The sequence below is a fragment of the Muntiacus reevesi genome, chromosome 2 (genome assembly GCF_963930625.1).
Source record: "Muntiacus reevesi chromosome 2, mMunRee1.1, whole genome shotgun sequence".
In the NCBI taxonomy this organism is placed as follows: Eukaryota; Metazoa; Chordata; class Mammalia; order Artiodactyla; family Cervidae; genus Muntiacus; species Muntiacus reevesi.
Genome location: NC_089250.1, coordinates 108,941,866 through 109,939,403, shown reverse-complemented (window position 1 = coordinate 109,939,403; position 997,538 = coordinate 108,941,866). Strand labels below are relative to the sequence as shown.

Sequence of the window (997,538 nt, the reverse complement as noted above, 5' to 3'; positions counted from 1 at the left end):
CACAGGTGAAGTGGCGCCCAGGTGGCAAAGAACTGTGTTTCTACCCAGTGGTAGTGTTTCAGTAACTGCCCATCAGTGAAGCTGGAGCTCGTGGTGAGATAGGAGATGGATACAGAAAGGGAGAGACACTGGATTTGATTCCAAGTGCAAAGAATAACCACAATAAGTTTCAAGCAGGGGAATGGTTTCATCTATGTTTTAAGAAGATCACTCTAGAAAGAAAAAAATCACCCTGGCTGAAGTATAGAGGATCGATTGTAGGGGGGTGAGGCAAACAGTAAGAGGGTGTTGAACTGTTGACGGGAAAGAGGAAGATGGTCTGGACTAAGATAGCACCAGGCGACTAGTATTCAGGATTATTTTAGAATTATCCTGGAGAACAGACAAAGCCTGCTGTGAGGGCCAGGACTGGAAGGCAGTGATTTGGTTTCTTGCTGCCGCTAAGGCACTTCAGTTGTGTCCGACTCTGTGCGACCTCATGAATCGCAGCACGCCAGGCCTCTGTCCATCACCAACTCCCGGAGTTTACTCAGTCATGTCCATCGAGCTGGTGATGCCATCCAGCCATCTCATCCTCTGTCGTCCCCTTCTCCTCCTGCTTCCAATCCCTCCCAGCATCAGGGTCTTTTCCAGTGAGTCAACTCTTTGCATGAGGTGGCCAAAGTATTCGGTTTCTTGGTGGTGCCTTAATACTGAGATGGGGTTGACCAGGGCAGAAATGGGGCAAGAGGGGACTAGAGATCACCAGTTAGATCATGTCTAAGACCTGCAAAAGATGACCCATGATTTCACCTTCAATCTACAGAGAGAGCTCAGAGAAGACCCACTGTTAGCAATATAATCCTGGGTGCTATCTGCATAGAGGTGGTGTTTGAAGTCATTGTACTGGGTGAGATAATGAGAGAAAAGAGAGGAAGCCCTAGTGCCTGAGTGCTTGGGTGTTGGAGGAGGGAGAGCAGGGAAGATGGAGAAGGGAGGAGAACCAGCAGTGCAGCTGCAAAGAAATTGAAGCTCCTGCTTCATAATGTAACTACTTGTACTGTAAACCAGTATTGCTTGTAACAATAAAGTAACCTATATTTGTATAGCACCTAACAGTTTTAAAAGCATTATGTATTAGTTAGCTAAGCCTTTAAATCAGAGAGTTGACAAGTTATGGACTTCTTTCAGAGTAAAATGTTCTAGAAAAAAAGACTGTGATTTGGAGATAATCAAATTTGTTTCTGCTCACAGATTTCAGTTCAGTCTGTTTGGAAATTAAGTTAGCTTGTTTGAGCCTCAGTCCCTTCATGTGTAAATTGGAGAAACTGCCCCATTTCCTGCAAAGGGTGGATATTTGTGACTTATGTTTTTCTTGTGATATTGTGAGACTTTTTTTCTAAAATGGAATGTTGGCAAGGAAAGCCGATGCCTTCACACCTGGGTAGGCACCACCTGTGCCGGTAAAAAGGCCAGGCTGGCAATTGACAATCACTTGTTAACAAATTCTTATAAATGAAAGAACACATTACTGTGTTTAGAAGGTGTGGCCTGCTGATGGGTCTCAACCTAATAGTGACTCTCCTTCTCCTGATGAATCCAAGTTCCTATTTTCTGGGCTCCCTGGTGTTGCATTTAAGGCTGAGCTGATTTCTCTAAGTGAGAGTAGGCAAGTGCAGAGCAGGCTCAGATCAGCAGCTTCTCTCCCACCAACCCTTTCCATCTGTGATGAATGTTAGGACTTGGGGCCCTGAGCCTGTAGGACACCAGGAGTCCCCAGTAATGTTCTTAAATTCTGGTGTGGCAGGTCTGAGGCAGTGACTGGGACTTGTCCTCAAGCTCCCTGGAGGACTGTGAGGCAGGCGGAGTGTGGTAAACCCAGGCGCCACACAAACCATAGGGTGCGGTTATAAGCCATGGCAATACATGGAACAGAGGACAGTCTCAGTCCCCAAAGAACCTTATTTAACACAAGAGAAGAGACTAAACATGAGAAGGTTTCCAGGTGGGGCCTGTGGAAGGTTCTGCATAGTTCCCCACCAGCTGGTTAGCAAATCCCCCCAAGCCCCCTACCCCTCCTACGGGCAGACTCTTGCCTGAGGTGTGGATCCACCGGGTTGCTAAGATCCTCGGCAGCTCTAGAACCGATGCCAGCAGCTGATTCCAACAACAGCACACCATCACTTCCTGCTCTCAAGGAGGAGGAGAAGTTTCCTTTCCTAACAGAAAAGCCCTTTAAACGTTCTCTTCTTCCCTTGGTGACAACAGTCTTTGCAGAAGTGTCTTCTTGGAAGCCCTCCCTCCAGCTACTACAGATGTTCCCCCATTTGCTATACAGTTTTGGGGAGGAGGAACCAAAAGATAAAATCCTGACACTAAGCCCAGACTGCTTCATAACTGTGGGAGAAAATAATAAGGATGAGTGAGTGCACGAGGCAAAGCCCTCCACTGGGACCAGTGACCCCGGGCTGTGTGCACTGTCCTCCTTTCCACACGGGTACCGAGTCAAGCATTCATTTCTAGGCTTGTCACTTAATAATCAAATGTTTTAACAGTCAGACAGGGCTTTCTCTGAATGCCATAATGTTTGTGAACAATGAATTTTTCCCCCCTAAACTTTAGACTCTAAAAATAACATCCAATCACTCATTCATGACAGAGCAAAACTTGCATGCTTATTCAAGAAAATGATATTTCAAACATTCAAGTCCAAATTGGGTGCTTTTTTTTTGTTTGTTTGGTATTACTGTTTATAAAAATGAAGTTTGCTACCAATGGATTAGGCCCTGAGGGGATTTTATACAGACTGTACAAACGAGGCAGCTGAATATTTGGGCAGGATCCCTTTGCAAATGAAGATCAAAGTCAAAAAGAAAAAAACAAATTCACTTTATTTTAAAGACAATGATTGGCATACAGAAGGTATGCACTAGCATAAAATAAACTTTCATGAAAAGCATTAAAATCCATTATAAATTAATTTATTAAATAGGTATTTGGTATATGTGATGGTTTTATTAGATATTACTCTTATTTATTGCCAACCCCTCCCACAAAGTCAAAACAAATCAGAAAATCTCTTAACTCCGATTTACACTAAATAATTTATTTTCCCAAAATGTGAATGTGATCTGAGATGTGACACATGATATACAGTTCAATTGGTCATTCTCTATCAATCATAATATGACAGGACACAAGAGGCTAAAAATGGCTCATCATAATTTATTTTATGTTAAAATGTACAGCTTTTTTTGTTTGTTTTTTGTTTTGTTTTTTTTTTTTTTTGAAGTGACTGACTAAAAAGAGGACAGATAAATACAAGAGTGTCGCTGGCTCCTATTTTATACAAGGATTACGCCTCTCCTGCTTGGCCCTTACAGTCACCCTGTACAGGTACAAAGGCTACAAAAAAGGAAGCAATATAAACAGACACAAATAACTTTTTTTTTTTGCTTTTTTTACATGCGATTTGTAAGCTTAGTTTGAGCTATTCACAAGCTACTTCTCTATTTTTCCTTAAAAAATAACTCCAATATTTTATAAAGATAGAAAAATCTACAGATGGAATGAAAATGTAAAGTTAGAGGCATTTCCATAAAATAGCAACTTTACACCAAATTCACTATTTTTTTAAATTCTGCCAAGTATTTGGACATATATGAAATGTTTCAAAACCTGACAGATAAACACTGAGATATGCTTCATTCAATAAACAGAAGTCTGCATTTATAAAACAGAAAGCTGCCTTTTTTTCCCCAAAGAAATCTGTCACCAAAATGGAAAAGGGTCTCAACTTTACACCAAACATTTAGCAATAAAACCCTTTTGACTAACCAAATGGGAATAGCTTTTATAGCTCTTTACAGTTTTATAATTAACAAAAATATAGTTTTTTTTTAAACCCTCAAATTAGGGCACCCTAATCAAGGCAAAAAACTTAAGAAATGGCTTACTGTTAGCACAACACTTGTACAGTACTACAAAATGCACTGTCACTAACAAAGACATTAGCGGCATGCTGAAGTGTCACCTCAAACAAAATATACAATAACTGAAAATGGTAAAGGCATTTACATGGAGTGGACAGGGAAGAAAAAAAAAAGCTCTAGGTTCAGTATTAAAACAGATAATTTGGGGTGGGGCGGGGCTTGATATCCACATTGTTTAATGGAAGCAGTCACAGTGAGTGGCTGCCTCCATATGTAGTCCAAAGAGAGGCCTTCCTTTGCAGAGAACTTCATATAAAAGTAACAGAAACAAAGGTACCAAAAAAGAAAAAGAAAAAAAAAAAGATAAAAAGAAAAACAACTTTATAAGGCTTTCTGCTGCATACAGCTTTTTTTTTTTTTTTAATAATAAATGGTGCCAACAAATGTTTTTGCATTCACACCAATTGCTGGTTTTGAAATCGTACTCTTAGAAGATATTTGTGCAGATCAATCCGAGAGAGATGCCCAGGGGTTTTGTGACTGCCCGTGTTGCCTACCGTCTCATATAGGACCCATTGAGAGACTGTTTGGACATGCCTGTGTTCATGTAGCCATGGTGTCCGGGGGCTGTGTACATCATGTTACTGTGGGGCGGGGTCTGCATTGGCTGCTGGGCATATGGCTGGGTCCCCATCATGCCCATCTGCATCTGCATAGGGTACTGGGGCGTCTGATTCATGTAGCCATGATTGCTGTGGTAGCCACTATTCATCATCGGCTGGGACATGCTGTACCCGTTCATGGCATTGAGAGTGTTCATGTTCATGTTCACAGAGTTGACATTGTAGGCTGGGGATGGCATCAGGTTCACACTCATGTTCATGCCCCTCTGCATCGTTAAAGTCCGTGCAGGACCCTGCATGGCTACAGTCTGGGAGCGCCCATAGATTTGCGACTGATGGGTGGCAGCGGCTGGTGACAGAGATGCCGATTTGGTTCTCATGGAGACGTGGCCCTTGCTGGCAATCTGGGTTTGCAGTCTTTGGCTGTGGGAGATGCCAATATTTGATGCAGCCATGTTCCGTTGCAACAGAGGTGGTGGCAGATTCATTGGAGGAGGAGTCAGGTTGGGGGGTGGGGTCATGGTAGCTTGTGCTTGGGGTCCCCCAGGGACGGAGTGTGGAGACTGAGAAAGCTGAACAAGCCCTGTGTTACTTAATGGTGTGGACAAAGAGGCACTGTTTGCATAGGAAGTTACAGCAGCGGAATGGCTGTAAGGCAATGAATGATCAATAAGTGTATTAGTTAACTGCTGTAGTTTGGCAAGGCTGAAGGTGGCTGACGGCTGTGGGTAATGCCCAGCCCCAAAATCACTCTGACCCATCCGTTCATATAAGCCAAGGTTGGCATTGCCAGTCTCGGGGATCTCGGCCAGCTGCATGGGCGGCGTGAAGTTAGCAGCCATGCTGCACTGCGCCAGCTGCTGGCTGCTGCTCGGGGGCCTCTCCACCACACAGCCTTGAGGAGACTTGACGCCGCAGGTCGGGGGGGAGCTGATGCTGGTCTGCTGCAGCATGCTGCAGCTCCCACTAATGTTGGACATCTGCTGGGTGACAGCGCAGCTGCTCTGCGTCAGATTGCTGGAGGTGAGGCTGCTGTAGGAGCAGCTGTTCTGTGAAGAGCCGTTTCCACAGATGCTGCCGCCCATAGTAGAGTCATAGCTGCTTGGGTTTTCGTAGTTCTCGGTTGTGCTCTCGATACTGCCCAGGTCACTAAACCCGCTGTCCACGACTTGCTGCGAATGATCTGAAACGGACGGGACATCCATCATTGGACTGGTTTCCATGTTCTGCAGAGATGGCACTGAGATGGCACTTTGATCTGGGCTGATTTGGGCATAGCTGTTTTCCAGGGCAGGGACGCTTGGGCTATTGACAGAACGTACTGACTGGCCAGGGTGGGAATGGACAGATGAGACTGGGCTGCTGTGGTCTGACTGCTGGCAGTCGTCTAGAGTGGCAGAGATCTGTGGGCTTTGGTCTGCATGGGTGTAGTTCTGTAGGCTTCTACAGGCCTCTTGAGTCTCAGCACAGTCCTGAAAGGTGTCGTCCTGTTCGCTGTTCTCCTGGGTCAAGGACTGAACTGCTTGGACGGTCTCAGAGTCTATTTCCAAGGTGGCTGTGTTTCCCTCTTTGAACTCAGAATCTACTTCTTCACTGTTCTTTTGGTCCTGCTTCTGTGCCTGCTCTCCTGGGGGTTCCTCATCAGATTCAGGGGCAGTTTCAGTGGCTCCAGCAAGCTCCTTAGGTTCACTATTACACGAAGCTGGGAGGTCAACACCACAGTCCATTAGGACCTCTGAGTTTGAATGACTAGGCTGGACACTAAGGTCTAAAAAAGCCTCCTGGTTTTCCAGTACTTCTTTGAAGGCTTCCCTTGGGTGTTCCTTCTCTGCTTCAGCAGACTCCATGTGACTGTCATCCTCATCATCGGCATCATGCCCCTCGTTGTGAGATGGCTCTTCATCCTCTTCCTCCTCCTCTTCATGATCATCCAAATGCACAGCGTCGTCTTTGTCCATGCAGACTTCTGGCTCCTCCTTTTCCTGACTCTTGGCACCACTAGGGTCTTTTTCTACATTTCCTTCTTCTTCCTCTTCTTCTTCTTCCTCCCCCTCCTCTTCCTCCTCAGGTTTGATTGAATCGTCTTCAGGTTTTCCACCCGGTGATTTATTTGGACTTACAGGTGCACACGTCTCCTCCCTTCCATTTTCGTCCTGAGGCAGCAGGGGTTCCACAGCTTCCTTGACCCCCTCCTCAATTCTGGTGGAAGTGGGGCTGGTTCTGTCTCCTGGAGTCTCCTTCTGGCCTTCCACTGTCACCTGGTCATCAGGCTCCATGGGTGTTTCTGGTGGGGTGTACAAGTTCAGTTTAAATCCAGTCTTCCTCTCTTTGTTTGGCCTCCACTTAGACAGACCACGCTTTGTTCCTTTTGGCCATTGTTTGCACTTTAGAGGTTCGGGATTGTCTCTACTGGCTTCTTTCAAGTTATTTGCACCATCATCCATATTGTCTTAGCGAGGAGACAGACAGAAAGGGGGAGGAAGGAAAATAAAATCTTAGAAAGCATCACCATAAACAATTTGAATTCATTCTTCTAAATAATTTATCAAATACTGCTTTTCAATTTAGCACTTTAAGTGTTGATGCTAAAGATATAATCAAACCTAATACAGAATAATATTGTGGTTTTAAAAAAACTGAGGAAATAACCTAGGTCTGGAAAATAATACATGCTGCACACACCATATACCTACCCCCGCCATAACTCACTCTTTACAGAAAGTTGTGCTTTTTTATAGGAAGCACATGAATAATAATGTGCTTATACTATAATATAAGCAACTATAATAAGTTTATTTCAGTTTAACAAACAAAATATTCTCTAACACAAAAGCCTGGAATTCCACAATGTGAAAAGAATCATTTTGAATATTTGCAAATTAGGAAATGCAGGGGAAAGGGGTTAAAGTTAGCTCATATCCCAATCACCACTAAACTGGAGAAATGAATAGAAGCCTAACTTGCACATTTATCCTGAGAAAGTGAACTTCTGCTTGTGGACATTTACTTGTTTGAAATCTCAGATGACATTATTTTCTTTGATTTGAATATTGTCTCTGGCATAAAAATAAACTATGTACCTCTGAAACAAATGAATAACTAACTAAATAACCAAAACATAAATACATTTCTAATCTACTCCAGGATCATTTCTGCCTGACACACACTATAATGTAATTACCTTGAAATTATTGAACATTTAAAATACAGGTATTCATTTTATCACTAATTCTATCCACACTGCATTTTGGATCCATGTGCAAATGTGTGGTTTGAATATTAAATAAGAAACAAACCATAACTGTCAGGTTCATTTTAGCTCAGCTAATCTTATTTTTACTGTTAGTTGTATGTATGTATGTATATAAATATATTTCTATAAAATAAATATATTTATTTATATAAACAGATCCCTTTCGCCAGAATGGAGTGGTTTCTAATCCAGTCAGTGCAGAGCAGGGTACACACTGAACTCACTGATGTAATAAAGGATTACACATAAACTTACTGTCTGTACTACATTCAGACTGGCTAGCTGCAAAGATAGGTACTGTAGACCAATTCCTTCAGAAGTGCCAAGTACAATACCCAGCTAATAGATATCTCATGATGTTCCAATGGTTTCATTTCTATTCGCACAAACAGGGAACAGGCATGCCAGTGACTCTGGACTCCACATTCTCATTCCACATGCTACTAGATCTACTAGCATTTTTAGGAAAACTCTGCTAAGTCAGAAGATGAAATTTCTAATAACTATTTTTTAAGAAAGAAGATCCTGAAAGGAATCAGGTATAATACAGACACTTGGAATTTGTTAAGGCAAGTGGCACAAAGTAGAGAATGAAGGCAGTGTTGATTCATGTATAGGCTCCTGAGAACACAGCTAGAAAGTGGAATAAGGCTCAAATTCCATGCCAAAAAATGACTAATGAACAGGCTTGGTTCCTCTATACCCAGGGTGAAATGTCATTGCCTCCACAAAACAGGTATGTAGCAATAGCATTGCTGTTAATTCAGAAAGTCAAGGAGCTGCCTGCTCATGTTCTTAAAATTGTGGCTTTTCAAAGGCAAGAGTGATTATCGGTGGTTTCCAGGAAAGTGAGATGGCCTGTTCTTGAGACTAAAATAAAGTAAGGTTTTGAATAGAGTCATTTCAACTGGAGAGTGGAGAGACTGTCCCACAAATCCTCATCATTCAGCTGGGAGCTCAAGTTCCCAGCCCAACAGGCAAGGGATGGTTTCTTTTAAATAGGGCATCAAAGAGGAGTCAATAGTGTTTCTTTTTTTTTAGAAGGTGGGGTGGGATGTCTCTGCAACAGCAACTGTTAAACAGTAATTTGAAAGGAAAGATAATTTCCTGATTTACACATTATCCTATGTTATCAAAGCTAATAGTGATGGTGTGGGTAGGTTTAGATGATTCTTGATAAGAACATCTCCAAAGACACTATTGATTATATGATTCACCATCAATTTACTAATATTTGTTTTTCAGGGAAAAGCATTCAGTGCTCACATCAATAATAATAATATATACTCTGATTTCAGAAGTATTAAATGTCAAAAAAAGTACATATTAGAATCAAGGAAGTGCAATGTGTTTCTTATTGACAGACTTCAAGGTTTTTGAGGATAACCCAATTTCTGGAAAGTAAGATGAACCCACCTAGAGGGATGTTCTGGCCTTAGAAGTTGTTTAACATAAAATCCAATTCCAGGAAGAAGGGATAGAACCTTTTATGAATGAGAAAGGACAGATGAGCACTTATTTCTGGTGGGTCGGTATCAGCTCAGAGATGCCTTTGGGTAGAATTCAGGTGCCTGGTTTTTGGCAATAACAGACAGAAATTCACAAGGGTAAGGTTTTTATAATTCCTCCACTTACTTCTACAAGGGTCAGTATTCTTAAAGCAATGATTGTCTTTTTCTTCCTCTTCCTCTGTCTGTCTTTTCTTCCCAGGCTGAGGTTGGAACGCTTTTCTCAGCACTGGCTTCCTGCCATCCTCTTCCACTTCAATCTCACAGGTAGGCTCCAGCTGTGGCATTGGCCTCTCTTCGTCTGAGTTGTCAAAGGGCTCATTCAGTACTTCTGTCGTCTCAGAAATGGTCTCAGTTGTTACACTGCTGTTGATCCTCCTGCGTTTACGACCCCTTTTCTTCTTTAGTACAAAAGGCCTCTGAAATTAATTCCAAACATAATACATCAGAGCTCATGAGAAATTACATTGCTGAGTCGACATGCGGCAAACATGTACTGAACGCGTGTCTGAGACTTACACGTAAAGGCTTCTGTAATGCCTTTGTACTTAACCTTCCATTTGATGTTTAACATCCCTCTCGGGCGCCCACTACACAGACAAGTGTTTTCCAAATAAAACAGTTGTTTACTCAGGCAGATGCTTTGAGAGGGAACATCCTAGCAGCTGCACTGTAGATTTTTAAAAGCTGAGGTTTGCTTTCCTAGCATATTATTTTTGAGTAGTACCTGCTGGCTTCAAAATCCTATACATTATAGTGATTAAATCGTCATGGACATCAGCGTTTCTATAAATGTTTCAACAATCAACTAGTCACTGGGTCACTCATTTTAATATTTGGTAACTGTTCAAGGAGCACCTACTGCGTGCACAGCACTGTAAGATACATGACGGTACACAGACTAGCCTACTCATTCCCCATCTCACAGAAATTCAGGAATGATGAAAAGGAAAGAAGAAAGAGTACTTGAAGAAAGAATTACTCTGCAGACAACGTTAGAGTCATGTACTGATGGCTGCAAGGATGCCGGCAGCTGATAATTTTACAAAATATTTTAACATGGACAGCATCTAAAGAAAATGTAAAGACATGTGGAATGTGTCTTACTTATGTAAGATATGACAATGCTTTCTAATTGCATTAGAGGTTGGCAAAATGACGTTCCATAACTGAAAACATAAAATATTTTTTCCAAGCAAGATGTACTCAATGATACAAAATCCAAGTATAAGAATAACAGGTAGATTTGCTGCTAAGATGTAATCTGTCAATAATGGGTCTGAAAAATTACTGAAAGTACAGTGCAAAGAAGAGAACAAAATGCTTGATTAAAACTCAAATTCTAGGTAAACCATATCTAAGAATTACTGCGTCTCCTCACATTTTTAACTGTCTGGATGTTCACTGAAGTGCACGTATAAATTTTGATAGTCATGTTCTGTATTTTAGTATTTATGATTATTAATCCCTTCAGTCAGCCTGCTCTCCCTAATCCATTAGAATTTTCCCAAACATGAATTTAGCCAATATGCAGAACTGGTTTTCTTTAGGTTGAGTCCTTTTGTGTGATGGTAGGCACATAACATGCCTTGGATAATTCTGGGTTTTGTTATTTTTGGAGCAAATTTCTTTTGTTACATACATAATACATGGATACATGTTCCTTGTAAGAAATCAAAATATGATTCACAAGCCTAAAGTCCACTCAGTGGGATGCTCTTCTGGTACCCCCCCAGCTGCCCTTCCACTCAAACACGGCCAGGCTCAGGTGATGGGGCACCAACCACCCTGGGGGTCAGAACAGCAGGTTCTCTGACAGAAACCACGCAGGGGGGTCTTGGGGCAGAGCCTTAACTTGCATTCTCACCATTAGTCTCGGCTATCCTACACTATCTGGCCCCTCTGCATGTCACAGATAGACACTGAAGACAAAGACAGCAGATCTGGGTTGAACATTTACCTAAAGACAAAATCAATTTTCTAACTTCTGCACCTGGTATGTGTACCCAGAGAAACCATGAGGCTACTACGATAGGAGACATTTCAAGAATATGTACTTGCATAAATGGAAAATATCAGCATTAAACTTAAGGGCTTAAAATACCTTCTAACAATTCTATGCCAAGGACAAGAGAAGGAAATAGCATCAGGAGCACTGGGCTTGGAGTCTGAGCATTTGTCTGGTTCTGGCTCCATCTCTAATGAGTTGTGTGACCTTGGACAAGTCTCCTATCCTCTCTAGGCCTTGACGTTTTTTCATCAAAATTGACTGAAGGGTGGTTAAGCGCTGCCCTGGGCTCTTTTCTGTTCCCATGGCCTGATTTACTCCAGTCCCACGGGCCAGCAGGTGGCAGTAACTACCAGACGAGTAAGCCGCCTGTCCCCGGTTTCCTGTCACAGCACCAACAAACCTCAAAGAGTAAACACAATCATGACTGTAAGATAAATGATGAGGATATATGATCGGTAGGACTAGATACAAATAAACTACATCTAAAGAATGGAGAGTGAAACAAATACTAATAGAATGTTTGCAATGACAAATAGGATTTGATTGAAACTAACTCACAAGACAGAAAATCTAAACAGACACATACCTTTCTCTTTATGGCAACTGACTGTGGTTTAGTCAATCTTGGAGGAGAGCTTTGGATATTGTCTTCCTCTTCCTCTTCTTCCTCTTCCTCCTCCTCCTCTTCCTCCTCCTCCTCTTCCTCCTCTTCTTCCTCCTCCTCTTCTTCACTGCTCTCTTTAGACAGCTCCATCAGCTGCCCTCGCTCCCCTGCCACTGGCCGGCTCTCCGGGGAATGCAAATATTTATTTTTCGATTGTACTTTTGCAGGTGATTGCCTACTGTTAGCTCTAGATGACAGGATTTCTTGCTCCTCCTTTTCCCAGCAGCTGGCTTGTTCCATTAGCCGCTCGGCCTAAAGGGAAGGTAAAAATGGCGGGCCAGGGTGAGGGCAGTTACACAGTCAGAGCCTCTAAGGATCAAAGGCAAAGGATCTCTACGTTGTTTCTGATCAGGATAATCAGCCAGTCAAGCAGTATTCCAGCTGCATCATCTCAGAACTCTTTTGCATCAGTTAGGATAACAAATCAAAGAAGATTGGGTTTCATGGGATATTTAGCAGTATTAATGATGCAGCGAATTGATTTGAGTCCTTATCACTACATTACATGCTCGCTGGCATGGAGCACTTTAAGCAAGTTCATAAACACAATGAATCGATTGACACTGCAGTCTTGGAGCTCAGCACCAAATTTGATCTGATTACATGCTGTCAGTAGTGAAAAATGCTGCTTTGTGATCAATGATAAACGTTTCATTTTTCATACTCAATTCAATAAAATTATCATGTCTTACCATGCAACCTCACTTAGGATAAATTAGTGCCATATCATTTCACAAGCTCTCTCTACATAACCAAGCTTTTGACAATGATGTTAATGACCTTAGCTTAAAAATGCTACAAGATTGAAATTACACAACTTAGGTTGATGAACCCAAACTACCTCTTTTTCGGCTTCTCGTTCTTCTTCAGAAACTGCAGCATTAGAAATTAAGATTGGGGTCCACCTCAGACTCTCTGGATCAAGTTCATTGGTCCGGGAACAGGTTTTCAACTTTTCCATGTGGCCCAATATCAGCTTTTCCCGTCTAATGATGACAAATCTGTAATGTGAGGAGGCAGAAAAAAGTGCAATCAAAAGCTGAAATTTCATTTCACCTTCAGATATTGATCTCTGCTAGCATTAACATGACCAGGGTTAGAAAAAAACCAGAAAGCTCATCAATGAAAACGTGGAGCAAACTGAAATTTGACCAGCAAAGAAGTATCACTGCCTGTTTTCTTTTTAGGAGAAAAGTTTTTATAATATTGTTGGGGAACCTCTAATATTTAGATAGAATGAATCTGCCTAACTCCAGGGACCCTTTCTGGGGTAAGATGGTCACGAGGCAGCTGGGTCGCCCAGGGCACCGGTGCTCACCGGCCGTCTCTCTTGTCAATCATGTGGAGGTGCTGCAGAGTGGTGGCGATGTCATGGGGGCACATGCCCGTGGCTCTGCTGATGGCCTTGATGCTGATGTGCCGCTCGTGGTGGTGGTAGAGATATTCTAAGATGACACTCTTCCAGTAGGCCAGGTAGGAGAGACGGCCCAGGTCGGAGAGTGGCTTTTCAGGAGACCCTGCTTGGCCTTCTCTTCGAGAAAGCAAATAGCCTAGGGCAGAAAAAGCAAAAGTCGACCTCACTGTGGTGTTCTCAGACATTGGAACAGGGGCCACTCAAAATAATATAAGACTTACACTGTAAGTAGCAACAAGGTACATCACATCACAACATATCACACACGTGACATCACATCGGAGAAGTGCATTATGTATATTCTCTTCCCAGTTACAGTGATCTGACATCCACGACGTTTATGCCCCCGAATCCTTTACAGTAGCCCTGTAAGTCAGTTCATTCAGCTGATGGTAGCATTTCAGACATACGCTGTGGCATACTTAACGAAGCTAAAGTTGAACACATTACTTCTGATAAGTCTCAACGTCCAAGTCCCCCGGCTACAACTTCTTTCAAAAACTAAATGTCAGACACTTACTCAGAAATCCTGTCAAGGGACCACCCTGAACATTAATGGGGGGGTTGTTTTCCACAGGAAGAACCAAATGACCCTTTAACAGCTGGGTCTTAATAAAAGACAAGGGCCTCTGTTGACTGAGATTCTGTATTGCTTGTTACATTTAACTAGCGGCGGATCTGAAGCTTTGCTTCAGGACCAATAAAAGAATGTCTTTTAAGTCAACGGCTGCAACTCCTGTCAGCTCCCCAGCTCTGTTTTCACCCCTTTCATGGAAATTAATTTATAATCCAACCGTTGCTCCTACAAATTAAAACAAAACAACTTCCTTAAAACAAACTGTTTCATGTAAACACAGAAAAGCCCTGAGCATGGTAGGCTTTTGAACACGTACCCGACAGCATTACTGAAGGTTCCTTGGCAAAGGAACTTTAAAATGAGAAAAACTTTAAACCCACTTGAAGGTAATGAATGAAAGCTGGCGGCTGTCTCGGTAATTAAGAGCCACTTACTGAGTAGAGAAGAAATGTTATAAACTAATGATGTCTACCTTGCTCTAATTATCTATTTCAACAGCCTCACCTTCATGAACTTCCTAAATTTGTTAAACAAACATCAACTACATACAGTAGGTGGCAGCAATTACAAAATCATGCTGCTTTGTAAACCACCCAAATCTTCAGCATTTTTCTTCTTTATCTACATTTCCAAAATGGCTGCATTTTCAAGAATTTTCTCAATTTTGGATTTTTTGTTAAAAGGAGAAAGCAATGTCTCTGGTGCATTTTCCTGCCTCTCAGAATCACAGTAAATAATGCAGAAATATACAACAAGAGATCCAGCCTTACCCTAGAAGGGTATAACCACAGCATTTTGCATTTTGATGGTTTTAATCTGAACGCCATTATGAAGATCAGGCACATATTTAACTTTAGGTTTTGCTGAAGTCTTTTGACTTGTCTCTTTAACTCATGTTTAAGTGCAAAGTATCTGACTGAATGCAAACAAGCACCACAAAATCTGACAGTCAAACCACTGTCGACACGTCATCTGGCTGCACGCAGAGGCTTTCTACAGCAGTGTTTCAGGAATGCTAACAGTGATGGCCACTGTGCTGAATCCAGCCCAGATTATGCCCTGTCAGTGTGCAGAAGAGCTCTCTGTCACCAGAATACAAAGGGTACCCAAACCTCAGGACACAGATAATTGGCACATCTGTCACCTGCCTCCTAAGTGCTTGGTACATGCTGAGAAATTACTCGGTCAGCTGGAGGTTCCAGCTCTGTACCTCCGGGGTGCATGGGAGTCGGGGAGGGTGGGGGAAAAGAACCATAGTATCGTGGACATGGAATGATCCATTTTTGTCCACAGGATCCCACAATTAAGTCTGATGCAGTGACTGTGAAATTCCCTAGCCCCTCACTGGTTCTCATCTGAACCCCACAGTTGGGAACATTAAGCACCCCCACCTCGAAGCCGAGCAGACAGATTTCTATACAACCAAAGTTGCACCCTCCCAACCTTATGTCCCCTCTGTGATGAGCAGCCTTATCCAGGAAGCACATGTATTTCTTTGTTCTGTCTTCTCTTCCATGAGTGCTATGTTGGGCTAAAGGGAAGCAGCCAGAATCCCCCCGAAAGACAGCTGACACAATTGTTCGTGCTTTCACACCCTGAGAGAGTAGCATGCACCTTCTCAGGGCCTCAGACTAGACGGGTTAGGCAACCTGGGGTCTGTGGGGAACATCCAGGCACAGACCTTTCGGCACCTGCTGCTCCCACCGTGTTAAGTGGCTGTCTCCCTGGGACGCTCCCTTGGACACAGTCTGTGATCTGTGACTGAGCCCCGCCGAGCACGTGTACACCAAGCCCAACGGACGTTCACAGAGAACACCTCTGCGCTGTGCTGGCAAAGGCTGCAAAGGCTACCCATACCTGCCGGGAAGCGATGCTTTCCTCGGTGGGGGAGAGAAAAAACTGCAAACCCAAACTCCAGCCAGAAAACACCAAGCAGGTTTCCAAGGATGATGGCCCCACCACACTACAGACCACACAATGCCACTGTCCAAAGACATCATGGCGGTTAGTGTTCCCTTCTCCTCTCTGACTCATGAGCCCCTCAAAGAGCTTATACCAGTAGAAGAAACTTATACTTGCGCTAAGAGCCATTTGTAAATTCACAGTCTTTTCTCCTGAAGGAGAAATTTTTGGTTTATATGGAATCCATTTCAACAAACAAAATGACCAAGGTCCAATTTCTGATTCCTTAGTAGTAAAGTCACTGGTAATATGTTAAAATATATACAATAGTTTAGCAGGAAAAGTTGTGCCATGTCTTTTCCACTCTATTTGTGCATAAGGTTGAAGTAATACATAATTTAAATTTTACCTGCAGCAGGCACTTTTCCTCAAAAAAGCTGTAGCTGGTGGCACTTTATGACTCTGACCTTCATAACATGGAGCGATCTAAATAATGAATTTCTTGCCATCTTGTGTTTCCTCCTACTTTTTCTAGGCTCCTCAAATTATCATCACTATAGAGCCCAATGACAATAATTTTTAGTAAGAACAGTTACTTATTGAGTGATTATAGTGATGTGGTGGCTTAAGTTACAGCTTTTAAATTTAACTTATCAAAAAAATTCCAAATAATTGATCTAAGATGCAGGGAAATAAAAAGCACTTATCTTGGAAGTCGGTATATTATCCTGAAGCATCTGAAACAAGTACAATACACCCCTGGTGAACAGATTCCTGTGGTGCTCTAAAGCCTTTCCTCAGCTCGGGATACTTTGAATCAGAAAACCTGAACTATCCCTGGAGAAACCTGGCTGTTCAGACTGGAAACAAAGTGATATTTGGAGGACAAATCCCAGTAGCTGCAGTATAATTAATCGCTGGTGAAATTATTCCCTGTAAATTGTGAGCCAGAGGTGCTGGGGAACAGCTCTTAACTCTGTGAGCAGAAGACTTGTACTTTAAAGCTGACTGGCCCAACACCCCTCACCCACATCAACTATCTTGAGGAAGCTAGCTTCCTATTTTGCTTCACTGGAACTACTTACCCAAGAGAAAGTGAGGTCTAAGTTTTAGTGTATGAACCACACACTAAATTCAAAAGATTATCAAGGTATTTGCTTAAAGGGGAAGGAAAAATAAGGCAAGGTCTGCAAAGAAGTAAGTGTTTCTAAGCTGTATTGCATGGGACCCAAATTTACCTCACCTCGGTTGAGACTGACCTACCTGTAGTAAGATAAGCAATCCTCATGTTAACTAGCTCTGATCCCCAGAGTTTGAAGAGGTTAATTCTCTCCTAAGGGCAGGGGGAAAAAAGTGGTAGAGAGTTGCCTTCCTGCAGGCATTAGGATAAGGAGGGAACAATGTAGACAAGGTCAAGAATTGTTTTTGCAGCCTAAATTCCCAAATTAACTGAACTCCCAGCATATTAAATGCAAGGTTAACCCTTGATTAATATGACACACTCCTTTTCTTTTAAATCAGTAATGTAGTAAATAATAATGTAGACTAAACCAGAGTGGACTAATGTTTTCCAGTTAGGAGGTGGGCACGGGTAAGGATTTTCCTCTCCAAGGCAGCCACGCTCACCCTTGCACATCTTTATGTTCTACCACCTGGAGCCAAACCATATGAACTTCCTCAAAGACAAAAGGGCAGACTTTGGCAAAGTATTTCCAACTCCCATCTATCTGGATTATATGAGTCTGGAGTAACCAGTTGCTTTTAGGGGAAAATAATCTTTAAGGATTACACAGTTTTCACCAGACACCTGTTTAGCTCAGCAAACCCCACTAAAGGGTTCCTATCAATAGACAGCACTGGGTCTGCAAGCTTGGGAACTGACACCAGGCCAGGGATTTATGGCAGCTCTGGGTCAGAGGAAATCCAGTGGCTCTAACCATGTATCTCATGATTGCGGACGGAAACTCACTGGTTCACACTCATCTATTACTGGTTTCTAGGGTTAAGGAGCTCTGTGACCAAGTGGACAAATGGCATGTTATCAGTTTAAACAGTGGAGATAAATCAGTTTGACAGACTATTATGTCTCCTCAGTGAAATTTTGTGGTGATTTTGCAATTAGTAAAGAAGGAAGCTGAACCTCAGCCTTCTCACTGTTTGAAGAGAATAGGAGTATTCTACATAACTTGTGATCTGCCTGAATTCTTAACTGCTCAGATATGTCCTCAGCGAAATTGGAAATTTTTAATTTTAAAGATATTCTGTATTTTAAGAGATAGGTTTTGAAGACATGTAAGCTTAAGGCAGTATTCCCATAATTTTATGGGCTTGAAGTAATTATATAACAACTTGAATAAACACTGCTTGACCTCTCAGTCTACAGCCTAAAGACCAGTGGTTTTCAGAGTGTGGTCCCCCAGACCAACAGTATCAGCAATCACCTGGGAACTTGTTAGGGCTGTAAATTCTCAGGCCTATTCATCAGAACTTTTGGAGGCAGGACCCAGCATCTGTGCTTTAACAAGCCCTCCAGGTGATTCTGATGCACAGAAGTTTGAGGAGCACTGGAATAAACTCTGCTATAAGGCTGCTGGCTTTGATGGGGATGTTACAATGGCCCTGCGCAGTAGGAGAGCCAATGATAAGACAGTGTCTGAAGAATATCGGTGAGAAGACCTCACCCACCCAGATCCTTGGTGGTAGAGAATCTCGAAAGCCCCACCAGACTGAAGTTTAGCCAGGATCACCGAGTTGGAGAGTGGCTTTGTCTGTAGCTTCTATGCCGGTGCTTCCCAACCTTCACTGTGCAAACAATCCCCTTCTTGTTACAACTGGATTCTGATTCAGAACATCTGGGGTGGGGCCTGAGAGTCTGCATTTATAACAAGTTCCTATACCATGAACCATGCTTGAATAGCAAGGTTTATACATGAAGCCAGTGATTCTCAAATGTTTGGGTCTCAGGACCTCTTTACATTAAAAAATTGTTTAAGAGCTTCTGGCTTCTGTTTATAAGGGCTACATGTATTAATTTTAGAAAAAAAATTGACAAATACTTCTTTAAACCCCCATAAACCCATTATGTGTTGACATCATTTTCTAAAATACAAGATAAATAAATAAAATAAAACGTGAGAAGAGTAGCATTGTTTAACATTTTTGCAAAACTCTTCTACAACTCGCTTAAGAAAAAACAGCTAGATTCTCCTATCTGTTTTGGTATTCAATCTGTTGTGATATCACAGGTCATGAAATTCTTGACAACTCCACTGTACACTCATGGGAGAATGAGAGAAGGACAAACAGTATCTTAGTATAACTTTGAAAATAGTTATGACCTTGCAGACTACCTAAAAGGGCTTCTGAGATCCCCAGCGGTCTCTGGACCATACTTTGAAACCATCTGCGTTAAATAAAAATGAGAAGAATTTGTCAAGATGGGCAAAAAGGCCACAGGTATGATAAAACAACATGGCACTTACTGAACACCGTATGACAGATCATAAAAGGCACTACAGGTTGGTTAAGGGCAAGGGTTCTAGAGCAAGACTGCCTGTGATGGAATCCAGGGTCCGCATGTAACAGCTGTGTGGCTTTGGGCAAGTTATTTAATCCCTCTGTGCTTCAGATCCCTCATCCATAAAGTGTGGAGGGTAATCAATCGTACCTGTCACCTGGGGTTGTCATAATAATTAAATGAATGAATACAAAGCACGTAGAACAGTGCTTGGCAGATTACAGAAACCCTGTGTGAGTGTTAGGTATTATCATTATTATTCAACATAGTGAATGAAAGAAATCTCAAGCTGGTCATTTGATGACTGCTTATCCTTACTGTAGGGGAAAGAAAGAAAACTGGGACAGAAGGAGACAGACAGAGAACAGCTCCCTTCCCTTTTTCCTACTTTTGCTTGAGGCACCTGAAAACCATTCCATTCACTCCACTGCCTCAGACAGTTTTCTTCCTGCCCCCGTGCCCATCTAACCACCCAAACATAAATTAAATTAAAGGAAGAAGCTATGATTAAAAAAAAAAAAAGGCAAACATATTCTGCCTCAGGAACAATCTCAAGAAACTGGCGACTAAAAGCTCCCAGCAAGCACATTTCTGTGCCCCCAAATTCCCTTTGGTTCTCAAGTCTTTAACTTCAAGGACTACCCTCAGGAAACAACAAGCGCATCAAACCACAGTAACAATGATGGCTGGAGGGCTTCAGCAAGAACCCAGGGATGGTCCCAAGACAGATGAAACAAAGACCCAAATGTTATAGAAGACTCAAGTGTGTCCCTGGGAACATGGCTTGAGCCAGTGAAACCCAGAGAATGGGAACAGCAAGTCTCTGGAGAGGGAAGGCTGGCTGCCCTGGGTCACACGCCAGTCTGTTTCTCCAAGGCGCCCCTTAAGATCTCCCTTTTCAAAGATCCCACAAGCTCCTCCGCAGACTGTGCTGATGCTGGGCTCTTCCTCAGCCATGTGGTGGGGCCATTGGTCTTTTTTACTGAACACCCCCGCTTCGCTCTCAAGACTACATGGAAGAGGAATGGTATTCCTTCAAGCCAGGCCCCCACCCCACCCCCACCGCCACCCTGGGGAATGTGTACGTGGGGCATGACGCCCCTGCTGCGGTGGGGGTGTGCCTGTGTATAAGGCACACAGACCATGCTGGAATTTACCAGATGAGTTCCCTGAGTCTGTGAGTGGGTGTGGCCTCTCAAAGTGGGTGGTCATTCTCTGCATATACAAACTCATTGTGTATACAACTCACAAACAGGACATCAGGTGGCAGGAACTCTCCTCCCTCTGTGGCACCCTTGTATTGGAGAGGGTGAACATCTCTGAATGAGTTACCAAGTGGGGATGACCAGGGCCAGACCCTTGTGAGATAGCCACAGGGTAAAAATGAGTCAATGGTTTTTTAATAACTGATTAATTTAATTGAGTGACACTGTCTCTTTATTTCTCCTTTTTCTATCTTGTGGTCTTGCCCAAAGTTTCTCAACTCTGGCTACACACTAGAATCACTCAACCGTTTAAAAATTCCAGATGTCCATATTTCATCCAATCACAACTCTTGCCTCTCAAGCCAGTCTGGTCTCAAAGTGTTAGGGTTTATATTAGGCAAAGGATCTTGGAGACTACTCCTTGGCCAGAATGTTAAATAGAGGTGGTATACCAATCCCACTTCTCTATTTCTGTCCTTGCCCCACAAAGGGCTGTGGTGGCAGCAGTGGTGCCTAATGAGAGATCCAAGTAGAAGGTGAATCTTGAAACAGACATGTCTGAGAGTTAGCGGCAGAGAGGAGAAGAGGGTCACTTGGCAGAGAACTCTGTGACAGACTTCACAGAAGTTTCACTGATTTAAACATTTAACTGAGAAATGTTTGTTTACATATGGCATGTTACCACACCATCAAGGTCCTGGTCTGGTCTATTAGAAAAATATAATTTTCCTAAGAAGGTAATCATGTATGAAATAGATTCAGTCTCCCAAATTTCTTGTTAGGAAGATGACCTCTGCAAAGAACAAAATGATCAATTTGTCACTATCATTTATTCCCAAATTAAAATAATTTGGGGAAGGCAAGAATTAAAAAAAAAAAATCTTTCCTTAAATATATCTGGGAAGTAACTAGTTTTTTTTAATGAGGCCCTCGCCTATTGCAAATTAAGTTAAGCTCTGACTCATCACTCAGAGGCACCCTTGGTTAGGTAATAGTAATACAGTACCGGTACCATGACATCTGAGGTGACAGAAATTAGAAAAACATGTCAGAAGAATGCCCTCCTTTTGGACCTTTTGTGAGTTTCCACAGTTCAAACCACTTTTAAATTCTGGAAAGTTTTGGGAAAAACAAATTTACCAAAAACAAATTTTTAAGATGAAGTAATCTGGCATTTAAAAACTATGCCCTTTCTTGTAAATAGGCAAAAGTCCACACTGGAGAGATTCAATCTGAAAAACTCTTCAAAAACTAAATTTCTTCCAAGTTGAAACCTGGATACAATTTTTATATCTAAGTTGCAAAATCCTGGTAACAAGAATTTATCTTTGAACAGTTACAACATTTTAATCACTGCATTAAACCCATACACACTTCAAATAAAGCATCTGCTCAGAGCATGCATGTGACAGTATATATTTACAATGCTGTACCTGTGAGACCTTTCTCTGCAAAACATTACAACTGAACTCTTCTTTAAATACTGCAAAAAACAAAAATGGGGGTTTCTTTTGACCACTGAGCTTCTGTGGAGGGTGGCTGAAAAGTTATGAGGGTGGTTGAAAAAGTTATTCTAGTAGCTAGTTGTCTGGTCTAATCCTACCCGGCCAACCAAGGGGGAGCATATAAGCCAATGGCCACTGGCCACTGATCTCAGACCATGTTTGGGAGACAAGACAGAGAGAAAAGCAACTTGCCTTTCCATGTGTTTCCTCTCCCACAACTGCCCCGCAATACTTTGTGTGTGTGTGTGTTTCCCAGTTATAATTTTCAAAGACTGGACAAAGTATGTTGTGATTGCAATCATGAGTGATGAACTTTCCACACAGCAAATATAAGAATATAGCAAGACTGAAGAAAGGAAAAAGTGGGAAGCAAAATCTAAAATTTTTCTTTGTTTGCAAAGTACATTTCAAAAAGGGTCTTTGAGACAACTTTCGAAAACCAAAGCATGGCCTATCACCCAAGCTGACGTAGACACACACTGCTATTTCACTGGTCTACAGAAGTCAGAATCTTCTCTTTTCACTTTTTATTTCTCTCCTCTAAGCTTTCAAACAGGATTGGAAGTAGAAAGCTTCTGGCAATAAAAGGTGGTCTCCGCAGACGGTTACTGATGAGCCCATTTTGACAGAAAGGCAGCACACCTGCACCTGCAGGCTGGATGGGGTAGGACGCGAGGCTGGGACGAGCTGCTCAGTCAAGTCACTGGCTGGTGTGCCAGGGGACTTGGTGTCATGTAAGCTGTCTAGCCTTTAATCCTATAGGGATCTTAAAGTCCAGTTGGCTACAGTTAGCTGTTAGCTGTTGGAAAAACAAAAACTATGAAGCATCACCACTAGTGGTATGAAAAGACATCAGTGACTAACCCTTCAGTTAGTAGGTGATTATTTCTCAAAGTCCACTTTTTAGATTGGCTCCGTAGTTAGAGAAGTACTTAATAGCTGAGACTTCAGTAACAATATATTAATATTGGTGGTTTAGTCACTAAGTCGTGTCTGACTCTAGTGACCCCGTGGACTGTAGCCTGCCAGGCTCCTCTGTCCATGGGATTCTCCAGGCAGGAATATTGGAGTGGGTTGCCATTTCCTTCTCCAGGGGATCTTCCAACCCAGGAACTGAACCCAGGTCTCATGCATTGCAGCCAGATTCTTTACTGACTGAGCTATGAGGGAACTGTACTAATATTAATATATTGTATATATTGTATATATATTAACAATATATTAACATTAGCACAGTTTTCGTCACAGTATTCCTAGTATTAAACCCGTAAGCCTTTATACTCCGTGGTCACTGGTAATCAAAGAATGTCCATCCAACTTTCAAAAGGTTGGGACTGTTTAGCAGTGCGTTCAGCAGTGGAATGCCCACTGTGTTCTAGGCACTCTTCTAGTTAGGTTGTGGACAGACACTACATTTTCCAAATTTAATAAGGAAAAAAGCTCTGGGAGTTTAATTTGTTAACCAGTATGCAACTGTTGAACACAAGAACCACAAACTACGTAAATAACAGGAATTCAAATAGATATGTTAACAGCTAAAGTTCATTTTTAAGAATCAATTCAATATGCTACATGCAAGCAATCAATTACACTGCAATCATCATTTACAAATCAAAGTATAATGCGGATACTCATGGGGGTATACACAACTAGGTGGAAGTGTGTGATTACGGACGAACAGACTGAAAGTGTAAATTATGTGACTGTCTGTTGTAATTACCCTGTTTGAGAACCAAAAGAAACTTCCTGTATAATTTTGTTGGAGAATGGGGATCAAGATACAGAATTGCTTTTTAGCTGGTTTTAACCCTTCAACAGCTATTTAATTATGTGTGATGAGGTCAAAGAAAGTTTATGCTTAATTTATGAAAAGTCGGCAGGGAGGTATTTCAAAGTAATCCTCTGAAAAGCTCCAGATTATTCACGAAAACTCATGATTTCTCTTCCTCTTCAAGAAAGATTTATCTAAATTATCTGGTAAAATAAACAACATTTAAAACAAATTCACAGGCGTCATTCAATTTATTTCCTCTCTAAAAACATTCATTATGGTCTGTAAGTTCTTAACTGGATGCAACTAAAACTTGCAGGGGTAGAAGGCTGTCAGAGTCCTCAGATGGCTCTTCTGCTTTGGTAGGGGAAAAAAAATCTCATTAGCTTCCTTAAATTCATGGGGAAAAGCTCCAATACTGGGCAAACCACAGGGAAGGACTTCTAATCTACAGAGAATCATCTGCTTCTTTAGAAGGAGGAAGCCTGCTTTTGCAACAAATAATCAGCAGAATCGACTCTCATTTTAAGACATTCTAGCCTTTTTCCTTACCTGTCTTAAAAATCTAACTTTTAAACATCTTTTTTCTTCTGTAAGCACTGTTTCTAGTGCCTAAAAATCTGCCCCAGATATCAGAATGCTGAACACTCAGCATTCTTGGTGGAAGGAAGGGCAATTTCCTACACTTACATGTCTGCCAGTATTGCTTTCCCTCATCTTGGATCAAAAAAAGAAAAAAAGTGTGGGGGGCTTCCCCCCACACACAAAAAAAGAAAAAAAGTGTGGCTCAGTGGTAAGGAATCTGCCTGCCAATCAGTGCAGGAGACACAAGTCTGTTCCCTGATCCTGGAAGACCCCACGTGCCCTGGTCACTAAGCCCATGTGGCGTAACGACTAAGCCTGTGCTCTACAAGAGAGGCCACTGCAATGAGCAGCCAATGTACCCCAGCTAGAGGAAGCCTGCGTGCAGCAACAAAGACCCAGTGCAGCCAAAAATTAAAAACAAAAAAGTAAATAAAATAAACAAATTAAGTTATTAAAAAAAAAAAAAAAAGAACAAGGAAAGAAGAGAGGGAAGGTGGGGGGTGGAGGAAAGAAAGCAGCAAGGAAGGGAGGGAGGGAAGAGAAAAGGAAGAAAAATCCCGATGCTGCAGTGTCTCTTCTTTACCTCTTTGGTCTTTCCATTCCATATTCTCTCCTCAGTTCACCCCTATTCTGCACAGCCATTCCTTGCCCAAATCCGCTATTTTATCACCTGTGTTAACATACAGCCCTTCATTTATGTTTCTCTAGGTTTAAGAGTAGAAGCATAGTTTACAGGAGTGCTGTTTTTCTAACGGACTGAACATTTGAGAGGCTATGATTCTAGTAAATTTCAGGATATTTCCTTCACGTAAAAATGATTCCACATAGCACTGAAATATACACATCACAATGTGTAAGATAGTTGGCTAGTGGGAAGCTGCTGGATAGCACAGCGAGCTCAGGCTGGTGCTCTGTGACAACCTGTGAGGTGGGATGGGAGGCAGACACAGCAGGGAGGGGATGCGTGTAGACTTAGGGCTGGTTCACGTTGCTGTACATGGAAACCATCACAGCACTGCAAAGCAATTATCCTCCAATTAAAAATAAAAAGTAAATGATCCTGCAAAATCTGACATAAAGGTGATGCCAAGATACCAAATACACTTGTGTGTGCTAAGTCGCTTCAGTCGTGTCCAACTTTTTGTAACCCCACAGACTGCAGCCCGTCAGGCTCCACTGCCATGGAGATTCTCCAGGCAAGAATACTGAAGTGGGTCGCCATTCCCTTATCCAGGGGATCTTCCTGACCCAGGGATTGAACCCACGTCTCTTATGTCTCTCGCACTGGCAGGTTCTTAACCAGGAGCGTCACCTGGGAATCCCCTTATACTCATGTAAAAGTCTAAGCTCTAAAACAGATACCATAGGGCATGATTTTCTATTTCAAGAACATCACTTTCTTTAAAAAACAAACAACAAAAAAAGCAAAAATAAAACACAGAGACATAGTAAACAAACATATACAGCTTAATAAGATTATCATAAGGCAACCACCCTTGTAACCATCTCCCAGGATCAAGAAGTAGAAGTTTCCCAGCTTGCGCCCTGCAAACCTCCCATCTGTCCCATCCTGTTTACCCTTCTCCTTTCTTCCTCATAAGCAACCACAATCATGACTAATAGTAATCTCTTGTGTTTCTTTATACTTTTATTACCAAAATATCGCCCCCCAAGGACATATGCAAATATATTGTGTATAGTGAGGTCAACTTGCATTATATTTTCCCTCAAGATTTCAGCAACTTTTTTCAATACCTTCTACTATATAATCACTCTGCATGTTTTTTTCAATGTGGAAAAATGCATAACTGAATTATTCTTAATCCACCAAACTATTTTAAAGCACTTTATAAACATTAATTTAAAACAATTTTGTTGAAAAACAGGAGCTCCTCTATGGTGTTAGCTCAAAGCAGGACTCATTGTGAGTAAGTATAAAACAAGGTTCTTATATTGGTAAACATGAAAATGCAGCACCAATATTAGAGTAGAAACACATTGAACACAAATCCATGGGGGAGAAAAAAAAAAATCAGGTTTCTAACTAGTATTTTCCTAACAGAATTCTAAACAATGTAAGAGAACTGCTTTACCCAAAACAAATTGATATAAAAAAAACTTCTAGGGGTACTCTTCCTACCCCCTTCTGATGTCTATGTCAGAAGCTTTCTCTATCTCCTTTATACTTGAATAAAACTAAAAAAAAAAAAAAATTCTGCTTTACAATCAACTGAAATTTTAAACATATTATTTAGAAATTCCCTAGAGAGACAATGTTATCAAACTATTACCTTAGAATATTCTACTTCAAACATACTACTACAAGCTGCAGAACATGTTTATGAAGAATAGTTCCCTTGAAACCAAAACCAGGTATAGCACTAATTTCAACCAATTGGAACAAAATCTTTCTTGCTCTTGGTTAAATAATGAAAAAATGCTTCCTTTGCATATATCTTAGCTGGGAAAATGGAAACGGAAGTTGGAAGCATTTCCTCCTCTGCAATGATGCAGCCCAAGTGTGCCTCGCACGCACGGCATACACTGGGTGGGTGGGGAGCATCCTCAGTGTGCTCATTTCCTGTGAGCAAGAACTAGATCATTTATCCTGATGTTTTCATCACCAAGGCTAACCCCAGCAGAGTGCAAAGCATGCTGGCTGAAGGAAAGGATGAAGGGATCAATGAAGGGAAAAAAAAAAAAGCAAAAAACCAAAGATGGAGAGGAGATCTGAGATCTGGCTGGGTCAGTCGGACAGGGGCTGTCACTGATACAGAGAGGAGGACAGACTACATTTGGGCGTTCTTTATTTCACTCCCTCAGCAAACTTTTTGTGGGCTCCCCTGTGAGTATGACACTGCTCGTGGCTTGGGGTAAAGCAGTAAACAAGTCCTGGCCCCCATGACGGTGTTGCCAGTGAAGTGAAAGTCGCTCAGTCGTGTCCGATTCTTTGCAACCCCATGGACTATACAGTCAATTGAATTCTCCAGACCAGGATACTGGAGTGGGTTCCCTTCTCCAGGGGATCTTCCCAACCCAGGGATCGAACCCAGGTCTCCTGCATTGCAGGCGGATTCTTTACCAGCTGAGTCACAAGGGAAGCCCAAGAATGCTGGAGTGGGTAGCCTATCCCTTCTCCAGTAGATCTTCCAGACCCAGGAATTGAACTAGGGTCTCCTGCATTGCAGGCGGATTTTTTTACCAACTAAGCTATCAGGGAAGCCTTGACGGTGTTGCCAAGTTCTCTTTATTCTTGAAGGCTACGTTTTCTCATACTAACTCCTGGAATGGAGCTTGCCCAGTAGTGGGATTCAAAACTACTCACTGCAAATGCTGGTCAATGTAAACAATTCAACCAGGCAAAAGACTTGTTAAAAAAAAATCCACCTGCATGCCAAAACTTGAAACATTCTCAGCGATGTAAGGCAAAATGGTAGTTGCAGATCATATGTTTCATATTTACAATGTTTTCATTGATGCATGAATACAAACTATTCTTTAAGAGCTATTTATTTGCTCTTATTTATGACAAGCTTAGTTAAAAAAAAATACATAAATAAATCGTCAGCTGCACTGCCTCATGCAAGTCATTTCAATGCATTCAGTAACAGTCACCCTCTGAATAAATCACTGAAGAGCTCAATTTTCAACCTTGATGTTATCTTTAGCATATTAAAATATACTGTACTTCAGCCCAGCGTAATAAAGCAGTCATGACAAAGGCTCCTAGTACAACATATTATAATGAGAAAATAAGGAAAAATAGTCATTTCCCTTATTATATTATAAACTAGAATCCTATTAAAAGATATGTCATCATTATATTTGATTACACAGGTCAAAACATGTCTTCCAAAACCCAGCCAAAGTCTGAGGATACAGCTGCTGGTTCTATCTTCCAACAAGTGTCATGGTGGAGGTGGGGGGAGCAGCTCCTATCTTAGAAAAGGCCGTAAAGGACTTGAGCACCATTTCAAAAGCATAATTTATTATTCCTTAATGGTTGCTCTGCCTATGCTCACCACGGGAGGAGAGCTGCTGGGAAAGCTCTGCAAAGAAAGAAACTTTCGTGACAGTTTCTTAGGACTAAAGTTGGAATTTTCCTTCCAAAATAAATGCATGAAGAAACAAATTATCTGATGAAAGTAGGAAAAGATAAATATCTCTTTGACCAACTGTGTGTAAATGTGCATTTTGTCACAGCTCTCAATTCTCTGCTCAAGGTTTATAGTAGATAACTGACAGCTTCCTTTCTGATGCAACTTATATGATTCGAAGACAGAGGCTGCCCTTGAACAAAAATACCAGACCTCAACAGAAGGCAGGGTGTACACAACATCATTTGGAAGAGAGCAAACCACCTAATTAATTATATTCTAATAAGATAAAATTCTTCCTAAGAATCACATGTGAGAAGAGAAAGTATATTAAGAAAGTTCTTTCTGAGGTAATTCATTTAACATTTATTCAATAAATAATAAAGACCTATTCAGTGCCAGGGGCTTCTCTGATGGGTCAGCAATAAAGAACACACCTCCCGATACCGGAGATGTGAGTTTGATCCCTGAGTTGGGAAGAGTCCCTGGAGAAGGGCATGGCAACCCACTCCAGTATTCTTTCCTGGAAAGTTCCATAGACAGAGGAGCCTGGTGGGCTATAGTCCATGGGGTTGCAAAAGACTTGGACATGACAGAGCATCTAAACAACAACAATTCAGTGCCAGGCTCTTATGGGGGTGAGATTACAGAAGAGAACAAAGACTCTACCTCCATGATGGACAATAAGCCATGAATATATAAAAGACATATGCAACTTTCTAAATGACTTTGCACTTACTCAGCCTAGAGCACTTTTTTTTTTAATAGTACCATTGAAAAAAAAAAAGAAAAACTATTAAATAAAAATCACAAAAGTAGGTAAATAGCACATGTTCAAACATACAGCTCCTTTATTCAATTTGCTTAACTCCTCACTGGCGGTCAGAGTGTTTCAGTCAGATCATGTACCTAAGACACACTGCCATGGTCTCTTAAAACATCTTTGATGCTTGGCTTGTGGGACTCATAAATAGGGGAAAGTGAAAATATTTACCCTATAACCTACCCAACAGAGCTTATGCCCCAGGGAGTGCTGCATGGCCTCCACCCTAACAGGGAGAAGATAATATTCACATGCCCGCCAGGGTAAAAGGATGAGGCTAATGTGACTAGAGCTACGAAGACTGCAACATCCCTGGCTACCTGGAACAGTTCCTGGGTCACTTGTTGGAAAGTGTAGCCCTAAGTTGACCATAATAGTGCAGAGACACCAAGAGACCCTCACTAGAGCAGTGGGGTGTCTCACCAAGGCCTGTCACGCTAAGGATCCAGCTCTTGGGGAGAATCTGTTTGTCCTGAAATTGTACTCAACTTGGCCTCAGAGAGAAGCTAATGACTCCCGTCCAGTCCTGGTTCTTTAGAATTTACTAACAGGTAAAATGTGGCACACTGGTACCCAACCAACTGGATTCCTACATTAAAACTCCTATTTTCTACAGGAGACAGGCCAGTCAGTATCCGAAATTTTGTTCTAAAAAAAGCATGCAATTTTCAGGTAGGATGAAGTTAATCTAAATTTTTGTTTAATAGTTTTCTTAAGTTTTACTTAAACTGTATTCTGAAAAGTTTGTAAGTGGTAGCTCTTTTAAAGTAATCTATTGAAGGCTGACTGTTAAAACTGAAAGTTGCTAGCTGGTAACCAGAAATACTATGAGATGTATCCTGGTATTTAGATATATAACATTTAAGCTAGGGGCTAGCATCTAAGATATAGGAGAAGACATTTTCTCTTTGAGAGAGGTAACATGGTTAATATCACCAACATCATATTAACTTTCAACATCACAATATTCTAGGTAGAGATGCAGCATGTGACTTTCTAATTCTGCCTGATGGACCTAGAAAGGCAGAGGAGTAGGGAGAGAAGGTGCTTTCTTGTTTAAGTGGTGTTTCCTCAAGAAATCAGCCAAGAGGTATAAAGAGCCTAAAGGAAAGGCAAGACTGGGACTGGACTCTCTAAACTACCTAAGAGATCTCTTGTCACTAGAACCAGATCAGGGAAAGAATGAGGGCATGGAAAGTTAATCTGTTAATTCTCAGTGAGAATGAAACTAGCTATTAAATGGTACCCAGAAGCATCCTTTCTTAAAAGTTTATTGTATTTCTTATTTTCTTTAAATCCAGGTGTGTGGACTCCTTAAGAATGAGACTTAAATTAAGTCTCATTCTTAAGAAAAGTGAACAAGGACACTGCTAACCACACTGGGGACATGACCAAGTTCATAACTAGGCACAAAACTGGGTCATTTGCACACATCTTCTAGCAGCACACACTAATGACAGACTGAGTTTGTAAACAGTATACATTCCTCAGGAAAAATGAGGGGAAACCTCTCGACATACAAAATCATAGAAAAGATCAGCAAAGGTAATTTCTGGAAATAAGTACCTATCTCATTCCATCATATTTCCTCTAGAGCAAGTTCTGTTCCATGAAGGACAACCCTGATACATCGTACAGTATTTTAATACTGAGTAGAGAAAGCCAAGAATTGAAGCTGCTTACAAACTTTTATGATTAGCCTACAAACAAACAGTTGTTTTTATTTTTATTTTTATTTTTTTTTTTTATCACAAAGTGCAAAATTCTGTATTTCAAAATACCCTGGGGGTGAGCAAGCTGCAGAGCTCCTGGTTGTAAAAGGTGACTGCACCACGGTGGGTGGGGCCGGGAGAGCTCACGCACTGCTCCTACCTTCTTGGGTCTGTGTTCTCAGGCATGTCACTCCCTGCGATGGGGATGACGGAGTGGGGAGGCCCTCTTGGCCAGCCAGATTCTGGACCGCCCCCACCACCCAGACAGGGACCCTGATTGTAAGCTGCAGCTGTCTTGCTCTCAGATCCTGCCCAGCACTGATTTTCCACGTTACTGGCTGTAGACTGTGCAAAAAATGACTGACTGAAGGTAACGTTAACTGATAATTTATGTAACTGAAAAGCTTGTCACCAGTCTCAAGGAAACTGTAGATTTAAAGTTTGTAGACTCCTGGACCCAACTGTCATCTACTCTTTATAGCTCCTTCCCCTAAGAGTAAGTCAAGTCTGAAACAAAGAAGAAAAAGTTAATGTAAGATTTAGAATTCTTATGATTCAAATTAGTATGTTTATTTTAAATTAGGAAAGAATACTGAATTTCATCAAATGCCTTTTCTCATTTGTACTAAACAACCCCTCTGGTTATCCTTTGTTTTCCCATTGATTTTTCTCCATCAGTGCTCCAGTCTCTCTAGCTTAAAAACAAAAAAACCTACCGCCCTTGATAATTAAGCTTTTTGAATCTACTTCTTTAAATTTCACTTATACCCAATCCTTGAACGATACTTTTTACACCTTATCTTAACCTTCTTCTATGGGGTACTGAACAGTGGCTCAAGAGTGATCTTAGGCAAGTTCCCCAGTGTCTCTGTGCCATCCAAAGAGAGGTAACTGTAACCCACTGAGGGTATCTGCAAGGATTAAGCGAGTCTGTGTAATTTGGGTTACAGTACCTCATATATGGCTTTCCAGGTGGTGCTAGTGGTTAAGAACCCACCTGCCAATTCAGGAGACTTAAGAGATGCAGGTTCAGTCCTGGTCGGGAAGAGCCCCTGAAGGAGGGCATGGCAACCCACTTCAGTACTCTTGCCTGGAGAATGCCATGGACAGAGGAGCCTGGCGGGCTACAGTCCATAGGGTCACAAAGAGTCGGACACGACTGAGGCGACTCAGCATGTACCTGACACATGGGAAGCGCTTTAGAAATGTCAGCTATGATTATGGATACTGTTGTTGTTGAAATGTTGACCTCTTTTGGCTTACTTTTCCTACTTCTGGACCCTTTACAATGAGGTTAAAAACACACATCTCAACACGTGATGTGAGGACAGACTCCTATGACAGTGACTGACACATATTAGACACTTAATAAATGTCAGCACTGTTGCTGCCATCAATGATTTTCCTTTTCTGCACATTTTGTGTTCATGACTTCTGCTCATTTTCCCATTAGGGTTTATGTTTTAACACTATCAAAACCTTTACTTTTGTATTTGTTTAAATACTACAGATAAACTTCGCCTGGTACATTTGTTGCAAACATCTTTCCTGTTTGCTTTTAAATATTAATATTTTCCCACATAGGAGTTTTACATTATTATACAGTGAAGTTTGTCTATTTTTTTGTGTGTGATTTCTTTCATTCTCTTAATGCTTAGGATGTCCACGACCATCTAAAGACCAGATATATAATTAGATATTCTTTCTTTTACTTTCTAAATGTTCTTTTTGTTGTTAATCTCTAAGTCTTTAATCTACCTAGAGTTTCTTTTGTTGTTACCTAAATATCTAACACGCTTCTGTACATGCTCACACTTTTGAATATACTGTTTCCTCAGCCTGGAATGTTTTCACTTTAACTTCTCAAGCCACAAGCTCTCAATATCTATTGTAGAAACATACTGTCCAACAATTGATGTCTCCTCAGTGAACTTAATTAACCACCCAGCAAGAGCTGTGTCTTCATTTCTCTTGCTTGTGTTTAGCTGAATGTAGACTAGGGTGTCCCAATCAACAAGGCTGAGTGAAGAGGTAAGAAATGAATCTTTTCTCATCCTTCTTCATTATCCAGTTCAGATAATGGATATTCTTCATTATCCAGTTCAGAATCAGATAAATGAGCTTACACAAACACACAAGTACGTGCTTTTGCCAGCCTGTTTCACCACTACCTGGTACAATGTTCTGCAACCTACTGCTGAATCAGCTGTTTTCCCTGGGTCTCTCCTGGGTCAGCACAGGAGCCTGGGTTTTGCATCCTGCTCCCCATGCAGGGTTTCGGCTCTGCAGGCCTAAGTAAAAGACGGTTCGTCACTGCCCATCCATTGCCCCACCAAGCACAGTCCTACACAACTGAAGGTATATACAACAGATTATCACTGCTCCATAAGTATTTGTACCAAAGGAAACAATGAAAGGATAAACAGAAACTAATAAGACTGGTGACCTGCAGAAAAGGCTCAGGAATGGGACTGAGGAAGGAGTAACACTTCTTTGAGTATACGCTTTAATACAGTTTCAACTCTGAAAATCATGTTGTGCTATATTCTTAACATTTGAAAACAGTTGTACTCAGGGTAAAGTCATGAAGAACTATATTCAAATACTGACCTCTCATTAGGAGGTCTGTTTTATACAGTGATGTGATTAGCAATCCTAAAATGATTTAATGTGTATTCTAGGACTAAGCACATTAATAAATACACTGTAGGTAATGGAAATCAGGTTTCTCACTACCAGAGAAGAGAGTTGCAAATACAATAATATGGAAAGATAGACTAAAACTCTGCAGAGGTGTTGCTCTGGAATGCAAAGCTCAGTGAACTCATAACAGGGATGTGTGTGTGTGTGTGTATACACATACACACATAAACATATATCTCTTCTTTCCTAGCTCTTCCCCTTGAGAGGCCCTAGAAGCAGGGACACCCCAGTAGCAGTACGGACACCTAGGTGGCTCAGATCTTGGCCTTTACATTGTTTTCCACCATAAAGCATTAAAGACTTTTTAAATAGAAATGTGTGATTCCAGGGCTAGGTCAGAGAGAGAATAAGATGAATCTGGCACATCATGTTTGTTGTACCAGAAGGTAAGGAAGGATCAGACATGTTAGAGGGACACAGGTGCTAGTCTGAAGCAGTTCACACAGAATAAATCTGGGGCAATTTGAATATCAAATAAATAATGGCAGCTACAGGTTATAATCCATAGAATAAAATAAAAATTCATTAAGTAGTCTGTAATTATATAAATTATAAAGAATAATGAGATAAATGAAGTGATTATTTAACTAAAAAATTAATAAAGGAAGCTCTGGGCTTCCCCGGTGGCTCAGCTGGTAAAGAATCTGCTTGCAATGCAGAAGACCTGGGTTTGATCCCTGGGTTGGGAAGAAGGGAACAGCTACTGACTCCAGTAGTCTGGCCTGGAGAATTACACGGACGTTATAGTCCATGGAAGAGTCACAAAGAGTCAGACACGACCGAGCGACTTTCACTTTCTTTCACTTTCCTTACAGCATATATCAACAAGTAGATCATACATTGGGACTTTAAAAATCATTATCTGGTAACTACCAAAGTAATAAGAGTTTTAGATAAGAATCATAAATAAACACTAAAAGTAGTAGGTGAAAATTGGATGAGAAACAGGATATTTACATAATTCCAAAGTGTCTTCTTACTAGGATATTACTCATTACAAAGGGAAAAATGTTATTCTATAGTGAAGAAATCCGAAAGGCACCATCTTACACTGTAATGGGTCAAAGAAATGATCATGTGATTCTGCTAGGAGGTGCTCGGGAGGACCCAGCATCACTTCTGTATCTTCCTGCCAAAACATCGAGAACTCCAATCTACTCATGAGGAAACATCAAACAAGCTCAAACTGAGGGACAATGTTAAAAAAAAAATGCTCTGTATACTTCAAAAATGTCAAAGTAACAACAAAACAAAACAAAAAATGACTAAGGTGTTATTCCAAATAACTCAAGAGATATAATAACTCAATACGCTATCCTGAACTGGGAAAAAAAAATTTTTTCCCCCTGGAAAGGACATAAGTGAAAACTGGCAACATTTGAAATTTGAACAAAATAGATAGATTAGATAACAGATAATGCTGAATCAACGTTAATTTCTTGGTTTTGATAATTCATGGTTTTGTATGACAGCATCTTTTTTATTTTTATTTTAAAGAAAAACACACTGAAACGGTATAAGGGTAAAGGTGCAACAGGTCTGTAATTTACTCTCAAATGATTCTGGAAAAGAAATACAGAATGACAGAGGGGGACGGGAGGGAGCGAGAGGAAGACTGAGAATGATACAGCAAAAAGCAAATGTGACAAAATGTGACAAAATCTGGGGAACTGGGGTGGAGTAGATGGGAACTTTGCTCTAAGTCTGAGAGTACTTCAAAATCGAAGGGAAAGCAGTGAGCTGGAAAGGCACCGCTGGGTGGCTCTGGCAGCAGGGACATGCTACTGCCTCTCCCTGGGAGGCTTGGAAGCAGGAATCACAGAAGTTTTGAGGGAAGGGGGCTTCTCTGGAGTTCTGAGATGTCTGGTGTGGACGGAGAGTGGTATGTGTGTGTGTGGTGGACACAGAGAAGGGGAGGACTTTAAAATTTTCTAACTGAGGGAGAGAGGGAAATCTTAGAAAGCAGGAGAGAAAGAGAAATACAGTATCAGCTTCAACCCACGATAAGCCTCTCCTTCCGCTATCCACTTCCGACTGAAGTTTTGGGCAGAGTTACAAAACCTGTTGAGTTGGTTTATGAGCAGACTGGGAGTAGGTGCCCTTAGTCACTTGGGCCAATCTGCAGAAGACCTCTCAGGAAGCCCTGCTCTGACACATCCCAGACAAGCTGTCCTAGGAAGACACACACAATAACATTATTGCAAGGACAGCATTTGGTCCCGGGATGACCATTCCATCTCTTGAGAACAGTGTACAGAGTTTTAGATTCACAGTTCTTTAAATTCACTCATCATTTTGTGCCCATATCTATAATCCTGTGTGCCAGTGGGCAGCTGGGCAGTGAACAGCTTTCCTTCTATTCGTGTCTTGTTTTAGCTTCCTGAACCAGTAGTTATTGTAGACCAAACAAAGATTTCCTGCCTTACAACCTTCTTTAAATTACTGAAAATACCTGCCCGGACCAAAAGACCCTCAGGCTTACGTACAAGTAGAAATAAAATAAATTTAACCCTTAAAAGGTTCCTTTAAAAAAACAGAGCAGATTTTAGAAAACTTGTAACTCCGGTTATCAGTTCTGCCCTGAGTTCTGAATTGTAAGGTCAATAAGGATTATGCGAGGTCATGGGGTTTATCTCCTCCTTCTGCAAAAGACTGGATCTAATCATTATAGAAAGATATTTATCTACTATTATTTTAAGTAACTCCAAATGAGGAGAGGCTATCAATTTTGACAGCAGCCTACTCTATCTTCTTTGAAACGTGTGTAGCCAAGGAATTATTTTTTGGTTTTAAATTGAATTTGTTTGGTTTATACTAGTCCCCATTTTCTTTGAGCGCTATAAAATTCTTCCCCTGATCTCCTCTTCTCCGAAGAAACAGCACCAGTCCCCTTTCAGCTTTATTCAAATCATTCACCATACTTCTTAACCCACTCCAGTGCAGGATGATGCCAAGGGTACATGAATGAGAAAATCTAAAATGACACATTTCAGCATTGCATTGCCTGGTTGCACCCTAATGGATGGCATTCATCATGATGGCTTTGAGCCATCCAGATAGATTCCACTGTGTTCCCTAGTTGTTTTAAGAAACAGAGTAGACTCTAATACAGTTTTCACTAAAATGGTTAACATAAAGACTTGGCATTTGTTCCTGGGTTGTTATTTTATGCAGAAGGCCTCAGTACCAGATCATGCTGAACAAATAAGTGGCTACTACATTTAGAGACCTGCATTTTTACCTGGTAAGTACCAGTCTCATTTAAACCTTAGGTAGAAAATCATCATGGGCAGTGACCATATCACTTTGGAGATTCCATTCAAATGAGCAAAAATACATCTAACGCAGATTACTGAGTGCTCTGCCCTACTGAATAAAAAAAAGGTGTCCAAGGAGCTTAGAGCAAGCTGGAAGCATGACACTTGTATCAAATAATTACTACTAAAGAATGAATTGGATCTAAGTGCTACACTGTGGAGATAAAGAGCCAAGAAAAAAACGATGTAACTCTGGGAGATGGGATCAAAAAGAAGAGGCGGAGGCTCAAAAGGGAGGGCATATATGTATACTTACAGCTGATTTATGTGGTTGTGCAGCAGAAACTAACACAACATTGTAAAGCAATTATCCTCCATTAAGAAAAAAATAAAAAGGAGGTTCTTGAGCCAGTTCTTAACAATGGGTAGGATTTTGAATAGACTGAGGCTAGAAAAGGAGGAAGTGGCCATTTAAGGAAGGCTCTAAACAGACAATGGAAATATGGGAACCTGCTCAGAGTATTTGAGGAAATGGAGGTTAATATACAACATAATACATGAAAAAGCCACAAAGAGAGGCTTGAACTAACTGTTGGAAGATCAGGAATACTGAACTAAACAGTGTGCCTTACTCTGTAAGCATGCAAATACTATCCAAAATTTAAGGCTCAAGTGGCTGCGAGGCATACCAAAAATTATTAGGAACAACTTGTGAACAGTGGTCACAAAAAATTCCAAAATAAAACAATTGGATTTGCCTGTAGAACACATTACAACTGGGATGGAAAAATAAAATGGTGAACTTCTGGTAAGATGACCTTTCATGGGATAACTAGATCAAGAAAGAAGAGTAAGACTAAGGTAATTAATTAATGACTAGAAATATCATCTGAAAATTTAAATCAATTAAAATACTTCAAAGAAGAATACTATCTTTCGATGTTAATAAATTATACAAATCAGTCCAACACTGCTATATAGTTATATTTTACACCCAAACTTTCATATTTCAACATCTAATAATATAGATTTACACTCAACACATTGCTTCATGATTTTCCTTGAGTATATTTACATTTTGGTTTTGCATCTGATGTACCTTATGAAGATTACATGATTTGCTGTGTTTTCCTTCTTTCAGTTTAAACTCTGGTAATGAAGAAGCACACAGTTCCTAGTGACAGATTTTCACATGGTCAGAAGTGATTACTATCATGAGATACCTGGTCTTCCTGTTATCTGGATATTTTGAATCAAATTTCCAAATACAGCTTTAATACTGTATTTACACATCCAATCTAATATAAACAAAGGAGGAAAAAACGACCAATTTTCTTTAAACATTATTTTATGCATACTTTAAAGTAGCAATCAGATTTTCATCGAGGACACTCAGCAGATACAAATGTGTATAAAAAGTATTACTTGGGCAATCTTTAAATACAAACATTTCCATAGTAATTTCCATAATAGACAAGGGAAATTGACAAAACAAGATATTTATTTCTACTAGAGAGGCTCCAAGGATAGGCTACCTAAAGAATTGTTTTTCTAAATAGAAACCCCCCTCCGTTTCTGCTCTGTACTGCACAAGATTATAGGCAGAATTTCAGAAAGCTGAAAATCCTTTTAAATAACACTTCCTCTGGCTTTAATCACAAATAATTGCCTCTTTTGGTGCTAATGAGCATGAGCCTCACAGAATGGAATGTAATTCTGCCGGTTCATTCAGGGTAATGGTTTTGTGAGCTGGTGACACTGCGAGAGATGGGGTCTCAATTTCCTAGAGTACAATAGTGAGCAGCAATACATTTTTCTCTTGAGGAAGGTTTTCTAACCTATGTAAATATAAGTAGAAAACCCATTATCTATTGATAAAAACAACAAAGTAGGTTAAATAAAGTTTTATGTACTACTCTCCTTTAATAGCCATCAGCTCCCTGGATCATGAAAATAAGTAAAGTATTTCACTTACTGAAATCAATGAGAAACCGTCCAAATCCTTGCCTTTGGTGCTGGGGCATGATCATTATGCAGGAGACATTATACTTCTGCTGGCAAAGTTTTTCCTGAGGGAAGGAGAAACAGATCAAGTATGTCAGAGCACTGCTAAAGTGGGCAATTCCCTGCACCTGCCTCTGTCCATATACCACGGTCCACTAAGGTGAGCCGACGTGTTAGGTCAGGATCAAGCAGAATAACTCGGCCATCTTAATCAATCAAACTATCAGCTAACAACAAACTACGCACTCCAGGCATGCCTCTCAATTATATCTTTATTCTTGAAAGTCAGCACCATGAAATATGAATAAAGAATCCAAGGAAATGTGAGTCAAATGAAACAGCACAGTATGGAAGAAAGGTTTTCTATGCTCAAACAACCTGGGAGATGGGCAGGGGGAGTGGGGGCAGATTCAGAGAGTCACGCAGCAGGATCAGTTAAGATTGCCTTGTTAAAGGCCACAGTGAAACTAAAACAGTGCCTGTGTGGGTAGACTTGCACAAATACATTTCTCTTATGAATAAACAGTCAAAGTAAAATGCTGGAGAAATAATCTATATTTCAAAGAAGGACAACAAACAAAAAGACAACAGCAACAAGAAATCCCCAAGCCTCCAAACCAAACTGAGGCCAACATATTACCAACAGTCTGAAACCAGGAAGAAGACTGAAGAGAATATAGTGGAAATGGTTCTTGTAGTTCAGGGAAAATTTGCAATTTTCATGGGCTATGGCATCAGAGCAGCAACATTTTCTTCACGGTACATAGAAGCCGCCAAAACCTACACAGAGAAGATCTGGAAAAGGCTTTTGAGGTTGTGAATGCTCTGGCCAACTATAAACCACAAATTAGATTAACCACAAATGGTACTAACCACATCAAAGAATTACTTTGGAACACCCAGATCTTTAATGAACCTATTTGAAAGATCACAGGAAATGGTGGAGGAAAAAGCACTACATGGCAGAATTAAAGATTTCTTTGTGAAAAAGATGTGCTCCCGACTTTAGCACATTTGAAGCTGTCTGTGGAGTCTCCAAGAAATGAGGAGTAAGAAATAATGTGTGTCAATTTTCCTAAGAAACTGGATGGCCCCATCACTGGATGTGTATATCCATGGCAAAGATTCAAATAATTAGTCTGTCTTGCAAAGTCAGACAAACGGGTCACTGTCTCTAAAAAGAGGTGTACTCTGAGTTAAAGGATTCATCCTTGACACAAGTCTTTTCTTTATTTCAAACTATTTTTTCCTGTATGATATTTTTGGAAATCTAACCCATAAGTGGTCCTTTCCCCCCATCCTCGCCCCCTGCCTTTAAACACATGTTACCACAGCTAAATTCTAAACAACTGCTCCCTCTTTCCTTCCTGCTTTGAGTCATCTATTACATGCTTAGAAAGATATATGCATGTAATGATTTACACTAAATTTTTCTATTTTCTAGGTCATCTTGGCCATTCTTTGGCTATAACATCTAGAATTTGGTTTAATCCCAAAGGGCCACAGTCCTTCAAACTCCAACTGACATGTTAGAATATGGCTTAAGTCTTTTAACATAGCTGCTTTTTAGATTAATTTTTGTTTTACTGCACTTGCAAAGGATATTTTAATATTCCGAGTATGGTAAGACATGACGGTAGTTGCTGCCATACTATAAAAGAAATAGGGACAAAATGAAAAAAGTTTAGCTTGTTCTAAGTAAAATGTTAGGAGAAGAAAATGGCAACCCACTCCAGTACTGTTGCCTGGAAAATTCCATGGATAGCAGAGCCTGGCACCCTATAGTTCATGGGGTCGAAAAGAGTCGGACAGGACTGAGCATTCACGCAAATAAAAATGTTGGGCGCCCTGTGACAAAGAGAAGACTCAAACCCCCAGAGTTACTGTGAACCGAAGACCCAGAGGTCAGCTCAACATAAGGCAGGACAATGTCAATAAGCATCACTATCTGTTTTAAAATGCACATAGATTTAGAGAAACGCCATTTTCAAACAGAAAGGACAGTCATGACCATTATTCTTTTTAATTCTTTGGAGAAAAAATTAAAAATTCTTTTAAATTCCTTGGACACATCTATACAGAAGGTAAAGTGTTCTATAAATTATATAAATTTCCTAGTTATTGCTTTCCCTTGTATTAATTCTCTATCATCTGTAACCTATAAAAGTTAACAGTTTTCTTTTTCATTTTAGAGCTTTATCAAATACATGGATTAAAATGTTGAGGCTGTTTCCCATGACTGCTGTCACTTATTCCTATTTTTGTTTATGGTCTCTGGGTTGTTTTTTAAATTTAGAAAAACTTCTGTATGCCAAGCTTTGACCTTCCATGAAAACGGCAATTCCATTAGGCATTCCATTATGCAACAGTAGATTAATTGGAATTCACTTATCACCTAATATGTAAACATATATCATAAAATAAATAAGCTATAGGATTTGGAGCATTTATATTCTGCCCGAGAAATCTTATAATTACCATTCTGGCATATTAAACTATTTCCTAGCTACCTAAGAAAATTTAAGGTTAGCCTGATAAATATCTCCAAACTCAGATTCCTTTTATTGCATATGAGTTAATGTATCTCAGAAGCCTTTGAACAGAAGAATGTGAGAGAACTGCTCTGAACCACATGAAAAAGACAAACTATAGGCACTCAATATGTCAAGGGCTTCCCTATGTTAACAGCCGGAGATACCTGGACTTTCTAAGACTGAGGCTACTTTAGATCTTAAAACAATAGAGCAGAGAGTAAGAGACGAAAGAGTAAAACCAGCCATTATATCAACTTAACTGTCCAAATGCCAATGTTCCAACTCACTGAGATTACTGATGACCACAGAGGGAATGCAACAAGGAGAAAACAGAATTATCTTTTAAATGCTACATTATACTGAAACCTTCATGTTGATACCACTTAGGGGGAAAGGGGAACTAAGCTTAACATTTAGAAAATGAAAGATGCTAGGTGGTCTGCAAGGCAGCAATTATAACATTACATGAATGCTGACGGTCAACACAGCAAACAGTGCTGAGGTCTTTTACACACTTCCTAGGCACAATGCTTATGGTTTTTGTGTGTGTGTTTTCTTAATGAGCTCTGAATAAGAATCTGAGCTTTTCAGAAACATGTCATTTATTCAAATTAGAGTCATAAAAAGGCCCTGTTTGAAGAATTGGACTCTACCAAAAACATCCTGAAAAAGAAAATGAAGGTCATACTGGCTCTTGTTTTACCTTAGAGAAGTATCCAACCAGATGACAGCCCTTTTCATCATTTTTTGTAAGGACATAAAAAAGGAATGGCTCGACATCATAATACAATGTTTTGTGGTCCAGGAAGAGCTTGGCTAACAAGCAAAGGTTTTGGCAATAAATTTTGCTCATATTCCCATCAACCTAGCAAAGAGAAACAGACAACATTATTTAACATAAAAATACCACTCAATATAAAACTGTTTCTTTTATATGGTATTTTGGAAAGCATATAATTTTTTTTCAAATCCCAAACTAAACAATTAACACACTCCATTAACCAAGAAAGTTTACCAGAAAATAGCTGTCATTTGGCAAATCAGAATTCCACCTTTTCTCCTTAAATTGGGATAAATTTAAGGTAGCTTAAATTTCTCTTTACACTTCCTGAAGAAAGGCCACACATTGGTAACAAAGGAGTAATTTTTATTTACTATTTATTATAACTAAAAAATGATTAGGCATGCCTTCTCTGTTTGAACCAAGTAAACTTGAATTAAAGAAATGTAAACCAATCAAAATGCTGCTTGAGTTAAGTGAAACTTTATGTTGTTTCCAAAGGGCTTCACATAAAATAAACTGTATTATTCTGACTCCTCAGAAATGTGAATTCGCAAAAGAGGCTTCCATTTTGGTTTTATCCCAAGCATTATTTAATTGGAAAAGATAAAATTCCTATGTTGGGAACACTTAGAGAAAGTGAGATGAATTTTAACCCACAGTAACTACCATGACGACAGTCTACTTCTCAAAGTAAAAGAGTCAAGCTGTGACACTGATGGTTACAGACAGGAGGCGAGGCACAGATGCCAATTTCGTTGATCAAATGTAGTTACTTGTTGAAAACAGAAAGCACAGCAGATTCAAGAAGAATTTCCCTAGCACTTTTCTTATGGGAAATGGATATTTGCTAACCAGAGCTCTTTGACAATGAACTTGATCGTTCTTGAGTCTCCTGTGGACCATACCGGTTCTCATAATGCACAGATTATTTTTAGACTTCATATAATCATTTCCCTTGGATGATACCTAGGTCCCACACATGGCAACATGATCAAATATGGGCAACGGGCACAGAGGATACAATTCTCTCTTTAATTAAAGGAAGTTTTGGGGAGTATGGTCCTTTTGAAAACGGTAGTATATTACAAAAAGGAAAGACAGAGATGTATGTATCCCTGAACCAGAAAAACAGAGAGATGACAATGCTGAAAAGTCTTACCAGTTGTGAAAGATCTAATATGACATGCTTTCAAGAGGGATATAGAAAAGATAGCAAAGTAGTAACGTGTGATTATTATTTACTTATGTTATGTTACTAAGGACACTGCAAACACAAAAGTTTCCCACATACTGTGTGGGAATAATACTCTTAGTATTAACTCAGATTCTAAAATAGGTACCTTGGCACTTATCCAATCCAATTCCTTCAGTTATTTTTATGAGTAAAAAATTTACAGATCTCCTTCTGATTTTTCCTTTCTTATCTATGTATGGTCCCAAAGTACCTACCCTGAAATAGAGCATTCTCATTAGCCTAACAAGATTGATTCTCTTACCCCAAGACGACTTTTCCTGGATTTATGAGAGGTTCACCCCCTCTGGCAGAGTTATGCTGATTTATTTAACAATTACTTAAAGCCAACAATGTGTTCTGTCCTTTGAGAAACAATGAGACACTGATTTTCATTTTATTTTGGTTAGAAGAAAGCTTCCAAGGCATCAAGGAAGGAGCCAACAGTTAAGTTAAACTTGTGACATTCATGAATTAAGCTTCAGCTGAGAACAGCTCTGTTGTCTCCACTGGTTGGGGCTGGCCCGTGAGCATCCCAAGACGAACACCAGGATAGCAACCGGCTTTTGCCTTTCCCTTTAGCACAGTGGTTCTCACTGTGGGTGATCTTTGTCCTCTAAGGGCACTGGCTACGTCTGGATATTCTGACTGGAGGGGGTTTGAGCTACTGGCATTTAGCGGGTACGGGCCAGGGAGGCTGCTGAACACCCTACAAGGCCTCCTACACCAAAGAACCATCCAGCCCGAGACATAAGCAGGCCCCAGGGTGACAGAGCTTGTGCCCCCCGTTTAGTAAGAACACACATATCAAATCTTCCCGGCAACAACACCCTTCTCCCTTCAAGCGTGCCGAAAGAGCCCGATTTAACCAGGAAGAGGGGCTTCAAAAAATTCTAAGACACAATACATGTGTTTTCTGGTGAGTCTTGGGAAAAAACAGTAGGCCCAACACTGTCTGAGAGAGGGAGCCTGATCCATGTGAGAAACCTAGGCATGACCCTCCCCTACATTAAATTTAATACAAGACATTACAGACCAGAATTATAGAGAAATGTGGGTAGAATAATAAATTTCTAATCTGAACAACTCTGAAAAAGACAACCCTACAGTAAAACTATTTTGGAGAAAGAGATTATATCTGTTGTGCAGGGAAGGCTTGTTCTGAGCACTCAGGAATGAACACAATGACTGAGATGAGTAACAGAAATGATAATAAGGCAGGGTGATGGAAGCGCTCAACCAGAGTGAGAGAATTGAGAAGGCCTGTGAATAGGCAATAACAGGAAAGAAAGGCATGGCCTCCTCAAGGAACAAGTGACTCAGCTAAAGTGGATCCCTGCAACTGACAGCAGAACATGATCAAACAATGAAACGATATACCGGTAAAGATCTTCTGCTACTAAATCAATTCTGAAAACACAAAATGTCTTCAAGAACACGCAATTACAGACACATGGCCACAAGGGGCTCCTGTGAACAGCAGGGTTCTCCAGGGGTGGCCACCGACCCAGACTGGGAAGGGAGGGAGTCCCAACATCTGCTGAGGTCTCACCAAAAGGATTATCTACCCTGCCAAGAAGTGGATGGAAACACAGGTGGTTGTGTATTGAGGAGATATGTACAGCTGCTCAATTCCCTGGAAGAGTGAGCACCTGCCAGACATTGGCTGGAGCTGCTGAACAAAGCTAATTTCTCCTGCCAAAGAGAGTAGAATTCACAAAGAGCTAAGGAGATCATAAATTCACTGGTGAATATATCTGGTGCAGACAGGGATTTGGGAGAAGACAAAAAAGTTAATGTGATGAAGTAGGAATTCATCATCAATCTCAAAGGTTGCTTAACATGGTTAGCACAACACTTCAAAATATGGAGATATTTGAAAAAGCACTCTGAATTTCAGTGCCAAAACTGAATAAACTTTGTACCTTCTATGAACAAATCAGTACACAGTCAACAATTAGAAGCGCTAGGTTTCCAATGCGGAGTTTTTTATTTACACATGCTTACCTCAAATACTGAAAGGTCTTTCCTTCGGTAAATTTCATTTGCTGGAGGATGAAACCATCCACATTTCTTTGAGTGTCTTAATAAAATATTTTTACTTTTCATATATTTAAGACAGAATTCACACAGGTAAAGCTTTGGTAATCTGTTGAAAGTTTAAAACCAAAGAATATAATCTGATTGGTTATTCCTTTCAGGGGGAAATATTAAACATTGTTCAATTCTCTCTAAGCCATAAAAAGGTGGTATAATAGTATTTGAAAGAAGTAGTTTAAAAAAGGAAAAAGCCAGTAGTAGACATAATGTACAAACTTTACTTTACTTTTCAATCTAATAATATTTGCTGTCTTTACTGTGTGAACAAATCATCTCTTTCTTTAGAAATGTCCTATAGAAAAAAGGTTGTCAGACTTGGAACTATGACTCTAAAAACAATGGCATCCTGTCATCCATGCATATTTTTCAAATTTCACACTTAATGTCATGATTTCAATATTACATATAATCAGTGGTGTGACGATAACAATCTTTTCAGAGAGAAGTGAACTCATTATTTTTAAAATGATCTGTGTACTTATAAGACAGGGAAGTCCTAGAATTTAGCTGTCTCCATTTCTCATGGATGAGGTAACTTTAAGGTTACTATCAGTTATACACAATCTAAAGCACTAAATGCAGTCAAGTCAAATGACCTTATCTGTTCCTACCAATTCCACTGACTCTGAGTAACATTAGACAGACACTTTCTCACTTCTGCTGGCTTTTTCTCCACCTCAGAAATGACACCATTTTGTTAACCAGCGCCCTGTCATGCTTAGGTGTACACTGCTTGTATTTACAAGAGAATGCCTGGAAGCATTCTCAAGGGCTTTGGGATATAAACATGGGGAGAAGGGTTTTGGGGAGAACTAGACAGGCTCACCATAGAAATCTCAAATCTTGGATTCATGTACAAAATTTATCCAAAGTTCTCAGAACAACATGACTTGTGATTACCCATACACATAAAAGCTCATTGGTGTTTGGTGTTTTTCAAAAACTATTTAGGAACATGGAGCTGAGCGATGTGAACTGGGAAGAGAAATCAAAACCCCTGACTCTTAGTTTGCCACTTAACTTCTAGAAATCCTCCCCATTTTCTCCAGTTAGATGACTGGGCAGATGCTCATGAGAAAGAGAAAAGGGTGAAATCTATTCTAGAAGAAAAGTAAATTTGTGATTACCGAACTTTGCAGGCTAAAGCATTTGAGAAGATACTAATGAAGTATGCCCTGACATACCTGAAGGAAAAAAAATCTGTTCACAAAACGCCCATTTTTAGATACATTAGTTCAAGACAATTTCACAGCTAATCTTAGTTCAGGACAAAAGAAAATCCTAGTACCATTATTTTCTCTTCATTTTTAACAAGTCAGTCACAGATGGCTCTAAAAGTCAAGGCTTAGGGAAGAATCTCTTAAGGCTACCCACTCCCACCTATTTTCTTCTGTATTTCCTTTTTTTTTTTTGCTATGTGTGCTAAGTGCTAAGCTGCTTTAGTTGTGTCTGACTCTTGCGACCCTATGGACTGTAGCCCTCCAAGCCCCTCTGTACATGGGATTCTCCAGACAAGAATACTGGAGTGGGTTGCCAATTCCTCCTCCAGGTCTTTTGCTCTAATTTATGTAAAAAAAAAAAAAAAAAGAATACTTGACAATAAAATGCCAGAAATCAGAGATAAAACTAGCAGGCCTAATTAGGAAAATGAAAAAGGCAACCAAGAAGAAACTACCAAATACTTTACAAATGGCTAAATTTTTTTTTCTTGATTTGGTTTCTTACATAAACAATATTTCCCCAATAATCAAGAGAGGAAAAAATGGACTGAAAGTTAAAAGACAAAATTTACAACACTGGTGTAACTAGCGAGTATAAGGTGTTTGTATAGAACAATGAGTACTGTAAGAAGGTGCTGATGAAAGTAATAGTTTTGGAAACACCTGAAACTGACACTCAAAATTTATGTCTTACAAATCACCTAATTTCAGTTTTAGAAGGCTCTTTCCTACATATGAGACATTAAGGCTGTATACCTATTCCATTATAGGTAGAGGTAAAGGCCTATTCCATTACCTTGCATATTCCTGTGGGTAAGGCGAGGAGTACCAGGTTTGGATTTCATATTTCCCAAATTCTATTACAGAAGGGTACCGGCCACAGTCTTCTACTCCACTTTCACACTCTATTTTCTGTCAGAAAGAAAACAAAATAGAAGTCTCAGAAGAGGATTTCTTCACTTACACTTTGGTTCTCTCACCAGTGGCTATGAAAATCTACCAATGCTAATCATAATTGTGAATTTTCATATTGTTGAAAAAAAATTATAGGCCCTTGTGAAACAATAGTCAACTTTGCATCATATTCATATATAAACAAATACTCTTTAAGAAATAGTATTACCAATATAGGAAAAAATGGGTACCTGTTAAAACATACAAAGGTCTATGAACAGTCAATGATCTGCTACAATGTATTAAAACTGAGGAAATTCTAAGATGATGTGGCTATTACACACTGTCACACTGTTAACAGTTCCTGTTTCTCCACCAAGTAATATTTACCTCAACTGTAATTAAATAATCAATTTGAAGTCTGCAGTTTGACACCCATCTCCTTTTACTCTCATGCAGGAGGTTAGAACTTTGCCTGCCTCATTCATCGGGACATTCCCAGGGTCTAGCCCAGTGCCTGACATGGCCAAGAAATGTTATTGAATGGAAAAGCCAGGGTTACTGGGTTGGATAGAAAGGGCTTTAGGTTTAGCAGTAACTTTCAGGTAATCACTTGCTGTTCATCATGCTTAAATATGAATGTCAGATACAATCTCCCAAAGTGGTAATATTTAAGGACTTCAAAGCCAAAGGGAAAAACACTACAAAGAATGTAGAATGAGGAATGGAAATATCCAATGGCCCCTTCAAGGAGAAATAAGCACAAGTATTTAGTCCAAGTGGTTTCTACTAAAACTAAAGCTCAAGAGCCTTCAGACAGACCCCTACTCCCCACAAAAGGAAGTGAGGTAGAGCAGGTAATCTATCCATAAATATCATGCTCTGAGAATGTGGTCTTGTTCAGCTGCTAAATCATGTCTGACTCTTTGTGACCCAATAGACTGCAGCATGCCAGGCTTCCCTGTCTTTCACTATCTCCCAGAGTTGGCTCAAATTTATGTCCACTGAGTCAGTGATGCTATCTAACCATCTCATCCTAGGACACCCTCATCTACTTTTACCTTCAATTTTTCTCAGCATCACAGTCTTTTCCAATGAGTCGGCTATTAAATGTGATCTACTAACAGAAAAACTCACAATCCATTAATAAATTTGTTTCTGAGAAGTCCAACAGCCCTTCCTTTCAATGTTTTGGTGAAAATAAGCTAAGTAGAGTTACTCTCTTAGGGAAATCATTTAAAAGAAATTACTGGACATTGAAAATAAAAGTAATTACAACTGATCATGCAACACAATATTGTCTTCACCAATGCCCAGGAGTTAAAATCAGGAGACGTTTTTCGTATTGCTGGCCATCTGTGCTGGAAGAAGCACTGGTCAATTTAAAAGTGATTTCTTCTTTCAGTGAACTATTTAAAAGGGCTATTTTCTTAATTTGAGCAAGAATAATCAGAAATCTATTCCTTTACCCCTAGAAGCATTTTTCAAAATCTGCCTCAACAACTGCTACTCTGGCCTATTTTGTGAGACCAGCTGAGCCATTACCAACTTGTCAGAGTGAAGACAACTAAAAGTCAGTACTTTTGAGTACAGTCAACAGAAATGATGGTAGCAGTTAAAGAACGACAAAGGGTTTTGAAGGGGATTCTTTATAAAATCGAGGCAGTTAATTTCACACACAAAAGTCATATATTATCTTTGTTTCTGGAATGCAGTATTCTGGCCTTACCTCCCAAGACAGTTCCTGGGCCTGCTTGAAAACATCCAAATCCTCTTCAGTAACGGTATCCTTGTTTCCAATCACATTTATATCTGTACTTTCCTGTTTGATGCTTATTTTGATTTCCGTATCTGTCATTTAAAACCAGCAGAAAGTGTATTTACTGACTTGCATCATGAATAACCACCATATAATTACCAAAATGGCACCAAATTAGCACAGTGGGCAAATAAGGGAATTTTATTTTTTTTTAAAGCTTTTACATCTAAGCACTACTCATAGATCCAGCAGTACCTTTTCCCTGCCGTACCCAAATTATTTGAACTATCACTGTCATCTTCTTATAGCTTCAGTAAACAAACACGGGAAAGTAAGAGCAATACAAAGCAAAATCAAAGTTTTCAACCAAGATTAGAAGGCGTATCAATGTCTAGGTATAGAATTCCCATGATCATGTTGGAGACAATAAAATCTATCATTCTGTCCCAATGACACGTATCTTGGCTTTTGTTTTATATAAAGGATAGCAAATGTAACGGGCCAATTTGTTAAATGAAATCATGAAATCAGTTTTCTCCCTGAGGTGAATACACACACAGACACACTCACATCCAAAAAGCACACTTCACAGAATCACAGATCAGGCTTTGCTGAGAAGGAAGCAGGATGAACTTTGTCATGAGAAAGCAATGGACAGAGGGAAACGAGAGCCGACGCCCCCCTGCTGGAAGCGCGGACAGCACGCGGCCACAGCGCTGCGGCTGGAGAGGCGGCGCGGGGAGCAGTGTGGCGGAAGCGTGACAGTGGCTGTTCATGCGGGACTACAGAGCCATAAGCAACGCTATGACGGCATCTGGGGGGGTCCTAGTGTCACTACAAATGGAAGTAAATCATAAAAGTGGGAGAGTATTAGTTGAAAAAATAATGTTTTGGAGGTTTAGTCAGCATTAGGAAAAGGTCAAAGTTTCACTGCTTCTGTATGAAAGTGAAGTTGAGAACAAGAGAAATAGCTAAGACCTATGTGACAAATAGTAATTGATTGATTCTTTTTTTTTCCGGGGGTTGGGGAGAAAGGGACGGGACGCAGGTTTGGTTGGAGCTTTGACCTTTTGCTTACCATCATCCTGATCAGGTTTAATCCTTCCGTCTGTCAAGCTCCCCTTCCCTGGTGAGGGGGTCCCCATCTGAGGGGTCACTTTATATTTTAACCTGCCTAGCATCCTGTGCTTTTTAAGGAAAGTTGTTCGCTTGAAGTGAGCAATTGCTTTAAAAATACGTCCTCTAGCCATCCCCCAGCTAGAGGAGGAGGAGTGAGAAATAAACCTACTTCTAATATCTCTTTTTCCAAAGAAATGGGCTTTAGATTTTGCTGTGAGAGGGAATTCGGTTTTACGACGCATACGTTTAGGTGGTGCATAACTTGGGTGTCCCTTTTGGCGAGACTGTCCCTGAGTGGTATAGATATGAGAGAGTCCGTCAAAGAGTGCCTTCAGCTGGCTGTTATTAGTAAGACTGCTAAAGGAGGGCACGCTGGACTGGCTGGAAGAACTCTGGGGAGAGGTAGAAGAAACAGAAGTGCTGGACTTTTGTGAGCTGGGGCTCTGACCAGAGATGGGGGTTGGAGGTGGGAGTGAAGAAAGTGGAGGTTTTAGCTTTTGTGTGGTACCTGGAGCCAACACATGAGAAGTGCATGACTGTTTCTGAGAGACCTTTTTCCTTGGACGATAGTGCTTTGAAAAGTCTATTATTTCACCTCGTGATCTGCGACCATCAGGTGATGGTGTAAAAAACTTAGTAAGGCCATCAATGAGCCCTTTGGTTTTCTTGTTAACTTTAAGTGTAGAGGCAGAAATGTAGGTGGAGGTGGTGGTGATTTTGGTGGTGGCACCAGGCCGAGTGGGGTCTGTAACAGCCAATCTGCTGCTTGAGTCCTTCCCAGATGCAGCATGACCGGATGAAGGTGTGGTACAGACTTTAGTCTTTTGACCCCTACCAGGTGACCCCCTTCCTGTGAATGCATTCATGGATCCTTCATCACTGGTTACAGACCTAGGCAAAAATTTAGAGAATAGTATCAGCATTTAATAATAGAATTAAAGGTATCTAACACAAGTTTATAGCAACTAGATGCAGTCAATGGGCTTAAACTTAAAAAACTGAATTGCAACCCTAACGCCCTGCTTGTGTGTGTGTGCCTTCACTGAGGTGCTTTTCTCTGCTGGAACAGGTTATAGCCACTAAGGTGGCAAGTCATGATTCTCCCAGGGCCTGTCCAACAGGGACTGGAAGAATCATGTGGACCCAAGGGCATTATGAGTAAGAAAATTTTTGTTAAAACATCACCCAATGGTTTCATTATAATTAAAAAAAAATGTTACCCCTTGTGTCATTTACACATAATTATGATTTTCTGAAATGCCTTTTAAAAGAAGTATTAAAGGAAGTAAGTCATAAGTATTATCTCAAAGTGAAAGAAGAAACTTATGTAATCTCTAGTTAGAAGCAATTTTAACTCAAATGGAAAATCTATAGAAACAGAATTTAGTTATTATCTATAAATTAGTTTTTTTTTTTAAAGAAAACATTAAAAAAATACCCTCTTCCTCTTAGCATTTTATGCTTAGGATGATAAGATAACCAATAATACTCTCTAAGTAGAGGAGACAATTAATTGCAGCATAAAATATTGCTGAAAAAAGGACAACAATAGCAAAAAACTGAAGAAATGGTTAAAGAAAAGCTACAGCAGGTCAGACATGACATGGAGAGTCTGGTGGAGAAGCAGCACATTTACCATGGTCATCATCAGACACCTGGCATCAGAGTCCTTGCACACTGGTTCTGACTGCGATTTCAGTTCATGTGAGGCTGGTTCTGCTCATGCAGCTGTGAGCTCAATGGAGACCGGAGGTCACTGCTAGCACAGCTGCCTACAGGAACGGCAGCTGCCTGCCTCCGCCTCAGGCTAGGGCTTGGAAAGCCACCCGTTTTGCAGCAGAATTTTGTACAACAGAAACATGTGCATGTGAATTATGGCAGTGCTGGGGCCCGAGAACGGACCTTAAAAATTATCAGTTGAGCTGACGGCTAGTAATGAAGAAATGGAAGCCTGAAAATGATATGATCTTAAATTATAAAAATATCTTAAGTAATTACAAAAAGAAGAGCATAGTTTAGTGGTTATCCTGTACATAGAGATTTGATGAACAATTTCAGCAGTTGCCCTAAAGGGGAGGCTGGCGTAGGTCAACAGAGCAAGCTACTAAGGCTCATCTGGAGCAGCTCAACCGCCAGGAGCTTCGCCCAACGCCACCGAGTCAGCCAAATCAGGTTAGAGCTGGAGATCTCGAGTGTCACAGTGAGAGTCACCAATAAACAACTCATCCAGGCTAAAATGTTTTGCATCAGAATGTTACATTTGGACTGTATCTGGAATCGATTGCCCAGAAAGGATAATACGCTTATAAAGCATGTAAAAAGGAAAACTCCCCAGACTGTCTTAAAAATTCCTAAGCTCAAAGGACAATTTTGGACAAACAAAAAGTTAGGATTGGTGCCAGATGTAATTTTCAGCTGTGTCCTTTGTTTAGAAAGTTTATATCCTAATTCGGTTTTTTAAATTGGGCCCTGAGGATACAGTCCCATTTCAAGAACAATGCTTAACATTGGATGAATGCAAAAACACATAATTCCTACTTCAAGTGATGCTAATATAAAAGATTTTATTCATGAATATGTTTCATGTTTGCCTCTACAAATTAACACAAATTCCATATTAGAATGTCCACCAGTTAGAAGATTGTCATAAAGTTTCACAAAACACTCTAGAAAGGAGCATGCATTTTCTATTTCTCCTTTGGGAGATAAAAGTGCAGGAGGATACTGTTTTCCTGAGAGCAGGTAATAAAGTGAATTGCTTCAGATAAAACTAAGGGAGAGGGGAGAGTAAGCAAGTAAGACACCTGGTGTTTGTTCACTGTGTGTAGAGTTCCTGTTCATTTCTACATCACAATGACCCTTTCACTAAGCCCAAAGAGAAAGGCAATGGTCTTACTGACAGAGCTGCTTCAGATATGCAAGTCTACAGATTTCATTTCTAAAACACCTTACCTAATGCTGATATTCAGTTCTATATTCTATACGGGTTAAAAAAACAAACAGGCACACTCATTACACCTCTTTTCTCTACTTCTCCGGTAATTCCAGCTAAATGTTCTATTTGGCTTTAATGGCAACCACATGGCAACTAGGCTAGAGGAAATGGGGCTAACATAGCATTGGGTTGGCCAAAAAGTATATCATCTGGATTTTCCCTAAGATGTTATGCAATAACCCAAATGGATTTTTTGACCAATCCAATAGAACTGCGTGCTACTGCAAATATATTATTTTGTTTATATGTTTGTATACATGTACACATACCAAATGGTCCTGTCTAACTCTCTGGAGGCAAACATTAGGACAGTCATTTGCAGATTTCTCAGAACCTTCTATTTCATAAAAGGGATCTTAACAATTTATAATACTACATTAGCACCAGAAATAAGGAGTATTTTTCTAAAATGTTATCTGGGGTAACAAAAGAGAGTCATTATAGATATGAACAAATCCCTTTCTTGTTTTAAAAATTCCTATAAAAATATTTATATAATTAAGCTCTTTTAATGCTCAGCCAGTAATAAAGTAGGCACAATGAGTGTTTCCAATTCTTACATTCTGCTTCTATCCTGCTGCTTGAAAAATGTCACTAAGCATCACAGATACTGGCAACAGAAGACCTCAAAATGCCAATTGTAATTTTAAATGTTATTTTCAAAAAGATTTCCACAGCTTATGCAAAAGAAGAAATATTCCTCATCCCTTGAGTTTGTAAAAATGATGCTAAAAAGTTAATGGGATCTAAGGGGGTTACAATCAACTGTATTTTAAAGCACAACATAAAAGATTTTTTTTTATAAGATCTCAACCTACAACAATCGTTGCTTTAATTTATTTTTCGGTCGTCCAATGGGTTTTGCATATCGTCGTTTTATTTGTGCAGCTTTCTCATGAAGTAGTTTTCTTCCCTTTTTCTTTGGTCTGCAGACTTGGCAAATCCACATCCCTGAATTAATATATATATGAGAAAAATATTTTAATGTTTCATTTTAGGAGAGAGATTAAATATAAACTGCAGCTGTAATAAGCTGCCCAAGGATGCCTGTATGCAGAACTTTACCCTAGAAGGTGGATCGTTCCCTTTTGTCATTCTCCTCAGGAAGCTGTCACTAAAGGTCAGTTTTCCCAGGGTCAAGGTGATGAGAGCAGAGGGCTGACCCATCTGAGAATTCTTCCAATAAGGTTTTGCCCAACATGTCACCAAGCCTCCCTCCACCACGTAAACACATGTGAAAACCCAGTCTTGTCAAATATTATATATTTTTGGATTTGAGGGAGACATTTTTAAGTCAATCGGAACATTTTTAATCAACTGGAACTTCTAGGAAAAAAATACTTGTTTTATCATCTCTTTTTGGGAATTTTCTATATTAAATAAGTTATAATTCTAACATATAGTTTTTTAAATTAAAACTTAAAACATTTAAGTACTGTGGAGTTACAATAATTTGAAGTGTGGCATATGGAAGCAGGTCAATGGATAAGAACTAAAAGGCCAGAACAACGGTTTAGCATATCGTAACGATCATATTTCAAATCAGTGGGGAAAGGATGAAATGATTCAGAAAGGGGTGCTAGAACAAATAGATGTCTATCTGGAAGGAAAGTAATTACTTCCTATCTTTTATAAACAAATTCTAGGCAGATGAATATTATGTGACAAAATTAAATGTTATAAGCAGGAAAAATACATGGCTATTTACATAACTTAAGCATGACTGACACTTAAGACTGAAGCCATAAAGAAAAAGATTCATGGATTTGACTACATGAAAATATAAAGAGATTCTGCAAATCAGTAAGAAAAGGGTGAAAACCCCTAATAGAAAAACGATCAACGGATAAAAACAGGTGCTTTACAAGATGATCTACAGCCAATAACCAAACACAAAAAAATGTTCAAATTCACTAAAGAAAATAATTATCAGACATGTTTTTCTATTATCTAACTGGTAAAAAACTTAAATATTAACACTGTATTGCATTGAATCTAAGCTATTTACGACTACAAGATGCATCTGATTTCAAAGATGTTAAAATGTTTTTAAAAAATATGTGTCTTAGATTCAATGAAATATAGTAATGGTGAGTGTTGGTCATCATACAGGGAAACAGGTATTCTCATACACTGCTGGCTGGCCTGAAAACTGACATGACCTTTCATGGACATAGCTTTCAATCCAGAAATTCCTCCCTGAGGAATTTATCTTAAGGCAATAATTATTGATGAAAAAATTGGAATTATTTGTAAGATTCACTAGACAAAGTTGGTTAAATTTTTTTTTTTTTTTTAAAAAACATGGGGTTGCAAAATCAGTTATGTTCAGGAACCACCCAGGTATAATACATGTGACTGAAGCAAGCTGGAATGTAAAGCAACAGGCAGCAGTAAGACTGAGGCAGAATGGAGCACTGGCAAATTCAAATTAAAAAATCTTTAAATATAGTACCAGATCTTCTGTAACACAGTTAAGAGAAGTCTCAATAAAACATTTCTGTGGCCCACAGTCATCATGCTTATAATCTCGGCTCTATATACCACGGAGTTCTACACACTCATTAAAAACTATCTTTGGGAGAATATTTAATGATGCGGGAATATGACAATCTATTGTTAAGAGGGAAAAACCATAAACATGTACAGAATTTTCCATTTCTTTTTAAAAGGGTGCGTGGGGCAGGGAAAGAATTTCTAATTGATTATTCTTTCCGTTCCTTTTTGCTAATTGGTATTTTCTAAATTTTTCACAATGAAAATGTATAAACTTTGTAATAAGAAGGCAAAGTTATTTACAATGTTCAATATATTATCATGTGAGAAAAAGAAGGCTGAACTTGGCTGACTATCCAATAAACAGAGAAGAAAATCCATATTCTATATGGATATACCCATGTAAGATAGTTCAGATCTTCATGTTCAAGATTATCAATCAACAGCCAAGAAAATGGTGATGGCTCCTGTCAAAGGACTTTTTTGGAGGCATCATTATCACCATCATCGAGAACAGGTAATGTTTTACCTCTGAACGCTATACTGAACAGCATGGAAAATACTCTAAACTTTTGAGCTACCTAATCTAAATTTATTCTAATGAGGAGTGGTTTTAGGAGAGGAATGATCTTTTTAGTCCTGTGTCTGAAGTACAGTATTTATAGTATACATTACCCCCAAACTATAAGCTTTTACACTTCTCTGCTCACAACCTGTACTAAACCCACAAGTATAAGGAAGGTAGGAGGGATGAAAAAATGCTTAAAGAACCTATACACTCCTGAGCTGTCAGACATTAGGACTAGGCTAAGTGTACCTAATAAAGCACATTTTTAATAGGTTTAAAGGTTCACCTTTTGGCATTCTGGAAAGTGGGGGATCACAGCACTCCATATGGAATCCTCTATCACAGGAGTCACAGAAAAGCATATTATCCTGTAACGTAGCATATTAGAGACTAATTGAGACTGAAATCAACTGTAAAAGGCCACAAATTCTTATGTTATTTGGTTAACAATAATAAAATATGATAAAGCGGCACCACGATCCCTGCTGACATTTGGTATCACATGTACCTAAACATTTAAAAAGAAAATAGCAGCAATCTACAAAAATGAAAAACCTTAACACTGAAAGCTAACAATTTACCTGGAGATGGATATCGAGAGCCATACTTACTGCATTTTTGCCTTGGATTCTACATGCACTGCATGTCTTGCATTCGATGCACTGCCACCGTAAGGCCTTTACATTTGTTGTTAATTCAGGACAAAATTTCAAACAGGATGGGTGTCCTATAAGAATAAAAAAACAAACTGCTTTATGGGAATGGTGCCTTCAATTTTTTAAACTCCCTAATATTTAATAGATAGTGATGATGTCAGCCAAAGAACCTCAGGAACATGAAAATACAAAAGAATTGAAGATTCCAAATTATATTTTCCCTTCTGCCCTTCCCCCTAGCATCGATATGTGACAGAGTGACTGTACAAGTGTTTTCCTTAAGAGAAACTTGGAAAATGTATAGCAGTTCTAATCACAAGTCCTGGAGAACTTGAAGATAATGTATGCTCAGATCACGTTCTCATACCTGTGCCTCCTGTTAAATCTCTTGCCCTTGCCCTCTTCATCAACCACCATCTACCCCAAAACTTTCTGGCCTGCTGGCCTGTGAGGAGAGTGCTGAAGTTCAAATGATTTCTACTTTCTGCGTGTAATGAAATCATAAAACATAAAACAACAGTTAACTAAATAAAAATCTGACGCTGTTTAACATAATACAATGAACAAATGCAAAAAAAGAAAAAAACTCAGTAGTATACAAAGAATATCCCATTGCTGGGATATACAAAGAAGACACTATTGCCATCTTGCCCCTGGGTTCCTGAACTTAAAACCTGTAAGTGGGAGTTGTTTAAGTCGTTAAGTCACATCTGACTCTTTGTGACCCTACTGACTGTAGCTCACCAGTCTCCTCTATCCATGGGATTTTCCAGGCAAGAATACTGGAGTGGGTTGCCATTTCCTTCTCCAGCGGATTTTTCCAACCCAGGAATCGAACCCAGGTCTCCTGCTTTGCAGGCAGATTCTTTACCACTGAGTCACCTGGAAAGCTCTGTAAGCGGGAATGGAAACAGTGAATTGGGGAGTTAAGAAGTTGCAAAGTCCAGGCTACATAGAACATGCCAAGAAGCATACCCTTAACAAGCGTCCCACATTTTTCTGAGAGTTCAGCTTTTCCACCCTGTTTTGGACATACTTTTCATCCAGCAGCTCTCACCTCACACAGGAAAACTGGAGACCCCAAGGGATAGCACCACTTAAGAAAGTCAGCCAGGCTACACTGAGTAATAGATCTTTCTGAAAGGTTTGGGGAGTGAGAGTCCAGACACTGGAAGTTTAAAATCTGATGGTCTTTTATCACATAAACCTGAGACCTCCAATTTTGATTTTAGTTTTCTAAATCTGGTCTTAAAATAGTACGGATGTTAGTAAATCCCATGTGAAAGAACTTATAACCAAGCTGCAAAAGAAACCTGAGGGGTAATAAAAAAAAAAAAAGCAGATTCTGCAATTTCAAAACTGTTTTATAATTTCCTGACTTTGGCAGGCTCATTGTTTAAATATGTATTTTGGGTTGCTGCCAAAAAGGTCCTCCTCCCTAAAGCTTAACAGGTGCTTCATAAAATTCCACCCACCAGGAGATTTGGCTTTTTGAAGTAAAAACATTCAAAATCAATCATCAATACTGTTAATAAAAGCACACTATTCCTGAATTAAAAAAAAACAAAACAAAACCAAAAACCTAAACATCTGTATTTAAGATGTTGAGCAAATAAAATGTTGTCATAGGATTATGACCTCAGGCAGTAGACACCCAGGCAGATGCATTTAACCTATGACACTTTTCTTTTACAAGGGCTTCTCTCATTCAAATGAATGCTGGGGTGGGGGGCAGGTTTATATATATAAAAATGGTATCAATCACCTCTTTCTGCTCAGGAACGGCAAACAAAGACAGCTTGCTTTTTGACTTTAAGAAGTATACTCTGAAGAGGGAGGGGAAGGTCTACTAAGATCAGGGTTTTCCCGCCCCCACTTACATAGTGAGGGGGGTAAAAATTCAAGTTTTAAAGAACAGCAATTTAAATTCCACCCTTAAAATGGGTCCCATCAGCTTAAAAGTATACCATTTACTTCTCTTTTTTCTTCCTTTTTATTACTTCCTGTAAGTCATACATCACTAGCACATATGACCTCAATTTCATGCACTAAATTTTTCTCTACATTAAAATCTGCTTTTGTACTTTGTAGCTTAATATCCAGCAACTAAGGTAATTCACATCATATTATAGCTCACTACTTTTTTCACAGACATCCTATAAAAAATAATTTTTAATAATTAATTATACTTTTGAAAGTTAATGGATTTCAGCCACTTTCAATCAAGAGTAAGGAATATTCTTCTTATTGCTTCCTCTCACTTTTAAGTAATATTATATTGCAACTACTACCATTTAAGCTACCCTGTCAAATTCTAAAATCTTCAGTCTATCTTTCCTTTAGGCAACAATCTTACCTTTATTTAGCTCAAGAGAATTGGCCATAGATCCCTTCCAGCTCTCAATTTCTATGATTCTGTAAAGGATGCTGAGGGATGAAGAAACGTTTCCATTTTTATTTTCTCACGGCCAACTTTACACAAAAGACTGTGACTGAGTCTTGATATACTAGTACACAATCTACAGTAATTAGAGAAAGGACAGCAATGCTATTGATAATTCAATTCCTTACCTCCCATGTTAGCCATTCTGTAAACTCAAGAATCCCCTCTAAAATTTGGTTTCTCTCCGCTGACACAATTCATGGTGTCTACATACACACACACACACACACACACACACACACACTCTCTCTCTCTCTCTCTCTCTCTCTCTCTCTCTCTCTCTCTCTCATTCATTCTTATACCAGCACATTTTAAGCACATTTGATAACTTATAACAGTTTTATCCAGCGAAACAAAAGGAGTACTGTTTAAAATTAAACAAGTACCAATGAGACCACAAGTCAGTAGAAGTGATTTTTGATTAAAGTATTATGGAAGGAAAATACCACGAGCTCTGTAGTAGACTGAACAGTGCCCTCCAAATATGTCTATTTGTAATCCCTAAAACATACAAATATATTACCTGACATGGCAAAAGGCACTTTGCAGATGTGACCAAGGCCTTGAGATGGGAGATTATCCTGAATTATCTGTGTAATTATTCCAATCTAATCCCAAGTACTTAAAAGCAGAGAATCCTCCAGCTTGGTCAGTAACATGAGACAAAGGAGGAGGAGAGGTTCAGAACAGGAGAAGGACTGCACCCAGTGCGGGGTGGGGAGGCACATAAGCCAAGGGATACAGGCGTCCATTAGGAGCAGGGAATGCTGCGTATGTGACAGTATGAAATGGGGAAATCGGTCCTGCATATGCAAGGCACTGAATTCTGTTTACAGTTTTGTGGTAATTTGTTACAGCTGCAATGGAAAAACTATGAAAGACTCAAGACACTGGGTCCCTCAGATCAGTTATCTGACCAACTACCTGTCCATTGAAGACACGATGAGGAAAAGGACAGACATTATAGATCACATGGTCCAACAGGAAAGACAACCATTAGACAAGAATTAGGGTAGGCTGGCTTGGAGATGTGGGCAAGTCTAGCAGGAGGTTAGAGGAAGGCCTTCCTAAAAAGACATCCAAAGGATGAGTGAGATCAGAGGGGAGCAGAGGCGGGCAGGGTGGGAGAGAGCAGCATGTGCAGAGTGACAGGAGAACACGGGGATGAACATGGGGACATTTAAGAAGAGGAAAGAAGTTTGATATAACCTCTTTATAACCTCATATAGTGTGACAGGGATGGTGATGTGCAAAGGGGTCAACAGAAGCCCAATCCAGAAGAGTGTTTTGGGCTTGGATTTTTCCTAAGGTTAACTGGTGGACACTAAAAATTCTGTGATTAGATTTATGGCTTTAAAAAGTGATTTATGCTGAAGTATGCAAAATGGATGAGGAGAAAGTATGAAGATTAAAACTAGCTTATTATCATAGCAGCTCTGAGCAGGTCTGGTGAAGGCTGTGGATATATTGAGGGTGTACAATACATATTAGGATGTACAATCAATGCATTTTTGGGAATTTCTTGCTATGAGAGAGTAGGGCAGAGGAGGGCTTGTAGAACTGAATGAGTAGCTGGTGGTGTGCCATTTGCTGAAATGGGAAATCCCTGAAGAGAAGCAGGATGTTGTCTGTTTGCTAAGATTTCTGTCTTTGCTACAGTGGTGGTGGTTGTTTCGGAAGGAGGGAGCAGTTTAAGGTTCATAAGTTGTTTTGGATATTATCTCTGAGGAGCCTATGAAGTGTCAAGTAGAGGAGTCCTGGAGGTGCTTATATCTAAGGGTTTGGAACCCAGGAGAAGCTATGAACCAAAGTGAGGAAACACAGGGCCAAGGACAAAAGCCTGAAGAAACTCTGAGGTAATGAAGAGAGGCCAAGGAGCGCACAAAAGATCTGGAAGAACTGAACTGATAGAAAACACAGAGAATATGAAATCACAGAAGTCAAAAGATAAGAACATTTCAAGGAAAAAGATTCTCAGCAACTCAAATATGACTGAGAGGAGTTATTTGGTGTAGATTGAAAGACGTCCACTAGGCTTTTTTTTTTTTTCCCACACCACTGGACAGCACACAGGATATCTTAGTTCCTCCAAAAGAGATGAACTTGTGCCCCTGCAGTGGAAACTCAGAGACTTAACCACTTGTCTGCCAGGGAAGTCCCTAGAGTTTTACAAAAACATGGAAGGCACCTTTATAGACTTTGCTACATGGAGGTCACTGTTAATCATACCAGCAGAATTTTAGTGAAATAACAGGTCAGAAGCAAGGCTTCTGCTTCCTGTTACTCTGCTTGGACTGTCAATCCAGCTCTGGGCTTGTGGAGAGGGGGGCTCACCAATCCTTCCTCCTCCATCCCTGTCTAGTCCTCTTTAGAGTCCATCTTGGGGTTTCTTTCTAGTTAAGGGGCTTCCTCCCAACCTAGTTTTCAATCTGTGTATAGTCAGTGTGAAACTGGACAACTAGCCAACCAATCCCTGAGGTATTTTCTCACAGTAACCTCAAGAAGCTAGTGATTACATATATATGTATATTGCACCAACCAGTTCACTGGGAGCAGAAGGCAGGCAAGTTTTATTCAGGGTTAACACTAATAAAGACAAACCCAGGGGAGACTCCAGGTCTCCTGAGGACAGACTGGAACACAACTCACGCGACTCCACGTCTCTGGCTCCCTTCACTGTACAAAGGTAATCTTCCTGCTCTCCAGCTGCATCTCAGCAGCCATGCTGTCTCCAGTGTCAATGAGCTTCCACTTAGAATGATGCTGTAATTTTGAACTGTGCACTTATCTTAGATTTGCTAATTTGAAAACACACATGCACATAACTCATCTGTAAGTAAGATTTAACCACCCAGCAATCTGAGCAGCAGACACAAAATTTCATTTGGTATAATATCTAATACTTATGTGAAGCTAATTAAAGATAATTTGGTCTTAATGAGGCAAAGAGAATATAACAGTGTTAATTTCAAAGTAGGCTGATCCATGAAAGTCAAGTAAAATCACTTCCTAGTCCCAACATTTCCAGAGACCTGAAGTCTATGTGATGAGCCCCACATTCCTATTAGTGCTTCAAATAGCCCTTCGGTGTTTGTGTGATGATTTATAGAACTGATGATCTTCATAGCATTATCTCCCTGGATCCTCACAACAGCCCTGTGGAGGCAGGATACAGACACCACCCTCCCAATCTCACACATGTGCGCAGCCACGGCTCCACGGCCAGCAGGTAAAGAGGACTGCAGCACTGCGATCTGGGGCTCCTTGTACTACGTCCCTCCCTTCACAGTTTTACTACCTGCAAACTTGAACAATTTCTTTTCAAAAGGAGTTTTAGAAGAAAAAACACAGTTAAAGTAAATACTGCCCATTTGCAGCACTGAGCCATCTTAAAAACACAGAAATTTCTAATTGACTTTACTTTATGACATAAGCAGAAGGAAACACTTATTACCCAGGTCTAGTAAGTCTAAGCGTGACATCATATAAATGATACTTCAGGTAGAAAGAGGTGACTAAAAACCAACAGGCACATGTGGGAAACACATTTAAAAGCAATCCTTCTGGGCTGTTATCTATATTCCCTTTTTTTGGCTGTTGTTTTACAAGGCTATGGGGTTTTTTTGTTGTTTTTTTTTCACAGAAATATCTTACATTAGGGATTCCTTTGATCATTACAAGCAGTCTCAATCCAATCCCAGAACCAATAGACTCTATAGAGTATGAGATAGCGGTCATTTCTGTAAGGCCAACCAGGGCTACCAGCCACTCTGTAATCTCCACTTCTGAAGCTGAACTGGACCCTGACACCAGGGTTCCCACCATTATTGGGGGACACTGCTGAGCCAGGCCAACTTATTTGATTCTTTTTTCCCTATAATCACCAACATGTCACAACAGAGCACTGTAACTACAAAATCTCCCCAAGCTTTACATAGTTTTCCTTTAGTCCTTCTATTTAAAGACAAAGTCCACTCATCCAATCTACCAGATGAAGTAAATGCTTACAGTGCATCTCCCCAAGATAGGAACAATTTTTTTTTTAAACTAAAGTAGGTCAATCCAGGCTGGCACAGTACACTCAAGGGAAGATTCAGTTCAGTTCAATTCAGTCTCTCAGTCGTGTCCGAGTCTTTGCGACCCCACGGACTGCAGCACATCAGGACTCCTGTCCATCACCAACTCCTGGAGCTCACTCAAACTCATGTCCATCAAGTCGGTGATGCCATCCAACCATCTCATCCTCTGTCGTCCCCTTCTCCTCCCGCCTTCAATCTTTCCCAGCATCAGGGTCTTTTCAAATGAGTCAGTTTCTTCGCATCAGGGGGCCAAAGTAATGAAGTTTCAGCTTTAGCATCAGTCCTTCCAATGAATATTCAGGACTGATTTCCTTTAGGATTGACTGGTTGGATCTCCCCGCAGTCCAAGGGACCCTCAAGAGTCTTCTCCAACACCACAGTTCAGAAGCATCAATTCTTCAGTGCTCAGCTTTCTTTATAGTCCAACTCTCACATCCATACATGACTACTGGAAAAACCACAGCTTTGACTAGATGGACCTTTGCTGGAAAAGTAATGTCTCTGCTTTTAACATGCTGTCTAGGTTAGTTATAACTTTTCTTCCAAGGAGTAAGCATCTTTTAATTTCATGGCTGCAGTCACCATCTGCAGTAATTTTGGAGTCCAAGAAAATAAAATCTGTCACTGTTTCCATTGTTTCCCCATCTATTTCCCATGAAGTGATGGGCCCAGAAGCCATGATCGTAGTTTTCTAAATGTTGAGTTTTAAGTCAACTTTTTCACTGTCCTCTTTCACTTTCATCATGAGACTCTTTAATTCTTCTTCACTTTCTACCATAAGGGTGGTGTCATCTGCATATCAGAGGTTATTGATATTTCTCCTGACAATCTTGATTCTAGATCGTGCTTCATCCAGCCTGGCATTTCGCATGATGTACTCTGCATATAAGTTAAATAAGCAGGGTGACAACATAAAGCCTTGTTGTACTCCTTTCCTGATTTGGAACCAGTCTGTTGGTCCACATCCAGTTTTAACTGTTACTTCTTGACCTGCCTAGAGATTTCTCAGGAGGCAGGTCAGGTGATCTGGTATTCCCATCTCTTGAAGAATTTTCCAGTCTGTTTGGATCCACACAGTCAAAGGCTTTGGTGTAGTCAATAAAGCAGAAGTAGATGTTTTTCTGGAACTCTTGCTTTTTTGATGATCCAACGGATGTTGGCAATTTGATCTCTGGTTCCTCTGCCTTTTCTAAATCCAGCTTGAACATCTGAAGTTCACGGTTCACGTACTGTTGAACCTGGCTTGGAGAATTTTGAGCATTACAAGGGAAGATTAAGTGAACCTTAACACTAGAGCCAGATCACATAGGGGAGTTCGGAGAACCACACTGAGCCAACCATCCTCTATCCTAAACAAAGGAACCTGACGACCGCAGGTCTTGAATTTCTACCATGACCCACACCTCAACTCCAAAGTCTCTAGCTCATTCTATGTGAAGGAAGGGGCTCACAAAATGACTCTGGATATAAGACTCAATCCATTCTTCCCCATGTGTTAAAAGAGAAAACAAGAGATCATTTTTGAAAAAAGAAAACACAACACTACATCTACATACCCTGCAAAAGTGAGAAACTTCAGGAATAAAAATATTTCAGTCACCTCTAACTATAAAGGAACTCAAACCTCTTTTTTGGCAGGCTTCAATCTGGGAAAGACGAAGGGAGATTGGTTACATCAGAAAATCTAAGATCTACCTGTTTAGAATTACGCTTTTATACCCTCTGAAAGAAGCCTTGAAGTTATGATGTGGAAGATAATGATCTCTTATCAACTTAAGTAAGTGTATCACCAGAGGTAAGGAAATATATGAAGGGAACTTTTCTTTTCAGATTTAAGTATGTCTTTAATCTTTCTAGGTGCCCAGACAAATAGACACTCAAGAAGTAAAACAGTTAAGGGTGTTTTTAAAGTACCACCTTAAAAATCACAAAGGGTAAACCTTAGACAAGAGAACGCTACTAAATTGATCAGGCAGTTACACAAAACAATAATTCATTCAGAATGAGCCTCGTGAGAAAACCCAAAAGATAACTACAGAGTCAGAACTGATGAGTGAGGCACTAGCTCACCAGGATAAAACAAGGAGAGTGAAGGATTGAGATTTATTAATCCGAACACACAGATAATGTTTCCATGCCCTTTTGTCACTAGCCACGATATCATGGCAGGTGAAAGAGTTTTAACGAATCTGTAAAGCCCATCAAAAAGACTGTCAGAAAGCATTTCTCAAGCACAGTTTGAAATGTCTTATTTCCAAGGCTCTCTCCTCCTAGTCAAGTCCTGAGAGCTGCAGAACCATTTAGGATCTATCAAGTTAAACCTTCATAGGAGGAGGAAGAATCATTACACAATAGTGTCATTCTTCAGTGTGAAACATTTCCTCTATCCAACCATCAAGCAGCTGTCATAAACAATAAGATTTTAAATTTCTTGCAGCAATCAAGGAAAACAATATGATACGCCAAAAATAAAAAAAGACCAACAACTGCTGACGTGTATAGTACACTTACCAGAATGTAGACCGTGTGTCAGGCTATTTACTTGAGTTCTCTTCTTTAGTTTCCATACAACCCAAGATATAAGATGCTACCATCATCTCTACATTTCTAATAAGGGAACTGAGGCTGAGAATGGTTAACCCATTCAAAGTAAAGGGTCTATGGCTGGCATTCTAGTTTGGTCTTAACCACTATACTATATCACTGACTTGCTAAACGAGAGAATGCTATTGTGTTTTGCAGATTTGTTGATGTTTTTAAAGAATTAACTATAACTAGAGCAACACTTGATGTTAATTTTAAAATAACATTTTTTCAGGGGAAAGTTTCAGTAGGCTAGGAGAAGAAAATTTAAAGATTAATACAGAGGTTGATTTTTAAAAGCCCAGTAACTGCCACTCACTCTGTTGAGTTGTGTATGTGTGTGTATACACACATACATATAACCATGTATATCTCTAGGCAACTTAAGAAGGAAGGCTGGCTGGTAAGACACATTCTTTTTAATTATCCTTTTTGCCAAGCCTTGCAGCATGTGGGATCTTGAGTCTGAACCTGCACCTGCCTCAGCGGTGAAGTGCAGAGTCTTAACCACGGCACCACCAAGTGAGTTCCAAAACAAATTCTTTTAGTATAAGCATAATGTGACTTAATTTCCATTACAAAAGTGGAAATGTGCTCTTAAAGTCCTACGCTGAGAAAAAGAGGTGACAGCAATCTTGAAAGCATTTTGGATATTGCAATTTACCAATGACCTAGTCCTCCCCAGTATTCTTGCCTGGAGAATTCCATGGACAGACTAGCCTGGAGGGCGGGGTTGCAAAGAGTCCGACACAACTGAGCAACTAACAGTATCCCTACCCAGCAGTTCCTTGATTTCAGTATCACTTTCTGAACAGACCACTCTTTTCCTATCTTTCACTGGGCAAGTTGTGTTTCTTTCAGGCCTGATGATTTCTGGATTATATCAGTGCAGCTGCCAGAACCCTGTCCATCCCCTTCAGTCTGTCTCACAGAGCTGGGCTGTGATATTATATTTCACCAGTAGGTGTCAGGACCTGAAACACTATATATTCCAACTCAAATGTATTAAATTGAGACTTCAGGTTATAAAAAACAAGTGATTCTAGCTGCAATCAGCTTGAAAGTGTAGAATTTTCTACCCTGAATTTACCTTCAAAGTAGAATATCCCACGCTGAATTACCAATGCTGGTATGAAATCTAAGGTTAATTTAAAATATGAATACATAATATTTTATAAACATATATAACACTGTTTATATCAGTGCGAATATACTCACTTCCCAACTCGTATTTACTTTTTAAATTTAAAGCTTACACTATGATCAAATAATTGCTTTAAATAACAAGTATTTTTTGATAGAGAAATTGCACGTAGCTATAATGGGGAGTCATTGTACACACATACAAAAAATAACAACTTACCACTACTGCCACAATCTGCACAAGAGAGAAGTTCTTCTGGTTTCTTTTCACGATTTGATTCCTTTGTCCCCAGACAGAAGCTACATATTGGAATGGGATCGGCACGGGGCTATGAAAAAATTAAAATGAAAAAACACTGTTAGCTTTCCACTTCAAAATTAAATACAAAGTATTAAAATCAAAAGCGTCTTACATATTTCTTTACCAAAGAAAAAATAGGGTATTCATATCAATGTTTTCTGCTAATTAAAAAACCCCTCAAATTATTTGATAGTGAAGTACTGTCTGAATAATACATTTAAGTGTAATGCATAAGACTCAGAAATAATTTTTATTAAGCCAATGAAATTTAAAACCTTTATATATATTATGTATTACCTTCCTGAAATGAACATTAAGAATTCATTTGAAGTCTCAAATCGTTTCCTTAATCTATATGCCTACAATAAATTGATTCATCTATTCAGTATTACAGTCTATGAATATCATCTAGTCAGACCAGATTGCTTAAATTTTATCAAATGTTTTAGTACAGGTTACTATTATCCATCAATTAAATATATGACATAGAATACTGGCATGTTAAAAGGTGACATAATAACAGCCTTAGAACTAAAGAAGGGGTTTTCCATTGTGGTTCACTGGTTAGGACTCTGCATTTCCACTGCAGGGGGCGTGGGCTGGATCCCTGGTCTGGGAACTAATATTTCGCATGCTGTGTGGCATGGCCAAAAAAATGTTAAGAACTTTAAAATTCTGTAGGATCATTTAAGATGATCAAAAGACCATTAACAAGCCCTTTCTGACCCCAGTGTCTTCAAAAATAAACTATACCATGCCACACAAAAGGGATAAACTCTCAATCTCTGACAGTCCCCTTCAATAAAAGAAACAACAAAACATTTGTCTAATCCCTAGCACCCCTTTAACTCTCACTAAGGAAACTGCTTTTAACAATGTATAAATCTGCATACATTTTAGTGCCTTCACTGTTATTTATGACTACCAGCAACACTAGTATTCCCATCCATATGAAGAGCTGACTGTGCCTACAGGTCTGGTCACATTATTTTGCACAGCCAAACGGTATGAGAACTAAAATTTTACTGCATATTCCAAGCATCACACATTGTCTGCTAGCCATCAGAATGTAACTCTAACGCATTTATATTTGAATCTTGTGAATCAAAAATTTAGGGCAAGAAAGCTTAGTATAATCACAAAATTTTTTTTATTTAAATGTAAATTAAAAACAAGATTTTGCTAGGCCTAACTTTCCAAATATACATCAGTGTAGAATAAACCTCATTTGTTCAGCCACTCTATTCCAAAAGCCTGATGCACATAGGCACTCAAAATGTTTTTTGCTAACTATATAAAAATATATGTGAATAAATGAAAGAAATGTATGCTAGTTTAAAAAACCTTATTCTAAAATAATATTTCAAATAGTAACAGTGATTCCAACAAACGTCTTGGTTCAATGTGGCATGTCATCAAAAACCAGAACTCATCTCATGACCAAGCATTTGCAAACTGTTCAATATGACTGCTAATTTCATCTTACAATACAAGCTTTCATTATCTTGCCCTTATTTTCAGTTTAATTTGTTCTTTTAATATGCACAGGCTTTACTTTCTGAGGTAACTATGCAAATATAGTTTTGTAGCCCCAGTTAAAAAGCAGAGAATAAAACTCTGTTCTAGAAAAACCAAAAAAGACAAGCTACAACAAATTGGTCACTGACTCCTGCCACCATTTTTTAAATGCCAGATAATCAGCACTGCATAATTATGGATCCATAGTTATTACTCGCAACTGCTCAACTGCAGTACCTTGGGAACACTTTTGTTCCTTTAAATAGCAATTAAAAGAACAATCTGGTTTTCAAGTGACAACATTCCCCTGATAGATTCCAGCTAAAACCCAGTCCTTGTACTAATGGGATTCCTACTTTCATTTGATATAACAATGCTTGAGCCATTGCTGCCATCCTTGCAGTGATAAATAATTTACAAAATGTCACATATCATTCATGCAATGAAACAAATCCAAATCCGCAATCCTATTTTTCTTCCCTAGATGAATGTTTCACTGTAAGAAAGACATGGCCATCAGCCAGCATTCATGCTCATTTTTCGTTTTTAACTAAAGGTAACACAAAGGACAAAGGTTGCCAGTAGTTCATGGCCAGAAAGACCGATGGCTCACACTCTGGTCAATAATAGAGAGCACAGACGATGTCGCTTCACGCTACATTCAAGCAAGCCCACCATGCTGATGTACGCTCACAGCCATTCATTTTAGGGATAACTATCTCACAATACTCTATAAAACCACGGCATTATACAGAAATGTCTGCCCTGCTGAATTATTGATAATTCAAAGCACTTTTTGCTAACCTCAGTATAGCTGAGTCTAATTAACTTTAAAAAATTGTCACTTGTATGAAATGAAACTTTTACACTAAGGCATGTAAATGGGCCATAGGATTATTATGACTCACTAGTCTCAATCCGACTACATATAAACTGTTTCAAAAAATAATCCCTGGTAATAGATTAAAATGGATTGCAGTCAGAAACAGGTCTGAATAAACGGCAGCTCAATTCAACTATAGACAAATCATGTTTAAGAGGTCTGAAAATGGAACCAAACATCTTCCAGTTCTGAATTCCTTTCTCTGAAATTTCAAAAAGGCACCTTACCTGTTGATCATATTTTCTTACCAACATGAATGAATATTTCAATGTCATCTCAAGACCAAACACTCATTGAGAAGTATAAACTCTGCAAACTGCTGGGGAAGCATTTCTTCCTCACTTCCCAAGTGATAGTCCTGGGGCAACTGCTAGACTAGAGGCCACTCATACACTAGCTCATTTAATCATTTTAACAATCCTGCCAGGAATGATTATTATTATGCCCATCGTAGGAAAGAATTTGAGGCTCTAAGGAGTGAAGTAACTTTCCTAAAGTCACACAGGTTCAAGTGTGGAGCTGGGATTCAAACACAAGTCTGTCTTTGCTAAAGCCCATTTTCTCACCTTTATTACCTCCCCTCCTTGTCTCTCCTCGCTCAAGAAAAACAAATGTTTAAAAATTATTTTTTCCATTGGCTGTAATAATTCTAATGTGCTCACAGTCTCTGCCATCCGATTTCTCCCATGACCAAATAGCATGCTTTTTAAATAATTTTAAAAGCAACCTTTAATATGCTACAGATTAATTATTATGGGGAAACAGAAAAACTGGGAAAATGGTACATTTACAATAGAAAAATATGGTAGACACCTCCTTAATCAAGCAATCAAACCTAGCAGCCATTATGGAACAAACCAACATCAGGTGCCTTCCAAGTGGGGCGCTGAAGGACTCAGCACTGCCTATGCAATATTCTTTCTGGGAACATTGACTCTGACTCCAATCATAAGGAGATAATCAGGCAAATCCAAATACAGGGACATGATGTAAAACAACTAGCCTGGACACTTCAAAAAATGTCAATGTCAGGTAAGACCCCAACCCCCAAAAAGGGCAGAACCAATTTAGGCAACTAAAGTGTCAGGAAAATGAAATATAACTTGTGATCTTCACTTGGTTTTCAAAATTCTCAAAAATACCCATGACCATAAAGAACATTATTTGGATCAGTAGGGTAATATGCACTAAATAGACAATACACAAACCAGACTGTGACTGATTATACAGGAGCTGTGCTTAGGAGTTATGTGCTGAAATATTTTGGAGTAAAGTGTCATGATGTCTACCACTTGAGCTCAAAAGATGCAGGGGAAAAATCCCTATGTGTATTAGTGTGTTTGTGTGCAGAGAGGGAGAGAGCAAATGCGGCAAATGTTAATGGTTGGTGAATCTACATAAAGGTAGGAGGGTGTCCATGACATGATTCTTTCAGTTTTTTCAATTATCCATTCAATGTTTACAGTTTTCCAAGCAAAAGGCTAGGAAGGCACTTACAAAAATAAAAAAGGACCTAAAATGAGTTTATTACATAGTTGGATTACAGCATTTATAAAACAAAATAACTCAATCCAATTACTGCTTCACAGGAAATGCAGAGGACAGAGGAAGGTATCAGTCTGCAAAGCAGAGGGATGCAAGTACCAAAACTCTTGAGGACAAATGACCCAGTTTCTTCAACAAATAAATTAAAGGGAGACAGAATGAATGAGAGAGGAAGAGACAGCGAAACAGATATGAAAGAAGAAACAATAGATTAAGAGAGATTTAAAAGAGATTTATCAGCCAATTATAATGTACAGTCCTTATCTTAATCATGATTCAAATATACTGTAAAACAAAATGAAATGCCCTATTGAAGGAACTGGGGCTAGTTCGCTGGGAAGAGACTGTTGGGAGGGGACAAGTGGGTGTACTCTTTTAGGGGGAGGGGTTAGGTTTGTTCTCCATGCGTTCCATGCCCCAACCCTCCAGCAACAAAATGATTTTTTTTCTTGCCTCTTTATTTTTCACATTGTGGTAAAAAAAAAAAAAAAAAAAAAAAAAAAAAATATATATATATATATATATATATAGAGAGAGAGAGAGAGAGAGAGAGAAATACATATAACATAAAATTTATCATCTTAACCATTTTAAAGTATACAGTTCCGTGGCATTAAGTATGTTGTATCACCAACACTGATCTCTAGGACCTTTTCATTTTCCCAAGCTGACACTCTGTTCCTATTAAACAGTAACTCCCTACTCTCCTCTAGCCCCAGGCAAATGCCCTTCTGCTTTCTGTCTCCATGAGTATGAGTAATCTAAGGACCTCATATAAATGGACTCATACAGTCTTCAAAATCAGAAGAGGCCATGAGAGGCTGGGTGGACTCTATCAGGATGTCAAGGACACCAGGGTAGACAAACGAGTCTCCCAGAGTTGGGATGTGGGACCTTTTCAAAGGTCCTTTCCAGATCAAATAGCTAAATGGTTCCGTAGTTAGATAATTTCAAAGGCCCTTCCCAGCTGAGCTCTAATTTTTTATTGCTTCTATTATACTTTAAGAGACATTTTAAGAGTCTCCAGGAACCCTCAATATCAAAATAAAATAATCTTTTCTGAGGAAACATTTTAAAATTCAAGACAACTCATTTTACGTAAGTTTTATATTTGTTTACGGTTGCTTTTATTTCTGCCCTGAAAGGGGGGAAAAAAAAAGATGTTTGCCAGTCTTGTTAGTCTAAGTAACTGTCAAAAAAAAAAAAAAAAAAGAAAGAAAGAAAGAAAGCTCACGCACAGATGAAGGCAAGAGCACCCAGGCTCACATCCTCGTTCTGACAATGACACCAAAAGGGGTTTTGTCTCCACAGTCACCACTCACAGTGATCAGGGACATAGTCCTCTCTTTCCATATTCCTTTATGGATTCTTCTCCTGGAGTCATCTACAAAATTCCTTGAATCTACTTACAAAACAGGGCTTCCCTGGTAGCTCAGCTGGTAAAGAATCCTCCTGGTAGCTCAGCTGGTAAAGAGTCCTCCTGCAATGCACGAGACCTGGGTTCGATCCCTGGGTTGGGAGGATCCCGTGGAGAAGGGAACAGCAACCGACTCCAGTATTCTGGCCTGGAGAATTCCATGGACGATTCCACAGGGTTGCAAAGAGTAGGACAGGGCTGAGCAACTTTCACTTTCACTTAAAAAACATATCATTTTAGTAATTCCAAGTGCTGGAAACAATTCTGCATTTCTCAATCATATATTTACACTTGTATCATGGAAAGACCTGAATTTATTTTCTGTTCTCTGAGTCTCAGGTTCCCCCTCCTTTAAAAGAGCACAATAGAGTCCATGTTGTCTTGATCCAGGATTGCTCAAGTTCCCAAGTGAGTGTGTGTGTGTGTGTGAGGTACTTTGTAGGCTACAAAGTTCTGTTCAAACATTGTTACAATTATTGCAAAATTCACTCAGGCTATAAAAACAAACAGGGTAAACAAACAGCTTCAAGTCCTTAATAAACATCAGTACAAATAATTCGATCTGGAGTCTAGAATTACTCTATAAAAGGTGGATATTGTGAGGCTCTGAGCCCCCTGATAAGAATTCATTTTAAAGGGCTCTCTGGTTTTTGTTTTTAATGAGTTACTCAGAGACCACAGGAACAGGGTAGAAGACGCCTCAACCGAGAGCGAAGAGGCCTGGAACTGATCTAATAAAAGGAAAGCTCAAAGGAAAAGGAAAGAAAAAGATGTCAAAGGAAGAAAAGCACAAACAAACACAAAATCTTAAACAAATAATACCATGAAGGCAAACAAAGATGGATATAAATCTTGTACACCCTGGTATCAAATGGTTCATCTTTGGAGAATGCTCTCCACACTTCAGCTCAGACAACTCAATTCAAAATTTCACAACAAGCTGCATGAAAGGGCTGTTTTAAGGCTGTTGTATTTATCTCTTTAATTTGTACCCTCTTATCGCTTCACGCTGAAATCTGAAGTCAAGGTACTGCTTTCCCGTTCCCTGGTTTTCTCAAGTGTCTCACTTGAGTCGAACACGAACCCTGTGAAACAGGCCTGGTGACTCGTGTCCGACTCGGGGTCACAGGTAAGCTAAATGCTCCCTCTGGTCACAAAGCTATTAAGACATGGCGTCTTGCTGACTCTAAGCTTTTCGCTCTTTCTGCCTCCCATGGCTGGTCCCTCATTTCCTCTGGAGGTGGCTTTAGTACCACCTTATCCGGAGGGCTGTCCCTGCAACTCTCTCCAAACGGCGCGCCACCAGCACCTCTGGATCCTCTGTGCTTTGCTTCATTTTTCTGCACGGTGTGCATCACTATCTGACATACGCTGTATGTTTGTCTGTTTCTTTTTACTTAGTGAACACTAAGAGAGCAGAGGTTTGTTGCTGTTCCTCCAGCTTCAAAGTACATTTATGGAATAAATGAAAGAACAAATGAAAAGACTGCTTTTGGGTTCGGACTGATTTCTCTGATTTAACAGGTCCCCAAATACTGACTACTGTTCTTTATTTTTTTTTTTTTATTTATTTTAATGTATATTTTTAATGACTACAATATGAAGCAATGGTTGGTGGCAAGGTGAGTGACCTAAAGGTCTAATCTGACTGCTTTTTTCCTATTCTGATCATTTACAGTGACTGATACTTATGTTTGGATACTTCCATGGGTCTAATCTGACAAGACAGAACATTTTAAAAATCAGCTGGGATGAAAACTGCCTCGTCACTCCCACAGATACTAACTATTGGGGCTCACTCACTCATAGGCACTATAGATTGTATGCAAGGTAGATTTGGGGCCACGCTCAGAACCAGCACCCAACACACAAAAAAGAAGTCAAGAAAGATGAATCCACTGTGGTCTGAGTAACAGAATTATAAAAAAGCATTAATCTGTTCAATCTATTTAAAAAAGTATTTTACAAACTTTGGTGTTTTATTATTGGTAATGCATTACTTTCCACAAAAGGTACAAGTGACAGCGCTGGGACAATGGAGGATGACACTGTTCCTGTTGTTTTGGGAACACACTTCCTCTTTTTTTATTTTCTGGCTGCTTCGGCACTCTACCTGCCACTTAACTAATAAAGAGCTAGACTTCATCTCTCACCACTTAACCCACTTACTCAACTGATATCTGTCTGAACAGATCAAGCCCACTCCTAACTAGGATACAGATCAAGCACATTGAGGATTTTCCTTTATAGCTATCTGCCGAAGCCGCGGTCCTGGGAAGTAGTATATTTCAGAGTATAACAGAGTTTTTCTGTGATCATTGAAACCATCTTACTTTTTAAGAGTGTTATTTTGTCCCCCTCGGTGGTCAGTGGACATCCCTCTGCAAGAAGAAGGCTTGGTGACCACACACCCTCACAGAAGCACCGGGGCCACTGCAGACCCTGGGGGCACAAAGAGCTCTGTTCACAACACGTCCACCGCCACCTTCTCTACGCTCACGTACCCTTTTGCTTTATTCTAAGGCCATTCTTGCATTTCCCTCATGAATCTTAACCTGACCAGATGCCTAAATAATTTCTTTCGGAAGATAATTGGAGATATACTTATTACAAGACTTTTCATAGGCAACAGTTTTTACCATAATTTTCCTCTGGCCATAGAGGTTTTATTATATCACCTCCCTTGCTCATTATGCTTCTCGGTGGGTGATTGGTTCTGTGAGGGAACACTACATCATCCTCACTGGCTCAGGATTGAGTTTCTGCATTACTCAGGGCAAGAGGATTTATTATGGCTAATGTATGGAGATCTTGAATGTGACTGTTGTATTTCACCTTCTTGTCACAGTCAAGGGAGTTCTCTGTATTTTAAGAGTGACAACAAGCAAATTAAATCCAATAAAATAAAAATATTTAAAAGCATCCCTACACATATCCATAAATACATCACTTCTTTTTTCATTTAAGGAATAACATAGAAACAGAAACAACATCAATGAACACATACCATGAAATTTCCACAATCAAAGGCAGAGTCATAAGTATAAAATAATAAAAAGCTTAGCCACAGAGGAATAAAAAGAGAGAGCGGAAAACTTTCTAAGAACATCAGTCATAATAGCTATCAATTGTGTGGCAGTAACTGAAATGCTCATACTATATCCTGCAGTCTAGAACTTGTTCTAATTAGGCAGGTGTGCCATTTATAAGAGTGCTGATTAAGGAAAGTGATTCTATTAGAAGGAAACAAATCTGATCCTGAACACAGCATTTAACAATAACATCTCATTTGCTCTTTTTCTCCCCCTAGGCAGGGGTGGGAGTGGGTGGGTGGGGGTGGGGGGTGTAATAATGAGACCTACAAACGGGGGAGGGGTAGGACAAAGAAACAACTGCCTTTCCCAGGGATTTAAATTTCTTATCTGGACAGGGACTTGGTTTTTAAGATTTCATCTCAAAGTCTCTCCTACACCCCTACCATTAAAAACTGCAGATACTGCATTTATCTTCTCAAGAGGGATCAAAGTCTGACTCAACACAGCTGGAAATTCAACACATGGTTACAGGAAGTCAGCTTAGGACTTACAAACTACCATTTTCAGTGAGTATGTCACAATATTAGCAATATAATATAAACCCTACTCTCGATTTTGAAGAATGGAATTTTAAAATCAATTCATATTCAAGTGTCACAAATCTTTCAGTTTTCTTTTCTTTTTTTTTTTTTCCGGAGCAGTTTTAAGTTCACAGCAAAATTCAGAGGAAGGTACAGAAATTTCCCATATATCCCCTTGCCCCCACATAAACACAGCATCCCCCATTATCAACTTCCCCCACCAGGCTCATATATTTGTTACAACTGACGACCCTACATTCACACATTGTTATCACTCAAAGCCCACAGTTTACATTAGGGTTCTCTCTTGGTGTTGTACATTCTATGGATTTGGACAAATTTATGATGACATCTACCCTTATATTAATAGTATCATACAGAGTATTTTTCACTGCCTAAAAAAAATCCTCCTGTTCTGCCTATTCATCTTTCCCTCCCCGCTCTAATCCTGTTAACCTCTAATCTTTTCTTTACTGTATCCATAGTTTTGCCTTTTCCAGAACATCACATAGCTGGAATCACTGATTTCCTCAGTTGCCCCAAGGAAACCATTTTAATCTAGATGTGGTGCCTGCATACAAGGTCACCTAGGCCTGATGTGAACGTAAACATTCTCATTACCAACTTCACCAACAGAAACCTGCATCATCTGCTCAGAAACACAGGCAACTGAATTGATTGTAGCTGGGCACAAACAGGGAAGCAGGCGAAAGGATGAGGCATCGCTGGACAGACACTAACATGGCAATTGGTCACATCACCACCACCTGACTCCAACAATGCCTGCCTTCACAGAGGTTCATGTGGCAGCGGAAATGCTATGCGCTGTTCAACCTGTTTTCATTTCTCTTTGGGGTTACATGTTTTCACTTCTTTTTAGGAGTTAAACTGCTGGGTCAAATGGTAAGTATGTGTTTACCTTTATAAGAAGGTAAAGGGTGGTTTCTAAAGTGAACTGCCCCACTTTACACTCCTGGTTGCACTTGGGTTTGCCAGTCTTTTTAATTTTAACCATTTCAGAGAGTGTGTAAGAGGATATCACTGCGGTTTTAATTTGCATAAACTTGATGGCTCGTGCTCAATGGCCATTCATACATCTTCCTTTGTACAATTTCTATCAGACTCTTCTACCTGTCATCATGGTCTACTGCAATATATTGCCAAACCTTCTTCCAATTAAAAACCTGTTGTCCCAGCTACTGAAAATGCTACCAGCAGGCAGTTTTCAGCTGTCACTCCTTTCAGGGACTGCTTCAGCTGCAGTCATGTCATCAAAGGATACTCTCGTTCCTGCAGTGGCCCACATCCGAGAACTACATATAAAGTCAGCCATGGCTGTTATTGAGCTGCATTGCTGCTCAACCCTCTCTGCCACCCACTGCTGCTTTACTGCAATTCCTCCCACAAGAGTCAGATTACTAAAGCCTTCCCTTAATAAATATCCTACCACAAAACTTTATCTCAGTGCCTGATTCCTAAGGAACGCACCCTATAACATCTGTTTTTAAAATGGGTTGTTTGTCTCATTATTGAGTTGCAGGATATATGTTCTAGATACAACTCCTTTATATATATGTAAAGGACTTCCCTAGTGGCTCAGATGGTAATGAATCTGCCAGCAATGCAGGAGACCCGGTTGGATCCCTGAGTGGGGAAGATACCCCGGAGAAGGGAAGAGCAACCCACTCCAGTATTCTTGCTGGAGAATTCCATGGACAGAAGAGCTGGAGTCTAGCGGGCTACAGTCCATGGGGTCGCAAAGAGCTGGACACAACTGAAGGGGCTAACACTTACTTATATATAAAAAATATATGCACTTTGAATATTTTCTCTAATTCTGTGGCTTATCTTTTCATTTTCCTAACAATCCCTTTCAAGAAACAGCAGTTTTTTCATTTTTATGAGGTCCCATTTACCAAATTTTCTACTTTTCATATCCACTCTCAACAATCTTTGCCTAATCCAAAGTTACAAAGGCTTTATCATATATTTTCATCTAGTTTCATGGCATTAGTTTATAAGTTAAGTCTATGATACATTTTTACTTAATCTTTGTGTGTGGAGTGAGGTAAGGGTCAAGATTCACTTTTTTCCATATGTATATCCAGCGATTCCAGGACAATTTGTAGAGATTTTCTTCTTCCCATTGAATTAGTCCTTCAACTTTGGTCTTCTTTTTCAAAATTTGTTTTGGTTATTCTAAGTTCTTTGTATCACCATTTCAATTTTTCAATCAACTTGTCAAATTCTAGAACAAAGCTTGCTTTATCGTGATTGTGTTGACTATGTATACTTGTTTGGGGAGTGCTGACTCTGTAACATTACTGAGTCTTCCAATTCATGAGCAGGTATATTTCTCCACTTATTTAGGTCTTCTTTTCTTTCTTTCAATAATGGTTATACTTTACAGGGTACATATTTTGCTAAATTCATCCTTATATACTTTCATATTGTTTGATGCTATTATAAATGGTACTTCAATTTCTGAATGTTCACTGCTACCAAAGAGAAATAAAATTGTGTTACCTCCTACTTTCTGAAAGAATTAATCTAACATTTGTATTGTTCAATATTTTATAGACTTCACCATTAAAGTTGTCTGTTGTCTGACCTTTACAGAGTTTCCTTTGTACCACAGTTTTAATGTTTTGATCTCAATTTCTTCAACAGATACAGAGCTATTCAGAGTTGCCATTTTGTCTGTATGTATCAGCTGTGGTGATTTGGGCATTTAAGGAATTTTCTCATTTAATCTAAGTTGCCCAATTTATTGGCATAAAATTGCTCATAATGTTCTGCTATTATTCTTTTCATGTCTTCAAGTGTCTTCCATTCCTGCTATCAATAATTTGTTTTCCTTTTATTTTTTGATTGTTCTACCTAGAGGTTTTTGAATTTTATTGATGTTTTCAAAGAATCAGCTCTTGATCTCCCCTATTTACTTTCAATGTTCTTTATATGCAGAAAAATGTTGATTCTTATGCAGAAACCTGACTTGTTATTATCACTACCATCATTTTTATTCTAATGCAACAGATAGAGTCATGTGGTTATTTAGAGTGCCAGTCCCTTTTCCTTGGGATGTAGAGCAGAGAGTCCAAACATTCTACTCTGGGAGGCAGGGGGCAGGGAGGAGGTAATAGCTAGTGCTTTAGCAGAAGAGGAATCCTACCAATAAGTGCTCTCTAGACAGGGGTTCTTTTAAACAGGTGTGAACAGTGGGATCACCTACGTAGTTTTAAAAAAATGTACATGCCTAAGCCACACACATGGATTTTTATTAAATAGGCAACTCAGACAGTTTGATTTTTTAAAAGCTTCAAAGAGATTCTGGTGGTACCCCAGGTTGAGAATCATAGCTCTGAATGATTAGGACATCAGGCAGTTTATGCTAGAAAGAGTCTGAGAAGTGCAAGAGTATACATAGTACTGAGAGGTTACTAAGAATTCACTGGCTACTCTTAATTACTGTGTGTCTGAGGGAAGATGAATGAGTTTATGGACATGAATATACTTTAAAAGTAAAGTAAAAAAAAATTGTTTAAGTGTTGAATGGCTTCAGTTTCTTCAATACAAGGGCCATATTGTCAATTTTAAGTTTCGTGTGTGTGTGTGTGTGTGTGTGTGTGTATTTTTAAAATTTAAACAGTATAAAGACCCATGGAATGGAAAATAAGTTTCCATCCTACATTTAATCTCTGGACACTCAAATCCCCTTTCACAAGGTAAACTGAGGTACCTTCATCTTATAAAATTAGAAGTTGAGGTACATGAAACCCGTTTCATTCCAATAGATATTGGGGTTATTATTCTTTTGCTTCCACAAAAATGTACATATGTACATTTGCATGTGCAAATATACCTGTGGACTAAATGCCTAGATGTGAGACTGCTGGGCCACAGAACACAGGCATTTTTAACAGCATAAAGTTGTGCCACTGTATCACTCCTACCTAACACTTTATTTATTTATTTTTCTACCTAACACTTTAGCAAAATTTTTCCTTGACAACTTAATATTTGAAAACCGTACCATATTTTAACTTAAATTTGTTCTTCAAATTAACTTTAAATAATAGATTCAAAGGTCACATTTTAAGTAAAAAAACTAGCAATTTCTTTTATCCCCTAGTATGTGATAATACTGTTCCTCCACAACCATCCATGATTCATAGTTAATTAAAGACCAATGTTCTTATATATCTTCACAATGTTTATACAGAGGAAACAAACCAAAGGGAGAAGTACTGGCCCAAGGACAGTAAGGACAATACATGGAACTCTACTCTCCTATCCACTGGTCTTTTAGAAACGGCACAGTAAGAACACCATCTTCACATTAAAAAGCTAAATGAAGCAGGATTATAAGATGACTGCACTGTGTATGTATATATTTAAGAAAATAAGGGATGCATACTAATTTTTGAGACCATGAGTTAAAAGGAAACTTTGCAAAGTAAGTTTGACAGATCACTGGAACTTACAGAGCCAAAGAAATTTGCTACCAGCTCATAAAATTTCAGTACTTCTTTCCATGATCCATGTCACAACAAAAAACAATCTAAAATCAGTGACCACGGACTCAACTACAGAATTACAGTATTAGTATTGTCAGGCATGATTTTTCTTCCTCCCTTCTTCCTTCCATCTTCCCTTCTTTCTAATTAACAGCCTGTTTTGAGGGCCTGGCTCATCTGATACTGCTTGGTGGTCCACTGCTGGTAGTCATCTCTAAGTCATTCAGATGATTTTGAGGATGGTGGGGAAAGGCTGGGAAATGATGGCGATAAATACTTTTAAATCTTTAATAGACTGTCTTCCTAGGTAGTGCAGTAGTAAAGAATCTGCCTGCCAATGCTGGAGACTCAAGAGATGAAGATTCGATCTCAGGGTCGGGAAGATCCCCTGGAGTAGGAAATGGCAACCCACTCCAGTATTCTTGCCTGGAAAATTCCATGGACAGAGGAGCCTGGCAGGCTACAGTTCATGGGGTGGCAAAGAGTCAGATACAACTGACTCTTTGCATAAAACACCTGGAGATCTTGTTAAAATGCAGGTTCTGATTCATTAATTCTGGAATGGGGTCAGAGTCTAAATTTCTAAGAAGGTCTCCTGCGACACTAATGCTGCTGATCTGTGGTCCACACCTTTGAGCAATAAGAATATAGATACTTTTAAAGAGTAACCCCCAAGTTACTCATATTCAACTTTGGGCTATGTTTTACTATTTCAATATGAGGATTCACTGAAGACCAGATCCCTGGAGTTAATGCCCTGCCAGAGGAACTATTTATCAGGCACAGTAACACAGTCTTTGGGGTGGTGGCAGTTGTAGCAGCAGGAGCAGAAATAACAGTAATTAGCAGCAGCAAGCATTTGAAAAGCACTAATAACAGATACTCAGGTAAGCACTTAATCAATCATTAAAACGCCAGAAGGTAGGTACTATTATCTCCACACTACAGAACAGAAAACAGAAGTTAACTTTCCCTAAACAGTTGGGCTCCAAGATCACTGAATTCTCAGTTATCAAGTTCACCATCATTGTGTTCTTAGTAATGAATGTCATCATTTCTCAAGCTGACACATGGGAAAGGGCAATTGTTTAAAGGCCTTATTTTCTAGCTCCTGTAAAGTCCAGCTTAGATAAACAAACAGATCATTGTAACTGATCAGCCTGGGTCAAGGTCAGGAAGAATTTAAAACTATGATTTGACACTACAGACAATCTACCCTTAGATAATCAAGACTGGCTGTGAGTTCAGAGGCCACGGAGACGATAATGTTGTTGTTTTAAATCTTCTGGCTTCATTTGCTAACTAAGGTGTGACAGAGTGGAACAGCTTGCTTTTGAAGCTATCCAAAGACTAACACTGGTTACAATATGAATTCCAGCATATTTGGCTTCGGAGCTACATTTTACGCTTTTTAAAAAGAGATCAAGCTAAATACACAGTTCTCAGTCAAAAAAGCTCTGTAGAGTAACCTGATCTGAGCAGGGGCACTTTAACTCACTGCCAAATAAAAAAGCATGATCGCCTTATTCCACACACAAATACCATTCTAGGATAGGCCAATTAATCATGAATATAACTTTTCAGACATTACATAATTTCACATAGACTTGCTCCTAATGCCTGCCAAGGAAAACAGCAATTTGTATCACCAGGAATAAATCTACATTTGAAAAGAAATGAAAGTTACAAATATTAAACTGTGTAACTCTGGTCGCCTCTTTCATGCCACCCTTCCTCATAAGTTCTCAATTATTTTATTTTATAAAACTGGCATTAATAAGACAACCTAAAATGATGTAAGCTTTAAAATTACATAAATGAAAATAGGGAAATTCAAATAATTTTTACATTTACAAGAGTAGCAACCTCGAAGATATGATAAATATTAATAGCACTAAGTCAAGTCATGTGCACACTGCACACTTCTGGGTCCTCCAATATTATACAAGAAAACACTGGTATATTAAATCACTTATTATTATTTTTTAAGAAACTTAATTTCCCTATCTATAATTATTTCTATTTTCTAAACAAATGTTTCACTGATACATCTCTGTTAAATAAGGAATAAACGACTAATCTGACAGCAATCCAACAATATCTACATTCAACATTTTCAAATATAAACAATCAACACAAGCCTGGTAATTATTCTATTTGGAAAATATACCCATCAGCCCAGGATTATTTTCAGTATGTTTATAAAATTCATTAACAGACTATTACAAGTAGGAAAACTAGGAAAACAAAAGCAATTAATTATCCTCATGCTAAATAATTGCTGTACTGAAGATGCATCAAAGTTTAAAGGGATATGTGTAAACTCATGACAGACTTATCTTTTCCTTCTTTTATCATTTCCTTCTACAGTCATTTTTAAAAAGAATGCTGTCCTTCACACTATTCTTTTTTAAAAAACTAATTTCTCTTTCATTTACTTAAGGTTGGGGTGGACTAGCTTTTGAAACTTTCCTAAGAAAAATCAGTTGCCTTAATCATTATTACTCAAAAGCAAACAAGTGCCCACACATGCATATGAAACTCTGGTGTTTTTAAACAAAGATCAAACCACTAATGCCAGATCTTCAGTGGGTGTGCAGGAACAAATGCTGCAGTGCACTTCCCCAGCTCTACTGACACCCCTGCCTCACCAGCCGAGATTTTGTTCAACTTTATGTGTTTTGTATTTTATAACATGTAATTTTTCATTTTATAAAAGAGAAATGATATTCTGAATGTTTTTCTAAACAATGTAACTATGTAAGTGAATGCAGATGTGTGCACACACACGCATATATGTATATACACACACATATATATATGTACTGTGTAGATATACAGATATATTAATAGGGTGTGTTCTTCATTCCTCTTCCTCTGTTAAAAAAAATAACAGTTAATATTTATTGCATGCTAACCATGTGCCAGATACTGTGTGAGGTATTTACATTATTTCAACAAACTCAGTGAGGTGTTCTTATGGTTCCAAACTTATTAAGGAGGAAACTGCGGCCCAGAAAGGTTAAATAATGGACCCCAAGGAGTCCACAGCTGCAAGCGGCAGAGCTCAGATTCCATGTCAGGAGGCCGACCTCAGAGCCTGCCTTCTTCACCCCTGTGTGAGTCTCTAAATTAGGAACAGTAACTAGAGTAGGATGGGATACACACATAAGTCAAGGGCAAGGGCATTCTGGAAGTGGGAAGCAAGAAGCAAGTTTGTAACAGGGATGGATATTAGAGGAAGAAGCCATGCGAGGTCTCTGATTGTCAGAGGAGATGAAGAGACCACCACTGGCAATTCTCTACTTAATTCAAAATGACTTTTACAGAAGATTGGCTTTTAGGAGTTATTTAGAACTGAAGGAAAAAGGACAGTTTGTTGAGAAGAGAATCTAGGAAAATGATAGTGCTTGGGAGACTGTTCAGAAGACTAACGTAATGAGTTCACAGAGAAGGTGCTACCTAGAGGAACTGAAACGAATGGAAGGAGAAGGCTAGGGACCTGAGCAGCAGATGAGGGAAATGAGATAATCCAGAGCCTGCTAGAGACTGGCTTTGATGCATGGGGCAAACAGCCAGAGGAGATGCAAAAGGAAATGAGAAGCCCCTGTAAAGATTTAAGGAAGGGGCTGGCGTGGTCAGGAAATTTACCCGGCATGAGGTAACAGTCCATTCTAGGAACTTGGAGGAGAAGGCCAAGAGAGGAGAAGGACAGGCCTAGAAGCTATTCAGTGGCTTTCACGATGATTTCATAAAGATGGGTGTTATTCTGGACAAGTCTGTATGTTGAGGAAGGAAAGTCAGCCAGAAACTGCTCTCTAAATTTAATAAAGTTTTCAGAAAAAAATTGCCAAGGCAGAAAACTTCCCAGTGATTCTGCCAGTACAGCTAATTGCTTAGCAATTACTGGCTATGAGCATCACAGAAACTGTAGACATTTTCAAACCCTTACGCTATGAGGAACTATGTCTCAAAGCCCTTGAAATTTTCATTAGTATCTGGGTGTCCTCTGAGCAAATTCTCTACCCATGTCACCAGGAAAAAAAAAAAAAAAAAAGATGACTTCCCAGAGAAAACTGTTACGCTGTCTCCTCCATTAAGCCAGAGTTATCCTCAGCTAAGATGTACATATGAATAATTTATACTCACCTGGAATGGCTAACATATGAGCATACTGTTCCAAAGATACAGCTGGTTTCTTTAACAGTCTAGATCACAGACATTCCTCACAGTCCTTCTCATTTAGTTAAAAGGATAAAATACAAACATTTATGGGAGAAAAACAACTTTAGTAGCTTATTGATTTAGCTCTAGGAGTATTTTCACAACTGAGTCCTTTTTAACAGCATACAACCAGGGGCATATGTCTAATCAATACTGAACATCTACCTTGCAGTTGGGGCTCATGAATTAATCAGAATCTACTCCAACTCAAACCGTCAGACAAAAACAGCAGTGACCTCCATCTCTCTGAACACTGTAGAACCACCGAAACAATGTTATCATTTACTATCATGACAACAAACCTGAACCCTAACCACAAGCACCAAAACTAGTGTCTCTACTCACAAGTTATTTATTTGTAGGATATCTCTTTTTCCAGGGAGTTAATATCAGGAATTCAAGTTGTCGCATGCAACACTTCCTATACGCATTTGCCGCCACATCATGTAATACTACAAACCAAAAGCTGAGAAAGCACCTGATGAGCCCCAGACCACACAGCAAAATTAGGGAGTGTGGGGAATCTGCATCTCTCAGTTAGCTTAATGATCTATTGTTAGGCCAAGAAACCTGTTTCCCTGATCAGCATGTGAAATAATAGAGGATAAAATGGTGTGTAAGCAGAAAGTCTTCCCTTGTAAGCTGCAAATTACCTAAAGGTTTTATTTCTAATTATGGTCATGTAATTACAGACACTTTAAGGAGAAGAGCCTGTTTGTTCTCCCCGGTGTGAGCAGCTCACTGATTTAGGCTCTCTTGAAGCCGGCAGCCAAGTGGCAGTGGCACAGGTCCAGGAGCTCCTGGAGAACAGATGGACAGCTATCCTAAAAAAGAGCCTCCTGATGTCGCCCAGCAATGAGATGTGAGCGCCTGACAGCTCTACCATCCTCACTCAGGTGTTGCGCGTATAAAACGAAAGGGTTCACAGCATTAAGTAGATATCTGCCTCATTGGGTAGTGGACAGCACCATGCTTGCTCTCCCATTCTCTCATTTTCTGACCAGGCCTTCCCAAGGCCTTCCTACTTAGCATACATTGGCTTCACCTAAGAATCCGTTTTTAGTTTTCCATTTGGTTTGGTTAAGAAAATAATCATATTTCATTAAATTTTCAAAACTTGTTACAGAAGGTCTCTGAAAGCCTGTTGACAGACATTGTAGTAAAGAAATTGAAGGCCTAGAATCTGGAATCAGACTCCCTGGGTTTGCGTTCCAGCTCTACCATTTTCTGGTTGTGTGAACGTAGCCAAGAATTTGACTCCTCCTTTAGGTTCCACCTCTGTAAAATGGGAATTACAAAAGTTGCATGCGTTAGTGAGACCACATGTGTAAAGTGCTAAGTGCTACAGCACGCAGTGACTGCTTGGAAGACACTGAGTTGCTGCTGTGTTTGGTGTAGGCATTTCGGCCACTCAACATTCCTTCAGCACCTGCTTCTCACTTCTACCGTACAAGAGCACAGATTCTCTATCCACTGTGCCACAGAAAACTCAAAGAAGGAGAACATATGACCTGTGCCTTTGGAGAGTTTACAAATTACAGGGAAAAAAGCATACATGCACACTTCAAGAACATGTTTCAGACAACATAATCCCACAGACACGTGAGTTTCTTGCTTTCTTCAACAGTATGTTCTGTGGAAGGTTGGCAAGTCACATTATAAAAGGCCATTTCCTCCACCTCCTTTTAAGGAAAGGTATGGTGAATACTTGAAAATTAAACATCTCAACAACTGCCACATCAATTATTTCTCAATAAAACTGCAGAGAGGATGTTCAGGGGAAGAACAATCCTATTTTATTGGTTCATGTGGCTAAAGAAATATTTGAGCACTTAATATATATATATATATATATATATATATATATATATAATACTGTATCTGATACTAAAATTCAAGTGTTCAAAGTTTTATTTCACTAAAGCTATAAAGATAATATACAAATTATCAACAAAAGCATAAAAGTTGGGTAGAATCAATCCACAGGGCTTCTACAAGGGGCTGAATTTTGATGCAAAATTTCAAATGGAGGGTGGCAGGTAGACACAAAGAGTACAGGCTGACAGCAGCAGACTTGGGCGGAAAGGAGAGAGGCGGAGGCTGTGATGATGGAAACACACAAGGATTCATGCGGAAAAAAGGTCCTTTAGATGGAGATCCAATCTGGCAAGAGCCTCAAATTAAAAAGAAACAAAGCTCTTCCTCACTGACCAACCACATCACAGCCTCCCCAGTCCAGAGCTCTTGATTTCCCCACACAATGCTCAAGACCAGTGGCTAATAAGCTATTTTCTAGGACACCCATGCACTTCTGTTTCCACCTGTTGAGGTCTGTGCTTAATCGTGTTTGTTTTCAAATTTGTTTATGTCAGTTATGCCTGTTACTATAATTAAGCACCTTAATTAAACACTGTTATCCAATACCCAATAAACAATGTATACAAAGAGAGTTGTAGTCTCTATGGACACTTTGTTGAATGTTTTTAGACAGATCTGACTAATAGTGAAAAAAAATTATTACAAGACTTAGAGGAAATTACAACAAGAAGAATGCTGCATTCTAATTACTTCACAAGTGCATCTAAGGAAACTAAGACTGAAAGTTGTGGAGAAAAAAGATGGGAAACTCCAACGTGTCCTCAAAGACAAGACTGGAACCTCCACAAAACAAATGGCAAGTAGATACATGATACATACTTTATTATAAGTTAAAATATTAATAACATGTTGCCACATATATACTGATACAGTTTTTTGTATCCTACTTTTAACTACCTTTTTGGGTTACCCAGTCAATTCTTATCACATCAAATAAGAAAGCTTCTATTACAATGAAGTCAAGTGGACCACACAATCACACCTGAATTAAAGTTATCAAAAAACTGCACCTGCAAATAGATGGGAAAAATCCTATTCAAATGCATAAGTTTTTATATCTATACTCACTATATTGCATCTGTGTGAGTCAAAAGAACAGGTAAATAAAGTACAAACATCGTTAAATATTTTGCCTACAAAACTCCAATCTGAATATTGAATTTAAATATATATTTGCATTTGTAGACTTGACCTTGATACATTTCATTTTATTTAATGTAAAATACTTTATTTCTAATATAACAGAAGTCTAAATAGATGTTAAGTATTCTCAAAGTACCTTAAAATAATCAAGAAAGGATAAATACTGCAAGGATCATCAGTCTCTGAAAAGCAATCATTTTTCAAATAATATAATTTGCTATTGACTGATTTTAAGATCTAAATAATATTATAAAGAATGGTAGATACCTCCTACTTGTGCTCATTTTCTTCTTCAGTGGGTTAAAATACAGGTAAGAACCAGTCCAGGATTATTAAAAAGAATTATTTAATTTACTATGAATTATTTTGAATACACAACTACCACCAATCGATCTGAAACTAGCAGGCCAGTAGGAGCCACATATACTTTCCCATTAATTACTCAGAGCAGGTTATTAATCATAATTGCAAAGAATTTGCCCAACTGATAGCTCCTTGGTGTTTTCTGACATGACCATTTCACAGATAATTAGACCATAAAACCACTAAATAGGGATTGTGTCTTGGACTACGTCCTGTACACGATGATGAATACACTGGTGGCGCTCAGTCAATGTATGACTAATGATAACACTGCCATTCGTTTATTTTTCAAATACTTTATGTTCACTGAAAAATATTTATCACAGGATTTCACTGTATGCAAGAGCATCTGTAACACAGGGTAGAAACGGAATGTTTTCAAAACAGAGCGCCTGGAAACATTAGCCAGAACTCAGGCGGCCAGTATTTTGGGATTTTTTTTGGCAGGCGCATAAAACAGATCAGACATTCTGGTTGAAAACTAAATCCCCCAGCAATAGACAGAAGAAACCAATTTCATTCAAGATAAATGATCTTTTTTCAAATTCCATTAAGAGGAAAGAATCTCTGTTTGGTAGAGATAGGCATAAAATCACGAAAGACAAACATCCAGATATATTAGATGAGGCCCAAACCACCACCACACCTCATACGGCACAGCATTTTCCCATTGCAGAGCCTCACAAGCTTTGCAAATTTTTATTTCATCAATTATAAATCACTAAACAAACCCTGACAATAGTGAGAATGTGGCTTGGACAGAAACAGTCTGAACATTTCTAACTCAAGTTCTACCACACAAGAAAAGAGAAATATATTCACAAGGGAAAACAAAGGTTCTTGGCTAAAAGCTCAACTCACCATCTTGTACTTATCAAAGTCATCTTGAGAGGCATTATTCCAGGGTTACTCTACCGTTGTTTAAAAACTAAAAAATGTACATGCATTGGCCCAAGGTCAGTGTTCAACAAATACTTGTTGACTTGATGTCTTAATTTTTCAAGAAAAGATTATGAAAATTTTAACAATTATGTATAAAAACTAAAGATTCCTTCCTCCAAAGACATGTTCATATGTCAAATGACATAAATGAGCTAAAAACTCAAGGTTCAGAATAAAACCTAGGTTCTCTAAATCAGTGATTCAAAATGTTCTTCCTGACAGAAGAATTAAAAATATTACTAATATTTATTTCTTCTAAAGTAGTGAAGTTTACTAAATAATATCTATCTTTCATCTCTTCCTGCACACACTGCACTTAAAGCTGAAATCAACCATACACTATTACACTTGACCACTACTCAAAATATAAGTATTCTGCTTCACATGCATAATCTTATCCATTTAATCATACCACTAGTTTCTTGGGAGAGGGTCTTATAGTTTTAAATCCTTTTGGGGGCCTAATGCACCATCAGGATATAAGACTTTTAAAAAATTACTTATCTATCAAGTAAGTGACAATCTAATCAGGGAAAGAGAAAGCTAACTCTTGCTTCTGGCATAAACAATGGATATTTGCTTTACTCAAATATCCTGGTTCATAAAGTAGGATTAACAATTTCACAAATTTTGAGCAGAGTAAAAAATTTGATATTACAGCCACACAACTACCTTTCTTTGAGTTTTGCCTTGCATACTCTTGCATTATTATTACCCTTGATGAAACAGAACTGCCAGCTAAAAGAAACACACAAATAATAAAATGCCAGGTAGACCAACTGTTTTTCCTAGAGCATTCTCTGCTGATGAGTTCAGATGCCTGACTCATGATCTGGGTTAGCCTGCATAAGCCACAGGCGTCCTCCTGAGTTAAGGGTGGCTCGGAGGGTCTCTCCACCTGCCAGCACTGGAAAGCAGCGCCTGACAACTTGGTCTGCATACTTCCTGGCTGGATAGCATAGGGTCCAAGGGCAAAGATGGCTGTGGAAGCCACCTAAGAGTCTCCTGGCAGCACTGCTGTAAACAGCAAAGGACACCAACAAAGGTGACTGGGTAGGAAAAACAACATCCATTCCATGCCAGCAGGAGAAAGACACCTTCTGAGTAAGGGTTAGGGGTGAGGAGCTGGGGAACTGGGCTTTGAGAGAACCCAGAGCTCTCTGTGGCTTCCCCCTCCTCCTAACCCCACCAGTTAGTAATCCAGCCTATCACCACTTGCTGACATTTGGAATCAGAAAGGATCTTAAATTATCTGTTTCTGAAAAAGGAGATTTTCAATTTCCCTAGCGAGTCTGTCAGAGCCAAAAAGAAAAAAAAGGTTTCTTATGGCAGACTTTAGTCAGGCAAGGAGAGGTGCCTCCTGCTGAGCTGCTGGCTCCCCAGTTCAGATTTCCTGAATCATTCGGGCTCTCCTGAGAGGCTTCTTTATACCCACGGAAACAGCGAGGTCTCACTCCACGGGGATCTGCTTTAGGCAGCCCCTTGCCGGTTGACAGATATGACTCCTGATTCATTAGCAGTCAGTACTACTGGAATGGGAGTGGGGGTGGGGGTGGGGGTTGAAGCGATGTACAGAAGCCTGAAAGGGGCCTTGTCAAGGACCTCTGCTCGGCCAACACACTAATTGGTGGAGAATAGTTTATTACATTAACATCTAGGTCAAACCTAGAACACTGGCGTCCTCAGTAAGATTTTGCAATTACATTTCTGGAATGCGTATTCTAAGGAACAACAGCAGTGTAGTGGTAATTACTGCTGATTATGATGATTCCACTGCCTTACATTTATTCAACATGCTTGACTCCTACCTCATTACACATTTAATCCTCACAACCTCGTGTGAGAAGAGCAAGAACAAACACCCCAAAATGAAGGAGTGCGGCACGGCGCTGACCGGACTAGAGCTCACTCCTTCCTGGGAACCAAAACAAGGTCTTCGGTGCACAGCGAGGAAGGTGTGGAAACAGAGTCATTAGTTCAACAAACCCCTGCCCAACGCCTCCATGGGAAGCAGTGGGCCAAGCTCTAGGATTTCAGATAAATAGTGCACGGTCTTAAAGGAGCTCTGAGATGACAGGGAAGGAACAAGGTGGCGTTTAGGCTGGGTCTGGAAGGGTAAGTGCTGCCATTGTTGAAGACGACTAGAACATATATGTGAAGATGTTCAGAGGCATGGACCCAAGAAAGAGCTTGGGTCAAGTGAACCTTTTTTAAAAAAAAAAAAGAAAGAAAAAAAGGGACTTTCTTGGTGGCCCAGCGGCTTGCAATGCAGGGCACCTGGGTTTGATCCCTGGTCGGGGAACTAGATCCCATATGCTGCAACTGAGACTCAGTGCAGCCAAGTAAATATAAAAAAAAAAAAAGCCATCATAAAATAAATAGGTAGTTTACATTTTCTCTTATAGGCAATATAAATACAATGGTGTTTCCCCCCACTGTTTTTTTTTAAATAACACATTTTACTTCAACTAGTCTAAAACCTCAAGTACAGTAAGTCCCTTACATACAAACCTTCAAGTTGCAAACTTTCAAAGATGCAAACATGTGCTCACATGTCCGGTCATGTGAGCCAGTTCACATGTCTGACACACACTGCCACAGGCGCGCATCCTCCGTAAGTGGCTGAGCTTCTGTGTCCTTTACCCTACAGTACCGTAGAGCGTGTAGTAGTACCGCAGCCTCATGTCGAGCCCAGGATGTCTGGAAGCAAGCATGAAGAGCAGCACTGATGGAGCCGGTACTGCTGCCAGCCCCTGGATGCCAGCTGTTGCCCTGTACTATTATACTTTTCAGGGTACTGCACTGTAAGATTAAAGATGTTTTGTTGTTTGTGTATGAATTATATGAAAAATATTATAAACCTATGACACTACAGTACCATCAATACATAACCAACTGTGCTAGTTGGGTACCTGGGCTAACTCTGTTGGATTTATGAACATGATCCCAGAATGGAACTTGTTTATATGTAGGAGACTTACTGGTATTCACTCCATTTCAAAACCAAACTCAACATTTATTTATTGAGTCTTCACAATATACATACTAGGTGCCCATTTACACACTCACTGCGCCTTGTACTTGCTATTATAACTGCATGATTACCTGTAATTACTGGCTTACTGTCTTCCATCCCTGGACCCCACCATGGGCTGTGAGCCCCATATGGCACAAACTGCATCTGTTCTGCTAACTACTGTGCCTCCAGCACACACACCATACACACGTCTGGCACATAGTGAGCACTCAGAACATCCAATGAATGAATGATGTATATTGGGCATTGTGTTATATAAGAATTCCCACTCCACAGAATACAGACACCTAAAAATTAATGACAACACTATGCAGTGAGTGTTGTAAGAGGTATTATTAAAGAGCTTTGAAAACACAGACAAAGGAGCAAATAATCTAGTTCATATATCCTCCTACACATCACCCTGTATAAACAGCTTCTACCCTTAATAATTTGCTTTTATAACAAATACTCATCCAACAGAAACTATGCTATTCTGTGAAGGAAATTTAAGCAATAAAAGTGACTCAATTTCCAGGTATAGGTTTCACAAAATGCTTTATTCTCTGCCAACCACTGTGGTTACCAGTGCCTTGTAAAGATTATGAAAATGAAATGTTATTATATAGAAAGACTGGAACAAAACTAACCTCTAGACCTACCGAGGAAATCCTCTTCATTGAAAATTTTCAGTGGGAGAGAGGGGGTGATTTGGGGAGAGAGTAGGTATAGAATGATTATCCCACAATATTAGGCCTTTAGCTTTCAGATGTTAAAACATAGTTTATGCCCCAAAGGCTCAATTAAAACAAAGTTGGAAAAAAAATTCAATAGAGCAAACTGACAGATTTCATCATCTGATTTCATCACAGAGCAGTGAGAAGCATTTAACCGGCCTATAGAGAGAGAGAAGAGCAGTTCTCTTGGCTGGAAGGCATTAAATCCAACACTGTTTTTCTTTTTCTTTTTTTTTTTTTTGGCAAAAGGAGAAATGTCCAATCATCATAGTAGAGAGCAAGTCATAGAATTTCTAATTTTAAAAAGGCAATTTCATGGTTAAGAAATGATGGTTTGATGGTATGAATACCTTTTTATTGTTAAAACCTGACCATGAGAACATCCAACTAAGACACTTATTTCCAAGGATAACGTCTCTTCCTTTCAAAGTTAAAACTCTTAATATTTACTAGGCTTGGAACATCTTTTTTAGTCATTCCCATTCTTTGAATCTTTGCCTAAAACAAGCTTACGTTTGGAGACACCACTCCCATTGATGTTTATAAGAATGTCTTGCTATTAACCTCTGACCCAATTAGTCACCAAATTGGCAGAATACACTGCTATTTGGAAGCCAATAGCTTATGAAGGAAGTTTAAAAAAATCTGCAAAATGAGCTATATTATGACTACTTTATTTATAGTTTTTAAGAAGTATTCCAGGAAATCTACAGTAACAAATCCGGAATAAAGGCAAGCACAGGTCCTTTGTGTGCAACAGGGCAGGGAGTTGTGGCTATTTTAAACAAAAATAAATTTAAAATGTAAAAGTACAGTGCACTCTGTACTTGCGTCGTTTTTCCCCTTTCCTCTCCTGCCACTGTCTCTCTGCATCTTAGTAAAAGAAAACTTTATGTTTCTAGTTACTCAGGCCAATAACTTTGAGGTCTCCTTTTTTTCTAACACTGTATATCGAAGTCCATCTACAAATTCTGTTGGCTCTACTTCAATATATACCCAGCCCCTTATCACTACTCTCCACGATCACTCGAGTCGAAGCCATTGCAGCTCCTGCTTGGTTTACAGCCCCGACTTCCTAGCTGGCCTCCTGAGCGCCGTCCTACAGTTTCTTCTCAGCACAGCTGCCAGAACATCTGGTTAAAACTAAGTCGCTCAGATCATGGCCTTCTTTGCTTAAAACCTTGCAAGGACTCCCCTCTCACTCACAGAAAAGCCAGAGGCTTACATTGGTTCCTGAGGCCTGGCATAAGCTGAGGTCTTTCTTCCCCTCTGTCATCTCTAACTACTCTCCTCCTCCACTCCAGCCAGTGACACTGGCCTCCCTTCTGTTTCCCAAATAGGTCAGAATACACTCCCATCAGCAGGGTCTTTGTACTTGCTATTGCCTTTGTCTAGAACACTCCATCTCCATGCACGGCATGCTCTGCACATCCTTCAGAATCAAATGTCACTTTCTCAGGGAGGTCTTTCCTAATCAAACTAATTAAAATAGCAATCTTGCCTCCCATTCCTGTCACTCACTAACTCTGCTTTATTTATCTCCACAGTACTCATCACCAGGTGACATGCTATATATCTACTTGTTTATTATCTGTCTCTCCCCATTAGAATGTAAAATGAATTTCATGAGGGCAGAGGACTGTCTGTTTTGTTCCTTGCTGTATCCTCAATGCCTACAACAGAGCCTGACCTACAGCAGGTGCTCAGGAAATACTGGTTGATTTAATGAATAAATTAAAATGCCTGACTTCTCCTCCTTCCACCTTCTCCATGCTACTTCTAGTAACACAATTATTTGCCCATGATTTAGCATTAAAATTGTTCTGAGTTCATTTCTCAAAGATCCGTTTTAAATACAACTCTTATTAACCTACCTGAGATATACCCAATAAATAAACAGGAACTTAAGAAACCAACTTATTCACCTTCTAGCTAAACATTAGAGACTCCAATCTTTCCAATAACCTCTGCCTGCTTCTAAAAGCCTACATTTCTTCTGTGGCAGAGTACAATTTAGATGTGTTTTCCAATCCTTAGTCATTCCCAGACCATCCTCAGCAATTCTGCTTCATCTACACATCAACGGTGCTATTATTTTCTTAACAATGTTTTTAACTTGGCTCACTTTTGTTCTTTAAAAAAATGAATGTAAGAAGAAACTCATCTTAAGCAGTAACAACTATGAAAAGAGAAGTCTGAAGCAGGTTCTGTCCCACTAATATGTATAAAAATAACAGCAATGACTATAGGAATGAGGGGTTTGTCCACATTTCACCACCAGTGGTACAAACCATACTCCAGGATTCACTGATACAAGCCAAAAACTTTATATTGAGGCAATATCTTTAGGAAGAAACACACACATACATACACACACACACACACACACACACACGTGCTCCCCTTTGCTTTACACCATGTAAGTTAAGAATTCAAGTCCCAAAAGAATCAGATTATCTATAGATTCCAAATATATCATGAAGAAATGTCTAAATTCCTAGTCAGATTGATTCAGATCATTAAAGCTAAGCTCCTAAAGGGAAATCTATTCAACTATCTGTTGGGTGCTTTTCTAAGATGATATCTGCTAAAAATGTTCCAGTAAAGAGCAAACTTGTATGCTTTTCTAGATAATTTTTTTTTTGAGTACCCAGTCTGCCTGCCTGCCTGCCTGTCTTTTTCCTTCCTACTTCCTTCCTTGCTTTCTTTTAAAAGGAGACCTGGGAGACATTTCCTAAACTTGATGATTTCTTCCTAACAGCAATTTCACAGTTTACTTCTAGTGCTTTATCAAATTTGACTTCTAAAGATTATTTTTCTACTTTACAGATTATAGTAAGAAATTTCTAATTGAGAACAATGATCTTTAACAAACTGAAAGGCCATTCTTACATTCAAACACATTTTAAAATGTCAGTAGTATTCTAAACTTGCTTCAGACAGCCCATACAATCACAAGGGTTATTTTAAGAAAAAGACTTAGATGGACATATCCACGGAAGCCAATATGAATGTGCTGTTCTTCCAACAAAAAGGTTACTGACCCATCAGTAGGAGTTGTCTTTTCTGGCAGAGATGACAGATTTGCCTTGTCTTATCTACACCCCCTGCCCTGTACCCATAATGAGCCACGGCACACATGTGCAAGACAGCTGGCAAGGGGAGTCGGGGTCTGTGGCCATGGGCCAGAGCAAAGCTTACCAACCCACTCAGAGCCCGGACCTATGACCCGGGTCTCATTAGCACCTTGCTCCAAGCAACTGAGCTGCCACAAAAATCAACAGTGGCTTAAGCCATTTTGTTTACAAGTGAAACAAATCAGGTCAGTCTGACAACCAGTAGTTCAAGCAGCCACTAGAGAATTGCCAAAAGTACAGAAGAACCAATGGTGTGGGGGAATTAAAAGGGTCTTGCTGTCTTGCTTTTGCCCACCACCTTCCAAAGTAAGGATAAATTTGGAAGGGAAGTGAGAATATAATAGGCAAGTCCATTTGTAATGCACTAGGTATTCAGTGCATGTTAATAAAAGATAATAAAGAAGAAAAGCACATCTACAACTTCCTAGGTTATACCCCTTCTTACTCAGTGGTTAGGACATACTTGAAAGATGCACAAAAAAGAGCAAAAGGCAGTTTGTACTTGAGAACTGCAAAGCTAAAAAATCTACACTCAAAAAATACTTAGATTACAGTAATCCATTTACATCAGGAAACCATTTGATCTTAAGGAAAAAAGAAAGAAACAAAAATCCACAGCAAATCAAGCTCAAAAGAAATCATTACATAAATATTTTCATTACCAAAATTTTGGATTTCTAAAACATCTAAACAATCTTTCCTTTGATAATACATACAAATTAAAACTAAGAAATGCTCCCTGGGTACCAGTTTGTGCCAGGGTTTTATCAGTTGGTTTAATTGGGGCTATCCCACCTTGGGATGGAAAAGCAGGGAAGAGGAAAAAAATTGAAGCTATTTTTAAATTATAACAAATCTCTCTTTGAGGAACAAAACCAGCCTTATGAACAAAAAGGAGAACACAGTGGATTTTGGAAAACTGTCCTTTAATCAGCCAATCAACGAAGTTGTAAAGAACTATCTACTTACCATTATACTAAATGCTATGTAAGATAGATAAGAAATATTAGGCAAAGTCTTATCCACAAAGCTTCTGATCTGGTTAAAAATCCAGGATAAACAAATATTAAAAAAACAAACAATCCAGCTAAAATACTGAGCTGCAGAGTTGAGGCAGTAAATGCTGGAGGCACTCTTCCAGTGATGGGAGAATAGGCAGTTCATACCCAACTTTCTGGTAAAGACAATGTAAAAAGCTGGATAACATAAATACATCTTCATAGAAGCACCAAAGAGCTAACTAGACAGGGTTAGATTATCTGTCCAAGATTGGTGAGAACTGGATGCCAGACAGATAAACCCAACACCCAAGAGCTGTATTTGTCCTGCATTATTTTTTTTTTAACCTATTCAGGAAGAAAGGCTGAGGTGAAACTGTGGTGGCCTCTGGGGCCAAGAAGTTGGGGTCTTTAGTAGTCTGACCCTTACTGTAAATTGGGCCACACATAAGCAGGGAAGGGAAATATAAGTAACCAGCCTACATATGGATCTGCAGTCCAATTTACGGTGGCTCAGTGGTAAAAAATACACCTGCTAATGCAGGAAATTCAGGATCGATCCCTGGGTTGGGAAGATTCCCTTAAAGAATGAACAGCAACCCATTCCAGTATTCTTGCCTAAAGAATTCCATGGACAGAGGAGCCTGGCAGGCTATACTCCATGGGGTCACAAAGAATTGGATACAAGTGAAGAACTGAACACACACATTACAACATCTGAATTGTGGGCCTGGGTTGAGGAGGCCTCAGCCTAAGGCATTAAGGCAGAGCACATGAAAATTCTAGGCCTCAAATTATTTCTATAAAAATGTTTTTTCAAAAAACAGTGTCCAACATATAATCAAGCACATGGAGAGAAAAGACACCATTAAGTCATAACTACCTGAAACATTAAAGGACAGGATCAGACCCACAGAAATATCAGATATAGGCATACTTTGCTTTATTTTACTTCACAGATACTGCCTTTTCTACAAATTGAAGATTTGGGACAAACTTGCACTAAGCAAGTCTATCAGAACCAATTTTCCAATAGCATTTCCCCACTTTGTATTTCTATGTCACATTTTGATAATTCTTGTAATATTTCTAACTTTTTCATTACTATTATTATATTTGTTAAGGTGACTGGTGATCTTTGAGGTTACTACTATGCTTGCTGAAGGTTCAGATGAATGGTTAGCATTTTTCAGCAATAAAATATTTTTATTCAAGATACGTACATCATCAAAAAAAAAAAGATACGTATATCAGGTTTTTTTATACATAATGCTATGGTACACCTAATAGACTACTGTATAGTGTAAACCTAACTTTTACATGCACTAGGAAACTGAATAATTTGTGTGACTCCTTTACTTCAATATTCATTTTACTGTGGTGTTACAGAACCAAACCTGCAATATCTCTGAGGTCTGCCGATGTTGAAAATACAGGCTAAGATTAAAAAACAATTACATCTATTATAGTCAGAGATAAAAACCAAGCTTAAAGATTTGGCAGGGGACTGTCAACTAAAAAATGTGACAAATGTGAAAAATAACTAATAAATTCTATAACTGAAAGACAATAACTGAAATTAGGAATTCAGTGAGTAAGTTTATTGGCAGATTAGATACAGTTGAAGAGAGAACTAGTAAACTGCAATTGAGAAGAAAAGTCAAGTATGGCTCAGAAAAAAAGATGAAAAATACAGAAGAGAAATAAAAGAGAAAAATCTTTTTCAAAAGATAAAAAATACAGAAAAATACTGTATGGCCTGTATGCATAGGGCCTAAGTAAGAAATTATAACATGTATTTTATTAGAAACCTGAAAAGAGGGAGGAAGGTTCTAGAGGGAGGGGACACACGTATAGCTATGGTTGATTCACGTTGATGTATGGCAGAAACCATCACAATATTGCAATTATCCCCCAGTCAAAAATAAATGTTTTTTAAAAAGAGAAAGATCTTATAAACAGAATGTTCAAGGACTAAAGAAAAAAAGAAAGAAACCTGACAAGAGAGAATAAAGAGGAGGAAGCAGGAACAGTATGTAAAAAAATAATGGCTGAGAATTTATATGAACTAAGATACCTAGCAGACCACATAAAAAGATATGAATATCTAGACATGTCACAGCAAAATTTCACAGATAAAATTTGAAGAAAATAGATTAAAATGCAGGTTCCTTAGTTTAACAAATGAAGTCATAAGACAAGGGACTATCTTCCACATGTTCAAAGAAAACCATTGTTGTTACTCAGTTGCTAAGTTGCGTCTGATTCTTTGCAACTCCAGGGATTGCAGCACCCCAGGCTTCCCTGTCCTTCATCATCTCAAAGAAAACAACAACCCAGAATTCTATACGTAGCAAAAATAATCAAGAAAGAATGTAAAATAAAGACAAAATTATTTGTGCCAGCAAACTTGAACTCAACAAAATTCTTCTTCTCTTGCATGACCCAGTCATACAGTTATTCATTGTTCTAATCCTCTGCATTACATACGGTAGGCAGGAAACAAATGCTTGACGAATGCACTGCCATGTCAGTTCAAATATATTACAATAAAGACCACTAAGATGTATTGAAACAAGGACGGAAATTTTCCTGTTTTCTTTGCTGCTATATCCCTTACCTAAAAGAATGTCTGTTACATAATAGGTGCTCAAAGACATTATAAAATGAATTCATAATATTAATAGAATTTTAGAAGATTTTAGATTCCATTTTAAGAGTTGAAAAGGTTTCCTTTGTTCAGACAATAAAATCTTAATGCTATACATTCTAAAATTAGAAACACTGATTACAAATTAAATGCTTATAAGTATGGTTAACTTGAAACTTCTTTAAAAAGACAAACTTACCTCATAAATGAGACTATATCTACATAATTAAAAAGCAATGAAAAAAGATAGTTCTTAACTGTTACTAGTTTCATCTCTCACTATGTTCTCTACATACCCTATGCTCCATATTTCAATTAAGTGATGTGCCAGTCTATGCAGTCACCATGTTGTCTGTTATGCATTCATGCCAATAATGTTGTCTCTGTCCATAATGTCCTTTCTCTTCCATGCCAGTTCTCCAAAAAGAAAAATTTTCTCACTCTTTAACAACCAGATCAAATGTCATGTCTTCAGAAAAGGCCGCCTCAACACTGTCACCCAATGAAGGGAAGGGAAGGGAAGTTGCTCAGTCGTGTCCGACTCTTTGCAACCCCATGGGCCTATGACGCTCCTCCGTCCATGGAATTTTCCAGGCAAGAGGACTGGAGTGGGTTGCCATTTCCTTCTCCAGAGGATCTTCCTGATCCAGGGATCGAATCTGGGTCTCCCGCATTGCAGGCAGACGCTTTACCGTCTGAGCCACCAGGGAAATCCTAACGAGCTAGTGTTAACTCTCTCCCCTCTGTTCAGATGGAACACAGGCTTTTTACAGAAGGTGTTATATATACATTGTGCTCATCGCTTGTATATATGCTGTCTACCTTGAGAGCTAGAAAGTAAGGGCCGTGTCTTTTCCATTCTTTTATCTTTCTAGCCCCAAGCACCAACCTTAGTGTCTGGGACATGGTGAGTATCCGAAACTATTTGCTAAGGAGACTGAAAGAAAGAACAGGGAAGCATAACAGACTTGAGGAGACAAAGGAGAAACAACAACTGAAGGCAATGTGGGATCCTGGATCGGATCTGGGACAGGGAAATACAGTAGGTGGAAAACTGGTAAAATTCAAGTAAGGTCTATAGTTTAGTTTTATTGTAGTAATACATTTCTGGCTTTGATAATCATACTATGGCAATGTAATTGGTAAACATTAGGGGATCAGGTAAACATTGGGGGGGTGCCTAAAGAGTACATATAAACTACACTATTTTCACAATTTTTCTGTATTATTTTTTCAAAATAATTTTTTAAAGTCCTTGCCGGATTGAGTTATTTTCCCAAATGATAGAAATGTCACAAAGAAATGTTCAGTTTTATACAAAATGTCCAGACATACAATGTAAATAAAAATAATGAAATAGGTCAAAGGAACCATTACCAGATAGACACTACCTGAATTTTTACCAAAAATAAATTCATATACAATGTGTCAAGTATAACTAAAAAAAAAAAAAAAAAAAAAAACCCAAGCAAATAAAATATATGAGAACTACAAAGCAAATTTAATAGACCTGAAATTTATCTATGGCCAGCACAGTCAACAAAGATGCAGACTCTATAAGGACTCTCTGGGTAAGATATAACATAGTGATATACAGAACATGGAAATCATTATACATGAAATCCAGTACTACTGTGCAGATATTTTTTTTTAGTATCATTTTATCTACACAGTACTTTACTGTTTAACAGAATACTGAAAATATAGTCCAACATCCCAGTTTTAAGTGCAATAATCAGAACCTCCATTGTATTTAGGAAGTGAGAGTGAAAGTGAAAAGTCGCTCAGTCGTGTCTGACTCTGATCCCATGGACTATAGCCCACCAGGCTCCTCCATCCATGGAATTTTCTAGGCAAGAGTACTGGAGTCGGTTGCCATTTCCTTCTCCACAGATATTTCATTCTTGATTCATCACTGCACAAGAAACGAAGCTCTGTATAAAGCACTGTGCCATGCTATAGAATACAACAGAAGAATATGTCCTGAATAAAAACTGCTGAGATGGTAAAAATACGAATCTGAGAGGTCAGTTTAACACAGAGAAAAATGCGAATTATCAAAGAAAGCACCAATTCAATAAAACACGTAGAACTATAGATGTAAGTGAAAATGCAAACAGGTCTACAAGACAGATTACCATCAAGGCATTATGGTACCTCTCAGGGTCACAACGGTAACACCACTATAAAAAGTACAGATTTTTAAAAACCACCATTGCAAGCAATGTAAGTGAATTTTAAATCATCTTCAGAATATTGATAACAGTGGCAACAAGCAGCAGTATTGAAGTGGTGGATTTGAATTGATCTATCAGAACTTGTAACCTTTAAATTGTTTCAATTTAAGACAAAGGTAACCAGTTAATTCTTTATCTGAAAAACTAGTGATAAAGAACAGAAACAGTCTTTCATTCTATAGACATTTCACTGCAACTTAGTATGTGTCAGGACTGGGGTAGTATTGGAGACACAGAAAGATCCAGTCCCTGCCCTACTGGGGTTTACAATGAGATCACTAATAAACGTGACGATGTTATGTTAGTGAGAACAGGGAAGCACTGGAAGCTCAGAGCCTAGTCAAGGAAGGCCTCCCAGATTCCAGTTACACTGACACTGAAATCTAAAGGATGAGTGAGAGTCAGCTAGACAAAGGAAGTGAAGGCAGGAAGTGAGGTTCTTGGTGTGTGAGGCACCTTATGGGAAGAAAAGTCTAGAAAACACATGGAGCACGGCAGATTAAGGAAGTGAGGAAAATGGAGAATGCTAGAGTACACAGTAGGATGGGGTAGTATACGCATTTATCAGCCTATATAGCATGAGTCTCAAGAACACAGAGAAACTTATAAGGATGCTTTTCAAAGCTACATATAGTAATGGTTTATCAGTATTAAATTATCACTACTTTTGCCAAAGAACAGGTTTTAATAAAAAGCTGTATCTCAAAACATACATTCTTTGCTTCTAAGGGAACTATATAAACTTGAAAACAAAGCAGACTATGTCAACAGGGGGAAAAAAAATCCATTTGCACTGAGGGTACACTGGAATCATAACCTAACTATGCAGGCCTTTTAAACTGCTGAATTCAAAACAAAAATGGCTCATCATTAAAGAAATTCCTAATTTCTTGAGCCAGTTACTTTGAAAAAGTTACCAAGTTTGGCTGAAGTTCCTTATTCAGAAGATCCTAAAATTTTCCAGAAGAAATAAATTGCTTTAACCTTGGCAGTAAATAATAACTAAATGTGATAAATATGAAATTAACCAAATCCAAATTAGTTCTACACATCTAATACCAAGAAAATTATGTTGAAAGCTACTCACATAAAAATTCTTCAATTTGAGAAAAACTCATTTAATAAACCTGATTGAATTTTATTTCTCAATTTTTGGTGAGAACAGCATCTGTTTTCTGTCACAGGTCTTTTAATTTCTGGATTAACTAATTATATGTTGAGAAAGCACAGTGACATACTACATGAAGAAAATGCTACAGACTTGCTAAATAAAATAACACTTAAAGCTCACGTTAGGCCTGAGGGCAGGTCTACTGTACTGTCAGTAGCAGGTGACTCAGGCACTGGGTGTGGGTCTCTGCTGGGGAAGGCCTGGGTGACCCCCACAGGTCAGCTTGCTTTCTGTCTCCAAATGTAGATCTATTCCCTGGCCTCAAGCATACACGTTTCCTTCCTTTCTCAAAGGAGCAAATTTCTAAAATACAAGTTTTTGCTTGACTAATGTCAAATAATGTGCTTCTGTAGCAAGATCCAAGTCTAATCCAATCCTTGTGAAATTCCAGAAGCAATTAACATTATGAGAATATTTTGAAATCTAGTTTGAAGTTTATGTATGGGGTGCTTGATTTCAGATTTCCCTAACAAAAGTGATCTGCAGAGTTCCCACTGAATAGCTTGTGACACCAAACTTATCCCACCGATTACTTGCCTACCTCTTCCCTCTCTTCACATCCCCAAATGCAAGTAACACTTCACATGACACTTACTCATCTCTAGGATTATCATATAACTACCATTTATGGTTAGACTCTTTTTTTGCACTTGACTGAACAACCCAATCAATAGCAACAAGGACACTCGGTTGTCAAAAGCAGATGCTGCTCCAGCTGCTGGCTGCCCTGGGGCTGATGCTGGGGTACCATGTTTGGAAAGCCCTGCCAGACTGGCCTCATGTGCCATGATCACTCTGCTCCATCACACAGACACAGACATCAGGGAGAGCACTAACTTACACAGGTCATTCAGGAATTTGACTGCAATTAGGCAATGCTATGAACCAATATATTATAGCCTCTTTTGTAATTCTGAAAGCCTAAAAACTGGACATGGCTGCCCATATTATAAACTACATTCATAGTGGTTATAACTGAAATTAAAGAGGGAAAAATAAGAGAAAGCAAATGCTCATATAATATATAACCTTTCTATAATACAGGCAGAGCTAAATACAAGATACATGACTGAGCAAAGTTAACAGACTTACAATATAGGAAATTATACATCTGAATGACTACTTAATAGAAAATCTACTGAAAGTTAGGATTCATCTTCCAATCCTATCCCCTTCAACCTTTAACTATCACATAAATATATGCAAGACAGTTGAGTAACTTGCCCAAACAGCCTAGAAAGAAGGATATTTGAAGGCTGAACTCATTAGCTACTGAAGACACAATTAGAAGGACGCCAGTTTAGAAATCCTTTGTAATACAAAAGGGAATAGAATTTTAGAAAATGGAATCTGCTTCTTAAAAAGTAATCACAAACACTTACTGTTTTTTCCCCCAGATTATAGACATACATAGTCATTCAAGAAAATGTATCAAAATATTTTTAAAGGAAAGGTAACTTGAAATGGATATAAGAATCACAAATACTACAAAATAATAATTTAAAAATCGTGATGAGAAGAAAGACAGGGAAGGCATCAAGGGAAAAATGACATGGTTCTATAAAAATGGCACAGAACAGCAGGGGGACTAAATTCTAAAGTGAGTGAAGACAGTTAAAAATTATGTTCAATCAACTTTAAAAAATATGTTCATACATACACACAAGTCACACACACACATATAGGCTACCATGTAAGAGCATGGAGCCCGGAGGAATGCAAACAGTGTTTATCAAATATCTTCACACATTATACTCTGCTAGGCTATTCAGAGTAATCAAAGAAAAATAAAGTTGCTTTGAAGATTTTAGAGGAAATGTGTTTTACATAATAAAGTGCCTATTCTCAAAATATTTTTTAAAAAAATATTCTTTCAGGAATGAAGATAAATACCCAAGATTTGCTAGCAAGAATCAAAGAAGAGGAACTTGAAAATGGCAAAGGATACACTAGACAAGATTGTTGGCTCAGGCCCAAGATTAGGGAAGAAATGCTAAGAGAGGACCTAGCTTCTGTATGTATGTGTATTTACTCCCTGCCTTCATCCATAAAAGGTAAGTGTTGATATCTGTTTTACACAAGTTCAAGTTTCCAACCCTCAGTAAACTTCCTCTTAAAGCTGAGATGACTTACCAGTGAGGCAGCAGACCTACAGTCCATTACGTTTTTAAAGTCAGGGAGAACGGCTGAGATGCCAGAAGTCTGAATATGAGCAAATGCCAACAACAACAATAAAACTGAGGAAGAATATTCAGAAAATAACAGGCAAGCAGATACGCCACTCCCCCTGAGCAAAAACTTTAGAAAAAATTAAACAGCTTATTTCTGAGTACCCAGAAGTGAAGTATTTTTAGACCCCAAGGTGGAGTCACTTAGGCACTAAACCTCAAAAACTAAGTTCATTCCTCCTCTTTTTAAAATATTTATTTATTTATTTTGTTCTTGGCTGTGCTGGATCTTCACTGCTGCAAGAGCCTTTCTCTAGGTGCAGAGAGGGGACTAGTCTCTAGTTGCAGTATGCAGGCTTCTCACTGTTGACAGCTCCTCTTGTTGCTGAGCTCAGGGCACGCGGGCATCAGCAGTTGCAGCACACGGACTCGGTAACTGGTTCCCAGGCTCTAAAGCACAGGCTCAATAGTGACGCATGGGCTTACCTGCTTAGAGGCATGTGGGATCTTCCTTTACCAGGACTGAGCCAGTGTCTCCTGCACTGGCAGGCAGATTCTTTACCACTGAGCCACCAGGGAAGCCCCCAATTCATCCGTTAATAAGGCTGTTGGACACTTAGTCAGAGGAAAATGCCACAGACCCAAAAACAAAACAAAACAAAAAGGCAGGTAATAAATTCTTTTCATGTTATAACTACGGACAGAGAGAAAAACAAGGTAAGGCAGTTAGGCGAATTCACTAATTTACTGGCAAACTAGAGTCTAACCAAAGTAGACAGATTACTAAAGCGACAACAATGGGATGTATCCCTTAACCTCATCTTACTCAATAAATATATGACCTCAAGAAAGCAGTTTTTTGAATGCTGAGTTTTAAGCCAGCTTTTTCACTCTCTTCAGACTCCTAAATCACTGTGGACAGTGCCTGCAGCCATGAAATTAAAAGACATTTGCTCCTTGGAAGAAAAGCTATAACAAACTTAAACAATGTATTAAAAAGCAGAGACATCACTTTGCTGACAAAGGTCTGTACAGTCAAGGCTATGGTTTTTCTAATAGTCATGTATGAATGTGAGAGCTGGACCATAAAGAAAGCTGAGTGCTGAAGAATGGATGCTTTCGAACTGTGGTGCTAGAGAAGACTTGAGAGTCCCTTGGATAGCAAGATCAAACCAGTTCATCCAAAGCAAATCAATGCTGAGTATTCATTGGAAGGACTGATGCTGAAGGTGAAGCTCCAATACTTTGGCCACCTAACGTGGGGAGCCGACTCACTGAAAAAGACCCCGATATGAGAAAGGCTGAGGGCAGGAGGAGAAGGGGGAGACAGAGGATGAGATGGATGGATGGCATCACCGACTTAATGGACATGAGCAAACTCGAGAAGATAGACAAGGGCAGGGAAGCCTGGTGAGCTGCAGTCCATGGAGCAAAGAGTCGGACACGACTGAGGGACTGAACAAGAAAGCAAGCAAGAGTAAAATAGAACGTTAGGGGAAAGAAGACACAGCTGAACACAATAGCACAATAACCTCCTCCCTTCAAGCAGTGTGGGATCTAAGTGCTTCAGGGTGGGGCTTGGAAGCCAGGCAATCTGCTCATCTTGTAAGTATGACAACTGCTCTACTCCTTTGAAACAACAACAGGTAAAGAACAATAAGCATTCACAAAATGTGTACCAAAAACTTGGGGAAAGAAATTTAAATCTGCTGGAGAACTCAAGTTAGTCCAAGCAAATCAGAAAGCATCTTTGGCCACAGAACCCTGTCCTCAGAAGGCCAGTATCCACACAGAGCCCTAGAGAACTAAGGGGAAAGATGTGCGGTGAGCCACAGCCTTATGCACAACGTGAGGAGATCATCCAGGAAGGATGTGGGAGTCCAGTTTCAGCGTAACGCTAACCCAAATCTGGGAAGTGCAGCCTGGTGTCTAGCCAATAAAGAATTAAACAGGGAATAATTCTTCTGCACAATCAAGAGGATAAACTCCAAAACTGATTTGAGGGAACAGGCCTGGCTTTGTTTACATACTAACAAGGCCAAGATGGCCACCTCTTATTTTACTTTTCAGATTTCTTGTGCCCCCACTACTGACTACTGGGCTTCCCAGGTAGCACTAGTGGTAAAGAATCTGCCTGCCAGTGTGGGAGATGCAAGAGACTCGGGTTCATTCCCTGGGTGGAGAAGATCCCCCAGAGAAGGAAATGACAACCGGCTCCAGTATTCTTGCCTGAAAATTCCAGGGACAGAGGAGCCTGGTGGCCTACAGTCCATTAGGTCACAGAGTCAAACATGACTGAGTGATTGAGCCCAGCACAAATGACTACCACCCTCTAACCTCATCGTATATATACTGCGGACACTGTGATTAAAAAACCTTGGTTCAGAGTCCAAAAAGGAGAGCAGTTGGGAGAGAACTTGCAGTTGAATTTGAATTGCTGTGGGTCAAAACCCTGCGGTCTACCAGAGTAAGGATATACATAAATCATAAAAAATATGTAAAAAGGAACTATGAACTTATATTAAGGATTTAAGTGACAGAAAGTTATTTAAACTAGAAGAATATATAAACAAACAAAACAAAACAAAACAAAAAAAGCCCCAGAGAATCAGGAGGAAAATATTGGGGTGACCCACATAAAATCACCATTTTCACAGAACCAAAAAAGTGCTGTGTCAGCAATTTTATAAGGCCAAATGTACTTTGCATTGAAAAATTCACTGAAACTGCACTGGACGGCACCAGAATGAAGAGGAATTTCAGACTCAATGTTAAGGATGCACCTGTGACAAACAGCAAACAGAGTGTGCAAACAGAACAGGCTAATCCCCTCTTAAGAGATTTCTATATTAAGTTACTTCTAAGATCCCTTCTGAATATTCTGAAAGTTCTTGCCCACTTAGTCTAAGCAATTTCTGGTGGATTCGTTTCCATCTGTAGTAAGAGTAGAGAAGACAGGTGACTGTGAAACAAATGTATCCTGAAAAGAAAATGGGACAAGAGAAGTTCAGGAAGGCAACAGTGACCATTTCCAACCTGTTCAGCCGCCTCCCTGCAGAACCCAGGGATCATCCTGCTTTGACCACAGTGAGATCTCAGCTAACATCTGCAGGCAGGGGAAAAAATGAATCCTATAAACAAATGCTATAAATTTAAAAGAAGGATTTAGCACCAGGGAAAAGCAGTAAAGAGATCTGGAAAGGAAGTCTTCATTGATGCAGAGACTTAACCTGCAGAACTGTGACTTAGGTAGTTTGGGACACAGTGCAGGGAGCACGCCAGGGGCTGAAGCCCAAGAAGCAGTCCAGCAGAGCTGGACACGACGTGTGTAAGTGAACGGAGAGTCTGGGGTGATGAGTTAGAGAAAGGGGGTTGAGGCCAAGACTAGGGACAGGGACCATCTTGACTGCCAAGCTCAGGTTGACACTGTAAGTCTAAGTATGGTTTACAGACAAAATGGAAGACTGAAGTAATAAGTGAAGGGACAGTTCATGTCTTCCTGCACATGCTCAAAGTATTACAATGTTAGGGACTCAGACAAAGAAAAAAGCAAAGCTCTGTTTTGATTTCAGTACTGCCTCATTTTTCCGTTATTCAGGTCAGATTCTGCTACATTTTGTTCTTAATGGTTTATAAACTGTATTCAAAATGCCTTATTTTTATTACAACAATTTTTCTACACTCTACGATCACAAACGTTATTAGTCCATGTTCACCCAGCAATTCCTCTCTAATGAAAACACCTACTTTGGCTCAAATGTGAGAAAAGCAGTAAACATTTTGGGGGCATTAACTGGCTAGGCAGTGGTGGCATTTCAAGGGGCTGGATGGAAGGAGTGGTCTACCCAGGGTGCAGGCAATAACGGGGTACCTTGTCTGCAGAGAATTTAAAAACAGTAATAAACTGACTAAAGCCAGTCTGCTTTTTATTATCACTCTGCACTGGCAATTCTAAACAATTCTAACCCTCCCTGCTGGGACTGATGGCTCCCATCTCAGCCATCTCTCCTGGGTCCACCACCAGTACTAGCGCTCAGCACCATAGGAAGTGTTTTACATGAACTCTCTTTTACCCCTCATTTTACAGACAGGGAAAGAGAGGCTCGGGAGACAGAGGTAAATGGAGAATGAGGGTTTACCCCAGGCAGCCTGATTCCCAGGGCTGCACGTTTAACCTACAAACTACTCCACTCAGGGAAAATGAGCAAAACAGCAGAAATCCCCAGTTCAGCTCAGCTAAGAGTCAATAGCCGAGTCTGAATGTCGTGTTTCATTAGCCTACCTCCTACCTTTTCATCGGTGAATCAACAACTGACTGCCTATAGCTGAGGGAACACTTCTTACTTACTAATTCACTGCCCATTTCTGGACTTTTCCCCAGAGAGCAAGGCAAGTTAACTGCCATATTCCTGGCCACTGTGGCCTGAGGCAAAGATCTCTCAGAACAGACGGGCAGTGGTAAAAACCTGCCTCATGAAAACACATTCTGGACTCCTTAGCATTCATTTTAATGAACAAGGACATCTATGTTCAGGTACTATCAAAGTCCTCATAATAGAATTTTATCTTAATTGCTTTAAATTTAGACTGCCTTTTACCAGGAGTCTTCACAGTGAGAGAATGTAGAATATAAATAAGAAACAATACACTGGCATTTCTTCAATGGTTAATAATTTAATTGTGCAAACAACTCATTTCCTCTCCCCAGTTTCTCAATCTATTAAGTAGAATGTTAAGTTATAGTCCTCAAAAGTTTGATGAGAGGACTTCCTTGGTGGTCCAGTGTTAGGACTTGGTGTTTTTCACTGCCGTGGCTTGGGTTCAAACCCTGGTTGGAGAATTAAGATCCCAAGAATGTGGCCACGAAACGAAACTGATAAGGGCAGAATTTCCCTAATAATATAAAATCTTCAGGCCATAAAACTACAAAAAGAGGTCACTGTTGTCAGAATCTTGGCAATTATAGTGAAGACATTTCCCTTCATTCCATTCCTCAATTACTGAAAGGAAAAGATTAATTAATCTGCTTTATAAATTTAAACTTAAAAATCAATACATACTGAATATGAGTAGAACTATGTAGCAGCTTTATGCAAAACAGTTTCCAAGTCCAGACTTGCAATGTCCAGACTTGGATGTATTAACAGAGCTAAAGAAGGAACCAGAGATCAAACTGTCAACATCTGCTAGATCACCAAAAAAGCAAGAGAGTTCCAGAAAAACATCTATTTCTGTTTTATTGACTACGCCAAAGCCTTTGACTGTGTGGATCACAATAAACTGGAAAATTCTTCAAGAGATGGGAATACCAGACCACCTGACATGCCTCCTTAGAAATCTGTATGCAGGTCAGGAAGCAACAGTTAGAACTGGACATGGAACAACAGACTGGTTTCAAATTGGAAAAGGAGTACATCAAGGCTGTATACTGAAGTGAAGTGAAGTCGCTCAGTCATGTCCGACTCTTTGTGACTCCATGGACTGTAGCCTACCAGGATCCTCAGTCCATGGGATTTTCCAGGCAAGAATACTGGAGTGCCATTTCCTTTGTCACCTGCTTATTTAACCTGCAGAGTACATCATGAGAAACACTGAGCTGGATGAAGCACAAGTTGGAATCAAGATTGCTGGGAGAAATATCAATAACTTCAGATATGTAGATGACACCACCCTTACGGCAGAAAGTGAAGAAGAACTAAAAAGTCTCTTGATGAAAGTCAAAGAGGAGAGCAAAAAAGTTGGCTTAAAGCTCAACATTCCAAAAACAAAGATCATGGCATCTGGTCCCACCACTTCATGGCAAATAGATGGAGAAACAGTAGAAACAGTGGCAGACTTTATTTTGGGGGGCTCCAAAATCACTGCAGATGGTGACTGCGGCCATGAAATTAAAAGACGCTTGCTCCTTGGAATAAAAGCTATGACCAACCTAGATGGCATATTAAAAAGCTGAGATATGAGTCTGCCAACAAAGGCCCATCTAGTTAAGGCTATGGTTTTTCCAGCAGTCATGTATGGATGTGAGAGCTGGACTATAAAGAAAGCTAAGCGCCAAAGAATTGATGCTTTTGAACTGTGGTGTTGGAGAAGACTCTTGAGCATCCCTTGGACTACAAGGAGATCCAACCAGTCAATCCTAAAGGAAATCAGTCTTGAATATTCACTGGAAGGACTGATGCTGAAGCTGAAACTCCAATACTTTGGCCACCTGATGCAAAGAGCTGACTCATTTGAAAAGACCCTGATGCTGGGAAGGATTGAAGGCAGAAGGAAAAGGGAACGACAGAGGGATGAGACGGTTGGATGGCATCACTGACTCAATGGGCATGAGTTTGAGTAAACTCCAGGAGTTGGTGATGGACAGGGGGGCCTGGCGTGCCGCAGTCCATGGGGTTGCAAAGGAGTTGGACACGACTGAGCAACTGAACTGAAAGAAGGTGGCAGACACAAGAAGCCAGTCAGCAGCGGACACTGAGACTAAAGCAGTGGTAGGCAGAATTCTAGGATGGCCTCTGGGTGTATACAACCTCTAGAATTCCCTCCCCTTGGCAAGACCATGGATATTACGGGTTCTCCCCAGTCCCCCACAATTAGGTTAAGTTATGTGACCAAGGTAAGGAAATTCTGCAAATAAAATTAAGGTCCCAAATCCACTGACCCTCAAGTCCATCAAGATAGAGATCATCTAAGGTGAGCCTGACTTAATCAGATGGAGCTTTTTCAAAGGATCAGAGATTGGAAGTCTATAAGAGATTCTCAAAGGATCTTGAAAAAGCAAAAAACTATGTTGTGGAGAAGGGTCATATGGAAGAGCAGCTTCTAGAAGCGAAGAGCCTCAACCCTATGACCATAAAGAACTGAACTCCATCCACATCCAATGAGCTTAGATGAGGAACTCAACTTTCAGAAGAGATCATGGCCCCAGCCAGCATCTTTATTGCAGCCTGGTGAGACCCTGAGCCAAGGATCCAACTAATCCATGCCGACCCATAGAAACTGTGAGATAACAAATGTTGTTTTAAGCTGTTAAATTACAGTGATTTGTTAACAGAGCAATTGAAAACTAATAGAGTGAGTCTCCAGATAAGCTGGCAGCATTCATTTAAACACTGTCCAGGACACAGGAATCCCTGCTGTGAGACAGAAAAACTAAAATCATCGAACTCTTCGGGCTAGATGCCATGCTCACTGATACAAGCTTGGCTTCCTACACAGGTCTGCCTTCAGGGAGATAACAGAAATCAACTACTCCCGGGATAATTACTTCTTAGACAAATAAACAAATATACTGGCCCCCAAACTTTATACATCAGTTCTTCAGCTAGGTTAATGTGAGTCTGTGTGACAGAGAACTCTGCCCTTGATATTCAGAGAAAATAAAGATAAAATCTGACTAAGCTAAGAATTAGCAAGACTCTGGGTTATATTAGTTCTCTATTGCTACAAATAGTGGAGTAAGCAACACCCATTTTTTAGTTCACAGTGCTGCAGGTCAGAAGTTCAAGCAGGCTGACTGGACTGGGTTCTCTGTTTAAGGTGTCACAGAGTCAAAACGAAGGCGTTGATCAGGCTCTTATCTTGAGCCTCTGGGGAATAACCCACTTTCATGCTAATTTAGGTTGCTGGTGGAATTCAGTTCCTATTGGTTGTAGAATTGAGGTCCTTGTTTCTTTGCTGGCTGTCAGCTGGGAGCCACACTCAGTTTCTAGAAGCAATGCACATTTCGAGGCACATATTCCCTTCCATCTCCAAAGCCAGCAAAACACAATCAAATCCTACTCAAGCCTCAAATCTCTCTCTTCTCACTATCCAGAGAGCAAGCTCTGCTACTAACAGGCTCCTTTGATTACATTAGCCCACCTGGACACTGCCCACTTTCATAGTCCAAGGTAATATAATTGTGGGTGTGCCAGCTCAACACATTCACAGGCTGCACCCATGCTCAAGGCAGAGGGGCTTGTTCAAAGGTCAAAGGTCATCAGGGGGCATTCTTAGCACTCTGCTTACCATACTGGACCACAGCAAACCCAACAAGACAATGAGTGCCACCCTGGAAGGCCTCCTGAAAAAGAAGAACCAGCTAGCTTTCTACAGAAGACACATATACTACAAGGACTGTCAAAATTTCTACTAGTTTTAAAGCAATTAGTATTTCCTTGTTCCTTTTCCATATCCTCAGCATATTAGCATATATACACATACATATGTTTTATTCCTCTGAGCTGGAGCCTTATCAATGTATTTAGAGTATATACAGAAATTATTTTGTAAAAACAAAGCAAAAGACACCAAATATTGGACATTTATTTCATATGAGTCACTATGTTAAACACAGTGAAAGCTGGCAATACATACAAGTTAACTCCTCTCAAAGGGACTGATAAATAATGCAAGTCAATGAAAAGATAATATAAAATGATTAAGGATGCCACACTTAATATTAGTCAGAAGTCCAAGAATAAAATACTCACACCAAACTGCATAGCTTTTAATACAAGTCTCACAGCCTGAGTATACCTACAAATGTCACTGGTGACAGCAGTACATATGAAGGCTTTTAAAGTATTATCAAAAAAAAAAAAAAGTATTACCAATATGGTTCCAAATTTGGTGAGGGTGTTTAATGTGTATATAACTTTTATACACAAATAAGAAAACATATGAGAGGAAATATAACAAAGTATTAGCTATTTGAATAGTGGGAATCACAGGAGATTTTAATTGCATTTTGATTAATTTTTAATTTTTCTCATTTTTTTCCAATAAGCATGTAAGAACACTCTCATAACCAGAATATATATATATATATGTGCATCTTTATATTGGGCAACTCACGGTATCTGGTCCAAACTTTCTTTCAAGACAAAACCAATTCCTGTACATGTTCCAGATAATACAGTAGCTTTGACATAGCATCCCACTATCTGGAATCTGAATAAGGAAACAAACTTATTAATGACAGAAACCACATCAGAAAGGATACAAAAAGGTGAAACTACTAAGGCCTACTACAAACTGGTGGCTTGAGAGAAAAGAAACGCTGAGTAAACAGAAGCTATGAGGCAGAGGAAAAGGTGGAAGGACAGCGAGGAAACCAGCAGAGGAGAGAGGAGAGAGGAGCCAGAGACTTGCCGTGGAAGCAGAGACAGAGACCAGAGGGAAAAGGGAACGAATGGATGAATGGGTGGGCAGGGGAGACAGGAGGTGGAAGGACAAACAGACAAAGAACCAGAGCTGGCATCTGCTTCTCCTAGGGCTCCTCTGATTCCTGAGAATTTTCCAGCCCCCTTGGTTGGAATCATTTTTAACAAATGATTTTTCATTGTTTTCAACCAAAATGAGCCCAACTAAAATTACATTAAAAACATTACTTCTGTAAGGCTAAAAATTAAAACAAAAGACAAGGTCTTAAAGGTCTTCTAAAAGACAATTTCTTAATTTAGACATTTTGCTTCTTCAAATCTAGCTCCTCCCTAAAGCTGGTGAGAACCTGGGAATCTCTGACCCTCGCCACCCTCAGCACTCACAAACAGAACAATCCCAGCCAGAAAAGGATTTGCCTATTAGCCACGCTATCTCCACCAAGACAGCAGCCTTATTAAATTACAACTGTTTGAACAAGGTCAAGCACTCAGAGTTTAATTCAAAGTGTTTCCAGGTATAATGCTGTCAGGTCAACTTAAACAAGCCAACAGAGGCTTGGAGCCTGATTAAATATTAAAACAGAATCTTTCACATCTGTTTTTACCCAAGGATGAAATTACTGTACATCACTTCCACCAGCTCATTAATACACTATACACACATCTTGCCTCAAAGGTTACAGGAATATCAATGCTTCAGAGGCCTGCTAGTGAAGTCTGCCCACACAGTCAGAAGTGAGGTCACTGTATACTTTACAGGACGTCAATATTTCTTTATAAAATGTGAGAGATAATCAGTTAGACACAGACACATTTTAAATTAAAGGATGAAAATCTCCATGAAGTTAAGCCAGTTGCTTTTGATCTGAACCTTTTAGTCATTCATTCAGTTGGCTTTGATAGGTAACCTAATAGCACACGTTGAACAAAAATTCTGATTCAATAGTAATTATTTTATAAAATGGAGGGCTGTCACATCCAAATAGATGGCCATGGTGATTACCTTTTTCAACTTATAAAAGCACAAATATAAAAGGCACATATAGATATTTCAAAGCACAAACACTTGGGACACTCAGAATATATATTTTCATGGGGTATTAGGTAAAAGAGTAGCTGACGATTTGAAAGCTTTAAAAACCACTATTAATAGGGAATGACACCTGGACCATCTAGAATTACTCAGAGTACTCCTCTGCGTTTAACACCCCTGACCTAAACCCAGAGGACAATTTAAGAACTGTTTTGCGGTCCTACGCCGCAGACTATGAGAGTTATTATTGATATTTGTGCTGCTGTGCACATATTTCCCACTCTCTCCTCTTCCTCTGGCACATCACCCCCCCTTTCTTTTGGCAAACCCACTTCCACTTCTGGTCCTGGAGAACTGTCAATCATCATGTCCTCATCCCCAACTCACAGGGATGATCCTCTAAACCATAGACCCCAGGCATCTGGTGACAACAGCTGGTCTAAGGGGTGGACGCATGCCTCAGGAAGGCTGTTTCTATATATGTGTTGGGAGAGAGTTTCTGGAGTTTCTGGAGGCTGGAACCACTCACCTGGCAGGATGTCCGGGCAGCCATCGTCCCAGTCACCCAGGAGAGAGCCTATAGGCACAGTGATCCCATACACAGAGGGAGCCGAGCTACAGACGCAGACAAACAGCCCTGACCACATCCTCTGAGCAAGGGCAGTCAACTGAGGCTAATCCACCTCCACTTTCTGTTTTGAACATTAGATGTCTCTAGATAACATTGACATTAGGTTAATGCCAGATTTATCTGTGTTTAGATATTAGCAACAAGATAACAGAAAAAAATGTTACTCTGACCAAAATGCAGTTAAGCTCACATTTCCGCTAGGACATCCTACTGATTCTTCTCTTTTCTGAAGTTCTATAGAACTTCAATTTCTACAACATTACCTCGAGATTTTTATCTTGCATTGTTTTCTTACTGTCCCATCTGTGTAATTAATTTAAAGTTTTAAATCTCTCGTTGCTACATATTGAAAAGAATACAGAGGCTGCTTAGGTCTAAGATATTTGAAGTCAGACTAGGATAAGGATGATAAATTTAAGCTATGTGATACGCATTTGACCAAAAATAACGACGCTGGTATTGATGTGTGACTTGGTGAGTCTGTTTCATTGCAACACTGTCACACCTCATATACTTAGGGGGTTTTTTGTGTTTTTTTTTTCCAAGAGAACAGATGATCACTCATTTACACAGCAGTGGAGGTCAACTTCACACCTAAAGAAGAGTGGTGACAATGCACAAACCCTGAGTGATAAAATCTTCACAATCCACCTTACATGCTTCAGGCTAAGAAGCATTCAAGAACCATTCACTGGATTACAGAGTTTTAAAAAATCCATTTAGAATGGTGATATATTATCTAATCTTTCATAGAAATAGTGGCTGCTTCCATAAATATATGAAAAAATTCTTTCTTTGGACTAACTGACTATAAATAAAGGAATTATTGGGAGATGAAAAATCAAAGGTTCATTTTTTTTTCCCCAAAGATATAATTACAATGGAAAAATAAAGTGACTATCAGCAGAGAGCTGCTTTATGCTTCTTTTTCTCCTGCCATTTCACAATATTAAATAGCATTTCTGTGGGAAAATCATGGGACAGGGGCCAGGAGATACAAGCTGGAGTTCTTGCTGTCACTGACTGGCCATGTAAAGATAAAATAGATAGAACTTCCCTGGTGGTCCAGTGGTTGAGACTCCACCTGCCAATGCAGGAGACCCAGGCTCAATCCCTGGGGTCCAGGAAGATTCCACATGCCACGGGGCAACTAAGTCCGTGTGCCACAGCTACTGAAGCCTGCGCGATCTAGAGCCCCTGCTCCCCAACAAGAGAAGACACCACAGTGATAAGTCCACGCACCACAACTGGGAGGGCAGACCCCACTCGCTCCAACTACAGAAAGCCCACACGCAGCAACGAAGATCCAGCACAGCCATAAATACATACAATTTTTTAAAAAGATAAGACAGATAAAGCATAAAACTTCTCTTGAACCTGTTTTCTTAGCTGCACAAGGAGAATTATATCTGCCTTACCCACCATCTAAACGGGCAGTAAAAATCCAATGAGATGAAGTTTAAAAAATAAATAAAACAGCATCGCCTGAAAGCAATTCACAAATATAAGGTGCTGTCTAGAGAAAATAAATTACTTAGCATCATGTGCTATGTGCAAACAGGATGCTAATCCTCTTCCAACTTATAAATGAGAAAACAAAGCTCAAAGAGGTTAATCCTAACTTGCAAAAAGTTATAGAGCGGGTAGAAGCAGCAGGTCTGTCCACAACCCAGTCCCCATTGTTTCCATCACAACCCTGCCTCCAGTTACTAAGAACCGGAAAGCTATATAACTTGACTGTAAAGGACCCAAATTTTAGGTGACTTTGCCTAGCTTACAAATGCATTTCACATGTTTTGAGAGGATGAACATTCTATAAGAAGCACTTTGTTCTTTTTTACTAAACAAACATACAGTTTATTGGTGACAAAGAAAAGGTCTAATGAATACACATACGCATCCATCGGGTTTTGTTGAACAAAGTAACTTAAAAGTGTCTTCTATGCTTGGTAGAGTTAAAATTCTAATTTAACATGGCAAAAATATCTACAACTGAATTATACTTAATTTCCTATGGAGTTTTCAAGTTCTAAAACATAATAGCTCCCAAACTTTCAATTTTCAAAGCCAAAAAACCAACACAGATCCCTGCTTATAGTGCTTATTTATTAAATGTAAGCCATGAGGAATACATCTAAATTTTTAATAGAATGTTTTATAGAAAAGCTGAAATTTTTTGACTAGTAATTTAAATCATGATGCAAGCTAAAATCATTTAAAAATCAAGACCGTCTTGGATGAAGTTCACTGCGAAGACACAAAAATAGATGCTGGTCTCATCTCTTACATTCTGGAGGATGCAAGCAGCATGCCTTGTGAAAAAGTAACAGAAAAAAGAAAGTCTCCAAGTAGTGATGACCTAATGGATTTTCACTGCCCATGAGCTTAATGGAAGTAAAAGGAACTAACCAGCTTATTGCAGCTGAAGATAAGAGATCTCTGTCCATGGGCCACCACAGTGGGGAGGGGAGTTGCAACACCATGGCCACTGGAATTGGGCCACTGCTTTCAGTTCTGTCAGGTGGGGGTGAGGGGCAGGGGAGGCGGACGGGCTCATAGGGGTGCATGCCAGAGTGTGTGTCTGTGCCTGGGCTTGTTTCAAGGGTGGGGAAGGATGCAGTGAAACCAGAAGGTTAGGTTGCAGGATTATAATAAAAGCACTCGAGGACTTACGAAGAAAAGGCTTTTTGAAATCTTAAACCATTAAACACCAGTCGTGAATAAAACACAAAGCAATTTAAGAGAAAATAGAATTCCAATATACACAATCTTTTACCACACACAAACTTATATTTGAACAATATAATTGAGCAGAGTAAACCACACTAAATGTAAAATCAATAAAGTCTTTTTCGATTGTTGAGCCCCTACCCCCACCACTACCACCAAAGAAAAGACGCTAAGGAATTTAATGGAAGGAAATTAATCATAATACTCTGGAATCTACAGTGAAATAATTTGGGCATTAGTTCAGTTTACTTGAAATAAGATTTAAAGCAGCACATTTGAAAGAAGCAGAATTCATTAAGCAACCTCTCAAAAGGATCATTTCCTCTAATTATTGCTTTTATAACAGAAGACAAAAGCAACCCAATGTAAGTTCATAAAAATCTACAATTAGCTGCCAAAATTTTACCAGATAAAATTAGAAGAGAAAGGATACTTAGACACAAAATTGGCAAAAAGTTCTGCTACTTCTAAAAAGGCATTTGTTCTTTCTATCCGTAATCATTAAAGAAGCCAAACACTATGGGCTAGGTATTGTGGCAGGTCCACGGGAATGAGGACTAAAGAGATAAGAACAAGCTGGGTGCTTTAGAAGTTTACACTGCTCGACTGGAGTGGGCTAAGTATAAAAATCCTCAAAATACCTCCAGACGACCTAGACTGTATAAGAGACTTGGGTTTGATCCCTGGGTTGGGAAGATCGCTGGAGGAGGGCTTGGCAACCCACACCAGTACTCTTGCCATGGGGAGAATCCCCATGGACAGAGGAACCTGGCAGGCTACAGTCCACAGGGTCACAGAGTCGGACAGGACTGAAGCAACTTATCACATGGAAGAAATTACTGATTGACTGGTTGAGTCTTAAAGGAGCATGAGCATGAAAAGGTAAAACATGAGGTAAAATAAGGTTCGCCTTATATCATACAAAAGAAACAAGTGTGTGTGAAAGGGTACAGACAAAAGGATGAAACAGTATTTTTAAGGAGTCTTTGGACAGAAGAGGAGTGGGAGAGAATAAGGAGGAATGATGATGGGAGAAGAGCATTTTAGTCAAATGATGGAATTAATTCAAGTTTCGTGCGCTACTCGTCTACTGGGAAAATGTTGAAGATCTGATCAAAGTCTGTCATTATTTCCTAAACTTTTCAGTATTTCAAAATGTTTAATCATTATAATTAATGTTTTAACTACAAAAAAATACAATTAAAGGACAGAGTGAAAAGGCAACCTATGGAATAGGAGAAAACATTTTCAAATCCTATATCTGATAAGAGGTCCACATCCACAATATATTAAGAACTGCTACAACTCAATGATCAAAAGCAAATATTCAAATTCAAAAATGGGCAAAAAACTTGAACAAACATTTCTTCAAAGAAGATATACAAACGGCCTACAAGTGCAAGAAAAGACACTCAGCATCACTAATCATAAAAGAAATGCCACATCACCTCATATCCATCAGGATGGGCACTATCAAAAGAACAGAAAATAACCAGTATTGATGAAGACGTGGATAAATCGGAACTCCAGTGACCTGCTGGTAGGAATCTAAAATGGTGCAGCCACTAGGAAAAATGGTATAAAGGTTCCTCAAAAAATTAAAAATAGAACTTCCATGTGACCTAGCTTCCACTCCTGGGCACATATTCAAAAGAATTCAAAACAGGATCTCAAAGAGACACTTGCACACCCATGTTCACCACGGCATTATTCACAAGTCAAGAGGTGGAACCAACCCAAATGACCATCAGTGGATGAATGAGTGAAGAAAGGATGGTGTATACATCAAATGGAATATTATTGTCTTTAAAAAGGAAATCTTGTCATATGCATCAATACAGATGAACCTTGAAGATATTATGCTAAGTGAAAAAAGTCAGTCACAAAAAGATAAATATTACATGACTATTCCACTTATATGAGGTATCTAAAATAAACTCTTAGAAACAGAAAGCACAAAGGTGGCTGCCATGGGTTTTGAGGAAGGGGGAAAAGGGGCAGGGGAATAGTGTTTAATGTGTATAGATTTGCAGTTTTACAAGATGAAAAAGTTCTAGAGATCTGTTACATGACAATGTGGACATATTAACACTACTGAACTATGCACTTAAAAAATATACTGTACTATGCACTTTACACTTAAAAATGGTTGAGATGGTAAATTTTAATGTTTTTCACACACTTTAAAAATAAATAACAGCAAAACACACCAAAAAAGCAATGAAAAGCTGCAAAGTTTCAGACTACTTCATAAGGGGTCCCAAATGCCAATACAGGGACATGACTGGTACTAGCTATAAAATTAGTTAGCAAGTTTACAATGTTCAGTTTATAGTGAAATTTCAACTTTCTCAGTTGACAAAGTAACTGTTGGCAAGCTATACACCTGAAATCTGCAAGACACAAAATAAGTGAAACTGCCCAGCTCTAATCTACTGGTGCTGAGATGCTGACTATGTCATTGTGAAAGGATTTTTTCCAAGCTCAGTAACTTAGAACTACATATTTGTAGTTACGAGTTTAAAAAAGAAATTGCATTAAATATAGTCAAACTTTCGGGTACTAAAAAGTCCAGTCTAATCCATATCAAACCTAATTTCATCTAATGTGAAGCTTTTCCCCTAAGACCAGCAGAGAGGAAAGTGTGGGGAGCCAGAGAATGAAAAGAGGCAAATGGCAGAAAAAGGAAAAGGAAATGTCCATCTATTCGTCTGTGGTCCTCTGGCCTGTAAAACACCTGCCAATTGCTAGAGCCCAAATGCCAGATCTCTCCAGTGAGACCCTGTCTCTGGATCCTCCGCGCTGCTGAGGCAGGCAAGGGGCCCTCTGGCTCATCTCTCTCAGTTCCTGCCCGCGGTTCGTCCACAGCCTCTTTCTGCTGGGGTCCCACGCCTGGCAGGCAGTCTGCACATGCAGGGAAGCTCTTTCAAGAAGACTCAGTGGTTGCCTCCAAGCAGACCTCCTGGCCGGCAGGAAGTGTCTGGCATTTGCTGCCCCCGCTCCACACACTGCTCCCCCCAGTCACCACCCCAGGTAGCTCCAGCCACACAGCTAGTTCCAGGTGAGAGGAAGACACCAGCCTCTGTTCACAGACACCTCCAAACTCCAGGAGAGGCACGCCACACTCCCTCCGGAGTTCTTCCTCAGGACTTCATCCTAAATCCAGAGCAGCTCCTGGCTGGTGACTGCGATTCAATAAAACTCCAGTCTCCTTTCACCGTCATCCCAACCTTTCCGTTATTCTCTTGAGAGAACGACACACAGAGCGAAATCTTCCTTTCCCTCAAGAAAAAACATTCTCTCCTCCTGGGAGTTCTGTGCATGCAACTCATTCCCAGTCTTCCTGACAGAGGCTGGTTACAGGATGGAGGGTGTAACACTTGCTAGACCCATTTAGCCACCCCTTTACAAGTCCCATGATAGATGCTTCTAGAATCTCTCTTGAGACTATATGGGTGCCTACCACCTACTGGCTACAGCTCTGGATCTTGGCCAGAATTTTAGGCAAAAGAAAAACTCCCATTTAATACACTACCATACATACTTCCTTACTAATAGGATAGAAAAATGAGAAGGGCTATATCAAATTGAGGTACTCGGTCATCAGGTATCCAAGGTACTTCCATGAAGTTGAAAATTCCTCCAAGAAGAGTTTAAAATTCAACTCTATTAAATATTAAAATAACTGCACAAATAAGCACTGCTGCATAGAAAAAGAAATCAACCCTGCTGAACCCAAGCTGTTGGCAGGCAGGCAGTGTCACCACACAATAGCTTGAAGTGTCTGTCACCCAATGCTCAAGGTTTTGACTGTGTGCACAAAAGCAGGTTGGAGGCATCAGTGCGAAACATACAAAAGTAAAAGCTAAGCCCACCTGTATCAACACTGATGTGTACTATGAGGACTATCCGGGGAAGATGAAATCCTGGCCATTTTAGCAGCTGTACTGCCATTACTGTCCCTGCATTTTACACCATTCTCTCCAGTTTCAAACTCCAGGGTCAAAGCAGTCAGCAGGCTGAGCCTAAGGAGTAAGCCCACTCCTGTAACTCCTAAGAGGCAAGACCAGGAAACGCGAATTTGACCTGCATCAGCTTCCACAGCCGAAGGCAGGCCCTCCCCATGGCACACCAGTGGGCAAACCATAGTGGACACCAAATGTCTGTTAGAGACACTGCTTATCTTCTTCCTTGAAGAACTCAAAATATAAGTCAAAACAACACTGACAATGATAAACAATTTTATTTCTGCAAGTCCACATTACATGCTAATAGCATTCCAACTAAAAAAATAATTTATAAAAGCAGATCACTACCACAGTCTGCCATCATCAGTCAGAGTCAACAAAAAAATGAAAGCTCCCAGAAGGGCTAAAATCATTAATGCAACGCTGATGACAAAGATGCCAGGAGATTATTTAATTTTTTATGTCAGATTATGCTAATTGTCATGTTTAACTTTGTAAATTGCTGCTTGTTAAACTATCCATTTACTAAAGTAATAAATAATGCATGTTGTGACATATTAGTGAAATTATTATTTTTAAAAACATCACAGACACAGATGAATAACCATTTCAGTGCAACCCCTTGTACCATTAAGGAGAAAACAAGAGGATTTGATAAGTTACGCTGCTGCTGCTGCTGCTGCTGCTAAGTCGCTTCAGTCGAGTCCAACTCTGTGCGACCCCATAGACGGCAGCCCACCAGGCTCCCCCGTCCCTGGGATTCTCCAGGCAAGAACACTGGAGTGGGTTGCCATTTCCTTCTCCAGTGCATGAAAGTGAAAAGTGAAAGTGAAGTCGCTCAGTCATGTCCAACTCTATGCGACCCCATGGACTGCAGCCTACCAGGCTCCTCCGTCCTTGGGACTTTCCAGGCGAGAGTACTGAAGTGGGGTGCCATTGCCTTCTCCATTGATAAGTTATACTGTAGCAGAAAAAGCAATAATTATTACTATATTTTCCTACTCCAAACTGACCCTCCACATTTCAGACTAGGTCCTCCACATTTCAGATACAGCCAATTCAGCTCAGCAAGGTACTTGGGGAGCCAAAACCAGAATCCAGAAAAATGCCTGGAGGCTTCCTGCCAAAGACAGCCCTCGAAGCAGCAGTACCAGCTAACGTCGAGGTTAAACTGGCAACGGAAGCGGGGCTGAGTTCAAAAGAAAGGCTGTAAAGAATTGCCAGGACAGGAAGAGCTGTTCCAAATCATGTCACAGCAAAGGTACAGGGATCACAGCTTTCCCTAAACAATGTTCTCAGTAAACCTTTCATGTTCAATTTCACCTCTTCATACAGGGCTCGGTTCTTCACTTTCACTGAATGGAGATAAATGCTAGGATCTTTTATGATCTCCTGTGAAAGAGACGTGGTTATTTGCAAATGCTGGAAGGCAGAGAGTAAAAACAAAGTTTATAGAACACATGTAATTTTAAAATTCAACCATTTGCATGAGGAAAAAAAAAAATCCTGGGCTCTACACACAAGATCTGAATATTTATATTGCAAAAAAAACCCCAAAAAACTCTCAGAAACTAAATCGGAAAATTTACAAAAATTTTTAAAGTTTTTTTAAAAAAAAAAATTTTACAAAAATTAACCAATGTTGATACAAAAATATTTAATACTTGGTAACCAAAGGATTCAACGTATACTATATGCCCACTAAATCAAAGTTAAACTTCCAAACTTGGCCTTCTTAGCTCTTCATGGCCCAGCTATAACTTACCTTTTAAAATCTTACTTCCTACTGCTTCCCTTTTATCTACCTTTTCCATCTACCTATTTACATGTCTGTACCAGCAAGCGGCACCGCTCCCAGTTCCTCATATTCTTCTCTGTGCCCTTGTTCACAGCAATAAGCCCTTCTTCCCTTCCTCCCGCATCGCTCCTTAAAAGTCAACGGGTTCAAATTCCACTCTTCATCCAATGACTACCCCAATGACATCTTGGCCAGGAAATCTTCCAGGGTTTCCCAGGGAGTGCTCTTCCCTTCCTCTGGCTCCCAGAGCCCTGGCTGACCTCTTACAAGAAACTACACTCTGTACCTTTTCAACAGTCACTTAGTTTACAGGGGGCTTCTCTTGTGGCTCAGCTGGTAAAAAAAATCCGTCTGCAATGTGGAAGACCTGGGTTTGATCCTTGGGTTGGGAAAGATCCCCTGGAGAAGGGAAAGGCTACCCACCCCAGTGTCCTGACCTGGAGAATTTCAGGGACCATACAGTCCTTTGGGTCGCAAAGAGTCAGACATGACTGAGCGACTTTCACTGGGTTTACAGCATTAGCACTAAACTCTGTGTTTACCTTCACAATGTAGCTCTAACTTTCCGCAGAGACACCCACACTATGCTCTGTGTACAAAGATCTCCTGCTCGGGCCTCCAGAACAGGGCAGACCCTCCCTCCAACCTACGGTTTCTACCTGCCTTGTTACACCCCTCAGGTATAAAAGTTCATTTACTCCTCTGGCTCTTCATCACCAGGACTTAGTTCTCCACCCAGACAATGCACTTTCTTTCAGTAGCATTGAGTAACACTTTGTGGTTTGACCTGTTTTCTGCTTCACTGTACCATTACCTTAACCAAACAGTGGATGGGACACCACTGACCAGGCTTGTCCCAGGGAACTCCTAGTTAGTAGATGAATAACCCCACAGTACTTAGCCCTGGCTAACCTGGTGCCACCTTGTAGACTGAGCCCTTCAGCCTTTCACACTGACAGTAAAGGTGACCATGCCGACTGGCCCTGGGCTCGAGTGTCCTGCTCCACGCTTCTTTTGGGCCTCAGTACTCAAGTCTCTCCCCATGCATCTTCACAGCTCCTTAACTTCTTAATGAGGCTGAACAATCTCTCAGCCATGCAAGCCTTACAGTCTCAGATGAGCTGAGTATCAAACATAAGATAGGGAAAAATGACTCAGATGACACAGATAACTAGGCAGCTCTATCTCCCCATATATATAGACACACTGATTTAAAAAATGTTAAAATGTGAAAAACATGTTTTGGAATCCATGAAATACATTTAGAACAGAAATGAATTTATTTTATATATAGATTTCATGTGCATAATACATAAGAATCTATGAAATGCAATACATACAGAAATAGATCTAGTTCTGAGGGTTTTTCTTTTAACATAAATGTGATAATTTTGTAATTTAGTTTTCTCACCAAGAAGGTATTTGGGAGAGTTTACCATACAAGCTGCATACAGATCCACTACCACACTGTTATTAGGTGTGGCATAATATTCTATATGCTGGCTATACCACTGTGCATTTAGCTTTTCCAGTATTTCACCACTGCTAACACAGAGAGAATAAATGTGTGCCCATGTATATTGTACTAGACACAAAATTACTGAATCAAAGGTATGTGACTTTATTTTCATAGACACTGTCAAACTGCCTTCCAAAAACACCTGAACAATTTATATGCTCACTATATATAAAGTACATCCATTTTTTTCTCACTGTCACCGAAAGGGAATATTATTAATCTTTGTAACTTCTGTCAATGTAACAGAAAAAAAAAATATCTGATTGTTCTGGTTCCTCATATTCTCTACATTTATCCTTTGTCTATTACACATGGTCTATTTTCTCCTAGTTTCCTACTTGTCCTTTAATTACACTTGCGATTTTGTCTTTGGTGACACAGAGGTTTCAAATCTTTGCAAGTCCAATTTACTCATCATTTCCCATCTGTATCTGAGTTTACTTACATATAGGAAATATCTTCTTCTAATAGTAACTCATTCTTTTCAATTCCGCTGGGTCCTGGCCTGGCAGTGCTTACGCGGAGAAGGCATACACTCCCACGACCCAAACACTGGAAAATTTCCACAGCTACCCTGAGCCCACCTCTGAAAGGGGCAGGTGCCAGCCCGTGGGCACCAGGAAGGCCTAGCCAGTTCCCTTCCTTAATGCCTGAAGCAGAAGCCTAACCTATTCCAGGCTTGTGTGCCAAACCGGTCAGCCCGACTCCTGGCCCAAGGTACACAGAGGCGAGCATCCCACTCTCCGTGGCTGGGTTCCCGAACCACGAGTGCCTGGGCACCTTGTGTGAAGACTGCCAACCCAAGGCCACACACACACCCCCACCACCACCTCAGCCTCAGAGGTAACAGACTGTAACAGGGATGTGGTGCTGCATCCCTGACCTGGCAAAAACAAGCCCAGAGTGAGAGTGCGTACCCACAGCAGGTAAGTCTGGTGACTGGATCCTGACAGGCCCAGCTGCCAAGACAGGCTGTGTGACAGGGACTCCTGTCCCCAGGGGGAAAACCTGGCCCTTCTCCCTCCACATCTGCACCATGAGATCAGATCACTGACTCCAGCTCCCCACTGTTTACACGGCCTCCCTCTCTCAGCCTATGACCTACTGCTCCCCGCCTGCCTGAGCTTTACCCCTCAGGCCCTCATGACTCACCCAACTGCCAGAAAGAGGGCCCAGGACAGTTAGGTTCCGGGTTCCCTGCCTCCCAAGCAGTGCCTAGTGGCTCACTGGGAAGACCTAGGGCTGTGGAGGGTCACAGATTGGTGGGAACACACCCCCCTCTGCTCTAAATTCATGGTTAATTTAGCTAAAATCACAGAACTTCATGGGCAAGTGAGGTGGCGACAAAGAGCAGGCGCAGGTGCCGCCTGTTCTCCTGTGGCTTTCCTTTGTCCCTGGGTTTCCAACTAAGAGCAGAGCCAACTGAACCCAGGATCTTGTCAGTTTAAAGGGAAAAAAGCTGAGTTCCTGCAAGTTTTTTAAAAATCTGGCTTACTTAACACTCTCTATACTTCTGTTTAAGGGAATATTTATATACATTAGAAAATCCTGGCTGTTGGGCCAGACTTAGCATTTATTAAGAATCCCTCCTCATGGAGGTGAGGAGAAATGTGTGTGCAGAGGTGGCGTGGGGGTGTGGGGGGACTCATGCCCAGTATCTCTGCCTCCAGCTTTCCAGAGTCTTGGGAAAGGCCATCTTTCAGAAATGCTGAAGACCTGAGGGGCCTGCTCAAACACATCTGGAACTCAGCAGAGCTTCTCACAGTGCACACCTGGAGAAATCCCAGTCCCACCTCAACCCTCTCTCACTCCAGATTAATCTTGTATGTCGGGATCTTAATGTTCCCAGATGTAAACAGTTCCTTCTTGGGCTGTTACAGCCCCAGCCAGGCTGCAAAGCCCTGAAACCGAATCCTGACTTCAACAGTCTGATGATAATATCCTACTTGGCCTGGCATTCTGAGCTCTACAAGGAACCCCTTTGGACAGAGCTCACCCCCTCAGCTTACCAAAACCTCCCCATTAAGACTCAAATAGAAAATAAAAAAAGACTCAAATAGAAAGCTCCTTGAGGGGACCACCTAAGTTCCGTTCACTCCTAAGGCCTCCACATTTAGTATAGTTCTTTACACACAGGAAATATTTTCTAAATATTTGTTCAATTAATTATACTGGAGTTATTTTTGGACTCAGTTGTTTTCTCAAAGAAGTTCATTTCTAATATATTTAAGTCTGATAAACTTACTCCTTTGTTAAATAAGGCTTTCCCTATGGCTAACAGCAACGCTGTTTACTAACTTCAAATTTAACCAGTTGAGGCTGGTTCCACCCAAAATGAGAAACCTTGACACCCCAAGATGTTGTTATACTAAAGGGTGATTTTCTACATTATCTAAATCTCTGTTGTCTAATATGATAACCACTAACCAACCACCTGTGACTATTTAAATTTTAATTTTAAAGAAAACTTCAAATTTAACTCTTGGGTCTCACTAGCCACATTTAAGTGCTCAACAGCCACAAGTGGTTAATACTGGACAAGGCAGACACAGAACATATTTCCTTCATTCTTTTGATCAGCATCACTCTAGATGCAATATAAATCTTGAAAAACTGAACAATTCTTAGCTTGCATCCAATAAGTATCAGATCATCAAAGTGCCATGATTAAATTAAAAATATACTGCTCCTTTAATTAAATCAACAGAAGGAAACACTCACTGATCAGCAAAGCTTTTATAATAGTACATTTTTCTCATGACAATGAAAAATTTAAACACAGCATAGTTCTCATCTATCTCTGGTTGCCAAAAGTAATATGCTAGGCAGAGGGCAATGCATACTTTAAGTTACATGTCTCCTCTGTATGGCCAGATAAAATTTCTGGTTAATGGTCATTTAAGGAACTAAATTTTATATAACCCTTAATGCCTTGGGCCAAGTGTGGAAACACTTAGAACTTTTTACAACCCAGGAATTTCACCATGTGTGCATACAAAACCAAAGTATCTAAATCCTCTAAGAGTTCAGAATCTGAAAATAGGAGAAAGGCTGCCATGAATATGTTAAGTATGTAAATTATAACAAAGGAAGCCTCTACTATGTGGGTCAATCTCACACCCCTTCCCACTAAATGCCATTTTCCTTAACAGATAAAATAGACACACGGGGAGTGAGAGAAAAGTGATCTTCTGCAGACTTCTAGGAACAGAGACTTCAAGGTAAAATGTCCAGAAAGCAAAGTTACATCACTTTGACAGAAAAGTTTTTTCCCACGGTGAAATCAGTAAGAGGGACAATAAATCCACAATGAAAAGAAAAACCAAAACCACGGTGGACAATGACAGAGGCCTGAAGGTAAAGACAAGATAAAAAAAAGACAAGATAAAAAAAAAAGAGTCAGGGTATAAAATGGTACGTTAGAGTCTGAATTTTACACATTTTTACTATATATTTGTGACATTCTTACTGGGCTGTCCATCACCCTGTCTAAGAAATTGAGCTTTACCTACTACCCAAGGTCATTCATTTACCACTTCTTACTCTACTTTAAGGACCACTGAAGTGGGTCACAAACAATTTGATTGTCTTCAGGTCAGTTTTCTGCTCTATCCTAAGACCAATGATTTACACTTAACAGAAATATATCCCTAAATTTCTGCCAGGAGGGCAGCGGGAGGTATCATGGGCAGGCAATGGACTGGGAACTTTTAACTTTCATCTCCCTTTTCCTGCCAGGAGCACCTCACAGTCCTAAAAATGCATCTTTTTATGCCTGACTCTGCCCTTAAAGAGCTGTTTATCATCATGAAAAAAAACTGTATTTTTTCCTTTGGAAATATACATGTTCTGTGACAGGACAGGAAATCCTTAGACCATGATGGGTAGAATCATACTAGGCTCACAGTACTGACCTTGACTTCACTGGAAATTTTTAAGAGGTTAAAATTTCATCCAGGTAAGAGAGAAACAGATGAGAAACAACTTAATCTCCCATTTTATACATCCATTATTTCAATTTCATTGCTGACTGTCTGTAACCTTTTTACAAACTCTCAGAAACTCAAGCAAAAACAATGCATGAGTCACTCTCTCAATAGTGTATAAATGATGAGGAATATGTTCCTATATGCACACTATCATTCACTGAAATTTTTACTTAGCTGTTTTTAATAAATAAAATACACATGATCATCAAAAGTATATGTATTATAAGCATGTTACAGATTCTGGCACTGATTTCTTAAAATTCAGAAGGAGGTAAATCAATAAAAGCACTAACGTATCAACCCTCAGAAACCACGTTTAAAAGGTTTAAAACATTAAAAAAAAAATGTTTTAACCTCGATTTACCAGATATTAGGGAAGAAATTAACTTTTTTAAACAAAGATAATTTTTAAAAGTAAGCCATCTTGTAAAATGTTTATCTAACCAAATCCTGGCATGCTGGCTACAGCATCTCTATTGACATACCTAAAAAACCACAAATTACTATGAAATTGGTCTGGAAACATGTGGCCCACGGAGAAAAAGTGTTTAACAAAGAAAGGTTTCTCTCTAAATGACATTAGTATTCACAGAGCGGAACAGCTTGTTACAGATGCATGGCATTAGCCTCACGTTCAGTAATACCTTAACTAATAAGAGAATATATCCAAATATCACACTTCTTTTTTATAAAATATAATTATCAGAGGCTAGAATTGAGAGGCCCAGGGATGAGTTCCAGGATGTCAGATAAGAAGATGGCTGCAGAATGAAATTATCATTAAATATTAACTAAAAGTCAAACATGCAAGAAAATATAAAATATGCATCAGACAGTTTGAGGAAGAGGTTGAGGAAAAAAGAGAGTAAGCCAGATTACTTTAACAGCGAGAGGAGAAATAAGAGGAATTTCTATTTGAACAGGAAAGGGAGGACAGCAGAGGAAATCTTGAAGGAGGGGCAGGGCTCCAGGCTCTGAGTGAGATGAAGGGGAGGATTCTGCCAGCCACAGTAGACACATCCAGTCTGGGCCTCAGCAGCAGGGAAAGCCGTGGGGAGGGTCTTTCCAATCATACCCTTCCCCCGGCAGATCACCCACCAAGGGCCTGTCTATATTAAGACTGCATTCAGGGTCAACCTCAGCAGGACGCCTCAGAGGGCTTCTGGTGTCTAAAGCTCCACCCCTACACAGTGCACTAACCTGCAGCATGGAGTTTAACATGCAAATGATGCCTGAGATAACACAGACTTGTTTTCAGTACAATCAATCAATCAAAAGTATCAGTGAAAGATTTCAAACTATTATGTTTTGATAGAAGGACAGAAGTTGGAGTCTGGGATGTCTGAAGCTGGCCAGAAAGGAAGGCAGGGAGCTAAGGGCAGTGGAAATGTCAGAAATGAGGGATGTGCAGCTAGAGGCCAGCACTTCACTTTACACAGGTTGATCTCAGGAAAGTCTCACAAGAAGCCTACAGATGAAGTGGAGAGAGCCAATGAAGGTAATTCTGATGTAAATCTACCCCCAATCTTGGAAAAACGAAAGCTATCTAATGAGAGTCAAACAATAAGTTATACACAGTATCCTTAAAGAATCAGAGTAAGATGTGCCTGAAGACCCAACAATTCTACTCCTAGGTTTATTCTAGGAGAATATAGGTGTGTTTCGGGCTTCCCTGATGGCTCAGCAGTAAAGAATCTGCCTGCCAATGTAGGAGACATAAGAGATGCAGGCTCAATCCCTGGATAGGGAAGATCTCCTAAAGGAGGGCGTGGCAACCCACTCCAGTATTCTTGCCTGGAGAATTCTGTGGACAGAGAACCCTGGAGGGCTATAGTTAATAGGGTCTCAAAGAGTAGGACATAACTGAAGCGACTTAGCACACATGCACATAGGTGTATTTCGAAAGATCTGAAAACATGTGTCCACCCAAAAACTTGTACACAAATGTTCGTAGCAGTATTCAAAATAGCCAGAAAGTAGAAACAGCCTAAATGTCTACCAACTTATAAATGGATAAACAAAATATGACATATCCATACAGTGGAATATTATTCAGCAATTAAAAGGAAAGAACCACTACTCCATGCTACAACTTGAATGAACTTGAAAACATTATGCTAAGTGAAACAGGCCAGACATAAAAGAGACCACAAACTGTATGATTCCATTCAAATGCAATGTCCAGAACAGACAAATTCCCAACAGCCAGTACACAGACTAAAAGTTGCCAGGGGCTGAGATGACTGCAAGTGGGTACAGGGTTTCATTTTGTAACGAAAATGTTCTGAAACTAGGTAGTGCTCAAGGTTGCATGGCTTTGTGAATATACTAATAAAACCACCGAACCATATACTTTTAAAAGGGTGAATTTTAGGATATATGAATTATATCTCAATTTTTCAAAAAAAATATTTGCTTGAAGACAATAAAATATCCAAAGACTGTCTATCAGAAGGGGAGACTTGTCAGCAACAGCAGTTCAGAAAGGGTGAAGAAACAAAATGGCAGTGTTCAGAGAAGAAGCTTCACCTGCAGAGAAACCAGGAACTTGGTCTGGTCCTGTAAAAAAGGCATTTTTTTTTTTTTTCTTGCCACGTGTGGCTTGTGGGATCTTAATTCCCTGGCCAGGGATCTAACCTGAGCCCTCAGCAGTGAAAGTGCACAGTCCTAACCACGAGACCACAGGGAATTCCTTCAGTTCAGTTCAGTCGCTCAGTCGTGTCCAACTCTTTGTGACCCCATGGACTAGAGCATGCCAGGCTTCCCTGTCCATCACCAACTCCCAGAGCTTGCTCAAATTCATGTCCATAGAGTTGGTGATGCCATCCAACCATCTCATCCTCTGTCGATCCCTTCTCCTCCAGCCTTCAATCTTTCCCAGCATCAGGGTCTTTTCAAATAAGTTAGTTCCTCACATCAGGTGGCCAAAGTATTGGAGTTTCAGCTTCAGTATCAGTCCTTCCAATGAATATTTAGGACTGATTTCCATTAGGATTGACTGGGTGGATCTCCCTGCAGTCGTCTTCTCCAACACCACAGTTCAAAGGCATCAATTCTTCGGCACTCAGCTTTCTTTATAGCCCAACTCTCATAGCCATACATGACTACTGGAAAAACCATAGCTTTGACTAGATGGACCTTTATTGGCAAAGTAATGTCTCTGCTTTTTAATATGCTGTCTAGATTGGTTACAGTTTTTCTTCCAAGGAGCAAGTGTCTTTTAATTCCATGGTTGCAGTCACCATGTACAGTGATTTTGGAGTCCAAGAAAATAAAGTCTGTCACTGTTTCCATTGTTTCCCCATCTATTTGCCATGAAGTGATGGGACCGGATGCCATGATCTTATTTGTCTGAATGCTGAGTTTTAAGCCAAGTTTTTCACTGTCCTCTTTCACTTTCATCATGTAATTCCTTAGGCTTTTCTGAACACCATTAGCATTATGGAATTCACCCCAGGCTAGAGTGAACAGAGCCCCCTGGAGTTGAGTAACACTGCAACCCAAAGACCCTTTGTCAAAAGCTCAGATGTACTAAGCAGCTTCTGCTTCCAGGATGCTCCACCGATCCAATATCATTTATTTCTTGTTGTACATTATTAAATTATTTAATAGTCTGATAATTATTTTGTATAATTTACAATTAAATATTTGATATTATTAAATATTATTAAAATTAAATTATTAAGTCTCCTTTCAATCTTTGTAAGCCCAGCCAAGGCTGTTTTATCCTCAAGAGATAACTCACTTCTGTATTTTTAGACCCAAGAGAATATGGTAAGACTAAGGTGACAACCACCCTGGTTTTCCTAGGACTGTCCAGGCTATATAGTACCGAAAGCTCTGTATCCCAGGAAATTTCTCAGTCCCAGGCAAACCAGGATAGTTGGTCACCCTAAATAAGACCCTGAAGTTAGTAACTACACCAAGACAATGTCACCCTATCAAGGGCAGAGACTGTACAGAATGACTGGCAGAAACTCCTTCTCACCATCTTTTCCTTTGCCTTCTAACCAGAGAGACTGCAAAGTTAAACTTGCGACCTCCCAGAGTACTTGCAGCTAGTGACGACTGTGTGACTCAGCCTAAGGCAATGAAATATAAGCACAGGCCCCTGGCAGAGGACAAGGTGCCTCATTTCCTGAACAGAAAGGAGAAGCCTCCCCAGGAGAAAGCTTGTGCTGCCACCCCTGGCCCTCCCCCTCTTTTCCCTGGTGGAACACAGCAGTGGCGACTACACATGAAGAAGCTACATTGTGAGAATGGGAGGAGTGTGAGGAAGGCCTCAGTGCTAAGGACGGCGAAGCAGAAAGATGCAAAGGTGGAATCGTGGCATCTTGGCAGCCTTGGGGCGCCTACCTTGGCTGCTGCAAGAGACAAAAACCCCTGCTTGTTCAACCTCCACTGAAGCTCTTGACTATCTACTCTCCAATGTCCCTTACCTACAGTATCGGTGAAACTTCTCGAGAAAGAGTCATCAGGCTACTCCAGGTTTAAAGGGAATCATGAGAAACAGTATTAAAAAGTCATTCTCATTTTTATACCAGGTATGCATATTTTATTTAAAAAAAAAAGCTCAGGGATGGAGTACAGCATGGATCAGACCTGGGATGGGGGTATTTGCTGGTTTTCTGGGTATACAAGGTAAATGTTTTAAAGCTGGGAGGTTAATAGTCTGTTTCATAGTCAGGAAACAGGCATGAAGGTCAAATCTACAACATCAAAATGGCCTCTTCAAAATGTCATATAGTTTTCTTGGAAATATTCCATTTTGAATCAACAAATGTTTTTTAACTTTTAAAGCTTCAATAGATACTTAATCTTTCCGCTTCATGGATGAGCAGACTAAGGCTCAGAGATAAAAGTGAAAGGCCCAGAGTCACACAGTTAGGAGGCAGAGGAGCCAGGACTGAGACTCAGCCCTAGTCCTAAGACTCCCTGCCTCTGACCCAGGGCTGTCAGGGCTGGAGAGGGTGCTTTGAAAGATGTACCAGTTTGCCTAAATGAGGATAGGACAAGATGAGGCTCCACTTGGTGGCACGTATAACTTCACCATGGTTTTAAAAAAAAAAAAACAAGCGTAAACAAATCCAAGTTTATTATAAAGAGGCTTTACTCTATTTATAAAGATTTATATATTAATATATATGTATGGGTATTAGATAATAAAGTATCTTGTGGATCAAAATAGTCTGTTGAGATATCTATAATACAATTATTAAAAATAAATAAAATGAAAAAAAATCGCTGAGCAGGGAGAAAATGAAAAGTAAAATTGCTCAAAATACCTAATGAAATGAAGACCAGGCCACCTTCCTGGGCTAATTTTTGAATGTCAGTATTCCCGGAGACCCGCCCTCTCCTCAGCAACCGCTGTTCCCCAGACTCTTCTCACCCATCCCACACAACAGACTAAAAATGTCTCAATACTTCGGTGTGTCCTCTCGGACACTGCTCCACACCCAAGATCTTGCTTCTCCTTTCTCTCAGTTGCACATTATTCCCTGCCTCCAATCTCTCTGCCCCACAATCAACGTGTCACACTTCACCGGTTATGTATCTGAAATATAAATCTCTCCTCCGCTTAAAGGCCTCCTGACAGAATAAAATCCAAGTTTCTTCACTGGACACAGCCCTACCATCCTCTCAGCCTCATCTTCCCTCACACTCCCCCTCCTCCGAGCCATACACTCTGTTCAGCCATCTGCTATTTATCTGTTGCCCAAATGTGCATTCTGGATTGCACCGCCAAAGTTCTGGGTTCACTCTACCCTCTGCCTAGAATGCCATCCCCACTTCTGGGCCGTCTGGTGCACTCTGACACTAGACCTCAACCTAAAATTTCCTTCCTCTGCAAACCCTTGCCCAGCAAAACAAGTTTCTCTCCTTCTTTGTTCTCTCAAGCTAACTTCTTCATGCCGAGCCCAGTTACTTAGAACACAGCATGAGCGTTAGTTGCACAGTTAGTAACCGAAGTACCCAAACTAGGGTCTCCCTGGCTGGCGGGTACATACCAGACCATAATAGGTAGCCAGTAAACAGATACGAAATATTTCATGGGTCACTGACAAAGAGTGAAGCCCATTTGTCCTTGAGTTTCTTAAGGAAAAGAGTGGTGTCTTAATCATTTCTGTATCCCTAATAGCAGCAAACCTGAGAGGCCCAATAACTATGTGCTGAACTCGCCATCACGGCTCCTTACAAATACCGCCACTGAGCTGGGATTTAAGGCCACCCCTTTCTGTGAACTGAGAAATGTCTACTCAGACAGAGGTGTCATTCAGAGAAAGTTCATTTTGACAGATATTATTTTTTATTTGTTTTAAACTTTTTGTACAACCAGCATGCATTATTTTTTATAATTGGGTATTTCCCTTTGAGGAAAGAGTGGGAAGAGAGACTGTTGATGTTATTACTCATTGTTGATTATATAGGATTAGAATCCAAAACAAATTATCCTTAAATTCAGAAAAGGCTGGAGAAATATTCTCTCTTCAAACCTCTATGCTTTTGACAATGAGAATCTTAAAAACCATGTTTCTCTTTCCCCTTAGTGTTCAGAATGTTTAGAACTAACTTATTCAGTATAGACATAGGATTTATCTAGTCCTTCATCTTAATTATTTCTGTTACTTAAGAAAAGAAGATTAGTATATTAAATATATTTTAATCACTTAAGTCACCTAAAATCATTTTTTGGATCCAGGCACAGTATAACCACCATATATAAAGGTGAAATTTGGCAAAGCCATTTTCAGCAGCATCAAAACCATAGTAAAGCCTTGGAAAAAAATTCATATCTCTCAAATCTTGGCAAAATCATTCCCCCCTTTCTAAATTATTTCAACGAATTTTAAAGAGCTTCTTCACTTCAAATGGGATCTTAAAACCACCACATATTTAAGCATCATTAAAAATCTGGTGTAAAGTATTAGACTGCCCACAATGACACATAAAACCTTAGCACTACATTATTCTGCTCCCAGAAACCCCTGCAGCTGGCTTACTTTTGCCATGGAATATAAGGCCTCCTTAAATTGAGAAATAATTCTGTACAATAATTAACAAACCAATAACTCCTCAAAATAAAACTCTGCCTTAGTATTTGGAGATGCCTAAAAAATAGTACTATGAAAAGCACACACACAAAAGCAAAGATCAGCTTTTGATAAACAGGTCTTTGCATGAGAAACAGTAACATCAGTCACAAAAAAAGAACACTTCTATGTATCTCCCACATTCCATACATAACAGAGGAGACATGATCCTAAGAAGTCACTCTATTTTTTTTACTGCCACAGTGAAAAAATGGGAGATACATTTACATTTTCAGAGCTCTTCAAATAGTGCGCAAAGTTGACATGAAGTTGCAACTGCAAATATTTGTTCTTTTCTTGGTTTAAAACTTTCATGATGATAAAAATTCTGTATAAAGAGCCACTAATTAAAAAGGAATCTATTTGTCTTATAGGATGCTTGAATTTGTATGTTTATTTGAGATGAATAAAATGGTACACACTAGAAAGCAATGGGAATTAGAATTTTTAATTTTATTGGTTTAACGAGTTCCTCCTGAGATTTCATTTGTCAAATCTAAGAAGCTCCTTTACACAATAATTTGTTTGACAAGGTAGCAGTATGGTATAAATTAATATCTCCCCTGACCTTGAAAGTACAGAAGGACAGAGACTTCCCTGGCAGTTCAGTGGTTAAGACTGTGCTTCCAAGGCAGGGAGCACAGGTTTGATTCCTGGTCAGGGAACTAAATAAGATCCCACTAAGATCCTGCCTGGCACAGCCAAAAAAAAAAAAAAGTGGAAGGATGATGTGTGGTGAAGAAACAGCAAATTAAATGTCTGAGAAAAAGACAATTTTCTATTACTTTGATTTTAGGGTCACTTGATATTCCCATTTAATGGTAACCGAGTAAGAAGGTCCCCTCATTGTGCAAGACTCCTTAAACATCTCAGAAAACTAGCTAAACCAAATTGATTATCCCACAGCACACACAGACAGCCATTTCTGCTACTACTTAACCTCTATACTAACCTGGAATACAGACCTTAAGCCTGAATGGATTTCTCATAGTAAGCACCACCGCAACAAAAATCTAGGGCGTTACTGAGTTCTTATTATGTGTCAGGGACTGTTTGAAATACTCTGTGTGTATTACCTACTTTAATTTACCAAACATTTCTGTGAAAGGAGTACTATTCTCCCTAATTTATCAAATAAGAAATTTAAAAACACCTATCTCACACAAAGAAGTAACTTCTCAGAATAAATAAATTCACTTACTGATAGTAAATCCAGGGCTCAAAAGCAAGGAATCAGCTGCTACATAAATCGATATTGGGCCCTCCCCACTTCCTCCAGAAAACATCTTCTCCAGGTGCTCACAGAGCTTTTCTCCACCTTTCTCTTAATTGCCCTTGGGCTCTGTCCCCAGGCCTCTGCTCTTCTGATGCACACTCCCAGCTCACCCACTCCAGATCCATCCAACCCCCCAGCCTCACCCCGGGAAGCTCATCGAATCTCAGTCCTTTTAATATCAGCTATATACTAATGCTCTCAAATTCTCCAGTTCAGACTCTGACCTAAGACTTTGACCATCCAACTGACCATCCTTGGTCTCCACTTCTATGTCCAACAGGCCTCTGAAACTCATAGCCAGGAACAGAACTACTGAATTACTTTTCTCTACATCTCTACATATTTCTACATCAGCCTCTAGTCTTCCTCACCAGCAAATGGCTCCATTGTCCACCTACATTTATCCCTGTATCCCTTCCCTCTACATCCTATATCCAAGTCATTATTTGGTCCTGTTAGCTTTTTTTTTTTTAATTTTATTGAAGTATAGCTGATTTACAATATTGTATTAATTTCCGTTGGACCACAAAGTGATTCAATTATACATATACATGTGTGTGTGTATATATATATATATATATATATACACCCATATATATATGTGCTAAGTCACTTCAATCATATCCGACTCTTTGCAATCCTATGAACCACAGTGCGCCAGTCTCCTCTGTCCGTGGGATTCTCCAAGCAAATATACTGGAGTGAACTGCTATGCTCTACATACACACACACACACACACACACACACACACACACTGGAGTGAACTGCTATGCCCTACACATACACACACACCCACCCCTAAAAGGAGTACCTCAACTTAAAACCCCTGACTTGGTGACCTCAGAGGCCACCTGCCACTTTAAAATGTTACTCTCTAGTTGAAGAACTACACAATGGTCTTACTACACTAGGGCTTCCCCGGTGGCTCAGACAGTAAAGAATCTGCTTGCAATGCAAGAGACCCTGGTTCAATCATCCCTGGGTTGGGAAGATCCCCTGGAGAAGAAAATGGCAAACTACTCCAGAAATCTTGCCTGGGAAGTCCCATGGACAGAAGAACCTGGCGGGCTACAGTCTATGGGGCCGAAAGAGCTGGACATAACTTAGCAAGTAAACCACCACCACCACTATATGTGTTATATATTTCCTTTCCATTATGGTTTATCACAGAATATAGAATACAGATTCCTGCGCTATACAGCGAATAAGTCCTGTTAGCTTCGTCTCCAAAAAAAATATCCTAAATCTCACTTCCTCTCTTTCCACTCTCCCTTGATCCCCTCGCCACAGTTCTGTCCCACCAAAACCCTTGGCTTGTTTCCAACTCAGGACCTTTGCCTGGGCTATTGCTTCTGCTTGGGTCATTCTCCCCTGAAGCAAAGCTGCACCTTCGGTTTCACTTGGGTTTCAATGCAAATGTCACCTTCTCAGAGAGGCCTTCCTGAATCAGTCCTCCTAAACCTTTAGAGCACCTATCACTCAAAAAACTGAAGGAATCTTAAAGTTTCACTTGGTAACGTGTTTAAAGGTAAGCTCCTTGAGGGCCAGAGCTGTTTCGCTCATTGGGGTTGCCTAGAACCACAGCCTGGCACACGGCAGGCACTCAATATTTGTTGAAGTCTACAAAAAACACACTGACCTAAAGCCCATCAATCATTAAGAAAATAAACAACACAGGACAGCCAACAGTAGCCACCCAAGCAAGTTTATCTTCTGCATTCTTATTCCCATGGGGACTGTAAGACCTGTTTGCAACAATCCTGTGCGTGGTGCTTCAATTTTCAATGGTAACTCAAAGTAAATAACACATTTTATACCATGATGAGAATATACATATATACATATTTAATTAAAGCTGAAGTTTCATGAAACATTACTTATCCTTTCCACACAGGACACGCTACAATGTTGTTTGTTTTTTGGTTTTTTTTTTTTTTACTGTTTTTTAAAGCTGCTAACAACTACTAGATCAATTTCACAATCAACTAATGGGACAGGATTCAGTTTGAAGAACACTTTTAACTCATGCCTATATTTTGTTTCTTCTGGGTAAAGAGAGTAGAATTTCTGTCTACATCTGGCAACTTCAAATGAGCCACTTTATAGCCCTGAGCCTCACCTCACCTGTAAAATAAATCACTATGTCAACTATTCATAAAGTGGCTGCCTTGAGTAGAATGGACTGGGGATGAGAGTACCTTGGGAAGAAGATTCTTTTGGAACTCAATCTGTTACCCAAAGGAGGCAATTTCTACCTCCTACTCTTCCCCAGGCCACCACATCCACTCCATAAGCAAGTTCCATTAGTTCTACCTCCAATTCACATTTCAAATCTGTCCTCTTCTCTTCATCCCACTGTGACACCGCAGTCCACGTCTCCATCATCCCAACAGCCTCCTTCCAGACTTGCCGACCCCTACTCTGGTCCCCTGTAATTCCTCTCACACACAGCAGCTTTAGAGACCTTTAAAGTTTTGTTTCGGGAAAAAAAAAATTCAAACCTTCAGAAAAGTTGCAAGGATATTACAATAAACAGTCATATGTCCTCAACATATTTGTCACCTTCTATTCCTCCTTTTTTCCCCTGAACTATTTGAGAATAAGCTGCAAAGATGACTCTTCATCACTCTTAAGAACAAGGACACTCTTTTCATAACCACAAGGAGTTATCAAATTTAGGAAACTTAATATTGATACAATACTAGTATCTAATATGCAGTTTGTATTCAAATTCTGCCATTCATCCCAACACTGTCCTTTAGAGTTAACATTTCCTACCTCCCCCACCCCAATCCAGGATTGCACATTTCATTTAAGTGTCATGTCTCTTGAAAATTTTAAAAACATAAATCAGATTCTGTTGTTCCCTAACTTTAAGCTCTCTGCTGTTATGGTTCTCTCTGTTACAGCCACACAAGCCGCCCTTTTCTTTCTCAAACACAAGGGAGGACCCTCCCCTTCTGGAGCCCCTCAGCTCTTTCCACAGCTGACCCCTCCTCATCTTTTCATCTCTCCTCAGGAACTTTCCAGGGCACAGTGTCTACAGACACGTCCTTGGTTTTCCTGTCTCACTTCATTCTTGATTACCTTCCTGTCACTGAACAGTCTGTATACACCTTGTTGGCTTATTTGCTTATCAGCACCTAATTCTGTGAAAGGAGAACAGTGTTTGGCTATTTTTGAGTGAATAAATGAGAGAATAAACAAACGGCTTTTTTAGAAAAGTGGCCTTGTCAAGACCTCACTGTGTGAGATTGCACACTGGAAGGGACAAGTCAGTGAGACCCCTTCTCCTCTGAAGGGACAGCACAGCTGGGGTGCAGTCAACGTGAACGCGCACCCTCGGGTAAGCACCGCGAAGGTTTCTAAGATCAAGGATGACAAGAGGGGTGAGCGGGACAGCACAAGGTGGTTTCGAGTGTTACAAAGACCCACGTCTTCAGCGTGAAAGGGGAAGACCACAATATTTTAGAGAAAGGGCTGGCTCTGGAGTCAGAAGACGGGGTTGGCTTCCCATCTGTGTGGCCGTAACTCTCTCTGGGCCTCAATTTCCTCAAATGTTCAGTAAGGATAATGCCCATCTGGGAGCAGAGGGTCCTGCAGGTCCTTTGAAACAAAGGAAACAGGCTCCTGAACAGAAGTGAGGAGGCAGTGAACTGGGGCACACAGCTGAGCAACAGTGAATGCTCACTTCTGAACAACAGTCTAAGTGAAATGCCCGGCACCGTATCTGGCAGAGAGTAGGCTCTCAATACGTCCCTTCTCACTCTTGTTCAGCCCATTTGGACCCAGAGCAGAGAGCAGCTCAAAATATGCAAGCATTCAGATACCAACAGCACCTAGAACAAAAAGCTGCTTCTGGGCACGGGGGCTCCCCTCCTCCCTGTGGCAGGAGCAGAGGCTGCACGACCACTTGGGAGGATTCTACAGAAGAGATGCAAGTGCGGGCTCAGCCCCACGACCCACAGGTCTCTTTCAACCTCGAGAGTCTGTGATTTCTTAATTGAATTAAGTATGCCCCTGTGGTAGGCAGCATAGATGTTATCAATTTAAGCTTTAGTCTCTCTAAGGAGCTGACAACCAGCCTAGAACGTCAGCGCCCACAGAACTGACGAGTTACAGACAGTGCCAAGGAGCAGGATGGACAACAAAGACCACAGTGCTTCAGCGGCTCAGAGGAGACAGCAGACTGTCCATGAAGAGGTGAAAAGTCTGCTAGGACGCGAAGGCGGGTGCATAACGTAAGGCTACTTAAGGAGTGTATTCTCTGTTAATGAATTCACTGGTAGTTTTCCTCTTGTGGTGCTGGCTCTGGCCTCAGCTTGACATGTGTAGCTGTGTACTGACACGTCCAGGACAGAAGTATGTACGTCTGATTGTTGGTTTAACATCCAGAACAGGTACCAGAGCATGTGGCTATTTGGCAAAGATCCTGCTATGTGGGGTGAGGTGGCATGGGGTGGTGAGAAGAAGACAGGAAGGGCTGAAGCATCCTCTACGGGACCTGGGAGAGCGGGCTGAGCCTGCAGGAGGAACAAGAGGGCCCCCAGAACTAGGGAGGGTGGAGGCTGGGAGATGGATTTCAGTCTGCCTGTTGTCCAGACACTCTAAAGGGCAACCTTCTACCCTAAATTCAAAACTGGTTTTTAAAATGTCAGAGATTGAAAATGAGCTCTGTTTTTATTTGACTCTTTCAACTTTTTTCCAGTTGCAGGAGTCTATAGATTACCTTGCCAAGATTTTTAAATTACCAGGCAGTTGGCTTGCTTACACATTTTGAGTACCTGATTTATTTTCGACCATCCTAATAATCACTATATATTCCAGAGAGTTATGTACAACATACAGAGTCTCTTCTTTTTTAAAAAAATTATTTTATTGAAGTATAGTTGGCTTACAATGTTGTGTTAACTTCTACTGTACAGCAAACTGATTCATTACACACATATATTCTTTTCATATCCTTTTCCATCATGGTTCATCACAGGATACTGAATATAGTTCCCTGTGCTATACAGTAGCAGAGTCTCTTCTAACAAAATTCTAGCCTCAGACATCGATAGATCATGTCTTTTGTACTATAAACACCTGCACTGTTTAATTTGTTCCATTAGCTCACAAATGTTTCACAGAAATGGCAATTAAAATCATTGCTTTCAAAAGACAATTCATGTTTAAAGAAGCAAAGCGAAAATGAAAAGATCAAATGGATCTATTTGAAATGAGCTGATATGTAACTGAGATTCAGTGGTCATCAATAAATAAAGAGACTGCTGCTTGCCCCTCATTCTAGATTAAGATATGGAATAGCCCAAGTGAGAAGCTACTCAACTCTAAAATGTAAACCATAGGCTGCAATTCCAATAACCCACCCTGAGGACTTTTGCTTTTAGGTCTCATTTCTTAAATCTCTGTACGTTATCTCAGACACAGACAGGATCAGAAAACATATGACACATCTCCTGATCATCCTAAACACACTCTCCCACAACTCTCCAAGTCTGGTGAAAATCTGTCCAACTGTTTTTGGACAGACTCTGTGTTTCTGCAATGGAGTAAAAGACAAACAAAAATTTAATATTAGCTAATAAATAATGTAACTCCTTGTGCTCACTCAACAGAGGTGAGCAAAGAAAAAAGGTCTGCATCTTCATGGAGCTCTTCCACCTAGAGGGGACAACTGAAGCTAAATAATAACCAGACAAATAAATAAATACACCATTGTAGGCTGTAATAAGTGCTGATAAGATAAAGTATCGGGTACTTCACTAGAATTACTTAAGAGACTTCAATTGGATGGGAGGTTCAAAGAGATCAGGAAAAATCTTTTTAAAGAATCACATTTAAAATGGAAACTATTTATGAATTAATAGTATTTTTTTTTAAAAAAAGCAGAATATACAGCTATGAATACGATTTGATTATAGTTATATAGAAAGACAAATCTGGAAGAGAAATACAAAATAAAATGGTTGTGTGAGGGTGGCAATGTTATGGACAGTGTTCACATATCAAAATTTTTCTTTAAAGTTGCTATATTATTGTTATCATAATTAAGATAAGCACAGACAGAATCTAAAGCCCTAAGGAAGTTTTTGTTTACTCTAAGGCTTGACCAAAAATCTGTGGCTTAGACCTTCATTAAAATAGCAGCATGGCAGAAGAGAGGACAAACTTTGGAGGCTGAGAGCCCTGGACACAATTAAGGCCCAGGCACTAATGAGCTGTGTGACACTGGACGAGCTACCCTTCCTGGGAGGCTGTTTTATCATCTCTTGAGATGGAACTAATGAGATCTACCTCATAAAGCTGTTGAGCAGATAAAAGAAAAGAGCATATGTAAAGGACCGAGTCCAAAGCCTAGCACACAGTATGTGTTTAATAAATGTTGATAGACATCATGATCATTACTAGCATATAAATCCAAATGAAAAAATGGGCTTTGAATCAAAATTCTCCCAGGCCTAACAGATGACCAAACTAGAGAAATCAGATGACTCATCAATCATTATTAAATGACTTCTCTCTGACAACAAGGAAATCAACTAGTGGCCAGTCACTTTCTCTGAGGCCCCCTACGCTGTACTCTGAGTAAAGCCAAAAAGATGAGTCCAGGAAAAATTTTCCTAAAGAAGAAATGAGCCACACAATTTTGGCAATTTACTAAAAACAATTTAGTACCCCTTTATTAAAAATAAAGCCTCCTGAAACAGTTTCCAGAAACTGAGACTAGAATTCATACAAAAATACAGCAGATTCAAAACAAAATAGCCCTACAAAAATTATACAGCTGGAATTTGCCAAAAGATGATATCACTAAGGCATGCTTTTGGTTTCCAGGATATCTGTGAAAATAAACTAAAAAGACAACAACTCCATTAGTCTACCAAGCATCTTCAAACACAGATTCTGCCCTAAATCTAAAATGCTTCTAACATCAAATATTATGATAGGATAATTTTTACAACTTAAAACATTAGGTTACAAAAATGCACTCATCCAAACACTCAATAAACCACTGCTTTAAATCATTTAGTTAACTGAGCAAGAAGCAATAACATTTTTGTTCATTTGCTTCCGTCAGAATAGAAAACAGTGTCAAAGGAGGAAGAAGGCTTTCACTCTTGCTTTGCTGAATACCTGGATTAGACTGACCACCCTTTAAGATAGTTCTTTGTGTGCTTCCAAACCCAAACCAAGCCATACAGAGCAGCTGCTCACTGACCAACTGGTCTGCAGAATTCAATGAATGACAAAAGGTTACCTTAATTCAATAAGATAATCGGCACACATTTACCCACCACCCAGAGTCTAACCATCTGCAAGGCGGCAGAGCCAAATGCCTATAAAACAACTGGCAGTATGCAGACATGTTCTCATGTCCCTCATGTCAACGACGTTTCTCTCTTAGCAACAGCTACAAAGAAGCTGAACTTTCAGAAAAATTTCAAGATTTCATGATCCAACAACTTGTTAGTAAGTTATTTTGAGTGCCACTGAGATTTCCAGGCCAGATGGGTAATATGTTTTATTCAATTGAGTCGTGTAGTGGGATAACAAAATGTGAGACAGACACGATCTGGGTCCTTTCATTGTTCAAGAGGCAAAGCGACCTAGTGGCTTCCAAGTAACAGCAGGGACAATGTAGCAGGAAAGAAAAAAATAAAGAGAGAAAGGAAAACAAAAAGACAAAAATCCAGGAAAACCCCAACTACAAGAGCAACTTCAGAGCAAGAAACCACTAGCTATTTAGACTGCAAAATCTGACATCTGTCTTTTAGGCCAAGATGCCATTCAGCTAAACATGCATCTGTAGTGATCAAAACTACCAAATAATAATGATGTTGATGATGATTCAACACAGGTTTAAAAACAAAAACATAATAGAAACTATACACAGTATACAAGTTTATTTTCTTTCTAACACACTAAACTAAAATCAATGGATGCAGCATTTCTCAAAGTGTAGGATTCAAGATGCTTTGAGGTGAGATTCAAGATAATTTGAAGCAATCTAAATCACACAGAACAAGAAAACCGTTGTTCCCTTTTCAATTTTCTCTCATACCTTCCTATTAAGTCAAGAAGAAAGTCTCAGTTTGGTGCTAATATATATTTAACACCTCGCTAACGTTTGCTAAATCTTTGTTTCAAAGGCCAGCCTGGGATCCCAGAAGATAACAGTATACAAATATATTTTTAATTAGAAATTTTTTAATAATAACTTTTACAACTATCTTCTGTTTATGATATGGAATACATATTTTCCACTTATAGTAATGAAAAGTTTCCTTTTTCAGTAGGTCAAAGTAAAGAAAATAAGGCAATTTAATTTTTAACAAGTACTGTTCAGTTCAGTCACTTAGTCTTGTCTGACTCTGCAACCCCACAGACAGTGAGTACTGTAATTATATTTTTCAAAATTTAAATGTTAAAAAAATTTCAAGCCTACAGAAGAGTGTAAGTACAATGGATGCTTGTATGCCCTTCACCTAAACTCACCAATTGTTAAGATTTTGCCTCATAGCTCTATCTACATCTTCTATTTATCTAAACATACATATATGTGTGAAAATGTCGGGCACTCAGTCGTGTCAGACTCTTTGCCACCCATGGACTGCAGGCCACCAGGCTCCTCTGCCCATGGAATTCTCTAGGCAAGAATACCGAAGTGGGTAGCCATGCCCTTTCCAAGGGGATCTTTACCACCCAGGGATCAAACCCGGGTCTCCTGCATTGCAGGCAGATTCTTTACTGTCTGAGCCACCTGGAAATCACACATACTTTTTTTAGGGTTGTTGATGAACCACTTGAAAGTAAGCTGCACCAGCATGACACTTTATCATTAACTACTTCAGAAGGTACTACCTAACTCAAAAGGAGATAATCTTAGATGATCAAAATACCATTATCACATGAAGAACATTAACAGTAATGCCTTAATTTCCCCTAAGTGTATGTGTCAGATGCTCAGTCGTGTCCAACTCTTTGCTACCCCATTGACTGTAGCCCGCCAGGCTCCTTTAGTCCATGGGATTCTCCAGGTAAGAACACTGGAGTGGATTGCTATTTCCTTCTTCAGGAAATTTCCCCTAAAATCTGGCCCAAATTCAAATGTACCTAATTATCCCCCAATTTCTGGTACAGAATTTATGCATGGCATTTGGCTGTTATCCCTTTAGTAGGGCAATAAGAAAGAAAATATTAAGAAAATAATTAATAGATGGTATATGAAACTGGCAAAAATTGTAATGGAGACACACTTGTATTTGTAAAACACTGAATTAACCAAAAACCTGAGGAGAATAGGGGATAAGTAAGCTAAATAATTAATAAAGAAAAAAAACCTCTGCTATTAAACTAAACTTACAGAATGCAAAGCTATAAGGAAAACATTTAATACCTACTCTTTTTTGATTAGGCCTTGAAAAAGGACAGTCAAAAGATCACTGTCAGAAGAGAGAGGTATATGCCAAAATGTGCTTCATTAAAAATTTCAAAGCTACAAATAAAATAATTAATTTAAAAAATTTTTTCAGACTTTATACATGTCCAAAATAACTAGCTCATCTCTTTTATTGAATACGCACCAAGTCAAGTGCACCAATGCATTATCTCATTAAATCATAACTGACATTTCTACAAAAAAATAGACATGGTGATTTCAGTTTAATGGTAAAAATATTTAAATTGTTTTAGAAAAAATTATTACATTATGGTTTGTTACAACTAAGATGTGGATATATCATGCATTACAATTTATTATATCATAGCTTCTAAAACCCAATATTGTGTTATAACTCTCTTCTTCAAGCACCCATGTGTATGCATGCCCTCTCTCTCTCACAAACTACACATACACACACACAATATTGAATACTGTCCTCTAACACGAACTTAACAAAAAGGCACCAGGAAATAATTTACTAATGAGAATGCTTCTTTACGGAATAGTGAAGTGAAGTAGCTCAGTCGTGTCCAACTCTTTGTGACCCTGTGAACTGTAGCCTACCAGGCTCCTTCCTCCATGGGATTTTCCAGGCAAGAATACTGGAGTGGGTTGCCATTTCCTTCTCCAGGGGATCTTCCCGACCCAGGGAAAGAACCCGAGTCTCCCGCATTGCAGGCAGACGCTTTAACCTCTGAGCCACCAGGGAAGCCATGTTTCTAAAATGTGTGAGTGAATTTACTAAGACTGAAAATTTTAAATATGCCAGGAAAATGTGCTATTAAAATGAATGTCATACTTTAAACAAATAACATACTATGAACATCTGCAATTCATACTCAGAAAGCAAGAATGGTCAATATTAGAAAATCAGTTACTATAATTTATCATATTAAAGGTCAAAGAAAAATCAGTATCTCCATAAATGCTGAAAAGATACTGAATAAAATAAAAAAATCTATACTTGATAAATTTATCAACACAATAAATACATAAGACAGTACTATAGTTGAGAGATAATGAAGTATTCCCCCAAAACATATCCACTGTCACCAGTATTTTTTAACATCATTAAGGAAGTACTAAAATTGATAAAAACATACCATAGAAAAATTTCAGATATAGAAATTAGCAAGGAGGGAACAGAATTTAAATGATCATTATTTGCCAATACAGCATTACTTGACCAGAAAACCCAAGATAATAACTAAAAACTATTATGAACAAAATGAGAACTCATAAGGTGTCTAGGTACAAAATTAATACATAAAAGTCAATAGCTATCTTGTATTTAAAAAATCAAAAGCTATCTTGTATTTTAAAAACAGTCAATTAGAAAGGGTAACAAGTTTCTATTTACAATAGCACCCTAAAAATAGCATATCCAGGAATTAATTTAACAGAAAGTTAAAATCCTTCAGTACACATTGCTCATACTCTATAGTCTACACACTTACATTCACATACAAGACTTTAAATGGATGATAATGGTTATATTACAAAAATATTTATAAACAAAATGTGCTTGGATTTGCTTCAAAATAATTCAGCCGTGGCGGGGCTAGGGACAATGTGCAGGGATATAAATGAAACCTGAGTAGTCATGAGGAATTATTTTCATGGCAATGGGTGAGCATTGCTCTTGATTTTTCATATGATTTAAATTTTTCACAATAAAGAAAACTTGAAGTAATAAAACATATTAAAAAATGGAAGATACATCTGTTTTTTTGGTATAAGATTCAGTTTATTATAAGAATGCCATTCTATACCTAAAAGCTCCAATAAAATTACAAGATCTTTTGAGAACTAAACAGCTCATTCTAAAGTATATGTAGAGAACTTCCCTGGCAGTCCTGTGGTTAAGAATCTACATTTCCAATGCAGGGGGTGCAGGTTCGATCCCTGGTTGGGGAACTAAAGGCCCACAAGCTGTGTGGCACAACCAGAAAGAAAACAAAATAATAATAATAAATAAAGTCTATGTGGAAAAATAAGCACAACTAACTGAAAATTCTGAAAAGGAAAATAAGAGAGCACTAGTTAAGAAAGCGAGAAAGAATAAGTGTTAGTCAGAATGTGGAGAAACTGGAACTCTCAAAACATTGCTGGTAAGAATGTAAAATGATGCAGCCACTTTTGAAAGCAACTAGGGAGTTCCTCAAAAAATTAAACACAGTATTATTGTATGACTCAACAATTCCACTCCTGGGTATATATCCAAAAGAAGAGAGAACACAGATTCAAATACCTTTATTCAAGTCTTCATGGCAGGACTGTTTATACTGTATACAAGAGGTACACCTTAGATTCAAAGATATAAATAAATAGAAAGTAAAATAAAGGAAGACGATAAACCATGAAAATAATAACCGAACAAAAGTGAAGTGGTTATATTATATTACTATCACAAAAAAAGGTTTTAACATAAACATTGTTACTGAAACAAAATAAGGATACTGTATAATGATGAAAGGGTCAATGTATCATGAAAATATAACAATTTTAAACATGTATATACACACACCTGACAACAGAGCCTGAAAACACACTAAGTAGTAAGTAATATTTCTTGGTAATAACGGAAAGCAGCAGACAATTCAACAGTAACAGCTGGAGTCCTCAATATTACACTTTCAATAATAAAATAATCAAGCAGAAGATCAACAAGGAAACAGAAGCCTTGAATAGCACTACAAACCAAGCAGACCTAACAGATATCTACAGATGTCGTCACACAACAATAGTGGAATACACATTCCTCTCAAGAGCATACAGAACATTTTTCAGGACAGATCATATGTTAGGCATAAATATAAAAGGACTGAAATCATATAAACTGTATTTTCTGATCACAATGGAACAAAACAGAAATCTTAATAACAGCGGTGAATTTAGGAAATTCACAGCCCAGTATACGCTTTTGGGCAATACTGAATGACAGTGGGATAACTGGAAAGATCCGATGGCAGGGTAGGAGACAGTCTGATGGGCAACAGCTCAGGCATGCCCAAGAGAAAACCCACTCTCTTCCAACTGGGACAGGTTTAACACAGCAAGGATCTCTGACAAATGCACTTCATGTCATTAAAAACAATAGCTAATTGGATAAAATACATTCTTTTCTGAACCCTCAGTTCCACAAAATAATCATAAGGAATTAGTGAAATACAGGCTGACATAATAGGGCTAGTTAAGACTCTCTAAGATGCACAGAATTTAGAGAGCAAATGATTTCAAGTGATATGTATTCCATAAGTTTTTGAAAATGGGAATACTGTACCGTAGAGGCCACTTGCCTTTTGCCTCCTCTGTCCTCTCCTACATTCCAAAGCAAAATTGGAAGACAGTTCCACAGGCTAAATGAGCTTAAGTGAAATAAATGTTACAACGTTAACCAAATTAAGATTGTCAAAGGGAAAAATGAAGCTGAGTATTAAGAGAGATCTAGCTTTCTGACAGATAAAAAGTTATGATGTGATCTTTTTTAAGGTATCATAAATCAGTGGGGAAAGTAAGAATTTCATTATCTGATCCTGGAACAGTGTCAGCTATTAAAAACAACACAACAAGAAGAGACCCTTACACCACTTACCAAAATTAAAACTACAGATGATTTTAAGGATTTAAGTATAAAGACAGACAAAAAACTAGAAGGGAAAAACAGTAAAACGTCTCACTGAACTCAGGATGGAGAATTTTCTAAACAAACAAACAAAAAAACAAAATAGGGCTTCCCTAGTGACTCAGTGGTAAAGAATCACCTGCCAGTGCAGGGGACGTGGGTTCGGTATCTGATCCTGAAGATCCCACATGCTGAGAAGCAACTAAGTGCGTGCGCTGCAGCTACGGAGCCTGCGCCCTAGAGCTGCAGCTACGGAGCCTGCGCCCTAGAGCCGGGGAGCTGCAGCTACGGAGCCTGCGCCCTAGAGCCCGGGGGGCTGCAGCTACGGAGCCTGCGCCCTAGAGCCCGGGGGGCTGCAGCTACGGAGCCTGCGCCCTAGAGCCCGGGAGCTGCAGCTACGGAGCCTGCGCCCTAGAGCCCGGGGGCTGCAGTTACAGAAGCCCGCCTATCCCAGAGCCTGTGCTCTGCATCAAGAGCAGCCCCTGCAGTGAGAAGCCCGCGCACCACACACAGACAGTGGCCCCACTCACTGCAACTAGAGAAAAGCCCACAGAGCAACCAAGACCCAGTACAGTCATAAATAAAGAAATCTTTACTTATTTAAAAAAAAAAAACAACAAAACTCATGAACATTGATAACAATATACCTGAGGCACAACTAAACAATATTTGCACACTGAATACCAATAAGCAAAAACGATGACTTAATTACACTGAGATGAGAGGGGCAATGGGAGAGGGAAGGGTGTATGAGAACTTTACCCTTATTTCCCCTGGCAAGAAGAAAATGTCTAAAACTGACATTCAAGACAACAGCATTATAAGAGTGCTGTTTAAAAACAAAGAAGTCTAACTTCCAGAAGAAATGACTAAATATGGTTGAACGGCTGAAGATGGTTGCCTCCAGGGCACAGGAATGAAGGATGGATAACCACAACACTACAGCTATTGAGCAATGACCACTAAACAAAAACGTGCAAGTCATTCGTAATCACAGAAATACAAAATAAAGTAAGAGGGATCCACTCTTCTGTCTACTACACTAGCAAGATAAAAGGTAAGGATGAGGCCGTGACTTCCCTGGTGGTCCAGTGGCTGGGATTCTGCACTCCCAATGCAGGGGGGGCTGGAGCTTGATCCCTGGTCGGGTAACTAAATCCCACAAGCCACAAGTAAGACTCGGTGCAGCCAAATAAATAAATAAATAAGGGTGAAAAAGCAAGTTTGAGCAAGCTCTGGGAGTTGGTGATGGACAGGGAAGCCTGGCGTGCTGCAGTCCCTGGGGTCGCAAAGAGTCAGACACGACTGAGCCACTGAACTGAACTAAAGAAGCAAGTGGATGCTCAAGGACTCTCATAACTCTGCCCAAGAGTACAAACTGGTACTACCTTTTGAAACATTTTTTACCATGTATTTCACAAGTCACAGAAGAAGAATTAATGTTTATGCCCCAGTATACTCCTCTAATAATTACCCATGTGTACACAAATTTTTAAGTAGCAGGATTACTTGTAATAGCAAAAAAGTTAGGAACATCTTAAATGTTAAGCAACAAAGACATATGAAATTCCACCAGTCTTTTAAGGTCACATTTCAAAGAATTATTATGGGGAAAGGTTCACAACATATTTTAAATGTAGAAAGCAAGATACAAAATTATACAGCTAACATCTTTTTATTTAAGTGGAACAAATACACATGTGGGGGAAAAAAGAGTGGAAAGAAATACAAACTTTTAATGCTAGTTATCTTTGGAGTGAAATTTACACAGTATATCATGCCTGAACTTTTCTGTATTCTTCAAAACCTGTACAATAAACATGTGTTACTCTAGAAAACACACTCTTTTTCTTATTATTTAAATAACAAGAAATGAGGGAAAAAACAACAAAGAAACATAAAATTGTAGCCATTGGTGGCCTGTGTGACTACAGCAAATCTCCAGTAGGAAAGGAGGCCTTCCTCATTAGGTGATGAGGGTATCACTTTTCCTTCAAAAGCAGCAAGGCCAATGGCAACTGTGCCTCCCATAGCGCTAGACTCTGTTCAGCTGCCCTTTCTAGTGCAGCAAAACTACCCCTGTGCAGTCTGCTTTTATCGTCTCCATTTGTCAGTTGAGAAAACCAAGACAAAGACTACTTGCCCAGTGGAAAAGTCGGGATTTGAACCAAAGCATTCTGCCCCCAGAGCTTCTTTTTCCTAAGACTTCTTTCTTGCATGATCCCTAAGATCTCTTTTAGCAACAGTGGGGGCCCTGTCCAATTAACATATTTAGATTGTTTCCTCAACCACAAAGTAGCCCCTGTTTGCTCATCTATAAAAGAAGAAAGTTAGCCTCAGGCAGTGATTCCTAAACTTTTCCTGCACACTGGCATCCCTCCAGAGATTGTTAAAAAGTTTTCATGCCTGCCTCCCACCCAGACACTGTGTGTTAACAGGTGGGATGTGGTCTGGGCATGGAATTTTTAAAAGCTCTTCCAATGATTCCAACACGCAGCAAAGTTGGGAAACCACTGGTCTAAAGTCAAGTGACCTGCTGAAGGAGGGGAGAGATGAGAGGCTTCAGATGAATACTCATAAAACATGTAAGCCTAACATTCTGTATACAATTTCAAAGTTCACAACCCCCTAAAAGGAATACCGGGGCCTCAACTTAAAACCCCGGACGTTGGTGACCTCAAAGGCCACCTGCCACTCTGAAATGTTATTCTCTAGTTGAAGAACTACACAATGGTTTTACTACACTAGGGCTTCCCCGGTGGCTCAGACAGTAAAGAATCTGCTTGCAATGTAGGAGACTCAGGTTTGATTCCTGGGTCAGGAAGATTCCCTGGAGAACTGAATGGCCAGGCACTCCTGTAATCTTGCCTGGAGAATCCCATGGACAAAGGAGCCTGATAGGCTCCAGTCCATGGAGTCACAAAGAGTGAGACATGACTAAGTGACTAACATTTTACTAATTCATAACACAGACAAGGAATTAAAATGATGATCTGAGGTTTTCTGTTCTGAAGAACAAACCCAAAGTCAATTAGTTAATGACTTCCCTTGGGATGAGTATTTGGGAGAAATGAGGAAAGGACTCAGCAGTATAACCTGACATTAGCACTATCCAAACTGTGTTTAACCAAATGTAAAGATTTCTAGTAAAGTATAATAAATAAATAATTTTAAGAAAAAAAGATTTCTAGACAAGTGAACAGCTACTGTGAGGAGTGAGGAGAAACAGGAGGGCCCATTATCAAACCATCTTGGGAAACTGTAGGTTAAGCAAGTCAGAATCTCTCAGGAACTTTAAAACTCAGAACGTTATTAGCATCCTTATCATCTTAAAGAGTACCATTTCCTTCTACCTCAGGATGTTTGGGAAAATTAGATGAGGTCACACTACAAAATTTAAGTCTTTTCAGTGACTCCTATTATAAACACTTAAAAGGCATTTAGAGGTCCAGGTTTATAAGAACTTAATGTGTACTCTTTTCAATACCCTTTCTTTAAAAGAAGTTTTCTTCTTGAGGAAGATATAAGGGAGTATAGCATAAGGCTTAAGCGTACAGACTGTGGAACCAAGACGCCTGGACCTGAATCCTGGCTCCACTTGCCCACGCAACAGCCATGTGACTTTGGGCAAGTCCTTTAAGCTCATGTGCTTCAGTCCCCTCCCTCGTAAGAAGGCAAAGAAGTATCACATCACAGGCAAGTACGGAAGCACTTTAAGTAGTGTCTGACTCACAGTAAGCAGTATATAAACGTTGGCTGTTATTACTCATTCCTGAAGAAAATAAATTTTCAATCACTGTGAAAATGAAGATCACCACACTGGTCTTGTGAAAAGGTACCGCACAGCTGTATGTTTAGGGATGTTTCAGCTGGTAATTCTAACTACAATTTGAATACAGCTTATACTGTGTAAGTTTTATAGCACTTAGTACAGAGCTTTATATGTTATAAGAATTCAACAGGTATGCGCTGGTTCCATCCAAATAAGTGAGAAGAGCGGAAGGTGTGAAGTGGCTGTGCTCCAAGCTGTATGCCAGGCTGAAACACTAGCCCTGACACTTCCTGCATCCTCTTGGGCAAGGTAACATCTCTGTTTCTTCATCTCTAAAATTCCATCAGTAACAGTACTTATCTCTCAGGGTTCATGTAAAGTTACTTTGTATATATTAACTACTTAGGAATTTACCTGGTCCATAGTAAGTACTGAATATCAATATTTCATACTAATATCTTCTTGCATGTTTTCTGTACAGCCTTCAAATCTGAGATGTTTATTATGCTATTTTACAAGGCACAAGTACCAAGTTTTAACCACATTCTTTTGCTTTGGTTGTGTATCACAGACATAACTTGGAACTGAAATAGACACTGGCACAAACAACCTATTTTAGGAGAGTCAAGGCACTTAACTACAAGATACATGGTGATGTTCTACTATGTCAGATTGTAAAACAACCTAGAAAGTGGTGGTCTTGATGATAACTATTTATTTCATGTTGCTCTGAAATTTTTAGAAGCTGGAAAAATACATATAATTTGCCCCTGATCAATGTTCTGTAACAAGATTTATTGCTAACCACATGCTATGCTAAATTGAAATCAAGACATTACACAATTTTCCAATAAAGAGATGATTTTATATAAGTTGGTATAAATGCTCTGTGAGAATGTACTTGTTGACATCTTGTTGTATTTCAGTAGCTGGTGGAAAATAAGTTGGAAGGGAGGTTTACAGAGGGTCAGAACTCATCAGATGAGAAGATTATCTTTTTTTATCAGTTCTAGAAAGCACATTTATAGGCGGATAACAAACAGTTATTCTTTAACAACTGAAAAGGTCAGTATTACCAGGGCACGCCAGCTAATTGCAGCTACTGCAGAAGATTCTACTAAAACACTATGGAATGAAAGGAAATGAAGGTTCAATGCCTTTGTGAATCTTGATGTGATTTTTTTTCCTCCTCAGTTTTGATTAAGAATTGAAAGAACATAACAGACATTCACCTGCATATTTTTCTTTTTTTCTCCCAACTTTATTGAGGTATAATTGACATATAACATTGTGACCAAGATATTATTCTTTTTTAAATAAGTCAGTTTCTTTATTGGCCTATTTAAGAGTTCTCTAACTGAGGATTCAGATTTTAAATAACAGACATAAAGCTCTTCAGACATTATTTAAGTCTTCAAAATATCACCAAAGAGTCTCCCATATTAAGCTGTCGTATATTTTCCTGCACCCTGTGAGTATTTAAATGAAGGAGCCTTATCTACAACTTTAAATGTACTCTGTTAGAAAACATTTTGGATACTCAGACTCCTATTGTTAAAACTCTCAAGCTATTACTGCCAAACCCATTCTTTAGTTCTTCGACTGGGAAGTAAAGAAACACTAAGTGGAAGTGGGGGGCAGCCCCTGTTCCTGCCCTCATGGAAATGATTCAGGAGGTACCATCAGACCTAGAACTCAAGCCGTCTGCTCCTAGCCTTCACTCCTTTCTAAGCAGACTTCAACCATGTGATTACACGACAGCAACAAAATCTTCAAAGATTTGCAACCTCTAATGTAAAAGTTGATTTAAGTGAGGATACTGAAACCACTATGTGGCAGGCAGAATAATGCCACCCCCTCTCCCAAGATCCATTTCCTAACGCCAAGAATTTGTCAATCTGTCACCCTTACATGGCAAAATGACCTTTATGGCTGTGATTAAGTTAAAGACTTTGAGATGGGGAGATTATCCTGGATTATCTAAGTGGCCCCAATCTAACCACATGAATCCTTGAAAAGCTGCCCAGGCTGCTGGTCGAGGAAAGATGTGACTATGGTAAAATGGTCAGAGCGATGAGATGTTGCTGACTCTGAAGGTGAAGGGAGGGGCCGTCAGTCAGGAAATGCAAGCAGTCTGTAGAAGTGGGAAACGGTGAAGGAACGGATTCTCCCCCAGAGTCCCAAGAAAGGAACACAGAGCTCCTGACACTTTGACCTCAATCCTATGGGACCCACGTTGGGCTTCCAACCAAAAGAACTGTAAGACAACAAATTTGCAGTGTTTCAAGCTACTAAATTTGTGGTAATCTGTCACAGCAAATAATGGAAAACTAATATACACTGGATGAAAACTTATTCACATGGTCTCAGAGGATCATGAGATACTGCGCAAATTACTTATTCACTACAAAAGGAAAAAGGTGTCTCGATAAAGAGACGTCTGGCAGACATCACCTTAAGCAACTAATCAAATAAGCACTGCCAGTAATAAGACCACCTTAAAGGATGTGACCAGAAAAAGGAAATATACAACACGACCCACGTAGTATTCTTATAAAAAATATTGACTCTGAACTTAATCATAAGGATATAATCAGACTAGTTAATGTAGGATGTGTGGGACATCCTACAAAAATAACTGGGCAAAACTGTTGAAAAATGTCACTGACAGGAGAAGTAAAAAAAGATGGAAAATGGGTCCCTATTAAAGGAGACATGATAACCAAGTGTGATGCAAGATGCTTAACTGGTTTCCAACTCAAAAACAAAAGCTATAAACGACATTTTGGGGCCATCTGAAGCAATACAGACTGTCTATTAGATGTAATACTCTTGTTTCACTGTTGAATTTCTACACGAGATAATACCATTGTGGTTACACTAGAGAATGTTCCTTGATATATAATTGTTATTATAATTTAACATGTTTGCTATTATTTTCAAATAGTTCAACCGTAAGTGTGAATGTGTGTGTATACACACACACACACACAAATAGGGGAAAGAGAGAAAGAGCAAATGTGGGAAAATGTTAACAAGTGATGAGTCTAGTAACAAGTGATGAGTCTAGATGAAAGAAATACAGCACTTACTGTATTACTCTTTCAACTTATCTGCAGTATTGCAATTTCATAAATTACAAAGTTAAGAGGGAAACGTCTTCCTGGCTCCCACTGAGTCTGAATGCATGTATGCTCAGGTGTGTCCTTACTCTTTGTGACCCCATGGACTGCAGCCTGCCAGACTCCTCTCCCCATGGGATTTTCCGGGCAAGAATACTGGAGTGGGTTGCCATTTCCTCCTCCAGGGGATCTTCCTGACCCAGGGAATGAACTGGGTCTCTTGCTTCTCCCACCTTGGCAGGCAGGTTCTTTATCACTGTGCCACCTGAGAAGCAGCAGGCTCCCTACACTGCCTACCTTTCCCAGCCTCCTCACGCCTGGCCAGCACTGTAGCTGGAATAGCTCATATTCTTCAAACTGCCAACTCTTCCACTAGCAGACTTTGTATTCTGCTGCTTCACTCACATCCCAAGGCTCAACAGCTGCAGGTAGATTTCAATATAAGGTAGAAGCTCCTACATGGCATTAAAATACCAGTTTGGGAAACAAGTTGATCAAATATCAAACTGGAATCATCATCATTCCATGTCTTTAAAACTGGATTTTAATTTGCGAACTCTTTGCTTCTCTTACTACCATTTCTCTTACCCAGTATAACCCTTACTCTCCGTTTCTTGAAGTTCATCATTCTCATTTATGATCCAAGACGGTCACAAGCATGGCAGTCAACCATGGACAAAACTCAGGACATCAGAAAGTACTATAGACGCGTTCAAGTGTCGCCTCTGGCTTGCAGCCCACATCACTGTATCACAGACAGCCCAGACTAAGGCTCACCTCCTTCCTGCAGGCCTCATTGCTTTCCATGTGGCAGCTTACCAACATCAAAGAAGATGGAAGACATTATCTAAATTTACCAGGCTAGTCCCATTCCATCCCTTGAACTGTGGAAGAGTCACTGATATCTCAATTACCAATTCTGCAATACCTTTTTCTGCATGCTAAGATTTTGTAATGCTAAAAAAGAAGAGCGGGGGAGGGTGTACTGGACTAACAGATGGAGGATTAAGAACAAAAGACCTCCCTGACAGGAGGAACAAGAGCTAAAATGTTTGTACACCTACTATAATAGCACAGAGGAACAAAAATTGAACTTGTAAATAAAATTAAGTTGCTCTTCTGAAACGCCTGTCTAACTACAGACAGGAAAAGGCCCAGCGTGGTTTCTATGTATGCTTATGCTGTTTTTAATAGAAAGGACACAATCAAGCCAAAACAAACATCTGTTAACCAGTTAAGTTTGTTAATGAAACAAAATTGCAGCTGGTTTTATCAAAGATCAAAAGTGAAGCAAATTACAGAAAGGATGTATGAACAAAGCTGGTTTCTAAAAAATAATGGCTAAAGAATTCTAAACCCACTTGTCAAATTAACACAAATCCTTCCTGGATTTTGCTTAGACCACTGATTAGTATTTATTTTTTATCTTTGAAGAAATCAGCCTCACAGTTTAATATCATTCACTCTAAAATTCTGCCTGTATAGTCCATTTTGCAGAGTTTTCAGTATATTATATTTCACCAAACAAAACAAAGTTACACTCTAATTAATAATATGCTAATTAAAAGGTTCACTTACAAAAGGAAAAACAACAGTATACTGTCTGCAACTCCTAGAGACTTCTCTGGGAAAGCAGTCTAGTCCAAAGTATAAGCCTGGTAACAGTGACTAGCATTTCACAAGGCTGACTGCCAGGCCTCCTCCTCTTACTTGTATAAACTCCCCATCACTACCTGAAGACAGTGAGATAAGGGAACCCACACACAAACAAAAACACACTTTCCTCATGGCCTGCTAACTCAAAATGTCACAAATTACATGGATGACTCATTTGCAAACTTTAATTTAGTGAGCTAACTGATGTTTATGTACTTAGAAACATTAATAGATTGGGAAATCAAGGTACTTAAGTATGCTGATTCACATTTGAAATGCTGGTGTAACCAGAGAAGACCCATTAAACTGTAGTTTAATGTATAGGCCAGAAAAATTAAGTTTATAAACAATACTCAAAGTCATGAATTTTCTAATCAAAATTTGCTATTGCAGTGATAAAACAATCACATGTATTCTTTTTATATTACCATGTACAAAGATAAAATACATAAAAAGAATGTAAACTTTTGTTCTGAGATACATTAAAATGTACTATTTATTAAATAAAGTTTGAAAGGAAAGGATGAATAAAAATCTCTGCCATCCAAGATACAGTCAGAATAAATCAGCAAACAGCACTTAACTGTTAAACAACGTCAAAGCTATAAAAATCTAAATTTTTCTTAGCAGTGAAAGAAATATAGCTGTTATAATCCAAATAGGTATAAGGAATACAATAGTAAATTCCTGAAAGCTGCTCAAAACATCCAAAATTAGTCAAGAAACCATAAAACTGCACCCTTAGCATCCTCAATGCTTGAAAGAAAACACCATTAGGACATCAGAGAACACTTTTACGTATCATGTCAAGGTCAGGAAAAGGCAGCTACAATATCAAACTTATCTAAGATCCAAAGAGTTAAAAGGAGTATTTCACACTCATTTTAAGAGTCCAAAATCTTCTAATGTTTATATTTTACCTGAAATGTATTTCACTAGAAGTGTACACAAGTCCCACCTAAATATAAACTCAAAAGTGGAACATACTCACTCCTGCGAGTGCAAGAAAGACGAAGGTGTTCTTCATTCTGTCCTTCCCTTGACCTAACTAACTTGTCTCAGACAATTCCTGGGCTCTCAACATCACCTCAGTAACTAGTACTATCTGCTCACAAAAGCAGCTCATGGTTTGTTTGTTTTTTTTTCATTTATTTTTATTAGTTGGAGGCTAATTACTTTACAATATTATGGTGGTTTTTGTCATACATTGACATGAATTAGCCATGGATTTACATGTATTCCCCATCCCGATCCCCCCTCCCACCTCCCTCTCTACCCAATCCTTCTGGGTCTTCCTAGTGCACCAGGCCCGAGCACTTGTCTCATGCATAAAACCTGGGCTCAGCTCATGTTATTTTAAAGAACTTCTGAAGCTTAAACACAGGAACAACATAAGAATCCTTTTCCCTCCCTGACCCTGTAAAGGCACATATGGGTTCACCTAGTCATTCACATTACAGAACAGGTTTCTGTCTGACTTCAGTCATTCTAAAGCCGACTTTGATCCATACCAATTCCAAAATTCAGGTTACATGTAAGAGTATATTTTGGTGTATTTAGGGCTTTTTCCAACTTTCAGTTGAGTGCACACAGCTAAGCAGTCTGAGAAATGTGACATCTGCAATACAAAGGAGACCAATTCAAAGGAGGACGGAGAAGGACAACAGAGAGGACATTTGGACTCTATAATTAGCAGATAAAAGATACACACATTTCTGTCAAAAAGATCCAGAGTTGTCTGCAACCATGGACAATTCTACAGCTGAGAAACTTCTGGAAGCCTGCCACATCAAAGAACAATATGGACTAGTGAATGGTCCTTCACAAAGTACAGGCGATTGAAAAAATCCCAGAGAGGGTTGAGGAGGGCAGGGAGAAAACTGAAGAAAAGAAAAAATTAAGCTGTTTAAATTATGGCACTTACACGACACAGGAAATTGATATAGGATATATATTAACCTTCTATTTATGAAAACTCAAAAAAAAAGGAAACAGATCTAATAAGGAGTCAAATTTGTTCTTTCCTATTACACTTCCTTTAAAAAAAAATTCTTCTATTTAAGGAACTATTTCATAGTAATAACCAATAACCATAAATAAAATATCTCCCTAAAAGGAGTGAGGGGCAAATAGAATAAACAACTGAACAGGCCAAGAGCACAAAAAGTGATTTTTTAATAAAGTTTTATCTCTCAGCCCCATTTCTGATCATCTATGCTCCTTTTGAAACTCATTTTTATTTTTTTCTTTTTGACAGTATCACTGGTGTGGTAATTATGTTTGAAGCTTTTTCAGAGGATTATAATACAGTTATTTCATTTCTTCAAGAAAAAACATCAAAAGCCCTACCTGATATTAGAAGTGTCTCCCTTTCCAGCTACAGCTGCCAAAAATGAGAGCTCCCATTATAATAATACGTACTGCACTAGAAACATACCAAGACTTGACACCTAATAAATTTTAGGAAGATATTACCAATAAAGTGAAATACCAAGGAATCTGTTTAAAACTGAACCAAACTGATTTTATAAAAATGCTAAAGCCCAAATGTTCAAATAGAACCTTAATGCTACAAAATGCATACTTTTTATCTCTTAGAATATTTGACTTTTCCAAAGTCCTCATAATCTGACCTAATTGAGCTTTCCCATTTTTAATGAGAAACTCTAACGCTATCCTTTAGGAGTTCCCTCACCAAGTCAAAGATAAACTTTTATCTTCGGTGGTTTAATTCATTTCCATATCACCTCACCAAAGAGAGCCTTCTTAAATAAATACAAAGAAGTTATGCCAAGGAGCCGGTGTGGCAACATCCAATTTGAATTCTAGACTATCAGAAGATGGGCAATTACATTTTAGAAAGGAAGGAGCCCTTCTACTTTAACTTGCATTGTATTCCTCCTAGCAGTCATGCATAGGAATGATGATGATGCTAAACCTAATTAGATACAGATTTACTATTTTCCCTACTGCTTTCCCATATTGCTAATATTATAAATAGTACCTGGTTTACAAACTGTAATAAGCTCATTGCAGCTACCAAATTTAAAATACCATAAATCTATTAGTCGGGGAACTGCTTCAAAATTGAGGAACTGAAAGAGATACTTTTATTGTTAATGAAAAGCCACACCTGTTGACCAGTATACAGCCCAGTGGTAAAGAGGTCTAGAGTCAGATTGTCTCAAAATCTTGGTTTCACTGTTCACCAGCTCTGTAAGTGACCTTGGATAAACTGCTTAGGTTTTGAGCCTCAGTTTTTCATCTATAAAAGGACAATAATCTATGGCCCTCACAGTTATTGTGATAATGAGACAATAAATGTAAAGCACTTGGAATAGTGCCAGGATTTAACACATAAGAAATGCTATTACTTTCACTATTTTTATTTTCTTTTTTACAATTAAATGAAATAGATCAACAAAAGTAACTAGAGTAACAGCTTCTTAAAAGATACTGGTTGGCTAAATTGTAATTGAATGACTTCATCTCTGTATAGTGGCCCTTTATATCATAAATGTCCTCCCACAATGTGAATTCTTCAGATGTCTAGCACAAGAACGATGATAATCTGCCTTTCAAATATATTAGAGCAAGTCCTATATACATGAAGCTATAGTAGAACTAGTCTACATACAGATCCAAGTTCAACAGCTGAAGCAAAAACAATGGAAAAGAAACTATATATATATATATACACACACACACACACACATACATATATATAGGTTTTTGTATAACAAACTCAAAAATATTTTCTACAGTATAAAAATGTTTACATTGGCTCTCTGACACTTTAGATGTCTTTGAGAATCTGATAAAAATTACAGACCCTGACCCTAGGAAAACATGTGGATACAAATGACTGTTCTATTTAACGGGATTTGTTAGCCTACCTACCCCAAACTCATTCAGGGACCCAGGATAAGAATTTCTATTACACTGACTTGGAAAGTTCACAGGGTTTTAAACTATTTACCCCTTGTAATCTCAAAGGGCAATATAGTCTAATGTAGTTCTTATTACATTTTTCAAGGAAAAATGCCATTGTAATATACAATGGAAACAATACAGTACATTCTGGTCAAAGTGACTCGATCTGATTTTCATTTATGTTTATTTGTCCTCTTTTAAGAATTAGATTATGATTACTCAACACAATTCCCAAATTTCATCAAATAAAAATTATAGGACACATTTTCTCAGCATTCCTTGTTATCGGATGATGCTAACTGGACAATTTAAAGAATAGCATCACAGAAAGAGCAAGAACAATTTGCATGGTAAGCAATAAATCACTCTGTTCTCAATTCTAGACACCTCCAGACAGGAGTCTTCCCTTAGACTAAAAATACTTTTGTATAGATGCTGTATGAAAAAAATATGATAAGAATGGCAAAAATAACGATGAGCAAGGTTAAAGAGAAGGATAAGAAAGGGACTGTGGAAAATCTGTAATGATTCCTTTACCACAAGTTAAGATATTCCCCTGGATCACAAAATTATTAAAACATGCTATTAAATTGCCTAAAGCTGCCTGAATTAGTCCACGTACCTGATAATTATAAAGCTTTAATATATTAATGCCTTAGAGTAATGTATATATTTTTAAAACAAAGACATCCAAAACCATCAAGAAATGGCTCTATATTCCCTTAAGGAATTTCCTTATGGAGTAAGCTTTTATAAAAATATTTAATGAGGAACAGAACTACTCAATGTGGCTGTGTCAGAAACAGAAATTAGGATTTAAGTCACCTGCTGTATTTTCTTGAAACAAATGTTATTAAAAAGAAAATTTCATAGGTTTACTTACTTTGTTCTTTATGCCCACATTCTCTCACAAAGAACTGGGGGTTGGCTACACACAAATGCAAATACCACCCAAGGATAAAATAAATGTTGAGGAAAATTAATAAAATAGAAATACAGTTAAAAAATAAATGCTAGGGTTTAGATTAGTCCATGGAAAAGCAAATCACCTGGTCCCACTTAGTTTGCAAGATCTGAGCCTCTATCAGCTTAACACAATGAGGGAAGCAGGGGCTAGCAAGGGCAATAATATCCAAAGAGGAAAAACAAGTCCTCAGGAGCACAGCTTTTCCTGACACTGCTTCTATCACTTCTGAAAATGCAGTTCGCTCATACAACCACCACCCTGTCTATCAACAATGGCTAACAGTTTACAAAATGTAAAGTTATTAATAACTGACATCAATACATCCACCCCCTCAAGGGACAGACAGATAAACGGGAGGGCTGAAACCATTATAAACAATTTGTTGCTGCTCTATTTTGGGTTTAGTTTGGGTGGTAACTTCAACAGCTTTGAAATAAAACAAAGGATAACCCTATATAACCAGAGATTTTAAATTGCAGCAGTAAGTTTAGGAGAAATCTGCCATAAATGTATAACTATCCTGGAAATAACAGAAAGCCCACAGAAACCAACGATTAAAAGATAGATACAGGCAAGACAAAATAAATATTCACTTTCACCAGATGAGAAAAGTGAACAAGTAATAAATGACTTTAAATTGAAACAGGCAGGATTTAGGTCACATACTGAAACAGTTCCAGTAATGCACAAGCTATCAGTATTAAAATAATTAGTCTTAAGATTCTTCTCGGAAACAACTATAAAGAGGAAAATAAATCAATTATACCTCATAAAGCTAAAAAAAAAAGTAATAATTTAAAAAGAAAAAAGCATGCAATGGCCTTTCTTGGATTTTTGAAATAAATATATGATCTTGCCTTGAGGAAAGAGTGAAGTTATCTATCCTGGGCCCTTCAAGCACCCACACATTAGCAATTAAGAGTTCAAAAAACAAATCACATAATCATCACATTAAATTCTTAGTCAACCAATGAGGAAGCCCTCAATACGTTGTAGAACAATATAGAGCAATTTATATTGTAAAATAATATATATATCTTAAAATATAAAAGACTGCTCAGAGCAAAACATTTGATTTTATCACACTTAACCCAGAACTTGCGTCTGTGTAAAACTTAACTGAAACCGTGCAAGTCAAATGGACGACATTTAGAAAGTACTGACATTTCTGTCTGCACTCACCTGATCTTTCTCATGGGGTAGAAGGCTGACAGGTGGCAGCGAAGATGGGAAAGCACTGGGGTACTTGGGAGCCCCTTTGCCATCTAAGCCTCCGTAATTGACCCTGTACTGCGGTCCGTCTTTCAGTAACCTCCCATTGTTCACTGCGCGTTTGGCCCCCAGTCGCAGCCGCTGCTGAAAGGCTGGGTTGGTGGTGGTGCTTGTGAGATCACTTTGACTTCTGAGATACTTCTCAATGTTCTTCAGGGAGGAGCCATTTGGCTCCTCCAGTCCTTCAATTGCTCTCCTTAGAAGTTTATTCCAATCCACGTTGCGCAGATCATTGCATGATCCTCTAGACCCCTTGGTTGACTTAGGAAAAGTGCCTGGTTTAACTGATGAAAAGCGCCCAGGATTGTCTGGGTCCTTATAGGAGGCAAGGCCTTTGTTGGTGACTTTGAGAACTGAGCCATCCTGAACGCTGAGTTCCAGCTGTTCAGAGACTGTCTTCTTATCCAACCCATGGGAAGTGCTGACGGCATGGCAGATTCTCTCTTCAGAGGGCCTTTGCTTTTGCTTTTTTATTTTCTGTATAGCTTCAAGAATCCACTCTGTATAAAGTGGGTTTGCAAGTTTTACCATGGTTGACAAATGACTTCTTCAATACAAAAGTTACCCATAGAGGTTCTCCTTGTATTTAACAGAACTTGCACATTAAGTCACTTACAATTCAACAAATGGGCAGACTATCCCAGACCATATTAAGCAACATCTCACAAATATCCATCCTTTAGAGATTAAAAAGAGGATGAACAGGCAAAGTTGATAGTTGTCTTATTTGACCAACAGGAAAAACTGCATTCGAGTGAAGAACATCTTTAACCAGGAAATCAAGACCTTAAAAGATAAAAAAAAGAGGGAAATCTCTTAATAATCAAACTTCTAAAAATAGAGTAAAAGACTCTTTTTCAAATGCAAAATGACCACAGAAATAATGACAAGCAGGTATTATATAACAAAGCCACAATGATTATATTTTCCAGCCAGAAACTGGGTCACAGTCTGAAAAGGAATTTCTCTTAGGATTTTTCATTTGTTATTTATATGAGTAGTTTATGGGGCATTTAAGAGATCATATCTAAGTTATCAATATTTATTTAATGGATAACCTTCATTGAAATTAATAAAATTATATGTTAGTGGTTCAAGATATGTATCTATCATAAACATAAAGTCAACACCAAAATAAATCTATGGTGCAAAAAATTTGATGGAGGGGATCTCCCTGGTGGTCCAGTGGCTAAGACTCCATGCTCCCAATGCAGGAGTCCTGGGTTTGATGCCTGGTCAGCGAACTAGATACCACATGCTGCAACTAAAGATCCCAAAGGCCACAGCTAAGACCCAGCACAGCCAAATAAATAAATTTTTTTTTTTAAAAAGGAAAAAACTCTGACGAGAGTACATTAAACATAAAAAGAATCTTAAACTTAAAAAAAGAAGAGCAATAGTCCTGACTTTTCTATTTCAGCTAAACATTCTAGGTATTTCTCAAGTCTCACACATAAGAAAATTTCCCACTGAGCCTCTGCTACAGAACCATGTTTCCAGGCCCTTTGAAGAGGTTCTGTAAAGCTCTCACCCACAGGTTGGAAGGAAACTGAAACTAATGTGGTAACATAACCCATCACCTTTTGAATAATGGAGCCCTCTAGGTGTCTCTACCCGCTTAGCTCATGAAACAGCTCAATTTGAGCAAGATTTGTACACATCCTATTCCAGGTAGACACTGATACTGCTTTCTGAGAACCTCCTGATATACACAAAAATCCCCTAGATCTCCCATCTAGTATTGAGAACACCTGCCAAGAGCACCGGCCAAAGCACCCTGGCCTGGGAGTTGAGTCAGATCTGGGCTCTACTCTTGCTCTTCACAGATAAAATCCACATCTTAAAACTCTTTTTCACTTTGAAGTTTTCAGAGTGTGCTCACATATAACTTGTAATCTGCAGGATGACTCTATGGGTAAACTGAGGCTTGGGGAAAGGTGGAACACAGGGTAATAGTCAGTGGAAGACTCCAAGCTCACAAGCCTTTCTTCTACACCTAAGTCAGTTCTGCCTTCACCTGAGCCTCAACTGCTTGTTCCAGCTAGTTCTTCCTCTGCAATTAAGACTAGTAGTCCACATGCTGGCCCTACCCACGTCAAGCAGAGAAACCCTGGGAAAATGACTTAAGTTTCTGTCACTTTACCTGTAGAGCAATAATAGTATATCCTTCCAGGACTGTTGAGAGAATTAAGTGAACACATTATCTAATACGCAGCACAGAACAGCTATCATCATTTCCACTTAATACAATGCCTACATTCTCTCAAAAACGGCTCGTAAAATTATAAAGTTATCTCTGATTGTTTATTTACATTTAATGTACCTCAAAGGGTAAAATGAGCTTCCCTTGTGGCTCAGCTGGTAAAGACTCCACCTGTAATGTGGACGACCTGGGTTTGATCCCTAGGTTACGAAGATCCCCTGGAGAAGGGAAAGGTTACCCACTCCAGTGGCCTGGAGAATTCCATGGACTGTATAGTCCATGGGGTTGCAAAGAGTTGGTAAAACAATTAAAATAAAATAAAAATGAAATAAATAAAATAAACATTTAAAAAACAGTAAAATAATGTTTTTCCCAAAAATTTAAGCCGATACACTGAAGAATTTAACATTTGCTTTCAAAGATTCTGTTACTAAAAAACAACTGGACCACTGAACTATACCAGCTCAGTCAGCTTGAAAAGTGATAGTTTCAAAAAGGATTTGTCCTTTTTGCAATTAGTATACTATAGTTTCACTCTATTTTTCTCCATTCAGATTTAGAAACTTGGGACTAAAGAGATCTTTGAGGTCATCCAATCCAACTTCTAGTTAAAACAGTAAAAGACCCCTTGTTCAATTCGTCAAAAGATGGGCCATAAAGTCTCAAAATACTTTCAGTGATTGAGAGTTTGTCACTTCTTAAAACAGCTCATGCCACTGTTGGACAGCTCTAACTGTAATATATTTCTTGCTCACAGGAGCCAAAATCTTTCTTCCCATAACTTCCACCCACTAGTTCTAGTTCCCCTGGAACAAACTCAAGAAATTCTTTAATACTACAGCTCCTTCTTATATTTGAAAACACAATGAGCCTTCATATATTTGAAAACAAGTATCTTTTGAAAACCACTACAATCAAACCCCATTCTACCTCCAGTCCCACCTTGGACCACTCATATCCCAATTCCTTAACATGCCCACACATTACAGGTTTCCAAGCACCTCCTTCTCATGCTCACTCATTAGTCTGGCTAATGCTCATCTTAAAATCTGGCAGGCCAGGCATTATCCAATTATAAATGCAACCCAGGGTTACATAAACTTTCTTACCAGCCCTGCCACACAACTGGCTCATGCCAAGCATATAGTCCAACTAAAAATGTCAGATATTCTTTCAAAAAAACTGTTAAGCTAAGGATTTTCATTCTCTACCCTGTACAAATTTAATAAATGCCCAGATTTTTAAACCTATCACAGTTCATCTTATTGGTTTGAGTCTATCTTCCAACTTGTTAAAAATTGTTTTGAATCTTGATTCTGTCATCTATGTCATCTGCAAATCTAATAAGCACTCCCCTTTGTGGCATTACATAAATCATTGACAAAAATGTTAGACTTGGAACACAGTGTGTTTAAGAATGAAATCATTGGCTTTCATCGTGCAACCACTTTCAGGACAGAACACAGGAATCATTCTGCTTTAGTAAGTTTAGAACAGGAAGCTGATCTTTCCAAAATAAAATGGTTCGGGGCAAAATTTCATTAGAAGACATTTTACCGTGTCCAAGTAATTATTTCATCTTTCATCATTTATTCAGGATGAATCAACTAATTTAATTTGATTGCACAAAATACAACTGCAGGAAGCAGGAAAAGAGGTCACAGAAAAGTACCTAATATTGCAAAGTTGCTTTCGGGCATTTTGGTTACACAGGCCAATGAACATACATTAAAACAAAATACATTTCATAACTAATACTCAAAATACACCTTCATGACAAGCTATTACCATAATCCTAACCCACAATCAAAAGAACTGTTCATCTCCATGACCAACACATTTCAACGAGACTGACATTTTTACATCTGAAAAATACAATTTCAAAAAAGGGAAAATACCAGAATTGGAACTCCAAGTGTTTTAACAGTCCGTGACAAAAAAGAAGATTGTCCAGATCGTCAGGCAAATCTGCCAAAGGAAAAAAATGTAAATGTTAGTTCGGGCATTAGGACACCCCTTAAATTTAGCAACCATCTCTGGATCTCCACGCTACTCAACCCAAACAGACACGGTGAGTTTATTGGTACACTCTATTTAGTGGTAAGTTAGCTCTCTTTGACAAGAAGCCCCACAACAGGTACCTCAGGAAGTAAACTTCCAGGCTTCCTCAAGGCTAGACCTGTCCTCCAAATTTTAAAAAATGAGGTTTGCGATAGAGACAAAGAAAGAATTTCATCTTTTAAAAAAAACCAAACAACTCGCTATTACTCAAGTAGTCAGGCAGGTATAACATTCTGTCTGGATGGGGGAAAAAAAAAGGTCAAACATTGTTTGAAGGTCAATATTAACTTTCCCAGGCAACATTCGCTATTTATCCCAAGGGTCATCTGGTATCTAAGTACTGACTGAACTATCAAGATATGGCCAATAGCTGCAACTAAGAGAAAGATGCACCAGTTTCCACAATATGCCAGCACAGGACACATTTCAGGGTGGTGGTGGTTAGTTATTAAGCTGTGTCTGACTCTTGCAGACCCATGGACCGCAGCCCGCCAGGCTTCTCTGTCCACGGAATTCTCTAGGCAGGAATACTGGAGTGGACTGCCACTTCCTTCTCCAGGGGATCCTCCCAACCCAGGGATCAAAACCGAGCCTTCCGCGCTGCAGGCGGTCTCTTGCATCGCAGGCAGATCCTTTGCCCATTGAGCCACCAGGGAGGCAGAAAATAAACGTGAGACAACACTGGGGATGGCCACACTTTGACGCTGCGCAAAACGACCAAGCAACCTGAGCGCCTCCTCCTCCCCTCCCCTAGCCACAGACACACACCTCACTCCTCAATTCAATCTCACAGTCAGCTCTCATCTGACACCAACCAACCGAGTTAATTAGGCAGAAGCAGATGTAACTCAGCAGCTCTTTGCTACAAGCTGAATCAGTGTTAAAAACACACACACACACAGCTAAGAAAGGAACAAAATCATAAGTCTCTTATCTGTAGCCAATTCTCAACTAAACACATGTATATTATCCACTTTGTATATTATCCACTGCACATTTTTTTAATCTTAGGCTGGTTTGTTTCTGACATTCCACTAGCCCCACTGTAAATTGGTATGTGTTAAGAGAATAGATTGAAAACCAATTTAATTTTAGTCTAAGCAATACTTAACTAGAAAGACAAATCTAAGGCAAAAAAAATGCATAATTCATTAAAAAGCCAGTTAGAAATGCTCTCCGCCCCCTGCCTCCCGATTCAGAAGTATCCAACACCGCTTCTCTTTTCCAAAGCCCTGAGATTGGTTTCACAGGTAGACAGCACACACGATTGTAAGTACCTAAAAACCGTTATGCTGTTTTCATTTTCTTTCTACAAAAGCCTGAATGTTGGACTAAAAGGCTATCAAAAATAAGAATGAGTCATTCCAAATTAATTCTGGGGACTCATGCTACATCAAAATTAAATTACTCTATTTTCTAAGGTTTTGAATCACTATTTTTAACTACAAAGTAACATGAGTAAATTACATGGTTGTATCATATAGTTTTTAATAAAACACTATTTACATCATTCATTACAAACTATTCTAAACAAATCTAGAGAAATGCTTCGTCCGACACTGAGCTTTTGGCTTCATTAGTATTATAAAAATATCAACACTATTCAGAAATACTCATGTCAGCATAAGAAGAGTCAAAATACCCTGGATCATAAATTATATGTGAAGCCTCCTCTAAGCTTTTACTAAGGCTGTGTGTTGTTTCAAAATCAATGTCATAACACTCGAGTCATGAGATTGCGGGTGAGCCAAAAGCAGTGGTAGAAAAAAATAAAGATTAATAGTAGAGTTTACTCTTCTGTCCTACTGACAAAACAGATATTTTTAGCTCTCCCACTTTTATAGGCTCCTGGATTTTTTCATAGCCTATTATGTAATTGAGTATGGACCCACAAATCTTAACAATATCGTCTGAAAAAGAATATAGACTGTTTAAGGGAAGAGGACTTAACTTCTTTCCTTCTATAACCACCCAGCCCAGACGACTAGCACAGTTGCCTCAAACAGCATTCTCAGTGAACAAATTTCTGGGACATCAGACATCATCCACACAGCAATACTGGTTAACTTTCAAATCCTGCATGCAATTACTTCTCAAAATTAATGCTCAAGGCCCAAAGCATGTGAACTAGGAGGTGAGGTTATAAACACTATCAAAGAAAAACCAGCAAATTTAGTGAGATATTGTTCTGCGTGTGCAGTCCTATGGTAGATACTGTGGGGATAAGAAGCAATTCAGCACAATTTGGTAGTTCTTCAAAAAAAATTAAACAAAATTACTGTATGATCTCACAATTTCACTTCCAGATACACACCCCAAGGAACTGAAAACAGGGACTTAGATAAGTACATGTACACTCATGTTCATGACAGCACTATTTCCAACAGCCAAAAAGGTAGAAACAGGTCAATGTCCATCAACAGATAAATGGGTGAATAAAATATGGCATATCCATACACTAGAATATTATTCAATCATAATAAGAAGTGAAGCAGTGGGGGCTTCCCTGGTGATCCAGTGGTTGACAGTCTGCCTTCCAGTGCAGGGGACATAGGTTCAATCCCTTGTCTAGGATGATCCTACAGGCTGAGGGGCAACTACTGAACCTGCACTGGTGAGCCCATGAGCCACAACTACTGAAGCCCACACACCTTGAGCCCCTGCTCTGCAATAAGAGGAGCCACGGCAATGAGAAGCCTGAGCACTGCAACCAAGAGTAGCCCCGACTCACTGCAACAAGAGAAAGCCTGTGTGAAACAACGGAGAAAAATAGCACAGCCAAAAATAAAATTAAACAAATCTTTAAAAAAAGAAAAAGTGGTGAAGTAGTGATACATGCTACAACACAGATGAACCTCAAAAATATGTTGTGAAGGGAGCCAGACACAAAAGGTTACATATCATATAATCCCATTAATAAGAAACTCCTAGAATAGATAAAGCTAGAAACAGAACATAGATTGGTGGGACCTGGGCAGGGATGGGGGAGATGGTGAGGAGAAACTGCTTAATGGGTAAAAGTGAAAAGTGGTGAAGGTCACTCAGTTGTGTCAGATTCTTTGTGACTCCCATAGACTATAGCCTGCCAGGCTCCTCTGTCCATGGAATTCTCCAGGCAAGAATACTGATTTGGGTAGCCACTCCCTTCTTCAGGGGATCTTCCCAGTCAGGTGTCAAACCCAGGTCTCCCACACTGCAGGCAAATTCTTTATCATCTGAGCCACCACGGAAGCCTGGCGTAAGTGGTAAGGGACTTTATTTTGTAGTGATGACAGTATTTTGAAAACTACATAGAGGTCATGGTCACATAACACTGTGACTATACTAAATGTCATTGAATTGTTCACTTTAAAATGGTTTTATGTTATATGAATTTCAACCCCAATTTTTTTTTTTTTAAAGAAATAGAGCAATAAACTATAATAATAGCAACCACTGTCTGACACCTACTGTGGGCCAGGCACTTTACAAAGATTATCATGTGCGGATGCATGTCAGGTCGCTTCAGTTGTGTCCGACTCTGAGACCTCATGGACTATAGTCCGCCAGGCTCCTCTGCCCATGCGGGTTCTCCTGGCAAGAATACTGGAGTGGGTTGCCATGCCCTCCTCCGAAGGATCTTCCCAACCCAGGGGCTGAACCCGTGTCTCCTGCGGCTCATACACGGCAGGTGGATTCTTTACCGCTGAGCCACCGGGCAAGCCATAAATTACATAGATTATCAAGTAAACCTCAAAACCACCCTGTAAGGTAGCATTGTTGCCCACATTTTGCAAAAGAAAAACAGATTTCTGACTGTCAAGACCTCAGACCAGTAAGTCATGAAAGATTTTAATTCAGATGCTAAACGCTTTCCTGTCTCTCTATTGGTTTTCAAACTAGGCTCCTTGGAGCTCTTGTGAGAAAGTGCCTGGGCTTTCAGAACCACTGGCAGGTGCCCTTGTGGGTTACACACTAGGGCCACCACAATCCCTGCACCGAACAAAGCATCTCTGCCTTAACTATTCTATATTTAAAGGGCTTCTCTATAATATTCACTTCAAAGAAAGGGCTCCTCTAAATACAGAAGGAACAAAGTCTGAAAACAACCGAGACTATTCCTTGGTAGTGCGGATGGGGAGAACATCCCTTGGAGAGATGGGACTTAAACTGGACCCTGAAAGGCAGAACTTAGATTAACTGCCTAGTCTCTCCACAGACACCTCCCCAGAAGCCCTACATCACTTTGTCTAACAGGAAACTTTTAGCTTTCTTATCATTTGGCATTTCTAATCTGTATTTTGCTTACCTCATCTCCACTACTAGACTGCAAAATTCTTAAGAACAGGACTTATGTTTGATTCATCTTGGCACACCCCAAGATTTCCAAGGACCACAACTTGAACGTAAGAGGGGTTTTATGCCTATTTGTTTAATGAATGCACCAGTGAATGAATGAAGGGAAATCTAGGAGAAGGCACAAAACAAGAATGAGCTGTCAGAATGGAGGGATACTGAGTCCATGTGCATGCCTGGAGAGGGGATGTGTTGAATAGGAGTAAGAAATAAAGCTGGACGTGACAAAAACAAGGCTGAGGCATGTGAACACGACAGATGAAGTAACAGAAAGCCAGTGCAGGAGTAGCAACACAACAAGGTGGAGTGGAATGCAAGCACGTGCACGTACACGCACGCACACACACACACATGTGTTGAACGTTTGAATAATTCTGGCTATGGTATCCATCCAGTATACGTTGAAGGGAAAGATGACTGAAGGAACAAACAAAAGCAATCAGTATTTCTTTTTTTTTTAGCAATCAGTATTTCATCTCCCCACATATCAATCTTGTTCAACTTATATTTATGAGCTTAACTCAGCAGCAAGCCCAGAGTAGGCATTCCATAAATGTTAGCTGAATTGAATAATTAATTCCCATCTTTTTAGAATAATATTAAGTTCTTTCTCACTACTCATTAACATAAAGTTTTCAATTCAAAAGCTAATAATGTTTTCCAAGGATTTCTAAGAGGCTAAATCACCATGAAAATTATAATTTCAACTAATACATATTATATTAATTGGAAGTTTAATTTTTCATGTCATGCTCTCCTAGTTGACAGTATCCTTGTTATGTCATTAAACTATAATTGTGTAAATCTGCTTCAACAAACAATAACTGAACCATCAATAAACTATTATGGCTTCCATAATCCCTAGCAAAGATTAGTTTCAACATCATCATCATAAATTAGTAGCGACTCGTCCCAAATCTCCTGGTGAAGCCTATGAATTCCGTTTGCATAGTCATCCCTACATTTAAGTGCTCAACAGTTTCAGTCTCTAAACTTTAATCACACTGTTAGGAACCTCACAGGAAATTTGATCTCTTGTAAAACAGGATTTTAGAGACAAGATGAAAAGTCATTCAAAGTCATCAGGCCTTTGGAGCCAGGGTACACTGATTAGTAATAATGATATTATAACTAAGCACTTTCACTTAAGAAATAATCAGCTGAATTTAGAGTGACTTTTTTTTCTGACATTTAAAAATTCCTATTCAATTCTAACCTCAAGTTAGCTTTAGTTGGGTTTTAATGACAAAGACAAAAACAATGTATTTGGGGGAAAAAATCTGACATCTTAATTTTTAAAAGATTATTTTGGAAATACACATCATTTCAGAATTCTGCATTAACTTTATCACAGACAGTTTCAAAGAGGATATCCTTAAAACAAATTAAAGCTGCTCTCTGAGAATCTCAAGGAAATTACAGATCTATTTTTAAATAGGAACACAAGTACATACATACATTTGCATACAATTTCAAGGGCTTACATATTTCTCTACTGCCCACCCAAGGACCTCTAAAGGTTCACTCACTAACTTTACTTACTGTAACACACACAGAGAGGTTGATAGTTTTACCCAGTTTCACAATAATTATCTCTATATGTGCTTAAAGTAAAACATGTTATATTGAAAAAAAGAAAGTTATTATCATCGGTTTTGGATACTGTCAAACAGGCTCATGAAATCTTATTCAACAAGGCAACGTGCTATGAAGGGACGGATCTAGAGAGCTCAGGAATCAAGTCCCCACTTTGTCAGCTACCTAAGCTGTGGGACATAGGGCACATTACTGAGTCAATCTACATCTCAGTTTTCTCACCTGTAAAAATGAGAAAAATGTAGTTTTGCAGATCTGTAAAGAGGAATAAGTGAGATAACAAATATGAAAGTAGCAAGGCGGAGACACATAGCAGGAACACAATAAAATGCTAGCTCATAAAAGGAAAAAGGGCAATGCAGTCAGCTAGAGACCTGTAAAATCTAATCTAGCTGAACTTCTGTCTATATGACCATTTTCTCCTATGAGACAGGGAAAGTCAGCACCTGGCTTAGTTACAGTTGCAGACAAGAAAAATTCAAGACAGAGAACAGAAAAAAGTGAAGAAGAGCAAAAAGAGGTTTGAAATGGTGAGGATGGGGTCAAGAAGAGTGTATTTTCCTTTACACCTTTTAAGGTCAGTAAAGATTAGAAGATAAAACTGATAGGAGAATATCTACTTAACCTGAGGGCAAGAAAAGTCTTAAAACAAGACACAAAAAGCACTAACCATAAAGAAAATACCATTAAATTTGACTCCATTAAAATTAAGAAGTTTAAAAAAAAAAAAATTAAGAAGTTCTGTTCATTAAAAGACACCACAAAGAGTGAAAAGGCAAGCCAGAGAATGAAGGAAGGCATTTGCAACACACACAAAGGACAGAGTCTCATACTTAGAGTAAGAACTACTAAATAGCTATAAAAAGACACAAGGACCAATTTACAAAAGAGGGGAGAGGCGCAGGGACAGACTTGACCAGGAACTTTACAAATGAGGAAATCCAAGTAGCCAATAAACAAACGAAAAACTCCTCCTTACTAATAAGGTAAAGTCAAAGTGTACCAGATTGGCTGAGCTGAAAAACTAACAAGACTAAGTCAAGTTGGTGAGAATAAGCAGCCGGGGAACTCAGATATAGATACACAGATATACCGGGGGGAGTATAACCTGGTACAACTCTGGAAAACAGTCGAACTGGTACCTAGAGAAGTTGCAGACAAGTATACCCCATGACTAGGGCAACCATACAGATCATCATCCAAATTCAGACACTTCTGAGAATTAAAGGTGTTATTCCTGGAGGAGGAAATGGCAACCCACTCCAGTATTCTTAGAGGAGCCTGGGGTCACAGAGTAGGACACGACTGAGCACTGTACAGCTAACACCGGGACAACAGGTATAAGCAGCATTAACAATCATGCTGCCTACGAAGCAGCAGCTCCATCCCCAGGTGGACACCTCAGTCGGAGACCGTGCACCTGCCTACCAGGTGATGAGTACGGGAACATTGGCAGCTTGGTTCACAACTTCCCCACCCTAGAAACAACTCAAATATCCAGCAAGAGTGGAACTGATGAGGCTTCCCTGGTGGCTCCTAGTAGTGGTAGAGAACCTGCCTGCCAATGCAGGAAATACAGGTTCGGTCCCTGGTCCTGGCAGATCCCACATGCTGGGGAGCAACTACGCTCACATGCCGCAACTATTGAACTCTGTGCTCTGGAGCCCGGGAGCCACAACCACTGAGTCCCTGCAGCCTACAGTCTGTGCTCTGCAACAAGAGAAGTTACCTGTAATGAGAAGCCCATGTACAAAAGCCACCATTAACCACAAGCTAGAGAAAACCCACGAGCAGCCAAAAATAAAAATAAATAGAATTATTTTAAAAATGGCTACTTGGACATTTCAAAAAAAAAAAAAGAGTGAAACTAATGATAGAAAAATTGTGGAAGATTATGGGAGTCCCATGAAAAGCTGCTTAACAGCATTCTGGAAAAGCAAATTAAAGCGCTACAAGGAAGAAATCTCCGTTGCTCACACTTCTCCCATTCACTAGTCATTTACTATTCTACATGCGAAGACTGATCACTGTAGCTCACACATACCTGCTTTCATAAAACAATTCCTTTTCTCTCACTTGATACAAATACAGGGATCTGTATACAAGAACACTGAAACTATTGTACAGAGAACTAAGAGATGAAAAGTCACTTGTTAGGAACTCTGGCATTTAAAAAACCGTTATCGTTGGCTAAGTCTTCTTCTGACTGGTATTCAACAGTCCATGAAAGTTTCTGAAGTGCTTTATTTATCCAACTTCCTCAACTACCTTCCAATATTCACCTTATTTTACTTTCCCCTCCCCTGATGCCTTATATCTGACAGTTCCCACCTTATCTGCACAAGTAGTGTGAGAGATAAACATCTGGTGTAACAGCTAAGACATAACATTCACTCTACTCAAGAGGCCTGGGCTTGACTAGTAGGCAAAATTTCAACTGACCATGTCATCACCACCAGCCAGTCAGTCTCCTAAGTTCCTCCTTTAATGGTAAACCCTCCTTGTGTCTTTATCTTCTCTTTTTAACCATCACCATCTCAATCTTTGACCCTAAGTTCAAGTTCTCAGGTAAGAATCTTATCCTTTATTGAAAAATGCACTATCCTTTTCTTTTGAAAAAAAAAAAAAAAAATCCTGCCCAAATTCATTTTGATAAATGTGTGAAGAATTTATGAATAAAAGAATGGAGTGTTTTACTTCAAGATTACCCCAGAAAATCAATGTACTTTACTCACAGTCATACAAAACACACACACACACACACACACCTTTTTTGGAGTACCACAGAACTGGAACACTATCTCGGTGTAAGTTATTCCCATTAGCTACTCCCACCTCCTGTCCATATATCGACAGGTCTTCATATGCTCTTTACTTTGAATTTCCAGGTACCTCCACCCAAATCTTGGTTCACGGGTTCTCTTTTCCTATTTTCTGCATTTGTAATCTAGCCCCTCCTCTGCCTTTGCCCTTTGTCTCCTACCACTCCCTGCACTCAATTCAGACCAAAGTACTTACAAATTCAAAAATATGCAAACACAAGGAGTCTCTTTCTGAGACAGACATCCAGTTCCCCCTTTGCTGACTCCGGCACAAATTACACCCAAGAAATCCAAAGTGTGTGCCAAGTTGCGTACCCATGGGTTGTAGGCCACCAGCTCCTCTGTTCATGGAATTTCCCTTCCAGGCAAGAATACCGGAGTGGGATGCCATTTCCTACTCCAAGGGATCTTTTGGACCCAGGGATTAAACCTGTCCCCTACCCTCCTGCATTGACAGGTGAATTCTTTACCACTGAGCCACTTGGGAAGCCTCTAACAACCCTGTCTCCCACACTAACATCTTTCTTTGCCCATCTACCCTCCCGATTCAATCCAAATCACATTCGCCCAATCCCACGTACCTTTCTTCACACCTGTCACCTTTTCCCACCTCCTGAACCTCCTGACTCCTAACAGACTTTCTGTTAGATATATTTTGCGCAAGGGTCACCTCGGGGCAAAATATACGTAATAATTTAGAATATATCTAAATTCTAAGTAGGCTCCCTTGGCATTTAAGTTTGCTCTTCTGTCTTCCAGAAACTCTCCAAAGAATATCCGTTTCCCATCCCTCCATGTTTTTTCCAAGCTTCTATACCCCAAAGCTAACAAATCTTTCTATTCTAGCATGCCGATTCACCCATATACCTCCTTCCCCCCATTGTAAATGCACCTGACCCCCGTTTCCTCAAATACTTCCTCCAAACCAGCATCTACTCTGCACCGCTTTCTCAGCATTACTCCATATCCACCACACCCAAATCCATTCTTACTCTGCCCCCCTCCCCCGATATCTACAAGTTCAGCCTTCTGCACCGTTTCACTTGCCCCTCGGTCCTCCCTCTACATCTCCCCATCCTGCCCTCTCCTCACCCTCCCTGCTGCACCTGCTTGCACACCTCGTTTCCCCTCACACCCACCCCCTCCTTGGGAGTGTTCTTCCCAGACACTCACTGGCCCCCTACCGTTCCTAGTAGGTCCCTCCCACTCAGAAAACCCCTACGAGCCCTAGCCTTCCGACCACCCGAACCCCGCCCCCATCTCGATATCGCTCCGCCCCTCTACCCTCGAGCCCCGCCCCCTGCCCTGGAGGTCCCGCTGAGGGGCGGGGCCTGTCCCTCCTCCCCTTTCCCCCGCCCCCTACCGTCACGCTCAGGGGCAGCCTGACCCCGAGCGGCCCCGCGGTGACCCTCGCGCAGAGGCCTGTGGGAGGGGCGTCACAAGCCCCCTATTTCCCCCTCCCGCCCCCCTCCCGCCTAGTCTCCTCCCCCTGGGAACGCGCGGGGTGGGTGACAGACCTGGCCGCGCGCCACCGCCACAGCGCCTGCCGGGGGCGCTGCCGCTGCCTGAGAAAAAAGCCGCGGCTGCCGCCTGGAGGAGGTGCCGCCGCCTCCGCCACCGCTGCCGCCGCCGCCAGGGGTAGGAGCTAAGCCGCCGCCATTTTGTGTCCCCCTGTTGTTGTCGTTGACATGAATCCGACATGACACTGATTACAGCCCAATGGAGTCTCATTAAACCCGAGCCACGGTCCCGCCCCAGCGCTGCTCCATTGGACTAGACCGCAGACACTTAGGGCCACCCGTTGGCCTAGGAGTCTGTCCGTCACCCACACACTAACCACTCTGCAGCCCATTGGGGCAGGATCCTGCCGGTCATCTCGCCTCCGCATAGGCACACCCCTCGACCCATCAGCCCCCCCTCCGGTACCACCCCGGGGGAGGGCCCACTGCCAGTACCAATCAACAGACCGCCTGGCCCGCCTCTTCTGGGCACCTATTGGTCCAGCCTTTTTTCTCTCGCCCAGACACCGCGCCACCTCTACTTCCACCTACCCGCCCCCTCTACCTCTAGAAAAGGATTGGGTCTACTCGTAGGAGAGGTACTTGGCCTTATTGGCTGCAGACGACGTCAATCAGAGGGCCTTTTCCCTTCCCCCTCCCCCACTCAACCCCAAACCCCCTAGCCCGCAGCTAAAGTTTGTGTGAGAGCTGATCGCTGGCGGCGGCCGCAGGATTTAGGGGTGGGCGCGGGCGGGCGCGCGCGGGCGGGCACGCGAAGTTAAAATTCGAGGTTCTCAGTCGCCAGCTCCTGCGGTGGAGCGCGCGGACGGGCGCGCCGCCTGGAGCGTTCCATCCCGCCCCCTCCTCCACCTTCTCCCGTCCTGTCCCGGGCGACTACTCGCCCGCCCCCTGGCTCGCATCCTTACCCCCCACGCACCCCTACCCTGCAAGCCGAGGCCGGGTGCAAGCAGTATGATGTCGCTGCAGCCTCCTCGCCATCCCGTGCCGAGGGGGAGCAAGCCCTTACCCGCCGGGCGTGCACCCCCCGGCTCCACACTCGCCCGTGTCTGCAAGCACGTGCACCGTTCGCCGCTGCCTCCAGCCACCCCGGTCCCGGGCTAACCTCGCCTGCAGCCCGGCCAATCGCTTGCTGCCCTTTGTTGCTGCAGCCCGGGTCTCCCCGCTGCCTTCCTCAGCCTCCGCCTCGTCCTTTGCCAGCCGCCCGGGTCCGCAGCGCCGCGCTCCCCCCGCCCGGGACCCACCGCCGCCGCCTCCTTCTCCTCCTCCGCCTCCTCCTCCTCCTCGGCTCCGGGCTGCAGCGCACAGAGCCCGAGGCAGCGCCGCCCAGCCCCGCTCCCCCCGCGCCGCCAGCTAGCCCGCCCGGCCCGGCCGGGGGCGCAGCCTGGACCCCGCCCGCCCCAGTCCCCGCCCCGGGGGTACCTGCCTCCGCCCTGGGGGGGCTCCGCTTGCCGCCCTCGGGGGAGGGCGGGGATGCCGGTGTCCGCGGGAGGATGGGGACGCCTGGGCCGTTTGGGGCGGGGAGTGTGCCCGCCAGGGCTGGGACTTGAGAGGTGCGGTCCTCGCCAAAGCGCCCCCCCACCCCCCGCCGCCGTGGGCCCCAAACTTCGTCCTCCGCGGGGCCTTGTACCCTGGGCGGTCGCGGCAGTTTTGGGGTGGGGGATGCTTCGGGAGCTGTGTCTACCCTGATCAGGAGGAAGAGGGAGCAGTGACATTCAGCGACTGCGGACAGGGCACGGCGGCGGCATCCTTGGGTGGGAGTGGGGATGTCAGACGCCGCTGGAGGGGGAAGCTGCCCCTCAAGATGCCCTCTCCCGGTCTGCGAGGAGCTGGAGAGCTCTGAGCTGCGTTCTCAGTGCTTTCTTGGGCGATGCAGCCGGGTGGCAGAGGGGCTAGGGGCGGGGGTGGGGAGGCGGCTGGGGGGGCCCTTCCCCCTCTCTTCTAGCCAGCGCTCGAAGGAAGGCTGATGGCGAAGTTCGGTTTTCCAGGCTTCCCCTGGGCCCCCCGAGTTCCTGAGGCCCACAAGAGGGAGGCTGGGGGCTCATCTGGCCGCCCAGGCGAGGCCACTTTGACGCTGCCCACATGCCTCCCAGCGCCGTCCAGACTCTGAAGAGAGACCCTCGTTCTTCCCGGAGACCGGTGGGATGCTGACAGGGGAGACTTCAGAAAATAGTAAAAGTAGCCTTGAGAAATGGCTCCTAGAGAGTTTGAGTACGAAGTTTCCCTTCCGAGGCGCCATTTCTTCGTGAGGGGGAGGAGAACTATGACTTTGTAAAAGAACCAAGTTTCAGGCATGGTGGCCTAGGTGGAAAGCCACCTGTTGAGTCAAGTCTGCCCCAGGGCGGTCTTGGGCCCTGGCAGGGTGACACAAGGTACCAGGGAGAGGAGTCCCCGGCTTCCTGCCCTCGTTGACTCTAGCATCCTCATGGCAGTGACCCTGCAGCAGCAGCATCTTCAGCTCCGCATTAGCAACCACTGTGCAAGCTAGGTAGGTACTTTGTTAGAGCAACTTCTCTCAAACAAACAAAAGCAGCAGCACAGCGCAGTCATCGATTGCAGAGCTAAAACACACTTCACTTTTTTAAGATGGTTTGCTTCTCTAGGGTGTGAGCTGCCCCTACTTACATGCTTCTTGGCAGCAAGGTGAGAAAGAGCCAAGACAAAGGGTGCAGAGTTGGATGAAAGGACAGAAGAGGGGAGAGGGGGAGCAGAAGAGTTGTAATACTACACTCAAAACTGTCACCGGTTCCATTATAAATCCCTTTTATAGGTGTTTTATTACTTGGTTGTTAGTTTTTAAAACACAAACCTCTTTAGATTAAATCTTGGCATTCACAGGCTCAGCTTGGGGAAACAAAACACAGGGAAAGCTCTCGGCTTGGCTACTTTTGAGTTACATTACTGATAAAACAAACAAACAGCAGGTTGGGTTTCCTCATAGCCTCTCTCTACCTCTTTTATTTAGTATCTTCAGTAGCCGGCTCAAGGTGAATTTTTACAAGCCATTAGTTTATAATTCAGTCTACTTCATTTAGGTATTTCAAAGAGAAGGACATTTATAAGGTATGCTTTTTTTTATAATGCAGGTGCTGGGATTTTTATTCTCCAAGAAATTACTAAGTAAATCTAAGAATCCTGGCACACACTTAAGCCTTTATGTTCTGTTTTTGTTTTTTCCCCGTGGTCTGCCCAGATGTACTTTTATTTTGTAACTTAGATTTGAGCCTCCCAGCCTGCATTTTATCTCAAGCAATAAAAATAAACCATGTCTTAATTAAAAACAAGTTTCAAAACCCCAAATCAGTACAAACTAAAGTATGCTAAAGAAGCAACCAAAGACAATTAAAGCCAAAAGTCCACATTTAAGATGTCTTCAGCCAATGAATCGTGGGAGATTTATGAGCATCTAACACTTGTTATCACTAATGAGTTAGCCAGATGGATTTCTAGTGCATCAAGACCTGAACAGACACCTTAGACAGAAAAGGGTCTCATTTGCCTAAACTTGTGCTCCTGTAACTCCAGGAGCTGGCAAACACAGAAGATGGAAGTATCTTTACCCAACAAATTGATGTGTTTTTTTTTTTTTGTTTGTTTGTTTTTTTAGGTTCTTTTCTTAATATAGTTCTCTAGCCGGGCATGGCAAGGAAAGGGACTGTGTTGCTTTCCCAATGATACTCCCCTCTAAGGTTACTTGTCCTTTGAGAAATTCTGGCTCTTCAGATAAGTGGGACTGGAAAGGATAACAGAGTCACAGCCAGAGATACATACTTCATGCTTCCTCTAAACCTCTCTTTATCTATAGTATCTCAAAGCCTCAGCTGAGCTGAACAGCTCAATTAAGATGTTAACCTAGAAATAACTTGAAAACCAAGCACGGTGCAAAATTTGCAAGCTGACTGGACTGAAGGATTATGAATCCAGGGGCCCATCTGATGAGTCCTCCTCCCTTCCCCAAAAGAGCTGCCAGTGGGCGCCACTGACCAGACCTGCTCAGTGTGGCCCACAGATCAGCAACATCAGAATGATCTGGGAATGAGTGCTTAAAACACAGATTCTTTGGCCCAACCCCAGATTCTGATTCAGTAGGTCTACAGTGAGTCTCCCAAATCTACATTTTTAGCCCATGACTTGGCTTGAAGCTTATGATCCCTGATTTGACAACTACTGGCCTAGGCTGAATCCTCATCTTTCCCAACTGGAAAGTAATGTTTCTTTTGTGAGCTTCTTAGCCAGAAGTTTATAGTCCCTAGTATACTGAGATGATTCCATGGTCTGACCTATTTGTCCTTGAATCCTGAGTAAGAGTAAAAAAGAATGCAGAATAGCTTCAGGAGCTGAAGGGAACTGGAGGGCTTGATCTTTTGGGTTTGTTTACTTGCTCTGAAGCAAGTCACACAAACACTCTGATAAGAGGGATCATATCCACAGATGCACTAACAAAACCTTATGAAAGAAACTGAGTAAGGGAGGCAGCAGGCAGAGACCCTGAGCTGATCTGTCCAGGCCAAAGCTCAGGATGAAGTCTATTTACATTCAATTAGTCACTTAGAAAAACAATGGTCTCCACTATCCTTTCCACCTGCCACTGGGACTGGAAACTGTATCCCCTCAAGGTCACAGTGTCTGGTTATGTCAGTCAAGGGCAAAGGGGGTGAGGGATGATCAGTCAAACCATTAGTTTTAAATAGGCTAGCAAATTCAAGCTATAGGTGTGGATGAAAAGTCTGCATTGTTTTAAATACAAATATTTTGTACTCTTACCCCATTAGTTCCAGCTTAAAAACTTTTAGGGTCATTTAAAAGCATTCTGAACCAATTCTACACTCCTTAGTCTATCTCTAAGGCTACATCTGCACCCAACCATTATCTCATCTCCAGCTTCTCCCAGCCCCACACACTCCTCTGTGCCCAGCACACACTGTTCCCTCTGCAGTCATGCCTGCCCTCTCTACCTTACTTGATGAAGACCTTGGAAAAAAGATAGCTCCAAATCCCTGCTTGGCTGCGGCCTCTTCTGTGAAGTTTCCCTGGTCTTTGCAGGTAGCCCACAGGACGTGAAGCAAACCTGGAGCAATCCAGCTCTGGCACTTGTTAAGTGCTCTGTTATTGTTTGTCAAATTACAGAATAAAAGCACTTACACTCTGTTGTCACATTTTGCCAGTTTGTTGCCCTAATTAGCTTTTCTACTGCATGGTCCAGTGTTTTCATCTGTATAACTGCCCTAGAGCCTGACCCATAGAAGCTACTTAACAACCACCACATACACCTGTGGTTCCCATCCCTGGCTGCACATTAGAATCAGCTGAAGGAACTTTTGAATCCCCCTAGCACCAAGTCCCACTTGAGGACAGCTAAGACTGTGGTGAAGCTTGTTTATTAGTATTCGTATTTAAGCACCCTGTGCAGTCAACAGTTCAGAACCATTGTTTTATATTTACCAGGAAGATGCCTCAGCATCAAGTGAGATATTCTGAAGACAAGAAGGTGGTAAAAGATTATAAAATTAGCTAAACGTTGCTGGGAGGACAGAGGACTCAGGATCTTTTCGGTTTTGTTTTGAGACTTAAAAGAGTCTTAATAAAGACTCAATTTGTAGCACCAGGCTATAAAAAAGAAAAATGAAACAATACCATATTTAATTTAATGGTTCCTAGTCCTTTGATGGAGAAGGCAATGGCACCCCACTCCAGTACTCTTGCCTGGAAAATCCCATGAATGGAGGAGCCTGGTAGACTACAGTCCATGGGGTCGCTATGAGTCAGACACGACTAAGCGACTTCACTTTCACTTTTCAGTTTCACGCATTGGAGAAGGAAATGGCAACCCACTCCAGTGTTCTTGCCTGGAGAATCCCAGGGACGGGGGAGCCTGGTGGGCTGCCGTCTATGGGGTCGCACAGAGTCGCACATGACTGAAGCGACTTAGCAGCAGCAAGAGCAGTCCTTTGAATTTTAAAATCGGGGAAAATGACAAAGCTGCCAACTTATAATTTTGATAATAAGGACATTTTTTAAAAGACCTAATGGCCATCCACTGTCTGCATTATTGGGGCTGCCCAGACAGTACTAGTGGTAACGAACCCGTGGGCCAATGCAGGAGACATAAGGAGACTGGGTCGGGAAGATCCCCTGGAGAAGAAAATGGCAACCCACTCCAGTATTTTTGCCTGGACAATCCCTTGGACAGAGGAGCCTGGTGGGCTACAGTCCATAAGGTCGCAAAGAGTTGGACACAACTGAATTGACTTAGCATGCATGCACGCATCTGCATCACAACAAACTGTGGAAAATTCTTCAAGAGATGGGAATACCAGACCACCTTACCTGCCTCCTGAGAAATCTGTATGCAGGTCAAAAAGCAACAGTTAGAACTGGACATGGAACAACAGACTGGTTCCAAATCAGGAAAGGAGTATGTTAAGGCTGTATATCGTCACCCTGCTTATTTAACTTATATACAGAGTACATCATTAGAAATGCTGGACTGAATGAAGCACAAGCTGGAATCAAGATTGCTGAGAGAAATATCAATAACCTCAGATATGCAGATGACACCACACTTATGGCAGAAAGTGAAGAAGAACTAAAGAGCCTGCTGAAAGTGAAAGAGGAGAGTGAAAAAGTTGGCTTAAAACTCAGCATTCAGAAACCTAAGATCATGGCATCTGGTCCCATCACTTCATGGCAAATAGATGGGGAAACAGTGGAAACAATGACAGACTTTATTTTGGGGGGCTCCAAAATCACTGCAGATGGTGATTGCAGCCATGAAATTAAAAGACACTTGCTCTTGGAAGAAAAGACAATCTAGACAGCATATTAAAAAGCAGAGACATTACTTTGCCAACAAAGGTCTGTCTAGTCAAAGCTATGGTTTTTCCAGTAGTCATGTATGGATGTGAGAGAAAGCTGAGCACCAAAGAATCGATGCTTTTGAACTGTGGTGTTGCAAAAGACTTTTGAGAGTCCCTTGGACAGCAAGGAGATCCAACCAGTCCATCCTAAAGGAAATCAATCCTGAATACTCGTTGGAAGGACTGAAGCTGAAGCTGAAACTTCAATATTTTGACCACTTGATGCGAAGAACTGACTCATTTGAAAAGACCTTGATGCTAGGAGACATTGAAGACAAGAGAAGGGGATGACAGAGGATGAGATGGTTGAATGACATCACCAGTGGACATGAATTTGAGTAAACTCTGGGAGTTGGTGATGGACAAGGAGATCTGGCGTGCTGCAGTCCATGAAGTTGCAAAGAGTCGGACACGACTGAGCGATTAAAGTGATGCATCTGCATTATTACAAAAAAGAAAGAACTTTCTGAATAAAGGATAGTCCTGCCCATGAAATGAAAGTGGATGACTATATCAACATGTACATTTTCTTTCTTCCTCTTTTTCCCCCCCATTTCAATGCAGACATTGAAACTTTACTTCTGAGTCTGGCTACCTGACCACAGTGCATTCAGGAATCACTGGACTATTTTACACTTTTCCAGGGGCAAAAAGTATAGATCATGTTCGATCGAATCATTAACAGTTTTCTCCAACATGCTCAACTCAATGTGCTCAACTAACTGGAGATGGTTTTCTCTTATTCTACCTTTAATACATAAAGAAAATATACAGCTCAGAGAAACAGTGGCAAAGGAATATGGAAGACAGCACCAGAATAAAAGTAGGCACCAGATTTTTATCCATCTCTGCCACCAACTAATGTGTGTCCTTGGACAAATCCAGAGTGGCAACATCCTGAAGCTCATCTCTGCTCTTAGTAATTTATTATTGGCTTATCAGTGATTCCCAAAAGGTCATTGTTCTTGTATATAAAGTTTCTAAAGAACTGATGCTAGAGTGAAACTTCTAAATATGTTTTTTCTTATCGCATCATTTAATTATAACATATTTATACATATTTGTCATAGAGAGTGTGGATAATAAAGAAAAAGGGGAGTAAGGTAAACAAATTAGTTGTAAGTCCTGACACTGAAAGATAATATGTTGGCATGTATTCTAACTTTTTACCTCAATCAATATTCCTATTGTGACTGAGGTTTGGAATAAATTTTTCCGCTAAGGAAACTGAAGTAGTAAAAAAAAAAAAAAATAAAAAAAAAAGTAACTTACTAGGACTTACTAGAATATTGCAACTTCTCAGATAGTTTGCATGTATGATAATTATTGCATATCTGTATGATAACCACTCCAATTTTTTGATGGAATTGCAGACAGAGGGCCTGATTTAGCCTTTCCAGCTATAAGGTTCTCAGTGCAGTCCACATCCCGTCATTCAAGTTAGCAAGTCAAAAACATCTTAAAGGCAGTCGAGAAGATCAACCTGGTGAACAGTTTAACCTGCTTTATACCTTTCCCAGTATTAGTAACAAAACTGCTTGTGGGAGACCATGGTTGAGAGCTTGCTTGATCATAACAACCTTGGCCAGAAACTTCAGGGTTTGGATTGGGTTCATTTGTATAGTTCCCAAATTGCCCTGTACATGGTATTCATAAATGATGTTGAGTAAAATAAAAAGTTAAGGATCTGTTACCTATTTGCTTATAACATTCATTTGCTTATCTTATAAAATTCATAAAGCAGACTGTAAACTTCATAAGCTTGAATATTTCCTGTATACTGTCATATACATCATGTGTGCATGCTGTCATTTCAGTCGCATCCGGCTCTTTGCAACCCTATGGACTGTAGCCCGCCAGGCTCCTCAGTCCATGGGATTCTCTAGGCAAGAATACTGGAGTAGGCTACCATGCCCTCCTCCGGAGGATCTTCCCAACCCAGGAATTAAACATGCATCTCCTGCAATGCAGGCAGATTCTTTACCCACTGAACCACCTGGGAAGTCCCATAAACTTCACAGGCATTCATTAAATATATGAAGGTTGGATGAATACATTCCCTAACCACTGTAAAACTGTACTTTCTGCTGCTTAATCTAAAACCATTTTTTCTAAGTTATGTATGTTTGTTGGAGAATTTTTAAACATTAACATTTTTTAAACATTAACATTAATGTTTTCAAACATTTAACATTTCAAACATTTCAAAACATTTAACATTTCAGCATTTGATCAATGGGTATGTTTTATTTATTATATACTACATTTGGTTTTTCTCTGCTATGTATATATGTGTGTACATGTATACACACACACACACACACATGGGCTTCCCAGGTGGCTCAGTGATAAAGAATCTGCCTGCCAATGCAGGAGGCTCAAGAGATGTGGGTTCAATCCCTGTGCTGGGAAGATCCCCTGGAGTAGGAAATGGCAACCCGCTCCAGTATTCTTACCTGGAAAAATCCATAGACAGAGGAGCCTGGTGAGTTACATACAGTCCATAAAGTTGCAGAGAGTCAGACATGACTTAGTGACATATACACACACACACACGCACACACACATATACATACACACACTCAGGTATATATATATACACACACATACATATACACACAGACTTGAAACCACACCTATCTCAACTTTCTAAGATCAAGAATACCATACTTTGAGGAAATCCTCCTACTCCCACAACTATTTTAGCTATGCACTTCTGCAGTTTGTGACCTATTGGTCACCTATTGTGACCAGTTTGTGACCATGTGGCTCACTTCAGTAGCCAATGTGACTTGGCATATCTACCAGCTGGGACTGATATCTTCCTTTTTTTTCCGTTGCAATGCCACACATCTAATGATAACCTTTAGTAAAGAGTCTATAATGGCTCCTGACCCTGCTAGGAAGCAGGGAAAGCTTTAGGAAGCTTCCTAAAGATCATCAATTATGATGATCTAAAATAACAACTCCAAGTTCAGTTTATTTGTAGTTTGTAGTATCTCAATCTATGCAAGGCAAAGAGATTACTGTTCACCAAGTATTCCCTATGTTCCCCTATATTTCATAGCCTTCCTTTCAGTTTGGTTAGATCATGTAGCTAGTTTCAACCAATGGACTCTGAGCAGAAGTGGTATGTATTACTTCTGGGTCAAGGAAGTTAAGAACCAAGGTAGTGGTTCTCCATGCCTCTCTTTCCTTGCTGAAGCATCTCAGAAGCCATGTGTTACAGACGAGAAGCTACAAGTCGGCAGAGTCACTATCAGCCTGGACCCCTGAGTAACTAAATGGAGAAGACTCCCCAATTCCCACAATTGGTTTTAATGTGTAACAGGAGAAATAAATTTTGTTGTGTTAGGCCAAAGAGATATGTGTTGAAGTGTGTCTATTACAGCAAGCACTAGAGTTGCAGAACCTAAATGAATGTATTTCCTAAGTGCAGAACTTTACAAATACCTTTTTAAAAATGTCAGTATCTATGTCATTGAGGTAAAAACATTTCCCTCCTCACAATTATCCTTTTTCTCCAAGCACCCCAGCCCTTTGACCACAGTTGTGATGGATATATCAGATATATCATATTATGTTGGATTTCCCTCAGAATGCTTTAGTAAAACTGTTGATGAGATGAAGGGAATTAAACAGTGGATCCAGGACTTCCCTGGTGGTCCAGTGGCTAAGACTTTGGGCTCTCAATGCAAGAGCCCCAAGTACCTTCCCTGATTAGGAAACTAGATGCTGCATGCTGCAACTAAGACCCAGTGCAGCCAAATAAATCAATATAAGTAAATGGATATATTTATTTAAATTTTAAAGATATAATGCTTTAAAAAAAAAAAAAGAAAAGAAAAGGATCTGTTTCTTCATGTAAATACAAACTGAAAAGTCTGGGGCGGTAGTGTCATTCTCAAGCTAGAATCTACTGTATTTCTGAACACAGTAGAAAAACTAAGTTGGAATCACTTTACTACTTTAGCATGGCTTTGTTGGTTTCCAAATAATTAATTTTGTCACCACTGTAAGTTGAATTTTTTGAAATATGGGTGTTTCTTGGAAAAACTGCTGCTTCTTAAGAGAAAGAAATTCTGCCCCAGTCCATTCAGTGTCCTTTTTTGCAGTTTCTCAGCCTTTCTAGTCTTGGAGCTCTAAGAAATGACAAATGACATAGGAGCTGATTTGCAAGGTGGCTAAGAGAAGTGCATTTTGTTCCTGTCAATTAAAGAAGGGGGACTCATGTTGGGCATGGTGTTGTGTAATTCTGTGGCTCCACTCAAAACCTCTTAGGATAAACAGCGTGGGAACATGGGATGCTGAAGTGGACTGCGGGAACATGTTGGCTGAGCATGGCTTTTAAGTGCTTGGCCTAACAATATTATTAATAACAGCTACCACTTACAGAGTACTTACAGGGCTAAGTGATTTCCCTGAATTGGCTCATTTGATCCTCACAAAAATCCTCTTTAAATACTGCTATTATCCCCCATTTTACAGACTAGGAAACTGTGGCCCTGAGGTGCTGAGTGGCTGGCTGGAGGTCAGAATTCCCTTTACCTGTCCCTTGATGAAGTATGAGCTCAAAGCCAGGCCTCCAGTCACGGCCCCACGGGAGTGGCCCTGCGGGGCTGTACTGAGCAACCTGCCGTCCTGGCACGGCCCACTCAGCGCCTGTGGACCAGAGGCAACCCCTGAGGTGCACACGACCTCAGCCAGGCGCCAAGGTCCAATGCTCTTGGCCAGAGAGGGAGTTGGCTCCACCAAGACAGGGAAGGCACGGGAAGGCTGCAGGCCAGGAAGGCGAAGCGGCCTCTGGGGCAGAAAGAAGGAGTCCTGGCACTCGATGGAAAGGAGAGAGTGACAGAGAAGAACCTCCAGGTCAGGCCTCCAGGGGTCCAGAAGCCGAACCACTTCCAGGCTGTGAGAACACAGAAATAACTACTTTCTGGCATGCCAAAACCTCTCACTTAATTTCGATAAGAATACTTTTTAGAGAGAGAGAAATGAGTGAGGATACTAAGCTCCCAGTAGGTGGATGCTGCAGCAGAGACTCCAGGGCGCAAACCCGTGTCCGTGGCACTGTCCCCCGCCAGCCACCGGGAGGTAATTTGCACCTCTATGTTTCCACATCCCACGGTGCCATCTAAGTCACTCCGCTGTCACTGCGAAGCCCGGGGCCGCTGGATACAAAATAATTCCAGAGAGACCTCCCTGAGTGGGGGCTGGGCTCAAAGGCTCCTTTTTGGCGCAATGGAGCATCAGCTGCTAAACTAACTAAAGTTGCTAAACTAGCCCAGCTGCTGTTTTGTCTTTTAGTGTGAATTCACGAACAGGTTGCGGATGTCTCTGCAGTATGTGAGTGAGTCTCTTTCTGAAAGAATTCACCTTGCTGAAGGGCTGATGTCTGGCACAGAAAACTCGCAGGGCTCAGCTGGCTTTGACAGGAGCCTTCCCTTCCCTGCTCGGCCGCCTCCCGGAACCCCACGCCACATGCCCCCAACTACCCCAGAAGGGCCAGCCAGGCAGGGCCTGGAGCTGGCATGGCCTCTGCAATCCTGGATCCTAAGCCCAGCCTTCCCTCCTGACCCTCCTTGGTGGACATGACCCCAGTGGCCTGCACAGATGGAAGCAGGGAAATCAGTCAGAAGGTTCTGGAAACTGGCAGGCTCCCTCCCAGACAACCTCTGCTCCATTCTGAAAATGTACCTGCCCCTGGGGGAGGTCCAGTGTGAGCATCATCACCAGCCTGGCATCAGTCATGATGCAGAAAGGGTCATTTCAGGGAGGATGATCCCAGATAACTGTTACTCTAGCAGAAAGCAATTAACATGTGGATGGGACATTATCCTGCGTCCTATGGGTTTGTTTAAGCATCACATCCAACTCCTTGCCGCCACCTTTCTCACTAGTTACTGAAGATGTGTGAGATCCTATTTTTCCCCTTCCAAATAAACAAAATGAAAACATGGGTCCCCCCACACTGGCCTGGGTGTGGTAAGTGTGACACTCTCTCTGGGAGCGTAAACTGATGTGAAGTTTCTGGAAAATATTTGACAGCGTTTATCAAGAGCCTTAAAAATGCTCCACACAGATGAGTGGACTCTAAAACAGGGGCATGGGGGCCACGCACGTGTGAGTCCTGATCTCACCATTCCAGCTGTGTGCCCACAGACAAGTCACTTTGCCTCCTTTAAGCTTGTTTTTTCAAGTATGAGAACAATGGGGTGCTTCTCCCTACCTCACAGGGCTGTTGTGAGGCTGAAGGGAAAAAATAGAGTGCTTAACACACAGGGGTGGTAGTTGTAGTGGTTGTTATTCTAAATTTTCTTTGAGTCAGTAATCTAGACTGTCCCAAAGAAATAATCTGACATGTAGGCAAAGAAACATGTCTATCCAGTATTACTTTTTTTTGCCCTCCCTTGCACCCCCAGCATGTGGGGTTCCCCGACCAGGATCAAATCCATGCCCCATGCAGGGGAAGTGCACAGTCTTAACCACTGGATTATCAGGGAAGTCCCTCCAGTATTACTTATGATCATAAAAACAGGGAAACAATGCATCCAGCATTAGGAGAAAAGTTAAGAAAGTTATGGTACAGCCATGTGGTTTCAGATATAAACTCAGCTAACAGCATATGATATGCACAGCTCTGTACCTTGCTTTTTTTTCACTTAACAGTGTAACATTTTGCAAATTCCATGTGTCTGTAGGTTAAATGCCTAGCATTGGAATTATTGAATCAAAAGATGTGTATTTAAAAATTTACAGTTATGGCCAACTTGCCCCACAGAGGTTCCAATGCACACTTGGACAAAGATATCAGAAGGCCTGTTTCTGAAGCTCTCCACATTAGTGTTATCAACCTTTGTTCTTGGCCAAGGTGAAAGTGGTATTCTATTGAAATTTCAATTTGCATTTCTTTTATTGTGAGTGAGGTTGAGCACCTTTTCATATGTTTAACAGCCATTTGTGTTTCCTTTTCATTGAATTGTCTGCTTTTGGCCTCACTTTCTATTGAGTAGTAGGTCTCTTTTTTTCCTTCATTCATTTAGCTCTTCAGTTGAAACATATGCAAATTCTTTCCTCTGGTTTATCACTTATCTTTTGATTTTTTGTGTGGTTTTTGCCATTCAGCTTTAAAATAAAAAACACAATGTCAAGGTTCTAGGAAATTGCTCATTCTGTGCTGTGACATAACTGTATTGTCCTAATCCATTGACTCTTCTTGCTCTTTTTGAGCTCCTTGAGGGCTGGGACTGTGACTGTCCACTTCATAACTTGAACCCCTGATAAGCACCCAAAAGATACCTGTTCAGTGATTGTGGTTCCACTTAGTGAGTAAGTGCCAAACAGCTGTGTCTCCTAGGTAAATCTGCATAGTGCACAAGGGAAAAATATTCTCCTGCCCTATCCACTTCTGCCACAAGACAGTCACGGTCAACTTGTAACAAAATGTGTGAATTTTCAAGGTATTACCCCAGTCTCTCTGGTGGCTCAGACGGTCAAGAGGCTGCCTGCAATGCAGGAGACCAGGGTTCGATCCCTGTGTTGGGACGATCCCCCGGAGAAGGAAATTGCAAGCCACTCCAGTATTCTTGCCTGGAGAATCCCATGGACAGAAGAGCCTGACAAGCCCCAGTCCAAGGGGTCCCAAAGAGTCGGACACACCTGAGGAAGTAACACTTCACTTCACCCCAAGACTCAGATGTTAGCAGCCTCAATATTCAAGGTGACACTGAGAGTTGACAGGTCCACCCCAGCCTCCTACCTGGCCCAGCCCCAGCCCACCATCCAAGTTGGACACACAGCCCCTCAGGGACTCTGCTGTGGCTCCCTGCTGATTGGGCTTGGGGTGGGGGGCAAGTCCTCCCCTACAGGGCCTGGGGCAGCTTCAGAAGACTACTCTTCTCAGGGACCTAGGAGGAAAAGCAGAGTTCCTTTCCAACAGCAAAGAACAGGATGGCCCAGATTGTGCTATGCATATGATTAACTCCAATCCACAGAAAATTCAGAGCATTCCTGGATTCACAAGGAAGAATCAAGAAAATTCAACATAAAGAAAAAAAAAAGGAAAAACAAGTGTAAGAACAACTGTCCACCTTTGGCAGAGGTGAGTCAGGTTGCTGTCAGGGTCTCACATACTGCTTGCTGTTCAGGGGCAATATTGGGCAGAGGCAGACAGTTACACCTTGACCCCAAAGCTGATTTTATTCAGCAGCTCAGCCATTGGTATTGTTTTTTTCTAACAGCTGTTCTCCATAAGCAAGGGGCATTGAAAGGCTGTGTTCAGGCGTCCCATTCTGCTTTACTCAAATGGTTAGCCTCTTCTTCCCAGAAAGCATGATGGAGCCACTCTAAACAATGATCTCTACCATACCAGAAATATTGGAAATATCTTTCTATCTTTACATACCCTAAAGGCTTTTTTGGGCAGGCGCCATGGCGGGTGCAAAGGTGGCAAGAAGAAGCCCCTGAAGCAGCCCAAGAAGCAAGCCAAGGAAATGGACGAGATGAAGCACGCAAGCAGAAACAGAAGCAGCAGCAGAAGAAACTAAAGGAGCTAAAAGCCAAGGCTGCAGAGAAAGGCCCCCTGGCCACAGGTGGAATTAAGAAATCTGGCAAAAAGGAAGCTATTCCTTTTGCCTGAGGCAATGATGATTCTTAGTTCCATTCCTGTTTAAACATCTGGATTGCCTGCCATAACATCTGTTGCCATCTATAGCTAGAATGAAATGTTGTCTTGGAATCTATTGCATATTTAAGAGTAAACTTGTGTAACAACAACAAAAAAAAGACTTTGTATTTTTTTGGCCATGTGGCACAGCTTACGGGATCTTGGTTCCCCAATCAGGGATTGAACCCAGACCCTGAACAGTAAGAGCAAAGAGCACTAACCACTGGACAGTCAGGGAATTCCCAAGACTTTTTAATTTTTAACTTCTTATTTTGAAAAAACAGTAAAATTTACAGAAATGTTGCAAAAACAATTCAGTGAACTCCCAAACCCTCCTCATCTATTTTCACCAATTGTTCTTATTTTTGCTACATTTGCTTTACCATTCTTGATAGGGTTTTTTTCCATGTGGCTCAGCTGGTAAAGAATATGTGTGCAATGTGGGAGACCTGGGTTCAATCCCTAGAGAAGGGAAAGGCTACCCACTCTAGTATTCTGGTCTGGAGAATTCAGTTCATGGGGCTGCAAAGAGTCAGACACAACTGAGCAACTTTCACTATACTATACACTACATACCATTATTATCTTTTTTTTTTAATTATCTTTTAAATGAGCTATTTGAAAGCAAATTATAGACTTTTACCCCTAAACACTTTCATCTTTGCTGTTAACAGTGAAGACATCCTCTTATAATCACAATACAGTTGTTAAATTCAGAAAACTTAACATTATTAAATTACTGATATCTAATCTGCAGTGAAACTCCAATACTTTGGCCACCTGATGCAAAGAACTGACTCATTGGAAAAGACCCTGATGCTGGGAAAGATTGAAGGAGGAAGAAGAAGGGGACGACAGAGGATGAGATGGTTGGATGGCATCACCGACTCAATGGACATAAATTTGAGTAAGTTCCATTAGTTGGTGATGGACAGGGAAGCCTGGTGTGCTGCAGTCCATGGGGTCACAAGGAGTCGGACGCGACAGAGCGAATGAACTGAACTGACCTGAATCTGTAGCTCACACTCAGATTTCACTGTGTGTGTGCTCAGTAACGTCTGACCCTTTGTGATCTCATGGACTGTAGCCCACCAGGCTCTCTGTCCATGGAATTTTCCAGGCAAAAATACTGGAGTGGGTTGCTACTGCCTCCTCCAGGGCATGTTCCCAACCCAGGAATTGAACCCGTGTCTCCTGAATCTCCTGTACTGCAGAATTCTTTACCACTGAACCACCAAAGAAGTCCTTCAAATTTTGCTAATTGTCCCAATAAAGCCTCCAAAAGCTCCTTCTTTACCAGACCAGGATCCAATCTTGGTTGCAATTTAGTTGTTCTCTCCTAATTTCTTTTAATCTGGATGAGTTCCTCCACCTAGTTTTTATGATCTTGATGTTTTCAAAGATTGCTGGTCAGTTGCTTTGTAGAATTTCCTTTAGTTTGGGTTTTCTGATATTTCTCTATGGTTAATTTCAGTTTATAAATTTTTGAGAAAAATATTTTTAATTGTTCATGATTCTTGTATATTATAACCAGATTATCAAATGAGTCATATTTTGAAACAAGTTTTTTCATTATAGTTCATATTCACTTGTGGCTGACTTCTTAAAACATTATTTCTTATATTTTTGAACTATCTCCTTTTGGTAGTTTTAAACATGGTAATTTTTTTTGTTTGCATTTAGTATTTGTTCTTCTGAACACAGATGAGGGAGTCTCTCTTGCTGGTTCACTCTCTGTCAGTTTTGTTTTTGTATCTGTTTATAATAGGGATATTGACATCTTATTTTGAAATAGAAGTCATTTCTCCCATACCATACCATGCATGCATGCACGCGTGTGTGCTAAGTCGCTTCAGTCGTGTCTGACTCTTTGCGAGCCTACGGACCACAGCCCACCAGGCTCCTCTGTCCTGGGATTCTCCAGGCAAGAATACTGGAGTAGGTTACCATGCCCTCCTCCAGGGTATCTCCCCGACCCAGGGATCAAACCAGCATCTCTTCTGTCTCCTGCATTGGGAGGTGGGTTCTTTACCACTAGCGCCATCTGGGAAGCCCATACCATACCATAAGCTTCTCTAATTCTCCTTTGTATCCCTTTACCTAGCAATAATACCTGTACCACTCTGGGAAACACTGGTTGACTCAATCAATAAATTTAGTGACTACGTACTAAATTTTCTGAATCCAGGTTCTATATAAAAGATAATTTTGGTTGCTATTAATTACTGTACGCATTGAGAAGTACAGGAATTCAAGTATTACAGTTTTACAAAAATGTCTTCTGCTAATGATTTAAGTGTCTCAATCTTAGTATGAGCCCAAAGTCCACCACTTTGGCTGAAATCCTGCTTGAGTCCTGGTACATTTGAGGAGGAAGGGTGGGACGAGAGTGCTCGTGGTCTGAAGGCAGGCTTCTCTGGGGAAAAGCCTCCTTCATAGACATGAAGGCAGAGGCAGGCTGGGGGCTTTGAGGCTTGCCTCAAAGACACCAAGTCTTGAATGTAGAGAATTCAACTTAGTTACTCCTTGGTCTGAACCTTGTAATTTGTAGTATGGTCCAGCTACATTAACCTGAAGTTCACCACACCTGCCACTGAGAATCTGCCCGCTTCTCCAGGCTCAGGCTCTCCCCCTGCCTTGTTCCTCTGTCAGTAACACGCTGTCTCCACCGCCTCCCTGGAGTTTTGATACTTGGTTAATAGAAGGAAAGAGGCTCAACTTAGAATCTCACAAATTAATATCATAATGAAATAGTTTAAATTTATCAATTTGGCAAAGACAAGACAGATTAATTATATGTAAGAAAATGACAAAATAAGTACTTTTATATACTTTTCATATTTTACAGCATGTGTTTAAACTTAAGCAACTCCACTTTTGGGATTCTTTCCTATAGACATACTTGTACAAGTGCAGAAAGAAATATGTAAAAGCATGATTACTGTAACCTTTTTTGTAACAATGAAAAGATGGAAACTGCTCTCTCAACTGTCCACCCGTAGGGGCTAGTTAAATAGATTACAGCAAAGCATATATAAAATATAATCTGATTGTTAGAAAGAACAAGGTGGATCTACATGATCTAATATGGAACCTGTCAAAAATATACTGATGAATGGAAAAACAATTTATAAAGCAGATTAAATATGGTTATTTATATTGTATAATATATTCACAGCAAAAAAAGAAAAAATCTTAAAACCTATACCAAACTGTGAACAATGATTATTATCTGAGGAATGTGGGATTATGGAAGGCTGTCACATTCTTTGTTTTGTACATTTGTGATGTTTGAAATTTTTATAAGAAATGTTATTTGAAAATCAGGAAAGAAAATAAACAATTGAAAAGCTCACGAACCAAAAAAAAAGGTAGTGTGTGGGGAGCTGGTGGGGGTCCAGATGCAACAAAACTGATCATTTGCTGACAACTGGGACAGGTCTATAGGGATTCCTTGTATTCTCTACTTTTACATGTGTTAGAATATTCCATAATAAAACGAAAAATGGAAAATAAACACCCCAAATCCTAGGACCGGCAGTGAAGAGGAAGCACAGCCTGTGTCAGTTGGAAAAGGATAGAGTTCCACAGAGTTTATTAAACATCTAAGTTTACATTTCAGTAGGTAGAGAACAAGATATTGTTAACTTTTCAAAGTATGAAAAATGATTTTAGAAAGATTACTTTGTATAATTTGGGTTGGAGGAGAGAAGCATTACAGGTAAGGAGACAGACTATTCACAGAAATCACTTTGCTACAGTTCGCTTTGCTACAGCAATAAGGTAGAAAGAAAGGGTATGTTAGAGGTGGGATGGAGGCTGCATGGAAAAGTCATGGTGATTGCTGAGGAGTGGGGAGGTGAGAAAGGAGTGCCAGGTAACATCTCAGTCCTTCTTCAGAGTCCCTGGGATGCTGCTGGGGCCAACAGACCCAGACAGAGATCAATTTCCTAAGCGCCAGCTTTCATCCACTTCCCCATCAGGGAAATCTCCCAACCTCTGCAGGGGCCTTTTAGCCAGCTCTTGCCTGGCTAAAGCATGACTGGAACAACTGGCCTCGAACTTGATTCCACTTTTTCCTCTCCATTTCTCACATCACCTTCCACTTCTTATAGGGCTCCCTAATGGGCTATGCATGCGTGTGCAGGCTAAGTCGCTTCAGTTGTGTCAGATTGTTTATGACCCTATGGACTGTGGTCCTCCAGGCTCCTCTGTCCATGGGATTCTCCAGTCAAGAACACTGGTTGCCAATTCTGGTTGCCATGCCCTCCTCCAGGAGATCTTTCTGACCCATGGATCGAACCCGCATCTCTTAAGTCTCCTGCGTTGGCAGGCAGGTTCTTTACCACCAGCGCCATCTGAGAGGCCCCTAATGGGCTATAGGAGTTATCAGAAGGATTTGTTTTCTAATGTTCACTTATTCATCCACTATCTTTAAGTAGGGGGCCTCCCAGGGGGCACTAGTGGTAAAGAAACTGCCTGCCAATGCAGGAGACTTAGAGATGCAGGTTTGGTCCCTGGGTCGGGACGATCCCCTGGAGGAGGAAATGGCAACCCACTCCAGTATTCTTGCCTGGAGAATCCCATGGACAGAGGAGCCTGGCAGGCTACAGTCCACAGGGTCACACACAGTCAGACACGACTGAAGTGACTTAGCACACACATATATCTTTAAGTAGCAACAAGACCAAGCACTGAGTACACACAATAATGAACAGAGCAGACAAGTCATTGGTCTCCTGGTGTCTACAATTCATTCTTCCGCCATCACATAAGTGGTTTGTTTGCTCTCTCCTTTAACTATTTATTATTATTATTCTGGTAAAATACATATAACATAAAATTTAATATCCTAACCACTTTTGAGTATACAGCTGTGTGGCATTAATTACATTCATGTCTTTCAAGACTGATATTCTATACCTATTAAATAGTAAGTTTCTATTCTACCCCTCCCCTAGGCCTCCAGCAACCACTATTCTACTTTCTGAATCAAAAAATTTGATTACGGGAGGTACCTCATATAAGTGGAATTATACAATATTTGTCTTTTTATGTCTGACTTATTTCACTTAGCATACTATCCTCAAGTTTCAACCACACTACAGCATGCATCAGAAATTCTCTCCTTCTAAAGTCTGAATTAACATTCCATTGTACGTATATACCACAATTTCTTGAATTGCTTCCACCTTTTGTCTACAGAGATAATGCCGCTATGAACATGGGTATACAAACATTTCCTTAAATCCCTGCTTTCAAGTTTTTGGATATATACCCAGAAGAGGAATTGCTGGATCATATGGCAATTCTATTTTTTTAATTTTTGGAGGAACTGCCGTATCGTTTTCCATAGCAATTACATCATTCTCACCAACAAGGCACCACAGGAGTTCCAGTTTCTCACATTTTTACCCACACTTGTCATGCTGTTTGCTTGTTTTGAGTAGCCATCCTAACAGGTAAGAAGTGGTAGATCGGGTTTTAAAATATAAAAATTTTTTAAAAACTAATATTGCTCAAGCATATTATTTTCAATTCAAAGGTTATTTTCCTCGCCTATTAAGCCACCTTAATCAGAGATAGAAAACTCTGAGAAGGACCAGCAGTCGTAGCACTTTTTTTCTGGGGGTCTAATTCCGCTATTCCGAAACCAACACAGCTGAAAGGTTCGATTTACTCAGTACAGGGCTGTCCTTGAGCTTAGTTTCCTCATCTATATAACAGGAATAATAAAAGTATCTACCTCATGGAGTTATTATGAAGAGGCAATGAGTTAATTAATATAAAGCATTTAAAACAGGACCTGATATACTGTGAGCTCTGTACAAACACCTATTAAATAAAATAATAAAAAGTTTTCCGGTTTTGTGGATCCTTTGGAGGTGCTGTCTATTACACTGGAAAGAAACATGAGCTGATCAAGCCTTTACCAAAAGCCTACGTGTCTAGGATTGTTCTGGCCGCTGGGAAGGGACCTGGGAGATGCCCCAGGACTCTCTAGGTCTGTGGCTGCTCAGTAAGAACAGTTTCTGAACTTTAAGTTTCAGCTTCTCCAGAATTAAACACACCACATTCTGGGCGCTGTCCTGGGCATTTTATATGCCATTTCTAATTTTTCCAACAACTTCATAAAGTAGGGATTATTAATACCAGTTTACATATAATGAAATTAAGGCTCTGAGAGGTTAAGTGACTTGCCACCATGATGGGGAGCATGGTGGGAGCTGAGTCTAGGAGGGAGGCAGGACCAGTTCACCCCAGAGCTTGAGACCTTCAGTGCTAATGAAGATTCATCTTTTACCTAACCCTGCCACATGCCAGATCCAGGCCAAGTCTTCATACATGAGACGCACCATTCATGGAAGAATTCTTCTAGGGAGATATTTTTACAAAGAGGAATCTGAGGCAGAGAGAGGCTAAGTCATTGGCTAGCAAAAACTGGGTTCACCGCAAAGTTTTCAGATACCTGGAAGGGTGGCTAAGTGCTGCCAGAGGTGTTCAAAAGGAGACTTTCTGCATCAAAATCACCTGGACTGCATATCAAAAATGCATATTCCTGGGCCCCACTCCAGGCCAGTCAAATTAAACTCTGCCTAGGATTTGGAAGTTTCAGTAAAGCTTTCCCTGGAGCCTGGAAATAAGAAGAATACAATTGCCCCAGAGAGTTAAACCATGAAATCAGCATTAAAGAATCCAGGCAAGATATGCCAAGTCACCTCTGAGGGGACATATCAGTCTTCCCTTTCCCTCTTAACACCAACCAGACTGACTGTATTAACAAATATAAAGGAATAATGAACAGGAGAAAATATCATGACCTCGGCATAGAGAAGCACTTCTTAAACAAGATGCAAAAAGCATGAGCCTTGAAAGAACAGAACTCAAATATTCAATTGTCTAAAAATTAAAAACTTCTGTACAACAAAAGATGTCATATAAAAAGTAAAGACAAGTCAGAGTAGGGGAGAAGATATTTGCATTACATATAATCAACAACAGATTCGGTATAATCAACAAAAGATTAGTATCTAGAACATATTAAAAAAACTTTAAAAAACAATTTTAAAAGAGGGAGAAATATCTCTGTAGAATAATGATCAAAGGACATGAACAGGCAATTAGAAGAAAAGCCTAAACCACAAATAAACATGTGAAAAGGTGTTCAATTTTACCAGGGATAGGGAAATGCAAATTAAAACCACAAAGAGATATTTCAAGGGCTGGTTAGACTGTGCAGCAACTGAAATTTCTACATACACTGGGAGCCAGTGTAAAATGGGACGTGCTCTTTGCAGAGCAAGCTGGCAATAGCTAATAATATTTAAGAAGAAAATACCCCCACAATCCAGTAATTCCCTTCCTAGAAAAATTCTCCCACATGTGCTCTAAGGGAGAGATTTTTAAATTTCCACTCTGGCATTTTGTATAATAAAAAAGGAGGTAGAGAATTCCCTGGCGGTACAGTAGTTAGGACTCCATGCTCTCACTGCTGAGGCCCTGGGTTCAATTCCTGGTTGGGAAGCTAAAATCCCCACAAGCCATGCAGTGCAGTCAAAAAAAAAGGGGGGGGGGCGGGGAGAGAGAAAAACAGAGACAATTTAAATGCTCATTGGTAACCTAAAACAAAAAAATAGCCAATTATTTTTTTACCAGCAAAATGGGTTTATTCAGGAGCAGCTAAGAACTGCAATTCAGGACAAGTAACTGTGGGGAATTACATGCAAGTCCAGTAAGGCAAAGGAGAGGAAACGCTTTTACAGAGAAGGAAAAGTTGGGAGGGGCTGTTAAAAACAACAGGTTAATTGGAGGAAACAAGTTTGAGGGAGCGTGGCTTTTCATTGGCTGAGTTATGACAGTCTCTCATTGGCTGAGCTGTTGCCAGGCAAGGAGAAAATCTTCATTCCTCCTGCTGTCACTAGTAAAGTCATGCTACTTTCTGCTGGAGACACAAGGTGTTTCTCTTACTGATGGGATTTGTGTTGACTTTAGTGATATGTGTGTGAGATGTCCTCTTCCTGACCTCCTGACCTGATAAATACCCAAGTGGGTAATATGGTATTTCTATTTTTTATTTTTTGAGGAACCTCCATACTGTTTTCTATTGTGACTGCATCAACTTACATTCACATCAATAGTGCACAAGAATGTCCTTTTCTCTACATCCTTGCCAACACTTTTTCTTATCGTTTTCGCAAAAGCCATTCTAACAGGTGTGAGATGATATTGTACTGTGGCTTTGATTTGCATTTCCCTGATGATGAGGGATATTGAACACTTATTCCTGTATTTTTGGCCATCTGTTTATCTTCTTTGTAAAAATGCCCTTTCAGAGCCTCTGCCCATTTTAAAAATTAGATTGTTTGTTTTTCTTGCTATTGAGTTGTATGAGTTCTCTATATATTTTGGATATTAGCTGCTTACTAGAGACATGATTTGCAAATATTTTCTTCCACTCAATAGGTTACCTTTTCGTTTTGCTGGTTTCCTTCACTGCTCAGCAGCTTTTTATTTTGATGTGGTCTCACTTTTTGATTTTTGCTTTTGTTGGTTTTTGCTTTTAGCATCAAATCAAAAAATAAATCATGAAGACAATCTCAAAGAGCCTGTTTTCTTTTAGTAGTTTTATGCTTTCAGGTCTATATTCAAGCCTTTAATCCATTTTGAGTTAATTCTTGTGGGTGGTGTAAGATAGTGGTCTAGTCTCATTCTTTTCATGTGGCTGTCTGGTTTTCAGTTCTTAAAAGAGATTGTCCTTTCCCCATTATATATTCCTGGCTCCTTTCTTGTAATTAACTGACTATAATATGTATGGACTTATTTCTAGGTATTATGTTACATTGACCTATGTGTTGTTGTTTTTAATGCCAATACTATACTGTTTTGATTGCTATAGCTTTGTAAATACAGTTTGAAATTAGGGAATGTGATACTTTCAGCTTCGTTCTTCTTTCTCAAGGTTGTTTTGGCTATTTGGGGTCTTATATGTTTCTATACAAATTTTAGAATTGTTCTGGCTCCATTAAAAATGCCACTGAAATTTTGATAGGGATTGTACTGAATCTGTAGATTGCTTTGGTAATAAGGATAATTTAACAATATTAATTCAATCCATGACCATGGAACGTCTTTCCATTTATTTGTGTCTTCAATTTCTTTTCTCAGTGTCTCATAGTTTATAGTTTACAAGACTTTTACCTCCTTATATTTATTGCTAAGTATTTTATTCTTTTTTGAAGCAATTGTAAGTGGGATTATTTTCCTAATTTCTCTAATTGCTTATTATCATTATTGTTTTTGACTGCCCCATGCAGCATATGGGATCTTAGTTCCCTTGCCAGGGATTGAACCTACACCCCCTTGCATTGGAAGCATGGAGTCTCAACCACTGGGGCTGCAAGGGAAGTCCCCTGATTACTTGTTATCAGTGTATAGAAATGCAACCTATTTCTGTTTTTTGGGTTTCTTTGGCCACACCACACAGCTTTTGGGATGTTACTTCCCTAACCAGGGATGGAACCTGGGCCCTTGATGGTGGAAGTGCAGACTCTCAACCCCTGGACCACGAGGGAACTCCTGATTTCTGTAATTGATTTTGTATCTTGCAACTTTACTTTACTGAATTCATTTATTAGTTTTAACTTTATTTTTTGGTGGAGTCCTTGGGATTTTCTGTTTATAGAATTATGTCATCTGCAAATAGTGATAGTTTTACTTCTTCTTTTCCAATTTGGAAGACTTTTATTTCTTTTTCTTGCCTGATTTCTGTGGCTAGGACTTCCAATGCCATGTTGAATAAAAGTAGTGAGAGTGGGCATCCTTGTTCTTGATATTAGAGAAAAAGCATTCAGCTTTTTACCACTGAGTATAATGTAAGATATGGGTTTGTCATATATGGCCTTGCCTGTGTTGAGGTATGCTCCCTCTATATGCACTGTGTTGAGAGTTTTTATCATGAATGGATGTTGAATTTTGTTAAATGCTTTTTGTTCATCTATTGATATGATCATATGATTTTTATATTTCATTTTGTTAATGTGGTGTGCCATATTGATTGATTTATGGATGTCAAACCATCCTTGAACCCTTGGAATAAATGGCATTTATCATGGTATATGATCTTCTTTAAATTTCTTTTTTTTTTAAATTAAAAACAATTTCTTTGGCTGTGCTGGGTGGCATGTGGGATCTTAGTTCCTAGACAAAAGAACAAACTCGTGCCCCCTGAAGTGGAAGTATGGAGTCCCAACCACTGGACCACCAGGGAATTCTCTTTTTAAAAAGTCTTCATTTATTTTCAAATTAATTTGATCCTTTTAATTATTGTTGAATTTGGCTTGTTGACATTCTGTTGAAAATTTTTCCATTCTATATTCACCAGAGATAGTGGTCTGTAATTTCCCTTTCTTGTGTCTTTGGATTAGATATTTTTCTCATTTCTTAAGGTGAAAGGTTAGGTTATTAATTTGAGATCTTTCTTCTTTTTAATATAGGAACTTAAAGCCATACATTTCCTCCAAAGCACTGCTTTCATTGCATTCCATAAGTTTTGGTATGTTGGGCTTTCATTTTTATTCATCTCAAAGTATTTTGTAATTTCCCCTGTGACTTCCTTGACCTACTTGTTGTTCAAGAGTATATTTATATTTTTCACATATTTGTGAATTTCCTAAATTTCCTTCCGCTATGGATTTGTACTTTCATTTCATTGTGATCAGAAGCATATTTGTATGATTTCAAGCCTTTCAAATTTATTGAAAAAAATTTTATGGCCTAACATATGATCTAATACTGGAAAATATTCCATGAGCACTTGAGAAGAAAGTGTATTCTGCTATTGTTAGAGTATTTTATAGATGTGTGCAAGTTGATTTGTAGTGTTGTTCAGTTCTTCATTTTACTTGTTGATCTTCTACCTACTCTTTTCATTATGGAAAATAGGATATTAAATTCATCAACTGTAATGACTGAATTGTCTATTTCTCTTTTCAATTATGACTATTTTGCTTCATGAGTTTTGGGGCTCTGATAGGTGTATATTTATAATTATGATGTCTCTTATATATTGGTCATTTTTTAATTATGTAATCTGCTTTGTCTTTAGTAACAATTTTTATTATAAAGTCCACTTTGTCTGACATTTATATGGACATTTCAGCTCTCTTTTTGTTACTGTTTGCATGGTATGTCTTTTTCCATCTTTTTTCTTTTAACTAATCTGCACTTTTGAATCTAAAGTGTATCTCTGGTAGACAGTATATAGTTAGTTCTTTACTCTTTTTGAAAATCTTGGCCTATTGAGTGGAGTGTCTAGTCCATCTACATTCAATTACCTATGAGGTAAGGTTTGGGCTTCTCAGGTGGCTCAGTGGTAAAGAATCCATCTGCCAATGTAGGAGACTCAGGAGATGCAGGTTCGATCCCTGGGTTGGGAAGATCCCCTAGAGGAGGAACTGGCAACCCGCTCCAGTATTCTTGTCTGGAAAATTCCATGGACAGAGGAGCCTGGCAGTCCATGGATTTGCAAAGAGTTTGACATGACTGAACAACCGCGCACAATCCCACACAGGTAAGATTTACACCAATCATTGCTATTTGTTGATTATATGCCTTATATATATATATTTTATTTCTCTATTTCTCCATTACTGTCTTCTTTTCTGTTCAGTAGATATTTTCTAATGTGCCATTTTAATTTCATTTCTTCTACTATTTTTTTTCTTGAATTATTTTCTTAGTGGTTTCCTGAAGACTATAATTCACATCTTGAAACAATCCAGTTTGGAGCTGTTCCAAGTTAATTTCAAAATTATACAAAACTTTGTTTCTACATAGCTCCATTTCCTTCCCTTCCTTTGTGCTATCATTGTCAAGCAAATACATTTTTATATTACATATGACTGTCAACATATATTTTGAATCTTTCACAATTAGTTTATAATTAGTGCTTTATGCAGTTGTCTTTTAAATCAGAGTGGAGAGAAAAATGGTTACAAACAAACTATACATATATACTGTCTTTCATACATACTTATTTAGTTACCTCTTCCAAAGCTCTTTATTTCTTCATGTGGATTCAAGTTATCCTCTGGTGTTCTTTCATTTCAGCCTGAAGAACTCCTATTAGTATTTTCCTTTAGATAGGTGTGCTACTGACAAATTCTCTCAGTTTTTGTTTATCTGAGAATGTCATAATTTCATCTTAATTTTTCTTGCTATTTTAATCTAACATTGCATTTTTTTCTTACTGTGGCAAAATATACAGAACATAAAATTTATTATTTTAACCATTTTAAAATGTACATTCTGTGGCATTAAGTATCTCTGCATCATTGTGCAACTATAACCACCATCCATCTCCAGAACTTTTTCATCTTCCCCAGTTGAAACTCTGTGTCCTTTAAACACTAACTCCTCAATCCCTCTTACTCAGCCCCTAGATAGCACCACCATTCAACTCTATCTATGAATTTGCCTACTCATATAAATTTACTCATATAAGTAAAATCATACAGTGTTTTTTTGTGTCCAGTTTGTCTCAGCATAATGCCTTCAAGGTTCTTCTACGTAGTGTGTGTCAGAATTTCATTCATTTGTCTGTATACTACATTTTGTTGTCCATTTATCTGTTGATAGGAGCTTCCCTTGTGGTTCAGGTGGTAAAGAATCCGCCTGCAATGCGGGAGACCTGGATTCAATTCCTAGGTTGGGAAGATCCCCTGGAGAAAGGATAGGCTATCCACTCCAGTATTTTGACCTAGAGAAGTTCATGGGGTTGCAAAGAGTCAGACACGACTGAGCGACTTTCACATCTGTTGACAGACATCTGGTTTGTTTCCACCTTTGGGCTCTTATGACTAATACTGCTTGAACATTGGTATACAAATATCTTTTGAGTTCTCTCTAATGTTTGAACGATAATTTTGCTGGCTATACAATTTTTGACTGACAGCTTTTTCTTTTAGCACATTGAAAATGTGTTCCCACTAACCTTTGACCTCCATGGTTTCTGAAGAGATGTTAACTGTTAATTTTATTGAGGGCCTTTTGTATGTGACTGTTTTTTCTATCATGCTATTTTCCAGGTTTGCTCTTTATTTTTTGTTTTCAACTGTTTTATTATGCATCTTGATTTGAACCTCCTTGAATTTATCCTATTTTGATTTTGTAGAGCTCTTGGTTATGTAGATTATTGAATTTTTCCTCAAATTTTGGAACTTTTGAGCCATTATTTCTTCAAATATTCTTTCTGCCCATTTCTCTCTCTCTTTGCCTTCTTGGAATATTCTTATGCATATGTTGATATAATTGAAGGTTTCCTACAGGTCTCTGAGATTCTGTTCTTTTTCTCCAAACAATTTTCTTTCTGTTCCTTAGGTTGGATAATTTCAATTGACCTATCTTCAAGTTCTCTGATTCTTTTTTTTTTAATAACAACTTTATTGAGATATAATTTACATATCACAGTTAACCCAAAGTATACAGGTTCAATGGTTTTTAGTATATTCACAGAGTTCTACAACAATTACCATAATTAATTTTAGAATCTTTTTTATCACTGAAAAATAAATCCTGTACACATTAGCAGTCACCCCTCATTTACTCCAAAACCTCCAGCCATGGGCAACCACAAATCTATTGTCTTTCTCTGTATATTTTCGTACTGTGAACATTTCATGTCTTCAATTTAAAGGATTTTGAACAATGGATTTGGCATTGTCACCATACCCGGCCCATCACCTGCCTGAGTTGATTTAAGTTTTCCTTAATTCCCCCATCACAGGGATACAGGTTTCCTGCCCCCTCCTTTTCCTCTTCCTTCATCTGCTTTCCTATTCTTCTCATCCATTCCTTGACTTCTTTTTCCTCTTTGCTTCTCCTGCCTTATTCCTCCTCTTTGCTCCACACTTTTCTTCCACTTCCCTACTCTCTCCCTTGGTCCTCCCACATCTGCTCTAGTGAGGCAACATGACTCAGTAATGTGCTCAGGTTCTGGCGGCAAGAAGATCTGAGTTTGAATCCCAGCACTGCTGTGTGAGTTTGAGGATGACTATTTGCTCACCTGTAAGATAAATTTAATAACAAGGAAATAGCAGTGTTGTGGTAAGGAATAAATGAAATAATATATGCAAAGGGTAGGCTCTACATTGAAACATTATATTTGTTCATTAATAAAGATAGTATTATACACCATTATTTTTGCTATGAATATATTATCATTCTTTTTTCTCACTGTTAAATATTTGTATAATTTACTATCAATTGTTTTAAAGCATCTGATTCTTTTATTACTTAACCTTGATCCTTTTTTCTCACTTACCATGGCATATGGTCCCTGTCTCTTTATTTTTATTTTTAAAAATATTTATATTCATTTGGCTGCACAAGGTATTCATTGAGGCATATGGGATCTTTCAGTTGTGGCATGTGGGATCTAGTTCCCTGACTAGGCACTGAACCAGAGCCCCTTATGTTGGGAGCACGGAGTCTTAGCCATTGGACCATGAAGGAAGCCCCCGACTGTCTCTTTAATTGTTTGTATTCCCTCTAATGTGGAGCTCCTCAAGGGCAGACCATTTGTTGTTCACCATGAGATGCCAGTGAACAGTGTCCGGACATGAGAAGCACTAAAAAACACTTGCTAAAAGCCAAATGAATGAATGAAAGAAACTCTTCCCAATCTGGGACAAAAGGACATATCCAGAAGGTCCAGGATTTCTGTTATTGTTCTTGTTTCCCAGACTTCACAGTAGGGCATCAGTGTCTCTGTTTTACCATTAGCTAAGGGCTGATCATGCTATTATTTACTAGAAGTTTTATTTAAATAAACTTGCTCCTTTACTGAAATGTAGCCAAAAGGAAAATTTTATGTCAATATCATAAGCTGAAAAGCCAGTACCACTTGTCTTTGTTCATTAACATACACATTTGAATTTTTTAATTTGTTCCAAATTAAAAAAAAAAAGGATTCTTAAAGAACTATTTCAAAAAAATAAAGTGAACACCCTAAAAATAGATTCCTTTGTGTATCCCCTAAAGTGATCTTGGGTACTAAATTTTGGGAAATATTACTTTTCATGCAGCATTCTTCCACATCCAACACACTGGTCATTTACATGACCTATGAGAATTTCTGATTTTTCCTGTCCTCCTTCCCCAGGATTGAAATGCTATGTCCTATGAAAAACAACATTTTTTTTTTTTGTTTCACCTAATTTGAATTTATTGGGGTCAACTCAGGATGGTACAGTAGAGCCCACCAGGCTTTGGTGCCCAGATACGCATTCTGCTGCCCTTGGGGGCTTGGCCCTTGATTGTTCTTATTTCATTGCACTCCTTTGGTGCTCACCCTTGGGTGAAGTTGCCATGACCTGCCTCTAAGCACATGAGATTTTTAAGATTTCTAAATCTGATAACCCAGAAAGATCAAGATAAGGACTCAGATGAATACTTGGACTCACTGGGGGGAACATTCATTATTACGTACCATGTCATTGTTTCCAATCAGCCCTGGATTTGTGTTTTATGTTATGGAACATAAAGTATCTCTAAACATGCTAAGAGGATATTTTCTTATAAAATATCCTTCATAATTATATCATTGCTGCTGATTTATAATTTCCATTACACACAAGTTTGCTGAGAGGTTCATAACTCTGCTTTAGTTTCCATAAAGTGCCTTTTTGGCAGGTGGATTGTTGAACTGGATGCAAATCCTATCTCTATATTAAGTGAAAACTTGTTAAGTCACTTTATTTAGATCAAGGAGAGATTTTGATCTGTTTTTGGAGAGGGTACAGACACTTTTTGATCTCTCCAGTTCCGACAGTTATAGAAGGCTGTTTTACAAAGAGAAACTCAGGAGGTTTGCGTTCGTTCACGGGGATAAGTAATGCCGAAGACTGGAAGGCCCTCCTCCTTCTGGCAAGCTGAGGAGCAGAACTGCTGGGTCACAGGGAGCCTAGCACCTGTTCTGTGCTCTGCCAGGGAAGAGCTGAAGCCTGGCTTAACTGTGTCCTCCACCTGGGGTCCTGCCCTTTGTTCTGCCCCTACTCCCTGGCCCTGGTCACCATAGTTCAGTTCTGGCACAGTTCAGTTCTGGCATAGTTCAGTTCAGTATGTCTCCACAGCATCATTAGTCCTTGCCTCTTGCATAATTTGTTCGGAAAATCTCTGAGGTCTTTGTGAGAGAGACAGAGCCTCTGGCCAATCAAAGTGTCTGGTTACTCTGCCAGTGACCCAAACTGACAAGTGACTGTGGCAAATAAAACACAGTCACTAATCGTGAAATATAAAATCTTAAAATTCCATCGAGGGAATTCCCCAGAAGTCAAGTGGTTAGGAATTCATGCTCTCACTGCTGAGGGTCCAGGTTCAATCCCTGGTTGGGGAACTAAGGTCCCATAAGCCATGAGGCATGATAAAAAAAAAACCCAAATAAATAAAAAAATAAAAATTCCATCCAGACTTTGAAAGACTACAAACCAGAAGGGTTTTTTTTTTTTTTTTTTTTTTTTAGGGGGCCAGTGATGTCAATGATAAAGTGGTTTTCTGCTTTCCTCATGTAGGTCTTAAGTGGGTGAGAAGGGGAAGGTGCCTCTTGACACCTTCTGTTTGCATCTGTCCTTTTGTGCACTTCTGTTCCTGGGTGACAGCAGCTCAGTGACCACACAAAAGAGCAGAGATACTGCCTGCGATCTGAGTCGTACCTCTGTGCTCACATTTTGGTGTTCCCACAGAGTAATTTTTATGAAGAAGAATTTGCACTTTCCTCATTAACACACTAGTGATTCCTTCTCCCAACTCTAGACACCAATGACCCAAGTGTCGGGAGGCCATGTTTACCTGGGCTGGTGCCTTTCGTCATTCTGTTTCATCTTCCTGGAAAATCCACTCCCTGTTTTCAACTGCACATCTCATATGCCATCATTTTCAAGTTGGTTTTCCATCTCTCCCTACTTTAAACACCCATAGCACTCTGTGAGTTTCTTCTAGTGCTTCCCTGACTCTGATACTGGAGTTCTGTGTGGCCTGCGGTCTCTCCCCACTGGGCTGTGTGCACCCTGAAAACAGGGCCCGTGTTCTCTCACATCCAGTATCGAAACCCCCATCTCCGACCCCAGAGAGCTGAGTACATTATTTGTTGAGTTAAGCCAAATTGCATCTATCTTTGTTTTTCTGTTTTCTATTTTTCCCTCCTATTGAAACCTTAGCTTCAGTCATCACTAGTTCCTGGATATACCTTTTCTTTCTCCTCATCTACCTCTTTATTTGTTGAGCATTTATCTTGTGCCTTCTAAGCATCAGGCACTGGCCAGGTACTGGGCGGTGGGGAGAGGAAGTGTCACAGTGAACAAAACAGTTTCAGGTGCCAAGGAGCCCTGGTCCAAGGAGAGGGATGGAGGTGGGTAGGGGAGGTAGACTTCAAGAGGGCTACAGATACAACTGAGGGAAGCCAGAGAGGGTTTCTTGGGTGCCATGTCTAAGCTAAGATCCCCTGGCATGCTCATGTATTCCCTCTGCCTGGACAACCCTTCAACCCCTGGGACCAAATCCACACAGCTGCCTTCTTCTCCATACCCTTGTCCTGGTCCTCTGACATTTTGATCTCTCTTTTCAGTGTCTGAGGCCATTGGCATTTGTCCTTGACATTTTTCCCTCATTTTTCCTGGCTTAGTTCTCAGCTCAATGAAGATGAACGTATGTCTCTAAGCCCATTTTTCTTGCCTGAACTACATCACTATCTGCCTGCTGGATCCAGCCCTCTGGAAGTTCTGCTTTCTCAAACTTTGGCACACTTAGAACATGGTATTTTCCTTTTGAATCCCAGTTCCTGAGACAATCAGAGGTCTTGGGCAGGAGCTGGGGAGAATGCAGGCCTTTTTGTTTGTTTGTTTTTTTACATAACCTGATATAAAGTTTGCCCTCGTCATGTTCTCCCTCTTAAGATGTTCTTAGTGGTAGTGGAAGTACAATGGCTGAGCTCAACCACTGAATTATGAGTATGAGACCCTTCCAAGATCTCTTTCTCTTTGTTATGTGACTGGTAATGTTTCTGACAACAGCTGTTTCCCTAGCCTGGGCCCTAGGATGAGGACACGTGGGGCAGTAGCCTCAGCCAGCTCATGACAGACATGTAGATGGAGTGGAAATAATCTTGTTGTTATAAACTACTGCGATTTGGGTTGTTGGCAACATACCTTATCCTGACTAGCACCCTGCTGTGTGGAGTGAAGCCTTATTTAGCACCTTTTCTATTTCAAGCACGCATTTGGGTTTTATAATAGCTCCCATATCCATGTCCATGAACTTTGTAGATGAAATTCCCTAAAGCAATAGGTTTCTCTTTAAACAATGGTTGAAAATATATACTCATTGATGTCACTTGTTTTACACAAACTCAATCTAGCTCAGCTGGTAAAGAATCCACCTGTAATGCAGGAGATCCCAGTTCAATTCCTGGGTCGGGAAGATCCCCTGGAGAAGGGATAGGCTACCCATTCCAGTGTTCTTGGACTTCCCTTGTGGCTCAGCTGGTAAAGAATTCACCTGCAATGCAGGAGACCTGGGTTCAATTCCTGGGTTGAGAAAATCCCCTGGAGAAGGGAAAGGCTACCCACTCCAGTATTCTGGCCTGGAGAATTCCATGGACAGTCCATGGAGTGACAAAGAGTCGGACATGACTGAGTGACTTTCACTTTCACTAACCTTTGTGAAGGGCTTCCCAGGTGGTGCTAGTGGTAAAGAACCCGCCTGCCAATGCAGGAGACAAAAGAGACATAGGTACGATCCCTGGGTTGGGAAGATCCCCTGGAGGAGGGCATGGCAACCCACTCCAGTATTCTGGCCTGGAGAACCCCATGGACAGGGGAGCCTGGAGGGCTACAGTCCATGGGGTGTAAAAGAGTCAGACATGACTGCAGCAATTTAGCACAAAAGCACGCAACCTATGTGAAATCAGAGTAGGTTCCACACTTAATGAGTAAATGTATTAGGCAGGAGCTACACTTACTGTCGAGTTTGCCTTAAACTGCAGCTGTCTCTGCTGTCACACCACACACTCTATCCTATGCTCTGTTCCGAGTTTGCATCCACAGCACACAGAACCGGGTGGCAGCCTCGGGCTTTTTCGTGTCTGCTGTCATTCACTTTGACAAGTCAGAAGTGGCATTTCGATTGGTGTCAGCCCCTCCAATCTCTCTCATTCCTGTTCCAACCTGCCACCAGTTCCAACCTGCCACCAGTTGAGTTCCAAGCTAGAAGAGCTCCTAATGGTCACACTCACACCTCTCAAACTGCAAAGCAGAGAAAGGAAAACCAGGTGGACCACCTTCTAAGTGGCAGAGGACAGACACCTCGATTCCAGACAAGGTCAGTCCTTGCAGATCCTACTTCCTCAGCCCTGGAGACTGCTTCCTTTGCCTAAGGCTGGGTGGCTGACTCCCCCATCTTCAGGGCTAGTCCTCCTAGTATGTAACCCAGTCCCTGAGATTTAAAATTGCAACCAGTTCCTCACTGCATCTTCCTTGCCTTACATCTTTCCTCCATAGCCTTTAGTTCCTTATAACATCCATCAGTCAGTTCAGTCACTCAGTCATGTCGGATCCAGTCACCATTTACTAATTATTGTGTTTATTCTTTATTTTCCTCCACAAAAGCACTGAAATTTTTGTCTTTTGCGGGGAGGGTTGGTCTTTATTCTGAGTAAACAGAACAGTGGCAGGCACACACAAAAAGATGCTTAATGAATATTTGTTGACTGAATGAACAGAGTAGGGCCGGGTACCTGTGATTTTGACAGGATCCCTGAGTGAAGCAGAGTAGGGTAGAGAACTACCGTCCCATAGTCCCTAGTTCACTGGTGATGTGTAGTAGTTCTTGCTCTTTTCTTGACAAGGGTCTAAGTGGCCAAGCATGTTCTGGCTTATTCCTGCTTGTCAAGGACAGCATTCCTCCCACAGCTTTGGCAGAGCAAGGAAAGATAGTTGGTTCTATGGGAGCCCGTGATGACTGCTTCTCTCAGTGCTTGTATTCTAAATGGACACATACCAAAAAAGAACACAGATCATGGTGATAGAGAATAACTCTTAGTGACTAGTAAGTTTGGAATGAAAGTAGAGAATGCATTTTTTTCTCCTAGTTAAATTTTTGGAGCAGAGGTCTCCCTGGCTTCCTGAGGCTGTCAGGAGAGCTTCTGATGCCTATTGTAGTATTGCTCTCGTTCCAAACATTTGAGTAGCAACAAGGAGACACAGTGCCATGACATCATCTGTCCTTTGCAAGAGAAGACACATCATAGTTGGCAAGCACATAGACTCTATTTATAAAAACACTTTACTTAGATATGACTGACATGTAAAAGAAGCTGTACCTACTGATGTATACAACTCGTTGAGTTTGGGGATAAATATACACCCCTAAAACTGTCACAACAATCTAAGCCATAGGCATATCCATCGCTTCCCAAAGTTTCCTCTCACCCCCCTTACTTTATTATTATTATTATTTTTGTGGTAAGAACACTTAATATAAGATCTATCCTCTCAGCAATTTTTGAGTGTAGAATATTGTTAGCAGTAGGCACTATGTTGTGTGAATTTCCAGAACTTATCTTCATAACTGAAACTTTGTACCCTTTGACCATCGCCTCCCTATTTACCTCTCTTTCCAGCCCCTGGCAGACACCATTTGACTCTGTGCTGGCTTAGATGGTAAAGAACCCACCTGCAATGCAGGAGACTCAGGTTCAATCCCTAGGTCAGGAAAATCCCCTGGAGAAGGGAATGGCTATCCACTCCAGTATTCTTGCCTGGAGAATTCCATGGACAGAAAAGCCTGGCGGGCTACAGTGCAGGGGTCTCAAAGAGTTGGATACAACAGTGCAGGGGTCACAAAGAGTTGGATACAACAGTGCAGGGGTCACAAAGAGTTGGATACAACTGAGTGACTAACACTTTCACTTCTACAAGTTTGGCTCTCTTAGATTTCAGATATAAGTGATACTATATGGTATTTGTCTTCCTCTGTTGGGCTTATTTCACTTACCATAATGTTGTCATAAATGGCTCCCTTGGGTGAACAATATTCCTTTAGATGTATATACCACATTTAATAATCTATTCATCCATTGATGGACATTTAGATTGGTTTCACATCTTAGCTATTGTGAATAAAGTTGTAATGAACGTGAAAGCGCATGTATCTCTTTGAGATGCACATAGACTCTGAAAAAAACTTTAAATTCTTCTTAATGTTTTTAAAGAGTACCATTTGTTCATATTTTTTGGTCTGATTTATACTAGTCTTGTGTATTTTTAATCTGTTTTCTGTTTTCCATATTCATTTCTTGTGTGTGTATGTCCTTAGTCACTCAGTTGTGCCCGACTCTTTGCAATCCCATGGACTGTAGCCTGCCAGGCTCCTCTGTCCATGGGGATTCTCCAGGCAAGAATACTGGAGTGGGTTGCCATGCCCTCCTCCAAGGGATCTTCCCAACCCATATATAGGCGGATTCTTCTCTACCATCTGAGCCACCAGTGAAGCCCAAGAATACTGGAGTGGGTAGCCTATCCCTTCTCCAGAGGATCTTCCTGACCCAGGAATCAAACTGGTGTCTCCGGTATTGCAGGTGGATTCTTTACCAGCTGAGCAACCCGGGAAGCCCATATTCATTCCTTAATTTTTCTTTAATCAATAGATAATTTCTTAGAGCAGTTTTAAATTTATACTAAATTCAGCAGATAGTAGGGAATGTTCCCATATATGCTCTTCCAGCACACACAGCTTCCCTTACAATTAGCCTCTTACATTAATGTGATATACTTGCTAAAACTGATAAATAAGTATTGATACATTATTATAAACTGAAGTACATAAATTACATTAAGATTCACTCTTTATGTTGTATATTTTCTATGGGTTTTGACAAACGCATAATATCATGCATCTACTATTATGCCATCACAGAGGATAATTTTACTGCCTTAAGAGTCTCCTGTGCCCCACTCATTTCTTCTCTCCCTTCCACCCCCAAACTCCTGGCCACCACTGATCTTTTTACTGTTTCTATGTGTGGCAATGAAGTTGCACAGTCGTTTCAACTTTTTGTGACCCCAGAACTGTAGCCTGCCAGGCTCCTCTGTCCATGGGCTTTTCCAGGCAAGAATACTGGAGGGATTTGCCATTTCCTTCTCCAGGGGATCTTCCCAACCTAGGGATCGAACCCGGGTCTCCCACACTGCGGGCAGACTACCATCTGAGCCACCAGGGAAGTCCCTACTGTCTCTAGAGTTTTGCCTTTTTTGTAATGTCAAATAATTGGAATCATATACTATGGTGCCTTCTCCAATTGGCCTCCCATACTTAGCACCATGTATTTCAGGCTGTTTCATGTTCCTTTTTTTGAGGCTTGATCAGTCATTTCTTTTTATCATTGAATACAATTCCATTTTAAAGATTATCGTAATTTATCTGCTCACCTTTAGAAGGATACCTTGGTTGCTTTTAGCTTGTAGCAATTATGAGTAAAGTTGCTATAAACATTCAAGTGCAGATTTCTGTGCAGACATTAGTTTCTTTTTTTTTTTTTTTTTTTCAGACATTAGTTTTTAACTCATGAGGTTAAATACCTTGGAGTTTGATTGCTGGATAGTATGGTAAGACTATGTTTAGCTTTGTAAGAAAATGTCAAACTTTATTCCCAAGTGGCTATCCCATTTTGCATTCCCACTAACAATGAATCACAGTTCTTATTTCCCCACATCCTTGCTAGCATAGCATTTAACACTGTCTGTTCTTTGGATTTTGGTCATTTTTAAAGGTGTAGAGTTGTTTAATTTGCACTCTCTAGTGACATATGATACTGAGCATCTTTTTACATGCTTATTTTCCATTTGCATAACTTATTTGGTGAGGATCTGTTCAGATCCTTCGATTATTTTTAAACTCAGTTGTTTGTTTTCTTATTGTTGAGTTTTAAGAGCTCTTTGCATATTCTGGATATAATTCCATTCTAGGTTTGTGTTTTAAACCTGTTAAAATATAACAACTTTATTGAGAGATAATTTGCAGACTTTATAATTCAACCTTTTAAAGTGTGTAATTTAATTGTTTAGTATATCTAGAATTGTGCAGACATAACCACAACCAATTTTAGAACATCATCACCTCAAGAAAAAACCCATGACTATTAGCAGTCACTCCCCATTTCCCCCCAACACCTCTGCCCTTAGGCAACCACTACTTTACTTTCTGTTTCTGTAGAGTTGCCTATTCTGGACATTGCATATAAATAAAATCATATAATAGGTGATGTTTTGTCAATGGCCTCTCTCATTTAGCATAATTTCTAAGGTTCATCTGTGTTATAACTTTTATCAATACTTTACTTCTTTATATGACTGAATAATATTCAATTGTATGGGTGTATCATATTTTGTTTATCATTCATCAGTTGATGGATATTTAGGTTTTTTCCACTTTTTGACTATTATGAATAAAGTTGCTATGGACATTTGTGTACAACCTTTTGTGTGGATATATGTTTTCGTCTCTCTTGAATATATACCTAAGAGTGTAACTTCTGGGGCATATATGGTAACATTATGTTTAACTTTCTGAGGAACTGCCAAACTGTTTTCCAAAATGGCAGCACAATTTAATGTACCACTATCAACATGTGAAGATTTCAATTTCTCCATAGTCTTGTCAACACTTATTACTGTCCATCTTTTTATTAAGGTCATCTTAGTGTGAAGTGGTATCTCATTGTGATTTTGATTTGCATTTCCTAATGACTAATGATGTTGAGTATCTTTCCATGTATTTATTCACCATTTGTATGTCTTTTCTGGAGAATTATTCTCTTTCCATTTTTAAGCTGAGTTGTTTTCTTTTTGTTATTTAGCTGTAAGAGTTATTTATATATTCTGGAGACTAGACCATTATCAGATCTACAACTTGGAAACATTTTTTCTCATTTGCTGCACTGTCTTTTTACTTTCTCTTTGAAGCACAAAAATTTTTAATTTTGAAGAAGTCTAATTTGTCAATTTTCCTTTTGTTGCTTGTGCCTAACCCAAAGTCTTAAAGATTAACACCTATGTTTTATTATAAGAGTTTTATAGTTTTAAACTTTACATTTAGGTCAGTGATCGATTTTGAGTTTTTACATGTGGTACATGAGAGGAAGGGGTTCAATTTCATTCTTTTGGATGTGAATATCCAGTAACCCCAGGATCATCTGTTGAAATGACAGCATGTAGACTCTTAATGAAAAAGTGAATGTTACATTTGAAAGAGGAAGAAGAAAACTTAGCCAGCTCTTCTGACTTCATGTTCTCCTTTGGGGCCACCTGAGGAATAGTCAAGTGCTGTGGTGGCCATGACCAACTCACCCCATCTTTCAAGGCTCATCTCCTCTATTTCACACCAATTTCCTTCATTTTCTAGTGTACTTAGAACAGAACAGAATCTCCATGAAAGATCCTTATAGGTCTAGCCTGACCCAGTCTTTGAGTATTTCTCGTGGAATCCTGGATAAACTGCTGTCCTCCCTCTGTTTAGATACCTCCTAGTAAGAGGAAACTCACTAGTTTCTAAGTTATAAAGTTCAACTGGTGGATGGCTGGATAATGATAATAAAAGCAACAACAACACCTACAACTATTTTTTAAGCCCTTTCATTTTGATGATACATCATATTTTAATTCTTATAACAACCACTCTCTTGTTTTCCTGTTGCAGCAATCCTGAAAGCAATGGTTGGAAATGGTGGAGCTATAAGGTGAAAGGTGTCTAGATGCCTAAATTCACTGTAGGGCAAAGAGCTACTCTGGCCTGCATTTAACCTGCGTGAGCAAGATACAAATTTCATGTTAGGCCTCTGAGACTTCAAGGTTGGTTTTTTCTTGTAGTGTAGACTAATCCCATCCTGAGTGTTAAAGCTGAGTACTGTAACTGCTTCCATTTATTTTCCTCTTGATAAGAGTTCTGCCTTCTAGGGTTATACAGGTGTACACAAGCATATGCCACTTAATCTCAGTTTCTGATACTTGCCATATTGTTTTATTTGTTATTGTCTCCTGTGTGCTGATCTCATGGCACTGATTAGTTATAATCTCCTTAGCAGGTCAGAGATTATGTTTTATATTTCTTCTTTATCCTGGCTGCTCTAGGCACAAAATTAGTGCTAAAGCAGTGCTAGTTAACTGTTGAATCGACACTACCCATGAAAAACTATTTGTATTTACTCTGGCTTTAAAAGGTTAATATTAATTAAACTTTTAAATTCAGTTGAAGGCTTTATTCTATTTATAAGTCTAGCACATTTTAGTGATTACTTTAAAAATAATAATTTGGTCCCATTTATAGATTCCATTAAATACTTTCAACTATTTAAAACAGCATTTATAAATGTTATATACTCTATTTCCTTTTAAAAGTACTTCAATTATTTAACTGATAAACAGTTCCAAGTACCTAAGTAACTTTTTATAAATCTAATAAATTAAACAAATAGATATGGTGAACTTAATTCTTCTGAAATGTTTCACTATTATATATAAACTTGGTAAGATTTCTACTTAAAAATTATAAATCTAATCAATTAACCTGATTACACATTTTTAATACAAACACAAACCTACAGAAAGGCTGAAAGTACAATTTAAAGAACTTTTTTCCAAACCATTTGAGAGTAAGCTGCCAATCTGATATTCCATCACTTCTGAATATTTAGTGTGTTTTTTTCTACAAACAAGGACATTCTCCTGTGTAACCACAACAGAGCCGTTAAAATCAGGAAGTGAATACTAATATATTCACCATTAACTCCTCAAACTTTGAAAGAATTTTGTCCATACTCTTAATGATGTCCTTTATAGCATGCAAATCAAACTCAGAATCATGTGTTCATTCCTAGCCCTAGAATCATTTCTTCCTCCAAGAAGCCATGGAAAAAGTAATGTTTAAAAGCCAAGATCTGGGCCTTAGGTGAGCTCTGTGACACTGGGGTGATGCTGCTCCTGGGTCCTTTCAGTAGATAGAAATAGAGTGAAATCTAGCTTCCATTACCTTTAATATGTTTCTTTTCTTTTTTTTTTTACAGCTCAGTTTTATTTGGCAAGCAAAGGAAAATACATCTTCCAGGTGTGAGGACTGGCCTACCCAAAAGAGGCAAAGAGAAGAGAGACCCCAGGGTCAATTTTGGTTCCTCTTTTTATGTTTTTTTTTCTCCTCCCCCTGAGCCCGCCCTATGTAAATTGACTAGCCAAGAGGGCTGTTTGTTTTAACTGAGGTTCTCACTCTGGTCCTTGGACCTTCCTTTGTTCTCTTTTCGCAGACTTTTTCCTTTCTTTGTCTTTTAGCCACCACTATTAAGGACTCCTTTTTCCTATTTTATTTATTTATTAAAAAAAAATTTTTTTTATTAGTTGGAGGCTAATTACTTCACAACATTTCAGTGGGTTTTGTCATACATTGACATGAATCAGCCATAGAGTTACACGTATTCCCCATCCTGATCCCCCCTCCCACCTCCCTCTCCACCTGATTCCTCTGGGTCCTCCCAGTGCACCAGGCCCGAGCACTTGTCTCATGCATCCAACCTGGGCTAGGGATCTGTTTCACCATAGATAATATACATGCTGTTCTTTCGAAACATCCCACCCTCACCTTCTCCCACAGAGTTCAAAAGTCTGTTCTGTACTTCTGTGTCTCTTTTTCTTTTTTGCATATAGGGTTATCGTTACCAATATGTTTCTTTATTTGACTCATACCTAGGTTCACAATTAATCTTTCCCACCTGGGCCACCTCTTCTGTTCTCTGCTGAGATTCTGACTCTACCCTGAGCTTCCCCCTGCAGGGCTCCCCGCTCAGCCTGCTGGGGCTCTGATGCTTTGCCTTGGACCACTGCAGCCCCTCATTCTTTCTGAAAGCAAGACCAATTCTCATTAGAGGAAGTTGTGCCCTATAAAGTTGGCATAAACACTGAATTAGTGAACTACTCTTAAGGGAAATACAGAATTAGGTTCCCGAGAGCCTCTGGTCATAATGGTTTGTCACCTGATCAATACATACCTAGTTTTATGTGTATTTCTGTTTAAAGTACTTTATTTAATAGATACTGTTGATTCACTAACATTGAACTCACAACCAATGGCACTATAAGTCATTCTTGCATGAAGTTTCTCTGTGAGGCACATCAGAGCCTTCTTGCTCTCAGGAAGAGTGGACAGCACTTCAGGACTTCACTCGAGGAAACGACCATTTTAAAGAGAGAAAACAGCAACCAAAGGGGTAAAAATGTAAAAAGTTGGCACTTAATACAGCCAGAAAGGACACTTATTTAGAGTTGAAAGCTGAAACAAGGAGGCATCGCACCAACTTGCTTAGCCTCAGCTGAGAAGGTGAGCTTGTGGTGACTCAGACTTTTCACCTCTGTAACCACTCGCCCAGGCTCACAAAAGCCAGCTGCAAAGCACTTCCCAACCCCACGTTCTGAGCCTCCACCAAGTAGTTTGAAATTGACCATGGTGGGTATATTTACACCACAGAAATCTTAAAATGCTACAAGCCAGGGCTTTTTTTGGAGAATTGGTTGTTAAGCTTTAAGCATCACACCACGGCTGGAACCCCATTTATAGCTGCCATACTGATAATTTCAATACCCCAAAAGGGACAGCTCACGTAGCCAGAGACCCTTCCAGCCCCTACTCACAAAAGTCTCCAACCCTTCTATCACTTGTGCGGATACTGCATTTCTTTGTCTCAAAACAGTGGTCCCCAACGTTTTTGGCACCAGGGACAGACTTTGTGGAAGACAATCTTTCCAGGGACTGGGGTTTGGGGGGATCGTTTCAGGATACTTCAAGTGCATTATGCTTATAGTGCACTTTATTCTAATCTAATGCTGTTGCTGATCTGACCAGAGGTACTGGTCCACAGTCCAGAGGTTGGGGACCCTGTCTTAAAATATGTAATCTTTGGAACTCCCTGGTGGCCTAGTGGTTAGGGGCCTTCCCTGGTGGCTCAGCTGGTAAAGAATCCGCCTGCAATGCGGGAGACCTGGGTTCATCACTGGGTTGGGAAGATCCCCAGTATTCTTGCCTGGAGAATTCCCATGGATTCTCCTCCCCCAGAGGGGCCTGGTGGGCTACACTCCATGGGGTTGCAAAGCGTCAGACATGATTGAGTGACTAGGCACAGCACAGCCCAGCCAGTGGTTAGGACTTCACGCTTCCCACTGCAGGGGGCACGGGTTTGACCCCTGTCGGGGAACTAAGATCCTATATACTGCATGGTTTGGCCAAAAAAAAGTAACCTGAACTCTTAAGATTTAATTTGATGGATTCCCATCTTCTTTCAACTTCCTAGGACTGCATAACTCTTACAATTTATCTGATTGAGTAAATAAATAAAATCTGATTGAGTTTAGGCCATTTTTCTCAGCTTTGTCCCATTCAGTCATGACGTTAAGGTCGTTCTACTTCCCCACCCCCCTTCCCCCAGCATCCAGCCCGGAATCCTCATGTTATAAACTTTCCTCATTTCTTTTTTCCTGTTTAGGATCCAGATGAAGGCTCCTTTTGCAGACAAGCCCCCTGGCTTGACAGCTTGGAGCACAGGCAGCCCCTCCCCCACCCGCAGGTCTCCTTAAGCAGAGTGAGCCAGTTCCCTTAACACCTGGCACCAGCATGTGGACAAAGAACTCATGCTGTTGTGCTGAGCGTGGTGACTTAGGCTGTAAAACTGTAGTCCAAGTTGTTAAACCCAGATTCAGGTAGACAGCCAAACAGGGCCAAGGCTGCCCTGAATCTGGATTTTGGCAGAGAGTTTCCCCATCTGTGGTGCCTTAGTGTGGCCTTTCTCTCTAGGAGGCAATGCCAGTATAATTTATTGGGCCATAATTGTTGAAAGGAACAGTCCTTCAGGCCATTCAGTCAGGCCAAAAATGTTTCTTTATTGAGCATTCTCAATGTTCTCAGCCTTGTGCTGTGTGTGTGTGTGTGTGTGTGTGTGTGTGTGTGTGTGTGTGTGTGTGTGTGTGTTGAGGGGAGATTCACAAAAAAAGGCCAAGATCCAGTCCCTCTTGTGTGTGTGTGTGTGTGTGTGTGTGTTGAGGGGAGACTCACAAAAAAAGGCCAAGATCCAGTCCCTCTTCTATAGCTTACCAGTCAAGCAACAACAGAAAGCAGAACATGCTAAGGTCAGGTAAGTGGTAGAAACAGTAAATGCTAAAGAATTTAAAAGAAGAACTTCTCACAGTAGACTTGAATTTCACAGGCTTTGAAGGATGAATGGGATCTAGTCAGTGAATGGCAAGGTGAGGGCTTCTTACCTGGGAGATGAGCTCACAGAGTGTATACAAAAGGTCCTGGGACACATCCAGGGAGTGGCAAGTTGTAGGCAGAGAGTTCCTAAGGTGGAGGAGGCCCCTGGGGAAGTTCTCCCGATGGAAGAGCTGAAGCTGTGGGCAGATAGGAGGTGGGAGAGAACCTTAAATCACAGGCAAAGGAGTGTGAACTCCATTCTTCAAGAAAGAGGAAACGCTTAAAGTTTTCAAGGAGAGGAACAGCATGATTTGGTGTGTGTCATATGAAGGCAAAATTGAGATTGCAACTCTCACCATTGGAAGTATTTTCTCTAAGAGGAGCTTTAGCAATATGCCAAGGTTTCCAGGCTGAGGGGGTCACAAGTGAAGGACAAAGGCTGGAGATGTTTCCAACTTCCAACTGTGCTCACTTGGTTGTTCTTATTGTCCAATCACTATCTATAGTAGACATCAGATATAATAATGTGATTCATATTAATAACAAAGTACAAAGTATATAACCATAAAAGTAATAAGTGTAGGTAAAATTTATTGAACAATTCCTATGTGCTAGACCCTGAGCTAAGCATCCTACAGGTATGATTTTGTAAAATATTTATGTTAACTCTCTGAAGTGGACACTATCATTACTCTCATTTTACTGAGAGAAAACGAAAGCACAGAGAAGTGAAGGAATTTGCCCAAAGTCACACAGTCAGTAAGTAGCAGGGGAAAGATGAGACCCCAGCAATGCCTGAACTCTTCCTACATTAAATGTATTCCCTTCTGAAGTGAAACACTTCCTCTATGGAGCAGTCCCCAGTGTATCTGGGCAAGATGGCAAATGAGGGCTGGATACCAATCCAGGTAGAAAAGACTTAATAAGTGGTTGAAGGACCATGTTCAGAAGGGGCTGGGGAATGAATTCAGAATGCCTCAGAGGGTAGTTTCTAGTGATGTCACAGGCTCTCACAGTTCGATTACTTTAGTGTGGAATGAATTAATTGATTGCCAACTGATGGCCCACAGGACACCTGTTCTATAGATACCTTTATCCCATATGCTGGTAAAAAATAGAGTCTGTGTTTTGAAATCAGTAGACTAAAAAAAAAAAAAAAAAAAAAAATCCAGAATTCCAGATTCTAAACGGAGCTGGTGACCAGCTCATAGTGTGTTTGCATTCCTCTAGAGCAACAGCCAGCTGAAGTAAGTAGGAGCTGCTTCTCTGTCAAGGGACTCCTGTTCCCCTGCTCACAGAGCCCATGTCACTCACAGAGGGTACAGTTAAAACCACCCCCATTGATCCACGCCTGGGCCTCTACAGGTGTATGACTTTTGAAGTCCTGATGACAGATGCTTTCCCAAATTATCACAGATGAAGTGAAGGTGAGAGGGATAGCAAGAAAATGGATAAAAACATCAAGATCCAGAAAGATCTAGTTAACAGATGTGCATCTTTAATAGAGATAAACGTCTTGTAATTTTCTATTACAAGATAAACCTTTAATAGAGATAAATGTCTTATAACTTTCTATTAAACTGACTGTATTAGTGGGGACACAGACATATGACTTGACAGTAGTAAGCTTAAAAAAAAAGCCCCACAAGTTTTAGCGAATGAAAGCCTCAATGTGAATCAGTAGTATAATGTGAGTACCAAAAAAGGCTGTGATTTTAGGCTACATTAATAAAAGTACAGGACAAATATTTGGTTTCCCTGTAACAGGGATTAGATGTACTGCATAGCCTCCCAGGAAGAGTATGAATTAATTTCACAGAGTAGCGCCTAAGTGAGGAGAGACATTGGCCCAGTTTTAGAAAGTGCTCAAAGTCACTCAGAAACAGAAGAGCTGTTCCGGGGGTAGTGTGTTCCCTGGAAACTGGCGTGTTCAACATGAACAGAATGACCACTGGGAAAAAATGGGGCAGCAAGAGAACCATCAGAGGATGGTGGGTCTTAAAAAAAAAATCTCAGGTCCATTTTGATGCTCAACATTCCATGATTCCAGGTACTAGATGTCTCTTTAATGAAAGGAAAACGAGTATTAACCTATTTGTGCCATTTCATATGTGGGTGTGTGCTAGTTTAGAAGAAAGCACTGGTTAACTGTGAGAGCATATGGCAATATCTCTGAGAGGAAAGCAGGCGCTGCCCTAATCTCATCATCTGAGGTCTTCAGATGTACGTTGGGCTGAAGGTAGCATTTTGTTCCATCACCTAGGTTTGTGGGATGGCTGAACTTGCAATGGAGACATGACATACACTGAGGAGAAACACAGGTTTTGAAGAATTGACAGCTGCCAGGTACAAACAGTTTGTCAGTCATTGCTGGGTGGGGCTGTGGGTGGGGGAGCTGCACAGTCTCAAACCAAATCTGGAAGTCTGCTCTCTGACAACACTTTGTAACCAGTGGGCTAGCAATGAGTCTGTAGTATCCAATGCACATAATCAGCACACAGGAGGTGATGCTCTACAGTGGAAAAGAACACAGGCTCTGGAGTCAGACAGCCTGGGTTCAAAGCAGGATCCAGGTTACTCATGTGTAAAATGAGGATAACAACACACACACACACACAAACACATACACACACACACACACACACATAATGTGTCTGTATTTAGTAGATGATCAACAGAAAATAACCAAAGACTTATTTTTCTTTACAAATATTTTTAAGACCAGACTTATTTTTCTTTCTTCATCCTATTGTGGGTTTTTTGCCTGTGAAGCAGCTTAGATTTTAGCAACTTTGGCACTTTGAAAAAACACATGTTGAGGAGACTAGATTGAGGGATTAGAAGATGTGAGTGCACATTATGGGTAGGATCAACCCACCACCCACATTCAGAGAGCACTAGCAATCTCAATAAGAAACCCCTTATTCGCACATAACTCAATTATCTCTTGTAAGAGTCACCCCAGGAGGAATTTCTGTCACCGGCTCCACAGAGTGTCACCCTTGGGTCCTCAAACAGCCAAGCACATCTCTAGCCAGGACTTTTTTCTTGCTGTTTCTTGTGCCTGAAACTCTTGCCTCAGATATGTGTATGACTCAATCTTCATTCAAATACTGCCTTGTCAGAGGAAACTTGTCTAAGAATCTATCTAGGATAGCATCTTTCCCCTTGCCCTGATTTATCTTTCTTACCCTGAACACCACACGATACATGATGTAATTACTTATTACTGTTCCTGTCTCACTAAGTGTGTGCTCCATGAGAGCAGGGAGCCCATCCCCAGGACCTGGAACTTGTTGGTATATATTAGGTCTCAAGGAACATTTTTTGGGTTGTGTGGTTTACAATGGCTTCCTGGATAGCTTTATTGCTTCCCAGAAAAGTTCTACCCTAAACCACCCCTGCGTTCACTCTGAGTAATGGGTCTGTAGCCAAACAGCAATTCCTAGACAGAGAACATCACCCACTCGGCACTGGGACGGGCCTGTTTTGTGCTTGGCTCTTCTACCTTTTGCTTCTCTGCTGCTGCTGAGGCTAAACAGTAGAGACAGAGACTGAGAACAGGAGCAGGGGTGCCTAAAAGGAGACGCTGACTCACACAGTGGGGGGTAGGGCCAAGGGCCCTGCTTTTATAGAGCCACACAGAATAATCCTTCGTAACAGGCAGAATTTACCATCCTCTCTTCCAATCGTCCAACTGTCTAGTTGGTAACTGTCTAGTACCACAGAGCTGGTAAAGCTGTTTATAAATAGGCTTTCATACCCAATCGAGGAAAGAGTCTACTTTTGACTGCACCACTGAAGGTAAGACTTGAGTGTGTCTCATCAATATGCAGCCATTGCAGTTCATTCACGTGGAAGATCACGTTTACTCCTTTGGCCCTTTACAGGGCTGATTCCATTGAAGCAATTCTTCATCAGCAGTTCACATTCTATCTAAACTTGTATTTCAAAGCTGTGTTTGGCACAGAGATAAACTTAACTGGTTTGAAAGGTTGTTTTGTGTGTTGGCATTTGGCCTTGCCGGGCAGTGGGAGCTTTTGAACTGACAATTCAAACAGCTATCTTCTGATGGCAAGTGGTCACATGGATAGGGCTGTGGGTCAAATGAAGAAACATTTTTGGATTAATATGAATGGAATTTTTTTTTTGCATGACATTGATTTAAAAAACCTGATAAAAGTAAGCAGCTCACAGGCTGGGGGAGTGAGGGCTGAAAAATAACATTTGGACTTTAGTAAGATAATTAACTCAGCACTCAGCTATATTATGTATCCTCCATTTGTCCTTCACAACTTGCAGCTTGTGCCACATGTGCAAGCATTTCTCCTTGTCACTAGGGCTTGCCGGCTCTGGGCACAGCGAACGGACAGTGAGTACCCCCTGGACACTCCTTTTCTTCAGGATGCAGCGTGGTGGAAATGTGGTGAAAATATGTGTTTGGTGATTCAGTGCATTTAATGCCCATTTATTGAACTATAAAAATGGCTGAGGCCCAGAGAGGAGACCGGCGGAGATCATGGCCTTTTATTAAAGACCTTCCGGCAGGTCATAAACCAACTCTGGAGCAAGCGTACACACCTGTTTCCGTCTCTGTGCCGCCTACCCTGACTCACTCAGTAAGATGGGAGGTCCAAGATTCATTCTCCTGGCCCTAGAAAGTGCCTGGCACAGGATACTCAATAATGATTGCTTAAAAGAATTAAATGGTCACAAAACAGAATTTCAGAAATGGAGGGACTTCAGAGATCGAGTCCAAGAACCTGATTTCATAGAGAAGTGTGTGAAGAGCTGAAATAATCTGCCGAAGATCCCATAAGGCTGACAGCCACCAACAATCAGGGCTTTTGGTTCCTTGCCAGACCTTTTTCCACTAGAAAAACAAACATTTCAGAGCTGGAAGTGGTCTTGGCACTCGTGAAATCGCTTTATGTTTTGTGTGTCTGTGTGTAAATGTGAGTAAGTTCTGGGTCACAACTGATTTCTTTCAGCTTGTGGTATAAAAAAGAAATAAAAAAAAAAAGGAAGTTGTCTTTCGAATGCTCTTATTTTATAGATGGGAAGACTGAGGTCCAGAGTTAGAACTCATTCTCTAGGAACTAAACCTGGGGTTTTCCTGAGTCAAAGTGCCAGGCTCTCCAGAGCTTAGCCAAAGTGCCTGTTGGGCGGTGAGACTATGTCACCCCATCACAGTAAAACACCCCACGAGGACCCTGAGCTGTGGCAGTGCTTAGCATAGTCAGTACTGAGAAAGTGTGTGTTGAATGAACATAGTACTAAGGGTATTTTGAGGTGGGCCAAGTAAAGAACAGCGAAACATTACAATGTCAAAATACACTTTTAACAGAACACTTACATCTAAATGTGTTTCCAGCTATCCAGGCTATGTACATTTATTTCAATATGCTGCTGCTGTTCAAAATCCTTCTGAAAGCTTTCCTTTGGCATTTCTTCCTGAGTTCTTGAAGTCCTTTAAAACCAAGGTCTCATTACTTGAGAGCCACATCTTCTTTCTGACCTAAACACAACTTTTTAAAGTAAAATTTCCTGTCATGTTCACATATTTTATTTATTCAGCGATGCTTATTAAATGTCTTTTGTAGGCCAGTATTACTGACTTCAACTCTGTGTATAAGCAGAGCATATTCACTGAAAGCCAGGCATTGTCTTTATAAGTACTTCTTATAAATGATTTATTTCATCTCCCTCAACAACTTTAAAGGGTCAGTATAGAAACTGAGGCTTAGAGAGATAAAACTGATTGTCCCCTGACACAAGGCTGGGAAGAGATGGATTTAAATCCAGGTCTGACTCTATAGAGTTCAATGGCTTCAACATTCTGATATTTACCAAGTTAGAACATATCCTTCAACATAATTTTTAAGGGCTCTGTGGCATTCCATTGTACACATGGACTGATGTACCAAAACAGCCTTCTTCTGTAGAACATTTCTATTATTTCCACTAATAATATTTTAAAAATTCTGTGATGGATATCCTTGGAGATAGATCTTTACATGCGTCCCTTGATCTTTTCTTCAGAAGAAAATTCTAGATACATGTTTTTAAGGCTTTTTAACTGCCTTCTGCAGTATATGAGGTCATTGCTTTCCAGTAGTTATATTATTTTAATTACTGTCAATTTGGGATATATAAAAAGATAACTTCAAATGTTTATTAGTGAGGAAAACATTTCTTTTTTCATTTGTATTCTAGTTTTGTGAACTGCCTTTTGTTGCATTTTTTTGTTGTTGTTGTTGCATTTTTTAAAAATTGAGATATATGTCTTTTGCCTTCTGCTTTGCAAGTTTTTTTCTTTTTTTAATAATTTTATTTGTTTATTTTTGGTTGCACTAAGTCTTTGTTGTTACACCCAGCCTTTCCACAGTTGTGGAGCACAGGCTTGTGATTGTGGTAACTTCTCTTGTAGAGCACGGGCTTCAATAGTTGTGGCACATGGGCTTGGTGGCCTCACAGCCTGTGGGATCTTCCTCGACCAGGGACCAAACCTCTGTCTCCTGCATTGGTAGGTGGATTCTACACCACTGAGCCACCAGCCCTGCAAGAGTTTTTAAAATTAAGGACCTGTCGCACAGAGTCGGACACGACTGAAGTGACTTAGCAACAGCAGCAGCAGCAGCAGCATTTGTCTACGTTTCATACTGCCAACATTTTATCCTTGTTTGTGGTTTAGCTTTTCAATCTTTTAAATTAAATCTGTTTCAAAGTTTTAGGCAGGCAAATCTATGTATCTTTTATGATTTTTTCTTTGAAAAACATTTATGACTCAAAATTATATAGGCACTTTCTATATTTTCTAGTGATTTTCTTTAAGGTATTCTAAAAAATAACCCATATTTGAAAATTTATATTGATGATCGGTATGCAGTGGAAACTCTAGCTTAATTTTTCCAAATAGAAACCAACTATCCCAGAACTCTTTGCTTGAATAATATTTTCCCCCTCTGATTTTTAAATTGATATATCTCATTGTATTAAAGTATACAGCATAATGATTCAGATATGTAAATACTGCAAAATAATCACCACAATGAGTCTAGTTAACATTCATCACCATAGGTACAGATTTTTTTTCTTCTGAAGAGAACTTTTTTTTTTTTTTTTTTAATTTTTTTTTTTATTTTTCAGTGGGTTTTGTCATACATTGATGTGGATCAGCCATAGAGTTACACGAATTCCCCATCTCGGTCTCCCATCCCACCTGAACAGAACTTTTAATATTTACTCTCTTAGCAGCTTTCAAGTATGTAATACAGAATTATCAACTATAGTCAACATGCTGTACATTACATCCCCATGACTTACTTATTTTATAACTTGAAGTTTATAAAGGTCTGTCTAGTCAAAGCTATGGTTTTTCCAGTAGTCATGGATGGATGGGAGAGCTGGACTATAAAGAAAGCTGAGTGTCAAAGAATTGATGCTTTTGAACTGTGGTGTTGGAGAAGACTCTTGAGAGTCCCTTGGACTGCAAGGAGATCCAACCAGCCCATCCTAAAGGAAATCAGTCCTAAATGTTCATTGGAAGGACTGATGCTAAAGCAGAAACTCCAATACTTTGGCTACCTGATGCAAAGAACTGACTTATTAGAAAAGACCCTGATGCTGGGAAAGATTGAAGGCAGGAGGAGAAGGAGACGACAGAGGATGAGACGGTTGGATGGCATCACTGACTCAATGGACATGAGCTTGAGTAAGCTCCGGGAGTTGGTGATGGACAGGGAAGCCTGGCATGTTGCAGTCCATGGGGTCGCAAACAGTTGGACATGACTGAGCGACTGAACTGATGATTGATGATACTTTTTAACCTTCTTAACCAATTTTACCCACTGCCACTCTACCTCTGATTTAAATGCTATTTTTATCATATACTAAACACATGTATATACTAATACTTAGGTCTGTTTCCTGGCTTTAAATTTTATTTTACTAATCTGTCTATTCTATGCCAAATCTTGTTTCATAACAAATTTAAGAATTAAAAAAGTAAAATAGTTTAAGGTGTACAACTTGTTGATATGATATTCATATATGGTGGAAAATTATCGCAATCAAGGTAACTGACATAGTCATCACTTCACATAGTTACTTTTTTCTTTTCTCTTCTCTTTCTTTTCATTTTTGTGGTAAGAAAACCTAAGATCTACCCTCTTAGCAATTTCAAGTGTAAAATACAGTAAACTACAGCCACATTGTTATTCATGTATTTATCTTTTTTAATGTACCTTGGTATATTACCTTCAGGTAGATCTTCATACATTTTAAGTTTCTTTTAAAGTTTATTCCCGGTGATATATATACATACATGTACATACATGCAAATATATATGCACACATATATACAGGGATACCGTGGAGATACTATGCATCCAGTTCCAGACCACTGTAATAAAGTGAAAGTTACAATAAGTGAGCCATACAAATTTTTTTGGTTTTCTGGTACATATAAAAGTTACATTTACATACTATAGCCTATTAAATATACACTAGTATCATGTATAAAAATGCACATATCTTTATTAAAAATATTATTAAAAAGTGATATCATCTGATCCTTGAGTGAGTAGTAATCTTTTTGCTGGTGGAGGTCTTGCCTTGATGCTCATGGCTGCTGACTGATCAGGATGGTGGTTACTAAAAGCTGGTGTGACTGTGGTAATTTCTTAAAATAAGGCAACAACAAATTTTGTCACATCAATGGACTCTTCCCTTCACAAATAATTTTCTATAGCATCTGATGCTATTTGGTAGCATTTTACCCACAGTAGAACTTCTTTCAAAATTGAAGTCAATCTTCTCAAGCCCTGCTGTTATTTTATCAAGTGTATGTAATAGTCTAAATCCTTTGTTATCATTTCAAGTTTTATCCATTAAGGTTTTATCATGAGGTTGCAGCAACTCAGTCACATCTTTAGCCTCTACTTCTGATTCTAGTTCTCTTGCTATTTTCATCTGCAGTCACTTCCTTTATTGAAGTCTTGAACCCCTCAAAGTCATTCATGAGGGTACAAACCAAATCCTCTGAAACTCCTGTTAACGTTGATATTTTGACTTCTTCCCATGAATCACAATGCTTTTAATGGAATCTGAAATGGCGAATCCTTTCCAGAAGGTTTTCAGTTGACTTTGCCCACATCCATCAGAGGAATCATTATCTATTGCAGCTATAGCCTTACAAAATGTATTTCTTAAATAATAAGATTTGAAAGTCAATTACTCGTTGATCCAAGGACTGCAGAATGGATGTTGTGTTAGCAGTCATGAAGAAAACACCAATCTCTTTGTAAATCTCCATAAGAGGTCTTGGGTGACCAGGTGCATTGTCAGTGAGCAACAGTATTTTGAAAGGAATCATTTTTTTCTGAGTAGTAGGTCTCAAGAGTAGACTTAAAATATTCAGTAAACCATGTTGTAAACAGATGTGCTATCATCCACGCTTTGTTTTCCACTTAGAGAGCACAGGTAGGGTAGACTGAGCATCATTCCTCAAGGGCCCTAGGACTTTCAGAATGGTAAATGAGCACTGGCTTCAGCTAAATGACACCAGCTTCATTAGCTCCTAACAAGAGTCTGTCCTTTGAAGATTTGAAGCCAAGCATTGATTTCTCCTCTCTAGCTATGAAAGTCCTAGGTAGCATCTTCTTCCTATAGAAGGCTGTTTCATCTATATTGAAAATCTGTTGTTTAGCCACCTTCATGAATTATCTTAGCTACATCTGCTGGCTAAGTTGCTGCAGCTTCTACATCAGGACTTTCTGCTTCACTTTTAATTAATGCTTTTATGTTATGGAGATGGCCTCTTTCCTCAAACCTCAAGAACCAACCTCTCCTAGTTTCAAACTTCTCTTCTGCGGCTTCCTCATCTCTCTCAGCCTGCACAGAATTGAAGAGAGTTAGAGTCTTGCTCTGGATTAGGCTTCGGTTTAAGAGAATGTTGTGGCTGGTTTGATTTTCTATCCATTCTCTGTATCAGCAATAGGCTGTTTTTCTTTCTTATCATTTGTTTTCTCTGGAGTAGCACTTTTAATTTCCTTCAGGAATTTTTCCTTTGCATTCACAACTTGGCTCACTGTTTGGCTCAAGAGGCTTAGCTTTCAAGCTGTCTCAGCTTGTGACATGCCATCCTTACTAAGCTTAATCCTTTGACTTAAAGTGAGAGACATGACTCTTCCCTTCATTTGAACAGTCAAGAGGCAATTTTAGGGTTAGTAACTGGCCAAATTTCAATACTGTTGTGTCTCAGAGAAGTCCAAGAGGAGGGAGAGAGATGGGGGAATGGTCAATTGGTGGAGCAGTCAGAACACACGTAACATTTATCAATGAAGTTCAGCATCTTTCATGGGTGTGTTTGTAGCATCCCCCAACAACACAGTAACATTCAACATCCCTGATCACAGAACACTGCAACAAACATAATAACAATGAAAAAGTTTGAGATATTGCAAGAATTACCAAAATGTGATGGAATAAAGTAAATTGCAATAAAACAAGGAATATGTTTTTATGTACTTATGTAAATTATATTTATGTATTTATGTAAGTTTTAATATTTATATGTATAGTTTTATGTATTTATATAAAATTTCTATAATTGCTACTTGAATGGCATATTTATCTTCTCATTTTATTTTCAAATGGATTGACAGTGAATATTAATTTAGTCTTTCAGCAAATACTGTGTGCTAGGCACAGTGCTAATCACCAAAACTATACTAGCACAAGACAGACATGGTCTGTGTACAGTATTTATAAATTGTAAAGTATTGATCACCCTTGCATTTCAGGGTGATGATGGTACGTTGGAATGGAATGTTATGGAATGCTTAGTGATGGAATGTTATTTTAATATATTGTACTAACGGATTAGATTTGGCAGTATTCCATTTTGAGTGTATGTTTATAAATTCCATATAAGTAGCTTAAGTCAGACTAGTCTGATCTGGACTCTGTGTGTGTGTGTGTGTGTGTGTGTGTGTGTGTATTTTAGCTTTGTAAAATAAATTGAGAACCTTGCTTTATTTCTGTAGTTTATATAGCACTGGAATCAAGTGTTTCATTCTTATTCCTTGACAATCACATTTAATTCATAAAGTTCAAAGTAGAAGATTAGAACTGAGGTAAGGCACTTGGTTTCTTGAGTCTCTGATATTTGAAAGAATTTATAAAATTGGGTGAGAACAGGGAGTTATACAACAATAATCCAGAAATCAAGAAATGTATCTCTTGCTTTGTTATCCCAAATGGGATAACAGTGGTCTTATATGTTTACTTCCTGAAAGAGCTAATTTTTTTTCCATCCAGGGAAGACACCAAATATGCCCTCATCCTCGAGTTGTTCATACTCTCTGCCAGTAAAGACTTGTCTGATGCTTTGGGGCATGAGTGATCGATTTGCTATGTATGAGGTGAAAAGAAAATTCCAGTAATGACAACCTAGGGTCAAAAAGCAGCATGATCATCATTCCTTTCTCAAAGAATCTCTCAACATCATACACAAATTAGAGTCATACTTCTTGTCTTCATTCTCCGAGTCCTTCTGAATTTGTACAACTATAGCTAAATCTATCAGGCCAGTTCTACGCCTCCTGCAGAGTCCAATACACAACCAGGCACTGAGCCCCAAACCCTGATTCTGAGATATCATATCAGTTCAGTTTAGTCACAGAGTCATATCCCACTCTTTGCGACACCATGGACTGCAGCACACCAGGCTTCCCTGTCCATCACCAACACCCAGAGCTTACTCAAACTCATGTCCATCGAGTCAGTGATGCCATCCAACAATCTCATCCTCTGTCATCCCCTTTTCCTCCCACCTTCAATCTTTCCCAGCATCAGGGTCTTTTCAAATGAGTCAGCTCTTCGCATGAGGTGGCCAAAGTATTGGAGTTTCAGCTTTAGCATCAGTCCTTCCAATGAATATTCAGGACTGATTTCCTTTAGGATGGACTGGTTGCATCTCCTTGCAGTCCAAGGGACTCTCAAGAATTTTCTCCAACACCACAGTTCAAAAGCATCAATTCTTCGGCATTCAACTTTCTCATATCCATACAAGACTACTGGAAAAAATCATAGCTTTGACCAGACGGACCTTTGTTGACAAAGTAATGACTCTACTTTTTAATGTGCTGTCTACGTTGGTCATAAATTTTCTTCCAAGGAGCAAGTGTTTTGTAATATCACAGCTGCAGCCATCATCTGCAGTGATTTTGGAGCCTCCAAAAATAAAGTCTCTCATTGTTTCCCCATCAATTTGTTATGAAGTGATGGGAACGGATGCCATGATCTTAGTTTTCTGAATGTTGAGTTTTAAGCCAACTTTTTCACTTTCCTCTTTCACTTTCATCAAGAGGCTCTTCAGTTCTTTGCTTTCTGCCATAAGGGTGGTGTCATCTGCATATCTAAGGTTATTGATATTTCTCCCAGCAATCTTGATTCCAGCTTGTGCTTCATCCAGCCCAGCATTTCTCATGATGTACTCTGCATGTAAGTTAAATAAACAGGGTGACAACATACAGCCTTGACGTACTCCTTTCCCGATTTGGAACCACTCTGTTGTTCCATGTCCAGTGTTAACTGTTGCTTCTTGACCTGCATACAGATTTCTCAGGAGGTATGTCAGGTGGTCTGGTATTTCCATCTCTTGAAGAATTTTCCAGTTTGTTGTGATCCACACAGTCAAAGGCTTTGGCACAGTCAGTAAAGTAGAAGTAGATGTTTTTCTGGAATTCTCATGCTTTTTTGATGATCCATCGGATGTTGGCAATTTGATATCTGGTTCCTCTCCCTTTTCTAAATCCAGCTTTATAATATAATCCCGCTCATAATGTTTTTCTTTATATCCCTGAATATATTTTCCAGTTTTTAAGTTTAAGCACCTTCTTAACTTCCCAAGAACCTTTTCAGCACATGGGGTTCCGAAATCCCTTTCTAATAGCTATTGTGTTCATTTTCTGTTGTCATGTAACAAACTGCCACAAGCTTAAAACGACCTCCATTTATTATCTTACTGTTCTGTAGTCAGAAGTCTGGTGGGCTTGGCAAGGTACTTGCCTCCAGATCTCAAAATGTCAAAATCAAGGTGTTAATAGGGCTTTGTTTCTTTCTGGAGACTCTGGGTAAGAATCCACTAGCACGTTCACTTTGGTTGCTAGTGAAATATGGTTCCGTGTGGTCGTAGGGCTGAGGTCTAGTTTACTGTCTGGCTGATAGCCTGGGGCCCCTCTCAGCTCCTTATGTTTTTTGGTATTTCTTGTCACATTGCTTCTACATCTTCAAAGCCAGCAATGATGCACTGAGTCTCCACGCTTCAAGTCTGTCTGACTTCTCTTTCTGTTCTCTGCTTGTAAAGGCTCATGTGATTAGACTGGGCTCACCCAGATCAAAGAGAATAATCTCTTTATTTTAAAGTTGGTAACCTTAGTCACATCTGCAATGCCCTTTTACCATTTTATATAATATACTCATATGTTCTAGGGGTTAGGGCGTAGGCATCTTTGTGGGATTATTATGTTTATCAAAGTTTTCATCTCTTTATTTTCTACACAGGATATTTTGGAATCATCATGTCCCTTGAAGAAGAAGTAGAAGACAATTCCACCCATTTGGAAAAAATAAAACTACCACCGACATCATGCCCCAAACTCACATAGACATCAAGCTTTCAGCTTATGACCATAAAGCTGCTTGATTCTGGCATCAGGCTCATTTGGTGGATTTAATATTTGAGATCACCAAATTTTGACACACCATTAGGTGGCACTTGATTAGAAAGTTCGCTGTTGTCTAAATTTTTCCAAGGCAGCAATCTGCAAGATGCAGAGGAAACTCTGATGTAGATAGTGGGCAGAGTTGGGGATGGCATTCTTAGTGACTACAGGAAAATCCTTAAGGGCACAAACTATCCAAGACGTGAATATAATTTGTATATGCAAGCTGATTTTAGATAATTTAATTATTGCTTAGCAAATGTAAATGAAGCATTTAAAATCTTTCACGCATGATATTTAAAAAAAAATCCTGCAGTCAAAAAATTCCCTCTAATATATTTTTATTACCTATAGCATTTGTTCTATGTTAACAATTGAGTAAATACTCATGGAAAACTTAATATGCAAGGTAGTCATATAATGAGCACCACTATGCTCTCCTATCTACCTCTGGCCCATATTTTGCACCAAGCTGTGCTTCTCTGAAATAGCACTGTCCAACAGAAATAGAATGCCAGCCATATATGTAATTTTTCACAGCTTTTTTGAGACATAATTTACATACCATAAAGTTCACATGTTAAAGCATATGATTCAATGTTTTTCAGTATATTTATAGAGTTGTGCAATCGTCACATAATCTAATTTTAGAACTTTTTCATCATCCCCAACAGAAAAGTTGTACCCATAAGCAGTTATTTCCCATTCTCCCCTACACAGAGGCCTAGTCCACTGTTAATCTACTTTCAGTCTCCAGAGAATTTCCTATTCTTGACTTTCCATACAGATGGGATCATATAATATGTGGTGTTCTGTGATGGCTCTTGCACTTAGTATAATATTTTTAAGGTTCATTAATATTGTAGCATCCATAAGTACTTGATCCCTTTTTATGGCTGAATAATATTCCAGTGTGTGGTTATAGCATATTTGTTTATCTATTGATCAGCAGATGAACATCTGAGTTGCTTCTGATTTGGGGTTATTTTGAATATGCTGCTATGGAGCATTCTTTATGTAGAATGTGGATATGTAGAAGTGAAACTGCTGACTAGAGATAACTCCATGTTTAGTTTTTTGAGGAACTACCCAGCTGTGTCAAAAATGGCTGTACCATTTTATAGTATCAACACATATGCAATTTATAAAAGTTTTATTGAGGTATAATTGATACACAATGAAATGTACTAATATGAAGTATATAATTTGGTAAGTTTTGACATGTATATATCTGTAAAGTCATAACCACAATCAAGATAATGATCATAAGCATCACTCCAAAATTTGCCTCATGCCTCTTTGAAATGCATTTTCCCCATCCTTCCATACTCCATAACCCTGTTGTTCCCAAGCAAACACTGATCTGCTTTCTGTCACTATGGTTTAGCTTGTACCTTCTAGAATTTCACATAAATGGAATCACCTTTTGACAGGCTTTTTGCAGCATAAGTATTTCAAGCTTCATGTGTTGAACAGATCAATGATTCATTCTTTTTTATTGGTGAATAATATATATATTTATATATATTAATTTGTCCATTCACTCATTACTGATGGTTATTTGGGTTATTTCTAGTTTTTGTTGTTGCTTAGTTGCTAAATCATGTCCAACTCTTTGTGACCCTATGGACTGCAGCGTGCTAGGCTTTGCTATTCTTCGCTATTTCCCAGACTTTGCTCAAACTTATGTCCATGGAGTTAATGATGCTATTTAACCATCTCATCCTTTGTCACACCCTTCTCCTCCTGAGGGGTATTACAAATAAAGCTGTTATGAACATTCATGTATAAGACTTTGTATGGGCATATGTTGTATTTTAGGGGGGAATATACCTAAATGTAATATTTGGATTATGTGGTAGGTACATATCTAACATTTTAAGAAACTTTCAAACTTCTTTCCAAAATGGTTTGATTTTATATGATTCAATGTGACTTTCTCTGAGCTTACCCTACTTAAGATGGCTGATTTAAAATCCTTGTCAAGTTTAATGTCTGGGCTTCTTCAGGGACAGTTTTATATTGATTGCTTTTTCTTCCATGTATGGGCCATACTTCCTTGTTTCTTGCAGCCCTTGGGGTACAAGAAATGGGACTCAGGCAAGTTAAAATGCCACAAAGCTCACTGGTCTTATCAAGATGCTACTGTTTTTCTTGAAAAAAAAAAAAAAATGCTTCCCAAGCTGCTTCAAGCTTTTGATTACTGTCCAGAGTTCCGAAAAAGTTGATTCTGACAGATTTTGCCAGTTTTTAGTTGTACTTTTAGAGGGGAAAGCTTTAGGTGTTTCTTACTCTGTTATTTTCACTGATGTCACACCTCTAAATTTTAAAAATCTGATTTACTTTATACTTGCAACCCTACTCTTCCAATCAGCCACATTTCAAGTACTCAGTAGCTACATATGGCTAATAGCCACCATGTTGGACAGTGTAGGTTTATAAGAAAATTTCTAAGCAGAGTTATTTAAAGGAATATAAATGAAAAGTAAGGTCTTTAATTGTTTTTTATACTTTGCCATGAAACAGTTTTCATGGCAAGTTAGGGACTCTACGAACCACAGGTTGCAAATAATAACAGCTACCACTACTTAAGCACTTTACTTAGTGCCAGGTAACACTTTAAGCTGTACATGTATCAACACTTCTATTCTTTATAACAACCTAACAGAGTAGATATTATTGTGCTTTAAGAATGCAGAAAGCAAAACATTAAGAAGTTGAACAACTTACCCAAAGTCTCACAGTTAAAAGGTGGTAGAGCCCAGGTGCAAACCTTGAAAGTCTGGTTTAAAGTTCATGCTGTTAGCCACCACTCCATGCTACTTAGCAGACCTTAAAGGAGGAATCCAGAGAAAAATTATTTTGGCCAAAAGAGGATGGGGTGGGGAGGAAATAGTACTATATAGAATATTTAAAAATTAAGGAAGTCTAATAGACACTTATAAGAAAATGTATTCATTGAGGGCTAGAATATACCTGTACATAACTTATTACTTGATATTTAGTAGGTACTCAGATACTAGATACTTTTTACATCAATTTAAAAAAGTATGAATACTCAGTGAATATTTGTTGTAGAAATGAGTCATCGTATGTACTAGGTTTTCACAAATGGCTCACTCCATGTCATTTTTAAAGGAGACACTGAAGATCAGAGTCGTGGAATTATTCCTCCCCTCACTAGCTAGTTAGTGCAGGGATAAGACTAGAGATCAGTCCTCAAATTCCAGATCTTTTACCCTCTAGCTTTTTCTGAGTTCAAAAAGGATCAGAGTTACAAAGGATAAAAGCTTATTCCATATCACATGATCAGGTTTCATTTATGTGCATGCAGATTTTGTGACTGGGGAGGGGGATAGAAGGTGTTTCAACTGTGGCAATCTGGGTACTTTATTCACTTGCCTCCTTAGTAGACAGTCTTCGAAGAATGGAACTAAAAAGAGAGGCAGGGAGAGTTACATTATGGAAAATGTGAGCAGAAGTATAAACACATAGTAACAATTATTTTAATAGTTGTTCTAGTAGCTGATATCCTTGGTGACCCTGCCATCTCTAAGCTCTAACTCACTGCAGAGATCTGGAGAACTGAGAAAGGCCTTCCTTGAGCAAACATTTACTGAGCATATACTATGTGGCAGTGGATAGTTCTGCCTTAGAAGACATATACATCAATAAAAATTGTATGATACATTGTGATTGTATAAACTACAATAAGGAAATATGCAATGTACTTTGAGAGAAAAAAGGGATGGAGCAGGAACTAATTGCCTGGGAGGTTTACAGAGAACTTTTTAAAGGACACACCTATTTCAGGAGTAGAATGGCTGAATTGAAGAATAGGTGTGTTTAACTTTGTAAGAAACTTCCATGCCTTTTCCCAAAGCAGTTGCTCCATATTGCACTCTTAACTGGCAGTCCTGCTTCACATCCTCTCCAACATTTGGTGTTGTCATTTAAACTTTTGACTTCTGAGCTGGATTCTCACACATGAGTAGTTGTAATGGGAAAACAGCAATCTACGTAGAGGTAAGAGTGTAGTTATAAGGTATATTTGGGCTCAGGTGAAGGGTTATAAAGAGGAATGGCAGTAGGAACGCTGTTAAAGTGATGAAGGGGCGGATGGTCAATGACCAGACCACGGAGTGTGACTGTTTCTTCTTAGGAAGGCATCTCCCGTGGTGAGGGAAGACTGACTAATGACCAATAAAGGGGAAGAACTAGAGTTGGGCAAATTTGTTAGATATGATGAAAGTCTAAACTACACCTGAGAGCGGAGGAGGTGAGGAAGAGATTTAGGAGAGGTAGAATTGACAGAACTTGGTGATCAATTAGATAAACGGACAAGGAAGGAAAAAGTGGGGAATACCTTCTATTAATGGAGATAGAAAAAGTAGAAATAGACTGGGCTGGGGAGTTCAAGAGAAGATGAGTTCTGTTTTGATAATCAACTTGCGTGCAGAATATCCCAAAGAGCTGAGCTATATAGGTTTTGAGCCTAAAGCTGGGAAGGTGATCAGGGTTAGAAACAGAGTTTTGAGAGTAATTAGATGATAGGCGAATTCATGGCAGTCAAATTGAACACCTAGGAGGAGCTTAGAATGACAAAAGGCTTGTTGGGGTGGAGGCACCTTGACACAAGAAAAGGACAGAGGTGTTCTGAAAGCACGCTAAGAAGAGAAGGTAAAGGAGGCAAGATAATGAGGAAAAAGTGGCTGGGTGAAAGTTGAGGGAATAAGAAGTCAAGAGAGCATGGTCCTCCAAGTCAGATGCTAAGATGAGGCAGGATAAGGACGGAAATCTGGGTATTAGGTCTGCCTACTAGGAATTTCCTGGTTATCAGGAGAAGGGATGCTACAGAGAAGGTAGGGGCAGATTGCAGTGGGTTTAGGAGTCTGGGTGGGAAGAGGTCTGGTTGATGTTTACAGAGGTGCTTTGTGAATATTCCAATTGCTATGTGGGTTAGGGAAGGAGGAGAGGGTGTTCCTTACTCAGAAGAGGAGCTTGGAGTTTGCAGATAGCGCCAAGAAATCTTGCAGCAGCCCAAGGGTTGGCTAATTTTGTCAGAGAATTCATGTGAAAGTTACATTTTGAAGTAAATAATATGTGGTTTTGCATCATGTGCTGTTTTACCTTCTTCATGAAATGCTGCTATCAATCATATTTAATAGCCAAGGTAGAAACAATCCAAGTGCCCATCAACAGATGACTGTCATCTGTGTACTCCATACATAATGGAATATTATTACTCATCCATAAAAGAATGAAATATTGCCATTGTATCAACATGGATGGACCTAAAGAATATTATACTTAGTGAAATAAGTGACACAGAAAAAAATGAATATTACATATCACTTATATGTGAATCCAAAAAATAATAACTCACAGTTATAGAAAGCTAATTTATGGTTACCAAAGATGAAAGGTAAGGGGAGAGAAAATTAAGAATATGGGATTAATGGATACAAACTGCATAAGATAGATAGGCAGCAAACATTTACTGTATAGCACCAGGAGTTATATTTGTATTTGATGTCTTGTAATAATCTATAATGGAAAATCATCTGAAAAAACATACAACTGACTCACTTTGCTGTATACATGAAACTAATACAATATTGTAAATCAGCTATACTATATTTAATTGATTTTCCTATTTAAGTACTTTATATTTTTTTGAACATTAGGACAAATTTCGACCATAAGGAACTATTGAAAAGTATTATACAGCATACATCCATTTCCTTCTATATTCTACAACTAATATTTTGCTACATTTGACTTATCACTTATTTACCCATTTAACCATCCCTCTTTCTGTTCATCTTATTTATTACTTGATGCACTTCACTGTAAGTCAAAGACATTAATACACTTCATATCTATTAGTATGCACATCATTAACTAGAGTTCAACATATAGCTTAGTTCATGTGTATGTGAGAGTTTCAAAAACCACACAGCTTAAGCGGGACATTCCCCGAGTTTTGACAAATGAATATACCTGTGTAACCCCTATTATGACATCACTGTCAGCTTAGAAATTCCCCTCATTTCCCTTCCCAGTCAGTTTCCACTTCTCTCCTCTCCCACAAAGCAGCTCTTGTTCTGAACTTTCTCACTGTAGGTTAGTTTTACCTGTTCTAGAACTTCATATGGAGGGAATCTTACACTATGCACTCTTTTTTTTTGTATCTGGTTTCTTTCATCCAGTAGTGTTTTTGAGATTGATTCATATTGTTTTATCAGTAACTTCCTTCTTTTGCTGAGTATTATTCCACTGTTTGACTACACCACCATTTTTATCTCTTCTCTTGCTGTTGGACAACTAACCCAGTTTCCAGCTTTTGGCAACAATGAATAAAAATGCTATAAATATTCTAATACAGGTCTTTATGTAGACTTATGCTTTCACTTCTCTTACATAAATACCAGGAGTAGAATGGCTGCATCAAAGAATAGGTGCATTTAACTTTTAAGTTTCTTAAAACTTACACATGTTTTCCCAAAGTGGCTGTTTCATTTTACACTCTCACTGGCAATGTTGCTTCATATCCTCTCCAACATTTCATGCTGTCATTTAAATTTTAGTCATTTTAATGCAGTGTTTATCTTATTGAGGTTTTTATGTTAATTTGCCTCATGATGGAGAAGGAAATGATAACCCACTCCAGTATTCTTGCCTGGAAAATCTGACGGACAGAGGAGCGTGGTGGGCTACAGTCCATGGGGTTGCAAAAGAGTCGAACACAGCTTGGTAACTGAGCACACACGCGTGGGTGTGTACAAGCTTTGAAGAAATCTGTGGTTATTTAACAGTGTCGCATGCTCATTAAAATAATTAAATATAGGGACACCTCATCAGTGATATATTTTCCCAAGGTGTAAATGTCCTCTGTTAACCTGTTTCTGCCTACAGAGTCAACTAATTTCACTAAGGCGAAGCTCCTTGGAAAAACTTAATTTATAGTCCCTGTTTGGTTCTGTGAACAGCTTTGACTAGCAAATAAATCCTTTGCGTGCTTTTTGAATGTGAAAAAAAAAAAACAAAACCAAAAAAACTTGTCTCATGACTAATGATGTTGAATACTTTTATATACTTAATGACTATTCACATATTTTCTTTCATGTTTGTCTTTTAATTATTGAATTAGTTTTTTAATATATTCTGGATATAAGTTTTGTTAGATATATGTGATGTATTTTATGCTAGCCTAGAGTTTGATTATTCATATTCTTAATGGTATATTGATGAGTGACAGGATTAAATTTTTTTGAATGTATCAGTATCTTTTCTTTCATGGTTAGTGCTTTCACAGTCCTCAACAAGAAACTTTTGCCTATCCCCAAGCTGTGAAAATATCATTTCCTTATAGAAGTGTAACAGTTTCAGCTTTTATAACAGCTGTGATTCATTTTTAATTTTTATGTATGGTGTAAGGTAAAGGGTCAAAGGTTCATTTTTCCCCCATAAAAGTATCAAGTTGTAATAGCATTGTATACTGAAAAGATTTTCCTTCTCTCATCTGGTTGCTTTGGTGCTTTTGTAAAATATCAAACCACATATTCAAATTTATTTTACTATTGATCTTATGGTCTTATTCTCCTATTCTCTTCACACCCTCTCACTCACTATTCTACTCATTTTGAATTGAGAAAACCAAGGCTTAGGGCAGTTCAAGAACTTGACCAAGGGGACACAATGCGAAGGACTTTTGGAACTACTATTGAATCATAAAGAAACTGTTCACATTTTAAACCTACTATAGCCAGTGAAAATATTATTAAATGGACACTTTTCCTGAGGGTAATGGAGTAACAAAAATGAACAAGTGCATGTTTTTATATTTAATACAGGTGGTATTTTCAGACTGCCAGTCAAACACATGCTTCTTTTGTACGCTTGTGTATATCTAAAGCAACCTAGGACTACCCTGGTGGTCCAGTGGTTAAGACTCTGTGCTTCCACTGCAGGGGGCTCAGATTTGATCCCTGGTTGTAGAAGTCCCTCGTGCTGCGTGGTGTGGGGGAAAAAAAAACAAAAAATACCACCCCCAAGCCCCCAAATAATTATCCCTCTAAAAACCCAGACAAAATTTAAAAAAATCCCCCCCAAACTCAAAAAAACCCAATCTATAATATGCATCCTTTTTTTGAAAAGATACAGAATTATAACAGTTACTTTACATAACTGAGTAAGAACAACAGCTTTTAGCAAAAGTTTCCTTGACTTTAAGATAAAGAATGCATTTCTTTCACCCTGATCTAAAATGAAAATTACTCTTCCGTGATTTAGAGAAAGAAAACAATACTTAAAGGTATATGCCATGAAGATAGATACAAAAATGAGTTGTTGTTCAGTTGCTAAGTCTTGTCTGACCCTGTGGCCACATGGACTGTAGCACACCAGGCTCCTTGGTCCTCCACTATCTCCTGGAGTTTGTTCAAATTCATATCCATTGAGTCAGTGATGTTATCTAACCACCTCATCCTTTGTCACCCCTTTTTGCCTTCAATAAAAACTAGAAGAAAATTCAATAGCCATTCTTGTTACTTTCTCTTTCACTCCTATTTGGCTATACTAATACTTGGGCACCCAGCCTGTTTCCAAATATTTGGTATCATTTTCTTTTCCACATCATGGCAGCAGTTTTCGGGCAAACTTGATCACCTACTGAGACTAGACTAGCCTCAATAATCTAATTCACTTACTCAAAGAAATGCATTTGAGTCAGTTCTAATGAAGTGGATGGACCTACAGCCTATTATATAGTGTGAAGTAAGTCAGAAAGAGAAAGAAAAATACCAGAGATGGTACTGACGATCCTACACACGACAGCAAAGGAGACTCAGACATAAAGAACAGACTTTAGGACTCAGTGGGAGAAGAGGATGGGATGATTTGAGAGAAAAGCATTGAAACATATACATTAGCATATGTAAAACAGATAACCAGTGTGAGTCTGATGTATGAAGTAGGGCACCCAGAGCCGGTGGGTGGTCTGCAACAACCTGGAGGGATAAAGTGAGGAAGGAGTTGGGAGGGGGGTTTAGGATGCAGGGTACACATGTAGACCTATGGCCAATTCATATTGATGTATAGCAAAAATCATCACAATATTGTAAAGTAATTATCCCTAATTAAAATAATTTTTTAAATCTAATTTTCCAGATCACCTAGGTTCACCCCTGAGGCATGGGTTTCCTATGCCCACCCAACTCACCCAACTGTAACACGCAAATGAATGGCTTGTAAGGACCATCTTTTCCCAGATACAGAAAGGCAGCCTTGTTAAAAACCACTCATACATAATATCCTTTAGGAATGTCACAACCAAAGCATTTATATTTTCTGAATTATTGGTTTGACCAAAAAGTTTGTTTGGGATTTCTCTGTAACATCGTACAGAAATCCCAAATGAACATTCTAGCCAACCCAATACATAAAATAAGTCATTCAACTATTCGAAGCCAACCTGAGACCAGGACCCATGTTTTCTTGACAACTTCACTATCCCCTCCCCCATTCCCAGTCCTGTATGTCTTCCCTCAACGATCTGTTAAACCAAGATGCTATAAAGTGGAACTAGGTTAGCTATTCATCATTCCAAGATGGAAAAATTTAGCCCAGACAAGAGGATGCCCGACAACCAGTTAAGAGGCAGTTTCCCTGAGACCTGGTCAGCAAGGCTAGCCATTATTTTTCCCTTGTCCTTTAATAAAACAGAGAACTAAAAAAAGTATGCCATAAGTCCAAGAACACACATCCCAATGACTATGTTGCTAATACAAGAAAGCTATGTGATCTGTGTGCATGTTAATTACTACCAGAAAACATGCTTCTGGAACCTCTTAAAAATAGTGACTGTCATAAAAGTATAGCCGGTGAGTGGTACTTATCAATAACCTTGGGGTAAAGAACTTTCTTATCAAAAAAAGAATAGGAAAGGTTTATCAGTGTCAAAACTACTGATCTAAGAGGAAGACATTCTGCAGTAGTTTTAATATGATAGATACTCTAACACTCAAAAACTAATTGTCCTTGAGAGACAAAGTTAGAAGACTTTGATTTCAAAACTTACTCAAAGCTCCAGTAATCAAGACAGTCCTGATTGGCATAAGGATAATATACAGACATACAGATTAATGGAACTGAGAGTCCAGAAATAAAACCTTATATTTATGGTCAATAATTTTTGACAAGGGTGCCAAGACAATACAATTGAAGTGAAAGTAAAAGTGTTAGTTGCTCAGCTGTGTCTGACTCTGTGACCCCATGGACTGTAGCCCATCAGGCTCCTCTGTCCATGGAATTCTCCAGGCAAGAATACTGGAGTGCTCCCTTCTCCAGAGGATCTTCCCGACCCAGGGATCAAACCCAGGTCTCCTGCATTGCAGGCGGATACTTTACCATCAGGGAAGCCCCAAGACAATACAATAGTGGAGAAACTAGTCTCTTCTAACAAGGTACAGGGACAACTGCATATCCAGAAGCAAGATAATTAGACCTCCCAACTCAAATATATGCAAAAACTATCAAACTCTTAGAGGAGAATATAGATGTTAATTGTTCACGACCTTGGATTAGGCAATGGTTTCTCAAACATGAAACCAAAGGCACAATTGACAAAAAAAAAAAAGAGAGAGAGAAAAATTGGTTTTTATACAAATTAAAAACATCTGGGGAATTCCCTAGTGGTCCAGTGATTAGGACTCCATGCTTTCACTGCCAAAGGCACGGGTTCAATCCCTAGTCAGGGAATTAAGATCCCTCAAGCCACATGTGTGTATTATTGTCGTGTCTGACTCTTTGTGACCCCATGGACTGTAGCCGAGGAGGATCTTCTGTCCAAGGGATTTGCCAGGGAAGAATAGTGGAGTGGGTTACCATTTCCTCCTCAAGGGAATCTTCCTGACCCAGGGATCGAACCCACATTTCTTGTGTCTCCTGCATTGGCAAGCGGATTCTTTACCAATAGTACCACCTGGGAAGCCCAATCACAAGTTGCAAAGCACAGCCAAAAGGTAAAAAAAAAAAAAAAAATCTATGATTCACAACCCACGCAGTGGAAGATAGTATTTGTAAATCATATGACTGACAAGAATATATAGAACATACAAAGAATGCTTACAACTCAACAATAAAAGGACAAACCACTCAATTAAAAAATGGGCAATAACTTTGAATAGACATTTCTCCAAAGAAAGAAATCCAAATGGTCAGTAAATATAATATCATTAATAAATAGGAAAATGAAAATTAAAAGCACAATGAGATATCACTTCATACCCTCCAAGATGGCTATAATCAAACAGAGTAGCAAGTGTTGGCAAGGGTGTGAAAAAATTGAAACTCACAAACCTTTTTAGTGAGAATGTAAGATGATGCAGTTCTTTTGGAAAAGGTCTGGCAATTTCCCAAAAAGTTAATCACAGGGTTACCATGTGATCCATCAATTCTACTTCTGGTATATACCGCAAAGAATTGAAAACATGCATCCATATAAAAAACTTGAACATGAATGTTAATAGCAGCATGATTCATAATAGCCCAAAAGGGTTAATTGGGTCATTACCAACTGAAGTGTCCATCAACATGAATGGATAAACAAAATATGGCATATGTATACAAAGAAATATTATTTGGCAATAAAAAGAAGTACTGAAAATATCATAGGATAAGTAAACTTTGAAAACATGCTAAGTGAAAGAAGCCAGACACAAAAGAAAACATTATTATATGACTCCATTTTTATGAACATTAAGAATAGGCACATCTATAGAGACAGGAAATAGATTAGTGGTTATCAGAGGATGAGGAGTGAATTGGGAAGAAAAGGGCTTTCTTTTGGGGTGATGAAAGTATTCTTGATTTAGATATTGGTGATAGCTACACAACTTTGTGAATATACTAAGACCTACTGAATTGTATACTTTAAAATAAAAAATTTTATGGTATATGAATTGTATCTCAACAGTGTTAAAAAGGATTAGTGTAGGAGACCTAAAAGTCTTCTTAAACATAAAACAAAAACCTGAATGCTTTTCTATGAATTCAGTTTTATAACTACGATTTTCTTCTTCTTTAGTAACAATAATCATAACAATAGTAGGTTCTTATTAGACTTGTAACAAGCATTTTGTACCTAGTATCCCCTCTTGAATCATTTCAATGACCTTGTACATAGGGGCTATGATTCCATTTTATAGAGAGGAAATTGACGTTCAAGAGGCTAAGTAATTTGCATAAGCTCTTATCAAGGTAATTAGTCTGACTCCAGAGGTTCCATTTTTTTTAGATTTTTTTTGGGGGGTGGGGGGCATGCTACACAGCATGTAGGATCTTAATTCCCTGACCAGGGACCGAACCTGTGCCTCCTGGAGCAGAAGTATGAAGTCCTAACCACTGGTCTGCCAGGGCATTCCCCAGAAGTTATATCATACCATTATGTCTTCCTGAAAACCGTGGCTTTCTGGTCTCCAATACTAAGTTATTTTTTGATGTGTTATGTTGTTTTTTCTATCTCCATAAACAGATCAGATATTTCAGGACCCAGGATTAGACAGTTATCTTTCTTCCTTAGTTTGCTGAGCACAGGACAAAGACAGAAAAAAAGCCCTTTATGACAAGTTTTTATTTGTATCAAATACAGAGTACCATAGGTAAATATAAGATTATGACTTGAATATTGTAATATAGCTTATAATTTGGCAAATTAATTATCCAAAGTTCACTACATGTTTAAGTACACACTGAGGAAATTACTTGGTATAACTTGGGAAGATAAATATTTCTGTACCTTATTTAACCATTTGTCATGTATATATGTGGTACATATATGAACACAGGTGTGTGTATATGTGTATAAACACACTTCTGAATTAAATATACTTGTATAAAAGCTAAAGATTTATGTATTATCTTTAATTCCCTTTAAAAAATCTATTATATTAAATTGCATCTGCATTCAAAGCAGAATGTAAAAAAATGATCACTTTGCTTAGTATACTTGAATTTACAATTCAATGGAAAATCAAACAAAAATTTCAATTGAAATACTATATTCCTGTTTAATTGACATTTACCTGGCACTATCAAACTATGGAAATAAACCTCCTACTTTAGGTTGTTGAGAGAATAAAGATTCTATTGTGCATTACTGTACCCTCTAAATTAAGAATGAACATTATTATAGCAGGAAAGGTGGCATTTAATTTTCTTCTTTATTAATACGGGAATTCTCAGGAAACAACCAGGGCAGTGTCTGTACCCCTGGGGTGCAGTTTCATGCTTTTCCATCAGTGGAAGTCTGGCTTCTCAGGAAAGGTGCAACCCGTCCTCCTGATTATGACACTTGCAGCATAGTGGCCGGCACGGATGCATTCAGTTAGGGGCTTGTCGGAGACCAGCTGAGACAGAAAACCTGGAACACAGGCAGAAGGGGAAAACATGAGCATTGTGTAACAGCATCAGAAATGTCATATGGGTCAGAACAAAATATGGTCTACATACCTATGCCTCTCTTTAGTCTTGATAGTGAAGTGTCAAACCTCCAGGGTTAGAGGGTTCTTCCCTAATAATTCTCTTAAAGAGCTCAAGTTGGGACATGACAACTCATCATCAAGTCAATCTAGTCTTTTTAGGCATAAACGATCATGCTTTGCTTTAACTTTGAGAGTAAAAGGTTGTAAGAAAGAATTACTGGCCAAATAGTATTATCTTTAGTCTTTATAGCTAAGAAATTATGAGCTATACCTCTGCCTATCACTCTGAATTCCTTCTGTATTGCTGTTATTCCTAGAGAGTTGTTATTTGGGAAAAACTCTATCATCTGGCTATCTCTCCAAGAACAAATCTGAGAGTTGAAGAGTTATGAAGGACCTTACATACCTTTTTCACTCCCCAGAAGTATCAGTGAAATAAAATCAAGAGTCAAGCACCATGGATCAGTTTGACATTAAAATAAATATGATAAGATAGATAACAATGCTGAGGCCTTTTGCTTCCGATCAAGATGAAATAAAATGATCAGATTTACCCTTTCTTCAGAAACAACTTTAAAATAAAAACAAAGTATATGAAACGAAGTCTTTCAAATATTGTACATCAGTCACAAAAGATACATGAAGGAAGGGAAATAAATGAGGTAAACTACCAGGCCACAATTCATGGAAGGAAAACCTAGGTAGAGCCTGACAGTTACTGAGTTGAGAAGATGGAAGTAGGAATCAAATTACAATAAACACTTACATAGACTGAGAAGGAAAAAAAGAGAGGAGAGACATAAATTGTCACTATTGATAATAAGAGATATCATATCACTATAACGTCTACACACGCTAAAAGGATAAGGAAATGTCATTAATAACTTAATGCCAATAAAGTTTTACAGAACTATAAAGTGTACAGATTTAACAAGTTAGACAAACTTCTGGAGATACACATTCTATCAAAGCTCACTCAGGAAGAAATAGATAACCTGAATAGCCTTGTGTTTATTAAATATTTGATTTTAAAATTAAAAAGCTTCACATAAAGAAAATTCCAGTTCAGATGGTGTCACTACTGAATTCTACCAAACATTTAAAGAAGAAAAATAATGTCAATGCTATACAAACTCTAGAAAACTAAAAAGGAGAGAATACTTTTTGACTCACTCTTTGAGGCCAGTTTTACTCTGATACTATAATTAGAAAAGATGCAAATATTTTAGCAAATCCAATCCAATAGTATATTTAAAAAGATAATAATTCATGATAAGGTAGTATTTATCCTAGAAATGCAAGGTTGGTTTAACTTTCAAAAATAAATCAATTTAATCTACCATATTAACCAGGAAAATCATAAGGTCATCTTCATAGATGCTGAGAAATCATTTGATGAAACCCAAGAGGATTTCTAAAACAAACTTTCAACAAACTAGTAACAGAAGGGAACTTCTATGAAAACCTTGCAGTTAATATCACTCTTAACGGAGGACGATGAAATGTTTTTCCCCTTAGAATTGAGAACAAGGAAAGAATGTTTGTTCTTAAACATTGGACTGTAGACTATAGCTTATGCACTAAGGCAAACAAAAGAAAGAAAAGGCATCAAAATAGAAAATGAAGTAGAACTGTCTTCATTTGCAGATGGCATGACCACCTATATCCATGGTTCTCAACAGTGGCAATTCTGCCTCCTGGAGAACATGTGGCAATGTCATATTCGCATCAGAGGGTGCTAATGGCAACTAGAGGGTAGAGCCCAGGGATGCTGCTAAATATCCTATGATGTCAATAATACCCAAACTGAGAAATCCTGGTCTATGTAAAAATTCCTATGGAATCTAGAAAAAAGTTAACTTGAACTACTAAGTTAGTTTAGTGAAGTTGCAGGATATAAGAGTCCTCTACAAAAATCAACTGAATTTTTGTACTAGTAATGTGTGTATATATAGCAATTATATTTGCTAGCAATGAACAGTTAGAAATTGATATTAAAAATACTCTTCACCATACTACCAAACATGTGAAATACCTAAACCTGACAAAAGTTGTGTAAGACCTCAAGCACTGAAAATGACAAAACAATGCTGAGAAAAAAACCCCAAACAAGCAAAAAACAATGCTGAGAGATAAAAAACAAGCTAAGTAAGATGAAGAGCTATAAACTATTCAGAGAACAGAGACTCAATATTGTTATCAGCTCTACTGATTCAATGTAATATCAACCAAAATTCCAGCAAGCTTTTCTAATAGAAACTGACAAGCTGATTCTAAAATTTATGTGGAAATGCAAAGAATTTAGACTAATCAAAACAGAACTCTGAAAACAAGAATACTTGATTTAAAAATTTACTACAGAACTAAAATAACTGAAACACTGTGGTACAGGCTTTAAGATGGACAAATAAATCAGTGAAACTGAACAATCTAGAAATAAACTTACTTCTATATCATCAACTGATTTTTATAAAGGTATTAAGCAATTCAATGGGGAAAGGATAATCTTTCTTTTTTTCCATGTTATTATAATAGACTTCTTTTACAAATGTTCTTAGAAGAGCTGGATGGGCCATATGTGAAAACAAAAAAAAACACACACACTTCTACCCTTCCTCACACCAACCACAAAATTAACTTGAAATGGATTACAGGTCTAAATGCAAGAGCTAAAACTATAAAACTGAGAAGAAAACTTATGAGAAAATCTTTGTGATTTTGAACTTGCCAAAGATCTTAGGACATAAAAAGTGTAAACTTTTATGAAAGAAAAAATAATTTTGACTTTGCTAAATTAAACACTTTTACTCAAACACTTTAGTGAAGAAGATAAACATGCCAAACAAGCACAGGAAAAATGTTCAACATTATTATCTGTTAGAAAAATGCTAATTAAAACCACCATGAAATACCACTGCCCACCCACTAGAACGGCTAAAATGAAAGAAGACTGACAAAGCAAGTGTTGGCAAGAGTACAGATTAAATGAAACTCTCAAATACTGATTGCCTGTGTGTGTGCTCAGTCGTTCAGTTGTGTCCAACTCCTTGTGACCCCATGGATTGTAGCCCGCCAAGCTCCTCTGTCCATGGGATTCTCCAGGCAAGAATACTGGAGTGGATTGCTATTTCCTCCTCCAGGGGATCTTCCCAACCCAGGGATCGAACCTGAGTTTCCTGCGTCTCCTGCACTGGCAGGTGAATTCTTTACCTCAGAGACACCGGAAAGCCCAAAATACTGATTATGAGACTATACAATAAGATTCTTTTTGAAACACAATTATCAGTCTCTTAAAAAGTTAAACATACACCTATCAAAAGACTCAGTCTTTCTATTTCTAGGTATTTAACCATGGTTTGTAAATGAATGTTCAGACCAGTTTTATTTGGCATAGCCCCAAATTGGAAACAATCCAAATAGTATGGACGCAGTAAATGTGTCCATAGTGATGGTCCATGGGTGTATAAATATGTCAACATTTGTAAAACTGTACACTTTAAACATGTGCAGTTTATTGTATGTCAATTATACTTCAATGAAACTACATAAAAAATTGTTGTAGCTACAAATAAGACAGTCAAGAATAGAAAAATCTGGGGCTACTTCCCCTCTAAGGAAAACCGGAGATGCTATAGCAGTACTCAAAAACGTAGAAGAACAGATGATAATGAGAAACTGTTCTGTAGCCAGACTTTTAGGCCTCATAGGCCCTGGGCAGCTGGGGGGTTAAGGTTAATTTAAAAGCTGTGGTATAGTGACCTGTAGAGAACATTATAAGAGATTTATGTTCTTTCTCTTCTACCATTCTGACCACACAGGCTTCTCCCTTGTCAGATTTGGGGAATGCTGTATCCAATAAAATAAATAAGTACGCCCAACCAAAGAGTAATTAATTTGGTTAATGGAGTGATGTATTTTGAAGACATTTGCTTAGAATGTGAAATCACTCTCTCAAGAGGTTTAGTAAGAGTATTTTATCATTGAGTTTTCAGGTAACAGTCAAAGGTCAATATTAACTTTCAGCCAAACTGTGAGACTCAACTGTTCAGCCCACACAGTGAATGGAGCAGATGCCAAATTCAGTCAGATCAGCTTACAATGGAAACACGTCTATTAGAAGACTTATAAGGAACATCTGTTTTCCTCATTCCTCCTGGTATGTTCTTTCTGAGAAAAAGAAAGCTTATGTTTATGAAATATTTTTGAGAAGCGTAAGTACCAGCATCCTCTTTATAATAGAAGAGCTAGTTGATGATTGAAGTGAAGTCCCCTAAGGAGACATTTGCTTTGACAAGTGGAAAACCTGGATGGAGAAAAAAAGCTTAGACCTTTGCCCTGGGTGAATATCAGTTTTTTAACAATCTATTTTTAAATTCTAACTGAGATGAACTACAGATGTTATATAATCAGTTATAAGTTGAACCTTCATAAAGTAGCTGATATGAGTCTTCACAAGATGTATAAAATAGTTTTAAAAAAAAAAGGAGCTTATATTTAAAGAATCACAGGAAATTCTTTCATAATAAGAATTAAACATTCCCAAGATAGCTTTTTTATTGCATAAAATATACATAACCTCCAAGTTACCATTTCAACCATTTTAAAGTGTACAATTAAAGGCATTAAGTCTATTTGCAATGTAGTGTAAGTATCACCTCTATCAATTTCCAGAATATTTTCATTACTCCAACAGAAACTATACTTATTAAACTCTCCATTCCCTCCCACCCCTGGCCTTTTGTGTCTGCCTTACTTCACTTAGCATAATGTTTTTCTGTACAATTTTTTAAGTTTAGGTTTTTATTATTAGTTGGTCTAAAATGTATGTTTTAAAAACTACATTTGGAAATAATTTCTAATTCAGAAAATGTGCCAAAAAAGAAATGAAAACTTGCAAACAATGCAAATAGTATCCATACATCCTTTACCTGGGATGTACTTACTGTCAACATTTTGCTCCTTTTGGGCCCATCTTCTCTTTTTTATACAATTTTCTCCACTGAACTAATTGAGAAGAAGTGGCATTTGTCATGCCCTTTACCTTTAAATCTATCTATGCATCTTTCCCAAGAATAAGGCTAGTCTCATGGATAACCATAGTCATCGACTTCAGTAATAGTGTTAGAATACAGTTATGTGATTGTTCATATTCCAGTTTTGTCAATGACCCACTAATGTCCTTCATAGCATTTTTCTTCCATCTAGGATATAATTTAGTCTAGGATTTGCCATATTTTTAGTTTCGTTTATCTCGAACATTTTCCTTCGACTTAATGTGACAAGGACTTTTTTGAAGAATACAGTCTTCCCCTACTCCGTACTTAATAGAGTGATGTTCATTTTGGTTTCTCTGATATTTCTTCATGATTAAATTCAGATTATGCATTCCTGGCCAGAATACTAGAAAAATTATGTTGTGTCCTTCTCAAGGGTATCACATTTAGGAACACATTATGTCTGGCTGCTATTCACTGGTGATAATTTTGATCACCTGATCAAGATGTTGTCCTACTTCTCCACTGTATAGTTATATTTTCCCTTGCATGTAACAAGGAGTCTGCTGGTAGATATTCTGCTCCCCATCAGGAATTCCAATCCCTTCTCCCAAATTTAGTATTCACTCATGATTCCTAACTGAAGCAACTTAAACCATGATGATTTTCTAACTCGAGCACTCCCTTCACATTTACATTTTGACATTCTATATGCAAGAGCTTATCTCTAATCTCATTTACTATTTTTCATCTATTTATGTATCAATAAGGAGGCACAGACTCTTGTTTTTTAATCAATGGTTTATCATTCAATATAGCTCTATATGGTGCTCAAAATGCCCCAGTTTTTACCAGTGGGACCACCTTCAAGCTGGCTCATGTGTCCTTGGATGTGCCCTCATACTGTTTTTGAGTACTTCCTTACTTTTTGGAATTATATTCTTGGCTCATCTTAAACCCACCCTATCTCAGCCTTAGAACCTGCCATTTTCCCAAGGATACCTATTTCCTATTAGGGTGAAATGGTATTAGAGACCAAAGTATGGGAGGTAGGTGCATTCTTTGCTTCTAGACTCTGTCAGCAAATGGAGCTAGGAAATATGTACTTCTACACATGTATGGATACAGATACACACACATATGTACACATTTATATGTGTACATTTATATGTGTATTTATACACACATATGTACACATATATGCACGTGTACACAGACCTATTTTAGAAATTGAATTGACACCAATACTTCCAGTTCCAATCCATCCCCATAGCACTCTTTCTTACCTTTCTCCAGTCCATTATTATGATTCTGTACTTTTTTCCACAGTGAAAACCTTAGCTTCCAACAATATAAAAATATTTATTGGCTTAATTTTATACTATCTCCAAAACAGCTTCAAAATTGCTTCACTACTAATTTTACAAAACCCCAAATCTATTAAAAACAGTTTAGAATTGGTTTGCTGTTCTCCAATGTGCTCAAATACTGTGTTCAGTACGCTCTTTAGATTGGTTTTCTTTTTTACCCCACTTCGGAATTGACAGGTTGTTGCTGAACCATTAAAGACGCCAGGATTCTTGGCCTCCAGAGAAGAAGAATTCAATCCACGGCCAGAGTCGAGGCTTGATCCCTCAGAGCTTTTGTGTATAAAGTTTTATTAAAGTATAAAAGAGAGAAAGCTTCTGACATAGACATCAGAAGGGGACAGAAAGAGTACCCTTTCACTGGTGTTAGCAATGGAGTTATATACTTTTAATTAGTTATTACAGTGAATCAAAAGAATGTCTGGAGGTTGTAAAGACCTTACTAGACCCCCTCCCATAAGTTACATTGTAAGATAACAGGATTAGCCAGAGGGTTTTTTCCAGAAACTGTCCTCAAGCAGGATACATCATTGTTATATAATCCTAAGGAATGTAGAGGGAAAAAAGTTTGTCCTTTCCTCCTCCTTGAGAATTCCAGATCTCTCTCTCCTTGGGGACCCTAAAACTTCTTATCAACCTGCCTAGGAATTGACTCTCTCAGAATGGTTCACTTACTTAAGAATGAAAAGAATGCTGAGGTCATGATTTCAATTTTCATCCCTTACTTTCATCCTTATTAATTTTTCTTTAAAAATATATAGAATATTAAAAATTCTAAAAAAGGTATGCTCAGAGAAGTGTCACTTTCTCTTACCCTATGCCCTCCCCATTGGAGGTACCTAATTTCACTGTTTTTTGGTTTGTCTTCATGAGAAATGCTGGACTGGATGAAGCACAAGCTGGAATCAAGATTGCCAGGAGAAATATCAATTATCTCAGATATGCAGATGACACCACACTTACTGCAGAAAGTGAAGAGGAACTAAAGAGCTTCTTGATGAAAGTGAAAGAGGAGAGTGAAATAGTTGGCTTAAAACTCAACATTCAGAAAACGAAGATCATGGCATCCAGTCCCATTACTTCATGGCAAACAGATGGGGAAGCAATGGAAACAGTGACAGACTATTTTGGGGGGCTCCAAAATCACTGCAGAGTGACTGTAATCATGAAATTAAAAGACGCTTACTCTTTGGAAGAAAAGTTATGACCAACCCAGACAGCATATTAAAAAGCAGAGATATTACTTTGTAGACAAAGGTCCATCTAGTCAAAGCTATGGTTTTTCCAGTAGTCATGTATGGATGTGAGAGTTGGACAATAAAGAAAGCTGAGCACTGGAGAATTGATGCTTCTGAACTGTGGTGTTGGAGAAGACTCTTGAGTCCCTTGGACAGCAAGGAGACCCAACTAGTCCATCCTAAAGGAAACCAATCCTGAATATGCATTGGAAGGCCTGATGCTGAAGTGAAACTTCAATATTTTGGCCACCTGATGAGAAGAACTGACTCATTTGAAAAGGTCCTGATGCTAGAAAAGATGGAAGGCTGCTCCCGCAAAGGGGATGACAAAGGATGAGATGGTTGGATGGCATCACCAACTCAATGGACATGAGTTTGAGTAAACTCTGGGAGTTGGTGATGGACAGGGAGGCCTGTTGTGCTGCAATCCATGGGGTTGCAAAGAGTTGGACACGACTGAGTGACTGAACTGAACTCCTGTGTTTATTTTGTAAAAGTAAGCAGATATCTGTGTATTTTCTTATTTCCTCTTTTTTTATACAAAAGGAGTGGCAAAGAATATATGCCCTTTTGCACTTTGCTTTTTTGTTCACTTAAAATATCTCCTGGCATCACTGCATACTAATACATAAGAGATTTTCCCTGTTCTTTTTTTATAGCCGCATAGCAGCTTCTTGTATGGATACACCAGAGTTCATTCATTCCATCTCCTACGTGTGGATGTTCACCAGTTTTTAATGCTTTGAAATTACAAATAATTCTGTAATGAATTAACACTTTGCATGTGTGCTTTTGTGCTGTTGGCTGTGTGTATGTACCTTTCAGGTACATTTCTAGAAGTGGCATTTTTGGGGTTGAAGGATAAATACATAATTAATTTTGTTAGATACTGCCAAATTCCCCTCCTTGGGGTTAAACCTTCTGCATTTCCACTAGTAATGTTTATGAGCGCATGTTTCCCCACAACCTCAATAACAGAGTACACTGTCAAGCTTTTGATTTTTTGCCAAACTGATGGGTTAGAAACATATCTTAAAGTAACTTTAATTTGCATCTCTCTTACTATGGGTGAAACTGAAGACCTTGTTCTATGTTTAAAAAACTAATCTCTTTCTGTGAATTGCTTTTTCTGATATTTTGCTTATTTTTCTGTAGAATTTTTGGTTCTCCCACCCCGATTTTTTAAAGTTCTCTGTATTTTTAAGATATTATTTTAATAAAGTATTTTTAGGTAGGAAAAATGCAATATTCTGTTGTATACACAAATACTGTGCCAGCAAGTAAACAAAGTGCTTATTCATATTTCATTCACTGAATGTGATGAATTAAAAGAATGCAGCTAGCAGACACTATAGCAGATAAATATGGCTTGTAGATAAATTAAAAAAGAATTTTGTACTCTTTCAGTAAAGACTCTGGTCCAAACAAGAAGTCAAGAAGTAAAATTTTAAACAACTGACTTGGCATGGGTGTTCAATATGAAAAAATACCTTAGAAACTCTTTGTGGGGAGGCCATTAGTACATCATGTTAAAAATGAATGGTAAGGCTCTGTGTATATGCCTTTCAAGACAGCCATGAGAACAGGAACAAGAGACATACACCGGCGAACAAGAAACAGCAGTACAGGTTTCCAAATCAAGAACTCACATGCTGAGGCCGTGGTTGTACCTTTTAACTTGAGTCCTTCTCTCTGTGACTTTTAACTCCTCTTTGATCCTTTCACGGATAGGCTTATTCCAGGGCCTCTCCCACTTTTGGTTATGTCATGGACCTTAGGTCTCGGGGTGCTGAGGCACAGTGTACCTGAAGGCTTCTCACTGACACTGAATTTGGTTCCTAGGGCTCTGAATCTTGGAGCAATTACAGATCCAGAGTTCTCAGAATAAACCTCTGTCCATTAACAACCAATATGGTTTATTATATTCTGGTTAATTTCATTTGGACTTTTCTTTTACTGCTGTTAAAATGAGTGGTCAGTTTTAGCATACCAGAATCCACTGTCTGAAGTGAGCCCTGACACGTAATTTAAACTGTGCTGAGAGGAGCACTAAGTTCATTTTTTTTCTCAAGGCACATTAGAGGTGTGACGGCTAGTGTGGACAAAAGGCAATGAGATTTCCTAGCGCAAGTTGTCCATTCCATGTGGTTTGTAGAAAACATACAACATGTAGAATTTCCTTAGTGTCATCCATAGAAACAGAAATATTGTCAGTAATTATGAAAGTCTTAAAAAAGACACTTAGGGGCCAGAATATTTTAGAAGGAAATGAATGAAGTCTACAAGTCAGTATTTTCTTTTTCATATATAGTTCCTTCACTAATACTTTTCATGGTGGTGGAAATAAAAACACAGTAGACTCCATTACTGGTCATTCAACACCACAGTAAAAAACATGAGTTAGCTTTTCTGATTATCATCACATATGGCTACATGGTTTATGTTAAAAAAAAAATTACAACAATTTGAAGAGGTGACCAGTTAAATCCATGCAAGGGAATTACAGAAAGCAGTTAACTAGAATGAGTTAGATCTTCATTAAGCTGCTATGAAACAATTTCCAAGATAAAAGTAAATGAAAACTCAAGTAAGCCCAGTACACTCTCATTTGATGAATACTAGGATGTGTACACATATATAAAGTTGCACAAACACAGAATATTTATGGATGGATTCAATAAATACCAGCAACCAAAGCTACCTCACAGAGGGGAATTAGAGGACTGGGGTGGAAGCAATGTTTACCTTTCATTATATATAAATATACTACTTCTATGATACATGTGTATTTCCTTTTTGTGCTATTGTGTTTTCTACTGCTTACAGGTATTATTTCTGTAATAAAAACTTTATCAGAAACATTTTCCCATATCTTTAAATATTCTTAGAGACCAAGCATTTTAAATGTAGATGCAGTATAATTTACTTAATCCTATTACTGGATATTTAGGTGTATTTCTAATTTTTTTTTTACTGCTATAAATAACACTGTAGTGACTATCTTTACAACATTTTAATAACATTTATTGTGCACAATTAAAAATTTTAATTTCCTTAGGATATATTTCTTGAAGGGTAATTCATTTTTAAAATTTATTTATTTATTTAGATGCACCAGATCTTGGTAAATGTGGGATCCAATTTCCTGACCAGGGATAGAACCCAGGCCCTCTGCAATGGGAGCTCGGAGTCTTAGTTACTGGACCACCAGGGAAGCCCCAAAAGTAATTAATTTTAAGGTTTTTTATTCATATTGCCAAACTCCATTTCAAAATGATGTTATTAATGTATATACTCAATAGCATTCTTGCTATAAAAAATCTGTTTGATAATTTAAAAAGTGAAAGGCAGAATTTTAACTTACAGTTATTTGTTTATTAGGGAGGTTGAAAACTTTTTTTGTTCATTTGTATTGCTTCTTTTTATGAGCTGTCTGATGACAGCTTTAACCTGTTCTCCTACTAGAGTATTTCTCTCCTATTATTGATTTCGAAAAGACATTCTTTCAGTTTGTCTCCTATTTATGTTGAGAGTACTTCCTGTTATTTTGTCACTCGCCTTTTATTTCTATTGCTACACGGATATATTTATCTTTTAATAGCTTTTTCCACTGAATTTGAGTTGAGACAGGTCTTCCATACCATGAGTTCAGATCAGTTCGTATTTTCTTTTAGTTCACTTATGGTCATTTAATTATTTATTCCATCTAGAAATTGAGTGTCATGATTGGTAGTAATCAACTTTCATTTTTCCCAGAGTTACATTTTTGTTCCACCACCATATCTTAAGTAACCCATCCTGTTCGGAGCATTTTTAAACATTTTATTTTGAATTAATTTTAGATTTACATAAGAGTTGCAAAGACAGTACAGAGTACGCCTGTACTCATTCTGATTTTATGAAATTCCTACATGTGTTTCCCTCCATTTTTACTCTTTGGTTAGATCTTTAAAATGTATTTTAGAAACATGTTTATTCAAAATAGTAAAAAAGCAAAATTCTTATAGTCTGAAGAATTATGATCATTTCCAGATTTCGGAGATGATTTTTACTTCCTGTTTCCTTTTATTTACTAAATATTCTATAGTAAGTAATATTACTTTTATAATCAGAAAAAAATCAATAAACATTAAAAGATAACATGGAACATTTAGTTATTCAGAAAATGTTTAAGAACAACTCATTCAAAAACTTCAGCTAAGTGATGTTTTATTCTGATAGTTCTCCATTCATGCTTTTAGAATTTATTAATAATTGTAGTCACTTGGGAACAGCTTTCTGCAAAGAAAATCAGTATGAGTGTTAAGTACAATGAAATTGGTCATTATTCTCAGAAAGATTTCCCAAGAACTAAAGATCTTCACTACCTTCTATATTCTCAGGTTTAGGGAAACACAGGCAGTGTTAGAGGAGGCACCTTAGAGAGGTTTTGAGGCAACTTTAGTACAGTATTTCTTCCCCACATTGAAGACTTCATTTGTAGATGGCATATGCCAAATACATCAGTCTGCATCTTTTGAAATGGAAATTCAGGGACCAATGCTTCCTTAGCAGGGATTCTGGGAGAATTCCTGCCAGGATTAAGCAGAAAGGTTCACTGTACTTGGATAGAGTGGTCATTATGTGATATCAATAGAACAAGCTTTTTTAGAAAAAAGGGTGAGATCACTGGCCATAGGATACTGGCCTTAGAATCTTAGAACACTGTAATTGATGAAGTTGGGAAACTTAAGGCACACACACAAACTGAAGATACTAGTAAAATGAGGTGGGTGGAAGAAAGGTTTTTCCATTTTGGCCTTTTTTGTTTTTTAAATTTATAGACTATTTGGAGCAGTTTTAGGTTTACAGAAAAACTAAACAGAAAGTACAAGGTTCCTATATGCCCTCTCATTGCTGCAACCCTTATTTCCCCTATCATTAACATCTTGCATTAGTGTGGTATGCTGTTAACAATTAATGAGCCGATAATGACTCACTAAAGTCCATGGTTTATATTAGGGTTCACTTTATGTTGTTCATTCTATAGGATTCAAAGACACATAAAAAAGAAAATGTCCAATGATTTGTTACACATCATTACAATACTACAAAGGATAGTTTCACTGCTCAAAAAACCCCTGTACTTTATCTATTCATACCTCTCATTCCCCCCTCACCCCTTGACAATCACTGATATCTTTACTCTCTTCATAGTTTTATCCTTTCAGTAAAGGATTCATACAATTTGTAGCCTTTTCAAATTGGCTTCTTCCATTTAGCATGGTATGTCTGAGTTTCTTTTGTGTCCTTTTCATGGCTTGATAGCCTGTTTCTTTTTATGACTGAATAATATTCTGTGGAATGGATACACTACAGTTTACTTATCCAGTCATCTTTTGAAGGACATCTTGACTGTAAGTTTTGTCAACTATGAATAAGTGCTATAAACATTTGTGTGCAGGTTTTTAAGTAGGTATAAGTTTTCCATTCATTTGGGCAACCAAGGAGGACAATTGCTAGATCTTATAGTAAGAGTGTGTTTTTTAAGAAACTGCCAAACCGTTTTCCAAAGTGGCTGTACCATTTTGCATTCCTATTAGCAATGAATGAATGAAGAGTTTCTGGTGCTGTACATCCTCACCACATAGTCTGCACATACAAACTCAAGATGCTTGCTTAATGATATGGGTGAAAGTACGTCTTTTTTCATTAAAAAACAAATCTTAATACTTACTTAAAACTAAAAACCTCTCAAAACATGAAAGTATATGCCTTATGTCCTATAATCACTTATCTATTTCATTGCTCACAGTAAACTTATTGACTATGCCAAAGCCTTTGACTGTGTGGATCACAATAAACTGTGGAAAATCCTAAAAGAGATGGGAATACCAGACTATCTGACCTGTCTCTTGAGAAACCTGTATGCAGGTCAGGAAGCAACAGTTAGAACTACACATGGAACAACAGACTGTTTCCAAATAGGAAAAGGAGTACGTCAAGGCTGTATGTTGTCACCCTGCTTATTTAACTTATATGCAGAGTACATCATGAGAAACGTTGGGCTGGAAGAAGCACAAGCTGGAATCAAGACTGCAGGGAGAAATATCAATAACCTCAGATATGCAGACGACGCCACCCTTATGGCAGAAAGTGAAGAGGAACTAAAAAGCCTCTTGATGAAAGTGAAGGAGGAGAGTGAAAAAGTTGGCTTAAAGCTCAACATTCAGAAAACTAAGATCATGGCATCTGGTCCCATCACTTCATGGGAAACAGATGGGGAAACAGTAGAAACAGTGTCAGACTTTATTTTTGGAGGCTCCAAAATCACTGCAGATGGTGATTGCAGCCATGAAATTAAAAGACGCTTACTCCTTGAAGGAAAGTTATGACCAACCTAGATAGCATATTTAAAAGCAGAGACATTACTTCACCAACAAAGGTCCGTCTAGTCAAGGCTTTGGTTTTTCCAGTAGTCATGTATGGATGTGAGAGTTGGATGGTGAAGAAAGCTGAACACCGAAGAATTGATGCTTTTGAACTGTGGTGTTGGAGAAGACTCTTTAGAGTCCCTTGGACTGCAAGGAGAGCCAACCAGTCCATCCTAAAGGAGATCAGTCCTGGGTGTTCACTGGAAGGACTGATGTTGAAGCTGAAACTCCAGTACTTTGGCCACCTCACGTGAAGAGTTGACTCACTGGAAAAGACCCTGATGCTGGGAGGGATTAGGGGCGGGAGGAGAAGGGGATGACAGAGGATGAGATGGCTGGATGGCATCACCAAGTTGATGGACATGGGTTTGGGTAGACTCTGGGAGTTGGTGATGGACAGGGAGGCCTGGCATGCTCTGATTCATGGGGTTGCAAAGAGTCAGACATGACTGAGCGACTGAACTGAACTGAACTGTCTTGGAAGCCACATGATTCATTTTAGACACTGATGGTATTCTCCACAGCTTTGGTTCAGATCCTTGAGGACTAGGTCAATGATCTAATGAATCATTTGCATTCTAGATATTTATAATACTATGCTTTCTATACTATCCTCATCCCTCATCCCACCCCAACTCATCCATTTAAGTTATCAATGTTCTTTATACATGAGTAACATCGAACTACACACTATATAATAGTGACAAGTTAATCACATAGTTATTAAGAGATAATATGGGAATAGCAACATAAGTTATCATGTAATTACCTTTGTTCTCAGAGGCATTATCATGTAATTAAAGCAAACCTAATATTTTACAGCAACTGAGAGTGCTGAATTCTATATTTTCCCTGTCCTTTTCCTTGTAAAAATTTTGCTGTCATTTCTAGGTCAATTTGATTTTCAGTATTTGGTTATTTTCCATCTTTCTTAGATATCTACATGTCAGTGATGATTTTATGTGCTTAGACTGGTCTGTTATACCTTCTAAACCAATGGTTATCAGATATATGCTGCCACACAGCAAATGAGACACTCAACTTAAAAGCTGTACTTTTATTTTTATTACCCATGCCTGCTTTAAGAAAGAGATAATCTATAAATTAAAATCTGACTAATCTGAATCCTCAATTTGTTAGACTCATGCCACTACAACGCTAACACTCATATACTTATACAAACTCGTATAAGAAGCAAATGAAAATAAAAACCTAGAATGCTATCAAAAGTATTTTGATTGATTCAATCAACCAACAGCTATTGAATACCTGCCATTACTAGGTAAGGTGCTAGACATCAAAGGATTCAAAGATGGATAAAACAGTGTTAATCCTTGAGGATTTTAGAGTTTTTAGGAAAGCCATATAAATACTTTAAAAATAATCCTGGCAGAAGTGTGTAACATGAATTCACTAGGAAAGAGAGTGTTGGCAGAGAGATCACATAGGCATCTACTTCAATATTCTGGGAGTGTTTCTCTAAGTGCGGTTCCTGCACCAGCAGCTTTAGCGTGACCCAACTCCCACCCCAGACGTCATCAAATCAGAAACTCTGAGGATAGGACCCAGCAACTTATCTTTTAACAAGTCTTCCAGGTGACTGAATTCTGATGCACGCTCAAGCTTGAGAACCATGAGTCTCACGTGACAGGTCATAAGGGTAGGAAGGAGAATAAACAGTGATCTGATGTGGGTGCTGATGCAAGTTAAAAAGCTAAGAATAATTCTGTAGCTTAAAGCTTAGGTAACTGTGTAGAAAATGAAGCAAGAGGTATGCCCCAGGCCTATGTATGTATGCTCAGTGTATGTCAAGCACTCTTCATCGGAGTCTCATTGTTACTCCTGTGGAGAAGCCACATTTTACAACACTTTCAGTAAGAAACAGCAGGAAAGATCCTAAGTAGGACATGACAAAGGCACTGTTACTGGATGCACTGGACATTCCACTAGGCATTTTGGCAAATCAAATTTAGACATCTACTGGGTAACTTCAGTACATTCTGTGAAATCTTCCTGGGAAGCTCTGACTTGTACGCTATTGCCTATTAACATCAGGAACTGATGTTCAGGATTATGATACTGAAAATTAGTTTTTATATTCTGGCACTAGGGGTAAAGAACCCGCCTGCCAATGCAGGAGATGTAAGAGACGGAGGGTTCAATCCCTGGGTTGGGAAGGAAGATCCCCTGGAGGACAAAGGGCAACCCATTCCAGTATTCTTACCTGGATATTCCCATGGACAGAGGAGCCTGGTGGGCTACAGTCCCTGGGGTTGCAAAGCGTAGTATACAACTGAGCAACTGAGCATCCACGCACATAACAGCAAAGTTCAACCTTTTTTTTTTTTTTCACTTTTATTTATTTTTTAAAAACTTTAACTTTTGTATTGTGGTATGGCCAGTTAACAATGTGATAGTTAAAGGTGCACAGTGAAGGTACTCAGCCATACATACACATGTATCCATCCTCTCTCAAATTTCTCTCCCATCCAGGCTGCGAAAAAACATTGAGTACCTAGTTCCATGTGCTACACAGGAGGTCCCTGAAGGTTACCCATTCTAAATATAGCAGTGTGTACATGTCCATCCCAAACTCCCTAACTATCCCTTCCCCCTGGCAACCATAAGTTCATTCTCTAAGTCTGTGAGTCTGTTTCTGTTTTGTAAGTTAAGTTCATTTCTATCATTTCTTTTTCGACTCCACTTATAAGGGATGCCATATAATATTTCTCCTTCTCTGATGGACTTATTTCACTCAGTATGACAATCTCTAGGTCTACCCATGTTGCTGCAAATGGCATTATTTTATTCTTTTTACTGGCTGAGTAATATTCCACTGTATATATGTACATCTTCTTTATTCAACCTTCTGTCAATGGTCATTTAAGTAGCACAGTTTAATCTCAGGCGAAGGTGAAGGTGACCTGATACTAAAGTATGGTCTAACCTGTTATTTCCTGACTCATTCCCTTTCTGACAAAATCCCTCAATAACCAAGTTCTTAGATATACTAAGTTTATTTGACGTAGGAGGTAAGTTGGTTGTAACTATGCATGTGACTGACTTTGTATCATACAATGAATATTTACTGTCTATATTCTGCCAGGTACTGTGGTGGATCCAGAGGATACACTGGTGAATAAGACACATAGAGACCCTATTCTCTTAAAGCTTGTATTTTAATGGGGGAGATTTTTTAAGAAGCAATAAATCAGTGAGCAAGATAATAAATAAGTAAGATAATTCCAGAGAATGTTAAGTGCTATTAAGGAAAATGACTATGTGCAGCAGTACAGAAGAGTGAATGGAGCCACGTTAGACAGAATGATTAGAGAAAACTTTTAAGCTGGGACTGAGGATGGCAAAGACACTGCCCTGCAAAGTGGGGAAGAGCACTGCAGGCAAAGGGAATTTCATGTGCAAAGTGTCTTAGGCCTAAGGAAGGCTTGCCTAGCTAGAGCATGCAAGCAAAGGTGAACTTTATGCAGATTTTCTTCAGAATGTTGTTTAAAAGTGCAAAACTCTTTAAAATGTTTACTAGTTGTATTAGTTTCCTTTGGCTGCTGTACTAAATTACCACAAACTAGGTGACCTAACATGTCAGAAATTTACTCTCTCATGGCTGTTGTGGCCAGATGTCCAAAACCAAGGGCCCATGATCCGTCTAAAGGCTCTAGAGGAAAATCTTCCCTTGCCTCTCCCAGCTCTGGGTGGATACTGGCATTCCTTAGGTTATGGCCACATCTCTGTCTGCTCTGTCTTCACATTAACTTCTGCTCTGTGTATTTAATTTCCCTATGCCTCTCTCTTATAAGGACACTTTTGTTGTAATTTCAAGCCCAATGAGATGATCCAGGATAATTTCATATGAAGAGCCTAAACTTAATTACATCTGTAAGACCCTTTTGCCAACTAAGGTAACATTCAAAGGTTCTGAGGATTAAGATATGGACATATCTTTATGGAGGTGAACTTTAGTCCACTACAGTCTGCCTTCTGGACCCCCAAATTTATGTCTGTCCCCTGTGAAAAATATATTGACCCTACCCTAATATTCCCCAAAGTCTCAAACCTAAAGTTTAAACTCTCATCCAAACATCATCAGTTCAAAAGTCCCAAATCTCATCTAGACCATCTAAATCAGCAACAGGTCAAAACCCTGGGGTAAAATTCCTTTGCATCTGTGAATCAGAGAAACAAGACATCAACAGGGCTCCTGCTTTCCAAATGCAGTGGTGGGATAGGCATATGGTAATAGTTATAGACATTCCTTTTCCAGAAGGAAGAAAATGGAACAGACATAGAAAGGAGTTCCTTGTCTTGATGATTTTCAGAATTTGGTCAGGCAGAATCCCCTTCCCTGGTGGCTCAGATGGTAAATGCTGAAGACCTGGGTTTGATCCCTGGGTTGGGAAGATCTAGAGGAGGGCATGGCAACCCACTCCAGTATTCTTCCCTGGAGAATCCCATGGACAGAGGAGCCTGGAGGGCTACAGTGCATGGGGTCACAAAGAGTTGGACACGACTGAGAGACTAACCACATAGGAAGCTACTGTAGAAAGTAAAAAACAGGCCTGAATTAAAGTGGTAGATCTGATAAAGCAGAAAAATGGATGGATTTGAGATAAGTTGATATGAGATATATCCTTAAAATTGAGTCAAAAGAACTCACTGAAGGTTGGAACACAGGGAAAGTAAAGTATTGAGTATGATCCCTAGATTTCTAGCTTAAGATACAAGGTGTTTGATGTTCCATGTGTTGTGTGATAGATGGATCATGTTGTAGGAAACATTTTCAGAACTCTAAGTATGAGAGAAAGGGTAAAGACAAGGCATGCAAACATCCATGTACATAGGGCCCTTTAAAGGCTCCATCCATTACCCTTTTAAGAAAAGCTGCTGCACCTTCAGCATTGTTGAGGGGGTCAGTTGATGTATTTTGAGCATACAAATCAACCCCTGGACCAAGGCCAAGACATCTGACCCAAGATGTTCTTCCAGTGTCCTATTTATAAATGGCACAAAAAATGAATCGAGCTAACCTAGTGTTCTCTTTTAGGAGCCAGAATGGAAAAAAAGAAAGACCAAGAGGGAAGAAGCAGACATACAGTGAAGCTGAGTAACATTAGTGTATAAGCACTGGAGTAAATATCCATGGATTTCCGCTGCTGAGGTCTCTAGAACTGATGGATTCTAGAATCATCATCTGGCTCCACTCTCAGCAAAAATTTGTCCAGTCATGGTTCTTGCCTGAGATTCCTTTTATGACAGGTAACACTTAACGAGTCCTTACTAAGTAGTACGCATTGTGCTTTGTAAACATTGTTACATTCAACCTTTACAATAACCCAAATGAGATAGGTACTTTGTCTTCTGTTCATAGATGAGAAAACTGAGGCTCAGAGGTGTCAAGTAACTAGTCCCACAACTAGTTAATGGCAGAACCAGGACTCAAATCCACGTCTTTGACCCACTGTCTTAACCACTATGTTATAATGTCTCCTTTACTGCTAATGTGCTTCCTTAAAAAACAATCCTTATTCTGAGCTAGATGAAATGGGTTTCATTGACAACAAGCTTCCTCACATAGCTATCATTCTCTAGAAAACTGAATAGAACAAAGTTAATTACTGTATTGTAGGGATTTTGAAATATAAAAAGCAGAATGATATATTATAATCATAAATCTATAACCTTTCCTTTCCCCCTGTATTTGAATACTTCAACAAAGAATAAAGATGGAAATACCACTGTGAAAAACCAACTTCTTCCTCTACCTTCTGAAAAATTAAAAGAAGCAGCTCTAGTGGTGCCCACTTATGTAACAAAATTTTACAACCTTTTACTCAAAGTTTAAAAGTTTAACTCAGGGTAGAATTTGGCTTATAACTACATAGCATTTCAACGGCAAAGAAAACCCTTCAATATCTTTCACTGTTTTTTTGACAGAGTCTGTTACTCCTAGGCTTTAGAAATGGTCATTCCTCAGATATCATCATTTTAATGAGTCATTTAGCTAAGCTGGGCAGTAGAGCAAGAAAGCATGAGTTTATTACAAGGCAGCAAATAAATGACTGTAGATAATGGGAAAAAGACTAATTAAAAATATATAATGGTGAAACTTATTTTTGATAAATTTTCAATTTTGTGTTCATCATCCTAGGTATAATTCATTTCAACTGTGACTTTTTCTAGTCATTTGCAAGGAAGCAAGTAAACTGTTTATATGACTACTTTTTATCAAATTCAGTAGCTAATATAGTTTTTATAGAAGGTAAGTAATTCTTAATCTGACTCTTGTCTTTTTCGCAGTTGTGCAATCAACTTTTATCTTTGAGATAACGACTAACTTATAGCAAGCTACAATATTTTAGATTCTTCTTTAATGAAGGAAGGTATTAAGAAACAAGGGTGGCATTTACAGTTTTATGTGTCTAGGTCATGCTGCACTACAAAACCATTTAGGTTTACTAAAGATGCTAACTGGGTATTTTTTTCCTTAATAGGATGTGTTTTAATTACTTTATAATTGCTTTACTGTTTCTTTAAAATTGATTTTTCAGAAAGACCATGTATATCTGTTGATATGAGTACAGATCACTGTCTCCTTACATTGTGTTCTAATGTTAAATTACAAGAATGAAAAAAGTCTGAAAAACCCTTAGCCATTAAATTTATATATTTAACAAGTCACAACCTTGAAATCTTGCTCTATCTGAAAGCACCATTAAAAGTGCTTGATTATTATTACTAGAGGAAATTTTAAATAAAAGTTAATTAAGTTACAAAACTCCCAGGCAGTTAACTGATTTTAGGGGCTAAATTTCTGGTCCTTCTAATTATCCTCTGATGGTTTTACTTAGTGTCTCACAACCATGACAGATGACAATGAAAAACTGCAGTGAAATTCATCCACCCTGACACTGTGCTAAGCACCAGCTTCTCCCTCTCCAAGTAAAATCAATACTCTGTTTGAGTAAACACATTTACAGCTTTATTAGGATGTCTTGCTTGTTCTGTAACAGCTACTTGAAGCTGTGGTAACAAATCGACTCAACTCAGTTAAACCTAGAGAGCTGGGTAAGAGGCCCATCGATAAGGTTGTTATAAAAATAAACTGCAGGAGATCAGAAAGCTGGAGCAAACAGTCTGGCAAATGTCAATATTTTCCCTTACAGAGGATGACAAAAACAGTGAGATCATGTGGAAAGCCTTTTTTTTCTCTCAAAAATGTCTCTTGTTTCAAATGGATAAAGCATTTCTACCTTTTGTGCACAACTCTTCTGAATGAAATTTTTACTTCCTAATTCCCATGTGCATCTGAATAGAAACCTGATGTAAATACTTGATATTTCTTCTGCCTTTTCACAATCTTTATTTTCCTTTATATTAAGTGGCTTATTTTGGTCTTCATTGACTTTATAAAATAACCTAATTCAAGTTATCTGGAATACCCACGGTGGTTCAATCTTACGTTCTTTTTATTAATGAAACAAAACTATCACCCAAATTTGGGAGGTCCCAGTGTTCACTCTTGGCATAGTATCTGAGACCTGATGTTCTACCTTCCAAATTAGGTCTTCCAAATTAACGTATTTAACAAGAGCAAACACTGTTAGCTATAGACAGACTACACAACCTCCTGATGAGTGGCAGTACATAAAAATGTCTGCTACCTATTAGGAGCAAGCCTCCACAGTGGCTACAGCTCTACCAAACAAGAACTCATATACCCTCTTTTAGATGTTCACAGGTTGCTCAAAGAACTAACATATGGCAGGAAATTCCCACTTCAATTTGGCTGGCTTAGACTACCCAGATGTGACAAAGTAATGGTTTCCCCCTGCTGAAAAAGCCTGAGACATAAGCTTTTTTTTTCTTTCATTTTCTATGTAGTTTAGTTAGTAAAATTTTGTTTTGACTTCATATTGACTACTAGCTAGTCATGAACTTAAACAACTTGTGACTCATATGCTAAAAAACACAGATTTTTCTGGAAAAAGGAAATCAACAAACATTAAGTTTTGAAATAACTTTAAAAGCTACTGTGCCTGTCAGGGTAAGGTCTGACCTAGTAGATATTTGCATAATGAAAACCAAAGCCTAAGTGGTGTCAGATGGTGCAGTGACTGACATGGACAGGAAGTCAATTCAGAGCGAAGGTTCCTTTATGATCGCTCAGCACAATACGTTCTCCCACACAAAGACAGCGACTGAGCAGTGTGGTATAACACACAGGCAGTGATCAGTGCTGTGACAATGAGGATAACTTATTTCCTCTCTCTGGTGTCTGAAAATGGAAACGTCAAACTCTATTAACATGGCGTGGGATACTACCTTTGAATTATTTAAAAAAAAAATACCAAACCAAGAAAACCTTTCAATGCTCCTAATTCAGAAAAGAAGCTCCTAAAGAGTACCAAAAAGTAGTATGTTTTACTTGTATGGATAAGGTGTCCTTACACCCCAAACCCTTTCAAAATACTGCTGTAATGATCACTACTCCTTCCTTATGTAACAAAAATGTACATGATGAGATTAGAATCTGACTTCTAAACCTAACCTGTGAGTTCCTGATGTGGTTCCCAAAATAAAAGTTTAGCACATGCTTCTGTTTATTGTGAAAGCTTTAACATCTTGGATACCCACAAGCCAAAAAAAAAAAAAACTACATCAAAGGCTTCTATCCATTTGGAGTATTGACTCTTGACCTATATATCTCCAAAAGGCCTACTTAACTGACAACTTTCATTTGGCTTATGAACATATGTAATTATTGGATCATGAATTAATGAGTTAGGAGATCGAGCTTCTAGTCTTGCATATTTGCAATTAACTCCCTTTCTTTGGTCTCACTTTCCTCATCCATCAAATGGGGGCTTTCTAACAGATCATGTTAGGTTTTCGTAACTAATATCAACCCATTCAAGGGAGCTCTTTTATGAACTGCTAAATAAAATGCGGATAAGGTCAAATGAGGGATTTGTTTAACCTAATCTCATTTTGATTCAGATAAGACCTCATTTGAACATGGTTTCACTATTGAAAACAGTTTGAAAACCAGGAAACATGATTTAAAAAAACACTCCCTTTCAGCACTAACATCTTAAGCAATAATAATTAAAAACAAAAAGACCCATTAGGACAAAGTCATAGCTGTGGGAATAAGGAGATGATAGTAAGATTATTTATGCTTTAATTTGTATGCAAGATAAGTAATTTTGTTACTATTTAACTCAATTCAAAAACCTGTATTTGATCAACTGACAATTCTTCACAGCAGGGTGGTTTTAAAATTCTAAGAGCACTTGATGACAGAGACTGGTTTTAATTTGCCATTTATTTCATGGGCTAGAAATAAAACATACATATCTTAACTTCATAAAATGTCAATGTAAACTAGATAATTAAATGAAAAATAAGCTAAGAACCTGTGTTCATACCCCAGGTTTGGGAACTCATATCTGATGGGATAATAGCTGTGAATTTAATGATCATGTCGAGAAATTGTTGTTTGTTTTATTCACACCTCTGTTGACAGTAAACAGCCATTTGACAACAGAGGTTAGACTTCACACAAATTTTCACATAGTTTGGATGTTGTTTCTACACTTGATCTTAGCCAAAAGGCCGAGAAGCGATGGGCATTGTTTCTAATAACTTATACACCATGGCTAAGACTTTGGCTAAGTCACAAGGTTGACCAGGCTAAGCATCAGTACTACCAACATGTGATTTCATTTATTTTGATTATACTAATAACAAAGCCAATAAAGGCAGATGGTAACAAATTCAAACATCGCTGAGACAAGATTTCCAACTGAATATATTTAGCTTTGTGAAAACTTACTATACTGCTCCTACCTGTTTTTCCATTTTGCTATTGACTGATGAAATCTCTGTAGACTGGCCCCAGTCTACAGAATAGTGGTTACCAAGGCACTTTGGATATTTCTCCTCATTTGGAGGGGAAAACAAGAGCATATACTAATGGAATGGAGTATAACAAAATGATCAGAGTTAAGAACTTTGCAGTCAAACTTTAAGTTCAAATCCTGGCTTTCACTGTGACCTTGGGCAAATTACTTAATCTCTTGAACCTCTGAGACTAGAGGAACTGCCCAGTTGAGCCTGGGCCCAATTCACAGATTTGTGGAGCTAAATCAATGGTTGTTCTTTCAGGTCATTAAGTTTTGAGGATGGTGTGTTACGCAGCAAAACCTAACTGATACTGGCTGTATGAATCAGACAGATAAGGTAGGTAAAATTGACCAAATCCATGTAATAGCAGCATGAACTGCTACTGGATTCAAATTAGTTCTATCTGACTCACAAACATTAAAGGCTGGAAAACTTACACACATGTATTTTGTCATGTCACACTTCTAAGAAGAAGTGATTTTCTAAGAAAATCAACTTCAGAAAGTTTTGCTTATGATATTTCTTCTGCCCTCTTCTACCAAATGAAATCTTATAAATACCAACGATGTTTTCTTAGAATAAGCATTTCTCAGTAGCCTTCAAATACAGGAAATGTAAGGTTGATCTTTGGGCTTCCCAGGTGACTCAGTGGTAAAGAATCCACCTGCAATGCAGGAGATGTGGGTTTGATCCCTGGGTCATAAAAGATACCCTGGAAAAGGAAATGGCAATCCACTCCAGTATTCCTGCCTAGGAAATCCCAGAGAGAGAGAAGCCTGCCAGGCTCTTTTTGGAATCACAAAAGAGTTGGACACGACTTAGCAACTAAACAATAACAAGGTTCATATATAAGTTTCAGGATCTGAGAGCCTACATGGCTCAACCTGTCTCTAAATTATCCAAATCTCCAGAAGACAAAGTCCTTTGAATTCCATTATCTATTAACAATTGCTTCTAGATGGAGGCCATCCAAGATACTATATCTTTGAGGGAACATTTCTAATGGTGAAAAATTTCAGACTTTATCCTAAAATCGTCCTGTATCCCATGTGAATGAAAGTGATTTCTCTTTTTTGTCAAGGCTTGAGGATCATCTTTGCCTCTTTAGACAAACAAAGGCTTAAATAATCTTTGGCCGGGTTCATGAAATTTGGTCCTGGTCCAATGTCAGCTTATTGAAATCTCTAGACGTGAAACATCAGCATAGCATGTCATGAAGAATCCCAGGACTGTGCAAGGTGTGAATCTCTTTTCCCTTCCCCCTTGCATGAACTTGAGTTGATGTCTGTGTTGTATTTCAAATTCCTTATGACCAAGTCTGGTGTGCTGCCATTCATGGCACCACAAAGAGTCAGACACGACTGAGCAACTGAACAACAACAAATGGCCAAGTGTATTCTATACCTCATTTAACGGTTTTAAGGGAAACTGCTTAAGAAATTAAACACCAAAGATGTCCTGCTAGAAGTAAAAGACAGAGAAGGGATTGTTGTTGCTGTGGGACATGGTAGGAATATGCAGCAATTTTCTCGGTTACCATGCACAAGTAAATATTCTGCACAGAGTGGGTCATATGAAGGTTTTGGTTTTTGAGTAAAGAAGTGTGAGAAATGATATATTCAACATGCACCAAGCTACTTTCTAGACCTCTGAGGAAGGGGGTGGTGAAGAAAAAAAAAAAAGAATTCCGTACCACTTCTTTGCGTAGCACAATGAAGTGGCAATTTAGAAAAATGGGACAGTAAGCTATTGATACAAATGTTTGGGAACAAAAAGCAAGGTGAGAATAGAAAATATAAACATAATTTAGATTCCCTATGGTTTTCAGCAATATAGACAGGTACTACTTGAAAAGGAAGTAGTATCTCTGCTCTAGAAACTCAAATCTTTTTTAAAAAACAAAACATCTTTTCTGAGCATAAATTAGAAAGTGAAGTTAATGCTCCTTTTTATTAGATGAGAAATAGGATAATTATTTACAGTGTGATTGCTAAGTAGCTTTAAAAGTCATTTGTAGGTAGTATCCTTTAGGAAAATGCATTTTCCTCGCAAAAGCTGTCATGAGAAATTTGAAAATAAAAATATTAAAGGCAGCACAGTTACTCTACTATCATTCAAAATAAACTGTTCTAAGCTATATATGGCTTTTAACCATTATTTAATGAAGTTTTTGAAATCCTAAGAATGCTGGCCCTTGAGTGAGGTCTCTAGTCTTTTATCTGAGAGTTATATTAATATATATGTGCCTGGGTATAATCTGTCAAAGGTGTACTCAGTCTAAAAATGATTAGCAGATCTAGTCCATATTCCTACAGCTGCCATGAAACATATGACTAAATCATATTAGATTAACACAAGCTGGTATTGACAGCCCACTGGGAACATATTGATTAGGTCCCCTTTCATGTTATTTGTTATGATTTTTCTTCTCAGTTTCATTTACCGGGAAGACACAGGGGAAGAGATTTCACTGGGAACAATGACAGTGCCTGTCACAAAATGTTCTCAATGTTTCCATTTGTTACTATGGCAGTGACAAAGAGGGTTCCAAATGAAAAGGCAGACCTGCTGTGACAAAGCACAGCAGGACAACAGGAAGAAATTTTCTACTGACCTGGGAAATTAGGAAATCATGCTTAGAGATCATAGAATTGCCTCCATTTTCAAGGGTACAATTGTAGCGCTTAGGCGTTTGCAGGAGAATGGGGAAAGGGCAGTTCCATCAGGGCTGGCTAGTGACACATAAGAAAGTGTTCAAGATCTACAAACAGAACAAGGAGGTATGCTTGTAGAGGTCAGAGGTATTTGTCACTGTCACTAAACCCTTGAGATGGAACTATGAATTTAATTTATGGACATTTGGGGTAGTCATTTTAAAATTATACATCAATGATGTAGTCATGTACCTCTTATGTGGCTAATAAGAATACATGGCACTCTGGTATTGGGATATGTAATATCACCACATGGTAGGTGAATCATCATTTATCTAAGAACTTAAACTTGGGACTTGAATACAGTTATGCAAATTCACAAAAGAAAGAAATGCTTTTAAGCCAGCAAAACTTGAAAGTAATAGGAGAAATATATTAACCATCTAAAGATAAAATGTGTCGATCAGAAAGGAGATACATTAATCAGGCAATGAAGCACAGAAAAAGAAACTACATAATACTTGCTACTGCCTCTCCATTCATGTTCAAGCCAAAGGAGTATGCTTTTCCAGGTATAGAGATGGAAGTAGGGGATTTTAACCAATGAATTTTACTTTTCAAACTAACAAGACCATCTCTATTGTAAGACAGATGCACCAACGTGGTGCTATTAAACAGTTGATTCATATAACTCCTTCCATTTGATTCCATGCTGACCAAGCAAGTTTATGATCTGTCTTTCAGTATCTCTGTAGTGCCATCAATTCCACTGCTTAGCAAAAAGTTCCCAGTTCAAAGTCACCAGGGATTACAGTCCTTCGATTCTCTTCCCTTTCCCCTTCTCTTTCTTTTCTGCAACAATCTTACTCTGGAGTTCTCAGAATCCTGCTGCTGCTGCAGCTGCTGCAGCTGCTGCTGCTAAGTCCCTTCAGTCGTGTCCGACTCTGTGCGACCCCATAGACAGCAGCCCACCAGGCTCCCCGGTCCCTGGGATTCTTCAGGCAAGAACACTGGAGTGGGTTGCCATTTCCTTCTCCAATGAAGGAAAGTGAAAGTGAAAGTGAAAGTCGCCCACTCTTGTCCGACTCTTAGATACCCCATGGACTGCAACCTACCAGGCTCCTCCATCCATGGGATTTTCCAGGTAACAGTACTGGAGTGGGGTGCCATTGCCTTCAGAATCCTATCAGATAACAAAAGCTCCTGTTCAATAAATGAAGTCATCTATGCAGACGACAGGAAAATTCTCTTCGGCAAAACCAGTTACTGTTAGTAAGGCTGGTCTATGGTTCTGAGTCCTAATGATGAGATTTCGCTAAAAGTTTAGAGAAGCAGAACAGTTCATACTGCCTATCTCTGCTACTTTCTAGCTATGAGACTTTGGGCAAGTTACCCAACCCTTCTGTGTCTCAGCTTTATCATCAGTAAAATGGGGTTAAAAGTAACTTATCTCCAGGAGCTTTTATGAACATTAAATGAGTTAATATATGTAAAGTGCCTAGGACATCGATTGGCTTGGGGCACTACATGTTACTTATTGCTATTACTGTATAGCTTGACTTAAGTAAACAGAATGTGCTGAACTAGCCAACACTAGTATTCACTGTTAAAATAACATTATAGCTCAGTCAGTAAAGAATCTGCCTGCAGTGCACAAAATCCGGGTTTGATCCCTTGGTTGGGAAGATCCCCTGGAGAAGGAAATGGCAACCCACTCCAGTATCCTTGCCTGGAAAATCTCATGGACAGAGGAGCCTGGTGGGCTGCAGTCCATGAGGTCGCAAAGAGTCAGGCACAACTGAGCGACTAACACAACAACAACATCTCATTGCATGACTCAGTCTTTCAGGATCTGATTATCTTGTTAAGCAACAAGAGTAAATGAGAAAAATGGCTACCTAATTGAGATATGCAGATGACACCACCCTTATGGCAGAAAGTGAAGAAGAACTAAAGAGCCTCTTGATGAAAGTGAAAGAGGACAGTGATAAAGTTGGCTTAAAGCTCAACATTCAGAAAACTAAGATCATGGCATCCAGTCCCATCACTTCATGGGAAATAGATGGGGAAACAGTGGAAATAGTGGCTGACTTTATTTTTTTGGGCTCCAGAATCACTGCAGATGGTGATTGCAGCCATGAAATTAAGACGCTGACTCCTTGGAAGAAAAGTTATGACCAACCTAGACAGCATATTAAAAAGCAGAGACAAAACTTTGTCAACAAAGGTCCATCTAGTCAAGGCTATGGTTTTTCCAGTGGTCATGTATGGATGTGAGAGTTGGACTATAAAGAAAGCTGAGTCAGAAGAATTGATGCTTTTAACTGTGGTGTTGGAGAAGACTCTTGAGAGTCCCTTGGACTGCAAGGAAATCCAACCAGTCCATCCTAAAGATCAGTCCTGGGTGTTCATTGGAAGGACTGATGTTGAAGCTGAAACTCTAATACTTTGGCCACCTCATGCGAAGAGCTGACTCATTTGAAAAGACACTGATGCTGGGAAATATTGAGGACAGGAGGAGAAGGGGATGACAGAGGATAAGATGGTTGGATGGCATCACCGATTCAATAGACATGGGTTTGGGTAGACTCTGGGAGTTGGTGATGGACAGGGAGGTGCTGCGGTTCATGGGGTTGCAAAGAGTCGGACACGACTGAGCGACTGAACTGGACTAAATTGAGGTTTTACCAGTAAAGTTCTGCCTAGTTTCAGCCTGCTTTCCACTTTCTCTATATTGATTTCAACACTCTCTGGTGAAATCCAGGGTATGATGAAAGTGAATCAAGTGAGGAAGCTGCCAACATATTACAAAAAGGGGTTGGCAAACCAGGGCCTAAGGGTCAAACCCAGACTGTGGTCTGTTTTTATACAGTTGGAGAGCGAAGAAAGGTTTTCACATTTTTAGAGTACTGTAAAAAATGAAAAAACAAAACAAGAAACAAGCAAGAAAACAAATGAGAAGAATATGCAGTATAGCCTGTATATGGTTTGCAAAGCCTAACATATTTACTACCTGGCCCTTTAGGATAAAAAAGTTTGCAGGTCCCTGTTCCATACTCTTTCCTTTTTATTTACCTCACTGTACCCCAACCATAAGTATATAATGAGGCTGAGTAAGAAAAATGAGATAAACAGGCTGAAAACCCTGTAAGAGCCCAAGTGCTTGGATGATATAGTTCATTTATAGCTCATAATACAAATGGGTAGCTGGCTGTTCCTACTTTCATATCCTAAGAATGACTTTTCTCTTCCTCAGAAAGTCTACATATGCCTGCCTTGTACTGGAAACATTACAGGAGGTTAGGGGTCTATAGTGGAATTATTCTTGCAAGGTTAGGAAACCCAGGCCTGAGGATCAGAAGTAGTGGCTAATTAGGTCACCATCATATCATCATCATTTTATTTATGGTGGCTTCAGGAGATACCAAACTAAACATCAAAGAAAGAGAGTTCCAACTGTTTTAAGTATTTTTAAATGCTTAAGTAATACACACAAAAGTTATAAGTTTGTAAGTTTCTGTACTAAGATTCCTGGTTTAACCAATTTTTAACCAGGAAATCAATAGTGTCTCCTTAATGTATTACAAAATTTGACCCAATTCTGGATAAGGTGTTCTTAGGTTACAAAGTATTAGATTTTACATGGTATTAGACCTCTGAAGCAGCATGGAATAGAAAAAACAGCTGTAAAATACTCTAATCAATGGTGAAAACTTTCAGAGCAAAGAAATAAAACATACATGAATGACAGCAAAGTAGCACATTATTTGTTGTATGCACATGTACTCTTTCCAAAGAACAGGGCATGGTGCATGAGTCTTTTAGTATATGTGCTGCCGAAGCGAGCAGCATGCTACCAGTCTTATGGTTAACAGTTTAAGACTGGTAGCGAAAAGTTTCAAAGAAGGAAACACGAAAAATTTATGCTAGTGAAATAGAACATTAAAATAAAAAGAATATAAATATTTTAAACAATACTAAGTTAAAACCATTACATAATCTCAAATAAGTTTCCCATAATTCAAATTATACTCCAAGGAAAGAAGGATAAGGGTCAATTCCATTTACCTTTTTTCCTTGATGTTATGAGAAATAAAGATCAGGTGGGACTCTTTTGGGTTATCACTCAGGAATCTAAAGCTTTCTAGAGACTTACTACACTTAGCTAGAAGGAGTTCAGAACTTATGAATCAGATTTTACATCAACCTAAGTCAGGAAGCCAAGTGAAAGTGAAATTGCTCAGCTGGGTCTGACTCTTTGCAACCCCATGGACTGCAGCCTGCCAGGCTCCTCTGTCCATGGGATTTTCCATGCAAGAATACTGGAGTGGGTTGCCATTTCCTTCTCCAGGGGAATCTTCCCGACCCAGGGATCAAACTGGGGTCTCCGGCACTGCAGGCAACCCTTTACTGTCTGAGCCACCAGGGAATCCCTAAGTCAGGAAGCCAAGACTCTGCCAATTTTCTTGATTTTATTTTTGACTACTCACTCCAAAAAAGACTTAGTTCTTATAAACTTGTGTTAGAAACAGATGATACAATCAAAGGATATAATCCAAAGACATCATCCTTAGTTATTCGCATACTATTAATATTCACAACTTGTTTTAAAGAACAACAATGTGTTAACATTTCAGCTTGAAGTGCTATGAATATACTATGTACTATACTTGATGCAGCTTGTTTATGCAATATTCTGACAGACACAATTAATCTTGTGAAAATGACTGGGATATAGCATAATAGTAAATTACCTTTAAGCCCAAAATATGTATTTTTCTGTAGTAATATACCCTTCATAACAATGATAGAAACATATGGAAAAAATATCAGGAGTTAATTATTTAAAAGAAGAAATTAAAAGTTATTAAATTAAAAAATCTTGGCCATGTGGCAGAGATAGGGTTAAAGGAAATGTTTAACTTATAAGTAAGTATCATATAAATGAGTCTGTACCTCCAACAAATGCATCTCCAGCTCCATTGGTATCAACAATTTCTTTCTGGTCTTGATCCAAGACAGCAAAAGCGGTGACTTCACTTTCTGCAATTAGAGCCAAAGCAAGGCAGAATGACTTCTCTTTGTAATACTCAATATACAAACTGACCCAGGAAAGCTTAAAGCTTCTACATCATTCAGAGAGAGAGATGGAACATGAGGTCCATATTCTGTACATGAGCACTTGGGAACCAAGGTGAGAAGCCAACTGTAAGCAATGTGCTTTTGGTAATTTTCAGCACACAGATGCCATATGTTTTGTTAAGAGTTACACTGAGGGTGGTTCACATCTTTAAGGAATGATTATAAAATGGTTAGCAGTACCTTTTTGGACAGTAAAAATACATGAACAGAAGCTATGAACTAAAGGAAGTGCTTTTAAGTACCATATCATGAATCTCTAATAAAACATCAAGACTGGCCTACATTCCTGCCAGTGAAATCTTATTGTTCAGTCACTTAGTCATGTCTGACTCTTTGCAACACCATGGACTACAGCCTGCTAGACTTCTCTGTCCATGGGGTTTTCCAGGCAAGAACATTGGAGTGGGTTGCCATTTTCTTCTCCAGGAGATCTTCCCGGACCAGGGATTGAACCCTCAAACCCTCATCTCTTACATTGGTAGGCAGATTTTCTACCACTGAACCACCAGCAGAGCCCCGGCAGTGAAATCTTGGATACAGTTAAAGAGCTATAAATTTAAAAAATAGAAGTAATGAATCTTGGGTGTTTCTGTATAGAAAATCACAATGGCACAATAAAAATATAACTACTATTCTCAATAATACTTCATGTCAATGGCAAGGATTACTGATAATAGTTGGCTTATTACAAATAACCTAATCTGGTTACTTTTTACAAAAGAGTCACTATTTCCTCCCAACTACCAGTCAAACAACAAAAGGAAAAGCTACCCCTGACTGCCTGGGCAGAACAAAAGGGACAGTGCAATGAGCTCTTTCTTACAGTAGTCTGGACTAGGGCTTGGTTGTTTTGACTACAGAGTAACCGAATACACTACTTTAATCCTGGCAGATGACAGTGGAATGACATTAAGTAGTCTCCCTTATCCACAGTTTTGCTTTTTGTGGTTTTAGTTACCCAGTGGTCAGCTGAGGTCTAATGGAAAATTCCAGAAATAAACAATTCATAAATTTTAAGTTCCATATCATTTTGAGAACTGTCCCAATTTATTCTGCCCTGGATGTGAATCATCCCTTTGCATGATGTATGCCTCCCATAAGCCATTCAGTAGCCCCCTCGGTTACCAGATTGACCATCACTGTACTGCAGAGATTATGTTTAAGTAACTCTTATTTTACTTATTAATGGCCCCAAAGTACAAGAGTAGCGATGCTGGAGATTTGAATATGCCAAAAAGAAGCCATGAAGTACTTTGTTTAAGTGAAAAGGTTTCTAAGATCTACAGTTAAGAATGAATTTTCTATCTGTGAAACTGTGAAGAAGGAAAAAGAAAATCTGTGCTAGATTTGATGTTGCACCTCAAACTATAAAAGTTACAGACATGACTGAGTGATCACACCCACACACAAAGGATGGTTACACAGATTAAGGAACAGATCTAGACTAAAAAATATAAAAATTACTGGAGAGGCTGAGTCTGCTGATGAAGAAGTTACTGCCACATTCCTGACAGTGTTGGAACTGATTAAGGAGAAAGGCTACCATAAAAGCAAGTCTTCAGTGACAATGAAGCTGGGCTCTTCTGGAAGAAGATGCCCAATAGAAGCTACATTCATAAAAGTGCAAAGAAGGTATGAGGGTATAAAGCATGGAAGGACAGATGAACTCTGGTACTATGTGGCAACACTGCAGGGCATGTGATAAAGCCCAGAGTAACATGCAGTGTGTAGGGAAAAGAACCCACTTGCTCTCAAAAACTGTCAGAAAGCAGTGGTGACAGTCACCTCATTTATTGGATGGTTTTTTACTAATGTTTCATCCCATAAGTGAAAAAATATTTGCAAGAGGCAAGGTTGGAATTTACAGTCCTATTAATAATGGATAACACACCTCGTCAACCTGAATTGTTATAAACATGAAAATGTTTGAGGCTGGAAATTTACAACTTCAAATACAACTTCACTGATTCAACCCCTTGATCAAGGCATCATTCAGTTTGTCAAGGCCACATACACTTTCCTGGTACTTGATAACATTCGATCAGCAATTGATGTAGACTCCAATCTAGACACAGTGCGATACTGGAAATCATTCACTGTTACGGACACAATAATATTCATCAAAGCTGCAGCGGATTAATTAAACTAGAAATTGTAAAGGCCTGCAGTCATGAATGATTTTAAAGGCTTCCTGGGAATCAACAGAAAAGTTAGGAACATCATTCACACAGTAAGAAGGATTTGCCAACATGCTTGATGAAGAAGCAGACAGCATTGGAAACTATGGAGAAAGAAGTGCTAATAGATGAGAAACTATAAGAAGCTGTTGAGTCATCAACAGAGAAAGATTACAAAGAAAGTGAAACAGAACCAGCAATTCAGACGATACCAAAATTTGCTGAAGTCTTTCAGACTGCACAGACTTTAAGGGACAAAATTAGGGAACAAGATTCATGGATGGAATGCAGTATTAAAGTTACTCTTATTATCACTGAAGGATTCCACCACGGCAGCAAAACTTTGATGTGTTAAAAAGAGACAACTTCCAATTACCATGTTCTTCTAAAAGATTTCAGTGAAACAAACACAAACAAAAACAAATACCCTTCAACTATCAAGGATCCCCAATCATGGACATCATCTGCTGCTGACACCCAACCACTGACATCATGGCTTGATATCTTCCTTCTGACGTTATCATCAGAAGGTCAATATTAGCTTAATAATACATCACAATATGTGTCACTCATCTCGCTTCATTTCATCACACAGGCACCGAATCATTTCCTGTCATCATAAGAAGGGTGAATACAGTACAATAAGATAACTTTGAGAAAAAGACCCTATTCATATAATTGTTTTGTTGTTGTTGTGCTGTGAGGCTTATGGGATCTTATTTCTCCAACCAGGGATCGAATGTGGGTTTCCTGCAGTGAAAGCATGGAGTCCTAATCACTAGACCACCAGGCAATTCCCATACCATAATTTTTATTACAGATTATAACTATTATATTTTATTATTAGTCATTGTTGTAAATTTCTTACTATGCCTAATTTATAAATTAAACTTTATCGTAGTTACATATGTATAGGGATAAAAAACATAGTATATATAGGGTCTGCTACTATGCAGTTTCAGGAATCCAATTTGTTGGAACATACCCCCCTGCAGGTACGGGAAACTACTGTATTTATGATGAAATCTGGCCTAGAGGACATTTGTAAAAGATTGAATAGTGCTTTTTATTGGTGTCTGGAACTTCTCAAACCACAAATTTGTATCCTTTCTGGTGACAGATGCGGTCAAAAATTGGTAACCTTCAATCTCACCTAAGATGAAGAAGGAGAGAAAAGGAGATCTTGGAAACTTTAAGGTCTTAATGAAGAACTTAAGACTTTCAAAAAGCATGTTCTGCCTGCTTTTTGCTACCTCCTACTAATGGATACTTTCAGCAAGAGATAAACAAAGATAAGATAATGAAAAAAAGATCCTCCTGGACTGATTCTTCTGGAGACTGATACTCCAGAAGAGGACTCATTCACTTAGTGATCCCTATGACTATAGATGCTAAGAAGACTCCATGTTAGACGTATCTATCTAAAAACTCTAAGTACTACCTTTCCACACTTTATAACAAGAGACATAGATGAAGTTGACAAGGTTTTGACTAATTGGAAGTTAAGGCATAAATATCCAGGATTAAATTTCCTAGGAAGTATGTAGTATAGACTGCTACACAGGCCAAAAAAAGAGATACAAGTAGAGTTTACTGGAAATAATTAGGAAAGGAAAGGGCTACAGTCTGGTTTATGGAAAGGTCTGTACCATAAATATTTATAAAGAAATCTGATTTTATTACTTCCAAGTACAAGTCCTACTATAAAGGGAATTAACAATTATAAACTAGAACGAATAGGCACTAAACAAGTAAAACGAGCTAAGTTAATGACACCATTACAATTTATAATAGGGTTATATCATGTAATAATGTAACATGTCTATAAAACATTTTAGGTAATAGAAGAATTAATATAAGAACTAATTACTGGATTAGAGATTTGAAAATAATTATCAATAAATGGAAGCAAGCCACAATTAGATATAACTCCTTGATTTTCTGTTTAAATAAGTTATTGATTTTTAATTGGATAAATCTTTATGAATAAAACCTAATTCACAATGGAAGAGTTTATCTGAATTATGTTCTTAAGAATCACGACTTTTGGTCTACATTAGCAAAAATTCTAAGTGAATGAAATTTTACTATACTTTTTTCTGGATGTATGTGTAGATTCTTAAAATCTTTTATCCTTAGGTGTCATGTGAAGTTCAATTTCCTGAAACAAAGTAGAAATAGTTTCTACCTTTTGTACTTATCAATATAAGTAAATATATAGGAATATTAAGAATGTATAAAGAGCTGTCATAAACTGGTATAGAAATAGTCCAGGCTCTAGTATCTGCTGCTCCGTGTACGCTCAGTTGCTCAGTTATGTCCGACTCTTTGCGGCCCCACAGAGTATACAGCCCACCAGGCTTCTCTGTCCATGAGATATTCTGGCCAAGAATAATCTCGTGGGTTGCCATTTCCTCCTCTAGGGGATCTTCCCGACCCAAGCACTGAACCTGCATCTCCTGCACTGGTAGGTAGATTCTTCACCACTGAGCCACCTGGGAATCTTTTATCTGCTGCATACGGAGACCTATATTATGAGATCTCTTTTCAAAATAATAACCCCCCAAATTCCAAGACCTTGAATGGTGTTTCAAATTATTGAAAAGGGATTAAGCAATGTTCAATAATATTCAATTATATTTTCAGTAAATTCTTATTTTGAAATACAATGATTTAAGTTGTTTTACAGAGCTATTTTTAAAAAAATCCACAAACTAAGTAAATGGTATTTGCCAGCATGATCTATTTCATAGCCATCTAGTCAATTTATTGCATGAAAATATAAAGTACTTCACTAAATCTGAAGACCCATTTATATGCATGGGTATTATTCAGCTAATGAGGCCCAAGAAACTCACATTGCTTTTACCCGGACCTAGTTTTCAAAGGTGTGAAATGGGTCTGGAGTAGCTGTGGGAAAAGTAGTAAAAAAAAAAAAAAAGAAAAAAAAGAAAGCCATTTGCCTTAGCTATAGAAAAATGATACTGTTAGTTCTGATCAACTGCTACTTAAGAGCTTAAGTGCTACTGTCTCTCAATTCCTCCCAATTTTTTTTTATAAAGTGAGAAGGGAAAGGGCTGGGAATTATTATTATTTTTAATCAATTTATTTTTAATTGAAGGATAATTGCTTTACAGAATTATGTTGTTTTCTGTCAAACCTCAACATGAATGAGCCATAGGTATATATATATCCCCTCCCCTTTGAACCTCCCTTCCATCTCCCTCCCCATCCCATGGGAATTATTATTATTCCTATTTTCCAGACTTCTACAATAGCACAAAATCATGTGCTTCCCTAAACAGACAGGAAACAAACACTAACAATTCAGTTGATACCAGATTTGTTTAGTGTCAGTGTCATTTATTAGATAAGACCTTAGGGTATCTTCACTCAGAACAATCAAATTTAACATACTTAAAATACAAAGCAATAAAAATCGAACATTCTCTGGACAGTTTATACAAGCAGATAATTTACTCCTCACTTTACTGTGACATATGCCTTACTTCTCAAGCACTTAAGAGGCCAGTCTGGCTAGAATCAACTATAATGTTAAGTCATTTATAGTAGAAATGGTAGTTCATACAAAGTATGAACAAAGTATCTAACTCAAAAATAATAATACAAATTCACTCAATGCCACACAACCTGACTAAATGTTCCTGTAGCTTTACCACTACAAAATGAACTATATATTTTAGCACTATACACAAAGTCCCAAGACAGTTAATATCCTTAGGAAATTTTGTTCAAGGTATATTAAAATGCCATGTGTTGTCACTGTATCACAAATGTCACCTCTAAGTTGTAGTGAAGATACAACTGAAAAAGATAGAAAGCAGGGTAAGAAGTAGACAGGCAGATGATTTTCGGCCGTAATGTAGACTATAGTCAGTCACCACTTCTGCCACTGCCTCTGACGAGCATTACCAGTCATGGAAAAAACTGGAAACTGATGGCAAAAATTTCACCAGAAAGTGATAAGCACTACTGTTTACAGAGAATGTTTATTCAGATCTATCAGCTTTTCATTTTGTCACAATTTATCAATCCTCTGATATGTATGTATAGACACATACATATTTTTATTTATTCTTTCAGGTCATTTGAACATAAGTTTCATATATCATGTCCTTTATTCCTTAGTAATTCAGTGTATATTTCCTAAGAACAAATATATTCTTTTAGGTAACCATGGTATAGTTGACAAATTAAAAAACTTAGTACTGTTATTTCCTCTAATCTATATTTCATAATTGAATTTTATTAACTTGTCCTAATAGGCTTCTTTTTTTTTTGGCTGCACCAGGTCTTAGTTGCAGCACTCAGGATCGATCTTTAGCTGTGGCATGTGGGGTCTAGTTCCCTGAGCAGGGATCAAATCTGGGCCCCTGGCCTTGGGAGCACGGAGTCTTAGTCACTGGACCACCAGGGAAGTCCCTTAATGTTTTTTATAGCACTTTTTTTTAATCCTATAAGATGCAGTCCAGAAACACACATTGCTTTTAGTTATGGGTTGTTGTTTTAAGTTAACCTTTCAATTTTTACTACAGGTAATATATAACCTATAGACCCCAAATATTAATCTATAAAAAGAAAGACATGGTATAAATTCCACTCCCTAGTCTGTCCCATTTCCTGTTTCTAGTCCTACTATTTTCCAATCTGTTATCACTGTTATTGTTTCCTTGTATATCTTTCCATAATTTCTCTATGCATATACAAGCAAAATACATAGTTATTTTTCTTCTTTTTATTTTAAACAACAAAAACAAAAGAATAACACTATGCAGCCTGCCCTGAATCATGTTTTCTCACTAGGAGATCTATGTTGGTAAGCAGAGAATGTCCCCATTATTTTTTATGACTGCATAATAATCCATTAAATGGATATACTATACTTTACTTAAACAGTCCTTTACTGATGGACTTTCAGGTTGCTTTCAATCTTCAGTTATCACAATGTTTCAAAGCACTAATGCTTTTAAGTAGACTCTAATTTAATTATTTGACTTAATAGCCAAGTCAATAATATCATTCCTACTTTATACTGGGAACTGACACAAGGAAATTAAGTTGTTAAATAAACAGCATGAAATATGCCTGTGTCACAGAATAGGAAAAAAAAGAGAGAATCTAGGAAATAATTTTTCTTTTCATTGTGATACACAAACCAGGATATGAGCAAAGACACCCTGCTCAGACTGCTCTAATAAACAGGATAATGAAACAGATGACAAATTCTGCTAATAATATAGATTTATAGAACAATCCTAATTAACAGGGACTTTTGGGGGAATGAAGAACTCTGGGCTAATTTAATTTTCTGATTAAAGAAAAAGCAGAAAGTCTCTTTAGTTGGAAATCTTTCTAAATGTACTAATATAATAACATACCATGACATCCCTGCTTTAATTAGTTTAGTTTATTGAACTCAAATGAAAATTTTCTTTGATAATAGAGAATCTTATAGCACATGTTAATGTAATTACTCTGAACATCAATTCTTATTGTAGTTCCAAACATATAAGTGCTTTCATGAAAGGCAGAATAAATGGAATGATGGCAAGTACACTGCATTAGGACTCAAAGGATACACTGTTTGAGTCTGATTTTGGCTCAGCTACTTTATTTATTATTATTTTTTTTCAACTACTTTACTCAACAAATACTTACTAAGAGCACATCATCTACCAGGACCTTTGTCAGAGAGGGAGAATACAGATGTGAGTAGGACAAACAAAAACCGTGCTCTCACAGGACCTCCATTCTAGTGAGGACAGATAATATATAAGTAACACAAAAGTGAAGAAGATAATTTGAAATAACAATAAATGACATTAAGGAAACAAACAGGATGAAAAAGTATGACTGAGGCAGAGAGTTAATTTAGATGGGTGCTACCTCCTCACTGAGGAGGTGATGATTTAATTGAGACTTCAGTAGCAAGAAGTAGCCACATCAGGGGTAGAATACTCAATACAGAGGACCTGGGCTGTAACAAGCTTGGTTACCCTCCATGTGTGGTATTTTGTTATACCAGCCCAAATGGACTGAAATAAATATACCCACATACATATTAAAATATGATAAAGGTAGAAGTTGTCATTTTACACTGGGAGAAGAGTCTGTTCAACAAATTGTGATGCAACTATTTAGTAACATTCTGGAAAAAATACAAACTTGTAGAATTATTTTTCTATACCCCATAGCTCATATATAAGCTCCCTACCTGAAGTGTGCTTTATCTACCTTTGATTGGCAAAGCCCACTTATCCTTAAAAATTTAATTCAAGACGCACCCCTCCCTTCCCCTTCTCTCTCTTGCTAAGTAACTCATTCTTATAATTAGGTGAGATCGATCAAGACAGGCATCCCTGACAAGGGGGCTTGGAGCCATAGTGGGCCAAAGTGACATTAGAGGTGAAGTAGAGATGAAGAGGCAGTGATCAAGACCATCCCCAAGAGAAAGAAATGCAAAAACAAAAACTGGTTGAGGAGGCCTTACAAATAGCTGAGAAAAGAAGAGAATCGAACGGAAGGCAAAGGAGAAAAGGAATTGAATGCAGAGTTGCAAAGAATAGAAAGGAGAGATAAGAAAGACTTCCTTAGTAATCAATGCAAAGAAATAGAGGAAAACAATAGAATGGGAAAGACTAGAGATCTCTTCAAGAAAATTAGAGATACCAAGGGAATATTTCATGCAAAGATGGGCACAATAAAGGACAGAAACAGTATGGGCCTAGCAGAAGCAGAAGATATTAAGAAGAGGTGGCAAGAATACATAGAAGAACTATAAAAAGATCTCAGTGACCCAGGTAACCACGATGGTGTGATCACTCACCTAGAGCCAGATCCCGGAGTCTGAAGTTAAGTGGACCTTAGGAAGCATCACTATGAACAGAGCTAGTGGAGGTGATGGAATTCCATTGAGCTATTTCAAATCCTAAAAGATGATGCTGTGAAAGTGCTGCACTCAATATGCCAGCAAATCTGGAAAACTCAGCAGTGGCCACAGGACTGGAAAAGGTCAGTTTTCATTCCAATCCCAAAGAAAGGCAATGCCAAAGAATGTTCAAACTACTGCACAATTGCACTCATCTCACACGCTATCAAGGTAATGCTCAAAATTCTCCAAGCGAGGCTTCAACAGTATGTGAACTGTGAACTTCCAGATGTTCAAGCTGGATTTTGAAAAGGCAAAGGAACCAGAGATCAAATTGCCAACATCCATTAGATCACAGAAAAAGCAAGAGAGTTCCAGAAAAACATCTACTTCTGTTTTATTGACTACACCAAAGCCTTTGACTGTGTGGATCACAACAAATGGTGGAAAATTCTTATGGAGATGGAATTACCAGACCACCTGACCTGCCTCCTGAGAAATCTGTAGGCAAATCAGAAGCAACAGGTAGAACTGGACATGGAACAACAGACTGGTTCCAAATCAGGAAAGGAGTACCTCAAGGCTGTATATTGCTACCCTGCTTATTTAACTTACATGCAGAATAAGCCGGGCTGGATGAAGCACATGCTGGAATCAAGACTGTTGGGAGAAATATCAGTAGCCTCAGAAACAAAGATGACACCTCCCTTTTGGCAGAAAGCTAAGAGGAACTAAAGAGCTTCTTTATGAAAGTGAAAGAGGAGGGTGAAAAAGCTGGCTTAAAACTCAACATTCAGAAAACAAAAATCATGGCATCTGGTCCCATTACTTCATGGCAAATAGATGGGAAAACAGGGGAAACTGTGACAGACTTTATTTTCTTGGGCTCCAAAATCACTGCAGACTGCAGCCCTGAAATCAAAAGATGCTTGCTCCTTGGAAGAAAAGCTATGACCAACTTAGACAGCATATTAAAAAGCATTACTTTGCCAACAAAGGTCCGGATAGTCAAAGCTATGGTTTTTCCAGGAGTCATCTATGGATGTCAGAGCTGGACTATAAAGAAAGCTGAGTGCCGAAAATGGATGCTTTGGAACTGTGGTGTTGGAGAAGACCCTTGAGAGTCCCTTGGAATGCAGGGAGTCAATCCTAAAGGAAATCAGTCCTGAATATTTATTGGAAGGCCTGATGCTGAAGCTCCAATACTCTGGCCACCTGATGTGAAGAAATGACTCACTGGAAAAGACCCCGATGCTGGGAAAGACTGAAGGTAGGAGGAGAAGGGGATGACACAGGATGAGATGGTTGGATGGCATCACTGACATGATGGGCATGAGTTTGAGGAAGCTCCGGGAGTTGGTGATGGACAGGGAAGCCTGGTGTGCTGCAGTCCATGGGATCACGAAGAGTCGGACATGACTGAGCAACTGAACTGAACTGAGCAGTGTTATGGAAAAAATTGAGTAATCAAACATCAATGGCTTTCTCCCTCCCTCCATCCTTCCCATCCTTCTTTTCTTGTGGTTTAGTCCTAATCACTGAATTAGTGGGATACAGGATACTACTGGTATTCTAAATGGACCCCTTTCCAAAACCATGTATTTCTTCCTGAGTACAACAGTAAAGATTTTCAAATGGATATGCATGCACCAAGCTATTCCCTATTATCAGTGAAGATGCTACAGATTCCACTACCTCTAACCATGGGCTTTCTATTGGTAAGATTTTCTCTTTGAATTGCTGATAGCAGCAATGGCAAATGTTATGTTTGCAAAGGAAAAACTGCATTAGATATGAGGGAACCAATGGCTCCCTTTTTATCCTATGGATTAAGAAATCTTAGAGCAAGAAAGCATTAACGAAATATCACTAATGTTTAGTGCAATCTGGTTTGCAGGGATGATAATGCTTTAAGGTAACGTCATAGGTTTAAAAGGAAACAAAAAAAAAAAATTAAAGTTTATACTATACAGTGAAATTAAACTTCCTCAAAGTATGTAGTGAATTTCAGAGGGCTCCCTGACAAACACTGATAAAAGTTATGAGTACTATTTACTGTCCAATAAACTAAATTGGATTCACAGATTACTTGACTACTTGGAGTACAGCGATAAACACTAGTAAACAATGATTTTATCCAATTTAAACAGAACACTTTTCTTTATTGAGGCATTTACCAATCTCTCTTGCACTTAAAAGTAGATTAAAATGTATAAACGTATGGTTAATTACCTGTTTGAAGAAAACCTCTCAATTACAATATTTTATATTGCTTTTTAAGCTTAGTTGTACTCCTCACTATTCTTTTTGAACAGAATTTGTAGCATCAGATTTTTGAAAAGTTGCAGGAATAGTTTAAGGATCACACTCATACCTGTAAGTAGATTAAAAAGAATGGCACAACCCTATTAAAAAATGATAAAGACCCTCTTTCCAAACAGGCTGGTGTCTGTCATCTAATACTGAGCCGATTACTGCTAATTCCTCTCAGAACTGGTTCTATTAATAATCCTTAGTTGCTGCTTCCATTTTCCTGTCCAAAGTGTCATTCTAAATGTCTACTACTCTTCTGAAGTCATTAAATAATTTTCACCATGAGAGGATAGAATAGAAGCCATTGGGTGTCAAGTCTTTATACTCTGCTAGTTATGTTGAACTACTAGATAGTTCTTCAAATGATACACAAACCGCCCCCACCCCAAAACCCAGTATCTTTGTTTCTGAGATTGGAAGAAGATGAGAGATAACTCAATTTAAGAAAACCATCTTGTACAGCTTCAGAGAATACTACTGACACTCTAGTTTATGTAAATGACACCTGCTAGACTTGGTCTGTTTACAGTCCACAGTACCACTTATACTTCCTCAGATGACCCAGACACAAGATACAAACTGGTCAGGCTGCAGATGTCAGTGCTGCAAGGCTGGTGTCCTTAATTGTGTGGGCTGTGACTTCTTGACATTGGTTAAATCTGGACAGAAGAAATTTAGGCCTTGCTATTAAAAAAAAAAGTCTCTGTTTTAATACTGACAAACTGCACTAGTATTCCCAAAGAAATAAAGAAGCATCAATAGGCCAGGTATGAATTTATTCACCTATTTTAACAGCACATTTTAGATAACGTTAAGTAAATGTTTTCTGTGAGCAACATTTGCATCAGCAGTTTAGTTTTTATTTTACCATAGTGGTAGCTGATAAGAAAAGGGAAAAGCCTTCATGTTTAGCATGAAGCCATGCTGAAAGCTTAGAATTTGAGCGTCTGTGGCTACAGTTCACATGTAGAACTTTTTTTTTTTTTCCCAGTTCACATGTTCTGATAGTGATGTCAATACCCTTAATACTTTGAGAGTGAAGGGGACACATACTGGATCATATAGGTGTCTTCTACCTACATCCAGGTACTCTGGTTTGAAAGGTATGCAGACAGAAACATCTTTAACACCCTCAGGGAAAGTCATGGGCACAAATTTTCACATTCTTTACAAATAAATGCCATTAAGAAATATGAAAATGTGAAGAGCTTCCCTCGCGGTCCAGTGGTTAAGAATCCACCTGCTAATGTATGGCACACAGGTTCAACTCCTCGTTGAAAAGATCCTGTATGCCGTGAGGCATCTAAGCCCAAGAGCTGCAACTACTGAAGCCCAAGCACCCTAGAGCCTGTGCTCTGCAACAAGAGAAGCCATCGCAATGAGAAGCCCACACACTGCAACTAGAGAGTAGCCTCCAGCTGCTGCAACTTGAGAAAGCCCGTGCATAGCAATGAAGACTCCAGCAGAGACAAAAAATAATTTTTTAAAAAGAAAGAAAATGTGAACATTTTATCTAGCATATTTCAAGTCTATGAAGTCACTCTAGACATCATGTAACAAGTCTTTCTTGATTATATGTTTCCATATTTAGTGGGAAGAAATGGAGATAATTATTGAAATGTAGCACAAACCCATTATTAGGTACATAATAAATATTTAGTGATTGACTAATGGTAGAATTAAAAGACTTCTAAGCTAGCAAACAAATATATTTTCTCATAAACTAATTTTTAGGTACTATTTTAACAAAATAGAGGAAACTTCTGTATTCCTCAAATATTTTCTTAGTGGGTACCACAGGGATTACAATTAACATTCTAAATATATAACAATCTAATTTGAATCAAAACCAAATTAGTTTCAACAACATACAAAACCTATGCTTTCATATTGTTCCTTTTCCCCATTATGATGGTGCTAGAGATTGCATCTTTATGCAGATGTGTCCATTAACTTATTTATAATTACCATTAAATGTACTGTCTTTAAAATCACGTATGAAATAAAACAGGAGTTAGACACCCAAAATACAAGAACACTGGCTATTCACCTATGTAATTACCTTTACTGGAATTATTTCTTTACATGGTTTTAAGTACTGTCCAGCATCCTTTCATTTCAGCCTGAAGGATTTCTTACAGGGCAGATCTACCATTAATGACATCTGTTGGATCATCAAAAAAGCAAGAGAGTTCCAGAAAAACATCTACTTCTGCATTACTGACTACACTAAAGCCTTTGACTATGTGGATCACCACAAAAGGTGGAAAATTCTTTTTTTTTGGGCGGGGGACTCTTTTCAGTTTACTGCATGAAGGAGTTATACTAGTTCAAGTTAAAAGCAGACCTCAAATGGTTACATTATACAAGCTGTGAAGTTTTTAAACTTGTGACAAGGGACAGAAGGGAAATTCTACTCATTGCAAGGAAATCCTCACTTAAGGTTCAGTGAGGCAAAAGCACTTAAAACCCATGAACCTTCAGCTTGTCGTCCTTAGCCAGTCCAATCTCTACCAGGAACTGGCATATGTTCTTGCACTGGTCACCTTGTAGCTGAATTACTTCTCCATATTCTGGATGCTCAATTACAGTACCACTGCAGGCAAATTTCTTCTTAAACGCCGTCACTAGTTTCTTTTTATCATAATCATCAACGATCCCTTGGACAGTAGTAAGGGTCTTCCTGCCGTTTCTCTGTTGAATTCTTATATGGATATAATCCTCAGTGCCAGCAGGAAGCAGATCATCACCCTTACTTGCATCAGCAAAGGGGTCGAAAGAGTGGAGGTTCTGGATAGCGGACAAAGGATATGATTCCTTTTCCTTGGTGGAAACGACCTGTGGAAGGCGGTGGCAGGAGAAGGCGGGCAGGGGGGATGGAGCATCTGGAAGCGAGCAGGCTCAAGGGGGAGGCTGCTGAGTCCTCGGCGGCGGCTCAGGGACTGGGGCCGGAAAATCCTTAAGGAGATGGAATTACCAGACCATCTGACCTGCCTCTTAAGAAATTTGTATGCAGGTCAGGAAGCAACAGTTAGAACTGGACATGGAAGAACAGACTGGTTCCAAATCAGGAAAGGAGTACGTCAAGGCTGTATATTGTCACCCTGCTTTTTTAACTTACATGCAGAGTACATCATGAGAAATGCTGGGCTGGATGAAGTACAAGCTGGAATCAAGACTGCCGGGAGAAATATCAATAACCTCAGATATGCAGATGACACCACACTTATGGCAGAAAGTGAAGAAGAACTAAAGAGCCTGCTAAAGTGAAAGAGCAGAGTGAAAAAGTTGGCTTAAAACTCCACATTCAGAAAACTAAGATCATGGCATCCGGTCCCATTGCTTCATGGCAAACAGATGGGGAAACAATGGAAACAGTGACAGTCTTTATTTTGGGGGGCTCCAAAATCACTGCAGATGGTGACTGCAGCCATGAAATCAAAAGACGCTTGCTCCTTGGAAGGAAAGTTATGACCAACCTAGATAGCATATTAAAAAGCAGAGACATTACATTGCCAACAAAGGTCTATCTACTCAAAGCTATGGTTTTTCCAGTAGACATGTATGAATGTGAGAGTTGGACAATAAAGAAAGCTGAGCGCTGAAGAATTGATGCTTTTGAACTGTGATGTTGAAGAAGACTCTTGAGAGTCCCTTGGACTGCAAGGAGATCCAACCAGTCAATACTAAAGGAAATAAGCCCTGAATATTCATTGGAAGGACTGGTGCTGAAGTTCAAACTCCAATACTTTGGCCACCTGATGCAAAGACTCACTGGAAAAGACCCTGATGCTGGGAAAGATTGAAGGCGGGAAGAGAAGGGGACGACAGAGGTCGAGATGGTTAGCTGGCATCACCCACTCGATGGACATGAGTTTGAGTAAGCTCCGGGAGATGGTGATGGACAGGGAAGCCTGGTGTGTGGCAGTCCATGGGGTCACAAAAAAAGAGTCGGATACGATTGAGCAAATGAACTGACTGACTGACCAGTAATGAACTCCTCTAGCTTTTGTTAACTGGAAATATCTAAATTTCTCCTTCATTTTTGATGTACTATTTTAACAGATATAAAACTCCAGTATATATAAGCCCTTGTTTTCAGATGGTGAATTACAAATTGCCAAAAAAGCTAACCCACCAAGTAGATTTTCCATGATTCACAATGCCTTTTAATTTACTGAAGGTCCAGGAAGATAAAATTGTAGTGTGGGCAAAGATCAATGTTGAGCTCAAGCTAGGAAAGCTTTTCAGAAATTGGTTGCTGACTGTACTTTGATAATTAAATACACAAACCTATGATCCTTTTAGGCTCACCTAATTAGTATCAAATGAGTTTACTTAATTATAGTTGTAAATTAAATGCATAGGGTTTGCCTCATCTCAAATAATTACATGTGCATTGTAATGTGAATTATGGAACATTAATTTTTACTTTATCGATTACTCCCTACAGAGACCAGGACTCATTATGACAAAGTTATTATCATAGCAGTTTTGATAAACAGCCCCTAGGAAAGGTTCCTGAATAATGTTTGCATATAAGTTCTTTAAAGGAAAGGTGTGCAAGTGTCAGAATTGGTACTACACATTTATGCAAAGCCCCAGCATAGACAAATGTTTTCCCTGAGGTATTTTAAGTGAGAGACATATATATACAGATATGCATGTATATGTATATCTATATATATATATATATGTATGTATATAAAATCTCCACTCATTCTTCAGAGCTAGAATTTTTTCAAAGTTTATAGCAGAGGCTGTAACTACTTAAAACTTAAAAAAAAAAAAAGTTTCTAGGCATAATGTTAAGTAATTACATGTCGAAGCATTACCTCCAGCACATCAGTTCTTGGAATCCCTCAGGTGGAAGAAATGACAGGTCAACTGTTATGTTAAGAAAGCTTCTGTTATGTTCACTATACCCAGACAACCAAAAAATGGGACAAAAATTCTATATATTCTTCTACTCTGTGGATACTTTACTATAGCAATTTTTTTTCTTCCTTATGCGATCTTTAAAAAAAAGTGCTAGAAGATGAATGAAGAATTATTAAAGGTATAAGTACAGACTAATCAGGGGGAGAAAATATTCTAAATATTGAAATGTTTCAGACCTGATTTCATGAATAGGCTTCTGGTTTTCCTCATATATAAAATAAACCTAAGTAAAATTATGAGATTTTCTTGTTTAAAAGATACAAACTTTTCAGACCAGTCCCTTGCCTGACTTACTTCAAATGTACCTCTTATTTTTCACATTTTCCTGCTCCTGTTTTATTATGAGACAACTCCCACTGACCACACCAATAACTGTTACCGGACTTATATTATTTCCTCTCATTTTTCTTGGCTATTTTGCAGTGTGTGCCAAAAGAAACTCCCTGCCTCCACAGAGCCTGAAGAATGCACTTGGCTGCTTGCTACAAACACTCACATTTTGCTAGTTAGGGATAGTGATGTTATATGGCTTCAAGAAGCAACAAAGGTGAAGACTGAACAGATATGTCAAGTCTTCCTCTGCATTTACAATTTCTAAATTTGGCCACCACAGTTTTTTTCTCAGTATACTTGTAGTTTTCTGCCATTTCTCCTTTTAAGTATAGAGACTGAGAGGAAGACCTCAGCCTAACAATTCTCTTTTAATTCAGCCCAATTTTGGCCTAAAGCAAACATCTAATTACTCATGATTAATTCTAAAGAACATAACCTACTTTCATGTTCAATGGATCTATGTTAGACTCTAACTAGTGGCTTCCCCTCATTTTTCACTGCCTTTCAGTCTTTTCTCTGTGTTAACTTAATCCCCAAAGTGACTGAAGAATCATAAACTGCCATTCTCTTACTGCACAAATTATCTATATTATACAACTCACATTTCAAAGGACTTACATTATTAGTCTTGAATTGTGTGTTCAAATTCAGATTGAATTCAGACCTCTCTGTAATAAATGACAAGATGCATGAGGGTTGCCTATGTAATCTAGGCAACCATAATTATACAATTATTGATGAAGTTCCTGTTGATAAACAATGCAAACATTAGGAAATACTATTTTGCAATTAAATGGTGAAGAAAGCTGTTTATTGCCTTCCATTCTCTCCACTGTTAATAAGATTGAAGTTGCAGATGTTCTTGTATGCTGCATTGATGTTAAATGGTGCATGATGCTCTAGGTGGTTCCCATAACCTTGCTTTGTCTACTATGAACTGACTCAATTGATATGATAATAGAGAAAAGAGCTGGGCTGAACTGGCACAATTTGCATAGCCTTGAAATTTGCGATCGTTGGACAGCCAACTGCTCCTAAAAGTTCTTATTCAGTTGTCATTGACAACAATGTGTTAGACAAATAATATTTTGGAATTAACCACTCAGGTAGGGACATCAGTTTACTGAAGTTTTTATCCCATCAAACAAGTTACTCATCAAGGCATTTCTAGAGCTAATGACAGGGAATTTTATGATATTCCTTGGGATCATTTACTGATAGATTTAACACAAAAAAGCAGACATCATTCAGGGGGTCACAAAACAGTGGTAGCACTTACAGCTTTTTGACACAGGAATTATATCTCATAAAGCCTTTATTTTCATCTCATTATTAAATAAATGTTATATTTTAGAGGAAGGAATAATAAAATCTAGATGCTGTTCAATACTTTCCTCATTAAAAAAATTATAGGAGGACCCATAAAAATATAGTAGTAATCGGTCTGATGCATGAAAATAAAAGGACATGTTAGAGAACCTCAAACACTGAAGAAAATCCCAATACATCACAAAAACATTTTGAATAGTAATAGGAGAACTAGAGAAACACTGTAACTATAAAAGAGGACTGAGAATCTCTGAGTTTAGAATTTAAGAGCATATATGATGAATGAAAAGATAAGAGGCAGTAAATATATCTTTGGTGGGTGGACAATGAAACAATCAAGAAGAGAGAAGATGTGCAAATAAATGGGAAAAATGTTAAAGTTTTTTTTTAAAAAACCATAAAAGTAAAAATCCTAGGAAAGCTAGGATGAAAAATTTAGTGCTAATGAAGGTATAATACAATACAGAAAACAACTGGGCTATGCTGTAATACTGAGAGGTCAATATTAAAGATTTAACTCCCTGAAAAACAAATTCCATTATCACTACTGGGAAAAGAGGTGGGGCAAAGGAATTTAGAGAAACACCAGATGAAAGAAACTGTGCGCACACAGAATTAGTATTTTAAAGAAGGGCGATGTGAGTGGCTTTTAAAACAAACCCATTCTCTACCTTAATTTAAGGTTTAAAGAATAGCATGTTCTGACTTTTTTGTTGCTAGTGTAATTTATGATAAATTTAGGATATAATCCCAAATTACAATAACACCATTAGCTTTATCTCAAGAAGACTAGACTATATTTCAAGAAGACTAGAATATAAACCTGGGATGGAAAATGGGTCCACGGGATACATTGTATTCACTGCTCCTCCTTACTGGGCTCATTCCTGTGGGGGAACTAGTATACATTCTGTAATAATGACTGTACTTCCTACCTGATTATTATCAGGCCATATGATTAGCTTCAGCTAATGAAATGTGCGGGGAGATGATGCAGGAGATGTAGGAACTACTGTGTAGCTTTTTCATCATGCCTTTACCCCTCCAATGCAACTAACATACTCCTGATTGGGACTGCCCTTCGGTGTTGATCCCAGACAGGAGAAAAGATGGAGTAGGGCCTCAGCTACCCAGTGAAGAAAAAGAATGCAAGACAAAAAAAAGTCCATTATTGAATGTCATTAAGATTCTGAGGGTTATTTGTTAGTAGGCTGTTGCCTTAGCCTAACCTGGCTAATAAATATATATATAAAAAAAGGGTAGCACTGCATTATTAATTTTAACATTTCAAAATTATGATATGAAGACTGCAGAATAACTGCTTATTTGATATGCAATATCAGATTATACATTCAACATGTGTTCTTAAAGAGCATATGGATAAATATGGTACAGATGGAAAATGTGTCTATGAGGATGCCCTTTCAGGGTTATCTCTGCTTCTTAACAGTTTCTCTAGCAATCCAGAAGAATAGAGAAATATTAGCATGAGTTTAAGTAGGTTTTAGGGACTTCTGATAGTAAGAGATTAAGTAATTTGGACCAACCATCCCATGAAGAAGAATTAGAATGGGCAAAAAATATCCTTAAAATGTGCTTCAAAGTACAGATGCCCTAACAAAAGAATGAAAAATTACCAGGATAGGACATAAGGGATAACAGAGCCCAGAGAGGTGAGTCTGATGTTTGATATTGCTGGAGGACAAAACTTGGATCTAGACTCTATAAAGTGAGATGGCCCTGGTGAAATCTCTTCATATTAAGTCTGAAACCCAAAGGACTGCAGCTAGGTTTAGGGTATAGAGGAGGTAGACAGGCCTGAGCAATGAACTGTGGTTTATACCCCAATCATCTAAATACCTAAACTTAGTTCAAGATGCTTCTAGTATGCCAGTGGACACGTGCTTACCAAAAGAAAACATGAATTAGCCTATACCTCGAATTATTTCTACAAAGAATTTTCCAAATACAAAGTCTCAAACACAATTAAAAAAAATAGTAATATAAGGAGAGGAGCAAGAAATTAAAACCACCAGAAATTATACAACAGAAAGTAGCCCAAAGTGGTCCAGATAATGAACCCGTCAAACAGAAACTCTGAAATGACTGTACTTACTGGTTACAAGTTAAAAACTGAAAACTTTAACAGAGGACTATAAAAGTAAGAAAAATAGATAAGAATTTCACAGGTTTAAACAAAAACTGAAAATAAGAATTCAATGAATACTGTTTAAAAGAAACTCAGATGTAGCTTAGAAAAGAATTAGTGAACTGGAAGATAGGTCAGAAGAAAATATCAAGGATGAGACACAGTGAAGACAGATAAGATGGATTCTACATAGCTACTGAAAGTGAAATTAGGGAGCCAATGAAGAGATTTATAAGAAGGTAAATTTCTGTTTAACAGAAAGAAGAATTTTCTGACAATTTAGGGTTTATAAAACCAAAATGAACAATCTGCTAGGCAGTGAATGTTTTAGAAAGGATTCTTGAATTGAGTTGGGAATGAAATAAGATGATTCCTATGCCCTTTCAAAGACCTTAGGATTTTATAAGAAATCAGAGAAAAAGTACAGTATAATCCTATATATACAAAATTATGTACTGTAGGTATGCAAGCACTCAGTAGAAAGATGTCTGAAAGGATAAGCACTAAATTCTTCACATCTGTTTGCTGAACGAGGAAATTTCAGTTGACATTTTATGTATGGAAACATGCTGAGATTGTTATCAGTAACTGGGAGATATACTTTTGGGTTCGAGGACATATATAATACTTTTAAAGATTGAGGACCCCAAATGCCATTTGTTTATGTGAGTTGTATTTATCAATACTTACTGTACTAGAAATTTTAAAAGAGTGGAAAAATTTTATTAATAGACCTATTAAATTTTAACATATTTTATAAAGATAATATATTCCAAATAAAAATATTATTGAAAACTTATATTTGCATTTTTGCTAAGTGCTTTAATGTCTGGTTTAATAAAAGACAGCAGGGTTTTCTTATCTACTTCAGTATTAAATCTGTTGCTGTATTACACATTATGCACTCTCTGGAAAACTCTACTGAAACTGAGTCATAAAGACAATGTCTTAGTATTATTGTGAAATAGTTTTGCCTTCATGGAAGACACTCTGAGAGTGTCCTGGATACCTCCAATGGGTTCACACCTTGAAAACTGCTGTATTAAAGTAATGGTTATAGATGTCCCTATGCTGGGATGGTACAACTGCTCACTCTGGACAAGCTGTAACTCAAAGAATATGTCAGTTGTGCTGTGCTCACAGATTTAGTAGGATAGGCCAGTAAGGAGTTCATGCTCTGCAGCTTAGAAAGTAAAAGATCCCAAGTGTTTAGGTGAAAGCAAGCTGGCTAAGAACAATGTTTTAGACTTCCCTAAGGAGAAGTGTCACTGTACTGATCCCTTTATATAATAATAGGCCTGAGTTAATTAACCCAACCTATGATTTCTTTGTTGTTACAGCAAACAAAAGTAAAGTTTGCTATAAATGCTCTAGACACAGTATACTGGATGAGGCCTAAAGTGGGAGAACTAACAAAGGTCTCCAAAGTGATCATACTCTGATTTCCATGTTGGAATCCTGGTAACTTAAGACCAAGGTATAAGCCCAATACAAGATAGATAGAAATCTGAAGCCTGCCTAGCATGGCAGTTGTACTTTTCTAGAAAAGTTTGTGCGCACGTGCACACACACACACACACACACACACACACACACACGCGCGCGCGCGCGGTCTGAGGCATGCAGTACTATGAAAGAACTGATTTAGCCTATTTTATAAGAAATGATATTAACAGGCTGTTGAACTTTTCTCCTACTAGGCTGACAGTTTGAGGATTTTGAAGAATCTAGTCACAAGTATTATAGATACCATTTCTTCCTTAATTGGGAATCACAGGGCTCCTCTACTGCAGATAATTTACTCTAGTAATTTGATGACAAGGTATTTTTATCCTTTTCTTCCAAGCTGTTAAACACTGACTTTGAAATATCATTTTATTTACTTATTTTTATCTCAGTTCCCCAACCAGGGAATGAAACCAGGACATGGCAGTGAAAGCCTGGGATCCTAACCACTAGGCCACCAGGGAACTCTCTGAAATATCATTTTATGTCTCACTAACCTTAAAAGTAAAAAGTCTGAGAGAATGGTCCCTCTGATATATGGTTTATGTTGTAGCCCCCTAAGAATTCTTTTAATACTCACATTACATTAATATATAGACTAGGGCTTCCCTGGTGGTCTAGTTAAGAATCTGCCTGGCAATGCAGGGGACACAGGTTGGATCCCCCATTAGGGAAGATCCCACATGCTGCGGAGCAACTAAGCCCATGCACTACAACCACGGAGTCAGCGCACTAGAGCTGGAGAGCTGCAACTACTGAGCTCCCGTGCCTAGAGCCCGTGCTCTGCACCAAGAAAAGCCATCTCAATGAGAAGCCTGCACACCGCAATTAGAGAGTAGTTCCCACTCAGCACAGCCCAGGAAAACCGGCATGTAGCAATGAAGACCCGGAGCAGCCAAAAATATATACATCTTACCAAAAAATCTAGACCAGAGGTTGTTCAACTATGGCTTATGGGCCAGATATAGCTAGCTGCCCTATTTCCATTTGATTATGTATTATTATATAGGGATACTTTCACACTACAGGCAGAGTTAAACAGCCTCAACTGAGATCATATATGCTGACGCTTTATAGAAAGGTTGCTGACTCCTGATCTAGACATATAGACCATTAGAGCAATCTGGACACACAGACCATTAGAACTGAAAGATACAGTAGAGATTTTCTAGTCAGTCCTTTCATTTCATAGTTGAATAAAACAAAACCCAGAAAATAAAAAAAAAGTGGAAGCTTCCTAGCACATGGAATTCCCACTTTGCTATTTTCTAGCCTACTCATTCCACACTAGGAATGCTCTGCCTAAATCAAGAGTCCTGCCGCGTCTCTTAAAAGCCACATATGGTCTTGGCACAGAAATTGTTTTTTTAACACCTGGGTAACCAGGCTGTGTAGGTCCCAGGAGTACAGCAGAGCCCTTAGCATCAGCTCTAGCTAACCCCTGAGGAGTTAGATCTGAGAGAGAGCCACTTTCAAGGCCCTGCCTCATTAGTCCCTGCTGCCACCAATCTAGCTCAGAGAAAATTGATCCTTCCCTCATGTCTGCTGAACCAAGGCCAGTCTTGGGGAAAGAGGTTTTGTTCATCGAGGATTTGTTAATTAAGTCATCACTGTACTAATGAAACCCCAGAGCTTCAGACACTAGTAGTCTATATTACTTTAGGGTAACTAAATTTGTATACTTAATTAAAAGGCTTGTGTTCTTTTAAAAACAACTGATAATTTTAAAAATATATAGAAATAAAATATGGAAAACACACAGTACTTATTGTCTTACCCCCAACTCCAACATAATCACTCCTGCTGTTTTGATTGTAGTGGAAGGTAATTTAATATTCTGATTTTTGTATACTATTGAAAAGTCCTCAAATTTTAAGTAATGATGTTTCACAAAATGAATAAACACTTCGTATTGTTCATTTAACACAATACATAAGGATAGTCTAAAACTGCTGTATCATTTTTAATGCTAGCATTAAGTAAATAACGTACTTTATCCATTCCATCAAGGTTTTGTTTAATTTTTACTATTATGCATAAAATGATATAACTATCTTCACACAGTCTTATTTTGATTAGTTTAAATTTTAAGAACTGAAAATACTGTATTAAAGGATATGCATATTTTCACTTATTTGTATTTTAGTAATATTATATAGGAATCTGATTGACTACACTCCCAAGCATCAAATACCAATTCTTTTAAAAGATCCTCTCATATCACGTATCCTCAGTTGATCTTTAATCAAAGTACTTATTCTAACACACAAAAAAGAAAAACAAACCAACCAACCTAGACTTCACATTAGTCTCAACCATAGCTAGGATGATGGACTTCCCGGGTGGCTCAGATGGTAAAGAATCTGCTTGCAATCCCTGAGTTGGGAAGATCCCTTAGAGAAGAAAATGGCTACCCACCCCAGTATTCTTGCCTGGAGAATTCCAGGGACAGAGGAGCCTGGTGGGTTACAGTCCATGGAGTGGCAAAGAGTCAGACACGACTGAATGACTAACACTTTCACTTTTCACAGCTAGTATGACACTATCAGAAAGCCATTAATAGTTCAATTTATTTTTAAAAAAGCTCATTAATAAAAGCAAAAGTGTATAAAGGTAAGAAAAGTATTTAAAATATTTATTATGAGCTGGGGCACTCGAGACATTGACCTTTCTGCATCTCTCATAAGGAAAAACTACTCAAACTAAGGTGGTACTGATGTATTATAAAACCTGCTTGAAGGCCAATTTAAATATTCAGTCCACAGAAATACATTCTCAAAAATAAAAAAAAAAAAATTATCCAGAATCAGCCGCTAGGCTTCTCTGTCCATGGAATTCTCCAGGCAAGAATACTGGAGTGGGTTGCCATTCCCTTCTCCAGGGGACCTTCCCGACCCAGGGATTGAACCTGGGTCTCCTACATTGCAGGCAGATTCTTTACCACCTGGGCCACCAAGGAAGCCCCAGTACAGATTCATAAACACACAAATCTATACTTAATAAAGCATATTATTTTAAGACTCTAATTAAAAAATCACTACACTAATTTCATTATAATTCAGGTAACCTAGATTAGTTCAAATTGTGTACATCCACTTAAAAATGACTAGATCTAAAAAAAAAATGACTAGATCTTTTTAAATATGAATAATGGTGCAGTACCTCAAGTATTATATCTGACCATTCTAAGATTAATTTCTTTTAATAACAGCTGCACTAGGTATGATTTGAGACATACTGAAACCTGTGGCTTGGGACCCTCTACTGGAGTTTTTGTACATGGACAAATGTTTCCTAGAGTGAAAAAATACAAAGAAACGCTAAGAAACTAAAAATAACTGCATGCATGCATAGCTGGGGCAAATTATGAACAATATACAAAAAGGCCAAGTTCTAGTTGCTACTTCTGAGGTACCAGAGCAAAAGCAGGGGAGTGCACATGATTCCTGCCCACAGCACCGCCAAAGGGGTGGGCAGACCACTTAAACCACCCCTTGAGCCCCAGCCACTGCCCCTACCCTCACTCCATTTATGAGACCTGCGCATCCCCACACTGGGCATTGGGGAGTGATAAAGGGAACGTGTTTTCATTCCCTGTGCTGCAGTGTGAGTCCTAGTAAATCTTGGCCTGAATTTCTCCTCTGACCTCTTAGCAATTTCTATTGATTGAAGAGTCTAAGAACCTAGGTAGGTAATAGATTGACATCCAGTAAACTGCACATATTAAAGTGTATAATTTGTTAACTATGAAAAAAAAAAGTGTATAATTTGTTAAGTATGTAGTATGTATATATCCATGAAACTATCACCACAATCAAGACAATAAACATATCTATTACTTCCACAATTACTCTTGTGGTTTTTAATAAGCTTCTCTTTCTGCCCCCTAGTTCTCAGACAACCACTCAAAATGGATCCATAGTATCAAAGTTTGATTTGGATATTTAATCAATTACTGTGTAATTTTTCAGGTAATACAGACTACAGTCAGTGGATTGTGTCTCCAAAAATGGATGTGTAACCTGAACAATAGAGGTTCTTTATAGGAAAATTTCTGAGCTACAGATTCATTGGACCAACAGCAGCTTCAAGCATCTGCTAAATGCCAGTCTTCTGTGCAGACTGCCAGCCTTGTCATATATTAACACATAATTATAGATCTAGCATTAGCTGATAATTGGTGGCTCTTGAAACAACAGTATTTTAAAACAAATGAAAGAGGAATTAATTTGATAATTTAGATCCAAACCTTTGGAACATTCATAACAGTTCTGTTTCTCATTTAGTTACCCTATTTCTTTTCTTCTGAGTTAAGAAAAATTCAAGTAAATTTTCTTTTATTTTACATATTGTAATTTTGAAGAAAAACTGTGCCAATGGTCAATAATCAATTCTAGGTTGTTTGTTGGCTTTAAAAACCTATGATGAGTGTACAATATTCAGAATTCCACCGATGAAACACATTTAGTGTTCAAATATACATTAAAAAATACCCTCTGAGTATTTCAGGTACACTCAGATGAAAAATATCTATAGGCTATATAATTCGTAACACTGAGTTCCCATTTATCTGTATTATCATTCTTCTAGTGATTTATACTCAGAATCTTAGGGTAATTTTTGCTACTTACAAAGTCATAATTCCTATTAAACCTTCTTTAATGCTATCTTTTGCTTTTAGCAATGTAATCCTTCTTTTGTCTTTCTAGATCCTTGTACCTGTGGCTTAGCTTGGACACAAAGACATATTCTACCATGTCCTCAATGCAAGATGCTCTACTCTTCTTTACTTATGCTTTTGCTTGCCAAACTTCAAATACTCAGCTAATGTTTAATCTTGTATAAAACATTTATTAGACTCTTCCTCATCTTGGGTCCTTAACACCTTAAGCATTCATCTATTAAAACTCTTATTACAACAAACTGTGATTATTTCTCTATACTTCTATTTCATATATTGTGAGTTCCTTACTCAGTGCCTGGAACATAGTAGGTCCTTGATCCCTGTTTATGGGATAAATAAATTTTATTACCTTCTTTCTCATTAAATTTCCACCATATTAGTTCAAATCCTTATAGGTACACATCTGAATAGCTGCTTCCAAACAAGTCTGCCTGATTATAACCTCTCTTTCCTCCATTTGATCTTATACACTAGCATGAAATTATATCCCCTAAACTACTGTTCTTATCACAAGATTCCTCTGCTCAAAAGTCTTTTAACAGGTTCTTACATCCTTTGAAGTTGGAGCCATCTAACTGCAACCTAAAGTTAAATATTTTTTTTCTTTATCATCTATTAATTTTCCTTACAAAAACTTTACACTAGACAGACAAGAAGTACTTGCTTTCTCTGAAACATTCTATAATAACTGTTTTTGCTACATTATTCTTTAACAACTAGGTTTTCCACTGATTGTACCCCATTTGAGAGTAACTTTTTATTGAAGTATGACACATACTTAAAAGGGGTATAAACTGTAAGCCTGAAGCCGGAAGTACCGACTCTAAGACTAAATGGAGACAGAAAGGGTTCCAGGCAACCCTAACAAAGCCCGCTTGCAGTCAACACACTAATTGAATGCAGTCATACACATGACTACTATCAGGACCAGTAGAAGAACTGCTCACTTGAGCCTATTCGTGATTACAGAATCATTAATAAAACTTTTTCTTAAGCTACTAATTTGTGAGGTGGTATATTACATGGAAACATTCCCTTCTTAAAATTACTAATCCCCTCCAAATATACCTTGACTTCTATCTCCAATGACTTTATATATATACATACACACACACGTGGAATCATATAGTATGCATCCTTTTGTTTACAAAAAAGTGACTTGATTTCACCTTCATACTTAAAGAAAAATTTTGTTGGACACAAAAATTCTGGACTGGCAGGTTTTTTGAGTACTTGGAAGATTTTTCCATTCTCTTTTGACCCTCAATGCTTCTGATGAGAAACCTGCCATTATTCATTTAATGTTTCTTCTGTATGTAATGTGCTATTTTGCTTTAGCAACTTTCTCCTCTTTATCTTTTGTTTTCAGTAGTTTGATTATAATATGTTTAGTTTTGATTTTCTGTGTATTTATTCTGTTTGTGGTATACATTGAGCTTTCCAAATCCTTAAAGTCATGTTTTTAATCAGAATTATGAGATGTTCATCTATTATTTAATCAAACATTTCTCCTGCCCCATTTTCTCTCTCCCTTCCTTCTGGGATTCTAAATACATTAGGCCCTTTGATATTGTCCCACAGGTTACAGAAGCTCTGTTCATTCTGTTGCAGTCTTTTTTTCCTCTTTATTTCTCAGACTTGATAATTTCAATAGCTCTGTATTCAAGTTTGCTGGCTCTTTTATCATCTCTAAATTGCTCAGAGCAGGTAGTGAATTTTTAATTTCAGAAGCTGTACTTTCAGTTCCAGAATTTCTATTTTTAAAAGTTTCTATATCTCTGCTGAGATTTTCTAATTGTTCATTCATATGAGCATATTTTACTTTACATCTTGGGAGTATACAGTTAAAACAATTGCTTTAAAACTCCTGTCTGCTAATTCCACACCAGTGTCATTTCAGAGCTTGTCTCCATTGATTGTTTTTGCTCTTCAGCATGAATGTTTCTTTGTAATCTGAGATTATATCCTGAATATTGTGCATGAGATGTGAAACAGAGGTTGAGCAATCTATAATCTGAGGGCCAGTCATTTACTTTTCTAAATAAAGTTTCAGTGAAATGCAGCCAAGTCCATTTGTTTACAGATTTTCTATGGACAGTTTTGCATTACAATGGCATAGTTGAGTAGTTTCAACTAAGACCACAAAGAAAGGCCTACAACTCTATAAAATATTTACTCTTGTGCCCTTTAAAAATAGTTGGTTGACCTCTATTGTAGAGACTGGTCATTTATGTATCTCTGAAGAGGATTAATTTTTTTTTTAAAGTAAGCAGTTGGAGGTGGTGGTTTAGTTGCTAAGTCGTATACAACTCTTGCGACCCTATGGACAAGAGCCTGTCAGGCTCCTCTGTCCATGGGATTCTCCAGGCAAGAATACTGGGGTGGACTGCCATTTCCTTCTCCAAGGGATATTCTCAATCCAGAAATTGAACCTGGGTCTCTTGCATTGCACACAGATTCTTTACCAAGCTACGAAGGAAGCCCATCATTATTATTACCCTATTTTTTAAATGAACATACGGAAAGGACAAGACTTGAGTCCCCAACTTGTGGCACTAAAGCAGCGGCAGAAAGCAGGACATGGGTTTGTCTGTGTGCCCACTAAGTTAGCAGTTAAACTTAGCTAAACTCAAATTCTAAACCCCTGGTTCCGGCAACGGACAACAACAGAAATTGTCATTCAGTTCTTTTAGCTTCGGTTGAGCTGCTGGAACTTATCTGTGTATGTGTAATTCAGGGGTCATACAAATCTCTTCCTTCTCCATGACTGCAGGACCTTTATGCAGGTTTCAGGCTACTTTTCTATGGTTCTTTCCCTTCAGGAATTTCTTTGCTCACTTTCTACCTGATGTAGTCACCCCAAACTCTTTCTCTGCTCCTGAAGTCTGTAAGACTGCACGTATTCTCGTTCAGTTTCCACCTGATTTTCATTGTTTTCCAGTATCTCCCAGTGTTTTTTTTTTTAAAGAATATTTATTTATTGGTTGTACTAGTCTTTGTTGTTGCATGAAGTTTCTTCTCAGTTGTGGCGATGAGGGGCTACTCTCTAGTTCTGGTGTATGGGCTTCTCACTGTGGTGACTTCTCTTGCTCCTGAGCGTACTAGGGCATGGGGGCTTCATTGGTTGTGGCTCAAGGGCTCAGTAATTGTGGCTCCCAGGCTCTAGAGCACAGGCTCAATAGTTATGATGAATGAGCTTAGCTGCTCTGCGGCATGTGGGAATCTTCCCAGACCGGAGATCAAACCCACATCTCCTGCATTGGAAGGTGGATTTTTCACCACTAAGCCACCAGGGAACACCCTAGTATTTTCTTTTCTAATATTTTTCCAGAGTTATAATCACTACCAGAGAAAGAATTGGTTTGATAGGAGCTATTCCTATTCTAAAATGAAAGTTAGTATCTACTCTTTTGAGTCTGATGATAATTGGTAAGACCTCTGTGAAGTAGCATGGAGCAATATTCAAGTCATAACATTCAGTGAAAAAAGCAAAGTGCAAACAAGTATCAACAGTATGCCACCTATCACATGAAAAGAGAAGGAAATAATAAAACATTCATGTATCTGTTCCATTGGTCATAAACAAGTATAAAAATGAAATGTTCACCAACCAATGAAAGAATAAATAAAATGTGGTATATTTATATATAGGTGGGTTGAATAGCATCTCCCCAAAATTCACATTCATTTGGAACCTCAGGCTATTAACCTTATTTGGAAATAATATGTTTCCTGATTATTTAAAATAAGATCATACTAGATTAGAGTAGGTCCAAAATCCAGTGACTGAAGTCCTCATAATAAGAGATGAAGTGAAAGTTGCTCAGTCATGTCTGAATCTTTGCGACCCCATGGACTATACAATCCATGGAATTCTCCAAGCCAGAATATTGGGTATTCTTTTCCTTTCTGGGTAGCCTTCTCCTTCTCCAGGGGATCTTCCCAATCCAGGGATCGAACTCAGGTCTCCTGCATTGCAGGTGGATTCTTTATTTCTTTTAATTAATTTTTTGTTAATTGAAGGATAATTGCCTTATAGAATTTTGTTGTTTTCTGTCAAATATCAACATGAGTCAGCCATAGGTATACATATATCTCCTCCTTTTTGAACCTTCCTCCCATCTGCAGGAGGATTCTTTACCAGCTGAGCCACAAGGGAAGCCCAATAAGAGGTGAGGATGCAGAAAAATACATACAAGAAGTCCAGGTGAAGACAGAGGCAAAGACTGGAGTGATTCAGCTACAAGCCAAGGAATGTTAGCAATGCTGAAGATTAACTGCCAAGAGCTAACTGAAGCTAGAAAGAGTCAAGAAAAGATTTTTCCCTATAGTCTTTAAACGTGGCCCAACTAATATCTTTATGGCTCTATATACTGATATCTGGAGACTTCTAAGTTTGAGAACTATAAGAGAATAAATTCCTGTTGTTAAAGCCATCCAGTTTATGGTAACTTGTTATGACAGTCCTAGGAAACTAACATGTCATGCAATGCAATATTATATGGCAATAAAAAGGAATGAAGTTCCTTTAGAAAATTAAGGAAATGAAGCTGTACTTTTAGAAAATTAGAGATACTAAGGGAACACTTCATGCAAAGATGGGCACAATAAAGGACAGACATGGTATAGACCCAGCAGAAGCTGAAGATACTAAGAAGAGGTGGCAAGAATACATGGAAGAACTATACAATAAAAATCTCAGTGACCCAGATAATCACGATGGTGTGATCACTCACCTAGAGCCAGACATCCTGGAGTGTGAAGTCAAGTGGACCTTGGGAAGCATCACTATGAACAAAGCTAGTGGAGTTGATAGAATTCCAGCTGAATTGTTTCAAATCCTAAAAGATGATGCTGTGGAAGCACTGCACTCAATATGCCAGCAAATTTGGAAAACTCAGCAGACACAGGACTGGAAAAGGTCAGTTTTCATTCCAATCCCAAAGAAGGGCAGTGCCAAAGAATGTTCAAACTACTGCACAGTTGCACTCATCTCACACACTAGCAAAGTAATGCTCAAAATTCTCCAAGTTAGGCTTCAACAGTACGTGAACTGAGAACTTCCAGATGCTCAAGCTGGATTTAGAAAAGGCAGAGGAACCAGAGACCAAATTGTCAACATCTGCTGGATCACAGAAAAAGCAAGAGAATTCCAGAAAAGTATCTACTCTGCTTCACTGGCTATGCTAAAGTCTTTGACTCTGTGGATCACAACTGTGAAAAATCCTTCAAGAGATGGGACTACCAGATCACCTGACCTGCGTCCTGAGAAATTTGTATGCAGGTCAAGAAGCAACAGTTAGAAATGGACATGGAACAACAGACTGGTTCCAAATTGGGAAAGGAGGACAACAGGCTGTATATTGTCACCTTGCTTATTTAACTTATATGCAGAGAACATCATGCGAAATGCCAGACTGGATGAAGCACAAGCTAGAATAAAGACTGCCGGGAGGAATATCAATAATCTCAGATATGCAGATGACACCACCCTTATGGTAGAAAGCGAAGAAGAACTAAAGAGCCTCTTGATGAAAGTGAAACAGGAGAGTGAAAAAGTTGGCTGAACACTCAACATTCAAAAAATGAAGATCATGGCATCCAGTCCCATCACTTCTAGCAAACAGATGGGGAAACAATGGAAACAGTGACAGACTATTTTCTTGGGCTCCAAAATCACTGTGGATGGTGACTGTAGCCATGAAATTAAAAGATGCTTGCTCCTTGGAAGAAAAGCTATGACCAACCTAGATAGCATATTAAAAAGCAGAGACATTACTTTTTGCCATCAGAGGTCTGTCTAGTCAAAGCTATGATTTTTCCAGTAGTCATGTATGGATGTGCAAGTTGGATCATAAAGAAAGCCGAGTGCCAAAATATCGATGTTTTTGAACTTTGGTGTCAGAGAAGACTCTTGAGAGTCCCTCTGACTGCAAGGAGATCTAACCAGTCAATCCTAAAGGAAATCAGTCCTTAACATTCATTGGAAGGAGTGATGCTGAAGCTAAAGCTCCAATACTTTGGCCACCTGATGTGAAGAACTGACTCACTGGAAAAGACCCTGATGCTAGGAAAGATTGAAGGCAAGAGGAGAAGGGGACAACGATGACATTGTTGGATGGGATCACCAACTTGATAGACATGAGTTTGAGGAAGCTCCGGGAGTTGGTGATGGAAACAGATGACTGGTGTGCTGCATTCCATGAGGTCACAAAGAGTTAGACATGACTGAGTGACTGAACTGAAAAAGGAATGAGGTACTGATAGATGATATAACATGGACAAACCTCTAAAATACCATACTAAATGAAAGAGGACCGATATAAAAGGGAACGTATTGTCTGAAAGTATTATATATTGAGAATATAAATTTAAAAATTTACAGAAAAATATATTGTGTATATCTTTCCATGTTAATAAAAACACCTTCATTACTAAATCAATTTCTGCCATATGGATATATATTAATAAATTCAAAAACTCATAAGACAAAAGGCATAGATAGAGAGACAGGTTAGTGGTTGCCTAGGGCTGAAAGAGAGAGGAACTGAGGAAAAATGGTATGTTCTGGGATGAAGAAAATTGATTGTAAATAATATTAAAAGTGACTGTAGTCATGATCGCACAACTTTATGAATATATCCCCAACACAAAATTACACATTTTAAATGAGTAAATGGTATGGTATGTGAATTCAATCTCAATAAACTATTAGGAAAAAAGATGAAATACAGGAAGAATAATCAGAAACTAAAGAGCTCTGCTGCCTACTGGTGGGTAGAAAAAGTATGAAAGAGTGAAAACTGGAATGTGGAAGAAAGGATGAGTGGAGAGAGACACTTCATTGAGTATCTATGTAGTCATGGTAACTTTTAATATATCAGAAAAAAAGTTAACATGAACCAGGATGTGCAGGGAAATCTGTGGTGTTGGACTGAAGTAGACAATACCAATATGAACCCATATTTTAAAAATACATATACACAGATATAGAAGTAGATAGATGTGTTTACATATTCACATATTTTCTAATCTCATCCACAGAAATCTAAAAACAGAGACAATCCAGTAGAAATGAGAATGGTCAGTGCCAATAAAAGGATCAAAGGCTTCTTAGAGAAATGGCTGATTCCATAGCTAGGGCTAAGTACAAGATGATCTTGGACTATCTTGTGTCAGGACATAAGGAAATAAAGAAATGATAGGAGCATGTTGAAAGGGCACAAGAGACAACTTGGAGGTGCTTCCAATAGCCAGATCTAGAACTATCTGAGCAACAAATAATGATACTAATGAATGTGCATCCATAGAATAAAATAAATATCTGTGAGTTCATGCTGATATAAATAAGTAAATGAATAAACAAATGGGGAGAAGAGAAAGCTCTTTCTGATGACAGAATTCCAACTAATAAATACATGATGAATAACAAATTAAAAACTCATTATTTGGTTGACACTACAGTAACCATTATTACTAATCAATCAATGGATGTTAAAATTTGAGGGCAAAAGTATAATGGGGGGCAGATGAAAGATAAAATCTCAAAGTATCGTCCCACAAAATATTTTGTTAAGAAGAGAAAAACATTACTTTACAAAGGAGAAATCTGAGAGGCACCATCTTATGTAAGTGATCAAAGTTAATGTCACCACCAATGAGGCAAACTGATATCATATGCCTCCTGTATGATGTACTGAGGAGAGCAAAATATTATCTGTGTGGTATTCTTGCCTAAAAATGCATAACGTGAATTTTATCTTGAGGAAACAGTCAAATTCAAATTGAGACATTCTACAAAATAGCCAGGCAGTATAAGAGAGTCAGAGTCACAAAAGACAAAAGAAAGACTGCAAAACTATTCCAGACTGTAAGAGAATAAGAGGAATCGACTAATGACTCATGCAATGTGGGATCCTGGATTGTATCCTAGGCCAGAAAAAGAACATTACTGATAATTGGCGACATATGAATAAGGCCTGTAGCTTTATTAGTACTATGAAATCAGTATTAAATTCTTGGCTTTGATCATTTTACTATAATTACATGAAATATTAATGTTTAGGAAAGCTGGGTAATTAATATATGGAAGATCTCTATTATTTCTAACACCTTTGCTGCAGAAAATAAGAAGCTAAAAAATTAAGACCAATGCTGTTACAAACATCCTTGTGTATAAATCTTTGTGCATAGGCTAAATCATTCCACAGAATTACTTCCTATAAGTAAAGATACCGAGTTAAAGTTTTACATTTTAAAAAGATTTTTGATATGTATTTCCAAGCTATCTTCCAGGAAAGTTGTGCAAAATTTCTCCCACCAGCAGTGGGTCTCAATTACTTTTCAAATTTCTAAGATGTACCAGATGATCTCTAAGATCATCTCTAGTTCTTATTTGCATCAAAACCTTATTTACATTCCACAAATTAGTTTACATGTTCCCTTTAGAATATATTGTTTCCACGATCACTAGTAAAAAGTGAATTCATGCTTGCATTATTTCTACAGTGTATTTTTAGGTAAAATTCATATAATTCTTTCTTATTCTGGTTTCTAGTATAGATCTCACCTGCCTTACTCAAGAATAAGCTTTGCCGTAAAGGCCGTGTATCTTTGTTTCCAACATTACCTCAGCACAGTAGGTTACACATAGCAGTGGTTCAATTTAGCACTGTAGTAGTTAAACAAGTTGCAAGTTGCTTCCTGCCATGACATGTTCAGACCGCTATCTGCTGACATTTTAAGTCCCGATCTTGCTTGCATGAGGTCCTTCTTCATTTTGCTCTGTTTATATCTTTTCTAGTTCTTTGTAGTTCAGGCTGTATTTGCAGAGCTGAGTACCAAGTTTCAGCTAATCCTAATAAGCACAGGATACTTGTCAAGAGTAGAACATGGAATAACAGACATTCAGATGTAAGCTGTGGAGGCCCAACTGTGACCACAAACCTTTTGTTCTATCTTAATAAGTCGTCTTCTGCATCAGTCAATCCTAGGAACTAAACTGAGATTTGGTTTAGATTCCCTATCTTTAGCCCTGAGTATTAGCCTTCCTAACACTCTAGTCTCTATCTTCTAAATCTAGACGGCTTTCACTGCAATGTGTTTGCTAGGAATTTTAGTATGTGCCAGCTCCTGGGAACCTTCCATTTTTAGAAGACCAATGCAGCTTCTATTGGAGAAGGAACTGGCAATCCACTCCAGCATTCTTGCCTGGAGAATCCCATGGTTAGAGGAGTCTGGTGAGCTTCAGTCCATGGGGTCACAAGAGTCGGAGATGACTTGGTGACTAAACCAGCAGCTTCTGTGTAAAAATAAACCTCTCTGAATGACACTGATTGACTCCTGAGAAAGAGTTCCTCCATATTCCTGCTACCATTCCTAGCTCATATAATATCTTGGTGGGTTCATACTAGAATTCCTCAGGCTGTTGTACTCCTGTGGAGACTATACCCAAACTGACTTGACACCAGATTTGCTATCAGCTTGTGTAACCAGGACATCTTACTTAAACATCTGCCTCATCTGGGTTAAGTACTATTTAGTTCTTATTAACTTGGCTTTCCTGAGTTTCCTATGTAACTGATCTACTGTGCCTCCTTCTTGGATCATTAATCAACTTTCTATAATTTAACTTACCACAGTTTTGGCTTGTGAATTACAAAAACAGCGCAAGTGGTCAATGCCCAGAACCCTTTGGCTGGCATGACTCATCTGGAGAAAAATAATCATCCAAACAGTATTTACTTAATATTTCTGTTTTCCTCTGTTACATAAAATTCAGAATAACTTGATAGAAAAAGCTATGCTTTGAAGCTGAATTGAGACCACCATATACATGGGAATGCATGGAAAGCTGAGTTGCAAACAGATCCCAGATTAAATGTCAGTACTGTCAATGGTGACAAATGCCTCCATGCTTTACAAGTGGCATGCTGGATTGGGGTCTTGCTATCACGTGTCAAAGAAACCTACTGACTTTCCATATGATCCACTTCTTAAGTTGATATACCAATGTACAGGTTTTAAGAAGTTTACTACAGCCAACTGTTCCATTAAGGTTGAAAACACGCACACACACACACCCCCCTCCCTTTCTCCCTCCCCTCTTTCTCTCCTTCCTCCCCCTGCCCCACCCACCCGATAGTTTTCTGTACTTACAAAACATCCAACCAAACAAACTTGAATATAGAGATTCTTTATAGAGTAGTATAATATAAGAATAGAGATTGATGAACCCGAGGCCATTTCAAAAGAAATCTTTTTTAATTACTCCCTGTGTCAAATTTTCAAAGTAGCTAGAGTCCAGGTTCTAAAAAGTTTAAATCTCTATGGATTTGCTATGAGGGCTTAAGTCTAAATGCGTCAACAGATTCCAGAAGAGTTGACTCCAAAACTGTTTATTTGATCCTAACAAATTGCACTGTTGATCTTTCAAATAATCACACTACAGTCTCTAATTTATGGTAAAATCTACTGCAAGATATAGAAAGTGAAGGTCATGGTTTACTTTCTAGAGCTCATGTGCACATTCAGTACAAATAGCAGTTTAGATTAAAATATGAACCTTGCTAAGGGAACTATATAAATGTCCCAGGGAACTACACTTTTTGCCTAGACCTCCATCCACTGTTCCTCACTTAACTTTCCTTAAGACCTATACATCCTCCTCTAAGTATCTAAACACCATCAAGAGGGAGTAAGAATTTTAAAATAATTCCTTCATTGAAATGTGGGTCTCAGAAAGAAATGTTCTATAGAAAATTCAGTGATAAAGATCTATCTGAAAAATTTCTACAAAAAATCTACTTTGAATCATAGAATATAATCACACTATATATCATATAAATGTAGGCTCTTCAGGGAAGACATATTCCTACAGCTCTACATTTTAGGTGTCTCTACCATGCAGTTATTTTTCTAAAAAATTTTTTTAAATGTTTATTTATGGCTGTGCTGGGTGTTTGCTGCTGTGCATGGGTTTTTTTCTAGCTGTGGCAAGTGGGGGCTACTCTGTAATTGAGGTGAATGGGATCCTCATTGCTGTGGCTTCTCTTGTTGTAGAACATGGGCTCTAGGAACACAGGCTTCAGTAGCTGTAACACATGGACTTAGTCGCCCTGCGGCATGTGGAATCTTCCCAGGCTAAGGATCAAACCTATGTCCTCTATATAACAAGGTGGATTGTCAACTACTGGACCACCAGGGAGTTCCTACCATTCAGTTCTTAAAACCCTTAAACCAAGAATATCTCCTGGAAATGGAGACATTTCTCAAATGCTACCTGCTGCTTCTATGTGGGTTTAAAAATGGGAAACACAGAGCTTATCTTATTTTAAACACTATTTTGACCTTCTATATCCAACTTACGGTAATTATTAATACTATAAGAATTTCCATCATTTTATTAACAGAGATAGTATCTCCTAATTTAGTATCGATTGCGAATTTTATTAATGGGTTACTTATATTTTCCCCCTAATTTAAGGGAAAAATGTTTAATAAAAATCAGGCCAGCAGCAATTCTTTTTGAGAGCACTTTAGTATAAACTTTCTTCATGACTGAATTCATTAGCCTCTTGCATTAGTCTTTGTTTATCATCTTTAAACCAAGCCAATCTTTATTAATTTTCTAAGGCGTTTTCCCTAGTGCTTTCATCACAGTTTATATATAGCTCCTTTTCTCTACAATTTTTCTAACCCTATCAAATTTGTCTCATTCTAACCCCACAGGATTGTTCATCACTAATACGTTTTACAGGGATTATTGCAGCTTTTATTCTTTGGCATTTAATTAAAAAAAAAAAAAAGAAAGATCTACATCTTTAGTATTTGTTGATCCTTCTGAAACAGAGCTTTATAAACAAGTGTAAGTATAGTTCCTTTCTTTTATTGAATTATGATAAACTGACCACAAGATGTTTCTCAGCCCAAATCTCTTTCTTCTCAGTATGTACTTTAAGCACTTAATCATGTCCTGTGCAGTACAGCATTCAAAGGCCTATTACAACTTAACCATTTCATGCTTACCCACACCCATCTCCCTGATATGTAACTTTCTCTGTGATACATCATACCCTTTAAGACCTCTTTGCCTTTTGATCTTAGTGCTCCATTAACTTAAATTCTTTTGTAATATCAACTTGCCAAAACTGTAAGTATTCTTCAAAGCCTAATTCAAACACCACTTCCTCTGTGAAACTTAAAAATTTCTTCACTCTTGATCCTATAAAAATTTGCTCATAAAAGTTGTATACAACTTCTCATGTTGTGTTAGTGGGCTATGTCTCTTCTAGATTCCAAGAAAAGGAGATTTTGTCTTATTTTATCTCTATAACTACAATTTTTGAATATAGAAGGCATTCAGTAAAATGACCCTGACTTGAATTCGTTTATACTGCTACTTTACTGTTTTAATCTGTCGGTATCTTGCCTCTCCAACTTGTTCTTCTTGGAGTTAGAGATTCTCAGGCTTAAATTCTATATTATCTTAGCACATGATCAAGAATTTGTGAGTTGGAAGAAATTTTAGAAATAACACAAGTCCAAAACATCAACCAATGTAGTAATTCATTTTACTAAATACTTTTGTTTAAATATCTATAATGACTTGCATGGCCACATAGACTGGTTTGCCCAGGATAGTCCTACTACAATTAATAGTGCCCCCCTTCCATTTCCAAAAGTAAGTTTTGAAGACAAGTTTTGTGGTTATTCAAATAATGAAAAACTATTTCCTCACAAGTACTGGACAGCTGAACAAGCCCTAATTATTATACGTTTTGAATTCTGAACCATGTGAAGGTACTGCCTACTCACAAGGCACTTAAAAAGATTTTCCCTTTGTTATAGGTGAGTATGGGTGAAATTCTAGGAAATCAGAGTATGGTCAAAATTTATTACAATGAGCAAATCCTATAAACTAGGAGTCCCTACCTCTGGAATCTAATGCCTGATGTTCTGAGGTAGAGCTAAAGTGATAACAATAGAAATAAAGTATACAATAAATGTATAGTGCTTGAAACTAACACAACATTGTAAAGCAACTATCTGTCAATTAAAAATAAATTTTAAAAAAGGGTTCATCGAAATTTTAATATATGGAAATTAAAATTAATGTCAAAAGAACATTAATAATTAAGGTTGTAGAAAATTAAAAAAAAAAACAAACAAAACAAACAAGTAATGTGCTTCAATCATCCCTAAACCACCCCCCACCCCTAGTCCATGGAAAAACTGTCTTCCACGAAACTAGTTCCTGGTGCCAAAAAGGTTGGGGATTGCTGATATTAAGTGGAAAATAATGAGACAAAAAAATAGGCCACTTTCTTGGGACAAGAAAAGCTCTAAATATAGGAACTTAAAATAGTTTACTAGAAATAGGGAAAAGCTAAATAAACTTTATGGACCAAGATTAAACAAAGGGGGAAAGTCCTCAGGAATACTCGCTTCTATAGGGCTACTTTAAAAATCAATGATTCAAAAATGATGTGAGCTTCTTAAGACGCTTAATTGGGATAAACTGTCTGATCCTAATAATAGGAACAAGGCAACAGTTAAGTCCTCATTTAAATAGCTTTTCATATTAAATGTAAAAACACTTTATTCCTTTTAACTGAGGAAAAATTTAGCTGTTCAATTATCTGAATTATACTTATCTGCTACCCTTCCAAAGGTTTTTATCTGAGCCAAAAACTTGCATGCGGTGTTTAAGCCAAAATAAAATTTTGCTGCCAAGTTGTAATGTTCTGAAAAATGAATTTTGGTGTCTAATTGAATTGCAGGAAAATCACTTACTGGGTATAATCAATAATTACTCTGAAAAATATTCGGTAATATACTTCTTAGGTAAGTATCTATTTGTATACTTTCAAGAGCTTTAAATTATAGAAATTGATTATATAGTTTTAAAACACAACAGATACATTCTCTAAGAACTATTTAAGCTAACGTCTATCCATCTAGGGTTTCCCAAGTGACTCTAAGGTAGAGAATCCACCTGCCAATGTGGGAGATACAGAAGACATGGGTTCAATCCCTGGGTCAGAAATGACAACCCACTCCAGTATTCCTGTCTGAAAAATTCCAAGGACAGAGGAGCCTGGTAGGGTACAGTCCACAGGGTTATAAAGAGTCGTACATGATAGAGTGAGCTCACTATCTACTTATCTGTCAGTGTAGCTAAACATATCTAGCATCTAGATACCCATTCACATACATGAAATGCATTTACTAGGTACACACTCTTTTTCATCAGAATGTTTTCTAGCTCTAACAGATTCTAACTAAAGAGTATTGGAGGGTATTTGGGAGAAACTCTAAAAAACACAGTTAACCCAGTATGGACTAGTTCATACATAGACGCTTTCTTAGATTAAGGGGCCCCTGGGTGTATTCCTACCTGAAGATTTACTGTTATTGATCTTACGGTTAAGTGTGTAACCGGGAAGGAGATAGTGATCATTTAAATAAACATTCTGAGGTACACTGTGAGCCAGGGGTTTTCCAACCCTGGTGCCATCTATATTTTGGGTCAGATAATTCTTTGCTGTGAGTTGCTATCCTGTGAATTAAAGAATGTCTAGTGGCATCTCTGGCCTCTATCCATTAGATACTAGTAGAATTCCCCAACCTTCCTCTACCTATTCCATTGTGACAACCAACAGGAAAGAGAACAACTGCTCCAAGCTGAGAACCACTGCTGCAATAAATACATAAGGCAGCATAGTGCACAATAGATTATACTAGATTAAGAACCAAAAGGTTAGGTTCTAATCCAGCTGTTTCTGCCTCTAACTTTGGGGTCATGGGGAAATTACCTAATCTAGCAGTTTTCAAAATGGATTATGGGTGCAGTATTACTAAATCAGCTAACAACCTTACATAACAAATAGATCAGCCCACTTAACTTTCCAGGATCATATACTTTTCAAATTTATAATAAAAGATATTCACTAAGGATGTTAGGTTCTATTGCTATTGCTTGTAACAAACCAACTCATACACCATAAACAGCCAGAACAGTTGAAAAAAAATTTTTTTTTTAAAATAAATGAAGGTATGAGAGCTGCCAAAGTAGCCAAGATTTGATGGGACAAGACCTCTGAGAAAAGAGAACCTTTAAGAGCTATGCTAATGTGCTAAAAGTTGACTTTCTCCTTCAGGGCCTGGTAATTCTTGGTTCTGGTGAATGTCTCAGAATCTGGGGAATTGGCTTATGCTAAGAGGGCTTCCCCTTAGCCCCGCTGGTAAAGAATCTGCCTGCAATGCAGGAGACCCATTTGATTCCTGGGTTGGCAAGATCCCCTGAAGAAGGAGTTAAGTTCAGTTGCTCAGTCATGTACGACTCTTTACAACCCCATGGACTGTAGCACACCAGGCTTCCCTGTCCATCACCAACTCCTGGAGCTTGCTCAAATTCATGTCCATCGAGTCAGTGATGCCATACGACCATCTCATCCTCTGTCATCCCCTTCTCCTCCCGCCTTCAATCTTTCCCAGCATCAGGGTGTCTTCCCAAGGGTCAGTTCTTTGCATCAGGTGGCCAAAGTGTTGGGGCTTCAACTTCAGCATGGGTCCATCCAATGAATATTTAGGACTGATTTCCTTTAGGATTGACTGGTTGGATATCCTTGCAGTCCAAGGGTCTCTCAAGAATCTTTTCCCAATACCACAGTTCAAAAGCATCAATTCTTCACTGCTCAGCTTTTTTTATGGTCCAACTCTCACATCCAAACATGACTACTAGAAAAATCAAAGCTTTGACTAGACGGACCTTTGTTGGCAAAGTAATGTCTCTGCTTTTTTAATATGCTGTCTAGGTTTGTCATAGCTTTTCTTCCAAGGAGCAAGTGTCTTTTGATTTCATGGCTGCAATCACCATCTGCAGTGATTTTGGAGCCCCCCAAAATAAAGTCTGTCACTGTTTCCATTGTTTCCCCATCTATTTGCCATGAAGTGATGGGACCAGATGCCATGATCTTAGTTTTCTGAATGCTGAGCTTTAGGCCAGCTTTTTCATCCTCCTCTTTCATCAAAATGCTCTTTAGTTCCTCTTCACTTTCTGCCATAAGGGTGGTGTCATCTGCACATCTGAGGTTATTTTTATTTCTCCTGGCAATCTTGATTCCAGCTTGTGCTTCATCCAATTCAGCATTTCGCAAGATGTACTTTGCATATAAGTTAAATAAGCAAGGTGACAATATACAGCCTTGTTGTCCTCCTTTCCCAATTTGGAACCAGTCCATTGTTCCATGTCCAGTTCTAACTGTTGCTTCCTGACCTGCACACATGTTTCTAAGGAGGCACATCAGGTGGTCTGGTATTCCCATCTCTTGAAGAATTTCCCACAGTTTATGGAAATGGCTATCTAATCCAGTATTCTTGCCTAGAGAATCCCCATGGACAGAGAAGCCCGGCAGACTACAGTCCACAGGGTTGCAAAGAGTCGGACACAACTGAGCGACTAAGTGCACAAGAGGCAACAAAGCCAATGGAGTTTCTGGCACTCTCCAGGCCTGGTGAGAAACACCTGGAGTGAAGGCAATCTGAATTGAAGTGCCATGATCATGAAGGGGGTAGTGGAGTAAGACTGGTCTCAGGGGTTTTCTCCTTTGTGGTATCTGCCAAATTTGTAAGGGAGCAGGACAAAAGGTCAACAGATTAAGCAGAAGATCTCTAAAAGGCAGAGTAATGTTTTTGGTAGCTATATGGTGCCAAAGAGAACCTACCAGTGAGTAGGGATCCTGGCAAATACCCCAGGATTTCAGGAGACCTGCAGAATTTCAGGAGTGAGGGGGTGGGGGGGAAACAGAAATAGACTGAGCCTTATAAAAACTGCAACAAAACCTTGTGCTGGTTCACCTTCTGATCTAGCTTTACTCTAGCTGCTTTCTACAAAAAGACAGTATCACCAGCAGAAATGCTATAATTTATTAGGGATAAAAGAAACAGATCTACGGATAACTGAGATATAGCTTTTGGACATGCAGTTTACTATTACTATAATTAAGATGTTTGAAAAATTAATGACAAGTTAGAGGATTACATTATAAAACTGAGATCAATAAAAAAGAACCAAATAATTTAGAAAAAGAAGAATGTGATTACTGAAATAATGAAATCAACAGATGTGTTGAAATGCAGATAGGAGAAGACAAAAGAGAAAGGATTAGTGAACTAATGCTAGGTCACTGCAAAACACACAAGCTGAAGCCTGAGGGAAGAAAAAGGATAAAAGATACAAAAAAGGTAAAAAAGACATATGGAACACAATGAAAAAGGTCCAAGATATGTGTGATTGGTCTCTAATTGGAAAGACAGGAATGCAGTATCTAAAGAGATAATTACTGAGAATTTTCCCAAATTGTTAAACAACATTAAGAAGATGATGCAGAGTCAAAGATGAAAGAAGCACTAAAAATCCCAACAGGATAAATGCAAAACCAAACACAAAATTAAAGTCAAAGATAGAGAACAAACTTATGCTTGTCAGGGGAGGAAGTATCGGAGTAAGAGATAGTCAGGGAGTTGAGGATTGACATGTTAACAATGTTAGATTTAAAATGGATAACCAACAAAGTCCTCCTATATAGCACAGAGAACTCAGCTCAATGCTGTGTGGCTACCTGGGTGGGAGTATAGTTTGGAGAAGAATGGACACATGTAATACGTATCAGAGTCCCTTTGCTGTACCCCTGAAACTATCACAGTATCGTTAATTACCTATACTCCATACAAGATAAAAAGTCAAAAGACAAACAAACCAAAGTTAAGCTCAAAGAGAAATCGCAAAAGGCAGTAAGAGAAAATGAAACTATCATGTCCAAAGAACCAAGAATAAGACTAATGCCTGGCTTCTCAACAAAGATAAAAGAATCCAAAAGATAATGGAAGGTGATTATTAAAGAGCTCAAGTAATATAACCCAGTATATAGAGTTCCATATTTATTGAAAGGCAAAATAGAAACATTTTCAAGCAAAACCCAAAAGAATTCACACACTGACTGAAACACTAAAAGGGGAGCTGTTTAGGCAGAAGAAAAATTATGCAATAATTTGTAAATACTTAGATGAAAACACGGAAATGCAAAAGGGAAAGAAAAACAATGGAAGGAGTATACTCAACTGCAGAAGATAACAGTCTTTTGTCACTACAAGGCATTAAGATATATGTAAAGATATATGTAGAATTGAAATGAATGACAACAATACAAAAGATTGAAAGGTTTAGATGGATTTAAAACTTCTAAGATCGGACACGACTGAGCAACTAACACACACACACACAAGATCCTACTATTGTATGAGAAGTGGCAGAAGTTATCATTTATATTTGACTTTAATAGGTCAAGGATAGATTCTGTAATCTTTAGGGTACACATTAAAAGATATACCACTGGCAAACATATAGAGATAGAAATGAGAATTAAAAACATCTGATTAATACAAAAGATGCAGGAAAGGACAGAAAAAAGAAAACAAATATGAGAAAATAGAACATGAATCCAATCATATGAGTTATTTATATTTAATATGAAGATTCCAAAAGATAGAGATTGTCAGAATTGAAAAACAACAAAAACTATATGTTGACTGCAAAAAAAAAAATCTTAAATTAAGACCAAAGAAAGGTAGAAAGTAAAGGAATAGAAACACACATGCACCAGTGCAAATAATAACCCACAGAAAGCTGGCATATTTACATTAATAACAGATACCACAGACATTGAGGCAAGAGGCATTATTAGAAGTAAAAAGGGACATCTCAAAATGATAAAATGTTCAATTTATCATGAAGATAAAAGAATTCTAAACTTATATACAGGACTTCCCTGGTGGTCTACAAGTCCAGAATCTACCTGCCAGTGCAGGGGACATGGGTTTGATCCCTGCTCTGGGAAGACCCCACAAGCCTCAGAGCAACTGAGCCCACATGCAGCAGCTAGAGAAGTCTGCATGCCTAGAGCCCAAGCTCTGCCAGAGAAGCCCCCACAGTGAGAAGTCTGTGTACCACAATGAAGACTAGCTCTCGTTCACCGCAACTAGAGAAAGTTCGTGTATAGCAAATAAGACCCAGCACAGCCAAAAATAAATAAATAAATATTAAGCAAAATAACTTATGTGCGTGTAATAGGATACCTTCAAAATACATAAATCAAAATTTGATAGCACCAAAAGGAGAAATACACAAATTCAAATCAGGGTAGGGCTGTTTAATAAACCTCTCTTCATAACTGATAAAACAAGCAGACAAAAATAAACAAGAATATAAATGGTCTGAACTACAAACTTGATAAACTTGACCTAACTGTATATATAAAGACCATATATAAGAATATCAGCATTTGCATTTTTTTAAATGTCCAAAGAATATGTATAAAATTAACCATATGGCATGCAGTAAAAACAAAATTACAACAATTTTGAAGAACTAAAATCATCCAACATATCTGATCACAATAAAATTAAACAAAGTCAGAAACAAAATGATAATTAGAAAATCTCCACATACTCGGAAATTAAGCAAAACTTTCTAAGTAACTTAAGGATTTATTCAAAGATGAAAAATAAATAAATAAAAATAAATTTCAAAGATGAAAATTAAACTAGATAATTGAGAAAAATCAATGAAGGCACTTGATTCTCTATAAGACTAATAATAATTGATCAACCCTGTGGAGGCCATCAAAATGCGCCTCTCAGCTCTGCCATGTGCCATAACTGACTGATGCAACTAGCTATGTTCTGAATCCATCACTGCTTTCATGCTGGGTCCATGCTTCCCAACAGCATGGGACTGAGCACAGCAGGAAGACGGTGGAGTTATTTTGATTTTTGTTTTTTTGCTGTTGCTTCATTTATTTATTTATTTTTTGACTGTGCTGGGTCTTTGTTGTTGTGTGGGCTTTTCTCTAGTTGAGGCGTGCAGGCTTCTCACTGCTGTGGCGTCTCTTGTTAATGAGCATGGGACCTTAAGCACACAGGCTTTGGGTTGTGGCATGTGGGCTCAGTAGCTGTGGCTTCCGGGCTCTAGAGCACAGGCTCAACAGCTGTGGCCCATGGGCTTAGTTGCTCCAAGGCATGTGGGATCTTCCTGGACCAGGGGTTGAACCTGAGTCTCCTGCACTGGCAGGTAGATTCTTTACCACTGAGTCACCAGGGAAGCCCTGGAATCCTGTTCTTGAGAGAGGTGGGACTCTGTTCAATGGCCTGGCTTGATGAGCAACTATGGCTTGAGGAATCCTCACTGATGTCAAAACTTAACTGTATTACAACCTAAGCCTCTTCCTACTTTCCTTCTTTCCTTCTCTCTAACACAGGGAACAGACCTGCATCACAATTGGACAGGTCTCTTTGCCCCCTCTGACTGCCATCTTATTATCCTTCACAGGTGTTTCCGTCAATAAATCTTTTGACGTTTCACTTCATCTTTTCAAAAATGTAAACAATTATCTGTGGCTGGCTGGGTCTTTGTTGTTGCCCACCAGCTTCCTCTAGTTGAGGTGAATGGGGGCTTAGCTCTAGTAGTGGTGTGCAGGCTTCTGTTTACAGTGTCTTCTCTTGTTGATGAGCACAGGCTCCAGGGCACACAGGCATCAGTAGCTGTAGCATGCCGGCTCAGTAGCTGTGGTCCATGGTCTCTAGAGCACAGGCTCAGTAGTTGTGACACATGGGCTTAGTTGCTCTGAGGCATGTGGGATCTTCCTGGGCCAGGAATCTAATCTGTTTCTTCTGCATTGGTAGGTGGACTCTTAACCACTGGATAACCAGGCAAGTCCCTCTAACTCATCTTGGCATCTACTTCTTGGAAAATCCTAACTAAATTAAACTTCTAGGAAGTGATCAAGGAAAAGAGCAGAAATTTAATTCCAAGGTCAGGAATTTTAAAAAGAACATCATAAATGCTATAGTAAGCAGAAAGGAGAGAGAATAGTATGAATAATTTTATGCTGATAGATTTTAATATTTAGATGAAAAAAATTCCTAGAAAAAGCATAATTTATCAAAACTAGCATAGAAAGAAATGGAAGATACACATTCTGATTCAATGAAAGAAGCTGAATCTGCAATGAAAAGTCATCCAACAAAGTATTCCCTAGGCCAGGACATTCTGAAGCGTGAATTCTTTACAATATTTACATAGAACTAACATCAGTGTAATAAAACTCTAGAACAGAAAAAGGCACTTATCTAATTCACTTTATAAGATCATCATAATGTTCCTACTCAAACTAACAAAATGTTACAAGAAAGGAAAATTATAAGGGAAACTCTCTCTAAGCAACACTGGAAAAATCAGAAACAAAACATAATTAAATCAAATCCAATGATCTAATACAAGAATATCACAATTGTATTGTGATTATCTCAAGAATGCGAAGGTGGTTTTACCACTCCAAAATCAAGCTATAATTCACACATTAAAAGGAAAAGAAGGAAAGAAATCATATAGCAGTCTTAATAGATCAGGACAGTTATTGGATAAAACACAACATTCCTTCATGAGTAAAAAATAATCTTAACAACAACAATAAAATTCTTAGTAAACTATGACTGGAAGGAAACGTCCTTAATCTGATAAAGAATATCGACAAAGAGACTATAGCAAACATCATTTTTTATGAAGTACTGAAGGTTTTTCACCTGTTGGAAACGAGACAAAGATGCTCAAAATAACCATTTCAACTGTACTCATATTTGATATGCTGTACTGTGCTAGATAATACAGTTGAGAAAAAGTTTGAAAGAATGCAAACATCTGTGGGACTTCCCTGGTAGCTCAGTGATAGAGAATTCACCTGCCAGTGCAGCAGACAGTGGTTCAATCACTGATTGGGGAAGATCCCACGTGCTGCGGAACAACTCAGCCTGTACGCCACAAGTACTGAACCTGTGTCCTAGCGCCTGCGCTCCGTAACAAGGGAAGCCACCGCACCGAGAAGCCTGCACACCACAACTAGAGAGTAGCTCCCGCTTGCTACAACTAGAGAAAGCCCATACAGCCAAAAAAAAAACAAAAAAGTAAATATTTGGGAAAGAAGCAAAATTGTAAATCTGTAAATATTCACAGAAGATATCATTATAGATACAGAAAATCCTACAGAACCAAGATGCATTACTAAAATGAATAAAAACAAGGTCACAATAAAAAAAATCTATACATCAATAAAAAACAAATAGAAACTGAAATCTAAAAGGATGTCATTTAAAGAGGGATAGCACTAAAAGACAAAAAACTTGGAATCTTACAAAGATAGATATTACAAGACTATTACACTGAAAATAACAAACATTTTGAGAAAAATTAAAGACCACTTAAAATATCAGAGGGAAATACTCTATGGATTAGAAAGCACAATATTATAAAGGTATTAATTCTAACTGAAATGCAGATTCAATAAAATCTCAAAAAAATTCTATTAAGAATTTGGCCAAAAAAAAAAAAAAAAAAACTTTAGAGGGGGCAATAATAAACAGATTCTGGAATTTATGTGGAAATGCAAAGGACCAAGAAGAACCAGGAGAGTCCTGAAGAACAAAGTTAGAAAGCTGATAATAATCAGATAATAAAGGTGATTATATAAATGAAGTTAACTGACAATGTAAACCAGTATAAGAATAAAGAGACAATGGAATAGAATAGTCGAGAAAAAGAATCACAGATATAAGATCATCTGAAATATGACAAAGGTATCAATTTAGTGCAGTTAGGAAGAGGATGATGGGTCAATTGGTTAATCATATGGGTAAAATGAATGAATCATGCCTTCTAGATCACACCATATATAAAAACTAGCTCTAATTCTAAATGGACTGTGGATCTACATGAAAAATTTTTTTAAATTAAAACTTTAGGAAAAAAGAATAGGAAAATATGAAGGCATGAGCTTGGCATATGTAAAGATTTTCCTCAAAAGATGGTAATGATAACCCTATATGCAAAACAGAAAAAGAGACATAGAAGTACAGAACAGACTTTTGAACTCTGTGGGAGAAGGTGAGGGTGGGATGTTTCAAAAGAACAGCATGTATATTATCTATAGTGAAACAGATCACCAGCCCAGGTGGGATGCATGAGACAAGTGCTCGGGCCTGGTGCACTGGGAGGACCCAGAGGGATGGGATGGAGAGGGAGGTGGGAGAGGGGATCGGGATGGGGAATACGTGTAACTCTATGGCTGATTCATGTCAATGTATGACAAAACCCACTGAAATGTTGTGAAGTAATTAGCCTCCAACTAATAAAATAAATAAATAAATAAAATAAAAAACAAACAAAAAAGAACATGAAAATTTATTTACCACAGAGGAAAACACTATAAATTTGACTATATTAAAATTAAAGGCTTTTCTAAGATACTTGCATCCTAAGGTTCACTGCAGCACTATTTACAACAGCCAGGACATGGAAGCAACCTAAATGTTCATCCACAGAAGAATGGATAAAGAAGATCTGGTATACAGAATATTACTCAGAGTAGTCACAAAAAAAGAATGAAATAATGCCATTCGCAGCAACACAGATGGACCTAGAGATCGTTATACTGAAAGAAGTTAAGTCAGAGGAAGGACAAATATCATATGATATTGCTTACATGTAGGATCTAGAAAAAAGTGTACAAATGAACTTATTTACAAAACAGAAATACAGTTACACATGTAGGAAACAAAACTTATGGTTACCAGGGGAAAGGGCAGGGAAGATAAATTAGGAAATTGTGATTAATATAACACACCGCTGCTTCTGCTGCTAAGTCGCTTCAGTCGTGTCCGACTCTGTGCGACCCCATAGAAAGAAGTCCCCCAGGCTCCTCCATCCTTGGGATTCTCCAGGCTAGAACACTGGAGTGGGTTGCCATTTCCTTCTCCAATGCATGAAAGTGAAAAGTGAAAGGGAAGTCACTCAGTCGTGTCTGACTCTTAGTGACCTCATGGACTGCAGCCTACCAGGCTCCTCCATCCATGGGATTTTCCAGGCAAGAGTACTGGAGTGGGGTGCCATTGCCTTCTCCGTATAACACACTACATATATATAAAATAGATAACTAATAAAGACCTACTGTAATTGAACTCTATTCAATACTCTTTAATGGCCTTTACGGTAAAAGAATCTTAAAAAGAGTGATATATGTGTATGTATAACTGATTCACTTTACTGTACAGCAGAAACTAACATGACAATGTTCAACAGCTATAATCCATTAAAAATTAAAAACAAAACAAAATATTACATTAGTTTCAGGTGCACAACAAAATGATTTGATATTTACATATATTGTGTGTGCTACAGGAAATAAGATTCAAAATAGAATTTTACAGTAAATAAATAAAATTAAAGGCTCTTCTAACCAAAGACTTTACATGCTGACTGTAAGAATTATAATCAGTAAGACAATCAAATAAGCACAAAAACTTCAACAAGAACTTTACAAAACTAGATATTCAAACGCTAATAAGCAGATGAAAATGTGCCCCACCTCATTACAACAGGAAAATTTCAATTAAAAGCACAATGAGCTACTAGCATATACTCACCAGAATGACAAAACTAAAAAGATGGATAGTATCAAATGCCGGTGGAAATGTGGGGGAAAAAGTCATTCTATATAAATTGGTACCATCAGTTTGGAAAATTCTGAATTGTAACTATGGTAGTGGTTACATAAACATATGCATTTGTCAAAACACAGAGAGTGTGAGACATAAAGATTAAATTTTTTACTTATTTAAAAAACAATTACCCTTCAATTAAAAAATAAATTTAAAAAAACCCCCGATATGAAAGGAAACCAAAGTAGAATACAAGCTCTAACAAATATAACTGTATTACAAATGAATAATGTAACCATACTGAAGTGGATAGAATGAAAAGAACTAACTTAAAGTTACTTTTGGATAACAGCATCTTGACTGCAGGGAGATCAAACCAGTCAATCCTGAAGGAAATCAGTCCTGAATATTCAATGGAAGGACTGATGCTGAAGCTGAAACTCCTAAATTTTGGTCACCTGAAGCAAAAAGCTGACTCCCTGGAAAAGACCATGATTCTGGGAAAGATTGAGGGCAGGAGAAGGGATGACAGAGGATGAGACGGTTGGATGGCACCACTGACTCAATTGACATGGTTTGAATAAACTCCGGGAGTTGGAGATGGATAGGAAAGCCTGGCGTGCTACAGTCCATGGGGTCACAAAGAGTTGGATACGACTGAACTGAACTGACTAGGTACTGTAGGGTCAAAGACAATAATAACTGTAAACTAACACTGTATTTCAAGGAAATGTGTTTCACACAAGGGTTTGGGAAAGCAATTAAAAACTACTTTGTTGTTGAGTTGCTAAGCTGTGTCCAACTGTTTTGCGACCCCATGGACTGTAGCCTGCTAGGGTCCTCTCTCTATAGGATTTCCCAGGCAAGTATACTAGAGTGGGTTGTCATTTCCATCCCCAGAGGCTCTTCCCGACCCAAGGATTGAATATGTATCTCCTGTACTGGCAGGCAGACTTCTTACCACTGCACCACCAGGGAAGCCCAAAAACTACTTTAGGAAGAAACAAATAGTAAGTATAGCTTATATAATGAAACCAGAACTTTCAATATCAGAGTAAGAAGTTATAAATAAGCAAAGGAAGAAGGTCAGAAAGGACTTTATTGTTGGACTGGAATCAAAGGTATCAGTCTGAACTCATGGAATTTAAATATATACATGGATAGAGAAATAAATATAAACAGGTGTGGAGTCATGGTTTTGTTTTATATACATATACTGCCAATCTATTTGTAAGAGGGTCTAGAAGCAATGATTCTTAAGTAGCAATGAGCATATCTGGTACACAGATTTGGGTTTCAAAAATATTTGCTAGTGAAAGGAGCTGGGGTTATATGAAGAAGTAGTTGAACATCTCATGTTGTCAAAAAGGAAGGTAGTACTTTAAAAAGTATGGGGACAGAGCAGGATAAAAAGCCTATATATTGGGTGATTCTATTTTAAAAAGAAGCAAAACAAATTGTTAGCAGTAGAAGCGAAAATAATGGGTAAATTTGGTGGAGGTAATGATTAGGAGGGGAGCACAAGGTGTGGGTTCTAAAGTGCTAGAAGGGTTCTTTTACTTGATCTGATGGTCACTGGCATAGGTATGAAAATCATAGGTATGATGTGCCAACATAATGAAAATCTGAACCAGTTGTGTATCCATACTATATTTCAAAACAAACCATACAAGATATTTTATATTTTGATTACAGTGGCTGTTCCACGTTAATTGGTAAAATATATGTGCATTCTACCATATGTAATCTATACCTTAATAAATCTGAATAAAGGTCCTTCCAAAAATAAATTCTATGATAAGGCTAACCTTTGCCTAGGGTAGGCTGTCTTCCATTTTGCTTTCTAGCTTTGATAGAAAGGTGGGTGTTGAAAGAAGTCTCATTTCTTGACAAGCCTGAGATCACTAAACCATACAAACCATGCCCCAAAGATAATACTTTGTCAGGAACAGGACAGTTCCACATATGTCATTCTAGATTATTTTCAACTTCTGGATTAATTAAAGGACTTTGTCTTTTGTGGTTACAAAACATTTAAAATGGAACATGAGTTAAGAAGCTACCTTTTTACATTAAAAGTTAAGAAAAATTCATATTGTATAAAACCTCATCTGGTGAGAGGTTTTCCCTAAGAAAGCCACGCATAGATGTTCTGAAAGAACGCTGTTTAATTTGTTCCATTCACATCATTACCAGTACCTATGCCAATAAGAACAAGATTTAAAATTGGCTTGGCTGTAGTGGAGAACATTTTCAAAGTGATTTATAATAATATTTTGTAGCAGTAGGAGTTGTGATGATGTGCTGACATTATTCTTTCAGCTGCTGAGATTGTTTTTCCTTTAGAGTTTGCATTTTCTTTTGCACACCTTCTGTGCTTTATGCCTACCCGAATTGCAAATCACACTGAGCTTTTCTTAGAGAGTAATAGACAGCCCTGACTGTTTTCAAAGAACATGAAAACTTAACTAGTAAATGGGGTGACAAGTTTAAGGACTCAAGAACATGAAGACAAAAAACGTCAATAACCCCATTTACTCATAAGAAAATGACAAAAGACAACTATGATGTGACCATCTTAAATTACAAACTTCCTAGAGGCAGGAGACTATTTAAAGTAGCATGTATATAGATTGCTTTTCATTGTGGATGAGTCCTTGTTACTTTGTGATTTATGGAGAAAGAGAAGGACTCAACAAGGCCTGACTTACTAAAGCATTAGATGCTTAGCTGCTAGAAGATTTTGTTTCCATTATCCCACAGGATCATAGAACTTGAAGCAACATTATCAAATCACCTAATCCAGTGTCTCTCAAAGTGAGAGAAGAGGATAGTAGCATTGCTATATCACCTAAGGGGCTTCCCTGGTGGCTAAAACAGTAAAGAATCTGTCTGCAATGCTGGAGATCTGGGTAAGATTCCTGGGTTGGGAAGGTTCCATGGAGAAAGGAATGGCTATTTCAGTACTCTTGTCTGGAGAATTCCACGATCAGAGGAGCCTGGCAGGCTACAGCCCATGGGGTCGCAAAGAGTCGGACTTGACTGAGTGACTAAGTGCAGACACATTATCAACTTAGGGAGTTTTTTCAACAAATTCACAACCTTGCACTTCTCTTCCCCCAGACTCTATCACCTCCATTCTTACACATCATCTTGAGGATATATATTCTAACTCCTCACAGGGATGTATCAGGTTGAGGGGAAGGTGTTTTTATGAAGGGAGGGCAATATTTACCAAAAGCCCATTAGGTGATTCTAATATAACAGCACCAGTTTTCCAATTAAGAAACTCTGACCAAGTCTGTTTTTTTCTTTTAGGGCACAATTACAATTCAAACAGATAAGAAAGCACTCTGGAAGTATTCACAAAAGTCTACAGTTTATTATTCAGTGTACCTATTTCATTGTCTCATAACAGCTACTGTGTAAAATGTGTTATTTTCAATTCAGAACAAAAGTCCTATTGCTTCTTCCAATTTTCAGTGATATATTTAGTACAGAAACTTGGAAAAACAAACTTGCTACAAAGATATAAATATGTATATATGTGCATATATGTATATATTTATACATGTGTATGTAGAAAATCTTTTTTTCCATTACAATCCTTATTTTAGTAAGATGTTAATATTTGAAGACCTGATTAGCAGCTGTTTTACGGTAGGTAATCTTCAGTCTTAGTTTTTCTAAAGTTTATAGACACAGAAATGATTTCCCTAACCTGACTCCCATGTTACCAACAGGTTCATTCAACATTTATTAAAAGGATCAAAATGGATAGAATCAACTTTTCTTTTCTTTTTGCCTTCATCCCTAGTCTCTTACTCATTACTTTCCAGTCCCTCTCCAATCCCCTCACTCCCCTAAAAGCGCAGAACTCAATTAGCCTGCAAGCAATGAACCAATGATTAGTATGTGACAAAACCTCTGGGCTGGAAGGATAGAGGATGGATTCCCAAATGAAACAGAAGTGACCAAAAAAAAAAAAAGGAGTAAGGGTAAAAGTCTTTAGATTCACAAGTAATTTATGAAAGAGGAATTTAAAAAGTTATATTTATAATACAAGAGAAAACAGTTTATCTAGATTCTATCTCAGAAGGAGAAAGGTCTCCAGAATTAAATACCAAGGAAACTAATTTTGTTATATTATTGCTAAATGCCACAAACTTAGCAATGATCATTTAAAAGTACTCTACAGCACAAGGTTTAAGGAACAATGATTCCTAATTAGTGTTTTAATAAGTGTGTTAGCACTGCTTTGTGCCATTCTGGAATGTCACTTATAGTAAATTAAGGGATACTTTTTTCCCCCATCTTCCATTAGTTTAATGCTAGGAGGTGGGAAAAAGCTGATCCATATTCAAGAGGGAAGGAGGAAAAACAATAACAAATTGGCATCTCTTCTGTGAATTGCCCCACAGGCCAAGCATTTTTATGTTCTTAATCATTATTAAATGACTTAACATGACACCCAGAGCCTGGCGAATGATTGCATCCTGACATGAGAACGAATTACAAATGAAATGAAAGATCAAGCCGTATTAGAGGATTGCCTCTGGGAAATGAAAATCTTTAATTCTCTTTTATTATTGACATTTATTTGGCTGCCATGAATAACAACACAGCAAAGAGATTCAGCTATGCTTCTGCATTGAATAGCTTATCCCAGGGCTCAAAACTGCATTAACATTTATCATGTTTGCTTTTGTAGCTGACACCACTGAACAGATTCTCTATCCATCTTGTATTTATCATGCATTGCAGATATAGTGCATCCTCTAATTTAAGTTCATTTTCATAGAGTAGGAACAGCAAAGATTAGCCAGTGTCTTTCCTCAAATAAATTCCTGCTGGTAAGCATCCCTAAGCATGGTTTAATAGATTTAATAAAGAACAAAATGAGTTGACAAGGAAATTCAGTCACAGGAAGGGGAGGCTAATTTTAAAGGTTTCAATTTTGGGAAAATTGTGCAAATTCACAATGAGGAAGACACTTGTACAATATGTAGATCTGGAATATATAAAGCCTTAAAATAAATGTCTCCATAAAGAGCAACAAATTGCATGTTTTGAATCTGAAGGCAGTATACCAGTTCCTGTAAGATAAAAAAATCTGCATGTTTTTCATTTTTCCAAAGAGATCAGTGCTGACAGGAAGAGGCTACAAGGTATAGGAAGACAGCAATCCAGGTAGTTATTATCAATGCAGGGCTATCTTTTCATGACTCTTTTCTCCCTTGTATACATTTACAACATGGCTTTTCCTGTCACCACAATTAAAGATTATATACCACCTGGTGCCTTTGCTTACATGATCTTCTTTGACTGGACGGCCCTCCTTTCTTTAAGTTCCTCCTGAAATTCAAGACTTAGCAAGGATATCAATGTATCTTAGGAAAGGTCCTTAATATCTCTGAATTTTATCTGAAAAATTATTATTATTTTTTTACTTTTATTTCTGTTTCATTCACTTTCAATTATGGAGATTTTAAAACATATGTAGAGGTGGAAGTAATAACATAATAACCACTCCCCATATATCCATCACTCAGCTTCCACAATTATTAACTCATGACAAATCTCATTTCATTTATCATCCCACTTCACTATTTACCACTCGCTGAATTAGTTTTGAAACATAATTTTAAGTAAACTTCTCTATCTTGATTTTGAAAATTCTAAAATAAGAAAGTTGAAATAAATTAACTGTAGGGGTCCTTCTTCCCACAATTTGACAATAGTTTCTTCTTTTACCTATTTCAGGCTTATATATTTAATTCAACAAAAAACCTATTACATATTCTCTATAGCATCTTTCTTCAAGATTTACTGATCTCCTTCTATATCTCCCATATAGTCTGTACCAATAATTAAGAAATATAATTATACTTTGTTGTATTCATTGAGTTTTCCATGTGGAGCTAGTGGAAAAGAACCCACCCGCCAATGCAAGAGACATAAGAGACATGGGTTTCTTCCCTGGGTTGGGAAGATCCCCTGGAGAAGGAAATGGCAACCCACTCCAGTATTCTTGCCTGAAGTAACCCATGGACAGAGGAGCCTGGTGGGCTATATAGGCCACGGGGTCGCAGAGAGTTGGACACGACGGAAGTGACTTTTAATGCATGTATTCACATTTTGATGTGTACCAATTTTATTTCTCAGTTAGATCTTTAAGGCTATCTTAAATGTCAGTGTTCTGCAGAGTACTGAATAAACACAAAAGTAATAATTGCTATTGTTTATAACAGTTATTAATGAGCTGATTGGTTTTAATCCTAATGATTCAGAGAATATTTAAAGGTTTTTTATTTTGGCTTTAACAGTAGGCAGCATCATAGTGACAATATTACTCATTTCAATGAATAAATGTTTTGTTTACTAGATGAAACTCCTATTCTATGACGGTTATAAAATAGATGGCTGAGTAAACACAGAAGTGAGGTTTCCTTCTTGAAGTTTAAAAATAAGAAAGTAACTCACTTCTGAATTCTACTTGCTCATTATCAGATAAATTTATTTTATTCAAGCATGGTACTTGGTAAGTAAAGTTTATTTATTTATTTATTTTCAGGAAAGACATTTCTAGACTGACAATATCTCCAAAATTTCAAAACAAACAAGTCAAAGTGGATTCATTTAATTGAATTTTAATAAATGTAAGTTCTTGAAATATTTTTTTTTACTGGGAGAAGATAGGTGTATATATTAAAATAAACAATAAAAGGTACATTTTTCAGATATAGAACAAACAGCCCTAAAATTTGCAGGGGACCACAAACTACCCTGAATAACCAAATCAATCTTGAGAGAAGGAATGAGGCTAGAGGCATCACACTTCCTGATTTCAAATATATTACAAAGGTAGAGTAGTCAAAACAGTACAGCACTGCAGAATAAAACAAACATATAGGTCAACAGAACAGAACAGAGAGCCCAGAAGTAACACACACGTATGTGATCCATTCATTTATGACAGAAGAGCCAAGAGGACACAATAGGGAAAGGACAGTTTCTTCACAATAAGTAGTGTTGGGAAAACCACGCAGCCATAGGCAGAAGAATGAGACTGGACCACCATCTTACAACACACATAAGCATCACCTTAAGGTGAATGAAAGACTGGAAGCTAAGACTTGAAATCAAACAACTCTTAGAGGGAAACAAAGGGGGTAAGTCCTTGACGTTGGTCTTGATGATGAATTTTTGGATTTGACACCAAAAGCAAAGGCTAAAATAACAATAATAAGTGGGAGTTAAAACTAAAAAACTCCTGTATAGCAAAGGCAACTATTAACAAAATAAAACACAACCAACAGAATAGGAGAAAATATTTGCAAGTCATATACCTGATAAGGGTTTAACATTCACAATATATAAAGAACTCCTACAACTCAACAGTAAAAGAGCAAATAATCCAATTTAAAAAGGGACAGAGGATCTGAATATACATTTTTTCAAAAGAAGACAACAGATGACTAATAAGTACATGAAAAAGGTACAAAAATAACTACTCATCAGGAAAATACAAATCAAAACTATAATGAGGGATCACCTCATACCTGTTAGAATGGCTAAACTATCATAAAGATAGAAAATACCTATTGGCAAGAATGTGGATAAAAAGGTACCTTTTTGTACTGTTGGTGGGAATGTAAATTGGTGCAGCTGCTATGAAAAACAGTATGGAGGCTCTTCAAAAATAAGTAGAACTACCGTAAGATTCAGCAGTTCTACTTCTGAGTCATGAAGGAAACAAAAACACTAACCCAAAGAGATATCTGCACCCCCATTTTCGCTGCAGTATTATTTACAATAGCCAACACACAGAAAAAACCTATGTGTCCATTGATAGACACTTAGAATGGACAGATTTCAGAATGGATAAAAATAATGTACATAGACATCAGCTCACACATGTGCGCGCACACACGGTGAAATATTATTTAGCCACAAAAAAGGAAATGCTACCATTTGAAATAATAGGGATAAAACTTCAATACTCTACACTAAGCAAAATAAATCAGACAGACAAATACTGTATGATCTCACTTATATGTAGAATTAAAAAAATAATAACAAAAACCTCAAAGTCGCAGATACAGAGAACAGATTGGTGGATGCCAGCGGCGGGAATTGGAATGGGGGTGACAGTGAGTAAAGTGCATGAAGGAGAGCTTAAAAAGAAAAATGTACACTGTTTTGAGTAATTTATAATAGAAAGTATATAAAATTTTTAAATAATGATTAATCTCCATAATACTGGGTTTTCCCCACAGCTTCCCCAAGTACCTGTAGCCAGTATGGTGTCCTCTCTCCCTTGGGTGAAAATCACGATTCGCTGCCTCTTTGAGTTGACTTTTGGCAGAGCCTGTGCCTTTCTGGCTATTTCTTTAATGTCTTCAGTCTATCAATAGAAAGGAGGAAAAATATGCTCATAACCAATACAATAAACTAAAATTTTACAGTATATTAAGGATTTAGTTTCCCATGCTCAAAATAAGAGAGACTTGATCATAGAGTTATTACATAAAAATTTTAAGTACATACAGAAGTAAACAGAATAGTACAACAATCTTCAAGGAACCTATCATCAAGCTGCAATGATTTGAAATTTATGATGCATCTTATTTCCATTTATCTACCTACCTTTCATATTATTCTTAAGGAAATCTCAAATACTATATAATGCCACATGTAAAATGCTTTATTATGCATTTCTGAAAGGTAATGATTCAAACATAACCATCTATTATCATATTTTTAATTAATGATAATTCTTTAATATCAACAAAAGTCAGTTTTCAAATTTCCAATTAATGAGAGATTTGTAAAAAAGCGTATTACTGAATTATTTTAGAGGCTTACAGAGAGCATAATTATGCTGATTCTGGAAATAATGCAGTTAATATAATAAATTTTTCAAAGAACTAAAATGAGAGCGATGCTAACCATTTTCTAGAGACTTAGCTTTTTTAAAGGTAAAGTTTAAAAAAGTACAAATTAGTTCTAGAAACCCTCATGCTGTTTTTCATAATCACAATAGGCTGCAAAGTTTTACATCATAAACGTCCTGTCTTGAAATCTGATTCTTGAGCTATGGGTTAGATTTTTAGAATCAAGTTTTCAACTTTTTTGGATTAAAAAATGTATTTTCACTAGTTTTTGAAAAAACTAATTTATTTTTTTGGTTATGCTGGGTCTTCACTGCTGCATGCATGCTTTCTCTAGTTGCAGTAGGCAGGGGCTATCCTCTAGTTGTGGTGTGCAGACATCTCACTGTGGTGGCTTCTCTTGTGGAGCGCAGGCTCTAGGCACATGGCTTTAGCAGTTGTGGCTCGTGGGCCTAGAGCTTGCAGGCTTCAGTACTTGTGGCAGGTAGGCTCACAGTTGTGGCACGTGGGCCTAGCAGTTACAGCACGCAGACTCAGCAGTTCCAGTGAACAGGCTTAGCTGTTCCTTGGCTTGTGGCACCTTCCAGGACCAGGTATTGGACCTGTGTCTCCTGCATTGGCAGGCAGATTCTTATCCACTGTACCACCAGGGAAATCCTCAACAATTCTAGATAATTTAAAAATCCATGTTTGAAATCAGAGGGCTGCTAAAATTGTCCATGGTCTGGAGTTTGTTGGTAGCTTCCTCTATCATTGTGCAAAGTTTAAAAAAGCTAAGGAGAGAGAAATATATACCAGAGTGGAAATATATCTAAGAAATTAATTAGGATATATAGGACAGAAAAATTTAGGTAAGCAAAGCAGACAAGTCACATTGGCTACAGACAACATCAGAAACCATGATGCTTTTAAAAGTATGACAATGTTTAATGAAAGATTCATATGCTATTTAGTCACAAAATACTTAAGAAATTCTGGATGATATATGAATCTAAGCTTCTCCTGAACCTAACATCATAATTCCTGAGGACTGCTATTTCTGAAAAAAAAATAGCCATTTGTCGTTGGACAATGCTGCTGACCTTTCAAACATGCTGACTATTTCACTTTTGTTTGCTTATTTTAGAAAAGAACTATGCCTGAAACTCTGATAAGATGAGAAAAGAAATTCCCTCAGTTTGAGGGGAAAGACTATTAAAAATAACCAGTAACATTTGAAAGGATCCCCCCAAATGACAACGTCTTATAATAATAATGTCTCTAATAAATATATACATTAAAATTACATATATAGAAAGATGGTAACGATAACCCTATATGCAAAACAGAAAAGGAGACAAAGAAGTACAGAACAGACTTTTGAACTCTGTGGGAGAAGGTGAGGGTGGGATGTTTCGAAAGAACAGCATGTATATTATCTATGATGAAACAGATCACCAGCCCAGGTGGGATGCATGAGACAAGTGCTCGGGCCTGGTGCACTGGGAGGACCCAGAGGGATCGGGTGGAGAGGGAGGGGGGAGGGGGGATCGGGATGGGGAATACGTGTAACTCTATGGCTGATTCATTTCAATGTATGACAAAACCCACTGAAATACTGTGAAGTAATCAGACTCCGACTAATAAAAAAAAATTTAAAAAAAAATTACATATAGTCTCCAAATCTCTTTACTACAGACACATTTTACTAATATAGGATTTTTGCTTATGATTGAGTATAGTTCATTTTTAGTAAACATAGGAGGCAAACTTCAGAAAGATTCACTTTACCACCTTAGGAATGGAATTGTATGCATGTACTGGATGATTTTTAAGTAGTGATCCTTATTAAAAGTGCTATAAGGAATAAATTAAGAGTGAGATTTGGTTGTCTTATATCAACCCTGTGAAAAAAGAGAATGTTTTGTGGGAGTTTTGGTAACCTAATCAAAGCAACATTTTTTTCATGCCTCAAGTTAAACCTTATAAAAACAGCAATTCAGGACCGAAACAAACTTTTCAAATATAAAAGATAAATCTTCACAGAAAGATTAAGCTCTATTCTATTTGTATCCATATCTATAGTTCCATTGTGCACCAAATCAAAGTTTCCCACACCAGGCTTTTAGAGTCATTGCTTTGCCCTCAACAGATGATTCCCATCTAGTATAAAAGCTTTTCTTAAAACTTCAATTTTGTCTTCCTAACAACATATATTTCGAGTTCTGTAAAACTTGAAAACATGAACCTCTTCCTTATCTCCTTGTAGTTCTTTCTTCCATATATCTGCTCTAACATATCTTAACAGAATGATGAAATCACAAGGAATTTTAGAGTATGACACAACTGGATTTACTATTTTTGATGTTGTTGTTCAGTTGCTCCATCATGTCCAACTCTTTGCAACCCTGTGGACTGCAGCATGTCAGGCTTCCCTGCCCTTCATCATCTCTCAGAGCTTGCTCAAACTTACATCCATTGAGTTGGTGATGCCATCCAACCACCTCATCCTCTGTCGTCCATTCTCCTCCTGCCCTCAATCTTTCCCAGCATCAGGGTCTTTTCTAATGAGTCAGCCCTTTGCATCATGTGGCCAAAGTATTGGAGTTTCAGTGTCAACATCAGACCTTCCAATGAACACTGACTACAGGAAAAACCATAGCTTTGATTTTATGGACTTTTGTCAGCAAAGTAATATCTCTGCTTTTTAATATGCTGTCTAGGTTGGTCATAGCTTTTCCTCCGATTTGTGTGACCTCAAATAGTAAATTTTTATACACGGAAGATCTGTATAAAAAAGATCTTAATGTACTAGATTACTACAATGGTGTGGTTAGTCACCCAGAGTAAGACATTCTGGAGTGTGAAGTCAAGCGGGCCTTAAAAAACACTGAAGTAAAAAAAAAGAAAAAAAAAACACAAGAAACACTGATGTTAATAGAGCAGTGGATGTGATGAAATCCCAGCAGAACTATTCAAATCCCTAAAGGATGATGCCATCAAGGTTCTGCATTCATTATGTAGGCAAATCTGGAAGACCTAGCAGTGGCCCCAGGACATTTCTTATCCCAATCCCCAAGAAGGGTAGTACCAAAGAAGGTGCTAAACATTGGACAGTTGCATTCATCTCCCATGCTAGTAAGGTCATGCTTAAAATCTTGCATGTTAGGCTTCTGCATTATGTGAACCAAGACCTTCCAGATTTTCAAGCTGGGTTTAGAAAAGGAAGAGAAACTAGAGATCAAATTGTTAACATTCACTGGATTATAGAGAAAGCACAGGAATTTCAGAAAAACATCTATCTCTGTTTCATTGACTACGCTAAATAAAGCCTTTGACTGTGTGAATCATGACAAACTGTGGAAAGCTCTGAGATAGACAGGAATACCGGATCATCTTACCTGTCTCCTGAGAAACCTGTATGTGGGTCAAGAAGCAACAGTTAGAACCCTATACGGAACAATTGATAGGTTCAAGATTGAGAAAGGAGTACAACAGGGCTGTCTGCTGTCACCCTGTCTGTTTAACCTATGCACTGAGCACATCATGGGATATTCCAGAGCTGGATGAGTTACAAGCTGGAATCAAGATAGGTGTGAGAAACATCAACAAGCTCAGATATGCAGATGATACCACTCTAACGGCAGAAAGCAAAGAGAAACTAAAGAGTCTCTTGATGACAGTGAAGGAGGAGAATGAAAGAGCTAGCTTAAGACTAAATATTAAAAAACTAAGATCATGCATGGCATCTAGCCCCCTTACAACATGGTAAATAGAAGGGGAAAATGTGGAAGTAGTGACAGATTTCCTCTTCTGGGGCTCCAAAATCACTGTGGACAGTGATTGCAGCCATGAAATCAGAAGATGATTGCTTCCTGGCAGGAAAGCAATGACAGACCTAGACAGAGTGTTGAAAAGCAGAGGCATTATACTGCCAACAAAGGTTCGTATAGCCAAGGCTATGGTCTTCCCAGTGGTCCTGTACAGTTGTGATAGCTGGACCGTAAAGTAAGTAGAATGCCAAAGAATTGATGCTTTTGAACTGTGCTGCTGAAGAAGACTCCTGGAAGTCCCTTGGACAGCAAGGAGATCAAACCAGTCAATCTTAAGGGACATCAACCCTGAATACTCACTAGAAGGACTGAAGCTGAAGCTGCAGTATTTTGGTCATCTGATGCAAACAGATGACTCAGTGGAAAAGTTCCTGAATGCTGGTGAAGATTGAGGACGGAAAGAGGAGAGGCTATCAGAGAATGAGATGGCTGGATGGCATCACCGACTCAATGGACATGAGTTTGAGTAAACTCTGGGAGTCGGTGATGGACAGGGAGGCCTGGCGTGCTGCAGTCCAAGCAGTCGCAAAGAGTTGGACATGACTGGGCAACTGAACAACATAGCAGGTAAATATACCTCTCTGAAACTTCATTTTCTCATCTACAAAACTAAGACAATATTATTTGTGTTAAAAGATGTTGAGAGTGAAGTATGCTAAAATTAGTGGGTAGAAGTCTGAAGAGAAACAGGGCATTTGCTTAGTCTTATAGTATCTCCCTCTAAACGCCTTCATTACAAAAGGAAAAACAGAAATGTTAACAGTGGAGAAGGTTGACAGACATCCCTTTACCCCTGTGATCAACTTTAGTGATGCTTAAATTAGTGGGTAAAATGGGATATCTGCACAGGTATCATCCCCAAGATATTTTATCAACTACAATGGGAAAATAGTTAAGTTCATAGAGGATAAATACCACCTTAACCTAGTGATCAAAGTTAATATCACCAACAGTAAGACATTGGGATATCATGTATATGCCTGTTATGATGCACTGAGAAGGGCACAATACCTCTGTGGTATTTCTGCCAAAATGCAGAATCTTAAGTATGAGAGATACTCAGTTCAGTTCAGTTGCTCAGTCGTGTCCAACTCTTTGCAACCCCATGAACTGCAGCACACCAGGCGTCCCTGTCCATCACCAACTCCTGGAGTTTACCCAAACTCATGTCCAGTGAGTCGGTAATGCTATCCAAACATCTCATCCACTGTCATCCCCGTCTCCTCCTGCCCTCAATCCTTCCCACCATCAGGGCCTTTTCAAATGAGTTAGCTCTTCACATCAGGTGGCCAAACTATCGGAGTTTCAGCTTCAACATCAGTCCTTCCAATGAATACCCAGGACTGATCTCCTTTAGGATGGACTGGTTGGATCTCCTCGCAGTCCAAGGGACTCTCAAGAGTCTTCTCCAACACCACAGTTCAAAAGCATCACCACTTCAGCGCTCAGCTTTTTTCATAGTCCAACTCTCACATCCATACATGACTACTGGAAAAACCATAGCTTTGACTAGACGGACCTTTGTTGGCAATGTAATGTCTCTGCTTTTTAACATGCTGTCTAAGTTGGTCATGAATTTCTTCCAAGAAGCAAATATCTTTTAATTTCATGGCTGCAGTCACCATCTGCAGTGATTCTGGAGCCCCCCAAAATAAAGTCAGCCACTGTTTCCACTGTTTCCCCATCTATTTGCCATGAAGTGACAGGACCGGATAACATAATCTTAGTTTTCTAAATATTGGACAAACCTAAACTGATGGACATTCTACAAAATGACTGACAGGCAGTCTTCAAAAGTATGAAGATCATAAACAACAAGGAATGAGTGAGAAACTGATAAGAAGAGACTAAGAAGACAAATACATGCAATGTGTGACTCTGGACTAGATTGTGAAACAGAAAAAAGAAATTAGAGGAAAAACTGGTGAAATGAGAATAAATTCTATAGTTCAGTTACTAACACTGTACTAATGTTGACTTCCAGGTTTTGATCATTATACCTTGGTTCTGTAATATGTTTACATTAGGGGAAGCTAAGTGAAAGTATCTAGAAATTCTCTGTACTATTTCTGCAAATTTTCTGAATCTAAAATTGTTTCAAAATAGAAAGTTAAAAATAGTTTTTGTGTGTGTGTGAGGAGGAAAAATACGGTAAGTGAAAGAGCTGAATGCAGTATTTAGCACATGCCAAGTACTTAATAAATATTAATGTATTTCCTATATTTACTGTCGTGTAAATATGCTCCAAAACTGTCAAAACCTAAATTGCCTGAAAATCTCTAGAAAGGACCTCAACAGTTTTTTTCTTTTGGTTGTGGTGGGTCTTCAGCGCTGCTTATAGGCTTTCTCTAGTTGAGTGGGTGGGCTCATTACTTGTAACATATTTAGTTGCTTAGGCTCATTACTTGTAACACATTTAGTTGCTTAGTTGCTCAGCAGTAGGTGGGAACTTCCTGGACCAGGGATCAAATCAGTGTCCCTTGCATTCCAAGAGGTGGATTCTTAACCACTGGCCCACCAGGGAAGCCCTCTGAAGAGTTCTGACTATTGAGAATTCAATTATGTTATCCAATAAGGGAGGAGAAAGAGAGAAAAAGGAAGAAAAAGTAGAAGAAAGCTCACATTTAAATATGAGCCATGTATAAACAGCTATGAGCACTCTAAAATACTCATTACCTCTTAACCAGTCTAGACAGTACGTATTATTACTATATCCCTATTTTATAAATGCAGAAAGCAAGAGCCATGTATATAGCTCTAAAGTACTCATTAAATCTTAACCACTCTAGGAAATAAGTGCTATTACTATATCCCCATTTTATAGATGAGGAAATTGAGTCATAGAGAGGTTAAGTAACTTCCCAAGGTGATAAACATACTAAGAAGTGGAGCCAGGACTAGCATCCACGAAGTCCTGATTCCAACACTCTTCCCTGTTATCCATAGATCATACTGTGTCTCTGAATTCTGGTTATGTGATTTCTGTTGTGATCACAAAACTAAAGCATCTTCATGTTAAATAATTATATGCCACAGTCACAAGTCATTGCTGATCTTGCATTTAAACATGATATTTTTCTTAATTACTCTGGTTTGTGTTTTACCCTAGTGAACTTCAACTTCTGAATTTTTAGATATTTCTCATTTTCCAAGGTCATTTAAAAATCTGATTTCCTCCTCCAATATGTTAGACTGTGAGAAAGAAGTATAGTTTATAAAGATTACCAGATTCAAGACAGCTGAGCTCGGATTCTGACTCCATTATCTGTTAGCTATGTGACTCTGAACACGTCATGTAGTTTATTTTTTTTTCTGTTCAACTGATAAGGCAATACATGCCATACCTATCCCTCCAAGGTTTGTATGAATATTAAATGTATTAATGATATGTTAGAAAATGTTTTATAAACTTTGAATCATTTCATAAATGTCAAATTATGCTTTTATTGCCACTGGTGGTCACACACTTTAAATTTAGCATTGTTTTCCAAATTAATATATTGTCTTCATTCCATTTTTAACAAGCTGATGATACAAATGTAAAAGAATACTGTCACCACCTATCTACTCCTATAGGAAAGCAAATATGATGCTCATATATATTGCCCCACTTAATCACACATATTCTGCTTTGCTTCCCAATAGGAACTCCTATTAATCATGGTGGTCATACGATGTATCAATCTCCATCCTGTCTCATACCACTTCCTCATCACTCATTTCATTCCAGTTGCACTGGCCTCCTGTTACTACCTGGAGTACACAGTACTATGCTCTCTTGTGTCTAAAGTCCTGCAGACTCTTGTTCCCTCTGTCTGGTTTGTTTCCCTGTTGCTTGTTTTGCTTTTTTCTGTCATAGCTAGATATTTGTATCTTTTAGTTTTACTTCCTCAGAGAGTCACTCCAATAATTAGAGTATCTTAAATAGGAGACTCCCACCTTTTCTTTTACTGTACACTTTTATTATTTCTATCTTGTCTTCAGGGCCTATCGAAGTGTTAGGCACAAAGTAAGTGCTCAGCAAGCATTTGTTGAATGAGTAAGGGATTAAATCAAGAGAATCACGACTATTATATCTCTTTTTGTTAATCGAGTGTTTTAAAACTGTTATCATTTGAGACTTGGTCACTTAGGGAAGCAACACTGTACTCTATCAACAAACATGATCTAATTTAGTTCTCATTTCCAGAAACTCTTGGCAATCATTCACTGTGCATTCTTCATATTTGTGAGGAACAGAGGAACATTAGAAAAATCTTGGAGAACTCTTTGGTAATCAATACCTTCTGAAACTCTCTGTAGACTTATCCAGTGCTAATCAATGGAAGTTTCCGTGAGGATGTCATGTTCTACATCTGCTCTGTCCAATATGGTAGTCACTATCTACATAGGCATGCACTTGCCTACAGACTAAGGAACTGAACTTTTAATTTTATTTAATTTAAATAGCCACACATGGCTTGTGGATGCCTATTGGATAGCACTTTCAATACTTTCTTCTCTCAGTGGTATAAAATGACAGAGCTGTCATTGGTCAGAGAAAGACTACAAGCCTGGAAGTCTCTTGGCAGAGTCATGGGGTGTAGGAAGTGGGAAAATGGAAAAGGATTGCTTTATTTCCTCTGTGGTTAGAAGTATTGTATTTTAGAGCTTTAAAATAAGAAAATTAAAATTTGCTGCTTGGAGTAAAACTGAGTAACTGATACAATAGAAAAGGTATTAAATCTCTACATCATTTGGTATATACTCTATTGCACTGAGAATGAGAACACAAAGAAGAGTTTTATTTAGGTTTTGGAGGTATGTTCTTTAATTTAAATCAATTTTCAATACTGCTTTTAAAAGGTTTCATAATGAAACATATTGCTAAGTGCCTCATTTCTATTTAGGTTCTAAAAATACAAACCTTTAATCGGTTTAACTTAAGATAAGGTTGGTTTAAAAACACACTGCAGTCTGAACCGATTTTCCAAAATAATAAAAGGCCCCATGAAACTTTTTACACCAAGAATTGTCATTTTAAATTCTTAGCAGGTCTGTCATTTAAATCAGGCACTATGCAATTTTCCATCAATGTATATATATATATATATATTCCTCTCTCTTCTGCTTTGTGCTCTGCCCAGTCCGTTTTTATCTCATTCTCCAGTGCCCTCCTAAGCTGCTAGCTAGCTGCTTCTTCTTACTGAAAATTGCCCAATTCACTTTAAAGATTAAAGATTTTTTTCTTAAAGAAAGATTATCTGAAATTTGCAGAGAAGCTAACCAGAATATCATAAACAATGTCACTGAGGATATTTCCTGATGATAAACACTGGTTATTTTTAGAGGCATTTGGATTGGTCTCTTAGCAGACAGATCACTAGTGGCAACATTCAGTGGCTTTGGGAACTGATTGGGATTTATAACAGAAAATGAAGGTAGGACTTGTGGGAAGAGAAAGTGCCCACCTTTCCTTTCTCTTTAATTTTTTCACTTCTCTCCTCTCATTCATGTCCCGAATTAAGTGGTAAAATTAAAGTTGGGAGGAAATAGATACAGATTTTGTCTAGTTTGTCACACTAGACTTGAAAGCACTGACACATTCCCACAGACGTTAAACTGTTAAAGGATTTATTTTTGTTTGAGTATACTGAGATTCAAATCTATGCTTTCATATTACTATCTAACCAACTAAGGAAACTTTAATGACATTTTAAAATTATTCAGTTTCTCTAGATAGCATTCCATACAAGCATTACATTGTATTAACAATACTGACTTCAGGGTATTCTAATCAAGGCTCTTACAGATTCTGAAATGCTTATAGTATTTTAGGGAACCCATGAAGGGATATATCAAGACACTGTATGCTTTATGCAAGCTAACACATCATTGTCAAATTACCAACTGGGTTTTGCTATGTCAGGAGGTAATAAGGTATACTATTATAATCATCACTTTGTTCATATGTTGTTATCAGTTATGGCAGATTTATGGTAAAAAGAAACAACTTTAGAGTCAATAAGTAAGAACTAATGGAAAGGTTAATATGGTGTTGGTTAGTAGAAAATAGAAAAAGTAGTTTGTTGCTAAGACTGAATTTAAGCCAGGCATATTCAAAGCATGTACCTCAAAGGGACAATAAAACTATGAATTAGTAAGGTTTAATAAATTATTAAAATTATTATCGGGCACTACAGAATCATTTGTTACACAACATGTTACATTTCTAAGCATCTATAAAAGTGGTTATTTTTTAGAACTGAAATACATTTCTAAATGCTAGCACATAAAATAGGACATAAATTTATACTCTATATATTTTTTATTTGAAGAATTTTTATGTAACAACAGAGAATATTAATTGTTAATACTGAAATTTAAAATCAGTGAAACTTTAAAACGAGACTTAAAACATTTACTTATAGTTTCATGATCAGAACATTTGTCTTTCTGAATTGAACGTTCCCCTCGTTACATTCAGCCCTGTACAGCAATTGCCAGTTTGGGAAATTACAAAGGGAAACTTAAATTAGACAAAAATTGCTTGGAAATCTTTATTTCTTCTTCTTCGTGTGACTCAACCTTATATTCATGAGAATATGTTAAAACAAAAAAAGCAAACTCCCAAGAAACTATGATAGTTTCCATTAATGGAGCACTATGAGGCAGTTTCCTACCCTGATACAGTTTTTATACATGACCTTGAGAGTAGAATACTTATACGACATGCTCACTATCTTCCTCCAAGAAAAAGAAGCACCTCGGTTGTCAAGAGCTATGACATGGACAAAATACACAAGTATCACTTTGTTGCTTAATAATGAATCTGTCTTTAGTACATTTAAATAACATTTCCATCACAATTTTATAAAACACCTTTCTCCAAAGAGTTCAAAGTGAGCTTACTAATATATCCAAACAACGCTCACAGTTTCTGTACATGGTAGACAATACTGAGTATGCAAATAATGAAAGAGTTTCTATATATCCAGATCTAGTCAGGTTAAATTTAAAAAACTTACTTCCATCAAACATTCCAAGTTGCTATATAGAACACAATATTCTACAGAGTTCTGACTAAATAAATATGATAGTCATAAAAATCACAAACTCAGTTAATCTCTGTCAATTAACCTGGGTTTAGATTAGTCAGTGTTTCCTAACAATCCATCGGAAGGTAGATACTATACATACATAAAAACATGGTCTTGACTATTATCTTAATTTTGCCAACAACAATTATGTGGAGTTTGGAATCTTGACAGGATAATATTTCTATAAGGAAAACAGAATTGATTATCTGAAAATTAAAGCAATTATCAATTTTTTGTTTCAGAAAATGTATATGTTTTATGCTATCAAAGAAGAAATGAGGAAAAAGAAAGAAAAGAAAAAAAGATTCAAATAGGAAGTTCATTTGAGAAGGGTTTAAATTAGTCAGTTCCTAACAACAGTTAAGTATAACCTTTAGGAAATTAATTTACATAATGATAATCTACATGTGGTAAGGTTGAAATTATTTAAATGACATTATATTTCATTCTTTAGTGTTGCTCCACCACTGCTTTAGCAGTGAATTCTTATGAAATGTAATGCAGCTAATGAGGTAGCTTTTTAACTGAACGAACTGACAGGCCCCATATCTGCAGAGGCAGCTTGAAACCGTGCCCAACCTCTTGGCTTCCCAAGAGGCTTTTCAAAATTCAATAAATAACATCTGTAGGCGATGTTGGGTGCAGACCTAGCAGAGTGCGTCATAACACTGTGCTGGCAGAACAAAGAAACCATGACGACTGCCAAGTTTCCATGGCAACTGCTGCGAGGCTCTGAGAGTATAATAGCACATCAATCACTGTCCAAAAGAACTTCATTATCAGCTAGAAAAAACCTTTAGGATCTGTTTAGTGTGCAATTGTGGGTTAACTCACCTCAAAGCCTTGCTCTCTAGCAAAAGTGGCAGCTTCCTGAAATAAAAAAAAAAGAACAGTTAATTATAAAGTGCTAGGTAATGAAGAAATAATCCATTTTGAAACTCATTCAAATAGTCTTCTTTTTACACAATTATCTCAATATACTCACAAGTTCAATTTTTATTCTTACACGGAAAAAAAAGATTTCTTTTTCCCTTGGCATAAAAAAAAGGCAGCAAATGTCAACACACTTCACAAGCTGAAATAAAGAAGATGTAGTACATGTTTTTACTGTAGCTGTCACCATGAGTTCAGGTGTTTTGACCCCGACAAAGAAAATCATTTGAAACCTAAGGAAGATGCTGATGGTTATGTTTTTAATTAAAACAATACCTTTCAGAAAACTCTTCTGTAAGAAGAATGTTTGCTAATAAACGTATAGATTCGATTCAGAAAACCCACCATTTTGCAATCTCTGATGAAATTTATTCAGGCAAAGGTCATCAATGGATGCTCAACTCATTAGGTTAAAGAATGATAGGGAACTGGTTATTTCATGGAATCAAAGTATCAAAGATCACATGCTGGTCACGGGGAGCAAAGTATAACTTTATAGCAGAAGAATCAAGCAGTCCTCACTTTAATCCAGTGATCAATCTTATCACCTAATATTCTGATCACCAAATAGTCTGTGGCTTCTGTCATAATGTAGTATAAGGTACAGAGCACCATCTATAAAGTTTTTAACATTAATTAATCAAAATTTTATTCAATAACTTGCAGTATATAGGAAATATATAGGATAGAAGAACAAGTTAAATGATACACTGAGAAAGCTAATAAACAAATCCATAAGGTAGGACATTAGACAGGACAAGTACCTTGGTCTTTTTAGTAAGTCAACATCATGATAAAATGTACAGGAGTAATGTACAGATTTTAACTGGAAACTGTTTTGAACAAACCAGTTATAAAATACATTTTGGGTAAGTTTGTTTATGAAATGGAAATCAAATATTAGGAATTACCAAGTTGATATGAAAAAAATCATAGATTTTTAAGTGTATCCTGAAGTATCCTGGGATAAAATGGCAAGGTATATGTAATTTATTTTAGAACACTTAAAAAGAAAAAGAAAGTGAAGCAAAAATGGTAAAATATTAATGTATCTAGATGTATTCAATATTACTATCTTTTGCCTGTTTGAAAACCTTTGTAATAAAAAGTATACCCCCTCATTTCTCTCTGATTTAAGATGACAGGGTAACAAATGCTGAATATTTTTTAAAATTTAGTTAAAAATTTTAAAACAATGTTTTTCTAGATATTAAATATATCTTAAGGGCACAATCTGATGACCATTATTATATACTCTAATGCCCTTATAATAGGTTGTCAAATGACAAAAACACATCTGTGTAACCAAATCTGTTCCCTTTTTTCACTCTCTGCTTTGTGCATATATTTTCATTTTAGTACTGATACAGAAAATGGAGGCAATATTACTTTTCAATTCCACTTTCCTCTTGAAGATGAAAAAAAAAAACTGCAGACAACTGTCAAGAGTCTCTACATCTTAACTTACATTCCTCCAAAATTATCTCTGCCAAGAGATATTAATAGAAGGATGGGATGTGAGCCTGAGTAGTGAGCAGATCCAACTTAACTAAAATGACTGCTGCACCAAACCATGTAAGGCAGAAACTACAGTTAATGTCTCCAGCACAAATCTGGGTACTATCTACATGTTAAGGAAAACACAGAGAAAAGAAGTATGTATGCACTTATAGCCCAATATACTAATACCATCTAAGTTTAAAGAACCACTTTGAGGGTTTGAGAAGATTGAAACATACGATCACAATCGAACACTGAAGTTAATAGAAAGTGATAAGCTGAAAGTACAACTCCTTAGGCTGTTCACTAGAGAAGCGCATAAGGCTGACTGAGTTAACCTTAGTTGATACAGATAAAAAAACTAAATCATGATCTTGACAATTGGTGTAAGCATGGTTAGCCTTCGTGACAATTTACTTACATCAGATTCTTGTATACCAGACAGTCAATAATATTTACTAGCTTGGATGTCAAGGAAAAGGATAGGGTTCAAAAGATAGCAATGTAGAATTTTTCCAAGTTGTCCAACTCAAGAATTAACCAAGCTAATTCTTGTATGAAAAAAACAACAAAATAGCTTTGTAAGAACTACTTATTTATATGGAACTTTATCAGAGGCATGAAAGAAACCTAAAGGACTGTAAGACAAAGTTAATATGACAAATCTGTACAACTAAAATTGTACTAAGACATAAAAACTCAAAATTCACATACAGTAGGTAAGTTCCCTTTTTAATTTCCAGTTTTGCTCCCCAAAGTAAGAAGCAACAGACTGTGATCTGTTATGGTACAAAAGAACTGACTAATTGCAAGAAGGCACATTTACCAATGTTAGATCATTATTCTTCAATGAAACTGAGCTCTAGGACTCTTCCACATCTGTAAACTATTCCAAGCACTAACATATTTCTGACTGAGGAAGGACATGCTGAAGAAAAGTCAACTCAATTTTCTATCTCAGCGCCCCCTCACACAGGTTTGCAGAGCTGTGCCCTATCACTGAAAAGCTAAGCACTTGTTCTATGGCTTAAAAAGATCTTATCTCCTGACTTCCTCCCACCTTCCTTTGATCTTGGGTTGGTGCCCCCAGTCTCTCCATTAGAAAAGGCAGCTGGCTCACATCTCTGCAGACTTTCCCACAGCTAACCTCTGATCTGAAGGTGTTTGTAGATACAACGATGGAACAACATTTATTTTTCCCTCACAGCAAAACAAATAAAACAACACAGAGGGACAGTTTGACCCAGTAAGAATTTGAAGGAGAATTTTAGTCCTAAGATTCACTGCATGGAGGGACAAAAAGAAAAGGCATTAGGTCAGAAATCAAGGAAGAAAAAAGGCATAAATGGTGGGCAGAACAGTTAAGGCAGGTTCCAAATATCAGGGGTAATTCCAAGTGAACTGATCACACTAAATTGAAAAGGACTTTTTAGCGTGCCTTCGCAGTAAAAGTGAGAAAAGAAAACAAGCAAGTCCCCATCTGTGCTGCCCCAGGGCGCCACGTACTGAGTTTCACAAATCTAATGAAGCAGTCAGGTTAAAATCCAACCGCAGAGTGGATGTGACATGTGGAGAACAGCTAGGGTTAGAATAGAGAAGCATGGCGGTTCCTAATGCAGGTGATTATCCATGTGATAATCATTATATTTACAGGCTTTCCATTTTAGATCTGACATCAAAAATCACAAAGGAGGAGGGATTAAGGAAATAAACAACCGACACAGAGGCTTTCCTGCTCCCCTGAGAGTGTAGCACTTTCATTCATGCATGACAAGCAACAAAAGCAAAACGAAACAGGCCAGGAAAGAGTATTTCTGAGAAGGCTGGATTTCACATTAACACTTCTTTCCATTTTGATAACTTTCACTATTATTCAGTTTCTCATACAGGTCACATTTTCAAAATCAGTTCCCATTGTTGTCTAAGCTATAATACAGTATCATTTTTGGTTTACAATGAATGATACTCACACATGTCTTTTTACAACAACAAAGTCATTTTTTTTCCTTCCTGGAATTGAGTGTTGTGAATAAAATGACATATAATTAAAGTCTTAGGCTCTCATCTACACCACGATATTTAGGATTTGCAGTAGGCTTGCTGCTTCACCAACCAGGCTAAAAGGATGAAACAACAACCAAGTACAGTTTTTGAGTAGAGGTTTAAAAAATAAAGCTGAAATTCATGGTTAATGAAAACTATGGAATACTTACATGAAGAACTATTTAAAGGGATTAGCAAACCACTACTAAAAAACACAGTTCTCAGGTTATAGAGGAAAGGAAGGAACAACTTAAGTGTGCGTCTGTGTGTATGAAAATACAACAACTTCCTTTATATATCTAAGAAGAAAACTATTTTCCTTGCATTTTGCCTGATAACACCTTGATTTTAATTTATGTAGAATTATATGTACTCACTATAAAACTAAAACTATAAATAGGCCATATTGTTATTCTAATTCCAATTATTTGTTATTAGTTATATATAAATACAAATGATTTCTGTGTATTGGCCTTATATCCTGAGACTTTGCCAAATTAACTTAATGGTTGTAGGAACTATCGTTTTCCTTCAGGGAAACAGATGTTCCTACTAACCAAACCACAAAGTTATTTTAAGAATTTAGCAACATGCCTTAAAAAATCATCTCTCGTTTCTCCAGGGTAATCTGAAGGGTGTAACTATAACTACCCACCACTATCATAGTTCATAACACTTGCTCTCCTACTTCTGCCTCTACATTTCAAGACACTGAACCCACTTAGAGGTATCATCTGCTTGCTTATGTTACCACTCTGTTTTTTGATATCGGACATGAAGGATCTTGGGTGTTGACTGAAATTTCATGGACTGAAGTAAAAAAGAAGATCCAACTTAGGACCAAAGAAAGATAACTTCTGACTATCCATAGAAGGCAGCTCATCCATTCAAAACAAATTATTTTGCTGCTCCAATGGCAAACAGGAAGCAGAAAATTCACTGGAGTTAGCATGGTCTTCACTTAAGTCATAGAAGTCCAGAGCTCTGGGAAAAGCCAAGGGAGAATGGAACCACGAAAACAGTTATGCTGTTTTGGTTGTTCATCTCTCCATTCAACTAGTATTTATCCTGAAAGGATAGTTTTAGGCTAACAGATACTATTATGCTAGAGATACATCAGTGTTACAGCTGTTATACATCTTATTAGACTTCGACTTGCAATATTTGAAACAATACTGTAAATCCTAAATGGTGTGGTGTACATGAGAGTCTAAGACGGAATGATACGATATGATATGATATGCCTGTCTTTCTCTCTATAAATCTATGTATAAAAATCTCTGCATATAAATAAAATTCATACTTTTTTATACAATTATATGTATGAAGCCTTTTCTGAAGGCTTTAAATGCAAGACAGTACTAGTCAGGAAGCACTTACAGCCAAATGGAAACAGTAGTTGGTTTAGAAGACCTACACTAAGGTTGACATTTTATGCTCATTTTATATGTAATCTTGGGCAAGTCACTCAGTATATATTAGTTTTTATTAGTAAAACTGAGGTCAACAAAACTGGATTATTACTAGGAATAAGTAAAATATTTAATGTGAACTATAAAATCATATCACATATTAAATTCAAGTTTTTGGTAAAATCTTGGGAAATTTAAGCAAATGAATTTCAGAGAATCCAGAGTACATTCCATGATTTATCCTATCTGTGGATCACATGTGTAGCAGGAAGCCTCTAAATTGGTTGCATACTGTGTAGATCCTTAACTGGTCATATTCAAATCCTTGTAAAATTTCCTCCCCTTTGTGTGCTGTCTGGACCGAGAGACTCACTTTTAACAAATACCTGACAAAAAGTGATGGGATGTCTTGTTTGTTCATTCTCTTGTTCACACAGTCTCTCTCAGCTCTTGCTCTAGGGGAAATAACCTGCCATGTTGTGAGTTCCCGCATGGAGTGGCCCATAACTAACCATCAGAGAGGATCTAGGGCTTGCTAACAGCCACATGAATGAACTTCGAAGTGAATCTTTCCCAAGCAGTCATAGGACTAAAGCCCTGGCTGACACCCTGACTTCAGCCTTGTAAGAGACTCTGAACTCAGGGGCACCAAACTAAGCTGTGCCCAGATTCTCTATCCATATCTTATACACGAGGAACCTAAGCCTCTAAGAGGTTAACTAACACGGTCCAATTCAGAAAATCTCTCTATTCAGATTATGCTAATCCTTAAAAAAATCCTCACAGAAGTCAAACCAAACAAGTGTGGCTAACAGATCAATCACAGGTGAAAAAATAAAGGAAAGACAATTTAGAAACATATTATCTAAATAGTTCTCTATACCTGATTGTGATTAACCATTTCTTACTTGTAGCAGTGATACAACTCTGAGTCATGCTGACATTTAATGATAAAGAACTATCTGCTGTTTATTTTTTTCCTATATTCAACTCAGTTCAGTGGCTCAGTCATGTCTGACTCTTTGTGACCCCATGGACTGCAAACAATATGAAGACTTACATTGCTTAATCAAATCCTAAAAGATGGTGCTGTTAAAGCGCTGCACTCAATATGTCAGCAAGTTTGGAAAACTCAGCAGTGGCCACAGGACTGGAAAAGGTCAGTTTTCATTCTAACCCCAAACAAGGGCAAAGCCAAAGAATGTTCAAACTGCTAAAGAGCTGCACTCATCTCACATGCTAGCAAAGTAATGCTCAAAATTCTCCAAGCCAGACTTCAAATGTACGTAAACTGTGAACTCCCAGATGTGTAAGTTGGATTTAGAAAAGACAGAGGAACCAGAGATCAAATTGCCAACATCTGTTGGATCATGGAAAAACAAGAGAGTTCCAGAAAAAAAATCTACTTCTGCTTTATTTATTACTCCCAAGCCTTGGACTGTGTAGATCACAATAAACTGGAAAATTCTGAAAGAGATGGGAATACCAGACCACCTTACCTGCCTTCTGAGAAATCTGTATGTAGGTCAAGAAGCAACAGTTAGAACCGAACATGGAACAACAGACTGGTTCCAAGTTGGGAAAGGAGTATGTCAAGGCTGTATACTGTCATCCTGATGCTGGAAAGATTGAAGGTGAGAGGAGAAAGGGACGACAAAGGTTGAGATGATTCAACGGCATCACTGACTCAATGGACATGAGTTTGAGCAAGCTCTAGGAGCTGGTGATGGACAGGGAAGCCTGGTGTGCTGCAGTCCATGGGGTCCCAAAGAGTCAGACACAACTGAGTGACTGAACTGAACTGACTGATACTGCTTAAGCCTCTAAATATTTCTCCATGCTATCCTTCACACTATGAGTTACTTTTACCTTGTACTAGTTACAAAATGTACTCTGTACTTATTTATAAAAATATTTACATATCTTCCTATGAGACTGCATTAATGTTATACTACTTTTAATATTAAATTATTTGTGAAGAGGAAAAGTTTTAATTTGTAAATAAAGTAAACAAAGGCTGGAGAATATTTTTAAGTAAATTATAAATCTGAGAAGTCCCTTTAAAAATGTTTCATTCATGAAAATATCTGTATTGGTTTTTCCAAAGAACATACAACTTCTGTGAGATTTTCAACCTGTGCTCTGGCATTTATTACCATACGCTTCCTGCCTGTAGAACGCTGAATAGAAATATTATTTAACATTTATTGAGTGTCAAAAACTCTGTGGGGCAACGTATAAGCTATAAAGACAAGCATGGCCCCTATCCAATAGGTTTATGATAAAAATTAAACAGTGTATAAGGTATACTTTCACAAACATGACTGAAAAAAAATTACATAACCGAATTATAAGCCAAATAAATTAGGTTCAGTTTAGAACATATTTAATCCTTTCACAAAATGATTTACTAGGTGATGTGTCTGTTTTACCAAGGAAAGCTGTTCATCACTCCCACTGTTATGCATATTTAATGATGGTAGGTAAAGGAAAAGTATTTCTTCAAAATTTGATTGAGTAGCTATTTGGGCTATCTTGTAGAATAACCCAAGTTTTTAAGCTGCTAAAAAAATAGGAGAGGTGATAGGATAAGAAAACAATTAGGGGAGTAGGCCTCTTTTTTTTTTTTTCTTTTCTTTTTTTTTTTTTTAATTTTTATTTTTCAGTGGGTTTTGTCATACATTGATATGAATCAGCCATAGAGTTACACGAATTCCCCATCCTGGTCTCCCAGGGGAGTAGGCCTCTTATTGGGTGTTTTTTTTTTTTAAATTGGGTGTTTTATTTCCATTTTTAGTGAGACACCATGTGCATGGCATAATGAAGACACTCAACAGATGTTAATTATTTTCCTTATTTCATTTGATCCTCATAAAAATCCCATAAAATAAGTATTCTTCTCCTTTCATAAATAAAAATCTGAAGGTTCAGAGACATTAAAGTATATACCCAATACCAAATAAAATGTATTCGTAACAGCTGGCATCTGGAGCCGATGATTTCTGAATGGTTTGTGCTGGTCTGCTACTGATGAACTCTTTTAGTTGTTTTATGTCTTTATCTCATTTTCATTTTTGAAAGATATTTTTGCAGGGTATAGAATTTGAGATTGACAATTTTTCTCTGAGTTTTAGCTTGCACTGTTTCAGATGCATTCTTTTTTGGCTCCCAGGCTCTAGAACACAGGCTCAATAGTTGTGGCACATGGTTAGTTGCTCTGCAGTATGTGGGATCTTCATGGATCAGGGATCAGACCCATGTCTCCTGCATTGGCAGGCAGATTATCCCTGAGGGACCAGGGAAGCCCTCAGATGCATACTTACCTTTGTTTCTCTTTATCACTGATTTTATGCAATTTGATTATGATGTTCCTTGGTGTAGTTTTTTTGTTTTTTTGTGGTTTGTTGAGCTTCTTTGATTTCTGGGTTTATAGTATTCTTCAAATTTGGAACATTTTTAGTCTTTTTTACTTCAAATATCTTTTTGTTTCTCCTCTCCAGGACGCCAAATATGTATGTTAGGTCACTTGAACTTGAACAATCCCTGTATTATGCTATTCGTAGAATACTTATAAGTTTTAAAACAGACATTTTTCTTCTTTACTGCATTACCAGTAAAGAACTGAAGGCCTATGGAGACCAGGCTACACAGCTTGTCAACCTTAAGATAAGTAAAATGTATCTTTAGACAGATCTTACTTCCCTCATTTACTGGAAAAAGGAAAAAATCTAAAACTTAAATAACTTATATTAATAAAAAAACAGTAAAAGATAAGATAAATAATTGATTCTTACAAGTTTAGATACATGTTTATGTGGGTCAATGAGAAAGGTATTACTGATCAGCATTAAAAATTCATTAAAATTGCAAATGAGGAAAAAAAAAAATTGGATCAGAAAAGGAAAGGAAGATCTTAGGATGGGGAGAGATTGTCATTTTAATTAAGTATCTTTTTAATAATTCTTTTCTCTCAAATGTGCACCAATATTCTTTATTTTTTCTATATTCCATGCATTAAGCTTCTTAAAGTTCCTGTTTCCTATCACACCTTCCTAAGGTCAAGATGTGATCATCCCTGCTACCTTCCTAAGGTCAAGGTGTGATAATCACTGCTACATAGATTCCACCCTCTATGACCTAATGAACCCAACAGCAGAACCTATCATAAAAGCTCCTCTATTCTTTGAGTCTCTTGTCTTTCAAGAGAGAAAAGGAAATAATTAGAAATCATAACATTCACAATCCAAAATATTACTGAATTAACTTAAGAAGAAACTTATAGGACCACATTGTGACTTAATAACATAACAAAAAATAGTTAAAAGAAAAAAAAAACCAAAAAACCAAAAAACCAAACCCCAAACTGAGAAGCATCTAATCTCCTACCTCTAGTTGGGGAGGGGGTCAGGGGTGGAAAAGGCAGTTCTTTCTCAGGTCATAATTTTTAAACTATGGATATGTATATAACACATTCCATCCAAGTATCACCAAAACTCAGTATTATTTTCCTTCTTGCCAGGTGACTCACAATAATTATGCAGAAAGTATAGAGTAGCACTATGCCTTAGAAACAAGTCTAATATAGACAAAATTAGAATTTTCATAATGGCCAGTGGGAAGAAATAAGGTTAGGCATGGTGGTAACTATCAATACAGGTCTCTCAAGGAAAAGAAAAAAGAAAGTGAAGAACAACCAAACCAACAACCAAAAAAACCCACAACAAAAATGAAACTACAAAGAAGTCAAAGGAAAAAAAAGTCAGGCTATTAAAAAAATAATTACAGAAAGATGATAGAAAACACCCAACATAACATGTATCTCCATAAATATTTAAGTGAAAGCATAACTCGCCTATCCTTCCTCTAGGATAAATAGGTTTAAAAAAGATACTTTTGAGAAACCAGTATTGCATTTGATAATGAAATGGGAGCCAATCATCTTAAGTCTACAAACTAGAACCAAGAGATATTTATCTACCTTGGAAAACTTTTTTTTTTTCTTTTGGGCTGCCCCATGTGTGATCAAACCTTTTGTCCCCTGCAGTGGAAGTGAGGAATCCTAACCACTGAACTGCCAAGGAATTCTCTTTTTTCCCCCCTTGCAAACTTTTGTCAGAATCTGAGATAACACATTTAATACAGTGCTTGACTGTGTGTTTAGGAGTCTCTGTAAAAAAGCATGAGTTTTCATTAGATATCAACAACACGCTGGGAAATGAAGGTAATTTAGCACAGAGGGAGTAACAAAATACTGGCATTTTTATTGTACTGAACATTATAAAGTGACTGGCTAACAAATGGGATTTTTGTCAAAAGTATTTTTCACTTACTGTACATAGTATTATAAATCAGCTTCTAACTATATCCATTTCAGAAACTTTTCCCATTGGTCACCAATCCTGGCTTTCTTCTTCACCTTTCTGAATAGGACTTGATCTCTTCTAGAGCGATGAAGGATTTCTCCACAGTGTAAAAGTTAGGAATAATTATTTTAAGAAATATTTATTTTCTCCTATTTTAAGAATAGCCATTTTCTTCTATTTCTTCAGAAGCATAATTTTAATCCCTGTCCAAATTCCAAATTTCTTTGAATCACCAATTACTCTTAATTTCCTGAATAAATATTTTCCCTCTTTCTACTCCTTGGTCAGTCTTTCCACTTACTCCTACATATTTAAGCCCTCTTGCTTGCATTTTTCCAATTTTATTGGATAATTTAACAGATGAAAAACTGAGATTATTTTTTTTTTTTGATGCTTTAGAGTGTGAATTTTTCCACCCTCTCTGAGAAATATTCCTCCCTACTTTTCTGTTACATATCATCTTTCCCTTTCTCTCTCACCTTCCCTGTTGTTTATCTTCAAATTCATTAACTTCCCTAAACGTAGTCTTACCGAGAAATTCAGCTATCAACTTTTAAATCTTATCCTTCTTTACATTTTTAGGGGTAATTTCCTTTATTCCTTTCATTTGGTATCATCCTCAGATGTACTTCCTCACTTCCAGAGGCCTGTTGACATTTTCTTTCTCTTCACATTTGACAGTTTCCAAGTTCTGCCAAGTACATTTTATAAGCACAATGCCTATATAGTCTTGTCATTCTTACCCACAGAAACCTAGGTCAGGCCTGTATTACCTCTTGCCTAGATTACTGCTATAGTCTCTTAAACAGTCATACGCATATTTGAATGCATCCTTACACCCCATCATTAGAGCCACCTTCCTAAATATCAACTCTGATTAGCTTTTGTTAAAAAAGCTACCTACTGCTTCCTGATAAAGTACTGATAAAAGTTTCAAAGCCTGACTTTCAAAGGTCCTCCATAAAGTGTCCCTACTTTTTCTTTCTAGCCTGATCTTTTACTATTCCCTTGTACATGTACCAGATGCCACTCAAACTAGAATACTTGTTATTCTCTGAACATGCCTCAGGCTTTTTTGCCTTCATGCTACTTTGCACATGTAGGCACTAAATGAATTAGAATATCCTTCAACCACCCTTGTCAAAATCCTACCAATCCCTCCAGGGTTAGTTCAACCATCTTCTCCTTAATGGAAGCCTTCCTGAATTGTTCATGGTCTTTCCTTCCCATCTCCAGAAGCGGCTTTCTGCATTGCAGAAGAGTTTTGCTAAAATTGTAAAGGTTTCTTTTTTTGGCAGTTATGTACAGACTGGAAACAGTTATTTGTAGAGACAGCTTATCTCTTACTAGATTATAAATTCTTAGCACAGAAACTTTTTTATTTTATATCCTCAAAACATCTAATATGTTGTTCTGCCCAGAAGAGATAATAAATCTTTGCTGATTTACCAAATGATAAGGACAAAGCACTCACCTACATTAAGCAAAGAAGAAATACCTCTACATTAGATCAATGACTTGATTTGTTGTGCTTCATACTTCTGTTTTAGAGATCTTAGTGCTCTATATACGCCTCTGTTATTTCTTACACTGCTTTACAATTTATTTACCTAGTCTATTTTCTCCCCTAGTTTATGAGTTTCTTAAGAACTGATTTTTATATCATCTCTTAGAATTATGCATCAAACAGAGTATGAATTAAATAAATGAGAGCTGGAATGAGTTAAACTGTTTTAAAAGAAACATATTTCAAAAGGTAAAAGATCTTTCTACTCATGTATATTGAGCTTTTCTGGAATGAGATCTAAGATTTGGCCAGCAAATTGCTGGCCTTATGTGTTCCGTGACAGTATTCATTCAATCTGTATATCGTGCTATTTCTGCAGTTGTCCTGCTCTGGGAAGTTACCATAAAGGATTTTGGCACTTGTCTCTTTCCAAATATCACACAAATAATCACGGAAATAGTTTTTTCTGGAAGAATGGTTAACTCTGAAATATTAAACTATGTTTTCAAAGATAGGCACAGTCTAGACGTCACTGCCAGATACTGGATATCAAAGGGTCTAATACAGCTCAACAAAGATAAGCACCAATATTTATAATAGACAAGAACAGCTACAAAGAAAATCAACAAAAATAACTAAACAAAACCCACAAAACAACCTCCTACATACAGATTATCTATTGTAGGAATATAGGGAGGGTAGTAATCCCTATCTTTCATAAGAATTTTAGCAACCAATGAGCATGTTAGATACTTTTAAAGTACTTTTTAGCAACCAGTGAGCATGCTAGATACTTTTAAAGTACTTTTTATTTCCAAAGTTATAAGGCACTGTGCAAGACTCAATCAAAAATAGGGAAAGAATGAAGATGAAAGCAAAAATTAAACTCGGACTACAGTATGTTGCGATGGAAGTGAAAAGGAAAGAAAACAAAAGAAAAGGTTTTATGGTGGAAGTAGAATTTGCTATAAATCTAAAAGACAGGCAAAATTTTAGGAAGGTAGAGAGGTATGGAAAATGATAGGTGTGTCCTGTCAGTAGCAAGTGGTCCAATTTGGGTGGATCATAAGGTACGAATACAGGACTGGAAAGCACTAAGATTTGAAAGGTAGATTTACACTGCAATGAGTTAGAAGACTGGATTTAATTCATTTAACTATGTGGTAGGCAGATGGTGGAGGTGAGAGATGTTGTGGTTTCTGAGTGGACAGGCACCCTAATTAGGACTACACTTTAGAAAGATTGATTTATCTAGTGACAATATACAGACTGGATATAAAAGAGAAGACAGGTGAAGATTTTTAGATGGGAGATCAGAGAACAGGTGATGAATATAAAATAATTTAACTCAGAGTAAAGTATAGAAATGACCAGTTATAAAATATACACAATATAATAACTTTTGGGCAAACCTTTTTATTTAGGTTTTCCTTCGAAGTTACATAAAATAAAACAAAATAAAATAAAATAAAATAAATCTGGACTTGGAATCAAGAAACTTGAACTCCAGTTCTTTCTTTGTCTCTTACTTTACCTCTAGTGTGACTGTGGGCAAGGCAAACTTTCTCAGTTTCTTCATCTTGAGAATGAGAAGCTTAACACTTTCTAAAGGCCATCTAGGTCTAAAATTCAATGATCATAAAAATGAGTTTTGGGGAGGTCACTAAGAACTACAGAAAGCCTATTAGAGAAGGCTCCTTAAGCAGAAAGTCCAGAGACTCTATCAAGAAATGACTGGACTAAATCAGCGAGACTTAAATACTGGTCAGTTTTTACTGCTTATACTTTTTTGCTAAAGGTAAAGCAACATTTTAGAAGACAGTAAGGGGCTTCCCTGATAGCTCAGTTGGTAAAGAATCCACCTGCAATGCAGGAGAACCTGGTTTGATTCCTGGATTGGGAAGATCTGCTGGAGAACGGAAAAAGCTACCCACTCCAGTATTCTGGCCTGGAGAACTCCATGGACTGTATGGGGTCGCAAAGAGTTGGACAGGACTCAGCGACTTTCACTTTTAGAGAAGGAAATGGCAAACCACTCCAGTATTCTTGCCTGGAGAATTCTATGGTCAGAGGAACCAGGCATGCTACAGTTCATGGACTCATAAGAGTCAGACACAACTTAGCGACCAAACCACCAGAAGACAGTAAAAGATTCATTCCTTCTTTCTGAAAGCCAAAATTCAAGAAACCCTTTGCCTTATTCATGTATACGAAAACAAACTCTTGCCAAGAGAAACAAATTGCAAAATACAGAGGTTGGAAAATGTGAATCATCACTGGTATTAAAATCAACATTTAATAATTATGTTGCAGTTTCCAATGACTGCTGAATCCCATTAGGTTTAAACATAAACTCAATAAGAATTTATGACTGCATAAATGACATTTAAATGTATTCAGAAGTAGAAACAAGAACCATCTGATAGAGAAGTGATGGTGCTTAAAATGAAAAGAAGGTGAAAGTAAAGACATAAGGAGGCCAGGTGAAGGAGAGGAAGGATATAGATATAGGCTGCAAGTGAATGTACTACAGTGATGATTCTGAGGCAAATGCTTACAAATTTATCTTTTGTATATGCATTTTCATACTTCATGGATTCTGAGTTAACACTACAATAAAAGATGGGGTACCTGTCATTTAAGAAGCAGAAATTATTTCAGCAGAACTTTATGGCAAGTTCTTAAGGATTTTTAGAACATATGGAAATATGCACCACATGACTGAAAATAACAATTTGGTCTTTATTTCACATCCAATTTGGATTTTAGTTAACTGTTTTCCAAGGTTTTTATTCTATCTTTTTTTTAATCATATTCATAAATCTGAAAAATAGAATTGCAACTGGTGTCTTATTAAGACAAGATTTATGCTTCATTGTTGATATGATCATTTGTTTAAAAATTGCCAGTCTCATAATCAGCAATCTTGAATTGTTTAAATATTTAACTCTCCCCTTTAGTTAGCTGGGAATAGCACGGAACTCAACAAGCCTATAGAAAAGATAGAGTAATGTTCCTGGAGTTAGGCTGTATTCTAAGACCCATCATTTGACTTTCCAGGCTCTAACCCGCCCCCCTCTTCTTTTTGAACTCCTCTACTTTCACCTGACCTTGGGGCTCCCAGGGATTTAAAACCATATTTTAAATAATTGAGGGCCTCACAAGGACCTTTTCTCTCCATGCTACCAATACTCAGCAATTTTCTAAGGGCCCTTGGGCACAAAATAGGGAAGGGAGAGAGTAAAAAAGTCAATCTTGAAGAAGGGTCAACAGAAAACATCCAACATATAAAATTAAATATAAGCTACTAAAGCTACCAACCTTAGCCAAAACTTTCATGCAGAGGAAGCAGCAGAGCCGCTGAACTTCCAAAGCTAACGGCTAGGGATCTCAGCAGAGCCAATGTGGACAGAAGACAGAGGGTAGAGAGTGGTGGTAATTCCCTGAGTACTCTACTTTGTGTAAGAACTCTGGGGAGGTGAAGGAAAGCACCCCAGTAATGATGTGCGTTTAATTTCCCAGGAAAGCAATTTAAAATTGCACTAAATTTAAGGAAAATAAGATTCAAGCGACAACTTTTTGGGTGGAGGCAAAAGTGAAGTTAAGGAGTAAGAACAAAACAAACACAGAAAAGCCTACATCCAATACAAAATGATGCTTATATGACCAACTACATGAAAGTATAGCACATAAAAATGGAGAAATATATATACCAAAATGGTGAGAAAATTCAAAGAGCTTTCAAAAAATTAGAAAGGTTTGTTGGAGAAAAAGGATTTCTCTGCTAGACCCTGAAAGATCATCCTGAGAAGAAAAACAAGGTAAAAGCATAAAAATAGGAAGTATTACAGAATTCTAAGAAAATCACAGGATGGGGCACATGGTCCAATAAGGAGAATAGATGAAATACCACTAGCTTTCCTAGGCTTGTGAAGGTTTTCAGGTTTTGAAAATTAAAGGTAGAATATACAGTGTTTCCTTTTTTTCAAGAGACTTTCCTCCAAATTTTGATGGGCTCATTGAACTTAAATATTAATAGCATTTTCCGGGAGATTTCTGATTTTGGCTATTGACTCTAAGCAAACAAATGTGAGAAGCCAAAGCTGTAGAAACAGAGAGATGCCTAGGGAAGTTGATAAGTGAAATAGATTGCTTTTCTGGAAATATTTGTTAAGAAATTATTACACAACAGCATCCACTAAAGTGGTAGCTTTCAAGGTTTCTTGACAGCAACCACGGTAAAATATTCACTTTACTATGTAACATGCCATACACAGACATAGGTATACATGCATTTACATAAATGTATATTCTTATATCTTTTATACTTATTCCATTCAGAACTGGTAATTTTGTTCCATAAAGTGAAACTAAGAATATCATTTACAAAGTAACTCAAAACCCACTGAAAAATAAAAAAATAAAAAAAAATAAAATAAAAAAAAAATAAAAATAAAAAAAAAAAAAAAAAAGGAAAAAACAAAGTAACATGGGCCTTTGGAACTCAGACTTAAAAGTTCCTTGAGGGCATTTTATATTGATTAGAACATAATAAGTGCTCAGTATATTAATCCTACTTTTCACTTACCACTATGTACCAGGAACTAATAGGAACTAAAAATATAGAAGAAACTGCTAAGCAGGATCTAACTAAGATTTGGTAGTGTGGATAAAGAAGGAATCTTCAAAAAATGAATAATTTAGTGGGTGAATAAAAGTTAATACTACAGGTCAAGGCAGAGGGAAAAGAATGTGAAAGGAGTCTTGAGACAAGAAGAGAAAGAGGTCAACTGTTTTTAAAACTGGAAATAGGCCACCATGACAGGAGATTGGTTAGAGGAAATATGGTATTACAGATTCTGAATTTTGTTGACAAAAAAAAAAAACAAACAAACCAAATCCTTACAACACAACATAAGAAAACAAAGAAAAAATGGTATCTGTTGAATATAAAACCAAATACGGAAATCAAATTTAATTTTGCCTTTGACCTGGTTTGCAAGAACAGCTTTAAAGTTATAGAGCATAAAATATAATGCAAGTGTACTTGACACAAAGAAGGTTGATTTAATTTCTTGCCAAAGCAGGCATTTATTGAAAACACATGTACCACACTAAAAAGGATCCTAAAATTTTATGTGCCACATTTGATAAGAGATTTAATTTATATTCTGGAATTTAGCTAGAAGGCCTGGATTAGTGATGAAGCAACATAATAAGGACTTCAACTTTTTTTAGTTATGTCATATTCACTTGGTCACTGGTAGTTTCAATTAGTTCAAAGCAATATACTGATCTCAAAACAAAGGTTAAAGGTCAGGAACAATGAGACTAAGAGCATGAAATGAAAGAACCAGTCTGCCAATGTAGGAGGCTCAGGAGATGTGGGTTCCATTCCTGGGTTGGGAAGATTCACCTGGAAAAGGAAATGGCCACCCGTTACAGTATTCTTGCATGAGAAATCCCACGGATAGAGGAGCCTGGCGGGCTACAGTCCATGGGGTCCCAAAGAATCAGACATGTCTGAGTGACTCACACACACACACACACACACACACACACACACACACACACACACACACACACGTCAGAAAGTGGCCAAATTAAAAAACAAAACAAAACAAAGGTTAATCAAGTCTCTATAGTTTCCCAGTACAGATACTTTCCATAATTAATGCTGGTGTTTCCCTGTCTCATTTTCCTACTAGACTATCCATCTTGCTCACCACTGCATCAAGAGAAGTGTCAGGCACATAGCAGTCATTTACATATTTTTTGAATTAATATATGGTCTTTATGGACCTTTAGTGGGAGGTTATGCAAGTATTCAAGAACATCATATATACACAATTAAGCACAAAAAAACTCACAACCAAATTTCAGTTAAACTTTAATTATATACCATAATATCAAAGGCAAACTAGGGATCCAATATAAAAAATTACAAGGAAAAGGTAGCAGGCAAAGCAATGGAGAAATACTAAAACTGTGTCATTAATCCTTATGAGATCTCTTAAAACATGTTTTAATCCTCCAAAGAGGACAAAATTCATTCTCATAAAAGCCATCGCTACAAAGTTCATTAAATATCCAGATTTTAAGTTGTACACCCAAAGAAACATATTTCTGAGTACCAAGATCTCTCATATATAATAATATTACAAACTGACAGTTGAACTAAAAATGGAGTATTTTCAGTACTCTACCTATATTCTTAGATGAATCTTGTAGGGCTTTAGGTAATAAGTATTTATTAATTTGATAATTTGCAGAGTAGTATGTAAAATAAGGATAACTGTGGTAGGTCTCTTATCTAAAAGAATTTTTTTCCTGTTTATGAGAAATGCTAATATTACTGTTTTCATAATAAGACCATAACTTGGAAAGACGTACATCTTTCAGCCACAAAACTGAGAGTAAATATAAAGACACATAAGAGACAAAATCAAATTTCAGAAAAGGACAAATCATTTGTTCCATATAGGTTTTAACATTGGCTTTTACATGTTACATGTTACCTTACCTTTAAGGCAATATTCAGAAATGATCAGTAATAATCTTTGAGAATTTGGTTATGTTACACGTTACTCTGCTTTACCACAATATTTAGAAGAAGCTGCTAGTCATTCTACAGACTTTGGTCTATTACTAGCCTAAAACATCAGTGCTGAAGTATGATGATATTCCTTGATTGTACATGCAGTACTGACCAATTGTTGCCAAACACCTGGTATACAACAGGACTCAAATGATTAGATTCTGAAAATAACTTAATAAAATGAATACTTGAGACCCAGATGAATATGATACTAACATTTAAAGGTTATAAGAGAAAAAGAAAAACCAACAAATGTTGACTACATACAAATGAAAATTTTCCACATATAAGAAAGTACCACAAATAAAGTGAAAAGACAAACTGAAAAATATTTACAAGTCAGGAATTTATTAGGTATTATTCCCCTAATAAACAAAGTGGGGGGGGGCGGGGAATAAACACTGTAGTAAAAAACGCATCATTCAAAAGCAAGCTGAGCAAAGAATTTGAGAGATGACAGATTAAAATAGAAATGGCAAAATGGACAACTTGGATGAAATGGACAAATTCTTAGAAAAGTATAACTTTCCAAAACTGAACCAGGAAGAAACAGAAGATCTTAACAGACGCATTACAAGCAAGGAAATCGAAACTGTGATCAAAAATCTTCCAGCAAACAAAAGCCCAGGACTTGATGGCGTCACAGCTGAATTCTACCAAAAATTTAGAGAAGAACTAACACCTATCTTACGCAAACTCTTCCAGAAAATTGCAGATGAAGGTAAACTTCCAAACTCATTCTATGAGGCCACCATCACCCTAATTCCAAAACCAGACAAAGATGCCACAAAAAAAGAAAACTACAGGCCAATATCACTGATGAACATAGATGCAAAAATCCTTAACAAAATTCTAGCAAACAGAATCCAACAACATATTAAAAAAATCATACGCCATGACCAAGTGGGCTTTATCCCGGGAATGCAAGGATTCTTTAATATCCGCAAATCAATCAATGTAATACACCACATTAACAAATTGAAAGATAAAAACCATATGATTATCTCAATAGGGGCAGAGAAAGCCTTTGACAAAATTCAACACTCATTTATGATTAAAACTCTCCAGAAAGCAGGAATAGAAGGAACATACCTCAACATACTAAAAGCTATATATGACAAACCCTCAGCAAGCATCACCCTCAATGGTGAAAAATTGAAAGCATTTCCCCTGAAATCAGGAACAAGACAAGGGTGCCCACTCTCACCACTACTATTCAACATAGTGTTGGAAGTTTTGGCCACAGCAACCAGAGCAGAAAAAGAAGTAAAAGGAATCCAGATAGGAAAAGAAGATGTGAAACTCTTGCTGTTTGCAGATGACATGATCCTCTACATAGAAAACCCTAAAGACTCTTCCAGAAAATTACTAGAGCTAATCAATGAATATAGTAAAGTTGCAGGATATAAAATTAACACAGAAATCCCTTGCATTCCTATATACTAACAATGAAAAAACAGAAAGAGAAATTAAGGAAACAATACCATTCACCATTGCAACAAAAAGAATAAAATACTTAGGAGTATATCTACCTAAAGAAACTAAAGACCTACACATACAAAACTGTAAAACACTGATGAAAGAAATCAAAGAGGACACAAATAGATGGAGAAACATACTGTGTTCATGGATCGGAAGAATCAATATTGTCAAAATGGCTATTCTACGCAAAACAATCTATAGATTCAATGCAATCCCTATCAAGCTACCAATGGTATTTTTCACAGAACTAGAACAAATAATTTCACAATTTGTATGGAAATACAAAAAACCTCGAACAGCCAAAGTAATCTTGAGAAAGAAGAAGGGAACTGGAGGAATCAACCTGCCTGACTTCAGACTCTACTACAAAGCCACAGTCATCAAGACAGTATGGTACTGGCACAAAGACAGAAATATAGATCAATGGAACAGAATAGAAAGCCCAGAGAACCTATGGACACCTTATCTTTGACAAAGGAGGCAAGGATATACAATGGAAAAAAGACAACCTCTTTAACAAGTGGTGCTGGGAAAACTGGTCAACCACTTGTAAAAGAATGAAACTAGAACACTTTCTAACACCATACACAAAAATAAACTCAAAATGGATTAAAGATCTAAATGTAAGACCAGAAACTATAAAACTCCTAAAGGAGAACATAGGCAAAACACTCTCCGACATAAATCACAGCAAGATCCTCTATGACCCACCTCCCAGAATATTGGAAATAAAAGCAAAAATAAACAAATGGGACCTAATGAAAATTAAAAGCTCTTGCACTACAAAGGAAACTATAAGTAAGGTGAAAAGACAGCCCTCAGATTGGGAGAAAATAATAGCAAATGAAGAAACAGACAAAGGATTAATCTCAAAAATATACAAGCAACTCCTGCAACTCAATTCCAGAGGAATAAATGACCCAATCAAAAAATGGGCCAAAGAACTAAACAGACATTTCTCCAAAGAAGACATACAGATGGCTAACAAACACATGAAAAGATGCTCAACATCACTCATTATCAGAGAAATGCAAATCAAAACCACAATGAGGTACCATGACACGCCAGTCAGGATGGCTGCTATCCAAAAGTCTACAAGCAATAAATGCTGGAGAGGGTGTGGAGAAAAGGGACCCCTCTTACACTGTTGGTGGCAATGCAAACCAGTACAGCCACTATGGAGAACAGTGTGGACATTTCTTAAAAAACTGGAAATAGAACTGCCATATGACCCAGCAATCCCACTTCTGGGCATACACACCGAGGAAAGCAGATCTGAAAGAGGCACATGCACCCCAATGTTCATCACAGCACTGTTTATAATAGCCAGGATATGGAAGCAACCTAGATGCCCATCAGCAGACGAATGGATAAGGAAGCGGTGGTACATATACACCATGGAATATTACTTAGCCATTTAAAACAATTCATTTGAATCAGTTCTAATGAGATGGATGAAACTGGAGCCCATTATACAGAGTGTAGTAAGCCAGAAAGATAAACACCAATACAGTATACTAATGCATATATATGGAATTTTAAAAGATGGTAATGATAACCCAATATGCAAAACAGAAAAAGAGACACAGATGTACAGAACAGACTTTTAGACACTATGGGAGAAGGTGAGGGTGGGATGTTCTGAGAGAACAGCACTGAAACAAGTATACTATCAAGGGTGAAACAGATCACCAGCCCAGGTTGGATGCATGAGACAAGTGCTTAGGGCTGGTGCACTGGGAAGACCCAGAGGGATGGGATTGAGAGGGAGGCGGGAGGGGGGATGGGGATGGAGAATACATGTAAATCCATGGCTGATTCATGTCAATGTATGGCAAAAACCACTACAATATTGTAAAGTAATTAGCCTCCAACTAATAAAAATTTTTTAAAAAATAAATAAATAAAACAATGAGATGTCACTTTAAGTTGATCATTTTGGCCAATCTTAAAAACACACTTAAATTCGGAATATGATTTGGTAGAAAATCCCAGGAGGGCAACTGGCAAAATTTAACAAAAGTAAAAATCATTGGCAATTCTACTTCTAGAGATTGATCCTAAGAAAAATGCACACTTAAGTACACAAACATATATATTCACTATATCACTATTTATAACAACAACACACACAAAAAAACAGAAGACACCCCAACAGCCTTCAATAGGAGAACAAACTATAGTGTATGCACACAATAATATGACTACTATAAAAAAATACCAAAGAGAAATCTGTACTAACAGGAAAAGAGGTCTATATATTTTGTTAGGCAAAAAGCTTTAATGCAGAACTACAGTACAACCTCATTAAAATGAATATTTAAAATACTTTTCATGATAAAATAATTTGGAAGGGATACCTAAAGTAACAACAGAGATTATCTCATTGAGATGTGGTGGGATTATGAAGGAGTTTCCTTTTGGGATTATCTAGTTTTGGAAAGCCCAATTTCTAAACAGTAACTAAGAAAAAATAAAGTTCAATATAACCATGACATCCTCAGTCATTTGTTCTACCTTGTTGTATACTATTTGGGTAGGGATGTATCTGATACTGTAAAGTTTATGCAATACTAAAGCACATTTTTTAAATTACAAGGGGGATGAAAGGGCAAATGCAAATATACCCTCAACATATATCCCATCAGTAATATGTAGTCAAATACTGATATATATATATATATATACGCCTATTTAGCTTTTTAAATTGACTAATTTGTGTTTGAAGATCTATGATTCACCTCCTACAAACTTCAGTCAAGAATATAAGGCAAAATATGTGGAAAATAATTTTTCCTCTATTATTAATAATAATATTTCCTCTATTCTATGTTCCTCTATTATGTGCCATGTTCAGTTGCTTTAGCCATGTCCTACCCTTTGCGATCCCATGAACTATAGCCTGCCAGGCTCTGTCCATGGGATTCTCCAGGCAAGAATTCTGGAGTAGGTTGCCATGCCCTCCCCTAGGGGATCTTCCCAACCCAGGGATTGAACCTGCATCTCCTGTGTCTCCTTGTGATTCTTTACCTGCTGAGCCATTGGGGGAGCCTCTACTTAATCTATAGTATAGCTATTTCTAGTAGTTTCAATAAAGAACTTTAAAATTTTTTAATTCATACTTCCAGTGAAATAGGTGTAATGCAGCTGGCAACTCATGTAGAAATTCATTTTCTTATTTTATACGTGTTAGAGATTGTTACAGAGCAAATATGTCATAGTTCTTGGGACTGTTGAAAATAAATACCTGGGAAGATCAAGAGCAACAGGGGTGTGCTCCTATTTTATGTCTGAGGTCTGACAGCCTTCTACATACGCTAAAGAATGCATGAGTAGGGCAGAAGTGGGGACCTGATAGCATCAGTCACTGAAATCTGAAATCCTTTTTTTACAGATACACTGCTGTGTAACCTTCACTTAAATCTCACAGAGCAATTAATGGTCCTAAAAGGGAACTAACAGCATGCCTCCAGCTGTGCCTGGCATCCTTCTCTTCTCAAATTCTAAAACAGACTCCTATATTTTTTTTAACTTAGTACATAAAAGAAGACAGTAGGAGAAAGGCTAAGATTGGGTAAGGACTGGTCAATAAGACTGAAAAAATGTTTCCATGAATGCTATATATGCCCCTCCGGTCAAATCTTCTGAGTAGTAGTGATGCTCCATAGAAGATACTTGGTTAAATATACAATAGCAGAGTCCCTGCTGGTCAAAGCTAGTGAAGCTGTTCTTTTAGCTCAGTGGCAAAGAATACAAACTATATAGTACAAGAGAGGTTAGAGACTTGAAATACACTCCTGCCAACTGCTTTTTACTTTGAAAGCTTTCTAAATCAGTGATAAGCTATCTACACTGGGAAGGGAATGGAATATCCTCTAGTTGTATATGCAGTCCTTATGTACAAAATAAGCATGGCTCATATGGCATATTGCTGTTCTCTATTTTAGAACTAGCACAGGAACCATGTGATGTGTTCATTGCTATGGTAACTACATTTCAGCAGGGAATAGAGCAAACAGGCATGTAAAACATGTATAAGTTGTCAATATATAAGTAATTGCTGCCCTGGAGCTGTAATAACTTAAATTCCCTTGTTGCATGACTTATCAGAATAAAACTCTACAGCTTCTATTTTTTTTTTTTTTAAATCACATTTAGTAAGTGTTCACTCTCTGTAATGCCTGCTTTGTTCAAGAAAACAAATGAATACTGTCTTTCATCCTTGGGTTTTAGTTGCTTCATAAAGAACTACTGATATAACTATTACTATCACTATTACAGATCTAGGCTTCTAAAAAAGAAGTGCAATGTCCTATGTGATTTAAGGATAAATCAAGTCTCAACCTTGGTCAACAGGAAAAATACTCTGACTATCTTCTCTAGGATTTTGAGTCTACTGTTAGGACCAACTAGGTCAGGTTTTTAGTTGATTATAGGGGAAGAAATCTCTGATTTGGCACCAGTGTTAATTAAATTTTCCAAGTGATTTCTTACCAGAGAAACCTAGAAAAAAGACCACCCAAAGATTTCGACTACTTTTAGAACAGTCTTATTGTCCTGTATTTTAATAAGGTATTTATAATATTGTATACTTAATTTTAAACTTTCTGTATGATGTCACTTAGGAGTATAAACCTTAACAAGTTTCTCTGACAATTCTCTTTCCCTCACCCCTTCCCTTCCTCTCTTTCAATCCATCATTCTGATTTTGTGGTGGTGTTGTCCAGTCCTTAAGTCATGTCTGATCCTTTGTGATCCCATGAATTGCAGCATGCCAGGCTTTCCTGTCCTTCACTATCTCTCGGAGTTTGCACAAACTCATGTCCATTGAGTCGGTGATGCTATGTAACCATCTTATCCTCTGCTGCCCTCTTCTTTTGCCTTCAATCTCTCCCAGCATCAGGATCTTTTCCAATGAGCCGGCTCTTCGCATCTAGTGGCTCAAGTACTGGAGCTTCAGCTTTAGTCCTATCAATAACCATTCAGGGTTGATTTCCTTTAGGAATGACTGATTTGATCTCCTTACACTCTAAGGGACTCTCAAGAGTCTTCCTCAGCACCACAGTTCAAAAGCATCAATTCTTCAGCATTCAGCCTTCTTTATGGTTCAACTCTCACATCCATACATGACTATAGGAAAAACCATAGCTTTAACCATACGGACCTTTGTCAGCAAAATGAGGTCTTCGCTTTTTAACATTTTGTCTATATTTATCATAGCTTTTCTCTCAAGGAGCAAGTGTCTTTTTAATTTCATGGCTGCAATCACCGTCCACAGTTGATTCTGGAACTCAAGAAAATAAAATCTGTCACTGCTTCTACTTTTTCCCTTTCTATTTGCCAGGAAGTGATAGGACCAGATGCCATGATCTTAGTTCGTTGAATGTTGATTTTTAAGCCACCTTTTTCTTTCTCCTCTTTCCCCTTAATCAAGAGTCTCTTTGGTTTCTCTCCACTTTCTGTCATCCAAGTGGTATCATGTGCATATCTAAGGTTGCTTATATTTCTCCCAGCAATCTTGATTCCAACTTGTGATTCATCCAGCCCAGCATTTTGCATGATATACTTTGCATAAAAAATAAACAATGTGTGACAATTATACAGCCTTGTCATACTCCTTTTCCAATTGTGAACCAACTGTTCCATTCAAGGTTCTAACTGTTGCTTCTTGACCTGCATACAGGTTTCTCAGGAGATAGGTAAGGTGGTCTGGTATTCCCAATTTACCAGCTTGCTGTGATCCACACAAAGGCTTTCACATAGTCAATGAAGCAGAAGTAGGTGTTTTTCTGGAATTCCCCTGCTTTCTCTATGATCCAATGAATGTTGGCAATTTGATCTCTAGTTCCTCTACCTTTTCTAAACCCAGCTTGTATATCTAGAAGTTCTCACTTAACATATTGCTGAAGCCTCGCCTGAAGGATTTTGAGCATAATCTTACTAGCACAAGAAATAAGTGCAATTGTCCAGTAGTTTGAACATTCTTTGGTATTGCCCTTTTGAGGACTGGAATGAAAAGTGATCTTTTCCAGTCCTATGACCATTGCTGAGTTTCCTAAATTTGCTGGTACATTGAGTGCAGCAGTTTAATAGCATCATCTTTTAGGATTTTAAGTAGCTCACCTGGAAATCTATCACCTCCCCAAGCTTTCTATGTAGTAAGGTTTCCTAAGTCCCACTTGACTACACACTCCAGGATGTCTGACTCTAGGTGAGTGACCATAACATCATGATTATCTCGGTCATTAAGACCTTTTTTGTAAGGTTCTTCTGTGTATTCTTGCCTCCTCTTCTTAATCTCTTCTGCCTCTCTTAGGTCCTTACAGGTTCTGTCCTTTATCATGTCTATTCTTGCATGATATATTCCCTTAGTATCTCAATTTTTCTGAAGAGATCTCTAGTCTTTTCCACTCTATTATTTTCCTCTACTTCTTTGCATTATTCATTGAAGAAGGCCTTCTTATCTCTCCTTCCTATTCTTGAACTCTGAATTCAGTTGAGTATATATTTCCCTTTCTCCATTGTTTTTTGCTTTTCTTCTTTCACCAGTTATTTGTAAAGCCTTCTCAGATAACCACTTTGACTTCTTGCCTTTTTCTTTGGAATGGTTTTGGTCACTGCCTCCTGTACAATGTTATGAACCTCCATCCAAAGTTCTTCACTCTATCAGATTTAATCCCTTTAATCTATTTGTCACCTCCACTGTACAATCATAAAGGCTTTGATTTAGGTCATATCTGGAGAGCCTAGTGGTTTTCCCTACTTTCTTCAATTTAAGCCTAAATTTTGCAATAAGGAGCTCATGATCTGAGCCATAGTCAGCTCCAGGTCTTCTTTTGTCCTGACTGTATACAGCTTCTCCATTTTCAGCTACAAAGAATATAATCAACCTGATTTTGGTATTGACCATTTTGTGATGTCCATGTGTATAGCCATCTGTTGTGTTGTTGGAAAAGGACGTTTGCTATGACCAATGTGTTCTCTTGGCAAAACCCCGTTAGCCTTTGCCCTGCTTCATTTTGGACTCCAAGGCCAAACTGGGCTATTGTTTCAGGTATCTTCCTATTTTTGCATTCCTATCCCCTGTGATGAAAAGGATATTTCTTTGGTTTATGAGACAGCTAAAGGTATCTCACACCAATGACTTAAATTATGCTTTTATATACTATACACTTCAGAGTTCTTTTATAAAGAATCATATTCTATGGGAAATAAAACACTGATAAATACAACAAATACCAGTACCAAGATGGACTCCTGAAAAAACCCATCAGAACTGTTTATTATTCACAGTAAATGACAAAGTTATAAGCTTAACCATATCTTGTAACTTGTCATTAACTTTGACCTGGAGGTTGTTTTTTCTTTTTTAATTGCAATAAACTTAGAAAATACAGTATAATTTTATTTGAACTTGGAGGAAAAAATACAGGTTAAATAAAGCAGTTATATTTATAATCAATATACTTTATACATATAACTATCATACATAAATTAAGTTGGAAAGACAATAAACTTGTGCATAAAAGAGTAATCCACTTTCTGCCATGTCAGCAATAGGAATATTTTCTTCAAACTCATTGGTTCAGTGGCACCATAAGGAGCATACTGATCTTCAGACACCAAGAAATGTCTTGAAGATCCACTTCATTCTAGTGTGTTAAAACTTCCTACTCTGCAGCTATTGGTATAAGTATATAATTCATATTCTACTATAAAAATGCAAATCATATAGCTTACTATACTTACAGAAATAGAAAGGATTTCTAATGGTATCTATATTTTCAAGTCATAATTTCAACTTTCTTAGAAGTTTTACATATATGTGAAGTCACTCATGATTTTACTGATTTAACTACTACTACAGATGTAGTTAAAGGATGAGAAAGAGGGTTAAGAAAAAGGGACCAATTATTTTTTTCAACAATATTATATAGCAACATAAATTAATAAATTTTAGTTATATATGGCAACATGGATGAATATCAGAACCATTTTACTGAATGAAAAGAAGAAAACTCAGGAGACTACATTTATGCCATTTCTATAAAAATAGAAGAGAACAACAATATATTGTATAAATATATACATATATACATATGTATACATACACACATATATTCCAGATAATGTAGAAGTCAAAATATAGGCAGTAGCATTGGAGGAGATTGAAAAAGAGTTTTAAATGTATCAAATGAGGAAGGAAGCAGAGGCATTTACTTGTAACATATATGTTGTATACATTCTTTGATACGTATTAACTATTTACAATGAGAAAAAAGGAAACCAATAAGAGAAAAGAAAAAGGGCAAACTGATGTATAATTACCCTTCTATGGGCAGCAGATCACAGTTCACATTCTACCACAAGAAAGCACTAGAGGACACAGTGTAGGAGGCTACCACAGGAAACCACCCTGTTTTACTAAAATAAGACCATAGACAGTAAGGCAAATAATTCATGCTTTTTCACAGAGAATATTTATCCCATTTGCTTATATAATCTGTCATATGTAAGCATATATAAAATAGCATTAAAAAGAACTGTTTCTTTTTTTAGAAACAGTTGGGAATTTACTTTTCCTGTTAAAAAATGATGAGGTTTATTGCGAGAGATGCTTGCTTGGCTTGCAATTGGCTGTCATTTATAGCACTTTGTATTTTCTTGTAATTGAGTTATAGTTTGCAGACAACATGATGTACCCATCTTAAATGTTCACTCAAAACAAGATATAGAACATTTCCATAATCCCAGAAAGGTCTCTGTTGCCCTATACCAGTCAATGCATACTTCCTGATTTATATCAGATAGTTTTTGCTTATTTAGATGGATTAATATAGAGCATAAATATTATATTATGGGTCTTACTTCTTTGAGATTTATCCCTGTGGCTGGAGGGGGGGTAGTAACAGTAGTTTATTCCTTTTTATCGTCGAGTAACGTATTACTGTATGAATATATCACATTTTGTTGAAAAATTATCTTTCTGACGGTCACCTATTTTCTGTTATAAATATTTTTCTGCAAGTCATTTTGTGGACATATGTTTTTGCTCCCCTTAGGTAAATAACTTATTGGGTAATAGGGTAGTGTATAGTTAAGATTATATTTATATATGTATATATATACACACACACATATATATAAACCCTATCAAGTAGTTTTTTAAATTTGTGGTACTACCAGCAAAGAATGAGAGCTCCAATTGTTCTACATCCTTTCCAACTCTTGGTATTTCTTTTAATTTTAATCACTAAAGTTGGTGGGGAATGGTATCTCATTGTGGTGATGATTTGTATTTCCCTAATGATTAATGATGGTGAGCCTCTTTTCAGATCCTTATTGGGCATTACATTATTTCCCTTTGTGAAGTATCCATGTCTTTTGCCAACTTTTTTCCTCTATTGTGTTTTTCTTATTTGTAGAAGTTCTTTATATATACTATATACAAACCTTTGTCAGACACATGAATTGTAAATGCTTCCCGGAACTTGCAGTTGGCCTACTCATTATATTTATGGTGTCGTTTAAAAAAGAAAATGCAGCTTTATTAGGATATCAACTTACATATTGTAAAAGTTACACATTTTCAGAGAACAATTCAATGGTTTTTGCAAGCATCATCACAATTCAGATTTAGAACACTTTCATTAGCCCCAAGAGATATTTCCACCTCTATTTACAGCCCATCTCTTCTCTATCCCTAGTTTACTATTTGAATTGCTTTAGGCATAGAAGACATTTTGAGTTAAAGAGCCATTTAAAAAATGTAAGATAATAAAATGTAAAAATAAAGAAGTACAAAATGTCTTTATTTCAAATAAATTTCAAATAGCTGCTAGCAGTGACTTATGAAAACCATTTATATTAGGTTTGTCTAACATTACCACCTAACTAAATCTTTTCTATCAATGTAAAAAGTTAGTGGAAAGGGCTAAGGTATCTCACTATTTAATGAGGATAAATGTGGCATATTTCATAGTTAGCTAGGAATTAAAGAGTAGAGGGGGAAACCAAGTTTTTTCTAACCATTAAAAAGACCCTAAAATATGTATGTAACATATACCTGAATCTGTAAACCTAAGGTATGGATACTTACTAAGTAATAGGCATAAGATTAGAACAAATAACGATTCAAAATGTCTTCTAGCTTTAGCTAAATGTAGGTTTCTCTACTTTTCATATTCCTTACAGTGTGGAAAAAAATTATCATAACCGTATTTTGTTCCACTAGCCTTCCCTGCCAAACTTCTCATAATTTTTAAGTCTACTTTGTACCTTATCTTTTCACTTTCATTAATGATGTTTTTTGATGAAAAGACCTTAATTTTAATGATTCCAATTTATCTTTCTTCCTTGTTAGCACTTTAGCGCTTGGTGTCTTTCATCAGATATGGCCTATTAAGACCATATTTTCCTGAGTTCTTCTGGAAGTTTTACTGTTTTATATTTACTTATAATCCATATACAACTGATTTTTGGTGTAAGGTAGGAATCAAAGTTAGCTTTGTTTTACCTGAACATTCAAGAGATCGCTAGCACCATCCTTTCCTCTCAAGTTGCCAGTGGTAGCTTTTTGTAAATTAGGTGACTGTACATGTGTGGGTCTATTTCTGAACCCTATCATTTGTCTATTAACTTATCCTTAAGTCAATTCCACACTGTCTTAAACATTTTATATAGAACTGTCTACACAAAATAAAAAGTTTACCTAAAATCACTATGTAACAGGAACTAATGTAGTCTTGTATGTCAATTATACTTCAAAAACAAACACACAGAGAAATACATAGAAAAAGAGACCAGATTTGAATTTACAGAGGCAGGTGGCATGGTGGGTGGGGACAGAGGGAAAATGGGATGAAGGAAGTCAAAAGGTACTACACACTGCTACTTATAAATAAGTACTAAGGATGTAATGCAGATAAATACAATGAACACTGTGGTATGTTATACACAAAAGTTGTTAAGAGAGTAATTCCTAAGAGTTCTCATCATGAAATTTTTTTCTATTTATTTAATTTCATATCTATATGATGATGAAAGTTCACCAAACTTACTATGATAATCATTTCATGATGCATATAGGTCAAATCATTATATTGTACACCTTCAGTTCAGTTCAGTTGTTCAATCATGTCCGACTCTTTACAACCCCGTGGACTGCAGTACACCAGGCTTCCCTGTCCATCACCAACTCCTGGAGCTTGCTCAAACTCATGGTCATCGAGTCGGTGATGCCATCCAACCATCTCATCCTCTGTCATCCCCTTCTCCTCCTGCCTTCAGTCTTTCCCAGCATCAGGGTCTCTTCAAAAAAGTCAGTTCTTCACATCAGGTGACGAAAGTATTGGAGCTTCAGCTTTAGCATCAGTCCTTTCAAGGAATATTCAGGACTGATTTCCTTTAGGATTGACTGGTTTGATCTCCTTACAGTCCAAGGGACTCTCAAGAGTCTTCTCCAACACTCCAGTTCAAAAATATCAAATTTTCAGTGCTCAGCTTTCTTTATAGTCCAACTCTCACATGACTACTGGAAAAACCATATCTTTGACTAGATGGGTCCCTGTCAGCAAAGTAATGTCTCTGCTTTTTAAAATGCTGTCTAGGTTGGTCACAGCTTTTCTTCCAAGGAGCAAGCATCTTCTAATTTCATGGCTGTAATCACTCTGTAGTGATTTTGGAGTCCAAAAAGATAAAGTCTGTCACTGTTTCCATTGTTTCCCCATCGATTTGCCATGAAGTGATGGAACCAGATGCTATGATGTTAGTTTTCTGAATGTTGAGTTTTAAGCCAACTTTTTCACTCTCCTCTTTCACTTTCATCAAGAGGCTCTTTAGTTCTTCACTTTTTGCCATAAGAGTGGTGTCATCTGCATATCTGAGGTTACTGATATTTCTCCCAACAATCTTGATTTCAGCTTGAGCTTCATCCAGCCCGGCATTTCTCATGATGTACTCTGCATGTAAGTTAAATAAGCAGGGTGACAATATACAGCCTTGACATACTCCTTTCCAGATTTGGAACCACTCTGTTGCTCCATGTCCAGTTCTAACTGTTGCTTTTTGACCTGCATACAAATTTCTCCAGAGGCAGGTCAGGTGGTCTGGTATTCCCATCTCTTTAAGAATTTTCCACAGTTTGTTGTGATCCACACAGTCAAAGGCTTTGGTGTAGTCAATAAAGCAGAAGTACATGTTTTTCTGGAACATTCTTGCTTTTTTGATGATCCAGAGGATGTTGACAATTTGATCTCTGGTTCCTCTGCCTTTTCTAAATCTAGTTTGAACATGCGGAAGTTCATGGTTCATGTACTGTTGAAGCCTGGCTTGGAGAATTTTGTACACCCTAAACTTATATAGTAAGTTGTACACCCTAAACTTATATAATTCTGCATGTCAATTCTATCTCAATAAAAATAGAAAAGTTTACTTAAAAAGCAATTCAATTACATTTGAGTATAAAACATTATAAACTAAGGTTCAAATGTATATTAATAAGCAACAAGATGCAGATTAAAAAGACTAGTATTGCTATTGAAAGTGAAAAGTGAAAGTCGCTCAGTTGTGTCCAACTCTTTGTGACCCCCTGGACTGTAGCACACCAAGCTTCTTTTTCCGTGGGATTCTCCAGCAAGCATACTGGAGTGGTAACTTTTCTCTTCCCCAGGGGATCTTCCCGACCCAAGGACTGAACTCGTGTCTCCTGCATTGCATGCAGAATGTTTACCATCTGAGCCACAAAGGAAGCCAAATATTGCTGTTAGTATTTTCCAAATCAATCCACATTTACTCTATCCCTGTACCAATCTATTAAACACAACATACTTCTGTCAAAGCATGATCTAATAATGTTACTATCACTGCCTTAAAACCTCTAACATTTTTCTGTTGTTGATGCAAGGTAGTAAGACCTGGGAAGTGGGGAGCAGTTACTGAGTCTATTGCAATAATCCAGAAATTGATAAGACCATCATGAACTAGGAAGAAGTTAGAAGAGGTGGTATGAGGTAGTTAGATTTTCAATATAGACAGTAGATTCAAACACAACTATTCTGATTAATGTGACAATGGATACCAAAACTCCTTGACTGCAAACCACTGGATAGATACCTCTGACCTAAAATTGCCACTTCAGATTTATAAACTAAAAATGACAACTAGACATAAACATCTTCAAAGAATCCAGAAATAGTCTCAATCTTAATGTACATGGCAAGTCTATGGCTATTAAAAGTTCCATTATAACTTCAATGAGTTGACATATAAATAACCTATTGTAGGTATATATTATACCTCTTTATGACAGCCCAAAGAGAGTTCTATAAACTCAGGGGGAAAATTAATGAATGAAGGAAAACTTAATAGAATAAATTACATCTATCCCTCGAGACACAACATGTCCCTCAAGACACAATGTAGACACAACTCTACATTCAACATGGTCAGGTGTTTAAGAATACACCTTATTTTATATGAATTCAGAACAAAGTACCTGCTTGCCATAATATTTAAGTCTATACTTATAAATAAGAAGTACCTTAATAATATCTGTCACTCCCACTAGACTATAAAATCCTTAAGGGTAGGGACCATATCTGTTCTTATTCAACTAAGTATCCCTAATATTGGATATATAGTGGACACTTAATAAATCACTATGAAATAAATGAATAAAAAAAGGGAGGAAGTTAAAATTGTTTTGCGAGGTTTTCCAGGATCATGGAAATTTGATTTTAGTTATAACAGGTAACTCTTGTTTAAAAAAGAAAAAAAAAAGTCCCAGTTGTATTCATAGTGCAAATTCATTTATTCATTCAGAAAGTACTGAGTGTCTACAGTGTGCAGATACTGTTTAACGGGTTGGGAATACGGCAATGAATGAGACACAAAACTTTCATCCTTGTGGAGCATACTCCATTCTTGCATTCAGTGGCTTTCTGAAGCCATTTTTCTGTATAAAACCTCCTTACTCCCTACCATGAAGGCTTCCTGAACATTCAATCTTCTGGTATGGTTGCCAGGTAAAATACTAGATGACCAATTAAATTTGAATTTCATATATGCAATTAATTTTTTTAGTTTAATTATATCCCTAACATTGTGAATTCCATCTGAAATTCAAATTTAAACGGACATCTTGCATTTTCTAAGTTGTTCCTGGCAATCTTGTTAATTGGTAATTTTCCCCATTTCCAAATTTCCATTCTAATTATATTCAGGATCACAGAGTTTAACACTTAATCGTTGTCTTCTGTAGGAATTTTGTTTTGTTGCTACATGTTATAAGCACTTAACAAATACTTGATAGATGAAGACAGAAACAAAAATTACACTGAGAATTTATTTACAGAGATGTTCTTTCGAATGGTACTTGCAATACTGAAATAATCAGAAACAGTAAAAACGTTCAACAATACAAGACTAATAAAAATAAATGACATTATAGAGCAACTAAAATGATAACTGAAAGAACAATAAAGGACACTGGAAAATAATGAAAATTTAATGCTAAGTGGAAAAGGAGAAATAAAGTTGCAATAATGGAAATAATTTCAATTTGTTAAAACTTTGCATATGCCCAACAGTTTGCTACATTCTTTAAAAATGCCAATATCATGACAGAGAAACAGCAAGGAGCTGTTTCAGATTAGAGGAAACCAAAGACAAAAATAAAGGTAATGCACAATCTTGAACTGGATCTTGGAGTAGGGAAACAAAATTACTAGAAAGAACATTCCTGGAAGACAAGAAAAGTCTGAATATACATTAAGAATCATATGCAAAAAGAGAAGATGCTCAAAGCTTATAGGAGAAATTTATTTGTATTCTTCTTACAACTCTTCTTAAATTTGAAAATCATTTCAAAATAAAAACTTTAGGGACTTCCATGTGCTCTAGTGGTTAAGACTCCGTGTTCACAATGCAGTGGATCTGGGCTAGATCCCTGGTTAGGAAACCAGATCTCACATACCTAAACTAAGAGTTTGCATACCATAACTAAAGATCCTGAATGCTGCAACTAAAAGATGCCACATGTCACAATGAAGACTGAAGATCCTGAGTGCCACAACTAAGATCCAGTGCAGGCAAATAAAAAGTAAAAAAAAATTTTAAGCTAAAAAATATGTATGAAAAAAGCACTGTGAGGAAACACGCAAAAATGTTTTAAGTAATGCTGAAATGAAAGTTAATTTTAATTTTTTCTTTGACAGTTTCTATATTTTATTCTCTATATGAGCATGCATTATTATTATAGTTGGAAAAGTGTTAAAAATCACTTAAAGGTAGTCTGATAAAATATATAGTCCATGACTTTTTTTTTTTAATTTTTAAATTTTTTTTATTAGTTGGAGGCTAATTACTTCACAACATTTCAGTGGGTTTTGTCATACATTGATATGAATCAGCCATAGAGTTACACGTATTTCCCATCCCGATCCCCCCTCCCACCTCCCTCTCCACCGGATTCCTCTGGGTCTTCCCAGTGCACCATGACTTGTTAATTTGTCTTTTTTATAAACTTTCAGGATAAAAATTTATTTTTAACATTATAGTAAAGATCATCACAAAATAAATTAGAAGACTGAATACATTCTCAATTATATTTCTAAGAATGAACGTTCCCCCAAAGTATCAAATCATCTGGAAGTCTGTCCATCTTCTCTCCCACTTCTATTTCTACTCTTCTCTCTACTATCCAAGATGTTCTATTTTCTTACAACACAGCTTTTCTTAATTTTTAAAATCTCTACTGTAAAACTAATCTAGGCATGAGCAATCTTTTTAGAAATGTTCCCTGGACTTGTTACCTATTTTTTTTTGTTTTTTGTTACCTATTATACAGAGATAAAGGGACTACGATAACTAAATCAATGACATCTTGGGAGTAATGTCTATAATAAAAGAAAAAGAAAATAATAGAACTCAGTGTAAATCTGAGAATAGCTAGACAAATAGAGATAAAAATATTTCTAGGAAAGGCCTCTTTTTAAAATTTTTTATTTGGAGTAATAGTTACTTTAAAATTTGGTTATGTTCTACAGTACAGCAAAATGGATCAGCTATACTTATACATATATTCCCTCTTTTTTGGATTTCTTTCCCATTTGGGTCACCAAAGAGCACTGAATAGTATCCCCCGTGCTATACAGCAGGTTCTCATTAGTTATCTACTTTATACATAGTATCAATAATGTGTATATGTCAACCCTAATCTCCCAATTCACCCACACCCCCTTTCCTCCTTGGTGTGGGGTGAATCGGGATCCTCTACAGTTCCCTAGGGCTTCCCTTGTGGCTCAGCTGGTAAAGAAACCGCCTGCAATGTGGGAGACCTGGGTTCGATCCCTGGATTGGGAAGAACTCCTGAAGAAGGGAAAGGCTACCCACTCCAGTATTCTGGCCTGGAGAATTCCATGGACTGTATAGGCCATGGGGTTGCAAAGAGTCTGACTCGACTGAGCAACCTTCACTTTCACAGTTCCCTACTTCTGTGTCGCTATCTCTTCCTATGCTCTTGCCATACGGAAATTAATACATTAAAATCAAAATTTAAAAGGCCCCTTCTAAATCTTCCCCTCTCCTAAAGTTTCCACTTCTTTCATTTGTTACTTGAAAACTAGTGCTAAGTACCATTCAGTTGTGACAACATTGCTTCGTAGGTTTGTATCTTTTCATCTATTTTGTAGCTAGTCTAAATTTTCCTGAGCAACAAACAAAAATTCCACTGATTTATTTTGTGGTATTCCTTGTAGTGCATTTTGGGGTTCAATATATCAAGAAATGCAGACTTTGACTTTACATAACAAATGTGAAATTTGATTAGGAAGGAGTAAACTGAATTTACCTCCAAGCCAGAACTGCCCCCCTGAAAGAGGCAGAAACTGAAGAGGTCATTTTTAAACTAATACCATGCTGAGAGAAAGAAAACGTATGCTTCCCTCTGCTGTAAAAAATTAATTTTGTACAAATCATCAACCCTATTTGGCTTGATGCTGTAATAAAAGAACTTTACTTGTCAAATTAAGAATTCTACCTTAATATGACTAATTAGTACTAATATGAATAAATTAGTACTAATATCCACTCTATTAACAAATGTCTCCACACTTAATATTTAGTTTCATTCAGGTCAATTATTGAAAATACTGCTTCTTAAAAGGCATTATTCATTATAGTTCAAAATGAACAGTAACATTTATAACAACAGTCATAGGGGATACCATATCTATTTGGCCTAAAAATATCTAACATCAATCCCATGAGCGTCATATTTTTGAAAAAACATTAGGACACTCTTCCAAAGAAAAAGAATTAAAATTGGAGGAGCCAATCATTTCCTGGGTGAAGAAAAAGATGAAAGGTTTAAATATTGTTTCTTAGGGAGCAAAATTTGACAAGAGGGAGCTGAAGTTTCAGTTCCCTTGTCTCCCTTCTCTACATTATGAACTGACACCAGAGAGTAATAAGAGGGCTGACAAAAAACTTTTGGTGGAAACCATAGTCCCCTGGGCTTGTGAAGTTAGTACAGGGTTACCACAAAATTGAGGCTCTTAAAACTATTCATATGAACGGGGACCCCTAAGCCAGACCTGAATTTCATATTGTGAAAACATACTGCAGATTCTTATTTTCAAAAAACTGAGAAAAAAGGGATGGTGATAGGCAAGTGACTGTGTAATAGCACTGTTGACATTCTAAAAGGATTTTAGAATACAGATGTAGAACACAGTGCCTGATACAGAATATTCTCTCAATAAATAGTGGTCAAATTGAAGGACAGTATTTAATTACCCCAAAATATTTTAAATGTGTCAGATATAGCCTAAAATAGCTAAAAGTTTAGTTTGGGGATTCATATTTATGACCAATTCTTAAATCCTAGATCTTCCTAAGATCAAAAATAATGATTAAAACAAAACCAAACAAAACAAAAAACAGCGGTGACTAAGCAGGAAAATCGTTTTTAAAAAGACAACCATTCTATATAATTTGCAAAGATTCAAACTCCCAGCAGCGGGGGGTGGGGGGGGAGAACCTCACCCATTCATTTATTAAATGTTTAGTAAACACACATTATTTGTGAGGCAGCAGGACTATAATAATGAGCAGAAGTCCACTGTGAATGAATACATCAGTGTAAAAGAAAACACATTCACATGCAATTGCTAAACTATGCAAGTGCTAAGAAAAAAGTGTTATAATTACCCACAAAATATCACTAAATCAAATTTTAGAAATGACTAAGTGAATGGGGATGGAGGATAAGGAGAGGAGACGGTGAGGGAAGTAATGCAAGTTTTAATGGATAATTAGAAGTTTGCAAGAAAGAGTTAAGAGACACTTAAGATAAAGACAGAAGGACTGAAAGATGAAAAAACATGAAGGCAAAAATTAAATGGTGTTGTCTGGAAGGCCTGAGTAGTTAGGAAGTTCAGGAGAAAGAGGGATTTACAGGAGAAAAGAAAATAAAGATAAAATTATTAATATATAATGAGGATTCATTCATATTCATTGAATGATTTTAGACAAGCAAAAATGAGATGTAAGTCTTTAAAGTCCATATCTTAAGAAATGATCATTTTTTAATTTACTGGATTATTTTTATTGTGCTAAAATGATAGGCTGATAGGTGCTGAGTCAATTATAGTCTTAATTCAGTTTAATTCTTGCAGCAACCAATTTCTTGAAATAAGGCTAAACTCTGACCCTTCTAATGAATTCTATTCGATGGCAGTGCCTTAAATATAGTCAGTAACCAAACATTAAAATAACTCCATTAGAAACAACATTCATGTATACAGCTGTTGTGAGTGAAAAGTATTCCAAATGTGAACATTTAACATAACCATTTTAGAAATATCAAAGCTAGGAAATTACTGTTGATAACATACTATAGAACCTATTAAAAATTCACCAATTATCCTCCTAATGTTAAACAAGAAAGCTACAGAAAAAATTCAAGCTGAGTCAAAAACAGACATTTTAAAAATTCTAAGTATAGTCGTAGGCTCCTTCTTATGTCACATAAATTTAGCTTTTATTTACAAGTATAAGTCAGTTTCATTATAATTTTAGTAATAAGAAAATATTAAAATTCATTAAGCAAAAGTTTAAATATTAAGTCATTGCCTTTATATCATGGCATACCAGACAAATAATACTATAATAGTGACACATTTATAGTACAGTAACTAAAACATTTAAATAAAAAATAATTGAAATACTGAGTAACACAGAAAAGTATTACTGCATAAAATATGATCATTTCCATAGCAATTCAAACCATTTCAAATCACAGGATTTTTTTTTTAACAAATGATGAGTTTAGGAAATGATTAAAAGACCTTTCATCCTTACAGAGGCAATGTAGTTTGCTGATGAGAGAGAAATGAAGGGAGCAAGTATGCTGGTGGAGATCAGAAGAGAAAAGGAGGAAAGGAGAGAGTTAACAAAAAGGATGGAAAAGATGCACAGAGCTTACAGTTAAATAGCTTTTGGCCCTTTCCAAATCCTTCCCACAGCCCATCTTTACAACATGTCACTGACATTAGAAGACTCCCTTGTGCTATAGTAAATCTCATTTTTTTTCCAAGTGAATAAAATATATCAGAAAGACCCTTAGGAGAAAGTAAAATCTAGGAGCTAAGCAACATAATAATGCCATAGCATCATCTTAATTGAAATTTCATTATCCTTAGCAGAAAATACATCAGAATCTTACAAGAGCACCATATGTTTTTTAATTTTTATGAAGGGGTTATGTATCTTCTCTGAAACATCATTTCCTACTTTCCTGAACTGACCTTATAACAACCTTAGATTTTGTCTGTATCGTAGGCTCCTCTCACTTTCTTTGCTTATACTGGTAAAAAAGAGACAGGAATGGAAAAACCTGCATGATCAGTCAGAGAAAGGTGACTTCCATCTTTCCTTGGAAGAAACTAGGCACTTTTGTATACTTAAAACGGTAGGATTATCATTTTAGATACAGCCTTATTTCCCACATTCATGTTGGAAATACCTTACTATGAGGACAGAAAAGACCATCTCTTACACTGTCAGAATATGGATCTGGTGACAACCTGGCTCTCTGAAAATGTTTGGAAATCATGTTATTTTAAAGAATTAGATTTGATAAAAAGATACAAGAACTCAAACGGGAATTCTTTGAGGATAAAATGTGCACAGATTTAAGAGAGAAAGGAAATTTTCCCCAAAATTAAAAATAATACCTTTATAAAGAAAGTCTTCTAACCAGAGACTATGTGGATGAAGATGTATGCATGTATAGCACTTATTATATTAGGTGCACATAATTTAAAGATTTACACAGATTTTCATATTGAAATAGGAAATGACATCTTTGCATAGACAGTGACAGAATACTTCAGATAAGATAGAGTTTACCAAAAATTATTTACAATGAAAACTATTGCTGTTTTCCAATTCTTAATTTTTATAATGTAATTTAAAAAAGAATCAATGGCTATTAGAAAGATTGTTGTTGTTTAGTCATTAAGCCATGTCTGACCCTTTGTGACTTCATGGACTACACCCTGCGAGGCTTCTCTTGTCCATGGGATTTCCCAGGCAAGATTACTGGAGTGGATAGCCATTTTCTTCTCCAGAGGATCTTCCTGACCCAGGGATCAAACCTGTGTCTCCCACATTGGCAGGTGGATTTCTTTTTAACCACTGAGTCACCAGGGAAGCCCATTAGAAAGATTAAGAAGAATTTAATGGTATAAACAATAAATGTCAATAAAGGTCCCCTTCCTTTTCCAGCAAAATATATAAAAGAAGAAAAAGTTAGCCTGTTCCACCTAGTTTAGTAAAAAGATGATCAGGATTTACTTATACAGTGCTACAGCCATTATTCAAGCTTAGAAAACATGGATTCAAATAACGAAAGCCAATTTTACATTTCTTTCAGTGTCCTGATGCATCAAGTAACATTCCTGTTTTTGGCTGCACATCACTGTCATAATATGATTTAAGAGCTAGTAAGCCACAACCCCATGAACAGTATGAAAAGGCACAATGACAGGATACTGAAAGAGAAACTCCTCAGGTTGGTAGGTGCCCAATATGCTACTGTAGATCAGTGGAGAAATAACTCCAGAAAGAATGAAGGGATGGAGACAAAGCAGAAACAATACCCAGTTGTGGATGTGACTGGTGATAGAAGCAAGGTCCGATGCTGTAAAGAGCAATATTGCATAGGAACCTGGAATGCTAGGTCCATGAATCAAGGTAAATTGGAAGTGGTCAAACAGGAGATGGCAAGAGTGAATGTCGACATTCTAGGAATCAGCGAACTAAAATGGACTGGTATGGGTGAATTTAACTCAGATGACCATTATATCTACTACTGTGGGCAGGAAGCCCTTAGAAGAAATGGAGTAGCCACCATGGTCAACAAGTCTGAAATGCAGTACTTGGATGCAATCTCAAAAACGGCAGAATGATCTTTGCTCGTTTCCAAGGCAAACCATTCAATAACACGGTAATCCAAGCCTATGCCCCTACCAGTAACGCTGAAGAAGCTGAAGTTGAACGGTTATGAGACGGCTGGATGGCATCACCGACTCGATGGACATGAGTTTGAGTAAACTCCGGGAGTTGGTGATGGACAGGGAGGCCTGGTGTGCTGTGATTCATGGGGTCGCAAAAAGTCAGACACGACTGAGCAACTGAACTGAACTGAAGCCACAACAAAAACAACTACAACAAACAAGTGCAGAGCTGTGTTTATTGTTTTATAATTCATTGATTGATAAAATTTTTTTTAAGTTAAATCATCACTTACAAAAGAGAGACATTTCAATTTTCCTGGGTTGCACTAGATTATTAATATACTGAATTCTCTGTAGGATCAATGGGTTTAAAATGGGTTTCCCTGCAAGAAAATGTACAGTGTGGGAATACTGCCAGAAAAGGATGGATGAAACAGAATAACACATAATCTTTATAAATAGAAATCATCTGTAAGATTCAAAACACTAAGTCTATGAAGAGGAGTTTTATCTAATATGTAGCATTCTTAATATGTATGAAATAATTAAACTGAATTCTTCTGCCCAGTTTTCAACCTGTATTTCTTTATTTAAACTGTATCTTAAAGCACCCTGTACCAGTAATGTGACGTTTCACTGTGGAATTAACTGGTAACTCTTGACAAAGCAGTCATTATCATGAGATAATTGACCTTATTTGAGAGTTAAGTATCCTGAAGCAAAGTTGAGGGTACTTAATCCTGGCAGGTTAATTACGCAGTGATTACAGAGACTTGAAAGGTATTATTCTTAAGAACCATTTGCAAGATGACACTATTCAAAAAAAAAAACCCCTTAATTTAATAAAAATGAAAACAAGAAGAAAAATCAAGTTCTTTAGTCATGTACTGCTAGATAATGACTACAGAGCAGACTGCATTAGCAGGCATCAATGAATAGAATTACCTGCATGCAGAATGTCCTTCATTAAGCTGATTACATGTGACTCTAGATAACAAATGGTTGTGGCTGAAGGGAAATGTTTTAAACTTTGAAGATGTCAGAAACAAATTAAAATACAAACATTTAAGTAATTTATATATTAAAATTACCTTGACAAGAACAACCAATAAATGTAGGTGTGCAGTATAAAAGTACAAAAAGGAATTTAACAGATTATCAATATTTTTAATTGAGGTACCATAGAAATTTATCACTATCCATTTCTAAAAGTCAATCACACAAATAAAAATCACAATGAGATAATGATATGCTACATTATAGCAACAGGATGCTACTGCAAAAGAAAAAATGGAAAACAACAAGTGCTGGCAAGGTTGCAGAGAAGCAATAACCCTTGTGCATTGCTGATGGGTATGTAAAACAGTGTACCTGCTGGGAAAAACAATCTGGTGGTTCCTCAAAAAGTTAAAAGGAGAATTATCAGCATATGACCTAGAAATTCCACTTCCACATATCCAAAAAACCTGAAAGCAGGAACTTGAACAGATACATGCATACCACCATTCACAGCAGTATTATTAACAAAAGTCAAAAGGCAAAAACAAACTGAATATCCATCAACAGATGAGTAAATAGACAAAGGGGAAATTCTGATACAACACTGATGAACTTTGAAAATATGTTAAATGAAATAAGCTGGACAGACAACTATGGCATGATCCCACTTTTTGAGGTACCTAGACTAGTCAAATTCATAAAGAAAGACAGTAGACATGTGATAACCCAGCACTGGCAGAAAAGAGGAATTAGCAGTTATGGTTTAATGAGTACAAAGCTACTGTATTGGAAAGATGAAAAAGTTCTGTGACTGGGATAGTGACGATGAATGCGCAACACTGTCAGTGTACTTAAAATCAATGAATTATACACTCAAAAATAATAAGTTTGTTATGTATTTCTACCATGACAGAAAAAAGAAAAAAAAAGTCACATTGGTTAATACTTTATACTTTCTTTTTATCATATTAATGGAGCACTGGTATTCCTGTGAACACTTCTACTTTGTTTCAGAATGAGCTCAGCCAAATACTTTCAGATATCCCTTACAGAAGAATATTCTTTCCCAGAGCATACCAAACAGAGAAAAGAATCAGTAGAGGTAAAAGAAGCGGGAAAATCTAGCTTACAAAGCATTATAGTCGAGCCTATTAACAATGAAAAAGACTATCAAAAGTTAATGTTTGGGACTGTAATATTCTAGATTTCAGAACAAGGACTTGCTGATTTATAGCAAAACTGGTCATTGTTACTGAATATCAGAATGTTAGATTCATTAGAAAATGAATCCATGGTTTTTGAAATAAACATTCTTAGGTTACAAGGAAAAGTTTAAAAGATCATCTAGTATTTCTACATAAATCCCTCACTTCACCTATTAGGAGAGGAAAGGAACAGCAGTTGGCTAATAAATCAGCAAATTGATTAAATTTAAAAGTTTTAATTGAAAAAGTCTATAAATATTTTCTTAATATATAAAGATACATCATTTGCTAATATTTAAAGTAGGGTCAAGGATTTCAGTGTATATATGCTGATGGATATTCCAGAGTCTATGTTACAGAATCAGATCCACAATTCTTAGTTCATGAATTCCACTTTCAGTTTCTTTAAAGGAGAATCAAAACTTGAAGACTTCTATGAAACACCCCTGAGTGCAGATATTTATGGGTTCTTCTTCCTTTACTCTTTCAAACTTTGCATGCTCACACCTAATTCAAGAAGTTTTTAAAAAATTATTATTAATTTAGTTTTGGAGCCACAGGCTCTAATCCTGTGTGCAGGCTTTCTCTAGATCTGGTATGGGCTTCTCTTGTTGCAGAGCAAAAGCTAGAGTTATATGAGCTTCAGTAGTTGCAGCAAGTGAGCTCAGTAGTTGTGGCACATGGGCTTAGTTGCCCTGTGATTTGCAGAATTTTCCTGGACCAGGAATCAAACATTGGCAGGTGGATTAACTACTGGATCACAAGGGAAGTCCTCAAGAACAGTTTTTTAAAGCAATTTGTCTTTATTGAGCTTTGTACCTGAACTTAATTCATTAAACTAATTCACATTCAGATCATGAAGTCCTTATTGTCAAATGCAGACTTAAATTGAAGGAAGTGGGGAAACCACTAGACCATTCAGGCATGACCTAAATCAAATCCCTTATAACTATACAGTGGAAGTGAGAAATAGATTTAAGGGACTAGATCTGATAGAGTGCCTGATGAACTATGGACGGAGGTTCGTTTCACTGTACAGGAGACAGGAATCAAGACCATCCTCAAGAAAAAGAAATGCAAAAAACCAAAATGGGTGTCTGAGGAGGCCTTACAAATAGCTGTGAAAAGAAGAGAAGCAAAAAGCAAAGGAGAAAAGTAAAGATATACCCATCTGAATGCAGGGTTACAAAGAATAGCAAGCAGAGATAAGAAAACCTTCCTCAGTGATCAATTCAAAGAAATAGAGAAAAACAACAGAATGGGAAAGACTAGAGATCTCTTTAAGAAAATTAGAGACAACAAAGGAACATTTCATGCAAAAATGGGCTCAATAATATTTAACTTATATGCAGAGAACATCATGAGAAATGCTGAGCTGGAGGAAGCACAAGCTGGAATCAAGATTGCCGGGAGAAATATCAATAACCTCAGATATACAGATGACATCACCCTTATGGCAAAAGTGAAGAAGAACTAAAGAGCCTCTTGATGATAGTGAAAGAGGAGAGTGAAAAAGTTAGCTTAAAGTTCCACATTCCATTCAGAAAACTAAGATCATGGCATCCGGTTCCATCACCTCATGGCAAATAGATGGGGAAACAGTAGAAACAGTGGCAGACTTTATTTTTGGGGGCTCCAAAATCACTGCAGATGGTGACTGCAGCCATGAAATTAAAAGACACTCACTCCTTAGAAGGAAAGTTATGACCAACCTAGACAGCATATTAAAAAGCAGAGACATTACTTTGCCAACAAAGGTCCAGACGTCTAGTCAGGGTTATGGTTTTTCCAGTAGTTACGTATAGATGTGAGAGTTGGGCTATAAAGAAAGCTGAGCGCCGAAGAATTGATGCTTTTGAACTGTGGTGTTGGAGAAGACTCTTGAGAGTCCCTTGGACTGCAGGGAGATCCAACTAGTCCATCCTAGAGGAGATCAGTCCTGGGTGTTCATTGTAAGGATTGATGTTGAAGCTGAAACTCCAATACTTTGGCCGCCTCATGCGAAGAGCTGACTCATTTCAAAAGACCCTGATGCTGGGAAACATTGAGGGCAGGAGGAGAAGGGCAGGACAGAGGATGAGATGGTTGGATGGCATCACTGACTCAATGGACATGGGTTTGGGTAGACTCTGGGAGTTGGTGATGGACAGGGAGGCCTGCCGTGCTGTGGTTCATGCGGTCGCAAAGAGTCAGACACGACTGAGCGACTGAACTGTACTGAATTCACATTCTATATGCATTCACATTTTATTAATTATGTAATTATTAAATAATTACATAATGAAAAAATTGCAGTAAGAAGGCTTAGGAACAAATAAATTGATGCTTGATCAGGAAAAAAATTTGTAGGAAAAAAAGCTGGTCAATCAGAAAACAGTCTAATAGTTTAACACTTTTTCCTTATTCATTTGGCACTACTTATTATGTTTTAACAAGGGAATGGAGAGTGAATGTTATTCAAGAAAGTTAAGTGAAACTTGACAGGCAGAATATCAGTACTCCTAAGAACACCTTCAACAGTACCTAACAAAACCTCAGTACAGTTGACCCTTGAACAACACTGTTTGAACAGTGCAGGGTTCCACACAGGGGCAGATTTTTTTCAATAGTAAATATTGGAGCACTACTTGATCTGCCTTTGCTTGGAACCTTGGGTACAGTAGAACCATTAGGGTGGGGAGCCAAAAATAGATTATAACAGAATTTTTATTGCCTTTACAGTTGGCATCCCTAACTCTAGTGTTTTTCAGAGGTCAATGTTACTTTCTATGAATCAAGCCAAAACTTCACATGCATTAGAAAACAAGCCACAATACTGCTGTGTGAATTAAATGATGATTTTTGTGGATGCCCATTGTAATTTAAAAGTATTATTTAATGATAAAGTATGATAATTTAAAATAATCTATCAAAATTAAAAGTCAGGACTATCAAAATACTCCTTCTCTGACTTGATACTGCCCTTGAAATACAAAGGATATTTCCTGGAAATAACAGAAATTTGGTACATGGTGAACCAAGCAAAAAATTGGCAATTCATTTTGTAGAGGAGATACCTCAATTTCCTTATTTCATATCTTCATTTTAACACTGATTCTTTAGAGCTTTTTATTTGAACAACTCAAGGTTAATTTTCTCCATTTTTAAACTTATGTAAACAGAATCATATAGTACATATATTTTCAAAACAGCTTTATAAGGTATAATTCAAATATAATTATCTGCACAAATTAAAGTATCTAATGTTTTGACACAAGCGTAAAGTCCTGAAACCACAACCACAATCAAGATAAGGAACAAATTCATCACGTCCATTTGTGATCACTGCCTCACAGCATAACTCCTTCCCAAGCAACCATGAATCTACATATTTTGAATTTTCTAGAATTTAAATGGAATCATACAGAATGTACTTTTTGTCTGGCAGCTCATCTTTCACTCAGCATAAATATTCAGACTGTGTTGGTGTATGTATATTCATCTGTGTTGGTGTATGTATAAATACATTTCTTTCATAGAGTAGTATTCTACTGCATAGATATATCACAATTTGTTTATCTAGTCACCAGTTAACAAACACTAAGTTGCTTCCAGACTGAATATAACAAATAAAAACTCCAATAAGCATTTGTATATGTACATATACTTTTGCTTCTCCTGGGTGAATACCAAGGAATAATACAGCTAGGTCAAATGGTGGGTATATACCTAACTTTGTAAGAAACCATTTTTTCAAAGTAGTTGTACTGCTTTACACTTTCATCAGCAGTATCTGACGGTTCAAGTAGCTCGTGCAAATATTTGGTATGGTCAAACTTTTTAATATTGAACACCTGAATAGCTACTGTATGCTGAATTCAGTTGTATTTTGTATGGATTGAAGTTTACTTTTTTGGATATGGCTATCAAGTGGTAAAGTATAATTTGTTAAAAAAACTATTCTCTACAGAATGGCTTCTGAAATTTTGAAAAAAATCAATTGTTGGTCTAATGGATCTATTTGCCTATCTTTATTCTATTTTAGCAGTTTAATAAAGGAATATTTATTTTGAAAGCTTCTGTTTGAATTTATTTTTAATTGAAGGATAATTGCTTTACAATATTGCTTTGCTTTCTGTCATACATCAACATGAATCAGCTATAGATACACATATGTCCCCTCCCTCTTGATGAAAGTGAAAAAGGAGAGTGAAGAAGCTGACTTAAAACTCAATATTCAAAATATTAAGGTCATGGCATCCAGTCCCATCACTTCATGGCAAATAGATGGGGAAACAATGGAAACAGTGACAGCCTTTATTTTCTTGGGCTCCCAAATCACTGCAGATGATGACTGCAGTCATGAAATTAAAAGATGCTTGCTCCTTGGAAGAAAAGCTATGACCAACCTAGACATCATATTAAAAAGCAGAGACATTCCTTTGCCAACAAAGGTCCATCTAGTCAGAGCTATTGTTTTTCCAGTGGTCATGTATGGACATGAGAGTTGGACTATAAAGAAAGCTGAGCACTGAAGAATTGATGCTTCTGAACTGTAGTATTGGAGAAGACGCTTGAGAGTCCCTTGGATTGCAAGGAGATCAAACCAGTCCATCCTAAAGGAAATCAGCCCTGAACTTTCATTGGAAGGACTTAGCTGAAGCTGAAACTCCCAATACTTTGGCCACCTGATGGGAAGAACTGACTCACAGGAAAAGACCCTGTGATGCTGGGAAAGACTGAAGGCAGGAGGAAAAGGGGATGACAGAGGATGAAGTGGTTGGATGGCATCAACGACTCAACGGACATGAGTTTGAGCAAGCTCCAGGAGCTGGTGATGGACAGGGAAGCCTGGTGTGCTGCAGTCCATGGGGTCACAAAGAGTCGGACATGACTGAGCAACTGAACTGAACTGAACCTCCCTCTAGAATCTATCTCTCACCTCCCACCCATCCCACCTTTCCAGATTGTCACACAGCACCAGTTTGAGCTCCCAGAGTCACACAGCAAATTCCAACCTGCTAACTATATTACAATGGTAGTGTGTATGTTTTCATGCTACTCTCTCCATCTGTCATACCCTCTCCTTTCCCTTCCAGTGTCCAGGCGTCTGTTCTTACGTCTGCAGGTCCACTGCTGCCCTGCAAATAGGTTTATCAGTACCATCTCATGCATTCCAGATATATGCATTAATAAATGATATTTGTTTTTTCTCTTTCTGACTTATTTACTTATTTATGACTTACTTATGATATGACTTACTTATGATAGGCTCTAGGTTCATCCACCTTATTAGAACTGACTCAAATTCGTTCCTTTCTATGGCTGAGTAATATGCCTAAATATATATATATATATATATATATATATATATATATATATATATATATATACACACACACCACAGTTATCTTATCCATTCATTTGTTGATGGATATCTAGGTTGTTTCCATAACCTAGCTATTGTAAACAGTGCTGCAATGAACATTGAAATACATGTGTGTTTTTCCATTTATGGTTTCCTCAGGGTATATGCCCAGTAGTGGGATTGTTAGATCATATGGTAGTTTTATGCCCAGTATTTTAAGGAATCTCCATATTGTCATCCATAGAGGCTATATCAATTTACATTCCTACCAACAGTTTAAGAGGGTTCCCTTTTCTCCACACCCTCTCTAGCATTTACTGTCTGTAGATTTTTTAATAATGGAAATTTTGACTGATATGAGATGGTATCTAATTGTAGTTTTGATTTGCATTTCTCTAATAATAAGAAATGCTGAGCATCTTTTCATGTGTTTATTAGCCTTCTATATGTCTTCTTTGGAGAAATGTCTGTTTTAAGTCTTCTGCTTACTTTTTGATTGGGTTGTCTGTTTTTCGGTACTGAGTTGCATGAGCTGCTTGTAGATTTTGGGGATCTTTTGTCATTTGTTTCACTTACTATTAATTACACCCATTCTGAGGGTTGTCTTTTCACAGTGTTTATAGCTTACGTTGCTGTGCAAAAGCTTTTAAATTAAATTAGGTCGCACTTGTTTGTTTGTTTTTATTTCCATAACTCTAGCAGGTGGGTCATAGAGGATCCTGCTGCAATTTATGTCATAGGGTGTTCTGCCTATGTTATCCTCTAAGAGTTTTATAGTTTCTGGTCTAAAACTTAAGTCTTTAATCCATTTTGAGTTTATTTTTGTGTACAGTGTTAGGAAGTGTTCTAATTTCATTGTTGCACATATAGCTATCCAGATTAAAACCATATGATAATCTTAACAGATGCAGGAAAAGCTTTCAACAAAATTCAGAACCTCTTTATGATAAAAAAACTCTTCAAAAATGGGCAGAGGAGGAACCTACCTCAACACAATAAAGGCAATGCATGATAAACCCACAGCAAACATTATTCTCAATGGTGAAAAACTAAAAGCATTTCCTCTAAGATCAGGAACAAGACACTGATCCTGATCAGTGTCCACTCTTGCCACTATTATCCAACATGGTTTTGGAAGTTCTAGCCAAGGCAATCAGGGAAGAAAAATAAATAAAAGGAACCCAGGTTGGAAAAGAAGAAGTAAAACTCTGTTCCCAGATGACATGATATGACTATATATAGAAAAACCTAAAGACTAATGTCAGAAAAGTCGTGAGATACAGAATCAATACACAGATATCATGTGCATTCCTGTAGACTAATAATAAAAAATCAGAAGGAGAAATGAAGGAAGCAATCCCATTTACCATTGCAATAAAAAAGAATAAAATACCTAGGAATAAACCTACCTAAAGAGACAAAAGAGCTCTATACAGAAAACTGTAAGACACTGATGAAAGAAACCAAAGATGATATAAACAAATGGAGAGATATCCATGTATCCATGTTCTTCCAATGTGGATTGGAAGAATCAATATTGTGAAAATGACAGTACTACCAAAAGGAATCTACAGATTCAGTGCAATCCTTATTAAATTACCAATGGCATTTTTCACAGAATTAGAACAAAAAATTTCACAATTCATTAAGGAAACACAAAAGACCCCAAAGAGCCAAAGCAAGCTTGAGAAAGAACGGAGCAGGAATCAACCTTCCTGACTTCAGACTACACTACAAAACTACAGTCAAGACAGGATGGTGCTGGAATGAAAACAGAAAGACAGACCAAAAGAACAAGACTGAGAGCCCAGAAACAAATCCACACACCTATAGGCACCTTATCTTTGACAAAGGAGGCACGGATAGACAATGGAGAAAAGATAAACTCTTCAATAAGGGGTGCTAGCAGTCTGCCTATCTTTAGGCAAGTGCCACACTGTATTGAGTCCTGACACCATGTAGTGCAGGTCCTCTTACTTGTTTCCAATTCTGTGTGACTATTCAGTCCAATGCTTTTCCACATTAACTTTAGGATAAGCTTGTTGACATCTACAAAACAAACAAAAAAATCTGTTGGGATTTTAAATTAAATTATGTTGAATCCATAGACCAATTTGAGAACTGACCTCCTCACAATTGACTCTTAAAAATCCACGAACAGGCCTTCTCTCTCCATTTACTTAGTTCTTTAATTTTTCTGAACAATAGTTTGTAGTAATTGGTATATAGCTGTTGCACATCTTTTAATTTATCCCACAGTATGCTATACATCTTTTTGGTAATGAAAATAGTGATTAAAAATTTCTATTTCTGAAAAAAAAAATTTCTATTTCTGAGTGTTTGCTGTTACTATATAGAAATACAACTGCCATTTGTGTGTTTATTTTACATCACACAACCTTGCTAAACTCATTTTTATTTCTAATATCTCTTTGTAGATTTCATAGGATTTCTATAAAGACAAGCATTATGTTTAACAATAGAGATAATTTTTCTTCTTTCTTTCTAATCTGGATATTTTTCATATGTTATTAGCATTGGCTAGAACATCTGCGACAATGCAGAAGAGAAGTAAAGAGAGTGAACATTCTTGCTTTGTCCCTGATATTAAAGAAAAGTACTCAGTTTTTAATCATTTAAGCATGATGTTAGCTGTATATTTTTTGTGAATGTTTCGTATTAGGTTGAAGAAGGTCCCTTCTAAGTACTATGAGGGTTTTTTATCAGGGATGGATGTTGGATTTTAACAAATCTTTTTTTCTGTATCTATTAAGATGGTAATGCTTTTTATTTTTACTAAGGTGAATTATATTGATCAGTAAATCAACTGAATATTCCTGGTCACAATGAAGTATCCTTTTTATGTATTATTGGATTGGATTTTCTAAAATTGGGGTGGTGTGGCAATGTCAAAATCCAACATCCATTCCAGAAAAAAGCCCTCAGTATTCTGAATATGAATAGAAGGGAACTTCATACTAATACAGGGGACCACGGGCATGTTGGGATAATAATATAAGGGACAAAAGAAGCCACATTCTAGACTAATTTTGCCCCAGTGATGTCCTAAGTACTCTATCTGAAGCCCATGAATTATGATAAGGGTCTCTATTCTAGCTAGTAAAATACGGATGGTTACAGGCTTTATGTGCACTCTGAAGATTATGCCCTAGGATCGTCTCAGGTGTTGGCTTTTCCCCCCAGCCTTCATTAGTTTCCTCACAGCTGATCAATACTCAGCTCAAAGACTTGGGTGGGTCTCTGCAACTCTCCTGTGTTCTTTGTCTGTGTAGCTCTTTCTTTTCTGGTGCTATGAATTGCAAACTAGCTGGATAGCTGTTAGATTTCCCAAACTTGCAGCTCCATTTCCTCAACTGAAACAGACTGTTGAGTTCTACGTGGGTTCTCCTCTGCAATGAACTGGGAATCCTCTCCAAGTGGTAAGCTGGGTTAATCAAAGGGCACAAATCCTTTGAAAGAAAAAATGGCACTAGGTAGAAAATAAGAGCCAAGTGTATTTAGTTTTGGCTAATTTTGAGAATTTATATTAAACACTGTAGGTTTGGGGGAGAGGTTTGAGGGATAAAGAGGTAGGGGGGAAGGACAAAGCAATCCTGAATGTATACCCTGAGAAATATATTTCACACTTCATTGCAATTTATAAGTTAAATGTCCCCTTTTTTCCCTAGAAACTCAAGATAGTTTATTATTACTAGAATATTCGAGGAAAAGAAAGAAAGATGAGATCACAGAGATAAAGCTTGTAATACCATACTTTTTATAATCAAATACGATATCATTTCTATTTATCCTTATTAAATTTCATTACTTAACTGGTATTTCTAATCTATTAAAATTGTCAGAAGTCTCATTTTGACATTCAATTTACTTGATAATTTATTAACATGTTCCATTATTTGCATTCTCTGTATCTGCATTATCCATAAACACAAGTTTATCTGAATCACTTATAGTTTTACCTGAGCAAAGCTCAGGTAAACACTGAAGCATATCAGTATTAATTTGTCAGAAGAATATTTTGAGACTGGTTCAACAATTATCAAATATATCAAATCGCCCTATATCCAATATTCATTATTCTATAATCTATATTATTACAAATCACCTCAAATATACTATATACATCACTGCTTATTGGACTGTCATAACAAGTACTACATATCTACTGAAATGAATTCATATGAATAGCAATCCTATCAGAAAAGTAAACAGTCATCCTGACATGACTTGGAGTCCTGTTGTGTTGTTTGGTTGTTGTGTTTGACCCTTTGTGACCTCATGGACTATGGCCTGCCAGGCTCCTCTGTCCATGGGATTTTCCAGGCAAGAATACTGGAGTGGGTTGTCACTTCCTTCTCTGGGGAATTTTCCCAACCCAGGAATCAAACCTGCATCTCCTGCATTGCAGGCAGATTCTTTACTACTGAGCAACCAGGGAAGTCCTTTTGGAGCCATGTAGTAGCTTGTAATTTGACTACTTCCTCTTCCAGGTAAGGAAAAATAATTTCCCTAATAAGCTATACTAAGTTCCAGTCAAACTTTAAAGTTTACTGATTTGTAGAATCAATTTTTAAAACTGTGATAAAATGTACATAAAGTAGTAAAATTTTACCATTTTAACAATCTTAAGTGTTAAATTAACTGATATTATATTCACAATGTTCTGCAATCATCTCCACTATCCATTTCCAGAACTTTTCTGTCATCCCAAACAGAAGCTTTATACTCATTAAATAATAACTCCTAATTCCCCTCTCCCCTCAGTGCCTGGTAACCACTGTTTTGCTGTCTTTCTCTATGAGTTTTTCTATTTTAAATACTTCATTTCAGAGGAGTTCTTATAGGAAAATGCAATATGTGTCTGCTTGTATAGGTAGGGCTAATTTCACTTAAGTATCTTCAAGGTTCTTTCAGATTTTACCATGTATCAGGTAAAAGATTTTATTTATTTATTTTATTTATTGTGTTTTATAAGAATCCATTCCTTTTAAAGACTGAATAATATTCCACTGCATTTAATATATCAAATTTATTTATCTATTCATCCATTGAAAAACATCCGCTTTGCTTCCAACTTGTGGCTACTACGAACAATGCTGATAAACACTGGTGTAAAATCCTTGCTTTGAAGATTTTTTTTTTTTTTTAATTATACCTAGGAGTGGAATTGCTCGATCACATGGTAATAGCAAAAACAAAGAATATGGCATCTGGTCCCATCACTTCATGTCAAATAGATAGGGAAACAATGCAAACAGTGACAGGCTACTTTCTTGGGCTCCAAAATCACTGTGAATGGGGACTGCAGTCATGAAAAGAAAAGATGTTTGCTCTCCAGAAGAAAAGCAATGACAAACCTAGACAGCATATTAAAAAGGAGAGACAGTGCTTTGCCTGCTTTGCCTACAAAGGTCAATCTAGTCAAAGCTATGGTTTTTCCAGTAGTGTATGGATGTGATAGCTGGACAATAAAAAAGGCTGAGCGTCGAAGAACTGATGCCTTCGAACTGTGATGCTGGAGAAGATTTTTGAGTCCCCTGGACAGCAAGGAGGTCAAATCAGTCAATCCTAAAGGAAATCAACCCTGAATATTCAAAAGAAGGACTGATGCTGAAGCTGAAGCTCCAATGCTTTGGCCACCTGATGCGAAAAGCCAAGTCACTGGAAAAGACCCTGATGTTGGGAAAGACTGAAGACGACAGACGTTGAGATGGTAGGATGGCATCACCGACTCAACGATCATGAGTCTGAGTGAACTCCAGGAGATGGTGAAGGACAGGGAAACCTGGCATGCTATTATCCATGAGGTTGCAAAGAGCTGGACACGACTGAGGGACTGAACAACAATGGTAATAATTCCCCGTTTAACTTTTTGAGGAGCATCAAATTGCTTTTCACAGCACCTGCATCACTTACATTCCCAGCAACTATGCACAAGGGTTTCCATTTCTCAACATTCTTGGCAATATTTGTTCTTTTCCATTTTTTGACAATAGCCATCCAAAAGGGTGCCAAGTAGTATTCTCATTTTGGTTTCATACGCATTTCTCTAATGATTAGTGATGGTGAGCATCTTTTCATGTGTGCTTACTGCCCATTTGTATGTCTTCTTTCAAGAAATGTTTCAAGTCCTTTGATCATTTTCAGATTGGACTGTCTGCTGTGTCGAGATATATCTGAGTTGTTGAGATATACATTCTGGACATTAATCCCTTATCAGATGCATTTATTTTCTTCCATCCATGGGTAGTCTTTCACTTTCTTGATAGTGTCCTTTGATGCACAAAAGTTTTTAATTTAAATGAAGTCCAATTACTTTTTTTGTTGATTGCACTTTTGAAGTTTTTTTAAACAATAAAGAACATTTTGATATTATCAGCATTTTCTACAAAACTAATCATTCTTAGGCCTCTATTCTTTTCTATTCTCCTATGTCTCAGCCAAACTTTTAGCACTGCTCCTTCATTCTATAAATGCTTTCCATCATTTTTACATGTTTTACAAATGTGAGCTCTTATTAAACAGTTTTCTGTGTATTCTCCAATGCTTTTTATTTTTGTTAAGGCTCCTCTTCATTTTCCTTTTAATTAAGGTCATTTGAGATTCTAAAGTCATAACTGAATTTTTGCTGGTATCCAATCCTCTCAAGTTTTCTTTACTTCCCAAATCTCACTCTTTAGAATGACATTTTTCTTTTTTTAAAAAGTTTTAAAGTTTGTTTTCCTAAAGTCTAAGTATTGCCATTCTACTGTTTCTGACTATAAAGGACTCTGGATTCAAGCATCAATTTCTCCCAAGCACTCTCAGAGTACTATACTAATTACCAATTCTTTAATGTTATTTAAAGAGCCTAGAATAGCACTTTTCTGAAGAGCTTCCTGTACCTAGAAAATAACATTGACAATATGGAAAATCTAAAACACAGATTTCAGTCAAATGAGACCTCTAGCAGATACCTAGGAGATCAAGGTTTTTACCACTATTTCTTGCCATTATGTCAGTTTGTTAATCATTAAGAATGTAGCATGTCCTTCAATTGGTTAAACAACCTTTGAAGATATTCACACCATATGACTTCCACACCAATAACCCACAAGTTACTTTCAAGTCAAATTTTATGTTATTCTAGGCAGACAATATAGTTATTTTATTTAGATACAAAATTGGTGAGTATAATCAAACTAAGTTAGAATCATAGAATCTGAATCAGAATGGACTTCTGAGGTAATTCACACAACTTCACACATTCATAAAAGGAAGATATAGCAAAAGTCTCCTTTTTTTCTATTTCAAGGATTTTTATAGTCCACAAGTATTTATGGATGCTTACAGTCTACAAGACAGAAGGTATGAATATTAAATAAGAAAAAAAAATTGTTTTTCACTAATTTTGAATGAAAGAAATTATAATCTTGATAAAAAAATAAAAGCTGCAATATTTAAATGAAATTTCCTTTCATCACCTTCAAATATAACAGACAATATTAGCAAAAATGATACTATAAATAAACAAATTTAACTACAAATTACAACATACAACCATATAGTCATAATTTATTAAACTGACTCAAGACTTTGAAAATGTACTTAACTTCATAAAACATTTATTTTAGCTAGATATCACTTACCTTAATCCATGAAAGTTTCAAAGGAAAACATTATTTTACAGGTCAGAAAACAGTTTATGTTAAGGGCTAAGGATGAGGGGAAGGCTTGACTGACAAAGATGATGAAAATGTTTTTTATCTTGCTTATGCTTACAAGTCATATAACAGGTATGCATTTGCAAAAGCTCTTAGAAATGTTATAGGAGCTCATAGGAGTGAATGTTATCATGTGTAAACTACAAACCTGAATAACCAAATTCTTTAAAAGACTAATTGCTTATTATGTAAAAAATTAGTATATTCTGAAGGAAATACTGAAAATAATGAACTATAGTGGACCAAACTGAGGCCATTTTATTGTGTAATTCTCAAGTGTACTTATGCAGATATTTAAGTTTTTATTTATGTATTTCTAAACATATACACAAACATAAACCAAAAGAGAGGTACTTCTATTTAAAAAATTACTCACCACCTCGTTTCCAAACAGTATGTCAACAAAAGGCATAACTTTCATCAATGATTCCTTGTAGAACTGACTAATAAATGGTGCAGACAGATTCAAAGTGAAAATTCTGTTGTTTTCGGAAGCATGGTGAGCCACTTTTAAAACTGACTCTGGGGAAACTGTGAGGAAAAAACCCTGGGTAAAGAAAAAAAGGAGAAGAAATTAGAAATGCTATCTCCACAGAATCATTCTCAGTGAGAATACAAGAAATTGATACAAAATACAGATGAATCACAAGCTGGAATCAAGACTGCCAGGACAAATATCAACAACCTCACATATGCAGACGATATCACTCTGATGGCAGAAAGTGAAGAGGAACTAAAGAGCCTCTTGATGAGGGTGAAAGAGGAGAGTGAAAAAGCTGGCTTAAAACTCAACATTCAGAAAACTCAGATCATGGCATCTGGTCCCATCACTTCATAGCAAGTAACAGAATTTTTGTCCTGGACTCCAAAATCACTGCAGATGGTGATTGCAGCCTTGAAATTAAAAGATGCTCCTTGGAAGGAAAGTTATGACAAACCTGGACAACATATTAAAAACAAGAGACATCTCTTTGTCAACAAAAGTCTGTATAGTCAAAGCTATGGTTTTTTCAGTAGTCATGAATGGATCTGAGAGTTGGACCATAGACAAGGCTGAGCTCCAAAGAATTGATGCTTTCAAATTGTGGTGCTGGAGAAGACTTGAGAGTCCCATAGAATGCAAGGAGATCAAATCAGTCAATCTTAAAGGAAATTAACCTTGAATATTTATTGGAAGGACTAATGTTGAAGCTGATGCCTGAATACTTTGGCCATCTTATATGAAAAGCTGACTCACTGGAAAAGATCCTTATGCTGGGAAAGATTGAAGGCAAAAGGAGAAAGGATTGGCGGAGGATGAAATGGTTAGGCAGCATTACCAACTCAATGGACATTAATCTGAGCAAACTCCACAAGACAGTGAAGGACAGGGGAGCCTGGCATACTACAGTCCACGAGAGTTACAAAGAATTGGACATGACTGAGCAACTTAACACCACCAACAACATACATAATACAAAAGCCTCTACAAGTGAAAGTGAGAGAGACTCAGTCGTGTCTGACTCTTTGCAATCCCATGGACTATACAGTCCTGGAATTCTCCAGGCCAGAATACTGGAGTGGGTAGACGTTCCCTTCTACAGTGGATCTCCCAACCCAGGGATCGAACCCAGGTCCCCCTTATTGCAGGCAGATTTTTTACCAGCTGAGCCACAAGGGAAGCCCAGCCTCTACAATATAAACCTTAAAAATGCAATTATAAAATGCAAAGCAGGAAACTGTAGCATTTGATCAGAAGAAAAGTTTATCATATGAGTACTGTATGCTTAATTTGTGCCATTTCATTAGAGAAGAAGAGTTACCTTAAGTTACAAAAGAGCTATTGAAATACTCACTTATAATTGAGAGACTAACTACATCCCTCTTGCAAACTCAAAAAGTTTAAAGGGAAAGTAAGATTTTGAACATTAAAAAATCAACTTTCTGGCAGGAGTCATGTGTACTGGGGTATAATTTTGAAGGGTATCTTTCCCTTAAAATTCTTGAAGTATTTAGAGAGAACTTTATAATAATTATCTCTTACTAAAGTATTGCTAATGAAATTATAAGAAATATGTTTTCTGATCAAAATAACACAAAATTTTCTCATCATTTAAAATTCTAATCCATTAATTCTTTTTTTTTCCATTTATTTTTATTAGTTGAAGGCTAATTACTTTACAATATTATAGTGGTTTTTGTCATATATTGACATGAATCAGCCATGGATTTACATGTATTCCCCATCCTGATCCCCCCTCCCACCTCCCTCCCCACCCGATCCCTCTTCTTTATCAATATTCAACTGTTCAGAAAGGTAACATCATTTATTATTAGGTAATATCATTTAACCTTTTCATCTTCATTTTTTAATGAAATACAATGTCACTTGCAAACTATGAGCATTCAAGTTGCTTTGCTATTTTTGTCACTTGGAGAATTAAGATGAACAGTGTATATAGCATCTTTTCTCCATAGTAATATGGATGTATTTGCTCTTTAGTCTTTCATTTAATGAGGAGAGTTTAAAACTCTCCCCTCCTCCTAATTCTCCCCAAACTGTTTCAGCATGAAATAAAAATCTCCCAGTTAGCACACTGCCAGCTGTGGATTAACCACAGACAGTCATAGAATGGTCTACATAAATAGTAACCTGGTCAAATAATTAGGCTTCTCACCAACTTCAGACTGAAAATTTGATCTGTGCTAAAATACATCTGATTGTAATTTAAGGTACAGAACAGTATGCCCCTGGAGTCTAAATTTGGCCTCATTCCAAATGTGTATATGTTGTATGTGTGTTTAACTTTAAAATGCAACATAAGAGCATTGTGATGTAGACAGCAGAACTTCCATTTTGTCAATTTTACAAAGAATATACAAAAAAAAAAGTTAGTTTTTAATTGAGGTAAATTCACAATTTAAATTAATTCCATTTTTCAATTGTTTCTTGTTTCTCTTTAAGCAAATATTTAGTATTTGAGCAATTTTGGATTTGTGCTCTGTTAAAGTGCAAAGACTTAAAATTGATGCCAACCATAATTTTTCTTTCTTGATTTATATCCATTGCTAAGCCACATGTTTCAGAGTATAATATCACCAAAAATAAAAACAGTGCCAGTATAAATTTTTTTTTCAAGTAACAGGTTTATAATAAAAACAGACCAATAGTTTAGAGAGCTATCGTTTAGAAAAACACTCTATAGAATCAACAAAACTCTTGTAAAATTCTAGTTAGGAATTTCAGTCAGCACAACAGTTAGTCCTGCTACTCTTTGGCCATAAGAACAATGAAAAGCAAAGTAGAGCCTACTGGCTAATATTAATCAGAATTGAGAGTGAAGTGAGACAATTTTATCCATTAAAATGAAAACTGAAGCAGCACAAAAAGGCAGAAGAAAAAGAATGGGGAAGGTCAAGGCAGAGCCAAAGAATCATTTTTTATCAGAGCCAGACATAAAATTTGGAAATTCCAAGTATGCAGATTTGTTAGTCAGCCACTCTGAGGATTTCTCATGGTAGCTTAAATATGGGTGAGTGTAAGGAACTGCAGTGTTTAAAAGAAAGGAAAAGAAACTGTTCATTTAAAATCACATCAAAAATAACAGACCTACAAATAAACTTAACCAAGGAGGTGAAAGACCTATACTCTGAAAACTATAAAACACTGATGAAAGAAAATGAAGATAATACACATACAATAAAGGAAAGATATTCCATGTTCATGGAATAGAAGAATTAAAATGATTTTTAAAATGTCCATATCACTAAAAGCAATCTATAGATTCATTGCAATCTCTATCAGACAACTCAAAGCATCTTCTATAGAGCAAGAACAAATAATCCTAAAATTTATATGGAATTATAAAAGACCCCAAATTGGCAAAGCAATTATGAGAAAGAATAAGAGAGCTGGAAGAATCATGGTCCCTGACTTCAGACTATACTACAAAGCTACAGTCATCAAAACTGTATAGCACTGGCACAGAAAGAGACACATCGATCAATGGACAGGAACAGAGGGCCCAAAAGAAACTCATGCATTATGTTTAATTAATCTATGAGAAAGGAGACAAGAAATAAACAATGGAGAAAAGAGAGTCTCTTCAATGAGTGGTGCTGGCAAAACTGGACAGCTACATGTAGAAGAATGAAATTAGTACATACTCAAACATCATATACAAAAATAAATGCAGAATGTATTAAAGACCTAAAACCTAAATGTAAGACTGGATGACATTAAACTCCTAGAGAAAAACAGAGGTGAAATACTCTTTGACAGATATTATTGCAATTTGGGGGGATCTGTCTCCTAAAGCAAAGGAAATAAAAGCAAAAGTAAACAAATGGAACTTAATTAACTTAAAAGCTTTTGTACTGCAAAGGAAACCATCAACAAAATAAAAACACAATCTATGGAATGAGAGAAGTTTGTAAATAAAATGACCAATAAGGGGTTAATATCCAAAATGTTATATAAACAGTCTATATACCTCAGTGTCAAAAAAATAAGCAATCCAATTAAAAAAATGGGCAGAAGATCTGAGTAGACATTTCTAAAGAAGATATACAGATGACCAATAGGCACAAGAAAAGATTCTTAATCATTAGAGAAATGCAAATCAAAGTCACAATGAGATATCATGTAATAACTGTCAAAAGGGCTGTCATCAAAAAGTCTATAAATAATGGATATTTGCAAAAATGTGGAGTAAAAGAAAAACTGGACATTGTTGGTGGGAATGAAAATTAGTACTGCCACTACATAAAACAGTATGGAGGTTTCTCAAAAAATTAAAAATATAACTACCATATGATCCTGCCATTCCACTGCTGAATATATATTCAAAGAAACCAAAAACACTAATTCAAAATGATAAAAACACTCCAAAGTTCCAAGCAGCTGAAAGCAACTTAATGTCCATCAAAAGATGAATGGATAAAGAAGATTACTCAGCCATAAACAGGAATGAAATTCTGCCATTTTCAACAATGTGGACAGACCTAGAGTGTATTATACTTAATGAAATAAGTCAGACAGAGAAAGATACCTTTTATTATCACATATGAATGTAGTAATTCATAGATATAAAAAAACAACTGTGATTACCAGAAGTAGGGCAGAGCAAAATGGCAGTATGGGATTAAGAGATACAACCTACTACGTGTAAAATAAATAGGGTGTAAATATATACACTGTACATCACAGGAAAATAGAGCCAACATTTTCAATAACTTAAATGAAATATAAATCTATTAAAAAATAGAATATGTTGTACACCTGAAACTAGTGTAATATTGTAAATCAACTATAGTTCAATTAACAAAAAATACATAGAATATAAAACCATTGTAGTAACTTAATGATGAAGAAAGGCTGCTGAAATTACTATATTAATATTGCTGATGGGAGTACAACTGACACTTTTCCAAGAAAATATATTGAAAATACGATGAACTATAAAATTCATGCTCTTTCATGCAATAATTCCAAGGTCTACCTTAAGTAAATAATTCAAAATACAGAAAATATTCATTGGGGAACATATCAGTATACTATAAATGTGACTTAAACATAATAGAGGAATAAGTAGTCAAGTAAGAACTGGCATATACATCCATTCTAAATTTGGCTGTGGATCATTTAAAATGTGGCTAGTGCAATTGAAGACTTGAATTTCAAATTTTATTTAATTTTAATTTAAATGTAAGAAGCCACATGTCGATAATGAGCATATGCAATGTGGTTACTGTGACTGTGGAACTGAATTTTTAATTTAATTTTTTTGAAATTTCAAAATGGAAGGAATGAAATATATTCTTGTATTAAGCACATTTTTATTGTTTTGGTACGGCTACGTTTCATTTTGACTGTTGACAATTTAGTGACTGTGCTGTGCTACAAATGTAAAGCAGATACCAATTTCAAAGAAAAAAAGGTTAAAAATATAATTAATAATTTTATATGAATATGTGTTGAAATGATAATTATTTTAGATATTTGAAGTTAAATACACTGTTAACATTAATTTTACTTGTTTCTTTTTACATTATCAATGTCTCTACTAGAAAATTTTAAATTATGTGAGTTTTATTGTATTTCCACTGGATAATGCTATTCTAGAGAATACTTTGAAGATAATAAAAAGGATAATTATGAAACAAAGCGGCAAAGTGGAAAATGTTTATGCCACACAAGTGTTAAATGAAACATAAGCTATACAAGTAGTATATGCAAAATATGGTTATAAACTATATTATATCAATAGGAAAAGAAATCTAGTAGGGAATACTCCAAAAGCAAATATGGTCAAATTTCAGTAGAAAAATTATGGATGATTTTCATGTTTTTATTTTTCAAATTTTGGTGAAGTGGTTTGATTATTCTCTTGATATAAACTCTTTAAAAGAGGGACTTCCCTGGTGGTCCAGTGGTTAACAATCTGCCTGCCAATGCAGGTGACAAAGGTTTGATTTCTGGTCCAGGAAGATCCAAAAGCCATGGAACAAACACCTAAGCCCCTGAGCCACAATGACCGAGCCTGCACAGGCCACAACTACTGAAACCACCCCCTGCCCCGCCCCGGCCCCCGCCCCAGAGCCTGTGCTCCACATAAGAGAAGCCACTGCAGTAACAAGCCTGTGCACAGCCACCAGAATAGCTCCCACTCGCCGCAAGGAAAGTCTTCACATACCAAAGAAGATCCGGCGCAGCCAAGAATAAATAAATAAATATTTTAAAGAAGAAGAAGATATACAATAACATAAAAATATTTGGACAACTAGAAGTCCTACCAAACGGAGACTAGCACTGATGAGGGATGGCTTGAGAGTACCAGATGCTGTATCTCAAGATGTACGACTGTTGTCTGTTTTAAAGAACATAATTAGTCTGTTTTCCACACCATAACGAAAGTGCCATAGTAACACTAGTCAAGACTAGTTGAGAAAATGAATAAATAAGAAGCCAAAAAACCCCCACAAAAATCATACAGCATGTTTTCTTTCTTTTACTGGGTCCTACGTGTTCTGCAAATCTCCTAGAGTATAAAATGTATTTCCTTGTAGGAGTGTGACAATCAAGTATGAATTATTACAAAGCATAGTTTCTATATGATTGTAAGGAAAATACTGACTTCGACAAACATTAGGATAATGTATAAACTGTTTACAATTACAATGTTATGATATGCACTACTTCATATCAATGACAGGAAAAGAATCACTTAAACAAGAAAGTCAGAAAAAATATATTAGTGATGCTGTAACGCTTATGTTACCACTGACTAAACGTAATCCAACAATGGAATTTTAGGATAATTCACCTAGTTCTTCCTGCCTTTTGGCTCCTTTTGGAAGCATAAATAAAATCACTCATTCCACAAATATATTAATCTTTTTCAGGATTAAAAAAACATGAACAGGTGAAAAGATGTCAGGTTTTCTACCATACGAAATAAACACCTCCAAAAGCATATAATAGGAGGAAGCAATAGTAGAAAGAACATGGATTTCAGGGAGATACATGCAAGGATATTTACCACAGCTTTGCTGAAAGTAAAAGGAAATGTGAAGCATTCTGAAAGACCCTTTCTAGGGAAAAAGACACAGAAAGTGTGGTGAATACATACTATTATACAAAGATATAAAGTAATATACTAGAAAAATATGCATCAGATTGTGTATAGTTCATCCTTTTATATACTGTGTACAATAAACACACACGTGCACACATCTAAAACATCATGATTCATTTTTCAAGCATGCAAAACACATATCAAACACATTGGAGTCTCCACAGTGTGAAGAATTAGGAGAGATTAGGAATGATAGGGGAAAATAAAATAATAAAAGAGAAGCCATACCTAAGCCAAATAATAATTATTTGTCAAAATCTGAGATGGATTCACTCAATTCTCAGCGCCAGAGGTTAAACAAACTAGTATACTTAATTTAGACAGTTTGCCAGTCTTAGTACTTATTATGTGACCGGAGCTATGTAACTTCCCTAGGTTTTGATCTAAAAAATGGGAATACTAATGCCTATTAAGGTTGTTGTGAAAATTAAATGAATGCTTCATATAATGCGTGGCATGAAGCATGCACTCCACACATATTAACATTTTATTAACATTATTTCTGCAGTAATATCAAGAGCATTACAAAGTTTTATTTTTCTATTAATGTTGAGTTCTATTTTATAGCCCTTAGTTATAATGCTGCTCAAAAATATGCCTTTAAACTTGGATATAAAGCTTGGTATTTCCTTTGAAATACAAATACATAAAACAAAATCCATCATTCCCTTTCCAAAAGCTCCTTGCCTCCTATCTCTCCTTGATTTAATCATTCTATATCCTGCTGACAGATTAATCACCCCAATCAGTCTTCTTTTACTAGTAAATTAAATCCAAATGTCTCACACCCCAGCATTCAAAGCTCTCCACAATAACATTCCAACTTCCAGAGTATATCAGCTGTAACCTCTATTACTCCACAAGGTATGTCCTTCCTTCAGTCATATAGAATGAATTGCTTCCCCCAAAATAAATCTTCTCAGTCATTACGTAATTTTTTTTTTTTTCGGTTTGAAATATCCACCATCTCTACCTGTTGGAATTTTACCCCTCCATCAAGGTCCATTTTAAATCGAACATTCATCCCACAAAGTCATACTGCATTCCTACCAACAGATATACTCTTTCTTCTTTGAACCTCCATAATATATACTATAAAATAAATAACCAAGAGTATTTATTTTACTTAATAATTTAAGCCATTTACATTTGTCTTACCTCCCTAACTTGATTGTAAACTTAAGGCTAAGAGAACTTTTTTATGTTTGCTATAGCACAAAGCACAGTGGACAGATAATTTTAAAATATCTGATTAAATTTTTATTGAGACTCTACATAAAATCCCATGTAACTGAAATGCTATTTTTTCCCATCTATTATTGTTTTAAATTTTTATTGGAGTATAGCTGATTTATAATGCTCTGTTAGTTTCAGGTGTACAATAAAGTGAACTAGTTATACATGTATCCATACTCTTTCATATTCTTTCCCCATATACATCATTATAGCGGATTAAGTAGAGTTTCCTATGGTATACAGTGCATGAATGCATAGTCGCTCAGAGTCCAACTCTTTGTGACTCTATGGACTGTAGCCTACCAAACTACACAATCCATGGGATTCTTCAGGCAAGAATACTGGAATGGGTTGCCATTCCCTCCTTCAGGGGATTGTACACAGTAGGTGCTTATTAATTATTTTATAGACAGTAGTGTGTATATGTCAGTCTCAACCTCCCAATTTATCCTTTCCCCCTTTCCCACCTGGTATCACAAAGTTTGTTTTCTACATCTGTGCCTCTATGAAGTGCAGTTTTAGAAAGAGAAATAAAAGGACTGATGCATTTTCACATGCTAAAGGAAGAGTATATTTATTTTAGAGCTGGACAACTCTTTCGTTCAAAGAATCTGAACTTTCTCAGTTTGCAACATCCTTAGTGAACAACTTTTTCATGGTGCCCTAAAAATACCTAACAGTTCTACGTTTGATAATAGGCAGGTCTGAACAACTTAATAACTACTGATAATCTTAATAACTACTGATAATCTTAACAGTTTATTACATGGTTTGAAAAAAGAATACATATAAACTGAAAAGTTTTTCTTACTTCATTCAAAAACCACCACACTTACTAATGGGATATGGTGCTCATGGGTACTGCACAACTCTTCAAGCCTTGGATTCTAACTGAATAGTGCAACTCTCACTGACTATTCTGCACTGATTTTCAGGATTTTTTTAAAACCACAGCAACCATTCCCATAGGACATCATCCCAAAGCAATGCATCACAACTGGACGTTGAGACTATGCATTACCCTGATACAAAATACCCTGCAGAACTCTTGAATATGCTGCAGCAGGACCATGGAGCATCTCAGTCCAGAGTCTGCAAAACATGGCTTTAGTTGAAGAAAATAGTGTGATAAGAATTTTTATTTGAGAGAGCTAAAGCCCTTCTTGGGCATGATTCAAAGTATTTAGAAAATGTCAGTAATATACTCTGTGTGAGACAACAGAAGTAAATCTGAATGTAAGGGTGGAATTCTGGAGACCAAAGGAAAGAGGATTTTATAAAGAGATGGACCCTAATTAGATGATGGAAATGGGATAGGCTACAATTTCATTGGTAAAATAAGACCAATGAAAAACTGCCTTTGGCTGAGATTCCCTAATAACTATGGTATCGCTGATACCTGATAAACAATTTTGTTTCTTACGCTATATAATGTTATAATCCTTCTCCATTAACTTAAACCTTCCATAAAAATCAGCTCATCTCTAAAATATGTATAATTTTCCAATTTCCTGCTCAATAAAGTTTGAGAATTATTAACTCTTGTGCTCAAATCAAATGGCCTATCAATTTTATCTCTAGAAATTCTTACAACTATGCTCTTTCTCATTAATACATTAGTATTAATTTTCCATTAATACAATCCTTATTTCGCTTGTAAACATTACTGCAACAGAATCCTGTTTTGGCAAAGCTCCTTTGCTCAAAAACCTTAAACAGCTCATTTCCTAAACAATACACCTCATTTCTGACATGCCATCAAAAACCTGTATGACAGGAATCTATCTTTTCTAAATTTTCTCTGATGATTCACCTTCAAGAAACTTTTCTACTGACCACACAGAGCTTCTAACTAGCTTAAGTACAAATTCTATTATACTTCCCCATATCCTCTCATTTGCTGGTTTTATTTATTCATTCTGTAGAATCTATTCTTCACCTTCTACTTGGACAACAAAACCAAAGACTGGCACATGTTTTAAGTCCTAATAGTAAATATTTTAGATTTGTGATCTCTGGTGCAACCACCCAACTCTGCTGTTTTAATACTAATGCAGGTATATACAATAACACAAAAAATGAGAATGATTATGTTCCAATAAAAGTTGATTCACAAGAATAGTCACTGAGCCAAATCTGGCCCAAATGACATATTTTGCTGACCCCTGGACTGAAGGAAAAGAAGGAAATACAAACTACCAAGTAAAAATGCCACTGTGATAAAAGGAACATTGGAGAGAAAAATTAATAGGAAATCCAATACAGGATGATAATGAGAGGTAGCTTCCTCCTAAGAATGAACAGCACGAAGAAACTAATGATAAAGTGAGCTTAGACAGAAAAAAACTATATACAGTTGATCCTGAACAACAAAAGTTTTAACAGCTCGGGTACATTTTTTTTCCCTAAGTAATACATGTGAAAGTACTGCATGATCCCGAGTTGGTTGAATCTGTGGATGCTTATGGATGGATGTGGAGGGTGACTTTAAAGTGACACACAGGGCTTTTCTCTTTTTAAAATTTTTATTGCAATATAGTTGATTATATGTGAGTTTCTGACTACACAGGAAGACGGCACCACTACACTCCCACACTGATCAAGAGTAAACTGTATTTTCTGGTGTCCTCCCCTGAAATAAGAACATATAACTATATATAACTTATGTAACATATAAGAACATATAACTATAAGAACTAAATCAAGGCAAGTTATCTACCTACACGTGAGTATAAAACTCAGTTTCAAAGGATACAAGTAATGTTGCATTAGCAGTTGCTGCTCTCTGTCTATACCCTTTAGTCCCACTCAGTATTTCTCCCTAGGTGCCTCTGAGGATAATAGCTGAAAACAGAGCCTCTAGTCACCATAAGGTGGGCAGGAACATTTAGTTTTTATACCGTGAATATTCTTCTATGTTGGAAACATAAAAATTGTCAGTGGTAAAAAGCTAAAAAAAATTTAATACTTCTGAATTTTTAGAAATGAATCATAATAATGGTAGAACCACAGGGTTCACAAATCAGGCAACTGTGGACTAGCATTAAAATACAGGGTGCCTTCTTTCATGTACTGCAGAGAATAACCCTCTTTCAACTCAAGCTCTGGCCTGCTTTTTGGCAAATGACTAAAACAAACACCTGCTATTTCTGCATTTTTAGTAAGTAGCACAAATGAAGCTATGTTTCTTCGTTGTTATTTTAATGCACAAGTAACAAGTGGAGTAGTATTTCACCTAAAATATCTAAAATGATAAAAGATAAAAAAGCAGCAAGTCACAGCTTTAAAAAAGGGGCTGGATTAGAAATTCAGACATTTCAAATTCTGGTCTATGTTTTGGACAAGCTACATTTAAATATTTGAGTGAGAGTCCTGAAGAACTTCAGTTTCTTCATGACAGGAGAATGGGTTGATGATCTTGAGAAGCCCTTCCATGTCAAAAATTCTGGAATTCAGTTAGGTTTTAAGTTACCCGATTTTTTTCTTAAGTGAGGTGAAATTTACATAAAATAAAACTAACCATTTTAAGGTGACCAATTTAATGTCATCTGGTGTCACAGTGTTGTACAACCATCACCTCTATCTAGTTTCAAAACACTTTCATCACTCCCAGAAAGAAATCCCATACCCATTAAAAAGTAACTCTACATTGCCCCTCAGTTCAGTTCAGCTCAGTCGTGTCTGACTCTATGCAACTCCACGGCCTATAGTACACCAGGCTTCCCTGTCCCATCACCAGCTCCAGGAGCTTCCTGAAACTCAAGTCCATCGAGTTGGTAATACCATCCAACCATCTTATCCTCTGTCATCCCCTTCTCCTCCTGTCTTCAATCTTTCCCAGTTTCAGGGTCTTTTCCAGTGATTCAGTTCTTCACAGCCCCTAGCTCCAGGCAACTACCAACCTGCTTTCTGTTTTTGTGAATTTACCTATTCTGGATATTTCAAAAATAGAATCATACATTATGTGATCTTTTATGCCTGGCTTCTTTTACTTAGCATAACATGAAGTTTACTCAGAGTATAGAATGAATTTAGTACACTGATTCCTTTTACTGGCAAATAATACTACATTGCATAGATAGATCACATTGTGTTTAACTACATGGTTATAAACATTTTTCTTGTTTTCATACCTGATTTTAAAATACTTTTGGAAGCACTAAATAACATAAAACATATGTACATATCAAAAGTGTGTTTTAAAAAAGATTGGAGAGGTTTTGTGAAGAGGGAGTCCCTTTCATCCAGAAACTGACAGGTCTTAGTGAGCTAGAAATGCAACCTATTACAATTGCTGATTCATGTAACTAATTGAGGGTTTAATGAAAAAGTAAAAAATAAAAAATTCTAAGATTAAAGTTTATGAAATACATAGATCAGGCTCTGAACAGAAAGAATAGAGAACACAAATGATCTGTAAGAACCTACGGCGAGATGGTTGTTCCTTTTGGTTATATTTTGTCTTGAGGTGATCCTCTGTTGTTACTTTAATGCAGACTAGTGATTTCTCTCCATTACTACTGGACACAGTTGCTCTAAATCTGAGTTTAGAAATGATGATGGTGAAACTACATGAAAATAAACAACTACTTGCTTATTTCTATAAAAGTACTGTTTTATAAATGACTAAGCTGAAAGCTATTGCTTTATCATCCTAAGTGGTCGGTGTTTCTATTTTTGATAAAAGCCAAATTTCAACCCATCTTCTGTGACATAGCAAAGAGCTAAGCTGTCAGTAAATGCACTTACATTGACCCTGACATTTTCTTCTTAGGTGTCTCCAGCACGTCAATAGGAGAAGATTGCTTTTAGACTTGAATAACTGCTTTATAGCTGAAGCCAACACAGATTGCTGCTGGATTGGTATCTATCCACTCATAACAGTAGTACAAGTCATCAAAAAGGTATGGAAAGCCCTTGTTGCTAGATACGACAGCTTCGTGACATTAGAAGCTTTGCATATTATTTAAATATTATTTTACATATTATATTATACATTACTTGTCTTGGCTGTTATCAAGTTACACGATCTGACATAATTTTTAAAATAAGAAAACTGACTAAAATGCATTTTTAACAGATATAGGACAGTAATTCTCAAAATGTAATTCCCGAATCAGCAGCTTCAGTATCACCTGGAACTTCCTTAAAAATGTAAATTCTTGGTCCAAACCTAGACCTATTGAAAGAGAAACTGTGGGATGCATACAGCAAACTGTGTTTTCACAAGGCCCCTATGTGACTTTGATGCATGTTAAAATAAAAAAACCACTCCTCTGTAATAATGAAATACCTACTCATTATTCTTAAGACTTCTATTCCGTTACAGAGAAACTCAAAATCTTTATGAAGATGGGAAAAAGGGAGACTGCAGCAAAATATAAAACTTGGTTTTAGTGAAATAAAGTTATACTTTTTTATTCCAAGAGGTAACTGATATTATCTAGATTAAGAAAATATCAAAATAGCTTCCCTGCAGCTATGGCATTGGGCTGAACACATTATGTTACTACCTGACTTATATATTGGACATCTGAGTAATTTCCCACGGAAATATGGTTCTATATTAAGAAACATTTGATCTATAAACCCATTCTGCAGATGTGGAAATTACAGTCCAGAGAGGTTGCTCTACTTCCCTGTGAGTGAAGTCGCTCAGTCATGTCCGACTCTTTGTGACCCCATGGACTGTAGCCTACCAGGCTCCTCCGTCCATGAGATTTTCCAGGCAAGAATACTGGAGTGGGTTGCCATTTCCTTCTCCAGGAGATCTACCCAACCCAGGGATTGAACCCAGGTCTCCTGCATTGTAGACAGATGCTTTACCGTCTGAACCACCAGGGAAGTCTCTCTACTTCCCTAAGGTTATACAAATAATCAAGTGAGGAGGCACCTGCACTCCAGTCTACTGACTTGTACATCTGCTTACTTGTTAATACGCTCCACAGTCACACTCCATAATTAATGAGGCAAACTTTGAGAAAAAGGATGAGGGAAAATATAACTCAGAACGGGTTAAGATTGAGGGGAAAAGAAATGCATGGCACAGGAGTCTTGAACTGGCTCTGAACTGGGTTCTAAGTTTCTTGAGAGCCAAAGCTAAAAGTAAGACACTCGCTTACCTGGCTTCGTTCTTGAAGAGATGAAAAAGGCGACTTCCGTATGAGAAAGAACTGAGAAAGTCAATTCCCAGACAGGTTGATAAGAAGTCCGGGGATCCCTGAGGAGAAAGGGGTCTGGGGCTCTCGAAGAGGAGATAGGGGTCTGGGGTTCTCAAGGAGGAGGAAAGGACAAACCTTCCCCCCACCCCCTACATTCCTTGGTCTTAAGTCACATAAAACGCTTTTTTCCTTTAAACCCGGAACTGATGATTACACAACAAACAACTCCATTTAAACTCTGTACTAAGGATTATATGACCCACTTCCCTGGTGGCTCAGATGGTAAAGCGTCTGCCTGCAATGCGGGAGACCGGGGTTCAATCCCTGGGTTGGGAAGATCCCCTGGAGAAAGAAATTGGATTGTATAACAACAATGTACCCTGCTTGAGGACAGTTTCTCCTTCCTGAAACCTTCTGGCCAATCCTGTTACTTTAAAATGAAAACTATGGGAGTGGGTATAGTAAGGTCTTTACAAACCTTAGACATTCTTTTGATTTACTGTAATAATTAATTAAAAAGTATATAACTCCCTTGCTAACACTAGCAAGGGGGGCACTCTGTCCCCCTTCTGATGTCTATGTCAGAAGTTTTCTCTGCCTCTTTTCTTACTTTAATAAAACTCTGCTACACAAAAGCTCTTGCGTGATCAAGCCTGGTCCCTTGGCCCCAAAGCTAAATCTTCTTTAGAGATCACAAATCCAACACTGTTCACCATAAGCTATCACAACTGGTATAAAAATATTCTCATATGGTACTTAATGGGTTTTCCTGGCAGCTCAGATGGTAAAGAACCTGTGCACAATGCAGGAGAGCTGGGTTCAATCCCTGGATGGGGAAGATCACCTGCAAGAGGAAATGGCAACCCACCCCACTATTCCTGCCTGGAGAATTCCATGGACAGAGGAGTCTGGCGGGCTGCAGTCCATGGTGTCACAAAGAGTTGGACACGACTGAGTGACTAACACACACACACACACACACACACACACACACACACACACACAGTGCTTGCTGTCCTTAACAATTTTGCAATAGCAAATTCATTCTGTTTATGGTGCATTTTTCAATGAAAGACTAAGACCTTCTATCAAAACAACTCAGCAAAAGCGATGCACGTGGGAGTAAAGCCTTCTGATGGACCAACCATAAAACATGGAATTTTCAAAGAAAAAGATAGATTAGATGTTCCTTAGAGAATACTCTATCAATATAATCCTCCAAACCAGGGAAAGAAAACAGCTGAATCATAGAACATTTGAGGCTGTGCTTTCTTTAAGTCTTTTTATGTTGTACTAGTTAAATAATACCATGACAACCACACTATTGTAGAGTTTTTAGAATTAATTAATTTATAATGGAAAGGAACCAGAGATCAAATTCCCAACATCTGCTGCATCACAGAAAAAGCAAGAGAATTTCCAGAAAACCTTCAACTTCTGCTTCATTAACTACGCTAAAGTCTTTGACTGTGTAGATGGCAACAAACTGTGGAAAACTCTTAAAGAGATGGGAATACCAGACCACCTTACCTGCTTCCTGAGATATCTGTATGCAGGTCAAGAAGCAACAGAACCAGACATGTAATAATGGACTGTATATTGTCAAGGCTGTATATTGTCTCCCTGCTTATTTAACTTATATGCAGAGTACATCATGAAAAATGCTGGGCTGGATGAAGCACAAGTTGGAATCAAGATTGCCAGGAGAAATATCAGTAACCTCAGCTATGCAGATGATATCACCCTTATGGCAGAAAGTGAAGAGGAACTAAAGAGCCTCTGGATGAAGTGAAAGAGGAGAGTGAAAAAGCTGGTTTAAAACTCAACATTTAAAAAACGAAGATCATGGCATTGGGTCCCATCACTTCATGGCAAATAGATGGGGAAACAATGGAAACAGTGACAGATTTTATTTTCTTGGGCTCCAAAATCACTGCAGATGGTGACTGCAGCCATGAAGACTGCAGCTTCCTCCTCAGAAGAAAAGCTATGACAAACCTAGATAGCATATTAAAAAGCAGAAACATTACTTTGCCAACAAAGGTCTATACAGTCAAAGCTATGGTTTTTCCATTAGTCATGTACGGATGTGAGAGTTGGACCATAAAGAAAGCTGAGTGCTGAAGAACTTACACTTTTGAACTGTGGTGTTAGAGAAGACTCTTGAGCCCCTGGGACTCAAGGAGATCAAACCAGTCAATCATAAAGGACATCAACCCTGAATATTCACTGGAAGGACTAATGCTGAAGTTGAAACTCCAATACTTTGGCCACCTGATGCGAAATGTCAACTCATTAGAAAAGACCCTAATGCTGGGAAATATTGAAGACAGAAGGAGAAGGGGATGACAGAGGATGAGATTGTTGGATGGCATCACTGACTCAGTTGACATGAGTTTGAGCAAGCTCCGGGACAGGGTGAAAGACAGGGAAGTCTGGCATGCTGCAGTCAATGGGGTCGCAGAGTCGGACACGACTGAGCAACTGAACAGCAATCTTTAGAGTTTACATGAAGTAAATGCTAATATAAGGAGATGTACATTACTGTTCTATAACATAATTTGCTCAAATAACATTTCTTCAGAGGTCTTCATCAACTATTGTACATAGTATTACAAGCTCCTCAGCCTTGTCATTTCTTCCTGGCTTAATGTATTTATTTTCAAACATACTATCCATCACTATGTAACATTATATTATACACTTCTTTACTTTCTTTCTACTGGAATGATATATATATATGAGAGCAATAATATCTGCTCTGTTCATTACTGCACCCTTAGAAGACTTCACATACAGAGAGAAAAATGTTTTAAATATTTTTTGAATGAATGAGTCTAGAACTTCACAGTGAAGACAAGCAGGGAAGAAGAGATGGTATATTAAATTAAAACAAATTAGTTTGAGATGCCACGTAGTTGAAGCAGTAGTTTCCATGTAAGTCTTGTCTCCTCTGAAACATTACAGTACCAGCATAGAAAAATAAATCTACCCAAACAACATGCCCTTAGCATAAATTGAGAAAAGCAATGCCTAAAGTAGAAAATAATGGCAAGGAAAAGGAGAAGGATCACCATACACCACTGTAAGATTTTCTTATATACATGCCCACCTCCATTCTACCATGAGGCCTTGTGGAAAGCAAAGGTAGTTTGACAAAAAATACTGGCTAAGAAGAAAGCTGGTAACTGGGACTAAGGTCAATATAAATTCACTGTCAGAAAGATGACCTCCATCCTAAATATGAAAATATTTAATAGGTGTCCAGATAGATCAGAGGAGGAATTTAATAGCACAGAAACGTGAAGGGGCATTTTATGAAATACCTAATTTCTAAGGGAGAAAAAAAGGAAAAAAAAAAAAAAAAAGAAATCCCTTTGCCAACTGAGTCATGAAAAGAATAAGAATCAAAAGGGGTAAATTTTAGAGTTTAGAAAGACAGCACAAAGTAGGAGAACTCATAATCTCTAATCCTGTCCAAAATAAATCCACTGAAAACAACTCCTGTCTCTCCCAATGCCTCCACAAATTTACTAACAAATTTGCACTGACACACTGATGGAAGAGGCCACTATTACACCAAGAGTTATTTAAAGGACCATAAAAACACACTCACTCTTTCTCTCTCTCTTTCTCTGAATAAGAGACAGAGGGACAGATAGCAAACTGTTAGTAACAGATGCTAACAAACTCCAGGAGATGGTGAGGGACAAGGAGGCCTGGTGAGCTGCAGTCCATAGGGTCGCAGAGAGTCAGACACAACTGGTGACTGAACAGCAACAACAACAGATAGCTAGGAAACATCAAAAGTGAAAATCAACATGTATCGACCAAGGAAAGTGAAAGTCAAAAGTAGTACTCGCTCTGTCATGTCCAGCTCTTTGCAACCCCAAGGACTGGAGACCATCAGGCTCCTCTGTCCATGGAATTCTCCAGGAAGGAATACTGGAGTGGGTTGCCATGCCCTTCTCCAAGGGATCTTCCCGACCCAGGGCCAGGTCTCATGAATTGCAGGCAGATTCTTTACTGTTTAAGCTACCTGGAAAGCCCCTATCAGGCAAGGAAAGCTCCACAAAGGAAAACCAACCATGAAGCAAAAGAAAATAATTTAGTACCACAAAAGGAATTAGTTATACTCAAGAAAGCATTTGAAGATATGAAAACCTAATATGTAACTGAAATTTAAAAACTAATAGAAATTAAGAAAACAAGAAAAAGAGAGTGGATTGAACTCAAGAATGAAGACAAAAGACAAAGGTTGCTCAAGAAAGAATAAACTCAAATGAAAATGTAATAAGGGACACTAAAAAAGGAAAAAGACAGGAATATTAAGAGAATGAAAATGCAATAAGTAAAAAGAGAAAAATAATGGAAAAGGAAGACAGAAAAAGGAGTAATAATATTCACACTGTTTGACTCCCTAAAAGAAGTACTAGTAAATGGAATTAATTTTTAAAATTATAATCCCAGGAAACTTCAGAAAAATAAGACAGACCTAAATCTAAACACTGAAAGAGCCCATCATATATCTGGGAAAATTAGCAACACACAACAAGCAACCCAGAGATATATCAGAGCAAAACCATTAGATTTCAAGAATAAAGACAAAATCCTCCAAACATCCAAATAATATATAAAAGGCAAAACAATTAGAGTAGTATCAGACTTTTCAAAACCAACACATAAAGCAAGGCAACTAGAACAGTAAATTTTAGAAATCTCAATGAAAGAGTCAATCAAAAATTTTTATGTCCAATTAAGGTGTCCCTTAAATATATTGAGACTACAGAAGAACAGTTTCAACACAGAATTTAGGGAATTGTATACTCATGAGTCTTTCTGAAGAAGTTTTTAGAGTTTTAAAATGGGGCTAAACATTATATACCTCTATGACTAAAATAAAAATAAGGATAAAGACGAAAGACTAATGTACAAATTTTACATTGGGAGAAAGTAGAAATAATGCAACTAACAAAGGAAAGAAAAGACAAACACAGAAGGAAATATATAACCTCAAAAACCAGATAAACCAGATAGTAAAAGTTTAAATAAGGAGACTTATAAAAGAACATAAGAAATTGTGGAAGTATAAAGGTAACCACTAAAACAAAAGTATAAATAAACTCAGTAAACACACACAAAGTATTTAATTTTTAATTAAAAATCCATAATTTTGTTATTTTCGTAGGCAAAACTTACTAACTGAACTGAGTGATAACATTCAAAAGTCATTTCTTCTCTCAAAGCAGGACTACACATACTCAAGGAGCAATAAACGTCACCGTTTCTGATGATTAATAGTAGGTGATAAATAAATGCATATGGAAATAAGATAGATCATTATTTTTGGCAAATGTGAATAGTATGCTATTATTTTAATCTGGAAATGCTGCCAAAAGTAATGCCATACTTTTGCTCTGATCACATAGAATATTATCTATCTTCAACCATAAAACATCATTGATTCTTTTTTCTCCTTCACTTTGAGGATGCTTACTAAGGAGTGAATTAGACTAAGGGATCTCATGCTATTACAGTTTAAAATCATACACAGAGGTTGTTCAATTCAGCTTGAGTTATGCACATGGATACTTTGATGTTTAAATATGACCTTCTGCCTCATTTCTCTATCCTCCTAAAAATTCTGAAATCTGTTTCATTCTTTGCAGAATCACTTTCAATAAAATAACAAACAACTTACAAGTAAGATATACAAGGGAGAAAGAGTGTATTTGCTTGAGTCTATGGAGACATAGCATCTAGCAATCCAGAGGCTCTCATGACTTAAGCAGAACCGGTTTGCTTGACCCCAGTGGTCAGTGAAGGCCTCTGGATTTCAACCTAGAAAGCTTTATCTATATTATTGATTCTTAAATACTTATTTAAATGAAGTAGATTATTTAAAAGTCAGACACTAAGGAAAATTTCATTTATTGTAACCATTTCTTATTATTCACAGACTTTAATGAGAGAAAATGGAAAGATATAGAGTTGGTTTTAAGATAGCAATTCTGATGCCAGAGTGTACACATTTCTGTACATTCTTTGCCAAAAATTACCTCAAAATAATATAGAGAAGGAGAAACTAAAACAAAACACCTTTGTAAATAAAAGTAGAAGAACCTATTTCAGGTTACAATATCTGAAGGCAGAAAGCATAAAGAAAAGTAGTACCTAGGTTAGCAGAGTACAGAGAGCTAAAGTATAAACGCTGGCAGAGGTATTAGCAAGAAACAAGCTACTTCATCCAAAGAACCCTGTTAAGTTCAAAAAGTGGTAGAACCATGTATCCAGTGGGGCTGAAAAATTGGGGAAATGACTTAAAAGTTGAACTTTCAGATTCCCATTCACATCCCACAGAACCACACATTCCCTTACCTCCGAAGGATAATGGAGAAAGAACTATGAAAGAACTAGAAGGGGTCAGGTTCAGGAACTCCAAGTAGAAAGGAAGACAGGATTCAGAATGAAGTGCTAGGCTGAAAATGGGCCAAGGTGAAGGTTATTATGTGAAAATTTACATACTACAAATTGTCAGTCCTTCAGACACTTTTCCTGACCAGCGTTCAGGTTCAAGTTCACTTGAACAGAAAACTGGAGGACCCACGTTACCCTGGAGAAACTATGAATAAATAGCCCTGCTGTTATTGTTGTTTAGTCTCTAAATCATGTCCAACTCTTTTGTGACTCCATGAACTGTAGCCCACTAGGCTCCTCTGTCCATGGGATTTCCCAGTGGATGATGGCAACCACTGGAGTGGGTTGCCATTTCTGTCTCCAGGGGATCTTCCCAACCCAGGGATGGAACTCCTACCTCCTGAACTGGCAGGCAGGTTCTTTACCATTGAGCCACTGTGGTGGCACAAGTTACCTTTCCCATGAAAGAGTTGTCTTTTACTCAAATACTCTAAGAAGATCAAAATGTCCCACTTATGTAAACTCTAATGAGGTATTTAATGCATCATTCCTAAATATAAATGGACAACCAGCAATAGCAGATATTTGAGAAGAGTCTCCAACAAAAAGTGAAGCTATAAAAAAGGAATTCGATTGCGTCTCGGCCTTTTGGCTAAGATCAAGTGTAAAAAAGGAATTCGAATGAACAGAGAAAATGCTGGGGGTGGGGTGGGTGGAGGGGATCAAGAGAAAAATAATGAGAATAGTAGAGGGACATTCCAGGAAGCCAAATTTCTATCACATATTCCAAAAAGAAAGAATAGAAAAATTGTAGAAAGGAAATTACATAGAATAGAATTTACATTTGTACTTTAAAGTTCACGAAAACTTTATTATTGTCTAGATTTCCAGGAATCAGTAAGTTAATACAAGGAACTAAAAGAGATCTCTGCCATTATAACTTGTTAGGGAATTTTTAAAAATCAAAGATAAAGATAGATTATAAATGCTTTTAGAGAAAAACCAGATCACAAATAATGGCTTATGAAATAAATGAACTTAGACTTCTCAAAAGCAACATCCGAGTGTAGTATATAATAGAGCAAATACTTCAACATTAGAAATGAAATATTCTTTCTAGAGTTCCATATGCAGCCAAACTATTAATCTAGCATGAAAGTAAATGATAGAGACTGAAATATTTAGGTTCCAAATATTTATCTCCCTTGTATTTTTCTCAGAAGGTTAACAGAGGATGTGTACCTTTCAAATAAGGAAGAACTCATGAGATTCTAGAAACTAAGGATTCAACACAGATCAGAGATGAAAGGACATTCAGGATAATAGCGAAGAAAAGGCAAAAAGCTTGAAGCAAAGAAATGAAGGGCCTCAGAAGTGAGGTCTTCAGGAAAAGGAAAAAAGTAAAACAAAAAAAAAAGACTACCTTCTTCAAAATGCAAAGAATATAGCGTAAAAAGAAAGGGGGTCATGTATTTTTTTTGGGGGGGTCACGTATTTTAAGGGAAATCGTTGAATGTAAAAATGTTTTTAAAGGCAGGAAGACAAAATCTTAGTAACTGCTGAATCTTAGTAATAGGTAGATGTGGCTACATTATATTATTTTTGCAATTTCATGTCTTTGAAGACTTCTGTAATAAAATAAAAATTTAAGGAAATGGAATATAGGAAAATAAATCACATTTTATTTACTTAACAAAAACTCATTATGTATCTTCTGTCTACAAGGCACTGTGGAAAAAAGGCACTGTATGATCTTTGTCTCAAGTTAGAACTATGAAGACTTTTATAAATAGCTTTGTAAACAGACATCTTTTCCTCATGTTCATTTTAAGCAGACATAATTTAATACTTAATTAACAAAAACTTACTATTAGAATTCTATAGGGCTATTACTTTGAGTGACTAAATGTGTCATATTTTTTAAATAGACATTGCATTCCATAGAATTACATAATTCATATAAATAACAAGTAAAATTTAATCACAGATCTACGGGTGCAAATATGATTGAATATCTGATATCTCAGTGTGTGCAACACTACTTCCATCCTGGGAAGGTATCTGTGAGTTAATAAAAGAAAAATCAACAGAATTTTCAACCTGGAGGGAGCACTAAAAATTATTGTGTTCAACCCTAACAGTTAAAAATTAAGACAATTAAGACAAAGATGAACTGATGCCCAAGGATAAAACAAAAACAAAAAACTTTGCTGTTATTAGGCAGAAATGAATGTATTGAAATCTTTGAACTTTTGGATCATTTCAATTAGGAGATAGACACTAAGACACTAGATCAAAGTTTTTTTCTTGTTATTTACTATTAATATAGCACCATGAAAATAATTTTAACTTTTAGGCATTGAAGTTTTGTCCTAATTCAGCAACATATGCTGGAGATCATATACTACATAGGGATATAATATCTCTGGTACCATCTAAATATAAAGAGTAAGGTGCCATCTAAATATAAAAAGTAAGACAAAGGACTGCATTTTCTATTGCAATTTTCTTCAGTATAATTAAGTTTGTGGCTTTTTGTAAATCTCTGATGATATTTTATGGGTTAACATAGTTTTATACTATCATTAATTATGTAATATATACCATATGTCGAACTTCTTCAAAATTACTATAAAAGAATCTTTTCAGAAACACATTGATAAAATCAATACTGCAATGAATTCATAAAGATTTTATTCTGTCAAACATTTTTATCTAATTTGGAAAATCTTTTCTAACACAATTAAAAGCGCTTATTTTCCTCCTTATTGACATATTTTCCAAATATAGATGCTATGAATTCAAAAAGAAACAGAATAAATTTTTTTTGAAAGTAGTAAGGATTGCCAAAAAATACAAGCATAACAGAAGACACAAATAAATTAACTATTCTGATCACTGTAGACTCCAGGGCATCACCGTAGGAAGGTCAGCTCAGCTCCTTGTGTAGATATAGTACTCTTCAAAGCAAAAGACAGCAGGAATGGGAGACGGTGTTCAAGACAATGGTTGTAAATATACACAGTGAAGAGAAATGGTGGTTTCCCTAATTAATGGAAGGAATTTTTAAGTACAGAGATTATGACTGGAAAAATAATTCATTTTCAGAAGAACTGGTTAAATGCTCCATCATGTTCAAAAACACGGGTTAAATACAAGGCAACATTAATATGGGCCATTGTAATCCAAGAAACTTATAGAAACTCAAATCATTTTACATGATTTTTAAAGACTCTCTAAGAAGAGCAATTCAAACCCCAGTATATTATTCCAAATTACACAAGACTTTTTCTCCCTGACTTTTGGTGGTTTCAGTATGTTATATACATTAGGTGTGTGTCAGACCTAAGAAAAAATCAAACTATAAATTCCATTTTGACAAGTAAACTGGAAATAGTTTTAATCCTTAGTCTGTATTTAATAGTTATGCACAGAACTTAGGCTGATCCAACTGGAGAATAATAAAAAAATTATCCTCTCTTGTTCTAACTGTGGTGGAATAATAGCAGCATTTTCAGGATTATATATATATCCCTGTTTCAAAGTATGACTTAGGAAACAGAATGCTATCAAAAACAGGATGGATACAGAAAATGAAGTCTTAAAATCAGAATTTAATTCAAATCTAAACATTCCAAAGATTACTTTCCTATATAAATACATACACATTCAAATCCACTGGAGGTGCTACACGCATCTGTGCCCTTCCCCAAGTCATTATCCCAGCTCGCAGTGTCTCCTTCCCCCATTTCTCTAATCTTTATCCAAAAATCATGAGCTTTTTTTACTGATGCCAATTTGTTGAATTTCTCTGAGTAGTATTACTGTGACACTTAAAAACTCTCTGTAAAGTATATTCTTACCTATCTCTTGAGCTGAAAGCTATGTTTTATATTGTAGAACTCAGTATCTGATTGAAAAGATGACTAAACAAATAAGCAATGTTCTATATGAACTTCTAATATAAAATGTAAGATTACCTTCTCTTTGAGTCACACTACTGCACTGTGAACTCCTCAGTGGCAGTCCAGTCCTAACATTCCTACTCACATTTCTGAGAAAAGGGCCGGTTATAACAAATACAACAGCAGAAGCAGCAGCAGTAGGTACACTTTCTAAAACACTTGTATGTGCTCCAAATATATTAACACATTTAGTCATTACTAAAACCCTAAGATAGAGGTACTCTTATTACCCTATTTGATATCTGAGGAGACTAAGGCATAGATACGTCAAATGACTCAACAAGATCATGTAGTTGGTAAGTTGTAAAATCAGTGTAAACCTGGATAATCATAGAGATTAGCTACTTTACTACAACACCTAAATGTTAAATACAATCTGATGGACAAAGCTAAACGATGAACCCCAGTTAGATAACTTAAACGACTTTAATGTTTTAAAAGGTCAATTTTCATTAGCATTTAGATGTGAAATAAAAAACATTTTTTGGATTCCTCCACTCCCAGTATAGGAAGTTTGGAAAATTATTTTTAAAAAGTTATCAAAAGGAAAAAAACTCTCCCATAGAAACTTGATTTCTAAAAAGGTAATTCATAAAAGTTAAAAAAGCATATTTGCTGTATTAATTTATTATTATAATTGCTACTGTATTTTAAAATGTGTTTTTATTCCCCTGCAGATTATTCTTCAATTTTCTCGTTTGAAAAAATAACAAACTGGGACTTCTTCAGCAGTTCAGTCATTAGGTATCTGCACTTCCAACGTAAGGGGTGCAGGAACCGTACCTGGTTGGGAAACTAAGACTCCACAAGTGCATTTGCAGCCCCACGCAGAAAGCTCAACAAACTTACAGAAAAAGTTGAAAGAATAGTGCAATGAACACTCCTAGAGCATCTGTATTTACCAACTGCAACATACTCCACAAACGACTTTTTCTCACCTTGAACTGCCGGAAAATAATTCCAAACATCACGATCCTTAAGTCCTTCAGTATTTCTCTCCATAAAGATAAAAAATATTTTACTATATAAATATAAAATATAAGTGATGTAATAATATTATCTAACATGCAGTTTATATCTAATATTTTTTAATCATTTCAAAAATGTTCTTTGCAGCAAGTTCCTTTCCTCCATTGAAAAATTTTGGATTCAGGTTCAATCAAGTGCTGCATTTGCTTGTCAAGTCTCTTCAGTGTCCCTAAACCTGAAAGTCTTCTCCCACCCTCTCCCCTTTGTCTTTAATGGCAGTGACATTTCTGAAATGCCAGGTCATTGTCTTATAAAATGTTCCACAGTCAAGACTGGTCTGATATTTCAGTGTTTTCAGTTCAGTTCAGTTGCTCAGTAGTCTCTAACTTTTTGCAAACCCATGGACTGCGGCATGCCAGGCTTCCTAGTCCATCTCAAACTCCTGGAGCTTGCTCAAGCTCATGTCCAACGAGTTGGTGATGTCACCCAACCATCTCATCCTCTGTCCCCTTTTCCTCCCACCTTCAATCTTTTCCAGCATCAGGGTCTTTTCCAATGAATCAGTTCTTCACATCAGGAGGCCAAAGTATTGGGAGTTTCAGCTTCAGCATAAGTCCTACTAATGAATATTCAGGACCGATTTCCTATAGGATTGACTGGTTGGATCTCCTTGCAGTCCAGGGACTCTCAAGAGTCTTCTCCAACACCACAGTGCAAAAGCATCAATTCTTCAGTGCTCAGGTTTCTTTATAGTCCAACTCTCATGTCCATACATGACTACTGGAAAAACAATAACTTTGACGGGACGGACCTTTGTCACCAAAGTAATGTCTCGGCTTTTTAATATGCTGTCTAGATTGGTCATAACTTTTCTTCCAAGGAGCAAATGTCTTTTAATTTCATGGTTGCAATAACCATCTGCAGTGATTTTGGAGCCCAAGAAAATAAAAGCCTGTCATGGTTTTATTGTTTCCCCATCTATTCACCATGAAATGATGGGACTGGATGCCATGATCTTAGTTTTATTAGTGCTGAGTTTTATGGCAGCTATTTCACTATCCTCTTTCACTTCATCATGAGGCTCTTCAGTTCTTCTTCACTTTCTGCCATAAGGGTGGTATCATTTCTGTATCTGACATTATTGGTATTTCTCCTGGCAATCCTGATTCCAGATTATGCTTCATCCAGCCCAGCATTTTGCATGATGTACTCTGCAAAAATTTAAATAAGCAGGGTGACAATGCAGAGCCTTGATATACATCTTTCCCAATTTGGAACCAGTCTGTTGTTCCATGTCCGGTTTTAACTGTTGCTTCTTGACCTGCATACAGATTCTCAGGAGGCAGGTAAGGTGATCTGACATTCCCATCTCTTGGAGAATTTTCCAGTTTGTTGTGATCCACACAGTCAAAGGCTTTGGAGTAATCAGTAAAGCAGAAGTAGATATTTTTCTGGAATTCTTGCACTTTTTCTATAATCCAATGGATGTTGGCAATTTAAAATCTGGTTCCTCTGCCTTTTCTAAATCCAACTTGAATACCTGGAAGTTTACAGTTCACATACTGTTGAAGCCTGGCTTGGAGAATCTTGAGTATTACTTTGCTAGCGTATGAGATGAGTGTAATAGTGTGGTAGTTTGAACATTCTCTGGCATTGCCTTTCTTTAGTATATCCTCTGTGGCTCAGACAGTAAAGTGTCTGCCTACAATGCAGGAGACCCAGGTTCAATCCCTGGGTCAGGAAAATCTCCTGGAGAAGGCAATGGCAACCCACTCTAGTATTCTTGCCTGAAAAATCCCACGGACGAAGGAGCCCGGTAGGCTACTGTCCATGGGGTCGCAAAGAGTCGGACACAACTGAGCGGCTTCACTTTCTTTCTTTAGTATTGGAATGAAAGCTGATCTTTTCCAGTCCTCTGGCCAGTGCTGAGTTATCTAGATTTGCTGGCATACTGAGTGCAGCACTTTAACAGCATCATCTTTGAAGATTTGAAATAGCTCAACTGGAATTCCATCACCTCTACTAGCTTTGTTACCAGTAATGCTTCAGTGTTTTAGGTGATGTACATAGGTGATGCTTTGTAGTTCTCACTGTATGCCTTAGGAAACACACTGTTATTATTAAAGATGTTATACTGAATCACTTGGTATGGGTAACTCCTTAAGTTTAATATGAGGTTCCCTTATTAAATGATTACAGTGTGATAGTCACTCGGTCATGTCTGACTCTATGCGACCTCATGGACTGCAGTCCATCAGGCTCCTCTGTCCATGGCCTCTATCATTAGAATTCCCCAGGCAACAATACTGGAGTGGACAGCCATTCCCATCTCTAGGGGATCTTTCTGACCGAGTATCCTGCATTGCATGCAGATTCTTTACCATCTGAGCCACCAGAGAAGCCCTGGCATATTATGTATTCAGGAAGCACTGATTAAATATAATGACTAAAAATTCTGCTTGGTTAAAAATATATGATTGTTAGATAAGCAAAGTAATATGTTGACTATGAAAGATAATTTTCTGCTAGAGTTTCAATGTACTCTTTAAACTCTTCTATTTCATCCAAATTTCTCTTTGGAACTTCCCTTACTTTCATTATTGAAGACCTGATAAACCTCTTCAGCATGGGACACTGCTCAATACAGTGAAATCTTTCCCAAAAGATCTGACAGGAAGCTAAATACAATACTGATGAATATGTAATTTATTTATCTTATATTAGATAAAATATCTCAAGAGCAAATACCATCTTTAGCATGTACAAGAACGAGGTTCTACTCAATTTAATTACTATAACAGGACTTATGATACAATAGAGCTAACCCTTTTCAAGTATTTTTTAAAACAACCATTTTGAGGGCTTTTAACTTTCATTATGCTACGATAATCAGTGTTTATATACTGTTACCCTGCTTATTCAACTTATATGCAGAGTATATCATGAGAAATGCTGGGCTGGATGAAAAACAAGCTGAAAGCAAGACTGCAGGGAGAAATATCAATAACCTCAGATATGCAGATGACACCACCCTTATGGCACAAAAACAAGAACTTAAGAGCCTCTTGATGAAAGTAAAAGATGAGAGTGAAAAAAGTTGGCTTCAAACTCAACATACAGAAAACTAAGATCATAGCATCTGGTCCCATCACTTCATGGCAAATAGATGGAGAAACAATGCAAACAGTGACAGACTTTACTTTCTTTGGCTCCAAAATCACGGCAGATGGTGACTGTAACCATGAAATTAGAAAATACTTGCTCCTTGGAAGAAAAGCTATGAGCAACCTAGACAGCATATGAAAAAGCAGAGACATTACTTGCTGACAAAGACCCATCTAGTCAAAGCTTCGGTTTTTCCAATAGTCATGTATGGATGTGAGAGTTGGACTATAAGGAAAGATGAGTACCAAAGAACTGATGCTGTTGAATTGTGGTGTTGGAGAAGACTCTTGAGAGCCTCTTAGACTGCAAGGAGATCCAGCCAGTCCATCATAAAGGAAATCAGTCCTGAATATTCATTGGAAGGACTAATGCAGAAGCTGAAACTCCAATACTCTGGCCACTTGCTGCAAAGAACTGACTCATCTGAAAAGACCCTGATGCTGGGAAAGATTGAAGGTGGGAAGAGAAGGGGATGACGAAGGTTGAGATGGTTGGATGGCATCACCGACTGAATAAACACGAGTTTGAAAAAGCTCCAGGAGTTGGTAATGGACAGGGAAGTCTGGCGCGCTGCAGTTCATGGGTTCGCAGAGAGTCACACAAGACTAACAAACTGAACTGAACTGAATCAGTGTTTATAAAACTACTTTATGAATACAAGGCAATAATAGGCTTTTCTTAAACCATGAAAACTAATCATGAATAAAAATCCAATCTAGATTAGGAGTTCCAAATAACAACAACAAAAATACCCAATGGCAACCATAACAAAAGAGGCTATTTGGTAAGCTTAAATATAATAAACAGTATATCCAAATTTGTCAAACATGAATTATATGAATTCTTAATGAAAAAAGAAAAATTTTCATGGTTTCTGAGAAACATAATAAGAAGTATCCATTATCAATACTGAAGTGTGCTGGGAGGATTATATTTGCTATTTTTGTCACCAAAATCCTGAGAGGGAAATTTTAGTATTTTATATTACAGATGAAGAAACTCAGACTCACAGTGATTAAATAACTGCCTTCATACAAATAGCTAAGTTAATACATGACTGAACTGCAACCTAAACTCAGATCATATTTCAAAGGCCATAATTCACATCATTCAATTTCTCAAGGAAACAGATTTTGATTAAAAGAATATGTACATACTTATGATAAAATCTTAAACATTTATTGAAAGCTTTTACCACATTTATTGAAACATTTACCACACTAATAAAAATGAAAGACTCTTATCTGTTGGTGTGTTTCCAGATCCTCTACTCTCTTCCATTATCATTACGGCAATATCAAAATTACTATAACTTTATATTGAAAATTAACTTTTGCCATTTTGTTAATTTTTAAGAGAGTCTTGGATACTATAAATCCTTTGAGTTTCCAAAAGCATTTAAGAATTAGTTTGTCAATTTATACACAGATACACTCCATGTGTTAGGGTTTATACTAGAATTGTATTGAATCTACAAATGAGTTTGAGAACAATACTGAATACTGACAATACTGAATCTTTATAATACAGAGTTTTAATGCATAAACAATGTTAAAAATGTACCTTGGTTTATTTAATTTCTCTTTCAGTTCAGATCAGTTCATTCACTCAGTTGTGTCCGACTCTATGCGACCACATGGACTACAGCATGCCAGGCTTCCCTGTCGATCACCAACTCCCGGAGTTTACTCAAACTCATGTCCATTGAGTCAGTGATGCCATCCAACCATCTCATCCTCTGTCTTCCCCTTCTCCTCCCACCTTCAATCTTTCCAAGCACCAGAGTCTTTTCAAATGAGTCAGTTCTTCGCAGCACATCACCAAAGTATTGGAGTTTCAGCTTGTGCATCAGTCCTTCCAATGAATATTCAGGACTGATTTCCTTTAGGATGGACTATCTGGATCTCCTTGTAGTCTAAGGGACTCTCAAGAGTCTTCTCCAATACCACAGTTCAAATCCATCAATTCTTCAGTGCTCAGCTTTCTTTATAGTCCAAGTCCAACTCTCACATCCATATATGACTACTGGAAAAAAACATAGCCTTGACTAGATGGACCTTTGCTGGCAAAGTAACGTCTCTGCTTTTTCATATGCTGACTAGGTTGGTCATAACTTTTTTCCCAAGGAGTAACAGTCTTTTAATTTGATGGCTGCAATCACCACCTGCAGTGATTTTGGAGCTCAAAAAAAAAAGTCTGCCACTGTTTCCACTGTTTTTCCATCTATTTGCCATGAAGTGATGGGAGCACATTCCATGATCTTAGTTTTCTGCACGTTGAGCTTTAAGCGAACTTTTTCACTCTCCTCTTTCACTTTCATCAAGACATTCTTTAGTTTCTTCCCTTTCTGCCATAAGGATTTTGTCACCTGCATATCTGAGGTGACTGATATTTCTCCCGACAACCAAGATTCCAGCTTGTGCTTCTTCCAGCCCAGCGCTTCTCATGATGTACTCTGCATATAAGATAAATAAGCAGGGTGACAATATACAGCCTAGACGTACTCCTTTTCCTATTTGGAACCAGTCTGTTGTGTTCCATGTCCAGTCTTAACTCTTCCTTCCTGACCTGCACACAGGTTTCTCAAGAGGCAGGTCAGGTGGTCTGGTACTGCCATCTCTTTCAGAATTTTCCACAGTTTACTGTGACCCACACAAAGGCTTTGGCATAGTCAATAAAGCAGAAATAGATGTTTTTCTGGAACTCTCATGCTTTTTCGATGATCCAGCAGATGTTGGCAATTTGATCTTTGGTTCCTCTACCTTTTTTAAAACCAGCCTGAACATCTGGAAGTTCACGGTTCATTTACTGTTGAAGCTTGACTTAGAGAATTTTGAGCATTACTTTACTAGCTGTGATAAGAGTATTGCAATTGTGCGGTAGTTTGAACATTTTTTGGCATTGCCTTTCTTTGGTATTGGAATGAAAACTACCTTTTCCAGTCCTGTGGTCACTCGTGAGTTTTCCAGATTTGCTGGAATATTGTATAGCACTTTTACAGCATCATCTTTCAGGATTTGAAATAGCTCAACTGGAATTCCATCACCTCCACTAGCTTTGTTTGTAGTGACGCTTTTTAAGGTCAACCTGACTTCACATTCCAGGATGTCTGACCCTTAGGAGAGTGATCACACCATCATGATTATCTGGGTTGTGAAGATTTTTTTTGTATAGTTCTTCTGTGTATTCTTGCCACCTCTTCTTAGTATCTTCTGCTTCTGTTAGGTCCCTATCATTTCTGTCCTTTATTGAGCCTGTTCCCTTGGTATCTCTGTTTTTCTTCAAGTGATCTCTAGTCTTTTCCATTCTACTGTTTTCCTCTATTTCTTTGCACTGATCACTGAGAAACCTTTCTTATCTCTCCTTGCTAATCTTTGGAACTCTGCATTCAAATGGGTATATCTTTCCTTTTTTCATTTGCTTTTTGCTTTTCTTCTTTTCACAGCTACTTGTAAGGCCTCCTCAGACAGTCGTTTTGCTTTTTTGCATTTTTTTCCCTTGGGGATGATCTTGCTCCCTGTTTCCTCTACAATATCATGAACCTCCGTCCATAGTTCATCAGGCACTCTGTCTATTAGATCTAGTCCCTTAAATCTATTTCTCACTTCCACTGTATAATCATTAGGGATTTGATTTAGGTCATACCTGAATGGTCTAGTGGTTTTCCCCATTTCTTCATTTTACATCTGAATTTGGCAATAAGGAGTTCATGATCTGACCCACAGTCAGCTCCCGGTCTTGTTTTTGCTGACTGTATAGAGCTTCTCTATCTTTGGCTGCAAAGAATATAATCAACCTGATTTCGGTGTTGACCATCTGGTGAGGTCCGTGTGTACAGTCTTCTCTTGTCTTTGGAAGAGGACATAGCAACCACTATTTGTAAGGCCTCCTCAGACAGCCATTTTGGCTTTTTGCATTTTTTTCTCTTGGGGATGGTCTTGCTCCGTCTCCTGTACAATGTCATGAACCTCGGTCCACAGTTCAACAGGCACTCTGTCTATCGGATCTAGTCCCTTAAATCTATGGATGCTATGACCAATGTGTTCTCTTGGCAAAATTCTATTAGCCTTTGCCCTGCTTCATTATGTATTCCAGGGTCAAATTTGCCTGTTACTCCAAAGTTAACTTTTCTTTAACTTTCCTTAATATGTTTGTAACTTTTTGTATAGATGTCTTGTACATGGTTCACACAGTAAAGTTCCAGATACCAGACATAATTAGTGTGGCAAAAAGTAACAAAACTTTCCAGGTTGTATGGAATGCATATCTTCAACTTTAACAAGTAATGTAACTGCTTTCAAAAACATATAAGAAAATCTTCCAGCAAACAAAAGCCCAGGACCAGATGGCTTCACAGCTGAATTCTACCAAAAATTTAGAGAAGAACTAACACCTATCTTACGCAAACTCTTCCAGAAAATTGCAGAAGAAGGTAAACTCCCAAACTCATTCTACGAGGCCACCATCACTCTAATTCCAAAACCAGACAAAGATGCTACAAAAAAAGAAAACTACAGGCCAATATCACTGATGAACATAGATGCAAAAATCCTTAACAAATTTCTAGCAAACAGAATCCAATAACATATTAAAAAAATGATATGCCATGACCAAGTGGGCTTTATCCCAGGAATGCAAGGATTCTTTAATATCCGCAAATCAATCAATGTAATATACCACATTAACAAATTGAAAGATAAAAACCATATGATTATCTCAATAGATGCAGAGAAAGCCTTTGACAAAATTCAACACTCATTTATGGTTAAAACTCTCCAGAAAGCAGGAATAGAAGGAACATACCTCAACATAATAAAAGCTATATACGACAAACCCACAGCAAGCATCACCCTCAATGGTGAAAAATTGAAAGCATTTCCCCTGAAATCAGGAACAAGACAAGGGTGCCCACTCTCACCACTACTATTCAACATAGTGTTGGAAGTTTTGGCCACAGCAATCAGAGCAGAAAAAGAAGTAAAAGGAATCCAGATAGGAAAAGAAGAAGTGAAACTCTCGCTGTTTGCAGATGACATGATCCTCTACATAGAAAACCCTAAAGGCTCTTCCAGAAAATTACTAGAACTAATCAATGAATATAGTAAAGTTGCAGGATATAAAATTAACACACAGAAATCCCTTGCATTCCTATATACTAACAATGAAAAAACAGAAAGAGAAATTAAGGAAACAATACCATTCACCATTGCAACAAAAAGAATAAAATACTTAGGAGTATATCTACCTAAAGAAACAAAAGACCTATACATAGAAAACTATAAAATATTGATGAAAGAAATCAAAGAGGACACAAATAGATGGAGAAGCATACCGTGTTCATGGATTGGAAGAATCAATATTGTCAAAATGGCTATTCTACCCAAAACAATCTATAGATTCAATGCAATCCCTATCAAGCTACCAACGGTATTTTTCACAGAACTAGAACAAATAATTTCACAATTTGTATGGAAATACAAAAAACCTCGAATAGCCAAAGTAATCTTGAGAAAGAAGAATGGAACTGGAGGAATCAACCTGCCTGACTTCAGACTCTACTACAAAGCCACAGTCATCAATACAGTATGGTGCTGGCACAAAGACAGAAATATAGATCAATGGAACAGAATAGAAAGCCCAGAGATAAATCCATGAACCTATGGACACCTTATCTTTGACAAAGGAGGCAAGGATATACAACAGAAAAAAGACAACCTCTTTAACAAGTGGTGCTGGGAAAACTGGTCAACCACTTGTAAAAGAATGAAACTAGAACACTTTCTAACACCATACACAAAAATAAACTCAAAATGGATTAAAGATCTAAATGTAAGACCAGAAACTATAAAACTCCTAGAGGAGAACATAGGAAAAACACTCTCCGACATAAATCACAGCAAGATCCTCTATGACCCACCTCCCAGAACATTGGAAATACAAGCAAAAATAAACAAATGGGACCTAGTGAAACTTTAAAGCTTTTGCACAACAAAGGAAACTATAAGTAAGGTGAAAAGACAGCCCTCAGATTGGGAGAAAATAATAGCAAATGAAGAAACAGACAAAGGATTAATCTCAAAAATATACAAGCAACTCCTGCAGCTCAATTCCAGAAAAATAAATGACCCAATCAAAAAATGGGTCAAAGAACTACACAGACATTTCTCCAAAGAAGACGTACAGATGGCTAACAAACACATGAAAAGATGCTCAACATCACTCATTATCAGAGAAATGCAAATCAAAACCACAATGAGGTACCATTACACGCCGGTCAGGATGGCTGCTATCCAAAAGTCTACAAGCAATAAATGCTGGAGAGGGTGTGGAGAAAAGGGAACCCTCTTACACTGTTGGTGGCAATGCAAACCAGTACAGCCACTATGGAGAACAGTGTGGACATTTCTTAAAAAACTGGAAATAGAACTGCCATATGACCCAGCAATCCCACTTCTGGGCATACACACCGAGGAAACCAGATCTGAGAGAGACACATGCACCCCAATATTCATCGCAACACTGTTTATAATAGCCAGGACATGGAAGCAACCTAGATGCCCATCAGCAGATGAATGGATAAGGAAGCTGTGGTACATATACATCATGGAATATTACTCAGTCGTTAAAAAGAATTCATTTGAATCAGTTCTAATGAGATGGATGAAACTGGAGCCCATTATACAGAGTGAAGTAAGCCAGAAAGATAAAGACCATTACAGCATACTAACACATATATATGGAATTTAGAAAGATGGTAACGATGGCCCTATATGCAAAACAGAAAAAGAGACACAGAAGTACAGAACAGACTTTTGAACTCTGTGGGAGAAGGTGAGGGTGGGATGTTTCGAAAGAACAGCATGTATATTATCTATGGTGAAACAGATCACCAGCCCAGGTTGGATGCATGAGACAAGTGCTCGGGCCTGGTGCACTGGGAAGACCCAGAGGAATCTGGTGGAGAGGGAGGTGGGAGGGTGGATAGGGATGGGGAATACATGTAACTCCATGGCTGATTCATGTCAATGTCTGACAAAACCCACTGAAATGTTGTGAAGTAATTAGCCTCCAACTAATAAAAAAAAAAAAAAATTAGAAAAAAAAAAAAAAAAAAAGTCTTGGCTCTGGAGTCAGGCTACCTGGATTAAAAGCCTAATTCTATCAATTAGCAAGTTTTATGACCCTGAGTAAGTTACTTAACCTGTCTGAGCCTGTTTCTTCATTTGTAAAATGAGGATGATAACAGATTAATCTCATAGGCAAATTATGAGGACTGAATAATAAAATATGTAAAGTAAAAACAAAAACATATAAGAAACATTAGTACTAATCTTGGCAACATTTAGAATTAAAACTTAAGTCTTTTCCTTTGTATGTTTTGTACCCTGCTCAACAAATCATTTCTGACCCCCAAAGTCATGAAGATTGTTATCAATGTCACCTTCTAGAAGTTCTGTTGTTTTAACCTAAATGTTTAGATAAAAAACCCACTTGAAATTGTTTTCTCTGTTTGGTGTAAAAACAGGAATTCAGTTTTATTATTTCTCTGTGAAAAAAAATGATTATTCCAGCAAAGTTACTGAAAATCAACCATTTCCTCATCAAGTTGCAAAGCCAGATCTTTCATAAATCAAGTTACTATGTATGAGGAGGTCTGTCTCAGTCCTCTCTATCCTGTTTCAATGTTCTACCACTTTGTCTACATCCAATAGTCTGTATATATGGTAGGCTGTGTCCCACCACCCCTCACTGTCATTTCTTAGAAATATCCTGATTTTTTTTTTTTCGCTTTTCGCTATTCAATAGAAACTTACGGTAGAGTTCCCAAAAACATTTTAGTTTTGATGATAATGGCACTGACTCTCTGGCTCACCAAAGGAAGTACTGACCACCTTAAAGACATTAAAGTTTTCAGTTTATGAATGGTATAAAACTGATTTGGGACTTCCCTGGTGGCTCAGTGGTAAAGAATCCACTGCCAATGCAAAAGACGTGGTTTTGATCCCTGGGTTGGGAAGACATCCTGGAGACGGAAACGGAAATCCACTCCAGTACTCTTGCTTGGTAAATTCTAAGGATAAAGGAGCTTGGTGGGCTATAGTCCATGTGGTCACCAAGAGCCAGACATGACTTAGTGACTGAGCATGCATACATAAGACATGTATTTGCTATTAGACTTAAAATTTTTAAAGCCAAAGATAAAGAGAATTTCCGTAATAGCTGAAATCAGTGATTAAAAAATAGTGGCAAACTTTCCCTAGATATCAAGACTTAATAGAAAGGAAGTCTGATATAAAGCGTTTGAGAAGAGTGGTAAGAATACATAAAGTTACACACAATTTGTATCCTACTCAGTTCTGACCATAAAATGAACTGGTACACAGGTATCCTAAGGAAAATTCCTGCCAGTATAGAATACATACCTTGTCTCTTCCTTATTTGAACTTCCTATAAGATAGGTGGCTTAGAAAACTATCTCTTATTCAAACATGAGAATTCAAACAGCCTAGAAAGTTTCCAAGGGCAAAACAACAACAAAAAAGACACATGAAAGATATTTAACAGAAATATTAATATATACCAATGGAACATATAAGAACTATAACCCAATACACGGACAAATCCCATACAGCAAAGATCTGTATTAAAAACAGAGGCAAAAGTATGGAGGAGATTTGATTAAAGATGTTAACAGAAAATGAAATATAAACTGCCTGGGTTCAAAGGAGAAATCTAAAATAAATGTAAAACTATCACAGAAATGGACAGAAGAAATACTAACATTGTAGTAAAAGAAATATAGCAGGACTGGGTAAAGTGAGCAACATAAATTGGGAACTAATGAAAACAGGAAAATAAATTATTAAGAAAATGATAGAAACACACAGCATTTCTAGGGCAATTAAAATATTGTGTATAAGACTATACTGATGGATATATGTCATACATTTGTTCAAATCCACAGAAGATACATCAAGACTGTATTCTAATGTTAACTAGGGACTTTGGATGATAATGACATGTCCAGAGAGGTTCATCAACTGTAACAGACGAACCTATCCAGAGGTGGACATTGATGATGGGGGAGGCTATGAAAGTGTGAAGGCAAAGGGCAGATGGGAAATTTCTGTTCTGTCCTCTAAATTTTGCTGGAAATCCAGAACTACTTAAAAAAAAATCTTAAAATAAAGTCCAAAATATACAAAAAAATTATAAAAACAACAAAAAGGTAAATCTAAGATAACATATTAATGTTCTAAGTTAGAAAAATAAAAGAGTAACAGAAAAATCATGAAAAATGAATTTGGAACTGCAAGGAGAAGCCTGCACACTGAAACAAAGACCCAGCAGAGCCAAAAATAAATTAATCAATTAAATGTATTTAAAGATAATAACATTTACCTTACACTAAAACTTCTACTCATATTCTCTCAAAAAGCCACAATAACAACAAGCAATGCAAATGAAATACACCACCATGTCTCTGGCATTACCTGGACACAGAATAACTAGTAACAATAGAACTTTACTGGTATACCAGTAAAGCAGTTGAAAAATTGCTAAATTGTATCTTTGATAAACAAACACACCAATGAGAGTATAATATAGTAGTGTATATATACACTTTATGTTTCTAGCTTTATACTATCTAAACAATCTACTGTTTGCTGAGTTGTTAGCTTCTTTCTTCCCTAGTAAACAAATCTAAGAATTTTCTTTATTAAAAAGTTATTTAAAAAATTCTTTGATGAACCAACAAATACCTCAAGGTACCCAGAAACCTGGAATATGGGACAGAATCAGTTTCATCTCATTAATTCAAACTAACTCAATTAAACTATGAGCTATACTGTGAAGGGTCGCCCAAGACGGACAGGTCACGGTGGAGAGCTCTGACAAAATGTGGTCCACTGCAGAAGGGAATGGCAAACCACTTCAGCATTCTTGCCTTGAGAACCCCATGAACAGTATGAAAAGGCAAAAAGGTGTGACACTGAAAGATGAACTCCCCAGTTTGGTAGGTGCCCAATATATTACTGGAGAAGAGTAGAGAAATAGCTCCAGAAAGAATGAAGGGGCTGAGCCAAAGAGGAAACAGTACCCAGGTGTGGATGTGTCTGGTGGTGAAACTAAAGTCTGATGGTGCAAAGAACAATACTGCATAGGAACCCAGAATGTTAGGTCCATGAATTAAGGTAAATTGGAAGTGGTCAAATAAGAGATGGCAAGAGTGAACATTGACATTTTAGGAATCAGTGAACTAAAAGGATAGGAATGAGCAAATCTAATTCAGATGACCATTTTATCTACTACAGTGGGCAAGAATCCCTTAGAAGAAATGTAGTAGCCCTCACAGTCAACAAAAGAATCTGAAACACAGTACTTGGGTACAATCTCAAAAACGACAGAATGATCTCAGTTCATTTCCAAGGCAAATCATGCAAATTCACAGTAAGCCAAGTCTATGCCCCAGCCACTAATACTGAAGAAGTTGAACGCTTCTGTGAAGACCTACATGACCTTCTAGAACAAACACCAAAAAAAGATGTCTTTTTCATCATAGAGGACTGGAATGCAAAAGCAGGAAGGTAAGAGATACCTGGAATAAAAGCCAAGTTTGGATTTGGAGTACAAAATGAAGCAGGGCAAAGGCTAACACAGTTTTGCCAAGAGAATGCACTGGTCACAGCTAACACCCTCTTTCGACAACTCTACACATGGACAACACCAGACAGTCAATACTAAAATCAACTGGTTATATTCTTTGCAGTCAAAGATGGAGAAGCTCTATACAGTCAGCAAAAGCAAGACTGGGAGCTAACTGTGGCTCAGATCACGAACTCGCTATTGCAAAATTCAGAGTGAAACTGAAGAAAATAGGGAAAACCATTAGGCAATTCACCTATGACCTAACTCAAATCCCTTATGATTATAATCAAAATTCTCCAATCAAGGCTTCAACAGTAATGCTCAAAATTCTCCAAGTGAGGCTTCAATAGTACGTGAACCAAGAACTTCTAAACGTTCAAACTGGATTTAGAAAAGGCAGAGGAAACAGATCAAAAGGCAACATCTGTTGATTCAAGAAAAATCAAGAGTTCCAGAAAAACATCTACTTCTGCTTTATTGACTACACCAAAGGCTTTGACTGTGTGGATCACAACAAACAGAGGAAAATTCTTTAAGAGATGGGTATATCAGACCATCTGATCTGTCTCCTGAGAAATCTGTATGCAAGTTAAGAAGCAACAGTTAAAACTGGACTCGGAACAACAGACTGGTTCCAAATTGGGAAAGGAGGACATCAAGGTGGTATACTGTCACCCTGCTTATTTAACTTATATGCAGAGTATATTATGCAAAATGCCATGCTGGATGAAGCACAAGCTGAAATCAAGATTGCCAGACCTTCTCTCTCGACAAGATGGCCACACCAGCAGTACCGGTGAGTGTGCCTCCCACCACCCCAACCAAAGCCCCAGCTGCATGCGGCCTCATCTCTGGCCTCAGCCCCAGCTCCATCACCGACCGGCTCCCGCGTCATTCTCAGACCCGGCAGCGGCAGCGGCTACGAGCACGGCTCTGGGCCAGACCCCGGCCTCAGCGCCGGCTTCGGCGCCAGCCCCAGCGCAGACCCCCGCACAGTCTCTGTCTGGCCCGGCTCTCCCAGGCCCTTTCCCCAGCGGCCGCGTGGTCCGGCTGCACCTGGTCATTTTGGCCTCCATCGTGGACAGCTATGAGTGACGCAACGAGGGAGCTGCCCGAGTTATCGGGACCTGCTGGGAACTGTTGACAAGCACTCAGTGGAAGCCACCAATTGCTTTTCAGTGCCACACAACGAGTCAGAAGATGAGGTGGTTGTTGACATGGAATTTGCTAAGAACATGTATGAGTTGCACAAGAAAGTCTCTCCAAATGAGCTCATCCTGGGCTGGTACGCTACAGGCCACGACATCAAGGAGCACTCAGTGCTGATCCATGAGTACTACAGCCGAGGGCCCCCAACCCCACTCACCTCACAGCGGACACCAGCCTCCAGAATGGCCACGTGAGCATCAAGGCCTAAGTCAGCACTTTAATGGGTGTTCCCGGGACGACCAAGTGGGTGATGTTCACCCCTCTGACAGTGAAATACACATATTACGACACTGAACGCACTGGAGTTGACCTGATCATGCAGACCTGTTTTAGCCCCAACCGGGTGATCAGCCTCTCCAGTGACTTGTAGCAAGTGGGCGGGGCTTCCACTCTCATCCAGGATGCCCTCAGCACGGTGTTGCAGTATGCGGAGGATGTGCTGTCTGGAAAGGTGTCAGCCGACAATACCCTGGGTTGCTTCATGATGAGTCTGGTTAACCAAGTACCCAAAATAGTTCCCGAGGACTTCGAGACCATGCTCAACAGCAACATCAACGACCTGCTGATGGTGACCTAAATGGCCAACCTCACACAGTCACAAATTGCCCTTAATGAGAAGCTTGTGAATCTGTGAAGGAGCGGCCGGCAGCTTCCTGCCACGCTGGGCCCCAGCCAACCCCGGGACCCAGAATGGAGTGAAGGAGAAATGGTATGTTTGAGGTCTGAGTCACACTGAGTCAAACAACTGCTTGTGACTCTAAATAAACACAGACTACCTTTTGTAAGTGAAAAAAAAAAAAAGATTGCCAGGAGAAATATCTACAATCTCAGATATTCAGATGACACCACCTTTATGGTAGAAAGTGAAGAGGAACTGAAGGGTCTCTTGATGAAAGTGAAAGAGGAATGAAAAGGCTGGTTTAAAACTCAACATTTAAAAAAGTGAAGATCATGGCATCTGGTCCCATCACCTCATGGCAAACAGATGGGGAAACAATGGAAACAGTGACAGATTTTATTTTCTTCGGCTCCAACATCACTGCAGATGGGGACTGCAGCCACCTTGCTCCTTGGAAGAAAAACTATGACAAATCTAGACAGTATATTAAAAAGCAGAGACATTACGTTGCTGACAAAGGTTCGTTGAATCAAAGCTATGGTTTTTCCAGTAGTCATGTATGGATGTGAGAATTGGACTATAAAGAAAGCTGAGCATCAAAGAATTGATGCTTTTGAATTGTGGTGTTGGAGAAGACTCTTGAGAGTCCCTTGGACTGTAAGGAGCTCCAACCAGTGAATCCTAAAGGAAATCAGTCCTGGAAATTTATTGGAAGGACTGATGTTGAAGCTCCAATACTTTGGCCACCTGATGCAAAGAACTGAGTCATAGACCCTGATGCTGGGAAGATTAGAGGCAGGAGGAGAAGAGGACGACAGAGGATGAGATGGTTGGATGACATCACTGACTAGATGGCCATGAGTTTGAGCAAACTCCAGGTGTTGGTGATAGACAGGGAAGCCTGGCATGCTGCAATCCACAGGGTCGCAAAGAGTCAGACATGACTGAGTGACTGAAATCAACTATGATTATACAGTGGAAGTGACAGAAAGATTCAAGGGATTAGATCTGATAGACAGAGAGCCTGAAGAACTATGAACAGAGGTTCATAAGATTGTAAAGGAGGCAGTGATCAAAACCATTCCCAAGAAAAATAAATGCAAAAAAGGAAATGGTGTCTGAGGTGGCCTTACAAACAGCTGAGAAAAGAAGAGAAATGAAAGGCAAAGGAGAAAAGAAAAGATATACCCATCTGAATGCAGAGTTCCAAAGAATAGCAAGGGGAGATAAGAAAGCCTTCCTAAATGAAAAATGCAAAAAATAGAGGAAAGCAATAAAATAGGAAAGACTAGAGATCTCTTCAAGAAAATGAGAGATACCAAGGGAACATTTCATGCAAAGGTGGGCACAATAAAGGACAGAAACTATATGGATGTAACAGAAGCAGACGATATTAAGAAGAGGTGGCAAGAACACACAGAATAGCTATATAAAAAAAGATCTTAATGACCCAGATAACTACGATGGTGTGATCACTCACCTAGAACCAGACATCCTGGAGTGTGAAGCCAAGTGGGCCTCAGAAAGCATCACTGCAAAGCTAGTGGAGGTGACAGAATTTCAGCTATTTCAGAATTTGAACGATTTCAAATCCTGAAAGATGATGCTGTGTGAAAGAGGATGCTGTGAAAGTGCTGCTCTCAGTATGCCAGCAAATTTGGAAATCTCAGCAGTGGCCACAGGACTGGAAAAGGTCAGTTTTCATTCCATTCCCAAAAAAGACAATGCAGAAGAATGTTCAAACTACCACAAAATATTACTCACGCCACATGCTAGCAAGGTAATGCTCAAAATCCTTCCAACTAGGCATTAACAGTAAGTGAACTGAGAAATTTCAGATGGACAAGCTAGATTTAGAAAAGGCAGATGAACCAGAGATCAGATTGCCAATATATGCTGGATCATAAAAAGCAAGAAAATTCCAGAAGAACATCTACTTTTACTTCATTGACTATGCTAATGCCGTTGATTGTGGGGATCACAACAATTTGTGGAAAATTCTCAAGAGACGGGAATACCAGACCACCTTACCTGCCTCCTGAGAAACCCATATGCAGGTCAAGAAGCAATAGCTAGAACCAGACATGGAACAACAAACTGGTTCAAAATTAGGAAAGGACTACGCCAAGGCTGTATACTGTCACCCTGCTTATTTAATTTATATGCAGAGTACGTCACACAAAATGTGAGGCTGGATGAAACACAAGCTGGAATCAACACTGCCAGGAGAAATAGCAACAGCCTCAGATATGCAGATAACACGACTCTAATGGCAGAAAGCAAAGAGGAATTAAAGAGCTTCTTTATGAAGGTAAAAGAGGAGAGTGGAAAAGCTGGCTTAAAACTCAACATTTAAAGAACTAAGATCATGCCATCCGGTCCTATCACATCATGGCAAACAGATGGGGAAACAAGGCAAACAGTGACAGCCTTTATTCTCTTGGGCTCCAAAATCACTGCAGATGGTGACTGCAGCCATGAAATCAAAAGATGCTCGCTCCTTGGAGGAAAAGTTATGACGAATCTGGACAGCATATTAGAATGAAGAGACACTAGTTTGCCGAGAAAGGTCCTTATAGTCAAAGCTATGGTTTTTCTAGTAGTCATGTATGGATGTGAGATTTGGACCATAAAGAAGGCTGAGAAGGAAAGAATAGATGCTTTCAAATTGTAGTGCTGGAGATGACTCTTGAGAGTCCCCTGGACAGCAAGGAGATCAAACCAGTCAATTATAAAGGAAATCAACCCTGACTCATGCTGAAACTCTAATACTTTGGTCATGTATGAGAAGAGCTGGCTCATTAGAAAAGACCCTGATGTTGGCAAACACTAAAGGCAGGAGGAGGAGTAGGGGATGACAGAGGACGAGATGGTTGGATGGCATCACCAACTAAATGGACATGAGTTTGAGCAAACTCTGGGAAATGATGAAGGATAGGGAAGCCTGGCATGCTATAGTCCCTGGGGTCGCTAAGAGTCGAACATAACTGAGCGACTGAACAACAACAAGTAATGAACACTGACAGAGACTCTTGGAATTCAGTATTGAATTTGGAACAAGTATTCAATTTGGAACAAGTCAGACGAAATCTCTTTATTGTTATTTTCATTCTATGGGATGGAGATAGACAACAAGTAAATAAGAAATACATACACCGCACCATAGAGTAATGAAACTGCATAATGTAAAGGAGAGTTAACCAATGAAGAACGAAGAAATCTATGTGAGTGTGTGGACACTTCAAAGCATCATCAAAAGATATAAGATAATGAAGCAATAACCATACTCTCCTCAAGGAAAGAAAGTCTAGTTAAGAATTTTATTTGTGATTAAATTACCATGTAAGTATAAATGAAATGAAAAATTTTTTGAACATAAAAGAATTAGAGGAATATAGCATCTATGTGATTTTCTGAAGAAATCGCTGAGAATAAACTTTTGCAAACCAGAGATGACTACTATTAATAAAAGTCTGGCAATGAATTTTTATTCTTTTTAACTATTAAGAAAAAAACAAAAATTTTGAGTATATGAGTGGTTTTGGTTATAGAACAGAATGTAAATCTTATAAAACCTCTTTATGGATGCTCTCTTTCTCAGTAATTGAGAGTGAATGGTGAGAGACAGTGTATTAACTAAGATATCCTCTTCTTTCATAGTCAGGAGTCAAGGAACTTCTGAAAAGCTGATGAACCATGCAACTGTAGTCTACATTTGCTTAAAAATACAAAGGAAAAAAAAAACCCTGTAAGAAAAGAGAATGAGGAATTTCTAAGAATCAACAGTTAACATCTTAAAATAATTAGTTTGAATGATGTTACAGATTACAAGGGAATCATTAGAATAAAAATATAAGCCTAAAAATGCATGGAAAACAAACACACACAAAATAAACCAGAGTGTAGGCATGGGGTTTAGGGGGAAGAAGAGACCACAGGAAAGATGTAAAACAAAAACAAAACAAATAACCTCAGGAACAGAAAGAATATAAAATGACAGAACTCATTTATAAAATAACTATTTTACATAGCAAATATGACTGATTCACACTACAAGAGTAAATCTTAAATACATTTTGCCAATGTTGTTGTTTAGTCGCCAAGGTTGTGTCTGACTCATTGAGACACCTGCTAGGCTCCTCTGTCCATGTGATTTCCCGGGCAAGAATATTGGAGTGGGTTGCACTTCCTCCACCAGGGGATCATCCCAACCCAAGGATCGAACCTGCATCTCCAGCTTGGCAGAAGGATTTTTTTTACCACTGTGCCACCTGGGAAGCCCAAAATGTATTATAAAAATGTGATAAATATGTACAGTGGAATACTGTGTGTTAAGTTGCTTCAGTTGTGTCCAACTCTTTGTGACCCTACGGACTGTACTCTGCCAGGCTTCTCTATCCATGGGATTCTCCAGGGAAGAATACTGGAGTGCGTTGCCATGCTCTCCTCCAGGGGATCTTCCCAACCCAGGGATTGAATCAGTATCTCTTCCATCCCCTGCATTGCCAGGTAGGTTTTTTACCACTAGCACCACCAGTGGAATACTATTCAGCCTTAAAAAAAGAACGGAGTCTTATCATATGGTGCAGTGTGGGAAACTTGGAGGATATTATTCTAAGAGAAATAAGCTAATAACAACAACAACATAAAAATACAGCATGATTCCACTCATACCTGGTATCTAAAATAGTCAAACTCTTAGAAATAGGAAGTAGCATGATAGTTGCCAAGAGCTGGGAGAAGAGAAGCTGTTGCTTAATGGATAAAGTTTCAGTCTTGCGAGATGAAAAATTCTAGAAATCTGTTTCACAACAATGTGCTTATAGTTAACACTACAGCACCATACATATATAATTGGTTAAGAAGATAAATTTTGTTAGGTATTTTTGAACACACACATACAAGACAAAAAAGCTAGATGATAAACATACACATCTTATTTGGATTACGATTTGAATAAAATGATTATACAATGAAAATTATTTTTACTGAGATGAAATGAAAATTTTAACATGGACTAGATATTAGAATACACTAGGGATTACTGTTAATGTTAAATATGAATGTAGGTTAATGGGAATAGAGGAGTTCACTGTGCCATTTCATATTTGTGTATGATTTTAATTTTGCCATAATAAAATGTTTAAATAATTATAGTTTTTGGAGCTGAAAGAAACTTTATAGATAATCCTATTCACCTTCCAATTTTATTAGTAGTACAGGTCTAGACAGTTTATTAAACTTGCACATTATATAATCTAGTGACAAAACTATGATTAGTATTTGAAACACAATTAGCCATCTAATGCTCTCTCTAGTACACAATACTGACTCCTTCATAAAAGCGCTATCAATGAACACAGAATATATATTATATGTTTCAATGACAGCCTCTACAGCTAGCTAAAATACTGCAAATTGCTCCATTAACAATTATCACTAAAAACTCACATGACAGTATGTCATATTCGAAAGTATTGCTAAACACTCCTTTTGAAGATTTGGAGAACACAAGTTTGTTAAAACTCTGAAATTAAAGGAACTTTGGTTCATTTTTCTTTAAGTTCCTCACCTCAACAACATCAAAAACAGTTGAACATAATAATGGGTGGCTTCAAAAATAAGAATGGCAGTAAGTCAGTTAAGGTACAGCCTTGACTTGAGAAGGTGAGAGGAGGCTCTTTTTACTGAGGTATAACTATACAGCTACCCACTTTCCTAACGGTCTTTCAATCCCACTAGCTATACCAACACCCGCTCCCTCTCCCCAATCAGAGTAACTGACCACTTGGGACCCCTGGATAGAAACAGTACTGAATGGAAAAGGGCACTTGGAAAGAGAAGTGTAGTTCTACTTTAACAGAGTAATAAAATACAAAAAGTTAAGAGGAGGAAATTGCCTATAGAGTATAGTGTGAACTAATGAGGAAAATGTGGTGTAATATAGGACCTGGGTTTAAGAACCAGCTGTCATTGTCAAGAGATCTAATCTCTGTCTAGTTCCATAAAGAACAATAGCGATCAATTGAGACTGCAGATTCATAAGAAAGTAACTTTTTATATAAATTGTGATTACAGGTTATTAATAAGATCAGCTGATGTTTAATAAATAGTTTTAAACAAAAATAATAAAATTAATACTGTCCTTATTAAGGTATTTGTCATGAAAACTGCTTAAAATAGAGAAAAACATAAAATAGATTTCTTTTCCCTTATCTATCTTCTGAGTTTTGCTTTATGTATCTTTGTTTCTTTCTTGGGTATCTAATGGTTTATGATGTCTATCTTCTCTGTGAATTGTACCTTATTAAAAATATTAATCTCTGTGTCATTAAAATGAATTTTTTAAAATAAAAAAAACTCCATAAAATAGAAAGTGAAAAATTGTCCATAATCCCACTTCTTAGAGATAACAATAAATGGCTTTACTAGTAATTCTCAACTACTGCAAAAAAAGATTTAGTATATTATTACTCTCTAACTTTTATTGTAATGTAGTACTCAATGTAATATGTAAAAATTTTTTATTTTATTCTTTTCGATTCTGAGCCATCAATGACTGACAATCTGGACTGTGAAATCAAAGACAGAAGGAAAGCCCTGGAGATACAGATAATTCATAATTTTAAGTTAATATTTGTTGTGGCTTTATGTACTATCAACTCAAAAAAGAAGTGTACAGAATGGAAGTTTATAGTTTTTCACCGTACAAAGTCTATAGTATGCTAATAGCTCACACTTTCTTTGATTCATTAAAATAGCGATAGAGGGACAGAAGGTTATTCAAAAGGTAAAGAAAGAAGAAAGAAAAGAAAGTGCTAGTCATTTAGTCTTGTCCGACTCTTTTTGACCTCATGGACTGTAGGTCTCCTGCCCTCCTCCTCCTCCTCTGGAATTTTCCAGGCAGGAATACTGGAGTAGGTAGTCATTCCCTTCTCCAGGGGATCTTCTTGACCCAGGGGTGGAACCCAGGTCTCCAGTATTGCAGGCAGATTCTTTACTGTCTGAGCCACCAGGGAAGCCCGATTCAAAAGGAAAAGGGACCAGTAAAAACATCTATGAATTTTAATTTAATGCTAAAAGATTAATGTCCTTTCTTCAGTGAAGTTTACCTTCACTGAAATAGTATTTATAATAGATAAAACATGTTTTTAAAAGAAATGGGTAATACTATGCTGGATCAATAACTTAAACTAACAAAAAGGAAAACTTTGACTTCTATCTTTTCCTTCTACATTTTCCAAAAATATCTAAAATTTAAAAAATACAAAGTCATATACATTCACTTATCTTACCTTGGTAAGATCTCCAATTTTAAAAATTAATTTCTTTTCTTTTATCTACATTTATTAAATTGGGTTGAGATTCTATTTGTTGCATGTAAATACTACTAAATCACTAAATGTCTCATGTAACAGATATTAAATGAAGACATGACATTTCAGCTAATGAAGCAAAGTCATTTATCTTGAAATATTCTTGCTACCAAAAGAGGAACCTTTAAACATGGCCTTAAGTTTGCAAAAATCAGCAACTTTAATCTATCCACTTTCTTTTGACCTTTACACTCAACCTCAAAAAAATGTTCAGCAACATAAATTCGATCTCAAAAGGCTGCTGCAGATCTCATTTTCTGCTGTTTTTCCATTAGGTATTTATGGGACCTGCTAGTGTTACAAGGGACTAGTAAAACGCCAAAGTAATCCTGAAGTTCCTGTGTATGAATTCAGCTTTTCCCTTTGAGATGATAACTTTTTTGCCTCTTGCCAAGACCTTTTCAGAATCGAATATAAAACTAAGTCTATAGGTATAATGTGCTTTTTTAAGAGGTAGGATGGATGAGTTGGGACAAGGCATGGGGAAAGAACATTACCTAGGTTTAGCAGTTCAACTATTGAAACAAAATCATTTTTAAGCCATTTAGGTAGCTTGTTACACATCTGTACTAATTGAAATTACAACATGATCACACAAGATAGAAACTGAATCCAATGAATTCTGAAGTTTGATCTCAGCTGTGCGCATGCCTTCTCTTAACTGCACAGGAAGCCAGCTGCTTCCATTTATGAGCTGTATTGAACACATGTGCTCTAGTATACCCATGACATAACGTGTAACACTATACTTTCAAACAAGTTTGCCAAGAAGGGGGAGGGTGTACAAATATGTTAGTAAGACAAAAGACATTATATATATTTATTTTTTAAATGTTAGTAAGAAAAGAACTTCAAGTTGTATTTCCATTAGTGTGCCTCATATTACATTAGAAAATAGAAATGCAATCAATAAACTAAAAAAGACCAATTTCTTCATCATAAATATACAAGTTTATCAAGGTCTAAGTCTAAACTAAGTTTGAGACAAAATGAAATATTAAGTGCTTTATCACTCATTCACTGTGGACAAGGGACTATATTAACCATAGGCCACTGGGCTATGAGACTAAAACTTCCCATAGTTTGTGTAAAGCAGAATCAAATTCTTCCCAATTCCCTCATCTCAGTTCATGGAATTTCCATCTTTTATCATGTAAATAATATATAATACTTCCTTCTTTCTCTCATATCTTATTTCCAATCCAATAGCATATTCTATTACATCTACCTGCAAACTATACTCAGAATCTGACTGCTTCTCACCACTTCCATTGCCAGTATCCAAGTTCATGCCACCTTATCTCTTCCCTGTATAACTACAAAGCCCTCCAAATTGATCTCCCAATGTCTCTCTCTGTCCCACTCACAAAGCAGCCAGAATAACGCTATACTAAAATAAAAGTCAGGTTATGTTGCTCTTCCACACAAAAGCCTCTAAAGACATTTTATTCGTTGAAAGTAAAACAAAAATAAAGTCTTTACTATGGTGTGTAAATTCATTCTCAATATACCCTCAAATCTTTCCTTCTATAACTATATCTTCTACTACTTTTCCCATTTCTTACTCCACTCCAGCTATATTAGTCTCCTTGTTTCTGAAATATGCTATGCTCTTCACTCCTCACAAGTATACTGTAGATATACTTGGTATCTATTTCCTGTGTCTAGATTGTTTTTATCCCTAAGATGTACGTGACTGGCTCATTTAACTTCTTCAAACTTTATTTAAATTCTACCTTCTTGGGTGAGGCTTTCTCTAATGAGGACATTTGAAAGTACAACCACTCTCTGCAGACCCCACAACACTCCTTTTCCATTTTATTTTCCTCTATACTTCTCATTACCATCCAATACACTATATATTTTGTTTGAAGTCTTCATACACTAAAATGTAAGCTTCTTGGGAACAGCAATCTTTATTTGTTTTGGTCACCGCTATATTTTCAGCACCGAGAAAAACTGGTAGATACAGAGTAACTCAGTATTAGGAATGAAGTTATACAAAACAATATTTAAATTTAACTACATTTGTCATGGTAAGGTATCCTTTGAAATTATTTCAGGTACCTCGAAGACAAATGATTCAAAGTTCATGAAATATTCTCTCAAGGTATGACAGAAACAAATTTAAAACAAAACTATAATATAGTATCATTCCATAAATTGTTTACAGATTCTTACTTACATAGAGCTAAGAAAACGTTTATGTACTGCTATTAAAAAAAAGTGAAACTTTCTAAAATTAGAACATAAAGAAAAAAAAAAAAAAAGAACATAAAGGACTCAGGAAAAGGTGTCACATATAAAATATATCCTAGATATACTCCTGAAAATTTTCTTGCTAGTCATTTTTAGTACAAACTCTCTATTACTTTGGAAGCATACAAGTAACACTTGTATACAAGAATCTTTGGGTGTCTATGAGAATACATCAATTCAGAGTAATTATAACAGAAACAGTACTTTCTAATTATGTAAAGACCATGAAGCTTTGCTCATGATTTTTCTCTTATATTTAGGATCTATATGTTGGCAAGTCAGAATCTAAGAACATTCTCTTGAGTTTTCTAAGTATTTCACTTACACCTTACCTAATTCTTTGAGGATTAAGGTGGTTGAGAAGGATGTAAAAAAGATAAGACCATGATTAAAAGGTACTGGTAAAGAAAAAACAGAATAAACACAATGTCATAAGCTGCAAAACAAAGACTTACTTTTAGTTTTCTAATAACTGTAGGAAAAGGAAATATACACTGAAAAACTGAAAATGTACAAAAGACTAGGAAATTTGTAAACAGTATAGAGGTTCTTTGTTTCAAAAATAAAACAAAATCATCACATTAGGTGGAAATTTCTCAAGGATTTCTTAGAAATATACTTTTTCATGTTTATGATATTTCCAGGAGAAATATCAATAACCTCAGGTATGAAGATGACACCACCCTTATGGCAGAAAGTGAAGAAGAACATAAGAGCCTCTTGATGAAAGTGAAAGAAGAGAGTGAAAAAGTTGGCTTAAAACTCAACATTCAGAAAACTAAGATCATGGCATCATGGCAAATAGATGAGGAACAATGGAAACCGTGACAGACTTTATTTTCTTGGGCTCCAAAATCACTGCAGATGGTGACTGCAGCCATGAAATTAAAAGACACTTGCTCTTTGGGAGAAAAGCTATAACAAACCTAAATAGCATATTAAGACAGCATATTAGGACCTTTGTTGGCAATCTAGTAAAAGTTATGGTTTTTCCAGTAGTCATGTATGGATATGAGTTCTACTATAAAGAAAGCTGAGCACCGAAGAACTGATGCTTTTGAACTGTGGTGCTGGAGAAGGCTCTTGAGAGTCCCCTGGAATGCAAGGAGATCCAGCAAGTCCTTCCTAAAGGAAATCAGTCCTGAATATTCATTGGAAGGACCTATGCTGAAGCTGAAACTCCAATACTTTGGCCACCTGATGTGAAGAACTGACTCATCTGAAAAGACCCTGATGCTGGGAAAGACTGAAGGAAGGAGAAGGGGACGATAGAGGATGAGATGGTTGGATGACATCACCAACTTGATGAACATGAGTTTAAGCAAGCTCCAGGAGTTGGTGATGGACAGAGAAGCCTGGCCTGCTGCAGGCCATGGGGTCACAAAGAGTGGGACATGACTGAGTGACTGAACTAAACTGAATGGATGTTTACTTATGAAATCTGAGTCATCACTTTCTTGGAATCCAGAAGACATTATGAGACCATCACAAATTCTTAAATCTGTGAATTAAGAGGTAGTTAATGAAAAATCCTAATTTTTGTGTTTCAGTCATCCTTCCTTTAATGTGTATCTCTAAACTTAATCAGTTTTTATCTTTACAATAATCTATTCTTCTCACTTAAATTTTCAGAAAAAATCCAAATTCTCATTATTTCAGAAGGGCAACTGCTATTTGATAAGCTCTAGAGAGGAAAATTGGAGAAGGAAATGGCAACCCACTCCAGTATTCTCGCCTGGAGAATCCCAGGGACGGGGGAGCCTGGTGGGCTGCCATCTGTGGGGTCGCACAGACTGAAGCGACTTAGCAGCAGCAGAGAAGAAAATATATCACACTGGAAGCTACATAGTTTACTAGATTCATTCACTACCTAAAATCGTGGCAAATGTGAATCAAATTATGAAAGCCAAATTTGTGTTGAAAGGGCAAGAACTATCTTGTTCTTTCATTTTGAAGTAGATGACTCACTCAAATATGACTAAACTGTAAGGCTCTATCTGGTAGCCAAAACACAAAAATTACTTGGATTTTTGAAATTAGATATGAGCTACACATTATTTAGTAAATTACCTCCCAAAACTTCAGTAGCTTTAGAAGAAAATGTGGTCTCTGCATAATTTTTAAAAATTATTTTTCTTATACTTTTTTCTCTATAGGTCAATCTACAGAATTATAGACAAGTTCTTCAAATGTACTCTTAAAGAGATTTTATTTCTCTTGGGAGTACCATGATAAAAGTTTTTTATCTTAATATGCTATATAACGTCATTTTTCAAAACTTAAAATTTTTGTCATGTCCCCGTGTCAGTAATATAGGTAGATTTCATCTAATATCAATAATACCATATAATATAAAGCAATGTTTTAAATTTGGGAGTGCTTAGGACATTGAGTTCTGATATAAAAACAAAACAAACAAACCAAAAAGACATACAACGAAGAAATTAGACTCTTCTCAAAACTTGTAGAGCATTTGTATAAGATTTAAAACAGACATACACTTTTAAAGTCAAGAACTTTCAAATACAACAGTTAATCCACATAATAATTCAAAAAGCAAGATAGGTTCAAAGTTCTAACAGATACCATATGCAACCTGTAATAAAACCCAAGTTAAGATATTTTCAAGCAACAGGATAATTTTATTTTCCATTTTAAATGGAAATGGTCTATTTTTAGTTAATGGGTTATGATATAGCACTAGAAAATGCTGTAATTATTCTATAATAAAACTCTAGTAAAGATAAGATATTTTACTATTAGTTAGGAAGCCATGATTTGGGGAACAATACTGCAAAAATATTTTTCTACATTTACTATAGAAGATAGTGTATAATGAATTTACCATTAATTGTAAAATGTCATCAAGTCTAGTGACTGTTAAATCTAGCTAAGAAAGTAGATGAAACAGCAGGAGGTTATATTTAGACAAGAAAATGTGTGAGTTCCAAACCACCTTCTATTATATTGCATACCTACTATATGTAAAGCTTTCTGTCAGTCATAAAAGGGATACGTGTTTGGAAGATGTTATACTATTGCAATACGAATTACCGAAAAAACTAGTATTCAGATAGGGAAAGATCAGAGATGTATCTAAAATAGTTATATTTTAAATTGGAAGGAAACAATTAAATGACGTGCAAATAGTACTGTCAGGATATTTTTGCTTTCTAAAATAAAGAATCAAAATCTTTGTTCTGATAATCAGAACAATGGAGGACTACATAAATCATTCAGACTAGGAACACGAGAAAAGTTTTAAAATGGAATTAATGTGCAGATAAAATTAGATGTTAGCTGAGTAAAACAAGAAGTATATTTATTGTTTTTTGCTAGGAGTTTTTGAGACAAAGAAACAAGTGTCTGGCAACTGAATTCAGAAAAGTTGGGAACTTAAATGGCATTATTGAAAGGAAATATCATTTTCTATTTCTGGCTTCTCAAGTTTAGAGTTGGTTTACTCTAAGGATTTAAGTATTTCTTACCTTAATCACATAAGATATTCTGTAAATTTAAAGACAGAAAACTGGCAACCCCCCACCAGCAGTATTTCAATATTACAACAGAGTCTTTTATTAGAATCTCAGTACTCCTAATTCATTCATCTGCTAGACAGAACTTCCTGGCTAACAGTCCATTGTGATGATATAATTTCTGACAAAGGCATTCTCAATAAAATGGAGACTACCAGGAGTAATCATTACAGTTTCAGTTTAAATATTTTCTTAAGCTATTTGTAATCCATGGAATAAAAGGAACACTTCGCTAGAACATTCACATCATATTATGTTACCCTGAAGTGACAACTTCACAGAGGAAAAGATACAAACAAACAAACCTCTTGCAGATTTCACGTTTGTTAGGGACAATTTTGATTATACTAGTTACTGGCATAGAGTGTTTAAACTGTATATGGCAGGGATAAGGCAAATAGAATAATCTGGCACTAGAGTGAGATGGAATAAATACACTGAATAAAATCATACTGAAATTTTAAGAAAAATAAAGCATCCTTGAATAGAAATCTCTTCATTATTAGAATTATACAAAACCTAATGGTGTTCATGTACATTTTTTAAAACTACAATCTTTTTACACACATGCATCACTTTTTTTTCAACAGCAACAATACTACATGTGTTAGGTAAGAAATGAGTCAAATCAACAACAAATTAGACATATTAATATCTGAAATTTCACAACTATAGAATAACAGACTCATAAGCACAACAAATGAAATAAGCTCCATGCTTCCCATTTGCAACAATCACAATGAGTCTGTGTACATGTGCATATTAGAATCACACAGTTCATGTCAAAAGGACCTTTTGGTACACAGGTATCCCAAAGCTTTGCTTTTTCCATAATAAAAGAAAAAAAAAAAAACCTCAATGTATGGCAAAACCAACACAATGCTGTAAAGTAAAATAAATAATTAATTTAAAAAAATAATAAAATTTCAGCAGATGGCAGGTAAAAAAAAAAACAACAAAACTGCGTTATCTGGAAGAATAATGTTCAAAGAGCACTTAAAATCAGGTGTTCTTTCACTGTATTTTCTCCTTGGGGTAGAGGAACAGTTATAGTCGGAGAAACAGATTCCAAACCCAAATCTCTTTTTAATTTGAAAATTTAAAATAAAACAGGCTGTCTTTCATTTCTTAAAGTGTGAATGCCATTAAGGGGAGAACACTCTTGGAAGGAAGCTAAAAACAAGAAGTGATCATGAGGTTGGGGGATGTGATGAGAACATATTTAGATATTTTCTTTCTTTATTAAATCATTGGAAGACAAAAAAGAACCAATAAAGGTTAGTATGGAAACTAAGCTAGGGGAAAAACAAATCTGCCTCATTTTAGCAGTGAAAATGTTTGACTCTTGGCTATAGACAGCTGATTTTTTGTGCTAGTATTTTCCAGATAGTGTCCTGCTGAACCCTAGTGTCTCCTGATTTGTAAAAACATGTTCTGTGAAAAAAGGATTTTGTTTCACAGTAAAGAAATCTGTTCAATTTTTGCCTATTCTTACATTTATTTTCCCAGAAATGGAAATGAAGCTCTTCTTTCATTTAGGAAAAAACTGCTTTTCACTATATGTTAAGGTAGGGGATATATGTGTGTGTTTAAAGAAAAAAATCTTTTAATCAAGTTTCCTTTATCATTTCTTGATCTTTCTCATGTTAAATCCTAACTAATCTAAAGAATTCTATGGTTAGGGAAGAGGTTAGGGAAGAACCACCAGGTGGTCTGTAGGCTGGTCCCAGAGGAAACGTAGGTGAGTATTGCAGAAAGAAATATGAAGACAAAAAAAAGGTATTTAGTTAATTGCTTTGGGAGCTGAGACAAGTGGGAGCTGATAGTACAGGTGGGGTAAATGGAACAGCCTGTACCAATCTGAAACTAGAAGATCTTATTAGATGTACGGTACAAAAAAATTTCCAACACCAAGCTGATGATATACAGCTTTCTTTTGGAACAGGTCTCAACATACTCACTCCTGAATGATAGAAAAGAGCACAAACTTAAAAACTGGGATGTGGTGGAAATATGAGGAATCCGACGGATACATCATAAACTAAAAATTACTGGTCATCATTTTAAAAAATCATGAGAATTCTGGATTGAAATGTTTACAAATAAATTTACTCCCAATTTTATAGCCAAGAAGATGTGACATACCCCTGATATTTTTCAAGCCAGTTTGATAGGCAGAGTCTTAAGCTGATCAAAAGAAAAGTTATTAAATAAACAATGTTTGTTTTTCTAGGAAAATAATGATCTGGGCCAGTGTTTCAAGTATCAGTCCATAAATTCAACAGATATTTACTGGCTATGTGCTAACTACTGTTTAAAGGGCCAGAAAACATTGCCATCCTTCTCATCACAAAGGCTTTTTATTCCTCAAAAATATCAAGCACGCTGTACTGTCCATTCTATCAGCCTGAAACAGTCAGATACATACATGATCTTCCCCTCAAATAATTTCTGTCTCAAGTAAACATCCTCTCCTTAAAAAGATCATCCAAGAATATCATGTTTAAAAGAGAACACTACCAATCCCTGCCTGTCAGATGCTAATCAATTTCCCTAATTTATTCTTTTATAAAATACTTATTGTCATGTAACTTCCATAAACTATTATTACCACCTGATATATATATATATGTATGCTATATGTGTTGTGCCCTACCCCCTCCCCCTGCCTCTCTAGAATGAAACATTACTGAAAGCAAAAAATTTTATATACATGTGTATATACAAATATATACATGGTATCTAGCATATAGTATGGACTCATTTTATATTTGTTCAAAATGTAAATGTTGTTAGGATAACAAAACTATATTAAATGGAACTGAAAAAGGAAGTGATGATTGAGACAAAATCTGATGGAACTATACAGTTAACTAGATAATGGAAGGTAAGAATATAAGAGTTGTCTCATCAGAGAAGAATAAAAGCTGAAAGAAGTCCAGTGTGGCTGAAACTCAGAACACTGTCTGAAAACAGGCAAGAGAGGTAGGTAGAAATCAATCAAGGAAAGGCCTCTTTTGGAAGTCAAAAAGATTTTAAAATTAAATTGTTGGTTAAAAATATTTGCAGCTAAAATAAAAAAATAAATAAAAACCTTGAAAAAAAAAGATTTGCTTAGAGGAAGAGGTAGATAATAGTTTTGTGTGTCTTAAAGTCATGCCACTGCAATGCAAAATAATAAAAATCATTTCAGAAATACTCCTTTAATTTAGATTAAGCAACATTTTTAAAAAAGTTAAATATCTCCTATGATATACTAATGAAATTCACCTATGAATAATGAAATCAAACCTGAAGCTTCTAATCATATTGTTCAAATTAACAAATCACTTTATTTCTTGTAAAAATGAGAATGTCAACTCTCTGAAGTGTTCCTGATTAGCCAAGAAATAGATTTTATCTACTCAACATAACTCAACCATAAATCCAAGAGTTAACTACGTTTTCTAAATTATGAGTTTCCTTTGTACACAGTTCTACTTTAATGAAGTATAAAGAACAGGTTTTGGTTTTTTTTTTGAAATACAAAAACACTACTTGAAAGATGTTATTTAACAACTCTTTGCTTTTCTTTTTTTGTTGGGATTCAACGTCTCCCCTTGGTATACCCTTAATTTTGGAATAAACCTGTATAAAATTTAACATAGTCTGAAAAATAATAAAAACATCATAGCAATATTCGGAGAAGGCAATGGCAACCCACTCCAGTACTCTTGCCTGGAAAATCCCATGGACACAGGAACCTGGTAGATTGCAGTCCACGGGGTTGCTAAGAGTCAGACACGACTGAGCGACTTCACTTTCACTTTTCACTTTCATGCATTGGAGAAGGAAATGGCAACCCACTCCAGTGTTCTTGCCTGGAGAATCCCAGGGACGGGGGAGCCTGGTGGGCTGCTGTCTCCAGGGTCGCACAGAGTCGGACACAACTGAAGTGACTTAGCTGCAGTCAGCAGCATAGCAATATTTACCAAGTGTTGCCTGTGGGCCACACAATGTTCTAACAACCTACACATAATTATTTTATCCTTATGAGATATGTATTATTTTGAAGTGAAGAATATGAGGTTTAGAAGTTAACTTGCCCAAGAGAACACAGCTAGTAAAGCGTGATACTTGGATTTATATCCTGATAGTTTAACTTCAAGGCATACTTTCTCAACCAAAATAATATATTCTTACCTTAGCATGAAGTTCCTATTAAGTGTCTTATTATTTTTATATGTATTTTCAAGTAAAAATATGGAAAACATAAAGAATGTCCCTATAAATGAATATGACATTTCATATACTGATTGCAATACTTTAAAACTTTTCCAAGTTACCTGAGATACACTCTAGTGATGGTTTCTTTACAATAATCCAGTAGACTAACAAAACAAATCGAATCAAGTAATGTAATTGAAACTTTGCTACTGACAGACACCATGAAAACAACTCTGTTTTTTGCCACAATGCATGATATGTGGGAACTTGGTTCTCCAACCAGGTATCCAGGGACCAAATCTGCATCTCTTACAGTGGAAGCGCAGAGTCTTAACCAATGGACCACCACGGAACTGTCCAAAACAACAACTCAATAAATAATCTTTTAAATGGAGGAGGAATAAAGAAACAGCACCAACGACTCCTAATATGTACAAATGAAGTAAAAAGATTTTAATTTAATCAATGCAATAAGAGCATTCCTTAAGACTCAGGTGATCTTCAACATTTCTTACTTCTGATGTATTCAAGAAAGGTCTGTTCACTGCAAAGGTTAAGGAATGAACACGGGCAACTATTAGCTATGAGAAAATTTTAAGATATTAATATAGCTCTAATTTTGAAACAAACTTTCCTCATTTAAAAACAGAAGTTTGAAATATATATGTACGTATATACACATACACACACATATATATGCTTTTGCTTTTAGTAATTACTAAATAATTTTGACCTCCAATTCCTGTCATTGTTCTCCAGATTCATTATGGCTTCTATTATGAATATCCATAAACTTAAAATAAACAACTATTTTAAAACAAAAAATTTCATTAGTCCTTTAAAATTGTTAATTAAAATACTGTTGAATTACAAGTTTATAAATTGTTGCTTTTTATGAAATCTATCAATGAAATGGTTGTTTGAAACTTTTTTTAAAGACTTTTATAAGTTGGAAAGGGGAGAGAAATGAGAAGGAAAGGAAATAACCATAAAATGATGAAGTAATTTTTAAAAGCAAAATCACTGAAAGGCCACTAATAATTTCAAGTGAAATGCTATATAAAAGCTTTTAATTGCCTTAAATTTGTGAAAAACTACCCAGGAGATCAACAAATTCACATCAATGAGCTGCATTATACTAATAAGAGACCCTTGGCCTCTAGCCAGAGAGAACAAACAAAATGAACCATTCTCACATGGCTGCAAATTATCCAAAAGGAAGAGAAAGAGACAGAGTCAAAGTAACATGTTTGTATGGTGGGAAAAAGACCAAATATTGATCAGTCCAAGCTGAGGTAATTAGAACCATAGTCAATGAGATGGGATCCATGTTCTGAGTCCTATAGAAATGAATCTTAAATGCTGAACAAATTAGCTATTCACTATTTGGATTCTTGCTTAAAAAAAATTCATAAAACATCTGGATGGTACCAGGTGTTCAAACTTTTAAAATTTAGTAACTTCTTGACCCTGTAAGAAATTATCTCGTTTGTGTGATTTTCAGAAAGATATATAAAATTTGATTTTTAGTTAAACTTATCTCTGTTAGTATGAAACTAATCACCTGCTCATATGTTAAACTATGGTTTGCACAAAAAGAAAAACAACTTCAAAATGAAGACAACTTAAAAATCAGTATATCTATCTGATAAAGTATCTTTACACACCTATAAAGCATAAAGCTTACATAACTTTTTCTAAATTCCATTATAGTAAAAACCTACTTATCACTATCATCGTTGTAAACTTCAGAGGTTACAGTAACCAAAACAAGTTGAGAAAAATTCCTAATAAGTCTATGGCAAGAGACAAACCAGAAATCTGTCCACTGCTTGTTCAAAACAAATTCTTTTAATTTAAGAGCTATTCTAATCATCATTAAGTGTATTTGGTAAATTCAAACGTGTATTTTAAAAACTTGTGGCCAGTCATAAGATAAATTAGAGTTAACATGAAAATGGTCACCCAGAATCAGCTGGCCAGGAAACAGTGTTCTTAAAAACCTCTGGAAAGAATTCATATTATTACTGTTCTGTAGCAAAATCAAGCTTTCATTTATAAATTTCCTAAAATACATCCAAAGTATTTTATTTCTATATATATTTATAAATTCATGGCTTTATGTGTTGAAATAAAAATAGAGGTTACATGCCTAATCTCATTTCTTCCTACCACATTCATGTGTGTTGATCAATTAACTTCAGACCGACTTCAAACACTGTTTTAGAAACAGCAAATCATTAACAGCTATAAAGAAAGCAGCACCAAAAAGCTTTATAACATAAATTCAGTACTTTAGAAGCTGTCAATAAGTAGAATGAATGACTAGCTCCACATTTCAGCTAATGATATAACCAAATACAGATAAAATTATAGGTTAATCTGAAAATTTTAAATTCATTTATCTAAAATATATCTTTCATATGTTGTCAACCAAGTCCATTTCCTCAGCTGCAAATTTACTAAAACAACTAGTATTAATTCAAGTTAAGATGTAACTTTCTTTTAATTATGCAGAATTACACATAGCTTAATTTTTGTGAAACATATCATGTCTATGCTCTGAATTATAGCTGAAACACCATAAACAAGCAAAACAGGTGATTGAGACGTTTAATCAATGTATTGATTCTGCTCAAGTACTTTCAAGTTCCTGTCCCAAAAATGCCATTTACAGGAATAAGTAAGTAAATAATCTCTAAAGTAGTCACTTTTTATATATTGAGTTATATTATTATTCTTTAAAGAATACAATATTTAGTTTTCTTTTTACTTCCATTTTTCCTGGCATTTTACTACTTCATTTTAGGATGGCTTGATCAATCCTTTATTTCTTCATAAAATGAGAAATAATTACATCCATTTGTGTCAAATCCGTGGTATCAGTAAAGCTTCAATAGATGGTATGAAAAACTCAAACAGTCACTTCAGTAGCTTTGCTATATATTAGGCCCCCACTCTCACCTTTTTTCTGAATTGCTGGAAAAAACGGATCAGGTCATTTGTTAAGAAAGAACTGCAAATCTATATGCCACCTCAGAAAAACAGGTTTCATTTCTAAATTTTTGGTCAGATTTCAACGAATAGAAATTATACTCATTTTTCATCATTAGCATTTTTGTATACAGCTATGATCATGTGATAAAAGCTACCAGTACTTGCCAAGGAAGAACTCAGGTAGCAAATTATTCCACTGAAACACTGCTTTTATTGTCTCTTTGGGAAAAGGTGGAAAAGTAAATACACTGTTTTGCATTTTGTTACCAAGTTTTCAGACAACTTTACTGAGTAAAATAAACAATAAAACAATGTTTCACATTCTAGCAATAAAATCACTAAAAAGTCATCAGAGTAAGATATTCTTTGATCCCTACTGTTTCCCACAAGAGAATCTATATAATATTCAATTGACTAGGTATTATAAAATGAGGATAAGCTCAAAAGAAAATCATTAAATAAATGGAATTAGTATTTTACTTTTTCCACAAGATTCCGGTAAAAAATTAATTTAATTACAAAAATAGCAGTGGAGCCGTACTTCTTAAAAATTTTTAAAGCACAAAAAAGTGAAAAGATGTCCAACTGTTTTTTCCTTTGATATTTTTCTGATACTTGGTTAGAAGTGAGAACAAAATGGGAAATATAACAGTTTCTGGGTACTAACAGATAACTTTCTACCTCTTGATGAAGGTAAAAAAGGAAAGTGAAAAAGCTGGCTTAAAACTCAGCATTCAAAAAACTATGATCATAGCATCCAGTATCATCCCTTACGGCAAAGAGATGGGGAAAAAGTGGAAAGAGTGACAGATTTCATTTTCTTGGGCTCCAAAATCCCTGTGGATAGTAACTGCAGGCATGAAATTAAGAGGTCTGCTCCTTGGAAGAAAAGCTATGACCAACTTAGACAACGTATTAAAAAGCAAGGACATCAGTTTGCCAACAAAAGTTTGTCTGGTCAAAGCTATGGTTTTCCCAGTGGTCATGTATGGATGTCAGAGTTGGATCATTAAGAAGGTTGAGTGCTGAAGAACTGATGCTTTCGAACTGTGGTGCTGGAGAAGACTCTTGCAAGTACCTTGGACTGCAAGGAGATCAAATTAGTCAATCCCAAAGGAAATCAACTAGAATATATACTGGAAAGTCTGATGCTGAAGCTAAAGCTCCAATACTTAGGCCACCTGATGCAAAGAGCCAACTCACTGGAAAAGACCCTGATGCTGTGAAAGACTGAGACAGGAAAAGAAGGGGGTGACAGAGGATGAGGTGGTTGATGGCATCACTGAGGCAGTGGACATGAGTTTGAGCAAACTCCAGGAGATAGTGAAGGGACAGGGAAGCCTGGTGCTCTGCAGTCCATGGGGTTGCAAAGAGTCAGATATGACTTGGCAATTGAACAACAGATGACTGATCTGTTATAGCAAAGTAAAGAAAGTGAAAGTTGCTCAATTGTGTCCGACTTTTTGTGACTCCATGGACTGTAGTCTATTAGGCTCCTCTGTCCATGGAATTTTCCAGGGAAGAATACCAGAGTGGGTTGCCATTTCCTTCTCCAGGTGAACCTTCTGGCCTAGGGATCAAACTCAGGTCTCCTGCACTGTAGGTGAATTTCTCACCATCTGAGCCACCAGAAAAGCTCTATAGGAAGGTAAAAAGATAGCACAGTTAATTAATCTTTAAACCATTTAGGGAAAGTTTAAAGGTGGCCCTGGTGGTTATGATTCCAGACTTCTACTGTTTTGGCCTGAGTACAGTACCTGGTCAGCAGCAGAGGGCTATAGCAAAAATAGAAAGCTTTAAGCCATTTATACAATAAATCTTTAATTTCCACACAAATATTTTTCCTTTATATTCAACTGCTTTATCTCGTTACACAGAAAAGCATTGAAAGATATCAACCAGAGAAATTTTATAATGCTTTAAAGACAAAACAAACTTTAAATATATAAAAGCAGAAACACTGAGAATATGTTTATTACTCCTTATTCAATTACGTTATATACTTTAAACATAAAAAAATCCACATAATACACAAAAATAAAGAGGAAATACCTTGAACTTGCTATTTCTTTCACCAAAATTTATCCTCTATGATGGTTTTTTAATGAGATCAACTTGGCTAGGCTACAGACTCCAGTTTTTCATTCAAGTGTTAATCTAGGTGTTGCTGTGAAGGTATTATGTAATTAAAACCCCTAATCAGTTGACATCTCTTAAGGATATATTCTGGATTATCTGGAAGGGCTGGACTGAATCAGTTGAAAGGCCTCAAAAACATGGCCAAATGTTTCCCTCACAGAATAAATTCCACCTGTGGAAGATAGCTTCAGCCCATGTCCATGGAGTTCTAGCCTGGTGGTGATCATTCTGGTTGCCTGTCCTGTGGTTTTTTGACTGCCTAGCCAGTTTCTACAAGGATAAAGGTAAATTCCTTGAAATTTCTCTCGATCTCTCTGTATGCATGTGTATCAAATGTATCTATTGGTTCTCTTTCTCTGGTTGAACCCAGGCTGATGAAAATCTCATTCCAAATCACACAATTATTATACATTTTCAAAGAATGTGTGCCTCTGCTTTTTAACTGGAAAAATGGGCATTTTATAAATTAAGAAAACCAGTATACATTATTGTAAGTGAGTATATAAAATACACAAGTCTGAATTGCAGTGAATGTGTCTAACAATTCTTGGCTTAAACATCACCTTTCAACTAAAGGGGACTAATCATCGAGAAACACCGAAGAGGAGTTCTAAACTGTCAACGAAAACTTTATTAGTTTATGAACAGAGCACTTCACTTGGCACTGAGGTGTGTTACAAAAAGGAGAGGACACGGTTTTAATATAAATCTTGCTTAACACCTGGGGTAAGACAAGAAGCCTAGAAAGTTTACATAGAAGAGGAAGTGGCATATAATGAAATTTATCATATGCCCGATAAATGCTGCCTGATTTAATGCTTATCATCTAATGAACTAAACATTATCATTTCTATTTCCAGGTAGGAAAGCTAAGGTTGAGCTGTCCAAGGTCATATAACTAACAGGTGACAGAATTAGAATTTGAATACAAGCCTATCTAACTCTAGGAGCTCCAACTTTTTCTTCTGCACTATAGGCTCTTAGAAGGAAATGATAATTAACAGCATTATGAATCATTCATTGAGCAGTTAACATGTGTTAGGCTAAGCACTTTTATATATTTCTTTTTTCTTTGTTTCTTTCTTTCTTTTTTGGCCATGCTGGCTTGAGGGATTGTATTTCCCTGACATGACCCAGGCTTTAGTCAGTAAGTGTGGAGTCCTAACCACTGGACTGCCAGGAAATTCCCATGTATTTATTAACTTCTGACAACTTTTTGAGCAAAGTGCTATCATCACCTCTATTTTAAAGATGAAGGAACTAAGGCTGGAAATTGACAGAGTAGTAGGATATTAGCCAAATCTTAAAGTTCATCTTCATTCAGCATCCTAGTATTAATGAGTAGGCTGTAGCCAATTTCTCCTACAATCTTCTGGCAAATAGGGAAACAGAAGGATGTTTAAATAAAGTTAGCAAATAGTATAGCTAATAAGTTAATATTCATTATGAACATAATAATAGATGTCTGATAGAAATTATTACTGGAAGGGTAGATGATATGAAATGCTTTCACTAAAGCATTAAGGAACCAAAAACAAAACCCCAAAGCTTTCCCAACACAAATGAGGAACATGAGGTGTTTTGAGAGTAATCATTTACACTTTTGGTAAAAGTGTGCTTAAAATCATTGTAGTATATAAAATAGAGAAAATAATAGTTGATGAAACAGGTTTAAAAATATCTCAGAGTATTTCCATGCTCTAAAAGCAACAAGAAACTGAAGAAAAGTTGAAGCTTTTTCTTCCGTATTTCATTCATTTTACATATTTGGGAACCACTAGCATAAATGGTGAAAAACAAATGGACAATTATCTAATGTCTCACTAGTATTCTTCCAAATTAGTCTTATACCACATTTCTCCTAAAAAGATTTCATAGTTCCCAAATGCTTACAGTATAGAGCTTATACTTTTAACTGTGAAATATAAGGTCCTTCCAACTTTTATATTTTCTACCATACTCTTTTTCTACCACAACGTCCCACCCATTCTTCCATATACAACCTATCTTAGCATTCACAATCTCTTCCAGAGGAGAGGTTAACAAGCTCTCTTTGGAAAAAAGACTTGAGTGGCAAATGAATTTTAAGAGCTGCATGGCTCCCTCTTACAAATTCAAAATGAACATTAGCATATTAAGGAGGGGGGAAGGTTGGAAGGATTTCTGAGAAAATAACTTGCAAAAAGTTTACACAATTAGTGGCAGGATGCCCCCCTCCCCAATTTCAAGTAATTAGAATGAGTAAGGAGATAAATTATCAATCTTAAATCAGTATGAAAGAAAAAAGAAAAAGTTAAAGCCCTTCAAAGTATGTACCATCCATTTTATGGTTCACCTGGCAAAACTTATTCCCAAATTCTTCACTGGGTTTTGCTAATCTACTATTTCAATGTAATAATAATAATAAAATGTTTATGCTGTATGCTTCAATTAATTCAAAATCACTATTGAGATAACAAAGCAAATCTTGTATGTATTTTTACTTAAACAACTCTTTTTCAAAAGTTTTAAAAATGATAGTTCAACAACTCAACTGCAATTCCTTTGAGAGAGGAGAGCAGTTATAACTCTTTCATTTATACTTGACATTTTCCATTACCCTTTCTTAGAATTCTCAGTAAACAATTACTTGCACTCACTTTATGATTTAGGTATAAAGCTCAACAGCCACTTCCTCTAAATAAGGAAACCAAGGTTAAGAGAGGTTAAATGTCTCAGAGCAGATCAGAGGTGGGACTAGCTATGTAACTGTGGGGTTCTCAGGAAATAATTTACTTTCTTTCAAGCAGGTGTAAACATACTAGGGCATGTGATATTACAGACATTCCAAGTAGCTTCTTTTGTATTCCAACCACTTTTGTTCACTCAAAAGCACTTAAAATATGGAATAATAGTGGACAAATACATAAAAGAATGAATATAAAAGCATGTTTAAACTTACATATGAATTATTAGTACTACCAACAGCATCTTGCTCTTTATTAAATTTTAAAAAATATAATTGCCACTTAGCTATAAACTGGAAAACTCTTCATCTGAGGAACGAATAATAAGAAACATGAGGTGTTAATAATGAAATTAAATGTAGATACATTAATGATATTCACACTTGTTATTAAGATATTAATCACTCAAAGGGGCAGCTGATTTTAATGGAAGGTTTTTTCAACAGAGGCTGTGTATTACATCTATAATTTTCATGTGATAATAGGGAGAGAAAAAAACTTTTTTGGGGCAGGCATGTAAAAATTAAATGTGCATGCAATGACTTTACATCACTGTTTACTTTTGTTTTTCGAAATTAGTAATTATGCCATTGAAGAAACTAATTCTACCAGGATATTTATTCTCAATGTCTTATTACTTCTTTTCTAATACATATCTGTAATCTTCTGTGTGTATGTGCCCTTATAAGCAGAAGTTATGAAAATTATTATACTCTCACACGAAATGGAGTTTGTGATTTCTGGTGGGAAATAAAGCAGTCAGACAAATGAACCAATACAGGAAAAATGTTGCATTTTTCATGAAAAGTAATGGATCAGGATTAATGACCATCACCTCCTTCTCTTCTTGCTGAAGAAAAAGGATGTAAATCCCTTAATTCTGAATTTCAAAGGAATAGCTTCTTTTAAAAGTTCCGAGGTGGCGAGGTGGCGCTAGTGGTAAAGAATCCACCTGCCAATGAAAGAAAGATTCAAGAGATGTGGGTTTGATCCCTCAGTTGGGAGGATTCCCCGAAGAAGGAAATGGCAACCCACTCCAACATTCTTGCCTGGAAAATTCCATGGACACAGGGACTGGGGGCAGAGAAGCTACAGTCCATGGGGTCACAAAGAGTCAGACACAAGTGAGTACACAAACATGGGTTAAATGGGGATTCCCTTGTGGCTCAGACTGTAAACAATCTTCCTGCAATGCCAGAGATGTAGGTTTGATCCGTGGGTAGGGAAGATGCCCTGGAGAAAGCAATGGCTACCTACTCCAGTATCCTTGCCTGGAGAATTCCACAGACAGAGGAGTCTGGCAGGCTACAGTCCATGGGGTCACAAAGAATCAGACACGACTGAGCGATTAACACAACAACACAACAAAATCAGTTATATGACTGGGATGAAACAGAAGACTCGTGAGTTTATTTAACCCCCAAATATGTGTTCATCACAAAACAGACAAATATTTCCCACTAAAAGTGTAAAACCTCAGAGCCAGGATTTATCCTCAGGAAAGAGACTTTTCTTCCTCCTCTTTCACTGCCTACCTAAATAATGCTTTAAATTAGTTATATTGTTTACAAAATATTGTGGGGAATTAACCAGTTTTTGCACAGGGGTATACTTCCTGTGGTGAAATGCATTTTAAGCTCTAAGCAACAAAATTACAAATACACTTTGGCTATATTGATCATTTGCTCACGTTGGATAATCTGGCAAATGACTGACGAAGTGCCAAAGAAATCATCATGTTAACAGTTAGGTCACCTGCACTTGCCTGAAATGGAGAGACAAATGACAGATGTTCTATAAAGTTCTGATATGAATTCTTCATCAGTGGATTACTAATATTTGACTCATTCTAAGTACTGTAGTCTACTTAACCAATGGGACTACAGAGAGTAAGTAAATTAACACTACCATGGTTTTTATGAAAATAATAAAAAATAACAATAATACTTTTACATTACACATTCCAACGTGCCCTTCTCTAATTCTATGCCTTTAATACTACAAACAAGTAGACCTCTAAGTACTAATGTTTTAGATACTTTGTTCTTAGGTGTGCCAACAGGTCTAAGTAGTCTAAACATTCTGAACATCATGTTTTGTTTTATTTTACATTTTACTTTTTATTTTTTTTTTCATTTTACTTTTTAAATCATAGCTTTATTGAGATCTAACTCACAGACCAGACAATGCACACATTTAAAGTACACAATCTAAAGGTTTTAGTATATTAACAGAGGTGTACACTCATCACCACAGTCAATTTTAGAATGCTTCTGTAATCTCCGAAAGAAAACCTGTACCCAGTAGTCAGTCTCCATCACCCATCACTATCTCCCCACTCCCCACAGTTCCCCTCCACACCCTGCCAGGCAGCTACCAACCTAAATTCTGTCTCTATCAAATTCTGGAATTTTCATGTAAGTGTGATTATGCATTTCTGGCACTTTGTAAATTGCTTCTTTCACTTAGAATAATATTTTTAAGGTTTACTCATGTTGTAGCATGTGCCAATATTTGATCCTCTTTAATGCTAAATAATATTCCTTGGTAGCTCAGCTGGGTAAAAATCCACTTGCAATGCAGGAGACCCCAGTTCGATTTGGGTCAGGAAGATCCCCTGGAGAAGGGAAAGACTACTCACTTCAGTGTTCTTGGGCTTCCCTGGGGGCTCAGCTGATAAAGAATGCACCTGTAATGTAGAAGACCTGGGTTCGATCCCTGTGTTGGGAAGATCCCCTGGAGAAGGCAATGGCTATGCAGTCCAGTATTCTGGCCTGGAGAATTCCATAAACTGTACAGTCCATGGGGTCACACAGAGACAGATACAACTGAGCAACTTTCACTTTCACTCCAGTGTATAAATCCAGAGATTATAATACATTTATCAGTTTATGGACATTTGAGTTATTTCTAATTTTTGACTATTATGAATAATGCTGCTACGAACATTTGTGTACAAATTTTTACATAGATAAAAGTTTTTATTTCTCCAGTGTATATGCCTGGACTGGAATTGCTGAGTCATATGGTCACTCTATGTTTAGCCTTTTAAGGAACTGGCACATTCCCAGCAGTATTTCATGAAGTTCCACTTTCTCCACATCCTTGTCAACACTTGATTATCTATTATTTTGATTATGGAAATGCTACTGAGTGTGAAGATGAATCTCATTGTGGTTTTGATTTACATTTCTCTGATCCTTAATGAAGCTGAACATTTTTTCACATTCTTATTAAAACCTCTGCTTTGGGTATATGTATATGTATGTGTTTTCAGAAAGGAGATGTAAGGCCTTGAGTTTACAGAGCTATAGATTAGTATAAGGTTGATGGAATTATACTTAACTTGTTACTTTTCACAGATTAGCTAAGGAGACCCTCACATATACTAAGTAAGCATTTGTCAATTTATATTGCAATAGATCTCATCCTTCCTAAAAGACTGATAGTTCAATAAAGATAGCACCCATGCTTTCTACATTGTACCTGTCACATTACTTAACAGAATACACACAGTAGGCAGACTCAATGAATAATGTTTCAATTAATAAATTTAACATGAAATCTCATACTAACTTCCCCAAATCCTTTATGATAGAATGGATAGTATTCAAACCCCTTTTGAAATATGGTAATCACAGACAACTGTACTTTGAATTAATGAGACCACAACAAAACTCCAAATTTCCTAATCACAAGTTTAATGCTCAGTGTATCTCTGATTGGACCAGAAATTCTCCACATTCAGATGACCTACATTTTAAAATATTCATTTCAACAACAAAGCAATGTCTTTATTTTGGTTTAGCAGCATGAATAGACAGTTCACTTATTTTAAACAAAATGTACATAAAACTAGGTATCATCTCATTAGAATATGGTAAAGTTTTAGCAATTTTCTCATTAACTATGAAATAAGTGGTAAGTAGAATCTTTGTTCCTGTCAGGTATAAAAGGCAGAACTGGGAAATGACTGTTTACTTCTATAAATCTATAATGAGGGCATGAGTTCCAGTCCCAAATCCATCACTTACTAGTTGGGTGATCTTGAGCAAACTATTTAACCTCTTCTAACTTCAGGTTCTGTATTTTCCAAGTGAAGTGTGAAAGTTGTTCAGTCATGTCCGACTTTTTGTGGCCCCAGGGACTGTATAGTTCATGGAATTCTCCGGCCAGGATATTGGAGTGGGTAGCCCTTCCCTTCTACAGGGGATCTTCCCAACCCAGGGATCAAACCTCAGACTCCCACATTGCTTGCATATTCTTTACTGCTGAGCCACCAGGGAAGCCCCATTTTCCAAGGAGGTAACAGAATTTAACACAGAGAAGTATCAAGGGGAGTAAACACATAACGTACTACCGTGTAGGAGGATATGTTAAAATAAGCTATTATTATTCAAAAAAACATTGTAAATATGTCCAGTGTGGAATCAATTTTGAAACAAAAAAAAATTCTTCAACCTATAACAAAGTACTAGGATTAATCTAAACATCTTAGCCTAGTGGGGAAATAGGTGGCAGAAATGGGAAAAAGATGAACTTGTACTTTTCGAATTACATATTATTTGCCTGCTTTATATACTCAAAGTCCATAATAACCTAAGTAAACAAATAACTATTTGACTATTAAACGGAATACACTGTTATGAGAAAAGTATTTATATAAGTTGATAGAAGACTTTATATGACCTAATAACATGAATTACTAATACCAAACATAAATGGTTATAGGAAATTATACATGTTTATATACTAAAATTAAGTCATATTGATTCGTTTGGAGAAGTTGTGGTTATTTCAAATTGGGACATTAATTTGAACACTAAGAAAAAAATGTTCTAACATTTAATTTTATGTGATGCCCTTAATATGTTGTCTTGATTTACTGTGTAATACACATTTTATAAACATGAAAACTGTATTTGCTGAATTAAGTAAACAATTTCAATATGAAGGAGAATTTTCTCTTTTGGAAGCCAAGACAGATTATAATCCATTAATATATCTTTCAACAAAAAGGATGAAATCTTCCACTGGTTAGGCTGATAAACTCTTTCGTGTCAAAACTAAGCCTCTTTATCATGATAACCCAGAATAATGGTCGGCTGCTCTAGGCACTTTATCTACTTTACAGATGAAAAATCAGCTCTACTTTCATGGAATTAGATTAATGCCATAACAGGAAATACTTCTAGGCCTGAACCTGCTTCATGCCTTCAAAGCTGCCTGTAAATTTAAAGTACTTCCTGAACTCAAAAGATAAGACAGGAGAAAGAAAAAGAAAAACAGTACAGTGACCCTTTTACTGAAGGAAAATATTGCTTCCTGAAAAAGCTGTTGAAAGCTACTTGCTACGGGCATTATGCTCTAGAAAGCCTAGGGCAAGGCGGTTTTAGTTGAACATGGGGATTCTGGGCATATATCAGACAGCTGCTATAAATCTGTTCTTTCCATAATCCTTTTTGATAAACTTTAAGTCATCTTGGGGAAAGCCAAAGTAATAACTTTCTCAGCTTTTTAGTAAATTCAAAATTACTCACTATTTTACATATAACATTTTATAAAGGATTACAGTTTAACACACTTGGAAAATGCTGACCCTAAGCTCTAGAATTAAAATTTTGGTTCAGAAAGTGTGCCAAAAGCAGCAAATTTATCTGACACCTAATTGGGCAATCTAACCTAACAACAAGAAGAAAACAAGAGGCATTCTGTGGAATATATAAAAGGGTTCTTTAAAAGGTGATAACGATAGAAAGTTGAGAGCTTTTATTCAAAAGATACATACTTAGGGAGAAAAGAACATTGACCATAGGCACACATTTGAACATGCCCACATGAAACTGAAGACAAATCAATAATATAAACGATTATATGACCTAAAAAAGGGAGAAAGGAAGGAATAGACCCACTATAAAACAACAAAGAAACTCAAAAGAGATACAGTATCTGTTCATATATGTATATATCAGTTCAGTTCAGTCCTTCAGTCCTGTCCGACTCTTTGTGACCCCATGGACTACAGCACGCCAGGCCTTCCTGTCCATTACCAACTCCCGGAGTTCACCCAAACTCATGTTCATTGAGTTGGTGATGCCATCCAAACATGTCATCCTCTGTCGTCCCCTTCTCCTCCCACCTTCAGTCTTTCCCAGCATCAGGGTCTGTTCAAATGAGTCAATTCTTCACATCACATGGACAAAGTATTGGAATTTCAGCTTCAGCATCAGTCCTTCCAATGAACACTGAGGACTAACCTCCTTTAGGATGAACCGGTTGGATCTCCTTGCAGTCCAAGGGACTCTCAAAAGTCTTCTCCAACACCACACTTCAAAAGCATCAATTCTTCGGCACTCAGCTTTCTTTACAGTCCAACTTTCACATCCACACATGATTACTGGAAAAACCACATCCTTGACTAGACGAACCTTTGTTGGCAAAGTAATATCTCTGCTTTTTAACATGCTTTCTAGGTTGGTCATAACTTTCCTTTCAAAGAGCAAGCGTCTTTTAATTTCATGGCTGCAGTCACCATCTGCAGTGATTCTAGAGCCCAAAAACATAAAGTCTGCCACTGTTTCCACATCTATTTGCCATGAAGTGATGGGATCGGATGCCATGATCTTAGTTTTCTGAATCCTTAGCTTTAAGTCAACTTTTCCACTCTCCTCTAGTTGTTAACAATGTGGTGAGCACTGGGCAGTATACAAAAAGAAAAATAATATTCTACAAATGCATACTGAATATAATTAAATACTAGGCACTGTGCTAGGTGCCAGAGTTAATGTGGTTATTAAGACAGGCAAGAACTTTGCTTACCTTCTCATCTAGTTAGGATCTTTGGAGAAATAAAGATAATTACCAACTGATATGACTCAAAAAAGGTAACAAATATGATTATATAATGAATGGGGAGTATGTTAGAGGTATATAATAACAAAGGCAGGAAGAAGCAATTTTACACAGGTGGCCAGAAAATGTCTTGCTAAAAGAATGATATCTGAGTTGAAAGCTGAAGAGTATGTATGAGTCAGCTCTTAGAAAACATGACTCAAGAGCAGGGACTCTCAATCTCTGGGCTGCAGACTGGTACCTTCGTCAGATCAGAGGCAGCATTAGATTAGAAATAAAGAGCACAATAAGTGTAATATGCTTGAAACCATCCACCTAACCTCTGATCCAAAGAAAACTTGTCTTCCACAAAATCAGTCCCTAGTGCCAAAAACATTGGGGACCACTGGCCAAGAGTATTCTAGGAAGAAGGAATAAGAGTGAAGGACTTGAAAAAGAAAAGAATTTAGATGTTTAAAAAATGGTCAATGAGGGAAGAATGTAATAAGATGATATGACCGGTAAGAGAAAGCAATAAAACATGTAGGATATTATATATCATCGCATAAAGTTCAGACTTTATTCTATAAGCAACTGGCAACTATGCAAGAAAATTAAACAGTAAATGACATACACTGATATGCATTTTAAAAAGATAACTCCTATTATTCTGTGGAGAATGGTTTAGAAAGAGTTAAAAAGGTAAAACTGGGGAGATCAGTTGATGCAGTAGGCCTACAGTAAAAAAAATACTAAAGTTTTAAAATAGAAAGGTAGTTGCAAATAAAAGAAAAATAGATGCATTCCTGATAAAGTTTAAAGACAGATACTTCTTGAAGGAAAGGGAATAAAGAAGGATGACTTTTAGGATTCGGCCAGTGAGCACTGAGCCAAACCTTATAGTGATGCCATGTACAGAAATGTATTAGACATAAGGGAGAAACAAGATCAACGGTGTTTCAAGACTACCGTTGGCATATATCAACTAACTAGCGGGTATTGCTGCTGCTGCTGCTGCTAAGTCACTTCAGTCATGTCTGGCTCTGTGTGACCCCACAGACCGGCAGCCCACCAGGCTCCCCCGTCCCTGGTGTTCTCCAGGCAAGAACACTGGAGAGGGTTGCTATTTCCTTCTCCAATGCATGCAGTGGGTATTACATTTGAAAATTAGAAAAGAGGCATACATGAAAAAACTTCATTTGGAAATCACAACCCTCTATGAAGGGTATTTATAGCCATGAGTATGGCTAACTATGAAGATAATATATAAGACAAATGAGAAAATTTCAGAATGTATCAAACTTTTAAATATACTGGCCCCAATTTTTCCTCTCTTTACTGATTAAACATCATTTTCATTGCTAATGGGCTCTTTCCTGTTTTTCACTTTATTAGCATTATCAGATAATATTATCTACCTTGATTACTTTTTAAAACAGCTAGGTTTTAGGTTTAAGCCTGTATTTTCTATTTCATTAATTTCTAATTTATGTTTATCATATCCTTTTCCTCTTCCCCCTCCCCCTCTTAGTGGATGCCTTAAAACTTTCTACATGAGAAATCACACACTATCTTCAAATACAATGTCTTTAGTCAATTCAGACTGCTATAAGAAAAAAACCAAAGATTGAGTGGCTTGGAAAAAAACAAATTTATTTCTTAAATTTCTGGAATTTGGGAAGAGCAAGATCAAGTGTTTGATGAGGGCGTGCTTCCTGTTTCATAGATGGGCATCTTTTCGTTATGTCCTTACACGGAAGAAAGGGCAAGGGATCCCTCTCGTGCCTCTTTTTTTAAGTGCACTAATATCACCTATGAGGGCTCTGTCCTCACAGCCCAATCAACTCTCAAAAACCATACCTCTAAATACATTGAAGATTAAATTATTAGCATTCAACAAATGAATTCTGACGGGACACAAATAGTCTACAGCAGATAGTTTTACTTTCTCTTCCAGCTGTCCATTATTTTTCCTGCTTAATTGATTTGACTAGTACTTCTAGTACAATATAGAACAGAAATTTGCTTAGTCCTACATTGATAAGATTTGCACCCATTTTTTCCCTGAAAGTTTTATAATTTCCTTTTTACATTAAAGTCTGTGACCCATTTTGACTTGATTTTTATATAAGGTATGAGGATTTTTGTATAAGGCTCAATTTTGGACCTATGAATGTCCTATTTCAGCTGCAATGTTTTGAAAAGACTATTCTTCCTCAAATGAACTGATTTTATGCTTATGGTCTTTTAATGACTTTAAACTGTAATTTTTGTGATTTTCTCCTTGGTTGCCTTAAAACTTACAATATGCATCTTAATTATATCTAACTCAGATTCATATTAACTTAATTCTAGTAAGATATAGAACTTTATTTCTGTACAGCTCTATTTACTCCTCTCTCTTATGCTATTACTATTACATATTAAGCCTATATGTATGCGACAAACTCAGGAATGCATTTTTATATGTATTACTTTATATAATTTTACGTCTTTCAGAGAAGAAAGGAGAGCTAGTAGGTACTGGAGTGGGTTGCCATGTACTCCTCCAGAGGATCTTCCCAACCCAGGGATCGAACCCAGGTCTCCCACATTGCAGGTGGATTCTTTACCATCTATATTCTGGTCTCTATTTATTCTGATGAGAAGTCAGCTTAAAATCTTATTGGTGTTCCCTTTTATGTGATGACTATTTTTTCCTTTGCTTTTTTTAACAATTTCTTTTCTCTACTTGTTTTCCAACATTTTTACTATTACGTACCTTCACTTCACTTCATCTTTGCATTTATATCACCTGACATTCAGTGAAATTCTAAGACATGTAGATTAGTGTTTTTCAACAAATTTAGGAAGTTTTCAGCCATTATTTTTTCAAATATCTTTTCTTATTTTCAAACATGATAGCAATTATTAGTATAAAACAGGCATCAAAATATTTCTATTCTCTAACCATGTGATCATGGATAAAGCACCTGAATTTTTGTCTTTCAGGTGGAGAGCTAGTTATTCATAAACTAAATTCATTATACCATTTATTTATAATACTGGAGTGAGTAGACATTCCCAGTTTCAGAATATCTTCCCAACCCAGGGATCAAACCTGGTCTCCTGCATTGCAGGCATTGTTTACCATCTGAGCCACTAGGGAAGCCTCAAGGAATCTGATTTTTTTCTCCATTTTCTTCCATGTAAACGGGAATGAATTATAGAAATTATACTCTGCCTAACTCACTGGATTCCCGTGAGGACCAAAATAAATATCTAATAAAAACAACACACAAAATACTAAATAAGTGTAAAATTTCCTCCAACAATAAAGCCTTCATCTATATGCCTTTGATTTCATTCCATCTGTTAGTTATAATTCTTCCATTTCCATTATCAGACTTCTATCATATCTTATTCAGATAACATACAAACTCAGATCTATTATGTCTTTAAACTTTTATTGTCATCCAACACTCTTTAACTCTATGTAATCTGTCTACTATCACTATCTCTCTGGTGGAGTGCATATCAAACTCCCTGTGGTAAAAGACAAGTTGGATTTTTTAAGTCACTCCAATATGAACTCTTATATGGCACTACTGTACAAGACTTGTTTATAGACTATACCATCAGAAATCTACCACAGGTGTTTCCCAACATGTGAAGTTGTCCACTGCCTATTCAATGAGGAACTAAACTGACATTTAGCAACAGTGAACTTGCTAAAAAGTTCCTAAATACTTTCTCTTGATTGCTGTATTTAATTCATTGCAGACTGAGATCAAATATCTCCCAGACTACCCTTAGCTCTAGTGACTTTTTTTAAACTGCCACCAGTGGTATAAAAGTCTGTAAGTGGTTTCCCTGTGATGAGTTCTCATTTTTTAAAGTCGTTCTTCTGTATCTTGTCTGCCGTTGTTGCTCAGTCACTAAGTCATGTCTGGCTCTGCGACTCCATGGACGGTACTGTGCCCGGCTCTTCTTCTCAGTTGATTATTAATTCTTCATTCACCACTTAGGAAGCACTTTTCAAAGTACTGCTTTTGGTATTGTGTATTTTTTTCTCTCAATAATCTCAATACTCTAGAAGCTTTACCAAATCTACCATTATGGCTGACTCACAGATATTCACCTTTAGCTCCAACTCACTTCCCAAGAACCATAGCTGCATTTTGATTACCTACACATATTGCATTGGCTTTCCTAATTCAACACGCCCTAAATCAAACTTATTATGTATCTAGACAATCCTTTTTCCCTCTGGATTGCTAATGGAGTCACAAGTCTCTCAAGACATCCAGGAGGGTAATTCTAACTTGTTTTGGTCTGTCACACAGTTTTTTCCAAAGGCTCTTATATAATCTCCTACTTTTTTACTGGTATCTTAGTTAAGGTTCCTATGTTCTTTTACCTTGACCTAGACTAAAGTAACACTGCTGACTACTGTCCTTGTAACTAGTGTCTCTTACTCCAGGTCAGGTTAATGTAGATAATCTATTCAAACAAAGATATTGTATATGAAATCTTGAGACATGGAGAAAACAATTATATTTACAGAACTGATACAGAAAGATCATGAATTTATATAGCTACATCTTTATCTGAAAGAGTAAAAATTTAAAGACAGTCTTACTCAGTATTTTGTTTGTTAAGATGCACTACCGTCCTGGACAATTCTGGGTAAGTGATATATCACTAAACTAAGTTTCAGCACTGCTAACTGCTATTGCCACAAGGGAAGCCCTCAAAGCCAACTAATGTCTCTTACTCCAGGTGAGGTTAATGTAGTCAATAAAGTTTTGATCCTACTACATTCCTATCTATTCAGAAATATTCAATAATATTTCACTGCTTTAGCATAGCATGATAAAGCACCAATTTCAAATTTTACCATTAATTTATACTAACAATCAATTTTGAGAAGTCAACAATTACCTTAATATACCTAGCAAGTGTAAAAATCAGTAAACAGTTAATGAATAACTAACAAGTGATTTTTAAAAAATCACTCCCTATACTTTATAAGATTATATCCTTTTATATTACTATTCACCTTTCATTTAAACCACTCCATAACCAATGCTATTTTCACATGTCTAATAATACTACTGCTGTTTAACTTCTGAATGAGCTACATTCTAGCCTCCTGCTGTTACTGAGAAATGCATTAAAGCAGGTCACGTGGTTTTTCCCCTCATGTCAACAAATGATGGCTCAATTAGGCAGATAAGTATCTACAGCCCTCAGCAGAATCTTCAGTCCATTCTCAGCAGTTTAGAAAAGCACTCTGGTTAGCATTAGAGCTAAGAAAAGGAACACTTGTAATTCTTTAAGCATTCAATTAAATTTTTAAGTTCAAGACTGGCTACTGAATGTTTCCAAACACAAACAGTATGGAAGTAGACTTTCATCATGAATGAGTACTCTAAAATCTGTGTGTATGTAAATTTTTTAATGAAATGAAACTATGACATTTCTGATACACTGTTTGCAGTATAAACAATTATGGATGATCCAAATTGCTCATTTTCTCATCAACAGAATATGTCAGGTTGCTAATAATGGGCAGTATTTGCTTCCACTGAACCAAAGGACTTCAAATTAAATGACATATGGAGATACTGCTGACTTACTTTGTAAAGCCTTTTAGGAATGCAGAGTAACAAAGAGAATCACGGAGCTGAAAAGGTCCCAGAGTACTCAAATACCTAAATTATTTACAATTTATTCCCTCTTTTCTAAAAATTCTACCTACCTAATTAGATTTTTCATACCTACCCTAAAAAATTAGAAATCCTGAAAGGAGGTTGGTTAACGATGATTCATTACCAGCCCCAGAAGTGGCAAAGTTATTACAAAGTATCTATATACAAAAGCAGAACATATTAAGTAGAGGTGGCAAAAATACACAGAAGAGCTATGCAAAAAAGATCTTCATGACCCAGATAACCACGATGGTGTGATCACTCAACTAGAGCCAGACATCCTGGAATGTGAAGTCAAGTGGGCCTTAGGAAGCATCACTATGAACAAAGCTAGTGGAGGTGATGGAATTCCAGTGGAGCGATTTCAAATCCTGAAAGATGATGTTGTGAAAGTGTTGCATTCAATATGCCAGCAAATCTGGAAAACTCAGCAGCGGCCACAGGACTGGAAAAGGTCAGTTTTCTTTCCAATCCCAAAGAAAGGCAATGCCAAAGAATGTTTAAACTACCGCACAACTGCACTCAGTAATGTTCAAAATTCTCCAAGCCAGGCTTTAACAGTACGTGAACCGTGAACTTCCAGATGTTCAAACTGTATTTAGAAAAGGCAGAGGAACCAGAGATCAAATTGCAAACATCCGTTAGATCACAGAAAAAGCAAGAGAGTTCCAGAAAAACATCTACTTCTGCTTTACTGATTATGCCAAAGCCTTTGACTGTGTGGATCACAAGAAACAGAGGAAAATTCTTCAAGAGATGGGAATACCAGACCACCTGACCTGCCTCCTGAGAAATCTGTATGGAAGTCAAGAAGCAATAGAACTGGACATGGAAGAACACATTGATTCCAAATAGGGAAAGGAGTGCTTGCTTCGGCAGCACATATACTAAAATTGGAATGATACAGAGAAGATTAGCATGGCCCCTGAGCAAGGATGACATCCAAATTCGTGAAGCGTTCCATATTTTTAATAGCCAGGACATGGAAGCAACCTAGATGCCCATAAGCAGACGAATGGATAAGGAAGCTGTGGTACATATACACCATGGAATATTACTCAGCCATTAAAAAGAATTCATTTGAATCAGTTCTAATGAGATGGATGAAACGGGAGCCCATTATACAGAGTGAAGTAAGCCAGAAAGATAAAGACCATTACAGTATACTAACACATATATATGGAATTTAGAAAGGTGGTAACGATAACCCTATATGCAAAACAGAAAAAGAGACACAGATGTACAGAACAAACTTTTGGACTCTGTGGGAGAAGGTGAGGGTGGGATGTTTCGAGAGAACAGCATCGAAACATGTATATTACCTAGGGTGAAACAGATCACCAGCCCAGGTGGGATGCATGAGACAAGTGCTCGGGCCTGGTGCACTGGGAAGATCCAGAGGGATCGGGTAGAGAGGGACGTGGGAGGGGGGATTGGGATGGGAAATACATGTAAATTCATGGCTGATTCATGTCAATGTATGACAAAAACCACTACAATATTGTAAAGTAATTAGCCTCCAACTAATAAAAATAAAAAAAAAGAAAAAGAAAAACAAATAGGGAAAGGAGTACGTCAAGGCTGTATGTTGTCACCATACTTGTTTATCTTATATGCAGAGTACATCATGAGAAATGCCGGGCTGGATGAAGCACAAGATGGAATCAAGATTGCCGGGAGAAATATCAGTAATCTCAGCTATGCAGATAACACCACCCTTATGGCAGAAAGCAAAGAAGAACTAAAGAGCCTCTTGATGAAAGTGAAAGAGGAGAGTGAAAAAGTTGGCTTAAGACTCAACATTCAGAAAACTAAGATCATGGCATCCGGTCCCATCATTTCATGGCAAATAGATGGGGGAAACAATGGAAACAGTAACGGACTTTATCTTTTTGGGCTCCAAGATCACTGCAGGTGGTGACTGAAGCCGTGAAATTAAAAGACACTTGCTCCTTGGAAGAAAAGTTATGACTAACCTAGACAGCATATTAAAAAGAAGAAACATTACTTTACCAACAAAGGTCCATCTGGTCAAAGCTATGGCTTTTTCCAGTAGTCATGTATGGATATGAGAGTTGGACTATAAAGAAAGCTGAGCGCTGAAGAAATGATGCTTCTGAACTGTGGTGTTGGAGAAGGCTCTTGAGAGTCCCTTGGACTGCAAGGAGATCCAACCTGAATATTCATTGGAAGGACTGATGCTGAAGCTGAAACTCCCAATACTTTGTCCACGTGATGTGAAGAATCGACTCATTTGAAAAGACCCTGATGCTGGGAAAGACTGAAGGTGGGAGGAGAAGGGAACGACAGAGGATGAGATGGTTGGATGGCATCACCAACACAATGGACATGAGTTTGAGCAAGCTCCAGGAGTTGGAGATGGACAGGGAAGCCTGGCATGCTGCAGTCCATGGGATTGCAAAGAGTAGGACACGATTGAGCGACTGAACTGAACTTAAAATACATAGCTCTTCGGAGTCACTTAAAAGCATACAACAAACCCATAAAACAATAGATACTGTATATGAAATCTTGAGACATGGAGAAAACAATTATATTCATAGAACTGATAAAAAAGATCATGAATTTATACAGCAACATCTTTATCTCAAAGAGTAAAAATTTAAAGATGTTCTTACTCAGTATTTTGTTTTTTAAGATGTAATACTATCCTTGGCAATTCTGGATAAATGATATATCACTAAACAAAGCTTCAGCAATGTTAATTGCAATACTAAATTTATACAAATGAAAAACATGTTTATAATTTATCACTATTGCCATTACAATGATACAATGTGAGACATTACTCAATAGCATGTAAACAAGGAATATTCATACAGCCCTTTAGTAAACCATAAAACAACAAAATAAGAGAGAAGCAATATAGCTTGTTTCAATATATTAACAAATCTAGAGAAAGGTTATGTTGAAGTTAGGAGTTGTGTTAGTGCTGACAGGTCATAAAAGAGAGAGAAAGGCAAATGTTAATACTACCTATTCAACAAGAGTTCAGGGAACTATGGACAATGGACTTCACATTTTTCAGGTCCTAATGAAGAGATGAAGGTATGTTCACATGCTACTAAGGACTGAAAGTCTCTTTCTTCTGATTCTATGTCATCACAGAGAAAATACTGCGTTCTCAATGCAAATTTATCTATGGCTAGAGAATATACAGGTTCAGTTCAGTTCAGTCGCTCAGTTATGTCCGACTCTTTGCAACCTCATGGACTGCAAAACGCCAGGCCTCCCTGTCTATCACAAACTACCGGAGCCCCCCAAAATAGCCTGACACTGTTTCCATTGTTTCCCCGTCTATTTGCCATGAAGTGATGAGGCCAGATGCCATGATCTTAGTTTTCTGAATGTTGAGTTTTAAGGCAACTTTTTCATTCTCCTCTTTCACTTTCATCAAGAAACTCTTTAGTTCTTCTTCACTTTCTGCCATAAGGGTGGTGTCATCTGCATATCTGACGTTACTGATATTTCTCTGGCAATCTTGATTCCAGCTTGTGCTTCATCCAGCCCAGCGTTTCTCAGGATGTACTCTGCATATAAGTTAAATAAGCAGGGTGACAATATACAACCTTGATGTACTCCTTTTCCTATTTGGAACCAGTCTGCTGTTCCATGTCTGGTTCCAACTGTTGCTTCCTGACCTGCATACAGATTTCTCAAGAGGCAGGTCAGATGGTCTGGTATGCCCATCTCTTTCAGAATTTTCCACAGTTTATTGTGATCCACACAGTGAAAGGCTTTGGCATAGTCAATAAAGCAGAATAGATGTTTTGCTGGAACTCTCTTCCTTATTTGATGATCCAGCGGATGTTGGAATGTGCAAGTTAGTCAGACACAAATATTTGGGCGATGTTATATTTACTACTATAAATAAGTAAGGTGATCTGATGGTTTTTATAAATCATTCTGAACTTGATAAACTGAATCATCCTTTCCTCTTCTCTCTCTCATATCCAATAATCAATCTATCAAAAATATATCCAGAATCTGACCCATCTTAAACAGCTCTACCACTAGTGCAAGCCACCATCATGTATTTGCCAAGTATTATTGTAAAAGCCTCCTTATTGTTCTCCCTGGCTCAAGTTCCATCTATTTTCCTTAGGAGTTATAGTGAGTTTTCAAATACAATACAGAATACGCCATTCCTTTACTCAAACTCTTTAATAGTTGCCTGTCCCATCTTACGAAAATTTAAAACCTTACATATCTTATAGATTTGACTCATAGCTGCTTTTCAGAGTTCATCTGCTTTCATTCTGTTTGTGGTGTGTCTCAATGGCCTCCTTTGCTGTGCTGTAAATACTATAGGCATACTCCTACCTCAAAGCCTCTTAACTGCTCCCCTCTGCTGGAAATGTGCTTTCCTCAAATAGCTACAAGGCATTTCCCCTTAATTCCTTCAGGCATCTTCTCAATGTCACCCCACCAGCAAGTTATTGTCTATTCAGTGTACTGAGAGATAGGAAGGGATGGATAAAACTTAGAAGTAGCTAAGAAAAATAAATACAAATATAAACAAATGTTTACAGAAACTTTTTTATAATAGCACCAAACTAGAAACAACCTAGACGTCTTCCAATGAGTAAACAAACTGTGGCACTTCCATACCAAACTATTTATTAATAAAAGAGAATGAACTATTGATAAATGCCAACAATCCAGATAACTCTCTACAGGATTATGTTGTGTGAAAAAAGCTAATCTCAAAAGTGAAATACTGGATGATTAGATTTATACATTCTTGAAATGTCAGAATTACAGAGAAAGGTTTAGTGGCTGCCAGGGTTAAGGGGGTATGTGAAGGGATTGGGGTAGAAGGTAAGTGGGTGTGGCTATAGAGAGATAACATAAGTGCTGTATAATAAATGTCTATGTTCCCTACAATTCTGTATGCTGAAGCCCTGATTCTCAGTGCAATGTTTCTGAGGTAAGGCTTCTCAAGGTAATTAGGTCACGAGAATGGAAGCCTCATGAGAAGGATTAGTGCCTTTGTAAGAACAGACAAGAGAGACAGTCCCTTCTCTCCAGCGTGTAAGGCTACAGCAAGAAGGCAGCCATCTGCAAGTCAGAAAAAGACCTTCATCAGAACTCAACCATGCTATACTGTCACTCTGATCTTAGACTTTCCAGCCTATAGAACTGTGAGAAATAAAATCCTATTGTTTAAGCCACCCAGTCTGTGGCACTTTCATATAGTAGCCTAAACTAAGACAATGAGAGATTATTGTGATGGATCTGTTTGGTACCTGGATTATATTATTGTCAGTATGTTGGTTGTGGTATTGCAGTACAGTGTTTTGGGGGAACTGTGTAAAGGTATATGAGATCTCTTTATATTATTTGTTACAATGACATGAATGAATTTCCAGTGATCTCAAAAGTTTTATTTTTTTTTTAAAAAGAGGGTTGAACACAGGAGCCTACACAATGTGTTCAAATTCAAGGTTGGCCATATGCTAGCTGTGAGACCTGTAACATCCCCATGTTTCAGTTTCTTCAACCGTTAAATGGAGGTGATAACAGTGCCAATACTCACAAGGTTAATTAACTAATATACATAAAGATCCTAGAACTATATGTGTCACTACACAAATGTGTTCCATTATTAACAGTTCTTCAGAGAACATTTTCCGCTATATTGTCTATTATAAATACAATCCTTATTCACAGTCATGTTCTAAGTGTCTAAAAATACTGTCCAGCACATGATAAGCACCTGAACAAACGAATGGTCCTGAGAGATGTGTTTGCTTCCAGTGCACGGATAAAATCACTCTTCTGAATATCCAAGTTTGAGAATATCACATGTCAAAGCTTTCCTTTTATATTTGTATAGTTTGTATAATTGATTACGGATGACCACAAAAATTCTCCTCGGCATTAGAGGATTTCTCCTCCTTTCTTTCTCATGAAATCCTCTTTGGCTTAAAATCCCTTCGTATTATATCCATCTTGATTGAAAGAGCTGACGGATATATTATTAATCTCCTCCTTCTCTATCTCTATAATATTACAGATATGAATTATGATTAATAAGGCCACTAGTCTTACAAGTTTATAGGTTTCTTCTAAAAACTCTAATGATCTCTTTTATGCATACAAAAATTGATTGGAATTAATGGAAAGAATTGAGATACTTTACTACAAGTTCTAAGTATGTATTAACCATACAGCCAGCCTTCTGTAAATGTAGATGCAGAAACACCTTGATATTAATACCTTGATATGACAAATACCATGATAGGACTGACTGTTCCATACTATTTTATATAAGGAATTTTAGCATCCAAGGATTTTGATGTCCTTGGGGGGGGGATGTAGTTCCTGAACCAATTCCCTACAGATACTGATTATATATTATATCTATAATATATAGACACTAATTATATATTAACTATAAATTATATATAATATATATTAGCTATATATAACTACAGATTAAACTGATATGTGAATCTCAAAGAGATTCTAGGTATCATAATTTAATGCTTTAAGAAGCACAAAGTCAGTATAATAAAATATTTCACAGTTAACACAAAAACAGTTTACTAATTAAAAAGTTTGAAAACTATTCACTAAAAAGATTGGCTAATTGTCAGTTTGGACTGTACACTATCTGAGTCCAATTTAAGATGGTTTTCTCTTCAATTTCTTCTCAGTAACTAAAGAATTTTGTTGTTGCTAAGTTCCTAAGTTTTGTTCAACTCTTTGAACTGTAGCATGTCAGGCTCCTCTGTCCTCTACTATCCCCCAGGGTTTGCTCAAATTTAGGTCCCCTTAGTTGGTGATGCGATCAAATTTATGTCCCATTAGTTGGTGATGCTATCAAACCCATCTCATTCTTCACCTACCCTTTCTCCTTTTGCCTTCACTCTCCTTTTGCCAGCATCGGGGTCTTTTCCAAAGAGTTGGCTCTTCATACCAGGTAGCCAAAGTACTGGAGCTTCAGCTCCAGCATCAATCCTTCCAATGAATATTCATGGTTGTTGACTGGTTTGATCTCCTCATAGTCCAAGGGACTCTCAAGAGTCTTCTTCAGCATCACAATTTGAAAGTATCAGTACACTGGCGCCCAGCTTTCTTTATGGTCCAGCTCTCACATTCATATACAACTACTAGAAAAACCATAGCTTTGACTAGATGGACCTTTGCTGGCAAAATAATACCTCTGATTTTTAATATACTGTGTTGGTTTGTCATAGAAATTATATGAATTTTCAACTGGAAATAATTTTAAATGTAGAAAAGTTCCAAAAATAAAAATTGTACAAGAACACCCATATACATATGCTTTTTACTCTGGTTCCCCTGTTAACATTTTTATTTCATTTGCTTTATTTATTTGCACTTGTTAGTACTGACTTTCTCTATTAGTGTGCATTTTCTAATGTCTCCTGATTATTAAGTTGAGATAATGCACTCTAGACAGAATATTGCATAGGCGACATTGTGTCCTCCTCAGAGAACCTCATCAGTAGACATACATTGGCTATCTGACTGTCATTGGTGATAATTTTCATCACTAGGGCTTGACATCTTCAATGCATTATTGCTATTTTTCAACCCTACAACTAATAAACATTCTTTGGGGAGCTACTGTAAATATCCTCCTCCTCATTAACCTGTTGCCTCTACTGATGATTTTTACTTGATCTAATTTTTACCCTGGAAGCTGCAAAACAATGTCAGGTTTGTTTTCAGTTTTGCTTTTTTCCAACTCCACGACACCTTCCACATCTGCCATTCAACCTGCAGCATCTACTGGAGGCAAGATGCCTTCTTTTTCTTGTTTTCTTCCTTTTTCTTCCTCCCTTCCACCGACGACTGGCATAATCTCACAACACTCTTTTTTCCGAAAGGTTCATAATTCATTATGGTATTTAATTATCTTGATGCTCAAATTGTCCCAAATTTGGCCAATGGGAGACCTTCAAGCTCTTTCCTATATAGTTAAGATAAATCATCCATCATTATTTTGAATGCTTCCTTTGTGATGTTATACTTGGCCCTGGAATCTGCCATTTCAACAGGGAGTCCTGATTTTTTTTTTTCTTGAAGTGGTGTCGTGGGTTGAACCGTGCCCCACAAGAAGATATGTTTAAGGTCTAACTGCTGGTATTACTTGTGAATGGAGGTTTACTTGGAAATAGAGTTTTTGCAGATGTAACCAAGAGGAGACCACACCGTGTGGGACCTAAGCCAATGACTGGGGTCCTTATAAGAAAAAAGAAATCTGGACATAGAGAAAATGCATGCGACAACAGAGGCAGAGACTAGAGTTATGTTGCCACAGGGTAAGGAACTTCAAGGATTACAGGCAACCACTAGAAGTTACAAGAAAGGTATGGCAGAGATTCCCCCTCGACCCCTCTAAGATCAAGAATTAACCAAACCCTGCCAGCACATTGATTCTGAACTTCTAGACTACTGACTGGTGACAGAATAAATTTCTGTTGTTTTAAGTTTCTGGTAACTTCTTACAGTAGCCCTAGGAAGCTAAAAGAATGGGATATGGTGCTAGCTGTGTCATTTACTACTTGAGCAACTTTCCTCCTTTGTCCACTTGGCAAGAGAACTAGGGCATAAATGTGTATATATTCACACAAACACACACGTATATATACAAGTACGCACACACATAAGTCACTTATACACAGGACTGTACGTATTTACACAGATACCTCTAATCCAATCCACCCCCACAGCATTCTTTTCTGTCTTCGCTCATTCTATTTGTATGTCCATTTTTCCACAGTGATAATACAGGCTCCAAACAATATTAACTCAATTACTCATTCGCTCAAAATAGTTTCAGCATTAATTTGCTCATACCACCAAAATAAACAAACGGAAAAGAAAAAAAAATTCAAGATGTGTATGCAATACTGTTTGCCTCTCCCATTCTGCCCCAAACTGAGGATACATCATCCAATATTGTGTTAATAAATTACTTGAATTATTCCTCCCTTCTTTCTTCTTTATCTTTCAATATACAGTATTCATTTGACTTCTGATAAACAATTATGTTCATCTGTTTTAGTATGCTTAGTTTTAGATCTGCTATCTCACTGGTATCATTTTTCTTTAACCTGTTGAATACACAGCAGTGGTTTAGTTGCTAAGTCATGTCCAACTCCTGTAACCTCATGGGCTGCAGATCGCCAGGCTCCTCTGTCCATGGGATTTCCCAAGCAAGAATACCAGAGTGGGTTGCCATTTCCTCTTCCAGGGGATCTTCCCGACCCAGGGATTGAACCCGTGTCTCCTGCATTGCAGGCAGACATTTTACTACAGAGCCATCAGAGAAGCCCTTTGAACAGGTAGGATATTAACAAAATTTGAAACTATACCAAGAAAATAAACTCCAAGAAGTGTCATGTGAGATCCATATCTCTTCCACCACACTTTCTGCCACATACAGATTACTGATTTTATTGTTCTTTGCTTTACCCTTCCTGCATATATGCATGTTTTATTTTCCCTTTTTCTTACACAAAAAAATAACACTACATGTGCTCTTTTGTGCTTTCATTTTGCATCTTATTTCCTGGATATCAATTTATTTCTATTGATAAAAAAGCTGCATTGTACTCTATAGTGTGCATGTACCATGGTTTATTCAATCAATCTCCTATGACTGGTCATTAATATACATTCTAATGTTTTTACAATTATAAATACTGAAATAAATAATCTTCACAAATTATTTCAACATACCATAAGGACTGGATTCTTGGTTTAAACTAATTTATATTTGTGAAGATGTTTTTCTTTTTTTTTTTTAAGATGTTTTTCTTTACTCTTGTGTAATGGGGTATGGGCATCTTGTGGAATAATTTTTAATGACATGAGCAAACATTCCTTAAATATTAAGAAATAAAAATCATATTATGAAACAGAAGATACAGCACGATGCAAATCATATAAAAACTCAATGGGACACACGCATGCACAAAAAAACAAATGTGTGATGGGATTATGGGTGTTTTAATATCTTTGCTGTACTTTTTGTATGTCTCAAGTTTAATGTAATTGTCATGCATTATGTTTATAATACAAAAAAAACAATAAATTATATTTGCGTACAAGAAGTAGTTCTATTTTTGGTAGTAAAGCTGACTTTAGGTACCATAATAACATAGCCCTTTTGCTGAAAACAACAAATGATGAGTTAAAAATAAAAAGAAAAGAATCTATTTTGTTTTGAAACGCATTGCTAGATTGACACAGAACACTCAGAAAGCTAAAACAAAGTAAAACTGGAAATCCAGGGAGGTAAGCAAACAGCCAAATGTCTTTCATTCTAGGGACATGTCAAATTCCACAAATGAGCTTTACTTTTTACAGCCATGTACAGAGTTGGCAGCAGTATCCTGGAAATGGCTTGTGGGAGCAAACTATACGTATCTCTTCCCAAATTCATGCTCAATGACTTCACATTGGTAGTTTGAAATTAGTTGTAACATAAAATTGAAAAATACTGCAAATCAAGATTTTTTTTTCCCCTCTAGAAAGCAAGTTTTAAAATCCTTACCAGCATACTACTGAACCTGAGGATTAGAAATGAAATCTTAGGTAACCTAAGACAGGGAGACTATAGATCTCAACATAAAGCTGAAACTCTAAAGAGTTGCACACTCAGTGTAAGAGTGAAACAGAAGGAAGCCTATCCCAAAGAAAGAGGCAGCAAGGAAATCTGTATGTTTCAAACCTGCTGATGGGTGAAGGTAAAAATATCTTTCCTGAAAATTTAACCATAAGCCCACCCTCATAGAAGTTTATAGGTCTAGAACTCATACTACCTATGCAGCCCACAAAAGTTTAAGCCTAAAATTTATCTGAATGTGTGTCCATGTTGACAGTTATTTCTAGGGTTCTGGCAGATTCCCATGCAAATCCTATCTCTGGAAACTCACCTTCATCTCAGCCTCAAAAATACTACAAATAATGAATATGAGCTCACACATAAAACATAAGGGAGTCTGAGCAAGAGCCAGCAGAAACAAAAAAGAACAAAATCAGAACTGCAAAAGATTTAACTATTAGGCCAGGCAAAAATAAAAAATAAGTTTAATATATTTTTAAAAATAAAAGGAAGAAGTATAAACAGGGGAAAATGATGAAACAAGAAGCAAATCTGAAAGAAATAAAAATGAAAAATAAAGTTATAGATATTAAAAAACTCAATGGAGAGGCAAAACAGAATACTAGACACTAGTGAAGACATAATCAGAAACATCAGAAAATACATCATAATCCAGAAAGTACCAAAGATAAGACAGGGAAATTATGTAAGTAATTAAAGGTTTTGCGATAAAATGATCCGGGATACAAATATGGTTAAGTTATAAAGAAAATCACAGGAATAATACTCATAAAACTCAAGATTTTATAAGCCTCAATACCTTGGGGCTGGAGAGAGACAGGGGATCATAGGATCAAATACAGATTTATAGATACTGGCAAATTTCTGTTTCCTAAGATCGGTGGTAGGTACACAGGTTAATTTTTACATAAAGTTTTATTTGGGAATAATTTTAGATATATAGGGAAACGTCAAACATAGTAAAGAGAGTTTCCAGATGCTCTTATTCCGGTTTGCCCTAATGTTAACACCTTACATTACCATGGTATATCTGTCCAAACAAAGAAACTAACTTGTACTGCTATTAGCTAAAGTCCAGACTTAATTAATTTTCACCAATTTTTATACTAATATCCTTTTCTGTTCTGGTTCCAATCTAAGAAACCACTCTGTGCTTAGTTGTCATATCTCTTCAGTTTCCTCATATCAGTGTCAAATTCTTAGTCTTTCCTGATTTTTTTTATCTTAAAAGTTCTGAGGAGTACTGAATGGTATTTCTTAAGAGTTTCCATCAGCTAGATTACTGTGATGTTCTCATGATGAGATGGGGGTGAAGAATACAAGATACTAGAAGTTCATTTTCCCTGTTTCGGTCATAGAATCAGCCATTTCTCCAAGGAACCCTGGATCCTTTTAGTGGAGAATAGTATTTTCCAACACAGGTCTGGGTGTTGAGTGTGTATGTTGCTTGGGGTATCACTGCTTTTAAGCCTTCTTAGTTGACAGATCTAGGAAACATACGTATGTACACTAACCCATGTACACACATGTATCTGTAATTATTTCTATACATTAGCTGAACAAGAATTCATACTATTATCTCCAACTCTAACTCAGTACCAAGAGTTTTTTCTAGTTTCCCCTCCACCCCGGGTTATCGTGTATATCTTTAACATCTTTCGCCGACAGTGAGAAACCTGAATCACACCATCCATCATCTATTTCAATAGTTGTCCACCTCCAGTATATATACAAAGTGGGCTCAGAATTATTAACTCATACGCCTATAAGAAACAAATCTGCCAAATACAGTGTTTCTATAGTGTTCCTTTGTATTTAACTTAACATTTTCCAGTGAAGACACCATTTCCCAAGTTACTTAGGTCAGCTTCTTTTTCCTGCACCCCTCCAGTAAGGCAATATTATATATTTGGAACACAGATTCATTTCTCAGTTCAGTCGCTCAGTCATGTCTGATTCTTTGCGACTCCATGAATCACAGCATGCCAGGCCTCCCTGTCCATCACCAACTCCCAGAGTTTACTCAAACTCATGTCCATCGAGTCAGTGATGCCATTCAGCCATCTCGTCCTCTGTCGTCCCCTTCTCCTCCTGCCCCCAATCCCTCCCAGCATCAGGGTCTTTTCCAATGAGAAAACTCTTCACATGAGGTAGCCAAAGTATTGGAGTTTCAGCTTTAGCATCAGTCCTTCCAATGAACACCCAGGACTGATCTGCTTTAGGATGGACTGGTTAGATCTCCTTGCAGTCCAAGGGACTCTCAAAAGAGTCTTTCCCAACACCACAGTTTAAAAGCTTCAATTCTTCGGCGCTCAGCTTTCTTTATAGTCCAACTCTCACATCCACACATGACCACTGAAAAAACCATAGCCTTGAATAGACGGACCTTTGTTGGCAAAGTAATGTCTCTGCTTTTTAATATGCTATCTAGGTTGGTCACAACTTTCCTTCCAAGGAGTAAGCATCTTTTAATTTCATGGCTGCAATCACCATCTGCAGTGATTTTGGAGCCCCCAAAAATAAAGTCTGACACTGCTTCCACTGTTTTCCCATCTATTCCAGATGTTCAAACTGGTTTTAGAAAACGCAGAGGAACCAGAGATCATATTGCCAACAACTGCTGGTTCATTGAAAAAGCAAGAGTTCCAGAAAAACATCTATTTCTGCTTTACTGACTATGCCAAAGCCTTTGACTGTGTGGATCACAATAAACTGTGGAAAATTCTTCAAGAGATGGGAATAGCAGACCACCTGACCTGCTCTTGAGAAACCTATATGCAGGTCAGGAAGCAACAGTTAGAACTGGACATGGAACAATAGACTGGTTCCAAATAGGAAAAGGAATACGCCAAGGCTGTATATTGTCACCCTGCTTATTTCACTTATATGCAGAGTACATCATGAGAAATGCTGGGCTGGAAGAAGCATAAGCTGGAATCAAGGCTGCAGGGAGAAATATCAATAACCTCAGATATGCAGATGACACCACCCTTATGGCAGAAACTGAAGAGGAACTGAAAAGCCTCTTGATGAAAGTGAAAGAGGAGAGTGAAAAAGTTGGCTTAAAGCTCAACATTCTTTTCTCAAAGTCTGTCCTAATTCTAGGATTCCCTACATTAAGAAATATTTTCACCTTAACTCCTTGTGACGTACAGTTCTATGGGCTTTAATAAATGCATAGCACCATGTACCTACCACTATAGTATCATACAAGAACAGTTCAATCACGACAAAAATTGATCTGGATGTCTTCTTTGTAGCCAATGATTTTCTTTGCCCAACATTTATAATTTTCATATCTCCATGATTATAAATCAGAGTGTAAGAATTAAAACTCTTGATTTTTCACAAAATAAAACATAAAACTGTAGGGAAAGGCCATGCTTAAACATTGTGGGGGAGTGCTTATACTTTATCACTTTAGAGTTCTAGACTGGAGAAAAGACATGAGATCAACTTTGACGTTGTTCATGGTGGGGAGCTGGGGTCTAGTCCCAAGCACCTATTTTATATGTTTATAAAGTATTCTCCAGGGAAAGACTATAAGTTTTGCTCACACAAATATTTAGTATTGAACTGTAAATTGTTTACTAGAGAGATATTAAAAAAAACAAACCAACACCACAACTACAGTGTAGGGACAATAAACTAGAAAACTATCTTACAGAGTATTCAATTTGGTATATCAATCATGTGGCTATTTGATTTTAGTAGATATGCTAATATCTACCCAATATCATAGATCTGAAGAATTCAGTTTCAGAAGGATAGCTCAAGTAGATTGACAGTTAAGACAAAAATAATAATAAAAACCTACGTGTAACTCTATGGCTGATTCATGTCAATGTATGACAAAGCCCACTGAAGTGTTGTGAAGTAATTAGCCTCCAACTAATAAAAAAAATTAAAAAAAAAACAAAAACCTTCAACTTGTTTATTTGTAACCTCTTAATTTACATTTAGGGACTTAGTTAAGTCAGTATAGATTTGGCATATATCTGATTTCATATACAAATTGTATATGAAATATACAATTGTATATACAAATTGTATATGAAATCATGGCCCCAAAGGTACTTGTCATCTGGAGATATGATTAACTACATAGGTCTAAGCTGCACAAGTCAGTTGCTGGCAGTATTATCATCAAAGACTTTTTAGCTTTCTCCCCCTGGTGGTACTGTATGCATTAACACTTTAAATAATATTTGGATAGAATCTTAATGCTTTATGTTTATGGCTGCTACAGTCAATTATAGGTAGCCAATTTTGGGATGAGTGGATTTAAATGAAATAGAAACAGATCTCAAAACTCTGCTAAAGGAAGCACTTTTCTCCTATAGTTCCTCTCCACCCTCCCCCCCAAAATGCAATTACAACCATTACATCATTGTAAATTACATGCTGAAGTTATCTCAGAAGGTATCTGCCAAATGTAAAACTTACAGAAGGTAGTCAATGTAATAATAATGCTTTATAATTTTAATTACAAACTCTTTAAAAAAACCTCCCTAAAGTGCACCAATTGGGGTGGTCTAAATTAACAGTAACTTAGTAGCTTAAGGGTAGTAAAAAATAGATTGAACTACCAAATTTTATCATACTTATAGCAGCTGTCTTCCTGCCTCTAGGAAGCTAAGTATTTAACAAAGCAGACAGCTTGGCATTGGCATCTGATTAGCAGTGTGTGTATTGTCAGATAGAATGTGCTTGGCTCTTTTGTTTCAGGGTTTGATTAGAAATCTGGAGAGTAGTGGCATCATGTAACTTTATTCTCAAGGTTGTAAAAGGTAAATAAACTGTGACGCTTCATCTGAACATGAAAGACTGATTAATGTCATTCTGGTAATATACTTTATCAAATTCTAGAAAATATAAAGGAATTCTTTTTCTATATTTAAATACATCCAACATTTATTCAAACAGGCAGATCTTAAAATCGTTTTAGTTAAATATTAAAAAATTTTACAATAGGGTCTTTGAAGCATAATGAGTCCTATAATTAAAATACTGTTGTTGGAGAAAAAGAGTAGTCGTTTTAAGCACATAAATACAAGATTCTGTTCCTAAAATTATCAATAGTATAAATGAAGATTCATAAAAATTTTTTAAATGCCTATGAACATCTTATTGGGAAAATAATGCTTTCTCGAAAGAATAATATTGTTTTGATGCAGATACCCACACATTAAACTATAAAAGGGTGACTCTCATTACCTTCTCCCCACAAATTTCTTTGAAAATTTATTACAAATGATTGTGCTTATTGCCAGAGTTCAAAATCAGTAGAGTCTATGCAAACAATCTACTTCAATGAGAAGTACATTCTTTTACTCTATCAAATCCTTCAGAGGTAATCGGACTAGATGTTTTATTCAACAGGGCTGAAGAAAATTGTTCTACAATAGGTTAATTCAAAATGGCAGCATAGAAAATGCATCTGTCAGTGGGGATCAAATTACAGGGCAAGCTCCTCTCAATGCTTAGAAAAACAAGTCTGCAGTTCTACAGATTATGTGCCTGTGTGTGTTTAAAGGGGTGGGAAAGGAGCTAAATATCTGAGCTAACCTCCAATTAAAGTCAATCATAAAAACAGCCAATTTAATGAGTGCGGATTTCTTTGGGTAATTATAACACCAACCACTTTTTTCTCTTTTAAATCTGTAATTCTGCCTTCTTGTTATTGCTTGCTTTGTCATTAATCGCCTCAGGACCTTGATTTCCTAGCAACAGACTGCCACCAAACATTTGGCTCCTGTTCAACATTTTCTTTGTGAAAAATGGCACTGCTGTTGCCGCCTGGGCTGCTGCAGCTAGACTGGCTGTGTAAGTGCTCTAATAATGTATTCTGCTGAAAAAAAAAAATCACATGATATGGGGTGCAATGACTGAGCTCAGTTAATTACTGAGCTGGGAAGTTTATCTACAATCAAAAAGCTGTTGAGGAGAAGGGGGATATAAGGATTAAAAAGGTGCTCCTCCTATTATCAATAATTTGCAGGTGAGAATTTACAAAGAAATATTTTATTCTTGAGTTGACAGGTTTCTGTTTAAGTTTATTTAGGAAAGGGTACAAAAAAGGCCAACGTCCCTCAAACGCTGCTTGACAAATTCTTTCTCCACAAAATAGTCCCAAACACACAAAAGAATCACAGAACAGATTGCTGCAGTTTTAAAAAGGAAATTAATCTATGTATCTGTCAGTTGTTTCCCTTCTACTTAAGGAAAAAATCATATGTATATGTAAATATACTATGAGATGAGAGAATGAGGTTTTCATTCACAATATGAACATTAAACATGATAAAAACAGAAAAAGATACTGTGTTTTGATATATTATATATCCAATTAACTATTGTATAATCCATGATAAGAGAAAAAAAGATGCTTATTATTATTTCTGAAGTGATTCAATTAGAACTGAAAAAAACCAAACCTCATAATTGGATACCCAGTGAAAATGTAGATATTTTCTCATTTTTTACTTGGTAGATTTATCAAGATTCTCCATGCCTTAGAAATACTACTGCCTCCAGAATGATAGTTATGGAAATTAACATGGCATGTCAGATATGGTTCGCTGAAACCTTGCTTTAGTTCTTAGAAATATGGCTTTATAGGACTGGCATGTTTCAGGATTGCTGTCAGGATATGATAATTTAATAAACCCAAGGGTACACTAAGTATTATGGAAGCATCTGTGAAACTACTAAGTTAGTGGACATTTCAATTCTCACCAATGTCTACATACTGTATTTTAAGAAACTTCCCACAAAGCATAGTCCCAATTTGGCTCATATGAGGAAGTAAAAATGCTGTGGTCTACCTGAAAACATCGCAATGGCCACTTTGACACACTGAATGAATTAAAGATATTTGAATAATTTTATAGAATTCTGTTCTTCTATCCCTAGCATTAAACGACATGATTTCACTACTGGGCCTGATTCTCCATCTTAACACTTTTTTACAAAATCTAATTCTTGAATGAAATAAGAAAACAAGCATATAGACACAACTAGAGAAGCTTTAGAAATCCAGAATGGACATTTTCTAATATGGAACTATAACTGGAATTATATATCACTTCATTCACTATTTACTATAACAGGGGTTACTGACCTGGGATCCATTAATTAGGAAAAAGTCTTATATCCATGAACTATCAAAAACTCTACAAAAATTTTATGAGTAAATGTATCTTTCTGGAATGGTTTAAAACTCAGAAAAAATTAAAATCTACTATACTAAGTAGATACATCTGCCTGAGAAATGCTGGCTAAACAAATGCCTGAGAAACACATTTTTAAGCAAAATAATATTTTAAAGATTTAAATTAGTTTATTATCATTATCAAATTAAATAAATATTAACCTTAGAAGAAACTACATATCTGTAAAAATATTCATTTTTGTAGGATGAATAATGGAATATATGGGACTCTTCTAGTTTGTTTATATATGTCTTTCTGAAAAGACTGAGCCATGATATTTTTGTTGGATTACTATATATTCATATTTTGTTTTGACTGTGACTAATTCTGTCATGTCCCTTAAAGTTAACAATAATAATACAAGTTGGCCTTATGTTATTTATAGAATGAAATAAGAAATAATAATTTGAAAAATAAATACATAAAGAGACTCATTAGGACAGCAGGGTTAAAAAGAGGTGGGAGATTAGACAAAATTTGTGTTTGGACTAAAGGTTTTTATAGGGAAGATGGGAGAGAGAAAAGGGTTCAAGGGTTTTTTCATTGTTAGTGTATAGGAATGCAAGGGATTTCTGTGTGTTAATTTTATATCCTGCAACTTTACTATATTCATTGATTAGCTCTAGTAATTTTCTGGAAGAGTCTTTAGGGTTTTCTATATAGAGGATCGTGTCATCTGCAAACAGCGAGAGTTTCACTTCTTCTTTTCCTATCTGGAATCCTTTTACTTCTTTTTCTGCTCTGATTGCTGTGGCCAAAACTTCCAACACTATGTTGAATAGTAGTGGTGAGAGTGGGCACCCTGGTCTTGTTCCTGATTTCAGGGGAAATGCTTTCAATTTTTCACCATTGAGGGTGATGCTTGCTGTGGGTTTGTCATATATAGCTTTTATTATGTTGAGGTATGTTCCTTCTATTCCTGCTTTCTGGAGAGTTTTAATCATAAATGAGTGTTGAATTTTGTCAAAGGCTTTCTCTGCATCTATTGAGATAATCATATGGTTTTTATCTTTCAATTTGTTAATGTGGTGTATTACATTGATTGATTTGCGGATATTAAAGAATCCTTGCATTCCCGGGATAAAGCCCACTTGGTCATGGCGTATGATTTTTTTAATATGTTGTTGGATTCTGTTTGCTAGAATTTTGTTAAGGATTTTTGCATCTATGTTCATCAGTGATATTGGCCTGTAGTTTTCTTTTTTTGTGGCATCTTTGTCTGGTTTTGGAATTAGGGTGATGGTGGCCTCATAGAATGAGTTTGGGAGTTTACCTTCTGCAAACTTCTGGAAGAGTTTGAGTAAGACAGGTGTTAGTTCTTCTCTAAATTTTTGGTAGAATTCAGCTGTGATGCCATCAGGTCCTGGACTTTTGTTTGCTGGAAGATTTTTGATTACAGTTTCTATTTCCTTGCTTGTGATGGCTCTGTTAAGATCTTCTATTTCTTCCTGGTTCAGTGACATGGAAGCAACCTAGATGTCCATCAGCAGATGCATAGATAAGGTAGCTGTGGTACATATACACCATGGAATATTACTCAGCCGTTAAAAAGAATTCATTTGAATCAGTTCTAATGAGATGGATGAAACGGGAGCCCATTATACAGAGTGAAGTAAGCCAGAAAGATAAAGAACATTACAGCATACTAACACATATATATGGAATTTAGAAAGATGGTAATGATAACCCCATATGCAAAACAGAAAAAGAGACACAGATGTACAGAACAGACTTTTGGACTCTGTGGGAGAAGGTGAGGGTGGGATGTTTCGACAGAACAGCATGTATATTATCTATGGTGAAACAGATCACCAGCCCAGGTTGGATGCATGAGACAGGTGCTCGGGCCTGGTGCACTGGGAAGACCCAGAGGAATCGGGTGGAGAGGGAGGTGGGAGGGGGATCGGGATGGGGAATACATGTAAATCCATGGCTGATTCATGTCAATATATGACAAAATCCAAAAAAATAATAAAAAAGAAAAAAAAAAGTGTTCAAGGGTTTATCAAAATTTAAACAAAAACTTGTGCCAGCAATCTGCACATGAGGAATGAAATTTGGAAAAGTAGTAATCTATCTTTTAAAACATCTTCAACTATTTAGGATTTGCTAATGCTCCCAATTATATTAGGACAAAGTGAGTGAAAAAGTTAATATGAATACATCCAAGGGGTAGAGAGAAAATATTAGATAGACACAAGAGGTTAGAGTCAAATGAGCCCTGTTACATAGTTTAGAAACCCATACTGATCTGAAATTATACTGATCTGAAATTGGATGATAGCAAATATGAATTTAATAGGTCTAAGTAAGTACTGAAAAGGAAGAAAACTTTTCTCATGTTTTCATCCCACTTTACCAAATACAATTTTTTAAGCTTCATCTACTACACGTCATCCAGCCAGATCAGAAAAAAAAATTAAGAGCTATTTTAAAGAACTGACTCCAAAACATGTAATATTATATTAAGAACAAATAAATGAGAACAAAAGATTAAAAGCCACTCTTTATAGAGTATCTGCAAAGGAGAAATAGGTAAAAGGAAGAAAACAAAGAAGACTTATTATGACTACTTTTACTATGTGTGTCAAAGAACAAAGAAATAAATTCATTGTCTAATTAGGAAAATTATGCAATCTATAGCCATAATAGTTGAATCATAGAAACAATTATACAATATGGATATAAAATTGAATGCTGGAACCGTGGAGAGTAACTGCGAATGGGTACAAAGTTTCTTTCTGTGGTGATGCTAAAGTTTTAAATTTAAATTATAGTGATGGCTGCAGAACTCTTGAATATATCAATACTAACAATCACCGAATTGTACACTTTAAACAGGTGAACTTTATAGGACATAAATACCTCAAAAAAGCTACAATAAAGAGATTAAATCTAATTTTATTTATCTATTGTAGAAGAACAGATACAACAGAACATATGGCTTACATCATATTAAGCTAGAAAGAATATACAATAAAATATGCTAGAAAAAAGATATATGTCTACAGATACTAGACTGTTTATGTCCAATTTATATACAATATCAAAGACGTGACAATTAGCATGTAAAAATGTATACTATCATCACAATGCTTATAAATTTCCCCTCTTAAACATGTTTATTAAAGAGATTTAATAAACATTTTCTCAATTTGCTGATTGACCTGAAATATATAAACTGAAGCAGAAACACTTCAGTAGATGGTTTATTAATTCATTTGGGGTTCTGTAAAAGAACCTACTGTCTAAACAATTAATTGTTATACATATAGACGTGGTGGCTCAATGATAACAAATCCACCTGCCAATGCAGGAGACGCACGAGACAGAGGTTTGATCCCTGGGTCAGGAAGATCCCCTAAAAGAGGAAAAGGCAACACATTCCAGTATTCTTGCTGAGAAAATCCCATGGAAAGAGGAGCCTGGTGGGCTACAATTCCAGGAGTCACAAACAGTTGAACATGACTGAGTGCACACACACCTACATATAAGAACCTACTGTCTTAACAATTAACTGCTATACATATGTTTATTTTCCTACCTTCTAAGGCAATTAGCACACAGTATGGTTTCCAACATCACATAAAATTCCAAGACTTAATTATAAAGCCACAAGTTTAAAACACAAACACTTTCAATCTTTAGAGTCCAAAGCTTCTTTAATCAATACTATCTTAGCTCTACTAAGAAGTAAAAAGATGATTCTGTTTAGCTGACGATTACTTTAGTATTCCATATATTCATCCCTCCTACTATAGAGTTTTACTTTTGATACCTGCTAAAAATGAGACTCAGGAAAAATTATAGGCATATAGGAGTAAACTGGCTTTCATTTAAACCACCTGTCAATACAAGAGACATAAGAAATGCAGGTTCAATCTCTGGGTCAGGAACATCCTCTGGAGGAGCACAAGGCAACCCACTCCAGTATTCTTGCCTGGAGAATCCCACGGACAGTGGAGCCTGACGGGCTACACACAGAGTTGGACACAACTGAAGTGATTTAGCACAGTACAGGAGTAAACTGCTCAACTTGAAGAAAATATCTCTATATATTTTTCACAAAGTATTAGTCTAAAAAATGATACTGTTAGAGTTTAACTTGCTAGAAAAAAATTCTAGACAAACTGAAAACAAATACAATTTCTAAAAATCACATTCTCATTTGAAAAATTTTCTAGTGTGAATCAAAGATTCTCTCTAATAAAGAAGAAGCAAGAACAGTAATCATTTTCGTAACTCACTGGACAGATGTAACATTCAGAAAATTTTTTCAGCTTAAAAACTGAACTCCAATGCTAATGCTTAAGAAGCAAAAGGGGAGGGAGCTAAGATGGCAGAGGAATAGGACGGGGAGACCACTTTTTCAACCACAAATTCATCAAAGATCATTTGAACACTGAGCAAACTCCACAAAACAACTTCTGATCACTAGCAGAGGACATCAGACACCCAGAAAAGCAGCCCGTTGACTTCAAAAGGAGGTAGGACAAAATATAAAAGATAAAAAGAGAGACAATAGAGTTAGGGACGGAGATCCGTCCCAGGAAGGGAGTCTTAACAGAGGAAGTTTCCAAACACCAGGAAACCCTCTCACCAACGGGTCTGGGGGAAGTTTTCGAATCTTGAAGGGCAACCTAACTGGCAGGAAAAATAAATAAAACCCACGGATTACATGCCTAAAAACAACTCCCAGATGCTCGGGCTGCAACCAGCAAGCAGGGGCTGAACAGAGAGGAGTGGGCGGCGGCATTGCTTATGGTAAAGACGGGCCTGAAAGCCCTGAGGGCAATCTGAGGGAGCTAACGAGAGATGGCAACTTAAACTGTGGGATGCACTACCCGCCCCTTCCCAGAACAAAGGACTGAGCAATACCAGAGAAGAGCTAGCGGGCTGCGGACCAGACCATCTCCCTCCGGAGGCAGGAGGCAGGGGGGAGGGGAAAGGGGCAAACTCGGCCCCAGAGACGGCATCCCCTACCAAACTGCAAACAGGCTTCCAGCCTCTAACCAAAGACTTCCTGAGATTCTGGATGGTTGACATCCACCGGGAGGGTCACAGCCAGAAATCAGCTTCCCAGAAGAGACACAAGGCGCACCTGACCTGTGCGCGCAAACTGAGGCTGGGACCGCGGAGGGGATAAGGCGCACAGCACCGGAGGAGAGTGTGCTCATCAAGCTCCTGGCTGCCTGAGCTGCTCGGGCAGGGGAAGGCACAAAACGCAGGCCTTTGTGGAGTACCCGAAAACTGGAACCGCACGCAACTCAGGGCCAAATTGCTATAGAGCAGCCTGGAGTCTGAGCAGTGTAGACGGGGAAAGCACACATCCATGAGCGGGGGCAAACCCAGTGTGGCCGAAACACTGCGAGTCCTCCCCACACACACCAGTGATATTTGTCTGCAGAGCCCCTCCCTCCCCATAGCACAACTGGACAAGCGAACCTAAACAAGAGACCACCCTCCGGCGCTTGTGTCAGGGCAGAAATTAGACACTGAAGAGACCTGCAAACAGAAGTCAAATAAAGGGAACCGCTTTAGAAGTAACAGGTGCAACAGATTAAAATCCCTGTAGTTAACACGGACTACACTGGAAGGGGCCTATAGATATCAAGAAGTGTAAGCTGGAACGAGGAGCTATCTGAAACTGAACCGAACCCACACTGCCCGCAACAAATCCAGAGAAATTCCTAGATATATTTTTACTATTACTATTATTTTTTTAATTAAAAAAATTTTTTTTCTTCTTTTTTTTTTAAAGTCCTCTATTATTCCTCTGCTGCTGCTGCTAAGTCACTTCAGTCGTGTTTGACTCTGCACAACCCCACAGACGGCAGCCCACCAGGCTCGCCCGTCCCTGGGATTCTCTAGGCAAGAACACTGGAGCGGGTTGCCATTTCCTTCTCCAATGCATGAAAGTGAAAAGTGAAAGTGAAGTCGCTCAGACGTGTCCGACTCTTAGCGACTCCATGGACTGCAGCCTACCAGGCTCCTCTGCCCATGGGATTTTCCAGGGTACTGGAGTTCGGTGCCATTGCCTTACTCCTCTAATACTTCTTAATTTTCATTTTTATAACCCATTATAAACTGGCAAAAAAAAAAAAAAGGAAGGACCCTATTTTTAAAGTATTTTTACTTTATAAATATTTTATACTTTATTTTATAAATAAAAATATATTTTAAAATATATTTCATATATATTTCTTAAATTTTTTGTTTTTGTTGTTTTTTAATATTGTATTTTTAAGAGTCTAACCTCTACTCTAGATTTTTAATCTTTGCTTTTCAGTATTTGATATCAATTTTGGACATTTACGAATCCAACCTTCAGTACTCATTTTTACTCAGGAGTGTGATTACTGGTTTGATTACTCTCTCCCCCTTTTGACGCTCCTTTTTCTCCCCCAGATCACCTCTATTTCCTCCCTCCCCCTTCTCTTCTCAATCCAATTCTGTGAATCTCTGTGGGTGTTCTGGGCTGCGGAGAACACTTAGGGAACAGAGTACTGCCTAGATCTGTCTCTCCTCTCTTGAATCCCCCCTTTTCTCCTCCTGCTCACCTCTATCTCCTTCTTCCCTCTCCTCTTCTTCATGTAACTTTGTGAACCTCTCTGGGTGTCCCTCACTGTGGAGAATCCTTTCACCATTAACCTAGAAGTTGTATTATCAGTGCTGTATGGATGGAGAAGTCTTGAGACTACTGGAAGAATAAGACTGAAATCCAGAGACAGGAGACTTAAGCCCAAAACCTGAGAACACCAGAGAACTCCTGACTACAGGGAACATTAATTAATAAGAGATCACCCAAAAGCCTCCATACCTACACTGAAACCAACCACCACCCAAGAGCCAATAAGTTCCAGAGCAAGACATACCAGGCAAATTCTCCAGCTATGCAGGAACATAGCCCTGAGCGTCAATATACAGGCTGCCCAAAGTCACACCAAACCCATACACCCATCTCAAAACTCACTACTGGACACTCCATTGCTCTCCAGAGAGAAGAAACCCACTCCACCCACCAGAACACCGACGCAAGCTTCCCTAACCAGCAAACCTCGACAAGCCAAACATACAGCCCCACCCACTGGGAGAAACCTCCACAATAAAAAGGAACCACAGACTACCAGAATACAGAAAGGCCACCCCAAACACAGCAATCTAAATAAGATGAAAAGGCAGAGAAATACCCAGCAGGTAAAGGAACATGAAAAATGCCCACCAAGCCAAACAAAAGAGAAGGAGATAGGGAATCTACCTGAAAAAGAATTTAGAATAATGATGATAAAAATGATCCAAAATCTTGAAAACAAAATAGAGTTACAGATAAATAACCTGGAGACAAGGATTGAGAAGATGCAAGAAATGTTTAACAAGGACCTAGAAGAAATAAAAAAGTCAATTAAAAATGAAAGATGCAATAAATGAGATAAAAGCACTCTGGAGGGAACCAACAGTAGAATAACAGAAGCAGAAGATAGGATAAGTGAGATAGAAGATAAAATGGTGGAAATAAATGAAGCAGAGAGGAAAAAAGAAAAAAAGAATTAAAAGAAATGAGGACAACCTCAGGAACCTCTGGGACAATGTGAAATGCCCCAACATTCGAATCATAGGAGTCCCACAAGAAGAAGACAAAAAGAAAGGCCATGAGAAGATACTCGAGGAGATAATAGCTGAAAGCTTCCCCAAAATGGGGAAGGAAATAGTGGCGCAAGTCCAAGAAACCCAGAGAGTCCCAATCAGGATAAACCCAAGGCGAAAGACCCCAAGACACATATTAGTCAAATTAACAAAGATCAAACACAAAGAACAAATATTAAAAGCAGCAAGGGAGAAACAACAAATAACACACAAGGGGATTCCCATAAGGATAACAGCTGATCTTTCAAGAGAAACTCTTCAGACCAGAAGGGAATGGCAGGACATACTTAAAGTAATGAAAAAGAATAACCTTCAACCCAGATTACTGTACCCAGCAAGGATCTCATTCAGATATGAAGGAGAATTCAAAAGCTTTACAGACAAGCAAAAGCTGAGAGAATTCAGCACCACCAAACCAGCTCTTCAATAAATGCTAAAGGATCTTCTCTAGACAGGAAACACAGAAAGGTTGAATGAATGCGAACCCAAAACAACAAAGCAAATGGCAACAGGACCATTCTTATCAATAATTACCTTAAATGTAAATGGGTTGAATGTGCCAACCAAAAGACAAAGACTGGCTGAATGGATATAAAAGCAAGACCCCTATATATGCTGTCTACAAGAGACCCACCTCAAAACAAGGGACACATACAGACTGAAAGTGAAGGGCTGGAAAAAAATATTTCATGCAAATGGAGACCAAAAGAAAGCAGGAGTCGCAATACTCATATCAGATAAAATAGACTTTAAAATAAAGGCTGTGAAAAGAGACAAAGAAGGACACTACATAATGATCAAAGGATCAATCCAAGAAGAAGATATAGCAATTATAAATATATATGCACCCAACATAGGAGCACTGCAATATGTAAGGCAAATGCTAACAAGAATGAAAGGGGAAATTAACAATAACACAATAATAGTGGGAGACTTTAATACCCCACTCACACCTATGGATAGGTCAACTAAACAGAAAATTAACAAGGAAACACAAACTTTAAATGACACAATGGTTCAGCTAGACCTAATTCATATCTATAGGACATTTCACCCCAAAACAATCAATTTCACCTTTTTCTCAAGTGCACAGGGAACCTTCTCCAGAATAGATCACATCCTGGGCCATAAATCTAGCCTTGGTAAATTCAAAAAAAATTGAAATCACTCCAGTAGTCTTTTCTGACCACAGTGGAGTAAGATTTAGATCTCAGTTATAGGAAAAAAAAGTATTAAAAATTCCAACACATGGAGGCTAAATAACACGCTTCTGAATAACCAACAAACCATAGAAGAAATCAAAAAAGAAATCAAATTATGCATAGAAACGAATGAAAATGAAAACACAACAACCCAAAACCTATGTGACACTGTAAAAGCAGTGCTAAGGGGAAGGTTCATAGCAATACAGGCTTACTTCAAGAAACAAGAAAAAAGTCAAATAAATAACCTAACTCTACACCTAAAGCAACTAGAGAAGGAAGAAATTAAGAACCCCAGGGTTAGTAGAAGGAAAGAAATCTTAAAAATTAGGGCAGAAATAAATGCAAAAGAAACAAAAGAGTCAATCAATCAATCAATGTAATACACCACATTAACAAGTTGAAAGATAAAAACCATATGATTATCTCAATAGATGCAGAAAAAGCCTTTGACAAAATTCAACATCCATTTATGATAAAAACTCTCCAGAAAGCAGGCATAGAAGGAACATACCTCAACATAATAAAAGCTATACATGACAAAACCACAGCAAACATTATCCTCAATGGTGAAAAGTTGAAAGCATTTCCCTTAAAGTCAGGAACAAGACAAGGATGCCCACTCTCACCACTACTATTCAACATAGTTTTGGAAGTGTTGGCCACAGCAATCAGAGCAGAAAAAGAAATAAAAGGAATCCAGAGGGGGGATCGGGATGGGGAACACATGTAAATCTATGGCTGATTCACGTCAATTGTATGGCAAAAACCACTACAATATTGTAACGTAATTAGCCTCCAACTAATAAAAATAAATGGGGAAAAAAAAAAAGAAGCAAAGAATTAACAGTCTTTTTCTCTCTCTCTATCTTGTATCCAAGTTAAAGATGGATGTCTTTTAACACACAGGTTGGGGTTTTACTTGAAGATACGTCAAATTGGTACATAAAACTCTAAATTCCTGAATGACACAGATTCATATGTACAGCATCCCCCTTATCTGTAGAGAATATGTTCCAAGAATGTCAAGGTATACTTGAAATTGCCAATAGTACTAAACACTTTATAGACTACATTTTCCTCAGCATCACTATTCTTGCACTTTGGGGCCATTATGAAATACGGGTTATTTGAACACAAGTACTGCGATACTGCAACAGTTCACCTAATAACTGAGATGCCTACTAAATTACTAACGGGCAAGTAGCACACAACGTCGACGTGATGGACAAAGGACAGAGCAAGACGGCACAAGACTTCATCATCCTATGCAGAATGGTGCACAATTTAAATTTAAAAATTGTTATTTCCAGAATTTTCCATTTACTACTTTCAGGCCAAAGATGACCATGGGTAACTGAAAGCACAAAAAGGAGAACCAAAGATAAGGGTGTGGTGGGGGGACTACTATACTAAATGTCAGAAATTATACACAGACATGTAATGCTCCAGATAGGAGGGGGAAGAATATTTCTCATTTTATATTTTGACTTTATAAATGTTAATAGTCACCTATAAGGACATTGTAAAAAAAATATTTCTTAAAGCTTAAAAATTCATAGTTACTTCCTAATGAAGTCAGTGAAGCAGAACAGAATAGTACAGTCAAAACCTTCCAATATAAAAATGCAGGAATAGGACTTCCCTGGTGGCATAAATGGATAAGAATTTTCCTGCCAATGCAGGGAACACAGGTTCAATCCCTATTCCGGGAAGATTCCACATGCCATAAAGCAATCAAGACCATGTGCCACAACTACTGATCCCACACCTTAGGTCCCAGGAGCCGCAACTGCTGAAGCCCAAGCGGCTAGAGCCTGTGCTCCACAGCAAGAAAAGCTCGCAAACTGCCACTAGAGAAAGCCTGTGTAAAGCAATGAAGACTCAGCTCAACTTAAAACTGAATTCAGAAATTTTTAAAAGTTTCTAAAAAAAAATGCAGGAGTAAAACCAAATGATGGTCTTTAATTTGACCAATGCAATGGGAGTTTCAATATATAAGCACTGAAAAACTGCACTTAGAACACTGATAAATGAAAAGTCAGAGATAGTTCAACCATATCAACTCCTTAACTAATGATCTCATAAGAATATGACAAAGATTAATAAATTTCAAAAATGCCTTGAATTCATTCATAGCTAAATGTTTTATAAACAGCTTATTAAGTGACTTATTAAATCAATTTTCGCTCACAAAATAGCTTAAATTCTTTAAAAAATACATTTGTTTATTCTGTCAAAGTTCATTCACTATAATAGTACATTTTTCAGAAGATGACATTACAAAGGTTTTTTTCTATAGCACATTAAGTGTATGGTAACAAGTTTAAGTGTCATAACTGCACAAAATTTTTCTATTTTCACCTATCCAGATGTTTTGGAGGGAGGAGTATAAATCTCACATATATGTATATATAAAACACATTATATATTAATATATATTAAATTAATAGGTCTCTTTCATTCTCTTATACATTACTCTAATTTCTATTAGGTTACAATTATAACACAAATTCATACCTTTTCATTAGAATCGCTCTCAAATTTTTTTCACAACAATGTTACAATATTAGATAACACTAAATTTTCAGTATAATCAAAATGTCTTTAAAATTTCTAATCATATTATACTAAGTGTATATACTAAGTGCATTTTTTTTAGCAAATGTTCTCTGAAGAAAACCAAATCTTGAAAAAAAACAGCAATTATCTTATTCCATTATACATTCATTCTAATTTGTTATTCAACATTCACAGAAAAAAATTTCTAATATGTAAAATCTCAAATACATGATCTCCTAGACTATATTTCTTATAACTTATCACACTTCATTTTAATGACTTTTAATTATTGCTTTCACAATATCGACAAAGATATTTAATTGTAACTGAGTCCAAGTAACAGTTGTACTAAGATAAATGATTACTAATGGCATTATTAAGAACTTTAGTAGAAAACTCAACCAGGCTGAATGAAGTTAAGACCTAAATAATTATTACTGAATACTAGTTGCCCTTTATGGAAAAAAGATCCTATTTCTTACCATGAATTAACTCTATTTCTTTTCTCTAAGCGTGTACACTTCTTCAAACCATGTTTCCTCCAATCATCCATAATCGTATCTCCCATCATTCCAGAAGCAAACCTTAGTACCACTTAAAACCTTACCTTCACAAGAAATATATTACCCAAAATGGTAAGACTGTAGGCTGAAAAGAGGTCAGATGGAGTTATAAATCAAAGACAGACAGGGTAAAAGATCTGTGATAAGCCATTAAAACTGAAAACATCACAGAAAGAGGAAAATATGCACAGGAGTCAAAGGATAATCCAAACTACTGACCCTGTGTTCTCAAACATTACTGACAAACTATGATTCACTGTTCTTTCATTTATAGTGTTTAATTTTCAATCAGTAAAAAAGAACACACACCGGGTGACTCAGTTTACAAAAAGTAAGTAACATGGCACTGGAAGCCTTTGTTAACCTGTTTCTTAAATACCACTTGATCTCTAAAGTTAAAAATTCTCCCCATATAAGCCTAAACTTGCAAGCTGATTAGTATTTTACAATGTATTTGACATACGGAAACTTTTTCTCATTAAAAAGTCTTCAGAAATAACACATAAGCTTCTACACAAAATCCCATTGTATTCACAATGCAGGCCAAAACACTACTAAGGATTGACTGAAAATGTTAGAAAAATCACCGTAACATCTTAATTATACATGGATGACAGTTATCTATTAGCTAAGAGCCTTCACATTTTTAAATGATAAAATGAGAGTTTTACACAATCTAGAACAATAATTTACAGAGTTTCTTAGGTTGAATGGACTTTAAAATTGTTCAAATTCCAAAAGAAGCTTAATCTTGCAGAAAAAGAGAGTCATCTAAAAAAAGGAAAAACAAAGCTAGGAGATTTTTCTAATTCTAACCAAGATTAAAACAATGAGAAATGGATTTATATTCCCATCTTAAACAACTATAAAAATGAACAAAACATATCAAACAACAACTATGAGAAACTAGACAATCACATGAGAGACAAGATCAAGTGGTCTTTACAATTATTCAAACTTAATTACTAGAGAGAATTTCCAGGTTGCAGTCAAGGCAGAGAGAACCTAAACAGAGTCCAGTATCTACAACCAGGGAAGCCATGGTAGGGAGCACATGCAAGGGCAATATACTGGATAGGAGAGAGCCATCTGAAGAAAGAGGTACAAAAAGAGAACTTGAGACCTGCACGGCTTCCCCATCAAGTCTTTAGTACATGTGCATGAAGTAAAAAACCCAACGTCAAGGTAAGAACCAGAAAAAAACACATGAATAGAACTTGCAGACAAGGGTATTAAAACAGGTATTATAACTATAGCCCATAAGTTTAGAAATGGAGGTAATTTCTAAAATTTCATACCTTTTACTCAGGTAAAATGTATGAATATGTACAGTAGACATAGCAGGAGTTAAAAAGGCCCATTATCAAACTTACAGAGGGAGAACTACAATGCCTGACATAAAAAATACACTGGGTGGAGAGAACAAGATGGCAGAGGAGTAGATGGATGTGGAGTACATCTCTCTCCATGAATACATCAGGAATACACCTTCCGACACAGAAGTGCATGTGGACCACCAGCTGAGAGCAGACAGGAGTACCTGACCAGCAGAAAAGAATATATGGAGCCACGCAAAACTCACTGGACAAAGGAACTAGAGGGTAAAACAGGAGTGTTACTAGGACTGAACATGCCCTCAGTGGGTGGAGGAACTGAAGCAGGGGTCCGATCCCCACATCAAGGCAACTTTCTGAGTCAAAGGAGAAACATTTAAGGCTGAGAGTGAAAAGGATGATTTGTAGCAGCCTAAGTGGAATGAGAAGCAGACAGTCCTTGCCGCAGCCACATGTATCTCAGACAGGGACACAGGTCCCCTACAAGGTGAAGCAGCTGGGAGCTGGAGCTTGGGGATTGTGGAGCAATCCCAGGGCAAGGGCTGCTGTTGACTGTGGAGAGATGGACCGAGAAGACATGAGGGAGGAGACTGAGGTAGGAAATGCCTGTGGGTGAAAGCCAGGCAGCCATGGAAGCGAGGCAATATTGCTGAGTGACACACAGTGGGTGGAGCCACCGCCATAGCCTCTCTCTCCCCACATGTGAGCATCGGCATCTGAACCAGAGGCTGGCCCATCAGGGGCCTGACACGCTGAACTAGAGTAGGACCCCCCTTTAAGAACCTGATGTGCCAATCGACAGAGTGGGACCCAGCCATGGGGGCCCCTCTTATCTGCCTGATGCACTGAACAACAGATAAGGATCCCAGGTAAGGGAGCCCTCTAAGTGCCTGAACAGGCGGAGCTATGGAGGAAGACTAGCCAAAGAGGCCTTCTGATCGCCAGCTACCAGAGATTCAAACAAAGGCTGACAGTAGCTACCAGAGATTCAAACAAAGGCTCCAGTAGCTGAGGCACTCCGTGTCCCTGCACACCTGGAGCCACCAGGGTCCCCATGGCCCAAGCAGCTGCGCCACCTTCATGTTCATCCCTCACTGGGGCAGAGCTGTCACAGGCAAAAAAAAATGTCTTGCCTCTAGGCACATAGGGTCACTTTGGTCATTTCCAACTCTGTGCGACCCTCTGGACTGTGGCCTGCCAGGCTTCTCTGTCAGGGGGGTTCTCCAGGCAAGAATACTGGAGTGTATTGGCCAATACTGGTTGCCATAGCCTTCTGGAGCACTAAATTTCCTGCTGTGCTAAATGCTAACTCCTCTGAGTACCTGGTGCTGCCAGAACCCCTACGACCCAAGCAGCTATACCACCTCTGCAGCTGGCCTTCACTGGGGCAGACCCAAGTCCTCCAGGGCAGCCTCAGGAGCAAACCCCAGTGGACAACCCACATGCAGAGGTGGAAATAAAACCACAATTGAAACCCAGGGGCAGCATGGCTAAGGAAGAAGACCCCAAACCTTCCCAACAGCTGTACAAGCTACAGATTAAATCCACATGATCAACTAGGCAGACTCTGTGTCTATGGAATATATAAAAGAACACTGAGAGCTCCCACAAAAGAAAACACACTAGTTCTGATAGCTGTGGACATTGCAGGCAAGAACACACAGGAGTAGGACCAGATTAGAGTCTGAGCTGCCCCCACAGCAAGTCCAGAGACAAGCACAGTGTTGGAGGGCATCCTAGGGAGGGGAGGTGGACTGTGACTCCCAGCAAGGGACGATCCTAACAGCAGTGACTCAAGAAAAACATTTGTTATTCTTATGTTTTGACTTGCTCTGTAGTGTCTTTTAGATTTTTTTTTCCTTCACTGCTGCCCCCTCCCACTATAGTTGTCGATTTTAAGGGCACTATGAAATCTATTAAGCTTTGAGTTTTTTTTTTTCCCCCAATTACACTTTTTATTGTTGTTATAAACCTCTGCCTCTGCATTGGGCTTTTGCAGTTCTGTGGAGTTTTCCTTTATTTTTTTCTTTAAATTTTTAATTTTTCAAAACCTATTATTTTTTCTACATTTAGTCCTTTGTCTGCTTTTCCTACTGTTCTTTTCCCCTTGCAGTTAATCTTTAATGTATATAAATCTTCATGTACCTCTATTTAGCTTTGCATATCTATTCTTTCTTTTCTTTCCTCTCACCATATTTGTTAGTTTTGCTTTCATTGCTTTATTCCCCAGTTGGCTTTAGTTTTGTTTCCCAGTTTGTGCTTTAGTTAGTTTTTGTTATTAACTGGTAGATATAATTTTTGGTTTCCTTTGTTCTCTGGGTCAGTCTATTGTACTTTATTTTTGTTGGCCTGTTTTGATTTTGCTTATGGATGTATATGTATATGTGCATATTCTATCATTTTAATTTTTACTTGCCTGATTTTGTAACTATCATTTGTCTGGGGATCATCTTTGGTTTCTCATTTTGGGGTATGTGTTTTCATCTCACTTAATGGCATAACAAACCACTTGTAGAATCTCTGTTCCTGATCAGAGATCAATCCCTGAGCCTTTGGAGTGGGAGCACTGACTCCAAGACCTGAGACTACCAGAGAACTAACTCTAGGGAGTATCAAATAGTGAGAACTCCCACAAAGGAAACCACTTGAATACAAGACCCAGCATCACCAACCAGGACAACCTGTGCAGGACACTTCATCCAAACAACAAACAAAACAAAAATACAAACCCAATCATCAGCAGACAGGATTACCATGTCACCGAGCCTTGCCCATCAGAGGAAAAGCAAACAAAAAAAAACTTAGCATAAATCTCACCCTATGAGGCTTAAGCAAGCTATGGCACCAAACTTAGTGGGGCAGAAACCAAAAGGAAGAAAGAATTTGACCTTGAAGCTTGCAAAAAAGAGACCTCAAACACAGTAAGTTAAAAAAAAAAATAATCAAAAGGCAGAAAAATATTACACAAATGAAGGAACAAACCAGAAACACAGAAGTCCAAATAAATATAGACAAAATAGGCAAACTACCTGAAAAAGAACTCAGAATAGAATAGTGATCGTAAAGATAATCAAAAACCTTGAAAACAGAATGGATAAAATGCAAGAATCAGTTAACAAAAACCTAAAAGAATTAAAGAATAAACAGAGACAAACAATACAATTACTGAAATTAAATGACTCTAGAAGGAATCAACAGCAGAACATCTGAAACCGAAGAACGAACCAGTGAGCTGGAAAATAAAATGGTGGAAATAACTTTTGAAGAGCAGAAAAAATTAAGAAGAATGAAAAAAACTGAGGACAGTCTCAGAGACCTCTGGGACAATATCAAACGCACCAACATTTGAACTATGAATCCGACAAAAAGAGAGGGTATGAGAAATTTTCTGAAGAGATTATAGTTGAAAATATCCCAAACATGGAAAAGAAACTAGTCAATCAAGTCCAAGAGGTGCAGAGAGTCCCATACAGGATAAATGCAATGAGAAACATGACAAGACACATACTAATCAAACTAACAAAGATTAAACACAAAGAAAGAATATTAAAAGCAGCAAGGGAAAAGAAACAAGAAACACACAAGGGAAACCCCATACATTTAACAACTGATCTTTCAGCAGAAACTGCAGGCCAGAAGGAATGGCAGGATATATTTAAAGTGCTGAAAGAGAAAAATCTGTAACCAAAATTACTCTACCAGGCAAGGATCTCATTCAAAATTGATGGAGAAATCAAAAGCTTCTCAGATAAGCAAAAGTTAAGAGAATTCAGTACCACCAAACCAGCTTTACAACAAATGTTAAAGGGACTTATATAGTCAAGAAATACAAGAGGAGAAAAAGATCTACATCAATCCCCAAACAATTAAGAAAATGGCAACAGGAACATATTTATCTATAATTACTTTAAATGTAAATGTATTAAATGCTCCAACCAAAAGACACAGATTGGTTGAATGGATCAAAAACAAGACTCATATATATGCTGTCTACACGAAAACCATTTCAGGCTTAAAGACACATATAGACTGGAAGTGAGAGGATGGAAAAATATATCCCATGCAAATGGAAAGCAAAAGAAAGCTGGAGTAGAAATCCTTATATCAGACAAAACAGACCTTAAAATAAAGAATATTATAAGAAGTAAGGAAGGACACCACCTAATGATCAAGAGATCAATTCAAGAGGAAGACATAACAACTATAAATATCTATGCACCCAACACAGGAGCACCTCAATACATGAGACAAACACTAACAGACAAAAAAGGAGAAACTGACAGTAACACAATAATAGTAGGAGACTTTAACATCCCACTCACACGAATAGATAGATCATCAAAACAGAAAGTGAATAAGGAAACACAAGTCTTAAATGATACAGATGAGATGGATCTCATGGCTATCTTCAGGACATTCCATCCATATGCAAAAGAATACACCTTCTTCTCAAGTGCACATGGAACATTCTCCAGGATAGACCACATCTTGGGTCACAAATCAAACCTCAGTAAATTTAAGAAAATTGAAATCATATGAAGCATTTTTTCTGATCACAACGCTAAGAGACTAGATATCAATTACAAGGAAAAAACTGCAAAAAACACAAACACATGGAGATTAAACAATACGTTTCTAAATAACCAACAGATCATGGAAGAAATCAAAAGGGAAATTTAAAAAATTCTAGAAACAAATGACAATGAAAACACGACAACTCAAAACCTATGAAAAGCAGCAAAAGCAGTTCTAAAAGGAAAGTTTATAGCAATACAAGCCTATCTCAAGAAACAAGAAAAACATTGAATAGACAACCTAACTTTACACCTAAAACAACTGGAAAAAGAAGTCCCCCCTCCAAAAAAAAAAAAAAAAGGCAGAAGGAAAGAAATCATAAAGATCAGAGCAGAAATAAGTAAAAAAGAAATGAAAGAAACGATAGCAAAGATTAATAAAACTAAAAGCAGTTTCTGTGAAAAATAAACAAAACTGACGAACCTTTAGCCAGACTCATCAAGAAAGAAAGAGAGAAGAATCAAATCAACAAAATTAGAAATGAAAAAGGAGAGGTTACAACAGACAGTGCAGATATACAAAGGTTTATAAGAGACTATTACAAACAACTATATGGCAATAAAATGGATAACTTGGAAGAAATGGACAGATTCTTAGAAAAGTTCAATCTCCCAAGGATGAACCAGGAAGAAATAGAAATTAGGAACAAACAAATTACAAGAACTGAAATTGAAGCTGTGATCAAAAATCTCCCAAAAAACAAAAGCCCAGGACCAGATGGCTTCACAGGAGAATTCTGTCAATAATTTAGAAGTGAGCTAACGCCTATCCTTCTAAAACTCTTTCAAAAAATTGGAGAGGATGGAACACTTCCAAACTCATTCTATGAGGCCACCATCACCCTGATACCGAAATGAGAAAAAGACAACAAAAAATAAGAAAACTACAGGTCAATATCACTGATTAACACAGATGCAAAAAGCCTCAACAAAATTTTAGCAAACAGAATTCAGTTCATTTCAGTTCAGTCACTCAGTCGCGTCCAACACTTTGCGACTCCATGGACTGCAGCACACCAGGGTTCCCTGTCTATCACCAGCTACCGGAGCTTGCTCAAACACATGCCCATTGAATCGGTGATACCATCAAATCATCTCATCCCCTGCCATCCCCTTCTCCTCCTGCCTTCAATCTTTCCCAACATCAGGGGCTTTTCAGATGAGTCTGTTCTTCACATCAGGTGGCCAAAGTATTGGAGTTTTAGCTTCAGCATCAGCTTTCCAATGAATATTCGGGACTGACATCCTTTAGGATGGACTCTCAAGAGTCTTCTCCAACACAACAGTTCAAAAGCATCAATTCTTTAGCACTCACCCTTCTTTAGAGTCCACCTCTCACATCCATACATGACTACTGGGAAAACCATAGCTTTGACTATATGCACCTTTGTTGGTAAAGTAATGTCTCTGCTTTTTAATATGCTGTCTAGGTTGGTCATGGCTTTTTTTCCCCCAAGGAGCAAGCATCTTTTAATTTCATGGCTGCAATCACCACCTACAGTGATTTTGGAGCCCCCAAAACTAAAGTCTCTAACTGTTTCCATTATTTCCCCATCTATTTACCATGAAGTGATGGGACCGGATACCATGATCTTAGTTTTCTGAGTGTTGAGTTTTAAGCCAACTTTTTTACTCTCCTCTTTCACTTTCATCAAGAGGCTTTTTAGTTCCTCTTCACTTTCTGCCATAAGGGTGGTGTCATCTGCATAGCTGAGGTTATTGATATTTCTCCCAGTAATCTTGATTCTAGCCTGTGCTTCATCCATCCCAGTGTATCTCATGATGCACTCTGCATATAAGTTAAATAAGCAGGGTGACAATATACAGCCCTGACGTACTTCTTTTCCAATCTGGAACCACTCTGTTGTTCAATGTCCAGTTCTCACTGTTGCTTCTTGACCTGCATACAGATTTCTCAGGAGGCAGGTCAGGTGGTCTGGCATTCCCATCTCCAAAAATTTTCCACAGTTGGTTGTGATCCACACAGTCAAAGGCTTTGGCATAGTCAATGAAGCAGAAGTACATGTTTTTCTGAAACTCTCTTGCTTTTTTGATGATCCAGCAGATGTTGACAATTCGATCTCTAGTTCCTCTGCCTTTTCTAAAACCAGCTTGCGCATCTGGAATTTCACGGTTCACGTACTGTTGAAGCCTGGCTTGGAGAATTTGGAGCATTACTTTGCTATCATGTGAGATGAGTGCCACCGTGCGGTAGTTTGGACATTCTTTGGCATTGCCTTTCTTTGGGATTGGAATGAAGACTGACCTTTTCCAGTCCTGTGGTCACTATTGAGTTTTCCAGATTTGCTGGTATATTGAGTGCAGCACTTTCACAGCATCATCCTTTAGGATTTGAAATAGCTCAACTGGAATTCTATCACCTCCACTAGCTTTGTTCGTAGTGATGCTCCCTAAGGCCCACTTGACTTTGCATTCCAGGATGTCTGGCTCTAGGTGAGTGATCACACCATGGTGGTTATCTGGGTCATTAAGATCTTTTTTGTATGGTTCTTCTGTGTATTCTTACTACCTTTTCTTAATACCATCTGCTTCTGTTAGGCCAATACCATTTCTGTCCTTTATTGAGCCCATCTTTGCATGCAATGTTCCCTTGGTATCTCGAACTTCAAGATATCTCTATTCCTTCCCATTCTATTGTTTCCCTCTATTTCGTTGCATTGATCACTGAGGAAGGCATTCTTATCTTTCCTTGCTATTTTTTTGAACTCTGCTTTCAAATGGGTATATCTTTCCCTTTCTCCTTTGCCTTTAGCTTCTCTTAAACAGAATTCAACAAAACTGAATTAGCTTACTGCTTTGAGAGAATTCCCAGTCCACTAAAATTGAGAAGATAGAGCTGAGAATCAAGGAGGACCAGAGCTGGTAGACATCAGAGGCCAGATATCCAAGAAGAAAAAGCTTTACAGAGAATCCCAGAAATGTGCAGAGGGTTTGCTTTTGAACATTCACCAGACCAGAGCTCAAGAAAGAGTGATCTAAAAGTATTACAGGGAAAAGGATTATACAATAGTTTTAGGCACACAGACCTCTGGAAATGGTACTTATTTCCATCATCTAGAGCAAAAAACTCATAATTAACAAGGCACTGCATTAAGTATAGATAAATCTTGCCTCAGTCATAGGGATTACTCAGCCTTAGAATAGGGTTTCTTAAACCTTGGCTGTACTGATGTTTACAACTGGACAATCCTGTGTTGTGTGGTACTGTCCCATGTACGGTAGGATGTTTAGCAACATTACTGTCCTGTACCTACTAGTAGCAATCCTTAGCCATCACAATAAGAAACTTCAAGTGACCTAATACAGAAGCAGTCTGAGACCCAATAGGAGGTGATGGATGTTGAGGCAAAGAACATATTTAAAGAAATAATAGCTGAAAACATTTCAAACATAATAAAAACCATAAATCCACAGCTCTAAGAAGTTAAACCCCAAGCACAATAAACATGAAAAGAAAACTAAAACTAAAAGCTGAAGCACAATAATCAATTGATCAAAATCAGCAATAAATAGGAAATCTCTAAGAGGAGACCGAATCAGGGGTGTGTGTCATGTGACACCCAGAGAATAAAAATTTAGGATATCAGATTTCACATCGAAATAGTGCAAGTGACAAGACAGTAGAGCAACATTTTCAGAGTACTAAAAGGCAAGAACCTGTCAACCTAGAATTACATACCTGGCAAAATTTTCTTTTAAAATGAAGGTGAAATAAAGACTTTTCAAGCATAAAAAAATGGAAAAAATTCATCATCAACAGACCAAAACACATGGAATGCTAAAAAATAGTTCTCAGACAGAAGGAAAAGCATACCAAGTGGAAATCTGATTCTAAGCAAAAGAAATGAAGAGCTCTTGAAATGGTAATGAACCATTACCATCTAGAATAGTAAAGTTAAATGAACATATATACATTTATTATTTAAATCTCTTTAAAAGATATTTGATGATTTCAACAAAAATGTTATAGTGTTTATCACATGTAAAAGTACAATATGGCTGTGTATGGTAAGTGAATAATGTATTAATAAAGCTGTTTTAGAAAATAAACACAAAATTATAAAATACAATGTGTTACAGTGATAGCATAAAGACTAGGAAGGATGAAACTGAAGTGTACTACTGCAAGGTTCTTATACCATGTGTGATGCCATACAGCATTATTTGAAGGCAGATTACAATGTTTTAAATATATATAACATCTGAAACAACTGCTAAAATAACAACAACAGAAAGTTAGAGATATTAAACCAACAATGGAGATAAAAATATTGGATTAACCCAAAAAAAGAGAAAAGAGAAAACAGGCATTAAAGAACAGATGGGACAAATACCAAGATGAAAAACTCAAATCTAACCATATCAATAATTATATTAAATGGGAATGGTATAGACATTCCAATCAAAAAGTAGATCTTGTTAGGATGGACAAAAAATAAGACTCAATAGCATGTTGCCTACAAGAGATCCACTTTAAAAATAAAGAGACAAATAGGTTACAAGTAAAAGAGTGGAAAAAGATATACCATACTATCAACAGTCAAAAGAAAGTTATATTGGTTATATTAATATCAGACAGAGTAGAACTGAGGACAAAGTATATTTTGAGGGATAAATATTTCAAAATGATAAATGAGTCAAATAATCAACCACATACATTTATGCCCCTAATAACAGAGTTTCAAAATATATGAAAAGAAATCAGAATTGCAAAGAGGAATACACAAATTTATAATGGTAGTAGAAGGAAGATCCTTGGAAAATCTCTATATTTAGGGAAAAAACACCACATTTCTAAACAATCCATGAGTCATATATGAAAGCCAAAAAGAAAGTAGAAAGTATTACTTTCTAATACTAACTAAACAAAATGAAAATGAAAACATGATATATCAAAATTTGTGAGAGACAGTCAAATGAATGCTTTGAGAAAATTTTATAGCACTAAATGTCTATATTAGAAGAGAAAAGTCTCAAATCAATAAATTATTCTTCCAAATGTGGCAGGGGGTGGAACAGAATGAAGGAAGAGGAATAAATGAGTGGAAAATGAAATACAAAGTAAACAGAAAAAAGAAAGTTAATAGTAAAGAACAGAAATAAAAACCAACCTGACCTTATATTTCCCATAAGAAATGTTAAGGGACAATGAAACAATGTCCACAAGGCACTTTGTTTCATAAAATATTACACCAAACAAGGTGTCATTCACATATAAAAACAACATGAAAATAAGCTCAAGAAGAGAGTTCTTAGTCTTTCATTGGTTGGGAAATGTTTAAAGAATGCAGCCAATTGAGGGACAAAGTAAACAATAAAGGAATGGAGTAAATGGGGTAAAGAAGTGGATGGTAAGCACTTAGATCATTTAAACATAGAAGAAGTCTGTAACTATTATGGTTACAGAACAAAATGTAAATTTTTAAACACTGAAAATATAAAATAAAAATAATTATAAAAAGCCAAGAGGGAAGATGAAATACAGCACTGATTTGCTGACTTTTCATAGCACATTAATATTGCTTGAAAAGAAAACACATGGTTTACAAAATTAATGGCTCCAATCTCATCTTTTTCATAAACCTTTCTTAAATATCACAGTCTTAGAGGGCAACTGTAACAATATTTCTTTTAATCAACAGATATGTCAATCTGATTCTAAGGTAAAGAGCAACTAAGGTTTATGTTTTCAAAAATCAATTAGCTACTAATATAACCAAGAATCCCTAAATATCTACTAAGAATTTGGTTTAAACATGGAAAAATTGAGTTTATATGCCATAAGTGGGACACTTTACACCAAAAGAGAATGCTGGTGTATGCATATTCTACTTCAATTTTTTATAAGACAAGTTTTTGCTTTCAATTGTAGATTCAATGCATTATGTGACAGAGAAAAGGATGAAAAGTTTTAAATTTTCTTAATGCTTCTGACCATTAATAATTCATGGAAGAGTGAGAAAAAGTTGAGTATGAGATTTAGATTATTTTGTGTAACGCAGACAGACATTTTACTTATGGAAATATGCTAGATATACTGAACCACTTCTTCAGATCAAGAATCTTTTAGATTTAAAAGAGCTCCCACAATTTCAACTTGCTGAACCTCCAAAGTTTACGATGATGATGTGAGATGACTATAAACCCCTACAGAACCTGAAAGTGTTAGAAAGCCCATCTGATTTCTTGAAATAAGTACAGATATATCTATCAACTCAATCTAAATTTGCAGTTTTCTCACTAAGATTAGACTGGATGCTCTGAACACAAAGGGAGTTAAATATTTAAAAGAACAGTTGAAAGTCTGTAGAAATAACATTACATTTCTGAAAAATATCACAGATTTTAATGAAGAATAATTATGTTCTTAGTTGTTAAGCAGAATAAATATTTGTTGAATGTTCACCAAGAATAAATAGCATTCCAAGTATCTGGTATGAATCTACTATTTCTAGAACTATTTAAATAGCCAATTCTGAACAAACTATAGATTTACCTGGCAGTGTGAAAGAGCATTCTTTTATGACATTGCTGAAATAGAAACTAAGTGATAACAGCTACAAACAGATGAATCAACTGCAATCTGTTTTGATACTTGTTTCTGGCTGAATACACCACACAAGTTTCAAAAGTAACTCAATTTTATTAATTTGACCAAAACTGATCACTCTACACTTTATAAAAAACTGTACTCAAACAACCAGTTAACACTATTGTAAAAATTCCATCTACCCAGAGTTGGCTAGATGTGTTATGGTGTATAATTGCTACAATTATTTGTTGGTTGCAAATGGGTCTATACTGCTACAAAAATTTCATTCATGCAAAATTGGCTAGATGTGTTATATGTGCATAATCATTAAAATTATGAGTTGTTTCGAAGTTAACTGATAACTTGAGGTCCAATTAATATATTGATGTACCAAGAATTATAACTGCCAGGGTAAAAATATTTTTGTATCATTATATGTTGTCAAATTTCAGTCAGTAAATATAGCATAAATAGCAACAAACTTTAAACCATGTGATCTTTGACCTTCAAATATAAGATGGTTTAAGATAATGCATAGACCCCCTTAGAGTTACACTACAAACACTTGCTACCAAGACATTAATGAAAAAATGAGACAATTTTGAGAAATAAAACAAAACAGAAGATAACCCATAAAATTTTTTAAATTTTGAGATTTTTTCTTACATACTAGCAGAAGACATAATGTGACTTTCCTCTATATAATCCTCTCAATGTAAGCATTTACTTGACAGCTATAAAGGGGACAGGATTTGCTATACAGAAGAATCAATACCAACCTTGTAAAGCCTACAGCAGAGCATATAAACATGCTGTAGGAGACATTAACACTAGACTGAAAGAAATAATTATATTTTCAATAAACATGTTCTTACTGGATAATCAAATTTTTACACATCTTACCAGCTGTTTCACAGCTCAGGTAGTAAATGGCAGCAGCTGTTATATCAAAACCATATATGCATATGAAGTACCTGTAATTTTTCAGAGGTATCTACTTATTTTTCATCAGTCACATTTAACTCATATTAAATAAAAATAAGATTTTCATAGGGTGATTAACTCAGGAGAATTTTTATTACAGTCTTATTTTAGAAATGAATTCTTAACCAATTATTTTTATGTCAGAAGACTTAATAATTGAAATTACATGCTGCCCTTATTCTGATATTTAACAGATTTGTCATGATCAATGTTTCTGAAATATTAAATTAAAAGGTGTCATGGTAATTACTATGGAATAAATAGTAATTAAGATTTTTTTAGGCAAATAAGCTCAAACTGTTTGCAGTGAACATTTATATTACTAATATTTTCCCACACAACGCATGCATCATTCATAAGTAGCCTATAAATACAACTGGCTAATTTCCAGAATTACTTCAAAGACCTTAAAATTTAATACAGAATTTGACACTTGGTTAAAAACACCTATATATAATGTATCCAAAAGGAGGTATATTTAAAGGTAAATAATTCAAATTATGTTACCACAGAATGATATTTCTGTTCTTTATTTGCAGTAGTGAACCCAAAATATGCTTTCAGATGGGTATATAATTTGCAGGATGAGACAATTATTTTTAAATGTACATCAACAAACTATAATTTATAGTAAAAAATGTACCAGAAATTTGAATTAGTCAAATACTTACTGCTATATAATAAACTCTTGCTTTGTCTACCAATATCCAGTTTTTCTCCATATCAAGATGTTTTTCCTTTTTGTAACAATTGGCAGCAGCAAGATTAGCTACAAGGGATCTAAAACAACAACAAAAGGTAAGTAGGCGTTTACTTACAGTCACACCTGTCCTGCAATTATACAGTTAACTATTTTTGCAGCTTTTGTTTTCATTTTAATTCTTCTTTTCTAATTTTTTTAACACCAAAAACATTTTGAAGTATAGCCAATTAACAATGTTGGGACAGTTTCAGGTGAACTGAAGGGACTCTGCCAAACATATACATGTATCCATTCTCCTCCAAAACCCCCTCCTATCCAGCCTGACACATAACATTGAGCAGAGTTTCATGTGCTATGTAATAGGTTTGTGTTAATCATCCATTTTAAATACAGCAGTATATATATGACCTTTCCAAAGTCCTTAACTATTCCTGGACTATCCCATGGAACCCCCAGCAACCGTGAGTTCATTTTGTAAGTCTGTGAGTCTCTTTCTGTTTTTTAAGTAAATTCATTTGTATCATTTCTTTTTAGATTACACATATAAGGGATGTCATATGATATTTCTTCTTCTCTATCTGAAATACTTCACTCAGTATGATTTTCATAATTCTTAATTCTTCAAACGGCTGTACATTGATTTTACTAATGTTAATTTTGTTTTAAAAATTTTGTAAGACATCTTGGTTACCTTGATAAAAACACAGACATTAATCTAAATATTATCTGGTTATTTTGAGAAACTAGCATTTAAGCTTCCTTTTGCTACTAAAATGATAAAATTATCTACTTTCTATATTTTAATAGTTCAAAATGCAGGTAAGAAATAGCTACTATTTAGTTATACAGAAAAAATATATATGCAACTAAAATATTCAGTTTTCAAGTATCAACAGAAAATTCATTGATATTTAATGCTTTAAAAGCCAAAAATGAGATTAATTCTGCAAAACACACATATATATGTAGACCATATTTACTATGAGAAATTAATTTGCAATTCATTACATTTTATGCACTTTGATAGATTAAAATTATAACTTTTTATAGTTGAAAACTCCCTGTGCTGGTCCAGTTTTGCAGCTGAAAAATCTAACCACAATACTACACTTAAAATCTTGCTGCCAAGTATCACATACAACTTTTTATTATTGTCCAACAATTAAACTTAACACAATAATTATTTACATTACAGACAAAAATACTTTTCCTTTTCCTACTGATCCAGAAACAAGAAAAAACAACTTGCCAATTTTTCCAACTTTTTCTGGTAACAGTTGTGATTAAAAAAAAAAAAACCATATAACATGGTTAGATTCTCTCTTGAAAAAATAAATCAATTATCTTCAAAAACATATTTCTACTCACCCATATGCCAACTGAATGACTAACTGAAAGATACATTCTGTTTATGTTTAATTGGATTAATGAAAATAAGCATGATATGCATCAATACACAGATATATAAAATAACTATATTACAAATTAAGAATTACCACTCAATCTATAAAATACATTTTAGTAATCATGACTCCTGCAAAATTTTGGCGTAAAATGGTTACTAAATAAAACCAAATACTTTTAGTATGAGCTACTAAATTCTATTCCAATAAAAAAACTACTCTTCGATAGAAAACTAAATAGTTCCTCCAAAAGAAAATACAGGTATTCTTACTATCCAAGTGTACCTGGTTCAGAGTTTGGAGAAAAAGAACCTGGTTAAGAAAAATATTGCCTTAATCTGAGTTTGGTATAGTAGAAGTAAGAGTTTCTAGTTCTATTTAAAAGTTTTTCCAAATTTATTAAGTTCTACAATTTAGAAAATGAGTTAGATAGTAAAGGTTTCCCTCAGTTTCTGACTTTCAATATTGCCTAAATAATACTGATAATGCAATTCATATGAGTATATAAATTAAGCTGCTGACATCTGGAAAACCTAGGATTATCATAAATGCTCTTTAAAATAACAACATACAAAAACAATTTAGCAATTTTACCACTGCGTTTGGTAAAAAAAGGCAGAAGTTGATCCATTTCTCCCTAATAGGAAATCTCGGCACCTGCCTACTAAAGGTGATTTTAGAAAAACTGAAAAGAGGAAAGGTCTAATTAAGTATATCTCAATATCTGAACAATTGATGGTTTTATTTATTACAAATACTATTTTTTTTGTGTGTAGGAGAACTTTACTACTTTCCTGTAACTTTATTTTTAAAAATGGGTTTGGTACCATAACTATTTCTGAAAGTTTTATTTTAGCTATTTCATGACTACTGTCTAGAATATCGTCAAGTTTTTAATACATATCTGCGAAGTCAAAAGTGTGCAAAAATAAATGAGGTAAAAAGAAGGATTGGAGCAAGGCGAGGAGAGATAAGGTAGGAAATAAGGAAAAGAAGACAAGAGGCAAGAAAGAAGAAAAAGGGAGACAGGAAATGGGGGCGGACATACAGCATTTCTAGCTATAAGGTATATAAAGTATCGAGTGAACTGTTATTTTAAAAGAGATCATCTTTGCAGATTCTAACAATAACAAAAAAAATCATTTTTTTCTTTTTCAATGGAGAAAAAAGGCCCGTGCTGATAAGCAACATGGTAATGTTGATGCTAGCAAAGCATGAATGTATTGAAGATATACCCCCATATAACTGCAAAAGGCACAGAAGAAAGCAATGCATGGCAGGCTATGACAGCATTCAAATTCATAGAAAGAAAAATCTTCTGATAAGCAAAGCTGTTTAGAAATGTAATGGCTTGTTTCTTGAGTAGTACACTACCCATGACTGAAGTTGTTTAGTATGAACAGATAACTATTTGCCAGAACTGCTTTAGATGATGTAATCCATAAGAGACTGGATATAATGTAATATTTGATATGTGATAAAATACATAAAATATATTTTATATACATTAAAATATATATGTGCAAATATTTATTTTAACATCTCAATCTCAGGATATGTTGAAAAGGACATTCTTCTTAATGTCAGTTTGGCAAGAGCCTAGCTCTAAAACATTGAATAAAATGTGCTCCATTCTTAACTCTAATTCTCTGGTGGCTCAGCTGGTAAAGAATCTTGCCTGCAATGCAGGAGACCCAGGTTAAATTCCTGGGTCAGGTAGATTTCCCTGGAGAAGGAAATGGCAACCCACTCTAGTATTCTTGCCTGGAGAATTCCATGGACAGAGGAGCCTGGTGGGCTATAGTCCGTGGGGTCTCAAAGAGTTGGACACAACTGATCAACTAACATACACACACATAAAAAGCATAGGCAAGAACACATGATCTCCAAATTTTCATTTCATTATGCTTCATGGAGACAACAAAAGGCTCAAGAAAGGAAAAAAAAACTTAAGGAAAAGTGATATAAGGAAGAAGGGTTTATTAAATATTAAAACCAGGGATGGGGAATACGTGTAACTCTATGGCTGATTCATATTAATGTATGACAAAACCCACTGGAAAAATAAATAAATAAATAAATATTAAAACCAACTATAAACATGAAGTCTATATTCCAAACTCAGATTTGAATTCAGATTTTACAAGCGGTTAAACAGTCAATTAGTACAGAGCATGCCTTCAGAGAACACTGACCTGTTGCCACCAGTGATGCATGCAGCACAAGTTCCTGTTGGCTGCTCATTCTGTTCATAGTAATGAGCATCCACATGGGCTTCAGCAGCTTTTTTCTTCAGGATCTCCCCAAATTTATCTATCCCAATGCATCCAAAAAATGTTGCTGCTTTGTGCGGCTGCTGAATCATCCACTGAAAAATGGGAACATAAATAATTTTAATGGATCAGAAAAATGGAACACACAGTTCAGTATTCTGCCATGGATGGTGGCATAAAAGGGTTTCTTTGTGAGCAGCTGTTGCTGTTATGAATGGAATTCTATTCCTGTATCACCACTTATGATAACAAATTTGATATAACAACTAGAGAAAATATTAATATACTTCTTTCAAGGAAAGAAAGAGAGTAGAGCGATTGATTAAGAACTCAGAATCAAAGTCATATAGAACCTTAGATCACTAATTAGTTTTAATACAGAAAAATAATACCAAGTCCAATAGAAGTAGTGAAGCACTGTCATTAAAAGTCCAGAATCTATAATGAATACCGTGTGGGTTCAAATCTTGCCTTTGCCACTAATTATCTGAATAAGTGTAAGAGTATGTCACTTAATATTTCTATGCCTCACTGTCCTCATCTATAAATGGCAAATAATTATATCTCATAAGGTTGATGGGGATTAAACTAAGTAATTTAATGTATATATATTGCTGGACAAGGTACACAGCACATAGTAAATGATGTATATAGCTGTGATTGTCTCTATTATATATGTAATTTATATGTGTGTGTGTATACATATATATACACAAATATATATGCTAAACTATGTTCAGATCAAGTAAGCTGCTTTAAAGACAACTTACTTATTCAGAACTAAAGAGTATTAAAAATTCTAATTCACTAGTTTCATAAACTTTATTTTATTTGCTATAAAGACAATGTCTTTTAAAATGCATACTTTCTCTTGACTGGTTATCTTTTCTAATTAGGCTCAAACTTCTGAGGTTTTTAACACTTGTATTAGTTACAACAGTCATTTTGTTACTGTAAACATTTATTATGTTTCTATTACTTTTTAGCAAACTATTCAATATACAAAGTCAAGATGTCAAAATCATACCATATTCCCAAATATTTGAGAAGAAAAGAAATGCATGTATCAATATATTTAGTGTTAAAAGGATGAGGAAAGTATAAAAAGATAATGAAAATAAATCTGTAAGATAAAGACACATTAAATGTCTGATGATTTAGCAGTCTAATTCTACATTTAGGGATTTACCCTGAAGATACATGTCCACAAATACAAAATACAAATACAAAATACACATACAAATACAAAATACTTATGCTTAAGTATTCTTTGAGACATTATTTGTTATGAAAAATTATTGGGGAAAAAATGTCCTTCCACAGAAGGCTGGGTTAATAAAATATAATAAATCCAATCAATTAAATATAAAAATTAAAAAAAAATACAAGCAAACCTATTTGAAATACAACAAATATTTAAATGCAATGTTTAATCCTTACTGGATGTTGGATTGAGAATAAAATCAAACAGTTATCAAATTATTAGAATAATCACTGAAATTGGAATACGTATAATATATCAGAAAACAGTATTGCATAAATTTCTCAAGTAGAGCATACGAAATGGTTCAGAATAAGGAAGCAAAAGCAAAAATGCTAAAAGTTGGTATATCTATAAAATAGGTACAGAGAAGTTCCTTTTACTTCTCTTTATACTTTTCTGTGAAAAATCATGACAGCATATTAAAAAGCCGAGACATCGCTTTGTTAACAAAGGTCCTAACAGTCAAAGGTATGGTTTTTTGAGGAGTCATGTAGGGATGTGAGAGCTGGACCATGAAGAAGGCTGTGTGACAAAAAATTTATGCTTTCAAACTGCGCTGCTAGAAAAGATTCTTGAGGGGCCCATGGATTCCAAGGAGATCAAACCAGTCAATCCTAAAGAAAATCAATGCTGAATATTAACTGGAAAGACTGATGCTGAAACTGAAGGTTGATACTTTGGCCACCTGATGGGAAGAGCTGAGTCACTGGAAAAGACCTGATGCTGGGAAAGACTGAAGGCAAAAGAAGGGTGCAGCAGAGAATAAGATGGTTAGATAGCATCACTGACTCAATGGACATGAATTTTCGAAAACTCTGGGATATAGTGAAGGACGGGGGAGCTTGGAATGCAACAGTCCATGAGGTCGCAAAGAGCTGAATATGACTTAGTAACTCAACAACAACAAATATTTTTCTGTGAGTTAGAAAATTTTCAAACTTAAAGGAAGGGACAAAGATATGACTAAATCAGTTGTTGAATTTAAAAATAATAATAATTTAAAATTAACTTATTCAAACTTTGATGATATCAATTTATTAAAATAAGTCAACATCATGGAGCATTTTAATATCTTAAAATGCATCAATAGCCATACCTAATAGATTTTAAATCCTTTAAACCACTCTTAGGTAAATTATAAATTTAACAACAGAAAATATCTGCTATTTTTTAAAATTTACTTTTACTCATGTAGAAGCATGACTGAATGATCAACCATGTCTGCTTTAGGTAGTGAGATAAAAAAAGGGAAAGTCAATAGCAAATTTTACTATGATCATTTAAATAACTTAAAATGTCATGAAAACATCAATGATAGTAATTGCAATGTAATTCAGCCTAATTATAATCAAATTTCATATGTTAAAAACTGTAGTCTGAAAAAAAGGGCTATATCAACTCACTATGAAGGTTAAATCTGATTTATAATTCTTCCCTAATCACAATTTAAATAAATTGAAATGCTTCCATTACAAATCAATATTACTTGAACCTTCAAAACAAAAAGAATGGACAAATAATAGAACTATTTGGCAGGTTATATTATGATTCCACTATTGAATATTTCACCATAGGAAACTGGCTAACATTCTGGCAATATCTGATATCAACATACTGACAAAGAAAAGAACTTTACTCTTAGATCAGTTATTTCCACTTAAAAGTTAGCCAATCTAAAATGAGAGTTTATGGGCATACACACTGAGGAAACTAGATCTGAAAGAGACACGTGCACCCCAATGTTCATCGCAGCACTGTTTATAATAGCCAGGACATGGAAGCAACCTAGATGCCCATCAGCAGACAAATGGATAAGGAAGCTGTGGTACATATACACCATGGAATATTACTCAGCCATTAAGAATTCATTTGAATCAGTTCTAATGAGATGGATGAAACTGGAGCCCATTATACAGAGTGAAGTAAGCCAGAAAGATAAAAACCATTACAGTATACTAACACATATATATGGAATTTAGAAAGATGGTAATGATAACCCTATATGCAAAACAGAAAAAGAGACACAGATGTACAGAACAGACTTTTGGACTCTGTGGGAGAAGGCGAGGGTGGGATGTTTTGAGAGAACAGCATCAAAACATGTATATTATCTAGGGTGAAACAGATCACCAGCCCAGGTTGGGTGCATGAGACAAGTGCTCGGGCCTGGTGCACTGGGAAGACCCAGAGGGATCAGGTAGAGAGGGAGGTGGGAGGGGGGATCGGGATGGGGAACACATGTAAATCCATGGCTGATTCATGTCAATGTACGGCAAAAACCACTACAATATTGTAAAGTAATTAGCCTCCAACTAATAAAAATAAATGAAAAAATAAATAAATAAAATAAGTTTAGTAAGCCAAAGTAGACACACAAAAGAAACAGAAGCCATATTCACTGTTTCAAAGTATTTAGTAAACTATCTGAATAAGTCAAGATGTTATAATCAAGGAAGTTGGAAAAGATTAAAAAAATCAATTCTTACACATTTAATACATGTGTACTAGAGAATAAAATGATGAAAATAACAGTCTCTAAAACAAAGTCAAAATCATTACATTCTCAGAGATTCTAGAAGAGATTCAACCTTCAGTCATAACTTGCTTTATATTACTGCTTTTTTAAAGGCAGAATAAACTGCCCCAATTTTTGTTCCTGTAAGTGTAGTACATCATTAAACACATATTTAACTTCCAATCTAGCTCTGAGGGAGAAGCAGGGTTCAGAATTACCCTTGTGCTATAAGTAACTAAAAAGAAAATCAAAAGGGAAAAACTACAGAATTTTCAAACACTGGCCAACAGGAAGAACTAGACTGTAATCTTTGATAGAAAAGACACAAGGTAAGCCCTGACATCATGTAGCCTCTCTGCCAGTAAGCAATTTACAGACTATGGAGAAGGGAGGAAGAAGACAAACACAACCTGGCATTCTCACTGAAATGAGCGGACAGAGCTAAGTGCTGAAGGAGAGTCAAGAGACTAGAAATTTTGCAAAAGAGTTTCAAAGAGGAATGAGTTGAAATCCATGTAGAATAACTACTGAGGCTTTGGCTGGGGACAAATCTATGCGTGTTTAAGGAATATCTGAGATCACAAAGAATCTCATATAAATGCTTTAGGATTAAAAAGTGACTTTATCAAGGTCTCAGGAGTCAACTCAGTTCAGTTCACTCAGTCGTGTACGACTCCTTGTGACCCCATGGACTGCAGCATGCCAGGCTTCCCTATCCATCACGAACTCCCAGAGCTTACTCAAGGGTGGTGTCACCTGCTTATCTGAGGTTATTGATATTTCTCCCGGCAATCTTGATTCCAACTTGTGTTTCATCCAGTCCGGCACTTCTCAAGAAGTACTCTACATATAAGTTAAGTAAGCAGGGAGGCAATATACGGTCTTGACGTACTCCTTTCCCAATTTGGAACCACTCTGTTGTTCCATGTCCAGTTCTAACTGTTGCTTCTTGGCCTACATACAGATTTCTCAGGAGGCAGGTAAGGTGGTCTGGTATTCCCATCTCTTGAAGAATTTTCCACAGTTTATTGTGATTCAAACAGTCAAAGGCTTTGTTGTGGTCAATAAAGAAGAAGTAGATGTCTTTCTGGAACTCTCTTACTTTTTCGATGATCCAGGGGATGTTGGCAATTTGATCTCTGGTTCCTCTGCTGTTTCTAAATCCAGCTTGAATATCTATCTGGAAGTTCACAATTCACATACTGTTGAAGCCTGGTTTGGAGAAGCCTGACTCAGGGTCAAGATCATTATAAAAAAAAAATCTAATGCGATTCTACATACTACCAAGGAAAAGCTGAAATTTCAAATTAAGAAAACAATGTCATCTACAATAACATCAAAAAATGAAACATACTGGGATAAATTTAAGAAAATGTGCAAAATCTGTATAGAGAACACTATATATGTTTGCTAAGAGGGAAAAATATCTACATAAATAGAGAGCTTTATACTATGTGTACAGATTAGGAAAAAATATGTACACACACACACACACATACATACATTTTTGGCCATGCTGTGTGATTTGTAGGGTCTTAGTTCCCTGATCATAGACTGAATATGGTCACTCAGCAGTGAAGGCATCGAATCCTACCACTGGACTGCCAGGGAATTCCCCAAAACTCAATACTTGTTAAAAACATAATTCTCCATTAATTGCTTTAGAGAGCCATTGCAAATCCTAATCAAAATCTCAATATGAGGACTTCCCTGGGGGTCCAGTGGTTAAGAATCTCCCTGCCAATGCAAGGGACAAGGGTTCAATCCCTGGTCCTGAAAGATTTCACATGTTGTGGGGCAACTAAACCCATGTGCAGCAACTAATGAGCCTGCATGCCACAAGTACTGAAGCCTGCTTGCCCTAAAGTCCACACACCGCAACAAGAGAAGACACAGCAATGAGAAGCCCACATACGGTAACAAAAGAGCACCCCCACTCTCTGCAATTAGAGAAAGCTTGTGGGCCGCAATGAGGACCCAGCACAGCTATGAATAAAACAAATAAAACAAATAAAATAAAATAAAACAAATAAAAACCAGAACAAACAAACTCAATCGAATTTTTAAGGATATATCAAAAAGCTGGTTCTGTCGACAGGAAAAGGAGAAGTAACTAGAACAGTCAAAGGTTAAGAGGTAGGCAGTGTGACAGAAATTAACAGTGATTTAAATTCCAATGTCTTCAAATATAAAATGTGGATAATATAATCTGTGATCTTATAAGAATGCTTTAAGAATTAGAAATAGACTAACAAAACACACACTTTAGTTCTGTAAATGTTATGAAATGGCTTTTACTATACTATAAGTGACTACACCTAACAGGAGAACCAGAAAATCGTTACTGTTAACTTTAAATAAACACATGAGTTAGTTGAATACAATTTTGAAAGAAATAGTAAAGATACCACATTACCAGGAAACACACAGGAGGGAGACTGCAGCTGAGAGGATCAGAAGAGCCTTCCAGAGATGGGTGACATTATCAACTAGTCTGAAGGATATGCATAATTTTCAAAAATAGGTGTAAACTGAAAAGAAAGTAGAAGCATAGAGCACATGCCTCCTATACTGTGTTAGGAAAAAGAAGTTTTATTTATTAAGTAGCTCTAAGCAACATAGTATTTATTTCATAACAATTTAGTCCCTGTTGAGCACTACAAAATTCTCAAACCTTGGAATCAGACTGGTCACCACCACACTCACCTCATCTTTGTCTCACAACAATTTCTGAGCAGTGCTCATTTATTTTTTTCAATCAGAGAATTCCAATTTTACAAAGTTTATGATGCCACCAAAAGAAAGATTGCAATCCAATTTTAAAATGGAAATATCTGTAGCAAGAGGTTTGTACTATGTCTAATAGATATCTCTGTTTCCCTAGAAAATTTAAAATATACTGTGGAACCAAACTGTGTCCACACAGATGAGACCTTGGCACACAGTTTGAGAAATGAGAATGATGTTAATAAAAATAATGAGAAAGAGAAATAAAGAAAAATAAACATTTGTCAATTAGGAGCATAATTACAGAGCATTACGTGTGAGGATGGTGTTATCTGCATATCTGAGGTTATGTCATCTGCATATCAGATATGGAGATGACACCACCCTTATGGCAGAAAGCAAAGAGGAACCAAAGAGCTTCTTGATGAAGGTGAAAGAGGAGAGAGAAAAAGTTGGCTTAAACTCAACATTTAGAAAATGAAGATCATGGCCTCTGGTCCCATCACTTCATGGCAGATAGATGGGGGAAACAATGGAAACAGTGACAGCCTATATTTTCTTGGGCTCCAAAAATCACTGCATATGGTGACTGCAATCATGAAATTAAAAGACACTTGGCTCCTTGGAAGAAAAGCTATGATAAACCTTAACAGCATATTAAAAATCAGAGACATTACTTTCGCAACAAAGGTCCATCTAGTCAAAGTATGGTTTTTCCAGTAGTTAATTACGGATGTGAGAGTTGGACCATAAAGAAGGCTGAGTGCTGAAGAATTGGTGGTTTTGAACTGTGGTGTTGGAGAAGACTCTTGAGAGTCCCTTGAACAGCAAGAAGATTAAACCCGTCCATCCTAAAGGAAATCAGTGCTGAATATCATTGGAAAGACTGATGCTGAAGCTGAAGCTCCATTACTTTGGCTACCTGATGTGAAGAGTCGACTCACTGGAAAAGACCTTGATGCTAGGAAAGATTGAAGACAGAAGGAGAAGGAGGTGACAGAGGATGAGATGGTTGGATGGCATCACTGATTCAATGGACATGAGTCTGAGTAAGCTCCGGGAGATGGTGAAGGACAGGAAAGCCTGACATGCTGCAGTTCATGGGATCAGTCACAAAGAGTTGGAAATGAGTGAGAAACTGAACAGCGACAAATATGTGAGGAAAGAGACTGATGAGAGCCAATAGCTAGGTAAGATCATTAAATGCCACTTTAAGAAGTTTAGGCAACATTCTATAAGTAAAAGGGTGCACAGGAGGGTTTTTTAGTAAAAATGAGAAGATAAGAGATGATATCTCATAAGGTAAGAAACCAGGAGGAGGAAATTTACAACTGGATTTAAATAGGAGCTGAATAAATGACATATTAAGCTTCACATCAAGAGACTTAAACAACACATGAAAAGATTTCTATTAATTTCACCTTTCAGATGAATTTTCTCTTTGTCACCTAAGTGTAATATTTAGGACAATATAAATGACAATGATGCTCAAGAACCAGTCACTTCTAAAATAATGCTACCTTAATTCAATCCATGAAGAATGATGAAAAAGAACAACACCTAGGTACTAAAATACTTGCAAGATAAGCCTAAGATAAAAAATTTTCTAAGAGAAAACCCAATGAGGCATTTCAAGAAAACCATAAAGCACAACTATTAGAAATTAAACGTCAAAACTGGGAAGTAACAGCAACAAAGCAGATTGCAAAGGGTGATGAGGAAATCAAAATTGAGGTAGTTGTTTAGGAAAACTGCATATACCACAAAGTTTAAAGGACTGATTCTCTGAGATGACTGCTATGCTACCAAGTGAGTCAAGGTGAAACAGAAAATTTTCATAAATATTATCAAGAATCCATTCTTCTTCAATGACTAGTAATACTATTCTCCTGTCCTGCCAAAGCTGCTTCATTTTCACCTACTGGTATCCAAACGATTAGTAAAAACTGATTCCCAATAATCCGACTATTATCCCCCAAATAGGTTTTTAGTTATTTTTGTTGTTAAATAGGTGTTAATATCTATTTCTCTGAAGAGATTTTGGGAAACTTTGGCCTACTAGAAAAATCAAACAAACAAGCCAACTTTAGACTCAGACATACGTAAGTTCATTTAGTCACGTGATGATAAATTATATACTCTATGAAAAATTATATTTCTTGCAGAATTATTATGAGAATTTAATAAGATAATGAAAGTAAAGTGCCTAAAGCAGTACTTATTAAAGAGTACTAATGATGATGATAACAGTACACTGAGATACAATAAAAATAAATTTTAGTGTAACTTCATTTAGCTCATTTGAGAAGTATTTCTGATCATTGAAATCTACTGAACATTATTGCAGTAAATAATAGATAAAGAAACAATTCTCTCTTTAGTAGGCTTGTTTTCTTCTTCCAAACCCTGAGCATTAACCAGCCTGGAATCTGGTTATATCCAGATTCTGATATATGATCAGATTCTTCTGATCATATCCATTTTTATATATATATAAAGTGTGACAGCGAGTGAGCAAGAAAGAATGAGAACATTACTGCAGCACATAGGAGTAACATGTATATTAGACTTCAGGGAGTGACCAAAGAAGATACCCTAAAGGTAATACAGAAACTGTGTCAAAACTGAAATTTGTAGGAAATAGGGACATGTGGCTCTTGGGTGAGAAAATTAATTTTCAGCAGAAGAAGAATGACAAACAGGTTCAGAAGCAAAAAAGAGACTACTGAAATTAAAGAACTAAAAATAAATTCAGTATTCCTAAAAGGAGTTTTGTGTAAATGCAGTGAATGAAGATAAATCAGAAAAGGTCTTAGAATCAAAATGTTTATAATCTACTCTTTAAAATTGTATTCTAAAGATATACTATTTTCTAAAGCACACAATAAATGTAAGCTGGGTAAGTCCACTTGGAGATATCATTAATAATAAACCATTAGTCTGGGTTAAAGGTTTAACAGAAGATGGGAGTATAACATTGGCACATAATAAAGTTTTAACTATTCTTTTAAGCACTACTATTGTAATTATTATATGGGTATCATTAACACTATTATTTCTGGGGCAAATTGTTAAATACTGAGATTACTAGAAAGGAGTTTGAATTTTATTTTCTAATGAAATTTGTAGCCTATCTGAGGTCCATGGGCTCCAATCAGGTCAAGGTATACGTGAGAGAAAGCAGAGAATCCATGAACTCTCTGAAATATAAGGAAATTCTGATACATTTTTCAGAAGAGAGGATTCACAAGTTTCATTAGACTCTTAAAAGGGATTAGACCACCCACACCAGAGAGGAAGGAGGGGGAAGAGGAATGGTGTAGAGAGAACACAGCTATAGCTAGGGTAGATGCCTTTTTCTTTTCAAACATAAAGGTAAGAAGGCTACAGGACCGCAACAAATTAACCAAGAAAACCACTGATCCAAAACTATTCATCTAAATTTTCAAAAACATTTTTAAACAACTTACATTATTTGAAATTGTTACTCAATTTCTTCACTTATCAAAAATAAGTAGCCCAGATTTATTTCCAAAAGTCTCCAAAATCAGATGATAAAAAGATAACACAGCACCTGAATACAGCGCTATAACACGATTCAGGTTTTTATTCAATCTGCATTTCAACAGATGTCTTTGGGAAATAAGATTTCCACCAAACAGATAATTTATACTCTATTTCTATGTTTTCCCAAGATTTTAAAAATTAGGCCTACCTTTCTTTTATTTTCTTGCTATGCACAATGAAGTCTTACTTTTAGGTCAAAATAGAGATATCTTACAAGGAGAAATTTGATTTGTTAAAAAAAGAATCTTGTAGAAAAAGTTTTCAGAAACAGAATTCAATGTAACATTTCCATACATTACCTGAACTTGCTATATTCCTTTACAAAGTGAAATGATGTTGTAAATATACGTAACCAATACACTTTGGGGGTTTAAGACACACTACTCCAAGTTATGGCATAGTGGCTAAAGGAATTTGGAAAAAAAGACAGAAGCAGGAAAATAATCACTCTTACCATCCCTTTCCTCTCCTGAAACAGGTAATTAAACCTTCATGTTCGTGAAGTGCCCTCCCTGTATCTGAAGGAAAAGAGTACCTTTATCTCCAAAGACAAAGGAACACTGAGAAGAATCCTAACAAAAAGACCTTGCTACGCTTTCCCCAGTTAACACTTGCTCATGCTCTCTAACCTACTGTATTTCTGTAAGATTTCCCTTTCTTCATTAAACTACCTACACAGATCAAACTGTTTGTTTGGATCTTCACTGCCTTAAGAAGGTTCCCATGTCACATACAATTTATATTAAATAAATTTGTATGTTTTGTCAGTTTGATTTTCAAACCTAGCCAGGGACCCTATGAGAGTCAAGGAAAATTTTTCATCTCCTAAAATTGCCAAGAAACTTCAAAGTAATGGAGATAGTAGCAACAGCTGCTGTAGTTTAAAGGACATTTTATTTATTTATATTTTCTACCATAATTTAAAAATGATGTCTAAAATCATTTTAATTTTCCCCATATAGTCTAAATATTTTCCTCTGACAATTTAAGAAAAAACTGCAATAATAAAAAAAAAAACTTCCGCTAAAAAGCACTGTAATTAACAAATGATGTCATTGTTCAGTCGCTCAGTCATGTCCGACTCTTTGCAACCCCATGGACTGCAGCACGCAAGGCTTCCTTTTAGAAACAAAAATATAATTGAGAGTTAAATGAGTGGGCCCTTACCTTAGGTTAGACAATATGTTAATGTTTTACCTACTTATGTAATCTCAGCTAATCTGAACCACCAAGCACAATATAGATACTTACTATTCCAATTTCACAGATGAGGAAAATAGGTCAGTGGCACATTCAAATCTGGATTATTTTAGAAGGTATACTCTCAATCACTACTCTAGATATAGGAAAGAAAGTGAACTAAAGAAAATTTTACTGGGAAGAGTGTCATCAGTTCTCAGACATGCAGCCAGCTTTGAAAAGAGTAACCTTGAATAAGTAACTTAATCTCTCTAGCCATCACTGTTCTCAACTGTAAAAGTCAGCAAATCATGATGCTTTTCTAAGATATCCATCACTTCAAACTACAAGAAAAAAAAAAACAAACAATATACAGTATATGAAACAAGAAAAAAAATCACCACAGAAGCTAATTGTGGCCAATTAAAACTGGGACAGAGAGGTGAGGAGAGTAAGAAACTTTTGGAGAAAAACCACTGTGGGTCTTTAAAGGTAAAATGTCACTCAGATGTATTTGTGCAGAAATTCTACAAAATCCACAGAGAAACAATCCAAATAATAACCAAAGAGCAAGAGAAGAACTGAGAAAAATCCTTCTTTACGATTTCTAGCATACACGTTATAAAAAGAAAAATCCCTCAAGGCAGTAAACATCTGCCCATCAATGCTTATCAAAAGCAACATCAAAAGCATAAGGCAAAGGTCAAGTCAAAGTTTATTGACGATGATGAACTATGACAGCCTCTATTAAATTACCCCTTCTTTCAAGGTGTATGTGATCAAAGCAGCAAAGATATTTTCACTCAGTCACATAACAAGCTATTTGTTGAGATTGAAACATCTGGTCAATATCTCCTAACACTGCAATTTCATGCACAGTTAGCATTAGGGCACATTTCTTCTCCTCTTCTTACAGGGTCCATAAGGGTGGCACATATGGCTGATCATTTCATTCAAAAAGGATTCAATTCAAGGCATTACACACAATCGTCTGTGCTTCATGGTGTTTTAAGTCTACCTGCCATCGTTTTCCATCATCATTGCTCACTGCTGTTCTCTTCGACTATAAAAGCCTGCCAATATGACAGAGCACTTAAAGCTTAACAGCCTTCCTCCACTGGAGTTAGAAAGCATTTAAGGCAAAGGAATCTATAAAGTGGCAGGTCATTTTCTATTGTCAAAAACTTGCAATATATTAAACTATTTACCATTTAAGCAAAGACATAGGACAGGTTAGAAAAGTAATTTTTAATGTCAAATCAAATGCTTAACTTTCTGTATGACAGATCTATGAAAGTATATTGTTCTGGTATAGCTTTAACTCATAATAAATTACTTTAAAACAATATTATAGGAATATTTTAATATTAGTTTTAGTAGGGAATTTCAGAATTTCTTTTACAACTTGCCAAAGAGCAATTCTATACTAAGAGAATAGGGATGCTACAATTTTATCAGTTCCCTATGTTGAAAATTTTCCATTTGAAAACCATGCATTTGTTGTCATGGTAACAGGGGCCTTTCTTATATACTTACAGTAGTAAACCTGAACTCACACCATAGATTTCTCATTTTTCCCTTTCTTGCTTTAAGATAATAGCTTCAAGGGAAAAAAGGGGTGGGGGTAGGAAACATCTTTAAAGCTATTATTTCACATTTCCTTTTACACATCATTGGAACAGGCAGTATAACTATATGACTACAGCTATCTTCTGAAACATAAAGATTTGCCTAATTGTAAAAACCAAGTGAATTTCAAGCAAGAAACTGTCTTCTAGTGATAAAGAATCATATATGATCATCTTACAATTAGCAATATGCAATGGCTGATTAAACAAGGAGAGTAGCAAAATAAAAACACAATAAAAATATAACTTTGGTGTAATGCCCAGGGCTGCTACTCTGGCATATAAAGTAAATATTTTGGTTGTTCATCTGTGCATTAATCTAGTCAGTCAATCCAACCTGCAGCTATCTACTGAATGAGTCTATGGGCCAGACACCACACTAGCACTGAAACACAAAGTTGAAAGAGTTAGAATCAGTTCTTACCTCAGAGAGATACCAAAGAAAAGAAAACAATCAAATGCAAAGCAAATAAAACAAAAACATTGAACAGAGAAATAAAATAACTGCAAGAAACACCAAAATGGAAAAAAAACAAATGGCTGAGAAAGAGAAAGGCATGGGAGAGAGAAACAAGGAAATAATTTGCCTTAAATAGGCCTGCCTAAGGAACAACAAATTGAGACATAAAATACATAAATAAGTTAAACAGGCAAAAAGTGAGGTAGGTGGTGGGGATTCTTCCAAACAGAAAGAGAAGCAAGTGCAAACTTCTAAGGCACAGAAGAAGTTGGCATATATTCAAGAAACTGAAGAAAAAATTGTTTATAGTAGCTAAGTTTTGACACATATGTAGGTTCCAGATAATGCACACCTTATTGGCTATGGTAAAGAGAATAAATTTTATACAGAGTGCAACAGAATGCCACTGAAGTGTTTTAAACAACACTGCTCGCACTCCATAAACTGCAGCACGCCAGGCTTCCCTGTCCTTCAGTCTCTCACAATGGACATGAGTTTGAGTTAGTCAGTCAGTGAAGTCATCCAACCATCTCATCCTCTGTCACCCCCTTCTCTTGCCCCTAATTTTTCCCAGAATCTGGCACTTTTCCAATGAGTCTGCTCTTTGCTTCATGCGAAGAGCATGGAGTTGCAAGGAGTCACAACTCCTTGCAAAGTACAAGGAGGTAGAATTTTTATTTGTTCTGCTCATCAGTGCATCCTTAGAAACTGACACACAGTAGATACTCAATTTTCAATGAGAAAATAAGAGATACCAAGGGAAAATTTCATGCAAAGATAAACACAATAAAGGACAGAAATGGTATGGACGTAACAGAAGCAGAAGATATTAACAAGAGGTGGCAAGAATACACAGGAGAACTGTATAAAAAAAGGTCTTAATAACCCAGATAAACATGATGGTGTAGTCACTCACCTAGAGTAAGATATCCTGGAGTATGAAGTAAAATGGGCCTTAGGAAGTATTACTACAAACAAAGCCAGTGGAGGTGATGAAATTCCAGCTGACCCACTTCAAATCCTAAGAGATCATGCTGTTGAAGTGCTGCACTCAATATGCCGGCAAATTTGGAAAACTTAGCATTGGCCACATGACTGGAAAAGTTCAATTTTCACTCCAATCCCAAAGGAGGAAAATGCCAAAGAATGCTCAAACTACTGTACAGTGGTACACATTTCAAATGCTAGCAAGGTAATGCTCAAAATCCTTCAAGCTAGGCTTCAACAATACATGACCCCAAAACTTTCAAAAATACAAGCTGGATTAAGAAAAGGCAGAGGAACCAGAGATCAAATTGCCAACATCCACTGGATCATAGAAAATGCAAGGGAATTCCAGAAAAATCTTTACTTCTGCTTTACTGACTATGCTAAAGCCTTTGAGTTTAGCATATGTGGATTACAACAAACTGTGGAAAATTCTTCAAGCGACAGGAATACCAGATCACCTTACCTGCCTCCTGAGAAACCTGTATGCAGGTCGAGAAGCAACAGTTAGAATCAGATATGGAACAACGGACTGGTTCCAAATTAAGAAAGGAGTACGTCAAGGCTGTACATTGTCACCCTGCTTATTTAACTTACAAGCAGAGTACATCATGTGAAACGCTAGGCTGAATGAAGCACAAGCTGAAATCATGATTGCTGGGAGAAATACCAATAATCTCAGATACGCAGATGACACCATCCTAATAGCAGCCATGAAATTAGAAGATGCTTGCTCCTTGGAAGGAAAGCTACGACAAACCTAGACTACCTTTAAAATGTATTATTTGACAACTGTAACTGGTACAAACACAGAAAGAAATCAATGGGGGGATAAAAAAAGAGTTCCAATTCAGACTCATGTACCGATGGCAACACAGTATAGGCTACAGATGATATTTCACTGAGTTGGGGAAAAGGGGATTATTCAATACACTGAACTAGGATAAGAATACAGCCTTTGGGGATAGGGGTGATTCTGTCCCCTTATACTTTAACCAAAAAAATGTAAAAATAAAATAAAATAAAACCAGAAAGTTGGAAAATCCAGCGACTTCCAGAATAACTTTAAGACAAAGGCAGATTTCCTTACGGCAAGAACACCAAATACTATAAAGAAAAAATTTGATAGCTGTTACTTGATTTAAAGTTAAAATCATTACAAAGAAGCAAAAAAGCGTGTGCATGCCAAAAGGGTGGAGAGAGGTCAGTGTCCTTAATGTACAAAGCACTCCCAAAAATCAGTAAGAAAATACTATGCAAGGCTGTCATAAGGATGGTGCTTCATAGAGTAATACTCATATATATATAAGGACTTCCCTGGTGGCTCAGTGGTAAAAAATCCTGCTGCCAATGCAGGAGACACAGGAGATGCAGGTTCAATCCCTGGATCAGGAAGATCCCCTGGAGAAGGAAATGGCAACCCACTCCAGTATTCTTGCCTGGGAAATCTCATGGACAGAGAAGCCTAGAGGGCTACAGCCCATGTGGTCATGAAAGAGTTGGACACAGCTTAGCAAACTAAATGAGAACAGCACTACCAGCGGTCTACCAGTAGGTTCAATTTCTGTTTCTTAGTTTGATACCTTGGGCTTCCCAAGCAGCACTAGTAATAAAAAATTCACCAGCCAATGCAAGACACACAAGAGATGTGGGGTCAATCTCTGCTGGGTCAGGAAGATCCTCTTGAATAGAAAATGGCATCCCACTCCAGTATTTCTGCCTGTAAAATTCTATGGACAGAGGAGCCTGGCAGGCTACAATCCATGCAGCCATAAAGAGTCGGACATGATATAAGCAATAGTACACATATTCCTTTAATATAAGTAAAGAACACTACCAGTCTATACAGAATTAGAATCAGCAGCACTCTGAAAAAACAAAAGAACTCTTCACTGGCTTTCAAATCTGCATTAAGGAGGCCACTGTTGATGTTATTAAAATTTCCTGTTCCTAGTGAGGATGCCATATGTCTTTGAAGAAGGTACTCTTGCCATTCTCAACATACTGTTGAGGTACTTATGCAGTTCTAGCCCCTTTTGACTGACTCTAATAAAAGACTTTAGCTTCGAGCCTGTCTATCCAATAAGTGTTAAATAAGTGGTAACAACTATATCATAGTCCCAAGTGCAGATTTGTGAATCAAAGGACAATTTTTCAGGCATGTCCATATCTCTGATGGACCTACATTTTATCCCACCTGTATCTACACTTACAATGAAATAGTCAATAGCAATAAATAATAAACAGCATCTTTTTGCACAGTAACATCAGACATCTTTTTGCACAGTAACATCAGATAATTACAGAGTAGCACAAGATAATTAAAATGGATAGAATTTCGGGGGGAAGATTTACCTGCAGAGATTGCAAGGAGATTCTTATTAGCAGCTGAATTATATCATCATCAAAATAAAAATGCTATTGGGCACCCACCATGGAATTATACACTTATTAATTCAACAAACTTCTATCAAGCTCTTATTATATCTAAAGTACTCTGTGAGGGAACACAATCTCAAATTAAGACCTTGAAGAGTTCATAGTCCAGTGGAAGAGGCAGCATGGAAACAGAAACAATGACCGTTATAAAAGATATAGACACAAAATATTCTGAGAGCATCAAGAAGTTTGGGGGGTAATGAGAAAGTCAAACAGAAAAAGACAAATAAGCTGGTTCTTGAAGGTTGAAGATCTTATCAGTTTGAGAACAAGAGAAATAAAGTAAGTTATACACAAGAGAAACATATGGGCAAAAACACAGAGGGAAACTATGTCCATGGCTTACTCGGGGGATTAGTAAAACATGGGTTCTATAACAGCATATTTTATAAAGGACCAGCAATCCATAGCACAGAAAAGCAGGCTGCGATCACTGAGTTACATGACAAAAATGTATTTTAGTAAGATAATTTTGGCAACAGTATCCAGAAAACTAATCAAAAAATATTGAGAGACAATTCACCATGGGTCTGTCATGTCTCTGTAGGTCGTTATCAGATTTTGATCTCTCTTTTTAAGGATGTTAATATAACAAACATGAAGATAGTGGCTTTATGTCAGGATAAAAGTTGGGCAAGTTTCAGAGAGCATCTTTAAAAGATTGTGATTTTTTAAATTCAGGATTCTTCCATTGTGATGCAAACTCTGTGAACACAGCTTGCCCTCCACATTGCCTCTGAGTGACTGAGAAATCAAACCGAACTAATGGGAATAGAAACTGAATGCTGCCTGCATTGTTGTAAGTAAAAAAAAAATATATATATATATTCCTTTGTCTCTGACCCAGAAGCTTCTTGCCTTCTGTCAACATCTAAGAAGCTGTGGCAGACCAATTTGCTAGCCTGTAAGAGGTATAAAATCCAAGACATTTCACAGTTATTGACAAAAAGAAGAGGATGAACAGGATACAAGAAGACCAATTAGCTGGCCATGCAGTACTGCAGAAAAGAGACAAGGATCTCACTCTCAAGAATTCTAAGGAAAGCAGGACACAGATATAAAAAAAAATGTTCTTTTGGAGGCAAAACAGGTAAGATGAGGGACTGATTTTGAGTTCATGTGTGCTAAGTCACTGAAGTCATGTCTGATTCTTTGTGACCCTGTGGACTTGTAGTACTCCAGATTCCCCTGTCCATGGGATTCTCCAAGCAAGAATACTAGGGTGGGTTGCCTTGCCCACCCCTTCAGGGAATTTCCTGTCAGGGATCAAACCCGGATCTCTTATGTCTCCTGCATTAGCATGCAGGTTCTTTACCACTAGCGCCACCTGGGAAGCCCCAAAGGACTGTTTAGTTATGGCAAATGAAGGAGAGTGTATGTTGAAATTGACTATAAAGTCTCTAACTGGATGACTGAGGGGGGATTACATTACTAATAGAGAAAAACTATATAAGAACACAGGATGAAGTACTATGTGAGAAAGCTAGAAAAAGGTGAATTTCAACACATGGAATTAGGACAACATTCATGTAGACTATCTACTGGTATATTGGAAAAACCAGTTTGTAGTACCACAAAATGTCACGAATACTGAAAAAGCATTCAAAATTAGCTATTCTTGAAAGAGTCTGCAGACCCCTGGAAGACCCTGAAAACATGACAGGGTATTCACAAAGTCAATTCAAGTTTCAGACTATATGAAGATATTATTTGCATTTTTCACTATGCTGACATTTGCTTTAAAGTGCAAACTGCAAATGATGGGTAAACTGCTGGTATCTAAGATAAATAAAGGAAGTGGAGCCACAGAACAGTAGTCACTGAATTCTTCACAACCCTGAGCTCATATTAAAAAGATACCAATTTATTAAATGAACAGCATGGGTAATATATTCAATAATGTTAATACCTCTGTAAGGTGACAGATGTTAACTAGTCTTATCATAGTGATCCTTTTGTAATGCACAGAAACATCGAATCACTAAGTGAGCACCAGAAACTAACATAGTGTTATGTTAGTTGTTCAAAAACAAACTAACTCATAGAAAAAAAGATTAGATCTGTGATTATTACAGGTGGGGGAGTGGTGGAAGGAATTGGATGAAGGCAGTCACAGGTACAAACTTGCAGTTATAACATAAAAAAGAGTACTAAGGATTTAATGTACAACATAATTAACACTGCTGTTTTTTATCTATAAAAGTCAAGAAAATAAATCCTAAGAGTTCTCATCGCAAGAAAACATGATTTTTTTCTTTCTGTATCTAGATGAGATGATGTTCACTGAACATTTTGCAGTAATCATTTCATGATGTTTGTGAATCAAATCACTATGCTGCACACATTAAACTTATTCAGTGCTGTAAGTCAATTATATTTCAATAAAACTGGAAGGAATTTTTTAAAAAGCGATACCAATTTAAGAATTTTTTGAAGCAGCAAAAATCATCATTTTTATTAAGCACTGACTGACCTTTAAATACACATGTTTTAAATGCACTGTTTAAGAAACTGGAAAAGTATGAATGAATTAAATGGTTTCCTCAAGAAAAACTCTTGTGATGTTGAGTTTCTACATGAACTAAATTGCTTTCTTTAGGGAAAACTATTTTTAATTTAAATAATGATGGACAGACAAATGACAGTTACTAAAACTTGAGTATTTGGCAGTTTATAGTCTTAAAAATGAAAAAAAGAAAGCCTGTCACATTAAAAAAAATAACTGTCAGGATTTATTCTTAATAATGAAATTTGAGCTTTCAACTGAAAATTATAATTGTACAAATCACATATTCACCATTGTGAGAGTTCCAAAACATAAAAGACTGTTTTCTTGAAACTGGGAGTGATACTGACAAATGAGAGACATTTTACAACATTTGAAAAATCTGGATAATTTAATGAATAAAAACTTTGCAAATGAACAATGCACCATAGTAAGAGTCACATATGGGAAGAATTTCTATACAAAGAGTTAAAAAGACTGATGGATACGTGTACCTTTTCACACAATATCTTTGTTGATAAACAGTCAACACATGTACAATTTATATTTAAAGCGAACAATTCAATAGCATTTTATATAGCACAGTATATTCAGAGCTGGGCAAGGATCACCACATCAATTTCAGAACATTTTCAACACCCTAAAAAGAATCCCACATCACTTAGTCCCATTCCCCATCACTAAACTCCCATTCCCACAAATCCTAGGGACCAACCAGTGTATTTTCTGTCACTATAAATATGCATATTTAGGACATCTCACAGAAATGGAATCATAAAGTATGTGGACTTTTGTGGGTGGCTTTTTACACTTAGCACAATGTTTTCAAGATTCAGCCACATTGTAGAATGAATAAGTATTTCATTTCTTTTTATTGATAATATTCTATAGTACAGACACTCCACATCTTGTTTATTTATTCCTCAATTGATGGACATGTGGTTTTCGCCCACTTTTTTGCTATTATGAATAATACTGTTATGAATATACATGTACAACTCTTTATGTAATGATATATTTTTATCTGTCTTGGGTATATACCTAGAAGTGCTGAGTCATATGATAACTCTATCTTTAGTGTTTTGAGGAACTGAGAAACTATATGCCAAACCAGCTTCACCATTTTGTAATCCTACCAGCTCAACATCCTCACCACAATTTTTATATACGGTGTGAGACAGGTATGTGTTCATTTTACTGTATGTACCTTCCCCAGCATCATTTGTTGAAAAGACCATTCTTTCTCTGTGTGATTTTCTTGACATTCTTGTCAGAAATCAATTAACTGTAAATTGATAAATTTCTCTCTGGACTCTAAAATTTGTGACAACCAGATCAGACAAAGGTACAAACATAAATCACTGGAGAAAGAATAGTTTTTAAGCAAATAGAGCTAGAATTATTAGATAGTTACATACAAAATTTCCATCCATTCTTCACCTGTAAACAAAAATACTTCAGAATGGATCACAGATCTAAATATAAAATCCCTTATCAATGGATTCTTAAATATACAGCTTTAATATAAAACTGACACTCTATAAATGCTAGTGGTATAATTTTTTACCATTGGAAAATTAGGATTCCATACACAGATAATAGTATATCATAATGACTAATTTTTCTCTATTGCTGAATGTTTATATTGTTTTCAGTCTACTTTATTATAAAAACTGCCTTAATATGTTTACATATTCCTTATTTAAATATCTAACTACTACTATAGGATACCAAAACTAGGAATTGCTGCATCAAAGATTATGTGCACATAAAATTTAAAAAAACACTGCCAAATTGCTCCACAATAAGGTATACCTAGTTTTCACTCCCATACAAAACAGTATAAAAGTATCCTTTGCTTTTCAATCTCCCAACACTGAATTCTACTCAAATTATTTACAACTAAGTGATATGCAAATCTGGTGACTTCTATTTTAACTTGCATTTTTATTGTTAACTGGGTTGAGGTTTACTTAATAGCAATTCATATTTCTTCTAATATGAATTGAATTACTCATCATATCCTTTGTTTACTTTTTTAGTTGGGCTTTTCTTTTCTTAACGCTGCCAAAATTGTAAGAATTGGTTAAAACTTTAGGAACATTAATTCTTTGCCTTATAAATGTTGCAAATATTTTCATTTCATCTTTGTTTATGATGTATTTCACCTACCACTTTTTGAATTTAATGTACTTGAATCTTTAAGACTTACAGATTAGAAACAACAGTAAGAAACTGACAGAGAAAGATAAGCCAGTAAAGGGTACAGATAGTTCAAAGTTAACAAGAACAAAGAAAGAGTGCTATTTATCTTCAAAGCCAATGTAAGAAAGTTTTAAAACTGAGGAAGTAATTAACAAATGAAATATCCTTGAGTGGGTCAATTAGAATTCCTTTTTTTTTTTAATTCCTATTTTTAAATGGTCTCTGGTTTCGGCAATTATATTATCAGTGACTTCTGTAAAAAAATAGATAAATAATGTTTCCAAAGACAGAGAAAGGTTGAAATCTTAAAAGGGAAGGTAAAGCAGTGGTGATAATGTATATAAACTCTTCTACCTAGACTAGGGGTAGTGAAGGGAAGGTGGAAAGGTAACAATTTGCAGTTTCAGAGAATGAGAAAGAAAATGGAATAGAACCTAAAAAATAAAAATTATATAAACAGATTTGAAGACAATGAGGAGAGAATGTAAAAAAGTTGAAACCTGATGATTTCTGTTATATGTATTGAGAAGGATATGAAGTAACTTGCTGAGAATAGCGTAATATGTTAAAGGAGAATAAGAGAGATCTAAACAAACACGAGGGCTTCCCTGTGGCTCAGTTGGTAAAGAATCTGCCTGCAATGCGGAGACCTGGGCTTGATCCCAAGGTTGGAAAGATCCCTGGGAGAAGGGAAAGTCGGAAAATACTACCGACTCTAGTATTCCGGCCTGGAGAATTCCTCGAACTGTAAAGTCCAAGAGTCAGACATAACTGAGCGACTATCACTTTCACTTCAAACAAACACGAGGGGAATGACAGTTGGGAGTAGAAACTCAAAGTATTGTGGATACAGACATATCTGAGTCCTTTAAAATGACAAGAAAATGCCTGCATATAGACAGACTCAATGAATATGTATAAAATATGGCCAGATTTTGGATAACTAGAAAATACACATGCTTCAAGAAATTTAGTTTTTATATGACTTTTTAATAGAAAAATTTTATATAAATCAGTGTACGCTAATATGATAATTATACAGTGACATGATTTCCAGAGAAGAACATATAATTCTATTTGATTTACTTTCTATAGAATTAGATTAAAACTTTCATACTAATGGGTTGGCAAACTGATGAAGTGGCACCTATTAAAATTTATATTTGCAGTATAGGATGAAAAATTTGTAAATATCACTAAAATGGAATTTTTAATTTATCAAGACATATAATATTTTAATACATATATAACCACAGAACTTAAAATCTTATGGTGTAAAATATAACAAATTTTCAATTAATCAAGATTATATCTAAACTATATTACCATGAATAATAATTGTCAATGAATTATCTGCATAATAAAAGCAAAAGTAAAAAGTACTAAAATTGCTAATTAATGTTAAAGATTATATTTAAACAGAGTTAGAATAAAGACTTGAAATGTATTTAGCTCCTAAACATACACTGAAAATGATATTTTTATTTAATAAACTAACACCGAGAAGAAATTAGGTGAGGATTACATAGGAACTCTCCCGGATTACTCTAAAATTTTTCTGCAAATCTAAAATTATTCCAAATGAGAAGTTTACTCTCCAACTACTGTTGGTGGGAATGTAAACTGCTCCAATGACTACGGAGAACAGTCTAGAGGTTCTTTAAAAAAAATTAAAATAGAGTTACCATGTGATCTAGCAATCCTAATCCTGGGCGTACATCTGAAATAAACCATGGTTCAAAATGAGACACAGATCCCAAAGCTCGTTGCACTGCTATTTACAATATCCAAGACATGAGAGCAACTTAAAAGTCTATCAACAGATGAAAGGATAAAGAAGATATGATACTTATATACAATATAATATATTCAGTCATTAAAAAGAATGAAATTATGCCATCTGCAGCAAAATGGATGAACCTGGAGATTACCATACTAAGTGAAGTAAGTCAGACATCAAAAGACAAATATCATAAGATACTGTTAATATGAAGAATCTTAAAAAATGATATAAACTTATTTGCAAAACAGAAACAGAATCACAGACTTAAGAGAACAAACTTATGCTTATGGTGGAGGAAAGATGGGGATAGGGATAGATTGGGAATTTGGGATTAACATACACACACTACTACATTTCAAATAGATAACCAATAAGGATCAGTCCTGAATATTCATTGGAAGGGCTGATGCTGAATCTGAAATTTCAAAACTTTGGCCACCTGATGTGAAGAGCTGACTCATTTGAAAAGACCCTAATGCTGGGAAAGATTGAAGGCGGGAGGAGAAGAGGACAACAGAGGATGAGACAGTTGGATGGCATCACTGACTCAATGGACATGGGTTTGAGTAAACTCTGGGAGTTGTTGATGGACAGGGAGGCCTGGCGTGCTGCATCCATGGGGTCGCAAAGAGTCAGACACAACTGAGAGACTGAACTGAACTGAAGGAACTACTATATAGCAAAGGGAACTCTGCTCAAATATTCTGTAATAACCTAAATGAGAAAAGAACTTGAAAAATAGATATGCGTACACGTATAACTGAATCACTTTGCTGTAAACCTGAAACTAACACTGTAAGTCAATTAAGTCCAATAAAAAATAATTTCGATAAAATTTTATTTTAAAAAACTAAATACAAAATTACTTTTTAACTTTTTATCTTGAAATAATTTTATACTTAAAGAAAACTTACAGAAATAATGCAAAGACTTCTCATATACCCTTCATGTTATATAAATATACTATAATAAAATTAACATTATATAACTATAATAAAATTATCATAATCATGATTTTGCTTTCTTGTTTTGAAGTCACTATTCTGCAAATCAAAAAATCTGTGTCACAAACTAATTATTTTTTGGCAAAATTTTGACATGGTTTGTTGACTTTCAACTCAAGTGATAAATAAAAGGATACATTTTGATTTGAAAGCAGGGTAAAAAATAAGAGTAGTGTTTTCATGTAGCAATTGCAGTTGACCCTTGAACAACACAAGCTGGAACTGCATAGGTCCACTTATATACAGATTTTTTCAATAATAAATACTATAGTACTACACTATAGTTTTAATATAGGATGATTAAAGTCATCCAAATTTAATTCAGATGACCATTATATCTACTACTGTGGGCAAGAATCCCCTAGAAGAAATGGAATAGCCCTCATAGTCAACAAAAGTGTCTGAAATGCAGTACTTGGATGCAGTTTCAAAAACAACAGAATGATCTCTGTTCATTTCCAAGGCAAATCATTCCACATCACAGTAATCCAAGTCTATGCCCCAACCACTAATGCCAAAGAAGCAGAAGTTGAATGGTTCTATGAAGACCTAAAAGACCTTCTAGAACTAACACCCAAAACATATGTCCTTTTCATCATAACAGACTGGAGTCCAAAAGTAGGAAGTCAAGAGCCTGGAAAGTTTAGCCTTGGAGTACAAAATGAAGCAGGGCAAAGGATAACAGAGCTTGGCCAAGAGACCACACTGGTCATGGCAAACACCCTCTTCCAACAACATAAGAGACGACTATACACATGGACATCACCAGATGGTCAATAGCAAAATCAGATTGATTATATACTTGGCAGCTGAAGATGGAGAAGCTCTATACAGTCTTCAAAAACAAGACCTGGAGCTGACTATGGCTCAGATCATGAACTCTTATTGCCAAATTCAGAATTAAATTGAAAACAGCAGGGAAAACCACTAGACCATTCAGGTATGACCTAATCAAATCCCTTACAACATACAGTGGAAGTGAGAAATAGATTCAAGGGATTAGATCTGATAAGAGTTCCTGAAGAACGATGGATGGAGTTTCGTGACATTGTACAGGAGGCGGTGACTAAGATCATCCCAAAGAAAAAGAAATGCAAAAAGGCAAAGTGGTTGTCTGAGGAGGTCTTACAAATAGCTAAGAAAAGAAGAGAAGCAAAAAGCAAAGGAAAAAAGGAAAGATATACCCATTTGAATGCACAGTTTCAAAGAATAGCGAGGAAAGATAAGAAAGCCTCCCTCAGCGATCAATGCAAAGAAACAGAGGAAAACAACAGAATGGGAAAAACTAGAGATCTCTTGAAGAAAATTAGAGATACCAAGGGAACATTTCATGCCAAGAAGGGCACAATAAATAAGAGAAAAGATATGGATTTAACAGAAGCAGACGATATTAAGAAGAGGTAACAAGAATACACAGAAGAACTAAACCAAAAAGATCTTCAGGATCCAGATAACCACAATGGTGTGATCACCCACCTACAGCCAGACATTCTGGAATGAGAAGTCAAGTGGGCCTTAGACAAACAAAGCTAGTGGAGGTGATGGAATTCCAGTTGAGCTATTTCAAATCTTAAAAGTTGATGCTGTGAAAGTGCTGCACTCAATATGCCAGCAAATTTGGAAAACTCAGCAGTGGCCACAGGACTGGAAAAGGTCAGTTTTCATTCCAATCCCAAAGAAAGGCAATGACAAAGAATGCCCAAACTACCACACAATTGCAGTCATCTCACACGCTAACAAAGAAAAGCGCAAAATTCTCCAAGCGAGGCTTCAACAGTATGTGAACTGAGAACTGTCTGATGTTCAAGCTGGTTTAGAAGCAGCAGAGGAACCAGAGATCAAATTGCCAACATCCACTAGATCACAGAAAAAGCAAGCAAGTTCCAGAAAAACATCTACTTATGCTTCACTGACCACGCCAAAGCCTTTGAATGTGTGGATCACAACAAACTGTAGAAAATTCTTCAAGTGATAGGAATACCAGACCACCTTACCTGCCTCTTGAGAAACCTGTATGCAGGTCAAGCAGCAACAGTTAGAACCGAACATTTAACAATGGACTAGATCCAAATTGGAAAAGGAGCAGATCAAGACTATATACTGTGATTCTGCTTATTTAACTCATATGCAGACTGTATCATGTGAAATGTCAGACTGGATGATGTACAAGCTGGAATCAAGACTGCAGGGAGAAACGATCAATAACCTCAGATATGCAGAATACACCACCCTTATGGCAGAAAGTGAAGAGAAACTAAAGAGCCTCTTGATGAAACTGAAAAAGGAGAGAGAAAAAGTTGGCTTAAAACTCAACATTGAGAAAACTAAGATCATGGCATCTGGTCCCCATCACTTCATGGCAAATAGATGGAGAAACAATGGAAACAGTGACAGACTATTTTTGGGGCTACAAAAATCACTGCAGATGGTGACTGCAGTCATGAAATCAAAAGACGTCTGCTCCTTGGAAGAAAAGCTATGACTGATCTAGACACCATATTAAAAAGCAGAGACATTACTTTGCCAACAAAGGTCCATCTAGTCAAAGCTATGGTTTTTCCAGTAGTCATGTATGCATGTGAGAGTTGGACTATAAAGAAAACTGAGTGCCAAAGAATTCATGCTTTTGAACTGTGGTGTTGGAGGAGATTTTTGAGAGTCCCTTTGACGTCAAGGAAATTAAACTAGTCAATCCTATAGGAAATTAGTGTTGACTATTCACTGGAAGGACTGATGCTAAAGCTGAAGCTCCAATACTTTGGCCACCTGACTTGAAGAACTGCCTCTTTGGAAAAGACTCTGATGCTGGAAAAGACTGAAAGCGGGAGGAGAAGGGCACGACACAGGATGAGATGGTCAGATAGCATCACCGACTGGATGGACATGAATTTGAGCAAGTTTTGGGAGTTGGTGATGGACAGGGAAGCCTGGCATGCTGCAGTCCATGAGTTGGACACAACTGAGTGACTGAACTGCACTGAACTGATATTACTACACAATTCACTGTTGGTACACACCCAGGGTAACAGAGAGTGAACTATAAAATTATAGGTGCAGGGTTGGCAAACCTAACCGCTAAATGTTCAGGGTCAACTATTCATCAACTTTCTAAAATGTATTCCTATGCTAGAATTCAGTATCCTCCAAGTAGATGAATAATGAAGTATTTACATAAATTATAAATACTTTAACACTAATCTTCATTAGAATTTCTAAAAAGAAGAGCTACCATTTCCAAAAATACTACAGAAAGAGCTAAGTATGGGTTTGGAGACCAGGAATTATGAAATAAGATCCCTGCATATAATAGTGCTGTGATTTGCATCCAGCAATCTCAATACTAAGGAACAGACTGGCAGATACTAAGTTAAACTGACCTAGGGTTGGTGGCTAAGCATGGAGAAATAAAAAAACAGAAAAAGCGAGAGAACGTGTTTATGTAAGTTTGAAAGAAAATAAAGTGTACTCAAATGCACTAAGGGCAGTGAAATGCCAGATTTGGGGACAGTGACATGCAGAGGTACAAGGGCTAGGAAAATTCTATATCATCACAGAAAATGAGTCACGGATCTCATATATAGAACTGTAAGGGATGACAATTTACAGCACTGACATAATAGAGAACTATTTAAAAAGAGTTAAGTTCAACAAACTCTGAAAGGGGATGATGTACGGTTTATAACAGTGAAATCATCCCTTACCTTCTGGTTGGGAAACTGTAGACAGATCTTTACAAGTCACAAGAAAATTCATTTAAACGCCTTTAGACTTCAAAAACACAAAAAGAAAAGATTAAAATGTGCATTTTTCCTGCTTCTGCTTGATCAATAGGAAATATACAGTTTTAAAAATGACTGCCAAAAGAGGGGAAATGTTAAAATTTTCTTGAAAAGGTATGTTAGGACAGCATTACCATTTCACAACATTTTACACTGTTTTTCAAATAATGCCTACTATTATTACCTTGAACCGAAAGTACTAAGACACTCATAAAAATTTTTATTTCTTAAAAAAGTAAGGTGCTCGCTTTGGCAACACATATACTAAAATTGGAACGATACAGAGAAGATTAGCATGGCCCCTGCGCAAGGATGACATGCAAATTCGTGAAGCGTTCGATATTTTTAAGACAGCCTTCAGAATGGGAGAAAATAATAGCAAATGAAGCAACAAAGGATTAATCTCAAAAATATACAAGCAACTACTGCAGCTCAATTCCAGAAAAATAAATGACCCAATCAATAAAAGGGCCAAAGAACTAAACAGACATTTCTCCAAAGAAGACATACAGATGGCTAACAAACACATGAAAAGATGCTCAACATCACTCATTATCAGAGAAATGCAAATTAAAACCACAATGAGGTACCATTTCACGCCAGTCAGGATGGCTGCTATCCAAAAGTCTACAAGCAATAAATGCTGGAAAGGGTGTGGAGAAAAGGGAACCCTCTTACACTGTTGGTGGGAATGCAAACTAGTACAGCCACTATGGAGAACAGTGTGGAGATTTCTTAAAAAACTGGAAATAGAACAGCCATTATGACCCAGCAATACCACTTCTGGGCATACACACCGAGGAAACCAGATCTGAAAGAGACACGTGCACCCCAATGTTCATCACAGCACTGTGTATAATAGCCAGGACATGGAAGCAACCTAGATGCCCATCAGCAGATGAATGGATAAGGAAGCTGTGGTACATATACACTATGGAATGTTACTCAGCCATTAAAAAGAATTCATTTGAATCAGTTCTAATGAGATGGATGAAACTGGAGCCCATTATACAGAGTGAAGTAAGCCAGAAAGATAAACACCAATACAGTATACTAACGCATATATATGGAATTTAGAAAGATGGTAATGATACCCCTATATGCAAGACTGAAAAAGAGACATAGATGCATAGAACAGACTTTTGGACTCTATGGGAGAAGGTGATGGGGGGATGATCTGAGAGAATAGCATCACAACATATATATTATCAAGTGTGAAAGAGATCACTAGTCCAGGTTGGATGCATGAGACAAGTGCTCAGGGCTGGTGCACTGGGATGACCCAGAGAGATAGGATGGGGAGAGAGGTGGGAGGGGGGATCAGGATGGGGAACACATGTAAATCCATGGCTGATTCATGTCAATGTATGGCAGAAACCACTACAATATTGTAATTAGCCTCCAACTAATAAAAATAAATGAAAAATAAAAAAGGTATGTGATTTGAAAGTACTTTAAAAGTAAAAAAAATTCTAAAATAATGTTATTAAGAAATACTAATTATTCTATAGATGCCTGATGACTCAGTATAAAAGGATCTGAAGCATATGTACAAAATCATGCTGTGACTGAATATCATCATTATTCTGAGGAAAGCAAGAAAAAAAATAACATTGTTAAGTGATGTAGAATATTCACTTAAATATGAATGGAGTTTTTATTAAAATACAGAGAATACATAAAAGAACTATACAAAAAAGATCTTTATAACCCAGATAACCAGGATGTGTGATCACTCACCTACAGCCAGACATTCTGGACTGTGAAGTCAAGTGGGCCTCAGCAAGCATCACTACAAACAAAGCTAGTGGATGTGATGGAATTTCAGTTGAGCTGGAATTCTAAAAGATGATGCTGTGAAAGTGCTGCACTCAATATGCCAGCAAATCTGAAAAACTCAGCAGTGGCCACAGGACTGGAAAAGGTCTGTTTTCATTCCAATCCCAAAGAAAGGCAATGACAAAGAATGCCCAAACTACCACACAATCGCAGTCATCTCACACACTAGCAAAGTAATGCTCAAAATTCTCCAAGCAAGGTTTCAAAAGTATGCGAACCAAGAACTTCCCGATGCTCAAGCTCGATATAGAAAAGGCACAGGAACCAGAAAACAAATTGCCAACATCCCATGAATCATAGAAAAAGCAAGAGAGTTCGAGAAAAACATCTACTTCTGTTTTACTGACTATGCCAAAGCCTTTGACTGTGTGGACCACAACAAACTCTGGAAAAATCTTCAAGAGATGGGAATACCAGACCACCTTGCGTGCCTCATGAGAAATCTATATACAGGTCAAGAAGCACCAGTTAGCCTGGACATGGAACAATTGAAGCTCCAATAGTTTGGCCACCTGATGTGAAGAGCTGACTCATTGGAAAAGACCCTGATGCTGGGAAAGATTGAAGGCAGGAGGAGAAGGGGACAACAGTGGATGAGATGGTTGGATAGCATCACTGACTCAATGGACATGAGTTTAAGTAAGCACCAGGAGATAGTGATGGGCAAGGTAGTCTGGCATGCTGCAGTCCATGGAGCCGCAAAGAGTTGGACACAACTGAGAGGATGAACTGACTGATTGATCATAAATGTCCCATTTATTAGATAAGTTAAGGACTTAGTTAACAAATGATCATGGGACACTTAATAACAAAAAATGCAGTATGAAATATAGGCAACTACTATTTAAAGAATTACAATTCTTCATTAAGTTACCTTTTAACAACTACACTTTATAGAATCCCAGGAGTCAACTGATACCAAAAATTACCAATTAACAGACACCCAAAAAAGTCTATTATTCAGAGAATCGGTTTCTAGCCAAAGTAGAAAAAAATGGAATATTTGTTTCCAAATAATTTATTGCCCATTTCTAAGAAATAATTGGTACATGCTGAAAATTCCCTGAGAGCTACGAAACATACCTTATTAAAAGATGAAATTAAACAAAAACCACAAACCAAAAACCACAAAACAAACAAAAAGATATAATTAGTCTCCAGAAATTACATGCAGTGACAGAGAACAGACACTCAAATTAAGCTTGTAAAGTAAGCCCTTTAGATAAAGCAGAACAATGTTGTGTGTAAAAACCTGTCATTTGCAAAGTGCATGCGAGTGCAAAGTCACATCAGTCGTATCTCACTCTTTGTGACCTTATGGACCATAGCTCACCAGGCTCCTCTGTCCATGGGACTCTCCAGGCAAGAACAGTGGAGCAGGGTGCCATTACCTTCTCCTGGGGATCTTCCTGACCCAGGGATCGAATCTGCATTCCTAAGGTCTCCTGCATTGGCAGGTGAATTTTTCACCACTAGCAGCACCTATGAAGCCTTTGGAAAGTAGTAGATTTCAAGTGTGTTCCATCTTTGAAAAATTTGGAGGTAACATAAAAAACATTAAGGGATATATGAATTCTCTCTTGTAAAACCTAATCTCTTTCATACATTTAGCATTATGGCTAAACCTTCCAGTTCTATCAGAATATAAGTTAAAATAAATATACGATCTTTGAAAATATGGATGTTAGAAATCTAATCTGAAACATTCAGAAAGTTAAGGGAAACTGACTATCTTTGGAGTGGTGGTGGTAGATAAAACTTCAGATTATAATTTTTCCTTGCTAAATCAAAAAGTTACTATTGCTAATATATACATTTCATTGTGAATTAACTTTTCATCATGATCTGTTGCCTGAAAAGCACGCAATATGATTTAAAATACTAGACAATCAGTAAAGGTACCCTCAACAGTTTAGCATATCTCCATGATAATAAATACAAGCTTATTTTCAAATTACCTCAAAATTACTCTATATGGTCTTCAAAAATATTAATCAAAGATTCTTATTTTCACATAAGAATGACTGCAAAAAACACACTTATACCTTATATTCACATTTATACCTGACTGTCAGCTGAAACATTAACCTGGTATATGTTTATTACATACTCACAAGAAAGCAAACAATATTTTTTAAAAAGAGAAAGTAGTAAACAACAGAGAACATCAGCAATTACTGCAGCACTAATCAATGACTGCTGGTTAATAGATAAAGAAAATTATACCCGTTTCATAACTGCTCATTAGGGTATAAAGAAGCGCTAGCTGGAAATATTCTATATTGAAATTTTCAAAAAGTACTGGATATTTTAGTATTAAGATTAAAAAACAATTTGCTGCATTTTAAGAACAGAGCGTCCAGAAGTTCTGGTAATATTCAAGCAACTATTTAAAATGATAAAGTGAAAAAAAATGATAAAGTGATAGTTGCTCAATCATTTTTGATCCCTTTGTGAGGCATAAACTATAGCCTGCCAGGCTCCTCTGTCGATCAAATTCTCCAGACAAGAATATTGGATTGGGCGGGCCATTCTCTTCTCCAGGGGATCTTTCCTATCCAGGGATAGAACTGGGGTCTCCTGCATTGCTGGCAGATTCTTTATCATTTCAACCACCAGGGAAGTACCATTTAAAATGAGACCATGATAATAAAGAACTTCTAAGGTTAAAACGTAAACTCTTCTTTGATGATCATTAAATCCAGAAATATCTTGGATCTGATCATTTAAAAGGTATTTCTCAGTTAAAAACAAAAGGCAATCAGCCTAATAATTATCCCAAAGAAAATATATAAATGCCAACAAGTGCATAAAAAGATGTTCAATACCATTAATCATAAGGGAAATAACACAGTGATGAAATACCACAATATGTACAAGATTGGTTATAATTTTTAAAAAAAGAAAGGGTGAGGGGATAAATTCTGGCAAGGATCTGTACAAATTGGAACCCTTAGTATATTTCTGGTGAGAATGTACATTGTTGCTGCCACTGTGGAAAGAGTTTGGTAGTTCCTCGAGAAGCACAGATTTACCATACGAACCATCAATTAAATCCCTGCAGGTATATACTCAAATGAATAAAAAAGACATATTCAAACTCTGTGGACAACCTAAAAGTTCATAAACTCATGAATAGATAACAGGATACAGCCATATAATGGAATTATTATTCAGTTACAGAAAGGAATCAAGTGCTAATACATATGACAATCTACATGAATCACAAAAATATTATTACATATAAGTAAAAGAAGCCAAATAAAAAAGGTCATATAAAGCAATGATTTCATTTACATGAAACATTCAGAAATGGCAAATTCATTGTAACAGATAATCTATCTGTGGTTGTCAGGGGCTGACAGGAGGGAATGAGGAACAACCGCTTTCATTCTGGGGTTTCCACTTGGAGTGATAAAACACATCCTAGAACCAGACACAGAGTATGGTTGCACAGTATTGTGAATTAAGTAAATTCTACTCAATTGTACACTTTAAATGATTCATTTTATGTTATGTGGATTTTACTTCAGTGAAAAAAGAACACATAAAAAAAGGAAAGACTCTTTATCCTAACTGTTAACGTTACCCACTGAAGCATTCTAAAGAAGCAACATCACAGAATTTGTCTTTTAGTAGGGTTTTCAGCAGCTCTGTGGAAGACAAATTGGTGAAGAGACAAGTAGCTGTAGCGAGAACAGAGGGAAATCACCCTATAACTGAGAAAAGAACAAACGAGAGTAAGGGAAGAAGGAGTATCAGAGAAAAACAGAGGGGGCAGTGAAACCCACGGGAGACTTTCCAAGACTGCCAAGCAGATAAAGGAGAGGAAATCACAAACAGTGCCTGTGACACTCCAGCTTAGTGTCAGATGTCAGAAAATGAGCTGGAATTCATTTGTTAAGGGGCTGTAAGAACCCAAGAGAAAATAGTGGGTAAAGATTTAAAGGAGAAGGAAAGAAACACTGCAAGAATTAAAAGAAGATCCAGCTATGAAAAAGGAGGGAGAGGAACCAGAAAAGGAAGAAAATCTGAGGAACAAGTATCACTGAAGCAAAGCCAGAGAGGAAAAAAGGTTCAAACTGGTGGTAGGGTCAACACTGATAAATGAGTCAAATGAGATGAGGACTAGAAAGGGTTCAGTGGATTGGATGACCAAATCATAATCAAATGGCTCCTACTACCTGAGTTTCAGAGAAGTGGTAAGAACAATGAAGAGATAAAGAAGTATACACTACATTTTCAAGAATTTCAACTGAAAAGGAAACTAGATAGATAAGGCAGATGTTGGAGAGAGATTTTCTTATTTTACATTGGGATGGGAGAGAAATTAAGCACATATATAACAAAGATAGTGAAGACCAGGAAGGGGATAAGATTTGAGGGTAGACTCAAGGATGAGAACAAAAGCACAAACGAAGGATGTTAGATATAAAATGAAAGGGGAATAACTAATCCTCAAATATTAGATAGAAACAATAAAGATAAGGATGCAGTTAAGTGTGACTACACAACAAGACACTGCAAACGCTTCTTGAAAGTCAAGAGTTGCTTAGTTGAGAAGCTGGAAAGGTATCTCCTGGTAGAGGGATAAGAGATTGGGTAGATGTGAGGATAGGAAAAAATTATTAACATAAAATCTAGAGAAAATAAGAGAGACCACTAAAAGCAAATTAAAGAACTGAAAAGAAGTTTCACCACCTACACTGTTGCTGGGAATGTAAATTGGTACAGCCACTTAACATGTAATGGGGAACATTACAAAGATTCCTTAAAAAACTAAGAATAGAGTTGCCATATAATTCTGCAATCCTACTCCTGGGAAGATATCTAGGAAAACTCTTACTTAAACACCGCGATGTTCACAGTAGCACTATTGAGAGTAACTAAGGGTGGCTCAGACATTCAAGAATTTGCCCGCAATGCAGGAGACCCTCGTTCGATCCCTGGGTTGGATGATTCCCTGGAGAAGGGAATGGCTACTCACTCCAGTCTTCTTGCCTAAAAAATTCATGGACAGAGAAGCCTGGCAAGTTGCAATCCACCGGGTTGCAAAGAGTCAGACATGAGTGAGCAACTGACAAGATGTGGAAGTATCTAAATGTCCAGGAGGTAAGTCAGATAGAGGAAAGCAAGTATCATATGACGTCACTTATTTGTGGAATTTAAAAAAATGATACAAATGAACTTACTTACAAAACAGAAATAGACACACAAACATAGAAAATAAGCTTATGGTCACCAACAGGATAAATCAAGAGTTTGGAATTAACGTCTATACACAACTACATAGAAACAAGCAAACAACAAGGATCTACTGCATAACACAGAGAACTATATCCTGTATAATGGAAGACAGTCTAAAAAAGAATAAATATATATAATATATTTTTTATATATAGCCGTTTTGATGTGCACTTAAAACTAACACAACATTGTAAATTAATAACGCAATTAAAAAAAGGAAAGCAAAGTTTCAGGGCGCAACTTAGTTTGGAAAACTGAGTTACTCTGCCTATGTACAAACAGCATGGTTTTATAGAAATTTCTCCTCATCACTGGAATCAAGATTGTTGGAGGAAATATCAATAACCTCAGATATGCAGATGATACTACTCTAAAGGTAGAAAGTGAAGAGAAACAGAATTCCAAGTCCAGCATCACTGGCAAAACAGACTCCTTTGGATAAAGGCTTATTGTACATCTTGAAACATTTTCACATTTCTATTAATTGTATAATTAATAAATAGTCTCTTTTCTAATCTACCACTACTTCCGCCCTGCTTCTTGGAACAACACTGTTGTGGGTGGGATGTTCTTGCCTTCGAATGTAATACAGCAATAAGAATGTGCTAGAATGTCCACTTCTGCTCCAATATGCTCTTTAGCAAACTTTGGGTTGATGTGGGGAGAAGAGCACGAAACTGCTTTAGAGAAAATGGGACCAATCATGTTGCCCAAGGTCTTTGGAAGTTTATAGGCTACTCCTTAGGGACAGCCTCAATTCACCCCGATCTCATGGTTTTTCTGCCTAGAAATCATGTGCCTTGGCCAGTCTCACACATGGGAGTGTTGGCAGGTTGTAGCTGGGATTTTTCCAGATGACCAGATTGTTCTTCTGAAAGTGAGCATATTTTTAGTCATGTTGATTAGCTTTTTTCCTTTATCACATTGTTACTCTTTCTGATAGTGATTCTAGGATTAATGATGAAACCATCTCAGAATAATTACAAATTCTTAGTGGGGTTATAATGTCTTCTAAATTATGTAATCTAAAAATAATTTGAGTCAGATGCTAATGAGATACTGAAGGAATAACTGCTATTTTTCTGACAACTGATTATGAAACCTTAAAACCTGCATACCTCTTCTACAGTGATGAGGATGCAAATCTGGAGATATTCTGTTTTTCTTTTATATAGGTAGACAGGATTGCTATTTATTTCCTATTTAGATATAGTGACATTCATCCATATGGAAATACACAAGTCATTAGCTTATTATAATATGACTATTTACATTCTTTTGACTTAATAATGGAGCCTAAATAAAACTTTGATAGTACATACACAGTGGATATTTTACACAGAACAAGAAGATTTGGGGTGGACGTTCTGTGGGTCAGACATGGAGCCCACATATTTAATATTCACTCTTAAATGACCAACGCTAGAACGCGCAAAATGCAGTGCCAGTAGGTAGCCTAGCTTTAAACTAGTGTAACAAGCCTAGTCATACCATTCAGTATGTTTGCTTTTTAAAATATGTAACTACAATTAAGTTCCAGCTGTTACACTTCAGGAGACCTAGTCTCCACTTTCAGTTGTCTGTTTAGTCAATTTTCTTTACTATGATAGATGTGCGAATTCTCAACGAAATTGTCTTGCCTCTCATCTTGATTAGGTTAATTCCAAAATCATTCTACCCACAATATCTTGAGGGGATGAAGAATTTGCCTTAATAAATTACCTTGTTGTTCATGCAAATTAAAAAAAAAAAAAAAAAGCCTTGGTTCTTGGAAGGAAAGCTATGACAAACCCAGAAGTCATTGTTTAGTTTAAGTCATTGTTTAGTCATTTAAGTCGTATCCAACTCTTTTGCAACCCCATGGACTGTAGGCCGCCAGGCTCCTCTGTCCATGGGATTTCCCAAGCACAAATAGTGGAGTGGATTGCCATTTCCTTCTCCAGGGAACCTTTGCGACCCAGGGGTCAAACCTGTGTCGCCTGCATTGCAAGTGGATTCTTTACCACTGACCCACTAGAAAAGCCCCCGTGACAAGCCTAGACAGCATATTAAAAAGCAAAGATACCACTTTGCCAACAAAGATCCATATAATCAAAGCTATGGTTTTTCCAGTATTCGTGTATGGATGTGAGAATTGGACCATAAAGAAGGCTGAGCACTGAAGAATTGATGCTGTCGAATTGTGGTGCTGGAGAAGACTTTTGAGAGCCCCCGGGACAGCAAGGAGATCAAACCAGTCAATTCTAAAGTAAATCAACTCTGAATATTCATTGGAAGGGCTGATGCTGAAACCTCAAAACTATGGCCACCTAATGCAAAGAGGCCACTCACTGAAAAAGACCCTGATGCTAGTAAAGACTAAAGGCAACAGAAGCAGCAGGTATGAAAGGATGAGACAGTTAGACAGCATTATCAACTCAAAGGACATGAACTTGAGCAAACGCTAGGAGACAGTGGAGTACAGAAGAGCTCAGTGTGTGAAGTCCATGTGGTTGCAGAGTCAGACACGACTTGGTAACTGAACACCACTGCCAACCCATTGCTTACACAGAAATCATCCAGATTTCTTCTCACATGATATGCAATTTCAAATAACTAAGTTTCAGAATATCACAAACCACAGGATAGTATTTATAAATTACATATCTTGATCAATTTTTTTCACAGTTGTTTCACTATACTTAGAAAATATGGCTATATTTATATATGGATTTGTACAGATAAAATAAGTATTTGTTGATGACAGCTTAGTTAAAACAAAAACATCTTTGTCTTTCTCCTACAGCCAAACATAAGATAGAGAATTCTTCACTCTGAGGGAGGAAGCTTTAGTCTATTTCTTATCTCTTACTATGAACTATAATATATATAATGTGAAACATATTGCATATATTGTGAAAGGGTTTGAAAATAAAACCATATTCACATACAAGTAATCTGTATGCTTTTGTAGAGATTCTCAAAATAGAAAAAGCAACACTCTTTTGCTCACAATCTTCACATATATATCTCACAATGAAATCTGAAATAAATGGCCCATAGGTTAGACACAGATAATGTTAAATCAACTGTTCAATGCATCATGCTTAGTTTTAGAAGCTTATGCTAATGCTAAATCTGGGGATTTTTCTAAAATGTTCTATAACTTACATTACAAATTATTCCTCAAAACATAGGATTAATAATACCCAAAATATCACATAAGGAGTGTCACTTAAAATCAATATTTGTGGATATTATCTCATGGTAATTCCATAACAAGCATAAAGATACTCTCTAATTTTTTTTGGCCAGGTTCATGGCATGCAAGATCTTAGTTGTTCAAGCAGGGATCAAAACCACGTCCCCTTCACTGGAAGCATGGAGTCCTAACCACTGGACTGCCAGGAAATTCCCACAATTTTCATTCAAGGTCATTGTACTTTTATTTTTCAATGTGTTCTAATTTACAAACCTATATTGCTATAAAAAGAATTTCATCCTGAGATATTCCAGCCACAGCCTATCACATTTTTTAATGCAACGTATGGGGACGAGGAAGAAAACACTCACACTGCTCATGAGTCAAAGGTGAAAAGTGAAAGTGAAAGTTGCTCAGTTGTGTCCGGCTCTTTGCGACCCCATGGACTATACAGTTGGTGGAATTCTCCAGTCGAGAATACTGGAGTGGGTAGCCTTTCCCTTCTCCAAGGGATCTTCCCAACCCAGGGATCGAACCCAGGTATCCCATACTGCAGGCAGATTCTTTACCAGCTGAGCCACAAGGGAAGCCCAAGAACACTGGAGTGGGTGGCCTATCCCTTCTCCAGCGGATCTTCCCAACCTAGGAATCGAACTGGGGTCTCCTGCATTGCAGGTGGATTCTTTACTGACTGAGCTATCAGAAGGAGAGTCAAAGGTAAAAGTATGCAAATGTGATATAAAATATGTATTTGTCTGCTTTCATCGAATTCTAGCCATTTGCACAATATTTTCTGGTTATATTATCTACCTCTAAAAAATGTCTCAGTTCAAACTACAGGTCTGCTACTTACTAACCATGAGACCCCGCACTTCTTCTATAAACAGCTATTAACTCAAAAACTATCAAGGGTCTGCTATTTAACTGTAGGTACATGCTAACAAAGTAGTCGGCCAGTGTTTGCCTATTCATCTTCCTCCCTTTTTCTATATCCAAGCATGTACATGCATGCACAAACACTCACACACACACACACACACACGTGAAGGACATGAGACCTCCGGATTGAGACAAAGATAATTTATTACTCATGGCAAAAATGGCAGCAAGAGAAATATCTTAGTGCTGCCTTTTTGAGTACCAGTCCTCAGGGGACAATGCAATAAGGACAGGATACTACTAGTGCCAGTGAAGAGCATCAGAGGACAGTAATTCCAAAATTTAGGAACTAATCTACATGCAGTAGCTGCTCCAAAGTGAAAGATTATTCATTACTATAGTAACACAGACAGTCCTTGACTTATTATGGCTTGGTCTATAATTTGTGGACATTATGATGGTGGGAAAGCTATACTCATAGCCTGGCAATCCAGTGATTAGACTCCACACTTCAATCTCTGGTCAGGGAACAAAAATCCCACATATGGCCATGGAAAAAAAGAGGAAGAAACTACTATGAATTCTGAATTTTCCCCCACGCTAGCGATGTTGTTGTTCAGTCGCTCAGTGATGTCCAACTCTTTGCAGCCCCATGGACTGCAGCACACCAGGCTACCCTGCCCATCACCATCTCCCGGAGCTTGCTCAAACTTACGTCCATCGAGTCAGTGATGTCACCCAACCATCTCATCCTCTGTCGTCCCATTCTCCTCCTGCCTTCAGTCATTCCCAGCATCAGGGTCTTTCCTAATGAGTCAGTTCTTCACATCAGGTGGTCAAAGTATTGGAGCTTCAGCTTCATCATCAGTCCTCCCAATGAATATTCAGGGCTGATTTCCTTTAGGATTGACTGGTTTGATCTCCTCGCAGTCCAAGGGACTTTCAAGTGTCTTCTCCAACACCACAATTCAAAAGTATCAATTCTTCAGCTCTCAGCCTTCTTCATGGTTCAACTGTCACATCCATACACAACTACTAGAAAAATCATAGCTTTGACTAGACGGACCTTTGTCAGCAAAGTAATGTTTCTGCTTTATAATATGCGGTCTAGGTTTGTCATTGCTTTTCTTCCAAGGAGCAAGCAACTTTTGATTTCACGGCTGCAGTCACCGTCTGCAGTGATTTTGGAGCCCAAGAAAATAAAATCTGTCACTGTTTCCATTGTTTCCCTATCTATTTGCCATGAAGCGATGGGAGCAGATGCCATGATCTTAGGTTTTTTGAATGTTGAGTTTTTAAGCCAGTTTTTTCACTCTCCTCTTTCACCTTCATCAAGAGGCTCTTTAATTCCTCTTTGCTTTCTGTCATAAGGGTGGTGTCATCTGCATGTCTGAGGTTACTGATATTTCTCCTGGAAAACTTGAATCCAGCTTCTGATTCATACAGCCCAGCATTTCTCAATAAGTTGTATAATAACTCTCTCTTGATGTCGGGCAACTGCAAGTTGTAGTGAAGTTTTAGTTACTTCAGTGTTCTGCTTGGACTTAAACAAATGCATTAAAAATGCATATTGTAAACATAATCACACAAAATGGAAGCAGTGGATGTAAAACAAGAAGCAATAACATACCTAGTAACTCAAGTTTTAACTGCAAATAGATCTTTCCCGTCAATATAATAGTGGCTTTTACTGAGATTAAGAAACAATATAAAAGAAAATGGAGCAATGTCATGAAATTCAGGAGCTATATGGACCACAGAAATCAAGTCTAAAATAATTATTTAATTTATAATTATCTTGCTGATCCTGTTCACAGCACCAGTTGTCTTGCTGTTCACACTGTGTGCACTGTTCACTGAACCCAGGGTAGGTGAGGCCGGAGCCAAGGGGCCAGAAGAGGAGACGCGGGAACTGCCACTGTGCTGAGCTGCTCAGTAGAGTCCAACTCTTTGTGACCGCATGGACTGTAGCCCACCAGGCTCCTCTGTCCATGGGGATGATTCAGGCAAGAATACTGGAGTGGGTTGCCATGTCCTCCTCCACAGGGGATCTTCCCAACCCAGGGGTTGAACCCAGCTCTACCACATTGCAGGAGGATTCCACACCATCTGAGCCACCACTGAAGCCCAAGAATACTGGAGTGGGTACCCAATCCCTTCTCCAGGGGATCTGCCCGACCTGGGAATCATACCAGGGTCTCCTGCACTGCAGGCAGATTCTTTACCAGCTGAGCCACCAGGGAAGCCCAGGAACTACAGACACATTTATTCTCTCCTGGCTGGCACAGCCACCATAACACAGCCTCTCTCCTGGCTGATGCAGCAGCCATAACATAACCATAACATAATTATAATGCAGCAAAAACATAGTCCCATATAACATAACTATGATGTAGCTCCAATGCAGGCCTGATGCAGCAGCAGCCAGGGCTTTCATGGTGAAGCTCATATAGGCATATGGCACAAGGACCCTGTGACCAAGGGAGTGCCTTGTGATACACACGTGCAGTGTTACAAATGATCTCAGCTGTTACACAGCTGTGCACAGTCATTGTTTCCAGAATACGGGGCGAGAGGGTGTGCGAGTGTGGGGCAAGAGAGTCTGACTGGCACCATCTTGTTAATTCCCCCACAGTAATCATATCTAATTAATTATGAAGTATTATTAAATTATTAAATAGTTGAATCACTTGCCCAAGATCACTCAGCTACTTGCTGGCAGAGCATGGAGTAGATGTTCTACTTTGTGAGTTCCCATCAGGCCTTTGACCGTTTCTGTCATCCCAGATGTTTATGAAGTTTTCCATAAGACTATACAAATAACGTCTTCAGCTCTAAATAGCCATAAAAGAATTAAAGTTCATCATGTTTTTGATAAGAGATGTCATTCATTTAAAAACAATAATTCTTTTCATACCTATTTTAGGACTCCATGGATAATTTTCAAAGCATACTAAGGCTGAAGGAACTGTGTTATAGGGGTATCTTTACTATTTATAAAGGAATTATATTGAGGCCCAGAGATACAATTTTTCCAGCTAAAAAAACTCACATAGGCACTAGGATATTTCTGTGAGAGTCAATGAAGCTGTGCATGTGATTCATTTCAGGGCAGCATAGGATTTGCTGTACGGATAAGAATATAGAAATTACGAGCTTGCCTCTGGCAGTAAACTTACTCCAGATGCTCAAGAGAAAGGTGAGTTCATTTTTTCCTATTCCCATATGAAACTTCTGCTTAACACTGGTAATCAGTAGAAAAACTAAAAAAGCCCAAGGTTTACTTGCCTGCATTACAATTCTTACACTAATTTGTTGAATACATATTTTGACCACTATTTTAAAGTAAGTTTTTTTTGAAAAATGAAAACCTTTTTTAATGCAGAATGACTAACAGTGTTTGTAAAGTCTTACTTCTTCTCCATGCATTTTTATGTATGTAATCCAGAAAAACTATTTTTTTAATCCCTAAGGAATTCTATACACAAAATTAAATAGACATTTCAAAAACAAGATTGCTTCTTTAAAACATTATGAAACACTTTTATAATTTGTATTTAAGTGATTTTAGTGTTCTCATCTCACTTTTTAAGATTTTTTTTTAAAGAAGAAAAATGTAAGAAATGTATCTCATAAGTCAACTGATTAGAGACTGGAAATCAGTGAAAATTTAGACTAGCTTGTATTTACTACAAGCTAATTAAACAATTACATTGTGGGAGGGGGGATCAGGATAGGGAACACATGTGAATCCATGGCTGATTCATGTCAATGTATGGCAAAAACCACTACAATATGTAAAGTAATTAGTCTTCAACTAATAAAAATAAATGAAAAAAAAATTTTTTAATGCTTTTTAATAAATAAATAAAAAGCAGAGACATTAGTTAACAACAAAAACAATTACATCGGATGAGGCCAATACATGTTAAAATTACACACTACTATGACTTAAAAGCATTTATCAATATGCAACAAACTGTCAATATAAAAATTTAATCTATCAGAGAAAAATCTAAATGATACAAAATTCAACTAAAAAATGATATTTAACATTATAGTATTTCTCCATGCCAGAAGATTACATTATAAGATATAACTATTATACTCATTATTCAATATAATAAAAATCCAGTGTTTAAGAAACTACAGATCATTATTTTTTAATTGATTTCATGACATGAAAATAAGGGAAATGAATTTACAACTCAAAAAATAACAGACCTTTCAAAACGCAATGAAACTTAATCTTATTAAATGTTTCATTGAAGGCCTTAGTAAAAACAAGCTGAGTTTTACAGAAAAAGTAGAAAACAATCTGTGGAAATAGTATACCGATTCATGGAATAAAATAATGAGACAAATCTCACATTTTCATATCAACAGTTCTGATACTTTTATATAGAAATACTTAGTTTGTCTAGAAGAAACACACCTTACATCAAAAGTTACAAACAGATTGAATGTAAAAGTGTGGGAAGTGATGTGTCATGCAGATATCCAGAAGAGACCTGAAATGGCTATTGTAATGAAAAAAGACATAAAAATTAATTACGTAACTCAGATAAGATGGGTGATACAATGAACAGAATGACCACAAACTACTGAAACTGACTCAAGAACAAACACGTAATCTTTAAAAACCAATACAACTAGTGAAGTAATTAGTAATCAAAAACTACCCACAAACGAAAGATCAGATGAGTTTACCACTGAATCTAACAAATACTTAAAGAAGAATTAAAAACAATTCTCCACAGATTCTGCCAAAAAACAGAAAAAGAAACAAACCCCAGTTCATTTTATGGAGGCAGTACTACCATGATACCAAACCACAGACAGAAATAAGATAAGGTAATTACAGACAAATATCTGTTATGAATATGATATAAAAATCCCCAGTAAAATATTAGCAAAAACAAATCCAGCAATGTATAAAAAAGAATTATATAATATGACCAATGAGATTTAGTCCCAGGAATGTAAGATTGGCTTAACATCTCAAAATCAACTAATGTTATATGTCATATCAACAGTATAGAAAACAAAACTCATATGCTTATGACATCAAATGCAGAAAAAGCACCTGGCAAATCTAACACTGTTTCAAGTTAAACAGATTCAACAAACTAGTAATAGATAGGAACTTCCTGAATATGACAAAGAGCATTTAAGAAAAGTACATAGTAAACATCATTGTGAATGACAGGATACTCTGGCCCTCAGACAAGGAACAACACAAGGATGTCTCCTCTCATCACTTCTCTTCAACATTATACTAGATGCCTGCTTATTTAACTTATATGCAGAGTGTATCATTTGAAATCCCAGGCTGGATGAAGCACAACCTGGAATCAAGATTGCTGGGAGAAATATCAACAACCTCAGATACATAGATGATACCACTTTAATGGCAGAAAGTGAAGAGAAACTAACGAGCTTCTTGAAGAAGGAGAAAGAAAAGAGTAAAAAAGCTGGCTTAAAACTCAACATTCAAAAACAAGGATCGTGGCATCTGGTCCTATCGTTTCATGGAAAACAGATGGGGAAAATGTGGAAACAGTGTCAGATTTCACTTTCTTGAGCTCCAAAATCAATACGGATGGTGACTACAGCCACAAAATTAAAAGATGCTTGCACCTTGGAAGAATAACTATGACAAACCTAGACAGTGTATGAAAAAGCAGAGACATCATTTGTTGACAAAGACCCGTATGGTCAAAGCTATGATTTTTCCAATAGTCATGCATGGATGTGAGAGCTGGACCATGAAGAAGGCTGAGTGCTGAAGAACTGACGCTTTCAAACTGTGGTATTGGAGAAGACCCCTCCGAGGCCCTTGGACAGCAACGAGATCAAACCAGTCACTCCTATAGGAGATCAATCCTGAATATTCATTGCAAAGACTGACACTGAAGTTGAAGCTTCAATACTTTAGCCACCTGATGCGAACAGCTGACTCATTGGAAAAGACCCTGATGCTGGGAAAGACTGAGGGCAAGAGGAGAAGTGGGCAACAGAGGATGAGATGGTTGGATGGCATCACTGACTCAATGGACATGAGTTTGAGCAAACTCAGGGAGACAGTAAAGGACAGAGAAGACTAGGGTGCTTCAGTTCATAGGGTCACAAGAGTCAGCGACTTAGCGACCTTGTCGCTAAGGTCACAACTTAGCGACTAAAGAACAACAAAGAGTCACTAGTCAAGGCAATTAGGCAAAACAAACAAACAAACAAATGGGTTCCAAACTGGAAAGGAAGAAGTAAAAGTATATTGTGTTGACCAAAAAGTTTGTTTGGGTTTTTCTGTACCATCTTATGGAACACTCAAATGAACTTTTTGGCCAAACTAATAGATAACATATTTAGTACACTGAAAACCGTAGGGAATTCACTGAAAAATATCAGAATTTAGTTCAGAAATATTAGAAATGAGTTCAAAAAAGCTATGGGAAAGAAGATCAATATTTAAACAATGAATTCTATCTCTATACATTTGCAATGAACAACTGAAAAATGAAATTTAAAAAGTAATTCAATTTACAATAACACCAAAATGAAAAAATATGGACTTCCTTGGTGGTCCAGTCATTAAGAATCTGCTGGCCAATGCAGGGAACATGGGTTTTATCCCTCTTCTGGGAAATTCCCACATGCTCGGGAGCAACTAAGCCCATGATCCCAATTACTGAGCCCGTGCTCTAGATCCCTTGAGGCACAGCTACTGAGCCCATAAGCAGCAACTACTCAAGCCCACGGACCTAGAACCTGTGCTCCACAACAAGAGAAACTACCACAATGAAAAGCCCAGGCACTGCAATGAAGAGCAGCCCCCACTCGCCACAACTAGAGAAAGCTTGCACACAGCAACAAAGACCCAGCACAGCCAAAAACGAATTATTTTTTTTTTAATAAAATATATTTGGAAATACTTTCTTTTAACATGAAAAACTTCTGAAAACTATAAAACACTTTTGAAAGATTTTAAAGATCTAAATAAATGAAAAAACATCCCATTTTTTCAGAGTCAGAAGGCTTCACAGAGTTAATATGGCCAGTAATACCCACATTGATCCTAATCAGAGTCCAAGCAGTATTTTTTGTACAAATGTGCAAGCTGACTCCAAAATTCATGTGGAAAACATATGAGTGAGAACCACAGAATGATAGCTAAAGAGTATGGGGTTTCTTTATGAGGTAATAAAAATGTACCAAAATTGACACTGGTGGTGGCCACACATATTTATGAATATAGGGAAAACCATGCAACTGTACCCTTTAAATGATTAAAAGTATAATAGATGAATTATACTTCAATAAAATTATTTTTTTAAGTAGCATGAGAACAAAGATTTAAAAAGTTAAAGTACAGTTTTAAAGGTACCAAGGAGTGGTAATATTTGTGCTAAGTATATGTTTTACTGTTCTGAGTCTTTTAAAATTTGAAAATACCCATATAGCAACAATTAATTATAATAGCACAAACTGAGCGTGCTAGTCTTGCATTGCATTTTTCTGTACTAAGGAAGTTCATAAGTAAACAATTATCAAACAATTTTCAATAAAATGACAGTCAAATAAATAAATATACAAAACCCCAAGAATAGTTATTTGTATTATATAAGGAGCTGCATGATATGGGGGACTATTAGGAGAGCTAACACATGGTGGATTTTCCAAGCAGTAAATCCCAATATATATAAACTCTGAAGAGGCCACAGAGAGCAAAACAAAACCAGAGACAGCAAGAAGCAAAAGTAATGATTTCAAAAATTATTTCAATGTACACAATATATAGTATGGCAAGTATAAGAAATCTTGGCAAAAGGATGATAAAAATTAAAATTTAAATGTTAAAGAAACGAAATTAGGACATTGCATCAAATATACTTGTGTTAGTACACTATAAAAAGGAAGAAAAAAAACTGTAACTTTGGATATCACAAAGGTCATTTGTGTGCATGCTAAGTCACTTCAATCGTGTCCAATTCTTTGCAACCATTGAACTATAGCCCACCAGGGTCCTCTCTCCATGTGATTCTCCAGGCAAGAATACTGGAGTGGGTTGCCATGGCCTCCTCCAGGGGTTCTTCTCAACCCAGGAATAGAACCCACATCTCTTATGTTCCCTGCATTCTCAGGCAGGTTCTTTACCACTAGCACCACCTGGGAACTATACCTTTGGATATCACAAAGGCCAGAGCACAAGAAAATGAGGACAAATGTTCATCATTCAGGCCAGCCATAAAATTTTTCTTATTTTAAATTTCTGACATAAAGGATAATGGTATATGTCTAATGAATAGTTTATTAAGAAATATTTCTTATGGAAGAAGGTTGTATTGTTTTCTAAAAAACCATTTGAAAGACAGTGTCCAATGTTCTACCTGTCATACTAATCCTGGTGTAATTAGCAAATGGTCAATTAAATATTGATTAAAAAATTACTCCTACAAAAATCTGACACATTTTAATTTTTCAAAGTTATGTACATACTTAAAATTCATAATAAATAGTGTGTCATAAAAGTAATTAAAACAGTAAGAAAGCACATGAGTAGAAAAAAATTCTCCCACAAATAGTAATTTCTTAGTTTTCCTCCACTGGCTGCCAGTTTTATATATATTCTTCCTGAATTTCCCGTGTTATGTGTATTTATTTCTTGACCCTGTTTTGATCCGCTGGTCTTTAATCTATGTACCTAGATATATACAATAAAACTATATATTCTAGACTTCCCAGAATAATCCATATTTCTACTATCTTTATCAAAACAAATGGTACATAGGCCCTCATTTTCATAAAAGATGAAAATGCTTACAGTTTTGAATAGTAATAGAGTTCCTAAACTAGGAACCAGAATACATCTTCTGAAACCTGGTTCAAACAATATTTTTAGAATGAAAAGTCACTAGGTGCAGAAACAAAAACTATCATATTTGTCAAAGTGTCAAAAAGTATATGAGAATATAGGGAAATAGCCAAGTTTTTCCTTATATAATATAAACAGTGCAAAATTCTGACACATGACAAAACACTGAAAACGTTTCCTCAGATAATTAACCATTATCATATACCTTTTTCTTTTCATCATACCAAAAATCACTATTTTTTTTCCAGTCAGTAGATCTGAATCCTAAAATTATACTTAATAAATATAAATTGACAAATACTTTTTTATCACAGACAATTTATATTAACAGAATATGTTAATATCAGCTCAAATAGTTTAAATTTTCTCATATGCAGGTGAAAAATGGTCCTTCAAAATAGAAGGGAATTTCATCAACTCATTTAGAAATAACACTGAAATAAAAAAGAGAGCAGACAAGACTTACTGTTGACCTCTGGGTTCCTTCAATATGTAAGTATTATAAAGGAAGAATGTATATATACATTAATATAGTAAAGAAACTTTCACTTTAATATATCATTTTTTCAGAAAAAGGGAAAGTCTGTAAAATCTGAAAAAGTGATTTATCTTCAGGTGAATAAAATGAACAACAATTGATCTTACACTCAGGGAGTGATTCTTCTTCTACCAGTTACAAATACATCTCTGTTAAGCATCACTAGAATAGCTTGGGTGGTCTCATCTTTTCAATAATTTATTAATATATTTAAGATTTAGGATGTACTCCAAAATTTTATACCGAATGACACTGTTGGTTCATTAACTTTCCCATTATTTGGTCACTCTGTACATATGTAAAATGAATTTAACTTGGTATAGAAGCATATATCTGAGTAGAAACAAAGACTTTGAAAGAAGACTGTCAGAGTAAGAAAGACCTCCACAAGAAAGTCACATTTAAGCTGAGATTCAAAAAATGGGCACAAACAGGTCAAACAAACAAAAAGAATGCTACAAGTAGGAAAGATTATAGATTTATACCAATGAGATGAGTGACCATCAAAGGTTTTAATTTACAACCTAGTTTTCTGAAGAAATCATGAGTGTTCTCTAATTTAGTCTATAAAGTAAATCATTTTAAAGTGAAATTATTTTATTTATATTTGCAACCTTGAAATTCTGTGAAAAGGTTTAAAACAGACAAGGGAAACACTTTACAAAATTAAATTTCATACAATTAGTTTCATGGTCTTTTAAGCCCTAACTTAAAAGACATTTTAAAGTACATATTATGGGATTATTCTGTAGTGAAGAATCAGTTTAGACACAAGATATAAAAGAATGTCAATAAATAAAATATACTGAATAACCAAATCCTAATTTCAGATTCACAAGAAATTGCAAAAAATAGTATAAAAGGCTCCTACACTACCATCACCCAGTTTTTCCTAAAGATGATGTATTATATAACCATAGCTCATTTTTAAATCCAGGAACTTGACATTGGTACAATACTAAACTACAGATCCTATTCATATTTCACTAGGTTTCATACACATTCTTGTTTGTGTATGTGTACAGTTTATAAACTCTTAACAGTGTACAGCTTTGTGCAACTGCTACCACAATCAAGATATAGAACTGTTCCATCACCACCAAGACAGCTTTTTGTGAAAATTCTATTTACACTTTCCTTCACCTTCATCCCTAAACCTCTGACACTTTAATATATTCCAAAACTATATATTTTTTTAATTCCAAGGATATTACATAATTGGAATCACATAGAATATAACCATTTGCAACTGGTTTTTTACATTCAGTATGACCCCCCCCCCCTTGACATCCATGCAAATTGTTGTCTGTAGCAATATTTTATTCCTTTTTAAAGCTGAGTAGTATTTCATGGTACAGATGTATCACAATTTAGCCATTAATTTGATAAAAGTTATTTGGATTGTTTCCAGTTTGGGGCAATAACAAAGTGCTATGAATATAGTGTAGGAAGTCTTTGCAGGAACGTAAGTTTCATTTCTCTATGACAAATGCTCAGGAATGTGACTGCTGAGTCATGAAAATATATGTTCAATTTTAAAAGAAATGTCAAGCTGTTACCAGAGTGGCTGTGTCATTCTATATTCCCACGAGCAATGTATGAGAGAGTCAGTTCTGTATGCTCATCAGGATTTGTTACTGTCGTCACTTAAAAATTTTAGCTAATTAAAGATGTGCAACGCTTCTCATGTTTTTAACTTGCACTCTTCTGATAGCTAAAGATAATGAAAATGTATTATATGCTTATTTGCCATTTTTACATGATTTTAAGATGGAATATACAATAATATTTCCAAGTGTGTAGTTAATAAGCTCTCTCACATAAGTAAATAGTATGACAAGGATATTTCTCATTGTTTTAATTTATACTTCCTAACAATGTTGATCAGTCCTGGATGTTCACTGGAAGGACTAATGCTGAAGCTGAAACTCCAGTACTTTGGCTACCTCATGCTTTTGAGTTGACTCATTGGAAAAGACCCTGATGCTGGGAGGGATTAGGGGCAGGAGGAGAAGGGGATGACAGAGGATGAGATGGTTGGATAGCATCACCAACTCGATGGACATGGGTTTGAGTAGACTCCGGGAGTTGGTGATGGACAGGGAGGCCTGGTGTGCTGCGATTCATGGGGTCGCAAAGAGTCAGACACAACTGAGCGACTGAACTGAATTGAACTGAACAATGTTGAGTGTTTTATTATTATTATTATTATTTTTACTATCTGTATATCTTCTTTAGAGCAATATTCAGATCTTTTTTTTTTTAAATCACGTTCATTTTTTGACTCTAGTTGAGGGTCAGAATGATATTTTTCTATATTTTCTTCTAGAAATGTTATTGTTTCACTTGTTACATTTAGGTCTGTATTCCATTTTGAGTTAATTTTTGTGTTTGTAGAATGAGATACATAACAATGTTTGTTTTTTTTTAATTGCCACTTTGGCATATAGGTATCCACTTGTTCCAACCATTACCCTTTCCTGAAATCTTTTTTGATGGTTTTGAACTGTGGAGTTGGAGAAGACTTTTGAAAGTCCCTTGAACAGCAAGGAGATCAAGCCAGTCAATCCTAAAGGAAGTCAACCCTGAATATTCACTGGAAGGACTGATGCTAAAGCTGAAACTCCAATACTTTGGCCACCTGATCAGAAGAACTGATTCATTGGAAAAGACCCTGATGCTGGGAAAGATTGAAGGCAGGAGGAGAAGGGGACAACAGAGGATGAGATAGTTGGATAGCATCACCAACTTGATGCACATGAGTTTGAACAAGCTCCAGGAGTCGGTGACAAACAGGGAAGCCTGGCATGCTACAGTCCATGGGGTCACAAAGTGTCAGACATGACTGAGTGACTGAACTGAACTGATCAACTAAACGATTCCATTTATATGTGTGAGGAACTCAAGTGAGTTGAACAAAGATGAGTGGTCAGATATCAGAGTAGTTGATTAAGACAAGCCAAGGAATTACCTGGTGATCCAATTGATTAAGAGGGCTTCCCTGGTGGCTCAGCAGTAAAGAATCTGCCTGCTAAGCAGGAGTTGCAAGTTTGAATCCAAGGCCAGGAAGGTCCCCTGGAGACACAAATGGCAACCCACTCCAGTATTCTTGTCTAGGAAATCCCATGGACAAGGCCTGGCAGTTACAGTCCATGGGGTCACAAAGATTCAGACACAATGCAGCAACTGAGCACACACGCACACCAGTGGTCTGGATTCTATCTTTCAAGGCTGAGAGCAAGGGTTTAATTCCTGGTTAGGAAACTAAGAACCCACAAGCTGGGCATCAAAAAAAAAAAAAAAAAAAGACAACAAACCAAACTGAAAGTAATTAAGTCTTTCACCCCTTACGGTGATACTATAAGAAACAGACTAATTTGCAGCAACATGGATAGACCTAGTGATGATCATGCTGAGTGAAGTAAGTCAGATAAAGACAATATATGACACAGACTATATACAGAATCTATAAGAACAAAAAAAGGTACAAATGAATTTATCTGCAAAATAGAAATAGTGTTACAGATGTAGAAAATAAACTTAACAGTTACCAGGGGGCAAAGCGGAGGAGGGATAAATTGGAGGATTAGGATCAACATACACACACAACCATATATAAAATAGGTACCTAATAAGGACCTACTGCGAACTCTACTCAATACTGTGTAATGACCTACATGCGAATGGGAACAGATTCTAAAACTTGTGGATAAATGCATACGTGTAACAAATTCACTTTGCTTTACACCTGAAACAACATTGTAAACAATTACACTCTGATAAAAATTAAAGAAAAAAAGAGGTTAAATTGTAGAAAGTGTCAGCTCCCTACTGCTCCATATTTCCCCCCCAAAGACCAGTACACTGGTCAAAGATCAGGTTAATCTTCACCAATGTGGGAGTTGCTTCACTTCCAAGGGAGTCTGCAAAAAAAGGTTCCAGCAGTCTTAAGACCCTGGGTCTGGAGTAAGATGGAAGGAGAGCCAGGTGTAGAAAAGTATTGAGTACTAAGTCACAGAACAGAAAGGTGTCTTCAAAGTTCTTTAACTTCCTTAAGAAGAAGGTCTTCACGTAGAAATCTAGGCCAGGTTTCAATGAAAGTCCCAGTCAAGTTTCCAAACGAAGGCACTTGGCCTAAGAATACTGACATGTGTAGGAATGAGCATGGCTGGCCATGTGGGACGAGTCCTTGACTACAACTCCCTTCAGAGACAGTTGACTGGCTTTGCACCAAGTCGGGAGTAAGGAAGGCAGCTTTCCCATTTAAAACCCACCACATAAAACCTTTGTAGATCTCTATGACGCCTTGAAAAATCACACATAGGTTTTCAGCTAGGAGCTGGATCTGTCAATATGAAACACTGGAAAAGGTTAAACTATAAAAACAGAAAACTATGAGATATGAGATTTGATTTTATCATGTTTTAAAAGCTAATTAAAAAAAAAAAAAAACCCTGGTACTAATTCACTGACAGAAGACATGAGACTCCTGAGTCAAAGGAAAAGCCTTTATTTTACTCAAGGCAAGGCATTCAAATATAGGCATATTTGCACTATTTCCCCTTGCTCCAAGTCCTATGGAGGTAATAGGATATGGTTCAGAGAGATGCTATATATGCTCTGGATTTCCACTGGCAGGTGAGGAACATAAAGCTTGGGGACTCTACCAATTTTATAGCAAACAGTAACTAAGTCTGCTCTTTGTCTGGCAAGAGACAGTTACCTCATGTCTTAAGTCCACCAGCTGTATAAATAATACTGAGAAATGTCCCAGGAAAGAGAGCAATCAGAGCCTTATGGTCTTGGCACACCAACCAAGGAGGTCTATATCTGCCAACAAAAACAGAGCCCTGATTGCTAGGAGCTGAGGTGGGGAAAAGGCTGACTACAATAGCGCACAGGGGACATCTGGGGTAGGAGAACTAAAATATAGCTTGTACCCTGGTAGTGGCTACACGACTGTGTGCATATGGTCAGAACTGACACAATTGTACATTAAAAAGTCAATTTTATTGCATGTACTTTACACCCAATTTTTACACCTGAAATTTTACTTTTTACACCTAAAATTTTCTAATGGTTAAAAATATTAGGGGAAAAGAAAAGGTAAACATTTTTTTTTTTTTTTTTACAAAAAAAGGAAAGATATCTAGCACCTTGTGGTAACATCCCCAGTGTCCTTTTCTCCATATGTTTTCTTTCCATTGCCAACTACTTAACAATGTTTCCAGCATTCATTTAATTAATTAAAACTTTTGGATATATTTAAATCACCTCTTCAGACATATTAAATCAGAACTCATAGTTTCTAAATCTCTTGTTGGTTTTTACAACAATTTCTGAGGAAGAAACAAGCTTAAATGGGTAAAATAAATTAAAAACAAATATAGTTCACTGCTGTCTTTCAGCTTTCTAAATTAAGATATCCAAAATACAATAACATTTAGCAAGCTTCCCTTCACTCTCCCTACCACCAATATTAACTGACAAATGGAATAAATTTTCAAAATCATTACATTGCCATTGTTCATGTTTTTCTTATTGACCAGTGATCTAAACATTCATTTTAGTTAAGGAGGTATTTAATAGAACGTAACATCTGTTTTATGTTACATGCGAGACAGCAAAATTCTTCCTCTCTGACTGGATTATTAATGCTCATGCCTTCTACAGAGTTATTCTCTTCATCCGCATCCCCACACCAGCTCTCTAAAGTGCAACATACCCCCTGATGTAATACATTTTCCTGCTAACTGTATAATAGTGTAGATACCATAATTTTAATGTGACATGCTGGTATTTCTTTTTTAAACCACAAATGCATTTCTTATTCTCAATCACAAATTTAAATTTCCTGTATATTCCCAGCCCACCAGGCATTTTTTGTTTAAAATTGCTGAATAAAAATAGATGAATTCAATTTTTTGACTTGTCATCTCATTTTTTATAGACCTCTCTCCAACTCTGAGAATGGAAAAGTAAAAAGATATTTCTTTTTATCCTTTTACTATTAATCAACTTAAGCTCAGAGCACTGTAAACTACTACTCCTTGAGAGTGACATAAGTCCAGAACACATGTAAAATTATTTATTATAATGTTTGCATTAAATCTAAGACAAATACCTTTAATAAAGGCATTCTCACCTCTATAATTACTTTAACATGAATATATTTTTGCTTTTATTTCAAAAGTCCTCAAATTTGACATACATTCCTCATCTTATTTCTGAGGTTTACACCAAGATTTGAGACCATCCTAACATTTCACTGGTTGAAATGAAAATAAAATATGCCAAATGGAGTTACTGTATTTCTACTACCTTAAGTTTTTCTTGTACAATATTTTGTTCTTTATGAATGAAATTCTGACAAAATTGAGACAAACCACATAACTACTAATGATTCTCAATTAGTTCTTCAGTTCATTTTCCTTGCCTAACTCTAAAAAAACTACATGTGGTTTAAACCACTGGTATTTCTTGCTTTCTGCCAATACACAAACCTTCCTTTTTTGTGTGTTGAAAACACTTCCATGAATAATTATAATAGTCTCCAAAGAGACCAGATGGTAATAAACTCTAGAGCAGATTTGGAAACTAACCATAAATTTACCTTTTCATAGTCTCACCATAATAATATAGCTCTTTGTGCTATACTACTAAAAGAAAAATACTGGTGATAGAAACAATATGAGTATATTTTAAACTTAAATAAAAAAGATACACAGTAAAGGTAAGATCATTCAAAACTACATATACCTCTCATTTTATATTGTTATCATCAACAATTTTTAAGAGAGCATCAGCTTAATAGAGTATGACATTACTAATCCCATTATATAGCAATTTTTTACATTAGCAAAATTATTATTAAACTAAAAGTCAAGAAATATGATCCAGCTAAAGGCAACAAATGATTTCAAAGTTAAAGAAATAGAAATATAGGCTAATGTTACATAGAATTACTACTGATTTTTATTGCATTATTCTTCTGGAAAATTAAATTATTCTGGCCTTGCTACTTTGAAGTAAAATGACTTAAATAATCATTTATCAATGTATTTATTTTAGAGTATCATATTTCTGAGAAATAAAAATCAAAAATGGCTTTCAAAACTAGAAGCATGATTTAAAACTTGGAAAACACATCAATAGGATTGAAATTTAGGCACTTCCCTACAGCTGTAAAGAACAAAAATTAGCCCATGAATAGCTTATTTTTGTACTTTTTGACGTAAGCAACAATAGTAAATTTTAATAATAGTCATATTTTCTGTACACATTGTAATATTGCTATCTGTAATGTTTCTGGTATTAAATTATTCTTATAGCTCAAAGTAATGAATATATAAAGTCACACAACAACTGGAATAGAGAAAAAACAAAAGAGAAATAAAAATAAGAGCAGAGAAAAAGAATGTTTAAATAAAAAGAGGAAACATGAAAGAGGATTGGTGGCAATGAGACTGCAGAAAACAAAAATAAAAGAACAATGTTTGTCCAAAAGTTGTATTATCTTTTTTTCTGCTATCATAAACGAGGTTTAGTTTATAGCGTCTACTAATATAAGCACCTCAACATTTTAATTTTAAATGCAGCTAATATATTAGTTCTTTGCTGACAACAGTATTTACTTCATTCTCTTGAGGTTTTTACACAAAAGACACAATAAATGTGCATGTGTGCTTAGTCGCGCAGTCGTGCCTGACTCTGACACCATGAACTGCAGTCCGCCAGGCTCCTCAGTTATCATTCTCAAGGCAAGAACACTGGAATGGGTAGCCATTCCCTTCTCCAGGGGATATCCCTGACCCAGGGAGGGAACCCATGACTCCTGCACTGTATGTGGGTTCTTAACAGTCTGAGCCACCAGGGAATCCCCTCAACAAAGGTAGTGCTATTATTTTTCTATTTTATCTATAAAATATGATACTGTCATTAGAGATGAAAGAAACAGATTGTACTAAGGAAACATAGCTGTTTTCTTTAATGGAAGTTGTTTCAGCATCTCCAGAGAAGATCCTATTTTTCCTTTGTTTTATTACTATGGGTCCAAATTACAGATTTTGTAACAATGAACCATCCTTGCATTCCCAGAATTAATCCTATTTCTCAGTTTGGTCACTGATAATTACTAATGTGGTACTAAATTTACTTCTAAATATTGTACTTGAGGCTTTTTTTCACAATAAGTCATAAATAGTATTAATCTATACTTTTAGTTTTATGTCTGCTTATTTCTTTTTCTTTCTGCTTTCCTTGTCAGGTTATGGTATCAATGTGAGACAAGCTGGAAAGAAAAGAATCCATAAGGTTTTTTCGCCTACACTGCTAAATGGTTTAATTATCTTGAAATAATCTACTCTTCACAAGTTTGATATATTTTCTAAGCAAAATCATCTAAGATTTTCATGCTTGTGGAGAGGAAGCTCCTTGATAAACTGTATTTCTCATATGAGCATTATACCACACAGATTTTTCTCTTTTTAGAATGAGTTTTGGTGATTTATTTCTCTCAGAAAATAGCTTACTCCATCCAAGTAATTCATGTCATCCAGAGAAATGGAAATGTAAACTTTCAATGAGAACTTCTTTTTACATATCATATTGATAAAGAAGATCCCAATTATACTCTGAATGGTAAGGATGTACTAAAATAAACATGTTCATTCAGTTCTGATGGAAATAAAAATTGTTAAAATGTTTGTGTGGACAAATATGTTTATTTGCATAAAAATTTACCATGCCTATGCTCTTTCATATTTCTAAAACTAAATTATAAAGACATACAGATGGAAAATAACATGTATATTAAGGCACTCCTAAAGCATCTCTGTAAACCATTTAAATGTCAAGAAGTAGTAATTAATCACATTATAATACTATCACATAATGGAACATAATAGCCATTACAAAGAACTAGCTAGATTTATTTCATACTGATATGGAATGATCTCCAAGACATACTATTAAGGAAAAAATTCAAAATACAAAACTGTGTATACAGTATAACACATGAAGAAAATACACATTGACAGATATGCACATAGTTGTAAAAGAATAGCATACGTCTAGAAGGATACAAGAAATATGTTACAGGAATCACATCTAATTAAATGAGCTGGGTGAGCAGAGTATGGGTACAGAAGAAAACCTACTTTTCATTACATAGTCTTGTACACTTAAACCTACCTTTCACTACATACTCTTACACATTTAAAAATCTGGACTCTGTGACTTTTGGTAATCTGTTGCTACCAAACACAGTGGCTTAAAATAAGAAAGGTAACCTTATGTAGTTTTTAATGGGTCAGGAATTTGGAAGTAGCTTAGCAGAGGAGTTGTGGCTCAGAGTATCTCACTAGGTTATGGTGACTGGGGCTGGCTCCTGCACATGGCTAGCATGTTGGTGCTCTTTGGTGGTGGAAAACTTTAGTTCCTTCCCACGTGAACCTCTCCATCGATGGATTAAGTATCTTCATGACACACATTTGACTTTGTTACTATGGGCATCCAAAAGAAAATAATGTGGAAGCAACAATACCTTTAAGGGCCTAGCCTCAGAAATAGCACATCATCAATGCCATACATTCTATTTGTTAGAAACTAGTTACTAAGTTTGGCCCATATTTAATAACAGGGAAATTAGACCCCACCTTTTAAATATAAGAATGTCAAAGAGAAATATACCGTGTTCATGGATTGGAAGAATCAATATTGTCAAAATGGCTATACTACCCAAAGCAATCTATAGATTCAATGCAATCCCTATTAAGCTACCAACGGTATTTTTCACAGAACTAGAACAAATAATTTCACAATTTGTATGGAAATACAAAAAACCTCAAATAGCCAAAGCAATCTTGAGAAAGAAGAATGGAACTGGAGGAATCAACCTGCCTGACTTCAGGCTCTACTACAAAGCCACAGTCATCAAGACAGTATGGTACTGGCACAAAGACAGAAATATAGATCAATGGAACAGAATAGAAAGCCCATAGATAAATCCATGAACCTATGGACACCTTATCTTTGACAAAGGAGGCAAGGATATACAATGGAAAAAAAGACAACCTCTTTAACAAGTGGTGCTGGGAAAACTGGTCAACCACTTGTAAAAGAATGAAACTCAAACACTTTCTAACACCATACACAAAAATAAACTCAAAATGGATTAAAGATCTAAAATGTTAAGACCAGAAACTATAAAACTCCTAGAGGAGAACATAGGCAAAACACTCTCCAACATAAATCTCAGCAAGATCCTCTATGACCCACCTCCCAGAATATTGGAAATAAAAGCAAAAATAAACAAATGGGACCTAATGAAACTTAAAAGCTTTTGCACAACAAAGGAAACTACAAGCAAAGTGAAAAGACAGCCCTCAGATTCGGAGAAAATAATAGCAAACGAAGCAACAGACAAAGGATTAATCTCAAAAATATACAAGCAACTCCTAAAGCTCAATTCCAGAAATAAATGACCCAATCAAAAAATGGGCCAAAGAACTAAACAGACATTTCTCCAAAGAAGACATACAGATGGCTAACAAACACATGAAGAGATGCTCAACATCACTCATTATCAGAGAAATGCAAATCAAAACCACAATGAGGTACCAATACACGCCAGTCAGGATGGCTGCTCTCCAAAAGTCTACAAGCAATAAATGTTGGAGAGGGTGTGGAGAAAAGGGAACCCTCTTACACTGTTGGTGGGAATGCAAACTAGTACAGCCACTATGGAGAACAGTGTGGAGATTTCTTAAAAAACTGGAAATAGAACTGCCATATGACCCAGCAATACCACTTCTGGGCATACACACTGAGGAAACCAGATCTGAAAGAGACACGTGCACCCCAATGTTCATCGCAGCACTGTTTATAATAGCCAGGACATGGAAGCAACCTAGATGCCCATCAGCAGACGAATGGATAAGGAAGCTGTGATACATATACACCATGGAATATTACTCAGCCATTAAAAAGAATTCATTTGAATCAGTTCTAATGAGATGGATGAAACTGGAACCCATTATACAGAGTGAAGTAAGCCAGAAAGATAAAGAACATTACAGCATACTAACACATATATATGGAATTTAGAAAGATGGTAATGATAACCCTATATGCAAAAGAGAAAAAGAGACACAGATGTACAGAACAGACTTCTGAACTCTGTGGGAGAAGGCAAGGGTGGGATGTTTCGAGAGAACAGCATCGAAACATGTATATTATCTATGGTGAAACAGATCACCAGCCCAGGTGGGATGCATGAGACAAGTGCTCGGGCCTGGTGCACTGGGAGGACCCAGAGGAGTCAGGTGGAGAGGGAGGTGGGAGGGGTCATCGGGATGGGGAATACATGTAAATCCATGGCTGATTCATGTCAATGTATGACAAAAACCACTACAATACTGTAAAGTAATTAGCCTCCAACTAATAAAAATAAATGAAAAAAAAAAAAAGAAAGAAATATAAATTCCCCAAGCATTGCCCAAAGTGAATGATCAATCAGATTGATTGGTTTTGGGGTTGGCAGGAAAAATAGAAGGGATGTTTGTGGGGGGAAAAAAAAAAAGCAAAGAACTTGAGATCAATACTTTTAAAAGCCAAAACACACATATTGCATTTTGGGAAATACAAATAGAAGAATACTAGAAAACTAAATAAAAAGATGCCTATAACTCTGTGTAAGACAAGCTTGATCTTTTGGCCCTGCTTCATGGCTTTGTGGGATCTTAGTGCACTGACTAGGGACTGAACCTGGGCCCTCAGCAGTGAAAGCACCAGGTCTGAACCACTAGACTGCCAGGGAATTTCCGACAAACTCTTATCACTTACCAAAAGAATGAAAGAGAACTGGGATTTAATGTTTATGAAATAACAACAGATATCTCAATCTCTACATTTGTATCTAAAATCAGAAACAGCAATTGAATAAATGTATAACTAAAGGTTATTTTGAAAATGGCTCCGAACAGTGCCAATATGTCAGTGTGTACCACGTATTCATACAAATATGTTATGAAAACACTGAAAAATTAAATCACATAATCTTTAATGATGATACTGAAGCTTAATAACATCTGTGAAATGATTTTATGTGCCAGCACCTTACTGAGTAGTACATACTCTTCCTATATTTTACATTTCACCCTCGCAAAGCCAGAGGACTTCCCTGGTGGCTCAGATGATAAATCCATGGCTGATTCATGTCAATGTACGGCAAAAACCACTACAATACTGTAAAGTAATTAGCCTCCAACTAATAAAAATAAATGAAAAAATAAATAAATAAATAAAGTAGGTTGAGGTTTTTTTTTTAAAAAAAAAAAAAAAAGCATCTGCCTACAATGCGGTAGACCTGGGTTCAATCCCTGGGTTGGGAAGATCTCCTGAAGAAGAAAATGGCAACCCACTCCAGTATTCTTGCCTGGAAAATCCCATGGACAGAGGAACCTGGTAGGCTACAGTCCATGGGGTCGCAAAGAGTCGGACACGATTGAGCTGGTAGACTAAGACTCGTAGATAGGATCTAAAAACTTGACTCACAAAGCCAAGTGTACATAGTGCATTTTACAGTGGACTAATGAGCAGAGGCACAGGAAAAAGTGAAATATAGTCAGTTGCATCTGACTCTTTGTGACCCTGTGGACTGTAGCCCGCCAGGCTCCTCTGTTCACGGAATTCACCAGGCAAGAAAACTGGAGTGGGTTGCCACTTCCTTTTCTAGGGGATTTCCCTAACCCAGGGATTGAGCCCAGATCTCCTGAATTGTAGGCAGATTTTTTTTACTGTTTGAGCCACAGGGAAGCCCTAGTGGTCCATAAATATTCTTTACCATTTGAGCCCACCAAGAAAGCCTTATTTGGATGACTTGCCCAACATCATCCAAACAAGTTTGTCATGTAATCTAAATATATATATGGTTACCAGAACTAAGCATCATATTCAAGAAATATACTGTTCTTAGTCTATTTTCCTTCATTTTCAATATTCTTTTTACATTGTGTTTTACTTGTGTAAATACTTCATATTTACATAGTAGTAAAGTAGTAATAAAAAGTAGTAAAGATACTACTTTTTAGATCCCCAGTACTTTTAGATAACTCTTATGGTTCAAATATTACTTTCAAATGTGAATTGTATTAGTTTACCCAATGAACGTTTCATTCAATTTTTAATATAAGAGAAAGTGATAACTTTACATAAAGTGCAAATCCCTAGTGGTCCATAAATAGAAAACTTACTTTTCTGAACTTAACTGAAAATAACCTGATCTATATAATGAATCATTATTTAACTGCTCATATTTGCATAAACTGTATGCCATATTCATAAAGCATAATAATTGGTATTGCTTTCATAAAATCAAACCTAAGTTCCTTATTTTGTCAGATTGCAAATTTTTAAATTATAAAAATGTTCATATTTTTCTGTTACATATTGTTAAATCACTTCTAAATACACAAAGATTAAACACCAAAGCTCATCAATTTAACTATACACCACCTGCAATCAACCTTCCAATCAATCTCTTACCAAGAACAGAGCTCAATGCTCAGTTAACTTCCAACCAACCATCTAATCTTCTTCCCACTTATTTGAAAGCTGCTAATTTTCATGTAGAGACTTTATGAAAAGTTGGAAATTGTAGTTCATGATAGAATGGACAGCAATTACTACCAAGTAAGATCTATGAAAATGAGTTCAAGGATTGTATCACCGCATACTGGATTTTAAATGCTTTACATAGGAGGGATTCAAGTAGGAAAATAGAATGAAATAGGGTTCCTTAGGTCAATTCTTCATTTTATCTCACCAACCCCTGTGTATACATGCATACATATTTACGGGCAACCATACAGGTGTCTAATTTTAAAAAGAGAAAATATTCCTTATCCTATTTACCCTGCACTTATTTCAAATTCCATTATCAGAAAACTCAGGCCTTTCATTTCCTAATAATATATTGCTACTGTTGTTTAGTTGTAAAGTTATGGCCAACTCTTTTGCGACCCCATAGACTGCAGCCTGCCAGGCTTCTCTGTCAAAGGGATTTCCCAGGCAAGAATAGTACAGTGGGTTGCCACTTCCTTCTCTAGGGGATCTTCCAGACCCAGAGATTGAACCCATGTCTCCTGCTTGGCAGGCAGATTCTTACCACTGAACCACCTGGGAAGCCCAATATAAATATTAAACAGATACATAATCAAATAATCTTATAAATCAATGTGAATATAGTGTCCTGAAAATGTCAAAGAAGGAATGAGTATCTTGACTGGTACAGGAATAAAATTAGAAAATAGGCAGTTATTGGCTCTTAATGGATGGCAACAATGCCTCTGAGGGGAAAAACAAAAGACAACAAGTGGGGAGTGGAGAGTTTGGAGTATTTGGTCACCTAAAAAGCAGCAATGCTCAGGGTAGGTCCTAGAAAACAAACAGTTTAGTTCACTCTTTTTTATTTTTTAGCTGTGTCACTCAGCTTGCAGAATCTTAGCTGCCCAATCAAGGACTGAACCCAGGCCCCAGAAGTGAAAGTACCAAGACCTAACAACTGGACAGTCAGGGAATTCACTTAGCTCACTTTCTTACAGTAAAGATGAGTATCAGGCAAATAAACAGAATCTGGAAAGTACTATCACAGATTCTCAATTTAACAATTCATTATTATATATTGCAAAGTTGACAGTGAACTACAATACACAGACTATATATGAAGAATGCAGACCAATTTCCTAAGATTTAATATGAACTCTAAAGATTTTAACAGATGATTCATTTACAAATTCAAAAATTTTATCAATAGCTATTATATTCAAAAGGCTATTCATATAGTACTGTTACAATAAAAACTCTGTCTTAAGAATTTTCTTTTACATATTCTGAATTTCTCCCAGTGGAAACAAGAACACTTTGCAATTATACTCGACTAAGATTTTTTAAAACTTCTTTTCCTACACTTAACTTTGGATATTATCAGCTAAACTGAAGGCTTAAAGGGGAACCCTAAATAAGCATGTCTTAGAAATGCTTTAAAATTCCTTATTTACACAGCACAAAATGTGTTAAGCAAAATTCAGACCTTTGATTTAACTCTAAGAAGTTAGCTTATTTGCCCACTAACATAAGTAAAAATTATGACATTATTTTATTAGGTATGGTGAATATCTTATGATATCATGTATTCAAAAAGAATATAGACATCCTGAATACCAATTTAGATAAGGGTATTCATTAGGGTCCCACATTTTACTTTATCATATCTATTATTAATGTGATAAATCACCATCACATTACATCTGTGAGTTGTTCAAATCAGAAACAGTTATGTAAAAGCTAAGCTCTTTTTTTTTTTTTTTTACTAGTTTTATTTGGCTTTGCCAGGTCTTAGTTGGAGCAGATGGGATCTAAGTCCCCAACTCAAGCCCTTTGCATAGCCACTGGACCACCAGGGAAGTCCCAAAGCTAAGCTTTCTGATCACTTACTGTGCTTCAGGCACCTTGCTAGGTAATTTATGCCTATTACCATATTTAATTTTCTTAATAAACTATAGAGTTATGGTGTTTTGAGTTATCATCTCATTTTACTTCTGAAGAAACTAATGCTCAAAGAGTTGAAGGCCACTCAATAAGAAAGTGAAACCAGGTCTAAAATTCAGATCTTTGCCTCTGAAGATTATACTATTATAAACTTAATTTATATTGCAGTCAAAACATTTCAATGCATGACATTAAAAGAAAAAAATTAATAATTAGATTAAAATAAAATTTATGCTTGTAAAGATGTTTTCAGCCTGTCCAAAAAAAAAAAAAGAAAGAAAACCCTAAATAAAATTAATACAAACCAGAGAATCGAGCAGTAAAGTAAGGTAAGTTTTCTCATATAGGGTTATGTCTCTTAATCACTTCCATCATTCAAAATTTGTTCACTAAAAGTCTTTTAAGTCACATAGGTTGCTGGAGATACTAAGGACACATAGCAAGGACTAAAACCAAGTGCCTGCCCTCAAAATGCTTACATTTTAAAGAATACACAATAATAACAGAAGAAAAATATTATAATAATACATTGTAGTAACAGGTTAAAAAGGAAAATAATTATGCTATCAACTCAACAATTATTCTTTTCTAATATTTATTTACTTTATCTTTGGCTGTGCTGGGCCTTCGTTGCTACAAATGGACCTTCTTCAGTTGCAGTGAGAAAGGGTTACTCTCTACTTCCAGTGTGTGGGCTTCTCATTGCGGCAGCTTCGCTTGTGGCTCAAGGGTACAGGCTCAGTAGCTGTGGCACAGGCTTAGCTGACCAGCCGCGTATGGAATCTTCCTAGACCAGGGATCCAACTCACGTCCCGTGCACTGGCAGGTGGATTCTTTACCACCAGAGAACTTGTCAACAGCTCTTCTTAATAAAAGTGGTGAAAATAAAAAACATTAGAATTATTCTTCCCTAACATTAAGTATAGGCTTCACAGGTGGCTCAGTGGTAAAGAATCCATCTGTCAAGCAGGAGGCGTGGGTTCAATCCCTGGGTAGAGAAAATAACCTGGAGAAGGAAGTGGCAACCCCCTCCATTGTTCTTGCCTGGGAAATCACATGGACAAAGCAAATCCCAAGGTGGGCTACAGTTCATGGATTTGCAAAGAGTAGGACACGACTAAATAGCAGCAACATGAAGTACATGTCATATTATCACCTTTGAGCTATTTCAGGAGTTTATAATTATATATTATGTATAGCAATAATTCTTATCTATAAAAATAAAAAATTAAAATCAACCCAGTAGAGACGAAAAATGAAATGTCACTCCATCACAGTCAGTTTCATAATACTTCTAGACTGATTCCAAGGACCACACTTATCTTTAGCCCTGAATTCTCCTTAAAATAAACTGCAACATCTTACCTGTATACTAATTAACAATGAGTTAAATAAAATTGTTGGCATGTGTTTATTTTATATCTGAGAGTCATGATTTTCCCTTCTAAGAATGGCAGCCTGTAAGAGTACTATGATTATTCCCATTTTACAGAAAAGGAAACTGAAACTTGAAAAGGTTAGGTAACTTGTCCAAGTTTACACTTCCCCAGCTTTATTTACTGTACAACATATCACTAAGCCCCCACCACTATGCAATGTTAAGCTAAAAATTTACTATTTTGTTTTTCACTTTTACAAAATATCTTATCACCAAAAGTATCAAAGAAAACAGAAATACTCTAGAAAAGCTTGTCTTAAAAAACATGGCAGTTGACAGTACCACTATACCATTTAATTGGCAAAGGCCATCTTCACTGTCCAACTTATCAAACAAAAAGTCTGGTGGTCCAATGGTTAAGAATCCACCCGCCAAGGCAGGGGACACGGGTTTAACCCCTGCTTCGGAAAGATCTCACATGTTACATGGCAACTACGCCCCTGCCCCACAACTAGTGAACCACTGCTCGGTCTTACCACCACAACAACTGAAGGCTGTGTGCCCAGAGCCCATGCTCAGCAACAAGAGAAGACACCACAGTGAGAAGTCTGCACACCCACTTGCTACAACTACAGAAAGTCCGCACACAGCAACGAAGATCTAGGGCAGTCAAAAATAAATAAATAGATATTTTTTAAAAAGCCTTCCTTATTAAAAAAATAAAGTCTAGGGACTCACCTCTACACCAGAAGAGGTCCTGACTTTATTTTTCGGTTCCAAAAAATTAATTAATCAACAAGACACTTATTTAAATGTAATTACAAAATAGAATAAAAGGAAACAGAATAAAGGCAAAAAATTTTATCCCCTGGATGAAATAAGGTCCTGCTATTTCCAGTTTTCCTTGCTGAAGCACTTGTTGCTTTACTATTAGGCAGGAGAAACAGTATCAAACTGTAACCTTGTTTAATTTCATACCACGGGGACAATGCACCACATTAAGGTTCATAAGTGTAAAAGGTACACTTTTTTTTAATAAAGTGCATGCTTTATGATATGTAGGTACAGATTTATACAGATACAACCTCAGAGCACACCAGAACCACTGAGACAAAACCAAAGGCATGTTTTACTAATGGTGGGAAAAGAATCCCTGAACATAGTCATAAAGTAAGCCTTAAAGGACAAAAAATATGGAAAGAAGGATAGTGAAAAGAGAATGGGGAGTTAAGGAAGAAAGAGAAAATATCGGTTTTTGCTTTACATTAAAGAATCTAACAACATAGAAGGATGTCACAAACACATGAAAAATATCATTTAGGAAAACAAAACACTACTTTTTTCACCTTAGTTTACTACAACAGTCATTCACAGTCTAATTCAACAAAGAAAAAGATTACCAAAGAAGCAAGATATTAATTCATACTTAATTTTTTCAATTGCAAAGAGAAATTCACAACATAAAGAGTCAACCTTATTTTATAAGATTCAAGTTAAAATTATTAAAATAGGCACTAAAAGAAATTTTCTTTTTAGGGACATAAAAGTTTGACAAGATTCTGTGTTGCATCACCATCTGCCACATCCTGCTCTGATATTTATAAATATAGTTGTGCTATTGATGTTTCTACAACTGCTCCAGGTGTAAGGCATTAGAAGGGAGAACTCTCTTTGATCACTCCAATGTCATTTCTCCTCTTTAGATCTAAGCAGTCTAGACTGTTCCCAGATTCCCAGAGATATATCTACTAAAATGCCTTTTAATCTCTAAATAGTTTTTTCAAGTGAAATTGGTCAAAAAAATGAAATAGTCAGAATACTATTTATTCATATAGGAAAGCCACACAGACTTGTTTCTTTAAAAGAAAAAAAAGTCTACAAAAATAAAGATGAGGATCTCGATTTTCATCAATTTTTATTTCTAAATGCTATTGTTACTAAAACACAAGCCCATGTGCCCAACGCACACTGAGGCCAAATAATACTAAATGTCAGAGTTTAGAACAAAGGCAGGTTTACTGAGGGCCATGCAAAGAGATGGGTGCTTCATGCCTTAAAAACCCAAACTCAGGATTTCCCTGGTGGTCCAGTGGTTAAGAGTCTGCCTCCCAGTGCAGGAGACCCTGGATCAATCTCTAGTCCGAAAAGATCCCACGTGCAGCGGTGCAACGCAGCCTGCACTCTAGAGCCTGTGAGCTGCAGTTACGGAAACCCACACCTAGAGCCCATGCTCCACGACGAGAAGTTGCAGTAAGAGAAGTCTGCACGCTGCAACAAGAATAAGCCCACGTGCAGGAATGAAGATGTAGTACAGCCATAAATAAAGATAAATAAGCAATTTTTAAAAATAAAACAAAAAACCAAAAACTCAAACTCCCGAAAGCTTTCAACAAAGCCCTTTTATATGAAAAGTGAGGAAGAGGAGTGGTTAGTCCTAAACTTCTTGGTATTAGGTCATGGTCAGGTAACATTCCTATAAATCTTCACCAAACAAACATTATTCCATATTCTGACAAGAAAGGACCAGACCCCAAGGCACAACTTTGGCCCTCTGAGGTCAGGTCCTGGCTAAGAGGAGGCAGCTCTCAGCTGGTGGATCCCTCAGGGCAGGGTTACCAAACGCTGCCCAGCTGACATCGCTGGGAGAGACAGGTGCCCAGGACCCAGCTGGCCCTCAGGCTCCTCAGGCCACCCACACAGCCGAGGCAGGTTCTGTAAACTGTTCCATAGGCAGACGGCAGCTGCCATTAGGTGGCAGAGGCAGCGACTGGGGAGACGTCCCCTGCCGCCTCAAGGCCTGGGCCCGGCCAGTAGTGCAGCCCTGCAGGACGCAGCCTTCAGCCGGTTCCCTGGGCGCCCCGGCTCACTCACTGACCTGAGGGTGGATGAGCTAGAGAGCCCCGGGGAGAGGGCCAGGAGAAGCTCTCACCTGCTCTCTGACTGAGGACCACCACTCTGTCGGGCGTAAAGTTGAATGGGCCCACTAATGGTCCCTCAGTGACAGCTAGTCACTTGGGGGAGGGAACCAGGGCGGCACTGACCAGTGGGCGAGAAGGACCATAACAGTCCAAGGTAACCACAGCCTGGTACAAGATGCCGGAGAACCTGCTGTGTGTTCAGGGCTGTGCATGGCTGTGCTCTATCATGCTATGACCTAACTGGAGATGTTACAAGGCTCTTAAAATATTAAAATACCAAGCTTGTAATTCTGGGTTGAACATGTTTCTATTCATTCCAACATTAACTAGAAACTTTATAAAAAATGTTTTTAGGTATTCAATATATAAAGAGTTTGGGAAACCTTTAAAACAATTCTGAGAACTGATAGATTAAACGATGTTTGTGTGAAGAAAACTGTACCCTTCCTAAAACACACTCCTCATAGTCATACTGTATAAAACATAAAAATACTGACACAAAATATTTCTCTCAAAATTAAAAAAAAACAAAACCACCTTGGTTAAAATTTCAATACAAAGGCTTATCTAACTGGGAGAATGATGAGAAATACTAAGACTAAAAAGTCAATAATCAGAAAAACATGTGAGGAATTAGAAGGATATAAGAATTCAAGAAAAGATCAAGCAAAATGTTTAATGCTTATGTGAAGAACAGAATCAAATCTATCACTAATGGATTTATATATGTGATTAAGGAAGAAAATTTATAATTAGAAACATATTGTACTTCCTAAAGAAAAATGTAGGAGAGAGGGCTATTCGACAAGGAACATATACAAATTTAGGAGTTATCAATAAATGATTTAAACTGCAGCAAAGAAAGAAGCACTATTTGATCCCCAAGACCTTTGCTTCAAATGAGAAAGAAAAATATACTTTATTTAGAAAAATGACAGTTATTAAAGTAATAAGAAAATGATTACTCTTTATTATTGAATAAAGAATTATAAAAATCCATACAGCTTTAACATTTCAGGGGATGAAAGAGAGAAGAAATAATTGATTCCAAAGACACTATATTCCAGGTAACAAAGACTGAGAAGGCACTTAAAATATTTGACTAGATACCCAGAATATATTCAAAATGACAAAATTTTAACAAGTATGGAACATTAGAAAAATCAGTAAATCAATCTGTGAGAGCACTTCCCTAGTGGTAGAGTGGTTAAAAATCTGCCTGCCAATGCAGGGGACATGGGTATGATCCCTAGTCTGGGAAGATTCCATACACTATAGAGCAACTAAGCCAATGTGCCACAACTACCAAGCCCACACTCTAGAGCCCTCAACTTCTGAAGCTGCAAGCCACAATGAATGGAGCCCGTGAACCAAGAACCTGTGCTCCAACAACAAGAGAAGTTACTGCAATGAGAAGCCCTCGCACTGCAATGAAGAGTAGCCCCTGCTTACTGCAACCAGAGAAAGCCTGTGTGCAGCAACAAACACCCAGTGCAACCAAAAATTAAAAATAAATAATTTTTTAAATGTACAGGAAGCTTAAAAACCGTGAATTTATATAACTTAAAACCATATAGGAATACCACACGTATCTGGTCATCAGGCTTCTGAAAAATTCAGGGAGTCCAAAAAATATGAACTGTCAAGAAGCAAAAAGATATCCAAACAAAAAAACTGCTGTCCCTAAGAAGCATGAAAGAGTTGGTTTACTCAGAGCTGTATTTAAAATGATAGCTACTTGATTCTCTGACAACCTCCAACTCTTCCCAAATTAAAGCAGACTGTAAGAAGTAGACAATATGTGAAATGCAACATATGAACAAGTCAAAACTAAAGTCCACTAAGGAGGAGAGGAAAATCTCCAGTAAGGGGAAAATTTCCAGTAAGGAGAGCAATCAGATGTTTCCAGTTAGAACATCTGAGTTCTAGTGCTATCTGCTTTGTTACCCACCATGACATTTAATCTATCTTATTTAATTAGAATCTTATCATTAAAACAGAGATCACATATTTTTTGTCTCATAGGCTGTCATGAGGCTCTAAAGGTTGAGTGAGTATACAACATTGGTATACAATAAAGACTGCAAAGAAAAAATATAAATATGTAGGTAAGGTTTACAAAAACTAATAGCTCCAGCATAAGAATAGAAATCAGTAGACCATTGGCCTTAAAACAGTGACCATCTTTTTAAAATTCCAGCCCAGGAACAAATAAACGAGACTTACATATATATAAATATATGTATTTTATATATATGCATATTTGCTATATACATATATATACACATATATATGTATGTATGTATATACATATGTATAAAATGACAAAACAATAATTATGGAGCAGTTGATGAGACAGGCAGCTCCAAACTCTAAGAAGCATTAGAGAAAAAAAAACACCATCAATACCAAGATATTATGTATTATAGAAATCACAGAAGAGAGAAAAGAGCAGAAAAAAATATCTGAAGACATAATGGTCAAAAACATCCCAAACTGATGAAATACACACACCTATACATCGAAGAAGCTCAATAAAAGAGATCCATACCAAGATTTGACTAAACTATCAAAAGAAAAGAAAGAATCTTAAAAGCAGAGAGAAGCAATTTGTCAAGAATAAAGGGTCCTCAATAATAGTAAAAGCTGATTTCTCATCAGAAACCACGGAGACCAGAAGCCAAATATACAACATATTTCAAGTAATGAACTGTCAACCAAGATTCTACACACAGCTAAACTATCCTTTAAGAGAAAAGGATAGTGAGCTCCCTGAGGGCCTACTGGTAACGATTCCAGGCTTTCACTGTTGTGGCCCAGTTTCAATCCCTGATCACGGAACTAAGATCCCTCAAGCCACATGGTGCAACCAATAACTAAATAAATGAATAAATAAATAGGAATAAAGGATAAATTAAGACATTCATAGATAAAAAGAAAAGTGGAAAGAAGCTGCTAATAGAAGACCTGCCCTATAAGAAATGCTGAAAAGAGTCGTTCAGACTGAAGTGAAGGCACATCAGATAGTACTGGGTTGTCCAAAAAGTTTGTTCAGGTTCTTCTGTGAGATGTCATGGAAATAACATATAACAATAATTTTAAAATATATCAGGAAATAAGAAACAACGATGAAGGTAACTACATAGACAAATATAAAAACCAGTATTACTATACTTTTGGTCTGCAACTCCTATAGGATTTAAAAGGTAAAGGAATTAAATAGTAACTATAAATCTATGTTAATGAGCACACAATGCATAAAGATATAATCAGTGACAATAATATAAAGAGGGAGGATGGAGATATAAAGGGGCAAAGTGTTCCTACTATTGAAACTAAGTTGATATTATTTAAACTAGGTTGTTAAAAGTTTAGAAGGAAACTGTAATTCCCCAGAGTAACCACCAAGGAAGTAACTAAAACAAATATAGAAAAGGAAAGAAGATGGGAATCAAAATGGTACACTACCAAAAAGGATATATAACAAATGAGTACTTGTCATTAACTGTCTTCCCAAAATTCATACCTTGAAGCCCTAACTGCCAAGATTTCAAAATGCAACTGTATTTGGAGGTTGGGACTTTGTAGAGGTCACTAAGTTAAAATGAGGCATTCATTATAGGCCCTAATCTAATCTGACTGGTGTCTTTTTATAAGAATTAATAGAAACACACGGAGACACAAGGGGTATGCACAGAGGGGCAAATACGTGAAAAGGCAGCAACAGAAGAAAGGACCCAGAAGAAACCAAGGAGCCAACGCCTTGACCTGAGATTTCTAAGCTTCCCTGATCTGTGAGAAAGTTAAATTCTCTTTTTAAGCCGCCCAATCCATGATGTTATTAGGGCAACCAGAGCAGACCAACATAGTATTTAATTGAAATTGTATACTTTTCTTAACTCTTTATTAGATATTTAAATTTTGATAGGCCATACTGTATATTCTTAATGTACATAAATGTAAGATTTTTTAAAAGAAGAGTTAAGTACACTTGGATTAAACAGATATTACCAAAATTTAGAAAAAAAAATAACAATAACCTGTTCCATTTTGTCCCATAAAACAAAAGAATATTTCAAATTTGTGTTTCCAATACTTCTCTGAACTGATTAGAACCCCATTAGGAAATCTCCTTTAATGTGTGATAAAACTGGGTACAGTTAAATGTAAATTTCACTTTGACTTATAGCTCTGCTCTTATCAAGTCCACATTCATGATATCCATCCAACATGACAACATGAAACTAAATATTCTTTCAACAAAAGCATCTGAACATGTAATACTTTAGATTTTACTTTCTAGCAAAAACAGACATTGAGATGTGTAAGAATCCGTTTCTAGCTCTGCAAAATATTTATCTACCTTGAATCTAAATGCTTGTTTTAGTATTCCAAATGTTTATTCAATAATATCCTTTGCATCGATAGATTCATTACATATACTATCCATGCCTAAAATGAACATTATTTCAAAACACTTCAAAACAGAATGGTCACTGCAGTTTGGGCTGTCAAGCTGGATTCCAAATAAGTTACAGTTTTAGTAAAGTCATTGAGAAAGTCCTATTTAAGTTAGCTGCCCTTTCAAAGTGACCTTTTATCCCTCTTGAGATATAAAGCAGTCCTATTACACAACAATGAGTCATTTGTTTATTGTATGAGTTTTTCTTAGCCTCTTTATGGCCTCTTCAAGTATCATCAAACACTTATGAAGAAATGGCATATAAATTTTGTTTTACTGTAATCTTTGCATTCTCATCTTCAATGTACATTAGACAAGGACATTCTTCTTGTATCACATCTTTAAAATATTATACTGCAGGACATATTTTCTAGGTCCAGCAATAATTATAGCCATCTTTTAGGGACACGTTCAAGGAGGCAATCTTCTTCCATTTTTTTTAAAGTCAAAAATCACAGTAAGTGCCATCTGTACATTTAAAAAAACTGAAAAGTGACTAAACATCCACTATGAAAGTAACCAATCTCACAGGTAAGCAAATCACATCACTTTTTTGTATACAACATGTGCAGGATACTTAGAAGATAAAATCTTTTTATTTTCATTAGTAAGTTTACACTGAACAGAATCTGTTAAAATTTAAATCTGTACTGTATGTCACATATGCAGATAAGAAAAGCCTAAAAATTATATTTGGGCATGATATCAACAATATCATGATATCTTGTTTTATGCTGCCTGCAGTTTGATTAAAATCTTCAAAACATGCTTTAACAAATTAAATTATCTAAGAGCTAATGGAAACATTTTCCTGTTGACATGATTTGTCACATCACTTATATCAAAGTGTGATTGCTGATAAGATCTGACAGAATGAGTTCTACATCGTCAAGTGTTAACCTTTACTCTCCATGTGACTTTCAGTTCTTCTTTAATAGCAGTGATGATTTTTGCAAGTAACTTTCCCTTTCAATGTTTCAGCATATCTTTAATATAGCTATCATGCAAGCCATTGTTGTTAACCTACTGAACAAGGAGAAATCGACCTAAACCTGGTGTTGTGTGGTGAAATTACCTTAAAGCCCTGGTAGACTCCAAATAATTTATAAGCAAGCTATACCAGAGGACACAGAACAGAAAGGGTCTACTGACCAAATTAAGATGTTGAAATCATAGATGTATCCATCTAAAATACACAGCAAGAAGCAAGGGAAAGTGTTGGAGTAAGTTAATACTCAGGGTGCAAACAAGTGTAAGGATCACACTACCTGAATGTTCACACATTATCTGCCTTTAACCTCATCTGACTGATGATAATGGTACAGGTAGGAGAACAGAGCCACAGTTTGAGCAATGGGGCCCAGAGTCGGGAGTCCTTGGCAGATATTATAAAACAAGGAAACTAAATCTTGGGAAATAACCTGAGTAGTCATGGCTCTATTTACCTTTCCGGAGTTATACACCTGTGAGGCCAGAAATAACGACATAGTAAGTTTCACTGAGTGATCTTTCAAGGGCAGGTATAACTGTCAGCCTAGTATTATATGATCATAATATGGTTTTTCAATCCCTTTCTAGCTATAAATAACACTCTTATTTGTTATAGCATAGCTTTTTATTCCATCTTCAGCAGTCTTACAGGTTATAAACTTACTTGCTATTTATATTTGACAAATCATACCAATATTGCCTGTTTCTCAAACTATTTGTATACTACTTATACTTGGCAGTCCAGTGGTTAGACACTGAGCTTCCACTGCAGGAGACAAGGGTTTGATCCCTGGTTGGGAACTAAGATCCCAAATGGTGCATGGCATGGGCAAGGGAAAAAAATACAAAACAAAAACCTGTGAGTTTTATCTCAATCTTAAAAGCTATCAGTTTACTATCTATGAATTTCATCTATCTTTATTTTTCTTATCTTTATAGAAGAACTGAATTATTTTCAAAACACCTATTACAACAGATCACACAGGAAACACATATTACACATGGTATGTACTAACAAAAAATATATAGAATTAAATGGTTTATGAGTACTTCAATGATGACTGAATTCCTATCATAGAGCTTGGCCCTATTTTAGATCTACAGTGCACAGGACCTGGCAAACCTTCAGTTAGCAAAGTTACACTAAACCGGTATTTGTTGTCCAGTATTTGCTTCTCAGTCACCTAGAATAACAGAGAAAATGGAAGAGCAATCCAATTGTTCTCTGAAGCGAAGGAGAACACAAATGGATAAGAAATGAAGACCAAAGCCCAAAACCAACCAATCAAATGCACTAACAGAAAACAAAATCTGGAACCTGTCCTGATGGGCCATCTCTAGCTAGACTTTTTAAACAGCTTACAACTCAACCTCATTCATTCATCACATTAGATTCAAGCAAGGCTTTATCAAAACTGTTCATGTTAAGGTTCTAAATATTCTATCAAATTTTACTTAAACTTTAGAAGACACAGCTTACTATACCAGCTACTGCCGAGCACAATGATTAGCACATAGCAGATGCCAATAAATATTTACTTTATGTATAAAGCAATTAATTATTTCCATTAATAACTGCCATGGAAAATCTGAAGAATTCCCCTTCTGAAGAAAAGTACTTCTATAGGAACATTTTTCAAACCTCTCTGGCTGCCCCAAAAATAAATTATAATTGGGCAATATATAGCTAAATCATCAATCAGATGGAAACGAAAAGCACTCTCAAAATATTAGGGGAACTAAAAAGCCAAATAACATGCTTAACTGACGACTAGATTGAAACAGTATTTTTTAGTGGATGAGAGCCACAAATCTGGTTGTTCTGTCCATGGATGGGTAAGTTTACAGTCTGTTAACTAAGTAAATGGCGGGAAGGGGAGAAGCCCTGCAACCCTAGTGGTTTCCAAACTTTCCCTTAAAAAGCAGTATAATTTTTTTAAATGTTCATTATCTCATTAATCCTTATGACTTTCATTTGAGATACACATTAAACTCCACATTTACAAATGAAAGGCCCATAAAAGTTGCCCATGGTTTCACAGCCAGTAAAGCAACAAAGTTTGAACTCAAACCCAGTTTAATGGATTCCCATAGCCACAAGAGCAAGCCTATGTTCTTGTTATGTTGCCTCAGTGATTGTTAAATAAGCAAATGAAATCTAAAACTTGAATAAAGTTGATACTACTCCCTATTGAAGCATTTCTAGAATCTATTTTTCAATTTATTTTTAAAATATGGTAAAACAGACATATACAAGATTTATCTTTTTAATCATTTTTAAGCATACAGTGCAATGGCATTAGATATATTCACATTGCTGTACAACCACACTATTCACCTCTAAACTCTTCATCTTGTAAAACTGAAACTCTATGCCCAGTAAGCAATAATTCTTCATTTCTTCTTCCTATAACCCCTGGAAACTACATTCTACTTACCATCTCTGTGAATTTGACTAATTTGGGTACCTCATATAGGTGGAATCATCATTATTAATACTCCTGTGACTAAGCTATTTCACATACTAAATACACTCAAGATTCATTCATATTAAACTATGTGTCAGAATTTCCTTACTTTGTAAGGCTGAAAAATATACCATTGTATGTATATACCACATTCTGTTTAGCCATTCATTGACTAAAGGACATGTGGGTTGCTTCCACTTTTTAGCTGTTGTGAATAATTCTGCCATGAACACACGTGTACATATATGTCAATACCCTGCTTTTAATACTTTTGGGTATATAACCTGTCTTAGTGTGCTCTGCCTGATATAACAAAATATCATAGACCAGATGGCTTGAACAATAGAAAACTTTTGCTGGAGGCTTGGAAATATAAGATGAAGATGCAGTTGATATGGCAGCCTGAGAAGACTAATAAAAATACCTAAGTACAAAAAGTAAACTGTCTTTTTTCTATTAACCTGAACTCACAAAATGACTAGTGGAATGTTAAACAAACAAACAAACAAAATCCACTGATAAATACAAAGATCTCATTCTCCTCAGGCAACTGAACACAGTATTTTACAACCTAAAATATTTTAATACTTTAAATGATCAAATGATTAAATTTGAGCTTTGATAGTATGCAGGATAATTACAGTAAATGTCTAAATTTAATAAAAGTTCAATCTTTGACAATTCTCCACTTCTTCAACCCATAATTAAAATTGCAAGGGAAAGCATTAATCAATTTTTAAAAAATCTGAATCCATGAGAGTTAACTTGTGACTGCAGTTACAGGGATTCTGAGCTAGTTTACAAATCATAGAGGTAAGAACAGAGATTTATAAAGCTCTTCCTGTTCTTCATAATTGGAACTTTAAATAGAACATTAACATTACCACTTAAAATTAGGTTACACTGGTAACTTGAAAGAGTATATGTCAAAATGAGTTTGTCCTGTTACCCACTGGAAGATGTATATAGATACAGACACAGATGCATAAATTTATACATAAATATATACAAACATATAGATATATATGTATTTATATATACTACAAGAAAACTTATAGTATCCATAAGAACATTCACTCTAAGTACCATAAGAAATGCAGAAGCCATAAAGTTTAATTATATTAAAAAAAAACTAAGAACTTTGGCAGAGCAAAGATGTGAAAAGTCATTAAAGTATAAATGACAAATAAAAAATACTTCCAATTCCAAAAAAGGAATACTATTTATAAAATATGCAGAATTTCTACAAATCAGTAACATGAAACATTATAAAACAATAACCAAAGGATTCCATAAGTAATTAAGAAATATATATGAATAATAAATATTTAAAACCAACAAAAATATTCTATAGCAAAAAATATAGATTAAAATAATTATGAACAATGATGAAAAGTATCAAATTATTTTGAGCCAATTTCTTTTACCACCTTTAAAATAATTAACCAACCTGGGCCACTTTAATTGAATTCTGGGTAGAGCCACCAGCATGATATTCAACTTTGAATTTTTTTACAAGTTCATCAAACCTAGAAGGAAATCACAGTAGAAAAAAGTTAGCATTTGTCAGCTGTCACAATGCAATTTTTTCTGATTAGAAGCTCATTAAATTACACTTAGTGAAATTTTTGAATTACATAATAATGTTAAATAAATGAATTAAAATGCTATATGAAAAACAACTTTGCTAAATTTCCATACTTAACAAATTGTTTTCCACAAGTGTACAATTATGAGAGTTTAAAATACATAGGGTGACCATAATTAGACATTAAGTACAAGGTAAAAATAAAAATTTATAAGTTATTAAATATTTATAAGCAATGAATATTTTCCTACTTTAAACGTGGAACTCTAGAATTCTTACAAATGTATGTCCTAATAAGTTCAAAAATTTTAAATATCATAAGGGCTACTGTTTTATACCTTAAAGAATTACAAAACTACATGGAGTTGCATGATTCTTAGGAAAGTTGCTTGGTGTCAGTTTCTGCATCTGCTAAATAGAGAGGCAGAGAGAGATGATCTAAAGCTTTCATACTTCATTGCTTTGGCATCTGATAAAGGAAGATATATATACTAATTACCCATAGTACTTTTCATACAAGGTGATGCATGTAAATCCCTAGTATTACACTCTGTCAAAGGGCTAAGTAAACTGATTAAAATGTCTCAAATTACATGGAGTTTAATAATCTAGATGACAAGTCAATATTCCCTACTACACATCTCTAACATGTTGGATGCTGTGGGAGATAACCAAAGGGCACAGGCATAAACTTTATTTTAAAGCATTTATATGCTTTGGAGGGACAAGGATGAGTATGCATGAAAAAAGAGAAAATTTAAAAATATCAAGTTATCCACAAACAAAATGTATGCAATACAGAAAGCAAGGGTTACAGAAGATCAAAGAAGAGAGACTGGGATGTGAACACAGTAAAAAGATACCAGTCTTAGAGCTATTTTTAAAACTTTAAAATTTTAAGCTCAGAAGGAGGTTTTTTACTCAAATGAACCCTTTCACAAAACTTCAAAATACAAAAAGGGATAAATACAGAAATGGTTATACTAGGAATAAGGAAAACAGAGTAACTATACCCACTTCTATACTTCCAATTGCCTTCAAATCCCATATATAAAACCCTGAGATGCCAATAAACACAATTAGCAAGGCTCAAACTGTTGACAAGGTGGCTTGGTGGTAAAGAATCCACCCGACAATGCAGGAGACACAGGAAACGTGTGTTCGACCCCTGGGTGAAGAAGATCCTATGGGGTAGGAAATGGCAACTCACTCCAGTATTCTAGCCTGGGAAATTCCATGGATAGAAGAGGCTGGCAGTTGCAGGAGTCAGACACGACGGAGCACACACTAGAAAGTTTTGACAACAGTATCTGTATACCATTAAAAAGAACTTACAAAAAAATGATCTTAAAGACCTAGATAACCACGATAGTGTGCTCACTCACCTAGAGCCAGACATCCTGGAGTACCAAGTCAAGTAGGCCTTAGGAAGAATCATTACAAACAAAACTAGTGGAGGTGACAGAATTCCAGCTGAGCTATTTCAATTCCTAAAAGATGATGGTGTGAAAGTGCTGCACTCAAAATGCCAGCAAATTTGGAAAACTCCGCAATGGCCACAGGACTGGAAAAGGTCAGTTTTCATTCCAATCCCAAAGAAAGGCAATGCCAAAGAATATCCAAAAAACTGTACAATTACACTCATCTCACACAGCAAAGTAATGCTCAAAATTCTCCAAGCGAAGCGTCAACAGTATGTGAACCGAGAACTTCCATATGTTCAAGCTGGATTTAGAAAAGGTAGAGGAACCAGATATCAATTGCCAACATCCATTGGATCATAGAAAACCCAAGGGAATTCCAGAAAAATATCTACTTCTGCTTCACTGACTACGGTCAAGTCTTTGACTCTGTGGATGACAACAAACTGTGGAAAATTCTTAGAGATGGGAATACCTGACCACTTGACCTGCCTCCTGACTTCCCTGGTGGCTCAGATGGTAAACCATTTGCCTACAATGCAGGATACCTGGGTTCAATCCCTGGGTCGGGGAGGTCCTCTGGAGAAGGAAATGGCAACCCACTCCAGTACTCTTGCCTGGAAAATCCCATGGATGGAAGAGCCTCATAGGCTACAGTCCATGGGGTCACAAAGAGTCGGACATGACTGAGCAACTTCACCTTACCTTACCTTTTTGACCTGCCTCCTGAGAAATCTGTATGCAGGCCAAGAAGCAAGAGTTAGAGCTGGACATGGAACAACAGAGTGGTTCCAAATCGGGAAAGGAGTACGTCAAGGCTGTATAGTGTCACTTTATTTATTTAACTTATGTGCAGAGTTCATCATGTGAAATGCCAGCTGGATGAAGTACAAGCTGAAATAAAGATTGCAGAGAGAAATATAAGTAACCTCAGATATGCAGATAACACCACCCTTGTGGGAGAAAGTGAAGAGAAACTAAAGAACCTCTTGATGAAAGTGAAAGAGGAGAGTGAAAAACCTGGCTTGAAACTCAACATTCAAAAAACGAAGATCATGGCATCCGGTCCCATCACTTCATGGCCAATAGATGGGGAGACAATGCAAACAGTGAGAGACTTTATTTTTGGGGACTCCAAATGCACAGCAAGTGGTGACTGCAGCCATGAAGTTAAAAGACGCTTGCTCTGAGAAGAAAAGTTATGACCAACCTAGACAGCATATTAAAAGCAGAGACATCACTTTAAAGACATAAGTCAATCTAGTCAAAGCTATGGTTTTTTCAGTAGTCATGTATGGATGAGAGAGTTGGACCATAAAGAAGACTGAGCACCAAAGAATTAATGCTTTTGAACTGTGGTGTTGGAGAAGACTCTTGAGGGTCCCTTGGACTGCAAGGAGATCAAACCAGTCAATCCTAAAGGAAATCAACCCTGAATATTCATTGGAAGGACTGATGCTGAAGGTTAAGCTCCAATATTCAGCCACCTGATGCAAAGAACCAACTCACTGGAAAAGACCCTGATGCTGGTAAGATTGAAGGCAGGAGGAGAAGGGGAAGTCAAAGGATGAGATGGTTGGATGGCATCACCGACTCAATGGACATAAGTTTGAGCAAGTTCCGGGAGTCAGTAATGGACAGGGAAGCCTGGCGTGCTGTAGTCCACAGGGTCGCAAAGAGGCGGACATGACTGAGCAACTGAACTGAATAGAATAATACTCATCTAATACAGGAGAGAAGAAAAAGTACACAGTCCCAGATGCAGATATATGGGAGTTGTGGTAGTCTAGGAAATGTTCTAATTACTTTCTAAGCTATGTATCAGCTAAGAGTGATACTGGAGATTGGAAGAGAAAGGAAGAATGAGTGGACAAAATAAACATTAAGTGATTAATTGCTCTACCTGTTTGAGGTCATTCCACTTTCAAAAGCCAATTTCTCAAAAAAGATATGTCCCTTTATCAGAACCTTTGAATGTAACCTTATTTGGGAAAAAAAAAAAAAGTGGGGGGTCTTGCAGGAGGTAAGATTTGGGGATCTTCAGGAAGCAAAATCCTCCCTCCTGAATTACCCAGCTAAGTCTTGGATCCCAATGCCAGGTCTTCTTATAATGGACAAAAGAGAAGACAGAGGTGAAGGTGGAGACAGAGATTGAACATATGTGGCCAAAAGCCAAGGAAGCCACGGAATGCCAACATCCATCAAAAGTTAGAAGAGACAAAGATTCTCCACTAGGTTCTTCAGAAGGAGTGCAACTATGCTAACACCTTCATTTCAGACTTCTGCTTCCCAAGAACTTTAAAAGAACAAATTTCTGTTGAAGGCCATCCCAGTTTGTTGCTGCTACAGCAACACTATCCTTTCTCACTTTCTCAAGAATCTTTCCTTAAGTTATGTCTTATCTGCTCCATCATTAATTTCTTCCTCCCAACAACAAAGGATCAAACAGATATTTTAGTAATAACTGGTGGGTAGATTTAGTACAGATACTAAAATTACAGTAAACCAACGACATACTGTACTGTTTACTTTGTTTTTGTTATCAATTCTCCCAGCACCATCCAATAGAACTCTGTTAATAGTGGAAAGTTCTGTATCTATGCATCCAGTCTGACAGCTACTAGCTGGCTACTCAATGCTTGGAAGGTAGACAGTGTGACTGACGTTTTATTTTAAATAAAAATTTAAATTTCATTTAATTTTATTAACTTATACTTGAACATCTATAGCCTCAAGGCTAGCAGCTACCTTCGAGACTATTATGGTTTAAAAAGAACACTAGCTTTTCAAGATGCTCTAGAGAAAAAGGATTACAAGACCAAATAAGCATAGGAAATTGTGTATTCTATTCTCATCTTGAAGATTCATATTGTATATCAGCATATTAAAAGCACTGAGATATCTGAAACAAAGAAATATGTTTTATTTGTTAAACATATAGAATCTTAGAACCCTCTGAGGTTCTAGGGTTAGGTTCCATAGCTAACATTTATGTAATATTTACTATATGCCAGAAGCTACTATTTTAAATATTCTACCAAATCACTTTTTAAAATGCTCAATACAAGTTTATAACATGGGTACTACTATTATCTCTTATTTTTTTCAATTTCTTTTCAACAAATACCTACATACTACAGTATGCAGTATTCCAAATTTCAGTCTGATAAATCCTGATGAATTCTGATAGATGACAAGGTAGGTCCATTTCAAAAACATTTAATTTTTAATTTTGATTTTTTACTGTGTGTATGCAATGATTCTACTAAATAGTTAAACATTCTTCAATGTTGTAGACTTATACTACTGACATTTTCCATATATTTCAATTGAGAAATATTAAGTAACCAAAATATATGCACAATATAACCCAAGAAAATTACAATATGTATGTGTATACTGCAAGCAAAATTACCCAATATACGTGTGTACTAAAAAGGACCTGGAAGCTTACAACCAAGGTGTTAACAGTGGTTTACTTCAAAGTAGAAACAATTACAGATCTTATATACTTTTTTTGATTGTGCAAAAAGCATAGAAACTGTTTGTAATAAAAACATTTAAAAATCTACTTCATCTTATAATGGAAGAAAATAGCAGTTTTTCCATACAACTATACAAATAGAACTATATAAAAATCAAAACACAGAGCAGAGAAGTGAGTGGTTTTGAATGAAAGCGGCAGGGAAAGAGTAACGTCTGAAGTGAAATTTGACAGATATGGGAGAAAAAATATTCATGGCTAAGGATAAAAGAAAACTCTAACATATTCAGGGAAATAAGTTATCCACAGACTAAAATGTAGGTAAAAATGAAAGTATTAAAAACTGACAAAAGCGAACTCTGCCAGACTAATAAACTTCAATACTATTCAGTAGGCAACTAGGAATTATTAAAATCTATTTACTCATAGTGTGAAAGGTAGATTTTATTTTTACATGATAATAGCACTCCTCCAAGAACAAGGTAGATTAAAGGGAGGCAGACTGGGACTTCCCCAGGGATCCACTGGCTAAGACTCCACACTCCCAATGCAGGGGGCCTAGATTCAATCCCTGGCTCAGGGAACTAGATCCCACACACCACAACTGCACAGCCAAATAAATAAATAAAAGTATTTTTTAAAAAGAGTGAAGAGGGAAGATCACATCTTTTGAGGGAAGAAAAAAAAAGAACGGTGAGAGAGGGAGAAAGAGAGAGAGGCAGATCGCAAGCCTTTGTAAAAGTTCATCCTTAAAGTCAGATGCTGAGCCAAGAGGCTAGAGGAAAGTGATCAACCTAAGGAATCATTCCCGAAGTTGAAGACATCGCATGTGATAAATAACTGGAAGTTAAAGATGTGTCAGAGGAAAAACAATACTGAGACTTCTACTTTGGATTACCAGTTGGATGGTGTTAAGAAAGGAAATAAAAGAAAGAAGAAAAATCATACGGAAAAAAGGGAACTCCTAAGTAGGCGATTATCAAACCTAGAAAGATTTCTGTTTAGGGAACTAACTACACTGAGGAAAAATTTATTTTCTTTAATCTCTTGCATGGATTGGGCACATTTCCTCTACACAATTTTCTAGCTGATACAAAATCTCCTGATTTTATATGAATGTTCCACATTGTCTGTGACAAAACTATAAATGCACTCACTTGAAAATGCCAGGAAAAGAAGGACTGTCTATCTTTAATGAAAGAACAAAAAAGTTAAACTAAAATATTAATAAGCCTCAAAACCACAATTCAAACTTTACAGGGATATAATCAATTATATAAAAATCCTAAACATTTTCTAGGTTATTTAGAGATAACAGAGTTTATGATACCTTTACATTTGATGGAGAAACAATATATTTCAGAATGTGATTTTTTTCCCTATATGGAGCGATGTGTCTATTTTTGTACTTTATAGATACATTCTTTTTCCTTTCTTTGAGCTTCTTTGAATGGAGTGAGTGTATCAAACACCTCAGTAAAAAACAGAATTGAAATAACAGCTGATCCATTTCATAATGAAAGTATTTTCATTAAAGAAAATTTTAAATAAAAATTAATGTCACTGGGATATAATTCAGAATTTCTCAAAGATTAACCTTATGGAAAAAAGAAGAATGCAATATACCATATACTGCTAAAGAATTTTAATACTTGTGTATAGTATTAAGCTGATGGTATACAGGAGAACTTAAATTTTAAGTAACACTCTCACCTCTCATATCACATATTATTAAATACTTCATAAATATGCTATCTATACCGATATATATGTTTTGTTATTGAGAAGAAAAGTAAAAAAACAATAGAGTAGAGAAGTCTTCAAACACTAACATGGCAGGCAGAGATGTGACTAAATACTAGTCTTTTAATCCTGGTTTAATATTAAACCATACCTCAGAGTGGTAATATGCACAGAAAAGTTATCATAAGAAAATGATCAACCATGAAAATTTTAAGTCTATTAAAAGAAAACACAGACTTCTGATAAAAAATAATACTGATGATCATAAGCATGTTACTAGCAGGAGCAAAGAGTTTCTAATTTTCGAACAGCTGGGCAATGACTAAATGACCAAAGTAAACACAGTCAACTAAACATAATTCATCCTTTAGCAGAAAAGCTCTTTTGGCACTGAGGTCAAGCCAAGTATTAATGGAAAAGAATGTAGGAGAGTATACTACAAAGAGATTCACCTTTTCAAAAACAGTGATTACTATATTAACTACAACATGGCTGGCAGAGCTGCCAAGATTGCCCTGAGAAATATCAATAACCTCACATATGCAGATGACACCACCCTTATGGCAGAAAGTGAAGAGGAACTAAAGAGCCTTTTGATGAAGGTGAAAGAGAAGAGTGGAAAAAGTTGCCTCAAAGCTCAACATTCAAAAAAAGAAGATCATGGCACCCAGTCCCATTACTTCATGGCAAATAGATGGGGAAACAATAGAAACAGTGAGAGACTTTATTTTCTTGGGCTCCGAAATCACTGCAGTGGTTGACTGAAGTCATGAAATTAAAAGACACTTGCTCCTTGGAAGAAAAGCTGTGACCAACTTAGACAGCATATTAAAAAGCAGAGACATTACTTAGCCAACAAAAGTCCATCTAGTCAAAGATATGGTTTTTCCAGTAGTCACACATGGATGTGAGAGTTAGACCATAAAGAAAGCTGAGCATTGAACAATTGATGCTTTTCAACTGTGGTGTTGGAGAAGACTCTTGAAAGTCCCTTGGACTGCAAGGAGATCCAACCAGTCCATCCTAAAGGAGATCAGTCCTGGGTGTTTATTGTTAAGGACTGATCTGAAGCTGAAACTCCAATACTTTGGCCACCTGATGCAATGAGCCAACTCATTAGAAAAGACCCTGATTTGGGGAAAGATTGAAGGCAGGAGGAGAAGGGAATAACAGAGGATGAGATGGCTAGATGGCATCACTAACTCAATGGACATAACGTTGAGAAAGCTCTGGAAGATGATGAAGGACAGGAAAGCCTGGCATGCTATAGTCCGTGGGATCACGAAGAGTCAGAAATAACTGAGTGACTGAAAAACAACAACTACAACATGGTCAGATAAGACTATGGAGAAGTCAGTAACTGAAAAGTTTAATGGAAGAGAATCATGGTGCTACCTTGAAGACAGTATCTAGATTGTACTGCTTATTATTGTAGTAAACTGTTCATTTCTTAAAATTTCCAACTAGTATCCACTTTACAAAGTTGGAATGAGAAACAAACACTAAATGATTTTTCAGTGAGTTTTAAGAAATAAACACAAGCAGAGTCTAACTCAGAAAACTTAGCACTCAAGAATAAAGAATAGCGACCACACGAAAGTAAAGAAAATCAAGAGTGTAAAGGTTAAGGAGAATAGTATTTGTCGGAGGATGATAATAAAACAATGTATATATACTATACCTCAGAAAAAACAATCATAAGACTCTTCATTCCACTGACAGTGATTCACACATAAGGATATGAATGATAAACTAAGTTTTACCCCTTACAATCTGGGACTCAAATATAATCTAGTTCAAATTTTTAAGATTCAAAGAAAGTTTTAGAATGTAGGGCATTTTTAATTCCTGTCTTTACCCAGTTTTTAGGTTAAGAAATTTCTTTCAAATAAACCTCTTTTTTAACCCTAAATAAATTACTCAACCAGCAAAGTAAATTGGTAAGACAAATGGCAAAGACATAAATGTGAGACTTTTAAAGAAAAACTTTAGAAATATAAACTTATTTCCTGACATTCCTGAAAAAAGTGATTTACCAATCTAGATATTTTTCATATGACATAACATTAATTCATGACAAGTTTGGAGACCTATACTCAGTCTGAATATGTCATTGTGAGGCCAGTGACTAAGGATGCTAAAGCGTGTTTAGCATTTCTGACTTAAACATTAACTGACCTACCATTTCAAAGATAAAGTTGTTGTTATAAAAATACTCTTCAACATTTATTATAAATATTAACTCTGAGAAGTATATACTTTTCAGGATTGACTGCATCTGCTCTTGAACTCTGTTCTCCACATCTTTCCCTTCTTTTTCATAGGCTCTTTAAGGTCCTCCACCCTCCAACCTTTTTCTCCAGAGGTAAAGATATACAGGAGCACTTAAGCACTCTCTCTATTGGAACATGATGTTTCTTCCAGTATTTATTAGAAACTTAAATTCTTAGTATGATTTGTCTCCTAGAAATTCTGAATTGCAGGTTATGTGATTCTACTTATGTGCCTCGTTTTAAGAAGAATGAGGAAATTCACTTTCATTATCCTCAAGTTCAGCTAAATGATTTTTGATTAATTTCTCTAGTAAGTGGCAGACTCAGGACTAGGAGATCCATCCAAAAATTAAGAAAACACTAAAATCATATAAAGTAAAAATAAGATAATTTAGAATAAAATACCTTATTGGTTTGAAACTAAGAACAGAAAAACTACACATTAACATTTAAGGAGCTATTTCTGTAATTTAATTTCTTCTCTCCTGTTGTGTTTTTTTTTTTTTTCCTTATCATTCTTTTTATTTTTATGACTCTTTAGAATGATTTTCTGCATGCATCTTGAAATCACGAGGAAAATTTCATGGTTATACCCTATAACTTAGGACCAATCATTCTTAAACCTCCTTTAAAAAGTTCTTGTAAGTAAAATAAAAGAAATATCAACAGGAAAGTGTCCACAAAACCATCTTTTATAATTTCTAGTTCTATCTTAGGGCAATTGCTTCCCACTTTCACAGCAGCTAAAGTCTCTTTTATGTCAGTCTTGGAAGGAAAAAGAGAGAAAGCTCAGAAGATAAAGAAGACCTCACATTGTGCTAACATCACAACATAGAAACCAAACATGAAAAATTTCGAAAACTTCATAAAGAAGATATATGAAGGATAAGACACATGTAAAATCTTTACAGTGAAACTCAAAATATTTAACTTCCTTAAGAAAGCATTCATAACTGCCAAGTAGGGTTCTGATGAAGTTCTTTTCCTAAACTTCTCATCTAAACAAATAATAAATGAAAAAACATCAGTAATTCTAAACAGGTTATACTTATTAAGACCAAATGTTAATAGAATAACACACTGGGGAAAAATCCATAGGCCAATAGAAAGATTCAAAGCTTTGAAATCTTTTACCACAAATGTTTAGTGAGGTTCAAAAAAATTCACTTAAATGTCAGTTTGATAAAAGCCAAAAGAACATTTCCCACATGTGTTTATATTTAAGCATATTTTTAAAAGATGGAAAAAGTAACAGTCATTCAAAACCAGGGTTAAGCTATTAGCTCATGAGGATCGTAATTTAAAGGTATTTCTCTAACCTCTAATTTTATTTTCCTTGATAAGAAAGCAGTTTTAAGCATGCATTGCTTAGATAAGTCTTTATTCAATTCTAAAATGTTTTCAATTCTAAAAGTTTTAATTATTCCCATTTATAACTCTGAAGATGAATGAAGATGTCTGCATGTGAAATAACTGTTGAAAAGTACTTTGTATATATATAAATGTAGATGATTAAGATAAAATGAATTATTCCTAAATACAGATGCACAGCATACACATTAAGTATCCCCTCCTTATAAAAACACACAAGAAAACTTCACTAAACCAATGTACAAGTTTCATTAAATAGTAAAACTGTTTGACATTTACTTTTAAACTATACAAGAAAAAGTCATATATAAGAAAAAGAGAAATACTGTAAGATAGTGTTTCTCAAAATAAGACAAACATTCTCCTGATAAACTTAAAGAGTGTCACCCATATGTCCACAGAAAGTTCCAAAACACAAATTACACTTTTTCACTCCACTACTGCTTTGTTATTTCTATCACAGAATACATGTTGTAATGGGGCCTTAGTTTCTTTAATACAAACACTCCATAAACATATGTAACAGATATGGATACGGACAGTATTTAAGCAACAAATTAATCATTTTTCTCTATCCAACTATAAAAAATATCATTTATCAGAAACACTCAAACATTCAGATTTCTTATCAAAACATAACACATAGACATTTTGATTCTGAGTCATAAAAAGCATTTCTACTGACAACAGCTAGTAAAGTCATACATATTATAAATCATTAAAGGTACAAGAGATCTTTGGGAGCAACAATCACCAAATGAATAAATTTCTAGGGAGGTGAGAACTGTTCAAAGAGTTGGCCAGAACCAGCAGTTGTTTGTCTGACCTGTCCAAATTGGTACTCACCAGCTTTAGGCTAGAGAGACAAAATTTGACAATTCAGGAACCACCAAACATATAGCTGGTTTGTCCCATAACACATTTGCTGAATTCTGAAAATGAAATGCAAACTAAGGAGGTTAACCAAAATCACCCGAAAACCAGATAGTTTGCCCAGGCTGGCAGTGCTTACAAAACAAAGGCCAGGAGCAAAGGAACTAAAAATATGTTAGGCAACAAATGAACTCCATAGGAAGAGTGGAGAATAAAAACTAAAGAGAGACACTCTTCTACTGGGAAGCAGGAGAGGATATGTGCCTATCCTGGTTCTATCTTGAAGCTGAAAATTCAAACTGGGTTTAGCAGAACAATGGTATGAAGGTGGAAGGGAGGGGGGTTAAAAAAAGAGTTGGATAATTTTATTCATCACATGGTACTAAAGTGATAAAATTGGAAACTCAGCATCTAAAACAAAATGTCAGTTTCCTAATGTAAACTGGTACAGCCATTATAGAGAACAGCATGGAAGTTCCTGAAAAAACTCAAAATACAGTTACCATACAATACTACAATCCCATTCCTGGCATAATTCTGGAGAAAACTTTAATTCAAAAAGGTTATATATAATACACAATGGAATATTACACAGCCATGAAAATGAATCAAATAAGGTTATTTGCAGTAACATGGATATACCTAAAGATTATCATACTAAGTGAAGTACGCCAGATGGACAAATGTCATATGCTATTCTTTTATATGAAATCTTAAAAAAAAGATACAAATGAACTTATTTACAAAACAAATAGACTAACACACAGAAAACAAATTTATGGTTACCAAAAGGGAAAGGGGAGGGGGATAAATTAGGAGATTGGTATTATCATATACAAACTATTACATATAATATAGATAACTAACAAAAAGCCCTACTGTACAGCACAGGGAACTATACTCAACATTTTGTAATAAACTATAAGAGAAAAGAATTTGGGAAAGAATATATGTAGAAATCACTGCACTGCACAGATGAAACTAACCTAACATTGTAAATCAACTATACTCAAATTTTTTTAAATATATATATTTTAAATGTCAGTCTCCTACTTGAGATATTTGTCAAATTTTGAATGTGTACTGGGAAGAAAGTTAAAGAATTAAGCTAGAAACCTCTGAGAAAAGTTCTGGTAGACTGTTTCACAGTGGAGACAAGACCCCAGTGGTCTAAATTAAGGGTCTTAGAAAGTCAAGCTCTAGAAACAGAGACAAACAGTGTAGGCCAAATCTATTAAAACCAAAAATCAACTCTGACCTAGATTTAATTCTTAACTTTATTGAGGTTATCAGCTCTCCTTTCACTCCACATCCTCATAAACAAATGGGTGAACAATCTGGTAGAATATACAATCTGAAGGATCAACAGCTCTTATATAAAGTGAACAGCAAACAGTGAACAACTGATAATTTAACAATTAAAAATGAAAAAAAACAATAAAGAAGTTTCAAAATGATTTAAATACTGGAAATAAGAGACTTTATAGTAACTATAATATTTTCAAGGAATTAAAGGAAAGAATGCATAAACTAGAAACAGTGGAGAATTTAAGAGGATTAAAATTATAAAAAAGAGTAAACATTTAGAACTGAACAAGTTGATATATGTGAGTTTAAGAATTTATTGTTCAAATAACTATAAGTTTTAATATAAGTTCAAGCTGAGAATATTTTCTCTGTATCTTCCTATTACTTAGCCCAAGATAAGTCTGAGTCACAGAAGTCTAAGGCAGAACTGGGAAAATAAAGCCCCAGATCTCTGGCTAGGAGACCAGAAAAGAGAACTCCAGAAAACAAAAACTACGAGAACTCTTGAAGTATCTAGAAAAAAAAGAACAACTCAGCAAAGAAATAAAAGATATAAAGAAGATCAAATAAACATTCAATAAACTCACTAGATGGACTCAACAGAAAAATTAAAACCGTATACTTGAAGACCAATCAATACAGTCTGAACAATAGAGAGAAAAATGATTTTTTTTAAATGAGCAAATACTCAGATACCTATAAAATAATACTAAAAGATCTAGCATTTATGCTATCAGAGTATCAGAAGAAGAGAAAAATGCAGTGCAGAAAAAATTTTGAAGAAATAACACCTTAAAACTTCCCAAATTTGATTAAAGACACATTCTTATAGGCTTAAGAAGCTAAAAAAATCTGAAGAAATCTTTGCCTAGACAAATGAGAAGAACCCAGAGGGTGGAACCAGATGGAATATCAGTATTTAAAAGGAAAAGACTGAAAAGGAAGGAAGAAGCGGGGAGGGCAGATATCAATCTAGCATAGTTGAAATTCCTTACCAAGAACACAAAAGACAAATTTGATACCAATATGGTCAAACTATGATTTTACATAGCAAGTGATCAAGATAGGCAGATTGCTTAAGCAAAGCTCTGGTATAGACAGATCTGACTTTAATTTCATATTCATCTAATTGTCTGAGATGGGGCAAGTAATTTATATTCTCCGAGATTAAGTTTCCTCATGCGTAAAACATGGTATTAGAGACTGTTTTTGCATTCTGCAGTATTTAAGCATAGTGCCTGACAGATACTGGGTACACACACACACACACACACACCCACCAGAAAAAAAAAGAAGGGGGATAAGTGGATGGATGAGCTATAGAAAGATTAAAAGAGTCCTTTTGCTGCTGCTGGTGTTGAATTTTTAAGAAGGTACAGATTGCCAATATGTACACATTTTAACAAAATTAAGTTTTTCTTGAATATTTTTAGAAAGAACTTGACATTGATGGCAATTTTGCCTATGTCACATATACCTCCTAGACATGAGGTAGAAAATTAAGTCAAAAGAACTAAAACAAATAAGAATGATGAACACTGTTACAAGAGAAATTAAAGTATAAGACATAAACTTTAGGTTAATATTTAGATATGATGTCACCTGGTAAGAAAAAATTTGATGTAGAGATCAGATAAGGTGCTCCTACTTGCTTCCTTTACAACATGCCTAAGATGAGAAAAGTGTGTGTGTTTGTATGTAGTACACTACTGTACTACATTCATTAACCCCTTATTATCTTTCAATTAGTACAAATCATTGCCACTTTGCTGTGACGTGAGCAATACGCCACTGCCTTGAACACTGTAAGCACTCAATAAATGTTACCAACTATTTTTATAACTCTGGAGAAGTACTTTACTTGCTGATTTTGTAAAGAATATGCAATTTGACTATCCTCTAGAAAGAAAAAAAAAGAACTAAATGATTGACATCACTAAAAAAATTTAAATTCAAACTTCCCAACATTTTGGATAAACACTTGAAACAAAACATCCTCAATCTCTACTAAATGCTACAGCTATAAAAAATAAAAACTAACCATGTAACAGTGTTGACTGAAAAGCACAGACAACAGACAATATTTTTTACATGATTGTTAATGCAATTCCCAGTTTGATAATTACATTTTAAAGGAAGGAGGAAGGATTATAAAAATTTATCAGTAATAGAAGTTTTATCTTATGCATGTCTTTGCAGCAAAAGATGTTAAAACCAGTATGAAAAGTGTTTGGAGACTGAGGAGATGTTTTCTTTCATCTTCTGAGTACTACAAACAGAGATTCCAATAAAGAAAACCACAAGTTTGCTGAAGTTCAAAACATCTGGGGTATATCTTAAGATATTCATTTTAAGAGCTCCATGTTAAAGAACAGCCTGAAGGGTAGATGATAAATCTGCTCTAAAAGTGGAAGTGTGTTTTTAATCCCATTGAATACAAACAGACTTTTTAAAAAGAGAGAGAGAGAAAAGAAAAAAGAAACTATAATTTGGAAGCAAAGTACCAAGAGACAAAAATGCTCCATAAAAGTAAACTTTCAAAAAAACACTAGTGCTCAATTATCAAATACATAGGACTTAATTGTACAAGAATATACTAATTTTAGAGAGATCAACGACCAGAAAGTAACTATCAATAATCCTTTGTAATTGCTAACAAATATACTGGGTGAAGGGTTCAGATAACATATATTTCCTTTGGTCAAAGATGGAAACTCTCATGAGACAACAATAAACTCTCAGAAGATTACTGTAAGGAATAAATGGGTTAATTTCTATTAAAATCCTGACGGTGCATTTTTCTTTTGCATGAAGTTAAACTGTTAATGTAAAAGCCTATTTCATAAACAATTATTTACCAAAATATATATTATATAATGCATCAAGGCATGTTATATGGGATCCTAAAATACGTATTTCTCACAGAATTTAAAATAAAACTGTCCATGAAGCTTACTAACTTGAAAGTATTCATATTGTTTTTTAAGTCAACTGCCAAAAATAGATAAATAACGATAAAATAAAACACTGGACTCAGTACAACATAGAATAAAAATCCTTTTCAGTACATACTGAACTTCAGAAGTAAAAAATTTTGAAGACCCATCATCAGTCATTTGGAAGCAAAAGCAAACAAAAAAAGGTAAAGAAGGCAAAGCCTTGAATTTTAAAATTAGACAGCTACTACAGGAGGGTATTTGCTGCAAGATACTCTATAGGGCATCCTCTACTAACATAATCTACAGGTGAATTTCATTTCCAACACTTCAAAGATTGAAATTATATTAATAGGCAATAAACTGCCCCAACTTTGAACATTTTTAGTATTTTCTAAAGGCAAGAACTCTAAAATGAGTATAAAGGACAATCAATGCATAACTGGTTTCTAACTTGAAATATATTTTTCCTTCAGGAGGAGAGTGGGTTCAGAAAACTTTCTCTGTAGAGAGAAAAACACATAATAACAGTATTATTGAGGTAGTTATAAAATGAGAGAGAGAACGAATTTCCAAAAAAACTTTCGGCAATTCAAGTCTACTATTAGCAGTAGAACATAATTCTTTTGGGGGGAATAACATTTCATTTAATGGCTGTTCAAAATTACTGTTCACTATCATCAAAAATGATTGCAAATGTTCATCTGCTAACACTGATCTATAATGAGATTTTACATATTTCAACCTTGAAAATGTCTTTTCACACAGATATACTGCCAAATACCGATATCAATCCACAAGCATATGATTTTAATTGAGTATATTCATCACTTATAAGGCATTTATAGAATTCTATTGCAAAAGTCTCTTGATATTTGCCTTTTAGCATGTCACTATAGATCAATCACTTCTAACTCAAGGTTAGGTAGAGCCTCCTCAATCACACTGTTAGAAGATTCTGAAATAAGGAAGCTTCTTTGCACCTCCAACAAGGTCTGAAAAATACTGTTGGAACTACAGTTCCAGCCTGGAAAATATGTCTGCTGTCTGTGTGAATGAAGATATCACTCCTTGCTTTACCTTCTAACAGAATGTGACATATATAAAGCAAATTGACATTACTTTTGATTCAAGCTGCCTTGTGTGTGTGTGTGTGTGTTAGTTGCTCAGTCATGTCTGACTCTTGTGGACTACAGCCCGCCAGGCTCCTCTGTCCATGGAATTCTCCAGGCAAGAAAACTAGAGTGGGTTGACATTCTCTTCTCCAGGTCAAGCTGCCTTGAAAGTGAAAAGTGAAAGTGAAGTCGCTCAGTCATGTGCTACTCTTTGAGACCCCGTGGACCATAGCCTACCAGGCTCCTCCGTCCATGGGGTTCTTCAGGCAAGAATACTGGAGTGGGTTGCCATAGTTGCTGTCAAATGATTACGATGGTATAAGTTTCACATATAAGAGTTGGTTTGCCTCATAATTAGAAATATTATCAATTAAATCAGTAAGAAGCAATATGAAGATTGAAGCAAAAGGTAATGTTCAAGCCATTCAATATTCCAAGAGCAGTAAAAGGAGTGTGTCTAGAAAATTTTTAATTTTGACTGCAAGCTCAAGAAATGGCAATGATCAAACTTATGGGTGCTAGGTTATGTCAAACAGTTCAATTTCTGACGAAAACTAGAACCATTTCTTCATGAGATCAAATTAAGTTCACTATTTATATATCTGGTTCAATAATAAATGGAAGTTACAAATGTTTTCCACAATTCTGTAATCATAATAATAGAGACTAACCATAGGCTTTAAAAACTTAACATTTTCGCAAACTTTGTAAATCAGTCTACCTAACTTTTCTTCTGCTCCACATATATTTTTATCACCATGACTTGTAACATATCTTTAGATTCTACTTCAGACTACACTGAAATAGTGTTGTCAACTTCATTGAAAATAATCTTGCCTGAAGTTGTTCCACAAACACTTCTCAGGGAGACTAATTAATTCTTCAGTCACTTGAAACTCAGCATTGCCTCTTTAAATACACAACTGAACAGTATCAGCAAACATCTGTTGACTCATCAAGAGTCAGGAAAACCACTCAAAATCATTATCCTTTTCTTAATTTGACTACTGATGTTGCTACCAATGTCCTCAATTCTTAACTGAATTATTGTCATCAAAAGGCTAATAATCTTAAACAAATTTATTTTTTCTGAACTCATTTCTTTACTGCAATAGAACACAGTTTAATTAAATTAGCTCACCATTGGTAACTGGCTCTCTTTGCCTAGCTAACAAATGAGCCACTCCAAACCTTACTTTGAGAGCCAGCTCATTTTCACCTTTTTTATATTTGTGGGTAAAAAAATCTGCTATGATGAAATTTTTTAAAATTTCTGATGTTTATGAGAGTTGTTTCCTTCATTTGAAATACTGTAAGTGCTTAGGCTGGTAAGGGTAACATATATTATATGTTCTTTTAATAGAGCATAATAAACCCAATGTTTTATCATCTAATTTAATAAAATAATTCACAGTCCACACTCGCTTAAAACTTTAAGTTTCAAAATCCCCTTTTTTCTCCTTTTCTTGTTTTCTCATAATGGGATATGCAACAGTTATAAAAAAATAAAATAAAATGTTATGGTACAGCAATACGCATGATGCTTGAAACACTACTGAATCACAACTGCATCAACTGAGATGTACAGTGTACCAAGTAACAGTGTGAATGAAGCAATGAGAATGCCACATCGAATCTCGGCTGCAACTACTCAAGTCAGCCATAGTGGTGGGAAGGCAGCCACAGACAATACATAGATAAATGTTTATGATATCTTTTAATAAACTTTAATTATGGACATTAAAATTTGAACTCCATAAAAGTTTCCTGTCATATAATATTATACTCCCTCAGTCATTAAAAAATATAAAAACCATTCTTAGCTTACAGATTATACAAAAACAGGTGAAGGGAGAGGTGTGGTCCACAAGCTTTACAAATCCTTGCTTCAGAGAAATAATTTATTCAACTTGAGCTCAGTTCACTCTTCTGTAATATGAAAATTAAATAATGACTGTCCTATCCATCTACCACATTTGCAACTATGACCAGATTCTCAAACTGTAAAAGAAATGAATGTTAAATACTGTCTGTACAACATTCAATGTATTATGACAGGCAGCATGGAGCACATAAAGAGCATGTAACATGGTTCATATCATCTATTTTCAATGAATTTATAATATGAGTGAAAAATTACAATTTAACTAAAAGAAATACTGAATATCCTGTGTTAAATAAATACCGGATGAAGTCAATCAATTCCACAGACATAAAACAAACACTTAGCATTTACCTTACACAGGATACACAGCTAGGCAATTCAGGAATTCACTACGCACACACAAAACCCACACTTCACCCTCAAACTCTTTAACAAGATACATTTTTCAGCAAACAGTCTTTCACAGAGTTTGTTCCGTAACAACCAGCACCTTCAAACTATCTCTCTTCAGTGGTTTCACAGCTTTATATTGCAGAGCAACAACCTAATCTGTAGAATAAACATATACGAACAGATGTTTTCCAGGATTTCTTTTTTTTTTTTTTTTTGCTTTTGCAGGTAATATGAGAACAAATATACTTATGGATACATGAAAGTCAAAGGGCATTTAAAATTTTGATAAATAATATAAACTGTTCCTTTAAAAGGTTGTGGCAATTTATATCCCCACCATAGTATGCAAGTGCCTATTTCCCAAATCCTTGCCAATAAATTATGTAAGAATTATCACAATACATTTACTTTGAATTCCTCTTAGGAGAGAGGATGAACATCCTTTCATATGTTTAAATGCCACTGATATTAACTTTTCTGTCCATTATCTGTTCACAGACATTGCTCATTATTAATATGTAACTGTTGCTCTTTTCATGTTGACTTCTAGAAGCTCTTAACATATTAAAGAACTTGGACTTAGACTCTCATTCAATTGGCAATTATTTTGATCAGTTTGTGAATTGTCTTCTGACTTTGGGCAAACTTTTTGTCATATATTTTAAAAAATTATTTCTTATGGTCAAGTGTCCATTCTAGAATACAAAACAAACAAAAAACCTGCAAACTAAACCTGAAGAAAACAACAAACAGTAGAATAAGTAGATATAGAAAACAAGAGGAGAACAGCAAAGACAAAGCTGGCTCTTTGAAAAGGTGTATAAAACTGGTATACCCTCAGAAGTAACAAACAACCATTAGCAGAAATGCAAAAGGGTGTATTTTGTAATTCATAGATTACGCACAAATTAAGAGGTCACAGGAAGACATTATGAACAAGGGTTGTACAGACAACACATTTAACTATTTAGACAAAATGTATGAATACTTATAAATACAAAGCTTACCAAAGGTGGCATAAGAATAAATAGAAAAATATAAAAAGTCCTTTATCTATTTTTTTTCCTTTATCTATTTTTAAAGGAATATTCCCATAAAGAAAACTCCAAATTGAGACAGCATTATCACTGAATGCTACAGAACATTTAAGAATGAAATAACACAGAGAGTAATCAAAATCATAGAGCCAAAAAAGAAAAGAACACCAAAATAGAGTATCCACATTAAAATGAAGAACATTTATTCACAAAAAGATACCTTTAAAGAGTTAAAAGGCAAGTCTCAAAATCACAGAAGGCATTTGCCAACCAAAAAGGGCCATAACATAAATGTATACAAAATTCCTATGAATGAATCAAATATTATTAAACACCCAATGAAAACTGGGAAAAGACCTTAAACATGCAGTTCCCAAACAAGTATACACAAAAACAGTAAATAAACAAATAAGAAAATGCTCAACTTATTATTGATTATGGTCAAGGAAATACAATTAACACAGTAATGAAATACCACTACTTATACAACCCTCTGTCTAAAACAAAAGTTTTAAAGACTGAAAATAACAGTGGAAAAACTAGAATTCTCAGTCCTGCTGACGGAAATACAAAACTTTGGAAATCTTTTTGTCAGTATCTAGTAAAAATAAGACAAGAATACTCAGTGACCCAATGCTACATATAATTCCAAAAGAAATGTGTGCACATTAATGCTAGAAGATATATACAAGAATGTTCACCACTAGCATTATTTATAACAGAGCCAAACTAGAAACAACACAAATATTTATCAACAGTAGAATACAAAAGTAAATTGAGATTGATTTATACAGTGGAATAGCACATAGAAAAGAAAATGAATGAAGCAGTACTACCAGAATTGATGTGGGTAAATCACACAAAGATGAGCCAGAAAGGTATGAGAAAAAAACATACACACTGTATGATTCCATTTATTTAAAATTCAAAAACAGCAAAGCTAATCTCTGTGTTATGAGTCAGGACAGTGGATACTTTAAGGGAAGAAAGAGCCAGGACAGGGGTGCTTCTAGGCTGCTAGCCAAGTTCTATTTCTAGAACTGGATGGCAGTTAAACCAAGTATGTTTACTCAGATAATTCCTTTAGCTGGACACTTATGATGTGTACATTTTTCTATGTGTGTTATATTTCAATTCATAAAAAGTTAGCAAAAGAAGAATAAATGTTGAGTTTTGCAAATGCATTTTTAGCATCTATGGAAAAAAATATAAAATTTCTCCAAAAATCTACTAATATGGTTCATTAGTTTGGTTCACAAAAAAGACTGAAACCACAGTAAATTAAACAGGGGAATTTTAACATAAAGAATTAACCTGATAAAAGAGTAACTAAAAGATATAAGAATGCCCATATGGTATTTGAGGGGAAGGAAAAACATGTAAAGGATCAGACTTCATTTGACAAGGTGTGGTTCAGCCACCAGATAGCAGGGTTCATTGGTTTAGCTGGTCTGGAGCTGATGAGCAAATAATAGCAATCTCTGGGAGGCAGCTAGGGAAAAAGCGTGGTAAACCGTATTCAAAGATTCGCTAATTCTGAATGATCCTTTCATTTTAGAATAAACCCCACTTACACTGGTCTCTTTACCATCTGGATTACTAGGGAAGAACCTCCACTTGTGGTAGTCTATTGGTATGTAGTTGTATTCTGTTTATGTTGCTGTTAATTTATCATTTGGAGTTTCCCAGGTGACTCAGCGATAAAGAACCTACCTGCCAAGTAGGAGGTACAAATTCGATCCCTGGGTCAGGAAGATCCCCTGGAGGAGGAAATAGCAAACCGCTCCAGTATTTTTGAGAGGATAATCCCATGGACAGAGAAGCCTGATGGGCTACAGTCCATGGGATCACAAAGAGTCAGAGACAGCTTAGCAACTAAAATACCAATTTATCATTTATGGTTCTTTGTATAGAGAAAAGTATAAAAAATGTTTTTGTGTATTAATTCTATAAGCTCCTACCAACTTCAGTTCAGTTCAGTTGCTCAGTCATGTCCAACTCTTTGCAATCCCATGGACTGCAGCATGCCAGGCTTCCCTGTCCATCACCAACTACCAAAGTTTACTCAAACTCATGTCCATTGAGTCGGTGATGCCATCCAACCATCTCATCCACTGTCGTCCCCTTCTCCTCCTCCCTTCAATCTTCCCTAACATCAGGGGCTTTTCAAATGAGTCAGTTCTTCGCATCAGGTGGCCAAAGTATTGGAGCTGCAGCTCCAACATCAGTCCTTCCAATGAATATTCAGGACTGATTTCCTTTAGGATGGACCGGTTGGATACCCTTGTAGTCCAAGGGACTCTCAAGAGTCTACTTCAGCACCACAGTTGAAAAGCATCAATTCTTTGGCATTCAGCTTTCTTTATAGTCCAACTCTCACATCCACACATGACTACCAGAAAAACTATAGCCTTGACTAGATGGATCTTTGTTGGCAAAGTAATGTCTCTGCTTTTTAATATGCTATCTAGGTTGGTCATAACTTTCCTTCCAAGGAGCAAGTGTCTTTTAATTTCATGGCTGCAATCACCATCTGCAGTGATTTTTGGAGCCCCAAAAAATAAAAATCTGTCACTGCTTCCACTGTTTCCCCACCTATTTGTCATGAAGTGATGGGACCAGATGCCATGATCTTAGATTTCTGAATGTTGAGCATTAAGCCAACTTTTTCACTCTCCTCTTTCACTTTCATCAAGACACTCTTTAGTTCTTCACTTTCTGCCATAAGTGTGGTGTCATTGCATATCTGAGGTTATTGATATTTCTCCCAGCAATCTTGATTCCAGCTTGTGCTTCCTCCAGCCCAGCGTTTCTCAGGATGTACTCTGCATATAAGTGAAATAAGCAGGGTGACAATATAAAGCCTTGACGTACTCCTTTCCTGATTTGGAACCAGTCTGTTGTTCCATGTCCAGTTCTAACTGTTGCTTCCTGATCTGCATACAGATTTCTCAGGAGGCAGGTCAGGTGGTCTGGTATGCCCATCTCTTTCAGAATTTTCCACTGTTTGTTGTGATCCACACAGTCAAAGGCTTTGGAATAGTCAATAAAGCAGAAGTAGATGTTTTTCTGGAACTCTTGCTTTTTTGATGATACAGCGGATATTGGCAATTTGATCTCTGGTTCCTCTGCCTTTTCTAAATCCAGTTTGAACATCTGGAAGTTCACAGTTCACATACTGTTGAAGCCTGGCTTGAAGAATTTTGAGCATTACTTTACTAGTATATGAGATGAATGCAATTGTGTGGTAGTTTGAACATTCTTTGGCATTGCCTTTCTTGGGGATTGGAATGAAAACTGACCTTTTCCAGTCCTGTGGCCACTGCTAAATTTTCCAAATTTGCTGGCATATTGAGTGTAGTACTTTCACAGAATCATCTCTTAGGATTTGAAATAGCTCAACTGAAATTCCATCACCTCCACTAAGTAAATTCCTACCAAGTAAATGTTTTTAAAATATTTGTTTGTTGGTACTTTTTGTTTTACAAAAATAGAGTCATTTCACCTAAAAATTATAGTTTCCTTTCTTTTTGATTTCTATACCTTATTTTTTATCAGAGCATCATGATCTGATAATGTTTTTAAAAATTCAACTCATCTGCCCTGCGAAGAATATAATGAAAGTTGAAAGGGTAGAAAAAGCAAGACTGATAGAGGCTACTACAATAACCAAGGCAAAGAATGATGGTGGCATAAAGCAAGGGACATAAGACAATAGTGGTATCAATGGTTAAAAAGTAACTAGACTCAGGATGTATTTCAAAGTGGTCCAATAAGATTTAAGAAGGATTGGATATGTGCCATCAGAAAAAGAAAAGAATTAAGAATAACGCAGCCCGAAAAACCAGGATAAAGTTGTCATAAAGTGAAAAAAAAAGAAGGCTATAGGTGGAACAGGTTTTGGAGAAAGATTAAGTAAGAGTTCGATATTGGATATGTTGAGTTTAGGATATGAGCTATGCCACAAGACATTCTACTTCACTGCAAAGAAATAATCCATGAGATCCACAAAAAAGTATAGAGACTTTACAGCAGTTGTCATCTTTCCAGTTTCTTTTCAGACAGAAACTGTCCTATAGCTTGACTGCCATGTACAGGGTTGTACATATCAAGAACCAAAATGTAGGCTTTACTAAGGCAGAACCAAAAGATAAGCTCTTCTTTATCCCATGCTATCTCCTTTCAATCATGCAAGAAAAGTCATGAACAACAAAATATTACACAGATGAGAAAATTAAAGTATGCAAATATTGTGACAAGTATAACATAAAGGTAACCAAAATTAGAACTGGTATCTTCCATATCCTTTGCTACTCTCTCAAAGAGTTTCTAATATTGCAAAGCTGTCATACTAAACCAAATATAAGGTAACAAAGAAAACTGCAAAAATTTAGCACATTATCAAAAATCCTAGTGATCCTTTTTTCAGAAATAAAGAAACATACCTTAAAAATTCATGTGGGATCTTAAGTGAACCCAGACAGCCAAAACAATCTTGAAGAGAACAAAGAAAAAGGACTCATATTTCCTGATTTCAAAACTTCCTACAAAGCTACAATAATCGAATAGTGTGAACTGGCTTAAAGACAGAAATATAGGCCAATGGAATACAATAAACAGTCCGGAAATGAATTCTTACATATATGGTCAAATGATTTTTGACAAGGGTGCCTACATCATTTAATGAACAAAAGAACAGTCTTTTCAACCAAATGTGCTAGGAAAACTGGATATCTACATGCAACACAATGAAGTTGGATGTTCATCTAACTCTACATATATATGTTATTAACTCAAAATTGATCAAAGACCTAAATTTAAGAACTAAAACTGTGAACTCTTAGAAGAAAATGCAGGGCAAAACTTTCATGATAGTGGATTAGGCAATGACTTCTTGGATATGACACTGAAAGACCAGGCAACAACAACAAAAAATAGAATTCGTGAAAATGAAAAACTTTTGTGCATCAAAAGAAAATATCAACAGAAGAAAAAGACAACCCACAAAATGGGAAGAAATACTTGCAACTCATATACCTGACAAAGGATTAAGATCTAGAATTTATACAGAACTCCTAAAATGGAAAACCAAACAGCATGATTCAAAAATGGGCAAAGGACCTGAATAAATGCTTCTCAAAAAAAAAAAAAAGACTAAAAAGCACAAGAAAAAGATGCTCAACATCACTATCATTAGATAAACGCAAATCAGAATTATACTACCTCAAACTTAATATTAAAATAACTATTAGGAAATATTACTATTATTATTATGAAAGATACTATCAAAAAAAGAAAATAAATAGCCAGAACATGGAAGCAACCTAGATGTCCATCTGCAGATGAATGGATAAGGAAGCTGTGGTTCATATACACCATGGAATATTACTCAGCCATTAAAAAGAATTCATTTGAATCAGTTCTAATGAGATGGATGAAACTGGAGCCCATTATGCAGAGTGAAGTAAGCCAGAAAGATAAAGAACATCACAGCATACTAACACATATATATGGAATTTAGAAAGATGGTAATGATAACCCTATATGCAAAACAGAAAAAGAGACACAGAAGTACAGAACAGACTTTTGAACTCTGTGGGAGAAAGTGAGGGAGGGATGTTTCGAAAGAACAGCATGTATATTATCTATGGTGAAATAGATCACCAGCCCAGGAGGGATGCATGAGACAAGTGCTCGGGCCTGGTGCACTGGGAGGACCCAGAGGAGTCGGGTGGAGAGGTAGGTGGGAGGGGGGATCGGGATGGGGAATACGTGTAACTCTATGGCTGACTCATATCAATGTATGAAAAAACCCACTGAAATGTTGTGAAGTAATTAGCCTCCAACTAATTAAAAAAATAAATAAATAAAAAAGAAAATAATAACTGTTTGACCAGAACAGGGAGAAGTTGGAGCCCTTGTATACTTGTTGGTGGGAATGTAAAATGGTTCAGCCACTGTGGAAAAAAGTATAAGGATTCCACAAAAAATAAATTACAGAATTACAGCAGAATTACAATATGATTCATCAACTCTAGTTCTGGGTATGTATTTTTTGTTCTGTCTTTATGACCAAAACAACTGATACCAAAGAGACATTTGCACATCCATTTTCATAGCAGCATTATTTATAATAGCTAAAATGTGGAATTAATTCATGTGTCCATCAATAGATAATGCATAAGCAAAATGTGAAATATAAGCATAATGGACTATCACTCAGGTTTTAAAAGGAAAGAATTCTGATACATACTACAATATAATTAAATCTCAAGAACAAGAAAGAAGCCAGTCATAAAAAAAAACATATATTGTATAATTCCATTTCTATGAGGTACTTAGAGGTAATCAAAACCATAGAGTCAGAAAGTAGAATGGTCATTGCCAGAGGCTAGGGAAAGGGAAAAACAGGAGTTATTGTTTAATGGGCATAGAGACTCAATTTTATAAGATGAAATGAGATGGATGGTGGTAATGAATGAACAACTATATTCAATACAACTGTACACTTAAAAACGGCTAAGATGACAAATTTTATATTATATGCATTTTACCACAATTTTTAAATGTGGAAAAAATTAAGCAGATATAATATAAGAAGACTTGGAAAAAAATCAGTACATCAACAATCACAATAGTTCCCTCAATTACCAACAATTACTCAAGTTTGACCACTGTAGTATATCCTGTATATCAAAGAATTTCAGAGCTAATCTGGCTTCCTACGTGCCTGTAACTGATAATAATCTATATAATGCTTTGGTAAAAAGGAGAAGAAAAAAAAACACCTTTCTTTCTGTTATATGTAACATCAGGATTATTTTTTATTTTAATCAGCTGAAGATAATAATGAGCAAAATGCTTCTATATTCTTTAGCTTATATCTTACATATGGACAATAAACTGTATTACAAAACATTTTCCATTTTAAGTTTGTAATTTGGCAGAAAATCTCCCACAGCGTTTAACTCATTATTATTATTTGCTACAGACTCTTCCTAAAAGCAAGAGGCCGCCCATTTTCTCCAGATGACTCATTAACTAAAGGCAAAGTAGAATGAAGTGTTCCAACTTGAAATACCAACAGCTAAATATAACTTCTTCTACAACACTGGAAAATTCAGTGCCTCTCCTTAGTCTATAAGAGCAATCTTAAAGGGTCACCTTAACAAAACACATTTAGCACATTAGTTGATCAGAAAGAAGAAAGACCTGAAACAATGTAAAGTGTCTTTTTTAAAAAAGCATTCAGCAAAAATGGAGAACACACTGCAAATTACCAAAAAAAGAAAAGAAAAAGACATTCTTTAAGTGAAACAGTTAACCTCTTTCATAAAAGCACTTTTAACACCTCAGAATATGAATACTAATGCCACAAATACTAAAATTTATCGGCAAGTCCCTGGTGTAAATTCAAAGGCTTTTTCAGTTATTAAACAAATGAGACTTCAGTCATGGTTATTTCATTTGAAATTACTCTTCTGAGGACAAATAATGAAATACACCATAAATCTTACAAAACTATTAAACCAAATTCTTTTTCTGGATATTTGTTTTGCATACAAAATAAAAATGTAAAAACAGTATCTGCAATTACTAATCAACACTACTGATAACTTTTCAAACAAACAAGAAGGAAAGCTAGCAGAAGACCGTAACACACACAGTAAGTCAAACTAAAGTCTGACAAACCGAAGCAAAATCCTGAAGGTAACTCTTAGAGACAGAGAAAACTGAAGAAAGAAAAATCTGACAACTTTTCAGTCTGTAAATTTAGTCATTCCTAAGGCCCAACTTGTACCCATATACTTCTGTGTGTATGCAGTTTTAGCGACCTACGTTGCTAAGTTCCTTTTCTAGTCTAAGCTAGTGCTAGTTAAGTTTCCTGTCACTTGTAGCCAAGAACCCTGAGAGAGTGTAAAAGTATTAAGAAAGAGTAAACCACTAACTGCCCATATATTTACAGAAATGCATCAATTTTCACATGCATGATGACATACATATATTCCATCTTCTCTCCTTTTTCCAGGAAGGAGAACTTTATTTCCTTTATTTTAGGCGGAGGGGAGAGGTTGTTTTTTTTTTTAAAGCATCAAAATAAAATTCACTACAGCAGAAAACTTCACAGTCAATGTTTTTGAAAAGCATCAATGTAAGAAAGTAAATATATAGTAATCTCCCTGAAGTACTCATCTCTTTCAAAACTGTAGTACCATTTTTTTCTCCCAGCTTTACTGAGATACAAATGACAAACAGCACTATATAAATTTAAGGTGTAGAGCATAAGGAATTGACATACATACATAATGAAATGATTATCACAGTAAGTTAGTAACTATCTTCTCATATAGATACAAATTAAAAAAATATTTTTCCTTGTGATTAGAACTCTTAGGATATACTCGCTTAATAACTTCCATATGTAACATATAGCAGTATTAATTATATTAATCATATTATACATTATATCCTTAGTACTTATTTATCTTATAACTAGAAGTTTACACCTTTTGGCTTTTCCATCCAATTCCCCCTCCCCAACATCCTCTTCCTACACCCACCTGCAATAAATCTGATCTCTTTTTCTTCTTGTTCATTTGTTTTTTTACAGTACAAGTGACCGACAACACTACATTAATTCCTGATACACAACAGTGATTCAACATTTCTATACATTAAAAATGATCACTTCACTAAGTTTAGTTACCATCTATTATAATATTATTACTATATTATATATTGGCTATGTTACATATTATATTATTATTGGCTATGTTCCCCACACTGTAAATATCATCCCCATGATTTATTTATTTCTTAACTGGAAGTTCATAGTGCCATTTTCACAGAAAAATTAGCTGGAAGAAAATACAAAATGGTAACAGAAGTACTCCATTCATGGTGGAATTACTGATGATCTTTATATTTTTGTTGTATTTTTATGTATTTTCCAAATTCTCAACAATCAGAAAGAACCATTACTGTTTAAGAGTATGTTTTACGTAATTTTAACTTTCATTATGGTTCAACAGACATCTTTACTTAGGCTTAATCTTCATATAGCTTTGACAAATAGTGTTTATTTAGTTCAATTCAACAAATATTTATCAAATGTCTACTATGTGTAAAGCAGTGTGTCATAAAAAAGTAGCTGTAAGACTTCAGTGAATGCACATGTATTGAGAGAGAGGGAGAATGAATGTGTGTGTATCTGTGTGTGTACGTGTGCGAAGCCATGTTTGAGTTGTAATAAAGTTTAATCCATAAATTAATCCACAACGTGAGGACTCAATTCAACAATGAAGTGTAAACTGGTTCATTCTGATATTTTCATTTCCTACGTGTTGACATAATTTTCAAAGTACTCACCCTCCCCCTTGTCACTTGCAATGCTTATAAAACATTACTTGCTTCTCATATAAATAATCTCTTAAATAGTTTAAGGCCAACTAACTTCTATGAATATTAATAAAGAAAAGTAAAGTAACACTGTTGCCCATTTTAGATCCTACTTTCTACTACACTTATCAAGGTTCCATTCTAGATGTATCTAAGGAGATAGATGTTAATACAGCTCATCTTCACTATATTTTAGTAATGTATAAATTTTGGTTAAAAAAAAAACAATGAGACCTTCAGGTAAATGTTTTTATAATAAAGTTTTAAAAGTTTGCTTCCATATATTATGGTCACTGTTTTTTTTTTTAGCCACAATATTGGTTTATATGATCACTAGTAAAAAGTCTGTTTTCAGTATTGGAGAAAATGAAAACTGGAAGTTCATAAGCTGTTTAAATTCAAGAAATTCAACTAGATGGACAAGTCCCAGAACTTCTATTGTAGCCCCCACACCCCACAGGAACCACAGTATCACTGGGCCCTAGATATTTAGTTAAGGCTTGATAAATGAAAGGGTCTCAATGGTCACAGTTGTTCAGATGTTTAAAGAACACACTCCAATAAAAAAACTAGAAGGCTATTTAGGAAGCAGCTTAGACAAATATTTATTCAGAGCGTATTAATGCCTTAAGCATGTCTATATTATGTACTATATATTATTAACATGCTTTATCTCAGACTGACACAACCGCTCTCCCACACTGAACATAACCTGAGAAATAACTCTTCTCAGTTTTTACATCAAGTCTGTTGATTTCAGCTTCCAAACAGGCTTTAAATCCCACCTTTATTCCCTTCAATCTCATTGGGACATGTAGGGCCTCCTTATTTAGGGTATTCCAACAGTCTGACATGTCTTTAGGGTTGCAGAAAGGCCTTCCTTCAATCCGTTCTCACACTGTTTAATCAATTAACTCTCCTATTTAAAATTATTTCCATCACCTACTGAAAACAAATCAAACGTTTTAGCAGGGTATCTAAACGTTTTAGCAGGGTATTTAAGCATATATAAACCAGGCTGCATCTAACACCTTTTACCTACTAACTCACTCTCAGCTCCCTCACTCATGCCCTACGTTTCAGTCATGCTGTGGCGTACCCATAAAATGCTTTCTCAAGTCTCTGCATGTCTTCTGCAAAGGCTGTTCACAATACAACCATGCCACACACACACACCTTCCTACTTATCAGTTTCTTTGTCTAACTTCATACTTGTTAGCTTAAGACATCATCATCTCTATGCAGTCATCGTTAATCTAATCCTTTTAAACTAGATATCCCACCTCAAAGTTCTCAGAGGTAACTTTTCAAGTATTTATCATAACATTTATCACTTGTTTATTACTCAGAATTCCCTGGGACTCAGTTTGCTCATCTACAGAGCAACTAACAATATCTACACTGAAGGACTGTTATAAAGACAAGTTCAAGAAGTAGCCGGCACTTAATAAAAGCTCCACTATATGACAGATGTACTATGACATTAATATTTCTTTCAAAGGCAAACACCTTAGCCTTACTCCAGTAACTAATATTGCATGGCCAAAAAAAAAAAAAAAAAGTAGCTATACATTTGTAAAGTGAATTAAATCCATGTTTCAGGGAGTTCCCTGGCAGTCCAGTGGTTAGGACTCAGCACTTTCACTGCTGGAGCCTGGGTTCAAGCCCTGGTTGGGGAATGAAGATTCCACAAGCCATAGTGCAGCTCCAAAAAAACCAAACCAACCAACCAAATCCATGTTTTAAAAAGATGATTCTTGTAACACTACAGATAATGGAAATAAGGAATTCCTGCAACAGACAATTTAGGACCTCAGAAATAAGAGAATCATTTTTAAGGTGTTTTCAAAATCAAATAAATATCCTACAGAGACATAGAGAACTCCGCACCTCACATGAGAATTACTACTGAAGGGACGGCCTCCTTGGTGGCTCTGCAATAAAGAATCTCCCTGCCAAAGCAGGAGATCCCTAGGTCAGGAAGATCCCCTGAAGATGGAAATGGCAACCCACTACCGTATTCTTGCCTGGGAAATCCCACGGACAGAGGAGCCTGGTGGTCCACAGTCCAAGGGGTCCCAAAGAGTCAGGCATAACTTAGGAACTAAACAACAAAACAACAACTGACGGGAGACTCTCGTAATTTAGGGGGAAAGGGTTAGATGAATATCTAATCCCTCATATATCGTTGAGAGAGAAAAAGTGGAAAGCAAGAACCACTGGAGAAATAAAACCAGAGATGATAGGGCTACAGTACTTAATCCAAGAGATGATACGGGCAATAAACGTGAAAGTAGCAAAGAAGGAGAAATTTTAGATCCATTTCAGATGGTAATAAGAACAATTTGCTAGTGTTGAACAACAACTTGCTAACAACTAGTGAACAACTTTCTTATGAAAGCTTAAGTAGTAGGATTAAAGATGGCTAAAAATGTATAGCATGACAAAATAAGTTAACTGTGATAAAAAAGTAAAAAAACAAGCCATAAAATTAAATTAACCAAGGTTTAGAAATTGGCTTGGTCAAAGGGAACAGAAAGTTGAAGATAATGGTAAGAAGTAGTTGAAATAATTGTCCATGCCACTCAGGCTAGATAAACAGAATAAGGTGAAAATATGAAGGAGATAAAAAGAAAAACACAGATTATTTTGTTAAAGCAGTTCTGGGGATGGAGCAGGTCCAGAATGTGAAAAGAGGGTTGCTCAAGTGAAATGAACATAAAGGTAGTTATAACAGAGGAGTTTAATGAAGTGTGATGACTGCTACTCATGCACATGAGAACTAAGAAGACAGTAAGAAAGAGTATTTGTAAAACAGATAACAATGTTTTCAAAGAATGAAGGAGTCTAAAAAGGTGACGGCAGATCAGAACCCCAAAAGCTTCCCAACCATTTTTTCTACTAAGATCTAGTGTTTGCCTTAGTCACTTAAAATGTTACATAAAGCTTTTTCCTGCTTCCTCTATCCTATGCTGCCTTCCAGAAGAAGTACCTATTTTCTGTTTTTTTCCAATAGATACTTGACAGTTTGTAACAACCAGGAAAGGTCATTCTACACCAGGTGGCTAACATATATTGTAAAACAAAAATAGAGCAAAAAAAAAAAAACCTGACTTTACACTAAACAATGTTTACTTAATAATCTTATACTAGAAAATATCAATGAACAATTATTCATTCTACAGATTTTATTAAGACTATGACTTAAATGAAAAGAATAAAAAACTTACTGTGTTTATTTGATAAAGCCATGAACACTTTTGTAAAAATACATGTTTTCTAAGAAACTTCAGCTGTTCTTACCACCATACTGTATCAAAGGTTATTCTTATTACTATGTACAGCTGTAAAAGGGGCTTCCCAGGTGGCACTAGCGGTACAGAACCCGCCTGCCAATGCATGAGACATAGAGACCCAGGCTCCATACTTGAGTCAGGAAGATCCCATGGAGGAGGAAATGGCAAACCACTCCAGTAATTCTTGTCTAGAGAATCCTCATGGACAGAGGAGCCTGGCAGGCCATAGTCCAAGGGGTCACAAAGAGTCAGATATGACTGAAGTGACTTAGCACATAGCACAGCTTTAAAAACAACAATTTATTATTAAGGTGGTTAAATCCAACAAAGGAATAAAACTAAATCTTATGACCTTTAAAAGCTTAAGGTACATATTACAATTTACGGCTATTCATAATATTTTACTACATTTTAAATGATCCAACTACAGTGTCTTTTCATAAGTACATTGGTATCACCATGCAATTTTAATCCATATGCTTAAACCTTTCACAGTTTACAGGAACAAAGGAGTTTTGATTCACAAACAATGCCCTGCAGTCAAATACACTCATGAGGTATTAATTTACAACTTCATCTGTGATCAGTTAAACTGCATGTGAAATCTTAAACATCCTTAAAAAGCTCACCACAAATAGTTCAATAAGAGATTTTTTGGTAACATTACTTTAACAAAAAACATGTAGGATTAAATTCTATTGTAAAATAAAACCAAATGCCACTTGCTTTTAAGGATAAGTCACTAACAAAACAATCCTTTAAACTGTCACCTTTTGCGTTTAAATATTAATTAAAAACGTAACGCCAATATCAAAAACATAGACTCTCAAAGCTTTGGCAAGGCAAATCACAAATTTTTTTAAAAATTTCATGAAGAAAAATGTACATATTTCAGCAAATAAGTTGTTCCTTTAATCAGTCCTAGGAGCAAGAGTTATTAAAATGTCATGTCAACCTGAATCACACCAAAACAAAAGAATAAAATTATCAGTTTTACCAAACAACTAAAATGTCAGAGTCACACAAGCTATGGGCAAAGATAGTAATAATGAAAGAATACAATATAAATTCCCAATTCAGCTTGTTTTAGTAGGGGGTGGGGGGAGCCTACTAACTTCTCAGAAACCTGCAGTTTTAGCATTTACGTAATTTGAACTTTAGAATGTTTACTTAGGATTCTTTTTTCTAACTCGCTAAGAATAATGGTTAGTTTGATTATTTTTAAAGATAATTAGAAGAATTATCATCTCACATAAAAAGTACCAGAACTAGAACAGTGCTCCTGGGTTAGTTAATTTATGACTCAACATCATCATCACTGGCATAGATTGTTTTCATGTTTTCTCCACACCATCCTCAGCATGATGACTTCTGTCCTTTAATGGCCCAAGATAGTTGCAATAGTTGTAAGTATTATTTTATCTAAGGTCCAAAGGAGAAAGACTGTCTCTTTCTTATGTATTATAAAAATAAGAAAAGAAAAACTTCTCAAATAAATTTCAAGTGTCATTGGCCAGTCATTACTAAATCAATCAAAAGGAATGAAATAACAATGATTAGCTTAGACTAATTCAAATTCAGTCACTGAAGGTAAATAAGAACCTAGTCTCCCATAAAGTACATGGGCCTTTGATAAGTGATAAAAACTAAAGTATCAAATGAACTCTATAAAATGTGAAGCATCAAATTACACTATTTTCATACATTACATATAATATACAATTATTATTTCCTTTACATACTTCAAATGAACATTATATGTAACAATGTGGAAAAATCCTCTTTTATATACCTCTTAAAAATTTCAATTCTGATTAACTGAGTATCTCACTAGAAAACTATATAATGCAATAGTTTTCTATCTAAATTAAGAGACTAAAAAAAGAAAAAGCAGCAATTCAAAACATGTGTCATACATTCATGAAAAAAAAGGAACTGCATACTTAGATAAACTTCTGATTCGTTCTGAACACCACTAAAACTATTCTCAAGGACAAAAATTCCAGAAAAGGAAACAATGGTGGCAAAACTTTGGACACTATAAAACAGAATGGACCCAAGGAACTCAACAGACCCAAGGAAGTTAAACCAAACAGCAGTGGAGAAAGGTAGAAGGAAACCGAGGGTTATCAAATTTACACTGCCATACTCCCAAAAGGCATCAAACTAGATAGCATTGGGAGTGAATGGGAGTGAAGCTAGCGCATAAAAGTCTGCTTAAGACCCCTCCCTCTTCTTTACACATCAGGGCAAATGTCCTTTTTTCTCAGCCATGCAGAAGACTAGAGGTCCATTTTCTAAAACAGGTAAGAGTGCCATAAAAGTATACTGAAAACATGAGGAGTATTAACCAAAGGTTGATACACTAAACTTTTGGACCTCCAATTTTCTTCTCCTTCTTTGCTCCAGAACCAGGAAGTTGGGGAAAAAAACCTTCCTATAACTGACCTAGTATAAGAAATGATCTCATTAACATCAAATGGAATTCTGCTACAAAACAGTAGAGCAGATCATTTAACAGTAATCAACTCTTATCCATGCACAGTTATTATCTTTCAATTTTCCACTCTTAAAATAAGCAAAGAGGTTAATATTACAAGACATCTGAAACTCTCCACTGTGAAAGACAGAAGCCAAAACAAAGTTAATCGAAAACTTGGAAGAAAGGAAAACATACATTAGGAAAAAAACCTTGATATGAAACCTATCATATTAAAATCCTTAGAGAGATAAAATACTGCATCCATGAGACACGAACAGATGCTACTTTAAAAAAAAAAAAAGTACCAGAATAAGTAAGACCCCTTTGAAATTAAAAATATGATAGCAAAACCCAAAATTCCTCAACAAGGGAGACTAAAATTTTAAATTAGAAGAGAAAATTTAGAGGACCTATCCAAGATGTCCAATATCCAAATAACTGAGGTCCCCACTCAAGAAGAAAAGACAAATAGGAAGAATTCATACAAATGATTAAGAACATTTTTCAGAACTCCAGGAAAGGGACTTCCCTGATGGTCTAGTGGGTAAGACTCTGGGCTCCCAATGCAGGTGGCCTAGGTTCTATCCCTGGTCAGGGTATTAGATTCTGTATGCAACAACTAAAGATCCCGAATGCCACAACTAAGACCCAGCACAGTCAAATATAAATGTTAAAAAAAAAAAAAAAAAAAAAAAGACTTCAGGACAAGATCCATATCAAAAGAATCCCACCACCAGTGTCCAGCAAAACGGATGAAAAGAGACTCATACAAAGACATTATCAAGACAATAAGCCTAAAGGTATTTTTTGCAGGGGGGGGGCGGGGGGAAGCATTTTGAACAAAGGATAAAGAATCAGAATTCATCAGAGCAACACTGAAAGCTAGAAAACAATGGAGCATTGCCTTGAAAATACAAAGGTAATTTTGGCAAAAAATACACTGCTGAGATTTAGAATACTTTGCACCAAAAATGTCTGCTTGAAGTAGCTGGTTATAAAACCACCAGTACTCCAAGAAAGGACTAAGAGTACTCAAATCTCAACAACTCTAAATATTTCAATTCTATACAGAGAACAAGAAAAATGGAGTTGTGGTTTAATTAAGGATGCTCGCAAGTCTGTTAGAAACTTCTGACTAGAACTTTAATGTTCATGGAACATTCTCTTCCTCCTAACAGAAATCATGCAACATCAAGGATAATGAAAACAGCACCTTATTTTTCGTAAAAGTAGGAAACAAAGATAGGCAGTGCGTGCCTGCGTGCTTAGTTGCTCAGTCATGTCTGACTCTGAGACCCCATGGCCTGTAACCTGCCACGCTCCTCTATTCATGGGATTTCCTGGGCCAAGAATACTGGAGTCGATTGCCATTTACTTCTCCAGGGGATCTTCCCCACCCAGGGGTTAATTAAGCTCATATCTCCTGTGTCTCCTGCATTGCAGGCAGATTCTTTACTCACTAAGCCACTGGAGAAGCTCTAATAGAGTCAGTAGGTACTACCAATTAATAAGAGAAAGCTAGAGCAATCAATGATGGTACAGAACAACTATAAATACACATGGCAAGCTGTCAAAACCAGCTGTCATGCAGTAGGAAGAAAAGCACAAAATGTGACAGACAGTTCACTGGTGGAAATTCACTGAATGAGTTTATGAAAATATACTTTCTGAAGGTGGAGGAGTACCATGAAATACACAGCATACCACTCTAATTTGCTAAGTTAGAAATAAGACAAGAAAGTCTATTATCACCATTTACCATCATATTGGAATACTAGTCAACATCGTTAACAAAATGAAGGAAATTGGAGCTATAAATATTGGAATATGTTATTGCATAGTTTAAAAGGTGCATAGTTAAAAAATTGATTATTCTCATTGTTCACTGCTAACATATAGAATTACAAGTCATTTTGAAATATTCATCTTCTACCTTGTGACCTTGTAAAATTACTTATTCATTTGAGAATGGTTTTAAAGGAATTCTTAGCAACTGTTTTTGTTGACAGTCACCTGTGATTAAATAAAGTTGTACTTTTCCTTCCAAAAAAAAAAAAAAAAATTGAAAAAAGCAGTAGAAAACTTATGAACAGTAAGAGAATGTGGTAAGGAACATGGGTTAAAAAATCAATACATATAAAAGTCCATATAATCAAAGCTACAGTTTTTCCAGTAGTCATGAATGGATGTAAGAATTGGACCATAAAGAATGCCGGAGAATTGATGCTTTTTAACTGTGATGTTGGAGAAGACTCTTGAGAGTCCCTTGGACTGCAAGGAGATCAAACCAGTCAATCCTAAAGGAAATCAATCCTGAATATTCACTGGAAGGACTGATGCTGAAAATGAAGCTCCAATACTTTGGTGACCTGATGCGAAGAGCCGCAACATTAGAAAAGACCCTGATGCTGGGAAAGATTGAAGGCAGGAAGAGAATGGGATGACAGAGGAGATGGTTGGATGGCATCACTGATTCAATGGACATGAGTTTGAGCAAACTCCAAGAGGTGGTGAAGGACAGGAAAGCCTGGCATGCTGCAGTCTATGGGGCTGCAAAGAGCTAGACATGACTTAGCAACTGAACAACCATATTGTTAAGTACAGTGTTCTATAAGTAAATGTCAATTAGATCATAAAGCATAAGGACATCTAATGATCTGAAGAGTATGAAACAACTAAATAACCAGCTATGAAAAAAAGGATATACTGATGAAATGTAGAATCCACATCTCATACTACATATGAGGATAAATAACAAAATGATCAAATATTTAAGAGTAAAATACTGAATTAAGAAGGCTTAAGAGAAATAATAAGGTCAATAACATAATAAAAATAAAATTAGCAAAACAAAAAAATCTAAATTATAATTTTGTAAAAATGTCTATAACACATACCTACACAGTTTATGGTTCCTAACATATAAAAAACTCCCAGAAATCATTAAAAAGATCAACAATTCACCAAAAAAGGAAGTGTGGTGTAGAATATATGAAAAATGTTACATAGTAACAGAGAAGCAAATGGTTTTGAAATAAGAGCCTCAATCTCACTCATTATACAAAACACACAAATTAGAAGTAGGCTGAAAACCCTTTTTTAGTGATTAAATTGAGGGAAAAAATCCAAAGTTTAACAACTCTGTTATAGTGAGACTCCAGGTTAAAGGCACTTTTTTTTTAAAGGCAAGAAAAGAGGGAAAAAAGACAAGTAAGACAAATTTTAAAAGTCACCATTATATGCTAAAGGAGAAAGATTTTAAGGTAAAGAAAAAACTCAACTAATGGCTATTATAAAAGATACATCCAAAGCATAAGGACATCTAACGTTCTGAAAGGAAGAAAAGGATATACTGACCAAAAGTTAATGAAAAGAAGTTTAATTGTAACTTATCAGATAAACATTAAAAGTAAAAGACATCAATTAGGACAGAAAGGGTCACTAATAACGATTTCTTAAAAGCTAAGTTTATGAGGAAGAACAGTAATTCTAAAAGGATATGCATCTAATAAAATGGGCAACACATATTAAACAAAATAAAAGAATCTGAAAAAGAAATTTACTAATCTTACATTGCAACAGATTTCTACACACATCTCTACATTATTGATCAGGCAAGCATATACACAAAAAAAATCTATCTATCTATATATATATATATATATGCAAGAAATAACAAGACCATGAGTGGATAATACAATGACATATGGAACACATGGATTTTTTTCATCCAACAATTAGAGAGTGTATATCAAGTACACATAAAAAAATACAAAAGTAATTGTATACTGAGTAAATGTATACATAAGATAAATTACAAAAATTTCTAAGAGCAAATATCATGTGTAACTTTCTAACTATAATTTGGAATTAAAAAACAAACATATTTTCTTTAAAGTCCATATTTCAAATTTTTAAAAAGAATTTCCAATTAAAGAATAAAAAAGAAATTGCTAAGGGAAATTTAAAATACTTATAGATGAATGATAGTTAAAACACTATCTCAAAGTCTACATGATACCACACAAAAAGTGTTCTGAGAAAAACCATATAACTTGATTACAAGTCTTAGAAAAAATATCTGTAAATTAATAAGCCAAGTGTTCACATGAACAAACTCTTAGTTCATATTACGATATTAGGAAAGTAACAATAGATAACCAAAAGGAAGGAAATAAAGAGTACAAATTAAGGAAACAGAAAGCAAAGGTTCAACAAAGATCAATTTAGAAAATACACACACAAAAAAAAAAAAAACAAAAAAGAGAAAATACACATATATATAACTACAGAAACAACAAAGAGTAAGCAGATACAAGTTTGTGGCCAAAAGGAAGCAAATGGGATCCCAGCCCCCCTACAACTCCAAGTAACTGAACTCAGCCAACATCTTGAATGAGCATGGAAGCATTCATCCCTAGAGTCCCCAGAAAGGATGCAGTCCTGCCAATATTTTGATTTGAGTCTAGTGAAAACTGAAGCAGAAAAGCAGTTCAGTGTGACACATCGAACCTACTTCTGACTTACAGAACTATGAAATAATAAATGCGTGTTGCTTTAAGCTGCTATACTTGTGTCAATTTGTATGGAAGCAACAGAAAACTAACATGCCTTCCTTGCTTCATAGTTAAGTGCGGCTCCTGAGGCTTTACTATTCCAGGATTTCATCTTCTCCTTCCTTACTAGGGTCCAGTTTTATAAAAGTATCTATTTTGCCCACCTGATGCAAAAAGCCAACTCATTAGAAAAGACCCTGATGCTGGGAAAGATTGAAGGCAGGAGAAGAGGATGACAGAGGATGAGATGGTTGGATGGCATCACGGACTCAATGGACATGAGTTTGAGCAAGCTCTGGAGGATGGTGAAGAACAGGGAAGCTTGGTGTGCTGCAGTCCATGGAGTTGCAAAGAGCCGGACACAACTGAGTAACAACCACCACCATCAGCTTCCATCTACAGTAAAAAGCCACTTGAAGCTTCTCTATGATGCTGGTACCTCCGTCACTAATGCACTTCCCTATTACATTATTGATAAACAGCAGCTCTAACATACCGACTTCAATTAACATGGGCCATCACTTTTCCCGAGCTTCTAAGAGCCATTGCAGAAGCACATGAGAACCAGCTCCAGTGGCTTCTGCCAGGGTGCTATACTGCTGTGTCACTGGAGAATGCTCCCCAGTCAACAAAGCTCTGACTCAGTTGTTAGCCAAAATTAGAGGTTCACAATATTTAGTCTGAACTTGAATCCCAAAAAACTAAAACAAAAGCCTTTCCTTCTTAATTCTTTGATAAAAATGACCTGTAGCTTTCAATCCAGCTTTAAAAATAGGATGAAAGCTGTAGACCCTCTCAGAATGATACACACACACACACACACACACACAAATTTGCATAAATTTAATGAAAAATTCAAGGACAACAACCATAGACCTCCCTGTTACATACAACTAGAATTCTCTAAAATCAAACACTGAAAGGGTTTGGGATGCAAGATGTTTACTAGAGATCATTCCTGTGAAAGGAAGGAGGGGAAAGCAGAATTGCAAGGCAGAAGTCAAATTATAATACAGACCTCACAAAGCCTCAGGCAACCTGGCAGGGATCTCTGGAAGTAGTTACTTGTCAGGGTTTTCTCAGTGTGAACAAAAAGGCTGGGCTTTTACACCTCTGCCTTGCTCAGGTGCAGGATGAGAGCTGCCCTGGAAAGGGCTGAACCTCAGGCAGGAGGTTCTCTGTACCGGAAGCTGACCTTGAACAAGCTGATAGCTGAAAGCTTTCTGACTACCTTCTTCTCCCCTTGTAATTCTTCCTTGAAGGATGTGGGCTGCACAACTCCATGTCTACCACACTTCCACTTAGGAACCAATTTCACCCATTCTCAAAATCCCCTCCTCTCTTCCACTTTACTCTCTTCTTCTATTTTCTACTTCTTCTAATTATACCTGTGTGCTTGTTTAAGGTGAAAGCACAAGCAGTGATCTGTACTATAAAGACCTTACAGAAGGTACACTATAAATTGTGGGCAGACTGAAATTGCATATGGGTAGAAGGAGCAACAGGAGGCCCTACTGACCTAAGTTTATTTGTAAATTGTTGGGAAAGGCTGTAAATGAACTAAGTAATTACATGGGAATAGTTGACAAAATGATCTAACAGCAAACTTCTGAAAGTAGAAAACTTTCCCACCAAATCCAACTAGAATTAAACACAGGATGGCTTATAATTTATTCATCACAGCAAGGAGCAGTAAAATATCACTACTTGGAGGTTATAAGATTAGGCATTTATAATAATATCTTTTTTTAAAATAATATCTCTTAAATTATAATGAGAACTGGGAAATAAGGCATTTCTAAATGATTTCATCTTAAATCACTTAAATATAATTTTCCTTCACACAACTATATTTAAGGTCCTACCATGTACCAGCCACTCCTAGGAGCAGGATACAGAAGTCAACTGAGCAGAGATCCTGCCTTCAAGGAGCTTATATTCTAGACAGATAATAAACAAAAAAACAAAGTCACTTCAGACATTGGGAAGCGCTAAGAGAAGTGTCATTTAAACTGAGAACTGAAAGAAGCCCAAACAGAGTATTCAGAAAAAGGAAACATATGAGAAGGTCCCGATGTAAAATCAGCAGCTGTTCAAGAAAGAAGACAAAGATCAGCGTCCCTGAAGCATTGTGAGCAAGAGCGCTCTTACACGAGGTAAGCGCTAGTCTCTCCTCGTGTCTTTGCAACCCCGTGGATTGGAGCCCACCAGGCTCCTCCTCTGTCCATGCGATCCTCTAGACAAGAATACTGGAGTGGGTTACACGAGGCAAGAGTTATACTCAAAGTGTCTCTGTCAGGATCAACCATTCTTCCTGCCACTTAATCGGTTGCTAATTGTTAAAGAATTATATACATACTTGAGACTGAAAGCTGATAAGCTGGCACTTTCAGATCTCATCAGAAACCAACGCTGCTTGCCACATTTGTTCTACTCTCCTTGTATTATAAAAAGATCAAATCTACATTTTCACAGAAACTGAAAAAACAGAAATGAAGAATGAAAAAATTTCTCACATCTCTTAACAAGGAAAATTAATTTTATATGTAACATTAAGTAATGCAAAAGATATTAGCAACACTTCCCTTTTATGCAAAAATCTACATATATTTTGACTGAGTTGCATTAAAGATGGTAAACAAATCATCTACACTTCATAACATAAGTGCATTCTGAATAATTAAGGTTTCCCTGCATGTTAATTCTTCACAAATAATTTAGTATCAATGGATTTACAGTGTAGTTGAGTTCTACTTAGGAAAAGCAAGTATTTATTTGGACATATCAAAGGGAAGCTTAAGCTAATACGACAATGCCACGTAGCTCTGTCATAACAAGTAATTGGTTTTGATAAACACTAACTATTAAGAAAACAAATGATATACTTAAAACTACCTTACAACTTACTTGATAAAAATGTAGAACAGAAATACTTTGTCTTTAAGCAAATGAAAGTTTAAATTGTTTAATATGTCATTTTAGAGCTAAATTTCCAACATTAGAAATTACAATTACTGCAAGATACTAACCAACGTGTGTTTTGTCTCCATGCCTCAGCTGAACAACTGCCAACTGGAAGGTATCAAAATCCCCCACAACTTCATATTGGGGTGAATATAAGTCATACTAAGAAAGTTCTCCATATAGAAGCCTGTATATGTAAGTAGGTTAAATCCCCTTTGTTTCTCAATCACACATGACCAGTCCCTATATGAGTCCTGTCAAATAGAAAAATACATTGTTATCCTCTATTCCTAACTTGCTCATCCATGTTTTTTGTTTCTTTCTCCAAAATAGTCCTGGTCTGTCCACATAAAAATTAGTCATGAAATAATTTCTCTCTTCTTGATGATTTCTGCACAAGTATCCTAACAAACTTTTTAGCAGCTATAACATCCACAATAGCTACCTTGACATTTAATTGAGTATCAAATAAATTTAAAGAGCCTTAACCCTGATGTTGAAGCTGAAACTCCAATACTTTGGCCACCTGATGCGAAGAGCTGACTCGTTTGAAAAGACCCTGATGCTGGGAAAGATTGAGGGCAAGAGGAGAAGGGGACGTCAGAGGATGAGATGGTTGGATGGCATCACTGACTCAATGGACATGGGTTTGGGTGGACTCCGGGAGTTGGTGATGGACAGGGAGGCCTGGCATGCTATGGTTCATGGGGTCACAAAGAGTTGGACATGACTGAGCAACTGAACTATACTGAACGGAACCCTAAAGGACTATTCCTGGCTGCTACAAATTTGATCAGCAGCTTTTACACACTGTGTTATGACTTAAAATTCTCAAACTCCTGGTCTTTTAACGTAAGATCAACAGACATCTGATATTAACTCTCAAACTTTACTGTAAATTAAAAAGAATTTCTACCAACCCCTCACAGCAATTGTTTTCAAGTATGTAGGCTAGGAGATCTCAACATGCGGTCAATGGACCACAAGGGGCCCTACAATTCTTTCAGAGAATCCACGTGCAAAATTATTTTCATTTTACAATCTATTCTTGCATGATTATTATAGCAAAGTTTTGCATAGGCTACATAACATAGTGACATCACTCTGGTTGGTTAATGAAATGAATGATTATATGATTGTGTTCTATTTTGTTTTGCAACTTTTTTAAAGTAATAGATCTAGGATGTTAACTGGACATTTTCAGATTAATTAATTTGTTCTTGCTACTTCTATTATACACTCTTAACTAGCTATACTTATATGCTATAATCTTGGTGCAAGGCCATATTTCAATCATATAGTTCAATCAAAACAATATACTGCAACAGACTGAATGTAGACAGTAAGAATCCACCTGCTTCTACTAATTCAGACATTTAAAAAATTAGCAAAAATGTAAAACAAACAAAGTATAACAATATCAATCTCTTTATATTATTTTCTGTTTTGGAAAACATAATTTTTGACAAAAATATGCTACTTATATGTTACTTACATTAACATATAATGGGTTTATTACAGGTATCTTTAAATGTTTAAATAAAAATTTTAATGTCTTCATGTTAATTTCTGATACAGTAAAATATCAATAAATATAGCCAAGAAGCAAGAACTCACTATGACAAATAAATAATACTTCTCACATATTTAATCAGCAATTTTGTCTTCAAAATAATTTGTTTTGTTGTACAAATCAATTTTTCACCATTTTCAATTATAAAAATTTTCTGTACTTTTAATTACCATCAAATTGATATCTCTCTCATTAGCATTTTGTTTTTTAATTGCTTTTATATATATATACACAATGCTTTAAAAAATAAATTGCAATTAAAACAAACAACAATGAACACAATAACTAACAATAAAAGATGGGCCACATGAGTTTTCAATATCCCTTGGTCTGATGTGGCTTTATTTTTGGTTACAAAATTCTATACAGTTAAATATTTTTATATTTGATATAAATAATGTCACTTCTGAGTAAAAGATACCAGTACTGTGCTATATTACAAAGAAAACAATTCTATGTCATCACTACCAAGAGTTTTATATATATTGCTAGAAATGTAGGTTACCAAATACCCAAGGTTTAAATAGTTTAAAAACCATTATGAAGGTTCTTTTCTTGAGACTATACACCAGTTAACCTAAATGGATTATAAAAGTTTAGGATGGTGAAAAAATATTATGATAAATGTAAGTAATATTTTCAAATAAAGATTAATGGTAGTTGAAAAATTAATATTGCATTAAAAAATACATTTCTGAACACTGTACACAGCAATGAAGCACCTTAATTAAAAAACAAGTTTAAACCATAATCATTCATCTTTCTCTCTTGTTGCCAACTTCTTTCTATTCTTCAAATACATGAAACAGTTTATATTATTTCCCCAAACAATAAAACCATTTATCACAATTTAACTATATTTATTGCTGTCTTTAAAGATAATTTATATTTCTCAGCATAGATTAATTACAAAAGTTTTCATGAGCTAAATCTACACATTCAATAGAATATAAAGATACAGGTAAGTCATGACAGTGTCATAGGACAGTGTCTATCAATTACCATTTTAATCACTGAAAGTGCTAATCAATAAATTACATTGAGGTTAGAAATTTATCAATAAAAGTTACTACACTTCTAATATTTACTGATTACAGACTAATATGAGACAAGTGTTGATTAAACCCAAAAGTGTCTGGCTTAGGCCATGCTTAGAGGTGAACTAACATTTCTGAAATATCTAATATATGCCAGGCACTCGGCTAAGTATTCCACACATATCATTGTATTTCATCCACCTATTTCATTCATGATATGTATTCCATGATATGTATTTCATGATATGTATTCCACACATACCATTGTATTTCATCCACACATATCGTTGTATTTCATCCACCTAACTATTGCTTTAGTTATCCACAATAACTAAAGCAATAGGTGTCATATTCCACCTGTCAATGACAAAATGGATTCTGAGAAGTTGCACAACTAAGATACAGCATAAACAGAAAGTCAAAACAAAGTCTAGCAAAATAAAATCAAAAGAATGAAAAGTCAAAACAAACTCTAGCAAAATAAAATCAAAAGAATGAAAGCAGTCTTTAGTCAATTTTCTTAAAGGAATGACTATCATTTTTATAACCATTCTTTATTCCCGTAACAATCTTCAAATCTGCTTCTGAGAAACTACCCCTCCAAAACTCTTAATCTCTAAATTTCCAGGAGAGCTAATTCTACCCCCAATTGCAGGAGTAAACAGGCAGCCCAAGACTAGCCAAACAAACTTAACATAATGTAATGCCATAACTATTCTTGGAGAGATTAGATGCAAAAAAAAAACAAAAGAGAGAGGATATAAACCTGCTGGGGCCTACACTACCTCCAGGAGATGAGAGCCTATTTGCAAAAGAACCTAAAACCAAGAGAAACACAGTTAACAGTTGAAGAGGACCCAAGGATTTTATTTAGCCGCTGGATCAAGCTTTACCTGAAATCGGCCATGTCATATCTTTTTTAATATGTGACCCAATAAATTTCCATTTGCTTAAGCCAGTCTAAATTAGAGGTTTCTGTCACTTGTTCAATGCACATATCAATAACAAGTGGTATAAATCATTCATAAAAGCCAAATAATGCATTTAATTATTCTCAATCTGGAACCTTAAAGGAAATTAACAGGAATCTTAAAAGAAATCAACAGGAATTAAATTATTTTCAGTAGTTTAGAAAATTTAATGGAGTCATAACCCGATCTGAGGTAAGGTCACTAAAACTTAACACCAAGTTCCTTCTTTATCATCTCAAATGAAAACTTGTTATCTAGTTTCACCACGAGATCTAAATAGAAATACATTTTTAGATATAATCTTTAATTTAAAATTAGAAAGAAAAATGGATTGTCCATCAAATAAAGTATTTAAAAAGTAACAAACACTTCAAAATAGAAGAATTTTCAAAATGATCACTTGAGAAGAAAATCAAGAACTATCACATTACTTTGAAACGTACTCTTAAAAAAACAATTCACACCTTTTGTTCAGTTCAGTCACTCAGTCATGTCTGACTCTTTGCGACCCCATGGACTGCAGCATGCCAGGCCTCCTTGTCCATCACCAACTCCCCGAGTTTACTCAAACTAAAGCCCACTGAATTGGGTTCCTGACTTTCTATCTTTTACCCTGAGGCTGTTCAGCCTCCAGTAGCATCAAATAGAGAGTCTAGACTAATGGCACCACCTAGCGTCCCGCTCTGGTCACTAGCTGAGATTCACTGTCTACTTCTTCCACAGCTAAAGGAACACAGGCTGGTCTCCTACTGTTTTCTGTATTTAATAATCATTTCAAAATCCATTCCTTTATTCATATGTACATACATGTTGTCTTAAGTCTCCTGTCATTCCTCTCTCAACAACTGTCTTGTTACTTTAGGAACAACTGTTTAGAAGGCCCTTCATCTTTGCCAGGCACTTAGTGCTTAATGCAGGTCATCATCACAAAGCACTTAGTAATATTACTACTCTGAGTATCCCATTCACGTACCCAAGATCACAAATTATTGGACAGGCTGTAAGACTCCAAAACCCATTTGCTTAATTATTATTCACAAGATGCATACTGCTTTTTCTTAATTCTTTTTTTCATACTATGGCCAAGCCACAAACCCATTTTACAAAATTGGGAGTGAGTGATTCAGTTGTGTACCAAAAGAAAACAAAAAAAGTTGTATTTCAAAAGAAAATAAAAGTGAAAATTAATTTTAAAAAATTTAACCTACCACTTGTAAGTGTCTAAAAGTTCTGACATTCAAAATGTTATCCACTTTTTTCAATTCTTCAAAAATGTAGGGATAAGAATGAAACGCAATTTAAACCCAGAAACGGACTCACACATATACCGAAAACTCAATATATGACACTGGACTGTTCAAAAAATTATACCAAAATAACAGGTTATCCATTTATGAAAAATTCAGTCTCAAACTCTACCTCACACCATACACAAAACTTATATTCAATTGGATGAAAGATCAAACTCTGTAGGGCACAGTTATAGAAATTCTTTGACTTGGAGGCAGAAATTTCTTAAAGCAAAAGAGCCTAAAGCATACAAGAAAAAGATTGATAAATTTAGTTAACATCAAATTACAAAACTTACATGAAACAAAAGACATCACAAAGTCACACACAGGGCACAGATATATGTAAACAAATATAATCAAAGAGTTAATATCCATAAAATATAAAAAACTATAAATTAGTCTACAGCAGGAAAAAAAAAAGTGAGCAAATGATACTAACAGGCAATCACAAAATAGGCAAATAAAGTTGTAGGAAAACATGCTCAACTTCACCAGACATTTTTTAAATGTCAGTGAAAACCACAATGAGACACATTTCACACCTATCAAAGTAAAAATAAATTAAAATTTCTATTGACACCAATTCTTAGCTTGACAGTTGAGAAAGGAAATGCTCAGATGCTGATGGCAAGAACAATTCAGCAATATCTAGTAAAGTAGAGATGCGCGTGACTGACAATTCCACACACAGGTACAAATGAGTCAGCGCTGTCACACAGAGCTTTCTGGAAAAGGGGATATATTTTGTATCTACAATGCCCAGTACATTAGCTGCTAGCTACAAATGGCTTCTGAGCACTTGAAATGTGGCTAGTTTAACTGAGGAACTTAATTAAATTTACTAAATTTTAATTAATTTAAACATCGACATGCTACTGCAGTAGACAGTACATCCCAAGAGAACCTTTCACATGTACATACACAAATACAAGAATTTTAATTGCAGCAAAGTTTCTAAAACTGAAAAACTTCTAAGTCCTCAACCAGAGTATCAACTATGACACACTCATACAAGACACACTACATAGAAGAAAATAAATATTTATTTTATAACATTTATGGCCATGAAATTTAAATGCATTATATAACATATAGGGCTTCCCTGGTGGCTCAGCAGTGGAAAAAAAAATTCATCCTGTAATGCAGGAGACATGGGTTTGATCTCTGGGTTGGGAAGATCCCCTTGAGAAGGAAATGGCCAACCCACAAGTCTTCTTACCTGGGAAATGCCATGGACAGAGCAGCCTGAGGGGCTATTGTCCACTGGGGTTGCAACAAGTCAGACATGACTAAATGACTAAATGCATAATACAACATATAAATAATATTTAAATATATAAATCTCAAAAAGTCAAACTGCACAAAAAACTATGAAGGATAGACACAGTAAAACAGCATTTACATAATGTTTTACAACCTTCTAATCAATTCACTCATATTGTGCATGAATACACATATGTTCACATTAAACACTAAGAAATGTATTATAGCTTAAAAACATGAAGAACAAGTAAAAATTCCAATGACCTGGGATAACAGGGAGAAGGGGACTGCAGAGTGGTACAAACGAAGTCCTAACTGTACCTGTATGTTTTGTTCCCTCCCCCTGCCACACTAAAACCTTCAACAAATATAGCACAGTTTTAATATATTGGGTACATGGGTGTATGTTTCAGTACTGTTCAATTCTTCTATATACTTAAGATATTTTATAAGGAAAATCTAAAGACAAGAAAATCCATGATACAAACTATAGAACACAACCACTTCAAAAGTGTGAGAGTTCCTGTTTAATTTCTTCCCATCTCATTCAGCTTACTAACATTCATCACTAAACACAGTGAAATCAAATTTATGAAGGCCTAAAACACTCAGTTGTATTTTCATGATGAAGTATAGTCTTTTACTAAAAATGTTCTCATGTCCTAGTTAAAGCAGTAAAAAGTCAAGGCTTCTCTTTTTCTTATGACTTTTTGACTTCTTACTCAATTCCCTCGTGCAGTATTTGTAGAAATCAAGTATTTCAGCATGAAAACAAAACAAAAAGCTCTCCTATATAAGAATTACCCTTGGGATAATTCATAGATTCCTGAACCAGGCCATTTAGCCATGAGGTCAACTATAACATATGTTTTAAATAACATTTAATCTACTTTGTTGAATGTCTTATTAAATGTTTATGTTTTGCAATAATTGAGAAACTCATAAGGATCACATATTAGGTCTTTCTTCCAAGACACTGTTCTCTCCTAGCTTTAAAAATCAAAAGCTAAGAAATGTACTTATGAAAATACAAACAAGCAAACATGACATTCCACTTTAAAGTAAGCCTGTGTTTGAATTCTAAAGTTTTTTTGAATTATTCAATCCTTCTATTGTTAAGAAGTACAAACTACATGCTTTATTATTAGACTCCAAACAATCCCTAGGATTGTATGTTCCATGAGATCAAATATAAACGACTGAATGAATAAATAACCAATGAATCCAACTATTATCAGTATCAAACATGTTCCCTAGTTGTTTGTTATGATTCATGATTACATAGGACAGAAAAAAGTGAATAACTGAAAATAAACATGCTTGAAAAAGCAATTTTAAATGTTGGAGCTTCACACCAGAATGTCAATAGAACCAGGAAACTTCTTCTCACAGCTTTCTGCTGCCCACGTTCCTTCTCTCAGAGGAAACACTGATAAACACGGTTAAAGCCCAATCCCAATTTTAAGGTAAAAATCTCGTGTCTTCTGAAGGTGTTCTGCCTTGCTTGGTACATTTACATTTGGGAACAACCCCTGTGTCTGAAAAATGACAAAGCCAGGACAAAGGCAAAATATATGCTTAAAAATGGCCAGTAAAACAAAACTGACCTCAGTATCAGCAATAATCAAAGAAAATTTATTAGAACTGCTGTCATATTTTCATCTATTGCATTGGTTGCATGTGTAAATAAACACCATTATGCTCTATCGTAAGTAAATGATACAACTTTTGTGAAAGACAATTTGGCATCTTTGAAGAGTTAGAATGTGTATCCCTTTAAGCTGATGTTCAGTCACCCAGTCGCGTCTGACTGTTTGCAACACCATGGACTGCAGTACACCAGGCCTCCCTGTCCCTCACCATCTCATGAAGTTTGCCCAAGTTCATGTCTATTGCATTGGTGATGCCATCAAGCCATCTCATCTTCTGATGCCCTCTTCTCCTGCCCTCAATCTTTCCCAACATCAGGAAAGATGATACTTTCCCATCCAATGAGTCGACTCTTCACATCAGATGACCAAAATATTGGAGCTTCAGTTTCAGCATCAGTCCTTCCAGTGAGAACTCAGGGTTGATTTCCTTTAAGATTGACTGATTAGATCTCCTTACTGTCCAAGGGATTCTCAGGAGTCTTCTCCAGCACCACAATTTGAAAGCATCAATTCTTTGGCATTCTGCCTTATTTATAGTCCAGCTCTCACAGCCATATGTGACCACTGGGAAGACCATAGTTGTGACAATACAGACCTTTGTTGACAGAGAAATGTCTCTGCTTTTCAAAATACTGTCTAGGTCTATTATAGCTTTCTTGCCAAGAAGCAATCATCTTCTGATTTCATGGCTGCAGTCACCATCCGCAGTGATTGTAGAGCCTAAGAAAGGCATATTTGTCACTACTTCCACTTTTCCCCCTTCTATCTGCCATGAAATAATGGGGTCGGATGCCATAATCTTAGTTTTTTAAAATTTAGTTTTAAGCCAGCTTTTTCTCTCTCCTCCTTGACCCTCATCAAGAGGTTCTTTAGTTCCTCTTTGCTTTCTCCGACTAGAGTGATATCATCTGCATATTTGAGGTAGAAGTTTATCCTGCCTATTTTGATTCCAGCTTGTAACTCATCCAGCCCAGCATTTTTCATGACATGCTCAGCGTGTGGGTTAAATAAACAGGGTGACAACTGGCAGCCCTGTCATACTCCTTTCTCAATTCTGAACAAATCAGTTGCTCCCGATAGGGTTCCAACTGTTGCTTCTTGACCCGCATACGGGTTTCTCAGGAGACATGTCAGATGGTCTGGTATTCCCATCTCTTTAAAGAGTTTTCCACAGTTTGTTATGACCCACACAGTCAAAGGCGTTAGCTTTGACTTTAAGTTACAGCTTACTAAAACTGGCACAATTGTGTAAAAACACATGCAAAAAGGTAATAAACATACTAGGGCAATGAAAAACTCAAAGTGTTTATTAATAGAAATATAGCTGGTTAATAAAGATAATTTACAGTTCATACAGAGAAAGAACAGAGAAAATGATAATGAGGAAATTGTCAAAAATGTTTAACAAAAACAGCAAGAGGAACATTAAAGTCTCTGGATGATAAGGTTTCATCACATGCTCCTAAGAAAAATCACATAAAGACATTTCAGAATACTAGAGGGAAAGAAAAAATTCTATCAAAATGTTTCCAAAGAGAAAAAACAGGTTACATATAATGCTCATGGGTAATAATAGCTACCAATGAAGCAAAGCCTTCAAATTCTTGAAAAATTTGAAAATTTTTGAATAATTTAAAATAACTGAAAAATTATTTTCAATCTACAGTTCCATTCCTTGTTGAAATACTATCTAAGGTGAAGGAAGAATGAAGATATTTAAGACTTGGAAGTACTCAAAAATTTCACTTTTCAACACATTCTTTCTTCAGCAATCTTTGCACGATATGCTTCAGTAAAATATGAGAATAAACTTCAGTAAAATGAGGAAATAAACTAATAAAGGAGAAAACAGCCCCAAAAGAAAATAATCCAAAAGAAAAGTCAGAGGATCAGGATGAGGGCTGCGAAATATTTAAAAAAAGACTGAAGCAGAACCTTAAGTTGAGAAAAAGCTCTAGGGGAAAAAAAAAGAGCGTTTAGACTTATACCTAAACTCTGAAAAAAAATTGAGCAGTGCCTAAGAGATTTGTTGAAACACAGGGAGAAATAAGCAAATTAACCCACAGGAAACTAAGTAAATGAATAAGCAAAGCAATAAGTCATAGAGGAGGGGGAAAGGACAAATTTTGTTTAAGTAAATGGACGAAATATAGTGCATTATGTTATTCAATCCTTACATGATCATTATAATGCAAACATTAAGTATAGACTGTTCACAGACTTACCCAAAATTATTATATTTTTTTAAACTAGAGAAGAAAGAAGTACTTGGTGTGTATTATGATTTGACTCACAAATCAACATTAAAAAGTCAATAATTATAGCCAAAATTGGTTAGTCAAGAAAAGCTGAACAATCATATTATTTAGAAACAAAGTGGTATCATAAGAAAGAAACTATCAATAATAGCATTAAAAAGTGGTTACTTCTAGAAAACTGAGGGGCAGAAAACTGCTGTATTTTATCATAAACCCGGCACTAATCAGTCTTTTACCTACATGCAACAATTGTTTTAATACAAAAACATTCTTAGTATTATCAGCTTTGATACTGTTAAAATTAAAAGAAGTTGAAATAAAGCAGGGAACAACCACACAATGTAACATTCCTATTATTATTTGAAACATAAAGTAACCAATTTAAGAACTGAAACAGCTCGGGAAACATAGAGATTACATGAGATAAAGATTCACCCCATCATAGAAGAATATAGAGCAGAAATACCAAGAAATAATACACAATCCCTACTATAGGTAGAGATAACCACAACAAGCAGTCAAAACAGATCGAGTTAAAAGTAGCTGCCTTTAGGGGAGTGGGAAGGGGAAACGTGGGATATGATTTCTCTTGCTTTTCATTATAAGACCATCTGTTCTATCTGAATTCTAACCATGTGCATACATTAACTTGGAGTTTTTTTAAAGTGATCCTGAGATATAATGGATCAAAGGCCCATGGGACTTCCTGAAACTTGCTACCAAAAATAACTTTCTCAAAAGGGTAAAATGCATTTAGCATAATCTTCATAACCTAGAAACCCCCATCTATATAACATTCTTACAAAGAAATAATTTATTGGAAAGAAAAGTGGGCAGGGCAAGGAGTATTCCCTAATAATATGAACATGCAGAGAAAGAATGAGTAATGAAATGTAATCTGAATCATTTAATTCAATGAGCAGTTAATTGAGAAAAGTTATTACACTGAGTTTATAACTCATTTCTAAGACTCCTGAAGCACACTTAACACTAGTTAAGTCACTACCTCAACAAGAATAAAAGCATAACAAAAGATTACTTCACTAAAGATTTAAGTTAATTACATTATCTTATTTCTTTAATGTAATTCTAGAAACAATAATTTTAGCACATGCTTACACATTTAAAACCAGCTACTAATAAATACTCTGTGTGGGCCATGACATGAGAAAGCTGAAAACCAACGAGTTAAGGTATACTCTCATATTACATATACATATAATATATACATAGATAAAATCATGGTATAGAAAGTAAGTTAGTAACAAAAAATTTAAAGGACAGAATATAAAACAAGTATATTATTAATATATGATGCTATTATATAATCACCCTGACAGCCCACAGCACTCACAAGGAACATAAATGGCAGTTGGATGCTTATACTGTTAAAATGATAAACCACTTAGTTTAGCAGATACGTGAATTATTTGACATTATGATCCTTCACTTTTTCCCAGCTAAATAAAATACTTTAAATTTTGATTACTTCTAAATCTGTTGTATTAAGTCTGAAACCAATTAATGATGTGCCATACTGTGCAAAGAGGAATTAAATTAGTGTATAATTGATTAGTGTATAATTGAAGCAGTTGTAGATTTACCAACTTTAATTAGAATGACTTACTACAGATAATTTACACTATAATAAAGAAAACAGAAGCAAGAAGTTCATCAAAACCTTCAATTATGATCACAGATACAATATCATAGATTGAAAGGGCTATATGCTAATATCAAGTACTTTGAAAGTAAAGCATTTTAGCCTAAATTCTTTAAAAGGAGAAAATTGATTATTAACCTTTAGCCTAGATTTTTCAAATAAATACACTATTTATGGTAATCTACTATAATAGGTGATGCTAATTTATGTGGGTCAATGAAAGTGTATCAATAATACTTCATCTATCTATAACCCTAAATAACACTAAAAAGAAAACATATTAAAATATTTAAGTGTTTCCTTTAACTCCTTTAAAGGGTATTCAAATAAGAGAAAATCTCTTGTCTTTACCTAAAAATAAACAAAAACAAATTTACCAGCAAAGAAGCAAATAAGGAGAAAGTATCTCAGCAACAAAACACAGTTGTATCTGCAGTTCTCTCAATACCCGTGTGGGTGGTAACTACAGCCCACAAAGTTCCACACATAAATTGCTAATTCCCCTGAGTTTAAAGCCATGGTAATTAGGTTCATTATCTTACATGCTAATGACACAGAGATAATAAGTTTGCAGTGAATAATTCATACACTACCAGCTCTCACTGTGATGCTCATTACTAATAGTTTATTTACAGTACAAGTTACACTGCAGTTTTTCTTCTATAGTTTAAATGTATTGCCTAAGTAAGCAGGAATAATTTAGTATGGAAATCTAATTTACTATCAGTAAATGATGACAATCCTAAGCATATATTAATGTTAGCTTGCACATTTGAAGTAAAATTTTTACTCAGTATTCATTATTGGGATAACCAAAATACCACAAAAATGTGTTATATAAACATTAAGTTACCTACATCTATACGATTATCCTAATCATATTTTATAATGATGATTATCTAAAATGATTACATGATGTCAGTAAAATGTGAACTGCTTTAGTAACTCTTATGCTGTGCCCTGCTTAGCTGCTCAGTCATGTCTCACTCTTTTGCAACCCCATGGACGGGAGCCCACCAAGGCTCCTCGGTCCATGGAATTTCCCAGGCAAGAAGTGGAATGGGCTGCCATTTCCTTCTCCAGGGGATCTTCCTGACGCACAGATTGAACCTGAGTCTCCTGTATGGCAGACTGATTCTCTACCATTGAAATGGTACCGCTTTACCATCACAAAATGTACATGTAAATTATTTTGGCACTCTGAATATTAAAAAAAAATGAAACCCATAAGTTTCCAATTATGTAAATACTAACTGGAAAATTATATCTAGTGTAAAATTAATTCAGTGACATAAAATTGCAGTTATCTTCAATTTTTACCCAGTTTGTAATGGATTTATATCACATTTACTATATTTATGCTAAAAATTAAAGATCATTTTAGTCTCTTTAAAATGGCTTTTCTTATAGACACAATAACTCATAGTCTACATATATCATGAAAACTTTTACATTACCACATTTATGAATTATTGTGATTTAAATATCTCTAAACCAGATAGAAAAATTTTTTCTACCTAGTTTTATACTTCTATAATGATTCCTTCTCAAATAACTTTATTTATAAGCTAAGACTGCTTTAATATACAGATTGTGCATCAATGAAGAGAGGTAAGGTTAGGATCAGGTAACAACTGCAAAATCTCAGTGGCTTAAGACAATCAGGTCCTTTCTTCACTTTTACTAGATGTTCATGGGTCTTCTAAAGGCTCCACTCCATGTCTTTTCATTTCACTAACCAAGATGATGGAACAATCACAATCTCAAATCCTGCCAGTCATCATGATTAATAGAAAGAGAGCTCTGAAATGACCTTCACTGGTAATTAAATGCTTCATCCCAAAAAACACATTTCACTTCTGCTCACAACTCATTAGGTCAATTATCTGAGAAAGATAAATCTTCAAAAAGTTTAAATTTCAGAAGAAAAAACTTTTTTCTTAAAGACATCTAATTCACTAAGTAGGCTATGAAGATAGGTTAAATAATGTTCATAAGATTCCTGAAAACAAAGAGAATTCCAATTTTTTTGTATTAGTTTATTATCAAATCTAAACAATCAGCTCCCACCCAAACAGCCAAAACTATAACCAGGATAGTAGCAACTACCCTTTCAAAACTACAAATCTGAACATATCACCAACTAAGAATAATTTTCTTAGACTCACTCACCCACCCCATGAACTGATCCCTGCCTGCTTTTGGGTCCTGTCAGAATACCCAATACAAGTTACAAAATGCTCCAGGGAGACAAAATCAGTACAAATGGTGCACTCAGTCTTCCCTGCCTTTTCACAGCTGTCTGTGTCAGAGGGCTCTCTTCCACCTCTACTTGATGAAATCTTACTCTTCTTTCAACTTAAGTTCAAGTCCTCCATTGTGAAGCTTTGCCTGACTGATAAGACAACCAAAGACTTTGTACTCCCTTAAACACTAATTTCACATCTACACTCTGACTGTTCACTGGCTACCCAGTAGACTGTTGTTATTATTGTTCAGTCGGTAAGTCATGTACATCTCTGAGACCCCATGGACTGAAGCATGCCAGACTCCTCTGTCCTCTACTATCTCCCACAGTCTGCTAAAATTCATGTCTTTTAAGTCGGTGATGCTATCAAACCGATGTTATCTTATCCTCCGTTGCCCCCTTCTCCTTCTGTCCTCAATCTTTCCCCACATCAGGGTTTTTTCCAATGAGTCGGCTCTTCACATCAGGTGGCCAAAATATTGCAGCTTCAGCTTCAACATCAGTCCTTCCAATGAAGGACTTCCAATCAGGGTTGATTTCCTTTACGTTTGATTGGTTTGATCTCCTTGTAGGCTAAGGGACTCTCAAGAGTCTTCTTCAACACCACAATTCGAAAGCCTCAATTCTTTGGCACTCAGCCTTCTTCATGGTCCAACTCTCACATCTGTACATGACTATTGGAAAAACCACAGCTTTGACTATATGGACCTTTGCTGGCAAAGTAACATCTTTGCTTTTTAATATGCTGTCTTATTTTGTCTTATTTCTCCTTCCAAGGAGCAAGCATCTTTAATTTCTTGGCTGCAGTCACCATCCTCAGTGATTTTGGAGTCCAATAAAATAAAATCTGTAACTGTTTCCAGTTTTTCCCCTTCTATTTGCCATGAAGTAATGGGGCCGTGTACCAAGATCTTAGTTTTTTGAATGTCAAGTTTCAAGCCACCTTTTTCACTCTTCTCTTTCTCCCTTATCAAGAGGCTCTTTAGTTTGTCTTCACTTTCTGCCATTACAGTGGTTATTGTTTGCATATCTGAGGTTGTTGATATTTCTCCTGGCAATCTTGATTCCAGCTTGTGCTTCATCCAGCCCGGCATTTCACATGATGTAGACTGAATGTAAAATAAATAAGCAAGATGGTGATATACAGCCTTCATGTACACCTTTCCCAATTTTGAACAGTCAGTTGTTACACGTAAAATTCTAACTGCTGCTTCCTGACCCACATACATGTTTCTCAGGAGATAGGTTATGTGGTCTGCTACTCTCACCTCTTTCAAAATTTTCCAGTTTGTTGTGATTCACACAAAGACTTTACTATAGTCAGTGAAGCAGAAGTAGATGTTATTCTAGAACTCCCTTGCTTTCTCCATGATTCAACAAATGTTGGCAATTTGATCTCTGATTCTTCTGCCTTTTCTAAACCCAGTTTGTACACCTGAAAATTCTCGATTTGTGTACTGCTAAAGCCTAGCCAGAAGGATTTTGAGCATAACCTTACTAGCATGTGCAGTGAGAGGAGTTGTACAGTAGTTTGAACATTCTTTGGCACTGCCCTTGTTTGGGATTGGAACAAAAACTGACCTTTCCAGTCCTATAGACACTGCTGAGTTTTCCAAATATGCTGACATATTTAGCACCTACTAGACTAGGAACACTGCAAAAAGGAGACAGCCTTATCTACCTCTGAATCCCTTGTACTTGACATCATAGGTGATTAATAAAAAAAATAAATGTCCAGAAAAATAACTACCATTCTATAGTGACAAATGAATGGTCCTTAAAAAAAGCAGTATGTTTTGATAAATGAAGAATAACTGTCTTGACAGTTCATGGAGATACAATTGCAAAAGTAAGTTATCACTTAGTAGCCAAACTCATCACAAAAACAATGACACACAGTCACTGAATATTTTTTCACTTTTAGTATTGTACAGACAGAGGGGAAGATGCATTTTTTTAAAAAAGCTGATACATTAATAGCTATATCTTTTGATAATGATATACTACTAAACTACGTAAAATCTGTACCACTGCAAAATATCAAGAAACTTCTCAGTTTTAGTCTGGCATAAATTTCATGACATAACTCGATAAGAACTCCTTCAATTTATGTCAGATACATGTGGGAAGATAATTTAATCTAAGATTTTTATATTGCAGCAATTTTAACCTCTCATACAACTAGCTCAAATACATTTATTGAATTATAAAATGCAGCATTGGCAAGAGAAAGGCAGGACACACTTGAAAGAGAAGAGGCTGGGACGGTGCCGATGGAGACAGAAAGAGGTGTGTGAACTCAGAGCATTTTGAAAGAAGAATGAGTAGACAAAACATGCTGTTGGACTGGAGGTGGGGAATGAGAGAGAGCAGAGTGCCATGGACAGTTTCCAGTTTTCTGCCCTGGAATTATCTATCAAAATGAGGCAGGTTGTGGGAGGAACAGGTTTGGATATGTTAAATTTCAGATGACTGGGTTTATTAAAAAGGCATTATTCAGAGGTGGCTCAGCCATCTGATGTGATAAAGTCCAATGCAAACAAGAGAAACAATTCACCCAATTGCTTTAGCAACACTTAACAGCTTTATAAAGGGCTACTTCCTTATTTATAGAACAGGACCTAAAAGAGTCTTGTTCACTTTTGTGAGTTGTAGTTGGTTTCATTTTATGAGTGACAATATATGCTAGAGAAGCATTTGATACTTTGTGGAGTTTCATAAAGATAACAGGTATAATACTCATGAATATCAAAGGTCTACTACAGTCCCTTGGACTGCAAGGAGATCCAACCAGTCCATCCTAAAGGAGATGACTGATCTCCTTTAGGTGTTCACTGGGTGTTCACTGGAAGGACTGATGATGAAGTTGAAACTCCCAATACTTTGGTCACCTCATGCAAAGAGCTGACTCATTGGAAAAGACCCTGATGCTGGGAGGGATTGGGGGCAGGAGGAGAAGGGGATGACAGAGGATGAGATGGCTGGATGGCATCACCGACTCGATGGATATGAGTTTGAGTAAACTCCGGAAGTTGGTGATGGACAGGGAGGCCTGGCGTGCTGTGATTCATGGGGTCGCAACGACTGAGCAACTGAACTGACTGACTGAATGACTAGAGATCTAATAGACAAAATATTCAGGACAAATTACTAGAATAATTTCCAGTGAAACTTTATGGAAAATTAAAAAAAAAAAAAAACTTTTACATAAAGTGCACTGCTGATCAGCATAAATTAAAATTTAAAAAATTTACAGGAATTATAAGTGACGGAGCAGCAAATACGCTTGGAAAAGAACAGCTATTCTTAAAAATTACTAGTCCACTAAAATGAAGAGCTGGTTGGAATCATCATTCTATGTAGTAAAGCTTTAGCACACAAATTTCATCAAATCTCATGGGTAAAATGTAATAAAATCTGTTAATGTAATGAAAGGAGGCTCACTGAATAGCTGACTTTCTAAAATACTTTGTTCAAAAATTAGAACTAACCATACCCACGTAGAATTACATTTGAAGAACACTTATTAGCTGTTGAGAAAAGATGGTGTGAAATGAAGGAAAAAGATATCCTTTTCTAAAGTGAATAAAAATCTTTTCACGCAAGTACTTTTGAAAACTTGGTGGACAAAACAGGTATGTTTGATTATTTTCAATACACTTAAAAAGAAATAAATGTCAAACTATAGGGAACAAGTAATGGTATATTTTAATACAACAGAAATAGCCATGGACAGCAAAAGGCATTGTTCCCTTACTGACGATAATATTAATGGAAACAAGTATGAATTAAATTGATGTATTATAAATTCTTACTTCTCTGTGTAAAACATTCCATAATTAATTTTTTAATAAGAAATTTGAAACTTAAAAGAAAAACATTTAGAGAACAGATCCATTTTTTAAACCTTGAATCAAAAATTACATTAAATTTGATGCTAAAACAGCATGAATTATTGTAGAGTAGGACCAAAGAGAAATTTCTATTTCTACATAGAAAGAGCATGTTACCACTGACAAAAATCTATTAGTATGAACAAAGATTTCAACTTGACAATTAAAAACACTAAAAAACAACAGGTTCAACAGTGTACAAGTTAAACACTGCTCTTCTATAAAGTGAACTGAAAGTGATTTAAGAATATCCATAATAAAAATTTCCAAAACTGTATAAATATTTCTAAAACAAAACATTTACAAATATTCATTTTTCACTACTCATTCTGTATATTTTTAAATCGTATTTGTCATAAACTGTTTATATTTATTATATTTAGTAACAATAAATAGCAAGTTTCAGTTGTAGGAGCATGTGTCTGCATGCATGCACTAAAATATAAAATGTGTTTCTTATTCCAAACTGTAATTCACAGTATTTTGATAAGTACTACCCTAAATAAACTATTGCATATGTACAAGAGGAGTCCCATGTAAGATGATTTACAAAAATACGGTTCATAATCACAAAACAAACACAAATGACATAAATGTTCATCAACAGGTGAATGGAAAAATAAACTGATATATGTTCATGCAATGGAATATACGTTAACAATGAAAATCAATGTATCAACAACAATAAATCAGAGAAACATACAAAAATGCATTAACTTTACAGTTTCAAAACAAGTAAAACTAAAGAACATACTATTCAGGAATAAAAATTTAGAAGAAAACCACTCAGAAAAGGAACTGTAAAAACAAAACCCACCCTCAAAAGAAAAACTCTACACTCAGGAGAATGGTGACCTCTGTAGGGAATTTGAGAGAATAAAATCCATAGGGAGTACATAGGGATTCTCAAAGCTATTAAAAACATTTTATTTCTAAACCTGTGTGATGGGCTTGTGACTGTTAGTTTCATGAGTAGGCTTCACAAGATTTTATATATATATATATATAATTATATATTCTTTTGGTGTGAGTGATTTGCTATTTTTATAGTTATGCACCATACAAAATTCTTACAGTATTATTGACTATATTCCCTCTGCTGTACTGTTGTTGATGTTCAGTCGCTCTAGTAGTGTCTGACTTTCTGTGACCCCATGGATTGCAGCATACCAGGCTTCCCTGTCCATCACCAACTCCCAGAGTTTGCTCAAACTATGTCCACTGAGTCAGTGATGCCATCCAACCATCTTATCCTCCTTTGTCTCCTTCTCCTCCTGTCTTCAATCTTTCCCAGCATCAGGGTCTTTCCCATGAGTCAGCTCTAAACATCAAGTGACCAAAGTATCAGAGCTTCAGCTTCAGCATAGTTCTTCTAATGAATATCCAGGGATGACTTCCTCTAGGATTAACTAGTTGGATCTCCTTGCAGTCCAAGGGACTCTCAAGAGTCTTCTCCAGCACCACAGTTTGAAAGCATCAATTCTTCAGTGCTGAGTCTTCTTTATGGCCTCTCACATCCACACATGACTATTGGAAAAACAGTATCTCTGACTGTTGCTGCTGCTTAGTCACTTCAGTCGTGTCTGACTCTGTGCAACCCCATGGACTGCAGTCCTCCAGGCTCCTCCGTCCATGGGACTCTCCAGGAAAGAATACTGGAGTGGGTTGCCATCTTCTTCTCCAACCCTTGACTAGACATTTTTTTGTTAGCAAAGTGATGTCTCTGCTTTTTAATATGCTGTCTAAGTTTGTCATAGCTTTCCTTCCAAGGAGCAAGGGTCTTTTAATTTCATGGCTGTAGTCACCATCCTGCTGGATTTAAAAGGCAGGGGAACCAGAGATCAAATTGCCAACATCCGCTGGATCATCGAAAAAGCAAGAGAGTTCCAGAAAAACATCTACTTCACAGACCACCAGCCCAGGTGGGAGGCATGAGTCAAGTGCTCAGGCCTGTTGGGTTGGGAAGATCCAGAGGAATCGGGTGGAGAGGGAGGTGGGATGGGAGACCGGGATGGGGAATTCGTGTAACTCTATGGCTGATTCATATCAATGTATGACAAAACCCACTGAAAAATAAAAAAAATTAAAAAAAAAAAAAAAAAAACATCTACTTCTGCTTTATTGACTATGTCAAAGACTTTGACTGTGTCGATCACACAAACTGTGGAAAATTCTTAGAGATGGGACTACCAGACCACCTGACCTGCCTTCTGAGAAATCTGTATGCAGGTCAAGAAGCAACAGTTAGAACTGGATACTGAACAATGGACTGGTTCAAAGTTGGGAAAGGAAGTACGTCAAGGCTGTATATTGTTACCCTGCTTATTTAACTTATATGCACAGTACATCATGGGAAATGCAGGGCTGGATGGAGCACAAGCTGGAATCAAGATTTCTGAGAGAATTATCAACAACCTCAGATATGCAGATGACACCATCCTTATGGCAGAAAGCGAAGAAGAACTCAAGAACCTCTTGATGAAAGTGAAAAGTTGGCTTAAAACTCAACATTCAGAAAACTAAGATCATGGCATCTGGTCCCATCACCTCATGGCAAATAGATGGGGAAACATTGGAAACAGTGAAAGATTTTATTTTGGGGGGCTCCAAAATCACTGCAGATGGTGACTGCAGCCATGAAATTAAAAGACACTTTGCTCCTTGGAAGAAAAGCTATGACCAACCTAGACAGCATATTAAAAAGCAGAGACGTTACTTTACCAGCAAAGGTCTGTCTAGTCAAAGCTATGGTTTTTCCAGTAGTCATGTACAGATGTGAGAGTTGGACTATAAGAAAGCTGAGTGCCGAAGAATTGATGCTTTTGAACTGTAGTGCTGGAGAAGACTTTTGAGAGTCTCTTGGACTGCAAGGAAATCCAACTAGTCAATACTAAAGGAAATCAGTCCTAATATTCATTGGAAGGACTGATGCTGAAGCTGAAACGCCAATACTTTGGCCACCTGATGCGAAGAGCTGACTCACTGTAAAAGCCCTGATGCTGGGAAAGATTGAAGGTGGGAGGAGAAGGGGACGACAGAGGATGAGATGATTGGATGGCATCACCGAATCGATGGACACGAGTTTGAAAAAGCTCCGGGAATTGGTGATGGACAGGGAAGCCTGGTCTGCTACAGTCCATAGCACCATAAAGAGTCAGACACAACTCAGCGACTGAACTGAGTCACTGTCCGCAGTGATTTTTGGGACCCAAGAAAACAGTCTGTCACTGTTTTCATTGTTTCCCCATCTATTTGCCATGAAGAGATGGGACCAGATGCCATGATCTTAGTTTTCTAAATGTTGAGTTTAAGCATGCTTTTACTCTCTATTATATTCTTATGACATTTATTTTATAACTGGTAGTCTATATCTCTTAATTCTCTTCACCTATTTCACTTATACCCTAATGCTGCTGCCAGTTCTGGCAACCACTAGTTTGTTCTCTATGAGCCTGTTTCTCTTTCATTATTATTTATTCATTTGTTTCACGTTTTGCATTCCACATATAAGTGAAAACACACAGTATGTGTCTCTCCGTGTCTGACTTACACATATTATTTTGTTTATATCAAATACTTTTCAGTTAAATGTTTGGAAAATATATACCAAGTTACTGGTATTGGCTATCTCATGGATAAAAAATTCTGAGGGCCTTCTGTTTTCTATATATTTAGGAATCATTTTGATCTTGCACAAGGAACATGCAATTGGCTTATATCTGGAATCAAAGAAAAATACATTTTTATAATTTTATAACTGTAACTTAAAACAATTAAAAAATAATAAATAGAATGAGACAGTCTCCTGCATTCTCCAGACACTTTCTGCACTCTCCAGACAGAAAGATGTTAAGTCTGGTTATACTAGTATTTTTCAAATGTACAAAAATCCTTTCACATACAAGTTCAGTACAAATGCATTTAAATAGATTTTATAAAATTACATAACTTATGTAATACAAAAGTGACCTAAAAGCCCAGATATTTTAGGAAAATTATACTTAAAAATAACGATTATAGTAGCTCTTTATATATTTAGACATACAGAAATAGTGAGAAAGTATGTGCAAGTGAATATAATACAGTCAAATTTTTTTTCATGTAAATATTTACTGTTTCCAGTAGAGATGAAAGAATCAAAATAGTTTCTATCTTAAAGTAATATACAATTTTTAGGATGTGACAAATGAAAATCGCTTAAATATAATGCAAAAAAAGCATTAACATGCTCTGAAAATGCAGCAGAGTTTAGCATGATGGAAGGAGGTGGATAGGGGAAAGGCTTGTAATCTTTTAAGGAATTTTGAATTTTCAAGGAAAAACAGAAATGAGTCTTACAGGGAGAGGAAGAACTTCCCAGACAGAAAGTTATATATAAGCACCAAACTTGGGACACAATCAAACTGCAAATAGAGTACTTGAGGCTAACCAGAATATGAATAAATAAGCCTGAATAAATAAGAGGTTAAGGAAGAAAACAGAGTATTCCAAATCATTTGAAGACTGTCCTGTTGATCTTGAATCATTGATCCTATTCCAACAAAGTTAATCATTCCTTCCTCAAAGCTGGCTCTGTATTTTATACAAATTCCTTTATTAATTCCTTAAGCTTACCACATAATTATCTTACTGCTGTCTGCTTAAAGTCAATCACAGTTCTCTGATTATGTCATCGGAATTATCGTCACTTTTGCTTGCTCCTAATCTACCCTATTCAGAAATCACCTTCTCCTCAGTCACCTTCCCCAAGAGAAGCCACTATTTGATGCCTGCTACACCTTCAATTTTACAAGCTGCTTCTTCATTCATTATAAACTCCAGGAGGTCAGGAAATGGGTCTTTTTATACACTACTCTAAGGACAGGACCTCTAGAAGACTTAAACATATTAACAGTCACCATAAAGAACCTGAAAATTGAAGCCAGCACAGAGAAATAGAGCTTGGGTTCCTGGTAACTATTAAGCTCTTACACCAATATAGACTAGCTAACTTCTAGATACCTTTTACATAAAAGAAAAATGAAGTTCTATCTTGTTTATGTCACTGTGATTTGGGGCTTCCTAGTACATGCAAACTCAATTCTAATTGATACAACATGTGAACTGGTTATTAACATTCTCCTGAAAAGGAAACACTGAAACACACAATAGGTCAAAAAATAAAATGTTCCATATCCAAGGAATGAAATTGAACATCTGCTCATATGTGAGTTGTCCCTTTATGTTTTTTGTTCTGGTGCTGCAAACCACCAAGTCCTAAATTGTGTTCAGTATTTTTGCACATGGTTTTCCTGGTGGCTCAATAGTAAAGAGTCTGCTTTCCACTGCAGGAGGCTCAGGTTTGATCCCTGGGTCAGGAAGATCCCCTGAGGAAGGAAATGGCAACCCACTCCAGTATTCTTGCCTGGAAAATCCCATGGACAGAGGAGTATGGCAGACTATATAGTCCATGGGGTCGCAAAAGAGTTGGACATGACTTAGCAACTACCTAACAATTTCACACATAATTTTAGAATCTGCCTTTCTGGAGGTACTGTCTTCCAATCTCAACTTGGAACTGCAATTCAATTCTGACACCAACCACCCAGAGTTAGGGCAGAACCCACAAGTTAAAAGACACTTCACAGCAGGATTCCCTCTCATCAGATGCCACGCACACTTCTGACTGACAGCCTACAAATTTGGGGGTCACCTATACTCTTTCAGGTTGAATATTTCACAACAAGACTCATGCCACTCAGGAAAGCACCATACTCACAGTTATCCTATAATTGATAACGCTCAAACAGTCAAATGAAGAGACATAATGAGGTCTGGAAGGATCTCAGAGAGCTTCCATGCCTCTGCCTCTGTGGAAGCAAGGCTGGACACGTTCCTGGAACTTACTTTGTTTACTAACAAGGAAGTTCCACTGAGCTTCAATGTCCAGAGCTGGGATTTCATTTACAATGAATGATTAAATCATTGGCCACATGACTGAACACAACCTACGATCCCCCTTCCCAGAGCTGGGCTGGCTCAAAGTCCCTACCCTGTAATCACATGATCTGGTCTTCCTAGGTGACCAGTGCACCCCCACATGAAGTTATCTAGGGGCCCACCCTTAGTCACTAGCATATTGATAGCCATAGTACAGTGATTCAAGCAGCTCGTGAATAGCAATATTTCCAACACTTGAGAAATTCCAAGGGTTTCAGTTGCTTTGTACCAGGAACCCAGGACAAAAAAACAGACAAATTCTTTATTACACAACAGAGAGTGATTCTGTCTATTCTTCACTAGCTGGCCACACGGTAGTGGCCTTCTTTCCACTCAGCAAATCTCTCCCATTCCAATTCCTGAAGAACAGTAGCAAAGACAGTATCGTCAAGGCTGCCGTGGCCATGTACCAGAAATAATCTGATAAAATGTTAAGGGAAAGCATCATTCAAATCCACTATACCTACTAAAACCGCCAATTCCCTGTGTTCATTTCTAACTTTTTACCTCTATCTTACTCTGCCGTAATGATGAACATGGTACTTGCTTAACTGTCATTTGACTTTATTCTTTCAAAACTTCTTCAAGACAATTCTTAGCTTTTGTTTCCTATGAGAAATGGATCTGTGCTTTGTGGGCCAGAATCTTTTATAACAAGGGGAATTCTTTTTAAGAAATAAAATAAAAAAAAAAATAAAATAAAATACAAAATTAGGTATGAAGTAAATATTTAATTAGAATGTGAAAACAAATTATAACAAATTACACATTAGTTAAACACTAGTTAAAAAACTAATGCCACAAACATCAAATATTTCAGAAAGAATGGCATATTTTTATTCATTACCTGACCAACCTCTCTAATACTCATATATCCTACATTTCTGGCCACATTGCCTATTGTCCCTTCATACAACACTTTTGTAATATTAAGGAAATAGAAAGACAATTCTCTCTGCCAGTCTATTTGATCAATGATTACAATTAATAATTTAAGAAAGTTTATATCAGTTTTACAACATATTACAGGTAAGGTCATGTGCATTGTTAGAAGTGTCAGACTGAGGAAAACTCCTAATAAGTTTCTTTCATATACGTGCTCTAAGATTTGGAAATTTTTTCCAGACAAGCTTCTGATTCCACATATTAATACTTAAATCATATTCCTCCTCCTTTGTCTAGATAATTCTGGTACCAGACACAAAGAACATATTCATATTGCTCTAAGACCCTTGGCCCTGCATCTATGTATCAGTGGAAAGTAAGAATGTTCCTAGAAGTCATCCCTATGCCAGAATAACTAGTAATAACTAAAGTATACACAGAAAAACTTCAAACAGGGCTTCCCTGGTGGTCCAGTAGTTAATAATCCACCCAGGAATGCATGGGACACCAGTTTGATCCGATCCCACATGCCGGAGAGCAACTAAACACATGTGCCGCAACTACTAGGCCCGCGCTCTAGAGTCAGCAACTACAAAAGTAAATGCGTCTCCTACTGAACTCCCCCTTAACTAGATCCCAGATCAATGAGGGTGCTATCAAATAGATGGCAGGAAGTTCAAAATGAAAGAGACAACAGTTAAGATACCTAAGTTTGGCAAATTTTACCCTCCGCCCAAAAAAAACTATGAAAACATGTTGCTTGGGATCCTCTCAGGGCCTTGGAAGGGCCTGTGTAAGTGAGGAACCCTGAAACAAGTTAGTGACTACAAAGTAAATCCAACTCCATTCCCTACCCTAATTTGAAAACCTATTTTCTATTCCTTTTAACTACAGAAAGTGTTAGGATAAACAGGCTTATTTCCTCAATGACACTTTCCTACTTTAACCTATAACATCTATTCTTCAGAATATAATCATCTATTATAGCTTCTACCTCAATTAGATTAGGCACACTTGCCAATAAAACTGTCTACTAGTCCTGTTTTAATTGCACCTTAATAGTAATGCAAGTCTTACAATGCTTTCTGCTGATAGAGAGTAAATAATCTGACCCCAGTTAGGTTTCTTTCAGTGGAAATTATGGGAAAAAAAAAATTCCAATCCAAAATGGCCTAATAAATCTCCACCCCCTGCCCACAGCCTACGAGACTTACCCTAATTTCACATAATACTTAGTCCTGAGATAGAGCAGTTTTAGGGCTGGGCAGTCTAGCAGCTCAACAAAATCATTAAGGATCCAGGTTCTCTCCATCTTTTCACTCTGCCATACAGTGGGGTTTTTTTGTTTAATTTTATACTCAACTAGCCCTCGAATGGTTACAAAATAAACCCCACAATTCCAAGTACCCACATAGATGGATAACATCCAGAAATAAGTGGGGAAAAAACTTTCTCAGAAGCCCGTCATCAAGCATCCCCTCTCATTGGCCAGATATGTAGTCACACGTCCACATCTTAACTAATTACTAGTAATAGAAGAGAGAGAGACAAACATGATTGGCCTAGACTGACATGATCTTTCTCAAGTCACAGAGTAGAGGGGTAAGCCCATCCCACCCACCCCTCCCCCCCCACACACACACATACAGAGATCTGCCACAAGGACAACAGCGGTAATGAATGGCTGCTGGGTAAGCTTTTTATTAAGTAAATTGGACAGCTAATCTTGACATTAATTACAGATTTTAGCTATGACATATATTTGATTATAGGGCAGGACTAGATAATGTCTTTAGATCTATTACAGCTCTCATGTTCTACAAAACAGGCAATTAGCATAGTGGTTAAGAGCCTGGATTTTAAAGTCAGACTAACCTGGGTTTCAATACCCAACCCTTCACTTGTTTACTCTTGATCAACAAATCATCTCTTCTGAAAATCCATATAGTATAATATTTAATCATGCTGCTATGAGAATTAATAAGATGATGAACATAAAATGCTTAACATTTCAGCTAAGCTTCACAGGAGCACTCCACTTTAACTCACTCAATAAATCTTAACTAATATTATTAGTCTGTAACATACATAATTATCATGATTTATGCACCATTAATTTAGAATTTGTGATAACAAAAACACTGCTTACTTCCAAACCACAAAAATAACTGATCCCACCTGCCATATTTAATAAATCACAAACAGAATTTAAGAAATTCAATGACATACCTACAGTTAGCTAGCTCTCTCCTAATTCTTCTCCTTTCTCTGTAACAGGCATTTCCTCAACTTACAACATAAATGCCTCCAACATTCCTTTTAAGTTTACTTCTCCAAATTTAACATTACAAAAACAAATTTATTACATCCCCCAAACCATGTTGCTTTTCCCTTCAAATTTAATAGCACCATCATTTATCTATACACATGATGAAGACAAAAATTCAAAATATTCCTGGATGTCCTCTCTCCTCATCCACTACTAAATTCTGTCAGTTCAACCTCTGAAGTATATATCAAATTCATCTCATGTTCTAAAGTCACTACCACTACCCTATAAGAGATCCTCATCATCTCATTCATATCTAATATGAGGAGTTTTTAAACTAGTACAACTGTTTCCAGCCTCACCTTTGCTCTACTTCATCCTACACAGTATTCTATCAATTATCTGTGTAAAATATAGTCTAATCATGCTTGCCAGCTTTAAAGTCTTCCACAGGTTCCAAACAGCTCTCAATTTTACCAAACAACTTAACCTAGTATATAAGTCTATTATATGTATGATGCTTTTGAATTGTGGTGCCGAAGAAGACTCTTGAAAGTCCCTCGGACTGCCAGGAGATCAAACCAGTCAACCCTAAAGGAAATCAACCCTGATATTCAGTGGAAGGATGGTTTCTGAAGCTGACGCTCTAATACTTTGGCTACCTGATGCAAACAATCAACTCAGTGGAAAAGACCCTGATGCTAGGAAAGATCAAAGGCAAAGGGAGAAGCAGGTGGCAGAGAATGAAATGGTTACATAGCGTCACTGACTCAAATGGATGTGAATTTGAGCAAACTCCAGTAGACAGTAGAAGACAGAGGAGCCTGGCAAGCTAAAGTCCATGGAGTCGAAAAGAACTGAACATGACTTAGCAACTGGACAACAACATAAGACCTCTCATAGTTTGGCTCTGACCTACATTCATAGCTTCTTCTGTTACCTCTCCTTCCATAGCATACCTAAAGTTATAAACAGTACAAAATAATTCATCATTCTCTGCATGGAATTTGTTCATTCATGTTCTGTGCATTCATAGACATCCCTCTATTGGGCATGGGGGTACAAACCAAAGAATGTATTTTAGGGCGGAGATCAGGAAGGAGGCACTCTGTACTCTGGGAAAAACTGGCAGAACAGGCCTTCAGTTGGTTAGATATTTTTAGGGAAAAATTCTATGAGTCCAGTTTCTTGCGTATTTTTATACCTAGGACAGCACTAAAACCATTAACAAAGACATCTGTTCCTTGTGACTGGCAGTAACCTTCTGTTTAGATGTGTGCTTGGTTGCATACACCCCCTTGATCAAAATCACATAAATTCAATATAATGACCTTCCCCATGACCTCTCTGTAGCAGTTCCTCAGAGCTGCCTGAGACTGTCTCCAGGGCTACAGTCCTCAGTAAGTCCCAAATAAACAGAACGCATAGCTCTCACATCATGGGTTGTTTTTTCTGTTTGTTTTGTTTTTCAGTCAACAAGGGTAACTCCTCCTTTGTTCACACTGATTCCTCTGTTCCCAAATAATTTCTAATCGTCCTTCAAGGCCTAGCTCAAAGATCAGTCTTCGAATTAGGTTCTTGTATCCCTCATAGCTAGAGGAATGTATTACTCCTTAAGGATTTTATACATAATTCAATCATAACATTTATCACTAGCTATTAGCTGTCTATAATCTTCGAGACTGAATTTTTTTCAGGGCAGTTATATCTTACTCATCTCTGTTTCTGGTATATACAATAAACAGTTAATAACAAGCATAAACTGGATGAAAAGATAAACAGTATCTGAATAAGAACTCAAATCATTAGACTCCACATTCTAAGCTTTCTTATTTTATGTTTTACTAGAAATATTTATTGAATAAGAATTGTGCTGTTCAAATCTGTCTTTCCCATTAGACTATAAACTCTATGAGTGAAAAAAAAATTATCATCTGATACGGTATCCAATGTCTGAAGTAGGCTTTACACACTGTAGGAGATTAATTAATGTTAATTAAATGAATAAACACATGAATTAATTAATAAATAGAAGAAAACCTCAGCATTCTTGAAGAATGGGGAGATTAGTTAATATGTCTAATGACAATTTGACCAAGAAGTCCTTGCATTCGGTTCTGCTAGAATTTCTTAACTATTTAAATATCAAAATCAATAATCTTATTTACACTGTATAACAGAGGGCAAGATTCCACAGTGCCACAAATTTTATTTTGAAGAGAGAACACAGTCTACCTATCAACCAAAAACTATTTCTTCAACTTGGCTCATTTCTCTCATTCACTTCCTACCTGAGCCCTGTAGTAATTTAAGTTCTATGCCAGGCCTTCAATAAATGTGTGATGAACAAATACATCACTGTGTACATCTGTATGTGTGAGTGCATGCATGTACAATAAGACATTATAAAATCTCAAATCATTTTTGAAAGTATTAAGGATACACATGTTATACAGAGAAAGATACATGCATAGAACACAGACACCCAATCACAAATGAAAATTAAGTCAAATATTTTGCTATAATCCATTTATTAAAGCTTCTAATAATAGTAAGAATATGTCCTCTCTTCTAGTATGCCCCCCCCAAAAAAAGAGTTAAAAATACTAGACTTAGACCCTCCCCAGGCCAACACTGTTAAACTAAGAATATGTTTTAATGCTGCTATCATTTTGATTATATTACAAAGCATCCTATAACTTATAAAACCAGCAACAATTGAAAGAATTTCACAAAAATACTGATTATAGAATAGTTTATTTTGTTGTGATACTTAGAAAAGGAACAGACATGGAAAAAATGGTAATAAGAGGCAGAAAATATTTGTGATCATAATAATAAAATGAAACATATCTCAAAGTATCTTCAATTCAAAGTACATCTTCAAAATTGCTTTCATCTTCCTTTCTAATGTTTATCATTCCTTTCGCTTCTAAACTTCTGGTACCAATCTATCATCTTTTCAAATGGCTTGCAATAAAAGGAACAAACAAAACACTAAGTCTTTTTGGGAGAATCGATTATACTGCTCATGGCAACACCACAGATCCATGCAGTTTACTGACTAGTTAATATAAACACAAAATATATCTGCTAAGCCAATTACCTTTCTAAAATAAATTCTTATCATTAAAACAAGGTATTTTCAACAAGTATATGCAAACACATAATAATAGAAAGAATCTTATGAAAGATCATCTAACTCCATTAACCTTAACTTCTCGCTTCATTAGCCAACAGTCCCGCCAAGCAATCTGGTCTACAATTTAACACCTCCTGACACAGGGCACGTAGTACCTCCAAAAGAAACTGATTCTATTTCTGTACTTCTTTACTACTAGAGAGTTTTCTTTTATCCAGCTAAAATGATCCAGTCTATGTCAACTACCCATTGGTTCTTCTATACTTGAGGTTTTACAAATAAATCAATAAACCTAATATTTCCACATGAAGAAAGTCCTTGAAATGACAAGGGCTATCATATATATCTCTTGATCCTCTCTCTTCAAGCTAAAGCTACCCAGGTTTTCCACCCATCTTCATGGTATGAATTTAAATTTCTTCAACAATTAAAAAAAAAAAAAGAGAATGTTTTACAATTCACTCTCCCAAGCATGAAATTCAACATAAGAAATAACGCATATCCACCAAAAGAGAATGTGGAATTATTATCCTCTTAATTTTTCAAACTTAAGAATAGAATACCTCATTATTCTACAAGTAGACTGCCATAAATGTCAAGGAAAGCTTGTAACCTACGTTTTATTGTGGATGAATAATGAAAAAACAAGTAAAGAGTAGTAAAAGACTCTCTAAAACACAAGAGCCTACCTCTTTGACCTCAATTTTATTTTTTTTTCACTAAGGCTACACTTTTTTATCTATCAATTCTCTTTTCTTTCTAGAAAGTTCATACTTTATAGCAAAGTCATATTAGAAATTTAATGTAAGAAAATTTTTTATTGTAGCTAAAAAACCAGGTCAATATTCCCAATTTACTCATATACTTAATAAAATCAGTTAAAATATCAAACTACAAAACAGTTTAAGAAACTCAAGAGTTGGTATTAGGTTGGAAAATATCTAAATAGGAAAACAGCTAATAAAATAAATCAAAGCAGTCAGAAATCAGTGACGCAAGTATCAGCTAAGCCAAAAACTGGTTGAGTATACTTGATTAAACTACTTCACCTCTCTAGACCACAGAGTACTCTCATCTGTGAAATGAAGATGAAAAATTAGGATCAGAAGTGCTCATAAACTTTGATGTCAGAACCTCTTTATACTTAAAAAAAAAAGTACTGAATACTTCAAAGAGCTTTTATATCTATCCCTGGTTATCATATTAGAAAATTTTTAAGATTATTAAATGCTTATTAATTTATTGCTTTTAATAATAGAAGCATTAAATATCAAAACAAATATCATTTTATGGGGAAAAAAAACTATTTCCAAATTAAAAAACTTTAAGTGACATGAGTTACACTATATATAATTTTTGCAAATCTCTTTAATGTCTGGCTTAATAGAAGACAGCTACATCCTCATATGCTTATGCATTCAATCAATATCATATATCATGTAACCTCTGGAAAACTACTTACATTCATGAGAGAGTGAGTATGAAAAAGCAAGCAATATCTTACTATCATTTTGAAAAGAGCTCTGCCTTCATGAACCCCTGGAAAAGGTATTATAAACCCCCCCTCAACAAAGAGGCCCTGAAACACACTTGGAGCACTATCAGACTAGACCATCTCTAATTCTCAAGATCCACATGAAACTAGACTGATGACAAGATTTATTTAAAAAAAAAAAAAAAAAAAAACCTGAAAATACATTATCTTCACCATGATAGAATGTATCACTAATATCATTTTAAGAGAGTTCAATGAGATGGTCCTTTTAAAACCAACTATAAAAAGTCATATAAGAAAAGATGTTGAAGATTAAAAATAATGCAACATAGCATACCATTATTATGGAAATCACTACACAGAGGAAATAAAATACAAAGGGAGTTATTATATTATGATGGTTCACAATCTTCAGGTTGTAATATCAACTATGTTAATATAATCATGATTAAACTATTCATTCGCAAAGTCTAAAAATACAAGAAAATCTATTATCTATATTTCCTAACCTAAAGAGCTAAGTTTTATTCATTGACTCTGAAGTTGAAGGGGTTCAGAACAAGTCTCCTAAAAAATGTGTCACTTGAGCATTGGATTATTTTGAGCTGGAGACAATCAATAACCAAAAGACTCAAGAAGAGCTTTTTACCTCTCCCTTAAGTACCTAAAAAACATTCAGATAAGGGGCGTGGCTCAGAAACACAGCTACCAGAGATAATAGTTTATCTGAATGGACTATCTGTATGACATACAATTACCAAACATCTGCTGTTCTTATTGTCCCGTGAAATACCCTCCTCCCCTTTAAAGCCCCAGGCCCCTATCCCATTCCTTACCTCAAGAAGGCCTCAACTGCCAGGCTTGCCCTTGGGTTTCAGATTTTATGGGGATCCCAGACATAAGTAAATTTGTTTGTTTTTTTTTTCCTGTAATCTTTTGACAATTGAATTAACAGACCAATCAAAATAACCCTGAAAGGTATAGGGAAAAATTTTCCGCCCCTACAAAGTAATATGTGTATCTTTCCACAGAAAAAAGTAAAATATAAGAAATAAATGCAAGTTAAACCTCTAATTTCACACAGGCAACCAGAATCATTGTTGGCACAATCCTTTGGCAAATACTTATAACAGGACCTATACATCGTTATGCTTCGATCTCAAGGCCAGACACAAATATGGAGTGACAGTAAGGCCAGAAAAAGTAAAGTATATTAAAATCCTAGAAACGCTGGCTGATCTTTCATGTCACTGAAAAGTAGATTTCACTAGCTAGCCATTTTAACTACAATGAACAGTCAGTCACTCAACTGCAGCATCTAAATGACGAGTGTGCCACACAGTTGCCTTCTTTGTAATACACAAATTAACATAGGAGGATCACTTTTATCCTTTGTAAAAATAATGAATTCAAGCTTAATCCTAACTTCTCGATCTGAGAAGTATTTAAGAATATACCAAATAATAAAAAGGTTTGCCTTACTTATAAATGTAACGGACAGTAACACTATTTACTTCAAAACAAAAAGAAAACTGAAATATAAATTTTGCTTTCATGCTTACGGAGCTATGACAGTTGATAGCACCGCATTATGTAAAACTTAAGAATATCTACTTAATATTTTTACACTAAATACAAAGTTCTCTGCCATATTAATGTAGCAATGGTCTATAACTCTATTAAAACACATTACTATAACTTATATATGTAAACTTATTCTATATTCTATAAGCTTACAATACTTGAATACTTCTCTCCACTAAGCGCTGAGATCTTGCACACTCTTTTTTAAAATTTCTATATTCATCTTTCCTTTTCCCCACAAACAAAACAGGTGAAATAGCACCATCTGGTGGATATCACCTTAGTTTGTTTTTTTTTCCACTTATTTTTATTAGTTGGAGGCTAATTACTTTACAATATTGTAGTGGTTTTTGCCATACATTGACATGAATCAGCCATGGATTTACATGTGTTCCCCATCCTGAACCCCACTCTCACTTCCCTTCCCATCCCATCCCTCTGGGTCATCCCAGTGCACCAGTCCCGAGCACTTGTCTCATGCATCCAACCTGGACTGGCAATCTGTTTCACACTTGATAATATACATGTTTCGATGCTATTCTCTCAGATCATCCCACCCTCGCCTTCTCCCATAGAGTCCAAAAGTCTGTTCTATACATCTGTGTCTCTTTTTCTGCCTTGCATATAGGGATATCGTTACCATCTTTCTAATTCCATATATATGTATTAGTATATTATATTGGTGTTTATCTTTCTGGCTTACTTCACTCTGTATAACGGGCTCCGGTTTTATCCATCTCATAAGAACTGATTCAAATGTATTCTTTTTAATGGCTGAGTAAAAAAACCTGGAAATAGAAGTGCCATATGACCCAGCAATCCCACTCCTGGGCATACACACCGAGGAAACCAGAACTGAAAGAGACACGTGTACCCCAATGTTCATCGCAGCACTGTTTATAATAGCCAGGACATTGAAGCAACCTAGATGTCCATCAGCAGACGAATGGATAAGGAAGCTGTGGTACATATACACCATGGAATATTACTCACCTTAGTTTTAAAATAAATTTCTACATTTACCTTATTAACTCTATTTTGGGAAAATTGCACAACAATAGGGACTCATTATAAAGTACTACAAATGAATAATAAAAAATGGCTTGATTAGCAAGCAAAAGTATACTTGAAAACTGAAACAAGATTACAGCATTGCTTTAATTACTAAGAAGTTAACCATTATTCTCAGGCCATTAAGAATAACATCTCCTCAGAACCTTGAGGTCTTTGTTTAAAAAGAAGGAAACGTCAATTTTTAATATAAAAATAATTTTATTTTTGATATAATCAGTTCAGTTCAGTCGCTCAGTCGTGTCCAACTCTTGGCAACCCCATGGACTGCAACACACCAGGCTTCCCTGTCCATCACTAACTCCTGAAGCTTGCTCAGACTCATGTCCATCAAGCTGGAGATGCCATGCAATCATCCTCTGTTGTCCCCTTCTTCCTCCTGCCTTCAATCTTTCCCAGCATCAGGGTCTTTTCCAATGAGTTGGTTCTTCACATGAGGTGGCCAAACTATTGGAGTTTCAGTTTCAGCATCAGTCCTTCCAAGGGATAATCAGGACTGATTTCCTTGAGGATTGACTGGTTTGATCTCCTTGCAGTCCAAGGGACTTTCAAGAGTCTTCTCCAACACCATAGTTCAAAAGCATCAATTCTTTGGCACTCAGCTTTCTTTATAGTCCAATCCTCACATCCATACATGACCACTGGAAAAACCATAGCCTGACAAGACGGACCTTTGTTGACAATGTCTCTGCTTTTTAATATGCTATCTAGGTTTGTCATAACTTTCCTTCCAAGGAGTAAGCGTCTTTTAATTTCATGGCTGCAGTCACCATCTGCAGTGATTCTGGACCCCCAAAAAATAAAGTCTGACACTGTTTCCACTGTCTTCCCATCTATTTCCTTAAGGGAGCTTAAAGCAGAAGAAAGCTGTTGGCAGGTGATAGAACTAAAGGGGGAAAGCCAGTTTCAGATCAACTGCTTCCAAGTCATGCACTGTTGTTATTGTTCAGTCTCTCAGTCTTGTCCAACTCTTCCAACACTAAGTACTGCAGCATATCAGGCTTCCCAGGCCTTTCTCATCTCCCAGAGTTTGTTCAAACTCATATCCATTATGTCATCCAACCATCAGTGATGCCAACCAACCTTCTCATCCTCTGTCATCCCCTTCTCTTCCTGCCTTCAATCTTTCCCAGAATCAGGGTATTTCCTAATGCGTCGGCTCTTCGCATCAGGTGGCCAAAGTATAGTAGCTTCAGCGTCAGTCCTTTCAATGAATATTCAGTGTTGATTTCCTTTAGGATTGACCGGTTTGATCTCCTTGCTGCCCAAAGGACTCTCAAGAGTCTTCTCCAGCACCACAGTTCGAAGGCACCAATTCTTCGGTGCTCAGCTTTCTTTATGGCCCAACTCTCACATCCATACCCTGACTACTGGAAAAACCATAGCTTTGACTATATGGACCTTTGTCAGCAAAGTAATGTCTCTGCTTTTTAATACACTGTCTAGGTTTGTCATTGCTTTTCTTCCAAGAAGCAAGCATCTCTTAATTTCAGGGCTGCAGTCACCATCCACAGCCATTTTGGAGCCCAGGAAAATAAAGTCGGTCACAGTTTCCATTGTTTCCCTAGTCTATTTGCCACAAAGTGATGGGGTCAGATGCCATGATCTTCATTTTTTGAATGTTGAGGTTTAAGTCAACTTTTTCACTCTCCCTTTTTCACCTTCATCAAGAGGCTTTTTAATTCCTCTTTGCTTGCTGAAATTAGTGTGGTGTCATCTGCATATCTGAGGTTACTGATATTTCTGCCAGCAATCTTGATTCCAGCTTGTGCTTCATCCAGCCTGACATTTCCCATGATGTGCTCTGCATATAAGTTAAATAAGCAGGATGAAAATATACAGCCTTGATGTACTCCTTTCCCAACTTTGAACCAGTCCGTTACTCCATGTCCAGTTCTAACTGTTGCTTCTTGACCTGCAAACAGGTTTCTTAGGAGGCAGGTAACGTGGTCTGGTATTCCCATCTCTTTAAGAATTTTTCACAGTTTGTTGTGATCTACACAGTCAAAGGCTTTAGCATAGTCAAAGAAGCAGAGGTAGATGTTTTCCTGGAATTTTCTAGCTTTTTCTATGATTGAACAATGTTGGTAATTTGATCCCTGATTCCTCTGCCTTATCTTAATCCAATGTGTATATCTGGAAGTTGTCCTTTCACACACTGCTGAGGCCTAACTTGAAGGATTTTGAGCATTACTTTGCTAGCATGTATTCCCTGGTGGCTCAGAGGGTAAAGAATTTGCCTGCAGTGTGGGAGACCAGGCTTCAATCCCTGAATCAGGAAGATTCCCTGGAGAAGGAAATGGCCAACCACTCCAGTATTCTTGCCTGGAAAATCCCATGGACGAAGGAACCTGCAAGGCTACAGCCCCTGGGGTCGCAAAGAGTTGGACACACTGAGCGACTTCATTTTCACTTTTCACTTTGCGGTAGTTTGAACATTCTTTGGCAGTAGGCAGAGAGAAATTCATCCAATAGCCAACAGAGAACTATTAATGTGCCTTAATAACATGGTCAAACTAGATGGGACAAACTAGTCTCTTAGAAAGGTGGACAATCAATAGGACAGGAAAAAAAAAAAATACTGCAACAAACATTAAACAAAGAATGTGAAGTGATGAGAAGGGGTGAGAATAAGGCAGGTGGTCCTAAGGTGCTACTATAACATTCTAGGAAGAAATATGAAAAAAAAGAATACAGACAGTTGAACGCTGCTAACAGAGTAGATCTTAAAACTTCTTACCACAGGAAAAAAATCTGCACCTATGTTGGTGATGATGTTAACTAGATGTGATCATTTTACAATATACACACATATCTTCAAAATCTTGTGATAAACCATAAAGGAAAAGGATACTAAAAAAGTATATATATACATATATAACTGAATCACTCTGCTGTACAATAGAAATTAACACTGTATATCAACTATATACTTAATTAAAAAATAAACATATATTGAATCATTATGTTGTACATCTGAAACTAATACAATGTTATATCAGTTATATCTCAATTTTTTTAAAAGATTATTAAGAGTATTGCTATATCAATAAAATAGTTCAATTATACTGTTTCAAATAATTGTGTTATCAAATTCAGTGAAGCTCAACAAATATAAAAAAAATAAAAATCTGTTTTCTGTGTTTCTTGTGCCCTGATGTTTTCTGTGCCACCATAATGTACACCTGTGTTTCTATAAACTATATTATACTTTAACAGAATAAATACTCTCAAAATTAACAAAAGGTTCAAAGATAATTAACTTAAACTGTTCAAAAGCCGATCCATGCATCATCCTAATAATGTCCCTAGCTTTAAAGTTGACATCAATTTGCCCATTTTTCCAAATTCTACTTTGGAAGCTAGGCACATTCACTTTGCCCTCATTCTAGTGGGGAAAACTTCTCTGAAGAGATAATTATACAGCTCAATATTATGGAAGAGAAACGAGAAAAAGTAGTGGTGAAAGAAGTCTCTACATTCCAACAAAGGAAAATTAGTGGTAGGATTTGATAACAAAGGATTTTCCCACAAGAACATAAGTTTATGGAAACTATGTATGTATTTCCTGCATTTCTTTGGATTTTTCTGTTGAATTCAATTTGAAAAGAAATTAATCCTTCTAGCATGCAGAAATTTTGTTCATGTCCTTTCTGCAAGACCCCTCCCCCCAAAATTCCCTTAATGACCATTTTCTCATCCAATTTAACACTGAAAAAACTCTTTTAAAAAGATAATTTAAAATATGATATATGGAAACCAGTTATACTTGCAAAAAACTTTTTTTTTCAAATCTTCCATCAGGTTTTTTCCTATCTCCCCTGGTCTTATCCAACACAGACCTTACAGAGTAGAAATCAAAAGTGTCTCTGGCTTTAACAAATTAAATAAACATTAAAGTCGTAGGAATATTTGGGAAAGATGGTTCTCCTTTGTACTTGCTACTAAAATTTAGTATATACAAAGTGAGACTTTTTATAAAGGTAACATTTTCACACATACATACACATAAAAAAAACACTCAGAAATGATTAGAATATAAAGCAAAAGTTTTTAAGGAAAATTTAAAATGTATTCTGGATAATGTTTCAATCATTTCGCAAAATGATTGAAATAGCCAAGTTGCAATCTTAATGAAGTTCTACAGAGGGAGCTAGCATCACAAGCAAAAAAATTTATAATAGAATGCCAAGAAAAGACCTATTCAGTTAGAAATATTAGATTTCTATTCATCAACATAAACTTTGATTATACTCTAAAGTTTTTACACCTTAGCCATCACCCAACCCCCCAAAAAAACCACAATATTATCTACAAAGTATGGTATTTCTCTGGTAAATCACATTAAACTAATGAAATATAGCATCCACCACAACCACAGTGTGTCAAGTAAATGTTTGCTTTACATAACATCATTTTTCTAAAGAATTTCTTTAAATACTCTTTTTCTTAAGTCACTGAACTTAGGCAAAGTAAAAAGCAATAAAAAAAAATCTGAAATCAAATCGGAGCCTATCCTTTCCTACTATAAAACAAGTAATAGAGTCTCTCCAAGCTTTAGTTTCCTGTAAAATGGGAATGATTATAGTATCTATCTCATAGGGTTGTGGTGAAGATTAAATTAGCACATAAGAGTAATTAAAATACTGCTCTCATCCCTTACTCATGTTATTCAATTTTAAACTTTTTCAGTATTTTCAAAAAAGAAATCATTATAGAGAATAGAGAAAATATTAATTATGGTCAATAGTTTTCAGGAACTACATTAGCTGCCAACAGACATTAAAACTTCCCCGAAACTTCTAAATTCATATCGTTTCCCGGAATTTAGAAAGATGGTAACGATGGCCCTATATGCAGGGCAGAAGAAGAGACGCAGAAGTACGGAACAGACTTTTGAACTCTGTGGGAGAAGGGGAGGGTGGGATGTTTCGAAAGAACAGTATGTATATTATCTGTGGTGAAACAGACCACCAGCCCAGGTGGGAGGCATGAGTCAAGTGCTCGGGCCTGTTGGGCTGGGGGGATCCAGAGGAATCGGGTGGAGAGGGAGGTGGGATGGGAGACCGGGATGGGGAATTCGTGTAGCTCTATGGCTGATTCATATCAATGTATGACAAAACCCACTGAAAAATAAAAAAATAAATTAAAAAAAAAAAAAAAACTTAACGAGCTATTCCCCAATACAAAATAAAAAGGCTTTTTTTAAAAAAAAATAAATAAATAAATTCATATCGTTTCCAAACAGGTTGACTCAATTTTTTAGGGAATTATAGAACATGTCAGCATAACCCTTTCATTATTTTTCAAGTTGATAGCTGCCATAACTTCACTCTCAAAATATTCTTGTCTGCTGTAGACCAAGAAGAAAAAAGAATTCAACACAGCAGTTTCCACTCTCTCAAACCCACGTTGACCCTAATAAATATTTACTCCATTGATATCACATAGTAAAATGATGCCAAGTAAATTCAATCAGTTCAGTCACTCAGTCGTGTCTGACTCTTTGTGACCCCATGGACTACAGCATGCCAGGCCTCCCTCTCTATCACCAATTCCCGGAGTTTACTCAAACTCATGTCCATTGAGTCAATGATGCCATCCAACCATCTGTTCTTCTGTCGTCCCCTTCTCCTGCCTTCAGTCTTTCCCAGCATCGGGATTTTTTCAAATGAGTCAGTTCTTCGCATCAGGTGGCCAAAGTATTGGCATTTCAGCTTCAGCATCAGTTTTTCCAATGAATATTCAGGACTGATTTCCCTTAGGATGGACGGGTGGATCTCCCTGCAGTCCAAGGGACTCTCAACAGTCTTCTGCAACACCATAGTTCAAAAGCATCCGTTCTTCGGGGCTCAGCTTTCTTATAGTCTAACTCTCACATCCATACATGACTACTGGAAAAAGCTTAGCTTTGACTAGATAGATCTTTGCTGATAAAGTAACGTCTCTGCTTTTTAATATGCTGTCTAGGTTGGTCATAGCTTTTCTTCCAAGGAGCAAGCGTCTTTTAATTTCATGGTTGCAGTCACCATCTGCAGTGATTTTGGACCCCCCAAAATAAAGTCTCTCACTGTTTCCATTGTTTCCCCATCTATGTGCCATGAAGTGATGGGGCCGGATGCCATGATCTTAGTTTTCTGAATGTTGAGCTTTAAGCCAGCTTTTTCACTCTCCCCTTTCACTTTCATCAAGAGGTTCTTTAGTTCTTCTTCGCTTTATGCCATAAGGGTGATGTCATCTGCATATTTGAGGTTATTGACACTTTTCCCAGCAATCTTGATTCCAGCTTGTGCTTCTTCCAGCCCAGCATTTTGCATGATGTACTCTGCATATAAGTTAAACAAGCAGGGTGACAATACACAGCCTTGACATACTCCTTTCCCAATTTGGAACCAGTCTGTTGTTCCATGTTCAGTTCTTAACTGATGTTTCTTGACCTGCATACAGATTTCTCAGGAGGCAGGTCAGGTGGTCTGGTATTCCCATCTCTTTCAGAATTTTCCAGTTTGTTGTGATCCACACAGTCAAAGGCTTTGGAGTAATCAGTAAAGCAGAAGTAGATATTTTTCTGGAACTCTCTTGCCTTTTCAATGATCCATCGGATGTTGGCAATTTGATCTCTGATTCCTCTGCCTTTTCTAAATCCAGTTTGAACACCTGGAAGTTCACGGTTCACGAATTGCTGAAACCTGGCTTGGAGAATTTTGAGCATTACTTTGCTAGCATGTGAGTGAGATGAGTGCAATTGTGCGGTAGTTTGAGCATTCTTTGGCATTGCCTTTCTTTGGGATTGGAATGAAGACTGACCTTTTCCAGTCCCGTGGCCACTGCTGAGTTTTCCAGATTTGCTGGCATATTGAGTGCAGCACTTTCACAGCATCGTCTTTTAGGATTTGAAATCTCTCAACTGGAATTCTATCACCTCCACTATCTTTGTTCGAAGTGATGCTTTCCCAAGGCCCACTCGACTTCACATTCCAGGATGTCTGGCTCTAGGTGAGTGATCATACCATTGTGATTATCTGGGCCATGAAGATCATTTTTGTATAGTTCTTCTGTGTATTCTTGCCACCTCTTCTTAATATCTTCTGCTTCTGTTAGGCCCATACCATTTCTCTCTTGTATTGTGCCCATCGTTGCATGAAATGTTCCCTTGGCCTCTGTAATTTTCTTGAAGAGATCTCTAGTCTTTCCCATTCTATTATTTTCCTTTGTTTCTTTGCAATGATCTCTGAGGAAGGCTTTCTTATCGCTCCTTGCTATTCTTTGGAACTCTGCATTCAGATGGGTATATTTTTCCTTTTCTCCTTTGCCTTTCACTTCTATTCTATTCTCAGCTATTTGTAAGGCCTCCTCAGACAACCATTTTGCCTGTTCGCATTTCTTTTTCTTGAGGATGGTCTTCATCACCACCTCCTGTACAATGTCATGAACCTCCGTCCATAGTTCTTCAGGCACTCTATCAGATCTAATCCCTTGAATCTATTTGTCACTTCCACTGTATAGTTGTAAGGGATTTGACTTAGGTCATACCTGAATGGCCTAGTGTTTTTCCCCACTTTCTTCAATTTAAGTCTGAATTTGGCAATAAGGAGTTCATGATCTGAGTCACAGTCAGCTCCCGGTCTTGTTTTTTGCTGACTGTATAAACCTTCATCTTTGGCTGCAAAGAATATTATCAATCTGATTTTGGTATTGATCATCTGGTGATGTTCATGTGTAGAGTCTTCTCTTGTGTTGTTGGAAGAGGGTGTTTGCTATGACCAGTGGGTTCTCTTGGCAAAACTCTATTAGCCTTTGACCTGCTTCATTCTGTACTGCAAGACCAAATTTGCCTGTTACTCCAGGTGTTTCTTGACTTCCTACTTTTGCATTCCAGTCCCCTATAATGAAAAGGACATCTTTTTTGGTGTGTTAGTTCTAGAAGGTCTGTAGGTCTTCATGAACCACTCAACTTCAGCTTCTTCAGCATTATTAGTAGGGACATAGACTTGGATTATTGTGATAATCAATGGTTTGCCTTGGAAATAAACAGAGATCATTCTGTCGTTTTTGAGACTGCATCCAAGTACCACATTTCAGACTCTTTTGTTGACTATGATGCCTACTCCTTTTCTTCTAAGGGATTCTTGCCCACAGTAGTAGATATAATGGTCATCTGAGTTAAATGCACCCATTCTGGTCTATTTTAGCTCACTGATTCCTAAAATATCGACATTCACTCTTGCCATCTCCTGTTTGACCTCTTTCAATTTGCCTTGATTCATGGACCTAACATTCCAGGTTCCTATGCAATATTTCTCTTTACAGCATCATATTTTATTTCATGTAAATTACCTGCAACAAAAGATCAATGAACTTCACTTGAACTAAAAAGCTCTGGATAAAATTTCAGGTATCTTATCCTTCTCCACTAAAAAAACCAAATAGGTAGAAAGCAAAAAAAGACTACGACCATTTTTTCTGAACAATTTTATGACTGAAACTCAGAAACTATATTCAGAGGAATTACAGAATAGACTAAAAGAGAAGTAGTTAAAGAAACTATTTACTTAATGGGTTATAATGAAACCTTAGCCCACAATGACATGTGAGAGACAGCTAAGCTTCCCTAAGAGCAGAAGCTAGTTCAAGAGTATTTTTATGAACATTATCATACTCAAAAAAACCTACTTCACAACTAACTTTTATGGTCCCTTATAGTTCAAAAACATTTTCACATATATGTGCAGCCTGTGCTCAATCATGTCCAACTCCCCCATGGACCCCATGGACTTAGCCCACCAGGTTCCAGTATATATTTCACATATATAATTTCATCTAACCCTCATTAAACCTAACAAGATAAAGCAAAAGTATCTTTATTTTACAAATGAGGAGGTTATATTCAGGAGATGAATTGATTAACCCAAGTATGGTAGCATACCAACTAAAACTACATTTCCCAGAATTCTCTTCCCTGTGTGGTTTTAGGTTGGGATTAGTTACAAGAGAATTTTATGTACAATTTGGGAGGTACAAGTAAAACAAGATCCATTTCACTCCAAAGGCAACTACTGGTTTAGAGGTAGTGAAGACAGAAAGGTATGGGTAGAATTCCAACTTATTCTTATTTATCCCCACTCCACCTCCAGCTCACCTTCCCAACCAAGCCCAAACTCATCACCAAATCCCCCACTGAAAACACACAGAAGTAGTAGCTTCAGAGAGCCAACAAAGCACCAACTCTCTTCACTTTCACTCCAGCAGCTGGGTGTGCCTAGTTGCTTCCTGAAAGCTCCCAATTCCTTAACCCACACACCAGGACTGGTTTGTGATTTTCCTCTAATCCTTTTTGGCCCCTTATTTCCCTTGTTTTTTCTCACAATGAATAAGGTTTACTCCCTATAATAGGTTTCTTATTTCTTATTACTCACAGTGGAACCGAGTCTTAACTGATACACCAAGGTCACAATCTGTAGCAAAACATAAATAAACCCAGTTTCTTCTAACACTAAGTCTAGAGCACCGTATATTTCATCAAAACAAAAGGTGGCAACTTAGGATAAATCCTTTGAGGCTTTTAAGGTTTCACCACTAATAACATACATTTTTCATTCATCTAACATATACACATGAATATATGACCAAGCCTAATACTAAAATTGTCTCTTGTAATGAGTTCTTCTCATGACAGGCCTAATAATTTTCTTTTAAACAATAAAATATTTACACAAACATTTCAAACGCTTCATAATCCAGGTATAACAACAGATAAGAAGAAACTATGAAATTCTAGAATTCTAAAGTGATAACACACACAGTCAAAAATTTACCAGAAGGGTGAACTCTGGTCACAGATTAGTTTAGAACCATTTGTAGTTGCCTGAAATAAATTCAGTCAATGCTAGTTTGGGATTCTTACAAAAGTCGTCTGATTAGTTTAAAAAAGAAAAAAAAGGAACAAAGAATCTGAACATACATTTAGTACTTATTCCTGGCACAGCTTCAGAAGCACACATGGTAATGTTATTATATGGCAACTTTTAAAGATCAACTTAAAAAGCAATATAGTGAATAGTTACTCTACAAAGATCATGACTACATATTAAAAAATCAATTAAAAAATATTTCCCAAACAACAACAAAAATGTTTCCCATGTAAGAGGCATTGGTGGCTTAGAATAAAATGTCCTATGAAAGTATCATACACGAAATCAAACACCTTGGATCAAAGAAGACTGCTGTGTTCTAGAGAAAACAATTCTAGTGGTGATTAGATTATTAAAATTCTGGATATTCAAACAAATGACAAGTAAAAAAAAACAATTTTAATATAATTTTACATCATATGTGATTGTAAAATGTATATAATGAAACTAAATTACAAGTACAAATTTGACATTTTGTAAACTTCTCTAAAAGTTCTTAGAATCAAGTTGGCCAAAAAGCTTTGTATTATACCCTCTCCTTGGAAGAATAAGTGCCTTGTATTTGGAATTCAGATACACATAGCATTTATTTGATTGACTGTCCTCAACTCACTCAGTGAGTCCGAGGTGGTTTCTAAAACCATAATACTGTAAAATTAATTAGCCACTGAGCCTTGATACAGTTGAGTTCATTATAATCAGTGAAACTGCCAATGAGTATTAATCCCTTTTATTTAAAAAAAAAATCATATTCTCAAGGAGCTGCTTGGTGTGATAGAAAAAGCATTTAATTGGGAATCAGGAGATTTGGATTCCGGCCCAATGCTGTCATTAAGGGGCAGGGTAACTCAATTCTAGGGCTCATTTCCACAATCTTGAATTCTATAACGTAAAAGATATTAAACACTAACCATGTAACCTCGTTGCTGGTCCTAGATGTTCTTTATTTCAGTTTTGACTTTCCACTTCCCAGACTTTCTTTTTTCTCTTTGGCAATTACGATGAACAAAATCTATCAGCTTTACAGGCAAACATTCTTATATTACTCTTACAAAACAATCCTGATATTTTCAAAGAATTACTAAGTCACACCACTAATAATAATGAATTTAGGAGCATATCAGATGCTATTGATTGTCTCCAAGGGCTGAACATGTTTTCATGTAAGCAGGTGAAAAATTATTAAATGAAATAGTGATATTTTTCTCAGTTAAGTATTTCCACCTAGAAAACTAAAACTCTAGAAGACTGAGAAAAATCTGTAGTAGACAAATGAAACCAGTTCATTATTGGATTACATTCAGTGCAAAGCATAAGTTCTATAGTTTTGGATTAATCAGATCATTTAATTTCTTGGCCTTCCCTACTTAAAAATCACCTCGCAGTATATTCAGTACACAGAAAAACAGCAACTTGAGAAAAGTCATTATGCTGAAAACAAACAAGTGTCACTTTCGTTGCTGACCAATCTTCCTTGTTTTGTGCATGTCAGTCTTCCCCAAACAAGGAAATATCAAGTACAAGTGAGAAGCACAAGTGACTAAACGTATATGGAGTCTGAATTATGACATTTGGGGTACTAAGAATATTTTAAATAAAAGCATACTTAACATTTACCACATAGTAATATCAAAAAAACAATTAGTTATTATACTCTATTGGCATGCAAAGAATTAATCCAGGTCAGTTAACTTAATGTTGCATTTTTACAATTTAAATCAAGATTTTGAGCAGATTATAATTAAGAAGCAAATAATATTGTTTTATAGGAATACAGCATGGAATTATTAATTTGGATAATTCTACTTGTTTTATAGCTACACCTCTTAACGATATTTTTAAAAGCTTGGTCTTAAACATAAAGAGATCTCAGGTATTTTAAGTATAAAATACAAATGAAATTACTTATAAGCAGCTTTCATGAAGGGCTGCTGCTGAGTTTTTTTAAATTAATATTCTGCTCTGACAGTGGCGGACCCAGGTGAAAGTTTTCTCAGGTGTGCAGGTCAAAAACTACAGGGAACCAGCAGCCAAAAGAATTAAGATAATCAATCAATGCCAAATCAATCAAGCATGTACTAACAAGTTTAAAATCCTTGGTGCATAAGCACTATTTACTAAGAAAGAAGACTTCATGTTACACTAAAAAAAATTAAGTTGTGTCATTTCAACCTTTAGACCCTCATTTTTATTTTTCCTAACTTAGATTACCAATTATGATCATAAAGTTGAAAAAGTTCATCCTGAAACAGATAATATATTTAATAACCAATTTAAATTTCGGGAATTTATCACTTCTTTCAATTCTTTTTACTGGTTACAGAATTAACACAACCCATTAGGGAAGATTTAAAACACACATAAAAGGACAAGGAAAAAAACAAAATTCACCCATAATCCTATCACCCACAGATCTACTATTCTACTACAGTTCTCTTCTATGATATCTGTAGGCAAGTTTTTTCAATTACTTAATCATCATGATATTAAATATTTTCCTAAAAACATGTTAACAACTGCGTAATATTCTATACAGTTAACTATTTAATTGCACTGGAAAAAGAGAATAAATCATTTAAGATTAATCCAAGAGTATGGCACTTGCCTTCTAAGACAGTTGAAAAATTTGTGTTTTCTGTAAAATGTGTATATATTAAGTATTAAAACACAGGTCATTTAAATCCTAATAAGATTCTAGACTCCTTTCCAACATCTTTTTAAAATTTAAATAAAGAAAGTAAAGCAAAGAGTAACCTAGAAAACGTGCAATTTTTTAATGTTCAGTTCAGTTCAGTTCAGTCGCTCAGTCATGTCCGACTCTTTGCAACCCCATGAATCGCAACATGCTAGGCCTCCCTGGAGGCCTGGAGTCCATCACCAACTCCTGGAATTTACTCAAACTCAAGCCCATCGAGTCGGTGATGCCATCCAGCCATCTCATCCTCTGTCGTCCCCTTCTCCTCCTGCCCTCAATCCCTCCCAGCATCAGGGTCTTTTCCAATGAGTCAACTCTTCGCATGAGGTGGCCAAAGTATTGGGGTTTCAGCTTTAGCATCAGCTAAATAGTGACAAAAGAAAAGTCTGACCAAAAAATCTGCTTCAATCAATAAAATGTATTTTTCTGTCATATCATACAATTTTTGTAGAGCATTTTCATTAAATTAAAAATTTGAGCTATTAATCTTTTATCACACTACACACCTTGAAGAGTTTCTCTACTAATTATGACAAATTTGAGCTAAATACCTACTTCTCTTTTCCAGTCTCTGGAATGGCCTAATAATATTCATTTTAACCACAGCTGGCAAAGATTAGGAACATACCTAATTTTCCTACACAGCTAATTATGGAGAAATGGTAGAAAAATAGTAACGCCAATATACTTTTAGTGATAAATGTTAACTTATAAAAATAATTATTATATAATATATTCAAATAGAAACAAAAATCTACAAGAAAAATGCAAATACAGAAGATTTTCCATTGTGAGAAGAAAAAATCATCTATCCAAATTTAACACATTCAAGGTGAAAATATAATGTGAAACCCTCAATATTTTATTTCTAAACTCACAGTCATAAAGGGTGGTATTAAAATTCATGTGGCCTAAAGTCAAGCAAAACTTCTTCACTGAGAACTGCAACACACTGCCAAGAGTAATTAAAGACGAATTAAACACTGTTAAGATGTTGCTTCTCTCTGAAATAGATTCAACATTGTCAGGATAATCCCAAAAGGTCTCTGTGAGGAAACTGATAAGCTGATTCTAAAATAAAAAGCAATGTAAAGGATCTAGTATATCCAAAGTAATCTCATAAAAGAACAAAGTTGAAGGACTTACAGAAACTGACTTCAATATTTACTATACTGTGTTACTGGCATAAAGAGTGACAAGTAAATCAACAGAACATAATAAATCCATATTTCTAAGGTTATTTGATTTTCAGCAAGGGCATCAAAGCAATTCAGTGGACAAGTAAAGTCTATTCAGCAAATGGTGCTGAAGTAACTAGATATCCATTCAGGTAAAGAAAAATGAACCTCAACATCTACCTCACATCATAGACAAATATTAACACATAACAGATCACAGACCTAAACAAAAAAAGCTCAAATCACAGTTTTTAAGAAAAATATAAGAGTATCTTCATAAATTGAGGGCAGGCAAAAGTTTTTTAGATGAACATAGAAAGCAATAATCATAAAGGTAAAAATTGATAAATTAGACTTTATAAAAATTTAAAACTTGCTTATCAAAAGAAACTATTAAGGAACAACAGTATGCTTGGGACTGGAGAGAAAAATTGTAAAACATACAGCTGACAAAGACTGGTAACTAGAATATATACAGAATTTCAACAACTCCTCAATAAAAAGACAAAACAATTCAATGTTTTTCATCAGCAAAAGATTTTACAGATTCTTCACCGAAGAAAATATATATGGCCAATAAGCAAATGAAAAAATGTTCAACAGCAATAGTCACCACAGAAATGAAAATTGAACCACAATGAAATGCAACTACATATCCACCAGAATACCTAAAATTAGCAAGATCATCGAACACCAAATGTTGATGAGGATTTAGAGCAACTAGAACTCTCATTTATCGCTGTTAGGAATGTAAAACAGTCCTGCTTCTGAAGAAAATCTAGTCATTCCTTATAGAACCAACTATAATGTTACCCTATATCCTAGTGACTCAGCAGGAAATCTACTCCTGAGTAATTTTCCTTGAGAAATGAAAACATGTTCACCAAAAGACTTGTACAAAAATATTAACAGCAACTTTATTCATAGCAGCCAAAATGAAACAGCCTAAATGTCCACCAATAAAAGAACAGATAAACCATGGAATGTTGATAAGCAATAAAAAGAAATTAATTAATTCATACAACATGAAAGAATCTAAAAACATCATACTGAGTGAAAGAAGCACTATATAAAGCAGAATAGACATGCGATTCCACTAGTAAGAAATTTCAGAATAGGATAACCTTAATCTATAGTTGAAAAAGAATCATAATAATGGTTCCTCTCAGAGGGTAGGAGCAGAGAGTGACTACAAAGAGGAATAAGGGAAGAATTCTCTGGGGTGATGATAAAGTTCTAGATCTTGATAGAAAACTGGGTTACAAACATTCATGCATCTGTCAAAACTCAGCAAATGTACACTGAAGATTTGTATGTTTCAATGTATGAAAATGTATGTAAATACAAAAAACTTTAAAGGACTGAACTCTAGGTGATGGTAAGTATGTTGAAATAGTTACAGGGAAACATACTGATGTCTGCAATTTACTTTTAAGATGCATTCAAAAAGCAGATGAAGTCATGGATGGACAAAAGAATGGATAGGTAAAAAAGTAAGTAGAGTAAAATGTCAATGATAAAATCTAGGTGGTGGGTATATGTTTAATTATATACTATACATTTAATAATAAAGTCAAAGAAAAACATCAGTCTATCCTTGAGGGTCAACTATAACACAGACAGCTAAAGAAACTGTAAATGCATAGCATTAATATGGGTTACATATTAAATAATATGAAAATATTTACTTCATTGCAGTTCTCTGGTATTTTTAATATTGGTCACAGTACTGGAGTGGGTAGCCTATCGCTTCTCCAGGGCATCTTCCCAACCAGAAATTGAACCAGGGTCTCCTGCATTGCAGGCAGATTCTTTACTAGCTGAGCTACCAGGAAAGCCCCAAAGAACTTCTAGGTTGACTACCTAATTCCCAAACCAAAAAAGCTCTGCTATAAGACCTATAAATAACAAGCAATCAACCAATGGTACAGTGACAATCAAGTACACTCATTGACAATTTCTGGTTGTAAAGAAAAAATACATATAAAACTCCTTGACAATAAATTTCAGAACCCACTTGGAGATTATAATTAAATGAAGACATAACAAATATAAAAACACTGGTGAAAGGCTAACATAACAATGGGATATACCAACTATAAGAACTCTTAAAGAAATCCTTTCCCTACACATTGAGCCTACCATTGTATGATTAACATGATGAAAGGCTAACGTAACAATGGGATATATCAATTGTAAGAACTCTTAAAGAAATCCTTTCCCTGCACACCGAGCCTACCATTTGATGATTAACACTTTCTACAATCTCTTCAATAAGAGAAAAGAAAGAAAATAATTTGGAAGAGATCCAGGACAGAGTTTTTTTTTTTTTAAAGAAGTTAAAAGTACTCAGAAAAATCATTACTTAACCTTGGGAAGAAAATAAGAGTCTTGAAAAGTACTTGATCTACAGAAAGTTATTCGCCATACACATGAGTACAAATGAAGATTTCATTTAAATTAAACAGCGAGGGACTTGAAACAGATGTCAAACATTAAAGAAACACCCAAGGAAGTCTGTAAAATTCACCAATGTATTTATAAACAGGATAGAACCTTAACTATGACTGAGAATAAGTGTGGTCTGCACGACACTGTAAGTCAACTATACGTCAATTCTAAAAACATATAATAATAATACTAATAATGTTAAGTCCAACCTAAAGGTATAGTAAGCCTCAAACTCTTCGCTCTACATTATTATTTGATATTAAATATTTGCATAATAATTATGGTTATCAGAACTTTCTAATTGCATGATGGAGAAAAAAAGGTAGACTACTAGAAAAAAGAAGCATATACTCTTTTTTTTTTTAGCTTCCCTCCTGGAACAATCCTATGATATTGAAAAACAAGAGATGAATTTTTAAAACTACCAAGTCTGAAATTTTTAGCTAAAAACCTCACAGTTCCTGTAATGCAGTAATTTTTTTAGATACTACAATAGGGCAGAAAAACAGCAACAGAGATATTCCAAAATCATGTATACAGTTATTTTACCTAAAAGAGAGGATCCTATGAATATTAAAATTTTTTAAAGAAACAAAGTTATATTCACATCTACAATTTTAAAGTGTTTTCTTAACCTTGTGCTAAACAAGCTTAAGCATTTACTTTCTCCTAAGGTGACAAAATCATGTCTCCACCTTAAGCACAGGGTGGAAGTCAACTGAGCAAGAGCCAAAATTAACAATGACAATTTAACACTTTATGTGGGGAAAGAAAACAAAACAACTTATTTCCCAATATGCCCTTAGTCCAGATAATGGGATACAATTAAATACTATTAAAACATATTTTAATGTGCATGTGGTAACAACTCTGTTAACCTTATGTAGTATAACTTATTCTAAGGCTACTAGGATTAGGAACATACCATTGGTTACATCTGCAGATTTTAAGACCTCATGGAATTTTAAAAATCAAATTGTTTACACATCTAATCCACAGAGTCTAAATTATGTATAGCCTAGGGTTTAATACACTTACAGTTCCTTATGTTTCTCTTCAGCCAAAATCTGGTCATTAGGTTTAAGAGAATACCTGTAACACAGAAACAAAAATATACTGGTCAAATAAACATATGAGTATGTTTGCCTCATGGACATCTGACTGTAGTTTCTACATACAGCCAGTTGACCCCAAGCAAATAAACACTACTACACTGATAACAGGTCTCTATCTTAATTGATAAAACATTAAAAATATGTCTGAGTTCTTTGATGCTGTTAGTCACTTCAACCAACACCACCTCAGTAACGAAAGAGAGATGAACTTGATCATGCTTTAAAAATATGAGGTATCTTTTTTTTTTTTTTTTGAGGTATCTTCAATATTCTTCAGTAGTGACTCATCTATAATGTTACATTTATCCAGCAGTACAAAATTCAAGAAACTACTCCAAGGTTATGATTTAACAGTTCACAAAACAATACAAAGCTATTCTTTCATTAAATATATAGTAGGGACTTCCCTGGTGGTCCAGTGGTTAAGACTCCACGTTTCCAAAGCAGGGGGGTGTGGGTTCTTACTCTGGTCTGGGAGCTAAAATCCCATATGCCACGTTGTACGGCCAGAAGAGGAAAAAAAGCAATATACAGTAAACATTTATTGCATACCAGACTATGTACGAGGTAATGTGACACAGGAGGGAAAATAAGCTTCGGAGTTCTTAACTAAACCATTAACTAGCTTAGTGACCATAGGCAATTCTTTCAACTATAAGTTTCCCTGACTATAAAACAGAGGCTACCATAAATATAAGAATAGGGATATTCCAATATCATATAGTTTACACTACTAAAGGTCACAGAAATAGGCAAACAACAAAGGACAGGTATTCATTTTTCCACTTGTACTCATCCTTTTCCTAAAATTAACTGTCCGACAGCAGAGAGGTCATCTAATTCTCCTTTCTTGCCTCCCCTTCCACAAGTGCCTTTATTCACTTTATAAAAAGAATGGCACACATCTTTTTCACCCTGAATACTGCAATGCCTAAGTATAAAAATCTCTTAAGTATTAAACAAGGAATGATTCATAATACTTTGTCTTCAAAGCCTTCTTAAAGTACTACAAACTGACTTTATGGCTTCCTGTTTTATACACTATTACAGTAAATAATAAAGACAGAAATTTAAAATGAGGAGTTGGGATAGAATGTTCTATTCTCAGATATACTAAGAAGTTGATTACAATTTTCATTTTAAAACTTCATCATCTCTAGCCCATGTTCATCACCAGAGAGCACATTCCTTTTCAAGGAGAGCTCTGTGAAGCAAAGCTAAGCGAGTCTCTAAAAAAGAACAAGAAAGACAAAGTCAATTTGTTTCTTCCAAGGAACACGCTTTAAACAAGTCTTCTTGCCTTACATCTACCAAGGATTAAGTATCAAAGATGGCTGTTACAGGAACATGAATAAATCAATGTATTTGAATTGAAAAAATGAACTCAGACTTCTTACATCATGAAAGTACATCTCATTGGCGTGACAAGGAAAGATCAGTTTTGCCAAAAAGGTTTCAAGATAGACAGTGGCTTTAAACTGAATAAATGGTTTTGGTTAAAATGTGTTTAAGTCACCTGATAAAAACACCTTATCAAAGACATATCCTTTTGACATAGGTATATTGAAGTTAACAAGATTTAGCTTTTCTCAATATCCTCTGAACAATGCCTATGAATAAAACACTAACCTACAATTACTACTTAATATAATTATATTAAGAAGCTTTAATAAAGCCTTTTTGGTATACTTCCCAGAATTTCAAGTCTTTAATGACTCTAATGACTCTGGTAAGTCAGGTGATTTCTATTCTTTGCTTCCAACAAAACTGAAAAAGGTCTTAGTCAAATTACCAGCTGATAGATAAATAAAAATAATTCTGATGATAAATCATTTGATGTTAGAAAAGTTCAAATAATTGAGTAAAAATTTCTGAAACAAAATTGACCATTATCATTCAATTAATTATATAAACAGAGTACTCAGAACTTAGATCTCTAAAAGAAAAAAAGGAGGAAATAAAACCAGTGCTGAACATTGTCTTACTGTAGCACTGGGTATTGTTTATCTACAAAAGGTTCAATTAATTGAAAAAAATTAAGATCACCTTCATCCATCTCATTAAAAGATGCATTTCCAAAAACTTATTTTCTTGCTTAATAATGATTTAACATTTAATACATTTATATTGTTTTACTAATTGTATGCTAATTAAAATAACTAGAAAAATATATTTTAAATTTGACTTCATACATATAGTTGTTCAAAGACACACGATAGGGTGATCAATATTCAAGAAAGCTTTGCATGCATAAAAATATACTGCCTTCATAATGTATACATTATATATTATATGCAAAACATAATTCATACATAAAAAATACATCACAAAAGGATGAAATCTGGTGGGAAAAGTGTAATAGAAATACAAATTTAAACAGAGAAAGGAATATAAATTTTTTAATGTTAAGAAAGAAGTTGTTTGTATCTTTTTATACATATATAATGAATGGTGGGTATCAAACCACTATATTATTTACACTCCAGTAAAAGAATGATTTACCAGTTTTATTTAACATTAAAATATAAAAATCATAAATACTTAAATGAGTGAGGAAGTACTTACTTATCAAAACATTTTCATGAAAGTAAAAGTTTGAAACCAGTGGATTTGATGATTCTCTCTTAGCAAAGTGCTTGCTATATACAAAATAGGAACTCAATATAACTTTCCTTTTTTTTTAACATGTATTGTGTGCTTAACAATGCTGTGGCAAAGCATTAAACACTTTTAATATATTAGTTCCTTTTCTTTTGGCCCTACCACGAGGCCAGTAGGATCTTAGTTCGCTGCCCAGGGATTGAAGCCATGTCCCCTGAAATGGAAGTAGGGAGTCCCAACTGTTACACCATCAGGGAATTCCCTTACGTTCCTTCTCTAGATGGTTCGTGAAAGAGAAATAACAAAAATGTCTTGCCCTTATGTGTGTGCTAGTCGCTCAGTCGTGTCCAACTCTTTGTGACCCTATGGACTATAGCCCACCAGGGACCTCTGTCCATGGGATTTTCCAGGCAAGAATACTGGAGTGGGTTTCCATTCCCTTCTCCAGGGGATCTTCCTAACCAAGGCATCAAACCCAGGTCTCCTGCATTGCAGGCAGATTCTTTACCCTCTGAGGTACCAGGGAAGCCTATCCTGCCCTTAGGGATCTCACAATTCAGTAGACAAATCAGAATAAAAGTAACCACTCATAGTGTCATAAGCATTGATATTACAATAAAGTTAAGTACAATACAGAAGAGAAAGTACTGTCTCTTTTGTACGAGTCCAAAGAAAGGACAGTTTTTATGTGTTGCCCAACTTCCTCTTCCTGTCCCATTTCATCTCTTCTGTGTTCCTTCCCCATAAAAAACCTTTCCTCCTTTTAAAGAATTGTGGTGCTGGAGTGTTAGGGAATGTTTAACAGGATTCCTATGTGCTGTTTCTCATAAATCCACTGTTCCTTATCAATTTCTGGCAACAGAAACGAGTGGAATGGCACGCCGCTCCCAGGACTGAGGATGAGACACACGTGAATCTCCTTCAGTAAATATTCTCCTTAGGACAAAACTGCTTAGTCTCGATCCTCTTTCTTGAGATAATGCTTGTCTCCTGACCGTATTACCATTGTTAATCCCTTGTTCCCTTGGTAACGACTGCTGTACACTTGGTTTTCTGATCTTTATCACTGTCGAAAGAAATTCCTTGTACAACAGCCTATATATACTCACAGAAAGATCATTAAAGCACCTTTGCTCCATCAGAGCTTGGGTCCCCATGTCTCTCTCCCCCTCACCCCCTTTCCCCCTCCCTCTCCCTCTCCTTCCCTCCCTCCACCTAATTCTCTGGAGTGTAGAAACCCCACCAAGCTCATTCTCCTGCCCCAGCTTTCAAGACCCCCTCGAGAGGGCGCCCTGTGCCCTCATGAGCGGTGCAAGCCCTGTTCTAGGGTTTTATTGGTTCTCTGCATAAACCAGGGAATATCAGCTTCTTTCTCTCTTTCACTTCCTTACCATTGACCCCGAACCACCAGGTTCTGGTCCATTAAAGGACTGCAACACTGGAGAAGACTTGAGAGTCCCTTGGACAGCAAGATCAAATCACTCAATCCTAAAGGAAATCAACCCTGAATATTCATTGGAAGGACTTATGCTGAAGTTGAAGCTCCAATACTTTAGACACTTGATGCAAAGAACCAACTCACTGGAAAAGACCCTGATGCTGGGAAAGATTGAGGGCAGGAGGAAAAAGCGGAGACAGAGGAGATGGTTAGATGGCATCATTGACACAATGGACATGAATCTGAGCACACTCCAGGAGATAGTGAAAGACAGAGAGGCCTAGCTTGCTGCAATCCATTGAGTCAGAAACAACTTATCAACTGAACAACAACTTGCAAAGTCTCAGGGTAAGAATTTAAAGGGAATAGCGAAGGTAGTCCATAAAGAAGATCCATATTACAGGCAAGAAGAGGGCAAGGACAGCTTAACTGTGATCAAATCACTCAAAGACATTCTACTTTGCAGATTCGAGTACATCTCAGGTCCTCAACAATAAATTTGCAGGATCCATTATTTCTCTTTCTTTTTTTTATTTTTTAAATTATAAAAGTATGATAACACATCTACAGGAGACTTGGAAAGTATAGAACAAAGTTACATGTAGTTCCACTATATATTACAATTATCTTTTTAAGTAGATAAATTAAGATTTTAGTTGGAGTTTCAGTATCAAACTCTCAAAAACAGAATGAATACATAGAAAAGTAGAAGGATAAGTAAACCTGAAAAGTACTATGAACCAAGCCAAAATAATTAAGATTTATATAATTTTCACACAATAGTAGGATAAAAATTCTAGTTTCCACAGACTATAAATCAAGAGACACTGGAACATATCCAGGGACATAAAATAAGGCACAAAAATTTCATGGTCTAATACAGTCTATTCTGTTATCATTGAGGAATTATGTTAGAAATCAAAGATATTTGAAAAGAAGCCACATATTTTTAAGTACAATGTAGCATTCACCAAGAGAGACCTTTGATTATCCACTGAAAGCCTCAATAAAGTTAAAAGACTGAAAAGACACAGAGGGTCACTACAGAGAAGGAAGCGTTTAAATAAGAAATTAATATCAAAATGCAAGATCGATTTTAAACTATTCTACTGGCAGATTAGCTCTCTAACCCCAAACCTCAAATTGTCCAGTTTCTCCTTAGTAATTTTCTCTGATATGATTTTCCCCTGCTCGAAACCAAGTAACTTTCCATCTCAATAACCTTTATTTTTCTTTGTCTTTTCTGGTTTTGTCATTTTTATCTTCCTTATTTCTTCCTTGACTCTTGTACCCTTCTTCTTAAGAACCTGATCTACCACCAAGAGCAAGCCAAACTGCTAGGTTTGCAGACACAGTTTTATACTTAAAACACTGCCTCAAATTCATTTTGGAAAGCAAGATAAAAATTACAATTACAAATGTAAAAGTAAATATACCATCAGGTCCACAATCCTTACTAATGAAATGGAGCTACTACTCAATGAAACATTTAATGTTAATATTTGCTTTTAAAATGTCTGTTTAAATGTGGGACTAAATTAAATGCAGTTCTCTTTTTCATTTAGTGTATCTTGTTCTGTCAACCCAACTTCTGTTGGCAGAACAAAAGATATACAGATTTTTTAATCTCTTATTACATTTAACTTATTCTCTGAATATTCAATGTTTTAAATTAATAAAATTGAAAGGGGAAATTCAACTTAGTAAGAAGTAGAAAGTAGAGAGCTATACTTCAACTTTCTACTCAGTCTTCTGCAGAATAATACAACACATAAGCTATTTTTCACTTGAGTTTTGTTTCCTAAAGACATGATTAAACAGATGTTCTGCTTTTATATCATTTCTTAGATGTCAAACATGAACATAGTTCCTAAAAAAGTCAGAGACAGCAAAAGGGTACCATGGTATTTCTCAACCTTTTTTCTACCTGAATTTACGAGAGGGAAAAGACATACACTCCAATCATCAGGAGATGAGGAAGCAGGAGAGGACACAGGCAAAGGCCCTCTCTATCTTGCCTCTAGTCTCCACAAAGTCTGAGTCTTCTGTACGAGACTGAAACAAACATCATTCATTCAAATACGTTATTTCCCTGAAGATTAGCATAATTTAGAACTTAAGGCTCAGAAAGGTCTTTGAAGAGATTGTTAAGCCCAAAAACAGCTCAGTCATAAATGAAATGCCCTATCAATGTCAGATAGTTAATGCCAAACTAAGACTTGCTATACAGCAGGATGATAATAAATAGTCCATAAATACGTGCAACAAAGATTGCCCTCTTGAGAATCAAACAAGTAAAATTCTAGAAATCTACAAATATTACTGTATAAACCAAAGAAACTTAATGGTATCCTGCAAAGTTCTATAAAGTTGACAGAATCAATCAGATAGTGTGCATAGAGCAAGATTTTAAACTTAACACGTTTAAATGCTTCTTGCAACTGAAAAATAAAAGTTGATTAAAACATATTAAGGGAATTCCCTGGCAGTCTAGTGGTTAGGACTTCATGTTCTCACTGCCTGGGGTCTGGGTTCAATCGCTGGTTAGGGCACTAAGATCTCCGCAAGGTGTGCACTATGGCAAAAAAAAAAAGAAATGTTAGAAAGCACAGAGAACTATATTCAATATCCTATGATAAACCATAATGGAAATATTATTTTAAAAAACGAATGTATATATATGTATTACTGAATCACTTTGTGGTACTGCAATAATTAACATAACACTGTAAATCAACTATACTTCAATTTAAAAAAAATACAAAAATGACCCATACTAGAAAGGAAGAAAAAGGAGATCAAAAGTGTTAATCCACTAATCACTAAGGCTGAAATTTAAGAGGCTTATAGAGAAGAAAATTAAGAGTAAACCATGGAGTTGGAATGCAAATAACAGCAAAGTTACAAGGTTTATGAAAATAATATTTTAAATTCTCATTAGAAAACTAAATGAGGATTAAAATTCAGCTAGATGAATTCTACCAAAAATTTAGAGAAGAGCTAACACCTATCCTACTCAAACTCTTCCAGAAAATTGCATAGGAAGGTAAACTTCCAAACTCATTCTATGAGGCCACCATCACCCTAACACCAAAACCAGACAAAGATGCCACAAAAAAAGAAAACTACAGACCAGTATCACTGATGAACATAGATGCAAAACTCCTTAACAAAATTCTAGCAAACAAAATCTGACATCACAAGATCATACATCATGACCAAGTGGGCTTTATCCCAGGGATGCAAGGATTCTTCAACATTCGCAAATCAATCAATGTGATACATCACATTAACAAATTGAAAGATAAAAACCATATGATTATCTCAATAGATGCAGAGAAAGCCTTTGACAAAATTCAACATCCATTTATGATAAAAATCCTCCAGAAAGCAGGCATAGAAGGAATATGCCTCAACACAATAAAAGCCATATATGATAAACCCACAGCAAACATTATCCTCAATGGTGAAAAATTGAAACATTTCCCCTCAAGTCAGGAACAAGACAAGGTTGCCCACTCTCACCACTACTATTCAACATAGTTCTGAAGTTTTAGCCACAGCAATAGAGAAGAAAAAGGAATCCAGGTTGGAAAAGAAGAAGTAAAACTCTAACTGTTTGCAGATGACATGATTCTCTACATAGAAAACCCTAAAGACTCCACCAGAAAATTACTAGAGCTAATCAATGAATATAGTAAAATCTCAGGATATATAATTAACACACAGAAATCCCTTGCATTCCTATACACTAACAATGAGAGAACAGAAAGAGAAATTAAAGAAACAATTCCATTCACCATTGCAATGAAAAGAATAAAATACTTAGGAATAAATCTACCTAAAGAAACAAAAGACCTATATATAGAAAACTATAAAACACTGAAGAAAGAAATCAAAGAGGACACAAATAGATGGAGAAATATACCATGTTGATGGATTGGAAGAATCAATATAGTGAAAATGAGTCTACTACCCACAGCAATCTATAGATTCAATGCAATCCCTATCAAGCTACCAATGGTATTTTCATAGAACTAGAACAAATAATTTCACAATTTGTATGGAAATACAAAAAAGCCTCAAATAGCCAAAGCAATCTTGAGAAAGAAGAATGGAACTGGACAAATCAACCTGCCTGACTTCAGACTATACTACAAAGCTACAGTCATCAAGACAGTATGGTACTGGCACAAAGACAGAAAAATAGTTAATGGAACAAAATAGAAAGCCCAGAGATAAATCCACGCACCTATGGACACCTTATCTTTGACAAAGGAGGCAAGAATATACAATGGAGAAAAGACAATCTCTTTAACAAGTGGTGCTGGGAAAACTGGTCAACCACTTGTAAAAGAATGAAACTAGAACACTTTCTAACACCATACACAAAAATAAACTCAAAATAGATTAAAGATCTAAATGTAAGACCAGAAACTATAAAACTCCTAAAGGAAAACATAGGCAAAACACTCTCTGACATAAATCACAGCAGGATACTCTATGATCCACCTCCCAGAGTAATGGAAATAAAAGCAAAAATAAACAAATGGGACCCAATTAAACTTAAAAGCTTTTGCACAACAAAGGAAACTATAAGCAAGGAGAAAAGACAGCCTTCAGAATGGGAGAAAATAATAGCAAACGAAGCAAAGAATTAATCTCAAAAATATACAAACAGCTCCTGCAGGTCAATTTCAGAAAAATAAACGACCCAATCAAAAAATGGGTCAAAGAACTAAACAGACTATGAAGAACTAAGAAGACTATGTCTTCTTTCTCCAAAGAAGACATACAGATGGCTAACAAACACATGAAAAGATGCTCAACATCACTCATTATCAGAGAAACACAAATCAAAACCACAATGAGATACCATCTCACACTAGTCAGAATGGGTGCTATCAAAAAGTCTACAAACAATAAATGCTGGAGAGGGTGTGGAGAAAAGGGAACCCTCTTACACTGCTGGTGGGAATGAAAACTAGTACATCCACTATGGAGAAGAGTGTGGAGATTCCTTAAAAAACTGCAAATAGAACTGCCATATGACCCAGCAATCCCACTGCTGGGCTTACACACCAAGGAAACCGGAATTGAAAGAGACATATGTACCCCAATGTCCACCACAGTGCTGTTTATAATAGCCAGGACAAGGAAGCAACCTAGATGCCCATCAGCAGATGAATGGATAAGAAAATTGTGGTACATATATACAATGGAATATTATGCAGCTATTAAAAAGAATGCATATGATTCAGTTCTAATGAGGTGGATGAAACTGGAGCCTATTATACAGAATGAAGTAGTCAGAAAGAAAAACACCAATTCAGTATATTAACACATATATATGGAATTTAGAAAGATGGTAACGACTACCCTATATGCGAGACAGAAAAAGAGACACAGATGTAAAGAACAGACTTTTGGACTCTGTGGGAGAAGGCGAAGATGGGATGATTTGAGAGAACAGCATTGCAACATGTATATTATCATATGTGAAATGGATCACCAGTCCAGGTTCAATGCATGAGACAGGATGCTTTAGGGCTGGTGCACTGGGATGACCCTGAGGGGAGGGATGTGGGAGGGGGGTTCAGGATGGGGAACACATGTACACCCATGGTTGATTCATGTCAATGTATGGCAAAACCACTACAATACTGTAAAGTAATTAGCCTCCAATTAAAATAAAATAATTTTAAAAAATAAATAAAATTCAGCTAGAGAAAATGGGAAGAAAAATAATAAAGCTAGATTTAAGTCTCAACACAGAAATATACTCTTTGTATTTTAAAAACATCATTGATAATTATTCATAATGACTAACTAGATATTTTCATTAAAGGAAATTTTTAACATTTGGTACTTGTAAGATGTCACCACGTGGCTCTTGAACCACTTCATCAAAGCTAGCCAACTTTGTATCACACATTCATTATACTTCCAAGTACATTTTAATCTGACTTCTGTCCCTCTCTATCATTCCACTGTGATTTACTTAGCTGAGATCACCATTGATATTGTACTGTCAAATCCAGTAGACTCCCTGTAGGTTTTATATTACCAATCTGTTACATCTGATACTATTAACTACTCTGTCATACAAACTCACTATTCTTTGTGAGACCTTGTCTTAGTTCTCCCAATAAAAGCTCACCATCTCCTTCTGTGATTCATCTACCCATCCATTAAATGCTTTATCCTCCACCCCACTTCTCTTTTTACTTCATGCCTTTCCCCTAGAAACTCTTATCTATTAGTTGTTTTAAACACTACCTATAGGAGAGGAAATGACAATCCACTCCAGTATTCTTGCCTGGGAAATGTCATGGACAGAGGAGCCTGGTGGGCTACAGTCCACAGGGTCACCAAGAGTGGGACAAGACTAAAGCGACAAAGCATGCAGGCTCTAGCTGTGCATCTCTCCTGGGACTTAGGCCTTCTGACCAGTATTAAACTAATTTTTGGAGGTATAAAAAAAAAATTAACACTACCTATATAATGATGGTGGTATTGGCGGTGATAATGAGAATGATAATGGTAATAACAGGTAACATTTATTGAATGCCATTAGGTCAAAGTACAATTAAACATAACTTTTATTTATTATGTCTCTCCCATCGTGAATCCTCTACCAACCAGACACATAAATCACAGACACTCCTAAATATGTCCATCTAGATAACACATATTTATCTCATCCATGAACAAACCTGAACCCAATCTCTTCATCACCTCTAACATGTCCTTCCTCCCATAGTCCCTAACTCAGTTATAAATAACAACATCTCGTCATTCACCAAAACTAAACATTGGAACATCACTCCTGACTCCTTTGCTCTTTTCATTAAATCAATCAAATCTTACCTTTATATCATTGTATTATTGAACTTTCTCCTGACCATTTTCTAACTATAATGATTAGGTCACCATCTCTCAACACGTCTATCACTACAGCCTCCTCTAATTTATCCCCCCAAATCCCCTGATCTACTGCAGACACAGTGATTTATAGAATTCTAGACATGAATCTGAACATGTCATCCCTGAAGGAAAGTTACATGGCTCAAAATAGCCTGGAGTTAAAACTCCCCTCCAGGTCCTCCCCACCATTATATGCAAAACAAAGAACTCTCTCACCCAAAGGTAAAACTGGACATTAAGGTTGATTATACCCAGCTCCCAGCTGGTCCAGCCTCTGGTCTATCTCCAAAATGCCTTGCCCCAGCCGTTTAAGAGATAACTACTCTGAACAACCTTGGAGAAGAACAGGCCCCCTTAAGACAGTAACTTTCCAAATACATGCCTATATATATTTACTCTTCTCTTGGATAAGCGCAGCAGCTCGCTACTCTGATTGCTGCCCCTTCTCGCCTCATTAAAGGTGATCTGTTCCCATAAAGTGCCAGTCTCGTTCTTTTTCTGAACCTCGCCTTCTCTAACTCCCTTACCTGACAATCCCCCTGCTCATTAACTCTCTGAAGTTGTCTCCACTGTCTATAACAGAGATGTAAGGCACATTCCAAGCTCCTTAGCAGCCAATAATATCAGCTAGCATTTGGCAAATACATAAATTATCCTGTTCAATCTTCATATTATAATATTCCCACTACTAGGCTGGTGCAAAAATAATTACAGTTGTGCACTGTGGAACTCTGTCGTTTGATACTGGAATACATTCTTAATGTGGTCATGTTATACATCATTTTAATGCACATTTCTCATTTCATGTTTTTTTTTTTGGGAAATGACTTATTACTTACTGTTTAATTTATATTTATTTTAGACTAGGGAAATGATGCTAGACAAAAAGCAAATTTGAGCAATTTTCTCATTCAAGTTCAAAATGAGTCATAAAAGCAGCAGAGACAACTCCCAACATCAACAACACTTTTTGGCCCAGGAACTGCTAACCAACATAGAGCACATGGTGGTTCAAAAAGACTTGAAGATGAGTAGCATAGTGGCTGGCCCCTGGAAGCTGACAAGGACCAATCGAGAGAATCATGGAAGCTGATCCTCTTACAACTACATGAGAAGTTGCCAAAGAACTGAATGTCGACCATTTACACTACAGGAATAAACAAGCTTATCTCTCATTAACAAAAATATGTTGATTGTAATGGTTCCTATTTTGATTAATAAAGATTTGTCTGAGACTAGTTATAATGATTCAAAAGTCACAGTCCAAAACCGCAATTATATTTGCACCAGCCTGATATAATCCATATACTGAAAAGCAGAGACATTACTCAGCTGACAAAGGTCCATAGTCAGGGCTATGGTCTTCCCAGTGGTCACGCATGGTGTGAGAGTTGGACCATAAAGAAGGGAGGATGCCAAAGAATTGATGCCTTCAAAATGTCATATTGTAAAAGATTCTGAAAGTCCCTTGGACAGCAAGGAGATCAAACCAGTCAATGTTAATGAAAACGAACACTGAATACACATTGGAGTACTACTTCCAACAATTCACTGGAAGGACTGATGCTGAAGCTGAAGTGCCAGTATTTTGGTCATCTGATGTGAGCAGCCAACTCATTGGAAAAGTCCCTGATACTAGGAAAGATTGAGGGCAGAAGGAAAAGAGGACATGAGTGGATAAGATGGCTGGGTGGCAGCACCAATGCAATGGACATGAGTTTGGGCAAACTTCAGGAAATGGTGAGGGACAGGGAGGCCTGGCATGCTGCAGTCCATGGGGTCGCCAAGAGTCGGACACAACTGGGCAACTGAACAACAACAACAGATATAGTATTCTTATTTTATTTACAAGAAAACTGAGCCTCCACGGATTGTCACACAACTGCAAGTCGTTCCAGGGCACAATTTTAACCTGTACATTAAGATTACTTTGAGAATGTGTGCTCTGTCACTCAGTCATGGTCAACTCTTTGCAACCCCATGGACTATAGACCACCAAGTTCCTCTGTCCATGGAATTTTCCAGGCTAGAACGCTGGAGCAGGTTGCTATTTCCTACTCCAGGGAATCTTCCTGACCCACGGATCAAACTTTCATCTCTCTGTCTCCTGCACTGGCAGCTAGATTCTTTACCACTGCACCACCTTACCTTACCTTATACTTAACCAAATTCTATAATGCTACAGTAATGAATTGATTTCTTTCTACATTTATCTCCTTGATTACACTACTAGCTGCTTAAAGGAAAGAAATTTATTTGGCAAAAAGCTGACCACAAAGTAGATGCTCAAAAAAATATGTACAGAGATCAAATGAACTGCCAAAAATGAATCTATGCTTAGGTAAGTCTTGAGAGTACCATTTTCCTCAATATCCAAAATCAGGTCTAAATATCAGAGAAGCCACAAGGAATACCACCTTATAATATCTGAGGCAAAATGAGGTCTTCATAAATGAGTCTGTGTTCATTCTGCATCTGTATTTTAGGTCTTATTTGTAGAAGCTCCAGAGCAACTCAAAACCAATTACTTAATATGAAATAATACAAAGATTCAGAATCAAATATCAGTTTATTTCAAATTCTAAGAATGCAGAATTCATTTTTTAAAAAAATCAAAAGAGCCAAGATCATCTTTCTTTTAATGAAAAGCAAAGGTAACTGAGCAAAAGGAAATATTCAAAATTCAGCAGCATTTCCAAATACCAGCAATAATCTAAAAAAGTTATTGGACTTCTCTGGTGGTCGAGTAGTTAAGAATCTGCCTGCCAATGCAGGGGACACAGGTTCGATACCTGGTCCAGGAATATTCCACATGCCACAGAGTAACTAAGCCTCTGAGCTGCAACTACTGAGGTCACTCATCAGAACTGATGAAGCCCATGAGCTCCCATGCTCTGCAACATGAGAAGCCACTGCAATGAGAAGCCTGCAGACCACAGCTAGAGAGTAGCCCCCACTCGCTACAACTAGAGAAAGCCCGCATGCAGCAATGAAGACCCAGCACAGCCAAAAATAAATAAATAAATTCTTTAAAAAAGACTCAGTGTAAAGCTTAACCAACAAAACAACTGTAGGGCTATATAAGGTCAAGGACAGAAAGAAAAAATATTGAGAAACTAGAAACCAAACTACAGATAAATTTTAAAATTGGCATTGAAGATCAGTGGGTAAAGGTAGACTATTCACAATACAGTAATATAATAATTGATCCCTATAAGAAAAACTTTTTAAAAACCATATTCTTACCTCACATCATCTACAAAAATCAATTTAGGATCAATTAAAGACCTAAATACACAAAGTATAATGATATGACTTGCAGAAGAAAATATTGGAAAATAGCTATATATAGACTTAACTACAAAAATGTCAGAGCATCTCACAATTAGGTTTTTTTTTCCTCACAATTAGTTTTAAACAAAACAATGATAGCTTTTAACTTTATATACAGTCTCACCTGACACTCCAAATGTTTCACCTTTAAACTAATATACACTCATTTATCGAAGTAATCCATCATAACTTATACAATGATTTACCTATAAATTGTTGACAATAATCAGCACTGAAATTTATAACCAACTATTATTACTCTGAGTATTTTTAGAGCAAACATTAAGTAATATCTTTCATTTTTATTTACATTAATCAAGATTTACCTAAAATTCGTATCATTATTAAGGATTTATATCTGTGAGAGAAACATATTTCCTGAACTACTCTAGCTTCCCTTTTTAAAACCGAGTATTTTCACTGCAAATGATGATTTTTATTTCCAATTACCATTTCATTAATCCTCTCATTTCTCTTACTTCTGTGGGTCAGGGAAAATTAAGGCAAATCTGTCTTACAAATTCCTTCCCTCTGTTTTCCATCCCTATTAATACATTGCTTTTCCTTGCCTCTCCATAATTACACCATATTCATCTGGAAGTATTTATATGTTCCGTATTTCCTCCTCTCCTCACACCCACTGTGTCTCTTCAAGATGCCAGAAAAAGATTATTTTCAATAGTCTACTTCCTATAACAAGTGTTCCTACTTATTTTCAGTTATAATATTTTGGCAAATTGTATACATCAAAACAAACTAACTTAATTTTGCTTTTCTTTTAATTAAAGATCCTAATTTTTTCTTATTCAAGGGGAACACCAGCTTTATAATCTTCAAGTAAAGAACAGAAACTCTAGAAGAAATTTAATTTTTGAATATCAAATAATTATTTAGTTAATATTTCTGAATCATGGCAATGCTTGCTCTATTCTGGAAACAGTTCGATTGGAGGCAACATACCATCCTCCCAACACAGAACTTAATTGTTTTGAAAGCTCAGTCAAAGAATTTTGGAGTCTTTCTTTTTTTGTTGTTGTTTCTTTTTTCTTTTGCTTTTCTAAAAGTAATTTATTTCTTTTAATTGGAGGCTAATTATTTTACAATACAAATAAATTATTAATATACTGATAAACTGATTAAAACTGAATGTTAACAATGTTTAGAGCAAACAACACAGATCTTTCTCATCTACACTATATCTATAATTAAAGGAAAACATAATTTCATTAAGTCTATGAGCCTTTACATATATACTTATTTACACTCCAAAAATCTGGATGTATAATTGAGTTTTTCAATTTCAAATTAATACTTCCAGAGTAAGATAGTAGAAAATACAGAATACAGGTTTACAATTAAAACAAGCATGTATTTCAAATTACTGCACAATGCCTGATACACTTTTTGGTCATGAACAAATGTCTTAAGCTCTGTTACTTTTTATGAGACTAACTACCTCATGAAGTTGTCATGAGGACTAAACTATTATTATATAAAAAATGTACCTAATACACATTGAATAAATGCTTCATTGTCAAATAATAATTGTCAAAAATTATTATATTCTTATTTTTCTCATTATTGTTGAAAGTTTTTCAGATGGATTCTCTATGGCCCGTCTTTAGATTCAGCCCTTTGTGTATACCAGTCCAAAGTGCAAAGATCATTGGAATATGATGGTTCTTGTTCTTTAAAAAACTGCGCTGAAAAATTTGACAAACAAAGCACATGAAAAATGCAAACCAATTCCCTCATTAGCTTTCAACACTGAACACAAAATTCCACTTTAAAAAAGGCCTTTCATAAAGTATTTTTCAGTCAGATGCTATCTACCAAGTGCCTAACATATATCCAGCACTGTGCTAAGAGTCATGTAAGAAGAAGGTATAGTGAAGTTCCTTTGCACCAAGAGTTTAGGGTATACAGAAAAAATTTACTAAGATACTTTTCTTAATTGGCTCTCTCCCCAGCAAGGTTTATAAATGCTGTATGTGAGGCATATGCTATAGGGATTTAATTATAAACGTATACAACAGAAAAAATATTGAGCTTCCTCTTAAGAAATCAGAAAGCAGAAGACAGTAATGAGAGCCAAGAAAGTCAAAAGAAACTAAATTAAAGGAAAAAACCTCTTTTATTCAAACCACCACTTGTTTGACAAATCCTAAGCTGAGATCATCACATAAACTACACAAACCGCTAAACAGTTAAAGCAAAAGATCAGATCAGCAATCAAGAAAAGATTTGAACTAAAAGAAAGTAAGAAATTGATTTTTATTAATCCAGAGATTGCTCTGACAAAGAAACCAGGCTTACTCATTTTGAATCCCCCAAATCTGGTATGTAGTTGTTAATTCTTAGTTTATACAATAGGTTTATATTACCGATAATTTAATGCTAGTTAAAAAATAAAGGTAGTGAGTATGGCATGGTAGAAAAAGAAACAAATAAGGTCAGGACATACAGGTTCCATCTCAGGCTTGCACTGCTAACTATAATCAACGGCAAAAGCTGTAACTTCACTGAGAATGCTCCTCTGCTGTAAAATGAATAAAGAGATTTAAATTATCTCAAAAGTCCAATTTGTCTCAAAATTCCTGTGATTGTACATTGCCTGCTACAGTACATACAATAACAGTGAAATACACACAGTCACACCCCTGGAACTTCCACTTAAATATGGCAGAAAGATTATCTACTCTTCCATCTAAGACTGTAAAAATGATGACAAAGGCACACACACAAAAAGCAAACATCTACAGGATCAAAAGCAATAAAAAAGAAGTAATTAAGCAGTACTGGTCAAAAGGTTTCCACAAATTTTCAGAAAAAGGAAAGCAGATGACGAACTCAACAGTGTTAAAGGAACTAAAATCTCAATTGCAACTGAAAGAGGTTGCTTATGATAAGCAAGCAGAGTCCATCTGCAGAAACCCTAATCTCAGAAGATACACATAAGACATGGAGCCACAAGTAAGGGAATGGACTACTACCATCTCACCATCACAACCTACAATTCCTAAAATAGAGATAAATTACCAGTTTATTCCCTCAAGAAACCAAAAAGAAGCAACTCTGAATTAACGGACAAAAGGCAAAGCAGGGGAAGTAAAGAGGGACAAGTGAAACTGCCTACTTAATTATGGTACCCCTCTCACTGGCCAACTCAGAATAAAGCAGCCAGGCTGAAACCTTCAGAAAGCAAAATGGAAGACTTTTCTGGAAAGAAACTGAACAGATTCTTTAGACTTCCAGATATTCACATTAAGGGTCACATACACACTCTCAGAAAAACAGGCTGTTAGCATAACCAAGTCTTTGATCAATAAGCCCAACCTGAAACGGACAGAGTAGTTCAGCAGTTAATCATATTAGAGGATTGTAAGTAAAGAAAAAAGTATGGGAGACCCCTGTAAGTTACTGATTACTCAATAAAGCAGGTTTGCTTAAGCACAAAGCTAAGCAAGCCTGAAGCAACAGAACCATGAAACATGCCCCCAGACAATAAAACACTGGTGGCATGAGATCCACATTCTGCCCAGTGACTCATTAAATTAATGATCCCTGGAAAAGGTCAGTTTTCATCCCAGTCCCAAAGAAAGGCAATGCCAAAGAACGCTCAAACTACCACACAATTGCACTCATCTCACACGCTAGTACAGTAATGCTCAAAATTCTCCAAGCCGAGCTTCAGCAATATGTGAACCGTGAACTTCCAGATGTTCAAGCCGGCTTTAGAAAAGGCAAAGGAACCAGAGATCAAATTGTCAACATTCACTGGATCATCGAAAAAGCAAGAGAGTTCCAGAAAAACATCTATTTCTGCTTTATTGACTATGCCAAAGACTTTGACTGTGTGGAACACAAAAAACCGTGGAAAATTCTGAAAGAGATGGGAATACCAGACCACCTGACCTGCCTCTTGAGAAATCTGTATACAGGTCAGGAAGCAACAGTTAGAACTGGACATGGAACAACAGACTGGTTCCAAATAGGAAAAGGAGTACGTCAAGGCTGTATATTGTCACCCGGCTTATTTAACTTATATGCAGAGTACATCATGAGAAACTGGGCTGGAGGAAGCACAAGCTGGAATCAAGATTGCTGGGAGAAATATCAATAACCTCAGATATGCAGATGACACCACACTTATGGCAGAAAGTGAAGAACTAAAGAGCCTCTTGATGAAAGTGAAAGAGCAGAGTGAAAAAGTTGGCTCAAAGCTCAACATTCAGAAAACTAAGATCATGGCATCCAGTCCCAACACTTCATGGCAAATAGATGGGGAGACAATGGAAACAGTGGCTGACTTTATTTTTTTGGGCTCCAAAATCACTACAGATGGTGACTAGCCATGAAATTAAAAGACGCTTATTCCTTGGAAGGAAAGTTATGACCAACCTAGACAGCATATTAAAAAAGCAGAGACATTATTTTGTCAACAAAGGTCCATCTAGTCAAAGCGATGGTTTTTCCAGTAGTCATGTATGGAAGTGAGAACTTGACCATAAAGAAGGCTGAGCATCGAAGCACTGATGCTTTTGAACTGTGATGTTGGAGAAGACTATTGAGCGTAACCTGGAGAGCAAGGAGATCCAACCAGTCCACCCTCAAGGAAATCAGTCCTGAATATTCACTGCAAGGACTGATGCTAAAGCTGCAACTCTAGTACTTTGGCCATCTGATGTGAAGAACTGACTCATTGGAAAAGACCCTGATGCTGGGAAAGATTGAAGGTAGGAGGAGAAGGGGATGATAGAGGATGAGATGATTGGATGGCATCACCAACTCAAAGGAAATCAGTGTGAGCATGCTCCAGGAGTTAGTGATGGACAGGGAAGCCTGGCGTGCTGCAGTCCATGGGGTCGCAAAGAGTCAGACACAACTAAGCAACTGAACTGAACTATGTCAAGGCTATATATTGTCATCCTGCTTATTTAACTTATATGCTGAGTGATGGTGGTGGCTTAGTCACCAAGTCATGTCCCATTCTTATGACCCCAAGGACTGCAGCCTGCCAGGCTTCTGTCCATTGGATTCTCCAGGCCAGAATACTGGAGCTCACTGCCATTTCCTTTTCCAGGGGAATCTTCCTGGCCCAGGGATCAAACCCAGGTCTCCTGCATTGCAGGCAGATTCTTTACCGACTGAGCTACAAAGGAAGCACTATAGCAGAGTACATCATGCTAAATGCCAGTCTGGATGAAACTCAAGCTAGAATCAAGACAGCCAGAAGAAATGCCAATGACATCAGATATGCAGGTGACACTACCCTAATGGCAGAAAGTGAGGAGGACCTAAGAGCCTCTTGATGAAGGTGAAGGAGAGTGAAAAAGCTGACTTCAAACTTAACATTCAAAAAACTAAGTTCATGCCATTTGGTCCCATCACTTCATGGCAAACAGATGGGGAAACAATGGAAACAGTGACAGGTTTTATTTTCTTGGGCTCCAAAACCACTATGGACAGTGACTGCAGCCATGAAATTAAAGGACGCTTGCACCCTGGAAGAAAAGCTACGACAAACCTAGACAGCATATTCAAAAGCTGAGACATCATTTTGCCGACAAAGGTCTGTATAGTCAAAGCTATGGTTTTTCCAGTAGTCATATACAGATATGAGAGGTAGACCATAAAGAAGGATGAGCGCTGAAGAACTGCTTTCGAACTGTGGTGTAGAGAAGACACTTGGGAGTCCCTCAAACAACAAGGAAATCAACCTGGAATATTCACTGAAGAACTGATACCGAAGCTGAAGCTCTAGTACTTTGGCCGCCTGATGCGAAGAACTGACTCATTGGAAAAGATCCTGATGCTGGGAAAGACTGAGGGCAGGAGAAGGGGACAACAGAGGATGAGATGGTTGAATGGCATCACTGACTCAACTGACATGAGTTTGAGCAAACTCTGGGAGATGGTGAAGGACAGGGAAGCCTGGTGTGCTGCAGTTCATGGGGTCACAAAGAGTCAGACATGACTGAGCGACTGAATAACTCTGAAGAAGCATATCATCACTTCTGCCATATGCCACGGGTTACACGGATCAGACATGGTGCAATGTGGGAAAAGGGAACTACTCAAGAGAATGCCAGAAGGGAGGATCATCAGGAGCCATTGTGGAGGCTGGTTATCACACAGAGTCTGCCTTCTGGCCCCCAACAATCCCTGCTTCCTAGTTTTCAAATCTATATGTAGTGCCCTCCCACGTTATACCAGGTTTGGTTTGTATGACCAATAACAAGCTTGTGGCAAAAATGATGAGCTGTTAATTCCAAGAACAGGTTATAAAATAGACTGCAGCTTCTATCTAGGAAAAATTACTCTCTATTCCTCTCTCTCAAATCACTGGCAATAGGACAAACAGCTGCTACATTTTTAGGACACTCAGAGGCTTATGAGTGAGGAAATGAGGCCCTCAGTCCAACAGCTCCTAAGAAACTGAGGTCAAAAAAAAGAAACTGAGGCCAGCCATATGAATGAGCTTGGAAGCCACGGTTGAGCCTTGAAATGATCACATAGACACACACAGAGGAATTCAATAAAGAAGGTATGAGATGAAGGCCAACAGACTGACTACAACTTAATCAGAGACCCTAACCAGAACCACCCAGCTATGCCACACACTAAAATTCACACCCTCAGATACCATGTGAAAGAATAAATCTTTGTTATTTTAAGCAGTCAAGTTCTGTAGTAGTGTATTACATACCAATAGATAACTATTATTATACAACAGTAAATAACTTCATTAAAGCTTCAAAAAAAAAAAAAAAAAAAAAACTCATAAAGCAATTAAGGATTTTACAAAAATATAAATAAAAGTATCCACCCTAGCCAACCTACCCTCCTATGACTGCCCAAGTTTAGAACATATCCTTCCAGACTTTTTCTTATTCTTTTGCAAATAAATAAAATAAACTTCTTTAACGCCTCACGCTTAAATAAGAACAAACAGCCAACAATCATCTAATATTGGAGGAAACTCTCCACTGTGAAGAAGATCACAATAAACAATCAGAAAAGAACAATCTACAGAGAACAAAGATAAAGCAGGAAAGAAAAGTGAAACATTCAAGACCAAACAAAACCAAGTCTAATTAACATGCTTAGAAAGAGAAGGAAAAACCGCATCCATAACACAAGAACAAAATGTTATATAATGGTAATTTGCTAACACCAAGGTCAAAAAACAAAAAATTCTAAAAGCTTCCACAGAGAAAAAATTGGTGATATGAAGAGATCCACTGGATGTTGAGAGACAATGGCACATGCCATCAAAATTCTCAAAGAAATCTCTATACTAACCAATCAACAAGGTGTGAGGGGAAAAATATTTAAAAGGTCAGACAAATACAAATATTAAAAAAAAAATACTGTACATGTACTCCTGCACTTTTTCCCTGAAGGATAGGTCATACATACACACATACAGAGAAAACCAATAAAGAAGAATAAAGAAGATATGAGATGACGGAAACAAGAGATTGAAAAGGAGAAAGTCAAAGGGAAGTTCCAGGAAGACTGCTATTTGAAAGGAGAAAAAAAAAAAAAAAAGACTAGTCCAGCAACACAACTAGTTCAGTCTGGACACAAAGATGGAGAACTGAAGAAGGGACATCACCAGGGGAAAAGAGGTTACTGATTTACTGTAAATTTTACTGTAAATTTACCTCTGTAAGAGATTACAGACTTACTGATTTTGAGGAGGAGGGATAAGGGGGAAAGTGGTTAATAGGAACATGACAGACTTAACAGAGTGTCTATTGAAACTCTGTGTACAGAAAACAATGCAAATGAACACATAATGCAATAAATCACTGAAAGAAAATCAAAAAGCTTTTTAAGTAATCACAGTCTGCAATTTTGTTCACAATGATTACTGATCTATTTTTATTAATTTTTTCTTGGGAGTATGGTTGATTTACAATGTTGTTTTACTTTCTGCTCTACAACAAAGTGAGGCAGATATATATAAAAACCTTATATATATAAATATATAAACCTAAAGTTATATATATAAAAACCTACTCTTTTTTAGATTAGATTGTCACAGAGGTCATTACAGAGCACTGAGTACAGTTTCCTGTGCTATACAGTAGGTTCTTATTAGTTATCTATTTTACATATAGTAGTGGGCATGTATCAATCCCAATCTCCCAACTAATCTCCCCATTTTCCCCCTTGGTAATCATAAACTTGCCTTCTACTTCTGTGATTCAACTTCTGATTTATAAATAGGTTCACTTTGTACCATTTTTCAATTTTATTTTAATGTAATATAATAAAATGGGGAATATGAAATAGAGGAAATGATGTGACTGAAACAGAGCTAAATCCTTAGCTATTGTAACAGAGACAATACACAATATGTAAAACTGACAAACCAAGAAATAGCTAGAGATACAGACCTCAGGAAGCCTTAAGCTTAGGGTATGCATGAGATTTTAACCTTCAATTCACCTATTCTCCCAGGAAACATTCAGGAATGCACAGGGGTTTTGACAAGTAATTAGAACCTGGTCAGCAAGGAGGTAAAAATTAATCATCAGAGACTATCCAACAATTAAAAAAAAATAAAGAGAATAGAAAAACCCTCTTGAGAATGGCAAAAGCAAAGTTCTCAGAAGGTCAGAAGGAATCCTCTCCACAATAACCACAATAATCCTCTCCACTCAATAACAAGATTTGGACTCTCCTAGCAACTTGAAGACCAAGATGCCCCTCCATACAGAGTGCGACTGTATCCTCTACCCTGGAATCCATCTCAATGGAAACATGTTCTAGTATCTTCTCCTGACTTTAAAGGAACTTTTACCCTTTGCCTCTCCAATCAATCATCCTTATGAAAAGTCACATGAAACAGTATTAGCACACTATTTAGAAACAGGCAGATGCCTGGGGGGGGCGGGGAGAGAAAATGATTTCTTCTGGAAAAACAGCACTTATGCAGAACTGGCAGCAGAGATATCACTTTGCCAAAAACGGTCCACCAGGTCAAGGCTATGGTTTTTCCAGTGGTCATGTACGGATGTGAGTTGGACTGTGAAGAAAGTTGAGCACTAAAAAATTGATGCTTTTGAACTATGGTGTTGGAGAAGATTCTTGAGAGTCCCTTGGACTGCAAGGAGATCCAACCAGTCCATCCTAAAGGAGATCAGTCCTGGGTGTTCATTGGAAGGACTGATGTTGAAGCTGAAACTCCAATCCTTTGGCCACCTCATACAAAGAGCTGACTCATTGGAAAAGACCCTGATGCTGGGAGGGATTGGGGGCAGGAGGAGAAGGGGACGACAGAAGATGAGATGGCTGGATGGCATCACCAACTTGATGGGCATGAGTTTGAGTAAACTCCGGGAGTTGGTGATAGACAGGGAGAGCCTGGCGTGCTGCGATTCACGGGGTCACCAAGAGTCGGACACAACTAAGCAACTGAACTGAACTGATGCAGGAGTGGGTAAAAGGAAGGGGGGATATGGAAGATGTAGCAAAGAACTGACTTTTTCCTAAAAAATCTTCAGTACTAAGTTTACTTTTTAACTAGTAGTAGTTTTGACCTGCCTCTTGAGAAACCTGTATGCAGGTCAGGAAGCAACAGTTAGAACTGGACATGGAACAACAGACTGGTTCCAAATAGGAAAAGGAGTACGTCAAGGCTGTATATTGTCACCCTGCTTATTTAACGTATATGCAGAGTACATCATGAGAAATGCTGGGCTACAAGAAGCACAAGCTGGAATCAAGATTGCCAGGAAAAATATCAATAATCTCAAATATGCAGATGACACCACCCTTATGGCAGAGAGTGAAGAGGAACTAAAAAGCCTCTTGATGAAAGTGAAAGAAGAGAGTGAAAAAGTTGGCTTAAAGCTTAACTTTCAGAAAACTTAAGATCATGGCATCTGGTCCCATCACTTCATGAGAAATCAATGGGGAGACAGTGGAAATAGTGTCAGACTATTTTTGGGGGCTCCAAAATCACTGCAGATGGTGACTGCAGCCATGAAATTAAAAGACGCTTACTTGTTGGAAGGAAAATTATGACCAACCTAGATAGCATATTAAAAAGCAGAGACATTACTTTGCCAACAAAGGTCCGTCTGGTCAAGGCTATGGTTTTTCCAGTGGTCATGTATGGATGTGAGAGTTGGACTGTGAAGAAAGCTGAGCACCGAAAAATAGATGCTTTTGAACTGTGGTGTTGGAGAAGACTCTTGAGAGTCCCTTCGGCTGCAAGGAGATCCAACCAGTCCATCCTAAAGGAGATCAGTCCTGATTATTCCTTGGAAGGACTGATGCTGAAGCTGAAACTCCAATACTTAAGCCACCTCATGAGAAGAGTTGACTCATTGGAAAAGACCCTGATGGTGGGAGGGATTGGGGGCAGGAGGAGAAGGGGACGACAGAGGATGAGATGGCTGGATGGCATCACCAACTCGATGGGCATGAGTTTGAGTAAACTCCGGGAGTTGGTGATAGACAGGGAGGCCTGGCATGCTGCAATTCAAGGGGTCCAAAGAATCAGACATGACTGAGCGATTGAACTGAACTGAACTGAGTTTTGCAATGATAAGCTTTTTTTAATTGAAAATCCCAAATACTTTTTAAAAAATCAAAATCACAAATATACTTTATCAGAAGAATTTTAACAGGTACCTCATTTTTATAATGTAAGATACTAGTAAGTTTATATTTAATTCATTAATCTAGTACCTAGCAAATTATTTCTGGATAATTTATTTTTACACAGTGCAAATATAAAACACTCATCTAAAGATGGCCTAAAAAATAAGTTAAACAGTCTTTATAATGATATTCTAAAATGATAAGGAACTCATTCAAGTGTATTTTGGAAGAAATGGTCAGGGATATAAGAAAGGAAACACTCTACTTTTAAAGATTAGAGTTCAAAACCTTGTTTTTTATCTCCAAGTACTGATTTCAAAAGTCAAGGTTAAATTAAACAACCCGCCACCACCAAGAAAAAGACTTCAACTGGCCAGTTATTATCAGCTGCTAGAGAAGGCAATGGCACCCCACTCCAGTACTCTTGCCTGGAAAATCCCATGGACGGAGGGGCCTGGTGGGCTGCAGTCCATGGGGTCGCTAGGAGTCGGACACGACTGAGCGACTTCACTTTCCCTTTTCACTTTAATGCACTGGAGAAGGAAATGGCAACCCGCTCCAGTGTTCTTGCCTGGAGAATCCCAGGGACGGGGGAGCCTGGTGGGCTGCTGTCTATGGGGTCGCACAGAGTCAGACACGACTGAAGAGACCTGGCAGCTAGTGAAACAAAGAAGCTATTTGAGTTGCCAACAGTGTCAGCACACAGCTGCCAGATCATAATCATTCTGACCATATTTGCATTAACCTTAAAAAAGACAGTATAGAGTGAAAAAAAGCTAATTACCTAAGACTACATATAGTATTATCTCATAAACACAAATATATTATATCTCTGAGTCACATCAATACATAGATGTCTGGGTGCATGTTCATCAAAACAATTTAAGACTGGTTACACATAGCATAAAATTTCAAATTTTTTACTTTCGCTTTGTATTTTTATTTGCTATTAGAATTATTTTTAAAACAGTGACAATCAATCAGTTGATTTCCTGAATAAAACATCTCACAAAGCAAAGGAGCTCTAACTTCAAACTCTTGAAGATCATGTTCAATTGACTCTATTTTGTTTTACTTATAAAGCTTTCCTGATATGTAACTGACATACATCTTATGTATTTAAAGTATACAATTTGATAAGCTTTGATACATGTATATATACTCATGGAATTATTAATCATTTAAGATAATAAACACACTCCCTTAAAAGCTCCCTCATGTCTCCTGTAACCTCTCCTTCCCGTCCTCCAACACATCCTGGCACATGCACATGAAACCAACAATCTGCCTTGTGTCACTATAAATTGAATTCCCTATAATTTCAATATAAATGGAATCATACAGTATTCTTTTTTGTCTAGTTTCTTTCAATGAACACAATTTTTCTAAGCTTCATCCAAACAATACTCTATTCCTTTTTAATTTCTGACTAATATTCCACTGTATGGGTAAACAATCTGTTTAATGATTCACCTGTTGACATTTAGTTAACTTCCAAGTTCTAGCTTTTAAAAACAAAGTTACCATGAACATTAGTGAACATGTCTTTGTGTGGATACACACTTTCACTTCTCTTGGGTAAATATCTAAGAATGAACTGGCTGGATTGGGTAAATATCTCAGAATGAAATGGCTGGATCAAATAGATGTGTGTTTAACTTTTCAGACTGAAATTCAGTGCAGCATTTTAATATTTCCATGAGAAGAAAGCTGCAATTCCTTCATTAACTAACCAACATTTGGTATGCTCAGTTTTAAAATTTTAGCCACTCTAACAAAAATGTGGATATAAGTATTTCACTGTATCATTAATTTACATTTCCCTAATAATGAAAGAGACGGAGTACCTTTTCATGTGGTTATTTGCCATCCATATATCTTTGGTGAATGTTCAAATTTCTTGCCCGTTTTTATTAGGCTGTTTCTTTTCTGATTGAGCTTTAAGAGTTCGTTATATATTCTCACTGGTAGTTCTTTATCAGACATATGCTTTGCAAACATTTTCTCTAAACCTATGGTTTGTCCTTTCATTCTTCTAACAGTATTTTCCCAACAGGAAAAATTTTCATTTTGAAAAAGTCCAGCTCATCAGTTTTTTCTTTTATAGAACGTACTTCTGGTGTTTTATATTTAAGAAATTCTTGTTTAAATCACAGTCACGAAGATTTCCTGCTATATTATCCTGAAGAAGTGTTATACTTCTAGGCCTGATATTTAGCTCTATCAGTTAACTTTGTATATGGTACAAAATACAATTTCCTTTTTATGTATGTTGATATTCAATTGTTCTAGCACTATCTGTTGAAAAGACAATCCTTTCTCCACTGAACTGACTTGCACCTTTGTCAAAAATCAGTCATCCATTTATGTGTGGGGCTATTTCTGGACATTCTACTCTATGCAATCAAACTTCACAGTAATATCACTGCTTGATTATTGTAACTTTAAAATAATTCTTGAAATCAGGCAGTAGCTTTTTTATAGATTCCATCAGTTATTCTGCATAAATGATCATGCCTTTTGGACATAAAAATAGCTTATTTCTTCCTTCACAAGCTGGATGTCTTTTACTTCTTGTTGCCTGACTGCTCTGAATAGAATCTCCAGGACCACTGTGTACATTCTGAAGTGGTAAGGGCCAAAATCCTTGAATTGTTTCTGATCTTAGGGAAAAGTATAAAGACTTCACCATTAGAAATTATGTTATAAGGCTTTACGCTAACCAAACTTTTATGAGAAATAAGTAATATCTCTTCTATTCTAAGAATCCTATACAAAATTGTATCAGGAATAGATAGTGGTTTTGGCAAATGGTTTTTCTGTCTACTGAGATGATTACATTATTTTTCTTTTTTTACTCTGTTAATACAGTCAAGTACTCCAATTACATTCCAAATGTTAAACCTACCCTACACTCTAAGCACACTATTTCAGTCTGCAAAAAGGAATAAACACAGTGAGACTGTGTAAGTATGGATAAGTGATTTTCAATCTTCACTACCACTTTGTCTTCAAAGTTGGTAACGTAATTATAGATAGCTAACAGAATGAAAACATATCAATCTTAATATTAAAATAAAAATAAAGCTGAACAGAATTTATAAAACTAAAAGTTAGAGCAGTAGTCAGGAGTTAAAGTAGAAAGTTAACAAAACTTAGAAAGTAGAGAAGTAACAGAGGGAAGAACAGGGGCACTGGTAAATTCACTGTATATAAGGAGAAGTCAAGGGATTCCACTGAAAGTTGATATAAGAAAATTTTTTCATGTATGAATATTATGTCATTAAAAAGTACAAGGTAACCAAAAGTAAAACTATTAATATAATTGTATGCAAGAGTGTTTCTGATTAGCAGAGTGTATTTTAAAATTTGTATCTGAATGTCTTAGGATAAGACACATCCTCCAGTTTGTCCTTGGGTCCCTAACCTATTTCCTACTATATTGTAATAAGCCAGATTCACAGAATTATAAATTCTTGCCTGACCCTGTGACACCTGAGTTTATACAGATAAAGAGTTAATCTCCAAGACTTTAAAAAACAGAATTTGCTAAAAATTGCTATTCCTCAAAATCAATTGTATTCTACATACTAGGAATGAACAATCCAAAATTGAAATTAAGAAAATGACTCCATTTACAATCCCCAACCAGGAATTGAACCTGTGCCCCCAGAAGAGAAAGCATGGTGTCTTAACTACTGGACCTCCAGGGAAGTCCTAGGATAGCTATAATTTTGAAAAGGGAAAAGACCAAGTTTTGGTGAGGATGTGGTTCTTCAAAGAACTAAACACAGAATTACCATGTGACTTAGCAATTCCACTCCAATATATAAACCCAAAAGAAATGAAAATATATATTCTTGCAAAAACTCATACACAAATATTCACAGCAGGTTTCTTCATCACAGTCAAAAGACAAAACAATCCAAGTGTCCATCAGCCAATGACTACATCAACTGATGAACGCATAAACAAACTGTGGTATATACAAACAATGCAATATCATTCTGCCTTAAAACAAATAAAGCACTGACACATGCTACAACATGGAAGAACCTTGAAAAACATGTTAAGTAAAATAAGCCAGACAGAAAAGGCTGCATATTGCACGCTTCCATTTATATGAAATAAAATATCCAGAATAGGCAAATCCATGGAAACAAACTAAACTGGTAGATTGGGGCAAGGTGGAGAGGGCAGGTGGGAATACTGATATGACCACTTATTGGGTTCGGGTTTCTTTTTGACAAGATGAAATGTCCTGGGATTAGATCGTGGTGACAGTTGTACAACACTGCCAATGTCCTAGTAGTCACTGAACTGTACACCTTAAAATAGTTAAAATTATCAATTTAATTTTAAGTAAATTTTGCATCAATACTATTTTTTTAAAGTGGTTGTCCCTGGGCATAGAACTTGGGCTGTTTAAGAGGAAGGGGATATTAATTTTTCATCATTAAGTCTTTTTTAGTACTTAACTTTTCCCTTGTACCAAATGACCACAGATAAATAAACATAAAATGATTTCTCAGCTAAACTAACAATATCAAAAGTTACTATTGGGGGAAATAGACAAGATTCACAGGGTGTGAATATACCCTACATATTCTTGTTCTCTCTAATCCTATTCCTTCTCCCATATGGTATGGTACCCATTACTGATTTAGTTCATTGACAGTTAATTTTAAAATGTGGAAATTAAATCATTAAGTAAATCACATACTTCTTCCTTGCAAAGAATAACAGAATCACCTTCAAGTGAAAGTAGCAATAGGAATGAAAAAAAGTACAAAAGTTTTCCCAGGGAAAATTGTGGTCAATTACTCAGTAATAATGATATTCCACTTGCCATTATCAGGATTAAATTTCCTGAATTTTCCTCCAACTGAAGATGTTAAACAGCAAATTCAACTCTAACATTTTCAGTTTTTACTTAGATGTATGTTTCACATAGTAAATATGAAGAGCTCAATACTTACTTATCAAGGAAATCCTTATCCACTACAGCAGTGATGTCAAGAAGAGGATTTCCCATTCCAAAGAGAATATTTTCACTAAAAAAAAAACACAAACAAAATACAAGCACAAGTTAGAAATACCTCTGAAAGTAAGGTGACATACAAAATGCACACAAATATAAAAACATCTTCACTTCCCCCTGAAAATAAACCTAACATACTAGATTATTAAGCCTTTGATTTGCCTATTATATACATGCAGGACAAACTTTAGAGGTAGCACAAAGCCATTCAGAAAGGAGAATGACTTTTAAGTTGGACGAAATAAACATAACAAAAAAAGAAACCAGATCATGTGATTTTTTTCCACAATATTTAATAGTTAATTAAATTCAATGTTCTTTTTTTTCAAGGTTTAATAAAGTTTTATATATTCAACAAACATGATAAATACTTAACTCTACCTAGACAGTAAAATACTGAACTAATGAAAGTTTATTATAGAGCATATAGCAAGTCCTGGAAAAAGTCAAGCAACAGCCTTACCCTTGAAAAACTGAATGCCTGGGGTGGGACCTTTACAGTGGGTATCATAGATAGTGTAATTTTCAATTACATTTAATGGACTTTGAGGGAGTCTGTTTTCCATAGTATTACAGAATCGCTCGAAACTAAGGGAAAGCTAGAACCCTGAGAACCACAAGCAATACCACTGAGAGCAAGAAATGGACTAGAGGCATAGCTGGGTCAGCCTTGACGAGGGGCATTCTTCTAGTTAATGGTAATAAAATTCGCCCCTGCATAATTTCCCACTGGTATCTAGTTTGCTCAAGCTCTTTCCCAGTTGCTTCCAAACCAGTTACCATCCTCACCACTTGGAGATTATCATTAATACCAAAAGGACTGATATACCAAAGTTTCTTTAGAACAAAGTACAGCCTACACTTACAGTCTAAAATGATTGAGAAGACTGAATTAAAATCACAGATAGGGCAACTATGGTTGAATATGCAGTAAGGGGAATTTTGTCCCTTTTTCTATTTAAAGAAAGTTGATGAGGGAGGGATAAAAGACAATGTATTTATTTATTCACATTGGGATTTATAATCAAAATAAAAGTCTAATGAAGAAAGTAAGTGCTTAGAAAATGAAGGACCAACAGGCAGACACAGTAAAATGTGACCATCATTTCATTAGGAACTTCTCTGCCTAATTTGTGTATTATTAGGCAAACAATAAAAACTCCTCAGTTCACTTCAGTTCAGTCGTGTCTGACTCTCTGTGACCCACAGACTGCAGAACACCAGGCCTCCCTGTCCATTACCAACTCCCAGAGTTTACTCAGACTCACGTCCATTGAGTCAGTGATGCCATCCAACCATCTCATCCTCTGTCATCCCCTTCTCCTCCCGCCTTCAATCTTTCCCAGCATCAGGGTCTTTTCCAATGAGTCAGTTCTTCGCATCAGATGGCCAAAGTACTGGAGTCTGAGCTTCAGCATCAGTCCTTCCAGTGAATATTCAGGACTGATTTCCTTGAGGGTGGACTGGTTGGATCTCCTTGCTGTCCAAGGGATTCTCAAGAGTCTTCTCCAACACCGCAGTTCAAAAGCATCAATTCTTCAGCACTCAGCTTTCTTTATAGTCCAACTCTCACACCCATACACGGCTACTGGAAAAAACATAACTTTGACTAGACGGACTTTTGCTGGCAAAGTAACATCTCTGCTTTTTAATATGCTGTCTAAGTAGGTCAAAACTTTCTTCCAAGGAGCAAGTGTCTTTTAATTTCATGGCTGCAGTCACCATCTGCAGTGATTTTGGAGCCCCCAGAAATAAAGTCTGTCACTGTTTCCATTGTTTCCCCATCTATTTGCCATGAAGTGATGGAACTAGATGCCATGATCTTAGTTTTCTGAATGTTGAGCTTTAAGTCAACTTTTTCACTCTCCTTTCACTTTCATCAAGAGGCTCTTTAGTTCTTCTTCACTTTCTGCCATAAGGGTGTTGTCATCTGCATATCTGAGGTTATTGATATTTCTGGCAATCTTCATTCCAGCTTGTGCTTCATCCAGTCCAGCATTTCTCATGATGTACTCTGCATATAAGTTAAATAAGCAGGGTGACAATATACAGCCTTGATGTACTCCTTTCCAAATTTGGAACCAGTCTGTTTTTCTATGTCCATTTCTAACTGTTGTTTCTTGACCTGCATACAGATTTCTCAGGAGACAGGTCAGCTGGTCTGGTATTCCCATCTCTTTCAGAATTTTCCAGTTTGTTGTGATCCACACAGTCAAGGCTTTGGCATAGTCAATAAAGCAGAAATAGATGTTTTTCTGGAACCCTCTTGTTTTTTTGATGATCCAACGGACGCTGGCAATTTGATTTCTGGTTCCTCTGCCTTTTCTACATCCAGCTTGAACATCTGGAACCTCATAGTTCACATACTGTTGAAGACTGGCTTGGAGAATTTTGAGCATTACTTTGCTAGCATGTGAGATGAGTGCAATTGTGCAGTAGTTTGAGCATTCTTTGGCATTGCCTTTCTTTGTGATTGGAATGAAAACTGAACTTTTCCAGTCCTGTGGCCACTGCTGAGTTTTCCAGATTTGCTGGCATATTGAGTGCAGCACTTTCACAGCATCATCTTTCAGGATTTGAAATAGCTCAACTGGAATTCCATCACCCCCACTAGCTTTGTTTGTAGTAATGCTTCCTAAGGCCCATTTGACTTTGCATTCCAGGATGTCTGGCTCTAGGTGAGTGATCACACCATCGTGATTATCTGAGTAGTGAAAATCTTTTTTGTATAGTTCTTCTGTGTATTTTTGCCACCTCTTCTTAATATCTTCTGCTTCTGTTAGGCCCACGCCATTTCTGTCCTTTATTGTGCCCATCTTTGCATGAAAATTTCCCTTGGTATCTCTAATTTCCTTGAAGCAATCTCTTATTTATTTAAAACAAAACAAAACAAAAGCACAGGGGAAATATTATTGAGCAGCTTGGCTGTTTCTCTTTATTCACACTTTTTAAGTGTTTAGTTCAGTATAGCCAGTAATGTAACCACCACCTAAATCAAAACACGAAACATTTCCATCACCACAAAAAAATATCCTCCCGTCCCCACGTCAGTCTCTCAACCCGCAACTGGTCCCCTCCTGGTTTTAAGAAATGTAACAGTGATACTTCTTTTTAAGAATTCAGACCTTTGCATATCTCCTGCACTCTCAAAATAGTTTATTACACCCTACTCGAAAATTTAGTAGAAATAATATTATCAAATTAATGCAACCTCTCTAGGCCCATGGCTTCTACAGTCAAAGAATTATGGTGGGAAACGAGAACAATGAATCACAATAACCATGTTTAAACTCATTTCTAAATCTATTTGTCCAATAAAACCTTTGCTTATGAACATAAATGGACAAGAATATGTGAAATGTTGATCCAAGCTCCCTGTGTAAAGGACAAAAGAGGAAGAACTTAAATACCAATTACTGTTCCTTACTGCAAGAATTATATAGCACAGGCTCTGATGAGAGATGCTGTCAAGCTGGCCGGGTTGGAACCCATTGCAGCAACCATGGCTAATATAAGAGGTAAGAGACAACAGAATTTAAAACAACGCATAAAAGGTATCTGCATACAATAAGTTAAGTAAAATCTATACAATTATTTCCAAAAGCAAATGAGTTTAAACTACTCACATCATTTTCCTCTCCATCACTGTATATAATTAAGAAGCTATTAAGTAACTTCATTCTAATATGACAGATTAACTCTGTTAAAAACACTAATGCTTTAAAACGGCCAATTTCCTAAATACACACTAGTGTCCAGGCCAGTAAATTCTGTACCACTCTTCTCAAATAATGAAAATACTATTTAAGTAAGCATTTATTTTGATCTTTTCCTATTAGATGTTAACAAGATGAGGATGGTCTATGGCCAAAAACTATCTGAATCATACTAGGACTATTATTTTGTTAGCAATATAAGTGTTAGCAATGTCTTTTTCCTGGAATGGATGCTAGGATGAAAGAATTCTGAATGATTGGTTTTCTTGTTTTTGTTTTTTTTTTTAGTCAGCAATTTTACATGTCTCATAATTCAGACTCCATCCAACATAAACCCATAATTATTATTTTGTTAGACAACCTACAAGTTTCATGCACGGACACAGATATTAAAGTAAAAGATACTCATAAAACTTTGTCTACTCTATTGATATATTATTGTTGATTAGCTCTCTGGTCAGCAAAAATATTTAGTTACACTATGCTGCCAGAATAAATACTAATGATGAACATCCTAAACTATTATAGCCATCATCCTCTCTTTAAATTCAGAAGCCCCATCTTCATAGGTGATTCGTCTCTCTCCATCAATAAGCACTATTCTTAGTAGTAACTGCACCATCTTAGCTTTCTCCAACAGTTTATCTGCCAGGAACCCCCACAACATTCCACTGGCACTGCCTTTAAAGAGGTCCTCTAGGCCCTGTAGACCCTGCCTAAATTTCTACACTGCAGCTATTTTTTTAGCCACAATAAATCTGATACAATATGACCAGAACTATATTATTTAAACAAATCTAACTGATCTTGGAGAGGCAGCAGTGAGTAGTAGCAAGAAGTGAAATCTTAGTTCCCTGACCAGGAATTGAACCTGTATACCCTGGATGAAAACCAGGAATCCTAGCCACCAGATCAGCAAGGGATACAGGTTAGAAGCAAATTTTCCCTGGCTCTTGCCCCCACTGAGAAATTCATTTCTCATGGAGTCTAAAACTGTAAAAGCAGGTACAAAGTTTATTATTAGAGACACAGCACCACCACAAGTGGGAGAGCACACAGAGAAACAGTTAAGACAGGAGCAAGGCAGAAACAGACAACCAAAGAGAAAGGGTGTGGGCATCCCCCTAAAGAGGACGAGGGCAGTAAAAAGGTGGTTAAGTCATTTATACAGGGCAGTTCTTCTGGGTACTTGTTTACCTTTGGCCAATTACATGGTTTCTTTTTCCACACCTGACTTACCCTAGGACCCTCCCCAACATGCATGTGCAATTCTTTTTCAAAATATATTCCAGCCCAGAGGTCTATAGGGTGGCCTTGGCATCACATATGATGGAGTGACAAACTTCTCCTTCTGACCCCCAAAGGAGCCTTTCTGTGCGTGTGCAATGTATCCCTTGCCCCAAGGATGGGAAATATACGATCTCTTGATCTTTTACACAAACAGGATTTAGCCCCTTTCTGTTTCTGACTGTTGTTCTCTTAAACTGTCCTCAGGAGACAAAGCCTGGCTATTTACTCTATTTCTGCTGGTAATTCTATTTTGAAGTGCAAACAGGAGACTGGTTGTAAATATCTAACCTGGAGCCCACCAATCTCCTGTCTCAAGAAATGCAAACAGGAGGCTAATTGTAAAGGTCTGAACTGGAGCTCAACTTTTTTTGCCCCAAGAAATGTACACAGGAGGCCAGTTTAAATGCCTAGCCTGGAGCACATCTTATAATAATAGTTTTACTGGTAATAGTAAAAAAATTGGAAGCAACCCAAATGTCCTTCAACAGGTAACTAGGTAAACAAACTGTGGTACACCCATACAGTGGACTAATATTCAGCATTAAAAAGAAATGAACTATGATACAACTTGGATGGATTTCAAACACACTATTGTGACTGACCATTTAGGGATAACACAAAGGAGTTTCTTTTGGTGACATAACAGTTTAGTACCCTTATTGTGTTAATATGGAATCTGTACATGATAAAATTTCACGGAACCATACACCACCACCACGCCAGTAACATGCAGTGTAAGCAAAGACTGGCAATATTCTAAAAACATTCATAGTCAATTCATAGTCAACTTAATAGTACTATGCGTGCCAAGCCGCTTCAGTTGTGTCTGACTCTTTGTGACCCCATGAACTGTAGCCTGCCAAGCTCCTCTGTCCGTGGGATTCTCCAGGCAAGAATACTGGAGTAGGTTGCCATTGCCTCCTCCAGTGGATCTGCCCAACCTAGGGAACAAACCCACATCTTTATCTCCTAAAACTGGCAAATGGGTTCTTTACCACTAGCGCCACCTGGGAAAGTACTATACCAATATTAATTTCCTGGTTTAGGTAATATACTATGGTTATTTAAGATTTATTACTGGCAGATGTTGGGTGAAGGGTGCATAGGAACTCTCTGTACTCTTTTTGCAACTTCCTGTGAGTCAAAAAAGAAAAAAAGAAAATCGTAAAGTATTCTTTCAAAAGAAAGAGAAAGAATATATTAAAATGTTTAAAAAACAATTAGGGTGACATCATCAGGAATGATAGAATAAGGGCCTCCAAAAATCCTCTCTTCCATAAAAGCAACAAGAACAGTAGCAAAAAAAAAAAAAAAAAAAAAAAAAAAGTCAAAATCAACACTTCCAGAACTCTAAAGGCTTGCAACATCTGAGGAACACTTTTCAAAGGGAAAAAAAAGGCTGAATCTCTGCAAAAAACAGCAAGCTTTGTGGCATTCTAACTTCCCGAATTCCCATCCCCCTCCCCAGCTCCATGGCAGCCTTAAAAGCAACAGCCCCAAAAACACAGTGAAAAGCAAGAGCCTAACAGCCACTGGAGGAGTTGAAACAGAACTGGAGCTCTTTCAAAGCCCCATTTTCAGAGACTGTTATTATCTGAGCTTTTGAGTAATCGGCAGTTACCCAAAAAACCCCTACTCCTAACACTTTTCTCATTATTTGACCTGACTCACAGTTTCCCCAGTGCTCACAGCCTTTTCCCCAGGAACATTTGTCAAAAACAATCATCTGCAATTGTTTAACACTCCAGCCATCTGAAACAGTTGGGAGCAAACCAAAAAGCTTAAAAGGAAAAGTGTGGGCATGAGATGTCCATGAGGGGGTTTGAAAAGTTCTGAATATTCCTGAGAATCTAGGAGACCATGTACATGTGCCCTGGCCTGTGTGCATGTTCAAGAAAGACTTGAAAAGACATTAAGCAACCATCTCTGAGCATGAGGCTCTGCACAAGCAGGAAATAAAGGCTATGGCAGCACTGTAAGTCTGGCTGAGCAGTGAAGTTACACCTTATCAAGCACAGCCAGCCTCTCGGCAAAGATTGGGTGACAATAACAAGTATTGGAAAGAACATAGAAAAACTGGAATCCACACTGCTGGTGGAGATGTAAAATGATGCTTGCAGCTTGAAACAATGTTTGGCAGTTCCCCAAAAGAAAAAACAAACATAAAATTACCAGGTGGCGCTAGTGGTAAAGAACTCGCCTGCCAAAGCAGGAGACCTAAGAGATGTGGGTTCAATCCCTGACTCAGGAAGATTCCCTGGAGAAGGAAATGGCAACCCACTGCAGTATTCTCGCCTGGGAAATCCCATGGACAGAAGATCCTGGCCGGCTATAGTCCATGAGTTTGCAAGAGTCGGACATAACTTAGTGATTTAACAGAATAACCAAATGACCCAGCAATTCCAGTGCTAAGTATATACTCAGGAGAAATGAAAACAGGTGACATCACAAAAACTTGGACATAAATGTTTATAGTATCATTACTCATAATAGTCAAAAAGTGGAAATAAAAATACCCATCAACTGACAAATGGATAAACAAAATGTGGTCTATACATACAATGGAATATTATTCAGCAATTAGAAGGAATGAAATACTGATACACGTAACAACATAGGATGAACTCCAAAAATAATATGCTCAGTGAAGGAAGCCAAGCACAAAAGCCCAAATACATGACTCCACTCATGAAATGACCAGAATATGACAAATTCACAAAGTAGATTAGTAATTGCCAGGACAGGGGCAGAGGAAATGAAGAGTGACTGCTAACAGGCATGAGGCTTCATTTGTGCCCTACGCTTAGTCACTATGTTGTGTCCAACTCTTTTTGACCCCATGGAATGTTGCCTACCAGGCTCCTCTGCCCATGGGATTTTTCAGACATGAATACTAAAGTGGGTTGGCACTTTCCTCCTCCAGGGGACCTTCCCGACCCAGAGATCAAACCCACATCTCCTGTATCTCCTGCACTGCAGACAGATTCTTCACCCACTGAGCCATCAAGGAGGCCTGAGACTTCATTTGGAAATGATGAAAATATTCTGCAATTAGATAGTGGTGATGGATGCGCAACGCTATGAATATCCTAAAAACCACTGAGTTATACAGTTTAAAATGGTAGATTTTATGGCATGTGAATTATATATCACAGTAGTCATGTATGGATCCAAGAGCTGGATCATAAATAAAGCTGAGTGCCGAAGAATTGATGCTTTTGAACTGTGGTGTTGGAGAAGACTCTGGAGAGTCCTTTGGGACTGCAAGGAGATCAAACCAGCCAATCCTAAAGGAAATCAGTCCTGAATATTCACTGGAAGGACTGATGCTGAAGCTGAAGCTCCAATTCTTCAGCCACCTCATGCGAAGAACTGACTCACTGGAAAAAGACCCTGATGAAGACAAAGATAGAAGGCAACTGGAAAGGGGGAGGACAGAGTATGAGATGGTTGGATTGCATCATCAACTCAATGGACATGAGTTTGAGCAGGCTCTGGGAGTTGGTGATGGACAGGGAAGCCCGGCATGCTACAATCCACAGGGCTGCAAAGAGTTGGACATAACTGAGCAACTGAACTGAAATGAATAATGCAGTAAATAAAACAGGCAAACTAATTGGCATTTATAGAACAATACATCCCAACAACTGCAATATTCATTTACTGAATAAATGATGCACAGAACAACTACACTGAAAATCTCAAAATATTGCTGAGTGAAATTAAAGACTTTAAAAACACATGTAACATTCAGCAAATCAGGCTACAGGTAAGACCATAAAAATCTCAGTAGATATCAAAGGACTGAAACTTAACAATGTATTTTTTCTCTATACATAAAAAGGGGGCTTCCCAGGTAGCTCAGTGGTAAAGAATCCACCTGCCAATGCGGGAGCCACAGGAGACATGGGTTGGATCCCTGAGTTGGGAAGATCCCCTGGCGGAGGAAATGGCAACCCTCTCAGTATTCTACCCGGGATAATCCCATGGACAGAAGAGCCTGGTGAGGTCACAAAGAGTCAGACTCAACTAAGCACGCATGCCCACATATATAAAATACAGACATGTGCTTATAAAGTATAAACAATATATTTTCTGTAACATAGAATTAAATAGAAAAACAATTTTTAAAAATAACTGTTAAAACCCCCAAATATTTAGAAATTAGACAATAAACTTTTAAATGACCTTGTGTATAAAATCTGTAGATGAAAGAAATCACAACAGAAATTAGAAAATTATTTGAACTGATCACGCATGTCAAAATTTGTATGTTGCAGTTAAAGAAGTACTGAGAGGGAAACATTTTATATATGAAATGCACATATTAGAAAACAAGAAATGTTTAAAATGAATGGTCTGAATTTCTAACTCAAAAGAAGACAGAAAAGGAGTAAATTAAGCCCAAAAGAGTAGAAGCAAGAAAATAAAAATATGACAGCAAAAAATAAGCAAAATAGAAAATGTAGTACCAAAACAGAAGTTCAACAAAACCCAAATCTCGGGTTTTGAAAAGATTAATACAGTTGGTAAGCCACTAACAAGACTTAGCCCAAAAAGTTAAAAAAAAAAAAAAAAAAAAAGAGGAGGAAGCGGTGGAGTACCAATATCAGGAATGAAAAAGGGGACATAAAAAAAAAGGGGGACATAAAAAAAAAGGGGGACATAAAACAGTTCCCACAAGCAGTAACAGAATACTATGAGTAACTCTATAACAATCCAGCAATTCAGAACAAATTTCTTTAAAAATTCAAAACTGACACAGGAAAAAATGGTAAATCTGAATAACCATTTATCATTTCTTTAAATATTCTAAGCCCAGATGGCTTTACTGCTGAAAGTTACCAAAAATTTAAAGAAACAATATCAATCTTACAAACCTACAATAATTAAGTCAATGTAGCATTGGCATAACACTACACAAACAGATCAACAGATCAGAATAGAGAGTCAGGGAAAAGTCTTATACCTATTGAATCTATTGATTGAGAATCCTTTTAAGGAAACCTTTACACTGTAGCAAAAAAAATTAGCTTAAAATGGATCACAGACCTAAATGTGAAGGCTAAAACTATAAGGCTTCTAGAAGAAAACATAAGGGAATAGTTCATAACTTTGAGATAGAAAAGGAAAGATCTCTAAGAACCTAAAAGGTAATAAACATAAAATAAAATGAATCAAATCAATGAATTCAATATCAAATTTTAAAACTTCTGCACCCAAAAGACACTGTTAGAAAAATGGAAAGACATGGCTCAGAGAGAAAATATTTGCTTAACATGAAGGTATATATGCTTGTGTGTAAAATCTGACAAATAATTTCTATCTAAAATACCAAAAGAATGAACAAACCAGCAACAAAAAAAAGACAACCTATACTTACAAATATGGGTAAAAGACCTGAACTGACAGTTCAAAAGAAAAGATAAGCAAATGGCCTATAATCACATTATTAGCCATCAGTGAACTATAACTACAATGAAATATAATTATATACCCACCAGAATGGCTAAAATCAAAAGTGCCGAACATTTTGGTACTTGGAAAGGATGGAAAAGGAGTAAAGGATGGAAAAGGAGTAAGTGACATAAAAAATGTCAAGAATGTGGAATAACTGGAACTCTTATAATACTGAATGTTGAATGTATTCCATTTTCTATTTTGGAAAACAGTGGTGGTTTCTGAAGTTAAACACACATCTACCCTAGAACACAGCAATTCCACACCTGGACATTTACCCACGTCCCCACAAAGGTTTATACAGGAAGATTCTTGAAGCTTAACTTAGGGTAACCAAACCCTGGAAACAAGCCAAAGTCCATCAGCAGAACTGTTATAATATTCATATCATAGAATCTTAGCAGTGAAAAGAAACAAACTACTAAAACACACATCAAAACGGATGAGTCTCAAAACTCACTGAACAAAAGTAATCAGACACAAACAGTACTTACTGTATGATTTTATTTATATGAAGCTTTAGAATACACAAAACTACTCTCTACTAATAGAAGCCAGAAAATGATTGCCTGGATGGGGCAGGAGAAAGAGACTGATTGAAAAGAGGCAAGAAAAAACTTTCTGGGAGATGAACATATTTTCTTAAGTTGATCTGGCTGGTGTTTTACAAATACTTTTTTTTCCCAAAAAAAATTCAGTGAACTTAGCATCTGTGATTTTACTATATATGAATTACATTGTTGGCATTTTTTAAAACATAAACAAACTAGGAAAATTGTTGTTTCCCTTAGGCTAAGGAACCCAGTCTTTTCATTTAAGCCTGTCCATACTGGCATGCTGTCTTACATACTCAAGGAAAAAAAATCTCTTTCCTCTGCCCAGCATCATCTATTTTTTTCTTCCCCTTTATCCCCTAAATCCTCAACCATACATGTATCTCTAAGTATTATTTCCCTACTCCCCATGACAGCTAACACTTCTAAAAGACTGTGCTATTAAATAGCACGGTTCCCTAAAGTAGATAAAATTATTCATTTTAAATTCAATTTTCAGAAGCACATGCATGACATACTAATGACTAACACTCACACAGCAATTTGAAGCTTACAAAGCATTTTTATGTATGTTATTGCCTTTAAATCCTCACAAAAACCCTATAGTATAGGTTTTGCTATTATCTGTGTTTACAGAAGTCTGGCAGGGCTACAGTTCATGGGGTCGCCAGTCAGACATCACTTAGCAACTAAACCACCACCACTGTTAAAGAGAATAAGAGGCTCAGCCAAGTTTTATAACCTGTCAAAGGTCATACAACAAATAAATGATACCTAACTTCAAATCACATGCTTTCTTGTTTAATATGCTACTCTGAGAAAATAAGAATTCTGTTAATAAAAATGCCTCACTGATGAAAAATATCCAAATCTAGCCAAAATAAGCTAATATTCCATTATCTTATGGTCCTATGTCAAGTAACATTTCAATAACCTAAATCTACTACCACAAAATCATTATAGTGTGTAAGTAGGTGACCAGATAACTTATTATTCAAGTGGGACATTTTTAAGAATAAAGAAAGAGCTATTAATAATTATGCCAAGATAACAGGCATGATCCAGGACTGTCTTGGGCAAACTGGGACATATGGTCACTCTATTTATAAACTAGCTATGCTATGTGAAATTAAGAATTCAGACTTACATTTTATTACAATATTTTTTAAAGTAACAATTTTAAAATCAAGTAGAACAGGTAAATAGTCATGAGTATTAACCAATGTTACAAGAAAGGGTTAACATTTCAAACTGTCTAGACAATCATTTTGGTTCCATTTCATCTTTGACAGTTCTGCTTAATGTAGCAATACTGTGGCTGGAAAGATCTGGAGTTAGAAAACCTTTTCAAACAAAGATGACCTATTTATAAATATGAGTATTAACAGCTGACAACATTGCAGTTCTCCAAGGAAAAGATTCCTGCTTTAGTTCTTCAAAATATTTCATAAATGAAACAATTTCATTTTATTTTAAAAAGCTCATTAGCTTCACTAGGAAGCCTCATGGCATAAAAAAGTTTGTGTAGTGATATAAAATTTATAATTCTTATAAAAGACACAAGCCCTGACATGAGTTTGAAAAACTGTTTAAATATTCTAAAGAAACCAATTCAACAAAGTAACACACTTCAATCTCAGCCAAAATTTAGTCTCCATATGAATGTTCTCCATCTGAGTGGCCTGGCAGACCCTACTAGATGTACCTCAAGGTCTTGAGTATTACGAGAAAAATACCCCAGGACTCCACCCACAGCCCACATAAATTTTCCAATGTAGGCTTAACCCACAGAAATGGTTACAGAATTACCATGTAGGTCACAGTCATGTCTAGTCCCAGAATAGTCTTAAACCAAACCTGACCTGTCTGGGCAGGCCAAAGAATAGGGTTCCTCAGCTCTACAGCAAACTCTCCCTGACTCCCTACCTCATTTTCCCAGTCTTCCATGGCACAAACTCAAGCTGTAAACAATTTTCAAAACCAGACTAGACATTCATGTTGGGAAAACAAGGCAATATTCATAGGAGTATTTTGAAATACCTTTGGTTTAGTACTTATAAAAAGTGTATAAAGTAGAAGTCAGGAGACCTAAATTCCCTCTTAAGTTCTATTGCTGCCAAACTAGGGCATAGCTCTTCATCTGGGCCTGAAGGTCCAGTATCAAGAAAGAAAAAGAGTAAAGTGATCTCTAAGATTCTCTTATACTCCTAACATTCTACATTTTCCTATGTGTACTGAATTTTAACCCAAGCATCAACTTTCCTGTTAGGCCAATTAAAAATGACAAAAGCATCAGTTTATCAAATATGTTCCATCATTTCTCAGATGAAGACCAGCTGGAATCTGATATATTGGGATGGCCAAAAAGTTTGTTTGGGGTTTTCATTAGCCATCACACAGAAAACACCAAATGAACTTTTTGGCCAACCCAATACATACTCTGATAATTGGTTTAAGAGGCTGCAAACTTAGACTCTTCATTAGTAATGGTGTAGCAGAGTAGAACATAAACAATAAAAGTCAGAGTCAAATTCTCCACCCAAACTTATTCAAAGATCATAAGCTTTTTTTTTTAATTCTTTTTATGCAACTAGTTATTTAGGAATTCATAACAGTTGGATGCTGCACTGGAAAGGGCACTGAATCAGGTATCTAGAGATCTGGGATCTAGTTCAAGACATGCAACTACTTGTTATGAACCTGAACAAATCACAGTTATCTCTTGCCTTCAGTTTCTTCGACTGTAAAATGAGGGAATTAGGTAAGTTCACTTCCTATTTAAAAATCTAAGATTTAAACATTTATTTTCAGATGACATCATTCTCTAAGGAGACCAAATTGCATTCAACAAGTTAATATTCCATTTACAAAATGTCTTAAAATATAAAAAAGTTTCATATCTACCCAAGAACACTGCGGAATACATATCTGTATTACCATCACAACAGACCGCATGGTGTAATGATTAACACTCTGGTCTCTGAATCCAGCAATCCGAGTTCAAATCTCAGTGGAATCAGAGATCTGTTTGAGGGCTTCCCCAATGACTCAGCTAAAGAATTCGCCTGCAGTGCAGGAGATGTCAAGATGTGGGTTCAATCCCTGGGTGGGGAAGATCCCCTAGAGGCGGAAATGGCAACCCACTCCAGTATTCTTGCCCAGAAAATCTCATGGACAGAGGAGCCCGGTGAGCTCAAAGAATCACAAAAGGTCACAAAAAGTTGGACACGTCTGAGTGACTGAGCATGAGCACACATTACCATCACTGAGCATTTCATAAAACAAATGTTCAGAGAAAAAAAGAAAAAGATCACTAAATCAGAAAAATACTGTCAATCAGAACCCAGGTATATTGCCCTCACTGGTTTCCATTTCTATATTCTGTCATAGTCACTGTGAAGAGTCACATATTACTATATTTACCAGCAATTATTTTAAGTGTGATGTAAAAAACAGCATTAGACATGATGTCAGCTTGGTGACCTTGATCATTCTCCTCGTCAGTAAAAGCAAGTCAGCAGTACCCATCCTGTGGGCTACTATCAAACTGAGTACAAAATGGGAACGCGTGTAACATCATAAATGTGAAAATTAATAAACATGAATGTGAAAATATAAAAGTGAAAGGTATCATAAAATTGCATTAAATGTTGTCTTCCTTGGGAACCAGCTGGTATCTGTAGGATTACCAACCCATTTAAAACTGTCACCACATATACAAAGTTCCTTCAACTTAAGCAGTTCCCATGCCTACTCTTAAACCTATGTTATTAAGTTCTTTGGAGGACTATGGGAAAGCAAGAAAGTTACTATAGTTGTCCGTCACAATACTTAACAATTTTTGTTCCCAGAAGCAGTTTTTTTCTTTATTTTATATATGTAATTTTGTAGTTTTTTAGGCTGTGCCATGTGGATGCAGTACCTTAGTTCCTCAGTTCAAATCCATGCCCCCAGTATTGGGAACACAGAATCTTAACCAATGAACTGCCAGAAAGTTCTAGAAACAGTCTTTTCAGGAAATTTAAGTAGTATGTTGTTTTTATAAAGGTATCTTGCAGAGCACTAGATTATGGATATCTGGATTCAGTTCCTAACTCTGCCACTAACTGATTTTACTCAAGGCACTCAACTTTTCTTAGCCTCAGGTATAAATGTGGCAACCGAGTTTAGGTAACATCTAAAAATCCTTGAGTAATGTCACTGTAGCTGAAGACTATACAAAATGTAGACTAATATCTGAAGATACAAGCATAAATGTAACTATTAGTAGTTATCTACCCTTCCAGGAGTCAAATAAGACTAGCATTAACCTTTAAATCAATCTTTCTGGGACTTGCCTGGTGGTCCAGTGGTTAAGAATCTGCCTTCCAATGCAAAGGACATGGGTTTGATCCCTGGTTGGGGAACTAAGATCCCACATGACTCAGGGCAACTAAGCCTGCAACTACTAAGCCTATGCTCTCTGGAGCCTGAGCACCATCACTAGAGAAGAGACCATACACCCTCAATTAAGACCAGAGGCAGCCAAAAATACATGTTTTTTAAAAAAAATCAAGTCTTTTTAATACAACCACCATTCAACCTCTACATTAAAAAACACATCCTATTGTCACTAGCCAAGCAGCAGAAGTTTTAGATTTGGGTGTTTCTCCACCAAAGAGTAGCCAGGATTATGATGATGGATTAAAATGAAGTCCACACAAGAAGAGACCCTTAACAGAGAAAGTATTTGCCTCACACTCCTAACTAGCAGCAGACTGAAATGATGGGATTTGAAAGTGCAAATGGGGAGAGGGAGCATTGACTAGGTTTAACAGCATAATCCTAATTCACCCTAAAATACTGTTAGCGTTAAAAGCCAAATTTATACATCCCAACATACTGTGAGATCTTTCCATGTGGATCTCCACATTTCAGTGTATGTGTGCTCGGTTGTGTCAGACTCTCTGCAACCCCATGGACTGTAGCCCACCAGGCTCCTCTGTCCTTGCAATCTTCCAGGAAGGAATACTGGAGTGGCTTGCCGTTTCCTCCTCCAGGAGATGTTCCCGACCCAAGGATCAAACTGGCATCTCCTGAGTCTCCTGCATTAAGAGGCAGATTCTTTACACTGAGCCACCTGGGAAGCTGCCGCGTTTCAGTACTGTATCCCCATCCTCCTTCTGCATAATGAGGTAAGTACTCTGAGTTCACACAGAATTATGCAATTTAAGAGAAACTGCATCCAAGTTCAACAGTTACATCCTAAATTACCTGAGGGTTAGGTTCTAAAGTAATTTCTTAAATACTGTGTAGTCAAAATCACCAGTGAGAAACCACTTAGTCACCAGGACCTAGGCTGCTGGAAGCTTGCAGAGCAAAATTTAATTTCATTTATTCTCTTCACATTTGTGTTGGGGCCTCCCTTTCTCTGGGACAATGAAGGTCAAAAAGTGAAAGTCGCTTAGTCCTGTGGGACTCTTTGCGACCCCATGGACTGTACAGTTCATGGAATTCTCCAGACCAGAACACTGGAGTGGGTAGCCATTCCCTTCTCCAGGGGATCTTCCCAACCCAGGGGGAGAACCCAAGTCTCCCGCATTACAGGCGGATTCTTTACCAGCTGAGCCACCAGGGAAGGCCAAGAAGGCCAAGGTCTACTTTAAAAGAGGCTGTTCAGAACACTGGGTAAATAAGGCAATTTATCTCTCTTTTTTTATTTAGATTTATCTTTTTATAAATAGTTGCAATAGTATGAGGTAACCATTGTCAATGCTACCCACAGACACTGGACCGGGCCATTAACAATAAAGAACCTTTCAAACTCTGAAGAGCAATTGAGGTGAAGCTTTTCCGTTTATTGCTCTCACTGTATACTGTGAAACTCATTCTTTGGGGACTCTCAAATAAAAGTAGGTAAACAGATGGTACCTTGGGAACCAGAGTACTAATTCCAGTCATAAGCAAACACTGTGAGGACACACAATTTCAAAACTTCGGGGCAATCTATCTGCATCAAAGGGCCAACACTGCAGGTCTGCACTGGGCCACCAACGAAGTTGTCAGAAGGCAAGACACGCGGGCATGGACACGCCCGGTGCACGTCACACTTCCCCAGGCCTCAGGCCATCCGGGGGGTGTGGGGAAGACGGCTACATTTTTCATGAGAAATCCACTAGACTCACCAGCAAGCTTCAAACCCGGAATCTGGGCGAGGGTTACCTCAGCTATGCGGCTGCTCAAAGGTCTCCGCCATGTGCCTCAGCCCCCAAAACTTCTGAGGAAGGCATAAAAGATCAAATGAAAAGTGCAGAGACCTTCCACATGAGGGGGACCGGTGGCACCGGGAGGCTCCAGAACACCCAAGAGAAGGGGCGACAGTTCTCAGCAGCCGAGAGGCTAATGCCTACCCAGCGCGCAGTTCAGGCTGCCGCCCAGACTCATTACCTGATGGCCGTCATAGCTTCACCTTCCAGACCCACGCGACAGCGCTCGCGTCCGATGCTCTGCGTCCGCACGGGTGGCAGCAGCAGGTACCACAGCCACCGCTTCTGGGCTCAGGCACTCAGCGACCCGGGAGCGCGTCCTCACACACCCCGCGCGCGGGCGGCCCCAGCCGAGCCGGTCGCTCACGCTGATTGGCCGCGCCCGGAAGGGGCGGGCGCTCCGCCCCGGGCCGGCGGCCCGAGGACCTGCCCAGGGCGCCGCCGGCCACGGCAAGCCGCCCGCGCGTCTCGTGCCGGCACGCGGGCTAGCGGGCTGGCTAGCGGGCTCGGTGGCCATCTTGGGTTCTGGTAACTGCCTACCTCCCGCTCCCGGCTTACGGTGCACGAGGTTGGGTGCCCGCCTCAAAAATGGCCGCCCCGAAAGGCAACCGGTTTATCAGTCACATGGCGCGGTCTACCTCGGCCAGCCCAGGTCGCTCTAACAGGGCTTGGGACGGGGGCGATGTCAGGGCAGTCTTCGGAGAGGGGAGTTAACAGCCTGAAAACCCATCTGCAGAAAAACAGCAACAGCCTGGCAACCTCAGTCCGGGCAGAATCGATCGCGTGGCAACAGCAGCACGACGTGTTAAATTAGAACTCGCAGCCTTTGAAGAGTCAAATGCTGAGTATGGTGGTCCCCAAACGTTTTGGACTTTAAAAACACTTAGGACAGCTTATAAGGAAGTGTCCAGGGTCTAAGTATAAACTTGCGAATCAGAAGCTAGAAAGGTGAGGCCCGTACAATAGTATTTTTAGCAAGTTCCCGGGTTATCCAGGTACACGTTTAACTTTTAAAACCTCCAGGCCAAACTAGCCCAGACTATCCAGCTCTACACACTCTCATACGTCCTCGCTTTCCTGAAAAGGATGCAGCTCTCTGAGCAAGCATCTAGTCACAGGGAGAAACTAGAAGAACCTTAACTCTGGGCGCTAACCTTGCAATTTGGCGGGGGTAAAAGGACTTAAGAAACTGATTCTGAACCACTAATAAAAGACAGGTAAATCAATTCCAACTGCGGGAAGGACTGACATGGGGGCGTTAGGAAATAAACGTTTTATGATCTAAATAGCTTTTGTTTATTCCCTCTTTATTCTGTGTACAAATAATTATGTAAACAGACCATAACCTCCAGTGGCATTCATTTCCTAAGCATTTTGGATGGGGATCAATTCCATAATCTGAAATCAGTTACATTAGAAACACACCCCAACAAAATGGGCATTCTGTGACTGAAGGAACTAAATATTTATTTCCTTTTAATTAGTTTAAATTTTAAAACCAAAAGCAAAGTAAAACATTATTCCATTAAACACAGTATTTTTCACTGCATACATTTCACTGTGGAAAATTTAGCATCCAAACTGAGACACCGCACAGATAAATATGTACTTTTTCAAGACAGTACAAAAAATACAGAATATCTCAGAAATAGTTTTTATATTTATGTTGACTACATGTTAAAATAGTACTTTGCTACACTGGGTTAAATAAAACCTATTAAGGTTAAACTGTTTAGTTTTTAATGTGGCTACTAGAAATTTAATTTTGTCTTATATTACATGTCTTCCTGACAGTGCTATTCTCTAAGCCAGCCTTGCTTTTCTTACCTATCATTGCCCCTGTGACAGAATAATTATGTTCACAAAATGAAATTAGTAGATCAATTTACACAAATCTATGGTTTCTTACAATCTAAAATGTAAGTATTCCAAAAGATTTCAAGTTTTCTTCAAAAAAATTTTTTTAACATTATTTTCTTTAATTTGGAAAATGCCTATCGAGAAGGAAGCCCTGCACTATAAATCTGATGTGTTTAGTCCACAAGTAAAGGCTATTAAAAACAGAGTCTTGGCTGATTGAGACTTTGACCAAATTTCCACAAGCAGAACTAGTCAGTTGTTCCTCAGGATATGAATCAAAGCAGCAGCAGGATAGCAATTTGAAGCAGTGGAGACATTGACTAATTCAACAGTTTGCCTTCTCCTCTAAGGGAAAATGTTAATAGATAACCCGAATAAGTCGGACACAAGTTAGTGACTGAACAACAGCTACAACCCGGATGAACTAAAGTAAAACCAGGAATAATTCTCAGAACAAACTTCAAAATCTCCATGCAACTTTTAATATGGGATGTACTATGGTGCTTTTCAGACTTTAATACACATCACTTGAGAGATCTTATTAATAGGGATTCAGCAAGCTCTGTGGTCAAGATTTTGCATTTCCTTAGTTCCCAGATGTTGCCAGTTGCTTCTCCTCTGTGGGCCATGCTAAGTAGCAAGGCTGTAAAGGAAAGTAGCAAGATTATAAAGGTAGCAAGACAGAAGTGACTTGGAACCCTTACATGACTTCCTGCATGAGTTTACACATTACATGCTTTTCATGGCATTGAGATTAAAACTTAATTCATTCTAGTAAAGTGTCTAATAGAGTCCTTAGCACAAGACATGATTATTACTTTGTTATTACCACACTTGTTAAAATTATCTCTCTGAGAAGCATGATATGAAACCTAACATGAACTTGGCCCTGTGAAAAATAAATGAACTTTTTACTCATGCTTTTGTTGACACTTACTTTTGATTTTTAATAATAAAGGTAAAGAAAAAAAGATACACAAAAAAGCTAGATTTGAAACCCTGCTTTTAAACAAATATAGTATATTTTATGTTATTAAGGGATGATAAAAGTCTGCAATGTTCAAATATTCAATAAAATTAAAGTCATATCACATTCAAAGTTTTTTTTTAAAAAACAACTAACTTTTGAGAAGTGACACTTTGCATCTAACAATCAATACTTTGTTTTGTTTTTTTGTACTCATAACCAGTCAACACAACTTTTAAAAAGTGTATTATTTAAAATGTACTTAAGTAACAGTTCATTTCAGCAAGTATAGATATAAAAATGTTATTTCAGTAAACAGGGTACATGTGTGATCGTTCTTTTAGAAAGTCAATCAGGTAGAGATAAAAGACATGTTTTTCCAGATAAAGGCAGCAGCTTTTTTTATTCATAGCATGTTCCTTTCCTCAGCTTTTCATGCTCCTTTTCTAATCTTTCTCTACCCTCTCTTCCACCCAGTTTTTTTCAACCATACACAAACAAATGCACACACGGTTAGCTACTGAGTAATTACTAAAAAACTTTTGATCAATTTTCTAAGCAATCTATTTCAATCCTATTCATCACTCTAGGGAAAAGCAATCAATTGGAATTTTTAACTTCCACTAACCTTCTTTCAATTCAAATAGCTGAATCAAGATCAGTGGGTCAGAATAATTTACTCATGGAAAGATAGATAAGCAAATATTCTATTTATCTAATCATGTGGTTAGTTTGCCACTAAAGGCGCATAGATAGCTAATCCCCAAATAGTTAAATAAATACATTTATGGGTACCATAACAAATTTGTAGACTTACCTTTTCAACAAATGCTTCCAATCCCAAAACAATAGCAAAGTTCTCTTCAAATACAACCAGTTTGTTGTTAACAATTCAATAAAACAAGTATTTCCATACAATGGTACATTTCTAGAAAGCCCTGTGGCAATACGTGTCATCAATTCCATGTTTTAGGCAACTATCATAGATAAAATAGAGCAAATGTGAACAAAGATTTGTATACTATTCATTTCGCATTAACAGTACCAAAAATTTATTACATCCCTAACTAAGCAAAATTAGAATGCCTGTGTGCTAAGTTGCTTCAGTCCTGTCCAACTCTTTGTGACCCTATGGACTGACTATAGCCTGCCAGGCTCCTCTGTCTATGGGATTCTCCAGGCAAGAATACTGAAGTGGGCTGTCATGCCCTCCTCGAGGGGATCTTCCAGACCCAAGAATGGAACCTGTGTTTCTTACACCTCCTGCCTTGGCAGGCAGGTTCTTTACCACAGAACCTGGGAAGCACAGGAATAAGGAGGTGGGAATTCTAAGCCTAGGCCTACCAAAAAAAAAAAGTATTCCTTTTGACCATTAGTTTCCTTATCTGAAATGCAAGGTCGTTTGTTACAGTCAACATCTCAGGTCCCTTTCAGTTCTTACTGGACAGTGTGTGTGGGGGGGGGGGGGGGGCAGGGGACAAAACTGTCCACTTGTGACTCAATACAAATTAGGTAGATTTTTTTTTTAAGAGTTTCTCAGTTTTAATGAAAATAAAACGTGTACAATTTTACTTAGCTTTCATTATGGTCAAGGTTATTCAAAGAAACATTGCTAAACATATTACCTCAAAAGATATGAGGCTCACTATTTTTGTTTCCTTTAAATTATTGTCTGTAGATTCTTATGTCACATTTCACTTTAACATGACATATTCAAACAGAACCTAATCTTTAAACGGAAACTGACAATTTATTTCCCAGGAGAATTTGAAGAATATAATAACATTTGATGGACTGAACTTTATTTAGTAAGAATTCTTAGCAAAACTCCCTCCCAAGAACACCCACACAGTGCTTCTTTATTTTCAATGAACCACAAACCTCTAAAAGTCAAAGAAAACTTCCAACCTAAAAGTATAGGACAACACAGCTTCCCATTTATGCTGCCAAGAATATGTATTTAAACATATATTTAAACATACATAATTGAATACAGCACTATCACTTTATAAAAGGGCATTTTAACATAAAAATGTAAAAAGGACATCACAGAATAAATAGCGCTACTCAAAGTATTGCTGGTAATCTTATGAAGTATAATTTCTATGTAAAAGATGTTTTCTTATTTTTATTTTACCATAAATCTGGTACTTGACAAACAAGCTTTTAGGAATTAATCACTCAGGAATTTCCTAGTGGTCCAGAGGTTATGACTCCATGCTTTCACCACTGAGGTCAGGGGTTCAACGCCTAGTCAGAGAATTAAGATCCCACAATCCAAGGCATAGCCAAAAAAAAGGGGGGGGGGGAGCGCCAGTCACTCATTAGCTCAACAAATATTTACTGAGTTCTACTCTACTACTCAAAAACACTGGAGACTGAGCAACGACCAAGAATATGTACTGCCCTTAAGGAACTTACATTCTAGTGAGGGGATATGGATGAATAATCAAATAAATAAGATCATTAAATGCTCATAAGTGCTATGCAGAGAATTAAAACCAGATCAACACAGAGAAAGGCTCATTTAGAGTTGGTTGTCAGTGAAGGCCTCCAGGAGGAGGAAACCGAATCGCAAAGAAGAGCAAAGTGAGGAAGGGATTCCAGACAGATATTACTAAAATAACTGGAAGGCCAGTGTAAAAAAAGGCAAGGAAGAGATGAAAGGCTGTAGTCAGAGAAGAAGCAGAATATCTTAGCTTTGATGAGCCTAAGAAGTTTAGATTTTGTTATAAGCAAGACAGGAAGCCACTATAATTAAGTTTTAAACAGAGGAATGACATGATCTGATATTGTTTTAAAAGAGCAACTTGGTTATGGTGCAGAGAATGGGTCACAGGAGCATGAAGGCAGAAAGACTAAATTAAAAGCCTATGACAGGGATTTACTCATGTTTCAGTGGATAAGACTCTGTGTTCACAATGCAGGGGACTCAGGCTCAATCCCTGATGGGGAACTAGATCCCCCATGCCGCAACTAAGACCTGATGCAACCAAATAAATAACCTATTACAGTATTAAAGATGACAAATAATTATGATCTGAACCACAAAAATAGTAGTGGACATAGAAGAAAATGGACATTTTGGAGGCAGAATGGCAAGACTTGCAAAATACGGGGGAGTAAGGAAAATAAAAGGATTCAAGAGTAACTCCTAGATTTTAGACTAAATTGGGTAAATTTGGACTAAATTGAGTAAATGGTGCTGCTATTACCAAGATAAATGGAAAAGGCAAGAATCAAGTTCAAAGGACAGGTTCTAGGAGTGGTCAGGGACAGAAATAAAAACTTGGGAAACAGATTTTTCTTTCTAGTCTTTCTTACTCTGTAGTGCCTACTGTTTTCCATTAATAGACTAAATAGTTGTCCATAATTGTATATGCAGTTTCATTTGAACAACACCCTAAGAGGGGAACCATTCTACCTTAGCAGTCACCTGCTAGCAGTCACTCTCTAAGTTGCTAAGTCGTGTCCGACTCTTGCAACCCCACAGACTGTAGCCTGCCAGGCTCCTCTGTCCATGGGATTCTCCAGGCAAGAATACTGGAGTGGGTTGCCATTCCCTTCTCCAAGGGATTTTCCCAACCCAGGATCGAATCCAGGTCTCACGCATTGCAGGCAGATTCTTTAACCTCTGAGCTACCAGGGAAGCCAGCAGCCACTAAATACGTACATAAGAAAAACAACAGGTACAACTTGCACGCGTGTGTGCTCAGTCACATCCAACTCTTTGAGACCCTATGGACTGTAGCCCACCAAGCTTCTTTGTCCGTGGAATTCTCCAGGCAAGAATACTGGAGTGGGCTGCCATGCCCTTCTCCAAGGTACAACTTAATGTGTGGTTAGTATGTGCCAGGAACCACGCTGTATATATCTTTCAAGTACTATCTCATTTGAATTTATAACAACCGTAATAGAAGACATTTTATCATCACCATTTACACTTGAAGAAACTGAAACTCAAAAAGGTCAAATAATTTGCTGAAAGTCACACATTACAGAGCAGAAATCCAAACTCTGGTAGTATGACTCCAGAACTGGGACTAGTTGCCACTATACAGTATTTGATCAGAGAAAACCCAAGATAGACTGACGTTAAGTCTGAGACTTTTATAAACATCCAAGTTTCAGATCACTATACTGTGACTTCAACCCATATGATTTAATAGTCCAGTAACAGCTTTCTTATTAGCGGGAGCATCATAGGAAATACTTTCAGAGGTTGCTTCTTTTTTTCCCATGTGTACTTATTCATAGTTAAATCTAAGCAGACAATGAATCTGCCGTTTTTATCTTTAATTTGGCCAAGACTCCTAATGGTCACCAAGAATCATCTCTTAGACCTCTTCATTTTTAAAATTTCAACCACAATTTCATTTCTGTCAAAATCACAAGACTGATTTTTGACAAAGAAAAATATCTTTTTTACCACTCTGCAAGAATTCAGAGGCACACAATGAATACAAGGGTTCAATTTACTATAAAACTAAGAAAATATCCCATCTCAGCCATTCATCTTGTGCAAATCAAATTTAGGCTTTAGGAAAATTACAAATTATTTCTTAGCAAGATCTTTCAAGATTCAGAAATTGAAACCACAAATGTCCACAACAGGCTCCACTGTAAGAAAAAAAAATTTTTTATATATTCATGTTGTCCTTGGGTATATCCTCTAACTGGTGCCTATCAATTTCTAAATAAGAGTAAAAAATATGCAGCTTTATCCAAAGAGTTCTAAGGAATGATAGTTTCTACTGAGTTTTTTAGAAATGATGATGAAACTGGTCTCTTATCCAGTGTTTTTGGGGGCTTTTTTTTTTTCCTAAGAGGTTATTCTAACAACAGTAACCTGCAATTTCATAGTTTCCACTGATGAGGACTGACCTAGATCTGAAGGCCCTGTCTTCAACCCTACTACATGGGCAGAGGGCCATCTTCTCTCACAGTCTACAGGACAGGACAGACTGGCATTGGCTCTCATCAGCCTAAAGACTGATCTGAAATTGGATTTCAGGGTGCAGAGAGAAACAGTGCAAGCCCTCCTTGTGGAAACAGGGTAGACTGCTTTTCTGTAATAACTAAGTATTTAAAATTGAAACACTTGGAAGTTTTATATAGCAGTGATCGTGGTGGACATGGTAATGATAGTAGTCTCCTGGTTATTGGGAAACCTGGAAGGGAGAGATGTGCCCACCAAAACTGTTGTATTGGGGAAAATGTAATCTTTGAAGTGTCTTCTCTTAGTTGGCACAACAGACATTCTAACTCAAGTGTAATTAAAACTATATACATATAAATATAGCATACATACCATAGCACTCTTTGGAGTGCTTTCAGTGGAGATACTTCACCCATTGCTTACTTGATGTGATTACGTAGTCTCAAATGAAGTGAAATGGAAGGGAAGGATCATTAGCTTTTGCGGTGGGTGGCTGTATAGATTTTCTAATGCTTCACTGCATCTGAGAGAATCAGGCATAAGAAACCTTAAGAACAGATTATTTTATTGCCTCAATAGTTATAAAAGTTCATAGAGAACTACAATATGATAGGACTACTAATATCAGGGTTTGACATATGTTTACATACACAAAGTATGTACACAGGTATGTATGTATGTATATATAATATTATTTCAAAAGTTGTTATTTTGGTGTAACTAAGCATCTATAACATATTACTTTGCGAGAGGTTGAGATAAGACATTTACCTTCACAAGCCTATTTACAAACTTAAAATATTCCTAAGTATTCCCACTCCCATTTCATTTGAGGGTGGGTTTTAATCTTTATTTTTAAATACTGGCATTTAAACACACTGAATTTCATTCTAAACTCTTATCGTTTTCCACATTCTCCTCCTTTATTACTTTGAAGGAAATCTTGATTATCTTCATGTCTTTCTTGGTGGGAAAGAATAGCCTGGGGTGGAGGAACATTTAAAATGAATGTGGTTTACCTGAAAAACAAGACATTTGTCTGCAGACACAAGCAAAAAAACAATTACTCTCCAGTGTAACTAGTCAAATAACCGACCCAACCCATTCCCAAAAAGCCAGGGGTTAAACTCAAACACTGCTTCAAGATCTGGGATTCTAAATAGCCAAGGGTATGGTAAGATAAATCCCTTTTACTTACATCCTAAGAGACTGCTATTAATATTCCAAATATGGGCAATACTCTGACATCGACATTTCTTCAAATCACTACAGCTCTTGGGGTGAAGGATGGAGGGAAGTGATAGGGAGTTTGGGATGGACATGTACACACTGCTATATTTAAAACAGATAAACAACAATGATCTATGCATAGCATATGGAACTCTGCTTAGTGTTACCTGGCAGCCTAGATGGGAGGGGAGTTTAGAGGAGAATGGATACATGTGTATGTATGACTGAGTCCCTTTGCTGTTCATCTGAAACTAACACAACATTGTTAATTGGCTATACCCCAATACAGAATAAAAAGTATATATAAAAAAATCTATACAATTCTATCACAGGGAATAGTCCTATTCTAGAAAGTCTCTATCAGCTAAAAATACATCACAAAATCTACATTTTACAAAAATGAATACATTTTTTGCAGGTATAATTGACACCTAACATTGTATTAGCTTCAGATAATTCAGTATTTGTATATATTGCAAATAATCACCACAATGTCTAGTTAACATCCATAACCACACACAGTAACAAAGATTTTTTTTCTTGTGATAACAACCTTTAGATTTACAACAAAAACGTTTAATGGTTTTGTTTTCTTTACTGTGGGGTGGAATGAGGGTTGGTGGGAACAGATTTTGCACTTTTCCAGATTTTGACAAAAGCATAACAGCTCCAGACTGACTATATGTGAAGGAAAGAAGTTAATTAAATTCAAATGGAATCTCCAAACATTATAAGAAGGCAGCTCTTTTAGGCAGCATTAGGTAACAAACTTAAGACTCCACAGAAATGTGTAGACCTTAAATTATTTCTCCAAAGACCTAAAACTCACTATATACCATGGGAAAATAATATACATATTTAAACTCTGCACTTCGAGTCGGAAAGTTGACACATTTTCCAATGTTATTTGTGTAAGTGGGGGGGGGGTGGTAGGGGAGTAGATTATTGAAATGAATCATTATTATTCAAAGGACAGCAGCAGAATTAAAAGCTTAGATAGACAAATTGGGTCACGCATTGGCCATAAAGGACCACCAGCGCCTGCCTTGGTCTCTTGGAGGCCTGAGCTGCTCTCAAGGAGGTCCAGCTACCAGGATGAAGAAACCACATGGAGAGGCACTCAAACTACACAGAGAAAGAGGAATCCAGCTAAGCCAAGACTTCCAGTCACCTCTACCAAAATAGACCAGATCTATTATCAGCTAAATACTTCCAAGTGATCCTAGCCAATACCACATGGAGCAGAAGAATTAACCAGTTACTCCTGACCCATAAAACCATTAACTCTAATAAAATGGCTGCCCTTCTAAGCCACTAAATTTTAGGACAGAAAAATCAAACTCATTGTGAAAATACATTTTGCACTGCAACTAATACTCCATAAATACACATAACAGAAACATTTCACAAAGCAGTATTTATCCTAACCATATTCAATGCACTGACATTTTCTATTTTCCTTTTATAAAATACTACTTTTTCTACACCCAAATTGATTCATGATCTAGTTTGAAAAGCTTTTTAATCTAGGCTACTCACTTCACAGGTATATACACAAACCTAGACAGAGACCTTAATAGGACCCAAGTGTTCTGATTAATAATGCAAAGCTCTTTTTCCTTGTACCATCCTAAGAGACCACAGGTATTACAGTTCATAACAAGAAGTTTCTCACAAACTCACATACACACTTCAGAGCTGAGTGAAAAGCTGAAAAGCAGAGATGTCTGATGTTGGAAGTGATGCAGAAATCAGAAATAGCTAAGAGGAACTGAGTCCTTTTTTTAAATCACTTCCTTTTACTTCTCCCTCTTCTTTTCATAGATCTGCATTTTCTTTCTCCTACTTCCTTTTTCCTATGGTTATCAAGCATTATAAAATTGAGCTTTTAAGTACCAGTTGAATTTAATGAAATGTTATAGTCATATCCTTAAAAGTAAGCTAACTGAACATTTTATCATTTCTTTAAAAATGTTGCTTTTTTTCTGTATGAGGTCCAAGATTAATTGTGGCTGCAGGTCTTTTCTAATGAAAAAGAATTCTCACCACTGCCATCTCAGATTTGGTAGAATATTTTTATAAAATTTTAAATTATTAATAATATTAAAAGATTAATTAATAGATTTTTAGATTACTAGTAATAGTTTCATACATAAATTAGGAGTATTTTTGAAGCAAAGGGCTTATTTTTTTTAATCCCACAAATCACTATTGATTCCTGCTGTATTGTTTATATAATACCTGAATATTTGAGCTAATTAATAAACATTAAGACAGATTCAGGTTTGAACCCTATCTCGGCCACTTATTCTATAATCTTGAGCATATTAAATTCTGTGGACAGTAATGGTTATCCCATATTATTATAATAATTAACAATGCTAAGTCATAACATTCAAATCATCAATATCAGAGAAAAGTACAAAATCTGCAAAGCAAATAAAAACTTACCAGAAATTGTTCTCTTAGTTGGAACATTTTAACTCTCAAAACATAAGCAAAATTGGCTTATGCCAAACAAAAAGGGCTTTTAATGGAAAACACAACCTGCTTAAAACTGAAGTTCAATGAGTTAATCCATTGCAAAGCATACAATTAAGTATATCCCACACGTTTATTTTAGGGGGTGAGGAGGGTTGGACACTTACATATGTGAATAAGAGAACTTGAAAGACAAAAATCTAAACAAGGTTACTAAACAGAAAACAGAATTTCCTTAGTGTGCTTATCTCACACATACAGATTTATTCTGACAAGTTCTCAATTTCTGTCTTCAGAGTGTAATACACACACCAAGAAATGTGAGTCAGATGTCCTGAGTGTGAAATGAGTTTACTACTTAGGGACGCTTAGACTCCTTGGGTCTATTTCCTCAGCAGAAGGCAGTTACCTGGTGGCCTTGTGAGGATCAGTAAGAAAAGGTAAGTGAAAGTCATTGACGTATTCATATGTTATTTTTATCTTTAAAAAAACTAAAAACAAACAAACAAAAAAAAACTGATACTTCATTTCCTGTTCTAGAAAGTAGGACAATGAAAAATTATAAGACTTGGCATCAAATTTCATTTCAGATACTTAATAGCTATGTTACATGACTCATATTTAACCTCACTGGGCTTCAATTCTCTAAACACAAGGTAAACATGAGACTGATTTTAAGTACCTCCCCAGGCACTAACAATCTAAAGGGTCTAAAACATGTTCAGAGTTTTCAAAAAAATCATGTGAAATTGTAAATTATCATTTCAAAACCACATCTGGCTAATACTGAGATTTGCAGGAAACTTCAACTCTGTGAGATCCTACCCTACCTTAGGGTTTGCACACCTAGACATCTCTTCCCACCCCTGTTCCTACTCCTACTCACACCAGCATTCCCTGGCATTCTTTGGAAATACCAAAACGGCTTCTAAAAGGGAAAGGCTAAGAAAGCCTGCTTTAACCTGTTTTATGAGTAAAAAGAAGCAACATCTTGTTCAACAAGAGAGCATTTAAAAAGCTTTGAGTCTGAGGTGATAGTTACAGGATACTAACAAGTCTTCTCAGGAATGTAACTTATTCAAGCTTCACGTAGAAGTGAGGTTGAAGGTCTCTAGTGAGTTCTGCATAAGCAAAACAATTTCTGAAAAACTCTGTTTTAGGAGGAACCCAAGACTTCCTCAGCCATGCCTATAAGAAAATGTTCAAATCTCTAATGTGGTTAACTTCAAAGACAACACATTTGAACTGTTTATTTGTTTAAAAAGATAAAATTTTCTTTTTTAACTTGCTTAACTCAGAAACTTAACATGGCTTTCCAGACTTCAGCTCAAGGGCTCAAAGGGTAAAACTGTTTACTTTGCTATATCAAGCTTAAAGGAATTTGAGAACCCTAAGACATCTGAATTTTATTATTTTGCTCTATTTCAATAGTTTTCAAGTGACCCCTCTTGGATGAGTCAAAAAAGACCATTTTGCAATATCACTTATTGGTTACATAGTACATTGTTAACACAGTATGTTATGAAATCAAGAACAATACTGCTAACCTTCAGTGCTTTTGGAGTTCATTACAATGCAAATAACCTCACTAAACATGGACTTGCAAACCCAGAGGGAAAAGACTGATCATTCTGATAGGTCACTGAGTTCTTTGTAAATTCACTCTTTCAGAAAATTCATTTCTCCACCAAATAAGTAGTTGTGCTATATTTAAGAAAGAAAACACTGACAACATGGCCTTAATAAAACATTTCTATTAATATAGGGCTGTTGGTTGGTTGGTTGTATGTGCTTAGTTGTATCCAACTCTTTGCAATCCTATGGACTGTAGCCTACCAGACTCCTCTGTTCATGGAATTTTCCAAGCAAAAATACTGGAATGGGTTGCCATTTCCTCCTCCAGAGGATCTTCCGGACCCAGGGATTGAACCCAAGTCCCTTGCATCTTCTGCACTGGCAGGCAGATTCTTTACCAACTGTGTCACCTGGGAAGCCATTAATATAGGAGAAATATATTTATCTTGAGGTAACTTTTCTTGTGGACAAATGCATGAAATGATTATTACAGTCAAAGCACACTATAGTCCTCAGAAGGACAGAAATGCAGTCTAGAGTGCATCTCTTGGCCTCTGTCCTCCAGCATTGGATTTATTTCACACACAAGCTCACTCCACATGACAATAAAAAACAAAGGTCCAAGAACCATGAAACATTTTCAGGTAAGAATTCTATCAACTCTTCTGAACAGATAACAATTTACAGTCAATATATGATTCCATTTTGCACCAATGAATACTACAAAGATAAGCTTCAAACCTCTTTAAAGAGTTAATTAATTCATTGAACAAAAATTTAGGGCCTATGTTGCAATGAAGTAATTAGTTATAAAGCATTGAGAGTTATTCAACTAGTTTCCTGACTTCAAGTAGCAGTAGACAAGATAAAACATGCACATACTGTGCACTGCAATAATACAAAGCATAAAGTACCAACCACCAGAGAGAGAGCCATTCCCAGGCGTGGTGATTACCAAAATTTTATAAGGAAGATAGACTTTGTCTGGACCTTGAGGAATGAGGTTTCCAGTGGCAGCAGGAGACAGGAGGGGATTGTTTGTTTGTTTTTTTAAATATTTTAAGTGCCACAATGAATTCTCTTGCTGAGAGAATGACACCACCTCCTGCACCCTTCAAGTTCATGGTGGAGCTGTTGATTATAGTGTCTTCTTGACCATCTGTACACTCCCCATCATATATAAAAGCATGCACACAGAAAAAAGAGTAAGAGTACATCCAAGGCTGGCCAAAATCCCCACCTCTGAGACACTAATTGGTTCAATGGTGGGTATGTAACCCAGACAGGGCCAATCAGAATATTCTCAAAACTGTTAAACAGATGTGGAAAGTTTTGCCTTTGGGCTCACGAGACTGTGGGCTTAGGGATGAAAAATGTTGTCTTTCTTACTCCATTTAAGATGGGCTGTGTGAGAAATAAATTCAATACCAGAGGATAAAAGAAGCAAGGGATGCACTCCTAGAATGAGTCATATTTGGCTAGACTTCCCGCTCTTTGAATCAACTGAGTCTCTTAGAGAATTAGAAATGGTTCTACTAGAGATACACCAAAGTCCAGCCTCAGCCTCTAGAAGGCAAAAAAGCCAAGTAACTACTTCATTATCATTTCCAATAACTGCTAATTTTGTGAGTGATCAGTGATCACATAGGCTACTTCCAAACCTATAATCTTGTATGTGCAGCTAACACAGAAAAATAGCTGGGTTTACTAATAACTAAGTGTGGCTTGCTGACAAAATTGTGAGAGCCTGTTAATAAGTAAGCGAACTGTGTCTTGAGAAGGTAAGGGTTTCTTACATAATTGCTGTACAAAATTTCTTATTCTACAGAAGGTGCTGAAATTGGCATGCATGCAATGAAAGCCAAGTTCCAAGTGGAAATTTAGATGTTCTTATGTTGGAAGCTAATTATTGTTTTCTAAATGGAAATATATTTAGAGAAATCTTGTGAGGGCACAAGTACAAACAAAAACACCAGAAGTAAAACATGGAAGTGAGGGCAACAACTTTAAATCTGCTTTGGAAAGTATTCAAAAGGTATCATCTTCAAGTAGTACATGAAACTTCAGCTCATGAGGCCACTTCCAGTGAAATAAGTCTTCTAAATCTTGAAATCCAAAAATCTGAAGTCTTTACCTTAGTCAGTTACTATCAGAAAGGGAAAAAACCCTAATAACTCAATGACATAACCAGCACAAATACTATGGTAGAACTAGCCAAACAAGACCTTTGAAACAAGCATTGACTTAGAATTATCAACTTGTAGAATGGGGACTGCAGGAATATTTTAGCAAGTGATTCTGATGAGAAACTGTTGTTCCCTCACAATAGTAAACTTTAAATAACAGAATTTTTAAAACAGAGTTTGATGAGATGGTTAGTATCACTGACTTAATGGACGTGAGTGAGCAAACTCCAGGAAATAGTGAAAGACAAGGAAGCCTGGTGTTCTGCAGTCTATGAGATCACAAAGTCAGACACAACTTAGCGACTGAACAACAACAAAAAATTGAGTATTTAAATTTTTCAAAAGGCCCTCAATCCTTTTACTGAACCCTTGGGGCAACGTATGTTTTGGGGCCAGAATATTATGAGATTCAGAAGTTTGTGAATTTTAGGAAGGTAATACACTCTATGTACTATATTTTGTAAATTGCCCAGGAAGGTTTCATGCAGCATGCCATTAACAAGCAGATATATCTACAGCAAATTTGTGTCAACAAATAAATACTATAGGGAGCCTCACACCCGTTCAAGTTTTACTGGCAAATTAATTCTATCTCAAACCGTTTTTTCAAATTTCCAGTTTTCAGAGCTTTGGGGACTTCAGAAATAAAGATGAAAAGATTATAACCTGTACGAAAATCTTAACACTTATTTTAAAGAGTTTCAGATTTACTTAGTATCCCAGAGGTCCATTCTATAATGATGATACTCAGCCACTCAGCACTTGACCAAAATATGTATTCAGTATACATCAAGTTCCTCCAGCTTAAAATCAAGTCCTAATATATATGTTCAATGTAGAACAGTTGGAAAATACAAAAAAAGAAAAAATAATAAACACAAATAATCCACAGTTTGAATGTAAACTGGTATAGCCAGTAAGCAGAACTATATGGAGGTTCCTCAAAAAATTAAAAATAGAGTTACCACATGATCAGGCAATTCTACTCCTGGGTATATATCCAGACAAAACTGTAATTCAAAAAGATACACGCACCCCTATGTTCACAGCAGCAATATTTAAAATAGTGAAGACATGGAAACCAAAATGTCCATTGAGAGAAGAATGGATAAAGAAGATGTGGTGTGTGTAATATTACTCAACCATTAAAAAAGAATGAAATAATGCCATATTCAGCTATGTGGATGCCTAGAGATTATCATACTAAGTGAAGTAAGTCAGAAAGAGAAAGACAAATACCATATGATTTCACTTAAACACACCTGGAATACCCTTTCAACCTGAGGGCTTTCATCTTTCTTAAATTCTGGAAAATTCTCAGTCATCATTTCTTCTAACATGTTTTAGGGAAATTAAAATGGAGGCAGTCTTCAGGCTTCAGAAGTAAGGGAGCAGACCTCTGACCAACTTCTGGCCTTGCCTGGACCCTGCGTGGACTACATGCCTGCCTGCAATCACACAATTGTTAGCAGCAAGCCAAGTGGCCTGTGATTATACTAAGCAGGAGCCTCCAAAACTGCAATCTGAAGTATCACCTATGGGGTCGAGAGATCGCCCAGGGCCCTTTTCCCCACTAGGACTCCAGACTGCCGTTACTCAGGACTTCCCACGGCTGTTCAAGTCTGGATGTAGAATTTGGCCAATTTGGTGATGCATATGGTACTGCCTCTATTGTTTCTTTTCTTTTTTTTTTAATGACTATATGGACTTCCCAGGTGGCTCCAGGGGTAAAGAAATGACTATATGTTGAGATTAAGTCAAATAACCCTGTGTTAAATATTGAAATTATTTACTGTGTAACTAGTGGTTTATTAATGAATCCTTCAATCCTAAATTGAAAGAAAACTTTTCAGCTAAACAACATGGCCTCTCCACTATCCACACTCTTTCCTCTTTTTGGAATTCCTAATTAGACATTAGTTAGTGCCTCAATTTTTACATATATGTACTGCCAGGGAAAACTTCCAAAAGTACAAGCTGGGTTTAGAAAAGATAGAAGAATCAGAGATCAAATTACCAATTCGTTGGATTTCAGAGAAAGCAAGGGAATTCCAGAAAAACATCTTCTGCTTCATTAACTATGCTAAAGTCTTTGACTATGTGGGTCACAACTAACTGAAAAATTCTTTAAGAGATGGGAATACCAGAACACTTTATCTGTCTCCTGAGAAACTTGCATACAGGTCAAGAAGCAACAGTTAGACTCTTACATGGAACAATGGACTGGTTCAAAATTGGGAAAGGAGTATGGAAATGCTGTATATTGTCACCCTGTTTATTTAACTTACATGTGGAGTATATCAAGTGAAACGTTGGGTTGAATAGATCACAACTTGGAATCAAGATCTCCAGGAGAAATACAAAAAGCCTCAGATATGTAGATGATACTACTCTAATGGCAGAAACTGAAAAGGAAACAAAGAGCCTCTGGATGAGGGTGAAAGAGGAGAGTGAAACAACTGGTTTGAAACTAAACATTCAAAAAACTAAGATCACAGCATCCGGTCCCATCACTTCATGGCAAATAGATGGGGAAACAATGGAAATAGTGAGAGTGTATCTTCTTGGGCTCCAAAATAACTGCAGATGGTGACTGCAGTCATGAAATTAAAAGACGCTTGCTCCTTGGAAAAAAGACATTACAAACCTAGACAGCATATTAAAAAGCTGAGACAAAAGGGGGACCACACAGATTAAGAAGAGGCTGAATATTATCCAATTGCAATGTAGAGACCTTATTTGGATACTGATTCTTACATAGTTTGTATACCTATGGCTGATTCATGTTGATGTTTGACAGAAACCAACAAAATTCTGTAAAGCAATTATCCTTCAATTAAAAAATAAATAAATTTTAAAAAGAAAAAAAAATGAAATAAAAAGCTGAGACATCACTTCGCCAACAAAGGTTTGGATAATCAAAGCTATGGTTTTTCCAACAGTCATTTACAGATGTAAGAGTTGGACCATAAAGAAGGCTGATAACTGAAAAATTGATGCTTCTGAATTGTGTGCTGGAGAAAACTCTTGAGGGTCCCTTGGACTGCAAGAAGATCAAACCAGTCAATCCAAAAGGAAATCAACCCTGAATATTCACTGGAAGGACTGATGCTGAAGCTGAAGCTCCAATATTTTGGCCACCTGATGGGCAGCTGCGACGCGCAGGAGCAGCCGAGAGGAGCTACCCCACGTTCAAGGTCAGGGGCAGCAGCCGACAGGAGCTACCCCATGTCCAAGGTAAGGAGCAGTGGCTGTGCTTTGCTAGAGCAGCCATGAAGATACCCCACATCCAAGGTAAGAGAAACCCAAGTAAGATGGTAGGCGCTGAGAGAGGGCATCAGAGGGCAGACAGACTGAAACCACAATCACAGACAACTAGCCAATCTGATCACACAGACCACAGCCTTGTCTAACTCAATGAAACTAAGCTATGCCATGTGGGGCCACCTAAGACGGACGGGTCATGGTGGAGAGGTCTGACAGAATGCAGTCCACTGGAGAAGGGAATGGCAAACCACTTCAGTATTCTTGCCTTGAGAACCCCATGAACAGTATGAAAAGGCAAAAAGATAGGACACTGAAAGATTAACTCCCCCGGTCGGTAGGTGCCCAATATGCTATTGGAGATCAGTGGAGAAATAACTCCAAAAAGAATGAAGGGATGGAGCCAAAGCAAAAACAACACCCAGTTGTGGATGGGACTGGTGATAGAAGCATGGTTCAATGCTGTAAAGAGCAATATTGCATAGGAACCTGGAATGTTAGGTCTGTAAATCAAGGCAAATTGGAAGTGGTCAAACAAGAGATGGCAAGAGTGAACATTGACATTCTAGGAAATCAGTGAACTAAGATGGACTGGGATGGGTGAATTCAACTCAGATGACCATTATATCTACTACTGTGGGCAGGAATCCCTTAGAAGAAATGGAGTAGCCATCATAGTCAACAAGAGTCCGAAATGCGGTACTTGGATGCAATCTCAAAAACGGCAGAATGATCTTTATTCGTTTACAAGGCAAACCATTCAATATGGTAATCCAAGTCTATGCCCAGACCAGTAACACTGAAGAAGCTGAAGTTGAATGATTCTATGAAGACCTACAAGAACTTCTAGAACTAACACCCAAAAAAAGATGTCCTTTTCATTATAGGGGACTGGAAAGCAAAAGTAGGAAGTCAAGAAACACCTGGAATAACAGGCAAATCTGCCCTTGGAGTACGGAATGAAGCAGGGCAAAGGCTAATAGAGTTTTGCCAAGAGAACGCACTGGTCATAGCAAACACCCTCTTCCAACAGCACAAGAGAAGACTCTACACATGGACGTCACCAGACGGTCAACACCAAAATCAGAATGATTATATTCTTTGCAGCCAAAGATGGAGAAGCTCTATACAGTCAGCAAAACAAGACCAGGAGCTGAGTTGCGGCTCAGATCATGAACTTCTTATTGCCAACCTCAGACTTAAATTGAAGCAAGTCGGGAAAACCACTAGACCATTCAGGTATGACCTAAATCAAATCCCTTATGATTATACAGTGGAAGTGAGAAATAGATTTAAGGGACTAGATCTGATAGAGTGCCTGATGAACTACAGACAGATGTTCGTGACATTGTACAGGAGACAGGGATCAAGACCATCCCCAAGGAAAAGAAATGCAAAAAAGAAAAATGGCTGTCTGAGGAGGCCTTACAAATAGCTGTGAAAAGAAGAGAAGTGAAAAGCAAAGGAGAAAAGCAAAGATATACCCATTTGAATGCAGAGTTCCAAACAATAGCAAAGAGAGATAAGAAAGCCTTCCTCAGCGATCAATGCAAAGAAATAGAGGAAAACAATAGAATGGGAAAGACTAGAGATCTCTTCAAGGAAATTAGAGATGCCAAGGGAATATTTCATGCAAATATGGGCTAGATAAAGGACAGAAATGGTATGGACCTAACAGAAGCAGACTATATTAAGAAGAGGTGGCAAGAAAACACAGAAGAACTATACAAAAAAGATCTTCATGACCCAGATAACCACAATGGTGTGATCACTCACCTAGAGCCAGACAGCCTGGAATGTGAAGTCAAGTGGGCCTTAGGAAGCATCACTACACACCACACACTAGTGGAGGTGATGGAATTCCAGTTAGAGATTTCAAATCCTAAAAGATGATGCTGTAAAAGTGCTGCACTGAATATGTCAGCAAATTTGGAAAACTCAGCAGTGGCCACAGGACTGGAAAAGGTCAGTTTTCATTCCAATCCCAAAGAAAGGCAATGCCAAAGGATGCTCTAAGTACTGCACAACTGCACTCATCTCACACGCTAGTACAGTAATGCTCAAAATTTTCCGAGCCAGGCTTCAGCAATATGTGAACAGTGAACTTCCAGATGTTCAAGCTGGTTTTAGAAAAGGCAGAAGAACCAGAGATCAAATTGCCAACATCCACTGGATCATCAAAAAAGAAAGAGAGTTCCAGAAAAACATCTACTTCTGCTTTATTGACTATGCCAAAGCCTTTGACTGTGGATCACAATAAACTGTGGAAAATTCTTAAAAAAGATAGGAATACCAGACCACCTGACCTGCCTCTTGAGAAACCTGTATGCAGGTCAGGAAGCAACAGTTAGAACTGGACATGGAACAACAGACTGGTTCCAAATAGGAAAAGGAGTATGTCAAAGCTGTATATTGTCACCCTGCTTATTTAACTTATATGTAGAGTACATCATAAGGAATGCTGGGCTGGAGGAAGCACAAGCTGGAATCAAGAATGCCAGGATAAATATCAATAACCTCAGATATGTAGATGACACCACCCTTGTGGCAGAAAGTGAAGAAGAACTAAAGAACCTCTCAATGAAAGTGAAAGAGTAGATTGAAAAAGTTGACTTAAAAAAAAAAAAAAAGAAAAGAAAAAGTTGACTTAAAGCTCAACATTCAGAAAACTAAGATCATGGCATCCGGTCCCATCACTTCATGGCAAATAGATGGGGAAACAGTGGAAACAGTTCTGACTTTATTTTGGGGGGCTCCAAAATCACTGCTGATGGTGCTTGTAGCCATGAAATGAAAAGACACTTACTCCTTGTAAAGAAAGTTATGACCAACCTAGATAGCATATTTAAAAGCAGACACATTACTTTGACAACAAATATCCATCTAGTCAAGGCTATGGTTTTTTCAGTGGTCATGTATGGATGTGAGAGTTGGACTATAAAGAAAGCTGAATGCCAAAGAATTGATGCTTTTGAACTGTGGTGTTGGAGAAGACTCTTGAGAGTCCCTTGGACTGCAAGGAGATCCAACCAGTCCATCCTAAAGATCAATCCTGGGTGTTCATTGGTAGGACTGATGTTGAAGCTGAAACTCCAATACTTTGGCCACCTGATGTGAAGAACTGACTCATTGGAAAAGACCCTGATGCTGGGAAAGATTGAGGGCAGGAGGAGAAGGGGACGACAGAGGATGAGATGGTTGGATGGCATCACTGACTCAATGGACATGGGTTTGAGTGGACTGCGGGTGTTAGTGATGGACAAGGAGGCCTGGCATGCTGCGGTTCATGGGGTCGCAAAGAGGTGGACACAACTGAGCGAATGAACTGACTGATGGGAAGAGCTGACTCAGTGAAAAAGACCCTCATGCTGGGAAAGATTGAAGGCAAAAGAAGGGGGTGGTAGAGGATGAGATGGTTAGATAGCATCACCGACTCAATGGACATAAATGTGAGCAAACTCCAGGAGACAGTGAAAGACAGGGATGCTGGCATGCTGCAGTCCATGGGGTTGCAAAGGGTCTGATATGACTTAATCACTGAACATAACACACAAGTGTATATATACATATAGTATATATATTCTCTTGAAATTTCTTGATTTCTCTGTACTACAACTGGGTGAATTACTCAGTACTATATTCCAACTCATTAACTTTCACTTTAAATGTGTTTGGACTGGAGCTTAACCAACTTTTGTTGTTCAACTTCAGTAACTATTTTTTATTTTATATAGCCATTTACTTCATATTTACTATTTTTTATTTATAACATTTTAAAAATATTATTTCTTTTATCTTTTTAAGAATCTTTAAAAAATACTTAAAATCAGTTTGAAATTGTTCTAACAATTCCATTAGATTTTAAGTGAGTTTATCTCCTGGTGGTTGTGTTTACTTTCTAAATAATAGTCTTCGTTATCTGTTTGCAGGCTCAGACTTTCCCTTCCTTTTTCCAATGGTTTTGAGGTAAGCCACCCCTCTTCTAGATTCGTGACCTCCAAGTTTGGTGCCCTTATGCCAGTTGATAATGGAGAAATTACGGTTCCCAACTTTGAGCCATCTGGCAGCTCAGCCACTTCTGTGTCACCACTTCAGATTCACAGCTTTTTAAAGCAACAGCCAGGAACAGAGGCTTTCAGCCTTCTTTTCAGTCAGCCCCAGTCCAGCTACAAGATTCATTCAGGGTATCTGACTCCAGCTCCCCTGCACAAGGTTATTCCCACTTGCTCCTGAACCCAGAATCTAAATGCATGTTTCCTTTCCATTTCAGTCCCTGGAGATGTTTATCTTGTTCTTGAGTATACCTGGATCTTTTCTTTTTCTGCTTAAATGTGTAATTGCAGAGTTTGGAACAGGGTAGGGAGCCAAAAGCAGGATAAACTGTACCACAACAGCAATAGCTAATATTTACTGAAGACATACTATGAGCCAACTTTATATTTATTTTTTCATGAAATCCTCTCAACAATCTTTTGAGGTAAGTACTTTTATTATACCCATTTCAAAGGTGAGAAAACAGAGGCATGGGGCCATTAAACAATCTTACCAAGATTAGCAGCTAATAAGGACCAAGGACCAAAGGTCCGATTCCAGAGACTATGATCTTAACTACAGCTCTGCTGGCTTACATCCTGACCAGAAAGCTCAAGAATTTTGATTCACTCTTCTTTTTCTTCCCATTTAATTCTGAATATTTTGCATACAGATAGGATTTTATTGGATGGAAGGGAAGTCAGGCCATATTCCAGGTAGAAAGTAGCATATTGGTCTCACGTTTTATTTAGTGTTATTCAGTCTAGGCCTATACCTAATACCAGAAACTTAGTTTTCAATGCCTTTTTACCAAAAGTCCTTCTGACTTTGCCTGGGCTCCAAGCATTTCATGTTTATCTCTAGATACCTGGGACCATCCATGGAAGCTTTCCTCTGACCCTGCCTTTTCACCACCCTCACTCTGCCTTAATTTAAAATGCTTAGGAAAGGACTTTATTAAGGCATTTATACAAAGTACCTCCAAGAGTTCCATTTTTCATTTTCCTTCATAGTCAAAAGCTTTAAAATTAAAGGATTAAATTTGTAATGTAAGTCAACAACATGCAATGTCATCTAAAAAGAGCCAAACTCGATTTTAGGCTGCACTGTTAAAAGCATAAGATCTAAAAAAGTAAAACTCAGTAGTCTCACTCTACACTGTGCTGATAATTCACCCAACAAACATTAACTGAATAGCTCCTATGGACCAGGCACTGAGCAACACACTACGGACACATAATCAATCATCCTTTCTCTTTTCTACTATGCACACATTTTCCACATTTAATCCTCACAACAGGCCACCCCAGGAACAGTATGCTCCATTTATAAAAATCATATTCCAGAGAATTTTCTGAAATCGGAAAAAAAAATGTGTTTTAAAAAAAGAGGTTGCTAATACGGTTGCTTTCTCATCTAAAATACTTACAGAAAATAAAATAAAATAAAATACTTACAGACTTTTCCGAGGTTTGTTTGTTTTTTTCCCCAAGGTTTAATACACAATTTTAAAACAGAGAGATTAGTGAAGTAAAAGACAGAAGTTAAGACTAAAAGGAGTCCATAGAAGAGAAATGGTTAGGCAACAAAAACTTGAGAAAAGTTCAACATTTGCTGACTGGAGAAGTGCAATTTGTTTCCTTTTTAATAAAGATTAAAACTATATATAATTTATATGTATAAGTTATATAAAAGTCATGACCTAGAACAATGTGTAATTGTTAAACCATGACCCAGAACAATGTGTAATTACTAACATCAGAAAGAGTTACAATGGCTCTTCAGATTCAGTCTTTCCTAACATCAATTCAGAGCTTACAGTATTTTCCATGATGAACAAGTCGAGCTATTCTTAATGAAGCTTAGGCAGAACTTGAGACTGGTGAGAAAGTCAACACAAAGTCTAAGCAAAATAAAGTCTTAAACTTGAGTGTGGCAGCAGGATGGAAAAGAAAAGGAATTTATCAGACATAATTGAAGAAGAAAAGATCAACTTTGATAACCATACACAGAGGGAAAATGAACCATGTATCTAGGTTCCAAACTTTGGAATAAGAGAAGTTAGTGGCTCCATTAACATACGTACAGACCATGGGAAAAGGTGCAGATTTCGGACAACAGGTGAATTTAGCTTGATATATGACTTTGAAGGGTCAGCAAGACACTCTGAAGGAGATATTCAGCCGTTAAAATTAGGTCTGGGGGAGTTGAAGGACAGAGAGATAGAAAGATCACACAGGTCAAAGTGTTCAGTACAAAACCTGGACCCCTTTATACCTTCCAGCTTCACTCAGACCAAACAGATGTAGGTCCCCAACAGAGGCAGCTCTCTCCCATTTCTACCTCCAAACAAACTTTTCTTTAAAGCCAGACACCCTATTTTCTACCTGGATAGCTCTCTGTCACCTTTTGGAATGCTCAGGTATCATTTTCCCACCAAGAAGATGGGTTCTTAGCTCTCTCACTTTGTGTACCTAGTTTTCAGCACCATGCCTAAAATAGCAGGCACTTCAAAGACTAAAAAAATAGACTTGGCATGTGCTCAAAAAGCCTGGGAAGGAACTCTATCCTCTCAGAGGTGACCGCTCAAGAAATGAACTTGGATGACATTCCCAAAAGACAGAAAAGAAAGTGGTCCTAAATACAGGTAATCATCATGGAACATCTTTATCTAGGGAACAGTTCCCCAAAATGCTTCTGGACTTCTTTCAGGCCTAAATACATCATTGTAACACAAGGATCATTCACAGGTTGCTGGGAAGATTAAACGAGATAGCACATATAAAGCACCTAGTGTGCCTGGAACTCAATTAATGATCCCTTCTGTTCCTCAACTCAGTGTGAAAGCGTGATAGAGCTAGCTTCTTTCCAACTTCAGTAATCCTAAAAAGCCTAGAAAAATATTTTTTGAGAAAGGAAAACTAGACTTGTCAGATGCTCTCTCTGGAGCAGAGTATTTACAACCTCCACATTATTGTCACTTTTGCCTGGATAATTTTTTGTTTTAGGGGGCTTCCTGTGTAGGTAGAGAAGGGGGTGACAGAGAATAAGATAGTTGGATAATACCACCAACTCAATGGACAAGAGTTTGAGAAAACTCCAGGAGATAGTGAGGGACAGGGAAGCCTGGTATGCTGCAGTCCATGGGGTCATGAAGAGTCGGAGACGACTTGACAACTGAACAACAGACTTTATAAGCCATCCTCTTAAAACTTAACCAAAACTGGTAGCTAGCCTCTTAAATGTCAAGCAAGTCATCATAAATAATGCACACAATCTAACCACTCAGTACATTATCACAGTGAGATCCTTAAAGACAAATGAATATAATGAAAGTAGGCATAGCCAATCACAAAAGGTCTTCACACAAAATGAAGAGATTCATTATTAGCAAGTGTCTAATCCTAACTTCATGTCTACAGGTAGCAGAGACTTACAGGTTTTAGGCAGACAGACACTAATGATATGTAAAATAACATTATACATGTTTAAGAATTATTAAGTATCATATGCTCATGAATTGCAACAAAAAATTATACACACTAACCAAAAAACAAAACAAGGAAAAAACAAAAGCTGAGTTAACAGTTCACTAGGGCTTTTGATCAAAATGTGAAGTTAATAAAGTTGACCTTGATAAAGTTACTTAACTTCTCTATACCTGTTTCCTCCTTGGTAAAATAGACATACAGTGTCTACCTTGAAGTGTTGTTATGGGATTGAAAGAGTTAAAATAGGTAAAATGCTGAAACAATACATATTAAACATTATTTTTTATGATTATTTTTAAGGTTGCATAGTCAGAGAGAAGCATATCTTGGGTGACTATAAAAGTAGGCACAGTAAAGTCAAATAACAATGAACTTGCACCCAGATGCTTTGTGTTCAAACTTCAGTTCCTTTACTGTTTCACCTGGGCTTCCATTTTCTCATCTGTAAAACAGGAAAGCACTTTGAAAATGGAGGAGCATAAGTGAAAAATAAGGGCTGTATCTTTAGTAGGACAGAAGTGGGGAAAGGTGGAGCTCTCTTCCAATTTGGTAAAGGAAACTTTGTTAAGGTTCTTTTCAAGGAAAGCATATGCCTTTGTTGCAGGAAAGGGGACCCCTTCCAGGGCCCAAAAGTGGGCTCTTTATCTAACACTCAGAAATGAATTGTCTGAGTTGACACACATGCTGACAAAGCAAGGGACTTTACTGGGGAGGGACGCCTGCCAGAGAGCAGTAGGTTCACAGAACCCAGGAGAACTGCTCTGCCAGTTTCTTGACGTCTGAAGTTTTATGGTGATGGGATTATTTTCCGGGTTATCTTTGGCCAATCCTTCTTATTCAGGGTCCTTCCTGGTGGAAGAGGCATTGCTTAGCCAAGATAGATGCCAGTAAGAAAGATTCTGGGAGATGGTTGGACACGTGGTGTCTCCTTTTGACCCTTCCCAAATTCATCTGGTTAATGGTGACTTGCTAATTCTGTGTTCCTCACCGTCACCTCCTATGGTAAAATAACTCAAATAAATGGTTACTACGGTGCTGGGCCAGGGTGGGAGGTTTCAGTCAATTTGCTTCTCCTAACAACTCAAATCCAGGTAGGTCTGACTCAAAAGCCTTTGCTTTAGTCTGTAGTTTGAAAGCTTAAAACGAAAACAGAACATCCTGAGTCGTGGGTGAAAAATTTTTTTTAAAGATTATTTTCTTTATATAAGGTAGGCACACTAACACTTTGACCCTTTGAAGGTAATATGAATACATTAAAGATACTGGCAGGGATTTCGACACCATCCATTGAAAACAGCGTGAACAGACCACGGACTCCTAAGTGGAGTCTTTCAAACATGAAAGATTTCGTTCTTTCAAAAGTGAAGGGTCATGTTGGAAGAAACGAAATTTATATAATCAGGAGCGTCCCAATAGTTTTAAATCAGTTTTATATATCTAGTTTTGTTTTTTTTTTTTTTTTTTATATCTAGTTTTATATAGAAAACCCACTGCCTTCCAAGGAGCATTTCAAAATCATTAAGAAATGTGCATACTCCGCTTTATATTTATCAGGAATGAATATTTTAACCAGTAACCTTTTTTAAGTAAAAGTTGCAAAATCAAGTCATATGTTAGGTGCAGAACTGCTGCCAAAAGTGCAAAGAAGAAAAATTAACCTTTCCTAACCATTTTGGGGCCATGCCCACGCCCCCGACCCCACTCCCGCAAAGCCTCGGAGGCGGGGTCTTGGTTCCTGGTGGAGGATTTGCAAAGTACCAGCATTCAGATCCACCTAAGTACTAAAAGGAAAGTCAAAGCGCCCTTCCGCGACCTTTACAAAAAATACCCAAGAATTCTGTCTTTGCCTCAGGGTAGGCCAGTCCTTGGGCATTCTCCTCGTCATCCCCCAGGGAAGAGGAGGTGACCGTGATTGACTCGGCTGAGATCGGATCCCGTCCGGTCCTCCCGGGTCGCATGGCCAAGCAGGGGCGGGCTCCCACGTGGCGCCCGCAGCCTGCCCAAAGCCGGCTCCGCGCCCCGGCCGGCGCTCTGATTGGTCAAGGGCGGCGGAGCGTCTCCGGAGCCTGAGGCGACTGGGCCAAACTGGGCGGACATCGGGCAAAGGGTCGCAGCCAGGCGGGCAACTACCAGAGCTACCGGTCCCGTGCGTTGGCCGCATGCCGGAGGTTGAGGTTACCACCCAGCGCCTCGGTCGCGCAGCCCTACGTGGCCCCTGGCTAGCGGCAGGCATTGTCGCCCTCCACCCTATGTCAGGTAGGGCTCACCTCAGCGCTGGAGGCGCCTCCACCTTCAGCTTTTTGGGCTTTGGCTCCTCCTCAGCCGCTGCCATCTTCGCGCTCCCACCTCACTTACGCTCCAGGGCTCGCCCCACCCCTTAGGCTCCCTCTCCCCGCCCCCTCATCGCATCACCGCCTCCTTGTCACTAAACCCCGCCCCTTTTGGCTCCTCCCAGTTTGTGCTTCTCCCAGCCACAGTCTTCTGGCCCTACCTCTTGGCCTTACCCATTGGCTAGTACACAGCTCTTCCAGACCCCGCGCGCTCGACTCCGGGGACACCCCAGACTGGTTTAGGCTGCAGATGAGCGCCTGAGTCGAGAAGAGGTGAAAGCTCCCATTCTTCTAGACCTGGATGATTCAGAAGATGATATCCTAAAATTCAAAAGACGTCTTCTCATTCAGCGTCTTTCCGCTCGTTTACTCTTCCCAGTACTGTTGGTCATATTGATGCTGTTAGTCAGGCAATCTGCTGGGCATCCCAACTGCAGGGTCCTCACGGCTTTCTCAGCTGTCTCAGCCTCGGTCCGGAGAGGACCCGCGTCTAATCACTGACGGGCCCAGGAGCCGGGGTGAGTGTGAGGGGCGGGGGAGCGGGGGGTGGTCTACGGGCTGGGGACATCACGAAAGCTGGGAAGTAGGCTGGCTAGCTAGAGCTCCGGCTTCCAGCCTGGGGTGTGGAAGCGCCTCTGGTGCTGTGGACCGGAGCCGCGCCTTCCTCCCGGCCTTCCGGTCTTTCTTGCCAGCTAGGCCGGAAGGGAACGGTGCACCTACAGCCCAGTGCACTCAGGCCTCAAGCTCAAGAGGTTCAGGCTCATTGGGGTCGCTTGTCGTGCTTCGGCGCGGGAAAAAGGTCTTGTCACGCACGGAGAACTGGAGTACCGACGACTCGGACCTCAACCCCAGGCTTCTACTTTGGAGGACAAAATCCCTAACTGACGCGAGCGGGCGTCCTGTTAGAGGGTGGCACCTGGATGAACCTCGGGGAATACGGTGAGGAGGGTGTTGCAGTTCTTCAAAAATGAGTAAATAAGGATCTAAACTGAGGAGGTGACAGTGAGTATGGAAAGAATTATGAACGATGTGGTTGGTTGGATTTGGATTGAAGTTGGAGCTTGATTGAGAAGTTGATAGTGTAGTAGTAGTGTTAGTTGCTCAGTCGTGTCCGACTCTTTGCGACCCCACAAACTATAGGCCGCCAGTCTGCTCTGTCCATGGGATTTTCCAGGCAAGAAAACTGGAGTGGATTGCTATTCCTTTATCCAGAGGGTCTTCCTGATCCAGGAATCGAACCGTGGTCTCCTGCAATGCAGGAGAACTCTTAACCATTTGAGCTGCAAAGACCTGTTGATACTTGTTTCAAATTAGTAGTCTTCACATGAGAAGGGTTGCCCAAGTGGCTCAGTGGTAAAGAATCTGCCTGCCAATGGAGGAGACCTGGGTTCGATCCCTGGGTCAGGAAGAAATGGCAACCCACCATTATTCTTGCTTGAGAAATCCCATGGACAGAGGAGCCTGGTGGGCTACAGTTCCATGAGGTCGCAGACGAGTCGAACACGACTTAGCGACTAAACAACAACACATGCGGAGGAGGAATTTTGTAGGACTTGGGATATATCCATTTTGAGACAGTAGTTTAGATGGAGATGAAAGGTTGGGGGTGGGGGGGAACCAGTCTGATAAGCAAACCAGAAAGAAACTTTCCAGGTGAGAACCAAAACAGGTGAAGTTTCATATAATTTGGTAAGAAGTACTTGTTTGGCAGACACTTAACAGTGACATGAAATGCTGCAAGGATCAAAGGAAGAAGTTAAAGTCTGAGAACAGGTTGTTGGAATTGATGATTAAGAAGTCATTGGGTCATTTGCAAGAACTGCTTTATTGAGAGGAGAGACTGCAAGTGTAGACTAATGCTTCTTCATGTGGAGCATGAAGAGAAAAATTGTTTGCAGTCTCCCTAAAAGGTTTGGGGTTTGTTTGCTTTAGAGGATACAAAGCACTTTATGAGCAAGTAACTAATGTATAAGAGTAAAGATTCAAGAAAGAAGAAGTAAGACCTTGGAAGAGAGGAGAGGGGATGGGATCCGAATTAGAGGTGAAAGGATTAATGTTGGAAAGTACAGAGGACACTTTCTTTTTTTTTTTTCCCCATTTATTTTTATTAGTTGGAGGCTAATTCCTTTACAATATTGTAGTGGTTTTTGCCATACATTGACATGAATCAGCCATGGATTTACATGTGTTCCCCATCCCAATCCCCCCTCCCCCCTCCCACCTCCCTCCCCATCCCATCCCTCTGGGTCTTCCCAGTGCACCAGCCCTGAGCACTTGTCTCATACTTCCAACCTGGGCTGGTGATCTGTTTCACCCTTGATAGTATACTTGTTTCAATGCTGTTCTCTCAGAACATCCCACCCTCGCCTTCTCCCACAGAGTCCAAAAGTCTGTTCTGTACATCTGTGTCTCTTTTTCTGTTTTGCATATAGGGTTATCGTTACCATCTTTTTAAATTCTATATATATGCGTTAGTATACTGTATTGGTCTTTATCTTTCTGTATAATGGGCTGCAGTTTCATCCATCTCATTAGAACTGATTCAAATGAATTCTTTTTAATGGCTGAGTAATAGAGGACACTTTTAATTGAACCATCGGAAAAGTAGAGGATTGAGATGAGAGAAAAATTACTGGAATCCTAATATACCTTTAGTTGGGAAGCTCTCTTGCCAACAAGGTCAGCTTTTCTTACTGAATCTCAGGATTTTACAAGGTTTCTAAACATTCAACATGTTGAAGTTCCCTGCAGACTAGATATATTTAAGTAGCTCAGTACTATTTTAATTCACACATAACAGATGGTATTTGTAGAGAGAAGAAATTCACTTTCTCAACAAATGACCTCCTCTCCTTTTGCACAAAGAAAATAGAAGCCATCATCTTGCAACCAGGTATACAAATCTGCTTTCCTTCTGTTTAAAGAGGGAAAAGTGCCCCTTCTCCTTAGGAAAGACACATGCTTTCACCGAGTTTCCCAGTGCCATCCTCTCCTGCCTTCTCAGAGTCCTCTTCTTTTTTTTTTTTTTTTTAACTTATTCCTTCTCTCCTACATCATCAGCCTCCCTTCTACTCATATTTTTCCTTCAGCATTTAAAAATATCCTTCCTTAACTTTATGAACTATTCCCCTTTATTTTCTTGCCTTTTTTATCTCCTTCACAGCTATAGTTCTTGACTGTATCATCTACTCTCCTTATCTCTGTTTTTCCCACTTCTTGCTATGTCCTTCTCAGCCCACTGTCATATATCTTTTTCCACCATTCCACTGAGCTACAATGAAACCTCTTTCACTGAGATCACCAGTAGCCTCTAAATTGTACATTCTCATCAGGGACAAAATTTGCTTCTTATGAGGAAAAAAAAATCATACTTTTTATGTATAAAGCACAGATATTTATGGAACATAAAGAGGTGTACAGAAATATTCTGTGATTTTAATAATTTTATGGAGGAGGGGTATGAATGAATGGGGCTCTGAAAGACCTCTTCAGATGCAATGATGAATCGAAAGTTAAGGAACACTGTAAAATAACAGATATTTTCAGTTTTTCTTATAGCTTGACCTCTTTGTGCCATTTAAAATGTTTACCACTCCATTGTTCTGGAAACACACTGACTGACATACTCTAGTTGCTAAAAACTCTGCCTCCTTTTTTTTTCTTATCCACCTTTAGCCACATTTTCTCACTCTTTTTTGTAGGCCGACTTGACCCAACATTCTCAAATGTTGAAGTTCCTTCTATAGGTTCTCTTCTACTATACACGTTCTCTCTTTGCAGTTTTAGTCTCCTTTTGTTATAATTTCCATTAATAAAAAATCATAGTTACAGTCCTCACAAATCTATCTCCAGTTTGGCTTCCCTCTGAAGCACCAGACCTCTGTATACAGTGGTGTTTTGAATATATCCATTGGGGTCAAATATATCCAGAATTGGGTCAGATTATGTAGGACCAGAGCTAAATTCCTCCTTTTTCCTCTCATATCCACTGTCCCATCTCTACCCCTAAACCTTTTCTCAACTCTGTTTCTCTTACCTTTTCATTTTGCTTCATCTTTATTGCCAGCACTCTAGTGTAGGCCACCACATAAGTCATCCGTCAGCTAATGTCACAATATTCAACTGCCCAATTATCCAGTTTCCATAGTGCAATCTTTCTTAAAACTGTAAATTGGATTGCATGAATCCCCTGAATAAAACCATTTAAAAAATGACTTTTTGCATTGCACTGGGAACAAAGTGAACCAATATCTGCTTTTCTCCATTTTTATCTCACCACCTCCATCCACCTTCTGAAGTTGCTAAATTTGAACTGGATTTCTTTATCTTATGCTCTTTCTCACCTTGAAGCCTTGTGAATTTTTATAGCACATTGTATTTCCCCTGTTATCTGACTGTATTAAATTGTTTGCCTTCTTTGCTGAACTCTTAATGCTTTGAGTTCAGAGACTCTGTTTTGTTCAACTGGTATCCCCATTGCTTGATATAGAACACATACAAAACTTTGTTGAATGAACAATGGTCAAAATATTAGTTAAAAATCAGAATGACTAAAATATTTTCTGGTTTCATTCTCTTACCTTAGATATATACCCTTCTGTGTCTCCATTCTGTTATATACAAAAGGAATACGTTTTCTTTTTTAGTCACTCTCTTCCAAGGGTATTTTGACTATTGTGATTGCATTGCTTGTGAATCATCAGGGTGCGTGTGTTCAACATTCAGGAAAGAGGGTTTATGAAATATTTAAGCTGCAATTGAAGCTCTGATGGAACTGCCTCTAAATACAGTTTCTTAAGTGGCTTTAATATAAGCTGGGAGAATTCTGTTTTCTGACTCTGAAGTCACTAGGAACAAAATGATAGTTGTGGTAGCTTTCCCAGAAAGTTTATTAAAATAATGGAAGAAGTAACTGCGACTACTCAAAGGATAAGTAGCTAAAGAAACAACTTAATTTACCCAGCTGCGTGTAGTATTTGCTTTTTGCACTAGGCCCTTGGTCTTAATATGGATAGAAGAAATAAGCTCTCTTTCCCTATAATAGAAGGTTAAGATAGGTTTTAAAGCTGCTCACTGTTGAAAGCTGCAAGAACTATGCTTTCATCTCAGCCCTAAGGACAACAGCGGTAAATCCAGATGGTGGTTTGACTTACTTCTTCTTCTGAGACCTGAACTATGCCATAAAAACAACCTTGGTGGAAACTTTTCCTGGAAAGAATTTTTCACCAGCTTAAGACGACAAGCAGGAATCTGGCCCTTCAAATAAAGAAACTACGAAGTCACTTCTTCAAGACCAAGCAGCTTTTTTAGGGTATATTGTGGCAGTAAAGTGCCAAAGATCCATGCGAACTATACTTTCTTTAGGATAAACAGGTGAAGATAACTATGTCAGCTCTCAAACATAATTTCTGCTCTACGTAATTTATTAGAATACATTTGGCTTCTAACTAAACAAGAAACGTATCCTTCAACTCATTCTCTTAAATTTTAAGTTCAAACAGCACATTTGCTGCCCAGTCCAATATGATAACCATTAGCTCTGTGTAGTTATTTAAATTTAATTAAAATTAAAAGTTAAGTACATCGGTTGCATTAGCCACATTTCAAGTGTTCACATGTGACTAGTGGCTGCTATATTGGACAGCAGAGGTAAGAGGACATGGCCATCATTACAGGAAGTGTTACTGGACACTACTGCATTAGAGTGTGTCCCTGATAATTAGCTTCTAAGAGACAAGTAAGAACAGGAGCTCAAGATTCAACTGGATGTGGGTTTGAATCCTAGCTCTGATACTTACTGTATGACCTTAGATAATTGACTTATCATTTCCAGACATTCTTGTCTAATCTGCAAAATGGGGATAAGTATTTATAGCATTGTTGTGAGGATTAAAGAAGATAATGTAAGTAAAGTGCCTTGGATAGTGCCTGGCCCACAGTAAGTATTCAGTTTTAGATATTATTAATTCATTTGTCTTTAATGAATAAAACACTTTGAAGCTGAAAATTAGTTATTGCAAAGATGCTGTATTCCGTAGGTGGCTCACCTGAAGTGCTCAAATCTGGGTCTCACTGAGTTGATTACAAAAGTTCCACTTTAATCCGTATTGTATATTTCAGATGAAAATTTTATTCCACAAAAGGTACCATAATGCAACTTTAGTCACAGATCTTATTTCTGGATACCCCTGTTCCTTTTTTTTTTTAACGCATCAGAGAGCAGAGGTAATAGTTAAAAGTCAGCAGGTTCTGAATAGCAAGTCTCTGTATTCCAGTGGCGCTATTTTAACACTCAAATGGAAACTGACACAAAGCAAACTTATTAAACAAGGCATCAGACTAGATAAAGTGGAAAAATTTAGCAGGTTCCAGATATTTACCTGGAAATGGCTACCCACTCCAGTATTCTTGTCTGGGAAACCCCGTGGATAGAGGAGACTGACAAGCTATAGTCCATTGGGTCGCCAAGAGTCAGGCATGACTGGGTGACTGAGCATGGGTATTAATCTGGAAAAATGTAGTAGGTCCAAAGCCTTAGCTGTCAGGGTTTATTGCTGCCAACTCAATCAAGGTTGATTACTTGTCTAAGTAGAGATGCCTTTGAACAAAGAAACATTTTCTCTTTCTAATAAACAGGAAGCCTAAACTATTAACAGCACCCATATTTATTAATACAATAATTACTAAAGCACACCTTATAAATTAGTATTATTTAAATTAACAACTATTGAACATGCACCAAATGGGAAGAGGAAATCATCAGATAGTCTTTAAATGTCAACTGCTTTCATTAAGTAAATGGCTTCCTCTGAAAAGAACTGGTCAGGTTGTCATCATTTTCCCTGTCAATAGAATTGAATTCATTCTGGAAACTCTTCCTTTCCTCTTTGCAGTTTGTCTTCATGCTTAGAAACTATATTAATAGATTTTACATTCTTTCTCCTTAGGCTACATTTATCATTCAGCATTGTAATTTTGAATGTATGAACCTCTAGACTAAGTTACTGATACTGATATTATTCATATAAAAGAAAGGAGCAAGTTAACGTAATCAGATATTTGTCCACTGTCTCCCACATTACAAGGACAATAAACTCTTTATTTGAAGTATAACTAACACTCAGAAAAGTATTCAAGCTGTTAACATAAAACCTAATAAATTAACACAGAATGAACACAACTTATAACCGTCATCTAGATCAAGAAATAAAACCTTACCAGTACCTTAGAAGAACAACCCTATGCCTCACTTAGGTCACCACCCCCATTCTCCTTCATAATAGAAACCATCTGATTTCTCTTAACTATAGATTAGTTTTGTCTGTTCTAGAAATTAATATAAATAGAATCATACTGCATGTATCCTTTTGTGTCTGGCTTTGTTCAGTATTGTAAGATTTGTCCATATTTGTTTCATGTAGCAGTAGTTCATTCATTTTCATTGCTGTTTCATTTTAATATATTAGTTTATTTTCCCACTTACTATTAATAACTAGTAATAGTTTTCACTACTACAGCATATTTTTATGCATGTTTTTTGTGTACATTTGTACATATTTCTGTTAATCCACCTGAGGGTAGATTTGTGTGTTGTGGAGTATTAAAGAATACTTTATGTTAATTGAAATAATTTAAATTAAAACTTACCTTCTTTTATACTAAAAACTAAACCGCACAGTATTCTAAAAATGTGAAGTTTAGTAGTTTTTAGTATAGTCACAAAGTTGTGCAACCATCATTTCTAATTCCAGAAGATTTTTATCACCTCAAAAAGAAATGCAAAACCAGTAATTCCCCATTCTTCTCCCTCTACCTAGCCCCTGGCAACCACTAATCTACTTTCTGTCTCTATGTAGGTTTGCCTGTTCTAGACATTTCATACAAATGGACTCATACAATCTATGATCTTTTGTATCTGGTTAGCATAATGTTTAAAGATCCATTCTGTTGTAGCATGTACTGGTACTTCACTCTTTTTTATTGCTAAATAATATTTTATTTTTTATATTTATCAGTATTATTTATCCATTAATTGGTTAATGAATCCATTCATCAGTTGATATACATTTGAATTATTTCCACTCTTTGGCTGTTATAAATAATGTTGCTACAACCATTTGTGTACAAGTTTTTGTATGGACATATGTTTCCGGTTCTCTTGAGTATAAAGGAGTAGAATTGTAGGGTCATTTGGTAACTCTGTCTTTAACTTTTTGAAGAACTCAACACTGTTTTCGCACATAGCTGCAGTGTTTCATTTTCTTGCTTAATTGTCATGGCTAGATCCTCCAGTACCATGTTGAAAAGAAGTAGAGAAAATGGAGTATTGTTTGTTCTCTATATTAAGGGAAAGCTTTTGGTCTTTAAGCATTAAATGGTAGCTATAGGATTTTCACAGATGTCCATTATCAGGCTGAGGAAGTTTCTTTCTGTTGATAGTTTAAATGTTTTTATCACAAAGGTGGTTGGATTTTGTCAAATGATATTCTGCACCTTTTGAAATAATTGTATTTTTGTCTTTTATTTTATGAGAATTGTATATTGACTGATTTTCATATGTTAAACCAGCCTTGCATTCTTGAATAAATCCCATTTGGTCAGGATTATAATCTTTTTTATGTGTTACTAGATTCAGTTTGCTAGTATTTTATTGAAAATTTTTACATCTGTCTACAGATGTTTGTCTGTAGTTTCTTGTATTGCCTTTGTCCGGTTTTGGTGTCCAGATAATACAAGGATACTTTTCTTTGATATATACTAAATGTAAACGTTTTTCCTCCCACAGAAAATGATCCACAGTCTATTTCTCATAAACTGTTCCGGTGACATATTTCTAGAGAAGCACTGGAAGAGCGTCGTGAGCCAGTCTGTCTGTGATTATTTTTTTGAAGCTCAAGAGAAAGCTGCTGATGTTGAAAATGTACCACCTGTTATTTCAACACCTCACCACTACCTCATCAGTATCTACCGGGATAAGCTCTTCTTTGTCTCTGTCATACAGACTGAAGTACCACCTCTCTTTGTAATTGAGTTCCTACATCGAGTTGCTGACACTTTTCAGGTTGGTTATTCATCAAGTCTTTTGAATTTGGATTATTTAAGTTAGTTGGAGGTGGGACATAATTATATTCTTTAATTTTGATGTACAGTCTGTTTCCCTGTCTCTCTGCCTCTCTTCTTTCCAACTAAGCATAAGTTCATAAAACATAAATCTTTTTAATAGGGCATACAAGTAGTACACATGGCTACTCCTGTTTTAAGAGAACAGAGCAATCTCATGGTCATAGAAACTGTATTTTTTTTAAATGTATTATAAATTATGTCATCAGGAAATAATAGTGCCCTCCACATGCAGTTCTTTGAATAGCACCAGTTTTTATAGGTTATGAAATCTTCCATTACTTACATTTTATTTTTTTTCTTGTCTTGCTTAATGTTCCAGTAATTTAAAACTGATCTGTGTTTTTTGGAGTACCTAATCAGGGAAAATGAAGTTTATAGTTCATATTCTGTTTTAACATTTCAGTGTACTTTCTGGCATAATTTGTAGTAGGAATTCAGTTCAATCTAAAAATATTAAGGAAATATTGAGAAATAGTATGTAGAATTATAGAGGGCTTTTTTCCCTCTGGTTTACATATTTTCAACATCTTAAACAGTGGATTATGCCACTGTAAATATACCCTTTATAACAGAATAAAAGATATTTAGCAAACCTTTCTTCATGCCTTCTATTGTGCAATACTATGTATATTTTATTAGGACTACTTTGGTGAGTGTTCGGAGGCTGCAATTAAGGATAATGTGGTCATAGTATATGAGCTCTTGGAAGAAATGTTGGACAATGGATTTCCACTGGCTACTGAATCTAACATCTTGAAAGAATTGATTAAACCACCAACAATTCTGCGTTCTGTCGTCAACTCTATTACAGGTAAGGTAAAACAGTCTATTAGGAACTGAGCCATTAAAACTTCATAAACAGTTCATTTTTGCTTGTGATCTGGCAGATTATTAAGGTAGTCCATTTTGGCCAGAATTGCAGTTAGTAGTAATGTTAAAATGGATATATCAATATATTTCTTTTCATGAAAAGAGCCTATATCTTAAATGATAGAGTTTTTGGTTATTATTCTTTTGTTATAAGTTTTGCTTCAAGACTGCAGCAGTATTATTGCTATTGTTTAGCATGAATAGTAACACTGAATAAATTATCCCAGTTAACCATAAGCCAGTGTAGTGGCTGCTGTTAACTATTGTAGTAATCACTTTGTAATATATATATCAAATAATTATGTTGTATACCTTAAACTAATACAATGTTATATGTCAATTATATCTCAGTAAAGCTGGGGAAAGAGCAAAAAATAAAATTTAAAAAGTAGCATTTTAAAACTGGCATTACCCTGTGTCAGTCGCTAAGTAATGTCCAACTCTTTGCGACCTTATGGACTGTAGCCTTCTCCTCGGTCCATGGGATTTACCAAGCAAGAATAGTGGAGTGGGTTGCCATTTCCTTCTCCAGGGGATCTTCCCGACCCAGGAAATGAACCCATGTCTCCTGCCTGCATCTCCTGCATTGGTAGGCGGATTCTTTACCGCTGCATACTGCATGACCACTAGAGTATAGAAAGTTTAAGACTACCATAGAGTATATGTTACCTCCTTCAAGTCTTTATTTTATACATATAAAAGATGTATTAAAGAGAGAAAATTAGTGTATCTGTGAGATTTCATACATTATGGGCCTTGAACTTGTGTTGCAAACTTCTAATTTTGCTTTAATTCTTAAGTATAGCTAGAAATTAGAGCTATTCAGATGACAAAACTCTTTTGAAAGTATCAAAGTCTTCTAGAGAAAAATTTCTATGAACTGTTATATGCCAGTATATATAAGAAAGTGATCTTTCCATTATTCATCCTCATCCTCAAGAATAAGTGTCAGGAGAAATTTAAGGAAAGGTAAGACGAGATTTCCTTGCTCCTAAAATGTAAACTCTGGGTGAGAAACTAAGGGGAAAAAATTAAGACATATAAATAACAGTGTAAGATTCTGAAAAACAGTTCCATAACTTTATAGACAGTATAGTGACATTAGAGGGTACACATCTTGTGCTATTAAATGAAAAAAAAGAGGGGGTGTGGAATACCTTGGTGGGTCAGTGATTGAGGCTTGGTGCTTTCACTGCTGGGACCTGGATTCATTCCCTGGTTAGAGAACTATGCAGCTATGCAGCACTGCCCAGAAAGAAAAAAAAAAGCACACAACCATAACAAGTTGCCCACGATTATAAATAAATATCCCCACAAAAAAAACTCTTAAGTTTATAATACACAGTAAAGATCAAGAGAGTGATTCAGTGGGTGAAGTAACCTCTCTTGAACTGTAGTGGGTGTGCCTAGGGCAGGGACCTGGAGAATCAAAAAAATTTAGGAGGGGAGAGAGGAATAAGAACATTCTTCATTGATGGAACCATATGAGAAAAAAACACACGGTGGAAAAATCTTGAATTGTGTTTAATAGACGCAGAGCTGTTTTTCAGTTGAGTCATGAGATAAAAAGTTAAGGAAGTCCTTGAATACTCGGCTAAATATTTAAGTTTTTAATCATAAAACCAGTGGGATAGCATTTCAAGGTTTTGAAAAGGAAAATTAAAGCAGTGTTTTTTAGGAAATTCTGGAAAGCAGGGTTGGAGACAGGATCATCAACCATAATCACACTACAAAGTTGTATGTGTGATTGGACTACAACAACCAGACATGGGCTTGAACTGTGAGAGTCCACTTAAATCCAGATTTTTTTTCAATAAATACATGTTATAGTACTACACAGTCCATACATTTGGTTGAATCTGTTAATGCAGAACCACGTTTTGAGAAGGCCAACTATAAAATCATATATGAATTTTCATCTGCCATAGGAATAAGCACCCCTAAACCCTGTGTTGTTCAAGGGTGAACTGTATATTTTAAAGTGAAATCAGAAAGAAAGCAAAATTATCAAAATAGAAAAATAATAGATGCAACCTGCTCTGAGGGAGGTGTGTGTATGTGTGTGGGTGTGGGTATGGGTGTGTGTTAGTCAGTCAGTCATGTCTGACTCTCTGCAACCCATGGACTAACTCTCCAGGCCCCAAGGCTCCTCTGTCCATGGAATTTTCTAGGCAAGAACACTGGAGTGAGTTGCCCTTACCTTCTCCAAAGGGAAATGTTTGAAGAAATATATATACCAAAATGTTAATAGTAGCTATATTTCTGTAATAGGAAGATAGTTTTTAGCTACTTTTCTTAATTTTTCACATGTCATTGTTGTTGTTAAACATGTACTACTTTGAATTGGAAATGTAAATTAACCAGAATGTTAAAGTGTCACAGCTCAAGGGAATATGTTTTGGACAACCAGACTTATTTTAAGACATAGTCAGTTTACCAGGAGATTAGCCAGATTTTGTATATTTTCCGTATCACATATGGGTATGCCATATGGATGTGCTGACCTTAAAATGTTAAAAGGCCAGAGTATGTTCTTCATCCAGTTATTCCACATCCAGTTACTCTCCACCCGAGAGACCTGTTTGGCAACATCTCATGTATAATTTAAGCTGAACACCAAATGGCCTACTTATCACTCTGTATTCACAGTGCAAACATTTAATCAGCAAAGGGTTTTGAAGCATCTAGCCTGTTTTCATTAGTGGCAGCAGGAGGAGATTCTGTTGTTAAGCCACTGGAATTAGGTTAGGTTACTGTAACACACAGGAAGCAAAAGATAAGTAAATGAATTTAACCTGGTTTGGCAGACAAACACAGGCCCATGTGGCCTATTTCTGTCTTCTAGAAATTTGATCATGTTGGTATGGGTATGTCTCTGACAATTCTGTAAACCATTACAACTTCAGTGGAGAAAAACCCAAACAGTGAAGAAGCAGCTAAACTATTTGAGGTTTTTTTTTTTTCCTGCTAATAGCTTTTCTGGTGACCATTTTATATGTTAGCTGTGCTTTCTATTTTTCTGATTTCTAGGCAGTAGTAATGTTGGGGACACACTCCCCACTGGGCAGCTGTCCAACATTCCATGGCGCCGCGCAGGGGTAAAGTACACAAACAATGAAGCCTATTTTGATGTTGTTGAAGAAATTGATGCAATTATAGATAAATCAGGTAATTGTGTGCATATTGTCTTATCGAGGAAAAATCATCCAGGTGACATAAGCTGAATAGAAAACTGATATCCTTTGGCAGTATCATTTACCAGAAAGGCATTCGTTTTCAAATCTGTTTATTTTGCCCAGAGGTTACATACAATTTTCATAACCACTGGTTGAGAAATGCCAAACGTTTATAAATCAGATCTTATGCCACCTTACTTTAAGCCAATTATCATGTATTCATTTATCTTGCCATTTATCCAGCCTAATAATATAATAATATAAATCCAGCCTAATAAACAGTAATGTATATCTACTATGCACCATACTTTTTACAACCACTTTATGTGCAGTCCTTCTAGTAAAGACCCCAGACTGAAGAACATTACTGTATTAGAATCCTAATATTTTACTAAAAATAGCTAGTCCAACTCTTCACATGTTATATAGGGGGAAACTGAGACAGAAGAGTTAAATAATCTGTTAATAATCTGTCACACAGCTAGTTGGTATGTGAAAATGACTTCTTATGAATTACAGACACTATCTCTACAGTGAGTTTCATTTTTATTATAAAAATTTCATTGTATGGAATAGTTGCTGTACTGTTAAAGAATAATGGTTCCTACTTCTTAAAAGTTAATAGGTATCTTAGTCCAATTCATTAGAAACTTGGCTAATTTTATTTAAAATATTTGAACTTCAAAAAAAAATGGTCAAACCAACATTATTTACAGTTGCCAAGATATGGAAGCAGCTTAAGTGTTCATCAACCGATAAATGGATAAAGAAGATGTGTATATATACACAATGGAAAATTACTTAGCATAAAAAGAATGAAATTTTGCCATTTGTCCAACATGGATGGACTTGAAGGACATTATACTAAATGAAATAAACCAGATACAGAAAGATAAATACCATATATCACTTATATGTGGAATCTAAAAAAAATACAACAAACTAATGAATTTTTTAAAAAAAAGCAGACTCACAGATACAGAGAACAGATTAGTGTTTACCAATGTGGAGTGGGGCAATAAAGGGGTGGGAGAATGGGAGGTACAATCAGTGGGGTGTAAGATAGGCTCACAAGTATACTGTAAAACACAGGGAATATAGCCAATGTTTTGTAATAACTGTAAATGGAAAGTAACCTTTAAAAACTGAATAATTTTTTTTTTAATTTTTAAAATCACTGGGAAAAAAGTATTTTAACTTCACATCCAGCAGTCTTACAAGACTGACTCTATAAAGATAAGGATGGGTTTGATTTTCCTCAGAATCATCATATTCCAACCAGAGATAGGAACAGGCCATGGCACTCAGTAAAGAAGTTGTCTGAACTGGTGTAATGGATCCTCTGTCCACTAACCTTTTAATAGATGTGTAAAGCTTCAGTATGTCTGACACCTGGGAGATATCTCCATTACTTCAGATACAGTGATAACTCTAGTAAAGTAGAGCTGTTTTACTAGAATGCGTGCATATCCCAATGATACCTTTGTTACTCCTTTAGGATCTACCGTCTTTGCAGAAATCCAGGGGGTCATTGATGCTTGCATTAAGCTCTCTGGGATGCCTGACCTTTCCCTTTCTTTCATGGTAAGTTTTGTTCTGTTTTGTGACTCCTTCGTGCCCAGTACATATGAAGTACTAAATGAAATGATAGATACTGATACATGTTTGTTTGAGATTGCAGTGGACTATATAAGAAACATTCCTAGCACAGCTTACAAAGACAGTAGCTTACATGATGAGCACTGCCTTTATGGATATGCTGCAGAGAGGGCTTTGCCTCTGAGTATGTTAGAAGTAGCTTAAATGGCTGGCTGGCTTCTGCAAATCTGTGGTGCTGCTTTTACCGAATTGTTATATGCTTTGTTGATATGAAAGGGCATTGATCTTTTCATCATTTTAGATTCAGCATGCTACGCTCCTGAGAACTACTAAGAGAACTGAGCTCTGATGCTATCTCTGCCTCTAACTTGTCCTGACCTTGAACTTTCTTTGAACCCCAGTTTTTTCATCTATGAAGTGGAAATGAAGCCACTCACATTTTCTACCTCATGGGAATTACTGGAATTGAATTATTGAAGTTCAAATAATAATGTATATAAACTGTTTGTACACTTGAATTCATTGTGAAATGATAAGACTGTGTTGATATGGTCATGATAATAAACTTACATGACTGCTTTATCTTAAGAAAGCATATTTCTCAGATCTCATAATATATCTGACTAGAGTTGCATCATATTCATTATACTTTATGAATATGGTTGTCTTCTCTTTTCCCTGGCAGAATCCAAGGCTTCTAGATGATGTCAGCTTTCACCCCTGCATTCGGTTCAAGCGTTGGGAATCTGAAAGAGTTTTGTCATTTATTCCTCCAGATGGAAACTTCCGACTCATATCATACCGTGTCAGCTCACAAAAGTATGTTGTTGCATCAATCATAATCTCCTGTCATCTCTCAGGGTGCTGTGTAGAACTCACTTTTTCCCTGTTTCATCCTAACAGTTGGTTACTTGAATTCATCATTGCTTCCTTTAGCCATTGCTCACCAGGAGACCCAGAACAAACTGGTGAAAATACGTGTCTAAAATATAATTAGTATACTTTGAATCTTAAGAGTATAGAGTAATAGTAAATATATACCTGAGAAGCAAGCATTTGGGACCGACCATGCATAACCTGGATGAAACCATGAACCCATGCCATAATTTTACTATGATCTGTAGACATCATGGCTGATAGAAAGAGACAGACTTACCTGTAGCTCTCCAGGACATCCCTCAACTAACTGGCTTGAAGTCACTCTTCTCTGCATTGAGGTTTAAATGAATAATTTAGCATCATGGGTTGTAGTGGTTTGTCCTTTGAAAACATCAGAAAGTATTTGGACAACATCAAAACAGAACTTAAAAGCAGAGGAATTTTTTCTTGGCTCTTACCACAGAGAAACTGATATATTTAGTTTGTGTAATTCTAAATTATCTTTCTCTGGGATCTTACTTCATTTCTTAAACCAGGACTGTTTGTGCCAATTGTTGATGCTATAGTTAAGCTTCAGGTTTATATCTTGATTTGTATACTTACTGCTCAGAAATTGTATAATTTCTAGCACCATGGTTCCACAACACTGTACTGTACTCAACCGCCCTGGTTCAGATACTGAACCTGGAGTCTGCGGGTGTTGGATATGCTATTCTGAGGCTTGCATGCCATCTCTAGAGCTCACACTATTAACTGTATGTTTTTGTGGTTGTGTCTTTCTTTCTCTTTTTAGTCTAGTGGCGATACCAGTATATGTGAAACATAGCATCAGTTTTAAGGAGAACAGTTCTTGTGGTAGATTTGATATTACAATTGGACCAAAGCAGAATATGGGGAAAACTATTGAAGGAATCACAGTGACAGTTCACATGCCAAAAGTTGTGTTGAATATGAACCTGACACCAACCCAAGGCAGCTATACATTTGATCCAGTTACCAAGGTACAGCCACCTAAAATCAAGAGTGAGCAAGTGTTTCTGCAATCCTTATTTTGTGATTTGGGGACATGGGAGGACGGAGGGAAGGGTCTAATATCTTGGTTGAAATTAAAGTTCTAACAACCTAGAATACAGACTGTGGTGTGCTCTGCCACAGGAGAAAATCTTGCATCTGCTGCTAAGTCGATGAACAGAAATGTGAGATTCATTCCTTCTTCCTTCAGTCTGCCTTTTCTTATCCATTGATAATCCAGAGGTTCACTCACTCTTCAATGAGGAAGATGTAAAAACTTTTTAAAAAGAGAAAAGCATTATGTGCATATAATAATCTATTAATGGTTAATAAATATTACAACATATTAATTAAGAAATTAAGACCTTTCTCTTCCTTTTTAATTTAAAAGCATTATTTCATACTCTTCCACAGAGGATGCTGACTAGGAAAGTTGCCTTCTCATCCTCCATATATTTGCCTCTAGCAGAGGGATTTCGGAGAAACTGTAAAAAGATAATTTTTCTCTCTGCTTCCTGCTTGGGTAAAAAAATATGATTCTTTTCCTCAGTAGAGTCATTGAGCTGCATAGTAAATGAAAAGTCTTTTTTTATTTAACTATAAAATCATTGAATGTTAAATATCATCTAATCTAGTCCTAGGGAGTCAAAGAATCTCCCCAGAGACCACACAGTGCTGAGAAATTAAGCAGGAGCACTAGATCCCTAGCCTTCACCCCAGCTTCAACCATAACAGCTTTACTTTCTCATCTGTTACTGAGCTTCCTCACTAAGTATTTCATTTGAACAAAGGGTTCCATCACTAAAAGTTTAAAAGCACCGATTTAGGCCCATCTTCTCATTTTAAAGAAAACTAAACTTAAGCCCAGAGAGAAACAGTAAAGATGGCATAGTCAAAAGGATATTTGATACCAGATAGCCTTAGGTTCAAATCCCAACCTTTCCTCTAACTAACCATGTGACCTTCAGCAAGTCATCTGACTCCAGCTTTAGTTTGTTTGTTAAGATTAGACAAAATTTCACATCACAGGCTCCTGAGACAGCGTGTGAATAGTGCTGAGCACAGTATTATATCCCAAAGTAGATGCTCAGTAAATGCATCTACTTCTTTTTTCACTCTCCATTCAGAGTCACAGAGCTAACTAGTGGTAAAACTCAGTGGAAATCCCAGGTCTCTTATTCCAAGACACTGTGCTTTATTTTGTACAGAAGTTTATGGTGTCTTTGAACCTTATCTTTGAACATTTGTCTTTAATAAATAGTTCAAAAAAATAAATAGTTCAGAATGTTTTTTGTTTTTTTCTTTTTAAGGTACTAACGTGGGATGTGGGAAAAATCACTCCACAAAAGCTCCCCAGTCTTAAAGGACTGGTAAATTTACAGTCTGGGGCACCCAAGCCAGAAGAGAATCCAAGCCTCAACATACAGTTCAAGATCCAACAGCTTGCTATTTCAGGTAAGGAGAAATCTGACGTGTATAAGGGTAACTGAGTTTTGCTGAGGTCAGCTGCTAGGCGCTTAGAAGAGTAACTGACATGCCATCTCTTCAAAGAGCAACAACTCCAGTATGCCTCTCACTCTCCTTGATTTTTGACAGTGATTTTGGAGAGCACCTTATTTCACATATTTTCCCTTTACCCCTACCCTCATTCAGGCACAAAGAAAGAAATCATTTATACTCAAAGAAAGAATTATCCTTAAAAGACTTTGCTTGTCCATATGGGAATCTGAACTAAAATCATACGCTCCTAGTACTTGAATCTGTGAATGCTAGAAGGAACATTGCTTCCAGATCTTGAAACAGACACTGGCTAATGTCAGATTTACTGTATAGTAAACTGTTTCTTACGCAAATATTGTATTGGTTGGTATGACCAAGATTGTAATTTGTTCCTTTGCTTACATGTCCTTTTTGATGCAGGCTTAAAAGTAAACCGCTTGGACATGTACGGGGAGAAATATAAGCCATTTAAAGGAGTCAAATACGTCACAAAAGCTGGAAAGTTCCAAGTGAGGACATGAGAAGAGGCCAGAATTCCGGAAGATTTATTTGTTTTCCAGGTGTCATCACAATATATTACTATTAGGTACCAATTGGGTGGGAATACATATTCTAGTTAAAGCATTTGTGTCAAGCCACACACCGCTAACAAAGTTGCTTACTTATTGATGTAGGGTTCTTAAGGAAATTTAAGCTAAGGAAACTTCTGAATGACTTAGCTTATTTGTACCTTGTCACTTAGGAAAATTTTAGAGGTGATTTCCTCCATAGGAAGGCACCAGCTAGAGGCTGCACATTTTAACAGTCAAGGCAGAAGTCTCCAGTGATAACCTCTCCCCTGAAACAAGTGAACCGGTCTCAGCCAGCAGACGCTGTCTTAGTCTGTAATGTGATGTATCAAGTGGAGCCAAATGTCACACTTGATCTTAGCCATCCCCAATCATCTGTCCCAACAGAGGAATAAGTCCTCCCACCCAAGAAGTTTACAAAAAACTGCCTCTTCAAGTGTTTGCCTTATTCAGCTTTTCACTTGTGCCATTAAGCAAGCACTGTAGCAAAAGCCACCCCGCACGGCCCTGGCAGGGAGCACTGATGCTCCGTGCCCCATTCTCACTGTACTTGGTATTGTATTTTTTATAAATAAGATTTTTATCTAAAGCCGACTTTGGTTTATAGGGACCTTGCTGCAGTAAGGACAACCTCCGTTTTGTGCCACTTCATCTGTTAGCACAGTAAGAGTCATTTGCATCAAAGGGGCGAATGCTTTAAGGTAATAAAAGGGAACACTACTTCTGCTTTTAGGAAGTTATTGCAAGCACAAGCATTTGAGATTTTGAGCAAACTAACGTAGTAAAAGAGAAACTTAAGTGAACCTCTGCCGTCTTCATGTTTTATAAAGCTTGTCCAATACCACTTGAACCAATTAGCCTAAAGCCCTCATGCCCTAGTTCAGCTGAAGGAAGAAAATGTGCCTGCCTCAATACTGTCAGATTTTTTTTTTAATCTTTTCTTTTTTTCTTCCTGTTCTTAACGGTTTCAATTTGCCTACATTCTTTGCTTTGAGGGGGACTCCCTTTACATAGTCTGTGCTACCCAAGGCTACAGTCAAGATTCCTCTCTGAAACTATTGTTGAAATTGTCACTGGAGTACTTAAATATCTCTACTCTACTGACCGAGTAGGTGAAAGTACATATATAAGTACATATATAATGAGGCAGAAACAAAATCCTCAGTAACATTGATTAAACCTGGATTGATCTTTATGGTTGGCAAGTCAGCCCGCAGTTATCATTTAACTTGGCTGACTTAGAAGTCCTTGCCCACTTATTTTGGTTCATTAGACATGAAGAATAGAGAAAGTTAAGATCTAAGTGCTTGTTCTTGCTATCAGTTTTCTCCTTGTAACTCCATTCATTTTGTTCTCAACTTATAATGCCCTTTCTTTCCCTTATGCTGACAATAACCCTTACACTCACCCCATTCTCCTGTCAAGGGCTGGTGGCTGGTGCTGGTCCAGGGAGCCCACTGCACAGCAGCATTCTTTCTTCGCCTGCCTGTGGCACCAAGCCTGCCTTTCATCTAATAGGAAAGATCACTTTTTGCAATTTCTAGGACAACCAGTTTCAGCTTGGCAGCTAAAATTAAAATGTTGCCAAATGTTTATTCCCTTTGCATAAGGTTGATTACCCAGTTCAGTTGCTTTTCATTTTAATGTCTTCCTTTTCAGAGTTCATACCTCAAAAGAGCGATCAATACATTTGCTTTTCTTTTTGCAGAATCCCTCATCTCAACCATCCATATATGGACTAATTTTCTTTCTCTGCTACCCTCCCATATCCCAGCAGATTGTATGCCAAGAGTCCCTTGCCTCTAGTAACTTCTGCTAAAACTTCCAAGGAGACTGTTTCCTTTTACAATTAAATTATTGTATTTATTAATTTGATGGAATCCAGTAAGTCGTTTCTCTAGCTCTGGCTACACTGTCAATAAAAAGATGAAAGCAACAAGTTGATTTTTTTAGCTTGACTGTTAATTGAGCATTCTAAGATGGACATGCCTCAAGTGCTCGAGCAGGCTGAAAATGAGTCACTCAGTTGTGTCCAACTCTTTGCAACCCCATGGTACACAGTCCATGGAATTCTCCAGGCCAGAATACTGGAATGGGTAGCCTTTCCCTTTTCCAGGTGATCTTCCCAACCCAGGGATCAAACCCAGATCTCCCACATTGCAGGCAGATTCTTTACCAGCTAAGCCATGATCCCGTTTTACTCGGCATCATCATACAAGGTGTGAAGGTTGCAGCAAAACACTTCCAAATGCTCCTCTCGAGACTGACTATGATAATAGCCCTGTATCTAAGATTCACCCTTCTAGCCACAGGCTGAACAAGGAGTGATCAGAGCTCCTCTCCCTACCACCACCTGCTGATGACAAAGATCCATGAATACTTAATCGTAATTAAGTATCTTTCAAGCATAGAATTCCAGATAGCTCAAGAATAGCCTCTTGTTCTCACTTCTTGAGTATAACCCAAAAGCTTATTTTCTGCATAAAGGAGTCACGACCATCATTTTATTCAAAGGGAGTTCATGCGATGGGTTTTCCTTAAGTGCCACTGTAGAAGAATCCATGGAAGGTAGTGATCCTGTAGTCCTTTGAGTCATCTGATTTGAGAATAATGATAATACAGGAAGAAGGCAGCACCAGTGAACATACGGTGAGCAAAAACGAGGCCATGAATACTGTTTCCAGATATTGCTGAACTAATTCAGTAGCCTTGGACATTTCCCTGTAAGTTGAACACCCAGAATCTGCCTCCCTAGTCAGCAGCTTTTCTAAGTTAAAGCAGTGATAAATGTAGTCAGCAGTACTCTCCCTCTTTAGTGATATTTACCACTTTTAGATATAAAAAATCAATCAAAAATACTGATGTCCCAGCTTCACTTCAAGAACCTGTTTGTACTCCTTGAGCTTCCTCAAGCAAGAAGAGGAATATGTCCCCAGAAGCTAGCTCTGCCTCACAGCCCTGTTTGGATCGCTGGACTTTGGACTATGACATGTAGACTCACAATATTCCTGCACGTGTAATAGCTTTAGCTTCTTAGGGGCTAGTGATGGCCTCCACATAGAGCTGTACTCTTCTAAGACAGACTCCTTCAACCAGGGGGTGGTCTGTACCTTCTGCCTGCTTTCCTCTTACTGTTAGCCTTTGTCATTTCTGCTCCTTGTAGTGTATAATCCCCAGAGTTGTCCTTTATTACACAGAACTTTTGAAGTAAATGTATTACCCAGTGGTAATACTTACCCAGTGGTTTCTACTTCTTCCAGTACAATAAATAAAAATCTTTAGTTTCTTCATTTTGAGGATTAGCTTCACTTGCTGTTCTTCAGAATACAGTGGAAGCCTGATCTAGAAGTTCTCGCTGAAACTAAGCCTGTGTACCACAACCATGAGAGCCCATGCCCTGCAGTCCACCAGCCACCAGCACTGAAGCCTGCGCACCCCAGAGCCTATGCTCCACAGCGAGAAGGACCACAGTGGCCTGCGCATCACAACGAAGAACAGCCCCGGCTCACTGCAACTAGAGAAAACCCTCGTGTGGCAATGAAGACCCAGCGCAGCCAAGATAAATCGTTTTTTAAGTTCTTGCTGAAATAACATACCCATCATTTAAAGCTTTATACAAATGTACTTTATTGTTTTAAACAGAAGAGGCAGAAAATATTTGCATATAACAAATCCTAGCTTATAAATGTAGTTTTTCAGTGGTGATGTCTCTAATCAGCATTCGGGGATTTTTTTTTTTTTTTTAATTTGCCTCACTGTGTCTTGAGCACTGATATTAGAGAAAAGCACATCGGCGTAAAATATAAACCAGTGTCTCAAAACACTGGAAGAACTTGGAGAGCAAACATGATTTTTCTTACTTCCTCTAAGTAGTCTTAGTAAAACAAAAGGTGATCTTTGGCATAGATTCATACTTTAAAGGCATTAATATTGCATGTATGTCAGTTAAGCAACTATTCAGAGATGCTGAGGGCCTTGAAAATCATCAGTTAAAAGGTAATAGAGGAAAGCCTGAGTGTACAGTACCAACTTAAGTTTTACACATTCGATGTTAGGATCTAACACACATTTGAGGTGGGGAGGACATTCAGGCAAGGGTTCTTACTCCTTTACTCATCCAGTTCTGGCTTTGGGAAGAAATACAGTTTCATGTGCTGGGGAATGCTTAGACAGCAGTGAAAAGTACAGGGAAGGAAAAGCTCCCTTCTCTCTCACTTTGCTAATAGGAAACTTATGGTGATAATTATACTCATTACTCCCTTGAACAGCTGTACTTGGGAGGGAGGGGAGGTCGCAAGAGACTTGGTTGTTGTTGGCTGAGGGAGGTAGGAATTTCTGAGGACTATTTCCCATTGACTCATCCCCCAGAGTGCCAGAATTCCAGTCTGCAAGTACCACCTCCCTTAGGTAGGAAGCGTCCTTCAGATAGGATTGCCTTTCCATTAAACACTCCTGGGGGCAAGCACCAATTCTCAGGACTGAATTTCAAAAGGATAAAAAGGATCTTCCAAAATTACAAAACAAACATTTATCTTTAAAATCTTGTCTAGGAAGGGTTTGAGGGAAGAATACAAAAGCCAGGACAGGAGACATGATTCGGTTAAAAATAAAATGCAGCATTTCAGCTCAGAAAGAACAGTAAGAGCTAAGAATGAATGAGTAAGGCCTCAGCATAGACCTCTGCAGGCAGTGACAAAGCGTGGAGTGGCCCTGCCAGGAGGGTGGGCAGAGCCACGGCCCGGCTACTCTGCCTCTCCAGTGGCAGAGAGCACCAGGACACACAGTGTGTTCTTGGGATGGCTACCTTGGCGGGCCAAGGCAGGGTATGGGACGGAAAGGTTTCCTAGCACAGACACTGCTCTGGGGTGAGGTAAAGACAGAACCACATGATATAGTGATTTCCTCCTGACAAAGTGAAATTTGGCTGTGTACTGTGGGAAACTAGAAGGATTGAACTGAGGAAAGGAAGGAAGTGAGTTCAGGCCCCACAAGCTGGGGCTCCCCAGAGGCCACCTTCCCCTGCAGCAGTGAAGCTCACATCTGAAAAAGACCCTGGAAGCACAGCCAGGAGAGGCAGGCAGGGTCAGCAACATGGAAAGCCCAAAACAAATGTTGGAGGCACAGTGATATCCTTAACTGACTTGCCTGGGCCCTGGGTCTTGGGAGCCTAGTGGAAAGAATGAGGGAGTAGGGGCTGAAAGGGAGCCGTCCTCTAGGGAACAAGGGCAGAGCAGGGTGTCAGGCTAGTGTCCACTCTTGGATTTTGAGCTTATGTGAAGTCCATGGGCTAGAAACCCAGTCTGCCTATTGGGATAGTGTGTGCATAAGTAAAGCCGTGTTTGAGAATACAGGCCTTATACGGAGACACATTTCAGTGTCCATAACAAGAGTATAAATGTTTTCTAATTTTTATGTCAGGCCAGGATGGTAGCTTTCAACCACCCCAGCAATCTTGGGTGGCTCCTGGGACCAGATCATTTTCATCCTGTGCAGCAGGGGCTTCTGTGTTAGCCAGGTCCAACCAGGTGTCTACTGGTACCAGGGAGTCTTTCTAACCCAGCGCAGAGTAAACCCAGCATCTGTTCGAATTTTGATTGAAGCTGCTTCTGCTTCTCGAACAGTCTCCTTCACAGACTGCATGAGGTTCTGGGCATTGTGAACCAGCATTTCTGTGGCCTGCAAGGAAAGAGGAGCTCTCCATTACTCAGAGTCCCTGATGGAGCCCTGCCTCTGAAACAGGCTTAAATCAGGAATAGAATGCAGTTTACCCTACCTGCACCTGGCGTCACTGGTGGTTTATAGCTGGGTCACCAAAAAGAACCCCAAACTGGACCATCGCTGATTGTGGTCAGTATTCTCAGATGGCATCTAGTGTATACCTTTGACGATGTTTGAACAAGCTCCTGCCTTGGGCTCCCCTCTATGTAGAATGCTCTTCCCTCAGGTGTCCCAGTGGCTCGCCTCTCACCTCCTTCAGATCTCTCTGTCCAGTTAGCACCTTGCTGAAGCTTTTCCTGCTCACCTTACTTTAAGTCACAAACCACTTTCCCAACTCCCAATGTGCCTCATCCTCCAGTTCTGTCTTCACTTTTCTCTACAGAACTCATGCTAGCTGATATACTATATGTTTTACCTAGGTTGTTCATCTGATGTTTTATCTAATTTTATCTAAAAAAGTAACATGGGGGCAGCAATTTTTGTCAGTTTTGTTCTCTATTGTACTTTAGTGTTATGTCAGTGCCTGTCACATGAGGTATTTCATGAATATTTAATTAATGAATGAAAAAGTAATCAAGTAAACCAACCACCTTTTAAATCCATGAAAATCTAAATAAGTAAGTCTTCTAAACATACAAAATACAGGACTGAGATTCCACTAGTAACTTATCAATCTATTAACCCAGTAGTTTTTTTTTTTTTTTTTTAATTCTTATATATTTTTGAGCTACAGATCCTTTGAGAGATTAATGAAGGCTGTGGATTCTACCCAGGAAAAAAAGCTCAGATGCACAAAATTTGTGAATGTGATATCAGAGGGTTTATGGGCTCTGAGAGGCATAACTATGGACTAGAAGTCCCAATCAGTTAATCTTTTCACTTGGTCAACAAAGAGGCTGAGGCCCAGAAAGATTCAGAGACTTGCCAGCCAAACTCACACAATAGTCAAGATGAGGCCTCAAATTTCTAACTTGCAGTCCTGTGTCTCTTCCATTCTACCACACTGTCAGTTTCTTCTTTTTTCACTAGAATATTTAATGGAACATAGTAGACACTCCCAAGATACATTTTTCTTAGTTAACTGATTAAACGATAAGGTCGGAAACTCTTAAATCTTACCCTTCCTTCCTTGTTTTATCTATTTCCTTTCCTTGGGGCAGAAAAGATCACCTGACAGGAAATAGCCTAGTGCCCAAACCCTGCCTAGAATATGCAGAAGTTACAGGTTAAGATCCAGTGTGCATGGTTTAGGGGAAGAGAGGGTTAAGGTGAGAGCTAATGAATTAAACTGGTAGTTAAGGCAGCACCACTGACACCAAGAGAAGTAGCCTCCTTGCCTCCTCTACAGTGCTCCTACCGTCTGTCTCCTGGCCCAGACTTCTCCAAGGAGAGGGACTATGTCTTTTATTAACTCCCCTACATAGCATGTTATACAATGCCAAATACATATTCCAATGTTGATCTGCCTTGTCTGGGCAGATCAACAAAAGATGTGCTATCTTCCATAAGAAGACATTGGAAGTCTGGTTCACAGCACAGCCTATTGGAGGGAGTTTAGGAGAGGAAGAGGTGCTCAAATGATGGCTTTCTGAAAGACCTGAGCCACATTTCCAGGAGGCAGGAGAGAGAACAAACTGTGATTGCCAAAATACATACAAGAAACACTTTAAGCAAACATTCCCACCATCTTTATTTCAATATCTGTCAAAAAACCAAAAGAGAAGCACCTCCTTTGAGATGTCATTTCCGCCTCACCACAGGCCTAACCACCTCATGCCCCTGAAAAGATAGCACTGTTCATCCTCCCTGAGGCACTTGTCATCCAGAGGGCAAGGAAGCAGACATTCTCCAGCCAGAAAGGTAACAGTGGGCAGGACTGAACACACACTAGAGGCCTCTCAAGAGCCAAGCCTATTCCAGGGAGAAAAAAAACTGAGTGGAGTCCTAACTGCTGCTGATTCACTCAACCTCCCTAACCCTCAATTTCTCATTTGTAAAATGACAAAAGTTGCACAAGAGCTTTTCACTTCCCTTTCCAAATTTCTGATGCATCTCTCCAACATAGGTGCCCTTTTGAGAGAGTTGAAGACTCCAGCCCATGTACTAAATACTCATTTCACAGGTAAAATTTCCTCAAGGCTGAATTAAATCACCATAAATGGGCACAGAAGCTGCTGGTGAGAAATGAGAAGCAGCAGCCACGTACCTGCTCGGACTCCTCGTCGCTTATGTTGGTCCGGCCCAGCATGGTGGCCTTCACCGTGGACAGGATTTTGAGCTGGGTGCTTATGGTAGGGATTCGCTCGCATACCTAAAAAAGAAAACTTAACTGAGTAGGTTTCTATGTTTTTCTTGCCTGCAAGCTCTTTGAGGGCGAGACTTATCCACCTCTTACTCTCAGTGGCTGGCATGCAGAAGGCATTCAATATATCAGCAGCAGAATTCCACTTGTTTTCCCCCTAGAATCAGTCTAGTCTCTTTGTCCAGAAATGGAAGCATTAAAATTCTTTCGTTTGATTCAGAAATAAACTTTTCCAACTCTGTCTTTCCCAGGCTCACATGCATATTTCCCCTTTCTGCTATTTCTTTCCATTCTGAGGTGCCTCCTTCTTGCTCACCCCGGTTTCTCTCTCCTGCTTTTCTCCCTACCCCTGCCACTCTCCCCCTCCCCCCCCAACACACACATAAACACACTTTTCCTGAGTACCTGTAAAAGGTTGGTTCTAATCCGCTTATCTGTGCACTGCTTGGCAACCTCCTTGGCCAACCGAGTCACCTCATCTGAGGCCTTGGCGATGTCCTTGGCGCACTGAATCAGCGCCCGCTTGGTGCCGCTGCCCCCTCTGACCAGACGAGACATCTCGGCCATCAACAGAGCCATGCGCTTGGCTGCTGCAATGATGTCATTACCCTGGAGAGAAGCGAGACACAGAGTGAGCTCAGCCCATACTCTGGCCAAGTTAGGGAACGAAGTAGAAGCAGAGAGAAGAGAGGAGGGAGCCTGCTGCTCTAGCAGCCCTCTGGAAGGTGAGAAGAGAATACACAGGCTATTCTTGAGTGATACGGACAGTAGAGGAGAAGTAAAGAGAAGAGTGAGCCAGGGCACTCACCCTAGCATTCAGTGAGAGTGAGAGAGAGAGAGAGATCACTGGACCGAGAAAAGGAGGACTTGGATATTAATCTGAAAGGGCAACATGTGAGCCCCAGGCATAGCACTAAACAAGCACTTCAGCATCTCCAGGTTAATCATGTCAATAAAATGGGAGTGGGCCCAAGGAATTGGTTAAACAGGCATCTTCCTTTCTGTGGGGGGAAAGCAATACAGTTGGCCTGAAGGGAAAAATACAGATGAGCCTTTCCAGATGCTGAAATCATCCTCTTCATCCTTACCCTTGTTACAAATAGCAGCCAAGGATTGCCGCTGCTGAACTAGAATTTAAACCAAGTAACTATTATTAGCCTTGGTGAAAAAAAATTTTTTTCTGACCTAGACAGCTCCTTCCCTCTCTCTACTGCCTCTTGTTTGTACTGTCAGCCTAAAGGAGCATGTTATTTTCATTCTTCATGTTTAAAAAGACCAAAAATCAATTCTTCAGTCCCCTCAGCTAAGTGGCTTCAATTAAAGAAACTTTCGGCTAACAGGATGCTGGGGGAGGCTTTGGGAAAATAAAAATCATGTGTCAAGCTGTAACTGGAACCCCTGCAACTAATAGCAGCTTATCTTAGATTTGGCATTTTGGTTCATTATAACCCTCATGGGTCATAATGTACAAGTAATTTACTTTATGCCTTCAAAAGGCTCATCTTTTGGCTGAGAGCAAGCAAAAAGAGTAAATGCAGTGTTCAAAACTACCTAAAAGGCCAGGCCCTATGCATTTTTCCCCTCATGCTTTTCAGTTTCTAGACAATGCAGTGAGGCATACACAAACCATGCCACAGCAGGGTGCTCTGTGAGAGGCATCCACAGGCACCATGAAGTGGCTGACCATTTACACAAGAGGGTGTGTAACATCCCAGGCAGTAATTGAGGCCAGAGAGAAATCAGTTACGGGAAGAACTCATGAGAATAGGAGTATGTTAGACAAGGTTGGCTAGGCCCACCTCTTCCACTGCAGACCTGGGATCATTCCAGGATTTCATGACCTTGGTTAGAGGATAGTGTTGTGCCAGGGCTATTTATTTATCACCCATCATTCCTCAAAACCTTTCTTCTTGCAACATGCCACCTTCAAAGGGGAAAATCTAATGATCCCCATCCTCTACTCCCTAAGGCCAGAGCTCTTTTGGTTCCTGTCCCGCAGCCTTGAGTCCTCTCTCTTCCCCACTCCCACACCCTGGCCCACTGAAACCCCTGATCAAGCAGTCAGTGAAGCTCCCTTCCCTGTGGGTACCCATTAAGGCCAGCATCTGCCACACAGCCAAGTGCAGGACAGCAAGCAGTCCTCCCCAGAAACCCTGCCATGTAAAGCTGCTTCTCACCCTGATCAACTCTGCCAGAGCCATCAGTGAGAGGTCAGTGGAGAGGAGCTGGGGGTGGGGGGCAGGCAAAGCCCAATGATCAGGCCAGATGACCTCTTAATGGTCTACAGTGGTTCCTGACCTGAAAGTCATTGAGAGACGCATTCACAGTTTCCCAAGGGGTTTAAGGTTTCAGTGTCCGCCACAAGGTCAGTAAGAAAAGGAATCCTTTCAAAAAGTGACCCCATCTCTCTCTAACACCCAAACATGAATGCAATCCAATTAATCTGGCATTAGCAGACCTATGAAACTTGTGAAGCCAGTCCTAACAACAAGGTGCAAACAGACAGACGCCCACCCGGCCCAGACTCACAGGACCCGCACAGATCATGAGTGATGCAATGTGTCAAGGCTGCACATGGCCGGATGCATAGAGAGCAGCCCCACTGGGGGGCGCTCATCAGTACCTTACTAGACCACTTGGTAGCTTCCCGATGCAATGACTGAGCCGCGGCCAGAATGGGCTGGTTGACCGGCTGATTGGATGGCATTAACAGCAGCTCAGGTTCGTAATCGTCTTCCATGTCAGGGGGGACAGGGAACCCAACAGCATCAGCCGCCTCTGCCTCAGCTACAACACTTATACCCACCTTAGCGGCTGGGTTACCCGGCTTGGTCGATGGCAGGAAGGATGAGAAACAGGGACAGTGTTAGTAAGAGCAGTAGGGCTTGGGAAACTGAGCTTCAGCTGGTTTAGTAACCCAAGCTGACCTAGGATGGGAAAGAAAATGGATTCCCTCCAGGAGTCAGATGAGCCAAGCTCTGCAGAAAGGGAATTCTCAGCCTCTAGTACCAATCTGCTCATAGCAAGGGAAAGAGGCTTGCTTACTCCAGTAGCAAAGGTTTCCAGAGACATATTTATACAAAGAAAGAAACTGGCATTCCTTTTTAATACACTTACTACCAAAGAGTAATTCTTGGGTCAGAAGATTTTTGAGAAGCCAAACAAACAATCAATAGTAGCTTACTAACTTTAAAAGGAATTTAGAGGGGAAAAGTAAATGCAGCCACACAAGTTGCTTTGAACAGAACAAAGTGAAAAACCTGCTGACTCATGTGAACACTGTTCTACAGTTTCCTGGACACAGGAGGTATCTTGGGTCAGCTCTGCAGCTGCCAGACACAACTTTTTTTTTCCTTCTGGGGTTAAGAGTCCCAGAATCTAAAATGATAAACTGGAAGCAACAGATATCAAATCAGGAAAGAGGAAAGGAAAACACAATGCTGAGTGAAGAGGGCTTATCAAATACCCCACGATCACCTAGCTAGAAGGAGCCTCGAGAAGACACCTCATCCAGCATCCACCTTAGGGAAAACGTACTTCAGAGCAGATCTCCCTATCTGAGGTCCTCAGACACAATGCTTCACAATCTCACTTTGCACCTATCACTAGTACTGCCTCAGAAAGCTATTCTTTGGGTACAACCTAAATTTCTCCAATTGCATCAGCCCAAACTCAGTTTACACAGTTCACAGATAATTAAGGCATGAACTTGTCAACTGATCAAGGCTGAGTTCAGAGGAGCTCTAAGTTGATCCCCATAAGAGAATGGGGCCTGTGTGTTTTGGGGGAGACAATTAATTTAATACCAGGGATGGGATTCTGAAAGCCCAGGGAGGAGCAGGGAGATCAGATGCTAAGAATAGGTTGAGGGGGAAAGAAAATGAAAGGAACTGCCCTCAATGAAGCCAAACCACTGATATAAAGAATGGCAAAAATAAATAAATAAAGAATGGCAAACACTGGTTCTTTATATCAAACATCTCAGGGTATGTAATCTCAGATTACAAACATCTCTAACCAAGACAAAGTAAGAGTTTGTGTCAAGTTTTATTTAAGGTTGCTACAACTCCTAAAAATCTTAATCCACACAGGAAGCCTGCCTCCAAAAGCTGACTATTAACTTGGAGGACTCAGGGCCAACAAGTGGTGGAGGTACCTTCTAAATCCTTTCACCTAAACTGTCTCAACCAGGACTCATCCCCATTCCTTAAAGGTAAGGCCAGCCCACTCCTTCTGGGTGAGGTTCAGAGTCCCAAAGTGTACAAAGATAGACTGATAGAAACACAAGCACATCCCACTCCCCACCTCCCTAAACACACATGGTTCAAGTAACTACTGACTTCACATAGCTTGGAGTCAGCAACCCCCAGAGGCAAACCACCAGACACAGTCAGATTTAAGGATTTCTGGTGACAAATGGCAGAGTAGGATAAACATCTAGGCCAATGCTGTCCACCCCTCAAGTTTTATGTTTATCTTTACAATTCATGTATACTTTGTGTTCCTCTGCACAATGTATTTGGGTTTATTGTAATGAAATTTAAATTTTCTTTAGGAAATTCCCAGCACTTTCACTGTTGGGGACTGGGTTCGATCCCTGGTCAGGGAACTAAGAGTTCACAGGCCATGAGGCATGGCCAAATAAATAAATAAATTTTCTTTAAAATCTTTAAGTAAAACCAACCTTCACTGTCACCCCCACTCCAGTCCCCACATGCACTGGGACTCTGCTAACAGTCCCACGGGTATGCATGCCCCAGTTGGAGAGACATGATTGTAAAAGTCCACAGGTCAGCTCCAATACCAGCAAGGTCACCATTCCTTCTGTGAACCTAGACTCGCAGCTAACAGTTCAGAAAAATACAGAGTTAAAAAAACCAAGGTCAAATTCCCAGCCTGAAGAAAAACTCAAGATCAACTGGATGTGCGGGAGGTCCCTTGGGAACTATATTCAATACAAGAGCTTGAGGTGACAGACAGCATAAAAAGAAAAAGGAAAATAGATTTTGGGAATAAAGATGTAGGGTCATAGTAGAAACACAACTGACTTAAAACTAACAAATAAATTTACCTCTTATCTAGAAAGGCTACCACTCACTTTTCATCATTTAGAGCCAAATAGGGGCTTCCCAAGTGACTCAGTGGTAAAGAATCCACCTGCCGACACAAGAGGCACAGGCTTGATCCCTGGGTGGAAAAGATCCCCTGGAAGAGAAAATAGCAACCCACTCCAGTATTCTCGCCTGGAAAATTGAATGGGCAGAGGAGCCTGGAAAGCTACAGTCCTGGGACTGCAAAGAGTCAGACACAACCGAGCATGCACACGCACGCAGGCAAAAGTTATTCATGAGGCATGACGGCTATAGCATCCAAATTTTCACCAACCACATTAACATTTACACTTCCAGATCTGTTGGGAGTTAGCCTGAAGCTGTCTTGAATTGAAGGGTAAGATGATTCTGATAAAAGGACAAAGGACAAAGCTTTTAAGATATCAAATATCTGATTCTATGAGAAAAGAGAAGAAAAATCAAAGTATTTCATATAGCTATAGCAGAGCCCACAGAAGACTGTGCCATGTTTGGAGTGTGGATAATTACCAAGAGAGCATCTAACAACATTCAGTGACCCCAAGAAAGAAGAGAAATTTCTTAGAGACTAAATGTCCACCATCAGGGGAGCTGATACTCCAGAGGACAGAGGAAAGGAAGCCACAGGTGTCCTAGCTCTCACTTGAGCTGCTAGAAGGAGAAACCATCAAGTACCAGAAACATCTCACTAAATCACAAGAAAGAAGAGGATCCTGCTACTGGCAACAACACATACCAAAGCAGAAAAAGGATGATTTTCCAGAAACTCTTCCTGGGCTGTGTGTCTGGCTCCTCATCCTTTCTCAATAAGAAGAGCTTCATTACTTACCTTGCTGGACCACTTGCGAGCTTCATCATGGAGTTGCCTGGCAGCCATCATCATTGGCTGGTTAATCACCTCCCCGGCTTTCTGCTCAGGGAATTCTTCATCCTTCTCCTCTGGTGGTGGGGGCCTGGGCGGAGGGACCTCACCCTCAGGCAGAGGTGGTTTGGGAGGAGCAAGCTCATCTGTCAGCTAAGAAAGAATTGCTAGGTTATAAGTAAAGAACTAGGAACTACCCCACTAGAATTCTTTCCTTTCCTCTAAAAACCATCCCCAGCATATACTCTAAGAAAACCATACTTGAAAAAGACAAATGTATCCCAATGTTCACTGCAGCACTATTTACCATAGCTAGGACATAGAAGGAACTTAGGTGTCCATCGACAGATGAATGGATAAAGAATCTGTGGTACATATACAATGGAATATTACTCAGCCATAAAAAGGAACACGTTTGAGTCAGTTCTAATGAGGTGGATGAACCTAGAGCACTATCATACAGAGTGAAGTAAATCAGAAAGAGAAAAACAAATATCATATATGAACACATATATATGGAATCTAGGAAGATGGTAATGATGAACCTCTTTGCAAGGCAGCAGTGGAGATGCAGACATAGAGAACAGACTTGTGGACATGGGGAGGTCGGGATGTGTGGACATGGGATGAATGGAGAGAGTTGCATGGAAATGTATACACTGCCATATGTAAAAGAGATAGCCAGTGGAAATGTGCTGGATGACTCAGGGAGCTGAAACCGGGGCTCTGTGACAACCTAGAGGGGTGGGATGGGGTGGGAGATAGGAAGGAGGTTCAAGAGGGAGGGGATATATGTATACCTATGGCTAATTCATGTTGATGTATGGCAGAAACCAAAACAATATTGTAAAGCAATTATTCCTCAATTAAAAATAAACAAGTTTTTTTTTTTAATAAAAATAAAGCATCCCCAGAAAAGTCACCCACATTCACAATCATCCACACTGAGCACAAGGACCACCTGCTTCAATCTCAACAGAAGCATATTTTCTTCCTTTTTTCTTCACAAAAAACTAGCAGCTACTCTTTTGGACATACCCCAGGGAGGCATGCATGGTAATACCGAGCCAAAGATCCTCAAAGAAGATCTAAGTTCTGGTCTTAACTTCGGACCAGAGTTGAGGGGCAGCTGCATAAGCATGAAACTTCTCCCCAGGGCCTTGGGTTCCTCGTTTACCAATGAGGGGTGTCTAGACCAAATGACTTCTAAGTTCTTGATTCCAAATGTCAGGACTCTATTGATCCCATAAGAATCCACTCCCCAGAACAGCCATCTCCTGACTCTAACCACCCACCCACAGTCCACCAAATGGAAAGAATCAAATCATATCAAAAAAGAAGTGTTGGTGGCTAGGGAAGCACTGGTCATTAGCTATGGGCACAATCACCCAAATCTGTCCTCAACAAACTTAGAAACCTAAACATGGGAAAGCAAATTTGGGACATTAAATACAGGAAAGTAAATCAGGACATTAAATCAAATTATTGCCTTGATAAGCTATTCCTAAGGACAAGCTATTTCCAATATGGCTCTTTTCCCACTCCTCACCAGCCTACCCCACTAACTCATCACTCGTCACATTCACACTGACCATAGCCAGTTCCTCTGCTCCAGTCACTCCCCATCAAAGCAGACCAACACCACAGACTCTCCACTTACCCAGCACACCCAATGCATAAGCACTGGGTTAGGACTCCCCTAGATTCAAAATTAAAAGCTGAGTTGTGCCTCCGACTGAGATTCAAGTAAAATAAAACAAAGCTACCTGGTGACAGAGGCTCCAGAGCAGACTACCTCTCTGCCACTGCAATCCCAACACCCTGCTGCTCAGTTCTCCCCTTGTATCTGGGTTTACTTACTCGGAGCTGTTCAAGGTCTGGTGGAGGAGGTGGGAAGTCAGGCTCCTGAGGTTGGAAGGCTTCTCTGACCTTGGCCACAGCTCCTAGGATCCGGTATCCTGAGTCCAGGAAGCTCTTTTGCAGTCCTAAACATAGACACCCTCACTTTCAGTTGGGTAGGCCAGTACCCTGGAGCACTGTCTGTCCAGCAGAGGAACTGGTTTCCAGTAACAAAAGCTGGGTGTGAAGCTGCCAGTAAGAGGCACAGGCAGTGACTGAAAGGGAAGGGAGGTAAGAGCGAGGCAGATGCCCTGAGTCCTGCAAAGAGTCAGAAGCAGCACAAACCAGCCATTCCCTGTAGTGCTCAGGGGACCTTCTTGTCTGGACAGCTGACAAGCACTCGGGACATTCCCGGGCAGGAACACTTTGGGATCAGGTGGTGCTCATCCCCTCTCATGATAAAGCAGTCAAGAGATAAGCATGCCCCACTCAGAACAGGGGAGATGTCACTTTCAGATGGGGCAGACTTTCCCTGGGGTACTTCTCACCTTTCTCCCTACCTATTCCACTTGGCATTCAGCATATTAACCCCTACAATGAGCTGCTGCTACTGTATCCTGTCACCTAGAATTAAAGAATTTACTCAAACTATTGTTTTTGTTTAGTCACTAAGTTGTGTCCAACTTTTTTGCAACCCCGTGGATAGTAGCGTGCCAGGCTCCTGTGTCCATGGGATTTCCCAGGCAAGAATTCTGAGGCGGTTTGCCATTCCCTTCTCCAGGGGATCTTCCCAACCCAAGGACTGAACCCATGTCTCCTGTATTGGCAGATAGATCCTTTACCACTGAGTCACCTGGGAAGCCACTCAAACTATTAGAAACTCCAATTAGGAAACTGAGCAAGTCTTTAGTGATGGTGGGTTGAGAAAGCTAGGTAGACTTTGCCTGGGCTGGGGATGAAGAGGGCAGCCCCTTCTTCCCACTCTCTCACACTGAGTGAATCCTGCTCAGAGACGAGGCTAGAATCACTGGAGGTTCACAGAAGGAAGGAATTCAGATGTTTCCTACCAGAAAGGAGTGAAACATCTTCAGCAGCAATGAAAACATGATCAAAATTCAGCTAAAGAAAACCCAAATTCTTTGGTGTAGGATCAAGATAATCACCTAGGAGACCCACAGGTCAACTCAGGTCCTCCAAATTTGACAGAAATAAAGAATGGTGTCTAGAGGAAAAGCATTTTAAGAAAAGCAGAAGTTATGCAAGTGACATAAGTTAAGTGGTTGATAAATTGATTATTATGCATCTTTTGAGAAATTTCCAAAATAATGATTCAACAGGACAAGGAGCTATTTAGTCAGACTACATGAAGAAAGTACAGAGAAATTGCTCCAGAGAAACTAACGATAACCCTGCCAACACTGCAGGAAATATTCTGTCCAATATATTTTGAATAGAAAAAGATTAATCTAGCATACTCAAACTAGCACGCTCTAGTTTTTCCTTCAAGACTTTGTATGTGGGGGTTGTGGGGTACATCTTCTCTTCCCTCCCTGTCAGCTGCCTGAATTAACCTCTCAGGTTAGGTGAACCACACCATGCATTGCTTACCAGGGTCAGAAATGTTTCCTGCCACGGCCTTTGCATCCACCACCATTGGGGAGATGGTTTTGCTCAATTCATCAGAGGCAGCTTTCACGGCCTCACGGAATTTGGGATCCTCAGAGTTCTCCACCTCCCTCTTAGCCACCAGCAGGATTCGGTTGGCCCGACGAGCAATGCTGGTTGCCCCAGCAACCAGCATCTGAGGCTGAATGTTGGCCATGGCAACTTTACACTTGTCCAGGTCTTTTTTAATTGCTTCTTCAGAAGCATCCAACAGAGATTTAGTGTCAATGGCTTCGTCCACCAGCCCTGTCCGGAGAATAGAAATGGAGTTTAGTTTCTATTTTAGAAGAATAGAGACTCCAAAACCCTGATGCCCATTCATGTGAAAGTACAACACTCATAATTCTTGCCTTCAGCTCAAAATCCTTCTTACACACCACTGGAGGGTGGGTAGCGGGTGGGGAGTGAGAATGTAGCCCAGGAGGCCAAACAGATTCACAGCCTTTTTACCAGCCGTGGTCCCAGCCTTCTTATATCTACCACAGACACCCAGTAACGCTTTCACATGAGGAGGAAACCAGGATTCTGTCTGAAACCTTCACCACAACAGCACCACATTATCTCTTAAGAATGTTTTCTCCTTCCGTCTCACTCTCCAGCCATCTGTTGCTTGTTGGCAGCTTGTAGTGCCCAAGATGAGCCACGCGGTGGATTCCGGTAACCTTAACAGCCTGTTTCTTGTTTCTGTTACCTGTCTTCAGATGCCCAAGGAGCTCCACTTTCATCACTGGCTGCTAAGGACCCCTGTCCCAGCAGGTCGTGCAGGGAAGCTGAAGCGCCTACCTCCCTCATCTCTTCCTCTCCCATCCCTCCCTCCACAGAGAATGAAGATTCAGAGATGCCACTTCAACTGCACAGACACAGGTCTGTTGGTTGTTAGTTTCTCCTTTAAAAAAAAAAAAACAAAAACAAAAACTACGTAGTTGATAAGTTGGAGGAAATTCTGAGACAAGTTGTATTAAATGGTAGCTATTGTGGTTCCTTGAAATGTGAACCCATTGAAAATGACAGGAACACTTATTGTATCCACAACACTGCCTCTCAGCCTCTGAAACCAAACCCTGGCTCAGACAGAGAAAAGACACTATTCAGAGAAGATAGAAGCTGTAACAATAAACATCACACTGGGAGGGCGGCATTAAAATCAAAGAGGCTCAAAGAGTCTCTCTTTGGACAAAGTTGCAAGGCTTGAATGAGAAGCCGCCGCTGCTCAGAGGCCGTAATCAGGGCCAAGTACACTGTCAGGCACATGACAGAACCTTTATCCAATTGCAGCTCAGTAACATAACCGGTCCTGCTTGAGTTTCTCAGAGCTTGTCTCTCATGGATTAGACAGCAAGAATTTTGCACACAACTCTACCTGTCATTTTTTCAACATTATCGATCCACTGGTTCTTCATGGTCTCAAAATGTTCATAAGCAGCTTGATTTCCAGGATTCCTAAGTAAGATGCGAGCGGCTGAGACCACCTGGGAATGACAAACAACCTTGAGCACCTTCGCACTCAAACATAAGCCTTGAGAGAAGCCTCCCCCTCTTCACCTGCAGGTGGCACTATAAGGCCAAAAGTCGGCAAGTCTCCTTTAAGGACAAACACTTTAGTTTTGGTCTGAAAAACAGCCCCCCAGAATGGGCCCTTGGAAAAGGTTTTACAGTCACAGCCTGATTTTAAGAAGCTAATAAAGTAACAAAGTAAAGGAGTGTTTGCTTGATACTTCCAAACATACACAAAACAGACAAATAGTTAAGCCCTCCATGTCCTTGCATCTTAAAAAGCATCATTAAGAAAGATACTGATTACTTATAACAGATTTATGAATATTTACTAAAAACAACTGTCTATAGTTAACAAGGTACTTTCACATCTGTTATTAGGCTGAATCCTCACAACAGGCCTGTGAGAGAGAGACAGGATAGTAATTTCTCCACTTCACAGCTGCAAAAACCAAGACACAGAAAATTGAAGTCACTTGCTCAAGAGCTCTTAGCCAGTCAGTTACAGCTCTAGGGGAAGGAACTAACATTTACTGAGTATTTGATAAATTATAGGCTGTATAACATGGAAACATCTTGATTTTCAAAGCAATCCACGAGGAAAGAGTTACCTCCATTTTACACATGAGGAAAGGATTCAAGTCCAGATATGTCTCCAAAGTCCTGGTTCTTTCTGTAGTTGGTGTGTTAAGCCTACTGCTGTGTTTCTGTTTTTTAGGAATCTCAGTTTTATACAGAAATTCTATATTTTATTCTTCATGTTTTATGGGACTTTTTCAGGAAAGTTAGATACACTCATGTTTTACGGACATATTTATTTAAAAAGCTAGACAAGTATGATTTTTCAAGAGAATCTAATTTGTTAACATGCCACATGGATAAAAGCTGAACAATGAAGGGACATGCTAAATAAATGTCCCGTCTCTGCCTACAAGCTCCCACCAAATCTAGTATCACAAATCTGTAAAGTCAAGACAGTTTCTAACGTAACACAGGCATTTACAAAATATATGTGAGTAAATAAGTGAAAAAAAAAAAACAAAAACAAACATCACACTATTTAGTGACACTGAACTGATTTTTTTTTTAAAGAACGTCTGTCATGTACTAGAACTTTAATTCCTGTCCAATTTGTTTTCTTTTGTTCCCACTCTTTCAATATTCTGTTCACAGTCTGGTATATCTTGGTTATATAATTAAAGAAAAAAGAAAACTAAGTATAAACACAACTAAAAATGTTTAAATACCCTCAAAGAGATGTGCGGAAAGGCATAAACTCTAAAATCAAAACCAACTAACCTCTCAAGATTATCAAATTTTTCTCTAATTCTTCATGGGAGGGGGTACTTTATTAGCTTCTTCTACTTTCAAAACTAATCATATCATTGTAAAAAAAATTCAAACAACATAAATATGATTTTATAGACACTAAGGGTAAATGTGGGTTTTTTCATGATATTTTATAATAAGTGTTCAAAAATGTATAGAAACTGTTCTGTAGTTAACCTCCTTTACTCACTATGGTGTGAACTTACATGATAAAAAGGGAGTGAAACTCACCTGGGGTGTGAGTTCTCGGGCTGTCTTCACTGAGGCCTGAATGCCTTCCACTGTTGATTTATTAGCAGTTCCAACAGCAGCCGCCTTCTCTGCTGTGGCCCCAAGCCTTCCTGAATGGTTTTCAAAGTTAGCTGCCCTCTCATCAAATACCTTGAGGAAAAAAACAAAGATATTAAGTAATTTTATTTCAATAAAACAGGTCAGACAGCCTAAGGGAAAATTCTCTCTTTATAAGTAGAGGCAGCAACTGCTTGAGCAAACTTCAGGAGATGACATCAAACCCCAGCTAATAAGACAACAGTCACACATTGAGTCCTGGCCTTGCCATATCTCCTCAGAGATTTGGTCATTAGCACCACATGTATGCAGACAAGTGCACACACACCCTTGAATTTCAGTTCAACTAATGCTTACCAAGTGCAAACAAGACATATAGAGCTGTGGGGTCTTCAAGCAGAAGTTCACAGCATCCAAAGACTTAATCCCCCTTTCCCAAAGGCTTATCCTCTAGTGTGAAGAGGTCAGAAAAACCTACTCCAGGTTGGTGGCTGAATGTGTTACAGGCCAAGACAATCCACGGAGTCCTAACCAGAGGCCCCACCTCCTCAGGGCAGCTCCCCTCACATATCCCATTACCATTAATGCTGTAAAAGTTCTGCCCCTGACCTCCATAGGAAAAACGATAGCTGGTGCTCACACCCAGGCCTGACACAAGGGAAATACGGCTGATTTCCATGATCCCAAAGCAAAACTATCTACTGAATTGTTCATTCAGTTCACACATCTTCTTCAGCATGGATGTTATTCAAAGTCGAATACGTTGAAGGGGACAAATGAACTTAGAGAACAGAAGTTCCTCTGTCATTTGTCTGAATAACATTATGAGGATTGACACTCACCAGCAGTCCTGGGTGACACTTACACTATACACAGAGCACGTCGGGAGTGCCTAGCAGAATCTACCCTCCTCTCTACCTCCTCCAGCTCTACCTGCCTATACTTGGAGTCAAGTTCTGGCTCCTAGCAGATAATATCTAAAGGTCTCTTGGCCCAAAAACAGGCTCCTCATTGCCAGGGTTCTATGTTTACCCCACTCAAGTCTCTTCTCCATCCTGGCCCCTTGTTTGGATTCAGCCATTAATGGGTTCTTGCCATTTAATGCTCAGAATCTCTTCCTAAATCTCTGATCTCCTGGTCCTCTTCTCCTGGCCTCCATCCTTATTTCTTTTCTTATCTGGTCTTCCTACTCTGAATATACAAGGCTTTGGCTGACTTTTGTCAACCATCTCAATCCCAGACCATGTCTGCTGCTCCCTCTGACTTAATCTAGCTTGCTTTTCTTGTCACGCAACCAAAATTTACTGAGCACTTACTATGTGCCAGGCTCTGGAACAGGTGATGAAGATACAAGGATGAGTAAGATATTATTTCTGCATCTCAAGGAGCTCACATCCTAGCAGGGTTTAAAAGGCCCATAAACAGATGCCTATAATAGTTATGTGCTATCTGCAATAATAAATTTAAGCATTGATACTTGGGAGGAAAAAGGCACTTAACCTATCCAGGAAGAAAAAGATACTAGAATAAAGGATAAATAGAAATTAGCCAAAAGAGATGATGGGGAAGATAATTAGGTGGAGAGACAGAGAGAACAAAGACATGGAGAAAAGAAAGGACAGAGTAGGCAGGAAACTATAAGCAAAGAGGTATTTATTGCTGGGACATGAACTGAAGGGACGGGCTTTGTCGGAAACAGGGGTAAGGAGAATATTAGAAGCCAGATCACAGATGCTGGCTTTCTCTTATGCGAAAAGGAAGGACCACTGAAAGGTTTAAGCAGGAAAATATCAGGCTGAGACATGTAATTTTATTTTATTTGTGCCTTAGTGACTGATTCAAAGACCAGTCACAGCTGCATAGTCACACAGGCAGCAAGGGACAAGGATCAGAATTACAGCTGTGGCAACATGAATAGAAATTAGAATTTAAGACATATTTGTGAGATCAAATTGGCTTATCTGACTTTATTGATGAAGGGAAGAGTCAGTGGCAACTCACAAATTTCCAACAGGAAGAAAACAGGACAAAACATGCTGTGGTACCCAGCAGTATCTAGGTAGAGATTACCAGCAGAGTTTGCCTACTCATCTGACACCGAGAGATGTCTGGAATGAAAAAAAAGCAAATTACCCCAGACTAAGTGAACCATGAGCTGAACTGCCCAGGAATCAAGGCTACAGAACAAAAATAGGGGTTGTTAGCAAATAAGAATAACACAAACCTCTGCCCACTGTTCTACACTGTCTTGGGTGCCTGACCCAACTCCTTCTCCTTCACTGCCAGTACTACAGAGTCTAGAAAATCAAATACTTGCTTTCCTAGATTCCTTTGCAGTGAGGTAGCCTCGTGACAGAGTTCCAGTCAATGAAATATACACAAAGGTCTCCTGGAGGATTTCTGGGAGAGTGTTTACTTTCATTTATTCAGTGCCAATGATGTGCCAAGAATTGTGCCAAGAAATGGGAATAAAGTAATGACAAAACAAAATCCCTGCCCACATGGAGCTTTCATGCTAACATGAGGGAAACATACAAAGGAAAATGAGGCAAATACGCAACTGTTGAAAAACACAAAGGAGAAATAGGATGTGGAGACAAGGAAATTCCTTGGGCTGGGGTTGTCTCTCAGGTGGTGACCCCAAAGTGATGTTTCAGTAGAGAGCTAAAGAAAGTGAGTGAACAGTATTTGCAGTTATCTGTGGAAGGACCAGAGAAGATAAGAGCAAGGGCATCAATATTAGAACATATAAACATAAACAAGAAATACTGGGAATACAACACAAGAAGGTCAATGCAGAGAGAGGAGCATGAGAGGGATAAGAGGTAGCATATGAGGTCAGAGAAGTAGATGGGGGACCATCTCAGATGCAGTGGTGTGACAAAGATGCTGGTATCAACTCACACAAACTCCTAAGAGCCAGAAGTGCCCATCTCTTCCCAATTCTGCTTACAGTGACTTCACACTGAACCAGTCATTGTGGGAGTATTTACATCATGAAAGTCAACGAACTTTACAAATCAGTCTTTTGTTTTTTGTTTTGTTTTCTCCTCGAGAGCTGGTCTACCAGCACATCACTGGCCTTACTGTTCATTGTAAGGACTCAGGCTTCACTCTGGGACAGAGAGGAGTAATCTGAAGGGTTTGAGTAAAAGAATGACATCAAATGTCTTAAAAGAATTGTCCCGACTTCGATGTCAAGAATAAACTGTCCTAAGGACACACTGAAGGGACAGTTATGACTAGAGGGACTATTATGCCGGTTATGACTGGGGTGACCCCAGTTCTCATTTCTTACTGCCTTGAACATAATGCCCAGGGCTACATCAGCCATCTCTATCAGGAAAGATCATGAAAAATCACAGAGATGCTAGCTTTTACGGTGTAAAGCTGCTGAATCAATGCCAAGGCTACCTAGCTCCCTGTTTCTTGTTATATGATAAAAATAAAACCCATTGTCTTCATCTCTGATGGTCACGTCTTCCACTACTTTCAAGTGAAGACATGGCCTAAAGAGATTCCTAGCTGAAATACATGGTGACTGAAATAAGAAGTGGCAAGGCCATCCTTCTCTCTTCTACCCTTCATCCACAATTTCCCAACCACCCCTGATGTACACTGTAGTCACATTTTACCTTCACACATGCACACACACACGCGCGCGCGCGCGCAGATGGCCAATAGAAGAAATGGAAGACCTCAGACACCCACCTCTTCCCTATTGGGTGCATCAGGAGGAGCAGTGGCTGCCACTGCCAACAGCTTGATGGGAGTTGTGGTATCACTGAAAACATCTGACACCTCCTGAGTCATGGCCTCCTGCATGCGGGCTTTCAGATCCTTAAAAACATTGTTTACAAATGAAATTTTCCATAAATATCCAAAAAGAACATCTGCCACTGTCCTCTCTTCCCATTCATTCATTCAGTGTTTCTTTCAATGTTATCAACTGTGACTTTCAACTGCGTACAAAGCACTGAGCTAGCATAAAACAGGTATAAGAAGTGAATCTTGCCCTCTAAGTGACTAAGGACATAACCCACATTGCGCTAGAGACTGTTCCACCCAAGCAAGAAATCTTACTTCATTTCTTGATGGCCTCTAAGAAATAATACTAAGAATCACAGGGTTGAGCCCAAAGAAGACCATGAAACGAGATAATCCCTCACCAATCCCAGTGCTGGAGAGGCCTGATATGATCTCAGTAACTGTAAGATACTATGGATACAGTGTCAAATTTCTTATATTACTCTAAGTAATTAATTAATTAATTTCATATATTTAGAGGAAAGAAATCAATAATGGATTTTTTTGGATACATGATATTTCAAATAAATTTCAAGAAAAACTCAATAACTAATATATGTATCCATTTTCTAACATGGATCGAGAGAAGAGAATTCTCAGAAGTCATGAAAAAAACTCCTTTTCATGATTCACATTTAGTCTGACCTAAGGTTTTTCTTTGTTCCTTAGTTGCACCACAAGGCATATGGAACTTCTCTGACCAGCGGGACCTGGAATTGAACCCATGACCCTTGCAGTGGAAGTGTGGAGTCTTAACCACTGGACCACCAGGGAAGTTTCAATCCAAGTCTTGGAATAGATTTATACTCAAAAAAGTCTCAGTCACCTCCACTGTTTCTCAAAGTGGGTGGCATGCACTGACTGGTGATATCTAAGAAGATTTTCGGTGTTATACAGAAAAATGTTTTTATTTTAATAATTGTTTCTTTTATAGAATATTAGAAAAAATATAACTAGCTCATCAAGCTCCTGACTTCAAAATTATTATACACTTTTCTTTTAAATAAATGTAAGTTTAAAAAAGGAGTCCATTTTAAGAAAAAAAGCTGGCTGACTAAACAAGTGTAAGTAAGACGTGGTAGAGCAGATACGAAAGAGCTCTTGTATTTCTTGGGAAACACAATTTTAATTGCTATCACACACTGATAAGCTTTTTCCTAATAAACTCTGGATTTTCTTATATTCTTGATTGCATCTTTTTAACTTTCCCTAGACTCAGGAAATTATGTATTTTAAAAACTCTCTCCCTCCCTAGCTTTTCACTTACAGTTAAGCATAAGAAACGCAAGGATACATGCTCCCGAGCTCTACCTTTAAGGAGTCTTGGAGCTGAGACGCAAGAGCTCTCGCCTGAGGGCTCTCCCCTTCCCCTCTGGCAGCCAGGTCAGCCAGCTGCGCCGTCAGCTGGTCCACTCGGTCACACTTTGCAAGAAGGTCCTGGCGATAAGGCCCCATCATGACATTAGCCAGACGATGCCCTTCGGCCACCAGCCCTCGGATGGCAGCCTGACCTGTACCAGGAGGGAAAACACGGACACTCACATGGATATGGAGAGGCCAATCACTGTGCCATTCTGGCAAGGATTTCTTTTTTTAATAGTAACATTTAGTGGTGTGGTTTTTTTTCCCCACTAAATAAGACAAAAAAATTTAAGAAATATAAAAAATGTAAAAAAATATAAACCACCCATAATCCCATCTCTCACAGACTGATACATTTGAACATTTCCTTCTAGTTTTTTTTTTAATGCATTGCATGTTCCTCTATATACATACATACATTTATCTTCTTTAAAACTGGGATAAACTTTACATTAACTTTTATCCTGTGCTTCTTTTTATTTAACATGAGCATTTTTCTACATCATTAGATATTATTCAAAATTCATGATCTAAAATTTATGTAATATCTTATCATATGAACCATAATTGTTGGCAATTTACTTATTAAATATTTATGTTGTTTATATACATTCTTGTAACTCCTTAGAAATATCTCTAATTATTTCTTAAAATAAATTCTTATAAGTCAAATTGCTGAGTCGATGGGTATGATCTTTTTTTTTTTAAAGCTCTTGACATATAATTCCAAATTGCCATTCAGAAAATTTGTATTCCTCCACCAGTAAATTATACATCTGCCTGATTAGCCAACTCTGGATTAATTAAAATAATTAAAAAATTTCCAATGAATACAGCAAACGAAATAAATATATCGTTCAGCTTCAACAGGCTTGCTATCATAATATGACCTAAATTCTTATAGTTCCACTCCTAAAATATCTCAAAAATCAAAATTTTAGGTTATCAACTCTACAGGTGATTGTGTGATGCAGGAGACTTCACAACTGAAAATAACTTTGGTAGTTAAGTACCTTTTATTCAGTTTTAAAAATTATATTTAACTGTCAACTTTCTAAGGACTGTGATAAGAGAAAGAACTATAATAGAATGAAAGTATACATAAACTGGAAATAATTAGCTCAAAGTTTCAATTGCAACCTGAGGACTTTTCTACTTGCCTGCAACAAAATCATTTATTTGCTAATACTTTTGATTAAATCAAAGAAATACTACTGGCTACATTTAGAGATGGAGTCATGCTGTGGAATGACTTACTCACCAGTGACTAAAGAGCCCCTCTGTACCTAATCACAGATGACACAGAATCTCTAGCAACAACTTGCTTATCTTCACTGAAATAAATTTAATGAGGGCTAAGTGCACTAACAGCCTTACCAACTCCCCGGTCATCCACAGTAGGATTATCAATCCACCGCTGCGCTTGCTCAATCTTGCCTTCAAGGTGGACAGCTGCTTTGGCAGGTCTGCTGTTGGCCACAGCCCTATTTGTTTTAGTCTGTAAGTTCTGTAGGGCTGTGGCCACCTGTTTGGCTAATGCTCGGGCCTCTGGGGAATCTCCTTTTCCTCTGCAGAGAAAAAAATAGTCACCCTGTCACACCAAGATACTCTTTACATTGAGATGACTTAATTGATAATAGGAATGCTAATGAGATGACAAATTGCTAATGATTATTATTAACTTGACTTGAAAGGAAAGGGATTTATCTATTTGCCCCTTAAATAAGAAATTAATACTATAAATTCTGATTTCTTTTCCCAGTTAAGATAGTTAAATATGAGTTTGGTCATTCTGTCTCAACCAAGCTCAACCATCTGGTAAGCTGAGCTCAGTCAGTCATCAATAGATTAGCTGATCCTTCCCTCCAGCCTGCCACCTCAAGAGTATGACTCATTTTATAACTCAAGTCCAGTAGGTCATAGAAAAGTAAACCAGGAGATGTGTATCTGTCTCACTGATAAAACTGCAAATATTAGCCTACCTGACAGAATGACTAATTTAGATATCATCTTAAGAGCTCCTTTATGATTCTAAATTCTTATACTTTCTCCATTTTTGTAAAGCTGGACAAAAAAGGTAATTGCCCTGTCAGGAAGTTTTATACAAATACATATATTAGATATATATTATAAGTAATGATGGCATGTGGCCAAACATGAAGGTCTGCTGTTATCAGTGTCATCATTAATTCTCTCTTCATTAAGAAACATTAATGAGTACTTGCTATGTAAACGGACTTGTGTTTAGATCCTGAGAAGACAGTTTCCTACTCTGTGTATTTTTATATCTAGTAAAAATGTAAGCAGACTGTACTAACAAGCTAATATTAATAAACAGATACCTGAATTTGTAGATATTGTATTTTTCGTGTGTGGGTGCTCAGTCATTTCAGTCGTGTCTGACTCTTTGAGACCCTATGGACTGTAGCCCACCAGGCTCCTCTCTCCTTGGGATTCTCCAGGCAAGAATACTAGAGTGAGTTGCCCTGCCATCCTTCAGGTCATCTTCCTGACCCAGGGATCAAACCCACATCTCTTATGTCTCATGCATTGATAGGCGGGTTCTTTACCACTAGCACTACCTGGGAAACCCACTGTATTTTACAATTGTCTAGTTATACACTTTCCCACCTACATAATTTAAGACTTGGGGTATAAAGCAGTGACCCCCAATTGATTGAGCTTGATACCAAATCAAATCTCAGCTATTACATAAGCTGCTCTCACCCAACCTCCTGCCTAAAGTATGCCTACCCTGCTCTCGCTCATTTCTATTTCATAGTCTGAGGCAGGAGTTTGCTTTCTTAGCCAATATTGCTGTCTTAGTCAATGTAAGATTTGAAAGAACTCTAAAGTACCTCTTTGAGAAAAAGGTAGGCACTCTCCCATGGAAGAACAGGAACTGAAACATACAAGTTAAATGAAACACAGAAAAACAGGAACTGAAGTATTCAAGTACCTTGAATCTCTCAAGATACTTGACTATGGTTATCCCTGGAGAAGTGGCTAGAGGACTGAGGTGGGAGAGAGAATCAACTCTTAACTTTTGCCATTGTACACTTCCTTAATGTTGTTTTAGCATGTGATGCAATTGCTTTCTTTAAGACAGAAAAATATCATTCAAAAGGAGAAAGCAACACCTTTTTTCAATATAATCAAATAAGGCTAAGAAGGCCTTATCTGTCTCACTGATTAAAAAAAAAAAATCTTCAAAAGAAGCTGTGGTGAGAATATCATATTTAAGGATCTTTTATAATTGCTACATAAAAAATACACTACTTAGGAAGAAAGAAAATATTTTCTTATGTCTCTTCAATCCCACCCCATACACACCTATCTTTTCACAGCTAACCACAAGTTATTTTCCTCACATGCCTGGGAAACAAAAAAGTCACAAATATGGTGTAGCAGGATGTCCTAAGAAATTTAAAAAACAGATCCCAAAAAAGGTGTTCTTAGTATCCTAACTTAAATAATTAATTTAAAACCATTTGCCCTTACCATGTCACACAGAATCAATGAGAATACAGTAGAAGAGCATCATATGTGCATTCAACCTATAAAATTCAACTAGGTATGTGCTTAGGGGGGAAAAGGGAGGAGTTAAAGCATAATTTAATTGATTAAATACATACTGTCTTCGTAGATCTGCTAACTTAGAAGTCAGAGCAGATATTTCTCCAAGAGAACGCAGAATGTCATCTCTCTCTTTAGGATCATCACATAATTCTGCTATTTTCCGAGCTTCAGCCAAAGCCCCTCGAATCTGTTCTTCTCCTTCTGGCCCACCATTTGGATCTGCAAGCCAATTCTACACACACAGAAATGAAAAATAAGCACACTGTGATTTACTCATGAACCAATTTTATTCAACTTAACAAGGGCATCAGAAATATTTCAAAAATAATCACAAGGCATATCAGCAATAATGCTAGTCCTTATTATTTTACACTGGTTCTTGTAAAATCAAATCAATCCGTCTTTTTAAAACTGACTTTCTTCATTCTCATCAGGATAAAACATCTTCATGAGTTTTATCTTATCTTTGAATTAATCATACCTTATTAATTCTTCAGTTTCTTAAATATTTTTCTTCAAGAAATGCTTGAAAATCATTTTACAGTAGAGTAGTATCGAAAACTTTTAACCCTTCAACATTGCTATGATCAAATATAGTTGTAAATTCTAAGATGAAGAACAGGTTTAACATACTGTAATCCCCATCAGGAACTAGGAAAATGGTACTTAGAACACTTATTTTTAACTAACTGAAGTATTCAAAATTAAGATCTCCATTTCAAAATATAGATAAACATTAGTCTTAAGCCTGTGGTAGTAGGAAACATGTTAACAATGACAACTGCTGGGAATTAGTCATCACTTAGAAACACCCATCATCCACCCACAGAAAATTGGGGGGAGGGAGATACAGGATATTTATGGAACATTTCTCTTTGTCTTTTATTTCCCACCCCTCCTGAAAATCACCATTGCTACCTGAGCAGCATCGATCTTCTTTGCAATGCTCTGCTTTGAGTTGGTCATGGCTTCCAGCTTGCGGGCTGCATTTTCCACTTTTGCTGTGAGCACATCCAGACCCTGAGACACTTGCTGGGCTTTCTGCATGGCCACTGGTGAGGCTCCTTGTCCCCTACTCAAACAGACAGATGTGTTGCTGTTGTACTCTCTCAAAATCTTAATGGCAAAATAATACTGAAAGCACAATGTGTATCATTTTGCTAACATACTTGTCCTTTTTCCTTTTTTCCACTAAATCTGGGATAACACAAGGAAACAGAGAGAAACAAAGCAAAACATCCAAACCATCTTAAAACCAGTAGCAGGGACTTTTTTGGCAGTTCAGTGGTTAAGACTGAGTTTCCACTGCAACGAGCATGAGTTCGATCCCTGGTTAAAGTATTAAGACCCTATATGTCGTGCAGCACGGTCAAAACAAAACAAAAAAGAAAAAAACAATATCATACAGAAGCTTTAAGGAACTGCATAACCACTTTAAGACTAGACCTGCAAATTTTGATAATTATAATTTTCCTCTTGGTGGTGATTACATAACCAAACCTAATCTTTAGAGGGGCAAATGCACTTGTGATCTTATTGCTATGGAGGGTTTGTTACCATAGTAGGTATGCTTTAGAAATAAACAGCCCATTAGATTGTCTTATTTATGGGCAAATATACATTGAAAATGTTTCAGGAGGCAGCATGCATAATGTTACTGAAAGCACACTGCACCAGGACCAAGGAGATCTGTGTTCAAATCCTGGCTCCAGAACCTATGGAACCTTATGATGTTTAACTTCTTGGAGCTTCAGTTTTCTAACTTAGAAAATGAAGAGTGGGTAGGTAACAATACTATCCCTGCTTATCGAACAGAGTGGTGCCAAACAAAAAGGAATAGTTGAAAACAGTTTGGCAATAAACCAATACACATATATAACTATTATTACTACAGAACTGTCATTATTATAACCTAATGGCAATCTTAAATATCCATTCCTATGCATTCTGTAAGTATCAAAAGCAGTTAGTACTGAGGCAAAAGGGCATGGAGTGACAAGTTCTCACCAAGTTCCTAAAGAACTAATTTCTTTATTTTCCTCTCTCAGAAGTGGTATGCTACTACTACAAAAAATGATGCAAGTTAGTGGAAACTTGTTTTCCCTTTGTAAGAGACTTCCCAAGTCATAAGAAAGTAAGATATGCCATCTTTTTAGATTCATATTTTTTAGTCCACCCAGCCTGGTAAATTCAATGATAGCGAGTGACAACTCCATCATTTGGTCCAATAGCATGGCTGATCATAACCTGAGCTTCTGATTTTAGGATAACCTCCAAAAATCTTTGCTTCCTTTAATGATAGTATGGATTATGGACTTGTCATTCATCTATCTAACCTCTTTTTAAACTTATGTTTCTCATGTATACCAATATTTGAGGTAGTAAACTCAATAATATTTATTGCCAATAATATTTGTATATAAATATAGACACATGTTTTATTTATGCTTGACATCTCCGTTTTATGGCAAAGGAGTCTGAGACTTTTGGAAAGATACTTTTTATGTTTGTTTTCTTTTTTTTTTACTTTTTATGTTTTAATTTGCTTTTTTCTTTCAAATCTAATAATTCATGATGAGGAACTTTGTTTGTGCAAGAGTGTGAAAAAGTAAACTGTAAAAAAGTAAAAATATTTACGGGCTACATAATTTTTCATTCAAAAGAAAAAGTTTATCGAGTCCCATGGAGAGGAAAATATACATTTACAATCCTAGGTTACTGAAAAAGAGAATATCAAAGAGGAAACTTAACTGAGTTTCAGCCGCTAAACTGTTAGAAAGTTAGGCATATCTAAGAAAGGATAACAGGGAGACAGTTTTGCAATCTTTCATTGTGAAAGGAGATTGCAGGCGCCAGTGTGAAGCAGACTCACTGGACTCCTCACTGCTTCAACCTTTTCTCTTCATAGATTTATGGTCAATCCTGTATAGCCAACTACCTCGTTCTCTTGTTCAGATTCATCTTTCTCTAAATACATACAACTGTGTACTTGAGAATTCCAACTGAAAGCTGTCTACCACACTGTGAAAAGGCTGCAGACAAAAGAGGCAGCAGTGAGAAATTAGAAGAGCCAAGAATCTTGTCAAAACGACGTTGGCATTTCTCCGAATGGGAACAGAACTTCTTTTTGTCCTTTCTGTAAAGTTCCTGTCAGGCTCATGACAGAGGAGACTGCTTCACAGCAGGAGAATAGGCCCACTGCACTCAATGAGATCACATTTATTTATGCAGTTTCTTTTCTCCTTCAAGGTAAAGATTCTTACCCTGAAGCCCATGGAGCTTCCAGGGCTACAGTGAATCCATGAACTTCTGGAAATTACACATAATATTGTATAAGCATGTTTATATGCATCTTTTTTAGGTAGAGATTAATAGTTTTCATCAAATTATAAAAATGACCTTGGTCCAAAACAGGTTAGGAACCAATCCTTAAGAGCTGTATTTAGGACTTCCCTGGTCGTCCAGTGGTTAAGACTCTGTAATGCAGGGGACACAGGTTCAATCCCTGATTGGGAAACAAAGATCCCACATGCCACACGGCATGGCCAAAGAAAAAAAGGAACTATATTCTGAATTCCGTTATGTTAATACGTTTGAGGCCATGTGTAATGGGTGTGCAACACATCAAGGAGTGTTCCTGAGGTCTTAGTTTGAAGGGAGATTCTATATTCCAATTACCTTGAGATGTGTCATAACAATCTAGAAGCAAAATTAAACTTTATCTATACCTCAATTTTCTCAATATCCATAGTATAAAATTTCATAAAAATTGAAGATCTTTTAGAACTTCATTAACTATATATGTATGAGTTCAAAACAAACCTATTATACTGAGTTTTCTTATTAGCAAACTCTATATAGTTTGGGGGAATGGAGGTGGATTCTAAAAGCCAAAACTTGAAGTGGCTAAGAGATAGATAAAAGAACTATAAAACTAAAAATGGTCAAATAGAAACTCAGTTCAGTTCAGTCGCTCAGTCGTGTCCGACTCTTTGCAACCCCAAAACAGAGCCTAGATATGACCAACACAGAGGATAATCTATCTAACTGATTTTTTAAATGGCATGTGAAATCATTCCAATTTATGTTTCTTATTCTTGCCATCATCCTTCATCAAAGATATCTATCCGCTATACCTTGTTTTTCATAAGCCTATGACTAGAAACTAAAAAAATATATTTCTATTTCAGCTTCAACTTCACTACAAGGCATCTACATATTTTAAAAGTTCATCAAAAGGAAAATTCACTCCAATCCCAAAGAATTCATAGAATATAATACCTGTGTTATCTATCAGCCAAAGAGAACTCAGTAAAATTCACAGAAACTTGCTTCTGAATCACTCCATCAGAAGCAAGATCCCAATTGTCAGCACCAGTACTCTGGCGAGAGCAGAGGAACTTTACCTGGCTCGGAGGTCAGCCACTTGGTCAGTCATCTGCCCTAGCATTTTGCAGGTTCCCAGGATCTCCCTGCGTTCTTTGCCTGCACAGAGTTCACCAACTTTTCCAGCTTCATCTAAGATCTGCCTGATGGCCTGTTCACCAGCATCACCTAAAATAAAGAGATATTCAAGGGAGTGCCCTGATGGCCTAGTGGTTAGGATGTTGGGCTTTCATTGCCTTGGCCTGAGTTCAATCCCTGGCTGGGGAACTGAGATCCCAAAAGCCAGGGGCAGCCAGAAGGAAAAAAAGAGAGAGAGAGAGAGATTCAATATCTACATTATAGATCTATTAATTATTTAGAGAGGATGCTTTACAAGTCATTTCATTCATGAAGCAAAGGATGATTTTAAATGACTAGTGAGTAGAAGGCAATACATCTGATAGTTAACAGCCAAGCAGTGCCCCTAAACCGTAGGGTGAGGTTTCAACCACAGAGACTGCTGAAAAAGATCCTTGGAACCATAGACAGCTGGAGATAATAAGCAGCTTGTGGTAAGCATACGGATGAGATGAAAGTAGGCTCTAACAATTTAATAGTACTTAACACCTCCAAACTCTATTAGGCTTTATACATTCATTCAAATATTAATCTAAAACTGAATAAATATTAGATTAGGAAATCCATAAAGCCTAGCTCAATACCTATTTGGGTCTTATCTTTATACAAGTCAACTTTGCTTCCCAATTCTTATTAGCATCATCATTTCATCTGCTTAATTAAGTATTCTGTTGGCATAAATGGAAATCTGCCCAATGGGAACTAGAAAAGAAGAGCTTTCATTCAAAATAATTACCTTTCTGATTCAGGGAAAGGGTGAACCAATAATCTGGCAAAGAATGCCCAGTTCACTTTGGTTTATTCCTCTGTGATGAAGGGTTATTAATTCATGCCCTTCATCCTTGTAAGGACCAGAAATGCTTCAATCAGTCAAAACTATCAGAGAATCGCATATGCCCCTAAATGTTGCAGTAGTTATCTCAGAATTATGAGATTATGGAATAAATTCTTTTTTTTTTTTTTCCTTCATTTTCTTTTTGCCTGGTTTTAGCTTTTTGATGTATCTACCAGAAAAGTAAAACCAGAGGGTTACCTGGGGAGGCATTGGGATCACGGAGCCAACCTTTAGCCTGGTTCAGTTTGGAGTCTATGGAGGCCAATGCTCTCTTCATGGCTTCAGTGTCCTTTTGAAGAAAAGTATCAATTATTTTCTTTGCAAAAACTGAGATACCATGATACAAAGTAAGACAGAGAAGAAGTTACACCATTAACATACAATAGCTACAGTAGTCCTACAACAGCCTTAAAAATATTCTCATCACACCATAATGCTTATTTCTGTCAGAATGCAACATCTTGCATGCAAATCTTCAGTTAATTCTATTTTCTGGTCTCGCTATTGCTTAACTGTGAAAACTTGTAAAACTGCTCAAGACAAAGCAGTTTAATATCGTCAGCAGGAAAAAGCCGTTTTGTCACATGCCTCATTATCAGCCTTTCTACTAGTCAACATTCAGATACTGCAGCCCTGCCAAAGCCTTCCTGGCTTCAGAGAAGCCTCATTAGGATGTGGTGCCACAAATCACAGTTTCTCTTACATCTTGTTTTGAAATATACACACTGGATGATATTTCACTATGTTTAATTAACCCGAGGAACCTGAAATTACTGGTTAGAAGAAAACTGAAAATTTTAATCTAGCAATTTAGTTTTAATTCCACAAATAAACTACTGAATGTATCACAAGAAAGAAATACATTCAGCCTTCTCTGCCACTCCTCATCCTTAGTTCCCTTACCATCCCTAACCTGGAAGTAAGAGGCAGGATAGAATAAGGGGGTCTCAATCTATTGTTTACAATCAGGATTCACAGTGACTAGCATAAAACCTCCCAGGATATACCATGAGACGTCTAAACAGACTAATCACTTTTAAAATATACACATATTTTAATAGGGTTTTTTAAGCAAATAAAAATACAGAAAACAATATAACAAAAATGTATGAACCCATTCTCACAACTGAACGACTGGCCATCTCTTAAGTCTCTAACACCTTAAAAGTCAGTCTCTGTCTCTTTTATTAACATTCAGGGAACTGGCTGTTACAGAGTCCATCCATCAAAGTACAGAATTACCCTCTGAAACTCTAGGGAATGTCTTAAATCCCCACCTTTTTTCAATTTCCACTGTTGTAAATTGGGGTTCTTAAAGGTGTGGTGCCATCAGTTTTCCACTTGGGGGCACTAGGAGCATCCCCACTTTAAACGCAAACAAAACCCAGCACTAGCACCAGTAAGTACAGGGAGCATTCATAATCAGGCTTAGGGTTTCAGCAGCCTGACTCCAGCTTTTCCAGAGTACTCAGTCAAATTATAGACCTCTCAGCTTTGGATTCCCTCTTTCCCCATCTAAACAGATACAGACCGTTCTCCTGTTATAAACTTGTCTACCTCAGGCTCTAAATAACAAATTCTCATCCACAGCAACTAAAAAGAAGTGAACCAAATTACTGAAAAAATGGAAATAAGATATTTTTATTATTGAGGTGTATGAAACTATGATAGCTATCTATCAACAAAAGACTGAGTTGAAGGAGGATCTATTTTAAAATCCATTTGTATTTAGTGCAAGTAGACAAGTGGCATTTAAGTGCTTTGATTCTCAAATATTTGTTCCTCCTCCATCTTGTTCTAATCACTCTGTACAGCAAACCTTGCCTTCAAAAGTCAACTTAATTCCAAATTAGCAAGGCCCAAATTAATATTGTTTTAAAGATAGTCTCAGGCAATACCCAACCTCAGAGCTAGATAGCCTCCAGGGTCTAATACAAGTTATAGGACTGTCTAGATACAGATTTTTTAAAAATTCACAATCTCTCACCTAGGAAATACTGTGCACATGCTGAAGAGGAAAAACTGAAGTCATGTAAAAATACTTAATTTAAAATCTCTTAATAACCATTTCTCTAATATACATATATATTCAGTGAAAAATTCAATAGATATTTATTATATTTCAGAATCTAAATTTAAGAAGAAACAAAGATCAGAAATTTTCTAGGGTCTACTCTAGCATTAATAGATATTAGTTAGAAAACTAACCTTAATTGAGCATTTCTTGCATGTTAGGTTCTACTTTAGCCATTTTTTCCCTCATTGCTTCATTTAACTTCAATTTTAAATTAAGGGGCTCAGTCCTAGAAGACCCATTTGATCTCAAATCTCATTATTTTCTGTTAGATGAAATTCAAGAATTTTTTTTCTTTTACCAAAGAGAGTTGTCAAAGATTCCACTAACCTTTTACAGTAATCAGCAAATCTTTTGCTTTGCCAATTTTGGATTGGTTAATACTGCCACTGCCCAGAAAATTAGCTCTATAAATCAAATTCATAACTCTTACTAACCTAAATAACTGTTTTTACTCACCACTGCCCAAAAATGATTTGAAACCCAATAGAAAAACCAGTTTTGCTCAGCATTCAGTATTCTCAAAAGTCACTGTTTTTTCTCTCACTAATAAAGGATGGCTACCACACTTCAAGGAAAGAATCTGACTCTAAGGATGTGACTAATTTGGTCCTGAGGAGATGTGACAATATGAAGAAGTTAACATTATTTCTTGTAATTACTATTATTTTCTCCTAAAAAGAATCAATGGCAAATATGCAATGAAGATGCATTTTTAAACTGGGAAATTCAATTAGTTAGCAAAATTTTTAACAGAATAAATTTTAGACAATTTTGGAGATTTAAAACAGTCACTGGGAGGGCCACATTAAATTCTTTCTGGAATAAGACGAGTTGTAAATAGCCATTTAAACACAATACATTTAAATGTAATATCTATTGGGGTGACCAAAAAGTTTGTTTGAGTACCCAACAAACTTTTTGGCCAACCACATTAAAAGCAAAAATGTCTATAGGAACAAACATTTTGGTGTCCTAAGAATGTCATAAGAATTTCTTTTGAAGGGGAGTGTTTATTATGGAAGTAACAGAATTCTGACATAAGCAACAATAGAAGTATACTAACACTAGATATAATATAAACAAATTCAACTAGGACTAAGAAGCAATTTTGAGATATTTATAAAGGATGAAAATAACCATAACTCTGCGGCCAACTACATTATGTACCACAGAGCTTTTAGTTAAACCTTGCCGTGTAGGTCTAAGTACCCAGAGTACACTCTGGATATGAAATAGAAGAGAAAAAAACTGCACCTTCACTAAGTACTTTTCTCTATAATATCTAAAATTTGGGAAAGAGACGAGTCTTCACCAAGCTCTTCTCTGTTTGTTGTTGTTGTTGAGGTTTTTTTTTTTTTTTAAGTGAATATAAAAAAGAGTAGAAATAGTTGTGCAGCTCTGGGGACAGCTGGCAGGGTTCTGGCCCCTCCTGCTCCGGTTCCTTTTATTGTAAAACTCTCAGGAGTTCAGGTTTTAAATGAAAAGAAACACAGCTCCTTGAAACTCTGCCACAGATACTGAAAGTCAGAAGGACAACCTAAAAGACTTCTTTTTCCATGCTTTCCCAGGAACTGAAACACTTCTGAAATTTAATACAGAGTTAGACCTAAAGAACACTGAATAATATTAATACCAAGAACCACTGAGTTCCTCCCACAAACAGTCAAGAGGAAGTGTGGCAGGGAAAGTGAGTTCCTGCAATCCCATGCTCTTGAAAATTTCAAACACGGGACTAAGGACCCCCTCTCATTCACTGCCCAACCTACTCTCCTTTTTCCACTAACACCTCCTGTCCCCACCTTTCCCACTCCATTCCATTTCTGACCACATTTCTAACCCCAAATCCATATTTTAAACAAAGATGTTTTTGGAAAGTTAAATTGGGCAGTAACACAAAATCTTGTAAACTACATTTAACCATGGAGAGAAAGTTGTCTAGCCCTGAACCTCCAGGCAAGCCTCCCAGGCATCAGTTCTTCATCTCTAAGAATACCTTCTCAGTGCTACAATTCTGCACCACCTATGTGCACACAATCAGTTATCAACTAAAAGAGCACTTGGATCAGAAGGGAAATGCCAATTTAACATGGTGGGCTTTTCTCCTTTGGTTGGGGGAGAGGGTAAGATATATAAACGCTTAAATTAACTATTTATCTCAGACCCTAAGAGATAAATCCTTTGTTGTGTTAGCTGCATACTAGAATACTAATATTGCATCACATTAAAAGACTCATAAAAAGTTAATATATAACCTTATTTTTTCAAAATTGAAATAAAAATCAACACTTAAACCCCAATGATCTGCAGCAAGGAAAAGTATTATAGGAGCACATGTTCTAAGCGGTATTTCCTTCTTTGGTACTCTAATCTGCACAAAGACATCTGAGTCACTCACTACCATTTACCCATCACCAACCTAGGCCTACAGTGGGAGGAGATACACCACAGGGACAAATTCTGAATAACTGACTCAGGGTGCAGTTACAGGAACACCTCATAGGGTTCAAAAATTCTCAGTAATGAAACGTTTTTAAATTTTTTCTCACTTCCTTTTTATTCTCAACATGCATCAAAATACAAGTAATATAAACACCAAAAAAAGATTAATATATGTTGCTAAATTTACAAAGGGTAAAATGTCAATTCTGTTTAATCTCTACATTTTTTTTTGTCTCATAATGTATTCTCAGAAAAAATGCTAAACTAGTTTTTAATAATCATTATGATTGTTGATTTAAGGAGGGGAAATTTTTTATTTTCAAAATAAAAGGAAGAGTTTAAAGTCAAAGTACTTTTAAATTTGCAAATCTGCCATCTGCATGTAGGTATAAAACATAAAATAGTCAGCTATTGCATTGCCTCTTTAAAATCTTAATTTATTTGGCAAGACGCACTTTTACCAAGAATTTTTTCCACTTACTTTCTTCCCCCACTTTTCTAGAGGAATCATCACTTTCCAGGAGAAAACTGCACCAATAGGGAGGCATGAAACAAGTATGGTAAGACAAAGTTAATTCTTTATTGGTAGGGGGTGAGAGGAGGTAAAAATATTGCATGTATTAAACAGAATGGGAACCCAGGGGTCACAGACAGACACAGGGTCTGATTAATTCACTGCTTACAGGTGAGCAATGAAAGATGCATAATGCTACTGAACTGAAAAATAATTAAAACCCTAGTTACTGATTTCCATTTTCAGGGTAAAATTTTTTTCTAAATATTCTTGCAACTAATAAAAACAATTACTCTTAGGGGGTAAGGGAGATAGAGTGGAAAGGGACTGGAATGAGAGTTAGCTATGTCATATATATCTTTTTATAGCATTTTGATTTTTGAATCAGGTAAATGTATAACAAAAGCAAAAGGAAGTTAAAAAATAAATATTCATTGCTCATTCTGATGTCATTTTGTACTTAAGCTTCTTTTGGCTGAGCTAATTTTATTTATTTCCTTTTATTCTGATAGTTTTACAGTATCCTAACAGTCTGATTCCTTCCAGATCAGCATAAAACTGAGATGGCTATTAGACTGTACACAGTGGGAACCAGGTCTATGTCCCTCGTATATGCCCCCAAGTGCCTAATCTTCCTCCTGAAAACCTCAACTGATCACAGTTTTGGTTTTGGTCTTTAAAGAAGCAGCTTTCAGACTTTCACAAAGTAAAGCTCAGTGACTTATTTACTAATTGATGGATGACTTTTCCCCTCTGAAAATAGAAACATGATGGTTGCAGTGCCTGCTCCTCATTTTTTACTATTTCTCATCTGCTAGAAGCAAAGGGGAGAGAATAAGGAAAGAGATTAGGTTAGGAGAACATGAGGTCATGGGGAATGATGGCTGATTCACAGCTCAGACAGCAGAACATGCAGTGAGCCAGGGACTGAAGTTAGGAAAAACTTGTGGTACACCTGACTTTTTCCTTTTGATTCTGCAGGCTTGGATTACTGTGAAGGACAGGTGCCTCATTGAGACTCTCTAGCCTACCTATTTTCATTATGGCTTAAAACCTCAATGATGCCATCTCCAAAAGCCAAATTCCAGAGCCTGTAAAGGAAACTGGCACAAGAGACAAATACAGAGATGGCATCAGCTGGAGGTTTCCTTTGCTAAGAGCAGGATCCACAGATAACTTAGGGGTCACCCACATGGGGAAATCTGCCCCTCAAAAGAAGTCAGCGAAAATGACCAGGTCAAAGCAGTTCCCAGGAGACTGCTCAACGAGAGGAATTGTTTAGTTGCTCAGTCGTGTCCAACTCTTTGTGACCCCATGGATTATGGCCCACCAGGCTCCTCTGTCTATGAGATTTCCCAGGCAAGAATATTGGAGTGGATTGCCATTTCCTTCCCCAGGAGATCTTCCCAACCCAGGGACTGAACCCACATCTCCTGAACTGGTAGGGGGATCCTTTACCACTGAGCCACCAGGGAAGTCCCCAAAGAGAGGAAAGCACCCACCAAATATAGAAAGCCTGACATCCCATACTAATGTCTTTCCTCTTGGTTCCCCCCCCCAAAAACAGCTCCTTTTGAGCTAAACAGTCTGCCCAGCACAGCCCCAAGTCCCATATTAAGTCACATTCTGACGCATAATCGAGCACAGTGTTACACACCGGCACACGGAATAAGGCATGGCACACAGCACAAGAAAACCTCACAGACATGCTTTTTCTCTTTTTAAGCAAGAAAGAAACTAGAGGGCAAGAGAAAGCTTACCTTCTAAACGTGAGAAAAAGAGTAAAACAAACAAGAGAACAAAAAAAAGATGCATAAAGAAGTCATAACAGGGAAGTGAAAAGTTGTCAAACATGCAAAAGCAAAATTAAGTAAAATATCAAAGACTTTATATGATTTTACCATATGGGCTTAAAATATAGTCTCAGGACTTGTTCAATAATTTCATGCCTCTGAAAACAAATCCATGGTTAAGATAATCTAACTAATTTCTCCTACACATTTAGTTTAACTTCCTGGGCAACAAAAGAGACAGAATTGGTCATTTTAGGCCCAGCTTCAACCTTAACTTTCAGGTGTCCTAGAGGACAAACAGAGCCCTACTGGACACCCAGTGGAAACCATACAACAAAATCCCCTCTGCAGTCTGCTACCAGCCTGCTGGGTGGCCCTGGAGATAACATTTGGGTCCACATGGTAGGGGAAGCTGGGTCCTAGAGACAGTGGGTTCCCCCACTGCCTGCTCTTGGGCTCCGATAACAGAAGTGTCTCTGTTTCCGATCTCTAAACATGGAGAAGCAGACCAGAGCAGCAGCACCTCAAACCCCTGCTGCTGGGGTCCAGGAGGAATCCACCAGCCCTTGTGGAGTCCAACAGGAAATTATAGACCAAGGGGAAAGGGACCCCTCAAACTAACAGACAATGTGAAAACTAATATTTCAGTGAAGCTTTCTTTAGGGAAAATGGAATGATAAAGGGACACACCTAGAAATGCCTACATTTTCTTCTGTAGATTTCTCTGGGTCAAAAGCTGATTAAGAAAAGTTTTCCATAAAATTCAGCCATAGGTATATTCTGTGTCTTACTTAGTAACCTAGCAACAACCACCCACGTGAAAGGCAGGGCTCCTACCCAGGGGAGTATACACCACAGCAGAACTCCTCCACCAACTCAATAAATGAGACTCCGGTTTGATAGAAAAGCTACACATCTCAGCTTTCAACCAACATTCACCCCACATACCTATTTATTTGTTCTACCTGAAAACAAAGGAAAAGTGCAAAAGCAGCAAGTAATTCATGAAATAAAAATAAAGAAGAAATTACTTTCATAATATCTAAGTAGTCTAATGCTGCACAAAATTACAAGATAAAATGTGAGACAATCACACCCCCAAGAGGGGAGAACTGAGGATTTTGCTTATTTCTTCCCCAATATCACCTACCTTGCTGGCCCAGGCATCTTCGTCCCAGGAAGTGAGTTGTAATACACGAATGATCTCATTAATTTCAGCGCTCATCTTTTCTACAGTAAAATTGCGATTTTTCAAAGCTTCTTCAATTCCTTGGTTTTTGGAGTTTTTAGTTGTTACAAAAATCTTCATAGCTTTAAAAATAAGCAAAAGATCAGAAACTAAGTTTCTATGTAATCTTGCTATATTACAATAGTCACACAAGATGCTTCACACTTTGAACATGTTTTGGGCTTCTAAGGTCTTAAAAAGAATATGAAAATAAACACTGCCAGTCTGCTATTAAAATTCCAATATCAGCAACCTTCACTGTAAAGAAAACTGAAGGTACAAGAGCATCACCACATCATCATCAGGGAACTAATTTAACATGCATGTACTGAAGATCCCGAGTCACATCTCAGGCCCAACACTGGTCCCATCTAACACAAACCTAATGGGACAAGATAAAAAGTCAGTTAAACTGTAACCAAAGTATGCTGCTGCCTCAATCCCAGTGGAAGATCCTAGGGTTGAGTTCATCTTCCATGATTTCTCTTAACATACAGGAAGGACTATCTAACCCCTACAAGTAAAGAAGAAAATAATAACGAAACATTGGAAAAGAAAATATCTTCTCATAAACTAATAAAATTATAAAAACAAAGATCAACATTTTATTGAGTTACCCAAATTAGAAAGATTTTTCCCAACAGCCTTTCTGCCACATAGAACAGTTGGCCTCAAAAAACATATTTTTGAGAAGACTTTAAGACTCTTATTTACAATTTTTTATTTTCTAGTTTATATAAGGGCTTTCTGAACTCTTACACTCACATCTCCTATTTTAGTCACTACATGAAAAATGACAAAGCAGGAAGGCAGTAGCTGGGGGGTTACAGTGACATGCCTTAAAAGATTTTGAAAATAAAGAAACCCTCTTAAGAGTTAAACCAACTAACATATAACTTGACTAAGAAAATTTACATAAACCACAAGATATGTGATATATACTAGAGATATCTGATACATACTAGACTCTTAATAAGCACAATTCTCTTTTGCTAGTTGAAAGAGCAGCCGTCATGTTTGCATTTCTGGGCTCTGCCCAAAGGGAAGGTGATCCTAGTTGGTATAGACCATCAGCTCTTCAACATAGTGAAGAGCTAGGAAAGGGCTGTGGACTCACTTCTCTACTATATAGTGTTCTAGATCTATTCCAGCTTCTAATTTTTTTCCCAAGTACAAATAAAGGGGTCAAGATCCATACTTCCAAAACTAGAGCGCCTAGAGAAGAACAGAAGCCTGTTAGAACATGAAGAGAACAGTAGTAGGCAATAGGAGGGCAGTGTCACACAAAGAGCAGGAGGAGAGCATTAAAGAAAATGAATCTGGCTCTTAGCTAACCAGCTGCATTTTTACCCAGGCTGAAGGACATGCAACTAAACAGAAAAGAAAATGAACACCAGAGTTTAGAACATATAAACACTTTTTTTTTCTTCTGTAAGATAAAGTACAGACAGAAAATACCTGAAATGAGAACTGGCAGCAACTCCTTCACAGTGTTCATTGAGTTCACCAACATCACTCGATGCTCCTGGTGAGTCAGTTCCTGCTGCCTCTCGTCAATCATCTTGGCCATCTTAGTCATTCCTGGGGCACAGGGAATAAATTGTACAGGGTGAGCAGTGAAACAATCCAGAGTCAGGCTTTCTGAGCCTATATCCACTATGAATTACTATGAAAATCCAAATTGTCCACTTATTTAAACACACATAGTATCACTGAACTCTATCATTTATCACATTGAATTTTGCAGAACAGTTCTAACTTAAAGCAAATGTATTCTTCTCATTAAAATTAATTTAATAAATATAAATCCTAAATGTGACATAATTTTCACACATTTGACATACATTCACAAATACGTTTAAACTGTTGAAATTAATAAATATATATTTGAAAAAAAACAATTCACAAGTGGTGAGCAGGAGAATACCTTGCCTAGCTTCCATACCAGTTTTCATGTCATGTACCTGGCCACTGAGCCTATATGTATAAGAACCTCATGTGAGCCTACTACAGGCACGCCTCAAAGATACTGTGGATTCAGTTCCAAACCACTGCAACAAAGTGAATATCACAATAAAGTGAGTCACAGGAATGTTTGGGTTTCCCAGAGAATATAAAAGTTATATCTCCACTATACTGTAGTCTGTTAAGAATGCAATAACACTGTCTAAAAACATAATGTACATACCCTAATTTAAAAATACTTTATTGCTAAAAAAATGCCAACTATCATCTAAGCTTTCAATGAATTATGAACTTTTCAATAGTAACATCAAATATCAGTGACCACAGGTCACCACAACTAATATAATAATAATGAAAAAATTTTAAATATTGTGAGAATTACCAAAATATGACACAGAGACATGAAATAGAAAAATGGCACCAAATAACTTGCTTGAGATAGGATTGCCACAAACCTTCAATTTGGAAGAATGTAGTATGTGTGAAACACAAGAAAGTGAAGCACAATAAAATGAGGTGTGTCTGTACTGAGAATCTAGCAGCTGAAAAAAGTCTTAAGAGTTACAATAACATGTTTTGTTTACATCTTTAAATTTTTCTCTACTTTCCAATTTGCCCAAAATAAGGAAGGGTCACACTTTCATAATAAAAAACAAAACAAAAAAAATGTTATAAATGTAATTATGGTGATGACAGCATTTGAAACAAACTGGTATTTCAGAGTTAGCCTGCTAGAAATTTTTGTTTACTTTGGTTATTATTCAAGGGTGTTATGTGAGCCTCTACTAATTTGATTTTCAAACTGCTCTTAAAATTTCTTAAGTAATTTCACAGATTCTCAAGGGGTACCCAAAAGGAGATAGACAGGTGGGGATACCCCTGCTTGATCCACACTGGCTCCATTTTTGTCTTTTATATGTTGAGATTTTGCATTAGATCTCATCTGAAGAAATAAGATTTCTTCATAGTGCTAGGAACAAATTTAAAGGGTACTTCTCTAAAGACATTTCTCAATGATCTTCAATGATAGCTCAGAGAAATTCTTAACTGCCGTTAAGTTTACAGAATGACTGCACTGGAATCTCTAGAAAATATTATTAATTAAATATCATTCTATATAAGAAAAAAGAATTTTATAAAATGATATGTGATCCTTAATACTAACAAATTAAACATCTAATATGTCTTATCATTAATCTCATTTATACTTTAAGGAGCCTCAAGTTCATGTTATATGTCTATAACACCAAAAGTTGGTATCTGTTCATGTATTTTGAATATTTAATTCTCAGATGACTACACAATCAGAGATTTAGTTACAGAAGCTCTTCTCTCCTTCTAGGTCTGATTATATTATGCAGTCTTGGGCAAGGGCATGAATCCATAATAGCAGGCGGGCTAATTAGCAAGCTAAGAGGTCACAGAGAGCTCAGGCCAGCTGGTAGACAGTGAAGGAATGCTGTATAATGTGGAATGAAGGGGTCAGGATTCAGGGTGGCCTTAAGCATTGCAGTAATAGAAAAGTATTTCCTACATTCTCCAGCAACATTTGCAATGTCTAGTTCAGTTCATTAGGCAGGGCCAGGCTTTGCAGAAAGCAGATTCAGCTTTCAGAGACAATGATTTCTCTTCAGTAGAAGCACAGAGTCAGCTCCATCAAGAGAGCAGAGACAACTAAAAATCCAAAGCACCATTACCTACCTTCCACAAAAAAAGCAGGCAGGAGTGCCCCTTTCCTCTTGATCAACCAAGGACAATTCATAGAACATTTTATTATAAAAGTAGCATATGACTAACCTGGTCCAAGATTCTTCGTGTAAGTGACCAAATCTTCCATAGTTTCTACCACCTCTGCCACTGTAAGATATTCCAAAATTCCTTTGCAAACTCTAATAATTTTACGAACCTGAAAATATATTTCAGAGTATTCAATCAATTGTGTTAACGTTAAGTAGAAAACACAGTGATTCAGATGTGTAGCTGGTCAACGTTTTCTCATCCTAAACAATCCTCAATCCTCCATTATTATCATTATGACTGGGCTTTTTGTCAGGAAGAGGTGTGCTTGGGCCTCGGGGTGCCTTACCTCAGCCTCGTCGAATGTGAGGAGCAAGTCTGATGTGCCGGAGAGGATGCCTCTTGACCCATCAATTAGATAATCTCGAGCAGGCACTGAGTAAGGGTCTGACTGAAGCATCTGGGCTGCTTGGACAAGCTTGGTACAAGCATTCTCCACCCTGTGGGGAGGAACATGGAGTTAACTCACTGGCAGAACCAAGCAGAAGAATATCACATGCAAATTCAATGAATGTAAATGGAGATAAATTCACATTTTTTTCCTATATGGAAAATAGACAAGAGTTTCCAGCTTTTAAAATTGGCAATTAAGGGCAGCACATTCATTCACTCACTGCATTAAGCCTTTGTTCTTCATTATTTCCTGACTACAAAACATAATAAAAAGAAGTTCTGGACCTTTTACTTTAGATGGCTATATCTCTGTAACTCCTCTGTTTCCTTACTATTCACCCTATACACACTGCCATTAAAAGACACTGACAACAGTTTCAGATTCAACATCTGAAAAAAAAATACCAAAGCACTGTGCTAAATGAAAAAAATAATAATCAGACGAACCAAAGGAATAGGAAGAAACACAAAGAAAAAGCATGAGGTAATGTACAAATTTTTTATTCATCTAGTCAAATGGATTTGTTTGACAAACTAGACTGTTTGAAAACAGCCCTATAAAACAGTGGTGTTAATTAAAATGTCACTGGCATTAATAACCAGTAATTAATAGTTTAATATAATTTAGTTTAATAACATGGATGACCTGATCAGTGAAATCAGGTGTCTTTTGGAGGTGGGAGATCATTTTAAAAAGGTACCCAAAATGCATAAAGCAAATATTCACCTTGATCCTCTTGTACTACTAACATGTATTCATTCATTCAACTATTCTTCTACTCAGAGGTGAAAAGGACCTACTGGATCATTTCTTCTAATCCCATACTCAATAACTTATCACAGAATAACTTACAAACACATGCAATAAATTACTTTAAATTAGAATATTTAGCCAAAATCACACATTCTTATTTGAAAACACAAAAAAAATGTCCCACGTAAACAAAAGCCCACTCCACAGGCAGTTCTGAGGATCAAATGAAATAATGTAAAATTCCACAAGTACAAGGCAGTCTTGCACTGTTAATAAATAGAATTAAATCAACATACCAATTTCAACTACATAAAAAGTATTCAGCTATGGACACTATAAGTATGTATATAAAGATGCAAAAAACACTAACTTTCAAGAAGCATACTCTGGTAAGTCACAAACATCAGAGCCATAAGGCAGCACATTATAAATATCAACAAAGAGCAAGACCTCACTGACGAGGCTTCTGATCAACAATCTTAGATGACTGGTTATATTTAGTTAAAATTTTTTAATTAAAAATTAAAATTTAATTTGAAATTATATAATATATATATCTACACATATGACAAAAACATATACACATATATAAAACCCTAAGGCAGTGAAAATTTTTCTTCCCTCCACTATCTCCTAAGCATTCAAATTCCATCTACTTGCAACCAATGTTACCCATTTCCTCTGTATTCGTCAGTAAAAAAGATACTTTAGGCACAAAAAAAATACAGACTTCCATTTTTTTAATATAAATACGATCACACTATGCATACTTTCTGCATTCTGATTTTTTCACTTAATTTAACTTGCAGATGTTCTAATAGAAGTATCCAAAGAACCTCCCTATTCTTTACACAGCTCCATAAGTCTATAATTTATTAGCTTGCTGCAATGAACCACCTTGAATAAACATCTTTTCTGTTGTTAGTCGTGCTGTGCAGCTTCCAAGATATAAGTCTCCTGACCAAGGACTGAATTTGGGCTCAGAAAAAGAAATGCAAAAAAGCAAAATGGCTGTCTGAGGAGGCCTTACAAATAGCTGAGAATAGAATAGAAGTGAAAAGCAAAGGAGAAAAGGAAAGATATACCCATTCGAATGCAGAGTTCCAAAGAATAGCAAGGAGAGATAAGAAAGCCTTCCTCAGCAATCAATGCAAAGAAATAGAGGAAAACAATAGAATGGGAAAAATTAGAGATCGCTTCAAGAAAATCAGAGATATCAAGGGAACATTTCATGCATAGATGGGCTCAATAAAGGATAGAAATGGTATGGACCTAACAGAAGCAGAAGATATTAAGAAGAGGTGGCAAGAATACACAGAAGAACTGTACAAAAAAAGATCTTCATGACCCAGATAATCACAATGGTGTGATCACTCACCTAGAGTCAGACATCTTGGAATATGAAGTCAGGTGGGCCTTAGGAAGCATCACTACAAACAAAGCTAGTGGAGGTGATGGAATTCCAGTTGAGCTATTTCAAATCCTAAAAAATGATGCTGTGAAAGTGCTGTACTCAATATGCAATTTGCACTCAATATGCAAATTTGGAAAACTCAGCAGTGGCCACACAACTGGAACAGGTCAGTTTTCATTACAACCCCAAAGAAAGGTAATGCCAAAGAATGTTCAAACTACCACACAATTGCACTCATCTCACACGCTAGTAAAGTAATGCTCAAAATTCTCCAAGACAGGCTTCAGCAATATGTGAACCGTGAACTTCCAGATGTTCAAACTGGATTTAGAAAAGGCAGAGGAACCAGAAATCAAATTGCCAACATCCGCTGGATCATCAAAAAAGCAAGAGAGTTTCAGAAAAACATCTACTTTGCTTTATTGACTATGCGAAAGCCTTTGACTGTGTGGATCACAATAAACTGGAAAATTCTGAGGGAGATGGGAATACCAGACCATCTGACCTGCCTCTTGAGAAACTTGTATGCAGGTCAGGAAACAACAGCTAGAACTGGACATGGAACAACAGACTGGTTCCAAATAGGAAAAGGAGTACGTCAAGGCTGTATATTGCCACCCTGCTTATTTAACTTATATGCAGAGTATATCATGTGAAACGCTGGACTGGATGAAACACAAGCTGGAATCAAGATTGCCAGGAGAAATATCAATAACCTCAGATATGCAGATGACACTACCCTTATGGCAGAAAGTGAAGAAGAACTAAAGAGCCTCTTGATGAAAGTGAAAGAGGACATTAAAAGTTGGCTTAAAACTCAAAATTCAGAAAACTAAGATCATGGCATCTGGTCCCATCACTTCATGGCAAATGGATGGGGAAACAGTGGAAACAGTGGCTGACTTTATTTTGGGGGGCTCCAAATTCACTGCAGATGGTGACTGCAGCCATGAAATTAAAAGACACTTACTCCTTGGAAGGAAAGTTGTGACCAACCTAGATAGCATATTAAAAAGCAGAGACATTACTTTGTCAACAAAGGTTCGTCTAGTCAAGGTTATGATTTTTCCAGTAGTCATGTATAGATGTTAAGAGTTGGACTATAAAGAAAGCCAAATGCAGAAGAATTAATGCTTTTGAACTGTGGTGTTGGAGAAGACTCTTGAGAGTCCCTTGGACTGTATGGAGATCCAACCAGTCCATCCTAAAGGAAATCAGTCCTGGGTTTTCATCGGAAGGACTGATGCTGAAGCTCAAACTCCAATAGATAGGCCATCTGATGTAAAGAGCTGACTCATTTGAAAAGACCCTGATGCTGGGAAAGATTGAAGGCAGGAGGAGAAGGGGACAACAGAGGATGAGATCGTTGGATGGCATCACTGACTCAATGGACATAGGTTTGGGTAGACTCTGAGAGTTGGTGATGGACAGGGAGGCCTGGCATGCTGCAGTTCATGGGGTCACAAAGAGTTGGACACGACTGAGCAACTGAACTGAAATGAATGAAAACCAAGTCCTAACTCACTGGATCACTAGGCATTTCCCCAAAAGTATCATTTTTTTTTTTCAAAAGTATCATTTTTAAATGTATATATCTGTAGGATACTATCTAGAAATGGAAATGCTGAGTCATAGGTGTGGACATTAATAGTTTTGACAAACATTGCTATATTGCCGTCCACAGAAATTATCAATTTACATTTCCACCACAAAGTACCTGCTTCCTCACAGTCTCAACAACTCAATGCATAATCAAACTTAGGTATCTTCACCAATATGACAGACCAAAATTGATAAATCTCAATAGTTTGAGATGATACTTATATAACATACAATTAGTAATATTAAAGGGTATAATTTTCTATGTGCTTGAAAAGAATAAGTTTGCTCTTAATTTTTAGGTGAATTATTTTATATATTCATTAACTTAAGCTTGTTAACTGTGCTGTTCAAATCTTCTATATGTCTGCTGATATTTTTTTGGTCTGTTTTATCTATCAGTTACTGAGTAATAAAAAATCCCACCAGAACAATAGATTTGTACATATCCCCTTGCAATTCTATTTTTGTTTTACTGAAGCTAGCTTATTAGGTACATATAAATTTGCAATTATTATATCTTTCTTATAATTTGAACCTATAAATCATTAGGCAACACCTCTCTATATCTCCAATAATGTTTTTGCTGATATTAATATTGTAAACTAGCTTTCTTTGACTATTGTATTTGATTGGATATAACTTTAACTCTCTGTATCCTTATATTTTTGGATCAAAGGTGGCTCAGTGGTTAAAAAAAAAATCCACCTGCCAATGCAGGAGACATAGGAGACTTGGGTTTGATTCCCGGGTCAGGAAGATTTTCCCTGGAGGAGGAAATGGCAACCCACTCCACTATTCTTGCCTGGAAAATTGCATGGTCAGAGGAGCTTTGTGGGGTACAGTTCAGGGGTTGCAAGGCGTCGGACACGATTGTGCACATACACACACATCCTTATATTTTAGATGTGTCTTTATGAGTCTGCTAGTGACAAAATGTATTCATTTTGATTTGTTTGAAAATGCCTACTTTGTCTTCATTCTTCAAAGGCTATTTCAGTAGTACAGAATTCTGGTTGATCACTATTTCATCAACACGTTGAAGGTATTATCTCACTATGATCTGAAAACAGAACCAAAAAGAGATATAATAGAAGTAGAGGTTGGAGTGGCATGGGGCTATAAATCAAGGAATTCGGGCAATGTCTAGTGGCTGGAAAAGGCAAGGAAATGAATCCTTTCCTAAAATCTCCAGAAGGAACCAACTCTGCTAATCTATTTTGAACTTTAGACCTCCAGAACTGTAAAATAAAGCATTTGTATTGTGCTTGTGGTGAGAATAATAGGACACTGGCATCCAACTGAAATTCACCAGGCATACAAAAACACATGAAAATACTACCTATTATGAAGAGAAAAAAGAATCATTCAAAACCAACCCAGAAATGACATAGATGACAGAATCAGTAGACAAGAAGGTTAAAATAGTTACTATGTATTTCATATACTCAAAAGCTAAAGGAGAGCCTGAGTAGATAAATGAAAATTATATATTAAAAAAAATACTCAAATAGATCAACTAGAGATGCATCTGAGACACAAAACCACACTGGATAGATTACTACTAGATAAGATATAGCACAAAGATTTTATTTTCTTTTCTCTTTTTTGCATGAAGATTATTGAAACTGAAGTCATAGTGATAAAAATTATTTAAAATAGGAGAAAACAAAACTTAAAATGAGCAGAGCAACTATGAGTTGTGGCACAATTCCAAGCAGCCTATGTGTGTGTAACTGAAGTCCTCAAAGGAGAGAAAAAGGGACAGGAAAAAAATTTGAAGAAAAAATAGCTACAAATTTTTCAAATTTAATGAAAACAATAAAGCACGAAGTTCAAAACGCTTCATAAACCCCAAGGACAAAAAACATCAAAGGACTCACAGCAAGCTACATCATAAGAAGTTGCTTAAAACCAATAATGAAGAGAAAATACTAAAAGCAGCCAGAGAAAAATGAGACGCTTTATATTATAGAGAAACAAAGATAAGAATAACAACAGACTTCTCATTGGAAACAATACAAGCCAGAGAAGAGTGGAGGGAGCAAGGCACTGAAAGAACTTTGGGTAGATACAAAGAAAATATTTCAAAAATTAAGGCAAAATAAAGACTTCTCCAGCTATGCAAAAGTTAAAAGAATTCATCACCCAGCAGACTTGAACTTTAAAAAAAGTTGAAGGAAGTCCTTCAGGAAGAAAATTATACCAGACAGAAGTTTGGATTTACAGAAATAAATGAAGAGCACAAAATGGTACCTATGTGGATAAATATAAAAGCACTTTTTTTTCTTATTTTTAAATCTCTAAAAGATAATTGACTGGCTAAAGCAAGAACTTTTTAAGACACGAAGTTCAAAAAAAGTAAATCTGATTTGACTGACTAGTTAGACAATGAGTACTGGTTTTGAAAATATTGTATCAAGTGTTTTCCATAAATTAGAGTTAAATTAACACAGAAAACATTTGAGATGTGTACAAAATACATAATATGGCAGAAAATACATGCTTTGCAACTAAACTCATGATTTAAAAATATTTAATGGAGAAGGAAATGGCAACCCACTCCAGTATTCTTGCCTGGAAAAGTCCATGGACAGAGGAGCCTGGTGGGCTGCAGTCCATGGGATTATATGACTGAGGATGTGTGCACAAGGGTGGAGGGAGATGGGATGGTAGCAATAAAGTGGTAGGACTTAAAAAATAAAAAATTAAAAAATAAAATATTTAAATTTAAAATAATTAAATATCTGATTAAATATTTAAATTTATTTCAAAGTTAAATTTGAAATATTCAAGGTATTCAAAAGTATTCAAAGAATTTCAAAAGTCCTTTAGGAATAGTCAGGCTTCCTCTATGGCTCAGCTGGTAAAGAATCTGCCTGCAGTGCAGGAGACCTGGGTTCAATCCCTGGGTTGGGAAGAGCCCTTGGGGAAGGGAAAGGCTACCCACTCCAGTATTCTGGCCTAGAGAATTCCATGGACTGCATAGTCCATGGGGTCACAGAGTTGGACACGACTGAGCGACTTTCAATTTAGGAATAGTCAGGAGCTTACTAAAGACCACTAGTTGAAGAGCACTGGCCATCTGCTTCAAGGTTTGTTTGTTTGTTTTATTTTTTTAACAGCCATTCCTTCTAGCTGAAACCCTTCTTTCTCTCTCTCCTCTTTTGCTTGACTAACCCCTATTTATTCTCTTAGGTGCTGCTTTTTTTTTTCCAAACTTTTATTTTATATACAAAGAGCTAGTATTGTTTCTGCATATGGTACATGTGCTGGATAATCCATTAAAGGGAGTTCATTTAGGCCAAGTTAATGAAGCTCAGGTCCTTCAAGTACTGGTTGCACATCTTGAGTTCGTATTTCCAAATCAGACCCCGCTGGTTTGAGTAGACCAGCAAAAGCAAGAACCCTGGCCAAATTTTCTCAAATGGCTCCAGTAGAGCTGCTGGTGACCCACACTGCTTTCTCAGTGGCAACAAAGCAAAGGAACAAGAGAGCACACACATGTGCTCTTCAAAATTTGAGGACACAGTTTACCCAGAAGGTAGTGTTGACAAATGACTAGGTGCTGCTTTTAAACGACTCTTCCTTCAGGAAACCTGCCCAAATCTGTAAGTGTCTCTCTTATGTGTTCACATGAGACATAAACCCTCCTGGCTTTGTTTTTCCTATCTCCCACAAGACGGTAAGTTCAGCAAGATCAAGGACCTTATCTTTCTTGTATTCACAGGGTACAATCCCTGACACATAAGAAATATTCAATAAATACTCAATATTTGCTGAATGAATGAATGGATTTTTTCAAGTACAGGATATCATGAAATCATCTGGCCGTCAAAATCATTAACTTTAAAAGGTCACAAACTTATTTCTAGGTTAACATGAACTTTGATGAAATTATAGCAAACAAACATAAACACCACAGAATGCAACTACTATTTTACATCTATTTGAAAAGACAGTTACTGCACAAGTGTTTCAAATTTGGAAAAAGCAAAAAATAAATGAAAGGAATAACCATCATGGAGAAAGGAAACAGGAAAAAAAAAAGATGAAATGGAAAAGCTTTACAGGAATCAATTTGATTCTCCACTAATGGTTCCCTTGTGTGGTAAAATGATAGGGCCAAAACAGACACTGCATCCTTTCCTTTTACATACAATAAGACATCTGATCTGTACATTAAAATTTAATGAGATTCATAAAGCCAAACAAATCCCAGCATGACTAACCTGTAGGCAGAAACAGGAAGGAGTCTGTCTTGTCTGTGGAAAATGAGATTTTATTTAAACATTCAACCTGCCTGGCTTCTTAAAGTGATCTGCTTTTTAATACAAATCTTTTATAAAAACCATTTTAGAGAATGACAGTAGGGATAAGGTCTATTTCCTAAATAATTATAAAATTAAAAAAAATAAATCTTGACTATATATTAATCATAATGAGTTAGCTACTTTAAATCAATCAGCTAACACATTTTAAGGCTTCTCTCTGCCTTTGAGTCTTCAATCTAAATTAGTAGAAAGCTCTTCTGCTTTAGATCAATGAACCAATGACAGCCTCACAGGACCCACTCATAACCCTCAAGTCCATTCTTCATAATATAATACCATATCATTTTAGAGATGGAAAGGCTCCAACTATTCAGTTCCATGTGATTTCAATTATCACTAATCAAGATGTTTTAAATTATGCTGAATTTTGTTTGAATTTTTTTATTTAAGAAAAATAAGAGAAAAACAGATCTAGATATTATAAAGATTCATTGCCACAAGACATTTTTAAAGATTCTTCTAGACTGCGTCCAGAAGTGAGTTCAGTTCAGTTCAGTGGCTCAGTCATGTCCAACTCTTTGCGACCCCATGGACTACAGCATGCCAAGACTCTCTGTCCATCACCAACTCCCGGAGCCTACTTAAACTCAGGTCCATTGAGTCGGTGATGCCATCCAAACATCTCATCTTTGGTCATCCCCTCCTCCTCACGTCTTCAATCTTTCCCATAATCAGGATTTTTTCAAATGAGTCAGTTTTTTTGCATCAGGTGGCCAAATTATTGGAGTTTCAGCTTCAGCATCAGTCCTTCCAATGAATATTCAGTACTGATCTCCTTTAGAATGGACTGGTTGGATCTCCTTGCAGTCCAAGGGACTTTCAAGAGTCTTCTCCAACACCACAGTTCAAAAGCATCAATTCTTCGGCACTCAGCTTTCTTTATAGTCCAACTCTCACATTCGTACATGACTACTGGAAAAACCATAGCTTTGACTAGATGGACCTTTGTTGGCAAAGTAATGTCTCTTCTTTTTAATATGCTGTGTAGGTTGGTCATAACTTTTCTTCTAAGGAGCAAGTGTCTTTTAATTTCAAGGCTGCAGTCATCATCTGCAGTGATTTCAAAGCCCCCAAAAATAAAGTCTGTCACTGTTTCCACTGTTTCCCTATCTATTTGCCATGAAGTGATGGGACTAGATGATCTTAGTTTTCTGAATGTTGAGTTTTAAGCCAACTTTTTTACTCTCCTCTTTTACTTTCATCAAGAGGCTCTTTAGTTCTTCTTTGCTTTCTGCCATAAGGGTGGTGTCATCTGCATATCTGAGGTTATTGATATTTCTCCCGGCAATCTTGATTCCAGCTTGTGTTTCATCCAGCCCAGCATTTCACATGATGTACTCTGCATATAAGTTAAATAAGCAGGGTGACAATATACAGCCTTGACGTACTCCGTTCCAGATTTGGAAGCAGTCTGTTGTTCCACATCCAGTTCTAACTGTTGCTTCTTGACCTGCATACAGATTTCTCAGGAGGTAGGTCAGGTGGTCTAGTGTTCCCACCTCTTGAAGAATTTTCCATAGTTTTTGTGATCCACACAGTCAAAGGCTTTGGCATAGTCAATAAAGCAGAAATAGATGTTTTTCTGAAACTCTCTTGCTTTTTCGATGATCCAGCAGATGTTGGCAATTTGATTTCTTGTTCCTTTGCCTTTCCTAAATCCAATGTGAACATCTGGAAGTTCACAGTTCACGTACTGTTGAAGCCTGGCTTGGAGAATTTTGAGCATTACTTTGCTAGCGTGTGAGGTGAGTGCAATTGTGTGGTAGTTTAAGCTTTCTTTGGCATTGCTTTTCTTAGGGACTGGAATGAAGACTGACCTTTTCCAGTCCTGTGGCCACTGCTGAGTTTTCCAAATTTGCAGGCATATTGAGTGCGGCACTTTCACAGCATCATCAAAGAAGTGAGTTACTAATCTTAAATTCCTTTAGTTTAATTCTTTCATATATTTGTTCATCTAACATATTGATGACCTATTACATGCTACATGAGTCCTAGAACTAGATTGCAAGGAAGGTGCCCTACACAGCTTGCAGAATCTTAGTTCCCCAACCAGGGATTGAACACAGGCCCACAGCATTGAAAGGATCAGGTCCAAACCACTAGACTGCTAGGGAATTCCCTAGACTTTTTTTTAAGTCCCTATTTTTAAGGGGTTACTGCCTTGGTAAGATGAGGCATATAAATAAAAAAATAAGAATTAGTATTTAGAAATATGCCCAGCACATGCTGAGGGCATACAAAAGTAAAAGTAGTCTTCTTTCTTTAACTGAGAGATTACAAGAGTTGTGATAGAAAAAGGTGCTCCTGCCCTCAGAAGCTCAGCACTACTTATAATGACAATTCTAGTAGTATCTCTTTGAGTTGTTTTTCCCACGGAATAATATTCTCCCCATCACCTTCTCTCCCTCCCTGTCTTTCTTTCTCTCTGTGTGTGTCTCACTCTCTCTCACTCTCTCACAGGGACACAGTCAAGTGTCCTTTCTGTGAACAATAATAAACATTTGCAGTAGACCTGCTTTGACTAGGGAAGGGCAGTTAACTACTACAAAGGAAAGGTAAATCCCTCGCCCTGAAGCCACTCTGTCAAAATCAATTATATCCAGCTCACTAATTTAAATGAGGAAGGGAGAGGAAGAGAGCTGGAAAAAATAATACAAGCACACATTGGAGATATGGAGGGTTTGGTTCCAGACCACCAAAATAAAGCAAATATCACAATAAAGTGAGACACACAAAATGTTTTGCTTTTCCAGCACATATAAAAGTTATGTTTATACTCTATTGTAGTGTATTAAGTATGCAATAGCATGATTCCCAGAAGAAAAACTACATACTTTAATTTTAAAATACTTTATCACTTAAAAAAAAAAAATGCTAACCACCATCTGACAATGCAGGGTTCCGACAAACCTTTGTGAAAAACGCAATATCTGCAAAGCACAATGAAGTTAAATGCAATAAAACAAGGTATGCCTCCCTAAAGGAGAGAGTCTAATGGGCCTATTTAGACATATATTGCTCCATAACTTTACACCAGGAAGCTCTCTAAAACACTCCGCAAGTTAAACTTTCACCCCACCCCTAAAACACATGTTGAGGGGTGGTGGAAACTATCCCATATCAAATTCACTATTTGAATAAAACCTAACCTTAGACAGTAGAGTCACTTAGCTTATAAACACTATTACAAACAATGTGTTATGTTTGCTAAAGACTGCAGTGCTGTGGAGCAGAACACCTGAAAATATGATTTCATGGAAGTCAGATTAGCCTGGAGCACATCCAAGGGAGCCGGTATTTACATCTTGGGGCCTGTCCTCTCAAGAGAGAGAGAGCTGGTCAGATCAAAAGCACATCCGATCACTCGAAGCACAGACAACACTTGGTAGATGGGAAGGAAACAGGTGGGAGGAAGAAAGAACACAGTCAGCTGGTGGATGAGGTTTCCGCCACTGTAGCCATGGCACCCAACATGACCATTTCCAACCAGGCTGACCCTGGCATAATGACCTCACAGGCAAAATCAACTGGCCAGGCTATTCCTGCTGTCTTCTTAATGCATGTTCAGACCTCCCCTCCCTTCTTATCTGGGCAGGGTCTCTCGGAGATCATGAAAGGGCCAGATCACTTCCAAGTTTCAGAAACCCATCATACGTAAAAATAAAGAAATGCCAAAACAAGGTTATAAACATAGTGGAATATTTAAGTCTTTACATTGAGTAATTTTAATTGCATGATAAATTTTCTTTTAAGACTCCCTTTTTTCTCTGGGCCTATATACATGGTATCATTTGAAGAAAATATTGAAGTCCAGGCCCTTCACAAATATAAGGCCTGGGTGAGAGGCCCGGGGTTGAGAGTAAGGGGTAAGCACTCAAATACCCTCTGCTTTCCTAAATTTAGAACCTAACCCAAGATCAGTAAAAATGACTGCTGATGCCTCAAAGAGCCTCCCTTTCCTAGGTATTCAAGCATTTAAACTGTTAACCTGATGAATGAGCTCTAAAGAAATTCCAGGCATAAGCAACTGAGAGTGCACAGGAAGTATGGCCTCTAATCAACCCATTCTATCCTCATATGTTTTGTGCATATACATAAAATTTTTAGGAAATGATAATAATATATATACAGATCTCAAAAGACTCAGGGAAATATGTGAAAATATTCTTTTATATACTCATATTTGGCACAAATTTTACTTTAAAATAGCAAAAGCTAGACTCATTCTGTGGCAACCCAGGACAAACCAATATGCTTTGCTCCTGGCATTGCCATTTTGAGAAAGGTCAGGGAGCCTTAGCCATTAGTCATCCAGAAACCTGAGTGAAGGCCACAAGCAGTTACAGTTTTTAGGAGGGAGTCAGGAACACTGAGTACAATGATAATCTCTAATCTAGCTCAAGTAGCAAATGCCCAGCATCAACTGACCCATGTGTACGCTGCATGGTAACCCACTGTTCCAACCCTGGGCTCCTAGATTTAAAGATCCTACAGGGCTTGTCCACAAATCACTCCTTTCCCTACCTAACACAGTGACAGTAATTTCAACTAAAATTAAAAACCACAACGAGTCATGAGTCATATTGAAAAAATTCAAAACCCTTTAAGGGCAACACCAAACTTTTTTTGCTGGAACATGTACATTGAGATAACAGAGTTGAAACACCCATAAACATCAAAGGCTCACTGAATTCTTTTATTTCAAATGATATTAGAAGGCTATGTAGCCAGTTTCGACTTACCCTTCAAACAAAACCAAAGCCCAGAGATAACTGAAGGAGAAGCAGCATGGCGGGGATGGGAAGGTTTGAAGTGTCACTGCTGCCCAAGTTACATCCTCCTCAAGTCTTGGTGGCAGGTTATTTAAAAGACAGTATGAGTCACTACCTTTTGTATCTTCTAAAGCCTGAATGACTAGTCCTAGTCTTTCTCCCTACCTTCTTTCACCTCCCGTTCAAATCTAGCATCTGTGAAGGAAGAGGAGATTCAGAGCCTGCAAGGTTTAATCAAGAACACTGCTGTTTACAGGGCCATCAGCTCCTCTGGTCTTTCCTCCATCTCATGCTAGGGTTACGGCAGAAACAGATAACATAGAAATAAGTGTGTCTTACAGATACTAGTAGTTTGCAAATGTATGTTGATGTTGTCATGAAAAATAAAATCAAAATCTACTTTAAAACATTATAAATTCATTGTAATATTCTTATATATTCTTATATTATTCTTATATAATATATAAGAATATTCTTATATATTCTTAATTAACTAGTAATAGTTTTACCATTATCACTTGAAGGGCTTATGCTGAAAAAAGTTAACAATCACTATTCTACGGCAGAATGTAATGACTGCTGATGTAACGACACAGCAGAGGTGTAAATACCTAAACACAAATGAAGTGGAATAGACACAATAAGAGATTCCTAAGTGGTTCAGTGGTAAAGAACCAGCCTGCTAATGCAGGAGAATCCAGTGGGTTCAACCCCTGGATTGAGAAGATCCCTTTGAGGAAGAAATGGCAATCCACTCCAGTCTTCCTACTGGGATAATCCCGTGGACAGAGGAGCCTGGCAGTTTACAGTCCATGGGGTTGCAGAGAGTCAGACACAACTGAGCACAGACAAAATAAGAAAATATTTTTACTTATGAAGAAAACTGACGAAATCTAAGATGTGGTTTAAAAAAGAAAAAAAGAACAAAATCTGGAAATAAAAGTCAACAGTAGGCTTAACATCAAGCCACAGTCATTCTTAAAAAAGGATAGTAACAAAATAATGAACAAAATTTAGGACCCAGAGAATCATAAGCTTGTAACGACTAAATAATACTGCTTTGAAACATATAAAGTTAAAATTGACAATTATGAGGAAAACCGACAAATCTATAATTATTGTAGATTTCAACAGACCTTCATCATAAACAATTTATGATCTACAGTAAGACTATATAACAAGTCAAATCAATAATATTTATATGTTGGTCTAATTGATAAAAAGAGAACTCTATACCCAAGCAGAAGAAAATACTTTCTTTTTAAACACACAGTACACTTACCAACACTGACCACTTATTATGTCACAGAATTTCAAAGAATCAATAATACATTTTGACTGCTGGGCAAAAGCAAATAAATCAGAAATATAACAATCAAAAGATACAGGCATATCTCATTTTACTGTGCTTCAATTCATTGCATTTAGCAGATACTGTGTTTTTTACAAATTGGAAGGCTTGTGGCAGCTCTGTGTTGAACTAAACTATAGGCACCATTTTTTCAACATCATTTGCTTACTTCATGTCTCTGTGTCACATTTTGATAATTTTAACAATATTTCAAGATTTTTCATCATTATTATATTTGTTATGGTGAACTTTGATGTTATTACTGTAATTGCTTTGGTACTTTTTAGTAATATTTTTAAACTGAGGTATGTACATTGCTTTTTTTTTAAACATAATGTTATTGCACAATTAACAGACTATAGTGTAAATGACCTTTATATACACTGGAAAACAAAAAAATTCATGTGACTTGCTTTATTGTAAATACTGCAGTAATCTGGAACTGAACCCACAATCTCTGAAGTATGCCTGTAGTAAAAAGAATTTTTAAATGTACTACTAAATAATACACATACGTAAGAGGAATTCACATCAAAATTACAAAATAGTTAGGGCTGAACTACTATATAGAAGTGGGCTTCCCTTGTGGCTCAGCTGGTCAAGAATCCGCCCACAATGCAGGAGACCTGGGTTCGATCCCTGGGTTGGGAACAACCCCTGGAGAAGGGAAAGGCTACCCACTCCGGTATTCTTGCCTGGAGAATCCCAGGGACGGGGGAGCCTGGTGGGCTGCTGTCTATGGGGTTGCACAGAGTCGGACACAACTGAAGCAACGCAGTAGCAACAGCATAAGTACCTATAAGCTGTTCACAAACTTGTAGTCAGACTTAGAGCAAAACTGAGAGCTCAAAATATATTTATTAAAAACAAGAAATACTGAACATAAAGACAGAATATTGAAAATAAGATATTCATATAATAAACTTAACTAAATAATTAATATAAGAGCAGAATTTAATGAAAAAGACTTTGGGAAAAAATAATAAAATATAAATCCCCCCCATAAGAGTGATAAGAAAAAAAGCAGAAGTAAACAATACTGAACAAAAAAGGATAGACATAATGGATAATTTCTTAGAAAAGAGTCAGATTGTTAAAGCTAACTCAAAATGAATTTAAAACCTGAATTAGATAATAAAAGGAATCTGAAAGAGTAATCCAATTTCTTCCTCTAAAGGACACCAGACCCAGAGAAAGTTTTAGAAGCAAGTTTTGCCAAACTTTCAAGAATAGACAATCCTTTTGTTATATAAAATGTTTCAAAGACTAAAAATCTTATTTTATGAGACTAAAATAACCTTGATAACAAACAGGGTAAGAAATAGAATAACAAAAGAAAATTACAGATCAAGACTCCTCATGAACTAAGAAGCAAAGTCTTTTAAAAATATTAAAGTTGAATTTAGCACTGCAATTTCTTTTCTAAATCACAATCACATAGTGTTTATCTCAGAAATGCACAGGTGGGATAATTCCCTGGGGGTCCAGTGATTAGGACTTCATACTTTGACTGCTGGGGCCTAGGTTTGATTCCTGACCGGGAACTGAGATCCAGCAAGCCATGCAGAGTGGCCAAAAGAGAAGAAATGCATATACAGGTCACCATCGGACAAACTGATATTTATGGAGTAGACCAAAGACTATCTTACAGAGTAAAGGATAAAAACTGCATGATTATCTGAGCAGATACAGAAAAAGTATTAAATAAAAACAAGCAATCATGATTTTTATTTTTAAAAAAGGTATTACTACAGGGGAATAAATTAGAGGAGACTCTTCTATGAAAAAAGCTTAAAAAGTAACTGAGTTTATTTGGAGAAAATGATTGAGAAAAAAAGATCGACACGTTCAAGAAGGAAGCTAATAATCATGAAAAAAATTTTTTCAGGTATTTTTACATATTCTTACTCATTTAAGCCTCACAATAACTAATATGTTATGAGGAGAGATTCTTATAAGGAAGAGCAAGAAACAGTCTTAGCATGCTAGATTGAGTACAAGCCTGGGAGTCAGACAGTTTAGGGTTTGAATCTTAACTCTGCCATTTATGCACTGGGTAACTTTCAACAAATTACTGGGAACTACTCTTGAGTCTCAGCTTCCTCATCTGCAAGATGAGGTGGATTAAATAACAAAACAAAGTACCAGCTCATAAAAGGTACTCAAGAAATAGAGCTATTTTTTTTCAATTGTTAATGTTGGAATTGTATTTATTTTCCATAGCTAAAATTTATTTATATTATTTATATATGCATTTCAAAGGCATTTTATTGTGTAGCACAAAAATTACACAAAGCAATTATCCTCCAGATATAGTTTCTGAATATTATTTTATAAATAAATCTTGTCTCGTTTTTATGCATATTGCCCATAACAGAAATAGAACTATTTTTATAAGGTTCTCTTGCATCTACTAAGAAAAGAACAATAAAGATTTTAAGTAGATGGAGAAAAAAAAAGCTAATTTTGCGAACGTCTTAATTTGAGAATGGACCTTTATAGCAATAGTGACGGTAATAATTAAGGGAAGTCTAGTCACTAATTACTTTTAGTGTTTCTGTTTATATTTGCAGGGTAGTATTGGGGCAGCCAGTGGCCTCAATTCATCTATATAATAAAGCAGTTGGATTAAATAATCTCTATGATTCTTTTTAATTTTAAAATATTATGACTTTAACTTCTATATAGGTTAAGAACTGTGTGTGCAGTACATCAAAAATTACATCTGTAAAATTCCTCCTTTGGAAATACTTAGGAAAACTGTAAATAGTTGTCCTCAGAGTGGTATAAAGTTAATTTTAAAAAAAAAGGAAAATGTGAAAGTCACTCAGTCGTGTCTGACTCTTTGTGACCCCATGGACTACAGCTTGCCAGGCTCCTCTGTCCATGGTTCTACAGGCAAGAATACTAGAGTGGGTAGTCATTCCCTTTTCCAGGAGATCTTCCCAACCCAGGGATCCAACCAGAGTCTCCTGCATTGCAGGCAGATTCTTTACCATCTGAGCCACCAGGAGAGCCCGTAAAGCTATTACTGCCTGAAAAAGAGAGGGGTGGACTACATGACTTCTTGGAAGTCAGGTTATGGAAAGAACATGCACTTGGACACCACAAGACCATCAATAGGAAACATGTTCTTCCATTTACATGAGCAAACGGGTGAGTTAATGTTTGTCAAACCTTAGTTTTCTTATCTATAAAATGAATGTATTAATACTTTGAAGTTGGTGTTCTCAGAATTACATGAGAAAATAAAAATACATAAGTACCTCACCCAATAATTCATACTCAATAAATGTGAGTTCCCTTGGCCCCTTGAGTTTTCTTCAATCATGTTACTATGACTAGTCTGTTGGCAATGGAAACCAAAGTATCACATGTTTAAAGTATTATGTGTTTACTTCTTAATTATTAACGTATACAAAGTAAAATAAGGGTTAAATCCCTGCCAACATGTTTAGAACTCTCCCACGAGTTAATAAAATACTCAGAGTTCACTACTGAGAAGACTCAAAACTTAAATCATTTTTGTTTGAGAAAGTCTATGAAAAACAAGTAGTACTCAACTATGTTTAATATGGCAAGTTCAAAGGTGAACTATTTAAAGTCTGAGTGCTTGCTCTAGGTCAAAGGTGCAACAATCAGCTGGCAGATGTGAATGATTATCTCACAGCTACTTGGTCATCTATGTTAAGTAACAAAAATCTCTTAAAGCAACAATGGGTAGGATCACAAAAAAACTTGGGGAAAAAAAAAATTAGAATCACACATTAGCCCCAGAGAAGCAAAGTGCACTGAGTATTAATCAAAGAATTAATACTTTAAAAAGATGTGCTGGCCACTTTCACCAAGAAGAGTGTTTGAAAATTCAGATTTCGTCACAAATTATTCAGAGTGCTCAAGATCAAAGCAATGACAAAAGCTAAATATGAGGGCTTGTGATCTAAAAATATATCACTACTGCTTTTGGTCAGAAGAGACCTAAATTAAGTGTAAGCATGTTTAAATCCTTTAGAAATTTCTTCTTTGTACATGAATATCAGTCAGGATAAAATTATATCAAATACAGACTTTAACTGTGCTTAACTAATAAAGTTTAAGGGTTAAAACAAGACAATTTCCTAGGAAATACGATTAATGGCCACTTTGTACATTTCCAATACTACATACACCCTTTTACAAAGTATTTTAGGAACATTCTTTTATTTGATAGGCATAAACATTACAATATGTTTCAAAAGTAGTCCAAACTAGTGACTCAATCCAAGTTGTGATGATTTCAAGCAGACTGTTCAGAGCAGCATTGAGACAGAGTGGCGACACTTCCCAGCTCTAAATGAAACTGTCATTTGCCTGCCAACAGACAAAAGGCATTATGCCCTTTTAAATAAGTTCACAAGACCACCTCACAAGTGACACTTTTTTACATACTCAGACACTGAACACCCCTGGATAAGAGTCAAGAACTGCCTTCTTTATCCACTTCTGCTCCACTGCAAAAATAAGAATGAAATTCCACTGTATACCGCAACAGCAATTTTTCTGAGGCAAATAAAATAGGTTGCCATAAACATTTTGTTACCTATAAGAAATCAACCTGAAGCAAATCCATGCTGACAGAAATGAATCTGGTCATTTTGACATACAGCTTACTGTCCTTCACTAACACCTACCTGTTATTCACCTTGTATCGGCTATGAATCTTCCTGAAAAACCACCTTCATCTTGTCATTCTACTTACTGTTCAAGAAGTGCAAAGTTTCCCTGCACCCAACTCAAACTCCTCCACCTGGCCCCCAAGGGCTGCATCACGAGACCCAGCTACCCAAGCTTGGTTCCCATCACTCCCACTGTGACTTCCTTTCCTCACAGCCCCCATGACTGACTCATGCTATTCATTCCACCTGGAGTATTTTCCTTTCTCACCACACCTGTCCCCATTTCCAGTATGCTCCTTTTCCCCCTCCCTCTATCCTCCCAAGTCCCACTTCCTACATGAAACATCTTCCTACCGTTTCTACCTAAAATGATAGCACTCCTCAGAACTTCTATTACAGTTGAATCAGTCTGTTTCACAGCTCTTCAATTTTAAACTTCTTAAAGCAAGGAGATCCAACCAGTCCATCCTAAAGAAGGTCAGTCCTGGGTGTCCATTGGAAGGACTGATGCTGAAGTTGAAACTCCAATACTTCGGCCACCTCATGCAAAGAGTTGACTCATTGGAAAAGACCCTGATGCTGGGAGGGATTGGGGGCAGGAGGAGAAGGGGACGACAGAGGATGAGATGGCTGAATGGCATCACCGACTCGATGGACATGAGTTTGAGTAAACTCCGGGAGTTGATGATGGACAGGAGGCCTAGCATGCTGCGATTCATGGGGTCACAAAGAGTCAGACACAACTGAGGGACTGAACTGAGCTGAAAGTATTTTCTCAAAAACCTCTTTGCAGGGACTTTCCTAGTGGTCCAGTGATTAGGAATCCACCTTCTAATGCAGAAGATAAAGGTTCGATCCCTGGTCAGGGAACTAAGATCCTGCATGTCTCGGGGCAACTAAGCCCATGGTCAGCAACTGGAGAGCCCTCACACCACCAACTAGAGAAAAGTCCATGTGCTACAACAAAGACCCAGTACGGCCAAAATAAATAAATATTAAAAAAGGAAATAAAAAATCCCTCTGTAATAGCAGGTCACCTTATTTACTCCATGATACATAGAAGAATAAAATTCTCATAGATGACCTACTCCCTTGGGTATACCTGGAATTATGCAGTTTTCAGCCACAATATCCATATTTCCACCAATTTCTCTCCCACTAAAGAAAGCACAATAAAAAGCTGGTGAAAATATTATACTTCAATAAAAGGTAAAGGGAAAAAACTGAAACCTAGTGAGTTGGAATGAGAGGGATGTTATTATATATGTGATCTTGAATATGATCAATTTACATTGAAAAAAAAAACCAAGCACTTGCAAACTTCGGCACTTTATCACTATTAATAAATAATTTGTAATACATCTTACAAGTGATCATTCATAATAAGAATGATAAAAACTGCTTTTCTATGTAGCACTTAGCACGCTACACACATAAAAAGTCATCAGTAAATACTCAATTAACCAATTAGTGTGTCTAGCCCATTAATCAATCAATTGCACATAAATATTATCACTGCTGCCACTGCCTGATAACAATGATTGATGACGATGACACAAAATACAGACATGGAGTACGGCAGCTGAATCTCTTGCTGCCAGACTCTAAAGGAACAAATGACTTCTTATAGGGTGAGTCTAACCAATATTTTAACAGCATAGCATGACCATGGCACTTCTGAAGTCTATGAAGATCACAGTTTCTATGGCAATCATCATGCAACCCTACACCTCTTGTGCAACAGTGTGGCTATTAATGCAATCTTCGGTAAAATTAGTAAATTGTAAACTCTATCTGCCAGTGCAGTCAGGGATCAGATAACTTTTGCTCCACCCAAGAGCAAGTCTTCCTGTGACAACGCAAATCTTGTTCTATATTAAAATGGCCCTGTTTTATAACAACAAATTGCTAAGCATTAGAAGTCCCTTATCAACAGATACAACCCAAATGTATAATCTTTAACTGATACTAAAACATTCTATAACATTCTAGCATGCCTCTTTAATTATCAGTCACACAAACAGACTATGATTTGATTTTGAGACCCCCCCAAAAGCTGATAAAGTCAAAGAATCTGAAAATGACATATCTTTCCATAAAAAAATCTCTACATCTACATCTGATTGCTTAGGTATAAATCTATCTATAGATCATCAGTCTTCTGTTTTCTTTAGCCCTGACATTTTAACAATCTAGAAGAGACTGATCTAAGAATAAATTTTTAAACTTATTTTTTAGTGTTCCCAAAGCAGACACTATTTAGAAATTCTTGTGAAAGTGTAGGCAGAGGAAGCTCCAGTCTATCATGCCCTGGAAACTTCCAAACATCAACCAAACAGCCCAAAAGAATGTCCTACTCAACAGTTCCAAGGATGTCATTAATTGCTTCCATCTGTTTCCCGCTCTGTCCCCTCCCCATCCTAGTCAAGGCATCTACTAAAGCTACTTTTTGCTTCATTTTGCATTCAAAAGAAAAGTATAGAGAGGCCTGATGTTTTAAACTACAGAATATTTATTTTTCCCCATATCTGGTTGATAACCACAGTCATATTATTTCTGTACACCAGGTTATTTTCAGGTAACATTTCAAAGTGTGGCATATTAAGACATGTACTTTTAAAAAACTGCTCAGTAATTATTTCAGTTGGTCATAACACAATGTTTTCTCCCGACTCCTCAAGGAAACCAAGGATTTCCCCCCACAGTATGATAAAGGTTAAAACCAGATGGTCTCATCCACTGATGATCCTTTCCTAAATCAATGGTTTCATTAAATGTTACACAAAGATGACTTCTAATTTGTCACTTATTCCACATTTATTGGTTAGAATTCCCCTCATCAATTAGGGCTATTAGGTTACTGTGAAATAAAGTACACACTGGAGAGAAAGGATAGTTATAATTTTTTTTCTCTTTTGATGAGAACTTTTAAGATCTACTCTTAGCAACTTTCAAATATACAATACAGTATTGTTAACTATATTCACTATGCTCTACATTATATCTCCAGGACTTATTTATTTTATAACTAGAAGTCAGTGCTTTTTGACACATCCCTCCACCTCCCCACCTCTGACAACCAACCATCTGTTCTCTATACCTGCGAATTCATTTTTCAAAATATTCCACATATAAATCATACAATATTTGCCTTTCTTTGACTTATTTCACTTAGCATCAGCCTTCAGGGTCCATCCATGTTGTTACAAACAGCAGACTTTTCTTCTTTTCTATGGCTGAATAATATATATCTCACATCTTCTATATCAATTCACCCATTGATGAACACCTAGATTGTTTCCATATCTTGACTATTGTAAACAGTGCTGCAATGCACATGGGGTGCAGACAGATTTTCAAGATGAGTAATTTTGTTTCCTTAACATAAATACCCAGAAGTTGAATTGCTGGATAATGTGATAGTTCTATTTTCAATTTTTTGAGAAAGCTCTGAAAAGATAGGATAAATCCTTAACTCTTTTCTTTAAATTTTCCATTACCAGAGTAAGGGGCTGGGGACCTAGTTACCACCAAGGGTGATCAATGATGTTTTGTTTTGTTTTAAAGTTACCCACTCTTTTGAGAATGTCATCACAACTAGGGTACTCCTTAATTTTCTAAGTCCCTAAGGAAGCCTGTGAGATAGCACACAGCATATTTCAAAAGTTTATCTCTGGAAGTGAAGTGTGAACTGTTAGTTGCTCAGTCGTGCCCTACTCTTTGCAGCCCGGTGGACTGCAGCCCGCCAGGCTCCTCTGTCCATGGGATTTTCCAGGCAGAGATACTGGAGTGGGTTGCCATTTCCTTCTCCAGGGGATCTTTCCGCCCAGGGATCAAACCTGGGTCTCCTACACTGCAGGCAGATTCTTTACAGACTGAGTTCTGGGAACAAGCAGATATCAGTTTCCTGAAGAAATTCATTTACCAATCAAATGATATTCATAGACTTGAATGTGAAGGGTTGAAAGGAACTTTTTATAGGTTCATCAAGTCCCGCTTACCAGATACTGAATCTCCCTATACACTATCTCACCATGCTCGGTACCTTCCAGGGGGTGAGGGATAAACGGGTATAAGCTAGAGTTGTGTTTTTATTATAAAGTAAATGCAAGTTTAATTATAATACACTTAACTGCCAGCATTGGACTCTTAATTACTACCATGAAGATGAAATGGCACACAAAGTAGGTTCATACTGGTTAGACCTGGAAGAAACCTAGGAGGCCACCAAGCTCAAGGAAGGCAAGTTTGAAAAGATACTCCCACAAAACAGACTGCAAAAAACAGATGCTTCTGGTACCTTACTTCCGAACACATGAACACTCTGCAGAATTAACAAAAACATAGTTCTGCAGAAGCACCCACTCAAGTAAGTCAGAAATAAGGCACCAATATGGGTGAAATTTTGCATCTGCTCAATGAAAATAATAGAACATAAGGAAGATAAAAATAAAGGAATACTTTTTGCTTTATTTTGAATTGTGATATATCATATAGATACAGAAAATTTCAAAAGTCTATGAATGATTACAAAATAACCACTCATGTAACTGAACAGTTAAATCAAGAAATAGAACATTATTAACACTTTAGAAGCCCCTGCATTCCTCTCCCAGATACAGCCCTCCTTTTTCATCCTCGAAACACTACTACTCAGACTTCTGTGTTATTTCTTTGTTCACCTTTATCTTTTTATCTTACAGGCATCCTTAAACAACACAATTTATTTCTACATGGTTTTGAACTTTAAATAAGTGGACTCTACAACATATGTTGAGGTGGTTAGATAGCATCACCGACTCAATGGACATGAATTTGAGCAAACTCTGGAAGATATGAAGGACAGGGAAGCCTGGCATGCTGCAGTCCATGAGGTCACCAAAAGTCGGACAGGACTTAGCGACTGAACAACAACCACCACCTATATATCTATATCTCTATCATTCACTTCCCTAATTATTTTTGAGATTCATTCATTCTTTTTTTTTAATTCATAAAATTGACCATTTTAAAATGAGATATTCTCATTCCTTTTTACTACTAATATTCAACTGATGACTATACCATGATTGTTTTTATCCATTCCAATGTAGATAGACAAGATATCATGAACAGTGTTGATATCAGTATTCTTATATATAGATCCTAGTGTACAAGGGTATAAGTTTCTTTAGGGAACATACTGGAAGGCAGTGAAATTGCCTATCCTCTGCTTTACTAATAACACATTGTTTCTCAAAGTGGTTGTACCAATTTACATTCCCAACAGCAGCGTGCAGGTGTTCCAGTTACTCCACATCCACACCAACAACTGACAACATCAGACTTCTTAATTTAGGAGCTTATAATATAACAATTTGTACTTTTCTGGTGACTAATGACATAGAGCACTTTCTCATAGGTTTACTGGCTATTTGGATTTCCTCTCGTTTGAACTGCCTATTCAAATTCTTTGCCTCTTTTATTCTTTAACTGAATAGTCATCTTATTCTTAATGACTTGTATTGGTTCTTTTTTTTTTGTCTTATGCATCAGCCTTTACTTTTACTTAGGACTTGACTGTCATAAAGAAGCTTTAACTAATCAAAAGTTAGTAACTCTGCTTACTTTAGATAGGGTAGGTCAAAATGTTTAGAAATTTAAATTTAAAATGCTACTGAAATATGTTACAATATTTTTTTTTAAGTTTGTATCCACTGTTATTTCTGAGCAAAAGTATTTAGTACATAATCCAGACTCATGCATGCTAAGATCAGAATGTTTCTAAATCATTTCCACTCTGAAAAACAAAATTCAGAAATCATAGTTTGGTTAAAAATTATGTCAAAAATATTTAACACCAATTAATAAAATCAACAGTAGAAAACTTGAGTGTTGAAAAATGAAAAACTGAAATTTCAACTGTAAACAGAGTTTTATATTTTAAAATTTCCTGCTACAATCACTATTTTTCCTTTCCTAACAAAAAGACTATTCTGCTTAGCAATAGAAGAATGTTTAATTACTTACTTAATAAATGCTGGTGGCATATCTCTCTTCAAAATCTGATCCTCGGTGGTTTGAACAGTCTCTTTTCCAACCTACAGGGAAAAAAGATTCAAAATTCAACTATAAATTCTCAGACTTTTAAAACTATTACTTAAATATATGGGAAAAATCACAAATAATCTATCATTTAAGCTTCTAGATTTGAAGAAAATTTCCAGTTTTTTTTTTTAATTATCAGGATTGCTCCTATATTTCATTTCATAATACACTTGGATAACAACATGGAGTGCAAACATAAAAGTATAGCCCCTTCTCTACAGTAATTAATTTGAAGGCATCATTGAGCACAGTGAGGAAAAAAAAGAAATTCATCATTGAGAATATGTATGTGTTTATATATTTATGCTTAATCATAAACTGCCACATCTCTGAAGGACTACACAAAGTACATGAATCCAGTTAGGTGGGTTAAAATGTCTGTTCAGAAAATAATTGACATTACTGGAACTGGGAAAATACGTGAAGTAATTAGAACTCTGAAACTAGAGCCAAATATATGAAAATACACAGCTTAACTAGTAATCAACATGATGTTTTCCCTAATCATCAGTTCAGTCGCTCAGTAGTGTTCAACTCTTTGTGAGCCCGTGGACTGCAGCACGCCAGGCTTCCCTGTCCATCACCAACTCCCAGAGCTTACTCAAACTCATGTCCATTGAGTCAGTGATGCCATCCAACCATCTCATCCTCTGTCGTCCCCTTCTCCTCCCACCTTCAATCTTCCCCAGCATCAGGGTCTTTCTGAAGGAGTCAATTCTTTCCATCAGGGGGCCAAAGTATTGGAGTTTCAGCTTCAGGATCAGTCCTTCCAATGAACATTTGGGATTGATTGGTTTGATCTCCTTGCAATCCAGGGTACTCTCAAGAGTCTTCTCCAACATCACAGTTCAAAAGCATCAATTCTTTGGTGCTCAGCTTTCTTTACAGTCCAACTCTCACACCCATACATGACTACTGGAAAAACCATAGCTTTGACTATAGGAACCTTTCTTGGTAAAGTAATGCCTCTGCATTTTAACATGCTGTCTAGGTTGGTCATAGCTTTTCTTTCAAGGAGCAAGCATCTTTTGATTTCATGGCTGCAGTCACCATCTGCAGTGATTTTGGAGCCCAAGAAAATGAAGTCTGTCACTGTTTCCATTGTTTCCCCATCTATTTGCCATGAAACAATGGGACTGGATGCAATGATCTTCATTTTTTGAATGTTGAGCTTTAAGTCAACTTTTCACTCTTCTCTTTCATTTTCATTAAAAGGCTTTCTGCCACAAGGGTGGTGTCATCTGCATATCGGATGTTATTGATATTTCTCCCAGCAATCTTGATTCCAGCTTGTGCTTCATCCAGCCCAGCATTTCACATGAGGTACTCTGCATATAAGTTAAATAAGCAGGGAGATAATATACAGCTTTGGCGTACTCCTTGCCAGATTTGGAACCAGTCTGTTGTTCGACATCCAGTTCTAACTGTTGCTTCTTGACCTGCATACAGATTTCTCAGGAGGCAGGTCAGGTGGTCTGGTATTCCCATCTCTTGAAGAATTTTCCACAGTTTGTTGTGATCCACACAGTCATAGAGCAACTTGAAATCATATATAATGCGACATGCTGTAATGGAACAGATAGTTTTACCCCCTGCTGGTGGCAATGTAAACTGGTACATTCTCTTTGGAAAAGCATTTGCTAATATGTGTTAAGAAATGAAACTGTCCTATCTAAGAATTCCATTTATGAGAATATACCCTATAAGCAATAATACCAAGTGTGGTAATCACAATATTTTAAAAAATATTTTAAAAAAATATATTCACTTTCATGCTAATTAAAAAAGCAAAAACATTTTTAAAAAACTTATCCAACAATGAGGAACATGTAATTAAATTAAGATTTATCTTTAGACTTAGTACTATGCAGCCATTAAAACAATGGTTATAAAGACACAGCACTATGGGAAAATGTTTATGATGTTATAATTCATTCAAAAGGATAAATAAAAAATAGTAAGTACACTATGGTTAAAACAAACCCCAAAATCATTATGTATAAGGCCAAAACCCTGAAAGAATATAAAACAAATTGTGTTTATTAATGTTTGAAAAATTTGAGTGAATCTGTATCTGTATGCTCTGTCTTCTAATTTTCTGAAAATGTGAATATAAAATTTTTATCTTTTATTTTTATCTTTTAAAAAGTAATATTAACATATTACTCTGGGTTACTTAGGTGCAATTATTTCCTATCAAATGATTTTAGTAATTATTTGTCATTTTATACCAAAATCTTTCCAAAAAGTAATGGTTAAAAAATCTTTTTAAATTTAAAATACTGTCACATTAACCAGATTGTGTGTATTTGTACACGTATTTACTATACTACAAATGGTATGCATACTTACCCTTTCTTCAAAATCATTCCTATGTAGGGCTTGGATGTCAATTTTTCTTTAACTATATCATATTACAAAGTAATATAGAAGAAGCAAACTTTGATGTAAGGGGTAGTGAAATTTACCCTTTTATCAATATAAAACTATTTAGGAATGTTAAATCACAAATATGAACCAGATATCAATGCAGAAATTTATGAAATTTTTAAAACCCAGAATGGAAATTTTCTCAATCCTATTATTTATTTAACTTTTTATTGAGTTTAAAGAAAAACTAGTTTAAAAAAATCCCAAATGCACAGTAAGGCAATTAAAATAAATAATACAATACGTAATTCTCAAGAATTACCAGCCAGGCATGAGTTAATGAATACAAGTTTTTTTCTCTCAAGTTAATAGCTCAGAAAAAGCAAGACACATATACCACTGTGTAATAGCCAGTGCTTTTGTAGACAATAGACAGTCTGTATCATAATAAAAGCCTTTCAGATCAGCAGCTAGTTCTCTAGAGTTTCTCAGATCAAAACATGACAGAATATTTCCAGATGTATTGTTCACTATAATTTCCAACAAAACTTAGCCATTCAAAAAGCTGTAGGCCATGACTTCATGAAGGAAACGATGAAGTGCAGCAAAAAAGTCACTAGTTCATTCTAAGCACAAAGGGCTTAGAAAGATACTCACACTTAGATAAATGGCAATCCCTTTTATCTTACACACTGTGTATACATAGAGATAGAAAGCTAGAGAGAGACAAGCGCAGAGAAAGAGTGAGCGAACTGGGGGAGTTCCTCTTAAATCTCCTTTAGAAAGTATTCAGTTATTCAACATTATTAACATTTACTGAATGCAACTGCATGTGCAGTCACTCTCTAGGTTCTTTACACAAAGCAGAAGTAAAAACAAAGTTTCCTGCCCTCATGGAAGTTATATCCTAGTGGGAGTAGACAGAGATAGTATACAAGTAAACATATAAACAACAACAACAACAAATCATGCCAGGTATTAGTAAAGATGATGCTATAAAGACTATGTGGTTGGAGTGAAAAGTGAAAGAAAGTGTAAAGTGAAAGTGTTAGCAGCTCAGCTGTGTCCAGCTTTTTGCGACCCCGTGGACTACAGCCTACCAGGTTCCTCTGTCCATGGAATTATCCAGGCAAGAATACTGGAGTGGGTAGCTGGGAGCCACAGAGTGGACAAAGAAGCTGAGACTCTGAAGCTGAAGAACTACTCATGCAGGAGCTGGGAAAGAATAATCCCGAGGGAGAAGCAAGAAAAAGACCCAAGGCAGGAAAGTTTGGGTATACCCAAAGAGCCTTAAACAGGCCAGAGTGGCTAAAGCTCTGTGAGGAGGGGTGTGGTGATAAGGCTGGGTAAGAAGGCATGGGGGTTAGATCACAAACAGCTTTTTAAGGTCAGGTTAAGATATCTGGAACCTTTTCTAAGTACAAGAAGAAGCAGGAGAGCTAAACAAGAGACTGACTTGATCTGATTTCCTTTTTAAGTTTTGACTGCACTGGGTGGAATCTTCCCAATTCAGGGATCAAACCCGTGTCTCCTGCACTGGCAGGTGGATTCTTAGCCACTGGGCAACCGGGGAAGTCCTGATTTTTTTTTTAAGGTCATTTTGCCTGTTATAAGGAAAAGTGATCTTTGCAGGCAAGAGGAAGCAGAATGACCAGTTAGGAGGTTACTGTAGTCATCCAGAGGAATGATAGTAGTGACTTAAAACAAGACATGAAAGTAGAAATGGAGAATTCATTTTCTTGGAGGAAGAGTTGCTCTTGGAATGGGTGAAGTAGGGACCAGGGAGTGGACTGAGAGAAAGAAAACATTGAAATGACATGTAGGTCAATTAAGTAAAATGTCTTCAAAGGCAGCAATGCCAGAAGGCTGATATATAGCAAAGATTTAAGCAAAGATAAGAAGATAAAACAATCATGAATATACCAGGCAAAACCACTGAAATAGTTTTTCAAATAGCAAGTATTCTGACCCCAGTAGAGGTAATTACTAACGAATGAATTCTATTGGGACTCCCCTGGTGGTCCAGTGGTTAAGACTCTGAGCTCCCAATGCATGTGGCCTGGGATCAACCCCTGGTCCGGGAACTAGATCCCACATGCCACAGCTAAAGAACCTGCATGCTTCAGTGAAGACAGAAATCACACATGCTGCAACTAAGACCTGGCAAACCAAATAAATAAATTAATTTTTTTAATGAATTCTATTACAATATTTGTCTCTTTTGTAAAGATAAAGATAAATGAAGAAGAGAAACAGACAATAAAAACATATTCAAGGGCTACTTATTTAAAAGCTATTTTTAAGTACTTAAGTGATGGGCACTAAATATTATTTTAAGCTGCATTCATAACTGTGGTGACAGTATCCATAATTGCTCTGATCTTCAATATAATCAGCCTATAATAAGGTTCCATACAATGAATGGTCCTATTTTTAAGGTATAACACATAAAACATGTTTATGTAGAATGAATGCCATTTCTACTTGGGGAATTGATTTTGGGCAACGCTGTCCAATAGAACTTTCTATTACGATGGAAATGCTCTATTTATATTCTGTTTCATTTGTGCCACCCAATACAGCAGCCATTAACCATGTGTGGCTACTGAGCACTTGAAATATGGCTAGTGTAAGGGAGGAACTGAATTACCTTTATTTCACTTTCATTAAATTTAACCTTTTTTATTAAGACTTTTTCATTGGAATATTATTGCTTTATGATATTTTGCTCCAAATTGAGAAAGGAGTACATTAAGGCTGTATATTATCACCCTGCTTACTTAACTTATATGCAGAGTACCTCATGTGAAATGCCAGGCTGGATGAAACACAAGCTGGTATCAAGATTGCCAGGAGAAATATCAATAACCTCAGATACGCACATGACACCACACTTATGGCAGAAAGTGAAGAACTAAAGAGCCTCTAGATGAAAATGAAAGAAGAGAGTGAAAAGTTGGCTTAAAACTCAACATTCAAAAAACTAAGATCGTGGCATCTTGTCCCATCACTTCATGGCAAATAGATGGGGAAATAATGGAAAGTGACAGACTTTTATTTAGGGTCCCCAAATCACTGCAGATGGTGACTGCAGCCACGAAATTAAAAGACGCTTGCTCCTTGGAAAAAAAGTTATGACCAACCTAGGTAGCATATTAAAAAGCAGAGACGTTCTTTTGCCAACAAAGGTCCATCTATTCAAAACTATGGTTTTTCCAGTAATAATGTATGGATGTTAGAGTTGGACTATAAAGAAAGCTGAGTGACAAAGAACTGATGCTTTTGAACTGCGATGTTGGAGAAGACTCTTGAGAGTTCCTTGGACTGCAGAGATCAAACGAGTCAATCCTAAAGGCCATCAGTCCTGAATATTCATTGGAAGGACTGATTCTGAAGCTGAAACTCCAACACTTTGGCCACCTGATGCAAAGAACTGATTCATTTGAAAAGACCCTGATGCTGGGAAAGATTGAAGACAGGAGGAGAAGGGGACGACAGAAGATGAGATAGTCAGATGGCATCACTGACTCAATGGATATAAGTTTGAGCAAGCTCTGGGAGTTGGTGATGGACAGGGAAGCCTGGCGTGCTGCAGTCCATGGGGTCTCGAAGAGTCAGACACGACTGAAGGACTGAACTGAAACTGTTTGTGTTAGTTTCTGTTGTACAATGAAGTGAATCAGCTCTGTGTATACAAACATATAACTCCCACTTGGACCTCCCTCCCACTCCACTCCACCCATCTAGGTCATCGCAGAACACCAAGCTGAGCTCCCTAGACTATACAGGGAGCTATTTATTTTACACATGGTAGTGCTTTATGCCTGGGATGAATTGGGATATAGGACTATTTTTTTAAACAATTGTTTTAGGTTTACAGCAAAATTAAGGAAAAGATACAGAGATTTCCCATACACTCCCTACCGCCATACCAATTCAGTTCATTTCAGTCGCTCAGTCGTGTCTGACTCTTTGCAACCCCATGGACTGCAGCGCACCAGGCTTTCCTGTCCATCACCAACTCTCGGAGCCTACCCAAACTCATGTCCATTGCGTCAGTGATGCCATCCAACCGTCTCATCCTCTGTCGTCCCCATACCAATAGCCTCCCCTATTATCAACGCCCCCCCACTAGAATGGTACATTTGCTAAAACTGATGCATCTACCATTGACACATCATAATCACCCCAAATTCATAGTTTACATTACACTCCACTCTTGGTGTTATACATTGTATGGATTTAGATACATGTATATTGACAGGTATCCATCATCATGGTATCAAGCAGGGTATTGCCCTAAAAATCCTGTGTTCTGCCTTTTCATCCCTCTCCACCCAAAACCCCTGGAAAACACTGACCTTTTTACTGTCTCTACAGTTTTGCCTTTCCCTGAACACCATATAGTTAGATTCACATGGCATGTAAACCTTTTCAAATTGTCTTCTTTCATTTAATTTGAATTTATGGTAGCTGTGGCTAGCAGCTACCATACAGGACAATTTAGGTCTATGGGATTGTACTGTTTCCTAAACTGGTCTTCCTGCCTCCAGACTTCCTTAATTTACTTTCCACACATCTACTAGATAAATGTTGCTTTTTGCCTTTGCTACTTGGTGTCTTCACAGAAGAAGGGAGCTGGGCCTGGAGAGACAGCAGTTGCCAGGCAGAGAAGAAAGGGATCGGACAGACCAAGCACAAAGAAGAACACAGGCCAAGGCTCAGAAATGTTCGAGCACACGGTTAACTAGACAAGAAAAACAGGCTGGTGAGGCTTCAGCAAAGGAAATAAAGCTAGAAAGGCAAACTGGAGTCAGCCTGGGAAGGGCTTTGTATGCCAAGTGAAGGCAGAGAGGATTATGTAACTTAACCTGCCCATTTATTCAAAGGCTGTCATCCTTTGTTCTAGATCTGGATCTTTTCAATTCCGTGTTCCATCACTTAATCAAGTATCAAGTCAAGAACTTCAAAGAAGCCAGTTTCTAAAGTTATGCAGGACCAGAAAGGCATCTCCTATGTGTAAACAGCTGACAAAGTCTACAGAGGGGAGCCGGAGACAAAACTTCCTGTTCTTAAGCCATCAACCAGGAGATAACACTTTCTTTCTCTCTCCCCACACTATCAAAACAGAAACAGTTTCTACAGGAGCTATTTTTTCCAAATAAAAAGAACAATTCAGAAAGGGATTCAAAAAATGCCCTTTGTTAACTAGCAAGAATCTTCACGGCTCGTAGGAAAACATTATTCCTGGAGATCAACGTTAATATGGGGAAGCGCATGATTTCCTAATACAGGCTACAACTGAACAAACAGGAGGGTCAGTGGTAATCTTGACAAATGCTTCTTGAACCTGTGCAGTACCAGGTCATCAAAATTCTTGACTAATTATGTCAAATATTTGGTACATACATGTTAAGAGCACATGTGTGGGAATTTGTTTATTTAATTTCTAGTTACAGCTTTTCCCAGGCAAGAATACTGGAGTAGATTACCATTTCCTGCTCCAAATAAATGACTGCTGCAGCTGCTGCTAAGTCACTTCAGTCATGACTGACTCTGTGTAACCCCATAGACGGCAGCCCACCAGGCTCCCCCGTCCCTGGGATTCTCCAGGGAAGAACACTGGAGTGGGCTGCCATTTCCTTCTCCAATGCATGAAAGTGAAAAGTGAAAGTGAAGTCGCTCAGTCATGTCCGACTCTCAGCGACCCCATGGACTGCAGTCTACCAGGCTCCTCCGTCCATGGGACTTTCCAGGCAAGAGTACTTGTGACCTCAAATAAATCATAAAATTATTCAATTATTTCTTCCATACTACATGATCTCTTTAAGGGTCTCCTTGTCTACTGTCTGTTGACCAAACTCTCTTTTAGCTCTCTGATGAAGAAAATTTATTTTCTCTACCTTACAATCTCATTTTCTACCTCAAATTCTTTTGGTGAGCAAGAGAAGGTATAAAACAATTAATAAATACAAAATGTAAAAGCTCTCATTTCCTACACATTTTATCTGTATGTTTTATGACTGTGAGATGCCAAAAGTAGATGCCTGATTTTTTTAACCTTAAAATAAGCCTTATTCCCTCTGGAAAAAAAAGACCTGTATGGTAAGGGGTTTTTTAAAAATGAATAAAAAAGAATGACATATAGGTCTTAGTTTTATATTATAATCTTAAATCCTGAGCAGGTTTTCCAGGTCAGCACTCAACAACAACCCTTTCAAAGTAATCCAGCTTTACAGTAAATACATTTTATGGCTTCCAAACTGAATTCCTTTGCTTAAACTCAGATTTTTTGGTTCTATTCAATGCTAAAATAATTTCTTTTATTTTCTTCTTCAGAGAATTGCTTCTAACTCTTGAGGTCCAATTCCACTTCATTCAATGAATAGGCAGGAAGTGCCAACTATGTGTCTGCTAGGTGGTGGGAAGAGAATGAGATAAGAAATAAAGCAACCTTAGACATATAAACTGAAATAATGGTAGTGAATGAGTAAAAGACCTAGGGGCATTTTTAGGGGCTTGGCAGGAAGCCTTGTTTCTTTTGAAGAGCTCTTACTTTGTTCCATAGTTAATTTAAATATCTTTTGTTCACTCTGTGACTTTAGTTCCAAGTTATTTGCAAGAAGCCTTTTGTCTTCAGCTGTTGTTATATTCTTCTATCACCATCTACCTCAATTTGGTTCAATAATACAGAGATTTGGTTTCTTTTTAGCCAAAGGAAAAAAAAAAAGCTTGGCTGGTTCAAGTCATTTCCCAGACTAAAAAGTATATTAATGTAGATGTCTCCCTTAGCAAGACTAAGTGTAAGAAAACTGGAAGACAAAACACAGCAAGTAGGACTTGTGTTAGTGATTTGTACTGTACAAGTGGTAACTATAGAGCATAATATTAAAATGGTGGCAGGGAGATGGTAATCAACAGGAGTTGCTAATGTAGTTAGACAAGAAGATACAAATGATGAAAACATAACCCTAATTTACAGTTAAGGTGACAGTAGGCCGAGCCAAGGTATGAGGTCAACTGACTGACCTATTGATTGTGACCAGACAAAAGAATATGCATTCATCTGCCTATTAGTTTGGCTCAGTATGAGGCTGACCAATCTATTATTTGGAACAGCCATTCTGATAGGATGTTGTTGTTGCTGAGTCACTAACAAGATGAAAAAGCAAGAAAGATATGACACCAGAACAACAACAACATGTCTGATTCTTTGCCAACCCATGGACTGCAGCCCTCCAGGCTCCTTTGCCCATGGGATTTCCCAGGCAAGAATACTGAAGCGGGTTGCCATTTCCTTTTCCAGGGGATCTTCCCAACACAGGGATCAAACACTCATCTCCTGCTTGACAGGTGGATTCTCAACTACTAAGCCACCTGGGAAGCCCATTCCATACGCAGCCATGTCCAAAACTATGTGTGGGTCATACAAGGGTAGTGAAAATGTATGTGTCTCAACATCAGCAACACTTTTGACCGTTTTCCTACAGTGGTTGATGACGGAGTTGTGATTCATCCACTCACTCACTGGTTCCTTTTGTATCATTCAAAGATGACACACCAGGGACTTCCCTGGTGGTCCAGTGGTCAAAACTCCATGCTTGCAATACAGGGGCTGGGAATTCAATCCCTGGTCAGGGAACTAAAATCCCACATGCTGCCCAGAGTGGCTAAAAAATAAAAAAATAAAAGCAGAAGCAGGGTTTAAAGAAAAAAACTAACACACTAGAGCCAAATGTCTATTTATTTAGTTTTAAAATTTATTTTTGGCTACACTGGGTTTTCCGTGCTGCGTACAGGCTTTCCCTAGTTGCAGTGAGTGGGGCTACTCTCTAGTTGTGCAGGCTTCTCATTGCAGTGACATCTCCTGTTGTAGAGAGCATGGGCTTTGGTAGTTGTGGCCCAGGGACTTAGTTGCCATGCGGCATGTGGAATCTTCCCAGACCATGTATCTGGATTCCTAACCACTGAACCAATAGGCAAGTCCCAGAACCAGGTTTTTAAAAAGCCACATATACCAGAAAAATTAGGACTCTTTAACCTACTCTGATTTCTAACTCATTCATTTAATCAAGCACTTACTGAGAACTTCATATGTAATAGCCATGCACAACACTGTGTGTGATGGGAACACAAAAAATAAGTGAGACACAGGCCTTGCCCTTCACAGACAAGACAAATGCTTGAATAAACCATTGTAAGACAAGATAATGCTCTAACAGAGTTACATCCAAGTTTCACAGAGGAAAAGAAACTCTAAGAAGGCATAAGAGTTCTCCAGGAGTGATGGGATTTGGGGAAGAAAGAAGAGGTTTCCAATGACGGAGAAGCATATGTGAAATTACGGCCAGTTCAGGGGACAGAGACCCACCCAGCTGGAACAAAGGGTATTGGGTGGAAAAGAGGTATACAGAGTAGGAAGCTGAAAAAACAAAAAATGCCACATCAGGGAGGGCCCTATGTGCAATGTACTTAGATTTCATTCTCTAAAGCAGTGGGAAATTATTTTATGGTTATAAGCAAAAGACATATTAGGTTTATATTTCAACAAGAAAAACTCAGGAGAAACAATGGACCAGAGGGAGAAAAACCAGAAATACAAGTTCATTTGTTAGTTCATTTATTCAATCAAATATTTATATAACATACCATGTGCCAAGTATTAAGACAGTGATTGAAGAAAATACACATGGCCCCTGACCTCAGGGAGCTTAGAGTCTCAGTAAAAGATAAACTAAAAGTGAACTAAAGCAGCAGCAGTACAGATGGATATGAGGGCAGATGTAAGAAATCCATCTACATGACACTCAGTCCAAATAGAGGGCGACGGACATGTCCAGACTTCTGACTCAAGTGACTTGGTAATGTCAGGGGAAGCACACTGACTGAAACTGCCCACCTGGCCAGGCACCATAGTAAACATTTACGTGAGTTATTTTATGACAGGAGGTCTCAAACACGTAACTAATAAGCCACTACCAACCAGAAGAATTAGAGAAAGGTCAAAAGGAGACACCACGTGTCTGACCACCTCCCAAAATCCTTCTTGCTGGCATCCATCTTGGCTAAGCAATATGTGTGCCACCAGGAAGGCCTCTAAGTCAGAATGATTGGCCAAAGACAACTAGGAAACTAATCCTATCACCATAAAATCCGAGACTGTGAGCCATGTGGCAGACCAGTTCTCCTGGGTTCTCTTACCCTACTGCTCTCCGCCCAGGTGCCCCCTTCCAATAAAATCTCTTGCTTTGTCAGCTCATGTGTCTTCTTGGACAACTCACTTCCAAGTGTTAGACAAGAGCCCAAGTTTGGGCCCTGGAGGGGTCCCCCTTCCTGCTACAGTAATACCTGTAATGGAGGACGACAGCCAGCTCCAAGACAGAAATTAATTCTTATCTATGGGATGCTCAGATGCAGATAAGCAAATGTTCAAGGAGAAATCATAGAGATGAGTGCTCAGTTTAATTGACTGGGTTGAAGAAATAGGTTGTGGCTGGTGGAAAAATCAACTGATGAAAAGAGCTGAGAAGGGAATGTGTGAGTGCAGGGTCAAGGAATGGTAGAACTGTGTCATGAAAGCCAAAGGGATAGAGTTTCAAGAAAGTGAAAAATAGTGTCAACTCTAGAGAAAGGTTAATGGTTTCCAGTACATTTACAGAGTTGTACAACCATCACCAGTATATTGTCACCCTGCTTATTCAACTTACATGCAGGATACATCATGTGAAATATTGGGCTGGATGAAGTACAAGCTGGAATCAAGACTGCCTGGAGAAATACCATTAACATCAGATATGCAGATGACATCACCCTAATGGCAGAAAGTGAAGAGGAACTAAAGAGCCTCTTGATGAAGGTGAAAGAGGAGAGTGAAAAAGTTTGCTTAAAACTTAACATTCAAAAAACTAAGATACAGCATCCGGTTCCACCACTTCATGGTAAATAGGTGGGAAAAAATAGAAACAGTGACAGACCTTATTTTCTTGGGTTCCAAAATCACTATTAACAGTGACAGCAACCATGAAATTAAGACACTTGCTCCTTGGAAGAAAAGCTATGACAAATCTGAACAGCATATTAAAAAGCAGAGACATCACTTTGCCAACAAAGGTCCACATAGTTAAAGCTGTGGTCTTTCCAGTAGTCATGTATGAATGTGAGAGTTGAACCATAGAGAAGGCTGAACACCGAAGAATTGATGCTTTCAAACTGTGGTGCTGGAGAAGACTCCTGAGAGTCCCTTGGAGAGCAAGGAAATCAAACCAGTCAATCCTAAAGGAAATCAGTCATGAATATTCACTGGATGCTGAAGTTGAAGCTCCAATACTTTGACCACCTAATGTGAAGAGCTGACTCACTGGAAAAGACCCTGATGCTGGTAAAGATTGAGGGCAGGAGCAGAAGGGGACGACAGAGGATGAGATGCTTGGATGGCATCATCAACTCAATGGACATGAGTTTGAACAAACTCGGAAGACAGTTAAAAGACAGCAAAGCCTAACATGCTGCAGTCCATGAGGTCGCAAAGAGTTCGACAAGAGTGAATAACACCACCACAACCATCACCACAATCAATCTTTTAACATTTTCATCACCCCAAAAAGAAACTGATTAGCAGCCACTCCCTTCATTTATCCCCAACCCTTTCCCACCTCCATCCAGCCTTAGGCAACCACTAATCTACTTTCTGTCTCTATAGATTTGTCTAGTGTAGGTATTTGATATAAATGAAATCATAAAATATGTGGCCTTTAATGAATGGCTTCTTTCATATTGTAGTATGTATCAGTACTTCATTGTTTTTCTTGACAAAGAGTTTTCTATTGTATGGTTATACTACATTTTTATTATCACTCATCAGCTGATGGACATCTGTATTATTTCCACTGTAGCTATTATGAACAATGATACTATGAACATTAGTGTAAATGTTTTTGTGTGGACATATGTTTTCATTTCTCTTGAGTAGATACCTAGATATAGAATTAATTGCTGGATCATTCCCACAAGCAATGTATGAGAGTTCAAATTTCTCCACATCCTTGGCAATACTTGCTATCATTTGCCTTTCTTATTACTATAGTCATTCTAGTACAGTGGTGTCTCACTATGGTTTTAATTTGCATGTTCCTAATGGCTATTATGTTGAACATCACTACATGTGCTTATTGACCATACACATATCTTCTTTGAAGAAATGTCTATCTAAACCCATTATTCAGGGGAATTCCCTGGCAGTCTGTTGGTTAGGACTTTGCATTTTCACTGCCAAGGACAGAGAACTAAGATCCCACAAACCAAGTTGCACAACCAATAAATAAATAAAAATAATAAATTCTTGACTCATATTTTAATTGGTTGATATGTCCTTTGCAAATACTTCCTCCCCGTCTGTGAGTCTTCTTTTCACTTTCTTGATAGTGTCTTTTGCAACACAAAAGTTTTTAATTTTGATGAAGTTCAATTTATCTTTTTCTTTTGTTGCTTGTGCTTTTGATAAAATATCTTAGGTTTTGCCTAAACAAGGTCAAAAAGACTTACTCCTCTTTATTTTTTTATTTATAATTTAAGCTCTTATATTTAGGTCCATGATTTGTTTGGTATTAATATTTGTGCATGATATAGGGAAAGTGTTATTTATTTTGTTTAAATAGGAGAAAAATCAAGCATGTTGACAGAGTGAAAGAAAAGAGGCAGGAAGCAAGACTCTGGTTATGAAGTAAGGTTCCTGAAAAGGTAGGGGTAGAATCTGAAGAGCAGGTAGAGACCAGCTTCTATCAGAAAGTCACCTCTTTCTCAAGAGACAAGAAGAGTATTGGGGGAAACAAGTGGAGACAAGGCAACTGAAACTATGGAGTCTACGAGCTGCATGTTCTTCTTAGGAATTTACAAGGCATGTCAGTATATTTAAGGATCTTAAATAATCTTTAGTCAGAGGAAATCTGTTTCATTTTGTTTAATCCACATTTTTCAAATTCATTTGACCAAGAATTATTTCTTTCTTAACACCTATTAGTCTATGGTGGAATTAGGATTTGTAGGATACTCAGGGAAACAATGTTCTAAGCTAGAAGCTGCAAACTAGTGGCCTTTGTGCAGAATTTGAGTCAAGGGCGATTTTTGCTTGGTCCTTAAAAAAAAAAAAAAAAAAAACTTGAGAAAGATTCAAATTTCTGACATCTCTTAAAATATCAAAAGCTTTGGCCATATGAGATCTGAATCTCAGTAAGAAAACAATGTGTAGGAAACCCAAATGTCCCATATAGGGAGTATACTTTCTGCATCACTCCCTAAAATGTTAACAGCCAGACCATTTCACTCATTTATGTCACTGTCTGGTCCCTGTGCGTATCAGAGTTTTTCACTCTTATACTAGGCAACCCTCTCAGTGTCTAAACAGAGTTAAAAGTTTCTAAAGCCACTCTTAGAAATTCCTTATCCAACTCTTCTCTAAATATTTTCTAAAAGTGCTCTTCTTATGAGAGCTATGAGAAAGATTGAGAAGTATTTATATTAGGAACGACAAAATGGGAGTGCATGGGACAAGTGCAACCCAGACCTATTTTATTTGATCTGCTCAGTATTCTTTTTAAATGGAAATTTTCACATAAAAAGAAACATAGATTTCTATATTTTATTGATTATCAGGAAAATCTGGAAACATTAGGCCCTGTTTCCATGTGGCAACAATAAGCTGAAGATAATTTCAGTTGACCACAGTCTCTACCATCCCTAGTGCCCTATAACCCACCTGATTCACTCATTTTCTATTTGACTCTGCAGGTATTTGAGTTTGCGGCACCTGATATAACAAAAAGATTCCATTCTTAATTAGCACAGTACACAAGGCAAGCTCCCCAATATCAGGAGAGTCATGTAAAATTTTACTATGCCTCAGATATTTCACTAATAATGAAACACCTCAATCGCTCCCCAAAATATATCCACTTCAAAAAACAAAAGAAAATGACTGGAAGGAATTACAGCATGGAGAGTAGAACTTCAGATGATTTTTATTTTCTTCTCAATCCTTTTCCATACTTTCCAGATTTTTTAAAAAATGAGTATGCAATGCCTTCATAATCAGAAAAATATAGATTAAATTTTTAAAACATGTCAACAATATTGTTGGTATGAAACAAACCATTAAGTAATGAGACAACACCAGCACCTAAAAGGTTCAAATTTTGACCAACTGCCCAAAACTTAAATGTGCATCAATAAGAATACAACCGAACAGGTTAAAGAGCAGGTGAACTGCATCAGTGGCAAGTTCTAATGTCAAAGTTCTAATGTCACCTGATGCGACATACTTTCCTTAGAACTAGGGTTAAGCTGCCTTGGCAGCAGTTGCTTGTTTTAACAGAACATGAGATTGAGTGTATCAATTAGGCTAGATAAATGTTAGCAGAGCAGCCTTGCTCACCAGATCTCTTATTTATGAAGATACTGTGGACAGTCTTCCAATTTGCAAATACTGCATTCTCTCCCTCAACTCCAGATTCTTCTGTGGACACAACCATGGACACCTGTGCACTGGGTGGCCACCAATTTCTTAATAACAAGAAAGCAGGTCATTAGCACAGATAACTTTCCACATCCCCCTTCTTTCCACAATTAATTCAAAAAGATCTTTCATTCTTTTCATTATTTCTTCAACATATCTATAAACGAGTCCTCTATGGCTCTATTAAGGTGACTAGCTCCATGGATTAAAAGCATGAAAAAAAAAGGGAAAGCTAAATATTGCTAAGAGAAATTAGGTCAACTCTACCACCTATCCTATCTATCTCAAACAAGATTAAAAGGAAACCATACATATGAATGTGCTTTGTACACTATGGAAGTGTTATCAAATGTAGGCTGTCTCTGTGCCACAAACGTTTAATCCTTTAAAGTATCCTAGAGGCCCCATCAACATCAAAACAGTCTTTAGGACTTCCCTGGTGGTCCAATGGTTAAGAATCGCCTGCCAATGAGGGAACATGGGTTCAATCCCTGGTCTGGGACGATCCCACATGCCATGTGACAACGAAGCCCAAGTGCCACAACTACTGAGCCTGAGCACCCAGAGTCCCTGCTCTGCAAACAAGAGAGGCCACCACAATGAGGAGCCCTAGGACCTCAACGGAGAGTAGCCCCTGCTCACCACAACTAGAGAATAGCCCACACAGCAACAAAGACCCAACACAGCCAAAAATAAATAACTCTTCAGGAAAAACAAAAACAAAACAGTCTGTATTTTCCTCACTGCCCTCTAACTAAGTCTGCTTTTCCCAAGCATTCCACAGAATACACTCTTATTTTTCCTGTTTTTCTACTTTAATAGCTAGAATTGCAAATGCATTTTTTTCTTAACAGATTTAGTTCATTTGTAATACTATCCCTACGGAAAAACACTGTCTCTGAACCAATTTGTAAACGAATTTTGAAACATCACCGATCTTTATGTTTGGAAAACTGGGACCAAGGGCCCATCCTAGACAGTAACATGGAGTTGCAGGAAAAGAACTGGGGTTTTGAAATGAATCTTCAAAGTCTTAGCTGCTCAGTCATGTCTGACTCTTTGCGACCCTGTGAACTGTAGCCCACCAGGCTTCTCTGTCAATGGAATTCTCCAGGCAAGAATACTGGAGTGGGTAGCCATTCCCTTTCCCAGGGGATCTTCCTGACCCAGGGATCAAACCCAGGTCTCCTGCATGGCAGACAGATTCTTTACCACTGAGCCACCAGGGAAACTGTTAAAACTAGTTCTGTATCCTGGGGCAAGTAATAACCTCTTTGAGCCTGAATCTCTTTATCAGTAAAAGGGAAAAAGTAAAATGTCTCTCATTGCTGAAGGATGTAGTAATACACATGTAAATAAACTAATATATATGCATCTGTCATGGCCTGGAAAGATAACAGATACTAAATAAATATTAGACCCTTTTTCTTTCCCTCTGCCATTGCAGTACTCATTTGTGACTTCCATTTTATCCTTTAAAAAAATATTTTTAAATTAAGAACATGCTACACGTCAGGGGCCCTTTACTACCTCATTAAATCCTTTTAAACAACCCTATGAGGGAGGTACCACTGCTATCTCATTTCACAGATGAAGAACAGAGGCATGGAGAGATTAACTGACTTGCCTAAAATCACTCAGTTGCTCAGTTCAGTTCAGTTCAGTTGCTCAGTTGTGTCCGACTCTTGAGACCCCAAGGACTGCAGCACACCAGGCCCCTCTATCCATCACCAACTCCCAGAGTTTACTCAAACTCATGTCCATTAAATCGGTGATGCCATCCTACCATCTCATCCTCGGTCATCCCCTTCTCCTCCTGACTTCAATCATTCCCAGCATCAGAGTCTTTTCAAATGAATCAGTTCTTCACATCAGGTGGACAGAGTATTGGATTTTCAGCTTCAGGATCAGTCCTTCCAATGAATATTCAGGACTGATTTCCTTTAGGATGGACTGGTTGGATCTCCTTGCTGTCCAAGAGACCCTCAAGAGTCTTCTCCAACATCGCAGTTCAAAAGCAACAATTCTCCGGTGCTCAGCTTTCTTTATAGTCCAACTCTCACATCCATACATGATTACTTGAAAAACCATAGCTTTGACTAGATGGACCTTTGCTGGCAAAGTAATGCCTCTGCTTTTTAATATGCTGTCTAGGTTGGTCATAACTTTTCTTTCAAGGAGCAAGTGTCTTTTAATTTCAAGGCTGTACTCACCATCTGCAGTGATTTTGGAGCCCAAAAAAATAGTTTGCCACTGTTTCCACTGTTTCCCCATCTATTTGCCATGAAGTGATGGGACTAGATGCTATGATCTTAGTTTTCTGAAATGTTGAGTTTTAAGCCAACTTTTTTACTCTCCTCTTTTACTTTCATCAAGAGGCTCTTTAGTTCTTCTTTGCTTTCTGCCATAAATGTGGTGTCATCTGCATATCTGAGGTTATTGATATTTCTCTCAGCAATCTTGATTCCAGCTTGTGCTTTATCCAGTCCAGCATTTCTCATGATGTACTCTGCATATACGTTAAATAAGCAGTTGTGTCCTTCTCTTTGGGACCACATGGACTATAGCCCACCAGGCTCCTTGGTCCATGGAATTCTCCAGGCAAGACTATTAGAGTGGGTAGCCATTCCCTTCTCCAGGGGATGTTCCTGACCCAGGGATCAAACCTGGGTCTCCTGCATTGCAGGCAGATTCTTTACCATCTGAGCCACCAAGGAAGCTGGCCTAAAACTCAACATTCAAAAAACTAAGATCATGGCATCTGGTCCCATCACGTAATGGCAAATAGATGAGGAAACAGTGGAAGCAGTGACAGACTTTATTTTGGGGGGCTCCAAAATCACTGCAGATGGTGACTGCAGCCATGAAATTAAAAGACGCTTGCTCCTTGGAAGAAAAGCTAGGGCCAATCTGAACAGCATATTAAAAAGCAGAGACATCACTTTGCCAACAAAGGCCCATATAGTCAAAGTCATGGTTTTTCTAGTAGTCATGTTTGGATATCAAAGTTGGACCATACAGAAGGCTAAGCACCGAAGAATTGATGCTTTTGAATTGTGGTGCTGGTGAAGACTCTTGAAAATCCCTTGGACAGCAAGATCAAACCAGTCCATCCTAAAGGAAATCAACCTTGAATATTCATTGGAAGGACTGATGTTGAAGCTGAAGCTCCAATACTTTTGACCACCTGATGTGAAGAATCGACTCACTGGGAAAGACCCTGATACTGTGAAAGACTGAAGACAGGAGCAGAAGGGGGCGACAGAGGATGAGATGGTTGGATGGCATCACTGACTCAATGGACATGAGTGTGAGCAAACTCTGGGATATAGTGAAGAACAGGGAAGCCTGGCATGCTGCAGTTCACAGAGTCGCAAATACCATTATTCTGTGTTTTTTAAAAAATGTGGAAGACACATTCCATGATGTCTCAAGTTTTCTGCTGTAATTCTGCATGATTTTACAATTCTTTGGAACTTTCAGAGGGCAAGAGGGACAAGAAAAACTTCAAGCTCACAACAGGCAAATATAAACCATCAAGATGAAGTTTAAACAACTCATGTTGTTTGATTTTCCTTCCCAGAAGCTGGAAGATTTACACAGCAAACAGGGGTCAAGCTCATTAGGGCTTCAGTTGCTTAAGCTTCTTAACTGTTACTTGCTTAGAGATGATCAACTGAGTCAACCTGGCTACAGCTAGCTTTCAAAATTGAACCAGCACTGATCAACAATATAGCCCTTTTTTTTTTAAACCAGTGCAGTCAAACTTGAAGTAGTAACTCAATGGCAAAAATAAGTATTGTTACTACTGTTGGGAACCATCCTGCTTGGTAACTGGAAATTATTCTGAATCACTTTACAGTATAGTAATTTAATTTGGCTCTAGGCTGTAAAAGACAATCTGATCCATTCAATTAGGGCCATAAGTAAAACTATTCTATTTCTTACCTCAAGCTACAAAAGCACTTCTTACAAGCAACGAGAACTGGAAATTCTATGTTTTGTAATATTAATGTGTCAAGTGGTTAAGGCTTCCAATATAATGCTTATAGGAAAACCTCTTGTGTTATAGTACCTATAAAATCCCCAAAGTTTTATCTTTAGGCTTTTCTTAATGTTTTTACTTTTCTTCTCAACTACTATAAATATAACTTAGTGAGATTATATATGGGCTGAGCACACGTAGTTTTAAACTTGTTGAAAAGTGAAATAAACTGGCCAAGATGTACAGATAGAAAAAAGTTATCAACCATCTACAGCAATACTAGTCATGTTTATGCCTTTTGCAGATTGCATTTCATCACTGTTCTTCATATAACAGTAACAGATTAGACAAAGCCTTGGTCTAATCAATCTAATCAAAAAGATTTTGACAAGAATATTAAAGTCAATCTCCTTTTGTTCCTAATACAAACTATCTATACTGCAGCCTAGATATCTATCTGTTCAACTGTTGCCACAGACAACTAAATCCATTATTAAGTTCTGGCTCTCTCATCTTAGGTAACTTATTCCCAGTTGGGCAAAAGGAAGAAATAGAACTGAGAGAATTACACTATAATGAGAGTACTGTTTCTTTTTTTAAAAAACAAAACATGCTGGCAATGCACCTAAACATTAAATTAAAATCTTTTTATCTTCAGTCCTTACTAAACAAGTATTCTCCTAATGGTTCATTACAGGGCAATAAATGTCTATATTTAGTTCATAAATGGAAGTCATCCCAAATTGAGAGTTCGTATGGAAAGTATGACAGAAGAAAATCCCTGGAGATTGAGAGAGAACATGGAAGGTTCTTACTGTTGAATTTGTGTGCATTCCTACCTTATAGCAAGTTTCTATAAGCCTATGGCTGTGCTTAGTCGCTCAGTTGTGTCCAACTCTTTGAGACCCCATGGACTGTATGTAGTCTGCCAGGCTCCTCTGTCCCTGGGGATTCTCTAGGCAAGAATACTGGAGTGGGTTTCCATGCCCTACTCCAGGCATTCTTCCCAACCCAGGGATCAAACCTAGGTCTCCCACATTGCAGGCAGATTCGTTACCATCTGAGCCACCAGGGAAGCCCTAGTAATCAGTCAACAAATATACTAAAGGCTTAAATAATCATCACACAGTTAGATAATCCTCCTTAGGACAAACCCGAGTTCTCTTCATCAATAGCCAGGTGAATATGGTGTAGGTAAATTCCCTACAAACTCTTCTATATAGCTGATTCCATCAAAAATACTACTCAGTGGTGTTTCATTTTTTTCTCTTTCTTTTTTAATAGAAGAGAAGTAAATTAGAGATCTTGAAAGTGCCTCTGGATCTTGACATTTTTAGATTGGTTAGTTATGTCCTAAGAATTTTGTGTGTAAGGCAATGTGCTGGTGACACTTCCTCAGGTGACATACAGATGAATCGTCACTAAGTTTATGGCCTGAAATAGCATCAGAACTAAATGACTCTGGTGAGTTCTATTGGGGAGCTATAACTTAGTATTACTAGGGGCAGGTAAAACAGAGAGCTCAACCAGTTGCTGAGATAAGGGCAATCTTCAGTATTTGAGATGAGCCTTAAGGTATGAATGGATAAAATCTCTGGAGGGAAGAAAGTATCTTGGAAGGAAATTCAGCACATGTATAGAAGCAGAGGTGACACAAACTGGAGTTTGGCCATTAAACAGCCAGTAGTCTCACCAAGCCAGTACAGACTTCATGGAAGGCTACCATGGGAAAGTAGGACCACCAATAATTCTGATCTTGGCTTTTCCACTGCCAAAGGGACCTTGCTTTAGACATACTGTTGACTGCATCTGAGAATACATTTTCTCATTTTTAAAATGAAGAGTTGGAGCAGAACATCTCTGAGATCTTATTTCCAGCTTTATAAATCTATGACTCTAGGTCGAGGGTTGGCAATTTTTTCCATGAACGGCCAGAGAGTAAATATTTTAGGCTCTGTGGGTCATATGGCACAGCACTTCTGTGCCAGCACTTCTCACCACTACTGTAGTGTGAAAGCAGTCATAGAAAACATGTCAATAAATGTGCAAGGCTGTATTCCAATACAGTTTTATTTATGGATATTAAAATTTCAATTTTACATAAATTCACGTGTCACAAAATATTCTTCTTCTTCTGATTTTTCAAATACTTCAAAATTAAACACTATTCTTAGCTCCTGGGCAGTACAAAATTTGGTCCACGGTCTGTAATTTGCTAGTTTCTCTACTCCATAGAGAAATACAAACAGAAAGGGGGTAAAGTGTAATAACCATCAAGAGTTAGAATAAGATAGACAAGATTATACTATAATTATATGATAAGTAGTACTAAACAGCAACACATTGCAATACATAAATATATAAAATATCTTTCTTTGATAAGAAACATTGTATACCTAAAATTTTAACAATGTTATATGTCAAATATATTCAATTTTTAAAAAGAGCTGGAAGGTACCATCACACATCAGTCAGGATGGCTGCTGTCCAAAAGTCTGCAGGCAATGGATGCTGGAGAGGGTGTGGAGAAAGGGGAGCCCTCTTGCACTGTTGGTGGGAATGCAGACTGGTACGGCCACTATGGAGAACAGTGTGGAGAATTCTTAAAAAACTGGAGGTAGAACTGCCATGTGGCCTAGCAGTCCCACTTCTGGGCATGCACACTGAGGAGGCCAGATCTGAGGGAGACACGTGCACCCCAGTGTTCATCGCAGCAGTGTTTATAATAGCCAGGACATGGAAGCAACCTAGATGCCCATCAGCAGATGAATGGATGGGGAAGCTGTGGTGCATATACACCATGGAATGTTACTCAGCCGTTAAAGAGAATTCATTTGAATCAGTTCTGGTGAGATGGATGGAACTGGAGCCCATTATGCAGAGTGAAGTAAGCCAGAAAGATAAACACCAATACAGTATACTAACACATATATATGGAATTTAGAAAGATGGTAACGATAACCCTATATGCAAAACAGAAAAAGAGACACAGAAGTACAGAACAGACTTTTGAACTCTGTGGGAGAAGGTGAGGGTGGGATGTTTCGAAAGAACAGCATGTATATTATCTACGGTGAAACAGATCACCAGCCCAGGTGGGATGCATGAGACAAGTGCTCGGGCCTGGTGGGCTGGGAAGACCCAGAGGAATCGGGTGGAGAGGGAGGTGGGAGGGGGGATCGGGATGGGGAATACGTGTAACTCTATGACTGATTCATGTCAATGTATGACAAAACCCACTGAAATGCTGTGAAGTAATGAGCCTCCAACTAATAAAAAAAATTAAAAAAAAAAATAAAAAGAGCTGGAAAAAGGAATTTAGATGAATTTAGAAAACAATGGGAAGAGGTGCCAGTTTCTGGACAAGAAAGTGTTGAGATCAGAGTTGTACCTAGAATCTTTACTTGCCAGTACTAGATGAGAGTGAGAGGTTGGTAGAGAACTTTCAAGAACAGGTAATATTAAAGCCTAATCTAGGCTGGTAGCTTTAAGAAAAGCGAGGGCAGGGAACGATATGGAAGGACTAACAAAACACTACTTAAAAAAATGATGAGGAAAAGGTTTATTTCACAAACATAATAAAAGAGGTCAATTTCCAGAGAAGGGGAATAAAGGTGATTTTTGCCTTCCCATTCCTCAGTGCCTTCAGTCGAGTAAATGACTGCAGTTGACTGAGGAATTTGCCTTTCTATGAAAGCTTTCAAACATACAGCCCAAGTTAGAATTTCCAGTTCCAAGATAAAAGTTCTCGGGGTACGTATCAGGTAAAATGTAGCTCTCATGTTTTGGTTTTAGAGATGCGACAGATACGGCAGTTACAGAGGTGATGTTTATTTATTTATGGCTCCTTTCACTCTAGAGAATTTTCAGCGGCCTTCTCAAATTAGGAAAGAGTATTCATCCAGTGTACATAGATATATCATTGCCCTCAGAATTTAAAAATCACCCTGCTGATAGTGACTCAGAATTTATATCTATCATTGCTTGCTCTGACAGAGGAAAATATTGCACTGCTACAAATACAACCAATTCAACATTCTAGGGTCTATCAAATGTGAGCAATCTGAGTCAATGGGAACACTATATGCTTCTAGAGCTCAAATTTGGAAGCTGGGTGGAGTTGGAAGAAGAGGGCTGTAAACAGACATGCACATAGTACAACAGCTCTAATTCATGGTAGTATTTGATAGGAAACATGGCCACACCTCATGGAAACATAGCAAAATTAGAGATTAATTTCAACTAAGCAAACTAAATAGAGCTTCATGGAGAAAGTGACATCAACACTGGACCCATTTTAAACAGGAGAGGAAGAATAATTCCAGGCAGTGAGAATAATGCAAACAATAATGATAAAAAGATGTGGGAAAATACTTGCTTTTTTTTTTTTACTTCAAAAGTTGTACATGTTCACTGTTAAAGACAAACATGAATTACGGTAAGAAAAACAAAAAATTTTAACCTGAAATCCCACAACTCAATCCCACCACATTTTAGTATATGCTCTTCCACATATAAAATAATGCAAAATATGGGAGGGAGGATCAGGAGGTGGGAGGGGGGATCAGGATGGGGAACACATGTAAATCCATGGCTGATTCATGTCAATGTATGGCAAAAACCACTACAATATTGCAAAGTAATTAGCCTCCAACTAATAAAAATAAATGAAAAAAAAATACAAAATGGGATCATTCTAAACATATCCACCTGCTGTTTTTTGCATAACATCTTAGCATACAAAATCTTTCCATGCCATCTTGGAATACACATTGGAATAATTAAAAACCAAAAAAAAAAAAAAAAAAAAAATTGGCATACCTGAGTTCAAGAGTAAGTACAGCCCTTCCCTTACAGTCCCTTCTTTGAGCTTCCAATTTCAATTTGATCTTTTCTTCCTGTCTTCTCTAGAGAGTTTTCCTGCTTCCACATGAGATCAAAAAAGTATGGATACAACTTGCTGTGTCAATAAAATTGTTGACCTCTTTGAAATTTGATAAGGATTCTATTTATTCTGTCATGCAGTTCAAAGTGATTTTATTCTGGGAAATCCCATGGACAGAGGAGCCTGGCAGGGTAGAGCCCATGGGGTCACAAAAGAGTCAGATACAACTTAAGGAACTAAACAACAATAAAAGTGCCACCCTCCTAATTTAAAAAAAAAAAAGTGATTTTATTTGCATAATTAAAACTGGCCCTGTTACTTACTAGCTCAAGATTCTATGAGCCTTAGTTTTCCCACCTGTAAAATGGGAGTGATAAGCACATAGTATAAATAAAATAATTGAGGATACATAAAATAGTTTTTAAAACATCTGTTTTACTAACATATTGTTGAGAATACTATGAATCCAAACGTAAATTACATAATAAAGACGCTATCTCTAGAATGTCCCCTCTTTATCTGCATTCCTCCCACTGCTTGAAGGCAACCTTAACCATTTTGGATGGGTGGCTCTCCAACTCCTGTGTCTCACTTGCTGATCTATCTCCTCACCACTACCAGGGATGTCTTACTAAAGCTCAAAACTATCCATGTTAAACATCAGCTTAAAATCCCTCCATTGCCTAAACATCCAGGGCTTAGAATGTTCATGAAATAGAGTTCATGAACAGAACATAACATAAAACATAATGTCCCTTCTAAAAATTATCCTATAAATGTACCTGCACACATATAAAATGACATATCTGTGTCATTCATTGCCACACCGCCTGAATTAGTAAAAGATCATAAGTAACTTAAGGTACTTCCACAAGGGTCTAGTTAAATAAACTGTGTTACAACCATCAGTGAATCATTATGTAACTATCAAAAGAAGAGAAAGCTTGTATGGAGCAAGTTAAAAGGATATACTATTCAATACAGAAAATATTCCCAATATCTTATAATAACTGTAAATGGACTATAACCGTTAAAAATTGTGAATTACTCTACTGTATCTATAACACTATATCTATAACATATAATATTGCACATCAACTATACTTCAATTTTTAAAAAAAGGGAAGATAGGACTTCTTTGGTGGTCCAGTGGTTAGAACTCTGTACTTCCACTGCAGGAGGCTCAGGTTTGATCCCTGGTCAGGGAAATAAGATCGCTCGTGCCATGTGGTATGGCCCAGAAAGAAAAAAATGTAATTAAAAAAATGAGAAAGTTCTATATAAACTGATAAGAAATGTTCTCCTAAACAGGTTAAGGGGTAAAAAATCAAGCAACAAAATAGGGTAATAGGTCACCATTTGTATAAAAGAGGAATACAACTTTCTGAATATGCATAATTATCTCTAGAAACACACTCAAGACATTTGGTCTCCTGTGTCCATTAGTTTCCTCTGAGGAGGAAACCAAGGTGGCTAGAGTTCAAGGGTGGGACGGAGACAATTCACTATTTTAAATTTTGAACCAGGGTAAAATTTTCACTTATTCAAAAATTGGAGGTTTGTTCAGTGATTAATACGACATGTAAGTTCCTTCACAAACTAGCACAATCTACCTTAACAGTATCATCACTAAAGCTTCCCTACTCCCTATGGCACACTCACACTCTTCTATCTTTTCATTCTCTCTGCTCAGAAGGCATTCCAGGTTTTCTCTGGCTGGTGCACTCTCTCATGCTTCAAACACTGCTTCTCTGTAACACAGAATGAACTTCCCCTCTTGTCTTCTTTCCACCTTATTCTTTAAAAGGTCCTTCAGACTTTGATTACAAGTTTGTTCCCTTGTATTAGAAGTTGGGTTTGCAGTCCTCCATGAGTTCGTCAGTTTATACCCCTTGGGGACAAAGTCCAACCCTCGGAAAGCATTAAAAGTGTGATGAGATAGCAGCATTATTTGCTTTAGCCAAACAATGGAAGCAAAATGTGATAAAATGGAATATTATTCAGTCTTAAAAAGGAAGGAAATTCTGACACTTGCTACAACACGGATGAAATCTGAAGATACATTGCTAAGTGAAATATGCCACTCACAAAAGAACAAATACTGTATGATTATACTTACATAAGGTACCTAGAGAAGTCAAGTTAAGCAGGAAGGAGAGTGGAATTGCACTTACCAAAGAAAGAAATGGGGAGTTAGGGTTTAATGGGTACAAAGTCCCAATTGAGAAAAAGAAAAGATTCTAGAGATTGCGGTGATGGCTAAAGAAAAATGTGAATATACTTAATGCCACAAAACAATATACTTAAAAATAGCTAATACAGTAAATTTTATGTATATTTTACTACAATAAAAATTTTTTTAAAGAGGAAAAAACAAAAACTGAAACAGTGATTTCAACAGTAATGGTATCCTGGCATTTCAATAGATTTTATAAGTGCCTTTCTACTCTCATAGTTCCTTACACTCCAAGATGTTTTTCATCAAACAAAAGGAAAATAAAAGCAATCTTTTTAAAAAAAGTATGATGAAAGAACAAGAGACTATCAATACTGACAAGATTTTGAAAAAGATACAATTCTAAAAATGAAAAATACTGGGATTTAAATTAAAAACTCAATGGCTGAATTAAATGGCATATTAGACCCAGTTGAATGAGAATGAACAAACTGGAAGAGCTGAAGAAATAACCAAATGGAAAATATAAGCGGTTCAGATATACAGAAGATAGAGTGAGAAAATCTCTACACTTCCAAAGGGTGAGAACAAAATAAAGAAAGGCGAAAATTCAAAGAGATGATAGTTAAGAATTTTCTAGCATTGATAAAAGAAAATGACCCTCAAAATCAGGGAGCCCAAAAAAACCCCAAGAAAGATAAATAAGGACTGTAAAACCCACTAAGGAAAAAAATCATCACCTAGAGCAAAATAACAATTAGACTGATGGCAGATTTGAACGCAGGAAACACTGGATAATATTTTCAAGGTGCTGGAGAAAAATTACTACCAGCCTAGTTTTGTATATCCAATTAAATTATCTTTCTAAAAAAAAGATGGCAAAATAAAAGATATTTTCAGATAAAAGAACTAGAGTGTGTACTGCCCAAAGACCCACCTAAAGCTGTTAGTAAAGGAGAGACTTCAGGAAGAAGGGAGATTTGTTCACTGTTTCTCTTGTATCACAAAGAAAATGGTGAACACATAGGTAAATGAGGGGGAAAGCAACAGTGTAGGAGGACAGTGTCTAATCTGTGAGGTGAAAAAATCAAGAGAGAAACAAAATCTCAGACAACCATATATAAGGGGACAGTGGGATTACAAATATTTTGCCATTTTATTCAAGTAAACAGTAAAGGTGCCAATTAATTTAAGACTTTGAAGCTAAATATGCATGTTAAAAAATTTCCAGAAAACCACTGAAACACTAGAAATAATATAGTTTTTTTTAACTCACGATTTCTTTTGGCGGGGGATGGGGCAGCGGGGGAGGGAAGGGCTGTGCTGGGTCTCTGGTGTGACACAGGGGCTCAGTAGTTGCAACACATGGGCTTAACTGTCCCTGGGCATGTAGGATCCTAGTTTTCCAACCAGGGATCAAACCCACATCCTCTGCATTGGAAGGTGGATTCTTACTCACCAGGGAAGTCCTTCTATTACTCTTATATTGATGGGACATTTGAAGAGATTCTATCCTTCCTTTCAGGCTAGAGATACTAACCTTTTCCACTATCCAGCATAATATGCAGTCATTAAATATTTGTTAAATCAATTTGGCTGTTCCAGAACAAGATGAATTGTATCTCACAGATGTATTATACTTTTCAACTCTACCTGCAAGAGCCAATTCCATTTGTTTTAGTGACTACCCCTTCAGGTTTTTTCTTTTTTAGAAAATAGAATAATGAATGCTTAGAATACAGCTCAAATCCTCAGTCTCAATTTTTGCTTTTAAATTGGGGTGGGTGAGGGGAGATAAATTTTTACCCTTACTATTGCTCCAAATAAAGGAGATATCAATCATAAATTTAGATGTCTGATTTAAATCATGAGAAACTGGCAATCAAAGGCTCAGGCACCTAAACTGTGCGATATATTTTCCCCACAGTTGATAAAACTGTATATTCCACAACATATGGAATTCTACAGAAAGCTTTCACTGGCACTTTGCCTTGTTGAGTAAAAGTTAGGAGTTATACTGAGACATTAAGAAAAAAAAAATCAACATTGCCTTTTCATTAGACTAACATTTAAAATATGCCTTAAAAATCATGTGAAAATATATTAATATATCTAACACTCACTGAGCTCTTACCTGTCAGGCATAGTTCTAAACATTTTTATGATCTCATTAATCTTCAAGATACTACACTCTAAGTCAGATACTAATATTAGCTTTGTTTTACAGAAGAGGACTATGAGGAACAAAAATTAAATACTTTCTCCAATGTTATGTATGTTGCAGGTGTCAATCAATGGCAGGATTTAAACCTTTAGAGTTTACTCTTAACCATTGTATTCTAGGCTGAATTACCTTGTCTGCGTGCATGAATGCTAAGTCACTTCAGTCATATCTGACTCTTTGTGACCCTATGGACTGTAGCCCACCAGGCTCCTCTGTCCATGGGATTCTCAAGGCAAGAATACTGGAGTCGGTTGCCATACCCTTCTCCAGGGGAGTACCTTATATCTATATCTAATCTCTGACTTTGGTATTTGCTAACTCATGCTACTAGATGCACTTTGCCAAAGCTGTTCATTTGCAAAGCAACAAAACTAATAGAGAATCCCAAACCCATGCTATATTTTTATTTACATTTACATACCCTGCATGATTCTACGCTGAAAAGGATTATCCCCATCTGCACTCCAGGACTCTAAGCCTAGAATTTATTCACTTAGGAAACACGAATTAGATGATCCTACTGCATGCAATACCCCATGCTAAGCATTGATTTACAGCTGCTTTCCTAATTGGCAGCTAAATTTTGCCAAGATTCACCCATGCATGATATACATTTTTCCAAAGAAGCATAGAACAGTCTGGGGGTAGGGAAGCAGCAAGTGGTCTTCCCTCTTGTTCATTCAACAATCATTCCTTAAGACTCTGCTGCTGTTGCTAAGTCACTTCAGTCATGTCCGACTCTGTGCGACCCCATAGACAGTGGCCTACCAGGCTCCCCCGTCCCTGGGATTCTCCAGGCAAGAACACTGGAGCGGGTTGCCATTTCCTTCTCCACCTTAAGACTCTACTATGTGTCAAGCACTTTGATGGGTGCTGGAAATTCAGGGGCAAACACAGCAGAGTCAATATTTGCCCACAGGACTCTAGAGGGGGAAAGATGTTAAAGAAGCAATTCTCACACAAATAATGACTTAAAATTATAAAAAGCACAATAAAAAAAAATAATCATATGATAGAGGGACCTAACATAGTTTTGAAGGTAGAGTCAAGGAGGTCAACCTTTGACTTTTTAGAGTCAATCCTAAAAAGCTGATATTTAATATGGAAGTCAAGGATTAACAGAAATGACCCAAGTAAAGAATAGCTTTACTTCGAAATCCAAGTAAAGAGTAGCTCAAGCAGAGGGAACAGCCCATGTGATGGCCCACAAGCAGCACCCAGCCTTGAGGAAATGAATACCCACTGTGCCTAGAGAATCACAGGAAGAGGGAAGCTGAAGCCAATGCTCAGAGTTCTTTTCCTAATTAGGGGGCACACCACCTGAGCATTCTGCTGCTGGACCACTCACATTTTCTCCATGGCTCCAAGGAATAAAAACTATTGTTACCAACACACAACCCTTTAAATAATTTAAATTCCACAACAATTTGATGCGTGGAGAGAATGTAGATAAGCTAAATCTTTTATAAGATCATAAATTTCACCTGTTTTAACAACTTGAGGCCACAGACCATATCTGAAAGTTGGACTATAAAAAAGGCTGAGTGCCAAAGAAAGGATTCTTTTGAATTGTGGCACTAGAGACAACTCTTGAGAGCCCCTTGGACAGCAAGGAGATCAAACCAGTCAATCCTAAAGGAAATCAACCCTGAATATTCATTGGAAGGACTGATGCTGAAGCTGAAGCTCCAATACTTTGGCCATCTAATGTGAAGAGCCGACTCATTAGAAAAGACCCTGATGCTGGGAAAGATTGAGGGCAGGAGGAGAAAGGGGGCAACCGAGGATGAGATGGTTGGATGGCATTATTGACTCAATGGACATGAATTTGAGCAAACTCTGGGAAACAGTGAAGGACAGGGAAGCCTGGCATACTGTGGTCCATGAGGTCACAATGAGTTGGAAACGACTTAGTGACTGAATGACAACAAATCATTCAGAACACCAGCCAATGTGCAGAGCTAGAGTCTGATAACTAATTTTGCTGTTGGGTGAGAGCCATAGAATAAGAAAATTGAGTGTTACTAGAAATTTACCAGCACATTCAAATATCCTTATCTATTTGAATTAAATGAATAAAAACATGCTGTCCACCTTACAGATAAAAGATGATCCAGTTCTCCAGAGATGGGGTGGGGACAGAGAGAAGGCTTAAAATACAGGGAAGCTAGGTAAGTTGCTAGTTGGTCCCTCAACTTTCAAATCTAAGAACAAATATACCATTTTTCTTTCTTCACAAAAAGCCTAACTATGAGAATATGTTAAGCTTATTTCAAAAGAAGGAATGACTTTGACTTGGACTGTGGCCAACTGCAATGAAATTCAGCGACTTTCCCCTTAAAAATCATTCAACTGGAAATCTTATCAGTGGGAAATTCTCTAAGGGCCAAGACTCTATTTTCTGCAACTTAACAATACTTGTAAAACATTTGTAGTTCTAAGATTCACTACCTCTCATCCTCTATACATACACACATGCCACATTCATACCAATCCAATAAGCTGACTTCTGATACAAGTAACAGAAGTTTTTGGAATCTAAAGTTCCAATTATGAAGTCAACACAATATAATATTTATGAATCTGTTTATCTTTGTGATTACATAGGCATTAGTATATAGCAACATTTAAGGGCTGAAGAGAATACCAAGTCATCCAAAGGAGGCAAGAGATAGTGAGCTATCTTTATCATCATGAATAAACCTAGGATGACTAGTGGCTATAGTGAATATCAAAGCACAACACATTTATCAAAGGAACACTATGAGCATGAGATGAGAAAAGTGTGCATGTGTACTCAGTCATGTCTGACTCTGTGCTACCCTATGGACTGTACGGACAAAGGACCCACCAGGCTCCTCTGTCCACGGGATTTTCCAGGCAAGAATATTGGGATCAGTTGCCATTTTCTCTTCCAGGGGAACTTCCAGACCCAGAGATCAAACTCCACTCTCCTGCATCTCCTGCAATGGCAGGCAGATCCTTTACCACTGCACCACCTGGGATACCACGATAAGGAAAACACTGGGAATATCAAGAAGAATATAACCAGTCTTTGCCCTCCAGAAACCAACAGTCTTAGAAGGAGACAGCCTAGGGGAGTAGGGAGAGAGAGAGAAAGAGAGAAACAAGCACAGAATCAAATCAATTATCCAAAGATTCATGACCCAGCATATAAGTACAGAAGATCTACAAAGTTTTACCAACGGACTGGAAAGAAAGCAAGGACTCCCTAACTGCCTACATCTAATTATACAAGTCCCCTTTTATTCATTACTCTATCATATCTTATCCCTTTGTATACATATAATGCACAAACTTATTCAATGTAAAGACCCCATATCTTTTTTTTTTTTTTTTTAATTTTTCAGTGGGTTTTGTCATACATTGATATGAATCAGCCATAGAGTTACACGTATTCCCCATCCCGGTCCCCCATCCTACCTCCCTCTCCACCCGATTCCTCTGGGTCTTCCCAGCCCACCAGACCCGAGCACTTGACTCATGCATCCCACCTGGGCTGGTGGTCTGTTTCACCACAGATAATATACATGCTGTTCTTTCAAAACATCCCACCCTCACCTTCTCCCACAGAGTTCAAAAGTCTGTTCTGTACTTCTGCGTCTCTTCTTCTGCCCTGCATATAGGGCCATCGTTACCATCTTTCTAAATTCCGTATATATGTGTTAGTATACTGTAATGTTCTTTATCTTTCTGGCTCACCTCACTCTGTATAATGGGCTCCAGTTTCATCCATCTCATTAGAACTGATTCAAATGAATTCTTTTTAATGGCTGAGTAATATTCCATGGTGTATATGTACCACAGCTTCCTTATCCATTCATCTGCTGATGGGCATCTAGGTTGCTTCCATGTCCTGGGCTATTATAAACAGTGCTGCGATGAACATTGGGGTGCACGTGTCTCTTTCAGATCTGGATTCCTCAGTATGTATGCCCAGCAGTGGTATTGCTGGGTCATATGGCAGTTCTATTTCCAGTTTTTTAAGAAATCTCCACACTGTTTTCCATAGTGGCTGTACTAGTTTGCATTCCCACCAACAGTGTAAGAGGGTTCCCTTTTCTCCACACCCTCTCCAGCATTTATTGCTTGTAGACTTTTGGATAGCAGCCATCCTGACTGGCATGTAATGGTACCTCATTGTGGTTTTGATTTGCATTTCTCTGATAATGAGTGATGTTGAGCATCTTTTCATGTGTTTGTTAGCCATCTGTATGTCTTCTTTGGAGAAATGTCTGTTTAGTTCTTTGGCCCATTTTTTGATTGGGTCATTTATTTTTCTGGAATTGAGCTTCACGAGTTGCTTGTATATTTCTGAGATTAATCCTTTGTCTGTTTCCTCATTTGCTATTATTTTCTCCCAATCTGAGGGCTGTCTTTTCACCTTACTTATAGTTTCCTTTGTTGTGCAAAAGCTTTTAATTTTCATTAGGTCCCATTTGTTTATTTTTGCTTTTATTTCCAATATTCTGGGAGGTGAAGACTCCATATCTTTAAAGAGGATGTTGAGATTAGAGTTCTTTCAGAGCTGTTAATTAAGTTAACAGCTTAAAGAGCTGTTAACTAAGCAGTATGGCTCCCCAAACAGCACATGGCAGTGAAAATCCTGGGTAGTTATAACAGACTGGGTTTCCTTGCTTTTGTTTGCAAATTTTTGAGCAGGAAAGTGAATTAAATAGTTTGGGAGGAGGGGTGTTAGTGGTGGGAAAGGGATAAGAACTGGTGCATCTATATATAGTTAAGTTTGTATTTATATTTGTGGAAACAAATTGGTTTGGAGTAGAGGTAAAAGATTGAAAAAGGCTGAGAAACACTGTAAGAAGACTATGATTATAGATGTTTGTAAATTTCAACAATAAAATGTATAATACTTTTGTAACAAGAAAAACTGTTCTTTTTGAAAGACTATGGCAGCATGACAAAAAATAATTATTGATAGTATACTATTCACTAGCATTATTTTAAATGAAAAATAAAAGTTTATGATAAAAATACAAATGAAAAAAAATACAAATGAACAAAAATCCTCTACATAAATATTTATTTCAACTTCCTTCCCTAATTAACCTTTCTGTAAATTATTAAGGAGAAACAGGTAAGACAGCCTTCCTCTCATAACCATTCCCAACACACAATGAATGAATAAGAAAATTACAGGAAAAAATCAGAGGAGTAGTCACCTAGATAACTCGAAACTTATGTTATCTTAACTTAACTGTCTATGTGGCCCAGTATACCCAAAAGTATACTGTAAGGATTCTACAGGTCCAGACAAGGAACAGAAAGACCAATGAAAGCCTCCAATGGGAGGTCCTTCCTCATGTATTAAAACTTTCATCTCTGGGTGTTTCAGAGTCTTATTACAGACTTGAACTTTACCCCTTAAAGCTCACTCTGAAATATTTATACTACATAGCACTGAAGGCTGTTGGACCTTAAAAAAGCCAAGGCTAAAGTTTGTTTTCTTCTTTTAGTCCTTTCTATTTGGGGAGATATAACAGCAGACTGGCCTGAAAGCAACATGAACTGACAGGCTGACCCTTCCTCAGCAAGTGTCCTGAGCACGCAGAATTATCCTAGGGAGAAAATTTGCTTGGATACCAACTCATCTCTGACATTTGCTCTTTCCACACTGCTACTTCTTTTGAAACTGCTCTAATGCTGGTTTATTATGTAAAAATATACCCCACTGTCGTCGTGACCATGACATAAGGTCCACTGAAAATGCTGGGCCCCAGATCAGCCAAAACACAAAAAAGAAGCAGATCAACTTTCTGAAATCTTTGTCTTCTACCATATGGTTCAAGGAAATAAAAATCTTTTAATGAGGCACTGATGACTCATGGTATGATACTGCACTGTAACTAGCAGAGCTCCAAACAATATATCAACCCCTGGACTAAACTGTTAAATTTTAAAAAGACAAAAAGAGTTCAAAAAGAATGCAAAATTTCAATGCCACTTTCAGACAGGAGGCAACATATTCACACATTATGAATTTAGTAAGTGGCCTGCATAGTTGAAATGACTCTGAAACAGAGAACCACAACCCAAAATAGCCTAACACTTTTGTTATCTCAAACAATGGGCAGTTAGCCATTCATTCCTCGCTCAGTATACATTCTACTTGTTTCAGATGAGGCCTATTATAAATTTGAAGAGACTGTTCAAATTCAGTACACCAGATGTTTGAAAGCTGGGGATGGAAGATATTTGCTACACAAAAATTCCTATTATAATATTTTGTGCATAAAAAATGAATGCTATGTATTTAGTATTTTTTAAGTTATATTTCATACCTATTACCAACTTGACACTGGAAATAAAGAAGCAAACACACAGACATGGACCCTGCCATTGAGAAACCTTCAAGCCAGTGAAGACAAATACTGACCAAGTATGATGGCTGTCAAAAGAGAAAAACAATACACGCTATGCTGGCTGTATACTGTTGATAATTAAGATGTTCCCATCCTACCCTCTTTCAAGGTGTGCCAGCAAAACCCAAGGAAGTTGTCAGAAAGCTTTTAAAATAATGACCCTCTCAGATGTGATACATATAAAACATAAGTATTTTATATATATATATATATATATATTATATATAATATAATATATATACTGATATCTTCATCTGTAAAACTGGGACCATAGCAATATCTGCCTTAAAGGATTGCTATGAGATTATACATATGTTTATATGAAAGCATTTTATAAACTAAAAAGAATCATACATTCTTATTATTTACCTTAATTTTTCTTTAATATAGGAATGAATATTTTCATTTTAAAAATTAGAAAATACAGAATATTAAGAAGAGAAAAAAAATCACCCATAGGCCTGTCACCCAAACATTGCTATTTATTTTAAATGAAGTAAGTCCAACATCAACCAAAACAAATTAAAGTAGGAATAATTTCAGATGTTAATACAAATAACGTATTAACAACAAAATAAACTGCTGATTTCTTTTTAAGAAAAGAACAGTCTTTCCCATCTATCAGTTTAAAGACAATGTTGCTATTTGTCCCAGAGCTGGTCCCAACAGGGTATGATATATGGGTGAGGCTCATAAAAGTCAAAGCCACAAAACTCCCAAAATAAATATTTCATGAGCCCCAGGAGTAATTACAACACATGCCCTCAGATGCAATGGAGAAGGCAAAGTGTATGAACCTCCATTAACAAAACTGGCATGACTTTACGGTCACAAAGACTCAGATTTCTATGGGCCACTTCAATGGGAAAAAAGAAAAATTTATATACCGTGCTACAACACAGACAGCCTAAGGCTTCTGAATTTTTCACATAGCTTTTAGAACTTGTACCCCTCCTCTATTTTTCCTTTCCCACCCTTCTTTCTCCTAGGTCCCCTCCTAGGTTACTGCATTAGAATCACTTTCTGTGTTTAAAATGGCCTTATTTTATACAATAGGATATTATTCAGCAATAAAAAGGAATGAATTTCTGACACATACTACACCATAGATGAAAACATTATGCTAAGTGAAAAGTCACACACAAGAGGTCACATTATTTTATGATTCCATTTACATGAAATGTCCAAAATGTGCAAACCCACAAAGACCGAAAGCAAATTGACGGTCGCCTAAGACTGAGGTATTAGGGGATGGAAGAGAATCAGTGAGTGTAATGGGTATAAAGTTTCTTTCTGAGGGAACAAAAATGTCCTAAAATTAGACTCTGGAGATGTTGTACAATTCTATAAATACACTGAGAAACACCTAATTGTACACTTTAAATGAGTGAATTGTATGGTATGTAAATTATATATCAACAAAGCTGTTTTTTAAAAAATGATCTTATTGACTAGAAAAAAGGACATGTAAATAATCTCATCCTACCTTCTCTCTAAGGGTGGAGTAAAAGTGATGACTCAATTGTGATGATACATATATAAAGTGACCAGACTACTTTTATTTAACAAATACACATGAAAAATTGCAAATCCAAATGAGTTTTGCTTAATGATTCCCTAAGTCCAAACTTGGTCCTCAGAGTCTCAGTAATTCTATGCCTCTGTTTAGGTAGTTCTTTCTACCTGTAATGCCTTTCTTACCACATCTTTAAATGTTCAAATACCACCTTCTTTGAGGCCAGTTCAGAGGTTACCTTCTCCATGAAGTCTTCCCCATGCTCTCAAGAAAAGTGACCTCATCTTCCTCTGAACTTCCATAGTTCACTTTCTCTGGGCCACTTAGGACTTTCAATCCAATATTACATTTACTCTGGCCACCATAATACTTACTGCTTTGATGTTAAAAGGGGGTTCTCAATAAATACCAATCTGATAAGTGGATGACTACTGCTTAACAATGCAGAATTTCTTCATCACTGGGTATATTTTCATTTTGGAAATATTCAAAAGTCACTTTAGACTCAAAAATGGTAGTAAGGTTAAGGAAGACCCATTTCAGACAAAATTTTATTGACCAAAATAAAACAAATTCATTTGTATGTATATAATCTGTAAAAAAAAAAAAAAAAAAAAAAAAAATCCCAAAAAGAAACATTGGAATAGGGATATAGCCTCCCAAGGTAACTGAAAGAAATGTGAATTGCATGCATATTGGAATACTTGTTCAAAAATCAGATTTATTAGAGGAACATCACATTTCTTCCCTGATAGTTCTGTTATCAGGCTCTACTAATTCTTCTTCTACTGTATTTCTAATATAGTCCTAATTCCTGCTCCATTTTGCCTGCCAAAAAAACCCAAAGTTCTCTCATTTTCTTCATAATCAACAACTTTTCAGTCTCCTAATTTATCTGCCTTCCCATAGTTCCTTCTTTCCTTCAACAATATCAAGCCATCCCATGTGCCAATGTTAAGGGTAGGAACTGGGGAGCACATACATATCATATGAGGCACAATCTAGTTAGGAACTTGACACATGTACACAATTCATCACAATATTCAGTAGCATATACACAAGGGCCACAACAGACACCCTGAATTCCAAGCAATGGGTAAGTCCTCTGGGCTCCCCAGAACACAATCTATACAGTTTCCCTAACACACTCTTATCCTTTCCCTTCCATTCTTTTTCATTTTACTGGACTTCTGTTAAACTGCCCATACAGCATGCACTAACTTCAGCTCCAGTTTCTCTCCAGCTTGCCTCCCTGAGCGAGTCAAGACAATCTACTTGCTGTAACCTGGAAGTGACTTAATCACAAGTACTTTTATTCACCACTGACTATTTATCAACACAATTCTCCTCACTTTCTCTCTGCTAACTCCTATCAAATTTCTTCTTTTTTTTTTAATTTCTTCTTTTGTAATGTATTGGAAAGTATGTAATAATAAGTAATTTTGTTTTTAGCTTATCACTGCCCTCCTTTCTTCTGTGTTAGTCTCACAGAATCTATTACAATGTTTACTAAGGGACCGTAACACACCACCTTGGAGCTTCTTAAAAACACCAAGACCTTGGCCCAACCTCCTCAGTAAGTCTGGGATGGTAGCTGGACATCTTTATTTCTAAAAAGCCCCAATGGTGATTCTAACGCACATTTCAACCTGAGAACCTGATTTATTAAAATGTTCCCTATACAACAGACATTCAATTCTTATTAATTCATGCACTGAAGCTCATAAATAACTTTTCTCTAAATAGCCTAGCCAGGTATCAGCCCCTGGACTACACCAGCTCTGTTCCAAGTGCAACATGTGGTTTTAAAATTTCATTTCCTGAAGTACTCCTTGGAGGGACACTATTACCTTGTCTCTTTACATTGTTTCCTATTTGTTGAAAAATGGAGGCCTGGAATGCAGCCATGTTCGACAACACTACATAAGAATGTACTCTGGAGCCTTAGATTAAAATTAGTTATAAAAAGAACAAGAACAATGTAGAACTAGACATTTTGAATGAACACAGTATTCTTCCTGAATACAGTCTTAACTAAATCTACAGGGAAAACAGATGGGGAATTTGGTCAGTAGTGTCTTCCTAATTAGCAGTCTCCTGAACTGTCTCCTGAACTGGGGCCCTGAAGACTGAGGAAGACTTTCAGCAACTGAAGTGCATTAAAGCGCTCTAATCAGATAAGAAGCCCAAGCCGCACCCAGACCCACAGTGGCCTCCCAGCCTCCTAACTACCCTGACACACTATTTACACAGCTCGGTGGGGAAGCCTTATGAACTTTTTCCAAAGTTGCTTCTCACAGGCAGCAGCCTTCTGAGTCACCCACCCAGGGTGGGAAAGAAAGTGTGATATTAGCCAGCGGGGTGTTAGGAGACTGAACACCGCACCTCTTTTCCCATTTCAGAAGCGGGCTCCGCCTCCTCCAAGAATCACCTCAGTTACGAGTCACCGCTGAGGGCGACAGGGGTCTGCGGAGCCACTTAGCCACCTAGGAAAGTTGTGGCTTGGGGAGGAGACGCCCCGTTCTTTTCTCCGGCAGGAGCCGCAGATCCCAGATTCCACAGGCCTCTCCCGGCAGCTCCATCTTGCTTCCTGTCAGGAGGAGGGGCCGAGGAGGAGGGCCCCCGAGTCTGGAAAGGCCCCAGGGGGAGGAAGCCGTGTGACAGCAGGTAAAGCCAGGTGGAAATCTCCACAGGACTTGGGGGTGGGGGCGGGAATGAAGAGCAGCAGGGTTACGCGAAAGGGGGAAAGGGATTCGTGGTCAGGAATTACTGCATAAAGAAGTCACCCGGCGTTTCTGAGCGCCAGAGGTGTGAGCAGAAGTACTCCTCAGGAAGGGAGGAGACAGACATGAGGGGTCAGTAAGACAAGTGGATAAAAGGGCCGGACCCAGCGGAGCTCTGGGGAGGGGTGGTGGGTGAGGCAGGTTTCAAGGTGAGGGGCAGAAGTATCAGAAGGGAGAACAACGTGGCTCCTATTTAAGAATCCCTGGAAGGAGAGGCAGGGAGTCAGTAGAGGAGCCCGCCAGCCCAGAGGCCAGGCCAGGGAGGCCTAAAAAGGAGCTCCCTCCTCAACGGGAGGGGCGACAGCCAGCTGAAGGAAAGGGGCTATCAAACATCCTAACACCTACCATTTACTGAGCGCTTACTACAGATCATAAGCTGCGCTAGGCACTTTATAAATACCACCTCACTGAATGTTCACAAGAAACCCGCGAGGCAGGCATTATTAGGATTGTCCCCATTTTATAGATGAGGAGACTGAAGCTCAGAGAGGCCCGAGGGCTCGCTCAAGGTCAGAAAGCGGGGAAGTCAATATTCAAACCTAAGGCGATCTGGCTCCCGAGTCCACGCGCAAACTCACAGGCTGTGACCGGGAACCGTGAGGCGAGTCAGGACCCCAGGAACATCTCCCGCGCCCGTTCCCCCAGGCCCAGCGCGCTCACCCGAACGAGGTTGCTGACCGCCGCCTGCACGGCGGCCACAGGCGCGGTGAGGTCAGGGATGGCTTTGCCGTCCACCTCGCCTTCCTCGTGCATAATCACCAGGTGCGAGATCTGCTGCGCCACCGGCTCCAGAATGCTCTCAATCGTGCGCGTATGAAACACCGGCATCGCGGCGGCGAGCGGGGCGGCGAACCGCGGGCTACAGAGAACTGAGAAGCACGGGCCGGGAACCCGCACAGAGACCGACTCGGAGCAGCGACTACGGAGTCGGGGCTTCCCTCAGCGTAACCAGCCTCACCGGCGCCCCGCCCGCTCACGTCGCCGCGCCCAATGAAAGCGCCGCTCAGACCCAGGCCTCCACGCCTATTGGTCCCTCTTTTATATGCTCCGCCCCCGCAACCGCGCCGCCAAGATCCCACCCCGCCCCCATTCCCAAGGGAGGGGCCTAGGATTGGGGCTGCGCCGCAGGGATTGCGACCGGATTCCCGAGCCCTAACGCCGGGCGCTCCTTATAAGGGCATGGTGGGAGCGGAGCGTGCGGCTGGAGCCGGGGGCCCCGCCCCCGAGGCCGCCTCCCGCGTCGGCTCTGCAGAGCTCCGCCCCTCTGCAGAATCACCTCAGTGGGGCGGGGTCTCCTCACCTCTGTCGGCGCTGGAGGCTGAGGATACCCGAGAGCTGTAAGTCTGTTCCCTGTTCCCCAAGTTTTCCCTTCACACAACGCCCCAAAAATACACTTTCCACTTCCTCTCAGTAATGCTTTCAAACAGCAGAGGTGCCCAGAGGGACATGTGTCCCATTCGAATGGGACACACACAGCGCAGGCACACACACACACACGGACACACTTCACCCACTCCCATCCTCAGAGATAGTCACTGTTAACAGTTTGGTGTGCAGGACTTAGACCTTTGCTTCAGACCTGTCTACTCACTATCTTGTACACATATATTTTCTGAGTAAGTGGGATTAAGCATTTTCCAGGAACTTGATATTTTTCCCCTTAAATAAAATCCCCTTGGTTATCCCTTTCTTGGTAAATATAAGTCTAGGTGGACCTCATTCTTTTGATGGCTGCATGATATTCCATTGCATGAAATCAGTTTCCCTAGTAATGGACATTTTTATTTTTCCCTCTTCAACATTTCTGCATGAACATAATGGTACTTGCTTCTGTATTGTTATTTTTTAATCACTAAGTCATGTTTGATTCTTTTGCCACCCCATGGACTTCCAGGCTCCTCTGTCCATGGGATTTCCCAAGCAGTAATACTGGAGTGAGTTGCCATTTCCTTCTCCAGGGCATTTTCCCAGCCCAGGGATCAAACCCACGTCTCCTGCATTGGCAGGCAGATTCTTCACCACTGAGCCACCAGGGAAGCTGATAGGTGTATTTAAGGAGAACCTAGAAATTAAGTGAAAAATGCAAAAATCCATACATTTTGATAGGTAAGGCCAAATTGCCTAATCTTCTCACAGCATGTGGTGTAGAAGACATCTTCTAAATGTCTTCCTCACCTCAAAATCTCTTGCCTAAGCTTCCCCATTACAAGATGAAACACTTTCATTATACCTCCAAGCAGAAGATGCTCAAGTCAAAGGCAAGTATTTTTCAAGGACCCACATTTTGCAAGAGGCTAAACTAGTGTGTGTTGCACTGTGTAATTCTTGAAGTTGTTTTTGTGTAGTAGTATATATCTTGATTCTACCTTGTGTTACTAAGTCCTCTACTTTTCCTTCTTATAGTAGCTCCACCTTTTTGTTACTGCTTTCATGTCCTTATAGGCAATGGATTTCTCTATTTTAAGTTAACATTTATTTGATACTTTCTAAGTTCTACAAGGATATCCAACCAGTCCATCCTAAAGGAGATCAGTCCTGGGTGTTCATTGGAAGGACTGATGTTGAAGCTGAAACTCCAGTACTTTGGCCACTTGATGCGAAGAGCTGACTCATTTGAAGAGACACTGATGCTGGGAAAGATTGAGGGCAGGAGGAAAAGGGGACGACAGAGGGTGAGATGGTTGGATGGCATCACCGACTCAATGGACGTGTGTTTGGGTAGGCTTTGGGAGTTGATGATGGACAGGGAGTCCTGGCGTGCTGCAGCTCATGGAGTTGCAGAGTGGGACAGATTGAGTGACTGAACTGAACTAAACTGAAATTCTAAGAAACTTAGAATTCCTAAGTTTCTAAGTTTGTAAGTTTTCTTACAAACTTTTCTTACAAAAGTTCTTACAAAAACTTTATAATTTCTAAGATCACACACAGGACCAGCTACTCAATTTGTGGGACCCAGTGCAAAATAAAAATGTGGATCAAAAAGCAGAAAAAAGTGCTGTTAAAGATGCTAAAATGTAAAGCTTGCTCCTTTCTTTGGTGGTCTCTCTCTCAACCTGTCATAGTATTTTTATCTGCTATTTAATGTCACACTCCCTGGGCAGGGGTATACTTTTGGCATAAATGCAGATCCCCCCACAGGAAATTGGGGGCCCGTGCAACCTACTGGCTGCCTGAAGCACCCCGCCCCACCCCCGATAGCTGCTGGACTAACATGCTATTCCCAGCGAAGGACAAGGAGACCAAGTCAAGCATCTCCCCTTCCCATAGGCCTACCTCCTCAACTCACAGTAAATGGGTGACCTCCAAAGGTATTACAGCCTCCACACTGAGACCCTCTCTGTAATGATAAAGAAAGGCAAGAAGCTCACCCCCACTGAGTTAAGTGCAAAGAAATGCTGTGGCATTGATATTAAATAGCTTAGGTTGAGAATAGCCACCCACTTGCCTAACCCTAGATACTATTGGTGGAACACACAGAGCCCTGCCCAAGGCAGAGTAAGGCAGAGTAGTGGGTAATAGTCACTGAAAGGGGCAGGGGAGTCTGACCAGGGTCTAGGGGCCAGCATCTGAAAAACCCATCCAAGGGATGTGGTGGAAGGGAGGACCATGCAGTAGCTGAGGCTCCTATCCCCTGGTGTCTGTTCCAATTGTCCCATTGGACTTCTCTGCTAAAGTACAAACTCAAAGATAAAATTATTAAGAATCAAGACAGTGACTGCAAAGCTTGCGGCCCCAAATATGACGTTCTGAATACAGGGCCCTGTGTAACTACACTGATTGTGTACCCATGAACCTGGCCCTAGTTACATAGCTGGTAACCTACATCTGACCATGACTGACTGAATTATTAAACAGCTCCCTAGGAAGTCCCATTCCTTATGGAGCCTCTTATCAAATCTATTAAAACTGTTATCTAGTCCTACCACAGTTGGGCTTCCCTGGTGGCTCAGACAATAAAGAATCTGCCTACAATGTGGGAGACCTAGGTTCTATCCCTGGGTCAGGAAGATCCCCTGGAGAAGGGAATGGCAACCCACTTCACTTTCTTACCTGGAGAATTCCAGGGACAGAAGTCTGGTGGGCACAGTCCATGGGGTCCCAAAGAGTCAGACACGACTGAGCAACTAACACACACCACAGCTACCAAAGCTGTTTTCCCTGTTCATTATTTCACATTAGTAATAGTAATATTTGGGTGATGAAACTGTATGATTTGTTATCTGTAATTCTCCTTTTGCCTCCATTCTGCTGATTGTATACTTATGTGCAATTTAACATGTTCTTCTGTTCTGTGAATTTCCTGCAAGTTAGCAGTGAGATTCAGAGGCTTGGTCACGCAGTAGTCAACTGGAACATATCATCCCTGCCTACAATCTTGTAATCCAGGATCCTCCTGACTGATCATACTAACCTCCCTAAAATACCATACTGCACATCCAGTCCATGTTTTCCCCTCCATCCACACCCATGTCTACTTTTGTCCCCTTCCTCTCCCACAATTCACATGTTCCTTCTAAAATCTTCCATGGCACCTGTTAACACATTTTAACAAACATGCCTCCACAGACTAAGCTCAGACCAACATGACTGACTTCTGCTTTCCCATCCAGACCCACAGTTAGGTGGGTTAAGCAATGGAAAGAGCACAAACTTGGAAGTCATCCAGAGCTCAAGCCATAGTGCCAGCTTTACGACTTGATTGAAATAGAACTGTGGTGAGTGGTTTTTCCTCTCTCTGTCTGAATTTCTTTCCTTGTAAAAGTGAAATAATACCACCCTCATAAAGCTGATATAAGGATTAGTGAATGAATTTGTGTCAAGCACCAAGGAGACCTCAGTAAAAGGAAGCTATTATTACTGGAGCAGTCACAAACAGACATTCTAATATCCAAGAATCTGTGGTGCAGTTTTACTTTTGAGTTTGCCTGCTTTTCTTCCCCACATAGAAAGTTCTCTCTGCTTGTCTATGTCTTATGGGGCTTCCCTATAGCTAAGTAGGTAAAGAATCTGCTTGCAATGCTTGAGACCTGAGTTCAATCCCTGGGTCGGGAAGATACTCTGGAGAAGGAAATGGCAACCCACTCTAGCATTCTTGCCTGGAGAATCCCATGAACAGAGGGGCCTGGCAGGCTGCAGTCCATGGTGTCACAAGAGCTGGACACAACTTAACGTCTAAACCACCACCAAGTAAAATTCCAAGATGTTCCCCTAGATTTATAGCTCCTGGTATAATCCCCAGTACTATGACTATAATAGGTTTTACTTACATGATTGATGTTATATAGTACAGTTGAATTTAAGATAGGAAGGTTATCCAGGCAGGCCTCGCCTAGTTATATTAACCCCCTTAAAGCAGAGAGCTTTCTCCAGCTGATCATGGAAGAGGAAATTGAAAATTAGAAGCACAAGAAGGATTTGACAAGCTATTGCTGGATTAAAGATACAAGAGGCCACATATCAAGGAATGTAGGCAGCTTCTAGGAGCTAAGCCTGGCCCTGGCTGACAGACAGCAGGGAAATACGGACCTCATTTGCACAGCCACAAGGAACTGAATTCTGCCAACAAGAAGAATGATCTCAGTAACAGATTTACCCCCAGAGCTTCCAGATGAGAACTCAGTCCAGTTGGCACCTTGATTATATCTTTGTGATGCTGAGCAGAGAACTCAGCCACACCACACAGGACTTCTGACCTATACAATTTTGAGATAATAAGTGGGCGTTGTGGGATGATTTGTTACATAGCAATAGAATAATATACCTATCTTCAAGGCCCACATCTAATTTTCTCTCTTTGACTTCTTTTTTTTTTTTTCTCTTTGACTTCTTTCAAAGCCTGAACTGTTTATACAATCCTTCCTCCTTCATAGAACTTATCACAATTGTCCTTCTATTAGATGACCGTTTTACATTTATCTCCCATCTCTCTAAGACAGAGGTTGCTAGATGTCTCCCAATATCTGTTTTGCTCTTCCTCTACAGTAACAGAACCCCAGATTTATAGATAGGCACTTAGCCACATGGGTTCAAATTGACACTTGGCAAGTTACAAGGCTTCAGTTTTCTCATCTCTAAAAGAAAATAAAATGTTTTCAATCTTATTGAATACAAAGGATTAGCACATAATAGCCAATCAAAAAATGTTACCAGAGAGAGGTCAATTCATAGCCTGCACTAGACTAAGAACCATCATAAGAATAAGTAAAAAATAACGTGGAAAAGAGCATGTGATCAAGTTCCAAGCAAGAGGAAATCAAATCTGGTCTCAAAGGAAGAATAATGTTTGGTTAGGCAGGCAAGACAGCAGACATTCCAGAATGAGCAAGACCTGGAATGGAGCATGCTCCAGGACAGTGATTATATTAGTCAGAAGGAAGTGAATGTTCATACAACTCAAAGATAAAGATAAAAAGGTAAATTTCCACAAAATTATAACATACAGAGTTTAAGGACTCTGACATTTGCTCGTGGTTGTGGCTAGCTCAACATCACTGTTTGCCATGTAATTAGTCTGAAGACCACTAATGATAGGGAACAGTGTAAGATATGTAAAAATTTAGCATTTCCCACTTAGAAGAAACTGGGGAAGAGTTTTTGACAGTGGCAGTTATTTTACACAGTGTCCATGACATGGGAAGCTTTAGATTCTTTTAAGTCCATAACAATTCTCTGAGGTAAGTGGAAAACAAGAAGTACCCGTTCTCTTTTATTACACAGACTGGGAAATTGACACATAATAGCAACTGTCAGTACGAGCGCAATTTACAGAGACTTTAATCAGGGATAGAGAGACTTCTGTATTCAGTTGGGATGCTCAGTTTTGCTCCATGTTTTTATGTTCTCCTGATGAGGTTTTGGACTGCTGTATGTTGGTCGTGTGTCTAAGGATTTGCTTATGCCTTCTCAGTACACTCCAGTGCACTTCATGCCCGCATGGGTGAATCTACAACTTACACATAGACACACACACAGAGCATTCTGCCAGCTCACCACAGATGTACCTTCTCTCTCTAGAACGCATTACCAACCCCTTCCCCAGGCCATCCCCACATAAGAACCACACAGTGGCTCAGTCAGTAGTCCTTCCTTCCCTTCCCCAAATGCTGCCTGTACACCCTACCCCACCCACCAACCCCACCCAAAACCACAACCACTTCCACCGTCATTTTGAAAAAAATGTGGTTCTTTTTTTTTTCTTCCTGGCTTTGAGGTATAATTAGCAAATAAAAACTATTTATTTATCTACTTATATAAAGCATATGGTATCATATATATATATATATATATATATATACCTTTATAGTATAAACTCTGGTGTTTTGATATACAGATACATTGTGAAATGATTACCACAATCAAGCTAATTAACATATGCATCATCTCATTTATTGACCATTAGCATTTTTCATGTGTGTTGAGAATACTTAAAATCTACTCTCAGAAAATTTCAAGTATACAATGCATTATTATTAACTATAGTTAACAGGCTGTACATTAGGTCTTCAGAACTTATTCATCTTATAATTGAAAGTTTGTATACTTTTACCAGTATCTCCCCATTTCTCCCTTTCCTTCCAGCCCTTCCCATAGTAAGTACCCTCTACCCTCCGTTTCTATGAGTTTGACTTTTTTAGATTCCACGTGTAAATGAGATCATGCAGTATTTATCTTTCTGTGTCTGGCTTATTTCACTTAGCCAGTTTCATCTTCCAGTTTCATTCATGTTGTTGCACATGGAAAAATTTCCTTCTTTTTAAATGCTGAATAATATTCCACTGTGTACATATACCACATTTTCTTTATTGTTGAGTGGACACTTAGATTCTTTACATGTCTTGGCTATTGTGAATAATTCTGCAGTGAACATGGGAGTGCCCTTACCTCTTCAAGAGCTAGATTTTGTTTCCTTTGGATATATTCCCAGAATTAGGACTGCATTTTCCAAAGAAGACATCCAAAAAGGTGCTCCGTATCACTATTCATCAGGGAAATGAAAATCAAAACGGCACTAAGATATCACCTCATATGTGTTAGAATGGCTCCTATCAAAAAGTAAAAAAATAGAGTGACATTGAAACATATACATTGCCATATTTAAAATAGATAGCCAGTGGGAATTTGCTGTATGACACAGGAGCTCAACCCGATGCTCTATGACAACCTAGAGGGGTGGGATGAGGTGGGACGTAGGAGGAAGGTTCAAGAGGGAGGGTATATATGTATACCAGTGGCTGATTCATGCTGATGTGTGGCAGAAACCAACACAACATGGTAAAGTAATTATCCTCCAATTGAAAATAAATACATTATTTTTTTTTTAAAGGTGGGGTGAAAAATAAAAAAATAGCAAGTGTTGGTGAGGATGCTTATACACTTTTGGGAATGTAAATTGGTACAGCCATTATGGAAATCAGTATGGACGTTCTCAAAAATTAAAAATAGAGGGACTTCCCTGGTGATCCAGTGGTTAAGACTTCATCTTCCAATGCAGGAGGTACAGGTTCGATCCCTGGTCTGAAAGCTGAGATCCCACATGCCTCACAGCCAAAAACTCAAAAAAACCATAAAACAGAAGTAATACTGAAACACATTCAATAAAGATTTTTTTTAATTAAGAATAAAACTACCATATGATCCTGTTCTTTCTTGACCAATCTTTTAAAACTTCAATGTGAATTGAAATCATTTTCAGTTTTACACATTTTTTAAGTTTTCTCACTTTTTTATTGCATTTCAACCTTCTTCATTGTGTAAGAAAGCTACAAAGAAGGTTATTAAATATTATGTAGAATTGTAACTCCCAGAGATAACTACTAATAACATTTAAAATATCCCCTTTTAGCCTTTGTTTCCTATTCTCACATATTTTGTGTGTGTTGAATTTTTTTTTCATGCAAAATTTTTTTCTGAGATAATTTACATACTATAAAATTCACTGTTTTAAAATACAGTGTTCCAGGAAGCCCAGCCTGGCTGTGCTCTGTGATGACCTAGAGGGGGTGGGATGGGGGAGGGGAGGGAGGCTCAAGAGGGAGGTGATGAATGTATAATTATGACTGATTTGTATTGTTGTATGGCAGAAATCAACAGAATGTTGTAAAGCAATTTCTCCCAATTAAAAACAAATTTTAAAAAAGTAAAAAACAAAATAAATTATAGTGTTCAATCTTTATTCTTGATATTTTCACCTTAACATTATTATGCCAAGAACTATGCCTATGACATTGAGTATTCGTCAGACCTTGATTTTTTTGTAGTTGCTTTATAGACACATTACATTTAAAGTGTACAAGAACCATAAATTATTTAATCAACTTCCTATTTTTGGAGAGTTAAGTTGTCTCTTGTCTCCAACTCTTTATTATTGTAAATAGTGCTTTAAAAAATAGCTTTGAACCTTTATTTTTATAGGCATCAAATTGTTGCTTTAACATCTTTGCTACTTATGAGATGAACAAATACCTATGCCTATTGGTTGCCTACTCAATAGGCATTCTCTCTTTCATCCTTAACTTATAGAATCTATTAATTTGGAGTAATATATCAGTTATCTATTACTGCACATAAATTACTCCAAAACAATAATGTTTTATTCTCCCTCTTATTTTCTGTGGCTCAGGAATTTGGAAGTAGCTTGGCTGGGAAGTTGTAGCTCAGAGTCTCTCATAAGATTGCAGTTAGAAAAAAAAAAAAAAGATTGCAGTTGGACATAGCTATAGCTGGGGCCATCTCAAAAGCTTCTTCATTCATAGGTCTGATAACTGGACTAGGAAGACTCAAAGAGCTTGGGGGCTTAAATAATGGACCCATCAGCCATCTCTTTCTATTTCTGTGTGATCCTTCCCATGGTCTCTCAAGCATGATGATTTCAGGGTAGCCAAACTTCAGAACTCCAATGGTACATCTCCCAAGAAATCAGGAGCTATGCAGAAGCTGTATTGCCTTTTCTAACCTAGCCTTGCAGGTACCTAATATCACTTTCCACATGAATCATACATGAGCCTACCCAGATTCCAGGAAGGGAACAGACTCATTTCTTGATGGAGAAGTATTCCATTTAAGGAGAACATTTGAAAAGTATTATCTGCCAAAGAAGGCAAATATGCTCAGAGAAGGTGGGCCCCTCCCCAAACCTAAGGGATGAACCATGCTTTGTCTGAACCAACTATGATAACCCCACTCTCTGTTGTTAATATAAAAGACACTGCTAGAGACTTCCCTGGCAGACCAGTGGTTAAGACTCAATGCAGGGAGTGCAGGCTCAATCCCTGGTTAGGTAACTAAGATCCCATATGCCTTGCATCATGGCCTCACCAAGAAAAAGACACTACCTGTTGCTTACCCCAAATTAGTTTTCCTCTTCCTCCTATCAGAACTCAGCTAACTATACAAAATTACCTGGACTTTCTTGCAGCTCGAATAGCCAAGTGATCAATTCTGCCCAATGAAACCAAACTCAGAAAAACAAAAAAAGAAACCAAACTCAGAAATCTAAAAAATCTTTTGCTTTTCTGAGATAGATACAAGCCCCTTTCTTTTTTTTTATTTTTTTTTATTTTTTCATTAGTTGGAGGCTAATTACTTCACAACATTTCAGTGGGTTTTGTCATACATTGATATGAATCAGCCATAGAGTTACACGTATTCCCCATCCCGATCCCCCCTCCCACCTCCCTCTCCACCCGATTCCTCTGGGTCTTCCTAGTGCACCAGGCCCGAGCACATGTCTCATGCATCCCACCTGACAAGCCCCTTTCTGATGTACGAGAACACCACTCCCTTGATGGGCACCAGCCAATCAATACAGTCTCTCCACCTGTTCATAGTGATTGGTTCAAGAATAAGCAATTGATCCAATTTGGTCCATTATGAGAAAGAGGTGTGACTCCCAGGTATAGGAGCTACCAAAGAAATGCTTTCTTTTCTCTCAAGGTATGGTGTAAAAGTGTAAGCATATGCAGCCATTTCACTTCCATGATGGGAGAATCTGGAGCTCTGAGGAACACCATAAAGAGCTTGAATTTGAAGGCAACAATGTGGAGAAAAGAGAGAACTATGTCTTCATTGAAACTTTTTATTCTGGACTCAATTCTCACCTGAAGTCAGACTGCCCTGAGGATTTTTCAGTTACTGAGTATATTGATCAAGATTCTCCTAAGAAACAGAGCCAATAGGAACCAAAGAGATGTATTAGAAGGAATTGAGTCATCGTGGAGGAAGAAAAGTCCCAAGATCTACCAGCTGAATTGGCAATCTGGAGACACAGGAAAGTGATTAAGTTACAGTCCAAGTCCAAAAGTTTGAGAACCAGAAGAGCCAATGATATAATTCCTGTCAAGGGCTGACTGGCTCACACTCAGAAAAAGCCCATGTTTCAGGCAGGGAAGAAATTCCTATCCCAGTTGGAAGGCAAGCAGGAAGAATTCCCTGTTTCCAGGGTGGTTACCCTTTTTGTTCTATTCAGGCTGTCACTTTTGGGACGGCAGTCTGTTTGACTTAGTCTACCAATTTAAATGTTAATCTCATCCAGAAATACTCTCACAGTAACACCCAGAATAATGTTCAACAAAATATCTGGGCACCTCATGGCCCAGTATAGATGGCACAAAATTAACTAGCACACTGAGGAAATTAATCTTGCGGTTTAAGTCAGTTTGATGTAGTTTCCTTTTCTTTCTTTTCTTTTTCTTTTTTTGGCTGTAGATCCCCAAAAGGGATTAAATTTGTGCCCACTGTGATGGAAGCATGGAGTCTTAACTACTGGACCGCCAGGAAAGTCCCTGATGTGAGTTTTCTATCACTTGCAGTCAAAAGAGGCTAACTCGATATAGGCACCTATTGTGTGCCAGACGGTGTCTGGTGCACAGAAGTAGTGACTAAGACAGAGATTATAGTCTAGCAATGTGTGTAGGAAAGCTGTGCATGTATGCTAAGTCGCTTCAGTCATGTCTGACTCTTTGTGACCCTATGGACTGTAGCCTGTCAGGCTCCTCTGTTCATGAAGATTCTCTAGGCAAGAATACTGGAGTGGGTTGCCATGACCAGGGATTGAACTTGTGTCTCCTGCAGCTCCTTCATTTCAGGTGGATTCTTTACTGCTGAGCCACTGGGGAAGTCCAGGAAGGCCATTGCTATAAAACAAATTCTTATTAAAGCATAACATCCAAGTAATTGCAGCCTGGTTGATATTTTGAATGCAGTCTCACACAAGACCCCGAACCAGAACCACCTAGATAAGCTGTTCCTAAATCCCGGACCCAGAAGAATTTATGTGAGAAAATCATTTTTTTGTTGTTGTTTTATGTCACTAAGATTTTAGGTAATTTGATACACAGAAATAGATATCAAGTACACCCCTCCCCAGAGAAGGCAATGGCACCCCACTCCAGTACTCTTGCCTGGAAAAATCCCATGGATGGAGGAGCCTGGTAGGCTGCAGTCCATGGGGTCATGAAGAGTTGGACACGACTGAGCGACTTCCCTTTCACTTTTCACTTTCATGCATTGGAGAAGGAAACTGGCAAATTCTCCAGTTCTTGCCTGGAGAATCCCAGGGACGGCGGAGACTAGTGGGCTGCCCTCTATGGGGTCGCACAGAGTCGGACACAACTGAAGTGACTTAGCAGCAGCAGCACAACCCTCCCCGAGAAGTCTTTGCTAATCTGATTTCTATCATCATCGTAGATTAGTGTTGCCTGTTCTTAATGTTTATACAAATGGACTCACACTGTATGTTTTCTTTTTGTGCCTGGCTTCTTCAACCCATTGTTATACAACTGTGAGATTCATCCAAACACATTCAGCAGTAGTCCATTCTTTATTACATGGTATTTCATTTCATGAATATACCAAAATCTATCCTTTCTGCTACTGGTGAACATTTGATTTTTTAACCAAAATTTGGTCATATATTAATAAAACTTCTGTGAATGCACATATATGTCTTTGGTTAGACAAATACACTCATTTTTCTTGGAAGCCTTTTTTTCATGTAGTATTTCTTGCCGCTTCTAACTTTCCCAAGCAACTGCCTGATCTGATACTTTACTTGTTAATTTGTCCTGCTGTTACTTTGAAAATGACTATAAACTCAATCATACCTTTTAAACAGCTGCAAACAACCCTTAATTTGTACATTTTAAGTATTTATAATGGTAAAGGAATAATCAGAGGATGTTGTTTTTTTAGCTGTGCAGATGAGTTCTTCGTATCTATTCATTCCCATGAGTTTTCTTAATCCATCAAGTGGAACTTTCAGTCCTAGATTTTTATGCAGAGAACTTCTTTCAGCAATGTTTTTTGCAGATCCCAGATTAACCCAGTGAGTAAAGGCACTGCATAGCAAAAGTGTTGGTTAGCTAATTTCTGCATGTGCCAGTAGCTCTCAAACTTTTGGGTCTCAGGACCTCTATACACTCCTAAAAATTGTTGAGGACCCCAAAGATTTTTTTTGTTTATGTGACTACATTTATCAATATTTACTGCTTTAAAGAAATTGTCAAACTTTTATATATCTATTTAGTCATTTTAAAATAAGCTCACCATATGTTAACATAAAAAACATGTTTTTACTGTTAAATTAACGTGAAAAATAATGTGGACCCCCTGAAACTGTTTCAGAAACTCAAAGGGATCCCTACACTACACCTCGAGCCACTGGTCCATGCTGATGAGTTCCTTGTCCATACTGTAGCAATCATCTCTTATGTTTGGCTTCCCAGCATCACATTCATCTTTATTTGGCAACAAAACCCTTCTTTCCTAAAGAGGTCCTATTTAAGGTGGTCCAAATGAGGCTGACCAAACCACTTTTCCTACTCAGTGATACACATGTGACTTTTGATTGGCCAAAGATTCTTGGCACAAAGAACTCTCGTGCTGAACTATTAGATAATTTCTCTCTCTCTCCCCCACAACCTGCCCACATTGTGAATCATGGCCTGACAACAGCTTTCTTCCCCATTACTTCGAGAGACCTGTCTAACAGCTGGAAAAACCCAATCCTTGATGACATCATTTGAATCACTAAAGCAAGCCATGATTGAAAAACCTCTTCTTTCTCCTCTCAGTTGTGTCAGCCAGTTCACTTAAATTAGGTTTCTATCATCGACGACTGAAAGATCCCTAATTAAAACATACTGATAACGTTTGCTCGTCAATTGAAATCTTCAGTGTTTAAGTGTTACATGAGAATTTCAAGCATTGTTGGTAGGACAACAGGCAAAATTTTCATGGGCTTGAAGTCTTCCAGACATCTAGGTCAGTAGTTCTAAAATTTGACTACACCTTGGAATCAACAAAGGGAGTTTCTTCAAAATACAAATTTCTAGGCTCTGCCCAGAATACTCTGACTCAGTAGTTCTGTAGTGGGGGCCAAAGAATCTGTACTGTTAGTAAGATCCCTTGGTGATCCCAACACAATGAGTCCCAGATCTGGCATTTGCCAAACACTAACCAAGGAAGCTACCCCCTCCATCTGTAAGAACAATACTTGCTACAGTATGGATTTCTATGTGCCTATAAATAAAACCTCTTTGGCTGGTACAGGAATGCCATGATTTTCAGAAATTCATTTAAGAGAAAGCCTGAAATTTATAAATTTGGTAAAATGTTCACACACAGCATAGCACCCACATGCTTCCCATTATTGCCTTTGTTCTTGCTTCTTTTCTGAGTAGCATTTGGTCAAAGCAGAAGGAAAGTTCAAGAAACTTGACTAGGGCTCTAAAATTAAAATTCAATTCATTTCTCACAGATTTTGTATCTTAACTTTAGATGTCACTGTCTCTTCAAGTCCAAAAGGAATAAGTTATATGGTTATTGCTGAGTTGAGGAATCTGGAAAGAGCAGTAAGTTCAAAAGCTATAGGAAGAAAAAGCAAAAGAGTATTTTATCATGTGATTTGGAACTGAATCTCATTAGCTTAAGCACATGATACTTATTAGCCTAAGAAATTGAGACATAGGGAAGACCAAAGATAGAAAAATCTAGATTGGGCTTTGCATCTTACCCTCTGTGAGCTGTAATATTTAACAGTCAATATGTTTCTTATCCTTCTAATGTACAAAACCTTTTGTTTGGCATATTCCTTTCCTTCTTCATATGACTGGTATGCATGCTCAGTCGTTCAGTTGTGTCTGATTCTTTTCAGCCCTTTGGATTGTAGAATGCCAGGCCCCTCTGTCCATGGGATTCTCCAGGCAATAATACTGGAGTGGGTTGCCATGCCCTCCTCCAGGGGATCTTCCTGACCCAGGGATCAAACTTGCATCTCCTGCAATGCAGGCGAATTCTTTACCACTGTGCCATTGGGGAAGCCTTCTTCATGTGACTGGGTGAGGCTCCTAATTACAGTTATCCCTTTTCTCTAACATTTTTCCTTTACCATTACCAAAGTAGAGTGACTATGACCCAGGATTGGCCAATCATAATATCCCACCTCTTTGGTAACAGTCAACCACACACTATCCTGGCAGAGTCAATCAAAATCTTTCCCTGAAATTGACATATGAGAGAAATGGACAAATAGAGAAATTCTCCATTGGACTTACTGAACTTGAAAGATGTGAAATTGGAGTTGAAGACAGTTTCCCCAGAGGTCTATGTAAAGTAAAAAATAAATAAACAAGAAAATAAGGCCAAACCATGGAGAGAAGCAGGGCACAAAGACAAGGAAAGAAGAACTTGTCCCGTTGTTTGAGCCCCTGAATCCAGTTATGCTTAAAGCCTGAGGCTGCTCTAAACCGCTCCAATGTAAGGACCAATAAATTCCCTTTGGCTTTAGCTCAGTTAAGTTAGGATTCTCTCATCAGCAGTCAGAAGAGCCCTGGTTAACACACACTGCTATTCCCCAGTCTTGTCTGTGTCCCTAGCCTGAGAAAAAGGAAGAAACAGTATACCAAATGGTTTGCACCAGTTTGAAAAGATAAAGGTATTCAATTCATTCAAAGAGAAGAGGTCTTTTTTCCCTTTTCCTACTACTCCCAATACACACCCTTCAGCATCAGGCACATATTTAATATTTTTATTTGGGGACTCGTTTTGAGAACAGCACAGTATTATAGTTTGGAGTATTGTGAATAACTGTATTACTATCTTTTCTAAGCGAAATCTTTTTTTCTTTCCAGTAACCTATACAAATGTTGCTTTTTTATAAAGAAATTTTATTTTTATTTTGCCATGTTTTGCAAATACTGTTATAATCAGCACATTTTAGAGACCCCTGATTTGGAAATTTTTTAATGGAAATCAGTGAGAGAATGTAAGCCACCTAGCAAAATTCCTAAAATGCTATTTATTCTCCTAAGCAAGGGGAACTTGCGTTATCCTTTATGTGCTCAGAAGTGATTTCTCCAGAAATTAAAGTAGGTTTGTAAATAAAGCAACCCTGGAGCATGGCACTTTATAGAATGACAGAGAATCCTGATAGTGGGTGGAAAATAAGTAGATTAATTGTAGGCCTGTTATGAAACCCTCGCTTTATCTATCTAGGTAATCCAAATGCTTGAGTTCCATCAGCCTAAGGTTACAAATTTCAGCCATGTGTCCATTAATACTAAAACAAATGCTCAGTACTCATTCGTTGCCAAGAAGTCACCTTTTCAGCATGACCTGGTGAGAAGGACTGTCTGTTGAGGCGTCAGGAAGAGATCTCTAGGACTCTGGCTTTGGCCTCCTCACCGTGTGGCCTCTCAGGGACCTTGACCAGAGCATCAAGGCAGGGGGCGCCTGTGTGCTCCCAGCCCTGCCTGCCACAGTTCTCTCCATGGGTATCCACAGTCCGGCATCGGGAAAGGGGTGTTGCTCTGCACTGAGCTACCTCTCTCACATGTGGTGGCTCTTAGGAGTCAAATGCATTTAAATAAACAAACCCAGAAAAGGCATATGTTGCACAGATAGAAGATTATCCCACAGAATCAAAGTTAGGAGGAACAGCCTACCCTTGTCAGCCACAGAGCAAAAGGAGTATGAAGTGGCCGAGTACAGTGGCGGAAATCTATCTCTATATCTTCTTGGGCTCCTGCTTCATTCCCCCCTCTCCGTATTGACTCTCTTTCCTCTTTCACCCACAGTATGAAAAATGACTGTCCTAGCTCTCCCGGTTCCCTCCGCATTTTCTCTCAGACATTTTCCCTAATACATTTCTTACACATCTAATACCATCTTAGAGGGCCTGGAGTAACACATCCAGCATCAATACGTTCCAGATTATTCTGTCTTAAAAACTACTATGTGACAGTCTCTCACTGTGTACAATTTCTCCTCTGACCTGAGCTTAAGTTGTGCCCACAGTTCCTCCTACAGTTCTCAGGGTTCCCTCAGAGAAAACACCTGGGAAAAAATTACACTGTTCTCTAAGAATGAGGAATAATTTGTAAGCAAAGGGCAGCCTAAATTCATAGAAGAAAGGAGAGGTTCCCCATCAAGGTTGCTAAAATTACACTTTATTTACATTATCAAACACATAATTTCTTTATGGAAAACCACTATATTTGCGTTCTGTTACTGTTTTCATTTTTTTCCCCAAGAACAATGGATGGCTAGTTTTGTGTACATTTGCATAGCTTCAAGACAAAGTGGCAACTTTTCCAGAAAAAAAGGGCAGTGAATTCTCAATGTGTGTCCAAATCTTCACTTCTTCAGTTCAATTCAGTTTAGCCGCTCAGTCGTGTCTGACTGTTTGCGACCCCATGAATCGCAGCACACCAGGCCTCCCTGTGCATCACCAACCCCCGGAGTTTACACAAACTCATGCCCATCAAGTCAGTGATGCCATCCAGCCATCTCACCCTCTGTCTTCCCCTTCTCCTCCTGCCCCCAATCCCTCCCAGCATCAAGGACTTTTCCAATGAGTCAACTCTTTGCATAAGGTGGCCAAAGTATTGGAATTTCAGCTTCAGCATCAGTCCTTCCAATGAACACCCAGGACTGATCTGCTTTAGGATGGACTGGTCGGATCTCCTTGCAGTCCAAGGGACTCTCAAGAGTCTTCTCCAACACCATAGTTCAAAAGCATCAATTTTTCGGCGCTCAGCTTTCTTCACAGTCCAACTCTCACATCCATACATGACCACTGGAAAAACCATAGCCTTGACCAGACGGACCTTTGTTGGCAAAGTACTGTCTCTGCTTTTTAATATGCTTTCTAGGTTGGTCATAACTTTCCTTCCAAGGAGTAAGCGTCTTTTAATTTCATGGCTGCAGTCACCATCTGCAGTGATTTTGGAGCCCAAAAAAATAAAGTCTGATACTGTTTCCACTGTTTCCCCATCTATTTCCCATGAAGTGATAGGACTAGATGCCAACCAGGAAGGAATTGCTTGTAAATTTTAAGTTACAGTTTTCATTTTGCTTTTCAAATTTCAAAATCCAGTCTCTATCAAGACAATCCATTGCATATGTATTGTCTCAGTTAATCCTAAAACAATTATGTCTTCATCTCCATTTTACAGAAGAAGAAATCATTTCAGAGAAATTAGGGGATTTACCTAAGATTTCTCCACTAAGTCTTAGAGACAGAAATTAAACCCAGCTCCTCCTAGCTCACAATCTCATGTCTTTCCACTGCTTTCAGGGATGCCGTTAAAAATCTTGTTTCCTGGTACTTCACTGGTGGTCTAGTGTCTAAGACTCTTGTACTTCCAAAGCAGGGGGCCCAGGTTAGATCCTTGATACATCAACTAAAAGTGTTGAATGCTGCAACTAAGACAGGGTTCAGCAAAATAAATACTTTTTAAAAAATCTTGTTCACTAAAGCCTTTATTAATTATAATATATTGAGACTTAAGCAAATTTAATTGTATTTTTCTGTTGTTTAACAAAATGAGTGATCTGTGAACTGCATGGCCAAAATGGTTGAATATACATAAATATTTACTTAAACTTCTGGCACACTGGGGGGAAATGCCTTTTTTTCTTCCTCTTACCCTTCACTGATGGAGGAGCCTGGCAGGCTACAGTCCATGGGGTTGCAGAGTCAGACACGACTGAGCAACTTCAATTTCACTCCTTTCATTGGGGCCAACCTTTGCACTGGTATCTAGTAAGAGGCGGAGGTTGGCATGTCTGAGGTTAAGCAAATAAATAAATATAGATTTTTCACTGGGAAAGGAATTACAACTATGAAAATTGAGAAATCTAGGCTATACCCTAGAATGTTGCATAGAAATTGGAGATGCTGGTATTATGGTCTGATTATACAGACAGATATAGTTGTATGTGAGTGGGTGTGTATGTGTGTGTGTGTTTTGTTTTTTTGCTGGCAAGTTCTAGAAGCAATGACATTCCAATAACAATGAGCATATTTAGATCTTGATTTCTAGATACTGTTATCCACTAAAAAGAAACTGGGCTCTTAATTAAATCGCTGACTCCAGAACTGGAGCAGGGAAAACACAAGGTGTGTTAGTAACATTTTATGACACTAGAAAGTAAAGATATCCCCAAAGAATGATGGGAACGTGTCTACAAGCAATCAGTTTGAAGGGGCTCTCATTGGAAAAGTCTGGAACAATTGGAGTATTAAAGCAAAGTAATAATAACAGATTGTAGCCCTATGAGTGAAAGAGAAATCATGAGTCTCTACTGATATCAATTAATTAATTAAGGAGAAAGGAAAACTCTGCTCCATCTGATAAATCTAGAAGAAAATGGTAGGATTAGAAAACCCTCATGTTGTGATCATCTGAGTCATAATTTGGAAGAGGATGTTTGCTATGACCAGTGCGTTCTCTTGGCAAAACTCTATTAGCCTTTGCCCTGCTTCATTCCGTACTCCAAGGCCAAATTTGCCTGTTACTCCAGGTGTTTCTTGACTTCCTACTTTTGCATCCCAGTCCCCTATAATGAAAAGGACATCTTTTTTGGGTATTAGTTCTAAAAGGTCTTGTAGGTCTTCATAGAACCGTTCAACTTCAGTTTCTTCAGCGTTACTGGTTGGGGCATAGGCTTGGATTATTGTGATATTGAATGGTTTGCCTTTGAAATGAACAGAGATCACTCTGTCATTTTTGAGATTGCATCCAAGTACTGCATTTCGGACTCTCTTATTGACCATGATGGCTACTCCATTTCTTCTAAGGGATTCCTGCCCACAGTAGTAGATATAATGGTCATCTGAGTTAAATTCACCCATTCCAGTCCATTTTAGTTCGCTGATTCCTAGAATGTCGACATTCACTCTTGCCATCTCCTGTTTGACCACTCCCAATTTGCCTTGATTCATGGACCTACCATTCCGGGTTCCTATGTAATATTGCTCTTTACAGCATCGGACTTTGCTTCTATCACCAGTCCCATCCACAACTGGGTGGGTGTTGTTTTTGCTTTGGCTCCATCCCTTCATTCTTTCTGGAGTTATTTCTCCTCTGATCTCCAGTAGCATATTGGACACCTACCGACCTGGGGAGTTCCTCTTTTAGTATCCTATCATTTTGCCTTCTCATACTGTTCATGGGGTTCTCAAAGCAAGAATACTGAAGTGGTTTGCCATTCCTTTCTCCAGTGGACCACATTCTGTCAGAGTACAGAATGAAGCAGGGCAAAGGCTAATAGAGTTTTGCCAAGAGAACGCACTGGTCATAGCAAACACCCTCTTCCAACAACACAAGAGAAGACTCTATACATGGACGTCACCAGACGGTCAACCGAAATCAGATTGATTATATTCTGTGCAGCCAAAGATGGAGAAGCTCTATACCATCAGCAAAAGCAAGACCAGGAGCTGACTGTGGCTAAGATCAAGAACTCCTTATTGCCAAATTTAGACTTAAACTGAAGAAAGTAGGGAAAACCACTAGACCATAAAGGTATGACCTAAATCAAATCCCTTATGACTATACAGTGGAAGTAGGAAATAGATTTAAGGGACTAGATCTGATAGACAGAAAACCATAGTTGAACTATGGACGGAGGTTCATGACATTGTACAGGAGACAGGGATCAAGACCATCCCTAAGGAAAAGAAATGCAAAAAGGCAAAATGGTTGTCTGAGGAGGTCTTACAAATAGCTGTGAAAAGAAGAGAAGCGAAAAGCAAAGGAGAAAAGGAAAGATATACCCATTTGAATGCAGAGTTCCAAAGAATAGCCAGGAGAGATAAGAAAGCCTTCCTCAGAGATCAATGCAAAGAAATAGAGGAAAACAACAGAATGGGAAAGACTAGAGATGTCTTCAAGAAAATTAGAGATATCAAGGGAACATCTCAGGCAAAGATGGGTTCGATAAAGGACCGAAATGGTATGGACCTAACAGAAGCAGAAGATATTAAGAAGAGGTGGCAAGAATACACAGAAGAACTGTACAAAAAAGATCTTCATGACCCAGTTAATCACAATGGTGTGATCACTGACCTAGAGCAGGACATCCTGGAATGTGAAGTCAAGTGGGCCTTAAAGCATCACTACGAACAAAGCTAGTGGATGTGATGGAATTCCAGTTGAGCTGTTTCAAATCCTTAAAGATGATGCTGTGAAAGTGCTGCACTCAATATGCCAGCAAATTTGGAAGACTCAGCAGTGGCCACAGAACTGGAAAAGGTCAGTTTTCATTCCAGTCCCTAAGAAAGGCAATGCCAAAGAATGCTCAAACTACCACACAATTGCACTCATCTCACACGCTAGTAAAGTAATGCTCAAAATTCTCCAAGCCAGGCTTCAGCAATACGTGAACCAAGAACTTCCAGATGTTCAAGTTGGTTTTAGAAAAGGCCGGGGAACCAGAGATCAAATTGCCAATATCCGCTGGATCATCGAAAAAGCAAGAGAGTTCCAGAAAAACATCTAGTTCTGCTTTATTGACTATGTGAAAGCCTTCGACTGTGTGGATCACAATAAACTGTGGAAAATTCTGAAAGAGATGGGAATACCAGACCACCTGACCTGCCTCTTGAGAAATCTGTATGCAGGTCAGGAAGCAACAGTTAGAACTTGACATGAAACAACAGACTGGTTCCGAATAGGAAAAGGAGTACATCAAGGCTATATATTGTCACCCTGCTTATTTAACTTATATGCAGAGTACATCATGAGAAACGCTGGGCTGAAAGAAGCACAAGCTGGAATCAAGATTGCCGGGAGAATAATAATTAACCTCAGATATGCAGATGACACCACCCTTATGGCAGAGAGTGAAGAGGAACTGAAAAGCCTCTTGATGAAAGTGAAAGAGGAGAATGAAAAAGTTGGCTTAAAGCTTAACATTCAGAAAACTAAGATCATGGCATCTGGTCCCATCACCTCATGGGAAATAGATGGGGAGACAGTGGAAACAGTGTCAGACTTCATTTTTTTGGGCTCCAAAATCACTGTGGATGGTGACTGCAGCCATGAAATTAAAAGACGCTTACTCCTTGGAAGGAAAGTTTTGACCAACCTAGATAGCATATTAAAAAGCAGAGACATTGCCAACAAAGGTCCGTCTGGTCAAGGCTATGGTTTTTCCAGTGGTCATGTATGGATGTGAGAGTTGGACTGTGAAGAAAGCTGAGCGCCGAAAAATTGATGCTTTTGAACTATGGTGTTGGAGAAGACTCTTGAGAGTCCCTTGGACTGCAAGGAGATCCGACCAGTCCATCCTAAAGCAGATCAGTCCTGGGTGTTCATTGGAAGGACTGATGCTGAAGCTGAAATTCCAATACTTTGGCCACCTTATGCAAAGAGTTGACTCATTGGAAAAGTCCCTGATGCTGGGAGGGATTGGGGGCAGGAGGAAAGGGGGGTGACAGAGGGTGAGATGGCTGGATGGCATCACTGACTCGATGGGCATGAGTTTGTGTAAACTCCGGGGGTTGGTGATGCACAGGGAGGCCTGGCGTGCTGCGATTCATGGGGTCACGAAGAGTCGGACACGACTGAGCAACTGAACTGAACTGAGTAATAATTTATTCAAGTTGGAATCATTGCTGCTGCTGCTGCTGCTGCTAAGTCGCTTTAGTCGTGTCCAACTCTGTGCGACCCCATAGACAGCAGCCCACCAGGCTCCCCCGTCCCTGAATCATTAATGGATGCTAACACTGGTGAAATTTTTATAAAAAACAATATAGACACATAATCCCAAAGTTTTTGCTACAAAATAATTGTTCATTACTTTATAATGGAGAACCTGGTAGATACCATCTTAACTAAGTGATAAAAGTTAACATCTCCAATAATGGAACAAACTGACACCATGTGCCTCCTCATATGATGCCCAGAGACTGACACAGTCTCACTTCTGTGACATTTCTGCTAAATATAATAAATTATAAAGAAACATTAGACAAACCCCATATTTGTAGAACATTCTCAAAACAATTACCTTGGACTCTTCGAAACTCTCAAGACCATGAAAGAAAACTGAGAAGCTACTCCAGATTGAAGAAAACTAAGGAAACATGACAACTAAAGGCAACATGTGACCCTATATTAGTTCTTAGATTGGATCCTGGACCTGTAAGAGACATTATTGAGACATTCAGTTCAATTCAGTTCAGTCACTCAGTCGTAGTCTGACTCTTTGTGACCCCATGGACTGCAGCATGCCAGGCTTCCCTGTCCATCACCAACTCCTGGAGCTTACTCAAGCTCATGTCACTGAGTCAGTGAGGCCATCCAACCATCTCATCCTCTGTCGTCCCCTTCTCCTCCTGCCTTCAATCTTTCCCAGCATCAGGGTCTTTTCCAATAAGTCAGTTCTTCACATCAGGTGGCCAAAGTATTGGAGTTTCAGCTTCAGCATCAGTCCTTCTAATGAATATTCAGGACTGATTTCCTTTAGGATGGTCTGGTTTGATCTTCTTGCAGTCCAAGGGACTCTCAAGAGTCTTCTCCAACACCACAATTCAAAAGCATCAATTCTTTGGTGCTCAGCTTTCCTTATAGTCCAGCTCTCACATCCATACATGACTACTGGAAAAACCATAGCTTTGACTAGACAGACCTTTATCGGCAAAACAATGTCTCTGCTTTTTATACTTGATCTTAGCCAAAAGGCCAAGAAGCAATGTCTCTGTTTTTTAATATGCTGCCTAGGTTGGTAATAGCTTTTCTTCCAAGGAGCAAGCGTCTTTTAATTTCATGGCTGCAGTCACCATCTGCAGTGATTTTGGAGACCAAAGAAATAGTCTCTCACTGTTTTCATTGTTTTTCCGTCTATTTTCCATTGAGACATTAGGGGATGTTTACATTGGATCCATAGATTACATCATATTGTTGGATCAATGTTAATTTCATGATTTTGATTGTTGTACTGTATCCTTACACTCAAGATATACAAACTGAGATGTTAAAGCATAATATAGCCCATCGTGTCTACAACTTCTTCTCAAATGATTCAGAAATAATAAGCAGAGAACCAGGGTGATAGGTATATGGAAGCTCTGTGGACTATTTTGCAACTTTCCTTTTTTGGTAAATTTGAAATTATTTCCAAATTAGAAGTTTTTAAAGTTAAAAACTGTGGTAGTTTATTCCCTGACTAGCTCTAAGAATAACAAAGCCCACACATACTTGTGGGATTAGGAGGTTTAGCTAAAACAAAACAGAAATATTCATTTCAGTTATTTATGGCTGCATAATAAACCACTCCAAAATTCAGTGGCTTCACTGCATGATCTGTCATTATTCTGTGGATTGATTGGTGCCAGCTTGGCAGTTCTGCTCCATGAGGTGTCAGATGGGACTGCACTTAATTGGGGGATGCACAAGGCTGGAACATCCAAGATAGCACAGTCACATGTCTGGTTCCTTGGTGATTATGGTTGGAAGGCTGGACATGAACTGCTGGGATGGTTGGACCTCTTTCTCCATTCAGTCTCAGGGTCTCTCCCTTTCTACATGGCCTTTCTAAGTCACTTTTCCAAGTGATCTCTCCAGTGGGTAGCCAGATTTCTTACATGGCAGTTCAAGACTTTTCAAAAGTGTGAAAGCAAGAATTGCAAAGTATTCTGAAGGCTTACATCTAGAACTAGTCATCAGTTTCATTGTACTGCTTAAAACAAAAACAAAACAAAGTGGGGAAATATTCAGGTACACTGTAAGTATATGAGCTTTCATGTACCCATCACCTAGCTTCAAATTTGTGACATCTAAATCAAATTTAAATTATTAGTAATTGGGACTTCCCTGGTAGTCTAGTGGTTAAGAATCCACTGCCAATGCAGAGGACACAGGTTCCATCCTTGGTCTGGGAAGATTCCACATGTAGTGAGGCAACTAAGCTGATGTGCACCACTGATGAAGCCCGAGCGCCCTAACCTGTGCTGTGCAGCAAAAGAAGCCACCACAGTGAGAAGCCCGTGCACCACAGCAAAAGGAGCCCCCACTTGACGCAGCTGGAGAAAGCCCAAGGGTAGCAGCAAAGACCCAGAACAGCCAAAAGTAAATTTTTAAAAAAATTATTAGTAGTTTAAAAAAATGAATTACAGGGTCAATCCAGACTCTATGTGGGAGAGGACTGCACAAAAGCTTAAATAGCAGAAGGTATATCAGGGTCTGTCTTTGGGACTTAGCTGCCACACCATCATGGTTCATATACCAGTCATCTTGCCAAAAATGTGTTACATTTTAAAATCATGTTAAATAAGCATGTAATCTGTTGAAAGCCAAATATGAACCAAAATAGTATAGATTAAAGCTGAGACATACTCTAGATTCTTGTACAAGTAACCTCTTTTTTCTCCTACGTGACCAGTATGTAAGTTGTGGCTGCTTCTTGTGGGTTTTAAAATTTTGCTTTCCCTTCTCATTATAACCTTGTCATATCTGAACAGCAATCTAATTACCTGGATTTATGAAGGTGTTCTTGATTAAAATTTTATTAATTATTTAAGTTTCAAGGACAGGTTAAAATAATCAGATGGATTTTGATTATAATTCACTATCATGAATGATGTTTTAGCAGCTTTAATGAAATATAATTTAGGACTTCCCTGGTGGCTCAGATAAACAATCTGCCAGCCAATGCAAGAGATACATGTTCAACCCCCGATCCAGGAAGATCCCACATGCTGCAGAGTAACTAAGCCCTGGAACCTCAGCTACTGAGCCTGTGCTCTAGAGCCTGAAAGCCTAACTACTGAAACTTGAGCATCCTAGAACTTGTGCTCCACAAGAGAAGCCCCCACAATGAGAAACTCATGCACCACAATTAGAGAGGAGACCCGACTCACTGCAACTAGAGAAAAGCCCACACAGCAACAAAGACCTAGCGCAGTCAGAAAAAAATAAATAAATAACATTTTTAAAGAGCTACTTTCATTATTTAAAAAAAGAAATATAATTTACGTATTATAAAATTTATATATTTAAACTATGCAATGCAATGGTTTCTAGTATGTTTACAGAGTTGTATAACCATCACCACAATCAATTTTGGAATATTTTCATGACCCCCAAAAGAAACTTGCTACCTGTTTTTAGTCACTCCCCATTCAACCATTCCCACCCACAGTTGTAGGCACCAATAATCTACTTTCCATTTCTATAGAGTTACCTGTTCTAGATAGTTTATATAAATCAAATTATACAATATGTAGTCCTTTGTGACTTATTTCTTTCAATTAGCATAATGTTTTCAAGTATTACCCTTGTAGCATGTTATCAGTATTTCATTCCTTTTTATTGCTGAATAATATTCCATTGTTTGAGTACACCACATTTTATTTATCAATCAGAAGTTCATGGGCATTTGAATTGTTTCCACTTTGGGGCTGTTATAAATAATGCTACTATTAACATTCACATTTTTGTGCTATGCACATTTTTGTGTGAATCTGGTTTTTCATTTTGGGGGGGTGATATCTGGGCCTGTGAATATTGTGATGTATTTTATAATACATTTAGTTAATTTTACACAATTAGTTATTATATATAGTTAATTGTATTTAATTGCATTTATATGTTTAATTAGTTTTATATATTATATGATATAACTGGATCTATATACTTGGATTTGAATGAGAAAGCTAAAGGCTATTTTCCAGTTATTAAATTTCATCTTTCTAATATATGGTAAACTGCAAATAATAGTTAATTTGGAGGAAGAGAATTGGAGAAGTTAATAAGAACTTCACTCATTGTATAAAGGAACTTAGCTTAGATACTGAAGTATATAATTGCCTGGTTTAAAATCATGATTCTATCACTTGGAAGATGTGTGACCTTCAACAAGTTACTTAACCTCTCTTTAGTTTCTTTGTCTGAAAATGGAGGAAAATATGCCTCATAAGATGGTTGTGAGGATTAAAGTAGGTAACTCTAAACTTAGTGCTGGGCACAGAGTAAATGTGTGTTCATTGTTAGTAATTATTATTAGTAATGTGCAAGCTGCTGCAGTTTTACACTTTTAATATGACCATACATTGCATTTGAAGTTTTAAAAGCAGTTTTAAAATGCGTGAAGTCAATCTTAATTTTGTGTGTTTACTAATTTAAATACACTCATATTACCAAATCATGTTTCAAGCTGGAAAATAGATTTGATACTGCTTACCTGGTGTCTGCATTTTAGACTCACTGAGGAAATGGAGACTAATGACATCAGGTCTGACCTGTGCTTTAGTTACGCTTCTCCATTTTACAAATCAAAGAGGGAGAATTTCTTGGGCAAAACAATAAAAATTCACGAAGACTAGGTGTCATTTTTACTAAAATTGATCCTGAAACACATACTATTAAATTTCCTAGTCTACAAAGAATTACCTTGATTATTCCATCAGTCACTTGAATCTTTGAGACAAAGCAATTATAACTACTTTTGCTGACCCCTAAGGCTTTTTGTTTTAATGCAAAAGAACTCTGTTAATTATCTAGCATCTTACCAAAGACCCTTTCTCATCTCCCTATAGCTGATTTGAGCTTTCCATTTTAATTTGTTGCCTGTGGAATTAGTAATCATATGATTTCTCCAGTGACTTCAATCTTAAATAATAATATCCCTCTAATAAGGTTTACTCTATTTATAGGACTTACAGAAAAATCAGATTTTTAAGAAAAAACAGTAACAATACTAGGCGCTATTTTCTGGCCTATTTTCTACTGTTGCATACATGTTTCCAGCCAGAAGACTAGAAATACAGAATGCAGAACTTGTGAAGTCCTCATACTGTTTCCTCCCATCCATGCTTGGACTCATAAGAGATCACTCACTAGGATCTCCAAACAAGACACCAGGTTCATTTTCTAGAGCTTAGGAGACCTGTAGCCTTTTAACCAACCAATCTGGAAGTACGTACAAGGTAACAAGTACTGTGCTATCTGTGTGTGTGTGTGTAACAACTTTATTGAGTTACAGCTTATATGCTTTGGAAAAGGAAATGGCAACCTACTCCAGTATTCTTACCTGGAAAATCTCATGGACAGAGGAGCTTGGTGGGCTACAGTCCATGGGGGTCACAAAGAATTGGATACAACTTAGCGACTGAGCACTTATATGCTATACAGTTCACTCATTTAAAGAGTTCAAGTCAGTGGTTTTTACTTTATTCACAGAGTTGTGCAACTACTACCACACCAATTTTAGAACATTCTCGTAACTCCACATAGAAACCCCATACCAATTAACAGTACCCCTTTTTTGCCCCAGCTCTAAGGCAACCACTAATCTATTTTCCGTCTCTGTGGATTTACATCTTCTAGAAATTTCTTACAAATGGCATCTTATGGTATGTGGTCTTTTGTGTCAAACTTCTTCCACTTAGCATGTTTTTGAGGCCCACCCATCACATTACAGTATATATCAGTACTTCATTCCCTTTTAAGTCTGAATAATATTCCATTGTATAGATGTACCACATTTTGTTTATTCATTCATCAGTTGATGGGCATTTGAATTGTTTCTACTTAGCTATTGTGAATAATGCTGCTGTGAACATTCACATGCAAGTTTTTGTGTGAACACATGCTTTCGTTTTTCTTGGGTATATATCTAGGAATGGAATTACTGGGTCATATGGTATCTCTATGTTTAACTTTTGAGAAACTGCCAGACTGTTTTACAAAGTGTACCATTTTACATCAAGACTGTCTTAAGAGCTACTTGATCTGGGGCTAATATTTTTTCCATTTGGGTATGGAATTGGTAACAGGTCTTTGCTGTTCAGGTAAGAAACTTCTGTCAAAGATACTCACCCTAGAATGGTCTGAATTTATCAATCTAAAAGATTATGTGTTTTTGAAAAGTTTTTAAAATAAGATGATTAGCATTCCTCTGTCTAGGAAAAAAAAAAGATCTTATTTATCAAATTTCCAGAATACTGTAGACTCTCATGAAGCACTTGCTTCTTCTCACCTTAAGAGGTTGACCTAGGCTTCATGGCAGGCGGACAAGGCATAGTGGTATAAATTAAGGGCATTGCAAAATTAAATGTCCCCAATTTTACAGGGAAATTCTTCATCGCATTTACAACAACATCCCTGGTTATGGAAGTTCATATGGGCTAATACATTTTCATTGTAGTCACTCACACCTTAGCACAAATTATTATTTTTTTTTGCACAAATTATTTTAATAATCACATTTTCTTCCTAATCCCTAGTTAAGTACTAAGTCAAACTAAGTTGTTTCTGATAGTAGAGGAGGTACTTAGAAAAAGGATGGAAAGGAGGACAGTTGATCCTTGAACAACACGGTTTGAGATGCCCTGGTCCTGTTATTCACAGATTTTTTTCAATAGTAAAAAACTACAGTACTTTAGGATCCATGATTGGTTGAATACAAGAATGGGACACTGAGGATACAGAGGAACCACAAACAGAATGCTAACTATACCCAGATTTTTGACTGCGTGGAGGGTCAGTGACCCTAACCTCTGGTTGCTCAAGGGTCAACTGTAATTTTAAAACCTAAAAAGGGAAATTGGGAACATACTATACACATTATGTTTAGTAAGTTATTTACTCCTCATAACAACTCTGTAAGATAAGCACCATTATTTTTGGTTTTAAAGAAAAGTTGAGCAGATTTATAAGGTCACAAAGATTCTATGTGAGGAGCTAGGGTTTTAAACTTGGATCTATCTGATTCCAAAGAATCGAAGCATCCTCTTTCTATTCTGAATAAAAGGCAGACACAAGCAGGACTTGTGGGCTGGGAAAGAGGGAGTGAGGAGAGCAGGGTTGTGCCCAAACCAAACTTTGCCTTCTCTACAAATCTTTTTCGCGTCACTGCCACAACCACTTGCTGGCAGCACCCCCGGCCCCCATTGGCTCAGCTGTGCAGTGGTGCTAATGAGTCCCTAACTGCTTTCCGGCTTAGTGGAGCTACTGTATTTGACTAAATTAAGACTCCCGACAACTACTGCCTGGGCCACACACACTCCAGCAAAACTTCCTTATTTGGAAAAGTCTTCGATCCTCTTTGGGCAGAAAGAACACAGTCTCACATTTAAGAAAAACAAAATGCTTTGACCTGAATCAGAAGGGGTACTTGAAAACACTAAAACACAGAGAAATGCCAAAAAAAAAAAAAAAAAAAAGTATATTTCTAAATGCATTTTTCAGGTAGAAGGTGGGAGTGGCGTGAGGGTGAGAATACTTCATCAGAGAGTTAAAAGAACATTCACAAATTACTTTTTATTTATTTCCAGAAGTTATCCCAGTTAGTAATGTTTTAAATCTCAATTACATGAAATTTGGGCTTCCCTCATGGCTCAGACCGTAAAGAATCTGCCTGCAACACAGGAGACCAGGGTTCAATCCCTGGGTCAGAAAGATTCCCTGGAGAAGGGAATGGCTGCCAACTCCAGTATTCTTGCCTGAAGAATCCCATGGACAGAGAAGCCTGGTAGACTACAAGTCCATGGAGTCGCAAAGAGTTGGACACGACTGAGCAACTAACAAATAAAATTTAGCATACTTTTTAGTGGAGTTTAAGAAAAAAATGCATTTTGAAATTGTTAATTTATGTCAGGAGGGACCTGAGTGGCAGGAGACTACTTTTTCAGAAGCAATGATTTAGCATTGCTTTTTACACCCTGGGTAGAGGTTATATTTGAAAAGGCAGGACCGATATTTGTAGATATGGGCCAGTGAGATCAACCTGAGTATTGGCTCTTGTCATCCCTGGAAAGACGAAAGGAGGAGACTTCATTCTCAACTCTGCCACTAACCTGCTGGGTGAAAGCGAAAGTGAAAGTCGCTCAATCATGTCCGACTCTTTACAACCCCATGGACTTTACAGTCCGTGGAATTCTCCAGGCCAGAATGGAGTGGGTAGCCTTTCCTTTCTCCAGGGGATCTTCCCAACCCAAGGATTGAAACTTGGGCAACTTAATTAACCTCTCTGATTAGACCCCCGTTTGCTCTTCTCCAAAGAGGAGTTGGACTAAGTGACTTGCAGCAGCCTTTCTAGAATTGTCTTTCTATTTTATGGCTTCCATGATTGAGAAAAGGGCTTGTCTAGGCTAAAATATGCTATGAAAATCGTGGTGTTCCAATGCTTTCTAGACCCACTCCTCATTTCCTAACTTCCTCCTTGGTACCCTCACCCCCTCAGCCCTTCTGAAGCTCAGGGCCTTTGTTGCTTCCTGGCTTCTGGGAGGAACCTCCCAAAGGGCCCATTGGTATGCAAAGCACAATAAACTGGATGTTATCCTCAATGCTTACGAAATCTTATCTATCCCGTGTTCCACTCCCCCAGAGTCTGCTTTCAACCACCTGACCCTCAGCGATGATGGATTAAATCAGATAAAATAACCCTCATGGATATTTGCTAACATGTAACCCCACTCACAAACATACCTTAAAAGTAATCAGAATATAATCTCTCCCCATAGAGGTCCTCATTTCTGCATTATTTATTTATGTGGAAGGAAAGTGTTGATGGAAGGGTCTTCCTGTACCCCTCAAATTTTGTGAAGGTTGGATTGCGCCTTCTCTGATCAGTGACACTTGGGAAAGCTGTCTTATCTTGGCAGGAATATTGTAAACTCGAGATGGAGATTTTGTTATTCTCTGCATTAATCTGCAGCTAATGCCAGTGAACATTATCCTTGTTTAATTACATTCACTAACCAACTGACACAACTTCCCCTGGGAAGAAGCTTATCCGACTCTGACTCATGCTTTACAGCATGTTGGATCTGAGGAAATGGATAATATACGCCCCGCTGGCTTTGGAATTTTAAACAGAAACCCACATGCCGCCAAGTCTCCGGCTTACTCCCAAATATGGGAGAATGTGTGCCCCAGCGTGGTTGCAGAAGGCATGCTCAGTGTGACAAAAGGCAAACCCACGGTGTATGCTGAGCACCAGGCCAGGCATGAAGGGCCAGAGCCAGCATCCACTTAGCAGAAAATGAAAAGCCTTAGGAAAACGGAGAGAGGCTGCCACGGCTAAGGACTATCTCTGATCTAGAGTTATCTTGATGATATCATGGCAGTGGCTGTCTTATTAAATGTAAGATGAATCCTGAGCTTCAGGGACTAACAAGAAGCATCTTCAAGGAGCTAACCTTTTAGGGCAGTTTTCACAGACACAGCCTGTCAAACCAGGAGATGAAATCATACCAACCCTGTGCTGAGCTCACCAGGTTACCCTGGACCCAGATATGGCAAGAAACCCTCTGGTGGCCAGTGTGTCCCAGGGTTCTATGAGAATCAGAGATGTTGCCAGGGTAGAGCTAACTGGAGCAGTTTGTCTCCAGTTATGTCTTGATGTCTGACCTGAGAGAGCAGGGGGCAGTGTCCCAGAACAGAAAGAGATGGCTCCTCAGCTGGAGGCCAGAGAAAAGGCTCACACTCCCTTCTCCACATCTGAGCCCCACCCTCCTGCCCAGACCTTTATTACGTCTGCTCATGCCTTCTTACTAACTCTTTTCCCCTAACAGCTAATATAACCAGCCTTTACTTCTCTTTAAAAAGAAAAAAAAAAAAATTTTTTTTTTACTGTTTTTATTTTTAAAACATGTTTGTTGAAAAAATTTTCAAATAGTTTAGAAATGTAACACCCATTGGCTCAGTGGGTAAAGAATCACCTGCAATGCAGGAGACACAGGCCACATGGGTTTGATCCCCGGCTGGGGAAGATCCCCTGGAGGAGGAAATGTCAACCCCCTGCAGTATTCTTGCCTGGAGAATCCCATGGACAGAGGAGCCTGGTGGGTTACTGTCTATGGGATCGCAAAGAGTCGGACATGATTGAGCGACTAACACACACAGATGATCAAATCAACAGCTCCCATTTATGGATTATTTTCTCTGTATAAGACACAGTATGAAAGCACTTAATGTGCATCATTTTGTTCAAACTTCATAATATCCCTATGAAGTAGGTTTATTTTCATTCCCTTTTACAGATAAGAAGATTCAGATTCATACAAGTGAAGTAACTTGCACAAAGTTACAATGCTAGTACACAGCAAGGAAGAGATTTGAACCCTAGTGTTTACTCTCTGAAGGTTGTGGGCTTAAAGGACTTCCTTGGTAGCTCAGCGGTAAAGAACCTACCTGCAATACAGGTGATGCGGGTTCGACCCTTGGGTCAGGAAGATCCCCAGAGGAGGGCATGGCAACCCACTCCAATATACTTACTGGGGAAATTCCCATGGAAAGAGGAGCCTGGCGGGCTATGGTCTATGAAGTCGCAAAGAGTCAGACTAAACATGTGCTCATGCTGCCTTAAAAAGTATAAAGAAGAAAAACAAAAGTATAAAGAAGAGATATATCAACCTCACACCAGGACTCAAAAGACAACCTCTGCTGTTGTACTTCCAGACTTCTCTTTATATACATGTTCATAGTATTTAATTTGGTTTTAAGAAAATAAAGTCTGATGCTGGTTAGGCTTCTAGGAAGAGGGAGAATGAGTCACCCACTGTAATTGATCCAGAATTCTCTTGCCCTTAAAAAGCTCTAGCTCAGGGAATGTTGACTGAGTCCTAAGCCTTCTGCTGGTGTCTGAGAAGCTCAGATGTCTTCCTGGGAGTGTCATGCCAAGTATGCAGTAGGCACTCAATTAATTTTCTCCAGGTATTGTTAGGGACAAATTCTTCTGGGATCCTTGGCCTCTGCTCCAGTGTAGGTACTTAGGAGCTGTGGGTTGCTTCCCTCTCCAACTGGTGCTGGTGCTAGTGTGGGAGACGAACAAAGAAAGAGCTGCTCCAGTGAGCCTAGAAGTGCAGACACGTCACAACTCTGCACAGTGAAATGACAGCTACCACTGCTGGACGACTAAAGCCCTTGCTGACCTTGTCATCCTGATCTGTCTCATGACTACTAATGAAGAAAGAAGCTTTGGGGACAGACATAGTCACAAGTGAGGCTGAATGCGTGTTGTTGGACCAGAGGGAGCAGAGTGGGGCCTGGATTCAGTGGCATTTCTGAAATTTGTAGCCATTTTTATCATTTGGTCCAGTCTGGCTTCAGGGGAATGAAGAGTCACCTCCTAGTCAATGAAGGGACTGACTTCAGGGGGAGCAGTGACATTTCCCTGTTTGGTCACAAGACCTTAGCTTAGCAAGCAGAGCAGATGCTTGTCACATCAGGGCAGGCCATGGCCAAAGCTAGTCAAGAATTTAGGAAACCTGTCTTTCCTTCCCACTTTCCCCTAACAAGTATCATCCCTGCCACACACACAATCACACACATTCTCTTTAAAAAAAAGATATTATAAAGAAATGGATTTTATGATGTGGAGATTTTACCTCATTTTTTTTTAAAAGATACCAACCCAGATTAAATATTCTATTTTCTCTCTTCATTCCTGTGTCTACATATTCATCTGGGTTTCTTTTTTTCTTTTTCCATCTGAGCACATTGTGGAATTTGATCTGTTCAACTTGTGATATAACAAGAGTAATTATCTTTAGTTCCCTAAGCCAGGGATTACTAATTCTTAAAAATCTTTGTGGAAGTATAACTTGTATACAGAAATGTGCACAAATCATTAACATACAGCTCTATAAATTCTCAAAAGGCAAATACTGCTATGTATCTAAAATCTAGATGAAGAAACAGAACATCTCTATACCTCAGAAGCCCACTTTTGACCCATTCCAGTCACTAATGGCTCAAGGCCAATCCCTGTTCGTAGATTAAAGGCATCTGTTAATTTTTCTTATTTTTTAACTCGACCTAAATGGAATTAGAAGTATGATTTCTTTTATGTCTGGTTTCTTCCACTTAATGTTATATTTATGATATTCATCCTTATTGTCATATGTAGTTATAGGTTACTAGTCTCATTGTTGGATAGTGGATTATGTAAGTTCATCATGAACTATTTGTCTCTTCTATTATTGGTGGACATTTGAATTGACCCTGGTTTTTAGCTATTACAAATAGCGCTGCTCTGAATATTCTTGTATGTGTCTTTTGGTGAACATATGTATATCTAGAAGTGTAATTGCTAATCATAGGGCGCACATATGTTCAACTTTGGCAGATATTGCCAAACAATTTTCCAAAGTATTGATAGTTGTACTGATTTACACCCCCATGAGTAATGAATGCAAGTTCCAGTTGCTCATAGTTTCACTAGTACTTAGGGTTGTCTATCTTCTTCATTTTAGCCATTCCGATGGGTGTGTATGGATATCATATTGTGCTTTTCATTTGTGTTTTCCTACTGGTTAGTGAATTGAGTATCTTTTCATATATTTATTAGCCACTTGAATATTTTAGGGACTCAAAGATTTTTCCTGGTTATTAAAGTAATATGTGTTTGTTGAAGAAGGTTTGACAAATGCAGAAAGGAATCATGATAAATTTGTACTATGTCAATCCAGCTAAATGTTTAAACTATGTTTTTCAGAATTGCTTTCCTTGTCTGGTTTTGGGCTAGGACTAGCCACAAAAATATTTGCATAAGCTCAGAAGGTCTGTGTAGAATCAGGTGCTGTTGTAACTCACACACATTCTCAGATCTGCCGGCTTACCTTGTTAGCCCCAGGGTAGCATTAGGCTCACAGTTCCTTCAGTTCCCACTAAATCTCATCCTGAAGCTTTGTCAACTCCTGGGCCCAGTGTATGTTTAGCTCCATGACAAAGGACCCAATAAGAGATTGACAGAGCTTCCAGTTCACCCTTGTGAGCACCATATATATATATATATATATATATTTTTTTTTTTTTTTTCCAAGTTTGCTTTACCTTTGCTCTCTCACAGTTCACATCTAGCTACTCTTCCTGACCACCTGCCCTCCTAACTTCAGGCCCAGCACCAGAAGCATACTCTACAGTCACATACAAGCTGTTTAACCAGCTCCCACAATTGCAAAATGTCAAGTCATTATAATAAACTCATTCTATGACATTCCTAGTAGCATCTCTGATTAAACACTGGCTGATACAGACATTAAGGAAAAAACTAAATCCACCTGTAATCCTATACCCAGGGAGGACCTCTGTCAACATCTCAGTGTGTGTTCTTCTTGCCTGGAATGTTTTAACTGAAGAGAACAAACACAAGAGGTTAAGGATTGCTCAGGGTTTGGCTAGCTGATGCCATAGCCTGGCCTTGAGAAGGCTGTTTTTGTCCCTGCTAATCTGGTGTTGCCACTGCATCTCAGAACCCCTTGAAAGCGTTAGTCGCCCAGTCATGTCCAACCCTGCGACCATGGACTGTAGCCCACTAGGCTCCTCTGTCCATGGAATTCTCCAGGCAAGAATACTGGAGTGGGTTGCCATGTCCTTCTCCAGGGGATCTTCCTGACCCAGGGAACAAACCTGGGTCTCCTGCATTACCGGCAGATTCTTTATCAGAACCCATTAATAACCACTTACTCCTCCAGCTTTCCTAGGGGCCTCCTAGCTCTGAGCACAAACTCTGGGCCTGTGAGAGGAGCTTTTGAACACATTTTCCTATGTTTTGAAGTCACCTGCTTTTATAGTGGAGAAGGAAACGGCAACCCCACTCCAGTGTTCTTGCCTGGAGAATCCCAGGGATGGGGAGCCTGGTGGGCTGCCGTCTATGGGGTCGCACAGAGTTGGACACGACTGAAGTGACTTAGCAGCTTTTATAGTTTCCCCATTTTGTTCTGATTGCAGGAGTTCCACCTTCCTGTTCCTCTTAAGAAAAAAAACAGTCTTCTAAGACTAGTCATTTTGTGTCATCTCCATCTGGAGAACTGACCAAGAAGTGATGGCCACCAGGGGGCGAGAGAGAGCCCAAAAGCCTTCCCCTCCTGCCAAACACAGCTCCCCAGATGTCAGTTAGAGATGTAGTCCTTTGATTTAAGCATTACTATCTTGAGTTCTCTTTTAAAACATAAGCACTCCTGAGAGAGGGTGCACCTGAAATCCTTAATTTTTCAGAATGACTTATTCCCCAGATCGGGTGTACTGGTATCATAAAAGCTTTGGTAAAGAACAGGCTGGTCAGAGGACAGCCAAGGAGATGAAAAGTCAAAGACAAACTTTCTCTCCTTTGTAGTTTGTCCAAGAGCCTCCTGGGCTCTAAGTTCTACAAGAACAAGAGTCGACAGGCTTTCCTGCTCAAGCCTGAAGCTTGGGCCTGCATTTACTCCTTACCCAGAGGGTGGACTCACCAAGAGGACATATTTGCTTCCCTGAGGCGAATAGAACCAGAAAGAAGGAATTACAGGCAAAGAGCAACTCAGAAGCTAATGATGATGAGAAGAAACTGGTGACACCCTCTTTCCTAGCCTGGCAGCTTGGCCTGGCTGGTTTCTTAAACAGGAACAAAAAGGGGATGTTGTGGTAAAGGTTTCTTGCTTTGTTTTGTCTTCCAACGGCTATAGATACTGTTGGCCTCTTTAGCTGTTTGCTCCTGTCACCACCCTCCCAAGTAGAGGGGACAGTTACCCCATAGGTTGGCTGCTGAGCTGAGACCCCAGCCTGGGATGGAGGCCACAGCCCAAAGTGCAGGAGTGCCCAGGGGTAACTTTATCCTGCCAGAGCTAAACAGGGAACTGAGTGTTTAGAATAACTTCAAGAAAGTCGTAGGCGTTTCCTCTGTCAGGGAAACAAGAAACCACAGTGAGATAATGGATAGCTATATTCAGGTCACAGATTATCAGCTGCCACTGCTGCTTCCTGTTCAGAACTCGATGAAGCTTCTTTCTAGTCACTAGAGCCTCATGGGTTCTGCGAGCGTGACAACATTTAGTGTTGTTAGCGCTTGGAAGCACTGCCTGGGGATCTGACACAATCCAGTGGTGAAACTGTTTTTTGAGGGGTGAGGCTTCAGGGGCCTGTTGCTGGTTGGGTAAGTGGTAGATGAGGAAGCAACAGTGAGAATAACTTTTGCCAAACTCTTAGCTTTTTTTCCAGGCTCTTGGACTAAGAGAGTTTTGTGCATCATCTCCTTCCACTCTTAAAACCACCTTAAGCAAAGAAGAGTTAGCAAGGATGTGAAATTAGACCCTTGTACACTGTTGGTGGTAATTCAAAATGGTACAGCCACTGTGGAAAGCAGTGTCAAAATTTCTCAGCATTTAAAAAGAGAACTGCTGTATGAGCTAGCAATCCCACTCCTGGTTAGCTATCTAAAAGAATTAAAATCAGTATCTTGAAGAGCTATTAGCACTCTCGTGTTCACTGCAACACTGTTCACAGGAGTCAAGTTGTGGAAACAATCTAAATGTCTATTAAAGGATAAATGGATTAGGAATATGTGGTATATATATACAATGAAATATTATTAAGCCTTAAAAAAAAGGAAATTCTAAAAATAAGTTACAACATGGTGGAGCCTTGTGGACATTATATCAGTGGTACCCAACCTTTTTGGTACCAGGGACTGGCCTTGTGGAAGACAACTTTTCCAGGGACCGGGGAGGGGTTTGGTCTTGGGATGATTCAAGTGCATTACATTTATTGTGCTCCTATGAGAATATAATGCCACCACTGGTCTGACAGGAGGCAGAGCTCAGCCAGTAATGGGGAGTGGGCGTGCCAAGCAATGGGGAATGACTAAATACAGATGAAACTTCACTTTCTCATCCATCACTCACCTCACCTCCTGCTGTGTGGCCCAATTCCTAACTGGCCACAGGCCAGGGTCCTGGGGGGTTGGGGACCCCTGCATTATACTAAGTGAAATAAGTCAGTTACAGAGGACAGATACTATATGATTTTGCTTATATAAGGAATTTAAATAGTCAAACTCATAGAAGCCAAAAGCAGAACTTTGGTTGCCAAGGGGGAGAGAGAAATGAAGAGTTGCTAATCAATAGGTTTAAAGCTTCAATAATACAAAATGAATATGTTCTAGATCTATTGTATAGTGTAGTGACTGTAACTACATGGTACTTTACACTTAAAAATCTCTTAAGAGAGTAGATCTCATACTAAGTGCTCCAATCACAGTAAAATAAAAATGTAAGAACCACCTTGTGAGAGAAGTACTATTATTATCCCCACTTTATGGTTGAGACAAGGGAGTCATAAATGTTAACTAACTGGCCGAGAAGCCACAGTGGTAGAACTGGGAACTAGAATCAAGACTTAAATTCTCTCTCTCTCTCTGTCTCTGTCGTCCATCTGCCTCATTCTCACATACACACATGCACAGAATACTTTATTACACTGTCACTTATATACACTTAACATGCATACACCCATGTGGCCACCACCCAGATCAAGATTAAAACACTTCCATCCCTCTCAAACTTTCCTTCATGTCACTTTCCAGCAAGTACCCACGCTCCATAAATCTCAAATAACCAGTAATCTGACTTCTATTTGCAAAGATTTGATTTATCTATTCTTGAACTCATATGAATGAAATCATATTCTTGTATCTGGCTTCTTTCACTCAACATAGTATGTCTATAGGGTTTGTCCACATTGTCATTTGTATCAGCAGTTTCTTCCTTTTTATTGGTGAGTAGTATATGATTTTATGAATATACCATTCAGTTTATTTATCCACCCACTTGCTGATGAACATTTACATTGTTTCTAGTTTTAGGTCATTTTGAATAATACTGTCATGAACATTTTTCTTAGGTAGGAATATATTTAATTTTATTAAATAACTGCCAAATCATAAAAACTAAATAAATACATAACTGCCAAATCATTAGTTGCTCCACATTCTTGTCAACACATGGAATTGTCGTCTTTTCATTTTGCCATTAGAGTGAATGTGAGAATTCGCTCTTTCTGATTCCAGAGCCTATACAGCATTATCAAATTCTGGATCTGAGCTATGCTACATCCATGACTCTCTGGCTTTGGTGGGAACAAGATGCCTAAGTACCACTTTCTTACATGCTAACAGCAAGAATGGAAAGTGGCTCCCCAGGACAGCTAGGTTCCAGGAAGCTGCCTCCTCCATCATTTCTAAGGGGTACCCAACAACTTCAAGGCTGAGTGTGCATATGTCCTTTTCTAGGAAAATCCCTCTGGGAGAAAGCTCTCCTGTGGCTTCTGGTACAAGGGTGTGTCAAGTGTGTGGCCACTGTGGTCAGAGCCTACTGTGAGGTCGGCCCTGTTCTTCTTTGCTAACAAACTGGAGTGGTTCAAGCCAGAACATCAGAAGGCTGTCAAGGATCGGACCTGGCCCAGGAAGCCCTGTAGCCTGAAGCATGAAAGCCCTAGAACATGTTGCAGCTTGGCCTCCTACCCTAATGTGGCCTTGGGCATGTCATTTCTGTGACACAGTTTACTCAGCTATTAAATGGGACAACAATGCCAGCTCTATAGCTCACACAGTTTCTTCAAAGGCTTCTTATTTTTCTGAGGGTGGCTTTCTCTAGCCCGTCTTCTCCCCATGTCCCCTGTGTTTCCACCATGCTGATCCATTTAATATCATGAGCAGCATAGCCTCTTAGACTTCTCTAGATTTTTATAAAAGGTGTTTTCATGCAAGGTATTCTCTTTCTCTGGAATACCCTTCCTCACCTTGTCCAACTGGCAAACACCTCATTCTTTAAGATTCAGCATAAGCAGCAGCATATTCTCTCTGAAGCCCTCCCTGCTCATTCTGTGGCTCTCCTGGCAGATGGGGACCTGCCTAATACTTGGCATTATATATATATATATATATATATATATATCCTCTCATATCACATTGCTTTTTTTAAAAATTAATTAATTAATTTCACTGCTCCAGGTCTTAGTTATGGCATATGGGATCTAGTTCTCTGACCAAGCATCGAACCCCAGCCCTCTATATTTGGAGCACAGTCTTAGCCACTGGACCACCAAGGAAGTCCCCACATTACTTTCTTGTGAGTCTTCTCCACTAAACCCTGAGCTCCTTAAGAAGAAAATGTTTTAGGGGATTTCCTGGTGGTTCAGTGGTTGGGGCTCCATGCTCTCACTGTGGAGGGCCTGGGTTTGATCCCTGGTCAGGGAACTAAAATCCCACAACTTGGATAAGAATCTGCCTGCCAATTGAGGGGACACAGGTTCAATCCCTGGTCTGGAAAGAGTTCACATGCCAAGGAACAGCTAAGCCCGAGTGCCACAACTACCGAAGCCTGCACACATAGAGCCTGTGCTCTATCGCAAAAGAAGCCCCACATGAGAAGCCTGTGCATCACAACTAGAGAGCAGCCCCCTCTCTGCAACTAGAGAAAGCCCATGTACAGCAACAAAGACCCAGAACAGCCATAAACAAATAAATAAATACAGCGGTGTGTACATGTCCAAAAAATCCCACAGCCCAGTTTCCAAATGGGCAAAGGATTTAAATACACATTTCTCTGAAGGAGACATACAAATGATCAATAAGAACATGAAAAGATACTCAACATTATTCATTAGGGAAGTGTAAATCAAAGCTAAAAAATGACATACTACTTCCCCCTACTAGAATGGCCAAATTAAAAAAAGAAGAAGAAAAATTTCTAGTACTGGGTCAAGCTGATAGTGTTTGTTCAATAAATATTTTCTGAATGAATAAATAAATCTTGAATGAAAAGGAAGTATGGAATAGTAAAAAAAAAAAAAAGGAAATTAACCCTTCATTATGTATGTATAGATATATAGAGAAATAGATACAAATTGCAAAATATTCAAGCAGCAGAAGTAGAGTTTTCCTCTAATCCACCCCATACCCAGGGATAGCTCTGTAAGCAGTTTTCTCTGAGACATTTTTCTCTACATACACAAATTTTCCCAGGTTTTCTGCCCCTGTGTTTTACTTATTATATCATGAGCACCCTTTGGTAATTTTTTAAAAATATTATTCAAATAGCGATTGAAAGAACAAGTCTTAGATTTGGTAAATAGATCAGGAAGAGGAATTTAAAGATTGAGTTTTATTTTCCATTCAGCCCTCTGAAAATCCTAAAAATTCCCTTATTCATTCATTCCTTCATTTTAATTACAAAACTCACATCTGTGCACTGTAACATTCAGACAATGCAGAAATGTATAAATAAAAACATAAATGTCTTCCATATATGTGTGTACACAATTTTTAAAAAGAGAAGAATGTACTATATGTGTTCTGTAGCTAGCATTTTCCACCTAATAGCTCATGGGCATCTTTCTACATCAGTAAATATGTATCTACCCACCCCTTTTCATGCTTACATAGTATTCCATTAAATGATGTACCATGATTTAGGTGTTTTCTACCTTCTGCTAATATAATATATCTGTTCAGTAAATACTTATTGAGCACCAGTAGGAAAGATTAAATAACACTGTGGACCTTGTGATGACAGGTTTATCCCAGGATACTGTGGGACACACAGACTGCAAAAGCCTGTGTTTGACTGCACCACTCACAGCATCAAGCATGTAACTGGGAAGCATGACTTGAAAAGGCCAGCTGCCCAGCTGCCTCTTCCTCCCACAGAGGCCTTGCACTTCATTGGCCAGAACAAGGCGGATCCAGGACCCCCAGAGGGAGCTTCTGGAACATGAGCTGAATACAACAAGTACTGTTTGCCTTAGATGAAGAAATTGGTTTTACAGAAAAAACAGGAAATTTCTTTCATACTTTAAGTCCTAAAATAGAATAAATATGCTGGGATGAGCAGGGATTTGGGGAATTTGGTTAACTTTGTGAAGTAAATTTGATGTGCGTATTGAATCTGACCATCTCTACGTGAGCTGTTACACACTTCTCAAAAAGGCTCGTGTTGACTATCAAGGCATGGCCACAATCAAGGAATGTTCATGTAATTATAGAATGGAGGGACGAGAGCACCTCTAAGCATTGCTGGTCTCAAGGATACAGGAAATGGAACCTTCCTGCTCTGTTAGGGAGACTGATCAGGAAGCCTAGAAGACCAAGCATGGCCTGGTCCAGTCTTCCTCTCAGCCTCACTTCCAGATTTTCTCCCCAGCACTGGCCGTGGTGTTCCTCCAACTCAGCACACTATCCGCCTCAAGGCCTCCACATAGGCCTTCACCTTTTCTGGAAGGCTCCTTCTCCCTCAGTTGATCCCAGAGCCCCACTCTTCCTAGTGTATTCCTATTTATCCTTTAATTCTCAGCTTGATGACGCCTGTCTCTGAACCCTCAGTGTAAAGTAGATTCCTCCATCTATATTCTCCAGCAGCCTTTTCTTTTCCTTCAGAGAAGTTACAGTTGCAGTAATGTATCAGTTTGTGCGGTTGTTGCTTTAGTGACAACAGTCCTCAACTAGAAACTGTATCTGTTTTAATTCATAGCTGAATTCCTAGAGTCTGATACAAAATAATACCCAATAAATACTAGTTGAATGAACAAATGTGTTTAGAAGGAAATCTCTTCCAACATTGTAAATATGTGATTCAAATTTACACAGAAAATATTTCTCCCACAGAAATAGCAAGACTGCACAAGATACATGTGCAAGTGTTGGTGTGGATGCATTTGTATTAGCAGAGGCTTAGAAAATGCCTACAGTGTGGTTGTTGCTGCTACACTATGGTACAACATTCAGTGGAATACTATGTAATAACCATTCAAAGGAATGACAAATATATACATTTACTCTTATGAAAAATGTCAAGGAAGAGATGAATAGGTAGAACACAAAGGATTTTTAGGGCAGTTAAATTACTCTGTATGATATGAAAAACATACAGACATGTATACATAATGACATGTATACACATCATTATACATTTGTCAAAACCCACATTGATTGTAACAAATGTACCAGTCTGGTGATGGGTGTTAATCCTGGGGAGGCTGTGTGTGGATGGGGCTAGGGAGTATATGGGAAATCTCTGTACCTTCCACTCAATTTCACTGTGAATTTAAAACTTTTGTTTAAAAAGTCTATTTTTGAACAAGTTCCTGAGCCGTATATGAGGAGATTCCTTTTTTATTTACATATTTATGCTTTCTGAATTTATTATAGTGCACATATATTGATTACTTTTGTAATAAAAAATACTAAAGATCAGAAAAGAAAGAAAGAAACACTATCAGTCTATATGTATAGTCCACACTCTGCATCTCCATGTCCAGTAACTGGCAGAATGTGAACATGCTCAGAGCTCTCTGACCACCAATAAGAGCATCAGTGCTTCTCCCTAAACACAGGAAGGACCACACATTTTCACTGACAACCTCACAGAAGAAGATAGCTGCTCATCTGCTGGAGGTTTGCTCAAACCAGGCCCTGGTAGAGAAGGGGCCTGGGACCTAGTGGGGATTGGAATCTATGCAAGGCATGCGAGGAGGTTTCTGAGTGTGGCACCCTGTTCTTTTGGCAGACCCAGATGAGGTTTTTTTCTCATAATTATGGCATTTATGTAAAATATATAGACAATACAAAAAAGTATAATGAAAAATCAATAAGCTATACCATCCACATCCTAGTTATAATATGATCTAGAGGTAATAATATTTTGGTGTAAATTCTTCCAAATTTTAAAATTCATACATATATAAACATGTATGTTTTATAAACACATATGCATGTTGTTATAGTGTTGTGCTCAGTTGCTCAGTCTTGTCCAACTCTTTGTGACCCCTAGACTGTAGCCTGCCAGGCTCCTCTGTCCATGGAATTTTCCAGGCAAGAAAACTAGAGTATGTTGCATTCTCCTACTCCAAGGAATCTTCCCAACCCAGGAACTGAACCTGCATCTCCTGCATTGGCAGGCAGATTCTTTAGCACTGCACCACCTGGGAGGCCCCAGGTGATATGATGTATGCACGCATCTTAGATATAATATATACCTGATTGATATATTTACTTATTTCCATTTCCTTTTAAGTGTCTTTGGACTGGAGCTTTAACTTAAAAAAAAAAAACCAAAACTTAATTTCAGAATAATTTTAGATTTACAGAAAATTTGCAAAGACAGGATTCGTAAATTCCTAAATTCTGAGTGAAGTGTCTAAACTTCACTCAGCTTGCCCTAACACGTTATAGACACCTAACAATGGTCCATTTGTCAAAACTAAGAAATTAACATTAGTACTATACTGTTAACCTAAATTCAGACATTCAGATTTTATGAGTTTTTGCACTTCCGTCCTTTTTATGTCCAAGGATAGTACATTGCACTGGGACAAAAAAGTTTTCACAAATTTCACCTGCTTCTTAAGTTTGCTCCTTTTCTTTCCCCACATGTGTCACTAACCTGGGGTCACAGTGCCTTCCTTCATTTTTCTATCACCTTGCTTTCAGGCCAGTCATTTGCTGTCCTTTTGTTCTTCTCCATTGACCGCCTTTAGGGAACTCCAATATGAGATCTCTAGAAGGACTCCTTTAGTAAAACAAATCCTGCTGACTCTGAGCAGGCTGATTCCAGGAACCAGAGAATTCCCATCAGGAGACATGTCACCCAAGACAAGATTAAATGCATTGTATTCTCGCTTCCCCCAGTGTACATCTTCCCTTTCTGCTGTAATTTCATCCCATGACTTCCTTGGGCATGTCGCTTGGGGGCCTAAGCCTTTACCTGCCTTCTCATTCATACAATTCCTGGCTCACCTAAGGTGCCTCTAAGATGCCTGAAGAATTTTGTGACAGTCTTTGTGATCTTTCATTTGAAATGTCTATCCAAACTTTATACAACCACCAACTATCGTTAGGGGACCCTCCAGGTACCCCTTATTTTTGACAGTCTGTATGAAAAGTTTTGACAGTAATTTTTTTTTTTTTTTGTCTCTGGAACAGAAAATTGGACAAATCTCTTCAGCTGATGGTACATCATTTCATCATTAGTAGGTAAGTGCCTCTCTTTTGGAGAAGGCAATGGCAGCCCACTCTATTACTCACTCTTGCCTGGAAAATCCCAAGGACGGAGGAGCCTGGTAGGCTGCAGTCCATGGGGTCGCTAAGAGTCAGACGTGACTGAGCGACTTCACTTTCACTTTTCACTTTCATGCATCAGAGAAGGAAACGGCAACCCACTCCAGCGTTCATCTTCCCTTTCTGCTGTAATTTCATCCCATGACTTCCTTGGGCATGTCACTTGGGGGCCTAAGCCTGGAGAATCCCAGGGATGGGGGAGCCTGGTGGGCTGCCGTCTATGGGGTCACACAGGGTCGGACACAACTGAAGTGACTTAGCAGCAGCAGCAGCCTCTCTTTTATTTTTTTTCCTATTCATTCCCCTAACCATTTATTTTTCTCCCCACCCCATAAGGGGCACTTACTATAATATGTGTAATGTATATCCTCTGGTATATAGGTATTCCTAAAAGATACATAGTGCTCTCTTGTGGAGAGATATGACTTCAGTCTACGTACATGATACTGTAGCATAGATTTTATTGTATTTCTTCTTTACATGACTCATGTTTTTAAGATTGCTGTGTGGCTCTAGGTACCTCTGGTTCATTGTGTCTGGTGTCTACACATTGCATCCATACATTTCACTGCTCCATCTCTCCAATGATGACACCCAGGTTTGCCTCCATGAACAATTCACTGACAAATATACTTGCTTATGTTCCATTATGGGCTTGTTTGAGAGTTTGGGGGGAGCAATATACCCAAGAGTGGGATCTCAGGCTCTTAGGTCATAGCATATTTAAACTGATGGAAAAGAGTCAGATGGCTTCTAGAATGGTCTACAAGTTTATACTCCACCAACAACAGTTCCTTTTTTCCCACATTCTTGCCAACACTTGGTAAGTGATACGTGACTTGCCTAATTTTTGCTAATCTAATGAAAAAGTGATATCATGGGGTTTTTTTTGTTTTTTTGTGGTTTTTTTGTTTGTTTGTTTTTTAAAGTGATATCATGTTTTAATTTGCTTCACTCAGAATGCTTCTAAGGTTGAACATCTCTTTACACACTTGCTAGCTCTTCTAATTTCCCTTCTGTGATTTTCTAGTCTGTCCATTGCTTACTTTTCCATTGGATGTCTGGTCTCTTTTGTTGTTAATCTTTTGGGAGTTTCCTGTACATTGGAGATAGTAATCCTGAGTCTGAACAGATCCAACTCCTAGATATAGGCTACTCTAGAAATGGTCTTGTTTTCAGTTATTACAGATAAACTCTTCCTCTTTACTGTCCATTGATAAAAACCAACCACCCTGTTGTAGTTGAACCATCATCTCTGTCCTGTGAAATCCACAACCCTGACAAGGCCCTGTGCCATCAAGCAGCCCAGGCTGACCTGGGCATGTGAGTAGAGGAGGGGTGTCATTTCAGGAACCTCTTCACTTGCCCATGGCCTTGAGGGGTTAGCTCTGCAGCAGCTCTCACCAGCCCTGTGCGTGTGTATGTGCCAAGTCACTTCAGTTGTATCCAACTTTTTGTGACCCTATGGACTGTAGCCTGTCAGGCTTCTCTGTCCATGGGATTCTCCAGGCAGGAATACTGGAGTGGGTTGCCATGTCCTCCTCCCGGGGATCTTTCCCACCCAGGGATCGAACCTGAGTCTCTTACATCTCCCTGCATTGGAAGGTGGGTTCTTCACTGCTAGCGTCACCTGGCAAGCCCCCTCAGCAGCCCTAGATAATAAACAAAGCAAGAGAAAGAGGAAAGAACTGGGGGAGGCTGCTACCACTAGCAACTTAAGGGCCCAAAGTTCACACATAAGTGTTCTTAGGCCAAATGAAACTAAGCAACTTCGTATGCAGTATAATGTTTCCATCTACACTGTTAAATGAGAGACAGTGAAGGGGGATGCAAGCTGTCGAGATATAAACTGCTTTACTCATGATGACAACAACCTCTGTCTGTTTGAAGTGAGCCTTTGCCTGATATAAAAGGTTCTGTTTTCTCAATAACCTGATACCAGCTTCTGTCACTAGCCACGGCAGCTGCAATAAGCTGTGGGCTCCTGTGTGCTATTTTTATTCCCAGTACGCACTGGGACTCACTTGGTCACTAGTAGGTTCAAAGAAGTGATCGGAGGCCTGAATGTTACCATCTACCTCACAGGAATAAATACCATGTGCCTAAGAAGAAGGATTTTCATTAACTGCCTGGGTAAGGCTACTGCTCGCCCTCAAAACAAGGTCCTTTAGTAAAATCTTCATCAGAGAACTCAGCTGTGGCCAGAGGCCTCAGGAGGACTTCCTGTTCTCTCTATTTGAATCAGAGAGGTCATGACCCAACCAGCTGCATAGAGGAGAATGGCTGCCCTTTTCAGAGAGGCCAGGCCCTTTGTGGTCACCATATGGAGGCAGAGCTCAGAAGAGGAGAGACTGAGTCATGAATCCCCACTCAGCAATAGAACATTTTTCTCCCTGGGCTCAGCCATCTTGCCTTCATACCTAAACTTGCCTCCCATCCTCAGCACCGCTAACAGAATAGTTTGTTCCAACAAAGCGTGGTATAAACAAACTTGAAGTCTTCAGATCTTATCTTCTTTGAGTTTCTTCTGACACCGATGTCCTCACACTGCCCACCAGAGCATCCCACCCAACTTCCCAACCAGAGTTCTGAGTGCCACCTCATCCTTGGTCGCCTTTCACCCCCAGCCCAGCAGAGGCCGCTAGAGTGATGCAGATGAAGCCAGAGTTGGCAGGAGCTGTGAAAGGAGGGCCCAGGAGCTGGCAGAATATCCTGTCCTCTAGAAGCTGAATCCCAGCACACAGCTGGGGAGGCACCCTGAGCCTCCTGCCTGGGGTTCCCCTTATCCTTCTCAAAGGTTAAGATAGCACCAGGCTATTTCCATTTTGTTATTTTAAAATGTTTACTACTTCCATTTTTGTGGCTTCTGATATGTTTTTTTAATTGCCAAAAAATAGTTACTAAATTGTAGCCTATTTCAAATGTTTATACTTAGCAAATTAAAGCTTATGATCCCCCCAACACACACACACACACACATACATACGCATATATAATGTAGCATGTGCTTAGTTGCTCAGTCATGTCCAACTCTTTGCAACCCAATGGACTGAGCATACCCCAGCAGGCTCCTCTGTCCATGGGGATTCTCCAGGCAAGAATACTGAAGTGGGTTGCCATGCCCTCCTCCAGGGGATCTTCCCAACCCAGGGATCGAACTCAGTTCTCCCTCTTTGCAGGTAGATTCTTTACCATCTGAGCCACCAGGGAAGCCAATGGTACGATTGACAAACCATATGAAAATAATAATAGTTTATAGCACTCCTGGAGATAGTGAAGGACAGGGAAACCTGGAGTGCTGTGGTTCATGGGGTCACAAAGAGTTAGACATGACTTAGCAACCGAACAACAATAAGAAGAATGGTCCATTCATCAAAACTAAGAAATTAACATTAGCCCTATACTATTAACCTAAATTCAGACATTATTCAGATTTTAAGGGCTTTTGTACTTTTTCTGGCCCAGGTGGTTGGTTCGGTAATGGGACAAGTTTGGGATACATGTTTTCTGCTAATCTCAGTGAATGAGGCTCCTCATAGGATATGCAACCCCACACATTTGAGGTCTGTATTTGAGATCCTTCATAAATGTGAGGCCCTAGCTAAATGGTCCTCTGATTCACTGCCCCCTCTCCACCTCCAACTACCATGGACCAAGACACAGCGAAATATTACACTAAGCGCCGAGTAGATAAGAGGAAGGTGAGAGGGTTCAAGAGTTACTGGTCCCATTCCTCCAGCTCCCAACCTTCACCCTCAGTGGAGAAATGCTCTCAGTTGGCTGGAGGAACATAGCTGGCTAAGGAAGGAAAGACTTCTCTGTATCCTGCTGACCCATTCCAAAGTCTCTACTCTGGTCCACTATTCCCTCCCCTTAGGCCCCAGAGCCTTTTCCTGTGTTTGTGTTGTTTTTGTCAGAGCAGGAAGTCTTCCTGGAAATCTTCCAGAAATCCAACATCCTCCTCCTTACTCAGGGGACATTGGCCTTAGGCGTGCACCCTACTCCACCCACCCCACCTCAACTCTGAGCTGGGACAATGATGCCAGAGCAACAGGAAGTCTTCTTCCTAAGGACCCAGCATCTTGCCCTCAGGCTAAGCATCAGCCCTGGGCTTGCCTTTCTCCCTCAGCAACACTTAGAACAGTAACTCCTTGCAGTAGAAAAGAACAATCAGGGAGAGATAAAAAGTGAACTTTTTTAAGGAAATTAGAAAAATGTGGAAGAGTGCTAAGAGGAAAACTCTGGGCTGTTTTTCCACAGTGCTGCTCTTCCTCATGCTCTTTTTCTCCACCCTGAAGGTTGAGCACCCTGACTATCTGACCAGATCTGCTGTGTCTGGTCAGAGCTTCGTCTTTTAACCTCTTCCTCCTTATTCAGTTATTAGAATCCCCATCTCATCCAGTTGTCACCAGAGATGATGAGACGAACGTGAGTGCCCAGTGAGACCACAGTGTGTTCCCTCCCCGGGAAGGTTGCAATGCAGACCAATAGCTTGAGTGTCCTCCAGAGTCTGTGGATCCTATTCCTGTGGGATGCCTCCAGAAAAGGAGGATTCTGTGGTGAAATATGTTTGGAGCGGGGCGGCTTCATATACAGGTTCACCATCTTTTATCCACAATGTTGAAGTCGAAAAAGTCCTGAAAAATAAATATTTTTTCATAACTCAGGGGCATAACCTGACCTAAATTGATATGTAACTTTTCAGATTCTTTACTTAACCTACTTAGTGTGAATATCCATATGTTTTGTTGCAGAAATATGTGATTACAGGGCCTCTCCCACTCTGCTGGGAATGCTATGGGATAAATCATATATTCACCATATTACCGTATTGAAATCTGAAAAATTTGGAATTCCAAGTACATCTCATCCCAAGGGTTTGGGGTACTGGATTGTGAACTGTAGAAATGCCCTTACTGGATCTTTATCCTGAACATAATTTATCAAGGGTTCTGAGAAACCTTGTTTTCAACAAGAAACTAATACTACAGAGCATTCCCTAGAAGTATTTGGCTACAAACTCTTTTTTCCACTTAATATGAATTAATACAGAATTTTCGTGGGGAGGCTTTGGTATATACAGGATGTTTAGAACTTAACTCTCTAAGAATGAACTCTCAGATGTAGGAAAAGGTGGATCTTCCTGAGTGCTCTTAGAACCTAGACCCTGGGGACAATTTTACTTCACTCAGCACTACGTCTATGGGCAAGATGAAAAGTTATAATGGGAAGACAGAGGCAAGGCTTTGATGATTCACATAGGCCTGGAACAGAGACAAGGCCTGCTGGAAAACCCAGTAATTAACAGGACAGATACCTCTGTCAAGAGTCAAACCACAGAGTCAGACAAGAACCAGGAGGGAAACAGTTAACAGTTCAGCTAAAAGTCAGAAGGGGCTTCCCAAGTGGCGCTAGTGGTAAAGAACTCGCCTGCCAATGCAGGAGACGCAAGAGACATGGGCTCGATCCCTGGGTCAGGAGTATTCCCTGGAGTAGGAAATGGCAACCCACTCCAGTATTCTTGCCTGGACAATCCCATGAACAGAGGAGCCTGGTGGGCTACAGTCCATGGTGTTGCACAGAGTCAGACACAACTGAAGCAAATTTAGCACACAAAGATCAAAAACCAAGAGATATGCTGGATCAGGAGACCAAGTACCCATCATGAAATATCCTGGAAACTAAGGCAATATTTTGCCTCATCCTCTGAGCTTTTACAAGTCTCCTATAAAGATCCACTTTATAGGAGTGTGAGGTTTACAGGTAGAAAGACGAGTGGGCTCCCAGCCAGTGTGTTAAGTGAGTGAGCAGGCAGCTAACCCACTTAATGTCCTCGCTTGGCCAAGGTGGAAGGGATACTTGTAAGAGTAGCAGATTCAGGCAATAAGGTTTGTAATATTCTTCTTGTGTCTCTGTTCTCTGGGCTGCTGCTTGTTACCATTTGCTAAAATTATGCATTGACCAAAAATGTTGGGCTCCAGTACCATGTGTCAGCAGGACCAGAGCTGGGAGCCCTGGCCTGTCACAATAGGCTTGTGAGGAGGCGGTCATCTTGGCTAAGACCCCTTAACCGTCCTGGATCTATCAGATGGCAGGAAACTCTTCAGAGTTCTGGGTAACTCTAGGATGATTCATGATTGGTTACCTCTGAGTTCTTTTTTTTTTTTTTTTTTATCTCTGAGTTCTTAAGGCTGGTGCTTGGGAGTAGCTGGAACATGCTGGGGAAAACAATATGCCAGATCCATCCAGGGCTTTGATGCAATTGACCTCTGTCTCTTGCTGCTATGAGTACAGAATATACAAGTCCTTAAAAAAAAAAAACCACACTTTTTTCTAAAACTCTCACATTCAACCTCTGGCTACCTCCCTGTGTCCTGCCCTCTACAACTCATTCTCTATCTCAAGTTTTCTCAACCGTGGTGCTGTTGACCACGGTTTGGGACCGGATAATTCTTTGCTGTGTGTGACTGTCCTTTGTAGGATGTTAGTTACCCGCCAGACGCCAGTAGCGTCCCCCAAGTTGTAAGAACCAAAAATGTTTGCAGACATTGCCACGTGTCTGCTGAGGGGCAAGATCACTCCCTGTTGAGAACCACAGCTCTATCTGAATGAGGAAGTAGTATGGCAGACTAAGTGAGTGCCTTACAGAGACACCAGATCTCCCCTGGTCTAGCTGTGTGCTTGGCCTTCCCTGGCGGCTCAGCTGGTAAAGAATTTGGCCACAATGCAAGAGACCTGGGTTTGATCCCTGGGTCAGGAAGATCCCCTGGAGAAATGAATAGCCACCCACTCCTTGCCTGGAGAATTCCATGGGCAGAGGAGCCTGGTGGACTCCAGTCCATGGGGTTGCAAAGAGTCGGACACAACTAAGTAACTAACACACACAGCTGTGTGCTTAAACATCTATACTATTTCCTGTGTGACTCTGTAATATTTCTCACTGCATTTAACCTTTCTGAGCCTCGGTTTCCTCAATCATAAAATAGAGAAAAAATGATAGTAAATATCTTAGGCTTTTTGGAAGGATTGAGTGAAGAAATTTATGTAAAAAGATTATAGTACCCTGGCACAAAAGAGCATTCCAACTCTTCTATAGGTTATTATTAACCCCTGTCCCTCGGTACTACACGCCTGCCTACAAAGTGATCACTAACTCATCTTAAAACTCACTTATAAAACACATCATGATCTGACTTTACTTCTCCAACTTTACTTCTCCAACACCTCCTCCAAATTCAACACTCCATACCTATTGAGTGCTTGCAATTCCAGGGATGTAATCAAGTTTCTTTTTATGGCCCCTATAGTCTTTGTACTTGTGTTGTTCCCTATGCCTCTCTTTCTCTCTTCTCCCCTGGCTAACTCCTACTCCAAACTCTGAGTTTCAGCTTGGACAACACCAGGTGTGAGAAGGCTTCCTCTCCCCGAGTCTGGGCAAAGAAACCTTCTTTGCACCTTCCCCATCATCACACTTCTGACACTGCATGGTCAATGCCTGGTTCTCTGTCTCAATTGCTCTTCCAACTGGAATCTCTGTGAAGCAAGGGATGCTGTGTTGGTCTCTGCAGCATCTCCAGAACCTAGTACAGTGCCTGACATCCAACAGGGACACCATAATGTTTATCCAGTCAATGACTAATATTGTGAATTATTTTAGCACTAATATGGAAAAGAATTCTCTTTTTTCTCTTCTTTCTTGGGTTATCAAGTGTTCTTTCTGTTTGAACAGGGAGTACTTGAAAATGGAACAAAATTTAAAAGTTATCAAAGGAGAGTAAGAGAGAAGAGTAAGGCTCCCTTTCCGGTTGCCCAACCACCCACTTTCCCTTCTTAGAGACAACTATAATAGCAGCTACAGAGATGTCCAATGATGCATTTTAAACAGAACCATTGTAATTTAACGCTGTCAGGACTCCATCTTGGGCAATCAGCCAGAGTCCTCCTGATTTCCTAAATCCCACTTTACATACTCAAGAAAACTGACTCATTGAAAGCAGGAAACAAACTATAGAAGGTGAGAAAATCTGGTCGATCCCAGCATGATCACTACCCTCAAATCTCCTAAACTGCACTCATGTGTGTGCACACACACACACACAGACATGCGCGTGCGCAGGGTAAATGCAGAAGTATGGGGCTGCTCTAGGTGACCTCCCCTGGTGTGGTCACCTGCAAAGCCCAACCATCTCCCTCACTATCTTGAGACATCTGAGTGAGCGAGAGGACCAGGCCCAGCTTCAGGCTTCCTCCTCTCTCCCCAGTAAGAGGAAGCAAAGTTCAATGCTTAGTCACTTCCCATTGGGTTGGGCTTTACCTGGGGGTCTGAGTCACACACAGGTGCCAGGGAGGGAAAGGTGCTGCCCCACATGACACATCCGCCTGCAGGAAGGAGAGTAGCCCTTTGGGGGTTTCAAGGACCCAGGCCAGGGGCAAGGCCTTAGGGTAGAGAATTAACAATCCAGGGCTCCTTTGCTTATCTGAGTTACAGACACTTAGTGGGCCCTCAACAAATGTCACTTCCCTTCTCTCTCTGAATTGAGGGGAAAGTCTAGGGCCTGAGGAACACCAGTGAGCATGTTTGACTGACCAAACATCTCAGTCAGCCAGACATGACCAACCCAACCCTGGGAGAGGCTGGACTCCCAATTGGGCACCTTCACCTCTGCTTGACTTTCACTGTCCCTGAAGCAACTGGTTGCACTCCCGTTAAGCTGTGCTAACTAGAATAGGTTAAATAGTGACCTCCAAAGAGGTCAACATTCTAATCTCTGGGACTTATGAATATGTTACCTTACATGACAAATGAGACTTTGCAGGTATGATTAAACTGAGAGGAGGAGATGTTCCTGAATTATCCATGTAGACTCAGATAGTCAGAGGGAAACAACAACCAGAGAGAAAGAGATATAATGAAGGAAGCAGAGGTCAGAGTGATATGGGACCCTGAGCCAAAGAATGTTGGCAGCCTTTAGAAGCTGGAAAAGGCAAGGAAATAGGTTCTGCCTAGACCCTCCAGTCCTGCTGGTTCGTTTTGGACTTTGACCTCTAGAGCTATAATACATTTGTATTATTCTAAGGTACTAAGCTTGTGGTCTTTGTTACAGCAAAAATTGGAAACTAATGTAGATTTTGGTACCAGAAGTAGGGTAGTGATATAACAAATACTAAGAGGCTTTGGAATTGGGCAGTAGGCAATGAAAGGAAGCATTTTTAGACGTATGATAGGAAAAGCCTAGGTTGGGACTTCCCTGGTGGTTCAATGGTTAAGAATCCACCTTATAACTTAGGGATGTGGGTTCAAACCCTGGTTGGGGAACTAAGATCCCACATGCCTCAGGGCAGCTAAGCCTGTATGCCACAACTACTGAACCTCCCATGATGCAATGAAGATCTGATGCAGTCAAATAAATAAAATTTTTTTAAGAGTCTAGGTTGTCTTGAATAGCCTGTTAGTAGAACTATGGATGTTAAAAACTCTACTGGTGATGGATAAGAAGGAAGTGAAGAGCAGATTTTTAAAAATTATATTGTTTTAGATAATATTTAAATCATAAACACAGTATTGGTGAAAATATGGACATTGAAGGTATAGTGAGGGCCTGGAAGTGAGGAGTATTTAATTGGAAATGGGAGAAGGGCCCTTTGTTATATAATGACAGAAAACTTACCTGAATTGTATCATAAACTTTTATGGAAAACAAAATTTGTCAGAAATGAACTTGAATATTTAGCTTAGAAGATTTCCAAGCAAAGTGTTGACATTTCATCCTGGTTTATGTTTGATCTTTGTAGTAAAATATGAGAGGAAAGAGGTAAATTGAGGGAAGAACTCTAAATAAAAAGGAACCAGGACTTAGTGGTTTGGGTAGTTCTCTTATCTAGATTGGAAAAGATGTTAAAAAATTAGCATATTCACTGTCAGGAAAGGATACTCTAGAAAGAAAGTCAAAGTTGTGGCTGGAAAACCTTTCAGTAATGCAAAAAGTCAGAGTATTTATTAATACAAAGTGCTCTTACAATGGATTGGGCATGTTACTCATTGGATCCCCACAACCATCTCAGCGGAATCCAGAAACAGAGAAGGGATCATCCAGAAAAATCTGTGGAGGAACTTCTTATCTAATGGAGAGAATGTTTGTGACATGTGGAAGACCCACAAGACTCGAGAGTTTTATAGTAGCAGAAACACTGCTAGTTTGGACTGAAAGTGACAGAGAGAAAACAAAATTAAAGATTGTCAGATTCCCAACATTCCACAGGTAGGAAACAGGGTGATAAATTTCTTGCTGGGAATATGTTATCCTTCAAGTAAAAGGAAGAATGACTCTGAAGGAGGAGGAGCAAGCCCAGAGGACAGAGCTTTGAGCCACAGAGGCTTATTCCCAGGCATTGAAACCTAAAGGAGTTTGTCTAACAATATTTTTAAATTTCTTGGGACCAGTGACTTCTTTTTTCCTTCCATTTTCTCCCCTTTTGAATGAGAATATCTATAACTATTATCCTATACCTATTCCTAAATGCAGATGACTTGTTTTTTGAGTTTCAGTGGCTCACAGATAGAGAGGAAATGGACCTTAGAATTGATTATATCCAGTGCCTCACTCGTACTGTTGCAGAAACCAGTACTCAGGAAACCAAGCACCACACTTGGAGAGTTGGAGAACTCAGGTTTATTATGCCAACGGGCCCAGAGGAGTTAATACTCCAAGCTCTGAGCCCCAAACAAAGGGATTACAGAGTTTTCTTAGACAGACTGTAGTGGGCAACACCAGCTGTTAATAGGCTGGTTTAAACTAAGGGGTTTCGCGTGTGTGGGAACAGCAGTCAAGATTCGGAGGGGGATACCTGGCTTGGACAGGCGTGATTAAGCAGGTTTGCAGGGGCTGGGCAATTGCAAACAGCAAGATAAGGGTGAGTGAGATAAACTCCATTTCCTAGTATTGCAAGTCCCCACTTTCTGAAACTACGTGATTTAGACTTTGCAAGGGGCAAGCTGAGTTACAGAGGCAGAAGGAGAAGGAGTTTATGTAGAATTTTAATTTTCCCTCTTCATTCCCCCCTCTTGATGCTTCTATCACTCGTTGTAGAAAGAATCATCTCATGGTCTGGTAGGACATTCAGGGCTCCCCATCCTTTACGGAGCTATTTTGAACTATTATCATTTGTAACTTTATAGATTCAATCCGAAAGGTTATGAATTGGGTAATTGCATTGAGAATACAAGGGCCAAACAAGAGCATGGCAAAGAGCATGAAGAGAGGACCTGTTAAACGGAGAAGCCACGATGCCCAGCTCCAGATATTGTTCCAGTTACCCCAGGAATTAGTTAGTTTCTCTCTCCTTTTTGGAGAAGGAAATGGCAACCCACTCCAGTATTCTTGCCTGGAGAATCCCAGGGAGAAAGGAGCCTGCTGGGCTACTTGGGGTAGCCTGGTGGGCTATACCTTACCATATAGGGTCGCAGAGTCGGACACGACTAAAGTGACTTGGCAGCAGCAGCTCTCCTTTTTATTATTTGTTCCCTTAGCTGTTGGGCCATGTCCCTGAAGATTTTTGATTGTTTTACGTAAAAGCAGCTTTCTTCATTCAAGAAGAGGCAGAGTCCTCTCTTTTCAGCTGTCGGTAGGTCTAGCCCTCTCCTATTCTGTAAAACCACCTCAGCCAGGGAGTCTACTTGGTCCTATAGGCCACTAAAGATTTGGCCAATCTCTCAATGTCGTCTGTGAAGTCTTTGGATAGTGTATGGTAAAAGGTGATTGATGAAGCAATTCCTCCTATTCCCATACCTATCCCAGCCGTAATTCCCAGGTCAACTAGTAGGGGTATAAACTGGATGGCTCTTTTTGACCATGTATGTGCTGCCAAAGTTACAGTGAGAGTCTGGTTGTTAGGGACAGTATTCATCTGAGGAGTGAGGAAAGCTAAGGTGCAGATACTCATCTAATTGACAGGTAGACATAAGTAAGCATCTGTCCCACAAACAAAGCAAAGGCCTTGATGGGGGTGGCACCATCTGTCACAGCAAGTGACACCAAAAGGCTGCAAAGCAGCCTGCACATAACAGATAACTGAACATTAGCAAAAGGTTTTCTACCCATCTTTCGGTTGTCATGGCTATAGCAACAGAGGCTATCATGAAGGGGGTTCAGCTATACTATAGAGCAGTTTAGTCAGTAGGGAGAATCGGTCATAAGAGACATCTAATAAAAATGAGACTTCCCATGACAGTGAGATAACAGACAGTTAATCACAGCTTCTGACCCAAATCCCAGTCCTGGCGTGCGACTGAAGCTAGTCCTGTAGCGAAGAGCACAGAAATAATAGCAATCAGGGATAGAGTCCAGCTGGATCGTCAAGCTTCTGCTGTGCATTGACCAGCCAGCTGATGGAGTGTGGCTGGAGCAAGGCTGAAGAATCCTCAAGCTTCTGCCAGGCGTGGACTAGTCAGCTTCCGGAGTGACTAGAGCAGGGCTCAGCGTCCTTCATGGGTGAGGGCCGTTGTTTTTGGAAGCAGACCTTGCGGGGGTTTTTGGGATCCCAAACTGCTTTCCAGGTGTCCTCATCACAGGAAGCTGCTGCCTTCTTGACTCTGGTGTGGTGGATCCAAGGGCTGACACCTATAACTTTAACAGCAGTAGGGTTTATGCCAGGATGACTATGTGAGGGCCTGTCAAAACTGACTAAACTGGTTCCTTTTTCCAATCTTTAACCCACACCTCATCTCCTGGCTGATAGGGATGAACCCAGTTGCCCACTGGAATGGGTGTCCTTTTCAGATTTCTTGGGCGATATGGCGGAAGACTTTCCCAGGGCCTGGAGATGTTGGGACATCTCCAGATCAGCTAGTTGTTGGTGGTCTCCCTTGAGCTTTTTTATCACTAGGGGTGGGCTCCTGTATAAGGTCTCAAAGGGAGAACAGCCTGAAGACCTCGGGGTGCATTTACAGAGGGTGATGAGAATTCACAGAATAAGGCAGCTTGTTCCAGCATTGCTGGGCATTGGCCGGGGGATATTCTTGTCGTACTACTACTTGGAGAAACAAACTTAACAAGAAAGTTAAAGATATTTGGCCCAAAGATTAATAGAAGTAGGAAAGCTGCTGAAGGGTTAGCCAGGAGAACCAGGTCCAGACATTGATTCATGACATTAGTGTTTCTCTAGGTATGAGAAGATGCAAGAATTTGGACTCATAAAACTCTTTACCTGAACACATCTGACTATCTGAAGTCCTGTTTTTCCAGGTTTTTCCCAGAGCACAGGGTGTCTTATCTTTTGTCTCCACCCTGAACTCCTTTCAAGGGGGCGTTGAAGGTCAGCATCTTGTAGTGGTCATGATGTAATCTTTGTAGAGGCAGCTGGCAAGGGCCAACTTCCAGTCAGCAAGGCCCCTTCATAGTCATATTTGACCATGTTTGGGGGGCATTTCATGGTCCATTGTGTCCCGCGGTGCTGGGAAGACTCATTCCCAGGTCTAACAAAGATTCCATTGACAGGCCACTCAATGTGCTGTCACTAGACCAGGCCTTGTAAGTAGCAAAAGTCTGTGGACCATACCTGTCTTACTAGCCTCTTGGTCAGGAAAATATTTCCTCTTGTTGCTTCTTCCCATATCTAGAATTACATTATTACAATTATTGATCTCATATGGAACTGCATATCAGCATTTTATCACAGGCTCAGTCACACATTTGGTAACATAAGAAATAATCTTCTAAAGCAAGCTACATAGAAAATAATTTAGCTAGGATTTATTAGTAAGGTCACAAGCAAGAATTCAAGTCAAGAACTTTCATTGGGTGTAGCCCAGTATACCCCAGATCACCTGTCTCAGTTAAATGATTATAGCCAAGTGTTAATCATAATGGAGCATCTGACCTTTATCCAAAGACTGGTTATTGAGATAAGCTTTGGAAACAATCTTAGAGTGTCCTTTTTAATAACTTAATTAAACCTTTTAGCAATATAACATAACAAGGATATATATCAGAAGTGAGTCTTAGTAAGCACAGACCTTAATTAACAAAACTAGAACTTAATATTTAGTGAAATATAATCTTTTCTTTTTTTAGAGAACTCATTGTGAGGGCATTAACACTGTATCTAGGTAAGGCTTTAACCCATCAAATAAAAATGAGGTCTGTCAGGGAGCCGGGAAAAGCCAAGCAGCCATCTTGGATTTCCCATAGCCCTGGTTCTTTGATTTTTAGCTGTTGTTTATTTATTTTTAATTTCCTGATTAAATTAAAGAGCAGACTATTGCCATGTTTTAAGGACATCGAGATAGCAAAAGTCTAACCATGAGGGGTTATTTTTTGTAGAAGCAGAATGAGCTTTGTCTACATGTACCATAATCTTGATTAATGTTTATTTACTTTACCAAAGTAACAAAAAGATTTTGTTAATAAATATAAATCACTTAAAGAGAAAGAAATTTATAATCTGTTATCGAAAGCTGCATCTTAAGAAAACTTTGTTCTCTAAACAGAGAGAAGACCAAATTCCAGATTAGTTCCAGCTTACTGTTAATAACAAAATTTGTTTATCTGTTTAATCTTAGAAAGTCTTTTCCATGAATCTTGAAGAACTAGCAGTATTCTTCTAAAGGCATGAGAGTAAAACCATAGAAGGCATGTTTAAAATCTGATTCTATTACAATTGACAAAGAAACCTGATCATAACACTTTAATATGATAACTAGAACTATTACTGACTATATTTTATCAGGGCATATCAGATCTATATGAATTTCACATAATTTTAGGATATCTTTATTAGTAATATCAACCATATGGTATAACCTGAAAAGATTTTTCACCCCTTTAATAGTACTTCCCGTGTAATTTAATATGTCCAATGAACCCAGGTAGCTTACTAGCTCTTTGGGATATCTCGGGGGCCCTCTGAACTATCCCAAAGTTAGTTAGAAGTCAAGTTATTTAGGAAATTTTGTTGATAAATATCAAAAAGGTTTATACCACTCCGTCAGGACAGATCGTATACGTTACTATGAAATAATAATTATTTACTTAGCCAAAGTTAAAAAGATTTTAAAGATTTCAAAGATAAATATAGAACAGATCAATTTAGAGGTAAAGAAACTTAAATCTATTATTAAAAGCAATTCAAAAAGAAAAGCAATTTAACATTTGAAGAAAGTATGTCCTCTTAACAGAGAGAAACGCCGAATTTAAGTTTTTGCACCAGCTTGCTTTAAACTCACTTAGGTAGACTTAATTAAATTTATTTTAAATTAGTTAGTCCTAACCATGCAAAAAGCTTTTTTTCAGGGTGGTCTACCTTTCACAAACCTTGTAATCACTTTCTGTAACAGCCACCTGTAAGTCAGACCTACTTTCTTTTCCCTTTATAAAATGTAATTTTATTTTTTTATATTTTTTATTAAAACATACATCCTACTTTCTTATTAGATTATCAAACAAACATAATATTAGATATTTAATATTGAAAATTTCCCATTTCCCAGATTCAAATTCTGAAATTTATTTAGTTATTTTTTCTTTTATTTAGAATTGTTTGATTCATAAGCGCTTACTTTTCTTTAGGCCGATTAGAACTCATTTACAACTTCAACAATATTCTCAGAAAAAAAAGACATACACTGAGACATACATAAATCCAGACAGACAGACTGACAGAGATCTTATAGTTTTCTGTTTGAGATTTAAATATCTCTTTGACCCCCTCCCTTTTCTTCTCTTTACTTGAAGTTCTAATTTGCCCAAGGCTGAGGTCTCAGGCAAAGCTGGCTGTGTATTTCAAGGACATGAAAAGTGTTAACTTCAAGCTTTTCCCTGGGCAGGCCTTATAACAAGCTAGTTGTTTTTAATTGCATGTGCAAAAAGAATTGATTTTGCAGTTTCCAAAAAGAAAAATGTCTCTCACTTCATTCAATCAGCAATCACACACTCACAATCATTCAGAAGCTATCACAATGCCTCCCTTCTCCTGAGTCCCCAGGTTTCCTTAACTGTTGCTGCCTTCCTGGGAGCCCCAAGGAGGTTATCAGTCATGATGATGCTTCCCTTCCTCCCGAGTCTAGAGGTTCCCTTAATTGTTGCTCCCTTCCTAGGAGCTCCAAGGAGGTTATCAATCACAATGCCTCCCTTCCTCCCAAGTCCCTAGGTCTCTCTATCTGATGCTCCCTTTCTGGGAGCCCAAGGAGGTGATCAGTCTCCTCTTCTACCAGTTGGGGTAGGTTCCTGCCTGGGGACCAGCCCTGGAGCCTCACCTTATCCTGTGGCCATTCCTGGTGAGTTGGTCGGTCCCTCCAATGAGTTCAGTTGGGACTTGACCATCTGGAGAGTAGAAACACTGGTCCGAAAGAGAACCCAGAATACCGTCAGGTGGCGTGCCTCCTCGTTTGTCTCAGGGTTCCTTCACTCCAGCCCTGCCGAGCCACCAGTCCGGCGGCTCAAGGGGCTGGCGTGGTTGGAATCTCGTTGGGGCCTCCAGAAATGTGGCAGAAACCGGTACTCGAGAAACCAAGCACCACACTTGGAGAGTTGGAGAACTCAGGTTTATTACGCCAGCAGGCCCAGAGGAGTTAACAGTCCAAGCTCTGAGCCCCAAACAAAGGAATTACAGAGTTTTTATAGACAGACTGTAGTGGGCAACACCAGCTGTTAATAGGCTGGTTTAAACTAAGGGGCTTCGCGGGCATGGGAACAGCAGTCAAGATGGGCAGGGGGATGCCTGGCCTGGACAGACATGATTAAGCAGGTTTGCAGAGGCTGGGCAATTGCAAAGAGCAGGACAAGGGTGAGTGAGATAAACTCCATCTCCTAGTATTGCAAGTCCCCACTTTCTGAGACTATGCGACCTACATGATCTAGACTTTGCAAGGGGCAAGCTGAGTTACAGAGGCAGAAGGAGAAGGAGATTATGTAAAATTTTAACTTTTCCTCTTCAAAACCATATTTAAGAATATTTAGATGATGAAATTTGGGGCTTTGGGGGTGATGAGATTTTAGACTTTGAGTTGGTGCTCTAGTGAGTTGAAAGTTGGGAGGATACTGGAATGAGGGTGGGTGTATTTTGTATATGTGATGATTGTGAATCTTTGGGGGCAAGAGGGCAGACTGCAGTAGGCCAAATAATGACCACATCTTAACCCCTGTAATCTATCACTACATTAGTTTACATTGCAAAAAGGACTACGTAGATGTGATTAAGTTAAAGACCTTGACATGGGGAGATTATTCTAGGTTATTTGGGTAGGACCCAAGTAATCACAACGCATAAGGGGCTCTCTGTATAAGAGGGAAATGGGAGAGTCAGAGAGAAGGAGATATGATACCAGAGCAAAGGTCAGAGTGATATCAAGGAATGTGGGCGGCCTATAGAAGCCAGAAAAGGCAAGGAAATGGATTCTGTTCCCCTAGAGCAGAAGAAACGCACCCTCCAGTAGGAATGCAGCCCTACTGACCTATTTGAATTTCTGACCTCTAGAATTTTAAAATAATCAGTTCAGTTCAGTTCAGTCACTCAGTCATGTCCGACTCTTTGCAACCCCATGAATCGCAGCATGCCAGGCCTCCCTGTCTACCACCAACTCCCAGAGTTTACTCACACTCATGCCCATCAAGTCGGTGATGCCATCCAGCCATCTCATCCTCTGTCGTCCCCTTCTCCTCCTGCCCCCAATCCCTCCCAACATCAGGGTCTTTTCCAATGAGTCAACTCTTTGCATGAGGTGGCCAAAGTATTGGAGTTTCAGCTTCAGCATCAGTCCTTCCAATGAACACCCAGGACTGATCTGCTTTAGGATGGACTGGTTGGATCTCCTTGCAGCCCAAGGGACTCTCAAGAGTCTTCTCCAACACCACAGTTCAAAAGCATCAATTTTTCAGCGCTCAGCTTTCTTCACAGTCCAACTCTCACATCCACACATGACCACTGGAAAAACCGTAGCCTTGACTAGACGGGCCTTTGTTTGCAAAGTAATGTCTCTGCTTTTTAATATGCTATCTAGGTTGGTCAAAACTTTCCTTCCAAGGAGTAAGCGTCTTTTAATTTCATGGCTGCAGTCACCATCTGCAGTGATTTTGGAGCCCAAAAAAATAAAGTCTGACACTGTTTCCACTGTCTCCCCATCTATTTCCCATGAAGTGATGGGACCAGATGCCATGATCTTAGTTTTCTGAATGTTAAGCTTTAAGCCAACTTTTTCACTCTCCTCTTTCACTTTCATCAAGAGGCTTTTCAGTTCCTCTTCACTCTCTGCCATAAGGGTGGTGTCATCTGCATATCTCAGGTTATTGATGTTTCTCCTGGCAACCTTGATTCCAGCTTGTGCTTCCTCCAGCCCAGTGTTTCTCATGATGTACTCTGCATAGAAGTTAAATAAGCAGGGTGACAATATACAGCCTTGACATATTCCTTTTCCTATTTGGATATACCTTTGTGTTATTTTAAGCCACTAAATGTGTGGTAGTTTGTTACAGCAACAGTAGAAAATTAATACACTAACCCTTTTCCTACCCTGAGTTCCACACCATTTGAGCCAACCTACTTGCCCTCCCACCTGAGGCCCCTTCCACCTTTCCATCTCCTCTGGACTTCCAACTTGACATTTCTTTCTTTTTTTTTTTTTTTTTTAATTTTATTTATTTATTTATTTATTTTACATTTTTTTTTAATTTTATTATTATTTTTTTTCCAGTGGGTTTTGTCATACATTAACATGAATCAGCCATAGAGTTACACGTATTCCCCATCCCGATCCCCCCTCCCACCTCCCTCTCCACCCAACTCCTCTGGGTCCTCCCAGTGCACCAGGCCCAAGCACTTGACTCATGCATCCCACCTGGTCTGTTTCACCATGGATAATATACATGCTGTTCTTTCAAAACATCCCACCCTCACGTTCTCCCCCAGAGTTCAAAAGTCTGTTCTGTACTTCTGTGTCTCTTTTTCTGTTTTGCATATAGGGTTATCGCTACCATCTATCTAAATTCCATATATATGTGTTAGTATACTGTAATGTTCTTTATCTTTCTGGCTTACTTCACTCTGTATAATGGGCTCCAGTTTCATCCATCTCATTAGAACTGATTCAAATGAATTCTTTTTAACAGCTGAGTAATATTCCATGGTGTATATGTACCACAGCTTCCTTATCCATTCATCTGCTGATGGGCATCTAGGTTGCTTCCATGTCCTGGCTATTATAAACAGTGCTGCGATGAACATTGGGGTGCACGTGTCTCTTTCAGATCTGGATTCCTCAGTGTGTATGCCCAGCAGTGGTATTGCTGGGTCATATCGCAGTTCTATTTCCAGTTTTTTAAGAAATCTCCACACTGTTTTCCATAGTGGCTGTACTAGTTTGCATTCCCACCAACAGTGTAAGAGGGTTCCCTTTTCTCCACACCCTCTCCAGCATTTATTGCTTGTAGACTTTTGGATAGCAGCCATCCTGACTGGCGTGTAATGGTACCTCATTGTGGTTTTGATTTGCATTTCTCTGATAATGAGTGATGTTGAGCATCTTTCCATGTGTTTGTTAGCCATCTGTATGTCTTCTTTGGAGAAATGTCTGTTTAGTTCTTTGGCCCATTTTTTGATTGGGTCATTTATTTTTCTGGAATTGAGCTGCAGGAGTTGCTTGTATATTTTTGAGATTAATCCTTTGTCTGTTTCCTCATTTGCTATTATTTTCTCCCAATCTGAGGGCTGTCTTTTCACCTTACTTATAGTTTCCTTTGTTGTGCAAAAGCTTTTAATTTTCATTAGGTCCCATTTGTTTATTTTTGCTTTTATTTCCAATATTCTGGGAGGTGGGTCATAGAAGATCTTGCTGTGATTTATGTCGGAGAGTGTTTTGCCTATGTTCTCCTCTAGGAGTTTTATAGTTTCTGGTCTTACATTTAGATCTTTAATCCATTTTGAGTTTATTTTTGTGTATGGTGTTAGGAAGTGTTCTAGTTTCATTCTTTTACAAGTGGTTGACCAGTTTTCCCAGCACCACTTGTTAAAGAGATTGTCTTTTTTCCATTGTATATCCTTGCCTCCTTTGTCAAAGATAAGCTGTCCATAGGTTCGTAGATTTATCTCTGGGCTTTCTATTCTGTTCCATTGATCTATATTTCTGTCTTTGTGTATAAAAACCATATGATTATCTCAATAGATGCAGAGAAAGCCTTTGACAAAATTCAACACTCATTTATGATTAAAACTCTCCAGAAAGCAGGAATAGAAGGAACATACCTCAACATAATAAAAGCTATATATGACAAACCCACAGCAAGCATCACCCTCAATGGTGAAAAATTGAAAGCATTTCCTCTGAAATCAGGAACAAGACAAGGATGCCCACTCTCACCACTGCTATTCAACATAGTGTTGGAAGTTTTGGCCACAGCAATCAGAGCAGAAAAAGACATAAAAGGAATCCAGATAGGAAAAGAAGAAGTGAAACTCTCGCTGTTTGCAGATGACATGATCCTCTACATAGAAAACCCTAAAGACTCTTCCAGAAAATTACTAGAGCTAATTAATGAATATAGTAAAGTTGCAGGATATAAAATTAATACACAGAAATCCCTTGCATTCCTATACACTAACAATGAAAAAACAGAAAGAGAAATTAAGGAAACAATACCATTCATCATTGCAACAAAAAGAATAAAATACTTAGGAGTATATCTACCTAAAGAAACAAAAGACCTATACATAGAAAACTATAAAACACTAATGAAAGAAATCAAAGAGGACACAAACAGTTGGAGGAACATACCGTGTTCATGGATTGGAAGAATCAATATTGTCAAAATGGCTATTCTACCCAAAGCAATCTATAGATTCAATGCAATCCCTATCAAGCTACCAACGGTATTTTTCACAGAACTAGAACAAATAATTTCACAATTTGTATGGAAATACAAAAAACCTCGAATAGCCAAAGTAATCTTGAGAAAGAAGAATGGAACTGGAGGAATCAACCTGCCTGACTTCAGACTCTACTACAAAGCCACAGTCACCAACTTGACATTTCTAACTAACCTCCCCCACAGGCTTCCACCAATTGTTTCATTGGCACTCCTTCACTTTGTCTTGTTTCCTGATTCTTTCCAGATCTGAATCATCCTTTTTTAAAAATATTTACTTAAAAAATAAATAAATAAAAATATTTACTTAAAAATTTTTTTACTTATTTATTTGGCTGCACTGGGTCTTAGTTGTGGGATACAAACTCTTAGGTACAGCATGTGGATCTAGTTCCCAGACCAGGGATAGAACCCAGGCCCCCCTGCATTGGGAGTGTGGAGGCTTAGCCGCTGGACCCCCAGGGAAGTCCAGCACCATCCTTTAACCTGATGGTCGTTTACCTTAATTATGCATTAAAATCATTTGGGTGGGAGTGGGAGAAACAACTTGTATAAAGTACTGGAGCCCCATATCTGACTAATTGTATCAGATTCTCTGGAGGTGGGGTTCAGATATCAGGTCATTGTTAAAGCTCCCTAGGTGGTTCTAACGTGAATCCATCATTGAGAATGCCTGCCGACCTATGACCTATCGTTCTGGGATTTTCAAACTTCCACATGCATAAGAATAACCTAGAGAACTCTGAATGTGGCTGCCAAGGCTTCAGGGCCAGAGAGTTTGGGTCACTACATCTGATACTCAGATCCTGCTTTTCTAACAAGCTCCCCAGAGGTCCTGATGCAGGTAGCATTTGGAACGTTGAGACTTTTCTACAGCCTTCTGTCTCCTCCCTCCCCAGGAGATTCAGCTAACTGATAAAATGAATTCCTTAGATCAGTGATTCTCAATCTTTGAAGAATATCAGGAAGCTTGCTAAAAATACAGTTGCTCAGGTACCAATCCAGTTTTGTTTAATGAGGCTATTGTTAATAAGCTCGGTGGTTCAGCTGTGTACTAAAGTCTGAGAATAAATGGCTTAGATGGGTGGTTCTCAAACTTGAGTGTGTAACAGAATCATTTGGAGGTCTTTTAAAAACACAGATTGCTGGACCCCATCTCTGGAGTTGCTGATTCAGTAGGTCTGAGTGGGGCCTGATAATTTTGCACTTCTAACTAGAGCTAAGTCATCTGAAGTTGCTATTTTAAGGACCTTACTTGGAGAACCACTGCTTTAGATGGATATTTTAAGAAAAGTGTTTATCCCACCCTGTGCTTGTATCCATCCTCCCTCCTCATTCTCTTAGCCATGAAGGAGTCCAGCCAGGGGGAGAGAAAGAGTTGAGGTGAGCGCATGAGGGAGTCTTGATTTGATGGGGCTACTAGAGAGGGTTGTCAGAGCAGGATTTCTGGTAAGCTCACCACTGGGGCATCCTGGCAGAATTCTTATAACTCTCCAAGGCCAAGGATGGTAGCCAAATTACAGTGGAAAATAAAAGTGATCTTATCAATAGCTGTTAACTCCACATATACATCCAGCTCCCCTGAGGCTCAGAAGCTTAGAGTTTCCCTGACAGAGCCTCTCAGCTCATAATAGTAAGATGTATACAGATGTGCATGCGTGGTTAGTCGTGTCTGACCCTTTGTGACACTATGGACATAGCCTGCCAGGCTCCTCTGTCCATGGAATTCTCTAGCTAAGAATACTAGAGTAGATGGCCATTCCCTTCTCCAGGGGATCTTCCTGACCAAAGGATGGATCCCAGGTCTCCTACGTTGCAGGCAGATTCTTTACCATCTGAGCCACCAGAGAAGCCAACAGGTGTACTGAGAAGTAAGAGAAAATCTGAAGTAGGCATTGACCCTTATACTCAAGCTAGTTAGGGGGAAAGTCAAGTTGGAGCTAGAGTCTTGTTCACCCATGGTGTTGACACCAGCTCTGGAGAGACAGAGAGCTAAAGAGACTACAGAGCAAAGATGAAAAGAGTCAAGGAACAGAAGAAAGTCATTTCCTTTCCTTTATAATAATAGGGAGCAAGAAAGTAAAGGCAGTTGGCAAGTCACGAAAAGGGGGATAGAAGGATTGGGCTAAAAACACTATCAATCAGAGTTCTTACAAAATCTACTTCATTTTCACACCCTGGGTGCAGAACTTGGTTATGTGCCAAGTGCATATGATCTTCCCAAACACCAGAAGTCATGCCTCAGTTTTGGGAAGCCAGAAAGCAAACAGCTAGATCCAGCATCTGCTAATCCCCTTATACATACCACAAACCCATCCACCAGTTCACTGACAATGCATCACAGGACTGCGAGGTTTTGGAGAAGTTTCTTCATTTCCGAACCACAGTCACAGGGTTGAACAGACCTGGGAAGTTTAGGGAACAAGTGTCAACCCCCACAGGTTTAGATGATATCACCACTTGGTGGTTATAATGATGAGAATTTTTCCAATTGTGTGGATAGTCACAGAACTCATCAGCAGGGCTAGCTTGCCCTGTAGATGCTGATCCCCAAAATTGCACCAGTAGTAACTCAAGTTTGGTCAACTACCTACTAGCTGCAAAAGTGAAGTATTGAAAATGTTAGTCACTTAATTGTGCCCAACTCTTTGCGACCCCGCTGACTATAGCCCACCAGGTTCCTTAGTCCATGGAATTCTCCAGGCAAGCATACTGGAGTGGATAGCCATTCCCTTCTTAGGGGATCTTCCCAACCCAAGGATCGAACCCAGGTCTCCTGCATTGCAGGCAGATTCTTTACCATCTGAACCACCAGTGAAGTCCTACTTATTAGATATGGCTTTAGGGAAATCACTTACAGTGGAACCTCAGTTTCTCACCTGTAAAATTGTGTAATATCTTACTTATCCAAAGGCAGGAGGCTAAATCAAATGATATGTCCTTCTCCTCCTTTCACCCCAGCCAGACTCCAACTCTACCCTGTCCCCCCAACACATCTCCCATATCACTGCCATTGCCCTGGTTCAAACACTCTTCAGCTTCTACTTAGCTGATTGTACTAGTCTCTGAGCTGATTTTCTCTTTCCATAGTCTCATCTAGGCTGAAGAATCTTTTACTCAGTCTTTCACACTGCTACCCATGCAGCAAACTTTCTGATGACTCTTCATTACAATAAAGTCCAAAGTCCTTCATGAGGCCGGCAGAGTCCTCTAGGCCCTCAGATTTCAGCTCTCGCCAACCCCTTCACCCAAATTGTCTCTCCAGTATCAGCCCTATAGCCCATCCAGCTGAATCCAGGTCCTTGAGTGCCCATGTGTTCTCCTTCCTCTTTACCGTTCCTGTATTGGTTCCTCTACTCAGATTGTCATTTGTCCCTTGCATATTCGCCCTTCAAGATTCTGCTTTAGCCCTCCATGCCCATCTCGTACATTGTCCTCATAGCTGTGCTCCCACTGTACTCTGTTATTTGCAGGTCTGCTCCTTACTTGACTTCTAGCCCACTGAGGCAACAACTAGGGCTTTCATCTCTACATTCAGTACATAGCACAGTGCCAGGCCTTGATAAACATTTGTTAAATGAATGAGTGAAGAATAAATCAGCAAGTATCTTGAGTCCTCTCCTAGCCCCCAACCCTCATCAACTTGGCCAGAATGCCCTTCTTTCAGAAAACCTTCTAAACTCTTTGGGCTGGTAGGATGTTAAAGTTAATGAGTTATTTTAAACCTTAACTATGTGGTCAGGCAGAACAAGGGCACCAAAAAACAAAACAAAACAAAAATGCCCAAGGTAAAGAAGTATAAGGGTAAGGGTGGGGAGGACACCGGAGAGAAATTTTACCTCTATTTCCTTCTAAATGAAAGTAGTACTGTCTCATATGTACATATAGATTACTGATAACTTTCACATACCTTATCTGTGATGCCTCAATCCAGAAAGGTAAGTTGGATTAGTGTAATTATTAACTCCATTGTACATAATAGGCTTGGAGAGATTTGTTATACCGCAGAAAGTGTCTTATGATAAAATATGACAAAGGCAAAGGACAAGATATGAAATTATGTATAAAATGTGAGCATAACTATGTAAAAAAGAAGCAGAGAAAAAAATGGAAAGAAATGCACCAGAATGCATTCATTCAATAAACATTTGTTAAATGTCTGCCATATTCTAGACATCATGCTTAGTGCTGGGGATATAGTGGTGATCAAAACACACTGTCCCTCATGGAGGTTACAACTCGGTAGGGAAAAGCAAATGTTGATCAGATATGATACAGCAAAAGTAAAATTGCAACAGTGACAAGTGCATCAGAGAGGTGATGCATAGTATAATGAGATTGTAGACAAAATAGTGGGATCACCTGTGTGTGTGTGTTAGCCACTTAGTCGTGTCTGAATCTTTGTGACCCCCTTGGACTGTAGCCTGCCAGGCTCCTCTGTTCATGGAGTTCTTCAGGCAAAAATACTGGAGTGGGTTGCCATTTATTCCTCCAGAGGAGCTTCCTGACCCAAGGATCAAATTCACGTCTCCTGCTTTGCAGGAGAATTCTTTACAGTCTCAAGCCAGAAAAGCCCTGGGATCATCTGTAGATAGAGGCAACCCAGGAAAAACTTCCTTGGCAAAGTGATCTCTGAAGCATAGAAAGAACTTAACCAGTTGAAGAAAGTCCCAGGCCGAAGGATCATGATGAACAAGGGCCCTGTGATGATAGAGGAACTGATGAGTAAGAGAATGGCTGAGTAGGGCAAGCCTGGAAGAGGTTGGTATAAGGCAGAGCTGGATAAGAGGTAGAGGCTAGACTGTGCCCAAGCTAGACAGCAGGAGTAATGGGAGTTATTAAGCACATTTGCATTTTCAAAAGATTTATTACTTCAAATGAGCAGAATGGATTGGTGGGAGTTTTCAATTCAGCTCAGTCTCTCAGTCGTGTCTGACTCTTTGCGATCCTGTGGACTGCAGCATGCCAGGCTTCCCTGTCCATCACCAACTCCCAGGGCTTGCTCAAACTCATGTCCATCGAGTAGGTGATGCCATCAAACCATTTCATCCTCTGTCATACTCTTCTCCTGCCTTCAATCTTTCCCAGCATCAGGGTCTTTTCAAATGAGTCAGCTGTTCACATCAGGTGGCCAAAGTACTGGAGCCTGAGCTTCAGCGTCAGTCCTTTCAATGAATATTCAGGATTGGTTTCCTTTAGGATTGACTGGTTTGATCTCCTTGCAGTCCAAGGGACTCTCAAAAATCTTTCCCAGCACCACAATTCAAAAGCATCAACTCTTTGGCGCTAAGCTTTCTTTGTGGTGCTACTCTCACATCCATATATGACTAATGGAAAAACCATAGCTTTGGTTAGATGCACCTTTGTTGGTAAAGTAATGTCTCTGCTTTTTAATATCTTGTCTAGATTGGTCATAGCTCTTCTTTCAAGGAGCAAGCATCTTTTAATTCCATGGCTACAGTCACCATCTGCAATGATTTTTGTGGCCCAAGATGTCACAGTTTCCCATTGTTTCCCCATCTATTTGCCGTGAAGTAACGGGACCAGATGCCATGATCTTCGTTTTCTGAATGTTGAGTTTTAAGTCAGTTTTTTCACTCTGCTCTTTCATGTTCATCAAAAGGCTCTTCAGTTCTTCTTAGCTTTCTGCCATAAGGGTGGTGTCCTCTACATATCAGATGTTATTGATATTTCTCCCTTGTTTCCAGCTTGTGCTTCATCCAGCCCGGCATTTCACATGATGCACTCTGCACATAAGTTAAATAAAAAAGATGACAATATACAGCCTTGACGTACTCCTTTCCCAATTTGGAACCAGTCTGTTGTTCCATGTCAGGTTCTAACTGTTGCTTCTTGACTTGCATATAGGTTTCTCAGGAGGCAGGTAAGGTGGTGTGGTATTCCCATTTCTTTAGAATTTTCCATAGTTTATTGTGATCCACACAGTCAAAGGTTTTAGCATAGTTAGTGATGCAGAAGTAGATGTTAGAAATTTCTGGAATTCTCTTGCTTTTTCAATGATCCAATGGATGTTAGTGCTTTGATCTCTGGTTCCTCTGCCTTTTCTAAATTCAGTTTGAACATCTGCAAGTTCATGATTCGTGTACTATGAACCATGTGCATGTTGAAACCTCACTTGGAGAATTTTGAGCATTACTTCGCTAGCATGTGAGATGTGTGCAGTTGTGCAGTAGTATGGTAGTGGTGGGAGTGTGGAGGGAGTGAAAGAAGCGATAGAGTCAATGAGTCAAATTGACTCTAGAGTCAAAGCTAGAAGTCAATAGCTTCCCAACATGGGGAGGCCATTTGGGAAGTTATTGTGGTGGTCTAAGCAAGAGTGGATGGTGGCAGGGGCTCAAGTAATGATGGTGGTGAAAATAGAGAGACATGGATGACCTCAAGAACTATGAGACAAAATGCCCAAATTTGGAGATGGATGGGATGAAGAGGGTGAAAGGAGAGATGTATTGAGATGACTCTTAGGTTTCTGGATGTGAATAGAGGTGGTGCCATCACCTGAGACAGAGAGTAATAGAAGTCAATCAGGTTGTGGCCTGAAGACAGGGCTGATTTGGGACAGGTTGAGTTTGAAGTGCCTGGTATGTGAAAACCAAAAGGAATGTCAAGTAGACAATGAAAACTAAGGGTTTGTAGCTCAGAGGAGATGTCTGACTGGAGATAAGCATCTGTAGTCAACTGTTGACTGATGGTAATTTAAACCTGAGTGTGAATAAGACTGTGTGGGAGAAAGTTTGGGGCGGGAAGAGGAGCTGGCCTTGGGTCTGGTCTTGGGGAACCCAATATTCAGGGCTGAGCGGAGGAGGTTGAGATGGCAAACCATTAATATGAAATGTCCAGAGTAGGCAAACTCATAGAGACAGAAAGTAGATTAGCGGCTGAGGGAATTGGGGAGAAAAGGGAGTGATTGCTAACAGGTATGGGATTTCTTTTTTTTATTATAGTTGATTTGATATGTTGTGTTAGTTTCGGTTGTACATACATTCATTCTTTTTCAGATTCTTTTCTCATGTAGGTTATTACAGAACCCTGAGTAGAGTTCCCTGTGCTATATCGTAGGTCCCTGTTGGTTATTTATCCTATATAGTAGAGTGTGTATGTTAACCCCAGGCTCTTTATTTATCCCTCTTCCCCAGTATGGGGTTTCTTTTTGAGGTAACAAACATGTTCTAAAATTGATGGTGATGATAGTTGCACAATTTTGTGAATATACTAAAAATCATTTTGTTGTACACTTTAAATGGGTGAATTGTATGGTGTGTGAATTAGTATATTCCAATAATACTATTATTTAAAGAAGAGCTCAGCAAACTCCTCTCACTGTGATTCAAAGGGCAGGCTCACGTGTCTGCAGCTGGGGAAGAAGGTGGACAAGTTGGGGTGAGGATGGTAGGGTGTAAGCAGGGGTGTGGTTGTTGTGGGAGGTTGGCTTGGGAAAGGCAGAGCATGAGTGGAAATCAAGTCAGATCCGATAATACAATGGGCCACAGTCTATTTCAGAAGGTGGGGTTCTGGTGAAAGCAAAAACCACTTCAATGAAATCAGGTTTCAACCAAAAAGACTGAGGTTCACTTGAGAAGGGTGAAGTGTGACTTTCCAACTGGTGGTTGAATGTGATCTGCTCACTTGGCCTGGGATTCTTTCAAGAGAGAAGAATTATAATCTAGGCCAGGGTTGAAATTCTGACACACCTAGCCTCCCCAAAGCCAGCATCCCTGAAATAGGGAGCTTGAAAAGAGGGCTGCTAACCTTCCCTCAGGTGGGGCCCTGCTGAGAAGTCATATGTCACAGTGCTGGGCCTGTGTGCTTTGGAGCCAGCTGCCTGGGTCAGAAGCCTGGCTCCACAACTTACCAGTCACACTACCTTGGGCAAGTCACCCAATCTCTCTGTGCCTCCATTTTCTCTACTGTTATATGGGGCTAAGGATGGCACCTTCCGCATCAATAGGATAGTTACAAGGATTAAACCAGATCCTTGGTGAAGGACCTTTAGCACAAGGTCCAGTACATGGGGACACTAGAAGAACGTAGTCCTTAAAGTGAGTGACAGGGTCATATCTGGAGCCACGAAACTGGTTACTGGAGAAGTGTCTGATCCCTGCTAACTTTGAGTGAAGTCTGTGACAGGGAAGAGACAGCAGCTGACTGGGGGTCAGTCAGGCGGCTGGGAAATGGTCTGAAGATTGTTAGCAGTGCATTGCTCAACTTGCCCGTGGGGTTTATACTTCCTGTTTTCAGTATCTGTGAGCCCTGATGCTGGCGCTGCTCGTGTTGGAACACGATCTTTCTTGGCCCCTGGGGTGGGGAATGCAGAGGCTGAGAAGCAACTCAGTGTGGGCTGGGCTCCTTAGCTTCACACGGTGCCTTTTCTCTCCTAGCAGATTTCAGCTTCCACAAAACATATGTATTCAGTCCTGGTGTGCAAGAGGGGAGGGGGTTCCTAATTCAATTCTACAAGAATGTACTGAGTTTTATGATAGTAGGCACTGTTTTATGAGCATTTACCAGGCGTCAGGGTTATGGCTGAGAGATTTCTGAGTGCATGAATCCTTATAACAATCCTGGGAGGTAGATACCTCTTTTATACCAATGAAGAATTTCGGTCAGTTCAGTCACTCAGTTGTGTCCAACTCTTTGCAACCCCATGGACTGCAGCATGCCAGGCATCACCAAGTCTCAGAGCTTGCTCAAACTCATATCCATTGAGTCAGTGATGCTATCCAACCATCTCATCCTCTGTCGTCCCCTTCTCCTCCTGCCTTCAATCTTCCCCAGCATTAGGGTCTTTTCAAATGAGTCAGCTCTTCACATCAGGTGGCCAAATTATTGGAGTTTCAGCTTCAGCATCAGTCCTTCCAATGAATATTCAGGGTTGATTTCCTTTAGGATTGACTGGTTGGATCTCCTTGCAGTCCAGGGCACTCTCAAGAGTCTTCTCCAACACCACAGTTCACAAGCATCAATTCTTCAGCACTCAGCTTTCTTTATAGTCCAGCTCTCACATCAATACATGACTACCGGACAAACCATAGCTTTGACTAGATGGACCTTTGTTGGCAAAGTAATGTCTCTGTTTTTTAATATGCTTTATAGGTTTGTCATAGCTTTTCTTCCAAGGAGCAAGCATCTTTTAATTCCATGGCTACAGTCACCATCTGCAGTGATTTTGTAGCCCAAAAAAATAGTCTTTCACTTTTTCCATTGTTTCCCCATCTATTTGCCATTAAGTGATGGGATGAGATGCCATGATCTTTGTTTTTTGAATGTTGAGTTTTAAGTCAGCTTTTTCACTCTCCTCTTTCATGTTCATCAAAAGGCTCTTTAGTTCTTCTTTGCTTTCTGCCATAAGGGTGCTGTCATCTGCATATCGGATATTATTGATATTTCTCCTGGCAGTCTTGATTCCAGCTTGTGCTTCATCCAGCCTGGCATTTCACATGATATACTCTGCATATAAGTTAAATAAGCAAGGTGACAATATACAGCCTTGATATACTCCTTTCCCCATTTGGAACCAGTCTGTTGTTCCATGTCCAGTTCTAACTGTTGCAATTGGCCTGATTATGTGAAGGGCTCAGTAAATTCAAGATGTGGTCAGCATATGTTCTCTTCATGAACAGTTAGATTTCTGAGAAGGGTTTGAAGGTACAAGGTCTCCTAGTCTTCCTGTTCAGAGACCCTCTAGACCATGAACACCTGGAAGGCAAGGACCCAGAACATTCAGTTTTTAATCTCCATAATGTAGCATGTTTCATTCATTATGATGCAGTGGTTCAGAGTATGGATTTTGGAGTCAGGTGGCCCAGATTAGATACCTGTATGACTTGGGAAAAACTGTTAATCTTTTTTGCCTCAGTTTCCTCATTGGTTCACAGCAAACTGTGAAAAATTCTTAAAGACATGGGAATATCAGACCACCTTACCTGCCTCCTGAGAAATCTGTATGCAGGTCAGAAGCAACAGTTAGAGCTGGGGAATTTTTCTAAAATCACGAGCCCTGGCACCAGTCCTGACCTGAATCATAGCCTCTGTGGGTGGAGCATAGACTATCTATCTATTTTTAAAGTTCTCAGGTGACTTAGTAAAGAAACACTGCCAAAACTCACTAACATAGCTTGGAAATTTCAGTATTTTGGCATCCAGCTATAACTCCTGGCTTGCCTTTACATCCAATCTTTAAGAAGTTGATGTTTGGTTCAAAATACATGTATACATACATCAGGATATCACTCAGCTTTAGATTCTGAACTTCCTGATATTGAGGATAGGAAAGGCTGGTCATGAACTTCATTAACACACTGGGGAAACTCAGCACCAGCCTCATACAAAAATTATGGGAAATTACATTTTCTGTGGGCTGGGTTTTGGATTAGCAACTTGTGCATGTCTCCCGCTTTGGTGAATTCAGCCCAAGGATTGTTGGGGATAGAATGAAGAGAATATGGTAAGATTAATCCTAAAGACCCTGGAGCAGGACGTGGCAACCCACTCTGGTACTCTTGCCTGGAGAATTCCATGGACATAGGAGCCTGGCCAGCTACAATCCATGGGGTCTCAAAGAGTTGGACACAACTGAAGCGACTTCGCACACATGCAATCCTAAAGAGGATCACGTGTAAAGTTGAATATGATGTGCACTGCCCAAAGGCATCAGACTCAGGAGGGAACAGAGAGTTGACAAAGCCTGCACACCATTTATCAAGCTGTGGACTTCTGGCTTGGGGCACCTTTTTTTTTTTTTTTTTTTTGGCCATACCACCAGATGTGGGATCTTAGTTCCCCAGGGATCAAACCTGCACTTCCTACATTGGAAGGCAGAGTCTTAACCACTGGACTGCCAGAAGTCCCTGGGGCACCTTTTTGTACCTTATGTGCTGTGGAGGATTTGCTCTACAACTCTCCTAGCTTCTCCTTCCCAAAGGCCCAGTAAGTCCAAGATATAGCCCCATGGGAATCCCTGGGATGCATTCCACCACCGTCATCTTCTACTTTTTATGCTTCCAATTCCCTCCCATACAAGCACCAGGAAAGATCCAAAATCTTCAGAAATATCACATTTGATTGACCATATTTATTCAAAATTACAAAAATAGATATAAATAAAAATACCAGAATATAATTATTAAATATTCAGTGTACAGAAGTGGTCCTCACCTCCCTCAGCAAGGATTGGATGAACTCGGCTAGAAGGTCAGAAGGGATAACTGGCCAAGAAAATATCCGTGTGAAACTGAAACTGCAAATTTAGTGCTTCTCACAGTCTGTGCCCCAGAATGATACATTTATACATATCATTGCCTGGGAGGCACAAGAGGCCCAGGAGTGACCCACAACTTCTCCAAACAGGCTATTCTGTATGATGTCACATCCAGACAATTTGGGGAAGTATCTAGACTTGCAGTCAGA

General features: G+C 37.7%; 6 protein-coding genes, 2 non-coding genes and 2 pseudogenes across 18 annotated transcripts in view; 4 read left to right on the top strand and 6 right to left on the bottom strand.

The window, feature by feature from the left end:
- Positions 1-2,852: 2,852 nt before the first annotated feature.
- On the bottom strand, positions 2,853-182,827 carry KAT6B (lysine acetyltransferase 6B). Of its 5 annotated transcripts, none has more exons than XM_065922667.1 (18): positions 182,724-182,827; positions 171,186-171,255; positions 166,995-167,870; positions 67,867-67,975; positions 57,354-57,469; positions 57,029-57,110; positions 54,497-54,629; positions 50,643-51,574; positions 49,535-49,656; positions 47,708-47,823; positions 45,599-45,740; positions 42,280-42,441; positions 39,014-39,107; positions 13,289-13,520; positions 12,812-12,971; positions 11,893-12,222; positions 9,423-9,714; positions 2,853-6,983 (listed from the first exon to the last, which is right to left on the bottom strand). In XM_065922667.1, exons 3-18 carry the CDS (start codon positions 167,613-167,615, stop codon positions 4,465-4,467), a joined length of 6,162 nt encoding a protein of 2,053 aa, XP_065778739.1. In that variant the 5' UTR covers positions 167,616-167,870; positions 171,186-171,255; positions 182,724-182,827; the 3' UTR covers positions 2,853-4,464. The 5 variants fall into 5 exon arrangements, with proteins under 5 accessions (XP_065778739.1, XP_065778738.1, XP_065778741.1 ...); XM_065922666.1 differs by lacking the exon at positions 182,724-182,827 and adding an exon at positions 181,619-181,919; XM_065922669.1 differs by lacking the exon at positions 182,724-182,827 and adding an exon at positions 181,619-181,916 and having other exon boundaries at positions 51,192-51,574.
- A 69,930-nt stretch (positions 182,828-252,757) lies between these two features.
- ADK (adenosine kinase) lies at positions 252,758-788,817 on the bottom strand. Of its 4 annotated transcripts, XM_065922663.1 has the most exons (12): positions 788,686-788,797; positions 786,798-786,860; positions 743,067-743,141; positions 713,089-713,142; positions 618,867-618,945; positions 540,975-541,147; positions 537,345-537,453; positions 414,020-414,190; positions 356,844-356,879; positions 344,517-344,631; positions 285,169-285,255; positions 252,758-253,564 (listed from the first exon to the last, which is right to left on the bottom strand). In XM_065922663.1, exons 3-12 carry the CDS (start codon positions 743,120-743,122, stop codon positions 253,440-253,442), a joined length of 1,005 nt encoding a protein of 334 aa, XP_065778735.1. In that variant the 5' UTR covers positions 743,123-743,141; positions 786,798-786,860; positions 788,686-788,797; the 3' UTR covers positions 252,758-253,439. The 4 variants fall into 4 exon arrangements, with proteins under 4 accessions (XP_065778735.1, XP_065778733.1, XP_065778734.1 ...); XM_065922661.1 differs by lacking the exon at positions 786,798-786,860 and having other exon boundaries at positions 788,686-788,816; XM_065922662.1 differs by lacking the exons at positions 786,798-786,860; positions 788,686-788,797 and adding an exon at positions 760,575-760,732.
- On the bottom strand, positions 277,123-277,279 carry LOC136161940 (U2 spliceosomal RNA; annotated as a pseudogene).
- Positions 299,095-337,870, bottom strand: LOC136159021 (uncharacterized). Its single transcript, XM_065920839.1, has 3 exons — positions 337,785-337,870; positions 333,473-333,657; positions 299,095-299,618 (listed from the first exon to the last, which is right to left on the bottom strand). Exons 1-3 carry the CDS (start codon positions 337,868-337,870, stop codon positions 299,197-299,199), a joined length of 693 nt encoding a protein of 230 aa, XP_065776911.1. The 3' UTR covers positions 299,095-299,196.
- LOC136158120 (eukaryotic translation initiation factor 3 subunit F pseudogene) lies at positions 454,598-455,665 on the top strand (annotated as a pseudogene).
- Positions 494,277-494,383, top strand: LOC136162031 (U6 spliceosomal RNA). Its single transcript, XR_010661883.1, has one exon. It is a non-coding gene; the product is annotated as a U6 spliceosomal RNA (small nuclear RNA).
- LOC136162026 (U6 spliceosomal RNA) lies at positions 569,336-569,442 on the top strand. The gene has a single exon (XR_010661878.1). It is a non-coding gene; the product is annotated as a U6 spliceosomal RNA (small nuclear RNA).
- A 116-nt stretch (positions 788,818-788,933) lies between the features above and the next one.
- AP3M1 (adaptor related protein complex 3 subunit mu 1) lies at positions 788,934-809,414 on the top strand. Of its 2 annotated transcripts, none has more exons than XM_065922659.1 (9): positions 788,934-789,266; positions 797,534-797,809; positions 798,511-798,682; positions 801,772-801,909; positions 803,416-803,501; positions 804,202-804,335; positions 805,189-805,396; positions 806,717-806,861; positions 807,327-809,414. In XM_065922659.1, the coding sequence occupies exons 2-9, from the start codon at positions 797,537-797,539 to the stop codon at positions 807,425-807,427; spliced, it is 1,257 nt and encodes a 418-aa protein (XP_065778731.1). In that variant the 5' UTR covers positions 788,934-789,266; positions 797,534-797,536; the 3' UTR covers positions 807,428-809,414. The 2 variants fall into 2 exon arrangements, with proteins under 2 accessions (XP_065778731.1, XP_065778732.1); XM_065922660.1 differs by lacking the exon at positions 788,934-789,266 and adding an exon at positions 789,319-789,687.
- Positions 809,415-811,077: 1,663 nt separating this feature from the next.
- Positions 811,078-920,096, bottom strand: VCL (vinculin). Of its 2 annotated transcripts, XM_065922658.1 has the most exons (22): positions 919,828-920,096; positions 879,243-879,313; positions 854,251-854,401; positions 853,962-854,070; positions 851,658-851,780; positions 850,122-850,282; positions 842,347-842,437; positions 841,217-841,364; positions 837,729-837,882; positions 836,867-837,042; positions 834,609-834,799; positions 833,181-833,380; positions 831,774-831,902; positions 828,006-828,155; positions 826,312-826,420; positions 824,895-825,197; positions 823,308-823,432; positions 821,415-821,600; positions 818,119-818,322; positions 815,901-816,104; positions 815,400-815,504; positions 811,078-813,151 (listed from the first exon to the last, which is right to left on the bottom strand). In XM_065922658.1, exons 1-22 carry the CDS (start codon positions 919,993-919,995, stop codon positions 813,005-813,007), a joined length of 3,405 nt encoding a protein of 1,134 aa, XP_065778730.1. In that variant the 5' UTR covers positions 919,996-920,096; the 3' UTR covers positions 811,078-813,004. The 2 variants fall into 2 exon arrangements, with proteins under 2 accessions (XP_065778730.1, XP_065778729.1); XM_065922657.1 differs by lacking the exon at positions 818,119-818,322.
- Positions 920,097-997,183: 77,087 nt separating this feature from the next.
- PLAU (plasminogen activator, urokinase) overlaps positions 997,184-997,538 on the bottom strand; it is a 5,814-nt gene continuing 5,459 nt past the window's right edge. For both annotated transcript variants that reach the window (XM_065919884.1, XM_065919885.1), the window contains exon 11: positions 997,184-997,538. This exon is cut by the window's right edge and continues 747 nt beyond it. The gene's annotated coding sequence lies outside the window, so the exon portion shown is untranslated.

What these genes read in the sequence shown, in the direction of transcription:
- AP3M1 (XM_065922659.1), top strand. Translation starts at nt 797,537, where the DNA reads ATGATCCACAGTCTATTTCTCATAAACTGTTCCGGTGACATATTTCTA. An exon ending in TACCGTGTCAGCTCACAAAA is followed by an intron (nt 804,336 to 805,188) that starts GTATGTTGTTGC and finishes TTCTCTTTTTAG; the next exon opens with TCTAGTGGCGATACCAGTAT. An exon ending in CCAACAGCTTGCTATTTCAG is followed by an intron (nt 806,862 to 807,326) that starts GTAAGGAGAAAT and finishes TTTTTGATGCAG; the next exon opens with GCTTAAAAGTAAACCGCTTG.
- KAT6B (XM_065922667.1), bottom strand. Translation starts at nt 167,615, where the DNA reads ATGGTAAAACTTGCAAACCCACTTTATACAGAGTGGATTCTTGAAGCT. An exon ending in CCCAGGAACTGTCTTGGGAG is followed by an intron (nt 47,824 to 49,534) that starts GTAAGGCCAGAA and finishes TCTTTCTGACAG; the next exon opens with AAAATAGAGTGTGAAAGTGG. An exon ending in ACGGTTTCTCATTGATTTCA is followed by an intron (nt 13,521 to 39,013) that starts GTAAGTGAAATA and finishes TTTCTGCCCTAG; the next exon opens with GCTATTTGCTTTCTCGAAGA.
- ADK (XM_065922661.1), bottom strand. Translation starts at nt 788,750, where the DNA reads ATGGCAGCGGCTGAGGAGGAGCCAAAGCCCAAAAAGCTGAAGGTGGAG. An exon ending in GAGGCGCCTCCAGCGCTGAG is followed by an intron (nt 743,142 to 788,685) that starts GTGAGCCCTACC and finishes TTTTTTTTTTAG; the next exon opens with TGAAAATATTCTCTTTGGAA. An exon ending in GGACACCATACTGGCTACAG is followed by an intron (nt 285,256 to 344,516) that starts GTACTTGGGGAA and finishes CTCTAATTGCAG; the next exon opens with AAAGTGAAGTCACCGCTTTT.
- VCL (XM_065922658.1), bottom strand. Translation starts at nt 919,995, where the DNA reads ATGCCGGTGTTTCATACGCGCACGATTGAGAGCATTCTGGAGCCGGTG. An exon ending in TCACATTCGACGAGGCTGAG is followed by an intron (nt 854,071 to 854,250) that starts GTAAGGCACCCC and finishes ATATATTTTCAG; the next exon opens with GTTCGTAAAATTATTAGAGT. An exon ending in GTGGCTGACCTCCGAGCCAG is followed by an intron (nt 837,883 to 841,216) that starts GTAAAGTTCCTC and finishes CTGTTTGAGTAG; the next exon opens with GGGACAAGGAGCCTCACCAG.
- LOC136159021 (XM_065920839.1), bottom strand. Translation starts at nt 337,870, where the DNA reads ATGGATACACAACTGGTTCAGATTTTCATTATGTTGGCACATCATACC. An exon ending in GCCAGTGACCATCAGATCAA is followed by an intron (nt 333,658 to 337,784) that starts GTAAAAGAACCC and finishes GGCTTTCTCTAG; the next exon opens with TTGTAGCAAGCGGGAGCTAC. An exon ending in ACTGTCTGCTGCACTGGCAG is followed by an intron (nt 299,619 to 333,472) that starts GTGAATTCTCTA and finishes GCTCGCTTCCAG; the next exon opens with ATGCTCCATCCCCCCTGCCC.